The 1,052,420-nt window shown below is 42.6% G+C and overlaps 18 protein-coding genes, 4 long non-coding RNA genes and 2 other non-coding genes across 110 annotated transcripts; 10 read left to right on the forward strand and 14 right to left on the reverse strand.

The window, feature by feature from the left end:
* Positions 1-85,852: 85,852 nt before the first annotated feature.
* Positions 85,853-97,059, reverse strand: LOC121072286. Its single transcript, XR_005821106.1, has 3 exons — positions 96,924-97,059; positions 95,353-95,440; positions 85,853-86,627 (listed from the first exon to the last, which is right to left on the reverse strand). It is a non-coding gene; the product is annotated as an uncharacterized LOC121072286 (long non-coding RNA).
* Positions 97,060-108,781: 11,722 nt separating this feature from the next.
* NR4A2 (nuclear receptor subfamily 4 group A member 2) lies at positions 108,782-114,999 on the reverse strand. Of its 3 annotated transcripts, XM_040562057.1 has the most exons (9): positions 114,660-114,999; positions 113,755-113,877; positions 113,082-113,491; positions 112,626-112,949; positions 111,921-112,050; positions 111,671-111,834; positions 110,967-111,169; positions 110,395-110,573; positions 108,782-110,288 (listed from the first exon to the last, which is right to left on the reverse strand). In XM_040562057.1, exons 3-9 carry the CDS (start codon positions 113,487-113,489, stop codon positions 110,032-110,034), a joined length of 1,665 nt encoding a protein of 554 aa, XP_040417991.1. In that variant the 5' UTR covers positions 113,490-113,491; positions 113,755-113,877; positions 114,660-114,999; the 3' UTR covers positions 108,782-110,031. The 3 variants fall into 3 exon arrangements, with proteins under 3 accessions (XP_040417991.1, XP_040417990.1, XP_040417989.1); XM_040562056.1 differs by having other exon boundaries at positions 111,746-111,834; positions 112,626-113,491; positions 114,660-114,998; XM_040562055.1 differs by having other exon boundaries at positions 112,626-113,491; positions 114,660-114,998.
* A 795-nt stretch (positions 115,000-115,794) lies between these two features.
* On the reverse strand, positions 115,795-138,257 carry LOC121072675. Of its 3 annotated transcripts, XM_040562544.1 has the most exons (7): positions 137,689-138,257; positions 135,015-135,124; positions 133,242-133,285; positions 132,651-132,777; positions 131,204-131,381; positions 121,209-121,996; positions 115,795-116,211 (listed from the first exon to the last, which is right to left on the reverse strand). In XM_040562544.1, the coding sequence occupies exons 4-6, from the start codon at positions 132,704-132,706 to the stop codon at positions 121,295-121,297; spliced, it is 936 nt and encodes a 311-aa protein (XP_040418478.1). In that variant the 5' UTR covers positions 132,707-132,777; positions 133,242-133,285; positions 135,015-135,124; positions 137,689-138,257; the 3' UTR covers positions 115,795-116,211; positions 121,209-121,294. The 3 variants fall into 3 exon arrangements, 1 of the variants encoding a protein (XP_040418478.1); XR_005821364.1 differs by lacking the exons at positions 121,209-121,996; positions 133,242-133,285 and having other exon boundaries at positions 137,689-138,254; XR_005821363.1 differs by lacking the exons at positions 121,209-121,996; positions 131,204-131,381; positions 132,651-132,777; ... (1 more) ...; positions 135,015-135,124; positions 137,689-138,257 and adding an exon at positions 119,605-119,748.
* Positions 116,074-118,382, forward strand: LOC121072676. Its single transcript, XM_040562545.1, has 4 exons — positions 116,074-116,233; positions 116,375-116,474; positions 116,555-116,621; positions 117,888-118,382. The coding sequence occupies exons 1-4, from the start codon at positions 116,074-116,076 to the stop codon at positions 118,359-118,361; spliced, it is 801 nt and encodes a 266-aa protein (XP_040418479.1). The 3' UTR covers positions 118,362-118,382.
* TRNAA-CGC lies at positions 129,654-129,725 on the forward strand. The gene has a single exon. It is a non-coding gene; the product is annotated as a tRNA-Ala (tRNA).
* Positions 129,933-130,003, reverse strand: TRNAG-GCC. The gene has a single exon. It is a non-coding gene; the product is annotated as a tRNA-Gly (tRNA).
* A 65-nt stretch (positions 138,258-138,322) lies between the features above and the next one.
* Positions 138,323-194,791, forward strand: GPD2 (glycerol-3-phosphate dehydrogenase 2). The gene is given in 19 exon segments (XM_040562547.1): positions 138,323-138,445; positions 150,160-150,267; positions 158,457-158,628; positions 162,775-162,899; positions 163,920-164,017; positions 165,066-165,229; positions 179,695-179,859; positions 180,597-180,741; positions 185,322-185,515; positions 187,912-188,046; positions 188,287-188,366; positions 188,368-188,463; positions 189,049-189,180; positions 189,450-189,606; positions 191,048-191,159; positions 191,254-191,332; positions 191,449-191,509; positions 191,512-191,550; positions 194,667-194,791. Coding segments are annotated over 18 exon segments (2,181 nt in total). The 5' UTR covers positions 138,323-138,445; positions 150,160-150,165.
* Positions 194,792-311,748: 116,957 nt separating this feature from the next.
* Positions 311,749-313,967, reverse strand: LOC121072681. Its single transcript, XR_005821365.1, has 3 exons — positions 312,937-313,967; positions 312,534-312,827; positions 311,749-311,939 (listed from the first exon to the last, which is right to left on the reverse strand). It is a non-coding gene; the product is annotated as an uncharacterized LOC121072681 (long non-coding RNA).
* An 8,027-nt stretch (positions 313,968-321,994) lies between these two features.
* Positions 321,995-340,889, forward strand: GALNT5 (polypeptide N-acetylgalactosaminyltransferase 5). Its single transcript, XM_040562548.1, has 10 exons — positions 321,995-322,155; positions 327,801-327,967; positions 329,367-329,486; positions 329,929-330,064; positions 330,440-330,559; positions 331,033-331,150; positions 331,707-332,030; positions 334,181-334,261; positions 334,780-334,962; positions 337,301-340,889. The coding sequence occupies exons 2-10, from the start codon at positions 327,850-327,852 to the stop codon at positions 337,439-337,441; spliced, it is 1,341 nt and encodes a 446-aa protein (XP_040418482.1). The 5' UTR covers positions 321,995-322,155; positions 327,801-327,849; the 3' UTR covers positions 337,442-340,889.
* Positions 340,890-341,319: 430 nt separating this feature from the next.
* ERMN (ermin) lies at positions 341,320-349,517 on the reverse strand. The gene is made up of 3 exons (XM_040562550.1): positions 344,789-349,517; positions 344,374-344,460; positions 341,320-342,193 (listed from the first exon to the last, which is right to left on the reverse strand). The coding sequence occupies exons 1-3, from the start codon at positions 345,033-345,035 to the stop codon at positions 341,781-341,783; spliced, it is 747 nt and encodes a 248-aa protein (XP_040418484.1). The 5' UTR covers positions 345,036-349,517; the 3' UTR covers positions 341,320-341,780.
* Positions 349,518-351,439: 1,922 nt separating this feature from the next.
* On the reverse strand, positions 351,440-363,735 carry LOC121072679 (cytohesin 1 interacting protein). Its single transcript, XM_040562549.1, has 8 exons — positions 363,459-363,735; positions 360,992-361,041; positions 360,710-360,764; positions 358,361-358,463; positions 358,131-358,224; positions 357,757-357,826; positions 354,470-354,536; positions 351,440-353,775 (listed from the first exon to the last, which is right to left on the reverse strand). The coding sequence occupies exons 1-8, from the start codon at positions 363,729-363,731 to the stop codon at positions 353,303-353,305; spliced, it is 1,185 nt and encodes a 394-aa protein (XP_040418483.1). The 5' UTR covers positions 363,732-363,735; the 3' UTR covers positions 351,440-353,302.
* A 9,408-nt stretch (positions 363,736-373,143) lies between these two features.
* On the reverse strand, positions 373,144-410,002 carry ACVR1C (activin A receptor type 1C). 2 transcript variants are annotated; one of them, XM_040562551.1, is made up of 9 exons: positions 408,439-408,609; positions 395,855-396,085; positions 383,846-384,091; positions 381,707-381,937; positions 381,203-381,370; positions 380,275-380,431; positions 379,521-379,645; positions 379,112-379,242; positions 373,144-378,773 (listed from the first exon to the last, which is right to left on the reverse strand). In XM_040562551.1, exons 1-9 carry the CDS (start codon positions 408,506-408,508, stop codon positions 378,648-378,650), a joined length of 1,485 nt encoding a protein of 494 aa, XP_040418485.1. In that variant the 5' UTR covers positions 408,509-408,609; the 3' UTR covers positions 373,144-378,647. The 2 variants fall into 2 exon arrangements, with proteins under 2 accessions (XP_040418485.1, XP_040418486.1); XM_040562552.1 differs by lacking the exon at positions 408,439-408,609 and adding an exon at positions 409,622-410,002 and having other exon boundaries at positions 373,153-378,773.
* Positions 384,666-394,187, reverse strand: LOC121072683. The gene is made up of 2 exons (XR_005821366.1): positions 387,643-394,187; positions 384,666-386,617 (listed from the first exon to the last, which is right to left on the reverse strand). It is a non-coding gene; the product is annotated as an uncharacterized LOC121072683 (long non-coding RNA).
* Positions 410,003-418,552: 8,550 nt separating the features above from the next.
* On the reverse strand, positions 418,553-483,162 carry ACVR1 (activin A receptor type 1). 2 transcript variants are annotated; one of them, XM_040562553.1, is made up of 10 exons: positions 483,073-483,162; positions 452,929-453,002; positions 445,388-445,654; positions 444,680-444,897; positions 439,816-439,915; positions 437,966-438,112; positions 435,156-435,431; positions 431,083-431,280; positions 424,810-424,940; positions 418,553-423,772 (listed from the first exon to the last, which is right to left on the reverse strand). In XM_040562553.1, exons 1-10 carry the CDS (start codon positions 483,078-483,080, stop codon positions 423,638-423,640), a joined length of 1,554 nt encoding a protein of 517 aa, XP_040418487.1. In that variant the 5' UTR covers positions 483,081-483,162; the 3' UTR covers positions 418,553-423,637. The 2 variants fall into 2 exon arrangements, with proteins under 2 accessions (XP_040418487.1, XP_040418488.1); XM_040562554.1 differs by lacking the exon at positions 483,073-483,162 and adding an exon at positions 455,823-455,828.
* Positions 483,163-492,222: 9,060 nt separating this feature from the next.
* UPP2 (uridine phosphorylase 2) lies at positions 492,223-503,338 on the forward strand. Its single transcript, XM_040562591.1, has 7 exons — positions 492,223-493,623; positions 494,131-494,248; positions 495,263-495,421; positions 497,164-497,278; positions 497,791-498,000; positions 499,421-499,567; positions 499,986-503,338. The coding sequence occupies exons 1-7, from the start codon at positions 493,598-493,600 to the stop codon at positions 500,156-500,158; spliced, it is 948 nt and encodes a 315-aa protein (XP_040418525.1). The 5' UTR covers positions 492,223-493,597; the 3' UTR covers positions 500,159-503,338.
* Positions 499,018-567,706, reverse strand: CCDC148 (coiled-coil domain containing 148). 6 transcript variants are annotated; one of them, XM_040562579.1, is made up of 18 exons: positions 567,626-567,685; positions 561,503-564,370; positions 552,198-552,378; positions 551,711-551,788; positions 550,621-550,742; positions 546,316-546,419; positions 545,224-545,306; positions 544,895-545,058; positions 544,556-544,651; positions 544,290-544,471; positions 537,493-537,631; positions 535,206-535,412; positions 517,694-517,834; positions 511,248-511,366; positions 506,663-506,780; positions 504,264-504,404; positions 502,279-502,421; positions 499,138-499,647 (listed from the first exon to the last, which is right to left on the reverse strand). In XM_040562579.1, exons 3-18 carry the CDS (start codon positions 552,244-552,246, stop codon positions 499,605-499,607), a joined length of 1,929 nt encoding a protein of 642 aa, XP_040418513.1. In that variant the 5' UTR covers positions 552,247-552,378; positions 561,503-564,370; positions 567,626-567,685; the 3' UTR covers positions 499,138-499,604. The 6 variants fall into 6 exon arrangements, with proteins under 6 accessions (XP_040418517.1, XP_040418513.1, XP_040418514.1 ...); XM_040562580.1 differs by lacking the exon at positions 561,503-564,370 and having other exon boundaries at positions 567,626-567,691; XM_040562583.1 differs by lacking the exons at positions 552,198-552,378; positions 561,503-564,370 and having other exon boundaries at positions 499,018-499,647; positions 567,626-567,706.
* Positions 567,707-567,883: 177 nt separating this feature from the next.
* Positions 567,884-657,902, forward strand: PKP4 (plakophilin 4). 14 transcript variants are annotated; one of them, XM_040562574.1, is made up of 22 exons: positions 567,884-568,036; positions 590,895-591,028; positions 603,765-603,877; positions 616,335-616,369; positions 620,719-620,844; positions 621,009-621,199; positions 621,927-622,485; positions 624,571-624,762; positions 626,335-626,551; positions 629,395-629,527; positions 633,673-633,886; positions 644,731-644,914; positions 646,354-646,471; positions 646,955-647,146; positions 647,288-647,461; positions 648,367-648,517; positions 650,669-650,864; positions 653,070-653,154; positions 653,256-653,373; positions 655,278-655,409; positions 656,235-656,308; positions 656,906-657,902. In XM_040562574.1, exons 2-22 carry the CDS (start codon positions 590,900-590,902, stop codon positions 657,149-657,151), a joined length of 3,579 nt encoding a protein of 1,192 aa, XP_040418508.1. In that variant the 5' UTR covers positions 567,884-568,036; positions 590,895-590,899; the 3' UTR covers positions 657,152-657,902. The 14 variants fall into 14 exon arrangements, with proteins under 14 accessions (XP_040418508.1, XP_040418501.1, XP_040418505.1 ...); XM_040562567.1 differs by having other exon boundaries at positions 567,903-567,974; positions 620,719-620,850; positions 626,293-626,551; XM_040562571.1 differs by having other exon boundaries at positions 567,909-568,036; positions 620,719-620,850.
* A 140-nt stretch (positions 657,903-658,042) lies between these two features.
* LOC121072694 lies at positions 658,043-681,286 on the reverse strand. Of its 5 annotated transcripts, XR_005821372.1 has the most exons (7): positions 669,731-671,023; positions 667,250-667,355; positions 665,869-665,945; positions 664,652-664,751; positions 661,129-661,237; positions 660,030-660,270; positions 658,043-658,686 (listed from the first exon to the last, which is right to left on the reverse strand). It is a non-coding gene; the product is annotated as an uncharacterized LOC121072694 (long non-coding RNA). The 5 variants fall into 5 exon arrangements; XR_005821373.1 differs by lacking the exons at positions 664,652-664,751; positions 669,731-671,023 and adding an exon at positions 681,162-681,286; XR_005821371.1 differs by lacking the exon at positions 664,652-664,751 and adding an exon at positions 677,356-677,496 and having other exon boundaries at positions 665,869-667,355; positions 669,743-669,833.
* A 15-nt stretch (positions 681,287-681,301) lies between these two features.
* Positions 681,302-690,812, forward strand: DAPL1 (death associated protein like 1). Its single transcript, XM_040562593.1, has 4 exons — positions 681,302-681,441; positions 684,855-684,939; positions 688,616-688,679; positions 690,537-690,812. The coding sequence occupies exons 1-4, from the start codon at positions 681,384-681,386 to the stop codon at positions 690,654-690,656; spliced, it is 327 nt and encodes a 108-aa protein (XP_040418527.1). The 5' UTR covers positions 681,302-681,383; the 3' UTR covers positions 690,657-690,812.
* A 13,259-nt stretch (positions 690,813-704,071) lies between these two features.
* On the forward strand, positions 704,072-802,410 carry TANC1 (tetratricopeptide repeat, ankyrin repeat and coiled-coil containing 1). 9 transcript variants are annotated; one of them, XM_040562555.1, is made up of 28 exons: positions 704,306-704,432; positions 725,919-726,044; positions 727,718-727,900; positions 728,924-728,998; positions 744,338-744,541; positions 756,428-756,529; positions 760,053-760,174; positions 761,824-762,013; positions 766,304-766,561; positions 769,882-770,007; positions 771,348-771,629; positions 772,099-772,250; positions 774,145-774,376; positions 775,731-775,897; positions 776,448-777,055; positions 778,673-778,781; positions 779,006-779,128; positions 780,003-780,239; positions 783,291-783,476; positions 784,883-784,961; positions 789,018-789,151; positions 789,649-789,772; positions 789,890-790,065; positions 792,479-792,611; positions 793,483-793,574; positions 796,858-797,004; positions 798,946-799,046; positions 799,821-802,410. In XM_040562555.1, the coding sequence occupies exons 3-28, from the start codon at positions 727,852-727,854 to the stop codon at positions 801,184-801,186; spliced, it is 5,574 nt and encodes a 1,857-aa protein (XP_040418489.1). In that variant the 5' UTR covers positions 704,306-704,432; positions 725,919-726,044; positions 727,718-727,851; the 3' UTR covers positions 801,187-802,410. The 9 variants fall into 9 exon arrangements, with proteins under 9 accessions (XP_040418492.1, XP_040418494.1, XP_040418495.1 ...); XM_040562559.1 differs by lacking the exons at positions 704,306-704,432; positions 725,919-726,044; positions 727,718-727,900 and adding exons at positions 710,713-710,877; positions 711,722-711,871; XM_040562556.1 differs by lacking the exon at positions 704,306-704,432 and having other exon boundaries at positions 744,341-744,541.
* Positions 802,411-802,597: 187 nt separating this feature from the next.
* On the reverse strand, positions 802,598-823,808 carry WDSUB1 (WD repeat, sterile alpha motif and U-box domain containing 1). 5 transcript variants are annotated; one of them, XM_040562588.1, is made up of 11 exons: positions 823,633-823,769; positions 820,694-821,116; positions 817,266-817,450; positions 813,902-813,994; positions 812,988-813,081; positions 810,376-810,433; positions 809,682-809,722; positions 809,477-809,583; positions 808,471-808,650; positions 805,827-805,967; positions 802,598-803,046 (listed from the first exon to the last, which is right to left on the reverse strand). In XM_040562588.1, the coding sequence occupies exons 2-11, from the start codon at positions 821,089-821,091 to the stop codon at positions 802,874-802,876; spliced, it is 1,470 nt and encodes a 489-aa protein (XP_040418522.1). In that variant the 5' UTR covers positions 821,092-821,116; positions 823,633-823,769; the 3' UTR covers positions 802,598-802,873. The 5 variants fall into 5 exon arrangements, with proteins under 5 accessions (XP_040418522.1, XP_040418523.1, XP_040418520.1 ...); XM_040562589.1 differs by lacking the exon at positions 810,376-810,433 and adding an exon at positions 810,686-810,719; XM_040562586.1 differs by having other exon boundaries at positions 820,694-823,808.
* A 3,576-nt stretch (positions 823,809-827,384) lies between these two features.
* On the reverse strand, positions 827,385-971,519 carry BAZ2B (bromodomain adjacent to zinc finger domain 2B). Its single transcript, XM_040562594.1, has 36 exons — positions 971,364-971,519; positions 899,332-899,487; positions 887,600-887,761; positions 886,340-886,533; positions 880,942-881,151; positions 879,825-880,223; positions 877,075-877,684; positions 875,412-875,708; positions 873,179-873,239; positions 872,490-872,598; positions 872,127-872,228; positions 863,451-863,661; positions 858,099-858,189; positions 857,901-857,964; positions 856,502-856,567; positions 855,803-855,868; positions 855,102-855,146; positions 854,829-854,855; positions 853,572-853,637; positions 851,992-852,132; positions 850,929-851,183; positions 850,361-850,575; positions 848,848-848,922; positions 843,534-843,777; positions 841,554-841,616; positions 840,201-840,345; positions 837,997-838,664; positions 837,186-837,459; positions 836,858-837,013; positions 836,240-836,400; positions 835,016-835,326; positions 834,495-834,630; positions 832,371-832,517; positions 830,082-830,347; positions 829,206-829,349; positions 827,385-827,914 (listed from the first exon to the last, which is right to left on the reverse strand). Exons 1-36 carry the CDS (start codon positions 971,491-971,493, stop codon positions 827,761-827,763), a joined length of 6,621 nt encoding a protein of 2,206 aa, XP_040418528.1. The 5' UTR covers positions 971,494-971,519; the 3' UTR covers positions 827,385-827,760.
* A 23,129-nt stretch (positions 971,520-994,648) lies between these two features.
* MARCHF7 (membrane associated ring-CH-type finger 7) lies at positions 994,649-1,021,168 on the forward strand. Of its 9 annotated transcripts, XM_040562603.1 has the most exons (12): positions 995,048-995,200; positions 999,833-999,989; positions 1,002,679-1,002,837; positions 1,005,466-1,005,637; positions 1,007,267-1,007,434; positions 1,011,775-1,012,569; positions 1,012,738-1,012,891; positions 1,013,151-1,013,320; positions 1,014,642-1,014,751; positions 1,016,187-1,016,300; positions 1,018,235-1,018,283; positions 1,020,232-1,021,168. In XM_040562603.1, the coding sequence occupies exons 2-12, from the start codon at positions 999,843-999,845 to the stop codon at positions 1,020,255-1,020,257; spliced, it is 2,064 nt and encodes a 687-aa protein (XP_040418537.1). In that variant the 5' UTR covers positions 995,048-995,200; positions 999,833-999,842; the 3' UTR covers positions 1,020,258-1,021,168. The 9 variants fall into 9 exon arrangements, with proteins under 9 accessions (XP_040418532.1, XP_040418534.1, XP_040418537.1 ...); XM_040562600.1 differs by having other exon boundaries at positions 995,031-995,200; positions 1,011,775-1,012,891; XM_040562601.1 differs by lacking the exon at positions 1,018,235-1,018,283.
* A 1,097-nt stretch (positions 1,021,169-1,022,265) lies between these two features.
* On the forward strand, positions 1,022,266-1,048,316 carry NAA20 (N-alpha-acetyltransferase 20, NatB catalytic subunit). Of its 39 annotated transcripts, none has more exons than XM_040562621.1 (10): positions 1,022,266-1,022,412; positions 1,022,495-1,022,519; positions 1,022,608-1,022,698; positions 1,023,895-1,024,030; positions 1,025,017-1,025,162; positions 1,026,110-1,026,800; positions 1,027,844-1,027,982; positions 1,029,414-1,029,564; positions 1,030,997-1,031,147; positions 1,032,362-1,033,439. In XM_040562621.1, exons 1-6 carry the CDS (start codon positions 1,022,360-1,022,362, stop codon positions 1,026,193-1,026,195), a joined length of 537 nt encoding a protein of 178 aa, XP_040418555.1. In that variant the 5' UTR covers positions 1,022,266-1,022,359; the 3' UTR covers positions 1,026,196-1,026,800; positions 1,027,844-1,027,982; positions 1,029,414-1,029,564; positions 1,030,997-1,031,147; positions 1,032,362-1,033,439. The 39 variants fall into 39 exon arrangements, with proteins under 39 accessions (XP_040418555.1, XP_040418553.1, XP_040418557.1 ...); XM_040562619.1 differs by having other exon boundaries at positions 1,030,997-1,031,143; XM_040562623.1 differs by having other exon boundaries at positions 1,030,997-1,031,143; positions 1,032,366-1,033,439.
* Positions 1,048,317-1,052,420: the final 4,104 nt, after the last annotated feature.

The raw sequence follows: 1,052,420 nt of genomic DNA on the forward strand, positions 1-1,052,420 counted from the left end.
TTTCTAAATTCGCACACATATTGCTAAAGCAATACATTGGTCACATCAGGAACCTCGGATGTCACGACAAGAAGCAAAGGAAGAAGACCATCCAGCAGTTTATTTTCTCAAGAAATGCTGGCTGCCATGCAGCCTTCAGCGCTCCCTGACGGGGCGGCTCTAAGTCCCCGTGGCAGGCACAGTTACGTGGGCTGTCCCCGTTCCCCGGGGCGCCGTGCCACCCATCCTGCCCGTGGTGCGGAGCTCACCCCGCCTGTGCCAGCAGCACCTGGCTGCGGGCTCGCAGCACAAAGCCCTCGAGGTGCGCCTGGGCGCTGCGGTGCGCACAAAGCTGCTGCCCTGGGCGTGGATTGAGAGGGCCCGTTATTAAAGGAGGGAGCGAAACAGGCTGCAATTATGCCCAGTTAATCCTCTTATAACAGTGAGGTATTTCTTCACCACAGTAATTATTTGCACGGGGTGGAAATAACAACCATATAGAACAAATTAAAACTTTACCTTCAGATGCTACCTCAATTGTTATGCAGATTTCATCATTTTCATTCAGCCAAAAAGGACCCTTAATACCAGCCCCTCTTCCAATAATCAAAATAAAAATGTGACATCATCGCTAAATTAATTACAAGTTTATTGGATTTATTTTGCCATACGCAGTTTCCTCCGACTGGCCTCATGTGCTCAAAGCAGACACGGTCGGAAATCTCTCTGATTAAAAGGGTGAGCAATACATCAAGAGCACTGGGAATTTCTGTATGCTGTACCTGGGTGCGGGAGGAAAGACACATCAAATGACCAACGCAGCGCACAAACTGCTTGTTGAGGCTTTTTTAAATACAACCATCACACGTTTAAATGTCATGCTGGGATTTAGTTAACTAAGGTGGCAGGTTCTTAAAATGTAGAATTTATTATGTTGAAATTTTCCAAATGCAAGACTGAAAAGGGAAAAATATGTCAACTTTTATTTATTTCCTATATAAATATAGGCAATTTAGTCCTTCCCCCAAATACAGGCAGATTAGATGAGTTAGACAGTAGTCAATTCATTTTGCATAGGAATGGCTCATTAAAAAAAAAAAAAAAAGAGCCCCACATTTGTATTAAGCTCCGATTGGACAGTGCACAAAATGAATTTACAGTGTCACTCAGAGATGTAGCAGGACTAATGAGGGAGGGATATAGTATGGTGGTGTGGGTAAATCTACGCTATATTCATTCCCTCAGCTGGTATAGCTCATGAAATGGAGGTGTCCCTCATTATGTATGTGTCTCAGGAGCTTTCTTTAATATTTTAATAAATAACAACATCAGCCCAACAAGAAATTAATGAATAGTATCATTAATAATGAGCTAGAGTCTTGTAGTGATAGGACAGATATTAAATTGAACCACAGTGGTGCCATCTCTGGAGACTTGGGAATTTTCCAGCGGCAAACAAGGCCACTGAATGAAGCAGCCATCGCTCTGTGCCAACAGCTTTTACAACAGGTTGGGAGTAATAAAAGAGGATTTTCTGCACGATAAAGTTAAGCCTTAGAAAATCTGCTGGTGTAGATCGGTGTGAAAAGTACTGCCAAACGTGATCCTTAATTAAACTTTAATTAAGATAAAGCTTTTTCCTTTAAAGAGGAGGGGGGAGCAGCAGCAAAAAGAGTGTCAGCTATTTCCCTACCAGTTTCTGATCTGAAATAATTCTATATTAAATCACAGAAAATTGTGTTCAAATACGTTAAATCCACAAAACCCAGGAAATTCAGACTCACGGAAGAAACAGCACCCTGAGCTCAGCCCCATGCCTGTGTGTATCTGAGCCCATGCCCTGCGGGACCGGTCCCGATGCAGGAACAAAGGCGCGATCCCCGCAGCGAGGTGCAGCCCGCACCTCCCGGCTATCGCCAGCTTCTGGTGGACCCGCAGTACCCCTCTGACAGGCTTCTCTTACGGTTTAGGATTTTTTTGTTTCACAGTAATAGGAACTAAATAATACATACAGTATACATACGGCCTAGAAAATAACATGCGCTGTATCTGTGTATGGGAAACCTTCTCGCAAAAGAAAACATATTTTCACTTCAAAGCCCAGGACAAAACCTCTCTGACATGAGCAGCCCACATTTGCCACAGCAAAGGGGATGGGGAATATTAATAAGAATCATCAAATTACTTTGTAGCCAGTTTCCCAACAAAGTAAATCCTAAACACTCCCCAAAACTGAATTTTCTGAGTCGGTGCCATGGGTTTTTTTTGAAAAAAAAGGGTTTTATGACCAGGTTGTCAGCCACATCAGGATGGCCGAGCAGCCTGCAAAAGGCTTTCCACCCCAAATTGCTTTGCAGGGGCTGTTCTGTACTCAGAAAGCCACCCTGTAACCCAGCACACACAACTTCTGTGTGTGTATAGTCCGTATATGTTCCATGTGGAACGGGGACCGATCATCTCTGGGAGCTTAAATCAGCTGCTTTTTGAGTATCTAAAACTGCTTCTGAGTTTGCACACTTGATTTCTTTTTAAAATACACAAGATGACCTCACAACTGTTCTCCCTGTTCTGGAAGCCATATTTAATCCTGGCTCCTGCTGATATTTTGAAATTTTCGAACTGCTCCACACTGGTCCTTCCTCAATCCTTACTTGGGGCAGCGCTGACCTGCACTTACACATCCAGTTCATGCTCTCTGAATTACACCTGTGAGACATTCACATTGCTCCTCTGGCTACACAACAACAGTTCACTGACTTGGCATGTTCCAGATCACAGAATCACAGAATCATTGGGGTTGGAAAAGCCCTCCAAGATCATCTGGTCCACCCGTCACCCTACTACCAATGTCACCCACTAAACCATGTCCCTAAGCGCCACGTCCAACCTTTAAGATCAAAGCACGCCACCTAGTCTAATCCAGACAGCATAAATACCACTCTGGAGAGGACTTCCAGTAGCCTATGTGGATCTTCCAGTGTTTGAATAAGAACTGAAAGGAATCAGGTAGATACTCAGCTTTTGGCTAATACGCAACCCTAATTATCACTATAATTCCGACAATAAATAGACTAAAATCTTCCGTTTTAACAGGACTTCTGCCAAGTCCCAAGTCCCAAGTACGAAGCTCTACATCAGGATTGAGAGTGGCTTCTCATTCCTTCACTCCTTCTTTCCTTCTGCTGCTTTAATTGACACAAGCAAAAATCCAGCCCAAGCACCGCACTTCACACCCATGCCTGGTAACAGCACGACCCCCCACGAGTCCCTCCCGGGGGATCGGGCAGGGTCCCCCCAGCCCTGTGTGCCCGAGCACTGGGAGAAGGCCTGGGAAAAAGCACCGGGGCCTGGGAAAGGGCAAGGGTTTGGGTGCACCGCCTGCTCTGTCGCTGACCATCAGTGGTAATTGGCATGTTTTTGTTTTTTAAATACCAGGATTCTGTTCCGTAATTCCATAAGTTCTGTTCTAAAAAAAAATATATATATATATAATTATAATTTTAAAAAAATCTATATTCTTCTCTAAATTCAATAGCAATAAAACTTCGTTATGCTTTTTAAAAAAACTGAATCAAGGAAAGTTTATTAAATATTTCTCTTAAACGACGATTGCAATGACTAACAATTCTGGGATAGATAGGAAATACTTCTAACAGGGAGAGGAAAGGGGATGCTGCGGCTGAAATACACATTTCATGCCTACAGAGCAGGATAACCATTTTATGGAATACTGAAAAAGGAATTTTATAGGCACTGATTTTTTCATCTTTACATTTTTTCACTCCCACTGGGTATGCTGTAAGTTTAATTTACTTGGTAACGCAATAGTGTAATACAGCATTCTGGAAAATGCAGGTTCTAGGTAATGTGTGAAATTCATGGGACACTGCCAATGTATTTTTTTAAACAACAGTTTAAAAAAAATAAAATAAAAGCAATAGGGGTATTGAGATACAGAGGAGATTGACTCTTTATATATGTTTTGATACATTCTTTTAACCTGTTTACAGCAGCCGTGGTTGCAGAGATCAAGCATTAGAAATGACGGCTTGCTTTGTTTCTGTGTAGGCTTGAACTTCATTTTGAAGGAGCTTGATCTGAACTTTGGTTGTCAACATCACCATGAGATGTAATCAACACAATTTAAGGTTGGAAAAAATGCCTGATATGGGAGGACAGCCCAACGCAGCTTTGACAAAACCAAGGCTCCTTCCAAGCCACCACTTCATTTCGCTCATCTATACTTTCATTTTCTCCTAAAAGCCTCAAAACACCATATGCAGAGGGACATTCACACACAAACAAAACTTCATGATGCTTTGCCTCAAACCTAGCTGAGATAGGTAAAACTGTATCACGGATACAGATACAGTATTCACAGGTAAAGCAAATAATTTGTACAAAGTAAAAAGAAGAGGCAGCGATAAGAGCAATTTTTGTGCGTGTGCATTTTTTATTTTTTTAAACACCTGGCTCCCTTTGAGAATATTTCTTCATTTCAGTGTCTTTAAGGGTCTGTACATTCAGGGGTACTTAACCTTCACAAACTCTTAGCATTGATAAAACTTTTTACTTAAGCTTCAGAAAGTGAGTCAAGCATGGATTCTTTTCCAACTCAAATTTTAAACCTGCTTGTTTGAGTTAAATCAGAGATTGGACAGACACATTAGAGAGAGAGAGATCTGATACATGCACAGAGGAAAGGGAAAGTGAGGGTTAGAGCATCTATTATCCTCTCAATTAAATGATATTTTGTTATCTAGTGGCTGTTTTATTATGTTTAGTAATAAATTAATAATTGGGGAACAATGAAATAGCCAGCTGATCTACCCGTCTGTCAGCCAGGAGTTCGAACCCCAGCGAGCTGCTCCTCGCTCTCCACAAGCAGCATTTACCCTGTCTTGGTTGGGATTTTGGAAAGGAGAAGCCGCCCAATATTTTTGGCAACTCACTGTCACTAATATTTCTGATTGTGAAGCTCAGCCCCTCATCCTCCTTCCAGACCAGGTTCAGATGTCTCCCCCGACATTGCTGGGAGATTTACCTGGGCCCTTCCGACCGTTCCTGACTTTAGGGGCTCTCTGGACTAAGCTGCCCGAGGTGGCCACACAAGAACCCGCGCCCCATCTGCAGCACCCCTGGGCACCAGCCGTCACCCTCCTCCTCCCCACGCTGGGGGGGGGGCACACATTACCCGCCTCAGGTGCTTCCTCCCACCCAGGGCAAAGAGCCGAGCGGGGCCCCGGAGCCGAGAGGCATCTTCACATCACCACTTGATCTTCACATGCAGCCAAAGGCATGTGCACCGCCGTCCACTCCCACAAAATCATTAATCACGTGAATTGGAGTCACTGGAGAACGAGCTATTTTTTATTTACCGCATGAAAGAGACCGTAAGAGTAACTGTACATTTTGACGTGCTCACACCATAAATTATCTTATGTCCATATTTTATCAGGATGCTATTACCCTGGCAGATAATGGTTCATTTTTAGGTTGTTATAGCAGAGATCATAAGGTTCCACCCTCAGCAGCTATGTCTCGTAACTGCCTTTCACTGTCTGAAAGCACAGGCAATTTTTCCATAATAAAAACTGGATTAGCATGTATCAAGAAGAGGTTCCACCAGCTGTCACTTTGAAATCAGGCTACTCTATCCGATGTTCGAGATGATAATGGATAAACCCATAAATGACAAGCAGTTTTCCTGTATTTATCTAATAAGTGGCTAATACAGGCTAGCATCTTCTCTAATAAAACAATATAACAGAAGGAAGGAACAGGCTTAGGCTCTATTTGAATTAAATATGAACTGAGCAATATTGGCACATGAAATTATAGCATGACAATTTTATTTTATTTTTTTAAATTTTTCACCTGTTGCTGCTTTCTGGTATTATGATTCATTTTCATGCACTATTCACACAATTCGTTAAGAATAATTTTTAATAGGATCAGACTTAAAGTTTTCTGAAATCCAACTAATTTTCATTTCCTTATAGCCACAGTCTTTGTGCATGTATATATGCCAAACAGAGAAAACGCTGCCTACAAACGAATGGGTTCTGCAAGTATGTTTAAAACAGCAGCATTGTGCTGGATGAATTGGCAATAATAGCAACAGCTTCCAAAAATAAGCAAAAAAAATCCTATTCGTTTCTTATGCAGAATATCAACGAACATATCTGCTAACCTTTTTACTATTAGGAGTGACACAACACCAAAATTACAGTTAAAAATATATCAAGATTTAAATTTTCAGTGGAAAAAAAAAATCAGTTTACTAAAGGCAATGCAAAAATTGGGGTTAACTCGGTTATATTAACACAGCTCACAACAAAAGAGATCATCACCCGAAGACCGATGACTGGCTAATAATGAAAAGAGAAAAGAGCTGTCCTGATGCAAGACCGCATCTCCATCTTGCTTGGAAACCACATTTAACACTTTTGCTATCCAGCCGCAGGGGAAGGTGCAGAGGAGCAGCGAAGGCTCTCCCACCCGCCCGCGAGCAGCTGAGCAGCGCGGCCCCTCCAGCAGCCGGGTTTCTGCCGCCCGGCGCAGGCGAGCTGCGGGCAGAGCAGCGCCTCGGGCACGGCGGGTGTGTGACCGCAGCACCCGGCGCCCACGCAGGAGGGGACGGGTCCCCTGTCCTGGCACCAGGCTCCAAATGGAGAACGGCCTTCCTCAGCGCCCGGCACTGGTCTCTCCCGTTTTCTGGAGCCCTTTTCCAACTTTCTCTACTCCTCCTTCCAAACCTCCTCTTACATGCCTGCGCAGTACTGATACAGCAGCATCGCATGGGAAGAACTTCTTTCTCATGATGAGAGGAACTTTTTAAGAGGTTTTCCTTTTCAACATGTTGGTGAGGTTTTTTGGAGCGCCACAGCCCGATTTTACAGAAGGATCGTGACACGCTCCTTGCAGCACACGACTGCAAAACCACGGGAGTTCAGAATGGGAATGTGCTGTGGCAACAGTCCTCGAGTGTTTGCAAAGGACACGGGGAGGGGGGATGCTGAACGCCACAGGGACAGAGAGCAGAACTAGGACCCACACCAGGAGGTGCTGCAGCTCCCGCACGTGCTTCCCAGGGAAATATCAGCAATGCCATTAGATCACCAGCTCCTCCTCCAGTAGAGGAAGCTCGCATGCCTTTAGCTCAGGATACTGATTCCTACATTGACTAATAAATTAACACAGTCAAATACCTTTCAAATTTTGTCAAATTTTGCCTCCTGCCCTGTGCTGTATATATGGGATACCGTTCTTTCCCTGATTTTCACTGTCTATCAGCTTATGTTTTGATGCATGAGACTTAATTACCATTATTATTACTTTACTTTGCGTAGCTACAAATGTTATTAGAGGCCATAAAACTATCTGAGCCTTTTTCTAAATCCCACCACAACATCTGACGATAACCCTCTGCAGCAGGCATGGAAGCAGGCATTGCCTTTTGCTCACGGAAAAGCGGAGACAACGTCTGGGTGAGCTGGGAGGGGATTTGGGAATAATTGGTTGTGTCCATCTGCAGAGGAAAATGGTATGCCTTGCTTTTTCTCCGGCTCCACAGAAGACGGAGGCGTGAAGGAAACTCGTCACTGGCTCTGAACCAAGTGTCTGCAGCGAGCTAAAAGCAGCTTTCACCAGCACAAGGGAAAACAGGAGAAAACAATACTGTTGGTCACAGGAGAGGGGGAGCTGAAGGCCATAGGGCAAATTCCACTTGCAACATGCAACATATTTTCGTGGGCTGAATCAATACCCTGACGATCGGCAAGGCTTCAGCTGGAGAGAGGGGCATTTGACAACAGAGTAAGCAAGTTCATGTAGGTGTGGATGAGAAACTACGGAAATGTACAGAACGAGTAGCTGAAGAGTAATGAAAATGCACCACATTGCCTCACTTTCAGTGGGTTCTCAGTTTTTGTTGTCCCGCTTTGGGAAAGCAGCTTCTCATTTTTTTCTTTGTTTAGCCAGGCATGTGGGAAGGAAAGCAGGGTGTGATGAAGTGGAGGCCTATAAATGGGTTTGTTTATTGCATTTTTGTGATTTGTGATATTGTTTTGCTTATTGTTTAGGAGAAATATTTAAAAAAAAATCACAGATGAGACAGAAAAGGGGAATTGTTAGCAAGAAACCGCAGGCACCAAAGTTCTTGGTACTTCCAAGACATCTCCTATGCAAAGGCTGTAAAATTCCTCACTCGAACCAACTGATAAGCGTTGTTTGTTTTATAAACACTGATCCACACAAAGATTAAGAGACTTTCCAAATGTTTGGCAGGGGCAAAACTAACAGTACATCATAGACATCAAGTGCTTCTCTGCACGAACTTGATAACATTTATGTCCTAAACAAATTAAATCTGATATTAAAACAAAAACAATAATAAAAAAAAACACTTTTCCTGCCGTCAATTTAATTTTTCCTTACAAACACACTTCAAGAAAAATAACACTTGGTATGTCTTTAACAGCACTGCAAATCATGAATTAAACTCACCTTCAAGTATTCATTGGGTGATCCACTTGAAAACCTCCTGTCCAACAGTTCCATTTTGTATAAAATCTGTATCTTTGTGTTCCCTTGGAAAGCCCTAGGGAAGGAAGAGAAAGCTGGACTAGGTAAATAGCATTCATAAAGCAAAACTGTCCCACAAAACAATGCGGGTCTGGTAATGCTGAAATCAACTTGCATTTTTAATAGATTTGGTTATTTAGCAACAACCTGTTTGAAAAAAAAAATAAATAAATAAACAGACCGTGTGGAGAAGGAGTAAGTCGTTGTTGTTATTCCGCTTCATATTTAAGGCAAGATCACGGCCATCTTGTCTATATGTGGTCTAATACAGGGGCCAAAGTCCCTTCTACAATCAATGTTAGCTGAGCTATTTTGTTCACAACTGTCATACTCTCGCAGCAGAAGACATTGCATTGGGTGGAAGGTGATTTGCATTAATGGGAAATAATGCACAGAGCAGGTGTGTTTGTGAGCATACACAGGAGCTTGCTCGCTGCAGCCTGGCCTTGCCTGGAAACCTTTGCAAAAGCAGGCCCGCAGTATTTCCCCAGCCCAGCCGTACCTCTGCTTTTGGAGGAGGACTTGTGACTTCCCGCGGTGGGCAGCCTGCCTCCAGACTTCCAGACAGCATTTGACGAAGTTCCACATCAGAGATTAAGGTCTTTGTACAGAGATTGAGGTCTAAAGAAAGAAAGGAAGCGGAATAGACATAAATGTAACATAAAATGGATTGACATCGGCTAAAGGGCAGAGGGGGGAGGGAGGCATAGTCATAAATACAAACTTTTCTTTAGGGGAGAAGCAACTAGAAAGACATCATTGGCTCGCATGAAGAGTCCCGCGGTGCGTCACCTAAGTGGAAGAAGGTACAAAAAGTAAATACAAATTGATAGTAACAGTTGAAATCTACAGTTGCTAAATCCCTGTGAGACCGATGACAGGCCACTTGGATCTCCTTTTCAGCAAATTAACGAAGTAGGAAATATTCATCGATACAGTTTGTCATGCAGTAACATGATTCGGCTGCTCACAGAAGGTTGTTAGACTGCTTCGAGTGCTTACGCAAAGTAAGAGGAGGGACGTAGCTGGCCCAGAAGAGTGGCTTGGAGGCCTGATGATGCTGGTGAGCCCTGGCAGACACGGGTTCAGCAGGGTTCAGCAGAAGTCCCTGCCCCGACAGCCCGGCTCTGCCCGGCTCAGGCACCAGTGACCAGGTGTCCAGAGTCATCTGCGAGCCTGCTGCCGGCAAGGGAAGGCTGCTTACGCTCATCTCAAGGCATTCTGGGGGGATAGCGCTGAGCTCCGTTGACTGTGGAAGGCACTCTGTCACTAGTTTAGCCCAAGAAGCTCCTGTTACATACTTAAAAATAAAAAGTAAATAAATATTTTAAGTTTTGTGTGCTTAAAGAATACAGAACAAGGTTTACTCTGGTATGAAGATGAGCACTGCAGTAACCTGCTGTGAGTGTGAAGAATTAAGTGTGGCAGTAACACATGACTTTGAACTTGTCTGGGCATGCTTTATTTATTTTAGTTTGCGTTGTTTTCTGGGATATCGTGCCGACGTATATTGAGATTGTAATTAAACACATGATTATAGATTAATTTAGCTCTATCCAGCATTTTAAATCTTTATAATTTTTAAATGCTCTTACAAGAACATGATCTATGCAGTGGATTTTGTGCACGCAATTTGTTTTTGCTTTTTTCTTTTCCCCCTAAAAGCTGCTTCTGCAGAATGTGCTGCACTAAATGTATTTGCTTTATTTTACAATCTAAAATAATTCTGGTGTCAAATATGCATTTTTTTAAGTAAGCAGCACTTTTAAATATGACTAGACCCTTAAATATACTATAGATCATTATAATGAAAACATGAATCTCCCACCACTGCAAAAAGGAGCAAGCAAGATTTCAGTCCTGAAACAGGGGAGCTTCTTACCTTTATGAATACTTCCATTATGCTCATGATAGCAACGGTAAGCTATCTTCTAGATTCTGCCTTTTAGAAAATGATACCCTTGAAAGATTATTTATGTTTTTTTCTGTTCTTGTTCTAGCATTTAATGCAATGGCTTTTGAGGAGGATGTGTGATTTTATGCAAGACGAGCTAGTACAAATTATAAGACTTTATTTATACCCCAAACAGATATCATTAGAGCACATGCACACACATACACATATATACATATAAATGAGTGTGGCTGCATATCTATAAATGTGTGCATGTTGAGAGGTGATCTATCTTCTCTGCTAATGTTTTTTGCTAATCTTTTTTTTTTAAATTAGATATATAGATAATTATATGAAACTATGCAATTATTTTGCTAACATGCAGACATAAGTTGTATCAATTATGCACAAATATAACACCTATAAATGCTGAAGAAGAAATATTTCCATCAAATTTGGCAAACGTTGGACAAAGCTTGAGAAAAATGATTATATTTCCTTAAGACATTTTAAAAATAAAACCCTTTTTCTTATATCAAGTGTTAGCAAATGTCCACTCAGTCTGAATATTTAAAAGGATGCTATGAATGGATAAAAATGATGTGGAAAAAAAAACAACAGTGAAAAATATCTTCTCCTTTCACAAATCCCAGTGGTAATTGCATTGCACAAGGAGTTTTGCCTATAACAGCGAGGGAATGTGAATTATTTCTCATTAGAATTGTGGCTGTTCAGACCCAGACACCCCACTAATACTGCCTTAACAGATCATATTAAAGCTTGGCAAGCCCACCAGGCTTTTAACGTTATCAGGTCAAGCATGCACCCACTTCTGTCTGTGAAACCTACAATAAAAATAATACTTCGCACTTCTGTGGAGTCTTTCATCTGCAGATCTCAAGGTGCTTTGCAGATACTAAATAATTAAGCCTTGAACCATTCCAGGAGTTGGGTGACAGAAATGGATAACTGTAACACGCACAGCACTGTTACCAGTTTAGGACAGAAGCCAGGAGTTATTTCATTGTCAGCAGAAAACATGGGAGGTTTGGGCAGACTGAATACTGCTGCCCAGAGCAGGAGTACTGTCCCCTTTTTTCAGACTGCCTGGAGAGATGGCACTGGTCTCAGGATGCACCTTCCTCCACAGTTCCTGCCGCATCCCTGCTGCGCACGGGCTAGACTGGGCTGAGTCAAGCGCAGTTATCAAAAATAACCCACAAAACAAGCCAAAAACCGCAGCTGTCTCGGTGGGTACCCAGACATGAACACGACTAAACATTGACAGGAGTCAACAGGAGAAGCAGCAGGTTAGGAAAGTAAATTTCTCTGGCACACGAAGAGTTGCACAGCCTGCAACACCTACCCAGAGGTTTTCATTTTTCAGGAACTGTGACTTCCTGGCTTGAGCACAAGGTCGTCTTAGTGAGCGTTTCCCTTTGCCACAGCCTGGACAGTCTCTGTGGTGCCAACGCTCAAAGTTTGAGCATGTGAAGTGTGAAAGAGTCCTTTGGGGGCAGCGCCTGACAAGCGTGACGGGCGGATGCCTGCGTGGAAAACCGGGCGTTCGGCAGCCGTGTCCAGCGGAGCTGACACAGGGGGAGCCCACCCTGGGGCACGGCCAGGGAACCCCTTTGTGGTTCTGGCCCCAGACTGAATGCTTTGGATCTCCTATCTGACAATTTGGAGGTTTAGTGAAATGGTACATCAACACAGATATCCCAAGCAGCATGCAGAGTAGAGAGCATACTTCTACACTGCTTCTAGGTTTTGTCTTTTCTTTAAAAAAAAAAAAGACTAAATTTGTATATACTTTCATTACCTTTCAGAGCCAGATTTGGATGGGCATAAATTACTATAACTTTACTGTAAACAAGAAAGCTTTAAGAACTTTGGGACTTCCTGTTCTTTATTTATGCTCAATCAATATTTTGCAAATATCATTATTTCAAATCAGGAGCCACATGTGAGCTAACAAGCTGGGCTTCCTGAAACACAGGCAAAGCACAGAATGAATTCTCAGGTTAGGCACTGAGCAGACTTTCACCCCTGCTCTAGCATCTGGCATAAAGTGACTGAGACCCTCTGGGCCCTCACATTCATTCAAAAGCATCCCTTTGATTTCTAATCTAACTGAAAGCGCATTTGATTGCAGCCCTGCCACCTCCCTGTTTCCTCAGGAGTCTCAAAATTGAAACAAAAAGTAAGACTTCTCACTTCATGAATTTTTTAAAAAGGCCCTTGCATATGTCAACAGGCCCACACTGATATCAACAACAGTACATGTCAGTCACTGCTGGTTTTATGCTCCCCAAAGTATTTGCTTAATCTTTTACTGATGTTTAAAGGTACATGGCTTACATTAAAACATGTTTCACACTTTACAAGTAAGGGAAAGTAGACTGAGAGTTGAGTATTTTTGAACAGTCTCGTGATTGTTGTCCTTATGTGTTTACATCAACACCAAAACAAAGACCAGTAGAAATGTTGCTGCTGAATGTGGCAGGGGACATGGTGGCAAAGGACATGGAAATGACTGTGGCAGTCAATGCCTTCTGTGCCTCCGTCTTTACCAGTCAGTCTTGCCTCCAGCAGCCCGAAGTCCCCAGGACCAAGCCTTACTCTGGGAGGAGGAGCGCCAGGTCAGGGAACATCTCCACGACCTGACCAGAGACGGTTCTGTGCGCCCTGACAGGAGGCACCCACCAATGCTGAGGGGGCTGGACAACGTCATCACAAGATCTCTCTCTACAACCTTTGAAAGATCTCAGTGACTGGGGAGGTTCCTGAAACTGGAAGACAGCAAACGTCACTCCTGCCTTGGAGAAGGAGGCAAGGCTTCTGACACAGGCTCCCGTGAAAGCCTCGTTGACAAAGTGATGGAGTAAGGACGACACACATGACAGTGAGGTGTAATGAGAGCTGTCTGAGCGGCTGGGGTCCAAGGGCTGTGAGTAGCGGCACAAAGTCCAGCTGGAGGCCAACCGCTAGCAGCGTACCTCAGGGTCAGTACAGGGCCAATGCTATTTAACATCTTCATTAACGACCTGGATGATGGGGGTGCCTGATGGAGGGGCAGATTTGCAGAAACACAAAATGAGGAGGAGAACTTGACACTGGAGAGTTGTGTGGATGATGAGTAGCATCTTTCCTATAGGAAAGATCACTAGGAGCATCTCTCCTACAAGGAAAGGCTGAGGGAGGCTGGCACTCTTCAGCCTAGGGCAGAGAAGGCTCAGGGGAATCTGATCCATGTGTATACACACCTGACGGGAGGGAACGAAGAAGATGGATCAAGGCTCTGAACAACAAGAGAGTGAGAAGCAATGGGAACAAATTAAAATAAAGGAAATTCCATTTAAACCTAACAAAAACTTTTTATTATGAGAGTGGTCATACACTGGCATGGATTGCCCTGAGAGGATGTGGAGCCTCCATTCTTGGAGATATTCAAAACCAGTCTAAAAGTCTAAATTAAAGTCCCATGAATGCTTATATGAAAAGTGAAATCTTATTATATACTTCCAGAGATACCACATTTGTGTTGTGTGTCCACCTCAGGTGACCGTGATCCTTCTTGGTGGCCCTTCAAACAGGGCTATCTGTTTTTTTTTCAGTGACTGGTTTTTTGTTTTTAGCACAATGCAGAATATATATTTTTAAAAAATAATAGGATAGGGAAATAAATGTCTTATTATCTAAAAAAGTGAGCACTGACATCTCCAATTAACTGTCAGTATCTCCTGCACCGACACTCAAGAAATGCAGTATACCATGGAAAAGTAGACACCGGTACAACAGAACTACCAGTCATGGTCTCAGGCTGGTCTAACTAGATGAAAGCATGGCTGCAGTTAGCCTCAAGTCACATTAGAATGAAAGAAGTAAAAATATCAAGACTGCTGTGCCATGTTGGAGTCATGCTGGAGAAGTTGGTCCATACCTACCTGAACACCCACTTTACGGATATTCATGTTAGATGTTTCACCAAAATGTTTCCCTGGACGGAAGCTCCTTGTTCACTAAATAGAGCCAACAGCTTCGCTGTCAGAACCTCTCCTGCAGGAAGGTATATCCAATCCTGGTAAAAATATTTTAGGCTAATAATCTAAATAGGATTCAAAGCAATCTAAGATGTACAGAAACATTCTCTCTTTTCAGTTGTTTCCCCTATTATTTATGTTTTTATATTTTTGTATGCTCTTTCTTTACTTTGTATCAATATAGTAGCATGAATTTAAAATTTAATACATCATCATTTATCAGAGATAACAGGGCATGAGCGCTCCCCTAGTGCTCTATCTCCCGCCTTCACCAGGCGGTCGGTGACACCCATCAGGCAGGATCAGCACCCACCCCAGCGCACTGTTCACTGGACAGTTGAATTTTGTCACTGTTGCAAAATGCCTCAGAAGAGATCTGTAAATATATTTATCTCAGAACATGTTTATTTTAAACAATGAAGTTGTAACATAGAGAACTAGTTCTAAAATAGTATGTTTGCCTAATAAGAGGCATTTTTCTCTTGTAAAACCCTCTATTAAAGCCACTTTGCTTTGTTAACTTTCATAGCATGTATCCTCACTATAGCCTTCAACACCTGAAAAATTAGTGGAAGAATTTGACTGATTATAGAGGCTGTTTTCCTTGTTCCACTGCTTGTTCTAAAAGGGATACTCAGCAGAACTTGCATTTTTTTTTTTCATTTTGTGCTGTCTGCATGAGTAATTACCTCCCTGATTTCTGAGATGCAATTGAGTAGCTTCCACATTAGAAAAATCCAAAGATTGATAGAGCCATCTCTCCTAAAGGATTAGTTTGCTGCTGTAATTCCACTGAGTAGGTCATTCAAATAGCAAAATGCTACAAAGTTTAATTTCTCTTGTTTGTAAAAGCCAGGTATTGATACCTATTTAAAAGAATCTGAAAAGGGCTGGTTAGCCTTTTGAGGGGAAAAGTGTTTTCACATTCCTGCTGCGCCTGCAGAAGGGCAGGGGGAGGAAGAAGATGCTTGCATTTGCAGAACGGATCAGCTCAGGGGCTAGCGATGTGCAATGCCAGAGACCAAAGGAAAGACAACTGTGCAAAGATTTTGAGAAATAGTGCACCCTCTTATAAATTGGTGTGCAGGTTTCTCCCATGGCTTAAAGGGCAAGTTAGTTGTCTTGGTAACTTCAGGATGTCAAGGGAACCGAGTGCTAGGTACCCAGCACACCTGTAACCTTACCGAATGGAGGAGAGCAATGCCCGATGGATGGATTTGGAAACGGTCAGAGGCAAAGAGATTTTAAATGTTTTCACATACAGGTAATCAGCCCCTGCTCCATTCAGGACTGACAATTTGTGTAAGGTCACAAAAAGGGGAAGAAAGGATAGAGTTAGCCAGTCTGGTATTACAACATGACTTACATTCAAAGCATTTCATGCATATGAGAAAAACAGCAACATGCGTCTATTTCTAAACTTTCCACATTATTTAATATATAGCATTTATGTATCAGGAAATTTAATTTACTGGAGAAAATCTGGGAAAGGTTCGGAAATCTTTCAGTATTAGAATGCCTTTTCATAAACATCTATTTTCCAAATATTTGAATAATGATGGAAGACATAACAGGTAATAAGGCAGGAATTCATCTAAATATCATGATATAACCTTAAGTGGTGTAGACTGTAGCTATGATTCTGATTAATAATTGTGCCAACATCATTTTACCAGAAAAATATTACTGACTTCCTCTATGACTCTAAGAAGTGTGTTTTTTTTTTTAATCTAGTTTTTAAAAAAAAAAAAAAAAAACTAAAAACATGTTAATCTCTTGCACTCACAAAGATATAGCTTATTATGGTCCTAGGGAAAATACTAAGAAATTATATATAATAAATAACACTTTTCAGCTTCTCAAGTAAATAAACATTTTATTTCTGTTAAACTACTACAGCATCCACATACTACTTGGGATCATACAAAGCCTATTTCTCTGTCATGATCCATATCCCTATTTGGTGTAAACTGAGCTCTACTGATGTCAAGAGAAGCTCAACAATTTATATCAGCTAAGGATCTAGCAGTTAATTTAAAAGGCAAGAATAAATTGTAGGTCTGCTCTGAAGTCAGTTTAACTGAAATGCAAAAGATCTTTGCAGGTTAGGTGCACATTTAATTAATTGAAATTCAACCTCCCTAGACAAACCACAGATGCTCTACTTATTTAGCACAGCGTCTCCTAACCAGCTGCACCAATCTATTCAGTAATACTACCCTGTAGCTAAACATCTGGAGAAACCTAGGAAAGAGAATAATAAATACTGCTAAAATCCTACTAGGCAGACACCTGAAAGTGACTTTACAGAAAACAGGGGTGTGATTGGGCCTGTGGGTGGGAAACAAGGACTGAAACCTAACACAGCCTCAGAGGGAGGAAAGTACTATAACCGACACAGGTAACGTAGGTCAGTCCGGTACTGTCTCAGCACCCACAGTTATCAGCCCGGTGATTCAGATTGTACATTTTCCATTTGTACTCTTTTTTTACCTGGAAACTGCCAGCTGAAATACTAACACAGCGTTCTTAAACTCAGATGGAGATATATCATCACAATTGCACAGACTGAGCATAAATATTTTTTAAATTATTTCTGGCCACCTCTCCTTTGGAAATACACCTAAACGTAACGACATGTCTCACCATGATGTCGTCTTCTGGGTTGCTGCCCTCCCACAAAGACGTTGCTGTGTGTCTCTTCAGCAAGGCCCCCCGCAGGATGCTGAGCAGCGCTCCCGTGCCACCATCCAGCGCGCTCCGCACCGCAGCCCGTCGGGTGCAGCCCCACTGCCCTGCACACGTGCGCCTCCGCATCAGGACCTGGGGACAGAATACAGATATTTGTAAAAAATCAGAGATCTTACATGAAAATGGCACACGTGGTGAAAGAGGAACGGCTGCAAGAATGACATAAATAATCTAGTTCACTGTGCCTTATTCTGAGTACAAACAGTTTGGGCCTCTAATTCACGTTCACCTCAGTCACCTGATCAGCTAAGCCAGAAAAACAGCAAGGGAGTAAATCTACAAAATTTCACCTCTGTGCATAATACTCATGCAGCACGGAAGTGTTACCAGAATTTGAGCTCAGTTTCAGTTTTCACAGGATCAGAACCGAAGATAAATAGACAGGTATGAGAGGAAGAACCTTCCCAGCAAACTGCTCATTTTTGAGTAGAAATACTCATATTTAAAGGGCATTCTCTAGGAAATCTTTTTTTTTTCCTTTCTGAATGAAGAGAAAGAAAACTTTAAAAAATGACTAGATTTGGTAAAATCTTCAATGTGTCGTTATCGATATATTTCCTCATTTGATTTCATTTTAAGTGACAGTTTGTGACTGGTCAGTAAGCCATACTGGACACTGCTCTTTTTGGGAATGTTCCTCGTTGAGCAGACAATCCCAAGCACTGTTTAAATTATGTCATCTTTATGTCACACAGAATCTCAGAATAGTTTGGGTTGGAAAGGACCTTAGAAAGATGATATAATCCCAACCCCTTGCCATGGGCAAGGACACCTTCCACTAGACCAGGTTGCTCTGGTTTATGTAAACCAGAAAAAAATTTAGTTTTCTTTTTGCATTAGCACTGTGGTAACTTTCCGGGGCAACGTATGGGATTTCTTAAACCACAGAATTATTACCGTTTATTTTTGAAGCTATGGGGTAGGAACACAGTGTTTTCCAAAGAAAGACAATGAGAATTGTGCCTCGTTCTCCGTTGCAGGTTAGGATTCTAAACAACATGTCTTGCCCAGGTCTCAGCTCAGCACCTATGGCATGTTAGCTGCCCTGGTGGGGTTCTTCCTAGGCTGAATAAAATTCATGTTTCGTGTTTTCCACGTGTCACTAGAAAACTTCATAATTTTATAAGAGGATGAACAGCCAAAAGGCAGAGCACAGTAAGTTAAATAATCTCCTCCCTGCAGTACTAATTCTGGGACTTGCTATCTCAGCATCTGATGTTGTGACACCAACGATACCTGAGCGATTGGCAAGTGGTCAGAAGGCATTATTATAAAAAGGAAAAGACATGAAGTTGGAAAACCTCTCTATCAATCTGCCAAGCTGTCAGAGATGCTTGTTCTGAAACAATTCCTCTCATTTCCAATAGGTTATGTCAGAACTGCATAAAAGGCATAGACAGTGAGTCTGGAGACAGCCACCTCCTCTCCTGAGCTTTGTTCAAACAATTTGGGGTAAATCTAACATCAGTTCCAGATGACAGTAAGTCTGGCACCATTAATTCAGGAAGCCTGATGCACCTGAGCAGAACCCAAGGGCATCAGGACGCCCATCCCGGTCCCTCCCTCCCCACCCAGGAAAAGTCTCTCGCCTAAGGGATGGGTTCTTCATTTTGAACTGATAACGCCTGATGAAAAGACAGTGTTTGACAAAACAGAAATTAAACACAAATGGTAAACTCCACATCCGTTCTGTGCACCAATAAATGCACTGCAGTACATCCCACGGAGGCAATTAAAATATAAAAACAAAGGATTATTAGGAAATTAATGAAATTAAGGAAAAATATTATCAAGCACCTAATCTGAAAAAATTCAGTAAGAGCAGACTGAAACACTCAATGCTAACCACACAGCTCACGCTCAGGAAGGTGTCAAAGGACATTTGGGGATGTCAGAAGGGAAGAAAGGCAGGGTGCTAACTGTCTGAGGACTGCAGAAATACATACAGACAGTGCAAAAGAAACCATAGGTATTACAGAGCATCAGAAAGGTACGACAGACATACGTGAGGATGGCGTTGGTCAAACTAAAAGCATCCCAACGGTTCAGGGTGTTACTTTACCCAGACTTCACAGGCACCCGGCGTCAGCAGGAACAGCGAGCAGTCTCTGGGTGCTCGGGTGAGAAGCCACCAAGGTGGCTCCAGGCTATATGGGCGAGGGCAGCACATTAACTGCAATTTTTCAAACAGTTCTCTGGATATTCATCAAGGGGGGAAAAATGGTGTCAGTCATGCCCAGACAATCACGGCAACCCCAGGAAAAAAAAATATGAGCTGGTGATCACTGCTGGTTGCACGGGACTGGAACAGAAGAACTTTGCACTGCCCCGGTCCCTGAATTAAGAACACGGCCAGCACGTGCTGAAGCCTGTTACAGCACAGCATGCCAGGCTGAAACACACAGGTAAGAGGCAGCCACACCACGTGGTAGCTTAACAAGTGCACCTTATCATTTACTGTGTCATAAAACAAGTACTAGGAAGGGAACTGTGAGGTACGGAGATTTCACGTGGAAGAGTAAAATTCTGTTCTCTGGGGTCAGGGAGGGAAACCTCCGCAACAGCTAAACCTTGCCTGCAGCAGGTGGTTACCAGATGTTAATGAAGCAATAACTGAACCACCCTTTAGTATCCACCAGCAACAACACAGGGGTCCTAAAAAATGCCGCGCCTTTCTCTCACACACCCAGACAGCATCGCCCATGCCTCAACCACACCAGGCAATGTCTGTCTCGAGTGCTCCTAGTAACGAAACCTGTGTGCTCCGCATGCTGAACCCATTTCCGTGCTTGCCTCTTCTTACGGACTGGAACCTTGTAATACCGGCAGCAGCTCTCCCTTCCTGCAATTCGATTTACCATTTCCCATCCTACCCAAGCGAATGTGAAAGCAGATCACCCGCCCCCTTTTGGCGGCGGTGTCTCTATGTATTTCAAGACTGTTGGTAAACTTTCCTTTAGAATCCTGTAGAATAGGCAAGGCCTCCTCTCTCAACATTTCTCCACCGGTCACATTTGCTACGGTTCTCACCACACACAGCTTTTGCTTCTCTCTGCCACAGTTCCTAACTCTCCCAAAACAGGCCGCCCAAAGCTGGTTCTGTACTTCAGCTGAGCTCTTACCCATGGTAAGCAAGTGGCACAGGCGGCCCATGATCTTAAGGTCCTTTTCCTGTTTACACAATCCGGGGTGAAGTCGGCCTTTTTCAGAGAAACACAACAGTGCTGACTCTGGCTCAGCTCGCAAAGCTCTGCGGTATGGTCTGTAACTCATAAACACTGAAAGCTACTACGATTCACATCATTCACAGCAAAACCTAACAAACACATCTCAGCGGCTCTGGTTCTAGAGCACACACTGAAACAGTACAGCACCCCGATCACCTGCAAAGTATCGGACATCAACACCGGCTAGGTTCTTCTTTTCAGTCCCTCAAACCAGCCCTACATCCTGTTCCTTGCTCCAACAGACACCCCGGGGAACTCCTCCTGTTCCCCTCCCCTCCCCGGCCATTTCCTTGCCTCTTGAGCAGCTGGTAGCTTGGTCGGGAAGATTTTCTTATGCATTGGTGAGTGCCTTACATGATAAATTATTATATTGTACTGTAGAAAATAAACTAATAGTCTCTCTTCACTTCATTATTTCATTTTTAAAAAGATACTCCCACAGTATGACTTCAGTCTCCATTCAGTCTCTCCTTCTGTAGCTTCTCATCTTCTTGCAAGTTTCACACTTCCGAAACTCCATATATTACACTTGTTTCCTAAATTCAAGTGTACGGCAACATTTCTGAACACAGGAGCGTGCTACCCCTGCCCCACCTCTGATCACTTCAGGCAGGGAGAACTCCTGATACTCTACTTAACAGATCTTTTTGTGCTGTTCCAATTAGTTCCATTGTTTACCTTAATGGAGAAAAAACTACCACTTGAATGCCGTAAAATCAGTAAGACATTTATGTTAGTTTAATAATTGCTACATGGAGTTTTCCTATATTTACATTAGAAGCATTTAAGATGTTTAGACAGAGTTGTTCACAGACACACATTGCAATAGAGTCCCTGCGGTGTCAACTGTAGATAAAAAAAACACCCACAGCACACATAGCTTGAGAATAGCCCACGTAAGTAAATACAAAGCCTGTTTGGCATTACCTGGAATACATAAAAGACTATAATTGGGTAGATATCTGTTTCTGAATCTGCAACTCATTCTCTGTAACATGGGTTAAGCAGCGGTTGTTTAAAGGTGACGGGAAAGCATAATTGAAAATTGAGCTAATCAGAGATTTCTGTGCTGAATTACCTCCGTAGCAAGCTGCAAGTGTGGGAGGAAGAGCGAAGACAAAGCAAAGAGGATTGCTTGCTTGCTCTCAACATTGGAATGTTCTCTTCCCCTTCTCTGAGTCTCCAATAAGACAATACATCTTTGAGATTATTAAAATAAAATGTAAAAACATCACACATTTGTTTTATGCAACTACATTTCCAAATATTAACCATCACTGCCCTTATTTGTTCATGAGATGATAAGATACTATTGCCAGATTTTATATTTTTAGAATTTTCTCTGTGCTAGCTTTCAAATTATTTTACATTCTTTGCTTCAGGGTGCCAATGAGGACTGGAAAGAGAAGTGGCTGAACTGTCATTGCGTTCCTGGCCCCAGCATGCACTAACCACAGCCGAAGCATCACAGGGTCTCCCAGGGTCTCCTGGACACACATGCCAACCCAAGGCATCCAGGTAAGAGTTAGCACTGCTACACACTTCCTAATTATCCAAATCTCAGAGCGTGAAGGCATTTCTGAGGCCCTGCCTGTTCATGTTCTCCTAGACTTCGTGACTGCACTTTTCCGGTCACTCACCAAAAGGCCAGGTTGACAAGCAGTGCGGGGAGTACTGCCTGTGAGGCAGCCCATAGGGCACGATGAGGTACGTATGAATGCTGAACGGCTGCGGAAGCTGGGCACAGATGAATTTTTGGGATGAGGAATAGCTAGATACCAGGTGAGTTTCCATCAGAGAGGAGGAAATGGAAATTACGAGCAGTTAGATTAGCTGATTGCAAAGAAAAACCCGGAGCTAATGCTGGCTCCAACTCCCTTGCTATCCCCGCTGCTATCTGCCCCTTCGCTCCGACGAAGAAGAGAGCAGAAGCCACGGGTTGCTGTTTACCAGGAGCCATAGCAACTTCCAAGACCATTAGCTGCAATCACAGGCTGCTCCACTACCTGACTGAAGGGTTGGATGTGTGATATTTAGTCTGACCTATAAAAATATCTCTGGAGCAACCTGCGTGCATAAGTGTCACATCAAATGTTTGTCATACAAGGTATGTGACACTAGGCACCTGATGGAGCATCACTGCAACTGAAGGGGGATCTGCCCCCGCAAGAGGCTTACAATATTCAGCTCAGATCCTACAAAAATCAGCTGGTGACAGTAATCATAGGCCGTGACAAACAGATCCCCCTCTCGGCTTTACTTACAGGATCCCTGTACCCTCAGTTACCACGCCCTTTCATTAAAGATGCATCTTATTACAAGCGCTGACCCAGAGTTCTCCTTAAATGCCACAAAAGCTGGCAAAATGTCTCCTGATGAAAACCTTGGCACGAGGACAGAGCTCTGGACACAGACAATGAGCAATGTTTGCAGGTGTGGGCGCTCCTGAAGCACAGCGGCTGGGCAGGCGAGCCCTCGGGTGGCTGAGGGAGCACGGCCGCACCCGCACCCCCAGGGGAGCAGTGGGATGCGGTGCTCCCCGGGGGTCAGAAACAGCACGAGATGCCCTCAGAAACCTGTCTGTCAGAGATAAACTTCAAACCTCTGGGTGGGTGTTCAGCCAGAGCAACGGAGCCTACTGCACTTACAGATCTCCTCATAGAAGGTGCTCCTACCGAAGAGCACCTCCGTCACCCGTGCGGTCCCGTTCAGACTGCCATCCATCTGTTGTCCATTAAAGTCACTGGTACCCTTCTCACATCATGCCAGCCTTTGCAAGCAGGTATTAGGAGCCAGCTCGAAACCCCAAGAACGCCATCAGAGATCCAGCAGGTCTCAGCAAAGAGCCGCGTTACGAGCCGAAGTTTCTGGGCCTGCGCTCTTGGTGGCTGTGCCCCGCACGCGCGCGTGGTCTCAGGCCTGCTGTCAGTCCGCCTGCAGCACCCCACAGGATCACAGCTGTCCTATCCGTGTGCCTGGACAGCAAGTTACTGTAGCACATCTCATGAGGGTTATAATAACTAGAAGAAGCTGTACAGATTCGCCATATTGTAATCATGACATAAATATAAACATTCCAATTTTAGCTGAAAACCCCTCTGTCATTTCCACGCACTGCCATTTCACAGACACAGCTCCGGGGCACAGTAAACTGCTCTCTCCCAAATTTAAGAAGCTGCTGTGTTTCCTTCTTCTTAAGACACAGTCACAATTTCAAGTTCCACCGGTTTATTAATACTCATAGCATATTATGAATTACTTATCCTGAGTTACAGAGGCTACTGCAAAATCAAAACGCAGGGTTTGTAATACTGCGTCTTGCTACAAGGACCTGTTTGCGCACTTCTCCTCATTTCTTTTAAACTGCTACCTAAACGGAGATACTACAGTCTACTGATACAAGGCTCAGAGTAAGACTATTTATTTTAGTGGCTGAAACAGTGATTTAGGGAGTGTTGGTCCTCTTAAATTCAAGCTCTTACATTCTTCAGATGCTTTTAAATATCTCATTTGAAGAGCCTGCCTGACTTCACACATGACGTCTGCAAAATCACCCAAGTATAGTTTTTATTCACTTATGTACATATTTGTTTATTTTATCTAGAGTTAAGATTCTAGATGAAGCAAATTTGCAACACCTGTCTTAGCAAGATCACATAGACTAGCTCCCCCATGTGAGGAATGATCTAGCTATTTTTGACCTCAATATAAAACAATCTACAAAAATACCTCCTCCTGACATAGTTGGGAGAAATGCCACGTTACATGTCCATGGTGTCTGGGTGAATTATATGGAGCATCTTCCAGGCTCCCTTTGGAGAACGGGCCCTTGGGAACACAGCCACGGAGCCACACTTAAACTTTTTGCAGTTCATTTGCCTTTATTTAGGAAAAAAAAAAAAAGATTGTTGTAGATTGTAAATAATTACAGGAACTGTTTGAGGGTATTCTGTCTGTTAACAGGCAATGGGCAATAAGAGGCCTCACAAAGTATATGGAGTCTAAAATATGGTACATATAAGAATTTCAACAAATTATTTGCCGTAATGAAAAAATAAGTTGTTGTTTTTGAAGGCTAATAAAAAGAACAAGGTTTCATCTAAATTTAAGACATCACTCTGCTCTCACCAAACATCTTGCCTGTATCAGGCATTTGACCTCTACATCATCTGACCTTTATTTTGTAGTATGTAGAATTGAAAATGAATTAATATTAATTTTCCCTTTTTTTTCTCTCTCAAAAGTAGGATATTTATTCTCACAACAACGTTACAGGGCATTAATTAATGTGGCTCTTTTAGAATTGGTGCTTGGGGACTTGAACATAAAGCACTACCAGTGTATGAAATCATGCCTTTGGCACTCCTTGATACTAGAACCAGTTGGAGAATGTATATTCATTAACTTGAGCTCTCCTTAGGAATTACCAAGACCTACAGAAAGAATGAACTGAAGCTATTCCTTTAAGAAATATGGCTCTAAGCAAGTGTTTACTTGATTGTTGCCAACATTTTTGAAAGCCCAGCAGTACATGAATATGATGTTCTTGCATAAGAATAGTTTTATGAAAAGAAATAATATTTACTGGGAGTTATTATGGCCCATCAAAAACAATGGAAACATTATATTACCATCTCTTCAAGACAAAAAAAAAAAAGATTCCTAGTATAGTACTGGAGAAGACAGGGAAGACTTAATACATATGTTCCTTGTGTTTGTCAGAAATCCGTATCTTTTTCCGATAACTGGCACCTTTTAGAACTGTGTAATTCGCTAAGTCTATGAACATTGTCATATGATCTTAAACACCTGCTGGAGAGACAGGAATAGCTCACGGCCAAAGAAACTATTAAGCCTTGTGATTTATAAATGATTTTAAAAAGGTAAACTAAATCTAAAAATACTTAAAACACAGAATCACTGAAGACAGGTAACTCAGTATTAATCTAGTGTTTCCAACAAATTCACTTTTGAAGTATATGATCAGCTCTGGTGACATCAAGAAAGTTTACTCCACTTACTTTTAGGCTAAATGCATTTTATGTTTTGATCATGCCAGTAATGTTTTAAGTTTCCTCATATGTAGTGTTGTTTCTTTTTTGTACTTCCCAACTACATATAGCAAATTCCTGTGTTCCTGTAAAAGACAAGACACTTAAAAATATCAAACTCTATAGGCTGGTTGGTCACGTTTCTACTTGGGGAACAACGGTTTTCCCAAAACCCTCCTTGCTTGCCTCACAGCAGGATGGCCAGACACTTTGTACAGAAACATGCAGAGGCCATGTCCTACTTGCCACTCCTCGATCATACCGCGTTTGAAATTGGTGTGCACGCAGTCATCTTCTCAGGACTTGAGATGGCTAAAGGAATTACAACCTGCTAGGTGCTTCCTGAGAGTGAAAACGTGGAAGAGCTCAGGCTGAGTAACACATTCAAACGGTGGGATTACGTGCTTGGCAAACCTGCATCATCTAAACGGTTCAGGAGAGCCATTCGGGATCACAGCAAACTGCAGCAAAATAAGGTGCAGTTAGAAAAGCAATGGCTGCACTTGCTGGTCTCACTTGGCATTCACAGCTATCAAACACCACAAAAGGATTAAGTATAGAGGAAAAATTTCTAACAAACTGAAAAAAAGGTGGTGGGTACTCCTACGGTCTTCCCAACAAGGATAAATTCTGCATTACGATTTACTCAAAAATATTGCAAAACTAGGCAAAACTGCCTTTCCGCCACTTTTTTTCAAACCAATGCCGAGATAAATGTACAAAAGGATGGCTTTCCTTTGCGAGCATAAGCCTTGTACAAGGAAGGGCAGTAGCATCCTGTTGCAATGTCACTTAAGAGTAAACAGAGGTGAATGAATGAGCCAGTGGAGAGCATGCATCCCTAGTCCACTTCTCCCACATATCCCCAGTTATTTGATTCATCACCCGCCCTCTCAGTGATAAAAATTAATAATAAACTTCACTTTACGATAGCTCGGGTCTGAAAAAAGTCACCCGTACGCAGCAACTCCCGCACATTACCCACCAAACACCGTGGGTGCCCGGGAAGGGCTGTGCTGCTGAGACAGCTCGCTGTGCACACGCCGTGCCGCACGCCCCTGATACCAAAGCTGGAGACAAATCTGACAGAGGTTTTCATGGTGCATCATTGCTTGAAAATGCCATGCAGAAGTGTCAAAAGAAACACAGTCATGGGGTTCCCGCTGCATGGCAAGGACCTGTTAAGATGCTGAGATGCGCGGACGGATACAGCTCCCAAGCAGTCGGCAGCCAGGGTCAGGCTAAATAACCCAGGTATTATCAAATTTCTTTTTCACAGGTATTCAGGTATTAAAATGACAAACTGCAGGGATGACTGCTAGCCTGGAGACACTGCTGTTCCATAATTTAATGTCTATTTTTTTAAGTGCCTGAGATTTCTCTGTAAAAAAATAATGAACTTTACAAAATGTCACTTTTACTAACAGAAATTATGGCTTAAATACCTGAATATGAATATTAAATACAAAAAAAAAAGTTCATTTAAATAATGCTAAGGCTGTGACACAAACTGACAAAAGCTGGGAAATGCAGAGTCACAGCTGACATTGTCCTTAATTCACACAACTGTTGGGAAGGGCAGCAGGGCAAGAGTGTAACTCCAGGCATGGTCTTAAGTCTGAAGACTTTGATTTCTGTCATTTTGTAATCATGCCTTAATATAATTTAAAGAAATTTTTAATCCCCCTATTTAGCAGAAGAAAACATTTTCACAGAAATTACCAATTACTTTTAATGCAGTTTCTATGCTTGCTTCACGGGTTGCTCTTTTCCTCACCTAAAACAGGAGTTAATAGCATTATCCAGAGGTAAATATATTGCCCAGAAGCACTACCCAAGATACCGTCTACAAAAGCTGAATCCCTTATCACTCTTGGCTTGATCAAAGCGGAAAAACTATGGAGAAATGTAATAAAGGGCTTGTAGCGAGCTGCCCTGGGCTGCAAATGCAAGCAGGGCTGCTAGTGGGATGCCCCAAAGTGGTCTCGTGGAGCAGCAGGGCCCCCCAGGCCCGGCCTCCCGGGGCACGCGCTCCAGCCCCGGGCCACCTCGGTGAATCTACCGGCACATCAGAGTGACGAAAAAGCACATATACGTGCTGTGACATCTCGTTTTGGCCATGCAGTTACAAATTATCGTATCTTTTGTATTTCGTAAGTAAAAAGGTTAGAGCACCTGGTGAAGTCTGAGTTCTGTGCAAAACGACGTGTCCACCTGCCTGCTGCCCAGAGGTCTGCAGCAGAGCAGATTATTGCTCCATCCAGGGAGAGGGAAAAACTTGAACATCCTTAAGTGTTCGCCCTGTAAAGGAATTCATTACGCCAGTTTTATTGTGGAAATTGCATACTACTACTAATGTCAACGCTAGTGTGGGATAGAATGTATGACTTCAACATCGCTGTGCCTTGTGAATGTTATAAAGAAATGAAAAATGAAATCTCCCACAAAGAAATACAATATAATCAAAATACTATCTGCAAGCTGGGCTTAAGAACTTCAACAAGAAGACAACAAAGCATCAACCCAAAGAAAAGGCCGTATTTTCCTGATTATTTACAAGTTAGTATACTCCACCACCTACTCACTTCTTAAAAATGAAACTAAAGCAACACCTTTGATTCTCTACCAGTTACATAGTCAAGGTTCCCCAAGCCAAAACCACTTACTCTCTCTGCAGTATTTACTTCATTTAGCAATTTTATTTGTTTTAATGGGATGCTGTGCAATAATTTATGCACAGTTTTCTGGGTAGGATTCACAGATGATCCACTATGTTTTGGCATAATGAAACAGTGAAATGGAGCCTACACGTTTTTTGTGTCGTTAGCTTTTCCGTGTTTTATTTTCTCTCTTTTTAATAAATCTCTCAGAAACAGTAAAGACAAACAGGAAACATGGGAGCTTCCAATTATGGATCTGCTCCGTCAGTCCTCCCCTAAGTTCTCAAAGAGCAGTATTTGGGTTCGGGGCTGGTGCTTCAGTGAGAGCCAGCTCAGCAGAGGAGAGGTATTTCTGCTTAGTGCCACCCCTCCCAAGGTGCACCGTAAACCTTCAAGCACAGTTATCTTTTCTGCATGCAAGTATTTGCTGCAGTTATTTCTGCAGGAATTATGCATAATTAGAACAAATTTTCAGCACAAGCTGAAAAAAAGCTAGCTGGAGCTGTGGATGAAACTCCTTTCTTCTGCACTACTTTCTCCCGCAACAGCACGACAGATCCACCACATTGCCCATGTAGTTCTCCCAAGACCAATGGTTAATAATAAGCACAAAAATAAAATCACATATATGGCAATGTTTTACTACTTCTCCCAGTGCTGAAATTCAGATACGTCTGCCATGATTTGCTGAAAAACAGTAAAAATAGCAGAAATTTAATTGATATTTTTTCACTTGGAATCAGAGGATAACAAAACTACAATGTGGAAAGCTTTTCTGCTTGTGTTGTTTATTGATTCACAGCTGTAATTTGCAGTTTAATTGAGAACACCAATGGAGTAAAAGAAGCTGTACAACTCCATTAGAAAAGAAGTTTTTTCACTTTTAAAGATTTTTGACAATAAACTGCCAAGACCTTGGAATGTTTAAATAGAAAGGACTACGAAGAAGAAATACTCTGAAAGAAAGACAAAATTAGGTTAAAATCAGCCTGGAAATCTGGCCTACATTTGTATTTTCCATGCCAAAGTCAAAGGCATCTCTAACCTAACAGAAGACAGCTCAGTTATCACTTGGCTCTCCTGCAGAGCAAACTGCTTCTCGAGTTCAGTCGCGAAGTCACCCAGTTACGCCTCCGTATAGATCACGGATACTCACTTACGGTCCCCATCCTGCTTTTCACAGTTCTGGGTCACACAAAACAATTGCAGTGTACGTGAAAATAGAAAGAAAATAAAAAGAATTTATAGAGCAATAATAACAAAACCCCATACCATATTTTTAAGAAGACTTTACCTTATCAAATCTATGTCCTGCACCTCAGCAAGCATTCGCCACACCTGTGACACAGCACGAGGTGGTGCCTGGTAGCACCATGCCAAGGGAAAAGCCGTGGGAGAAGCCAATGGTCAGCACCAGAAAGAACACCAAAAATCATGTTCTTGGCCATGAAACACTCAGGTGTTTATCAGAGAGAGAAGGAATATATGGAGGATACTCAGCATATCTCGGTGCAGTGACAAATCAATGTTTGGTGATTACCTTTGCAGGTCACTTTCTAATGCAACTATCTATCAAATTTCCTTCCATTCTTTCAAAATTAAGCAGAAAGAAAGAGAGATTTTAGTTTCCTTTTCTTAGCTTATTTTTAACAGAGGCACTACAGAATTATGATGGTGTCCTTTTGGTAAACCAAAATGTCAGACACATATTATTCTTTTAAACATCTCCTGGCCTTTCTCTGAAAGGTTAAGGTGGTTTAAATAAATTTAGTCAAAGTAAATGACAGCTGAGGAAGAGTATTAGAAAACTATACTTATCAACAACCTCTTTTCCTTAAATTTAAACAAGTCATTTACCAAACTGCAGTTTAAGGAGATCATGGTAATATATGCTTTTCCTCAGAACGATGAAAGCAATTTTAAATGGTAAAGAAATGCTGGGTGGGAGAAATTACACACAAGTTAACAAATGTTAATGTATGGTCTTAACTCCGTGAAAGTTACAAACCATGTTTTTCAAAATAATCATGCAGCAATCTGGTCTTTCACATGAAACCTTAAATAGGAGTTGTCCATTTCATGCTTTTACATCGCCTTAATGACAGGAGCTTAAATGGAACAGGCAGGAAAACTGAGAGTCCACAAATCATTTGCAGTAGAGTCAGACGTACTACATTAATGTTATACAATTGGCTTGCAATTATTGTTATTAGTCATGGGAATACTGTTTAAAGCCGAGGATTTTATATGTATTTATACACTATGAGATGTAACATTAAAAGCAGTTCTAACACATCTGAATGTCGTAGACTGCACATGTGCAAAATATTCTTCTAAGTGGCAAAAAAAAATAAATCTGCTAGTACATCCAAAGATTCTGCAAGACAACCTAGCAGAAGATTATTTAGGAATTAGCGGTGAGAATTCGGATCTTGGACTCAACTCCCAAATAAAATAATTATCAAAACATGCTACTTCAATGCATGCAGAAATATGCCGAGACTTTCAGGATGGGAAAGGAAGAATCGGAACGATTCACCCTCTCTGGGCTTACCCAAAGTCTTTTTCAGGTCCCACCTTTTTTACAGAGATGCTCACAAGGGAGCGTGGCGAAGAGATAACCCCAAAACAACCTTAATCTGAAGGGATAAACCCAAAACCTGAATGCAACATCACTGCATGACTGCGAGACAAAGCACCGGCGGGGCTGGGTTTCTGCCTGCGCAGACAGGTAAGCGTGGCCCTGCTCGGCTTCTCCAAGCAGCCTTTTGCCCTCTTGGGGGCAAAGAGAGAAGGCCGAGCCCACCCTCCAGCAGAAACCAGCCCGGAACCCCAAGAAGCGCTTGCCTCATGCACCTGCACCAAGCTCGCTTGCGGGGCCGCCCCGCCTGCCCCACTCCACGCGCGGTGGAGGAGCAGCACCAGCTTCCAGCGCTCCTGGCCGCCGGGCGGCACGTTCCCTCTGGCGGGGCAGCAGTAAAGTGCCAGCGACCTGCTAATGGTCAGAGTTTTGTTTTCCTGCTTCTGGGTGAGGTTCTTTAACGAAAAAATCAAACAGCTACATGGTCCCAAGGGAAATCAGGGCCAATTGCTAAGGGCAGCATCAACGCTCCAGGAAACCTTCCGGAATAGGACGAGGTACAACAATTCTGATTTATTGTGCCATATACATTCAGTTAATAGCCAGCATAGCAGTCCATAAAGTTGCTATATTTACACACAGTATCTTACCAGGTACTGTTTGGTGCCAGCTCACAGGTAATGAACGCTCAGGTATCAACAACTGAACCGTTATTTCTAAAGAACACAGCTCTCACCAGCCCGTTGGAAAGGAATTGCTCACCTTGCTGCTAACAGATCAATGACAGGTGTTGACAGAGCAGAGCAAAGTACCATGTGAATAATACAGCTAGCAGAGTACAGTCGGAGGACACTCGGGGGCTCCCAATGGAACAAGGAGAAAGTAGTTTTACTTACAAACGGGACGAAATAGTTACAGAAATAACATGCCTCAAGTTACCCTCTCCTACTTTGTCTTCCAAAATAGCACAGCCAGATTTTTCTACACATCAACAGAGCATTTTCCCCAGTCAAACCTACTGAAAAGCTACCACGAGTGGGTAGATCCTGCCGCATGACTGAAATGCAGAGGCAGCACCTGTACCGCATTTTACTGACAAGGTTGTCTGCCAACATCTCGGCCACCTGTACCTTCCTACCAACAGCTAACACATTGCAAAATTCAGGGGCTTAGCTCAGCAAGTTTTTCCACTTTAATGAATTACAATCTCCCCACCGTACATCACCTTACTTATTTCCCATGCGGACAAGTGAAAAAAGGGGTTATTTATTTGGGCCTCGGTTTAAGCGCATTTTCAGAACTGCACCGAACTACCACCAGTACCTCTGGCAAGGCGCCCTCCCGGGGCAGCAGCAGGGGCAGCAGCCCCGACAGCCCCCTGTGCCATGGCAGAAGGGGGCCCAGCAGCAGCGGGCAGGACACGGCGCGTCCTGCTCAGGTTTCTGCAGTCGGGGTGCTGAGGCGAAGCACTGCCTCGTGGCGCTTCGCTCTTCTGCTTTTCCCACCCGCTCCTCTCTCTCGCTTCTGCCTTGCGCACAGAGCGCGGAGCGGACCTGCTGCTGCCTGCTTCAAGCCAGGGAAACTCGGCCGTGGGTGGCGAGCTGCTCTGCAGCCATGGTGGAAGCGGAGGGAAGAGTTCTCTGGGCCTCCCCTCCCGTAGTGTCCTGCGTCACCTCGCACTTGTACGAGGTCAGCTCACAGTCCTGTACCTGCTACAGAAACACGCTGAACTCGAGTTCATCAGTACACAGCAAAGACTGAATGTCCAAATATTTGGTGCAGAAATCATTGTTTTAATTACCACGCCATTAGAGAACCCTGCTTAAACATTTCCTTTCAAATTTGTCAAAAAATATTATCTAACTTGTTGTAATTAAACAAAAGCACAGCTATGATGGAAGTATTATTGCTTTCGGTACTCAGTCGCAAAAATTTTATTTTTATTTTTTTATAAAAAAACCGCACGATCTGTTCACTGGCCCAGCAAGGAGGTCTTACAAATTTCTCCCAAGTTTCCATAGAAATGCATTGATTAGAGCATAATTTCAGTTAATATTGTCTCCTTTCAGCATGCTATGCTTGCTTACACTAACTGTGCACCTTCCCCTTGCAGTCGTTTTCACCTTTTGTTCGGCTCAGTAGGTTTCCTAACTGGTGGATTTTATTGAGTTAAATCAAGCTGTCACTTCATCTGCCTGAAGGATGACTCAAATACAACACATAATAATAAAAGAAAAGTAGGATAAAATAATCTTGTCAAGCCAGAAAAACTGATTGCTTGAAGTTGTAGCCTTCAATCAATACACTAATTCCACAATTTATACCTCTTTCAATTGGAGAGGAAAGAAACCCTGATATGGTATTTCTTGGCTCACTGACCAACTTTGACCTTCTATCTATGTGAATGTAGGATTAGCAAGTGCTTCTGCTTAGTGAAATCACCTATGAAAATAGGAAAGCAAATAAGTGACATTTGAGGTTCAAACTAACTTTATTAATTTCAGAAACGCAAGGGTTGCTTATTGCTCAACCAGTATGGTTTCCAAACAAGAGACTGCCGTGCAGCTCGCGATTTGTGTATTTGGTTGTTAGCAAGGGGACGAAGCAAAGGCTTTTGACTGTGGCACCAGAGCCTTCAGCACGGGTCACCCCCAAACCCACGCGCACTGCTAAGGCAACTGTCGGCAGCCCAAGCAAAACCATTTTACCTCTCAGAAAAATGAAGCTGCTACCGTTTGTATATCATTTCACACTTCCTTAGATTAAAAAGCTCGCGATCTAACCGAGCTTTGCTACTTGCAATCTGCTGACTAGAATCAAGTGGATGAAGCCAGTTCATTCAGGCAGCTTCAGAAACCAATTTCTGAGAGTATAATGAACCATTTTGTCATTTGTTAATTTTTTTAACGGTCCATCATCGCAAAAGCCTCTTTTATTTGTAAATTGTAATTAATCTGCATAGCTTTATAAAAGAACAATAAAACAGTTCATTTAAAAATTCTGGATGCTCTTCGGCTGTCAGATTTCTGCTTTGCTTTCATAATTCCTCCCCTGCAGGCACAAACCAGGAAATAAAAATTCTTTGTTTAGCAAGCCTTTTATACTTCACCCTGCCACCTGCTTAACTCAAGTTGTGGCACGCTATCAAACAGGCCCTGGAATGGGAGCTGTCTTCCTGCCCTGTGCCTTAAAAAGAAAAAGAAAAGCCTGCGTAGACCGCTATATTAGCTGTGATGTTAGAAGCGCCAGTCCATACTGCTTGAAGTAATAAATATAATTAAGATAGCGTAAAGGTTTATAGCGTTCCTTTGACTGGGAACAATTAGCTTTTAAGTTACAATTTCTCCCGCTTTCCTGGGATATTCCCAGTGATTTCAGTGATACATTCATACCTGAGAAATAAAAGTCGAAGACAGAAGCGTGCCTAACCTGGGAAGGTGTTGTTGCTCTGCACGCAGCCTGGGCCGAGGCACGTGCAGAGCAGCCAGCTCCCAGGCCTGCATCTGAAGGGGCAACGGCCGCACGGCAACGCGCGGCAAAGCGAGGCCACCTGACGGGATGGATGCCTGCTGCCTCTTCCGCCTCTCCTTCATCTTGCAAACACAGGTCAGAAATAGAACAGTGGTTCTCCTAAACAGATTCAAACGCCTCAAACCACTTCAAAGAAGAGACAAAGAAAACTACTGTCCGTGCATTACCGGGGCAGCTGTTGCCTGGAGAAGCTGCTGGCACACGGTGGTCTAGAGAGAAGGCCCCGCGTGTGCTTCAGGTCTCACACCACGTGTCCCAGCACTGCCTCAGAAGGCCAGCTGGAGAGTTACTGCCAAAAAATTGGTATTTAAAGGAGAGCCACACACTTTACAAGGGGTCTGCAAGGCAGCAGTTGGTGGCAGATAGCAGGGGCAGGTGTTACCGCCGAAGGACTTGTCCGCTGTTTCACAGATGTTTGTGTACAGGAGCTTGACTCTCCAAGTCTTTATCTCCTGTATGAACAGAGAACTCATTTTCTCATTTAGACTCATTAGACATTTATGCTGATCCTCTCAACCCGAGAGGGCTTAGTTGAAAGCTAAGCTTTGTACCAGTTCTGTTCAATGCAGGTCGATCTTCAGCAGCTGAGGACATCTCATCCTCATGCTCTCCCACGCCATGCTACTACTCCAAACTCAATTCCCACCGCATTTCTTTCATACTTGACCATCACAATCTGGACTGAGATGCTCCTGCACTTACAACCGAAGCGTTGTACTAGTGAGTTAGCAAGAGGCTAGGTGAGAGGATGCACAGCTTTATTAAACACTGCGTTGTGGACCAGGTCTTCCAAGAAATACTTGTGTCCTGAGGCCAGGAGTGAGACCTGGGCATCTCTGACAAGCCCCTCATTACGAGGCAGGTAGGACAGACCTGGGATGCAGCTGACCCAGCGGGCTGTCTGAAGAGTAGCTGGAAGTATCAGTAAGCAGCTGGAAACTGACTCCACTGTTTAAAAACAAACAGCAACAAACGTGGCCACTTTAATACTTGCAATATTACTGAATGTTGTTGGATTTATGCTGCCTCTGGCCACGTATGCAAGGAGCACAATTAAGCTTTCTACTTCCTTTTAGCAAGACACAACTTTTATTAACCTTTACTTTATACTCAGAGTTTGCTTAGAGTGTAACATGCTGCGAAAGACATTTCCTCTTTTTTCAAGGGAGTAAATGGTATTTCCCCAGGCACCAGCCCCAGCAACACAAAACACCTCCGTGGAATATTAAGTAAATTCGAGAAAGTTCCCTTAATGTAACTTCATTTCCAAACAGCATCACCCCCATCCCAGGAAAGTACCAGTCCCCTTCACTGCTCTACATTAACATTGCAGTCGGACAGACTGTAAACATGGTGCTGCTGTTCCTCTGCTTTGTCACTGCCTCTGGCGAATTATAGCATTTCTTTTTAATGGGGTAACAGAGTTAATGATGCAGTGTTAATGAAAAGAAATAAAGCACAAAAATATTAGGTGGTCATCCTGCACTCTGAACATCCTGATTTGGAGATGCTAAATTATTTAAATCTGGCACTGCTTTAACGTTGTTCTTTATGGGTAATTTTCACGGCAAAAATTGAAAGCAGCAGAGGAAAATAAATAAAAACTCAAAAAGAGGAAAAGGTTACTGGTTATCAAAAAAATTCCCCTTCTAAGCAAAATAAGCAATAAGCAATACTATAAGCAACACAGAAAATAAATGCAAATATATATACATACATATATGTATATATGTTATTTATACTCTCCAGATGAGATGCTATTCATTTTCACATAAGCAATTTGGGTCTACTTTATCACAGGTACAATACTCGCAGATAGTAAGGGGATACACCAAAATACTATCTTCCTTCTCTTTACTTTTTAAGAGAAGGAGAGTAAAAGAACCCATTTCCAGAAAAGGAGACACAGCCCCTGAGCCCACTGATCATATTGTCCTCGGATTTCTGCAGCTATGAGGGATGAAGATACATCTCATGCTGATCCTTTGAAGCTCATGGAGATGAAGGTTAAGAGGCATTTGAAGTTGTTAGTTTGTTTGTGGCCAGGGAAGAAGATGGGTGAGAATTGGGTGCCCTCAATTCTCAAGGCTGAAGGATGTCACTGTGACTAACCTATTGACATTAAGTCCAGTGCTCAAGAACAAAGATCGCAGCCAGGGTCAGCCAGTGCCAGCCCAATTTCACTCAAGTTTTATTGCTGACACCATTGTTCAGCTGTTTGTTCCTGAACACTATCTTATAAATGTTTATATTTTGTCTTATTTTCAGTCATTGTTTAAATTTCTGTCAGCTGAGCAAATACTAGCTTAGAAAGTACTGTGTACTTGAAAAAGTAGGAAAAAAATATCAGAAATAAAAGAAACTGTTCACGGAGTAAGCAAATAAAGGTGATGGGATCTGCAATGGATATCCAGGATTTGTGACGGTCTAGAAAGAAGAAATAAGCAGCTGAATATTCCAGCAACAAATGCCAAATAATCTTTTTATCTGAATTCTCAGCTTCTGCCGACCAAAACCAAAAAGCAAACATTGTCAGTTTATTATACATTAATGATTTAAGCCATGGAAGTAAAGCCATTTTAAAAGACTATCAGGATCACGGCTCTACTGCCATACAGTCCATTGTCCTAATCACCTTTGAAACATACTGCAGGGATCAACTTCTAATCAACTCCTATCTTTCCAATACAGCTAATAAAAACCTCAAACAGTTCTGCAGCTCTCAGGAAACAAAAAGATGATGAGCAAAAGTAACCACAAAAAAAAAAAAGAAATGAGCTGATGAGTAAGCCACAAAGGCCTGACAAAGGCACCACGGCAACATGACTCCCGAACCCATACTCAAGTGATTTCATAAGTAAGCATCACATACTGTCTTAATCCAGGCCTCTGAGCTAACTGGCACGGCCGTCAATGGCACACCAAATACATCCTGAAAGCCTTTTTCTGAAACTTCAGACATTTTGCCATGGGAGACAGAGAGTGAAGAAAAGGTTGAGAAATGGCAGGCTTTGAGGCTTCAGTGCGGAAGGACATGAATCACGTTACGGTGCGTAAGGATGGATCCCGTCACCCAGGTCAAACATCAAATTCCAGTGTTAAGTTTCAAATTTAGCTGAGGTGCTTCACTTTCAGGGGTGATGCACAACTCAATTACTCTTGTAAATAATTTGAAGCAAAGGCAAGGAACACAGGACCAATTTGCATCCGATGTTAACAGGACCTACCCATTACGTGTCTGTGTTTCAGTAGTGAGAGGGCTGAGCTCTCCAACGCGAGGCAGTGCATGAACCGTGTCCCAAAAAGCACCGGCCCCCAAAACCTGCCAACCTGAACACCAGGCGATGCAGCGGGGAGGGGTCGCGGGAAGGAGCGCGGAGCTGGTTGCGATCAATGCAGTAGCGGTGGTCTCGGCGCAGGAGCTGCCTCAGCACTGTCAGTTTTTCTGCAGGAATCGTGGCAGAGGTGACCTTTACGGAGGGATTTGAAGGAAGACAATACGGTACTTCTGGGTTTTACGGGAGCTACTCCTGTGCGCCCGGGGCAGCCAGGAAGGAGCACAAAGGTGCAGGGGACTCATCGAGGCACAGCCCGGCCCTGTGCTGCCCGCAGGACGGGGCCGTGGGGTCTTCCCACCACAGGGAAACCAGAGACGCACCTGAAGGAGCCAGGAACGGCCCCAAAGGCCAGGACCAGAAATCCGCTGCCGGTGACCACCAGTGCTTTTACACCAGGGCCAGCTGCGGGCCCTGCGTTCTGGACTGGCCCCCGTCAGCCCAGACCAGGCCCAAGGCACATTCACCACCGCCTCCCTCTCTGCAGGGATCGACGCAGCCCCCTGCCCATGGCCACTTCAGGCATCTCGGTGATGGTGTGGAGACTTTCAAGCCAAACGTTAACTCTTAGGGTCGATTACCCGAGCTTCAGCTGATTGTTTCCTTATATCAGTTAAGTGTTACGTCGTTTTCTCTTTTGGTGCTAGTACTTTTAATTTAAAGAGAGAGAGAGTGACAGAGACAGAGAATATATACAGCAGGGCAAATATTTGTTGTATAAGATAAACATACAATTATCTAAAATGTAATCTTAATATGACTTATTAAAATAGATTACATTTTAATGTGCGCTGCAATTTGCACATTATACAGCACACTCTATATATGCAGCTTCTACTGTGTGACTACCCTGACAACCTGCACAACTGAAGATATATTGTGGGGAGAAAAAAATACTGCTATCTTTCTCTAAATGGATGTATTTGGTGTTGATAGTCAGATACAGTTTTCACCTTTATCCCAGCTTGTTTCTGACCCACTGAGTTAGTGTTAATCACCCCTGTAGGCACCAATAATTTCCCCATATGTGGAATTTGATAACTTAGAGCACCCACTTCATTTCAAGAAGATTCCAGCTGACTATCCAGTTATCGCTATGGACAGCTTCAAGCACTTCCATGCGGTCCTCGTATTCTTAGCTTTATCAAGTGCTTTGCACTTTTTGTCTTTTATCTCTTAATTGAGACCTGACTGCAAGAAATGCCTATCTCTTAGAGTGTGTTGCATTAAGTATTAACTTTAACTGCTTTGGCTACTTGTGGTACAGAAAACCTTAAGAAGCTGGGAAAAAGGTGAAAAATCTCCCCAAATCTCTATTTAGAAAAACTGTATAAATGCTACTGTGCAATAATAAAAGAAAAATAAAATGTTTTTCTTCCTCTAACTCTCCCGTCTCAAATGAAAGAAAAAGCGTGTTGCAAGCAGAAGTAAACTTTGCGTACATATTGGCTTAACCAGCAATGCACTAGAATGCAAAGGTTCTGGAAAAGTAATGGGAGATAGTATTAAGAAATTAATGATGTATGAATAAGAAATTATTTAGCAATTAAAGGTGATAAAGAATTCGTTTTATCTCACTGTAATGATCTGTTTAGTCCATTCAGTTGTGAAGAACAGTGGCTGAATCCTCCTCATGGAGGAATCTGGCATGCATAATTGCCAGCACAGTCATCCTTTGAAGAGAAGTGCTTTTATTTTTTGAAACATTCTTTCTCAGGATGATTATGACCGTGGAGTGTAGAGTCTGTCATTGTTAAGACACAGCTGTAAAAGGTGTGGGTTCTGTCTCTCTGCTCCGTTATAGGCTTAGCGTCCATATGTAGGTGCCTTGCATCCCAGCAGAAGTCAGAAGAGCAGATTCAGTCTCTGGTGATGTGCATCTATACTGAAAAGCCCAGAACCTCATTTGAGCTCATGATATTCACAGCTTTACTTGGAACACTGGTAAACAATATCCCTGAAAATCAGACTCAAACCATCTGAGGCTGCACAGAAAATTCAGAGTACTTTTGAAAAAGTTGGCAAGAATCTCCTCCTGACTCAATCGCACCCCGTAAAAACAGGGTTAAAAATTGCAGTGCCAGCTTACAGTCTTTGGACTGGCACTGGTACAAACTGTGCTGGCCAAGCCATCAACTTTGATCCGTTACATTATTCTTAATGAACAATCGTGTTTGGTTTTTTATTATTATTTTTAAAAATAAAATAATAATTAAAAAAAAAGCATTATCTACTTTTTCTAGTTCAAATCCTATTTCTCAGGAGGACCAAGCAATATTTTTTCTGCCAATTAATTTGCAACACATGAAAGTAGTAGAAAAGCAGCACTTGTCCCTCCCAGAAGTCCATTAACTCGGAAGGAGCTCTGCATTCGTGACTATAGGTGTCACTTGCAAGCCAGCAGTACGGCAATATGCAATGTTCCTTTGCGTCGCTATATGTACCCATTTGATTTTTCTGAATGTTAAAAAAAATAATACTTCAAAGGCTGTTTGCCATCTATACAGGCAAATTCAGATCTTGCCCTAGCCCAAGTTTGTTACCACTTCTGCAGCAGTGCTATATTCCTTTACAAATGCACGGGGATATCTGTTTGATGCCCCCCCAAAAAAGCCACAAGTAAGGCACACAAGGTCAGGACTGTGTGCATGACAGATCAGGAAAAGGAAACACTGATAAGCCAAAAGAATTTTTTCTTTCCAAGATAAAAGCACTAGTAACCAGGGTCACATTATGATGAGCGAGCAGTATTCTCACCTCCCCATCTACAGGATAATACTGAAATAAGAGAAGTAGAGCAAGGGCCATAAAAATGAAGTAGAAACTCATTACACACAACAGCTACTCAAAAGGAGTTAGAGAATGTTACCTAAGGTAGTTGAGAGGCAGAAGGCCTTCTCATGGAGCACAGAACTCTAGTGGGAAATAAAGATACTTATGAGGATATTTTGGCTGGTTAGGTGTAGAAGAGGAACAAAAGCACCAAAGGAGTACAGGGTAGAAAAGGAGCACATTGGAATCTTTTTATATGGCTAACACCGGATAAGTGAAATAAAAGACTTTGAACAATAGAAATATAAGTTAACGTAAGTGCTACTAGAGAAGTAAAATTTCTGTATCTAAGCAGCCTGTAACTGTGCAGGTGCCAGGAGTGTTTGGGGTGGGAAGAGACCACTGACTCCTGTGACTGGCGTGACCAGGATACCGGCACCGTACCGTCCTGCTGCAGCACCGCCACGAGCAGACGCATGCCCCAGCATCATCCCCGGCTGCACTGGGCACCAGCCCTGCCCTTTGAGGCCTGCAGGGGTGATTCTCACTCCGGCAGTGCTCCCAGGCAGGACCGTCCCCAGTCCCCAACATGCCCCAGCAGCACCTGAGCTTTCCTTCACGGCCATAGCCTTTCTGCTGTCTTGGCTAAAATCGGTAGTCCCTCCTGTCAGATATATTCACAGACAGACATGACTCAACTGCAAGAACTCTTGAAATCAGAAGCTTTGCTACGGCACAACACTTCTAGCAGCGTTCCCAAAACATCAGAACCAGTCCCAGACACAGACCCCCTGCGTACAAGTGTTCTGCACTAAGATTCTTCGGGAATATTCAGGAGGGGGTAGTTTTTCCCACGTAAAAGAGACCTTTAAACCAAAAGAAAGGGAAATGTGAAAAACCTGTTATTTTTCATTGTTTTCCTACAAGGTCATAAAATCTTAGCTTTGTGTTACTTCTTGGAAGACTTTGTTAAACTTGATACACGAGGCTGGTCGGCTGCCACAAGCTCACAGAAATCCCCTCAGGGAATCACTGCATTGCACGCAGACTGAAGGCCTGCGCTTAAGAGACCAGCTAATAGCTCAGACTACAGAAAATGCAAAGTCTGGTAAGAGATAAATTCCTCCCCGGCACATAATCGCAAAGAACACAAGTGAGCATAAGTTAAATTTCAGGGAGATCACCTTAACTTTTAAAACTCAGTTTTCCTAAGCAACGCACTACAGTGTAGAACAGATTATGAACTATGCTGAGAAACGTCTCTGCGTTTTGTACATAAGCACACACAGATGCAGGCACTGTATTCCCCTAAAACCTGCGAACCATTTGACTACGAAGATGCTTGTGTTACTGTCAGTTTCAAGAGTTAAATATTCCAGGAGGAATTTGTTACTGCACAGTGATACATAATGCCTGAAAACCCCCCGCACCAATATTGCTCTCAAATTGGCAGCAAGTGAACAAGGGACATGAAGGATGCTTCAGCACAGTAACCTATCCTTCCTTCTCTCTTGGGAGCCACTTGGCCAGCTTTCATCCTCATAATTATAATAAATTTGACATTTCATAGATAATATTGATTTCTGTATTTTAGCATTTCACCATAGGTGACAGTCTAGCGTCAAGAATGAAATTTCTATTGATCTCCAGCGCATTAATCTCTCATGTGTATGTGATCATTTTTATAAGACCTTTTACTGCACATAAATCAATATTTCATATTTCCAGCTATGCCAGAGGAGATGTCATATTTGTAAACTGTGAGTTGACACCTGCAATTCCTTCCTGTTCAGCTTCAACTGTTCAGTAACAGTCGATTCAGGGTTGGGAAAGGATCAAGCTCCAGAAACAAGCGAGATGAAAAAGAGGAATGTAGAATACAGTAATTAGCTTAATGAACAAAGCAGCAGAGTAAGTGAAATAAAGCTATGCTTCTTTTGCTTACAGTTGCCTCATGAATACAAACATCTTAAGGCAGGTTTGCTAACTGACTGATAATGCATTTTAATATGCTTAGAGTACATGATAGAATAAATGTATTAGAAAATAGAAGCAGTTAGAGAATTATTAATCAAACTCTTACATTAACTGCCTTGCTTGACACATCTTTCTAACCATCTTAAATTATGCATTTACATACAGTATTATGAACTATTTTAACTTTGACACAGTACAAGAACTACTTAGTTATCATTCAAACAACTGTGAGCAACTTTGTATTTTAGCAAGCAATAATTAGAGTAATAAAATTCTCCTCATTAAATCAAAACATTAACTTTCCAAAAAACAGCCAATAGAACCAGAAAATGTAAGAGAGTATATTATGAGAACTGTAGCTTCTCTTTGGAGAGATTTAAATGAACGTGTTTAAAATCACATGAATAAAACATTTTTAAATAATATAGAATCTACATCTAAATAAATAAAATTCTCCAGGTGCTTTGGGATTTGTTAAATTAGTTAAATGAGCAATTACAGCATGATGTCCAGTGATCACATTCTGGCAGCAAACCCTTTTGAAGCGTTCTGCACTTGTAATTATTTGCTAAATTAATAGTGACCTTCTATAAATAGTTTGGATAGTTTAATAGTTTGGGATAGCAATGGATAATCTGTGATTTAATAAATGCAGTCACTTAGAATTACATCTATAATACATATTCAGACATACATCATGATAAAAGCACCGTGTAAGTTAAGTACTGGATACGTATATATAATCATAACTGCAAGCTTTTACACCTAATCCGAAACAACCATTCACTCAATCATTTTGAAATTATGTAATATTACCAGTCAAAAGGTATGCAATTAGAAGTCAGTGCGGTGCTGTGCAACGTTAACTTCTGCTGCTGACAACATTGCAGCTCCACTAATGGCACCACATAAAAACCAACCGCACCAGCTCTGCGCACCAAACGCTTTCAGGACCATGCCCAGATAAGGGGCTGCTTTAGAGAGCACCACAATCCTGCTGCCCAGTTAAAGGCTGATTTTGAAATCCCCATTTTACAACAATTTCCTATAAGCACTATTGACGTACTATTATTTCAAATTATATGTCTTTTCACTGCAAGGAAATGCTACCCTTGCTTCTTTTTAAAGGCCAATCCTTTTTGTTCATCTCTAAAACATGTTCGTGCCCATAAAGTATGTCACCGTATGACTGTTTTAACACAATGACAGACACATTATCAAAGTATGACTGACCACCGTATGAGTGACTAGATTTCCAAAGTCCTGTCAGGTGTTGACTGAAGGGGCAGGATTAAAAAAGCCTCTCGACAGAACAGGAGGGTGTCACAGGAAAAAAGTCAGTGGGTGACAGGTATCTTTACAAATAGTTTAGTCTTCCAAGTGTCAAGAGGAGTGAGTCTGGAGAGAGCTTTCTCTGCTGTCAAATTTATTTTGTTTGGCAGTGAATTAATACCGTGCACTCGAAGCCCTGCACAATGCAGCAGAACGGCAATGTTTTGTACACTCGAGTTGGGCAGGCACAGTATTTGTGCTGCCCAGCCTAATCCCAGCCCGTTTGCAGTTGGCTGCAATTCGCTATAGGGTTTTCTTTAGGAGCAACACCAAACCATCAAGAACAGCTCACCGGCAAACGTCTCCCAGTCGGTGATCGCAACCAGGAGCCAGACTCCCAGCCCAGGAGCTGCCGTCCCCTGTTCCCTGGGGGTGGTGAAGAAGTCGCAGCGGGTACACCAGCTGCTCACACAACCGCGTCTGTACACCCGAAATCAGCAGGGACTCTGCAGGTACGGGCGATTCACTTGCACTGACCAGACCTCATAAAGAAACCAGCATCAGACGTGTCACTTACAGAGCACCATGGCCAGAGAGCTGTGTCACGGCCACACCTCCACGAAGATGCACAACACATCCCTTCCTTCAGGAACAGCTGGAAAGCTTTCACCAGAATTAAAGAAAGGAAGGGAGGCTGAAAAGAAAGGCTTCCTAAAGAAAGGAAGCAGAGCTGAGAATGCTAAAGCAGAAGATTCCCGTGTGGGCGAGGGTTACAAACCCATGCTCCAGGCCAGCTGAAGCCCCTCCGTACCCAGCCCCACGGCTTGCCCGGGTGCTGTGCAGCCACCTGCACGGGGCCAGGCCTTCCCAGGAGCCTGAGGCTCCACTGCTGCGGTCCTGGGCTCTGGTCACACAACCACTGCTGGGTTGTGGTGGCTACGGGCACGGGGCCTCTCCGGGGGCCGACGACTGTGAGGAAGAGACGGAATCCACCTCAGCAACAGGGGTAAAAGCTTCTTTCCCTGCAGCCCGGACAACCCAGAGAGGAGAGATTTAAACCAGGACTGACAAGGGAGGGCGATATGATACCTAGTCCAGTGAGGAACATGGGGACCGTGTGGGCACGCAAAGCGCGCGGGGTGACGTGGACGAGAGAGACCCTGTAATCAAGAGATTACAGAACTACATTGAATTTATTTTTTTTTAAAAAAAGGTGCACTTCAAATGCCAACAAAATTCAGCAAGTTCAAACCTGAAAGAACTTCTATACCTAGTCGTCTCGTACAGCACTAATTTAATGTATCAAAGCATCAGGTTCAAACTTAAAGAAGCTTAAACAGCAACCTCTAGGTGTAGAATAGATGTAATAAACAGCTTACAGCTCTCCACACTGCTGCTCCAATCCAGAAGTATAACGAAATAAAGTGAACTGTGTAGGAAGGAAAGAACGTGCTTGCATGTAGTTTCTTGGGTTGTCTCTTTAACACTCTAAGAATAACTCAATGCATACCCAAACTTTCAGTACTGGGGTGGTAATATTTATTTATTCTGTTATTCTTACTAGTGCTGACATATACTGCATAAACATTGTGATAAAAACAACATTTTAAACTGAAAATACCCATCTCTGAACAGAACTTGTGTCATCTGGATGCAATAAAGTATGATGACAGTGTCTAGTCTCAGAGAACACTGAGACAGTTTCATATGAGCTCTGTACAGAACATATACTCTGAATGAAATTACCCATGTGGCGTCAACACAGGCTATTATTAACACACTCGGTGAGGAAAAAAAAAACAACGCATTTTGCATTATTAAATTAGTGAGAATATAATTCATATTGTGGTCGGACTTTGCCTCATAATTTATGAATAGTAAATAGCCAAATACTCCTGTGGTTGAATTAACTATTCATCAGCAAGAGGGAGCACCAGACAAAAGCAACAGTTTCAGTCCTTCCTAATCAATGTAAGCAAAGCGACAAGACTTCAGAAAAGGAACTGACTTCTGAGCAAAGCTTGAGACTCACAACAAATGCCATGATACGTTACGCCTGCCATTCCAAGGATCCTGCACCGGTCAGTGGCTCCATCAAACTCAGAAGCGGTACGCTGGCATGAGTCCACCAAGCGCACTCCTACATTAAACAAGGCCACATCCCCATCTCACTAATCACTGGGCAAAGCGGTCACAGAGCTCAGCTGGTTCAGTATCTTGTCTGATTCCTGCAGTTCTGACCTGGAATAATCTCTGTTGGAACCACAAAGAACTATTTTTAAAGCAGGGGAAGATCACCAGGAGTCTATTTCAGAAAAGAACAAGCATGAAGTGCTCTACCAGATGCTGACAACAGTCCTCTAGAAAGTGAATGTAGAAAGCGAAGTCCTAAGTAATGTTTCCACCAGAAGGCTTCGTTCAAGAATAAAATACTAAATGGAAAGATACAATTATCGATACTTACGGGCTGGGAGAAGTCATTTGACCAATACCAAAAAAGCAAAGATGAAAAAGTAAGGGTGAAAAACAGTGTGCAGAACACAAGGGAGTCCAGACCATCTGCGCTGCATGCGATGCTGAAGGACAGTTCCCATTTCCAAAACTCCAAACTTTGCACATCATTTCAGAGCTGTCTTTGCACTCATCAAAAATTGTCTATACAGGAACATCCGGAAAATGTAGAAAAGTGAGTGCTCCTCGGGACTCTCACTGAAGTCACAGAAAGTACTTAACTGATAAATAAAATAAAAATAAAATAAAATAAAATAAAATAAAATAAAACTCTTCCCAATTATGCCTATACCTACAAGTAATCGCTACAAAACATCAATCTATAGATATTAGGCTGAAACCTACAATAATTTTTCACTCAATATTGCCTACATCCTCTTTAAGTTGACTTCCTGGGGGATGTCAGCCTTCAAACTTCATTGGCTCTAACAGTCTTCAAAAGATAGCCTTTAGGATGCTTTAGGAAGCGAAAGGACTGTGCACTTAGTCACATGGTCTAAACTCTTGGGTAGACCTGTGCGGTGCCAGGAGTTGGACTTGATGATCCTTATGGGTCCCTTCCAACTCGGGATATTCTATGATTCTAGGATTGTAGGATTCTATGCCTACTCACTGGAAAGAAAACCGTAGCGATTCAGTATCAATTCTGTCACTGGAGAACCTGGGTCACGGAAGGACCTTCCCCAGAAACTCACTGTGGGATTAGCGGGAGTACAGGGGGTAAAATCCAGACCTTCCACCTCTGAGGAGCCCCTGGCTCATCCAGCTGTTGGCTCCGGTTCCGTCCCCAGCCCAGAGTATCAACGCGTGCACAGCGGCAGGAAGGAACAAAGAGGGATTCACAAGTTAACTAGGGAAATTTTATAAAAGTTTCTTTCATACTTTCCCCAGTTTACAGTTTATGTACAACACTACCATCCAGAAAGCAAGTAACACAGTACCAGGAATTCCTTACCAGAGAAACTGGGAATGGTTAAGCCAAGCAAGAAGAAAGCATAGCCTATTTACAAGCTATTCAGAAAGGGGGGAGGCAGTCTTTGTGCTGCAACTTGTGCAATGCAATTTGTCTGTTCAACTCTAATGTCAACAACACTAGAAATTAAAACTGCAGATAAATATCTCAAAAAGACAAAACAATGGCAAAGTATAATACGAAGAAAATACATTCACTTGTCATAGGAATAGGAAAATTCCTCTTCAAAGTGAACGGCTGTCAGCGTACCGGGACTGCTTATCCCAACAGCTCACAGAAGTGTGACGCTCCAGGAAGATCAGAATGAATGTGCCTGGGTCCATCAGCAGTTTGATTTACTTACGGTCTTCCATTAATATGAAAACTGAAATTTTGCATAGTTTCGGCATGCAACCAGTTTGAAGAAGAATTTCAGGAAAGGAAACGTGGAGACATCCAGGCACCAGATCTCACGATCAAACAGCCATGAACTGAAAGCAGCAGATAAAATCAGTCTAAACCCAGACTCTGCCACTCTTCCAGACTGGCAGATTTAAATTTCCATGAAGAAAGCATTCTGGACTCTAATAAGCCAAATCATCATTATCAATCACACTGCTTTTTATAGTTAGTGCTCCCAGCCTGCACTGAAGCTGAAATAAACGTGACCATTTGCGGAATAAGGCACAAGGACACCAGCATTCGGCCCGCAGTGATTTAACTTTGCAGCGCTATGGAAGAGCCTATTCTGCTCACCAACAGGTGAGCACAGGCCTTCTACAGAGCACGGGCACAGCACCTGAGCTCAAACCACAAGTGAGAACCCAGGAGAGCTCCCTCCTTGTTCACATGGCGGGACCGACTTCCTCTGCTCAGACAGCCCAGCAAGCACGCCTCTCGAGCCCGCTCCGTGCCGGCACCCTGCTGCTGACACGCGCGCGTCTGGAACGCCTACAGCGGGCGGGGAGCTCCACACCTGTGAGCAGTGACCAGCCCGAATCCCCTAACCTTCACCTGCTGCTCCCACAGCCCGGAGGATTTCACCCTGCAGCAGACCTGAGCGAACCTGGATTTTAGAAGCTGGACCAATTTAAAAAGGGAGGAGAAGAAGTGTTTGTTTTGGGGTTTGTTGTTGTTTTCAGAAAGCAAAGTCTTTTTAGACGACGCTGAAATCTTTTCACTACTATAAAATATGTCATATAATATTCATATCCTTTAAATGTTTCTCACTTCATTTTGGTCAGTGTTAAATGAGAATAAAGGTCATTTTGAAATGAAGAGTGAAAAGTTCCAGTTGGAAAACTTGGAAAGAAAATTTCAAATTTTTTTTTGTCTTTGTCTTTCAAAATGTCTATTTTTTTCTATCGAACCAATTATCTGCAGTACCTCAGATTTTGTTTACTCTCAAAGTACCTTCAGAACTATTCTGTTTAAATCCAGCAAATATTTTAATTCACACAGCTGTGATGAACTCAAGACCACTAAAACAGATGAGCACGTACTGTTAGAGCAAGTAAAGCTACGCTTCAGTGTCTACGCGTATCAGGTGTGCTCAAAAAAGTGGGGCTGGGGTGGGGAGGGAGCAGGGGGCTGTTCACGCTAGTGGTAATACTTCACAGGAATCTAGTAACGAGAACAACCACCAGCACACCACCTAGTGCAGCATCCAACATGTGAAGAGGTTAAAAAATGCACCCGAGTCTTGCATTTCATTCCTTAATCATATCTGGTTTTAGGGGAGACAAAATCTGCAGCTCACAAGATACAGGCAAAACCAGGTTTAATTTTAAAAGTCTCCCTTTTTTTTTCTAATGTTTTTGAGCCATCTCAACATTTAATGAAGTAGTTGGTTTTCCAATTTGATACAATATTACGTCTCTATTTTCAAAGCTTGGAAGTCAAAGAAATATTCAGCCAGATAAGAAGCTCTGATAAGCTGGTAGTACAGGTGTGCTGAAGCCCACCTACGGACAGCCCCAGCAGGACGTACCTGATTTAGCAGCGCTCTGTATTACACCTGCCCTGAGTCCTAGTGATGAATGTTCTTGTTTTCTCTGAACAGAAAAGGAAAATATTTAACAAACTGAGTAAAATGTAAACCAGTGAATACAGAGGGGAAAAAATGAATAAAGCCGTCAATTTCTGAGATAAACACAGTGAAAAATAAATAAGTTTTCAGTAGGCGTAATCTTGGTAGTACCGTGCGTACAAAACAGTCCTTTCACACAACAGAACATTACTAGTTAATATTTTGTTCAAGAGTGGCCTCTTATATAGCATGCACTCACACCTGCAGCTTCAAGGGGGAAGGGGAGCAATCACGGCAGGGCTCCTGCACTTGTGCAAGGAACCAGCCGCATCCATGCACCACTTGCTCAGCCCAGTCCTTTCATTGGCTTATTGTACCACAAAATGTGCAATATGTACCCATTTATCCAAAAGGCTTGGAGTGACATCAGTCAAATCCAGGAACAATGTTTTAAAAACAATGTTTTAAAAATGTAAAAGGAATATTTACCTGGGTTATCTGAATAACTGTCATGTAATCCGCACAGAAATGCAAAAAAAAACAACACCCCAGTCTGTAATCTGATATAAAGCTGTACTTAATATGGGTCATCTTCAAAAAAAAAAAGCTCTTTAAGAATTAAAAAAATATTTTTACTCTCTGGAGAGGGACGCATATGTAGGAATGGTCAGAGCCTGCACTGGGACATTGAGACAGAAACTTTGGCACATAAATACCTCTTATGTGTACAAACCACCAAGCGTACAAACCAAACAGCAAAGGACTTTTGTGTCACATACAGCATTCTGCTTTGGAAATGGGGCATTTAGAGACCTAAAAATACATTTAGAGGTTCATTTAGATAAATATAATGAAAGTCTCTTGGAAGCTGGTATATCAATTCATCATTTGGGAATTTTAAAACTATTTTAAATACCCCTGGAGAGGAAGCCTCAGAGCTGCTGCTGCTTTGAGCAGGAGGTTGATGATCTCCTGAGGTCCCTTCCAACCTGAATTATCCCATGACCTTACGAAACCTGCCTGCTCCTGAAGAAAACCAACCTGGTGCTGTTGGAGAAATGCTCCACAAGAAGGCTTAAACAGAAATGGGCCCAAGTTCTCTGAGCAGACTTTCCTGCTGAGAACAAATCCCCTGAAGTCACGGAGGGTGCTGCCGAGAAAGGCTTTGCAGGTTCAGACCTTTGGTTTTAAAAATCAGTTTTGATGTGACCTAATGGCTTTTGTTGTTTTGAAAAGAATATGAAGGAATGACAGCAATATTGAATTTTTAAAATCGTGCTCTGTCCACCTGCAGAGCCATTCTTGCATACTTTAATAAGGACTTTTAACATGTCATTATACCTTTTAATTACACTGCTAAATGTCACAATCACACATGGTAATGACATCATTACACCTATTTACACCAATTATGTCATTTGATGCAATTACAGTAATTCTGCCAATACACACAAATCAATAAAAAGGTTTTGTTTGCATTTTTAAATGAGCAATCACAGAAGAATAACCCTCTAACCCTCCACTTTCTAAGAAAAGCAGGGCGAGTGCTTGAATACTAAAATTTAAGAAGTGACTTCTGAGGCCTGAGTCTTTCTCCCACCGCTAGGAAGAGGCAATAACTTTTTGTAAGGCAGTTAAGTCAGGTGAGACTAGTAAGCAAATTGTGAATCAGACAATTTCTAACTGCTTACACTTCCTAAATGCATGAACACGTAAATCGTGTATTTAAAAGAGATTAAGCATGCCTGTGGCTAATTTGGGAAGTCTGGCCTGAGCACCCTGCTGTCAGCAGTGACTGAGAACACAGTCGTTTTCAGCGTATCCCAAGAAATAGGGTCCACCAGTACGCACGACAAGCAGCATACATCAGCTACGAATCGGGATGAAGAAATGGCTTCTGTAATCACACTCAGCCAGGCGGGGTGGATCTCACCTACACGGCTCACAGTCGGGTAGGTACAAGTATGTAGCACAAATAGAGGCTGAGAATGCAAGTCGCTATAAATTGAGAAAGAGAGAAGGAAATAAATCCAAACCCAGAAGGTGACACGTTCCCACAGATTTCTGATGACAGATTTCTGGGAGCGTACTTCGCCGAGGTGGCCACAAGCCAGCAGGACTTCTCCACGCCTCGGGAGAGCTCCCGGGGCCCGGCAGCTCCCACCACGGAGGGAGGCTGTGCAGTGGCTCCGCCACGTCACTCGCAACAGGAGCGCGTGCTGGGAGAGCAAGAGCGAGCGTGGAAGTGACACTTACACATCCATCTACAAAACGACCTCTGTTAATGGGCTCGTCAGTCTAAGAAAGTTTGACCTTCATAAGGACCTCTGGGTTTTGATCAAATAATTCCTTAACCATGTCTTCACTCAGATAGGCAGGTGAACTTCTACAGTCTTTCAGTATAAATCATGGGAGCTAAAAATCATGGGGCTCCCTTACTCCTTTAATCTTTCAGAGCATTCTGAAATTCATTAACATCCATCTCACCACAGCACAACTGGACGTGGCACTTCAGTACATCACCGCGATGACTGAGCCTTTTTCAGAGAGACTGATTCCTAGGATGATGCCTTCCTCCGTGCATTCAGTCCTCGAATACGTTTTATTCCTGGATGTGTAGTCTAAATACATATTGGTAAGTAAAAATTAAGTCTCTATTCCAGAGAACTGTCCTATTCAATATTTGCTAATCATTTAGTCTTGGTATCACCTGCAGACTCTGCCGGTATTTATTTTACACTTTCATCCAGATCATCAACAGAAATATTAAATTGCAGAAGTCCACACCACCCACATTTGATTTTTAAACTAAAACGAACAGCCCAGTAATGCTATAACTATACTATAATTCCTTTCTCAATATAGTTCGACTTTGCTGCCACATAAACTAAATATTTTATGCAAAACGAACATAAAATAATCTTATTTATCAAGTTGCTCTGGTTTTGCTTATGCAGGAAAATTAAGTTCCTCCATGTTTAATGTATATACGCTAGGCAGGACTATGATTTATCCGGGGGGGGGGGGGGGGGGGGGGAGAGAGAAAAAAAAAAACTTTGTGGAAGCCATTTTTCAGATAGCAGTTAAACATCACAAAGGAGAGATACTTTCAGGAGTTGTCCTGCTACTTCCTACAACTAAATAATTGCCCTTTGATTAATAGCATGCTACCGTACAAACTATGAGCTTACAGCAAACAGTTGCAATAATGTTTACCAGGTTTTAAAACTTCCATTCAGAACATGGGCTATATCAAGGGGGAAAAAAAAAAAAAAAAGGAAACCCAGCAAAATTTGAATATATCTGTTAAAAAGCAGGGAGGAGGGACTGAAATACGAAGTTAACGTTGATTTTCCATTTCTAATAGAGTTTGAAACTGATTGGTTTTGTTCAGTCATACACCACTTTATCTGCCCAAGCACAAGAGCTAATTCATCTATCAAGTTACTGATGGCTCTAGGGAAATAAATGGAAGCATCCAGTGAAAAGGAACAAATCGAGAGAAAATAAAACAAAACAACAGGCCCCTGGACATCAGACAAACTTACGATAGGCTGGAATAAAGGCCCAAATATCTGTAATGGACACTGCTGCTGTGCATGTATGGTCACTTCAACCCTGTGGATACGCGTCATTTGTTTCCAAGAACCCGTGCATGCAGATATAAAGAAAACTACTGTAGGATTTAACTATATGGACACTAGGCACCGGGGGAAGAGAGAAGGCCAATCAGCTGGAGCTTCGTTAGGACCAGATGCCTCTGTTGGAGCTGTATGAACAACCTGTGCACTAAGATTAGTGGTAGAAGAAAGAAAAAAAAAAAGAACAGATGAGCAGCTTTGCTCCCACCAACCAGTTCAGTACTGCTTGTTGGCTCAATATTCAGGGCAAAAGGGTATGGTATCAAGCAAGCAAGCTACAAAACACCCTCACACAAACAAAGTTTATACAGCTAAAAGATGAACAAATAATTAGCTCCTCAATTTTGAAGAGAATTTTTATAACCATTTCAACAAGGTTTCATGTCACTGTGCAGAAGAACTAGTTCTGAAACACATCATGGTCTTGAACTCCCTAAATGAGGTGCTAAAAAGAATTCTTTTTCCCCAGATTTAAAAAAAAAAAAGTCTCCAGACAATGAAAAATCCAACAGAAGTAAGAAACGCTAATGCTAGCTAGAAAAATTGATGACCTTATCCTAGACGAGTTGAAATCTAGAGAGAGGATTCACCTCTAGAGAGGTGAAACAAGCTTTTTTGAGGGCAAATTAGTTTCCTAATAATGAGATTTCATCATCTATTTTGTCTTTGGTGGGTATTTCCTCAAGAGAACCCAAGAACTACGGAGCTGGAACAGACCTCTTCAGACCGGCCTCCTTGGCCAGGCTGGGCAGCGAGAGCTTGCTGCCCAGGAGCAGTTCAGTCAGGTCGGAGTAACACACAGCCCTCCGCTCATCCCGTGCCAGTGCCCAGGCACCTTCACAGTAAAGAAGTGTTTTCCTCTTGCCTTGTTATTGTGCTTTACCAAGAAAAGCCTGGGTCCTTCTTCTTCGTTCCCTCCCGTCAGGTGTGTATACACATGGATCAGATTCCCCTGAGCCTCCTCAGCCCTTCCTTGTAGGAGAGATGCTCCTAGTGATCGGCCTCCAGCTGGACTTTGAGGCACTGCTCAAGATGAAGAACATGAGAAACAAATGAGATTTCCGTTCTGATGAGGAGGGCAATTCGGTAGCCCCGAATAAACCGTTCCCAGACTCGGACCCTCGGCGCACTGCTCACACCCGGCCTCCCGCACCCTTCAGGAGGGCAGGTTGCACCACAGACCAACCCAGCCGAGTTCTACCTGGCAGGCGGGCAGACCACTCACACGGGCACAGCCTCAGGGCTCTCTGCACTGTCTGCACAGAACCTGCTCTGGCCCAGCCGGGGGGGTGTCTTCGTGCACGAAACCCCTACGTGGCCGATTGGAAGTCAAAGACCTCAGCCTGCACAAACAAGAACTGGTTCTCTCCTGTCTTACACAAAGGCTGCCGAGGCCACTGATTGACTAGGGCACTGACAGGTCTTTGGTGACTGTCTTCATCACAGTGATGGTATTTTAATCAAACACGAGTCTAAATACCGTTTCACAGTATCAATAATTTAGCACACCTAAGCTAACACTCACCTGGGCACTGGAAGCAGTGCAGTCACCCAGGCTAATGATATTCAGCTCAGGCCAAAGCAACAATGATAAAAATTCTTCTTACATCTGCTTACAGACTCCAAAATACTCTTTAACGTACATGTAAATGAAGACCGTGAATTACATTTCATTTCCACTAAAAAAAAAAAAAAAAAAAGGTTCTGTTTTTCTGAAATAGTGCTGGTAGCCTACTGAAGCACTTTCATGAAGGGTTTTACCCAAGGCTGCTCCTCTCCTCTCCTCTCCTCTCCTCTCTCTCTACTGCTGAAAAAACAGTATTCAGAGATTTCATTTTTTCTTAGTATTTAACGTGATCAGTTTCTGTGTCTGGATGGTTTGAAATATGTTCTCCATTGGATAGATAAGTCTTGGGCAAATGACTGACCTTTTGAAATAATATTTATAATTTTAGAAATGTAAAACTTAACATTCTTTAGTAATCCAATATTAAAATACATTTAAGTTGATCTATTAAATGCTATGATTCAAACTTTTAAAAAAATGTGCAATAGAAAAACATTAACAACATGTGTGGTTTAGAAAAATTCATTTATATAGCAGTTTGCAATGTCATGATGTATTTTAAATAAAAGAGCTACAGACAAAGGTATTGATTTTAGAGACTTAACTAAATAAACAGTATGTAAATTCTGTCTTTTTCTATAAAATTAGATCAGAACGCACATATTACACTGTCTTTTTCTAAGGGAATGACAGCTATTGAATTTGGCAGACATTGGAATTTGGTTAAAGAGTTAAAGACCTTTGATCTTTGGTTTACAATTAAATGATACCACTGTAAAAGGACAGTAGCGTAGTGGGCCAGACAGTATTTATGAGACTCGGCTGCAAGTAGGAGGTGTTATTGCTTAGGGCTCGCAGGAAAGCACTGCCGGGTCTTGCTGTGCTTTACTAACGTAATGTCAGCTCAGAGGACGATAATGAAGATCACAGTGACCCAGGCTAGGCTCAGGGAAACACTTCGGGTGCCTTTCTTGGTTTTCAGAGAACCCCTTTGTAACGCCGCCTTTTCCAACCTGCACCAGGGCACCAGGAGCAATGATGTGATTTCCAGAAAGACCTTTCTTGGGGATCATTCTGGGGGTGAGGGCCACACATAAATAGGAAAGTAAACTTTGTCTTGGAGACAAATTCAGCCCAAACTGCTCCAATGGATCTTCTTTATAACCTCTATGTGGAGCAGCCTGCTGGCCTCCACTTGGCACCCAGGCAAACCTTTCCCAGTCCTGCCTCGCTGTGTTGTATCTCCCAGTCTACAGCTTGACTAATGCCAATGCTGGCTATCGTTATATCTACATATGTATAAATAAAAAAAAAAAGGAAGATTTATTGATAACCTTTCTAACAAAGGGAAGATCATTCCCCAAGTTCCTTATTAATTTATGCTTCTCTATAATTATCACTTAGAGTAACCACTGGAGCCCTAATAAATGTATAATGAAAGCAGTAACATAGCAAGCTGCAGTGCTTAATCTGAGATTACATATTTATGATAACAAAATATGCAATTCAAGTCTAGTTTAGGGCTTTCTATTCCAGCCCACCCTCTCTGAGGGTGTTTTTTTTTCTTCCTTCTTTGTTATGTCATTCCGCAGACAGATCCCAGGCTGTTTCCTGTCACCCACCGGAGCAAACTGCTCAACAGAAAGCACAGTTGGACAGCCCTTAATTAGTGCTACTTGGGATAGTCAGGATGAGAGCCTGTGTCAGCATCTCACTTAGATCCCAATCCTGCCAGGTTCTGAGCGCCGCCGGACGCTGCCAAAGGCCACGGCAGCGCTGAGCAGCGCGGGCACGCTCAGCACCGGCCACGATCTGGCCTCTCGACAGGCAGGGAGCAGGCAGAACCAGACGACAACCTGGAACGCAGGACGCTGGGTCCTCTTCACTCCCACCAACAGAAATACAATGCGTGCTGCATGACTGATAACGTTAGAGAACGGTATGAAATAACGTCCTCTATGTTAAACGGCCTCAAGTTATTGTTACATTTTACAAAGTGTTCATTTCTTCAAGCCAAAGCTACGCACGTTAGCTGCACTATCAAATTAGTACTGGAGATTTTAGGACCTGCAGATAAATATCAAAATCACTTTTGAGATCATTAAAAACTCAGAATCAAAATCAAAATAGTATTATGCAACTGTTTGAATATAAAATCCTAATTTCTTATTCAAAAACAAAGAGGAAGCATGTTAAAGTATTGGATTGCTTACACACATTAGGAATACACTGTAGTACTCCGTGGTAATTTACCAATTTGAAAAGGAGGCAAAATTATAACCCCTGTTGCAATGATTTTGACTGGAAGTTTGCCAGCAAATTTTTCAAGACATTATGTAAAGGCATGCTGAATTTCACATTTTAATTCTTATTATTTTAACAATTTTACTTTCCGTTTAAATTAGGTGGAAACGTCAGCTTGTTGCCAGAATCAAGTTTCATCAAGCACTGTCATCCAAAATACTATATCACTCACATATTCATACCCAAACAAATTGTGCTTTCATTCTATTATGATCAACATTACACCCAAACTGGAGCTGACGGCATTTTGTATTGCAAATTTATCATTGTTTATGAAAGATTCATAAACTGAGTTGGGCATCTGCTAATGTCTTCATAATCTGTGTAAACTTGAATAGTTCAGATAATTTTCAGCTCACAATTTCTTCCAAATTATTCGCTTTGAATATTCAGTATTCGTGGTCTGTTCAGACAAGACCAGTCACATGCCCTATTTCTGCTTCCAAATTGGAGGAACCACGATTCCTAAAGCAAAACTGCAAACGATGCCTGGAGAACAGCAGAACACACACACACTTCCATTTGCATGAAAACATGTAAAATTGTGCGACCCGTGAGCGTTTCACAAATGTCTTGCAGATTTCCCCATTCAAAGAATTAAAGCACTGATCACGAGAGAACAAAACAAAAACAAACAGGGGCTTCATTTGTGTGTCATTCTTCTCTCTAATGCTCTACCAGCTACGCTCCGAGTTCAAGTAGTAAACAGGATGATTGATTGTCTTGGATGTACAAGTAGCAAAAACTGGAGATTCAGCTTGTTCTCTCTCTCCATTTTTCTTTTACTGCTACACCATTAGAGCTGGATGCCATCAATTTAAGCAGGTACAGGATCATACCCTAAAAATAACTTGCCTGGTCTCTCCATTTCTCGTTAAAGGAGACGGAATGGGGGGCTTTGGCTACCGTACAACGTCCTTGTAACCACTTTCCATTGTGCTATCAGTTGTTGAAATACTCTGTTGCTCACCACGTGCCAACAGCCGTGTCAGCGTTAGGTGGTACTACACCTCTGTAGGTGTCCCACACATTCACCGCCCCGTAGGAGTCAGCTGCTGTTTTCATGCCATACACGTCTTCAGCAACTGCTTTCCTTCCCGCTGCAGCGCAGAAGCATGGTGGCTTTCAAGGCTGGTGGCAGCGCAGCCTTCTTTATAAGGATGAATGAAGATGAAAAGGAAGACAAATAGAAGTGAATGAGGCACTGCTTTATGTGATTCATGATAGCTTGCAGTAAGCCTGTTAGCCTCCGCCTGGCTCCCTTCTCCGAGAATAATGGATAGTTACAGTGTGTATAGTGACATTGTCAAACCATCAGGAATTGCTGATTATAGTGCTAAATATTGATCTCTGCTTCACATGTGTCAAAATTCTTTCTTCCCTTAATTAGAACTTCCCTAAGCACCATACAAGAACAAACCGAATATATCAGATCTCTGTGAAAGGGAGTGTGATACTAGAATATAATTGTGACCTCTTGTCTTCTTCTTTTCTCTTGAGTTTTGAGATGACTTCAGCTGTCTATCCTGCCCTTCCCAGCACATGTGATAATCATACTCATTTTTCCCAATCTAACCATAGGAAGATTTTTCCAAGGCTATGCTTTTCATCATTTCAAACCACCGGGGCTGCAGTCAGATGGCAGGGAAACTTAAAGTGCCAGAAGGTGCCTTTTTCTATTTGTTTGTTTCATGGTACGCTGCACCAGGCAATGACCTGTGGCAGCAGTGTCACACAAAACGGAGACAGGTTCACCCAATCAAAGGGAGCTTTAAAATTAACACAGATCCCTTCATTTCTTCATGCAGGATCAGGGAAGGGCAATTTAACGGATGTCATAGTCTTCTGATTATCACCCTGCAATCACTAGCTATAAAAAAATAACTTTTGTTATAATGATTACTCCGCATTATTTATGTTAAAAGCACATATTTCCTCATCAACAGCGTCATGACAATTAATACTAATTTTGCATTACTGTTCAATCACCTTTCCTACTCTTTACAGTATTTATAACATAAAACAATGAAAGCCTGTGATGTATGGTTTCAATTTACTCCACAAACTGAGCACTTAAGTCATTTATCTTAGTTTACCTGTAATATACTGGGGCTCGGGGTTTTTCGTATTGTTTTTTTTAAACATGACACAACGGTACATTTACCTTTAGTTTGATGTCCTTGATAAAAATCAATACTTCATTAAAAGATTCCCCCAAAATGTTAAGACTAATTTGAGCACAGGAGGGGCAGCGGGGAGGAAAGATGGTGATTGTATTTAAAAAAACTTCAACATTTGTATAATCACACATACACCGTGCTATCCACTGCCGGCTTATAAGATAAAAGGGATAAAGACGTGCAATTTGTGGAAATCCTGAAGAAGGCAAAAAGGAGGAGTGCGTCCCCAGTCTCTCTCCACTCACTAGGAAACCAGAGGAAACAACAGTACAATACTACACGATAGCAGAGAAATAACTACACAACAGCGTCACTTCCCCAGATGAAGCTTCTGGGGAAGAGCTACAAGTAGTGGTTCACCTTAACCACTCCTCTCATCGCCTCCAGCCCAGTGCACAACAGCTGAAAAAGTCACCGATAAAATTCATTTTTAGGTTGCTGTTTTAACCCTCCTCATGGAGCTCCCAACTATACTATCGATGCGCTATTCTGTGCTTAATTTAGGGTGGTGTCCGTCAGCAGAGTGGCAGTAACCAACTCACAACAGTAACGCTGTGCTGGAGTTCCCGAGCTATGAAACCCAAGGGACACCTGCAAGGAGACCGGCATGGGGAAGACCACAACTGCCTCTCGGGAACTGAAGGAGCACCGCACATCCGCTGGGTTCTGTGAGCCACGACAGCGTTTCTTGGAGTGCGCACGTGCTTTTGGTTCTGTCGTAAAGCTTTGGTTACGTGATTTTACCCTGATCTCAGCGTGTCCCAAAACAAGGTGCGCTTCCCGTGCTAACCCCTTGCACTCACACAGGGCTCCGTGCGGCGAGCACTCCTGCGTGTGCTGTCCGGAGAGCGGTGTCTGTCAGCATCCCTGCTCTGCACAAAGAGAGGCAGCGATACAGACAGTCATTCTGATAGCACAGGTCATGCAGGAAATCATTGTCAGGTAGCATTACATCTCCGACTTCCAAACTCCTTTTCTCTGCTCAGCCCGGCAGCCCCTGCTGACCGACAAGACGAGCCCCGCGCACCGCAGCAGGCTGTGGCTGTACCCGCCGCAAAGAACAGGCGCTGCTTAATGATCTGCCTTACAAACTCTCCCAGCTATTATCAAGCAGACAACTGACGCTTACGGATGGCTGGTGTTTCCGTGAAGGAAATACAGAGAGTATCTGTTACCACCCAGCTGCCAAGCGTTGAAGCACACTGGTTTATTTTTTTTAATTTAAATTCATGTTTACGCATTTTTACTTTTCTGTGTTGCCTTTTTGCAGTAAGGAGTGATAAGAATTTGATTCTGCTCAGTACAAATCCCAGTCCTAACAAACAAGGACCCACAAATCGACAAGCCTCTGCCCTTCCTCTGGCAACTAGTCAGCGTGCGATCCTCTTCGATACAAAGGGTGTTCTGCACTTGTATGGCCTCAAAACAGCAAGACAAAAAAGCTTTATGAAAGCATACTCATCACATATAATTTACACTCATTAAGCTTCTAAAACAACACGGAAGCGTTTTATGAGGCAAACAGGAGTTAGCACTTCTGTGCACACAAAGCTCCTTGATCTGGGTCCTACAGCTCAGGGCCTCCACACACCCGGAGGAAGCGTGCTCCGCTGCTGATGAGGCAGAACAACGCGCCGTACTTGAGCTTTTAAAAATACTGCACCTGGAGATCACCAGTAACCGAGAAGAAAACATATCATTCCTTTATCCGTAGCGCATATTTAGAGTAATTCAGCAGAGGCAAATATGATCTGATCAATAAAGAAGCTTCTTGTCTTCCACACTTACGTCCTCCTCATGAATCTTAACCAAGAGAAATAATAATAAGTGACAGATAAGGTTTGTAGTACTTTAAATAAGCAAGTGAGCCTCCTAAAGCTACGAGCAACATTCTCTGGATATCAAAAATAATAACTGGTTTTGCAGCAGCGCAGCATGGAAACACAAGGGTATAAGATATACTGTACTTTAAGCTCTGTTTGATGAATCTGAGCACAGTTCCTGGGGGATAGATTACTTTAAACCATGCTCTTTTACTTTCTAATCCTGACTTGATTTGATTTGTACTTTAATACAGCTGCCTGGCAATTCAACAGCAAATAGAGACTATTTATGTAATCATATTGTAAGTAGTGGGACAAGAAGAAACTCTCTAGAACCTTTTTGGAAAATAGTTTGTTGTACTTTTTTATTTATTGAACAGCAGGGCTTCGGGCTTTTCAGTGCTCATTATAATTGGTTTTCTGCTTGAACTTTCAAAAACTGTCATGTCAATACTCAAACAGAATTTTTTTGCTTACTATATGGCTGTGGGCTCTATTTTCTCATGTGCTACTTGACAAAGTTCTTGTAATATCTTAGAGGCAAGTTCTAGAGTTTTAGTTGCTATTTAAGAAACTGGAAGTCAGAGTCATTTTATCTTCTCTATTGTTCATGTTCACCTTCCCATAATTCTCTACTGCGATTTATTGGTATTTAATAAACCGCAAAGGAAGTTGTCGGCCTGCTTCATGCTAAATATTAGCTCTGGAAATCTCGGTGTACCAGCGTTGTAGTTTCTGCTGTTAAAAATGAATATATGACTCACCACTGAATATGTAACTTAAAAGAACAAATATTTCCAGTGCAAACAGCGACCAAATTCAGTGAACAACAACAAAATCTATAGGGCACCAATTAAAGGCCCACTGGCTAATTTCAGGAATCTTCACGTATTCCCCCGTTTCGTCCTTTCAGCTGCAGTAGGCTAACAGCAGAGCCCTGCTAACGCGGTTCGCCATTTCTCCAGCACTACCAAACGACACGAAGCCTAGCCTTCTGGTCAGCTTGCTGCAGGGAACGGAGCTGCAGTGATTCTGCACTTTCAGTTCTCAGTCCTGTCCTGAAACGGTCTTGATAAAGATCTGTGTTTCTACAGAACTTTGCTGTGCCCCTTCATTTGTCCTTTCATAAACAGCCTGCACAATTATCGTAATACTTTCCTAAGATGTTAAAAGACTGCAGAATAAAAAATTAAAATGAAAAGTTCCTTGTACTTCAAAAAAATCTGACTTGTAAAAAGTGTAAAAGGCTGTCATCTGCTATATCTGCTGTATTTCACTACTTAGATGCTCTGGCATCTGGTTACACACTGCTAAAATGATGGCATGGACAATAAAATTTTGATTATTTTAGCACTTTAACAAAAAAGAACTGCGTTGGCAGTTAGTTACTGGATTTTTTTTTACCTTAACAAATCAATCTACTATATACATTGCAAAATTGAAATAGACATACGGCCCCAAACCTCTCATTCTTTTGATGCTGATCTTTCTAACTAAACGGTAGGAAAATGACGTGAGATCTCTTTTCTCAAACCTAGATAATGCTAAAGCATTTTTTAGGATAAGTACTTTTAGTTTTTTAACGTAGCTGTAAAAACGATTTTCACTTACAGCACATAGCTATACTGTAACATGGGCTGTACTAAAGACGCAGGAGTCTAAGCTTTGCTTGAATGAAGAACAGGGAAGGGAAATGTACAGATAAATGGGGCTATATATAATTGAAAATCTGCTTGCTTGAACAGCATTGTGACTAAACATATAAATATTATTATTAAAATTCAGCAAGTGATTTTTCTTTTAACTTACACGGAAAAGGAAAAACAGATTTCTGTGCTTTATAAATTCCTATTAGATTACAGATGAATGACAAAATGCATCCGTTTAGAACGTACTAAAAATTTTTAAGTTTTTAACATGGTTAATAGAAGAAATCAGACTGAAATATCTTAAGTTTCAAAAGATGCATGCATATGCAATGAACACATAACTAACTCCATGGAAATTCAGTGAATGGGAGAAAAAAAGGGCTCCATATAACAGCAAATGCTATTTAAAACTACAATACAATATGCAGGACATTAATATATACTATTTACGTCAAATATTAAGCCAACACAGATGTGTAAATATATGCTTCTGTGTGGTTTTATGTTAACCAAAATCTGGCATGTACCGCTGGGCTCTGAAAATACAAAAGTGAAATTATATAGCATAATTTAAGTGACCAAAATTCATATAAAATAATATTTAAACTTCGAGCAAATTTCTATGGAAATACTGTTAATAACAGGCTGGATAACACCTTCAAAGATTAAAAAGAAAAAATTACAGTGCATTTTATATTAAAAAGGCATTCAATATAGAGTTCTCACTATAGAACTTATATTTGCCTTTTCATTTCTTCATTAACTCATGTTTTCTCTACGCTTGATTTATGAAATACTCATGCTGTAGCCCATTTTTTAAAAACTCTATTCAGTTGATTACAAAATCAACTGAAAATATAGTTTGCCATTTTCTGCAGGATTTCAGAGACAATAGAGGGTCAATAGTTTGGCAGAATCAAAAGAGATCGTGGTTTATCCAATACGCTGGCTGAAAAGGGAAAGCATATATGATATTGCAGTTTTGCTTCCTAAAACTATATCAAGGCTACTCTTTTAGTCAACTTGGAAATTTATATACTATACACTAACCCTCCTTTAATATCCTCTCTCTCTTTCCTCTGGGCATTTATTGCTGTTCTTTCTAGTTCAGTAACCAGTGAGCAGAAGGTTCATTAAAACTAATTGAATTGGAAACTTGTCTGCCCTGGGAAATGTTAACTCTTTGTTGTTATCTCCAGGAAATTCCTTTTGTTATTTTCCTTTGAATTTTATTATTAGACTTTAACGTAGCCAACACCACCTTGAAAATATTTTCATTGCACAGATTGTCTAGGCAGCAACTTCAGAAAGGCTCTTCTCTCGATCTGTTTTTTTGCAGCAGAATGTGATATTTTTTGCAGGTGAATCTGAGCATGGCACTCACTAACAGCAACGCCACCGCCAGTTTAACTCTTGGAGTTCTCGATCCCACTCATCTCATCAGGTAGAAATAAAGTGTGTGGTAGGTATCTCTTACAGCTCCTTCCAAAACGGTAAAGGCGTAACAGAAGTACAGGTTTAGCAACCCTAACTGCTCTAATGGAGATTAGCACGGACCAAGAAACCCAGAGTGGATGTTACATTAAATATGAGTGACTAAATGTTGCAGGGAAACGATTGGGATGATTAGTCTGCATGGTATAGTGAATCTTATTTTAACTTCCCTCTTTTAATCTTTTGTGAGCAATACTTACAAAACAGACAGGAAATAGTTTCAGGACAGTGTTTCATCCAGCTCTTTGGAGCTTGAAAATATTGATTAAATAAAACACTTGATAATAGTCACAGTGGTAGATTTTTGACAGCTTTAAAAATCAATTGAAAATAACAGGCAACCCACTGTTGCTAATAAAAGTAAATATTTATGACTGATTTGACTGAGCTTCAATACCAGTCAATCACTTTCTAAAGGATCTTTGCAATTCATTAACCTCTTTTTACTGGTCTTGTCCCTGTTGGTATTAGCCATTAAAAGAGAATAAGGGAGGGGGGCTTGATTTTTCTATTCTCATCATTCATAGCTTATTTGTTCATTCCCTCCATTCCCATACGTTGCTGTTAAATTGATTGTCTGTTTAGTCATATGAATGATAAAGTAGCTCTGCCAGGAAGAATGAAAGCATCCATTAATTTCTGAGAAGGGTGGGTTTCTTTGATTCAGCCTCAATCTAAACCAAAACTACTTCCCATAGTTTCCTATAACATCAGTAACTAAATTTAGCCCGTAACATACTGCTGATAATAAGTGCCATAATTCTCCTCACAAACTTTTTGATGTCAAAACTTCAGGGAAAATCACATTTATTAATATCTGTTAAAGACTGTTGTTATTAGTCTGGTACCCTTAATCTGTAACATGACACAGGAGACAAAATAAAAGATAACTATCTTAATTTTATAATGTAGACATGATTTCTAAAAAACGATGTTTGTATGCAACGGTGAAAAAAGAGCACAAACAGTTGTTCCTTTAAACAGTGAAGACGAAGATGGGAGGTCTGATTTAGCGACCTACATTAATCCCATATTATTGGTTTTGTTTTAAACTGATGAACTACGACATTATTCTACACACAGTGTTAAAATAGAGAAATTATATAGTACCTAATCCCTTTAATATATCCTGAGAGATACAGGAGATTACGTACGTAGACGGAATATTTACACTGATACCCTCAATGTTGCAGCAAAAGGACTTCTAATTGCGCACCACTTGCTTTGTTATTGAAGAACCAATTGTAGATCTGTAGGATCTGAAAGCTGTAGGATCTGAATTCAAGTCCACGTTGGTGCAAGTTTGTGTTCTGCACCTCCTCTACAAACCCCTTTTTCTTTTAAACGCGTCGCATAATCAGGGTAAAACGATGGAGAAAGCCTGTCCCACACCACAGTAACTCTTGACAGCTATCACCTCTAGCGGTTTAAGGTGCATATAAGCGCTTTTGCCAAACCCACCAGTTTCCTGTGCTTTCTTCTTTTACACAGAGCACTTCTAAAACAAAATATTGTACGACAAGTATTTTCTTATCTATGAGACCACGAAAGCCAGAGGCTTGCTTTAGTGTCTGTGCCTGACACAGCCTCTCACATTTACTGTATTAGATAAGGTGCATATTAAATACCTCTATTCTGGCCCATGCTGCGTATAGTGGGATCAGCGTATCCCTGTGCAACTTATCCAAACGAACCATGTCCGTTTCAGAGTGGGGAACATCTACAATCCTCTTCCTTGAGCATCATGGTAATTAGACTAAGTTTTCATTTGGTCCCGTGGCACAATGCATTAGTGACGCATCTTTTACTCCTAACAGCTCTGAGGCAAATCTCCATTGTCCAAAGTTTTGGCTGCTGCACAAAAAACCCTGAGGACGCAAAAATGCAGGCAGACGATGTGGCTTCCAGAAGCTATGGAAGCGGGATGTCATCGAACCAAGCAGCGATGTCCTTGGAGAACTCTCCCGCTCTGCAGAGCAGTATTTATTACGTGACAGGGGTTCAGCTGCATTCGTGTACTTCATCACGATGTTCTAGAGCACCCACTGCAGCAGCACACGAGCAGCTACAGACGCTGCCCTTCAAAATGGTGAAGGGAAAAATCAAATAAAGAATGCTATAAATAACTTCAGAGCTTAAATAACTTTGAGATTACCACAGAGAAGTCAGAAGCAAATCTTTCAGTTCCTTCCCTGCATTCCAGGCCTTAGCTACAGGTCCCGCTTTAATGGCATCTTGTTATCTATGGTGGGACAAAAAGGGGACTTGCCAAGGGCCCATCCGACAGCAGGGTGGAAGCAGCCCCGAAGCACTGTGCTCACCGGCCTCCTTAAAAAAGAGACTTCCAGGCAGAGAACGGCAGGAGGAAGGACACCCAGGGCTCTGCAGTGCTCTGCGTACCTCCCATCCTGGGTCTGGCACGCCACTGCACGGCTCTCTCAGATCAGGTCCTCGCAGCCGTCATTCATCCCTCCCTCACCGTCAGGCCAGATCACTGCAGGGGCTACAACAGGAGGCTCTGCCAAAAGGTCACTCGCTCTCCATCTGGTGCAGGAGGTGGCAATGGCATTATTGGAGGCCATCAGCTGAGGACGATGTATCTTTGTATCAGCATGGTAGAGGCCATACTAATTCCTTACTCATCACCAGGACCAATTCGAGGGGATGATCAGAGTAATAGACGAATTATGTGCACCGAACATTTTTTGACAAATGTACCACCCTCTTCTGCTTATGAATTATCCCTATATAAACTTCTGTTGATACTCGTTTATTAAAGTTACTTTGATTTATTCAACGACTTATTTACCATAACAAGGATAACTAAAGATTGCCCTCAGACTATTCTTGAGCCTGTTGGCTTGAGCATTTATTTTCCTGTCTGATTAGTTAAGTCACACGGTGTTGTTTCTAGCCATTGACAGTTATCCTACAACTTCAGAACAGCTTGTGTATCCCCAGCGGGTGGAACTTGGTCCGGGTGTAAATGCCTTAAACAGTTTGGCAGGGAATTTTCAATTAAAGAACCTTCCTTCTGGATTTCTTTTTATTGAAACACATCCCAGGATGAGCTTCAGAGAAGGAGGCACTACTTTGTTTCTGAAAGATTTCCTGTAATGTACAGCTGAGAATGTATTTTCATCCGCTAGTCAAGGTATTCATTTGCTGCTAATTTTTGGATTTAAAGTCACGCTTTCCTTTGCTCTGAGATCCAACATAAAACGAAGAAGCAAGTTTTATGAATAACAAACCAACTGCTTCTGATTTTTAAAAAGCAAGTTCCTACACCTTCCCTTTAGGATTCATCAGCACCACCTGGTCAATGTGATGCTGCATTACCGCGTTATATGAGGAATATACGGATCGAAGGTAAGAGTCAGTATCACGCCTGTTGCCTGCACAAGTGGCTTCCAGAAGCTTCTAAGTCACAGCTGTCGTGACTTTGGCTCTTGGCAAAGAAGCACAGAACCCATCGAACTTCTCTCTAGAGTTCACAGGGGAAGACAGGATCTACGTAGGGTTAGACAATGTAAATTCTATTTAGATAGCAAGTCAGACAATAAGATAAAGATCCCAAAATCCATTGTATCATCCTCTTTCACTGAGGATCAATGAAATCCTCTTTCATTGTTTGCAGTGGGTAAGAAAGCCATACAAAACCTATGGAGAGGTGCGTGCAACACGGACTAGGACATTAATATCTATTTCTCCTTTCCCAACACATCATCTGCTGATTTTGTTCAGGCCATTATTCGGATCCAGCACAGAAAATGCAAGCGTGACAGTAACCCCAGGAAAATTCTTGTTCTCGGGCTCCCCGTGTGACTGTGGCAGTGAAGGCGCGGTGCTGTGGTGCTTGGCACCCCACAGCAGCGCCCGCCCAGCCCTCCGGGCCCCCGGTGCTCGCCGGTGCTGCAGCCTGCGACGTTCCCCAGGCTTGCCCCGCAGGGATTGCTGACCCTCTGCATTCACACACCAATGCTGCTGCAAAAGCTGCGTTTGCAGCTGGTCTCCGTGACAGTAAGTGTTGTGGAGCATTTTATAAAAAGCCCACATAACGTCCGTTTGGCTTCAAAGTTAATGGGCCACACATATAACCCATCTGAGGACATCTGTATCTAAAGAAAATGCTTGGGAACCACGCGGTCAGACCCCCCTCCTGCTCAATAAAAGTTCTGCTGACTGTAAGGGGCTCTTAACTTGATTTCTTGTAGATAAATGCAGAACATATTTACAGCTGCCAATGACAGATGTTCAGTGCAAATATTATTCCAGCAAATTTTTTAATCAGATGGTGTAATGCATGATAGTGTCATTAAAAAAAAAGAAAAAGAGAAAAAAGATATGAATACAGTGAAAAAATTACCATTTGAAAGGCAAAACTATTTTTGCAGAATTCATAATGAACTAATTTTTCTCTTCAACAAAAATGATGCTACAAGATACACAAAACTTCTTTCTTAGTTGTAAGAAACCAAGTAATTAAAAATTATATACATGTTCACCTTTATGTTCAGGTGCAGAGAAGTCCCCCACACCGTGACCTGTATTTGTTCAGCACCATGGAAACCATTTCACTCCATTATCCAAACATTATTTACATAAAACCGAGGGGGAAAAGGTAAGAGAAAATAAAAGTGACACAGGCAGAAATAATAACAGCAATCGGATTCATAGTGGAGAAGTGGGCAAGGAACCAAGAGGGCTTTAATGAAATTTATATTCACGGAGGGTGTCAGTTTATGAGGAGCTGATTGCATCAAAATGGGATAAAAAGGCTACGTGGAGTAAGATTTTCTTCCTCCTGCAATAGCACTTGTACAACTACTTTATCACAGTGATGAATCTTACTTAAACAGAACAGGGGAAACTTGGCAGGGAAAACATAATGGTGCAACAGGTAAATGCGCAGTAACTTGGTGATCACGTTGTGTTTGTAATGGGCAATCAAACAATGGTCTACGAGTGAGATACACGCCTCTAATGGGGAGAAGCATTTTCTCCTGAAGGCTGCAAAGAGCTACTTGATAATCATGTGTTGGTTGAAACATTTTAAGATTGCTGCTTTGAGACTGCTCCTTTGTGCAGCCTTGCCAGGCTGCTGCTGGGAGCGACTGCCTCTTTCCTTTCTAACCTGCTGAAGTTTTCCAAGCATCACTTCCTCTCTGAAGAGAAAAAGTATTCAGGATAACCACAGAACTGGGAGACGCGAGCGTATCGCTAGGAGCTGAAGTTAGCATAGACACTTCCCTGTTTGTCCAAAGGCTGCTGAAGCCAAGAATTCTGTAAATAGAGGAAGAAAAAAATAAAAAATAAAAAATAAAATAAAAAATAAAAAATCCAGCGACCTGAGAACTGCCTCATCCAGTTTTTCTGCCTCGGGTCTGAGTAAGACACACCTCAGTGGCAACCGTGAGCCTCTCCCAGGCCGAGAGCTCTGGCCGTGACATCAGCATCCCTGCCCATGGCAGGGCACACACAAAGACCGAGTTACTGTAATGACTTCTAAAGAAATTTACAACCAACTGCTGGAACACTGAATGTTTAATGCCACTTCATTAAAATAATTTAATTTTAATGTCTTTCATACATTTTGAGCCAAAAAATGTAAGGTACTAAGTACTCACAATTCAGCCCAGATCGGCTAAGGATGATCAGCGATTCACTAGATGGACTTTTTCTGACTTGACAAGGGGTATGAGGTCTCAGCTGGGATCTAGAAGCATGCTGCCAAGCATCCTTCTTCAAGATGGGGAATCAGAGAGAATCAGGAGAATTAAAGACCTCCTCTCTCAACAAGCACATGCAGGACATGACTGTTCATCCCCCTGCTAGCTCAAAATTCAAGGGAGAATTCCACACACACACACACAGAGAAGTGCAATTTCCTTTGCAGGAGATTTTTGGGAACAGGGAGATGGACTTGCATTAACATCAGAGGTTGCTTCTGGAACACGACGACTCCCAAACCAGCAGGATACAAGGAGGTCAGGACAAGTCCTGAGTAGCGGTAGGAGAAAGGTATCCCAGTCCCATCCCATCTCGGTACCTTGTAACTGACCCAAAGCCATGCTAAACTGCACCACGGTCCTTTTGATCTCAGGAGCAGGACAGAGCCGAGCCTTTTCTGCAGAGACCACGCACAGGACAGCCGGAGCACGGCAATACTCCGCCCGTCTGAAGGCAGCAGCTGGGGAGTCCCCAGCTGAAGGCACTGATGAACCGATCAACACCTCAGAGACGCTCCAAAGCTCGTCAGGCTTCTCAAAACTCACAGCCCGGCGCAGCAGCGAGAAGTTTCTACCTCATTTTCACAACAGAAGGAGGATTCCAGCACTAGGACGGACCTACTCTGCCTTGAAACACTCAGAAATCCCGTTTGTTTCTTTCATTTAGGACTACTCAAGCTCCAATGTAAATCTCGCCAGGTGCAATTTTACAGACCCTTTCTGCTCTTGTTCAGTATTTCGTTTGTGACTGATGCAGTACTGTCTCCTTCCTTTCCTTTCTAACTTTGATCTCTTTTCTCCACAGCTTTTCATGCGTCAGTTCGTGAGAGGAGCATGTACCCCAACAGGAAAAAGTGTACCGATCTTCACTGTTACATACGCGAATGCATCCCATAATTGCAGACATCCAAAATTATCTCAACCAACCTGAGATAAAAAAATAAAAAAAAATCAAATAAAAAGGGTCACTCCAAAACATACTACAGTATGTATTAATTAGCAACAATCCAACTAAAACATAGTGGTGGTTTTTTTCTTACTCAATTTTAAAATACATTTTTGATGTGATTCCCGAAAATGACCCTTCTCACCCTTAAGTAGAGGAGGAGCAAGGCTGGCGTTTGCAGTAAGGCAGACTCCACCCGTTTCGTCATTGGCCTTCCAGGAACAAAAAGGGCAAGCTAACTGTATGGAAAATTTCTGGAAATGAGACTACCTAGGAAAGATACCACAACGAGCACTTTCACGTTCTCAAAAAGTTGAACGGAGAGGAACTGCAGCCTCTGCAGCGTGAATGAAGTGGCACAGCTGGCCTGACCTCCTCTGCCGCTGTGGCTTTTGTTTGGAGAGGTCTCAGCGAACGCTTCCGTATCTTCTCGAAATGTTCCAATCAATACAAAAAATGAACCACACTTGGTAAACACTGTGATCACATCAATTGCTATTGTATTTGTAATTACGTTCATTTATCAAATGTGCTACTAGGATGATCATAATAATCTCAACATATCCATAAAAACTATCTAACTAACATTATCTCAAGGTGTGCACACATCCCCAAGTCATGAATCATCCACCTGGGGTTATGAATCTACTACCAGTTACAGATGAGTATTTGTGAAAAATTCTGAAATCTTTAGAGACCTTATTTTCATGAAATATCATCTTCCTGTTCACCTGTGATACTGACGGCTGAGAAAAAACAGATGAAGATTAAAAACTCTTAATTCCACTTCTAGAAGAGCATATTTTTTTCCTGTAATGCTGGTGTCAGAGGGTACAGCTGACCAAGCAGACAGTAGAAAACAGCAGTAGTACAAAGAATATCAGTGTTTACTAAACGCACCTCACAAGTGCTGCATTGATCGGGGGTTATTTTGAGAAAACGGGAGGTGACTGACACCAAATTCTTGAATATAACACAGAACGAGAACAGTGTATAAAAACCGTTTTTCCCCTGCCCAGCTACCCTCTAATCTGATATAATCTACATTTCTCACTAAACCATCAGACAGCTGCTAAACGCATGCATTAAAATGAGAGGTTTATAGACAATAAAATCGAGTGTCCGTTGGCTAAATGAATGGAGAAAAGGACAAAGGTAAAAGGTGACAAGCCTATACCTTTAAGAATCTACTTTCCACTTTCAGCCCAAGAGCTGTTTTACATTTCTGTGGTCTTTCCCTGCGCGCATCCATACGATGCACTCCATTGCTCATGCTCAGACAAATCCCAGCGTAGATTCAACGGTAGAAACACCTGAGCCATCAGCTGAGGACATACAGTAGGAAGACTGAAAATTAAACTTGCATTTTTGAAGGATATTAACAATTTTGCTGCTTGCCAATTGCTTCCAGAGTGCCGGCATCATAAAGAGCAGTCACATGCAAACGCTGGTCTGACTGCTGAACCTAACACAATAAAAGGTATCTGTGGTCCTAAATAGCAGAAGACTTCAAATTTTGTGCTACGTGGAGAAGAAAATCAAAGATGAGATTGTCCAGTTCTGGATTCTTAAACACAACTACCTACCGCTACACAGGTAGCCCCGTATTTTCACTACAAAGTCATTCTGGTCCTATTTTCCATTCAGTCACTGATGTTGTGGGGCAGAGCGATCTGCAAAGCCGCTTGGAAGCCGTTGGAAGAAAAATGTAACCCATTAATAACGGTATAAATTCGTCATGGGGCACTCGCTTACCCAGCATAATGCAGAACACAGACGTTCAACAACGTGACACGGAGGACGCTGGGAGCGCTGTTCTGCACCTAGCATGTGCGAAGCCGCTTTATTTTAAAAATGGCATGGACTAAATCACACACAGGGAACGAGCATCGTACGTGCTCAGGGGCCAGCGAGAGATTTAAGGGTTGCCAAATGCAGCCCGCACGTGGCTGTATGGAAAGGTGACCCAGAAGATGTACCAACAGGCGTGAGCGGAGCCCGCTGGCTCCAGCCCAAAGACTTCGGATGGGTGAGTGTGCCTGCTGCTCCTAGCTACAAGGCTGCGGCCGAGGAAAAAGGGTTTCTCTGGCATGACACGGAGGCCATACGCATTCAGAGTTTGGTCATTCGTAAGCGACACCCTCAGCCCCTACCAGGCGGTACGGCATACATCCAGCGGGATGCGCTCTGCGCCAGCCTCACCCCCTATGTGCAGATTACATTCCCCTCACGCCACGAGAACGGATTTTAGAGATCTCTAAACAGGGAACAAATCACGATCGTGTCAAGAGCACATGAAAGTACGAGAACCTGGCCCTGTAAATCTTAGCTTTACTTATTTTACAAGGCTTGGCTATTTCTTTTAGCCTGTATCTCTGGAAAAATAACACGGGAAGTACAGCACGTTGAGCTTCACTGTCAAACACAAATATTTCCCAGATGGTCAGAGAGAACCAGAAGTTCTCGAAAAGGTCCGACCCTGGCTTCTGCCTGTTTCCTGCACGTACAGCAATGCTGACCTTGCTGATCCAATGCCCACTGAAGTCAGTGGAGATTTTTTCTCTCTTACGAATAGATTTTGGATTATGTCCTACAAGAGCCAGGAGCGTTGTGACAAGACCTAAACCACATGCTCATTAGAGATGATTTTATCCGTGGTTACAGAACAGGCCCTTAATCTTAATTTACATGTTTATTTGTGAAACAAAGGAATGTTGGTAAATCAGATAAATAACTGATTTCTGAAATTAAAGGATATCCCCGAAACGCTGCATTTCCACTATTTTTTAAACATGTTAGTTTCCTACCCAAATTTTATCAAGCATCAACAAACGTACAGAAGACATTAAAAAGATAAGTTTATGTACTCATTGATAAAAATCCACTAAAAGAGGATTGGCAGTATAATCTCAGCTATTATGATTGATTTGTTAGTTAAATCTGTGTTTATAATCAATTGCCCTCCAGATAAATAGGTGGTTTAGCCTGGGTGGTACGTTAGATCACTAATGAAAGATCTAGGGTAATCCCTGAACAATTATGTAGTCCCGTGCTTACAAAACAGGCTCATATACTGAATCCATTAGCAAAATTTAGGTATTTAAGCACTGTCTTTTGGATGTCCTAGAATATTAATTATACCTGATGTATAAAATGTATTTAATTACAGCTAAATGTGAATCTAGATGAATTAGCTACACACGTAAAAAATTACACACGTCCTCTTCTCTGTTATGAACAATTTAGCATCAGCTCTGAAGCATAAGCTCTGTAACGTAAAAGACGTCTGTAGTGAGAAATCAGCTGTGACGGGACTTCAAAAGAAACAGAGAGGTCAGAGCAGGAGCGACCTCTTTGGCAATTGCTCCCCAAGCCTGGGATGCTGGCCAGAAGCAACCTCTACTATCTCACCAGCGTGCGACTGAGATCATCAACACGTCCCGGGTACAGGCAATTTAATTTGGCAGGGGAAAGCGCTCACTTTCAGCTTTATGAATCACTCTCCGATATCTTCTTTTGAAACCCCTGAGTGAAGGCACTGATGGGAGGCAGGCCACCCCGAGAGCTGTGCAGACTGAAATCCCCCATTTTCACTGTGATACCACCCCACAGACCCTGAGCTGCTAGCTTCCCCATGGCACTGCTGCCCTGTACTTTGCCAGCACATATCCACACCCATTCCACCTCGATCCCACTGAATGTGCCAGCACACCTGTTGATTACCGTGAGGCTATTTCCAAATGCCGACAGCTGTCAACCAGAGCAAAGCTAGACTACCATTAATGATAAAAACTGAAAATATGAGCACACAAGGTAGAAAAACATATTCTAAATAGTTTTAGTTTTCATTTTCTTCCATTAACTATGAAGACTTTAGCACGCCCTCATTCATTCATTGTCTGCAAGTAGACCAGAAGTTCATGAAACCGTACTTCAACCTAGAAAGATTACATGCAGCACTGTCTGCTAGCAGTGAACGTGGTGACCAGGCATGGCAGTATCTGCACCAATATGAAATGTTTCCCAATCCAAAGAGATTTCAAAGTGATACGCGACTTGTCCAATACTAATGTGCATGGAAGTACACATGCTTTCAACATGCTTTGCTTGTGAGCAACTCGGTATGAAAGTTCTTTGAAAAGGGTTAAGAATGGTGAATACCTTCAAATGAACAGAAGGCTGAGAAATGTTAACGTTATCAGCTCGACTCAGCTACTTCTAATTTCTTCTGGTCAACAGACTCGAATTTAAAAAGTGAACAGTTATCCATCTTTCGACCAATGTGCTAAACAGCTTTTCACCATTCTGCCATCACTGGCAATTTACGTTGAAAATATAGTTAGCATATTTTACTGTGACTACCTTGAGCAGCAAAAGGAGTTTCAAGTACTGGGTTTAAAACATATAGATTTTCTGAACTGAAAAATTAAATTCCAGAGCCACTTCCCTCATTTCTTCTTTTGAAAGGAAATTAATTTGTTTCCATGCAGTTTACTAAGTCAGGAAGCTTTTGGACAAAACCTTCAAAAAAAGAGGCCCCACTTCTGTATGGCTATTAAGGGCCAGATTTTCTCACCTCCCCTCCTGAACACCTTTACTGTGTAAAATCCCAGTTTACTACCTCTGCCTCAGTCGCACCGTGTGCACGGTGACCCAAACTACATAAGTATTAACAAAGAAGATTGTGAGACCAAGAACCAAAATATTTGATTTAAACAAGCAGTTAATTGGAATAATTCTGAGCCCGAACTAATGGCTCAGGAGGACCGGTAAAGTACTGTTAGTAAATAAATGCTTCTACGGCTGAGTCACAGCAGCACTCTGTCTTACGTGACGTGGGAAGACAAGTTACGTACAATGAATAACACAAATCTTCACGTTCACATCGCTTATATACACTAGGCATGGGATATTACCTGCGTGTAAATAGCAGGCATCAGGAAACACCCCAGTCAGCCCAGCACAGAAAAGCTGTTCACTCTGTCTTCAGGCAAACCAGCTCTACAAAACTGCGGGTAACTTTACTTCATTTCTCACCCTACCATGGGGTTCGTTTAACGCATGGGGAGAGGGGTTGAGTTGGATTGTTGTGGGGTGTTTTTGGTGTGGTTTTTGTTTGGGGGGGTGCTTTGTGGTGTTTTTTTTAATATTAAACTTTGACAATACACGTATTTTAAATAGCTCAATGCATCATATTTTTAAAACATTTTAACACATAACCTTGCCTCTATGCATGGATCCCCCTGTTCTGCGTGGACAAAGTACGATCGCTCTGCAGCTCCACTGCTCTGCTCCTGAAACTAGTAAGATCAAAACAAACAATCTAATAGGACTCGCTTGGCTGCATCGCAGTTGTTTATAAAAATGGCCTGTATATTACCGGTACATAAAAATCAGGCAGCTGGGCATCGCGGGTGATGCTGGCGCAGGTTACAAAGACAAGGGAGACGCAGCACATATATTGTAATGGAGCATAATCACCACGTCATACAGTATTTCTGAATAAATAACACATCGGCAGGTTTCTGCATTCTTAGGCATACCCTTAGCCTCAAATTTAAATAAATAAATGAATAAATAAATAAAGCAAAAAGAGCCTCCCAGCAGCTGGTGCCTGCCTGCCCCACCTCAGCACCGTGTGGGCCCCTGCTGCGGCCATTTGCCCCCGCGCCGGCGGGGGGGCGCTGGGTGCCGGGGGCTCTTATCAGTGCTCAAAAACTGTAACTAGTAAGCAAAAACAAAACAGTTCTACTTTGATTACCAATCATTACATTAAAAAAATAAAAATAAAATAAAAAAGATGTTTCTCTCTTAAAGCAAACACCAAACTCGCAGAGCCGCTCTGCCCCAGCCGTGCACGCCAGACTGACCGGAATCCTGCGAGCAGCAGCTCCGGCAGCCGCAACCGGCCGAGCTCCGGCCGTCCCAGCACCGCCCGGCACCGGGACCGGGACCCTCGGCCCTGGCCCCCCGGCCCCGGGACCCCCGGCCGCCGGCAGAGGGCGGCAGAGGGCGGCGCCGGCCCCGCCGGCCCGGGGGCTGCGCTCGGGATCGGGAGCGGCCCCGCCGCCTCCTGCCCGGCCCGGCCCGGCCCAGCCCGGCGGCCCCGTGGCTGGGGGACGCCGCTCCGTGCCCCCTTGGCTGGGTGCCGGAGCGAGTGGCGCAGTCAGGCGGCACGGTGCTGCGAGCTCAGGGGACAGGCTTGGGCTGGGTGCTGGGGAAGTGCAAATCTGTTTAACGTGAATAACCTGGGGAGAGCTGGGTGTGCCTGAAAGATGAGTCAGCCCCCAGACAGAAAAGTACTGAGGGGACTGTTCCCCCGAAGTTGTACTGCCTTTGGGCGTCGTTCCTGGTTGTCAGACAAGAGCTGTTTTCCTCCCCCCCCCCCCAAGAAGACTCAGAGATTTCATTACATAACGCTATTATTGTCTAATATTTCTTATCCAACATCCACATACCTTCAAAATTAATTATGTCATTGCAGGCATACATGTTTTGGAATGTGTCATCCAAAACAAACAAACAGGGACACCCACGGCACCTGCTGAACTGCTGAAGGGAGGTCTATGAGGGCCGAGCTCCAGCTCCGAGCAGATGGCCCTGATCGCTTAAAGATTGCTAAGGAGAAAACATTGTCTTACAGCGAGCAACAGAGATGCCAACACAACTCAGAAAAAGAACTCTGTGAAGGCATCCACTCTTCTGCAAATGTTCCCATAAACATACAGTCCACCGACTGAATTAATCTATGCTCTCAACAGCAACCAGAAGGCCTTCACCTCACTGCTCACCTAGGTACACGGGTAGACTGGTCACACAAAGGAGACAGCAAAAACTCTTCAAATGCCTGCAAACACATACTTACAGTTTGGACTAGGCCAGGAAAAGTTCACAGGAGTGCAGCATGAACGACCTCAAAATATCCCTAGGTTGGGCTTAGTGATTCCAGCTCAGAGAGGGGCCAGCATGGGGGAAGATGAAGCACAGCCTTCACCTTGCAGAAACATCGGCCACAGGCCCTGGGCTCATTCACACATTCCCAGATTCCAGGCAGCCACAGAAAATGTCACCGATCTCCCCCACGCCACTTCAGAAAGACAAATGCCAGGCAAAATGTCTGTACGTGGACAATCCGTACGGTCTGCAGTGCTCTGCAGGATTTGCCATGGCAGAAACGCTCACACAGGGTGAAGCGCACGGTATGGGCAACTGCAAATAGGCTGCTTTCAAGGTCCCACCTGTGTGGTAGTCTGATTTCTGAATACTGCTTGGCACAAATCTACGGATCAAACTGATTTTTAATTAACACCTGCGTAAATAGGGACTTTGAAAGGAGATGATCTTGTAGGAAGCCCTGAAAGAACACCGATGATGCTTTAAGGGTGCAGTAATGTTGCCCTTAAATGAACAGATCTCAGTAGAACTGCTCACATATAGGAAAAGAAAGTGGATACAGAACATGTGCTTCAATAAACCCTTAAACAGTGGCTCTCCTACTACAATCTTAAAATTACAAATAGCAAAACAAGAAAATGAACTGCTAAAGGAGGGGCGGAGAGCTGCTTACAGTAGCAAAGAATGGTGTGCAAGTGCCGGTTATCCTAAACTTGCATGAGAGAAAAACATTATAGGTTTAATAATATTCTAGCTACTCTTTTATGTTCATTCTTCAAAACATGAAATTTGTCCCCCAAACCTTAAAAATTTTTCCTCTCTAATCAAAAGAATTTCAGAACTCTCCAGAATCTGTGTTACTGTTTTCCAGCTTCAGGATCACCACTGCTTAATTTTAAAATGTGACACCATCTGCTGTCCTGTGTATTCACCTGGAAGAGCTCGCCTGCATAACTTCATTGTGTTCTAGTGCCACTCCTTTTCCACGCTGCATTCAATGCAAAGCACTGTCTTTTAAATAAGTACATCAAGTCCAAGCCCGTGTAAACCCATGAAATTCAGAACAGTTCAGGCTTCAGATTTATGCCTAAAGCACCTCTAAATTTGTTCTGAATGAACATAGCAGGTAGACTGAAGGTATTCTAACCCTCTCATAAAATGTAAGCTCATGCTTTGCCAGTTTAAGAACACTACATTAATAATATCACAGGGATTTTAAAGTAAAGTTTGAAATAGATGCAGACTGTGAGGAAAAGAGATGACATATTAAAAGATTTGTCATATACATATGTCCTAAGTCTAACAAATTCTGTAACACTTCAGCCATATCTGATACAGAGGCCAGGCCTCATGAACACCATTTTAAAACTTAGATCTTTGATATCCTTTTCACCTTCCCAAGGAATATATTTTACTGAAGATCCATGAGAGACACATTTAAATACAAAATACACACTTTTCTGTCCCTGCTCCGCCCAAAGATGCCAGAATCACAGCAAGACGGGTAAAAGTATCTTACCTTTTTAAAACTCCCATTAAAGTATTTAATCTCAGAAAAAGAAATAATCATAAAGTGAGAAGCTATAAAATCCAAAAAGTTTCTGTAGAGTGTAGGATTTTTAAAAATGTCAAAGAGAAATGCAATAAATATATGCTAAGATAAAAGCATAAGTGGCAAATGATTAAAGTGCGAGTCCAATATTAGAAAATGCTTCTTATAAGTAAGTTGAGAAAATGCAATCATCCTGCCAATGAAAAGCAGTCAATTACAATAAATAGTGTATGAATGCATCTCATATGCTTTCTGTGCAATACACATACCAAAGTAGAATTGTTGAATTGTTATAATTTGCATGGGAGAATCACAAATGAGACATAAAATATTCTTTTGAAATGCAAGTTATTTTTATTTTGGAATTACCACGATCAACAGTGATCCCCTGCATGCAAATCACCAGGCAAGGCAATAACAAATCACAAGTACTTATGCTGTATGCAATACAGAGAACACAGGATCACTGACTGTTCTGCAGATTTATTATCAGACATACCTCCTACCCTAAGTATTCACAGAGCATTTTTTCAAGTATTCAAGTTTACTCTAGCATCTGGATGTAAAAAATCACATTCCAGAAGCTAGATATGAATCACTTCTCTCCATCCTATTTCCAGCTCCTACTTTGTCATTGATACCTTTGAACTCCTAACTTAGTACAGGCAGTTTTCTTGGTCTGAGTTGCATATAGTGATCTGGTGACCTCAGGTGCCTCAGTTAATGTAAGAGAAGGGAAAAAAAAGTGTAAATTGTTAGCATGGTATTTTTTGTGGCCCAGAAAAAGTAAGTCCATGTTCATACATCTCCTTATAATCAGGGAGCGGTAAGTCACTCCAATTCATAGTGCAGACAAGCACTTCACCAGGCACAATTCCCAGTTTGGGACTTCAGCTGTGCAGACACCTAAGAGTTACATCAATTAACTCTTGACCATTACATGCTTAAAAGCGAGGGCCCTTCCTCAGACCCTACTGAGAAACTCTAAAGATATTAATAGATGTAATTTGCCTACTGTTTCTAAACAATTGCATTTGCAAATATTTTTCTACTTCTAAGATCAAATCTTGTAGAATTTACTTAATACTTTCTATTACTAGTTGAGAAATCCATGCCAAAAATGATGCACAGGAAATTTTGGCTATTTGCCTTTGAATAATTACTCACGAATACTATTAACCTATCCACACAAAGCAGATCTTAGTAAACCAGTGGTCCCACTGGAATTAATGGAACATACTGTTCGGTTCTAGACTTAACAATTTGTTTGCCATATAGATACATCTTTTTAACTAAAATATTTTTACTACTGCATGGACAGCATTATAGTTAATGCCTAAAGAGTAATTAGTTATGAAAAACTCCTGTGAAAGTGACTCATCAGTTTGCTGTGCCAGTGCTAGCATTTCTGTGATCATATTCTCAGCGCTTGTTACCCTTGCGTGCTCTCTGGCTGTGGGTCAACACGGAAGCACTATCAGTCTAGGACATGGGACGTTCAGAAAAAGTTTTGTTGCAAAGTTACAATTTTGAATTTGCAAAATGTGTATGAGAGGAATAAATGTATGTTTTGTGGAAGCACCATTTTGGTGACTATTTTCCCATTTGAAAGCCCAGCATTTAGCATTCCCTTTTCCAGTACTGTTCCTGAAGACATCTTCTGACACAGGACTCTAACCCACCATTTACAATTGCTATGACACTCCATATGACCTGAAAACCTGCCCCCCTTACTTTTTCCACAATCTCCATCTCTTCAAATTTCAGTATTTCCAATTCTGCAAAGTGTCATTTCCTAAGCTCTTGGTCAGGCATCAGAGCTAGATTTACCGTTGGAAATTGGAGAAGTTGGGGCTTCAGGGTTAACCCTGGCTCAGGAGTACACAAATGCCATACTCACAGCCTCATATTGGCAAGAACACATGTTTATAAGTGTTTCACTGGATTTCACTGCTTTGGTGCCAATTCTAGTGCTAAAACTGTGTTGGTCAACACTGTGTATTTTGATCTTCAGCCTGGAGTTTGTCGTTGGTCTAAAACCAGGGATGATTTGGGCCCATGAACAGGGCTGACACTCTGCAGAAGACTACAGAAGACAATACGGTCTAGCAGGGGAAAGGCCAGACCTGAAATGTTTAATAGGTAATCCTATGAACTATTTGCTAGATGTACGACATATGTCAGAAAGCATCACTACCCTGGATTTTAGTTAAGAATTTCTGTGGGGAAACAGGGACTAGAAGTAACAATAGGACATTCAACATAGCATTGCACTTCAGATTTGTTTTCACTTGGAAGAAACAAGACATTTTTCTAAGGACTACAAATCCTTACAGATGAATAATAATTCGTGGCCTGGTTTCACAGGCAACAGGTAATCTTCTGTGGATGAAATGGCAACCACATGCAGGAAGCAGGTTTTCCACTGGTTATATTCAGATAGCTCCGTTCACAACATTAGAGAGAGGCAGATCTATCCCAGATGAATATATGGTGATGGGGTCTTTCCAAACCAACCTGTCAAATTCTTCTGCTTGGGAATTCTAATGATAATGACAGTTTTAGTCATGAGGAGAGCTTCTGTATGGCAGTTAAAATTCCCAAAATATCCAATGTGCTGAAGAGTCTGTGATAAGAAAAGACTAGCTTCCTTAGCCTTCAAGCCTGATACCTGTATTGGCAGTCTCAAAACCTTCAGCCTTTATAAGCAATATTAAACAACCTTAGTGTTCCCACTGAATTTCTTTTGCTACCTTTCTTCTCAAGTAACTGGTTTAATTTGCCCAGAAAGAACATGCTTTTATCACACCTTTAAGCACTGTAGTCCTGTAAATTATGGCATAATGAGCAATAAAACTCACAGCTATCACATTTGGGTCAGGTGTGGGATATTTTGATTTCCTTTGTTATACACAGGAAGATAAACCTCATGATACAGGAACAGATACAGGACAAGCAAAACAAAAAAAAAGGACTACCTTCTTGCTATCAATTTGGAGAAATTTTGTGAGCATATTTTTACTATAGCTTTCAGTTTGAGTACTCTCTTTTACCACTGAAGATTAGCAACTCCGAAGGTAAGGCCTCTCACTTGGGTTTCTGAATTTTTCTCCTTTATAAAATAAAGGCAGGACAAAAAAAATAAAATTTCTTCACTGCCATGGACTGCAGCTGATGATATGCCCATATTAAGATGGGTAAATTTATACAGTTACAGTTATGCTGTCTGTTATGATGTCTGCCATCCCCATGAATCAAAAAAAAAGAAAAAGTGGAGTGAATATAAGGGTGATAGTACAACCCTCCAGCTGTTAAAAATTGTATGTACCCTTTGGGGTTCTTCTAGCTGGATGTAATTTTTTTTATTATTTTTTTTAATTACTTTTGAACCTTAGTGTATTCCAAAACAAATAAATACACTAAAAAAGAGGTATAGTGTTGGATTGCCACTAGGGTGGATTTTCCAGGGGGGTTGCTTAGTTGGATGTTTTGTTCCCAACTACTTAAAAAGTCACAGTGATTACATTATTCCAGACAAATACTTCCTAATGTTTATGGCTGGAATGAAGCTGGCTAGTTGATGGCCTGATCAAACAAAAATGCAACCCTGATTATTCAATACTGATGGCCATTATTTAATTTCCCTTCTGGTTTTTGTAAACTGAGAGTTTTGTGCTACCAGAAATCCTTTATTTCTTTGTAGTCTCCATTTATAGTGTATTATTAAAAGTAACAAATTATTTTATTGGCCTCATTATCTCCATAAGAGGTATGCAAATGCTGTATGCTGCTCTGACTTCATCTTTGCCAATCAGCATGTTTTGCAGAAAATGAATATCCAATCTGAAACACGAGCTCCAAATAAGGAACACATTATCAACAAGTCTATGTACATTTCCAGAAATACATAAATACATGAATAGATTTAATGTCTAAAAATTGTGAAGATCCATTTTTCTTCATCTGCTGATACTTCTTTAATTTACCATACCTAGCATACATTTGATGCCAGAGCTAAATAGAAAACTAACAAAATGTAAACTATATATTAATACCCCTGTAACCTTCCAATATCTGTCCAAAGTTCTCCTAAGGAATCAGGAGCTTTCTATATACTGCTCTTGAGAAAACTCTACATGTCTGAAAAGGACCAAACCGAAGAAAAATATCCTCTTCGTACTCAATGGGCAGCAACAGGAATGCAGTTGTTTAGGAACTTTATGTGGTTGATTCACGGAATCAGAGAAAGTGCTGTTCAGTGTAGAGTTGCTTGTGCAGAACAAGATAAACTTTTTTTTTAATTTATACAATTGCTGTCACATGCACAACTCTAAAAATCCATTCTCCATCAAACAAATTTAAAAGAATGTCTATAGCAGTTACTCTTTTTCCTTCTCATTTTGAATCAGCTCTGAATTAAGGGCACAGTTAGAAGCTGAGGTAAAAACAGACTTAAAACACTTGAAAATCTGGTGTTAGGAACATTTTAAAACATATAAAGTAAAACCTCTGCATTTTTTGTGCAATGCAATCCATAGGATTCTATACAGTCATTGTAATCTAACCGTATGGCTGTGAAGTTTTTGGTATAATGTACTTACTGTCCTGACCAAAATCCTAGAATATTTTATTATGAATCCACTATAATAGACAGCAGTGGGCCAACAGTCATAAGTTCAACCTTGCAATAGTTTCACCTCGAATTTAAGTTCTATGTATGACATAGGAACAGCTTTGGCCCCCTAATTTAAGTAGCAATGGAAATAAGTCCTTCATCCTCACTGATACTTTGCTGATGCTAATTTCTGTTCCTCATTAACCCATCTCAAACCTCAACAGAAATTCCAGCATCTGTTCAGCTAAAGTTTCTTCCTCACAGTTTTAGCAAGTGCTGCAGTAAAAAGACTGTACTCTTTTTTTTCTTTTTTTTTTATAATTTTATTTCCCACAGGTGCATCATTTAAATTGCTCAAACATCTCCTTTGACCACTTGGTTCTCCTCTTCCATCACCACTTGGAACGATCTCCACAGCTCTGCCACACGTCTCTGAAGGACTACAGATGCCTGCAGAAGTGGCCAGCTCCTAACAGAGGCTGCGGCACAGGCCTGAAGTGGAAGAAGTTCCTCTTGCGAGGATTTTTATAAACTTGTGTTGCTTGTATTCAAGGAACAAGCAAAGAAACCAGATAAGGGAAGTTTTACTGCAAGGTAGGCATTTCCAATAAAGTAATGCCTGGATTCCTTCCAAATGTTTTTTTAAAGTAAGAGGGCTCTTGTTTTATTGAAATTAATGTGCCTCATGTCTTTCTAATTGTTCCTCTAGTATCTCCCTATTTTCAGTAGCAGATTTTTTGTTAATTGATTACAATCAAATTTCTTCAATTTATTCCACATTCCTCAAAGTCTGATAGTCTAAAGAACAATCCTTTTGAGCTACTACCTTTCATATCAACCCTCAGGTGGATTTCAAATATGATGATATGATTACTAGACCCTACATACTCAGTTTCCATCATATTTATCATACTTGCTTCATTTCCTAAGAGAAAAGGCCTGATTCATTAAAAATTATATGCCCCATTTAAGCAGTTTTTCTGCATATTTTACTCAGGAAAAATGCTGAATGCATTTTTTTCCACATAAAAGTATGTCTTTTTTTGTGATTTATCAACCTTTTATACCCTGTATATAAGTGGATGCCTCTTGGTGAGGTACCCTAGTGCTACATAACTCCTGGAAAGGGTAATGTTAGGTGGTAACAAGCATTTCCAACTTCCAGCTCAGAAACCACAACCTATTCAGACAGAACAAGGGTCATGTGTTTTTACTGTTGATGATATTTGTGTGTTTTTGTTCAGACACTGTGACTCAACTTGAATTTCCTGGAACAGCTAAATTCACACTAAGTTTCATTTCAGTTTTGAAAGATTCCTATCCAAGTATTTGTGGGTCAGATGCAATCCAAAGAATACTAGGGGATTTTTTTGCAGAAGCACAGATTTTCATATTACTGTAATTTATCTATCTTTATTACTTTGGAGATTTAAGTGATCATTTGCTGTTAGCTATGCCACAGTTAAGCACAGGAACTGTTAATAATATCTAGGATGAAATTCACTCTTGGGCACAGAACACAAACAAGGTTCTCTAGTCCGCTTGAAGGCTTCAACATGGAGTTTACACAGCGAGGCACCTTTGCATAACCTCTGTATTATGGCAAATTCCATAGCTGAGAGAGAAAGTCTTTTCAACGCTTACCTCATGAAACTGTTTCTTCGTTTTAATTCCTTTTTGGCTTGGGAGGGAGGGGTTATGGGCTGAGGAAAGGGTGTTTGAGGCAAAACAAGCATCAAGGGGCAGGTATCTCTAAAGAAACTGACAACCAGAAAGCATGAGAAGGTTGTTCTCTTATCAGCACGCTGTTGTTTTGGAAATACTGAAGCTGATCTCTGCAACAATACTTCAGTATCTCATAAATCAGAGATCTGAGACGGAAAGTTGGGTTTATAATGAATGTCTCAATACTGACTACCAGAAAGCTTAGACATGTTAATAATGACTTTTTTTTTAGAGTATTAGTGGGTTAGAAAGCCACAATATATGTGAAAGTGTTTCCTACTTAATGACACCTTGTAGAATTCACCATTAACCAAAACACCCCAGTATTTACCAAGTCTTGCTTATATTCAGCTCACAGGAAGATGAAGGTGGTATCTGATAAACAGCAGTTCAGGAAGAATTAGTAAAGACTGCCTTTAAATAGTGAGTGACCAAGACCTGAGCATTTTCATAACAGAAGCTAGTACTGACTTCAAAGAACAACCACTGATGTTACATGTAAGAGTTACCGTATCCTTTCATGGTTAGTACATTCAGGCATAAATAAAGTATAGAGAGAAGAGAGCTTCACCTGTAGTTCAAACCAAAGAAGTCCAAAACATTTCCAGATTTCTCAAGTCTAGATGTTTATAACATTTATGACATAAGAGAAAATACCTCAACCAAAATGTCAGGAGGAGAATAAATGCAGAAACAAAGGGCAATTTTCAACATCACACGATTCACACAAATCTCAACAGATATTCCACAGACACAGCAAGAAGCTCCCACCGACCAAATTTTGAGTTTCTTCTCAAAAATACAGAAATCACAGAGGTAAGAAGTTCGGGGTGGGAAGGTTTTGCAATACTCTCTGGGGCTGTCGTGGGTTTATTCATGTTAGTCTTCTGCTATGTTAATCCAATAAGCTTCTGCAAAATCACTTTGCCTGCCATAGCAGGGAAAGTCTTGAAAGGTGACTTCCTAGGAGCAGTTAATTTCTAGTACAGTGTGAGACAATCCCTGGGCTTCTCCAAACTGTGCTACAAGCAGCATGATAACCTGTGAGTGCTACAGCTTGTTTCCTCCTCCACATTCCGTACAGTCTTGTTGGACTCCGTTTAAAAAAAATGATTAGTGATATAACTTGTGGTTTCCTCTCTTTTCCTTGCTCTGCCTGTATCTCATTTGGCAGAGGAGACAAGTCCGAGACTTCTGCTGCTCATATCATTTCAATAGGGCTTTAAATCAGCATCACTAAACAAACCCTTCCTTTTCAGAATACCCAGGGTAAGAGTGTGTTCCAATCAGTGTGCTTTTTTCCAAAAAAGGAGATAAATTGGCTTTTTTCCTGCAATCTGAAGCAACAAGGTTTGTTCTGAAACACAAATAATTTGTATTTCACATGACAAACACATCTAATACATCCAAATGTGTAATTCTAAGATTATATTAAATGATAAAAAGATTACCAAAGTAAAACATTGCATCTCAATCTTGCCCATTTTTAAAGTGCTGTACTTTGTACAATTCTCATTTTCAATAATTTAGACTCAGCTTGAGAAAACAGAGATATGGTTAATACAGTACTATTTTACAGCACTCTTGCACCAGGGAAAAAAAATAAAAATTTTGCTTCCAATGCAAGGGGTATTTATCCTGTAATGCACTTTTACAGTATCTTGATCTTTTATACCATAGAACCAATGATAGAATCAGACAGTTTCATGGATGTTCTTGCAGAAGACATTCACTTGCTAACCTTTACTAAAACTGTAGTAATAACAAAGAATCTGCAGTCTCAGTCTCTGTGGATGTCATCGAGTTTTACATGCATTAATTACTGATGAATTAGACAGTGCCCAACAGAAAAGAAATGCACATACCAATAAGAATTTATTTCCCTATGTAGTTGTATCAAAAACTACCATATAGACATGCCTGGGATGTTAGTATGGAGAATAGGTTTAGGGGCTGACCAAATGTAGCTCCTCACAAAAGCTCACCCCTTCAGAATTGCAGTTGCTCAGAACTGCACTATTTGCACTATTATGTGCATGTTTTTCAAAAGTAATCTATTTGACAGGCTGGCAAAAACAAAACAGTCATGACAAGCTTTTGCCTTGACAAAGGCAAAACGTTTCCATTGTATCTAGCAGAAGTGTAAAAAAGGCCGATTTTGATTTTATGTGGAATAATTAAACTAAACTGCAACCAAATATAGACAAAAATAATAATAATAATAGTAATAATAATGGGCACAAACATCTTCCATATGTAAGTGCCGTGATAAGCTCTCATTTCCGCATGCTAATACCTTATATGGGTGGGGTTTTTAAACAATTTAACTAGATCCTCTTTTGTTAGATTTATAAATGAATATTTGTGCAAATGCTTTTGCAGGATTTGCCTCCTCTCAATTTAACATGCTCTTTTTGTGCATGTTTTCCACTTATTTTACTATCCAGACCACTGATGTCCCCCCTCAAAAAAAAATCTTATAATTTTGCAATTGTTCTCAGCATCCGTACACTTTGATCTATACTGTTTATTTTGCTAAGCATGTCATAGTATAATACATCGTTATGCAGACACCTTTTCAGTCTGTACCTACCTGATAAGTCACATTTGTGGTTTTTTTTGTATTATTCTGCATGCATAGCTTTGCATTTGTGTGTTTTGGGTTATACCCTCAAAATATTTAATTATGCTTAGATGAAAGAAAGAAGCCACTTAAATGTCTACCGTATTTTTCCCTCCCTTATGCTGAACATGACATTCATCCCAGCCAAATCATGGAAGCAAGATTAAATTGTCCAGAGTGTTTATTGGGAGAAGTGCCTCTGACAGGGAATAAGATCCTGGAAGGCACGGGTGGGAGGAACTAGGAGAGCTTTAAAGATTAGAAGGCCTAATGGAGTTTGGAGGGGACGCATTTTGAATCTATCAAACTCTGACATTTGAGGTAGCTTTATATTTTGCTCTTAGAATAGTACAGACCCCAGTGAATTATATAATGGAATATGTCTCCCCGATGTAATCAAAGTTGACCTAACAGATTTGTCTTTCTGGCGATACAATCTACCGAAAATCTTTACTGTAAGGAAATCAGAACCAGATTCTAATGACAAAGAGAAAAATCACTTTTTAAAAACATAACAGGCCTAGAGAAAGCAATTCCTGCCAATTATAAGCACCACAATGAAAAACACCATCAGGAAACCAGCAGCTCTCCTCTCCGTGACTTTTGAGGAACACGTGAAATGGAAGACTTCTGATGTGGTTACAGCCAGCAGAACTCACAGCCCCGAGGCTGGGGCTGACAGGAGAAAAGCACAGAGTTACCTGCAGGACGGTCACGCTCCGAGCTACTGCCCACCGACCTACTAAGAGCGAGGACCAGTCAAATTCGTAAAAGGCTCCCAATACAGCACTTGAGGAATTTGCTTTAATTCACCTTCAGTATTTACTTTCAGGTTACCAAAACGGCCAGCAGAAAAAGGGTGGCTCCTGGCTCTGGCGATCTGAAGCACTGAGCGGAGAAGCCCGTTTCTTTTCACTGCCTGTATTGCTCATGCACTTCAAATAAGCACTTGTGACAGGACACCTGATGGCAGATGTCAGGAATGATGCTGGCACTGCACTTGGAAAACCCTACAGCACTTACCTAAACATTGCATGGGGTGCTGAATTAGTACATCCAATCTAAAAAGTGTATTTGTTAGACTTCAGAGCATGACTCTTCTCACACAGAAGAATAAAAAGAATAAGCTTCAAGCTTGTATTGTAAATGTATTTCAAGAGGCTCTTTTCTGGATTTAAGTGAAAAGACAGGGTTCTGATGATCCCTGTAGTAACAAATTAACTTTATAAATCCCTGCATAGAAAAAACATGAATGATTCTTCCAAAAAAAACATGGTTTAATCACAACCAAAGTCAAATTTACCTGCTGCTAAATAATGTGGATTATAAAATTGCTGTTAACTAATGAATGTAAGGCTGATATCTGAAAAGTTAAGAGCAAAGAATAAAATTCCAGAAGTGAATGCAGAAATCCAAATTTGTATTACCAAGTAACTGAGCATGGGAACCTAAATCAAAAGACAGAGCCACTGCTAGTCTCGTGAACATGCAAAATAAAGCCAGTCAGATTATATTTGTTAGAACATGTTATTCATTTTAATTTGCCTTCTTTACTGAAAAATCTACTCGATGAACCGATTCTTCTGCTAACTAACCACTTCTGGATCACATCAACATCTGTGTGAGCAAAAGTGATTCTTCTTTTGGTACTAATGATGTTTTGTACAAAAGCAGAGGAAAAGGCAGGGGTGGGTTGGCAGGTAAATTAAGCGAAAGCTAAAAAAAGCATCTGGCACAGATGAATCAGTAGGTGACCAAGGGCCTCTTACAGTGTTCAGAGGTTTTGGTACTACGGGAAAGCAGGTAAGTAGGAAGCGTACAGGATACATGTCTTACAAGCCACGGGGAACACGGATAGATTTCTGCAGAGCGCGGACCCCAGCCCCTGGACCTCTGCTGCCCCACAGAAGGCATCCTGATGCTGGGGAAGGGCATCCTGCCTCGCTCTTCCACATTCCTTCACCTCTGCCGAGATGGCCACGGTGGAGGCAGCACCTGCCTCCACAGAGGAGGGTGTAAGCCAAGATCAGCAAATCAGCAGGGCCTCAGAGTAACTCTAACTTTCAGCAGCTAGTAACCTACACTAATTTAAAGCAGCAATATGGATGATGACGCACTTGTATGTTTCCCCTAGTTTGGTTAGTTACCAAGATCCCCCTTGGATATTAAATGTGAAATGGAAACTATTAAGGCCAAATTTTTATTTACAGATAGTTACATGACTAGTGAAAAATGTTAACATTTTTAAAAACGAGGCTTTCCTGTAAGCACCGTCAATTTCCTTAAAATGTTTGCTGTGAAACCATTATCTCAGATAAAAGCTAAACATAAGGGTACAGAGACAGAGAGGAGATATTTCTGCATCTATTTGAAGAAATCTCATCCATAAAGAAGCAAATTGCCATGGTAATTATCACCATCTTTCTTGTAATTGTAGGAATAACCGTACATGGTTTATACATATGGACCTCTCTCATTCCGTTTGCTTTAATTCTCCCTAGAAAGAAATGATCTTTTATGGAGCAGAAGTATTAAATGTGTTCTGGCAACCAGGAAGCTGTGGCTTATTAAGGTTCTTTGCCACAAAGCAAGCCTGGTTTGCAGATTTTGAAGTGTTCCTGGTCGTGCTTCAGAGCAGTATTACCAAAGAGTAAAGCACTGGAGGTTCTAGGAACACCAATTCAATATTCACCAGAAAGCAGAGAACTGCCCGCATGTTTACGAGGACAGTACTGTCAAAAGAGTGACAGACACAATATGCATTATAGCAGAGTTTACATTAGATCTCTTTTCAAAACTAATTACTACAAAACAAGAAAGGGTCTGTACCTACCTTATGAATTATTTAAATATCTAGGGGGTGAGTAGATCAGGGGGGTGAGTGTTGGGGTTATCTTGTTGGTTTTGTTTGTTTTTATTTTTTTAAAATGTGGCAAAGCACCATGTAAAACTAAAAATCAAATTTGCATTATAAAGCTATACATGGACTAATACTTAGTTCCGCTAGCCACTGCGGATAATCTATTCTGAATGGCCTATGTGTACTTGTATTCCTAGCCCAATTGGTCAGCAGAAAGAAATTGTCAAATTCTTCTGAGTGATAACCTACCAGGAATAGCAACCACCCATCCATTGACATGGTCTTCAAACACAACAGGTGATACGCACAGGCAAAGTCCTATCTCCAGTGTAATTAAATAATGCTTGGGTATTTATTTCCTGAATGTTTGTTAAACATTTGTAGGCAAGAGCTGGTTTAATTCAAAGAAGGACTTCTATACAATTAGCTGGAAAAAACAGTTACGGTCTGGCAGAGCTGTGTATGGAAGCCCGAGGCTCCCGGGCTGCCTGAGCCGCGCCAGCAGAAGCAAGGCTCAGCAGCCCTGTGAATGGGGGGACGCGATTAGCACTTCCCACGGGGCAGCTCCGGAACCAAGCATTCTGGAGGGGGGTCGCATATGGCCTCCTGCAGCAACACGTGCCAGGCAGGAATCTGACACCAACACCCGCCTCAGCTCATTTCCCCCGAATGACGCAGGCTGAGTATTTTACTAACTAAGTAGGCTAGGAGCTCCTGGGTGCTCTACAAGACACCACGAAGGAGGCCAGCACAACCACGGCATTGGCCTCTCCCCGTACACCCTCCTGTGTGGTGTCTGCACCCACCCTTGGAATATGTACTCCAGAAATTCAAATTTCTAATTACAGTCTACCTTGTGTAGTGCCTTATGAACATCCTGCCACATAGTTATGGAAGAATACCGAGGAAACTGTACCTCTTTGCATCCTCAAATTAGATTCTAGGCAAAAAATATGCACTTTAATTTGTGCTTAAAGACAGGGAATTAAGAACTACAACTAACTTTTTAAGAGCTTCTATCAAGCCAAAGCAAAGACTTGACAAAAGGACACAAGACTATGGAAAAGTCAGCCTTTTTTCTTTTCTAGGATGCAGCTACAAATATAGCCATATATTAATTATTTAAAGGCTACTCTTTCACATTATATACATCTTTCTTGGAGGACGCTATCTCTAAATATATGGAATTTCAGTGAGTACATCTGTATTTCCAAACAGCATTAACCAGGACAGAGATTACCATGAGGAATGAGTTGTTGAAAATAAATCCACCTGCTGTTGATGGAGGACAAAAGGAGAATCCAGGCCACTGAGGGAGGACAACCTCACCTCGTGATCAGGGTTTGTTGCAAAGGGGTACAGTTTATCACTTGCTAAATTATCCCTGCTAAGGGGATCAGTCTACAGGGCTGAGAGACCGACTTTAATGAGTCCTTAGAGGAGAGCTGAGTGATGAGAAAGTGCCTGTAATAATTTAGAAATAACAAGACTGATGGTTAAGTCCTCTGAAATTTTCAAATTTCAAGATCTGCACTAGAGAACTGGCATTTACATCTTAAACTTAGTGATTTTGTGCTTATAATTTGTGCTCTTAAATTTGTATTTATTAATCTCAGGTATTAATAAATTATTAATACTCCCCTGGAACAGAGCAAAATCAGACTCCAAAACTTCCATTTTAATTTATTCACTACTGGTGCCCATTCCTACTGAAGCCAAAGTCTGCCTGTGTTAAGAATTAAGTGTGTACTTCCTAATGTAACCAAGCACAGTACAATAAACCCAGGAAAAAAAAAAAGAATTTTAACTTTCATATTACTAGTTGCATCCCAGCTTTGCTCTCATTGATTTTCATTACTCATTTCAGGTTGGTCCACAACTTTGAACTTAATACATTCTGGAAAAAACAAGAGTATCTTGCCAAGTTAAGAGCAATATTTGCAAGGAAATTAGAGACAACAACTCCAGTCATTCATTAAGTGAAAACTTTGTATTTCACTTTGATATTTTTAAAGATGGTACTGGTGTATGTCTGATTTTTGAGCCCATAGCTACAACGTATACAGGACATATAGAAGTGCTCATGTTATCTGTGACAACAGACAGAACAGAAAACATGTCTGTGTGCTTGCAGATTACATTGTACAAATGCTGACCATAAGGCAGGCCGCTGAGTAACAGTATCCGAAACATCTGCAGTTAATTTTTGGATATTCTGCATGTACTGAGGAATTCCATCATTCCTGCAGACATCAAGGCTATGAGCAGAAACACCGTCCCTACCTACCTGCATGTGCCTAGAGCCACCTGCCATAGACTCATTTCACTGCATCCAGTCCTGGGCTTGGCTTCATTAACACAAAACCTGAACTGCTTCCCCTTAAGATTGATAGTATTAGGATCGAACAAGCCACGCCTTGAGGAGCCTGTGTACACACACACAGGTCTAAGGAGCCACACGTGCCCTTTCATATCCAAAAGGCGCATTCAGCAGACTCGTGTGTGCAGTCAGCAGAACCACTCACCGCTCTCCCAGAACCAGCCCCGGCTGTCAGGATGAAGTATCAGTTGTATCAGAAGGCAACTGCTACCAGTCAATCAGGTCCAGCAAAACTAAGCCAAACTTAATACACTGAGAAACTTTAGAACCAGCATAGAATATCTATACCTTAACTTTCACTGCAGTTTTAAACAAATTGAGCATTGAATTTAAAAAACATGAAAAAACTAATATATTCATTTTGTAATCTGTGCTTTTCTACTGAGATAAAGGAGGTGAGTAGGCCATATATTTGTCAGTCCCACTAGGGCAAAATTACTTCATCTTACTGATTCAATAATTCTAACACTGAAAGTACTGTCCAGGATTCTTGTTTATCTGTGCAGAGTGTTCCCTGGCTCCTCGGTCCAAAACCTTAAAGCACTCAGAAGTATAGTTTGTAATTTGTGTTTAGTTATTTTTGACTCACAGACATTTACAGCAATTACCAGTAAGAAATCCCAAATTAGAAATCTCAGATTTTTCTCCTTCTGCGTAGAAATGCAATTGTTACTGTAGTATTATCTATGAGTAGTGAAAGAAGTAATTGATTTCACCTACATCATCAAAAAAGAAAGATTGTTATAATGACTACTGCAACAGATACCAGGTTGGAGACTAGTGCAGGACTGCAAAACATCAGTGCATCTGCAGTAATAGCGTGGTTTTGATTTACAGAGAGCTTCCTGGGGAATGGAACCACATGAAATGGGCTTTTACCTGCATGATGCACCTCCAAGGGAAGCTTTCTTGCAGATGGATCTGGATGAGGGGTCTTGGTAGCAGTGTAAAACCAATCAGGCAACAGGTAATGGCAGCACTGCTCCTCAGTACCTCCAGTCACTCCCAGCATTCCCCAGCTGCAAGAAACCTCAGGCTGTGATGCAGTCACACCCTGAAGTCTCTGCTGTCGTGGATGTCATGAGGCAGACAAGCAAAACATTTCACCTCCTGAGTTCCGGACACCTTAACACCATGCCCTCCCCACCGCCATCACAGCCTGCCCCTGAAGCATCGCACTGCGGCTACTCCCCAGGAGTACAGGGAGCAGCAGACAAATTGACACCACCTCACAACTCCCTGAATTTACACCAGGAGCCCTGACTACCCTAGAAATGCAGGGACTACGAAGGTATAAAACAAACCTCACAGTGCACACACCCTACCTTGCATCCCTGATGCACATACATGCATTAGGAAAACAGAAGCAAACTTATTTTAGAAGTTTTTGCTGAGATTTTTGGTTTCATGTTTACAGTATGTGTGTGTGTGTGTATATATATATATATATGGAGCCTCTAACTCTAATAATAAATACAATTTAGCTTCAAGCTAGAAAGTTAATTTTGAGTCAGAGATAGAATTAATCATAATCTGTTTTTTCTCCAAAGAAAAGACTAAGCTGTTCAAGAGAACCTGCGCACAACACTATAGCAGGCATCCAAAATCTAACAAATTTCATCATCCATGTCCTTTGTACCTTCACATACCATAATAGTTTTGAAAGCTTTTGAAGTCTTCTAATGGTGTCTCTCTCTATGACGGGATTGGGAAATCAGAATGTTACAAGAGAGACATAATTGCACTGCACTGTATCACTCAAGTAGTAAATGTTCATCCAGTTACTGTCCAGGTAGGGGAATCAGTAAAAGAAAAGTGTTCTTTCTGACCCTGAAACAAAATAGGCTTCCTTTACTAACAAGCATACCGTATGCTTCTCAGACACATTGCAACAGTGGGTAAACACAAATGACTTCAGGAGAAGCATCAGTTTTTCCCCTATAAATGCTTCAGGAACCATGGCTTCCAATGTTTTGGGGTCCTCAGGGCACACTTCATATACTGTTTTTAAAGCTTATTATAGACCCTAGGGAGGAAAACTTAGATCAAATAAAGTTTGACAGGTAAAGGGCATTCTGAAGACTCCATAAGCATACCTGCTACAGGGGGAATGTGTTCACAATGTAGAAAACCCTTTCTATGCCATGCAGAAAGATGTCTCCCTTGCAAATGTTTCTTCAAGCATTCCTTACTACCTATCAGGAAAAATATCATTTCACTTTAAGTATAAGCACTAGCTTACTCCTTTTGTGCTGTCTTCCTCATTGTCACTTAGTTACTGTGCAGATTAGCTGCAGAAACTGCAAACTAAGGAAAACAAACAAACAACAACAAACAGTATCACAATTCCTCATGTTTGAAATAGTGCATTTAAAAATAAATCCTTTTGTATAAAAATCAAGGTACTTCATAGTAGCTCCAGGAAAGTCTAGAAACATTTTAAAAAGTCCTTCTGCTTGCTCATCAATCCAGCCAAGATGAAAAGTTTACATTGCCTTGAATGGTGAGCATTTTTATTTATGCATGTAACTTCAGAACACCTTATGGGGAGGACTTCCTACAGCTCCTCCAAGAAACTAGCTTAATCTCTAGTATGTCCAGATGCAAGTACCTAGAGTCTTTACTCACTTTCAAAAAAAAAAGTCTAGGTCAACATATTTTAAGAGTTGCATTTAATAATTTATTTATTTTTAATTAACAATTCTCAACAAAAGCCTTTGTTATTTTCTTCAAGAAAATATCTGTTAACAAGGCTAACAAGGGTTTCTGCAGTAATAGCTACAGTAATGAAAACATGCTGTAAAACAGTTAATGTTCTGAACGTTATTTTTTCAGATACATGAGATTATAAAGTACATAAACCTACTGCTGTAATAATTTCTGCTTCTACAGTGCCACCTAAAAATCTCAGAACTTTCCACTCAATATTTGCAGTATTCATGCATATGTTCCATTTTTTTCACATATTCGATGACAACTGTTCTTTAACAGCAGAAGTCAGACTTTTACTGAGATATTACAGAGGACATATATTATAGGAAAAGCTGTTGAAAGCAGTACTGAAAATAATTCAGAGGTCAAATTTATGTTATATATTAGTTTTATGTAACCAAACTCTGCTCAGCTGAAGTAAGCCAAGAAAATGTAATGCAGGGAAGACAGCCGCAGGCACTCAGCCTCCGCAGGCACCGCCACACACCTCAGCGTCAGGGGAGCCTCCCTCAACCACGAGAGGCCTCTGCCCCTCAGCAAGGGCACTGCCCTGTGCTCACACAACGTCACGGCCACCAAGGCCTCCTTCCGTCTGCAGCAGCACTATCACTGCAGAAATCGGTTGCAAGGAAGATTTGAGAACGACTGACATCAGATCTGCTGTACATCCCAGAGATTTAGTACTAGATGCCAGACAGAACACTGCAGACAGAACACTTACACCAAAAAAGAGGAGCTACACAGGTGGCTATTTGGCAATGTGCTTTTTGATCAAAAGTCCACTGATGAAGAATTTCAGGTTCAAAAACTGACTATTCTACATGCAGACTTACACCTAGCTTTGTCCTGGAGCAAATCTACCCATCTTTTAATTACAGCCTTTTCAATCAACATGCCCTTCCCACTGCTGTTTGTACTTTTCCAAGTGCTTCCTGAGCTGTGAGGTGACTCCCAAAATAGCGAGACATGGTTTCAAACAGCACCAGTCCTGTTCCCTGGTTCTTCTGATGTACACAGCCCCTTATGCCATGTTTTACACCAGTCCACATAAGTAACAGAAGGCAAGAGGTTAACTCACCCCAAACAAGCGTCCCTTCCCCAGGCCTTCTCGAGGCCCTGCCACATGAGGAGTGACCCAGGCCTTGCTGGCAGCTGTGCCCAGCTGGCAGGCTGAGGTGCTGCAGCCTGATGCTCATCACATGCCAAAAACTCATGGGGCACTACTCACATACCTCACCTCAAACCAAAAGAAACAGAAAAAGGGTGGCTGGATATATAGGGTGATGAAGGTAAACCAGTTGCAGCCTGCATGTTAATTAGGCTGATTCATCTAAACAGATGTGAAAAATTAAAAAAAATTAAACTAGGAAACAAATAGGAAGCAGGCAATTACACAGTGATAACCAAGATAAATTCAATATTACCACCCACCAAATAAGCTTACCATTCAAGCCTCAGCAATTCTTACATTCATGACCTGCAGCTTAGTAGAAACAGGACAAATAGCAGGTGTTCTTTCCTGAGACATTTTCTCAGGAGAGAAAAAAAAAAAAAAAAAAAGCATTTTACTCTCTTAGTTAAAGTTACACTGGCTTTATACGACCAGAACCAGTGTAGTTACAAGGTACCCAAGTATACTGGAAAACATCTGATTTCAGTAATGCTTTATAAAGAAGGCACTCAAAGTGAAAACATTCCATTTTCCTAGTTTACAAATATTTAGAACACAAGTTAACTAAACAGGCAGTTCTCCTGTTAGTTCACTATCATGAGCCATGTGGTCCTAGTGAGGTTAATGTAAGTTATGATACGTTTAATTCACTGAAACCCAAAGTTCGAACACTGCTATGTCTGCTTTAAGAAGTTAACAAAATTTCAGGTTTCTCAGCCATTGCTGATTTGTATTTGCTTAGCTTTATCGACAGTTGTTATTGACAGCTACGTAGCCTGACTGTAAGTAACTATCTAAATATGAGAGGGACCTAGTTGGGGAGCGGAGAATGAAGCAGGTCAGCACTTCTGGTCAGCTCGTCCCCAGGCTGGCTCTGGCTTTGGCAAGGTGTTACTCTTGCATTGAACTGAAAATATCAAGATGATATCATTAAAGTCAGTTTGCTTAGGTTGGTTCTCTGTTTTTTCGTTTTGTTTTTTTATATGAGCCTTCCTTAATATTCTGAATTCACCTGTGCCCAAATCAAGAGGCATTCACAGGTCATCTCAAAACCGAAGCCAAACTAGCTGGCTTTCGTAAAGATTTACTGCTGATGCTTATGTTGATGAGCATTTTTTCCTGCTCCAGCTTTCCTTTCCCTACAAAGCTGATATTTTGCACAGCTTTAACCCAGGAAAATATAAAGGTTTTTTAGAGATATTTGATGGATTTTTTTCCATGCTGCTGTCTGTTAGAAATATATAATTTTTCCTTCAGAAAGTGTGCACATCTACAGGCGGTACAGGGAAATGCCAAATGGTAAACTTAAATACAGATATACTCTCCCAAAACCTGAAATTAAGCTATTGTTATTACGCCGTTCAAGGAATCGAATGACTACTAACCACAATTTAGCTAAGATCAAGTGTAAAATCTGTTTAATAATATCCGATACATCCTCTATCTAGGAGATTATACCCTGCATTTGCAGGGCATTGACTCAATAATCTAATAGGTCTTTTCCATCTCTGACTTCTATTAGCCTATGAATTATAACAAAAGGACCATTAGGCAAACCATAATTGTGGAAACAGCCTTTGACACATGAGACTAACTACTGCTGTGGTACAGGGGGGAAAAAAATAAAATTAAAACATGGACAGACAGTTGAAAGTAAAGCTTTCCCTTTATCCAAGTGTTAACTCACTTGATTAAAATCCTGAAAAAAGCTTGGTAAGTCACAGAGAAAACACTTTTTCTCCCCATCCTGCTAGGTAAAATGTCTTGCTTTCACAGCACAGCAAATGCTACTTTGTCACTGAAGGAGGAACTGGGACAAGGGGGTTACGTGGGACATTTTCCTTAACTACTACGTCTGTCCAACCAAAGTTGCCTTAGTCGAAACCAATACTGGCAGCCTGCCTTTGTTCTGTTGAGGGAAGTCACATGTCTTATCTTTCAATGAGATTTATCTGAGAGGAAAAAAAGGGAAAAAGAAAGAAAAGGTGCATAGCATAATGCCAAGGTTCACTATCTGTGAAGGATTTTGAAAATGCAGGCATCCTCTAACAGCAATGTCTATCACACATTCCTGTAAAGAAGGTCATCAGCTCTGCAAATATCTTAGAGAAAGAGTAACAAATGAAGTCACATTTTAATACATTAACAGGGAGCATAAACTTTACAATAGCCCAGCAATGTAGATACATGCAAAGAAGACAGCAAAAAATTAAGATTTTAGCTCCCTTCTGCTGGGGCTCATTTAGATTTCTGAATTTAACCTGCTCGCTGTGTTAGCGGTGGTCGGTATCACTTTCCCTGGATGTTGCAGGAGCTGCCAAAATCAACGCAAGACAGAAGGGCTGTCTACACGGAAACATTATTTCTCCTGAGCATCTGCCCTCTCCTGACAGCATGTACAATACCAGGCATTCCACCTCAGCCACTGCCAGCACATCCTCCTGCAGGGAAACACGGCACCATCGGTACCAGTAAGACTGATCGAAGACCCGGGATTCGCTCCGTGTTTGGGAACAGCTGAATTAATTGCAACAGAGCTATTCACTGACATGAAGGCAACCAGAAGTCTAAGTTTCTGTATGAAGGCCTTGATGCTACGCTTTTGACAGGTGCGTAGAGATTTAACATCACAGATAAGGGAAAGAACACACCATTAAGCTAAGTCGCCTTGGCTCCATGCTTTTGTAGCCCACAACAGCAGGTACGTGGCTCGTCCATTCAGAAAAAGGGCTAGAGGAGCACATCAGCATTTGGCATTAACAAAGCTCCGCTGGCACTCGAAGTCAATCATCATCAATACACTTCTGACAAAAATCACAGCTTTCAGTTTTCCATAAATTTTTAAGTTTAATTAATAAGTACTTTTAGCATGAACAACTGTTCCTTTTTTTCCATTACCTTCTAAGATGAAAGCTTCTGCAAAACACATTCATTAAAGACAGTTCTACAGTATCATCTGTTTATGCTGTCGCTATTTGCAAATACTGCAAAGAAAAAGCACTGGCTAATATCTTACCTTTATAGATTCTACTGCTTACAAAAGCAAGAGGTCTAGCTGTAGGAACTGCAAACGGGAGCCAAGCCCATGCATTCATTTGTTGTACAGGCTTCCTCACACAGCTGTGCCACTGCACCATGGAGCAGACTTGCAACACATCTGCTCATCCAGTCCCAGCCCTCTGCTGTGCAGGAGCTGCCAATTGTGCCTCGCTGTGCCAAACCATGTGGCAGAGAGTTTTTATTATTATTTATGAAACAGAGGGATATCCAGTAGGGATTAGGAGGACTCTCAAGATCACTTCTGTTTGTGACTTGAGCAGGATTTGAAAACAGGTCTTTTCAAATGGCAGCGAGTAAAATTATACAGTTCTACAACAACATACTTATAGCTATATTAACACTTTCATTTAAAAATCAGTTTTCCAAGGGTTTTATGAGTTGGCAGTAAATATTCTCCATGAGCTCATAGCAGCCTCACCTGAATTATTTTTCTCATTAAAATCGGATCCTATGAAATATCCAAGCAAAGAGTCTGTTGACTGAACAGAATCCATGAAAGAAAAGAAAAGAAAAGAAAAAAAAAAACATACAGGCAAAACCCACTTGGGTTAAACAGGAAAGTTTCACCAGTCCATGGTTATGGCAGGCTTGTTTTCATCACCTTCTGTACTTTATAGCCACTGGCTTCAGCAAACACAACCACAAACAGCACAGGAAACAATCCCGCACTAGCAGGAGCTCGACAGAGTATGAGTTTAACAGAAATGTTAATATTGACTCTATCTCAAATACAACACCCACGTTTAAACAGGTTTCTTGGTGTTTCATTCCACAGCTCTGCTGGACTTCCAGTCCATCATATCAGGATTCATCACACTCCGAAAGAGAGGAACGGAGTGGTCTGGTCCATCTCGCCTTTCCGCCTCAAATCACACTTCCAATTTTAATTTTGCCTGTGCATCCCATGACAAAGTCATTGAACTGTTACATTTCCTTCCAGCTCTGATTTAGCATTTTCTTTACAGTTGCTTCCTTCTCACCAGTATCTGTGTTCTGTGTGATTTCCATGCTACATGGCAAAGTACAAGTTAATCCATCAAGGGAAAACAAAGTCATGCTGAGCCTGGCCCCAGCTCCCAGTCCCTGCTTGTCACAGGGGGAACCCTCCCAGCTTCTGCAGGGCCCTATATACGCTGGTCATCTCTAACCATCCCGATTCCTTGAAAAACATTCCATCTAGAAGCATGATGCACTCGCTGTTTATCTTCCAAAGCACCTTGCTCAAACCCAGGGAGCTCGATGCCAGGCACAGCAGAAGCTCGCCCCGGACGCCCGACCCAAGGTCCGTGCCAACCAGCCTGCCCCAGCACCCTGGTATCGGCCCTTCAGCTGGCCCTCGGCCATGCCAGGCTGCTGGCTCCCCAGCTTTAATGAATCTTTCAGGAAAGATTTTGTGAGGCATGGCATTAAACGTTCGAATGTATTGCTGTCTTCTGCTTTTTCATGCGCTGCCTTTGTAATTCAGACCACAACAATGATTGGATTTGATAGCATAGTTGCTCTTACATTAAAACATAACCGTTCTTTTAACATTTCATGTTTGTCTGAAAAAGGAGCACTGCTGTATTAAACCTAGCTAAATATTTGCTTAACTTTCAAGGGAATTGTGAATGTAAAAATAAAAACACCACAAGGTTTCTTTTTGAAATTGTGCTCAAGTGCAGTAACATCTGCAAGCGTTCTCGGGGACTGTACATCCTCTGCTCACCGCAGAGGATGAACCTGGTCAAAGTTCCCACAACAGGTATTTCTCAGATTCCAGAAATAACGGTTTCCATCCTTGCTTACTGAAGCTGCGGCTTTCTTTTCTATGATTTTAACAAAGGAATAGATAGCAGATGATTGCAGTTTATTTTATGCTAACAACAACCTTGCCCTGTTGTCTCTGGTACCAAAGAACTATGCCATTGTTTCACATTTGTTTTGTAATTCTGCTAAAATACAACTCTGAAATAAACGTAATGTGGAAAATATATATTTCTGAGTCATAGCCATATTGCTCTCTTACAAAGGATTATGGAAGTAATGTGAACACATGAAATTGCTTTGTTTTTGTTAGGAAATAAAGAACTAAAATTTTTACTTTGAGTTCTAAAAATTCCATTAGAAATTACCACAAAAACTGATTTTTAGAAAGGTTTTTCATTAGCATATGGCTTGAAATTAATTTGTAATACACGTAACTGTTTTATTATCCTTGCTTATGCCCTCAGTCACATAGTAGATTATTCTCACCATAAACCTCATAAATACCTGGTTTGGGGTTTCTGTTCTTTGGGAGCCTCTACCATTTACTACACATACACATTATGGGATGATGCTACACTAACATATGCTTAGCTTTAGAAGTCTATCTGTACTAGTATATTCATCTGCCCAAGGTTCGCACACTCAGACTCCTGTTACAAAGCAAAGTTTGCAGGCGGATACAGAAGTCTCACCACAGTACTGTGGACTCGCATCCATGCTCACCGGAAGCACCATACAGGGAAATATCCAATTTTACATTAAAAAAGAAAAAAGGGTTACTATAGTATCTAGTCATTTGTCTTCACAAAATGCTTAATTGTAGATGTAGGGAAATACTGTTTTGAAAATGATAGTCCTGAACCTTTGCTAAATACCTTCAGTTACCAAACCAAACAGAAAACAGCGTTTACAGGAGCAGCGAGTTCTGCTTCAGCGGACTCAGCAGATTCCCGCTTTTACACTTCTACTCTTGCTATTTCTTACAGCAGTGAAGTTGTCAAAACTACAGATCCTAGCCTACAAAAAGTGCTCCGAAACAAAATTACCCAGCGAGTTAATTACTGCTACAGCTGCTTACACAGAGGATTTTTAAAACTGAATGCAGGTAACAAAAACCAGAGTTCGTGAGGACACTTCCTGAGTACACGGCGATCCCTTAATGCCAGTGGACTGGCTCACCCGGCAGGCAGGCAGGCAGGCAGCGCGCCTCCCTGCAGACGGCGGGTGCACTCAGGATCCCCGACCCCAGGCCACCGAAGCCGGGCACGTCAGCGCGGTGATGCATCCCACCCCGGGGAGCGTGGGCGGACGGCACGCGGAGCTCCCACTCCCGGCAGCCCCGTGAAGCAAAGCATCCCTGACACCACTGCCGGGGAAAGCTGCTCACCTGCCCTTCCACCTGGAGGGACGGAGCTGTCACGGCGGCTGACAAGAAGTAAGTGGAGATAAAAACAGGAGAAATATCTGGGACAAAAAAATGTCAGACCTTACAAACTCAGGAGCAGTCTTAAGGAGAATAACATTTAGAAGTAATCCTAAAGAATTAGCCATGTCAGTGTTAAAGAAGAGTGATCGCTCCGTTAAGGTACCGAATTACCTGCAGAACTTCCTGACAGACCTCTCACAGCGACAGGCACTGGCATCTGCCCATGACGAGCCTGGCATGCTGCTTCCGTGCAGCAAAGGAACAAAGATCGCACTTTTTCTTTCAAAATGCTAGCACTTACAGCGTTAGCACATCTTGGTGACACGCGGGCACAAGCACCACCAGTGCACAGACACAACCCCCGCACGCCACAGCACACCACAGCCGCGGTTGGGCAGGCCCTTGGTTGGGCCCCAGGCCCGATCGCTGCGACCGCTGCCACGTCCACCACCCCGAGGGTTCACCCCCACTTCGCTTGCCAAATGTCCCGGCTCCTCTCTGCCTTCCAACTTCACGCTGAGGACCACTGGGCTGAAACTAAGACACTGCTGGTGATCTGGAAGGTGAGCCCTGTGTATTTCAGCAGCTGTCCCAATCCTCCCGCCACAACCCGAGCCCATCCCAGGCTCAAGGTGACTTTCCCTCACCGGAGCCGGGACATTTCCAGAGGGGCTCACGGCAGCAGCTCGCTCTGCCCCCAGCGCGGCTTCTCCTCGGTGGCCTTTTAAGCTCCGCTGCAGAGCTTGTCGCTTCTCTTTAGTTCTTCATGAAGAAGCTTGAGGGTTTCTTGTTTTAAGGTATGTACCTTAACCATTTAATAAAGATGGGCAATCAACATAGGCCTAACGTTTTTCCTTGCTATACACTACAGCACACATCTGCGACATCTCACCTTTGGGCCAAATACAAATGTGTTACCAAATCCAAATCAAGAATTGTGTATCTGTTTCTGTAAGCAAATACAGGCACTTCCTCAGCATTCAAGGATTACAGGTCCCAACTGTTTCTACAAGTTTTGTTGGAGGATGGGAACATACAGATGAACTTTTTGCCATTTATTTTACAACTGGATTACAGCTACATTTTATTGTCGGTAATTCTGACTGGGTTATCAAAGTACACCGTGTAATTCACACGTGACATTAAAATGATAGAATAATTAAAATTTCAGATTGATGTCTCTGTAAAAAAGTAAGTTGGCTAAGAAAAATTAGCTAAGTAATATTATTTATTATTTATTAACATGAACAAGCCCATATGCCTTTAATAAGATATGCAGCAAGCATTAAACACTATCTGAGCCAGTGCTGTAGAATGGATTCGTTCTATTAAAGCCATTACTTCCATCACCAGATCTGAAGCACTGCGATTTAGAGCATTAACCCAGCATACACATCAACAGCCACTGCCTACAGAAAAACAACTGCAATAACCACAACTGCTGCGAGGCAGAGGAACCAGGCTTCAGTCCCACCGAGGAAATTTACATTAAAAAGCTGTGTGTATACACACAAAAGTTGGCCAAGTATCATTTCTATTAAATAGAAACATATATCTATATTAAACTCTATCTGCATCCTGAGAACCACTTAATTGTTAAAGAGTAAACCGGTACGTAACCACAACACCTGCCTGTCACTGTGAATGTTCTCCTACCACAGAGAAGGTCCTCCCAAATTTACTAACGAGACTGGCTTTCATACAGAGTACTGTGTACAGATGTAGATAAAAACTAGAAATAACCTAAGTATGAGGCCTACTCAACAAACAAATTGTGTAAATTTATCCAAAATTTGTTGTAACATCAGTCGTTCAGTAGTGTGGCACACTCTCCATCTTGCAGAAAACATTGCGTTGGAAAGTCAGGCAATCACAAGCCCTCAATTTCCAGATATATAATCACCTTGCTGAATTAAGTGCCGCTGTCTTGCTAGTACTGTAATAAGCCTAATATATTTATATTGCGTCTACATTAGGTCCTAGTTATGCAGAAATCCCTTGCCTTCAGATTTTTACAAATCTGTATGCCAGACGTGCCTCTTTTGAAAGAGAACACAAATCACCTGTTTTGTCAAAATGAGCTGTTCTGGTTATAGTTGCATCACATTAAAATGCAATAATCCCATTATTTACCTAGACACATACTTTGAGATCAAAAACCAAAGCTTCTTTGCAGACCCAGCCTTCTGCCTCCCACCCACCAACCCACACCCCAGTGATGTGGCGAAGGCTACTATTTACTGCAAAAATTGGGGAGGGGGGAAGACAGGAGGAAATCAGAAAAACAGAGAAAGAGCACACCATATATAAAATGTCAAATATGTCAAAACATTCATGAATACCAACATCTCCCTCCGCACCATAGCCAGCTATAAAGGTTACTTAGGGCTAACGTTTCAGCAAGTGCAGATTATGCAGCAGTGGGTTTACTAATACATAAAAAATCACCTACAGGTGCATCGGATGTGTTCTTATGTATGCAGCCAGAACAGGGATTTCTACCACTATAGAAAAGTCAGAAGGCTAAAATCACATAAAACGCGCATTTTCTAGCTTTGACTACCCTAGACATAAATTCCTGCTGGCTGTTCTCTATGCATGTGACATATGCAATGAGGATAATTAGGTAAAGGGCTAAGAAAGCAAGTGTTGCTGATTGCATTCCAAAACTAATAAAGCTCTGCGAGGGTGTCATGCCTACAGTAATTCATCTTTCCAATACTACGTTCAGAAAAGGCAGTTTCAGAATATGTCGCGACACTTTCTTGTCCCTAAGTCACCAATTGTGAATTCCATCAGAATAACTGCAGACGAGTACAGTTTTATGGAACGTGAAGCATAACACATGCGAGGCATACATTATACTACCCAGGCCCTCAGATAAATGAAGCTTAAATTAAATGTCAGAAGATGAATACAGTGTACTGTATTAGCAAACACCTGACCTGAATTCACCCCCAGTTTGTTTGTCAAGTTTGTAAACTCTAACATGTTTTGGAAAATTATACTTTAGCCCAGTCCTCTCACCTTTCCAGATTAGACAGAGAACGGTGTCCAGCACCGGAGAGGGGAAGAACAATGAGACACTCCGCAGTGTAACTGAGCGGGCTTCACTGGAAACAGAAATTTGTCTTTTGGATAAATAAAGCGAGCAGGCTCCACTCTTATGCATTGGTGCACTGAAGGAGTAGCTCCTAGAAGTCGGTGCAATTGTATGAGCAGCAAAGTTAGGTTGAAACCAACCCAGTGGCCTGATAACAAACTAGAAGAAAGGCAATGCTGAGGGAACAAAGCAAAACGGTTTCGTCTGCCTTCCCACGCAAGCCATGCAGAAAAGGCAGTAACAAATTTAATGATCAGCACGGAGCGAAAATAATTAATACAGTTCCTAATCTGGAACACTCCGCATCTAAAAGTGAAATCTTTTACTAACAAATCCTACCGATACTGCCATTTCAGAATTCCTGCTTCAGCTCCGTACCCTGCGCTGAACTTCGCCCCCCTCGCCAAGCGTCCCCCCGCTCTCCCCCTTCCCCCTCCCTGGAGCGCAGCTCAGCACCCGCCGCCCGTCCCGGCTCGGGGGCGCCCAGCCCCGGGCAGCCCCGGGCAGCCCCCGGCCCGCCCGCACAGCAGCGCCTGGCGGCGGCCGAGCCCTGCGCATCCCGGGGCGCTGCCTCCCGTCTGCCGGCCGAAACCTGTGCCCCTGCCCCTGCCCCTGCCCCTGCCCCTGCCCCTGCCCCTGCCCCTGCCCCTGTCCCTGTCCCTGCCCCTGCCCCTGCCCCTGCCCCCGCCGCGGGCCCGGAGCCTCCCGGCCGCTGCCCGGCAGAGCATCGGGACCGCTGCTGCCCCTGCCCCGGTGCGGGGGGTTAAACGCCTTAGGGAAGTTACTGCAAACCCCCCTGGGAAAGTATTTCGCGCAAGAAGCCTGAAGAGCAAATTCTAACAGGTGGAGCCTTCGTTGAAGGGTTAAAGCCTCGGCGGCCCCGGCCCCTGCAGCCGGCCGGGCAGCGCCCCGCCGCCCCCGCCCAGACGGGACGCCCGCACCGGCAGCAGCCTGCCGCGGGACTGGGTGTTTGTTCTGCCCGTAGTTCTCAGGAATTCATTGCCCCTCGCCTAACCGAGCCGTAACATCCCTTCCCCGACAAACCCGACGGGTCCGTTTCATCGGTCACGCCAGCACCGAACAACGCCGGCGGCCCCGGAACGGCACGGCACGGCACGGCACGGCTCGGCTCGGCACGGCACGGCTCGGCACGGCACGGCTCGGGGCAGGGCGCGCCCGGGGCTGCCCGGGGCCGGGCCGGGCTCGGTGGAAGCATCCCCGCACGGCGGGAGCGGCCGGGGCTGCGGGGCTCCGGGAGCGGGCCGCCAGCGGCGGGGAGGCAGCGGGGCCGGGCCCGGCAGGGCCGGGGCAGGCCGGGGGCACGATGCCCACCTCGGTGGCCCCGGGCACGGCGGGGGGAGCCGCGAGCAGCCCCGCGGCCGACGCCGGGAGCCCCCCGCTCCCCGCCGCTCCCGGGGCCGCTCCCCCGGGCCGGCACGGGCCTGGGGCCGGTACCCGCGGGCGCTCTCCCCGGCCGCCCCTGCCCGCTCCCGGAGCCCCGACGGCGCGGGCGCCTCTGCCCCGGGGCCGCGCTCTCGCCGCCCGTCCCCGCCGGCGGCGTGCGGGGGACGCGGCGCGGGGCCGGGCAGAGGCTCGGGGGCTGCTCGGGGCCGGGAGCCGCCGCCCCCCGACGGGCAGAGCGGGGCGGCCGCGGGGCCCCCGCCAGCAGCCGTGGCTCGACGGGCGCCGCCGAGCCGTGCCCGCGGCCCGGGCCTGCCCCCTCCCGCTGCTCCTCCGGGGCCGGCTCCGCGGCGGGCGGCCGCGGGGCGCATCTCGAAGGAGAGGTTTGGAAAAGGCTGCGGGGCTGCGGCCCCGCGGGCACCTCTCGTTTCCCTGACGCAAGAGGCAGAAGTTTCCAAAATTCCCAGGCGCGCCCCCGGGGTTTCATTTCCGCCTCCCCCGGGGCCCGGCGGCCCCGGCCCCGCCGCCCCCCCGCAGCCCGCAGCGCCCCGGCTCCCGCCCGCCTGCGGGGCCGACACCGCGGCGGGCCGGGACGCGGCTGCCGCCCGCCCCCGGCGGTCCCCGAACGCCTCGGAAAGTTTCTAAGAACGAGCTGACCGCAGAGGATTCCTGCAAAGCCGACGGGGAGAGAAGCTGCCCTCCGCCCCGAGCAGCTTCCCCGCCGCCCGCAGCTGCCCCCCCGGCGCCGCGGAGCCGCCCGAGCGGAGCCGCCCGGGCAGCCCTCGGCTCCTGCACCGCAGGGACCTGCCGCGATAAGAATCCGCGGAAGGACCGACCTTTGAGTCTCAGGCACTCCTCTTCGTGCTCCCGCAGCCGGCGAGCTCTGCCGCACGCGTTACTGAAATGAAACCGCCCCATCCATTCTCCTTTGCAGTTTAATACTACATTGTCAGAGTACTGTCCTGTATTTGCAATGGATGCTGGTGTTGGCGCTTCTCACTTAGACAGAAAGAAGACGAAATTCCATTCGTTTACACGTTTTATTGTTGTAAACATTAAAATTGTCTTTCTCAAAGAAAGAGTTATCAGGAAAAAAAAAAATCAGCGTTTCTAACCGTCATACACCATAGAAAAAAAGGCAGTGACTTGTATAATGTGCCATACTGGGAATATACAAAGAAAAATACTACAGAATATGGCAATATTAAAAATATTACTCGAACGTAAAATAATATATTAACCGACAATTTTAGACATAAAAAAAAATAATTCAAAGTGCTCAGTAATTTCCAGGGAGTTATGTATATTATAAGCACTCTGGAAACAGTCAAAAGCTGCTGCATGCAAGATTTGTTTAGCTTTAGACAACAAAATAATCAAGATATAAACTTCTTTTTTTAATCAACATCAACAGTACATACAACACTTACAAACAAGGAATGTCGGACGGTGTTTACAAACACTATGTGTCCCTTTGTCGAGGATTTCGGGTTTTATAATACTTGTGCCCACCTATTTTACAATTGAGAAAATGTTTGAAGCTTAGATAACTACCAGTCTTTATAAAAGCTAACAGACTACATAGTGTCTGAAATACTATTTATAGAATATAGACATTACTGAAATAGCAAGTGCCTATAACATTGTCACCCTAGAATCATCATGCCTTCCTTGTACGGAGTCATTTACTTTTCTTTCTCTTTATTCTCCTTTTTTTTTTTTTTGCAAACACTTTTAGATTTTCTCTTTAATTCTTCAGAATTGTTTCCCGTATTTATTCATAAATAGGCACAGAATAATTTTTAAAAAGCCAAACTGCATCTGATAAATTTACAAGCCTTTGCCTTCTTTAATGACATGCCACCCACAGAACATTTAGGTTTTGTATATATTACAGCTTTCTTTTACAGCAGAAAACTTTAGTCTTTAGGAGGGTGAGACCTGTGGGTCACCTTAATACTTTGTCACCGTTACGAGTCTTAGCTGCGCACCTGGCGTTGCCAGATAGGGTCATCTTTTTAATCAGAAGTCCTTAATAATAAATTCATTTATAAGCTGATAATAAAAAGTTTGTACCATGGTATTTGTGTAGTCCATGATCTGCATCCATGATGCCCCAGAGCCAAAATGCCCCTTCACGTTCTGCCTGCAGGAAGTTAGCAACACTTTTTTGGATGGGAATCTGGCACCCAAAGGTGCTGCCTTGTGCCCAGATGAATTCCCCTTCAGACAGGTGAAGTTTCTTTTAAGTTCAGTGTAAGTGCATGGGAAGAGTCTTAAAAAGGTAAAGTGTCCAGAAAAAGTTTGTCGATTATTGCTGGTGGTGGCACCAAATCTTCCAGTTTCAGGTAGAAAATGCGCTGCAGCCCCTGCGTGCAAAGCGTGCGAAGTTCAGGGAGCTTCCCCAAGAGTTTGGACAGATAATTGGGGCGATTCAACCCCCCATTATTAAAAGTCACATGGTCTTTGAGACAATTTACAATCTTGTTTTGCAGTTCTTCTACCCTCTTGGGTTCTTTAAGCCCATGCCTCTCTGCAAAAGACAAGGATGCAGGACATTACAGGTCTGACACTGCGGGGAAGGCAGGAGGGGAGAGGAGCTGCCTGGTGGCGCTGAGCGAAAAAGAGAGGGCACTGACCTGTCACCATAGCCAGGGCAGCGATGCAAGAGAACGCGGATATGTCGATGTTCATGTTTTGCAAGTTGGAGGAAAATTCAACAATGGAATCAATCCATTCCCCAAAGCCCCGGACGCACTGCAACCGGTGCAGGACCACCCCGTTGCAGAAGATAAGCTTGCCCTCCACGGGGTTTGACCTGGAAGGAATATGACAACCCCAAAATGAACAGATGAATGAGTAAAAGAAACAAGTAGATAGAAAAAGAAAGGAAAGAAAAACATAAAGGAAAAGGGAAGAGGAAAAAAAGAGAAGGCAAAAGGAGGGGGAAAAGGGAGAGAAAAGAGAGGAAGCATGTGAGAGAGAAAGGGAAAAAAGAAAAAAAGAAACGGACGGGTTTAAAAAAAGGAAAAGAAAGAAAAGAGAAGATGGGGGAGAAAAGCTAAACAACTAATTACTTGAGGCGCAATAAATGAAGGATTTCGGAGGCACCTAATTACCGAGGAGTTAATAAAACGCAGATCAGTGGACCTTGAAAGGATCTGATTTCATAATCGCGCAGAGGTTCCCCCCTCGGATTTTGGCCGCCTACCTGTAAGCCAGCCGCAGCACGAACAGCTCCAGGAAGGCGGATTCAAAGAGCAGGTCTTGGTCTGTTTTGGGAAGGTCGGTGAAGCCGGGGATTTTTTCTGCCCATCCTCGGATGATCTCCATGGAGCCGGTCAAGAGATCGTAGAACTGCTGGATGTGCTGAGTGTCGTCTCCACTCATCTGGTAGTCAGGGTTAGCCTGGAACTGGAAATTCATTTTAAAAAGCACTTAATGAGGTTCTCCAAAGTATATAACCCGTGAAATTGCTAACCCCATTTCTAGTAGGGGAGCCAGGTTTTTATAACAATTAAACCTCTCTCTGACCAGTAGGGAAATTAGATGTTCCAGGGCAATTAATTCAATTAGGAACGGTGCTTCGAGGTCGCTGCTTTAAATACGCAAACAGCCGTTTCTGTGCAGGCTGCAGCCCGGGCCGCCCCGCGCGGGGAGACGGCCGCTCCCCCGCGCAAAGCGAGCGGCAAGCCGGGGGCGCCGGCGGGGGCCGCGGGGGGCGGCGGCGGGGCCGGCCCGGCCCGGCTCGGCTCGGCCCGGCCCGGCCCGGCAAGGCTCGGCCCGGCCCGGCAAGGCTCGGCCCGGCCCGGCCCGGCGCCCCGCTCGCCCCGGCGGGCGGAGGCGCTGCCGGGCGGGGGCCGCTCCCCGGGCGGGCGCAGCGAGAGGTGGCTCCGCGAGCTCGGTCCAGCTTACCCTGGAATAGTCCAGGCTGGTCATAGCCGGGTTGGAGTCGACATGGGCTCTCACCAGCGCACTGATCAGACTCACCGGGGGAGAGGGGGGAGAGGGCTCCTGGGGGCTCTTCGGTTTGGATGGCAAGCGACCCCTCCGGCCTTTTAGGCTGTCTGTGCGAACCACTGCAAGAGAAGCGGCGCTCAGCCCCCGCCGGGGCCCGGCCCGGCCCGGCCCGGCCCGGCCCGGCGGGAGGGTCGCCGAGACTCACCCTCCTTGACCATGCCGACGGCGAGGCACTTCTGGAAGCGGCAGTACTGGCAGCGGTTCCGGCGGCGCTTGTCCACCGGGCAGTTCTTGTTGGCCAGGCACACGTACTTGGCGTTCTTCTGCACCGTGCGCTGCGGGACGGACCGGGGGGCACGGGGGGCACGGCACGGGGGCGGCGGCGTCAGCCTCGGGGGCCGCGGGGGCCGCCGCCCCGCCGGGCTGCCCGGCCCCGCTCCCGGCCCCGCCGCCGCTTTTTTCCCTATTCCTCTATTTCCTTCTCGGTTTTTTTTTCCTTTTTTTTCCTTTTTTTTTCAGGGCATTTAACGGGAGAAAATTGCTAGCGTTAACATCTGCGCTAACCCCGCAGCTCCTAGCAGCGTTTTATATGCCAAGAGAAGGGAAGGAGACGCTCGGTAAATACAAATCCGTGGGCATTCATATTATTTACATTCCTTGGAGACCTCCTCTATTTAAAATGATAAGATTATTCAATCAGGATGGCGAAATAAAGAGATCACTTAATTTGACCACGGGGAATTCTGTTCCACTCGGTTAGCTCACACACGGCTCCCTGTCCCGGCCAATCTCGCTCCGGCGGGCAGCTCAGCGCCCCGCACCCCCGGCTCCCTGCGCCCCCGGGCTCCCCACGCCCCCGGTCCCCTGCACCCCCGGCCCCCCGCCGCCCCCCGCCCTCGGCGCGGCTCACCTTGAAGAAGCCCTTGCAGCCCTCGCAGGTGCGCACGCCGTAGTGCTGGCAGGCGGCGTTGTCCCCGCAGACGGCGCAGAGCCCCTCGTTGGACGGGGAGCCCCGTGAGGGCGGCGAGGGCACCTGGCTGTCCAGCAGCTGCGGAGCGTGGCCCAGCTGCAGCCCGGGGAAGGCCATGGAGGGCTGCTTGCGGATGGGGTTGGGCACGGCGAAGGCCTGCCCGTCCACGCCGTGGTGCGCCCCGGCCGGCTCGGGGTTCATGGGCACGTGCAGGGGCCCGTCGAAGCGCATCTGGCAGCTGGAGACGGGCGTGCCGGGGGGCGACTGCTTGAAGGAGAAGAGCGAGAGGCGGGAGACGGGCGTCTTCCGCTGCTCGATCATGTGCGTGGTGGCCACGTAGTTGGGGTGGAAGTTGTGCAGGGAGCCGGGGTCGTCCCACACGGGGCCGTGCTGCACCTGGAAGCCGGGCGTGGAGGGGGTCGGGGGCGACGAGGGCTTGTAGTACACGGAGCCCGAGTGGGACATCATCTCCTCGGACTGGGGGGGCAGGTGGCCGTGCTGCTGGTAGCTGTGCATCTGAATGTCTTCCACCTTAATGGAGGACTGCTGTCCGGACAGGGGCATTTGGTACAAGCAAGGTGGCTTCACGTCGTAGCTCGTGTTGTAGTTGTCCATAAAGGTACTGAAGCTGGGGAGAGAAGTGGTGGCAGTGATTTCAGTGTTGGTGAGGTCCATGCTAAACTTGACAAACTCTGGAGTTAAGAAATCGGAGCTGTATTCTCCTGAAGAGTGGTAACTGTAGCTCTGGGAGGCCGGGCTGGCTCCTTGCGGCGAAGACCCATACTGAGCCTGAACACAGGGCATGGCTGGAAACGAAACAGGGCAATACAGGCTCAGCCCGGACGACTGCGCCTCGTGCCCCCGCCGCGGGCCGCCCGCCGCCCCCGCCCCGCGGAGCGCGCGGCCCGGCCGGGGGGAGCCGCGGGTGCCGGCGGCCCGGCTGCGCGCCCCCGGCCCGCCCCGACGGCGCGGACCCCGGAGCCCCCCCGCCCCCGGTCCCCCCGCTCCCGCTCGGCTGCGGGGCTCCCGCGGAGCGCGGCGGGCAGTGCCGGGCAGGGCGCTCACCGACCTTCAGCCGAGGGAGAGGCGTTTCCGAGGGAACTAAAGGCGGACAGCGTCGGAGTCCGGCGGGGAGCGAAGTTTCCGCGATTTTAGCAAACGGAGGCGGACTCCGGCCTGCCCGGTGCGCTCGCTGCAACACACACACGGGGCGCGCGGGTCAGAGCTGCGCGGGGCGGGCGGCACCGAGCTCCGACGGCGCGGCCCCGGGCGGAGCCCCCGCCCCGCGCAGCGCCCGGAACGGGCTCGGGCAGCGGCCCCGCGGCCGGGGCTTCCTCGGGGCCCCGCCGAGAGTTTCCCAGCGGGAGGAAAACTTTCCGGAGGCGGGCCGCCGAGCCGCGAGCGCTCCCGCCCTCCGTTCTGCGGCCGGCGCGGTCCTTGCCTCCGCGGTACCGTGAGGGGCAGCCCCGCGGGGCGGGCGCGGAGCGGGGCCCGCGGCACCTTCCCGTGCCACCGCGGCGCCCCGGCGAGGCTCGCAGCCGCCGCCCGGGGAGGGCACGGCCGACAGCAAGCGCGGATTAATTCAAACCAGACGGGAGCCGCGGCCGGGCAGCCCGGGCTCTCGGCGTCACGCCGCCGGGGCTGACAGGGGGGACGCGCTCCCGGGGCGGCCCGGCCCGGCCCGAGCGGGGATCGGGGCTCTGCCGGGACCCCGCGGAGCCCCCCGGGCCGGCCCCGGCCGGGAGGGCGCCGGGACCCCGCGGCACGGTGCTCCCGCGGGCGCCCCGCGGGCGGGAGACGCGCGTCGAGCTCGGAGCCGCCGCCACCCCCGCGCCTCCCCCGGCCGCCCCCGACGGCGGCGGCTCCGCTCCGCGCCCCGCGCGCGGAATCCCCGCGGGCAGCGCCCGGGCGCGCGGGGCCCGTGCCGGCGGCAGGCGCGGGGCCGGGCGCGGGGCCGAGCGCCGCGGCACTCACCGGAGAGCGGAGACCTGCGCGGGCATCCAAGCGCCGGGCGGCGGAGGGCGCGGGGCGGGCGGCGCGGCGGGGCGCGGCGCGGCACGGCCGGGCACGGCGGGACTCGGCGCGGGGCAGCGGCGGCAGCGTCGCGCCGTGCGAGCGAGGCGGTCGGAGTGGCCCTTCCCCGCAATGTGCCTTTGTTTATGTGCGCTCCGCATCGCGAGCCAACACGCACCTAAAGTCCCCGAGCGTCAGCGCGCGTCAGCGCCGCCCGCCCAATCAGCCCGCCGCGGGGCCGGCCTCCCCGCTCCGTTGGCCAGCGCTCGCTTTGGTAAATTTCCGACGTGACATCACCGCCCGCCGCCGCTTAAGGTGGGCACGGCCGCTCGCGGCGCCCCGCGGGCCGCCCCCCGACGGCACGGGCCGCCCGCCCGCCCGGCGGCGCTCCGGGGGCCGGGGGGGGGGCGGCGCCGCCCGACGGTGCCGCCCGCGGCGCTCCGGGCCCCGCCCGCCCGCTCCGCCGCCTGCCCCCGACGGCCGCCGGCGGGGCCGGGCGCTGCGCGGGGCGCGCCGGGGGGGGCGCGGCCGCCGGGACGCGCCGCGAGCCCGGCGCGGGGGGCGCCCGTCGGGGGGGAGGCGGGGGGCGGGAGGCGGGCGGGGCCCCCGGTGCGCCCCGTCGGGCCCGCGGCACCTTAAGCGGGGGCGGGGCGGGGGGCGGGGCGGGGGGCGGGGCTCATTTGCATGCGCGCGGCGGCGTCACCCGCCCGCGGCCGGGGAAAAAGTGAGCGCGGGGCGGGGCGGGGCGGGGCGGGGCCGCGCGTGACGCAGGGGGCGCCGCCATTGACGCAACCGCGCGGCGCGCCAAAAATAGCCCCGGGGGGGGGCGGGGGTGTCCCGGGCCGCCCCGTCGGGGGCTCCCCGGGCCGCGCCTGGCGGCCGCTCGCTGCTCCCCTGCCCCCAGCCTCCCTCCCTCCTCCTCCTCCTCCTCCTCCTCCTCCTCCTCCCGCCGCCGGGTCCCCGCTGGCCCAGGCCCGCAGCTCCCCCCGGGTGCACCGGGACGGGCGCCCCGGGGAAGGGCAGGGGGCCCCGGGCGGGCAGGGGGCCGCTGTCCCGTAATAGCGCCCTCGTCGCCGCAGGCAGCCGGAGCCGTGTGTGCGTTCAGCAGCGCTTTATTGTGCCCCCGGTACAGGCCCCGCGCGCACTACGCGTGCCCCCCGCTCCCGCACGTCCCCGCACCGCGGTGCCAGCAGGCGTCGGGGCTCGGTGCCCACCGCACGCCCGCTCGTCCCACGGAACCGCCGTCTCCAGGCCCCCGGAGGGGTCCGTGGGGGCCGCGAAGGGCAGCGGTGCGGTCAGGTGAGGCCGGGTCAGTCCAGCAGCAGCACGGCGCCTGGCCCCGGCCCATCGCAGCCCGATCGTGCAGGTGGGTGCGATGGCACGCGGCGATGGCACGGGGCCGCTCATCGGGAGGCGACAGGAGCGGCGAGGGCGCAGAAACACACAGCCGCGCTGGGGCACCTCGGGGTCATCGCCGCCCTTCCTCAGGCTGCGTCCCCTGCTGCAGTTCCGCCTGGGAAAAAGAAAGAGCTCGAGTAAGTACAGCTCCCTTCCCACCGCTCGGGGAGGAGGCGAGCGGCTGGTACGCAAGGGCCCGCTGTGGGGACCCGCTGTGGGGACCCGCTGTGGGGACCCGCAGGGGTTTTACAAGAAACAGAAACGTGCTCCTTGTTCAGGAGACCTGAGCGTGCAGGAGCCCTTCTCCAAGGTTTTTCTGAAGGCTGGAAAGAGGTACTGCCTGTACACGCGGCCTGCCAGTACCACCCGGTACAGAGCTCACATTAGGACCCGGTGCACCTGAAGCAGCACAGCCCGGACACGCAGCGCCAACGTTTCAAACGCAAAATTCTTCCCTTACATAAAAACCCTGTGAAGCACTTAAACATGAACGGCTTATGTGAAACTACGATCGTTCCTTCTCAGGTAAGTCATCGTTCCCACGCTGGGGATGCTTCTCCCTTTAAGCTCAAACTGCACAACCTCCGCGCCGCCCCAGACCAAGGGCTTCGCTCAGCGCGCTCCCCCTGCCCGGCCGGGGGCCGGCGTCAGCGCCGCACCACGGTTAGTCCCGGCTGCAATTTCACCGCGGTGAAGGAACCTTACTGCACAGACCCTTATAGGGACAAGAAATACGTCTAATTACCATATCCTTAGAATAGACGTAATATAAATTTCATTACTCACTTAAAAGTTCTAAAGTTAACAGCATAAACTTGAAGTTGAGTAATTAAGTAATCCTTATATAGACACTTATTAAAGTATTTATACATATTATCTTAAATCTACATCTATCATTTTGCCAATTAAAATTAGGACTTTAATTGCAATTAAGTAATTTAATTGCCAATTGAACAGCAAAATTGCTAAGTGACTAATTTTAATGCCTATTTTAATTACCAATCATGACTGGGGAGGGAGCTAATCAAGCGGTATCAGAGTAATGATGTGAAAAAAAACGGAGAACAAACATTCAAGACTACATGCTTTTAAAAAAGAACTCTAAATTAAATAAATGCAAACACAATTTTATACACGCGGCGAAATGCTGTATTTCGGTGTCTACATAGACGAGCACAAAGGACACGTTCAATTAAAAAGAGCCGCCGCTCGTCCCCTGAAGTGCTGAAGACGAAGCGCCCCGCGTTCCCTGTTCTACCTGGGGCTCCCTGAAACGCGGCCCCCTGCCTGCGGACGGCCCCCAGCTCTGCGCAGGGCACAGGTCCGCAGGCTGGGCCGCCCTGCAGACCGGTACTTGGCGGGGGAAATAAAGCGATGCACTGAAGGAGACCCCCAAACGCCTCTGACGGCTTCCGCAAGGAGAGGCGGTGGCGTTGCAGGCCAGGGGCATGCCTGCACCTCCAGGCCCCCGAGGGCCCCCCCGGGGCTGCAAGAGCCTGGTACAGCAGGGCCGTGCCACACCGCCGGCGCCCACCGCCGCTGTCCCTTCCCGTCCCACCGCCCCATGGGGAGCGCAGGCACACGCGTGTACGTGCAGGCACACACAGGCACACACACGCAGAGATACGCTGTCACCGTTCCTGCTCCCCCCAGCAGTGGTTCCGGCAACAGGTGAATCGCGGTCGCTTCCGACGTGCCAGGGAAGGGCCATAACCGAGCGTGCCGCAAAAAATAAAATCCCACGTTCCTGAAGGGCTTTGCCCACCGCTAACAGGGTCTTGTACCTTCCAGCTCGTCAGAACTCCTGCAGAAGGGCCCCACCGCAGCGCACCCCAGAGCCCATATTTTGGGACGCGCCTGGGCAGAGGCCTGGCTCAGCCACTGGCATTTCCAATAGAAGCACAACATTCACGTCTCTGCGATGTGCGAGAACAGACAAGAGGGGAACTGCCGAGGTCTAAGGGAAAGTTACGGTGCTTGTTTAAGATGAAGATGCACATGAAACGACTTGTGGTTGCCGTACTTGTACCTCTAGCAGCAGCAGGAGCACAACGGGTCAGTCACCGTGACGAAGCTCTGGTTGCCCCGGCCGTGCCAGCAGCAGCCGCAGCGGCCAGGCCGTGCCGGGGCAGCCAGCAGGCGGGCAGCGCTGCAGCCGGAGCCAGCAGCCCGCACGGCGGCACACGGTCAGCGCTGCAGCGAGCACCAGCGGCGACCACAAAGCACCATAACCGCCGTGAGGTGCCTACCTCAAAAGTTTTATGAATGCATAAAGCGTGAGCTCTGCGATGCGTCTGGCAGTCCTGGGCTTCACGTCATCGCAGGGACGGGTAATGCAGGAGGTGACCGCTTGTTCGGTACGTGGGCAGCTCCACCTGCAGCACCCCAAGGCAGCGGGGCACAGCTTCGCTCCTTCCCTCTGGAGGCCGTGGGGCAGCGGCTGGGGCCTGTGGGCGACGGGGCCGCTCTTGTCCGGTACACAGAGGGTGCTGCAGCGGCGAAGCAACCCGGTTCTGGCAGCGAGCGTGCCTCCCCTGCTCGCCGAGCCACCTGCGCCCCGTCCCACCCTGCGAGCACTGTGTTCTGGGAGAGGCACCGCGCTCCCTCTCAGCGGGGCAGGGGCTCGAGACTCCCACAAGGTACCTGACAGCGGCGGCGTGACGTGGAGCAGCGACTCCCGTCCGTCGTGCCAGAACACCAGCTAAGGCCGAGGCCGCTGCCCTGCGACGGGACAGGTTTGTGGCGGGTCCCCAGGGCCGCACCACACCTCGCTGCCTTTGGGCGCAGGCCCCACACGCGGCGTTTGTGGGGTGGCACAAACCCCGAGGCGAGCAGTGCCATCCCCGTGAGACGCGGGGCACGGGGGCAGCGGGACGGGCCCCGAGCGTGCCCCGGGAGCTTGCACGGTGCAGGGCGAGGGGTCACAAGGCGAGCCCTGATGCCAGGCGAACGCTCCGGGCTCTGCCCCACAGGCACCCCCCGATTTCCCTACAGTTTCCGAAGGAGCGACTTTCTGCCCGCCTGCCCGCCCTCGGAGCGCACCCGGCACCGAGCTGGGCAGTGCCGGGCGCTACGAGGGTACCGCGGGGCTACCGCGGGGCTGCCACCGGGTACCACGGGGCTACCGCGGGGCTACCGCAGCCGCGCCGGGCTCCCCCCGCGCCCTCCCGGCGGCGCGGTACCCCCGGCAGCCTGTGCCGTGCCTCGCCCCGCAGCGCCCGGAGCCGCCCGGCAGGGGCTCGTCCCGGCTCGGGGCTGCCGCTGCCACCCGCGGGGCCGCCGCTTGCCGGCTGCCGGCCGGGCTGCGCTCGGGAGGCCCGGCTGGCGCTCGGGGCTGGCGCTCGGGGCTGGCGCTCGGGGCTGGCACACGGCGCCCCCCCGGCCCGCCCGCCCGCCGAGCCCGAGCTGCCGCGCGCCGGGACCCGGCCGGGCCGGCACCGCCGCCGCACCGGGAGGCGCCCGGCCCCGGCCCCGTTCCCCCCCCCGTCCCGGTGCCGTCCGCCGCTACCTGCCCGTGCCGGGTCGGTGCGGGCCGGCTCCGGCTCCGGCTCCGGCTCCGGCTCCGGGTCGCGCTCCCGGTCCGGCTCCGGGTCCGGTCCCGGTCCCGGTCCGTGCCCGGTGCCGCCGCCCCCGCCGCGCGTCAGCGGCCGCCGGGCGCCGCGCTCCGTGACGTCACGGCCCGGCCCGGCGGGGGCGGTGACGCCACGCGGGGGCTGCCCGCGCCCCGCCCCGCCCGCTGCCGGCGGCGGCCCCGGGACCGGCGCCCCCCCCCCCGCCCCCCCCGGGGCACCGCGCCGTGCGGGACGCGCCGCGACGGCCTGGCCGCCCGTCCCGCGGGGCGCTCACCCGCACGGACGCGGGACGCGACGCCGCAGGGACGCCGGGCTTCACGGAGCCTGTTTCTGCAACCCGTAACCGAACGCGGTTCGTCGAGGCCCTCCCGACGTGCGGGGCGCTCGGCCGGGGAACCCGCGTCTGAGGACGGCCGCGGCCCTCCCGTCGGCACGGCCCCGCCGCCTCGCCTTCCCGAGGGGCGGCCGTGCGCCCGTGCCCGGGGGCGAGCCTGGGGGTGTGCGGCGGGCCTGAGCAGATCACTTCACGCGCAGGCTGCGGGCCTCGAGGCCCCCAGAGAGGGGGGTGCCCGCAGCGTCGCACACGGCCTCCGGGAGGGCCGCCGCGCTCACGGCTCGCGCCTGGGAGTCCGTGCGCGTGGGTCCCGCAGCGCTGCCGCGGTGCTGCCAGCCTCCTCCCGGCCCGGCGCCGCTCCAGCGGGGGCCGTCGCACGAGCGGAGGCCCCCGGGGCCCCGTCCCCAGCGAGAGGCCTCCCCGGGTGGGGCGGCTCCTTGCGCCCGTCCTTGCGGCCTGCCCTGGGCCGGCGGACACGTTTCGCTCCCAGCCGCGACCGAGCTGCGCCTTGCAGCCGCTGCTGTGAAATGAGCGCGAGCCGAAACGCGCGGCCCCGCTTGGGCGGGGGGGGCTTTTCTCCACGGCTACCGTCACCGGCGGCCGCGCGTTGAGGAGGCCGTGCGTGGCAGGCCGCGGTTTAGCCCCGGCCGCGCTGCGTGGCGCGACGCGAACGGCGGCGTGGGCAGCCCGCGCCTGCCCGCTCCCGGCTCGGCCTGGCGCTGCGGCTCGCCCTGCGGCCGTCAAACAGCGCCGTGCTGGGGAAAAACGCCTCGCGGGAGCGCTGGCAACGCTCCGCGCGGTACCACGCTCACGCAGGGCTGCGCGCCTGGGAAGCCAGGGGAAAAAAAACTTCTGGTAGATGTGAACGTGCAAAACTCTTCGCCTGTGTGACTGTAGCTGTTATTAGAGGTAGATGGCAGGGAGAATACGCCCGTCAATGCAGATTGTTAATCGAAAACAGGACTTGTGCAGAGAATGTAGTTTGTAATTATGAACGTAGTTATTAAAATATCATTTTGCTTTTTAAAACGCCTGACTCTAATACAGAGTACGAAGCAGTTGCATTTAAAGAAGTTAATTATTTCCAGAGCTTCAAAAAAGGAAGTCTGAGCTGAAAATGATTTACCAATTGTTAAGTCTGTTTTCTAATTATCAGTTTCACAAAGCTGCTGGGGAATACCAGTTTAAACTGATTTTCACTTTCACGACGAAACGTGTGCAGGTTCTGGTTCCTCTCTGGCGGTTTGCTCTGGGTATTTCTGCGGCACTGGCCCACACCTACAGGCCTTGCTTCACGAGGGCTCCCGGATAACACTTCTCCCGTTTCGGCCTCCCCGGGGCTCTGGCCGGCTCACCCAGAGCAGCGCTCCTGGTGGTCTGCCCGTCTTGGCGTGGTTCCTGGGGGCGGCCGCTCGCGTGCCCGAAGCGGTGTCAGGCGCCTTGCGAGACCCAGCAGAAAACAAAAGCGGAACATTTTTGTGGGGAGCACATGCCGGCGAGAGCTGGGCACGCGGTACGCAGCCAGCAACGCCTTTGGCAAAGGACCCGCACGACAGCATCTGCAGCGCCAGCGTCTGCGGCCGTGCACGTGGACTCCCATGTGCTGGCGGCAGCGTGCAGCGAGGGGCTTCTGCGCGTGGGGCTTTCGTGCGCCGGCCCGAGCATCCCGGCAGCCTCGGCTTCCACGGCCGGTCCCGGCGGGCCCTCTGGTACCGCGGAGGCACCGCAGCGAGGAGCTGGGTGGTCGGTCTGTCTGTCACCGGCTGACCGTCGGAGCTCCAGCCCTCTCGCCATGCCAGCAGCGTGCCTCTGCGTGCAGCGAGGCGCTCCTTGTGTTTAGCGCAAGCGGAGCACTTCACAGATCCAGCGGCACACAAAGCGTATGCCTGCCTCGCTCGGTCGGCGAAATAACGATGGAGAAATGGGCACGTAATGACACGCAAGGAATAGTGTAAGCTCCTTTGCAACATGTGAAACACAGTAAGCAATAAGCACTGATTTGAGAAAGAATGATATTAAATAAAAATATTTGAACTGTAGTTCAACCTGCACACAGAACGGAGGAAAAGCTGTTTGTTTTTTCAGCTTTAACTAAATGGGATCCAGTTCTCCAAAAAAAAATAAAATTTAAAACTGAAGTAAAAATTGAATCCCATTAATATTCCTAGTGAATAAAAATGTATTATTTTGTGGATGGCAGAGCTTTAATAATAAAAGGTGTTATAAAAAACCTGGATTGAATATTTACCAGATGTTCAATACAAAAGCCAACAAAATTAGCCCATATCGATGCGATAAGCAGGAAGAAATATAATAGCTTCCAGATCGCAACATTCCGGTACAAGAAACCATTGGAAAAACAGGTCAATTCTTATATTAGTCAAATTCCTATTAAATTAGCCCTTACTTTTCAGCAGGAAAATCTGCAGAACTCGCCCTATCGACATATTGACACGAGACGTAAACATATTGCTTTCTGGCTCACAGCAATCCAACGCCCCGCAGAGCCCGTGAGAGCGCTGCTGCTCAGAGCCTGGCAAAGTTGGGGCGGGCGAGCTGTGCACGACATTTTGTGGGAGCGAAGCCTTCGTGACAATATGCCCCACTGCCATGGTTGCTCAAGCTATTACCTGAGTAAGGCTACACTGTGGTAGGAAAAGATACACGGAAGGGAACAAATCCACTCTTGCAGAGGGAGGCCCTGGATAAAGCAGGATTTAATCACGCTTTGGCACCCTTCTCTGACCGTGTGACGCATGCGGGGCAGAATCTGCACTCTCACTGGTGAAAAATCTGCACTGCTCTAAGTCGAATTAGCCTGGATCAGTAGCAGAGCAAGGCAGGGGACAATATTTGTTCCCAAGTCTTCGGGCCGTAAGGCTCAGACATTTCTTTGGAGTTGATGACTTCAACATAAAGGGACGAGTATCAGCCCTGCTCTTCCACAGGAACCTAAAATTGCTTTATTAAGGCTTTTGAAGAAATAGTTCTAGTCCTCCTCATTTACTTAACATCATATAGTGGCTTTCTAAGAATTTATTCTCTGTGTTGTAAGAAGATCCTATTTAACACAGGCTGTAATTGTCTTGTGTGTCTAACTATTGTTCAGCCTTCTATCAAGATGCTTTGACACTGCAAGCTCCCAGCAAACTCAACTAGCATTTGAGAAAATGTGTAGACCAGTGAAAACCCCTTTGATAAATCTGAACCATAAAGTATCTGCTAAAGCAGTAAATCTGCATTTCTGTTACACTGTCAAATATACAGGTTAACATCTGGAAGGCGAGCTTGGGGAATTTATTCAGGGGAAAACAGAGCAGGAATTAACTGCATATGCTGGTATATCAAAAAACGCAAACAAGACAAAACTCTTGACCCTGTCACACAACATCCTTCTTGGGATGGTCAATGCCACTGCAGCCAGAGAGAAGAAGAGCGGATTTTTGGGAGGAAAGTATGCAGGGATGCAGAATAGTGGAAAGGAAAAAGGCAGGAAGGAATTACTGTGTGAATGTGAAGGAGAACAGTTTTTAAAAACCTTGTCAATATTTAGCAAGGTGGAATGTGCAGGTCCACCCTCTTTCATTATCAATACCCCCATCAGCTACCAGAGCTTACTTCAATGAAGGAATCAGAGGAAAACTGGAAAATACCTTCAGTTCAAGGCGTGAGTCAAGTGTTGTTATTAATAGCACGCTTAATTCCAAGTGGCATCTAAATCAGGTAAGTCTGGGAAGGTAAAATGAAGGGGGAAAATTGCCATGAGAGTCTCTGATTAATGAGTAAAATACAATTATCTATTCTCAATGAATAGGCAGAGTACTAAACATTATGACCAACATTTTTAGAGAGCTCCCTGGACACGGCTCTACCCCAGCGCAGCTGCACAGCGGCTGGGGGGGAGCAGCGTTACAGCCGGCCCCGAGCACAGCCCCGCACGCTGCACGCAGGGCAGGCGTCTGTGGGCTCTCTGCAACAGCCACGGTTCCCTGTGCAGTGCAGAGGAAGCAGAGCAGCCTCACCTGGGGATTTGTTCTGGTAACCAAAACCCTCAGGTTAAAACAGCCGGCAGTGCCAAAGCTCCAATCCTTGCAGATATCCTCTATGCGCCTCAGTCCTTTCTAAATCCCTTTATTTAGCCGATGCCTGCATTCCAAGGATGTAGGGTGAGACAGTACGGGTCAGGATCTTGCTCTTTTCAAATACTGCATGTTATTACTACTTTATCTAAGTTAAGCTCTGAAATGAAAACCATTCCTTATTCACTGAATTCGAGGTCTGAATTAACATTGTTTCTGTTGCTCCTTCCTGGTTCTGACTAAACTTAGCATCGTACCCGATGGAAAGTTTAACTTCACGGCCCACTGAAGGAGTTACTGCAACAGATACTGGTTTGTCTTCCACGAGATTAACGTGAGCCTCAATGTTTGATATCCCTTATAGGAATTTGTTCACTTCAGTAATAGCAATAAACTCCTGTCCTAGGGGTTTCTCAGTTACTCACGCTCCTGGCATCCATTGCCAACGAGGCTTTCACTTTGCTCAGTTTTTTATTAACAAAAAAATCATGTTGTCCTTTGCTGTATGATGCTTTTCCAGCTATTTTTAGGTTCATTTGCTGTACTACGGCTGCCTGGCAGCAGAAGCGTGGCAGGATGTGATAGATGAGTTGTAGCTGCTGCTCTAAGACAGTACTGGTGTCAATCTATTTGCACTAGTGCACAGGAATAAAGCAGTTATTCTGATCTTTTTTATATACTTAAACATTACTGAAATAAGATAAATGTAAAGTTTCCAGCTCAAGAGTAGCCTAAAAACAGAAATAAAATCCAACTGTATTTTTTGCAAGAGCTACTAGCAGAAGCCCTTTTTCTGTTGTGTTTTTCCCTTCTCGGTGAGCCTGGCTAAAGAAGTCCATTTCCCCACATGGATCAAGAGAGTGGAAGAAGATGGTTTTATGTGAGAAGATTTATGATTTCTGTGGGGAGAAAATGCTGAGTACACTCGGCCCCTGATTTGCAGAGCAGGCAAAGGGAATAACGCTTCCCCCCAGGTGGGGCCACCCCTCTCTTGCTGCGAGTGCCACCAAACCAGCCTGCAACCCACCTCTGTGCTGCTGAGCTCCATGCCCAGCGTACATTCAGGGCAGAAAGCAAACTGCGGTCACTTAACGGCTGAGGGCACAAAGGAAGATGCTTGCCAGGGAAGGTGTCTGAATTACCAAGGACAAGCAATGGTCTGGATTCTTCAACTGTGCTTGAAGCAACTTGCCTCCAGCTAGCAGGAGAGAATAGACGATATGGATGTCGGACAGAATTAATCAGTTTAACTTCTTTTGTCCACGTAGAAATCAAACCTTTTAGTGATATTCAGAGTCAGCATTATACATAGAATACATTGTTGGCTGTGGTAATCAGCAATGATGAACGATTGTTATTAAGTGCAAAAAAAGCACTTATTAATATGAGGCTGCATCCCCAGGTCAGTATGGTTGTATGCAGTTTTATAAGCTACACACCTCATCCTGTACTGTAACTTATTTATTTCCAAAATATTTACCTCTTCCTTTTTTTTTTTTTCTTTTCTGAAAAAGCATGTATGTTTTATATTCCAGACGTAACCTGAAGAACAGGATTAACAGAGAAGCAACAGACTCTTCTTGCAGAAGAAAACGGAGCACTGGAAACTGAAATGCTCTGTAGTAATTTGAAGTAAGAGTTATGTTTGATTTAAGATGATGAGCTTGAGCCTTGCCTTCTTGTAGTGTAATTTCAGACAACCATAAAGGATCTTAGCTAATATTTGTAATGGTATTGTGGTTCAGATTGGGTTTATGAGCATGTCATATGATACTTAGCACCAGAAGGTGATGTGTTTCAATAGAGATACATATGTATTTCCAAAACTTTTCCAGGAACAACAAAGAGGATTTGTTCTGAGAGAGCTCTGAATGTCTCTTCCTTAAAAATGCGATACTTAGCAAGCAAGTAGAAATAAATATATATTTTTTTCTTACGTATTGTGTTTCTGCATGCTGGGGACTGAGTGAGAACTGCAGCCATGGACTAAGGTTCACAGTGTTTAAGGAAATGCTTTAACAAATAACAATAATAGTGTACTTTTGCAGGGTTGGGGTAAAATATCTTACAGAGTATTGTAACCGGCCATTCTCTGAACAAATATGAAGTTTCCTGTCTGTCCTTGTGAGAATGCCATGCTGGTTTCCAAATCAGCTTCTGTCTTGGCTTCACAGATAGGACTGTAAATTAAAGCCCGTACAGAAAGCAGTAGCATTTAACTGTCTGGATGCTTCAGCTTTATAGTCTGTGTAAACCTGTATAATTGTGCTACGCTCCGTCTTCCTGAGTTTTACAACAACATTCCTATTTGCATCAAATCCTGGAATGTTAATTTTCATCTCTTATTACGCTGAAGAACAGTTGAGGTTCCTTTTATTAAGTCATCCAGACTTCCACCTGCTTCCTGAGGGCTAAATTTGGCTGAGAAAACCATTGTAACATTGTGTAATTAATTTGCCAGTCAAATAATTTCTTCAGGGCTATAATTTACTTATCCGTCTGCAACCCTAATGAATCTCCCAGTTCAGTGCTTTAATCCTGTTTTCTGCCTTTTTATCTCCTTTTTGACTCTAACTTTCATAATTCTTACTACTGAATGGGAATAACAAAAAAACAGCTAAATATTTAGATTCTGTAGTACGCATTGTATGTCTGGGAACTAATGAAATACTTCCCTGCTTTACTCCTCCAGTTCTGGCAATCCACCACATCAAATAAGGGAGTTAACTCAATAAAAAGCAAAGATGTGAAAATACAGGAGAAAAAGTGATTTGCATTCGGAGGACTTAAGACTGTAACTTCATTCCAACCCAGAGTAGCGCATGTGCAGAACTTCCTCATTGTTATTCTGAGCACTGTGTTCCCTGATTAATGGGACTAGGGAAAAACTATTTGCTAAGTGTAAAAGTTGGCATATTTTTGAGTTGTTTAATTTTGCAAATCACAACTCTGTCCTGTTTTTTTTTTTTTCTTTTTTTTTTTCCTAACACATCTATTATTTTAAAACGGTTTGGTAAGTTTCACAAGTAAGTAGTCAGTGTGTTGTTCATAAGCTCTGTAATTTGTCGCTTTGGTTATGTTTTTTCTGATCTCTGACAGGAGCGTTTTTTGAAGGAGGACAGGAATGCTAAATAAGGTATAAATAATGCCAGAGATCTGTGAATAGTCTGCACTGACTCACCTAGGTACTCACAAATGCATGGACAATACGACCATATGATAGAAGAAAAATAACTTTAGCTGCATATTTATAAATGTCTGGTGCTATTAAAACAGGCACTGGCAATAGGTCAAGACTTCTAAGAGACAGTACGCAGCCCTTCAGCACCAAAAAATTAAGACAGATGGCCCACGCCGAGACTAGAGATCTTGTTCAGGCCAGACTGTGTAAAGCCATGAACGTGGATGGTTGAATGGGATCAATGAAATGAACTATCTTTGCATATTTGTTCTATGGTGCTGTGTTTTAGTTCTGTATTTTATTGAATTAGTGTGTTTATTTTAAGAAGGAATTTTGACTGCAAACATTTAATTCCGGGAACGAGTGCAATCATAGGAAACCCTATCAGAAAAAAAAAGTCTCTCCCCTCACAGTTTTGTTGGAATCATTCTTATGAAGTCTGTACGTTGGGTAACTTTGAAACTGAGCTCTTTTCAGGGTGGATCAACGGAATCCATCAGATTGGAGAAAAACTCATGTGGAAAATACAGAGTGAACTTAAACGTGTGTTTAATGAGAATTGATGAAAAATGCAAAAACTTGATCAGATTCAATGAAAACCGTATCCTGAGGGACAACGAAGGCCTCCGTTAAATGCGAGTACCGTTGGTGAGGTACCAGGAATGAGTTAATCCCACTAAGAAACGCAAGAGGAGGGACGGCCAGATAACAGAGTGACATTGTTTTTCCCTGATGTCAGCATAGAAACCCAAACACAAAGAGGTGAATGTAGTCCTGTGAGAGAGCTGTTGAGAAAGCTGAATGTTGAGTTTGTGCCGAGGCATACAGCAGAATTAAAAACTACTCCGTGCAAGATGACAAAGTGTTTCCTGGAACCAGAGGCTGCCTCCAGACATCTGGACAAGACCAGGGCTGTGCGGACAGTCAGGATCATGAAATGCGTGTGCAGTATCACTGGGAACTTTATTGCTCCTATGGCAGCAACAGCTCTCGATTTCTGCTTCCTGAAGTTTTAAGAACATGCAGTGTTGGTAGGCTTGAGTTTACCACTGAGGAGATTTATAGCTATAAATGGGTCATTTTGATTTACTGTATAGTTCAGTGTAAGGCAAATTATTTCCTCCTGTAGGATCCACGTGTTGAGTCTTGCCTGAATAACTCAATTTATTCTGTATTTGTTAGGTGGTGGTCTAGAGGATATTTAGATCTAGCAGCGATAGAGACTTTGTTTCACTATAACACAAGCTGCACATAAACTCTTGCACGGGCAACACAGGAATATTAATTAAATACTTGCTAATAGGCTTTGGATCTGTACCTGCTCTTCTCAGCAACTCGAATGTGCTCTGCTGTGACCTGCCTCCCGAAGAGGAAGTTTCACAGGTGGATTGATTGTCCATCAGAGCTGCACATCCATAAAGACACAGTAATACCTGCATTCATACCATATTCATTTTTTGCTATTCTAAGATCTACAGAAGGCTAAATTAAAGGAGGAAAAAAAAAGTTTTTAATGGCTTTGTGCTTTTATTTCAGGGATTGGTGTCAACCTGCTCTGAACCTTTAACTCAGTCCTGTTATGAGCCACTGTTACTCTGTGCTTTGTGTTAAAAGACAAGTGAAAATGTGAGTTGTTGATGTTACGAATTTCAAAATCTGCAGCACTGGAGGAGCAGTGTTCAGCGGGCAGTGCTGGAACATCCACGGCTGCCTGTGGCAGCTTGTCGTAGTGCTATAAATTAAACACACTCAAGTATTACGTGCCACAGTGTGCATGCATATTGAGGGCAGAACAGTGCTTGTTATGGAGACAGACAGTGCTCAGGTTCTGAAAATAAATCTGAAAGGCGTGTGGGACCAGACAGTTCCCACTGAAGCTAATGGAAGTTGCAGGTTTTGCTGGGAATGCACAACCAGAAGAGCCCGGGCGTTTTTTTTATTTTCTTTTAGTAGCAGGGCTCTGTTTTCACCAAGTCCGCATTTAGGTTGGAACAAGCCCAGGAGAGGTGCATTTTATGTTAGGAGGTACCTAGTCACTCAAGTTGACGACTTAGAAGCCGCAGATTTGTTAGGAAAATCTGAGGTAGCGGAAGACGATGCTGACACGGATGTGTGCGTTAACACACGGGATCCCCGCCTATTCTTAGCAGTGCCCCCCCCGGCTACCGGGCCTCGACCGACGGGGCCCTCGCGGCTTTGGCGAGGCTGCCAGCGGGGGCGCTCGGGCCCCGTCAGGGCCGGGCCGGGGCTCCCGAGCCGCGGCCTGGGGCTCCGGCACCGGGCCCGGGGTTGGCGGGGCCTCGGGGCGCGCAGCGGGCCCGCGGCCCAGGCCCCTCAGCGTGCGGCGGGGCCCGCCCCTCTCATAGCGCGGCGCGCAGGGGCCGAGCAGCCGGGGATGTAGCTCAGTGGTAGAGCGCGCGCTTCGCATGTGTGAGGTCCCGGGTTCAATCCCCGGCATCTCCAGCGGCTTCTTTTGCGCGGGACTCGCCCCCCCCCCGCGGGAGGGCCCGGCGCGGCCCGGGGCCGGTGGCGCCGCTTTTTGCCTCCCGGTAACGCCTCGGGGCGGCGCGGGGAGCAGCGCGAGGCTGCGGTTCCTCTGCTGCTGAAAAGCGAGCGGTCTGCGGCGAAACGGAATGGAAAAGTAAATAAATGCGTAAACGGAAGGACCGCTGCATTGGCCGGGAATCGAACCCGGGCCTCCCGCGTGGCAGGCGAGAATTCTACCACTGAACCACCAATGCGCGCCGCGAGCTGCGCTCCGGCTCCCCCCTACCGCACTGCGCGCCGCGGCTGCGGCCCTGCCCTGCTTTCGGCCGCTTTCCCTCGTAACTCCACGCCCACGATCAGCAGCGGTTCCAGCCGTCATCCCCACGATAAAACGCTCCTAGAAAGTTAGCCACGCTTGTATGCGTCTTTCCTCTAGCAGATTAAAAAAACTATAGATCTGCAGGATAAACCCAGCACGCTTTACATTTAAAAGCTTTCAGAAGAAGCAGCAAGAGGTTTACGTTTGTTCCTCTACGTTCCTTACGTTGCCAGAGGAGGCCACCAGTCACAATACAAGACGGTTTGCACCGTGGTGTAATGATGACATGTTCCATGAACTAGGTGCGGTCTTGGCATTTAGTTTGCCTTGGACAAGCTCCCAAGAACAGCCACACACCAGACAAAGAATTCAAGCAAAAGCAACATTAAACATTTTGCACCGGGCGAACATTAAGGTGTGTGCATGAGAAGAACAGCTGTGCTAAAACACGTGCTCCCGAGACGATGAACACCTACCACCAATCATCTCATGAAAGGTTGCAAGCAGGTTTTTTCTTCTTGGATTAATAGCAATTTGACACTGCAGATAACATTCTGATTTCCTGTGTGAACATGTATCAATACCAGAACGTGGGCTTCCCTATGCAGAGCAGTGTTTATCAATCGTGGAGTTATTACCTAACTGTTCCAATTGCATGCTCACTTCATGGAGAGGATGGACTTTTTTCTGCATGAATAAAGCAGAACCTGAACAAAACTTGTATTCTCAGTGAGTCTGGAAACAAAAGTGAGACCAGTTTGTCTGTCACCCTGTCAGATACCAGGGGCCGCTATTTCACAGTCACCCTCAACCCAGCGGACCAATGCAGGCCAGTAACAAGGCCATCGCAGCTCCCGTTTCCTCTAAGCTTCAACTTCTTGTTTTCCTTTGTCAGAAAGCAACACAGTAAATTCTTCAAGTAATAATTATTATTTAGGCTATTGCTTACAATTTCACCAGTCAGCCCTGAAAAACTGTTTTCCCAGAACCAGAAAAACCCAAAAGAGTTAGGCAGATGTGAAACATACTCGTACTGAGAAGACTCTAATTTACTATTTCAATATATCTGACACCCATGCCGAGGTCAATAGCAATAGCTGATGAAATGGTTTCCGCCCTACTTTTATCCTCTTACCTCCTTCCACTTCTGCTGAGCCGAGTTCCTGGACGGCAGGGGGTGGTCAGGCAGGGGGACGGATCTGGCAACATCTGTCCAAAGCCACGTGGAAACCAGCAGAGCTCCATAAGGCAGAAGAGTCCTCGGGCTGCTTCTCCTTGGCCCACCAAGGCGGTACGCAGAAGAGGCTGTGTTTCTGTGGAATCACTGCTTGTTAGAGGATCATCTTACAGACACTCACCACAGTAACAAACGTTGCACAATTATCAACAACATGCCATTCCCAGAGTAAAAATGAAAGCAGTTCTTGCTCTCATAGTTAGTAACTTAGAGAACTGTTTCCTATGTCTGTTAGACAATGCTTTGCATCTGTGGACATTGGCTGAAGAGAGCTCAGTAAATCAGGAGGATTTTAGCTCGCTGGAGCTTGAATGTTGCTCCAGAACATGCTCCAGAAACCCTTTTTCAAGCAGCATGACACAGGCTCGCACTTAACTTCCCTTTAAAAATGACTGTGTTGGAGACTGCTGAATGGAGAGGATCAAGACCTATAATATTAGAAAATGACAGTCCAGAGTCACAGAAGTGGTGAATATTTCATGAGATTGGTTCAGCTGATTAATTATCTACATCCTATTCCAATGAGACAAGGAATCCTTCGGAGTTTATTGTCTTAATCAGCACAAAGGCTTGTAGAACGCTCCCAGCAAAATCAGCGCAGAAGGGTATGTTTTGAGTAAGGCTACCAGAACATTACAGCAATATTAAGTGAAAGTACTATCTTACAACAAATTTAAGTACAAACAGTTCATAAAAACATGTGTTCTGTAGCTTTCATCCATAAAACATACATAATTTTAGAAGTTCAGTAGATGGCTTGAATGGCATCAAGAATCCAGCTTTGTACAACATCAAGGGAGCATCAAGGGAGCTACTTTCAGTTGAGATTATTCTGAATATACTTTTGTACGTTTCTAACCAATACCCAATGAACAGATGAGAAGGATTATCTTTTTAGAGACTCAGGCCATCATTCCCGTCATTTTAGTTCAAAATCTTTCAGGTGCTTAAGGAGATGCTATGAACCTTCAGCAGAAACAAGGAAGGCAAAACTTGTTATAGGAAGAAAGAAAAGTATTTTCTGAGGCCTTTTTATCCCCCCCAAAAGGGACAAATACACTTCCTTCCATTCCGGGTCTCCTTTAAAGGGGCTCTGATCTTGCTGCTTCTTGACACAGCATCTTCATACGGGGCTCTGCTGCTGCGAGGTACAACTGATGGGCTCCAGGCGCTGCTGCTGACCCTGCCATGCACCTCTAATGAGGACGCTGTAGCTCAGGGGCACTTCTAGCCTCCAACATCTCACGTTCAGGTGGTACAGTTGCATTAGGAATAAGGTAAGGATTGACAGAGAGGCAGTGGTAAAACAGCTCAAATCAAGCTTAATACTGCAGGTGCAAATTACCTGGGGTACGGTAAGCGGATGGCGTTCATCCCCTCTTCTCCATCTGGTATGGCCATACATTCCCATGTCACACAACGCAATTATGGATGTACAGCCACCCACATTTAAATTGCAGTTGCATCAATCCCTGTATTGGTATACCAAAAAAAAGTGAGATGTTACAAATGTACCTCTACTGTTTGCTCTGATTCACCTTTTTATGTCTCGCTGTATTAAATGGAGTTCTTGTCAGAAATAATTCTTAGGGAATAATTCAGACTGACCTGAAACATAAAATACCTCTTTGTAAGAAGAAATGGCCTGGTCACCCCTTTCTTAACTGACCAGTACCTAATTCCTAATAGTACCAGGAACATCCAGACAACACTTATTACTGCCCCAAAATAATGATAAATAACTGCAGGCCTTTCAAAATGGTTTCTAAAAGCCTCCTTAAATAAATGCTTCCAGAGTGTCCTCTTGTCTCTCTTTCCAAAGTGCAGAAAATTTATACCATCCCTTGGCAGCTCCTCCGCTGAGCACAATACGTGCATATCAACTTGATTTTAACAGGTCAGGGAGTAAGCTGGGCACTTACAAATATCTACTTACCTAAAAAGACAAATGAATCTGTGTTGTGGAGCCTTCAGCAAAGATTGTTCAAACAAAACAAACAAAAGAATTGTGGTGATCTTTTAGGCAAGACTTATAATGTAGAACAACTTGTCAGGGCAGGTTACAGCTCTAAGGACTAGCAATTTTGACAGTGTCCCTTTGAGCGCAGGGAGAGCACAGGGACTGGTAGGACAGCAAAAGGTCACTTGGTCACACGTATCTGCTGCCTCTTTTACGTTTATCTCAAGACCCACTAGGCTTGTCCCAATTAATTATTAAAATCTGCAGGAAAAATATTTCTGTAGATAAAAAGGTCCGATATTAAATTCCGGGGAAGCTGGAGGATAGCGAGTGTGGTCAAAAGCAGTGCTAAAAAGCACCTGAGACACGATATCAAACCCACAACCTTCACACACCAACAGAAGTCATTTACATCTAGCAATGTTTATGTGTTTCAAATGGAAGAGAAATGGAAACTTCCAGAATTTCCCATCTCCCTTTGTTTTCAGCTGAATTGTTCTGTATTCCAGGAGGTCACAGAACCCAAATTGGTACGATATATGTGGATATTTCAAACAACTTTTTCCAACACTACTATTGGTGGTTTTTGTTTGTTTGTTTGCTCGCTTGCTTTCTAGTGATCTGCATAGGTCACTTACAAATCTGTGGGCACCCTGAAAATATTTGTCCCAGTTATTATTCAAATGCTGACAAACAAAAGCTATCAGCCAAGCAATGCTAGAGAAATGGACATTAGAAAAAGAACAAGAGAGTCCAATCTTGTATTTCTTCATTAATTACTGGAATATTAGGCTAAGGCTTTGAAAGTGATTGTATAAGTCTTTGGACAGGTTTTCTAAGTTTTTTTCCTAAACAATTCAATAGGGAAAATGTCTGGATAAAAAAGCAAATGGCTGTATTCACATCAGCGATGCTGGTCTGTCATTGTCTCAGAGAAAAAAATAATAAAGCACAAATTCCAAAAAGCTTTTTCTATTCCATATTCTGAATACAATCCCTCCCTCTGGCATATGTAAAGAGAAAATAAATTTTAAAGGCTTTTTTTCACATTTCCCACCACAATAAAAATCTTTATAAACAACAGAAAATATACACTTAAGTAGCCCAAACAGTCGTGCTTTCTAAAGATATCGCCCATCTCTTCTCTCTCTCTCCCAATTAAATTAGTATTCTCTATTGGACCTAGCTCAGGTTTGAGCCCCAGAAAAATACTGGTACTCTGCCTGCACTCCTGCACATTGCTTCGTACCATTTCCTGGCTCTCCTGTAGTTAAGATGCCTGCGCTACCACTGCAGGGAGAGGCCGATTAATTATTGTGTTTGTTCTGCAACAAATAATGTGACCTGTGACCTTATTCTTTTAAAACTGCAATTTTTGCATTTGCTTCTGTGACTCAGCCCTGATTTGTTATCTTTATATAACAGCAAACAATAAGACATAATTATGATGATAACACATTGCTTCCATTTTAATAGAAAAATGAGCCTCTTTCTCTTTTCAGACATGCACACAAACACAGGCACACACACAGAAACGCGGTGGGCCTTTTATCTGCTGAGTGTAGGGGGGAAATAGTCAAACACAAGCAATACAGCCCTGCTGCAGTTGGTAAACCGAGTATGTGGTATGAAGCAATGCAGTTGTATTTCCGAATGACACCTGATACCAGCAGCCAGAGCTGGGAACACTGTAAAATGTTCAATCACAGCCGTGACTAAGTACTTTTATTTTCCAGGGGTGGGACCTACCATGCATCCTGCTTTAAAAAAATCGCAGCTGAGAGATTCTGTTTCTGTTTCTGTCACTTCTTTCGACTTCTCTACGATTATTATCCCTCGCTCCTCACAAAGACATTTTCCTAAAGACAGAGTAGGAGAAAACATATTTGTGAATGTATGAACAGATTTTCTTCTTATGATACATAACTTTGGCTTGCAGTCAGGAAATGATGATAATCTCTTTCTCTATCTTCCCTTGCTAATGAAGAGAAACTGCCTCTGGGGTTAAGGACAAAAGGTGAACTCTCCCTGAACACAATTTACACCTGCTGGGCACATGATTGCAGGCATCCAAAATTCTTGTCTTGGCAGGTGTCCCAGGGACCAAGCCACACGCACGCAGACTAGGGAGGTAATGTTTTGATCCAGACATGAAATAAAAAACGCACTCAAGAGGGATGAATTCTGTGACACATCAAGGCATTTCAGATTTTGCTTAGCCTTGTAAAAATCTTGCACTACTCAAACCTATGAAGACCAGTTTTTACCAACCAGTAACCAAGACAAAATCACAGCTGTTGGTGGAAAGCCTAATCAAGGGAGGAAAGAACCGTCCTTCTCTCATTTGTTGGTAGCTGGGTCTGGAGTGTTTGAAGAACCCATCCTGGAATGAGATGTGATCCTCATAAAAGTTTTCACTCCTTCTGGGATTTCCCTTTTATGTGACAAGCAGCACAGGATTTTCTATCCCCTTCATGATTTTGTTGCTTCGGAAGAGTTCATGAAACACAGAATTTCTGGAATGCATGATGTGCTTCCCTAGAAACTGGATGTAGACACATTTTACACCCATACACTGTCTTGTTTTGAATTGATCAAAATTTACCATAAATTGATGCTGACAAGGCAGCTACATCCAGGTAGACAACATTTAGGAGTGAAAATCCTTGTTTCCTAGCCCAATTATTCTTATGCCTTTCTCACACTGGAAAGGAAAGGAAAGGAAAGGAAAGGAAAGGAAAGGAAAGGAAAGGAAAGGAAAGGAAAGGAAAGGAAAGGAAAGGAAAGGAAGGAAAGGAAAGGAAAGGAAAGGAAAGGAAAGGAAAGGAAAGGAAAGGAAAGGAAAGGAAAGGAGAGGAAAAAGAGAAAAAGAAAATGGGAAAGGAAAGGAAAAAGAAAAAGAAAAAGAGAAAGAAAAAAATGAAAAAAATGAAAAAGAAGAAAAAGAAAAACCAACAAAAAAAAAGAAAAGCAAAAACAAAAAGAATTAATCCATAATCTCCTGGGGCTTTTTCTTTCATTTTCAGTTCCTTCTGTTCAATTGAGGTATTCCCATGGAATGGACTCTAAACCTGAGTATCTATAGAGTGCACTAATTCCCTCTGTCACTGGAGATCTTGTTTCCTTTTAAAAGCACTACCAAGTCTCCTAATTTGTCTGGTGTAAAAACTACTTCCAGCCTGAATATCACTTACTTTGCAAAACTTCTGAAAGCCAACCCTTGCAGTTGTTTACTGACTTTAAATGCCACCTAGAGAATTGATAGCCATACATTTATTATTGCAGCATCCAATTTAGCTCATGCAGTTATATCTGACCCAAGAGGGAGGGATTAGGTTCCTACGGCCTCCTCAGATGGGACCTGTCGCTGACATTCAGCCGGCCAACAGGTGACTGGAGCATGCCTCAAGGCCGCCGTGTGGGAGGGAGCTGTGCCCCATCGCTCAGCGCGGCAGCAGGTTGTTTTTCTGTGCCTGATAGAAAACACGTCTCATGCTGCCTGTAAAGCATGTTGACTAAGCAGTGAGCACGGAAGAACGGCAATAAAAGCAGTTTCTGGGAGGCAGCCAAGAAGCATGGTTAGAGACAGCTGATCCCCGTATGCCTGGAAAGCAGGGACACACGGGCAGCGCCGTGCCCGGGGCACGCAGGGACCCTGCGTCTGTGGCACCGGGGGACCCTGCGTCTGTGGCACCGGCTGTGTCGGGCAGCTGAGGCAGGCTGTGCCTGGACAAAGACAGACCCACGGCGGGGCGTTTGGGGACACAGCCACAGGATCAGCTAGTGCTTTGGTCTAGTGTGGAAAAGGAGATCCTGAACACCTGTGAAACCACAGCTGCAGGGCACTACAACGTACAGTTGCTGGGAAAGCACAGCCGAAAGTTCAGCAATGAGTTTTGGAGGGGGAGGAAGATCCTGGTGTATTACTATTGCGTGTCTGGCTTTCTCGCTGCAAAAGAAGCAACAGCCAGGAGTCTCCAGGTGACTCCCAGAAACACACAGCCGTGTTTGCCGGCCGTGTCCCTAGGAGGCTGGCGCATGGGGACCAGGACGAGGAACAGAGAACCATTACCAGCCACAGCCTGTGACAGGTGCTCTTCCAAGGCCTGACACTGGCTATTGCCAAATAGAAGGCAGAAAACAGAACAAAGATACACAAAATGTCTCCAGGTGTCACCCACTGCTATGTCACACAACTCACTTTCAAGCCTCACAGGGCAAGTGCCTGATTTAATTGTTGGAAGTTCAAGATTGGAGATTTGCTGTTTTGGAGAGCTAAAGAATTGGGAAGCTTTCAGTTCAGGAAAGCCTCAACAGGGAAAAACGAGCCTGCAAGCCCTGCGCTGCAAAACCGAAGTGCGACCCCCTGCCCCAGCACCTGTGGGGGTGTTCCCTCGCATGTCCCTGGGGTGGGCTTCGTTACCTGTGCCCCAGACGCAGCACGCCCGAAGGTGGGAAGTCTGCCTTCTTATCTGCTAAGACTCGGATTAACTGCTACATGGTGCTTCTGCCAAGCCCAGTAAAAATCAGTACGTCAGCAGGGTTTCGTAAGAAACTGCAGTTCAAGGAGGAGGGTAGGTGTATCAGGTCACTGAGAGGCAGCCACAGATGCAGCTTCTTCGCCAGCTTCATGGCACACGAGGGCTGCTGGAGAAACCTGAAAGTAACAAAATGCGGATCTGGCTCTGCACGCCCGTCATGCACCACCTATTTTACAAAGGTGACCCCTCCGAGGTGTAGTGCTTTTCTGGGCAAGAACTCTACGAGTTCCTCTGTAAATCATCCGGATCCTGCCTGCGGTGGCCCTACCACAGCCAGGAGACCGCTCCCCGTTACCAGCTCTGTCAGCTGGGAACCCGCCTGGGGCCCCACGAGAAGCGCAGCCGGCTTCCTAGGAAGCGCTCCCGGCTCAAGGGCAGTGCCCCGCAGGCCGGCACGCCGGGATCCCACGCACCGCGGTGCCACAGCCGTGCTGCGGGCCTCGGCGGGGCCGGGCCGGGCCGGGCCGGGCCGGGCAGGAGGGGCCGGGCCGGGCCGGGCGGCCCCCGAGCGGCGCCATCCGGGCAGCCGCGGCCCGGCCCCGGGCGCGCCCAATATAGACCGGGGCGGGGAGGCCGCCGCTCCGCGCCGCTCTCGCAGCGCCCGCCTCCGGGAGCAGCCGCGCCGGCGGCGGCCGAGCGGTAAGGGCCGGGGCCTAGCGCCAGCACCAGCCCTGCCCGGCACGGGCACCGGCACCGGGAACCGGCCAGCGGGGCGGGCCGCGGGCACGGACGGGACGGGACGGGGCGGCGGGCGGCGAGGCGGCTTCGCTGCGGGGCCGGGCGGCGGCGGGGCCCGGCTCTGGGGGCCCGGCGCTGCCCGCGGCCGGGGGGCTCCGCGGGGCGGCCGCCCCGGGGCCGGTGGCGGTGCGAGCATCCCTGCGGCGCTGCGGTGCCCCGGGGCCCTGCCCTCCAGGTGTGCGGCGCGGCCTGACCCAGGCCCGCTTCTGCCGAGGGCTCCCGGCCCTCTCCCCGGCTTCCCAGAGCCTTGGGGTGCAAGGGAGATTTGGGAGGAATGAGCGCGTTTTTAGAGCGTGCGGCGCTTCTCGGAAGGCAGCCTGAAGCCCTCGGCAGCCACCAGCGCTGCTGCCCCTGCGCAGGGGCTCAGCACCCCGACCCCGCTCCTCGGTGCGGGCGCAGCCCGGGTGTGTGCCGCTGCACAGCTGCCTGCGCGCCGCGGTGCGGAGCGTGTCGGACAGCTGGTGGTCTGGGGCCTTTCTGCAGAACCCTTCACTCGACTTTTTCTCTTGTTGACCCGCTAGAGCAGCCCCCTGTTGTAAAACAAACACGTCAGGGCTGTGAGTGTGGATGCTGGGCGCAGAATAAGCGTGGCTGTAGTAACGTCGAACTTTGGAGGAGGAAAGCAGGATTACTTCACTTGCATTGCGCGCTTTCATGGGATCCTTTCTGTGTGAAAGTGCTCCAGTGTAACAAGTAACTCCTGAACTTCTGACTTCTTATCTCTTCTAATCAGTCACTTCAGTAAATCTTTGTAAGACCATTACTGCGGGGCAAAAGGTACAAGAGTGCATGTGGAGACCGACTTTAAAATGTCTGGACTTGGTACCTGCTGAACTTACCGTGCTATTTACTGTAGCCTGGTAGGAAGGATGCTCTGAAAGCAACCTCCTTCCCACCTGCTGCTACGAGGTGGGAGCTCTTTTCTCTGCTCTGAAGTAGCTGCGTCGTTGTGCTGTGCCCAGCTCCTAGCTGCACTTAGTAATGTTTCCTCACTGCTGTACGAGGCCCTCGCTTCAGAGAGCTGCAGCTGCGCTAAGCCCTCTCAAGGGGCAAAGGTATTGAATTTATGGGAGGAGCGGCCGCAGGAGCACATCTCCAGGCTTGCCAGTTGCAGCCAACTGGTAGATAAAAAAAGGCAGGGCAGCTGCAGAGTCAGGGGCTGCTGTGCTTTGAAGACTTGGAGCGGTCTGTGCGTGAATCTGTTACTGCTGTGGACTCTTACATCTATCATCTGCTAGTTCTCAGGTTGTGGCTGTGCTTCTCTGTATATTTTATTTTCATTCTCTGTACTTGTAGTCTGCCTCTGTACTGAGCTCTCTGTGAACCGTTACTGCTATTCTGTATTTCCAGCCAGGGAGCTCCCTGCGTGCGAGGCTTGCTCAAGTGTAATTACACTGCCATTAGCCTGAAGACTCTGAGGTCCTTTCGTAAGATAATCTTCTAACCATGGATAAGGAACGAGCTTGGTGAGGTAGCTGTCAGGAGCATGGTATATTTTTAACTCAAGTTAATCAGGCCGTTGCTTTTACTCATTTGGTTATAGGTACGGTTCCTCAGAAATGCTTAGTGATGGGGAGTGGTGACTGATAAGTAGCTAGTAATGACTCAGTCTGATATTTCAAGATCTTTAAGTGTTGCTGGTTAAGTATAATCCAGTTTAAGCTCCTCTATAGTAACCATAAAAAAGAACGGATGTCCACATTGTTTTGTGTAATGATGTGTGTACGCATACACAGAAGTATAGCAAAAAGAACTTCATGAGCTAGGGCCTTACTACATAACGTAGTAATTTCTCTGGAGATCCATTGCTGCCTGGTAATCTGTCCCTATTAGAAGTTTAGAAAGCTGGATAGGTTCAAAGGCCTGCAACGCAAACCAATTTTCCAAATGAAAGCTCATACAGGTTCCCTTCTGCTCCCTAGTTTGCCTTCACAATTCCCTGCAAACTTTAGCAAATATTTAAAATAAATGTGCTTTTTTTTTCCCACAATGTCGAGTTTGCAACTGTCACTTTCTCCTTTCACTTGTAAATATCTCTGGTTTTGAAACAAGGGCTCTCATTTGCAACTAGCTCTGTTAAGCAGCAGCTTGCTTCTGTCAGGCGCCTTGTTGTGGTGTGCGTTTACGTGCTGGCAAACAGGATTCGAAGAGTTGTTTTACCTTTTTAAAGTACGTGGGACTATGCCATGCTTTATTTAAAACAGGGCGCTGACAGCGTAGCGTACGTTAGTTGAGTCCTACTGTATGTTGCCCGGCTTTCCATCTGCAGTTTGCGCCTGTTTTGCTGGGGATTAGCTGCGTCACCGCGGGTGTGCCGCTCCAGCTGGTGGGAGCTCATTCGTGCGAGCAGGGCTGCGCGGTTCTGCCCCCAGAAGATGGGTAACTGTGCCAGTGGCTGGCCTGCCTGCGGGCCTGTTGCCTTCCCTGGGTGCGCCCAGAAGTTGGAGAGCACCGAGCGGTCGGTGGATGATTGGGACTGGAGGTGGAGGCGAACGTGAAATAAGTTAGAATAGAGGCTGCTAAACAATCTTAAGCAGATCAGACAAAAGTGGGAAGATCTCTCCTTAAATAAGGAAGACCTCATGTACCTCAACTGCTTCATGGGTGTTCGTGGGCCTGGACTGGAGCTACTTGATGACAAGCGGTGTGCGCACCCGCGTGTGTCGTGGAGGCTGTTCTCAGCAACAGCCCTCTGCTGTGGGGCTGCACCGCAGCCGTGCCTCAGCTCTTGCTAATGTAGGTGTACTGGTACTCTTGCTTCCAAAAAGCACTACTTTAGAAGACACTTTTGTGTTACATAATGAACAAACACTTTGCAATCAAAACTTTCTTACAGGATCATAGCATTGATTTATTTTATTGGTTTTGGCAGCGCAGAAGAAGCGTTCTGTATCCCTAAGTAACTGTGTTTGAGCTAGGTTCCCAAGTGACTGTAACTCTGTCTTGGGGGTTTCCAAATGCCAGACGAGCCAGCCCCAAGTTATAAATTGAAATGCTGATGGATGCTGAGTTGCTGTTTCTCTGCTGGCTGGGTACTGAGTCTTGGATTGTGACTCTTCTGCTTAGCAAAGTGTTTCTCAAACCAAGTGCTAGTTCTGACTTCAAAACGATACTGAATGCGTGCCCCTCCTGCTTGGATTGGATTTGCATGTGCTATTGGGTTTCTCAGTCTTCAACCCGGTGTACAAAACTAGGCTACTTCCTTGACACACCTAAGTAATTACCTAATTTGTAGTTATTTTTGAGCAGGTACCTGTTTGTATATGCAGGTCTGTGCCCAATCTTGTAATAAGCAAACCACTGTTTATTAAACCTTTCTTCCTCCAGTGTCTGACTTGGGAGAGAGGGAGGGAAGAAACTGTAGGCATTGGCAGGTATTAGGATCGAGTTGAATTTGTGGGCTGTCTAACCAAACCCCTATCAAATATGAGGTGATTGAAGAATATGCAAAAAGAAGGGTGAACGTCCATCCAGTAACTGTCTGTAACTTACAGTATTCGCGAGTTAGTATTGTCTGTGCGTGGTGGATCTTATGGCTGGTATAGATCCTCACTTGTGTGGGGAGCAAGAATGACTATTTTGAACTATTTAAGCTGGAAGACTACGTTGGCAAACAAAAATGTATGAGAATCGTTCTGCATAAATTTAGTCAGTAACCAGGCTGGAGACAAGGCTTCTCACTCCTCGCATGGCTGGGGTTTGAAGTAACATTTCAGTAGGACTGGAGGGAATTTAAATACTTTCCTGGTAAAACTTGTAAAATATGTTGTGATGTTTATGTGATGAGGAAGCCCAAAATGCGGATGGCCTCAGTGTTTCTAAATATTCTTGTTAATTGTGAGGTACAGTGCTTGGAATTGTCATCCACAAGTATGTATTACCTCCTTGTCAGAAACGTGCTGCCTTTTCTGGCAAGATTATCACTATCTGAAATCCCAAGGAATATTTATCAATTAGATACCCTCCATACCTCGTTACCTGCAAGAGGTTTTTTCTTTTTTTTGGGTGGTGGTGACACAGGAGAAAAAGTGGTTAGGTCTAAAAATATAAATACAGGAGAGAGAAGTCAAAGTTTATTCCTTGTAGGATAGTGCTTAAAGCAGTTGGGGTGTCATCTAATGCCTGGTGGGAAGATCCTGGTCACCTAAGTACAAAAGGCAAATCAAGAAGCTTGAAGCAGTGGGGACCAAGAGAAGGATGAGGGTAGTATGACTATTTTTGCCTTGTTTTTCCTTTATTTTTATGCGTGACATGCCATGCAGCTACTTTTGGGCATGGTGTAGCCGTGCTGGGTGCCTGTACTTGCGCGTGGGAAGGCCTTTCCCCGTACGGTGACCTGCTGCATTGCTTCCACTAATTAGTGGAAGTTGGCCTGGGGGGGTTTGGACTTGTGAGTTTTGGGTGTGGGAACTTACAAATTTGTGGTGTGGTCTGTGGCTTAAAGGGGCTGGTAACCCTGCGAGCTGTCCTGGTATATTATGGGTTACGTTTCTGTGCTCAGTTGGTGAGGGTAATTACTTTAATTAAAGTGCCATAACTTGTGTTTAAGAACTTGGAGCCTACATGAGAGGCTTCAGGAGAAGATCTGGAGCACTCATCTTCGGTAATGTCTCAGTGACAGCTGCATTATGTATCCACTGGAAGCTTATCTTGGTGTGTGGCTTTGTTTATAGCTGTGGCTTGCAGGAATTAGATGCACAAGTCACGAGGACGTGTGTCAGAGCCCATGCAGCCAGTGAGGCAGATAACAAGCTCTGGTCGCCTTGCGGAGCGTGCTGCTTTGTTCTCCTCTTTGTGTCATTGCTGGGTAGGTAACAGAGAGCAGAGGTCGGCCCAGGAGGTGGGACCCAGGTAACCTGGGGAGAGGTACGCCTGCTGGCTGTTCGGAGTGCTGCAGGGCAGGCTTCTTCAGTGCTGGTTGATTTAAGCTTTAATTACTTGCTTCTAGGATGCTCGCTTCAGTTAGCGTGGTCTGACTTGCTGTGTAACGTACTAACCGCTGTGGTCTTTTAAAAAGCAAATAAGAGCAGCTACATGAGAGCTGGTAGATGATCTTATCATGGGAGTGTTAATACGATATGGTCACATCCTCTTTTTCATGTTCTTTGGCCATTCCTCCACGGATGCGTGCTGCAAACTGTCAGCATCACACTCTGAGTAGTACTGCTTTAAACTCTTAAACTACCCATAGTAAGAGTCCTAATTATGGCCTAAGTGGCTTGTTGCAGCTCTGCACACCATCACAGTGGCTACCTTTTAAGTAGTCCTGCAAGGAGGATCAAAAGCAGCATTAGAGGGAGCTGAGGATAGCGTCTTCCTCTGTCTGGAGAAGCAGAGGCAGTGCAAGATCCCCAGCTCAGCCCGGAGCTCTTGTTGGTCTGGGGCTCTCATCTGAAATCCACCTGAGAAGCTTTTGGAAAAAACGAAAAACATGAGACAATGCTACTGTGCAAATGGCAAGTTATGCAAACTGTAGTGGTGATGATTATAAGTTTTCTATTTTTGAGTCTTCCATTGAGTGACTCACTTTATTAGATGTGTTCGTTTAAAACGGAATGTGAAGCATCCAGATTCCATGGTAATGGCCTCATAAAGCACTCAGATATACAACATAACAGATTGGATTTCTTCTCTTAATTTAACAGGTTTTGCGTCTCATACACCATGTCTGATGGCAGCATACAGGGCGTCACACTTATTGCAAAGCTTTACAGTTTGTATCCATCTGTCTCTGCATTTTTGCTAAAGTAGTCGTCTTTCTTTGATCTCCAACTTGCGGCACTGCGTCTGAATCCTCCCTCGCTGCCTTCGCTCCCTCCTCCTCCATTCCTCTTATTCTTCCACCAACTTTCCCCGTGCCCTCCTTAGGTCTAGCCCAACACCTTGATAATTAGAAGGTACCTGAGCACGGAAATACCGGCTACCTTGAGAAGGGGTGGGAGACCTGGTAGGTGCGTGTGCGTGCTGGCAGGCTGCATAGCGTTACACAACCCAAAATAAGATCCCAGCCAACAGGCAGGCTGTCTGGTAACTGCCTGGGCTGGGCATTGCGGGAAATGAAGACAAGTTCCTCCTAGGACTTCTGTCAGCCTGCTGAGAACTGCAGGGAGGCAGATACTTGTCATATGGGGCGCCCTGTACAGAAGCTTCTGCCGAAGACGGGTGTTGAAATAATTTTTTAAAAAACAGGATGTAAGTTGCACTCTGTATGGTTTTTGTTTCTTTTTCAAATGCGGGGCTGAAAGCAGAGCAGGAGAGCTCCGCTCTGGGGGGCGTGTTAATGGGGGAGCGCAGCCCTGGGCCGCGGTGTGGGAGCCCGGGGGTCCGTGGGTGCGGGGGCTCAGCCCGGGGGCTTGCTGGCAGCAGCTCTGGGGCGGGTGCTTCTGGCAGCAGTGACTGCAGGTCGGGAGAAACCAGGCACCTCGATCGTGGTGAGTGTGTCCTCAATTACTCGTCGAGAAACTCGGTGCAGTAGTTCTTACTGCGAAATAGTTTGTATTGACTTACTGGAAACAAAGTATGAATCTGTCCTGATGGACCTTTTGTGTGCTTCCCACTCGATGTAGACTAGCTCTTTCTCTTCCCTTCTACTTCAGAAGGTAGCACCAGGCTGCCATCAGGAATCTTGCTGTAGCTACAAGTCTGAGCTGATGTCACCGTGCATCTGCCGGTGCTCAGCTGGCTCCCCGAGCAGCGTTCCCGTGGGTCGCTTCCTTCTGGACAGATCACGCCGTGTGCTGCACCCGCTCCTCGTGGCGTGCCCCTGGCCGTCCCTGTGACGGCAGAGGGCTCCTTGCTCCTGCCTCAGCCTGTTCCGCAGCCTGTCAAGGACTTCAGCCAGCCCTCGAGCTGAGGGCATGGGTCTAAAGGTGCTGTTATCAAAACCTGTATCGAAACAAAAGATAAGTCTTGCCTGACCTGGTGATTACAGTGTCAGGCTGCTTACAGCATTAAAACGCTGCATGCTGTTTGAGCCGTGTAACGATTACTCGGAATACCTGTGTTATAGAAGGGTGACTTATTTCTGACTGCACTGCTTCTTGTGCTGTGCTGTACAATTTATATTGCTATAAAATTTGAAGTTTTGATCCCAAGTTACTGATACCACCTTGGAAGAGAGGTGAGTTTTATTACCCACTGCAATAGGTGAGTTTTTAAGCTTAGACTCTTGTCTGTGTCCTTAGCACTCGTGTACAATCTTGTCATAGCTATGTGCGCTGCATTCTTTCCCATTTCCTCTTCTGCTCTCTGGTTTATCCTGTTTTGTGCTCGCAGTACTCCTTAGCATCAATTCTGGGACATAACTTGAACTCCCGGGTAGGTGCTTAGGGAGCCTGTAATTTCCCTTTGGCTGCGTTGAGGCAGGGTTGGTGCCTCGGCAGAGCCCCAGCCGCCCGGAGCAGAGCTGGCTGCGTGCCACCCGTGGCGCAGCTCCTTCCGAGATGGAGGCGGGGGCTTGGGCCGGGGGGCGCAGCACGCTGCGGCAGGGCCCTGCTCACAGGAGGGGCAGGCGACAGCAAAACCCCTGCAAAGACAAAATTATCTGTGGCCGTTTGTCCTGGGCTCTGCTTGCCTGGAGGTGAAGCAGCCTAACCCAGATACATCTGCTCGGACATGGGCTAACGAGTTCCTGGGATGAAACTGAGACGTTCTGGGTGCGGAGGTGCTGTCTGCAGGTTTGGATGCCTGTCCAGCTTCGTGTTGGAGTGGCTTACATTAAGCTGTGCTTCCCTTTCTGTCCCTGAAGAAGCTGTTCGTACCAACGGTGAGCAAGGTGCAGGTGGCCGTTCGATTCCGTCCTCTGCGGAGCTGCCTGCGGCCTGACCGAGGGCCGGGCCCGGCCACCCAGCGGGTGAGGGTCGGCCCCGTGCTGACAGAGGCCCTAACCCCGGCCAGAGCGAGGGCACTGAGCTGCCGGGCTCCTCCTGGTGTCACTGAGTAACAAAAGTGTGGCAGAACCGTCCTAATGGCACATCGCACGTCGTTTTGGCGTGGTCAGGCACAGTCCCTGCGGCGGGATGGCATCGGTACGGGTGCGGGAGCAGCGAGGCAGTCCCGAGGCACGCGCGCCTTTGCGCCCCGCTGTGCCGGCGTGGGCCGCCTCCTGGCGCTGCCTTAGCTGCTGGGAGGCGGCTGTGTGAGCGAGGAGGCTCGCTGCAGCCCTCCAAATCCTGACGTGTGTGCTGACAGCACGCCGCTCGGCCGTGGGAGGCGGCGGGCAGCTGGATCCCACCGTACCGTACCGCTGTGTGGGCAGCCGCGCTTCCCCTGTAGGGACGGGAAGCTCAGACGGCAGAGGTGGCTGCCACGGCTGTCCGGGCAGGTCCTCCTTCAGTGCTTCTACCTCAGCTTTTGAGCAGCTGCCCAACTGCTGTGACTTGCAGCCTGGTATACACGAACACTCAAACCTTGGTCTCTTGCTTTTTCCCCGCCATCATTACCTGCACCCGCTGTATGGCTCCATGCAAGGAAGCCAGCTCTGCGGCTGGTGGAAGCGGCCAGGCAGGCGGTGAATTTCGGCTCCCTGGGTCTGACTTCTTGTGGCCAAGCATCAGCATTCTCGGGCAGCGGTGGGGCTCTGCAGACCTCTGCACGTGCTGTGCAACCTGCGCTGGGTTCTGTAGGGTGAACAGCTTCACCGGTACGAATTTAAAGGTGGAAAAGGTTAGTGTGCCAAAAGACTAGAGTAGTGTCTGTTACACCGTAAAGATTCTGCATTTCTCATCCAAAATTTGTAGAAACCAGTTTTGAACTGAACTTTCATTTGCTTCTGATAATCTCTTAAAGGACAGTCAGTCTTCTGAAGTTACTTATGCAAATGGAGGAGAACTTATTGCATGTAACGGCAGTGGAGTTTGCTGGGTTCCTAGCAGAGGTTTTCGTATAGGAAATGGTTAAATAAAAGCTATTAGCTTGTCGGTGTAGTATTGTGTTAGAGCTGATGACAGAGACGCTTTTTGAATCGAAGCTGGTGTTGTGGGTGACTTCTTGTGGTTGTTGTGGGGGATTGTTTTAACAAACTCTTATCTGGGAGAGCTAGTGTTTAATCAGTGAGTGAGAATGCAGAGGTTCACCTCTGGTAGGTGCGTACCTGGTCTGCGCGAGGAAGTCTTGGAAAAGGCTTGAGGAGGGCGGTGAATGGGAGGCAGGAGTTGGTCACCTGGGCTTCGTGACCTTGCTCTGGGCTCTGCTGCTCCGCAGGCCGGTGCTGGCCCTGCTGGTGGAGGCTGCCTCGCCGTTCGGCGCTTGGCTGGGAGCGTGCGGGCTGCTCTTGCCGCCTCGTATCAGCTGCTGAGCCAGCGCTCGCAGTTAGTTTGTTCATTGTTAGCTGAACTGGGACAAGTAGGGATTTGTGCTTCAGCGATCACCCTTTGCTGAACTTGATTACAAAAAGCAGCGTGTGGACATGCTTCCATTTGTTTTCTTGAAAGCCAGCATCTCTTCAGACATGTGAGCTGGCTCGTTGGAAGATGCTAATTTGTTCTTTTAAAACTCACTTGGATCGTAGAGCATATTGTGTTCCCGGAGCAGGCATTTGTAAGCTAGGGTCTCGTAGTCCTACTTGAAGCGATTCTCTGCCGCTGCGTAAGGTGTGTGAAACTGCTTTGCGCTTGCCACCAGTTTGCATTCTGAAAGCTGAGTTATTATTCTAGCGACTTGAAGAAACCGTATGGTAGAAATGTATAGTACACAGAGTGCTTGGATGCTGTGTATGTGTTCACCATCGCCATATGCTTTGTGCAGCCATAGGCAGTATGTGAGCTGATGTTGATTGTCGTGTGTTGTTTTTCTTATTTTGCAGGAGGTTGAAAGTGTGGTGACGGCACACCTCAATTCCTGTGAGGTGCGTACTGTGCTATGGCTTCAGGAGTATCCATAGGTATTTCCAGATACGTAGAGGGGACGCTGTATCAGTGACAGACTGAAGGTGGTAGGGTGTGCGTTTGTAGGGCCTGGTTTTTGTCAATTCTGGTACTTTGTTCATTCTAGGTAGTGTAGGGGAGGTGCGGGGTGGCCTGCCAGCGTTGCAGCTGGCATAGGTCGCCGCTTCCTGGAGCGCTGCGCTGGGGGTAGCGGGCTGCTCCCTGCCTTTGGGTCGCTGCTCGCCCCGTTCCTACAGAGCTGCTGTAGCTTCTGAGGCGGCGGTGAGCTTGCTTTGAGATGCTGCTGGGGGATTGTGTTGCCTTTCCCTTTGACTCCCCCAGGTCATGATATGAAGGAAAGATTAAACTCGTACTTCTTAAAACTGAAGTAGGAACTGAATGGGCTGTGTGATACTCTACATAGAGACCGAGAAAGGCTATCTTTGTGTTGGGAACCTTTGAGAACGTACATGCTGCTCTTTCAAAAGCCTTCTGGGAAGGTACAAGTCTTTGCTTCCTGTACAATAACCAGTGCATACAATACAAACATGTGACAACTATACCTAAAATATTTGCCTACAATAATTGCTTGTGCACTTGTTTTCCCCCATGGATGTGCTGCAAGCATAGTGCACAGATAACGAAGTTAAGATTGATACCATCTTAAAATGAAGTTTTCTTATTTGGCTTGTGTTTTTAAACATGTTTGCTGTAAATCTTTTGAAGAAAGAGTAATGGTTATGCAGACGGAAAGAAGAAATAGGGCCCAGAGCCACCCCTGCTGCTCTGCAGGCCTGCTGTATGCATCGCCTGCCTGTGCTCAAAGTCTTCACGGTGCTGGATCTCTTGTGTAGAGACTGCTGTGTGAATCTGGGGCACAGACAAAGATGTCCTCGTAACCTAAGGACTTGGAGCACTGACTGAAGCTGCTCAAATCTGTTGCATGTTGTTTCTATGGGATGCGAGCCGCCTTGCTCCTGGGAAGATGGGTTAGGCTGTGCCTACTTAAGATTCAGGTCAGTTCCATGCAAATTTTTCGTTCAGCGTCCAAACACTGGCCCTTTCAAGAATCTGCCTGACCTACATAGGCCCAGCTTTAATACCTCTGTAGCTAGATGTTGAAGTTCTGCACTTGTTTTAAGCCACTTAGTCTTCTCCGCGGTCTCTGCTGCTTCTTGCTGAGGGACCTGTTTCCTGACTAGCATTCTGCACCGCTCTGGGTAGGACAAGCTTTGGTGTACTGTGAAGAGCAGAATCGTAATTCCTGGTGGGAATCCAGGATAGAGTGCTGTTGGGCGGATTTGGTTGTAGAAATAGTTTTGATGGGATGGAGGGTGGCTGAGGGTGATTTTGTCAAGCAGATCAGCTGTTGTGTTGTGATGAGGATTTGGTGGCCATCTGGCTGATGACAGGGTGCTCTCGTTCTGCCTCTGCCATGGTATTGTAAGTGCTCGGTTATGTGACAAGTGCTTACGGCACAAAATGTGTATGTACGTACACATCTACCTGTATATCTAAATACTCTTTTGTCAGTCAGCTTCAATAGCAAATACCAGTGTTCTGGCTTGCCCCTCTCTACATTTTGTTTAGAAATCATTAGTATTGCAGTGAAAATCGTTAATTAATCTATTGCTACTCTAAATTTCAACTTGTCAAAACATTGTCATTAGCTTCTACAAATGGTCTGTTCTGTGTAGCCTAGATTCTAACATGGCAAAACTGCCTATTAATTTTTATCTTCTTTTCTTACAGTAAAAAATGGCATTTCAGAAGGCAGTGAAAGGAACTGTTCTCATTGGAGGAGGTGCCATAGCAACAGTTTTTGGCCTCTCTCAATTTTCTCAGTATAGAAACAAACACGTAAGTATTAATTATGACTTCTGATAAAATATGAAACTTAAAATCTGTTTGAGCGTATGTTAGGCTTATACGAATAGTTTCCTTTGGAAAGGAATGCCAAGAGCCTCTCAGCTTGATCTGCTGGGTGCTATCTGGAGGATGGCGTTAAATGATGTTTCGCTATTGTAGGTCTTTAACCGGTGGGGAAGTATGATTCTTGTAAATCATTTCTCACGTTTAAAAATGTTCTTTGGGTACTACGAGGGGTTTCACTTAGTTGCAGAAGTGAAAAGTATTGATTGAAGTCTAAGTAGTAAATAGTTTGGAAGGTATTTTCAAACGTAGCAGCTTGAAGTGTAACCACCAGGATTACCTCTGAAAAATCTCAGCTTTAAAGCAGTGACTGTGGCAGTTCTCGGCCAGTTCAGACAACTGAAAACTGTTTCAGGATGGGCTCTGTGCCAAAGAAGTCAGTTGCAAGGCTCCCGTTTCTCGTGGTGACTGGTGTCTGACTGGGTGGGCACAACCTAGATGCTGGTATGTTCATGACAGTTCGGCGCTGTATTTCAGGTAATTAAGGCTTGCCGACAAGATAAAAATTCCAAGAGCAGTAAAGGCTGATGTTGAAAACATACTGTTAAAGTGAAATAGTGGTATCAGAAAGATGCAGTAGATTTCAATCCAGTTTGCGGATTGATTCTTTCTGTAGTAGAAAATAGATTCACTGTCATAACTACTTCTTCCAGCCAAATTGAAGCAGCTATGCTTTTTTCCCTACTTCCCTATGCAGAAGCCAAGGAAAAAAATCAGTAAAAGGAATCAGTAAAAGCAAAGTTGTGGATTGTTTTAAGCAGATCTGGTGTTGATCAGCTACTATTTTTAAGCAAATAAATCTCTTATTTTTAATGCAGTTGAGCTGTGCTTTGGAGTTATTTCATAACTTTTTTTCCAGGGTCAGTAGACGCATATAAAGAGACACGTCTTATCTGCTGTTAAGTGTAAGCTTTGAGGCTGGTACCTCACCCTTGGCTGACAATATTTGCAATCCATTTTCCATATGGTTTGAAGTAGGTGCAGTCAGAGCTCTGGCCTGTCCATCTGGGTTTGGAAGAAGCTTGAGCCCTGAGGGGGGGGGGTGCCTTCTCCTCCTTCCTTTCAGGCAATACCAGTTTCAGCAGCTGGGTGAGCAGGTGCACCTTCTGCATGGAGCTTTCTGCTTCTCACCTCAGAAATGTAGCTGGTCAGCTCTTTATCAGTGGCAGGCTGTTACTCTGAACTGCCTAGCTGCCACACGTTTACTATAGGTTCCCATTCAAAATGGGGAAACTGACGACCGGGAATACAAGTAATTGTAGTGGTCTAATTCAGGGTAAGGCAGTGAGTGATGGTAGGCAGTCTGTTCTTAGCTTGATGAAGGTGTGCACTACTGGTCCAAACAAATGATAATCTGAAACTTCTGGCTGTTTCTGTGTGGAGGAGGAAATCAGCTGAGATAATGGTAAAGCAAATGAGATGAGTCATTCCTGGGGGACCTAGCTGGAAAGTGGATAAGCCAGGATCCTTATAGCTTCAGATACTGTTGCAGAAAATAAATCCTAGCTTTATAAGTGAGCTTCCCATTGGACTGCCTGTCTTGCGCCTAGCTGCTAATGCCGTTTCTGACTCTCTCTGGAGTCTTTATCACAGGATTTTACATTCTGGCTTCATTACTGTCAGAAACTGCAGCTTCAAATCTTAGGACTGTTAAATAAGCAAAGTTGGAAGGCAAAACTGATCTGGATAGTTAATTTGTCATATATGCAATGTTACGGGATTCAGAGAATTTCCAGTTTTGTTGTTATTGGATGATTGTTACAAATTTTTAAAGGCAGTTTAAAAAACAAAGCTTTACAGAAGGTGGTCATGGTGTCAGAATGAAATATCCACTTGTTCCTTGATTTCTGAACCTATTGTGTAGTATCTGTCTACAGAGGATCTGAAAAATTTCCAGCATATGTGTAAGCAAATGGATCTGTCAAGTGAACAGCATGTTGTTTTCATGTTGTACTAACTTGCACATTTCCCACGTGATGTCCCTTAAAGCTGCTGCCTTAAACACCTAATATAGGGCAGCAGGTGGAACATAACTGGAGGGATTGACACAAAGGAGGACAGTCCATTTGTAGTGTTGACATATCTAAGCTGTGGGCATATCCCCCAGCCCAAGTGTCCTCTTTTTAATAATGCCTGCCAATCAAATGTATGCTAGGGCAAAGATCTTCCCTTCCTGTGCCAGGGAGGGATATTGCCCCAAGGTGTGCACTAATTGGCTACACATTGTGGGAAGTCTATTTGTTATTTCATGAACAGAATCCATCACATAAGATAAAAATAAAATGCAAGTGCAGTAGCATGCTCCATCTTTCCCCATGTCTGTAAGTACTGCCTCACCCAGGGGGTCTGGGTGTCTGTGTAGTGGCTATCCCCCTGGAATGAGGGGCACCCGCTTACAGAAAAAAAGACCTTGTTTAATAATTCTGAACACACAACATAGCTGACTTATTTCTCTTTGTTTTCCGTGTTCACTCAGCTGATATTAGGTGTTTGTGAAACTCAGCTGTCCCAGGTAATTCCAAGGGAAAAAGCTAGTGGGTTGCAAGCTTCTGGCCCTTGAGAGTGGCTGGGAGTTCCCTTGGATCTGTTAGTCAAGCATATTAGTGGGTGGTTTGTCTGCTGAAAGCGGTGAGTATTGGCAATTTCAGATGTTCAAATGTATATTGTTCTCTCTAGGCTTAAGGGTCAAAGCTGGACTGTGAGGAAAATGTCACAGTTAGCACAGTTAACCTTGCCTGTATATAAACGGCTGTAGGGCGTTTACACCTTGGAAATAAAAGGCACCATTGATTCAAATTTGTCCTGGTTTTCAGGTTGTTTATTCCAACTTATTTTTCTATGCACACACAGATAAAAATGCTGACATTTGGGAGAATGTTTCTGCAACAGCAATTGAGGCAATATAGATATATATCCTCTGATTATGTATGGCATATGCAGACATACAAGCAGTTCAGTCAACTCCTCGTATTGTGTGTTGTTTTTTGACAACACACAGCTCCTGCTGAGTAGGAGGAGGATGGGAACGTGTTGACATGACAGAACTGTTGTTGAATTTAACTCCTAAGCTGATAGATGAATATTGCACTTCTGTGTCTTGAATGGTAACCTGATCACTGGGGTATTTACTGAATTAATAAGCTGGTTTAGCTTAATGCTGTGCTGTAAGGGAATAAGTAGGAATGACACTAATTCAAGCAAAATCTCTTTCAGTAAACACACAGGTGTTCTTTCCTATTGAGTAACTATTAGCCTTAAGGAAGGCGGTTGAGCTTTCTGTGCAGTCTTGGTGGCTTGAGATGTTGAGGGCAAGTGCCTAGGTCTGACAGGGAGGCTTTTGGTTTAGATTTTAAAAAAAAAAAAAATCCCTTTCCAGAGAAAGGGAAACAGCTGGGGAAATCCCTGCAGATGGTAGTGCAGGGGTCTGAAGAAACTAGTCCCTTCTGAATGATTTTTCACACAGAGCAAAAATGTGTGTAGACTTCTAAATTTCTTTCAATGCTACCACTGTAAATGAAATTTATCTTAAACAATGCAGACAGCTCTCAAATTTGTGTACAGTGCACTCTCTAGTTCTCTAATGATCAGGAGCTCCTGAAAAGAAGAGTCGCATCACCTGAGGTGAAGTTGGACCCCTACATGAGACTTGAAGCACTCAGGCTGTGTACATCATTGTTTTGGCCTCCAATATTCAGATAGCTGAAAGATAGGAATGGCAAAGGTGATGCATTCTTGTAGATGCTGACAACATTGCCGCGTTCGTGCTTTGTGTGCCTTCATTGAGCCAAGTGGGCTTGTACTGGATGTGATGTGGGTATTATTTAGTGTGCTTGGTTTGGTTCAGGGGTTACTGGTACTTCTTTCTGTAGTCACCGAGGAAAAAGCACTGCTTTGCTCTGGAGTTGTAAGAGTGCTGTGTCTCCCTAGCGAAGCCCACCCAGCGATCCTTCTCTCCTCCTGGTGCGTGAGTGCATTGTTGGGCGGTCAGGAATTGCTTGTCACGGGGAGTCCAGTGCAGGGAGTGATAATATGATAATGCATCAGGGCTTGCTTTTGGGTTTTTAATTACTTCCATTTTCTTTTTTAATGAATATGGATGATAAATTCGGCTCTGTGAACCTACCTGGTGATTTGCATTAGCCAAATTAACAAGAATACTTGCTTATGGATTACTAGATCACTTTATAACTTCCTGATTGAATTCAGACTGCCAAACTACATTTCTTCTTGCTAAGAGTGTAATCAAAACCATTCAAGGAACTCTTGCCTGAGAAATTGTAGATATAAACAGCAATTGCTTATTTCAGTAAACATACTTGTTCACTGCCAAACTAATCACGTTATTGCAGATGGAATCCCTGTATGCAGCTTTTCTTCAGTCTCACATTTAATTGACAGCAAGATGAATCATATCTCTATCAATTCCTAGTGTGCTAATCACTTTGCTTATATTTCAGTTTCTGGTGTGCTGATTTCTATGCTCTTGCTGTACCAGTGGCTATTTGCTTGGGACTCCGGTCTGTCTTCTACTGTATTGGTTGTAGATAATGTGTTTAGTTTAACTATTTTTGTTCTTTTTTAAATGATGTCAGCACTTCTTGTACTCTGATTTTTTTCATGTATTCTCCTATTTTCCTGAAGTTAAGGTAATAGTTTGAAAATAGTCACCTGTTTTGCTGAAGAAGGCACATCTGGACATCTAGTGCAAAACTTCATTTTGAGCTGGGGATTTTCAATTTTCGTTTAAAGCTTATAAAGTGGAACATATGTAGATGAACTTGATCAGCCAAAACGCATGCAGAAATAAGCCGTGGATGCATCTGTCTTAAGCTTCCTTCTCAGCGCTATTATCTGTTAGTCGCAGGGTGATATGTAGGGAAAATAGGAAACTGGTATCAGTGGCTTGTGTATATTCCCTGCAATTATACAGCTCTAAAACGCGTGCTTAATGCAACAGCTTGCTGAGGAGAGCCATGGACAGTGGAGGAAGCCAAACAGCAGTGCTGGCTGTTACCCTGCCGATGCAGGCAGGAAGGCTGCAGCGTTGCAGTTACCAGCTATTCACGGGGAAAACACCTCCTGTGGCCCTCACCCTGCTTTGGGAGGGGAAGCCCACGGAGGAGGGAGCGAAGAGAAGTGCCAGGGTGCTCCCAGTGCCAGCTCCCGGGCGGGAGATGGCAGTGCCCAGGATTCACCGGGCTGCAGAGCAATGCAGAAGCTGAACTTCTGTGTAGCCCCAAGGCTTTGTACCTCGTTGGGTGGTCTCTGCCAGCTGCCACGGGTGTAGGTGTGCGGGAGTGAGGAGATGATGCCATGGGGAGGCTGATCAGGGTCCTCCTCCTCTTCATTTTGACTTAACCTCTCTGCTCTCGGTAAGGCCTTGAGCTCCTGGGGCCAGCAGCATGCGTGCCTCTCTCTGCGGCTGCAGCCGGGCCCTCGATGAGGAGACCTTCCGTTGCGGTGCCCTTGTGGCCCGCCGCTGGGTGGGGCCCGCAGAGCCGGGCCGGAGCTGCAGGCACCGCAGGCCCACACAGTGCCTCGGAGCAAGGGCAGCCCGTGGCTCGGGTGTGGGCACCGTCCGGCTGTCGGCTGTGGCTTGTCTGCCCGCACTTCTGTTGTGGCACCCAGAACCTGCATCTGCTCGCTTTGTTACAGCGGCACCTCCTGAGCCTGCGGCGCTGAGCGAGGCAGTGCGTGAACCCTCCTGGTGCGCTAACCGTGGGGTGGGTGGAGGGAAGCAGGGAGTCTGGCTTTGGTCCGTGTTATTAATTTGTTGCCTTTTGATCTACTCAATAGATGTTATTAGTTATAGCTTTTTTTGATTTCGAAGTACGCTGTCTTATTGATGTCCTAATCAACTAACTGAGAGCAGTACGTATGGAAAAACGAGTAGTAATGCCATAGCTTGTCATGATTCGGCAGATTCTGCTTCCTTGTTTTGAATCTCACCCTTTTCTCTTATTATATTATAGTAAGGAAACATATCTTCCTGAGATAAAGTTAAGCACTCTTGGTCTAGCCCAGTTTTCCTCATTGAGCTGTAACACATAGAATGGAAGTAGCTGTGGCTGCCCTGATTTGCATGAGCTGCTTGCACTCTAGTCAGTATAACACACGATTACGGGATGAATGTGATCATTAATTGTCTCTTGAATATGCACTTCCTTCAGACACGACTGCTGCTTACGGACTTTATTTTCCTGTTGTACAATAGTGATAAGTTTATAGGGACACTGAGAAATGATACTCTTCAATCATAATTGAACCCGAGTTTAGGCTTCATGTGCGTGGCTGAATTGGCTGTTAATTTACAGTGGATGTGTTGCAAGAATCACTTACCTTTAACTCACCGGGTCTGCTCACAGAGCTCTGTGACAACCAGCGAATTGCCTGCTAAAGAGGAGCTGCACCACTTGGCCAGATAGCTTCTGGAAACCCGCTCAGCTGCAGATAGGAACAGATGGCCGCAAGCGGCTGAGCTACCTTTTGTCAGTCAAGCTGTTTTACTATGGCAGGTGTATATTCCCTTTCCATTGCAAATGCCAGGGGAAGTGCTTGGAGTTATTAAAACCTGAAGGTGGCTTGTACGAGCAGATAGCTCTCCGTAACTACAGGGGAACTCAGATCAGCTGAGCAATGACTGAAACACCAAGGCAGGGCAAGCTGCATGTGGTGGTGTGTTTGTATGGTGGGACTGAGCGTGGGAGCAATTTCTGTAGGAATTGTAATTCACAGTTAACAGTGCAGTAAGCAATAAAATTATTTTATAACTGAGAAAGTCGTCTAGTTCAGCTTATTCAAGAAATGTTTGGAAATAAAAACTTAAATAAGGGAGCTTCCTTGCCAGTGTCAAATTAATGCTGGTTGTAAGTAGTGATTGGAAAGAGATTATTTGAACAGTAGATTGTTTTAGATAATAGTAAGAAAGTAGTATTTTTTGTCAAACGAATTTACTTTCTTGTGGAAAAGATGGATCCTTTGTGTATTCAATAAATAAATAGTGAAGAGAGAGTCACAGCCTAGCTGTGTGCAGAATGAGGGACAATAGTGAATGGGGAAAAATTGTAAGGAAAAGACCTGGAGCTGAAATCAGAGGAAGCACACATGACTTAAGATCTTGCATCCTATTTAACTGTTTGAATAACTGATGCCTGCCTGTAGCCTATTGTGTATACAATTACTGTGCTGTTACGTGAGACATTGCTGTGGGTTCATGTTTTATGAAATATGTGCTCAGTAATAAGGTTTGGTGATTTCCAGTGACTGCAAAGGTTTGCAGAATTCATCTTAAATCTATATTAACTGAAGAGAGCCTTTGGAAACAAGTTGAAGCTGTAACATTTAAACCACAGCCCATACTTGTGGACTAGGCAAGCGTGTCAGCCGTTCTCACCAGGGTCACTACACTGGGAGCAGGGGTGGCCTGCAGAAAATCAGCAGTGTGCTGGAGAGATTCCCAAACCACTTCAGTAGAATCTGAACTGCTCTGCAAACTGCCACACTGTTAACTTTTTGTAACTGTAAAGAAAAGTTTTACTTTAGCAGGCTGAAGGATATAATTTGCTTTGTTTAGAAGATTTTTAAAAAAGAATGTAGAAATAGTTTGTCAAATATAGTACACTAAAACACTGAAGAAACTATGTAGTCTTATGAACTTAATCAAATTTGAGCTTAGATTAATGCCACTATGCAAGCAATCAATTTTAAAATATAAAATGTACATCAATCTTTAAGTCCTTTGCTTGATGGATTTTATTGTCAGAGTTGAGAACCTGTGTATTTTTTAACTATTTCCTGTGCATCCTGTAACGTTTCACATAGCAGAAGTCTATTCCTAGTTATAACATAAGTAATAGCATTTGAATACAGCATTGTATTTACTTCATCTTACCCACTTCAGTGTGTGTTAGCCCTTACTGTTGTTAATACTATTTGTTCCATAATGTTTTAATACAGTATTGTCGTCATATCTAGGTTAGGTGACTTGGGATATTTGAGTTTTCCTTTGTTTATAAAAAGTGCTGTGATTTGTTGTTGCATTTGTATGTATGTGTACATGTATATTTTTGTATACACAATAAATACAGATCCTTATGTTTTGTTTTTAACCATTGTAGGGTACCTTTGTGAATGTCCAAGCTGCAGAAGCAGTGACTGTTCCAATAAAGCACGATTTTCCCACAAGAGAAGAGCAGATTTTGGCACTACAAACCACACGTGAATTTGATGTCCTTGTTATAGGTGGAGGAGCGACAGGATGTGGCTGTGCTTTAGATGCAGTCACCAGGGGTAAGACTTGAAAATAAATTGCATTTCATTCTTGGATTACATGGTTTATAACAAATTAATCAGATTGGCTTTCTCAAAATCACTTGAAGGTCGAGGACATGTCCTCTGAATGCCTGGTTATAAAACTTTCTGATCTCAGAAGTTGAAATGAACTCAAAGAAAAGTCATTATTTTTGTTTCAGCAGTCTTCACTGTCTAGATGTTTATGCAGTTCACGTTAACATAAGCCTTTTTGCTGGCCACTCCTGGAGGGACTTATCTTCTGTTGCTTCTTACTTAGCAGGTTTATCTGTAGTCACACTTGTGTCTGCAGCAAAGAGAAGACACTTGCACAGCACTTCTAGCAAGTACATTGAAAGGGGCAAGCATGAATTCTGGATGAGGCATAGTGGCTCTCAAGCTCATTTCTTGTAATGTGAGATAGCTACAGCTTCTGTTGCTTTATAGCTGGTTGTTATATTGCAGATTTAGAGAAGTCCGTCTGGATTTTCAATGAAGACACATCATTCAGTCTGCAGGTGCATGGAGTAGGTCTGTGCTCTGATTTTTTTCTCTTGTAGGAGATTAGCTGTGTAACTGGTTTAAGAAAGTACTCAAAGTGGCAGAATTGAATCTTAACCTTATGTGTAGCCTTAACTTAGGAAAAGCTTGAAGTAAAATGAGTTTAAGATCATGCTTTTTACCTGACTTCTGTGAGAGGCTGAGAATATGTAGTATCAAACATCTGTTGCCTGATGGAGGTGTGGCAGCTTCTGCAGCCTTTCAGTCCTGTGCGGAGTTCTAGTTATGGGGTGAAAATGTAGGACACCAACACCTGCTGTCATCCACCTTGCACGGTAACCGTAGCCAGCAGGTCCTAATCAAACTTGACTGCTCTCAGAGATGATTAGTAATTTTACAAGTTCAGTGAAAATAGAGCTTTAGATAAGGAAGTGAGAATGCACGGGTTGTCTTTCTGAAGGAGGCTGTAGCATCAAGTCCTGTTCTGTTAAAATGCTATATCGTATTTTTATTCAAAAAGCTGTGTAAAGACTTGTGAGAAAAGCTTATCTTGGAATATTGTCTATCCGTTGTTTTTTTAGTGGAATTGGCCAATGAAAGGGAATCAATCACTATTTTAGTGTCTGTGTGTCTTGACCTTGTTTCAGTTCTTGGAACTGAAGTGGGGAAAGAATACGGTACAAAAAGTAGTATATAGTCATAAAATTCTTCAGGTTCTTAACATGTAGTTATGTCAGAAGTAAGAGGCAACACCTGACTCCAGGAGTGTTATGTGGAGTCTGAATTAGAAAACACTTGTCCAGAAGGTGTGAGTGCTTTGAAATGGATTGAGCAGTGAGTAATGCATCATTGGGAGATGAATACAAATTTAGTTTATTACCAAGTTACCTTGAATAATACATGAAAAGGTATCTTTTAATTTCTGCCTTTGCTATATTGTGGTGGAAAATGCAGTTGTAAAGGTAAACAGAAAATATTATAGGTAATCTATATTTATCCTTTGACTAGATATTATGATCATATCAGTAGATTCTGAAGTGTGAAATATTCCTAGGCATTTGGTAATGAATTGTGCATTGTTGCTGTTCATTCATGGAACTTGCTCTTATTCTGTTTGCTTCACTTAACAACAAGTCTTGCTTTTCATGTGTTTGATATATCTTCACCAAATTATTTCTGATTATATCCATTAATCTTTGTTACATTTGACAAAAATAAATTACTCTGATCTTTGGAAGTTACCAGTAATAATTTAAGGACGTAGATTTTGGGAGACCAACAGATGTTAAAATCTACTTTCAACAACCAAAAATATGAAGCCGTCCTCAGAGACGGTGAAGGAGGGACCTGAGGGATAGCTTCTAATGCAGGTAGTGCTCTCCTCCCTGGGCATCACAGTTGTGTTGTTGCTGTTGGTTTCAGAAACAGTATCGCTGAATTTCCTTTTGCCTTGCCTGCATAGTTTTAGGATTCCTCTAGTGCTGGAGGGGGGTCTGTTATGCTAATTTCTATAGCAGATTGTCCTTCTACATATGTTTACATACGTTTTGTAAGTGAAAGATTGCCATGTTCTTGTCCTGTGGTGCTTTTCTTAGTTGGGTTTACTTATGCTGGATACTGGGAGTCAGTGACGGCTGTCCTGTAGCTGTGTGCCAGATACAGGCTGTTGCCTGTATCTTATCGTTAAAAAGCACCTGTTAATCACACATTTCCTTTCTCTTCCTTTCTTTTAACTTCCATCAAATAACCTAATGCCAGTCTCCTTCAAGACGAGGGTACCAGCACTTTCTTCATATGCAGGACGTACTGCAGACAGTACTGGGGTGTGTGGGGTCATAGCGACTGCTGTATGAAGCTGCGTGCCTTCACCCACAGAAAGCTTTTTCCCCAGTCCTTCAGTGTAACTGGGGACACAAACATGCAAACTCTGAGTGTGTGTTAGAACAAGCCTTATAATGCTCAATGTTCATGGTAAAGCACTGTGTGTTCTGGACTCGTATGAATGTTTCTGAGCCATGTGGTTATCCCTTTTTTGTGCTAGTAAAACTGTCAGCACCTGGCAGTGTCATGCATTTTGAGTATGTCTGAAATGCTTTGTACTGTCTAGTAACTAACATTTTGTGTATGTGCCCTTTGCCTATATAATGTGTAAAAGGAGGATGTCTGAATGAGCACTGTCGTAGTAAGTACATAGCAAGCTGCAGATAAACTTAGTTTTTCACTTTCCTACAGTTCCTAGCTCAGTTAATATACTACATATTTGTCTTAATTATAAAATTAATTTCATATATATGACAGAATATTATACATATGCATGCATGTTCTCCATATCTCTGGATCCAAATGTTTTAAAAAAAAATAAAGTGAAACAGCCTCTGAAGGTCCCCAGAACCAAGGTCTGGGTAGTGACACACATTGAACCACAGCTTCCATGGTTATAAGTTGCATGTTGATAATGTCTGTTTAATTTTGTTGGTAAAATGAATTTATGGCAAACTCATATTTGTGCAAACTCACAAGTAATGAGTAACAAGCTTCAGTATTAGAAGTAGGTGTTCATTTGCTTCCCCATAAAAATCAGGGGGGTTTGCTCTATCTTTAAACATCTGGGACTGTGATTGTGGATTACACCTGTAAAGCTGGTATACAGTTGGTTTTGAATGGAGTGATTGCCTATGGTGAAATGCTGAATATGGTCTTAAACCTGAAAGATTGGTCTGGCTTGGATGCAGCAAAGCTACGGAACACAGCATGTTTTATCTTAGCCCTATGGCTGATGATGGTCTCATTAGAAGTGGTTGCAAGTTTTCAACTTGCAATATACATAGTGTCTGGTGTTCTGGTACATTTACGTAGTCTTGCGTTACACCTTAAATATCGTCTATGTTAAGGAAAACCTCCCTCTTTTTTGTCTGTTAAACAAATAAGGTTGCATTGGAGCCCTGCCACTGCCATTGAAGTTCACCATGCTTTTCCTTTCAAGTCTTCCTCCAATCCGTAATCACTTATTTCAGTAGAATAGCATTAAGATTTGGTTGGTTTTGGGTGCTACAGCTTTCTTGAGTAAACTGCTTGGGGAGCAAAATAATGTCTGTGCCAGGATTCACAGTGGTATTGTGGGGATGACTTGAAAGCGTTGATCCAGTGGGCTCTTCCTTGGGCGTGAGCACATCAGTGCCAGGAGAGCCCATCACAGGGCACCTCTTAAGCAAACCTGAAGAAAGAAGACAAAGATGCCAGTTGTCTGCCTGGCTGGTATGCTGTTGAAATTATTAGTATGATAGATTTAGAGCTCTCTGCTGCAAAGAGTTAAGAGTATTCATGAAAATATTCTGTTCCTGCCATGAATACAAACTATAATTTGCTTGAGGGAGCATGGCCCCTATAATGTACTGTAATGCCTTTCTATTGTGAAATATCCAGGTTTTAATGTGCTTCTGTTTAAGTTCTGTTTTGACTTTTCCCTTAGGAAGAAGGCTAAAATTTTTCATTACAATATAGACAGTGCACTACACTTTGAATACAAATTTATCCATGTACAGAGTAATTTTTCTTGTGATTGTCTCTACCCTAGAGAAGTGTCTTTAATGAATTACATACAAATTGTGTAATTTAAGAAGTTAATTTGGTTTTCTGGTAACACAGGACTAAAAACAGCCCTTCTAGAAAGAGATGATTTCTCATCAGGGACCAGCAGCAGGAGTACTAAATTGATCCATGGTGGAGTGAGATATCTTCAGAAGGCCATCATGAAGTTGGATTTTGAGCAGGTAATTGTTTATGCTGGTTGTTAAGCAAAAATTGCTAGTAGACACTTCCCCTATCCCAATCATATCCAACTTCTCTTTATTTTTTAATACTTGACTGAGTATAGTGGCTGTGCAGTACAAAATAGGAAAATGTATTCTCCAGTTGAACTTCCCAGAACAGGGAAACTGGTGCAGCCATCTCTGCATAAATTCGCTTACACGCAATCTAATAGGTGTACCTTTTAGACTGTGTGTGTATATATTGGGAAGGGAGGGCAGAAACAGGGTTGGCTTGAGAATAAAAAAGAGGTTCTTCCCTGTTTGGATAGGAATTTGCGTAGTGGGGGAGAGGGGGATTGTCTTGATTTTTAAAAATGGATAAAGAAAATATGGTAAATACGCAATTATATGTTAATGCACATGTGTTTTTGTGTTGCCTTAGTCTGATGGAAGCACGATGTTCTTGTTTTTAGAAATGGATTTGTCGTCTTATTGAAACCTCTCTAACTTAAAATACATTTTAATGGTCATAATACCATTAGATAGAAAAGGTGACTAATTGGGGTAAAAAAAAAAAAGCATACAGTTATCTAGCTATAGAAATCAGCATTTCTTTTTCTCCCGAAGAACAACTTTATATTGATTGATGCGCATTGATTTGGAGAGGAACACTTCTGCATTTGCAACTCAGAGTTAGTACAGGATTTAATCGTGGGAATCGGCACAGAAGCAATACCTTGGGATGTTTTCTAAACCTCCTTAATGGCTTCCTGCTCATAGTTAGCAGTAACACAGCTTATTGGCCTTTGTGTTCAAATGAAAAATTGTTCAACTGATGTGTCAAGATACCAGAATGACAGTACTCAACTTGTTTGGAAAAATATTTTTATTAATTTTTGAAATTTTCAGCAAATGGTAGTGTGTTCCTGAAAGAACTGTAAAAATTATGTTAGGTATTTGCATTGGTAAGCAGTTTTTCATTAAATGTTGCATGTTGAGACAAAACTGGGTAACTTAAAATTCACATACGCTCTTTTACAGTACAGGATGGTGAAAGAAGCACTTCAGGAGCGTGCAAATCTGCTTGAAATTGCTCCTCACCTATCAGCTCCTTTGCCTATAATGCTACCTGTTTACAAGTAAGTTCTGCTATTGTACTGCTCCTTTACTATTTCTTCTGACAAGCAAGGTATTTCCCTAGAGAAATTTACCTAGAGGAGTTTACAGATGTCTCTTTCCAAGCGTGTCTTTAAACCTGTCACAAATCTTGTCCTCCAGGAGGTGAGATGTTGCCGTATTGCAGTAGAGGAAATTCTCTTATGGCACCAATCTGCTATCACTGCTGCCCAGTAGCACCACTTGGACTTCTGCTCTGTGGTGCATTTTTACTGTTACAATAGGTGTGAAGGAGAGGAGTTCACAGCTGGCGTGAACTCATAATTCCCAGACTATTACTTACTGTTCTTTCCAGTACATCCTTGTCTTCAATGCATGCTATAGCATAGTTTTCTTTACAAGGTACTGTGTAGTCCTAACAACCGCCAGTGTCAGTGCAGTAAGCCGGTACACTGGCCTTCTGCTGTATGTGACAATTTCTTGTTAAGAGAACAATTTCATCATCTTATGAGAGACTAAGTGATTTGTGTTAGGTGTTTTTGTATCTGTAAGGACAGTTATTCAGTAGAACAGGCTACTTATAAAAGTGAGTTTTTGATTAATCTTAATGTATAGCCTTATTCCTGTCTTAGGGGGCTTGTAATAGGGGGAGCTCATGTAGGTCTGCAGTGGACTGTGTTTAGTTGATCTTGTCTGTGGAGGAGGTGTTACTGAGATGTGCATTTCAGGAATGCTTTCATCTTTTGCCAAAAGTTTGGTTCTTCCTTCAAGACACAGCTTTATTTTTTCATTTTACACTGAAGTAGAAAAACAATTTATGATCTTAATTCTAAAATAAATACAGTCTTGAATGTACTTGACTTACTGTAGTGAGCAGATTAGTTGAAAATAAAGTGAACAATACATCATAACTTTTTGCGCTATATTTTGATATTGTGAATTTGTATGATAGTACAAAACTAAAACTAGTGTAATATAGCATACTGTGTTACTCAACGTGTTCTATATTAAAACAATAAGTGCATGCATGCATTTTTTTATTTCACTTCATTAGAACTTTTTTCCCTGCAGATGGTGGCAATTGCCGTACTACTGGGTTGGAATAAAACTGTATGACCTCGTGGCAGGAAGTCAGTGTCTGAAAAGCAGTTATGTCCTTAGCAAGTCAAGAGCCTTGGAGCTCTTTCCAATGCTACGCAAAGATAAGCTTGTTGGAGCTATTGTCTACTATGACGGTACGTTCCCTTCCAGTGCTTTCGTTATTACTTCGAGCTGTATTGGGGTGGGGAGAGTGGGGGGGTTGGTGGGATGACACCCATATGCAACTACATATCAGGTATGCTGATTCTGCAAAGGGAAGAACAACAACTTGAAGGATTCAATTTGCGTCTGAATTTGTCTGTCAAATGGATGCTTACATTGCTCACCACCATAACTTATGGGGTGTACAAGAGAATATACCTGTTTTCTTAGCTAGTGGGTATAGTGATATGTGAAAGCCTCCTAGTGTTCTAGTGATTCCCTACAACTATCCAGCTGTGTATGACTTTTCTGTGTTGGAGAGGCCAGGTTCTTTCTGCTGCAAATATTCTATGCATGTGGTACTTGATTCTTCAGCCTGTTTTGTCTAATTCTTATTATTCTGACTATTCTTAGTCAGTTAATAGCTATATATTGTTAGGTTTCAGAATCCTGTGTTTACTTTGGGCTTTGCCTTGTTTTTAAATAAAGTTATGACCCTAGTATGAAGCATGCTATGTAGAACACTACTTGCAAGTGTTTGGGTTGAACTCTTTTCAGACAGAACACTTACTCTGAGGGATTGTCTGTCAGGCAAGTGTGGTCATTCCAATAATGCTAAATGGTTTACTGTTGTATACTTCTGGTTTGAAAATAATTTAAAACCAGATTTAGATGATCTGGCTCCCAGTTGTGGTTCTTACACAGGGTTGGATGAGGTCTGGATGAATTATTTTTTTTGTACTGCCAATAAATCTCTCTGGTCTGCAAAGAGCTTTCATTGTAGTTCTAATCAAATAGTAGAGACTTGAACAGAAACCGTTTGAGTCTTATAGCAACCCCTTCAAGTGAAAAGATCATAAAATCATGAGAGGAAAAATGCTTCCAGCTTGAGTTAAGACTGATACAATAGATTAAGGTATGTTTGTGTATAGCATCTACACAAAATCAGTGTCTGAGAGAGAACATAAATGCTTTCTGCAAGTCTTACAATGTTCATTGAGAATAGAATGGTGATTTAATAGAACTTAATATTGCGGTTGTCTTGAAACAGCAGTTTTCATGTTCAGAAGTGTTCACGCTTACTCACATCCCCAAGTTTTGAAGGATTGTAATTCATCTTTGTAATGCAAGAACAGATGAGCCTTTTTGTCTTGTTTGGTGAAACAAGTCTCTAGTGGTAAGTCTGTAGGAAAGTTTTGTTGCAACAGGTGCCTCAGTGGATCTTCTGAGAAGAGTGTCTTAACCCCATCTCTGTCCCTTCAGAATCTACAGATATACAAGACAGTCTGTAAACAAAATTGGTAAGGGATTAGTTCGCTTCCTCGACAAATAGCTACCTAGAAATTTTGCTTGTCTAGGATATTAGTTTGTCTGTTTATGCACAGCTGTCTTGAGAGTTATCCATATTGCAGTGTCTCAGTACATTGTAATGTTATGCTAGTTTTATCCCCAAACAGCCAGAACATCAGTATTCTTAAATACTGAATTTTGTAGAGGAAAAACAAAATGATGAAAAGCACTGCTCAAGTTGGAGTACCAGGGTATACTGTTGTAACTTTCTTGATGCGATGCACTTGATTATATTAACATATCTGGCAGGTAGAGTATTTTGCGTCAGGCTTGTATGCTGTTTCGTAGTGTGTTTTCATTGGCATTGGATTTCTATTCCCCTTTCTCCAGTTCTCTTGCACTTACTTCCCAAAAAAAAAAAAAAATTTGGTAAAACTTCCTTGATAATATCAAAAAGTCAAATGTGTTGAGGATAATAGGGCAAAAAAGACAAATTCCTCCAAAGAATAAATAGCTTAAAACACTGACTTACTTCAGTAGTGGAACAGTTCTTAGCTTTTACCTGCACATGTAGTTTTTGACCTTTTAGAAGCCAGAAGGGTCTTCACACAATTGATTTTAAAGGTAGTATTTTTCCCTTTTTTAGAACTACATTTATACTATTCATCAGTTTATCAATAAGGGCTTTTCTACTAGGAAGAAGTAGGAGGGATTCTTGAAACACACTGGGCTTGGGTAGTATTTGTGTGGCTTCTGACAAACATGCATGTTGGTAATTGTAAGCTATATCATACAGAGATCAGCGGAGTAAAAACAGACCTGGATGCTTGTATAGGTTCTTATTTGGGAGGGAGTAGGTGAGATTAAAAGGATAGGCTTGCCTTCTTTAGGGTGAAGTACAAATTATCTTCTTTATCTTTAAGACACAGAGTAAATAACAAATCATGTTTTTAAAATAACCTCTAGTGGGGTTATGCGGTACTTCAACTGTGCCAAACTGAAGAAACGAAAACTTTTGTGTACTGTAAGAAGAGCTGCTGTAAGTACCGTGCATAGAAGTAATTCAGATTTAGTTTTTCATTATCATAAGCTATTCCTTCCCTTAGACTGTTAAGGGATCCCAGGAGTATGTAAGAACAATGAAGTGGTTCTCTTAACTGTAATTACACTTCTCATAAGAGCATTAGAACTTAGGAATTTATAATCTATTGAAGTTTTTTCTGATTAAATAGATGGTTTGGATATATCATAGATATTTACTACTTCAGCATTCTAAGGATATACATTTACAAGATAACCTTAAAGTTGATCTTCAAGTTTGTTGGATGAATAATTGTTTTAAACAGTGTTGCAATAAATCTAAAAATTCATCACTAAGATACCATGTGGTCTTTTAGTGGAAAACATCTGTGCAGCAATACAATGCAAGAGTCATTCAGACCGGGATGTCTCTGGTTTTCTTGCATTCCCAGGCAATAGGAAACAAACCCACATTCTGCGTATTTAAAACAAAGTATAAAATAGAAGGAGAAGGAAAAAAAAGGGGGAGCAATGGAAATGTGCAAATAGTGAAGGGCACTTCATGAAGCATGAGGATTGTGTAATCGCTGTTTATTCATGCAAGTTCAATAAAGACAGGTATCTGATAAGCTCTTAACAATTGCCCTTCAGTGGAACAGCTGCAACGCTAGCAAGACTTTCAGACTAATGTGGTGAGAGATCTCAAAAACAGACTTCAAGTTTTGCTGCCAGTGGAAACAACTTGTTTATGCTAGTATAACTGGCCTTATTTTGCTTTCGTTATCTGTAGTTGCCCAGAGTCTTATTACTTTATATATTTTTTTCTCTAGAATTTAGAGAATTACTGCTTTGCAGTTTAAAAACAGAACAAAATGCGTAGCTCCTCAAAACCTCATTGTGTAGAAGTTTCTGAAAGGCTGAGGTATCATACTTCTGAGTTTGTGATGCAACTTTGAGGCTGCGTGTTGTCCAGAATAAGAACTTTCTGACTGTTGTATACATTTATAACATGCCGCATTCCAGGATGAAATTTTGTATACAGATGTACGCTGTAGTATTTCCTCCATAGGTCAGTCTATGGTCTGCAGTGTAGATGGGCTCACATTGGATTATAACATGTTAGCTGATTTATCTTGAACAATTAACCTGTGTTCTGTTAACAGTGGATCTGCTTTAAGTCATGTGTCAGCAAGCACATTAAATTGTAAATTTCTGATTTGAATTTTAACAATACACTTTCATACTCTAAATCCAAAGGAATGGAGGACAAAAGGAGTAGGATTTGAACTTAAAGTGGAGAAGGGGAAGATGAGGTTGAATTACACTCCTTTTTAGTTCTTTTACCAGAAATAGTCATAAACTAGAGCATTAAGTAATAGCAAAAAAAAATCAGAACATTTGAATCTTAGAATAGGTCATCTTTCTTTTCTGTCCATCCTTTCCCTGTCTTTGCCATGTAATGAGTAGATAAACTAGTCTTTTAAGAACAGTGTCTTAGCTGTTGTAGAAATGCAACTTACTTATTTTTTTGTTTTTCTCTATTCCTGTCTCTCTCATACTTCTATTTTTTTTGTAGTTCTAAATAATTTCTACTAGCAGAATCTCACTGTTGGGCATGTTGATTGCTGCCACCGCCACCAAAGGGAAGAATTTAAAATGCTCATTATGTAGGTTACTTTTCAACTGGATAAAACCACCTGTCCAGCAATATACATATCGGTTGCAATGTTCTTTTGTCAAAGGAAAGATCAGAAATGCTCTTTGTTTTGTTTTGTAATTGTTGATTACACTAGTGGCATGTCAAATGATCCATTATTCATGGAAATCTTGTGTTCTGAAACATTGCTGTGGTCATCTTAATTACATTTTAAAAATTGTTTTTACAGGAAAAAAAAAAAGATGGTGCATTATAAATGTTGGAAGTACCAGCAATAGCAAATCAGACTTTACCAGAGGCTATTCTTGCTCTGTCTCAGCATCAGGAAACTAAAGCATATGTTGGATGTTAGCCTGGGTGTACACAATGTGTCCTATTTATTCAAGGTTTTCTTTGAAGCCACAACTTACAAGTTTGTTTCTTAGGGGTACATGTCAGACTTAATTTAGCATTTGTTGGTATTAGGATACTCCTGAATAGCAAAAAGGCAACATTTTGGGGGAAGAATGTGGCTGCTATCTGAGCAGTGATCTGTCAGTTTCATTTATGTAGCTCAAGGAAAATTGGAAAAGCAGCACTATGCAGAACGGGGCTGAGATTTCAAGATCATACGCAGAATTATTTTAAAGCATTTTAAATGGAAGAATTAATCTCCATTTAAATCATACATAGTTCATTATGTTAAAAACTAGGGAATACATTAAAGTAGAAATGCAACTGTCCAGAATATTTAAAGTGTTCAGATATTCTAAGTGGCACATCTTCTATCTTTAGGTGCTTGCAGACTTTTTTGTTTACATATTTTGTCTTTCAAGATGAGCCTTTAGGTATGTAAAGAAAATTTGTGCTCTTGAGTCAGTCATGAATTTAAGATTTCAGGGTTTCATTGACTCTGCTCTTTGAATTTGCTGTTACTTTCTGAAAACAGGAATTAGCATATACTACTTCTGTCACTGTTTGGCCACATCAAGGTATTTGATTGCTTAATGTCTTGTTTTACGAATTTCCAGTATACTTACTGGAATGTAAGTAGCTGTTCTTTGTATTCATGCATTCTCGGTGCTTATTCTCTCCTGAAATATTTTAATATGAAGGTTATTTAAAGATAGAAAAGAGAAGCTCTGGCAGAGGATTTAGCTTTCCTTGTTTACAGCAAACCCCATGAGAAATCCTTCCCAGGCACACATCTGTGCACGCACACACATACACACACGGACACAAAAATCAATGCAAAAGAGTAGAGCATTCATTAAACTGTCAAAAATGGAATAAATGCTTTTTTTTTATTTAGGATCTTGTAGCTATTTTCCTAGTATTTGTGTGTCCTGAATTATGAAATGTTATAGCTTTATAATTCATATTTGACAAATTAAAATTTTGAGAATGTTATGAGCTGTAATAGGGGTATTACCGTATTATAGATGCAGACAACTCCATGACTTTTTTTCCTTCCCTGGATACAAAAACTCTCTGACAGTTTGTCACTAAAAAGATTTTTCTGTAGGTGAAATACACCACTAACCATATTTCTTGGTATTTCAAAATTGAAACTAGATGAATGAGAGAAGCCTTGCAGGCACACTAACTGTAGGTACAACCTGGAAAAGACTCTGTATTCTCCGTATCCAGTTATTTTCAAATACATTTTGTCCCATGTTATATATAATAGAGTTGTATGCGAAATCCTGAAGAAAATCAGCAGCCTGCTATGAGAAAGCTTGTAAAGCTAATACTGGCTGCCTCTAGTGGAATACAAGCAAAATGAAATGCAAGTCTTTGGCTGAACCTATAGAAGCAATGGTATTTTTCTTTACTGACGTTAGTATAAATATTAGTGGGGAAGGTAATCTGTCATAAATAGTACTTCTGAATTCTCTGATAAAATCAGCTGGGTCTGTTTACTTGCCTTGCATCTCCATGCAAGGTGACTTGAATCATGTAATGCTTTATCCATCAGAGCCTGTTCTGTCGTTTTCAAAAGGAATAAAATCAATAGCTTAAAATGGCTCACATCTTTAACCCAGTTTTCCTCTGTCAAAATGTACAGCTGTACCTACAGGAGCGGTATTTTGCTCACAACAAAAGGCTGAGCATTCCAGAGCACTTTTTTTTTTCCAGAGGCGTCGTTCCCAAAAGCATGCAGATGATAACTGCATCTCCTGCTGTACCTGTAACAATTTAATTGTGTAAGTCAGCCCAGTCAAGCATCCCCAGCTCATGACTGGGAGACATGAAATTCATTGTCATTATTGTCCCTGTCATTTTGGATCATTATATCCCGCTGCAGAATTTTCCTCACTCCAGTGCTTTCTTACCTCCAGGAACCAGGGATTATGGCTGAGGTTGGGGTGGGGGCAGGACTGTGAACTACATTTACCTCAGGGGAGCCACAGATTAAATTGGCTTTGCTCTCTGACTTGCTGGATTCATCTGTTTGTACGCTGTGGGTTTAAGGTTGGAAATGATGAATATTCTAGTGAATTCTATGCCTCTTTCTTTTTTTTAATACTCATATAAGCAAAGGATGATTTTTGTGTCCCTTAAGAAGTGAACGGGGAATAATTCTTCAGATCATCTTACCTAAAAGATTTAAGATTATTCCTGAGCAAAATGACATTATTTGCACATTGTGCCACAAACACCTTAGTATTCCCCAGTGTGCTGTGGCTTTTAGAGGGAGGACTCCGTCGAAGCATGTAACTCTGCTGTAATTTGTGTGCGTTTTATGTGAACTTAATAGTAGGTCGTTAGTTAATATGTACTCTGTTCCATATTGTAGCTAGGATTATATGTATGTTGAGGGAAAATCGATGGTGTGGTTCCCATGATGCTGCACCTCGTATGAGACGTTCCATGTGTGGATGTGTTTCCGTCCCGCTGAGGAGAAGGAGCCGGCCCAGGCTCGTGGGGGGCAGGGGGCCTGCTCTTGCCCTTGCTTGGAGGGGCATGAGGCTGCAAGCGAGCTGTCTGCACGTGGGACAGCGCGCCGTTCAGCGCTCCTCATCCTCGTGCTGGTGGCAGCTTGTGTAGGCCAAAGGCACCTGAGCCTGTGGAGGCAGTGGGGTGGCCATAGGTGCCCCATGCCTCACGGCCACCCTGCATATGTCAGCCCAGCCCCATGGCACACTGCAGGCCCTGTCCCCACAGTTTGGGGGTCTTCTCAACTTCCCGTTCCTGTGGAAGGTTTCTCTTGGGTCATGCAGCAGTGGTGGTTGTCTGTCCTATGAAAACAGCATGTGCGTAGCTAGCTAATTAGTCCGGAGTTGGTTCATGCCTAAAAAATAGCAGCTGTGGTGAGCAAAGTAGAAGTTGCCTCTAATTTAAGCTTGCCTCCAACCTAAGCTGTTACCTCGTGCAGTGCAAGCCTTAGCTGGGTCTCGCACCGTGTCAACAGGCAACACGCTGTGCTGGCATCTTGGCGTTTCTGCCCAGCATGGTGTGGCCACAGCAGACCTGCCCTGACGGTTGATCACTGTGACACTTCAGCACGGTTTCCACAAACTGACAGTGACAATGTTTAGTTTCATTTTAACACTGTGCTTTTACTTACACTGACACCGCAATGTGATTGTAGTGACAGGTTGAAGGCTGATACAAAAGAAGTGGGAAAGAACATAGTCATAAAGCAGTAGCACAACAATTTCAAATTTTCTCTTGCCTAGTATGCCTAGATACCGTGCCTTGTTTTTGTATGCTGATACCTTAGTTTCAATTCAAGTTTTAGCTTCTGTACCATACCATGATAGTACAGTTGAATAGATGAATGTTCTCAGGGTGGTGTTGTGTGATTTTTATTTTTAAAGCTTTTTTGGCCCTTCTGTTTTTATGTATTCCATTGTTTATATCTGTACGTAAGTTGGAATGTCTTGTACTTTAATTTCCTAACCTTCACTGTGATCCTGTTTTGTTTTTATCCATATATACAATTTTCTAGGTTATAGCTTTCTTTGTTCCTTTAATTTTGCCTTATGAAAATCTTGAATTTTATTTCTCTAAGCTTGTCTTGTAAAATAATGCTTATAGCCCACCTTGGGTGGTCTTTGTGTGTTCTCAGGCTGTGTGTTAAGGTTTAGTAAAGGTAGCCTTCATTAATGAATGGGCATTCTGTCTCCATGCCTCTGAGGAGTGGAACCCAGAAGTTGGATGCTAATAGTTCCTTCTATTCCTCCATCACTCATAGGATTGGGGAATTTTATTTTGTTGTGGTTTAAGTTGGTGCTAAATGGAGCACCATTTAAAACTTACTTAAATAACTGTTACTGTAGTATTTAAAAACTTGATACAAATCTGAATTTGAATCTATTTGAATAAATTTACCTGTGCAAATGCCAAACTCAGGGCATTCCGTTCTATTACTGCTGCTGTGGAGTTAGAGCTGACAAATGTATGCATCTTTGGATAGATATTCAATAATTAAAATAATGTCATATATCTTTTTTTCCTCCAGTGCAAAATACATAGCTAGACGTGTATCATCTTTCTTACTTGGTTAGGACATATTTCAGCAGCATGGATAACTAAGTGGAAAGCAGAATACAAATTATACATGATTTGTGTAAGAAGTATTAGCAGTCTGGCATGATATTGCTGTGTTAGATGTGGGTGTTGATGGAACTGATTTAACTGAGTCAGAATGCTCTTCCCTCTGAAGCAGTCCAAGAACAAATGCATGTATGCTATGTATCCTAGAAAGTCTGTTAGTTTTTGATAAATGTTTGACCTGGCTTAAGTTTCATGTGGTTCAGAGTTGAGAAATAGTTTGGATCTGAGGACATTTTTAATTACTTGACTCATGAGTCAAATTTGATGTTAACATATCAACTTATTCTACGTAGTTTTGGTGAAAAGAACTTACTGTGTTCTTTCTGAAAGAAGTCTGGAACAATCTTTGAGTCATTCCAGCTGATTCATAATACCTAAACTTGGAAATTACTGGTTTCAGTATCTACAACAGATGTTGAGTTCCTGTTTCAATGCTTGTAATAAAACTGTTCATGTAATTAAGCACTTTCTATTTAAAAATTGGTGGATGCAAGCAGCCCTGATATCTTAGTTATGTACATTGATCTATAATTATAAATCAGCCTTACGTTTAGTAAGGTTTTGGTAAGGTTTGTATATATTAAAAAAAAAAAGAAACACTTTTATGCACATAAAACATGTTATTTGATTTCATGCACTGTTTTTCTTTCCTATATGAATGCAGTTATCTCATGCAATGTTGATGTAGGAGTATAATGTATAGGAACATAAGTATACTTTTCGAATGGCTTTTAGAACATCAGTGCTTTGAGGGACAATGGACATTAATGTTTTGATGATCCAGCAATATCCCATCTTGATATAGATGATGGTTTTTTGGGTATGTTCCAAATCTAGGGGGCTACCTTGTGAGTTGCAGGCTAAGTATTTTGGTCAAATAAGTAGAGCTCAGTGATAACAGTAGGGGAGTAACATGCAAGCATTTAGCTTGCTATTATCCCAGAAGGTTTTTAAAAACAGAAAACAAACAATATCTTTATGGGGAGATACAAAGTTGTGGCTATGCTGTGGTCTTAGTTCTCTCATGCAAATACTTCTTTTAAAGTCTTTCTTCCTTTCTAAAGAAGCCTGGTAGGTGCTTCTATGGGAAGATGTGTCCTCTTGAGAAAGTTCATCGAGATTGTCATGTAACTTCTTGCATGGCTAATTTCCAACTCTACATTAAGCTTGATATCCACAGCAATAACTAGATATGCCTAAATAGAAAAGACTAAATTGAGAAAAGGTGAGAAGGCTTTCATGTCCCTTGCAGGGACTAGCCTGTTCCTTAAACCAAGAAGTTTGGTTTCTACTGCAACAGCATAGTTGCAGTATGTCTTTTCGCAAAACGTGTTTGGGGCAGTTGTTGCAATGTCTGTGTGCATTGTTACATCAGTAATTGTCATGCAGCAGCTGTATTCAATAACAAAGTGTTGGTTCTTAGCCTGAAAAAAGTTAGTATGAATAAAATGTTACTGGTAGGATTAATAGAGGTTCTAGCTTCTCAGTCACTGGCTACTGAGTGTTTATTTTCAACTGAACAGAGTTGCAGAGGAGAGAGCAGGAGCTGATATAAAAGTGATAGGTGTCAGAGTGACACAGTACAGAATATACCAGAACTACCGGAATGCCTTATTAATATGGTGGTTTTCACACAATACGACTGAATCAGCCACAGACAAATTTCTACAGTCTGTGGGCTTTGTTACCACTACTGGCTGTGGTTCAGCATTGATAAAAATAAAATTGAATGTACACTGTGTGCACTCTGTAGGAGGATTCCTTCAGTGCCAACGGAAGCATTGTCTGTTCTTATTTGAAGAAATGCAGCGTTTGCTACGAAGGAATGAAAATAGAAATTTCCTAAATTACTGAAAAACTATAAACCAAATGGCATCACTGTTGATCTTAAAATTATGTGGAACACATTGACAAAATGTCTTCAGGCTCTAAATGTCTTCAATAGCATGCCTTCTAAGAATAAGGTGTTTTACTTTTTAAGAGGATTTGGTGTCGCTTTAATGAAAGCAGTTAGGCTAGAGTATCGGTAACAGCAACATTGGCTACCCTTAGCAAAAATTGTAAGTTATTTTTTGTTATACAAAGAGCAGATGACAACAGTAAATAGTGAGAGGTGGTTCTTTCAGTTTTTCCTAGTAGAAGTAATTCAGTGGATTTAAGCACACTCTTATTTTTGAGCGATACCTTGGGAGGAGTTACGAAGAAAACTCGGCATGTTCCAGCAGTTGGCTCTTAGACATTTGTTCCAAAGATGCTGAGGTATGGCTGCCATTTGCATCACCTTGAGATGCATCCAGCTGACCACAACTGGCAGGAATCCAACAAAGTACCTATAAAACGAGTCCTCGAGCAGCAGCACTGAGACAGCGCTTACCTGTCCGGGACAGGGTGTTTGCAAACATCTGGTGGTGGTGCATCTTGTAATTATAAATTGACCGTATCGCCCTTAGGTTAGTTATGAGATCTTCAGCAGCTAACTTACTATGGAAAAGAATCCCAAATTAATTGGCTGTAGCTGTTCTGTTATTATAAAGCAACTTGTTTTATCGCAACATTTGGAAGAAACCCATGGTTTAACAGAAGGGTGAGCAAGGGGAATTATTTGTTTTCTGTTTTGCTTTGGAGCACCAGTGACTGATGCGAAGGACAATGGATGCAAAGCCATCTTAAGTGGATAATACAGAACCTTGCACAGGAGCCTTTGGTTACCTTGCCGTTTATCATACAACTACACCTTGAGTTTCCTGGTCACTTTCTGAACATGGTAGAAGCTCTAGTGTCAAGAAAACTTTCTCCAGAACAGGCATGTAAAGCTAAGCTTAGAGGCTTTTATCTTAGTTCTGGAGGACCTGAATCTTTGGCATTTAACTGAAAAAAAAAAAAAAAAAAAGGATTGAGATGCGGAATTTTTGCTTTTTTTGTCCTCTCTCTAGCTATTTCTCTTTAGAGTGATAAGGATTGTTGAAGTACCAGAACACATTCCAGCCCGTTTGGAATTGGGAATGCTTACTATTTCAAACCTAGCTATTTTCAGTCAGGCTAGCTTAATCAGTGAAAAATTCTTTGTCAACAATGACTGGTACTATAGTGAGAACTAATCTGGCTACGATACCTTTACGATTTTATGATAGCTGGTTTGCATGGAGGAACAGCAACCACTTCAGATGTCAAGAAAAAGATAACTGTGTAGGAAGTACAGGGTTTTAATGTCATTGCTTGGGGGGGAGATGTGTGCATGTGAGTTGAAGGGCCCTTAAGAAAAAGACCAAAAACCCTTCAAAACAACAAAATGTTGCTGCGTAGAAAAGCTATTGTACTGTGACCCTATCTTACCAAACTGAGGTACTGTTCTCCACAGATGATATATTTTTGAGCTGGTTAAGTCACTCCTCATTCCTTTCAAATCTAGACCCCCATAGATCTCTGCTTGTACCCTGAAATACTCCAGGACTCTGCACCATAGGTTACCTCTGTCTGAAGCCAGCTGGTTTTTCTAGATGCATAGCTAATCAGGAACTGGTTATTTCTCAGTCCTCTTCCTGCAAATACATTACACTGGCACTCAGAGTTCCTTTTGGACAGCTGAGAATTGAATAATAGCAAGGGGGTTCTTGCATCAGAATAACGATGAGGGGAAAATGGATGAGGAGCATGCAAATGCTACATTGAAGAGTGGTCCAAATTGTGCAATGCACTGAGCATAATATCCTTAGCTCGCTCTGACACTGAGAATTAGGAGTTGGGCAAAACGCTGCGTAACTCCTAGATTTTAGGCTTTACAAGCAATGATTAATTATTAATTGCTTGTTCTTTTTTTTGAAATTACACCTGTTTTCACATTACTTATTCTGCTGACTGGCTTCTCCAGATTGCTTTTGGTCTGGACAAACAGGTCGTGGAACTGTGAAGAGGCAAGCTTGCAGAACTTGAACAGTAAGACTTGCCACAGACAACTACTACGAGCTGTTGCTGTAGCTTGTGCTGCTGTGGGGTCAATCTACGCCCTGCAGCACCCTGAGGAAAACCTGTTTGTATCAGCTACCAGCTTAGGTACTGATGGCAAGAACAAATCGATGAAGGTTCAGAAAGTAACTGAGGAAGCCTTCTCGGTTCTAAGTCCCTTCTAAAATAAAAGAATAAATCCTGCTGCATGAAACGGGTCCTTCAGGGTTTCATTCGTACATGGATGGCACTCTTCTTCTAGGGTAGTGTTTCTGTTGAGCTGGATTTCTTGCTCTGTGCTGCCTAGAGCTGCAGCATCCCATAGGCCAGGCAGCCCCCCAGATCAAGCACCAGAGTGAAGGGGGATGTTTCCAGATCACTGCACTTCTGAAAGCCTTTGACCCTGGGCTAGAAGAGTTTTCTGGATGTGCTGTGTTCTGCTGTACTATAAAAGCAGCTACTGTAATGCAGCTTGTTGCTGTTCTTTGTCTTTTTTTCTATCTAGTGCTCTGCTCCCTTTGTGTATGAGACTGTACATTCTCTACCCTTCGTTAAAACGCAAAGTTTTGAGAGAGACCTCATAAGGTCACTTCATTCTTTCCCTGACACTGCTGCAGCATAAATGTTGATGCATTTGTTTAATGATTTGCCTGCCACTTCTGACAGATGGTTGTTTAGTCTTATACATCTGCTGTGATGGGGCATCTGCAACTTTTCTTGACATCTCGCTAAGCTGTTTTGCTGTTCTTCTCTGCAGTTTATTCTGGGCATTGTTTGCAGCGCTGAATTGGAGTTACTGTTTGTTTCTTCATCGGTGCTTTATCATATTACTGTTTCTGTTCACTTCGCGTAACTTTTCTTGTGATTGAAGACTGGTGGTGCTGTACTGTCTGAGCTGGGTTAGAATGAGAAGTTTGGAGAGGGGAGGTGGCACCTTCCAGGCCATTGATCCCATCTTTATAACTTTGCCCTTTTAGTTACAAACAGATTATTTGCACGGTGGTTCAAGATGCACAGGCAGAATCAGAAGGACCAAACTTTGCATAAACCATTTGTACTAAACATTTGGAATGCTGGCAACATAAATCAACAACAATATCTATTACAAATTCATCACTTTACCAGTATTATCTTTGATAGAACTGGTCCAAACATGTGGGTAAGTGAACCGTATCTCAGGAAGCTTAGCCCTTCTGTAAATTAATTATTCAGGACACACAGAACCTGGCCCCTTTAATGTATAGTAATTCTTTCTAGCCAGCATCCTGGACTTTAACTTCAGTGGCAATAATAAATAGGAAAAGTCTCAGGTGAAGCCAGTATTTTAAAGTAATTAATCATCTTCCCCTCACGGTCCCTCCGCCTCACTCTTGGTTTTCTTTAACGAGGAAATTTCAGTAATAAATCTTTAATGATATATGTTAAGAATCGTTCATTAGTTCTTGTCTGCTTATTTCTTTTTGATGATTCTATGTTGTATGTTGGGAAGTTAAAATGCATATGAAACTCTAAGTTATGGAAAACTAACTTAGCACAGTCTGAAAGACTGTTTCTTGGGTTTTGCATGTAGTCTGGTACAACTTCCAACGGGAATTGTTGATTAATAGTAGTGGGACTGTCAAACAAATACTTCAGTACGGCACCAGAATTACAGCATGATCACACACAAAAGGGTAAAGAGGGATTTGTCTGCTCCTAAATTGGGGGTGAAAGTACTAATTCTCAGTCTGAAAACATGCAGGGGGCGCAGGATGTTAAATGGTCCCTGCTGCTGGCAGTGCCCGTGGGGGAGAAAGGCGAGGGCTGTGCTGCCTGTGCCGCAGTCGGATGCTCCAGCTCAGCACAGAGGATGTATCTGTAAATAATTCTTGTTAGGCGTGAGCAGCCATCACGTCTATTCAATGTGACAGGGACAGATGTGACAGATCGGTTCTGACACGCTTCCACGCCACAAGTCCGTGGCTGGAGGTGACTCGTGTCCTTCCCCCGGTCCCGTCCCCGCTGCAGGACAGCACAACGACGCGCGGATGAACCTCGCCATCGCCCTCACTGCTGCCAGGTACGGCGCTGCCACCGCCAATTACGCTGAAGTGCTGCGCTTGCTCAAGACGACGGACCCGGGCAGCGGGAAGGAGCGCGTGTGCGGGGCACGCTGCAGGGACATCCTCACAGGTGTGTGTCTTGCACGCTGCTGGCGGAGGCGTGGGACCAAAGGCGGCGCGGTGCCCGGCTGGGTGCCGCGCGGTTCGGCGGGCGCTGCGCACCCTTGGTGCTGCGCAGCTGGTGAACACGACGGTGCTCTCCAGCAGACTTTATTGTGCTTTAGCTGAATAGGAAAGTGCACTTTAAGGGAGCGTGCTTCTCGTTAAAGAAACAGAAGTAATAAACCAAAGAGGAATGGGAAACGCTGTTGGTAAATATCAATGAACTGACAAAGGAGCCATCTTCCCAGAGTGCAGTGGCATAGCATTAGTGTCAATCATCTTTAACTTCTGTCAGATTTTTCACTCAAATCCTAGTGTTTTGGCAGGGTAGACTGAGCTTTACATCCAAACCCTTCTGTCAAGCAAAGATGATATTGTAAAATGCTGTGTTGTACAGTAATAATACCATTTACTGAGTCTATGGGTTGAGACTGAAATCTCTCGTCTGGGAGGCAGATTTCAGCTCAACTTCTACCCTATCTCCTACCCTGCCTTTGCAGATAAAACAGAATTTTACTGCAAAAGGTTTTCTTTCAAATCTGGTATTAAACAAAAACTTTTAATTTTCTAAAAAAAACAATTCCAGCTGTTCAGACAGACAATATACTTTACAGTAGGTTAGGTTCATAGGCAGATTAATAATACAGGGTGTCAGTGGGCAGGAAAACAAATGGTGTACATGATTGATGCTGTTTTCTTTCACAGGGCAGGAATTTGATGTCAAAGCCAAATGTGTTATCAATGCTACAGGACCTTTCACAGACTCTGTGCGCAAAATGGATGATCAAGAAGTACCAAACATCTGTCAGCCAAGTGCAGGCGTGCATATTGTGATGCCTGGTTATTACAGGTAACGATATTCAAAACCTAACCCATTTGTAACAATCTCTGCTGGTGTGTCTGTAATAAACAAGCTTGTGGAGACACAGTTGTGGTTTTTATGGTAGACTGGAATGCTTTTTTCTCCTTTCTTTTTTTCTTTAAGAGAAGATTCTGGTACTATGCCTATTAAAATACCAATTTTATCTAGTCAAAAAAGACTGAAGTCTTACAGTTTGTAGTTGAAGCTTACCAGGGCAGACCTGCTGCTGAAGCAGAAGGACATTTGGGCAGAGTATATGCCACAGACTCGTGAAAGGAGGCTTTTCTAATAATGGGTGAGTTGGTTGAGCGTACTGACTGCTTGTTTACCACCCCCCCTCAGAAAACAGAAGGTGTATAAAGCCTTCCAGAGAGGTTGCCACCTTCATGCAAAATTTTCTTTCCTATTTATTATCAGACTCTCTAGGCAATGTAATCTGTAAACAGTACATCTGCTGTTACACTCTGCCACCGGTATTAGTCTATATCGACTCCACTCATAGTAAATAAGAATGCAGCATGTATGCAGTATAGTGTGTAGTACAAAGTAACATTAAACTGTACACGGGTGCCTGCCCTCCCACAGATGTTTTGGTGAAAAGGACCTATATTCCTCCACTGACACTGTTACAGAAGAGGTTCCTGTGGCACTCAGTGCCACACAAGCCTTTTCAGTTGAAGCTCAAATAATACCTTTGGTTCCTGAAGTCGTTAGTATCCTATTGGAAACTTACACTTAGACTTGCACCAATTATGTTGATACAGTGCACTTAAAATGATGCCTTCCATATGATCATTGCCCTCCTCTGTGAATATCGAATTAGATTTCCAGTGTACAAAATATTGTTGCCTAAGCTGTACCAATAGGACACAACAATATACTATAAAATTGAGGCATTTTTGGCCGTGCATATAATTATTCTTGCAGTCTTTTTTGTCTTTGCACATGAAAACCAGGAAATGACCTGATGGTTGCTTTAAAGCACTAGCAGTGACAATAAACAGCTTGTAATCCTAGCTTCTTCAAATACTATGACAAGCACATGTACAATTATATGCTTTTAGTGTAGGGCCACAAAGTCAGTTTTTAAACTTTGAATCACTTTGTAGGTTCAAAGTCAAAGATTGCTTGGTATGCATGAGAGCTCTAATTTATGTATTTTGTAATTACCTGATAATTGTAATTAGTAATGTAGAGAATTCTTGTTCTCCTTGTTCCCCTGTGTATGGCAGCATGTGGGCATTACTTTTCTTGTAAAATAGTATCTGCCCACATAACTGCCTCCGCAGTACAGCTGATGAAACAAAACTGTACAGAACTTCCTTTAAGTGAGGTAGCTTAGTACAGTTCCTTGGATTAATACTAAATAGAAGATACTCAAGGTATTTAATCTCATTTGTATCACGTCTATATTCATGCTTGCCTTTGTCATAAATGTATTATAGAATTTTGTCCTGAACTTGCACAAATTATATAACAGTTTTTTATATCTAAACACAGGTAAGATTTTGTAAAATTAGTGCTAACATTAATGCATTAACCTCCTATGGGATTCCTGCTCATTTGATCTTTATCAATAGTCCCAGTATTCTTCTCATTGTTTTAGTGTACACATCTATTCTAGTAGCTGCAACAACTTTTTCACTCACTGTTTAAGTGTTTTATCTGCCAAAATGAAAGAGGATTCTGGCTACTTTTGTTTAGATTGGCACATGTAGGGCAGGAGGTCTATGTATGCAGTATTCCCTCTCACCCAACAAGTTTCAGGTATTTTCAGTCTTTCTTAAATTATCTGCTTCACATTTTAGGTTCCAAATAAATTTGTCTACTAAACTTTGGATCTACTTTATTGAAATTCACCTGTTTTCTATTTAATTAGATTTGTGGTGTCTTTGTCAAATACTTCCACTAGAAATCTTTCATGCTTCTGTTCTGCTCTTTTAAAATGCCATATTCTACCATCCAGAATTGCTTACTGACTTCAAGCTCAAAAGTTCAACTTTGTCCTTCATTTAAGTAGTTTTAACTAATCTAGTAGTCTCTTACATTCTTATACTGAAGTGTACTTTAATAATCTCTTCTCAAGATTTCTTCATTTGTCATGTACTCTGCATATTGTCCAATAAAACTGTTGTTCTTTTTGAAAATGAAGCTTATATAAAGTAGTCATGCTCCAAACTCCTTCAATTGTTTTAAATCAACTCTTTAACTATTACTATTGCTGTATCATTGTTCACAAAGGGCTGAGTATTTTGATGCTTGGTCTGCTGTAAGAGATGCTTCGGATCTGCCTGCATTACCTGCATTATACTCCTAGGCAGTGTCTATTTGCCACTATTGCGCTATATAAAGGTAGTGCTCTCTATTTCATCTTAGAGTTTACAGTCATAATATTAGTAATCTCAGCGCTCTTTAAAGAGTGCTAGAGAAATGTTACAGTAGGTGATGTTGTTATAGCTTGTACCACACGGTCGCATCAATTCCATAACTGTAAGAGTGTAAAAATGTGTAGTTTCAGAAGTATTCCTGGTATACAGCAGCATGATTGTGGAACAGGCAGTTTGTGGAATCTTTTTCTGGTGGCTCATCAGTTATTTATATAAGATGGAATACACGTAGCAAAGGGAGACTGAGAGATCTTACCAGGATAGCTGGTAGCCATTAGATCAGTAAATGAATTGGCGTATGAAAGACTGCTTCACCCTTTCTCATCGTTTGCTGTGTTACCCAATTGTAAATACTTCAGTCCATAGGTGTTATGGTGAAACTTATTTTTAAGTCTTTACTTGTTTCTCTTTCATGGTTCTTACTTAAATCATATTAAAAAAAATCATACTTTTGAAAATGTCTGAAGCTATCTGAATATTCTGATACTGTATATTAAACCTCTAGCTTCCTGTCTCTAAATCAATAGCTTTTTCATTTTAAAAAGTAATCATTTGTCTGACGTGATTTACCTTTCACAAATCTGTGTTGACTTCCCCTATTAAATTGTACTTTTCCAACTGTATGCCTAAGCTGTCTATAAATATCATCTAAAAAATGTTCTAATATACATGCTATATATGAAATTTTCAGCTTCTTCTAGCCTTTCCAGATATTGAAAACTTACCTTCAGTAATCAGTTTAGATTTCCTAAAAATGAAATATTCAATGATTCAGCTTGTAGCTCTCTTAAATAGGTAATTCATATCCAACTGGGTCTCTGTCTACCTTCAGCTTATTGTGTTAGTAGTTATTGAGTCCATTGAATTATTCCCCACTGGCAGTCCTTGTCACTTAGATATGCTTCCTATATCATCCTTCCACTATCAGGAGTAGGTGCAAAACCTGAAGATTGCTAAAACTGCAGATGTTTTTCCGAGGACTTCCAGCACCTGGAATCAAAATCAGCATCTTTCCTTTAAACAAAAACAAATAGAAAAAAGGGCAGCTTGAATATTCTCCTATATAGAAACTACTTTTGAAGCGTTCATAGATACCTTTTGTTTCCTGAAATATAAGCAGTGTTATATAAGTGATGAAGATGACTTTCTTCATACATGTGGATTTCTTGTTATACCAGAAAACATTGATACATAAGTTAATTTTCTGCACAAAGAACTGTTGTCTTTCATTTTACTGAACTGTTCTGTAGCATTGGTGCAAATGAGTGAAAAATCTCTGAATACTACCATCCAATTAGTCATTACGGAGGTGGTATCTTTTGCCTTTTTTCCACTCCAACCATGGTTCCTACTTCAGACTTCAGGAATGCTATAGTGAGAGCTAGAGCTGGAAGTATTTGGAATGTATTTCTTGCTCTGAATCCCTTGTGAGTCTCGGCTTCAGTTCCTGGTTGGTAAACTCAGAATGTAGAATCGTAAGTTTACTGTTTTAATGTACTTGTAATACTTATGACTTCTTTTTACTAATGTTGCCCTCCTACACCAACCTTCGTTGCAGATACAGGTTATAAAAATCGTTGGGGTTTTTGTATGTTTTGCCTTCTCCATAAATAGGTGACAAAAATTAATCAGTAAATTGGGTTACTAATATTTGGTCTTAAACTTTTCTTGTTGCATACTTAGACCCATTGAAACAGAGCCAGAGTTCTGTTCTTCTTCCATTTTAATGCATGCACTGTTTCAGCCTTAGCTTTCCTCTGTGGTGTTATATGTTGTTTCCTTTTTTTATTACTTATTTTAAAAGTAGTTATTCATTCCATAATATGAGTTTCAAGTGAATGCTGTTTTGAAGTTTCCAAATCCTTGTATTTGAAGGTGGAGTAGCAAGATTTTCAAGAATGATTGCATATGGGAGATGCCGAAGGACTGATTGCTCTAAGGATGTGGCCTGCTAATTGCCTTAGGAAATCAGATTCCAGTGATCACATTAAAGGGCCTTTATTTCTCACGTCTTCTGGGATTCTCTCTTAAAGTTGGGTCACAGTGACATACGTGATCTGATTTGCTTTTTTAATCTTTTGATCCAAGAGCAAAGATAATGTTCTAATACTTAAAGGTGTGCAAGAACAGATCTCTGGTGACGCCGGATTTGTTCTGAATCATGTCCCTTCTCTATTTCAGCCCTGATAACATGGGTCTGCTTGACCCAGCCACAAGTGACGGTAGAGTGATTTTCTTCCTGCCATGGGAGAAGATGACTATTGCGGGGACCACGGACAGCCCAACTGATGTTACGCCCCACCCCATACCAACAGAAGAAGATATAAACTTTATTTTGAATGAAGTGCGCAACTACCTTAGTGTTGATGTTGAAGGTAGGGCTTTGAGTTCTGGGTTTTCAGTGGGAGGGATGGATCTGCAGTATTTCAGTTTGAGTCAGTGCTGTCTGTCTAAAGCTTTGGTTCTTGTGCATCTAGCTGTGGTGGGACTTAAGTGTCATCTTGATCTGTTTCAGAGCTATCAATGAGGCTTTTCCAGATACACTTGCTCTTCTTGGACTATTTAAATAGAAAACAGTCTATCTGAACATTCAGATTTCACATACCTTTCATCTAACTGGCAGTAGCTGTCCAGCTGTGTAGTCAAGTCATTCTGGCCTTTTTGTGTGGCAGATGCAAAGTTCTGTTGATGTGGGTCAGTTCAGTCATACATCAATACGAGTGCATTGAATTAATATGCTTTTCTTGAAAGAAAAGTTGTTCTGACTTTGTCTTGTGTCTTTGTCTTTGTCTCCATTTTGTAGGCATCTTTTCTTAATTGCTCTTAATGACATGATAAATATCTAATAGTTTTTCAGTTGGAGGGGGAAGTATAATGGGCAGAAATGGGAATTTTTAAAAAATTCAGTTGGTGATGGTGGCTCACCTCAGTAGCTGAGCTGAGAGCATGTTCGTTGTAAGATGCTGGTTCATTTGGATGCAGAGTGCTTGTTTAAAGGTGAGAGGCTTCTTTACTTTGTAGTGAGACTTTCTATAACAGTTCTGTGAAAGCATTTGTGCTCCTGTATCCCTGCTGTAATAGCAGCACTGAAAAACACTTTTTTAGGAATACTGCAATATCTTAGATTTAGGAAATTTGCTATCCAGCAATTGGAAATGTTAGAGTACATGATTCCTGAAATGGATATTTGATGGCTCTGTACTTTACAAAATTCACAAAAACGGTCTTCAGGAAATGTACCTTTAGGTTTCTTAAGCAGAAGTAGGTGTAAGAGTGGTAGGCCAGACAGGTAGCTGGTAACATTAAGACTGAATAAGGCAGAAATTTTGCAAGATATTTTACAGAAGTGCATTATAAAGTGTTTATTTTTTTGAATGAAACCTACCTAGGTGCATGCTGTTTTTTCACATATGCAATTAGCAGTGTTTATAGATTGCCTGTTATTGAATTAACAACTGTGCTGGCCGTATCAACTCACTGCAGACCTGCCTTTTTGCTGCCAGAGACAGTGCCAGGGTTATCAACTTACACAGGCTTGGATGTGTTCCAACTGTTTAATTATAGTGTCATGCATGCTGCTTTTTCTAGTTTCATTAGTTTATAAATGTAATATGGTATCTTATTTCTGTGATTAACACTTCATTTTGGCAGGTTAAACATGCTGGCAGAGCACCATTGATTTCTGAAATCTATTTTGTGTTCTTTGGGGGATATTTTTACACCCTGTTACTGATTTTTTTATTTTTTATTATTTAATTATCAGTTATATGAAAGCTTCTTTCAAAAATGTTCTGGAGCTTCAATATAAAGTAAATTGTTCAATTTTTTACATTGTAAATTTGATAAGCAACAAAACTAATTCCATTAAATTATTGGTTCTATGCTTTTATTTTTATATATACGTATATTTTTTTAAAAAGTTACTTTCAGAGGCTAGATCATTTTCCTGAAACTGTTAAGTACTCTTTTTAACCACTTGTTGCCTTCAGGTTTTGTTCCTCCAAGTTCTCTGAGAAGTCAGGTTTGGCTTTAGGGATTGTAACGTGTAACTGGCAGGAAGCAGAGGGATATGATTGAGAAGGGCAGGCTGTAAATGGCCGTTTAGTCAGGTTGCTTGTGAAGAGTGAAGGTACATCTGAGACAATGTTAAGGTTGGGAAGGTAGGACTGGAAGAGGTGGCTGAGAGAGGACAGCAAGGGCTTCTAGATGGTTTGTGGCAAGTTAGCTGGGCCATTTGGGGTTGCTGTGCAGTAGCAAATGTCAAAGGTCTGGGTGAGGCAGAAGCTTAGGGGACGTGCTATAGCCTACCAGGTGCATATGTGCAATTGGACTTCTGACAGAGGCTCTGAATAAAAGATCACCTATCAAGAGGAAAATCTGGCAAAATAACTTATATGCTGTAGAAAAAGCTTTAAAGTCCTAAAAGCAAGTGTTATGCCCATGTGGAATGAACTTTATTTTGGTTTCTAAAATGCAACGTAAGGACTATGCTGTTAGCAAAAGCAAGGACAAGATGTGGTGATAAGGTGGGGTTAGACTGGGTTGGGTTTGGTATGGTGAGCTGATGGGAGAATCTGACAGTTGAATGTCTTGGCTGATCAGTTCCCAGAATTTCCCTGTTTGGGTGAATTTTTAATCAGCGTGAAAAATAAACCTCTCTCTGACTTTGATTAGAGTCTGATAATGGTGTTGATACAGATTGGTGCTGTCCTTAGGAAAGCAATACAAATCTGTTCATGACTGACTTTTGGCTGATCTTTCCTCTGGACAGTGAGAAGAGGAGACGTGTTGGCAGCGTGGAGTGGCATTCGTCCTCTGGTCACAGACCCCAACTCCAAAGACACTCAGTCGATATCCCGGAATCACGTTGTTACTGTTAGTGACAGTGGCCTTGTCACAATAGCAGGTACTTGAAGATCATTTCAAGTATGGCTTTGGGCTTCCCCACTGTATTTTATTCAAAATTCTGTTCCAGCAGGGTAATCCTTTGCATTCCTACAATTAGGTAGTGATCTATCTGTGGCAGTGTGACTCGCTTGTTAGAATGAGTCTGGTAAGAATAATGTGGTATGCAAATGTGTCGTACATTCCAACTTCATGGTTTCCTTTGCTTTCCCTAAATAAAGAAGCAAATGTGTGATTATAGGTGGGAAGTGGACAACCTACCGTGCCATGGCACAGGATACCATTGATGCTGCTATTCAGGCACATGATCTGAATGCAGGTTCCAGTAAGGACTATTGGGCTGCAGCTACAAGGGGCTGAGGACTGGAGTCCCACTCTCTACATTAGGTTGGTACAGGACTACGGGCTCGAAAGTGAGGTGAGTCCTTGTTATTGTTTATGCTCTGATACTTCTGTGTTAGAGGGTTTTGTCTTTTCACTAAACACAACACCTGCACAGTGTGTACTATGTGTCGTAGTGTGTACTGTGTGTCTTAAGTCTCTTAAAACCAATAAGAGCTTTTCATCTGCCTAGGACAAGGATAGTTTTTTAAAGCAATAAAAAAAATAAATAAAACCACCACACACATACAAAAACCCACCTACTAATTGCTCGTCTTTTCTCTTAAACTGTCAAACACCATTTTTCTTTCCCTTCCTCTTAATCTTCACTTTATTCTGCTTTAAACTATTATTACACACTAGTGTTTATCTTCCTTAAGCCCAATAAAATCTATACTTTACATGCGGTCAGATTGTAGCAAAAGTGTTGAAGTATTGCTAGTCATTTATATTGATACCTATGTAGTAGTATTAATGCTGGCTTTACCCATTGATTGCATGGGCTGTTTCCTCCCACATGATCAAAATCTAACACTCTTTGTTATTAGTGATGAGAGAATTGACAAGAAAAAATGCATATATTTGTGCTTTCAAAAGCATAATGAATTTTTCAACTCCACAGGTGGCTCAGCATCTAGCTTCTACGTATGGTGACAAGGCTTTTGAGGTAGCCAAAATAGCCCAAGTTACAGGAAAGAGATGGCCTATTGTTGGAAAACGCCTTGTGTCTGAATTTCCTTATATTGAAGCTGAGGTATGTAGGAAAAACTACCTAATACTCTGAGTGCTTTCTTGGGACACAAGCAGGTTCTCCTACAGGTCCATCTCACTCTGAAAGCACCTTCATAAGTCCTTTCCTTAAGGTCCAGATTTTGTTTTCATTTTCTTCACTTCCCCTGAGTATGCTTAATTTGATTTTATATATATATGATTAAATATATTAAATAGATTGCATATTACGTTATATATTTATATTTAATATATGCTCATCTGTGTTTTTTCCCCCTTGTCTTACTATTTTAGGTCATCTATGGTGTAAAAGAATATGCCCGCACTGCTGTGGATATGGTTTCCCGACGGACTCGCTTGGCCTTCCTGAATGTCCAGGCTGCTGAGGAAGCTCTACCAAGAATTGTAGATATAATGGGCAAAGAACTTAACTGGACTGAACAGAAAAAAAGGTACAAAGGGCCTTTTTCATCTAAAAGTCTTATTTTTTTCTTCAGTGGTTTCCATGTTGACAGTCTAAATTAGTTGAATAGAGAACTTCAATGATGCTTTCTTCCTGAGAGAATGATTCACTTGGTGTATTTCATTTTAAAGTCTTTATAAAAATAGCTGTGAAATGAATTGGTATTGGCCAAGGGGTGGAGAGAAAGTGAAGATCTGTATCCTGTTGTTTTTTCTAAAAATGAAACATCTTGGTGTTACAATCCTATTCATGTTGAAATACTGTGAGTGACACTTCTCAACAGGCCCATCTTAGAGAATTTTGCAATCCGTATCACTCCTTTTTGTCTGCTGTGTCTTTTGAAAAGTGATGATACTGAGTTTGCTACCGTTCTTTGGCCTAAATTATTTTGAGGCCACTGTTTGCTTCCTTTGCCCTAGTGTTTCAGTGCTTGAACATACTGTGGGACCAACTCATCTCATTTACTTGCCATGCTGATAACGTGGTTGTCTATTTGAGATAGCCTTTGTGTGCCTGCTCTGTAGTTAATGAGCTTAGTTCAGATGTCGTACCTTAAATGAAGGCACCTGATATGCATGCATTGAGTTGCACCCTACATCCCTACTTAGAATTCCACAAACCATCAAAATCTGTCTCCTGTTGGTTTGGGGCTGAAGGGTAACTTACTTGTTTATATTGAAGTATGTAAGATTAGGAGACCAGCTAAACTATACTAGACTTTCTTCAAGTCTCTACTAGATGAAGCAGCTTATATTCGTGTGCCTAGGAGTCTTTCACTGTTACTGCAGCCATTACTCAGTATGCTTACATTTGTTTGTAATCTGTGCTGTGGCTTTTTATGTTGATGCTTTGTGGCAGATGCTTGTATTGTTATCTTAAAACAGTGTTTGGTGTACCCATAGCTGTAGAAAAGAACCATGCTCTACAGTACTTCATATGTATGAGATATAATTATTTTTAAAACTGGCTACAGAAGGCCTTGCATGGAACTCTCAGGTAACAGATAAATTTTATTACCATGAAAACGGTTTAAAACAAAGAACATGCCTCATGTTGAGACTCGTGATTTTTGAAAGATAAGTGAAATATTGTGATATCAACTGTGTTAATGGCATTTTGTTGGCCTCATCTGCAAGTACCGTTCTTAATGAATTAAATAGGTACTCCATATGTGACTGAAGGCATGCTATGATCCTAAAAGCATTTACACAGTAATTAGAAGCCTTTATTAGGCTTGATACTTCTTGAAGACTAAAAGGTGACAAGATGAACTTCTTTAATACTTCTTAGCTACCATCTGCTTAATTGTTAGACCTTAGGTAAACTCTTGTTACGTGGAAAGAACAAATAAAGTACTAAGTTAAAAAAATAACTGTGTAGGAACTTATTATTCCTCAGATATAAAGACAGTTTTTTCCCTATTTGTCATAGGAAGAACTTGAAGCTGCTAAAAATTTCTGTATTATGAATGGGCTACAAAGTAAAATCAGATCAATGACAGACAGCTCTGAAATCACTCTAGTGCCTTCAGATATTGAAAGGTAAGTAAAATAAGAGTTCCCTAGGAACTCACTAGTTGCTAGGAGTTAATACCATTAAACATAGTTTTCCCCACTGATAATCCTTATCTTGCAGGTACAAGAAGCGATTCCATATGTTTGACAAGGACAAGAAAGGTTTTATTACTATACTGGATGTGCAGCGTGTCTTGGAGGTAAAGTTTCCTTGTGTTCTTTTGGTTTCCTTCTTAAGCCTCTTACTTATGTTGCAGTGTGGCATATGTCATACTGAGCAATGCAATTGACACTTCTGTGTTTTTTTGTTGACTAGAGCATCAGTGTGCAAATTGATGAAAAAACACTTCATGATATTCTAAATGAAGTAGACCTGAACAAAATGGACAGGTTGAGCTCATTGAGTTTTTGCAGGTAGGTATTTTTTTTGAAAAAAGTTGTAGGTTTAACAAACAAAGGCATAGGTATTTTTCCCCTCTGTTCTGAAGAGCTGGATTGGAGAGGAGGTAAGTGATGCTTGGGTAACATGGTAGTGTTGATGCCGTTTGCCAGATTGCAAGACAAAAGTGACACACAGCCATTTTCAGGCAACTTTAAAATCCTTGTATTTTATTCCTGTGCAGAAACAATTAGACCCAAAGAACAGGTCCAGTTTTCAAAAGTATACCACAATATAGATCTGATTTTTGTTTTTAATACAAAAATGATATTTAAGTACATTGAAAGTAAGACAGTTGTCTATCAGAAGGGATGTTTTGGTTATGCACACTGACGTTTAGCTAAGCCTGTTAGAGTGATTAAAGTATTCAAATAGCTTAGAAAATACTAAGATGTGTTTGTGGGTTAAAGTACATCCAGTCCATATTATTCCATTTCAGCTCCTGGATTGATAAAAAACAATACCTTCCTTTGTATGAAAGATATTACATTGACAACCTGTACATCTGCTTTTTGCAGGGATTTAAAATAAGAAAATTAAAGGTGCTACTGAAATGTTGGTTCATCCAGCTCCTCTAGCATATGCAGGATGCCAGTTTAGCTTTGTTTTTGTGGAGTTTTTCTTGGTGTGGTATTTCAAGTGACTGCATGTCTTTCCTACATGGTGGCAATGATGAATGCCGAACATGAGGATAAATTAATGCTGGGATTTTGGTCAATGTCAGCCCTTTCTTCACTGTGTCAAGTTAAACAACAAGATCAAGGCAAAGGAAATGGTAATTGTCTCTCTTGAGATGAGCGGTAGATAAGACGAGCATTGTTGAATCTAAATGCCGAAAATTTTCACAGGTTGTGTCCAGCATTAGAAAAAAAGACTGTTTATTTACTTAAATGCAGCAATTCAGCTAGGTAACTGAAATGTATTTTTAAAAAATGGAAAAATATATATATATATATTTTTAGAGAGAGAGAGAGAGATCCCAGAACCATCTTATTGTAAATATAAAGAAATCATAGCTGATTGTCTCCCTGTTGAGAAGGTATCCCTCTTATATCGCTGTGCATAAGAAAACTTACAATTAGGGTGGGGAAAAAACCTACACCATTGACTGTAATGACTGTTAAGCTATAATTTGGTTAGTTTTGGATACATGTGGTTAAGTCAAAGCAACCAGCAATTAATGTCTGCTGTGGATTTGTCTGTGGTGGCTTTGTTTTTTTGCTTTACTCTGATAACATGGTCTCATAGGGTTGCCTATCCAAAGTCGTCATACCTCTAAAATCCAAATGACAAGTCACTGTTTTTGTTGTAGTTTCAAAGTTACTTTTTTAAATTGTGCAATATTTGGCTACCGGCTTCTCTTTGAGAAGAAAATGTTCCTAAACATTTTATAGTGTAATCTATGTATTTAAAGTTGATGACTGGCGCCGCCAGTAAGGGTCACTTGTGCCCATGCGCTCCCTTCCTGCAGGGGTAGGGAGCACCACGCAGGGAGCTGCTGAGCGCAGGGGGTGAGCTAGGACGTGCGGTGGACAACGTTACAGGAGGTTGCCATGGAAGGAGCAAAATACCTAAATGTTTGTTTAATTTTTTAACGGGTCCTGTTAAGTCAGCTCCCAATACTTTTGTGTTTGCTCTCCGAAAACTTTCAGGTAATTACGTTGTACTGCCAGAATGCTTGTGGAAAGCAGTGTGCAATATTTGTGGACGTTCATATTAGAGTATAGGAACACGTTGTACCGGGGTGGCGCGTTGCTTTCCAAGTGGCGAGTAGAGCAATGCCAGTGGCTTCCTTTGCCCAGCTGCAGACTGCCAGCGTGTCTCGAATGCTGTCGTGGGGAACCGCTCTCAGCAGCCACCACTGCTTGAAGGGGTTCATAAACCGCAAAGCAGGCCGAATTGATCAGTGTCCGACATTAACAGGTCATTCCGATTTTACAATTTTAGCATGATTTTTCTTCTGCTCGCATCTGTTTATCTCTTTACCGTCGTTACCCACCTGTTTCCCCAGGCAGTGCATGCTGGGCATTCCCCCTGTGGCAGTGAGGCAGAGCTGTAGCAGGGGTGAGGGTGCACAGGGAGCTGTCTTACAGCACGATTGCTTTTCTGAAGGCATACCAAAATTTTTGGTTTTCCGGCCTGGCTGCATCTTCCCCTCCTGGGTAATCATTCCTGTTTTGACAGTGTTAATACCACTTTTACATAGGTCCAGGTGCAGATATAGTACTTTCCTATAGAAGGGAAGAAATATGAAAGTATTCCAAGCCCTCAACGGGAGTACGAAGTATGCATTTTGTAAAGTGCCAATTGCTTTCCGCAGTAGTCTTTGACAAGCTGACTGCATGTAATTTCAAGTCTAATGCTCACTTTATCCAGGGGGATAAAAAAAGAATTAACTAAAATCTTAGCACTAGTGTGTGTTCGGTAAGGTAGAGCTGAGTCCAGTTTCAAGGACTTAAAGGCAAATTAGTTTTAAAAGTCTATAAAATTTGGATTTTGAAAGAACTGTGCAAGTCAAGTACACTGTCTCTACAAAGAAGAGCATGTGAGTGAAAGGGTATAGTCCAGGGTCAGTAGCAGATCAGGAATTGTGTTCTTCTGTAAGTTTCCATCAGATTTAAAAAAACAAAAAAAAAAAAGTGGGGGGAAGAATCTGTGAAATAGTTGGGTTATCCTACTTTTTTAATGCCACTGAAAAAAAAAAATGGTGTTAATGGATACCTGCGCTATTACTTCGAATTGGATCACATCTGATTTTTCTGTTGCCACTCACACCTGGCCAAACCTGATTTACATTTTCCAGAAATACCAGCTGAGCTTTGAGGGGAGTCTTTGAAACTATGCAGCAGTTCTGCTTATATGTGGAAGAATCAGTTTTGTATCTACATTAACACTTGCCACTGGCTCTTGGACAAACTAATCAGCTCAGCCATGGTTTACACGGAGCTGTGCTGGTGCCCAAGGGGCAGGACAACCCGCAATGTTTGTACATCTCGTGCTGGAGGAGTTGGTAGCACGGATTGAGCTGTACCATCTGCCTCTGTTCTTTGTCGTGGCAAATAAGCTAACAGGGTTCTTTCCGTGTTTCTTTGCAGTCATGAGTGCCATTCATGAAGGGCCATGTGTCTGGAAGCCGGCGGCTGTCCTCATGAAGACTGCCGAAGAGAACTTGGGTCAGAGAGTGGTGATCCCAGTGGACCGCAGCGGTGGAGGGCTGTAGCTCGAACACAGCCTCTGCTCGCGGCCGCGGCTAACGGGTATGCGTGGCTGCATCTCTGCTGAAAACATTCCAGTGCTTTTGAGTGTCCTTGCTTGTTCAAGGTGACTGGTATTTGTCCGTTGGTGTAGCATTTACAAAAATACACTGGTGCACTTGTTTTACTAATGATTTTCTCTTCAGCTCTTAACACTCCAACATGTGGCCTCTTGGATTGGGTATGCTTTAGAACATAGAAGTTTATTAACAAGAACTTGGAATGCAGTCTAGAAAGATCTGGGTGCACACAAACACGTGCACATGCTGCCTTGTTCATTAACTTCTATATCACCTTTACCTTTAAAGAAAAAGTGAATCCTGCCTTTAAAGAAAGCATTACGTTGAGACTTGCAAATATGCTTTTAGTACTTAAAAGCTGCAGGGCTGTCCACTTCAGCAAAGATCAGTAGAGGGAAAGCTGATGTTCTGGCTTTGGGACAGTATCACAAAAGGAACAGAACAATTCAGTAAAGAACTGTCAGGATTATTTATACTACCTTCCATTGATGGTAGGTTTTGCTCTTTTTGAGTGTTTTGTTATTTCTGTGGTATCTATACTTAGCCAGACACAAGTGTCAGCGGTATGAAGCTGGAAAACTACAACACATCTCAGTTGATCATCCAAACTAATAATTCAGTTAACACTAGAGGATGGCTTTCCTTTCTCCCACCTTAATAAGAATAAGCTTCCTTTAATAAATAGCATTGTCTAGTAGGTGGCATTTTATGCTGTAAAGTGTTTTGTACTGTTTCCAGTTTGGGACAAACACTGGTCCTATGTAGAATATGGCAGTTTTGATAATGTAAGTCTTTATTTAAAAATTCAAAGTGAAACAGCAAAACTTGTTTTGCATTCCACTAAATTTTCTGCAAAAGTGAAAGGGCTATTTTTCAGCAGATTAATGTAAAGATTAAGAAAAATAAAAAAATTAGGACCACTCACTTGATCTGTTTTCAACAGCGTTGCAACTGGCTGTTTGCCTTTCTGCTAGGTTGACTAAATTCAAAATCAAATGGAAGATTCTTGCCTGATGTAGAACAAGGAAGGAAAAACACGAGTGGTTTATTGATCAACTTATTCTGTTATATTTGAGTATAAATACTAGTTCACAACTCAAAAACCTCAGTTCTAAGGGGTCAGAATTTCTGCTTATGTAAAATCTGATATTTGAACCGCTGTCACCACTTTTACTAATGAAAAACATCAGCACAATAACACAGCAAAGATTATTTCTGTATTTAAAAGGGAAAATGATTACCTAAATGAAATGGAGAGGCTGAGGAATATTAGTATAGTATAATAAGCACAGATGTTTGTGGCTGTAGAGGCAGAGTCCTTTTAATAAAATAATTTTTCAAAAAGTCAAGTGTTTTTGAAACCTTTAAAAAAAAAAAAGTGAGGGCAAGCCTCATATGAAATTCTGTAAATTAGTATATTTGTTTTAGTCCAAGCAATTGGTAAAATCTCTCCAGGTTTATTTCTGGAAATATTGGGTAAAATGCCTTTAACTGATTTTTTTTGCATGTTAAATTAAATTTAACTGAAATTTCAGCTGCCTGAAAATGCAGATATTGTTAAGGGGTTCTGACTTTTCTTGCTTTGAGTCCTGTACAAGTTAGGCACAGTCTATGTGAATGACAAGTTAGCACATTTGACAATATAAGAAACATTTTTATGAATGAAGGGGTTTGTTTCTGTGGTACTGTAAACTTTTTTGAAATATATTCTAGTTTATTCAAGTAAGTATGCTAATGTTTGGCAGAGCTTCACATTTCCAAACCCTTCTCAAATAAGAACACAAGATTTTACATACTGCAGACTTGGTTGGAAATGGATGTACAATACACAGGTTATTTTGGTTCAGTGAGCAAGAGCCAGGTAAGGAGGGAAGTGGGTTAGGATACTGTTGTTAATTTAAAAATAAATAAATAAAAAATTGTAATGAGACCTTTTCCAGGCCACATAAAGAAAAATATTTAATCTTCAACATCTCTTGTATTGTCTAAAGAAAACTCCTCTCCCACTCCTCCATAAATGGCACTGTTAAGAATTAATAATACGAGTTTCCCTGTGAAGCCAGGATTTTCTGCTTTGTACCCAAAGTATTTTGTTCTATTGTTTTAGTAATACTGCATACGGAATGTGACTTTGGGATTTTCTTGGCTATATGTGTGTCCTCTGATATGAATGTGCTTTGCATCTTGGCACTTTACTGTCATGGCTCTTTTGTATGGCACAGCAAGATCTTGTATGACTGTAATGAGAAGATTGTGCATTGCTTAAAACAACTGAATCTATATATGGAAAAAAACTAGAACTGTTTATTTCATCACTTCACGTTTGTTTTGGGAAAGCATTTTTGTTCATTGGCTTTTTTTTTTTTCCATTTGAATGTACTGCTGAAAGAGTTGTAGATGTCACTGTCGTGCATTGTTTGGATCCCAGGTGGAAAAATAGTGTTGTGACTTCTGAGGAGGGAGCTGGGTTTCTGGAAGGGGGTGTTCTGTTTATGCAATAAACTGCATGACGGGGGAGTGCGGGTACATGCGCGTGTGTATAAATGCACATACGCACACTGCATGTTTTACATGTGGCACTTCACGTATTTCGTTAAGTTATTGTTCTAGACTGAACTGTTAAATACTGTTTGAGGCTGGGTTGTCGTTTTTATAACTGTCTTGGTGTTTTACTGCCATTATTTATTACTTTTGATATACAGAATGAGCCGCATGCATTTATAGAGCAATAAGAGGATGTATTTAATGTGCCTTGTTTTTAACTGAGTAAGAACTGAAAGCATGAATCAATAAAACTGAATAAAATGGTCCGTTCACTGGCAGTTTACGGTAGTTACAGAAACAACTTCTGCTAGCCTTGAAAAAGTTTATTTTTAAAAGACAAACATTCAAATAGATGCCGCTTAGGAAACATGACATGATTGTTCGTGTTTTCCCATTTTAGCTCAGAATTTAGGACTTTGTAGTTTAAAAATGAAAATGAGGAGTTAATACAGCACTTTAGCATTCTCGGGATGTAGCAGCTGTGTGCGTTTGCTGATGACACGCAGGGTAAGGAATTCTGCACGGCCGTCTTGTACTAAAATTACAGCCAGCCAATTGTCTGGCATTTTTTTTCCTGCAACAAAATCCAAGCCAAGTGTTCCTTTGCACACTGATGAATTTTATCATAACTAAAATCAATAGAAATGAATGGAAGAGATTTCATAATCCATTTTGATCATTTCATGTGTCAAGTTAGTCCAGGGTTGCCATGTGTTGATAAATGTTCCAACAGAAAAAATGCTATATATTTTCATTGTCAGTAAATCAGTAAAGCTGTTATCAGTTTTAACACAAATTTTATAATCTCCATATTATTTTGTAGGTTTTAATTTATACTTCTAATAGGGATATTCCACAATTGCAATAGCTGTGCTGAATAGAGGGGTTTTGTATGTGCAGCCAGAATAGCTCCCCTCCATATCCCCCCCAGAAATAAACAGGGCTGATACCTCCAAAGCATAAAGATTATGAATTTTATCTAATCTAATATGTCAGAAAATGATGGCTGTAATCATCTTTGTCTCAAATATTTTGCAGCACTTGGGTCATGATCCTGAATTTTGCTACTCAACACCAAACGTGTACTGAAATGGAGCCTTTCTAGAGCAGTATTTTGGGAATGGGTTCCCTGTCTTTGCATCACTTCTTCATTCAGTGTTTAAAAATCCTGATTTATTGCAACTTATGTTCACTTGTGCACTGCATCCCGTTTTAGAAATACAATACAGAGTATCATAGCGACATTAATATTAAAGCGTTGATGCTTGAACTGGGTGTTTCCCGTGTCAAATATGAACTGATTGCATCTGTTGAGGAGAGAAAACAGTCTTCAGTAAGGATGACTCTTGGCTGCCAAGTGTTGTTTCTCCTCACTGAAAATGAGGGGCCTTCAGACTTGTGCTCTGCCTCCAGCTTGTTGTCCTTGTCCCCTTGTGCCCCCGCCCCCAGGTCTGCCCGCCTGCATCCTGGCGCAGCAGCACGGACCGCACAAAGCGAGTGCACGGCTGCTGGGGCTGGGAGATGAGACTTATGGCAGAATCAATACTTTTTTCACTCTGAAGAGGCCACTAATGCAGGCGTGTGCTGGATTAATCTTGCCTTTTTTTTTTTTTGCAAATGAAGGCAGAGATTAAATTTGGCTCCCCTGAGGAAGCCTTTAGCTTGCTGTTTTTTCACAACAGTCCTCTGCGAGGACTGTCATGTGTGTCAGATTACCCAGCTGAATATGAGCAGAGGGACTTTTTTCTTTTAAAAAAAAAATAAAATAAAATTTGGGGAATGTTTGACTGTTTCCGTGCATTTAACTGAACTTGATCCTAAGCAAATGCCAATGCCAGGCTCGGTGCTTTGTCTGCCTCCTGCAGCCCGCTGCAGCCGGAGGTGGTGAGCGTAACCTGATTACAGCTTCCCCGATTGCAGCAGGTCAGACGGGTTTTATTCCATGGCAAATGTGGCTTGTAGCACTGCACCAAGCACGCCCTGCTCTGGCAGGGCATCTCTGAGGAGCACCAAGGTCTGTGGTGGTGCTCAGCCCCAGTGCAAATACCGGAGATGGGGCAGCGCTGCAGCTGGATGTGTCATTAGTTCTTCTCCATAGGCTTTATTTAACTAAATAAGGCAAACTTGGCTCTGTCTTACCAAGATACCGTAATCTGTTTGTCCAACTGATGTAAATGTAATTAGGCTGATCAGTAAAACTGACACAAACTGAAGGGAGCCGCGGCGGTGTAACCCCATTCAAAGGTCCCTCGCACGGCGAGCACTCCTTCCTCCCAGCCTCGCGCCCTCCCCAGAGCAAACAGAAGCCTTCCCTGCCCTTCCCTGCCTTTCATTTTCTGTGCCCTGAATTGTTGCTCAGTTTACTTTACTGAAGCGCGCAGATTCATTTCTTATTTTTGCATATCTACAATTAACTGATTTGCAATTCATTTTTATGCAAGCTGAGTTTTCCCTGTCCAAGTCAAGAAGCTGTAAATCTTAGATCTATTGAACTGACAGTGAAATATATTTCATTTTTCCCATGAATCATTTGCCATCCTTATTGCAGAAAAATGGCAAAATTATGGTGTACCGTGTTTTCATAAATTACTGCTTTTCCACCCCCCACCCCCCCAATTTTTTCCATAATTTGCTTGAGAGGAATGTGAGTGTGGGAACCCAGAGTAGCCTGGTAAACAGGATTTGTTTCCCCACAAAGTGTCGTGAAAATCTGACTAATCTTTATTAAAATGTTCACCGAACTAGAACAATTAATACATCCTTCACATGAATCAAAAATTTGATAATTGCTACTGAAGCTATTTTGACTTAATATTAAGAGCTTATCCAGTTAAATGACTACCGCGCCACAGCTAGGAGGAAGCAGCAGCAGTGCCTGCTCCTGGGAGAAGAGCAATGAGGAACAGGGGGGTTCCTTCAGTAGTTCCTTCAGCTTTCTCCTCTCTTGCCCCAAAAGCTAGGTATCTTTCTGGTTTCTGGAGTAAAAGAATTGCTCGTCTAAAAAGCTACAGCTTGCAAAAGTGCACCAGTCTGGACAAGAGTAAAGGTTTTGAAGCCGCAGAAGAGGCGTGCGTTGTAGGCAGTTCAGGCTGGGCCGGGGGCTGGTTCTGCTGCCGGGCTGCAGCAGCTCCGTGCGGCTGGGGCAGGCGCTGCTCTGCCCACCCCTGCTCCTTGAAACCGGGTTCTTCCTCATTTAAAAAAAAAAAAATGTTCATCAGAGGAAGCTGTTAAATTGTTTTCAAAATTGGCCGTTTTTTAAATGGAGCTTATCCAGCTATGTCAGTACTTCAGCTTGCACTGAACCATTAAATAAAAACCCGAGACAAAACGCCTTTGAAAAGGGTTAATTAGTTTTAATATTGATTTATTCCGTATAGGGCAGTAATAGACTAGAACATTTATTTCTGTTTTGGATCATTAAAAGCAGTCCTTGCTCCGCGAACAATTTGTTTCTAATAAATAATAATTAAAAAAAAGGCCAATTAGGGTAATTTAGAGCGCGCCGGGCGCCGGCCGCAGCTCCCCGGCGCGCCCGGGGCTCCGCGGGCTGCCCGCGCCCCTGCTGCCCTCTGCCGGGCGCCGCTCCGCGGCGGCGGGGGCGCGGGCGCGCTCCCGGGGCGCGTGCCCGGCCCGGCCCGGCCCGGGGGCTGCGGGGGCCGGGGGCGAGCGGCGGCGCCCGTTGGGTCTGGGCGCTGCTCCCGCGCCGCTCGCTGACACCCGCCGCCGCCGCCGAGAACTCTCTCTATTGTCCGGTTTGATTGCCTGAATCAAACTGATTTACAGCAAATCCATCTGAGCTTTGATAAATCTATTACAGTTTCATTTCACTGATTTCATTAACGTGAATAAAACCAGCCATGCTTTCTGCATAACTGCCTTTTAATGGCTTGGCCCTGTCACCTGCCTGAATAAATCCCCTGACTTATTGCTCCACAGAGGGAATGAGTAATGGGTATTTGAATGTGATCAGCACAGTACAATGCAATTAAGGAAGCAGTACTGTTCTGTGCCTTTAATCCTGAACTAATTTGAATTGCAGTTTGATAGCACAGTGAATCCTGCATAATTATGTAGGGTGCATATTAAACTCTGTGACAAACCAGAGAGGCTTTTAACCATCCCGGCTATGGCAGCCGAGTGAAGGCTGCAGTCAGATAGCCAACTGCTGGACCCGAGAGCGCAATTAACGGGAAGCCCCGCGCCCAGGCGTGCCGAATCCACGCCGAGTTATAGCGGGGGGGGTGGGTACCTGTGCACGCACGCCTATGTACCTGGGTGGCGCATACATACACGTGTATACAGGCACGCGCTGATTAAAAACAGATGCGTGTTGCTGTCCTGAAAAAACCAATCGCAAGTTCCCTGAAGTTCGGCAGCTTCTCAAGCAGGGGAGCCGACGTTCCGTGAGCTCTGCCCAGTCAGGTTTTCGGTGGCACGCGGTGGGTGACTGCTTACTGTGCTTACATCCGATCCGCCAGGTTTTTCAAGAGTTCTTACAGCAGCCCATCAAGGCCTGTCGCAGGTATAGTCAGCTGCGGTGAGGTGGCGTTTGCAGAACACTGCAGGACAGCAATGCCTAGGAGTCGCTGTTCGCAGCGGTGGGAAGGCAACGCTCTCTCCACTAGGATTCGATCCGTCAGTATCGCAGTGCCAGAAGTGTTCTGCTGCTGCTCAGAAACACAACGAGCAAAAAAGGAAAACCCGGCACAGTTCTGGTGGTCGTCACCCAGCTATCGGGAACCAGGCTCATGCTGTTTTCGTGTTCTTCTCTTGGGCCATTAAAAGGGCATGGTTGGCCAGGGTGGCCGCTTCCTACGTTACTGTTCCACACTGTCCACTGGCATGGCAATCTGTGCGCTTCTGAGGCCAGCACGTAGTGGCAGTAGCCAGTCCCAACCTGCCCTTCGTCTTGCTGCACAGGGCTGGCAGAGAGCACAGGGTCGGAGCCTGCACAATAGCAGTAGGAACACTTCACAGATCAGCAGCATCTGACGCTCCCCTCCTTGCATGTTGCATCTCCGCAATTTGAAAAACAGATGAACTAGGAATAACAGGGGAGCTAGTGATAATCAGTAAGGTACATGACAAATAAAATTGGATAGGTATGGTCGAGGCCTGCACACCGATTTCTTTCCACTGAAGAGAGGAAAGAGGTAAACTGAGGAAACGTGTAGAAAAGGCGGCATTCCTTCCCCAGCACAGCTCTCCCTGCCCTAAGGGGTTTGTCTGCAATCCACGCAGCCCGCGTTAACAAGGATTCCTAATGTGCATGGGGCAAAACTTCTCCTGAGGTCATAAAGTTCAGCAACATTCGATTGTTCATGGCGAGTATTTTTATTCCTCTGGTCACTGTGGATTCCTGGAGATACCGGGTGGTTGGCTGGGCTCGGTTTCTCTGTACAAAGCGGTGTTGGTGAATTCCTTGTTTTAAGGTAGGAACAAAATGAAAATTCTGCAGCCACGTTTTCTCTTGCATCGTGCCACTGTCCTTGTTATTTCACTTTGCAAGCATTCCCCTGCCTCTTTCCCTTCCTAAAGCCAGGGGACATCTGCAGAGGAGCGATGGGCAACTTTTGCTGTGCGAAGGCAGTCAGTCTTTGTCTCAGCCTTCCCCACACCACCGTAGTTCCGTGCCAGCAGATGCCAGATCACGGTAAATGCCTGTGTGCAAAGCGGAGTTATCCGGAGCAGCAAGGCAGCACCGTGAGTGATTGCTGTACGCCTGCCCAGGATACACAGGGAGCAGCTCGATAGCAAAACAGCGTTAATGAAACCTGGTTGGAAAAACAGGTATTCTCTGTAGTGAACCCTGAACTGAATGCTACCAGTCCGGCCTCCCATTCGAGTGAAAACATGCATGATCTTTTTTTTTTTTTTTTTTTTTTTTTTCCAGTGTTGTACTTTGCACAGCTTTGTAAGCTGTTTGGTAATGAATTCTGCATGTTTTAATGAGCTGCTTTTGGCACTCTGATTTCTAATCTTGATCTGTTACCTGTACACTTACAAGCGATCAACTCGCAACGTGCACTGAAGTTGTTCCATTACCTAATTTTTATCCTTAAGTATAATCGTTGTTTTAATTGCCTATTGTTCATGTTGGACACCTTTACTATGTCATAGCAATCTTTGTTCATCGATCTATTTAGAGTAGAGAAGGATGTTTTATAGCTTATCCTTTGTAGTGTAACAAGTACCTTTTACTACTCCAACACTGTAAATAATAATAATAAAAAAATCCCCTTTTACCCCCTTCCCCTCCCCATAAAACAATTCTAGGCAGCAAGGGTAGTGTGTTGCTTGGGCTAAGGCTGGGCTGTTAGCTAAATTAAGCCATTGTGACTCAAAATCCTCCTTTAATAAGGTTCATGCTGTCTACAACTTCATCATTTTCTGCTGAATGATAATTACTTTATTCAATCATGTTCAAGGTTTTAGTGAAAGCTAGCATTGATTGATTAACTTCAATTACCATGCTTACATTTGCATAGATAAAAACTGCTTTTCAATTTGTGAGTGGCACGCTGGTGGAAACCCTGCGCTGATATTTTTCTCAATGTGGATAGTGAAGAATAAAGGTGGAAGAGAGGTCTGATCAGTGCTAAGCCCTTTCTGCTTCAGTGCTTAAGCATTTTTCCATAAACACTCTTGTTATGATGTTAGTTTGTTCAAACCACTCCGAGGTAGCCAGCGGAGCCTCCTGTTTACAAGCCTGTGTGACAATTTAACAGTGCAGGCTGGGGAAAGCCGAAATCAAAGCTTCCAGCAGACTAAAGGTTTTCTATCAAGTAAATAACCCAGAAAAGTTCTTCCTCCACCGCAGCAATGATCTCCAAATCCCTGTAAAATACTTGTCAGCAGCCTTGTTGGTGATGCGTGGAGGCTCCTCGCTGATTCCTTCAGTCTCTGCCAGGTTTTTATTCAGGAAGCCGGCTGTACGACGAGAAAAGCGAGTAAAACGCCTGCTTGCTGTCTGCCCGACCGCTGATGCAGCCGAGGTCCTAACAAACAGATCTAGCACCCTGCCAAGCCGCCGCTCGTGCGGCCGTGCCGGGGCAGCCCCCACCCAGCCCCGGCGGGTGCCTGCCCCCAGCAGCCCGCTCTTGTCCCAAGGGAAGGAGGCACTGGGCAATGCTGCTCGCGCCACAAACGGAGGCACTGGGCACTGCTGTCAGTGCCAGGTGCTTCCGCAGCCCCTGGTGCTGGCGCTGCCTCTCGCCGACGGCTCTGCCCTGCCCCGGCTGCTGGTGGGCAATGCCGCAGGCTCGTGCCCACGTCGTGCCTGTGAGGGGTCCAGCCGCACCCCTGGGTCGTAGCTAAAGCCAAGGTAACGGGTGATGTTTGAAGGTGAACAATAATAAATCGTGCATAAATAACCAAACAACTGTTTGCTTCAGGGAGTGCGGACAAGGAAGCGGTCATTTCCCACTTGTCCTGTTTCAGGCAGGACCTACTCAGCTTTGGGCCGATCGTCAGAACCAGCAAGAAAGCTGGGAGCAATTGAAGAAGGAAAAGTGCAACTTTAAGCTACCTTTGCTAGCTGTGTATGCAGTGTAAATTAAAAGGGGCTGAGAAGCTTTCTTCTAGGTTTTTCTGAGCATTTTCAAAATCTCGGTCCATTTCATCCACCACGAGTGTTAATTGCTAAGCACAGTCACTTGCCCCTGTTTCACTTTTTCTCCTCTTCCCTCTATGTAATATTTTTAAGCTTCCTAAGCGGTATGAAACAAAACAGGATATTTCAAGCTACTCTTAAACTGTTATCTAAGCAAAATTGTTTGGGCAATTCGCTTCAGGTGCTTGGATCAAGTCTGGTACGGAGCCTGGTGTGTCCCCCTGCCAAGAGCCCCCCGGCTTTGTGCCTAATGGGAGGAAAGGAAGGGGGGGGCCACGTCCCTGCCGCGGCTGTGGCAGGGATCTGGTTACTGCGGGCACGGCCCAGCACCAGTCCTGGGCTCTGCTGCTGCCTCCGTGCTCTGGGGGCCAGGCAGAGGCAGAGCATGCAGGTGCCATCGTCACCCACGGGCAGAGCTAAGGACACCAAGTTGTGTCTATAGGGCAGCTTGTATGTGTTCACGCATTCCTGGTGTGCTCGGTCTTATTTTTATTTTTAATTCCTTAGCTGTATTTGGGTGTAAACCAGAGCAACTCTAAGGGAAATCCCTAAATCAGGCCCTTTTGTTTATTTTTAGAGTAAAAAATAACAAAAAAAGAGCCTTAGACCATAAACTGTCCTTCTCCCGAAAGCCTCTTTCATGTCTGGGAATTGTTAGGGGCAAGTTTCTTGTGTTGAAGACAGCATTTTCCAACCATAAGGTGGTTCGAAAGAGCTAGGAGGCCTATACAAAGACCTGGGGAAAATACATTACTGGCTGCTGAGAGTAAATGTCACAGATCCCCCTGCAGTTCGTGGGACCCAGCTAAAGCTGCATCCTGCAGCAGTGCCGTGTCTGAACAGCCTCAGTCCATGCATGTGGCACATGGAGAGGAACAACCAGGAACATAGTAAATGAGAGTATCGTCTCCAAGATGCTATATTAACCAGCCCTATGATGAAGAAAATACGTAGGCAAGTGGAAGCCAGATTGCAGGTCATGTTCTACATTTGAAATTCTACCAAGCAAAACTTCTGCCAGGCTCTGAAATAGATATTCATAAAGAAATACTGCTAGAGAAATCCGTGAGCCAGAACGAATGCTGAGGCACTGTCAGGACGATAATGTGCTCGGCCAGCAGAGTATTCCTAGGGAAGTGTTTTTCCGTGTCCATCCATTGTTTGGAAATGCTCAGCTTTGGCCTCCAAAGTTTTTCGTACTTGTCTGCCTCCAAAAGGATGGCTTCAACAGCCGTGGAAGTAACGGCACCGACAGCAAATCCTGAGTAAGCTCCCTGGGCACCCCTGTCCCTGGTTTTGGGGGCAGATGTGGAGCAGTGCTTTGGTCGGGTGGACGTCGGCATCTCCTGCCCTTAACCTGCCCTTATAACTTGTGTGCCTGTTTGGGGGTAGGAAAAAACAAAACAAAACCCAAACAAACAAATGAACAAAACCTTGAGTAGGTCACGCGGCACATTCCTCAGATTTGCAGCCCTTTGATTCTTGGTGTGTTCTTCAGGGGAAGTGTTTTGGTTTGACGTACGCTGGTGCTGTTTCAGGGAAAAGGCCAGCTTTGGAGACGTGAGGCCCTTGTGCTGCAGGGAGTTGAATTTAGCACCAGGGCAGCAGTAAGTGTGTTGGAAGCAGCTTAAGCAACTCGACACAGCCTGCGCTGCCCAGTCCTGCTCTGACTGGAGCCCCGGCTTCTAGGAGAGCTGTGCGAGGCAGAGGCTGCGCCTCCTCACCTGCAAGCAGTCTGTCTGCCAGCACAAACGCCCCCTTCCCACACACCTTCCCCTAGCTAGGGGATTCTTTATGCTGCGGAGGGAGGACCCAGATTTTTATGAGATTTTAATTTAAAAGGCCAAAGTGCTCTCAGAAGAACTGACTAGCTCTGCAATGCTTTGCAGCCCCACAGCTGATCTCACACAGGGTGGAGACCTGACCGTGCCCGCCTCTGAGGCACGCAGGGACCACACAACTGCACATATCCGAGCCTCAGCGCACGCCGGGCCAGGAGGATTGCTCTTGCCATGCATGCTCTCTAAATCCTGACAGCCTCCGTGCAAAGCCGCAGTTTGGCAAAGAGCTTAAAATCCTGCCCCTCTCTTACTCACCCTTCCTCGGAAGTGCTCGTTCCTCCTATTGGGGAGTGGTGTTAAACATGAGACTTTCAGAGCTGGCTTGTTCTGAATGTTAGTCGCAATATAATCGTTCTATTTGGCAGATATGCTTTTGGTATGGATGAAACTGCTAAGGTTCTGAAAATATTATTCCAAAATAAAGAGGCGAAGACACCCATAGACACCCCCAAAAAATGCTTTCAAGAACTCAGCACAAGTGTGATTTTCCACGAAATGCCACACACCCTTTCAGAAAGGCACGATTTGCTTTGCGAGGCATAAATTACATTAAAGAATCGGTGTATAAGATGTTTTGTCTACCAGCATTTCAAATAGCAGGACTATGATTTGGGCTTAAATGAGCTAAGTAAATCAGCGGTGCTGAGCGCCAAGCCTGCTGCAGGTGCTCGGGCTCATTGGGATGACCCTCATAGTGGTAAGGTCTGCAGCACATGGGGTTGTTTCTGTAACCCTCCTCCTCCTCCTCCTCCTCTTCCTCCCCGGCCGCGGGGTCACGCCGCAGAGCTGCAGGACCCCGACATCGCCGCTGCTCCGGGCCAGCCGTGAGCCCGTAAGATGGGCGCTTGCCAGGCAGGTGACTATGTGCACTTGAGGGTGCATTTTTCTGTTTTTTGTATTTTCTGTTCTTCAGCTGGGCTTTGTGCAAATCTGGATTTCACAGGAGGACTTCCCCGTACTTGCACAACTTCACAGTGCCCTGTCTGTTCCTGTAACCTTCTCCAGATGGTGACACGAACAGATGACTTCAACAAGAAAGATCCCAGTTAAAGTAAAAAATACAGCATGTCTTGGTTTCACAGGGGATGATTTTTCTGGATTTCACAGGTTTTCATCCTTCTTCCTTCCTTAACGTGCTTTTTCAAAAAACACTCCCTGAACTTGCCTTTACGACAGAAGCCAGGGGATTATGCCAGCTCCCGAGCGTTAGGAATCCTTGCTTCAGTAAAATACGTAGTCAAAGTGTGAGTTTCATCATAGGTCCTGCTGCAGGGTGAGGGGAGAAGGAGCAGGGGAGAAAGTAAGTCAGAGAATGATGCGTGCTGCTGTCAGAAAGGAAATGCTTGAAATAAAAAGCAAGTTTCAGGTTGGAAATACATTCTCTGAGGTAGATCAGATGCCTCCTGAAGCAGAAAAATAAATCTGTGTTCTCATCATCTTCACTGATAGCTCCCCAAAAGATATGAAAATACTTGCACATGTTGCAATTATTGATGGCATCCTGGAGCATGCTGGAGAAGATGCAGGTTCCTGCATTTTAGAGCATCTTTGTGATGCTTTATGATGATATTGCTCATAGATGAACACATCTACATCTTCTGCTTTACATTTGAGCATTTTCTCTGGTGGGTACAAGGTCAGAGTGTTTTCTTAAATAACCTTCTTTAAACTCCAGCACTTAACTGTGTAGTTTTGGTTTAGCACACATGCACTGTGTATATACACATATATTACATACACACATATATCGTGTATTTAGGTCCTAGATGATGTTTGCATCATTACCAGCTTGCCTCAATAAAAGAGGACGCCTGTCCCCATTTGAGACCAAACAAAAGAGTTGCTTCTGTTTAAAATCCAAGTGAAGTCAAAGCACTGTTGTGGATTTTCTTGTGGACCAGAAAATAATTTCTACCATGGATGAAATGGATCATTTAAAAAATACAGGCCTAAATGTTTGTATGTATGGCTGTGTTAATTTAGCAGATGTGGTCAATGCTATCTCCTGCAGTTTGAGACTTAGTACAGTTGCAGATAAACAGCTATGTGGTGATTTTTTTTTCCTCAGAATATATATATTTAATTACAGAAATCAAATGGTAGACAAAACTCTTGCATATTTGATATTAAGATGACTGAACAATAGGAAGTCATCAGTTTGTTTTCTAGATCCTAATGCAATGGTTGCCATAAGAACACAAATTATGTGTACATTTTAATGCATCTATGCTTCATAATTATGCATGGTTGTATGCTGTTATAATTGACATAAAATATAAAACAGGTCAAAGAGCAGCTATTAAAACTATTTTTCATTTTGCTTCCTGACAGCTAGCGACATCAATGCCTACTGCATTTAATAGGACCATACAGGGAATGCAAAGATAGTTATATAATTTCAACCATATTAAAGCCTCCAGAACTTGCAACCTAATTATTTCCTACAGTGTCTTGTTGTAAACTGTATTACTTTATTTGGAACGTATTCATTTTAAGACTAAACAATTGAACTACATTAAATTAGCATGAAGGGGAAAATCATAAAACTTTTGGATGTATTTCACAGAGGTCATTCTGTTAGGTTAAGAATTATCCCAGGAGCAATGATTTTCTGCCACTCAAGATAAAAAATAATGTTAGAATTGTGCTAATTCTGTGCAGTTATTTTAATCACTGAAGTAAATTCTACCAAAGGACTAAATTGTAGTTGCATCCTCTCCCTAATCATAGAATGACAGAAAGAAAACAACCGTAGAAAAATGACAATTTTATAAGATGTCCCTCCTCTTGTTAATGGCTGCATGAGGACAAAACAACAGGGTACAGATTTTACATTTTTAACTCGTTATTGATGATCCTATCATTTTTAACTCGTTATTGATGATCCTATCATGTGATGCTGGTCAAGGGTTCATGTTCGTTGTGGGTGATTACATCTCTTCTGGAACTCATGCTGTATATGGCCTGTATGTTGCAATAAATCCTTAAAATTAGGTGTGAGCGGGACATCTAACCCCAGCTAGAAAACACACATGGACATATCTGTGCAAGCACTGCCACATCCTACCAGGGACTCTGCGGTGTGCACGTCCCATGAGAGCTGCCTGCTGGGCCAGGACGAGCTGCTCATCCCCCATGCTGCGGGTGACCCAACTGGGGACGTGCTGCTGAAGATGATGGACATGAAGCAATTATGAGCTTGAACGTCTGCTATACAAGAGTGAATTTCAGCAAATAAACCTCAGTGAAAATGGGGCTGTTCTGGCTGTTTGTGCTTTGCATTGCTGCACACCATGTTTCAAGTCATGGCTAAAATTGATCGGGAAAACAGTGGGAGCACCTAATAAATATTGGCAGTCCTGTGTCTCATGTGCTAAGTCTGTTTAGAGACTGGATATTTCAGGAGGCTGGTAATAGACTTCAGGGAACCTTTTGGTTCTAGTTGGCTGGTTCAAGTCTTGTTCCTGTAGTGACTGAAAGTTATAGCCTAATTTGTGCCATATGAGGAATAAGCTCAATCCAATTTCCCAAGATAAAGGTGACCACATCCCAGAAAGAGCTGTCATAAATGGCACGTGTTAGCGCCTTAACAGGGAAGGCAAGGCCTGAAGGAGAGTGAAGGTAAACCCATCTGATGGAATGTGTTGGCTGTGGAGCATGGAAAGGTTTTGTGGCTGCCCTTCTCTATTTATTCAACGGACCGAAGGTCTTAGTTTCCCCATAAGAGACTAGCTTCATTTCACCATTAGTGTCTTAATTTGCATTCAGCTTCTTGCTTCTGACAGCTCTTTGCAGCCATTTTCACAAGACATCCCCTGTCTTATGTTTCTCCAGCTCCAGTTCAGATTTTCCCGAGGCCTGCTCAGGAAAACAACATTGGGTGACAAAGCTGTGATGATGTGGGCTCCCGTGGGCCTTCTGTCACCCGGCCCCACCAGGAAGGCTGTACCCAGCTGGGTCCAACATGGGATCAGCTGTTGGGTGGCCAAGGCTCGAGCAGACAAGGGTTAGGGAGCTCTGGGTGGAGGCAAGGAAAGCCATGTGCTGCTCGTAGTCTGGCACACGAAGCCTCTGACCGCAGAGAAGTCAGAGGCCCACTGCTGTGTGTGCTTCCATGCAGCCCATGCCATGAGGCATCGGTTACAGAGGAAGGGACAACTCGAAGCCTGTAGGCCACATCATTAGACTTTCTGGCTCATCACCCAGAGCCAGGTCAGTACAAATGATTGATATCCCCTTCCAGCAGCGTCTTCAGTTATGAAGACCCGGAAGAACTGAGAAAAGAGCAATTGGCAGACTTCTGCTGTTATTCATTGCCGTGACATTATGAAAACTAAGCCCATATCTGTTTTCAAGATTTTTCACTTCAGCTCCTTTTTCTTGAAGTATTGTGGTTAGTATTGTCTGAAAAACTAGATTATGGGAACAGGAGTATTTTGTAAGTGACAGGTCTCAAAGAGAGTGTGAGATGCCTGTATATTTTCATCCCCCTTCCCCTCTCAAATTGTTGAACAATATTCTGCGTTGTGCACAAAATAGAGAAATGTATAGGCCCTGACATCAATTCTGCAAGCCATTAAATAGGTGGAAATAAAACACTCTAACAAAATGAAGATAAAAAGATCAGGCATTTTGTGGAAACAAGGCATGTAGGCAGCCCACAAATTCAAAACACAGGTATTGCCATAGAAGTTCTGCTGCTTTCACTGGTACGTGGACTTCTATTCTCCTTTAAAGTGAGGAGAAGGATAAGGCAATCATGTGCAATCCACTTCTTCCATGTAACAGAGACCTGTTGTAGCCCACATTTTATTGATTTGAAGCAGGCTGCTATAAGGATCTGATCTTCAGAAAGGACCTTCTCAGAGTCCTGCTTGTGCCCATTTGATATGCCTCCACAGTCAAAGGGGCTGCCAAACTGTGATGTCCTTTTTCTTCAGAGGGAAGTCGCATGCAGGGGGCATGCTGGTGTCCCGTAAGCCACACTGCATTGCTGTATGTTAATGCCCTGCTGCTACTTGAAATTGTTGAAGGCTAGTTTTAATTATCATGAATTCTTCAGTTGTTCCTGTTAACTGCCTATGTTTCAGTATGGTTGAAAATTCTGTCTCCCTACATTGTTCTTTATAGTGCGTACTTATGTCTCACAAAGGGGACTAGCACGGTGAGCAGTCATGGTGTTGTGGTTTAGCCCGGCTGGCAGTCAAACACCACACAGCCGTTCGCTCACCCTCCCCCCTCCCTCTCCGGGATGGGGGAGAGAAACGGGAAAGTGAAGTCTGTGAGTTGAGATAAAGACAGTTTATTAAGACAGGGAAAAGAATAACAACAACAATAATAATAATAATAGTATTAATAGTAATAATGTGTACGAAATAAGTGATGCACAATGCAATTGCTCACCACCCGTTGACCGATGCCCAGCCTATCCCCGAGCAGCCGGCCACCCCTCCACCCCGGCTAGCCACCCCTATATATTGTTCAGCATGACGTCAGATGGTATGGAATACCCCTTTGGCCAGTTTGGTCAGCTGTCCTGGGTCTGTCCCCTCCCAGCTCCTGCTGCATCCCTAGCCTGCTCGCTAGCAGACAGAGAGAGGCTGAAAAGTCCTTGGCTTGGTGTAAGCACTGCTCTACAACAATTAAAACATCAGCATGTTATCAGCGCTCTTCTCATTCTAATCCAAAACATAGCACCCTGCCAGCTACTAGGAGGAAAATTAACTCTGTCCTAACTGAAACCAGGACACATGGGATTATCGTCTAGGAGATATGACCATGGACTGTGTGTGACCAGCTGGAGCCCATCCCTTGGTGTGTCTTCTCCCATGGCTGGTGGCTGGCATGTTGCTGGCTTGCCTTGCTCCTCCTCTGCAGAGTTTCGGGCGTAGAGGACTGAGCGCCATACTGAAGCGCCCCGATCTGCTCTGCACAACTGCAAAGTCACCAGTTCCTGAGATACAAAACATGCCACAGTTGTTTCTCCTCCCAGTGATGGGGCTCTTTCTCACATCAGTGAAAATAAAGCCTTTTAACGCAGTACTCAGTTTGCTGTCTCCTCAGCTGGGGAGTCTAAACATAAGCTGAGCTGTCCTGTGGGCTGGTTATTAACATAGACTTTGGCTTTTCTGTCCTCAAGCACAGCTTTACCCTCCCAATCCTCTGAAGTGAAGATTGAGAAGCATATAAAAGCTTCGGATTCCATTACTGTAAAATGTATCAGAAAAGTGTTGAGCTAGGTAATTACCTTAATCCAACCGAAATAGTCGGTCACAGTATACATTAGATGAGCATCTAGAGTCAGATTTGAACATGCAGTCAACCTGAACAAAATTAGCTCAGCAATAGTGGTCCAGATTTCTTAATTAGTTCTTGGTGACAAGAACATTTAATGTTTGCAAAAGTCAAGTGCAAATTCTACAAGTGACACAATTTGAGAAGACTTCAGGAGGCTGAATTAAGCCTGGTGCGGTACCCCACTGTCAGGTGCGGCATCGAGGGCTGGCCTCATTTATTCCTCTCTGTCAGGGTTCCTTTAAACTTCCATATAGTGAACCACAATAAAAAGTAATGGTATGATTAACTTCATAGTAATAACCTATTGCATTGAAAATACACATTTAACTCCAATTCTCATTGAACTACACAGAAGCTGAAAATATAATAGCATTTCCCAGTCAGTTGACGGTACATTTTAGTGCATTGTAATTGGCTATCTTGGCTTGTCTTGGTTTAATAAAGTAGATGGGGTTCATGAAAAAGCTCAGTGGTCACTTAGCAATTGTTTAATTTCTGTAACATTGTTTTCTGAGTTAGAAAATTATTGTTTTTCAATACTGTTAAATATTTATGGGATGCAATTGAGATACATGGCATGGGGCATAGTCCTGCTAAACTCAGAAATTAATAACTTACTGAAAAAACAGGAATGCAAAATAGTATTTCTAGTGTAAAAGACTTTTCAGTCTACAGATAATTTGCATTGCTGAGTTTTTACTTTGCTAGAGAGAATGTGTAAATATCTTGGCAGAGTAAAGCTGAACTATGCTCTATCATGGCTGGACATCTGTGCTGGCTGGGAGAGACTGGCAAAAACTTGAGCTCTCTTGAAAATGGTCCACTCCTTTGATGCCTGGGAAGAGAGAACAGGGAAACCAGGAAATTAGTCACACTAGGCCTAAACATGCCCTGGTGAAAAGTGTATTGTCTTATTAGAAAATATTGCTCTAATACACAGAAATTTAGTGAGTTTAGCTTCTTAAAAAGAAATACACAAACTTGTAGAATTAGATATTTTGACCAAAAGACTAAATGTTACAGGCCTCAGAGACAGGGAACGTTTCTAAAAAGTGTATAGGAGACTTGAGACTTAATTTGCATCATTACCTGTATTTCAAAGGGCTTTTCAGCTTTTAGAACAATAGGCTAAGATCCAAACCACAGATGCTGATGGGCTGGTACGTAGAGGAAGGAGTGGTAGGAACGTGTTGTGTTGTGCTGTTGTGTTGGGTCGTGTTGGGTTGGGTCATGTTGGGTTGTATTGTTTTAGTTTGGGTCATGTTGGGCTGGGCTCCTAGCTGGGGGGGTAAGAAGTCCCTGGTTGAAAGATGCTGCACAAACACATCACCACAACAAACGCAGCCCAACTTTCCCATCTCTCCTGCACATCCCTCTGCCTTGTGAGCAGTCCCTGCGGAGGCGATGCGGTGCAGTGGGTCACCTGACTGTGTTTCTCCATGCAAGCACCAGTTACTTACTGGGTGATTCCCCCACCCACACCCTCGCCTCCACGGCTTCCCCGTAGCCAGCACGGGAGCGGCTGCACTGGGGAACTGAGACAGAAAACAGAAGTGATTTCAAGGTTTTGCTGCCACCAGCCCGCTCGCACCGCAGAGGGCTCCGAGCTGGGTGACGGGGTGCGCGGGGTGCACCTTCCTCTTTCTACCACACATCAGATGCTCCAGTGCGCTTGACAAACCAAGGTGGAAAGTCCAGCCTGAGTGAGCCAGGCGGGCAGACGGCAAGGGGAAGGAGACGCTCTGTTTTTCCACTGTATGGGTCAACGGTGTCTTTTGGCAGGATTTGTGCAGACTCTGTGCGACGCTTGCTCTGCGTATCTTCTAAGTAGGAGCGCATAGCACTGGCCTTGAACAGATCTTTCCTGCTTCAATTTGTATTCCTGAGTTCAACCCCACCCCCACCCTCCCCAATTTATACCAAATCATTTTTATGAAATGCCACGGCTTTATGGCATGCTCACAGAAACATTTAAGTTGAATAAAATTCTGGGTTCTTGACCACTCTTTCATTCAGCAATGGACCTGAATTGTGACATCTTTTGTCAAAGACATCTTCCAAAAAACATGGCAATTTCTGAAGAAGAAATTAGATTGTCTTTTAAAGTAATATACAGTTGTGCAATTTTCTCCTTTTTGACCCTTCTTATTTCCTCTGGGTTTTAAGTAGAGGCCTCCAATTTAAAACCTATTATACACCAGAGGCTGCTTCCACCCTCTCAGCAACATAACCATGCTGTAGTCTCTGCGCTGTTATTTTAACACTTGTTAGTTTTGCCTTGCCTCACCTTCTATTTAAGAATATGTGGTATGTGTGTGCTTCCTCCTTTATGTTAAACATATAAATGTTAAAGAAGGTATTGCTTTATGCATCTCTCATATCAACACACAGCCTCAAAAAGTAACCCGTATTTATTATTTTTAGCAGAAGTTTGATCATATCCAGTTTTCTAGAAGAAAAAACAACACCTGAATTTTATTATGACGGAAAATATTCATATGAAATTTCTTTTGTCAGGAGAAAGAAATCCTCACACAAGTTGGTCTGTGCCCGGGGCATTGCCAACAGGTGCCAGGTGCCCCAAGGCACCAGCAGGGCCATGCTCAGGTCTCTGGAAGACTGGTTTTAGCTTTGGAGGGTGAGCTTGGCTTTAAAGCAAGAGAAAATTCCTCCCTCTTTACCTACATCCCCAAAGAGTTTGTGGGAGCCTGCACGTGCTTGTTTTAGGTGTAGGTACCAGCGCTGACAGCTCTGGCTGGACTGCATGTTGTAGAAGTAGTTTGAGATTGTAGACTAGATTGGAGCTTTATTAATTTTCAGTGGGATGCAAAACCTGGGAGTGTGGTCATCGGGTGTTTTTTGGATGGCAGCATCTTCTGTGTCTTGGGAAAGAGGTGATGTGCCCAGAAAGTGTCAAAAACCTCATCCACCTTATAATTTCATCTTGCAAATAAGCAAGATGAGTCACTTCTCAGACTTGCAAATAAGAAGTGGTAAGTTACTATATGGACAGGAACAGGTCATTTTTACTTTTATGATGTTTTTTTAAATGCTCAGAGCGTGGCGCAAAGGCGCACAGTGGAGGGATGCGACGTTGGCGCGAAGCCCGAGGCTTTGCCACACGCTGGTGGTTGGCAAGGCACAAGGAGCCTGTGTCAACAGCGTCACCAGGGCTGGGGCCGGAGGGGTTTCACTGTTCTTCACCAGTGGGTACGACACGGGGGCTTGGGTAGCATGCTGCCATTTGATTTGTTGGAGTGTGAGTGTTTTATAACCATCATTTGCGAGTAAATTACTTAGCAGTATTCTGCTTTATGACTGGCTGAAGAAACTTAGTTGATGGTATAATTAATTTATTTCCATGCATAAGTGAGTGACCTTCATATCTTATTCTGTCTCTCGTGACTTATTATGGGCCATACCCACAGTGGAGGAGATGACTTGTGCTTTGCCACTGCCCAGTGTTTTTGTGTCCGTCCCACTAATGATGTGTTTTTGGAGTAAGGTGGCTGGTGAAGTTCAAGCTTTGGCATACACACCACCACAACTTGGTGCTGGAACTGTAACCTCCTGCACAGGCTTTTCTTGTTTGGAGGCGGTGAAACCAGAGAGATGCTTTTGGAGCTGGACTTGGAGAGGCTGAACATTGTGATTGCCTCCACTCCACCTGTGCTTGGCTGCCTCCAACCCTTCCTAAGCCAATTTGGGCATTGGGAGCTGCTGTGGGGCATGGAAGTGCTCACAGTGAGGAGCCTCTCCTGCTGCACTGGGGTTTTCACAGGACCTGGTGGGAAGGCGGTTCCCTTACTGCCCTTCAGTTTTACGTGCTGCCACATGGCTCCATCAGTCCTCTCTGATAGCCGGGGACTTTTGTTTCCAGCCTGAATGTATTCCTTCATGCCCGTTATTCCTTCTTTCTCCTTGTGCCAGCGTTGTCAGGTGGGGTTTGGGCTCAGCTCTGTCCTTGCAGAGCGCGCAGACAGCCCCAGCTCCCATCCCGCACGCAGTGACTCCTGCCGCAGCCGGATCCACGCCGCCCTTCGGCTTCATGTATGGAGCATGGCACCCACCTGCCCCCCGGGCCGTCCCCGTGCCAGTGCCTCTGGTAGCCCCTTGTCTCAACCACAGCAGCTACCACATGAACCTCTCCTACCATTCGTTTTCCTGGGTGCCTGCCAGGTACAATTTTATTAAACAATTTACAAATGAGAGCCCATGCTCCCCCCCCCCCGTTATGTCTCTATAGGAAAATATCCATAGTCATCTGTCAAAATGCCAGATTTCTTACTAGATCTGCTGTGTTGAGGGGAAAAAAAAAAAAAAGATGTTAATTAATTCTGTGAGGAGGACAGTCTTAAATAATAGATATGAATGGTGTCCAAGGTATGCCATGTTCTCGGCTTCAGATGTCGTGGCGACAAGGTGTCGTGCCGGCTGCGCTGCAGCAGAAGCGCTGCATGCAGGTCACATCAGGGCTGCAGGTAACGATGGGCCGGGCACCGGTCACTGCCAGCCGCCCCTCTCCTGGTGCCAGCCCTTTGAGGTGGGTAACTTCACAGGGAGACCCCAGGGAGGCCAAGGTTGGGTTGATCAGTGTTCGGGAGGAGCTCTGAGATTCCAGCCAAGGCCTGCTGCATCAGCACTGCATGTGGCCGGCTCTGCCGCTAGTAAGGAAGAAGCGAGCAGCGCACACTTCCCCACGTTTCTTGACATGACAGCAACTCTGTGCCCTCAGAGCGCAAATACCACATGAGCCTTGTGCAGCGGCATGACGTTTTCAGCTGGAGGTCGGTCCCGGTCACATGAAGCTCACTTCTGCCTTCTTTGGTTTCCTCCGTCTCACTTCCTCCCCTGCGGGGCCAGGAGAGGAGAGGAAAGCCCCGGCACTGGCGAGTGGTGTGGACACCAGAAAGGAAGGTGAGACAGACATGTGGAGTCATCGACTGGTTTGGGTTGGAAGGGACCTCAAAGTCCATGGCAGGGAGCTCCCAGCAGACCAGGCTGCCCAAATCCCACCCAGCCTGGCCTTGTGCACCACCAGGGATGGGGAGGCACAGCTCCTCGGGGCAGCCTGCGCCAGTGTACCACATACCATGAAGTAAGGTTTTAAACAAGCACACACTATTTAAGTGATATCTGGTGCAAACCTGTAGCCTCGAGCAGCAGGGAGCACTGAGCAGTGCCGGCAGCATGCCTTCAAATAGCAGGTGTAACTTAGGACATGTTAGAAAGAACTCAAATATTAATAATATAATAAGCTATAAATTAGTTATTAAGGTTTTGATCCACTGAAGTCAATGGCAAATTTTTCACTCACTTCAGTGGCAGGAAGAACGAGCCCGGTGAGTATCACATCATGTTTAAATGGATATTGTGAACTGTAATACTCTTAAAAGCAATGGGAGTGTAAATCAGGCCAGTGCTATGCTAATCTGCAGCTGGAAACCAGATAAATCAATAGAAATAAGTGGGGGTAAAAAAGGTATAAACTAAGCTTGTGCATTTAATTAAACTTTGCAGCAGCTGCACACTGACTTTTCTGGGCAGAAAACACCTGGGTGCTCAGCTGCGGGTAGCCCCAGTGATGGCCCACACCAACGGCCCTGGAGGTCTCCACCGTACCCTTGTGTTTTCTGCCACCCTCGGCCTCGCCACGCTGTGCACACAAACCCCTGGCCTCAGCAAAACCTCGCTGCGGGGAGAGCCCTCTGCCCATCCGACAGCAAACCTGTGCAACGCCCTCCTTTTCTTCTGGTAAGCTATTTAATCTCTAGTGTTTTCGTAGTGCACATAACGTTCTCTTTCCCACAAAACCAACAGAAATAGGAAAAAGCAGCATTTTTGAGCTTGTTTTCCCATTGCAAATTTACTGGGCACACACTACTGAACATTTTTTGGGCCAAATGTTGCATCTTGATTGTTTTGCTAAGTGCAAGAAAAACAAAAATCAAAAAAAAATATATCTTTTTATTTCCACAAAAATATCCCAAATCAAAATCAGATGGTAAACTCAGCATTCTTCCCACAGCTTCATTTAATTTTCCCTCTGTTCTTTTAATGCTTACGTAGGTGTGTTGAAAAAAAAAAAAAAAGAAAAAATAAAAACTAAGGAAGGCCAAGAAAGCATTCTTGTTTGTACAGACAAATAACATTTCCTAATTTGTTCCGAGGCTTTTTAGTGCTCTTGTTATGGATCTCCCCCTATCCTCCTCTAGCATACTGGCTACACACGTCCATGGGTACACCGCACCCCGTGTGCCACTTAAAAGTGTACATGCTGCCCCACACGCGGCCTGGCAGTTACCATGGCAATGATGCTTCTCAATGAACATAACAAACAAACCACATTAAAAAGAACAAAACCCAAACAATCCCTAATTAAATTAAATTTTGGCAGCAAAAATAACATTTTTTTCTCTAAATACTAAACATTTGTAAGGACCTGTTGGCCACGTCTGTTCATGACACTAACTCCTGGCCTCCACTGTTTACACAATCCCCAGTTACAGAATGACTTTCTGTGCTGTAATTCCTCAACCGTTTTTAATAATAATTTTAAGTTACCGAGTAAGTTATGAAGTTTTGTACAAACCATAACATTTTGTGAGGAACTGGGGCACTTGCAGACTCCGAGAACTTGCCCCACCAGCTGGAGGCACCGGTTCTGGCAGGCCAGCGAGGTGTATGGCTTCTCGCCCGACGAAGCCTGTCTGTGGGGCACGTCTTCCTTCAGCATCTGACACGACCTTGCCAACCCCCAGACACCGTGTTTTGAACATGTAACCCCCCTTTGGGGGGGCTGTCTTGGTCAGAGCAGAGGAGTACTGTGCCCTGCTTGCAAACCTGTGAGCATCCCACTCCTCCCAGCGCTTGTCGGGCCGCGCCTGCAGTACTGTGTCCAGTTCTGGTCCCCACAATTCAGAAAAGATGAGAACAGATGGGGGAGTCCCAAGGAGAGCCGTGAGAATGATCCGAGGGTGGAGAACCTGCGCTATAAGGACAGACTGACAGGGTTGGGTCTTTTCACCCTGGAGAAGAGAAGGCTCTGGGGAAGCCTTGTCACAGTATTCCCGTACTGCAGGGGTAACTACAAAGAGGGCAGAGGCTTTGTCCCAAGGAGCCAAATGGAGAAGACAAGGGACAATGAACTGGTACACTTTGTACCAGGAGAGGTTTTTTCTTGCTACAGTAAAGAATTTTTTTTGCAGTGAGAGCAATCACTGGCACAACCTCCCCAGGGATATGGTGGAATCAGCATTACTGCAGGTCTTCAGGATGGGATTGGGCTGGGTTCTGGATAATCTCATCTAGGATCCCTTTTCCCAGGGAAGGTTGGACCAGTGATCTTCCGAGGTCCCTTCCAGCCCAGGCTGTTCAATGGTGCTGCGATTCCGTGATCCCAACCTGTGAAGAAACACGCTGGTTTATGTTTGGATCACCTTTGGTGCTCTCAGGGTCACATCTGTATCATGCCACAGCAACAACCAGCATGGGAGGCATCTGCTTTCTGCCGGGGCTATAGGATCATTACAATACATTTTGGTTTAAGGAAACGTCCTGAGAGCCTTTGACTGTTTTACCTCATGAGAGCCTCCCTGTGCAGCCTGTCCTGACCACATCCACATGTGGGACATCCCCGAGGAGCTGAGCTCTGCCCTCGGGCCATCCCAGTGCCGGGCAGCAGCTTCTCCTCCCTCTGAGCTCTTCATTAGTGCCCAAACTTTAAGCTCTCTGCCTCTGAAGATCATTAATCATAGATGTAATTTAATGACAGCTGGGTCGCGTCCCACTAACTAAGTACACCTTGTTTGCCTCAAAATGCTAATCACTCCTCTGAAACATTAATGAGGGACAATTGGTATTAAGCCTAATAATTGTGTGTGGTCTTGCTACAGATTTATTCATATAAACCCGGTTCCTTTGTCATGGTAAAAAGCAGCAAAATCTGGTTGTGCAAATCACCTATCCCTATAGCACTGGCATAACAAAACCTCTCTGAGATGTCTGTATATTGACCAGATTAATTACCGTGCAGGTTTCCCAGAAAAAGTGGAATCCATTTCTGAAAACCTTAGCACGGATTAGGTCGCATTTACCTCCCCGAGACTCCTCCTCGCTTTTAAAGAAATCTCAGTGAAATAACCTGGAAGAGCATTAGTGCCCCGGCAGCCACCGCCGCACGAAGGAGATCTCTGCGGAGCAGAAGCTGCTGCGCCCAGGGGCCAGGGCCCGGCCAGCCGTGGGCCGAGTCCCTGAGAGCAGCTGCGAGGGCTGGGACCCCGCGCCCGCTCTCCTCTGCTCCTGAAGGGAGGAATTATACAGGAAAGTTTCCAGAGGGGAGAGGGGGAGGAGGGGGCGAAGGAGTGTGTGTTTCTGAGATGTCCTGAATGACGGCAATGTCTAAGAGGCCTTGTTTCAGACCAGACAAGACCATCTTTTGAACTCAGCAGGATGCCACGGCGCGCTGCTATTGAGAAGCCGTCTGAGCCCATCGGATCAATGCGGTGTTTTTGAGTGCCGCTCTGAATGAGGCCATTTATTCCAGCGCGTTTCATCATCCTCTGGAGCTTCCCTGCCTGCAGTCCTTGCTGTTCCCTGTGGCCCTTTTAAACCCGCACTGGTGCTTCACACAGACCCGATGTCAGGGGCCCAGGTCAGGCCCACAGGACAGAACCTCTCCGCGCACAGGCACGGGGAGGGCTGGCAGTGCCGCTGGCAGCACCACACTTGCACTCGGCTGGTGTGCAACTCTCCTGTGCCTGGCACTGCTCAGCTCCTGCCGGAGCGCCCGCTCCCTCCAGCTCCTGCCTCCTCGGGCAGGAGGGTGGCACCAGGCCCCCGTCCCTGCCGTGAGGAGAAACGGGAACCTCCTCAGCATGTTCCAGACTGTTTCATCGTGCTTAACTTTCCTTCCCCAAACAGCCGCCAACAAAACCTTTTCCCCACATGAGCACAAACAGCAGCACCAAGCGTCTCCTATCAGCGCGGTGCAGGCGGGTTCATTGAACGTCTGAATGGGCACCGCAAACAATGGGAGGAAATAAAGGTCGCGGCCGCCCGTAGGGATGCAGTCCTGGTGACAGCCCAGCTGGCACAGCAGCGTGGTGCTGAGCATCCTGGCCCTCCTGACAGTCACACGGGACAGCCAGGGCTGGGGACGGCCAGGAGGGCTGCCGGCACCCTGGCACAGCCCTGGGGTGAGCCAAAGCTCACTCCAGGCATGCAGGGATGCATCTTCACCCATGGTGTAAATCTCATCAGTCCCCATTGTACTGCGCAGGCCGCTGCATTTACATTCTGTACTGCCAAGGGACGTGTTTGCTGCTTCCATCTGACTTCAGGTTTAGTTCTCCCCTTGCCAGCAGGCCTGGAGCCACGCTGGGCTCTCCCTTGCATGCCCACCCATCCTGCTGCATGGGAAGCAGAGCAGGGGCCCTCCCCGAATGAAGTCACCAGGATGGCAGCGATGGAGTGAAAAGATTTCTTCCCTGCACAGCAGTGTGCCGTGTGGGACCTGGTGTTCTGCATGTTTTGATGTTCATTTAACTTGCGCAGCCTGCTGAACTGGTTTTCAGGACTGTTCACTGGAGAGGAAAGGGCGCAGTGAGCAGGGCTGGCATGATGAAGCCTCTGGCAGCCGTCAGGGTCAGGAGCTTGCTCCCTGGCTGCGCTGGCCCGGGACAGGTGCCCGTGTGCACCCACAGCCTGTGGTGCAGAAACGTGGGAGACAGCAGAGAGGGACAGGTCAGGCGCAATGGGGACACCTTGCTGCTGGTCACAGTGGGCCCAGCCATGGGCACTGCAGGTGAAAACAGCCTTGTGGCACCCGCCGCGGGGTCTGGCAGCGCCAGCGGGTCAGGGCAGGCAGGAGGAGGCACTGCACGCTGCCATGCTGTGAGCCACCGGCTGTGGGCAAGGCAGTGCGCTAGGCTGCGTCCGGGGCCTGCAGAAAAAGCACATGGGAAGTACTGAAACACAATGATTTTTAAATTTCTTCTATAAATAAGTCATGCACACGCAAGAGTGGTAATGGTTCTGTACTGAGAAGGACTCCAGCAAAATGTATTTCAGTGTATGCATTAGGCAAACCCAATTTGCACATAAATTAGAAGCAGAGGAGTAACAATGCTCAAACCTGAGTGTGGGAAAACTCCTGTGTAAGCAGTTCTGCGCAGCAGACGTGGTAACTCGCTGAGCCATAAATACTGCCGGCCTGCTCCCGCATCCCCTTGCCGGCACCGCCAGCCGTAGGGGCGGCCAGGCGATGCTCCCTGCCCGGGATGCCGTTCGGCTGCCCCTTGGCACTACCTGCAGCACAGAGCCAGGCTACGGGAAAAATAGGTAGTATGGAAATAGCAAGGGGAGTCCAGCAACGCCTGCAGAACTTCACACTTGGTTTTCTTGTAATGTTGTATATGAGGACTCATTAGAGAAACGAGGTGAGAATGAGTTGCTGTCCCAGTAGCCCTTGGCACACATGCTGTTTGTATGTGGCGGTTTTGTTTTTAAGTATTTTTGCTGCTCTCACTAATATGCTAATGACACGGCATCGCTGTTTGGAATATACCCAGCGATCCAGCACTGGCTGCAATTTTGTGCACAGAAGCAAAAACCTGGGACTTCAGTGATGATTGCAATCTGCTGCTCAGTGAAGGATGGCCTGGTGACACAGATTTAGATATCAAAAAGAATGGTGATAATCTTATTAATGGAGCTTTTCATCTCCTTTGAGTCTTTACTTTGCAAAGCAAGAAATCTAGCAGGTGGCAGATAGATGTCGATTCTTATGCTTATTTAATACTTGTACAGCATTCCTTCATGAAGAAAAGGGAGAAGAAAGGCCTCCAGATTTAGAAGAAAAAAGATCAGACGTTACACTTTGATTAAAATAAACTGCCTAGGATCGTCTTTTAACACTTGTACTTGATAGTTGTCTGGAGGAGTTGAAGCAGCGTGGCTAAAACCCACCCCTGCAGCTGGGTTACTGCACCACGCACTGCCCCTTGGCTAAATGGTTGTGTAGACGTGGTAGGGCCGGAGTGTGCAGGGAGAGCACCATGGGCTGCAGCAGGTCCTCAGGCTGCAGTGCTGGTGGTGCCAGAGGGACAAGCCCCATGGTGCCACGGGATGCTCCGGCCCTGGCAGGGGCCCCACGGTCTCACGATCAGGAAGCAGATTTTTAGCCAACAGCGTGCGTTTTCGTGGGGTGGGGGTGGGGGGCTGAGCTGAGAAACTGGCATAAAGTCAGTCCTGTTTGGACCGGCATGAAAATTCTTGGCTTTTTTTCTTAGTGACACTAAATGCTGTTTGGGGCTGGCTGAATGGCCCATTTGACCAAGAAAAAGTCTTTCAAGTTACATGGTCCGTTAAAAAGTACATTAATCCAATAGCTGAAATCTTTTGGTTTATATTTTCTCCTTTTTCATATTTGCCCTGGGCTGATTTTGACAGCTGGCTTCAAATAATTCTTGTGGTTGGAAGCTTTCCTTCTTCCATGAATCCTCCTACAAATCCTCCTACAAAAATGCTCATTTCTCTGTACATAGTGGGATCTCTTTTCAACGCAAATTTTGCCATCCTCCTTAACCTTGGTTTGGAAAAGTGGCCATCCCAGATCTAAAGTTTTGGCTCTCCCTTCAGCTGGCACAAGTTTGGCACCATTTGCTGAGCGAGGGGCGAGGGGACAGCTCCGCGTGCTGCACAGGCAGGGACCCAGCCCGTGTCAGCAGTGTCGCCGAGGACACCACTCGCGTGGGTGTGCTGCACGATTGATGCAGTGACACTTCTGCACACCTGGTTCCTGGGCTGTAAGACAGCAAGGTGCTCAAATGCTGTGCACTCTGGTAAGGCAGAGCACTGCCTGTGGGAATAGCAGCAAATGGATACGACATAAGCAAAGGATTTAACAATTAGCGCTGAGGAATCTCGTTTACTGCTGTTCTCAAGCAAAGGCATTTCAGGGCCCCTGGTGCCCCGTGCAGGCCCCATGGTGCCCACGCTGGCAGCACCCGCCCCGCTCTCCTGCGTGGCACTGCGTCCCCCGTGGGCAGCCACAGACCCCCTGCTGCCTGGGCTCGGTGGCTTGGTGGCTTCCCTGCTGCTGTGCACGGAAAGGAAGCGCGCTGCCGTCACAGGTCTGCAGGCAGCCAAGTGGAGAGGAAATCACATGCTCGCAATATTTTCTTTCGTAAATATTGCCGCCCTCTGCAGCCTGCCTTTTAGCTGGCGGTCAGAGTCTGGATTTGGCCTCAGTGCCTCAGGAGGTGGCAGACTGGCTAAATGGATGTGAGTAAAATCAGTGAATAGGAAAATAATGGAGCGATACGTGATTTACAGCATACCCTGAAACCTCCTGATAGATCTGGGTTCCCCTTTGCATAGAGGACAAAGCGATCTAAGGAATCTGACCTGGAAATTGTTTTGTTAAAAATCAGCTGTTGTGTTTGTTTTTTTTTTTAATAATCAAAATTCTTTTTCTTTTTTCTTTTTTGATTTATGCAAATTAGAGTTACCAAGGAACAATTGCTTGATTAGACCAGTCACTACTGACCTAATAAATTATTTGGAATATTTTTTACAGGAAATTGATTTAATTGAAGCTTTTGTTAGTCACTGCGAATGTGTTTGGTTCATGCCACAGCACCCAGAATTTATAAATGGCTCAGAATGTTGTTCAGGCACCAGAAAATAAACCTCCGAGCTATTTACTACCTCTATGATATATAAAGTTTGCAGTTTTGATTTTGTGTGATTATTGTTCAGCAATGGTGACCTTTAGAGGCAACAATATTGAAGTGTAATGAGGAGATGTTGATCACTGGTATACAATGAGAGTTGGCGTGACTTCTCCATTCCTTCCTGGAATTTGTGAAATCCAGCTGACAGGCTTTAACCTTTAGACTGCTGAAGTTTGAAAATGTATAGGGATTTAGCCTGTTTATACACCATGTTAGGTATATGAAATTTATATCATTTCTCCCCTCACCCTGTGCGGGGATATTGTACACTTAATAACGGCGCCCAGTGGGCAGCGCTGCGGCGGGCAGGCAGTCACCATGCGGACGGGTCCGAAATCCCCGCGGGGCTTTGCGGCATCCCGGGGGAGCTCCCGGTGCCGCCCCCATGTCCCGGGCAGCAGAAGCCGTGCACTTGGCTGGCTCAGGCACTGCGCTGTACAGGGGGACGGGAGGGAGCGTTCCCGGGGCATCGCGAGCTCTGGGCCTCGGCGAGGTTCGCCATAAGCAGACGTTGTTCGGGTTGATGGTTTTGGCAGTGGATGTGAGACTATGGCCTGTGAATCCAGCCGCTGCAGACAGATCGAGAATTGATGGGCATTCAAAGTACTGACAGATCATGAGGTGATCTATTCACTAATTATTCATTAATACATATTACATATATATGCTTATAATATGCATGCATGCACAGGCATGTGCCTCTCTCTCTATATATAAATGTGTGTATACATATGTATATATGTCTGTCCTGTCTGTCTATGTGTATATATGTCTGTTCTAAGAGCATGAGAGCCCCTGCAAGGTGCTGGGTGAGATGGCAACGTGTTTCTCCCTGAGGCAGCCGTGCTGGCAGCAGCGCAGGGCAGATTTCCTACAAGTGCCCCATTGTTTTGCTACGTTTGTGAAGCAAACAAGCAGAAACTTTGCGAGCGTTCAGCCCACAAGGGCACTAGGGCTTGTCCAGCAACACCAGCAGCCGAGGAGGGTTAGCAGGCGTGAGGCCCAAAACCTCGGTTGCGAGAACAAGGGCAGCACTCGTGGTGGTGAGGGTAGCTTTGGACAGAGCATCGGGAAAATCAGTTCATTGCAGCCTCCTGTGGTTGCACCCCACCAGCCCTCCCAGCACGCTCACTGCCCAGTGCGGGGGGCTGGCGACTTCAGCTGTGCCCTGCAGCCTGGCTTGCAACCTATAAAAAGTCAGATTGCAGGCACCACACACCCTTTGGTAGGCAGGGTTTGGCTTGTAGAAAAGTTAGAAGCTGGTGGAGCTGCACACAAGGGGACATTCAGCTGGAGAGTGATGGATTTTGCTCACCTAGCAAGAGGACTATTAAATGGCAGAGGTGATGCCACTACCTGCATGGTTTTGAAAGCCGTGCAGCTGTGAAATAACTATGGGCACAACCCTTAGTTGCTGCCTGGCTGTGGGTTCAGAGCATATGCCTGCCTTTCTGGCTTTCAGCTCTGCTTTCACAGATGTGGATGCTGGTAGAAGAAGAGATCACTGCAGCTGATCTTTCCAGATGTAACAGAGCAAAGTGTTGACAGGAACAGATTTCTTAGCAGCAAACAGTGTTTTTTCCCTAGACCTTACGTTTCTGCTGCTTCCCATGAGGACGCAGGGGATGCAGCTCCTGCAGGAAAGTGCCATGGTGCCGCAGGGTGACCACTTGGACCCAGGAGAGCTGGGAGAAGCCCTGGGGTGCTGCTCTCTCCCACCCATCCTGGGCTCAGCTTGTGCTCCGCAGGAGCCCACGCGCCCCTCCACATGGAGAGAGCCCCAGGGCGCAGCGCCTGTCCCCGCGCACCTCCTGACCGTGACACCCCCAGCGTCCACAGCGACCCGAAGAGAGGTCGGTGATGGAGTGATGCGGAGAGAAATGCACTTCCAAAAAGTCCGTCCAGGACAGAGAATGTCTTAAAAAGCTACAGTATTTAGAGGCTTAATTAGTATATTGGGTCATTATGACACCTGGCTCATTTCATTACCCTCCTAATGTATTATTAGTTGGCAGTTAAATCCTGTCTGCTGGGACTGGAGAGTTTCTCCTCTTGTCTTGCCGGTCGTACCGCCTGCTCCGGCCGACAGCTTACCTGTAGCGAGGAAGAAATGCAGCACCAATTAGAAAGCTTTCAGCCCAGCACCCATGGAAAAGCCAAAAGCTGATAAAGGTCAGCGTGAAATTTGAATGACAGGGCTAAAGTCTTTTACTCATAATTTTGTGTTTGCAATAGAATTCAGAGCAATTCACAGCCTTAAAGGCCTTAAGTGAGAACAGCAATTAATTGTAATGAATAATCTGACAAATCTGGTTGACATATGGCTGCTAATGCCCTCCTTTCTAGTGGGAGCAGTGGAGGGATTAGATTAACTCAAATGAAATCTGGGACCGCCATGCCATCTGCATGTTCAGTGAGAAACGGTACACGTTAAATGGTGAGTGGGTAGATATCTGTCTTGTACTCATCCCTCTCTGAGCCCTTGGCAGATATGGGAATAGTGGTTTTATTATTGCACCAGCTGCCTGTCAATCCAATAATACTGAAAGTCATATAGTACAACCTAGAAAGCTAATATAGCAAAAAGCTGTTAAAAATTAACCAGACGAAATTAACATAAATGGATATACTCCTCTGTTTATACAGTGTGTAGTCAGACTCGGGTTGCCCTGCCCGTGCACTTCGCCATCGCGTTTCCTTCCCTTTCTCTCCAGGCAGCACCTGCACCGGCTCCTGCCTCGCGCCCTGCCCAGCCTCGCGCCCGCTGCACCCGGCGTAGGGGGGCTCTGGGCAGGAGAGGCGGAGAAAAGTTTTGTGCTCCTATTTTGGAAAGAAATTGGGACTATTCAGCAGACTTTGTCCCTGCATGGAGATATGCAGTGTGGCAAGGGCGGCCGGCAACGAGCAGGAGACTTGGGCTGCGCAAACACTGTGCCAGGACATCCCTGTGCCAGGACATCCCTGCCAGTGGCAGCAGGGCTGGCTGCGGGCTTCGCTGCAGGACGCTGCCACTGGAGGATGCAGGGCGCATGCCTGCTTCTCCAGGGCTTCCCAGGGAGATGTCTCATCCAGCGGCCAGCTAACCACGAGGCACGTGAGGTCTTGTCATCGGAAGTCAGCTGGATGTACGAAACCTCACCTTGATTTTAATAGCTGAAGTTATAGGCCAGGCACAACTTTGCTATCACGCAGCAAAAGGACAGTGTGCTTGAAGCTGTACACAGTTCTTAATGTATCAAATATTCACTGGAGAAGAGCAGGAGAGCAGCCTTCGGACTCTGGGTCTGATAGAAAACAAAAACTTGCTTCTCAGATCCACTGGCTCATGTTTTTCTGCTGTGAAACACTCAAGATGCTTGCAAAGTGAGTGCATAAAAGCTGTTCTCCCCCCCCCCCCCCCCCCCCCCCCAGCCCTCTTTTATTCCATGATCTTCAGTCCAGAGCGTCGCCTCAGTGGGTGATTTGAAGCATGGCCCAGATCAGACTCTTGAGTCAAAGTGACTCAACTTTGTAATCTGGGATTGTTTATGGAGCAGAACCCCTTACACCATTATACACACTCCATCCACTCTCTGCCCATACCTGAAAAAAGAGAGAATTAGCATATTTTGTGTGTCGCACGTAGCGCTGCACCACCCTGCCTGGAGACAACATTGTGTCCACAGGGATCGCAGATGGATCGTTTTATGAGGGCTGGAAAGCCGTGTGGTTTTATGGAACCGAGGAGCAGCCAAGGACATGTTTGTCCGGCTGGTACAGACCTCACAGCAGCCGATTTAGCATCGTTTCCATCCATCCCGTGCTGAATTGCCTCTACTGTGAAACTTCATGATCTGTTGCAGGAACCAGAAAATCTCTCAACTCTGACTTAGAAAAACAGGAAAGCCAAACCGAACTAATTTTTAGTTTTATGCGTTTTAGCCAATACCTGCTTCACAACCACTTTGGTGGCAAGGAGGTCTAGGGGGGGATAGGGTCATAGCCAGACAGGAACGCCTCCGCAGCCCACATGTTACCCACGCTCGGCTTCTCACTGCAGGGTGCAGCAAACGCTCCAGACCTGCTGTGGAAACTGTAGTCCTCTATTTTAATAACTGTCACCTGAGTTAAAAATTATGCTTAGCTTAAAAATGCAAACAATAACACTACTTCTAAATTTATTTGGTTAATGAAGTCACTATATAATTTTAGCACATTATTTTTTTTGTTATTAATTGCTTACAGTGAAAAGGGCTAAATTCAGAATAACTCTCTGTTTCAAAGACCTAATTGCCAAGGACCTAGCCTTAATATTAACTAGGATAATTATTATGCAAAGCATACCCACCCAGAATGTTTGCATAGCTATCACAAGCGCTTTCATAAATGATGCTTTAATTAGTCTTAATTAGAATTGTTTAAGTCAGCAGGGAATGCAGAGCCCGTGAAATGATGTATGTAATAAGCATCAGGCTCACTTTTACTTGGGGAATAGAGCTGACAAAATCACATCACGTTAAATTGATTCAGTCAGAATTAAAATTCTTATGGTATTAATTAAATGGGGATCTCATTAGCCGGCTGCAGGGTGACAGAGTGACTCTTTGGCGACCAGATGTGAAGAAGCAGCACCGAACAAGAGCGCCATTAGACCAAAAAGTCATCCTATCCGAGTCACAGGAGCAGTGGCGATAGGCTTGATGCAAAGTACTATAACTCCGGTATCAAGATATCAGAATTTTTGAGTGCTTTTTCACTGATTTGGCTTCTTTCAGCTGGTGTGGCTCCATCAAGCAGGCGTCGCAGCAATTTTGGAGCGCAGCTGTTGGCACAGGAGCCCGTCTTCCCGGCAAGATGGGTGCTGCTGGGCCGGGGATCCCTGGCGTTTGCCCCATCTGCACCGCCTGTTTGTAAACCCGCGATGTCAGCAGCGGTTTTGTGCGGGCGCACTTTTTACTATTTATAAGGCAGATCCGACTTTGCGAGTCTCGTCAAGGATAGATGGTATTTACCTCCAATTAGCATATGTTTTGTGAATGGCAAGGGGCACACGCTGCTGCTGTGTACACTTTTGTCACTGTTAACGATGTGGTGTTTTGATTTCTGTTTCCTAAACTTCAGTGTTTAAAAACTAAGCCTGCTCCTTGCCTGTAGCTGAAAGGTGAAGCCTCAGCCCCACGCTGGGAGGTGCACAGTGTGTCCTGAACACCTGGATGTCCCCAGCCCCTTGGTAACCCAAGGGACAGGATGGGATTGGATGGGACGTGACGGGACAGGATGGGATGGGACAGGACAGGATGGGACACGATGGGATAGGACAGGATGGCATGGGACTGGATTAAATGGGACAGGGCCGCTGTGTAACCCCTGGCACCCACCAGCCCCATCAGCAGCCGTCTGGTGCGCTGGGCACCACACTAGGCTTGGTCCAGCATCAGTCTCAGTGGGGAGAGACTCACTGCCTTGTGCTCGGTTTGCTTTGTTTTGTACACATCCTGCACGGAGCCAGGCGAATGTTCAGGCTTTTCCTGGTGGCAGTCTGGTGGGCACGTGTCTGCGGGAGAAGAGGATGTCTCCTCGTTAGGTAGAGTTGCTCCTCTGCCATCAGGGAGCTCACTGCTCCACTGTCCTGCAGAGGGCTGGCGAGGTGTTTCAGGTGCGCCTCGTGCTGCTGTGCCCGGAGGCTGGGCAGTAGCTGGAGGGGCAGGGCGCTGTGTGAGGGGTTAGAGGGCAAACTACTTGGAAAAAGCACACAAACACAACTAGCAAGAGAACCCAAGTAGCCTGAGCTTTCAAAATCAGGTCTACAATTTCAGATTTTCCCTGACTGCTTTGTTAGTGAATCGCACTAACTGGGTATCTGAAAGGGCTTTGGGGTTGGTTCCTCTACAAACAAAGGACAGAAAGGGAGAGGGTGTTTTTGTAGATCACAGTGCTGGAAGCATGTATGCACAGATTTTTTTAATTTCGTTCAGCAGTGTTTAGGACAAACGTCACTCCAGAGTCAACTCCATAACCCCACAAGAGGATGCTCGGTGATCTCAGATGTCTGGGGCATCGAGACCCAGGTGCCAGGTGCCCTGCTCTAACCGTGGGCAGCAATTTTTGATGGGAGACTACACAAGGGCAAATGGAGTTAGACGTGCAGTAAGCACGGCTGCTTGAGATGCTTCACTCCTGGGATTTTTGCAGAAACGAGTGCAGCAGCACAGCTCGAGGCACAGCAGCTCTGCAGGCACGGCGTGCAGGCCAGCAGTGGTGGTGCAGGACGCTCCTGGGCAGTGCTTTCTGCGGACATTTGGAGCTGTGGCATGGTGTTGAGCCACACCATCAGCACACAGACGTGAGTCCCATTCATACTGGTGGAGCTGTGAGCTAAAGCATCTTTCCACGGCTCTTGGCTACCAGAAACAGGTCCCTGTCTGGCACCGCCTGGGAGCTCGGCCCCCCTGCTGTGGGTGGGCTCAGGGAGCAGCAGCTCTCTCTTCACAGCCACGTGCTGCTGCTCTCCAAATTCCCCCTCTCATGTATAGATATACATACAAGTCTTTCTGTTTCTCAAGGAAATCATTCTAAAAATTGGATTGTAAAAATCCCAGAGCTTTTTTTCTCTCTGTGTACGTGACAGGGCTTCCTAACCATCGCCCAGACAGTTATTTAGAGCTCCTGGAGGAGGTGGGTGCTGGCCGCGAGGCAGCGGGGGACCCAGGGGACAGGAGAGGATGCCTGCCTTCCTGGTGCCAGCCCTGGCTCAGCAGGTGGGGTGGTGGCGGCAGTGCCCAGTCCCCGTGCCCACGGCTCCAGCCTCTGCTGGCGGCCGCCTGCGGCACCAGGCTGCTGCTGCATGGGCTGTGATTGTTGTACCCCAACCCGCGTGTCTGGGGGCAAAAATCCTCCAGGCTCATTAGTCCAACTAGCCTCTTGTTCCCAAACCTACTGCCTGGAAATGCTTGGGACTTTACCAGCTTACGTCTCATCAGTATTCAGCTTCCCTGCCAAAGCATGAGAGGGGGGAGGAAAGATAACCATAAGGACAAGAGATAAACCAGAACTCAATAGAAAACAAAACAAACACTTCTGTGTCTGCACCGTGGACGACTTCTGCCATTTAGATAACCTCTGTGCTGGGCCAGATCTCCTCCCTGCCGCTCCGGGTGAGGCTCGGGGAGCAAGCACGGCCGTGCCATGCCGGTCCTTGCTGCTCCTTTGGGACACCCGCACAGCCCTGCGGTGCCGGGGAGCTCCGGCTTGTGTCCGCACTGCGAGGTGCTGCAGGTCCCAGCCGTGTCGTGACAATGAGGAGGAGCTGATGGTGGGGTGGCAGGAGGAGCACGTCCCTTGTGTGGGATGGCACCTCGCAAGGTTTCTGAAATTTGAATGAGTCGTCCCTGCAACCAGCTCCCTGCAAACCCGCTGCCCCTCCCTCGTGCTCTCCTCGCCCATACAGAGAGGTGCCCAGAGCTGGCAGGCAGGCAGGCAGGGCTGCCTCCTCCTGCTCCTGCTCCTGCATGCATCCTGCCTCCCCCTGCTCCTGCTTCTGGTCCCAGGGAAGCCAGGGTAAGGCCTGTGGTGTGCACAGTCCTGAGCACAGCAGCCGGATCCTAAGCTATGCTTTCTTTTCTCAGCAGATATTTTAGGACTTCTTCAAAATCAAATAGAGTTTTTTTTAATATAGTCTAAACCTACTAAAACATTCACTATTCTTACTGCCTAATACATTTATTCATGGCCTATATATATTCTCCACTATAACTAACCTCTTTTTTCATGTCTTCATTTTTAATAATATTGCTTATGTGAAAATTGTTGGATAAATTATTCAATTCTCTCCATAATCTAGTATATCTGCAGTAAAACTGCTAAACCCGGCTCTGTAAATACATTCACAATAATTCAGGTTTGTCTCCCCTGCTTATTTGTCTGTGTTTCTTTCCTTCCTCCCCTTCCTCCCCACTCGGGGCTGTGCTCAGCCCTCCGTCGGGGCGGTGCCGCGGACACGCGTGTTGTTCCCTGTGTGATGAAGAGGAGCCGCCACGCCGACGCACAAGTTAGTAGTTACATTTCAGATGAAATTTCATTAGTGTTTATAAGTATGGAAGGAGCATGGGTAATTAATTACTCCCGTAATCAGGAGCCCGCAAAGCTCAGTCACCTGCCACGAACACCTATCCGCAGGGCTGGCAGCCGGCTGCCGAGGAGGGGAGCACTGCGGGGGCCGGGGCAGTGCCCACCCGGGGGATGTGGGCTCCGAGGGGGGATGTGGGGTGCTGGCAAGGGCAGGGGCCCAGGCTGGAAAGTGTTGTGGGGAGGGAAGGCGTCGCGTTGGGGGTGTCCGGAGGGTGCCTGGCAATGGGCTGGAGGAAGCATGGCCGAAGGCTGGAGCAAGGAAAATGGGCCCTGCGGAGGGAAGGGCTGATTTGGGCACTCTGAAGCACTAATATATTTGCCAGGGGTTTACCGTGTGTGGTCCCTGCTCATTATGGACTGTGCAAATTAAAAATGAAATGGACCGTTCCCTTCCCTCTCAGCCAGGGCCCCGTGGCTGATGCTCAAGCCCACCTCCTCGATGCCCAGAAGCCTGTCTCACCTCCTTCCCCACGTCCTCCATCGTTTAAAGATGTCGAACTATAGCGATATGGCCATTTAAATAAAAAAGGGCAAATAAAATGCTGAGAGTCAGTTTGATCTAACTCAACCTTTTCAAATGACTACACTAATTTTCGACATATGAATTTAACTGTGTGTTTGCCCCCCAATAAACAGGACGAATAAACACTATATCATTTTTACACTTGAACTGTATTATGATTTTAATGCAGGCTCAGGTGAGACGAGGTCAGAGGATACAATTAAATGGATCTGGTACCATCTGGAGATTAGGGTCTCTTTAACCATGCTTGGGTGATTTATCCATCAGCAACTCATGTAGTGCTTCATAAAAATTGGTATCTGTTTAAAAAAAGATGTTCAAATACAGTGTGTTTTTAAAATTAGAGACTAAAATATTGTGCAGCTGCAGGCAAGCAGTTTATTTCTTATCCACTGAAACAGAAATTCCTGTATAGGAATAAAGCTGCTAATTTAAATTGACTGCACTTACTGATATTTATATAAGGCTTCTTTGTGCAGGGCAAAAGAAAACAACAACAAAATCCTACACCCTTTTCAGTGAATGCCTAATGAGGCAGACTTCAAGGGGTTCAAAATTCCCTGAGTGAAGGATGATTACCTGCTTTCCTAAAGGGGGAGAGGGGTGTCTTCAATACTCATTATTCCCACCTTCAGCTCGGTGATATCCCTTCTTGAAAACCATTAAAGAGGGTGTGCCACAAGAACAGTTTTGTTATGGCAAACAAAAGTTGTGAGCCTTCTACTGCATTTTATTGCAAGGCTACAAGTAATAGTGTATGGCATTCGACAGAATTTATTTTGTAATAAAACAAAATGGGTGTAAAATCAAATATTTAAACTGTCAAGTTTCAAAGCAAATGAGTAGCTAAAACTCAGTTTAATAATTGATCCATCAATGTGCGGATCAAAAGCTAAGGCCAAAATTAAACAATTATTTTTCTGAAATTATATTTGATTAAAAATTTCCTGAAAGGAAAACAATTCAGCCATTCTTCTGGACAGTAATTTATACAGTTTAGTGATCTCGCTGTCAATAATATACAAATAGCACTAATATATTACTATAATGCTTCATTTTCATTAAGACATCTGCCAAGATCTCAAAAACCTTTTCCATTTGGGACTTTGACTTATAATTGCATAATCCCTTGGGGGAGCTTCAATATTATTTTAATCAATTTTAACCACAATACACAATATGGATGATTACATTGCAATGTCATTTCCAAAGTTACTTTCCCCCATTACTCATTTGCAAGAGGAGAGGACACTAGAAATATTTGTGAAACGTAATCCAGTAGGGAAACAAATGACGAGCATGCAGCATGCATTTCTCTGTCTTTCAGAAGGATGACAGAACGAATAAATACAAATGTCCATCTGCCAGGGGATGCAGTGCCCGCTGTGCTCGGTCCCAAGCCTGACCGAGACTGGGGCCGACCACTTCTCACCGTTCTCCTGCTTCTCCCGGCCCCGTCCCGCAGCAGCAGCACCGGTGGGTGCCGGGATCAGCAGCCCAACCAGACGGAGCTCGTCGCTCTTCCTCCTCTGCCTGGGGCTGGCACTGGAGGCCGGAGGGTGGTGGAAGAGGCACCAGGAGGGAGCTGTGCCCGCGGGACTCAGCTCGCAGCCACCGGGGAGGGAACCAGTGGAGAGGGAGGGTGCTCCAGGGGCACTGCTCCTGCACATATTTAACGTGCCAGCTCCCACGCAGCCCAAAACTGTCGTCAGACGTGACCTTGGCAATATTACAGTGGTAATATTTTCACAAGCATGACCCTCCTCCAAATCTGGGTCTCCAATATATTCTGAGCAAACATACTTTCCTCCCTGTCAGGCATACTGTAGATATCTTCTTTCTCCACCTGTTTTGCCTGAGTGAGCGTATTCCTTGGATATATTTAGGTCTTTCAGATCAGGTGCATTATGCACACATGTTATAGATGAAGAAGTGACAGCTGTATTTTAATTGTCACCACTAGGCTGGATGTGGTTTCTTTATAAATTTTGGTGTTAATCTTGGAGAAAATGTTATTTAAAGTAACAAAAAAGTTATTTGAAGTATTTAAAGATGTTATTTAAGAGTAACTCCTTGTTAGATGATTTTCTCTTAATTTCTGAGGGGTTCCTTGTCAATGTGCTGATTACAGAAGGCGTGGAGCAGCTGCCCGGTGCAGCAGGTGACAAGGGGATGGTTCCTCCTGTTCCTTAGGGAACAGCAGGCTGGTGACACCATCGCTGGGAGTGAGGTCCCTCTTGCACAGAAGGATGGAATCGATGTCTTCTCTGTGTAAGCAAACAAAACCAACATGCCCTGAACTGGTTTAAGTATGCATTGAATAATTTCTGTAATGATTTGCAATAAATAAATTTTGCTGCTGTGAAGCCATAGGGCATGGAAAGCAATGGCAGCAATATGCTCTCTTCCCCTTGCCCATCAGAGATGGTCACTGGGGTCTTCTGTACACTCCAGAGAGCTGCACCATCCATTACCGACATAGTTGCCATTAATAGGCAAACATATCCAATTTGAATGAATCTGTAAAAATCACTTTAATCTAGAGCTCCGGTCCAAAAATCACCCAAGAGTTCTTTGTCTGCATTAAATAATTTCCTGGTACACTTAACAAATCTCAGAAGTGTTGTCTGTGGTATAAAGTAAAAACTACAGTGACCCATGTAGCTCAAATTCATCCTCTACAATTGTCTGCCAAAACCTTCAAAAACTGTAAAAAGAACAATTAACACCAAAGTTATTAATGGATGTCAACCCAATCCACCACTTCTAAAACAAGGACTGTTTGTAAAAGTTGCATTGCAGTCTGTAACCAGGAAAAAGTATTGTTCTTTACTTCAAGTTATAAATTTAGGGGGCTCTGCAGCCAAGGTGTACTTCGTAGGTGAAAAGGAGATATTCTGTATGAGCCAGTACTGAATTCAGGTGCTGCCTGTCACCACAAGAAAAATATAAGAATCATTTTTCCATTTTTTTTTTTTAAATCAAGGGAAGACTCAGAATGATCAGCAACTTTCCTCTGTGTAGTTTGTCTAAGCCAAAGCCACGATGCATTGCATCAAGAAGCCCCACTGCCACCCATCTTATGGGACTGCCGAGCGGGTGTTTCAGATAAGTCAAACACGAGAATGAGGAATCAGTTCCTGATGGGAGAGAGAAAGAGGTTCATCTTTTCTTCAGAACTGATGGAAAAACAGGACTGGGAACTTAAAAGCAGTCAGAAACTTGCTCATTTGGGGTTTTCCTAAGTGCTTCCAGTTACAGTAGCCTCTGGATCAGGTTTGAACTGATTTTAGGACTTCTCACCTTTGCCAGTATGAAATGTGGCACCTTTTCCATCATTTCATCTAGGAGACTGATAGCAGGCTTGTTTTTTTCAGTGTGATGACAACATCTAATGCTTCTGTTTTCCTGAAGTCAGTGCTGAATCCTGCATATCTCATTAAAACTCCAGCTGAAAGGAACTGAGCTGGCTAAATGCTTATTAGTCTTTTTTGCAAAGTGGAATACCTATTTTTATTTGTGTGTGTGTGTGAGAAGCTCCCTAAATAAAACATAATACCTTATTATTTAAAACAAGAATGCAAACTGAAAACTTGTGCAGCATCTCCACAATGACATGTGTGGTTTGGTTCCATAAAACATTTCATTCTCAGAGAACAGTTTCATTGATAATTGATAAAATAATTCAGTTTATAATGGCAGTTAGCACTTAAAAAAAAAAAAAAAAAAAAAAAAAAAAAAAAAAAGAGGAGCTATTTTGCAACATGGAACATGAAAAAAAGGAAACTTTCGGTTCCAGCAAAATGCTTTCAGCCTGCTCGGTGCTCCGGGAGCGATGCAGAGCGTGACCACAGCTCCCTGGGGACATTCCCTTTCTCTCCACACCACAGCCCCCTGCCTGCCCTGCTCCCAGGGCTCAGGCTCTCAAAAGGAGAAGTCAGAACTACTGGGTAAACAGGCAGAAGTCTGTGGTGGCCAGGCATAACCACGGAGAAAAATCATTAAAAAGTCATTTCCATCAAATGGAAGTTTTACGAAAACATTTCTAAACCCAACCCATAGCACTTTGCATAATTCCTTCCTGTTTATGAAAATGAAATCCCCGAGAAATCCATGCTCGAGCCCATATGGTGGCTGATGTGATATTTGGCATAATCGCTGAGGAAAGCATGGTGCTGCTAATTTGCCTTTCTGCCCCTGGGACGGGTCCCCTGGCACCACCGCCTCTCGCTGTGCGGATGCAGGACTTTGTTCCGCCGAGGCTCGGGGCGGGGAGGCCCAGGGACGAGCCTGATGCTGTGCTCCCTCTCCTCGCTCCATCCATCGCCTCGCACCTGCCGGGAGGTGCGGACACGTCCCCAGAGCTGCAGCACCGGGGCGAGGGCAGCAGCAGCCCCGGGCCGTGCCGGGGGTGTTCACGAGCCTAACGGGGGCTGAGGGGGCCCAGCCCTGCTGCCACGCTGTCGCCGAGCTGCCGCGACAAGGGTTAAGGGAGTTTTGACGATTTTACTGCATGAACACTGTCAGTGAAACGCATTTTGAATCCCTGTTTAAAAGACATGTAATTGCCTCAGATTCTTTATATTATCATAACTCTTCAGAACTGATTGATTTTAGGTTTATGGAAAAATATGCAAATGTGCAGAGAACGACACACATTCCTCATCGCGGGCATAAAAGCAGTTCACAGAGAATCCGTCTGATTGAGTTTGATTACTGAACAAAATCTAATTATTTTAGATACACGTTCAGGCTTTTCTGGAGAGGCATACTGAAGAGAAGAAATATTTGGTATACGTGAGTGCTGTTTGCCTGCTCAGGTTTGTTTATTCACATATATTTTGACAGTCCAGAATTTTAAATAATTGATACTGGCGTTCATTCTTCAGCGTCAAAGAAACAAACCTAATTGCACAAGGCGCGGTGCTGATGTGCTCGTGGGTGCGTGCCCTGCGCCTCCCACTGCAAAAAAAACCCGGTGGCGCCTTCGCAGTGCCTTCTGTGTCAGACCGGCCAGGCCTGTCGTGTCGTGTCGTGTCATGTCATGCCGTGCCGTGTCGTGCCATGTGGTTTCATGTCGTGTCGTGTTGTGCCGTGTCGCTCCTCGTGGCTGCTCCACCACAAGGAAGGGAGCGTGGCGAGGCGCTGCTGTCCCGCGTGTGGCTGTGCTGTGCTGGCAGGTGGGGAGCTGCCAAGCCTGGGCCTGCGAGTCTTTTAAAGCAGCTCTGAATAATTAGCAAATCCCTCCTTCTCATAAACAATTATCATCCTCTCCCAATTACCTACTCAATTATGATCTACAAAGTCTCTCACATTGAATTAAACCATATGTTTTCCACAGTCACTTCTAGTAGGAACACTCCTGTCCGCCTGCTCCCTGATGCACAAACTTTTTCTCCCCCAGCTCCCCCCTGACAGACTGCTCCTGCAGCAAGCAGCAGCATGAAGCACCAAAGCCTGTGCCAGGAGGGCCGCATCCACCCGAGCTGTGCTTAGCCAAGTCCTGAACCTCCAGCGCTCTCCTTCTTCCTCTTTCTTTCACCTGCATTGGTTGAATCAGGCACTAACTTCAGGCATTTTCTCCAGCTCAATAGGCCGGCGTGTCTCTGGGGCGCCGGGAAGGCAGAGATGCTGCTGCAGGTGGACAGACTTCAACAATTACAATTATTAAGCATCAATATTGTTCCATCAAAACCCCTCATCCTTACACGTGGGCCTCGCTGAGGTCAGCGTTGAGAAAGGGCAGGCTCTTCCCCTGTCAAGAACAACAGGAACAGTATGTTCTTTGGTCACTAACCCTTTTCTTTTCTCAGTAACTGTGAACGTTTATCATCCGCCCCAGTCATTTCCCCTTGTCTTTCAAGAGAATTTTTCCATGTAGCTGAGTACCGCTATTGGGTGCTGTTGGGACATGAGGGCTGCCCGCCCCTTAAGGAAATTGCTATGTGATAATTAGGTGTAGAGCCCCTCAGATATACCCTGTTATCAAATACAAAAGCATTACTTATGCATTCTGCTGTGGACCCATCATTAATTAGGAGTTTTACATATTAATTGCAACACAGAAAAAAAAGCAGTTTTCCTCTCTTTGTGAAGCACTGAGGGATGCTGAAGGTGCATGGCTGCACTGAGTAAAGCGGAGTGGAAATCTCTGGCCTTTGGGTACAGCATCAGCAGGACGGCCTCGGTGAGGCAGCGCTGGGACCGGCCGCGGGCAGGCGGTGTGCCTGGCGGCGTGGGCACGGAGCCCACCCAGACCCCGGCACTGCCGCGCTCCCCCCGTACCCCGCAGCCCCCTGCACGCTGCCTGCACCCCTCGCTGCAGCCGAGGCAGGCTGGTGCCCGCACCTGAAGCCTATTGCCGAGGAGACAGAGCAAACCACACAGTATGTCAATAAGGATTTGCACTGCATCGTCTGTGCCAAAAAACTAACTTCATCTCCTCCACTTCAGTACAAATTAGAATTTATATGCAACTCCCCACTTCAGGTGGGCAATCCAAAGAAATTAACCTCAGGAGAAAATTGCTTTTTTCTGGCTTAACACATAGCTTATTATCATGTCAGGCAGAAGAGACAGTGGGGAAAATGCAAAATCACAGACATGATACAACAGTGCATCCATATATTCACAACTGAAGAACAATTTATTAGGAGAAATTTTAAAATCAGAAAAGCAGAGTTCATTCTTTATGGCAGCAGGCAGAGACTAGCAGTCAATCCTGTGGACTAATAAAAGGCAGCAAAACTCCAGCCCAAAATAGTATGTCTAGGGGAGAAGATGTACTTATACTGCTAGTACTGACTTACAAACATGATGCTGTTTTCTGCAAACATCCCAAAGCACTTTACAGACTTGGCAAAGTTTCCTGCATCAGGAAAAATAAGAATCAGAGTGAGCGAGTGCAAGTCACCCGATGACACGAGTTGCATTTATGCAATCGTTCGGGATATCTATCAAGATAAGCCTGATGTCACTGCTAACTAGGAGAAGGCTAACTAGCAAACGAGGCTTGCTGCACAGCTCTGAGGCAGGCAGAGCTGAGGACATGGGATGAGTGGTGAGGAAGTTTGTTCTCCAGGGGCTCAGGGGGGAATTCTCTCCCCCTCCCTCCCCCTCCCCAGTCTGAATCCAGACATTCCAACAGAAACCATTTCTGTGCTGTATGCCTGGGAAAGGGACAGGGAATGTGGTTACAGAAACGTGCAATGCCGTTAGGTGGTGCAGGAACAGTGTCCTGCCTGCCGCCAGAGGGGACAGGTCCAGGGTCGCACGCAGGCCATGGCGAGGGCAGGAAAGCTGCGGTGCCGCCCACAGCAAGGGGACAAGCCCAAGGGCACAGAGGGAAGCGCTGTGGTGAAAGGTGCCCGATCCGCAGCCGGACAGGCTCCTGCAGCCCAGGCTGGCAGCGGGGCACAGCCAGAGGCGATGTCCCTGCTGTGCACAGCATCGTTCCTCGAAATAATAAACCACGGGTGTTTGGCTTTCCTAACAGCCTAAAAGGGAAAGCTTGACCTCCACGGTGCCGGTGGAGCTCGTTTATCCCCAAACATGTGTTGAGGGCTGGATACTGGCTAAACAAACTTGGCTCTCCTGTGGTTTGCCCGCCGGTAGGGCTGCAGGCACACGGTTGTTTCTTTCCGTAGGCACTTCAGCAAACGGAGCGAACAGCTCACCAGAGAAAAGTTGTCACATTCACTGATTCATCAACGCTTCTCTGGCGGCAGCGGTACCTGTGCCATCTGTGTTGAGCACTTACAAGAAACCTCTCTGCAACTGCCATACAATCAGGGGCACCATCAAGGTCACCCTGAAGGGAATTTCGGGACACAGAGAAGATGTTCGGCGGCGCGGCGGTAAGCAATAACAGCATCCCTGCGCACGTCCTGCCGCATCCCCGCCTGCTCCGCCCCAGCCTGGAGCAGCCCAGGCCCCGCTGGGAAATGCGTATTATGCCTGGGTTAATTTACTGATTAATCTCTAGTCAGTGGTTTGTGCTTTCCCCAGATGGCCAATTAAAATTTACAACTGGCAGAGCAGTGCCCTGTTGGCAGGCTGCTGCGGGGCCACGGCTGCAGGCAGCGACAGAAGGCGCGGGCCCACTTCGCCTCTCCTCCCTCGCTGGTGGGGCAAGCTCGGGGTGCTGGGCAGGCTCGGGGTGCTGAGCAGGCTCGGGGTGCTGGGTGGCATGGCCCCCACCCGGCCCCAGGACCGGGCACACCAAGCACCCCGTGGCCAAGCACCCCAAGCACCCCGCTGCGGTCCCTGCGGGTGCATGGGACGCACACAGCTGGCTGTGCAAATAACACCGCAGCGTGTGGGGCTGGCAATGGGTAATGCTGCGATGCATACAAAGGATGGCATACTTTTACAGCAGTAACAGAAGGAAAACAGAATTTTGTCATTTGGCATTCTGTACAGACGGTGTTGGAGCATCCAAACACATAAGCATAGCGCAAACCAGAAACAGGCTATTGTATGAGTCTTTGTTCAAAAGTTACTTGTGCATGGGCGTCACCTAGGCTGGAAAACTCCAAAGCAAATTATTAATTGAGGCCGACTGATTTCCTTAAGAGCCCAAACATAGCCATGATGGTGGGTGATATCACGACAATTTGCTGTTTTCTATAACTGTCCTCATAACTCAGAGCAACACTGAGAAATACTTTGTGAAAATATATTGTGAAAAAATGCTGCTTCTGCAAGTGCTTCCAGAAGATACCACAGTTCAGTATTTTAGAGCAAAATTTCCCTGCTGCTGCTTTTCTTTCTTTCTTTTTTTTTTTTTTTTTAAGAAGACTTCATGAATATTGATGGTAAACATAATAACAGCAATACTCAGGAGTATAGTCAACTCTTGCTGCACAATTCACATAATTCCCTTTAAATTAATGGCAGTTACATGTGTGCCCTGGATAAAGACTGCACCCCCATGGAAGCAATACCGAACCTTCATCCCAGTCTACGAAAACACAGCAAAATGCCCACTGCCTGTCAGACAGGCAGAACTGCAAGATCAGGCGCCCTTGTAATTACTTTGAATTTTCCTTTTTTAAATTTTTTTTTTAAGGTTGAATTTTCGTATGTTGAATTGCATGTACTTGTATATGTTCCTGCTCCACAAAATCACTGCCTCCGTAAGGTAAGCACCTGAGCAAAACCCGTTGTTGATTACATTCATAAATTCCCAGACAAACGTCCTCTCCTCTCACCTCTTCAGCAAACCTACCGGTAGGGCGAGGGCAGCCCCTGGACGCCAGCACCCCACCAGGATGGGGCAGGGGTGCGTGACCAGCCAGCCCTCCACACAGCCCTGTGGGGGCTACATCCCTGGCCTCATCCTGCTCCCTTGCACGGCTGCCTGCTACGGGGCCTGGGGTATTTATTGATGCCCACGGTGTTTTTCCCAGTCTCACCCTGCTGTGAGCTGCCCAGCTGCCATGAGCTCGTCCATCAGGACAGCACTGGCATCACGAGGGCATCCTGGGGTCCTCCTTCAGCACAGAGGCACTTATGATGCTGTGGAATTGCTCTCCCGGCTCTGACTGTGGATGGTTTACCCCAAATGTCCAATTTTCAGTGTCTAATGATGGGAACCCCACCACAGAGCTGCTCAACTCATGCGCTGAAAGACACAACAGCACTGAACGGGTTGCTGGTGGTGAGTAGCCTTTGTTAAAGACGTATCTTGTCTTTCTCTCTGCCAAATTTCTTTTGACTTCTTACAAATCTTAATTGTGTTTTTTTTTTTAGCTTCTTAATTTTATGGGCTTGTTGAATTGCAGTTGTCAAAATCTTGTATCACTATTTCTCTTCTCTTATAGGATGTGCATAAGCATTCTGGCTGAAATAAGTACGTGAGAATCTCAGATCCATAGCCTCCTCTGAAATGAGCATTGTGACAATATTTTCCTCTGACTTGAGATCGCTGGAAAACAACACAAAAGGGGGATGAACATAGTTTGTGTAAGCATTTGAGATTCAGTATCAGAAGACGTTTTGTACTGGGCTCCCTTTTCCAAGGCTCTCCAAGGAGTAAAGATGGAACTACAAAACGCAAACATCCGACAGCAGGAGTGGCAGCTGAGCAGTGCAGCCTGGCCAAATTCCTAGGCTCTGCAATACCTCTGGTTTTTCCTTCTTGAGACAACACACCCTGTGGTGACCAGGCCTTGGCAGTGAGAGGTTTCTGGCTGCAAGGTGCATCCAGGATCGCTGCGTGGCCCCCAGGCTTGGGGCCAGGCTGGTATGCTCTGCGCAGTTGTGGTGCGTGCTTTGCCACCCCTTAGCCAGAGAAGGCAACTTGCAGAGATGAAAAAGCACATTTTACTGCATATTAATGAGTCGGTTCAGAAGTGCTGTGCTTGTTCCGGTTTCCAACACCTTGACATACAAACACATGCCAGTATTTTACTGAGTGCATGCCCACAAAGACCTGTGTCTGTCCCAGTGGCTGAGACCCAGCCCTGTGCTTCCAAGTGCTCCTGCAGTGAATGTCAGTGGGGGGAATCGGGGCCGGGCACCACCACGGTGCCTGGTTTGAGGATGCCTTTGCCCTTGTGCTGGGCAGGGTGCTGGGGAGCCAGCGGCAGGGCTCAGGAGCCCAGTGGTGCTGCCTCTGCTTCACCAGCCCCGCACCGAGCCCTGCTGCTGCCTGCGCTGTGCCTGTGCCTCCCGCTGCTGCAGGCATGCCCTCAATTAGCCTCTGTAATTGCGGTGCGCTGGGTGAGGAAGCAACCTGCTCCCTGCGAGCCCCCGTGAGCATGGCCATCACCCTCACAAAGCACCCAGTGAGGGTTGGAGTGCGGCTGACAGCAAACCCCTGTGCCAGGCAGGGGAGAGCGGAGCTTGGAAAAGCAGCAGTGGATCGCCACTGCCGCAGCATCCAGTGTGCAACGCTCCTCACGCAGGTCATGCTACAAAACCACCTGGTAGACAGGTGCTTGATGCTTAAGATACAGACGGTCAAATGACATCAGGGGCTGAGGGGAGCTGGGAGGTCCCTGGGGACCTTGAGCACAGGGTGACTGACCCCACAGGCGACCAACCCTGCAGGCAGGAGCAGGAGGAGAGCTGCTTTGGGTGCAGCTCCACTGCCAGCAGCTCCGCTGCATCCAGCCCGATGACAGCAGTGTGGGAAGGCAGAGGTACCACGACAGGCAACCACGGAGTGGTTCAAAGACAAGTGAACACCAGGAGATGGAGTCGAGCAACAAAAAACAGCGGGCTGAAATTCAAAAGACACCTTTGTCTTGTGGAGCATTCCTAGTGGTCTCCCACAGGACGTGGTGGAAGCTGCATCACCTGAATAGCTGAAACTGTGCTGAATGGGGCACTTGTTTGATCTCTGGAGAGAACAAACCTGCATGGGCAAGGATAGCAGGAAAGTGGACACAATAAGTCTATTCTCAGCTAATTTCTGACTGTGGGAGTTTCTGACTTCTCTGTTTGGAAGTGGTTTAGAAATGAGAAGCGGCTCCACGTGGTCCCAGCACCTGCTTCCCTGAAATTCTCAGGGAAGAGGCACGACTTCTGCGTGCTGCAACCACACCGACAGCAAAGACTGGCTGAAGCAGAGGGGCATTGGACGTGTCCTGTGAAATGCTGGATTTCATGGCCCATACGGTGCTTGGTTGTGGCCTTTCTGAAAAAACACACGATTTGATGACACAACAGGAGCAGCACACGGGCAGCAGTGCCAGCACCAGGCGGGGGCATGACGGGGGCAGGAGGTTGGCTGCTGCCCTGCGTTCTGGCAGTCAGAGCAGCTTCCAACTCCATCCCTGGCTGCGGCACTGAGCCCCTCCGTGCTGCAGACAGGCCTCCCCCAGGCAGGAAAAATGCAGGAATTAGTGTGCTCCTTGCTGTTGGACCTGATCCTACCTGGCCCTGAACACGAGGGAGGAAAGGGAGACAATACAACAAAACACAGGCTTTCTGTTGTCCTCACATTGTCTCTTTAACACGGTGTAGCTTTCTGAGAGCTAGGAGGGCAGGATTCATCAGTCCTGCAATGGGAATGCCAGGACTCCTGCCAGGACAGGCAGCTACCCTCACTTCAGAGAGCCACTCCCAGAAGAGGAGCAGAGCCGAGGTGCCGTGCCCTGCTTCGCCCCGGGGAGCACCTCCAGCTTCGGCAGGAGGGGCTGGTGCTGCCACCACGTGAGGCTGCGCCTGGCCCGAGTCCCGGCTGCCTCGTGAATCACGGGCTCTTATTTTTCCCTTTTTCTTTACGGGTAAAGACGATCAGTATTTTGGAAAAATCCAACACATGTTAATATCATGACCTGCACGGTTACTGTCAATAGAGATGGGCTGGTGATCTTTAAAAGGAGATTTTCTCAGGGTGAAGGACAAACATGACATTAGAGTCATCAAACTCCCTACCTGACAAGGACATATAAATTGTAAATGGTCGGGGGCACAGAGATCAGGTTGTCTTTCTTCCAGATGCTTCTCCATCACAACAGTGATCTGCCACCTCTCATCTGCATCTCACGCAGTGCCAGCAATGGGGAGAGGAACAATTAATGGCAAGTTGCACCCTGGTGCCCACCGCTGCCTGTGGCTTCCAGGCACTGAAAGGCCAGGCTGGGCCTGACACGCAGACGGGCAGAGGGTAAAGACCGTAGCTGAAAGAGGCAAGAAATCTTAGGGCCTGATCCTGTACCTATTTACACGTTAGGCACCCTCCTGGCCCCTGGTGCAGCTGGAATTCCTTAAAGAGAGAAAAATGTTTTATTTTTGTAACCTGTTCATTTATGTGCTTATTTAGGCACACGCTCAGTTGCATTCAACCAAGAACATTTCAATTTACCTTTTAAGAATTTCCTTCCAGAATAGCATAGTTGGAAAAATTTGGATTTTTGTAGCATCCCCGAGCAACCAGCCCTTGCAGCCCTGACAAGTTCGGCTCTGGCTGGGTTAGATTTATGTGCACAAGATTAAGCGACCCGTTCCTGAGAAGAAAGGAATCAACTAGGTAGGAAACAAAGAGAAAGTGAGGAGAGCAGAAGTTTTATCATCCTGTTCTTACGCACAGTAAGTGGAGGCACGCAGTGCTGTGGAGAGAGGCAAAGCCAAAACATGGAATAAGAGCGAAGCCTGCCTGTCCATCCTCCAGCTGATACACAGGGGGGGCGTGAGCTCCGTGCCGGTACCCCTTTGGCCATCCTGCACCCCGCTGTGCCCCGCAGGGGGGTCTCTCCTGCACCTCCCCGAGGAGATGTGCGTTCGGGGGGGGTCACCTTTGGCCTCCAGGGCCAGGGGCCTCCTCCCCCGACACACCAGGAAGGATCGTCCTGCCACAGGGCTCAGGTTTGGTGAGGAATTAATCCGGGCTTCCAGCCCTCGCAGCAGTGAGCCAAATGTCTTTATCTGCCATGTAAATGCAATAAAAGGAAATACGCACAGGATTACAGAATTTACAGCCTTGAAAGGAACAAAATCGTATAAAGTGTCACTTCTATATAAAAATGTTGCCTCCGTCTTCAACGTATGTAGCCCTCCCCACAAAGATGTGTATCTTATATAAGTCTTGTACATGTCTCATATATATCTATGTGTGTATATATATATATATATACATATTTTCTAATGAATTACATCAAAGGACATTGTGGTCTTCATTCTCCCAGATCTGGCAACTTATCAATGCTATCCACATTTAATTAGTAGACATTTTTTTCCGTGAGCATATTTACTTGAATTCCTTGTTCCTACGGCAACCCAGCGAGTGCTACAGCTCCAGGAACAGTCTAGACTAACCTAAAAAAGAATGGAGATTAAAGAGCAAGCTCAATATTAAGATTATGCTGCAAAGCCAGAGCTTGGTGAGAGCAGCATTACAAAGCAGGCTCAGATAAGACTCTTATTTCAAGGAGCCTATTTATAGCATTACAGATTTGTATTTATTCAAGGGTACCTATAGTATACAGGCTGCGAGAGACGACTCATTTAGCACTAAGTTCTCAGTAATTGGCTATCAACTCAGGTAAGGGATTTTTTTTTTCCTAATAATTACAATCCATTTTCATTTTAAAATACCTACCAAGGGAATAAAGGGAATAGCTAAGCAATATTCACACCATTTGTATTTACAGATGCTCTCCTTGCTGATGTAGTTGTAGTTTTAAAGCATACAAAATATCTAAATTATCTAATGGCATTGCAGCTGTTCAGAACAGAAAATATTCTTTAAAAGAAGACACACATTACCACTTCTTATTTACATTCTTACCATTCTTATATAAGGTTTCCTTACATAGTGTGAGTGCTGAATACAGTTATAAGAAGACTGATACAAGATAAATATACAACACTTAAGTCCTTTTGTCCTTTCCTTTCCTTTTTTTTTTTTTTTTTTAGTTTTTAAATGCCCCTTTTTTAGATTCAAAAAGGAAAATGAAGAATAAATATAAAAAAGAGAAAAGGGCCACTTATCAGTTACAGAGTAAACCATCTCATTTAAAGATTTTTAATATATATGGTATTCTGATTCTTTTAAGTAAAAAAAGTGCATTCGGAATAGTCTCACATCTTTTGTTTTAAACCCTGTTTGCACAATTTAACTTCAGACAAGATAGATCTTTTACAAGATACCTACAAACCGTTAAAGAAATTTTTACACAGAGACCCAAAATGTATTATGGACTTCAGAGGTTAGAATATATACAGGTGAAAGTTTAAGGCATTCGTAGGGGAAGATCTCTCCAATCAGCATAATAAGGACAAAGATGTTAGGAAGCCTCTAAATTACCTGGTGTGGAGGAAGGAAGTGAAACTCTTCCCACCTGACCTTTCAGCACTGTTTTATTAACTCTAGGTTGCAAGCAACAAGTTTAACTGAGGGGTTTCTAGGTGGTGGCTTCCTTTGTGTTCAGACTTTCAGTGTAGAAAATGTTTTAGTGTCAATCATCCAGTTTGGAGACATCTGCACCAAACTCTCATTGTGCTTGAGCTTAGCTTTTGTCTCCCTTCCACAACTGGTCCTCTCTTTGTGTCAGAGCAAAACATTTAAATTACACCACTCATAACATGTACCTTGTCAGTACTGAGCTGCGAAGTCATCAGAAAAGCAGATGTGAAATATCCCTTTGGTAAGCAATCACTGGGAGGTAATTGACTGTATTTATCCTTTTAATGCCATGAGTTTAGAGTCAAAAAATTACTACTTTTACAAAAATAACTTTCAGGTGCAATCAACTAATGCAAACACATTCAGGAATCTTTTAACTCCCTTTTGCTTGCAAAGTGATGGGAGATAAGAGATTGTATTTCTTATGCATTATTACCAGCTTCCAAAGCTTTAGTTTCCCTGCAAATATTAGCCATCAAATGAATTAATTAATCTCCACAACCCAACAATGGCACGCTTTCCTCTGTAGTCTGTGACCTGAACCCAGCAATCCTGGGTGTCCTCCTGCGCTTGTCTGAAGTGTGTTTTAATACCAAAGAACACAACAACTTAAATGCCATTCCCTGGTTTTATGAAAAAGCAATATCAGAGAGTAAATAGGGCAAATACCAACAAGGAGGGACACACAAGTTGAATCGAACAATAAATTCAAATAATATCACTAAATCGAAGAGTAGAGGCAGTGTCGGTAAGCTCCTTTCTCCCAGTGAGTTTTCTGGAAAGTCTGGGAGCTGAGCAAAGGTCTGAGCACCCCGCTCTCTTTCTGCTTTAACAACAACAATCAGGACTGGATTGAACCTCTTCAAATAATTCTCCAAACAGAGATAAAGCATAAAAGAGAGAGAGAAAAAAAAATCCAGCATATTCCTTTGCAACCGGTAATAAGCTTACGCTTGCAATAGACTTGTTAAATAATTAGAGTTAAATTACCTCCTCTCCTACCACCACCTTTCTCAGCTTTTCACTTTGAAGTCGCAGTTTAATGGAGAGGAATCAGTGAAGGAACACACGGGAGAGGGCCGGCTGGAACACCAGCCCTCGCTCACAACGGATTTGTGCCCTGGTGGCTGCATGTGCAGCCGTGGAGTGCTGCAACTCGCCCGCAGCCACCCCAGCTCCTGGGCATGGCCCCGCACGGGCGCGTGGCTGTGCCTGGCCCTGCCCCAGGCCCCGCACACGCGTGACAAACACACACCTGCACACGCATGCACACGCGCACCCCCGGCCCCGGCTCTGAAACAGAAGGCACAGAAAAAGGAATTGAGATTTGCAGATCTGATAATGAGCCAGTTAATGACATAAATGATACCTCAAGAACCTCACTAAACCATCCAGGTCCTACAATTTAATCTGTAATAAATACTCCTGCATCATTGCGAGATGGCTGCTCATAATGGCAAATGAAATATGCTGGTATGATAGGTACAATAAATCTGGATTTTCCTATGGTTCCCTCAGGCTAGAACAATATGTAACCAGAGTGCGCACTGTCAGGATGAGCAGATCTCAAAGCCATCATAAAATCTAAATGGGGACTAATTAGGAGGCCCTTCCCTTCTAGAGTTACTATTTCTATTGACATTTTCCATGCATGAGCCCCTCCATAACATCATAAGTCACCAAGATAAGAACTCCCTAGATTATAGGGAAAAAGCTTTAATGGAGAAGTTGAACTCAAAGGCGATGCATAAATTTTCCTTCTGATACCACGGGAAGTCTGTGTTCAGTACTTTCTTTACAAACTTTCCTCCCCGGCCCCGGCTGTGGCTGCGCCGTCCCCCAGCGCCCCGGGAGGTGCTGCTGTGGTTGGGGTCACCGGCACCCCCAGGGCCACTGGGTGCTGAGCTGCCCGAGGGACAGGCTGCTGCGGGCAGGGGGCACACACCAGCCCCACTCCGGCCCCAGACCCCACACGGGGGGTTCGGAGCACCAGGGGCTCCCCCTGGCCAGGCGGAAGACACGCCGCAGAAAGCAAGATTTATTGGCTGTTTACAGCAGACTTTACGTTCAATTTTCCCTTGTCACATTCGCACAAAGTAATTGCCCTTGTGTGTACGTGCATATTCCTGTTTGCTGAAGGCGTGGGCACGTGTCCTTGCCTGCCTCCCTGATGAATTGCCTCAGGCCCAGCCTCCAGCCAGAGGATTTAGGGACTGTCTTGCCACTGCGATGCCCTAACCCATGTAAATGGTGTGTGCGGGGTCTCTGTCCCTCACTATGACCACCGTGATCTGGAGAAAAGTGCACTGAGAGCAGGAGAGGGCTCTCATGGTGCATGCTTTTCCCCAGAGTGCCCTCAGAAAGCGCGGGGCTTTGTGCTCTGCCTCCTTCGCCAGCACAGACCGCTCCCACCCCGCACCCAGCGCTGTGATGAGGCTGGCCCTACTCTTCAGGAACATTCGTTAATACTGAGCTGAAATGTCTGAAGCACTTTGGCAGTCTCTGGACTGAGGGACAAATGTTTTCCCTCTAAAGGACCCGCGGGAGCACAAGCGGAGGGTGGCTGGCAGAGTCCTGCACAGACCCGAGCGCACAGCGATGCAGTACAGGCAGACAATGCTCAGCAAACCACGTCCAGGCGTGTGCTCTCCTCCTGCTCGGGGTCACCCTCGAAGGAGCTGAATGCGTTTTATTCTGCATTATGCCTTGGCTTTCTCACCCTAACGGAGAAGCGTCGAGGAGCCTCCAAACCTGCCGGGAGCGAGCGCACCTCAGCCTCCGGCACACTGCATGGGATGCTCAGCGCCACGTGTCCCTTCCGCCACCACACGGGGACATGGCACAGGGAGCCTGCTTGGCGTGGGAAGGGACAGCCTGGACCTCCCAGCGGCAGTGGAACTGGCCCAGGGTCGGGGAGATCACAGAATACCCCGAGTTGGAAGGGACCCACAAGGATCATTGAATCCAGATCCTGGGTCCCCAAAGGACCACCACCACTAATAATAATAATAATAATAATAATAATAATAATAATAATAATAATAATATCATGTGTCTGAGAACATTGTCCAAATGCTTCTTGAATTCCAGCAGGCTCAGTGCAGTGACCACTGCCCTGGGGAGCCTGTTCCAGTGCCCAAGTATTTGGTATCAGCCTCCATGAATCAGCTGCTCAGGAAAATTGGGTTAAAATTTCATAATGTTTTTCAGAGGGTTTGGTTTTGGAATTCTTCCACATGGGCTTGGTAAATTTTGAGTCCTTAGAGGTTAGATTTTCTAATCTCTTTCCTTTACTTAATTTTTAGAATGAATTAATTTATTTTCACTGTGGTGTTGCCACTACTTTTTTAAATGGAAAGCACAGTTTTCATCTGACATGCTCATAGCAGCGGGAGTAGCACAGAATTATTGGCGCAATTCATTGGTACCCATAATCAATAAGGCGCTTGAGCAAATTCAGTAATTCAAACTGACTGTACAATTAGGATATATTTAACAACTCAAAATCTGTGTGCTGGGCAGCTCTGAAAGGCTGCTAAGGGCACTGGGGGTGTTGGAAGTGCAGTCGGGCAGCCTCTGCCAGCACGGCCACTGCCTTGGTGGCACCTGGGGCATCAGCTTCTGCCCTGCCACCTGCTCTGCATTCACACGAGGCTGATGCAGTTTTGGTATGCAGGAACCAGAGCTGTGATTTGCTTTTTAAGTCTGTCCATTTCTGTGAATTAGGATAAAAACAGAGGAATGCGATGTGTTCCAAGCATATCATCAACGACTTATTCTTCTGTAGCCTCAAAAAATATATTAAGAAAGAATCTGCATGAGCTTCTACAAATATTTTCCCCTTTGCATAAAAAAATAAATAAAATAATTAAAAAATACCCTGAGAAAAAATTGTAGCGAGGTGACTTGCACTGTATAGAATACATAATGGCTCCTACCTTTGATGACATTTATCTTTACTCATGAGGGAAGACCTAATAATATGAATTATCAGGTCCCTCCTCACTCATGAAGAATAATGTCTTAAAGGACCGACGCCATCATACATTCAATGTGGTCTGTACTAATCCTTCTATTGTTAGAGCAGGCTGATATCTTATGTTTTCATTGTTTTCATGCTATAAAGTAAGCCTGCATGAAGTGGTGTTAAAAATGCAATTCTGCCGGAGTTTCGACCTGATTGAAATGCTGGAGTTTTCACATGTAATTATCTTTGATCTTCCAATGCACATTATATTTTTGAAAATTACTGACATAGGTAAACAAGCATTTTCTCAAAAACAGCATTCCTGAAGGATGAGTCTAAATACCCTTTTCTCAACTTTGTGTTTACACAGAGTTATACAGGGGAAATGAGCCTTCAGAGAATTATTAGAGGGCAAACGAGAAGCAGCCAAGTTTATGAAAAAATAGCACAAAAATGACTGAGAGGATAGAGATCTATATCCTAAGTCAACTTCAGTTCCATTTCATTTTTTTACAGGAAAATCATTGGTGGGTGCGATTCGCTCTGTATTTTCTACTGAGGCTTGGCTGAGGAGAGGAGCAGTCCCTCCATTTCTCAGAAAGCACCAGCAGGGCCCCACTGCTCCGCTGCCTTGTGCTTGGGGTGCTGCTGCGTGGGCATGAGGATGGCCCCCGTGGGGTTGAGCCCCCCGCAGCTGCTCCTGGCACCCCCTGCTCCTGGGGCTGGGGGCGCCCCCCGCCACCCGAGGCGGGTTCCCCGGGATCAGGCAGGGAGCTGGGATGGGGGTGCTCAGGCACGCAGACCGGCTGCAGAGCAGCAGCAGAAAGGCTGCACATCAGGCTCAAATTCAGATCGTTTTTATAGGAGGGTGGTGGAAAATGAATGCCTCGTTCTCATAACTCTCCCTTTAATGAGTATATTGTTTTATCTGCTCATCACTTTCTAAATACACTTATAGTTAGGCAAGTGGTTAAATTACTGCCAAACACAGCATATTAGCTTGCCAGGACCGTATTTCAATCATTTGTGCTATCGCTAATGTAAGTACTGGGAACAGTTTAGATCTACACACAGACACACTTTTATTGTACCGCCAGGGAAGGGGATTTCCATTATGCAGCAGCGGGACCTCACCTGATCGCAGGCATGGACCGAGCCAAGCTTCAGCCGAAGGATTCCACTGAGGCATGAGAAACTGCTTTGTGTACGTTTCCTCAGAGTCTGTGCAGTGCAACAAAGAGCAAGGTACAACGTGGATCAAAGAGCTGGAGGGGAATGGCAGGGAGAGAAGGGGGATGTGCCTCGCTGCCTGCCCCACCGCTGGCAGCGTACCTGGGGAGCTGTGCCTGCGGGCTGTTCTCTTCACACACGTGGGAAGGAGGACAAGCTTTTCCCCTTCGACACCGTCAGCAGGGAGGCAATATGTGTGTTCATGACTGCTTGCACGTGCTGCATCCACAAGCACCAGCCCCTATACGTGGTGCCCCCTGGTCCGTGCAGAGTCCACCGCCTGGCTCGGGGCCGGCCGAGCAGCCGGCGGGCTGCCACCCACAGAGCACCCCCTTGGTGGCCTGGCAATAAGCACTGTCTGTTTATCTCGCGCTTCTCCTCTGAGGATTTTGAAGAGACTCTCAAAAAATGGTATTCGTAATTGCATACGAGATTTCCATGGTGGAGGCAGAGCTATTTTTCCAAAGTTGTGCTCAGATACTTTGAAATGACAGTGCATAAATATCAAAGATAAACACCCACTAGCTTTCCACTGAAAGGGTGTGAATTCAGGGAAACAGAAAATAAATATATTTAGGATTAAATGCAACACAAGTTCTTGGTCAAATAGCTGTTGGGTTTAAATGGATCTATAACTGCTCACTGGAAGGTACGGCAGCCAGGAACAACACTTTGCTCTCGCACGCTGACCATCCGCCGGTATGGTAGCTTGGGCCTCTTACTTAGGTATTGCAGTCATCAGCTCATATTATACAAACGGGGACGAGTAGGTTTGTTCACCAGAGGGAAGCAATTCAAACCCAACAAAACAAATAGGAAAATTCGTGAGCCAATTCTCCTTCCATAAATTTCCTTCTGGTTTGAGTCTGGTTGCTCCCGAGGCAAGCGAAGGGCCCACGGGCGGTGCGGGACGGCCTGGGGAGCCGAGCAGCCGGGCGAGTTGGCACGGGGTGGGCTCACACCGTGCCCTGCGGTCCCCAAGGGGCTCGGGCTGCCCTCGGAGCCGTGCCACTGGCTGCAGAGCCCCCTGCCTGTGGCTCGGCCCTGCCCTGTCCCCAGAGCAATCCCCTGCCGGCCCCACAACGCCGGCTAGGCCTTGCTAAGGAAGAGTGATTTTCAACAGATATAAATCAAAATAACTGTTTAGCAGCGCTGCTTAGCTTGAAATGAGTACTTCTGGTGGCACGACAGCATCTAAACATGACATATCTATCTTGGCTACCATGGCATGGAACATCTCATTGAGTCAGTGTGCCCATTTGTATGTGCCCTTCAGTGCCTCCAAAGGTTTAAAACAGGAAGAAAAGAATTTTATCTCATACTGAGGATAATCCTATTTCACATGCACCAAATCTATAATCCAGCGAGTGTAATTCAGGATCACAGCACACGTTCCTGCGGACAGAGGAGTACATCATCTCACACCCGAGGCTGCGCAAAGCCGGCACCTAGCAGCGCAGCTGACCGGGCATGGCCAGCCCTGTGCTGCCACCGGTGCCACTGCGCTTCTCTCTGTCCTTCCTGAAGAGTAACCGAGCAAATGAACTCGCTGCACAGTTGCACTGAAAAAGCGAAAGCATGAATCCTGAAGGCACGGAGCAGAAGCAAAGAGGTCACTGCCTTAAAAATGCTGCTGGTGCTGAGTGAAGCGCGTGGTGCTGGGATGTCGGGTGCCTGGGCACTATTACCAGCACATGGAGCAGCAGCACCCGGCTGGGTCTCCGCACCAGCCTGCTGGCAGGTGGGAGCACTTGGGCTGGCCCCCAGGGAAAGACCAACACAGACCCACCCCCTAATGCACAACGCAATTGGAAACAAGTGGGGAAATTGGTGTTGCTTAGCAATTTGCTACAGCACGCTCGAGTACTGGGGAGCAGGCAAAAGCATCGTCAGAAGCTCCAACATTATTATCAATACCATTTAAAGAGTATCCCAGATGTGCAGGGCACTTTACAGACAAAAGTAATTGATGGTTCTTGCCCCTGAAGCTGAGATAACACAAGAACCAGCCACAGCTAGCACTGGGCAAGGGCTGCAGAGAGACGGCGTGGAGGAACGGACTGCGCACGGAAGATGGCTGGCTGCACCTATTGTCACGTTCCAGTTTGCACTTGACCCTGTCCCAGCTGAAGCCATGGGAATTGTTTTCTCCAGTTTTAGTTGAACATGCAATGGCAAGGAGCAGGTGCTGATTTACATCATTTTGTATCTCGCTACCCAAAGCTGCTGAAGTGCAGGCACGGCTGCCGGTGCACGGTGCTGCTCTGAGCCGGCAAGCCCTGCCACCGATGTGCACCTAATTACTTTGTTACCCGAGTGGCTGGCAAGTTCTGCCGCTCTCTGTAGGAACGGTGACATGTTCTGAAGGACTAATTAATTGCTCTTGTATTTTGGGATCACCTATTGTGTGAGGGTGTCCTTCTGCAGGCCAGCCGTGCGCGCTGCGAACTGTGCCAGCTGCTCGTTGGAAGAGGTGGATTTTTACCTCCTTGTGCGGACAAATCAGACTGAATTACTTTAGCAATGGTTTAGTATTTATGGTACAAAAGTGGTTTTGAATATTAACGGCACAATACACTTTTAAATGCAGTACATCAGGGGAAGCTGGGCACTTCTGCCTGATGGCCCTGTCTCTGCTGAGCTGTGCTGCAGAGCCGCAGCGAGGTCTGGGCCAGGCCTGGGCCAAGCAACCCGGAGCCTGTCCCAAAGCGCTCCGGGGCTGGAGCAGCGCGGGTGAGGGTGCTGCAGGCATCTGCCCTGCAGACATCGCCCCTCAGCCCACCGCAGGGTGAGGGCAGGCATCCCAGCAGGGTGAGAACTGATGAGCCCACCGGGGTTGCAACAGGAGCAGCGACACAAAGGCAGTGTCCTGGGATATCTGGGGCTTGTATGCTGGCCTTACAGCTCTTCGGGGCTCTGCAGTCTGCGCACCGATGCTTTGCTACAAAAGGAATAAACATACCATTGTATTAGAGCAGTCATGGTAGTAAATCACTGAACTCCTTTAAGTGTCTCCAAGATTGGGACCCAAAAATACAATGCAAGCTTGATCCAGAACACATTTGAGATAACGGAAAGCTTCCTACAGCTTTTATTGAGTTCTGGACTGGTTCCCAGGTCGTTGTTGTGCTGTTTTGTGAAATTACTGAGATTTATGTCTGGCTTTTTAATACCAACCTGACCAAAAAAAAAAAAAAAAAAGACCCGCCTTTGCTCAGCTCTGTGTCTGGTGACCGCTGCTCCCCAACCAAAGATTTTAATTTTTTATCCTGTTCATTTTTTTTCCCCTTTGCACAGATATTTTTTCTAATTTGGTGATCTCAGCAAGATGTTTTGGATGCACTTGACAGAGCATAATGTATCACCTGTCGAAAGATCCTGTTTTTTAAGAAGTTAGGAAATTACTGGTGTAATCAGGCAGTAAACACTTGTCCAGGGCCGGGGAGCCGCTCGCTGCTCTCGGGTGGTCTGGGAGCCTGTCCTCCCCGAGCCTGCGCGAGGGCAGGGACCACGCTCTGGGTGCTGACGGGAGCCTGACAAGCGGTTTATAAACCAGGCCTGCCCCGCTGCTTGGAGAAGCTTTATAACTGATTGTTTTAATACCAAAGTGACACCAAAGGGGGGTCAAGTAAATAAATATGCATGCCTCACCAGTTCAAAATAATAAAATTCCAATGTGTGCAAGCCTGCTTGTTGAACATATGTTTGCGGCACGGCTAAGCCATCTGGCTCAATGTCAAGCATTTACACCAACTGCAGTCTTACACTACCTGACAGCAGAAAAGCTTTATTCCCTTGGTGTTTGGGCACAAATGGAGAAATATTATTGAAATGATTATCTGCATCAAGACTCAGATTTGGTTTGACATTTAGCTGGCTCTGTTTAATCCAAAGGGTTGTCTGAATGAATAAAGAGAAGGGTTCCTCCAGAAGATGCTGCAAGCAGCCAGGGAAAGCCAAATGATTAATGAGACTGAAAGGCTGGGTGGACCCTGCCCACCTCCACCCAGACCTCGGTGCCAAGAACTGCATATGAAATTAGTCTGAGGCTTTCTGCAGCTTGTCAGGAGGATGCTCGCGACCGGAGGGGCTCTATTTTTGGACCTTAAGAAAACAAAAGAAATAGCCACGGTGCCTCACGCCGGGAAGGAAAGCTCTGTGTTCTAATTAAAAACAATCTCTGGAAAGTCGTAGGTCATCATCATCACACCTCGGCTGAGCAAGATGCACCCAGGGCCTGCCTCCCTCTGCCCCTGCGGCCCAGGGAGATGGGGAGGTGGTCGGCAGAGGAGCCAGCATGGGGAGCAGTGTGCTCCCTGCGTGCCCACTGCGTGCCGTGCACCCCGGCCCCTTGCACCACGGCTTCTGTGTGCTGGCAACACGAAGGCTGCCAGCGGCCATCCTGTGGGGAGCACAGGTTTCATTCCAGGCAGGGTGGCCCAGTTCTCCTCTAACATGGGAGTGGAGAAAAAGAAAGAAAAAAAAATAACTGAGAAGTTTTGAGCGAGTCAATAAAAAAGAGTGTGAGCAGGATCTGTTTGAAATCAAGGGGTTGCTGAAGGCTCAGTCTGACAAAGACAAATTTATCTGAGAAATCAGACGCTATATTTTAAAATAAAATAGGATGGAGCTGCAAAGCACGAGATGATGATCAGTGTTATGGTCCAGAAAGTAGTTCTCCTTGGGAGTACTAGAGTGAAAACTCCTTCCCCCTTCCCACAGGAGAATGTACTGTACTGCTTTTTTTTTTTTTTTTCCTTATTCTTTATATTTCCACTTCTGATTGCTGATTTGGATTTAAAATTAATTTGGTGATTTGAGTTTAATAAGAATGTTAGACATGATTTCCTTCTCACTCTTACTTTTAATTAACTTTTTAATTGAGATTTAAATGAATTCTAATGAACAGAATTGGTACCCTAATTGATTTGTTGCAGCAGCATAGTGAGGGATCAGTATGCTGGCAGCATTTTGATATATTACTCTGTGATGTCAAACAGTTTACAGGTTAATTTTTTGGCAGAGGTTACTTAATGTCAGCAGAAAACAATAATTTATTTTTGATTTATTAGTAAACAGTTCCTCGGAAGTGAATGGTCTATGATTTTTAAACAAACTCATGTTTATGCACAGCTGCCTTTGCCACCTATTAATGTCTCATTAGAAACTTGTTCTGGGTGTTTGTATGAGAACGAACAGGTTTCACCCAGATGTGCCCAGAGACAAACAGGTACGAGATGATTTGTAGTGCAGTCACAGGCAGGTGGGGTAGATGGAGTCTATGTACAGTCGGAAGGAGGTTTTCAGCAGCAGCTTTGGTTTTCCTGAGATATTGGGATCTTAAAAAACTTTGTCCCACAAATGACTTGATGAGAATTTTAGTTCTTAGTGGATAACCCTTTCATGGTTTTCTCAGATAAATCCCTGAGAAAATACATTCTTTTATCATGTTAAGAACAATGAGCAGACGAGGACACGCACTCTGACAGAACTGAGCATGGGCTATAATTCCTAACTGCACAAATCATGTGTTTTCCTCTATTATGATCCAGACAGGCAAACTGAATATTTTTGAAAGAAAATGACCAACGCATGATTAATTGCAAGCTCGCAGATTTTGCAGCTTCAAGAGTAAATCAACTGCTAAGAAGTGCTAACTTGCTAAAATATAAACTAATTTTAGTCTCCAGATATTAAAACATAATCCATCTTCTTCCTCCACTGGGGAAGCTAATTAGAAACCATGACTGGCACAAGGGGAAGGGGCTGAGAAAACTGGGGTTAGGTCCCCCAGTCTGAGCAGAGCCCGGCCAATTTCATCTACACATGCCAAAGCAGGTGATAGCCCAAAACCACACCTGGGCACTGCCATCCCCCACGTGCATGGGAACAGGCACAACGGCTGTCCCTGGCCGGGGACAGCTGCTCCAGGATAGGTTATTTCTCCTGGATCTCCTGCTGCTGCCCTGGTACTGCCTTCTCCCCTGGCTCCAGCCTCTATTCCTGCCTCAGAAAATATCTGTGCCCAGCTCAAAGGGCTCAATTTTCCTCTTGTCCTAGGTGTAAATCAGAATGATGTTGGACCTCTATTGGTGTAAATGCAAAGCTTTAGAGAAATTACTGCAGTCAGAGGATAAAGCAGGATGTATGGAAAAGGAGAATGGGGACAGTGTGAGAAAATAGGATGGAAGAGAGAAATATCACCCACAGCGTCCAAAATGGTTTGAAATATAAGATGCTACAAAACTTAAAGAATCGAGTTTAAAAGTTTCAATCTATGGTTTGTAAGTAATTTATGTGAAAATAATACTCAAAGACTTGCACTTTTTTCTTCCAAAATACCAAGCAGTTGGCTGGTGAGAGCTACCCCTGGAGAACAGTAAAGGCTGCATTCCCCGGTGGGCGCTGGTCCTCGTATAGGCGATGCAAGCAGAAGGCTGACCCTGCTCCGGTGCGCCCCTGGATTGAGGACGGTTTAACAACACTGATGTTCTAGAGGATAACAAATCTCTCAATTAGGTGCTTTCAATATATGAGCAAAGTATAAAAAATGCCATGTAGCCCTTCGGTACCTCTGGGTGCAGTGCTGTGCATCCGAGCGAGGCGGGAGCAGCGCGGCTCCTCAGGGCAGGCTTTGTCCTCATTCCTCGTCCGCCCAGCCCGAGGACATGGGGGCTCTGGGGGGCTCTGCCCCGCGGCCGGGCCGGCCTTTCTTAGGGTTCTGACTTCCGTGGGACAGGAGGAGGAGAAGTTCACACCCAGCAGAGTCCCACACTTTGGAGACGCGAAATTTTCAAATCACCCCCAGCAGCACCTTATGTCTGGTGTTATCTAAATAGAATAAATTGGCAAGTTGAAGGAGAAATGAAAATTGTTGATATCCCTTTTCGTTTCTCTCCCAGATACTGTGATTTTTCAAACATAAAATAATGAAACTCATAATTTGCTTCAATATGTTCCATTTGGAGTATTTCATACATCACAAACTTGAGACTAAGGATAGAGCCTTTCTCAAATGCAGCTTAATTTTGTTTTCAACTTCTTAAGCTTCTGTTAACACCTTTTCTGTAATCAGTACAGTATCTTTTGAGTTAATTAGTTCTGGAAAAGAATTACTAGTATAATTTGTGGTGGGACCTCCCCCCCTTTCATTCACCAGACAGAACAGCATCTGATTTAGATAAAAAGAACCACTGGAGGCTTCTTTAGTGAAGAGAGATGGTTAGATATGAGCTCAGATGCATCTTCAAACCATTTATCCCTCCTTCAGCTCTGTAAGTGGGGAGAGCCCACGTTTAGCTGGCATGAAACATACATTTTAATAACCGTCGCAGAGTTTCCTTCTGAATTGTTTAGGTTCTGAAACAGGCCGTGTTCAGCCCTCTGACACAGCAAGCACCCACGGTGAGGTCAGTGCCAGCCTTCTGGCGGCCGCCCGTCCCGTGGCACGTCCCATGTGGGAGCCCACGTCGCATATCGGGGCCGCCCCTTCGTTGGTGCCGGTGGGCACCAAAGGCTTGGGTGGCGCCTCAGATTAACTCAGAGAATTAAAGTCATTTTCCATGTCTCGCTACCTGTCATAAAATCCTAACTTCAAATTTGGCATCATTTCTAACTGGAAGGTTAGCACAGTTCTGTTTGAAATTTGTCCGGAGGCACCTAACAACACGAGTGACGTTTGTTTGATGCTGCAAAAGGCTCCATGAAGCCATCCATGAAACTGAGCTCAGTTTTGGGCTCTCCACAGACCTGCATGGGGCTTAAATGTTTAAAATTAATTATGTGTGTCATTGGTTTGCTGACGAAGGCTGGGTGTTAGCAAAGCTAGAAGCCCCACGCTGCACCTTCACACTTAGCTTCAATTTCAGTGGCTAAAGAATCGGTCCTGAGTGAATGACGTCCACCGGTCTTATCAAATTCTCCATGTGTTCATGTACACCGGTATATTTTAACATACAAGAACTGTCCCCATTGAACTTTCACAACATCTCTTTGACTCACTGTCAAGCTCAATAACATCAGAGATCAATCGGTAGTGCATAAATTTACCTTCAAAGAGGCCCAAAAGCTAACATGTAAGATGATGAGCATCCCGTTCTGAAGTGTTTCATCTCCTAGCAGGGAACAGAAGGGACAGTTAGAATCTCCTGTGCCTCCCATGCTGATGAAAGCCCGGAGATGAAGCTCTGGTGTTTGGCACAGGTTGCTGATGCCAGCTGTAAGGACGGGGCCGGGGCCGGCAGCAGGTGGCAGAGGCAGGCTCGGGCAGCTGGGTTTTGGCAGGCTCCTGGCATGCCCTGAGGCTGTGGGGAGAGTCCGGTGTGCTCCTGATGGGCTGGCAGCTCCGGGACCCACTGGCGGCCACCAGTGCCCCTCGTGCATGCTTGCCTGGCTCTAAGACATAGCAGAAATGTGATGGTATTGGCTTCCAATGCTAATACTTTGAATTAAAATGATTAATTAAGTCTCCATGGAAACCATTTATGTAGAAAATAAATTTCGCTCTCCGTTTTTCACTATAAAGCCGAGATACAGCGGTGCTTAATCTTTCCTTTTCTACAGAGCTGGTGTTTCTAAGTGTGGTTACACTCAACTTTCCTCCTTTGAATGGAAGGAGGTTTATTCATAATTTGCAATACTCTGGGAAAAGCCTGGGTATTTGGCAAGATACACAATGTAGTTGACTCTGACTTAGTTAAATGGTTATGCTGAATTAGCAAATAAGCTGGGAGAAAGTTTGCAACAACTGAAAAAAATAACTGTATGAAAACTGGCTACTAGCTGTGTCAATGGAAAGAAGTTTTGTTAACCATAATTGAAAGTAAGGATCTAATGTTTTCTTACACCATTGTCTAAGTTTTCAGAACCCTTTTCTGAAATTTCTGAAATGTTACTGACAATGAATAATGGAGTACACAGATCAGAGCTCGGTTCAGTTTTCAGACAGTTGAGAATTCAGCCCAAATAACTGGTGCTTCCTTAACTTGCGAGGGTCAGGGCTCTGCTGACGTTCGTGGTACAGGGTCAGAGACAAGAAAATGATGAGCAAAAGGAGAAACATCCTCTGAATTCTTGCTGCCCCTTGAGGTAATATAATTTGTTAGAAAGAACGCAACAGCGAGAGCTTGTTCTGCATCCGTTCCCTGCAGGGGGGAAGCAGCCTGTGCTGATGGGCAGCTCTGCTCGGAGGCAGGTCTGGGGTTTGGGCACCACATGCCTGCCCCGCTGCATCCCTCCTACTCCTCCGCTGCATCCCTCCTACTCCTCCAGGGGACCTGTGCGTTGGGATCCGCATTTCTGACCTCAGGCTGTGGATGGCCGTGCTGCTCTGCAAAGCCCATCAAGCACAGCAACTCCATCTCTGTAGGTCCAATAGGTTTTACGTATTTATTTATTGGAAGCTACCTGTTGTGTTTCTGTTGTCTGCTCCTCTGTTTTTTTCCAGGCTGCTTTCTTTTAAGGCTGGATTATTTTGTAGGATGGGCTGGTTTTTTTTTGTTTTTTTTTTTTTATATTTGATCTTCTTTAATTTTAAAATAGGCACACTCTGCATGTGCTCTTGCAGCTCACTGCTTCATTAACCAAAGCGTATCTTCTGTGACTAGATCCTTCCTATTAGCACCTAAAGTTTGTTTAACAAAGGGCTATTGCAATTTAACTGCCATGTTCCAAATGGTCCTGCAGCATCTCCCATGGTCCTATTTCAGCACTAAATGCATTAGTAGAGTATTTAAATATGAGAGCATCTGTGATAGACCCCTTTCATTCTCAGCAAAAGGCTTACCTTTCTGCTAGCTTTTTTGCTGCCAAACAGCTACAGAAAACCATGTACAGCAGTCAAGTGACTTGCCTGGCTTTCCTTCGAGCTTCCTGGGACAGAGGCATCCCACCTTCCACCATAGTGGCCATGGAGGGTTCCTTGTCCCTGTGCTCCGGTACTGGTGCTGGTGCGGGTGCAGTGCCAGCTTGGCAGCTGGTGCTCCCCGTGCAGGATGTGCATGACCTCCACACCAGCCCATTCATCCCAGCATGGAGCATGATCATTAGAGAGGTGTTATTTAATTTATTTTTTACATACTGCAGTTAATTACACCGTCTCTGATTGTGCTGATCATTTCTGCTCCCCCTCAGCCCAGTAATCAACACTTACTCGCAGGTCTTGCGGCAATGCCAACGCGCAGGACACGGCGACTCGATATGCTCCTGGTGTGAAGCCAATTCAGGCAGCCGCTCTGGGATTTTCCTCATGGATCCCCACTCCCAGTAAAGGGATCTGGCATTTCCATTTGTCCCACATGCCCCAGGGTGCCTGGTGCTGGGCACCGGAGGGCTGAGAGGTGGCTGAGTCCCTGCCCGGTCCTGATGGCCATCACCACCTGCACCCGCGCGCCTGGGGCTGCCAAGGGCTCAAAGGCAGCCCGGAGGCTGTGCCCATGGAGAGCTCAGCCCGAAAGGGTGGGCGCCTGCGAGGACTGAAGACAGGAAGCTGATGACCCAAAGCATTTATGGCTCTCCAGTCCTCACACCGCTCCTGTCCCACTGCGTCCCCGCAGCCTCGGTGCCTCCCCAGGAGTGCCCCTGCGCAAAGCCCGCGATTTCGTTTCATGCTCTGCACCGCTCTCAGTCGCAGCGCAGTCACAGCCTCAGCATCCTGTGCTGCAAGTTTTCAAGATTATTTTTTTTAACACGCCTTTTTGCCAAGGCATGAGAGCTAGAAACTGAAAAATGCCAGGAAACAGTGAGGCTGGAAATGAGCAGAGTCAAACAGACTATGATTCTTCAGAAAGAATCATTATTCAAAAAGAATAAGAAAAAGGTGTCTATTTTTTCCTTCAGCAGCACAGAAACCAGTAGATGCCTCCAAAATGATTTCAGCTCGCCTTGGTGATACGAGTTTACTTACCAGGAGGGTTTCCTCATGTGCGTATTACTTTTTTTTTTTTCTCTTTCTTTTAAATGATGCTCTGTAACTGCTTACATGATATCATCTGCCAAGGTCTTTCGAATTTCTGCTCTGCATTAAAGACAAAGAATTCTCCACAATTAATGTGCTTTGAGGGTTTCCTGTCACAGGAACATAATTAACTCTTTGCTGGCCTAACTAATTTCTGCATTTTAAAAAGTAGCCCGATAATGACAAAAGTGGAGCACTCAATCCACAGGATAGCCATTAACTGCACTCAGTTATTGTGCAGTCTCAATTCAGACCACAATTACTGTCAGAGAATTGCACTGGAAGCTACTCCGTGTACGCAAACAAGAATACTATTCATTAAAGGCCACTTTCAATAAAATACAATCTATATTTTTAATGAATATTTGAGAAAGAAAATACGATCTTGGGTTCAGAAATCTGCAATACAGTTATTATTCTTTTAATAACAGACTTTCTCAGGTACAGCTACTGACAGGTGTTGTAGAGGCAGCAGAAATGAGATGGCTGGTGTGAGAGCTTTGACTGCAGAAATGAAAAGCAGAGCTCGCGCTGTATTAAGTCCATGTTAAATAAGGCTTTCCTAGAGCCACCTACACCACACACAGCTCCCCCCCCCTTTTCCCCTCATGGCTTTTATTGATGTCCCTGGCCTAGGACACTCCTTAAACCTTCCGTGCCCGGCTACGTACAGGAACGTGGAGATGGCAGCGAAGCAGCGTCCTGGCACCGCCGGGACAGGAGCGTGGCAGGGCACGCCGCCGCCTCCCCTCTGGGAAAGCGAAAACTCGACGTATCCAGAAAATAAACGAATAAATAAATACATAAAATCTCGATTTTTCCCCGCGGCCCCCGGGCGCTCCTCGCGGCTGCAGCCCGGCAGCGCCAGGCCCGCCCCGCTCCGCGCCCGGGGCCTCGCGGGCAGGGCCGGCCGCTGGCGGCGGGGCTGGCGGCGGCGGGGCCGGTTCCGCACGGCAACATTGCCCTCTTTTGGCCGCTTCCCGGGAGCGGGCGACGGGCACGGGGGCCCCCCCCGGGCCCCGGCCCGCTGCAGCGCATCGCGGGGCCGCTCACGCGGCTCCGGGCTCGTCGGGGCCCGAGGTCGGGGAGAGGGGCCGGGAGAGCCGCGGGTGAGGCGAAGAGATCCCGTAACTGAGAAGCCCAAGCGTTCTGCACGAGTATTTCCCAGTAATGTTCTCTCTCCGCGCTGCTCTGTTTTGTTTTATAGGCAGGTGAACGCAGCTGGAAATCACCAATCCGTCAGCAATATTTGCTACGTTTTTATTCTTAAATGTGTAGAAATGTGCAAATAAGCAATATAAGATTACCACATAATAATGCATTTGCTATCTGCAATATTTGAGGTTAAATACATTGCAAGAGGATATGATATCTGCCTGATCTTATTTAACTCAATCTATTCTTTAAAAAAATAAAATAAAAATAAAACCAGGAGTAATTTGTGCAGTCGCATTGCCTAGCTCCTGTTCTGAACTCCGCTGCCACCAGCTCTGCCAGGCTGGGCACAGCACCTTCTCTTCTCCCCTCTCGGCAGCCCGGCGCTGCCCCAGCACTGCCGCAGCTGAGGCTGGGGGCTGCAGGCTTGCATCTTCCAGGGGGAGCAGAGAAGGGTCCGCAGCACTTCTTTGTGAACCTGTTGGCACGGAGCAGGCTTTTTTCTTCTCTTCTGCACGTCAGACTTTTAGCCAGATGACTTTTTAAAAAGGTAAAGCAAGCGAAGTAAAATGCACAGTGTATGCATGTGGGCGAGGGATGGAGCACGTCGGTGCAGAGCTCGGTTCACACCCTGTGCACTGCTTTGTCAGGCCCGGGGTCAAAGGCAGTTTTCACTTGTTTGAGGAGCACAGTGCCAGAAACAAACAGGGACCTGAGTCAGGACTGCATGCTCTGGGCACACAGTACTAGGTGTTGTTTATAAAAGATGTAACTATATGAATTTGATAGGCTGTATTTTAGAAAATGATGCTGTCTGTGTATAAGTATGTTCAGACATTAGCAGACCAAATGGCTGCTCCTCTCCGCATCCTCGGGTCACTCTCTGACCAGGGCATCATTCAGAGCCATGCATGGGGCTGTGCTGGGCACTGCAGGCTCCAGTTCCATGCACGGAAACCCACACCTGATACTTCAGGGGACTGCCGAGGCAATTGCGCCGTGCCTTATAACTCAACTGGTACGTGGCCTTCCTGACATCTTTCTTGTCTTAAATATGCTGGGCAGTCTGTGCTTCTGCAGCACAGACTGCCCGGCACAATGTCTGGTGTATACCCCTGCAGGCAGGAAGGTCTGCAAGGACTACTGGCAGTACTTTTATTTTTATTATTGTAAAGTAGCCTCAGCATCGTGCTACTGATTTTGTGGATTTTTATCCTTTTGGCTAAAGTTGTAAATTGGTTTAGAATTTGTTTCCGACCTTCCCTTCAAAGAACAACCAGAACTGGAGCTTGTCGGCGGCGTGGCTGGGCTGGGCTGTGGCTCAGCTGATGTGAGAGCAGGCGTAGAGCTGCGCCGGGCAGGGGAGCGTCAGTTCTGTGAGCCTCCAGGTCCAGCAGGGCCCCGATCCCCTGCACCCGTCCTGGGCTTGACAATAGCCAGGAGAAGAAAGCAAGGAGTCCGGTGTCTTTGTCCATCCTGACAAGTAATTAAAGGTGAATATGTAAAAAACAAGCAAACAAACAAACAAAACAACAGAAAAAAAAAAACAACGGAACTTCTTAATGATTACATGGGGTTACATGGTAGTATTTCTTCTGCACAAGAAAGAATTGATTAAATTATGAAAGAAATCAGTAACGATTCCAGTGTGGCAGTTTATATAGCTGAATATGCAGAGTAGCTAAAGAGGGAAATTACTGTGACTGCAGAGCAATTACCTCCCGGGGAAGTAAAGAGTGACGTGGAGGGAGGAGGGCTGGAAGGATGGCGAGCCTTTTCTCTGCATAAGTGGTCATTTCCAAAATAACTTTTGTTTCCCCAATACCAAAACTATATTTAGTTAAGAGTTTACAAATGAATATCTTAATAATCATGAAAAGGAGAAATAAAAATATCATTGTGGGTGTTAAATACTAGCGTGGCTATTTAACTTAATATTACGGCACATGCCGATAAATCGTGAGTGATCCCTCCCCCTTTCTCCCTAGTGGGATAAACAGGGTTTGTCACATTGAGAGAATATTCTGTAGTGCAGGAATAATCAGAACACATTGTTGGACCCAATTTTCTATCATTTACTTTTTGATATCAAACAAAAGTAAAGCTCGATACACAATTTAGTCATGGGTGGAAAGAGAATTAGCCATATAATGTGGACTACTTTTGAAAGTAAAAGTTGAGAGATATGTGGCTTGCACTAATTCACATTGTTCGTTGCCCTTACTAATACGATGAAAGGATTTTGATTTTCATTATTATGTACTTTGCATGTTGCTTGTATCAAATCAATGGGCTACTTACCACCTTGCTTTTCCTGCAGCCGATCTAAAAGGCTTTCTGAAAGAAAACCGAACTCACAAAGACTGATTCTTCATCCGTCTGACATGTCACGCCAACAAATGGGTTTTTGTGCACTCTGTCAGTGTCTTAATCAGAGTGTCACACCAGCCCGCAGCACCTCCGCAGCTCAGAAACCTCTCCCAACACTTAATCCTTCAACTTGTATACGTTGTAAAGACATTCAGATGAGGGCCGATAATACAGGAGATTTACATGTTTCTGTCATCGCTTAGATTTGTCACACGTCATAACCGGGCGGCCTCCCCGCCCTGGATCCGGGGAGAGCTGCTGGCTGAGGGGAAGGGGGCAGGAGCAGCTTTGTTCTGTTCTAGCCGGAGCATTTTGCTCCGGCGAAGCACCTCGCCTGATGGGTTTCACATGGCGGCTGCGGAGGGCTGACGCACAAAGATGGATTGCACGCAGCCGGTGAGGGGGGAGGCCGGCGCCACGTCCCTCGCCCTCGTACCACCTGCCCCAGCCCCAGCTCTGCGGTGCCGGTGCCCAGCCCAGGCTGGGGCAGGTGCTGGGGCTCGGGGCGGGGGGTGGTCTATGGGCCAGCATCACCCCGCACTGCCCCGGACACGAGGAGGGGCCGGTAACGCCTTCTGTGCAGGAGCTTATGAAGGCGGGCATTAACTCGTTAGAGTGCTCACACACCCCATCGGCCTGGCAGCAGGGCGGCGCGGTGCTGCCCACAGGGCTCTGGCCACCCCTCACCTTGTGCTCCATGTTCCCTGTGGCTGCGCGGTCAGGGAGGTGCATTTCCCTCGACTTGGCTGTTAGGCTGTGCAAATGCAGACAGCTACTGCAGCAGCCTCCAAGTGCTTTAAAGATGCCACAAGCAAAGGCCTGAGATGGATCTGAGTTACACCAGTATAAATATGATATAATTCAGTGCAAAAGAGCAGTACTGCAGTTTCCATCATTTCCTTCTGCATTCAGATGAAGGAGACATGCCTGTGACTTCCCGGTTACACTCAAACGTCCACAGATTTCCAGCCACATTGTTTCTGCCCAGGTTACGCTCATGGCAAATTTCCAGATTTGCTTGTTGGTGCTTTGTGATGAACTCACCTGTTCAAGCAGGCTTCTGCATTTCAGACTTCTTGCTGACAGTGCAGCAATTCCACTCCTAAAAGGAGTCATGGGGGATTGGCAAACCTTACAGCAAGCATCAAGGGTTCAAGGAGCACCACGGGGCAGCATTCGTGTGAGTCATCCCGTTTGTGGCATGTGGGATTTGTGTAGGACTTACAACAGCGAGTGAAAAGTACCAGATACTATGTCTGTACGCACCTGCTGCTAATGAAAAGGAAGTCACCAGGAAACCAGTCCTCGTGGGCAAGCACATCTGATTCCTTCTGCAGGACTTTCAGTAAGGCTCCGGGCACTCGGTAGAAAAAACAAATGTCTGGAGGGAACACATGAAACCAAACTTTTATTTCCTTTTTCAGAATTCCACCAAAATACCAGTTAGAGCCCCATTTTGCTCTTCCTGTGTGGTGAGTGGCCCCGCCAGCCTTTCAGCATCTACTGTATTGTTGTCTCCTAAAATGTGTAAATACGGCCAGCTCTGTGCACCACACACAATACTTAAATCGAGCTGCTCTTTGTCTGACATCCAGTTTGTCTGGCATCTGACATTAGCATTGCTAAGTACCTAATTGCTAAGTGCTTACCAATTCAGATATTGTACCACCACATCATTCATCCCGTCCAGCAGCCAAAAAAAACAAAAAGGGAAAGCCAAGAGAGACGAAAGACTTCCTAGCCAATGGGATGCTCCCTGAGAAATAAAATATGCTAATGTAAAGGCTTCAGAAACGGGAACGCCAAGAAGAAAGTATTCTGTACGGGCTCAGATACAGAGCCGACGACGTGGGGCTTCCCAGGGGAGCACGCTGCCTCCGTGCCCCTGGTGTGGGTGATGTCCTCGGGGACACTGATCTCGCGGGGTGCCCTGGCCATTGCTGTGGTATGGGGACATGGCCACGGGTGACCCTGGCACTTGTGGGGGTGGCCCAGGGCATCCCTGTGCACCCATGGCCCAAGCGCTGCCAAGCCCCATGGGCTGCCTCCTGTCCCATCCTGTCCCATCCTGTCCCGTCCTGTCCCGTCCCGTCCCGTCCTGTCCTGTCCCGTCCCGTCCTGTCTCGTCCCATCCCCAGGGTCACCGGTGTGGTGGCACCAGGCAGACCCGCTGCAGGGGGAGCCCGGCCCTGCTCCAGGCTGCAGCTGTGCTGGGCTTGTGCTGGGTGCCCTAAAAAGTTGTAACGCACAGCAGAATAGAGGGTAACATCTACTCTGTGCAAACGTAATGCTTACATGTAATCACTTGGACACATATTTTAAAGTACATTATGCAATACATAAAAAATAATGATTTTGAGACAAATTAAGCCATAACAGCCTCAAATCAGTTTGCCTACACAGTTAATATGTTGATTAATGTCCTGTTAGGACTGAGACACTCATTTTTATCTCATTATTCAACTCAGTGTTTTCCCATAGCTATTGAATAAAAATGTAATTATTGCTCTAAATTATGTTATTATTAACTTTCACATGGTGTTTCTTAATAAACAGCAGCACAAACAGAGGGCTGCTGGTGGTGAGGAGACAAGAATAAAAATACTTAAATAGAACTCTTTACTAGCAGTATTTTGCATGTTAGCATCACAAAAACTACATGAGTAAGAAGTGGACAGTGTTTTAAAAGCACACAAACACACCACAGGAATGGAGTGCTTCAAATACCGACATGCTGGATCACCACAGTGCGTTTTTTCAATTGAAGTGCTCCTGATGTGAAAAATACTGGGCCACCCTCCAGTGGGCATCAGCCTGGTGAGCCCCGGCCCTGCAGCAGTGCCTGCCCCGTGGTGCTGCGGGCCGTGCCGCTGGGCTCCTCACGGGCACCGCGCTGCTCGCCCGCTGCCCGCCCTGGCATCGCCCCACTGCTCGCTCATGGACACAGCAGGGAAACCTAAAATACAGGGAACCCAGCACGGCGTTACATAGTCAGTGCGTGCTCCCACAGCGGAGGGCTGGGGAGGAAGAGCCCTTCGTCATCGGACTAACAGATGCATTTTGTTTCCATTGCTGTCTCTTATCCCAGATTTATGGGGCAGTGTGTTACCTTGTCAGTGCCAGAGCGCTTCTACCTGTACATGTAAGTCATACGCGCTTGTCCCACACATCAGTTTTATTTTTCTTCATTCACTGAAATTATAGCTTGGCTCTAAAATACACAACTGTTATTCAGAATGATAGCTATTGACATGAAAAATAGCACGATGGTCTATTTTAGCACTCATTTTCTTCTTAGAGTTACCAGAGTGCAATTTAGTTGACAAGTTGAGAGCTTAAAACCCTTGAAAATGAAAAAGAAAGAAAATTTTCTTTCAGCACTTAAGTTTCACGTGGAAGGAAAACCAAGGTTTTCATGTTTTTTGATCAATTATAAAATATTTTTTTCAGTTTTGTTTGTTTGTTTATTCAGTCAAACAAAGCAAAATTCAAAATAAAGAATATATCATCCCTGGTTCTTGTTTGATCTCTCTTTCTGGACAGATTTTTTTTTTTTAATGCTGAAGGGCATGGAGACTGCAGTTTCAAACCCACTCCTCGCCTGGATGTTCACTTGAAGTACTGTAAAAAAGGAAAAATAAAACCATATTCCTAAAAGAGAATCATATCTACTGGGGGACCTCAGCTCTTCGAGAACTTCTGAGGCACTCAGGCTGTCCCCAGCAATTCCTGAACTTGAGCTGCCCAATGCGTTCGGGCTGTCCCGCTGGTGGCAGTGGGGGCTGAGCCCCGCGGTTTGTGTTGCCGCCTGCCTGTCATCCCCCGAAGGAAGAGCCGTGGGTGCACAGCCGTTGTGGAGGAGGTATAAGGGATGCTTAGCTTGATTGAGAAAGGTTAATTACATGTGAAATGAGACTGGGATTCAGACTATGTTTGCTCTAGATTTTGTGTAATGTTATATCAACATTGGGATTCTCTGTTATTCTATTAACAAAATAAACTCATTTTGTTTGGTTTCATTTTACTGTTGTTTTAATCCCACTGAACATTTATACTGTTATTTAATTTTACTAAACATGTGTGGATAGTAAAATACCTACAGAATTAAACTACCCAAGGATATTAAAGTGATCCAGTTCTCATAGAGATTTGATCTGCTAATTAGCCACACCAATTTTATGGATCATTGCAGCGCACTTAAAATGTATTGTTATATGTTCATAATCTTTTCTTAATGAGCTTTTATTGAGAGCATAGGCCAGCCTCAGTGCAATGTTCAACAGAGGGGTTTTTTTTCAAACCCTGTGTGCCTGCGCCTAGTTAATCACAACACTGTGCCGTACGAGGAGCAACCAGCTCAGATTTATTAAAACGCTCCCTGATGTGCAAAACCCGGGCGGGTGGCAGCCAGGGGGAGGCACACAGCCCCCGGGGGACTGGCAGTGTCCCCGGGGATGGCGCCCATCCCCGCAGCAGCCCCACTTCATGGTGCAGTCCTGGGACCACGGGTGGTGGTCCCATAGCACCGGTGCTCCTCTGTGTCCCGCTCCGGTTAGGCACAGGAAGGTTTCCAGCCATTTGCAAACCTGCTCGTGTTTATTCAGCATGTCAGTGCTGATGTTTCTGTATATAAAGGGACAGGTGAGGCTCGTGAGAGGGCTGGGGATGCTTTATGCCTGGGCAGACGTGCTGTGCGGGCCATGGATCTGCATGCTGGGGTGTGGGTCTTTCTCCATGTCTGGGTTCCTCAGCCTCCAGCCGCAGAGAAGAAATCCATTGCCAGCCCTTCGGCACAAGGAACAGAAATCAGGTTTAAGCTTTCTTACCACCAAATATCATTTCAAGCCTTAGCATGCATGAATTAAATTTGGAGGCTGCTAAATGTTGGCTGTCCCTCAGAAAGGAGGGAGATGAAGGAATGGGGAGGACCTGGTGACCATGGATGTTCAGATCCGGTGGTTACAGCCCTCAGTACAGGAGTTGCTCCCGGCAGAACCGAGGCTGACCCCACATCCAGCAGCACTTGTCCCACAGCGTGGCGCAGCGCAGGGCCCATGCCCTGGGCTCATTGTGGCCAGGCTGGCAGCCAGCTCCCTGCCCGGGAGTTCTCAGCACCCCACACACCTGCAGACCTGGGGGTGATGTCCCCACGTCCCCTCCCTGCACACATGAAGGTGAGGACGGTAGTGCTCTGCAAGCCACCGGCACCGCCCAGCTGCGTGGTGTCGGTCCCTGCTGCCTCCAGCGTGGTCAAGGTTCGTCCTCCTGTATACGCACAGGGTCCCTGGAACTGGACAGCACTTCCTAAAAACCACAGGAAGTTTTGTCTTTTTTTTTGACTCCTGGAGTTCAGAAGTGTGGATTTCTGGGGAAGCATCTCCTGGCAGGTGAGCTGCGGCCTCTGGGCCTGTCCCAGCCTGGCGTGGGTACCGGGCACCGGGCACCGGCACCGGGCACTGGCACGGGGCTGAGCTGGGTGCTGCAGCTGGTCGGGGTGCAGGAGGGTCAGGGTGCCCCCTGTACCACCCTGGGGTTACTGCTTAATTAATTAGGATGAAAGAATCGAGACTTAAGGAGTGCACTGCAGATCACGGAGCGAGCTGTTCGGCGCTGGCACGGGCTAATTTAACAATTCAAGGGTCACTACCTGCAGAAGTGAGGACACAGCTTACAAGCATGAGGATCCAGCCAGTTACAATGTGCGCATCGGGATAATGAACTTAAAACAATAGCAATTAACAGGCTAAGACAAAGGATTAAAATTAAAAATGAATGGTGCAGTGCGTGCGGCTGGCTTGTAAAACAGCACTAAGCCAACTTAATCCATTTTAATTCCGAGTGGAACCCGCGGTGCCGGTGAAGCGGTGGCGGGGTCGGGTTCAGCTCCTGGGGACGCGCGATACATCCACCTGTGACAGTCCTTCCCGGCGTGATAAAGTAAGGGAAGTCTCTCAAGAAGTGCGCCCGACTGTGGGGCGTCCCCGGGGAGCAGGTGTCAAAGTTGTCCATCAGATGCCTGAAAGGGAAGAAGGGGAGCGCTACTCCGTGCTATTGTGAGACAGTTGTCATTGACTGATCAGGCCTTTTAAGCAAGCTTTCACAGTCAATGAAACCACCTGAATAGATGAAAGCCAGACAGCTTCTGACAAACAAGGGGCTGTGGAATATTCATTGTGCATCTGCGAGGGAAAGATTAATGTATTAGAAATTAAAATGGGGCCGGGACGTATGATCTTGCTCTAACACTTGGCCAGACCTGTGTCACCCATTGCTAGTGCCTGAAGTCGACAGACAATCCTGCCAAGGTAACGGGAATCATTAAGCATCCTGCTATTGTGCACGGTGAATAATAAAACTTTCCCCCTATTCTTTGCCCGGAGCTGACAATGAATAATTCTGGAGCTATTTGCAATGTTAACAGCACCTATCTTGCCCATCCATTCCTTTACGATAAGGATGGAAATATGCATTTCAACAGTCTGTACAGATACTGATTCACAGGCATTTCAAAGGACACCTGTCACTCAAGTGAAGGACCTGTCAGTCTCCAATGTATGACGGTGCCAGGAAAATGGCGAAAAAGATTATCTGTACTTTATTTCTTTTTTCCTCAGATTATAACACTGTTACATTTGCCATCAACTGACAAGTGATTTACACTCGCAACTGTAATGTGTTTAAGCTAGAAAAAGCTATTCTCTTAGGCAGCCCTTATTCTTTCAAGGTTTACAACTGTATCAAATATACTATCGCAAATGTGATCTAGACCATACAGAATGCCATTATGTGAGATATTAGAAGCATTTAATCTGTTTGCTAACATAAAGGTGACATCGATAAAGCCGTATCTTTGACGTCAGGACCAAGCTGGCTAAACCTACCTTTCCTGACCACAGGGTCAGCTGCAGTCCTGGAGAGCATGCCAGAGCATCCCCAGACTTCTCCGAGCCGGGCACGGGGGTGTGCCTGGAGCTCTCTGGGGCCTCCCAAGGAAAGGGGCTGACTCTGGAGCATGTGGCCAGTCTCCTGCAAGCAGGCAGGTGAAGGACAACTGGAAGTGTAAGCAGGCTTTGGTTTGAAAAAGTGTCTGGTTTGAAGAGGTGTCCTGGTGCAGGACAAGGATGAAGCCCTCCAGCAGGCGAGCTCCCGGTGGCAGTATGCCCCATGGGTTCCACCCGGTGCCACCCGGTGCCCCTGGGAGCGAGGTACCTGTGGCTGCGACGTGCGAGCAGGTGGAGCCGGAGGTGTAGGAGCTGTCCGTGTGTCAGCTTGTGCTCGGGAGCCCCACACAGTGGGAGAGTTTTGGTCCCATAGCCTTGGGGTAGGGCCAAAAGTGTAGGCACGTTGTCCCTGAGAGCTGCTCCTGCACCTGGGGTCCGAACATGGCAGCACTGCACGCACCGACAACAGATGGACCTGCAGAGAATGTGTGTTCACGAGGGGTTCAGCTCCCGGATTCAGCACCATCATTTCCTGCAGGTCCTGGTCTCACCTCTTACCCAAGAAGCAATCAGAAGGATGAGCCCTGACACCCAGCACTGCCGATCCCAGTGGGGGACACTTGGCTGGGTTATCCAGGTGGCAGAAGATGAGAGCGAGTGGTGAAAGTGAGCGGAAAGCTTTGGGACCCCTCCGAATACCTCAGTGCAACCTGTGAAGCAGCCCCGTGCACCTCTCCCCTCGGCTGCCTTTCAGCAGTGTGGGCTGGAAGGTGAGTCAGCCTGCCGTCCTTTGCAGCAGGTTGTGCTCAGGATGAGATTTGGTTCAGAAGTGAAAATGAGTTTGCTGCTCCTCTTCTGCTCCCTCAGTCGTGCACCTGAGCCATGCAGGCAAAGCCATGCAGGTCACCTCGGTGACATACATGGGGGTGTCCATGGGGCCACGGCCCCATCCTGTGCTCCCATGGATGCTGAACACAGATAACACAACCAGCAGTGTGCCTCTAGAGCAGTTACTGCCCCTGAAACACACATAGTTATGTGTTTATATTTTTATTTTTCCCCACACATTGCCATCCATGCCGTCGGCACCTTCCCCCGTCGCAGCCCCCCGAGGCCAGCCGTCCCGCAGGTGCCTGCGCCGCAGGGATCCGAGGCTGGTGGTGATTCTCGAGCGGCTCAGCAGCTGCTGCTGCTCTGCTCCGGATTCTCCCAGGGAATAAAAAAATAACACTCTGTTCACATTTATCTTAAATATTTTCCAGATTATTTGCTTCAAATTTTTCCTCGACAATCTTCCTATTGTGGCTTTTAAGTGGACTCTGCAAGCAAAGAGGCTCCACTGGATGAATGTTCACTTTCTTTCGCCATCCAGTAGGCAGAAAATACCGCAACGTGACTCAGAGCTTCTGTGACTGTGTTCGAGTTCTTTCCAGTTTAGAAACAATTTTAGCTCCAGAGGAACAAGCACTGATGTGTTGTGCACCCCGTCCATGCGGGCAGCAGCCCAGGGACCGGCCATGCCAGGCGCCTGGGGGGGCTGGGGACGTGCTCAGCACCACGGGCGGGCATCAAGGCCCCTCACCAACCTGCCCGGCTCACCCAGCTGCCGTGGCCATGCTGGCAGAGACAGGACGGGGGGTGCCTTCACATGCCCCGGGGGGCTGAGCATCTCTGGAGCTGCGCTGAGCACCGGGTCCAATGCAGTGACCTGGGCTGTGTGGGTGAAACCCAGCTGTGGCTGACCAGGACACGCTAACCAACCTCGTTTGCTCAGGTAGTGAAACACAGATTTATTAACGACTGAATCTGAACCCAAATGGAACAACTTGGAAAGAGGCAAATGCAAGACCCTTGTAGCTTGCAAGAGGGGAGGTTTTGTGCAAGCCCTGGCACTGCTGCTGGTGCTGTGCTGGTGCAGGGCCCCTGTCCCTTGGCACGTCCCCGCAGACCGCTCCTCCCTGCGAGAGGCACTGTCCTCCCACCAGCCCGAAGATGCCTGTGCCGGACAACGTCAGCCTTTTCCCCGGCTCCATGAAGCCCTGACTCACAGACGGGGACCTACAGGGGACGTTGCTGCCGCCCTGCAGGTGCACAGTGCCTGCCTGCAGCCCTGCCAGCATCCTGCCTGTCACCAGCAGCTCCACACAGGGGTTTTCCCAAGCTTTTTGGTGTCAGATCCAAGCCTCCTCCGTCATTAACGTGGGGCCACTTCCTACCTCTGCTACCTCACTTCTGACACCAAATTAATTGAGTCCATTCTCCGTTTTGCCACAAAACATGGTAACCCGAATGTGTAGGGCCTGCTGAAGCAGAAAGAAGAACAAATTTAGCCACTAGTCACTCGCTTGTGAAGGCATAGCCACTTCTTGATTTACACAGTAAATTTTTAAAACCAAATAAGGGGAGGAAGAATGCCCTGAAATGAATAGCCAGCATGTCTTTGTAAAGGGGCACCAGAAAAGCCTCACCGCCATCAGCAGATCATTTGCTGCCTGATGACAAGGCAAAAATGCTGGTGACAGAAGTGATACCACCGGTGACAGTGGCACCAGCAGCTACATGAAATGGTTTCCTGGCATTGACCATCAACTCCCTGGTGATAGGGCCCTGTGTCCCACCTGGGGACTTCCATTGCACACACCGTTTCCATGAGTTGCCCAGGATAATTTGCATTAATTAGGGGGAGAGCAGAGTTGCCCTCAAAGCAGAACCAAGATGTTTTTAAAATGCCATTGCTCAGGGAAAAAAGCCAATGTGGGAGAGAGGGAGTGGGAGAGAATCTCAAGAGACAGAGGATGCTGCAGAGTAGGGTGGAAATCTCTCCTGGGAGAAAAAGTTTAAAGCTAACCTGGCTCCCCTCCCTCTCTGCAGCTCCTCTTTTGGGATGCGCTGGAACATATCTGCTATTAAATGCCCTCAGCAGCTTGCAGCAGGCTATTCTCTTTGCTGGTGGTAGCTATTTCTAAAGTAGCCAGGTGGATTGGAGGGGAGCTATTAAAGTATTAAGGAAAGCTGGTGAAAACATGGTGCCTGCTGGACATTTTTTAAGGCAGAGCACAGGCTGACCCTCAGACTTGCAACCTATCTGAAGGCAAAATTTGCACTGAAATCAGAGCACATTTTTGCATGTTGCAGGGATGCCAGATCAGGGTCATGGTTGCAGGGATGGTAAATGGCACCTTAGCATTTCATATTTATTCTCTCTCAGTGACTCCCATATAAAATTTGCTCAGCATAAAAGTCAGAGCCAAAGTTTTATGACTACGAATGCTGCAAACTTGACCTCATACCTGAAAAATCATGCGGTGGTCTTTTTGCTTTGCACATTGCCAGCAGTAAAGATTTGAGAATCAGGACCTGGCAATTTCATTGCTAATTCATGAGAGAGGGAAAAGCAATTTGCTCGCTTCTCTCATGGCCAGATTTTGCTGTTGAGATTCCAGTTTGTGCGAGATGACTCATTTCTCTGCTGAAGCCGGCAGCTTAGGGAGCGTCCCGGCGATTCCTGCAGCACCCTGCAGCACCCTGCCAGACGGCGCAGGCGTCAGGGCCGGCTGCAGGGGGGGGTCAGGCACAGCTCGCACCGCGGGGCTGGGAGCGAGAGGCTCCCTGGGATCCAGAGCAGGATCCCCAGGAATGCCTTCTTCATTTACCTTTGCCTTAACGTGAAACCTCAGTGCTCCCTGACTTAAATATCTTGTAGTTGGTCCTAGCTTGAGGTTCTGATTTAGGTTTTGCCAGAGAGCTTTCAGAAACATTTTTATTATTTTTTTTTCAGCCCTAAAGTTGAGCACAGAGAGCAGCACAGGAGCCTTAGGACAACTGAGGGCCTTGTTGTGAAGGTCTCTTTCTGGGTCTTCTTGGAGACCAAGGTTTGATGTTTGGGTTTTTCCCCCACTGGGTCACAGTCAGCTCCGCAGGAAGGAGCGCTTGGAGCCGTATGAGTGACCAGCAGCTGTGACGATGCTGCGTGTTTGTATTTGTGTTATCACATTTGGCGCCAGTCCTTGTGTGTAAGAGGTGCAGCACTGCCTGGCTGCATCGCAGCATGCGAGGGTGCCCCGGGCAGACCCACCTCCCATGGCACTGGGGCACATCTCCTGCTGCTGCTGGGCCCTTGTCTTCGGCTACGGGTGCAAACCTGTGCGGGGCGGAGGGACTGGACCATGCGCCCCCATCGCTCTGCCTACGCTTTATTACAGACTCCCTCTATCTGGCTGCGGGATTTATTCACATTCACACTTGTCCCCTCCCTCCTATTTCTGCAGGTGGTTGCCTGTTTCAGAGCCAAGGAAGCCCAAGCAGATCACACTCGGCACCAACGCCACCCTCCTCTCTGGTGCAGGGGTGAGGACGCCACCACGAAGTCACCTGGCAGGCACAGCTCTGCTCTGACCTGGCACGGCAGGGACTGGATTTTGTTTCAAATGCTCCGTAAAATCCTTGTAATGCCAAAATTTAATTTTTCTGATGTTCAATTGTCCAACTTCCTTGTGTGGAGATGAGTCGTGAAATATCTACTTTCAAGATACAGTGTTTACAAAACAGTTGATATTTGTCCAGTGGCATGGGAGGGTTGAATTGTCTGATGGAAGTGGTACTTTGAAACAAACAATTTTTTTACCTGTAAAAATTTTCAGTTAAACAAGAGAGTCACAACAGTTACAGGCTACACTTCTGCGTTTCGTTTAATGTGCTCGCTGTCTACCAAGGTCAGAACAAGTCCCATGCTCAGATTTCTCACGTAGATAACGTGCTTTTGGGTGCTGTTGGGGCTGGATCCCAACCTGACTGAACTCAGCGCATCCCCCCTATGTCCCCACCACACCCATGGGTGCTTCACGCCTACAAACCGCGGTGGAAACACCCACACAGCCGCAGGCGTGAGCAGTGCTGCAGGGAACAGCCCCGCAGTGCTCAGGTTTGGGGCCACCCACAAAGCCCTGCCCTGGCACCTGCACCCACATTTTGGGCAGAGGGAATGTGTGACAGCAGTGCCAAAGCACCAGCCCGCCCCTGCCAGCACACACGTGGCAGCACTGGGCTGGGTGCCCGAGTCCGTGTCTGGCCCTCGGAGCTCGCCCCCTGCCTCCCTGCGGGCCATAGGTCAGGTCTGACGCCTCTTTTTTGGAAACGGTGACCTGCAATTGTCACCATGGAAGTGTAACCGCTTCGATGAGGCCCCGGCAATAAAGGGCTGCACTGTTGGGCTGCCTGGGTTTTGTTTTTGTGCTCCTTCCAAAAAGCAGCACATAATCGATCTCATTATGCAACAGAACCAAAAAGGAAGAAACGATGAATCAGGTTGGAGCAGTGCCAGTGGGTATGAATAAAGTGGATTTTGTTCTAAGGAAGTGGTATTTTTCAGGCTGTCTCTTTGACCTGGGAGCAGGTTTTGGGGTCCCCACAACGACGTTTGCACAGCGCCTGCCTGTGCCGGCGGCTCTCCCCCAGCCCGCGGCTCCCTGCGGGTGCTGCACAGGACCCGTATCCGTGTCTGCCTCCTGGTAGCATCTGCTTGTACACAAAAGTGCAGAGCAACATGTGTTGTAGGTTAAGAAAACACACAACGATCCCCTTTCCAGCCGATTTATTCTCCTGGATGAGTGTGGAAAGCAATCTCTTTTTATTTCTCTAGGTCTTAAGCTTAATAGAACAGTGAATTCAGCCTCTGTCCCACTAAATTATCCGGCAAGGGCTGAACCCTATTTTTCTTTTGAAGAAGAACAAGGGCGCTGAAATAATTTGTGGATCTGGGTTCCTAATATTAAATAATTCTTACCATTTAAAACAGTTTTTGTAGGAAATATTTTATAGTTAGAGAAACAGTTTTTGACATTTTGGGGGGGAAAAGAACAATGGACCGTTTACAGGTCTACACAGTAGATTAATGAATCTAATTGAGTCTGTAGGGAAATGCTTCAGTTTAACTACTGGAACTAATTTATACATTCACTACATCGTAATAAGTCAATTTAAGTTTCTGGAAATAAAACTGGATATCCTGGGTATAGATTTGAACTATAAATTTCTGCAAGAAAGGAGTCTGTGTGTTCATTATACATTGTAAAATTACCATATGGACCTGTCAACACTTCTTAGCACAGCTTTGTAATAATGTCATTTAGTTTAACATTGTAATGTGCCAACTGAATTAATGCGTATGACACAATGAATACCTCCCAACCGCTGGTTCTGGGGAGGTTTGCAACTTTTAAAAGATGTTTCTTATGCAAAAGAGTTTTGCCTGTATTTACACAGCTAATATCTGGCCTTTGATCAGGTATTATCAGCATTAATGAGTGTCAAAGAATTGTTTAACTCCCAGCAACTACTTCTGAAGTTTCAGGAATGAGGACCGGTATGTTACAAATACAACAAAATCCTAATCGCCAGTAGCTGGACATGGTGCCCGGGCTCCTCTTGCCAAACTGCATCTAAAATCACACGTTATTTCTCTTGCCATTGCTGCCCAATTTCCCCCTCGCCCTACTGTTATTTATTGCTCTGAAAGCCGCTCTGGTGCTCCTCTGTTAGCCGTACTGCTGATATGAAAGACGCCCATTGTTCTGAATTATTTTATGCTTGCTACACTTCTCATTCCCCACTTTCTATAATTTTGTCATAATACCCTTTTCATTCATTTATTCAAAATAGGAAAAGTCCTCGGCAGTGAGCGGAGTTAGAAACAAGTGCAGCGTGCTCCGGTCTACTGCTCCTTACGAGCTATATTAGGCGCTGGTGTGCTGCCGACGTGGGAGCCTCCAGAACCAAATTTAAACCCGCGGCGCGTCTCGCCAGGGCTGCCTTCCGCACACTGCCAGCCCGAGGCAAGCTTTGCCTGCACCGAGCGGGGACGAGCTCCGCGTGGGAGCCTCAGCGCCCGGCGTCCTGTCCGCGCAGGCTGTGCCATGTCTGGCTCTCAGGCAGCCCTCGCTCCAGTAGCGGCCTCAGCCCCAGGGCTGTGGGACAAGAGCTGCCCCGCAGGGCTTTGGGCTCCATGTCCCACTTTTCAGCTCTAGGGCGGCCCAGCACCGCGCTCTGCTCGGGGCTGCAGACCAGCCAGCAGCCCGCGGGTGAGTGCCAGCACTCTGAGCGGCTTGCACAGAGCGGCCTGGCGTGAATGGCACGGGGCAAAAAGCTGAAACATCCATCCTGAGAGGTGCCTCCAGCCCCTGCAGGGTATTCCCATAGCGGGAGCTGGGATTTAGCAGTCCCACTCACCAGAGCTACCCTGAAGGCAGCAGTGACGGAGGGCGATTGAAGGGAAACTCCCCCTGCACATCTCGGGACAGACCCTGCCATGCTTACTTCTACCCCCCTGAAGTCAGAGGGAGTTTCTCCTGGGCGTGCTCTACATAAACTGAGTCACACCTTGCCCTTTGTCCTTTATTTGTCTGCTTCTCTTCTTTCATCCCCTCCTCCTTACCTCTACCATCAGCCTTTCTGAAGGGACACTGGAGACTTACTGCAAAATACTGCAGTGTTTGGCTGGGTGACGGGTGGGGAGTTGGGCTGCTGCTCCAGGGTAGAAAAAAGAACTTCCCAACCCCTGTGCAGCTGGGCCACAGACACCAAGGTGGGACAGTCCTTCCTTCCCCATGTGTGGCCATCCCAGCTGCCTCAGGCAGGACGACCCTAGTCCAGTCCCAGCGGGGGCTGCCCAATTCCCCCCAGGACACAGTCTTAAGGATTAGTCGAACAGCTAAAACTCCTGCCACCATGAACGAGCTGAACAGGCTAACCCCTGGAAATAGACGGGATTTAGGATTTGGTTCTGGGATTTTCTTTCCCAGCAGCACAAACCCTTGCAGAGCTGTCCCGGAGCTGGGGAGCCCTGGGGGGAGTCCTGGGTCAGTGCCGCGAGCCCGCGGCTCTGCTCCCCTCACCACAGGTCCCCGGGCTGGTGAGCGTGGTGAAACATAACGATTTTTTTGTAATTAAATACTGCAACTACAGTTTCACATCACTAATTACATATTAAAATCCAGTAGTTATTTACATTTCTGCACTCTGATTTCTACTTAAAGCTATAATGGTTAATGTCACTACTTATGCAAACCTGATGGCATCTGCCTATAAAAGGATGATTATAAAAGATTAGCGCCTTACCTATAAATTCATCTCACTAATAAGCAACACGCTCATGATTGAAAGTCAAAGAGACTTTTTAAAGTAGTTAGATGTTTTATTTCCTTTAAAAAAATCTGACGACAATGAAACAAGTGCTTGAGAAGAGCGTGTATGTCAGAAGTATTAGTGCCGTGTGTTCAATAATTCTGGAAAGAGTGATAAATAGTGGATCCTCAATTACATCTTTGCTTTATTCCCCAAGTGACTTGTATTTTGGTTGATATACAGTCAATGTGATTGCCATTGTTTCCCAATGCAAGGAAAATGCCCTTCATGAAAACATTATTAATTACATAGAGCTATAATTGTAGGGAATGCTTCAGAAGAGGCAGGCAGCTGACACAGAAGCAGGCCCTGTTTGTGCAGCACTAGACTTTGCCTGGATCCCTCGGCCAGATCTTTATGGCCTGCACCTTGCGTCTTCAGTTTCTTTGTGGTCACAGACACAGTTGACACCAGGACAGAGGCAGCACGAGCGGTGTTGCAGTGGCAGGAGGATCGTGCCTTTTATTTCCAGAGGTGTTTCCAAATAAAGTTATGCCTGCACCACCCCGGAGTTTTGTGCCAAAGCTATTTCTCTGGTTCACGGTGCTGATCAGGAGCAGCAGAAGCAGCAAAGGTTCCAAGAGGTTTCAGCACAGAGGAGGGGGCTCAGCCCTGTCAGATGCTGAGTGCTGCATCCTGTGCCATAAGCTCAGAGCTCAGCGGTGCTGGGGGCACGGCCGGGGGTCCCCTTGCTGGGGACTGGAGCAGCACCACGAACATAGCAGTGTCCCACAGCTTCTCGCAGCCAGCTGCTGGAGCCTCCTCCAGGAAGGACATCAATGGCAGTGGAAAGCCACCTGGGAAACTTGGGTAGTCCTCTGGTCCTGCGTGGCTGTGCTGTGACCGTGCCTTTCAGGAAGAAGCCCCAGGCTTTGAGCTGGTCCACAAAACTCAGCGTTATGCAGAGAGCCCTTTCTGTCCCCAGACTCCTCACTGGGCAGACCTTTAATGCCTCCTTCACACACTGTGTCATCCCCTGCAGTGCACAGGCAAGTATCCGTGCTGCCAAGACCACAAGACAACGGGTCTGTCTCCATACCTTCATTCCTGGTGGGACATCGTGGCTGGAGCTCCAGAGGTACAACCCCTGCTGAAATTGGTTTGGCTTTTTTTGAAAACTTCCACTCACTGTCCCTTATAAACCATTTTTTTTCCATTTATCATTTGGTCCTTGTTTCCCTTTAATACATTTGTAATTGTACATGCTCAAGGATATTTGCTATGCTTCATGCTTTGACATCTCCTGCGTGAACCTTATCCAGGTTAAGAGAGGTCACTAGTCAGTAATGATTTCCCAAGAGCCCCAAAACAGAATCTGTTGGGTTTTTTTTGGAATGTCTTCTATTTAATTGACCACCGAATCAGGCAGACAGTGTTCTGTGAACAGCCTACTGGTGCAAGAAACATTTCACTGAATTTCCATCCAGGGAGTTTTCCTTCCCACAGAGCAGCCCTGCTGCATGTTTGCGGGCAGTGCCCACAGCACCCGCCTGCTGCTTCCTTTCCCCCCCTCTTTTCCTCTATCTCTTTTTAATTATGAAAATCAAGGAACCCATAATTCCCATGACAGCTGTGACTACATTCAGACTTAACCATAAACTATGAAGCAAATGCTTGGTTTGTAGAAAATCATGTTCTATAACATATGCTTCTCATTATGGGGTAAATTTGCAAAAGAATAAGGCTCATTTCTTTTGCAGGTGCAAAGCAAATGCATGCATTTCCTACTACCTGGTTTGCACCTGCAGCCCAGCATTTGGAGATGCAAGGACCAAGGCGTAGTTGTGTCGGTACGGCAAGGGAGGGGAGCTGCCTCCTGCACCTTCCTGGTCCTTCAGTGCAGAGCCTTCTGCCCATGCCTGGCCAACATCTCCAGCTCCTTCAGTGCCCACCACGGGAGAGCTGTGCCCGCAAAATTGCGGGAGCAAATTGCTGTGGATAATTCCGTAGAGAAATGTGTTGAAAAAAATTTCATTATGATGGCCCCTCTTTGGTTCTTGCAAAATGAGATTACCTCCTCCTGCAGCACCAGCCAGATGAATGTCTAACCTAAGTCTACCTTGCAAGAATCTCCTTGGATAGCATATTTGATCCTCAACACTCCATTTTTTTCATTTGAAATCTATGCCAATTGGGATTGGAAATATAGAAAAACAAAGTATTAGATGCACAGAAATATGTTTTCTTACGTACATTACAAAATTACTTTATTCACTGTAAGACCAGAGTTGCCATTAGGTATTAACTAGACAGGTGTTAGCAATAGCCTGTGTCTCTTTTTTAAAGGAAATCAATATACAACACAAATGCAAAATCAAAAGGTTCTTCCCCAGATGGCATCATCTTACCAGCACTGAACAAATACGCACCACATCAACTTTTACTGCTTTTGGCCCATTCATCTTACTTGAATTGCCCGGAAGTTCCAAGATCACGCCCTGGATGTGCAGGGAGAATGGCATCCATGACGCGTGAGCTTCTGAAGATCACGGTCCTGCCTTTGGCAGAGCCACCCGGAGGCACCTGTGGGGACAGATGTCCTTGGCTGCTGCCATCAGCCGTGCTTGGTGCCTGTGGGTTCCTGGCACACGGGGCAGTGTGAACACCTCAGTCCTGTCATCCTCTGCACAACCACACGCAAGCCAGGAGTATTTTTTGTACAACACAACTCTGAGGATGAGTGGCTTTCAGACTCTCACAAGGACAAATAGGAGCAGCCTGTTTATTTCAAGACTTCTCAGATGGATGATGGTGTAGTCCCAGTAGCCGAAAGAGAAAAGTGTTTTACATGCTGTATCTTCTACACACTGTATCCTCTGTACGCGCCATGGGCGCAGGAGGACCGACGTCCCCTTGCCTGCCCCAGCTGTGCCGCAGGACTGCCTGCGCACACTGCGCGTGGCTGCGGGCGAACCTCTGCTCCCCAGGGCCCCGAGCCTCAGCACGGACAGGGGGCTGCAGGGCTAAGGCCAAGCACTGACCAGCGCGAGCGTCCACCACCGAGCGGAGTTAAAGCAGATCGGCTGGACGGATACGTAATCTCATTTTAATGACTAAGCCACGGGGGTGTGCTACCTCCCTGGAAACTGTTCCATATGTTTAATTATGCTCACTGCTAAGAAATTACATTTTCTTTCAAGGCTGAATTTGTCTAACCTCAACTTCCAAGCATAATTTTAAATGAAGAATAAAGATTATATTTTTAGGATGTGTGATCATTTGCTCAGAGAAAGAGTATAGAACACATATCAGGAGATGTTACCTCATTAGATTAATTAACTTGTGCAGGCAAAGCCTTACATGCCAGTTCTAGAAGGATCGCAGAGCCCTCAGCTGCCAGCGCTTTTGGGGAAGCGGGGCGTGCGGGGTCCTGCAGGAACACCCGGACTCCCGCGAGCTCAGAAGGGCAAAGCCCAAAATCCTCAGCACGAAGGAATACGCAGCTTTTCTTTCTGCCCATGCTGCCCCTCAGGAGGTCCTGGCGGCTGAAGACGGGTGTCCCTGCGGCCCCTCGGGGAGCACCCTTGGCCTGAGAGCTGGAGGGTTTCGGGTCCGGCCGCCCCCACCCCTCTGCCTCCCTCCTTATCGGCTGCCAGAGGAACAAAGGGGACGAGGCTGATAACGTGCGTCTCCTGTCCTGCCTTCCTGCGGCTCGCAGCCCGCTCCCTCCTATTGTGGGTAATATAATTCAATGTCAAGGGGGCTTATGTAATATTTAGGTGTGTATTACACTAAATTAATCTTAACATGAAAAATCTTTTGATTACATAGTATGTTTTTGTCATTGATTGATTAATTCATTTATTCATATAGTAATGCTATGTCCGACTCCTATTTATATTCAGTTGTAAGAGAAACTTCCTATTCGTGTCAGGGGAGATGAATTAAAATGGTTATCACTGGTATTTTCTAACCTACTTTTTGTAAGGGTCCTTTTGCAGCACCTACTTTCTCTGCTTCCTTTCCCACGCAAACCGCCTGCCATAAATCCCTGCACTACCAGCCTCTCCATGCCACCCAAGCGACCAAGCCCACACCAGTGTGCCGAGCTGTGCGCGCCGGAGCGGGGCAGGCAGGACAGGACGGAGGTGTGAAGCACCGTGTGCCCTCGCCCTGCTTCCCTGCCCCGCGACCTGCACCCTCCCAGGCCGCTGAGCCCACATCCCCGGTGGGGCAGCCATGGCACACCCACGCAGCCAGGCTGAAAATTGAGGCCAGCGTGACACCTGGTGGCTCACGGGACCGCGCCACCAGCACCCCGGCGTCTTCGCATCGCCAGCTGTCGGTGCTGCAAGATTTGTTCCCTGGCAGCTATGCTGCGGAGTTGAGCAAGCGAGAAGGGCTTGGTTGCCATGGCATGGAACTGCCCTGACATGGGAGAGATTTTTCTTAATTTAAAAATACTGCTTAATTAATTGTAGTTCTTTTACGGGCTTAACCACGCCGTTAAGGCAGAGCTGCTGAGGGCCCCGCAGGGAGGAAATGCCAGGGATGTGTGGGCCCCTCGCGTCCCCTAGCCCCCCGGCACCCAGCCCCGTGTCCCTTCACCCAGCCCTTCTGCCCACTGCAAAGCTGCAGCAGCCCAGCCCCAAGCACTGTCCCCTGGTGCGGGGACGGAGCACACAGCTGGGGACCTGCTGCTCCACCAGTGCCCGCCTTCCCTGCACGCTCACTAACAATAAAGCGGGCTAAAATTATCATCAATATGTTATTTTAATTTCACACACAATAATGAAGCCATTGCAAAAGTGGTGTGTACACATGAAATATACCTTCTGCTATTTATATGTGTTTTTCTAAATTAAAGGGAATATAAAACCGGTGAGAAATCAACTTGGAAGCATTCCCCTTTAGGGTAGAACAAAATACATCGAGCCAAGCAGTACTAGCACAGAAAAGAGAGCCCACTGAGTGGCAGCTTCATGTCTTGCCACCATTCGTGCCGGCAGCAGGGAAGGTGAGGCTCTGGCCCCTGCAGCCTTGGGTGCCTGGCAGGCAGAGGCAGCACCGGCCATGTGGGGACCCTGGCACGGGAGCCCCCCAGAAGCTGTGCCCTGCTCTGCCTGTGCTCAGCCAAGGGGATGGAAAATGAGCAGAGGGTGCACTGCTGAGCTAGAAACCACAGAGGGCTGGAGATTTTTATGAAACTCAAAATAAGCCAATAAGCATCTGAGGTGGTGCCAGAGGTGGCTTCAGCACCTCCAGAAGTCAGAATTCACAGGCAGGCTCACGGGAGCCCAGGTGCCCAGCACGCCGTGTGGTCTGGCTGCAGCAGGCTCACATCGGCCATCAGCTGGGAGACTTGTGGCTGAAGGGGGGTGCCGGGGACACGGGTGACCCTGGGGGTGCTGCAGACATCGGGGATGCTGAGGATGCTGCGAGGGCTTGGCCAGCCCTGTGGAGTATGCTGCTGCTCTCTGCGCTGACCGCACTCAGCCAGTCCCTCCTGAACGCGTCCGCAACCGATCCTTTTTGGGTACAGAGCAAGAGACAAGCAGTACTTAGTGTGTTTACAGGCCTAACCTGGAGCTGACTGACAGATGAGAGCTGTTGCACCTTTCCAGCTGATTTATGCAGCAGGAAATCAAGTCAGCTAACGAGGACCTGGCTACCAACTTCTCATTTCACTCTTAGCCTCCTGAGCGGAGATTTATGTTTAAAACTACTGTGCTTTGCTTTATTTGAAAACTGGTGTTGTGGTTTTTACATACATACAGTTCATTCTGTTCATCAATATTTTACATATGCAGGTGTACATAATCTTCATTTTTATGCAAATCTCTCTGCAGCCAGACAGGTGCGTTTTCTGATCTCTATTCATCATCAAGAAATCCAATAACTTGGCTGTGTACTTACATCTGGTTAGGGGTTGACCCAATGTGCACTTAAGCATGGATTTCAAATATGGGCAGCAGGGAAATAGCTTATTTCCCCCCTGGCCTTTATAAAATTAAATGCAAAACCCCCCAGTGTTAATGCAATGTTAATGTTGCAAGATCAAGCATTTAAAAGTCAGGGAATTCCGTAACTTGTGGTGGCTCCAGTGACGTTGAGCTGATACATCACCCATCCTATGTCTTTTGTGGCATATGATAAAGAGTATTAGAATATTGCTAGTACTGCAGCTAATACCAAAATAAAGGAAAGCTTAGTAGAAAACGCCATGTCTACTAGGAGGCCCTTCAAGATGCCCTTCCTTGCTATAGATAATGGTCTGACAAAGCGGTTTCGAGGAGGTAAACCGGAGTTTTGACAAAGCAGTGTGCTCGGGGCTGAGAAGTGTCCTTTCACCATGGTGATTTTCCAATTTTCTTGCATGAAAACAGCTCAAAGACAGAGGCCTGGGGAAGGTGCTGGGGTGCTGCTGCCCTCCACGCAGCCGTGCTGCCTCCCGGCCTCCCCCTGCCCTGCGCGGCGCCACCTGTGCCACTGCGGGGGGACACCTGCTGCACAGCTGGTTCCAAACACCCTAACTCTCCTTTCTCCCTTTAACGATATAACAAAAAAGAAAACAAAACAACAACCCAAACCAAACTTTTCTATGGGGGAAAAAGCCCTGAGCTGTTTTCTCGCCAGCCCCACTGCCGGGCTGTGCCTGAATCTCTTGAAGCTTAGTGCTCGCAGGCGGCAGTGAGGAGTGTATCCACACGGCAGTTCAGTGCTGTTCTCTGAATTGTAACGCTATTGTTAAATCAAATCTGTTCAAATTCAGAGAAAGGCATCTGTCCTCATTGGGGGCTATAATGGAGCATGCCAAACCTCAAGCATGGTAATGATTCTGCTATCGCTGTTTCTTCAAAACACGTCTCTTTGTTTTTGTTTTGTTTAAGTGGGAAGAGTGTGTTTCCTTTATTATCTTGGAAATACATGAAAGAAGATTAAATTAATTCTTTGAAAGAAGAGGAGCAAAAGGCCATGTGGCTTTGGGAATGGGCCAGGTATGAAGCCCTTCAACCTAAAGGGGGAACATTTCCTAAAGACAGGCTTTAAATCCGCAATGGGTTGGCTCTGCTCCTTTCCTGGGGGCTGAGGCTGTGTCGCTTGGCGCAGTACCTGTACTGGGGCAGCTCTGGGGATACTGGAGGCGCCAGGGACTCTGAGCAGCGGCAGGTGGGCTCCTGCCCCCAGCAGGCACTGAGCGGCCCTTTGCAGACTGCGCCTCGTCAGCCCCGCTCACACCCAGCAGCAGAGCGAGTGCCTGGTTCCGCAAACCTGGGGGGCCTCAGGCAATGATTTTGGCAAAATCGTGCAAAATCATGGCAAAATCGTGCCACGTGGTGACCGTGTCTTCATTTACAAGCCTGCACAGGTCTCAAACGCCGCTCTTCGGCACTCCCAGACGCCGATGTCAGCTGGAGAGCAGCAGGCGCTGGCTGCCAGCTCCGTGGGCCCTGCGCCTCCCGCGGGGAAGGGGAACGTCTCCGGCCCCACCGGCCTCTGAGAGGTGTCAGCAAGGTTTCGGGTTGGTTTTGACTGCAGCTGCTTAAGAGCTGCAGTTCCTATCGGGCTGCCACATACAAAGTGCAGGTCGCATGTTACGGCTCTGATATCTTATTAACTTTTACAGATTCCTTTGAATAACCAAAAAGACAGAACTGCTTTTGTTTCCTGCAATTCACCAACTCCTCCCCCACAAGAAAAGAAGGGAGGGAAGAAAACCCTTATAACTATACAGTGGTCTACTGCTCGGATTAATTTAGTTCACCAAAACAGTGACCATTGTCAAGTGCCTTGCATCTCCATGGAAACAGTTGCCTTGGCCATAGACAAAGGTCTGCCTACAATACAATGTCATAAGAGTTTCTGAGGATGTGGACCCCATGTTTAAATCATAGTGCAAAGGTATAAGGGTATATCTTATATTATTCCTGCCTGTCTGCTGCAGCTGCTACGCCTTCATTCCAAAATAATATTTTTTCAAATGAAGTAGCAGAAAACAGCTTTACATTTTTGTTATCCCTTCAAGCACAAAATAAAAAATGCCTGTGCTGCCACTACCTGATTCAATCAAGTGGAGTACATTGGATACCCACAGGCTACGAGTACTGGAAAAAGCTGACTTGTATTTTAATTAATAATGCGATGCAGTGTCTCAACAACTAGGCCTTTGGCAATATGCTGTGCTTTGTTCATTATTTGCTGTAAACAATTTCCAAGCAATGCGTAGACAACCCTATTTTTTAATTTCTGCTAATTCATAACATTATCAGAATGCAGGATTTTTCTTGTGCAATAAAGCAAGTGATTAAACCTCCTTTCTAGCATGTGAAAGATTTCAGACTGGTTCGCTGTGTGACCAAAAAACGGAGAGCTGTTCAGCCCAGTTCCCAGTACCCTGCAGGGCGGCTGCTTGGCAATGGCCAGAGTGGGGAGCAGGGAGCAGGGAGCGAGCAGTGGCTCTGGTCCCAGCGACAAGCTTAGCCCCAAGCTGGGAAGGTCCGGGGGTTTTGGTGGCCAGGAATTGTGAGCAGGCCCCCAGCCTCCAGTGCCTCCGTGAGCTCTGCCTCTGCCGCACCTCCACGTCACGACATGCCCGCTGCGGGCACAGCGGGCCATGGGCTCAGCAGGAGAGCCTCTCAGCCACACTGACATTTTCTTGCAGAGAATAACTCATATTTGGAAACAGGCTGCATGCCTCCTAGTCTGCTTTCCCTGCTATTTGGCAGGCAGGGAAGGCCCTTCCAGCTTTTGCTGTTCTGCAAATCCTCGTGAGCACAAATAGCAGGCTCCCTGCGCACAGCAGAGCCCTGTTCTTAATTAACGTCTCTTTCCGGGGCCATCTGCTCAGCGAGGATGGGGCTCAGCGCCCCCAGGCCCCACGCATGGCCCAGCCCCCAGGCAAGGTACAGGGGGTCGCACATCATGTGCACCAACCACACCGCTGCCGCTGCCTGTCCCGTGCGTGCCCCTCGGCGCAGTGCACGCAGGTGTGTGCTCCAGGACAGCACAACACGAAGCTGAGCCGCCCCTGCCTCCCGCAGTCCTGCCCCACACCTTCTTGGTCCACTTCAACGCGAGGCACGTCCAGCCCCACGTGCGCTCTGCTCTCCCCAGCGTGAATCAGCCCTTCTGCAGGCTCCCTGCTAACGATTTGGCAGCAGAGTTGCTATTCGATGCTACCAGGTAAGAGGCAATTGGTCAGAGCGCAAAGTAAAATGTCACCCAAATGTCACAGCAATTTCCTAAGTGTCCACAAAATGGCAGATGCTCCCTCTCAGTGGCACATGGGCTTCTTGGAACAGCAGCACCTTGCTCGTACCTGCCGTCCCTGTTGTCATTGCTGTGCACTAGCAGTGGGTGCTGAGGGACAGAGCTGCCACCGTGCTGGAAGGAGAGGCATTATCCCACCAGGAGAGGCCCCTCCTGCTCAGCGGAGCAGCTGTGTCCATCTCAGCCCTCGCCTTTCCCAGCTTGGTTGAGGAGCCGCTGGTGTCCACTCGGCAGCCGATGCGGACTGTTTCTGCCATCCTTGCTTTTCTTCCCCAGCTTGTTCTGGGCTGCCAACACCCTTCACCCAAGGCTGAACGAAGAAACAAGTCCAAGCTAATTTTAGCAGGGTGAAGCTGAAAGATAGCATGCTGACACCAGCAGCAAGCATGCACAAACAGGTGCCCGCACCGGCCTCCGTGGGGCTGGGACACTTCACTGCTGTGCACTCTCATGTCCATGAACCTCTCTCATCTCCTAAGCCATTAGGCACTGGATTAAACACCGTGGTCACCAAAAACAACCCTGGAGCCTCTTAAGCATTTCTCATGCTCCCTCATGCCAACCCTGTAACAACCAGGGCTCCTGTTAGAGAGCTAGCTCTTCCTTTTGGTGCTGTGCCTCCTGACTAAAGGTTTCCCAAGGCAGCAGCATTCACAGAGCCCAGGTGGTGACCTGGGGCAGGGCTCCAGTTCAGTGTTGCCTTCTCCTGTGCCTGGCCACCTTCATACAACCCATTTCTGGTACTGCACTTGCTTCAAAGGACCAAAGATGCACTCCAACAAACGTAGCCATGATAGCATGCTTGTGAGGTGGAATCATCTCTGTAACTGCTACATTCATGGTGTCTTGCTGTGCCTAGCACTCTGGGTACAACACGCACTGCTGATGTCTGAGCTGGAATATTTCTGAAGGCGCTGGCAGAGCCGCCCAGACTGCTCTCTCCTGGCAGCACACTTTCTTGGACATGACCTCATATGACTGAAAACACGTTGCACCAGGAACACCTCTCCTTCTATCCTGCTCATCACCAGAACGTATGCAATACAACACAACAGTGACACATGCTCACAATGTAAGACAAGTGTCAGAAGCAGCGAGCTCTGACTGCTCTGATGAATATGTAAAAATATCACTAAGAGCCACATAGGAAAATGGACCAGAAATAAGAATACGTATTCTGAAATAGCACACCATCTGCTGCATAAAAAATCTTACACAACCACAGCCAATCCATTGGTATGTGGTGATGGAGATAGATCTCCTCTTCCCAAACTTCTTCAGTGGACTACTCTTTAAAGCCTGGAGGAAAGCTACATCTTCTGCATGAGCAGAAGACCCAGCAGAACGTTCCTGCCATAAACGTTTTGTTCTTTCAGCTGAGCCCTGCACTCAGCTGACAATGACCACGCTGTCACTTCCACTGCAGCATCAGCACACGGCTATAGACTTGGTGGAGGTAAAACGCGGGTCCTGTCCAACTCCTAGCAGAGATCCCATTTATGTGGCTAGGAAGATGCAAATTCTCAAGCCGAGGTTGAGGCCAGCATGTAGAGCTGCAGCTGAGAACCGCAGGCAGTTGTTGTGCTGTTGTCTTGCCTGTGATCACCCCATTACTTTGTGCCATTAATTCATCAGATCCCTTCGTGCTTGTATGTGCATCTAATTCTTGTAGCTTCCAAATCAGTTTTCTAAATCTCTCTATAAAGTATGCATAAATAGCTATACTTTCTATTTTGCCTGCTTAGCGTACTAAGGACTCCAAACACTGCTTTAAATGATTTGTCAGACACCTACGAAATGTGCATTGCCATCAGAGCGGGTTTGATGAGCTGCAGTTTGATGAGAGCCCCCCCCACCACAAATACAGGAAATGGTAGTGTTACAGAAGGCACAGCCCTGTGTGGCAGTGCTGTAATTACACAACTCCGAACAATTAAGTGCTTACTGATTATGTGTTGAGAGGAAGCTTAATACCATCAGATCATATCATTGCTGATTTATTGAGTTGTTATTGGACACATCCTGAAGCTCTGACTGTCCTTACTTGATCAAAACTCCTCATTTACCTGAATAAAGATGAAGAATTTTGCCCTACAGTATTTCAGGCAAACGTGTATAATCTCAGAACCTTTTCAAATGCTATTTATAATCCTGAAGCATATTGTTTTATGCTTGTTGAGTTTTATAAACAACTATTCTTCCTGCAAGGATAAAAATAAAGTCAGCCAATGGCTTCTGCATTTAAGTCAGGTCACCACAAAGTGCAATAGGCAGGATTTTAAAAGGTCTGTTTTTCGAATTTATTGAAGACGAAAGAAAGATGTCTCTTGAAAGCCTACTGATTTTGTGTGCACCACAGTACATTATGTATAAAACAAGGTCATGTATGTATTATCTTTATGTCATACATTAGGAATGAAATGAAACAAGGCTGACAAGCCATTTTCTGTGTGTTTCTGTTAATATCACAAACTTAATTTAGGTGCTAGAAGACTCTTTGCTTAGAACTTGTCATTGAAAAAAAGGTACTAGACAATTGTAAAGAGAACAAGGTAAGTGATCTTCATTATTATTATTATTTAGCCCATCTCTTCTCTTTTTCCCCATTAAGCATTTTACTTGGAAATTCACTGGGGAGAAAACGGGAGGAAATGCATTCTGCTTTCCCATCTGAATATCCTTAAGTCACATATGTTATAATATATTTGCATTTTTAAATAAATACCCCTCACAGAAACAAATTAGAAATGATTATTTATGTCTTATGAAGCTATGTTACCCTGCAGTGCTGTCAAAAGGTCAACCATTGCCTCTAACTTTGCTGTGCATACAATGACCTGGAAGTACCATCGATAATGACCCTATGGCTGCAAGTCTTGAAGACTTAATCATCTGACATACAAGGAGCCCTAAGGCTCTTGTACTTGGCATTTGCCTTATTGAAATGTACACAGACAATATGCATTTTAAACAATTCAAAACTGCGTGCCTAAAATAGTCATTGGGCCACAGATCCCTTTCCGAAGCAGGCTTCTCGCTATTTCAGCTCTCTCACTTTGATGAGCAAGTCAGCTAACGAAACAATCTGATGCATCTGGAGCTAGAAACTAGCTGCATTTATTATTGGCATTTGCTCCATATTGCAAGGGAAAGTTATCATCTGCGTCATCTGGAACTTAATTACTATCTGCCACCAGCCAAATTTGATTTTAAGCCTCTTTAAGAGAGAGTTCATAAAACACAACAACAAAAGAGGGGGGACCAGTGGGGAAGGAATTCTGCATTAAAGAAGAAACCCAACCAAACCCCAGCAAAAGCAGCCGCCCTGGAAGCCTGGCTTAGCTTTGCTGGGTCAGCAGGTTCTGCCTGCGGGGCTTGTGCCAGGCATTAAAATGGATCAAAAGAAAAAAAAAAAAGAAAAAAAAAAACTACAAGGAGGGAGATGAAAACTCCCTTGAATACAAAAGCTAAAGTCAGCATCAACCATTACGATCACGAAGGACATTATTTAATGATCCTCTGTTTGGGGACACTTTTGCAGGACCACCATGTGTTGCTGAGCGAGGGCCTGGAAGGAACAATGTCCGAAATACAGCCATGGGCAGGCTTTGCTGGAGAGTGTGACCTCACCCTGAGAGCTGGCAGAGGCCCAGTGGGGACTCCCCACCACCTGCTGCAGTTTCAGCCCTCCCACCAGATAACCAAAAGCTTCTACGGCAGAAGCCGGACCCGCAGACTCCCCTTCTCTGCAGGTCCGTGCCAAGCCTTCCGGGGGCACCTCCGCCATCCTGACAGGGCCGCAGCCTGCACGCAGCAGGGATGAAGCCCATCCTGGCCGCCCAGGGCTGTGGGAGCTGCCCCCCACCCCGCTGCCCTCTCCTCACGCCCATCACAATGCGCAGGAGGACACGAAGATGTGCGGGCTGCGCGGGAAAAGAGGCAGCATATGTCAGCGGAGTGGTGGCTGTGTTCTGTTACGTGTTTACCCTCCTACATATCTTCTCGGAGGCTTGAAGGAATTATTCCTAATGCAGAAAGAGACACAAAAAAAGTCAGAAAGAAATCTTCCCTGTTCTACCTACCCTTGAAAAATACGCCAAAGTGATGTCTCTTTCTGGTATTTCACATCGCTGGGAGTCAGGAAAACTAGCCCATGCACTTGCCATGTCTTCTGTTTTAATAAACTGCACATTAGTTTCATTCAGCAGCTCCAGCCTCTGGCTATCCATTGTACTGTATATTAGTTTTAAATACACATTGCTTGCAATAACACTGGAGCAGGAAGCTGTGCCTCAAGTTAAGAAATGGTTAGGATTGGTTTACATTTGCAGTCTCATTGAAAACATTTATTCAATCAAAGGGAAAAATAAATGTGGTCCCTCCGCTCTGTCAAGTATAAACTGTTATTGATCCCCTAAATGAAATTTGTCCATGCTGATCGATCAAACACATTATCTTTTTTTCCCCAGTCTATTACCAGCAATTGGAAACTCTCAAGCATCAATAGCAGCTTGCCCACACAAACTGCAAACTTAGCCTATCAGCTCCCAAAATGTGAGTTATTCTGGTCCCCCTCCTTTCTCTGCAAACAGCTGGACCCCTGCATGATGACTATATTTTTCCCGAGCTGAAGGTTAGAAAAAATTAAATTTAATAAAGCGCTGGAAATCATTTGTGTCGTGTTAAACTCCAGCCTCATGGTAATGGCTGGGCACCGGCTGCAGGGCTGGCGCACACCCTGGATCTCTACTGCAGCCCCTGCTCGGGGTGAGCCGTGCGGGGCTTGGCTCAGCGGGGCTCATCCTCTGCTCCTGCTGGCTCCAGGAATCCGTTCCTCAGCCACAGCTGGTTGCATTCCTTCCAGTCCCTGCCCTTGAGCCAGTCCCCTGTGTGTGCCATACGGCTCCCACTCTGCCAGAGAGCAATGGGATGCGGCACATCCAGTGTGTCTGGGCTGAAAATGCAGACACAGAGCATAACAGCACTTTAATGGGTCACAATGTTACCTACCAGTCCTCTACGTGGTGCTCCTCATCTTCACAACCTAGAGAAAAGCTGGGAAGGAGAGGAAGTTCATACATGCTTTTCTGACTAAAGGGCCTTTTTGCCTAAAGGACGGCTATGAAGACAGCGGTTCTCTCTAGACAAGGAGAAGACCAGGGACAAGGGGTACAAGCTGCACTGGGAGAGGTTTCACCTTGGTATAAGAAAGGGACGTGGTACAGTCTCCATCACTGGAGGCTGTTGAGATGCGATTGGGCTGGGTGCTGGATAATCTCATCTAGGCTCCCTTTTCCCATGAAAGGTCAGACCCAGTGACCTTTCAAGGTCCCTTCCAGCCTGGGCTGCTCTGTGGTGCTATGATTCTGTGATTCTATGAATTATGTAAGGATGAGGAAATATTGTGCCACGTGAGCTGGTTTATTCCAGGGTTTGACAGATTCCTCTCCCAGCAGTAGCCAGTGCTTTCTGCAGGGGAACCTTCGCCACCCCAGGGTGAGGCGTATCTCACGGTGCTCTCTGTGGGAGGATGCTCTGATGGGCAGTGCATGCACATGCGCACGTGTTTCTGTACCCACATGCTGCGGGCAGCACTGCTCCCGCGTGTGCACGGAGAGCAGCGGGGCCACCCCACTCTGCTGGTGCTCACAGCACCACCACCACCTCCCGAGGACGCAGCCTCGGTGCACCTTTCTAAATCAATTTGCTTCAGAGACATTTTGAGGTTGTCTGAAGTGAACTCCCAGCAGCTCAGCTGAGCACCGATCTTCAAAAAGAACTTAATTTCAGGTAGGCTGTGAAAAAAAGGTAACTCTTGTCTCTTAATAGCCATCATGAGGGGCTTACTCTCTGCTGCTGTCAATAGCTCATATGTTTGTCTTCTGTCTTGCTGATAGGTAATAATTTTCCAAGCAAGCTTAGGGAGCAGTGACTCTTTATTAAAACTAATAAGGGTGAGAGTCACGGGTTTTTAAAAATCACTCAGGAAATTATTACTGACAACTCTTTCTTGACTCACCATGTAGAAGGAAAGCAATGAGTAGTTAAAATGCCTTTCAAGAGGTAAGCTCATGGTTTTGCTGCCACATACACTCAGGACGTAGAAAACTTTATAATGCAATTCCTTGCAACAGTGGCAAACAAATACATCGAGAATAAAATGATCCTGAAATTTTACTTGGAGTAATAAAAGCTTTGAATGCAAGTTTTGTTGCAAGTGGCTAATTTCTGTTAAATATGACAGAAACTGCACATTAAGGAAGTAATTAACAGTGAAATATTTGGGGTGCCTTTAGCGTCTGCTCATGTACTGAACATTCAAACACGGAGAAGAGGTAGCAGAGACAGCACTGACGGCATGAGGTTGGGCAGAGCCCTCGGCCGGGCATGCAGCGGCTCCTCACCCGCAGGGGCAGTGGGAAGGGGGCAGCGGGAAGGGGGCAGCTGCAGGGCCTCGTCCTCCTTCCTCTCCCTGCTCTTAACCCAGCGTCCGGAGCCCATCTCCTCTCCAGATCCCAGACCAGTGACACCGCAGCGAAAGGATCCCCTGCCCCTGCTCACGTGGGGGAAGCTGCCCCCGGCCTGCCCCCGCGGGATGCTGTGGGCTGCCTGGAACCACCAGCCGTCAGCGGGACCCCGGCCTGCAAGGGATGCTAGCATGCAGTCAGGGGTTTTTTGCTCCCAGACTGAAAACTTCAGCCAGTGACTCCCATACGAAGCTCATATCTCCTGTTCCAGTGTATCTGGCATATCTTTGTAAAAAACAAACAAATAAACAAACAAACACTCTTATCTTGCCACAGCACAGTATCAGCTCCATCCCCAGACAGCCTGACTGTTAATTGCCCTCACAAACCTGGGCTGTGTTTTAGCCCGCACCAACCCAGCTCGCATCCCCTGGCTGCACTTCACGCTCTCTGTTCCCCAGGGAGGCACAAAAGCCCTGCCGGGAGGTTGCTGCTCCCCACTCGTGGAGCAAGCCATGGCAAACCTGCCCTGCCACGAGGAGCTTGTCTGGAGCTCTGGCTACTCCCACAGCTGTTTTCTGAGCTCTTTCATGCTTCAAAATCTCCTTCCTGAGGAGCAGAGCCCAGAGCTGGACATCGCCCTGCTGTGATCTCCCCACCACCCCCGTCCCCCCGGGCGGACGCCCTCACCCCTCACTGAGCTCCCACTCCCCAGGTGCCCACCTCAGCGCTGGGCACACCTTGGGGCAGCATTTAGCCCAAAGCTCCCTGCTGCTCTTTCAGAGCTCAGCAGGAGCCCGTGTGCCAAACCCTTGCCTTTTGCAACTGTACGAGCTGGTCTAATAAAGACGATGACCTCTGCCTGTGCTTCAGCTGGGAATGTGGTCTCAATGAAGTTACTTTTATCAATCAGACTTTTAACCTAATAAAAAAGATGACTGGGGAAATGACATAAAGACCAGTTTCTTGCCAATATTGTTGCATTACATACTATTATAACAATCTTCTGTGAAAAAAAAAACATGAACACGTGTGGCAACATCCATTTCTGTCCTGAAGGTTGTTGGCCGAGGCGCTGCGTTATTGCCGCCCGGGATTGTCCCTCCGGAGGCAGCCATCCTTTGCTGTTACTGGCTGGGGTTCGCCTTGGTCACCTGCGGGGCTCCTCTGACCAGCCCCACAGCGGGGTTTTCCACCTGTGCCATTTCATAACCGGGCTATCATACAAACAGCGGCATGATTTCTACTTCATCACTCACAGAGAGGAAAAGAGCCATTTTTTTCAGAATATTTTAAAATGTTGATGTTGCCCTTGGAACAGCAGGAGCACATGGTGGTCTATGTACACACTCCTATGCCACTCATGGTGCCCCCCCAGCATGGAAAATGGATCCCACAAAGCAGCTCAGCCCACTTCTGCCCAAAGGCCGGGCCGTGGCACCCCAGCTGCTCCAGGGAAGAGATGGGGGAAACACACTCAAACCCAGGGGGATGTTTCTGAACCATCTTTGAAGACCAAAACTTGCTCATTTGTCAGGAGCTATGAAAGGCCGCTGAAATATGGGGAGCATGAGGCTTTGTGGCGGCAGCATCTTCATCCCCAGTCATCAACCTACCAGGTTCAATGCTTTCATGCTCAGTTGTATCTGTAGGCTGGGCAAGAGTGCCAGCACCTGACATTAAAACTACTTTATCTGTACTGCATGCTGTCAGGCGTTTCATTTAGAAAAATGCATGGGCTTTTTCTGCTTTCTTATTTTTGCACGCCTAGATGCAATTACTTCGGAGAGACAGCAAGGTGTTCCTGCTGTCAAATGGCTGGGGCAGCCCTCCCTGACAGCGCTGCCTCTGTAAATTATAACTTACCAACCTGAGCCCCATACCAGCTAATTTGCGGTGGGACTGACTGGGAGTGTCTCCAGTGCTGGATTCACAGGAGGAAGGAGGACAATGGAGAGGAGGAATAGGATGCACTCCCTGCATTTCACTCGGGTGTGTCCGCACTTTGGAAGTGAGCAACATGACAGTGCAATCACAGTAATTCGCAGTATCAGCCCCACAATCCTATAAGGGTTTTGCATTAGTATTCCACTTTTCCACTGCCTGCCTTTTGTGTTTCATTTCCAGGCTATGGGAACGCAAGTCCCCTGGGTTGGCGGCAATGCTACTAGCAGCCCAAAGTGAAGAGGTCAGGGGCATGGGTTGCCACACATCCCCAGAGGGCAAAGAAAAGTGGGCTGGAGCTGCTGGAGGCACTTGGCTCTTTGGGGAAGGAGCCCAAGGCTTGTTCTTGGTGTCATGTAGGTTTAGGGGCACCTTGTGACAAAGTCCCCTATGTCCCACGGATGCTCTGAGTTTCTGCTAACAAAGCCAAAAGGAAAACAAAACTCCCACAGGCAAGGTGACACTCGTGGTGATGCTGGCCTCAATTTGCAAGCGGGCTTCCCCAGCCCCTGTCTCTCAGGGGGCAGTGGGGACAGCGCTCAGCAGCACGCAGCAGGTCCCAGACCGCTGCGGGTCCCCGCTGCCCTGAGTGATGGCAGTTGTTTCTTTCTTAACCACAAAGCCAAAGTGGCGTGGACTAAGTCCTGAAGTTGGACTTAAAAACAAAAACTTTTAACTTTTCATATGCCTCTTGCTTTCCTCCAGACTGTCCAGCTATGTAAAACAAAGGGAAGTGATTATGTTCCTGTGCCCTTTTGCTTGTGACCTTTTTGGCTTTTTAACAAATTGTCACAAAATGTGGACCTTCTTCCCCAGAACACCCCCTTTTCTCTTTACCTTTATTTTTAGTCATGTGCCTGTTCCATTTCCCATGCAAGTGCCAAGTCCTTTTACCTTGAAGCATTGCACAGCTCTCAGGATCCAAGGAGCAACAAGAGGAACCCTTCTCCCACCTGCATCATTTTTGCGGGCGGATTTGTGGGATGCCAGGTGCTCCAGCACAGCAGCTCCAGCAGAGATCCCTGAGTCTGGATTTGCAGAGGTAACATATTTAAACTTTTTTTTTTTTTAATTCTAAGCAAGAAGAAACATGCAGCATACCGTGAACTCCTCTCATGCTGCCAGTTTTGCCATCCAGGTGTGCACCTCTCGCTCCCAGCACACAGCGCTCCAGCTCTGCCTCCCTCTGACACCCTGAGCTCAGCAGAGGCCTCACAGTGCTGAGAGCCAGAGCACACCCAAAAGAGACTTGGCGTTATTGGACTCCCAGCGTCTCCTAGCTCCATAACTTATAATTATACGAGCTCTATAATTACAGAGTTAGCTTTGGAAAAAAAAAAAAAAAAAAAAGAAAGAAATCCAGCAAAGTCAGTCAGGTTCTATATATGATATTTGCTGGTAGATAATTCAATTATTATAAAAAATTATTTTAAACATTAAGATGCACAAAGTTCAGTTTTTCCCCGTTTCTACCACTATCATACAAGCTATTGATAAGATGTCTAAATTTATTGCAGAATAATTCTGCAGGAAAAGAGATAAAAGGTTCCTGAATAAAATATGAGGCGAGAGCTGTAAATTGTAGCAATGCATATCATTTCATTCAAATGTAGGAAGCAATTACCATCTGCTATACTCATCAGTTCCCTCCTTTATGACTTAATTATATGTTTAATGCTATCAGATCAAGGAAAGGGCACAATAGATGAATGAGTGAAAGAAATAGAAAAGATTCAGCAACAAGACAAAAGGCAGATGAAAAGTAACCCAAGAACAGAATTGATTTCATTTGTTGGGAGAGAAGTTAATTTAAATAGTATATTCTATCATCTCCTGTGCTGTGCCGAGATAATATAAATCACGTGTTTGTGAATTTGCTTCATACAATTTTAACAAAAGCATTCAAGTTTCTGAAAACCTAGGGTCTGCAGGTTTTGATTTATTTATGAAACGAGTAACATTTACAAAGAAAGAGCAGTGACTGACAACCAAAGCATTTAAATTATTATTAACAGTACTTTGCTGTACAAGTATCAGATGACAGCGGAAAAGCTGACAAGCCCTTCTTGTTCCCTCCCTCTCCAGGTTAAATACCCGGGGCTCAACAGCAGGCCCCCCCCCCCCATGGGACCTCCTGCAAGTGGCCGGGTGCCGCAGCAGCTCCTCCACGCTGGAGGGGGTGCCCACACCCTGCACCCTGTGCTCCTTCACCCCCTACCCCTGCTCTCCCCACAAGTACAAAGTTGTCCTTGATACCATCCTGCTCGTTCTTCTCTTCCCCAAGCCCTGGCACTGCGTTGCGGTCCTGGTCTCCCCAGGTTAAGACAGACCTCATCTCCTACCTTTATCAGCGAAATAACACATCGCAGAAACCTCCAGCACCACGTGTTTTGCACTTACACACTTACAAATCATCCTACATTTGAAGGTCCCGGTAGTTTAAAACATTTACCAGCAAAGCCTGACAAGGTACCTGCCTGCTAAATGTTGTTCCTGTGCTCAGCAGGCTGCATACGCACTTACAGCCTGGCTCACAGTGCCGCCTGAACAAGGCAGGGTGACCTTGGAGGAGGTGGTGCTGCCCCAAACCCACACCTCCTGTCCTGCAGCAGTCCCCAGGGCACCGGAGAGGCCAAACCCCAAATCCCTGCTCATGGAAAACCTCACATTTCACATACCATGTGCCAGGGTGGGGCAGTGGTCCCACCTGCAACCAGGGCTGCTGATGGGGCTGGCAAGAGCAACAGGTGTGAGTGGGGACCCCACCAACACAGCCCAGACTGCTCCTTCCCCTCAGAAAGCTGAAAGTGCCTTCTCCTGACATTTAGAAAGGATAAATGCCTGATTTAAACTAATCCACTTTAGCTAGACCTAGTCTGTAGGAGATTGTTTTGACAAAACAGCGCGGCACCCACCAAAAGCCGGGTAAAGCGGTCGGAAGGAGAGCGCCTGGCTCCAGCGCCCAGCCTGCCTCACAGGGTGCTCGCTGTGCCCCTGGGCCTTGCAGCACATCCCCTGCACTCAGGGGAGTGGTTCCCAGCCCGGCAGCCTGCAGAGCCTCTGCCGGGCAAACCCTGCCACGGGCAGGGGCTGGGGAGCAGGGGGAGAGCGGCCGCAGGGGGTGCTCAGGGGGGGACTCGATGCCCGAGACACTCGCAGAGGGCAGGCGTCTGTTTTCTGGTTATCCCCAGAGCAAGCAGTTGTAAATGCCTCTTTAAGACAGCTCTCCCCGTGCTGCCAGTCTTCTTGCTGCTTCTGCCAAATTCCAGTCTGGGGGAAATGTGCCTGGTGGTGCTGGAAGAAGGCAACTGTGACCAGGTCTGAGGTCCTCTTGTCTCCCTGGTCTTTGTCAGAAAAATTGGTTGCCTTCAGATGCCCTTGTTTTTACACCTGTTATCCTTTGAACCCATCTGAGTACACTTTGAATATCCGAGGCATGGCAAGGGTACCACGACGGGCAACCCAGAGCATCCAGAATCCCAGAAGAGCAGCCACCACCAGGCTGGTTATTGTGGTATGCTTCATGTGGATGGAAAGTTAAACAGGTTCTCTATTGCCTGCTATAGATAAACAAAGGCAAACCCACAGATGGTTTGAGATGGATAGAGGGGTGGGAACATGGGAAACCCACGAGAAACCCAAGCAGAAGCCATCCGTGCCGGACGGGTGAAGGCAGCCCTGTGGGTCCCGCCTGGGCTCCCACCTGCAGCTGGCAGAGATGGGATCACAGCTGCGACGGCCCCACATGATGCTGCTCCTAGCAGAAGGGCGGCCACCGCCTGTATTAACTTCATTTCCCCAGGGGTTTTACAGTATAGCCCCACGTTGAGCCTATTGCATTAATCTGTCCTTAATGGCGCTGCACACTCAGGTATTTCATTAAGTGATTTCGCTTTATGTATGTGCTCTCACTGATGCTGATGGGCCTGAGAAACTTGCCATTGATTTCAGTGGGAACAGTCTGCTCCTCTCCATGTGAAATGCAGTCTCTTTTCCAGCTGCTATTGGAAACAAAAATTGAGGTACGGGTTCTCTCTTCCCACATTTCCAAGCATTTACAGAGCTGTGCTGGGGCGCAGCAGTGAGCTCCATGAAGGGGAGGCTGTGAGACAGCAGGGCGTTTTTGGAGGGGTGATGTGGAGGGGTGGAGAGAGAAAGGCGTAGTGCTGAGGGATGCGAGGGGGTCCAGGGTGCTGCGGCAGGGATTGGGATGCCACGCACTGCTCAGCTGGAGCCTCGGCCAGCCCGTCCTCTCCTCCTGGCTCTGAGCAGCAGTGGCAGCAGCAGCACCTCCTGGCCCTTGCCCCAGGCCCTCGGCTGCGGTCAGCACGGGGGCGAGCAGGAGGCTTGTGCAGTGCTGCTGCCCAGCAGCCTTCCAACCGCAGCCGGCCACAGAGAGAAGCAGTAATGGAATCGTGTAATTTGCTTACATATCGCGTGGTGGGGTTAAAACACAAAAAAGTGCGTCGTCTTTTAACATACTTTCTGATGCCTTTAATTTCCCTTACTGGTTTCAATAATGTGCAGGTGGCAATTACACTGCTGTCTAAAATTACGGGGTTGTAGGAAATAAAGCAGTAAGCCCTTTTAGAAAACCCAGGCAGAGCTGGAGTTAGACGCAGTTACAGGCACAGAAGCAGCCCCATGGGCTGTATCTAGAAGTGCTCATCCCAGGAGTTAAACATGATGAGCTCTGAGCGTTCTTTCAAAATAGTAAAAAAATAAAAAATCAAAGTTTTTACTAGTTTTTATTTGAAGTTTGAATTCAGGTTGCATTCAGATCATAGCATCACACTGTTCCTTGCAAGCTCTAATGATACGGTGTTTGTCTACAAGCGATTTTCTCTCTGGCGTACATGAGGTGTGCATGACGTGTACCTTCTTCCAGCAGCTGATGGCCCCCCTGGGGTCTTCCACCCTGACACACCAGACCTACAAGCAGCCAGGAATGCACTGGGGAGAAATTACGCCTCCCAGGGGACGCGTGGCAGGGCCAGCCCTGCCTCCCTCACTGTTGGAGCAAGGGGCAGGGCCCGCAGGCGCCGTCCCCAGTGCCTGGCTCCGGGCTTGGCACCCACGCAGCCGCCCGGGTGTGCGGGACGTCGGAGGTTTCCCCGGGCCTGGTTCCTTCTCCAGGTTCTGCCCAGGCAAACTCTGACGGCTGCTGACAGACCACATCACAGTGCCAACACCTCCGAGGTGATTTCCGTGTCTAAAGTCCAGGCTGGCAGGTGCTCTTGACCTTAACCCCCACGTGTCCCACTTCCCCCTCTACAAGGTGCCAATACTACTTTATTCCTGCTGTAAATACTTCGGGTGTTTAGCCCCGTGGCAGACTGCCACGCCAGCCCGCCCTAGGTCCTCCCAGCACTCGACCCCGCTGCACTGGCAGCACTCCCCTGAGCGCAGGCTTGCGTGCAGGACAATACATCCTTCACAGCTGGCACCAAGGCTGTGTGGTGGTGAACAAAACCCACATGGAGATGCTTTGGCTCCAGAATCAGGTCAGGGCTGGCTGAGCTGGAGGTAGGGGATAACAATTAGTGAAATGGCCTCAGTTTTGGACCTTCCCTCCGCTAGCACTGCTTTACTCTTCTGTATTCCCACAGTACAACAGAGCACTGCTGGGTTTGGCTGCCATGAAGGGCAAAGGTCCAGAGGACAGCTAAGCACAGACAATCCCACACTGCACTTGCAGCTGCAGGGCTGCCCTGATGCTGTGCTCTTGTTCCTACATGGACACATGCAAACCATTGCCTTTGCACAGGATGGCCTTACAGAAAGCACATGCATGCAAATATGCGCTGGGAAGTCTATGAAGAAAGAACGCAGTTTTATACTAATTCCCTTAATTTATTCACACCAAATGTCAGTGCGGTGTCATATAAAAATCTTTAATGATTTTAAAACAAATGGTCCCTGAGGCAGGAAAATAGTTATAGTGTCATTTCTAAAATTAATTTAATTCCTTTGGAATAGAAATAAAAAAGAGTGCCTGCTCAATTGCATATGCATTACAAATAGCATTAGAAAATATCTGAGGACTCACCCAGCCACGACCGAGCAGGGTTTCCTAGCCTTGCTGCCGGTCCCCTCGACACGTGGCCGCCGGCCCCTCGCTTTGCCCGCAGGCACGGGGCCGCGTGCTGCAGGCACTGCTCCCGCTGCCGCTCCGCACGCCATAAAGAGCACCCGGATTAATTAGTACCTGTTATTTTCTTTACACAGTAGCAGAACCTATTTTTATTACATTTCTAAATGACTCATAATTGTGTATCTTCTTGCCATATGTGCACAAGCTCAGGACAGCATTGCACTGATATTCTGGGCCTGGAATCCTTCCTCTCCAAGCTCATGGGATGATCATATACGGTCCCGCTTCGCTGCCCACCACCCCGCTCAGATGCTGCCGTACCTACTCACCATATGCTGTGCTGGTCTCACGCTGGGGCGCTGCTGGCAGCGGCTCCGACGGGCAGCCAGCCCCCTGCCCCAGGGCTCGTTCCCCGTCCCGGCTGCAGGCTGCGCTCAGCCGGTGGCCACGTGCCTTCCCGCAGGCACCAGGGCAATGCAGCAAAGGGAAGATAAGCAAATGTGGTTAGAGCTGAGCTCAACCCAAGAAACCGGTAGCAAAACCACAGTTCCTCAGCTAGAGCTGCCATACAAACCCGAGGTTTAACCGGCTGCATGGCAGCTCTACCGATCAGCTGGGACCTCTGGGGAAACACAGCATGGGCACCAAAACGTTCAGGTCACATCACCACCCTCAAGCCCATGAGCTTATCTCAGAAATCAAGCACTTTTTTTAAAGATCATACTATGATACTGATTTTTCACCCGCATTTTTAGATGCTTTGTGTGCCTCACCAAGTCAGACCTTGCTGCCAGACCTCCTAAATGCCCTGAAGAAGATGGATTTGGAGCTAATAGTCCTCCATGCTGCTTATCTGTGCCAACTGCCTTCCAGCCTCTACCCAGCCTTCCAGATCCTAACTAGGATCTAGATTTTTCCTCTTCCCCAGCCCTGAAATTAATTACATATGCCTTGGTGGTCCCTCACCAAGAAGCAAAGTAACCCTGATATTTCCTAAATGTAAAGAGTTTGTCTTTGCAACCCAAAAGAACTAATTCTCTAGCTTTTAAAATGATGGTTTTAAATAAAAGCATCATTTATCCTCTGCAGATCAGCTCTCTGAAGTCAGAAGCTCTTCTGTGCTGCCACTGTTGAAGCTGCTGATTCACCTGCTCCTTTCCTCCGCTGCTCCCACTGGCTATCTCCCCTCAGGGAAATGGTTAACAAGAAAACTAGGCGAAGGAAAATTGCACCTCGCCAGATTCTGGACAGAAGCCTAGAAGGGGCAGCGTGAGATGGCACTGCAGAAATCGGCCGCCCCTCCCTGGCAGCAGTTGTGGGGTGGCTCTGCTGGCAGGGACACCTCCCACTAGACCAGGTTGCCCAAAGCCCCATCCAACCTGGCCTTAAACACCTCCAGCGATGGGGCATCCACAGCTTCTCTGGGCACCCTGTCCCAGTGCCTCACCACTCTCTGAGTAAAGAATTTCTTCCTCATATCTAATCTAAATCTACCCTTTTTTGGTTTAAAACCATTCCCCTTGTCCTATCCCTACACCCCCTGACAGGTGCTCCAGCCCCTTGTACATCTTCATGGGATCAGTCAAGGATATCCTAGCCTGAGATCTGGTCCTTGCAAGACAAGGCAAAGCTGTGTGCTAGGGAAAGCAAAGGGAAGTGTTGGCTGTAATAATTTTCAGCACATTGAATACAGAAATGCTTCTGCTGCCTAGGAGGCAGCTTTGCTAAAAGGCTCTGTTAGTAATTCCATAACACCTGTAACTGGAGAGTTTGTTAGGGTTTTCCCACCTGTAGCTGGGATGACAAAAATGTGCAGTGCCTTCTTCCAGGCACAGAACAGTACCGTTATCCATGCTGCTGTTACATGGAGACTGAAGCCTTCATTTCACATCCTACATGCATGGTTGCAGCATTAGACCACCTGTAAATGCAGACTGATATTAAATATAGCAACCTGCTTAGAGAAAGGTATCTGTGATTAATAAATTGGATATTTGTTCCATAATTTCACCTTGTAAGTACATTTCTGGGAAAGCACAGGCACAGATTACTGAAGGGTAAATCTCTTCCCCAGCCTTGCCATCATGGTTGTGATCAACCCATGTATCGGGCCAGGAGAGGAGGAGGGCTGCTGAGTATTTTCTGTAAAAGTATGCTAGTAAAAACAGCAGAGCTAACCCATACCTCCCATTGACGTGAGCATCGTTATGGGCACTGACAGGGAAGCATTAGGAGTAGTACAAAGGTGGGAGATTTCCTGAAAATTGCCAGTGTGGATAATTAAAAAAATACCCAAACACATAAAATTATGTTCAGTGACTCAGTCCACACACTCCCACTCTCTCCTCCCACATGCCTTCTGATGCTCTGGGAGAAATTAAGCGCTTAAGGTTTTCTCATGTTTTGTACTTACAGCCTTGCATTTTCTCTCTCCTTCTCATCTGAGGCTACCTTCAGCATGACAATGAGTTTGCAAACCTACTGGAGATGCCTTCACCCATCCCAGCTAACCCGAAATGCTTCTGCAGAGAAGACTCACAGCAGCACAGCTGCATTTTTAAGATAATGACTTTACATTGCTTATGGTTTTATTTAAAGTACCCAATTCACAATGGGCTTTTTAAAAAACTGAGCGATCATACAATTACCAGTTTCAAGGTTCTGAACAGGGCTCAAATTTATTGTGAATTATGCTCATTATGACTTTGATGGACTTTTTGCAGAATAATGTGCAATCATTTTGCTTGTCTCCCACCTCTGTGGTTGAAGTAGTTCACAAATTGTTTCTGTTTTTGCAGTCTGTTGCTGAATGCTTTGTTAGTGGAGATATTTTCCAGAAATGTTCTCATGGTTCTCCTGGAAAACCTGAGAAAATCACACACACCTGATGCGATGCGAGGCTCCTCTAGCTGGCATGCTGGCCTTCGCCCGGAGCCAGCTCTTCCCATAGCATCCAGAGGCTTCTGTATGAGAACAATCACATTAAAGTCAGGAACCTAGAGGGAAAGAAAAAGGGAAAACTGCTCTTAAGCACTTTAGTTTCTTTTCATTTCTTCCAAATCCATTACAATATATGCAGTTTTATTATGGAGGTAACAAACACTATGTTTAAAGAAAAAAAAAATCCAAAAGCATAGAAGGCAGCAAGGTGCCTACATCTCATTTGCTTTAATTAAGAAAAAGGTAAACAAATCTGTTTAAATATATATAAAAGATCTGGTGTCAACAATTCAGTGTCCTTATTTCCAGCATTGCTGTGAAGTAAGTTAAATACCATGACTTTGAATTAGTGGCTTCACTTAAACTGAGGTGCCAGGTTCTAATTATTAACAGATTCGATAGCATCCATATGACAGTAGATTACATTTCAAATGGAGACTTGACATTTTAATTTCAGCTGTGCCTTTAAATTTATTCAGGTGGAAAATAGAACAAATGACCATCTCCAAATATATCATTAAGCCATACGTTCTTAGCCTGACTCTTCTTTCCTTTTAGTTTAAAAACTGGGCTAAAACGCAAGAGTACTCAGAAAAAGCTCCAAGCCCAGCCAGCTAAAACACTTGATTTCACCCAAGGTGGCCACTGCACCTGGCCGCGTATCAACAGACAGGAGTTTCTGAGCTTTCAGGAAGCCTGGGGACTGGACAGAGGTGTCTGTATGCGGCAGCACACCTTGTAGCGAGGGCATGTGTGACATGAGCCGCCGTGGTGCCAGGAGCTGGACATCTCCCACGTGTCAGGCACCTTGCACATCTTCAGACTTCAAGAAACCTGTCTGCATAGGATGGGGCTTTCCAAGGGCTGCCCAGCTCTGAGGCACAACCTCTTCTGACTCACAAAACTCCATCGGTGGTGTCTGCGTACTTGCCTGCTAAGGACAACCGTTCCTCAGTCACAACTGTGTGATTTGCTAGTCCTTGGGACAGGCCTCAACAAGGATTTTCAAGCTCATCTCCACGCTGTAGTGAATATGCCTTGCAACAGGTCTTGTGTTCCAAGATCCTTTAAAGCATTCTTAAAAATCTGTCCCTGGGGTCATCAGCTCCTTCCACACTGGCAGACCTCTGTAGGATGGGAATAATTCTTCAGACATGAACATCAGGAAGATTTGAACAAATAGCATGCTGGACAGATGATTGATTATCATTTTCAAAGCCACCAGTTCCATCTACAATATGTGCAATTCAGCAAAATAATGGGGTGATTAACAGGTCAGGGCATTAAGTGCAGGTAGCATATTAGCTGGTGACATGTGGAGGGTCAGTCAAAGACATTTGTCTGTGCATTGGAATAGGCTATTATGGCTCCACACACACAGAAGCACATAGTTTTAGCTCTCAGATCTCTCTTGAAAGTAACTTTTGCAAAAAGTCTGATTCATTTTAACCCACTGAAAAGTGGTACTAGTACTTACCCAGGAGAGCCCCCCAATCTGTCTCCTGATGGAGCCGGAGGCGTTGTAAAATTAAAACAAATTTATACTAAACTCTTAGAAAAAAATTAAAGCTAGCTAAACTTGGGACACGTGAAAAGAGGAAAGCAGTGTCATTTCCACTCTATTTAACATTTTTGGACAGAGCAAGCCAACTGTTGGAAGCATGCCCAGCCACGACCTGGGAACTTGTTTTTTGCCGTAGCACAGCCCTTCCCTTGCTGACCTGGTGTGGGGCTGGCTCAGGGCCGGTGGTCACGGCGGGGAAGGGGCACACCGTGGGGGTCTGCTCCCACCAGGACTTGTCCCTGTGGCCGTGGAGCAGCCAGGCTCTCAGGGAGTCCTTGCACCCCGTGCTGAGCGAGTCTGAGCATGGCCACAAGCGGCTCTTGCTCCAGTGCAGCACCGCACACTGCTGCCAAAGGACAAGGCACGGGATTGCTGGGCTTGTGCCTCGGTGCCTGAAACTCCTCTGGAGCTGAATAGGAAATGACGGCGCTGGTGTAGGTACTCCAGTGTCCTGTGGAAAATAAATAGGCAATTAGAGCCGTGTTACAAAACATTCTGGGACATCCAATAAAACAAACGGAAAATGTATTTCATTTATGTGTTTGCAGAGCACGGCTCACCTGGGCTGAGTCACCAGGAAATCCCGACAGACTTTCCCACATGGAGCAAGCTGCGAGGATTCGGAGTCGCTTTACTTGTTGTTTGCACAGAAAGCCTGCACGGCGGTGACCAGCACCCCGGTGACCAGCACCCAGCGCCAGGCGGAGTGCGGCCTGCGAGCCCTGCCGAGCCCCGGCCTGCCGGCACAGCCCGGGCAAGCGCCTCGGCCCGGTACCGCACCGCGCGGCGGGGGGCTCTGCGGAGCCTAAGGACAACTGCTTTGATCCCTAATGATTCTTCTAAAATTAAAGACTTTCGTCAACAGTTCCCGAGCTATTTTTGCTGTACTGCCAGGCTATAAAGAGGGCAAAAGCACCACCCTGTGGCTAGAGGAGAAATACGTTTCTCGACGAGGCACTCAGACAATCGCGTTTGTTCTTGCAGCAGCTGTTTTCTGAAAACACTGCCCATGTTCCTCGCTAAAAGTGAGCGTACCTCCCTTGCCCAGAGCAGCATCAGATGTGCCGGGGGATTCCTGCTGGTTCCTCTAGGCTCCTGATCCTGCAATGGAAACGAGGTAAATGCATCGTGTTACTCTATGATAAACAGTATTTTCGGCGTAAGCCCTTAAATCTGGGCTCTGTTGATAGTCCACCAAAGATGTTCTCCCAAGAAGGCCCGGGGCTGGTGCCAGTCTCTCAGGCTGATGCAAACGGGTGTCCTGTGGGCAGCCCCTGCCCTGAGGCAGCTCACACCAGCACCAACGGGCACGGCCGCCTGCCCAGTCATCAGCCTTGCTGGCTGCCAAAAAAAACTCGTTGCAGTGGTTTTGCATCAGTTTCCCTGCGTGTACAGATATGGAAGATCTCGCTCTGATCACCCTCAGTAGGAAGGACCAGTTTCTCAGTTTACTATCCCTACTGCATTAAAACAACTTTAAAATATCAGGCCCTGGTTATTTGCTTCTTCCTTTCTATGCAGGGTCAGCAGAGGTGGCCTGGTGTCCCAGCTCCTTGCTACAGGCACCCATGTGCAGTGGGGACACGAGATTTTATTTTGGATGCAGCAGAAACAAGATCAGGAGTGCATTTTCAAATAACCTATGGGCTTTTGAAATTGCTTAGGAAACTATTTTGATTGGCAAGTCTAAACAGTACATTACATATTACTGATTACTTTCCCCAGCTAGCAATAGATTACTGATTATTTTTACTTTCTTATGCATCATGCATGCGAATCGCTCAGCAAGACAATGACAGACTGCCTTATGGCGATCATGCTGACTATCTTTACATGACATATCGTTTCATGGCCATCAAACTACCAAAACATCGTCACTCATTCTCAGGACAGGACTGTCAAGTACAATGACCGCCTGGTTACCCCGGATTTCATGGCAGGTTTTTTTAGATCGATCCATTCCTGTGACCACTCTCGTTAAAATATTACATAAGGAACAGGCATTTCCTGCTATTAGCTCTTTTAACATTTAGAATATTTTTAAAATATTAACATATTGCACGAGCAATTGAGGACACATAGCATGCACTGCCTAGTGTCTTCCAGGACAGATGAAGCTTAGCTCAAAGGAGACACCGCAGCGGTGTATTGGGGTGACGTGCTGCTACACATATTAAGGGAACAGCTGGGCCTTTCTCTCCCACCTGCAGAAACTTCCAGAAGACTTTACTTCCTAAGTTACTTAAACGATTTTGCAAATTTTATCCAACATCACTCAGAGGACAGGAGAAAAATCAATCGGTGGAAGCAGAACCTCCCAAAGCGAAACTTGGCTCCTGCGGCTGACCAAGACACAGGGCAGGCAGGAGACCCACGGTGAGGCTGCACCTCCATTCAATTCAGGTCGCTGCCCATGGAATGAAATACAGGAGCGACTTGACGAGGCAGAAGTGTGACTGTAGCCAGACAAACGTCTCCTAAACCATGTTTGAAGACATTTGTCTCAATTCCCGGCGGCTGCATAGGTCAGCCATGTCTCGGTCCCCCAGTATTTGCTATTCACCAACATGTGTGTGCCTGGTCCTGTTCATGCAAATATTAGAGGAGCGTTGCCTTTGGTGCTAATGTCCACTTCCACATGCAAACAAAGGTATACATGATTGCACACCTATAATTCATCATATATTAGCCAGCACTTGTGATACGTTTATTAACGGTTTTAGCCCTTCAGGCAGGAGGCAGAGAAAATAATGTATAACTTAGGAGAGCAGTCAAGTACCTCAAATATTAAATAATTATTTTGAACAGGCTTTGAACACCCTACCTTGTGAGCTGAGCACATACAGAAGTATATATTTACAAAAATCTGGATCCCTTCATGCATTAATTAGGATCAGAATAAAAGGTTGAGCTCGCCTGCTAATGTATTCATGGTGGGGCTGTCATCCTTGAAATACAGAGCGAGCAGCACCGTGAAGAAATGGCTGGGCTACGCGCTGTGCGCCCCGGCCTGGGGGCTGCCTGCAGCCACGCTGTATTGCAGCAATATTTTGGGGTAGACCATGCAGATTTCACTATTTGGAAGCAAAGAGCGAGAAAAAGATGTGCCAAGTGGGCAGGGGGCTGCTGGCAGCTGCTGGGGAGGGAACAGTGCAGGGAAGTGTTGTGGTGGGTGAGATGGAGGGGTGGGAGCGGGGATGTCAGATGAGGAGTGCCTTCATCGCAGAGCAAAGCTGAGGACAGGGCCTTTGCAGCACTGATGGGTGGAGGTAAGAGGTAGGATGGCCCTGGCAGCAGGGCTTGTCAGAAAGTCTTGGGTGGAAGCTTTTCATCAGAGAGCACCCATTTGCCCCGTCCTCCAGGAACTGCTGCATGTTGCTAAAATTAATTTAGAGAAAAAAGGAAAACCAGCCCTAATGAAATTAACATGCTTATGCCAATGTTGTTGCAACATTGCTTCTTTTCTAAATTTCCTCCTTTAATAATTCTGAAAATAATTTCTCTTGTATTCTGCTTCATGAAAACGCCTAAAAGTAATAGTTAGATTAATATATTTTGAAGTTATTCTAAAGGTTTTTGTTTTTTTTTTCCAGAATTTTCTTGCAAAGCTGGACACTTTTGATAATAATTTGAGCTCAAAGACATTGAAATCTCAAAATCCTCTGCAAAGGGAAGCCCTCCCCCTCTACAAAGCTGTGCTCGTTAGGCCAGCCCTGACGCGGGAGAAGCACGGGATGGTGATGCCCTGGGTACCACTTCAGCTGCGGGAGGAGAGGAAGGGCACTGACCTGGGCTGTTAGCAGGAGGGCCAGCTGGGCTGAGGACGCAGAAAGGTTGTGTACTCCATATTTCTTCGGGTTTAGTCAGGTAGACAAGGAAAGACGCAACGCTGCCTGGCACCAGAAGAATGCCCTGAAAGCTGCCCAGCACCGGGAAGGAAAGCACGTGTACCACCAAGCACAGCAAACAATGCTTCCACTTCGGTGCAGTGTTTATGCTGGCCTCCAAACGTAAGCTCTCCTTGCTGTAGGAAGGCCAGATGTGGAAGCCGAAGTCTTTCTTTCTTAGAATCAGCAAATCGCCCTGCCAGGACCCTGCTGCTGTCGAAGCAGCTGGTACCTGCACGGTGCTATCTGTCTGGTTTTCTTCGCAGAGAGATGTCAGGACAGCAAATCGCCTCTGCCTTCGGTGCCTGCCGCAGGTCGAGCACCGTTTCTCCATCAGGCGTGTTGGCACCTTCCCGAGCTAGGCACCAGCCGTTCCCATCCCTGCTGCTCACGCCTCCTCGCCTCCCCGGCCCAGCAGAGTCAAACGCCGTCGACCACCGACCTGCCCGGGGGGTCCCGCGCCACGACGGCACCTCCGAGCGTCCCCAGCGCTTCGCCGACAACTTGACAAATTTCCTTTAACTATTTTGATGTAATAACGTAATTAGGTAAAAGGGTTCAGCAACCGATTGCGTTTCACTAATTTCAACCATCTGCTTCAACATTTGTTCCTGTGTGTGCCAGATTTCAGAGTGTCTTTGCTCTAATAGTAATTAATGAAACTGTTAATAAGCTACATATATCATATTATGCTGCAATAATTTATCAAAGGATAATGTTATGAGACAAATTATATATAACAATTATAGAAAACGGCTTACATTACTAAATGTTGCACACTGCTAACTAGTTTCTTTACTCTTCTCTTCTTAATGAATTCCCTAATTAATTTAATGCATACTTTATGCATAATTTGAAATTTAAAAACATCTCTGGGTCAGGTTTTAACCATCCTCTTTTACATGCTGTCTGCTTCTACAAGACACATATTAGCAAAACATGACCTCTATGCAAATTACAGAGACCCGCTGCTATTTCCATTCCCAATCCCGGCGCAGGCGCTGGGGCGCGCTCCCTCCCGCGCGTGCGGGAGCCCCGACCGCCCTCGCTGGCATCCCAGCATCCACGCTGCACAGCAGCACACGCGCCCGTGCGTGGCCCAGGAGAGCCACTGTGAAAGTAAGTCACTATTTATACCAAAAAAAAAAAGCAAACTAAATGGCTGTTCTAATCTTTTATTACATAACCAGCTCCGTTTTGGGGAAAACTGTTCTCAGTTATAGTTTGTGCAAACAGACATCTAAAAATAGAGCTTCTCCACCATCACACATCAAAAATCACCCTGTCCCCAGAATAATGGGGTCAGCCTAAAAATCAAGACATCTTTAAAAACGGAAATGTAAAGTTTAGTGTCTTAATCTTCAGATGTTTAAGCCTCCAACACATAGTTTTCCAATATTTGCTAGTTCTCTACATCTACAGCTTGGCAGCTTTACTGCAGAACAAGACCATAAACTTTCCTTTCAGAGCCAAAGCTTCTATTCTTGTCTGACTGTAGGACTAACTATTTTGTGTTGGGATTTCGGGAAAATCACCAGCATCCCGGCATTCCACATAAATTACAAGCATACTCCCAGTTTAATGTTTCCTATGTTTTTCTTCCTGAATTTCCTTAATAAGAGATATAAGATACCGCTGAGCAGGACCCCACTCACCACAGGCGTTACAGTGTGGTAACTTATGGACTGGACCACTAGCAAAATCCACAGAGAAGGGTGAAACTCCTTTTTGGCACACACAGGAGAACCAGAGACTTGGCTCAAGTTTTGACACTTACCTGTGATTTGCCAACTTACTGTAGGACACATCTGTGTTTAGGTACTGCGCATACCTGCTACTTCATTACAGTAACACTGTGTTACACTTTATTATACATTATTTAATAAAGGGCTGTGAATTTTGTCCAGGAACAGGCTCTCGGCGATGCAGAGGGCAGATGCTTGTTTCTGTAGCACAAACATTTGCTGACGCACGAATCATCCGCTCGCTCCTCATTCCAGGGCTAACTTGTTCCACTGCTCGCTATGGAAAACTTCACGGGTTCAAGTTTCTGGACGCGGTGATGCTGCGCGGACGGAAAGCAGACGCTGCGCCATCCCGATAGGCGCTCGATGGCTTTGTGCTCTCTGCAGGCTGTGATGCCTGAAGCCTCTCTGCAGCGCTGCCTGTAAATACAGCCCGCCCTTTAATGTCGAAAGGAGAGAAGCATTTCCACCCAGCAGTAACAACTGTTTGGTAGGCAGAAGCTCCGATGTGTTTGGGAAGGACTGCATTACGAGCCACAGACCGCAGGACAAGTATCACATCAGCCACCCGTGCCCCGTGCCCGCCTCCCCCGAGCTGGGGGAGCCCCTGCCCCATCCCGCGGGGAGCACGGCCAGGTCAGCTCATCGCCTGCACGTCCCCCGCGTGGATTCCTGCCCCGTTAGTCACTGCCTGGATCCCAGTCCGGCGCCCCTGCCAAAACACGCTCAGCGCCTGGCCAGGGAAAGCAGAAAGCAAAGCAAAACAAGTAGCTCCGCCACGTGGTTCTCCCAGCCCCTGTGCTCCCAGATGTCCAGTACCCCACCGAACAAGGTAAGTCTGCTGCAGCAGATCCTGCCGCTGAGACCTTCCTACCAGCCCACCGGTGTGGATTCTCTGATGCCTAATAGTGTGGGTGAGCATTCACCTTTTCGTTCAGCGGGGTGCTGAGCTGGGGCTGTCTGTCCTCCACTTGAGTACCTACGGTGTTCAAGATAAGTACTGCTCTGTCAAATTCAGTTAAGGTTGATCAGCAGATGCAAAAGCTAGCAGACCTCAGAGAAGGTGCACGGACACAGAGAAAGATTTATCACACATTCTTAATTAGTATAATTAATAGCTTATGGAACTCAATATCTTAATGAACAAACCATTCACAAATAAAGTTATTACGGTGAGTTGATTATCATTTGGTAGGCACGATTGTATTTCAGAAATGAAAACATTATTCGTAACTGGGAACACATACGAAGATATGGCGTGAGCTAGATGGAAAGAGCCAGAGCGCTCAGGTGGCTTTAACGACCGAGATGCCTGGGGTGCTGGGAGGAGAAGACGGACCCATCTCATGCACCACCGCTGAGAAATGCGTACAAAATTTAATCTTCAAATGTAGCAAAAGTGATGATAGGATATATACACCAATTTCTGAGTGAGATCCTTAAATGCAAAGTTTTCCCTTCTTCTACTGGCGTTCATGCTTATGTACATCTATACTGCTGCTGTCCCCTTCTGTGCACAGAGCAGGGTTTCTTTAAACGAAGGTGGTTCTCAGCATGGCTTGCTTAGTGCAATGCCCGTGTCCATATCCATGTCAGAAGTGATTAAGTCATCAAGTAATTAAGATATAGCAGATCCTGCCTTATGGCAAGAGGAAGAGCCTGATGGCTTTCAGAACTATCCATTTGCACTATTTTCTGCTATTTTCAGCCAAAAGGGCCCTTGTATTCTGCATGGTATGATTAACCACAGGGGTCTAGTCTTGCCATTTGTGGACCAAGGTGTTGTCTTCAGCTATGTTTGGTCTCTTATGTTCCAGAGCAGAAAGACAAGTTACCAGGCCAGCCTGTCTTTAGTATGGGATCATTCCTCCCCAGCCGCTCTTCGGACAGTATTTTTTAATACGTTAAGAAAATGTTATACAGAGAGCCAGAGCGACGTATTGTAATGTTACTTCACCTTCTGGCACACCTCTGGCTGGAAAAAAAATGTAGAGTTTTCATCTTCAAGTTAGCTTGCTTCTGTGCTTTTCAGTCTGACACTTTAGATTATTTTAATGATGGAGTAGCCTTGATTAAATAATTTCTCCCTACAGAAGCAGCTGTCTTGTGTCAAGGAATCTGTTCAAGTATCTGGAACGTTTATATTTGCCAAGGAGGAAAGCCAAGGCGTAGAGCTAACAGTGGGAATGCCTGACCATACCCAACCAGTGACAACTTTGTTGTAACTCACAAACTGAAGCCGAAGCTTGGGGAAACGTTACAGACCTCCCCTTCCCATGGGTCGGACATCGCAGGGACAAGCCCAGGGGTTAGGGAAGCTTTTCCCTTCCATCCCGTCCCGTCCCGTCCCGTCCCTTCCCTTCCCTTCCCTTCCCTTCCCTTCCCTTCCCTTCCCTTCCCTTCCCTTCCCTTCCCATCACAGAGCACCCCGCAGGGTCAGAGGGGACACATGGCCCCGCTGAGACATCGCACCACAGCAGGACCCCGAGCACTCCTGCCGCTGGGACACGCAGACAGAAGCAGTGAGGGAAGAAACCAGAATAAAAACAAAGAACTGGTGCCAGCATGGTAAAGGAAACCACAGTCTGTGGTCTCTCTTAAATCTTTACTTCTAAACTGAAGGTATTATTTGAGTTTAATCTTGACTCAGAGCTATCCTAGTCTCAGACAGCTACTCATTTTTTCCCTTTTAACAATCCCTTTGCAACCTTATCCTTCACTCCCTCTTCCTGAAAGTCCTTAAATGTGTACCACCCGCACAAACAAATCCTGCTGAAATCAGATCTGCCTGGCACGTCTGAGTGAGCTTGCTTTACAAAGAAAAGCCTTGGAAGAACAACAGAATTGCCATTTATTTCAAAAAGGTATGCCTCAGATCTCACAAGGTAAACACAGGCTGGGCTTTGAAACTACTATTTTTTCTTAAGTATGAATAGGAATGCAATTTTTTTCCACTTATTTCTTTCAGTATTCATATATGCACTACAGTGGGTTGAAGACTTAAAAAATGCTTTAAAAATATGTTGTTTTGTGATTTGGGATACTGTGCATTGCTTTTAAATTTGTTAATACCAGATTTTAAGAGAGCTGCAAAATATTGACTTGAGCTTTTCCCTCTTCCACATCCGTACCCATATCCTGAGTTTTTGCAAGCGGTGCCCATACACCACAAGTGGTCTCAGCTCTTTAAGCTGACCGTGCCTACAGGCTGCACCCGCCATGACAGCGACCGCCCAGCGTTGTCCCCGCTCGCTGGCTGCCCTGCGCGTGTCGATGGACGCATCCCGACCCCACGCGGAACATCTCCTGAACACCCTGGGCCCATGCAAGCCACCCTACGCGACCATCTCTGCAGAACAGCTTCCGCTGACGATTCAGTGGGTTTTGTCCACACGCAGCCTGGGGGCCTGGGCAGCAGGGGACACGAGGGGACACCGCACCCAGGCGTGCCCACAACCGTAACCATGCTGTGCCATAATCCATAACCACGGCCGTGCAGACCAGCAGCACTGCCCTGTGGGTGCTTATAGAGCTCCAGGAAGCCCACCGTGTCCTCACCCGCTGCCCAGGGCAGGAGCAAGGCAGGTGCTTCCCCAACCCCTTTTTTAGCCCAGGCTCAGCAAGCACGGCTTCTGTGCCAGCTGCCCGAGCCAGCGCCGTGCAGTTGTGGCTCGCGTGCCCTGGAATTAAAGCGGCGTGGGACGAACATCCACATGTTCAGCAGAGGCTTAACCTACATGCCGCAGCGACAACTGCCACGTAAAACACACACCAGCGCTGCTCCAGGACCGTGCCGTGTCACCGCCAGGCAGAGCCCTGGTCACATCCGTATTCCCACCCGGGCTGCCCCGTCACCCGCTGTGCACCGGCTGCAGTACCTACAATAGACACCTTGCATCCTATTCCTCTTCTTCACCCGCAGAAACCCCGTGAGCTGAGCCGGCACTGAGCCGCTTTGCGCATCCCCCGCGAGCCGGTCCCGTGCGTGCTGCGGGAGCGCTGCGGGGAGCGGGGCTCGGCGGGGGTAGCGCCGTGCGGCCGGGCTGCGGGGGGCGGCGGGGGGCGGCGGGGAGCCGCAGGCCGGGAGGAGAGCTCCGGCTCGGGCAAAGCCCCGCCTAAACGGTTAACAGCCGGGAGGACCCGGGAGGTAAGAGCCCGGCAGAAAGTTTGCTGGGTAATGGCCTGAAATAGTTTCCTTATGCGAGGAGGTGTTGAGTTACAGCGCAGGCTTTGAGGGCTGGGTGGAGAGAGGGGAAAAAAAAAGAAAAAAAAAAGAAATCTGCCCCGCCACCTTCCTTTCTGTCCGGGCAACGTGTGCAGCAGCCGGGCCGGGGCGCGGGGCGCGCTGCGGGGCCGCTCTCCCTGCCCCGGGCCGGCCGCAGGATGCCACGCAGGCAGCGGCCGGCGGGCGGCCGGGGCTGAGGCTCCCCTCGCCGGGCCGGGCCGGGCCGGGCCGGGCCGAGCCGGGCCGGGCAGGGCAAGGCAGGGCCGGGCCGGGGACTGCACCGCCCCCCCCCTCGGGCCAGCGGCCCCGGCGCCGCCCGGGCGGACGGGGATCGCGGTGAGGATGCACAAGCTCCGGAAGCTTTTCCGCGGCAGCGGGAGAGCGCTGGCCTTCGTCTTCGTGGCCTCTGTCGTGTGGCTGCTCTTTGACATGGCAGCGCTCCGGCTCTCCTTCGGCGACGCCGCCGGGCAGCGGGCGCTGGCGGCGGCGGTACGGGGGCAGCGGGAGCGGGGCCGGCTCTGGCGGGGCCCCCCGGGGCCGGCGGGCGGCGGGCGGCGGGACCCCGGCCCCCCCCGGGCGGCGGCGCCGCGGGGGCCGGGCGGGGGCCGAGCCGCGGAGAGCGCGACGACGGCGGCGGCGGCGGCGGCGGCGGGGAGCCCGGCCGGGGGCGCAGCCCGGCAGGCGGCGAGCGGCACGGCGGGGCCCCCCCCGGGCGGTCCGCGGGGCCCGCAGCCCTCCGCTGCGCCGGGCCGGGGAGCGGGGCCGGGGCCGGGGCCGGGCCGGGCGGGGGGCTCCCTCGAGCCGGCCGCGCCCCGACGGGACGGGCGGCCCCCGGCTGCGGCGGCCGCGCGGAGCGACGTGGCACCGGCGGCGAGCAGAGCCCCGGCACAGGCTGCGAGGGCGGCAGCGGGCACGGCAGCGAGCGCGGCTGCAAGCGCGGCCCGACTGCCCGGGGCACCGCCATCCACGGCAAGCGCCGGGGGACCGTGGGACGAGGCCCGGAGCCCGGGCCTGCCAGCGCCTGAGCCCGCGGAGCAAGCCGGGGCTGGGGCGGCCGTGCCGCAGGGAGCCGCGCACGGGAGCCCGGCCCCCCCCGGCAGCCCACCGCGGCTGCCTTCCCGGGCAGCGGGACGGGGAGCCGCGCCCGGGCACCAGGGAGCCCGAGCGGGAGGGGCGGCGGCGCCCCCTGAAAAACGCTTCGTCCTCATCAGCGAAGCGGGGGCAAAACCCAGCAGCAGCGCCGCAACCCCGAGCCTCGCGTCTGACGCCGCGGGAAACTTCTCGCGGAGCCCCGAGCCGCGCGGAGCACCGGAGCTCGCTGCCACGAGGCGCGGCAGCACCCTCGCCCCCAGCACCACCGGCAGGGCCGCAGCACCGCGCTCCCCAGCCCGCGGCTCCCCTGGGGCAGCAGGTGCAGGGGCAGCAGGAGCTGCCGGGGGGCCCGCGGAGCGGGGCAGGCAGGGGGTGGCGGGCAGCAGCAGCCGCGCGGCCCGGCCGGGGCGCAGCCCCGGGACACACAGGGTCTTGGCCGTGGATGCAACGCTGGCCCCCAGAGACCCCCAGGCTCCCGGGCAGTTTGGGCATCCTGTGGCAGTCCCTGACGACAAGCGAGAGGAAGCTAGAAGCAGGTGGAAAGAAGGAAACTTTAACGTCTACCTCAGCGATCTGATCCCTGTAGACCGAGCCGTGGCGGACACCAGGCCTGCCGGGTAAGATGTGCTTCCCTGCGCAGGGGCTGCGTCGCGCTGCCGGGGGGCTCCCGGGGAGGGCAGCGGGCGCACCGAGGCCTTGGCTGCGGGCATGCCAGCAGTGAGAGGGCTCCGTGTTCCCAGGTGAGAGGAGCTCCTTACTAACAGTAAAGCTGGGTAAAATTCCTAGCTCAGCTATTCCCTGCTCTACAAAGAGGTTGGGGCACATGAGGGGCTCGGGCCTTTTTGTGCCTTAAAATGTTTTATTTGCCTTATTGGGTGTAGCACCGAGCACTGCTTTGTATTGCTCTCCGTACGTTTGGTTCCTCAACCACTTCTGCACGCCACCAATGTGCCCGGGCAGCTGAAGCCCTCCCTGCCCGGGAGCACTGGTGCTCTCATGCCTGGAGCTGCCGCTGCCTGTCCCTCTCCCCCCCGGAGCTACCCCGCTGGCCTCACCCACCTAAAGGGCATGGAGGGGGCTCCTGGGCAAAGCCACCTGACGAATGCTGAGACAAGGACACGGCACGTGGCTGCCTGCAGCTGAGACAGCGCTGGGATGTCCGTGGGATCGCTCCTTTTTCCCACCAGCATCGCTGGCACTTTTACTCTTGTGCTGCCCAGCACCACGTGGGTGTGCACTGTCTGAGCTCGGGACCTGTGGGCAGAATTGTGATTTGGTAAGCAATTGCTTCACAGCCATCCCCCTGCAATGCGTGGCTGAGTCTGCAAATGTCAGTATTGCACTTCGAAAAACAAACCAACCCCCTGCCATAGTCCACATACAAAAGCAAAGCAAGATGTGGGCAGTACCTTGCCAACAGAAGGGGCAGACATTCACGGGGCTCCTTTCTAGAGCAGGTGTGCCTGAATAACTGCAGACAAGGTCTAGAACTGGTGCAAATTCAGGTGAATCCTCCTGCCCCCACTATGGGAGCAGTGGCATGGGCTTTGTGCTGTGACCCGTTCCGCATCACACAGGACAATATGCCGGTGTTCCTGTGCCGCTGTCGTTACTCGCTTTGTGAGCCAAGGTGAAGTCCTGGAGAGGCAGGAGCAAGGCAGGGAAGGAGCTGCAGCACCTTTCCAGCGTGCAGAAGATGCCAGCTATGGGAGCCAGCTGCATACAGAAAAAGAGCTGACGTGACTCAAAACCAGACTTGAAAGATGAGCCCTGGAGAGCTGTAGAGCAGAACACCTGCCTTCCAGGAGCACCCACCCGCCTCCGATGAATCAGGCACCTGCCGGGAAGGAAGGCGTAGCCGCTGGGGTATCCGGGATAACACCTTAGCCAAACAGGGGCTGGTCCCAGCACCCTGGCTCCGGGATGTGTGCTGCCACATGGGGTCAGGCTGCACCCTACGGATGGTGACGTGGGGAGCACCCGCGGGCAACCCAGCGCTGGCAGGAGCCATGCAGGCTCTGAGCATGCAGCCTGTTGGCACAGGGAAAGCCGGACGTGAAGGCCAGCTCACCGCAGTCTGTCTCGATCTTGCTGAGCATTACTGACCAGCACTGGTGCATGCTGAGCGCTGTCTCTCTGCAGCGATGAATGCAGGCAGAGTCCCATCCACGGAGGGGCAAGATGCAAAAGCCACGCAGCCTGGGTTAAATGTCCCAGGGCAGCCGTGACGTTTGTAGGCCTAGCACTCGATGCAGAGCCTGGTTCAGGAGCCCTGCACCCTGCCTCAGCTCAAGTGCTGGCAGCACAGTTCCCTGTATGCCCCAGGCTTCTCCCAGGCTACCACGGTAGTTTCCCTGGAACAGTCGATTTATCTGGCTTTAGATAGGGACCCAGATTTCATGGCTTGGCAAAAAAAAAAAAAAGTGCTGCAAGCCACTGTACAGTTTAGTGAGTCAGCCCTGGGTGCCAGCAAGCGTGGCATGCTGGCTGCGCTGGGCAGGTGGGGCAGAGCAGGGCTGCAGTGCCAGGCTGCTGCCAGGCTCGGGAGCAGGAGACCCAACGTAAAGATCTTCCAAAGCAACTTCAGCGACCCAAGAGCCTGCACTCCATTGACTTCAAGGATGAAGTTAGCCAAACATAGAGGCTATGGACTGTTTTTCTTTAGAAGCCTCTCTGGGGGTGGAATTCCAACAGAATTTGACTTCTGCTTAATAGTAGTTATATATATTAAGCATTATACATACATATGTAATATATGTATTTATGTAATTAGCAAAGAAACAGAGCCCAAACTCATATAGAACATTGTGAAATAGCTTTAGCTGTGGGTCAACAGTAATGAACCCACTACTCTGCCTAGAAGCCCTATTTTTTATGTAATGGGGGAGAAAAGGCACTCCTCACTTTGAGGTTGCCTCAAAGAGCTGCTTCAGCCTGTTGCAGCCACTTCCCTCCGCCACGTGCTGCCTTGGCCCCATCCCACATCCTGCACGGCTGCCCCTTGGAGGCAAGGGCCAGGTGCTGGGGAAGCTGCCTTGTGAGGGGTCTGTAATTTGGGGTCTATTTTCACTTACCCAGAGCACTCCTGGTTAGCCAACACCTCTGAGTTTTCTTCAAAGCACCGCGTGTGCTGGGCTGTGTGGTGCCCTGGTGTCAGCATCTGGGCTGGCACCAGCCGAACCCGAGGGCCCCTTCATCCAGACGAGAGGAAGAAGTCACTTCTCCATACAGTCCCACATATATACATATGTATATATATATATGTGTATATGGCCCTGTTTGCTGTCCACTATTGATAACAGAGTGAACAGGAGCTTTGATTCATCATCGATAAATTCGTTTTCTGCATCTGCACGCAGGCTGGTGCCTGTCCTGCCTGCAGGAGGTCTGCTCTGAAAGAAAGAGAGGAAAACCTGTTATCAGACCTCAGCTTATGGATGAGAGAAAGCAAGTCCCAGTACGTCATGAATATTCTGGATAAAGCGGCGCATTCGGGGGCGAGCAGCTCTTCCTTGAGGCGTCCCGGGCGCCTCGAGATGCCCTTGGAGATGGATTGCTGCAGGAGCCCAGCTCCCCGCAGGCAGGCAGCGAAGCGGTGCTTGAATTGCAAATAGCGATGAGAAAAGCTGCTCATCGACCTTTTGTTCAAGCACTGCAGACACAGGCCTGACCCAGCCGTTGCGTTTTGGGCTGTCACAGAAGAAAATGACAAACTCACAGGCAGGGGAGAGATGTTATCGCTCCCTCAGCCCCCGGGACGTGTGCTGCGGGCGGTTTGCGAGGGATGTGGGTGCTGCTCGGAGCCCCTGGGCAGGGCTGGGGCACGGCCGGCGGCGCTGGGTGTTCCCGGGGAGGTGTGGGTGCTGGGCCATGAGACGCAGGGTGCTGGGGGAGCGGACCCGCCAATACCGGTACACAACAGGCGGATTTTTGGGCATCTTCCCGTCGTGCACGGCAGTTAGGTGCGGAGGTTGTGCCGCGAGACCCTTCCTCACCATCTGCCAGCTCCACAAGTTGCCCTGCCGAGTGGCCCCTCATGGAAACGGCCATTCCCTGCACTCTGAGTGTGCTGCTGACTTTTCCCAGACAAGGCAACCTCCTGAAGCCCGGGGTCCCACGCCTGCAGGTGCTCAGAGCATCACAGCAGGGCACCCTGTGCACAGGGGTCCTTTCCCCGCAGGTGTCCCCAAGACCAGGGTGCAGAGCTGGGACCGGCCTCGCTCCCCAGCGCCTTCCTATTGCTTGTGGGTAGGAGATGTTGTCATCTGGGGGTGGGGAGGAAAAGAGAGGTCCCTGCTGGAAAGAAAGGGTGGGTGCATCCCGTCCCCGCAGGGCTGCCCCCTGCTCTCCTGACCCAGCCCCGTGGCAGGCCGAGCCCCCCTGTTCCACGTTTCCCACTTCCCCCTCCCTGCACATTTCCCAGCAGTGCTCAGCCCGGAGGCGTTCAGGGCACAGCAGCTGTGCTGCCGTTGCAGGTGCTCCGAGCAGCGGGTCCATGACGACCTCCCGACCACCACCATCATCATGTGCTTCGTGGACGAGGTGTGGTCCACCCTCCTGCGCTCCGTTCACAGCGTCCTCAGCCGGTCGCCTCCCCACCTGGTCGAGGAAATCATTTTGGTGGACGACTTCAGCACGAAAGGTAGGCGAAGCTGCTTCTACCTTTATGAAACTAATATAACTTGAGGCCAAAATACAATTTGTTCTCTGTAATTCAATTCTGAATTGCAGGAAGAAATCGCATTTTCTTCTTTCGATGTATTGAAGTGCTTACGCAGCCCGCGCACACACGAGGTGTCCTGGCTCGAGGGCACGTGTGTTTATAAAGATGTTCTCGGCCTTCTCTGCACAGTTTCCAGATGGGTGCACGTGGTTTTCAGTGCTGGTGGCGGGCGCACACGTCCAGGGTTGCTCAGATGCGGGGGTGGTTGTGATAAACGCGTTCAGGATCTGTCCCTGTCTGCATGCACAGTGACTTCACTTGTGTAGTCACAGACATTTCACATCATATCGAACCTCTGCTTTGTAATACTTTGGCTCCCTGCTGTCTTCAGCCCTTACAGTTTTTAAAATGATGTAATTTTTCAACTGCTGGTTCTTCAGTGAAGGTGCTGTCTCGACAGCAAGGCTCATGGCAGCACATAACGTTTTCCAAAAGAGTCCATAATGCAACAAGGCAATACATGTGAGAGACAAGGAAAGGGGCTCTGTTTGCTCATTTTTTAAATAATTGTTAAACATGTTCATACCATCTCCTCTCCAAAATGTCTCTGCAATTTTACTCTTTACTTTCCTCCTGGCTTCCCTTGGTGTCTGCTTATGAGCCAATGAAGCAGCAGAAACCTTGCTAGCGCGAGTGAGTTACAGGGAGCCATACTCTACATTGCTGTCACCTAATAGCAGCAGCAGTGACCCCCTGCAAACGTGTCTGCAAATGCTTTGCTCGTGGAGCCTTTCGAAACCTGTGGGTGGCAAACAGCTGCGCCCTCCTGCAGACACAAAGCAGGGGTGGGACTGCCCGTGGGGGAGCTGGGCCCTGCCCACACACCTTGTGCCGGGGGCGGACGGAGGCAGCCCCGCATGCCAGCCCCGTGCCACCTTCCTCACACCCTCTTTGTCCTGAGCGTTTTTTCTACCAGCTGTCCCCACAGCATGGGAAGCCGTGGCAAATGTGACCTGAAAAGCAGTGATGTGCCACAGCACACCCTTGTGCTGGGTCTTCAGATGTGGTGCGTAATACCAAGAAATTTGTAAAGCACACACACAGAAAGTTGTTTTAGCCAAAGGGAAAAAATTGACAACCAAATTTTAATTGCAGTTATACTGCAATTAAAAATAAAAATATTTTTTGGAGTCTCTGACCCAGTTAAATACCCAGTTAAATACCCATTTTGGATGATGAACTACCCCAGTTTGCACCCCAAACCTCTGGACCCCCGTGTGTCCTGGAGATGCCTCCAGGAAGACTCTGCCCGCGGCTTCCCACAGCTGGAAGGAGGCATAGGACAGGTACATCAGCCTCGCTCTCTCCTTCTCCACAGAGTACCTCAAGGAGAAGCTCGACGCATACATGTCACAGTTCCCAAAAGTGAAGATCCTGCATCTCAAAGAGAGGCACGGTCTGATACGGGCCAGGCTGGCGGGAGCACAGGTTGCCAAAGGTAAGGCGAGGCCCGGCCACACGCCTGCACAAGCTCCCCGCCGTGCCGCATCCCGGCTGCCCGCACCCCGCTTTGCTGCCCGAGCTGAGCTCGCGTGGCGGGCGGCTGGACACCGTGCTGAGCAGACGGACAGACGCCGTGCTGAGCAGACACCGTTCTGCAGCCCTGCCCTAGCGACACCAGCCTGCAGAGCTGAGGGGCTGGTGGCTCGCAAGTGGCTGGGAGGAGGGCATTTTGGTGTGCCAAACCCAGCAGCCAGGCAGAGGCTGTCTGGCACCTGAAGGTGTCAGCAAGCATCCATTCGGATCTGCAGCTCCACTCGCTGTAGCTCTGCTGCCCGGAGAAATTTCGGGAAGTGCCGGCGTGCGGGGCTGTGGCACCGTCAGCCCGTGGGGTGCCTGGGATGTGAGAGCCTGATGGTGCCCGTGGCTTCTGCCCACAGGTGACGTCCTGACCTTCCTGGACTCGCACGTGGAGTGCAATGTGGGGTGGCTGGAGCCGCTGCTGGAGAGGGTCCGCCTGAGCCGGGCCAAGGTCGCCTGCCCCGTTATTGAGGTCATCAGCGACAAGGACATGAGGTAACGCTCTCACAGCACTGGGAAACCCAGAGATTCCTACCATTGCCCTGAGAAAACCTCTTACCCTGGCCATAAAAATGTTAATTTTAAAAAGACATACGTACAAACATTCTAACCAGCCTTCCACAGTATTTCACAGGAGATGTGCAATATAGCTGACTTCTACACAATCAAATTAACATTAGCAGCAGCCATGGCCACTTTATTTACTGCACACACCTTTTCACTTTTTCATGAATTTTAGCAGGATTCCTGATGAAATTTGTTAGAATCTTGTTTTAATTATGTACAGATATTCCTCTTTGCTCATTAAGTGTGACATTTCAATCGGGAATGTGACTCAGAATTAGTCATCTCCATCTTTTCTGTGTTTAGCTACATGACCGTGGATAACTTTCAACGTGGGATTTTTACTTGGCCCATGAATTTTGGATGGAGGCAGATTCCACAAGAGGTCATTGAGAAAAATAAAATCAAGGAAACTGATATAATAAGGTAAAGAAAGTGAATCTGAGAGGTTTGTGAACCAGCCTGTTCTGCTGTTACTGATTTAGCAACAGAGGCTTCTTCCAGGCCAAGCATTTTGCTGGTAAGGACGATGGATGCAGTGGCCCAGCGCAGGAGATCACCTCACCTCACCAAAGCCCACCAAGTGTTTCCTGTTCCTGCAGCCCTGTGGGTGCATCGTGGTGCTGCCAGGACATACCGTTGCACGCTGTGCCACCCCGTGTTTCCCTCCCATTCCCATTACAGAGTTCAGGCTCCGAAACACTATCTTCTTAATCTTGCATTTGTCAGTGGGCACTGAAGGGACAAATCCTATGGTCCATGCTGTAAGTGCAAATTTGGGCACCATCCCCGAGCATTCAGTAACTGACAGTTTCTTGATGATTCCTTTGTAGAAGCAAGGTGAAAGGGACGGGTATTTTGTGACCGACTGATGTGCCACCTTGCTCGTCTGTTCCCAGGTGCCCGGTCATGGCGGGTGGCCTGTTTTCCATCGACAAGAAGTATTTCTTCGAGCTGGGAACATACGACTCAGGACTGGATGTTTGGGGAGGTGAAAATATGGAGATTTCATTCAAGGTACGTTGCTCTCGGCAGCCTGTCCCTTATCTCAGAATCACAGAATCACAGAATGTTAGGGATTGGGAGGGGCCTTGAAAGATCACCTAGTCCAGCCCCCCTGCCGGAGCAGGAACAGCTAGGTCAGGTCACACAGAAAGGGTTTTGAATGTCTCCAGAGAAGGAGACTCCACAACCCCCCTGGGCAGCCTGTTCCAGTGCTCTGTTACCCTCACTATGAAAAAGTTTTGTCTCATACTTAAGCGGAACCTCCTACGTTCCAGCTTGCACCCATCGCCCCTTGTCCTGTCATTGGGTGTCACCGAGACGAACCTGGCTCCGTCTTCCTGACACTCACCCTTTACATAGTTATAAACATTAATCAGGTCACCCCTCAGTCTCCTCTTCTCCAAGCTACCGTATGTCTGGTTTGGGTGCTTGGGGGACCCTGTCCCTCCTGGCAGGGCACAGCCCAGCGAGCCCCCTGCTGGCCCCCTCGCTGCTTCTCTCCTGGCGTGCGCAAAGCCAGAGCACAACCCGGGCCCGTGTTTCTCTCAAAGCAACCTCTGCTCCTCAGGTCTGGATGTGCGGAGGAGAGATTGAGATTATTCCGTGCTCCAGAGTTGGGCATATTTTCAGGAATGACAACCCTTACTCCTTCCCGAAAGATCGGATAAGAACGGTGGAGAGGAACTTGGCCCGTGTCGCAGAGGTCTGGCTGGACGAGTACAAGGAGCTGTTCTACGGCCACGCGTACCACCTGGTCCTGAGACGCCTGGACGTGGGCGACCTGACCCAGCAAATCGCGCTGCGAAAGAAGCTTCAGTGCAGAAGTTTCAAGTGGTACCTGGAGAACGTCTACCCGGACCTGGAGGCTCCCCTGGTGAAAGCCAGCGGGCTGGTACGTACCCAAACTGCTTGGTGTTCTTCATTTAAAAGTGCTTTCAGCTAGAGATGTGGCAGCATCCTGGTACGCCTGTCTCTGTATGCATGGCATGTGGTAGCACTTTTGAGTACCCAGCCTGTTACGGCGGTCGGGATCCCATAGTGTGTTTGGGAAGAACTAAAAGCCCCAGCTCCAGGGTCTGACTTCCTGCTGGGAGCCTGCCTGGGGTCCAGCAGGGCACAGCACAGGGCTGCTGCCACCACCCAGGGCCCTGCATGCCGTGGGGCCGCTTCAGCACAGGCAGGAGGGGAATGACACCGGGACAAAGCGTGGCTGCTGAACCCGGCCCGGGCCTGGCCCCTGGCAGAATATCAGCTGCTGCTTGGAGCATCCTGAAACCTGAAATGTGCTGCTCAGCAAACACGCTCGATTGCTTGCAATTTATTTATAATTGCAATAATGTAAGTTAAATACCTGGTTTGTAAGACAAATTGCAGTGATGTCAGGGTTCAAAACCAAAGGGCTTGCTGCCTTCCGTGCCCGCCCCGTGTCTCCGAGTGTAGCCACAGGAGAGGCTCTCGCAGAGAGGAGGTGGCCAGGACCCAGTGACCACGGGGCTGGCACGGCTAAGGCAGTGAGAACAAGCACTGCCTGTCCCCTGTCTCCCTGCCAAGGCATGCAGCCTCGAACCTCTCCACAGGCTGCTCAGGGAACCGGGGAAAGCACAGCAGCCCTTTGGCCACGCTTCAGGCTTGTCTGCAGGCCAAGGGCGTAACGTGCAGGCTCCCACTCACGGGCATCCCTCGCAGCCCAGCCAGGCTGCCTGCTGGCTGCGGTCCATGCTGCGGTTCCATGGCCGAACCGTAAAGGCACCGGGCGGTGGCTCTGCAAGCACAGTGTGACCTCTCACTGCTCATGGAAAAGGAGTAGGAAACCCCTGGGGTTGGGCACGTCAGCGCATTATGAGCAGCTTATCCCTTCGGAGGCCGCCGTCCGTCCCAGCGTGCCCGCAGCCTCGGTTGTTGCCTCCTGCAGCCACGAACACACGTGCTGAGCACTGCCCGCAAGGGCAGCCCGTCGGCCGCTGGTACCTGGCCCCCTATGCTTTCTTTTAGGAAACACCATTTGGGTTAGAACAAAGGTTTCCGTGAAACACCAGCATAGTTGACTTTTTTTTAAAAATGGTGACTTTTTTTAAAAAATGATTAGCAGTAATAATCTTGAGAACGTCAAAAAAAATGAATTTTTGGAAAACGTCTACTTTTTCAGCTCTTTCACTCAGAGCAATAAAACCTTATGTCAAATCAGTGCAAAGTGGTCAGATCATGTATAGAGACCTTTGTTTCAACAGAAGCAAAATCTCCACTTTTCAGTTTTGTGTTCATGAAAATGTTCACAACGGTGCCTTGCTTTGTCCTGATTCAGGCCACCTGAATGGCTCTTTTATCTTCATTCTCAAAATTTAATAGGGCAGAAAATCTGTTTTTCAGCTAGCTCTGCAAATTCCAGCTGTGCTGAACAAATTTATTTGAGAACTTTTTTTCTGAATAGCCTACTTATTCACTGGGATTAATTCAGAAATTCTTCAGCAATCTACATTTGCAAGGAATCAAGGACAGGCCTGGCCTAACCACAGCTGCGTTCCCCCACGGGTGACAGTGCCAGGGCAGCCAGCCTAGGTGACAAACAGGCAGGTGGGGCAGCGAGCGCGTCGGGTGCGGCACTAAATGCAGAAATCCCTCTGCTTTCTGCCAGGGGAAGAGGGAAGGCAGGTCCCTGGGGGTGGCAGCAGTAGGAGGGTGGCAGTGGGGGATGGCGTCCCCAGGGGGTCGCACTCCTTCCTGGGGTGGCAGCGAGACAGGGGTCATGGTGGGCAGCTGGTGCTTGGGGCATCTGCAGAATGGGAACATCAGCTGTGTCCAAAGGAATCCCAGGAAAAAGCCTGTCTCATCCAGCTGTGGATGCTCCCAGAAAGGGATGGTTTCAGGCTTCTCATGCTAGAAAAACGTGTAACAGAGCACGTGTGCACTTACACACCCTACCAAGGACTGCGACACAATGCCTCTGCTTCGCTCCGTTGGCAGTATTAATCAGTGTCTGTATTGTAACAGCCTCTCCTCTTTCTTGACAATTTGTGTCTAAATTTGCATTTTGTTATTTTCTAGCTTGTTAACATAGCCACAGCAAGATGCATCACTGTGGAAAACACCACTCTAGCTCTTCAGACGTGTGATGTTAACAACGAGGTAAGGATGCCCTGCGTACTGAGCACGCAACAGCACCTCCCCACACTGACCTCACCTCGCCTGCAGGGCAGATGCTGACCTTGCTGTCCTTCCTGCCCCAGATGCACCAAGCGGAGCTGGGAGCACCGAGGGGCAGGATTTGCCTGCTTGCAGGGGCTGTAGCCAGGCACAAGCTCACTGCCCCAGAACTAGCAGGAAGGTCAGATAAATCCATGAGCCTGCACGTGAGAACGGGGACAGACACATCCAAACTGTTGCTTAGTGTGCTGCTGTAGCACCAGCTGCACCCTGCTGAGCGCTCGCCCCGGTGCACCAGGGGGAGCGGGCACTGCCGAGGGGCGCACACGTGCTGGGGTCGGGCTGCCCTGGCACAAGCTCTCTCCTGAGCTCTGCCAGTCCCTGAGATGTCCTCTCCCGGGGCACAGCTCTCACGGTGGGTGCCGAGAGCATCGAGCGGGTGGGCTGCGGCAGGGCAGCGCGGGGCGCAGGCTGACAGCTCCCTGCCATCCCTCCCACAGGACCAGAAATTCAACTACACCTGGCTGCGGCTGCTCCGGCACAGAGACCTGTGCGTCGCCCCGGCAGGCACCACGGGAGCGCTGGGGCTGCGGCCGTGCGCGGGCTGGGAGAGCAGCCTGGCCTGGCAGCACGGCAGCCTGGTCTGGCAGCACGGCAGCCTAGCGGCGGCCCGGCCAGACCTGGTAAGTGGCCTCGGTGGCGGCGGTCCCACCACGCACACGCGGAGCGGCACAAGCCCACCGTGGGGCCCAGAGCCTGGGGGCCCGCCGGTCTCACCAAAGCCAGCTGTCACCCAGAGATGAAGGTAGCCCCTTCGGTCCCCTGCCCACACGGCCTTTCACCGCCTGGCTGTAAACCTGCGCTCTGCTGTAGGTTTCGCCACCCAACACGAACCGTAGCCTGATGCTACTGCGCAGCATGGCCAGAGAGCGAGATGGAAACTTGCTATGCCGAGGCACTTGCTCCAGCGGGGCTTTGCCATTTGCAGCACAACAATAGCAGAAAGTCCTGGTTTTACATAGAGGCGATCAATAGCACTTACATGGATGTTACTTGATATCGATTGGCATTCAGTTCACAGTGTTGTTTTTCTAACAGAAAACATTTATGAAAAGGAAGAAAATGGGTACTTACATTTACTACCTGCGCTGCAAAAAGACAGAAGGTCATGGCTGTATCTGTGTCAGCCTTCTGTAAGTGGCATTCTCCCTAAAAAGCTATAAAATGGCATACTTTACAACACTTAATTTAGGAAAGGAAGAGTAGCTGTTAAGTAGCACACTCATCCTATAGACAAGATCCCATTCCTCTTTAGTCTAAAAAGATAATACTTTCAAAGCCAAAACACTGCAGCATCAAGGCTGACAAAAGCCACGATATTTTGTGAAAAATACAAGAAAATTGTCCTCCACTTAGGAGTCCAGACAGCAGTACAGGTACACAGTCAATTGTTGTCACCTGTTGCAGACTGAGCTGGCGTTAGTCATGTCCGAAGGTCCCAGCCAGCACGGGGAAAGCTGTGGTGCCCCCCAAAGCCCAGCTGCTCCAGAGGGGCTGGGTGCGGGCAGCACCCGGCCGTGCCCATGCCCCGGCAAGGCTGGCCCATCGCCGGCTGCAGCAGGTCCCCGAGGGCATGGGCAGTGCCACTCTCCCCAGGGTCAGTCCCGTCTTCTGGTCCCAGACACCTGGTGCTGCCGCCCTACCTGGGCTGGTGTGCAAGGCACAGCTGGATATAGGAGCCAAGTGAATGTGCCAGGCTCTGATGTGCTGCAGTTTTACCATCTCTGCACAGTCACTTTATTCATCTCAAGTTGCGGAGCTGGCTGACCTCTGTGCTGGCATTCATGGGACAGTCCCTGCATGAGCAAAGCAGCGGGGCAGTGTCACTGCCACCGAGCCCAGACCCTGCACGCTGCTGCCCCAGCAGTGACAGAGCCGCAGCCCGGCCAGGTTCACGCCACGCCTCCTAAGAATCCTTCACGAGCTGTGTCCAAGGGTGGCAGCAAGCGAGGGTCAGTGTGTTTGCATCAGCCTTACTGGCCACAGAGTGGGAAATCTGGAAAAAAGCTCAATTGCTGAGGAATCATAGAATGATAGAATCATTTAGGTTGGAAAATACCATCAAGATAATCAAGTCCGACCACCGACCTGACCTGCCAAGTCCCATCACTACACCATGTCCATTAGTGCCATGTCCACACGTCTCTTAAATCCCTCTGGGGATTGGGAATGTGGGAATTACGATGCTTTACCTTCTGATGCCACAGTGATTGTGTCAGATTAATGATGGGAAGCATATTTTCCACTTACAAAAAGACCCGATTTTTGCCCAGACAACAATTTACTTGTCCTTTCAGGAACATTCCATCCAGGTATTAACCAAATGATTGTAAGAACCATTGCAATGCTAGGAAGCGAAATGGAGCATCCCTTACCTTCAGCAGCACTCATCGTATTGCCTTGCTGGCCACATGGGTTAAGTAGATAAAGATGAGCAGATGTGAAAACCAAAAGGACTGATATCACTCAAACTCTTCATTCTTTCATAATCCAATTTACTACCCCAGCATTTGAAGTTCACTGCTGAATTACCTAGTGTCCTTTTCATTGCAGTAAATGTGCTTTGAGTTCATTAGCAGAGAAACTCCAAAACACAAAAATCCGTCTCCTGCCATACGTTTCCCTATATTGCAAATACCATCTGGAGTGATTTCCTTTGCATGGTAATTGCCACTCGGACAGGGAGAGAACTAATCTTCAATTTCCAGGGAGCTAAAAGCCACGAGGCACAGAAGGTATGCTGTAATCGTAGCTCAGCAACAGGTGTAAGTGCTGGATCCCACCCAAAATTCCTTTGAGTCAGCAAAGAGACCTCGTGTTAGGGAAATGCAGAAAAAAAAAAAAAAGCATATCATAAAGAATCAAGCTCTCTCAGTAGAAAAGCAGAGCAATGTGCTTTCTTGGGCTTCAAACAGCATTTGCTGCGTGAGTCCAAGGACCTACCGTCCCTCTCCCCTGCAGGCAGACCACCTCGTTTCAGAGCACCTCCAGCCGCCCGCCTGTCTGGAAGTGGATCCATCTCTCCAGGCCCTGAGGGTGAGCGCCTGCAACTCTGCAAATCCTTATCAGAAGTGGCAGTTTGGCAATTACTATGCAGACTGAAGGGAACACAATCGAACCAGAAACAGCGTGCTTTCATCTTGTGAATTCAGCAATGGCATCTGTGGGACTTGTGACAGCAATTACAGAACTGGAAGTTCATTTCCAAATGGTAATTGAAATCCGTAATTTAAACCGACATATTGAGAGATCAAAATACCAAGAGTAGCACATCTGGTTTAACAACGTTTGAAATGTGGGTTTCCTTCAACTGTGAGACACTTTGGCAAAAACTCAAATAATTTTTCTGTTATTAAATGGAAACATTTCCTGAAGACCCCCCCCCATCCTACTCTAAGCAAACGTTCAGTAGTTACCTCCAGACAACAATATAAGCTAACAGAAATAATTCCAGGGCTCTCCAGTCTGTAAACAGTAAATTGGGCCATTTGTTTTTCAACGGCCTGGGGAAATGGAAGCTTATTGAACAATGCATTACAAAAATCCATCCAACATGCCCATGCTGGGCCTGGTGGCAGGATCCCGCCCAGCAGGACCTGTTGCCTCTGACAGTTAAGCATCAGAGTTCACTTAGGAATTGATTGTGCATTGAAAAAGCCTGTTCTTGATAACGGAAGGCAAGCGTGGGTTGATAGCCAGCTGGGGCAGTGCCCCCCACCTGCAGCCCTGCATGGTGATGGTGCAGGTGGCCCCGTGGGACCTGGGGCAGGCAGCAGCCCCCAGCAGGATGCTTCGTAACCCATGGCCGCTCCCTGCCATGATCAGGATGGACAGAGGCACCCACGGGAGCCAGCAGGCGCTTCTCCTGATACAATGGCGGCCATGAAGGCACGCAGGCCTTGCACAGGGAGCGTGGCACCGTGGAGTTCGCCCCTCACCGGCCCTCGTGTGGCTAGGCCGTGCCGGGCTGTCAGGCCCCGCACACCACAAGTCCCTCTGAACTTGGTGTCGCAGGCAGCTTTTGTTCTGACTGTGAAACTTTCATCTCCAAAAGCTGTCCATGGTTTTTGAAAGTCTGGATTAGACAGGAGAACAAATTTAGATGTGACAAGACATGAGCTTTGAGATAGGTGACGCTGCAGCGCCACAGAAAGGACATCGCCAGCCCCGTGTCACACAGCTCCCAGGGGCTCGCCACGAGGAGCTGCCACCCGCACACGGCGGTGTCGCCAACAGGAAGGTGGTGCCGGTTCCCCGGGTACCAAACGGGCTTCTCCAAAGACGGGCCTTCTGCTTTGCACCTCGGGATCTGCAGGACTGAGCACTGCTCTGGCTCTGACACTGCTGCTTACGATGGCCGAGCCTTCACCATCCAGCATTTGCAGGCTGATACAAAGCAACTCACATCTCTCCTTTGATTTTTCAAGTGGCACCAGCATAATGTTACCTCTCACGTCAAGGATCAATGCTGACAGCACTTGACAGGCTGCGTCTGCCAAAATATTGACTGGCCTAACAGATTTTCACAATTGGCTCCTGTTCCAAATGTCTTCCTGATTTTATCTCCCTCCTTTGGTGCTGCTCGCCTGCAGTCACTATCAGAAAAATTACACAGATGTTGTTTGTGCAGTCATGTTTTATCAGGAGCATGAATTTCATTAAATGCTGTTTGCTGACATTCAATCATTTGTCACTGAATAGGCAGCGAGTGTTCTCATGTCATGGTCACATCACATCTCCAGGCTTGTCACTTGCACTTTTATCCCCTGTTGTGTAAATGCTCACTTCGATGCTGGTATCTTTTACTTACAGACCTGAGCATGCCTTCAGGGACTGCTGGCCATGAACTTGGTGGCGCTGTTACACAACACCCAGAAACACCCAGATCTCCCCATCAACCGGATTTTCAGAAAGGAGAGCATTTTCCTGGCACGCTCACAGGTGCATGGGGCACGTGCCTGGCCATCCCCTAACCTAGCACTGTGAAAATAGAGAGGAATTATTTTCAGAACAAGTCTGGGCCTGCTGTTACAGCATCCTAGAGCTGGTCACCCTACTCACCATCCCCACTCTGTTTTCCGTGCAAAATTTCCCCACGTGGAGCAGGGGCGTTTCCAGGGTCCTGTGCCCCCCCAGGTGCCCTGTAGCACACTCTCCCCCCAGCTGCTCACAGCTCCTGCTCCAGCTCTCTGCAGACATGCTTTGGGCAGAAGCAGCCCCTGCTCTGTGCTGTGCCCTGGGGTGGGCTGGGTGGCAGCACCCATGGGAGAGCATTCAGCTCAGTACTGCTCACTTGCTGCTGTGTGCCCCTTGATTTCCATTTTCCAGCTCCCCTGAGGGTTTGGCAGGAGGTCTGTCTGCAGAAGAGGCCCTCAGAGCATCCCCAGAGTTTACATTTTACTTTTCCAGCCACCAAGCCAAGCAGGAGAGGGGGGTCATTGCTCTCAGATGATCAGATTTGCTTTCCACAGAAGCAAAAAACTCATCCAAGCCTCAGTGGGAGGCCATGCTCAGCTGGAGCCTGACCCTACGGTCAGCACAGCAAGCGTCCCCACCATGCACGGCCCTGACAGCGTGGGGAGCAGTGCGCTGGCTGGCTCCAGGAGCGTAAGCCAACGTTGCAGACCGGCAGGGACAGACACGGTAACTTGAGGGACGTCTGCCTTTTGTGCTACAGCCGCCCCTGTCTTCCACCCAAGCCCCCACTGCTCCTCCTGCAGACACCTGCATGCACCGCCCTGTGCCATACACATCCAGGCACCGGCCTTACCCTCAGGTTTTTGTTTCACCTGGGGTCTTTGCCGTTTTCTTCCCCATTACACTCTGTAGCTGCGGCTGAGCACATCTGCAACTGGCCCATTGTCCCAGTGAACAGAGCTGGCCTCGCTGCAGGGCAGGCTGTGTGTCGGGAGGTGACCGTCGGCAGGTCACGGGGAGATGTCGGCGCGCCCCGTCTCTCCCAGACAGCCCAGTAACAATCTAATCGTTAGGAGGAACGTGTTGTCATCCTTACAGGAATCGCTGAGAGCAGAAGTGGGTGGGGGCGCGGGGCAGCTGTTGGAGAGCAGGCAAACAAACTGGCAGTATAAGTTTATACAAGCAAACCTCTGAATTTTTGCAAGCCAAAGAGCAAATAAACAATTCTGAATAGTACAATGAGGACTGTGTTTTGTTTGTACAATACAGAATTGCCATTTATTATTTTGACGTTGCCAATAAATAATTGCCTTTATGTGGAACAAAAAAAAAATCAAAGCAATATTCAGTGCTGCTGGAAATGTAAAACTAATAGTTTAAAAAAGCAATTGTGGCTAAAGGAGACCTGGAGCTGAAGTCACAGCCTAACCCCCATTCTTACCTCCTCTCCCTTTTCAGCTTCTCTCAACTTTCCCCAATTCTTTCTGGGATGACATCTGCAAAGCTTAGTTCCAACTCAAGACAAAGCTTTCTGTAAAACAGTTTGAAAGAGACTAAATGAACAGCACTGTAATTACGCAAAGATTTTTAAAAATGGAGAAAGGCTGTGTTCAGATGACAAAAATAAATCGTGTTAAAAATCTGCCCTGCCTTGAAAAATGTCTTTAAATTTTGCATCTAAACTTACCCTGGAAATTGAGAAGAAATGTATGAGAGCAAAAACTCACCATCCAAACTGCTGGCATTCAGAACAGATTTCTGGTGCCAGCTGGTTTTACTGGATGCCCAGGTGGCATGCGTGAGCTGCACCAGTGTGTGTCCGTGCTGCACCGCACGGCACCCATGCAGCACCAGAACTGCCCTGGCCTTCTGACAGCCACAGCAGACTTACTGCCTTCTCGGGTGACAGCTTGCTTAATTCCTGCCCGCTGCACTTACCCAGGAATGCAGCCAGCCCTCCATCCCACCAGCACAACGTGGAGCTGCAAACGCATACGGTGCTTTCTAGCACAGCACGAGAGGCACCGGATGGCAGCAAGGACAGACAGCAAAGGAGTGCGCTGCAGCTGCAAACAGCCGTGGCGTTTATTATTCACCCTGTGCTGCCCAGCGCCACTGGGATGGCTGCACTGCCAACTCGTTACCAGCACGGCTGCCGGCATGGATCACCTGTGTGCCTGCAGCTACAGAAGCCCCAGCTCATTCCAGACATACCAGAGTTTGAATATGGTTACAAAAAAAAAAAAAAAAAAAAAAAAAAAGGGATAGAAAATAAAGGGTAAACTTCAAATCAAATGGTATTACACTTAGTGAACTGATTATTCTCCTGTTCTACGGATGCCTCTGCCTGCTGGCAAAGTGAAGCATAGAAGTTACATTTTCACAACGTTTTATGAAATCATACAAAAAGCCAAAAAGCAGTGACTTCATGTTGCATGAAGAAATATGTCAGGGGGCGGGGGAAGGGAGACAAAACAAAAAACAAAGTGAACTGTTGTCTCAGTAAGCAATTCTCCACTTCAGTTTATAAGTGCATCATGGATTCAAATTCATCAATTCTTTGTTTGGTGTTTCCTTTCCTAATCTTCCGGTAGGAGATGGTGTTGTACCGGGAGTAGCTGTGTCTGGAGATGTCATTTTTTTTCCCCAGGCTGGGCTGCTCCCCAGCTTTCTCCGCCTGGGCGTTGCAGCCGGGGCTGGTGGGGGGCGATACCTCCTTGCCGCTCTCTTGCTGCTGCCGACGGGACGCCTCGCTGGTCTCCTGCATCTCTATCACCTGCACTTCGTCCTCCTCGGTGTCCTCCTCTTCTTCTTCCACCTCCTCCTCCTCCTCCTCAGCATCGTTCCCTCTCTGCTCGGCGGTGCCCACGGGGGTCCCCGCCACCTCCCCGCTGGGGCCGGCCGCTGTCCCCAGCGCTGGCTGCCCGCTGCCCGGCCCTGCAGCAACACAGAGTTGTGCGGGTGGGGGCTGCCCGCCTGCTGCCTGGCACCGCTCCTCCCGCCTCACCCCTCCAGAGGCCGCCCGCGTTGGGCGTGCGACATCTCCGGGCTGAATCCCACCGTGCCCGCACCTATCTCAGCAAGGCTTCGCACGCTCACAGACACGTTGTTCACGGCCACCTGCCCCTGCATTTTTTAGTGACCGCCCCTCCTGTACCACCTTCCTGGGAGCCCTCCCTACAGCCCCCTGTTAACGAGAGGCGGTGCGGACCTGAGGGCCGTGCAACGTGCCGCTCCTGCGCCCCAGGACCAGAGGCATCGTGTCTGTCTGCATGCACTGCATCTCTGCTCACCCTCCTAGATCTCAGCTGACACGTACCCCCATGTGGGGCCCTGCTACAGCGCCTCCTCACGAGCCGTTTCACTACTTTGGAAGGAAGGGCAGTCCCAAAGCTCTTTGGTTATTGGCCTGGGCAGGTACCAGCCCCTGACACTTCCATCAGCTGAACTCCCTGTTCTGGAAGGGCATCAGAGGTATTGCTCAGGTGTTTCATAACCTGCTCCATACCCTGTGCCACCTCCTGGCTGCTGCTAGCACCCCTGACGCCCCAGTCAGGACGTTCGGCCCTGCGGGAAGGTTCAGCAGGACGAGCTGCTCCCACCCACCCCACCTGGGACCAGAGCTACAGCCCCCAGGCACGCTGCGGTGTCACGGGAGGCACCCCCAGCTGCAGCTCACCCTCCTGCACCCATCTGCGTGGCCGTGGGGCGGGGACCCCACGTGCAGCCTTCCCAGGGACATGGGCACACGCACGTCCCTGCTTCAGAGGTGGCGGGCGACACTTGGGTGGCTATCTGGTATTTGTCCTGTTTGGCACATCTCTGCTCCAGTGTCACAACAAACAGTCTATTCAACGTTTTGCCTGTGGAGTCCTGAGTATTAATTAGACTAAATTGGTTGGGTACTAAAAAGCTGCCTGCAATTTAGAGATAAAGTGCTTGTGGCTGAGATGGATGGGGGGCTGTGCAAGATCGTTTAATAGGTTTTATTGTGCACTTGTAAAGCAGCACAGCTGGAGTGTAGATGTCAGCTCCGAGTGGGAAAGCCACCATCATGATTCACCTCCTCAAAGCCCATGCAGTTGCTAGGAAATATTATTTTGCACAGGACAAATGTTCATACATTTTTTTTTCTTTTCTTAATCAAAGCAGCACCAGTTTCTGTTTACAAGGCACGACCATATATCTTTTATAGTTCTGTTCAAATGACTTTAGCTTTGCCAGCACCACGACAACTACTCTGAGTTGTTAATCTGCTCTTCTGGGAGGAGAGGTTCAATATTTATGTGACAGCTGACATATAGACACACCAGCTTATCGCAGCCTGGTGGGTGCGCCAATGGAGGGAGAGATGCGGGATGGCTGTGGCCAGGAGAGCATCCCGCCAGCATTTGGGACATCCAAGAGGATATCCCAAATCTTCAAGAGGACTTCAGCCTGCACCATCAGCATGCAGGTCTGTCCCCAAGGCCATAAAATACTCCTCCTTTTTCAGTGACCTTTCACATGGTATAACTAAATATGCTGATAGACATTGACTGTATTTTGGCGTACCCACAGAGACAGAGAGCGTACCGTGCCCCCAGCACTGCTCTGTGCAGGGGCAGGGGGGGCCAGGATTGGCTGGAGCATGTTTTTCTGTTTCCACCCAGGTGCGAGTGGAAGGACACAGGAACAGATGTTCCAGAGGGCAGACAATTTTTTGCTAGTTACTTAGGGATCAGGGCATTTTAGACACTTCATAAATCGGGAAGGAAAGAGTTTGGGTTCTGAGGATGCAAAATTCAGACTTACAGCCATCCAACAAATCAGCAGGTAAACGTTATCCTGCATGGAGCAGAAGACGAAGCATCTCCCATCCTGACAGGAGGGCTGGAGACCCCGTGTGTCAAGGCCCCAGGGTGCTTCGACCCCACAGTAAAGGTGTCATGCACAGACCGCGGGAGGAGAGGCAGCAGCTGCTGCAATCCTACAAATGGGAGTAAGTCACCCTCCTCTGCAGCATGAGGGTTTGAACGAATTTGAAAAAGATAAACATCTGTATAATATCATCTCTGAAGGCTACTCATTGCTATGCCTCAGAAGAACAAGTCACATCACACGGCATTCTTCATTACCTTCCTCTGACTCCTGGCCACCGGTTCCTGTGTCCTGGAGATCAACTGATCCCTGCTGTAGCGTCGCATCATTTTCCTCTTGCTTTTCTTTAGGAAATATAAAGCATGAGAAATGTACTTATGGAGCAGTTAGTGCCAATAATTAGGTTTTAATGGCTGCAGATTGGCAGCAGAATTTTAGAGCAAAGTGAAAAAATTGCTTTTTTTCTTTGGTCATATACTTTTCATCTCAGCCTCTGTAACCTCTAGCTCAAATCTGTCCCCGACTCTCCATTATTCTGAGCTGTTGTTACTACTAACTGTAGCTTTGGAGTTTTGAATAACACACATAATACATGCCATTATTCATAAGGCTATACATAAAATAGAGGCTTTTCTGTCCAAATACTCAAATAAAGGCAGCATCATACTTTACCTTCGCATTGCTTCTCTCCGTCAAAATCTCCACACTCTATGTCCTCCACCAGCGAGTTTCTACTTTCCTCCTGATTTCCTTTTGCGAGCGGAGCATCAGGGCTGGTGTCTGCATTTGTGTAGGGCCCCGTCCCGACAGACCTCGCGATGTCATCGATGATGCCAATGACCTGGAGCGGTCCCTTCTCAGGAACCATGCTCCCGTTGCACTCGGGCACGCTGGGCACCACCGGCACGTCCTCGGTCATGCTGAGCACCGTGCCCGGGGCACTCAGGCCGTGCACCTGCCGGCTCCGTCCCGCTCCGCTCCCGGGCTGGGCCGCTGCTCCGGGGATGTCCTCGCGGTCACCGCGTGTCCCCTCTGTGGTGCGGCGGCGAGACGGGGCCGGCGGTGACAGCCACGGGCTGGTGGGGGCTTGTCCGCCAGCACCGCCACTGGGACCCAATCAGCACCTCGCCTGGCGCTCGGCTGCTCCGGCCTCATAATTAGATGCACCGCTGAAATTTACATAAACAAACAATCTGAAGCAAGGCAGCTTTTGTGCTGGCATGTAGAGCGGGTCTTTCAGCATGTCAGCCCGCGGTAATACACAGGGATTTTGTATCCTGCACACAATGGCCCTTTGTGCTTCCCCCTGCGACAGGAGCACCGACTGTTCTCGCCTCCTAATCCACGGAGGGTGACCTCGCTCCTACCACCGCCGTGTAACCGGCTTAACGCAGCCCCCGGTTCCTGCCCCGTAAGCCCCGTGGGCTGCGGCCGGACAAGGGCCTCAATTCGCGCTGTCAGCGTGGTTTGAGGGGCACGTGTGGCCCACGGCTGGGCCCGGGCACATCCTGCACGATGCCCAGTGGCTGCAGAATGTAACGTGCCTCCGGGAGGCAGCTTTGGGCCACAGCAGCTGAAATGCTCCTTAAAGGAACGTGAAAGGGGCAAGGAAAAAGATAAACACATTGTGAACCAGCAGACGGACCTACAAGCTAGCAGGGGTGCGAGGGTCGTGTGAACAGCGCTGGCCATTTCCTGACCACAGCTGAGCTCATCTCAACTCTGCCGAATGAAGCCAGGTTTACATAAGAACGTAATCGCCTGCTCTGAATGATTTTTTGTTTTCATACAATACAACATTTTTGACATCTTTGGGCTTTGGGATTTAGAAATCCTCTTGTTGAGATCAGACCTTGATTAGAAACAGAGCCAAAACACTTTGACTGTTCTTGTTCACCTGTGAGTTTGCATCTTTTAATCAACAACTTTTCACTGTGCTGTAAATGAGTTTGGTGTAATTGATTTAAAAAATCAATCCTTTGTTGGAAAAATTTGTCCAAGACAAATGGATGATGACATTTGGAAGCAGTTGGCAGCGCCCAGTTGCAGGTACCCTCATGAGGAGAGGGGTGGGTATGTGGCACAGGCTGACAGCTGGAGGGCAGAAAGATCATTTTCTGTTCTTCCCAAGCTATTTCCACAGCCCTGAAATAATCTGAAGAGCCCTTGCATGCGATTCCTTATTTGCCAGGTCCTGTCCCTAGGGTTCCCGTGGTCTGGAAACACCATTGAGAAAGGTCTGGCGGCTGGGAGGCAGCTCAGCACCTCAGGACAGCGCTGCCAAGGGGAGCAGCAAGGCTGATCCACAGAGTGCGGGAGGCAGTGCTGTAAGCACGAGCAGCACGGTGTCCCACAGGTCGGGGCAGGCCCTGGGAGCCCAGCTGTCCCCCGATCCCGGTGGGGACAGGACAGGGACAGGTCCTATCCACCTCTGCCCAGCACCTGCCTTTCTTCTTGTTGCAAAAAGCTCTGGGAACATGCTGAGATACTTCCTGGTGCCATCTATTGGTGACACAACCAGCTCTCACCCATTCACAATGTCCCAAATTAGCGGCTCGTGGTTGAAGCTCTATTTGCATGAATCTATTATAAACCATTTTCCGAGTGACCTTTTAAGAAGGAAGTTTCCATTCAACAAGTCCTCCTTTTTTCTAAAATTTCTTAAGTAACACCCGTGATTGCAGAGACACCAGAGCACATCAGGAATTTGAAAGTAGGTGAGCCTCATTAGGGCCACAGTAACTCAAATTCATATCAGAAATATTAAGAAGCAGGTGCTGCAGGGTATTTGCAGGGTTCTTTAGGCTCATCTATCATTAATCGCCTACCCCCCAGTTCCTGCTCCAGTCACACATTCCTAGGAGCAGCAGTGTCCCCACCTCCCAGCCTGGGAGGAACACGTGCACCGTAGCAGGTCTCTGTAGCAGGTCCACAGCAGAAGCTGCGTAACCCAGCGTTACCGCTGGGGATGCAGTGCCACCCAAAGGACAGGGCAGGGTGGCTCTGGAGACCAGTGTCCCGCAGCTGCACAAACCAGGAGAGGTTCACCCAAAGACCGAGCGCTGTGCATCCTTTCAACAACCTGCAGCGAGGCATTTCCATTTTGTCAGCTAGATAAATACCTTACGTTTATGAAAAAAGTACCTTGGGATTCCTCTCCCACAGAAGATTTCAAAATCCTAACTTGCCACCCCACCAAGGGATGAAAGGAAACGTAAACGTGTGAGTCGTCCCCAGCCGAGCTGTGTGAGAAGGCGCACGTGTGTGTGCTGTCCTCAGGGCTGGATGAGGCTGCCTCCTGCCGCTCAGCGTCAGAGGGGACGCCGTAGGAGGAGCAGCTCTTTGCCTCTCTTCCAAACAGGAATGCGTTCAGGAGTGGCGAAGCAGGGGCACGCTACCTGCAGGTCATGGGCACAAGCAGAGTAGTTCAAGTGCTGACACCCTGAAAAACAGACCACTGCTGCTTGCTTTCTGGGAAGCCCGGTGAGAAGAGACCAAAGCGATGGCTGATGGTGGGAGAGCATCCCACCCGGCCACAGGCACCGCCGGCACAGGTCCTGTGCCAGAGCGACGCCAGCAGCAAGGAGCTGCCCACCCTGTCCCCACCCTTTTCCCTGTCCCATGGCTGCCATGGTGGCCAAGGGCCTGGCACTGCTCAGGCACCGGTGTGGTCCCAGCCGATTTTCACGCAGGCGGAGTCGGAGCTGGACACAAGGGAGAAGAAGCTGCAGGTTCCTCCCACCGCTGGCAGCTCTTTATAAATAGAGCCAGGCAAAAACATGTTTCGAGCCTACAAAAACATTTCATTTGCACAAAATGGAAGTCATCACATTTCTGCCTCTTTAACCTTTTAAGAAAAATGTTTTTGAATGAACAAGGCGAACCTTACCAAAGCTGTTCCAGCTGCAGGTCCCCCGAGGCAGAACACTGTCTGGTGCCACACTGCCTTGTGGTCCCGGCCACTTCCATCAGGTCTGTCCCCACTTGCTCAGGGCAGTCCCACATTGCCAGCAGCAGCCCCGGGTGCTGCCTTAGCTTTCCGGGCCCAGGCCGGCTGCAGGTTGTGCACCTAGCAGGAACAAGCAGGCATGCGGTGCTGAGACATGTGCGGCAGCGCCGGGGAATGCAGCGGGCATGGGGCACGATGCAGAGGGGTGCAGGGGATGCATGGGCACAGGTGGAGACCCCATGGCTGTGCACAGCTCACCCACAGTCAGCCAAAGAAAGGAGATGGGCAGAGCTGGCCTTAGGGGCTGCAAAGAGAACAGGAATTAGTATCTAACATGCTAAAGGCACCACACATAGCAGACACCCTACTTCTTTTTGTATCAGTTGGGTCCAGATGAGTAATTACATTGGATTACAGTGTTAAGAATTGAGTGATATTAACAATGAATTCTTGGCTTTATGCATGTGCAAGGCATGCTTGCTATTTGAGTTGCAGAGGCAGGCAGGAGCATAAGCACGTCCCGTGATCTTCTCACTGCTACAAGAGCTAGGTGCCACCAGCTGCTAAAGAACACTTCTAAAACAGCTGCACGAGAAAGGAAATGTCTGGTCTGAAAGCAGAAATTACCAGAGCAGAACCACATGCACGAAGGCAGAAGAAATGCAGCCATCCCTGAAAAACAGTGAACTGGCCACCGAAATGAGAGGTGCCTGCCCCAAGCAGAACTGAAATGGAACAAAACCAAGGGCATGCAGAAACTCGAGTCTGAGACAGGGAAATGCAAAAGCCTCACGTCTGTCAGTAGCTTCCAGGACTGGACCTGTAATCTGCGAGGGGTGAGTTTTCGTAGGGCAATACAGCCTTGAAGCCAGAATGCTTTTCCACTGTACTTGAAATTTTCCCAGCAGAAGCCAGAATGCGCTTCATGGCTTTGTAGAAAAAGCTTCAGCAATATGAATTACAGGCCAAGAGAGCCGAGCACGATAACTGCAAATTGGGAAGGTCACTAAAAAGGGGCATGGCTGACTGAAGAGCTGCAGGAGCGTGGAAGAGGCGAACAGGTCTGAGGAGCAGCAGACGAGGCACTGCCAGGCCCTTGAAAAACCACACTGAGCTGACAACAGCCATTGCCTGAGCAGCAGACACCAACCCATGTAACCAGAGGGAACTTCGCTGCGCCCCGCTCCCACCGGCTCCCCCCTTAGCACCGCAGCACGGGCAGTGCGGGGCGCGGAGGTGCTGTGCCAGCCCTGCTGCTGGAAATGCCACCGCATGCTCGCTCCCATCACCGTCACCTCAGGCAGGACTTCTGCCCATTTACTGCTAAACCAGGGGCTGATAACGTGACCTTGTCCTTCCTGTGGTTTATGCACGATCCGGGGCTCAGGGAGGGGTCACCCTGACCCGGGCACTGGGCGGGGCAGACTTTAGACTAAAAGAGGGGAGATTTAGATTAGATATAAGGGAGAAATTCTTCACTCAGAGGGTGACGAGGCACTGGCACAGGCTGTCCAGAGAAGCTGAGGATGCCCCATCCCTGGAAGTGTTCAAGGCCAGGTTGGATGGGGCTCTGAGCAACCTGGTCTGGTGGGAGGTTGGCAGGGGGCTGGAACTAGATGGTCTTTAAGGTCCCTTCCAACCCAAACCATTCTGTGATTCTTCACTGAGAGGGTGGCTGGGCACTGGAACAGGTTCCCCAGGGAGCCTGCTAGAGTTCAAGAAGCATTTGGACAACGCTCTCAGACACAGGTTTGATTTTGGGGTGGTGCTGTGTGGACCAGGAGCTGGACTCGATGATCCTTGCGGGTGCCTTCCAACTCACGTTATTCTGATTCTGTGATTCTTTGATTCTTTCTGTTGTCAGCTCGGATTGTCCCCTTTATCCACGGGGGAGAAGAAAAGTCAGTCCCCTGGCTCTCAGGAAACCAGGCAGCCCCATAAGCGCTGTGCTCAGAGCCAGCACGTCCCCAGGAGCTGCGGCTGGCACAAAGGCTTGCAGCGCCGCACCCTCCCCAGCCAGCACGTGCTGCCCCGCGCCCCTGGGTGTGCTGGCCCTGGCCTCGGCACGGACCCAACCCACGCCACTGCAGCATCCCCGTGCACGTCCCAGGAGCACAGCAGGAATTGCTCCCAGCTGCTCCCTGCAAGAAGCAATGCAGTTCTAGAAGCTTTCTCCTTCTTTTTGCTCTCTCTTTAGTTTGCCTGTGTGTTTCTTCCTCCCCTCAAGAGGCTGTGGCACCTTTGATCTCTAGCCACACTGCAGAGCCCCACAGAGCTTGCCGATCGCCCACATCCTGTTTTTGATCAGCCGTGCAGCTCATGGCCCTCAAAACACCGTGTTGCGGTCACACATCGTGTTGTAGCAACCCGAGTGTCCTCTCACCACCACTAGAATAGCATCATTTATCTAACTGCCTTTCTTACGCTTGTTGGGTGCCCAGGCTCACTGGGCCTTCCCAATGCTAAAAGCAGGCACGTATCTCCCAAGATAAGGCAAACTAACTTTCCATACCAAAAGGAGTCACTGCTCTGGGCCATATAGCTGCCCTGATTTCCACCAGAGATGCAGCCCTAGGGAGCAGAGTTTATACAGCATTGTAAATACCTTTTATATAAGATGAGGAGAAGGATGTACGAGAGCAGCGCACCCTATCCAGCCCCCGCCTCTGCCATTGCAGTCTTTATAAACCAGCTGCAACCAAGGCAGGAGGCAGCATTAATGCAGAGCTCATTTCTGAGGAGCTGCAGGAGGCAGAAAGTGAAGCACACCCAGCCCGGCTGCTGCACTGCTGTCAGCCTGCAGAGCCCAGCCAGCCACGCTCTAGGCGAAGAGCTCTGGCCTGACTTTGAGCAGGCACTGATTTTCACCCCCACGAAAAAGCGTCTGTAGCACAGGTAGGCGAATCTTCAGCCTCCGTTCATACAAACAAGACTAGGAATATTTGCTTCTTCAGACATAAATGCATACGACAGCCAGGGCCCCGAGTCCTGGGCCAGACGGACAGAGGTGTGCTCTGCTGTGGCAGAGCAGGACCCGCCAGTGGCTCACGGCGACAGGCAGCTGCAAGCACGCAGGCTCTGGGCAGCTCTCTTCCCTTTCTTTGAGGTCTGGTAAAGACCTCAAACAGTATCCTAGGCTTAGGGTAAAAGCAGAGTAACCATGTAAGATACTGTTCTGTGCAGGTCTCTGAGCATTTGCCTCTCTCGGTTTGACCTCGCAAGGGCCCTTTGCTGATGCCTGTGTTTTCCAGGAAGTCCAGCAAATAACAACATACATTTACTTGCAAGTGAAAATTAACATATCTAAGGAATTCCTAGTCTGTTTCTTAGCAACACTATGCACCAAGGAAGAATCTTGACCCTGTTGAAATATAAGTATTTCAAGCATTTCATTCGGACTCTGATACGGACACAAAACTTTGCAGGTACAGTTAGCTCAGGCATAACTTAGTGAGAATAAGTAAACAGATTAGCTAAGTTAGACATATTTCCACTAATAAGTTAGGCGTGTTACTTGGCATGAGTTACAAAATAATAACATTTGCCTTACCAAATTGCAAAAACATGACTGAGTTTAATGTCTCTTTTTAAGTGTCAGATCTCTTTGTTCTCTTTGGGGTATTAATCAACCTTCACCAGATTTTCTGGTTATTGTGGCCACGGTTGCTTTCACTTGGACACCCATACATCTGCCTTTAACTCCAAGTTGTCCCCGTGGAAATAATCTCTGCTTTTCTTTCTTCTCTCTGCCACCATGACTGGCGCAGCGAAGCTGTTTCTTGAGGCAACAGCTGACAAGCCAAAAACTCGGTGTCCAGAAATGAGCTCCAATGAGGAGAATCATGGCAAATCCAGGCCCCAGCCCACCCGTCTGACAAGGATCAGCCCCAAGCCCAGCTCCATGCCCAGGTGCCGGGGCTGTGCCTCCTTCGGGGGCTCCCCGCCAGGCATCCAGCAGCCCACAGAGCAGTGTTTATCAATTACAGGAGTACCGGGACAGGCTGTTTTTATCTGGGGTTCGTCTCCACGGAAAGCTATCGGTTTCAGTCTGAGGTTTCTGAAAAGACCAGGAAATCCTGCCACAGCAATATCTGAATTGCAAACAGCTGCACATTCTTCTCAGTCAACAGACAAACGAGGCACACAAGGCATTTAAATTACATTTAAAATTCTTCCAATTGTACCTGGAAAACACAATTAGGCTGCTTGCTCTGACCTAACAGCCTATTTCTGTGTTGCCTGAGAGGAAAATAAAAGTCCTCTGTTTCTTCACGTTTATATCCATATTTATTATAGCACCTCATATGAGCTGTCAAGTGAGCCCTCATTGCCTGCAGTCTCTGCCTCCGGCCCAGGCGAGTGTGGGCAGGCACCAAGCACAGCCCGCAGGGAGGCCCCCGGCCAGCGCCTGCCTGCACCCACACCAGAGCCAGCCCTGATCGTCCCTGGGGGAGATCCTCTGCTCCGCTCACCTTAAAGAGGTCAAATTAACTTGAACTGTGTGCTTAGACCACTGCATGCTGACGAGCATTTTCTCCAGCCTGCTAAAAATCCAGTAAGCTGATTTGACCGCAGTAATCTCAAGGGGCGATGGTGACGACACCGAGCACTGAAATGACCTGTCACTGAGCTGACACAGCACAGAGCATGCTGTTTCTAGCAAGCATGATAGGAATTGCACAAAAAAGCTCTGTGGCTTTGACAGGGCTCCACAGAGCCCCACCGTACCCTTCGCTGATTTGGTCATTGTCACCAGCCTGTTTTCATCTCAGAACGTCTCCCCTGGGGTCTGCCGTAAGCTCCGGGCTCCGTCCTGTTTCTAACGGGACTTTGTCACTGGCTTTAGTGGAAGTGCTTGCTTTATTAGACACCTTTGAGGACTCTGACTTCAGTAACAGGAAATAAATAGCTATAAATCTTGCATTCAATTAAAAAACATTATTAACACTAAAGTATGCTGAGGAGGTTCTGCAAAGGTTCTTCACATCTCGGAGTTAGTTGTTTTTCATGTTAATGAAGAAGTCCACAGTGCACTCTGATTAAAAATTAAAATAATTAAAAACCCCAGAGCATTTTAAATACCATCAGTCCCACCGTAAGGTTGTGTGAGGAGAGGAACAAATTCAGCCTTGAGTTTGACCTGCTGCAAGCCTCCAGGTGAGCTGCTGCGCATGTTCCCTGGCCCTGCTGCAGGCTCCTGAGCAGAGCCCCAGACATCATGGACAGCACACGCCGTGTCAGACCCGACTTTCTTCCTCTTCCAGTGCCCGGTGAAGGCCTGGGATGAATTTCAGAAGATGCTTTCGTACGCTTGATCTCCTGCTCTTCCGTGGGAGTGTCCCAAAGCTACTCGAGCAGCCACCTCCCTCCCAGAGTGGGGACATGGACCCGCTGCTGGCCAGGCTGATGCTGCGGTTCCTGCGCAGGGAGGACCTCCCGGCCGCGCCGTCACCGTCCCTGGGGAAGAAGCACTCGTCATCGATGCTGGACTGGCGGCTCAGGCTCTCTGCAGCAGAATCATCGAAGGCGCTGCTCTGGTAGAAGCTGTCCTCACTGTCCACAGTCATGGAGCTCAGCCGGCTTCGGGAGCTGCTCTCGCTGGAGAAGCGAGGCTTGATCGGAGAGACAGGTCCCGGTGTGCCACAGCCACCAAATAAGTTGGCCTCTTCCAGCTCCAGCGTGTCCAGCAGAGCATTGTCATTCACCTCTCCTGGAAGCAGAGGTCAAGGAGGAGCATTACTCAAAGGCATCTGCTCAAGGCCAGAGAGCTGGAAGCCTATGCGAGCAGAGATGGCCTCGGGCTCCGCAGCAGCTGTCCCAAAACAGCGCTGCAGGGAGGTCAGCATGGCCATTCCTGTCCCTCTGTTCAGCCGAGGCCATCAGCTGTGTCTCTCATGGGTCTCACCCTTCCCCTCCGCCCTCCCAGCCGGGGCAACCTGAGGGGTGCGGTGGTGTTTCTGCGCCACGAGGGAACGGGGGAGGATCGCGCCCAGCATCCCTTCTCACCCCGCATTTCCCAGCTGTGTGGGGCTCTCTACCCCTGCCTTGCCCCGAAATGCAGAACCAAAGTTGCTCCCAGGGCAACCTGTAAATAAGGGGAGGGCTTTGTTTGTTTGTTTTTAAGTCCAGAAAAAGAGAATGGAAAAGAAACTTTGCAACCCACATGAACTCATTTCCTAGAACTCAGGCAAAAGAGCCTTTAGTCTACATCAGCAAAGCAGCATCCAAATTCATTAGACACTGAAAAAAAGGCTTTCCCATGGGCCAGCCCCATGCCCTCATTAACAGGGGAAAAAGCAAGCAAATGAAAATCAGGTTAAAGGAATGCTTGCTACTGATCAGCCCGAGTTTCCACAGAAGGTCTCAGCAGTGCTGTGGTTTCCGACCCGGAAAAGACGACTTACCATGCAGCAAGCGCTGTTCCCGTAAGTGCAAAGAGCGGAACTCCACCCATTTCTGCTGCAGAGTTTTCTGTGAAGGATAAAGAGGGCTACCTGTCATTCACACACTTTCACAGAGATTTAAAACACTTCAAAAGAGAGGCTTCTCAGGCAGTACGCTTCACCTACAGGAAGCAGCTGTGTGCCCTCTTCTCACCAGCATGACAACAGTTGTCCTGGAGTTTAGCAAACTTCCCCCACAAAGCACAACTGCCCTCATGCCCTGAGCGCTCTGGCCGAGGCGCTTCACATATGAGATTTGCAAAAGTAGAAGGCTAAAATCTGGAGAGCATGCAGCATGCATTCGGACAGCAAACCTAGAAAACCAGTTTCTCAGGGGGGCGGCACTGCCGACCTCTGTCAGAAACCTGCCGCAGCCCAGAGCCGGCTGGCTGCTACCAGGGCCCCGTGCCCCTTGCTCCTGGCTCTGCCAGCAATGCAGGCACATCGCGGTCAGCGATGCCCTGATCCTGCAGTTGGGAACACATCACCCCGACTGTCCTTACAGCCTGCAAGTGCTGACATACTATCCTAACAATGAGCAATGCTTAATTTTTTTCCTCTGTTGCAGATGATCTTTTGATAAAGCAAATAAAACGCTGCATAACTGATTCAAAACCAGCCAGGTTAACCTCTGCCTGGAGTAGGTGCTTCCTCAGTGACCTGCATGAACTCGGTGCACCTCAAACATGCAGCTAGGCACCCTGACAAGTCATATTTATATATGCAAACTGCCCAGGCTAAGCTTGTGTGGGCAATCTTGCTACTCCTTGCACATTTCTCCCCTGCTCCACACTTCAGAAAAACCAATCAAGCACACACACACCATCCCAAGGGTAAAGCACCGCCACCCATCCAGCACCCAGACAGCCTCCCCTGCAATACGGGAGCAATGACCGCTGTCGAGGAGGGCCTGAGACACCGCTGTGCTCCCCACCTGCCCCTGGGTGACCACGGTGGCAGAGCAGGGCTGGCGGTGCCCGCACCCAGCACCGCGACGCCCCCGCTGTAGGCCAGAGGTGCTGGGGAGTTGTCCAAAGACATTCTTTGCCCCCTTTGGGACCCAAGCAAAGCAACCTCCCATTGATGGTTTCTCCCATCTAATTAGGCCTCATTAGCAGCTCATTAACTGGCACATGGCACATGTACCCACTCGCTGCTCCCAGCTGCCCGTTCAGCCCAGCTGCTGAGCACCTTTACGCAGGGTGTGCTCGTGGAGCGGCCCAGCCCTGCGATGGCAGCCACCAGCACGCTGCTCCCTGGCTGCGGTTACACGGCTTCCAGCTGCTGAACACATCCCGTGGTGAGACATCAGATACAGTCACAACCAAAATTAGGTTCTTTCCACTGCCGCCACTCTCCTGATCACGCAAGGGCCAGGCCCACACCCAAATTCTGCACTGCAAGAACTCTCATTGCAGAGATTTGGCACTTCTGGGAAACAACTGTTTTCTAAAACCTGAAAGCAGAGCATTTCACAGCAGATTTGGTTTTTATAATTCTCTGAATGGGGGGTGGGAGGGGCAGCCTGTGTCTTGTGACTGTGCCATTATTTCGAGAAGCTGTCTAAGGGAGAAGCCTGGGCGGCTTCTCATGGCGGTGGGGCTGGGACCAGCGGGCAGGTGGCAGCAGCGGCGCTGAGTGGGACTGGGAGCATCACGGCACAAACCAGGGCTGGCACTGCTGCCACTGCCAGAGCAGTGCCTCTGCTTCAGCCAGCACTTTGTCCTCGCAAACTTCCCTGGGTGTTGCAGCAGGTCCTCCTAGTGCCGGTACCCCTCAGAGGTTTCAGCTGGGCAGCTCCATCAGGCTGGTAGGGCGAATGCTCTGTGGTGGTGCTTGTGATAGCCCACATAGCCTGGTGCCCCCCTCGCATGGGCACAGAGATGAAGTCTCTGGCATGTTCCCCACCCTCTCCAGACTTGCTGTCCAGCCAGGTGGTCTCAGCATCCCTGCTTGCTGCCGTGGCTCCCGCCAGCCTTGGGCATAGGGGATGTGGTCACAGCGCTCCCCATGAGCCCAGCATTGCACCTGGACCTGCGGCACTGCCCCCTGCATCCTGCCCCACCTCCTGCAGCTGGCAGCCCCTGCCTGCCTCCTGCACGACACATGCCACAGCGCAGCTCTGCACCCAGACACCGAGCAGCCCTCTGGGCTAACAAAGGTGTCCCAACCTCCTGGTGGTCCAGACCAGGTTTGAGTATTGCCAGCAGTCCTTTGTCCCCCATCACCCTAAAGCTGAGAGCATCTCACAGCCCATGATTAATTTTACCTCCTTCAGAGAGAAAATAACAGCTAGCTGTGGGGCAGTAACACCTAAACCCAGCCCAGATATCTCCAGAAGCATCCTCCATAGCCCATCTTAGTTTAATGAGTACTGAAGGGCCTCATCCTTCCTCGTTGTATCCTCGCTGTACAGTCCTCACGTAGCCATTACATTATCTACATCATAAAAATCATATACCAAGCAACCTGCCCTGTGCTATATTCTCATAAATTCAGTGCCAACCAGATCAAGGTTCCTCATCAATCTTACAATTTGATATTTGAGGGGGGAAAGAATACTCCAAAATTTCTACACATAATGTTTTGACATTTTCAAAATGTTGTTTAAACTTAACTGTTTACTTAGAGCACTAGTTAATTTTTAGTCTGACAAAATTTAAGAAGAGGTCAAAGCTATCAGACTTTTTTTTTTTTTTATCATTTTTTCATCATTTGACCTAACTCAAAACAAGGCTATGAAATGCTGTCAAGATGAACGTTTTTTTCTTCCCTAAACCAGGGCAGGGAAAGAGCTGGAGAAGCTCAGCACCCCAGGCAGGGAGAGCACTCGAACCCATTCAGAAAATGCCCAGGGGCTTGGGGAGGACCCCCAGTGCTGGAGGTGTGTGAGTTGCTGGGATGTTATGAGGAACCAGACCTCCAGGGCAGTCGTGGCGTGACTGCCTCAGCCAGCACCGCGGTGCCGTGGCCTGCGTGGTCCCGCAGCGCCGCACCTGACAGTGCCGCAGCGCGCTCAGTCCAGGCTGCAGCACAGTCAGTCCAGGCAGTCCTGGCACTGTCCGTCCCCGTGTGCCCATGGGACCTGGCAGCTGCAGCACCACCCTTGGAGGTGCCGTGGCTGGCGGTGCCAGCACGGAGGACACGTGGGTGCCATTCCCCTGCCACGCCACCCGGCCACCCCCACGAGCAACGGACCCACAACAGCCCTCTGCTTTGTGCAGCAGAGAAGCGGCTCACTGCGTTACCTTCAGCAGCTGCAGCTTGGTCTCGAGCTCCATCTTCCTCAGGTACATGGCCCCGTTGACAGTCTCCAGCCTGGAAGGAAGAGGTGCTTTGGGTACCGGCGGCCCCACAGCAGCACGTGGTGCCGCGGTGTCCTCGGGGAGGGGATGCACACAGGACAGGGGAGGCCCCGCGTGCTGTCACCTCTCCTCAACAGCTGACTTCAGCAACAGTGGTGTTGGTGCCAGATGGGCAAACACACGGTGCGGTCAAGAGACACGCACATTACAGTCCTATGCGTCTGAGACAGTATGGGGCTGCTGGTTAGCACGAGGTTTCCTGGTTTCCAGTGGGACAGACTATTAAACTAAAAACACTCTGGAGGACAGATGCCTACCTCAAATAGTTCCCTGAAGACTTTATCAAGTCTACTATTTGCTTGTGACTAAACCCATCAGTGTTCACTCCATTGATATTGGCAAGGATATCACCTGTTAGAGATAAGCAGAGGCTGTAATGAGCATCTTCAGCATACGCATCCCTTCCACTTTCTCTAAAATAAAACTAATGGGGATAAAAAGCAAAATAGGGCCACCCATAGTGGGAAAAAAAAACGCTAATAGTTACCAATTTGAAGGCCAGATAAATGAGCAGGACTTTCTTCTTGAATTTTGCAGACACAAGTGCATACCTCCAAGGAGTAATCATTTTGGTTTGGAAATCTAATAGTCTGTAAGTAACAAAGCAACAGTATTACCAATATTAAAGTCATGATAACAATTTAATACTTAAGATACTGTCATACAGCCTAATTTGTTTTCATAGTCTTTTTACGCCTTTTTAAAATAGTACGGCTGTGTTGAGCAGATTATATGATCATATAAGTGTGAACACTAAAATGTTGTAACTTAACAATTGGAAATAGCTTTCTTATGATTAGAGAACAGTAGGCACCTGACAGATGTCTGTACATTGTTTTTGCAAAGCCTAGTTTTAAAGCAAGTTGATTATTCATTATCAAAAACTCAGTAACTTCAGTCAAGAACATCTATTAGCAGGGATGCAAATTGCTTTCTGGTTTGCCCTACAACTGGAAGGATATTTCATGTTCCCAGTCACGACATGGCAGGGCATGGCCTTGGCTTTTCAAATGATTGACTCCTCCTCATTGTGAATGCCACATTAAGCCATCAAGTGTTGCCAGACAGACCAGTTAACAATAACAACTGAAAAGATTAACCTAACTTTGCTCTTCTGGTCTCTTATACTCATTATCTACATATGTCCCTCCCTCCCCTTAAAAAGTGTTTTATATTTTTGACTTATACATTTACATGTATGTTAAATAACTGTAAGCAAAATCCATCATCTGATTATCAACTCTGACATTCATTTAGAAAAATGCTAAACTAAGAGATGTAACCCGAGCAAGTCTTACCATGACAGGAAATGTCTTTTTAGTTACATGCAAATATCACTATTTAGCCACATCCTCTACCAAATTCTAATACTGAAGCTGAAGTTCCTGAAAACCTATGACAGCCAAATCTACCCTAGATATAAGAAGTCATGTTAGATTCTCAAATTTCTCAGTCCACATGGAATGAAGACTGGAATGAGTTCAAAGTTTATCAGGCCAAATTACACCAATTCAGTGATTTCAGACTTAGACCAACAGTAAAACTTTCAGTTAAACTAAGGACACCATGAGAAACACGAGGATTTTGAAGGACTTCACATGCAATACAGCAAATACAGCAGTCCAATTATTTTGGAGTAGATACCTAGGTTTTAGGTGGCTGCAGAGTGGGGAGAGACATGGGACTCAGAGTGCCTTCCTGCAAACATCTGGGCACGTACAGATCCATACTGCATCCATCTTGCCTCCAGACTCCAGTTCACGAGTGGGAAGTACTAGTAGAAGCAGCAGTTTGCGAGAAACTCTGGCATTCAGCCACCACTGTAATTCTCATAAATTCCCTGCAGATGGTGGACCTAGAGTTTCACATCATCTTATTCTGGTTTGCTTAAATTTAAATTATAGTAATGGAACTGCAACTTCTAAATAATGGATTATTTTTAGTACCAGACAGATGCTGTCTTTTCAGAGCCTGGACTTTCTAGTGAAATGCTTACACTGAATGTACGTTCAGGAAGAAATATGCCAAGAACAATTAATTTTAATCAGAATGTCACATATAATGAAAATCCACCCTGACAATTTATACAAAAGCCTAATAATTGACTCAATTATCTTCACTTCTGAAAGCTCTCTACTGTTCCTGAGCTGAACACTTCCACATTCATTATGCAGAGAATCAAATCTTAAAGAGTTAGGTTTTTCCTAATGCACTCATTTCACTGAAGTTAGTATTTTCCCTTTGTGTGTAGATAAAGGCAAGTGCTCTGAAGATGCGCTGCAGCAGCAGTAAATGAGACCAAAGGGGCAGCGTGGGAGGTGTTCTCATGCACCGCCGGGACAGAACAGCTCCTGCTCTCACAGAAGAGGCGTGTGGCTCGGCTGAGATGCCTAATGCTTCCTTGAGGGTGCTTCAAAATGCGTTGTTCATATGCTCTGCAGATGTCCCCATGTGGTTTATTTCACACCCTCAGTTGTGCCCTGAGGCAGTAACCACACTGCCTTGTACAGCAAGCACAAGGTGTTTTTTAGGAAAAGAGCTGTTTGATCTCTCTCTTTTTATATAAAAATATTTCCATACAAAATTCTCTGAAAAATATTCAACTAGGGAGGAAAGAACATGTTCCCATTGCACACTTGAGGTTTCCCCTGCTCTCAGTGCTCTGACTTCTGGCAGGTCAGAAACTCTTATCTGTGACCTTCGCTATGAAAAAAACATCAGAAATGCACCCCATTTCTGCATCACTGCTCTATTAACATAATTTGGAGGATGTGACACTTAAGAGTTTGCACCAGATTTTATTTTTAAATGAATTGACTCGTCATTTAAGGCTTACCTGTATTTCAAACCCAAACGTCTCTTTGTCATCTTTGAATATAGCAACAAGGTGTCTGTAAGAAAAACACTCAGGATTACACACAGCCCCCGGGGTGCACTCCCTTTCTAGCAGGGTCCTGTCCCCGTCGCTGCCCCGCTCCGTGCTCGCAGGGGAACCAGCACGCCTCGCTCACGGCCGCAGCCACGGGGCCGCCTCGCTCCCTGGGCCCTAGCCTGGCGGGCTGCGCTTCTGCCAGCGCACGCGAGTGGCCGTGGCTGTTACAGAAGGGAATCTTCCTACCTCTGTGGCCTGGAGGAGTCACCCAAGGAGCTGGATCTGGTTAAAGCGAGCTGGAACCAGAAATGGGAGAGGAAAAGGGTCAGTAGGTTCGCAGTTCCGTGGGGCACTCTCTAAAGCAGGTGCTTTGGAGGAGGCACAGGGCGCAGAGCCGTGCTGAGCTTGCACCAGTCACCGCGGGCAGGACTCAGGAGCCCAGGGGCCGCAGCCCTGCCCTGGGACAAAATCAGGGGCAGGAGAAGCATCTCCCCACTTTGCACAGCCACTAGAGGCTTCCTGAAATGGGAACGCAGCACGACGAAACTGTGAGCAAACAGGCCCCAACTTCAGATGAAAGTTTGCACTTTAAAATAGAAAACTGCCATCAGTCAAACGCGAGCATAAATGCTCAGAGCGTCAGGCAGAGCCAAGTGCAGAACTGCAAGAGCGCTCAGCACCGCTCTCAGAGCCCTTTTCAATGCTGGCAGCAAGCTCGGCGAGGCGCAGGTGGCCACAGCACGTTCTGGTGCAAGGCACGGCACTCGCCTGCATGAGGCCATAGTTGAAGGAATTCATGTGTATTTTTATTATGTTGGAAATTAGGCCCTGGAAAAATGAGCTCTTGCATTTTTTTCCAACCTTCTAAATGCAAAATGAAGCACTACTGTGGTGCTAACATTACACATTACAGAGTATAAAAAAAAAAAAAAAAACAGGTACTCTTAGCACATAATAATATTGATTCATTTGTTCTCCTCCAGTGAAGATCGAGGTATCCTCACTAGGAGACAGTACTGCAGTGCCAGTTCCACCTTTATTTGAAAAAAAAAAATCAGTGTAACTACTCAAGACAGTAGAAACTGGAAGAAGAAGAGGCACAACCACTAAAGAGAAACCCTGCATTCAGTAGGGCTTCAGAGATGGATCTCCCATCACATTAACTCTAAAAGAGTGAGGCTTCAAGACTAAAGGCCAGGGATTGCCATCACTTCCATTAAAACTGTAACGATTACCTATATGGTGCCTAAATCATGTTTCTGTTATGCTAAGACCTCACCTTTCTTTCACACCTTTCCCCTAAAAATCTGTGGGCATTTATAAACTTAACACCTATGAGAAACAGCAGAAAGCACACACACACATATGCTAAGAAAACTGCAGCCAGCTCTCAGCAGTTTCTAGTGGTGGCCACATAGCATTTCCAAGCTGATGCATGGGCATGGCAACAAGCACCTGGCATCCCTGCTTCAGGCAAGGCAGACCCATGACTAAAGAGGCCTGGAGCAAAAAAAAAAGATCAGTGCTAAATATTAATTCTTCCTTTCACTTTTAGTGAACAACAAATAAGGAATTACTTTATCGATGTATAAAACATCCCAAGCTTCAATGGTATAAAGTCATGCCACTGTAAGACTACCTATAAAACCTCCATTTCATAAATATGCATTTACTTGGAGAGAGAAAAGGAGAGGAAGGAGAGGTGACATTGTAATAATAAACTGTGCGTAAGGTGGGAGAGTTAACTGCAGGCGTAAACCTGGGCTGCTCAGCCCCACTAGGCGAGGTCTCTGCAGAGCAGTTCCCATGCCTGATGTACGTGCTGTAATTTATCTTTAACACACACACAGTTGCGTCACGGCCATTATCGTTTGTTTATCTCTACATCTGGAGCAATCCCCACGCAAAGTGCTCCTGTCACTGCTGGTGGTGGCTGAACCAATGCATTGACAGTGTTCCCAGCATTTGTCTGGTTCTGGCTCTCCTTTATCTTCCCAGGCTTGTACAACGAGATGGATGGAGTGCGTTTCTGTTACTGCGCAAAGCAAAGCCTTAAGTGTACAGACATTGTGTTCCGGTTTTCTGATAATACTTTGAAATTATGTGTTACAAGCGCTTTCTATTTAAGCGTATTCACACTAGACAAATAGACAAGCTAGAATTGCTCAGCTGGCAATTTGCAGTAGCAGCAAAAGAGTTTTGTTTGACTCTGGTTGGAAACTACAGAATTTTACTGTTCTGCATGAAAAACACAGTGAAATAGACAGCCGAAGTAGCTACAATAGTCATAGCAAAATACTCCAAAGTCTGGGAGGAAGCAGCTCACGATACATGAGCTTCCTGCCAGAGATGCAGAACAAAGGAAAGCCCAGACAGGCCACCATGCCAAAGCAAACCCAAATTTAAGGGTACCCCCAGTAGCAGGAGCCTCTGTGCCTTGCAGCACAGCTGCAAATGGAGAAGAAAGGCAGCCCGGGCAGGATACCAGCTGCAGAAGCTCTCCTGGCCCCCAGGCACCTGTGGGCAGCCTCCTCCCACGTCTCCTTTCAAGAGCACCCTGCAAGGTCACTGCAGGAAAGATTTCATTACAGCCCCAAATCCCGTTCAGCCCACGACAACCACTCCAGCACAGGGGGACCGCGCAGCAAACCCCAGGGCCGTGGCAGCCCAGCTCGTGCCCCCAGGGCTCCGGCCGGGCTGCGAGGTGCCCTACCTGCTTGCGGCCCCGCGGCAGCGTGCCCACCGTGCTGGCCAGGTGCTGGAGCCGCCTGCTGTCCATCTGCAGCCCCGGCTCCCCATGGGACACGCACGCTGGCCCCACGCCGAAGCCCACGGCGCTGGCGTTATGGTTTTGCTGAATGAGCTTTCTTAAAGACATGCCAGCGGAAGGGTGCCTAAAGAGGCATTGCTGAATGCTGGCATGTCCGAGGGAGCTCAGATATGCTCTCTGAGCGATCAACAAGTATGAAAACGGAAAGCGGGCCATGTGACTTGTGGTTTAGGTGCACTTTACATAAATCTCTTCTTGCAGATCACCAGGGCTGCTCAGCATGTTTTGTGCTCACAACAGAGTTAAGAACTAGGCTTGGCAACTACAGAAATCTGCTTAATTTTTCCATTCCTGCACACAGTAATAATTTTCACTGAACAGCTTCTACTTTCTGCAATAATTTGTCCTTAAACAACTGTTTGCTTTAGACTCTTGCTTGAATTCAGCTTGCTCATTCTTTCACTTGCTTGGCATCCCTTGCTTTGCTCAAATTACCTTTGGGCAGAGACAGGAAAATAATGTTTTTTCTGGACAGCCGTGTCGATATGTGACTTTCCAGCCACAGGGAGAGAAGCAAGAACTGAAGGCCACAGCCTGAAAGTAGAAGCTGAAACCATTGCTCTGCTCTTGCTCCACAACGTTGTTAGCAGAGCGCTCGTGCTTCGTTAAGGAGCATTGACTCACCCGGCAAAAGGGGTTTGTGAGCAAACAACAACATAAGCATGGGGTCAGAGGACAGGGACATGAGGTGCTGCCCCAGAACCAAGGGACAAGCACGGAGCCAGGAGTGCGGCCAGAAGCTCTCCTTGCCACCGCTCCTCACTGGCTGTTACGGTGCTGGCTGGGGGCCGAGGCAGAGCCATGGGAGCTGCATGCGGGTGAACCGATGCAGCAGCAGAAGCACCGTGCCTGCAAGGCTCTGCACACTGAGCAAAAAGGGGGCAATGCCGGCACCCCTCCTTGCGCACGCCGTGTGACGATGCCCCAGCAGGGTGCCGCGTGGGGCACTGCTGCCGATCCGCCCTGGAGCAAGGTGGAATGGGCACCTTGGCAATGCCTGCCCCTGCCAGAACATGGTGCAGTAGCTTTAAATTCAAGTTTTGCACAAGATTCCTTTATTTGAAAGGTTTTTTTATCTCAGCAACAAACATATCTGGGAGGATTCATTACTGTTGTGGAATTTGAGGCTATTTTGTTTTTTTCACTCCAGTTATCCTGCAACCTGTAGTTCATTTCAGCTTGGTTGTTAGCACCCTTGAGGCACTGATAATCTTCAGGTGGGTTACTTGCTCCTTGGGTGTTACAGACAAGCCCGGGAGGAAACACAGAGCAGGGTCTGTCTCGGCTTCCCTTTGGCGATAGAGAAGTGGTTAAAAAGGAGAACTGGAAGCCTGGGAGGACCAGTGCTGCACTCTCGCTCCGCTGGCTGTGCTGGCCACCAGCTCTCCAGGCAGCCCAGGAGCAGCTGGCGGCCACAGGCAGCGAGCCCAGAGGCCGAGCCCAGAGCCCCCTCTCTGCCCCAGGTAACGACTGCGGGGCCGCTCTGGAGCTGATGGGAGCACTCTGCCCCTGCCAGCTGCTGGTGGCCAGCACCAGCAGGAGTGGTGGGCTGCACGTCTGCATGGGACTCACCTGGAAACCTGATTTTTCAGTTGAGAAGGCTGGACAAATATCAGGGAAAATAACTTTACAAAGGAACTGAGTGTGTCACAGTTAACTCTAGCTTGCATTTGAATCTTTGAGGGGAGTTTTGACCCTTAAAACAGAGAAGCAGTACAAATCCAAAAGTGGCACTCCTTTTTCTCAGCAGAGACATCTCTTGTGCCTCTAGAACACCGCAGTACCGGACCTCAGGCACCCAGCTTCCCGGGACGAGGCAGGCAGGGGTGCAGCAGCGCGGTGCTGGAGTGAGCTCTGCTTGCTGCTGATGCTGTGGAAGCTGGGTGCAGCCCGGCATGAGCTGTCACAGCATCTCAGTTCAGAGCTGGTCTTAATGCCTTTATGAGGGCTCTGCCTTCACAAGTGGCTGCGGAGGAGGAGCACGTATGGGTGTCCGGCTGCAGCTGTGAGTGTTCACACACAGAAAAAATAAAACCTTTGAAGTAAAGGATTACGAAAGAAGCAGTATGAGTTCTTAAAATAAGTAACATTAAAAAAAGAAACCTGTGTCTTCTCTCATGCTGTAAACAAGTTCATTTTTGGACTGTGAAGCAGTATAAATCACACCAGGATCTGAGCAGAAATTCAGGGTAAGTAAAACCATGAGCATGGTGGGATGGGCCATTCAAACTCAAAGATAAGTAAAATTTGACTCCTAGCATAGTTTTTTTTCTGGTGTTTTTGTTTGTTTGGTTGTTGTTGTTGTTCTGGTTTGTTTTTTTCCACCAAACAGAACTCTCCCAGAACCAGGCTGGCAGCAGTAGTTACAGCGTGTGGCTGGGGGACACTGCCAGGGTGCAGCTCCACCACCGCCAGGTGACACTGATGGTTCACCAGCCAAAGCTTGGCCCTCCTGGCCCCCTGCAGCCTGGCAGACCTCCACCTGCCTGACACACCCTGAATTCTGATCTTGTCATTTATCTTACACTTACTATAGACAATGGCTAGTTTGAAAAGTAAAAGCAAAAGCTGCCATGGCCTTAAGCTGCACCAGTCATTTTTGTCAAAATTGGAGCATCTCCCAGGAGATGCAGGGAGGTCTGCCCCTTCCACCAGCCCTGCCAGCCGGAGCAACCTGAGTGCCGGAGCAACCTGAGTGCTCCTCTTGGCCCAGCAGAAGTTGCATGATTAAGCTCCAGGTAAAACTGAACAATCAAGACACTTCCTGCCTATGCTCCAAAAACAGAGATGACTAGAAAAGACACAAGTGCATTGATGACGTTTCCTGACATGTCATGCTGCCTCCCAGCCCTGCAGCTTGGATTCCTGGACCATGTGCTTGGGCTTCTGCAGCTAAATGGTGCACATATCCTGGCTTTAGGGGTAGGTTTTTATGTCAACCCTGAATGATAAGACTGTCAGCACACCAAAACTTTTGTTTCCCAATACCAAAATTCTAGTCTAGCAAAAGCCAGATAAACCCTGTATTTTGCAGGTGATGTGTGTGATAACAGCTGGCAGGAAAACAATATTTTCCACTTTTAAAGAAGTACTGACAAGGCTTTGGGATACAATGGTAAATGAAAGGATTTTTATTTTCATTTCATAGAAGTCCTGATTTCTCGTGATGAATGAGCTGTAATGCTCTGTGGAGTTAACCCTCGTGATTTTGAATGTCTGTGTGAAGGATGGTGCCTACCTGTATCTCCCTGGGGACCTTGACAAACGTCATTTCTTCAGCCAGTGGTTGAGTTACCATTAGTACTATTTAGTATAACCAGTTTGAAACACGGCCACTGAAATGTTTTTATATTTGGCAGGTATTTACAAACTAATCAAATGCCCTGGAGGGGAAAAAAAAACAAACACCTTTCTGGCCCAAGCTCAAACCATTTCAGTTTGTAAGTGCTGTCAAAGTTCTGTGGAAGTTCATGTTTCCAGTCAACATTCCCTCTTTATCCACTCCCTCTTTATCATCCCAATTGCACCTCACGAGCAACCCCATGCTCTGTCCTCCATGCCAGCAAGGAAGGGCGCTCACCAGAGCAGAGTGGCTCAGTGTCGGGGGACAAGGGCCCGGGGCTTTCCCCTTCCAGGGGCATGCATTTGTGCCCCTGGAATTTTAAAAATAGTGGAAAGTTCCCATCTTAAGCCTCCATCCCTTGAAAAAAACAGCATCTTACAGAGCAGGGTGCAGCACTGCTCTGTCTGTGCTGGCAGCGCAGGCATCTCCCACCTCCTCTCCATGGAGCTTGCTCAGGCAAGAGAAAAAAGGAAAAGGAAGAAGGGGGGGAAGGGGAGGGGGAGAGGGAAGAAGGGAAAAGGGGAAAGTATGACAGGAGGAAAGCTCTCCCATTTTTCCTGAGCAAAGTGATCTGTGCCCCAGGGATGGCAACAGCTCAGTGCCTAAAGCAGGCTGAGTAATGCAGGGACTGTGGTGACTCAAAGCCTCTTCCTTCTTTGCTGCTCACCCTCACCCTGCCGAGTGCCTTTGAAAACAAACAAAGTGCATTTCAGTTCCTCAGGCAACCCTCTTTTACGTTTCTGAAACCAAGTGACTCATCTCCAAACAAGCCAAGACGAGAAACAAATTAAATCTCCCATCAGGTCAGGGTACGGGGGACCCGCACCAGCAGCCCCACCACCCTACCCATCATTTGCCATGAGTACATGGGACACTCTTGTACCTCCACGTGGCCTGGACAGACACACGGCACTGGTTCCTCTGTGCTGACAGAAAGGGCAGAGCCAGCGGCTTCTTCGGTGCCATCTCCTCAGGCCTGGCCTGGCTTTCCCAGGCACATCCAGGCTCGGCCTTTCCCAGCAGACATCTATCCCTCATATTCTTCACCCTGCTTCCTTGGTCTAATTCACTGCAAAGTTCTAGCTGTTGTGAAAAGAAACTAACAAACTCACATGACGTTAAGGGACTGATTTTGCATTTCGATAATTAGATGGACCACCACGGACTTGGAAAGGGTTTGCATGCATAGCACAAAACCAGAACTGGTTCTTAAGTGGTCTTGCTGAAAAGGCAACAGGAGGGTGTCCCTGTGAGATAGTCGAAGCTGAGTGACTTTACCTGCAGTAATACAGACTGGTTTGATGAGCATGCATAGACCATCCTGAGGCCTGCATGAAATCTGCTGCATGGTTTTGAAACGAATAGTCTCTCTCTATATATTTTTCTAAAACAGTTTTCTAAGTTATGAATTTTCACACTTTAAATTATAGAAAAACCACAAAAGCCATTTTGTATAAGTGGCTAATCCTTTGTGCCACCAGATTTTTCCACTTGACAAGGAGCTGGCAAGCCATGCAATGACTCAGAATAACGGTTTGCATACCCAAATGAGTATCACCCCATGTGCCTCTCCCCTTAGCTGCTAATCCATCCCATATGCTCTTCTCTGCTTTCCTAACCAACACATGAAATTTGCAGAATACTAACAATACTCGTGAAACATAAGGCTGATTTTCAAGAAATCCTGAACAGCCCTCTTGCTGAGAGTTGAAATTGTCCTGAAAAGCTTAGATTTCTAACCTTTGTTTCCATGGTTTTACATTAGATTTTCAAACACGTGCAAAAATGCAAGATAATGATCCTGAGTAATAGTCTTGGTGGCTTTTTTTATAGCCATTAAATTTCCAGCACCTCTCATTTAATTTATCATTAAATCAAAAAGGTGTTTTAAAACAGATCTAATTGAATGCAGCTTCAGCTGCATGAGCAGCAGTCCAGAAGTATGCCAAGTATCTGTACAGTTCATTTTTAAACAAATACATACCAAGTACTTGGCAGTATATTTAATGAAAATAACTAGTTGGAGGAAAACAAAATCCTCAGTTTTTTCAATGCAGTATAGAGATTTGTATGGTTCCATCCGATATATGTTAACGTGTATGTGTATAAAAACATAGAGGAAGATTTTTATATTCACACAAGATGACACATCAAAGATACACAGTGTGTGTGCAACTTCACAATGACCTTGGTGTCCTCCCCGTGACAGCAACAAGAGCTTTGCCAATCCATGCTAGAGAAATCCTGAAAGACAAATTTGTTTGCTGTCATCTGACCATTGTAATAAACCTCTGGGCACACCAGGATTTCACAATGGCTGTGCACCACTGCGCAGGTGTTTGGGTATCTGAGAACAACACATTTATGATATCAGGGGTAAAATGCAGGTTGAGATGTTTCTCAGCAAGGCTGTCATGTAAAAGGAGATTTCTGCTACCTATCACTGGAGTACACCTGGGGGACACAGCTTCACATTTCTACCAGCTCTCAGGGCATTCAGCTGCATGACTATGTAAATAACTGCTTATAACAATGGAAGATCCCCAGACAACTTCAGTACCACTGTATTGTAGCACCCCACCTGGTTTTGTTTTATTAAAATATAATTTTAATGTGTCCACCTTATATACTCTTCAAAATAACCTCAGTGTTTAAAACATTTTTTTCAGTGTTACATTCCCTCCCCCCAACCCCCCGCACCCCCCCCACACTAGCTCAGCTGAGTATCAATTTCATATTAAACTTTCCCATAATTTTGCTAGTACCAAGACATCAGACCAAATGCCTCCTATGGCACAGTTCTGAAAATTCAGCTTCTTAGCTATTGCATTCCACACTAGGGGAGAAGGCCTAGGCAAATTATGTAAATCTCGTTAAGCTCCAAACCTGCTGTTGTCCTTTATGTTATCACCACAACAAAATCAGCACAGAGTAGTTTTCAGGGCTTTTTTTCTACTTGCTTTACTCCCGCTGCAGTGGACTGTTCATCCACGAGAGGGCCTGAAAAGCTAACACACTTATTTTTACCCTATGATTTTTTTTTTCTGTTTCACAGGAAATAAATTTCTAAATGGCAAACATAGCTGCTACTGTTTTGGTAGTCCTATGAAATGAGTGCTTCTCAAGAGTACTCCTCTACCTCTGGAGGCTTCTAGAGTTACAGCAAACATACCCAGCACTGAGCAACTTGAAGCAAATCTTTCAGTAAGCTCATAACCATCCCACTCGGAGTGCAGAAATCACCCCTTCCTTCCCCTTAGATGCTTTATTGAAAGGATTAGCATGAAGCAGGAGAATAATGTATTTGTAAGACACATCATATCAGGTCTGGAATATGAGCTTATTGAATTATTACAGGCATACTTAAAGTCCACTGCAAAGCTTTAGAATGTTATTTGCAAAGAAAAACTTTATAAAAATACTGCAAGGAGAAAATCCAAGCATCTTTCAGTTTCTTTTACATGTACTTTGAACCCAGGTTCCAGTGAGATGCCAGATCCTATTCCCATTATGGTATTAACAACAGCAGTATCTGAAGTGTATTCTTTAATATTAAGTGACAGAACCTTAAAAGAGAGTCCCTTGCTTCCAAAGACAGCCCTCAAACTGTGAGGCAGATGGTAAAGTAGTGCCCTCCCACCCAGTCTGTTGCAGACACAGGACACATGCGCAATGACAAACAGTGAAATGCAATTGCTACCAAACAACTAAGACGTAATCAAATGCAATGAGAGAGGAAGAGGTCCTGCCTTCACAACATGATAGCACTACGGCCTCTTCACTGGGGATTGTTGGGTTTGGGTTTTGGTTGGTTAGCTGGTTTTGCTTTTGTTTTCTTGCTATTTTTCTTCCTTTTAGCTTTCTTTATGGACTGCCTACACATTTCCCTGGCTCTCCTGAACTGACACACTTCTTGTGTTCCCACAGTCCAGCAGGCTCAGGAAAGAATGAAATGAGGTGCTTCGGCTTTCCAAAAGCCTGAGTCATTTGCTGGTGGGACTATGCCATTCCCATAGCTGTGGGACAACCCCTGCATCCAACCCCCAGCGGCTGGCAGGGGCTCGGCAGATGCTGTGCAGACATGAACTGCTCCTCCTGTGCGCAGGCATGCAAGTTCCTTACATGAATTAGTGCACATGTACACATCACCCTTCAGCCTCTTAAAGACTGAAATCTTTAAACTTCATTACAGAATCAGAGAATCATCTAGGTTGGAAGAGACCTCCAGGGTCACCTAGTCCAACCTCTGACCTAACACTAACAAGTCCTCCACTAAACCATATCACTAAGCTCTACATCTAAACGTCTTTTAAAGACCTCGACTACTTCCCTGAGCAGCCTATTCCAATGCCTAACAACCCTTTCAGTAAAGAAGTTTTTCCTTACATCCAACCTAAACCTCCCCTGGTGAGCTGTTCATTAACAACTTCCATTACAAAACAAAGCCTCTATGCATGGCATGCTGCATCACAGTGATTTCTAGTCAGTCACTGCTGTGCATTCAGCTCACTGTGTGATCAACAAGGACAGGAAACATCAGCTACAGATCTTGGAAGAGAGTCACAGCCTCGTGGACACAGAGCAGTGGTTAGCATCTCACCATGGCTTTGCAGCTGAGTTCACCGTTAATCTAACTGAAACACTCAGAATGCAGTGGGAAGCGTTCCTGGGATCAGAGCTCGTGTGAAGCCACCCACTGCTGAAGAGCCCATCCTTCCAGCTCCAAGCTGCTGGCAGGGCTCTGCCTGCACTCTCGTTACCCAGGCAGGAGGAAAGCAAAGGGAGGTATCCTCTGCAGGATGTGGACCTGCAGCTCCATGCATCTGCAGAGCTGGCTCTTCACCTTTGACTCCAGGTGTACAGTGATGACTCCAGTGCAGTCCATTTACCTGAAGACAAGGACATGGAGCATTAGCATTTTCTCTTTTAGACCCCAAGCATACCAACTAGTTTGTCCTGAACACCTCCCCACATGAAAGCCCACATGTTGCTGACGTGCTGAGCACCAAGCCAGACGCCGAGCGTGGCTGCAGAGGCTGGGGCACAGCGCCCGCACACAGGAGCGCCCGCCTGTCCCATGGGATGAGCTGCGTCTGTCCTGCGGGATGAGCTGCGCCTGTCCCGTGGCTGCCCACGGGGCTCTGCTGGCAGGCAGCGGGCTCACACCCACCTGGCGACAGCAGCCCACACCTGTGAGCAAGCCCTATGTGGCTGAAGGTGGTTGCTGCCGTGTGCCTCAAAGCAAGCACAACGCACATGTCACAGACAGCGTCACACTTGAAAAATCATCCTTGAAACGGGCAGTTACCAAAAAGTAAGAACACACTTACCTGAGTTCCTGTCTGTTGCAGGACAGAACTGACAAGCAATTGCCTACAATACAGTGCTCACTGTAAGGAAGCAACGGAAGTCCACAATACCCTTCAAGAGTCATGAACGTCTCGTTACTGCTTTATAGTAGGGTGGTGGATTTTATGCTGACGTGCCTTTAATTGGAACACGGCCGGACTTAAAACCCCAGGTTATGGCTAATGTAACAGGGATTTTCAAGCAAGGACTTCAGAACTGAAGAACTTGAACAGCTGGGAGGATGGGGTCCCATGACCTCTGTATTTAGTGAAGCCCAGCCAGCGCTGACGAGCAAAGCGTGCCATGGTGCAGGAGCACGCACAAGGCCCAAGGCCATGTCTCCTTCCCGCGGGAGCCAGAAGGCAGCCCCTCATCTCAAGCCGGCTGCTCCGGCATGGAGCAGGCTGCAGCTGCCCAGACCAGAGGCGCCAAGGCACACACAGCACGCTGGTTCACCACAGGGCTCCCCTGCTGCCCACCTCCTTTACGGAGTAGAGGCTGATGCAACGCACCGTGCATTGCCACGTGCAGGAGCAGCACGGGCGGGACTGGCGAGCAGCATTACTGCACCACTGCTGCTGCCCGCTGCCCTCCCAAGCGGGAGCCCCCACGGCACGCAGGTGCCCCTCCAGACAGAGCCAATTCCCCCTTCGGGAGCTGCAGGGATTTGGCCTTCCCCAGCTCCTGCAGATGGACAGGAGCACCGTGCTTGGCAGCGGCACCCCCGGCCAGCATGACCACAGCACAGCAGAGCCGGGGCTGGGGGCACACGCTGCTGCGGGAGAGCTTTGGTCATGCTTGACACCTTCGCTGTCTACAGGCTACCTGAAACAGCCCTCAAAGCCCTCACAAAACGGACATAACAAACAGAGGTTTATACTTCATGGGAACACAGCGACAGTGTGTGCTTAATTTATTAAAATCTCCACATCTTTCTGAAAGTATATTGGTATGTAAAATATGCATACAAAATACAACATTTCAACAAATTATTTACATCCAGGGGCAGCTGAGATTTCAAGCAGTAACTTGAGCAATAGTTTTAAAAATAACTTGCTGCAATGTACACTAAATTAGATATTTCACAATATGTAGACTGAATTTCATCCCTTTACTGCTATACCAAGTTCTAAAATATTACAGTACTTCCAGATAAAATATTAATGCTTCTTTAAAAAAAAAAAAGACGACAATGTTTTTTTTTTTAGATTGACAAAACACTACACATTTCTCTTTGGGGACTGAAAACCACAGCAGATTTAGACACAAATGTGATAGCTACATTCAAAATACATTCAGTCTATTTATGCCAAAAAATACATTCATAGCCTTTGGTTACAATTTATTGCACATTTCTTATATTCTGTAGAAATATATTGTACCTCTTAATGCTTTCACCCTCCTCTGCCCTCCCTCCCCCCTCCCCACACATTCATAAATTGTGCTGCCTGTTCGAATAGAACATGGATGTCTTTCCCTAAAGGTTTACACGTACCGGAGTACCACAATGCGACACGACGGTCCCCACCGCATGGCTTCAAATGACAGACACGCCGCTCGCAATGCCCCGTTCCCAGGAGCTGCTGCGGGAGGGGGCACGGCGCTCTGCTGGCTGGCCAAGGAGAGCTCTGCAGAACTGATGCTAAACCAGAGAGGGAGCTTTGAGTCTCGGTATTCATAAACATACACCACTACACAAAAACGCACGCATGCATTTGTACCTGTTGACTGAGACCCATGCAACAGGGTGTCATCCCACCAGTCCTCTCAAGGAACTCTGCTGCGTCAGCAGGACCACTGCTCGCCCTACCCAAGCAATACCTGCCACAGCAAGGAGCACTGGTGCCGAGCATTTCCATGTCGCGGTGAGGCACTTTGTAGGATACTGTCCTCAACAACAACATGTGAAACAAACAAACAGAAACTTTCCTTCTCATTAGCAAGGACGTGCTGGGGCCTGAGGGCAGCCAGAGCCCATCACCAGTCACAGGAGATCCTGGCAGGTACAGACAGCAAGAAGATATTGTGCTGCCCAACGTCAAGACCTGTTGTAGGGACTAGATATGCTTCTACACAAATTTATCTATAATTCTTGAATGTATACCCCCCACACACACCCAAAAAAAAAAGTGACCTAACAATGGCTAAAATATAGGATTACATGAGGGAATGATCTTGGTTAAGTGCAAATGACTATTAAAACAGCAAAGTGCAAAAGAGATTACAGTTTGAATTTCTCATAGGGTATTTTTGTGGGGGGAAGACTTAAGGGAACAAAAAAAAGGTTCAAGAGAAAAAGTTCATTAATTAACTTTCCCTTTCAATTCATGTTCCGTCCATTAAGTTTTAGGTTGTTATTACAAGTAAGTTAAAAAAAATAGTAATTCCCCCAAACTAGAAGAATCATTTAGGAAGGGCTAAATATGGTCACTAGCCTTGAGCATCATCAAGCTTGAAAAATTCTATGAGCTTCAGAATTTGTGCTTTAACTGGAGATTAGCAGGAAACATACTAATCTCTCTCTTTAGAAACCAAAGGCTCCCTAAAAGAGGAAAGAAATAGCTCAGTATAACCTCTATTTTTAAATTTGAACATGACACATCTACATTGAGAGAAAAGGCAACTAAAACAAAGGTTTTGTTTTGTTTTTAAAAGAAGCACATGGTTTACAAACATTTTAAAGCCCAATACAACAGTATCAGCCACTTGGCTCTGTTATGTTTAACTCTGGTTTACTAAAATATATATTTACCTCTCAAAAAAAAACAAGACAAAAACAAAAAGTCAATGCAAAAATACTGAGCAAAATGAAAAGCGAGGAAAAACAGACCATAGCTTCTCGTGCCATGAGATACACACAGGACAAGATTTGAAGTGTTGACAGGCTGGAGCTGCGACCAAGCCAACCTACCATTTAGCTCAGCATTGCTTCCCCTGGCTCCAAAGCAGGCTTTTTCAAATTCCAGGACAGTGATTTGCGGGGACTCTGTGGGGAAAACTGAAAAGCCATAACATAAAGATCCACCACCACATCTGACTGAAAAAAACAAGAAAGAGAAAGTGGCATTTTCAACTAAAAAAAAATTGTATATGTTGGTTATTCTGGTGTCCAAAGCCAGACTGGAATAAACAAGTAGGAGGAGCAGGCTGTGATCCAGGGCAAATGACAGAGGAGAAGCAGAAGCATCTGCTTGCTGTGCCCCACAGCAGGTCACCACAGGGGCTACCCAGTGGCCTAACACCCAAAAGCCCAATATTTAATTTCACGGTGAGACTTCAGTCTAGCACAAGTCCTGACCCAGATGAGCTTCTGCATAGACACCAAATTCTACCAGTGTGCAATGAAATTTACAGGGAAAAAAAGCCCCAGCAACAGTGATCTGATATGCTTCAAGGGCATAGATCCTTTCAAAGGATAATATAGGGAAAAAAAAAAGTGCATATTAGCGAATTTGAAACGAAGGAAAAGTCCTTACAGAGTATTCTGATCACTATTCCCATGAAGTTCAAAGACTGCCTCCATTTTAGGGAAAAAAATAAAATGTAAAGGTCATATAAGGTAACCTTAAGGTCTCCCTCGGTCATCTTGCATCGTGTACATTTTGTACAGCAACTGATCAACTTTCCACTCCCGAGTCCTAGTGCCTCAAGGCTGCTGCAGACATCACCAGCACCACTGCTGAGGCAGTTCCTTCACACTGCTCCTCCCTGCCACCACGAGCCTGCTCAGCTGCGAACCGCGCCGCCAATGTGAGACCGCATTGCTGCCAATGCAGGGCTGGGTGTGCCTCACACAAAAGGGCTTCTGCTGCATTTTACTTACAGCACTTTTTGTTTTATGATTGCTTCCTTCAGTTATTTCAGTGTTGTTTTAAAGTATTTTTTGTGTTTTGTGATTTACAACTTCCATGTTCGTAAGCAATGCTGCAATTTGTGCTGCCACACCATGCTGTGAGTAGCAGACATTCAAAAATACACTGGAGCAATTTTTAAAGTTCCTCAGGGTAATTGTTCACATCCACTGTGTAACATCAGGCGGCCCAGTAAGACGGCTCTGAAACTTCAGTAGCTTTACTCTTTGGTATGTTCTCCTCGCTGTTAATTGTTCGGGCACGCTGTTTGTAGTGCACATTTTAACACACTGCTCTGGCTAGTCACAAATATTTGATTCTCTTTCCTCAGCACAAAAACTAACTGGATCTGTCAGTGTTGAGAGTTTTGGAAAGACTGACCATTTCATCCAGGCACCTTCCCGAATGCTAAAGCAGTTCTGAACAGTTCATCTCACCTGCACAGCTTAAATGCTTTGAAGAAGCAGCCCTATATCAGCATAGTGCTTGCAGTTACTCTATTCCACTGCTATTGATTTCAGACACCCTATTCTACAATTTCAACACAAGCCGATTTCAATGCATGAGAAGTCGCCTCTTCCCACTGTACACACCTGTTGAACTCTCCTGGTGTAGTTCATGCAGTTGAAGTATTTAAGAATTAAAACTATCAGACGACTTCGATTACATCTCAGAAAGCATACCAGAAAAAAAAATCTACTAGTAATCTGGTAGAAATGTTCTTCACCATTCAGCTAACAGACCATAACATGAGGCAAAGACTTGCATTGTTTAACACAAGCAGAAGCGAATAAAAGTTATACAAGAAGGTAAGTTTCACTAGAGCCTATTTACGTGGCAACTAACACCCGTAAGAGTCCATAATGTCCTAGAGTTTGTGTGTCAGGATGAACCATGCGATATTGACACTACCAACATCCCACTCACTGAACGTTCAAACCATTCTTCCATGTAGAAGCCCCTGTTCAAGAAGTTTCATATCAAAGCTTGATCTTAAATACCATAATCAGCTAATAGCTTGCTTCCACAGAATTAAGTGGGTGCTACACCAAATTTTTGCAAAGCTTTACTCTGGAGATATCTCTGGGTTTAACTCCCATGGACTGCCTGGATTTAGATGCCTAAAGAAACAAAGTACATGTGAAGTATATAATGCTGGCAACAAAAAACACTAGAATAATATATTCAAATGTGTGGACCACAGATTGGGACAGAAGTCACACAATGCCAGAACAAGGGGGCATTTTGAAGACACCCTGCTTTTCACAGCTTGCAGTACTACGGAAATAAGATCAGGGACGTTGAAACTTTCCACCAACCTAGTGCTACCACAGAAATTCATAGGAAACTTCTGAATAGGATGCATTGACTTTTTGCAAGCACATCAGCACTTCACATTTACATTTTATCTGGTACCTAGGCTGTGACAGAAAACAGTGACCCAGTCCAGAGTGCAGGTACATCGGGAACAGTAGCGTCAGGCATCAAACACTCAGGTGGCAGGGAGCACACTAACCCTGAAGCCACAGGACAGCCCAGTGCACGGCCGCACACCCGAGCCCCATGATAGCGATGGCAGCGGTCCCCGAGGGGAGGTGGGCTCATCGCACACGTCGCCACCACAGGAAGCGAGCCTTTCTGCCAGGCTTCCGCTGCTTTCCAAGAACCAGCTTTGTTAAAGCTTCCCCCTAAAACATCAAAAGGCACTACAAAACGTTAACAATGATGGATTGGCAAGATGCTGTTTAAAAATATACATTTTCTCAGCTACGGTAAAATTTCTCCCATTCCATCCCTATGTATCTATCAGAAAATTATTGCCTGCATTGTTTTTCCTACTAACTGTTAAAAAGAAAAATTGGCCCTTGATCAATATGTTCAACTCAGATGAAAAGAGCAAAATAATTTGAAATCCTAACTATAACAATATATATGAAATCAAGACAATAAAAATAAAAGTTATTTAAAAAAACAACTAGATACTTTTGTTCATAATATACACGCTTAGTGGAATTTTCATCTTATTCACTTCGGTATTGATAAATACAGTATTTAAAAAATCATTTTACTTATGGCCCCTTTCCAGATTCCTGCATAGAAACATGTAAAAAGCTTGAGTAAATTTGGTCTTTTACTTCATTTGAGGATAAAATGTGTGTTTTTCTTGCAAACACTTTAACCAATCCTGGCTGTTTGCAGTAAGTTTTGGGTTTTGACTAAGGTAAAAAGCGCAATAGCAAAAGGTATTTTTACACTGTGGTAGTGTTTAAAGCTCCTTTCTGCCATTCGACCTAGTATCTAAAATACTTTAGAAAACCCCCACAAACCAGGGACTTGCTGTACAAAACAAGAACTACAGGTAAAAAGCTGCCCCTCCCAGTGGCCAACTATGAAGCTAGATGTCAGTGCTCTGGTCTGGGCACTTAAATACTGAACCACATTATGTGAGGTAGACCAAAAATAAAAATAATATCACATGTTAAAAGATGAACAGAAGAATGCATTCCCATCTTTCTTCAAGGAGTTCTGTTAGGCTTTGGAGTCTTCCTGCATGCAGAGCTGTGAAATTGTCTTCTTGACGCGGAGCGCAGTCAGCCGGGCGGCTCCATTAGCGTACCAGCACTCGCGCATTATCCGGCCCATCACTCGCAGTGCCTTCAAATCACAAGTTAGGAAAACAGGTCAGGAACAGAACCATCGCCTGCTGCTTTCAGCTGCTTACATGCAATACTAGAAGATAAAATATAGCTCTCTGAAAAGACAGAACAACAGCAATGCCATAAATCAAGACCTATATACCACAGTCAAAGAAAGAAGTTCAGAATTTGGTGCTAAGACAGTTTCCTACGCATTGACCTGGGAGCTGAAACAAGCCTAGACATCTGAATGCATTTAAACTGAGTGGAGGCTGGGAACAGGCTTCCCTCTGTCTCACTGAAAAATTCTGTCTTTATTTAGGTAGGTTTTATAATAAACTGGAAAACTGCTTTTACCTCACAGCTTTGCCACTGGTTTGGGATATTTGGTCTGAGCTTCTGCTCACAAACTACCCTTCTCATATCTTCTATCGACGGATCAGAAGGCACAACATCATAGTAAGGCAGCTGGTATTCCTCAGTGATTCCTAGGAAAGATTTATTGTTTAGGGCACACAAAATGCAGAATCGCTGGTCCAGAATAAACTCTGATTGTTTTTATAGGCAATGAGAAGGAACAGGGACATTTGGGGCCACCTTGTTTCTTGGTGCAGAACAAGTGCTCAACAACAGATTCCTGCCTCCACATTCTACCAGGGTAATAGAGAGTACGGGGCCAGGAACATGGTTCCTTTAATTGTGTTTGGTTTATTTAGGATGAAAGCAGTCTGGACAGCAAAAAAAAAAAAAAGGGCAGAAAGCTCACCTCCAATGCAACACCTTCGTGCTATCTCCCAGTACACTAGCCCAAGAGAGTAGATGTCTGCACGCTTGAAGGACTCGAATATGTTCGTGTTCATTGCATCATCAAGTATCTCAGGAGCCATATACCTTTAAAGGACACACAGGTCAGTTTGCTAGAGCCAGCTCGCACGGATGACTGCGGCTGCGCTGCCACGTGATGGAGCCAGGTAGCAGCCAGTCCTACTGTAAGAAAAGGGAAAACTGAAAATCCTTTTTACAGTAATTCTGAGTGAAAGCAAGAGTGTTGGCCTCAGTGAAAAAACGACACTGAGACATTCAGGGAAAGTGATGCACATCGTGCAACGCAAGTGCTTGCTGTACCCTATGCTACCTGAAGCCTCCCTGACATCCAGAGGGGAGCTACAGCAGAAAACTGGGCACATCCTCTGCTGCAGGCAGCAAGCCTCGGCCTTGCTCTGCTGACTTCTCACCCTCAGCTGCTAGCAGCATCACTGACAGACATGCAGACGGGAAAGAGGGATGCCATGGCCGCCTCGAGTCATTGCAGCGCTGGGAAGGATGTGCGGGCTGCCCCAGCGGCGCGCGCGGTGGCCTCCTGTGCCCAGTGCCACCAGCCCATGCTGACCACACTGTCCTGACTGCACTGCGCCCACTGCACCGTGCTGCACCCACCGCACCACACAGCACCACCCTGCCAGCGCTGGCAGGGACATGCCGGGAACCTGCGGGGAGCTCGTTGTGCTGCCTGCCCGCACCTCCTCGTCCCCACCCGCGGGTTCTGTGGGATGTCGATGGTGTTGAGCACGGAGTCGTGCTTCACAGCCAGCCCCAGGTCTGCAATGGCACAGCTTTCGTTCCTCTTCACCAGGATGTTCTTGGATTTCAGGTCTCTGTGTGCGATCGCTGGCTTGCCTGCTCACAAAAAAGAACTGCTGTCTGTTCTGATGATTGCAGTACAAATTTTAGTATAATGAACAAGTAAAACAAAAACAGTTTTATTCAGCTTTGGTGCTATACCTTGTAAAAAACATGACAGGCAATTTTGTTCCAAGTAAAGCTCTGATCAATGCTATCAAATTTTTTTTTTTTTTTTTTTTAAAAAGGAAGGCATTTTTGTTCAGATATGTCTATTTCAGGAACAAAACTGTAAATTCCCACTCCAAAGTCATTTAGAGAATCATTCATTAGCGCACCCCCCTAATAGAGCTGTTCCCACAGATGCTCACTTACAAAGGCTGGAGCAGACAGGCAATGAGTGTTTTTTGAAACAGACACAATTATCTGCAGCACTACCCAAACACAGTGGTTAGCTTTGTGAAGTGGCTGCTTCATTATCACATCAATAACAGAGGAGAGTTTTGTTTATCCGAACAGAGACCGGCCCAATATTCTTTGTGCCTGACTGGCAAGGAAGGGGTATATTTAGGCTATCCCAAATTACAGCAGAAACAGTGCCGAAAATCAGAAAATCTGCATTTTAAAAGCTAAGAGGACCACAAACTCAGTTGGGAAGATTGTATTCCTAGTCTCTATTTATCGTGTACCACGTATGCTTATGCTAATACCATTTCTGGCGGTGCAAGTGTGTAGGATGCGCTGCTGTACCAGCTAAATAATACGTGCTCTATCAGCACCACCGAGTCCCTTAACATACCTGAAGGGCAGAGGGGGAGAAGTGCTTACCCTGTGTGCCCACGATTTCCATGTGCAGGTGTGCCAGGCCACTGGCGATGGACAGCGCCAGTCTCACCATGCCCTCCACTGTCACTGTGCCCCTGTTCAGGTAGTCGAACAGGGACCCTTGTTCGTGGTACTCGGAGACGAGCCACAGCTGGGTCCAGGTCCCGTTATCTGCCAAGAGGATGCGAGATGGTTCAGCTTCATAAGAAATGTCACCAAGAAAAGTCCTCCCCGCCTTTCGGCCAGCACCCACCCCCTCGGCAGATCCGGATGAGGTCCCAGCACGCCCAGAGCGCCGCCTGGCCCTGCCGCCCCTGCCCCGTGCCACTCGTGCCCCAGGCAGATGGTGGCAGCCCTGGCTGGGGACCTCTGCGGCACTCACTTCAGCTGGGACCAGGGCAGCAGAGCCAAGCCTCAGGCAGACAACTCTGAGTGCCCCGCAGTATGGATATGCTGTTGGCCAGCCAGCTTTAAATTGTGAAACTGAATGAGGAAATGCAATTATACCCTTGTTATCAGCAGCAATAAAGCCCAGGATATTTTCATGTCTCAGCATAACTGTCTGATAAATCTCTGCCTCCCGAAACCACGACCGCTCATCTCTTGAGGAGAAGATTTTCACAGCAACATCTTCCCCACACCACTTTCCACGCCAGACTTCGCCAAAGCGGCCTTTTCCTACGATTTCCTGCAGAACAATAGTCCTTGCAATTGTTCTTTGTACGAGCAGAGGTAAGCCTAGTTTGAAAGGAAAAGATGGGCATCTGTGAAATAGTTCAGCAATTTCGCAACTTTTGCAACAACGTGTTGTTGTTTTTTTTTTTTTTTTTATAAATAGATGTTGCTAAGTCCTGTATACTGTTTACCGCAGCATTTCTCAAATATATTAAACGTAAACTGACTTTTCAGATTTGTATGAAGTTTAGAGCATTTTCTTCCTCTCAGAAAAGGATTATACACCCAGGTGCTAAGAAACATTGAGAACAATAACATCTAACATTGTCCTCACTTGGAATACACATACTCACACTCTCTCCTTGTGGCAGCAGCCTTATCAATGTCAGTTGTGTGCGCAAAAGTTAAACACATCCGAATTAATAACACTCAACCTCCACTTGGTCTCTTGTGTGTATTCTTTTGAATAGCATTTCATTTTTACATATACATAACTGTACTTATGATCCTAGTTTTCCACTGGACCATGCCTCAGTCAGTACATATCCCAAATAGTGTTCATTTACCGAGCACCCGTCACATTGTTTTGTGTGTGTGTGTGTTTATTTATTTATTTATTTTCCCTAATTATTTGATGTGATTTCCCATGCTTCATTTTCAAAATCTTGCTCTGACAAATCTGGAACTTTCTATCATATCTGGAATCTTTTCTATGGTATTTTTGCCTTTGTTTTTTCAAGCCATAAAGACCTGCCTTGTTTGATTTGATACTGTATTTGTCTCAAAGCAAAAATTTTTATTTTTCTTAAATCCCGACAGCCTGGCTTTTAACAGAGCAAAGTAATCAGCAAGAAAAATTACAGTTTGAAGGTCAGCTTATTCAAATTTATTCAAATTTCTCCTCTGGTTTCCCTGGCACCTTGTACCCACTGCTGCCTCTGTACAGCCCTGTCCTGGCTGCTGGTGGTCACCCTGCAAGCATCACAGCCGGGCCACAAGGAATGCACTTGCTATTTGCCCAAAATCAGAATAAACTGCACCAGTGCCGGTAGATTCTTCCTCTGCCTCCACTGCAGGCTGGCACAAAGACAGCCCTGTGGTTAGCTCAGCTGCGTGTGAGCAGTTAAACCCTCAGGGTAAACAAAGTTTACTCATTATATCCACAAAGAAAGATTGGGGAAGTATAATAAATTATGCCTGAAGGTATGCAGTTCATGGAAGATATAGTCAATTACATTAAGCATCATTTGCACATTTTTCACCTACAAATAAAATTCAGCATAATTTATGTATTTTTCAGATAAATAAAAATTATAGTTACAGCAAATTGGGCCACACACACCAGATGTGCCACCAACACGATGAACTGGAATTTGGGATTTTGCGATTCTTTGTTTAGGCAAGTTCTCAACAGCAGTGGGGGCCTCATAGCAGAAAGGATATTACAAATGGGGAAAACATTAAAAATGCTAGCATACTGCTCAAAAGAAGTATGTGGAGTAATTGTATTTTGGCACAGTCGGGAGGACGTCAGTAGTGGCTTTCTGCTTCATCCAGTTAACGGCAGTACTTTCTGTGGCCAGCTATGACATATTAGCCAGCAATGGCTCTTTTAGCACAGGCAACACACTTCTGAGTCACCTTTTTAACCTTTGCACTGGAGGAAGGAATCGAGCTTTTGCTACCCGACAGAAGAAGAGCAAACAAAGCCCAGTCAGCCCTCCTGGCCTCCCCCCTCGCACAGCCTGTGCCAGGCATGGGAGCCTGTGGGTGCCCCTGCGGCAGATCCCAGGCGGCCGCGCTCAGAGCACGTCTGCCATCGCTCTGCAGGGCAGGCGAGCGCTTGGCTCAGCATCACCAGCGTTTGCTCTGAAGCCCCGCAAGGACCCAGAGACAGGGCGAGCACGGCAGCCCCACTCCCCACAGTGCCGGTGGGCACAAGACACAGCACACCCAGCGACACCCACGTACCAGAGCCGGAGCCAGACGTCGTCATGTCGTAAATGAGGTCCTTCAGCGTCTTGCCCGAGTTGACCAGGTTGCACTCGGAGAGCGGCTCCTCCACGTTGGGCTGCTTCTTCCTGCCGTAGGCGCAGCGCCGGCCCTGGCAGGCGCAGGCAGCCAGCACCGCCATGAGGGACAGGACGCAGACAGGCACGGCCACCGTCACCGCCAGCACCACCGGCCCTGCGCTGGCACGGCTGGGGGACTCGGACGCTTTTGGGAGAGACAAGGGAAGGGGTGGGGGAAAACAGACAGCAAGTGAGGGACTGCTGAGCGGATGAGACATCGAGGTTTAATTATTTCCCTGAGTCCTGCTGGCAGCAGGACAGGCCAAGGCTCTGCACACTACTGAGGCTTTCCCTGCACACATCTTTGCGGGTACCTCAGGCTCAGGCCAACACCACGTTACCACTGACCAGCGTCACCACTAACACCACGGAGGAGGAGACAAGACCGGCCCAGCAAGCTGGCAGCAGGGCAGACCAAAATGCAGCCAGGCACCAGGGCTGCCCCGGCACAGGCTGGGTGCGAGGAACCCATGGCACGGCTGGGACTCGGCCCCGCACCTGGCACGACTGAGTGGTGCCACACACCCGATCAGCTCTACCATCGGCAGCACCGTGCCCTTCCCTCTCCTAACGGCTCGTGTACAGATTTCTCAACGCACTGTCCCAGCCCAAACCAAATCCTTGGAAAAGCTGTTTCCCTAACACTTAATGCATAGGGGGATACAAAGATATAGTAAATGAGGCAACAAAAAGATTTCTAAGACAGAACACTTTGAAACTTGTGTTCACAAAGTTATATTTTACAAGTGTCAAGAAACGGGACTGTTCTACATCACTTTCCAATTTAAAATTACAGGGGTAAAAAACATACCAAGATGCTGCAGGAATACATTATTATGGTATTTACTTGCACTTGGTCTCCTTAATGCCCACAAAATTGTGAATAAGCTAAAAAAAACAACCACTCTGAATCAAAGCACACTGAATCACAAGTTCCAAATTGTGGGCCTAAAGGCTACAGAAGATTCAAGAATCATCACCGTCACACCATACAAAGTCACTCCTGTAGTAGTTCTAGAAAAAAAAAAAAAAAGGCCCTCTTTCCCTTTCGGAAAGTGCTAGGCAGTGAGTGTGTTGCAGTTTGGGAGCAGCTGAGACACTACACAGAAGCACTCTGGAGCTCAGACACTGCTCTGGAGTCTCAGAAGCCTGACGAGTTCCCTGGCTCTCAGTACGGACAGTTACTTTCCTCCAGTTAATACTCTGACTGAAGCAGTTTTTCTTCAAAGGACAGTGTCAAGGCATGCACTCCGTGATTCAGAAGTGCCAGGATCAGCAGTTAGCTGTGCAAAGTTAATTTGGTCCTTTTTCTTCTCTCCCTTACTTTTTTAACACGATGCACTTGAATAAGTGAGAAAAGAAAAGAAAATAAAAAGTTAACAACAGACCCGTGTCTATTCACAGAATACAATTCAAACCATTCTGAAAGCAAAGTCACTACATCTTGCCCACGGGCTTTTCCTTTAATAGTCTTCAACAGGATGTTCACAGGGTTAGCTGGCAGATTCATAAGAGGATTTGCAAGCAGGATTCTTCCTTGTGGCTGCTGCTCGTTAACCGATGCTGTGATTTCCTAAGCTGTTTTTGACTGCATCCGCATGCCAGAAAGTTCCTCCGGAGGACTGCTGAAGCGCAGAAAGCAGGTATCCTTTATCTCACGAGCTTTGGTGCCGCAGCTGGCTCTGGGCACTGTGGGGCCATGCCTGCTGTGCAGGCACGCAGGGCTGAGCAACTGCTCGCCACTCCACGCACCAGCTTTGTGTGTGCTGGGCCCTGGGAAGGGCTTCCCAGCTGCACGGAGAGGTGTGCACCTGGTGCAACAAGCCAGGGCAAGGAGCAGGGGCTTGGGTGGTTGGCGTACCAACCACAGGACTTCCAGTGCATTGCCCAAATCGATGCCCCCGCACACAGACCTAGGCAGATTCATTGTGTGTCAGCAGGGGCTGGTAAAGACAAACATGCACAAGGCACTTTGAGATATCCATTCCTTCCACCAACTGCTGAAAAACAACATAAAATGAGAAAATATACAACTTTATTGTCCTTAGGCCCATGCAAATAAGATCAAAAGGAAAAAAACTCGTGAGGCTTTGAACAGCAACAGTCGAGCAGCAGGAAGAGACATTCAGAAAGGTGTTTCCGTGTGCGGTCTTTGGAGACAGGCACACAAACGCAGTGCCCACGAACTGAAGCGACAATCATCCCTTCCTGCAAGAAGCACTGACAGGTGGTCCTCCTATGAAATATTTGCTCCAGCTGCAAGTGACCTTAGGCACCTGCCATGCTTGTGGGTGCTGCCCCCGTGGAATGGCTATGGGAGGCAAAGCAAGCAGTAGTCCTGATGGGACATTCTTCGCCCGCGCCTCCTGCTCCTGTCTGCAAGCCTCCATCGCATGCACACACCTGCTTCTGCCGGACAGACGTTTTACTTCATCACCACATGGTCTTCTGCCAGCCCACTTCTGCCCCTTCCCATCATGCACATTCACTGCTCTCACGTATCCCCCTCCTGGTCCTTCCCTTTTGTCCATTTTCACAGCATCCTCCATTCTAGAGCACTATTCTTGCCAGAAGCAAACTTCTTCAAAATCTTCCATTTAGTTCCTTTTTATTTTTTTTCTTTCAAGCCTTGTGAGTTCCCTTGCAAGCTTGGATGTCACAGGTGGCAAACCTGTACAGGCAAAAAGGGTAACAGTTACTGTTGGCTTTCTTTTAATCTTAAAATTATATACATATCTATGTATATACAAAAAAAACTTTCCGTGGTTTCCTGAAACTGGGTGATGAAAACAAGCACAAAATACTGATGTCTGAGCAAGGCGAGTGGTGAAACGTGCACTCCCACAACCACTTCTTTCATTGCAGGGCATACTCCTGACTCACACAATGAACCTAAAAGAAAGCACCAATTTTGATGGGATTTTAATATTAAAGCCATACTACGGCAGTCTCTATGTCTACAATTCTATGTCATACATTCTGCAAATCTAGGTTTGGCGTACAGATTTGCAAACAGAATTAAATGGCACAGCAATCCATCCGGGGCTTCTGGAGTGGGGACATGAAAATTTCTGAACTTTCAGTGCACTGGTTATACGTTGTACGAAAGAGCTTTTATGGCAGAATTTTGGAGCACCAAAAAAAAAAAAAAAATCACTCAGCATGTCTTTAAGAAAAAAAAAAAAAAACTATTCTTATCAGTAAAAAAATGTCTCAAATTGTAGCACCAAAGTGACCTGACATTTTTACTGAATATAAAGCATAATTTGTATTGTTAAACAATAGCAGTGCAGGCTGAGAGAACTTTGCATAACTTATTTTTTAAAGATATTTCCCTCTCAGTATGGTGCTTTGGGAGCCAGGCAAGCAGTGGGGCAGGCTGGAGAAGCTGGCAGGTCTAGCAGGGACATAGCGAGTACAGCAGGCCAACAGGCACATTTTGACCTCCTTGGGCACAGAGCAAAAGAAAACTTGCCTCACACAGGAGGATGGGCAAGGGGACACAGAGACAAAGATGCTCACGGCCATCCTGGGGACTCAGAGTGAGACATCAGTGAGGCAAAACCAAAACTTAAACACTCTCACATCCACTCAAGAAGACAACATCCAGAATCAGGAATACAAACAGATGCCAACTTAGGCATGACTTAGGCAGTAACAGTTGTTCAGAATAAAATCAAGTTCAGTGATGCTTACAGGTCTCCTCTGGGATGCTGCTTAAGTTGAGAGCGCTCAAATGCAGGAGGCGAGGTAGCGGTGAGACTGGGAGCTGAGGCACCCAGGGCAGTTTGCACGGGGTCTCCACCAAGTTCCTGGGAAATGAAGAGATCCTGACTGTCTAGAGAAGTTTCTTGGAAGGAGTCAGCTGGAGACCACATTTGTCCTCCCTTAGTCTACTGGCTGTACCAAAGTGTAGATCAAGGCTGCTGGCAACTACTCAAACCCCTTCCAGTTCTTCACAGAGCGCACACGGGAGACTTGAGAATTGCCAGCGTTGTGCTTTCTGCTTCACATTCGGTCGTAGGCCATCTTCAAGTGCTGACGCCTTGCGGCATGGCATCCTGCAGCAGGCACCGCCACCATGCCCCGCAATGTCCCGCTGTTGCTGGGCTGGGACATCGCGATCCCCTGCGGCTTCCCACAGCAAAGCTGCATGCCAAAGGAGTGATGAATAGCACAAGTGCAAAATACGCAGCACACAAGGTACAAACAGTAATTTAAGACAAAATCACCAAATAAGTGTGGTAATGTTTACAGCAGTTGTGCAATGTTAAACACTTTGGGAAATAAGAAAATCTCTCATGACTACCTAAAACTATTAAATCAACACCATTAATCAAAATGTTTTGCAATCTTATTTCTAATGTATTATTCAATGACTTACTGATCAAGAATAGACCCTGAAGACATGTTGGCATGCATGAAACAAAAATAGCACATCTGGCAATCTTTAGCAATTTCACAATATGGTACAACTATATTCCAAGTTGTGTAAATAAAAGAGTGCTTTTAGGCAGAAGAAAAAAAAAAAAGTTCTTTTTCCTCCAACGGAAAAGACTTTCTCACACACGGCAGCATTTGCCTGTTTTTTAACATATAATGGCAACCTTTAGACTTCTAAAAGCCCTAAACTATTCATATTTAAGTTCCTAAACTACTCAGGTGGAAAAAAATATGTATTCTTTCCAATGCTGTTAGAAAATATATTGTATCTAATGCAGAGCTCTAATGAGAGGTACAGAATATTTTTAAACAATTTCAAAAATACATAATTTGGACTAGAGACTAAAATCAAGTTTCTCCAGTCTCCACCACGACTGCAAACTTCACCATCCCTTTTAGGACATTCAGAAATCATCTAGGAAAGGTCTGCTGAAGGATCTGGAGATTCAAGCAAAGCCATCAGGGATACAGCTGCAAGATAAACAGATGCATTACCTAAATTCCTATTTCCCCTATTCCCTGTCCCTTCCCCTGCCTTCTCTTCAAATGGCTGTATTCTTACAAATTCCTCTGGAGAACATGAACCTGGGACAGCCAAGATGTTCAACAGCATGTGAAATATTTGCCAAATTACATATTCACAGAGCAGCTATGACAGGCTGCAGCTCTGCCTACAGGACCTTTTTCAAGGAGAACTTCAGATCAGTCCAAATGGGAGATTATCCTAAGAATTGCATCAGTGGTACAGCACTAAACTGGATGAACATGGAAAGGGAACAGGTTTAGTACATCTCATGCAGTTATTTTAATCTCCGAGCAGCTCTGCACCACACTACAATCCATGCTGACCAGCTGTGCTTTGAGTCACAAGCAGCTAACCTCCTAATGGCCAAGCAGAGAACGTGTATAATTCAGAGGCTAAGGTCTTCAGGACAGCTGCTACTGGATCCTGCGCTCCTCACAGTGGCCTAAACAGGTCCTAGTGATCACTTCTGCTCCAGAGCTTCCTGGCCAGCTCAGCCAGCCACTAGCAGGCTGCAGGGCCCCAGGGTCCAGGTGGAAGCTGGTCAGCAGAAGCTCTTCCTCTCCCTTCCTTTTCCAGTCCTGACCTCTGTCCTGATGTCCGTGCCACAGCGGACATCATCTTTTTCATCAAAAACTCAAAACAGAAAACAATCAACTAAATGAAGTTTCTACTATTGCACTGCAGCAGAGTAGTAACACAAGCTGTTAGTGTTGGCATTGGACTCTGGCACTGGCTTCCAAACCCATCAGTTCAGAAGAAACAAAGTGGCCTCAAAGAAGAGCAAAAATATATACCAAAATATTTCCCTTCCTCTTTTCTTTTTGCTGCATTCCCCATCCTCCCTATTTTTATCCATCACTAAACATTTTAGAAAAGTTAGTGAAATAATTGTCTTTTGTCTCTTCACTCTCTCTGCACCTTCCTTCTAAGCTATTCTTGAGGATGTTAGTACTGGGAAAACAAAGAGAAACCTTTACATTGTGTTCAATAACAGACAATGAATGCCAAGAATAAAGAAAAAGGAAAGCCAGAGCCTTGCCTTGAACCCTGACCAGCAGGGCAGCTTGCTCGTACATCTGCCCTTCAGGATCCTTTATAACCATGTTCCTTAATACGGATCTTTTTTTTTTTTTTCTCCTTTAAGTTACAGAAAGTTACTGCTTTTTCTTACATTTAAACAATTGAACGTATTTCCCTTATAATATATTTTCAAATACTTGATTTCATTCAGCAAGTTATTAGTTGAAGGCTGATTCTTCTAATTTTCTGGATTACTATGTACCTTATAAACTAGTACAGCAGTATCTGACTTCTTGAATATTAATAAATCTGTGCATTCCATTCACCTAAAAAGGTTTTAATGTCTTTAGGGATTTTCAAAGAGGTAAATGTAGTGAAAAGTAATTATTTGCTCATAAAAAAAAAAAAAAAAAAACAAAAAACATGCAGACGATATTAAAAAAAAGAGAGAGAAATATTGCCTGGTAATTAGTCTAGCTAGTACAAATCATCTTTCTTAACAATATGAATGTGTCCAAGGAATTTTTGTTCTTAGGATTTGTTCTATATTCCACTTTCTTTCATCCTGCTGTGTACCTCTGTAGGTGAGATGAGTGCCTTTTGTGACTGCACAGTTTGGGCAACGACAGCAAAGAGAAGAGCTGGCAAATTACTTATAATTCAGTTTGTTAATTCCACTGGTATCTTAATCTTGTTCCATAAAGCCTCCCCACTCCTCTGACTCATTTTCCATCATATAAATACAGAACAATACATTTTTCATTTCAAAGTCTAGAGATGCTGCACCGCCAGGACCCCAGAGCGAGCACAGATATCATTCTAGCAGTGTGGCACTTTTTGCTGGAACCACAGGGGTAAATTTGAAGAGGGGGGGGGGGGAAAAGCTTTAGAATTAAAGCTTTTACAGAGACTTTTTTGTTGTGTTCGATTTTCCCACCAACTCACAGGTGCGTTATTGTACAGTCTGAACACATCACCAACTTCCTTCTCATAGAGGTCGAGGTTTTCTTTAGGCAGTCACTGAAAGCAGGCTGGTCTGAAAGCCCATAACCCTGTGACAACTTTGCAAACCTACCAGTGCCCATACAGCCTCAATTTTCAGTATCTGTAAAGACAGACTTAATATTCAATATCACTAGGTGTTTTGAGATCAAGAGTTTAGAATGACAGTCACATGAACTTTTCCCACGCATCTATAAACAGACAACATGCGAGTTCAAGAAAGCCCTGATTACTGCACCTGGTAACAAGCCTAAGAAGTCTGAACCTTCAGGCTTGGGTTCAACAGTTGTTGAGTCACCGCCTCCACCGAAGGAGGTGACTGAAGCCAACACCAACATTGCTGCTTTGGAGAAGAGATGGGAAACAAGTTCCCCAGCCTGTATGTACTGAGCCATGCTGGGCTCAAACACCGGCCTCCACCATAACCAAATGTAAGCATCGAGTTATGAGAACCTCCAGCCACCTGCCCCAGGGCTGCAGGTAGAGGCCTGTCACCTATAAACAGGCTTGTGAGGGGGCAAAAGCCCTCTCACAAGTGGGGTGGGGACAGATCACAAGGACCATCTCCCTAATTTGAAATACGGTCTGATAGCCCTGTGAGACACCAGTCTACAACTTGAGGAAGTCTTCAAGATCTTATTAGCAAGTCCTTAAAACAGTCTGCAACATGCTGAGGTGAACACAGGCAATTTCTCGTAGACAGACACATTCATCGAAAGAACCAGCAAGGAAGCAGCATGCAGACCATTTTCTGTAGACCTGATATGACACCCCACTGACAGAGAAAGGTCTTCTCGGGTCACCGGCTTGGGCAGAAAGTGTTGTAGTTTAAATAGAAGGAAACTGGAAATAAATTCAGGGTAACACAGAAAAACCCTAATCATTGAAAACCAGTCCTGCACTTTGAAATATATAACCTGTTAATGCAAAAATATTGTGATGAAATCCATGACAAGTATATAAAAAGCAGATATGAAGGTTGCATCTGCCCTTAGAAATGTTTATTTTCTTACACATGGTAAAAACCCCAACTCAGAACAAGAGCAACCTCCTCTCGCACACGACACAGCAAGGACAGCTCTGCTGCTGAATGAGGCACGCAATGCCATCTGCAGCCTTACCGTGGAAATTCATGCATGGGCAATCAGATAAAAAACAAATTGCTTTCTGCCTCAGAGATCCTCACGGTGCACGTCACTTTATTGTTTCCCAGTCACTCTCGGTATTTCATACCACGAGCCCTTGGTAGTTGACACGCAGCCGAGCTGAAGTGGGTGGGCACGAAGAAGAGCTGCTGGAGAGGCCTGGGCCCCCGGGCTGGCAGGGGCTGCAGGAACTGGGTGGGAAGAGCCTGCAGAAGCTCCTGCCTTCTGGCAGGGATGTGCCCTGCCCTGGACCTTCCCAACACTTCTCCTCAGTGAAATTTAATCCTGCCTAATGGCAAATTTTCCATATCCATGTGTTCTACTCTTAAACCAGGATCTGCAGAGTGGAAATATATGTTGATATACATTTAACTCCCATATTAAGATGTCTGTACCAGGCACCAAACTATTACTCTTTTAAAGAGAGGGTGGCTGGCCTAAATTAGCATCTTGACAAAGCAGATATGTGTTAAAGACCAGAAAGCCTGCATGGCCAAGTGAGGCACCAATGGACAGACGCAGTGGCTTGGTTACCTGCCACCGCTGGCAAGGGACAGCCAACACGAGAACAGCCATTCAGGAGGTGTGTGGTGACGTGCCAGAGGATGAAGTGACACCACATGTGGGCTGCTGGACCAACCACTTCTCTCTGGGGACTTAAATGAGCACACCCTGAGCAGAGCCCTTTCACAAGTCCCGGCTGTGTGAATCCTGGCCTGATCCTTACACAGCAGTGGAAATGAAACTTTTACCACTTCAGCAAGATCCTGGACTGATTACTAAACTTAGAACTTCCTCTGGTTTACTTTATTTTGTTAATCACACCAGCTGATAGTTGCAGTGCCTACTGGTTACTTGCTAAGGTGCCTCCATTTTACATTTCTTTCCTCAGTGATGAGTCCAAGACCTCAATTATAATGTCCAAGTATTACACAGGACTGGAATGAAAGAAGAAAAGATGCAAGCTGAGCAAGGAGTAGCCTAAAAGTTGCTTTGGAAACAGAATCTCACTCAGCGAAGGACCCCCCCACCGAGTCAGCAGAGGTAGCAGCAGCCAAAGCCTTCCCCGTGGCCCGCAGGCCTCCCTCCAGCTCAAGGCCTCCTGCAGCACAGTGGGCCCGACACAACCCCATCTCCTGCAGCCCAGCTCTTTCACCTACATACTCAGCAATACCCCTAAGAAAGTTTATTCTTGCTGGAGCCTAAATAAAGCTTTCAAATAATGTTAATTATTGGAAAAGGGCTGTCCAGCAAGACCAGCAAGCAAATAACATTGGTGCTGTAAACTTTTGACTAACGTGAATTCCCCCAAATGTTTAGAGCAAAGGGCTCAGGCTAAAAATTAAGTAACTTTCTCTGGTACTGAAACACGTAACCAGAGGTTTTGCAACTACCAGTTCAAGTGTTAGGAAGACAGACAAGCCTCCACTCCATCTAAAAATCGCAGCTTTCTCCCAAGTTTCCAGCGTCCCAACCTGAACAGGTGTAGCTTTTGCTTCTACAAATCTAGAGCATAACTACTATTATCTCCCTTCTGTTGTTGACCAAAAGACATATACCCAAAAAACCCTTACTCCTTAGGTCAGGTTGGACACAGCAGAGCAGCCCCCCAGCCAACAGGCCGCTACCCAGCCCAGGTGCTCAGGGGATGGATGCTCGTGGGAGCCAACCCCCCTCCGGCAGCGCCCAGCCCCTCAGTCAGCACCAGACACCGACAATCCCCAGGGCCAGCCCGGCCACACTCCCTTTGGGTGATCCCACGGAGCACTCTGCAGGCTCCCACCGCTGCTCCCCTCAGGTGCAGGTACGTGGGCCACGCACACGTCACCTGCGGCAGGCACGGGCACTGTCCTGCGGGGTCTGCAGGCCCTGAGGCAAAAACATCTTCAGCATGCAGACGACAGCAAGGCAACGATGAACTGAAGAAGAGAAGTAACACAGCTTGTGAATGGGCTTGAAAAAGCAGAGTGGATTGCATCTCCACGGATAAGCGATTCAAAATGCTCATCCATCCATCTGCACACCACTCAGTCAACTCGTACTACCACTACTTGCATAGTAGCAAGTGTCTCTGCTGACATGGCACTAAGTGTCCCCTAAACGGGTCTCCTCGCACACCATCACCCCTCCCCCCCCAGCTGCAGTCTCCCAGCCCTCCCACCCCAAGCCCATCTCCTTCAGTGCCCCCTCTAGGAACCTGACTTTTCAGGAGTCCTTCCCCTCACTGACAGCTGAGTCTGCCCTCCTGTATCTTAAGTACCAAATGCTCACAGAAACAGGTGGTTTTAATTCTGTTAGCTACTCTACAATAGCAGCTGAAGTGCAAATTACAACTGTAAATTATGTATTACTTCACATCTTTCTTATCTGTAACATCTCTCACTACTGTAACTACACATAAAAAGGTATCATTTGTTGAAGTAGTAGATTCGACAGCTGATTCAAAAAAGCTTGGATGAAGCACAAGTTTTACTGGAGAGAAGAGTGAAGTATATTATCAGTAATTAAATCTAAAAATAGTGTAAATATATGTTTTTAAAATGGACCAAATCAACTTCACCACACAGTTCTGAATCTAACAGACTTGAGTATTGCACCGACTGCGTAATATACAGAGCTCCTGGAAGCATAAATCTTTTTCCTCCATCTCAGCAGAACCAGGAATCTCACACCTTCCTGTGTCTGCTGGGCAAGAATCAATGATACCGATTTAACACAGAACGAAAGCTGCCCTACAAGCCGCTAAAATGAATTGCAGAGGCCAAAAGCTGAAGACAGACTTATAAAATTGCTGAAACATAAGTATTTCCCCCAGCAATGACTTTGTATCCTGCGTCTCTCCTCGCCCCCGCCAAGCCAGCCCTAGGTACCACACAAGCCCATGTCACTCCTGCCCCCTGCCCATCACAACACAGCTGCAGACGCGGCTTCCAACACAGCGACGTGCCTGCACGACCTGCAGCAGCTGCTGGGCGATCCAGGCCAGGAAGGCAGGACGCAGTCTTCGCAAGGGGAACAGGGAGAGCAGCTCCCCACGTGCCGGGGCTGCTTCATCCTGGTGCAGGCTCACCAAGCATCCAGACCCTCATCTGGCCAAAAGCAGGGGCTGGGTTTCCCACATGCCATTCACAACAAGTGTCTACAATTGCCTTCTTTCCACACCTCCCTAGTCTGAATTCTTACCCAACCTATCTAATGAAGATCTTTTACATTGGCTGCAGTAACATCTTAGGATGTATATCTTAGGCTGTAAGGTCCTCATTATCTCCTGGCAAAGCACCAGTTAACACATGATCCGCTCGCTCAGCAACACACGGTGCTTGGCTCCCCACAACCACCAATTTGCAGCTGCAGTGGGTTGCTGATCCATGCCACATGAGAAGCCCCTGTATGCCAGCCAAAACCTTCCCAAGATCTAAACTAATGCCAAGTCAAACCACAAACTCACTTAAGATGCCCCAGCCTATAAAGATCTGTAAGGTGATAAGGCTGTTTCATCCAGACACCTCCTTTTGTCTTCATGGTTAACAGCTCCTGGGGTACAAAAGACAGTGTCTGGAACATCTAAGGCAATGTGAGAAGTTTCCTTTCCCCTAAACGTAGTCACAATTTAGTTTTTCCTAAGTTGGGAAAAAACAGCTTTTGCTTTTACAGCTAGCCTTTAAAATCCAAATTAGCTGCTCTCACAGCCGTGCTCTCTGCCTAATGTTTCTGCAGCTCCCATGCCATCACAAAGCACTTGCACATCACTTTGCATTCAGGCAGTACGTACCTATGGGCAGGCGGAGGGTGATGTTGTTGCAGAAGTCTGTGTAGCAGCACTCGGTTTTTGTGATGTTTTTGGAACTGTGGCAGAAGACTTGAGCGTTCAGCTCCGGAAGGGAGACACAGGACTTGACCACTTCTTCCTTCCCGTTGGTCAGCATGACCGAAGCCCAGCACGCTCCCTCTGTTTGGCAGGTGAAGTTGGTGTGCTCGCACAGCTGGCACACACACTTGAGACCTGAAAAATACAATTCCATTTTCCATGAGAAGACTGGGGCCATCTCGCCAAGGCTGGCCCTTTGGTCAGGAGCACCCATGGGCGGCCAGGGCCGGGCATGACCAGCAGGAGCCCACACTGGCCAAGGGGCTTGGGGCGGCAGGAGGCACCCAACAGCAGACATCCCCAGCACCCACTGCTGAGCAGCATTTGAACCATGTGCCCTCAGTCACAAGAGAGCTTACAGCATCTCTCACGCATGGTGGAGAAGACTAACACCCCTGAACAAACTTCTGGGGAAGCTGTCTTTTGCTTAAATGGGGAGACAGAGATTGAAGTCTTCAGCTCTCACAGACTTGGTGCAACATCTGTAAGTCTCATGACAAGCACATGTGCACACTGCCCAGTGTCAGAACGTATATTTTTGCACAGCATTAGGTACTGAATTTTAAATAATATCAACAGCCACCGTTTATGTAACTGTGGACTTCCCAAAAAAGCATCCATTTCTCATCTGTGCCAGCCAGGCACCTGCAGGCTTCCAACACGCAGCCTTGCTGGAGAACCGGCTGGCTCGGAGCAATGGGACGGAGGAAGCGCCGAGGCACGACGGGACGTTCTGGCACACACCTCCCTACAGGCACACACAGGCAGCAGCGACGGCCTTTTCTCCCCCACGTCCTCTGAAATGATGCACTTTTTTCAGACGTGCAAATAGTTGCCCAATTTCTGTTTGTGCAAAAGTCAGGTGTCTGCTAAGTATTACATGCTTTTAACCATATCATCATGTGCTTTTATCTGATTTTGTAAAACATTTAATCAGTAACTACTACATTTTCAGGCTTTATCAGCTCTTTCTTGGAAGAAGGGCAGTGAACCCAAGCCATATCATCTCAATGAAACATCAGATGCTGACAGGTTTTTTGCCTTCCTTGTTTTCTTCACTTGCTTAATAAGAAACAAATTTTACTTTCTTCATGACAAGTTTAGGAACCCATATTAGCAGTGATATGGTAAGCAACACATCTTAACCTTGGGCTGAATGCAGTTTCTACAGGAAACCCTTCCTGAACTGCACTTTATATGATTATTTTGTTTCTGGTAAAAGAAAAAAAAAAAGAAAAAAAAACATTTTAGAGTACAGAGACTTGATCTCTTCTTCTGACTTAATTCCTACCCTACCACAGGGTCCCCAAAATGCATTCTGCATGCCTTCACCAGGAAGGCCACCACCTTCACTCTGCAAGATCAAACACTGCTCTACCGACAGGAGATAAAGTCTACAAAAAAAAAAAATCCATGCATCCATTCTGTTTCTTTGGGAACTAGGTGGGGGCATGGAACACTTTTACTTAAAGATAACAGACATCTCAGAAAGGAAAGTCGCGAGATGACTAGAATCTAGAAGGGCCACCAGGAACAGAAGGGCTTTCTCTGATTGCTAACTAGCGCTCAACAAGCCAGTGCAGGCTAACAGATGATGCATTTCTTATTATGTTGTATTTCCCTGTCCAAACTGGGAGCTAAATCAGACTCTGCCATTGCCCCAAGCTGGCAGCTGACAAAAGATTAATTTCCATGAGAGTGCCCCAGCCCTCCGTGCAATTTATCGTGTCCCACATTCATGTGTGAGGAAGAATGCGAGGTGACCTACAGCTGCAGCAGGACTAACGGGGACTCGCAGCTCAAGCAGCCTCTTTGGGTGAGCCAAGAAGCCCTGACAGATGTCAGTATGAATCCAATTTTTGTTTCTGTAACACTATTTGTTTTCTTTACAACAATCTTCATCCTATGCTACCCTTCTGAAATAACAGCTTGTAGTGTTTATCTTCATCTCGGGCCCGCAACAAACTTCCTTGGCACCATATGTTCATGTTTATCCTGGATGCAGGATATGCCAGGAACCGTATCACTGCATGTCTGTTTCAGTGTTCTCTCTGTGCAGGGGAGTGAGCACAATCACCCAGCAACAGGAACAGGTGAATCTTCGGTAAAGACATAGTCCTGGAAGAGATGCCAGGAGCAAGACTCATCACATCCAAAGAAATAAGAGACCTGGCAGAAGAGAAACAGACATCGTCATCAATGCTGCAAAATAAAAGGATTACTTGAGGAAATGAAAATAAATGACTGTTGCAAGTGTCTTCAGTGATTCAGATATGCCATTATGCTCTTTTCCCCCACCTTCTCATGGGCTAAAAATAAAATAGGAAATGGTCTTTCCAATGTCATCCACAGTAGATAACTGCTTTATCTATATCCTGACATTTTGTGGATTGCTTGAAAGGAGAGCTAATCTAAACTGTCACTGCAGTTCCTGAACAGCTCCAAGGGCATTCCTCTGAGCACCATGAACACAGGATGAGAAAAGAGTGTCTAAGAGGCTCTGCAACCCCACTTTGACCAAGCTAAGATTGTCTCTTATTTCCCGAATAAAGGGTCTTTATTTCTTCCCCCTCGAGCCTGTCTGCAACCAGGGGTGGCTGGAAGTCACAAGTGCAGACTAGTCTGACGGTCAGCTCGCTTGCAGGGAAAGCAAAGAGTGCCACCACAAGATCAGTATTTCCTACTGCTGTATTCAGAGACTGCCTGAAAGAAAGAGTCTAAGCCCATTTTTCCTATTTGTTCTGAATATTTTGCTTGAAACTGACTTGTCCAAGTTACTGCCCACAACTGAAAGTTCATGAACCTATGGAAAAAAGGGCTATTCCCCACAGAGCTGCTTCTGCAAGAAGCCATTATACCAAGTAGAACAAAAAGAAAAAGCTTTTTGGTAAATATTGTTAGTACAGCCCAACCACAATGTCATTGCTTCTGAAAGTGAAAGCAGATGACAAGCTGGGAGGAGCAGGGAAAGGAGCACAGGGAACTCGATACTTCCAGAGAATTTTTTTGCTCTCTGGAGACCACGGCGGCTCTACCAGCACTCCTTCTCATTCAGAAATACCAAGGACACAGAAGTCATGAAAGATACACACAAAGTTTTGATGGGAACACTAAGTTCAATTTGGAAGAGGTGGAAGAGCACAGAGAGCAGAACTTGTCCACACCCAAAACATTACATCCTAAAAAAACATTACAACATGTGTGCGTCCTGCCACACGAGTACTGCTGCCTTTTTCAGCACTCCTTTAAAAAAAGCTGTGAACCACTGCTCTAGCAAGAGCAGTCTCCAGCCAGTGCTTCCCAGCCCACTTCCTTCCAGCTCTCTGTTCTGGTCCTGGCTCTCAGCCCATGCCCATCCCCACCTCCCTGTCCCTTTCCCCCCCCTCAGGCAGCTGCAGGCCCCCACTGCCATCTCGTCACAGGGACCTCATCACGGGACTGCCTGCAGCTCCCCTTCATGGCACCCTCTGATCGCCTCTGTTCCTCCCAAGAGGGCTCACGCTCACAATTCACACCCCACCAGTTCCCAAAGACTCATCGAAGCATCCTCCCAGTCCACACATCTCTTCCTTCACAGTCTCCCAGCTCCTGCTTTATTACTCGCTCTCAGTCATGCTTTCTTTCCAACTAGGTTGCCAGCTGCAGCATTAGCCCCCCTCGACCTGTCAGTCCCCATTTCATCAGGCCCAGTCCCATCACTCCCCACCACGCGAGGTCTGGTGCTCTCCCTGCTCCCTGCGGGGCAGTGCAGCGATGTGCTGGCAGGCACCAGGGAGAGGTTTCCCTGCCCTCAGCAATGTCCTGCCGCTCTGCACCAGCCTGCAGGTCAGCTCCTCCAGCCAAGGCCCCTAAACCGAGGTGCCCCGGGACAGAGCAAGTCTGTGCTGTCGGATGTCCAGGGGACACCCGGGTGAGAACTGGAGCAGCAGAGGGGTCAGCAAGAACGAAGGCTCCGCACATCTTTGTTACTGACCAGATGCAAAGGGGCTCTACCGAGGCTTGAAATCTGCACTGCCTGCCCCCTCCTGCCTGCAGTTCAGGTTTTCCTGGTGTTGTCTCTTCTGCCACTGCTCACCCGAGGTTAAATGCTGCCCAGTTTCAAGCCCTTGCTCAAACAACAACCAAACCAACTACATCTATTCGAAGACAAGATTAGAGTCTGAACTGTGGGCAAGATGATACTCTTTCCTCCTAGAAAATATACATAGATCTCTTTTAAATGTAATCCATCCAGAAGCAGGTATCCAACATGGAAAAAACCGAACAGAAATTAAGTGTTTGGCAGACATTACAATAAGAAGTGCCTGTCAAGTTTAACAGTCTGAAATTATAGGAAAGTGATAATGTTGCTGATCTCTTGAACAGTCATCCATAACGTCTACAGAAGAACGAATAAATAGCTCAAAAACTGATACATCTAAAGAAAAAAAATGAAAAAAAAAAAAACAAAAAACAGACATGCAAGATTCCCCAGATACCTGCCTGTGCTACTGGCTAATTTCTCCAAGAATCCACTGTTAACAGAGCAGAAAGATCACCTTAAAATGTAACCACGGCAGTGCATGGCAGAGCATCAGCCATCAGCTCTCGCCATGTCTGTCACAGACTTGTGCAGCCTCCTCAGCCTCCCCCCCACCAACGCTCAGGGACAGGCGACTCGCTGGAATTTGTGACCTATCCATGCTGATCCACTCTGTTTGTGACAACTTCCTCTATTATCCTTCTCTTTTTATGAGAAGAAAAAAATTTGTCCATATTCAGTTCTACAGTCCAGTTGCTACATGAAGTCAAACTCTCTCGTTACACATCCAGTTTCTGCCCTCCTTTCCCCCACGGCTGTCCCAGACGGGCTGGCAGGACGCTCGGTGCAGCCCACGGACCGGGGACAGCAGACAAGAGACCTGCCCTGCCCATCGCATGCAGTGCTCGAGCCGACCTCACTCCTGAGCTGCGCTTCCTCCTCCAAGTCCCCACCTGATGGTGCGGCCGCGCCAGGGCTGCCGAGAAGGCCTGGGGAAGGCGCGCGGTGCTGCTGGGGTGCCGCGCCAGCGAGAGATAGGACAAGAGGATGGCGAAGGAGTTAAAGGAAAAGGATCAAAGAGGCAGGAGGAGAATGCGTTCCTAACATTTCAAAATAAGGCACTCAATGCAGTAGCTAACACGACTCCGTTATTTACTCGGGCGTGACAACATTTCCCTTAAAACATTGCATTCTCGTGTTGAGAAATTAGGAGAAAGTGGACAACTGAAACACTTCCCGGCCTCGCAGAGCTATGCCAGGCATCCAGGCAGGGTTACCAACGGCTACCGGGAGCTCCCCAGGGCCCCCCCCAGACCAACGGTTCCCCCGTGCCCATGGGCAGGGATCCCGACAGCGGCACGTGCTTCTCCCTGCCCTCCGCAGAGAAGCGTGGTGCTTGTCCAGACCCACACCGACGGCAGGACGAACAAACAGCCTGGCAGGGAACAGTCAGGTTGGTTCACAGACCGCCAAGTACACAAGGAAAGAAACTTTTAGATATAGAGACCACATGGAACAGGTGTCCCCTCGTTTTAGAATTTTTAAGCCATCAGTAGTTTTTAAGGATTTTTTTTCTCCTGTTACTGCAGTAGGAATTGAGGCTATCCAGTAATTTCTTGGATGTGACCCACTGTGAATCAAAGACAGAATTATTTGCTCATCAGAGCAGAAAGTAACCTACATGACTTATATAAGAAAACAACTTTTTTTAATTTATTTTTAGTTTTCAGGGCAACCTTTAGAAAATGCACAGTACAGGCAAACACCTTGTGAACCTAACTTACGCAGCAGGAAGAACTGAACCAGCATTGGATTCCAAACAAATTAACACAAAGATGCACAAAAGGCTTTTTTCTCTCAAGTATCAGCTTCAAATACATGAATCACTAGTTATCTAAGGAACAAGAATGATGTTACATGTAAACAACAGATGGAAGAAAGAGTTTAGGCACCAGCTTAATGAAAGCAGCTAACAACTGAAACAAGTAGATAGATGTAGTGCAACTTCAAAAGTTAAATGGAAAAGATAGAGCACATATTTGGCATAAGCTGACTAATAGTGTGGGGCTAGAATATAAGCTAAGAACTATGGGGAAGATGGAACTTGCTACCTCCTCTGGACCACAGGTTTTAAATTTAATACTGACTCTTTACTGTACAGATTAATGCAGCATTAATCTTCCATTAAGTCATAATCTGTCCCTATCCACAAAAGTCAGCAGTTTCACATTGTGACTACAGGGCAGTAGAGCATTCAAAATGAAATTTGAAAACAAACATCAACTACGTGAAAAGAAACTTTGCTGCCATGAGGCAGAGCTGTTTCCATCTTTTAACCAGGGGTTATCCTGTTTGTCTTGTAACAGCTAAGATAAAAGGTAGGGAGAAAAGCTGTCAGTTTTCACAGCAAGAGGCCGTTATCTCTGCAGAAATGTGTGGTGCTCAACATGCTCCAGTGATCTGGAAAGGGGCACCGATAATGAAGCAGTAAGACCTGCTGAGGACAGAGAATTTACACCTGACTTCAGAGCATCGCGAAGGAACCTCACCACGCCGAGCGACCCGCAGCCAGAGGAGAGTGAAACCAGAGGGGAGAGAACCGGGGCCGTACAGCAGCTCGCTGCTGCCACAGGGAAGGCTTGCCATCAGGAGGTGCCAGCAGACCCACCGCCACCGCCCAGCACGTGGGGTCAGCCCCAGCTCCACTCCAAAGGGCACCCGGGAGCTGGGAAGAGGCACTGGGCAAGGGGGACGAGGAATTTAGAAACTAGGCTTTCTGTGTAGCTTCATACAGAAACCTTGCGTCGTATTGAGAAGACGAATGGGATCAGCTGATCATCGTTTCCCATACCTCAAAAGCTCCTGGCACCACAGAAGTTCTTGACAGCAATTTTACAACAAGCAAGAAGCACTCCTCCCTTTCATGCTCCCTTGCCCCTTCCCCAAGAGGTCTTATTGCCAACATTTGGGTGGCAGTGTTGGCCTATTCAAACAAGTCATTAGACAAATCCACCTCCACGGACAACAGTTTCACAGACACTGCTATGCACAGCGGTACGGCACTTGCAGTCTTTGACCTGCGAGCCATGAGAGCTGCGGCGTGCCAGCTGCGAGCGCGCCCCCTCCTCTCCTGCCGCGGCTGCTGCAGGAGCAGCGGTGGCCGGCTGCTGCCTTGGCCTGGCCTGCTGCGACCAACCTCATGCTTCCCACGCACCGCCGTGAGCTCCGGGTGGAGGAGAATTAACTTGCAAATATTGACTGAAATCTGCAAGTCTTTACACGCAGCTTGAAATGCTTATTTCCCTCCGAGAGCACTGCGCCTGCTCTTAAGGGCAGAGTTCTCCATTTCCTACAATAAGCTGCACTGATGGAAACGATAACGTGACGCTGTCAGTATATTTTCTTGAAACTATTTCTTCAGAAGAGGAAAACAGAGCCTTGAAAAATGACAGTTCTTTAAAAAGTCTTGCTGTTTGGACTGCTATGAAATATATGGAAAAGTGCTCTCTCTGGAAAAAAACATATTAGGAGCAATAGTAGATTAAAGGTCCATTACGTAAACATCCTGCAAAAAGGACTGATATCAGACTAGAAAAAAAAAAAAAAGAATTCTGTTGGAAAAAGAAAAGTAATTATTCCAGAACAGAGGAAAATGTCCTAGAATGAGGGACATTAAATAGTCCCACCGTTTTCACTTCTGAAAAATAGGTATGGAAGTGATTTTAGTAGTACGTGCAAGTATCTTGATTTTCGAAGCAGGATACTGAGTGCTCAAGTCCCCACTCTAGAAAAGCTTAGCAACCATGACAAAACACAGTGGACAGAAACTGAGGGCAGGCATTAAAATTAATATCAGCTGGGCAGGGTGAGGGCAACCCACTGAAATTATTTGTTGCTTCAATAAACTGTGAAAGGACATTCACTCACTTCTCAGTAGCTTCAAATGGACAAGACATCCTTTGAAATGTTATTCTTTGTGAAACACGAGCTATGCGACACAACACTAAGGTAACTGGCGAGATCTGGTGCAATACAGCACAGACCAAAATCCTCTGCTCACCCTGCAAGGCGCCGAAGGGCGCTGCAGGGCCAGGGCGAGGCCGCGGGCGGTGCTGCGACAGCAGGCACTGGCAGCCCCAAAGGCTGAGGTGCCGTCCGTAACGGAGAGCTGGTGGCACTGAAAGGCAAATACAGCCAGTACGTGAAAACAGCTTGAAAAGGTATTTTGCATTCAGGAAGTCACACTGATTGCTTTCTATTGCCACACAGCTCCTCTCCAGTCAAATGCAGCCTGCTTTTTCACAAAGAGTAGATATTGCTGGAGAATGAATGAACGTCCTTAGAAGTCTGACTTTTGAAGATGAAAATTTAAATGTTTCAAAGTTGCTGTAAATAAGAAGAGCAAAGTATTTCAAAACAACATTTGGAATACTAAAACGTCTCTTTTACTTAACTGCCATTGGTTTTGCACAATTCCACGTCATTCTGACGACACATTTGCTGTTAGAGAAGTAAATGGGATGTGAGTTCTGCAAACACTGCTCTGATTACCTAGAATCAGCTTCCTGATAAAAATGGAATCAAGATAACCATCGACTTTTCAATGTACTTTATTTATTCTTGCCATCACCAAACTGAAGATGAACCAACAACAGAAAGATAAAAACGCTGACTGCATAAGAAAAACATAACTTGCAAAGGCCATTTATTCTGGAAAGAAGTGCTTCAGAAGTTATATCCAGCAGCAAAAGTCAGCTGCGTCTGTGTGAAGTCTGAGCTGAGCACAGCCGTAGCTACATCCAGCCCTTCAGTGGGAAGGGAACAACCTGCACCTCTGGGAGGCACTGTGATTGCAGCATCACCAACAGCATTCAGGACAGCAGAGGTGTGCTAAAGGGACAAACACTGCCAAATGTACCAAAGTGACTTGCACATGCTCAGATTCATTGGCATATGTCCAAAGTTGTCAGTACGAGCTGTGTTCTTCCTCCCTCAAAGGTATTCATGACATCTAGTTTTAAGCATCTAACTTGGGCTTCAGTTAGGATGCTGCTCTCTGCATGATGAGCAGAGGCAGCGAAGGGTAATTCAGAGCCTAATAGCTCTTGAGGTACGAGAGAGGAAATTACATTTTTTTAACTGGGATGCAGTTATTAATCAAGTGTCTCTTCGCTATCATCGGCTCACTGCCCAACACTTTCATGTCACTGTTTGGTGAACTACCAGGTAGGTTACCAGAACCTCCTCAGCCAGGTGCGAGCTGAACACCTAGGCTACAAAAACCATCATGGAGAAGAGCCCCTACCCCTACACCCTCCAGTACCCAACACGGAGATGACTGTGATACTACCCCACCGCACCGCTGGGGTTCGGCATGACATCCAAGACTCCTTTTTCCACAAATTACAGCTGACTTCTCAGTGCCATAACCCAAGAGACCTCGAGGGCCTCAGGCAGCACCCTGGCAGAGCCCCACACCAGCAGCCACGTCCTGCAGCTCAGTGCCCCCCCGATGTGCTGCACAGCACACGTGGGGACCACACTGCCCTCGTTCCAGCAATGCTCCCCAAAATGACAAAATATCCCAGCCAGATTAAAGCCTAGAATAATCGTCTGCAAGCAACTGGTAAGGTTCTAAAGCCTACTCCACAGAAAGTAGAACCAAATTACACCCACTCACCCCACATATAGCCTTTTATCTAACATGCTGCCAGAATTATCAACAGTCACCCTGGTAGCTTGCAGAGTCAGGATTTACGCTCAAGAAGGCCAAACTAGTTGACCATTAAGTAATTGTAGTTCTCATCTGTGATACTTTATTAAAGCTTTTTTTATTATTAAAGATTTTTACTAAAAGCTACGAAAAAAGAGCTTCTGTAGCCCAGAGAAACAAGAAGAAAGCATCATATTGGTAATTTGTTACAGAGCAGTGAATTAAATCATTTAGTGGAGAAGTACAACTGCTTGCTGTTACGGGGCTTTTTCTGAGGACTTGCTATTTTTGACACTTGACAACACGTGGGCTTTTTGATATTAGTGGTTAATAAGGAGTAAGCAAACCAAATTCTGCAGCTGGAATGAAGGTGTGTTTTGCAGAATGCAGCTGTCTGGACTTGTCAGTGAGACATCCACACGCATGTGCAGGTGCTGGTCTGCAGCTCTGTGGGTGGGCAAGCGCTATACCTACATGTGTTCGGGACTTCAGGCTTTACACAAAGTTTACGTTCTATAGGAAGCACGGGAATAAACAGACTGTGCTAAAAAATCAGTCTTAAGTTTCACAGGGCATTTGAGCAACTGCTTATCACAATGCAAGTACATTTTACAGTATGGGAAAGACAAGGATGCAAGGGTTGTTTGTTTTTTTAGTACAGTACTACTCGTGTAGTAAGAGTCTGTGTAGAACAGTTTTATGCTATTTTCATGCATTTATTGTTATCTAGCAGCTTTCAATAGCAATCTATCTTGCTTCTCATTCTTAAGCAAATAAAAAGTTTATGTTACACCTGGCCATAAGAAGCAGCTGCTTGTGTGTGCGCTCCCCACTCTGCTTTCAGCTGTGCAAACCGATGGCGCTCCCAGAGTCAGGGCAAAGAGCCGTGCTTGCCCTTTCACACCTAACTGAAGGTACAGGCATCTTCGCTGTGCTACAGGGATAGTTCATGGCACGCGTACTTCGCTTTTGGGAAAAAATTAAAATGCATATAAGTGGGAAACAATCTCTCACAAACTGAGAATACGTCTAAAAAGGCTCCTAAGAAAAGTGAAACAAGGCAATTCAGTGCCGAGCGCTGCCCAAGTACCACATGCCTGCACCGCGCAGAGTAACACATTTCTTTACTGCAGTCCACACCCTTGACTCTGGTTTATTTAGAAATGCTACAGCACGCTGAGCGCTCCTGACTTGCCCCAAAACGATGCCATGATGAGCATAGAAGAGAGTGCTAAACGTTTAACACAGCGCAGATTGATATGTAGGACAACGGTGTCAGGCGTACGGAGTTAAATTATAAGAAAAGCAGCACCAACAGAATGTAAATTTTGAGAAAAAGAATAGGGAAGAAAAAGTTTACCGGCGCACACTTAGTAACGTATCTTGATCAGGCAGGTTTGTAGTGAAATGCGGGCAGTGCAGTGTCGATGCAGAGCTGAACACCTGATACAGCCCTGCTGGGGAGACCTGAACACTCTCCCTAGGTATGCGCAACTCCACCTGGTGCCCCTCTAAGGAACCGTGAAGAGGATGCCTGCCTGTTCAGGCCCATGCACGTGCATACCAGCCCGGAGCTGGACTCTGAAAAGATAACTAACAGGGCGGGGAAAATGACGGACAAAACCATTGTGACTTAAGAGATCAAAGCAACGCATGATCACTGAATATGAACAACCAAAGCCAACGAGATCTGTTAGCGTGGTGGATGGTCACCAGAGGCAGGTAGGAAGGGCATGGTGAAGCACTGGTGATGCTTCACTTCAGGTGTACCGGGGGAAAACAAGCGTAGCATGGACTGACTGTTTCTGTGGTTCACTTCCACACTTACATAAAATAAATCCAGACAAAGAGAAGATGCATCAGATTTCACGTCTCTTGGAAGAAACAGGGATTTACTAGATGTACCATACTACACACTAGACAGAAATACTCAAAACCTCAACAACCAAGCCTTGTTACTCCTCCCTTCCCAGAAGAAGGGACTGTACGAGTACTTTGACATGGGAGCAGCAGCAGCCCTTCCCTTCAGCTGAGTGCTGTGACCACCTCTCTCTGCAACAGCATCACCAACATCTGCCGACTCCTGTGGCAGAAGCGTTGAGAGAAAAGGAAACTGGAGTAAGGCTAAACAGAAAAATTAAGACCTGTTCTGGACGTCCCATGCCACCGAGGGAGAAGAAGCTATGACAGCAGACTCGAGACGCCGCTGGCTCAGCGCCCCTGCCCAGAGCCCTCCAGCCGGCCGTGCACTTTGCCCCATGCGTGGTGCGATGGGATGGGACCTGCAACACCCAGCGTGGGGCACCCACCGGGGCCTCGAGCTGCCCCGAGCCCCCCAGGAACGCTGAGCAGAGCAGGGGGTGCATGCTGAGACGCTCTCAGGGCGCGACCCGTCAGACACGGCTTGCGAAAAGCCAACCATCGGGAACTTTTGAGACACCGGTACCCAAAGAGCGTGGGCTGGAGCCCGCTCGGGGCCGGTTATTCCCCATAAATCCCAACTGACCTATTTCTCGCGCGCGCACGTTGATCATAATTAAATGCATTAAGCTCCTTAACCTCCCGAGGAACAGCGCTGACCCCGCCCGGGCACGGCACAGCTGGGAGCGCACCGGGACGGAGGCAGGGCAGGCCGGGGGGTCCCGGGGCACGGAGCAGCCCCCGGGCACGGAGCAGCCCCGGGGCCGCGCATCGCCGCCCGTCCGCGCCCGCTGCGGCTCCGCCACCGCCCCCTGCCCCTGCCCCGGCCCCTACCTGCGCACAGCGACACGGCGGCGCCCAGCAGCGGCAGTGCCCGCAGCGCGGAGCTCGGCGCCCGCCGCATCGCCGCGCATCCGCGCCGGGAGCGGGGCCGGGAGCGGGAGGCAGCGGGAGGCAGCGGGAGGCAGCGGGAGGCAGCCTGCAGCCGGGCGCCGGCCCCGCCGGGTCCCCGCCTCCGCCGCCCGCCGGGCAGCTATAGCGGGGCTGGGCGGGGAGGGGCCGCACCGCACCGCACCGGCCTCGCCCCTCCCGCCCGCCCCCGCCCACGGAGCCCTGCGGGGCTCGGCGCTGCGGGCAGCAGCCCCCGCACCGCTCCGTCTCCCCCCGCACCGCTCCGTCTCCCCGCAGGGCTCCCCCCGCACCGCGGAGGCGCGGCGCCTTCCCGCAGACGCTGGCAGGCTGCGGCGGCTTTTCCACGTACACTTGCGCTCTCCAACTTCTGAACTGTTTCCAGCGTTTTTCCACTGCTCCTTTCTCTCTTCCACATCAAAAAATAAATAAAAAAAAGCCTTGCAGCCCCCAAAGCTCTCCACCCCACCACGCAGGCCTGTGGGCTTTTAAAAAAGTACTTAGGGGCACCATCATAAATCAATTACATTTCGGCTATAATCAGGTATGTTCTAAAAAGGCGAGAGGAGCAGACTACATAGTATGGTTTGTCTTCAGGCAGTGTACATGCCCCATGTGCCTGGAGCTGTTTTAAGGGGAAGATGCTAGCAAGAGCCCCCTTGCCCATGCACTGCTACACGCAGCTCCGGACTGTGAGTGTTGCCAGTTAAGCACCACTTTCCCTGTAGTACATTTTTACTACTATTATTATAGATGTTATAATAATGACATCTCTATTAAGCCTTTTGAACACAACATAAATTAGTGTGGTATCAACAGCACGAAATTTAACCTGCTTACAATTCATTTAAAAAAAATGAAACTGAAGTGAACCCAGGCACCCAAACAGCACTTGCAGCCACTTACTTTGTTTTACTTTCCCTCAGCCTCAGTTCTCTCTCTCAATCAGTTTCAGAAGTTCATCAAGTAAAACAAATAGGGTGGTATTTTACTTCCTTAACCAATCAATTCATTAGTCGTGCTGTTAAGATGCTTACAACTTCTTTCTTTTCCCAGTTTTTGAATGCTGAAGTTAGTGGCATTGCCATGTTGGCCTGTTGCAGCCTACCTTGTTCTACCTGATTTTTTCATCTGAGCTGGAAGAGGTTCCACGATGATATTAAATCCCCAGAGGGAAAAGAAAGTCTCCATGCATTGATTTTATTCCTGTACTTTCCTTAAGTACTTGTTCAGGGCAACAACACCAGCCATATGCAGAAAGGCCCTTCCTGGCTCCTACTTCCCCGTGTTTCTCCTCCCAGCTCCTACTTCCCTGTGCCTCCCTCTGACTTGCTGGCTCAGCCACTTCCATCCAGCGCCACTGAACAGCTTCTGGAGGCAGTTACAGGAGGAGTTTCAGCAAGGTCCTGGTGCTTTCTGGAGGGAGGAGAAGGAAGAGAACAGCGCAACACACACAGTAAGAGGAGCATGACTGCCTTCCGCACCGGCTACACTTGCATTCAGACAGACCACGGGGAAATGACCTGGGTTATCAGGTAATGCTGCAGCAGAGCATCCCTTTTTCCGCCCATGCCTTCAGCTGCAGGGGTGTCTGGCTTTCCCTTCCCTTCCCTTCCCTTCTCCTCCCCTGTGAACACTGCCCCTTGCCGAACATGTTGACCTGAAGGACAGGGGCTGTCAGGTCAGACAGGCTGACTTCGGATCCAGTGAAGCAAGCTCAACATATTTGTTTGTTTCAGTGCTGTGGGTTTGTTCCCTTTATTTTATCATGTGCTTATCCGAACTAATGTGCTCAAATTAATGTTATTTGATTGCAGTGCTTCTTCATGATTACTAGCACAAGCAAATACCACTTGACTAAATACTTTTAGAAAGAAAATGAATTAACCTCTACCAACAGAGAATTTAAGACACAGAAAAAGTGAAATCCAAATAGCCTACAATTACATAGCTGAGTTGCAGAGCCATTGGATAAGACAAAAAAATAGCTGCTGTTCTACCCTTTTTTTTTTTTTTTTTTTTTTTTGTAATTGTCATCCAGTTATATCCAGGTAAGGTATTTGGGACTTCCGTGGCACCCCACCATCAGTTGAATGCAATGGCAATTACAACAACTTGGTTTTACCAAGTCCAACATCTTGACTGAAAAATTACAGGTAATATCCAATTGAAATACCACACGACATCATACTACATGCCGTACTGCCTCATACATAGAAAGCAATTAGAAAACACATGCCAAGGTCTAATTAAAACCAGAACGCAGGCGTGGACGTCAAAGCAATAAAATACTTATTGCGGTTGCCCCCTGAAAGTAGGGAGCCGGTGAGCACTCGCTGACTCCGGCGTGGATGTGTTGAACGACATCCGTGCACGGAGCCCAGGGACGCGCAGTGCCCCCTGGGACCCCTTGCCCGGGGCTGCCTGCTGCCCCGCGTGGAGGCACGCGCTCCGTCCGTGGGCACTGCGAACGCTAATTGTCAGCTCCCAATTAGCACTGCTCTCTCCTCTTTTGTTGCTGCTGTTCTTGTTGTTCTTCTGCATTTAAGTCTGGTTTGCTTGCTTTAATTTCTCTTAATTGCAGCACACAATGGAAGAACCATGCTTCATGTTCTAATCAGCCATGCTGAAATCAGACTCCATTTGTCCTAATTAGTTTGTCCTTAGTGCACCATGTTTTTTATTACGTGAAATTTGTGAATGTTAATATTTTTTAGCTTGATTTTCAGAAAGGCAAAGTGCCTGACCTTGCATTGAAGTCAATGGGAGCAGAGGTTATAAATAGCCGAAAACACTTGTCTTGTATGTACCGCGAACAACAAATTACAGAAATTTGAATTGGGTGTACTTCTGTCAGAGATTTTGTTTTGTTAACCCTTGCACTTTCATCACACAAATATGAAGCGGCTATCAAATCTAAGGTAATTTAAATAGAACAATGCAGAACCATAGCTTTAATTTTAAAGTTTATGAAAATATCCCATTTTCTGTTCCTGCCTCCCCCCCCAAAACACCTTTTTTTATTTTTAAGCAGCATCTACATTATTCCTTCAACAGCACAGATACTGAGTTTTTCTAGTATTATTTTGGCCCACATTATGGCTTTGGGTTTTGTTTTTTGTTCTTTGTTTTTTAAATATCTGCTTTCCCTCTTACACCTGCTATCATAACTACATTTTTTTGAGAATCCAGAATACATAAACATTAAAATATTTAAAGTATCCCACAGTAAGTCTATTTTAATTATGTATTCTAGCAACCTTAATCCCTTCCTTGTGATTCCTCCTTTCCCCACCATCCCTAGTCACCTAGGAGCATGAGTTTATCTTTACTCGTTGACACCAGGAGGCATCTTGTAGTTAAGGAGATCTAGCCCAAAAAGTGACACCTACAATTAATACATTTCTAGAAGTGTCTAATCAAATCCCTACTCCTTCCAAAAAATGAGGAGTGCTCTAGAAGGTTTTCAAGGAAACGATAAGCACCCTAGAAACACATACAGAACACATTTACATAAATAAGTTATGTGCAACCAGTCAGTACGTTTGGTTATTGCACTGAGATAAGAGTATGATGAAAGTTTCAGGGTTTGGTATGTTATTCTATTGCCAGGTTCTATATGACTTCTCCTTTATAAATCCAATAATGTCATCTATCAGTAACTACTCCTTGTTTGGATCAGATCTAACCAAGAGCATCAGATTGAGATGATGCACAAAGATTACAAAGTTTGTTTTCTGAATATCAACGAAAGAGTGTGGTTGCATAGCTTATTACTGTTGAGACACTGCATGACTAACTCTGTATCACACATGACCACCTATTATAAAACTGAGAATTCAGCTTAAAAGCCAGAATGTTCTTGGTCCTTTCCTTATTCTTCACCAAGATCGAATATATGACAAACTGAGGCAAGGAAAGCACTGAGGGTTGTTATAGGCAGATTTAAAATTAATGCTTACCAGGAATAATATTAGCTTTCTGCATTCTGATAGAGTACCTTCTTCATGTGTAGAAGATGGACCTCTCAGGTTTGGTCAAGAACCCAGGGAGTCAGGGGACAGGACACAAGTGACACTGTCATTTTCTAGCTCCAGTTTGAAATCCAGTTCTCTCTTTTCCTTGTTTGCAAAGAACTTCTGAATTTGTATCCTTGTACTCCTGCCATTCAAAGGCAGTAGCCTACATGGAAATCCCATGGGATTATTTGCACCTAGCAACAGAAAAAAAAAAAGAGAAAATCACAGTAATATGGACCACATATTAGTTATTTTGCCACAGGACCAGTAGTTGATGATGATGAAATTAAACAACCAGAGAGCAGCAGAGCTCAAGGAAAAGCTAACTACACATAAGCACAGTTCTTTTAATTTCAGAAGTCCTGTCCCTAACCCGGGATAGCCCTGTCCTCCCAGATACTTATGGGAGGAGCAAACACCACAAGCTTGACCAAAACTAAAGAAGATAAATTGAAATCCTAGCACCTCCAGGCTTCCTATTTTCCAAGACAGTTCTTTCTCTCTTTCTTTTTCCCCCTCCTCCAGCAATCTTTTAATCTTCTAACACTGGTTAGAAGAAAATATTACATTTTGGGGGTGAGGAGATTCACAGAAAATTCTCTCTCACCTGAATATACTCCATTTCAGAACGTTTTTATTTTCATGACTTGATGAGAACTGGTTGGGCAGATTTGCATCAGGAGCAGCAGCAGACAAGCAGAACTAAATTAATTTTGAAAAGGAAGTACTTACATGAGAAATCCCACTTGCAGTAAAATTAGAACTTTTCTGGCATACAAGGAGATTGGGTTTTGTTGGGTTTTTTTTGTTTGTTTTTTAAAGATACATTAATAACCCAGACATGCCACACATGTGCGCCTTGAAGGTCTGAAATACATCGAGTAACAGCATTTCCATGCACTGCTGTACAGCAGGTTTTTTGGGAGACTGGGGTGGGGGTGGACCTGTTTAAAGAGAAGCTCCTTCCCTGGGCTCCCCACCACCACCATTCACCCTGAAAAAAGAACTTCTCCTTGCTCAGAACGTGCTGGGAGTTAAACGAATGCTGCATTTCCCTTCAAAATGCTCCAGTGTTCATAGAGTCGGTGTTATTTCTAACTACAAACAAGGATGCAAGGAGAATAAATTTTTGCTAGAGAGAATTGTTTACTTGAAATTGTATTTTCTGCCATGATACCAACTTTGTTCCAAGACAACATCTATAAAATCAATGGCACAGAACCCTGCACAAGAGGCGGTAAGTTATTTTTAATACACTGCTGAGAGAAATTACATGGGGGAAAAAAAGTAGATAAATTTATGGGTGCAAACCAAACAGTATTTGGTGTTTTTTTTGTTTGGTTGTTTTTTTTAGTTGGAATTATGATAGATGACGGATGATGCATTAAGGCAAGAAAGTTTCAGTGAAATATACACTTAAAATCTAGTTCCATTAAAATGTATAGCAAAATTTCCAGCCATATTGAAGAGAATTTCATCATCTGAATGTAGCACCCCGCTGTTTGAACAAGTAGGAGAATATACTGCATCTTTCCAAGCCCACCTATATTATGTGTTATTTTACACAAGTTGTATATATAGTTTTTTAAATGGTGGGTTTATTCATTACATGCATTTTGAGAGTGGAGGAGTGCCATGAACTAATTGATGTACCTGTTTATGATGTACCTGTTTATTAGCAGAACTTGTCCCAAGGGATTTCAAAGCCTTCAGCACTGACCACACTGTCAGAGGCTGGATGCATTTGGGTCAGTGTTTAGGGACTTGAGCACAGACAGCTTCCTTCTAAAAGAGGTTTGGTGAGCTCAGGAGAAGATGCCAGACGTTTAATAATGAGAAAACATACTTTTGGCAACAAGTAAGGTATGTTTTCTGGGACAGAAGTCCTAGTCATCTGATAGACATGGCATTTAAGAGAACGTAGGAATGGAAGAGTCCTCTCTAAACATAGTGACACTATATATATAAGCTCTAGAGAATACTAGTGGGGTGATGGACTAACAGACTGAATAATTCAAACAACTGGAGACTTGTTTATGAAAAGCAGTGTCATAGATACTGGTGTGAGAAGGCTGGAGTATTTTATTTGGGACCTGAATACATATCTATTAGAAAACAGAAATTCTAAGGCTTGCTGACAAAAACAAACAAAAAAACCCACAGTCCATATCACTTAGAACATGGATATTGGCAGTGTATTAATTATCTGACAAGTTTTTCACTTTTTGCCTAGTTTATATTTGTATTTATGAAATAGAAGCAGTATATCAGATTAGTAATAATATTGTTCTATAGTACTAATTAGGCAAAGTGCTCTACCCGGATTTTTCATACATCACATGGCAGTACTGTTGATGTTATCTATTTTAAATAAGGCCCCCTTTAGAAGATCTGATCCTGATAACATTGTGTGTCTTCAAAACAAATTTCAGACCTTTTGTTTCTCTGTACGCTATTAAAATTAATTGTCTGGGTACTTAATACACTATTATATTTTGTAGTATAGGATACCTAAATGATTTGGAACAACGCGTTTCAAATTGTCCATTGGGTTTTGAACTCTTATTTCAATTGGCTTCAAGGAAATAAATGTATTAGAATCAGTATAACCATTACTGATACGAAATCACAAGCTGCTTATGTTGCAGAACTGTTTTGAAACTGAATTTTAAGAAGAGCCAGCCCCAAACTCATTGGTATTCTTTCAACCTCTCTGCTTAGTCCTCCATTTCTGTTTGCCTCCAGCACTTAACCTCACCCACAATTTAGGAAGCACCTAGGGTTACTACAATACACAATAAAGTCCATTGCTGAAACAGCAGCAATATGCATAAATGCCTTTTTACAAAGTTCATGCTCTGAACTTTGGCCTTTTTTTGTTTTCCAAAGATTACCAGAACTGCTTTACTCTACAGCCATAAATTTGGTAACTTGTTTGAGATATGATAAACACAGAAAATACAATAACTTGAATTTAAATTGTTAAATTGTGTAGTTTAAAATTGGAGCTCTCTGCTTGTGTCCATGAGCACAGAAGTGGAAAGCAGAAGCAGCAAGCGCCCTCCGTCCCCTGCCGCTACCAGCACAGACACAGACGGCGGCTCCTCCACGGATGGCTGAGCTGAGGCAAAAATCTGTATGTGTGGGCCTCTGGCTGAAGCTGCCCAGCACTTCAGGACCAACCAACAAGCTCATCTGAGGGCCGAGACAGGAGGAGAGCCAGTGACCCACATCTCGCGACGTTTCTGGAGCTTTCGGTGATTTGCAGGTTTGGGTCCCCAGTTACCCGGGACTGCTGATCTTTCACCCTTTGTCTCCAGTCTTCATCAGGCCTTTGACACACCAAATGCCAGTGGAGAGAGAAAAAAAAAAAAAAAAAAAAGGAAAACAAAAACAAGGCATGGAGAATAAAAACAACAAAAAAACACTTTGAGGCAAATGTGCTCCCCAGTTAGATGTTTGCATGGCATGGTTCATAGTAGGACAGAAATAGCATATCCTAGGGATTTAAGAGTCTTTGGAAATGGGTAACACCATAAAAACATCTGCCAACTGGAAGTACTTCTAGGGTTGGCTGGAAAACAAGAATTTTGTTTTGTAATTTGTTTTGTTCCACATCAGGAGCAAACTAAGACCTATTGAAATTTTGTGCAAGCAAAATGGAATAAAATGCATAGACAAGAGACAGCAGGTCAGTAGTACCACTTACCTTAGCCCTCTACATCCCAGGTCCACGTCCTAACTTCAGAGCAGTCTTGCTGTGTATTTGTCTCCCACTCTGTTCATCCAGTAATCTGATGAAACCTTCCAAAACTGCCATAAGAATAGTATATTTTTGCAAAAATATAACACTGTTGATCAAGGCAACTGAAAAAGAAAAGCCAAAGAATTCCCAAACTGTTCCAAGACCCAAGATTTTAACATTTTCCTGGTGCCTGGTATTTGTAGGGAGTGCATTGAACTGAGCTAGGTAAAATTACCAGCACACAAAACAGCTGTTACATTGACAAAGCAGCCAGCGTGACAGCAGCTCAAGTGAAGCAGCTCCACTCAAATTTCACCTTCAGACCACAACATGGGGCAGGCACACTTTTAGCATGCAAATTCGGTGATCCAGCTCGACCCAGACCCCTGTCAACAGCCCAGACTTCCTTCCGACACAGTCAGTACGGGGTAAGGCGAACTCCTCTGACAGAGGTAGCAGTGACTCAGAAAAACACACTAAAATACTCTTTCTAGGAAAGAAGTTTTACAAGAATAGCAATGGGAAACTCTCTCTTTGCCACCAGACCCCCAAACCCGCGGGACTCCAGAAGTGCCACTTTTACCTCCAGGCCTGCCAAGCCTCCATGAAGCAGTAAAACAGCACAGCTCCACGAAGGGAAACACAGCCTCGCTGCCCAGCTGCAGCTCCTATGAAGGGGAAAGCAAGTGAACGACAGCAGACACAGCACTCCCATGTTCCTAAAAGAGTGAGGGAGAAGCTGTAGCAGGGTTGCCTGTGGTCATGGCTGGGACTGACTTGTTCAGCTTCACCAGTGACCAGGAGATGAGTAGCAAATGCATCTCAGAAGAAAACACGAACCATGCTTACATGACGCTGAACACAGTTGGCAGTCACAGCTCAGGAAGCGAGATCCCCGTGCCATCGTTGTCTTTTCTCCAAAATCATTTGCTCACTGTGCTGCAGCAGCTAAAAATGCCAGCAAAACGTTGGTCACCACCTCAAATGGCATCGTTAGCAAAAGAGCATTGTTTTACCAGGATATAGCCTTGGTGACTTCACACGAGGTGTGTATGTCTGCAGTTCTGGTCTCTGTCTGCAAGAACTTAGTGGTGCTAACGAGCACAGAGAATCACAGAATATCCCGAGTTGGAAGGGACCCGCAACCACCGCCGAGCCCAGCTCCTGGCTCCACACAGGAGCACCCAAAAATCAAAATCCAAACCATACAACCAAGAGAAAGGCATCCAAAATATCCAGGGGACAGAGTATCTACCTCATGCAAAAAGACTAAGTATCTTGCACGATTACAGCCAGAATGTACTTTGTTTTCAAACCCCTGCTGATCGCCCTAGCACTGTGTCACACAGCAGGCCGTGAGACCTCAGGAGGCTGTGGAAGCAGATGGGATCAGTGAATTCAGAGGAGTTAGAGTAACACACCAGCAGCAGGTCCACAAACAGATATTAAATGGGTATTAAGAAGGCAAGGCAGGAGTGTGACTTAAATTACCTATCCCTAGCACAATAGGGATGCTGGACACGAACGAGGGCATAGAGTGCAGGCACCAGGCACACGTGCACTCCATCGCGCCTCCTTCGCTGCTTGGGTTACTGGTTTGGACAGTGCCTTGCTCTGACCAGTGAGGCACATTCTTATTTGTACGTGACTCACTGAGTTTGTGCATTCCTCTTGCGGGGATGCGTACAGCTAACAAGGCCGTAACTTAACAGTATTGCCGGACGCCTGTCCGTCAGTAAACGTGCACAGAAGAGCGCATGCTCAGCGCTGGCTGGAACAGCAGCAATCCCAAACCAGCAGGCAGCAACTGGTTGCTGCTACACACTTCTACCCCCCCCCACACCCTGTATCCACCCCCAATGCTGCTTTTTGCAGCTTTGAAATCCTGTTAAAAAATAGCCTTTGAATCTATCGATGTTTGTATTAACCCGAGTTGGTGTCTTTTTGATGAGGAAGATGAGGGACCCCCTTGGGACATTTTAGCACCATTTAGACATGGAAAGCAGCTGCTTCATCACTCACACACTTCACATTATAAACCCTGGTATAAAACCCTCATCTTGCTTCGACACACGTGTTGAAACCACACCACCGGACAACCACCCTCCCTTCAGGAAGGCAAGGGAGAGGCTTTCTCCACCAGTGGCCTCCGCACTCACCCTGCCTCCCTGCCTGCTGCGACCCCTGCCTTGCCTCAGGGCAGGGAGAAGGCACGAAGGCTGCACAGCATTGTCTACCAAACCCTGAGCATAAGAAGATGGTAACTATTCAGTCAAGAACAAGCAAAGGTATTTATTAGAGCTGTAGGTATAAATAGAGTCCCGAGGAGCTACGCCGCCCCAGGCCGCGGGTTCGCGTACCAGCGCTGCTCTGCAAGGCTTCGCTCCTCGGTTCCAGCATGCTTGGACAAACGCCACCACACGTGGAGCAGCACACGCAGCAGTGACTGCAGTGAGAAGGCATACAAACGTATTTATTTATACAAGTCTCTCAAGTCAGATAGCTGGCAGGCACTTTGGTGTATCGTGGTAGACACCATCCCCAAGCAGATCATGTTCCTGGACCACTAAGGCGTCTGACTTGTACAAAACTGGTTTGACCCAGCGAGCAGATGTCCCAAGCCTCTTGGAAGATCCCTTTTGCAGTCTCCTTCTGTGAAGGAAGTTTCACATGGCTTCACTTTCCACCACACAGGCTCTGGAGGTAGTGACACAAGTCCATAACCAGCGAGGAACTGCACTCTCCAGACGAGGTCCCAGCTCCGGCGCTAGCGGTGCCCCTTGCAGCCTTCTCTTCCATCACGATGGGCCCAGATGGACATGAACTGTGTACAGCTGCCCTTAGCTTTCCCTGGCGTTCTTTGGTGTGTCTTGGCATGGCTTCTTGGTTCAGACACTAAAAAATGTTTTTTCTTCCAACTGGGAATAAAGTGAATGCGTTATTCCCAGGTGAGAGCATCTGTCACGGTACATAATTAACTCTACATTTAATAAAATGCTTACTTTTTCCACACAAATCTTGGCTTTAAAATATGGAAGTATTCTGTGTTTGAGAAAGATTTAAATTTTCTCTATACAAATAAACAGCACCTGTAACATCTTTGTTTCCCTTCTCCAATGCCAACACCTGTGCCAAGGCTGATCTTTTTGCTCAGCAAACATTTCTCCCCACAGGGAAGAGAATTCCTCCTTTTCTCTCTCTATCAAAACAGCTTAATCCAGGTAAATAAGAAGTCTGGAAGGCTTGATAGGGATTTTCATGGAAGCTTTCAGCACAGAAGGCCCATAAGAAAAGTTACAAACAATTGAGAGGAAGACTTCAGTCACGTATTCCCAACACACTAAAACAAGCCTCCGACCACAGGCTTCTTTAGGCAGCTGTCCTGATACACATTTGTCAAAGTGCAAAATAATCCTAACTAGTAATAAACAAATCTACTGCATATGAAAAAGGAAAAGTAGGTTTTCAGGGGTTGCTTTTTTCTTAGAGTACCTCTTTTTTTTGCCTAGCCTCTCCCATATAACCATCAGTGTTACCCATGTGCTGATGCCTCGATGTTTTTTTTTATTTTTACATCTATATACTTCTCTTATGAGAGCTCTGACATACAGCCCGGCCCTGTTTGAATGACAACACCCCAGGTCCGTGCTGGCAGCATTCAGCGCAAAGTTGCCAGCCACATGAATAATTCAACATCAACTACGGAACGGCCTGTGCCATCTCCATAGCAATAAATACTGCGACGCCCTGAGAGCAGCAGATTATATAAAAGCATTCCAAATCTCTTTAGAAGATTAGATTTTATGGGAGGACTAGAGGACCATCCATTAATAAACATACAGGAAAAATACCATGGGGGGTACACGGCGGCTGTCTTCCTGTACCTCACTTGGAAACTCTGAAGTGGCTTTCCCCTTGTCCAAGCCATGACACCTTCAGGGGAAAGCAGCAACAAGTTTTCTCCTGTTACTATTCAAACAGACCCTTGAAAGTGAGACCAAAGATAATGCCTTGCTATCACCAAGTTTTTCCTTCTCTGATCCTGGGCGCACCACCCTCCAGTTCCCAAGATGAATATTCAGAACACTTTGCTATTTCTGCTGTTTTGAAAGCATAGACGGTGCCACAGCCAGCAGCTGGACGTTAGGAAAGCACAATGCTGAATGACTTGTTGCTAACACTAACAAATTAATTCCTATGGTATTTTTTCCCCACTCAGAGGTGTTTTTTTGTTGTTGTTGTAAATTTGAATGTTCACCTAATTAAAAAAAAAGTTACCGTTGCCAGTTGTTCAGTCAAAGCCTAGATCAAAAGTAGTTCATTTGCAGGGCACAAACACGGATTTTGTTTAAAAGAACCCCTGAACACCCTGATCTGCTAAAGGAAGCTACCAGCAGCACCACCGATTAAAGTGATCTGCTCTAGGGCACTGAATGTCCAGCACCAAACTACTGAGGTTCTACTGAGGTTTGTGTTCTTCCTTTAGCTGGTCATCTCTGCTTTACGGACAGGGAAAGATGAGACTGGAGTTCTAACTTATGCTAAAGTTCCTCAATCAAGTCTGTATCCAAACTCAGCAGAAGACAGTGGTTTCCAGAGCCCTGTCCTGGAAGAAGCTGTGTACAGAGTACGTGGAGCTGTGTCCAGACTGAACTCATGTCATTCTTCTACATACACAGTACTTTTCAGAAAATGCTGCAGCACAAAGAGATCAAGTATTTGATGTAACCATCTTCCCTAGTATCTGTCAGATGCTGTGATTTGATATTTTACTGTTTGAGAAAGGCACAATGAATTCAGCCAACACCGTCAGTACTGTTAATCATCAGTGTGACAGATTGTCTCTCTGCTCCAATACTTTTAGTAGTAAACACAGAGAGGTGAAAACTCCAAGTAAAAAGCCTAGCAAACCCTTTTTAAGCTCACGTTGTGTACTGAACTTTGCCTGAGGCTTTGCCCCTGTCTGTCCATAAAGCTACCTCCCTCTCACCTCCACTTCCAGAGGTCCCTGGCTGTCCTCATCTGCGCACTGCGGCAGTCGGGGACCTCTGCGAACAGGCTGCCTCGCATCCCGTTTGGTTTAAGTACCAGCGCCTGTTCTGTCATACAAATGTATATGGAAGAAACACATACACGTGCGCACCAGGCAGCTAGAACCAAGGAACCAAGGCAATAATCTGTATCAGAAGATTATCGCTAACTTAGCTACTGATTTTGTAGTTGCGACATTCACTGTTACTTCCACTCACAAAGCACCTTCAATCCAAGAGATTGATTCATTTGACTCATTTCTGAACTACTCTCCTTCCCAGGCCGCAGCTGTTTAACAGTCAGCCCAGCATGCGTATCCAAAGCAAACCAGAATGCATTCAGGCAACAGAGCCTTTGACCTCCTATTAAAAAACAATATATAATTTTTTTGGGCAGCACTAGATTTTGTCAGATTCTCATGAAGTATAATTAAGAGACCTAGCAACTGCTAGCAATTCTGTTTTGCAGAGCTATACTATGCAGTCTCTTAAACCCATGAAGTGCCTATCTGCAAGCTAGGCTGCTATTTCTGCACTAGTAGAAATGTAGAAAAAGGCAAGCCACTCGGTCATAGAAGGACAAGGAAGACTGGGACTGAAAAGGAGAAATTAGAGGAAACAGGAGAGCAGAACCTGGCAGCCATAAAGCCAAGAAGGGAACCTTAAAGTAAATTTTGAATGCAGAGATGAAACATGGCTTAATGGCTCATTACTTTTTAGTTTCTTAGATTACCTGGAGGATTTCAAGCCAACAAGGAGTTTTTTTTTCAAAAAAGATAAAAGGACACCATCACTCCATAGTTACTCTTCCATTTGGAGTAACAAATGATATGAAAATATCAAGAGGTACAGGTAGAGAACAGAGTCTTCCTTCCGGGTACAAAGGTGAATTCTTCCCCATAAGATTAAGGGACAACACATCCCCTCCTGCAAGACATGCTTTAGGAGGTTTGCATGGACACAGTTGATGTCATATCCAAAAAGTACACCATTTCCGTGCTGTACTATTTTGGGATCCAGTCCAGCACAGGAAAAAACACATCCAGACAAACAACAGTCAACAAGCCTCGGTACCTTGGTTTTAAATTTTTGTTGACCTGAACCAACTCTACCTGGGAGCGTGTGACTGGAAATACCCATTGATGCATTAGTATACATTTGTTACTAATAGACAGTAACAGAACTAAAAACACTCTTTTGTTTGACTTGAAAACATTCTATTTAATTTATACAAATAACTACTAAATAGAAAAAGTAGATTAAAACAAAATAGTTATTTTTTTCTGGCAGAGTTTAAATGCATATTATATAGCTTAGAAGAAATAAAATGCATTCTCCCCACAGCATTCATGACCTAAAATTCTATTTAATTCCTCCACTGCTTTCCTCTTCTAGATCAGTAAGATACTAGACACATTGTCATGTGGGTAACAGCTATATATATGTTCCATATTTGAACTGAAAATTGTTACAGACCACACACCTACAAATGTGAAGCACTTAAAATGTGACTATTGAGTTGTAATATGATAATACAGAAAACAATTATGTTTCAGGTTATAGTGTTACAAAAACATTTGTGTAAGAAATCATGAAAGAGGCCACATAAAAATAAGCTTTAACTTTATGCACTTATTTTACAGTTTAAAAAACTGGCAAGTGCACTAGTAATAAATAATTTGCAAGTTTTGTATAAACGAGAAATTCCTAATGTTCAGCATTATTGTAAACATCAGTACACATGTAAAATGCAGCTAAAATCTGACAGTTACATTTTCAGTTTACCAAATTCATTTCCTATTATTCAGGCATAGATCAATGTAGTATACAGCCAATCATATTTTTGGCAAGTCATGTCATTAAAATTAACAGTGACAGTGCAAGTAAGGAATGCAAAGAATTCCTAGTGCAATAAAGAAGAGAAGCACAGGCAATATTGCTGATTAAAATTTACCACTTCCATGTGTTCACCCTGGGAGTGATCAGGAGAATTAAAAAAAAAAAGGGGGGGGGAATAGGGGGGAAGTAGCTGTTCAAAGCCATTATTTAATGCCCTGATCTTGTCTTAGGATTTCTCTGTCTTCCTTCAGGCCACTACCTTTGCAACAGTACATCCAGCATGAGTCTTTATAGCTTGACCATTTGTGAAATGCCCATTGTAGTCACTGAGCAAAGTCCATATGGTTCTGATGTCTCCCAAACAGATGGCTTGGTAGAAACTTCTGCCTCTATAAGAAGCCACATGGGGACCAATTATATAAACTGTCTAGCCAGACTACTTCTGAACCAGACAAGTGCCTTCCTGTCAGGAGAGCACCATGAGAAGAAGGTCAACAGTCAGTTTTCAGTTTATCTAAGGAATTATCAATTTTGGTCAAAGTCTTTTTGATTCGCAGGGCTGTTAGTCTTGCTGATGGATTTTGATACCAGCATTCTTTCATCAACTTGGCAAGAGATGTTAATGTCTGGGAAAAGAATAAGAAACAAGACACGTGTAAGTATATAAATCACAAGTCAGAAAAGCAATAGATTGAGTTGTTAAGCACTAACACAATATGGTTTTATTGCCTCATTATTAGTCAATTTTCAGTGTCTACAGATAACTTACTGCTATTTGGGTATTTGAAATACACGAGTTTCAAGTGTTGAAATGTAGTTCAATAACAAAAGAAAAAGTAACTAGTAACTAGACAATGGGTTGATTGCAGTGTCAAACTAGCATCATCTTTAAGAAGCCCAAAAAAATTGTTTGAAAAAACACTATAGAATCTCTTTTCAATGAAACTGATTCCTACAAGATGAATGACGAAAAGCCAGAGAAAGTACAGATTTTTCTGCCTGATTTCATCACATCCAGAGCAGCTTCAAATGGCTGGGATTCAGAGCTGGCTGATGTGGCAGCACAGGTCATGGCTCTACAACCAAAACCTAACATGAGACTTAGCAGCAGTGCAGGCCCTAGCCAGATTCAAACCAAGCTCCACAGTTTCAGTAATAAAGAACACAACAGCTGGTCAACCTGAGGAGTCCAGACTAATTCTGTTGAAGAAAAATATGTTTCAGCAGCAGCCTTTCAAGCAGAACAGTCCCTTATCCTGTAGGCAGGAGAGGGATCAAAATTCTGTTGTAAATCTGCATGCTTACGAGTCACAGGAAGGCCTATACACAGGCTACCTTTCCTACAGCAATTTCCTCCTTGGAGAGTGAATAACAACATAGAGAGAGCAGCTTTAAAGCAATTAATTCATGTTACTGAAGGGCCAGTCTGTGAATACCTTAGATTTAACAACCAAAATTTTGCTCATTGCATTTTCTTCCTTTTCCAACACCAAGGTCCACACACGTAGGCTTCTGAAATCTGTACAGCTAATGCTCCTGGCAAGTAGCATTGAGATCATTTCAATTTCAAGTGATAACCAAAAATAGCTTGCATTACTACAGCTCAGAAGAAGAAAGGTCAGCTCATATATTCCGCAAACCATACACAGGCATATCCACTTACAGGGTCTGAGAACCACCTGTTGGGAATGTTCGGCCTTTGCTGGTCTACACAGACCACTTTTCTCATGTCTTCAAAACTGGGATCATTTGGGACCAGGTCATAAAATGGTGGTTTATAGTCTTCTACAATACCTAGTGAGATACAAACAAGAGAGGCATTATTTACTAACTGTCGATGAAACAGCATCTCTGAAAAGAGAACACTCATGACCTAACCACCCAAGAAGCACAAGAATATTTTTAAAATAAGTCAACACCACCATATCAAACTGTCACAAAAAAACAGAATAGCACTTACTACTACAGGAAGTGTTTTTCCTACCCAAAACGTTAATCAGCACATACTATAATACTGAAGATTAGAAACCATATCCATTTTGCAGATGCTTGAGCTGAAGTGATGAGAAATAAATTCACTTGCCAGAAGGCCACCTTCTATAATGCACAGAAGTTTAGCAACTACTAGAGAACTGGGATTTCTACTAGCAAAGTACAAAAATTTCCAGGTCTGCATTGCTCGTTTGTTTTTAATAGGCTCATCATACACTTTGCCTTATTTTATGATTCATGACAAAGTCCAAAAAGGACAGCAGTATCTACAGACACTCAACACTGGTAATTCGCGTACAATTTCTTGTTGTTATTTAGTAAAATGCCTAGGGTAATCAGAACAACATACCATCACGAAACCAACCACCTGGAAGTCTGTGGCAACCAGTATTTGAATGCATTTTCACAGATTCTGCTTTGAAAAGTGAGGAAACAAAAAGCTGATGTGCATGCTCTCAGCTTATCACCCAGGTTACATAAAACTGGCAGGCTAGAAAGCCTTTTGCCTACTCACTGAGGCATGTGTGCAGCACTGCTGTTTCATCAGTGGATTAAGCTCACAAATGATCCAGGGAACTCAACTTTCTTAGGAAGCCAATTTAAAAACTAGTGTTCAAAGACAGACATTTGGGCCAGCAGCTCGGAGAAATACTGAGTGAGTGAGGCTCTCTGTGTACAGTAGGAACATGGGCAGAACAATGCTAGAACTGCTTTTTAGCAGATGGCAGCTGTCCTATAATCGGATGCACAAGACATTCAGGACATTTTTTAAGAACCTTTTTCTACTTCAGTATATCCAAAGCAATAGAAACTTCACTACAGTGGTTGGGATTTAGTTTTCTTGTTCTGTTAAGATGAAGATCAAAATCCCATAGATTCTCTGTAAAAATCAGTAAATCCCTATCTGCGAAGACTAGTCAAAAGAGAACCGGTCTTCAACAAACTGCAAGTCACGTAGAGAATTGTAGGTCAGTTCAAAGATCTGGCTACCCAAGCAAGCTACCAGAACGAACAACGAATAGACTGCACGGTTTGCCTTATGGTGTTCTGATATGGATGCATGACAGACTGCGTATGCTACATGCTGCATGAAGCAACATCACCTACATTTTCAAGCAATTCTTAATTGCATATACTGAACATCATCTAGAAGGCTGAAATCTTATTTTTACATTCCTCCTGCTTCCTCCCAGAACACAAAATAAAATTTATTGCAAGAACTTGAAACTACAAAAAACCTCTTGTGTATCCGTATCATCTGAAATGGTAGAAAAAGTAGTGTTGTTTTTTTTTCTCTAAAAACAATTCAAATGCAAAGCCTCAGAGCTATATCATACTACTCTGAAAGCGATGCCAGGGTCATTAAGACATTAATGGATTACCTTTATCATTAGGAGAGAGTCCGACTCTATTTTAATTCACTATGTTCATGTGGTCTTTCCAACAGAGTATATAGATGGCTACTTCAGATATGACATATCACATACGAACTGAATTTGGTCTAGCTTTTACTCTAACAGAGTAATTTTGAAGTACTCTGATCTGCCACAGCCAAACATCACAGACCCTGTGGGATCACCGCTGGCTCTGCAACAGTTTGTCTGCTATGCCAGCAAGCCACTATAACCTCTAGCCCACACCACTACTCCTAACAAAACTGTCGTTCTGAACTGTGACACGCTTCCCTTTCCCACTTCCAGAGGAAAGAAAACAAGCCTCTTACTGCAAGAGAGACCCTTGAAGTTGTTCAGCATGACCTATAGCTTGCTATTTTCTGGACAGTTTCAAGATGACTTTTGTCATTGACAATAGGGTGTTGTTTCTTTCGCCTGGGGCAGCTGTCTTTTTGCTGTTCAAATCAATTGGAACTCAGAGCAGCATTTTGTCCACCTTTATTCTTTGTGGCTTTAATGAAAGCTTATCCTATGCACTTTTTAATATACTGCTGGAGCAACATAAGATCTACCCAAATACCTAAGTAACAGATACAGCCTTGCAGATATAATGCTGATAACACACCAGTGGTGGCTTTGAGCAGCAACCACCTTTTAGTTTGTGGTATTAACATCAAGGTCACAATATTGGAAATGACACTGAAGGTCCACAAGGAACTGAAGTGCGTGTGTCAGAGGCCAGGTAAACAAAGATGCCACAGCACTGTGCACTACGGAAGGCACATATTCAGCAGCAGTGGACAACCGCTCTGCAGAGAACAAGCACTGCTCACAGAGTAAGAGATGTGTGGGGCTTAAATCACACTTTGGAGTACAGGGAGAAATGCTGAGGGGCCCCTACCCAAGCACAAAGACAATACACAAGTACTTTTGGTTGTGGAGGAGTTTAATAACACATTTTCCTCCTTATACCAAGCCACAACAGAAAAGTATTAAGAATCACTATCACCTTGCAGATCATTAGAGAAAAAACAAATCAGACTCACTAGTCAGATTACAGCAACTTAAGAATCTCCAAGAATGGATACGCAAAACCAGGGTGACTCACGGGAACAGACTTCGTCTTTCCACTCAGTACATGATAGACAGCAAGTATCCACCAGCATAGGATAAACAGCAAAAATGTATAGCGCACCTAAATTACAACTGTCTCTTGCCCATCTAACACATGCTATCACCTGGTTCACACGAGCACACTACCTTGACCTCAGCATGCTCACTCCAAGTGCCAAAGTCTTATTACAGATCAAACAGGGTTATCTGAATGACCACCTGATGAAGTAACGATTTCCACACAGCCAGCCATTCGGATTTTTGAGAGAAAAATGTTTACTTCATCTCAAACCAGTGCAAGGAAATGAAATTACTTCTGGCAACAGCTAGAAATACAAAACAACTGGAAACAAGTACGGTTAAATTAGTATTACAGTCGCCTTAAACTTAAGACTTTATTGACATGACTAATGTCATGAAGTATCCGTATTACTGTTAAAAGTGCTTCCATGGTAGCACCGAGCTCAGTCTGAATTAAATTACTGAAGCCTTTATTTATCTTCTTTGGTAGGTCTGCAGTCCATGCCGAGTTTCATACTATCTTTGTTAAGCTGTAAACACGATCTAAACCTCACTAAATGGCACTATATATATCAATATATATAATATATATATATATATATAGGGAATATTTAAATATTTAAATATGTGCCCTTTCATGAAATTTTCATTTGAGAGGTAACTAGGTAAGCCTGTGTGTTATCTACCATATACACACACTACACAAAAAAATTAATAGATAAAGAGTAAGACATCTAGTATTCCAAAAAGGTTCATCAGCCTCCAAAACAGATTTCAGATGAGCTCCTTAAAATTTAAGGCTAGCAATAAAAACAAACATATCACAATCTTACGTATGAAGTTTGGTCATGATGTAGACTGCTAGGTTCAAACAGAAGATATTCTACACGGTGCCCACCTAGGAGCACGTACCCCTTAAGTACTGCTGGTCCCACCACTCACACTTATGAACACCACCCCCCAGAAGACAGCAGAGGAGCACAGTGCACACGCTCATCTCGTGCACTGGTTTCTGTCCCTGTAACAGGAAGTGCTGCCTACTACAGTGAACTCATCAGCCCCTGTCCTACCATGGCAGCTGGTAGACCACAGATTGCTGAAACAGGCAAAGCACAGAATGCAAAGCTGCACTGAAAACAATGAAGTTATGGTTCAAATCCTCAAGGCACTCCAACTGACATGAACTGCAACCCAGAGGTTTTCAGATACTGGGAAATGCAATCAGCAACGCTTTATAACTGCCTACAACATACATTTGCCAATGAACAGAGTACAAAAAGTTAACACCATGAACTCACAGGACTTTCCTCCTCTCTCCAATTAACCACATACACCTTAACGTGAGGTCATCATCCCTCTTTGTGATTCAGCTGACATGTTCTTGTATCTCCTCTTGCTGCATCCCTCTTCAAGGAACTCCTCTGATGGGGCAGTAAGAAAGGTGGCAGGATCACAAGCTATGCTCTGGCCACAGACAGAAAGCCTGTGGATGTCCCCTTCTGCTCCTAGTGTCACTCCCAAGGTTACACCCAGGAGCTGCACACCCTGCACGTTAAACCCCAAAACAGCTGTCCAGCCACACAGATTAACCTGGTCTTTTGATCTCAGAGGAGAATCCATTTTAGATCTCTTTAGAATTATTGAAGGATTATAAGGACGCTTCAATTAGTTGCTGAGCCTACCTGCTGCATTTTACTACCTCTAAGTCAGCTTTGTTTAAGCACCTTTTAAATATCCTAGAGAAGACAGGTGCTTGGGACAGAGCTCAAGTCCCCAGAGAACTTCCTGGCAAACTTGGAAGGTCCACAGATCTTCTCAGAAGTGCCTCCTTCCAAGGGCCTGCCTTCTCAGAACAAGTCTCACTGCAGTGATGGTGGAGACAACTAGCTGCTTGGTGGCTGCTGTACTGAGAACTACCTTTGGCAAGGGAATAATACTTTATTATTTTTTTAAACTCATGGGTAAATGATTTTAGCCAACAACAAACAACATATGAAATGAAAGGTTCTTATTTAGAAGAAGTCCTGTATTGTAACAGGATAACACTATGTGTTTGCTACTAGAGAACCTACATGCTCCCTGCAGTCCAATGAAACACCAATTGGACAGGATTTCCACTGCCTTCAGCAAGCAGAGGGGAGATGATGCCCAGGAAACAACACGAAGCGAATAACTTAACTTCCTCTGGCATTGGAGCCAGGCTTTGTTACTCTGCATTAGCTACCATGAGTCTTCACTGTCCTGGCTTACGGCAGCCTACCCCTATCCAGTCAGTGCTCATTCACACCCATCTCTCTCCAGCAAAAACGCTTACTCTGTCCCCTTTGGCTCTTGGCAGGTGCCTTCTGAGAACACCTGCAAAGAAACCTTAATCCTCTCCGCTACAGTCTTCCCTCAAATTCCTACTTGCAATAGTTCCCTCAAAAAGAAGCCACAAACTACCGCCTGCCATTCTGACCATGCTTCCTTTGTTGGGGTTCATGCTTGGACCAGCTGGCACAGGACATCTGCACTGTGGGGTCCCAACCACCAGCAGGGCTTCAGACATACCACAGTAACACAACCGAACAGTCATCTTTCCTGAAGCACATTTTTTGTTTGATGTCGGTAATGGAATCCCAGTTTTGGCTTACATGGGAGAAACAGAAGTAACAAACAAATATGAAGATTCAGAATTTCCTCAGATTTAAACACGTTACAATTAACAACTTGTCGTTGCCAGCATCTGCGCACATGCCTGAGGGACATCTTCTGAGTCCCCAGAGAACAAAACCCAAGGGACAAAAATCAGAAAGGACTTATACGCTGACAAGGACAAGAAAAAACACACCAGCAGATACCCAGCTTCAGGGTTCTTAAATTCAGATTCCCTTGCCAATGAAATAACGCAACACTGCATTACAAAACAGAAATTTCAAGACCACTTTTTCAGTCAGAATTGTACGTCAACCAAATCCTGCTTTGTGAGTCTGTTTAACTCGGAAAATCAAGAGCATCCCTGAGTTCTGATCACTTCACTTCTTAACTTTCTACATGTTTTCCTTCTCTGCTCCATAGGTATTGTCATGGGAAATAGACACCTAGGAGTATTCACTATGGTTTAACGGCACACAGAAAAGTTCAGAGATTTCATGGGTCTAAAACTCTAGCTCAACTATTTGACATAAATTGTTTCTCATCATTATTTCAGATTTAGCAAGGGACCCTCCTTCTCTTCCTTAAAAGAAGTGAGGCAAAAATACTTCATCGTAGTACCCAACTTAAATTCTAAAGAGGCAGCAAAACGTCAGGAATATAAATATTTTGGAGGCCCAGTATTTTGCTGTACATTCTACGTATTTCAGTGGCAGATGTTTTGCAGTGAATTATTTGCTTAATACATTTTAAAAACAGAGACAGGAGTCCTAAATACTTACCATTGCTAACCATGCGTCTAGCTACTTCCCAAAGGACCAGCCCAAAAGCCCAGATGTCGACCCTTTTGTAAGAGTCGAAGCAGTCTGCCTGGATGGTTTCGTCCAAGACTTCTGGAGCCATATAGCGTTTGGTACCCACACGGGGATTGTTCCCCACATCCAACTGATTCGTGCTTTGGGAGTGCATAACCGCAAGGCCTGAGCAACAGAAAGAAACAGTTAAATTTCCTTCAAAACTACACATTTAAAATCGAATGTGAGCAGTGACACCCGTCAGACAGTTTCTTAAAAGGAAGGAACTGAGAGTCCAACCGTCCAAAGATCAACTGGGTCAGCTCCAAATCTGCTGTCAAAAACAGCCACTGTGTCCATAGACTTAGGCCAATTATCTCCTAAGGGATTACCATTAAGCATGTTATTGCACTGTTGTAAAATGTTATTATAGGAACTGAGTGTTTTGCAGCCACTGGATGTCACCGGCGCTCTAGGCACATGTATGCAGAAGGCCAGGCATCTGTCACTTAGAAGAAAATAATTTTGCCCAGCATTCAAATTTATTTATAGAACTTTTGGGTAGGCGGTTATAACCAAACTGTGGGGAAGAGAAGAAAAACACTGCATGATGGATATACACAAGTTAAAAAAAATAAAGCTGAAAAATAAAACCCACCATATTTGTAGTAGCTTGAAAAATAAACATCCTCAAAGTGATCTAAAATGAGTCAGTCAAAACCACTCTACCTGGTTTCTACTAATTACCAAACATTTAAGCAAAGAACATTATGTGAGGGACTAAATTACTGTAAATTTGGAAACACACAAAGTACTCATCTTGCCATGGTAAACAGAGAGCACTGCAAATTGAACAGCAACAGGTGCATGACATAACTAAGCAATAGGAAAGAAACAGACTCTGTGATTTCCTCAACAACTCTTGCAAGAAGGACATATACTATTTACATTTAACATGACTTTATTTTAGATGAACTTAAAAAGCTTTTACTTCAGTCCCACAAAGCGCTAACCTATCTACAATACAGATTGTATTTCACAGTAACACAACCTGGAAAACTCTCTCCTGCAATTTAAATGCCCTTCAGGTAATTTCAGGTTGCTAAGAAAATGCTCAAAGCACTTCTAGAAAGATACCATTTTATTTTTTTTTTTTTATCCTCAATAGGTACTTATTATTACTATACATACATATGTATATTTAATCTTCCATACTGGAAACAGAGGTTAGAAAAAGAGTTCCCGGAAAACTCTGAACATGTCAAGACTCTGGAGAACTTATTTGTTAAAAATCATAATGCTCCATCCAAATTGGGCAAAACAGATCCAATAAACTGACAGGTCAAAGGTTTAGGGCTGAGGGATGCAAGTCAGCATCCCGTACGCTACAAACTAAGAAAGTGTTGCAATAAGGTCAGGGGACAACAATGTTGTAATCAGGTTCTCATCACGGTGGCATCCATGCTGCTTACAAGAGTTAGGAAGCAGATATTGCACTGCTTCGTTTTCCTTTCACCTCAGGAGATGTCAATGCACATTTAAATCAAGGGAGCTCTTGTAAGATAACAAATCTCTGGGGGGGGCGGAAATTGTCAGGGGTACGTATTAAAACACATCGTTTTCAGGATGCCAAACGAATCACCTTTAGCACACTGGAATATCTTCCAGGAACAGAAATTGAGCAAATGAGTTTTGTTAGCATTCTTTGCGCTTTCCTTACAAATACTATACAAATACTAGAGCTTGCTTCAACCTGATGTTCATGACTCTAGGGGGGAAAGCGAGGGTGGAGTGGAAGGAGGGAGTAAGAAGAGGGTTGAGTTTATTTTTCTTTTTATACAAGCTTTGTTCTGCCATTTCTCAACTAAGACCTGTTACCATACACATGAATTGCTTTACAAGCAGAATTAACTAACTACAGGGCAGAACTTTTCCAGGTTTATCAGTGGCCACAGATTGAAGTGAGGTTGACATCTATCCTTGGACTTTACCACAGTTTCTGTTTAGCTAAGACATATCTGAAACAGACAATTTTGTAACTGCAGCTCTGGATACTTGGGGTGCTGTTCGAGATACTAGCACCCAGCACGCTTGCTGAAGGACAAGCAAAGCAGCCGATTCACAAAGCTCTTGCATTTACTGCCAGCCAGAAGGACTAAGACTGAATGGCAGCAAACACCAAGCTCCAGAAGTGGAGCATCTGAACTGCAGACAAAACTCATACTCCGAACAACAGACATATGTCAAAGCAATTTTATTCCTCAGTTTTCCAAACCAACACATTCTTAGTGGGTACGTTGCAAATCCAGAACCTGGGGTGACTGACAGAACCAAGTCCAGCTTAGTTCTGGACTGCTGTAGCAAATCTTTATCTGCTCTAATCAGTCTTTAAGCACGATTTTTTTTTTTACATAGCCCATTTGTTGACACAGAAGAGAAGACCACCGGAGAAGGAAAAAAAGACAAAGCTATAGAAGAAAAAAGGGCATGAATATATCCCAGAAGCAAGAAAAACCTTTGATAAATCTTCTCCTTACATATAAGTAACAAAGACTGCATCACAAGAGCATACATGAAGTTTTCAAGTTTAAATAAATAGATATTTTATCATAAAAACTAAAACAGGAAACATTTATGGCTGTGCTATCCCAGAAAATCTCTCACATTTCTGAGGCTTCTAGATAAATGTAGTAGGAGGGCTACAAAGATGATCAGAGGGCTGGAGCACGTCTCGTATGGAAAAAGGCTGAAAGAGCTGGGGCTGTTCAGCCTGGAGAAGAGAAGGCTCTGGGGTGACCTCACTGCAGCCTTTCAGTACTTAAAGGGATGTTACAAAAAAGATGGAGAAGGACTCTTTACTTGGGTAGATAATGGTAGGACAAGGGGGAATGGGCTTAAACTAAAAGAGGATAGGTTTAGACTAGACATTAGGAGGAAATTCTTCACTGTATGGGTAGCAAGACACCGCAGCAGGTTGCCCACAGAAGCTGTGGATGCCCCATCCCTGGAGGTGTTCAAGGCCGGGCTGGATGGGGCCTTGGCCAACCTGATCTAGGGGGTGGCATCCCTGCCTACGGCAGGGGGTTGGAGGTAGATAATCTTTAATGTCCCTTCCAACCCAAGCTATTCTACGGTTTCACATGATTAGTGTGGTGATAATCAACACCAGTATGCTCTAGCCTCTTCTCAAGTGTGAATTATGAATTAAAAGCCAGTCTGTGAAGTTTTGCATTTTTCAACATACGGCTCCATATTTTTTAATTATTATTTTTTATTTATTTTTTAACTTACTATTCCCTCCGCAAATTTAGATAGGCCAGCCCTCTGTGGCCCAGGTGTGTGGCTTTTATGTATTTCCTGGGTGTACCTCATGTCCCACAGGAATTATGCACTGGAATTACCAAAAATCCCACTTACTAATACACTTATCTAGCCAGTGACTTCCCTGTACTATTATTCTATGATTCTACCACTATCTTCTCCCTTGTGTTTACAAAATAAGTTTTGGCAGACAACCCCCCCCCCCCCCCGATATGAACACACTTGCAACTCTTTCTCAGCATCCTACCAGCTAAAAGCCTAAAACCAGCTGGTCAAGGGGAATTCAGTTCTGGACTCAGTGAATTACCTGGGAAAAGGCTCTAGCTAGATGGATGTCATTAAGACGTACAGAGCTCGGAACAGTGAGTGTGCGATTCTTAGACATGAAACAGGAGGACAATTACTTCAGAAGCAAAGTGAACCCTAACATCTGCTACCTGCAGAAATCTATGAATGGCATTCAGCAACAAAAACCCTAAGAACAAGTCAAAAACAATGGAATTATTTCTGAACTCAGACACTGTACTGAGCCTCTTCAGTAGTGGCGGCAGCAGAGCAGCATCTCTAAGTTGTAAGTGCCATCTAGCGGCTGTTATAATCCTGCAGGGTAACATCAGAAAATCTTAAGGTTATTTTAAGGTTACTTCAAGGCTTTTCAGGTTGGAGTTATCTAATATATTTATATTTATAATTATATTACTGCAGGAACACAGAGTATATTAGCACTGAAATGAACTCACCTAAATCTGCTATGCAGCACTGTCCATTTTTCTTGACGAGGATATTTTTGCTCTTCAAGTCCCGATGAGAAATGGCAGGCTTCCCCTGGGTTCCAAATATCTCAATGTGCAAATGTGCAAGACCACTAGCTATGGACAGTACTATTCGCAGGCAGCTGACCGTGTCCAGGGTAGTGAGCTGCAGGTAGTCGTACAGAGACCCCATTTCATGGTAGTGGGTGATTAACCACAGCTGGGTACTTGAATTTCTGGAAGTCATATCAGATGCAATAAAACCTAGAGTAAATAAATAAATAAATAAATAAATAAAATAAATAAATAAATAAAGGAGAGAGGAAGAAAAAAGATGACAGAGCTCCTTCAAGACTCTCCTGAGAAAAGAATCAATACTACTAGGCCTCTCCTGTAATTTAAAACAATTTAATTAAAACTTGTCCTCCATCATACTGCACTGAAAACAGACTGCAGGTTATTACCATGATGGAAAAAAGAGATTATTTATTCTGAAACTCTAACTCAAGCCTAAACACAAGAATATCCATATCCTATTTTTTTTCAGACAGTCACACCAAACAATTACTTGCCAGGACCACATATATTTAAAACCTTTTTTCAAGTATTTGTTTTTTTTTGTTTGTTTGTTTATTTCTACTCTCCCCCCTTCTCTTCCCTTCCAAAGGACTTGGCAGGTTTAGCTTCCAGTTAAAGAAACCACCAGGTAGTAGCACATCTGCTGTTGTCCACTCAACAGGATTACACTGCAAAGCAGCAATAAAATTTCATTTCTTATTCGAGGACAAGTAGCAGCCAGTGTAAGCTTCTGAGAAAAAGTTTAGAAGTGTTTTCATGTAAGCTTCAAATCTCAGACAGACAATATATGTTGTACCAGCTTCACATTTACATTCAAGGTGAGTCTCTGGAGCACTTCAACAATCAGCCTTCACATGTCAGAAGCTTACTGTCCCTACAGGAAATGTCACACCCTTCAAATCAAACAGATTGAAAAAAGCACGTCTCACCACAGCAACAACTTCCACTCCAGTGATCTGATTGTTTAAAAGGCCACACAGGGATGGCTGCAGCCTGACCTCTGAGACTGCTCCAGCCTCCAAATGCCGGATCTCCTTAACTGCACACCGGCCCACAACAGAGCAGCAGATGGCTAAGGAGAGCTTGGCAGCACCAGGAGATTAGCCTACCAAAAATAGCAGTAGGAGCAGCTCTACTTCAAACCGGTGCGCACATTACTTCCACAGTGAAGCACTTCTGCCTTACTAGGCAGAGCACCTTTACACATCACAGCTGTATCTCAGTGATTTTCTAGAAACGAAGAAAGGAATTTCTTTACTGAGCCCATGAACCTCAGCACTGTCTTAAAACTGAACCTAATATCCAGGCGTAGCTCCCTTCCTGTTACCTCTGAATTTGAGTAGGCACACTGCTGGTCACAACATCTTTAGCTGGGAAGCAGCCGAAGTTTTACTCTCAAGACAGAGAAACAAATCATGTTTATTAAAAGCCCACATATGACATTTGTCAGAAAGAACACCCACTACTTTCTCTCCTAGGAGTCAGATTTCTCCACAATGCGACACTTTTGTAATCTGCGATATTGTTTAATATTGCATCTAAAAAAATTCTATAAAATAGCCAACAAATTTGACAGTTATCAAGAAAGACTGAACACAAACAGAGGAACATGGGAAGTGTGTAACGTAATTTCAGCCAAGTTAGTTGCTCTCTGGGGAACGAAAGTTCAATAACTCACATTTCAGGAGGCCACTAAATTATTTTTGTAGTAACAAAGGAATTGCTTCAGGAAACAGAGAAACATCTAGCAGGGTAAGCTACAGAGCCACGGAATATTCTCAGTCAGGAAACAAGAAGGAGGAGCCCAAGTAAAACTGACTGAACTAAGACAAATTGTGAGTGAGGTAAAGCCAGTAAACAGAAGACAAGGTGTTACTTTTATTTGTAAGTGTGGCACACCAAAGGCGGCTGTCTCTACCAGGAATCAAAACGGCTATTTAAGCTTCAGCCACAGTTCACACAACAAAAGCAGCCCTTTTCTAAGCTCTTGGAACTGAGCACACAAGGTACAAAGGATGCAGATTAAAAATCATCACACGTTATCTTGTTTCCTTGCAAATATATATTCAAGTTTAAACTTCAATTATAGTTTAAATTAAACACCAATGACAACTTACCAGTTTGACCCAATCTCTGAGCAGAACAGTTACATTAAACAGAGAATAATGAATTCATACCACAGTTTATTCAGGCACAAGGAAAAAGATTCAAATATTTGTAAACTCCCGCCCACTCTTTCTCCCAGTTAAACTAAAGTTACAACAAAATCAGACACACTATAACTTTTCGTTACAACAAAATCAGACACACTATAACTTTTCCACCTACATACTGCACAACACCCTACTTTGCCATTTTGCTACCCCACAACAAGAGCTGCAAGGCTGAATTCTTAGCATGAGGGTCTGTGGCACCTCCCTTCATCTCTATATCCTATGCTGCCAACAATGAACCGATCTCGTTGATCAGCTCTTGCAAGACTATTTCTGCAGAAGAACAATGAATCATGGCTGCTGAGACACTTCCTCATTATGGGACTCAGATTTTAGCACTTTCCTGGAAGTCTCCCCCCTTAAAAAATTTCCTTCAACCATTTAATGCAAATACAGGAGTCAACTCCTGAAGACTGCGAGATATGTGACAAATTTGCAGTACTTTACGAGTTAACTGTTCAGTTATGTCACCTTTATGAGCAACATAAATATGGTTGTTCTACTCACCTAAAATGTTTTCATGCCGCAGCAATACAGTGTTGTACAATTCAGTTTCCCTGAACCAGGATTTTTCATCCCTAGAAGAGAAGATCTTCACAGCAACATTTTCTCCTTGCCACTGACCCCTCCAGACTTCGCCATAACGTCCCTTTCCTGGTCAGTAAAAATACACAGTGATTAACAGTTGTGAACTATAAATCCTCACAGGGCAGACTGGGTGAATTTAGTCTAAATAACAGCACCACAAAACTTTGTATTCATTACCCTCCTTTGTCTTCTATAATATTAACGGGACAATACGTAAAGACATATGCCATTAAACCCAAACAAGTTTCTAACAAGCATGAGCTTGCTGTCAGTATGCATAAATACTTAGGCACACGTATACTTAGGCACACGTACACACACGGGAAATATCGTGTGTGTTATTTGTAGCACAGCTGAATAAGGGTACAGGACACAGCTAAAATTTTATTTTCTCTACAACCCAACATAATTGCCTGTTTGCCTCCAAAATTTTCCACAATGCATTCTGTGCAATAATTCCTTTTCCGCTTTGTCTAGAAAGAAAATAGCACTTCACATACAATTCCCTGAAGCAAGGTTACCTCAGCCTCACGATGCTGAAAACAGCCAATAAATTTATACAAATATACCAAGGAATTCTGAAGTCAGGAGGACAGAAGAAACATATACACACACACACACACACACACACCACAGACCATAACCAAAACATCAATCAGGTGGGGATCAGTACACACTGTCTGCACGCCAAGCAAATAGTTTAAAATAATATATGAAAGTATTAAATGCCCATCAGCAAAGCAACATCCCAGAGCAGGCACAATGGAAAAGTTTCTGGTCGTCATCATCTTCATGGCAGCTGGAATACAAAACTCAAAAGAGTTTTAGGGAAGAATTACTAGGAATTATTTATTCTTAATTAAAAAGAAACGAGAAAAAGCTGCTCTCTTTTGGGAGGGACAGAACAGCACAATACATCATTGCACACTCCCAAAGCAACACTGCAGAGCAAGTAAGCTACAAAACATATCGGAAAGACAGATATTTTGAGCCTAATATTTGATAGTCTCAAAGTCCTTCTGAAACCACTGTTAAGAGTGGAAGGCTGCAGCAAGGAGTATCAGAGACACAAGCCAACTCTGTAACCTGCGTAAAATGAGGGTTTGGTCCCATGGCTCTAGGATCCTTGCAGGAACTGAAAGTCAGGGCGCCCTGGTGAAGTCAGGATGGTAAAAACTGCCTTTTCCTTGACTCCCTGTTGTCAGAACATTCACAAAGGAGGACAAGACTCCCATGGTAATGCCTTCTTCAGCCTGAGAAGACTTAAATCCACATCATTTATGTTCCAATTCTAATCACACATTTTCAAAATGCTATTTTAGCTACGTTGCTTGGTACTTCAACTCCAGATTCAAAGTCCAAATGATGTTTTTCCAGTTCTAAAGCTAATTCTAACACCATTTAATGATTCAAAAGCGTTTGACGCTTTCAGACTACAAATGGATCTTACTTTTCTTAAATTATGGTTTATATAGCTTATAAAGTGCCCAAACATGCCTAGTTTGTGTTTTCCGGACAAAACTTACTGAATAAATGTCAATTTTTTCCATATAAAGCACAGATTATATTTGCCACTCTCTTCTGCATAGATATGAAAGGTTTTTTTTCACCCCACTTACCAAAAAGAAATATATCCTGTAAGCTGAAGCATGAAAAGTTTCACATGTTATACACACAACTGAGAAAATGGTAATTAGGATGCAAGATAGTTTTCTACCTGCATTTGTTACCAAGACTCAGCACTAGACACGAACAAGACTTCTACTAACCTACACACTCTACAAGTGTGATCTGGCGAGCCACCGTTCTTTGCACCAAGAAAGGAAGTCCAGAACCACTTCCAGATGTGCAGGAATGGTCCAATAAATCCTGTTCAAAAGGAAAATCAGAAGATGGGAAACAGGGTAGTTCATGTTGTAATTTAAATACACGAAGGTCAACCTCTTCACAGGACAGGTTAAGTTAAAGCTTACCAGTATCTCAATGTCTCTGGTGATACTGTTTGGCCACTCAGGACCAAGATATACTGTTGCCACCACTGTACAGATGGGCAGAGAACACTCTTCGCAAGGTTTTACCATCAGAGGGACCATACCGTGCACAAAAAAAGAAGAGAAGGGGACCTACAACTTATGCATAACCAGTTTCTCTTGGAAATCTTATGGACAACACAACAAGGAACAGCAAACAAATAAAGCCTTGTCTCATTCTCAGATTTCTTATGTCTCTTATTTTGCATTACAGCACAATTTCTTTCCAAACAAGCTTTGTTTGTTTTAAGAAGAATTAAATAACATTTACTGCCTGTGAACCTGGAAGCTCACTTGCAGCATACAAGCTATCCCCTATTAGGAGATTCTGCTCACACTTTTTTCAGCACTTTGTCCTTTCACTCAGCTTATGACGATCTCTTGACTCTGTATGTCACTTATCCGCCAAAGAAAAACAGCATTTGCTTTTGAACATTCATGCAGACTTCTCCCATTCTTCCAGTTCCCTGTGGTTTCTCCCTGTTAAAGAGGACTAGAAAGGCACAGCACCACAGATGTGCTTTTACTAATCAGAGCTCAGGTCATGTCCCAGCCCTACTGATCTGGGGTATTGGGGATTCTCAAAGTCTGCTTTATGCATCCCTGTGAATAGACATGCATTGGAAAGCCACTGAGAACTTTTAACTTTTTTACTAAAAAAACAACCAAACAAAAACCCCTGCCACAGCTAGAAGTTCAGAACCGAAACGTGCAATATGACTTGCTTCTTCAATGCCTTTGTAATATCTGGCCTGCAAACATACACTGGAGCTCAGCTTCCTGCTTGGTTGAAGCACTTGGGCAGGGAGGGCAAGCTTCAGTTTTTAAGCACACATTTAAGGCCACTGCCTCTAAGAGGCTGAAGATTTGCTTAACCGTTTTGCTCACCCTCAACCAGAGGGCAGCAAAAAGCTTCCACGCTGAAGCTGCTCCACCGGGTGGTGGCACCCAGCACCCAAAACTGAAACCCTCCTGGAGGAGGGCTGTCCTCTTCGCTCACTCCTCATTCTGCCCCCTACCCAGTACCATTACGCCTTCCTAATGGCCTCCTCAGCTCAGCTGCCAGGCATACTCCCCTCCCTCCTCACACATGAACTATCTTTTTAAAATCTTAAGTTTCTGAAGTGGCTCAAAAGAGAACTCCAAGCGTGCCTGTGGCACTACAGCAGTTCCTCTGATAAATTTCAAGTCCCCTGCAAACTAAAACTTCTTTAAAAAAAAACATAATTCAAGTAGTTAGTTGTAATTCTCCTTCGTTAAAACAGCTGAACCACAGCAGATGAATACACCCTCAAAAAAACTCATCCTGTAGTAGATAAATCGTGGAAGATTTACCATTAATTTATCAATTAAATTATCATTTATCACTAAATCATTAGGAAGAAATTCTTCACTCAGAGGGTGGTGAGGCCCTGGAGCAGGTTGCCCACAGAAGCTGTGGATGCCCCATCCCTGGAGGGTTAAGGCCAGGCTGGATGGGGCCCTGGGCAACCTGACCTAGTGGGAGGCGTCCCTGCCCATGGCAGGGGGTTGGAACTAGATGATCTTTAAGGTGCCTTCCAACCCCAGCCATTCTGTGATTCTGTGGAATGTTTTGGCCCACACTATTCAGATTTGACATGGTTACGAACAACTGAGAACAGTTTTGAAATCAACAAGGTGATGGGACTATTACCTGTATCACCTACACGAGACATGCAATTGATACCCCAGAAAACCTTTCATGACTTCTTATGAGTTTTATCACTTTCTGGTATTTTTAGTGCATGGAAACCAGACTTTAAGGTGTAAGCTCAAAAAATATGAAAAAGATTCTGATTGAATGTTAAAATATTATTAACCTTTTAAGTACTAATACCGAGCTACTTTTATAGCTGGACTTATGTCCTAGTTCAAAACATCAATAAGTAGGTGCCCTGTATTACTGGACTTTTTCTTTAAAAACAAAAATAGGATAGAAAAGCATAAACATAATCAACTGTAATATTCCCAGCAAACTGCACTACCAGGCTTCAGCTAGATCCAGTGAAATCCCATTTCTCTTAACAATTTTTTAGTGAGTGCTCAAGAGAAAGATCATTTAAGAGTGACTGGAGACCGCTATTTTGCTTTCTAATATGAACTGAGAGCTCATTTTCCTTCCTGCTTGTATCAGAAAGAGGCAAAAACTTATCTACAACAATGACTGTAAAAACAAGATTTCAGGAGGCCCCCACTCTTTACATTCTCCATGAGGAAGCTTAGGGCTGTATTCATTACACTATGGAGACTAATCCTACATGTAAGCAAACCTGATGTGTAACAAAACTAGAGATTTAAAGCACACAATGGAGAAGAAAAATCTTGACCAAAGACTTAGATGATGTTTAGATGAACATTTACAGACAAGGAACTATCAAATTTTTTTTTTTAAACACGTCAACATCCAAGAGGCACAGCAGTGACACTACAATCATAAAGCTGCAAGGGTTTGACAGCTGTGAACAAAACTGCTCCATTAAACAAAACAACTTACAGTTAGCAACTTTTTCTACTTCTTTTGAAAGGAATTTGATTTATTCTTCCCAGGCTTTAACCACTGTTTTCAAGGAACATTAAATGACAAAGTGTGAAAGGTCTGCAAATGGAATGGAAATGGCCTTGCACTGATAAGAGAGCCAGTAGAAGCTGGAAGTCAGTGCTTAAAGACAGAATCAGTTGTACGTATGCCTGGTTTGTGGTGAACACATCAAAACTGACTGTTTTAAAACAGAGAATCAAGCCTTTTGGGCTAAATAAAGAGAGCCAGAGACATTTTAAAAATTGCCAAGTATAGCTGATATATGGCCAACCTGAAGCAGAACAACAGGGCAGTAGCATGAAGCTGCTGCAGTTTACAGCGTACTCGATCCTGCAGTTATCAGGGTGGCCACTGTAAGGTCCCTACAGACCAGTATCTTATCTCTGATCATACCCCAAAGCAATGTCCTTTTATTACAGTACTAGTCATGGAATGAATTGGGTTATTAGGTATATCATAAAATCACAGAATGGTTTGGGTTGGAAGGGACGTCAAAGCCCACCCAGTGCCATCCCCTGCCATGGGCTGGGACCTCCCAACAGCCCAGGCTGCCCAAATCCCATCCGGCCTGGCTTTGGGCACCCTCAGGGCTGGGACAGCCTCAGCTCCTCTGGGCAGCCTGTGCCAGTGCATAATCACCCTCTGAGTAAAGAATTTCTTCCTAACATCTAATCTAAACCCACCCTCTCTTAGTTTAAAGCCGTTACCCCTTGTCCTATCACCACATTCCCTGACAGTCCCTCTCCATATGGAGAAGTATATAGGGACTTTGGGGTATTTGAGTGTTAGGCTATTGTAAGTGGAGTGAATTAGAAGCAAGTGTGGGAGCACTGTAACATACATGAGATACTTTCCTCTAATGCCCTTCCAACCTCCAAGCACATTAATATCAGGGACGGGAACCCCTCTGCAGGATTTTTGGGGGCTTCTTTCAGTGGTTAGTTTTCTGTTTTACGTGATCAGCAACATACAGTCTTCTCATACTGTTTCGTTGAACGTATACAGACCTGCAGCATTCTAGAAAAATCTTTGGTCCAATGGAACTCCTTGCCAGTTACCACTTTGTCACACCACCTTCTACATTTTTATCCTTGCTTATTTGATGTCTCCCCCCATCATTATACTGCAGAGGGTGGAAAACTAATTCCCATCCATCTTCTGCAGTGCATCTCTCCATACTACACCCTTTCAGGAGAACCAGGTCCTTCCTGGATGAAACGCTGGTTTACTTGCTCCCTACACAGACTATTTCAGAAATGCATACTGGGGTCATCCAGATGACTGGGAGTCTGACTACTATCAGTTTTAACTTACTCTTCCTCAAAAAAGAATTTTACCTGCTCCAGTGGTATCCCTTACTGACCGTCTCAAATGTATTTGTCAGGACATACTATCCTGTGATGAAAGCAATTCTTCTAGCTCTTATTCACAGCAGTATTTTCTAGAAACATCTCTGCCCCAAAAACAGAAATGCAAGAAAGTTTCCAGCTCCCCAGAATAGATTTTTTTAGTGGTCCCATAGATCCATCTTCCTTTTTAGAAATGCCCACAGCTGGGTCTGCAAAGCAGTTGTCAACTTCAGTGTGAGTAGGTGCAGCAGTTTTCTGTGGTATGTTTCTGGACATAGTCAAAACTGCTCCCCTAACTGGGGGTAACCAACACTTTCTAGCAAAGATGAAGAAACTGAATATGGAGTTTCCTTAAGTAAGGAATAACCTTCTTTCTCCCACTAAGAGAATTACAGTCAAAAACACAAAGAAAATAGCCATCCAATGTATATAGCAGCATATTGTTAAAAGCATTTGTTTTGGACTTTTTTTTCCTCCTTTAGCCACTTTTCAACTCTTCGGTGAAGGTATGTTATGGAGTAGAAGCACCAACAAGGGAAATACTTCCGAAACTCTTAATGTTTGAAGAGGCTCTAAAGATTTTATCTGAGAAATATAAAGAGGAGAGAATTTCTCATCCATCCATGAGGGGATAGATGAGAGGGTTTGGAAGCGAAGAAAGGTCATATTTTTACCGTGCATAAAGATTACTTACTGCCAATGTACTGTCCCCAACATTTGATGCAATGAGTCCCTCAATTGTGCCATACTCTGCATCTCTAGAATTTAGCCTCTCCATATGGCTTTTCTGTATTCTCCGGATGATCAGCACAGCTACCGCAGAAAAAAATATCAACACTATCACAGGAGCCAGTATAACGATAATTAGTGTTTCCATGCTGTAACCTGCAGCTTCTCCTTGAAGGGTTTGCCCTTGGAAAGGAAAGAACAAAAAAAGTTTGAGAACTCCCAGAGAATGAATGTCTTTTTACAACCAGTAGCACTGAGAACATTTAACTCGGTAGCCACCCAGACTAGAAGAGAGGTTGGTCCTAACACAGCCAAAGTTCTGTTCTGCAGTTCTACTACAGTGACTCCTTGCACAACTGCCAGAACTACCCCGGCCCCTCCAGATCAAATCCCACATATGAAAGGGGAATTAGCAACCACAGCCTGCTTACAGTCTGCAGCTCAGCTCTGCACTTCAACTCCCACCATTCACTCAGCAATACAGATTACTCAACCTATGGACATCAGATGTATGCCAGCAGACTCCAAGACAGAGAATGAAAGTAGGAAGAGACTCACTGTGTTGTTTAAACCCTGATTTTCACTAGCACAGAAGCCATCTCACTCCCATTACATCAGATCAAAGCTAACCATTTTTCTTTCTCAAAATTCATTATATAAATTAACCTCTCACCTTTAGAAGAGGGCAACTGTGCAGTGATATTCATATTGCACAGGTATCCTTGGCAGCACTCGACTGCTTGGTCAGGAGATGGTGGTGTTTTGCACGTCATTTTCCCTTGTTCGTAGACTTGGAAGCAGCCTTTCTGGTAAACCTTAGCACCGTCATTAATGCTTAGAGAAGCAAAACATTGCTGGCCTTGGCAACGATCTCCATTCCCACAGGACATGCCCTCACACACACATTCGTAGTGGACCATATTCAGCTTCAGCTCGTCGTCTGTAAAAAATAGAGAGTTGAGAAAGAAACACCATCATACTCTTTTAGTTTCACGTATTTAGTGATAACAGTTATTTGACAATAAAATCTTCTGTTTAAGGGAAGAAATATCACTTGCAATTAGCACTGAAGAGCCGCCAAGTAGGAGCTAATGATACTGATTTATCTGTTTCAGCAAGACAGAAGTATGAGCTTGCACCATCAAAGAAATACCAATCTCATCTGTCCCACTCCAAGCATTCAAATTTCCAGAGTTCAGTGACATTTAACATTGCCTCACACATGTGCGCATGACTTCAGGTATCCAGTACGGGAGGGTCATCTACACAGGAACATTCAGCAGAGAAAAACTAACAGTGTAAATTTAAAGCAGATTTGCTAAACCACATTGTATGTCTATATGGAAATGTTTTTTCTCAAGTATTCTCGAAATGACTAACTAAACCAAATTAAGGCCATTTAAATTCCCAGTAGACACAGCAACACAGGGCTTGGTGGGTTTAATTAGCTTGCCTGAACAGTAAATTTGGAACAACTCCCCCAAGAAGACAAGCCTTTGAGAAGTAGCTTGCGAACCTGAATAACCACGGACATAAAAAGCAAACAAAAGCAGTACGTACTATCAGCAAGTACACTGCATCCCTTCCAACTCTAAATGCTAAGAAAGTGGAAGAACTTTCAAGAAAAAAATAGTATAAAGTTGGAGACTTTTCTTCCAAGTATCATCAGCAAAACGTCCAGAGACCCTCAGCTGTAAAAAAAACAGTGCCCCTGCGCAGAGCTGCGCACACGGCTGTTCTCAGGAATGGCACGTGCCTTTAACACACCTCCCAGAACACCTGGTCATTTTGGTCTTTGACTAAAGGAGAGCACACCTCTCAACCAGTGAATGAGAAACACTGACAACTCTTCAGCACCCCGGAAAACACAGATGTGCATCGTGGTATACGGCACAGGGCTGCTGCGCGCTCACAGGTGACTGAGGAGAGGCCTAACTGCAGGACAGCACACATGCCACCGTCACACATACCCCATGTGTACACACGCGTACAGCAGCTTAACTCACGTTCTTTCTCAGTTCTAACAAAGTTTCCAACCACAAATACGGTGGGTGCTCCTAAAATAGCAGCAACGTACCACCATGTGTTTGACTTTTTCAAACCTATCATTAGAGCCTGCCCACTGGGAATATAACTCAGTTTATTTTCCTCCTCTCCTCCCACAATGAACAAGTACACAAATACAATTTTCTATTTTGGAATCACTAACAAAAGCTAAATTAGGGGAAGTGTTCTGAAATCAGGCAGCATCCGTCACGTTGATTTCAAGTACTGGTACACAAAAACCCAGACTTAAACGTCCTGACTAATAACTTGCTAATTTTGTGGAACTTGAAAAAAAAGACATCAGACAGATTCCTATAATCAATGTTCTGTTCCTTCTCCGCCCGCAGCAGCGGTGGTGTACAACTGGTGGTGTAAAACCCAAGCCCTTAATCGCAGTTCATCCGGCTGGAATCACTGATGGCATTCACAGCCAGAGGCCTGAGGGATTTTCTCCAGAGGCATGGCCACGATCTGCCAGACAAGAGCTGTGCCTTCGGTAAAGATCTCTGTCTAGCCCTCTAGTAGCGAGGGTTTCAGCGCCTCCCAGCGAGCGAGACATTTCTATCGTCACCAGCCAGCAGGCGTGTGGGCCGCCGCAGCCTGCAGGCCGCAGCCAGCCAGCCCTGCTGTTCAGTGACAGCAGAAATGGCCGCCCCGCAGCGCACACCTACTCGCCTTCATCCGAAACATCCTCCATCTGCAAGGAAAATTCACCTGGCTTGCAGCCTGCTCCAGCACAGCGCTTCCCTCGCCTCGTGACCCAAGGACACTTCAAGACTGAGGGAAACTCGCGCAAACCAGAGGAAGAGCTTTGGCAGAAAGCTGCCTCCCCTCACACGCCGCTCTTTGGAGCGGCTCTGGAACCCCAAAATGGTTCAAGAAGCAACCGCACCGGCCAGTTCATCGGCCCACACAGAGCAACCTGACATCCCTTACAAGCAGTGAACTAACGCACTGCAGCTCTGGACACACACCCCATCCTGTGACCAGACTGCTCCAGTCTGAAGGCAGGGGAAGTGGTTCAAAAGACACGCGGAGGTGCTAGGCAGAGCCATGTTGCGCAGCGTGACGGCACAGTAACGCTGACTGTGCACGTGCACTGCTACAGATCCCAGCACATCGACGGACCCATACAGATAGTTACCTGCTGCAGAGAGCCCACACATAAAGACGCTCCTTCATGACAGTTGTTACTCCTTGTGCCCAAACTGCTCCTTTGTTTACTCAGGTGGTTCTCCAGCTGCATGGTGTATTACCACCTACCAGCTGGTCCTTCCATCGTTAATGCTCCTGCAGCACCACTTTCCCCTAAGCAGGCTGAGTTTTCTCAGACCAGAGCTGACTCAGGCTGCAGACGCAGCTCCAGCACCGTGCCCTCTGCCGCTGTCTCAGCGGGCCGCCAGCTGCGCCAGGCCTGCAGGTGAGAGCCTGAGACAGACAGGCACTGCTTCAGTGCATGCTTACAAACTAAACACCACGCTGCCCCAAGATGTTCTCAGCGTGCACAAAGCCAACTCCAAAGCGTTGCTTATTCTAGCAGTATTTTCACAAAGTGAATCTAGCCATACATGCAAAGCGCAGCTTTGTTGGCATACAGCATATCCACAGAAGAGGCAGTTGTGCTGGATGCTGCCTCTCCACAGCTCTCATAGCTGTGCTAGCAAGTTTGTGGGACAGGTGTGACCAGCAAATGCCACAGGCCGGCTGCAATCCAGAGATGACGGCTGAAACGACCAGCTCCCCCAGCACACCCGGTCAGAGGAGGATACCTGCTCCACAACAGCTCCAGGCGCGGACGGCTGTCAGGCCAGCTAGCAGCCAGGCAGTACATGCGGGCAGGAAGCCAAGCTCAGAAATGCTTCCATTACCTGAACACATGTGCTGCGTATACATTTGTTTCGTAATGCGGAGTCGCATTGCTGCACTTTCAGTCCATGTATATTGCGTACACCTAAAATCTGACTTGCCACACAGATTCACAGGAACTTCACACAGAGCTTTGTATTCAAGTAAATTTCACACACAGTTCATCATTACGGAAGTGTTGCAGCTGAAGTTCCTCTATTTTGTTTGCTTATTCACTTTGCAAAAGTCAACAGTTAGAGTGCTGACTCTAATCATCTAGGTATTTAAACACCACAAGATACTCCACATTGGAAATTCCATTTTACTGATTACAATGTTTAGCCCTCTTTAAAGAGGTCCTTTTTGTGACTGCACAGAATATGCTATGCTGCACAGTGCTCTTGTGGGCAGGCACAGCCCAGCCTTTCCAATCTGAATCCACATGACACCAAAACAGGAGATTTTGGGAACTGGGTTAACTATGGAAATGTATATATGCAAGGAAACAAAGATGAGGAGTGTTTACTTCTATGTGAATTTTGTTTCACAAGAACAGTTACTAATCTAGGCAGTTTTATTTCATATGTTGTATCCAACTCTCGGATTGTAAACATTTTGGTAACTGTTTGAACATCAAGTTCTACTCTCTAAAGAGAAATACACTATAAAATGTTTCTGGTAATGCACCTTGATTTTGAGATGATCTCTTCACATCTAAAAGAATGCTTTGTGTTCTAACCAAACAGCTAGTAAAATAGGCACTAGGCCACCTTTTCTTACTCTTACTGAAGCAAGAGTTTCTTAAAGTTTTTTTTGATTTCAGTTAACTGTAATTTGAAATAAATGCTATGTTAGCTATGTGATAAGATCAACAAATAACAAGCTAATACAAACCATACAAAAAGTCAAAACATGCACTGTAGTAAGAGTCAGTTTTCTTTCTGAACTCGGTCTCTAATTAAATTACATATTAAAGAAGGGCTTTAATAGTACCAAATCATTTCCTTCCAGCAATGCAGCACCATTGCATATCCTTTCAAAATTTCAACTTGCAGACAGACCTAGTACAACAATAGTACATGCATTAACATTTAGAGAGAACGCAGTCAGGCGAGTGTTTGGAGGGATAACCTACACGCACCCACAATACCTCCTCATACGTGACTGGAAAATATAGGCAGGCGACCAAGAACTGAGGGAGGTATGCGAGCCTTGAATCAACCAGGCTGCAGCTGAGACCTGACTGAAAGGCCATGCACATTTAAGAGAATGATTCTGGGCATTTGCATCATGCATCTCAGGCACCGGGGATCGCTCCTTCCAAAGGGGATGACTTCCAACCAAATTACAAAGGTTACAAATCCTACACCAAGTCGCAGAGCTGCTGAAAGCTCTGGGACGGTGAGAAAGGCTTCATACTCAAAGGTCAAAATATTCAAAAGCAGCTGTATTATTTTTCTTCTTAAATGACTAGGATTAGGGGTAGAGGTGGGATCTGCTAGGGCTTCATCCCTTAATTAATTGCAGACAAAGGAAAGCAGACATGGAAAATTTAAAATCACTTGAGTCCATTCAGCTGTACATTAGACAACTTTTTTTTGATGGTTATCTTGCCTTTATGATTCCCTGTGTACAATATTAAGTATAGGCATTACATTATATAGAAAGTACTGTGCTTTAATAGCGGCTTAGTTTGCTGGGAAATGAAAAAAAGCTTATTTCCGTACTTTACAGGGCTAACAAAGTAACACAGAAGTTGGAGCCATAATAAACTTTTATTTTATAAGTATTTTCTGGACAATCAAGTAAGGAAAAGACATTTCTGCACTTGGAATTCTACCTAGTTTTGCCTTTTTTTTTTAAAAAAGTCATATTTATTTCCACCTTCTGAAGCCTGCTAGCAATGCAGGAACAGTCAAGCATCAGCACCCAAATGATGCCTGAAGATATGCCCAGACATTTTTGCTCATGGAAAAAGGGTAAAATAACAGTCAAGCCCAACTCCCAGTGAAAGGAAAAGAACTGAACTGTGAAAGAACAGGGTAAGAAAAACAATGAGGAGGCTTTGCAACTTTGTTATTTTGTGCACATATCAAAGGAAAGACAAGGTAACTGTTCTCCACCAAAACAACCACCTCTAAACAATTTCAGGAAAGCTCATAAAAAAGCACACAGTGCCTGGTACACAAAACCATGCCCGGGAGCGGGCAGCAGAGGATCGACATCCATCCATTCCCCGTCCCATCGCAGAACACCACGAACAGGACTGTGCTCCTGGGCTCAGCCCCACCACTGGCACTCGCAAACGCCAAGCAGCACTGAAAGGCATTTGACAAACAACGCAGCAAGTTCCTGCATTGCTGTGACGAGGCTTCCTCACCAACCAGGCAAAATTTAGATGAAAAAGCATCAATGAACGTTTGCTGAGGGGTTCACTAGGTATTTCTGCCTCCCCAAATGCTTCTGTACAACCAGCTTAGAAGTAGGAGACTGCTTCCAAAGAAAATAAAACAGCATTACTACTAGCACACATGAAGAGGGGGAGCAGCAATATTAATGAAATGCACTAGACAAGTAATTGCTCATAGAAAATTCACCACAGGAAGTCTGGGGGGGGAGAAGGGAAGGAATAGAGCAAGGAAAAGGAAAGCAAGACTGTCACGCCTCTTCTAGAAAAACTTTCCCAGGAGCTCTCACCACGGAGGGAAGTGCAGACCCAGGCGCACAGCTACTGGACCTGCTTCCCTCAGCACTGCCGCCTCACACCACGAGCAGGAGGCCGCTCTCCGCAGATGTCCATCCAGCTGGCACAGGCGGATGGCCACGGGACGACAGCGCCTGCACATCTCCTCTCTGCACACACTCCTGCTCCCACGCTACACTTTCCACAGCCCCTTCCAGCAGCACATCTGGTCCAGCTTTGCCTTTGCTCCCAGCGCAGGCACAATCCTACACCTCCGGTTTTAGGATCACAGACGTTGCCAGGAAAGAAGGAACAGAAAAGGAATGTCTCGGCTTGGATTTAGTAACTCTTCTCTTCCTGATCACCTACTTGCATCTTTTCAACACGATGATAAAGTTCTCACCTCTAAAACCTACTTTTTTTTTTTTTTTTTTTTTAAAGAGAGAAGTCAGATCAAACAACTAAGATTTTAACACCTGTAGGGCAGCTTTGGAAGGTAGAGTGGTTTACTTATTTTGTCCTATAGGTTGCACTACACAGGCAGTGCAAGCGCGTGATTACACACGCTATACAAGTGAAGTTAACCAGAAATTCCAACAAAATTAGCAGTTTGATTTGTTTTCCACTAACATCTGTCCAGTGTTCCTCCCTGTTTAAATTTTGTCTTAATTGTCTATTCATAGGCATGACTGAAATCAAACACTAAACCTCTGCATATCTATTTTCACCTTTCACCATCCCTTCTAACAATTCCACTTAATATTCTCTGCCTTTTATTCTTTGCATCAGCATTTGAAAGCAAACATATTTCAGCAGAGTATTTCAGAAAGAGGTTTGACAAGGTAAATAAAAAAGAACATCATTTGCCCCATCCCTGTAAATAAACGCTTCCAGGCCAGGTTGGGGCTTTGAGCAACCCAGTCCAGTGGAAGGTGTTCCTGCCCATGGCACGGGGTTGGAATCAGATGGACTTTAATGCACTTTCCAACCCAAAGCATTCTGCAATGCTATGATCAATACGCCACAAACACTAGAGTCACGTCACAAGCCACTTGAAATGCATTTACAACTGAGAAAGAACCATCTGCAGAAAACGTTTACTCAGTACTGAAAAAAGGCTGTTTGGAAGCAGCCATCTCACACAACTTCCAGAAGACCTTCAAATGAACTATCACCACCTCTCCACGGCAGTGCAAATACCCTTCTCCCACGTTGCTGAAGGAAATCTTAAATGCACTGCATGTCTTAAAATCTTTACAAGCACACAGCTGAATACCAATGGATAACCAGCCCCTCTGCATTTCCAACGACTTTACAAAAGCCGTCATGGAAAAAGTTATCAAACCCCATACTAAATGCTCCAAACACAAGAATCTTCCTCGAGCTTTAACAACCTCGCTTTAAGAATGCAACTGCACCTGGGCCCACAAGCTGCAAAGAGCTGCTCCTTACATACAGCAAAAGTTGGCCACTCAAGTTTCCCATTCCACTCCCCAGGCCCTGCTAAGACCTATGCCAATCGTACATACTGTAGACTTTATACGTAAACAGGCAACAAGTATCCCCTGAAGCAACTCAAAATGGAGAAGCAAACACAGTTCCAGCAGCAGCAGCTACGGCACCGCCACCATGGCACTCACCTTGCACACTGCGGGGGGGAAACGCCAGCAGCAGCAGCACAGGAAGAATCATAACTCCATCTATCATCGTAGGCCTGTGGAAAGAGAAGAGACTTGAGAGCTGTGTACGCTTTCACTATCATCTCAAAATGTAGCCACCCCACAGTCAGTGTTTCTCAATGTCTCTCATCAATTCCTTATACAAGACTGGGAACAACCAAGCTTGGTCTTGTTTCCTAAATGAGTTATTTCCTTCATCTACAAACCTTGTAATTTACTGCAATTTCTTAAATGTGATTGGTTTTTTTAAGAGTTAAATATCATTTGCAGCTATAGTGCATATTTAGAGGAGTGCTAACAAAGACGTGAACCCTTTCAGAGCCAAGCAGGCACATAAAGTAGAAGATAGGCTCTTTCAACCAGGTTAAATAAGAGTTAAATTACTGTGAACTTAAAAGAAAGTCCCGTAAAACTATGTATTGTTTGGGCTTTGAGAGAAAACAGAAAAGATCTGAGCCGGAAGACTCTGAATAACTTTCTTTAACCAGCAGAAACCAGTGCTAGATGGCAAGAAAAAGCAAGCTGTCTTTAAGGGAGAGACCACTCTTGGAAGTTTCCAGCTTCATGCCTCTTTTCCAAGGGCTTCCCTCTCAATGACCCAACTTCATTTCTCTGCTATTGAAGATCGGTAACTACTTCTTTTCTGAAAACTCAGAGTGTTTCCAGCATACCAGCAAAGGCACATGTTCCATCTAAAAAAAGCAAATAAAGGAGTGAATTCTCTTGCATACTTCAAATCTTTTCCAGGATACTTGGTCTTTACAAGAACATGAAAGCTCCTCTTTTCACTTTGAAGTAAGAATTACTTAACAGGCTACTGAAAAGAAACTCTTCTGTCTCTTAAGTTCTCCACTGAAACGATCACCATTGCAAAGGAACAGAGATTAACTACAATCAGCCTTTGTTGGGACTGAATCCAGCAAGCAGGGCCAGACAACTCAAAGTCCCTCCAGTCCCGCGCTGCTTCGCTCCTACAGAGACACTCCGGCCTAACCACGTGCTGTACGACTGCCACCAAAACAGCGGGAAGCACTACGCTCAAAACAAAGTCCCTGCTCTTGACCAAGGCACCGAGTCATTACTGTTCCTCTTACAAACAGCATTTACGTTCAGTTACTCAGATTAATTCTAATTAAGCAGATGAAAATTGAAGAAAAAAATTGATTTGCCATTTTTCTCTCAGATATCTTCTGTTGTTGCCTTTTCAAATCATTAGCAGGCTGCCTAAGTGCTTGGTGACTAAAGCCAAGCCATTTACTTCTGTATTTATTTCCTGACATGGATTTGTTTTGTAGAATAAGGGAAAGATTTCGGTAATTGCTTCATCATCAGTTAAGATTGTCAAGAATTTATGAACCCAAGTGCACGGAGCTTTAGTTCTTATGGAGGTTCTTTGCCCAAAGGAAGGATCAAACAACGCTCGCCGCTTCACCTCTAGCAAATATAAACTCTCACTTTAGCACCCACTCCCTAGGTAACATCACCTTCCTCGTTCCTGATGCGTGGCCAACGCGCTCTTAATGTGCATCAACGCATATTATTGGCCTTCAGCAGTCACACTGGAAACAGAGTAAAATAAAGTCCTATGCAGCGTGATCACTGAGCAACCAAGCAGCAGGAGGTCTGAACTGGAAGGAAGCTGTCCCAGAGAGCGGCTAGCTGCTCAACGCCCTGGGTCAGCTCAGCGGGGCCCCGCCACCCGCGGTCGGCGTGGAGCAGGAGCGACGTCGCGCCCCCCCGCACCTCGCCTAAGCGCTTTTCTCAGCATTGCGCCCAGAGAACTTTCTGCAGGTCCAGACAGAGGTGGCTCAGGAGATGTGCCCTCTTTCTTTCAACACGTCGATGGCTCAGAGAGCGGAGGCAGGAAGCTTTGATTCCAAGGATGCCGTCCCGCGGGGCCCTCGAGCAGGAGCGGCGCAGGAGGGGGACTGGCAGCGGGACGCGAACGCGAGGCAGAGGCAGCACCAGAGACAAAGGAGCCGAGCGAGCGGGGCGACACTACCAGCAGCGCGCTGCTCTGCCAGAAGTGCCGAGCAGTTCCCTGGTGTCCTACCGGTCTGCAGCTCGTGGCTGCATCCTCCAGCGCCTGGTCAAGGAAAAGCAGCGCTCACTGTTTCCTCACGGCGGGGCACCGTCACACTGCCCCCAGCGCTGCGTGTGCTCAGAGACCCACACGCCGCAGCTTTGCCCACTGCCCCTCTCCTGCAACCATTGGCACCCACGGGCCCTCCAACACCCAGCCACGTCAGCCTGGCGCCCGCCAGGAACAGGGCGCAGCGAAGGGGACAGCGAGGGACTCAGCTGAGCTCTGCTAGGAAATGAGATTAAAGGCACGGAACTGAACTGAAGGCAGGCTGGAGAGAAGGGATTGAAAGCACAGGAAGCAGCCTGCATACTGAAACCAGGAAAAAATTGCAAGTATTTGTTTTCTTTTCAAACAATTTATATCCAAAATGATTGACAAAAAAAAAAAGACAGAAACATCATATGGAAGCCCTGGCCTTTTATTTCCCGGAGGGACGGGGAGGAGGGAAACCCATGCTGCCGCCCACCACCCGCAGCGACTGCTCTGCATCTCAGCAGGTGAGCAGCAACACTGGCACAGTGCTACAGCCAGCCCCGCACCCCCCGACTCCCCACATCCCCCTGCCCACACTTGTGCACCAGGACAAAGCCAGCGTGGGCTGTAACAGCCAGCAGTTCATCTGCAAGCATGACAATTTTTAAGCAGACCTTGGCAAACAGATTAAATAAGGAAAAAGGCCACAAAACCACGGTGACAGCAGTCGTTCCTGATCCCTTGTCCAAAGCACTGTGAAAGGTTCCTGCGCAGCACAGCCCAAGGATGACTTCACAGAAGAGCACACCCAGAAGGACACCAGGACTTCTGCTAAACAAGCGCACGCCGCCGAGGCTGGCACCAGGACCCGCGTGCGGCCAGCACAAGCGGCTGTGACTCAGCCGGCGGAGCCTCGGCCCGACCCCGTGCCCCGCGGAGGCCTGCCGAGCCGCCCGGCAGACCACAACCGCTTGTGCCGGCCTCGGCGTTAAACCCTGCTTCTGCAAAGCTCCGGCCCTGTGAGCGCTCCTCTTCCCGGGCGTCTCAGAGCACCGTCTGCTTCTGCCGCACGGAGCTGTGCCAGCGCACCCACCAGCGCACACGGCCAGCCCGCGCCGCCTGCACGGCCTCGGCACGGCGCCTGGGGAGCAAGGAGCTGCGAGCGAGCCGCTGGCCTCCACCACACGACTCGCATTTTCCTTCAGAAGTGACCTGAGAGTGAGAGTAACCACTAAGAATTAAAAAGCAGCCCTTACCTACGTTAAAACCTTGACCACTCCTTGCCCCCTGCTGCAGGAGAGCACGACGTTTCGGGTGGGATTAGCGGCAGGAGCAGGGGCCTGCCGCCAGCCCCTGCCAGCACCAGCCCCGGCCTGCGCTGACCGCACAGCTGAAGCCCTGCCAGGCACCTCGGAGCTGCCGCGGCCCCTCGCTGGCTGCCATTCTGCGCCTGTTCCATCAGCGGTTAAAAATAAGCCCGGGGAGCCGGCCGCACGCGGCAGCCGGGGGCGCAGGGACAGGGGGGACCTGCGGCTCCCGCCCGCTGCTCCTTCAAAGGAGACCCAACGCCCGCACGCAGCGCCGCGGCCGCGGCCAGGCTTCTGCTCCGCTGCATTGTCAGGTTATGCCAGTCGCAAACCGCAAATGCAGCAGGGAGAGAGTTTAAGGCTCTGCCTCCACTGCTTTAACAAGAGGCTTATTTTTAAAGCACTTAATGTACATAAGAACAAAAATCTGTCTCAAGTAACACCAGCAAGCATGTCTCTTCCACTTACTATTTGTTTAGAGAAGGAAAATAAATTTGAACATAAAGAACAAAACATTCTTTAATAAATCTCCATAGCAACGTAAGCGCACAGATTCAAACACCAGGTGGTGACTAGTCCACGAGAACTTCTTCTCAAGGGAGGGAGTGGGATTTCATCCAGACAAAGGAAGAGGAACTAGAAAGCAACCAGCGAATAATGCATAACATTTATTTTCCTTTCTAGACATATCAATCTTCACTGCTATTTGTCTGCAACCCTTTGGCATGTCCTACGCTGAGAGTTATCACAGCTGTGATAACCACTAGATGGCATTCAAAACACGAGCACCTGTGATTCCTGCACTCCGTGCCATACTTCCTACCACCCCAATCTCAGAAGCTGTATGGCAGAGCTGGACACAGGATTCTGGAAATTCCTGTCTACGTACAGTAAAAAAAATATTTCACATTTTCCCCTAGAAAAGCACATAATTAGAAAATCTGAAACTTGCTACAGGTCATAATAGAGAACCACTTGTAAAGCGGCAGCTAACAGATCCCCAAACATCTGTGGAACTGCACACAACAGAGCGAACCTAGCTGCAGATCGGGCAGGTATTACTAGAAAGCCAGCTCTGGATTACTAAGAAAAGATCAAGTAAACTTTTTAGGAGCATAAATAAGCAGGAATGTGTCAGAAACCATGCAGTTAAGAGTACTCAGTTTAACATACAGATGCACAACTAATTCTTGTAGGTTCAAGAACTGACAGAATTCTTGGTTTCTATTCATCAAGTCCCAAAATTTTAAAGGCTCTGTTCTGAAAACCCTGCTCCCCACGCCTTTTCCAGTTCCACAGCAAATACATACCCCTTCCTCTTTTCTTCCTAAGATGACCATTTGTCTCCTCCCCAGACACTGCTCCATGGCCCAGTACGGCAGAGGAGGCAGCCCCAGGACGCGGAGCTGGGGCTGACACCGACACGGGCTGCTGGAGGCTGCGTTTGGTCTCTGACACCACCGCCCTGGCAGAGCGAGGAACGCGCCAGACGAGAGAGCAAGTCCAATTAGAGAAGAAATTTCAGATTGCATTTAATCTTAATACGACACAGACATGGGAACACAAACTATTAGAGGAGTTCAGACTTCTCTGATGAGATCAGAAGCACCCACATATCACTGACAGTCCTGGTGGCAACTGGCCAAGAGCCCAAGGGCTGTACATATTTTGCATGTACCTCGCCAGATTTTTATCAAAAGAAAACATCCACAATACTGGGTTGTAATTCTACCATCCACAGTAGCCACACACAAGCTAAGTTCATCAACAGCCATGTCTTTAAAAGGAAGGATGTGCGTTGAAAAGTAATAATTCATGTTTGGTTGTTTGAATTGAAGCTCACACGAACGAACAAGCTGCCTCAGAGCAGCACATAAAGACACTCCGAGTGTCAGAGACTGGCAGACGTGGGTGCTCCTGCCTTGCCAAAATTCAGCAAGATGAAAACTCAGCCACGAACTCTGCCTGGTACCCACCTGCAAGCGCACCGGGCACACATCGGTACACTACAGCTCAAGGAACTTCACAAAGGACTGCCACCTCGAGAGGCTAAGTGCTTCAAACGGCCACAGACTGCAGGCTGTGAAGCATGCAAGGTGCTGGTTCCCCTATCCCCATCACATGCAAAGCAAAGCCCTGACACTGCTGAATACAAATAAAATCGCCAGGAGGCGAACAACCCCTAGAATGTAAAACATCAATGAAAGTTACAAGTTCCTTCTTACCAAGGTACAGCTCTGAATATCCCCATGCACAGCCACTCCCTAGCGTTTTAAAAGGAAGATGTAACCACGCATGAGAGTAACTTATAGAAATAAAATCCTGCTCAGTCTCCCTCCTGGCATACATAAGTAAGAATACATGTGTTGCCTGTGCTGTCACCCACTGCCCTCAGCTGACATACCGATCACAGAAATTGTTTCTAACTTGTTCTCCCATGCTGTACTTCCACAATGTCTGGGGAAAAGAAAAACAAAAAACATTTATCTAAGAGGAAAAAATATCTTACCTAGGCAAAAGCCGGCCAGAAGCACGGAAGCCTTCACTGCCACTTGGAAAGAGGACAGAAGAGGACAAAGCAGGAGCAGCAGCAGCACCAGCGGCTTGGTGAGCGGCTGATGGAGGCCCGGGTCGCACCAACACCCACTGCTCCAGCGGCAGGGGAGGGCAGAGCTCGCCTGCGCCCAGAGCAGGGGCGACCCCAGGAACAAGCAGGGCAGCCCAAGGCCCAGGGTGCACAAGGGGCACAAAGAGCCCAAGCCCCAGGCCGGGTCCCCACGCGGGTCAGCTGGTGAGCAGCTGGGATCGCAACCCCGCGCGTGGGCAGCGAAACCTCTGGGGGGTTGAGGGAGCCATCAGGGAGAAGAGGCCTGTCATTAGAGCAGAAGCCCTGGCTGTAGGCAGACACTGCGCCCGTGTGGCTGTCGGAGGCAGCCTGACAGGAAGGGCTTACTCAGGCGATCACAATCACAGGTGTTTTTATATCGATCTGAAAGTCCCAACGTGTATCACTGCTGACTGCTGCCTCTGAAGTCACACGTGGGTCTTTCCCCATCACTTACTGCCTTGCAGGTAAGTAAATTCTCCAGCAGGCAGCTATCAGGATTAACACTGCACCACGGATAAGCCTCCCTCTGCAGGGCCCGCACACAGGAACATCCCCGGGAACGCTCCCTCAGGAAGGTACTGCACCTGGCTCACCCATCACGTCATCGCTGGGAGCACCCTGAAAGTTCGGTACGGTCCCACATGTGCAAAGGGCCAACTGCACGTGGGTTCGTTTATGCAGGCAAAGAGCAAGCGTGCATTTGCAAGCAATTTCAAGAGACAGCCAAGCGTGACGTAGCTTCATCTCCATGTCTCAGGCATCGGGCAGGTATTGATTCGAGACATGCACGTCAGATATACCTGTTATTGTTGCTTCTCACATATTTCAAAAGCTCATTAAGCACCCTGAGCATTAGACAAAGATGTTGTTTGATTATACTACACACATTTTATTGCTGCACAGGTATTACATGGAACACGGCTGCTGCTAGAGGGGAGCACTGCGTTCTGCAAGTGCCACGAAAAAGGCTATTTTGTAGTGTGCGGTGGAAATTTTCACGGACATTTTCACTGTTAAAAACAATTGAGAATTACAGACAACCTTGGGCACCACTCACTGTGCTGAGGCCGTTCCAAATGCCCACACAAATCCAACAATTTCCATTAACATCTGGCAGCTTAATTTGTGCCAGGACCTTGGGCACAAGAGGCAAGAAAAACACCCACCTTTCAAATCTTGCTACCAAACAGAACGGTTCTGGTGGGAAAAGTACTTTCTCAGTAGCCAGTATCTGCTGTCAGATCTCAGCACAGAACTTCAATAAACTCTCTCCACCCTAAACACAAAACCTGGATTTATCCACTATAGCTGTGCACAAGATCCAAACAAATATTTTCAACTGACGAGTTATCAGAAGTTGTATGTAAAAACCGTTTCCGTATCATAACATTGCCATTAAAAAAAATGCACACTGACAGCTACCTGCTTTTAGCTTGTTTGAAGTCGACCTCGTTCAGACTTGGCCTGCTTTCACCCAGCAGGCAACGCTTTGTAATGAAGATTTTATCCATGCAGCATGTGACAAAAGAGTTCAGCAGAAATGCACTTTTGCAGCTTGCAGGCATTTCAGATGCACTACCAAACACTGCTTATACCCCATTCTGGGCGCGTTTGCCTTGGCAGATGACAGAAACAAGAGGTATGGGCAGAATCACCAAGCTTAATTCATATCTGCACGGTAGGGGCATGCGCTTCAACACAAGATCAAAGTCAAGTTTGAGCAGGGTACGGTTTCACAACCGGCTGGGACCAGCGTAAGGCAGGGGAGCCAAGACCGGCCCTGCAGCCCTGTCCTCGGCTCGCCGCCGTCACGACCACACTCCTGCCCTTCCCTCCCGACTGCAAGGCTGCGGGGTGAGCTGCCCGGGAGCCCTGGTCACCGCTGCGCTCCCCCAGCGCATCTCGCTGCCGAGGGCCTGCGGCCCAGACCCCACCTCAGCTCGCTGCCAGGGACCTGCCCCCAGACCCCAGCGCGAGGTGGGGGCAGACAGCTCCCGTGGCAGCGGAGCCGTGGCCTCGTCTGGAGTCACCATGAAAATGCTCCTCGGGTCCCCGCGAGAGGAGGAGACCGAAGGGAGCTCTCCATCACCACTCCCCAGCTCTCCAAATAAAACAGACTTTGAGCAAAGATAACAATCTGCCAAATAAAGGCACTCAGAACATCACTCCAGGGCTTTGTTTGTTTTGTGCCGCTTCTAGGCCGAAACCAAGTTCCGTGCCTGCTGTTCACTTTCACTTTCCTTTCACCACCCAGCTGCCAGCTACCTCCCGACGGAGGCCGGATTCAAAGCCCTGCAGCCAGGCTGCTCTGCTGCTGGCAGGCCCCAGCCTGAGAAGGTACAAATACCTGAGAAGGTACAAACAGCCACCCAGAGGGACCGCGACAGGCTGGAGAAGGGGGCCCACGTGAACCTAAGGAGGTTCAACGAGTCCGATTCAGGGTGCTGTACATGGGCCAGGGCAACCCCAGACGTGAGTACAGACTAGAAGAACTCCCTGAGAGCAGCCCTGCAGAGAAGGCCTTGGGGGTCCTGGGGGACAAAAAGCTCGACACGAGCCAGCAGTGCGCGCCTGCAGCCCAGAGACCAACTGTGTCCTGAGCTGCATCACCAGAGCGGTGGGCAGCAGGAGAGGGAGGGGATTGTGCCCCTCTGCTCTGCCCTCGTGAGGCCCCAGCTGGAGTCCTGCGTCCAGCTCTGGGGACCCAGCACCAGAAGGGTGTGGGGCTGTTAGAGCAGGTCCAGAGGAGGCCACAAAGATGCTCGGAGGGCTGGAGCACTTCTCCTTCGAAGAAAGGCTGAGAGAGCTGGGGCTGTTCGGCCTAAAGAAATGAAGGCTTCAGGGTGACCTCACTGCAAAGGGGGACTTACAAAAAAGATGGAGAGCTACTCTTTGATCAATCAGATAACGATAGGACGAGGGGGAATGGTTTTAAACAAAAAGAGGGGAGATTTAGATTAGAGGTTAGGAGGAAATTCTTCACTCACAGGGTGGTGAGGCACTGGAACAGGTTGCCCAGAGAGGTTGTGGATACCCCATCCCTGGAGGTGTTCAAGGCCAGGTTGGATGAGGCCCTGAGCAACGCGATCTAGTGCGTGGCATGCCTTCTTATGGCAGGGGGGCTGGAACTCCGCGATCTTTGAGGTCCCTTCCAACCCAAGCCATTCTATGACAAATAGGTTCCTTTTAAATGACATTTTGCTCTTGAAAACCTGAACAACCATGATCAACTTTGGGAAAGTTTCAAAACATCAGCATGATAGCAAAAATCTCTCTGCACTGCAGCTTTACCATATGGTCAAATGCTTCATCACCATGCTGGACTGAAACCAGGCATTAAAACCACTGCACTTATGTCAAGTTCCTAAAGAGAAGTCCAAGGCTGTGTCATGGTTTGTGAACTCTGCTGTGATACCAAATATTCCCACACAGCCCTGACATGCACTTTGTTTTTAAACTCTTCCAGAGAATTACGTTATAATTTCACCAAAAATACATGAATGTTGAAGTTGCAGCATAGATAAAAATCAACAACTATTAAAGTAAGAGCAGGACGTTTAAAGTCTTTTTATTAACTTTTAATATTATCAGATTGCCTATCGAAAGTTTCTTTCTGAACACCTCAGCCAACATAAAACATTTCTGAAAACAAGTCTTTAGCGCTGGACTCAGCAGGGAAAGTCCTTTCCCCCCCTCAAAGTCACAGCAGTTTGATTTGTTTGTTTTCCTCCCTCCCACACGCACGTTTTAAATACACATCTTAGTCTTGGGCTGTTACCATGTTTTGGTTTATTTTAGCATAGTAGCTAGGGCCTGATTATATAACGTGAACAGTATTTAATGATCACCTCTCACTCTGGCAAGCCCAGCCAGAAGAAAATGCAGTCTGAATCCTCCAGATGTATTAAGCGGTGTCTCACTGCGGGCTAGTTCTGTTTTCACATATGCAGGGACTTTAAAAGGTGCAAATGCCTTTTATTTTCAGCCTCTGATGTTATCAGGCTGGATCATTTAAGAGTCAAACGCCAAGTAAGGGAATTCGAGGAATGCACCGGAGCACTCGGGCACTGTGGTCACTCGGTGACCCCTTATCTATTTTGGTGTTTCATCCCCAGTAAGGAACCTCATCCACACATCAGTAGTCCCAGCCTGGACTGCCTGCCCGAAAATCTGAACCTCCACGACTACTTTCACATTGTCTGCAATGTCAACACAAGAACACTCTACTTATGACCCTTAGCCCAAGCATCCTAACCAGAATGAAACTCATGGTATTTTGACACAATTCAGCTGAAAAAAAATATATATATACATATATATATATATACACATATATATATATATTTTAATCCATTTAATTGCTCTGGCAGAATAACTGCAGCTAGACCCAGCAAACAGAGCTGTTCACTAACATGAAGCCACCAAACCCACAAAAACCAGCAGGACAGCCGGTGCCAAGCGGGACAGCCCTGCTCGATGGCTGGGCACGGAGGGAAGGGCTCAGGGCAGCGAGCTTCGCACCTCCGGCTCGCCCCGATGGACTACGCAGCACTAGCACGGCGTTCTTCAGGAGCGATGGGCTGCTGCAAGCAGGGAAGGGTAAGGGACGTGAAAAAGTCAGGTGGTTGTTTTGCACACACTTTAAAGCTTAACTACGCCAAGATATCAGCGAGCCAAAGGAAGCCAGATACAAATTAACAAAATATTTTTAGAGCAATCAGACTGAGAACAGAAGTTCCTAACGCTCCGTAGGCACGTGTCCCTGAGCAGCCTTTTGTTTCATCAGATTCTTTCATTAACTGTTACTTCTGGAGTCCAAAAAGCTGAATGTAATTAGCAGTCCAGAAAGAAGGAAACACCCTGCTACATGAGAAAGCAGAATTCTTCAGAGATTATATTACACCACCACAGCGTTTTAGCAATATTGTTCTACAATTTGGTCTTGCCTGTTTGGACAGGCCAGAGCCATTTTCTTCTGTTCTTCAACACAAAGTACAGAGATCAGATTACACTACAGGCACGGTGGTCCATCTTCCTGCTTCAAAGCAGAGCCATACCAGGGACGTGCACCAGCCCAAACACCACCTCAGCTTCTGCCCCAGCAACTCTTCTGCTTCCAGGGACATCGTACAAGCAGGACAACACCTCACAGAGGCGTACAGAACTTCGTTACATCTAGAAATGTGACACTGGGGTCAACCATCGCTTCACGATGAAGCAACTCAAAGATGAGTTGAAGGAACTCGTAGCGAACAGCTTTATTCTTCTCCCCATCTTAGAACTCCAACGAGATCCCTGTCCCTCCCCGAGCAGTGACACTAACCTGGTTACTAATGATTTTACTGGTGATCTTCACACCACAGCTTTACCCTTTGCTCAGCACGACTCTACGTTGCTCCTTTCCCCTTGCTCTGCTCCTGCTGCCTCAATGCATCCTGGAAGCTGTCCTCCTTTCTCACCCAAGTTTTCATAAGGCTCTGCAACCTCCACCATGTCTCCATCTCTGTTCCTCTCGAGTCTCACCTGTGCCAGCCTTGCCTACAAACACTGATCCAGCTACCATCCAGACCTGTACGCTGAAAGAGCTTGAGTTGTTCTCCAGTCCAGACCTTTCCTTCTTTCCAAATTACTATCTCCTGATATTCCTTAATTACCATTTTAGCCACACTCTTCTTGATCTTCCAGGCAAACATCTCTGTCCCTCCTGGTAAAAGGAATTAGGAATTATCTTTTCACAGTCCCAACAGACATTCATCGTTGCCATAGTACATAACCCTCAGTCTAATAATCGGGCATCTTGTCACTGCTCCCTACAACAAATTCTAAATATCTACAGTTCTGACTCTTCTTACCGGAGCTCTGTGCAATGTCTTCCCCTTTCATCTATTCAGCTATAAGCTTTCAAATTCATGCATCCCACACGGCCTTGCCAAACCTGACTGTACTTGTCTATTTTCAGAAAACTGTTCCATACATTTTAATTGCTGTTAAGAGATGCCAGAAGTAATCGATCAAATTACTATTCACCAGCTGAATTACTGTGACTGACCTTGCACATACTTCTAGCTGCAAACTGCAAGTCTGGAGTAAAATGCAAGCTAAATTTCTCTTCACAGGCAAGCGCAGCTTTGGATTGCTGAATGAAAGACCATCAAGAAGTCACTCATCTGTGATCACACACAAACTAAGCTGTACTCTCTTGATCAAAGCGAGCTTGTAACATACATCCACTGGCACTTCCCAAGGCTCAAAATCTCAACACAGAGGATCCATCCGTGATCGTTGTGAATCGTTGTAACGGACTGAATACAAGTCAGGGAGAACCTTCTCCAGCTGCTTCAGAGAGGAAGTGCCCACGTCTGCTCTGAGTCGAGAGCTCACCTCACTAAATGGGACACGATGGATTAAGAGACCATTCTGAATCCAATACGAGAGAAGCATCTTTCATACAGAAGGTGACCACAGACCTTTTTTTTTTTCCAGTGTCAAGAAGAATTCAGCATAAATCCATTTTTCTCAGAGATGAGAGTACATGAGTTATAGGAGTGAATATAGAAAAACTTCCAAGCAAACTGCTCCTATAAAAAGAGCATTTCCAAAGCTACAATGAACTAGATTTTGGATGCCCTGGATAGTTACTCTATCAACCCCTCAGTGCAGCTGGTAATATCGATGAAGAGGTTCAACAATCAGTGTCAGAAGGTTTGCATCTCCTTAGGTCTGTGGAAATGCAAAGGATGGGTCAAGTCAGTAATCAGCAAGGCCAGACCTACCTCCACAGGAACCCACCCACTTTTCACCTATCTCCTGGCCATAAAACAGACTGAGTTTCACAGTGCAAAGCTTCCCACTCAAAGAAAAAACAAAGAAGTCTCAGGTTCCCAGCAGCATGGGTCTAGTTCTGAGAGCTCTGCGGGCTGCAGGAACACGGCTGCGGAGGTGAAGCATCGCTGCCATGCCTGCCTATGAGCATGCACTTATGCCAGGAACCACCCCAGCCTAGCTGGACTAGACGCTAAGGAAACCACAACAAAATGGACTGAGGGATCTGAAGCTATTCTCAGAAAATAGGCCAGACCGGGCACGAAAACATCTGGGCTTGGCTTGAATCACGAACCACATGAGCGAGACACCCCACCACTGCCTGCGGGCAGCCAAGCGGAGGAATGCAGAGCCGCACAAAGGTAGACGGCAGAGCCTCCTAGACCCAGGCAGTCTTTCCGCATCTTCCACATCTCCTGCAAACATTTGCAACAGCCTGCTTATTCTGAAGCAATTCCTGCATCCCACTCCTGTAGGGTTTCCAAGGATAGAGCTCCTGTGGCACCAGGTAGTGCTTGCACAGTCACAGCCACTCTGATAACCAGCTCCAGGCACAGACTCCTACTGCTGGGGCAAAACAGGCTAAATCATTACAATCCTAGCCTGTGTTAACGCACGCATCCAGCTGGCTACGACTGCACGCACACCAACTGTCTGTAAGGCTTACACCGACACACACCAGTTCCCTCCACACCCACCACCGCACAAAAACAAGCCCTTGTCTCAGCAAAGTACGCCAACTGTGACGTGGACAAGTCATCCCGATCCCAAGCAGCAAACACAGACATGACTTAAGACACCTCTGTAACTTCAGTGAGTCAGCGTAAGCACAAGTAACTTTAGCTTTATGGTATTGAACAGCTTAAGTCACCTAGGATCTCTTACAGCAGCTGCTCACCAAGGTAAAAAAGACTGAAGGACATCTGAACCACATTTGAAGGGGCAGACGACAGGGGAAGCTGCCCACTGACCAGAAACTTCTGTTTTTTTTTTAGTCTCAGCAATGGATTTTTTTTTTTCCAAAGGAAGAAATTAGCAGAACTGGAACAGTCATTTAAAAAACAAACTGCTCGTACATTTTCAAAATAAGCATGACAGGAGGAGCGAGTCAGGAAAAGATGGGACGCACGTTTATGTACTTACCCTCACACCACGGAAAGCCAGCAGAGCACAACGCGCAATCTGTAGGCCAGCACAGGAAGCTGCATTCCTGGCCACCGTCTGTACCCAGTAAGCGTCTCAGCAGTTTTGCTCAGCACGTGCTGCTGCTGGGAGCTGCACAGCAAGCAGCCGACACCTTCGTGCCCCCGGAGGAGCGCAGCACACGCGGGCCCAAACCACCTCGCAGCAAGCAGAGCACTTCCAAAACCCCACGGGTGCCCCAAGACGGGACGGATGCCACAGGGGCCATGAGACCATCCGCCCCCAAAATGTACGCAAAGTCCGGATTTACTGCGGTCGCTCCACCCCAGCCTCCCGCACCCAGGCACACGCCACCTCGCACGCTGCAGGTGAGCAGGCAGGACCGAGGCGTGTTGGCAGGGGAGAAGGAAGGGGACTAAGAATTAACTTTTAACTGGGGAAAAATAAAAAAAGGGTTGCACACCCTAACAAACCCCACTGCTATCCAAGCAAGTTAATGTTTAGTTTTCCTTTAATACTTCAGTCTCTGCAGCTGTCTCCTCTCACAGTTGGCACTGATCACTGCCAATCTGGGACTTATTTCCAGTGAAGACAGCATTGTTTTATTGGCTACTTAGGCAGTGCATGCACCATTAATGGAGTTTTTATCTCTCCATTTTCCTGTCAGTACAGAACCAGCCAGTCTGACTCTGTTAACATTAAGAATGCTTATTTTTTTCCCCTCCATTCACTATCTTCAAGCCAAAACAACATCTGGAACTTCAGCTTGCCGTACAAAGAAGGGAGACAGATTAAAACTGGAAAAAGCTACACATCAGTTTCCAGAGCATTAAATGTTTCTGCTTTTATCCAAGTTTCCCATATGTACCTTCCAAAACAGCCCTGCTGGGAGGGAAGAAAAAGTCCCTCACACAGACAGCACAATGTAAAACCTTTTCCACTTCAAAATAACCTCAAAAAGGATTATCAGAAAAATAACAGGAACAAAACTGATATGAAAGTTTAGAGTAAGAATTTACCATAGCTCTTTAAACAAAAGAAAGGTGACATACCAGTGACCTAGAGAAGGAAATTAAACAAAGAAATACTACTGGTGTGTGTTGCTTGATAAAGTAATGGAAAAAATACTGGCGCCATTGCAGCATACATGTTATGTCCCACTTAAGTGACACTGGAGACAGCTGCCTGGTAAAGTGTGCTTTCTGCTTAGATCACATTCAGCGGATCATGAAAATCAATATAGAGAAAAAACAGAAAGCCGGGCCGCAGACACGCACAGGAGTCAAGCATGTACCAACTAGCACCAGCCTTCTCTGGAGGAAGACGTGCCAAACAAACACAGACTAGTTTTTCCAACAACATTTATTTAACTCTCAGTAGTTAATTAACAGAAGCCACGGCTGCTGGTTACTCTCTAACCAGCCGGTGCGCCGAGGACCAGGGACTCGGGGCTCGCCATGGGAGGCGGGTCAGGCCGGGCTCCCCGCAGCAGGCCGCGGGGCACAGCGCTCGCCCGGCCCGAGCCAGAGGGGCTGCGGCGGCTGCCTCCAGCCACCAGCGGCACCGTCCTGACAGCAGGACCCCAGCAGGACCCCGAAACCCAGCCCCATCGGCGGGAGCACCGGGCTGTGCTTCCTTCTCTGCCCTTCCTGCTCAGCGACGGCCGCGACCGGGGGAGGCCCGCTCATCTCCAAGCAGCAGGGCAGGCCTCCCCGAGGAACGGGCTGCAGGAAGCTGCCGTGCTGCTGAAGCGCTGCCAAGTCCAGTATTTTTTTCAGCTGACAATCACATTAAGTGAATGTGAACCACCAAAGCAGGCCATAGTATGCGGTTTCAGGAACAAACAAAATATATGCTGGGAATTTCTACATCCAGCGGAGTTTTAACGTAACGCTGAGTGGAAACCAATTAAAATAGCTCCTAGCTGATAGCGGCGTGATGGATTCCATTCAGTAAGGGGAAGGACAGAGTGCCGACCGCTGCACTGTACAGCCATTTTAACAGAATCTCACAGCAATAAGATCAGCTTCAGACTGACATCTCCTGCCAACTTCAGTCAACTTCGGGAAGCAGCAACAGCATGCACTCAAAGGCTGATTTGCTACTGAACGCCCACAAAAAAAAACAACCTCTATGTAACACTTCAGAAATTAGTACGGGTTTAACAGACCTGTGCTTTACAGCAGCTGTCGGCTGTTCCTGGGGCACCCGCTGACTCCGCAGCCATTTTCTCTTTCGAAGGAAGGACGGGGTAACACGGGTACCTCGGGAGCCCCAGCACCGCGAGCAGCAGCACCACCCGCGTCCGCACACAGCTACACGCTGCTAAGTGCAACAGGCCAGCTACAGCCAAGGGTGCACATTTGTCATCGCTGCCTTAAACACATCAGCCATCTGTATCCATTGTATGAATAGACAAAAATTACTAAAACATCTCCTTAACTCCCAGACTTTCCTGAACAACGTGAACTTATTTGACAGTTTGAGCTCCTAAGAGCAGTCATCCCTCCCCATTTGCGGGACAGTCATTTACCTCGTGTTTGTGCAGCATTTGCCACAGATGTGGATAAGACTGCACTCATTTGATCAAAGCCCTAGCACATCTTACTGTTCTCTGATGGAAGGGACTTTTTCGTCCTGCCAGCATTTTTCAGAAAAGATCAAGTAATGTTTCTCGGAATCCCAGAAGAAAAATAATCAAGACCATGGCTAGCTGAGTTTGAAACTCACAAACCACTACAGCATCAAGTTATTTGTTGGTCAGATTTGTTTTCCATGAATACCCATTTACACAATCAAATAAAACCTCTCTCTGCCCAGAATTTTCCTGAATAAAAAGAACATTGCAGCATTTTCTTAACACCTAGTTTACAGCAGGACATTAAACCAAAATTTAGATGGCTACAAAAACTACATGGCATGAATCATCTAACTAAGAAAAAGCACTTTGATTTCTCTTCTTATTGCGTGCTTTGTCACCATGATCATTTTCACTCGCTTCAAGACTTCCATAGGGATCATTTTCACCCCATTTTCTGGAAACTCCCCTATCCTTACCTTTTCATTTGCCTTCCAATGCACAGACACTCTTTTTGGTCACCTCCTTCAGCTACCTTCCACACTACTTGAACTCACGTACACGACATAGCAGATGATTTTCAGCTTGCTTACAAAAGGTTTAGACTGAACTTGTGTTAACGTCCAAGCAAGAAGTTAAGGGAGGTGACGCCAACTGGTGCCTGAAACATGTACTCCTCCAGCTGCGTAACAGACAGCAACTTGGGGCCTGGGGTGGGATCTCATTCAGGGCACTTCAGCAGACTAATCAGAGACAACTGCCTTCCTCCTCCACCCTCACACTTTTTTAGGGGGTTTAAAATAGCTTTTATAACCGAATGCAGTGCACAATCTAACCACTTTTTGTAGCGGAGTTCAACACCCTTTGTTCTTTTTCCTTGTCACCTTCTGAAGAGCGCAGCCCAGGTGCCAGTCAGTTGTGATCTTTAGCTATGACCCTAAGCGTTTAACAACGCAGCATCTGGGTTTTGATGAAGGTAAGCGTTGCTGGACACAGGTTAACACTGGTTTGGAGACTTAAAAAACGCTGCTGCAAGAAACATAATTCTTAATAACAGATCTTTAAATAATAGCCCTCTATAAAGGATGACTTCTTACCTGCAGCTGTTTATAGGGACCTGAAACTGTGCATTACCTTCCAGCTGTCCTTCTCAAGCAGCGATTAAACCATACATCTCATTTCTGCACATTGTCTGTTTTCTCTCATTAAAGTCCAGCAACTGCCATATCCCTGAACGGCTGGAGGTAGACAACCTCGCATTAGGCCCACACGCGAGCCAGAGAGCATAAGGCAGTTCTTGCCTACAAACCCCAGAGAACACGAGCTCTGAGCGAAGGCTCTGCTCCACAGTCACATCAGCACAGCCTTGGTTCCCCCGGCACCAGCTGCACAGAAAAGGGTTTTAAAAGCTGCCCAAAAGATCCATCTGCCACCCCCCGCAGAAGTCTGAGCTGCCACTGCAGTGCTACGGGGCACCAGCAGCAACGCCAGCTCTGAGCCACAGCAACAAAACCAGCACCGCTGAGGCTCCCGTCAGCAGGGCTGCGAAGAAATCAAACAGCTTCAAAGTACTTTTGTGGTAAGCTTCCTACGGGCAGAGTTGCCAAACTAGCAGTGCTGGGGAGGGGCGATTTGTACAAGCGAGGGATCTTTGCAGGTCTGTACTGCTCCACAGGTAAAAACAATCCCTGGCCACCTGAAAATCCAGCCAGTCTACACGAGCTGCCTCAGGCAAGCAGCGCTGCCCAGAATTATTTTAGCACTGTACAGAGCATTTCCATCCTTCCTAGGCTGTTCCAGCTCTCCGCACCACAACGCCGGGGTGGTGCTATGCCACGCTGGCTTTACAGAAGCTCCCTCCTAGGCTGGTAAAGCTCTCTGTGGTACTGCCACACTCCTTCAGGACTTCATTCCATTTCATCCCTATCTCCTCCCTCAAATTCAATCTTACTCTTAGAAATGCATAAGTATCGGTAAGACTTTATTTCACAGCACTTCATAACCCCAGCCCTCCCTCCTCAGCTGACGCGCTGGATAAATCCACAGACCATCCAGCACTCCCGATAAGCCACACTCCCCGTTTTGCAGCAGCCACTTCACTTGAACAGAGAATTCTGCACTCGGGATGGGTGCGCAGGACGGAGGTTTCCTTGGGCTACCACCAGGAAAAAGGCAGCTACAGAAATCCAAACTGAACCACCCTGAGTAACTGCGTTAGCATAATGATTCAAAGAAAAGCTAAGCAAAACTCAAGGTCAAAGAACACTATTTGGAATTTTACTTGGTTTTCTAAAATTCCCCAGATAGCGTGCTATGTCTGCTGAGATGGACTGTTCACTTCAGGGTTTGGTGTGTATTTATCACTGTTCAGCCTGGAAGTGCTTCAACTGATTTAAGTTACCAAGTCACAACTTTAATAATTGATTTTACATCTGGTTTTCCACTTATATTTTGTTCTTCTCTGACAAAATGTTAATTACTGTTCAACATAAGTGAACATATCGATAATACTAACTAAATACGGACATTAAAGGCCATTTCCCATGCAAAACACAACCTTGTTACTAACAAGAGGGGATAGAAGGTAAGAATACGACTTTTTACTGTTACTGAGAGCATGCTGTGCTGGCAGGCAGTGAGAGGCATGGGCAGCCCCCAAAGGTGCTTACCCCAACCAATAGTTCAAGCAAATGGGACTCAAAAAGCGCGTGGGGCAAGAGGCAGCAGAAAAGCACAAGCACGTTGCAAAGGAGGTACACAGCACGGGAGGGAGCAGGACCCAAACAGCAGCTCACATGAAAGAGCAGCCCAAGTCACAGCTGTTCAGGGAAGTCTGCTTTTTACTGCCCTGCGTACATCTCACTACACAGCCCGGAACAGCCCCACGCCTCCGCTTTAACGCCCAGGAACTCCAGTTTCTAGGTTTTACAGCTTACATTTTACTGTAATAGGAGGTGATGCAGGAGAATAAGCTATCAAAACAAATGCAACGAAAATGCTTCAAAAATCTGATCTTTATTGGAAAACGAGTTGTGCAAGCAGAAGATCACCGAGGCTGCCGCCGGTGCACTGGTCGCAGGGCAGCACACCTGCAGCCAGCAGGAACTGAGCCCACGATGCTGCTGGCACTGCCCAGGGCACGGGGGCACACCGCAGAGGTGCCCCGCCGCCTTCCCAGCTCCGAACGGCCAGTCTTTGTAACAGGATGGCCTTTCAAGATCAGAACATCAGAGTCTCCCTTGAACATTTAGATACTTCAGTATTTCTTTGGTCACTCAGGAAATTGATCGAATACTGCGTAAGAAAATCCATTTTACCTTTATTACGAAGAAAAAGCCACAAATCCCGGTTAGCTATACAATCCTCAACTCTTCCCCTTGCTGTTGGCTTGCTTATTGACACAGCAGCTGCTGTAGCCCTCTTGAACAATAATCATTAACCAAAGAAGGACTAACTTTTTTCTTCAGTTCTTTGAACAAAAGATAATTGCAGAATCTGCTGTAACCCTGGGAACAATTTGGGTAAAAACTAGGAGCTGCAGCAACTTGTCAATTAATACATTTAATAGACACCTTGTTCACCCAATTGTGACCGGTACATTGAGAGCATTAAACCAGACATTTCCGGCTTGCTTGAAATCCATTTTTGGATTAACGTGCCATTGTGAACTGAATTTGGTACATCCTTCCTTGGATGTTTCAGCAGCGCCAAAAGAGCGCACACAAGCCATTCAAAGGTGCCAATACCTTCCTGCAGAGCCTGGAGCACAATACAAAGAATGAGAAAACTCCCGGTGTAAAACTAAGCCCAAACCTAAAACTAAAAAATGAACCGTATCTAGGCTCTTGTTACAAGAGGGCACCACCTTCAGAAGGGGAGTTTTAGGGAAACCGCTGCCAAAGCACCTTCAAGAGCTAAGGCTAAGAGGCACGTTTTCAGTATGCAACCCCTTTACACATCAGCTCTTACAAATACAACACGCTAACTTTCAGGAGAATCCTTTTGTTCACATACAACCAGACACCTGTGAAACCGAAACAAGATCATGGCAGAAGCCCTAACACTTTTTTTTTTTTGGGAAGAGTATTTCAGAACTTTTGGGAGAAAAACAAAAATTTCATGCCCTTTTACACTCTTGGCACACCAAAACCTCAAAGGTTTCCATTTGCAGCTAAGTGTTCATGTCTGTCTGGCGCTGTTTTTATTTCTTCCATACCCGCACTGGTGAGCACGTCAGAAGGGACCCTTCCCTGAGCAGCCTCAGGGCCGTCACGGGACCCCCGCCGATGCTGAGCCCCGGGGAGGCGGGCGCAGGACCTCCCGACTCCTCACAGCCAGAGCAAGGGATTCCCTTGCGCCTCCCGCCAACAAAGAGCTGGTCAGGTCAGTCCTTGAGCTGTTACCTGTGCTGTCAGGGGAACTGCTCGGGTGAGATGATCCCGAACCCAGCGTACAATCCCACACCACCACGTTTGTTCTGACTTCCCCCTGAGAAACCTACCGCGGTGCTGTGGCACTGCAGCTCACCAACCGGCGTGCACCAACTCACACACAGGAACCGCGAGGCAAGCGCAAACTGAGAAACGCCACCTACAGCCTCTAGGAAACGTCTTCAGCTACTGTTCTACCCACGTCCACAGAACGCAATGTACGTGTATGCACAGAGCTGAATCGCACCAAACCGCAGCTGACAGCCAGCACCTTATTTCTTGAAGGATGCTCAGCCACGTCTGGCCTTCTGCGGTTCACCCCTCTCTCTCCTGGTTACACACGCAGTCCCACCAACCCTGCCCTGACATCCTTTTCACCACTACTCCACCAGGCATTTACATCCGTGAAAAGACGGTCAGAAATTCCAGCTCATTTCCCCCAAAACTCTCACCTTTAAAGGTCAGACGAGAAGAGACCTCCGCTCCCAGCACGAGGGTTCTTCACCCTGTAAACCCTGCAACCACAAGGCTAGGGCTGCTTTCAGCTCCCAGGCTTTCGAATTTCAGGCTGAAGACCCAACAGAAAGCAGCTTGCATTGGCTCTCCAAGCACCGGGCTGACTCCTGTCCCCCTTCTCACACAGGCAGCTGCCTATACCCACATCCTGCGGTCCTCTGCCCAATGTTCTTGCAGTTCTCCCCAGTTCCTGCTGAAGGAGGCTCCGCTGCTCACTCAGATTGCCCATGAAGCCCTCCACAACCACCAAATCCTACAGAGAAGTCCATCTTGTTAAGAGTCTTTCATAAAGGAGCAAAAAGAGCACTAAGGGTGCTCGTTAGGGAAAGAACCCTCGGCTAGGCACCATCAAGGAAAAAAGCCTTCAGCACCCACCCTGAACTGCAAGGCTCCAGCGTTCCTACTCAAAGGCATCCAGATCTACGAGGTACACTCCTCCCCTCCCTAGAAAAACTGGGGTTTGCTCATCGGTTTGGCTCTCAGCTGTCTTAAGGCACACACCTGCCTGAAGAAGGGCACTCGCTTCTCCTTCCAGTTTGTCCCATCGCAGCCAAGGCAGACTGTAAATCTGCTTCCTCCCCTCGCCCCGGTCTACGAGGGAACCTGCCAATTTCTTCAGCTACGTCTCTGAAGAACCACCGAGTACCACGAGATCGGCAGAAGAACATGCACTGGGAACACTGCAGCCTTGCCGAAGGCGCACGTTAAAGGCTCGCCTACCCCAGGGAAGAGTTGCGATGGTTCTCGCCGTTCCCTGCTCGGCAGCACAGGCACTGCAGGACGCCGGCTGAGGCCGCACGAGGACTCCTGCTGCCGAGCAGAAAGGGCTACGAAAGGGCTCGGCGCAGGGGAGCAGCAGCCTCTGAATTATATCTGCTGCTCAAAACGTCAACAAGCCCTCAAATCCCTTCCTTTTGTCTTGATCTGCCGCGGCGCTGATGGACTGTGGCTCTGTTAACCCAGCCCTGCAGAACCACCTCACGTTATTACCCTGCTCCCATTTGCTTTACTCCACTCCCCAGAGCTCTACATCCGGTAGACACTTATTTTAAAGCTAAGCCAAAACTATTCAAATGCTAACATTTCATGGCCTTCAATACTCTTGTTTACATGCAAGAGGGTCTTTAAGAGCATCTGCATGGGGAGCCAAACCAACATAACTGTAACGGGTCTACACATCGGAGTTTCACAAATCCCCAGACCAGAAATAAAGTGAGCTTTACTCCTAGCGGATCCTTTGTTAAAGGAGGCATAAAACTGCCCTGCAGGCTCACGCGCCAATTGCTCACTAGAGACTCCAGGAACTGCGTAAGAAAACTGACTGCTTCTAAAAGTGAGCTTGGGCTTACGGCTCATAAAGGCACATCGCTTTGCCCATCCTAATTGGGAAGCAAAATTCCCTCAAAATCATAGACATTGTTTACATTAGAGTCCAGTAAATATTTCAGCGTCTAAACTACATCCAGGATCAGAACCTTAACTAAGACGAAGACTTTTCCCACTCATAAAAAAAAGCCACTTTTGCACACGGCATGGGAATACCGTATTTCTTTCAAACAAATGTATTTTAATGGAGCTTAAGTTTATTTCCATAATTTAAAACTAGTCATATTGATGCATTCATTCTTTGAAATATTGTGTGTGTGAGAGAGATGAGGAACGCGTATGGGGGAAAGGTCTAAATAGCTTCAGATTTTAGAACAGGTTTCGCAGAACAATTAATGCAAGGTCTGCTTCAGAGGTAAGGACATGAGTCTTACATGTGTGCGATGCCTACTCAAAGGCTGAAAAAACACCTTATTGTTTAGGCAAGCTGGAACAAGTTATTCATTTAGGTTATTCTCTGCTAAAGGCTGATGCAAACACGCGGGTCCACAAACACACGCAAAAGTGTCTACGTGGCATTTCTGGCACATTTGCAAAGGCTTAATTGACAATCAACTAATTTGAGGTTAAAAGAGATAGCAAAGCAAAGCCAAGGAGGTGTGGAAGAAACATTGAAGAGCACACGGTCCTGACAACGGGAGCCATGAGAACAGACACGGAGGAGAGACCAGCCCCGACGTCTGGAAGAGGGGAAGCGGCCGGCCATACCACGAGCCGTGCTTCGCCAGCGCCGCACGCGCGTGACGCGGGGACGGGCTGCGTGCCCCCGGCCCCTTGGCAGGCCTGTGAGAGGAGCTGCCGCTCCCCCGGGGACGTGAAGTAACGTGCGTGTCCCTTCCTGGACAGGGACGGGCTCGAGTTCCACAAAGCACCTCTCGTGTCCTTCCACCTCGACTCGGGATGCACACTGGTTCTACCATTCAGTCCAAAAACACCGGTCAAACAGAATAAAAATTACTTAGATCAGTGTCCAGTAATTAAGAATGAACATCTGGAACAAAATTTCAGACTGTTTTCCAACCACTTACTGTATTTTTCTATTGTAACCACATCTATGAAAAGCACGTCCCTCCCTTTTTTCCTTTCTACAACAAGAGATCAAGTGTCGGCACTGTTTCCATGAGCTACCAGTACATCTACTTTTTTTAATCACTTAACTTGAGCCAGAATTAAAAAACTCAATTTAAAATAGCTTTTTAAAAATGTAATCTCAATTCCACTCTTAAGTAGATATGATTTAGCTGATTTCATACTCAGACTAGTGCACTGCAATTTGTAAATCTTTTCGCTCTGACAGCAGAAAATAGGGAGTCACGCATTACAATACCCCGAGATGGACAGCCACATAAAACACACTGCCAAGTCATTCCACAGCCCAGGATTTGTCCAGTCCTTGAGATCAAAAGCCGGTGTTTCAGCAGGCTGCTACACTGAGCTCCACCTGCGACGCCCGAGCACCAGTAAGGAGCAGCTTCCTAACAGGTAAACAGCAGCAACAAAGACATCACGCCTAACGAAGTCAAGAGCCTCAACATGCAACCTGGACACGACTCTTACCAACAATAGACAACCTGCAAATACCATCTATCTTCCCTTCAACGTAACACGATACAATTAATTTACTGTCTCTTACACCGAACCATTATCTTTTCATTTTATTTTCTCTTTTAAGATTCCGCCTTAAAATGACTTAATTGTTCCAGTCCACCCACACAAACACAAGAGACAGCTTTATTGCAGTGGGGAGCCCTGAATAGCACGGTCCGTTTTAGGCTGATACAAACACGCGTTTTGTTTAGCTCTACATTTGTTCCTCGGGAGACTGCGATCTCCCCCTGCTCCCCCCGCTCCCCCCGACTGCCATCGCAGGAGGTCGCCGAGCCCCGCGGCCAGCCGTGCCGCCCGCAGCCCCATGCCCAGCTCGGCGGAGGGACCCGCGGCAGCGAGCGGAGCCGAGCCGAAGGCAGCCCTGGTGACGACCAGCGGGGCTGCACACGGGGCGCCCACGGGCGCTCCACACGGAGGTGGCAGGCGGCCCTCCCCCTCGCCCCCACCGCTCACGCCATCAGCGACCCCTCCTCAGCACCAGCACGCGCACGAACCGACCCCAGCTGGAGCTAATCCGGCAAAGAGATGGAGTTTTACCAAAATCAACGCCCTTATCCAGTTCGTCACGTGGCGCGCAAGTGCCGGAATAGGAGACAGAACAGCACGCGGGGAGGGACGAGCCAGACTCCCTACCTGCCCAGCAAAAAGGCTTGTGCAACCTCAGCGCCAGCTGCGCCCAGCTGCTCAGCCAGGAACCCCGGGCCATTCGGAGCCGAGGGTTCAAGGGGCCTGCTGAGGCACACACATTCACGAAAGCAGCCATCAGCAGCTTGCGGGACTTCAAAAGGAAGCCACTTCGAGCCTCCAAGCTATCCACCCAGCCAAAGGCTGCTGTCGAAAGGCTGCCAACCTGCTCCTACTGTTACAGGATACACGCCAGACAAACGGCAGACCTGCAATTAGAAGAGGTGTTTGTTGGACTCTCTTCTGCAGCTTATTAGCAGAGAGGCGAGGTTTGTAGCTTCTCGTTCTCAGAAACGCCTGACCTCCACCGAGTGCAGCTAGCTGCAGCCGCTCCGTACCAGGCCCTCCTGCCCGCTTCCATTCAGCTGAGGTGGAGCTCCGGCATCAGCATGCTGCGGAAGAGCACTCCAGGTACGTAGGGCGTGAAGTTCAGAGCTGCGGCACCATCTCTGCTTCTGTAGAGAAGCCTCGGTAACAGCCGTCGGCGTTCTCCCCTCTCCCCTACCTCCAGCTTCGCTCAAGCAGACCTCAGATTCTTCACTTGCCTCGTCCACCAGCCGAGGTGTTCCCTGTTCACCGACTTCCCCGACCAGCTGCTGTCCTGCTTTCTCTAGGACAGGCGGGAGCTCAGTTACAAGGAACAACACAGCCGTCCACACGCATCTTTTCAGCGGCACCACAGGTAACAGCGCAGAACCGTGGTCTGCCACTCTCAGAAAAGGGGGTAGTGCTCACCCACAGAAGTCACTTTTACCAGTGCAGCCATCCGGCTGCCTTTTCAGGTCAGCGGGAGAACACAGGACAGCAACAAACCGAACGCCCGGCCCAGCAATAACCTGCCGCCTCCGGAAGAGGCGGGTGGCTGATGCTTTGGAAGAAGCATGAGGACACACGCGCAGAGGTCGTCCGTCCTCCCTCCCTCTGCCCCCGCGCTTCAGAGATACATTCCCCAGCCTGAAACTGCATCCGGACCACCGCGTTTAGCGGTCCGCCCACAGACCCACGAAGACATTAATTCCTTTCTCGAAATAAGAACACCCTCTCCAGCGTCCCACAGCAACCATTCCACTCACACAGGCACCACACAAACGCTGCATTTTAGAACCGCCGACTATTGCCTACACGATATTCCCCAGCTCCTGCGCCACGAGGAACGATGTACAATCGTCACCTCCCCTTTGCTCGCAGTTCAGTCACCAAAGACCTCTGTAGTAATTGCTTTCAGACATTTCCCTCCTCAGCAGAGGTCAGTTTACTTGGACACACTGCAGGCAGCTACACCACCTCACAGATCCGTAGAGCAAAGCTGAGCAGCCCCACGCAGAACTCACCGAGTTACCCTAACAGCTTAGGGAGCTATGCCACCTTTGCACTTGAAAGAAGGGAGCACAATCACTCGAGATGAGGGACGTTGGTCCTGGGGCTTTAGGGGCGTTTCAGAGGGTGGGGCAGGCTGATTTGCAAGCCCAAGGAACGCACGAGGTGTTCCCATCGAACCGGGCAGCTCTCAGGGGCCCACCGCCTGGCCTGCCAGCACAGCCACCGGGCCACAGAGCAATATTCACGGCCAGCAGTGGCTCGACAGGCAAGGTGGAGCTCCGACGAGCAGGATGAATTCAGCACGAAATGAAAGCGCAGATCAAAGGAGCCCTGCTTAAAGGAGGGATCATCTAATAACCGGCTGAGACAACGATGCAGCACCTGATGTTGACTATTCACCAGCAGATGAATCATAAGGTCAGTTCTGGCCTTCCAGGGGAAAGTCAGCATCCGAACCGCTAATGAAGAACACCATCGGGTTTCTGCAACGCACTGCTCCTTCTCCCACATTACTGGTAACATCGCCGCACCGCCAGCGCTCCTTCCAGAGGACAGCTAGCATCCCACGGAACGAGCATAAAAGCAGCATCGATGACCCTGGCCTCTATAATCATGGTTCACTGTAGATCTTGTTATTCAAGTAGAGTTCTGAGAGCACCTACTGAACGTCAGCAAGACTCACAAATGCAAATCACTGCGAGACAGAAACCTGCGGACACCGAGCTGCACGCCCCCGAGTGCACGGGGCCACATCTTCAGGAAGGGATCACCCACCAGCTCTGACTGGGTCACACGCTTACTCGTACTCCAGCCAGGCAAAGAAAACTTTCGTTATAGCTGCTTTGCCATTTACCTACAGTTCTTACCTACTTTTGAAAGCATTACTCTAGAACTGCGTTTTGGCTCCAAACATAGCCAAAGAAGAGAAGAAAAAAGGAGTTCCTTGAAAGCATCTCCATGAAATTCCACACATTTTGTAGTCAGTGGCACTTTCTAAATTGACGATATCAAAAAAAAAAAAAAGAAAACAAACCTTGAACTTTTGTGAATTCAGATTTCCAACACTGCTAAGAAATACTGTCATTCCTCACCTTACCGATGCATACAGTTACGTACAAAACCTAAATGACTTTTCAGTTCAGACACATTAAGGACCTGTTTAGAGCAGGATTTAAAAGGTGTGTGTTCAGACAGTGTCAGGTAATGCTGTAACTAACATGCTCTTAAACTGTCTCAGTCTCGTCTACCCCCAGGTCTCGAAGCAAATAAGCCATCCCTGAACACACTCGCACACCCGCATCAAGCCAAGCTACAACAGATCCCGGTGGATCTCCACGAATTCTCACGCACAGAGGCTGGAAGAGAGCAATTATCGTTCAACACCACCGCTGGCATCTTCCGTAGCTGCGTGTGCACACAGACCAGCGGGCTAAGTTTTTAACCCGTTTATGCACAGAAGGGATAAAAGATGCAAGAGCAGATGCTGGGATCCCCTTTTGAGAGTTCAAATACCTACTAACGGGAACAAATTCAAATACCTTTTCCCCCTTTTGGCAGGGGTGAGGCGGTTAAAAGGGGGCCTAGTTATTTTAGGACGGCTGTCCCTAGATCCTATTTTAGCATCAGACTTTCGTTATATATTTAAGCATTGCTTCAGAGTACCAGCTGGCAAACAGAAAATACACGCCGCCATGCTGGCATTGCTTCCCTGCCTGTTCTCCTCCTGCCCCGGGAGCTGCCCTGCTGCTGCCGAGGAGCCCGCTGCCTCGTCCCTCCCAAGAAGCACACTGCACGTGAAAGAGCGAGGCGAGGCCAGAGCAGGGGCTGAGGGGGGTGGCTAAACCGTTTTTATCCCTCTCCCAGACTCATTTGCATCCCTCCCCAACGAGCTGTTTGATGTGCCTGCTGATGCTGCGTCTGGCGGTTTTGGACAGGTGACGCAAGGCTCCGTCCTCCCCTCGCCGGACGCAGAGGGCGGGCAGCCCAGCGCCGCCTGCCTTCCCCTCACCAGCCCCTTGGGCTCCCTTTTGGGTTCCCTCACACCTGCACTTGCCAGCGCAGCCGGACCGCCGGCAGGAGCGAAACGGGAAAAGAACCGGCTCCGTACGCTGGGAGGACAAGCCTTCACGGGCGAGCTAGCCGTATAAATAGATAAGTTTGGCAGGAAATGGTTATATTTAGCCCTTCCCTTTCACCTCGGCTCCTCAACGCATTCACGCTCTCCTGCGGAAGGATCCTTCTGAACGGTGCCAGAGGTCAGCTTTAACGGACCGCCTCCTCGGAAAGAAATGCAACCAACTTAACACACGTTAACAGAGAAGAGCGTAAACAATCATCGGAATATCAAATATCCGGCTACTAAGGCATAAAAAGAAATCTCGTGTCTCGGTGTGTTAAATAGCCAGCTCCAAGACAACGCTGCCAAAATTACTCCATGAGTTAGGTCCATGGAGGGTGAGGCTCAACCTCTGCAGGCACCAGTAACGTCTTCACCAGTGCTGCTCTAAGTAACGCAGCTGTGGTGTTCTCCACAGAGTACAAACCTTAGGTAACGGCCTCGACAGCTACGCAACCAGAACGCTCCCAGCTCCCTCGGCGTACATATAACATAAGTCAGGAGGAAGGGAGCTAGCAACAGTTGCCGTACAACAAAAGTTTGCAGGAGGCAGCGGGGGATGGCTCTGGAAACCTCATCTGCACCAGGCCGGTAGGATTTCCCCTTCCGAGGGGCAGCTTTGGTACGTGCAGTGAGAATCAAAGCCAGAAACACAGAGCGCAGCTTCCTCCCCGCAGGCTGCTCCGGTACAGCACGGCCTCACCCTCCGCACCGCCGGCCTCGCCGCGGCGCGGCAGGTAACGGCTGGCCGAGCAGGGGCTGAAGCGGAGGGGGCTCGGCCACGGCACCAGCCCCCGGGGCTTGCCTTGAAGCCGCGCCGGGAGCGGGCAACGCGGGCCGGGCCCGGCACGAGCGGGCAGGGGCAGGGGCAGGGGCAGCACCGCCGCGGGACGCCGTGCCGCGCCCAGGGGCTGCGGCTGCCCTGGGACGCGCCTCCCGCCCCGGGGCGGCCCCGCAGCGCCGCCCGGCCGGCAGCCAGGCGCGGGGCCCCGGCTCCCAGCGGCTCCCAGCGGCTCCCGCCCCGGGCACCCGGGGCCCGCCACGGCCGTGACGGCGGGGCCGGGCCGGGGGGCGCTCGCAGGGCGGCCGCTCCCGGCGCTCCCCGGGTGACAGCGGCAGCCGCCGCACCGAGCCGCGGCCCGGGGCAGGCCCGCCCCCGCCAGCGCCCTCCGCCGAGGGCCGGGGCGCGCGGCCCGGCGCGGCCCCAGCCGGAACGGGGCCCGGTGCGGCCGCAGCGCCCCCCCCGCCCCCCGCGGGCGGCCTCCCGGGCCCGGCGCGGCGGGGCCGGGCCGGAAGCCGCCGCCTCGCCCCCCCCGCGGCGCCGCCGGCGCTGCCCGCGCCGGGGGGAGCAGCGCGCGCCCGCCCCGGGCCTCCCCCGGCCGCGGGCCCGCGGCGCACGGGGGGCCGCCGGGTCCCGGGGCCGCTCCCGGCCGCGCCCACGCGAGGCCCGCCCCGTGCCCGCGCCCGGTGCCCGCTCCCCGCCGCCGGAGGGGCCCCGCGCCGCCCCCCCCGGCCCCGCCGCGCTCACCTCCCCATGGCGGCGGCGGCGGCAGGCGCAGCTACGGCGGCGGCGGGCTCGCCATGGGCGGCGGGCGGCACCGCGCGGCCCTGCCCGGCCCGGCCCGGCCCTGCCCCGCCGGTCCCGGCCCGTCCCGGCCCGGCGCTGCCCGGCCCCGCGTGCCCCGCGGCGCGGCGCTGACAATGGCGCGGGGCGGGGCGGCGGCGGCGGCGGGCGGGCACGGCCCCGCCCCTCCGGGGGCCGACGGGCGGCGGCGCGTCACTTCCGCCCGGCCGCCGCGCCGCGCCGCCCCGCCCGCCCCCTGCCGGCAGCGCGGGGCTGCGGGGGCGGGGCCTCGGCGGGGCGGGGCGGGGCGGGGCCGCGAGCGGGCGGGGTCTAGAGCGGGCGCGGTCTCAGGTGGGCGTGGTCCCGCGCAGGGGCGGGGCGGGTGCCGCGGAGCCGCCCCCGCAGCGGAAGCCCGTTACCAGCAACGTACCGCACCCCGCCCCCACCAATACCACGCACCCCGCCACCACCGACGCACCACGCGCCCGGAAGCAGCCCGGAAGCAGCCCCAGCCGCCCCCGCCCGCCGCAGAGCAGGTGGCCCCGCAGCCCTCCTGCAGACGCCCGGCCGCGTTTTGGGGCTGTTGCCGTGGGAGCCCGAACCCCGCGCGCTGCACGCAGCCTGCCTCGGCAGCACCCTAACCGCCGAGCGACACCGCGCCGCGCTGCTCTGCGGGTGTGGAAACAGCTCGAACGCTTTAACGGTGACAGCGAGGAAACTTCTGGAAGACTAAGGAATTGTTGGAGCCCAGGCCAGCCACCTAATGTAGGAAAATGAGTTCCCTTTGGACTGCTGTGTCTTTCTAATTGAGCAGGAGACCTGCCGTTCTCATTAGCATGGCCTTGACTTGGCACATGCAGCAGTTAGCAGGGTTACTCAGCACTCTCGAAGCAGATCTAATTCAAGGAAATTTGTGGGAAGTTTTCTGTGCCAGCGCAGCTCTGTGTGGCTGCAGTGAGGGGCTGAGGCTGCAGGCGAGGTGCTGGAGCCTTCCCTTCCCTTCCCTTCCCTTCCCTTCCCTTCCCTTCCCTTCCCAGGCGGGGAGCGAGGGACCTGCCCGGCCCCGCACAAAACCCCTGCTTTGTAATTACCTGGAGCATGGTAAAGGTTTTAAACTCCTTTAGCATTATTAAAATCAGTACATAAAAGCTTTGCTTACGTGTTGGAGGTGAGCTGTGGTACTGAAATAATAAGCCAGATGACCTTCCATGCTGCTGCTTGTCATGAATTATTTTCTTTTGCCTTGGGGAAATTTCTAAATAAATACATATATGTATATACACGCATGCAAATAGGCAAATCTTTCAGTTGTAATACGGGGACAGTTACATCACTGCCCTTTCTCAAATACGCAGCACAGCGTAATTCTGAGTGCAGCTGCTGAGAAAACCCCAGGAAGCGCTTAGTTCTGAAATTAAAGAGCTTGTTTCAGCCCGTGTGTCATAGGCCTGAGCTGGAACGCGCGTCTGTCACAAGGCTGGGTGACTCAGGCAGATGAGTCACAGGCGGAGCAGCGATGGGGCTGCCGAAGACAGCAGACGCAGCCTGTCACAACAGCTCCAGTGCATGCGTGCAAAAGTCTCATTAACTTCTCCAAGGGAATGTAATTAGCGCGAGGACAGGACTGAGGACACGCGCTGACCCCGCCGTGCTGGTCCTGGAGAGCTCCTTAGTCCCTGGCCGGGCCGTTCGGGTCCTTACGCGGCCCGTCTGTGGTCCCGCTGTAAATCCCCCCGTGCTGTGGTGCCAGGTGGGTTTCGGCGTGAGGATGGAGAGTCCAGTCCGCCCCCAAGTAATTAACAACAACATATAATTGCTACTAACCCAGCGTTACACAAATTACGCACCATTATTAAATTAAGCGAGCCGCGTCCTTGCATCTGCGCATTAGCGGCACAGCTCGTTCCCACGCCATTTTTAAAAGCAGCTCTCGCAAAGAGGCCGCTTCGCTTTGCACAGCGACCGCACGCGCCGTTTTGGTTTTGCCCGGCACCCACCCAAAAGCGCTCCGGCCCCCCGATCTCCGCGCGGCCGTGCAGCGCCTCTGCGCTCCGGGCGTCGCTCGGGAACGGCCGCCCGGGCCTCACGCAAGGAAACCCTGCCCTAACGGAGGCGGTGACACGGGCGGCGCGGAGCAGCCCCGGGGGCTCGGCCCTCCCGGGCCACGCAGCGCTGCTCCCGCCGGGCACGGGCCGGCTGCGGGCCGCCGGTCACCTGCGGCGCCGCTCCCAGGGCCCGGGGCCGCCGCGCTCCGCTCCCCACGGGGCTGGCGGCGGGGACGGCTCGGCCCGGCCCGGCTCGGCTCGGCTCGGCCCGGCCCGGGCCGCGTCCCCCGCCCCGCAGTGCGCCCCCGGCCCTCCGGGGGTCCCCCTGGCGCCGCGCAGGGCCCGCGGCAGGCCGGGGCGCTGCCTCCCGCACGGGGCTGCCGCCAGGCTCCGCCGTCCGCAGCCGGCAGCCACCGGGCGGCAGCTTACCGGGCGGGAGAGCGGACGTGCGAAAGGCGGGGAAACGGGACAAAACGCTTCGAAAGGCCCCCGCGCTCCGGGCGGACGCGGGGAGCCCCCGAGTGGCCCCGGCTCGGGGCACGCCGTGCTCTGCCCGGAGCCTTCTGCGCTCCCAGCAGGCCTGCCCGCGCTGCTGGGACGGGGCGTCAGGCTCGGCGCCTCCACTTCTGAGTCGTAATGAGGACATTTCAGAACACGCTTCCACACACGGTGCGGCCCAATTATAGCGCTGCTGACGCAGGACGCACTTCTACGTCCAAGTGCAGGACGCTGGAGGGGCCTGCCTGGCACTACTGGCCTTTCCTTTTGATCCTGACCTTTCCACCCAGAGGAAACACAACGCGTTACTGCCTGTGACAAACACATCTCGGCTGGGGGCAGCCTCCTGCCCGGGCAGCGCCCCGTGGGCCAGGCCACTGGCGGCGGTGTCGGGACACCTCCTAAAGTCAGAGCTCACTGGGGCAGGAGGAGAGCACTGTGCTCCAAGTTCAGCTTTTTTAAAACGCCCTTTTCGAATAAGAAGGAAATTATTTTTCAAAGTAATAAAGTTCCTGCGCAGAAATCTAGCCGTCATGTTCTGGAAGTGTCGGCTGCGGATGGCACTGATGAACCAGTCGGTGTTCGGCTGTTTTGCTGACGTGGCAGTTCATCACAGTGGGTGAAGAAATGTGTTTGCTTTCGGTGAATTGGTCTTTTACAGCGGGAGAATGGTCTGTGCGAAAGTTGCCAGCCAGCCCAGCCAGCAGGGCCCTATCCAGGCCCTTTCCCCTTTGAAATGCAAACGCTGCTGGCTGCAGTCCGGCAGGCGGCCTCGCCAGTGCGATTGCACGGCCTCTGGGTCCCATGGGTCAGCCCCAAACACCTGGGTTTTAGAGGCGCTCGCTCGGGTGCCAGTTGTTCCAGCAGTTAGCCACTAACTCTCGCAGCGACGCCTGCTACATGCCGCCGCCTGCACTGCCAACAGCCCGGGTCGTGTCGAGCCGCTCGCGGGGCACGCTTCGGCCTGACGCGCTTCGGCCTGCTGGTTTCACGACCTGCCCGCGGCCCCACGGCCAGCGCCCGCGGCCCCACGGCCGGCTCCTTCGCTCGGGGCCGCCCCGAGGGCTGGTGTTGGTAGCGCTCCCCCCACGCCTCCGCAGCACCGAGGCTGCGAGGGGCCCGCTTCCACCCTCACCCGCTGGCCAAGTGCTGCTGCAGGGGGACTGTGCTTGCCTTGGTTGAATCAGCAGGAATCTCAACCCGTGTAAGTGAGGGCTGGTTCTGCGGTTGAGGAGTAATTTATCTAAGTTTCTGTCCCATGAAATGTAGCAGCCATTAAAAGTCCCATTTCAAAATCATCAGAAAAACCACAGCAGTGCTTACCAAGTGCAGTTCTGCTGCTGCTGCCATAATGAGAACTTTCGTGCTCCTGAGTTGCAGGAAACAGAATTGTGCTGCAAGTGGATGAGAATACAGAATGAAGAAACTCACAGTCACAGTGCTCCTGCAGCTGCAAAAACAGTTTGGTTTTTTTTGAGCTTTTTTTTTTCTTTTTTCTTTTTTCCCCAGCACATTGCAGCGTACAGGGCCATTGGGTTCCTGTGCTGGCTCACATATTTAACCTACACACACTCTTTTCAGAACAGCTGGAATGATGGCGTTGAATTGAATTGCTGAAACGTTTGAATACACGGACATGCAGACAGGGGTGGGCTGGTGCGAGGCCCCGCGTTGGCCCTGCGTGCTGGGGGCTGTCCCCACTGCCCTGCTGGGGTCCCGCCAGCCTGGCCGTGCCACGGCCCGGTGCCGCCAGCCCCGCGAGCAGCCGCCAGACGGGCACCGCCACCACAGTCCCAGGCTGCTGGCCGCGGCTGGCGGTACTGACGCAAGTGCCCTCGGCAGCAAACAGAGGAGTCTAAACAGCTGCCAAGCACTGGCACCTCTGTGGGTTCAGAAAAGAAAAGAAAAGGGGAAAAAAAACCAACAACAACAAAAAAAAAACAGTCACATTGATTCATTCACAAGCTTCCCTTTTTCTGCCTTTTTTTTTTTCACGTAAAGCCTCTGTTTTACCCATCCTGGCACATCACATATAGGCTGAGAAAGAGTCAAAGTCACAAAGCTCAGCTCTGTGATTATGAAAAATATATGACCTTCTCTTTTCCTGACTTGTACAGGGCAAATTATTAACCCAGCTCTCTGTGCTAACTTCACATGCAATTCATTCAGTTTTCTAATGAATTTATAGTTTTGAATGGCTAAGAACCTCATCTGTTTAAAATGCTCAATTTTCTAAAAATAGACTCTTTAGAGCACTTCTATTCCACTCTGTTTGGTACAGGAACAGAGGAAAGTAGAGGTTTTCATGTCTCAAGCTAGAAAAGGACAAGAATTGGAAGGTCAATGTTGTGGATGACTTTCAGGGTGATGAACTGATCGGTTTATGCCTACCTGAACTGAATGTTGGCTGAACATCACACTGCAGGGACCGCAGTCATGGAATCAGGCGTAGCCAATCTGAAACAGGTTTCAGACAAAATGGGATTTTCTGGGATAGTTTCATCCTTTATTGTACACGCCTCATCTGCATCCAGTAAGTGGCTGGCAATAACACTTAAAAATGACAAGGGACATGCCAAAAGGGTGCTTTCAGAAGGCTACTGCACTTCCTCAATGGCAAAAGCCCCGTGCCCCTGAGCCTGTCTGACATCAGCGGCCGCTGGAGATACCAGGTCAGGACACCTCTGTAGGCAGCATTTAGTCTTTTTATGTGTTTCCATCCCAAAATATTTGGATAATGTGACGTTTGGACAACTCATTTTAAAAAATGGAACCAGTGTAAGTTCACTACTGCCTGGAAGCCCCTAATCCTTGGCAGGGTGCAGGAAGCTGCTCAAGCAGCCCCATGGAGAGAAAACTCAAATCCTAACAAAGCCGGCACGCGGAGCAGTGCAGCAGGGACAGCCAAGCCCAGCCACCCTGCCTGGGGACCTGCTCGTCCCCTGTCCCCGCGGGCACCCCGCCAGCGCAGGGCACGTGGGCAGGAGCCGGTGGCACTGGAGAGGACAGGGCTGGGACGCGCTCGGCCAAGCCCCCGTAAGCAGCCTGAAGAAAAGTTATTTCTCATCCAGTTTTTGAGCTGTGATTGGCCTCGACAGGCACAGTGGCTTGGTGAGCTCCACAGAGGCCCTATGCCCTGCGCCTTGTTGCTGTCCAAATCTCCTCCCAGCCCTCCTGCCTCTGCCTGCACCCACAGGCACAGTGCCTGTCACACGCACCCGCAGGCCCAGCGAGGGAAGGACGAAGGGATAAAAATATCCCTGAAAAAAAACAAAAAGGCAAAAACCCTAGGCACCATCTGGATTCCAAAGCCTGGAGAGCAGGAAAATACCAGGCTGGAAGGGAGCAAGCGCAGCGCTCGGAGGAGCGCACGTGCCGGCACCGGGCGCCGCAGGGTGCCACAGCCGGTCCCGAGTGGGGCAGCGCCGTGGGCGGCCGGGTCGCAGCACGCCGGGCAGCGCCGTGACCGCTCGCACCGCGCTCCAGCCGCTGCGGGGCCGCAGCAGGCGGCCGGGGAGGTGAGGTGAGAGGAGATGGGGCAAGCCGAGAAGTCAGCGGCGATGACGTCCCCATGGGTTGCGAAGGAGCAGAGCAGCTAACTCTGCAAAAGAGAGCTCGGGGTGCAGGCAGCTCGGTGACAGACCTCACATCCATCTCTGGTCACACAGGGCAGGAACAGCGGCCGGACACGTAGTGTCCGGGTGAGCGTCCACAGGGCGGCTGGAGGGAGGCCCTGCTTGGCCATGCACATCAGGCAGCTGCCTTCTGCCAGAAACAAGCGGGTTTGTAACAATTCTTCACCCCAGGGGAAGACACGTCCTGACAAGCTCTAGTCACTTGCATGTCCCCAGGATTTGTGGTGTCTCGTTTCTTCTCAGGGTGTTTCACTGACTTCTCCCAAAGCCATGAACAGATTTACAGCAATACTAAACCAGGCAAAGAGAAGAACCAGGCAAGCTGTTGATAAATTCTACATTTTGCATGCCTTGATTGCTATTCTGGACCTGTACTTTCAACACGGGAAAGGGAAGGGGCAAGGGCAGGGAAAGCTGTGTACTGGTGGCACATTGCCTTGTTTTATCAGGTGAAAACGACCCCAGGTGCTTTTCCTGCTCTTCCGTGATGATCGCTAGATATCAGCACTGGAGGAATGCACCAGACATCTCCTAGACTGGGCATTTTCATAAGCTTTCTGCTAACGAACCGCAACTGATGACTTAAAAGCTGACATGGACAGGCATCGTGCTCATCGGCCAGCGCTGCAGCATTGCGCGTGTTGGCAGAGCCTGGGCACCACGTCGCAGAGGAGGTATCATGGGAGAGAAATCAGAAAGGAGCCGACTTGAAGAGAAACTGCTCAGGCTTGTTTGGAGCAGACATCACAGCAGCCTGGGCAGGACGTGGCGGGCAGAGCAGCTCTGATGTGCAAGGGCTGACGTGCAGTGTCTATTTTAAACCAGCATTTAGCAGAGTAGAGGTGTTGGACGTGTACAGGAGCGCTGGCTCTCCCGAGCTCTTCACTCGCTCAGAGGCTGTCTAGATTACCATATGCTATCCTGCCGTGTACCTCAGCCCGCTTTATTTGTCATCCCTTAACACATATGCTCGCAGCTCTGCTGCCTGGCACTCGGTAAGTCTGAATTTAGCTCTAAACCAGCCACAAACACACACGCGCTCAGGGCTCCGGTCTCTGTTTCTCACCTTCCTCACTTCCCCACCTGCCTTGCAAAGCGAACACAGTCCTGCAGCGTCTGCCACCGCGGGCAGGACTGCCGGGGGCACTGAGACACCACACAGCGGGGGAGAACGGCCCCACCGAACAACCGAGGGCATATCTAAGGCATCTCCAAGGGGGACAACAGCAAGGAAAACAATCACAAAGGAGGAACCCAAGAGTGAGGTCTTCATTACTGACCAGAACCTGACCAGGCAGCGAGCCAACCAGCACAAAGACAAGCTCTGAAACTGTCCCAAAATGTACATGGCAGCGGCAACTGCTGTCCCTTCACTTCAGGATCAGTTCTGGGAATCCAAAAGCACAAGTCAACCGTTTCCCTCGGGCTTGTTTACTTACAAAGAACACGCTCGTTCCTTTTACCTTGAACGCGGCAGGGACAAACAACACTAGGAACATTGCTTACTCACAGCTTCTCAGCCTGCCTTCCCAGGCAGAGCTTTGTCCCAAGGGGATTTCTGCCTCTGCTCACTCCACAGGGCTGCTCTCCAAAACCTTGCCTTTTGCCTCTTGGACACCTGTAGCCCTGTGAGGGTGCTGGGTGACCCTGCCCAGACCCAGCGGGGTTGCGCTCAGCCCAGCGGCACTGGGCTCCCGGCAGGGAATATGCGATGCTGTGCTCTGGCACTTCTCCAGTACCTGAGATGTGCTGGTGGCCTCGGCCCCCGGCCCAGCCTGTGGCACAGAGCTGCTCCTGCCCCATGGCAGCACCCAGCGTGGTGCCGGGAAGCCAAGGGCTGGTGGTCACACCACGTCGGGCCCATCACACCACAATGTGCCCATCACATCATGCCGTGCCCGTCACACCACACTGTGCACAACCCCATCCACCTCACCTGCTGCAGGAGGTGGTACCAGGAGCAGACCAGCATCTCTGCAGGCAGAACACAAAGTGTCCTTTGGATAGCAAATCCAGGGCAATTTCTTCCTGGGCAAGTGCAGAACCAGTCAAAACCCTGTATTTCCTGAGGTCTGCTCTTCAGCTGATCTCCTCTGAGAGAGGTCTTACATTTTTGGCAAAGGAGAGATGTGCCATGGCTTTGCAAAAGGTGTGGCTGCAGCTGGGTCCGCACTGGCCGTCCGCCCTGCGCACTCCACTGGCAGCAGGCAAGGATGTCACGCATTGCAGCTGGGGCCACTAGAATATTATTTTTAGTTCTTAAGTAAATATTTAGCTAAAAAGTCACCTGTGCACTCAGGAAAATTATTTTGTCGTGAGACAGTTTACAATAGCACAAGTGCAGAACTTGCCAGACATGTCCAAAAATACTTGGCTGCAAGTGTGAAGAAGGGGAGGCAAAGAAATCCTGCATTTAACAGACCAAGCCAGCAACCTCTGCCCACAGGATCACGCTGGCTCGGGGCAATACCCACCCTGCTTCACCGCAGGGTCACTGGCATGATGGCAGCTGTCTGTCCATCCACCATTCTGCCAGATCCTGCCTTTCCCTCCAGCCCCGCTGAACTTGCTCCCAGCGCAGGCTCTGCCCAGTCGCAGAGTGCCAGCGGCTGGGCTCGGCTCGCTGCAGAGCTGGTGTTGCACTGTGCCGACACTGCCGTGCCACAGCGCGACCAGCACCCTCCTCCTCTGAACCTCTGCAGGCTGCAAGGCAGTGCTCGAGCAGCTGGGAAGTGATGGAGCGGGGTGAGAGACTTGTGCAATTCCTTCTGCATCTGCTAGGCTCCTGACACAAGCAGATGATTTTTGTGCCCACTCATCCACAGACTCATCTGGGCTCTGAGGCGCAAGCTGTTCTTTCTGCTTTGTGCATCATCAACAGCAATGGGTGCTCTACAAGCCAAATTAGCCTCAGCAGTGGCTGGGTGACAGCTCTGACTGCAGCACATCTGTGTGGAAGCCGGGGGTCCCCCGCAGCCCCGCTCCTCCAGCAGGGTGGGACCTGCCGGCAGCGGGGATGCTGACTGTGCACGTGGGGCACAGATCCCGAGCGGGGCGACCTCGCTCCACTTCGCCAAACGAGCACGCGCCAAAGGAAGCTGGCAAACCCACGGCAAGCCAAAACTGACCTCAGCTCCACCACGGTGCTTGCAGCCAGCATTTGCAAGTAGCAAACCTTCCTGTTGTAGTCTCCAAATGAAGTAATGCTAAGTGGACAATACTGTAAAGAGCCTCATGAGAGTCCGCATATTAACTGCAACGTGCCCCAAACATTTGATGCTGTGCTGAGAGGGACGAGTGTCTGTGTGACTGACACAGTTCAAGACTGCAGGAAGCACTGCATGTGCATCCCCAAGGACACTTTTTCTGCGTACCTCTCGTCGCAATCTGGTGCACTCTGAAAGGAAAAAGAAAAACCAAATCCATATTCTTCGGGAACGCTGTGGAGTGTCAGCAATAAGTCATCTTTGGCAGGAATATGTTAACAGCATCCAGAGAGGAGACAACTTCATCTGAGCAGAGAAACCATTGCAGCTGACTTTGGTACAACTCCAGCAAGTCTGAAATGTTCATACAGGCTCCACTCCAGCTCTCCTCAGATCCTTCCTGATCCCATCTTGGGCAAGACATCCAAGTTACACTTTTCTGTACAACTGGTTTGTAATGCTTGTTTGACTTTCCATGGTGTTTTGCAATGTTAAGGGCTTGGACACGTACATGCTTTCAAATGTCAGCGGCATCCCCGCTGCCAGAAGCCCCACCTGCAGATACGCTGGGCCGCTCCTGGGAGCCGATCGCACCATGCTCAGGCCCGGGATCCATTCCGGGGCCCCTCATGCCCTGGCATGGGAACACACCATGCCACGCCACGCCACGCCACGTAGGTCTCGGAGCCAACGCACCGTTTGCACGAAGCCATCACACACGTGTGCCGGCCCTGCAGCCCCGCGCCGGCCAAAGGGCAAGTGGGCGTGCGGCCGGAGGCTGCGGGCGAAGGTGAGCCGGGGTTAGGAGCGACACACCTGCAAAAGCAGCCAATGCGGGGCTCTGGGACCACGTCCCAGGACAAACAGCAGCGCTGGCCCGGAGGAGGAACATCTCGCACCTACCTGACAAATGGGAGCAGGAGGAGGGAGGTGGTCCTGCTGCTGTCTGGGGTGTTGCACAAAGCGGGGAGAGAGTATTTAACACCCTGCAGAGCCGCCTCAGATCTCTTCCTAGCTCCAATAGCTCGCAGCTGAAGAAATAGCACGGTGTTTTCCTTGCCTTTTCTGCAGGGTATCGCTTTCAGCTGACTCTGGCAGAGCCGTCATGACTGAAACAACAGGTTACTCTGGGTGAGTCATGGGAGAGGCTTTGAATTTGTTTTAATAAGACAAGAAAAATGTTCTCTGGGTTTTCTTTAAGCCTTATTTATAAAATTGGCCTGTATTGTTATTTAGTTGCTTTACATCTATTAAAGCACTTGGAAAGGCAAGGTAAACCAACCTCCTGCCATCTGCAGAACCCGAATTTAATTTGCACTTATACTGTTAGGCAATTATTTGGGACAATACAAATATAAAATCCTGATTTGCTAAGAGCTTAATAAGCTGTCATATATGATGCAGCACAGTACATTACCTGTTAGATACCTGTAGCAGTATTATATCAAAGAGCTAAGTTCGACAAAACTGATGACAAATATTGAGAACCCCTTTCTGTCAAGTATGTAGGGACAGTAAAAACAGTGCTGAAGGGGCTCCCAAAAGCAGCAGGTGTGAGGAGGACGAGCACTCGTGAGGCTCCGGCAGGAAGGCAGCTGCCCGCCGCCCGCTCACCCGGCTCTGCCCCTCTCCCCGCAGCAGTGGGCTCGTCCTCATCAAAAACCCGCACCTGCACACGATGGAGGAGGACATTCTGTATCACTTGGACTTGGGAACAAGGACGCACAACCTGCCTGCTATGTTTGGGGACATAAAGGTAAGTAGCAGGGGCAAAAGCGAGGCAGCAGCTCCCAGGCGCGCAGGGCTCTCCATCCCCTTGTCCCGCGGCACTGCCATCCTGTGCCGGGGCCCCGCTGCTGTGGGTGCGCCAGCTGGAGGCAGGATCTGGCCACCTGCAAAGGGTCTCGGTGGCTTGTTTTGGACAGAAGGCCCAATAGAAAACTCTCCTTTAAAATACCTGCCATTCAGTAAAACCTGAGGTTATGTTGGCCTCCCTGTTAGAGGACAGGCAGGAAGCACTTGTCCAAAGCATCCGAGCTGAGCTTTGTGTGCTGGAGACAGGGGAAAGAGGACATCCTATTTTTAGCTGAGGCCGAAGCACAAAGCTGTCAAGCACAGGCTGTCAGTGCTCCCATCCCACATTAAATCAGAGCAGGGGAAGAGTCACGGAGCCACAGGGCTCGAGGAACCCGGCACAGCCATCACCACGCCTGGGCTCCCCCTTCCCTGCAGGTCAGCAGCGCTGCCCACGCAGCCACACGCCAGCCCCCTCCTATGTTTAGGGAGCGGTTTTTGTTTTAGTATGGAAACTGAGAAAATTTGTCCCTTTCCTCCCTGACTCTGTGGCCTCCGTGTCATCAGCAGTGCTCTCTAATTGCAGTAGACACTGCTGATAGAATAAATAAAATGACAAGCTACTCTAACATCTGGCTTTGCTTTCCTTTGCTGTCAGTAGGAATACTAACAGCTTAAATTGGCCAAACATATTACAGTGAAATTACTTTAGATCTTCTTGACTTGGAGCTGACACCCAGCTCTGTGCAGCTGTACGGCTGTCTCGGCCCAGCGCAGTCACAGCCGCAGAGGAGCACAGCTTGGCTTTCACGGCAGCTCCTGGTGTTGAGACCCCCGTTGCTCTGATGCCCCTTGGCTGCCTGTGAGGAGGCAGCGCTCGCTGCTCGCATCTGATGCAGCTGGACACTGCCACGTTAGGACTGACTCGATACCCATTTTAGTGAAAAATACCCACAAACTCACATTTTACACCTAGTTTGTCTGCGTTGGCGGCAGCCCGAACAGGATGAAGGCGTTTGCCCAGTTCATGCACAAGGAGCTGGGGCTCGAGGGCAGTGGGGAGGACCTGGCTGACATCTGCGCAGGGACGGACCGCTACGCCATGTACCGCACGGGGCCGGTGCTCTCCATCAGCGTAAGTACTGTGAGGCGATGCTCCGCGAGGCTCCGCACACCTTCCGGCCCCGGCACCATGGCCCCGGCCTCCGGCACAGCCTTGGCCCAGCCGCCGCCGGCCTCTCCCCTTGCCTGGTGTTCAGCCATTGCCACCACCACAGTCCCTCAGCCACGGTTGTCCTCGGCTTGCCTGACACTTCCCGCTTAAAAGGCACAGAGCTCAGAATGAGCAGGCATGCATTTTGCTCATCTCAGCAGTGTGGCGGTTCACCAGGCAAAGAGCAGTTCCCATCACGAATGAACTATGAAATATTGCCGACAGTACTGCACTGGCATGGGTTCCCAAGTGAAAACCTTGCCGCATTATTGGTTCCTCCAGGAACAGTGGTGTTTTTGGCACTGCACAGGGGAAGGAGCAAGCACAGGCTGCAATGGCGGGTGCTGGCGCCCCAGGGCCCACTGCTGCTGCCGCTTTTTCGGGCACAGGATCAGTCTCGCACCCGGTTCATAGGAGGTGGCACCGCTCAGACAGGAGGGATCACGTCTGGTTCCTCTGACAGAACCGAACCAAACCTGACTGACGGAGAAGCCTGAGGGAATCGATCTGGCAGGATCCCAGGGAAAAAGCCCTGCAGGTTTTTCTCTGCCCCACCTGGCAGCAGCTGTGCCGGGCAGCAGCCGTGCGGCAGCCACCGCCCTGTCGGCACGAGCCTCCCGAGCACGGCGCCCAGCGGCTGCCAACACCGCGAGTTTGCGAGTTGCTTGGAAACACAGATGAACTCGAACGTACCGGAGGTAGGAAGACAGCTTCTGGCTTTGACTATTTACAGAGAGAATAAATTTTTTAGACATTGGCAAACAGCTCAGGCTGACGTTCCAGAATAATAACATGCAAAATGTTTTCATATTTAAAACGTGATAGAAGACTGTAGACCATCAGCCTCACAGCCAAAAAGAGACGTTGTAATATGAGAACTGACTGCCAATGTGCTTCTTCAGATACACTTCCTTCAGGTTTTTGAACATGATGGAGATGGCAAAAAGAAAAAAACAGAGGCCTTTCTCATGGAAAAAAAGGCTGTACTGCCAAATACCTTTTGTTTTTAAAGGTGAAACCAAGAAAAGGATGGTGACTGAGCAACAGAGCAGAGACCTGAGATGAGACACAAGGGAGCAGAGAGAAGGGGCAGCCCCGGCAGCCAAGGACTGAGGGGGCGGCACCAGCCCCTGCCGAGGGGGCCGAACCCATCCGTTGTCCCTTGTGCCCAGTGACGTGGGAGAGGTGCTGTGGTGTGGGCAGGGACAGCTGGGAGGCACCCAGGGGAGCGGCGGCTCAGGTAGCTTTTGCCAGATCTCACCATTAAGAGCATGGTCAGGACATGACAAACAACAAAAGTCAGCACGTGGCATAAGGATGAGCAGCGTGAGGAAGCGCTTGGAGCATTCAGCTGCCGGGGTGCATTTGTGGAGAGCACTTTCCTGAAGGAGAGACACCACCTGTGCCCCACGTAGTGGTCCCTGGGCACAGACACCAGCTCTGTGGACAAGAACCTTAAAATCACCAAGAGGAGGAGAGGGCTAGATGCTTTACCTGGGCAGGCTACAAAGACGTGAGAGGTCTCCAGCCCCAAAAGACACCTGCTGCTGGCCTCACCATCAGGAAGAGGCCACAGTGTAATCCTGAGCTCGCAGTGGTCAAGTACCTGCCACCTACAGTGGTGTCACAAGGAACAACCCTTTTCTTTTTTTTCCTCTCAACAGCACGGGATGGGCATCCCTTCCATTTCCATTATGCTTCATGAACTAATCAAACTGCTGCACCACGCAAAATGCCGAGACGTTACTATTATACGCATCGGTACTTCTGGAGGCTTAGGTAAGCTGTCTAAGGCCTTTTTCCAAGCAAAAGGCTATTAATAAAAAAAATTCTCAGCAACGGGTGATGTAGTTATGAGCTTTTGCATTTTGCCAAGTCCTCAGATATCAAACACCAAGATGATATTTTATTTTTGGGTTAAAACCCAGGACACTTCTAGCGACTGGTTTAGCAGATGGCACGTTTTCGTTATGCCTGCCAGGGCAGCAGTGCTGCTCATGCCTGTGCAAGCTGGTGCTGGGGTGCGGTCTCTGCAAGCCAGAAGCAATTAAAATGCTGTCACTCAGCACGTTCCCACAGTCACTTACCATGTGCTGATTTTCTGCATTTTACTTATACATCTGTGCCACTCCATAAATTTCAATTATTCTCTCACATCTGTTTTGCTAAAAATAAAAATTAAAAAAAAACTCACATAGGTACCTAGTGATGTTTTTCTGTCATGCTGAAGTCTTACAAAGAGGTCACAAGTGCCACGAGCGCTGGCTTAGCCTCAGCCTTTATTTTCACAGGGATCGAGGCTGGCTCCGTTGTGATCACGGACACGGCCGTGGACGCCTCCTTCCAGCCGCGGTTCGAGCAGGTGGTGCTGGGCGATGTGGTGGTGCGGAGCACGGACCTGGACAGGGACCTCGCGGAGGAGCTCCTCGCCTGCAGCAAGGAGGTCCCCGACTTCCCCACGCTCATTGGGCACACCATGTGCACCTACGATTTCTACGAAGGTAAGCGCGCTCTGGCTGTTCCCCTTCCCCGCGGACACGGTGCCGAGTGTTCATGCTCTTACGCAGGCAGAACCGCCCATGCTAATGATCCTACGGGTGGCAGGAGCTGACCCGCTGCTTTGTTCGTTAGTTCGGAGGTCAAGGCGGGCTGCACCTTCAGAACCTGCAGTACCCACGTCAGCACTTTGCCAGGGCACGGCCTTCCCTGCCAACCGGTCGCCCCGCACTTGTCAGTTCGATTTGTAACATCAACTGCAGGGCCGGTGCTGCTGCAGTTGGGGGGGTCACGAGGATCCATCCAGGCAGCGGTGGCTCCCCGGGGACAGTGCAGGTGCTGGGGACCTCTGCCGTGACATGGGGAGCTGCGTGTGGTCAGGGGCCCTCCAAAAGCAGGCTGAGAGCCTCGCCCTGGCAGAGAAACATCCCCTTGCCAGCACCCCTCCCCTTATCCCAGCAGATGGGTTGTGCTCAGCTGTTTCCTATAAGACTGTAACTTCATAATCACCAAACACGAGAAAAATGTCAGGAAGTGTGCGATGTTTATGTAAACAAACTTCGCTTACTCTGGAACTGTTTCCTTTGCAAAATGAAATGCTGATTACAGAGTAGATGAAATGTAATAAATGAAGAATTAATAATCTGAGAACTATTTATAAACCTTTGGATCTGCTTGCAAATGCAACCATATGCATATTGCTCGAGGCCATGTTTTATTTAAATAAAAAGCCATTAAGAGGATTAACAGTAGGAAGAGCAATAAAATGCAGCACTCTTCCCAGGTTGGCACTGCCGCAGGTATATGTTTTGCTTGCACAAAGGATGTTGTGTGCTGTGCAAGAGGCGTAGCTGCACAGGCCCACCGCACGGGAAGGCCCGCGGTGGGAGCGCCAGCGCCCCAGGGTCCGGCTCCCTAGCCGGTGCCCAAGGGGGGAATGCCACTCGCAAACAGCTCCGGCTGCCTGCACCCACAGCACTCCCTACAGAAAAAAAAAAAAAAATTAAAGGGACTTTCCCTGATTTTCCCATCTTCACAGCTTGCTATGCTCCTTCCACAAAGATCTGGCACTGCCAGGATTTAAGCTGGCAGACCTGCAGCTGACATGCACTGCAGACCTCAGAGGAGCTGTGAGGATTTGCTCCAGCAGAGTGCAAGACACCTGTACTGAATCTCTGTGGTTAGTCTTCCTTTTTACAAGTGTTAAAACCTGTGTAGTTTTCTCCTCTATACAGAGACATAGCACACTAGCTTTCAAAGTTCAGGTTAATTGGAACATGAATTAAGTAGCTATGCAAAGGGAAACTTGGTCGGCTTCAGAAAAAACATGGGCACTGCAGGGCTTTCCAGCTGAAGCTACCCCCAGGTCACTGTGACAGCAGCCCTGCGAGGACAAGCAATGACAGCCCTTCATTTCCTTTCAAGGTCAGGGGAGATTAGACGGAGCGTTGTGCTCTTTCTCCAGTGAAAAAAAGTTGGAATACTTAAAAAGAGCTCACGAGGCTGGCGTGAGAAACATTGAAATGGAGTCCACGGCGTTCGCTGCCATGTGCAGGCTGTGCGGTTTGAAAGGTGAGTCCCTGCCGCAGGCTGCTTCCCGGCCGTACCTTCACCCGACGCGGGGCTTGGGTTTGTTATGAGATCCAGATGACCTGAAGGCCAAAAACACATTCCTAACAATTTCCACTAGAAAAAGTACTCTAAAACAAATCCCGTGGCTCAGTAAAAAACTCAGTTTGTTTTAAAAGGCCTGAGCGTGTGTCAGATGAAAAAAAAAATGTAAATCCCCTCGCCCCTCCCTGCTGGACACGCTTCTTGGCAGCAGAGGTGCAGCTCTGCCCCCCATCTTGTCTGCCCACAGCCCCCGCTGCGTCCCGTGGCTTCTGCTGCAGGCGAGCGCAGCGTGAGGGGCTCTCCCCGAGGCCTGGCGCCCGCCATAGCACAGGGGCTCCTGTCTGCATGGTAAAGCAGCACTTGGGCTGCCTTGCAGCTGCTGTTGTCTGCGTGGCACTCGTGGACCGCCTGGAGGGGGACCAGATCCGGGCACCCCGTGACGTGCTGCGGGAGTACCAGCAGCGGCCTCAGCGCCTGATCGCCACCTTCATCCGGAGACGCCTGGGGCTGCACCCACCCGCGGGACGCGCGCTCCCCTCCAGCGACTGAGGGCACCACCGACCGGCACGGCCCGTGAGCAACGGCTGGGCCCCGGTGCCGCCAGCGCCCGTAGCACACACCGGGGGCACACAGGACCAAGCCCCAGCACACACCGCAGGCGAGCAGACCTTTTCTGGGAAGCCAAAAGGAGGGACTCGGTCACAACGCGCTCCCCCAAGGCTGAGCAGGTGCTGCTGCCCACGAGCAGGGCGGCTGGGTTTCGCAAACGTCACAGTGCCAGAGCTGTGGGCCTCAAATAGTTTGAACTGCACCAACATCATCGAGCACCCAAGGAGAGCAGCAGCCGAAATTCACTCAGGAGAGGAGTGTGTCACCAAGCTGGCTCCTGCTCAAGGAACATGCAGGGCTGTCCCGCGGGGGTGGCTCCTGCCCACCCTGCCCCTGGGCAGAGGATGGCTTTGCTTCAGGCGCATTGCCGAAAGCTACATAAATGGCATAGCAAAATTAATTTGCACTTGTGAACATTGCTGTTACACACTGCCGTTACGACAGGCGTTCAGACTCACATTCATGCAATATGGAACGGTGCTTGAACCTCGTGTGGCCCCAGAGCCCGGCAGGGCAGGGAGCACACGCCAACATCTGCACCAACCTGGTGTCACCAGCTGCAGCCACTGGTCCTCCACGCCCTCTGCAAAGCAGCACACACTGAGGACACAGATAACGATCTCTAAGTATCACCACGAGCTGTAAAAGACCAAATTGCTCCTGGGCAGTGGGTAGAGGGGCTTTCACAGGGGTGTGTGTACAGCCTGGCCAACTTCCTACTGAAATTGCTTCCAGTTTTGAAGGCTCACTTACAAGGTCGCTCGCAAATTAATTTTGACAGCTTCAGAACTATAAGATTTAACAGTTCTGATAAATAAATTTTTTACATATTGAAAAACTTCCAGTTCAGGAGATTCTTCCGAAAGCTCGGTTCTGCCCAACTCACCCCTTGGCACACTTAGTAACTCTACACTTAGCGTAGAGTTACTTGATGTGTCAAAAAGGAAGATGATCTGATTTCCGTGCCAGGCGAGGAGGTATGTGGTAGCCAGCAGTAAAATCTCTGTCTTGGTGTTTGCCTTATTTGCACCATGGACTCTGCTGATAATGCTGACAGGCCCTCCTTGATCCTCATCCTCAATTTCTCATTTGGGTAGCGAGGAATTACTGTCTGCTTTGCAAGGCATTGGTAGGTATGCGATCCATTAACGTTTATAAGGCATCACAACATTATGCTAATGAAGTTCTTTTTAACATCTAGATACTCAGATATGGATGTTCTGATATTTATTGTCCTTTTTGGTTAAGCTGCTAACTGTAACTTGTTTACATACAGAATAAATTTCACAGTCATCTTATGTAAGGCTTGAAAATGTAATCAGTTACAAAATTAAATGACATCAATTTCCCGTTCATTTAATAGAATCATATTCCATAGTTTCAGCTGCAAAATAAAGATCTCAGATCTGAAATGGTATTTCTAATTTATAATTTATTCTGAAAGAGTAATCGTCAATATGAAATTGCTTGCATGATTGGTTTGCAGTAAATATGATGCAGCAAATTGGTTTCTAAATATAGACGAAGGTTAAGTTTCTTCTTATAGTAACCAAGGAATAATAGGAGCATTCATGATAACGAAGATTTTATAATTAAAAGAATCAAGTTCTCAAGCAACCTGGAATGAATTATGTATCATAATTACTATGTATCATAGTGTAATCTAAAGTGACTGTGAAGCTATTTTGGATTTATGCTGTCATTACAAACCAGAATTCCTACCTAAGATGATATATATCAAATTGGCCAGTAACGTCTGTGGGAGTTTTTCATGTACAGGTGACCAACTTTCCAGTAGAGGGGGACATGGAAAATTCTGCAGCATTATTCTATAGCAGCCTACACCCACCAGATTTCCATAAAACCTTCACCAAGGCAGGTGTAAAATGGTGTACTGAGCACTGTATAGGAAAGGCACATTGTTTTTTTAAATGATTGTACACAGTGACAACAAAGTAGTTCCACTACGCAGTCTATAGGAAATTTATTTAAAGTTTTTGCATAATGGCCCACACTACACCCCTGAAGCTTCTCTGTTCTTGATACATGATGTGCTCTACCTTTTAAAAGCCGTAGATTCCATATCTCTTCTTGGAAGTTTCAGTGGAGGAATTTTTGGTAAAATTTCTTTTGCGTAAAGTGTTTTATGAAGTCCAGCTTCTCGAAGAGCTAACTCAACTCGAACTCTAGGGTCAGAAATGATCTGTTAAAACAAACCACAGCAATGACGAATTGAAACAAAACGGTACTTTCCTCATTTGCACAGTGTATCTTACAGGTTATCTGTCGATGTGTATATTCGAAAAGTTCTAAAAGGCAATTACAACTATTATGCTCATAAAATAAAGCCTTTAAAAGCAGAGAAACTCTATAATGAATAAGCGTTATCTCACTGCACATATTTTGATATAATCCTTTTTAATATCAATGAAAACAACCCATTTTAACAGAGTCCTGGTTTTCCATTCCTCATCAAAACTCTAAGGGCAGATGAGAAAACTGAGTGACTTTTAATTCAGCCTACTCACTGAATAGATTTTGACTTTTCTGATGTTCCCCATCGGCACAACCCTGCTTTCAGCACACAACTTCTCATCTCTTCCTGTTTGCTTCTATGGGATCTGAGTGCTTCAAACGCATTTATTTTTTTTCACGGCACTGCCTTGTGACTACATATCAGTACCACTTTCATTTACATAACAACAACTAAGGCCCAGGGAAATTAATGTTAAAATCTGTCAAAAGTTTAGCTGACAACATTTGTAAGCCCCTTTCAATTCTTCCTTACATGGGCTGCGGCAGGGAGCACAAAATGTACAAGAGTCGCGCCGCTTTCAGTTCCAGCTCCACCGGCGACAGTGCCCAGAGCTGCTGGGAAGACCGACACTGGGGAACGTCACTCACAGCTGCTGTTGCTCTGGGATGGAGCACACTAACATGCTTAGCAGGAATAGGGACTGCAGTCTGGACAGTATATACGACTGGCTGAGATTGAAACAGGCAGAATATTCTGAGAATTCAAGTATCAACCTCAAATATATGTTTGGACAGCATTTTCAAGCTAGGCTTTTCAAAACCTCACAACATCAGTCAGACTGGGGTAAATTTTCATAGCCAAACTACATCTCTTGTATTTGAAATGATTCCCTGGAATTTGGAAATTATGCAGACAGAAAGAAATGCTATGATGTAGTTCTATGGCATAAAATTTGTCCAGCACTCCCTCTTTTAAGACATTTTAAAGCTTCTCAGTTTCAAATGCATAGATTGAGCAGATGGGAAACGGTAAAGGAAACAAAAAAAAACCTTCCCTATGTTGTTTCATTACATTTGAAATAGAGCTCGCACTATTCTCAGCAGTCTGAGTGACCTGAAAACAGGAGTGCAGTTACCTCAGTTTCCTGCTTCATCTACACCTGGCTGGTTTCTTCTCCTTTAGCCATTGCATATTACATTCCAACTGGTTTTCAGTTCACCAACAGTGAGAAGACAGTCGAGATACTAATTTTCAGCTTATGAAGAGATACATAATACGGTTCCAAGGAAAAAAAAAAGTACCCCACAATTAAGTTACCTGTGACATAGCTCTTTCTTACAGTCAGGAGGACTTTCATGCTGAGGCACTTCATTTCAAGTACTTAGTACAACACTAACTGGAACAAGTTAAAAGGAGGCACTTTTTAAAGTAAATTCCTAAAGTGTAAAACGGGTGAGTTTTGAAACGAAGAAACAGCAAACAGATCACTCAAAACACCCAATGCACCCAGGAAGTGTCCAGTTGGCTCAGCTCAGTCCATCCATCTAGCCCGGTAGCCTCAATGGACACAAATGTCTATTGTGTACACTCTTGCTGTGCTCCTCCTGCATCTACAAAGATCTGGTCAGAGAGCTTACTCCACCTATTACTCCTCATGTTTTTACTTTTAGACATATTATACTCTATGTTCTACTGTTAACATCACTATTTCAGCTACAAGATCACTATCATATATTGCTCTCATGACATACTTGCATACAACAAACTGTACAGTACCATTACAATTACCTGCTCTTCACTGAACGTATGCAACTTAAACAGTGGCTTTTGAAGAACAAACTCTTCCTTGGTTCCAATGCCCATCCGAGCTTTAGATGTCACTGTATCAGCCACTACTCTAGCTGGATCTAATTTTGCAACAACAGAAACCTGAAGTACGCAATATGAAAATAACAGTTACTTTATCTGTTTAGACGTACAGTGAGAAAAGGTCTTATTAATAACACACATCCTTTCAGAATGCAATCATTTACCTGGTTTAGAAATTCCAAAAGTAGACTTAAGCCAACTTGTCTCCACGTATAAATATTGTAAAGCTGACAAGTTGAGTCCAGAGCATGAGTATCCCCTCCAGGGATGCAGAGCTAGGTCTCAAGACCAGCAAATAGCATTCTGCCTCACACTGCATATGCTCAGATAGCACTCAAATCCTGAATAAGCACATTGCTTTTCCTCAACATCTGCTGAGGGCCAATGTCCACCAGCAGCTCAGAGGCTCTCTGGATGCCTGCTAGCAGCAGAGCACCCCCGAAGCCACATGCTGTCAGTGATCTCTAAGAAAGTACTGTAGCAATACAGAACAAGAAGGAAAGATGCAACTCGTGAACACAGTAAAACTTTCTAAGACTGCACGCTGAAAATAGTAGGAAACCCACTTTGACAGAGGCTGATACTCAGGGAGATTTTTTCCAGCTTCCCAGTGGAGACAATTTAATTGGCTGCACTTAATATAGCAGTGGGCATGCCTGGCAAGTACCGAAATGTTATAATGTGGAGAATTGCCTGTTATGTGGGCAGGCTGAACACACAGTAACCTGCATACTTGTGAATGCCAATTGTCAGTCCTTAAAAACTGAAAATAAACTTGAAAGCTGAATGGCAGCTTTGTGTTAATATAGTTAATATAGATACAGGCTAAAACTACTTTGGAAAATATAGAAAGATGCATGAGCAAACTAATCAGTCAGGACAGCAAATGAATGGCTAAAACAAGAAAAAATATTTAAAATAATCTATAATTATTTTTTCCACATCTCTTTTTAATAAAATGTCATCTTCATATTTACCCTGTAAATATACAAACTTTATGACTTCACTGGAGATCTTAATTTTTTTTTCCGCATATGACAAAGGGGCATATTTTATGAAGAAGTATTTCATCAGTGTGAAACACAAAGAATAAATATTGATTGGAAAAATAATGAAGCAGAAACTCTTCCATCCTGGTCAAAGGCAATTCTAGTAGCATTTTCTAATTTGATAAGAGAATTGGGTCAGTCAGTTCAGATCATGACTCTCAATCAGCCTCTGATAAAATATGTTGTAAAAGGCAATGCAATTCAACCAGTAACTTAGAAAAGACATAAAAGAGTTCTTTTTTAAGAAAATGCACTGACAATCTAAAATCATAGTTAATACGACAAAATATTTAATTGGCCAGATTCTTAATGTATTACTGCCTGGAAATTAATTTGAATTTAACAGTTTAAAAAATGACTGAACTAATAGACCAATGGTCCCTCTGGCTTATTTATTCCTGTTATGCTCCCACAGAAGATAGCTTGCAGTATTTGAACTCTTATGTTTTTCTTTCTTCTTGACTTTGTACTCCATAACGCTGAAGTGAAAGCACTTAAAAGGCCACAAACAGTCCACAGGGGACTGAGGAAAAATTTCGCTGGCATGCACGCTGCACTGAGATGGTTAAACCTAAAGCCAAAGGACATGCTGAAGGTCATGGCTGCACCACTGTATTTTTAAGTACAGGTGGTCCAGGGTAGAGAGCTGCTGTATTAATTCTGATTAAATTATCCAAAATCAGAAGGGTTGAAAGAGCACCTTTTCTCCTTCCCCTATTTTCCTTTGGCTGCACATCCTGAAGTGCAAAGAATTTGAACTCCGGATTTTTCCTTTTAATTTTTGAAGTAAAAACCAAGGAGATAAGATACAAAAATATATATGAAGGAAACATTACTTCTTCAAAGTCAGCAAGAGAAAAAAAGTAACTTTGTACATTTACTATAGCAAATGTTAGCAAGCATTTTCTGGGATGTCCTTTTGTTCTTTTCAAGATAAGGTGTAAAAGTTTCATAGCTTTTCATTTAAATTTCATTTAATTTTAATTTAAATTACTCATAAACCTTGCCTGAGACTCAAGGCAGACTTAAGATTTTTAAAAAAAGATAGAAGACGTATCCACAACATATCAACAGCTTCTACAGTGTAATTTAATATCTTAATGTTCCTGTTGTCAGAGTTACAAAGCACACATGACAGAACTAATGGCAAACTTAAAGTACATTTTAACTTCATTTATTTGCTTGTGACTATTTTTTTTAAATCTTCAATATGACGGTATGTGTTTGTATCTTTACTGCATATGAAAATACTATATATAATATAAACACCTTTTGTCGGAGTGCTTCAAGGCATTTCTCTTTTTCTTCTTCTTCACGTGCTTCTTGAAGGGCTTGTTCCTTTTTCTCCAGGAGCCGCTTGTCTAGCAATGCTTGTCTAAACTTTACCCTTTAAAACAGCACGTATACAAGTAGAAAAACACTTGGTCACTTTTCATTTCAAAATTGTTACTTTCAATTTGAAAACTATCCTGATGTTCTTTATGTCCACTTAAAAAATAAGATGGTTCATCAAAACACCTGCAAAATGCAAAGAATGCTTTTTCTTTTATATATAGAGACATACAATTTTACTTATTTATTTTAGAAGTTGGCTAACCTTTCAGACTTCATTTCTAAAGCCTAGCTTTTCTCTAGCAAGCTTATAGCACTATTACTCATTTTTTTCCATTTTCTTTGCCAAGAAGAAATGTTCTGACATCTGTGTATGGCAGCAGAACTCTTTCCTATAACCCTTTCCATTAAAAGAAACAAATTACTCCCAATCTTGTTACTGGAAGAAGCAAGAAAACTTAAGAATTATAAACTTCCTTAGAAAGAAAAAAATGGAGGTTAGCATAAATAAATGTAAAACTTTACCTATTACATTATTTTTGCTGATCAACTTTTTGCAATAGGTTTTTATTGCCTTGATAATACTGCTGTGACCATATTTCCTATTAGTTCTCAGTCCACTGCCAAACTCTATTTCTTATGAAGCTGTAAGGATATTCTTTGTCATATCACTGTTAGTCCTTTGACAGGAATTGCCATTGCCACACTCTGCATACAGAGTTATCCTTCTTTCCCCCTTCAAATTTCAATTTGCCTTTAGAGAACTGGAGAAGAAAAAGCTGATTCAACTACAGTAAAACTAGTATATTTTTATAATTCTCAAAATTTTCATAAGTTCAAAGGAGTACGTAATTTTTGCTATGAACAAATTTGTCCTAAGAGAACGGTAAAAAGCTGCCTGACGATGCCCAAGAGAGGCTTTCTGTTTATCTGTGTAGCCGTTGTAGTTTAGTCAGATGAACATTTACAACAGTAATCTTCACCGGTAATTTCATTCCAGGGAGAAGGCTTAAGCTGGTTCTCATACAAAGAAAATTTAATAAAAAGCAGAAATACTTTTTTTTTTCTGAAAAAAAAAAAAAATTGTATTATATTGAAAATCTTTCACTGTGCTTGGGCTGACTACTATGATATGAGTTTTAAAATACTCCAGTATTATCAAATGTGAAATTCAACAACTTGAGAACTTCTATAAATTACCAAGAAAGAAAACTGAGGGGGACTCACTGAGGTCTAATTTCAAATACTGCTTCTCTTCTGTAGGAATTTTCATACATGCAGGAGCATAAAACCTTACTAAAGCCAAATGGAAACAATTTATAGTGCTTCCATATGCACTATAAATATGTATAAGTGATAGCAAATGATTAACAAATTAAACAACAGGCAGAGGAAGGCAGAGAAAGGACCTTGTTGCTCTGTAAAATTAAGTACAACTAATTTTATAGAAAAGCTAAAAAAAATCTTAATACACAATTTTGACTTTAAGTACCACTGTAAGTAACAATTTTAATAAATCATCGGCTGAAAAATGGGCTTAGCTGATTAGGTTTGGTAAAACTACCTTTTGAAGTATTGTGGGCATACACTTATGTAATTTTCTATAAGCAGAATTTCATTAAAATTATGCTTTAAGACACTGTCTCATAAATATTCAATAGGAAAAGTTTTTATTATGAAAGCTTTAGCTGGAACTTTAAAAAAAAATGGGTCATAATATAGATAGCATTTTTGGTCTGTATCACAACTTACCCTGTTCCCTGTTGTCAATTGAATAAATATCTGATAAAAAGTAGAAAGCATTATCCAGTGGTTAGGTTACAGCACTAAGGCTAGGAAGATCTATTTGTTCGTGTTTCTACCTGCAGTAGGCTGGATTGATGCATGATGCTGCCAAGGCTCCCAGCATCTGGGATATGCAGTGCTTTACATACCCATGTGAAGTTTTCAGAAGTAGTCTCAAGTTCCCATGACAAAAACTGATGGGATAGATCCTTTGCTAGTTTATGCTGCAACCCAAGTCAGAGAGCTGGGGTTGTGTCAAGGTATGCAGCCTAACTCAGCCCTGAGCTCTAAAGAAATTCTTAAATGTAAGGAAAGGTTTCCAGCACAAGCTTGTGGCAAAGCTGCTGTAAGCGTCGGCTCCACCAACAGCATCTCATTTGCCTGATCTTCTGAATGGTCTTAAACATCCAGTTCTCCAACGATTTTCTGGATTCTTTAGGTTCTATGGCCCTTCAACATGGAGCACTGAACAGAGAGAGAGGGAGGACATCGGGGGTTTCATGAGATCCGTGCTTCTGAAATGGGAAAACCTCGAGAGGCAATAGAAGAAAGGCTGTCTGTCTGCCAGCATTCTCAGGAGGGAACCGCAGCAAACAGCACAAAGTAAAGGAGAGATGCAATAAGAGATGAGCACCTTCACCCCCTGCATGTGATTAACAGAGCAGCACAGCAAACAGCTGCCAGTGCTCCACTTCTCATGGTTAGTGAGAAAATTCCTGCAAATAGCAATCCTTTCCTCCTGACTCTCCCAGCTCTGCCCCATGAATTCAGGGCTAGGACTCAGCACAGTGACTGTTTTGTTTTTTTAATTTTATATTTTATAAACCTGATTACTTAATTTAAAATTAAATGTAGAAGCAATTCAGGATGAGGGCAGAACATTTTTTAATATCTGATTGCACGTATTAGAAATTCTACATGTTTATCCAGGCTACATCTTGTATTTGGAATAGTTGGTTAGCTCATACATCTAAAAATCTTTTCCGTTCCCTGAAAAGCCACAAAATGTATCAGATCAGAATTGCTGTATTAGCCTGTCCCATCTTTTACAATCAGCTCTGCAAAGACCTGAAAATAATTTGTGGTCTGGAACAGGTTAAGCATGTAAAAATTACAATTAGTTTCTACAGAACTGCAATTCTGCACTGTGAAATCATTATGCCAACGTGTCTACCTTAGTTCAGTACAATACATGCCTTATACCATACTAGTGGCCCTACAGTACCTAGTAACAGAAACATCTCTGTTCTTCTTTGATTAATGTTTGTGAAGGCTTTGAAGATGAAAAGCACTAAATTATTAAAAGAGAGCATTTTTCTTTAACTATTTTATTTTGTACGGTATGCCAATTTATGGAAACATAAAGCTAAGCACTTACTGATTTTTGATTTGTAATAGCCTTAAGATAGGATTATTTCCTTCCTGCTCTCCTCAATGAACTACGCCAATTCCTTATATTTTATTCTGATGTGTTTATTACAGTAAGAAACGAATATTCCTCAACTGTATAACACAGTGCAGTACACGAGTTTAAAGAAAAGTCATTTTCTCCTAATCAGTTCTGCTGAAAACTCAGTAATTCAAGTACTTGTGTTTCCTTTGCTACTAGCTATGATCATGCAGGTATGTTTCAGGAAAGGTATAGGTATATTTGTAGCATAAGGACATGTATATTTAAACTCAGCTGTCAGCAAGACATCACAACAAAAGATCAAAGTAGTGTTTCCCAACAAATAATTAAGACCAAGTTTAGTCTTCTAATACCAATGGAATTTTATCCCTATTTTAATTACATTTCTCCATGCAGTCTGGTGGGGCTCTTTCTGTAAAGAAGACAAACTTACGATTTGAGAGCAATTATAACCAGACTACATACAAAGGTCTTTTTATGGTACTTCTTCAGCAAGTCATTGAAGGCCATATTCTGCAAAGACTGCTTGGCAAGGATTCAAATGTGAACAGGTTCAGCCTGTTCATCAAATGACTGAACAGTAGCTACAACTAATGCACGTCTGCATTTTAATTTCACCCTTTGAAACATACTGGTTCTAAAGTATACAGAAGCCATCATGAAAACTTTCTCATTGGCATTCATTAAAATCCTAAACGAAGGTTGCTTGAGAGGAAGAAACCAAACAGTTCTATGGAAATACTTTTTCCAGTACAGTATTAAATATCATATAAATAACTGAGGAGTGCTAATGTGAATAAGAGGCAGTAACATTTACTAAGTCTAGGGTCTAAATACTCAAAAGAGAGTAATAATTTGATTGTCTCAAAATTTGGGGGCATAGTTTAAGACCCTCTAAAAGAATAAAAAATATATTTGAGGCTACAAGTGCTCAATGTGCTCCTCTCACTTCCCTCTCAAACAAAATCAAACCCGACTACGAATAATTTTGCAAAACATAGTAAGGTAGAAGGTCTTACTACACAGCTACAATAGAAACAGCATGAAGGGAGCCGCTTTTAAAGCGAGCCCTACTTTGTTTACAACAGTTTATTGCTTACATGATTCTAAAACTTTGGTTGATTTGAATTAATTCAAACTAACAAATAAATTGCTTCCAGGATAGAACCATGATACAATCCCCATATATAGACTGGGGTTACTGCGAAACAGGAAGAAAAAAGTCACTTATTTGAATGAGTTTTAATTTAGAAGGTTGGAAGATTAAGACAAATTATATGGTAAAAAGCTCCTATTGATACTATATTCACATTTAATTTCTTTTACCGTTCTCTGTCTTTAATTGCTTGTTTAGCCATTAATTTTCTTAATCCCTTCATACGTTGTAGATCTTTCTCTTCCTGTTCTTGACACTTGAGCTGTTTCTCAGCCCAGTACCTTTTGACCTGGAGATTGAACACATACAGTAAACAAAATAAGAATCATTCCTAAGCCAAGGTAGTGATATCAAATAAAGTTAGAAAAGTACTAAGTTACAGAAAACCCAATTTGATTTTTTTTTTTGAATGAAATTTGTACTTCAAAACAGGCTGTGCTAACAAAAGATAGAGTAAAAAGAGGGTACAGATTCCCCACAACAAATATAGTAAAATAGGACCACAGACACTTTTGTTTGACCACTGCTTTCAGTTCTGCAAATTGAAGGGGCTACCACTTTCATTTGTTCCTTTCCCTCCTACTATGCCATCAAAACCTTTAGCTACATTGCTTGAAGAAGTGAATGTTGCCTGGGTTAAAATAAAATGCCCCAGGTTAGCTCAAACAGCTGTACCCATGCTAGTCCTGGTCGTTTTGGCTGAGGTGGAGAGCTTCCTGACGAACAGAAGGAAGCCTATGAATGTAAGTATGCAGCTTTTCCAAAGCTGGGTGAGAAGGAAAGGCCTCAGCAAGAGGAAAAAAAAAAAAAAAATCAGAGTAGGGAAGCTTATCTGTAAAGAGAAGGGTTTTTGGATGTAAAAAGAGGAATCGAGATTTGAAGTAAATATCACTCAAGTGAAAATATGAATTCTTCACTTGAATAAATTCCACAGGATTCCTAAAACCAGTGCAATTCTTCAAAGACAGCTGGTGGAATCTGCAGCAAACTTACGATTACTGACTTGCTGTGACATATGTTACAAATGCTACCTTAAAAACACAAACGGCTGCAGTAGCACACTTCCCAAAGTTTTGAATGATGACTTGAGCTAACATCACAAGCCACTGACCTAGCTTGGAAAGCTCCTAAAACAGTTTTTAGACACAGGAACAAGAATCACTTTTTTTTTTTTTTTTTTTTTCAATTTTCAAGAACATTTGAATTCCACTGAAATTCAGTAGCATGACTCCAACACTGTGTTTCTAAGCTCGTGTTAGATGAACCTACTCAGGTATTGGCAACAATGCTGGAGCTGTGCAATTCAGGGTTTGTAGGGATCTTGGGAGGTCATCTAACCCACACAGCACGATCGGCATCGATCACACCACTCCTCTCTGGGTAACATCCCTGGAATACAAGCGTACTTACTTTGCTTCTACCATAATTATTACTATTAATCTTCACCAAGTCTCTCAACTGCCATAGCTGGACTGCTAACAGGATACTGCTCAAAGTAAGCATTAAGTTAGATGTGAACTACAGTATCTATAACATGATACAACATTAGCAGCAACTGTAGTAAAGACATACTCTATCCCCTTTATTTTTCAGCTACATTTACAAGAAGAGGTTGTCTGTCCCTGTCACAGAGGTGAGCCTCTCTCACCTCAGACCCTGGCAGAAGCACAGACCTCCAAACTCCCCTCCTGTATGAGCACCCTTCTACGCTGCTCACCAAGCCGAACGCAAGCCTTGTCTTCCCAGAAACCCTGGCAGCACAGCAAAACTTCCTGAGCATGCTACATGCAGACGAGTGCCCGTGGTTGGTATCAAGCAACGCTCTCAGTTACAAGTAGTTGCATTTACTAAAGCTGATGACTGCACGTAGCGACCTCTGTGAAGGCCAAGCAAGGCCCCTGCATGGGGGAGAGCACAAAGAACCCTGGCTGCCCCAGTGCTCGGGCGCCCTGGCGGGGGCACTTCCACCCCCTCCTGCCACACATCAGCAGCCACTGAAAAGCAAACCAGGCCTGCCTAATGCCCAGAATTATTAAAAAAAAAAAAAAAAGGAACAGAAAAAAAAATATATTTATGTTGTTGTGACTCCATTGTCTCAGAAAGGAACATTTTCATATGGAAAGAGAAGAGAAACAGTAATGATTAAAGGTTCATTGTGCTTGGACTTATTTTCATACAGGCACTGGTGGAACGGGATGTGGCTTTTCAGATGGAAAAGAGACAGCTTACAGGGAATATGATAAGAAGCCTACAAATTCACAAGTATGATGAAGATGCTGGATGGGGATCAATTCTGTCTCTTCCAGCATGAAAAGTCAGAGGCTTCAAATGAAACGAGCAAGAGCCAGATTCGGAGGAAATAACAGACAGTTCTACAGGCAGTGCATGGAAGACTGGCAGAGCTCCTTGCTGATGGATGCAGAAAGCTCACAGGTGTTTCAGGAGAGACCAGGCAAATACCTGGAGAGCGAGCCCCTGCAGAAGGGCTCCTAAATCAACAAAGCACATCACCATCAGGAGGCATAGCCACAGACAGGGCAAATAACTGGGCAGGAGGGAAATTATCACATGTGTTTCCTCTATTGTTATGTGCACTTCTGGAGACAGAACAGAGGGATTGTGTGGTCTTGAGGCTGGTGCCCATGCCACCCCTCTCTCCACTTCTCAGCACGCAGAACAGGCTGCAGGCACCAGTGTGAGACCTCAGCTGCTTACTGCAAAACCCACAGCTAGCTATCGTGGCTTGGTGCAAATGGCATGGTGCGTCATACTACCTCAGTGCTGACTGAGAAATCCCTTGGCTCCTTAGACCATTAAGACCATTTTTGGAAAGAATTTTTTATGATTAAAGAAGTATGATTTTTATAAGAAAACTGGAATTATTTCAAAATACTATCATCTGTAATTCACTGACAAAAACAACATCATGTTTCTAAAATTTGAAGTGTAGCTGGAAAGATAGAGAATAGAAATTTTGTAAAACATGCAGATATTTAAGAAAATCAGAAATTTTAATAAACATGAAAATGTTAATTATAGGCTTAATTAAAATTATACCTTAATAATCTGTTGATTTTAAAATTAGATACATAAAATTCCTTTAGAAAGGTTGCAAAGGCCTGAGACCTTATCTCACCTCCATATCCTCTGCATCTATAATACAGATACCTACTTAAAATGAAATTTCCTCAAGGGATCATCTCACATAGGAAAAGAATTGCATAAAATGGCAATAAAAATAACTTATGTATCATCTACTGATCTATACTGAATTTAAACCTCTCCTGGAGATTTCAGTTGGAAATTGGAACAGGGCTATTAAATACTATTTGGAATACTTATATTTATTAAATAAAACACTCTCTATTGCAATTATTCCTGTTTTGTATTCCACATTGTCTGAAGGATTTCTCATAATCTCTAAATAGAGACCAATGGATATTTCTGAATTCCATACTTCAACACATAGGAAAAAAATAATCTGATCTGCAATCTAATTGGGCAAACATAGCATTTGTATCTACGATTCATTGTCATTTTACTCATTCTCAGGTTTGGAAGTATTTGACACACCAACATACCCTGTCTACATTATGAAGTAGGCAGAGCGTGAGCACTTTTTACACAGATCATGGATATTTTACATATTCCTTTTGCTGTCACAGAACGCTCATTAGAGAAGCAGCCACAGTATTATGTTAGCAGCCCTTTTTAAGGATCTAAGATGTAATATGCTCAAATGAAACATATGACTACTGACCTCAAACAGCTGCTGTTCCATCTGTGCATAGGCAAAGGACTGTTCCATATAGACATTGTACACAGGCAAGAGAAAAGTGGAAAATTTACCCAACTAAAATATTTACGCATAAAATTAACATTGCTGGTGGTCAGGTCAACACAGCCTCACAAATCCTCTTCCCTGCCTTGTTGTTTTAGAGCTACCTTCCACTATAAACATTGCCTGAGTAAAGACAAATAAGCAGAACAAGCTGCAACAAAAAGTAGCAGCAAAGTTTCTCACAACCTAAGAAGTAAGCTATCGTTAAATATGGGCTGCCTTTCTCTCTGTAACTTCATGTCCAGTGCTGGTGGTGAAACCACAAAAGCTCACAATCATACCCTCCAACTGAGACAACTTACACATTATCCATCAAATACCAGTCAAAATTAGGTATTGGAGATGTCAAAGACATCTCACCCTAAAAACTCTTATATGGAACATGAATGCAGACAACAAATGGGGAAGTTCTCATAACTTCTTGTTTTTGCTTACCTTATAACTTTAAATCCAGAATCTAAGAACAGTGACAACATCTTAATCAAGAACAATTACAGGGAAACATATGTCAGTGTGGAAAGGTCATATATGCAATACAATTTTGTAACACAACATACATTCTTAAATAGTAAGGAAAAATAGAATAAGCTTAAGGATAAATAAACAAAATTAAAATAAGGATAAAGACATGAGTTACCCGGTCAAAACTCATAGCTGACCCCACTTTGTGCAGGAGGTTGGACTAGAGACCTCTTAAGGTCCCTTCTAATCTTAATCTTTTATTCCTATGAAAAGTGAGTATTCTGTGTATTTTGAAGAAAAAGAGAAACATCCTTTGAAACTGACTTTTGGGCAATTAGTTGTAATTTTTCTATGTGATTTAGGATAGTTTGACAGGAGGACTGCACTCTGCCAAGAATGTATATTTAGTCTTTAAGATGAATTGTGGAAAAGGAATAAGATCAGGTAACCAACACAAGCAGAAACTTCTTCAGTTAGAGGAGAAATTGGATAAACATAAAATGGGAGTGTAGTGATGACCAAGAACGATGGACTTACAAATCAAATAAAATCGATTAGACGTTAAGCAGCTTTTCAAATTTCAGCCCTGGACACTTGCAACAGTGAGAATTAATGAGCTGACAGTCTACCTGGAGACAAGAAGGCTTCAGCAGCTTCAGCTTCTTTTCTCCAAGTATCACTTTAATTCAGGTGCTTCTTTGCAGAACTGTTGATACAATCGAATTCAACGGTTATGCAAAACTACTACCAGGAATGCAATAAGCAACAAGAGCTTCCGCTGTTGACCTGTTTGACAGGGCATGAAGACATGCTTATTTGCACAAAGCATGGGAAAGATATTGAAGTGCTATAAAAATAGATAGGGAAATGCCTAGAAGAGTAGATTTTTATTTTCTTTCTTTTTTTCTGCTAAGGCAGTCATTTTCAGCAGCCTGCAAGTCATTTATTTTGGTCTGCTATAGTTTCTTTTCTGCTTTTAGTAAGCATTGTAAAGTAAATTGTTTTAGTAACAACTCAAGCAAATTGCCGTAAGAATAGATAGTCCTTGCAGGGAAGACAAACAACAACAAACCTATCACAGCAATAGATAAATCTACTGAAATGAGAATCCATCAGTTTCTAGGGAGTCTAATTGCCCATGTTTTAGTCCCATCAGTAAACATTTGCTCACATTAAGACATGTTACACAGAAACATGGCAAGTAAATAAAGACGAGAAGGCAGTCTAAAGAGAAAACATGGTAATATATATGAAGATTTCATTTTCCTCTCTCTTTGCCCAGGCTTTCTGCAGTGTGACATAAACTAACATCACTAAAGCCTTCAACATGCATCATGAAAGTACCCTACTTGGAACAGTTTAGCCTTTTCTTGACTCTGCTTTTAACTGGTATATTATGAGGACACAGTTTTTAGCAACCCTTCTTGCAACCATGCCAGCATTGAGTAGTCCCATTAAACTATTCACTCATCAGCATTTGAACAAAAAAAAAAAAACCTACAGAAAAAAGAATCCATAATATTCTCCTACTTATTTTTTCCAGAAATAATTTTGCAGTCTTAGCATATATTCCATAGGTGGACTCTAAGCAAGCCAGATTTAAGTGTAAAAATAATTAGAAAAAAGGGTACAATTTTAATACTAAAAACTCCTGAATTTGTGCTATATCCTTAAAATAAAAAAGTCAACAGAGATACATAAGTGAATTTGATTTTCTAAAAGCCTTATATTCACTATAGTGGATTTTTGAATTTCTGTTAAGACAAAGTTCAGACTTTTGCATCAACGCCATTTCCCAAGCAGTCACCATGTAAGTACTTAGAATAACGTTATATAGACTTCTGATATCGTGAAGTGGTTAATACTATCATTGTACTTCAGGCTCACTTTTAAGGTCCTTCTGCTGCAAAGTGCAGTGCGGCATCTTGCAGACAACATACTGTAAGGCTCATTTGCTGCATTGCAGCATACTTAACTGCAGCATTGGAAGCTTTCATAGTCCTTGCCACACTACTAAAAAGCACAGATCTGTAAGAGTTAGCCTCTGTGCTAATTTTTTGCAACGTCAAGATAGTCACAAACACTGTCCCTGTGTGTGCTTTTTTTTTTTTTTTTTAGGAACATAAAGTAACAGATGTGCAAGTACAGGCAGACTTTAAGCTGAAATGGACAGAAGCAAGGCTCAAACCATTTGCTAATCTCTACACTAATACTAAATACGTTACAAGAATACAAGGTAGTTAGATCAGTCAAAGATTTTAAAGGCAGGTGTACGTATTAGCAAATGCAAAAATGCTTAAAAGTTTGTCATACTTTTTCTTTCTCCTGAGCTCTGTGAATCATTTCCTGTTCTTTCCGTAGCCTTTCTTTCTCATCTTCCTTTTCTTTTCTTCTAGCAGCTATAGCAGCTTCTAGTTTAGCTACCTCCTCCTGTTGCGCTCTCCATTGTAGAACCTGAAAGAAAAGGTTGACAAGACTACGTTTAGACAGTTGTGCAGTAGAATTTGTGCAATATTGTGATCCTGCAAAACTGAGACTGCTACGGAAACCCATGTGATCAATTTCTAAAACAAAATTTGCAATTTTATGAGCAATATAGAACCATTTAGTTAGCACTATCTTTTCATATATTAATATCTAATTCACAATTGACTGGTGTATTATGCAATAAAACCACGTACGAAGAGATTAAGTAAAATTGCTAAAAGAATCTCAGTAACATCAGATCTTAAATTCCCTTTTAGCACTTGGACTTTCAATAATATGTTAATTTCTTGATGAACCTGTCATTTTCTTTAAAAGAAGAGATCTAGAATCTATGCCACTATGGCCACTAAGGGCGGTATGGTATCCTGTACTTCTGTTTCCCAATGTAGATGTTACTATCAGTTACTGACAGGTACTGCCCGTACAAACTGAATGGGAACAGAGTTACTATTTTTCAAAGCAAAACGCAGCTAATCAGGTCATCGCCATCTCTAACTTAAGTTATGGACAAGCAATCATGATTAAGCTGCTGCAGTTTGAGAACTGACAAATTATCACCTGAGCCTCTGTAATTATCCTTGGAGTTGGGGTGGCTACGGTAAGCGCATTACTTGCTCACTGCAGTTCAGGTACTTTATCATGCATCAAGTAGGGAAAAGTGAAATCAATCATAAAAACAGCAAACCAGAAAAAAAAGATTGAAATGTGGATTCAGTACAAGTATTAACACTGTGGGTGTAAAGTAGCTGTTTAAAGAGGAAGAGAACTGAGAAGCAAGCTAACAAATCAGCTTCAGGACTAAAAAAGAGCAAAATGCACAAAGACTACCCATCATTTCCATCTCCAGCCCCACAACTTTTCCATCCATTTGCTCAGTTGAATAGCTACAGGCTGACAGACCCCTCAGAAAGGGAGCTCCATGTGATCATCACTATTAGAAGCAAATAAAGCTCACTTTCTCTGGCCAGCACAATAGTAAGAGTTCACAGAGCTGTCTCTTGCTGATCACTGTTTCCCTTTTACACTTTGCTCTGTATGCTTATGACTGGTCTTAATGTCTGACTAGAAAGTATATCCCTAGGTTGCAACTCTGTTTTGGTACATCCAAGCATCTGTTTCAAAATCCCTTGTGTCTACAACCTGGCATTCTCTAAAAAGTAAAACCTCATTTGCACACTTTTTGTCACCTAGTTGGTAGCATGTGTTGTGGGAATAAAATTCTGGGGGTGATGTCCTCGCAAGTCTGGTGACAGACAATGAGCTGTTTAGTTTGGAAGAGCCCATCCTGCCTCACGCTTCCCTAGAACTGCCTGTCACAGAAGCAACAATCCAAATGAAAAACATGAAGACAATAAAGCAGAACACACTATTACACGTTAGCTTTTCCAAGCATGCACAGATATGTTTACAGACAACTTGTATGAATGAAGACCAACCCTAACAGACCAGAGCCCGTTCACATCCTTCAACTCTGGCATTTCCGTGGCAGCACTTAGCTTCCAACCAGAACGCTGCAGAAAGCAACGGATTCTAAGGAAAGAGCCTTCACCTTTTGTCAGCTTTCAAACTGTGCAAGGCGAATCTAGTATCCCTGGTACCCCCCCCATGATGGGGGGGTATAATGGTCTCTTATGCCTGACATCTTGCTCTTCCACAGGAGTGAAGGCATGCACTGCTGCACATCTGCCCAGCCGCTCCCAGACCACTCATGAAGCCCACGGACCAGCCTGGGGTGCTGCACAGCACCCATCTTAACAGGCTGCTGCACGCTACCAGCGTTTGTCAGGGGATGGAGCGGACCCCTTAGCTCAACATGCCAAAATCCATTGTTGATATACCCTGACAATATATATTGGCTAAAAAAGACACGTCCTCAGTAGCTGTTAATAGGTAGTGACTTACTTGCTGAGTTCTCAAGCATTTGTTCCCAGTCAGCAGGGATCCCCGACTTACCTCAGCCTTGTCACGAGCAGTTACATGCTTATCTGCTATGCGCTGGTTTCAATAGGATTAACAGCGTCTCCTTTTTGCTGGCTGGCCAGCTCTTTTTGCAATGGATTTCTCAAGTGTTAACAGACCTCCGTATTCCTCAAACAAATGAGCCCTTTCAGACATTTTTTCGCCTGGTTTTCTATACTATTGTAAGCACTTTCATTCTGAAATATTTCATACAAATGAAATATAAGCATCTTTACTGCATTTCACTAGCTGTACGTGCAGACTATTAGTTCTTCCATGCTTGTGAAAGATTTTTCAAATTCCAGTGAGTTTGTCAGCCAGTGGCATCTCTGAGCGATGCCATGTCTGCCTCACTTTGCCTAAGTAACACTTCTTATTCTCCGTAGCGTCCCAACAGCCTTAACATTGATATGGCTTTTCATATAGGGCAGGCAAGGTAATAACATGAAAGGCCTCGGTGGCTGTAAAATTAAACTCTCTCTCGATTTAAAGATTCAAAGATAACTTGTTAAAGGGATATTCTGCCTGTAATTAATGCACATGCATAGATTAACAGTCACTTTTGTCCTCCTTAATCTTTAGCAGTACAATGTAGTTTGCTACCATACCCAAATATAAATAGTAACTAGCATGTTTTCGTGTTTTAATAAAAACTACTGAATTTGGGGGTGTTCCAAGCAACTTTCCTTTGCATTGTTGTTCTCCCTGAGTACATAGAACATTTTCCAGCTTCAATTCCATTCCCAAAGTTAGGGATTATAATTCAGGTGAGTGTCTTAAACTTCTAAACTAGTTACAAAAATGGAAGAAAAGTAACTCTCAGTGCTAGCCTGTTAATAACTGTGTTTCACCTTCTGAAATCTCACTTCTCTCCCTGTGGCTAGGAAAACGTAGACAACTCAGTAGAAAAAAAGGCGCAAGACCCTGAAAACCCAAATCTCTCTATTTCCCTCCCCTCTACTTTATTTGAGCAACACTACTTATTATTTTATGGGGCAGTAGGATAGAAACAGCGATAAGCTGTGTCAACAAGCATTAATAGTACTTCATGAAAAATGTAGTGGGGTGGTTTGCAAGGAGGGAACAGAAATGTGTGCACATGGAAACTGCAGCTGGGTAGGGATGCCTGAAAATATGCAAAATTGATCAATCAGGAAACATAAATGGGGAAAACTGCATATTTTGAGAGTGTGTAGTAACATAGGCAGTCAGCATAGAAATATATATTTTTTTAGCCATTCTTACAAAATTCTTTTGAACTGGAATTCAAAATCATACACTAAGGAAAGAAAAAATTAAAATACTACTGCTGTATTCCTTAGCACAGATGTTATTCTTCCTAAGTGATCTTTCTCCTCAGAATTTTGAAAATGCTATCTTAGCAGAATCTTATATCTTGGGTATATAAGTAAAAAAAAAATTTAATGAAAGACATATTTAGTAGAGCTTCTTTGGTGGTGGTAAAATTAAAGAAAAAAGGCAAATCTTACAAAATAGTCCTTCAGCCTGTCAGAGACATAAGTATGTTAAGTTTCTGTAAGATCTGGGGAGCACACTGGACACTTGTGGGATGCACAGAGCGCTTCCCCCCCACAATAAGTCTCCATTAATGAGAAATACTGTATAAATTGGCCCTTAGACTTAAGTACTGTAATATAAATAGCTCTAAGCATCTGCATTAAATATTTTTTTTCCATAAACCAGAACTAAATACGACTGATCCTACTTGAATAAATACTGCGTATGAATCATCTACCTAAATTTCCTCAAAACAGGTTATTGAAAAAAAGTACTGGGCAAAAATTTTTCCTTAGTTGTATATAGCATCAACACCCTACTCCACCCCCCAGTAATATCGCACTTCTGGTCATCCAGAATACGTTAATGAATTCAAGTAGTATGTTCCAAATAGTTTCTAAATTATTTAAAATTACTTTATTAATAAAGACTGTCATATCACAAATACTGTGAGCCCTCAGCTGAACGTGGATCTCCCACATCCTAATTCTTTATTCTGCATAAAGAAATATGAAACCATGCCTAAAGTTAAAATTATTCCAGGTTACAGAAAAAAATAAAAACCAGATTAGCTGATATAGGAAGGAACCTCTCAAAACCATCTAGCCCACCTCCCTGCTCAAGCAGGGTCAGCTATAGCAGGCTGCCCACAACCATGCTGAATCAGAGTTTGAGCATCTCCAAGGACTGAGACTGGACTACCCAGTCTCTCTGGAAACCTGCACCAGTGTTCAACCACTCTCTCTCAGCACAAAAGTGTTTTCTTCTGCTCAGATGGATGTGGTTTCAGGTGTTCTGGTTTGTGCCTTTTGCCTCTTGTCCTGGAAACAGGCACCACTGAGAAGAGCCTGGCTCCACACTTTTCGCACCCTCCCTTCAGGTGGACGAGGTACATGGATAAGATCCCCTCTGAATATCCTCTTCTTCAGGCTGAACAGTCCCAGCTCTCTCAGCCTCTCCTCATATGAGAAATACTCCAATCACCCCATTGCAGTTGCTCCAGTAGGAAAGAAAGAACAAAACACTTTTTGATTCAAGGACCCGTATCCAGCCACCACAAAAATTAAATGAGCATCCTCATTTTTAGACTTGTTTGAACCACCGTCTTCTCATCCCTTGACACCGTAGCTGTTCCGCTTGAAACCACTCTTTCAGTGTTAAAAACATTCACTTGGGAATGTCTTCTCTGTTGCCCGCTGCCTTTTCTTTAATATTAGAGAATTGTCCTGGTGTAAGAGGAACACAATTTCTCTGTAGTTCAGTCTTTACATTGCTTTCCAGCACCAGTTCCATACACAGTTCTGAAAGACTCAAGTCTTTCTCTCCTGTCACGAGGCCATTATTTCCTAAGTTTGTTCAAAAGTTAAAACATGAAATAGACAAGTGGATGCTCCAAGATTTATGCTAGTCCCTCTGAACTAAGTGGCATGAGAAAGGATCATGTGTTTAGCTATGTTTAGCATAACAGAAGTGTATTTTGTTGAGGAATATGCAAAACAAAGATTATTGTGGTGTAGTTCAGAGTAGGGGCACTACCAAAAAAGCAGGAAAGGAAGCAGGTAAGCAATCCAACACACTTTCTTGGGAGAGTGATGTCTAAGCACTGAAGAGAACCGCGGAAGGGAAGGAACAGCCACGTACTAGGAGTAGGACTTATTCAGACATTTATTGCAGGGTTTTCTACAGTTCTGACTAATAACAAATTCAGCCCTAGATGAGGTCTAAACAAATTGCTCAGCATGGCAAAAATGAAAAATGGATAAATGACCTAAACCTCTCTTATATAACATTTTTAGTTTACCAGATGGATCCCACAGAGGAAGCCAGTGGGTTTTGGGTCTAAATCATGCAGAGGGAATGACAAACTGATTACAGAATTTCTAAGCTACACACGAATATGAAAACCATTAGGTAGGCAAAGAAATCCATAGCAGTACAATATTCTGAAGCAAGAAAGTACTAAGGGAAGTGCTTTCAAGAGAATGGTCCAGAAGAACTTCACAGAATCACAGAATCATCTAGGCTGGAAGAGACCTCCAAGATCACCGAGTCCAACCTCTGACCTAACACTAACAAGCCCTCCACTAAACCATATCACTAAGCTCTACATCTAAACGTCTTTTAAAGATGAAAAGAGTTAATTAAAATTTCAAACCATCCATCTAAACAGAAGTACGGAACAGTGATAGAAATAGAATGAGTTACACGAGACAACCATCTAAGAGACTTCTAGAGGGAAGCTGTCAATTTTCATAAGACCCCATTTTCTGGAGCTTAGCTGCAATATCTGAATGAAACCTCCCACACACTGTGAAACCTGTGCTCCAAGCAAGGTCTTTGTCTAAATGGAAATTTTTGTTTAGCAATTTTGACAGCAGTCTGCTCATGCGTTTTAGCAGCATAAGAATCTAAAATAAAATGCTAAAGTGTTTTTGTTACTACACTAATAAACTTAAGCAGAAATGTTTTGAAAATGAATGTGAAAGAACATACACTAATTTCCACATCACTTTCAAAACAGATACAAAAATATATTCACAAAGCTTTAAAAGCTAACAACAAAACAAATGAAATCTGCTAGAATGCTACTTAGACTGGAGCTAAAATAAACTGCTGAGGAATTGAAAGGAAATTTAAACTTCTGTAATAACATCACTATTTGAGATATCCTGAACTAAAATGAACTAACAGAGTCAAGTCATCTAACAAAAAATGCTTTAAGCTTACATTCTCCGACATCCTGCTTCACATTCCTTTCAAGCTCTCTACAATAATGCAGTAAGTGCCAATGTAAGCAGGCTCAAGACACACTGCAGTTTCAGTTTCCTCCAGATCTAAGAATCCTCTTGATGCTTTACTGATCTTCTCCAGATATTATTTATCTACTAACCAGAGATCTTTTTTAGTTATTTGATTTCAGCCATTAGTTAGCATGGTGAGCCCATTAAATTGATCTTGCTTTAAGTTAACTGAAACTTCAGGGGAACTTCTGATTTGTAAATAGATGCCGAGACTAGAGTTGTACCAACAGAGTCTGTCACAAAGACAACTGATTAAAGGAAAGCCTCTAACAGTAGAGATACTAAAACTAGTCTAGACACAGCTCAAACTTCCTTATTCATTCATTTTGGTTAGCAGTTATTTCCATGTCACATATGTTACACCTATCTCACGACAAGCCATAATCTCTCCCTACCTCTATGCACATAGCTCTTCTGTTAATGACTTTTGATTCAAGATAGAAATCAATATTAGGACATAATCTAGATTTTCAGCTGGTTTCATACAAACAAGTGAGTATAACCAAGCATCAAATATACAACTTCCCTTAGCTAACAGAACATTAAGCATGTAAAAAGGTTTCTCAGACAAAACTAACATACCACCCTATACCAATAATTCAGTTCATATCTCCACTGCTTTCTACAGTGCTATCTATCTACACTGCCTTAAATCACTACTAAATACACCCATTTACTTAGTGGGTATAATCTGCTTTCCATTTTTATCTAATCTAGTTAATATTTTTCAATGCATAAGCCCATTGCAGATCAAGAAAGTGGGTAATAAGAATGAGAGAAGGAAGGAAGGAAAGTTTTGTTATATTATACTTCCCCATGATACCCATTTACTCTTTTCTGGAGGCAGCATGTGATGTTATTTTACATCATCATGGCCCCATCCCACATTCATCCAATCCATGCCTTTTCAGTACGGTGAAAGAGGAGTCACCTCCTTTAAAAAGTGATTAGCTATTTCAACAAAAAAGGAAAAGCTGGTAACAGCAGAAAAAGGCTGTCTGCAAAATATTTGTAAAATGTTATTCAGTAGGTTGGCACTATGCCATGTATTCCCCACATGAAGCGTTAAAGTAATTTAGGATAAAGCGTTCTTAACAGAGCGGAGATAAATTAATATGTTTTGTTATGTAAGAAATTCCAAAAATTAGGTATCGAACAACTGAGTCCAATGTCAAAGTATTTCAATTTTTAAACCACGTTTGAACATCATCCTTCTGCTAGAGATTAGTTCTAGTCCCACAGCCTCACCTTATTTTGTGGGCCAGACTGACTGTGAAGGGAACTTCTCGGGGACAATCACCCATGGAAGATGGCACAGGCCAGAATGAAAAGATTCCCCTGTTCATATTGTCACAGTTTGAAAAATAAGGAGCTAGACTACTTTCACTTATGACGACAAAGGATATGGTGGACTGCCTCTTACAGAAACCAAATCTGCATCTGTATTTACCTTGCAAACTACACTTCACTGCGTGTTTGTAGAACACAGCACTGTGGGAACCCAATCCTATCTGAGAGCCTCTGGGCGCTGCTGCCAAACTGCATCAAAGGGCAGGCACTGAAGCATAGCATAGTAGTTGAGGAATCTCAGTGGCATGCATTTCCACAATTTTAATATTTTTGCTGTTTAAAAGTGACTACCTGACGTTCAATTTCCAGAGTTCCTACAACATAGGCTTGTCAAGAAAACCTACCGTATTAATCTGTTTTTTCCTCCAGAGGTAACATCATGTAGAACAAAAACAATCCTGAACAATAATTCTGATTCCCTAAGGTAGTAATTTTGGACCACAGAATGCACAAAAAAATTCATGTGTTCTTGATTGCATTCTTTCATTCCTACTAGTACAAAATCGGAATGGTAGAGTTTACTGTATCAACAGTGAAAATGTTCTGTTTAAATACTAAAAAATCCTAGTGGTTAAACTAATACTAAAAATACACTAAAAATGGGATCCCCTATTGCCTGTTTCAAAAAGAAACTTGCATTTTAGCAGTAAAAGTACTACCAACATTAAGTTTTGAAGGTTTTTAATTACAACCAGCATTTCAAGTACATTTCACAGTTCATGTATTATTAGCGGAGCTCTTGCCAAGTGAATTATTAAATTGCTGCACTGAAGAAAATACATACGAATCTATTTTCAGTTCATTATTTCAATATTGCATATTACAATAATGTAAAGTACACTACAAACCACTAAAAATAATTTATTAGTTCTTTCACTCTAAAGTATGAATAGTAATAACATATTTAGCATGTACTTAATACTACAGATATATCTTTTAATGACAAAACTTTGGGAAGATTTTCCTTAAGAATTCCCACTATGTTAACACAAGCTAATGTTACACCATGTAAGGTCTTCTCTTTCAAGAAACATTGGCTTACATTAGAAGCAGGTTAAGTTGCCTTGGATGATACCAAGGCACTTGGCACCAAGCTCCTTCCAGCAGCTAAACTACCTAGAGCTAGACAACTAGGAACAGAGGACAACTGACGGGTGTAAAGACGGCCTGTACAGTGAAGGTCATGCAAGAAATAAAACCATCCTTTGAAAACTGAAGCAAAAATACGCTACAAACCAAAAGGCCACAGAATGACTGGGAGGAAAGGTGACTCAGAATGGCTACGCAGAGCTCCAGCACAGTATTCTGGCAGGCTGCAATGCTACACAGATAAAACAAGCAGCTAGGATTCAAATTCTACACAAGGATTCCTGATAAGATTAACATGCATGATAGTCGATACTGGAAGTCATAACTAAAAGGGAAAAAAAAAAATCCTCTGAAATCCCTCTTAATTGCCAGTTTGGATTCAAATCATGTCAACCTTGACTTTTTTTTTTTTCACGTTTTTAAGATAAGGACTGCAGCCTCAGAACAAGCTGGTGACCCAAGGATTTCCATTTACAAAGAAAAGGCCATTTTAGAGCTATGTGTTCTGAGAAAGAGAAGAAAGCAAAACACATGTAAAAGGTGATTAGGAAAAGTGACAAAAAGGCTATAGGCTAAAGGAATTGTAGGATTGCAACATCAAGTCTTCAGTAAGGATATTCTCAGTTCTGTTTTTACTGGATACATCACCCCATCAATGAAGATGATATATTAAAATTTGGCAAACTTCATTTCTCCAAACAAAAGGAGGTCATTACTTTTTTTTTTTTTTTTTTTTTTTTTTAACTCTATTATAGCACTGGCCAGAGAATGAAGTCAAACTGAGACCACTAGAAGATTAACATAGAAAATTCATAAGAAGGTGACTTTCACTACCAGCAGCACAGTCTCTTCACTTGCAATACAGCTTAGTCATTAATACTTCAGATGAAAGTAGCACATGCTGATCTATGTCTCCTGCCTGAGAAACTCCATTCTCAGGTGGGGAAAAAAATAAAATAAAATAAATTAAAGATCTAGTCTACCAAGGATTTACCCAGATAATTTCTATTAAGTTTGACAGAAGTTTAGCACAAACTCCACTTGGGTTAATGACATAATAAATCCCTTGGACTCAAATATTTTCCAAAGGGAACAAGACAGCAGCACTGTGTGCTACAGAACTTTATATATATATATATTTATATATTTTTTTTAGAGGTAGCTGATTATAAGGAAATGTATATTCAATGAGTATTGAAAAGTAGTGCATTTCATTAAAAAAAGTGTTTTCAGACTTGCTTGCATTCACCCACAATTTCCCATTACAAAACCTACCTTTACCACTTACACTTTTAAGACTTTCTGCTGGGTGCTAGGGAAAACAAAATTAATACATGTTGCAGAACACTTGCATCTCCAGGACAGAATGATTATAGAGACAGAAACACCAAGTTCATAGTACTTGCACAGCAACCCTGACACTCATAGGAACGGATGATTGGACACATTCTTTATTGATCGTTTGGACTTGCAGAAAAAAGTCTGACATCTAGGAATCACTGAACCTACTGGTAACATTATGCCCACGTGCAGTAGTTTCAACAGCTCTCAGCCATACAGTACTCACAGCATGGGAACTGAAGAGTAAATTTACACGTGTGCAGTGGGCATTTCATGGTTCCAGTTAACGACTTGTTTGCCAGGACTTTGGAAGTCACAGGCAAATTCTGCTTCAAAGCTGAAGCCTCCAAGGACACTGGGATGAATTATAGACCTGCTTGTGATGTATAATTGTATCAGAAAAGAAAACAAACCTGCACTAATCAGCTCCACTCCACACACACACACATCGAAATAAAACTAACTGTTATTCTTGGAAATAAAATAAGATTAAAGTATATGCATATATTCCTAAATGGAAAGATAATGAGACAGGTGCCTCAGGGTGTGAACACTAGAACTCATAAAAGGGAAAAAAAAAGAAGTGTATATTAAGAACAGTTCCTTGGAGTCTAAAATATTACTCAAGGGCTGAGGAGGGGGAAGCTTATCAAAACAATGTGAAATAGCCATCATTTTTTAAATTTAGAAAGTCCTTTTTTTATGAGCATCATACACACCATTTTCCTTTTCTTATATTATCAGTAACCTTATGAACTGACATGAATGTTTAAAAAGCAAAAATCTGTCAGTTACTAGCTTGCTAGTAAGCTAGTAGATTATGGTACTAGCTATGGTAAGAAATTCAATTTTAGCAGGGAGGGTTGCACACTAAATAGCATTATGAAGTAGAAATATTTAGAAAGAATCATTGCTGTTGACATATTTTAGTTCAAGTGGTGGTAGCAGTGCAGAAGCCTGCGCTGATGAGTTACTGTCTCACACCAACAGGTTAAGCAACATGCTGATCAGGCATCCTGCTGTCTGTGCTCTGTGATACAGTGATTAAAATACTTCTGGCCTCTAGCTTCTCAACAAACACCAAGCATTCAAAATCCTTGCTAACATCTACTCCTGGACACCCAGAGGGTTGGCTCCAGTACTGTTGTTTTTCCAGACAGTGAAATACAGATTACCCAGCCTGCTGTGCCAACAGAAGAGCTCACTTTAGGAAGCCAGGTGGTAATAGAAGTAAGGGAATATCCAGGTTATCCTTCTCCTGGCCTGTTGAATATCTTGTCCCATGCACATGATCTCTTAGCTTTCCCTTATTTACTAATTTTGCCTCATTCATCTCCTCGGTCCCTTCCTCACTTTACTCCTCTGCATGCTTCTGTTCTGCTTCTTTCTGCCTCATACCAGACAGCTTTCTCTTAAGATAGGTTTGGTGGGTTAGTTTTGTTTTTTGTTTGTTTCTTTTTAAACTACTTCTCACTCTTCACATCACAGAGTCAACACAAGGATGGACCTGGATTCTGTCCTGCACTATCCCATTCATAACATGATTAAATGACCTTGATTCACAGCTAGTTTACAGAAGTTAGAAGGACGAATCAGTATGCAAGTCAGTGACAGGTTGTCCTGTAGTTCGCCACTGGGTATAAGATGGCTTCTGTGAAGCTAAACGTATTAAAACTGCAAAGCGCTGAGTTATGAAACCTGCTCATCAATGTGCAAGTTGGCCCACACAATTTTGACACATGCTGATGTACAAAACTGCGAAAGAGTAAAATGAAATACAGACTGTACTTTTGACACTTAACAAAAACAAAACACCGGCCACTCTAACACAGAGCTTATAGGGCAACAGAGACTCTGAAGCAGCAGGTCACTGACGCAGTGGTTCAGCAGTGGGAGCGCTGCTCCTTTTCCTCAGGGAGGAGGCTTCGCACTACCATCATGGTGAAGGACTCATCTGTATTACTTTCAAAAAGAGGGCATCATCTCCTGAGACCACATAGTTAATACATGAAGTAGTTTACAATATCAATGGTCAATGACAACAGTAGTTGTGAACAACAAGCTATCAAGTTGTGAACAGCAAGCTATCATGATATTAACGGACGGTGGTCTGAAATCTCCAGTAACTTTCAGCTCTAAACAAAACAAACAAAAAAAACTGTTCCCCCTTCTCTTCTAGGGTGGGAATTCTTTCAAATCTTCTGAAGAAGAACTGAAATTACCTCCAGACTCCATAGGGTCCCTTGAATGACAAACCAGGCAAATGGTACAAGCTAACAGTATTCTCTGCTTCTAACTGGCTTACAAAAAAACTATGAAAAATCCTTGATTAGAGCATTTGGTAATAAGATAATTAAGAAATAATACATTTGCAAGTTTCATTGTTTTTCTAATCACAGAGTGAGTTTATCTTCTGACATCAACAATGAAAGTTAACACCTCTAGTAAATTTTGACTGGTACTCTTGAGCAGCTTGTGCTCCACAGGCTACCCTCCGCAAGACGTCTGCAAGAAGTAATGGAGAAAAGCAAAACTACTGTCATTAGGATTAAATTTTGTCCCACAAAAGTCCATATCCACCACTAGAAAAAAATGTAATTTGAAAATCAGAAAGTGGATAAAAGTAACTTTTCATCATTAATAGAACCACAGACATGTTTTTGAGCTACAAAGTGCTTACATCAGAAAAAGGGATACAGAAGAAAATCATTTGAAAATAATCCTCTGTCAAAGAAAGACTAGTAAAAAGACACTATTTTCAGTTAGGAAATTTAGACACTAAGGCTGGGATTGGTACCTATAAACCTTGTGATGCTGCAGAGAACCAGTTTCAGTTCCTCAATCAGATGAGGGGGAATGGTTTTAAACCAAAAGAGGGGAGATTTAGATTAGAGGTTAGGAGGAAATTCTTCACTCAGAGGGTGGTGAGACACTGGAACAGGCTGCCCAGAGAAGCTGGGGATGCCCCATCCCTGGAGGTGTTCAAGGCCAGGTTGGAAAAGGCCCAGAGCAACCTTACCTAGTGGGTGGTGTCCTTGCCTATGGCAGGGGGTTGGAACTGGGTGATCTATGAGGTCCCTTCCAGCCTGAGCCATCCTATGATTCTATGATTCCCTGAAGCTGAAAGTATGTCACAGTATCTTTGCTCAAGACAATACATCAACAGTTTACTCTTCACAGCTTGTCCTGGTATTTCCTCTCCTGTCAGTCAGTATTATTTAGAAATCTTACAGTTCTTGACAACAGGAGTGTCAACATATTATTAGCAAGTTTAAATATTTTGTAGGCTTAAATATTCACTCATACATAACCTTAAACTGCACTTCTATTTACAATTACTTTGTACTGTATATGTAAGGACAGCAAATTAAGCTCACTTCTTTTTCTTTATGCAGTGCTATGAACAGTGTCTTTGATATTTTACTACTTTTGGAAAGTACTACTGCATATTATTTTACTTGCCTGAGGTGCTACTTTCCTAGCTGAAGAAGGAAGATTATTCTCCAAAGAATATAAGGTTAGGGTGTCTGCTTGTCTTACTATCCATTCCCAAATAATTTGGGGATCACTGGACAATTTCAACTACTAAACCTGACAGATATGTGTAAGTCTCAAACATATTTATGATCCTACAAGCTTTGATAAACCGAGCAGCCAGGTGACTGAGACAGATATGTCTCAGCTGAGGCACCATATGCTCCTCTGATTGAAGTTTTGGGGCACAATGGGTTGTTTAAATGGAATTGTGATGGTATTCTCAGGAGAACAGAAAGAAACACATGCAACTGTGTTGCAGTACTGAGCCCTGGGGGACTCTACTAGTGACTGGCCTCCAACTGGATTTAACTCCATTAACCAAGACTCTTTGGGCCCGGCTGTCCAGCCAGTTTTTAACCCAACGAGCGTATGCCAGTCCAAGCCATGAGCAGCCAGTTGCAGTACCTTAATGTTGATCTCCTGTAATAGTCAACTCATTCAAATCAGTGATTTGACTATATTTGACTATTAAAAAAAAAAATCACTGTTCTCATTATACAGGAAGGGAGAAGAAGAAAGTCAATCTGCAACATGCTTTGCATAACTTGTAACATTTCCATCAATTCCATCGAACTATCCTTCTTTTGAAATTAATTTATCTTAGTTTCTGTCAGGATAAGGAGTGCAAAAATTGCTCTCCAAAAATTAACAATCTGTTGCAAGAGATTTTAGCACTGGAGTGGGGATTAATCCTGGAACACAAAAGATTTAAAGGAAAAGGGATACATTGTTTTATATAAAGGAAGAAAAAGCACCCTATGCATCATACTCAGGAGATTCAACTCCCGTTTCATCTACTTTTGTAGGTCTTCCCTTGACTGTCCTTTTTAAACTGTTTTATATGAAGGTGAAAATAACTGGATTACAAATATTTTCATAAATTCAATTCAAAAATAATATTCTGAATGCATGCAAACATCAACTGAATTTATAAATGCGGAACAGCAAGTACTTCAAGCCATTAAAAACCAACTGTGAAGCAGCACACTACTAACCCTCTTAAAAGATCACTCCCACTTTATTACTTAACTGCCTTTTGACAAAGAACAATGCACTTCTCTTTATCTTGTTTAGGAAGAGGAATTTCACTAAAACACAGCATAGGGTACAGAATGCTGAACCTGGATAAATCCACACACTACAAAGTGCACCAAACATAACATGGGTCATTCACCATCACTCGTTTAAGGTGTAGTTCTCCCACAATTCTCCATGGCGTACTGACTGGAAGCAAAGGGAAAGGTGGCTATTCAGAGCCTAGTCTTCTCACATTCTATCATCAACTGCTGCTTAAACAAGCCATTTTGATTTTCATGTATTTTTGTACAGTGTATGCAAAATGGATTTAGCAATCCTTTGTATTTCTAGGATTGTTTAGACATGTAGATCTTACAGTGTATGTGCCATAGCTTTGTTCTACAGCTGCTGAAAAAAGGCTTATGCATACTATGGCTTTCTCTGAAACCAGCTGGTGTAATGAACAAGATCTACATCTCTCACGTTCAGGATACAAACTCTTCACAAGCATACCAAGTTAACTCTACAGCTAAATCATTATAACAACTACATTGTTCCTCTGGGAAAGTGGTTTCAGTAAGATTTCCTTACATTAAACTTACAGAAATGCAAAACGCTAAGACAATTAATGGCAAAAAAGTGGGATAACACTCCCATCCCCTGCTTTCCAGCTCTACATTCCTTCCTTTGCAGAGAGAGATTCACTTTTTTTAATCTTGTCTTATGGACCCTCAACACGATGGGTTTTTAATTGGTGCACATTTAACTCCCTAGACCAGGAGTTACTTGTTAGCTGATACTTGCCCACAACCACTTTCAACAGTATGACTTCTGTAGTTGCACACTTCAGAAGTGTGGAAAGAAAAGTCTGAGAAAGGAACTATAACTGGGCAAAGTATAAGTTTTCAAATGCATATATAGCTGCCAAAACAACAACAAAAAACATGGATATATTCAGAATAATCTTCTTGAAAAACAGCATGCCCAGTTTCAGCTTCCATCTTCAGCTGCAGAGCTGATCAAAACAGGGTCACAATGGTATCTTTCTTTAACAGCAAAACTGTACTTTTTTTATTCCTCTCTTCTGAGAAGCAGGTGAATTGCTTTTGATCAGGCTTTCAACCTTTTTTTTTCTTTTTTTTTTTTTTTTTTAAAAGTCACCTTTGAAAACAACCCTTGAGATGTGTAGGCCTAATAGGTGTAAGTTTCAAACAGCTCCAGGTTACTGGAAACAGGAGGTCACAATCTAAAGACTGAGGCAATGAATGCAACAGTGAGAATCTCAAGCTGCATGGAGATAACATAACACTTCCTTGGTACTTTCGGGGGGGGGGGGGGGGGGGGGGGCAGGGGGGGGAGTGACTGTCTGATAAAATTCACGATTCTGGAATAAGTGTCCCTTCCACCTCTTCTAGTGCAGGTAAGAGAAACAGCAATTCCAGAAAGGGAGGCCTGGGGTCAAGATAGAACTCTAGAAAAGCATTCCTCACACCACTTGGCACCAGGCTGGCTACGAAGTCAAGTACTCCCCATTCAGTCAAGCCCAGAGAGCTTCTAACCCTAAACTGTTTGGATTCAAACCTTCCTATGTCAGAAGACTCCAGGAAGAGGGGAGGGCAGTCCTTCGTATTATTATTGCAGTGAAAAACTAAACTCAAAATCAAAAATCCTGATTAATCACAGTTCAGGTTTACTGTGATTTTCAGGTCTTTAGTACTTCATGGAAAAGTAGGGGTTCAAAGATAATATTGATCAAGTGAAAATAATACATCATATATGCTTTCATATGATAATTTCTGTGCAAGTAGAAAATCAGAGAACAGTTCAAACAAACGCCTTTCATGCCCAGAAATATGATTCCCCTTATAAATGCCTTAGGCATCAACATAATGCTCTCCTCTTGTGTCCAAGCTCCTCCGATCTTATTTAGAAAAATACCCTTAGAAAAAAACAGGGTTTGTTTGTTTTAAATCTTGTTCACCTCTTCACACAGCAAATCTCCTTTCAGGATACTGTGAAACTTCTATAACAAGGGCAAACACAATATGGGATCAATTTTTAAGAATGCTTTCTATGCCTGAAAAGTAAACAGAAATGAAGACAGATATTCATTATTTCTCTGAAAACAGACTACCCTTTATCTAATAGACTGGTGATAGTGATGATGAATGGAACGTGTTTCACTGCCACTTATGAAGATTATAGTGTTAAACCCAGTTATGACGAACCTCACACAGTACAGGTATTAAGCCCACTTTGCTAAGGATGAAACCAAAACACACAAATATTTTGTGATTTGCTAGAGTTAAAAATGAAAGCAGAGTCTGACACCAGACCTCTACTCCTGGTGGCTTGTTTACAGTCTCTCATATTCTGAACAGCAGAACAGATCTTGTTCTTCCAATACAGAAATACCAGTTCAAACTCTTAGATGGTGCTCAAAATCCACCAATAAATGTGATCACAGCTCATGCAGAGATTATACCCACAGCATGAAACTAAGAGCAAGGCCTAAAACATACTAGGTAATCAAATTCTTAATAAAAAAATACAAACTAAGTTCAAGAGTTGGTAGGAATATGACGCTAACACAGATCCCTATGAGTAATGAAATGGAGAATCTTCAAAACCATACCGTAACTTTTAAAACAGTTTTTGCTTGCATTCATTTTGAATTTGGCAGTACAAAATAGATGTGCTTGTGTTAGATTTATAACTGAACCTACCTTGGCTTTCAGATCAGCACAAATCTCCTGTTGCTTCTGTTTGTTATCAGCAGACGCTACTTCTTCTTCCTGAGCAGCGGAGGCTTCAGTAACAGCCATCACCGCCTTAAGTAAAAAGGCTTTCCTAGCTTGAATCCAATTTAATATCAAAACTCTGTGTTGATTTCTAAGGAAATTGTAATGATCCCAAGCTCTCTCATGAATAACCTAAAAAAGTAAAGCATTTCAGAAAGGCTTAACACCATGTATTAATACTGTATTTTGCAAACCTTGAATATCATTCGTATAATTATTACATCACCAACATCCCTATGGAATCCACAATTAGGGCCTGAAAGTATTCTGCCAGGTATTAGGTATACTGCAGTCTTCCAGTGTCAGTAGGCCATGACAGCATTCCAGTATTTCCCTGGTGTCTGCCTCTATCACATGGCATTTCAGTATCCTGATAAACCACTGTTCTTTCCTGAACTATACTTCTGGAATAAGAATAAATGAAACACATTCTTGCCATAGAGTACACACAATGCAAGTTAGATCCTTTCAATACATCTTCAGAGGTACTGAACACTTTTAGCGTGATGCTTTTCATAGAAAGTTATGATCTCCTACAGAAAAACAGACCACCACTTAAAGCAGTTGTACAAGTGTAGTACAGAGGAGAATTAGATTCACTTTTTCTTTCTTAACAGGAAATTTGGAAATTGATTTTTGGCTTGACAAGCAGCATACTGCCACTACCAATATCCAGTTTTTAATCTTAAATACACCTTCTTTGGCCTTATTCATTGAGATTCCAGAGGACACTCAAGCTTCACAACACTGACAGAAGTAGTACCAGGTAAGGCTCCATAGTCTGAGGCATTAGAAACTTGGACCTGTCTTACATCCCAAAAAACTACCAAAAACTACCAGTTACAAGGATGAAGATTACAGGGATGAAGATGGCCTTCTGCTCACAAGTTCCAAGGGCAGCATCCTTGGTGCTCACTTCAAGGCCTTTGGCAGGGGCATGCTGACTCACCTGGTGCCTAGTTCATAGGTTTTCCTCTTGACTCACAGATCGATGAAGGTAAATTGGTACCGCTACCTCTGGAGATTTTTTTTGCTCAGATGTGTGTAGGCCACTGTATCAGAGGTTCACATTGCCATCACTGGTCTCTGAAACTCAGGTGAGCCTTACTGGCAAGCAGCTAAACCAAGCTAAGAAACTATTGAGCAAGAAATGGGATGCAGAGTTTGTTCTTCTAAAAAGTAGATCTCTCTGATGACCTGCTACTATATCAAGCACTCAGTTCTAGTCCACTGATCCATTCTTCAGAAAGAAGGAAGAATAAGAGGCTCTAAATTTAGTTATGCTAATGTAACAAACATTTTAAGAACAGATTCTCAGTACTGTTTTAACATTTCTGTATTTGTCATGCTGATATACATACTACATTCAATGCAGAATGATGATTTTTAAATTTTAAGTGACCCTCTGAAGAATTAGGGAGGCCCATTAATAATGGCTATGTTTAAAAGTACACATACATTATACAAAGCATATAATTCTTTAAACCAGTTCTCGCATTCAAGAGTTCTGAAATCCACAAGAACTTTACTTTTGGTGAAATTATGCTATTCATCAGTATCACTACACTGCCACTCCTTTACACTAGGCACTCCTCAAACATAAGGAAGTAGATGGTCTAAAAATACATGCAGAGATAAGAAAAGACTCCTACTTTCCCTATGACATCCTGAAATGTTCTGGCCTTGAACTGGGTTTCTCTATTAGCTGCTATGTGCTTATTCACTGTGGAGTGTAAAAAGAATCAGTAATCAATTTGAAATGCATTATGAATGTAAAAATAGCCTCTCTCTGAGGGCAGAAAAGTTTCCACTCTTCCTGCTATATATGTGCCATAGAGCTATTAAAATAAGTATTCCTAGACAGTGTGACAATGCTATACATCCTTATAAAAGATAAAAATAACAAGAGAGGCAGAATAGTAAGACATAACTATAAAATTGTATAGCATAAAGTAATGCTAGCAAACTAGTTTTGTGAATTTGGCAGTAAGGGGTTGTGGAACTGTAAAATCTCCATGGTGCTTATTTTGAAGAAGTGAATGTTGTTTGCTTGTTTGTTTTTAAGACAGGAACATCCCTCATCTTCACTGTACAGAATAAAATCTATAGTTAAGTTGTTACAAAATAAAAACCTTTGATAAACATTCTTTAATATAAATACTCACTACATGTTTTATACAAGAAAGTATATAGTTGAACTAACAACACTGACCAGATCGTGCCTAGATTTGTGAGGAAGGTATCTCTGCAGCACATCAAGGTACAAAGTCCTTCTTCTCTGAAGATCACTTGGATACTGATTGATAACAGTCTGAAAAACCCACTGATCTTCTTCTTTCCATTCACTGTTCCTACAGAAATTCAAATTCAACACAATCAGCTCCAAAGTAATTTAACATTTTAAAAGGAGAAGTTTGGTCCTAGGTGTTTCAAAAAAAAAAAAAGCCTAAACCTTCAGTGGGCTCTATGACACAACCCTGTAAACCTGATATTGGATCAAAGCTGGGAAATACAGATTTCCTTTAATGATACAAAGCAAACGTAGACTGCCTTTTTAATGTGACCTTTTATTGTTTTTTATTTTTATTATTTTTTATTATGGAATGACATTGTGTTTCTCAATGAAGTTACATTAACGAATAGTCACACAACATGGAAAATACAGTGTGAAAAAGGAAGACGATCGGTTTCTGCCACTGAGCGCTAATTAAAAGATTAAAGTGAATGAAATGATATCTGTACGCAGCTAAATGAGGGATTAGTTAAAAAAACTTATGACAGCCACAGAATCATGGCAAGACAAAAGATTCCTGTTTCTTTTAAGTAGGAGGTGAAATAATCAGTATGCCTGCATGCATTTCAGAAAATTAGAGTAGCAAGATATAACAAACATCAAAAAAATTCAAGCACAGTAACACAAGTTTAGAGGTTAGATTTTACCCTCAGTCTGAACACGTTGCCATGTAGGCATTAAATATCAGGCTTTTGTCATCAGCATTAACGTCAGAGCAGCAATACTAAGTCAGACCAAAAGGTGTCTCTATCCCAGTGATCTCTTCTCAAAAGTGGCTAAAAGCCCAGGTATAATTAAAATAAGGTAATTATATGAATCTATGCCCCACACCAAATTCCTGCAGCCTCCAACTGTTTGCAGCTCTTGGACTTCCTGAGCCAGCAGCAGTATATTGGTATGTAACGGCCCTGAATTCAGTAAGATGTTAGGACAACTATCCTTATGTAGGCAGAAATACCAGGCATTTAGAAAAGACGACCAAGTTGCTGTTTTGTGAAACAATCATATATAATATTAAACTAGATTTTATGATACGATCTACCATTACCTCTAAAGAGAGAGCAGTAGAGAAAAATATTTTAAAAATCTATTTAATACAGTTTAACACAATTTTTGTTTAAAGAATGCTGTGCAATAAAAACAGCGTATAATCACCACTGTAAAATACTCTGGGAAACTGAGGAAGAATATCCCTAGATCTGCTCATTTAAAGATACGGAATGCTTCACCTACAGACATTCCTCAAGAATGAAGACAAAATAACCCATTTCAATAAATCATTTCCCACGTAATGCACTCTCAGGCAAGGGAACCCAAACTCTTGATGACACTTTTCACATTCTCCCCCATCCCACCCCAGCACTTTCCACTGTTGCTTGCTTTGCCATGAAGTTGGCATGAATTTGGACTGAGTGCCATTTATTTTCACCTACCTAATAGCATTCATTTTGTAGCTTTCTTCAAGCAGACAGAAGAGTTTTATTTTTACCTTTCTGGTCTTAGAGATGATCGGGTAGGAAAAAAGAAGGATTTGACCTTCACCTACCTTTGTGGAGACACCCAGTGATCAGATCTTCTTCCTTCTCTTCCTTCAATTCCCCATTTCATGAAATAAAAATGTTTCTTAGCTTACTAGACCATTTTCAGCATAGAATCACTATTCCATGATCAAAATGGCGTCAACGTATAACCAATTAAGAAGAAACATTAAAAATTTATTCCATAACTATGAACACCTTGTTTCTTGCCCTCCATGTGTGCTTTCCCTATATTGTTTTTCTTTGAATAAATGTTAAAAGTTACTCTCATCTTTACACAGACGACACAACGAAGATAACTGCATAACGAAAAATCACACCCTACTTCCTTCAATAAATTCCAGCAACGTTATTAATGCCATTAGTGCTACAAACAAAACAAAACAGAGCTCTGCAATGGTAATATGTGTATAGAGAGATTCCACCTTTAAATTTTGTTGTTGTTGTTTCTTTTGGGGGTGGGGGGGGACACAACATGAAGCATTAACTCTTAGCTGATCCTCTGTTGTAGTGCGTTTGTGTAACTTATCTGTTTATCAGAGTAAAACGAAAGCAACACATTGAAAATTAACAACCGTGATGACCAAAGTGTCTGCAGGTAACAGTACCACGTCACAGTACAAAGGTAATACACTGATACTTAGATCTTTGCTTTTCCAAAGAGAAACATTCACAATCTGCATTTGCTGACAGCTTTAGAGTAATTCACAAAATGTGGCTTGTAATAAAAAAATAAAAATAAAAATTCAACAGCAGCCTGACTAGAATGAATGAAAACGATGCCACCTGAACAGACCCAATGAACTGGCACAGTTAGCATGGCATACGATGTAACACCCAGCCACACCTCACCTTGCTGCCCACTGGCTTCCCTGTTTACCCAGGACTTCAAATATTTCCTCTGTGGGGATGCTTTACAGTCCAGTAGTGCAAACTCAGATGGAAAAGCTCCACAGCACTTGTGCAGTTACAGATTTAGGACTAAGAATACTAGAGTAATAAACTGGACTTTGAGACTGATTAATGTTAAAATTAGCACAATTGTGCATGGAGCTATATTTCCCTCAACAATCTTATCTGAGATAATTATATTATTCTTACTCTCCACCCATTTTCTTTTTGCTTCTTATAAACCGTGCGGAATATCTGACAAACAATTTGTAGGACACAGCTGTTTGCTATTAAATCCAGCATTATGAGGAGAAATAGAGACTGCTTTGAAATGGGGGAAAGAAAAATATTTAGCTCCTGTAAAAAGTTTATTTGCAGTGACTGACAACTACCAAGTAAGTGCTAGAGACAACATAAAATGTGGAATCACATTAGCAAATGCAGACATTCTCTAGTAATGAAAGTGTTTCTTTGTAGGTGATTGCTTAAATTTCTCATGAAAGACAATGAATATAGATGTCTGAGCAGAGGGTTTTCTCATATGCTAAGAAGAAATAGTGCCCAGGAGAGTAAAATGGGATTAAGGAATCCATTAAACAGGGAATGGTTGCAGTAATAACTTGTAACCTTCAGGTTGTAGGGCTTGAACAGCGGACACAGTTCTCCAAAGATAACAGCTCCTGAGCTTTGATAAAGAAGTGCTACTGGGAAGATGTGCTATTTTTGCAACCTTTACTGCCTCTGCAGAAGATGTCTTGCAACTGATCCTCAGAAATGAGTGCTTTGAAAAGCTCCCTGTAGAGAAAAGGGAGGAGTTTAATGAAATCTGGTTATTTATTAATTTTAGAATCTGTGTGATGTATGGGTTTTCTGAAGAGTAACTTTAATGAACAAATTAATTATTCTTTGTCATGCATGACTTAAATATCTGACTGCAACTGATGCTGAGTACCATTTCTTTTTCTTAAGATAACACATCTTTCTTTCCAAACATTCAAATTCATGAACAAATGTAGGTCTTACATCTACAAGAGTGAGGCAGAGTAAGATACATCTCAATCAGGAGACATCACACCACAAACTTGAGAGCAGGGAACAGGACAGGTTCTGTGCTCAGAAGGCTGGCCTGGCGACCTGCTCTGCCTCCAGAGCACATGGGCAGGCGCATCAGTTCCTGCACCAGTCTCCACCCCAGTTTTCTCATCTCTGCAAGGATCCCTCTGACTTGTATGTTGCTCTAATGGCCAGCTAATGATGGATCGCGATTTCAATACCTCAAGTAGACTTATAAATAAGATGGAGAGACAGATGTCCTCTTCGCTCAGACAGATAATGACAGGACAAGGGGGAATGGTTTTCAACTATCAAAGTGATTCAGATTAGAAGTTAGGAAGAAATTCTTCACTCAGAGGGTGGTGAGACACTAGAAGAGGTTGCCCAGAGAGGTTGCGGATGCCCCATCCCTGGAGGTGTTCAACCTGGAGGCCAGGCTGGATGGGGCCCTGGGCAACCTGATCTAGTGGGTGGCGTCCCTGCCCATGGCAGGGGGTTGGAACCAGGTGGTCATTAAGGTCCCTTCCGACCTGAGCCATTCTGTGATTCTATGATCTCTGTACTACCTAGGAACAAGATGGAGAAATTGAGAGTGGTGGATACTCTGGGGAGCTAACAGCTACAGCTAGAGCTGCAAGTAGTTTATTGTGAGTAGGAAAACACTGACTGCCAGTGTCTTGATTTGTCAGCTCTGCCAAGCTTTGTCAGCTGTGCTTAGATTTTGTCAGCTGTTCATAGACAAACAGCTAAAAAAAGCATTGTCCAGCCCAACACAATCCAGCCCAGCATGATCCATTCCAGCATATTCACAACCATAAAATGGACAGAATTACAGAATATCCTGCCTGATTAAATGCAAGACATTCCCTTACTTAAAACTCTTGTAAAATTCCAGAAAGGAAGACCTCACTTGAAAAGAATCTGAAAAGCACCAGCACATTTTAGACAAATATGTAAGTTAGCATCATGCTGCTTCAGTGACAGGATATTGACAAACTTATCCAAGGCTGAACGTACAACCAAATTTTAAATATTAAATATACTGCTTGCTTTTCTTATATACATATATGTGTGTATATATATATATATCATTCTGCTACTAGACAACACTTCATTATTTTGTTTCAGAACTGAAGCAGGGCAACTGTCTTATATTCAACAGCCCTGAGGCAGCTGTTTCCTTTGAAACACTTACCCAGGGTTAATCCTCAGCTTTACACACCCTGCAAAATACAAACAGCTTGGAAGAGAAGTTACCCTCTCCCCCCTATAATCTCCACATATCCTCTGCAATAGTTGAGACAACCTGAACTTGATGCACCGCTGTGTGGTTGAATCTGCAGACAGACTGCAACAATGCCACCAAGAGATATGTTAACTTCTCTATACCAAGTAATATGTTAACTTCTCTATCAATTGAGTCATTGCTGGTTGTTCAGCAGGAGCATCCTGTCAATAGACCCAAAAAGAGGGACCAGGTTTACTTGACTTAGTCATAATATTCCTTTCATTTGATGTTGCTGAAGATACAGTGTTAAATATGTAGTACTCAATTCATCTTTCAGTTATTCAAATAATTCAGACATCCTTGGAAATTGTGGCAAAAATATAACAATGCTTAGAGAATCATCGGCTATAACACATTGGTTACAAGTCCACAATTTGTGGGACAATTCCCCCCCCCCCAAAAAAAAAAAACAAAACAACTGTTTCAGCATCAATAAAATAAGTGGATCTGGATTGATCAAACATTCTAATCCTATTTCTTAAGTTTCTAAAAGCAATAAACATTGTAGCATGTACTCTAGTAGGACTGAAAAACACATAAAGAACATAGCAGACCAGATTATCTTATTCTCATTTTTCTTCTTTAGATATTCTATGCACATTTCCAATTTTTTTTGTTGCAGAAAGCCTGAACAATTAAACAATGACATATGTATTAACCCAGTGCTTTTTTCTGTACATTCACACATATGATGACAGAGGAAGAATGACAGAAATAATCCTCAGATCCTTGGGGAAAAAGTTACGATTATGTTACCACATAATCATATTGTTCTACTGAGCAACTTCAAATTACAAGAACAAATGAAAATGTATTGCAATTGTATTGTTATCTTCAGGTAGACAGCAATGAGATAACTGCAAAGATTTCACAAGCGCTGCATTAGTCAGTAGGGTACAGCGGATACATAAGGTCAAAAATCTACATCACTCAATTTTTCACAGTATTATCTGTTCGATCAAGGTTACCTTGATGAATTATAGAATAATTAAATCCTGTATCTTTGCAAACTCAAAATATTTCCATGCAAATTTTCCAAAACAAATGTAAAAAGTAACAAAAAACATTGTGTTTTATAAACCCCATATCTCGAAAGTAAGAGATTCTACAAGAACAACACAAATTTTGCCTTTTGTATTGAGAACATTTTAATGTTGTGGATAAAATCATAGAAATCTAAATGAGCAATATGAGAAATAAAGTTTTCAAGAACAGAAGGCAAACAAAAAGATCAAGATTTAGCTTTAAATTCCATACCCAAGACAATTGCTGATGATTCATTTATGATTTTATACCTTCCCATCTAATAATACTAACATACACAGACCCAAATCAGGTAATTTGTCCCAGACAGCCTACCTGCGCACCCCTCTAGCAGGTTGGTGCCACTGCCATTTCCACCAGCTTTTCTTGAGCCACATTCCTCCCCTCTACCCCGCATCTACATAATAATAAACTATTCTGAATCTACATATGGTTTCACATTTATTTGTGATGACAGTTACTGCAATGAACCAACATTCTTGAAGAGATTGGACCTGTTTATCAACTTTATAAATAAATACATTTAAGATCTCCCTCAGAAAGGCTGTACTTTTCTGACTTTAATTTGATAGTGTATCACACAGAAGGAATCACTTCTACCCATATAAAAGTGTGTGAAGAGGACATTTGACACACATCAGATTGTTGGTTTTTAATTCACAAAACATTTCACTTATTATTTCAGATGAGTTCTTTAGAAAGGACTGCCTCAATCATCACAGCTGTGCAAACAGTTACTGGCTTTAACCCCACAGAATTGGGCAGTGAGCCAACTATTTTCTGTACTGGATAAAATAGAACCAGCTATCATGGTAAGGGCAACTGCAGGATCTGTAGATTGTAAAATACATTATAGTTTATTTTTTCCCCAGTAAAAGAAATCTAGAAACAGGTATCATTACCTATATACGACTTTTAGCTGTTGATCAACCTCTTGAAGCTTAGACCAGTATTCATTTGCAAGCTTACAGTACTCCTTGATAATTAAGTTCTTCAAATCTGGATAGGGGAACTCCAAAGATAGTAGAGCTGAAGGAACTTCATGGAAAAGTTTGTTTTTTTCTTCAGAAGAACGCACTAAAGCCTGTGATGAAAAATGCTACTCAGACTACTCTGCATTATATTTTTTCTCAGAAACTGTTAACTAAACTTACAAGGAAAAGCTTACTTTTCTTTTATAGGCTTCAAGCTCTCTTTCCACAGTCAGACTTTCAAGGTTAAGAAATTCCAGAATTGCTTCCTGTTGCTTCTTCACAAATTCAATCTATTTCATGAAATACATTACTGTTACTTTGTATTGCTAGAATATGAAATTTCTTATTTGGAACAAAAAGCTTGATTTCCAGTTTCACACTGCTATGCTTTTACAGATTTTAGTGAAAAATTTGCAGTACCAGAAATACAAAGCTTACTGAATACTCTGAGTTATATTCTTAAAATATTGCTTATAAATAAATAAAAATGCTAAAAAGACAATGATTAGAAACTGTAAAGCTAAAATACCAACCTGCTGTAACATGTCAACTGGACTGAACTTATATTTCAGACAAGAGTCTTCTGAGAGGTAATGCTGCATTTCAGACATCCAGAATTTCAATTTCTCTCTTAGTTGCCAGATAGGAGCTACAGTATTTGTTTGGTATGCATCCCATTCCTTTGATAATTTATGCTCTATACCCAAATGAAACACAAAGCTTTCTCAGACACACAGAGTACTATGTAGCACTATACTTCCTAAATCTAAAGCTGTCATGACAGGCATTTAAAAACACAAACAAGTAATCAAGATAATTTTGACTATAATAAAGAACCAAGACATGAATTGAAAAGTCTTACCCAAGTCCCGTATGTCCAAAAAAGAGTCATACTTATGACTTCCTTCATCAAGAACAATCTTTACTTCTGCTTCTGCTTTTTCCCTGCAAGGTATTAATGAGGTTTTGTTTGTTTGTTTGTTTGCTGTAATACAGAAGATTTAATTTCTTATTTATTAAATTGACAAGAACGATAAGCTTCAAATACTCTGATAATTGAGTAAAAATAGAGATTCTCTGCATGGGAATCTATTAAGGTCAGGCGTTTTACAGAAAAGTAGTAGGGAAGCCACCCTCTTTTGACTAAAACATGCTGTTACTGATCTGCTGTACATGCAACACATAAGCTAGTAGACCTAGGACAACAAAGCTGTCTGTAGTTTGGTCAGGAAGTTACAAGTATTTCTGGAAAAAAACAAAACAAAACATAAAAACACCTGAAGCAGGCCACCAAAAGTATTCTTTCCTGAAAATTCTGAGATAAGGTACATGCATACATCATTCAAAAGAAGAGAAAACAGCTTCTGCAGCATGAACACAATAGAATAGAATAGTTCTATCAGAAGAGACCTAGAAGGATCAAGTCCAACTGCCTGACCACTTCGGGGCCAACCAAAAGTTAAAGTATATTATCAATGATGTTATTCAAATGTCTCTTGAATACTCTGTTCACCTTTAGCAATGAGAGGATAATTCTGTTCTCATGAACAATATTAACATTCCCTGTTACAACTGTGAACAACTCAACATATCTAGAGACACACTGACACTTAAAAGGATTAAAAAACATCTGAAAACTTCTGATACTCCTACAAATACAGGCTCTTCAGATTCTGATAGGTCAGCTAAACAGCTGGAGACCACGGTATGTGCCACTAAGTACATGCAGAACATCCACCCTGTTCTGCCCTCCTTTCTTCTGTTCTCTTTGCATCTGCTGACCCCTTTCAATGCAAGCCACAAACTCTCCTGCCCTGCACAAAGATTTATCTTCGGTTAAGATATTTTAATGTTTATCCTCCTAATGTCCCTTTAATCAAGTATGCCACACCAGAATCTCTGTCTGCTGATGTATTTCTTTAATAATAACTAATTAAGATTCCTCAGGTCTTACCTGTTCTCACTCAGTCTTTTATGCTCTTGCCACCACACTTGGCGATGCTGTTTCAGCAGCATTTGCTCTTTGTTAATTTTTGAAATTTGTTCTGTTTTTTTAATCTGCAGGAAAATAAATGCTTATAAGTATTTTTAAGTATTTTCAATAGCTTTATCAAATGCCTTCATATCAAAATTTAACTACAGAATGGCGAACCTAAAAGCTCTTTGCACAACTGTTTTTTCTGAAGAACAATGGGTTGAAATGTAATCAATTTCCATGAAAAAAATTATTCTACTTCAAATCACAATTAAAATGAAAACTAGAAGAAAATGGACTGTATTTTTTTCTTCCTTTTCCTCCTTTTCTTTTCCATCCCTGTTCCTCAGGTTATAGAGGGGAGATTAGTAATAGAAATAAAAATAAACTCTTACAGGTGGGAAGATGAAAGAGTAAAAATGTTTCTTTCAAGAAAAAGAATTTCAAAAATTGATTACTGAAAACAGGGTGCTTTCCCAAAATCTATCCATTTAAAGATACTTTGAAATTGTCTGATGGCTTCACAAAGACATTGCTTCCAACTTCAGTTAATAATAGGAAGACAGAGATAGATGGAGTTACCTCTTAAACTAGAGGAAAAGCCATAAAGGCTGATGGAATAGCAGCCAGATGATTCTGGCCAATCAACAATGAAGGAAGAAGGAAAAGAAGTCTGTGGCTGCCAGAAACCCCTGAGCTAGGTCAGTTTTATTTTACCCTCCTGCCATCATGACTGTTTCCTGCCTCTCAGTGACCAATCAGGACAAAGCAGGATTTCAGCTCAGCAAACATTTGCTCCTCTCCTGCTACTTTTCTTGCTGCCCAGCCACAGCCTTCCTCTTCGCCACCTGACCCCATCCCCCCCCAGTCAACTACTTCTAGTTGCAAAACCCCCCTCTGTTTCCAGAGGCCCCCATAATTTACCACCTATTTTTATTTTTATTATTTTTTAAGTCCTCCTCCCCAGACCTTCCTTTATGCTATAACTTTCTACTGCAGAACGGTAGTGAGCAAGGAAAAAAAATTGGAAATTCTTGTCCCAGTTCATAACAAGAAGTAAGGAATAAAGATCTCACTCCACATCTAGCCCAGGAAAGAAACACCATTATGAGACATAACTGCTAATTTTTCATTTGTCTCAGGTGGAAGTAATTCACTCTTAAAAATGCTTAGTCAATGTTCCTGCATAGTGAAAGCTGGACAAAGCCACACACTGCCCCCTCTGCCTTCACATGCACAAGAACAAGGACTGCAAAACCCCTAAAAGGCCACATCTCCGCTCCCTCTGCCTGCTGGGTAGGTGACACCAGCAGACTTCCCAAAGAAGGAAGCTGTGAAGCATTCCCGTACAGCTCTCATCCACAAGTACTTTTCTTCCTTAAGCCGACAACAATTGATTTGTCATTTGCTTATGTGGTTCCACATCCATGGAGAAGTAACCCAGCACTTCAGAACTTGGATTACCTGAATCAGCACCACCAACAAAAACAAACAGGTGGGAACACATTTTATTCTCTGTGGAGCTTTCAGCATACGTATTTTATTACCTACTCAGTTGGAAAACACTTGAAAAAGGGTGAAACACCAAAAGACAAATGATGAAAAGTTAGTTTCAAAGGAACAAACCATTTAGTGAACAGCTGGAGGAGCGCTTAGATGAGCTACAGTCTTCCCATACCTTTGGGTTTGCTATTTAATGAGCTTGTTCACAAAAATATCCCATGTTTCCCCTGTTGAATTGTAGGTAATGGAAGCAATCAGAAGCCCTCCCTCAGAATGGCACAAAATTAAAAAACAAAAATAAAAAAAGAATCCATCAACTCTCCAATCTTTTACACAAGTGACACTGACAAGCCAGGTAATACATATTCATAGAGGAGACACTGGCAAGCAAGATAGAGAGACACTCAAGCACAAATCTCTAAACAGCTCCCTCAAGTTAACAGGACTTTCTAGCTTCTGTTTAGGACCGGTTCTACGCATGGAGGTCTGATATTTGTCAAAGATGCTCCCCCCACCACCACGAGATCTCAGAGCTCACAACACCTAGCCTGACTGCCGGTTGCATGCTGGCACACAGCAGCTGGGCAAGCTTACTGGAAGCGCAGTGCAGCCACGCAGCAGGGGCCAGCCACAGGCCACAGCTGCTGAGATCAGCTCAGCTCCAAATGTGTACCACAAAGACCTCGGAATGGCTCCACACTGCACTGAGGCCCATCAGGACCCAACAGTTTCGTTGTCATGGCACATGAAAGCTAAACTGTTTGTCAAACATGCACTTCTGAGGTAAACGAGCTGTGTTTGTACGCTGAACCTAAGCTAATAAACCAGCCCAAATCCAACTTCGCTGGCTGCATCGACGGCCCAGCTAAACTGCCATCCCGATAAAAGCATTCCCAGGCAACTGGGAGCCGACATGACAGAGTGAGGGGGTCTCATACAATAATTCTGCTTTGAAATGTGACCCAAAGAAGTGACACCTTGATCAGCAGACTAACATCCTATCTGATTAAAGTAAAAATCTTCCTTGAAAACGTACTTTGTCACAGCATCATTATGTCAGTATAAAATCTATAAAGCTTTGGAAGAATAGAATGTCACTTTTATAAAGTCTCTTTTCAAAGCTGTGGCGTACATTACTGATTTTAGTATGATGTTAAAATAAGAATGGGGAAAATTTTGAAGGAAAAGGAGTAAGAATATATGAATATATTCTCCCTATACGAATATACTCACTATAATATATATATATATATATATATTTTTTTTAGCAGGGAATACAACAAACAATGCACACATAAAACTGCAGTCTGCATTTTTGCATTCACTTTCCCAAAGGTAGTTTAAAGCTCAAGAAATTGCAACTGATTCACACGTGAGTGGTTTATCTGCTGACAGTCCTGGTATCAAGTTGTCACATTTCACCTACCTGTTACATAGACATATATTAACGTAAGCAAATTTGATCAATGCTTTCACTTAAAATACTTGAAGATAGACTCCTTTAGGTTTCCTTATGAGGGTATTATTTCCTGTATTATTCAATTTTTTTTGTTTTTGTTTTTGTTTTGCTCTGTTTTTTAGGTACTATAATGATGAAGGTCATATGCAGTATTCAAGAGTTAGCTATATCTTAACCTTTCTAATTTAGTCTTCACATTTTCTCTATTATTTGGTCCTTCTTCTACAAAGGTAGAACTCCGTCATAACCTGTTTGGTATATGCCTAATGTAAAGATTGTAATGAGGCTGTCCGGAGAACTACCAGTGTTCATCCTGTCCTCCCCCATATTTAAAAACTGGTCGCATTTTTGGTTTACTTACTCGGTTTTACAAATTCTTTTCTTCACATTTTATTCTAATTAACTTGTACATAACTGAAGACTTTGGGTCTATCATTGTCAAAAATGTTTCCTTCCCTGTAACCCCACTCTTAATATACCAAACCACCTTGCTATTTTCAACTTGTATGGTATCACCCACTGTGGTTTTATTATCCATCACTGATGGATTTATTAAATGTCTCTGAGATCAGACTTACAAAAAAAATTAGCATGTGAAATTACATCACTGGATGAGTGCTTGGTCTTTGGCGCTTACTCTGGATACTGGATTTGGTACATAGTCTTCTCTCCAGTTTGACAGCACTGAATTTTGTCTTCAGTTCTGCTTGTCACCCTGCTTTGTCAACACATTATAAAACATCATTCCTAACAAAAGCAGAGGTAAAGCTTTCATTGAACTTTATTAGTATTAAACAGACTACCTCTTATTTACTATTTGGAACATACTGCAGCTATTTACACCTTTCTGTCCAGCTCTAAATTTACATTATGTGGCTATAAAACTCGTTATTTTCTTCTCAAGCTCTACTTCAGCTTGACTTTTGGAAATCTTCACTTCATGTCTATATTTTTGGTTTAATTTCTTTCCAGAGCAATCCCCTCTCATTCCCATAAGTTCTTCATTATCCCCACTATTTTGAGTTGGTTATCTAATGAGTCTGGATGAATTTCCTCTAAGCACTCAAATATAAACGTCTCCTGTCTCTTTGGGAAGCAGATTCCATGTATTTTGCATCCCTGATTCCAAGAAATTCCATAATTCAACATTGAAGTTTCCAAGTCATAGTAACAGTGTTATAAACTTGCATCTTTTGCCCATCGTGAACACTATTAAAACAATTTGTTATTCCTATTCATTGTCAGATTCTTTGAGGGCAGTGAAAAAATGTGATCATTGTACTTAAAAAAAATAATTGATATTAGAAATAAAAAACACGTACCTTTAATTGAATTTTTGCTGATGCCATTTTTTCTGTTGCAGCAAGTTCATATAGATGTTTGTAGTCAATGGGTTTACACTTCTGGATGCATAGACCATTTTTCATAGAAGTCACCAGATTTTCTAGTTATCACAAACATTTACAGTCATGTCAAATTTGAGAAATACTTTAAGTATGAGCCATAAAATGAAAGCATTATGCATAGAATTTAGAAACAGTATAATAAAAACAATAACTGTTTCCATAACAAGGATTTGAGTTGCTGAATAAGAATTTGAAACAAACTTAAGGTGGTAGAAGTCATCAAGGTCTCTTCATGCAAGATTAATTCAATGCAAACTTTACATTTATATTACAGGTAATGTGTTTGATGTGTCTTTTATTTTAAAGATATAAATAAATACTATATATCTTGTATGTATATATTTTTGGGTGTACACATACACATAAATCCATATTAATAAAAAAAAATAAGCTTAGGTAGATATGATTTCAAAATATCTTTTCACAATATTCTGTAACAAAAATTGGCTAAAGCCTAAGATACAATTATATTGGTCAACAAAAATACTTGAACATTTGCCCAAACACTGTAAGCATACATATTCCCAGTAATATATCATGTAAGCTAGGATGCTTATGGGGACAAAGAATGAGACTTTTCTTTCCATCTCTTTTTAGGTACCTTTAACAGTGAAACTTGCCATTAGATATCAGTGGGTTTTTTTCGTTTGTTTGTTTTTTCTTTTTCTTTCTCCATTCACTAGTAAGCATGTAGTAGCTGGAAGCAGTATGTCTAATAAATGGTTTTGCAGAAGGATCCCATATAAAATGCTACAGTAAGTCCTGCAAAGCTATCTCATGATCCTCCTTCAAGTCTCTCCTAAGGATTCTCATTTGCCATGTACCTGCAGAAAGCTTGACAAAATGATCCTAAAGTTGATGTTTCATTATGGAAAGATTTTTTGTGTTAAACATCAAAATACTACTGCAGCTTCCATATGCAACAATTAATTGCACAAAATATTTCAGAAATAGTTTTATTCTAGCAATCCAAAATAATTACATTTGAACACGAAAGCATACATACCTACATCACTAATCCTTTGAGGTGTAAACAATGTTCCATGGTCCGGTTCACACATTTTATTTTTTATTTTTTTGATATCTGTTGAGAAGCAAACAGATATTTTGAGAATAATTTTGAGAATACCAACACTGTGAATGCAATCTAAACATACATATACAATGAATATGCATAGTTTTGCTGAGGAGAGAAGATATCTTGCTGAAAATATGATTAGATGGAAATTCTATAAGTTCACCTTTCATTTTAAGGAAGATTTCACTTTTTTGTACTAAAAAAAAATCTCTTACATTGTTTAGCAGCTGATAAAAGGAAAACGAATTATTATTTCTTTGATGAATCTGCAATGCTGTCACATAGGAGGTCAATTTCCCTTGTGCTATTCAAAATGTAACTATCATATTTGCCCAAATGTAAGGTAAGTTTTTTTAGCTGTTCTTTGATTTTAGAAGTTAAGCCTGAAGAGATCTCTCTTGTTATAGTTACATACCTTGGTTTATATGTGGATCCCTGTATACTCCCTTTAAAAGTCTCTCCATTAGCACTTGGCAACCCAAGCCAGCTGTTTCTTCAACAGCGGCTTAATTCCTCACGAGCAGCCATGACAGGCAGCGTGTATCATGTATCCACAGCATCTTGGGATAAACCTGACATTTAAGATGTAATAAGATCTACAACGAAGTTAAAAAACAAAACAACCTTAATGTCTGAAAAACATACTTTCACTTAGACACACATGAACACCATCACGGGTCTTACATACAAAGAATACATGCATACGATATGTGGCCACAAGGTGTTTCCGCAGAACTGCGCCAACAGCTGAGGAACGCCAGAAGGGGAGCCGCATTTGACCGATCCCCCCGCAGGCGCTCTCTCATTCCCAGCCCAACCTTACCCACGTTTCCTAGACACAAAATTCCATCCACTTAGGCACAGCTTTGGCATTTGTCTAGTCCCACAGCAAGTAGCAACGTGGTAAATAGCTGACCTGCAAACTCTGTTCATTTGTGTTTTGTGGAGTTTTTTTTCTGCTGTTCTAATGAGTTGAACCTGCTTATCCATACAAATCCCAAGGATGGCCCAGTGGATCAAGAAAAAGGGGAAGAAGAGCAGCACAAGCAACTGAAAGAGAACGACTGACAAAAAGCAATTGGTTTCAGTCAAGCCAAACTGCAAGACTGCAACCAAAGACAGTTACTATCATATGTTCCTGTGAGCTGTATTTCCTCCTGACAGCATTCTGCATTGCAGGATCATCAAAAACAGCTAAAGTGTAGAAATCTGATCTAGATGGACAAGTTTCATTGAAGGAAGTTCCATTATTACTGCAAGAAAATGGTAAAGTGTAGCTGAAACAGTCTGTCATTCCAGTGGCTCAAAGCCAGTGTTTGATGTTTGATCTGTACACGTTCAGTTAACAATGCAAGTTAAAAAGCAAAGAAAAATCATGACTGCCAGGTTCTGTACATTGAATATTCACTGACCACTCCAAGTAGAAAATAATGAACTCACTGATGAAGTGTGACATTTCTCAACACTTCTTGATTCAAATTCTTCAATGTTATTGAACACTATCTCTTGCACTAAACCAAAATTATCAGTCTAATGCCACCTGTCTTCACCCAAGTGTGACCATTCATCAACAACAATGGAACCTTTTTAAATTTGTTCTGAAAGAAAGTGCTGGTATCAGCTGGTCAGAAGTTACACTCAAAGTCATCTGATCACAGAGGCTGGAATTAAAGACAGTTAAAAGTAAGTAAATATGAAAATACATTTGGGAGTTTGCTCCCCTTTTGAAAGATTAATGTGTCCTTTACAATCCAGTAGTCAACTGCAAATAAATTTACAGTCCTACCCCAAAGTCTACACACTCCTCGATGAAAAAAGAAAGCAAATAAAATGAGTTGGCACATGCATTTTATTGATCTGATTTTCCCTCCTTAAAGCAATTATTTGGTTTTAACTTGTAACAATGTAACACTGCCAAATTCATCCAGACAAACGAGGTAGTTCTCCATAGCAGAAGCAACTTTGTTGGCCTATTTGTCATGATAATTTTTTATCTCTACACCAACTTATCTACATATAATTCTCTATCTGTGTATATACTTCTGCATATGTACATACGGTTGGAATTGATTTAAAAATCACATTTGCGCTGTCTGGAAATCCTCAAGGTAAAGATATAAAGAACACAGTAACATACGGGAGTTGCACCTTCTGGTTTCAAGATGCCAAAGACAGTTTAAATGTTGCTTCCTTACTCTCTAAACAAATATATTGTTCTGCTGCTCCTTACAAAGGCCAACTATGCACAGGCTCATCTTTATTTCTTGAAAGAAATATAACTGGAACAAGAAATGCTCAACCACTAACACACAGATCTTTAAGCTATAGGCAGATCAATTCAAAAAGGCATTTCAAGAAAATCATTTCCATTGCGGTTGTTTACAAATCTGTATATTATGACAATGGAAGTACTAAATTAAACATAATTCCTTAGATTTCCAGCCTCCAATATTTTCTTCCTGAGAGGAGGAGCAAGTAGACATCATAATCATCATGAAGTTTTGTAATTTTTAAGAGGGAACAGGGGGACCTAATTTAAAAAAAAAAAAAAAAAAAAGTGAAACCCTGGCATAATTTATTGTGAAATTCTGTAATACTCAGCATTTTCTGTAAACTCCAGCAGTTATGTGACACACAATCTTCCACTGAATTTATGGCTGCTAAAGCTGAACAGGAAAACTTAAAACAATAATAAGAGCTCAATAGTTACAAGATGTATAAGAAAACCTGAAATTTTTTTACTCATCTTTTTAAGGGCTTTCAGCGTCAATCACGAAACAAAAACAGTTTTCTTTGCTTAATTTTACTGTTCCTTTGAAGAAGGAATTAACCACATACCTGACTTTAGAAAAAAAGGAAAAGCATCAAGATATACTGAAATTGTTTATTTTAAACCTGGTACTCCTGCTTTGATTGACCAGTCTAAAACAGACTTTCATATGCTTCTCTCTCAGCAAGATCATAAGTCATCACAGTTCCTAGCCTCATTCATGAGGATACTAATACTCAACATTGCCTTGATATTACTATAACCCTACATATATTGATACTGGCATAACAGCAAGGAATACCTGTCCCATGTCTCTTCTAATACCATCAGATAGACACTATACTTGCATAAAGCAAGAAAACAAGGGTGAGTACCAATGCAAGGATTCTGTAGGAGTACGACCATTGTCGGGCAGAGCCACTTGACCTCCACAGATCAGCAGCATGATTTTGAAACAACGGCAAGCTGTTCAAAACAACGGCAACGTTTAAAAGAACAGCAAGTTCTCTCCAGAGATTTGGCATGCTGTGGCTAATATTTACATGGCAGTGTTGATTTCCTTAAGCAGAGGTATCAGCAAGGATGCCATATTCAGAGATTCTGCAAACAGAAATAAATCTGCATTAGACCTGAAACAGATTGTCTGCACGTGCTTTGTGGGACCATTCTGACTTTTTAGATTTGTAACAGCCCAGTCACAGCAGCAGCTTTGGCCAAATTGCCAGAATCCCTCAAATTGAAAGCAGCAAAATGTATCTACAAAGGGAAACACAGCATGGGATAGTTTTAACTATAGACTAAGACATCAAAGTTCCTTACAACGTCAAAATGAAAGATTGTAACAAAGATTTGTAACAAAGCAAGACAGCTTTTCTTTGCCTGCTAGCTCTTGCAGTCCTTGGCATCCAATGCTTAAGTTAGAGAGGGAACTCAGTGCTATATACAAGTACAGCGGTACCAAATAAACAACCGACCCCAAGGGATTCCCTTACTTGGCTCTTTTCACAAGGTTAGCCCTTATAAAGAGCATTTAAGCCTCCGTCAGCAGTTTTACTGTCTGCAATCATCAGTATTACTGATGCTACTTTCTATTGATATGGGCAAGCTGCTATCAGGCAGCATTCTTACAGCATGCGGTGTCGGTGTCGTGTCGCATCAGTAGTCCAAGGAAATCCCTGCTGATCTCCATCGCCACAGCCAAGTGAAAAGAACTGTGATTCAGCAATTTCAGAGAACAAAATCTACTTCCATTTTCATTCTTACAAGCATAAGCCATGGACAATCATATGTAGCAGAAACGTTTTCTACTTCCCCTGCATTCCCACTCTAGTTCACAAAAGCAATGCAAGTATTCGAGGGGGCATTTTGCTTTTTAACAAGTGCTACTGGATTTTGTGTTTCAGTACATCTGACATTGCTGTTAAGCATGCTTCTCCCTTTGCACTTGAGGTGACAATCAGATTTTTTTTTTTAATTTTTTAACCTTAAAAGAGTAGTTTCCTCTACGAGCATGTCTTCATGAAATTCTGAGATCTGTTAGTATTTTGTCTAGTTAGACTCTGTGTTTAAAAGGGAACGGAAATCAATTCAGAGTAAGGCTTGGTATATTTTCATCAAAATAACAGCTTTACCAACACTGAATTATTTCTAGGTTTAAAGACAACAAATGTATTTCATATCTGTGGGTTAATTCTCAGGGTGCTTGCTCCATCCACCTCTACCGTGCAAGCCTCCTATAAGTTTCAGTTCAACTTTTGCACTGAATAAACATCACAGATTACCCATACTTTACATTTCATGGTGAAAGTGATTAATTTTAGAGGTTTGCAGCTGCTTGAACAGAGATAATGAGTTAGAGCTAATGAGTAAAGTATTCCTTATATTGTCTGAAAAACAGGTATATGAAAAAAGAGGCAATCTAAAGAATTTAAAGAGTAAAAGTCTCATTTTCAGGAAGAATTCAGTGCCTTAAAAATCTTCACCTTCACAGATTACAACAAAATGACTAATTTTTAAGTTACTCAATAATTAGTACTTCTTTAAACAAGAGTAACTTCACTTTCCTGCAAGCTTTCTTGCTTGAATACTCAGAGTGCATTTTCATTTTGGGAATAGGTTTGTTTCTGTGGGCTTTTTCATCAACTGGATTATTAACATCCATAAAATGCAGCTTGGATCAAGAACACTATCCAGGAACTTGGTTAATCTATTTACTATCTGTGACCAGAAAAATTAAGAAAAGATTCAATAAGGTTGACACCTTACCATTTAGCTGTTGTTCAGAACAGAGCTACAAGGAAATTTGGGTACCACTCACAAACGAGAAAAGAAGTTTCCCTTCCTTTAAACATTGCATCCCAGTGCTGAGGGATAAAAAGGCAGAAAGGAGGAAGGAAACTCAGATTTTTAATGCCTTTCTGAAGCGCCTCCTAAGCGCCGAGCCATAAGGATTCCCACATATCCACACACATTAAGGGATAATGTTTTCTCTGAATGTTTGGAGTACTGCCTACTGCTCACACCAAACACCCTAAACTAAAATGAGATATATTGTGAGTATTTAATGCAAAACACTTCATCCAATAACTCAAATTCAAAAGAGAGAAAAAAAAAGTCCATCTGGGTCGCCTTTCTCAGCTCCGCCCTGGGTTGGTGATGAAACAGAACAAGAAAAACTCCAGAAGTACCCCGGGGGCAGCAGCACTAGGAGGCACTGACTTTGTTTGCAGTGCCCATAAGGCTTTGACCCAAACAGGTAAGGCACGCTGTGCTAACAAACCGATCCTGAGGGGTACCTACAAAATTGTGAATGCTTTCACAGAAAACACGTGTCACGTAACAGTGTCCCGCCAGTAACACGCCCGGGTGGCTGTGCGGCACTGTCCGGCGACCGCATCACTGGCGCCCGCGGAGCTGGCCAGCCCAGGGCGCCGCGCTCCCGCACCACAGATGGGTGTGAGCTCGACCCCAAGCTAGCAGTCAGCGCAAGCCAACACCTTCCTCTGCTGGGCCTGTAATCTGCAACGTGCTCCAAAGCCTACAGTCAAGGCAAGCTTGTCTCCAAATACTTTAGATGCAATGAAGTTCAAGTGCAGATTTGTTTTCAAGATCACGCAAAGACAGGCTGAAAGCAGAGCAGCTGAGGTGCCCGAGCACTGCCTGGATCACCGACGGCTGAGGTCGGCAGGGACCTCTGGGCCCACCTGGCCAGGCACAAGCAGGGGCACCCAGAGCAGGGTGCTTGGGACCACATCCAGGCGGCTTTTAGAGATCTCCAAGAAGGGAGATTACACGTACCCCCAGGCAGCTGTGCCAGTGCTCTGCCTCCTGCACAGCAGAGAGGCGCCCTAAGCGGACGTGGAGCTACGCCCTGTCGAGGTGCAAGCGAAAGGACTGGTCAGGAGTCGCGAGCATCACCCAGGTCAGATTATGTTCTCAAGTGTCTCATGGACGACAAGCTTCTCCTGAGAAAAGGAACTACGTCCTTTTTGAAAACTAACAACAGACACTAGTAACCCTAGCAGCAGCATAGCTACCCCTCCGGTTTTATGTATCCCTTAGACCAATTGCCAATATCTCTTCTCTCTACTGTGATGTTTCTGTTTTAACAAAACTTCACATACTCGCATTGGCTTCCATTCCTTTGGGAAGAAACAAGGACAGTATATCTGAGGGAACAGAAGTTATGAAAAAAAAAAAAAGCAAACAAAAAAAAAACAAAAAAATCATAATGCTGGTGATTTTTTCTGTAATTTTACTGTTTGATTAAATAAGAGCTTATTCCCTTGCAACCTATCCATTCCTCTCTTCTGTAATGATGTCATACAGTTGTATTTGATCTCAGACTTTCAACAGAAATTATTTTCTGATATCACAAATTCAGTGTTATGACCACTAAAACACTGGAAATGAATATATTAAAATTATTTCAGAAAGGGCAGGATCCGTTTAAACCTGTATTTAATCTTCGGTAACTAGAAAATATACCAAGGAAAATGATAAAAGCAGTGCAAGTTACATTTATTTCTGCTTTAATGCAGATACATCTAAAAACCTCTTCAATGCTATAAAAGTTCATCTAAGCTTGAATTCAGATGCCCTGCTTCCAGCTTTGTTCTAACTTCATACAGCCTCTAGGCTGGAAGCCTTGATGCATCTTAGAAACAAAAAGTACAAAAGATGAAAGAGACATTGAAAAGAAGCCATCAGTACACAGAAAACTGTTCCCCAAGCCTGCTAAATCAGCCATGTCTACAACCAGCCATGACTAAACCTCTTAGTAACAGTATAAAGCACAGGGTTTACCAATGCTCTGTTTCTGTTCTGGTTGATAATTTAGTATTTCACTACAATTCAGAACTCTCTAAGAGAATATGAATATGTCCTCTAAGAGAGGGATTATGCCTCCAATTCAACTGAACACTTAAGCACATTCTTATCGTAATGCAATACTTGCTTGTACCTAAAGTACATGACTTAAGCATATTTTAAAATATGGGAATAGCAAGCATTAAGACAAGATCCTGCTCTCTTTCATTTAAATAGAAATTAAACTCCACAAATGTTAGTCAGCACTTCTGGAGCAAGCAAAGCCTGCACATGCTGCTATTCGTGATGATTCATACTCAGCTAAGGTCCCAATTCCACAAGCATGAATACTCCCAGAGAATTTAACCATTAACTTTAAAGAAGCCGAGACTTCACCACCTTGATTCAACATGCCATTTACACACACAAGTCTTTGCAGATTCAGACCATGAATGTCGATTTTTCTTATCGACTAAAGTGCTGCTAATCAACAGAAAAGCAAAATTATTGTGGGGCTGGCATTTCCTGATCTGCACATGCTACTTAAAACAAAACATTTTAAGCAGGTTTTAAATCAGTCATGTTATTAAATGTACCAGTCAATAATAGGAAAGCCGGATCAACTTGACACAAAACACAATTTAACAGCATAATCAATAACATTTTAATAGGTACACATTTTGCGTGAATGAAGGCTGCTTCACTTTGCAACAACAGGTGTTAGTATTTCAAGTCAATTACCAGTTAGCATACACAGTTAAAAATAAGACCCAGAAACAAACCGCTGACTTCATTTAAAACTTCAGGAGTCGACGGGAACTGCGATTATGGACTAGGACAGATGTTTCCTTACAAATTCAGGAAAAAAAACAAACACAAGTCCCTTAATTTCAGTGCTCTCTTTTTCAAATGTCTGGTGATCTCTTAAAATCTAGAAAAACGCCTCCACATTGCTTGGCTTCTGCATGTTTCCATTCAAAGGTGAGGAACAGTAACATGCAGGTATTTGAACTCTCTGATCCCAATTACTGTTAGGGAAAAGAGGCAGAGAATCACTCTTATTGTACAGGATGGAGTAAAAACCAAAAATAACCAGCTTTATCCTTTAATCAGACCCATTCTCTTCTGCTGGTTGAACTAACTACCTGAAAACGGCATCCATTCACAACGTTTTAATCTTAAAGATCTTGCAGCAGTCGATCCCTTCCACAGAAAAAAAGCACACAGGACAATACTTTTATCATTCAGTGTCAAAACAGTCGCTAGAGAAGTCACGGAGTTTGACTATCATTCAAATCATCCTTCCCTAAGGAAAGAATTATGGATCTGTATGAAACTGACAAAGAGGACCCTGTCTCTTCTGGGAGTGTACAGTTCTAATACTTGCCTATGGTATAATCTCATTGCTTCCTCATTAAGTAAAAAAGTGCAGAACAGAAAGATCAATTTGACTAACATTTAAAGCAAGCAGCTCTGTGACACTGTAAGACAAAAAAAAAAACAACTCTTGGTTTGTCAGTTTTTTTGAATATCGACACTATTTCCTTTTTATTTCCTGGACTATTTTAATAGATCCAAGATAAAATAAACTTAAAGAACACTTCATGGGATCAGGGGGGAGGGAAGGAGACAACAACAATCATGTAAGAGGAAGTCAAATTTTTAAAAGTTGACAAGGGACATAGGAAGGGTAGGAAATGAAGTCACGTATGCCTGCCAGGCAACTCGCAATCAAGTGCGCCAGGTGGCATTTTGCAATGTTGTTTTGTTGTTTAACACATACAAACCAAGTGCACCAAGTCAGCCAGCTGCAGACAACACACCTGTCCATTTCAAAGCTTAATTGAAAGTGGATTACCTCCATGCATAATGTTAAAGGTGTTAAAAATTAAACCATGTGCTTTGACATATTTAAAGATTTATTGGAAGATGCGAGTTTATCCCTAATAGTAGCCTACACGGTTCTCCATTATTCAGGAAACAACAGTACAGTAAAGGTACCGCAGAACTGACCTGACTCACAAGGCATGTCTGCTCATTCACTATCTGCGTTGGAAAGTAGGGTATTTGCAATGGCGCAGCGAACAGCTCACCACTCTACAGCTCTGGCATTCTTCACATGAAACATGTAAATCCGCATTACTCATTTAGCACAACAGAAGTAGAGACACTGCAATAGAAAACTGTCATGATCGTTCCCAGCACTACAACACAGTGTCTTGGCACTGCCTGACACCTTTTTTCTATTAATGAAAAATAAAGTCAAAGCAGCATTTGAGGCACTATAAAGAGACAGAAATCAGTGAAACAAAATATTGCGATTTCATTATCTCTTAAGACCCATCAGTTTTGGAAACAAGCATTTCAGCCACCCACATGAAACTGATACAGTCTTATTTTTGTCTTAAGCCAGAAAACATTCGAGTCATATGAACAAAGATGTGAAACAGTACAGAGAACTTCAAAGAAAAAGTAACCTTCCTGCTTCGGATTTCTTTGCTTAAGAGCACTAATGAAATGATGCTCCTTGTCCAAAGTTTAACCTGCCTTCTAAGTGCTAAAATGAAGAAAATAAACCCTTTGTGCTTTTATGCAACTAGAACACTTAACTTTGTGATTAAAAAAATATAAGAAATAATCACCTTGGTAACTTAGCAAAACGCATTCCAACAGTTGGCTCCCAGAGCCAGGCAAGGCACAGCACTTCCAATTGAACCTGTATGAAAACACCGAAGTTTTCAATTTCCACCATTTGAAAGATATTTCAAAACAGAGTCATATATCCATACAGGTCAACCCAAATTATGCAAGAAAAAAAAATCTGTTTATTTGCATATAAGAGTCTTGGTGCCATTCTTCTTCCCATGCACTTAGATTTTCTCTTAAAGACTGCTCTGCAAGAGAACAATCATTCTAGTTTGGATCCAGAAGAGCACATAGCTGCATGTGTAACTTAAACACACCAAAATAAGTGTTTTGTAAAATGTGGATCAGTATTATATGCTCTTGATACCACACAGTTACACGAGAGGCAGTAAATCATATTTCTAAGAGAGCTAGCATACACCAAATGTAGCAGAACAGCGTGTCCTGTAAGTACCATCACATTTACTAAGCCATCAGATATTAAAATAAATCAATACCAACTAATGTCAGAAGTTCAGCAGGAGACAGCTGAAGTAGCACCAAGTATGCAGAAATCATCAATTCACTCAGGAAAAAAATTACTGAAGACTGGATTTAAAAATTCTGTCCAAAGTATCTGGAGTACTGTGATTAAATCACAGCCCCATTGATCATCAGGTAAACCACTGATGCGATTTTGGCTCCAGTGCTGCAAAATGAACAGTTAGAAAGATACCATTTTCAGAGTCACAACAGGTTTATTTTCATTAACTACCTAAAGCCCAAATTGTCGGGAAGGAGACAGGAGTCCAATTCTTTGTTTTACGGAACGAAACAGGTGATTTTAAATTGTCCTCACCTTCTGCCACATGCTCCTGTCTTTGCTCTTGCCTTTTGTGGAGTATTTTAAGTTTAAGAATTTCCACCTACTCCATTTTCATGCTAGCTTTGTTACTGCTATTTTTAATTTAAAAAAAGAAATACAGAAAAGTTCACTGACCCACTGCTGGCGTCTTCCTCCCCACAGCTCTGCTGACAGACCGATCTGTGTAAACATTTCTTAAATGACTTCAGGTAGAAGCCAACTGGCTTAGTTCACACAGCGAGTATAAGGGTACAGCAAGAACATATGGTGTTTGATTAAGTCCCACTCCTCCTTAGGCAGAGATACTTTTTCTTGTACACCAACAAAACCCACAGTTCTCTCAGCTGTGATGATTCACACATTTATGGTCATACTCACAAGCAGTTCAGCAGCAGCCCTCTCCATGTTTAACAGTCTGCTTCACAAGCCAAGCTGAAGGTGAAGACACACAAACAGGGCTAAGAGCCATTGCAGGGAGGAGGACGAGGAAGCAGGACCTTGCAAGTTAGCACTGGCACCACAGACGGCATCACCTTACCTTTACCTAGCCTAGCAGATTTTTGCCTGACACTAGGATAGCTCAAGTCAGAGAAGTAGATTTGTCTGCAGCCTAAGAGACAGCAAGACAGAGGGACAGATAATCCATGTGATTTAGAAGCCACTGCAGCTTATTTTGTCAGAAAGATCGGAAACACATTGTGCAGCTTCTGCCATTTCTGCTATGCCAACTTTGCAGAGTTTTGTGCAGGGAAGCATTTGGCACACCCTCACTTTATATTAATGTATAATGTTGTCAAATATCACACAAAAAACATGTTTTTCAGGAAGGTTCTTATCTACAACCCTTGGAAAAGTAGAGTCCATAAATAAAAATAAATCTTTTTGCATCTGTATCTTTTGCTACCTCTATTCATAAGGATCTCTACATTTGCTTGAAATTCTGCATCCCTAGATTGACAAAGTAGATTACAGTTTGGTAAATTTCTCAACATTTTTTCCAGGCCACAAACACAGCCTAGTTCTATCTTGACCAGCTTGAGAATCATTGCAGTCAGCAGGAACTGCAAAGTATCTTCGCAGGCCTTCACCTGTCCTTGGGCAGACACTGGTAACTCAGCTCTCCAGAGCTGTTGGTTTTTGTTTTTCCTTTTGTTGTCGTTGTTTGTTTTTTTAAATAGGTTGCTAGTTTCCACAGAAATTACTTACAAGCTTAGGACATGAAAACGCAGAGAAGAGAGTGGCTGCTAATCATTTCCTTTACAAGGCCCCACCCCAGCTTCTCCTTGCACCCCCTGGCCGCATCTTCTGTTGGCTGCGGCTGAGCTGCTGCTCCGTCACGAGCAGCCCTGACTTCCAGGTGCGCGTGCGATGAAGCCTGGTCCCCCAGCTTGCTAGCTTCAGCAGCAAAGCTTACGTGAGGACTTCCCTTCACCGGGCACTTCTTCCCCGCTGCCCACTGCTGTGCGCTGCTCCCCCGCAGTGCCATCAGAACCACCCACAGTGCCGGGCTGCGAGCTGGGTCAGTAGGTTCATACGGGAGCCTTTCGTCTTGCTGAGGAAAGGTTACTTTTCCTAAACCTGAATCAAATTGGCAACTGCGTTTATACTGTGGTCCAGCAAGCTGGTGTTCCTCAAACCTCACTTTTGCTGGAAGAGGTGCCCAGGGCAGAACATCCCGCATCACTGCCAAAAGGCAGGTCCCTGTTCCCTCTGCACATGGCTGCGTGCAGATAGCGCAGTGCGGGCATTAAAGGCAAGAACAGTGAGCTGGATCAGGAAATTGAAGAAAAAAATCTATGTTGTGGGGACGTTTCTGGGAAAACTGGATCAATTTTGTATGCTAGCTCACTGCATAGTTGCACAATCTTGTCTGCTGGCACAAGGAAAGCTGGAGAGGTATCGTGACAGGGTAGCATTGTCCCTTTCCGCTGCAGTCAGACTGACGGGGCTGTGCACTCAGCAGCTTGGTGATTGTGCTGAGCACTTTGAAGCATCAGGTATGAACATTTGATTCTAGATTCTGCAAAGCCATGAAAGAGGAAAAAAAAAAAAAGGTAGAAATGCAAATAAACAGGTAGCATCCAAACAGTTTTCCCTGTTTTTAAAAAAATATTTTTAAACAGGAAGGGTGAAATCTTTACTGACAGTAGAGCAATAATTTTATATGCCACCATCTGAAACAGTATTTTTGTAAAAACTCTCACTGAAACAGCAAAATGTCACTCCACTACTTCTTCAGAAATACATCTTCTATTAGCTGCCACACTTCAATAACAAAAAAGCATGGGAACATTTACTGCTTTTTAAACCAAATGAAATTACAGTTTACAAATTACCCAAAGTCAATTGTATCATGATTGACTGAGTTGCTGTGACATCAACACAATGGCTTGCAGTAACTTTTGAAATCAAATTGTAGGTTTTAATGATGGGGGGAAAAACCCACACATCTAAATGATTTCCCTTGTGAATGCTAAACAGCTGCTCATTTGTTCAGTTAGCCTGCCATGAGCATTACTCTCTCCTCCAGTTATTTTCCTCCAAACCTTTGTAATTTCGGCATCTGTAAGAGATTACAGACAAACAGGTTCCAGAAAAAAAAAAAAAGAAGGACAAAGACAACACTGTTTTTGTGAGCGATATTATGTTTATAATCCCACATTTCTAAGGAGCAAGCCTTCTGTGTCAACAGTTCCCACTCTTTAACCACAGACACAGTTCCTGTGTGGTTACATCAAATGAGAAAACCTAGGCAATCTTGCAAACAGTGAAACAATCACTAAAATTAAAGATTGTCACAACAGTGCTTCTGCAAGGACTGAACATATGCAGAATAAAAAAACCTCCAAGTTGGATTAAGTTTGGGATAGATTAAATGAAGCAGAAAAACATATTCACGACTTGGAAGACCGAAGCAGCACATAAGCAGCAAAATAACCAGCAAATACTCGTTAACTAAGCGGCTTGTCTAAAAAGCTGGAAAACAAGTACAATCCTTTTACGAGATCAGATTTAAGGCTCAGAAAAAAAAAAAAAAAAAGGAAGATTCAGAAGGAAAAGATGCCATTAGACTCTTTATATGATTTGCAAACATAATGGAATCAGTGCCTTCCAGATGACACTAAGAATGAAAAGAAAAAGATATCTTACTTTCAAGTCACATCCTGAAGAAGATGAATAAAGAGAAACAGTACTTGTTTGTTGTTGATCCCAAAATTGATATATGAGTTTAAACAAGTATTTGACAAAGCCTACTATTAGCTAATGGAATAGGAAATTAGAAGAATCAGTACACTATGCAGCTCTTTGTTTTGGCAAGATGAAACAGGGTGCCTTTCCACAACACATTTTGTCCCTACTGGGCTTGGGACAGTAATAAATGGGTGGGAATTGATGACCTGTGATACACAGCAGCCAAGTTAGATAATGTACTGGCTGCTCTGGGTGCCAAAACAAATAAGAAAAGCTATGACTGTATGACTAATACCAGTTAGAATGAAATTGCTTTTCTTCACCGGTAGTCATTTAATGTATTTGCAAATCTGACAGGACTTCAAGATATTATTTTTTAATTCTCCATACTTCTATCATGCCAAAACAAACTGGCTCAAGATCACTTTCTCATTCTTACCATTATTTCTTGCTCCCTCCCATCTTGCCCTAGCTGCAGGCTCTCAAACACGGAGAGAGCTTGCAGTGCATTGGGGATGCAGGGCGCGTGGAACGGCCTGTTCCGAATAACGCTGATGGTTGCAGCTGTCCACCTGGAGCCACCCAGAAGCTGAAAGGCCAAGAGATGGCATTACGCCACCTTTCATAGCCTGCCAGTGGACTGTGCCTTCCGTATTCACAATAATGCTCAGAAATGGCTCATTTTGCCAGGGGAGGCCAGTAAGCTTCTTTGTTTTCTAAAAGCTGTTATGTGCAGAAGCTAGGCTAATGTAGCAACATCCAAATTATGGGTTAAAACCAGTTCAGACTGATTGGAAGATGATTTAATGAATCCAGTACACCTCTGGTAGAGGCAGCCTTACGACTAATGTAAGTCATTGCTCCCACAGGTTCTGTGCTTTCTCCTCCCTTTATTCTAGGTCCATTTCTTCTGACCTCACATTTTGTATTTCCTGTTCTCATGCTCACCCCTCTGCTTTGACCCTTCCTCTCAGCGCTTGCCTTATTTCACCCTCGTTATTCTTTGTTTTACTACATTTTGCCTATTATTCCTTGGGACTCCTGCTCCCCATTCCTAGAAGGAGGAGACTATTCTGGCTTGGTAACATTTTATATCCATTTAACGTAATGCGAATAACGACACTTTTCAGGGCAGCAGGGAATCAAGACTTCTGTTTACACACGCCAAGTGTTTTCCCTTTGGCACATGACCATACTGTAGTAGTACCTGCAGCATGAGCCCACACAGATGACAACCAACATTACAGGGATTAAGAGTTACACCAAACACCTACATAGTTTCCAGGGACAGCAGGTTACATTTCAAATGGGAAACCAAGGGAAATTCTAAGTTGCGCGTGACTTCCCACGTGCAGCTATCCCCCTGCTTTTTACCCGCGGCTCCCTCCCGAACAGGGGCTAAGGGCGCTGCCCCACACGCGGCACCTGCACGGACTTATCCCCCCCCGAGCCGCCACGCGGCCCCGCGCCAGCACGAAATGGCGTGCATCCCACCCCCCTCTGCAGCCGAGAACGGAGCTGGATTAAGAAGAGCCCGCAGCGAACACGCACGGACTCCGCTGAAAGGGTTGGTTTTCGTGCAAGAGCCCTGCGCGGCCCTTGTCACCTCCGCAGGGCGAGCGCTGAGCAGGCCGGCCCCGTACACCAGGGCAGCTACCCGTGAGTCGCACCCCAAGCCCACGGCTGCCCGCCGCAGAGCGCGCGGAGCCCCCGGGGCGCTGGGCAAGCACCGGGCGGGGTTAAGGCAAGGCGGGACGGAGCACCGCGCGGGGCAGGCTGCTGGGAACAGGCGGCAGCGCTCGGGGCCGGCCGTTACAGCGGCACCGCCGTGCCGCCCGGCGGCGTTGGGGCCGCGCTACGCGAGGCGGCCCAGGGGGCTCCGGCCCCCGCAACCCCCCGGGACCGCCCCCGGCGCTCGGTGCCCGGCCGTGCCCCTCAGCCCCCGCCCGCCGCCCCGCTCCCGGCCCTCAGCGGCGCCCCCCGCCCACCCGCAGCCGGCCCCGCCGGCCGCCTCCTCCCCGCGGGCACGGCGGAGGCCATTTTGCAGCGGGGGGCTGCGGCCGCTCGGGGCGCGGGCACTTACCGGCACGGGGCCGCGGGGGTGCGCGCCCGCCCCGCCCGGCAGCGGCCCGGGCCTCAGCGAGCCCCCGCCGGCAGCGCCCGGCCCGGCCCGGCCCGGCCCGCCCCTCGCTCCCGCGCCCGCCTCACGGCATCGGTAACCACGGCAACCTCCGCTCCCGCCGCCACTGGCGGGCTCAGCGCGCGGCGGCAGCCAATGGGACGCCGCCGTGCGCCGCGCGGGGCCAATGGGCGCGGCGTGACGCGACCCGAGGGGCGGGGCGCGGCCAGGCGGAGCGGGCGGCGGCGGCGACGCCGGCGCCACCAGCAGCAGCACGGCTCCGCCGCTCCGCCGCCGCCATGGGCACCCCGGGGTAGGGCCCGCCAGCGCCGCGCGGGGCCGCCCGCGCCCGCCGCCCCCTCCTCCCTCGGCGCGGTGAGCGGGGAACCGGCGGGAGGCCGCGGGGGCGGGGGGGGGGGGGGCAGCGCGGGGCAGGTGAGCGCGCACCGGGCCGGGGGGCGCCCGGAGGCGGGGGGGGGAGGCGGAACCCGGGACCGCGGCGGCCGCCGCGGTCCCGGGTTCCGCCTCCCCCCCCGCCTCCGGGCGCCCCCCGGCCCGGTTTGGATGCGCAGCCCTCGTCCGCCCCGGAGGGCCGCAGCGGGCGGGCCTCGAGCGCCGGGGCTGGGTTCGGGAAGCGGCTCCTCGCGGCGGCCCGCGGACCTTTGTACCCGCGGGGTTCGGTCTCCTCGCGCGCGGCGATCGGCGTGAGTCACCGCCCCGGGAGGCGGCCGTCGGGAGGGCGAGGTGTGGCCGGGCCCGTAGAAGTAACGCGTTATTAACGGGGGCCGCTTTCGGTAAATCGCCCTCGGGAGAGGCGGCACGGTGGCGTTTTCCCCGTGAGCCGAAGCGCCGTGGTTCAGCACGGGCCCACCGAGGCGGCGGCACGGCGGGGACCCGCTGCGCGGCTCTGCCCCGTCAGTCACAGCGGGCGGGGGGGGGCGGGGCGCCCTGCCCGGTGTGCGGCCGGGCCCGCGCTGCTCGGCGGAGCGGGGGCAGCGCAGGAGCTTCGCCTTCTGCTGAAGCGGCCTGCAGAGCGCCGTCTCGCTGCTGAAGTAAGCTGCTGTCAGCGCTTTAGCGTCGGTAGAGCGGCCGGTGGTCCTTTTCTGTAAGAGCGGTGCGGTTTTTGTAACTCCCAGCTGGTTAGATGCTAAGGATAAATGCCAGTAACGGCGGCAGCAGATCCGCAATAAAACACGACTGGAGCGAGTTCTGTCAGAGAGCCTTCTGCCACAAGTTGGTAAAATTCGCCGTAATTCTACCTTGATGCTACCTGGGATCCTCGTGGGTCCGTTCCAACTCACGATACTCTATGATTCTAATTCTTGTTAGAATCTAGTTGCGTTATGTACGATACAACATACTTCTTGGTGTTTCCTTTAACAATACCAATGCGGGGTCCTTTTACAATGAATGGATGAATTCAGTCACATGATATAAACAAGGAAAGTGATAAATTACTTTGTTCCGAGCAGCTTCATTTGCTAGCAAAATACCATGTAGAATACACTTTAACCTATCTTTGATGATGAATGCTAGCATGCGCTTTGCAAAAATAATAGTAACCGTAATTAGTAAGCTGTGTGAGGTATTTGGTAGAGGAGATCTGCATGTATTGTGGAGGAAACCTCAGTGGAAGAAACACTCTGCATACTAACAGGACAGGAAACATAAATAAGAACTTTATGTAATTCTGCTTCGCTTCATGTAGGTTGTTAACAAGTATAACAGGTGGAAGGCTAAAGCAATTTCAAAAGATGGTACTCTGGGAGTACTGTCCAAATCTTGGGTTGGTTTGAGTTTGGTTTTTGAAACTGTGCTGAAAATGAGCAATGTCTGCAAGCGTTTCTCTGGTTATTTTTTTCTTTCTTTATTGTCTGCAGGAAAGCGCTGACTGGCTCAAAGATCTCAATGAGCAGAACAGAGTTGTTGTAAGCATAAACGACAAAGATTGGGTTTATTACCAGAATGCAGTTAATGTAATGTGATGTAGAAGAGTCCCCTAAAAATCAAGCACAGCTATTGATTCTTGTTTGGAAAAAAATACTTGTGAACCTGCTGTTGGCCATATTTTGCCTTTCTTTCATCTCTCGCTTACTTTCTTAGTGCTTTCAATCCAGTCAGTGACTACGTTAAAATTTCTCTGTATGCGAAGCTGCGCTGCTGTAGTTCCTTGGAAGCAGCTGGCCGGAGCAGTCCCCGCGAGCAGTGCACCGAGGTAGCTGTCGTGAGGCGGGACCCTGCTTTGCCTGGCTGTGTGTTCACTCCCATTCCTCGAGGGCTGCCCGTTGTTGTGTCCACGGGCTACAGACGTGCAGAAACGTGGGGTGACAGGCTGCTAACTGGTGAGCTGGGAACAGTAGCTTCGTTTGCTGGCCCTTGATGGGAAGCAGCTTGTAAGAGTTACTGCAGAAAAGTTGTTCTGGTGCCTTGTATAAAAAGCGCACGCACATCTCCGCAAGTAACTCGTGCTGGTGCGGCTCAAGCTTCTGGAAGTTTCACAAATTTTTGGTCTGGTTTCTGGGTTGGTATTTTTCCTCTGGTGAAAGTAAGGTAGCAACTCATTATGAATTTGACATGCGCCGTCCCTCCAAAAGTTATCTGACCCAATTTAAGGTTTACTAACTGGAGGGGGATTGCGGTAGCACAGCTTTACTTATATGGGAATAAGAAGTCAGACTTGGAATTGGAGGTTTTGCAGGCATGGCTTGCAGATATTGCTTGCTGCAGTTCCTGACCTCATCCCAAATATTGCTGACAGCAAGCAGTCCAGGTACCGGCAGAGACGGAGCAGCTCCGTGACCGCAGCTGAGCATAGTGTGGCCACTGGCCGTCGGCGGCTCTCTGGGCTCGGGTAGCTCTCCTGGCTCCCGGCTGCCTGTCCTGAGGCCCAACGTACAGCATAGCTTACTGAGTAACTTGCGGTGTCCCCTTTATTCCAGCAGAATACCCGCTTATTCTTGTTCACGCAGAGTTTGCAGAGGGAGGGAGGAGGTGGGTGAGGACAGCCAAGAACTGCCTCTGGTGACCTTCCCAGAGCTTCTGCCTGCACAGAAGAAAACAGCAGCTTCTTGTCAGTTAAAATCTCTGTAGCTGGCTTCAGTTTCCAGACCTTTGCTCCTTTCCTGCTCACTGCCCCTTTCTGTCCTTGGCCTTAGCACCTCGCTCGCCTTCCCTCCAAGGAAGACAAGAGGCGCGTTGCAGGAAGAAGGAAGGACCGCTTTGGTTTCACAGCCCATTGATGTTTTTTCTTTAATAATGAAGGCCCCAGAACGATCATTACAAGGGGAGGCTTAAGGTGAAAGTTCTTTCCGTGGCATCTCGCAGCGTTTCGGTAGCTTCCCAAGCCGCCGAAGCGCAGGAGGACGCTCCTCGGGCATGTGCCATGGGTTCAGGCAGGTGACGTGCGGCTCGGGCTTGTCGTCCCTGCGGGATCAGCCTCCTGAGTCAGCCCCGGCTTCCTGGAGAGCCCTGTCTGTGCCTCCTCTTGCGGAGGCAGGATTGTACCTCCGAACCAGTTCAGCCAGTTCGCCGCCTGCCTTTGCCTTTCCCTCCTACCGCAGTTAGCAGGGAACGGTAAATACAGGCGCTTTGGGTGAAGCGGGCTGTGGGGAATTTGTTGGCTGTCTTTAACTTTCCAGTCCTTTTCATTGCATCCCATTCTTACAGGCAAATGAAGACAATACTGCTTTGGGAAAAGTTAAAATGTGGGGGAAGGTCTGTTCTTACCGCTTCAGTACTTTTGAACAAGGTGGCTTTTTAACATTTTTTTTTTTAAATTGGGCACACTTTTGGTATACGTGTGTTTTCTCCCTGTTATTGCTTTATTTCCTCCAAACAGAAGAGCTAAATACTCTTTCCTGTCAACTCAAATTTCAAAGTATTATAGTTACAAAAGGAAAAGAAATCGCCGTTTTTCTCCAGAATGTCTCCATGGTCATCTCTCATGGATCTTCCTCCCTCCTCCCCATTTTTTTTAAACTTGCATAGCACTAGAAAGTGAAGACCAGCCAACTTTCTGTATATTGGCTTTTTAAATTGGTGTAACGTTATTTTAGTGCAAAGAATAAAACCATGAGTTATTACTTTTTGAGAATGATTGATCTGTTCTTCACGGAATAATTGAAATTAAATCTTCCTTTCTCCTTCCCCCATTTAGCGGGGTCCCGTGCTTGTAAAAGACGTGTTCTCTAAGTGTCGTAACTGAGAGGTAGTGTGGTTGTTCTTTTTGCGTGAACCCTACATCAAAATTACAGCTAATCCAACGTTCTGATCAGGGTTGTGATTAATTCATTATTAAAGGAAGAAAGAAATCTGTTGTAAAGCCTTTGAAGAAGTACAAGCTGAAACTTGTTCTCTGCATCACAGCTCAATGGGGGGATTTTTAATGTATTTACTGTTTATGCAACCATGGGGTAGTAATTATGGGCAGTGAACAAAATTTGCCCTGTAGCTATTGGATCTGCAAAGCAAAAGCTTCACAGATACTGTGTAGGTTGTATAATTGGCCAGCCTTTAATGCTTGTTGAATCTGTAAATAGGAGTTCAGAGCGCCAGGTCCCTCTTCCCTTAAGAGTGAGATGCATCACAGCTCTGAGTGGGAAAGCTCTGGTGGGATTCACTTGTCCCGAGAGCACTTGTGTCAGCTGGCAGCAGGACAGAATTCACCTTGGGTGGCTCAGCAGAGCATCCGTCAGGTCCAGAAGTGTCCGGAGCTTAGCTGGAGCAGTCTCCAGAGGCAGTAGGAGCAAGGGAGAGAGCGTCCCGGAGGGCAATGAAGGGGTTGAAGGCAGGAAGGTAGGAACAACTCCAGGAACAGGTAGGAAGGTAGGAACAACAGTGCCAGGTAGGGCAGGTAAGAAGTAGCAGAGATCTGGTGAAACAAGCAAGGAAAGGGAGGAGCTGCATTGCGTGGTGCCAGACATTGCTGTTCTCTCAGGTGATGATCAGCTGTAAAGAAACGGGGAAGGAGCTGTTGGAAAAATTCTGCATTTCTGTTTGCTTCTGAGTGCAAAAAACTTTTTCTCTCTGTACAGTCTTAACCAAACTTCATTATGGCACGAGTGGTCTGGAAAGCCTTAGGCTACCACCTATGCTATACTTCTTAAAGTATATATAAAGTTTTTTTACTTTTTAAAGTATATATATAAATGTACTCAAAAGCATTTGCGTTACGTGCATTCAAATAGAAATTATCTAATCCACATCTGAATTTGTTTACGTGGTTTGCTTGTGCCATCTCTGCTAGAAATATAATGGGAGCAGGAGACTTTCCAGTTTGTTGTTGATTTGTCCTCTTCCTGCCAAAAAAATAGGTTGCAGCAGAGAGTGCTTCCTTAGCATTCCTAAAGGAAATCTTTTCAATTCCGAAAACATGGTCTACGTCATCTTGTATTGGCAGTATGTTTTGTTATTGTATAACACGAATGAAATAGTCATGTATTTGTGTGTCATGAAGGTAAGCCTGATTGGCGAAAACTAATAAGCTTGTAATCCTTTCCGTTAGCCTGTTCCTGTGGAGCAGAGCATACCAATGCCTGCTCGTGTATGGCGCTGAGTGTGGAGACGCAGTGTGTGCACAGCTGGGTCAGCAGGTGGGCGCCCCGCTTTCTTCCATCTATCCTTCGGAAACTTTCAGCTGCTCTTACAGTGTGAGCGCAGGATATAAATTCCCAGATAATTCTTCCTGGATCTATTTGTGCCTCCAAGGGTAATGCTGGTATATGCTACCTAGTATGCTGAAATTCAGCACAATATATTCCCCTAGAATTAACTCTCTTTGTAATGGCAGATTTTTAGTAACTCCAGTTTAAAAAAAAAAAATAATCACCAGTCTCTGAAATAATTTAAGGTAAATGACTTTAGTGTCATTGTGGCGTGCTTAAAAATAAAAGTATTTCGTATCATTCATAAGAATAAGAGCAAGATGCTGTATGTAATGCCACGTGATTTTTGAGCGCTTTTGAACAAGCTCTGTGTGCAAACATATTACATACACGTGATACTGTTCACTGATTGTCTTTTGCAGATTCCTACTCAAGTCTTGTATTCGAGTCTAAAGATAAATATGGAGGCAGATCTTAACGATTTAATAGTTTTGCTTTGTTTTTCTTAAAGTCTGACAATTTTGTTTTTAATTAAGAAATAAGATAACAGTTTCAATATGATAGCGTATTGTAAAAGGAAACTGCGCTTGTACTGTCATAGTGCGTGGAGTTGTCAACTCCAAACTGATGCCCCCTTATAGGGGCTGGAGGGAACTCCGTGCTCCTCAGAGTTTACAAACCAAAAGACAAAGTTAGGTAAATGTCATAAGTGGAGGAGAAGATATCAAGAACACGTCTTTTTGTAATAAATGCCTTCATCCAGGGTGCTTGTGTTCCAGGAATAATGCTCAGCTGTTGGTCTGTATTATTTGATACAACCTTAGTGTAAGGTACACTAGAAGAATTTGCAGACGCTTCCGTCTGTTTCTGCTGTATATCCTTCGTATCAAGCTTTGCCCTGATAACTAATGTAATGAAAATAATCATTGCTACATTTTAGCTGAAATAGAAAATAATGACGCATGAGGTGGTTGGTGTAATACATTCACTTGTCTTTGGGAGCATGTTCATACTTCAAACAAGACGAGAAACCTCGAACCCAGAAATTTCAGGCTGGCGCTCAGACCTGAGATGCGTCCATTTCCTCCATGCTGTTTTGACTACCCAGTAAAGAAACAAAATTAAGTTTCCATGGGTTTTGCTGTTGTTTCTTAGTATAAATCAAGGCGACAGCATACCTTGAGACTTGCGAGATTTCACTGTAATTAAATAAATTCTTTTCCAGAAGGTACTTAAAAAACAAAACAAAACAAAAAGTCATTGTTTAGAATTCTCCCCAGAACAGTAAGTGGTGCCACGGGGCCTAACTGTGGTTCAAAAACTTGAAATTTTAAAACAGGTTCCAAAGTTCTGGTAGAGAACACTGCCTGTTGTGGGATGCTCTTTGGATCAGGCGGGTATAATCAGTCTTCTGGTATTAAGAGAGTTTTTTCATGTGGTTCTGGAACATACAGGTTATTTTTAAGGAACACACAAAATTCACCATGTAAAAGTAATCCAGTAAGTATCCAGTACCTTAACGTGTCTTGAATTAGCAAGGCAGACTGAATACAGGACTTCGATTTGTCTGATGAGCTCCTGAGTTTTATTTTTGGCCCATCCAGTGTGCTTAGAATGGAGCTGTCCTTCAGTCGGTTTTTCCTGCACTGATGATGTCTGGAAACTTATTCGTGCAACGTAGGAGGTTAACACTTTTTATTAAACTTAATTTATTTGTTGCTATTCATGACTAGATTTTTGATTTCTGCTTTATTTTAATAGGTGTAAAACAAGATGTCTTAAATTGCAACTTGCTTGCTTTTAGGAAAGGCAGAATTCACTAGGTTTAGAAATCCTCGACTTAAATTTGAGCTGTTTTAGTGATATAGTTAATTACACTATATTGTTATCTTGTATTACAAGTACACTGATATATCCTATAATGTAAATATTTATTAATATGTATCAGAAGGAGTGAATTTGAAATAGAGAAGGAAGATGTAATATTTTTAAAAACTGTTTTTAGATAGCAAAGATGACCAAAGTGCCATTTTTCCAGACTTTTCCCGTGTCTTCCCTTTATCTCAAAGCAGCACAAACATCAAATTACAGCAGCAAACAATACTTCACTCTGCTAATACTCCAGCTAATTTTTGTTACAAAAAAATTGACAGTAAGGTTTTATGTATAGCATCGGTATAATGTTATCTTAACGTGTTAAAATTTTAACAATTCCAATAAGATCATCTGTATAAGAGCTCATTTGTTGGTTACTTAGTACTTCACAAATTAAAATGGTTGATGGAAAAAGATCAGGTTGGTAGACAAGTTAACTTACATGCAGCTTTAATGTCAGAATACATCAATACAAATAAATATTGTCACCACCGGAAGCATTTCTGCAGTAGTCAGGTAGAAGGTTGTTTTTATATTGCTGTTTTGGTTGCTTTTACCAATGCCTGCAAGTCCTCAGCATCTCAGCGTTGTGTGTCCCTTCCCCCCCCCAGTATTTACTGAATAACGTCTTTCTGTATTGATTGTTCTCCAGCTTATGTTATGGTTGTGTTGTGATAACAAAGTATCTTGCCATGCAGACACTGTGCCTTTAGAGGAATAAAAGTTATCTGTTCCTTGTGAATGGCAGTTTGCATATGCTGAGATTGATCGCGTTCTAGGAAAAATGTCACTATATGAAAACTTATGACAGCAGCTCTTTCAGCTGCATTTTGTCATCACAATAGCAGTTCAGAAATACTTCATCTTAGGATCCAGCAGCTGAACGCTTTCTTTTACTTGTACAGAATTTTCTTATCAAATCAAGAACTACTAACGCTAGGTGGGTAATTTCTTCAGTATTTCTTGCATTTCTTTGAGCTAATAATTGGTTCTGTATGATCCTAAACAAGCTTTTCCCCCCAGGTTCGCTGAAATAAGCAGGCATTTTGCTGAAAGCATATTATTGTTGTCTGTGTAGCAAACAGCCTCCTGCCTGTTCAGGCTTTTCTTTCAAAATCTTTGACGTGTCATTCTCCCTTCCAAGTCTTTAGATGGGCAACCTTAAACGTGCTGGAGGGAGGCAGGAGTGATACGCTACTTCGTGAACCTTATGTCTGCTCTGTGCTCTTTGCCAAGGAGCTCATCTAGGCTGTCATAGGTTCTTCCTCCTAACTTAAAAATGGGCTGTAGCTGACCAAAATGATTTGCTTGTTGCACAGAATTGTATCCAGGCTAGAGATTTTTATCTTGGCAGCAAAATGTCTGTTAATACTAGAACTTGCCCACGGAGGTGGTGGTGTCACCATCCCTGAGGGTGTTTAAGGAAAGGTTGGATGTGGTGCTTGGGGACGTGGTTTAGTGGGTGACATTGGTGGTAAGGGGATGGTTGGACCAGACGATCTTGGAGGGCTTTTCCAGCCTTAATGATTCTGTGATTCTAAATTAAAGTGTAGCATGTGCTTTTTCCCCCAGTAAGAATAAATGCTAACTGTGATACCTGTGTGGTGTCATTCTACTAACAATCATTAACAATCAATTACCAACTCTGAAGCCTCTGCACAGGCAATTTATACAGCCTTGAACAGAAGGAGAGCAAAGATGTAGTAAATAATCTTCTTAAATTTTCTATTTTTTACAACTTTTATTTCATTAACACTCCTGTTAACGCACTGTCTTTTTATATTGCCACTTGTCAACAGGCTTCTCAATTCCTGAAAATAAGGCGGCAGGTGAAGATCTGTATGGAATAGTATAGTCTATTGAAGTTCAAAACACTTGAGCTTGCTTGGCCTGTATTTCAGAGTCAAGTTTTGGTCACAGACAACAGATGAATAACTGCTGTTCTTCAGCATCTTTTATTGCAAGAATCTGGCACTTGTGTGTTTAAAGGTTTTAAAAGAAGATTCTTCAGAATATGGAAAAAAAAAAGCTCGGAAACAGCTAATAGTCTGTGTGCCTTCGGAATATTTTCCTTCATTTAACTCAGCTTTTAAAAAGGCACTGCAAGTCAGAACTTTTTATCTGTTTTACCATTAAGTTCACATAATTAAGCTGAATCTTATAATTGTTGGTGGCTGGGAGAGAAACCTGGGGATACGGAACTGCTACTTCTCCGGTTCCTTTTTCTGCTGCAGGCCATTTCAGTCAGGATTATCATGCTAGATGAACCTCTAGCCTGATGCAATGTCACTTTCCTTATGTTATTGTAGGTAGCTGGGTTTTCCGCATGCCTTTGATTTTTTGGACTTTTTCAGGCTCTGTTTGAAACAAGACAATGCAAGCTGGAGCAATGCTTATATCTGAGGGTATGCCACTGTTTGAAATATAATGCTTTCTTATTTTTAATGAATTGAATAATCTCTTATAAGCAGGTGCATTTGCAGTAGCACTGGTGGCTAAGTTTGCCTTTCAAAGGATCTTGCTGATGGACAGGCTAGCATGCTTCAAAGTTCAGACTCCCTGCCTAGTGCAGTGGGTTTTTTTGTTTTTGTTTTTCTGTGATGTTCAACAGTTTGGTGTGGTGGTATCTCATGATGTAGTGTGTTAAATTTGTAAGAGTTACAACTTTGTGTAGAAACACAAACTGCTTTTTTTTGGTTTTAAGTGTACATTAACTTTCTGCTCTTCTTTTCCTTGCAAGCAGAGCTAGTGCTCGATATAATTAGTCTTGTCTAGTATACTGGAAGTGGACCTCGTAGCACTGAATGATGTAGCACTAACGGCTGACTTTATTTCTGTGTTGCCTGTTTTATCTAGCAGTGAGTACTAGGAGATTCAGCGACTGTGCCTTTCACCTGGCTAACGTTGAGATCACTTCTTCATCTAGATCAAGGAACATGTGGGTGTCAGACATTTCACAGTGTAGGATTTATGTGTAGATTTTTATTTTATCTTCAAATAGAATGGTGATTTACATGTGCAAATTTACTTTGGTAGGGGGCATTCAGTGTCTCCCCAAGTAAGTTATCCTTTATCACAACAAAACTACAGCTGTGTGGTTTTCTCGTGTGCTACTTATTTTGGGTTGCTTAGAACTGTTATGGCCTCAGCCACCTTGACTGTGCACAGAGCAGACAGAATGAGATCCCCATTTTATCCCAGGTGAAATTAAAACGTGAAGTCTTACCATAAGACTAGTGGAGAGAGACACAGTGGCTTGAACTAGTTAATTGTTTTCAAATGTCAACTTGTACCTTTAAACCTGGAGTATTAGTGCACGGTTTGTAAGTCAACTGAAAGTCATAAGTGAAAGAAACCCGGATTGTCTGTTTTACTGATAACTTTGCAGATTTTTTTAAATCTCTTGCGAGGTCTGGGGCCAGGTGCCAAGTTAGGCAGGTTAGCTTCAAACTATTTAGCTAATATTGTGATAGGCCTGGATCCTGCCGAATACGAAGGTTTGGTGTTTGTTTCTGGCTGTTGTAGCTTGCCAGCAGGACCCTGTAAGCTACCAGCAGCTGATCTGTGCCTTGGTCCATCTATCCGGATGGTGTATGAATGACATGAGTGCATCACTGTCTCCAGAAGAGTCAGCGAAAATGCTCAGCCTGTGTGTGGAACCTCAATGTGTGGGTCTAAAAGTCCTGTGGGTGTCTGGACGTATGTGGCGTTGTTTTAATGCTATGGATGGATGCTAAGTGTAGGCATAACTCTGGTCGTTAATAAGTTCAGCTACTGTGTGAAGCTATTTGCTTGTATTTTATTCAAGCTCCCTAACTGAAATGGCCCTACCACTTGCCACGGAATGAAAGCTAGCAAATCACCATGCTTTGACCTTAACATTTTCCAGCAGGAAATGAATCTAAATGATACTGACTGTAAACACATCCCAGAGGAGCTGGCTACTTTCTGCTATTTTAGCTGGTGTGATTCAAGCAGTTTGATTTCTTTTATGGTGGTAGTCATTTTATTTGTATACCAAGGTATCCTTTTGCCATAAGAAAAAGTAAATTGGGTATACTAATGGGATAGCCTGGAGGAGACTGGGGGAGGCCTCATGGCAGCCTGCAGCTCCCTCACGAGGGGAGCAGAGGGGCAGACGCTGAGCTCTGCTCTCTGGGGACAGTGACAGGACCTGAGGGAACGGCATGGAGCTGGAACAGGGGAGGGTCAGGCTGGGGGTTAGGAAAATGTTCTGCACCCAGAGGATGGTCGGGCACTGGGACAGGCTCCCCAGGTCATGGCCCTGAGCCTGTCGGAGTTCAAGAAGCATTTGGACAATGCTGTCAGACACAGGGTTTGATTTTTGTGTGGCCCTGTGTGGAGCCATGAGTTGGACTCGATGATCCTCGTGGGTCACGTCCAACTCAGGGTATTCTATGATTCTATTTTAAGAGTCCACTGTCAAGATCATAACAGTACCTGCTAGGGTATCACCTGGGCCTGTTTTCTGGACAGACAAATGTTTTTGTTACTGACGGAATTTGTGTTGCTTTAGCAAGTCTTTCACTTATTTGTCTATAACTTTCACATCATTATGTTATTATTTGACTTGTAAAACAACAATTCTCAAGCTTCATGGACTTGCAGGTTTCTTCTCTCCCCTTAGAGTGCTCTACTTTTTTCACTTTTATCTGTTTTAAAATAGTTATACACCCCAGATAGCTAGTTCTTTCTTGCCTTATGCGTGCATCAGATGCTTGTGTGAATGTCAACCCTTCCACTAGTGTGGACAGATGCTGAAAAAGTCTGTTTCACTAGCATCAGACCGCTCTCCTCAGCTCAGCTGGAAACAGTGTTGTTTTTTATTTAATAAGTTTTGTTCTTCTCAAGTCGAGTAATTTCAGTTACAGGTTTGCCTGCTTCTATTATCCTTTCATGTTAAATCAGTCGTTAACAATTTGGTCCATGGCTATTTCTGCAACTGAGTTTTTTCTTACATCTTTTAGTATCAACTTTGTTGAGTAAGTAACCTTTCTGTAGGTTTAGCTGCTCTTTAGTTACCATATCTATGAAATAAATACCTGCGCTCCACCATTATGATGATTATTCATGCATAAATCAGTCTAGAAAAGCTGGATCTTACCAAAGTTTCCAGTGGTATTTGTTTCTGATATAGCTTCCACCCCAAAGTTTTAGAGTGGCTGCAAGCCACAAGCAGCTTTTTCTTCTCTGCTGTTGGAGATTCACTAAAATGCATTAATGGTTACGCTGTGAGGTTTGCCCTTTCACAATTAAAGGAATGCATTTGTATGACCAGTTACAGATAATAAGTCTCCAGAGAGATGACTTCTCTGTGAAGTTGAAAGCTGATAACAAGGCTATTCCTATCTTTGGAATTTTTCTTTGGCTAGTGTGTCTTAAAATTCACTGCTGGATTAAATTTATACCTAATAAATTGGAAATATCACGAAAACGTCTTTTGTGGAGACACTGAGTCAGTAGCTTATTAAGCAAAACTTTTCCGTTTTTTTTTTCTTTTCATTTTGAGCGTGTTATACTTGGCATGGACCCAAGTCTTTCCATACTTTGCAAATAGGCCATCGGTGAAGTTAGGTCATCAGTTCGTCAGAATTCAGTGGGAAACCTGAAGGTCATACTGCTGCCCCAGTAAATAAAAACTTTCACTTTCTTGAAGACTTACTATTGTACAAATCTGCAAAATGTATGGCATTTCTTGTAAATAAAGTATGATGTTCTACAGCAGATTTCCTCTTAGGTTTCTGGCCAATAAGTTAAGAAATAAGGAAATTACATTGCTTCTGAAGTATCTCCCTGTTTACTGGTATGTATCTTTTAATGACTAAGCACTAAGTGTTGGTGCTTTAAGGCTGTGGTAAGAGAAAGCTTGAGGTCTGTAGCACGGTGACTAGTACACATCTGTTGGTCTTCATTTTTCTGATTTGTTTTTGCTTCATTTGTAAACAAAATCTAGATTAAGAATTTGTAGTTCTAAGCTTCAACTTTGGTGAATCAAAACAGCAGCATGTGGTGAATGTAAATTGTACTTACCCATTTCACTTGAAGTATTTGAGTGTCTCAGCAGCATACAAAGTTACTTTCATTAGAAGTTGAAATAGCATTTCAGTGTTTGGGGGGGTTAGTTGTTTTTGTTGTTGTTTTTTTAAGTCTTCACGGAATGCTTGAGGTTGGAAGGGACCTCTGCATTTGATTTTGTTGCCTACCACATAGTACCTTGTTTAATCTGGCCGTTTGAATTTATCTTTAGTATAGAGCTGTTTATTTGTAGAAAGTGGCTTGCCTGTGGGATGCTTTGGCCAGGAGCCGGGAAGTCCTCCTTCAGTGCCCTCGTGGCACTGGGAAGCGGCATCGGCCTCCTCCTCACGGGGAGAGCATGGCGGGGCGGCCGGGCCGTTCCGCCTGGAGCAGCTTTCCCGGCGGCCTGAGGTGGGACTCGGGGAGCCAGAGCTGGCCAGGGCGTGAGGACACCCTGTTCCCTGCGCTGCACCTTGAGGCCAGACACGTCCGTTCCTGGCTGTGAGATTTAATATGCCCTGCGCAAATCCCCGTGGTGTATCTGTGAAGCATATTAGATGTGGATGCTGAGCCTTCCGATTTACTTGGGGATAACAAGGTCTAATGAGGCGTTAACTGGTGACAGTGAGTATGCAGCAAGTGACTGACCTGGTCTGGCAGTTTTGGCGTGTAGCAGTACCACTAGGTTTTCCTTAATATAAATGCTTTATGCTCCCCATGCCTGTTGAGGATAGGGGTAGCGATGGCGATGACCTCGCATTTGAAAACCTCGTGCTGTCTTCCCCCTCGCCCTGATCCTGCCCCTGGGCTGGGCCAGGCCTCTGGCGGCACCAGCCTGCCTGTGAGGGGTCTTCCACCCCGGGGCTCCCCGGCCAGCCGTGCCCAGGGCAGGGCGGGCACGCGCCCTTCCTTCGGGTGCTGAGTGCTGGCGTAGCTCAGACCCGGCATCGCTCCGCTGGGCCAAGGACCGAAGCGACGCAGTAAAGTACAGGCACGTTATCCCATCAGTTCAGCTGTGAGCAAACGCTATCCCGAGCTGACTGTAAATTGCAAGTTAAGGGACGTCTGGCTTTTTCCATTTATCTGACAAACCTGTTGGCGCAAATCCTTCCTGTGCCTTAGCAGGAGGATGTTGGCAAGCAGCAGCAGCATCAGTATTAAAACTGGGTAAGAGTGGGATGAGGCGGTGTGAGCGTGCCTATGTTTACCTCTCCGTATTTGGTTATGTTCTTCTGAAGTTTGCATTTATAGCCTCGCTGAAATCTATTTTTAAAATGTATAAAAAAAGATGCTAACAGCATTCATCAGAAGGTGTGTTGAGAGCTACTTGGAGTTAACTAGCGGTGTTACTGTAGAGAAAAATGTTATAAACTGTATTTGCCATTGTGAGTGAGAAACTTCTTAATTATTTCTTCAAATAATGTCTTTTATATGCAGACACATGCAGAGTATATAATGCAAACAATTTAGTTTTTATTGTGTTTCTGTTTGACAAAAAAAAAAAAAAAAAAACACAAAAAAAAACCAGTGGAACTATGTATACTCCTGTAAAACAAGAGAAGTGTAAAGCAGGTATCTGAGCCCCTGCTTGTGCCCCTGCTTTGCTGGGCATGTTGAGACAACATTTGCTCTGTCGTTTGCAGCTTTACCTGTCTGGTCCTAAGCGAACTTAACTGAGAGAGAGTGAATTAGGTGAGCATTAAAAGAAAAAGGAAAGAGGCTAAACCCTTTGTCGAACCTCTTCTATGCCTTTGCTGAGTGCTTCATTTTAAAAACTTTGGATTTGAAATGATCTCTCTCACAAACAGCAAAGCACAAAATGCAATTAGGTAGATGTTGTTAACATCTGTAATTTGCCCTGCTGCCTGTGATATTGAAAAGATAACTGGTAACTGACACCTGGATGAAGTGTTTCCTTTTTTGCCTAGCATAAATGATAAGTGTAAGGCTTTCAGCTCCTGTGGTATAGTAACATGGGTGTTTCTTGTTTATTTCCCTTTCAAGTAGGAGTGGGTTTAGCACTTTTCTCTGCTGAAGAGTATTCAGAGTTGGTTTGGGTTGGGGTGCTTTCCTGTCAGCCGCTTGCTGTTCCCTTCTTTGCAGTGTTCAGAAAGCTCAGTTCAAGTTTCAGCTATCAGAAGTTGTATATATTTTTTATAAAGCAAAAGTAAGTCATTCTAAAAATGGAAAGATATGCCTCTAACTACAATTACTGCTTTAGCATTATATGAAATAGCAGTCTTGCAAGTCTGGAAGTGCATTCTTTTCTGCTGTTGTCATCCCTGAGTGCATTTCCTGAGCTATTATATTGATGTTTTCCTGGACTTGCGGAGTGCAAGCAAGAGCAGGCTTTTTCTGTTTTGAAAATGGAAATCCCCTTCACCAGGAATTAGTTGTTGAATTTCAAGACTTAAAATTGTGTAATTTTCCAACTACTTTGTTATTGAGAGGATTTGTTTTTGATAGCTGTGTTTTAAAACTCTCATTTTGAGCTTCATGTTAAAGCACAGTGTAACTAACTGATTAAGTCTAGCTTTTCTGGTGGTAAATAGATTTGCTAATTTTAATATATCAGTATTAATTATCAGGCTTATCTAAATCATAAGCATGAGCATTTAATTGTTGTGTTACCTGTAGTTATAAAGAAGTATAAAAATAAAGTTTGTCTGATTTTGGAAAGGAGGAAGAGGCATCCCAGCATCCTATTTAGAAGAGAGAGTAACACAATTATTAGTATCATTGGGTATGGTGTGATACCTGGTAAGAAAATAGTGGTAGCTTTTAAATGTTATCCTTGATGGTTGTTTTGCTTTTCCTGCAGTAACTTCAATATTTCAGCTTTTATCACTTTTTTTCCCCTAGTCTCTGCTTTATATCTAAACACAGGCAGCTCCCACAAATTTTTGCATGGCTTCAGTTGGGCTCTTCTGACTTTTCAATCGATTTAACTGGAAATTTGGTGCACAAAACTGGATATGCTTTTTTAGCTAAGCAGACTGCAAAGCATTTCAATGCATCAGGAAATGTAAAAATAAGCAGGAGTGTTCAATGAATCTTTTTTTCCTTTTTTACTTTGTCACAGAAAAATATGCTTTGGTTACAGGCATCCTTACAGTGGCCTTTCAATACCTAAACGGGGCCTACAGGAAAGCTGGGGAAGGGACTCTTTGTCAGGGGGTGTAGGGATAGGACAAGGAGTAATGGTCCCATTTAAAAGAGGGTAGGTTTAGGTTAGATATCAGGAGGAAATTCTCTACTCAGAGGGTGGTGAGGCACTGGGACAGGTTGCCCAGAGAAGTTGTGGATGCCCCATCCCTGGAGGTGTTCAAGGCCAGGTTGGATGTGGCTTTGGGCAACCTGGTCTAGTGGTGGGAGGTGTCCCTGCCCATGGCAGGGGGTTGGAATTAGATGGCCTTTAAGGTCACTTCCAACCCAAACCATTCTATGATTCTATTGTTCATGATCTCTGAATGCTGACCCTACCATTTAATGATAGATATCCTCCTTTCCCTGGACTGCAGCCATCATCTATAAAGTGTTAATGATGGTGTTGGCTCTCATTTATTACCCTAGGTAACCACGTCCAGGCGGTACCAGACCTGTGATGGAATGACATTTCATGCCTTTCAATGCAGTTGAACTACTAACTGCTGCTCTGACTACAGCTTTTAGCAAGTTACTCTGTTTGCCTATTTTCCCCCATGGTATGTTCACCTAAGCTATCTAGACCGCTTGTGAGAAGGCCACATGACAGCGTCAAAAGCTTTATATCCCAGATGTATTTCTTCTAGTGCTCTCGTCAAAAAAACAAAACTTGGTAGATTTGATATAATTTTCTCTTGACGAATTCACGTTATTTCTTACCGCTTGATGTTCTAAATGGCAGTGGATTCAAATATATTGGTAGATCAGGGCAATACAGGTTTGGGATGGTCCAAAAGAAAAATTCAGATTTGGGGTCTGTCATTTGTGTGTTCTTTAAGGCACTGGAGCCTTGTAGACTTATCTATTGAAAGGTCGTCTTATTGCCAAATGGCTTCTTCTGTGTTACATGTGTGAAACATGAATGCTCTCCAGACATCCTTTAGATGACAAAGATTCTTCCTTTTTTTTAAGGTGAGCTACAAATGGTGCCTCAGGCCTTGAAGGCTGTGGTCGTAAATATACACTTATTCAAAATGGTTGTCTTGCTATACCTGTCTGATCTCTTCTTTTGAATGGTTAGTTTGAAAACTATAAAAATACTAATCTTGCGAGCATGTTACAACTGGATATTTGTGGATGTAGAATCCTGCCTGTTCACTAGAACGAAGTGAAAGTATGTTGCCATCGGCCAAAAAAAGGGCTGTCTTTTACTAGGAGCTGTAACAAAAATACATTTAGCCAAAAACTAGGGTAATCCTTTTAAACGTTTTTAAAAGGATATAGCACCAGCTGCCTTTTGCACTTGGAGAGGGAAGGAAGGAGGGAAAAACATACTTTGAAAAGAAAAGGGGATGATGAAGAGACCAACTTTCACAATAAGATAGTTAAACACATCTCCCACATTTCTCAGGCGGTGTGTCAGTTGCACGTAGATTTCTTTTATTACCAAGGAACTCAGTTTGTGCAATTTGTTAAGGTATTTTTTTGTGCTGTCATTTTAGAAGTCAATTTCTTCCACATTTTCATCAGATAGTATATTTACTTCCCTGTTTTCATCAAATAATTAAGTCCATGTGTACAAAGCTTCTGCACTACCCATGTCCATATAGAAAGGTGACGTCTTAACAGAATGTTTAGCCTGTAGTGTGATATTTGAAGTATCTTGACTCTTGCTGTGTTTGGAAATTTTAAAACTATTTTTTTGTGTGTTAGATCCATATAATCCATTTTTTCATTGCTTGTGTCATCTTTGCAAGTGGATAAGTTGTCATCTGCTGCCTTTTCATCCAAACAAATAACTACTGGCTGGTAGACATAACACAGTTTATTTTAGTTCAGTCACTTGGTTGCACCAAGCTTGAGAATGTAAATCACCGCCTACTTTACAGGCGAGCAGCGCTCCATCCTTGTAGCAGGATGGAGCTAACATGAACCACTCATAACTAGAAATGTACTGACATGTCTGTGAAGTAACTCATAAAATCAGATAAAATTTAATTGGGTCTTCATGTAAAAACTGTGGAAATGTAGTAAGCCTAGTTTTGTTTTCAATTTTTACATATACTGCAAAGGATCAAAAGAGAAGAGTCTTTGAGGCTGAAATGTGCCTTGTCACTTAAGTGCAGATTTATATGAATAACTTAATTGTATAATAAATAACATGTCCATGTCCCAGCAAGTTGACTTTGGTTTATTGGAGCTTTTTTCTTCTGTACCAATGAAGTAGATCTGATGTCCTCATCTACTCCTGTTGCTTGATTTAAACTTTTAGCTAGACACATAAGGATTTTTAATAAGACGTTGCTTGTTTTTTTTCCTCATGTTTCTGTCACATGATGTATACTGTCAGTCTATCCTACCCTAGTCAACAGTGCTCATAAGAATTATATTACCTCTTCAACAGAAATTACTTCAGTGGCTTTTATTACTGGCTTCAGGTCAGTATTGGGAGGCTCAGAACATAAGCAAGGGGAAAAATTGGGAAAATCATCTGCATAAGGAAGGCAAGAGGAATATGAAATGGAGTGAGAAGGAAACTGTGAAAAAGTACCACACTTGATGTCTTGCAGGGAAACTGGAAAGGTCTGTGGTTTCCTGCCCCTGTCTCCTGCCTGGATAGGGGTTACTCAATGCTGGCAAATGCATTGGCTATCACTGTGAAAGTAACAGGAGGAGCAATGAAAGGTGGGGAGTAGAGACTAGCGAGAATGAAGAATACAAGTGTGGTTTCCTCCCCTCAATTGAGTGATTTCTTATATTTCTTCTTTCTCTTCAACTGTGTATTCTGGTTCCTTCATTTAATCAGTGATTACACATGGCTACAAGATCAGCTGGTTCAGAAAAATACCATCGAACTCCCTCCACACACACACACATGGGAGGAAACAAGCATAGCTTTGTGTCAGTTCAACTCGCTGGACCTATTTGCTTTGCAGCTGTTTGACCATTCAATCAGACACAAGAGAAAGTATTACCCATTTTGGCAACTACGACTTCAGTGCATGATTGGAGGACAAGTGGGAATACCAAGATTGGCAAATTACTAAAGAAAACTGGTGAATCTGCGCCATCGTCTGTGCTGGAGTGCCAACAAGTCTGCTGCATTTGTACAAAAGAACAACATCTCAGAGGTGTTCAGGAGTTAGTGCTTCTGCGTGGTAGGGGTTGATGAGCTAAGCATGCATGGTGAAGGCAATAGGTATTCTCTGAAGAGGTAGTTAAAGATTTACTCTAGCAAATCCTTGCAGTTGCCTGAAGAGATGGTCTCTGCCACAAACTGATTGGAATGTTTTTGGTGGCTTGGTTTACATTGATCCAACTCACTTTGTGGTTTCATTAAACCATTTGAGTGAGCTTTCCCAGTAAAGAGGAGGGAAGTGCTGCTCTTCTCAGAATTGGTGTAGGTTATTTCAGACTACAGACTTCAAACTGAACGGCTTTATTTTTCTTGCATGCTTGCTTCTAGATGGAAAATGTAAATGCAGCCAATCCAGCCTAGAGCTAGTGTCACCGCTTTTGTTCTTCTGTCGTTTACTTTTAAGTGGAGAATTTCAAAATTTGGAATAGGAGTTGGGAATTTAGGTGATTGCTTTCTTCAAGTAGTGTGCCTGAGGGAGGCGTGGTGGCAGGCACTGTGGGCTGGGCTGCGGGGAGCATCATCCCATTTGTGCACTGCATCACCCGAGCTCAGCAGGCAGCCAGAGTGAATGAGCATACGCCTCGGAGTTAGGTTCAGTGCTTACCCAAGTGTCTGTAGGATCAAAGCCAACAGCTGTCTAATCTTGATACCAAGATTAGAAAATCAGTAACTTTGCCAAGAAATGTGTTAATTGAAAGAACAGCAGTTAAAACAACTGCCTGTCTGGGAAGGTGTAGCTCTCTAAGTACGCCTCTTAACACTGAGACAGATGTACATTTAACATTGACATCTTCATTAGTAACTAATTTGATTGGTTTTCCTATGAGTGTTGTTATTAGAGACTCAATATTGGGTATATTTTCTGTTCAGAGAAATGACGATACTTTTCGACTAGTCCAGTTATACATTTTCTTGACTGGGTTCTACAGAAATTTACTACAGATAAGTTGTAGGGGTTGGAGGGGGTGTAGTTGTACACCAGCAACCTGGTGTAGGTGGTGGGAGGTGTCCCTGCCCATGACAGGGGCTTGGAATTAGATGGCCTTTAGGGTCACTTCCAACCCAAACCATTCTATGATTCTATGAAATCTGCCTCACTGCAGCTCTTCTAGTGAATCATGAATTTCCTTTTTTTTTGTTTTGTTTTGTTTTGGAATAAAGAGTAATTTTCAAGACCAAACCATTCCATGATTCTATGATTTAATTGTGTTTTGTTTCTCACCTGGAAGTTCTGAACATAATGGACACTCCACTGGTTCCTTTGCAGGTCAGGACACAATGGGATTCACCCCTCAGTTGTAACTTGTGAGGGCGTTTGAGATTTGACATTTTGATCTCTTAACAAATTTTACCAAGTGAAGGGAAAGCTTGAATGTGTAGTTTTATTACTTAATGATATGCTAGCAAATTTAACAGTCTGTTTAGAAACCTGAAACACCGAGTTGTTGTCATAAAAGAGTGGTGGAAAGTGATTTAAAAATCCAGGTATGACCCAGGGAATTGAAACATATTCTATGATTCTTTTGCTCATTACGGCTTGATGAAAGAGTTGATTTTTTACAAGAAAAGCCTTTAAAGATTACTATTTTCTTTTCCAAAGCCTTCAAGTTGAGTCTGCCGCTTCAATTCTTCAAACTTACATAACTATTGGAGAAGTTTTTTATTCTGCTTTCTTTAATGCTGTTTAACTTTTTCTTCTAGAAGCAGGGGTCTCTGAAGCTTTAGATGTATGCCAGATTTAAGATTAGCTTAGGAAATCTTAGTTTGGCTGCCATGGTATTGCAAGCTTAAAATGAATGAAAATGTTGTTTCAAAAATAGGTACCACCGGACACTCATTTGGTGATACTTTGCAAGTCAAGTAGTATGCAATATCACACAAAACATACGGCATGCAAACCATGTGATATCACTGTATGTATTCTACAAGTATTCTCCAAGTGTAAGTTTTGCGCTGTTTGAGAGAGAGCCGGCTCGATCTCCCCAGATGTGGCCACAGGCATTTCGGCACTGGCTGAGTTCAGCTGAGCGTGATGAGGTGGAAGCAATGGCTGTTACCCTCGCTGTGGCAGAGAGCAGCCCGGCGGGGCCTGCTGGCAGGAGCTGCCCGCAGCCATGGGCTGCTGCCTCCCAGGCCTCGGGGCCTGGCGGGAAGGCCGGGAGCTGGGCTGCACGCCGCTGTGAGGCCCCGGGGCAGGCCAGCAGCACGGCGCTGGCCTGGGGCCTCCTCTCCCTCAGAGACTGGAGTCTGAGGTGGTGGGGCTGGGCTGGGTCGGAAAGGCTTTGCTGGAGCGTTGAGGGTGCTGGGGTCGTGCTGGGGGAAGAAGAAATACTTAGCCTGGGCTTGCCTGTTTTGGTCTGGGAGGAGGACAGTGCCTGGCATAATCATTATATTGCCTTGTTTGTGGTTTGATCCTTTTGGAAGGGTGGTAATGTGAGGGAAGAAAGAAAAGGAGCTAAGCTCGCATGCTTTGATATACAGCCGTGTGGTATTTGCAGCGGTTTTTCCTTCTCCGTCCCAGAAGATAGCCTGTGGACTGTTTGCAGAGTAAGCTACTCTTCGTGAAATGAAGAGAAGGAAGCTACTGTTCATATTGTATGCCTTCTCTAAGAATATTGAGCTTCTTTTGAAAATCTGAATTTTTATTACTGTAATGTTAAATCTTGTGAGTTTTTTCTTTTCTGAAGGAAGTTAGAGTTCGGTATGTGTGCAGGAGATGCATCAATACTGCCTCTGTGCTATTTTCAAAGTATTAAACACATCATAACAATCTGTAATATTAATTAATAGCGACTTCTTATTTATTTATTGTATTTTTATTTTTTACATGTACTGGGGTTGTTAGTGTGTGCTGCCTCCACAATAATGAAGGTTGGGATTCTCAAACGTTCATCTTGTCTATCCATTCTGTGCTATCCATAGCCCAGGACAATGGCTATAACTTTACTGCTTTAATTTATTTATTTATTTTTTTTTTGAAAAAGAGCACTAGAAGCATTATTACCATTAACAATAATTAATCTCTTTGGTTTGCTCCCAACGGCAAAACACTCTGCTGTTAGATGTCATTCCTCTATGCATGATGTAGACCTCTATTGATTCTATGTCTTCTCGATGTTTAATAATAGTATTCTTTACGCATCTTGGACTTTGCTACTTTTAGTAATTTCCACAAGATAGTATTTAAAAATAATCTTTAAACATCATGCTGCTTGGTAACATCTGCCTGCTCTTTACATTCCGATTTCAGTTTGTGAAGGTGAAGCACAATAATAGGAACATATGCTGATATGTGTAGTATGAAGTGCTCTGCTATTTTGGTTAAGTTTGGAAAGATGTTAGAAGGAAGGTGAAAATTTATAATCCTGAAGATTTGTATTTACTTAAATGTCCCTGACTGAAAATGTAAACTATTTAAAAATATTGTTTATTGCAGGCAAAATGCCAGCCCCTGAGCAGACCCCAATGGTGGAAGATGGGCTGCCACAGACAGCACAGGAAACTTCCACAGTCCCAGGCATGGAACCAGAGACTACTGCCACTACCATTTTAGCTTCTGTAAAGGAACAGGTATATGCCTTGCTTTTAGCAATTCAGAAATCCAGCATGCATTTCAGAATTAATCATTGTCTTTTATTGCATTGCTGGAAAGAAACATTGTTTCTGAAATTTGTTTTCTGCTGTTAGTGTAGTGTATTTTGTATGTCAAAATGTGAGTATCGGAAAGGGTTCACTTGACTGCAACGAACAGAAGCATCATTATGGTATTCTGTATCAAATGTAATGTATGCCATCATGTAAATCAGATTTGAGATGTGGGTTTGTTGTTGAAACAAAATATAAAAATCAGTAGTGTAGAACTAATGCAACTTTGAGAATCAGACCTTTTTGTCCATTCTGCAAAGCTGGATGCAGTGTTACAGAAATATGCTCGTAAAGAGTTTGTATGGTAAGTTAATGTTTTGTTTAGGAATAGGTCTTAATATTTGGGTTTGGGGTTAGGTATCAATGTCCAGGTAACAATATATTTTAAATCTGCAAAACATTTCTGAAATGTATCTTAGCGATTATCTCTATATGGGGGGGAGGGGGAACATGATTGCATCATATGGTCTGAATATAAACAAGTTTCATACCCATGGAACCCTTAGTCTTAAATGAAAAATTACTGCAAGGCAATGAAATTTGGATCTTAATTTCATGACTAAATACTAGTTTCAAAAGTTTTTGAGCTGGTAATAGACTAATAATTTCTCAGTGATTTTAAAACTGAGCTTCCAATGTTAAGGTTATTAAGGCTGGAGGCTATCAAGATATGAGTAAGCACAGTCAACTTGGTGATAAAGAGCTTGAGCTACCTCATCATCTGAAAGCAGCACTTGGTCTTGCACTGCCTTAGCTTATCACAAATGTCAATTAGAACTCATTTGCTTAAAGTACATTTGTGGTGATTTTACGTTAGTCCATATTATTTTGCAGTTGACAAGGAACATGCTTGTAGTGGTGGCTCAAATGATGAGCAGCACTGTAATAAATGACAGTGCTATAATTCCTAGTGAAATAAGGAATATTTTCACCAGCCAATAATCTTACCACTGTGATTGCTGTCCAGAAATGCTTTTGTGAAATTTAATGCAGTAGTGATTGCTTAAACCGAACATACAATTATGACAGCGTTATCTACATTGGATTGATTAAAAAATTTATATATAAAAAATGCATTCGTTAACATACCCTTTCCTACCCAGGAAACATTTTATCTTGTTCTTACAGGAAAAAATGGATAATGGAATATTTCCTCATTTTATAAAGGAGGTTAAAACCACTTCCACTCTTCATTCAAAAAAAGACTCTCAAATTTATGGATATTAAGCAACTCCATTCCGATCAAAGGAAAAAATACAACTAATATTGTGTTTTAATAGTTGCTGAAACACAAACTTAAACTGTATATTAGCTCTGTAAAGTGTGTAGACATGTTAGAATGAGTGGAATGGGGAGGAAGATAAAAATCATGCTTCGCTCTTGAGAATAACAACTTGAAAGTAGTAAGAACCAAACTGTAGCTTTCTGGTATTCTTTCTGTTGATATTAATTATGGACAGACACTGACATATTCAACGCCCTTCCTGTATGGCACAAATCCCAGAACAGAATATTTTCCAGTGCAGTTATTTACTTTATTAAGTTTGAATGGAAACTAATATGCTGTTTACTGTGGCTTAACTTTGTTTTATTCAGAAATCTCTCTTTATTTGCAGTGGATCTGTATTTGTACAATAGAGCTGCCACACCTTAAATTCATTACTTTAGACACGCTTAGAGTGGAACCAAAGTTGAGAAAAAAAAAAAGATCATTACTTGTTCAACTGTACAAGATTTTAACCTAATAAAAACTATTAAAGTTACTGCAGTAGTTCTGAAATAAGTACATAAATTTATTGAATGACTTTGTTAAGCAATGTCTACCATAGTGGCGTAGATAGACATATCTATGACATCATATGGCATAGATATTTTGAACCTGCTTTGGCAGGGGGTTGGACCTGATGATCTCTTGAGGTCCCTTCCAACCCCTACAATTCTGTGATTCTGTGATATATAAAGTTTCAGTAATTAACAAGCCTATTAACTTTACAAGACATTTTAAATAACTTCTCCATTTGTTTCTTTTTCTTGCGATCACAAATCAGTACAAGGCAACCTTGTTATCAAAATAGAGCATGTCCCTTGAACTCTGAACGCTCCCCTCATTGAGACAAAATTGTCAGACAGCTGTGTAAATCTCTTGATTATATTCTAGGGAAACAAATGCATCATTTTCACCAAAAGTGATTGAGAAGTGCAAAGAAAATTTGATTACTACTGCTTTGCCTGTGCTTTTCTGACAAAGCTTAGTTTTTAAACATGAAAACAAATCCCTAATTAGGATAATCTACGCCACTGCCACCTCCGCTGTCTTAAATGAGGGTAGGGGGGATAGTTCTTTTACCAGGATAAGCTATTCTGTTTGCCTCACTAGTGGACGTACTTTTGGATGAAAATCAAGGGAAGGACTGACTCTTAACACAACTTAAGTTACATTTCTAGTATTGGATTTCCTTTTTGAATGCAGGGAAATCCGAAGACTAACTGTACTAAAGCTGAAATGTATTTTAGCCTTTTTTCTTCTAATAGTTGCATGTATACGATGGTGTTTTGTTTTGGAAGGGCAACATCATAGCAGTTACTTTTTGGAGAAATATAAAGGCAGCTAGTTGCCAACTACTCTAGGTGAAATTCTAGATTATTGTGAATCGCTGCTGTTTCACAAGCACAGGCCTTACACTACTGAATTTAGAATTAATTGTTGCTGAGTTGGCAAGATTAAAGTGGGTGACCAGATCATTGAAAATTGAATTTCCTGCTTGGTGTTGCCTTTCCTTTTCAGTGATTGGGCTGAGGGAGGAAAAGGTCTCACAGGGAGAACCTTCCATTGCTCCAGCTTTGAAAAGTAACGTGAATATACTGCTTCTGATTTGTTTGCCAAGAGAGAAGCAGTTGCAGCAGTGGTAGATTTATTTATTTCAATTTCTTTGTTCTTTAAGTGTCAACTAGTTCAAAGATGGCCAACTTTTCACTTTTTCCTTTGTAAACAGGTGATAATAGACTTAGAATGATTGGATATGCTTTTGGGTTAATAATCATAAATCTCTTGTGGTTTCCTATGTGCTTTTCTAGAAGTGTCCCCTTTTGTTCAACACTTCAGCAAAACTTCTAGATTTTCCATAAGGGTATTGAACCATGTACTTAGAAAATGTGCACTTTGCTTTTTTTCCTTCTTTGTTGTTTAAGTACAAAATTATTTTGATGGCTATTGAGGATTTTTTTTTTATGGGGTTGGTGGGGGGGAAAAAATGAAAACTGTACAAAAAAACAGCTTTCATATGGAATTGACGGAAAGAATGTGTTCTTCATACAGCGAAGAGTTTTTTATTGCACATTTAAAACATTTTTGCTCAAATTACTGTATTTTGATATTAAGTTTGAGAGATTTCTCTACCAATTCAGATATAACTTTGATATAAAGCACTACATAATCCAACCGCATAGGCATGTGGCTTCAACAAAATACCTGAAAAAAGATGTAATAAATGCAATTCTGGTAATCAGGCACAACAATTGAACAGTCTTAGTTTGAAATTCTGATTTGGATTAGTGATGGGTTAGATGGATATATGTATATCTATTCTGAGATGAACTTTTTATTAAATGGTTGGTACTTTTTAGTAAATGGCTTTCCAAGCTTTGTATAAGTGAAACAAAATCTTTGCTATATGACTGGGAGATTTTTTTTCAACTCTCTTAATGTTGTTTTCAACTGTATAGATCATTCTTACCCCTTTAAGTACAGAACTTTGAAGTTTGCTATCTCTCTTGTTGACAAATATTTCCAGATTTGGTGAATCAAGTCTGAGAAGTCTGCTTCCCAAGGCTTTAATTTTAAGACAAAATTTCTGGAATTCCTCTCTCAGATGAAACTGCTAACTCATTTCCAGAATCAAAATTCTTTATACTCTGTTTTTCATTTGAAAATTAGATTAGAAATTAGAATTAGAAATTAGTTTTTCCTTCTAGCATTGTATTGTTAAGCTTCTAAGGGGAAAATCCCTTTGAAGAAGAGCCTGCCTAAAACTGTGGGCATCCACAAAATATATTGGAGTATTTATACCTCTTGTAACACTGGTAGCTTACCAGGCTCTACTCTGCAACAACTCAACTCTAATCAGCAGCTGGCAAAACAGTACACTTAGCAATTTAAAATAACCCATCATTGTAACAAACAGTTTTCAAAGAGGATGCTACTCAGCTGAAGTCAGTGAATACCTCAAGTGGCATTCCTCCTTTCTGTCATTGTATGAGTACTTTCCTATTAATTGCTGAAATTTTGATCCCTCATCTGCTAGAGCAGCACCAAACTGTTTTACCAGACCAGTGAACAATGCAGGCATAAAAGTATTAAGGGCTTTAATGGTCTACTGCTGTTGAATGCAGAGAAGTGTGATCAGCCAATAATTGTAGCTGTGGGATTTCACAATCTGTAATCTGTGATTCTCTTTACCCTGTCCAATTTTTTATCTTTTGTCTTCTGTTTTGGAAGATACTGAGATACTGAAAGCATGAAAATGCAGTTGTGTGTGTGAGTAAACGTTATTTTTACAGAAAACTTTGAGGTTGATCTAGTATGGTTAGTTAAAAATTTTGTTTTTTTTCAATAGACTACAGTAGAGAGTTCAAATATTGGGTCACTAAAGTACAGTATGCAGGTTGAGAAAATGTATTTGATGTGTTTTAGTCAGTTCCTTAATTTGTTTCAGAATTAAAGCAAGTGGGAGCATGTAGGACTGTGCATGGATTAGTGTGGGGGCTGGCATTTGTAATGTGAAGAAGGTATAAATTAACTAAATTTTTTCCTCTTGTTTTGCACCTTTGTATCATAGAAATGTCCAAAATATAACTGCCTTTCTTTAGCACGATGAACCCTTTCATAGGCAATGAGAGCTGTGCGTCTCTGCACTGTATGTTGCAGTTGAATGAGAAACAGTAGCTGACAGGTAAAAATATTCCTCTCAAATGCTTGCCAGACATTTTTATCAACTCGAACTACTGGAAGAGGCTTAGCTGAATTGTTCAATGCTCAAAATTTTTATGATTAGGAAAACATTTCAAAGTTAACTTACAGTTACTTCTTGATTTTTCACAAAGAGTGACGTTTGGTGATTTAAGCAACTTAGCGTATCCCAGTGCTACTACATAGCATCACAGCCCTGCATTCTGCCCCAGCCTGCTTCAGCAACCATTCAGAACTGGTAGAAGCTGACGCTGCTGCAAGATGCTTCCCTTTCTGTGGCATCAATGGCATCATCTCTCCCAGGTGTCCCAACTGCCTGATCCTGGTGTGGCAAGACAGGCACATGCCATTCAAAAAGAGTTCAAGAGTTGTTTTTGTTACTTGTGACATCACTGCTGATTCTTGGACAATTGTCACTAGAAAGCCTTCAGTTAATCAATTGGACCTTCTACCCTGTATTTAGAGTTTTAAATTACCTATATTTTGCCAGGTTTCAAATTACAATAGAGCAAGAAGAACAAAATTTTTATTTTTCAACATTGTAAATCTTGAGTGCTTATTCTCCTCCATATTACTGAGGTAGAAAAGTTCTTGGTTAACAAAAATGAAAATGTTGGATCTCCGTGACATAGTGCTATAATAGGATGCACAGACAGCACACAGTTGCTTCTAAATTTTCTTATGCTATCCAAAGACTTCAATAAGAGAATAATAATCATTATGGTCTGTCATACAAATTACGTTCCCATTACTTAACTGCTTTCAAGTATTTGTTTTAACTGCCAAGCGTAGTAAGTTCACAACTTTTTTTTTCCACTTGTTAGAGAGCCACAAGCCTATAAGAGGTGCTCAGCTCTCAAAAGAAGAGAGCAGTGTGTTTTTGTGATTGGTATAACTTGCCTCATCTGTGTCTTCTGGTAGTGAAGACCTTGAAGTATCTTCGTGAGTGAGGTCTCAACATCATTGCAGAAAAATTACTGCTGGGCATTCAGAGCTTCTAGCTCTGTTTGGTCACTTGTGGTATACACTACAACATTGACACCCCGTGCAGGGTTTTTCTCTGCTCCAGAACCTTCAGCCTCCAAGAGCCTCCACGGTTACAGAGCTCTGAAATTTGAGTTTTGGCTTTTAATCACGGAAGCTTGTCTGCCCGCAGTCTGTATGTTTGCCTTTCCAAAGCAAGTTGTTTTCTTCTTTCTTGAACCGTGTATATGCTGCTTCTCCCTGAAAATAATGAAAAGCTAGTATTTTTTATAGCTTCGTGTTAAGAAATATGGCCTGTGGTTTTGCAATGAAATTTAGCTTATGAGTACAAAATTGTCGTTTTGTGAGGTGATTAAGTAGTTACTGCTAAACAGGTGAGTAGAATTACATTTTTTTCCTCTATGTATTGAGTAATCTTGGAAAAAAAAATAGCTCTGGCCGAAGCATTGTAGTGTATGTGTTTCAGAAGATTTGGTTAGTACCAAATCTTTGGTTAGTATGGCAGTGTATTCTGTAATCTACGTGTATAACTTTACTATGCCCTGCCCACATAGATGATGTTCTGCAAATGAAAACAAACGTACTAATTATTTTGTTGACTCCTGTCATATTGTCACAAGCCAGTGTTATAAAAAAAAAAGTTAATTGTGATTTTTTGCTTAGGCTAGCAGCTTTCTGTGTTGCCAGCATTGTGTGGGAGCATCCTGTGTGAGGGGGACGGCTCCCACTCCTTTCAGAGAAGCTGTCTAGAGAAACAAATTCAAATAGCTTCCTGCAACAAATAGTATGTTATGTGATAGATAAACATATTGGTTATTGGTGGTAGGTGTCCATTCAGAGTGGTATACCTCCCCCCTTCTCCCAAGTTTACTCTTAGCATGTGATGTGTTTTTTTAATATTTTTTTTAAAAAAAAAAGCTTTTTGGTTTTGGGTGCTCATTTTGTTTGTTCATTTTTATGGAACTGACTGTGGGGTCTGAAACAAAGGATAAATGCTGGTTTATTGAGCAATGCAAATAGTATGAAGAAAGTACCAAATTTCTTTAAGGGACTATAAACTATGAAAATGATCAATGCAATGCAGTTACTGAAAACTGATTAGGACTTAGTTTCCTATAACTGTCTGATTTAAACTAAAACAAAAAAGGATTAAAACATCAGGTATTCCAGCTATAAAGAAGGTGGCACCTCTAAAATCATCCGTCTCTTAGGTATTTATGCAGGTATTTAAGACCTGCAATTACTGTTACAGATACCAAATTTAAGAAGAGACATACGTAAGTCAGCATTCATTGCTTCAAAAAGTATGTTAGCTTTGTTACTTCACTGGAATCACAATCTGAATGCGTAAGAACGTTATTCAAATTAAAAAATGAAGCTGATTTTTTTTTTCTGCTTTCACAGAGTAAATTAATCTTGCTTTCACTTGCAAAAACAAATTAGGTCTTCGTAGGTGTCAGAATGATTTTAAAATGGCAAATTAATCATAAAGGGAGATTCAGGCTGGATATCAGGAAAAGGTTCTTCACCGAGAAGGTAGGCGGACACTGGAACAGGCTCCCCAGGAACGTGGTCACGGCACTGAGCGTGCTGGAGTTCAAGGAGCGCTCTCAGATGCATGGTCTGATTTTTGGGAGGTACTGTATGGAGCCAGGGGTTGGACTTGATGATCCTGTGAGTCCCTTCCAAATAAGGGTGTTCTTTGATTCTATAAACCTTTGCAGTTTAGTACACTGTGATGTTTTTTCTTAGCAGCAGATACACAGGTCATGAATAATATTGTAAATGGACAACTGAGGGTGTTGGTACAAAATCAACGGTGCTGAGTACCTCAGGTGAAATGGCCAAACATGATTTCTTGTTTTTTTCTGTCATGTCTACTTTGCACAGTTTTTCTGATTTAGAATGCTAGCGTGTTTTGCTTTTTAAACATAGCATAAATTAATGAAGTAAAATTTCTTACTACATTGTCAGTTTGTTACATTCATGTTTTCCACACCCAAGAAAAATAGAAATATGGTTCTTTATGTTTTAACTAGCTTTTGATTTTTTTTGCAGCATGGGGAAAAAATAGCTTTGCTTTTTTGTTGTTGTTTATTTAAATTATTGTTATCTTTTATTTAAATAGACAGTTTGTTAATTTGGGTATTGTGCAGCTTCCTGTACTGATTCTATACCACAGTGTTCTTTTAAGAGAAAAGTTTTCTGTGTTCTGCCAGTCAAAACCAAATCGTGATTTTCTAGACAGGGGTTACACTCTCACTGAGATGTGATGTGAAGTTAGACAGCTGATTTTCAGCAGGAAAAGAAAAGACTTACCTCAGTGCTTTCAGTTAAACCTCACTAATCCTGATCTTTTTAATCACCCGAAATCCTCAAAAACCTCAGGTGATTATTGGTATTGGGTGGAGCTCTGTTTTCCAGATGAAGAATTTAAGTATGCTTTGAGGAGTTATCAGGAAGGGTAGGGGAAGGATGCCTATTAAAACTGTGAAAAAGCAAACACACTGTGAAATAAGAGATCACCGATTTATCTGATCTTAGTTATCTGGTTCCTCTCTTAAACACCTTTAGGACAGAAACGTGTGACGAATTAGTTTACAAAGATGCCATCCTGTAGATGCAAGGTCAGTTGACAACCCCAGAACTTATTTTCCCTCCCATGTGTCTGATTCCTACCATTGTAACTGTTGCACCTGTAGCTTTGTCCTATTTCCCTTGTGCATATTCCTTTTTAATTGATTTACTTTATATAGGCTTTTAGAATATGTCAGCCTGTTTGATTTGGTAAGTCACTGTATTTTTTTTCCTTCTGGAATGCAAAATGTCAAAGTAAAAAGTTGCCCAGTTTTCTTTATGAAGTATTTTGCTGCAGAAATACATATGAACTGGTGTAGATCATAGAATCGTAGAATGGCTTGGGCTGGAAGGGACCTTAATGTCCATCTAGTTCCAACCCCAATGCCAGGAGCAGGGATGCCACCCACTTCTGGCCCGCTGCACTCTGGCCTGTAGGAGGCAGCAAAGCGGGTGAGTACTCAAGTAAATGTGTGTATGTAGCATGTATTAAGCTTTCTAGACTAATGTTATTATTAATGCCTCTGCCTGTAATGAAAAGGCAAAGCAGTAGAGATTGGCTGAGTGGAAGCAAATAATAGCTAGCGTATGTTTTGCTTTTATTCATCTAATTAAAAGATCAGTAAATAACAAAACTGCAACCTGAGTCTTGTGTTCAATTTCATAGTTTAAATCAATGACGTTACTTTTAAAACTATTTAAACAGCAAGGAATGGGAAAGAGTCTTAGCCATAGGGTACACTTTTTATATTATCTCAGCAAGTGAGGAATGCAATACTGTTTATTTTAAGCTTGTGACATGCTATATAACACACCATATTTTACTTGGGAAAAAGCTTGCCTTGCCTACATTTTCTTCAAAAGTTACAGAACTTCAGCATCTGAACGTTTTTTTGAAAATCTGTGCATTCCCCACTAATCATGTTAATGTCTGGCTGGTGAATTGTTTTTTGGATATGTGGCTCATCTATATTAACTGGAAAATAAATTCTCATTTATAAATTTATTTGCTTTTTTGCTTAATATACTTTATATTTTTTTTTCCTCTCCAAAACACAAACTGTCCAAAAGAACAGAATGCAGGTGTACCTCTTTTGTATAACATGAAGTTACCTCATGCTAAGACCTGGTTTCTCAGGCTGGGTCTGTGCTATTCGATGCGGTTCTGTTTTGTACAAACCTTCCAATATTATCCATATTTTCTAGTCCAAATACAGGCCCATAAGATGTGCTGTGGTCCAAAGGTTATCACATTCATGATGCTTTTTGTATCAGGTCACAGGATTAAAAGGAGTGTTAACTTTCAAATTCTGTTCAGAGGAGGATTTGAATAACATCCAAGTTTAGCACATATGTCCTAAAATGCTTTTTCATGTCTGAGCATTGACTGTGCTAAGTGTTTCTGACGTTGAAGCTTGACAGTAAGTGCCAGCCTAGTGGAAAGAGTTGCTTTCTCTTACGCTATAAATGAGCACTGAATTGCCTCCATCAACTGAAGATCTGGGTGGCCTGGAAAGAGTTGAAAACCACATCTACTTCCCCTGGCCCCAATGGTCTGCATATTTATTTTTTGAGAGGGGCTTTACTGTAAATATGCAACTATTTCAAAATGAAAAAGCTTTGTGCCATGAGGAAAGATCATATGCTGGCATTTAGGGAAAGCTAGATGTCTATCTGTTTTTAGGTTTCTTTTGCTTATCTGAGCCCAAAACAATCAGAAACCATTTTAAGGTTATAAAATTTTAACCTAATAGATGATCAATCTTAAAATTTTGCTTGATAGAGAAGCCTGAAATCGAGCTTGACCATTGCTGTCCAGTTACACCTTCTCTGCTTTCAGCATGGTGGTATGTTGCATTTCAGGACTGCTGTTTCTTGGGCACCCTGAAATCCATCTTAGTGTTTTCAAGTGTAACATTCTTAAAAAAAATAAATTTATATATGTATTATGCATATTCAGACTTCCAAGTATTACTTTGCTGATACTTGATTGTGGGGGGGCAGCATCAAGTGCATGAAGATGTACAGAACTACAGAATATATTGTTCTAGTGAAATTTTCTTAGTAGAGCAATAGCAGAAAAATGCAGTCTTGTGATGTGGATGGGCCATGAAGTTGATCAGAGGGCTGGAGCACCTCTCCTATGAAGAAAGGCTTTTCAGTACTTAAAGGGAACTTATAAAAAAGATGGAGAACGACTCTTTGCTCAATCAGATAATGACGGGATGAGAGGGAATGGTTATAAACTAAGAGGGGAGATTTAGATTGGAGGTGAGGAGGAAATTCTTCACTCAGAGGGTGGTGAGGCACTGGCACAGGTTGCCCGGAGAGGCTGTGGATGCCCCATCCCTGGAGGTGTTCAAGGCCAGTCTGGACGATGCAGGGTGGCATCCCTGCCCATGGCAGGCATTGGAACTAGGTGATCTTTAATGTCCCATCCAACCTGATCCCATTCTGTGCCTCTGTCCCATGGCAGTAGTGGGTAAGTTCATCATGCTGGGGGGAAAAAGCCTTGCTGGACAATATTTAGAGTATATAGAAGTATTCAGTTTGGTTATTGAGCAGTGAGAAGTATTTGAAAGTGTCTACAATCACTTGAGTCTTGTGGGAGGGGCAGTAACTTCTGTGACACATCTTTAACTGGCCAGTTTGTTGTATGGAGCTCAAATCACACCTTCAGAAGTAGCTTTTTATTTTTGTTCTATTATTATTATTTAATTATGGAGCAGTTTCAGCAGCATGGCAGCTGCTGTTTGCAATAGTCTTTAGTTGGCTTCCTGACGAAATCAGTGCTAATTAGCCTCCTATTTCAAGGCAATCTCATTGCAGGAGTCAAGAGAAGAAACTTTATCCCTGCTTCTGTAAGGTGAATCTTGGTTTTAGAGTAGTGTTTAAGCACAGTTACTCGGACTTCTCCCCCTGGCTGGAGCTGAGAGGTGCAGAGAGGTCCTTGCAGGCTGCTGGGAGCCACAGGTGCATTGCTGAGCTGCGCTTGCTCTTGCTGAACAGCTGCACAAGCTGCAAGAAGTAGAGATCTCTTTCAGGAGCCGTTAAGGAAAATAAAGTATTTAAGCCTTGTTCCATGTAACCTAAGGTATGAAATAATTGTTTGCATTAACTACAGTCTGTGAGTGAAAGTGACTTTTGTGATATGGCAAGGCTTGCAACTAATGTGTAATACAACTACATCAGATACATTTGGGGCGAGGGAAAGCTTATTAGTCATTTACTTTTTGAAATTAAAGGAATGCTTGTGTTGTATTTGACTTCCCTCAAAATTGATCGAATTATTAAATAGCGATGTGCATCTATTTTAAATAATATTGAACAGTTTATTTAACATGATGGGAATGGAGAATATCAAATTGAAAAATAATACAGTTGCTCTGATAGAATACTTTTCTGTCATTAACAAAACCTAACCGTGGAGTAAAACTTCACAAATATCCCCTGATGACAGTATGGGTTTCAGAGTATTATATTCATAAAAAAATAGATTTCTAGATCTTCATAATACACAAAGATTCTGTGTAGCTCCATGTATTTCCCATGTCTTCCTGGAAGTATTACGTTCCAAAAGCTGTTCCAGATTTTATGAAGGCTGAGGTTTGGTACTTATGACTGAGAAATATAACAGAAGCTGAAATATGAAATGGTGAAATAACACATCTCTGACGGCAGCCAGTTTCAAATAACAATTTCTGAGTTTTTGAATACAGAAGTCAGAACGTAGCATAGCTTAGGATGTGAAGTTTTGCAATTGGAAAGGGTAGACTACAATATTTTATAGTATACCTCTGTTATAAATGAAATTGAGGACCAACTTTATAGGCACCAATTTTGTTAGATTGTGACAACGTAAGAAGATACCAAAAATCTTAATTGTGGGAGGAATAAAATCCACAAATGCTTAAATACGCTTTTCTTTTTGTAACAGGTGATTAAATTTGTGTGAACCACTGATTTAAAGAACCATTAAATTCCCCCTTTCATCTAATTCATCTAATGATTTATTCCACTAAGGAAAAGTCAAAACAAGAAACATGATTGTGATGAAACTGACTTTTTTCAGAATTAATCCACACCAATTTTTTAACATCAAGAATGCTTTTCTTTTTTATTTTGAAATTTCAGGAGCTCCAATTTCAAAGACTTACCAGAGAACTGGAAGTGGAAAGGCAAATTGTGGCTAATCAGCTAGAAAGATGTAGGCTTGGAGCAGAATCACCAAGTATCGCCAGCACAAGGTACAAGTCCTGATGACTTTACTTTCATATGTCCCATGAGTTAAAGGGCTTCTTATGTCCTATATACATGTTTCCACTGATAGTTGTTCACCTTCCATTAATATCTTAAGTATAAAAAAATGTAGATTTGCTATAAAGAGTTGTGAGACAGTTTTTAAAAGATCTCTTTAATCATCGATTACATTCTCAGTATAGGGTGTATAAAGCTTTAATTGCACTTTAAGTATGTTGAAGTTTGCTTTTAAGATTCAGCCAAAGAGAAATGCAGTAGACTTATAAATTATTGTATCAAACTAACAGTGCTAGTTAAATGCAGTAATCCTTACAATTTCGTTTTTCCTGAATTAGCTGCCTAGTTTCATCTACCTCTTCTGAAATACTTCCTCATTACATTTGTTTTCAGGGAATATCTTGCTGTAATTTTACTGTTAGCATATTTTAAGCACTGTGAAACATACCTGATATATTTAATGTATAATGATAATAACTGTAGCAAAGCGTTTCATTAAAGTTTCATTAATATTTTTATAATGAGTACGATTTTTTTTCAATTTCTTAGAAAACTTTTAAACTCTTAAATGTATTTGGGTGTTTATTCATTTGAAATACGTTAAGTGATCAGTAGCTCTTGATTCTGAAAGCGCTGATAACAGTGCATTCTCTTATGAAACACTTACACCTGTGTTTCAGGTTGCAGCATACTTCATGTTGACGTGTATAGAGAGAATGTGCTCTGAGCATTATATATCTTTTTTTCCTTGATTACTGTTGTTTTTGTATTCTTTCAGCAGTAAACTTAGGTGTCATTTTGAAGTATTTCCTTCTGAGGTCATGATGCACATTTCTGCAAATTAAATAGAAAGTTGATCCTACAAAACCTTAAGAAATGGGACATGCTTATTTGCAATAAATAAATAATTTTAAAAAATCCTGTGTAGCAGATAACACAGTTGTTTTAATACATCTTATTACTTGGCTTAAGGTGTCATTTGACAATGTTGTTCCTAGCATGAGAACTTCTGTTTGAGAAACTTTGAAATATTCAGAAATATTCCTTGGACAAGATGACTATTTTATACCCTTCCTGTTTGCCCATCCTTCCTCCAGATCCAAATATTTGTGCAGTTACAGTTCAGATTTTGGCTTTGAAAGCTTAAAAAAAATAAGTTCTTATGGAAGAATAAGTAGAAAGCCTCTATTATTATAATTTATGCCTACGGATACCTCTCATTCAGTCTTGAATCTCCTAATATCCAATTTCAGAGAATTTGCCTGAGCAGTATACAAGGAAAAATGTTTTCTAAATTTGCTGTATGGGGATGTGGAGAGCAAAGAGCACTAGAATTAGCTTATCCCACAAATAAAATTGTGTAGTTTTTGAAATAATGTACAATTACCAGCATCTACACAATGAGTTAGATACTATACTTTTATCATTTACCAAGATGAAAAATGTAATTTATAGCTTCTCAGAGTCATTTGGTCTTTTATTTGATCTTAATGGCTAAGCAACGTTTGTATGGAAAAAGCTGATGAAAGTGTAGGGGGAGCAAACATTAGCACGTAAGTTGGTTTGTTATATATTTTGGTATGAGCACATCTGTGACTCTAGGTAAACTCTTCAAGCACTTGTTTTCAGGGCCATAAAAATTTTATTAATAACTATGGAAAAATGAAACATTTTAAAATAAAAATTAATTATAATCTTAATTTTTACAGACACCCTTATCTTCTCACCACTGTTCTACTTTCTCTAATTTTTTCTTATCCCAGCTGAATCTAGTCTCAAAGATAAGAATGCAGTGCTACACTACTTTTTTTTTTTTTTTTTTTTAACTGAGGGACACTGAATTACAACTTGATTTGCTCAAAACTTTGAGATGTGTGTGTCTTTAGTTAATATTTTGGCTTATTCTTTAATGTGGCTGTGCTTTTTAAGAGATGTGTGAGAAGCTGAAAGAAAAATTCCATATTAGAATCAGATGCTTCCATTTCTGCACAAAGCATGGCTTCCAGTGGAGTTAGGGTTGTTGAAAGAATCAAAGTAAAACAGTAGCTTAGAGGAGTGCCATGGCAGACGCAAATGCAACTGCAACACTTAAACCTGCATAAAAATAAATAAACAAATAAAAATGTGTGGTTCCCCAAACTGGGTGATGTGAATGTCTTGCTAAGGCTGACAAGGGATTAAATAAACGTGAAGAGGGCATCTGAGGCATAGAAAAGCTTGGAAACTGAATGCTTTGGGGATGGTGAACAGCCTGCTCAAAGACACACAGAAAAGTTAAGCATCTAGGCAGCAAGATAATGTTTCTCCCAGACAGATACACGAGTTTTCTAATACGGCCTTATTTGGGAGGGGGGGCGGGACAAAAATGCGTCTTATACTGCACACACTTCTTTATTTTTACCCTTTGTTCAGGTTTTCTGCCCCTGAGCAAATCAACAATGCTTTGTTTCAAAGATAATGCTTTAATCTCCTTTAATGCGGTTAAAACGTTTGGGAGCATTTGATATCGGAAGTCCAGCTGAAGGCTTTTTTGACTTCAGTGATGTGGCAATGCCTCTAACTTACCACTTCTAAACTGGTTTCTGGCAAGGCAGCACAGGCCCGGAGGTAGTGCTGCTTGCAAAACAGACACTGGCCCCAAGTCACAGGTACATCTGTGGCAGTATGCGTCCATCTGGGTTGTTGCAGCTTGGGCTTTAGGCTGTTCTGCGCTTCAGTCAAATCATCCCTTGAGCCAGCTCATCACCCAGTTGCACAAGTGCCAGCTCAAGAGAAGTCTCCTAGTAGCTGGTGAGAGAATGGGGAAATGCAACATCAGTGGCTTAAACCAAGTTAAATCTCTGCAGCTAGTACACAGCTAGTACCTGTGGCCTCTCATGTGGTCTTTGTGGCTGTGAGCCTAGACGCTCACACAAGATGGAGCACACTCCATGCAGATGTAGGCATGGTCTGCAACTGTGCACCTGGATAAATCCATCTGGAGGTAGGCACCGCACCGATGATGAGACTGCAGCCTACTGTGAGCTCGCCTGAGGAGGACTCGTGTTGCTGAGGAATGGTTCATTCTGTTACTGCTAGTCCTTAAGAAATGTGTTTGTTGCTTTGTACACATGAACAGAGCAAAACAAACTGATGGTACTTGCAGTTTATATTTGTTAGGCTGTTGCAAGCCTGTATTACAACTATATTCTAAATGCAAGCAACACATAGGAGTAGTAGTTGGCTGTTTTACTCTCTAAAGGAGTATGAAAGTTGACAACAGCAGCAGATCTGCAGGTACGAAGGAACTGTAATGTGGGTGGAGAAGGGACCACTAGTTCAACTGCCCTGGATTCCAAAATGTTTTTATTTTTGTGTACGTGTAGGTTATTGCTTGTTAAAATGCTTTCTTCTCATAATTATATTTATAAATGGGTATTGTCCTCAAGCTTTTCTAAGATCTTTCATGCCATCCCATTGCATGTGAGTATTAAATATTTTTCATGCGTTACACACTACAAGATTGGAGATGGCAGGCTGGGAAAAACAATGCAAAGTTTCAGTTTTATCTTTTTACTTCTTGTGTTGTGTTATAACATGCACAAGTTTCTATGAGGAAGCCACCAGGCTGTTCAGCCTCCCATACAAGCACAGATACGGACAGCATTGCAGCTAACTTTCCATCTGCAGTGTTACTCAGTCGGATTCAGTTCTGAGCTGCCAGGTGTGTTGGAGTGCATGCTGATGCAGGTAGATAACAGTGTGTGTCAGGGGTCAGCAGTCAGACTTGCTTTATAAAAACGCATTGCCTAACCTCTCAGGTGGGAGTTGGCCAAATGACTCGCACAGAGTCGGTTCATCTTACTCTTTTCATGAGTTACTGTGTGCAGCTCTTGAAAACTGAATGTTTTTGGGAACCAAAAGGTTCATATTTATTATTTTAATTGTAAAATACTACACTCATAATAGCACCAAAAAAAAGTGGCATAAAAGGCACACTAGACATGATCATTTAAAGAATACAGGTCCTTTTGGCAGTATGGTACACAGTCAAAAATTAACACTTCAAGTACTGAATATACTGAATTGATCAAATTTGAGTTGTAATGCGCCTACCTGAACTCTTTTGCGTTTTGTAAAACGAAATTAATGTTGTAGCTACTAGGGTGGTTTACTTTCTCTGCTTTATGTGGCAGATAATTGGTATTGGCAAAAAGGGGTTAAAATACTATGCGCACTTTCTGCAGTACTATAAAATATTCCAAAGTGATTCTGTAAAATAGTGCACTTTCTAATTGAGCACTGATCGTTTTCTTTGAGATGAACATGTATTGCATTTCATGCTCATATGTTCTTTCTTTTTTTTTCTACAAGTGGGAGAATGCTTATAAAGATTGTAAATAGGGCAAGTGGTTTTGCTTGAAAGTCAGCGCATCATCATGTTACACTGGGCAACTTTTGCTCCATTTGGGGAGCAGTAATGGGTGAGACACTTCCAAATGGTGCACCACCCCCGTGCTCGGGGCGTTCCAGGGCATGCAGCAGCAAGTTTGTCCCGACAGCACTGACCTCTCCTCACTCATTATTCTTACAAAAACCAGTTTGTTCATATTCAAGTTCATTTGTTCATATGACACATCAAGTGTTTCAGACTTTGCAAAAGGTGTATTTGAAATTGCTTGCATACATGATGTCACCAAACTTTCATGGCACGTTTTAAGCACCATAAAGTTTACCTTTATAATCAGTATGTGCTTCGAGGGGGTATGGGGATGGGGGTGTTAGGTAGGAATTTCAGTTATTTATTTATATACGCTAATTTTACACTTACTGGAATTCGAAAATAAATCAATTGAAGACCTACATTAAGTTTAAAAGAAATAAAAGATATACTTTAATTTTCTTTGTTGCAGAGCATCAGTGCACAATAATCATAGAATCATAGGAATCACAGAATGGCTCGGGTTGGAAGGGACCTCATAGATCACCTAGTTCCAACCACTCTACCATGGGCAGGGATGCCACCCACTAGATCAGGTTGCCCAGGGCCTCGTCTGGTCTTGAACACCTCCAGGGATGAGGCATCCACAATCTGTGCCAGTGCCTCACCACCCTCCGAGTGAAGAATGTCCTCCTAACCTCCAATCTAAATCTCCCCTCTTTTAGTTTAAAACCATTCCCCCTTCTCCTGTCGTTATCTGATTGAGTAAGAGGTGCTCTCCATCTTTTTTATAAGTCCCCTTTAAGTATTGAAAGGTTGCAGTGAGGTCACCCCAGAGCCTTCTCTTCTTCAGGATGAACAACCCCAGCTCTCAGCCTTTTTTCATAGGAGAGGTCAGTCCAGCCCCTTGGTCAGGATTAAACATATCCAATACGATTTAGCTAGGTAATGAATAATTTCAAATCATGATGTCCTAGTTGATCATTGTAGAGCTGTTGAAAGAAAATATGAGGCACATATAGTAATGTTGCATTTATCATAACACTTCAGAAAAGATGATGATAAATTACATCAGTAGTATTTAGCTAGGAACTACTTATGTTAGGTAAAACAACCAGTTATCAGGTCCCCTCATGGTTGCTGATGTTAAACATTTCGGAGGGAGTAACTGTCTCTGTTGCAGAATGAAGGAATGTCCTTTTATTAGAAGTTGGTCCGTGTCATGATTGTTTTAGATTTCACGTTCTTATTCAGTATATTATCAATCCTTTTATCTACTTGTAAGGTTTCTATTCTCTTTATTACAATAATTTCATATAAAGGTATGGTTTTTATTTTAATACTCTTCAGACTGTAATGATATTTTGTGATTCTGATTTCAGAACGTAAGAATGGATTGTGTTAGTCTTGTTTGTTCTCTTGTAGGTTAAAAAAAATATTGAATGTCTCTTCCTCTGTCAGTATCATTTAATTATACTCTGAAATGTCCTTACTTTAGAATTGTCTCAGGAAATGAACTCATTTTTCTTATCTTCCATTTCAGCTATTTTCCTTGTAGAAAGAATAACAAGACCAGAACCATTAGTTTGTGTAACAACATTAACAATTTTTTCTATATTTTTCATGTTTTCTTCAAAACCTACATTCTAGTTACTTTTTTATTGTACCCACATCCACTGATGTCTCCTGCTTGTACGTTTTCTTACTTGCTACACAAGATTTTAGGTTTTCAGGTCTTCAGGCTGTCCTGAGAATGTAAATATAACAAAAATCATGTTCATAGGCACTTTCATTAGTGGTTAAGTTGGACATAAAACCTCTGTCGTATATGAGCTGGTCCAAATATTCCCATCTTTGCCTGTAACCATTACATTTCTTGTCATAATGCTTCCCATTCAGTCATCCAGGTGAATTATTCTCAGGTGTTTAATAAACTAATCTCACTTCCAGATTTCAGTAGTGTATGCAAAGGTTCTTAAACACTGCTGCTAGAAGAAATTCTGGGACTACTCTACAAATATTTTTTGACATTAAAAATAAGTGTTCGGGTTTTTTTTTGGGTTCGGTTTTTTTTTTGTTTGTTTTTTTTTGGCAATTTTCTAATCCTACAGGTGGTTTTTTTCTTTTAGTTTTGTTGTTTTTTGAATTTATCATGGCTAGTCAGTTATCTAAATGAGTTTGTCATAGGCTTTGCAAGAAATTTTTAAAGATGTAAGTAAATAGATAGGCTTGTTGCTTTTCTTTCTTTTCTGTTCTGTTTTTAGCCAAACAGTTGAAGTAGATTAAAGATGTAGGCTTGTCTTTTCCAAAAGTTGTCTTGGCTTGCTGCTGTCATGGAAGCTCAAGTGTTTTTAATTGATTTCAAGTAACTAATTGAAAACTCAAATATTTAATATGTTCAGTATCACCTTCTGCACCTTCTAAAGGTAGCACCAGAAAAATAATCGTTTACAATGAGGGACTGATGTGTTTTACTGGTAGCAACTGAAACACCTCCTTAAGTTCTTTGAGAATTCTTTCCTCTAGGAGTCTATATTTAGTTTTAGCACTACATTTTTAACAGTTGGTCCCTAGTGAGGAATCACTTGGAGTGGTTTGGAGATTTTTCCATCAACCTCTGAGGATGATTGTTTCTAAGTATTCACTTGGATCTTCTGTGGTGTTCTCTGTTTCCTTTATATGTATGCTTTTAGTTCATTGTGAATGAATATGGATTCTCTATTGTTTTTTATCTGATAACCAGAGCAAATAAGGAACTCTTTCTCTTTTTTCTCATGGTGCTTTGCTTAGATACTCTGTTTACCCAAGCAAACAACAAAAAAAGTAGAAAGAGATAACAGATTTATGTGTTAAAAGTTTTTAAAATTTATTTTACATTCTTTTACTTTTTACTCAACTTGTAAATAATGTTGCATTATACTTAGGAGCAGAGGTAACAGCAGCCTACATCTCCCTACTTTCACTCTTGTACAGGTTCTTTTGTGCCAAGTATTGGCACACAATATCCAAGTATTCCATGCCCAGGAATTTTGGAAGTCATCGCATTCTCTAGCTGTTCTTTCTGAAGTGTAGAGTCTTCCGCAGCATTTCTAGGTCATCAAAAGCCATTAAAATTTTGGACAATGCAATATATTAGATATTTTATAAGTTGTAGTTTACCAAATGACTTCAGGAAGCATTATAGAGTTCCCTACTCTAATGTCTAGGACCTGAAGAGTCACTATATTACCAGTCAATCCATCATTTAATAAGTCTTTTTAAGATGCTTAGCTTAGCGAGTGTGTGAGCACAAAGCAAGTAACTTGAGATACAGAAGGCATCACTTCAGGCCTGGAATGCTGAATACTATGTCTTTCCTTTGGCACTTCAGCAGTGGCACTCAGGCAGCATCAGCTGCTCATTTAAAAGTGCAGAGTATGCTATCACTTGTCTTGAATCCACAGAAATTTAAGAAGGTTGATTTTTGCATGTCTACACTGAAAATAAATGAAAATTGTGAAGTTTCTTGTTACACCTCTGGTGTTCATATTTTGGTTTGTTTTCTGTGTATGCAGACTGTCAGCATTTCTGAAGTTCTGTCAAAGCTTTTGAATGCCAGTAGAACTGAGCAATTTTGCTTTTTATGCATTTTGATTGCTGGTTTTCAAATATTAAAAAAGAAATGCAGTTTACTGGTGAGGTGCTCTGCTGATAAATTGAAGAGTGAGCTGCATATGTGAATATTTACATTTTTATCCAGTAATTGACTGGGCTTTGAAGTAGGATTGTTAGTTTTCTTGTGAACACTCATCTACCACAGACTGAGACACAGTAAGTGACTGTCTGCCAGCTGAGTCGTGGGAACTGCTCGTGCAAGTGCTTGTGCACACTGACCTGAGCTCTGGTGGGCAGTGGTGATGAGTCAGTAGGACGTATTACCAGTCAGCCACTGAAAACTTTTTACAGCTGAAGCACTGGAAGGGCGCTGTGTGTCGCGGTAGTTACTACAGTGTGTTGTTCACCTAAAGCAGTACTTGAAGGACAGTCAAACGTGAGATCTCTGCATTTTGAATGAGTGGTGCCCAGCACAGGCAGTGCCCCGCTGTGGGGCGGCCGTGCCATGCTCCCGCAGCCCCGCCGTTCCCCTGCCTGCCCCAGCAGCTGCAGGGCTGGCCGGGCCGTGTCACCCCTCTGCAGCGGGATTCAGCCTGGAACAGCGTCCTGTGATAGGTGGCCAAATCTGGGTGTAGCGCCCAAGGGGCAGCTTCCCAAATTCCTACCCAGAGCTCTAGTGCTTGCCTTTATCAGCTGAAGACCTCTCCCGGCGAGTCATAGGACCGCTTGCTCTTCTTGCACTTTGGTAGCAGAGCTGTTCGGTTCTTTGTGGGACGTACGATGCCTATAGTACTCTGTACGGTGGCTGGCAGAGCGTGTGCAGGAGTTAGGCGTACTGTGGACAGCAAGAAGATGCCTATCAGAAAAGCTGAGGACTGGAAATTATTTTGAAAATTTATCTTTAGTTATAATATTTGTGAAAACTTATGCTAAGTTGTGTCATCAAAAATATAGAATCACATTATACTGATTTTGATGGTTGCTAGTTACTAGTAATGTGTGTTACAGTCTATGGATTTTAATATATGCCCCCCTTTTTATTTTTCAAATCTGCCTCTGCCAAGAATTTACAGTTATCTACATCTTTAAGCCTTCATACTGCTTATAACTGTGAATGTATTCTTGATGTAGATACTTAAAATGGAAGATAAAAAACAGGTAAAACAACACATTCTGTCTTAACAGATGCTTAAATTTGGACTGGTAGCTCTGGCTAAGCAACAAGCACACATTCCTGTGAATAAACCATCCCCCCCCAAAAAAAGTATAATGCTTAACAAAAATTAGAAATCTACAACTTTCTTAAAGTTTTGTATTTCATTTGTACCATTTTCATCCCATGGATGGGTACTGTAAGAGATGTGGCTGGACCAGCCAGTTCTGCCTTTAAAGTGTGGCCAAGTTGTTAAACTGCCACAGCTGTTTGAGATGAATGTTCATCACCTTATCTAACTTTGAAATCCAAAGCTGGAAAGTGTTTCTCTGAGAGTTATTGCTTGAAGAATGTAAAATGGTGGTGGTGATACTTTGTATGTTTTGTTTCACAATGACTTCATATGAAACCTTTTCCCTTTATGGGATTTTTTTTCCAGACTAGCAGCTAGTTCAGTTTTGTGTCTACGACATAATAAGCTTTGAAATAAAACTGTAAGGTGTCAAAGAAATGATCTGAAATTAAGAAAGGGGTTAAAAAGAAATGCACGTACATAGGAAATAGCAGTAAGAACGACACCAACAAAGCAAAGGATCCTAAAAATGAATCATGGAATCATAGACTGGTTTGGGTTGGAAGGGATCTTAACTATCATGGGTGGGGACATCTTCCACTAGACCAGGTTGCCCAAAGCTGCATCCAGCATGGCCTTGAACACTTCTAGGGGGATTGGGCATCCACAACTTCTCTGGGCAACCTCGCTTACCCTCAGAGTAAAGAATTTCTTCCTAATGTCTAACCTAAATCTATCCTCCTTAGTTTAAAACCATTATCCCTTGTCCTATTGCTACATGCCTTGATAAAGAGTTTCTCCCCAGCTTTCCTCTAGGTGCCATTTAGGTACTGGAAGGTCTGTAAGGCTTGCTGCTGTAAGGTCTCCCTGGAACCCTTTCTTCTCCAGGCTGAACAACCCCACCTTTCTCCTCCCAGGAGGGGTGCTCCACCCCTCTTAGCTTTGTGGCCCTCCTCTGGACCCGCTCTAACATGTCCTTCTTGTGCTGGGGGCCCCAGAGCTGAACGCAGCACTGCAAACAGGGTCACACGAGGGCAGAGCAGAGGGGGACAATCACCTCCCTCGATCTGCTGCCTGTGCTGCTTTTGATGCAGCCCAGGATATGGCTGGCTTTCTGGGCTGCAAGCGCACATTGCTGCCTCATGTCGAGCTTCACGTCAACCAACACCCCCAAGCCCTTCTCAGGGCTGCTCTCAATCCATTCTCCTCCCAGCCTGGACTTGTGCTTGGGACTGCCCCAGCCCAATGCAGGACCTTGCACTTGGCCTTGTTGAAAGTCGTGAGGTTTGCACAGGCCCATCTCTCAAGCCTGTCCAGGTCCCTCTGGATGGCATCCCTTCCCTACAGTGTTTTGACTGCACCACACAGCTTCATGTCATCCACAGACTTGCTGAGGGTGCACTCAATCTCTCTGTCCCTGTCACCAATAAAGATGTTAAGTAATACTGGTATCAGTGCCGACCCCTAAGGAACACCAGGGGTTGGAATATATTGATTTCAGGAAAATTTGTATGCATCTTCCGTCTTCAGTAATACAAGTGTCATCTTTATCTAAACTTAAGATATCTGTGCTTCTCTACTCTTCCTTGAGGGTAGAGAAGCCTTGCAGAGAGGTCCCGACTCTACGTTGGATACTCTTCAAGTCTTTCCAGGTCTCTCTTGTACTGGAGTCCCAGAACTGGCCACAGTACTCCAGGTGCAGCCTCACCAGGGCTGAGTAAAGAGATGCTGTGAGATGAGCCAGGAGAACCTCAATCTGGAGTTCTTCCTCTGTAACTTTACACACCAAGTTTCAGCCTAGTAAACTATCCTGCTTTATGTGCTTTGTAAAGAGAGAACAAGCGTAGCATCCCAAAACACTCTAATATTGGCCATTCTCTCCCACAGTCTATGATACATAGTAAAAATTTTGATACTACCTAGCTCTGAAGCTGGCTATCAGATGCTTGAAGCTTGAATTTGAATTCTTCATTTCTTTAAATTTCAGTTTAGTTTGTGCTCGTATGCATGCTTAACACTTCTATACGCAACTATGTTGTCTCTCAAAAAAGTTGCTTGATGATTATGTTTACTATTTTACAAAATAAATATCTAGTATTGTTGATGTTGCTGTGCTAAAATATTTTTTGTAATTGGTAGCTGTGGTAGAAAGGCAAAATAAATAATACTAATTCAGTAATAGATGCATCTTATCCAACATCACAGTTGCATGCTGATATATAGACAAAATCTGATGGAGTTGCCCATATTTTCTTCTGAATAGATTTGTGTTTGGAAAATACTAGCTTATAATCATTGCAAAATGATTTAGTACTCTAAGTTTGATAATTGATATGTAGAGCAAGGAAAGAGTGTTTTTAACTTTGAAAAAATGTAATATATGGATGAATTTTCTGTCTGCAAAGATAGTCATGCATTAGTACTGTATCAACATGTGAAAGAATGTCATGTAGCAGAAACAAAATGGTTAAGATAGTTCTGTGTAAAATAACGATTTGAAAAAGACAATCATGTAAAATAGTTGTTTCTTAAGGCATCTGTTTAACCTTGATAATGGAAATACCTGTTTGCGCTTAGAGGTCGACAGGTTTTGGTATGTCAAATGTGTTCACTTCTTATCATATACAAAGGATCAAAATTCCCTCTGGAAAACTGGGAAGTGAAACAATAGTAATATCTGCAGGTTCCATTTCTGTTCAGTTATTCAAATTGCATTACACGGAAATTCAAAATGCTCTAGAGTTGTAATTCCCAAACTTTTTTGCTAGACCCTACCATGAGCCGTGAATGTTCCTGTTTTTGAAGTTGTTCGCTTACTGCTAATCATATGCACGTGACTGTGAAATTCTACTTTATACTATTTTATTTATATCATCACACCTTAAATAAGAAGTGCATACCGTAAGACATGCTCTTACCTGTCCTGTTGCAGAGAGGTCACGCTCACTGATAATTTACAATACAGTAAGTTACAGGGAATTTCCCATGATAAATACAAAGTAAAAATCAATAGCCAAAGGTTAAATTGTCAGGTATAAAGAGCTACAGAGTATTATTTACAGGGCCTATTGAAACTTTGTCTGCTGTTTTTTGTGGTTTTTTTTGTACAATTTTATATGCTTTGGTTTAAAAAATATATAAAAATAAAGAAGAAATTCAAACTAGATACGTGGTTCTTTTTTGTGATAACTTTTTTTCTTTCTGCAGCTCTACTGAGAAGTCATTTCCTTGGAGATCACCAGGTATTATCTTTTATGTGTACATTTTGCTTTAAACTCGCAAACCTGTATTTTCTTGGCATTTATCGCTTGTTTTGATGCGAACTGAACATTAGCAGCAGCACTATGTATCTTTTCCAAATATCTTTTCTAAAGTAATATTAATATACTTCCTCACATGCAGACTTATGTGTTCCTCTGTTACTGTAAAAGGTTATTTTGCCTTAAATACAGATAGTTGCAGGTATTTTCCTTACATCTTTTTGTGCCTTTTGAATTTTTGTGTGATTTTGTGAACAACAAAAGCCTTGTATATTTACAATTAATTAAAAATTAATTTTGAGTCTTCCTCTTGGCAGGTGAGGATCATGGAAAAAATACTGTTCATTTTAAACTTGAAGACTTTTTTCCTTTTTACAGATATTATGTAACTGAGAGATGCTCCAATAAAAAATACGCTCAAAAAAAACTCTGCTTCTCTTTTTATATCTCAGGATATCCTGAACTTTCTTTCCAAAATAAGAAAAATTAGTCTTGTAGTACTTCTACATCTACTCTTGAGTGTATTAGATGAAAGTGGATAGGACTGTATCTTTCAAGTGGCATTCAACTCTATAAGCCAGAAGGATCAATTAGAACAATCCGATGTGATCTTGACAGATCAGAGCATTTAACCAGTGAGGTTTCTTGCATCAGTTAAAATATTTAATGATTGAAGAGTCAATCACTGAACAGTTGGTATTCTCTTCAGAGTGATGAAGTGTATATGCAGAAGTCCACACCATACAGCAGAACTAGAAATAGGACCTCAACTCCTTCAACTACTTTGCACTAGATTGTGGTTTTTTAATTCAATCGTATAACTTTTGAAAGAATGCCATGTTAATCAAAACGAGTTGAATGTAATAAAAATGCAGTTAAGAATTTTAGGTAGCTTGTTAAAAGTTTATCAGCTAAGCTCTGCACAGTGTTAATATATCTTTCTGTAAGTATGTATGCAGTTTTAAGAACTATCCAATATTTTGCCTTACAAAGAATAACACATCATAATGATCTGCTTGTTCACTGAAATGTATTTATAATTATGATAATTATGACTACTTTAGATAAATCCATCTCTCACATTATCTCCTTTCCTTTACCCCGTATGTTTTTTGGTTTTATTTAGAGATTAAACTCTTAAACCCCATGTAATTGTATTTGCATGGTTTCAATTGCTGTTACGTTATCATCTCTGTTGATGTGAGGCAGTTGTATTAGCTTTTTTTCCTTTCTTTTAAGCTTGTTTTTTCATGTAATTGAGAAATTACTATTTCTTTATTAATTTTTCTTTCATTCTGAAAATTGTTTTTGTGTCCTTTTTCTTATATTATTTCCCTCGGTTCTCTAATGTTCCAGTTCACAACTGGTAAAGATATCTTCTAACAGATCTCAGTCTACGTTACTGATTTTTCTAAGCCAATTACATTCCATTTCTTTATTTCCTCCACAGTTTTTCCTGTAGCTTATTCTTAATCTATTGTTTTTTCTCCTTGACTTTCTATTAATTTGTCTTTTTTTTTCTTTCATCTATCCAGTTCTCATTTTTATCTTATCCTTTATCTCCTCCCATTTCTATGTTTCTTTTCCTTTAAAATCTCCTGCACACACCCCTGCTATGAAGTCACTTAACATTTGGCACAATGGCAGTACTTGAGAGAGAAAAGGTCCACGAAGTCTAGGAATGCAGTTATTTTAGAACAGGATTCATAGTCAAACTATCATAAGTTACGAATATACTTATATCGAATTTCAGTTTAAATAGTGTGTGCATTAATACTAATTGAGATGTATATTACATCTGTGTGTATTTAAAGTAAGGCTTTTCTAGAGTAATTGCTCAGAAGTGGACATGTTAGAAGTATTTTTTTTATTTTAATGTAAAGTGATACACATTTCATTTAATGTTCACATTTATGTTGTGATTATAGGATGATGGTTCTACTTACATTTCTTTAACAAAGCTCAAAAGTGAATGTGTGACTAGATGATGCTTTACCAACTGTGATCTTAAAAATACTGAAGTTAAAGATGAACGAAAACACTTTTTTAAAATCACCAGGGTATTTTCCTGACTTGGAGACAGCAGTTGTCAAAAGACGTCAGTGGGTGTTGTGATGTGACCTTAGCTTGAAAGTGCATCAATAGAAGTATACAGAATTTTTAACAGAAATATAACATGATGTTGTTTCGCAGATGCTTATAAATAGAATATTAGATCAGCAGCCATTTATAAAAAGGCTATTATTTTATTCGGGGCATTCTCCTCATGATTTATAGTAGCAGAGAGAGAGAAAAACAAGTCATTTTATTGTGCTTTCTTGCTTTTGTTAGAGAGCCTAAACAATCTTTATTTTTTTAGCACTATGAAAGCATTTGCTTGGTGGCAAATGTATGATGGAAGTGAGATTTCAGTTTAGATCTCTGTCTTAGAAACATCTGTGTGGCATTGAACAATTGAACTTTATTCTTCCTATGTGTTTCTCCCCACATTGGTTATTTGTCGGTTTGAAATTGATTTTATATTATGTAATAGCCAGTAAGCAAAATAACAGTCTTGTGTTACTTAAATGACAAAGACTGAAGATTAAAATATTGAAGTTGAAGATAATTATAAAGTAATTTAAATTACTTCCAGTCCCTGCAAGTCTTTCAGTCTAAAGAACATGTAATACCCACTGATGTCCATCACGATCTGTTACCGAGTTACTGTAACAAGAGCTGTGAAGAGTTATTTCAGTGTTGGTTCTCCATATCATTTCTAGGGACACTTTTGATGAAATTAATGAACTGTAATAACACTTCTTATTAAATCGTAATTAAATTTGGTCATAATACTCCTATTGCAGTTAATTGATTTAGTGTCAAATTAAACTAGATGGTTTTGACCTAAGAATGTGCTAGTCCCAATTAAGTATGCTGGCTGCCTGTATTTGTAAGATGCATTGATTTTATTTTATTTTTTAAATCTGATATTTGAACAGTGTTCAAGCATTCTTCATAATACCAACTAACAAGTAACATTTTTAGTATGGAAGTTCAATTACTGCACAAATATTGAGACACCAGCATTTTGTGTACGGCTATTATTACCAGCTATTGGTAAAAATCAGAGTATTTCTTTTTTGGCTTCTTAGGTAGGAATACTCTGTCTATATTTTGGAATTCCATTTTGAAGCATACTGTATAACAGTCGTAATAAAGAATTTCTAATAGCTTATCTGTGTTTTTTTGTTTGTTTGTTTGTTTTCCATGAGTGCAACTAGATTTTATATCAGGTAGAGAGTTTTCATTAGCGATTTTATAGAATTTTTCAGCCCACTTTCCCATTTTCCTCCTCTATCACTAGCATCAAGTCTGCACACTCCTGGTTTTGTAACATGCTGTTATATTCATTTTCAAAGAGCACTTAGCAGGATTCACTGTCTGCAGCTCACAACTTTTGGCATGAAACATTTGCAGAAGTTTTTACTAGACCATTGCTTCTTTGCATATTATTTTTGGTTTCTCATCTAGTTGCATTCATGTATTACTTCAGTAAGAATTTATGTATTTGGTGTTCCAGATGTAATCCATATTTCCTACTGCATCTCCTCTTCATCAGTGTAAGTGTATCATGACAGTTGAATAACAATTGAATATTTCTGTCAATATAACTTTGATTCAGTTTGCTCTTTGGTGTCCTCATCTTTGCCCTTATATTTGTACTGGGTCTGTATTTGTACAGCCACGTTATTGCAGACTGTACAACTTTTTCCTTTCTTCATAATACTGTTGTGATGTCTCCTTTGCTTTCTCTTACGAGAAAGCTTTCCTTTGCTATCTGTAAATTTCAGCTAATATTCTTAGAACTGATGTTAGCATAAGAGTGGATAAAAAAGTAAGCATTCGGATAGTAACACATGAAATAAAGAATTCATAACATTTGCAGCAACTTCTTTTGCTGATACAAAAATAAGGATGGAATTCAACTCAAACTTTTAATTAACAAAGTTCTCAAGATAATAGGTGACAATTGACAAATATTCTCTGTTCCATAATGTTTCTACTCTGCAAAGTATATTTACTAGGTAGCCAATTACATATTAATTAAAATAAGTTGGAAAGCACATCTAAACACTGAGAATTGTAGAGCTATATCAAAACATCATGAAATAAGATTCTCAGACATGAATATGAAAGTTCTTTTAGTTTGGTAGATGGGACCTACAGTCTACCAGTAGACTGTATTTGCATTGGAAGTAACTTCTTTGGTAGTGTGTGTGAGAATTATTGAGTTTGCAGGAGAATTGCATATGAAGTAGTGCGTTTATCATCCTAATTTATTCTTTCAGATCCTCCGACCACCAGTGTAAACAAACCCCCAGTGTCAGAGAGCATTCATACCAATGCCTATCACGTTACGACAGAGCCAGTACAAGGGAACCTTTACTCACCGGAACAGACATCTCTCCATGAAAGTGAGGGTCTGTTGTATGCATTTTAAATATTAGAATATATTTCTATATTGACTGTATTAAAATGTAATATAGTTATGAATGCAACAAATAGCAATGTTCTGTACTATTTTATTTTCCTACTGTTATGCAGTACTTTTATTCTTATGTTGGCTTCATATCTACAGGGTCTGTAGGTAACTCGAGAAGTTCAACACAAATGAATTCTTATTCTGACAGTGGTTACCAGGAAGTAAGCAGTTTCCATAACAGCCAAAACTTGAACAAATCAGAAAACAGACAACAGCATTCCCTTATCGGAACCACTAATAACCATTTGGTGAGAAGCTCACGAGCTGAAGGACAGACTTCAGTCCAGGTACACTCGAAATACTACGCCTTATTTTTGTCTATTTTGCCTGTGTATATAACACAGTTTTAAAGACAATAAATGTATAGCTGGACCTACCCTTTTTTGCCTTAACACCTTCACTGATTAGAAAGTGGAAATGGCTTACAGCTGAAGTTAAAAAAAAAACTTCTGAAGACTTCAGAGTGCAGAGTATACTGCTGATGTATAGTATCAGCAAAGCATCACTCATAATTGTTTCAGTTGTGGTGCTTGTGAAAATCTTATAAATTTTGCAAATATGCAAACATGGTGTTTAAAGAAAGATGGTATTTGTGTTCCTGTACCTTGTACTGTTTCTAGCCTTTTTCCCCCTCCTTTTTCATTAATCAGAATGATATTAAGACAGTTATTGAATAAGCTTTGTTAGCTTATGCTAAAATTTAATACTGTTTCTGAATTTTCAAAGTAGTAACTCTTTTATTAGAATGGTGAGGAAAGAAAGCATTAGTACATATTAACATAGAAAGACAAATAGAAATGAGGAATTTCTTTTGTATATGAAGAAATTCTGTCTAGAAAAAAAAGTTATGTGCAGGGGAACTTGAAGGAATGACTTTAAGGATAAAAGCAATTCTTCAGCTGCTTGTATATATTGTTAAATTGTGTATATTTCTTGTTGAATTCCCTGTCTTACAGGAGAAAATTATCTACTATGCGATAAAACTGATCAATGTTTTGGTTTTGTTTTCAACAGCCTTCAGTAAATATTGCTACCAACCGAGCCATGAGACGAGTCAGTTCAGTCCCATCCAGAGCACAGTCTCCCTCTTATGTGGTCAGCACAGGTGTTTCCCCTTCAAGGGGGTCGCTGCGAACATCTCTGGGTAGTGGGTATGGTTCTCCATCAGTTGCTGAGCAAAAATCCCTTACTTCTCATGCATATTCATCCACTACTCTGCCAGTACAGCGGGCAGCATCCCCATATGCTGCACAGAGACCTGCTTCCCCAGTAGCAGTGCGACGGATTGGTTCTATGACATCTAGACAGACGGCAAATCCCAATGGCGGGACTTCTCAATACCAAACATCAGTGAGAGTTGGTTCTCCTCTTGCACTCGCTGATGTACAAACCAGAGTCGCTTCTCCGTCACAAACCCAGCTGGGATCTTCTTCCCCAAAGCGTTCTGGCATGACTGCAGTTCCACAGCATTTGGGAACAACACTGCAAAGAACGATTCATGACATTGAACAATTTGGACAGCAGTATGATATATATGAGAGAATGGTCCCTCCACGTCCAGATAGCCTTACAGGTTAGTAAAAAGGTAAAGACATAGTTTAAAACTTGTTACAAACCTAAAACTGTAGAAAGCCAGTAATGTGGTAGTAGTTCTAAGGATGAAATGTTGTAGCAGTAGAACATAATTGTGGTGGATTGTGTAAATACTAATGTCAAACACTATGTATCAATACCATAAGTTCACAGTGAATATCACCTTTCTCTCCAATTACTAGATTGCTAGCCATGCATTAAATTAAATTGTATGTATTAAGATTTACGTGGCTAAGTGAAATTCTGAGTCTTCCAAACAGGAGCATTTCAGTATTTTTGAAGATAAAGTATATTTACATGTATGTGCAGATTATACACAGTAAAAGATACTAGGCTGAGACTAGTTTTATGTCTATGAGTTTGTTAAAATAGGTAACTTAATACCATTGAATTTTAGTCTTTTTACCTAATAATTCTAAGTTATCTCAAAGTACGTTAACTTTGAGGGTAACAATATAGGGTAACCATTGTAATATTGTCTTAAAATGAAGTCCTAAAAGGTAGAATATATTCATCTGAGAGGCAGTTCTTAATCAGATGCAGTTACTACATGTTTTAAGCTCTGTGTGTGTCGCTGTTTTTGTTCTGACCTTCACCTAAAGAAGCACAGACAAAGGTGATCTTGCGGTTACGACTGCATGTTCTCTTGAGCAGAGACTGCAATGTCTGTTTTTTCTTCTAAACTATTACGCTTCACGCAAACCCAAAATATTATTTTCCAGCAAAGGGAATAAAGTGTATTCTCCCCAGCTTTCATTTGCAAGGCTTAATAATCTACCAGTTTACTAAAGGGGAAAAAATCAGTTTGCCATGAAAGGCAATTTAGTAGTTAATATTGATTCAGTCCAGTGGACTGCATAATTTGTGATGTAACAGCAAACCTGTACTCTTAAAATATTTTTAAGGTATTTTACAAATGTCAGGGTTTGAGAATATCATTTTGTCTAAACAAGTGAACTGATACAGTTTAGGAAAAAAAAGTTACTGGGGTAAATCAGTGATTCAGAAACAGATGTTTTAAGTTTAATGTATCTTTAATATTAGGAAAGTAATTAGTAAGTGTGGTAGTCAAGCTTAGAGAGCATCTTATTTTGTAGCTATTTGCTACCGGAAAGTTGCAGTGGTATGACTTTAGTGTGCTGTATGTTACAAACCAAGTAAGCATCCCTTATTGTTACAAAAAAACTTTTTTTTCCTGGTGTAAATTACTTCTCATGTTTCTTTAGGGGAACAGTTTAAGACAACATCTGAAATCTTAAATTTATATTTGAACACTTTTCTGAGAGGAAATTGGGATCCAGGGGAAAGGTTATTACTGTTGCAGCCTTTAGTTTATCCAAAACTCTTCTCTGCTACATAAGCTGGAGGAGAGGATGGATCTAGCACTGAAAAAGCTGTAGCAGGAAGTCCGCTGCTGAGGAAATTAAGTTAAATGCAGCAGAAGTAAGACAAACAGAACTCAAGATGGACAGCTAAAAAACAAGATGGAAAAAAAAGAGAGTTTCATATAGTTGCTGCAGAACTGTGTGTATATGTACACATATACATAGATGATATATATCATGATCTATTTAAACTTTTATAAAAAAACATTTCTCCACCTGCTTAAATCTCTGCTGCCACTACCAAGAACACTTTTGTTCTTACTGCTATATATTATTTCATTTTCAAGATTATGACCCCACTTGTACCCACTTTCACAACTGGATTTCTGTCAGATTCACAATTTACCTTGTCAGTGCTAATTCTGTGAACTGCATGTGCTGACTTAGCTTTTACTCAGTATGTTTTAGACTTTTAACCGTAAATGCTACCAAAAAGAACGAGTTGGAAAACGTAAAGTTGTCATATTATGGAGAAAACTTTTTATCGAGGGAATGCAGCTTTGTTAGTGAACCTTTCAGTATGGATCATTTAACAATGGAAAAAAGTTTGAGGAAGAAATCTTTGTAACTGTAACTATTATACGCTTTTTCTTGGCTAAAATAAGAAAGATACAACCATTGCTGGTTTATTATTTTTAATGGTATGGGCCATGTACATATTTACCTCTTCTTGGTTTCAGGCCTGAGGAGTTCATATGCTAGTCAACACAGTCAACTAGGACAAGAATTACGATCAGCTATATCTCCTGATTTGCACATCACCCCTATATATGAAGGCAGAACTTACTACAGTCCTGTGTACCGTAGTCCAAATCATGGAACAATTGAGCTTCACCAGGGATCCCAGTCAGCATTATATCGGACAGGGTCAGGTAGGTAAAGGGCTTAGAAAGCTCTTCCATGGGCTGTGTACCAAAGTCGTGCTTGATTTCTTAGTGGAGCTTCTCTGGGACCTGTGGCATATAGGAGATACGTAGTTCCAATTGAAAATGAAAAAACTATATACTATAAATCAATAGAGATAGAAATTAAGTTTGAAGGACTTAAAATAACCAGTAGGAATTTAAAAGCTTTTGTGATGTTTTCAAGAAATACTTGGGGTACATATCAGTGTAAGGTCAGGTTCAAAATATTTTGTTAGATATCATGCACGCAGGTACATCCAAGCAAAGAGTATTTCATGACAAATTGTTTTTGATTCCTCTTGCATTCTCTATGCATCAGTTCTCTTACCAGTTGAGCTCATGCTTTGTTATTTAATTCATCAGTACAGCATGATAGCTTGCACACCTGAACTACCTACTGCATCTTTCGCAGTAAAAATACCGTTCTTGCCCTACTTCCTAGCAGAGGATCATGTTAAAATACTGCATTTGAAAACATAAGTGAAACTGAAATATTTCTATAACGTTTGGTAGAATTCCTACTGACATATTATGGAGTGTATAGGCATTAGATTAGTATTAGAACTGATTTTCTGTAAAGAGAAATCGTTGATTAATGATTTGTGTACTGGAGTAATTTCTAAAAATTCTGGAAATAATAGAGTGATTAAACTAAGCAGCTCTCTGGAAATATTTAGAGAAGTGGCGTGCATCACGTACAGCATTCATAGCCGGTTGAGGGAAGTGATTGTTTCGCTCATCTCTGCATTTTTGTGGCCTCACCTTGAGTGCTGTGTGCTGTTTTGGGTACCACAATGTAAGAAAGACATAAAACTATCAGAGAGCATCCAACAGAGGGCTATGAAGAAAATGAACAGCTTTTGCAATTATCCTACTTTCTCTTCTACAACCTACAGTAGAAAAATTAAGTTTGTCAGTCTGTGCCAATAAGGAAATATAACTAGAAACTTGAATTCTCTGTTTACTTGTCTACTAATATCGGTTACTTTGGAAGAACAGAAGCTACCACAACAGCTCTGTTAAGTCAGGAAGCTACATGTTCCTGTTTTTGAAACCATCATCTTAATACTTTGAAATCATCACTTACTAGCTTTTTTCAGGGAAAATGTACGTGTAGTTGGGAAAAGTAAGATATAATACAAACTATATAATTTTTTGTTTAATTGTTTTTCCTTTTTATTTTTAGTACTGTTGACAAGTTGAAGTTACTGTTGGTAATTAAATTTTATTATGTACCTTGAAAGCATTTTGCATCCTAATTTCTCCTTAATGGCACAAGATGCATTTCTTTCTTTGAGTACTCAGGCAAGCTGGGGCATAAGCCTGATTTCACCAAACCTTTATTTCTGCAACCAGCCTCTCTGTCTTCCCTGGGACGTTGAGTAATTATTCCCTTACATCTGGCGGCAGCTTTTAACACTGAGCACTGTACACCTTTTTTAGACTGATTTTTTTTGCTTAGACTTTTAAACACATATTGTCTCTTCTCTTCAACAGACATTTGTTACCTAGTTTGTTTTAATACTGATTTTATACTAGGAGTTGGAAATCTGCAAAGATCATCCAGTCAGCGTAGCACACTCACATACCAAAGAAATAATTATGCTCTGAACACAACAGCTACCTATGCGGAACCCTACAGGTCAATGCAGTATCGACTGTCAGAGTCCAGTTATAACAGGCTGCAGCATGCAACGCCCGCTGACGATGGGACCACACGATCTCCATCCATAGACAGCATTCAGAAAGACCCCAGGCAAGTCCATTTGTGCTTTCAAAATCATGTGTTTGCCATAATAAGATGTTTAATACATTCCTTAAGTAAATATGGCACCTTTGTTGTCCATATTTCAGTTTTACATTGTTTAAATGGCCATGACTTATTTAGATATAAAGATTTTGTTGAATAGCCAAAGTAATAAATCATTCTACTTTGTTACAGCAAGAAGAGTGACTTTTGTGCAGTTTTCTTCCATGTTTATTTTCATTTAAGAGTTCGTATAAAAAGTACTTACAAATTTGATGAGAATTGACTGCATTATTCCAAATATTTTCAGTAACTTTACAGAGCCACTTGTAATATTGTAATAAGCTTTCTTTTTGTGGGAATGGGAAAATGCCAGGTTGTGAAAATTAGAAAGTAAGTACCTAATTTATTTAAATGACTTTTCGAGAGCAGCCTGCTTACATTTCAAACTAATGTAAGTTTAAAAACGTTATATAAATGTACCGCTTTGCAAAGCAAATACACATTCATATTTTTTAATGTAGTTACTGGTTTGAAATTGTAAATGTATATACACAGCATGGGCATGTGACAAATGTAATATTATCATTACAATTCATTAGATACTCCATTCATTGAAATCTTGTGTTTTAACATGGGAATATCAAAACCTAGTCCATGCAAACCTGGAGGGATTTATGGTACTATGTTTGTCTTCAGTATGGGTAAGTGATTGCTAGAAATTCCAGTCTGTCCTCAGATTGCCAGTTCATTGAGGCAGTTACTATACCCTCCCTAGTCGTGAAAGTGCATTATGCATTCTGGTGGTTTAGAAACAACTGAACGCAGAACACCTCATACATGGACTACATGGGTACGGACTACAGTGATCTCTCAGAAGTCTTTCAGACAGAAACATTAGGACAACAGATCAACTTTGCAAAGAGATAGCTAATACCTATAGTCAGACTAGAATCTTGCACTGAAATCTTTTGTCTTCCTGGGTTACAGAAAGCTTATAACATAGTTCAGTTTTTTTCTAGTTTGGCCCTTTCCTTCAGTCTCCTTCAGTTTGAGGAAAGGCTGAGAGAGCTGGGGTTGTTCAGCCTGAAGAAGAGAAGGCTCTGGGGTGACTTCATTGCAACCTTTCAGTACTTAAAGGGGACTTATAAAAAAAAAAGATGGAGAGCGCTTCTTACTCAATCAGATAACGACAGGAGAAGGGGGAATGGTTTTAAAGTAAAAGAGGGGAGATTTAGATTGGAGGTTAGGAGGACATTCTTCACTCGGAGGGTGGTGAGGCACTGGCACAGATTGTGGATGCCTCATCCCTGGAGGTGTTCAAGACCAGACGAGGCCCTGGGCAACCTGATCTAGTGGGTGGCATCCCTGCCCATGGTAGAGTGGTTGGAACTAGGTGATCTATGAGGTCCCTTCCAACCCGAGCTATTCTATGATTCTATGATCTTACCTCTAAGTTACATCTGCTAGCTGCATGCTGCTGCATGCCAGACTTTTTCTGGCATGGCTTACAAAAAGTTACTCTAAAAGTGACTTTACAATAGAGATGGCTCCTATTCATAACAAGGAACTTTTAAGAAATTCTGACTCAGTTTTTACTGTTAATACACTTTATCTTTTGATTTCACAGTGGAATAGATGTACCTTACATTTTAATCTGTTTCAGTCTCTAATTTGCATGTCATACCATTGCAGAAGTTAAGTTACTGTGTTATATCCTGAGACCAGGCTTTGGAAAGCGTTGCTCTAGAATAGGAGTCAGAGAGCATTCAGAAAGCTACTGTTTTTTTGAGAAAGGCAGTTTTCCCCAAGGTCTTCCAGTCATTACTGAGAGGGAACAGGCTTCCTAGTGTTCGATGGTTGATGCCCCATGCCTGCCAGTGTTCAAGAGGCATTTAGATGATGCCTTCAGTAACGTGCTTTTATTTTTGCTAACCCTGAAGTGGTCAGGCAGATAGACTGGATGGTCTTTATAGGTCCCTTTCAACTGAATTATTCTATTCTGTCATTAGTAGGGAGAAATAAACCTGTAAGTTGTTGAGCAGTTCAAAGGAAACCCCTAACTGAACTTTTCTTTACTGGTGATTGAATTCTGGGGAGACCTAACACGCCAGGCTAACTTTAGCCTTTGAATAGCTATCTGAATACCCTTTTTGGAACATCAGTTATTTCATTTGCTTAGGTTTTTGAGAACAGGAAAAGTTAAATACTACTTTTTTTTTTTTTAACCTTCCTTTACAGAAAGAAAACGGCACAACAAACATTAATGGCTATTTTTCTAAATCTGAGAATTGGGCATGGATATGTTTAATGGCTTTTCAAGAATATGAGTACACAAACTAATGGTGGTTAAGGAAGGAGATTTGATGAAAATTGTTTGAGAATTTTTCAATTTTATTGTACCCGATGAATTTTTGACACTGCACAGCTTTCGTTCAAGTATAATTGGCTTGAGACTAGGAAGAACACTGAACATTCAGGGAAAAAATGCTGCATGGAAGAAATGCCCTTGAGCAGCATTGTTAAATGTGTATCTGTTGCACTACATATTGAAGTTCTGGGAGATTCATATAGGTTGCAGTGTTTGAGTTAGTATAATTTTGGTGTGTGTATTTGTGTTGTCAACAAACAAACTAATTGAAGAACATAGAATATAAAGTGTCCTTTTCCAATAAGAAGATTAAAAGTTGATCTGACATAGCTATTCCAATATACCTGTTTTTCTTCCTGTCCCCAATACTCCAGAACAAAAACAAATTGTAAAACACTTATGATGCTGTAGTAATTCCACTTAGTAAATAAGCATACATTTACAACAAATGTCTTCCCTTGAATGTGTTCACCTAATGAAGGGAGTTTGCTTGGCGAGACCCAGAACTGCCTGAAGTCATTCACATGCTTCAACACCAGTTCCCATCGGTTCAGGCGAATGCAGCCGCCTACCTTCAGCACCTGTGCTTCGGAGATAACAAAGTAAAAACAGAGGTACTGTACTGAGTGTGTTTCTGTTTCTGGGGAAACTATAAGCTAGAAGAGCAACTAAACCTCTCATCTCTGTTTTTGTCTTTTCATCATACCATGCTATTCTGGATTTTTTGTATTTCTGTTTATACTAGATGTATGTTTATATTGAAGTGCATAGATGTGTATAATTACACACACACCTTCCCTGTGTGTGATGGAAGTTATGTGAAATTATTTAACATTCAAGTTGTATAGTCTCGCAGAAGTGCATAGTACGTTTCTTGAAGCCTTGTGTACATGTAACCTGTTGATGACTGGAGATTGAAGAAGTCTTGAAGGCTTTCCACTGTTTTTGATCAAGACAATTTAAGGCATCACAGAGAATGAGTGAACTGTCAAGCAAAGAAAAGAAATCCGACCCTAGAAATATGCAGAGGATAGTATTTATGTTGATGTGGTGTGAAGGAAGGACACACCTGAGTGAAAATTCAGCTTATTGTTGAAATTTCCAGAAACGGTTTGCATTTCACGAGCTGCTTTTTTTGCAGAGCAGCTATGAGCTATTTATCTGAAGGAGTTTGCTTTTTCATTCGTATCATATGTGGGTGTTATCTGCTATTTTAATTATAAATACTATTTATGTTAATAGAACGTTGGTGCAACTTTTACAAGAAGCTAACTTAGCATTACTCACTGTTACTAAAGGGTAGATTAAAAGATGGTGGTTTTGATCTTCTGGTGAAGATCACAATGGTCAGCAGATGCAGGCAGATTTATAGGTAGTCTTGCTATTTTTAAGAGATAGGACTGCTTATTTCAGAATTCTTGGGTTATTATTTATCTGTGTATGTTCATCTATATGAGATCTTGTGTTTCTTCACTTTTTCTTTTCATTTTGCATTATGAAAAATCGATTTTGTTATGAAATTGAATTATGAAAAAATATGAAATGTCTGGCTTAATATTTCTTTTCAAAAGTGAACAAAACAAAAGCAATATGCCAAATTTTAAACATAGTGTGATGTTAACTTGTATATTATGTATGAAATAGTGTCTCAATTGTTTGTCCTCCTCAGCACTGGAAATATTTGAGACATCAGGTATTATAGATGTGTGGTACCATATATTCAAGCTCATATAACCTTATCCAAAGAAAACATTATTCTTCTGATTTAGAAAAGACAAGGTATTACGTTAGTCAGAGAGACAGCTGTAAATGTTGCCTGCCTTCCATTTAGCGTGTGGAATTTTGAAAAAGAAAATTTCCCTTTCTCAAATAGAGAGGGTTTATTTATTGTCACCGTTATTTCCTTTGAATTAATCAGCTGTTAGAAATTCTTAGAATTCTGTGACAGAATGATTCTATGATAGGACAATTGTCTGGCTATGATAGGACGGAAGAATATTTGTGTGCTTTTGGGAAAATGAGGCTTTTGTTAGCGTTTTCTGATGAGTTGGCTCTCAGTCTCTTAAGAAGCTGTATCCTGGGTTCGGATGGTGGATGGCATGTTTTAAAAGCACGATGGTATCTGAAGCAATAGGGAAGCTGCAGTTGACGAGGAGAATGTTCCCTTTCAAAGCAGAGGCCAGCAGGAGAGAGTATTTGCAGTAGGAAAGAATTATAATTTCTTTAATGCAAAGTTCAGTAAAGCCTTATTTGAAGACTGCATTAACTTTGTGTTTTGTTAATTATTTAAATTTATTACTTCATTGCTGTGGTAAAGACCAGACTAATTTGCTAGACCACTAAGAGTATTAAAAGCCTGGCAAAATGAATTAAAACGCTTGCATTGCTAAAACCTGAAGGTAAGCATTAAAATACTGTTTATCAGGGAAAAAAAAATTACCATTTAAATTAACTATGAAACTACATAGAACGAATAAATTATACTTCTATGTAATGCATATCTGTCTGAATTTGTTTTTTCCATAAATATATTCAGTACTGGTTTGTTAGTTCATGAATGTACCTTTTTTGTGAGTTCTGTTTTTGTTGTTTGTCTGGGTTTTTAATTTATAAATGGAAATGCCTGTTTAAACAAGCAACAGCTGCTACATTTCAAGATAGTTAAAGACTCAGTAAAATAAAAATCTTAAGAATGGTTTTCCAGCTACAGCTTTATTTTTGGATTATGTACATAAAAACTGTATCTCATCAAATTTTGAGTACAGATTGGAAAAATAATACAGCTATTGTGTCATTCATAACCTGTGTCTGTATTATGGACATGTAGTGTAAAGGTAATGTTTGATGTGCTGCTGTGTTGGCAAATGAGAAAAATTTAACTGAAAATTATAGTTAATTCTTACTTAAATTACTTAGTAACATAGAAATAGGAATTATTTGCCTTAAAAGGGAATGACACTGTAAAAATACTTTATAGTATATTGCATGTAGTCTGTATCAGATAAATAAACTGTAAGATAATGTTCATGGTACTGCAGACTTCCTACCTACAGAAGTCTTGCCAGATGAATAACTTCAAGCGTTAAGCCCACCGTATGCCCTTCAGTACAGGTTACAATAGCGGCTTGGCATGATTGATGAATGCCAAGGTTTGTATGTCTGGGTTTTTTAATGTGTGCAGTAGATAGACAGGTGTGTAAATACGTTTGCTTTTGAAAAATAGTCTTTTTTTGAACAGAGATCTAAAAAATTTACACGTTACCAGTCTTTCATTTTCTTTCTTTTATTCTACGTATGTGATTTGACAGGTAAAAACCACATACACTGTTGGATTTCAATTCAACTTGCATTTCAGTTGTTGGTTTGTTTGTTGTTTTGTTTTAAGCCTCTTCAATATGTTTGCTTTTAGGAGTGTAGATAAAGATATTAAGCATTTGATATCCAATGCCATTTTCTAAGAATGTAACAGAGAGAAGGTGCTATTTTTGATAGCATCAAATTAGCAAGATTTGACTAAATCTCTTTTCACTGAGAGTTACTTTATTTGCCTTGTGTTATGGCCAGTAAGATTGAACTTCTAAAGCCAAAAATCCTTGAAAGCTGGTACACGTTAATATATATCAAATGGCCTTGTGGCTTGCCAAACTAATTAGTATACAGGTTAGAACAGAAAATGAGCATTTTCATAGTACTTTTATGCTGATCTAGAGAATTCCCAGGACTGTTGTTTTACATCTCTTGTAATTGTTCAGCCCAGAACCACATCCTGGATTAGCAAAGTATTAGGCATGATGGCCTATTTCTTTTCTGCCTGTGACTTCCTTCTAAGGCAGCAGCAGTTTACCTGCTGCAGGTATGTGTTTTATTAAGAGATTGTGTGCCAACTTCATTAGGTGTATTCTGTGGATAGTATGGCATAAAAGCTACTGTGCTGTGCAAAAATAATACCAGGTTATAATAGATCAATCCAATAGCTCAGATAATTGCAAAATATCTCATATTTTTAGAACAGTTAAAATATTTTAGTAGCCCTTTGATGTTGATTTTTAAAATAATGTTAATCTTAAAAGTAGTGCTACTTAGCTATCTCTTTTAAAAAGGTTTTTAATTTAGTAAATGTTACAGAATTCTGGAATATTTCAATCTTTTTATCACTTCTGGAATTGATTTTGAACAAAGAAAAACACTACATAGAAATAAGATCTCAAAAGACTGTTAGAATTTATTTTTAAAATAAAGAATAAATACAACTAAGCTGTTTAAAGCAAACAATATAAATATTTCTGTTTGTTTTAAGAGTGTTTTTTCTACTGTAGTGTAGACTTTTACAAAGAACTTCAGGTATGCCCACAGGACTTCACATATGTTAATTTTAAACTGAATTTATTTATTGTGTGACTAAGTGTAAGAATTGGCATTTAAATCTTTGCAACTCTTCATGCTATCCCCTAAAAAGATATTTTGAGTTATAGGAAATTACTTTAAAAGCTCAATTACTGGGAAACAGAAATTTAACAGCAACAATCCTCTGAACACAACAAATGATTGAAAATGTCTGTCAACTTTTTCTACAAGGATGTGAGTGATTCACAGATTTTCATTACAGCATCACAGTGAAGTTATTAAGATTTACCAGTAATATTTCATTTTGATGTAGAATAGAATATACTGTTCTTATAAAAATAAAAGTCTTCTAAATCTGTAGAGTGAAATGCATGAAATCAACAGGTGCTGATGTTTCCATCGTTCCATTTTTCAGGTATGTAGGCTAGGAGGAATCAAGCACCTGGTTGATCTCCTGGATCACAGAGTCCTGGAAGTTCAGAAGAATGCTTGTGGTGCACTGAGAAATCTTGTTTATGGAAAGTCTACTGATGAAAACAAAATAGCAATGAAGAATGTTGGTGGGATACCTGCACTTTTACGACTGCTAAGAAAATCTGTTGATGCAGAAATAAAAGAGCTTGTAACAGGTAAGTTTTTAATATAGACCAGTGCAGAACTGTAATACAGACTATGTTTCTGAAGTGGGCGAGACTTTGAAATAATTGGTAAGTGACTGGAATTGTGCCTATTGTCTGGATTTTTATTTGTGCATTAGTATTTTGTCAATGCGAAACCACTTATTTGGTTACTGACAGTTAAAATCGTAGCACAGAAGTGTAAGTTTACTGGGAGAAGTGAACCCAGAGGTTATTGCACCAAAGTTCCACTTAGGGTAAATTTTTCCCCAGTATGATTCCCCCAAATACATAACTATGTTTTGAATCGATATTTCTTTATTTACTCCTAACCTTAATTTTATTACAGGACTTTTTTTATCAGATGCTGAGAACAATTTTAAATAAGATCTTGTAGAATTCAAAAGATGGACCCAAACTGTTTGTGTGTGTTTAAAGTGCAGACAGACAAGTGGAAATACACAAATTTTGGAAGCCTTTCAGTGCCCAGGTTGTTAGTAGAGTCATGCAAGTGACTGTGTGTACACCCTCATCTCTTGATTGTGAGGTAGCAAATTTAGATTATATCCAATGAACCTGCTTGGCACTTAGTGCAGGCAAAAAGTACAGAAATAATAAATGACTTGAATGATCCCTCATTTGATTTTGCAAAGCTAATGTGCTTAACTACTTACTTAAATACTAAGCAAAGCTGCACAAGAGTTTTCAAGTTAAAAGTAAGAGAGATCTTATTCTGGGAACTTGTCCAAGTTGTTTTCTTGCTTAGGAAAGCTATCAAGTAGCAAAAGGTCTCCGTATCCAAATCATTCATATGCAGCCTTTTTTCCTTAAATTAAAATATAAAAACAAATGTTAAGATAACCTGCAACTTTTCTATTCTCTGTAGCAGGGTAAAGTCTCTTCCTTAAGAAAAATTATGTAAATGCAATATTTAAAAGTAAAATTATACATTAGCTGCTTTGTCTGCTCTACAGAATTTATGCTTTATGCATCCAAATTACATGTACTTGTAAGGTGTTAGGGATGGTTCCACAGATAAAGACAAAGTAAAATTGTAAAATTCTTAATTATAGAGGGTATTTAGTTAATATCTCAAAACAAAAAACAAACAAACACTACTGTTACCTTTCAAAAAAAAAGCACATCATCTCTAAGTAAAAAGAAATTTCAAATGTGAATGATATTTAAAGATGACTTTTTTAGAAATTGACTTAATTTTTAATGCACAGATTTTTATTTTTTTATCCAACTACAGTAAAATTTTAAGTTTTGACCAAATTGTTTTCGCTTACGTTGGTGGCATTGACTTCTGCTAGAGGTATACCAATGCTGATTGCTTTATAAAAATCCACAACAGACTTTTTTGTAAATAGCAATATAAAGAATTATAACAGATTCAATGACTATTTGCTTAATAATAATTAGAAGAAAAATACATGCACCTCTGCTATGGCAGAACCAAACTAGCAAACCACACCCCAGTTACTGTGTTCCCAGTTTAAGATAATGTAAATACAGATAAATGAATATCAGTCTACAGCACTAGAAACATTGTACGTCTGATTTCTAGTTTAAATTTAGCATTATTCATTACAGCTGTAGCTTTTCCACCACTTTCATCAAAAATGGATTTTCCATTGTAGTATTTCTTTCTGAAGGAAAATGCTTTTTACTGAGGGTGGTCTTTCTTTCTTAGCAAATTAATTGTATCTTCATTATTACAAGAACCAATTAGTAGACAACCATTGTCTTTTAAACATAACAGAAGAATCTGGTGTCATTGCATGTGAAATCCATCCGGTTTAGCTTAATATGAAGTTAGATCGATGAAACTTCATTATTGCAGATAAGTGAAATTATAATGACAAATTCCTTACAATCAATATAGATATTTTTCACATCAATGCATTTATATAAGATTTCTGAGAAATTGTTTGACAAAATTAAGTTTTAACCTAAAATTATTTGGGAACGTATCCTGAAGATTAACTATCTGAATTTTGAAAAGCTGAGAAAGAGGGGTAAGAGAGGGGGGAGGTGGTAAGTGCATAAGCATGTTTTGAGGGGTTAGAAAACAGTAGGAATACCAGGGCCTGTATTTAATTAACAGTAACTGAAATGACAAGATTGAAATTATACATAGAGAGAAAGAAGTGGAAGCTGAATAGAAAAATGTATGAAAATTATAGAAAGTATAATTACAAAAACACGAGAATTTTAAAAGGAAGGCTAGTTATCTTCTTAATGGCTATAGATTATTTTGAAAATAAAATGTGCAAAATCACTTTTCATAGTCACAAAATTGAAGTAATACTTTTAAAAATACTTTTTTTTTTGAGTTGGACTTTGAAATGCTTTGGATCATGTTAACTCTTTACTGAGCTTGCTCTATTTGCGTGCAGTTTCCATTGCTGCTGGTGCATGGGAGCCTTGCTCTCCTGTGCTCTGCTGTCAGAGAGCCCTTAGAAGGGAAACAACTCCTTTTTGCTAATTGCCTCATATTTCATTAGATATTCAGCACCAGCTCTTTCTCAAGGCTACTATTTCTCTTGTTCCAGCACAACTTCAGCAGTAGGCAGCAGAAGTATTGTTGGGGCCTTCTTGATTGTGTGCAAGAGCTCCATTCCCTAGAAAGTGACATGAAGGATGTGCACTGATTTATTCTGTCTGGGTATGTTTTTACTTTGCAGTAGGCCAGTACAGCCTGGAATTAATCTGTGACTCTCAGAAACTCATGTCTTGCAAAAGTTAACAGCAGAAAACTGTGTAAGAGATAGAAAATCAAAATATACATGCTTTGGAACCAGGTGCAATTTCTCATAATTGAGTCTACAATCAAGAGACCCTAGGACGCAGACCTTGAATTTGTTAAAATCTGAGAAACATTGGTGCTCTCCTTTAGTGCAAGTTTTCCAAAGAAAGTGAATCAAATGCCTATCTTACTAGTAGTTTTTTGATTTTCATCAGACCTTCGCCAGCAGAGATGTGCTGTAAACCATTCCCTCCCCAAAGACTTCTGATCCACTCTTCGCAGTGGCTAGTTTTCTGTCAGGCTTTCAGCCTGAAAGGTCAAGCAAGCACCAGCACTGACCTTGGGGGAGCAGTGGGATTTCATAGCTGGAAGTAAGGAAGAATGAGCATGAATTCCAGCAGCAGCTGATCACTAGCTTAGCTGTATGGTAAAGGTCTGTCTATATGGCCTGTCCGTAAAGGGGAAAGAGGTTGTTGTTGATGGTCCTGGCAATTCTTCATGGTGTATATTTCATCAAATTAGTGCTGCCATCAGCCAGTTCAGTTTAGAAATGCTGTTTTATGTCCAGCAACATGGTCTTTTGTATTCAGCGTCATCCTTCTGAGAGATTGCATTCCTGCAATAGTTGACAACTGTGCATTGTAGCTTGCGTATCTTTGGAAAAGGGACCTCAGGTTCTGCAGTCCAGGCAGCCTGAGGTAACTTTCCAGGAGGTACAGAAATAGCTGCAAGTCCCGCACAAGTTTGCAAACTAAGCACTCTGTGAAATGGATATTGTTGACTTTCACAACTTCCATGTTACTGTAATATTTACCTCTGTTCTATTCTGTATACCATCAAAAGTACTTGGTGGTCAACTGTGTAAAAACTGCAGAGGTAGAAGAATATGATCATCCATGTTCAGCAGTGGGCCTTGAAGCCAGTGCAGCTGCTGAAGAACTCTGTTACCTGTTTGGTTAACACTACCTGGTGTGAGCAGCTGCAGTGGAATTCATAGCAGTAAACTCTTCTGGGGTCTTAAAAGTCTGGATTAAAACACCAAGATTCAAAATCAAAATAAAACGTGAAAAAGATGTGGCTGGTTGCAGAGTCAAAACAAAAGTCCTTGCCTCTGGTATTTCCAGGGCCCCACAAATAGTTGAGGTTGCCCCCCCGCCCAACACCTCAAAAGCCAAAGCTGTTCAAATAGGAATGACCAAACCAGTTTTCTGTCTCCAAATCAGAAATTTCATCTGCAGCTTTTTTTTTCTTAACCATGACTCAAGCTTGACTTTAAACAGCTAATGCTAGACTAGAGAGACACAGGCATCATTATGCATTGATGTCCTCTAGTCCTAATGAAATAGCAGCTTTAACACATGCCTTTCACATATTCTCTGAATTAGGTAACAAAATAAGCTTTGAAGAGCTACTGCATATGGAATTTTCTGGACAGAGCAATTATTTTAAAATGCTATTACAGTTGCTGAAGTGACATCAGTAATATAACCAATTCAACACTGAACCTGTGACCTATAGATACTGAATCAGAGAGAAAGTTGGGCTTAGTTATGCTGGAAACTTCATTGCTGTCTATTGCAGAAGACAGGTTTGTCACCTGAAAATACTGCCACAGGTCCAAGTCCAGAAGGATTGTGAATAAATATCAAAAGATTGGGGTTTGAATTAAATGATCTTTAAGGTCCCCTCTAACACAAACCATTCTATGATTCTATGATTTTGTACATCAGAACTGTCCATATACAATTGTCTTAATATTTTTCCCTTAGAAGGAAATATAAAAGGCAAGGGGATGGTAGGAGATATTTACGATGTATAGAGTTCTCTTAGCTAAGAAGCATTGCTACCATGTCATCCAAGGGAATGCTTTCAGCTAACAGTCATTTGTGGAGAAAGTAAATGAAAAAGCCCTACACTTGTGCTGTTGCAATGCCAGTCTTTTTCCATACCCTAGTGCAGGAGATGGATTAATGCATGTATTAACCTGAGAGTGGTGTTTCAAATATGATTTAATTATATGGATGGCCATCAGTTTGAATGCTGGAATGTGTTGCTCCAATATGTACACTACTTCTAGTGCTTTCATTGTTGTATTTGTAAAGTTCAGATAGAAAAATGTTTCTTTTTTTCATATCAGGATATTTTGAGTCTCAGTTTCAGTCTTACTTGATGTGTGATGTAACAGTAGCATTATTAATTTCACATCTGAGATGGCTTAGATTCATTACTGATAAGCATATATTGAGTCTCTGGGAGCTTCCATCAATTTATACTGGATAGTCACATAACCTCTTGTGCCAGGATTCATAATTGCAATTGAGAACATCAAATTGACTAAAGTAATGATTCTTTTTAATTTTTTTTCTGAAGGAATACTCAAGGTATCAGAAATAATTGTCCATATAATTTTCTTGAAAGGTGTATGACATAGAGGCATATCTTTTAACAGTAACGTAAGATATGCTTCTTTTATGTCAGTGTAGTGGAAAAGTGAATGTTAGTGTTGATTTAATTTGCACTGAAATAGAAATTAATAGATTGCTAATATTTGCAAAGAACAATAGCTTTGGGCATGCAACCTTTCCAAACTCAGATTACAGAAGGTATGTGCTATAAGAACACTGATCTGTTCTTTTTCCTTCTGTTACTACAACTGGTTATAGCCCAAATCTTGACCCTTGAAGGTCTAAATTAGTACACTCTCTCCCATACATTACAGCACCAAGTGAGCCATTTCACAGCTGTTGCTAGGTCATGAGTGTCAGTAATACTCTCTTGAGCCCAGTTTAATAGTCTTCTGCTAATCACAGGTCCATCTTTCTACACATACTTTGCTTGCATGCATTCCACCCAAGAGCATTATGTGCAGCAAGCAGCATATAGAGACACACTGTTAATATTTGGTGTGTTGAAAGGACGGTTCTTCAAAAATAATTTCTCCCCAGTTGAAAGTATCTTGTGGAAATTCATGAAAATTCGGGATTTTTTTCAGTATTTCTGTGATCTGTACATGCAACAGGATTTGATTTTCATGTAGATAAGGTTCTCAACTTTATCAGACTACATATTTTCATTTCCTGAGTAGGATTATTTTGGATGATGTTTAAGAAATGTAAATTTAGCACAGTCATCACTGAGAGCTGCAAGGATCAGAATTACAGGCTGCAAAAATAGAGCAGACAATCCCTTTTCAAAAAGGGAAAACAAAAAGCCTCCCATTTCATTAGAACTACAGAAGCTTTTTCATATGGCATTTTAAACTCTCCTGCAAAGCTTTCTGATTTTTTTTTTCCTGGTACTGTTACTGCTGATTTCCTTCCTCCATTAAGAATTACCCAATACTTAGTAGTGCTGATCTCATGAACTTAAGCCCAGTTTTCTCAGGTTTTCCTCACATCAAGAGAATGTCAAGCACAAATAGTGGCTTGTGATTTTTCTTCTGTGTTTTGTAGTATGTTCACAGACTAAGCAAGAAACACGAGGCCTGCTGAAGCAATCAGTTGAATTACAATCTAAAGTGTAACATGAGTAGCGGCACAAGTCCCTCTCCTTCCAACCCCAGAGATGCTAGGGACAGTAGAGATCCGTTTAGGTAGGTAAGTAGACTTAGCACTCCTTTCGCTACGCAGGATCATTTGTGAATGGGATGTTCACCAGTGTCCCAGAATAATGAAACTTGCAGCTAATAGCTGTTGAAAAATCAATCAAAACAGTTAAATATTTTTCCATGTACCTTCACAACAATGACAAATAAAAAGGCACTTTATTTAAATGACGTACAGAATTTTACTGTAACACTAGAAGTATCTTATACCTTGCCTTAATACAGCATTGTACCAGCTCCCACCACCATCTTTCTTGTGTTTGAATGGAAACTTCCCAAATTATAACTGCCTTTCCCTTCAGGGTTTATTTCTAATAAGACCTAAATTTGGTCCCAAATCTCTTAAAAACAAACATTCTATAATCAGACTGTTCCCGTTATTAAAATGAAGACTCAAAGCCTATATAAGACACATTTTTAGTTTGTAAAATAAATAGCTGAAAACTGCTCCCAAATTATCAAATGGAATGCCCTGATGAGAGCTCTTGCCTTCAGATAATGAACATAGGGATAATAAATTATTAATCATCTGATCAATCTACCTTCTTAAGAGTTAGCTTCTGGGCTAGTTTTAACAAGTTACTCAGTGGTGCTCTAGTGATTTGCTCTTTGATCAATCCCAGGATAATTCTCATGGGAAAGTTAATATTTGCCAAAGTCTAACAGTCTTCTTGGATGGATAGAGTTTGGGAAGGTCCTTTACTTAGTCTTTTCAGTCTGTGCCAGTGTGTACACATGAAGAAAAGATGATGTTGGCAATTCCCTTCCGATTTCTTAGCAAGCATCTGAGTTGTACTGTTCCTCTGAAGGCAAGGCAGGGTGGATATGCCGTGTCCCTTATGAGTCTGCTGCAGCTGACTGCACTGGTCCAATGATCCCTGGATACGTAGTATATCATCTTCTGTTTCCTTGGTATTTCAAACAGTACTCAGCTGTTCCAGCTTTTTCACAATCTGTATGTTAGCCAGTAAGTAAGGTAAGTGCCTTACACTTGGCAAAGCTGAGAGATTTACATCTTATTTGAATAACCATACAGTAAGGATGACTTGTAATCCTTGTGACTTGTAAGTAAGTAATGACTTGTAAGTAAGTAATAGTAATAATTACTTAAGTAATAATAATTTTTAAAAAGTACTTATTTGTAAGTAAGTAATGATTTATAAGTAAGGACACTTAGTGGCCCCTGAGGAGGGCCACTAAGATGATCAGAGGGCTGGAGCACCTCTCCTGTGCAGAAAGGTTGAGGGAACTGGGCTTGTTTAGCTTGGAGAAGAGAAAGCTCTAGGGAGACCTCATGGCGGCCTTCCAGTATTGAAGGGAGCATATAAACAGGAGGGGGAACACCTGTTTATGTGTGTTGGTAGTGATAGGACAGGGGGGAATGGTTTTAAACTAAGACAGGGGAGATTTAGGTTGGAAATTAGGAGGAAGTTTTTCACTCAGAGGGTGGTGAGGCACTGGAACGGGTTGCACAGGGAGGTTGTGGATGCCCCATCCCTGGAGGCGTTCAAGGCCAGGCTTGATGCGACTCTGGGCAGCCTGCTCTAGTGGTTGGCAACCCTGCCCAGAGCAGAGGGGTTGAAACTAGATGATCTTTAAAGTCCTTTTCAACCCAGGCCATTCTACGATTAATATTTTCAAAACTCGGTCACATAAAATCAAGTATGATGTTTTCCCATATGTGTTAGGTAACTAATAGTTGTCTGAGACTCAAAATAAACTTTTTATCTTACATAATTTTCTTTAAGAGCAAATGTTTGGGGGAAACCAAAACTGGGGCTAGTGAGGGGTTTATCTGAGATTTAATTTCTAGTTTGAATCAAGAACTGCATGAAGTATGGCCTCAAAAACTTAAAGCTAGAAGCCAGTGAAGCATTTAGGTTGCTCGCTGTTAGTTATCAATTAAGTTCTTTAGTGAGGATATACAGTCACAGCTTTATGAAATGAAATTGATGTGTATAGAAATAGCTTGCTTTATGTAAAGTTGAAACTGAAGGATAAGTAATAACTGAAGTAAACTTAAATAACCTAAGCCTATTTTGAGTGTGCAAATGTGATGCAGCACAAACATCGATGAGGGTCACTCAAAAGACACAACAAAATTACTATAAAAAAAGAACCTTTCATAAAATACCACACAACAAATTCCAGCTCCTAGGGGAGCTGATCACAACAGACCCATTTCAAAGGCACATTCTGCTTTCCATTGAAGCAAGAGCAGTCAAACAAATATGTCTTGGTTTTAGAAAAGGCAGCTGGGAGGTTTTTGAAGATGCTTTGTATGATAAACTCTCACAAGAACCAATCCTAGCCTAACTGCCAAAAAGTCTTTCTCCTAGGTAGGTTGAGTTGTTGAAGAAAGTTACGTTATGCAGGAACAGCAAAGTTAGCTTCCATATTCTTCAAACATTCAAGTTATCTTTGTATGTTGGCTAAACCACAAAGATAGGAATCTCTAGGAATTACGTATTTTGACTGCCTATGTCACAACTGGATACCGAAAGACAGTCATAAATCTCCTCATGAATATATCCACCCCCCTTACATGTTCTTCTGAAGAGAAAAAGGCAGGCTGTTTTACAGAAATACTTTTATTTATTTTGTGTGGCTGTATTAAAAGCTTTTGCTGTTTTGCAGACTTTTGTTTTTGTAAACTTTTATGATTTTTACTGTTTTGTCCCCCCACAATTTATTTCAGAGGAAATTAAATGTTCGAGATCTAGTCAAACTGAAAATTAACCATATGGTTTATAGTAGCAATTTTAGCGGGCTATTGAGAAAATGCTATTTAATGTTTCTGCTGGGTGTACACAGCTATGCTACTTTACAATTAGAAAAATACTGTATGTGAGGAAAATACTGAGAGTTTATCATGAAAGATACCACCTGTACCTGGTGAGAATTTAGATGAATTTTAAGTTGTGTTTCATGATGACAATGAAGATTAAATTATCAGAAATGTATATGCATGTCAGATCTAATACTTTTGTATCAGAATGTCTTACAAGAAGACTGTGTAAAAAGGTAGGAAACTATAGAATTCTGCCTGAGGGTAAAAGATTGATAGTATTCAATTCATTTGGTTAGTTGAATGTGTAACACTTGAGACCTCTTGCTATAGTTTCCAAGAAGAAACTTTCTGTAGGATTTTTATATTAGGCTTTGGAAGTTCGGCTCCATGTCAAGTATCTAGTAGCCCAGACGTACAATGCAAGAAAGCAGTAATTCATTGCAGGTCAGCAAAACCATTTTCCCCCTTCCACTGTTCATCTTGCAATCCTTTCTGGATACTATCTTTCCAGGTTCCACCTAATACAGAATAATGTTATGTCACACACTTGGGACCTTGTCTTGAAACTTTACTGGCAACCACCCATCTGCCAATCTACCTTCTGTATCATTTTCTGAGATTTTTTTCCACAAGATCTTATGTTTGCAAGACAGTAATGAACTTTCAGCCATGATAGTCCATAGATTTGGTTTCTTCTCACTTCATTTTTGCTCTTGTATTCCTATGACCTTTCTTTTAGTCGTTACTTCTGCATAGGAATCTGAAGAGATTTCAGTCTTAAACACACTCTCTTAAGAATATTGCCAAATCTCTCCTATATTCCTTTTTAACTTCAATCTCCCAGTTTCTTATAAATGAGGATAATGATCTGTTTCTTCTCCCTCCCAAACCTCATTCTTAAAGGCTTATTGAAGACTCACCTTTTGGAAATCAGATGTTCATGCCTTTTTTACACAAACTTGTACTGATTTGGCATTTTGCCTGGCCAACTACAAAAAGACAAATTTATCTTCCCATTGCAGATAGTCAGTATAGGACACCTCTTTAGATAACTAAGAAAGATACTAGCATTAGAAAGAGATAAGCTCAAGGCACATACGTTTCAGGAAAATGGAAAGGTGTTTTGCAAGTGAAATGAGTTTGTATGCTTGTAGGGAATATTCCTCTAGATTTCTGTAGTGCATTGAGGACTTACCCTCTCCTGTCAGGTAGCAGAATGAATTGTACCTAAGGAAAGGAAGGAAGAAGGGAACATCTCCTGTCAATCAGTGTATGTTTCTGTTGGGTATTTTTCCTTAAGAAAAAGGAGAGTATTTATTCATTAATATGCATGTTTTCCTTCTCAGTATAGTGGGAGACCCAGCTGCTGGTCTATTAGGGTTATTCTGATTAGCATCTCACATTCCAACTCTTTCATTGAAGAGTTTACACGCTTGCCAGACAGCTGGAATAAAGGTTGCTGAATACATAATAACCTGAATATGAGGAAATTTTATTTCAGTCTGTGAAGTGAATCTTTTAATGTCAGCTTTGCTGACCACTTATTGACTGTTACTGTTAGAATAACATTAAAATTGCATTGCAGACTAAATGCATAGGTAAATAATCTTTCTCCTGTTAAAAGCAAAGTCTTGTAAGTTGTTAATGTTGCTTTATATTTGTTTACCAAGTCTTTTCTAACTTGACAACAATGGAAATCTTTTCTTAAGGGGTTCTCTGGAACTTGTCTTCATGTGATGCCGTAAAGATGACAATCATTAGAGATGCTTTGTCAACACTAACAAACACTGTGATAGTGCCACATTCTGGATGGAACAGTTCTTCATTTGATGATGATCATAAAATTAAATTTCAGACTTCCCTAGTTCTACGCAATACTACAGGATGCCTGAGGTAATTTGCTGTTATAGAAGAGTATTGCTCTTTTTACAGAGTAATTGTGTTATCCAACAAGTCATTTTATATTTTAAATTTTAAGACAAAATAGCTGTTGCATTCTATAAATTCCATTTAGTTCTATCATTCAGGCAGCTGTCATATTTGTATTTTTCTCTGTTAGAAGAAAATGAAAAGTACAAAGTTAGTCACTGAAAAATGTTAATTATAATGGCTAGTAGTTAAATTTTTGGCTGTTTTCTGTACACATTGCAAACAATCATTGCACTTTTCCCCCATTACTGCAATTTTTGCATTGTGTGTACGCCTCATGAATTTTATTCAGGAAAAACAGTGTGAATTTGGTGATTCTTTAATACTGTACACATCTAAAAAATAGTATATGTATATGTGCGAGTAAAGAAATGTTTGACTAATTCCTTTGTGGATTTCTTAAGCAGCAATAAGAATAATAAAATATGAAACTAAAACATATGAAAAGAGAATTCAAAGACTAAGGGTAGTATATGAGCTGTTTCTGTTCGTTTGTAGGTTTGCTTATCATTTCAATATATTACATTTCAAACTGTCTTCCATTAAACAGCACATTAAGGCCATTGTGTTTAAATAGAAGCACTAAAATCATTTTTATTTGCTGGTAACCATTCTATACGCCTGAATATTTTTATAAGCTACTTTTTTATTTGTTGGGTTATTTTTCAAGACCACGAGTTTCATACTGCTTTTGAACATACAGTGATAGTATGATGTCTAGAGAATACGATACCAGCACAATGTCTGGAGAATACACACCTCTACAGACAGGCACAGTGACTTTTTTTTAGCAGTAGTACCAGTTTCAGCGTGCATCTAGTCACCACATAAAGTTCAGGTTTTGCAATGTGGTTGCTTTGCAGGCAAATAATTGTCTACACACCCTTTTGCTACTTATTCTAAAGCACAGTGCATTCTTTTCCTTCCCTATACTCTATGCTTCTGTCTATGTATCAGTATTACAAATGTTAAATGACACTGCACCATGGAACAGCAGATCAGTGAATGGATCCAATTCTAAGAAGTAGTAGCAAAGGGTATTTTTAACAAAGACAAGCTCAACCACCTATACCACAGCATACAAGCCACAAGTTTGTGTTAGTATGACAGAGAGGGCTTGGAATGGAAGAGTCTGTGAGAAAGGGTTTCTATACATGGCTTGTTTTGTCAATGAGTCAATTCTGTCTTGAAATTACAGGTTTGAATGATTTTCATCTTTTATAAACATTCAGGTGGGGTGGGTTGCTGCACCAACTAGAGAAGTTAAAAGCAAACATATTTATTATTATTATTTTATGTTTGAAAAAAAACAAACGCAAGCTTCTGCAAAGTATCTGGTAAAATTATTGCATGTATGTCTATCCGTGAATATACTGTGTTCATTTGTCATTTCAACCCTTTAGGAATCTAAGTTCTGCAGGTGAAGAAGCCCGGAAACAGATGAGGTCATGCGAAGGGCTGGTTGATTCACTGCTGTATGTGATCCACACTTGTGTGAACACATCAGACTATGACAGCAAGGTGTGTGCACGTTTCATCTAAGTGATTTTTAGTGCTGAACCGTATGTCTGATTTGATCTTTTGAGGTTTTTGTACTATAATTCCTCACTGTGATGTTTCATACAGCTAGTCTTCTCTCCCAACCCTAATTTAATGATGCACAGTCAAATTTTGTTGTATAATGCGGTTTAATTTGTTCTGCACTTTTCATTTTTGTCAGTGTTGACATATTCATTCTTTAATAATAAGCTCTTGTGCTTTGTATTTTCAGGATACTTAAAATAAGCCACCATTGTAGAGATGACTGTTACAGTTTTCATTTTCGAGAATATCAGGAGATAGATTGCAGTTTTCCCAAAGAAGCAGATGTAGCAATGCCCAAGGCCCAGAATTAGAATTTGGTGCTTGTGTTTCAAATGCCTGTTCACCTGTACTTAATTTAGTTTGCTTTATCATATATCAGAAAGCAACAGGTTACTTAACATCTTTATGGTTTGGTTTCAGACAGTGGAAAACTGTGTGTGTACCTTGAGAAACCTTTCTTACCGTTTGGAACTGGAGGTGCCTCAGGCACGTCTGCTAGGTATCAATGAATTGGATGACTTGTTAGGAAAAGAATCACCTAGCAAAGATTCAGAGCCAAGTTGCTGGGGGAAAAAAAAGAAGAAGAAAAAAAAAACTTCACAGGAGGATCAGGTATGCCCTTTTCTTTGTATTACAAATATATCACCTACTTAGCTAATGCTGGGGAAAGTACATAGCTTGAAGAAAAACTGCCATAAGTTGAATGAAAATATAGAGGTTTCTTGTACTTACAAATTTATGTTCACTTCTCAGTGGGATGGAGTTGGCCCTATACCAGGATTTTCCAAGTCTCCTAAAGGAGTAGAAATGCTATGGCACCCATCTGTGGTAAAACCATACCTAACGCTTCTAGCAGAAAGCTCCAATCCAGCTACTCTGGAGGGCTCTGCAGGATCTCTCCAGAATCTTTCTGCAGGCAATTGGAAGGTATCTGAATTCCTACTCTTCTTCCTATAGTTAAATTTTCACTGTTCTGTTTCAATAAGGTGTTGAATGGGTTTAGGGAGAACCAGGTAATTTTCTAGTACATGCATATCAGTGTTTCTGTCTAATGTGTCTTAGTGCTTATGCACTATGGAAGTGTAATTTCCACAGTGAAAAGCAATGTCAAAGATGGTAGGCAGGAAGAGCAATCTGGAAACTGGCCTTGAAATTGGTACCACTTATTTTAAATAAACAGAAGAATCTTTATTCTGGTGCACGTTAGAGCCAAAAAAAACCTTACTGCTGTGAGTTCTGGTGGGAAGGTACTGTCAAAATAAGACCAGTGCCAAATAAATATGTATACTATACAGTAATAACACTTCACAAGATCAGGACTATGGTACTCTATATTAATTGGTTCTGAGCATAAATAAGTTTTTTTCTGTTTTTTTCCATACATTCTTGCTTATGACCTTCACGTACATAACATTAATAGTGTTCTCATGTAGTGCTGTTGTAACATATTGTATTTGTCACAGAGATTAAGAAAATGTTAATTGCTTTCTTTGCTGTAGATAAACAGCTAAGACTTTTTCATTTTATGCCTGTTTTAAAGTTGGTCCTAAAATAAAATAAATACTGTTCCCTCTTTAATAATTTGTCATCTATTAAGTTATTTTGTCTGTTAGATCCCTTTCTTTAAACATTGCTCCATACCAGGAACGAGTGAAAAAAATAGCAGAGAATCAACACTTTTTACTAATAAAAAAGATATGCATTTAACATATCGTTACATTGTTTTTCATTCGAAGATTTTCCCTAAAATACTTAAGAATTACAATTTAATAAGAGATCATTTCAGTTAGAATGTTCTACTAGATATGAGAGTAACTGGAGTTTGATTACAGTTTGCAGCATACATTCGAGCTGCTGTAAGAAAAGAAAAAGGTCTGCCAATCCTTGTGGAACTGCTGAGAATGGATAACGACAGAGTTGTTTCATCTGTGGCAACTGCCTTAAGGAACATGGCATTAGATGTTCGTAATAAGGAACTTATTGGTAAGTACAGAACTGTACTGAATAAAGCACGGTTACCAATACGTCAGACCTTTATTGAAAGAATACTAGGATGAGGTTCTACCAATAGAAATAGCATACTACGTTGTGTTACTTGTCTCACAGAAATAAATCTTTTTGACAACAGTAGCTTTTCAGAGTAGCATTGTCATTTCAGTTTGTCTTTAGCCATCTTGCATGGTGATCTCTTTACAACAGATTGAAGTCACTTCAGCCAAACTAAACTGAACAGGAAACTGGCAGTACAAAGTATGACTGGAAACACAGCTTTACTTCCTTGCTAATAGTAAATTGCTAATAGTAGCTAAATAGTAACTTTCTCAGAGGGCTTCAAGGTCCCTGACATATTCTAAGAGAATAGGGCAGCCCCGCTGTCGTTACATCAGTAAATACTTCATTTAACAGTATTGGATAGGGAGAGAGGGGGAAAAATTCCTCTCCTGGTGAAGTATTTCTACCAAGTCACAGATATAGAGCAGTATATATGTGCCTATGCTGAATTAAGTAATCAACAAGCGTGCTTCCTAGAAAAACTTAGTTTCCTATTTGTCAGCTTTAGTATTTAATACTTTAAACACTTATCTATGCCTTTCTCATCTAGCATTAAAAAAAAAAAAAAAAACAAAGATTTTTCCTGACTTGGTCAGGAATCTGTCTGTTAAGGCAAGTGTTGAACATGCCTCACTCAGCTTCAGACTCCTATACCCTAAGTTAACCCTACTAACATGTGTCAAGGTATAAAGATGTTTGATTTTTGTTACAGAAGAATTTTCTATGTTTTAGGCTACCAGGGTAAGTACATAAGAGCTATTTATACAGATAAGAGAGAGTTGCTCTCAAAAAGATAGTAAAACTCTTTCAGCTGCATTTATACGTTTCTGGAGCTTTACCATCTAGGATGTTTAGGACATGTTTTCTTGCAGAGTAGGTATTATATCCATTAAAAAATCGGTGGAAAAAAAAATCGGGTCTTTTGTTGCATCAGCCATATAGAGGTAATACTCAGGTGATATACTTTTTTCAGGACTTTCTTCCCCTTCTGGCAGAACTTTTCAGTTCAGGAGCCACCTGTTTTCTCCTTCACCTGTTTTCTCTCCCTGTCAAAGTTTTAGCTATCAAAGAATTAATGGCTTTCCACATGTAAAATATTTTGAGACATGAAGTGAATCATAAGTTACCCCATGCTGGTACCCTATTTTTTGCAACTTTATCACCATTGGTAGGTGCAGGACTAATGGCTTTACATGGTCTAAACTCTGGGGAAAAAAATAATGTTATTTTAAAAAGTAGGTACTGCAACAAGTAACAATATAAATTGGTATATGCAAATGTGTGTTTGTGAGCTTGCCAAAAGATTGGCTGTGACAGAATACTACTGTATACAACGTAGTTGGTGCTAGTATTCCAGTATGTTTGAAATGGAATTGCTTGCAGAATTTGTTAATTTCTTTGGGGATTTTTTTCCTCAGGCATGTTATGCAAATAGATAGCTAATGGCTTTGAGTAAAGCTTATCCATTGAGCACCATTATGTACAAATACATTTCTTCAATAAAATCATTTATTGAATTAATAATCATTTAATTATCAGCATAGCCTAAATAAGAAAAATATTTACCTTAGCTTTAGTTAATTTCCTTTGTTTGCAGTGTGATTATTCCTGTGCATCAGTCAGTAATTGAAATTGAAAGAGCTGAGATCTGATCTCTTGGAGGTAACAAATAAGGTGAACAGAATGTCTGAAAGGAAAACTTCCAGTTGCTGTAAGGATTTCGTTAACCCTCCCATAAATGAAGCTTAGGCATAAACACCACTCCTTGAATCATACAAAATAATGTAATGTTTTCTTTGAATGATTCTGCTTTCTCCAAATAATCACCATTTCCAAACGCTCCAGTTTTAATAAAAACGCAGCTTGTTTCTCATGTTCTTAAGCCAGAAGGGGAAAAAAATCAAAAATTGATCCTTAGTCTCACTTGACCATGTAAAGTGCAAGTTCTTGGAATTTTTCTGTTTTTGATCCTATGTTCCATTTTATTGCTTTCAGATGCAATTTATTAATGAGTCTTAGAATTTCAACTCTTAAGTACCAAAATGTATTTTCTTACTTGATTCTGTTGATGTGTTTTTATAGGTAAATATGCTATGCGAGATCTGGTGAATCGACTTCCAGGAGGCAATGGTCCAAGCATATTGTCTGATGAGACTGTAGCAGCAATCTGCTGTGCTTTGCATGAGGTCACTAGTAAAAACATGGAAAATGCCAAAGCCCTTGCTGATACTGGAGGAATAGAAAAACTGGTGAACATAACAAAAGGAAGAGGTGACAGGCAAGTAGGCAACACACTTCATACCTAAATGCTTTCTCTATTCCATTTCAAATGTTTAAGAATGCAGGAAATGGTTTGTGTTTGTTTGTTTGTTTTGTCTTTTTTAACTCACAAAAAAAGGGGGAGAGATCTGTTTTTGCAGTCCTCATCTGAGTAGCTATCAGAGTCTGAAGCACACTGGGACAGGAGAGGCAGTTGGTATGGTACCTGCCATTCTTTTACAGTCTATTCTTTAAAGCTTTTGGAGACTTTTACAGTTGCAGACAGCAATCACGTTAATGGCGACTATTCAGGTAGAATGGTATTAAAAAACTTTTATTCTTTTAAACATCTACATCATTAATGGAATATTTGGAGCCTTTCATAGTCAGAATATTTTGACACCTTTGTCAGGATGCATCACAGTAACTCCTAATTATATGTAGCATGGCCAGTTGTTAGGTTGTGAGGAAAGCTTGCCCTACCGAGCAGTTTCCCTAGCCAGTGGGATTTTCTGGAATAGGATTGCAAGGCAAGTGTTGATTGATCAGATCTGGCTCTCTGCAGACTGATTCAGGTATAGCTGTGTCACGGAGCCTGGTGTGCTCGGGGTTTTGTTAGCTGAGCTCAGCACAGGGCTTTATCAGACATTGTGTTTATGTAATTGTACTAAAAACTTTCAGAACTGGATAGCTGAGCATCAAGGAACAGGAGCATAAATGGCTCCTGAGTTGTGCACCATCAGCACAGCACAGTTAGTGCAGCCTCAGGGGACCCCATCTGGCTCTGGTCAGCATCTCTGTTTTGAATTCCTTGGCATATCTGATGGAACTCAGATTAGCAGGACTCTTGTGTAAACCAGAATATCTCAGATCTCCTTTTCATGGATAGCAGAAAACTGATTATGTGTTCAGCCCTGTGTACTATTCCCAGTGTTTGATCAGATGGTAAGGAGGAGGAAAGGATCTCCAGCTATGGAGAAGTTGATCTGTATGAATTAAATGTACTGCATTTTTAACAAAATCTGCCTCAAAAAGAGAGTGTGGACTATATTTTCTGTATCCACAATTTATGATGCTTCATGTTTTCAAAGCATAGATTCAACTGCAGCTGTGACTACAGCGGTCCTTTATATGACTGTTGTTGTGGAGATGACGTGTAAAGTAGGACTTACAACTATAAGGGAACAGGGTACACTGAACAAATTTAAAACATGGGGAAAACAGCCTCAGGTTGTACCAGGGGAGGTTTAGATTAGATGTCAGGAAGAATTCCTTCACAGAAGGGATGGTTAGGCATTGGGACAGGCTGCCCAGGGAAGTGGTGGAGTTGCCGTTTCCTGGAGGTATTTAAGAAAGGTGTGGATGTTTAGTGGTGGACTTAGTAGTGTTAGGTGACGGTTGGACTTGATGATCTTATGGGTCTTTTCCAAACTAAATGATTCTATGAAAATTTTTCAAACAGAATTGTTACTCATTGACTGACACTATAAACTGCAGTTTTTTCAGCATTTTTCAGTCAGGCTTTTCTTTCAGAAAGTGTATTTGGATGATTCTTCACACTGATAGAAAAAGGCGTATGTTTAACGTAGGTGTCATGCTGTGGCATTTAATTTCAAATCACTGCTTCGGTACTACTACCATTTCTCCTTAAAAAGATTATGTGATTTTATTTTTAATAATAGCTAGAGCAATTTTCCTAGCCTTGCTCTTGAGAATGGAAAGGTGTTTCCCTGACCAATAAATGTTTTCAGTAGTGCAACACAGAACTAGAAACCAAGTCTCAGTATGAGGTTGTCTGGACACTTTCAATACTAGCTCCCTTTAATTCATTGTTATCCTACAGTTACGAACCTTGTGTAAAGATTTCAAGTATACAGTCTCAGTTTTTATGAAATGTACTAAACAATGTTTCTTATCATGATTTTTTATTTTTGTAGATGATGACAATCTGTATTTCTCACGTGGGTGACCTGAAGAGAGAATTTCTGGGCTAGAGAGGGAAATAATTGTCATGCTTTATCTGTCTCTGCACCAGCCTGTTTGTTTAGACTGCTGGCACAGCTGTGCTCATGCTGTTGTAATGCAGGCATGCATTACTGAGACCTGGAGAGATGCTGACTTGCTTCACAGCTGCAAGGTTTAGGCTGTTCCCTAGCTCACAAACATTATTCTGTTGAAGTGGAGTTTATGCTTTCTACTAATGTAATATTCCTTATTTCCTTAGATCTTCACTGAAAGTTGTCAAGGCAGCTGCCCAGGTACTGAATACGTTATGGCAATACCGAGATCTCCGTAGCATTTATAAAAAGGTAGATTACAAAAATAGCCTCCACTGGAAAACAGTTCTACAAAAACTGTTAATGTAATGCAAAGCAATTTATTTTGTTCTCTTCTTTTTACCACTCCGCAGGATGGATGGAATCAGAGTCATTTTATTACACCAGTATCAACACTAGAGCGAGAGAGATTCAAATCACATCCTTCTTTATCAACAACAAATCAGCAGATGTCACCTGTCATACAGTCAGGTCAGTCAAGACATGAAAAGAGATTTGCCAAAGGGGTATCTTGTCTCATTTTCAAACTCCAATAGCCTTTCGCACCAACATGCGAAAGAACTTCTTCACGGTGAGGGTGACGGAGCACTGGAACAGGCTGCCCAGGGAGGTTGTGGAGTCTCCTTCTCTGGAGATATTCAAGGCCCGTCTGGATGCCTACCTGGGCAGCCTGCTCTAGGGAACCTGCTTTGGCAGGGGGGTTGGACCCAATGATCTCATGAGGTCCCCTCCAACCCCTTCAATTCTGTGATTCTGTGATTCTTTCAGTTTGTTTGTCATCCTGTCTAAAACATGGAGGCCATGCTGTGTCTCCTCTGTATTTAAACATATAAACAACACCGCAGAAGTATTTCGTGTTCTCTGAATGTTACCTTAGCTGATATTATTGTCAGGTTCCATATCCCACAGAGTTTGTGAGGTGTCTCTACAACAGCATTTTAGTTTGGATAAGAAGCACTTTGCAGCCAATCTCCCCATTTACTCCTTAATGCCATTCAAAGTGCAAACAGTCTAAGGATGTGTGAATTGTGTTCCTTTTGGAAGAACCTAAATCAGATGGTGTGCTTCCCGAGCAACGATGTACTGTAAGTGTGAAAGGGTATTCCAAATCCTCATCTCAGAGCTTTCTCCCCCTAAGATATGCTAACAGAATGACTTTGTTGCTCCAGTTTTGTGAACTACAAGTAGGAAATAAGAGGGGAAGCTCTAACATAATATTCAGAGGCTGTTACACTTCAAAGAGAACTTAGTTTTTTTTGTTTTTGTTTTTGTTTTTTAAATCCTAATAGGAAGTGCCTGTTTTTCTGTTCCAGAGTATGAACAAGCTTAAATTATTATGGTGGAAGTTTGGTGCATAAAACATATACACAATGAGCACTGTGGCAGCAGCCTTGCAGATTACAGCGTACACAGTAGATGCGTGGTAGAACAGTTACACTTGGTCTGTAGCCATTGTTCTTTGTTACAGTCACTTGATTGTACACATACTATTATTAATACATACATTATATTGAACAGTTTCAGAATTTTAATAACGCCTCAAAAATTAACCTTTAAAGCTATGAATACACTAGGAAAAATATCAGTAATTAAACTATCCATAATAGCACAAAACTGTGAGATATGGTCTAATGGACATGGCTAGTGGAAGAAGATATTAATATTTTGACGCAAAATTTCTAGAATTTGTTTTTAAGTACGTAAGTCAACAAAACAGTTGTCTGTGAAAGAGTAAAGACTTAGGAGAACAAACTGTTTACATCTGAAGTAGAGATTCAACTGTTCACTGTAATACCACAAAGTAATCCGTTGTTTTTATCTTACAATGGTTGTCAGCCAACTGGAGCTGACCGAACGGCCAAGGTTCACTTCTGCATGCTAATGTAAGAGCAATAATACAGGTCTGCGTGTGGATCACTTCAGCCAGGCATACTGTAAAGTTTTCTGTTCCTGTCTCAGGTGATATGGTGGACTTGGAGATTTTATTTAAGTACAACTTACATAAAATCATAAACTTTAGCAAACAAATGAACAATTACATTTGTATTTGAGTAGCTGTGCTAAAGAAAATTCTCACAATTTCATATGCAAAATGAAATGGGTAAAGTTTCTTGTTTTAGTTGTAAGCATTATGGAGTAATGACTCACTGTAATACAAAGTTTAAATGATAATTTAATGGCATGTTGTTGATAGCTTTCATAATTGGTGTTCTCCATACAGGAAAAGCTGTGTAACTAGTTTTGTCCTTTACACACAAGTTTACTCACTTCATTTGCTAATCCTTGGGGAAGGAAGGGATGAGGAGAGAAGAGAGAAGTTTAGGTCTGAGAAAGGCTTTTATTGCACATACTGGTAATTTTTATTTTTTCATCAGTTGGCAGCACATCTTCATCACCGGCTTTATTAGGAATTAGAGAACCCCGCTCTGAATATGATAGAACACAACCTTCTATGCAGTATTATAATAACCAAGGCGACGTCATTGCACATAAAGACATATATACCGGTAAGATACTTGTTAGGTGAACTCTTCCCTCGGGGTGTTCAAGGAAAGGTTGGACGTGGTGCTTAGGGACATGGTTTAGTGGGTGACATCGGTAGTAGTGTGATAGTTGGACCAGATGATCTTGACGGGCTTTTCCAACCTTAATGATTCTATGATTCTCTTCCTTATATAAGGAGTTTATACAACCATAATATGGACAGTTGCATTAGCAGGCCTGTTACTACTTAATGTTGTTTTCCATTTTTATTCATTTATATTCACTGCATGAAGAACAGAAGAGGTTTTTCATCTCTCTGCTATTTTCTTTAAAATTGTACACGTTACCAGAATAAGAGGAGATCCAGTTTATATACTGGAAGATGAGGTGTTTGGAAATCTCATTTTAGTTTAAAAATCTATTACAGAAAATTGTTTTATTATGCACATTATATTATTATAACCATACATTATATATGTGTGTGTGTATAATGTTATTGTATTATAAAACCATACCAAGATTTCATATTTTCCCCGATTTTACTTTTCCCTTCATACTATTTGATACAAGTCACAAAATAAAAGATGACAGTAAATAGGGAGAAAGAACTTTTTTGTATTAAAATTAGTCTGATAAGTAAAAACAGCAGCACAAAAAATTCCTCAGTTTTAATTTAGCTACTGCTGAGAGATAAAATTCACTTGTATTTTATTATTATATTATTAGTAGACTCTAAAATCTGAAGACTTGATTGTTTGGGTGCTACATATTTTTTTCTAGGTAATATAAGAGTAAATAGACAAAAGAATAAAGGTTGAAGTTTATGCTATTAAACTATTTTCTCACAGGTTCCAGCAAACCTTCACCAATTTACATCAGTTCCTACTCCTCACCAGCAAGAGAACAAAATAGACGGCTACAGGTAACTCTGAAATTTTATTTTGAAATGATACTGATAAAAAGACTCAGCCTATGGTGTTTTAATGGAACTTAAAAAAGAGTTTGAGTATATTTTGTAATATCAACGTGTTTTGGGTAGAGTGTATCTACACCATTTTAAATTTGTTATTGGGCATTACTGTACTTAAAAGTACATAAGCTATTGCCAGTTTATTATTTTGTTTCCTTTTTATAGTCACGTATTTTAGTGACTAACTGTGTTTTGTTATGGTTGGATCTGAGACCACTCTTCTGACTTGACAGATATTTTTGGTAGCTATGGTCAGGTTCTGTATTTTTTATGGATGCTCTAAAAATAGTACTTTTGGAGAGCTACTAGCTTCCTAGTGAATGCAGGAGGAGACATGCAGGTGGACTGAGAAGTTTTTCCTGCATTAGATTCATTTAAGCCTTAGCTACATTCCACGGAGGTTTGAAACATTTGTTATTGTCATTGTTGGTAGCGCTACACTAAACTTTTTAGGGAAAGGTTGTGTATAATGCATGAAATGTTTGAAAACAAGTATTTTCTCTGTTAATTAAAATTTTAAAAATTATTTTTCTTCCACTTTGTCAACAGCATCAGCAATTGTATTACAGTCAAGAAGATACCAACAGAAAAAACTATGATGCATACAGGTTATATTTGCAGTCCCCACATAGCTATGAAGACCCATACTTTGATGATCGAGTTCACTTTCCTTCTGCTTCAGATTATACAACACAATATGGACTGAAATCAACCACAAATTATGTAGACTTTTATTCCACCAGACGATCTTATAGAGCAGAACAGTACCCAGGTTCACCTGACTCCTGGGTGTAGCATCAAAGGAAGAAAGCAGTATATTTCTCATCTTGTTTGAGAAGAAATGGAATTGCCTCATTTGTTGCTTTGGTTATGAAATGTGAAAGTGAAATAGAAGAAGGAACAAGGAAGTGTTTTGGTTTTGGAGGTTTTGTTTTGTTTTTTTGTTTTTGTTTTTTTGAGTGAGGAATTGTGAGGAAGAAAAACTGGAAGGGATGGATTTTTTGCTCAGTTTAGATGTTAGGTATAATTACTTGTAGTTCCTGTAGCCTGGTGAGGGTGTGGGTGATGTGATGAAAGGTTTGAGAATTGAGTAAAATGAATTTGGAAAGTGTGTAGGTCAGAGCAAATTAAAGCTGATTTTTTTATGTGAATAAAAGTCTTGTTCTGATAGTTTGTACAGAAAAATAAAACGGATGCCCTTGTTTTATTGCTATTACTAAATGTCAAGATTGTATGCTATTACGTTGTGTAAATTTCTTTCATTGGTGTAAATATGAAAAATGCCATGTTGGTTCAAAGTGCCATCCATTTGTAATGCAGTGTGTCATTTTAAAAGGAATTTGAAACATCATGCACAAAAAAAAAAAATCCAAGAAAATGTTATAAATTAAAAAAAAAAATTAAATTAATAGTGTAATTTTGAAGCACAAAGTCTAGTTCAGTATATCTACACCTCTCCCATTCCTTGCCTATTTCATAAAAAACTTCACTGCCATTTTCTATGCACACGGAAGAACAATAAATATGGAAGTCTCATCCATGGAAAGTTGTTCCCTGTTCTTTTTATTATTATTTTCTGTGTGGTATTCAAAAACAAATACCATGAATGTGAAGTCTGATCATATGTTTTAAGCAGGTTAAATATATCAAAACCACTTTGGCCATTCAACAGTGCATATATTCCAAATTTGTCAGGCTGGCATACCAAGGTGTGAAACTATGTACTTCCCTCCCTTTAGTCCCTAGACTAGTATTTTTACTTTAGATGCAGGTAATCAAGATATTTCAGAACTTTATCATGTTTTCTTCCCACCACTTCTCTATTCCTCCCCTTCCTCCCCCCCAAAAAATTAATATCTTCTTGCTTTCAGATAAAGTGTAGTCTCCACGTTGGCTAAATTCTCCTTGGATTTATTTATAATTCAAATCATTGAGTATTTTAAGTAACTACATCGTGTACGTTCCTCATTCTGCAGAATCTCTTAACTTCATAGTGTTCATAATTATTGTTCCCCATCGTTGCAATTTTCTTCAGTTTCCAATATTTGCAAATATCCTGATTGCATCAGTGAAATGATAAAAGGTAAGCAGAACTGCTCCAAGTTTAGATAACAAGGCAATTTTTCCGTACTTGGTTGGGCTACCTCCGCCTCCTGATTGTACAATGGGTAAGAAATTAAGGGGTAAACAGCCCAATAAAAGTAACAAGTTATAGCTTAACTTTTTACACAGCTATGACATTCCCCAATGATTGCAGTGTGATGTGTTGTTGAGGGTTGGTGCTGTGCAGATTGTGCCCTTTCTTTCCTAGAAGACTTTTATTTTTTTTCCTGTTAAGGGAGAAAATAGTTTCTATTTACTTCAGATTGAGTTTGGCCAAATTATTCTTACAAGAAACACTGATCTCGCATCAAGTTTTAACTACCTTCAGAGTCATGTACAAGCTTTGCTACACAGATTAATGCAGATCACTGTTGATTATCTATCTGGTATGCCTATTACCTACTAAAGGTGAGCCAAGTATACTTAGTTGGTATTTCATTGTCCCAGGAAGATTTAAATTGGCTGTAGACGATGCAATAGTAGACTGACAGGATCATAGTCTGTTCTATACATAGAAAATACATAGCCTGTATTTTCTTCTTTGAATCTGCTAATACCTCTCAAAAAAGCAGGTAATCAATGCAATATAGCAAACAGCTGTATGAAGGAATGATTTTTGAGGCTGTTTAATTAAGATCAAAAGCAACAAGACTTGGGACATCACCCCATCTTCTGTTATAGCACATCTGTTTCATTACATTAATTTTCTTTTGTTTTTAACAGTCTTAATTGTTTATATATTTTTTACACATTGCATCTTGGTGCTATACTCATTAGAATTATTATGTTGGTTAATTTCTCTTTACATGCAGTTTCAGACAATGTGTGAAAGTGGAGAAAAATAGGGCACAATTTAATTTCATTGTTCGTTTTCACAGTGCAGTCTGGATTTGGGCCTATTTCAAAATGTCAGGAGCATAAATATAAGGCAAATGTTCTTAAAATCCACTGTATTCACAATTTTGCATTCAGATTGATAAGCCAGTGAGGAAGATAAAAGATCGTTTGTTTAACTTTCAAAAAGTCCATGTCTTAAGACAGGGTAATGCTGATTTGGAAGTTAAATAGTAATAGCACCCTGGAAAATGTACTTCTCTATTTCCATACTTAATCTGCAAATGGACTGAAAGAAGAACTAATCTGTATCAAAATCGGGGAGTTAAATAGTTTAATATTAGAACAGATTGAGAAGATGTACAGTGAGACTCAACAGCAGCCTTATATTTGTCCTTTTATGTAAATAACTCCCACGGAGGACAATGAAAAGCAGCACTGACCTCAGTGAGACAGTTATACTCACTAAATGCTGGAAAACAATAGGAAACAAGGGCTTAAATTAACATCTCTGTAATTCCCTATCTTGGATGGGGGAGGAGGGGAGAAGTGTCACAAAATATGCATTAAAAGGAGATTAATCCTAACAGAATTAGGATTATTGTTTAAGTGGCCTCAAAAAAATAAATAAAAATCCAGACCCTGGTCTTTACTCCTGCCTGATTAAGAAGTGTCCTCTGTGAACAATGTAGGAAACTTAAGTTATACGTGAGTTCAGAATGCTCAGCTACCATACCTGAAGTTTTAGTGAATCAATGTGGTCCCCTTTCCTCGGAGGCTGCATCCGACGTTTTGACCACAGGCGTTTGCTCTGGCCAGCTGGGGATCTTGGCTGGTGAGCCACTTCTGCCTGACCGGGGTGTCACTGCTGCACAGAGTCCTCTGCAGATGAGCTTGCATGTAGGTGCTGCAGTCTTGCAGTGCCTTCTAAAATTTCTCCTGCATGCTCAGACAGATGCATGTTTTGGCAACATATCCTGAGAGAAAAACAGAGCAACTCCACTTACCGTAGCACACAGCTTTAGGATATCTCCTAAAACATTAATTCAAGAAATATGCGTACAGCTATTGCAAGAACACCTAGCTGTGGCCTGACAACATCAGAACAACCTTATGAGTACATGTGAATTGCCAAATGAAATGAAACATTTATTTGCCATACCCACATTACTTTATGGGGTAGCCAAAGAAGCGAGACATGGATGAGCCTGACAGGAGCAGAGATGACCTATGCAAAAAAAAAGTTTGCCTAAAAGGAGGACCATAAACATTCTAGAAAAAAAAAATAGTCTTCAGACTATCAGTGCTGACAGACACTTGTTTAGTTGAAGAGAAGACATCCAATGACGCTAGTCATTTGTACATTCTGTGTTTGAGTTTTCATAAGACTAATAAAAGGTAACAATGTGAACATCAATTTAATTAAAAAAAGAAAAAGCAAAAACCTGGGTTTGTGGCCATGGGTAAATTAGGGCAGCTGTGAACAATAATAAATAAAGGGATTAGAAAGAAAGCTGTCATTCTGAGAACACTGGAGACCCGACATCTCTCATAGGTAGCACTGGGCAGGGAACATGGAGGAAGCTTCATACCACGGCACAAAGCAACACGAGGCTGGTGACGGGAGGAGCTGGCCAGGGCCAGCAGGAAATGCTCTTTACCAACACCCAGCCCGTGGTGGCTGGGAGAGGCGTGCATCTCCGGGCGCACAAAGACCACGACAAGAAACATGTAACCCTTATAAAGTTTTGTCGCAACATCATTTATATATAGATATACGATAGCTGTTAATTTGTATCTTCTATGAGGAAAGGCTTCATTTCTGGCTTCACCACTTTACTCCATCAGTCCTTGGAACTGGATGATTACTGAAGTGTGGCTGCACTGCTGCTGTGAGCAATGTTACTTCTAATTGATCAGCACCTGGGGAGGCGCCTTTCCGTCCTGCAGATTTAAAAAGACACCAGTCTTCATCAACAAGTAAATGGCCCTTTCTGGCAAAGCAGAGCTCGAAAACAACTAGCATTGAGCCGATGCTGCGCCTGCCTGCTTTCCGAGCAAACCTTGTCCTCTGCAGGCTGTGATCAAGCTGAATGCCAGCATAAATACAGTGGCATTAGGCATGGGCAGACTTCCAAAAGTCTAAGATATACAGGACTATAAACACGCTAAGAGGAGAAACTGCTATGTTCCTCCTATAAACCGGAAAGAGCAACAAAATTATTCATATACTTAAAATATGCAGTTGTGCTGTGTTATATCCTGTAGCATTAATTCAACAAATTAGGAATTAAAACTTGGTTAGGCCAACTGTACTAAAATTAGGTACTCAGAAACTTTTACATTGTAATGTGGTCTCTATTACAGAGATCATGGGAAAAAAAAAGGTAAAGCAGGTAATTTTAAAGATGATCTGGGGTAAGCTAGGAGAAGGTATTGCACCTTTTGAGGTTCATGGAGATTGATGACAGGAATAGCAATATTTTTTTCTGTGCCTTTTTTTCAGACACAAGTAGCTTAAGGTTGCTGGGATTTGAGAATGGAAAAACTGGCTGCTGTTTATGTGCAGAATAAAGCTATTTTTTTTTCTTTTTTTCTTTTGGCAAGTGTGGCATTCATGGGCAGCAATCATGATGTCTTGAAAAATATGTTAGCTACAAAAGCTAATTTCTAAAAAGTTTTAAGGTGTTTTTTTTTGTTTGTTTGTTTGTTTCAAGTGTACAATGCCTCATTCACTAAGCCTTCTGCTGTTTGGATAGTTCATTGTACATTTTCATTTCTAGCAGTCTTCTTGTCTGTTTATTCAGTGTACTTCCTGATTAAATGTTCATAACCTTGTGAAAAAGTTGATGATGGCTGAGTGAATTTAACAAGTCATCCAGAATCAACCATATTTCTACATTAGACTGCCCAATGTACATTTAAAAGAAATTGATGTTTCACTGAGTCAAACCAGGTTATATTATTATTAAGCATAATTTGGAGATTAGAGAGTTCAAGTAAAAAGTTATATTCCTGTGTGATACTGTTTGCAATTTGAACCTTGCCAATTTCAGCTGATGGCCACGGAAATCCTTTTCTCTAAACTAAATCCATCTCCCTTTTGTCCCTGAAGTGATCTGATTTTTTTAATAAACTCTTCATATTCTAAAAAAAAAAAAAAAAAGTTTGTCTTTTGTTACAAATTAAATCATTGGTTCTGAGTTCAGTCCCTGGTAATCTCTTTTTTTGCTTTAGTTATTTATAGGTTTAAATCAGCGGCAGCTAATCATTTATGCTTCAGTAAAACTGGAATTATAGGAAGTATGAACACGAGTACAGTTGTGTTGTATTACCACGTAAGATGCACAAGTTTAATATCAAATATGAGATTTCCATTCCTCAAGCTCCTGAACAACTCCTCAAAGGTAATATAGACATAGGTATTTCCCCACCAAAGAATTTAGACTCCCTAGACCTAATATTTCTTCAACTCACACTTAAACAGAGACCGAGTGAAGCTGAGCACCCTTTCTGCAGGCATTACTGCTACTACTAACGCCCAGTGCCTTGCTCCAGACAAAAGGCACATTCCTTCCCCAGGCTCCTTCCAGCTGCTGCCAAAAAGACAGCAGCAAGCAGGGCCTGAGCATATTTGACATACTCCTCAGACTGGTCCACGGGACAACCTCTCTTCATCTCTGCTTGGGTAATTATTTACTGCCACGCTACAGGAATGTAGAAGAGAGCCATGCAACTCGTCCCTTCAACCATTAAATAACAACAAAACCCACAACAGTTTCGCAGAGTTCTAAAAACAGCACCAAGGATACATAAACATCTTAAAGCACTTGTCTGCAGAGGGGACTGTTGCCAGCATGGTTGAAATCACATCACATGCTTGCATGGTGAGCATGATCATAGTAACCTTTATTGATTATGACTATTAGCAAGCTCATTAGTGATATTCCCAGGTTGTTACTGTAATGTGACAGCCACTCATGTTTTGCCTGGATTCACAGTGGCAGTTTAAAAAAAAAAAAAAAAAGCTCACAGCTGGGCTTTGATTTGTGGTCATCCAAAGCAGCTTAGTGCAAATTAACGAGTTCCTCTTTTATATATTCTTCCTGGATTCTTACTCTAGGTACTGAGATGTACTGCTTTAATCATACGGGTTAAACATTTTTACGTCTTTTTTTATCATGTGCTACTACATTACATTAAAAAAGTCCATTAAAATAGGCCTCTTTTGTCTGAAGACTATGTAGTTAAGTCTGCCTGTCTCATCAACACCTTTGTGCATTCTGTCATTAACCTTCAGGAGGGAAGATGATAAAGAAACTGAGTTTGCTAGTGCTTAGGTTAATGACCTAACGTGAAATACAGTTACTAGAGATCATGAAAGCTTAAAAACATCAAGAGAATGAAAACAAATCTTTTGAGATTCTTACTGAGATTTATCTTTTTTATGTAGGACACATTAAGTTTACTCATTAAGCAGATTAAGAATAATTATTGAAATTCCCAGTATGTAGTGGCCATTATGATAAGAATCTGTAACTTTGATGTAAATCACTTTCTCATTTTCTTGCTTTATTTTCATCATTACCATTCGTGAAGCTCTTTGTTTTTTTTTTAAGAAAATATCAGAACAGCAATCATATTTATCATCTTTATGAAAAAATGTAATATAAACACAACCCAAATACCTCTATAGAAGGAGATCTGTCTAGCTCCTGAGCCATGTGTGTTTTACACATTTTATGTTGGGATATTTATTTTATCAATGCGTTTTTCTCCTCTTCTTATTTTAGTTTGATCATCAGACTATATTTTCAAGTGTTTTTCCTCTGATTAATAAATAGCACAGGGACTGAAAACAAAGGGGTGTGTCAAATGGGCTGTGAACTTCTAGACTTGGTTACATAAAATTATCTCCTGTGGGACAAGGTCAAATTAAGGGAAGAAACCAAACTAAATCTACTGTTTCTGTATTGGTGTATATAAAAAGACTGTCAAAAATTTTATTTCGGCTTTGTTGTTTTTGTTTGTTTGTTTGTTGTTGTTTTTTTTAAAGCAAAGTAGTCTGTGTGTTCTGAATATTTTTACAGGTACAATTAATAACCTGTTTTTAATATGACAAAAATATGCAGCAGTGATTATTTGTTTTAAGCTAAATTAAAATTTGGCCATGCCTTTCCCCATAGGAGCTGAAATATTATGGAAAACGATATGGTTAGCACAGCATGATCGATAAACATGCATCTTCACTAACTCAATGTGCCAGTTACAATCTAAGGAGGAGGAAAGGGAGATGCAGTTTGAGGAGTATATGGCAAAACAAAATGTGGGTTCTTTTGAACTGCACGGAAAACATACCCGTTTTTCATCTTTCCAGACAGAAAAAGGTTATCTCCACAGCAGCTGTAAAGAGCATTGGAATACAGCTTCCTGTTTCTGCATAAGGACCAGCAAATACCTCATTTTCAAGCAGATAAAAAGAGGAAGAGAGATTGTGCATAAGCCTTAAAGTACTATTTGTTCCAGTATAACACTGAGGCTAGTGTTCAGGGACTACTGCATATGGATAGCATTCACGTATTTCTAGAAAACTCTTTCCATTGGAACCAGCCTAGTTGTGTCGGTTTTGAGCAACAACTGCAGGCTTCAAATCAAGGCTGATTCATTCAAACTGCCAATTTTCATTTTAAAAGGACCTTTCTAAACACAGGCAGCAAACAAAGAATATACAAACACAGACAGCTCACTGCTTTTCCCATTTCTGTTTTCTCGTAGAGACAGAATCAGCTCTCACCAGTCAGAAGTCATGACTTTTTAGCATCCATGTATCAGTCCTTGAAGTCAGGAATTCCCTCATCAGTCCAAAACCATATGTTCTTCATATCCTATTTTTTGACTGTCTTCCTACCCCGCGTTTTCCCTACCGTTGTGCTTATATATTCCTAATATATCACACTTAAAACCAAAAGAAAACAAAAAACGTATCGTGGCAAATAAATAGCGCATAAAATACTAAGCATAGCCAGCTTCCGTGTGCTCCACTCCACCCATACAGCTATGATTACAATTTTACATGCAGGATTGAAGAAGTGTTGAGGAACAACACAAGCAACTATTTTCCTCATGCAGTAAGTGACCTCTTAAGAGAACTCGTTAACCAAAGCACTTGGAGACTAAACCTTTCAATGTACGCCCCTTTTTCTACTCTCAGAATATCAGAAAATGTATGCTCTTTCCATTGCCCATTTTGGCACAAAAGAAGCAAGGTCACAGCATAGATTTAATTTCAGGATAACTATGATTTTCCCACTTTAAAAATGTCCATATTCCAAGTTAACGAAAGGACTTGTCTGGTCTGAAATTTCTTCTTGAACCATCAACTGTCTTGAATTTACACCCCAAAACAGTAATCAGATAATTAAATAGGATTTACAGCCAATGGGTTGTAAATGGGTCTCGATACTGATCATACCTGAGCTTGCAAATGATAAACCACAGCGGCTTTCTTTTTCACTAAAGCTGAGATACCTGCTTTCTTGTTTTTAAAGTGCAAATACTTTTTGTGATTAACTTACATTCTTCCCAGCTCTTCTCGGGCAGCATCCTTTTCCTCTAGCTAAAAGGAACAGTGAATCAGTAGACTTCTGGTCTCCTGTTGAGAAAAGGCAAACCACCCAAAGCACAACCACTCCAAAGAAAAGCAACCATGCTCAGCGGGATTCCAACATTCTTGCACGCCCTACAACTGGCAGGCAAGTTATGATGAGTTTTGTAAGGTTGATGTTTGCATGTCTTTGTATAACCAGCAGCACCTCGAGCAACTCAATTAGTAAGACTCATACGAATGCTTGCTCTTGTCCATATGCAATTCTTTACAGACATCCATGGTGTTGTCTAAGAAGAAAGGGCTTCAGTGAGCTCAAAACCAATGACATGCTGCTTCAGGAAAGAATACTTTCAAAGTGACTTGCTAGCAAAGTCACTACGCTGTATTTTTCTCTTACAAACTAAGCCAAATGAGATAGCCACAGCACCACACCCCCAGGTGCTGGCTGGCCAAGCCCACCCACCGATGCAAAGTTTGTTCAGCTGAGCTTGTTGCTCTTGTGGCAGTAGTTCCCAGTTCCCAGCGAGCACAGCCAGAGCCATGTCCCAGCCGCCGATGCTGTGCACCCTCATGCGCCTTCACCAAGTCAGGGCAGCCTGGCAGGAAATGACGGGGCGGCCCTCGTAGCTGTACTGGTCGCCAGAAGGTGAGACTGCCAAAATTCTTTCAGTTCGCATGGGATAAACTCCTCCCACTTTGCCAAGCAGACTGTAGAAAGGGAGACTTGAAATGGCTGGGTTTTGTGAGCCTAGACCTACAGCAAGAGGTCTGATGCCTTGTAGGCCAACTTTTTCAAAGGAATCAGTTGCAGAGGCCTCAGCCCTCTCTGAGTACTGAGCAACGTTCACAACCATTTTCTGTGAAGCAGGTAATAGCACTTTCCAAAGCTAGAACACAATGTGACTACCTTATGTATGGCATTATAGAGCCTGTAACACCTGACCGTAAAATTATTCAATTTTCTGTTACATTGCCAGGAGAAGATGTCAGTGGCAGAGCAGTCTTCACGAAACTCAGCCATGAACTTGCAGGAAATTCTAAACTGGAGCATGCTGCTGGCTGAATTCTCTGAGCACCCTGCTGTTAGCTGAGGATTTGAATAGTGTCAGAGCCTGGATCCAAAACTCAAGTTTTTAAAAGATCTGCACTTCTGATCATCAAGGCAGATTTGAAATTGATTTGTCAGTCACTGAATCTAGGAAATGCAAGACAGAAAAACGTCCAGCTGTTCAATTTCTTTCCCAGCCAAGCCCCTAAAATATGAAAGTGTAGTATAAGGCTGGAGTACATAAAACACTGTTTGCAGTATGATACTACTTCCTGTTAGGGAGAAGACCTTGAGCTTTTACCTCAGGCAAGACTAGATTAGGAGTAAGGCAATGTTCAGAGCATTCCTGCAGGGAATATGGAGAAACATCTCTTCAAACACATCGTGGAGGTGGGAGGAGTCATAGTCTGCAGAGAAAAATGGAAATCAGCAGCAAGATTCTTCATTTGCTTACAATTACCATCACAGAGGTATTTTTTACAATTTGTTTCTTCATCCATGGACGTCATTATGTTATTAGAGATTTGAAATACCTTATATTTAGATGAATACAACCTACAGAGCATTCATCAGTTTTAAATGTACATAGTTTCAAAAATATGAAGTTTACTTTTTGCTCTTATTAGGTGTTCCAGGGTATCAAAATAAATAAATAAATAAATATGTTTACTTAGCTTTCTTTATGGCATTTTAATTAACAGGAGGGTTGATAATTATACCATAATTAGACTTGCTCATGCAATCATCCTAGCTATGCTATTTTCATAAAACATAATCAGATGTGTTTAAAACTGGAACATTCTAGAGGACGTTCAGATTAACCCAGAAAAACAATTCTGATCAGCTTTTGTGAATATGATGTAGGACAATCAAGTCCATCATCAGTTATATAGCTTCCCACACCAGACATCTATTCTGAAAACATACTGAAAGAAAAAAAAAAAAAGCAGACTTGCAAAATAATGAACAAAACTGACAGACATAATACAGTAATACACAGACATAGATCAGGTACTGTACAGACAGCTTGATCCATTAAGCCCCTCCTCAAGTCTGTGTGGGACTGTGTGTCTGCACAAACCTGGTACAAGTTTCAGTAAAATATCCAGAATAAATTATTGCCCAGGGTAAATGTGACTTTCAAAAGCCTGTCTCCTCAATTTTGAGAATAAAACAGGGAGACCTCTGAGACTTGTCTACTTTAATTTCAATCTGCCGTAAGCATGATTTCATTTATTTAAGCATTTTAAAATAGTTAGTGCCAAAACAAAGCACTTGCAGTGCTGCATCTCTAAGACTTTCTATCAGCTATTTCAGCAGCTAGAGCATATAGGGTAGGTGAAAAGCAATAGCATATATTTTCCCAATGAAAATCAGATGTTTAAGTCTTTATAAAACCTGTAAACCACCTACAGATTAAGTGCTGAAACACAAGAAACTGAAACACAGTCATACTTTATTTTTCCCTTAACCTTGTATGTTGTCTAGGAAGGTGCTTGAAGGAAAAGAATTCATTCAATTTTTCTAACTTCTGCATATGTTTAGTAAGTTTATTCAAAAAGTAACTCAATGCTTTGTGAGGTTTTAGCATAATTCAATATGATTATTTTACCCCCTCTTAGTGAACAGTTACATACTCTGTATAACTTTCTGGTAAGAAGAAGAAAAAAAAAAGCTGAAAAACGACATGCTTTCATTCTTCAGTGGCTTAAAGCACTCTCAAGGCTCACGTTTTCCCATGCAATGACTCACATCTGGGCTGAGACCAAATTCAGAGTTCCAATATGGATACAGCACTTTCTAAAAAGATACTGGGCGTATGAAATCAGAAAACTCTACTATATCAGCAAACTCAACTAGAATGCATTACTTAATAAAAAGCATTGAATGATATCAATCAGTCTCATATGTAAGTAACAGTGTGGCATTTGACATGTTATTTCTGTACTATACCCTCCACTTAAATGCAAATTCGACAATAGAGCTTATTGCAGTAAATAAGCTTCATGTGCTGCTTAAATCAAGTTTTAATAGTAATTGTTTTGCTATTGAAATGAAGGTTAGGAAAGGCCTATTTGTGATAATATACCATCACTCCTCTGTATACAAATGCATGTCAGGTATCCCTCTAGATCAGAGAACAGCAGGCTCTGCTGAATCAAATTTATATAAAACTAAATTCAAATGAAGGAAGCCATAAAACAAAACCTATGAAAAAACATTATGCGTTACATAATCCAACCTAACACAACCTTTCAGAATTTGTCTTCCTATTACTATGTTGGTCGAAATTGGGTCTCATTTGTACTAGTCATAATTATCCTTCAAGGGCAGAAAGGTAAAATCATAGGATCACAAAGTGCTTGGGGTCAGAAGGGACCTCAAACCCACCCAGCCCACCACTGCCATGGGCAGGGATCCCTCCCACCAGCCCACGCAGCCCAAAGCACCACCCAGCCTGGCCTTGGGCACTGTCAGGGATGGAGCAGCCTCAACTTCTCTGGGCAGCCTGGGCCAGTGCCTCACCACTCTCTGAGTGAAGAATTTCTTCAACATCTAACCTAAATCTCACCTCTTAGTTTAAAACTGTTCCCCTTGTCCTATCACTAGGACATTCATTTTCAAAATGAAAATAGCCAAAGCATAAACACTGGAAAATAAGCAAGAGTCAGAAAGACAGCGTGCAAGATTCAGGATCTGAGCCTGAAAAAAGCATTCTTCTAATGTGAGCAAGTCAAAAGACTCTTACTTAGATGCATCCTTCAGGCCCTTGTCATCTCACCTTGTCATCTACCTGTACAAAAACACCTGCCACAGCGGTAGGTGTGTGTGGAGAAGTTGCCTTGTTTCTTGGTCAAAAAAGGGTCACAAAGGTCAGTGGAGAGCTGCAAAATGTGGAATTTCAGATCAGATCAGCACCATCATGCTAGAATAATTACAGTTCATGAGAGAAGGAAAAAACATTTTGGACAACTACATTCAGTTCAGACTAGTTCTTAATTTACATTGATTTCACTTATCTCATGATATTAGTATGTTGCAACTTTCACTCAGGAAAGTAATTATCTGGCTGGAGGAGATTACAGAATACAAAGGAGATTTAAAAACAGACTAACACGCTTACACTGGATTGTAGTATGTGTCTTACACTAAAGGAAGGAGGGGCAAAACAGGTTACAGTTGTGTTGGTAATTTGTATTGCACATCAATCTGTCTCCTCATATGTGCAACTGGAAATGCTGTAATGACAAAACGCTTTTATAAAACACCGACTACGAATTCAGGGACCCCAGTTTGGGAACCATACCTTTAACCCACTTTGATTCTTATTAAATATGTAGCTTTTATAGTATGGAACTCAGTGCAGGCTGCAAGCTCTGTCCAAGAAACTGGGTAAATACCCAAATTGTTAACTGAGCTTCTTGCTACTGCTAGCAGTGCAACTTCTGTATACCCCAGACAGCACACGCATGTCCTCAGACTATAACATGCATCTATACAAAAACTTTGTAGGGAAGTTAGGAAACAATAAAAAAGTATTATTGTGGAAAAGAAGATCAACATTTTTATTCCTATTTCTACTGAAATTGAGTACTTTCACACAAGTGATTTTTTTTTCATTAGTTACTGAAGATTGGGAAAAGAGCATGCCATATGAAAGTTTTACGTGTCACAGCTAATGTGCAGGCTATCTGAAATTTCTAGGGTGGGCTTTCATCAGTTCATCCAATCTGATCACTAACGGTGAATTTTTTGGATTCAGATATCTATCCATGTGTTAGCTGAAGGCCTAGTGAAGCACAACAGAACCTTCCAGTAACCAGCAGCAATGTTACCCTAGGAAATTAAATGGCCGAAGTTCATAGCTCCATCAGTGGAACTACTAGGAGGAGGGTTAAGCATATGCACAGAGCAGAAAACCAAACATTTACTCATCCACTGTGAAGTTTGTGGCTCTAAGTATTTTAAAATAGGCTCTTTCCCTATAGCAAAGGGATTTAGTAATTCTAAGAACGGTGATGATTATCTGTTCTAAAACACATTGCCAGTAAGAATAGCAAGAAGCTGCACATTATATCTCAAGTGACACGCTGGCTTATGCAGCCAAACAATTAAGACAAGAGTTTCCCTTGTCTGTGGAACCTCTCCAGTTAAAAATAAATAATTAAAAAAAAAAAAGACCTAGAGCAAAGTTGAAAGAGAAAGTTGAGGATTTTGTCACATCTAAGCAAGCTCTAGAAGGGGCTGTGAGGACAAGAAATACTATCAGAACAGGAGTGCTTTGTGGAGTTTGATAAAGAGAATGCAATGGCTTCTTTAGGATACCATCATATGTAACTGCCAACTCCATTGCTGAACGGGGGCATTCATACACAATGCTAAGGTTTTGGTTCTCTTTATAAGTTCAAAGCATTTCTTTTTGCTCAAACTGCATAAAGAGTTAACATGTCTCCTACGCATTATTTGAAGATCTGGGGAGTGCTGCCACAGAGCCGGGGCAGGCGGGCTAACACGGACAGATGGAATTTCAGGTGCTGATCACTCACTCCTCTTCTGAACAGTGGCCAGGAAAAGTGCACACTAAGGCAGCGTTTACTGGGAAGGTATGCTATTAAATTACAAAAATAGAAAGAAAGCTCTTGCTGCTGTGGTTAGTCTAGGGAATAAAAGTAGTTATAAAAGAATGCAGCGGGTGTGGCAGTAGCTAATAACAAGCAGGGTCGCAAAGCTGTCTGGTACAGCTGCGTGTAGGCAGTTTGCACAAGGAGCACTTACCCACCACAGGAAGAAACAAAGTTTAACTTCTCATGGCAGAAGACATCAACAGTGCTGTAAAAAGCAAAGCAGGCATTGCTCTTGAGAGAGCAGGGCAGTAATGCTTCCACAGACATCCCAAAGGCAGGACAAGTGTATCAAGTCAGCCAGTGCCCTGGTCTTAGCCATGAAGGCAACCACTCCGTGAAAGAGTCCAAGGGCAGGCCAATAATCACAGGCACTCCATCGCCTTACTACTTAAGGGTACCCTAAATACTGCTAAACATCTTTACACATACCATTTCTTTTTCATATTAAATGTCTCCTTGTGGTCTGTTCTATTTTACATGAATTACATGAAAAAGAATAGTTCAAGCAGCAAGATACTTAGTGAGATAATTTCTAGCTAGTTCTTTAAGGCATATGTAGATTCCTTTTTCTTGACTAGGAGGAGTATGAAATGAATTATATCCAAGTGCATCAGCACAAAGCAATTACACGTTATGAGAAGACATTGATCTGCATTAGGACTAAATGCAAAAGATCTCCCGCTAATTACAAAGACTCATAATCAAGTCACAGCACTGAATCACAGCTCATTGACTATGTCCTAAAATTATTCAAATAGTTAAGTAAATCCAGAACCAGCCGGTGCTTCCCCAGATTGACCAGAGAGGTACAGGAAACTGAGATCATCATAGCACCTGAAATGCTGACTGTTGACAATTTTCCCTCTGCATAAAAATCAGTCCTAAATGAGTACATAATATGGGAACAAAATATATATTTCTCCAGCCTGGCTGTAAATTCCCCAGCACTCCTATTGATCCAGATCCTGTTTAAAGCTGCTACTCATCTGGAGAGGTTACTAAGATGTTGTGGAAGAGATTTATCTAATTCCAAATATTGTACACAATTATAATCCCAAACAGTGAAACAGGGATAAGGCCTTTCACTGACTGTCAAAAAGGCATTTATTTTGAACCTGTCTAGCTTGCTGACATTGTTATACATTCAGACCACGGTAACTAAGAAAGAAAATCTTTACATTTCATTGGTATGCTAACCTGTAGAGTCCTCTGCTCACGCCTGACATAGGAAGGCCTACAAAGGAAATTCCATTATAACCCAACTGCAATATCCATCCTGTTCTGTTGTTCACCAGTTATGAAGTTTGACAATGAAGCCTGTAAAAAAGACTAAGAAAAGCCACTCTCAGATGTTCTTTTTCAAACTTTTCCCACATAACAAGTAAACTTCTGAGACCATTTGCTTGAACAAGATTGAAAATGACACACATTTGAGAACATACCTTAAACCTAAGAAGGTAGTTCAGCAGAGCCTACTGACTTAACTAATTGCTCAAAAATGTATGTCACTCTGAAAACGCCGTGTCTCCATCTATTATTTTGCAGACTAGGCTGCCACGCATTTTTCTTTGCTTCAGTGATTACCTTCCTAATCTAAGTGGTTTTAAACTAATGTTCAAGATACAGCGTCAGCTAATGATCACGACCATAAAAGCTGTTTGGACCAATGTTTCAGAAGCTGTTGTGCAAGGAGCAATAGGGACAAACATACTAAGATGAAGATTTCTCTGTAAGCAAGCAGCATGAAACTTACCTAGTGATGCACAGGGTTCTAAGCTGTGTACTTTGGAAAGCCTGTCTGTTACAAGGTATGAAGAGCTGGGAAAGCTCTTTTCAGCTTGCCAGCTCTGTTGGTCCTACAAACGCTAAAATCCTCTTGACCTTCTTGACCACCACCTAGCGGCAGCTTGTCTATACATAGTTACATCTATGAGTTTATGATATACTTTTGTTTCCCCACCAATATAGTACAAAAAAATCCTTTCCTGCACTTTCCAAGCAATATGTAAACAAGATCACAAGGAAAATGTGCTTTCCCAAGACTTCCACAGCCTGCAACCCAAACTATTTACGGATTCCACATGACTAGGCCTATACACATTTTGCTGCATATATGCTGATCCAATTCTACAGTCCGATGGGAAAAAGAGAGGGGTCCCTGCATCTCTGCTTCCTCCTCCCTGCCTTCCGAGTGATTGGCACCTCAGTAGATATACACAACAAGCCACTTTGTACAACAGTGCCTTTGAAAAAGCTAATGGGGTAGCAACTAGAGAGAGACTTGAAATTTACTTGTCCTCAGCCTTGACCCGTTCACTCAAATGAGGCAAGACTGTAGTCTAGCTCACAAGGTGAACATCCCCATAATTATCATACTAACAATGGTTATACCAAAACTAATTCTGATTCTTCAACTTTAGCACTGTTGAATAACTGTTATGACATTCTGTGAAGACTATCAATCATAACATTTTCTTTTTGTTAAACTTCTATTTTTATTCCTCTGTGTATGTACAGCAATCACATTTCAATGCCATACTACTACAATGTTACCCCTGCTATAAACTACAACCAGCCAAACCTGAGCAGGGGCAATTCACAATTCCCTTCCTCCATTTTCCAACTTATTAATGTACTTCCAAGGATTATCACATAATCACTACTGTTTCAGGAAGTTGCTCTTCCAGCAGCAATTAGTGGAGAATTTGAATCAGTTTCTACCCCCTGTGAAAAAGGTACGTTTGTTGTTTAGGCTGGGTTGGGTATGAAGTTACATCTGGTAAAGGATTACCATCCAATCGCTGAATATAACGTGCCCTCTAGTGGCTGGTCACTCTAACACTCGAGTTGCTTTTGTGCACTTACTCAAAGTAGATACGAAGACAAGTCATTTGCAGCTGCCTAGCTCCAAGGAGCTCAGTGTCACTTGGTGCCTAAACCAATAACGATATTAAAATATTTTGCTTTGCTTTCATTACCTACCATTAAGCTCTGTTTTCAAGGACAAAGGCCCAAAGCCATGATCAAGGGCAACAAAATACAGGGAATTCTCATGTTTAGCCTTTAAGAACCGTGCCAGTATCTAAGGAAAGAAGAGTTACTAATATGATATGTCAGAAATAGTGAAGTCTGTTCAAGGGATCTCATACAGCTCAGTGTGTTGCAATTGAATTATTAGAATTGATTCACTTTTTCCATCACCCAATGATATATATATATGTATACATATGTGTGTCTATATATATATAGAAACAAGGATATTTAGGTGGATAAATCACATGATGACAAAGTTTAATCTTTCTAGTCATTCTGCCAACAAAGTTATTTTATAACCAAAAACTAGCCAGAAAGGCATACCTTCTCCTTAATGATATTACCCTACCACTTCCAGCACTATTATTCAATGACTGGACGCTTCTTTTTCCCCTGTAGTCTATGAAAATCTTGGTATCCAGATCAGAATCAGGACCTGACCTTCTCAGATTTCCTAGACCCACTGGGAAGAAACAGGTAAGCTGTACAGACATGAAGCCAGACTTCCCACAGATTTTGTAGAAGGCATAATATATGCACATGTGAACAATTACAGCAATATAAAAATCACTGAATATATGGCTGCCTTCAGTAATAGGTCTCCTCTATACTTCAGACACTTAACAATAATGTTCTTTACAAAGCTATTCACTCCGAACTAATACAAAGAGACAGAGAAAAAAATATTTAAAGCGCGTATTAATAAAAAATGAATCATACACCTGCAGCAGAATAATTTTTGTTTCTGTCATGTTCTTGCAGCATCTAAAATAGCTACACTGACTCATTTGAAAAATGTACTACCTATCTGTGACTGAGCTTAAGAAAACAGAAATAATACTTCATCACTCAGTTAACAGATGTGCAAACAGGATTAATTTATATCAGTAGTCACAAGTTAGTAATTCTGACATTTGAAAAGAAGCAATCCTGGAGAAAAGGTGGATAAGGAAAAATACTGCAGAGTCATGAGGAATAAATTTAAGAACATAGAGGTATGAATAAAAACCATGATACATCAGGAAGATATTCCATATGCCTATATGCTGAAGTGTCTGTTTTAGACCTGGTCTATGCCTGATGTATAATTTTGCTAGTATCTATTAGCTAGACTAGATCAAGTAATCAGACTGCCTGCTTGGAAAGACGTCGATTCTTAATTCTGCCAAGTAATTTTGTCAGACTTAACAATCAGGTAGTAACTTGCCTGTGGAGTGCAGATTCTGAAAGAGGAATTGTCATGAAACATGAAAGAGCTCCAAAGCACTGAGAGCACTGCTCAAAGACAATCCTATAACTCTTGACCCTTTACCACAATTTCAATTCTGTGTCTTCCCTCAGGCATGCCTCCATTCTGAATTAAAAAACAAACAAACAAACAAACACCAAAAAAAACCACCAACGTAACAACAACTAAAAACTTTCCAAAAATATGTATAACCACTACAACATAAATTCCATTCCTAATTACTACCACCAAAATAATCTATCCTCAGCATCAGCTGAATATCTGTGAAGTCTCATATCTTTGCGATCAGGACTTCAGTGGAAATAGGACTGAGAATGGCAGGAAGAGATTTCAGCTGCACTATCCTGTGGTCACATTCACACTCCCACATAGACAAACAAGTCTAATGATCTCCAACAAAATATCTGAATAAAGGAAAGTGTTAAATAAAACCAAATTTGCATATCCATGCTGATGCTGTGGGTTTTTAATAGTGCCAAGTGTTACTTTTCAAGAACAAAGTAGTCTGATAAGTATTATGCAGGTATGATTCCCATTCACAGCAGCTTCTGGTTTAAACATATAACAAGAGATGGAGATACCGTAAACATTGGAGATAAATAAAAAGAAAGTGGGTGGAAGAAAAACAGAAAAAAAATGGTGAATCATACCTAGTATCATAAGAAGTCTATGACATCAACTTATTATTTCTTGTTTAAACCAAGTTCCAAAGATTTTCACAAAAAAATAAAATAAAATAAAATCTGAAATGATGTACAATGGCACTAAACTTTTGTAGTATTAGTGCTTTAGGCAACACACCAACTCCATATTACATGATTGCCCTATCTGATAAGTTATGCACCAGCTCCTCTCCAAACTATATGGTAAAAAACATTTTCTTTTATGTTGGATATATCCTCTGATTAACCCTCATTAGCAGATTGTACAACATGGCTTTCGTTTTTGCACTCACGATTCCCCATGATGTGACTAATACAGCCTGGGTCAATGGTTCAATTTGCCCCTATGGGTTTAGCACTAAAAGCATAGACTCATGCCAGACGACCCACAGTCTGGATGTTAAGGGCACTGAAGGGGTTGTCTAAGAGACAACTCTCTGAAAAGCAAAGTTTAAATATCCAAACCAACAGACCCAAACCTAAACCTGTTCGGAATTGCCTTCTTTTCATCAGTTTTGTAGCGTTTGAGGAAGATATTTCAGGAAGCATGGATGAGAACTGTAAGGCTCTTATGCCTTATTAGAAATATTGTTTTGCCTTTAACTCAAGCCGAGAAGGACTTGTTTTTTGTATTGAACTGTGCTGGTAGACAAGGGATGGAGATGGTTACCTCAGTAACACCGCTATCTATCATTTTAAGCAGAAGCATGAAGCCAAAGTATATCATTATTAGGTGTCATGGCATCCAAAGAATCCAAATGATTCAACTGTCAAAATCCAAGTCTGAATTGCAGGGACTGAGGGAACACTATAATGGAGAAAAGAGCTTGACGCTGACCTGCATGCAAGCTGCAGCAAGGTAAGCAGGCGCACATGGGTTTTCCAGATTCTTCTGCTCTCCTCACATTATTTATTTCAATTTTCTCATGGTTGATATTCTTCTTTATATTGCTAGCAGGTTCAGCAGCACCTGGGAGAAATTCATTTTCCTATGTGAATTCTGGGCTCACTCCCCCAAAAGTAAAAGTAGGCTGCCTCAGCACATTAAAATAACAGCTATTTACAAAAAGTATCCACCAGTGGGGGATATGTCTGATCTGAGTAGATAAGCTCTAATGAGACCTTAAATTTGAAATGAAAGCACCATGGACAGGAATGACTAACACAACTTTCCAAAATATGCCAACAGTGAAATACCCAAGTTCACAGCTCTTTTACAATGCCTGCCTAAGAACTACGCTGCTGTTGGGAGGAGGAATGACATAAGGATTTATTACGTTTGCTATTGCATGTGTCAACTTCCAGGACTGAAACTTATTGACAATATCTAATAGTGATGAGCATGCAAATAGAAAAAAGAAACTTCTGATACTTAACCAGCATAAAGAGATACTGACTTAGCTTCATTTGTCATTGCTATTAGCAGAACGCAGAGAAAAGAAATGCTGTATTATCTTAAGGAACAGTTCCCAAAACATCTGATTCAGCTCAGATACAAGGAGGGTACCATACCCAAGCTCATACAAATACACTGAAAAATCAATATGGCTCTGCTGAGGCAGAGTAACATTAATATGAAAATCCTTAATTACTGAACAAATACTTCTGGGAAAGTTTCTTTTGTTATCTCTGCTTCAGATCATCTGAAATAAGTCATTTCTCCAACCAAAAATGTCATCATCCATTTTAAGGTAAATATTTATTGGCAGAGACATGCAGTACCATTGGCTTCAATATTTGCAAGGTAGGATGCTTTTCTAGAGAGGAAATTGCTGCATACCAAAGCTATTTCCTGCCTCATACAGAAACGAATACGTACAGAACTGAAATATCAGATAGATCTGTTTTAGACAGGATGTCCTTTAGCTTTTTCAGCTCTAAGAATCCCAGACAACAGTAGTCATCCATCAGGGTTGCTGTCATGCTGTAAATCCCTACTGTTTTCTTATTCCATGTTCTCTTCTACTTTCTTTTCTACTTAATTTTTCCCTCCTGATTCCACTTACATCTTTTTTTTTTTTTACATTCTCACCTTCCTCTTGTTTTTAATTCTTAAAATCCAAGAACAAGACAATCTCCAATAAATCACAAAATCAAAATTTTTTTCTTGTTTGTTTTTAGAATCTCTAAAAGACCTAGTTTTTGTGACAAAATATTTTGGCACAGCAGAGCAGAACATGTTTACAGAGCATGAGAAAAATCTCTGGCATCACGTATTATGGTTTCAGCAACTGCATGCAGATAAAATTAACACACTCATCACAAGATACGCAGATTTTGGTCTGACTCAGGCAGGGGTTATACTTATATGGTTCAAGAACTGTTTTTTAAAGCCATGGAATATTGCAGCCCGATAAAACAGGAAGGGTTGGTAGTACTCTAGCATTGCTTCATATTGTCCTTCGCCAGCACACAGAGGCACACTGAGTGGAGTAGGACTCGCCTTCTACTTCAGCTGCCTGCCACCTTGTCTAATGCCCAGAGGCCTGAAGGTCCCATTATCTTAATACAAAAGATTACCATCACTAACAGATTCAAAAAAATCACAAAATGAATTGATGGCAAACATTAGAAAATAATTCCTTAATGGACTTTTTAATTTTAAATACTGAAAATGAAACCATGAATAAATATATCCCATATAGATAGTTGCAGATTTGGGCATGTCTACTTCCAGCTCTTATATTTCATTGAAAGATTATTATAATTAGACATCTATCTTGGGTGATGTTATTTCTACAGAAGACATCTTTTTGAACAATGCTATCTCTACATTACAAAGTATTATAACGATTCCACTGTTTAAAGGTCTTGATTTTATAAAATTAACCACATCAATGACATCCTCTAGCATTTTGTGCACTTCTGGCTCCAACTTTGTTGCTGCAATAGTTTACTATGAATTATGCAGCAAATGAAATTCATGTGTGGTGCTATCTTGGTAACCTTACCCCAGGAATCTTTTTTTATTATTATTAATCCACTCAAAGCAGCTTCTCTATCAGTTGTTACACTTATTTTTTTTTTCCCCATAAAACATTGTTTTTATTAAAAAAGTAATTTGCTGTTGAGAATATAACTTCTCCAGGATATCTTGCCCTTAGTGGTTCACTAAAAAGTAGTTCTTCGTGCATGTCATTACTGAAACAGGATCCAGCAAATACCATCAGCTCAAACACGTTAGAAATATCCGTATTTCAGCTAACTGCGTAGTAAACCTATGACAATTCACAATGTGTTTCTTCAAATCTTCAACAATGTTTCCTATATATCTTTCAATTTTTGTCAGTATTTGCTGACAAAGAAATGCATTTTGGTTTGTTGTTGAATTGTTTTCCATGTATTATTTCAGCCATTTTTACCATGGCAGGAAGTGTTTCCCCAGTGGTATGTGATATTTTATTTTATTTTATTTTATTTTATTTTATTTTTGTTATTAAGTAAGAAATCTTAAAAGAGGCTTCTAAAGATTTATTGTTTAGTGAAATTTTGTAAAGTATTGGATTGAGTATCACATGACTTAAAAAAACCACTGAGAGGCTTGTCTTCTCATTTCAGATGCTTCATTTTTAGAAGCCTGGCCTATCATGATGGCTTCATACTATCATTAGCTAATATTGCATGGCACAATGCACATTCAGGGTGAGGTTTATGGTTAATGATAGCAGATGTAAATCCATATTTAATGATAATTTCAGCTCTTTTTGGCGGACTTCTTGTCAGATCTCATTAGATTGTCATTGCTTTCCCTCATAATGTGTTTGACAAAGAGATTGTGATAGAAGTTGGGGAAGAGTCAGCTTTGCCATTTTCTTGTTCTCTTGCACTTGCATTAGCAGCAATATCTTCAATCTGTGGTCTCTGCAGGAATCTTTCTAAGCCACTTGTCCATTTTGCGAGGGTTAGTTTAGTTAAAACTTGGTAATACAATCCATTGAGCCACTTACCTAGGCACGCACTAACTGCAGTACATCGCAATGTGCTGAAAGTGCACAAACGAGTGAGGGAACCATGGAGAGCCCCTCTGTTGTGAGCACCCACGCTTCCCCCAGGACACCTCAGTACCGTGTGTGACGTGGGACCCTCTGACATATGGAACAAGCAAGAGCACCGATGCCAAGCCATATGTCAAATATTCGTATCAGTGACTTCTTTTCTTATTTTGTAAATAAAAAGTAAAGACGCTCTAAATGTTTCTTCAGTCACCCCAAGGGATCCACCCTGCGCACCCCGCTTTGGAGATCGCTGCCAGGTACGAGCAGTGAACGACTACTCTGCTATTAACTTTTTTCCAGGTTAACTGGGTGCCCTGATTTTATAATTAATACGTTGAATCTTTCAAATGTCTTGTTTAAGCTGGCAAATTTCAACCTTCTTTCTCCAAAGGATTTGGAAAACACGTTGACAGGCTTCGCTGTCTAAATTCGGAGCAGAGAATTAGCCTCTTACCCTCTGTCGGGTTTCAAAAGCAGCGATAAAAAGCACCGGTGAACAACCGCCACAGAACAAGACAAGCCTGCAGGGGGCGACCCAGATGTGGCTGACACCACAGAGAGCCGGGACACCAGCCAGCCTAACGCTACCCCCTTCTATACCCGACTTTCTTCCTTTAGTCGCTCCCTTCCTCCGTTCCGCCTGACTTACGGGATGTCCCCAGGCTGCAGCCCCGCACTCTGTCTGCTTTTTTCATCGCGGCTTCCCCCGCCACGGGCCGCGCGGCGCCCGGCGGGCCGTTACGCTGACAGAACTGGGCGGCCGCCCCCCCCCCCCCCCGCCCCGCCCCCCCCCACCACCTGCCGACCCAGCCCCGCGCCGCCTCACGAGCCCGCGCGAGGCCGCTCCCCGCCGCCGCTCTCTCGCCCGGCGATGGTGCGCACGGGGCGCGTCTCGCCCTGCCCGACGGCGGCCCGACGGGCTCCTGCAGGTAGGGGCCGGGGCCGCCTGCGCGGGACTCCCCCTTCTCTCTCCCTGCCGCCGCCGCTCCCCCGGGCCGGCAGCTGCGGGAAGCCCGCCCCGCGCCTGCCTTGTGGCGGCGGCCCCGCGGGCGGCGCGGTGGGGTCTCAGCAGGGTCTCAGCGGGGTCTCCGTCGGTCCGGCCGCGGGCGCCAGCCTCCCGGGCGGGCCCCGTCGCAACCGGTGGTCTGCGGCCCCTGGGGCGCGCGGGGCCTGAGGGGCTGCGGGGCGGCACCGGCAGCGCGGAGCCGGTGGATGCCCCGGGCCGGGGCTGCCCTGCCCTGCCCTGCCGTCCCGGCCGCTCCCGCCGGGCTGGACGCGCCCTGGCGTTTGGCGCAGAACTCGCCCGTTTTCCTCCGCCTTCCCACCTTCGGCCGGCCACCACGCCTCAGCGCCTGAGGCCTTAGCTGCGCCGCTCGGTTGCACTCGAACTCGCTCCGAATCAGCCGGAGCAGGGTGGCGCGGGGCCGCGCTGCCCTCCTGACCGGGCGCGCGTCACGGAGCAGCGGGGAGCAGCCGGGTGCCCGCGGAGGGCGCGGCGCCGCTGCCCCAGCAGGACGGCCTCCCCCGGCGGCCGGAGGAGCGCAGGCCGCGGCCACCCGCGGCTCCCCTGTGCGAACCCGCTCCGTGAACGCGCTCCGGCGGCAGGCGGCCGGCTGGCTGTGCGGGGCGAGTACCTCAGCGTACAGCCCGCGTCCTGGCTAGGTTGCTCCGCGTGCTGCTCCGCTGAGCGTTGAACCTCTGCCGTGCTGCGCGGGAGCTTCTGCGAGTGAGGCAGCTGGGATTGCCGCCTGGTTTGCTAGGAGCAGTCAGTGCCTGAGGGAGTGCAAGGCATGACTCATCTGTCTCATCTTACCCCTAAAATGTCTTCTGTGTTCTCAAAAGCTTGATTTTCAAGCATGCTTTTACATGTTTGTGAGGTAACTTTTTTTCAGCTTCGCTAGCTGACTTTGCTAGTCCTTTTCTGGATTATTATTTTTTTTTCCCTCTCAGGTGACAGGGGCAGTTGCATTGCTCCTGAAATGGCCTTAAAACCACTGCAGTAGTGCCCTAGTGCTTGTTCTGGTATTTCTTAATGTAGATGACAGTAAGCTGCAGAAGTTTCAGAGACCATTTTCAGGAGGCTTCACCTGCGGTCGCTGCCATGCAGTGACTCTCGCAAAGGAATGCCAGGAAGCGAGTTGTTTCAGCTCGGCACCTAGCGAGCGAAGGCAGTGCGAGTGGATACCAGGGTAAAGGCACCCTTTATTCTGGCCACAGCATCAATAGTAACCTTGGGATCTCAAAGGTGCTGTGCCTTTGTTTTGTATTCATTTTTGTCACTGTTGTTTTCCCACCTTAGATCTTTGAAAGCTGTGGTGTGTTTTAATATGGAAATTGGTAAGGATTTTGGCACTTAATACTGGACTGTTAAGTTAAATGGATTACAGGGTATTTAAAATATGAAAATCGAGCTCCGTATAAAAACTTTCAGACATCTCTCTTAATTGCTTTCAAAAAAAATAATGAACCAGCTTTCTGGCACGTTATAGAAGCATCTATATTACACTCTCCCACAACCACGGAATAGCTGCTAGTAGCAACTATTTTCAAGTTAGTGAAAAGATTGAAATAAGTCTCGTGTGACTTCCAATCATTATAAGCAACTCTTTTCCCAGTGGGCTTGTTGTAGTAGGCAAGACTCTTGATTGGTCACTTAGTGTTTAAATATTTTTTCCCATTTTTGGATATCTCCCTCTTCTCCCACCCTTGTGGTTTTTGTAACGCTTTTAGTGTTAAAAATGTTTCCTTGGCTATGTGTGTCTGATCTCTTCTCCCTGTTAAATTAAAACCATCAAAAGCACTTGTATTTACAAATTGCTAATCCTGCAAATGTGTGCTTAAGTGAAGATCCCACTAAATGAATGATTCCCTTTTGGGGTTTGACACATTCCTAAAAAGTGAATACATCTGCATACCTAACAAGCTGTGGAAGAACAGACCTCCAGCTAAGATCTTGAAATATCCTGGCTTTTTCTTTTTTTAATCATTTGTTGTTCTTGTTTAAAGATGCCTCTTATGTTAACTCCCTTTCCAGAGAAGAGTTTCACACCTTGTGAGCTTGAGGGTGTTTGGAATCCCGATGCTCTTTACTAGAAGACAACTGGAAATGGTTGGCATTTTTATTTCAGAGACTTCTCATTTTGTAGCTAGATTGCCAACAGAATTTTATTCTAGGTCTCTACTGTATTTGAAGCTGTAAGATTGCTAGGCGATTTATTTGCTGCTTAAACAGTAGCATAATTATCTGTATGTAGGCAATGCTGAAAAGAAAAGACAAGCCTAGATACCGCAGAACTACAGCACTCTAACACTGCTTCAAACATGACTAAAGGACAATCGTTAATTCTAAAACTAAACCTGCAACCAGAAAATACAAGGGGATAAGCTAGAATTGATAGAAAACAGTTGTCAGACAAATGCATGTGCTCAGAAAAAAAGGAGGAAAAAGACTTATTTCTCATGCTATTTAGCCAAGTAATTTTTGAAGTTTTCCTCAATTCCCTGTCGTCCCCGTCCCCCCATTATTTAAGTCTGAAAACTCTGGTCCTGATTATTAATAAGAAGAATAGGAACCTTGTTGTAAGAGGAAACAACTTGTTCAAAATAATCAGAATGCATACTGAGTTTGTTACTTCTTATGCTGGCAGTTTTAAAACTTAAAACACCTTTGTGAATGGGAAGAAGGTACTTGTTTCGACAAGATGTTTTAGATAACTTCACATGTTCTTTGTTCAGAATTGAATTTTCTGTCATGCCTCAGAACTTAAATTGTTATTGTTAGGTCTTCTGTAGCTTAATTAGTGCTAATTGGTTTTGTGATTGGCAGATATCTTAATAAAATATAATTAAACTTGTTAGAACACAAGTGAAAGATAAACATGCATCTGCATTATTAGCTTTATCCTAGAATACCTTGAACAAATCATGAAACCTTTATTGCTGTTAGTGATGTTGTTTGAAAACTAAGTGTTTAGAGTTGTGGTGTTTGTTTGTTGAATTTAAAGTGGGATTTATTACATCTGAGATTTATGGGGGAAGAATTCATACTAACATATTAAGGTGTTAAGATTTAATATAAGTTCAAGTGACTGAAAACCCATTGACTTCTTGATTACAGCATTTGAAAGTTGACTTGAATGTACTATGACACAGAAGTTTAAAGTCTTTCTTGGAACTCTTGGCTTACTTCTGTGTATGTGCATGTATACAAGTGAAGTAAAAAACAGAGTTAAATACCAAAAGATAATTTTGTGTTAACAATTAATCTGGGGTACAAGTATTTTTTTCTTTTTTGTCTAGCATGCAATCCTGTATGTACTTAAATTGTGTTTTCTTCTTGCAGTCAAAGCTGGAGGTATGAGAGTGTCTAAAAAGCAAGAAAATGGACTTAAGAAAAACGCTAAACCTCCAGGAAAAGACAAGACAAGGTATTGCACTGCAGGGCTGGTTTCCCTGCCCCATAGTTAAAGTTCATAGGCAACAGGCTGAAGGTTGAAAAGAAAGACAACTATTCAACTCTGAAGAGTTTAATTCTTAAAATAACTTGTGCAATTAATAAATAAAATGCAACTTTGAGGTAATCTACTATTAAAAAAGGTTTCAAAACCTAAGGAAGATGCCTTGCAATGAAACACAAAGGCTGAATGTTTTCTCTGTTTTTATGCTGTGGAACAGAAATGAAAACAATGTGTTGCCTACCTTTCATTAGTAATGTTCAGTCAGTTTCCAATTAAATAAAATTAATTTTAGGCAGTCCTTATTCTTAAGGGAATGAAAGGAATGTCTCCCACCCTCCATAAAGAATCTTTTATATCTCCTGTATAGGCTATATCTCCTATTTCAATCTTAAATCTTATTCTTTTTCTATTTTCCGCTTCCTAAGGTTGATCAGGCTATTTTGCCCCAAAATGAAGGCATGCTTCTCCTTCTGGATAAGAAGCAGTCAGTGAAAACAAGTGTTTTCTCCTATGGCTTTTTCGAATAAAGACTAGCTATTCCTTACTTTACCACATACCTTTGTTTTTGCACAAAAGTTCCCTTGAAGGTCCTGTGATTCTGCTTGGGCGTATCTGGAATTGCAGAGTCATTGCAGGGTACCTCGCTCCCCTGTCATTGCTACGATGTTCAGAAACTAGACGGTGTGATGCTAAGGTGTTGTATCCAGTGATTTGCTCTTGGAATACATCTACTGTGTCCTGATAGAACCTTGCTGTGCAAGGAAGTGGTGTACGTGCCCTCCTCCATATGATGATTAGGATATTTGTGAAGGAGTGGAAGACATGAATTGTAGCCCACTGTCAGCTAAAAAGGGTACGTACCTAATCGTATCCTTTGCCTTCACCAGTGAGCTAGACGCTTCCTGTTGAAGCTGAGCTAATTCATAGAAAAAGACTAGAAATTTGTGAGTATAAGACAAAATGTAATGGTTAAAGTGCTGAGCTTGGGGGGATGGATCTAAACTTCCACTCCCTGTAACTGGAATGCATTTAATACTTTTATCCTTTTGTCAGTTTTCAAAATATGTAATGTGTAAGGTGAGAGTGGAACTTGGAAATCCCTCTCTCTATTGAGTGCTCCTGGTCCTAGCATATGCTTGCTCTTTTTCTAGCTCTCTGAAACTTTAAATTTATTGCTGCACAGTGAATGGCCCAGCTCCACTGAGGAGAGTACAGTTGATCTTGTAGACTCTTGGGAAGAGACGTGGGTTTCATTTCCTTTAGAATGAGGACAGCCTGGAGCTTGTACTTCTATTCGAAACTGTTTCAAACATCATTAGGGTATGGGTAGACAAAAAACATCTGTTATTGCTTTAAGTGAATTTATCATCTTGTTCTCAAAGAGCATTTTCCACCTGTGGGAGTGGGCTCTGATTTCTGTCTGGATATAGACGCCTCCCACGTTGTGTCGATGTGAGGCTGGTTTTATGCGTGAAAATAGACTGAAATGGGTTAAATATTCTGTTGCATCTCTCAAGAAGAAAAGAAAGCATTTTGAGCAATCTTTCTATGGTCCTCATGGTAGCTTGCTCTGGGCTTACTGAAGAGACCTGCCCAAACTTGGAGCAGCTCTAGAATCCTGTCTTCTTACAGCATGCCTTGGAATTATCCTGAAAGCTGTGAGTTAGCCCTTCCACCACTAGGGATTTAGAGACTTCAGTTACTTTTAACCTATGAGACAGGTGCCACCTATACTGCGATGTGTCTATAGTACCTAGGTAACAATTCAAAAAGCCTGAAATAGGTAGGATTGCTAAACAGTCTGGCAGGCTTTGGTCTGATTCCTGCTTTTGTTTGTGCGTTTTTACCCGCACTGGGATTTAAGTTGTGTGTCTTACTTCTGATAAATAGATTTGCGTCTGGCATTTCTGAATATCTTTCGCTGCCATCAAGAAGTCTTCCTTTTTAGTTGAATATCTGTGTCTACATTGAGTCATAGTATCAGTGTCTGACAGCCAACACAAAGTACTGTAATCTAGTAGAATCCTTGTGAAATAGATTATTTTGCTAGGATTTAAAAGGGAAGCTTGTGACCGGAGTGACAGCTGAACTCAGGTTTTGGATGAACGTGATTTTATTTTTTACCTCTATTTTTTTTTCTGGATAGCTTTGAATATTAAAATTAGCTTTGTTTAATTTTATTTAACACTGGCATAGTGACACTGTTTTGGCAGGCCCACAGAAATCACCACTGTGGGTTTATGTTTGTTTTTCTTTTTCTCAGTGGCTTGGAGGACACTGATCTAAAATAATTTTTTTGTAACAAAGCTGAGGCAGTAACACTGACTTCTTTCGTGTTTACTTGTTCGCTGCTCTGGGATCAATGGTTACTCAATATAGTATACATACCTTGTTGGAATGATGGATTTTGTCAGGTTGCAGTCATACAAGTCACAGGAAAATTGTTAAGTAGTAATCATACAGATTCCTTGTCCCTGTGTTTCTGATTCAGATGAGATTATTTAATAGTCTCAAACAAGTCACTGTTATGGCTCTAAGTGGCTGGTCTGAGCTGAGTTCAGTCTTGGCAGGAGCTGAACTTTGAGATTTAGTTTCTAAAAAAGTGTGCTTACTCTAGAGGTGCTGTGTAATATATTGCATGATAGAACATAATTCATCATCTTAATGACTAATTAGATGCCTGCATGAGTTTATAGATAATACATAAAAATTGGTTATAGCTCGTTATGTAAGAGAAATGACTCCTGTTTGGGGGTTTTTATTTCTTTAATAACCCTTTTTTTTCTGGAGTATTTTAGTTTAGAAGCTTTTTTCACCAATTGTTAGTTGTCTGGGTTCAATCTTGCTGCTGTCTTTTTCCAGAATATGGTTATCCGATGGCATAAACATATATTTAATATCTTACATTTGTCATTTTGGCAAACTATCAATTCCTAAATTGAAATTTCAATAGAAAGTTTATCTTGTCTCATCTACTGAATCATTAGCTTCACTCAAGCAGTATCTGCTTTTTCAAGAGTCACGGTTAAGGTGTTTGGTTCCATGTATATGGCTGATACTGACTTCTCTTGACTGCATTTTAAGCTATAGAGGTGTCACTGCAAATAATAATATCATCAGAAGAATGTGTAATTTTCTAATGCTTATCTAAAGTATTTCATACCCACAGCTTGTTTATTTGGAATGTTGGTGATGTGGCTAATTTGCATTGAACTACAAGGAAGTTAATGGGATAATCTTGTACAAAAAGTTCTTGCTTGACAATTTGCTGATGTCAAAGAAAACATTTCCCTGCCAGAGGATGAATGTTTTTCATAGGCCTAGATTAGAATCAAGAAAATAACGAAGTCAAATTTTTTACTTCTGTCTTTCCATGCTAGACTTCGGTGAAGCTACTCCACGGTGTAAAAAATTATAAAATATAGTATTTTCTATAGAACTATGTATAAATAAAAAAGAAAAGCCACAACGCAGATTTCCCATTGCTCTATTCTGAGGCAGCATACTTTCCTTTTTATATCATATAGTTAGCTCCAAAACTTAAATTTCTATTACAGAATGTTTTTTATTAACAAGTTTGAAAAATAAGTGGCAGCATTTTTGCAAGATGGAGATGCTAAATACTTCTCTTTCTCATGCTTTACAGTGCTGTCGTCAGTATTTCAAAAATTCAGAAGATGAGTGTCATACTGGCAGAAGCACTGGACAAGTAAGTACATGTGGAAGAACAAGATATGTATTTGTCAAGGCCTCTCCATAAAACTAAACAAGAACAAACAAACAAAAAAAAAGGTGAATTTTCCTTAAATTGCTGTCATCTGACATTTGTAGGCTTGTCATCCACTACTAAACATTCCTGATGATAAATAGTCTCTAAAACAGATCGTATGTGGGTGAAATGCTAGATGGCTAAAATGTAACCAGCAGTCTCTTATTCTGCTATTTTTTATTATTTTTTTATTATTCTGTGCATTTCTACTCCTATTTAGCATTAAGTAAGTAGCCACAAAGTGGTTATGTGTATACGTGTTATAGAAAAGTACTGTTAGATATTAAAGTACATTTTTTTTTTAGTGGTATGTTGATTTCAAATTCACAGAACATAGAATGGTTTGGGTTGGAAGGGACCTTAAAGTCCATGTAATTCCAACCCATTCCATGGGCAGGGACACCTCCCACTAGACCAGGTTGCCCAAAGCCCCATCCAACCTGGCCTTGAACACTTTCAGGGATGGGGCATCCACAGCTTCTCTGGGCAACCTGTCCCAGTGCCTCACCACCCTCAGTAAAGAATTTTTTCCTCATCTCTAATCTAAATCCACCCTCTTTTAATGTAAAGCCATTACTCCTTGTCCTGTCACTACACACCCCCTGACAAAGAGTCCCTCCCCAGCTTTCCTTTAGGCCCCTTTGGTACTAGAAATTTTACTGAAATGTGGAGAAAAGCTATCAGTGACATAGTAATTTTTTGGCAGAGCTGGGTTTGCAACCCAGAACAAAACGTAGTCTTCAGTACTATCCACCTATGGAATGGCTTTAACTCCTCTAAGGATCCAGCTCAGAGAAGAAAAAAGATAACTTAAAAAGGAAGTGGGTAGTGTTGCTGACAAGTGCACGGGTGGTAAGCTAATGTCAAACTGTTTAAGTGATCCTTGAGACACAGGTACAACGTATTCCATTGTTGCTCCATATACAGTTATTTCACCTGAGGACTGATACAAGATAGTTAGACATCTGACTGATTTCTCTCTTGGAAATACGAGATTACTTAAAATTTTATGTCACAAAGCTGCTGATAGACCCTTTTATTCATCATTATGCTTACAGGTCTAGTATCTCTTGCTAGGTTGTTGATGCAGAGTCTTACACTTAATATTGCAAAAGCTGATTTAACAAGCAGCTTTTTAATTTGCATGCTAATCAGATCTGACTGTTCTCATCTGTTTTTCATACACATGCAGTCTTTAGATTCTGAAGCGTACAAAGAGTTCCTCATCTGTAGAGCTTTGTAAAACATTTCAACATAAGCCTTTCATCAACAGATGGGATCAAAGCTTTACTATGTAGATCTTGAAATTTGGCTTAGACTTATTTGTTAAGGTGAAATAGAGATATCATCTTGTTTTTTCCTCTACTTCCCATCTCCTCTGCTCTGATCTACCATTTTCTTCTACAGTTGGTTTCCAGAATCTCATACATAAACCTTCTTTAGAAGTTTAGGAAGTGATAATCAAATATTACAGTGATGGTGGTTTGAATCAGGAAAAGTAAGAATTTGTAACCACTTACTGTTAACTCGGTTACAATTTATTTGTTCTGCTTTCCTTGTCTTGTCAGTTCATTCTATGAACTACTGAGAAAGTCAATAATTCGCAGAAGGTAGTCAGACTAATTTCAAAACTTTAAACCAGAAATTATTAAATGTACAGAATCACTGAGTTCTCTGGTGATCACTTGAACTCTTTGTAGAGTTAGGTTTAACTACTTTCATGTGATGGAATTTAGGAGGAGAACAACAGAAAAGTTGTATTCTATTACAACTTTCTTCCCTCATTTTAATGTTACAGATGAGCCACAAAATTCCTGCAGCAGCATTACAAGTTGCTCACCAAAAGCCACAGCCTGCCTTGGAGAAGTTCATGCTGCCTAAAAGAATTTACATTATTCAACAGCCACGGAAATGTTAAAATATGCATTTAAAAACTCATGTTTACATAGAAGCAAATTTCTATTCTAATAGCACTTAGCACACTGTGGTAAAGGATCAAAAACTGTGGAAATAGTTTGACTGCCTTGTGTCTTACGTGTTTCTGTTAGTGACAATAAAATACTTTATAAAAAGAGTACTCAGTTACTTGGGTTTTATTAAAATATATAGCTTCTGTCTAATCTGTTTTCACTAGTGTTCAATAATAACTCAATGCCAAGAAGCCTAACAGCTTCACTTCCTGTGTGAGTTTTGACTGAAGTACTGGAATTGTCCATCTCTTTTCCATATTTTTTTTTAACTTAGTGATAGCAAAGGTGAAGTGAATGTGATCCTAAGAAAGGTCACAACTGAAAGGCATGTTTCTGAGAGAGTTGGTATGTCAATTGTAAATGGATTGAAGTGCTTCTTAAAATCCAGATTGCCTTACACTTTGACCTCAGTGTTCCTTTGGGGTCTTTTTTTTTTTTTCTCTTATGATTAGGCTGAGGTGTTCCATACCAATGTCTGTCTCAGGCTGATTGCTTGACATGCCAACTCAGAAGGTTCTGGGAAAGACTTACAGATTTTTCTGGCATTTGTTTCCGTAAGGAAGTCCAGCTGCTTGTGCACTGGAGCATTTCCTAAGGTGAGGAGGAAGGAAAATGATGGTTGAAACTGTCATTGGAAAGTTGGGCAGGTTAGGAACTTTAAGGCCCTCAGCTAATAGAGGTTTAGTAGAAATTTGTACGACAGCTAAATTATCTGATTTAACTTGTTAATGCTGAATATGTTTGATTCCAGTGATACATAAGCAAAATTTTCCAAACACTTTTTCCTTGAAGAAAAATTTCTCAAGAATTTAACAGCAAGAAGCCCCTCTTTCCTTGTCCTTAATGACTCCCCCGCTGGGATCCACACAGTAGGAAGAGCCAAGTGAGAACAGTCTATGTTAACCCATTTAGGGTTGGGGAGTAGAAATGAAGGAAATACATGACTTGGACTTGAACCTCTGGGATGAGAGGGAAGACATGAAAGAGGAGTCAGGTTGCAAGGAACACAGTGATTTGCATATGGAGTTTAAGGTTGGGATGCTAGAATGGCAGATGAGCCTGAAAAGCGATTAGACTCAGTACAGACTGGAAGTAGTAGGGCCTGAGGGATCAAGCTTGAAAATGGGGAGGAGCAATTGTAAATAAAAGTACAGGAAGTATCCTTGAGCCTTGCATGCTTATACTGTCAGGAAAGACAATAAAAATAGTCAAGTCCTGCCAGAGAATAATTATCTCCTGCTGTTGGTTGGTTGGGTAGCTCAGCTTTTTTTTCTTGCTCTGAATCTAATTTTGCTGGGACTTTTTTTTTTTTTTTTGAGGTAGTAATTGCATATGAATGTGCCACTAAAATTGCAGTCAAGCACTTCAAGCAGACTTACTCAATATGAAAATTGGTGCTTGGAAATACATTTATATCGTCTGTGAGGCTTCTTTTCATAGTGTGCTGCACATGACTACAGTGGAAATTTATTAAACATATGAAGCCCTCTCCTTAGAGGAGAACCCCAGGTGGGTTACTCAGAATTAGTGTTACCACTTAACATGAATGTCTGCTTCACTTTATTCATCTGTGAAATGTAAATAACTTTATATGTTGATTAAAGATTAAATTATGATCACGGGAGGTGGTCATTAGTAGTATATGCATAAATAACTTGGTTACACCCTGAACAAATAAGAAAAATTAAAATACCTCTGCTAATACATGTTCACTACAGAATGAATGCCAGAAAAAAAATTTATAATTCTGATTTTTACCTTTTTTTTTTCTGAAGAAAACTAATAGGTAGTGAAAATAATAGGGCCTGATTCTGATGGCCTTTATGAATATTTCTTTCTCTGAAGTAATCTGCTTCGGAAAACCTATGCATATTCTTGCCAAGGATCTTATGCCAGATGAGGTTGTGGTAGTAAAAAGGGTTATCTTCTTTTGAATTACCCCCATCAACCTTCCCCTGGATGCTAGATTAACTGGACGCCTGATTATTCTGGACTGTGCTTGACATATACTTGAGTGAAGAATCAATTCAAGCATCTTTTCCTAATAACTTGAAGGGATGGTGTATATCCTGGCACACTACAGAAATAGGTGACTGGTAAATTGCACCCTGCTGCAAGGAGCTATTCAAATAGCTTGGGAGGCAGAGAGATACGGGATCCTTGTTTCTATCCTGCACCCCTAGAGTGGTTGAAAACACTACTGTTCTAGCTGTGTGCAAATCACTGTGGGAATCCAGTCACTTATTGCGGTACTTCATTGTTGCAGCTGCATAAACTCCTATGTTGTGATACAATATTAACATTGCTGTGACAGTGAGTAAACAAAAGAATCTGACTACCCTTCTATTGTTCCATATTGAATTTTTGCGGTCTGTTCTCTGAGTATTATCTAAACAGTTTAAAACAATATGTTCAGGGTAGGGATGCATGCTCAATACAGAAAGTAACTATAGGGAACGTTTTTATTGACATAAATTGGGTGGTCATACAATTGTTGCTTATGGACCTAATCCAGTTTTAATAGGTCCTCATACAGTGCACCTTTAGCAGCTTCAATTACTATATAGTTGAATTAAATATATTCAGTACTCAGTTTTCTCCAGTATAGTGACTACTCTGTCTGCACTGGAGTTGTGCAGCATAGGCTCGGTCTACGTTTCTAGAAGCATCAGTCCTCCTGGAAAAATGCATCTGCACATGTTGCAGCAGTGCCTAGGATCTGTAAGTGTACAGTGCATATTTGGAGTGATGGTATGGTAGTTCCAACCACCCTATCACAAAGCCTGCTTTAATGTAAAATATCTTCCATGTTCTACCTATATAAAATTTTAATGTAGAGAAAGGGGACCTAACAAGAAGCCAGGAGGTTTAAGGGTGATAAGCTCAGTTTATTGGTTTTACTAAATGTCACGCAGGTGCAAGTCCCTCTTTTGCTGTAATATGCATCCTGCAGAGGAAGAAAATCCTGGCAACTGATCTATTTCATTTCCTGCATTCCCCTGTGGCATTATTACATGTAGCATTTAATGTTTGCTTTCTGTGTCAATAGCACTTGCTATTCTTGGGAGAGAACCTGAAAGTTGGTTTTACTCAGCTGGGCAGCTGAGCTCCACCACAACTGCTTTTTCACTCCCCTCCCTCAAAGGCAAAGGGGGAAAAATACGATGGAAGGAACTCAAGGGTTGAGATAAGGACCGGGAGATCACTCACTAATTATTATTATGGACAAAACAGACTTGGCATAGGGAGATTAGAGAATTTCATTACCTATTACTAACAAGCTAGAACAGTGAGAAACAAACAAAAACCAAAACCAAACAAAACCAAAAACTACACCCACCTTCCCCTCCTCCACCCTCTTCTATGCCCTCACCCTGAGCAACAGGGGGGAATGGGGTCTGCGGTCAGTCCGTAATGCTTCATCTCTGCCGCTCCTTCACGGTCACTCTGTGCCCCTGCTCCACACGGGGTCCCTCCCGCGGGATGCCGTCCTTCCCGAACTGAGCCTGCGTGGGCTGCCACAGGCAGCAGCTCTTCAGGAGCTGCTCCAACATGAGTCCCTACCGCGGGGTCCATCCATCCCCTAGGAGCAAACTGCTCCAGTGCTCAGCACGAGTCCCCACGGGCGGCAGCTTCCCCCAGACCCCCTGCTCCTGCGTGGGCTCCTCTCCACGGGCTGCAGCTCCGGCCCGGGGGCTCTCCATGGGCCGCAGCCTCCTCCAGGCCACATCCACCTGCTCCACCGGGGGCTCCTGCACGGGCTGCAGCGTGGAGATCTGCTCCGTGTGGGACCCATGGGTGCAGGGGGACAGCCTGCTCCACCAGGGGCCTCTCCACAGGCCCCAGGGGAACTTGCGCTGCGTGCCGGGAGCACCTCCTGCCCTCCTGCTGCACTGACCTTGGTGTCTGCAAGGCTGTTTCTCACTTCTCACGTCCCCTAGATGCTGTTCCACAGCAGTTTGGTTTTTTTTTCTTTTTTTTTTTTTTCTTTTTATCAAATCTGCTCTCACAGAGGCGCAAAGAACATTGCTTATTGGCCTGGCTCTGGCCAGCGGCGGATCCCTGTGGAGCCAGCTGAAACTGGCCCTTAACTGACATGGGGCAGCTGCTGGACTCGTCTCACAGAGGCCACTCCTGCAGCCCTGCTACCAAAACCTTGCATGTAAACCCAATACAAAAGTGTATACAGAATAAACTCTTCCGCTGAAGTGTTTTATAATTAAGAACACTTCCTTTTCAGCCAAGTCAATCTTTTACTTAACTGTTGTATTCTGACAAATGCATTGTCAGGTGCTTTATTTTCTCAAATTTATATATATTTATTAAGGTGTCCTGCTTATGACAGTATTCTTAATAACAAGAACTAAACAGAAAACAAAAATTGTATTTTAAAACTTTAAAAGAATAGACTTGACAGTTTTCATCCTGTATGTGTGCCATCACTCTTTGGCATCCTTTTCGTTTGTGTTTGCATCATTGGTGATGCTATGATGAATCAGTTTTACCTTCTGTTTTAGGGAGTTTATCTAGTTCTAGTCCTTAATTTGTTACTTTGCCTTTATTTAAATATGAACTACAGCTAAATTCAGAACATAAGGAACAAATACAGTTGGTTTGCTGGAAAAGATCAAGCCTTGCAGGAAGCCTGTTTTGCAAATGATGGAAGCATTTAACAAGAATGGCATGGTTTCAGGAAACAATTTCTTCTGTTGAAACTTCTTGATGGAAATAACATTGCTTAATACGGAGTTGTTTCTTGTCTGTAGACTTTAAAACACCTTACAGAAGTGGGAGTGGCTGAAGACAACTGGCAATGAAAGCCATGAAAACAGATTCAGTAAATGCTGGTGGTTACAAGGCCTTCAACATATTCTTAATTTGATAATGTCACACCTTCTGTTTGAAGGCTGAAATAAGGCCCATGTTTTTCTGGACTTCTCTGCAGGGATGAATTTCTTGAGTTGAGGGTGAGTGTCTACCTTTTAGCACCTGACTCTCACATCTTGGGTGGTGCTTGACAAAGCTGTTTGGGAATTTGGCAATGTATAACTTAGCTGTTTGTGGAATGATTATGGTATGTGTTGTTATTCAGTGTACAGACTTAAGTCTGAATTGAGAGTACGTGACTTCTGACTTTTGTGTGAAGCCATAAGCAGATTAAATGACAAAGGAAATACATGTGGCTAATCTGGAAATCTACAATAAAGGGAACCATAATGAAAGGCTTAAAAAATAAAATAAATGTTTAAATCCTTTCTTCCTTCTGAGATGTACTCATTCAGTCTGTCCCTCTCCAAGCAGTATGCACAGATTTGTAAATCATTTCAAGCACAGTAACCTCTCCCTGCTACACAAAATCCAGCTGGTATACACACAAACATGTACATCTACTGAATTCCTCTTCAGCTGCAGTCGTGGAGGAATGTGTTTCTGGAATGTAAAAATTCCTTGGCGTAATCAGTGTCATCTGTGACACTGTTGAGCATAACTCCCAAAACAGGTTCACAGTAAGCAATCCTGTTTTGAAACCCTCACTGTCCTTGATGACCATGGTTTCAACATGCTGCTATTCCTTGCGTTCCCTTTCTGCATCTCATAGGCTATCCTTTCTTCCTTAGCACAAGCAGGGCAGATGCTTGCAGCTGATCGGTTTAGCTGATCGGTTTAGGAGGAATGCACACTTTTTCACGCTTTTGAGCTATTTGTGCATTAAATCTTTTTAAAGAGAGTAGGTGTGATGGGGATTCTTTGCAGATACCCAAGATTGCATTCCTTTTGTCTTGAGACCTTAGAGCTTCCGGACCTAAAGCTTTGACTGCTTCTTGTCTTCCCCACTGTTAGTCGAATGGCTGCTGCTGTTCTGCAGAATACATTATTGAGCCAGGCTTGTACCTGGTAACTGTTTTCAGTCTTTCTCAGCTACTGTAAACTGTAAGGCACTTTGCCTTCCCTTTTCACTAGTTATCGTTTTCACTTTATTCAGTGAAACCATGCAGAGAACAACGATTCAACCTGATAGTGAGCAGCTTTATTCTTCTTGTCAAACCTGGCCATAGACTCCAGTCCTGGCCATTATTCCACTCTTACTGGATTTAATGGAAAACTTTTAGATAATTTTATTATTAACATGAATTTCTGGCATTTCATTTGTAACAAATTACCAATTTCTAGTTCGCTCTTCAGATGAAGAGTCTATTAAAATTATGAAACCTGAGTATTTCTTACCCTCCAGCTTTCCTAGTTTGCTAAGTTGCTATACAGGTTTATCAATCACATCAAGCATAATGTAAGAAACCTCAATAGTTCAGTATTATGAGTATACTACTTTTGCCACAAGGGGTAGCTGTACATCTACAGCTTACTCAGGTTCTGCCAGCTAAGCTAGCGTCTGAAATGCAGCTATTTTCTTAGAAGGAGGTATACTTAATCTGAAAAACAAATGCGGAAGTAGTTTCAAAGAAAAATAATAGATTAATTTCTGAAATCATTTGGTATTTCACAGGGGACTCTAGCAATTGTAGAGATACAACGAGCATAACGGTTACAAAACAGTTCCTTTTCCTTCCTCCATTCTTGATGTTCATGGCTGTAGTCAATTAAACTGAAACATCAAACAGGGAATACAGGAAAGTGCATACTATATTTGTATTAGACACACTTGCGTAGATAATCAGTATTTGCTGATTTTATAGGTGCTTTCATACTATGTATTTAAACTTGTTAATTTAGAAACAATTCATTCTTCCATGAACCAGGCAACATTGGAAAATTGGATACAGTATTTCATATTCAACTGTTATGTAAAAAGGTATGAAGTTTCTGAAACTGATTTCATTTAATTATTTCAGAAGTTATTTTTATGTAAATGAATAATAAAGCTATTATAAAGTGTTAGTTTTTATATAATAGCCATCATTTTAGTTGCAAAATATACAGTAAATGCATACTGAAATAGAACAGTCACTAAAATGAATAGTGACTTTAAACTTTAATTCCATCCTACTTTTGTTGCTCATAACTTTCTGCAATTCCTTCTAGTTTAATTTCTCCATATTTGGTATCTTTTTTTTGAAGCTCAGAGTTAGCAAAAATTCTGAGCTTAATTTAAGCTGCACAAGCCTGAAATATTTGTTCCCTATATGTTACTGTCAAAAAACATCAAAAACAATGAAAAACAAGAATAGCTATTAAAAAAATAGCTGAAATTGAAAGCTTTTAACTTGGTTTGTTCTGTGGATCTCAGCCTTGAAAAGCGAAAACAAGTCAAAAAGCTACATTCAGACTGAGATAATTTTGTTGGAGCTGTTCAAAGATGCCAGGCAACGATGGATAGACATATATTTTCTCTACAGTGCACATATATTTGAGCTCTGCTATGCAAAAGTTTTTTGAGGTTTCTAAAGACAGTACTTTAAAATATTATGGATAACCCTCCAATTATGTTTAACTCTAGCCTCTAACCCTTTAGCAAGGCCAATTTTAGGCTGCTACTATCTTGAATTTTATTTTTTTCTAACTGAATTCAACTCACAAAAAGTAAATAAACGAAGGCATTTAAAAATGTTATAGATGTATTTGTCGTGATACATTTATAACTCTGACTATCTTCAAGAACTTAACTGAAGGATAGCTTTGTTCAGAATGCCTTTATTAGCGCGTGCACAGAAAAAAAGGGGGGTGAGGGGTGGTGAGTGGAATGTCCCAAAACTCTGCGGGCTGTGGCTGTAAGGCATTTACAAATTTGGCTGGCAAAATTGGAATGCATATATTGTTTTACACGAATAAGATCATGCTTCACAAATTGGAAAAATTTAAGTTTGAAGCTGGTTGGTACAGTAATGAGCTCAGAAATATTTGTCGTTAACCAACGATACTGTTCCTTTCAAATGGAACAAGGACTACTAACCTTTGGCTTTTTCCCAGTTTACATAAAACCTTTCGGTAGCCTGGCATATGCATTGTACCTTTAAAACACTTCCACTGAGACACAAAGTGTTCTTCTGCTATTATGGCTCACCACATGATTAAAAACAAATTCTCATTTTAAAGAACAGTTTGTCATATTTGTAACAAAAATGTGAAGGAACAGTTTTGACTGTGGTTTGGTTCCAGCTGAAGGGCAGGGGGAGGAATACAATCCCTGTTCCTGAGAAGGACCTCAGTAGCACCAGCGTTCTTGACAGTTTTCTGACAGAGTGAACTATAACCTAAGAACAGGTCGTCATCTGTTACAGAGAAGAATTCCACTAAGTCTCTTTTGAGACAGTCTTTCCCAACAGAATCTTCAGAAACATAAATTAATATGTATGCTAGCCCTATTGCCCTAGAAGTATAAATGGAAAGTATACTAGTGAAACAGAACAAATTACCAGCCATAAGCACAGATCTCCTTACTTTCATGACTGTTTTCATAAGATAGATGTTTCTAGTGCTTCCAGCTTTTCAAGACATTCATGGATTTTTTGTTACATCCTGGGGAGTTCTGAAGTATTAGGCATCATTTCTTACATATCAAAGTAATTTTTTCCCTTGACAATAGGGAATGCAGTACTAGTCTCCACATAGGGATTCATTTCCAGATAAATACTACTAGTATTATTTCAAATATAAAACACTCGTGTCCCTCATTCTATGATATTATTATAGTTTGGAGCAAATAATTCATATACAACAAGCTTCTTCTAACTTTATGATATGCAAACTTTCTTCTATTTCTGTAGTGCTTTTTCTGAACTGATGTGTTGTGCTAAATACACTAAAGTAAAAACAACAACAACAACAAAGACTAAACACACCAATAAACCCTACCCTCTGCACCAGTCTACATTAGTTATTTTGACACAGAAGAAAGGGATGGAAGGAAAGGAGGGAGCCTAAAGAGCAAGAAGAAATTCTAGCTTGTCTCAAATTGGTCTCCAAGACATATTACTAGTGCCTTCTTCCTACTGCTGTCTTTTGCAGCAATTTCGCTTCCACCATTATATGCTATCCTCATGTGTTTTTTTTTGTTTGTTTTTTTTATTATTCAGATGACTCCATAAAGAAATTGGAACATTTGGGTGCCAATAATGATAGACGAATTGTCATAGCAGGATCGAGGGACAGATGGGAAATCGTAAGGAGATAAAAGGCCTTAATCATTGATCCAAATTCTTCTTTCAGATAAGTGTATAAAGTTTTCACTTATCTGTTTTATATCTATCTATATAAAAGCTAATTTTGGCACACTCAGTAAGCCATAGGCAGTCTAGACAAATCATGACTTACTGCTTGAACTGTAATTAAAAATCCGTGTGTATCAATCACGTAAAGGAATCTATAGTTCTGACCTTTAAATGTTTCGAATCATTATTTCTAACTTTTTAGCATCTGAATATTTTTGTGCTCAGGGAATGAGTAACTACTCATTCATTTTCAAAGACTGCCTTTAGAACTGCTGAAGTTAAAGAGGGCTACATGGGACATTCTGAGTGAGCAAGAGTTCTCATACGTGTAGGGTTTGTCTTGTGGTTTCTTGAATTTCAGCAGGAGGCTACATAAAGTGTACTGAATTTTACCCTACATTTTTTTGCTAAATTGCATTGCTTTTGCTGTTGTTGTTTCCTGCAGTGAAGAGTACTTTTTAAAATGCTCAGTTGCTGTTACGCTCACTTAAAAGATTCCCCAGTATTAGTTAGTTCTATTTCTGAAAGTAAGGCAGAATGAAAGAAACCACCACAGAGACATAACCTCTGTGGGAAGGAGAAAAGAAGAGCCGGAGAATGTCAGTGGCTGAGAGTAAATAAATCATCTGAACAAATGAGTGGAAGGTGCAGAGGGCAGAACAGTAGAGGCAGATAAACAGCTGTGGGCTGAATTGTTCCCAAAAGTACTGGGGAGCGAAAATCCTTATGCAACAGTATTGCTCTGATGAGGCAAATAGGGACGTGTTAAAATCAAGCCCCAGTTAAAAATATCCTGATTCTGAGCTTTCCTGTGGAATAGCAGGACCTAACTCCAAATAACAGCAAACTGTCTTTCAAAGCTTCTAAGTTCATATACAGAGGAAGAGCGAGCTAGCACTGAGCATGACTAGGAATAGATCTCACAACAGCAGCATCATAGCTCTGTTTTTTTTTTTTGTCTCAGATTTCAGAGACAAAATCATAAAAGGCTGCCAGAGATAAGACATTTCCTCTGAGACAGAGAAAATCCTCTCTTTCCAGACAGAGGCCTCATCACACATGCAGAATGGAGGGAAGAGAATGTGATTCTCTGCAGGAAGAGGGAAAAGATGGTGGCTGAGCTGCACACAGTGTTCTGCCCTTGTTTTGGGACAAGTCTCCAGCTACTGAGCTGCTGAAGTCAAAATGAAAGAAGTGTGAGATAACTGACTTTCTGCTGTTGTACCCCTGAGAGCATTTGTCTCCGTGTTGCTCTGCTCCTCCAACACCATACAGGGCAGTCATGTCAAGTGTTCTTTTGAGGATGCTCTTCTGTGTAAGACTGTAACTTGTTTCTGAACGCATATATGGATTCTCTTCTGTACCCCTCAGAGACCCACTGAAAGATGCTGTGTGAAATGTATGCATAGCATAGAAAATGTCCTGCCGTACTCTGACTCTGTAGTAGTCATTTTGCTGTTAAATTCATATTTAGTTGTTCATGATGAACTAAACATGAAGATAATCATAGTTTGCTCAGCAAATCCTTACTGTTATTTATAGATTTATTTCATACTGTCCCTACATTTTCCTTTTTTGGTGTGAGGAAGATTATCTTTTTGTTAATTATATGAAACTGTGATGTAGAAATTATATGTAGGGAAGCTAATCAGCTTGGCCCAAATGCAGGGAACAGCTGGAGTATTGGACGTTTGGGATGGAAAAGGCAAGCCATTCAAGACTGGGAGAGAAAAAATACATCATATGAATGTTTCTGCTAACATTATCAACTGCTGTGCTCATAATGATGGCATTCAGACCACCACTGCTATATGTGTCTTTGCCTACTAAAACAAACAAACAACAAATCTAACTCTAAAACCATTGACATGAGATGGTTATCTAAATGTAAAAACCACCTAGAGATAATGCTCTGTAGTGGTTACTTTGATACAGCTCGTCAGGGTTACCACAGGTAGGAATAACCTCAGTTAGCTACACCAAAGTAAAAATATCTGTACTTCATTTCAAATAGAATTTTATGCCAACAGAACTGTTTCAATTTACCTCTTGTGATATGACAAATCCTCCCTGCTTCTGCAAAAATCTTAAGTGTCAACATTAAAAGCAAGTTGGAATGACTATTGTGCTACTCAGATAATGTTTTAACAAATTCTTTGAGTAATGCTGAGATCTTTGTCACCAGTTATATTCTGCTCATCTATTTGATGTTTGATTTTAAATCTCATATTTTAAAAATCATGAAATGAGCATAAAGATTTTCAAGTAGAGTTCTGCAACAGGGAACTAAGAGATTACTAAGTACCAGTTACTTAAGTAAGTTACTGTCAAACACGTTGAACTGTTTATACAGACTAAATGCTCTGAGGGATACACAATGGCAGATTAAAAATAGACACCTGAAATTGCTTTCAACCATCCGCACCACCCTTCCACCTGGGAATATTACCTAGCAATTGCATTTTTCCATCAAACACAATTTGTTTTATTGCTGCAGTTTTCAAACCACTATTATTAAGGTAAATGGTCCTCAGATCTCTTTTACCTTATAGGCTGATCTGAAAAAGTGGCAGTTGAGGAGCTGACACATATGTACACATACTTTGCAGACAACAGAAGGGTAGGGAGCATACAAGGGAAGCAGCATCCAGTTTTAAGCCACTGTTGCACCATCTACTGATGGTTTCACTAAATACACAGCAGGAGTAGGGTTAGGGTTAAAACCCTTCAGAACTGAATCTTCATTTTTAAATGAAAAAAAATCCTGAAATTAATGTCACCGGTCTACTATCTATATATAGTATTATGGACAAGTTCATTTCTCATTTGTAACAGAGAAAACACAAATATATACAGGTTTTGATAAAAGGATTCAGTATTTATTTTAGCCAGCGTTGCTATATGCTTTTGTTAGTGATCTCCACGTGAAAGTAAGCTTCAAATAAATAAATAAAAAAGCAAGTAGGAATGATTCACATCATCTTATGAAAATATGCAAGAGAAAACAAAACAAAACAACAAAAGAAAACAGAAAACAAGTGCTCAGATTGCAATGTCAAATCTCAGAAGCCAGAAAATGCCTGAGTTATGGTCTGTTAAAGTTAAATAAGCTTTTAATGTCAAGTTTTCTTCCATTACAGTAGTTATATATCATAATCAAATTTCCCCAGTTATATTGTCGAAGAACTGAATGCTTTAGGACTGTAACTGCATCATCTTCAGCCTTCATTTATTCAGTTCTCTTCTGCACCCCAATTTTTCAGTATCTTGAAAAATGCAACACAGAAACCAGAAACCATATCCCAGTGCTTGTTTTACCAAGGGTGTATTCAGAAGTGGTATTGCCTCTGCATACGCTCACTAATCCCTTGTTTATATGTGCAAGAATGCATTAACTTTTTTTGCTGCAGCACCATTCTTGTTGAGTTGCATCACCATTATAGCCCCAAGTCCTTTCAAAGGTGCTGCTTTCAAGCCAGAGCATCTCGCCTTCTGCACTGCGGGCATGGCCCTCGTTCCTTGTTCCCAAATGCGTCAGTGTGAATCTGCCTGTCTTAAATGCCTCGCATGGCCCAGTCTAACAAGTAATTTGGATACCTCTGAGAAATTTTGTCAGTATCAATTACATTCCACCAATCTTTTTGTCCTTTGCAGATCTTGTCTGCGACGATGCAATCATTTTCAGTGTTGTTTCAGCCTTTTTTTATCAAGGCCGTGTTGTCTGAAGCGTGATTGCAGTACTCAGGAGGTACCTAGAACCTGCACGTTCCCGAGCGTGACAAGGCACTCTCCGGGGAAGGGTCGCTCCCAAGTGGTTCGCGTATTCAGAGCAGAAGCACCACAGACCCGAGCCGCATTCGCAAGTTTTCAACATCCTTAACCTAGCTGAGGCCACTGACGTCCAAGCACGCTGCAAGAAGAAGATGAGGAAAAGGTTACGGAATGGGACGCGCTCGAAAAGCTGCGCGCATCAGCACGCGAACGCCTGAACCGAGCAGCCTCCGAGGTCCCGGCACCCCGCCGGCCGGAGCCGTCGCGCCCGGCCCTGGGGCCGTCGGGGTTGGCGGCCGCCGCCAGTGCGCTGCCCGCCGGGGGGGCGCTGCCGTGAGGCGGGGCGCGGGGCCGTGGGGCCTGCGGGGCCGTGGGGCCTGCGGGCCCCGCGCGCTCGGGCCCGCCGCGGGGCCGGCCCAGGCCTGGCGCCGCCGGCACCCGCCCCGCTGAGCTCTGCTGCGGGCCGTGCCGCGGGCCGCGCCCCGGCCGTCCCGCGGGGCCTGTGCCGAGCGGGCCGAGGGACGTGCCGAGCCGAGCCGAGCCGAGCCGAGCCGAGCCGTGCCGCGCCGATCCCAGCCGAGCCGAGTCCCGCCGCCCCGCCCCGGGCGCTCCCCGCCCCGCGGAGCCGGTCCTGTGGAGGGGCGGCCGCGGGGTGCGCGGGGCGGGGACTGCGGCCGTCCGCCGGCGGTGAGCTCATCCCGCCGCCGCGCCTGGCTGGCCGCGGAGGAGCCCGGCTGGGGCCGCGCCGCGGGAGCCGTCGGCGAGGCGAGCGGGGCCCGCGCGGCGGAGGTGACGCTCGGCACCCCCTTCTCCTTCTCCCCCCCCGTCCCCCGTCCCGGCGGGTGCGGGCAGCGCCCTTCGCCCGCTCCCTCCAGCGGCGCTCGGCGGCGCGAGTGAAACTTTGTGGCCGCGGAGCGCGGCGGGGCCGGGCCGAGGCGGGCGGCGGGGCCGGGGCCGGGGCCGGGGCCGCGCCGCGCGGGTGGGGGCAGGGAAGGGAGAGGCGCGGCGGGCCGGGGGCAGCGCCCGCGGGGCGAGGCCCGGGGAGCAGCCCGGCAGGCCGGCCTGTGTGCCCGCCTGCCTGCCGCCTGCCCCGCGTCCCGGCCGGCGGGTTGTCGCGCCGTGGTGGGAGCAGGAGCCCGGCCCCCCGGGAGCGCGGCTGCCGCGCGGCTGCTGCTCCCGGCGGCGAGCCGTGAGGAGGACCCGGGCGAGAAAAGGACGCGGGCGCCGGCCGCGCCTGACAGCCGGGTTGTCCCGCGGACGGGAGCGCCGGGCCGGGCCGGGCCGTGTGGGGCCGCGGAGCGGTGCCGGAGCCCCGCCCGGTGCCCGCCCGGGAGGCGCGGACGCCGCGCGGCTGGGCCGGGCCCCGAGGCGAAGGGCCCGCGTTGGCGCGGCTCTGCCCGGCCCCGGCCCCGGCCCCGGCCCCGCGCCTGCCCTCGCCCCGCTGGGCTGCGCTGAGCGCTCGCACACCCACGCTGCCCCGGAGTTTCGCAGGATTGCTCGGTCTGTCTTAGTGGCTTGTAAAAATACCGCGTGAGCTCGTGTTTCGGATCGCAGTGACTTAAGAAAGTACCTCGATGGCTGTGAAATTAAAAAGCACCGGGAAATACGGATGGGAAATCAGTGTGATATCTTGCATCCTACAGAACTTCCTCCCGCGGTTGTTTGATACGCAGCTGCCAGAAATGAGCCTTCTCCTGTTTGTTCTGATCCAACACTTAAGTGATGGGAAAGTAGTATCGTGACATTAAATAATGCTAGTAAACGAGGGAAGCGTGAATACAATTTCTGTTTGTAATTGCTAGTGCAGTGTGTTTAGAGCTTCGTTTACGTGGGCGCTCTAAGGTGCTAGTCGTCTTGCTTTCTGAGCTTAGCTAACCGTCGGAATGGCGATAAATGGTATCAGCTGTAGAGCCAAAACATATTTGGCGCATTGCCAAAGTCGCTCAGCTTCCCATAACAGTCTGTAGGAAAAAGACATTTTGTGTGTCTAACCACAGTCCTGAAGCTGATGCCATAGCAACTTTGTGATCTGAGCATACACTTTGGAAGACAGCTAAGCAATCTTAGCGGAATTATTCTGTTTTTCTTTAGCTGAACTTCGTACTGTCATCAGGATTAAGTCTTTCTTTGAAGATGGAAGATTAATCGACACGCCTTCAAACTTTCTTGTGTCTAGGAACATCGGCCTGATCTGTTGGTTGTTTGTAATGACACCCATAAACACATCTGCAAATTGAGATTTATAATCATGGCTTTAAACTTAAGATTCGTCTGTAGAGATGCTCTTTTCACTAAATACTAGTATTTCAAGCTCTGTCAGAAGCTAGATCTTCATGCTTTGTAGAGAGACAGAGGAAGGCCAGCTTTAGATTTCATGTATGGTTATGGCTTGAAAAGGATGGGTCAGTTCATGGCTTTTGGCTGCTTCCAGCTCCCTAAACTATACGTGGGCCCTGGAGAGTTTATTTACCACAAAGCTGTGGCAACAGAAAAAGAAAAAAACTTATGGCCTTAGAAATGCATATGGCCTTATTTTTAAAAAATGTTTGTAGAGGCAGTGCTGTTATAAAACTGACATTTAAATAATATGTAAGGTATAGTTTAACACATGGAGTGGGGAAAAAAAGAGCAAATACGAAAACAGTGCATGATCTTCACAGTGCTTTTAGTTTTGTATTTAACAGTAGTTTTAAAAGTGCCTTTTAAAAAAAGTTTGTTTTGGTGGAGCCATAAAGTCTCATCTTGTCCTGAAGGGAAGTAAGTAAAGGGGTTAGTTGTTCATAAATGCAAAATATCTGGTGCACAGCCTAATATTAATGTGTGAAATTCCTATCCTGTCTCTTATTACCTTCTCCTTTAAAATTAATTATTTAGCATGACTGATTAAATTCTTTAGTATTTGTTGTATTTAGGATATTTTTATAAGGATCTCAGCACACTTACCTGATTAAAGGTACTTATCCAAGTATAAAATATACTGTAGAGATCTTGAGATGCTCCCTGTTCTGTTCTTAGCCTCGCCATCCGCTGTCCTGAGGCCAGCACAACGTACCTTGCTGCTCGTGCAAAACAGAGACAGGTTGAAGTATGGGGTCTGTTGCACAGTCTGAACCAGAATGCAGGTCTTCTGCCATCCGTTGTTGTGCTTCGGCAAAATACTGCGCCTCTGATCTCCTTATTGGAGTGAAAATTTCCCGTTGCTTTTTGTTGTTGTTCTCCTCTTGGCTTCATAAGGAGACTACTCCTGCAGAGGTTGCCTTGTAGTTATTTCAGGCTTCTGTTCTGTGTAGGTGCTGAATAACTGTGTAAACGTCTTTTTCATCCATCCTTGTCAAGCCTGCATCTTGAAATATACGCAGTGTAGTTCTCATTAGTGTAATGACTTCAACTTTTTAATGTCTTGTTTCTTCAGTCATGTTTTTTGTTTGTTTGTTTTTGTTTCCTCCCCTCCACTCACTGATAGGAGGCGCACTAAGCCGTAGCCTTAAGCCATAAAGGCACTTTGGAACCAGAGTATTAAATTTTGCAATATCTTAATATCTTGGCTTAAGTGCTCAGCCTCCCTGTATAATGTATGGAGCTACTCCTGTACCTAAGTGATATTCGTGAGAGTCTGGAAGCAGAAGGCTGGGTAACACAAAGCCTCTGTTAGAGGTGTTTCTCCATCGCTGGGAGAGGAATTGACTGGGAGTAGTTGCTGGAATATGTGTTTTATTTCCTGAGATAGTGCCATGTCCCAGTTAGCATTTCACTTCTTCTATCTTCTCTTCTCTGTCTGGAATAGTATTTTTTAGCTGGGGTGTGGGTCTGAAAGCAGAAGTTCAGCTCCTCTGTTGGGTGAGATGCCTTGAAGATCAGCCAGGTGCCAGCGTCGAAGTATCTCCTTGCTGGTGTCCTGCTGCGTGGGAGGCCAGCACTGATGTGTGCGCAGAGCAGCGTGCTGGGCTGCTCGGGCTGCGCAGTGTGCTCAGCTGGAGAAACTCTTGGGGCCTTAACCATGGATCGGTTCAGCCATATCCTGAAGTTCTTTGCATTGCTGTTTACAGAAATTAAAATGTCTTTGAGGTCAAATCAAGAGCTCCTTTTAGCATTTTGCCACTGTTGAAGTTAGTAGCAATGCTCAACAAGTGACTGAGTAGGTCTGCTCTTCATTGATTTTTTTTTTTTAAATGTAATCTAGAAGTCAGATGAGACTTGAAGATTTCACTTAAACATTTGACTTTTTCTCTAAATAACGTGTCAACAGGTATAGGGGTTGGGTTTTAATGTTTGCATGGCGACTCGTTTGGCGAAGCACTGCTTTGTGAAATACTTCCCAGGCACTTCTGCAGTCCAGATGGTCAAAATCATTTGGGGAGCATGGCTGATCCTGAGAAACTCTCTAGAGTGCCTTGGCAAATTTAGCTATATCTGGAAGTGTATGAAATTGGAAATCTAGGTGCAGCTTTTAGTTTTACTGGTCTTAAATATCCCAGCCACAGAAGGTACAAAACTACAGACACGTGTTTTAAATCATTCTCTGCTTTTTTTTTATCAGCTTCCTTAAATTCGTGGTCCTGCTTTAAAGTTAGGACTCGTGAATTATCAGTAGATGCAGATTCTCATGTTTTAGATTTTTTTCTGACACTACTCTGTATTTCAGAAATGTCTCCCCAGACTCCAGACCTGGCCCGTGATGCCTTCCTTGCCCTCTGATTAGTGATCCAAGTATTGCTCAAATTCAACTTTTTTTTCTTGTAATTATGCATCACATTCCAGCATTGTAAGAAATAATGTATCAAAGAAGAGCATGCAAGGTGAACGTGCAACACGTACCCCCCTGCGTGGCGGGGGAACAGTTACAGACGTGGGGGGGCTCGAGCAGTGCCCATGCTGGAGGATGCGCCGTGGAACAACGGCGGTGGGTGAGTTCGTGACCCAAGTCAGTGGCTTTAATGCTGAACCCTTAACTTCGTTTCTTCCCCTTCCCTTCTGTGTGTTCCTCCTGTCTAGTTCAGACAAATCATTAATTAAGATATTCAAGAATTAGCACGTTTGTAACAAAATCTGAAGACTTCCTAAGCAGTCTCTTTGGCGTAATCCTAGCTGCCACCATGGTTATTTTTCTAATGCAGAGAGCAAAGCATTCTTGGTCATGTTGAGAAGCCTTGGCTTCTAGTTGAACTTCTGACTTCCTCTGTTAAGGTCTTTCATTTTTACGTATATTTGTAGAATTAGCAAATATTATCAGTGCTTGTGTTATCTGTATCTAGTAGCATGTGAGGTGCAATTTCAGAAACGTGTAGGATGAAAAGGTGAGGGTTTGCTGCTTGTTTGCTGCGTATTTCATATATTTGGTAATTAATAGTTGTAAAAACAAAAGTGTATGTGAAATGGCTGCTGCCTTGTATCCAGGTTGCATGTATGGTCTGGGTGGTTGTTTTTTTGGGGGGGTCAGGGTTGCTTTTTTGTGTGTGTGGTTTTCTTTTAGGGGGGAGGTTGATGGGTTGAGGTTAATTTTTATTTTTTTAAGACTTGATCATAGTCTTGGTTAAATCTAGATCCAGCGGGAGAGAAGCTGCAACTTGTTAGCAACACAGGAAACGCCCTCAAAGAAAGTTTTTGATGTGTACATTAGTGCGTAAATGTGAACTCTGCAGCTACATGGCGGGAGTTAGGCAGTGGGGAGCCCTGTTCCACTGAAGTGTGGAATGGTTTTGCTTCTTTCAGTATTGTGTTAGCTTCTGGTGGAACTTTGCTGCTGTGTACTTAATTATATTTAAGTACTAATTATTAAATATCTATGACTTGTCGAAAGCTGGTAGTTATGAGTCAAATTCAGAGCTATTGCACTTAAAATAGCTGTGGTGTTTTAATTGTTGGAAGAGACAGACACCAGATTAAACTTTTTTTAAAACCAGCTTTGTTTCATCTGGAAAAATGTTAGAATTTGAGTAAAGATTACCTTTCTTCTTTCAATCACTTAAAATGAAACTAATCAATTTCTTTCTTAACAGCTGTCCTTTCCTCTGAATCTCTGTTTCTCGCCAAACTTTAACAAGTTAGGGTTTGAACAACATGAAAGCAAGAATGAATAGAAGCAGAATATGACCTGTGACTTCTGAAACTTAAGTGAAATTTAAGTTGCTAGAGAGCTTAATGTGTGGATTGGTTCTTTTCTTTGTTATCGTGTGGGGGTTTGTTTCTTTTTTTTGGTTTTGAACAAGAATCACAAAACATAAAAAAAAATCTTAATGTGAATTTTGGAGGGGACTGTTTTTGTGGTTTACACCAGAAATGCCTTTGAGTTGAGTTGATCGTTAATGTGCTTCAGGGTCTATTTTACACTGGGCTGGATTCCCATTGAGGTCAGAAAGGGAGTTTTTTTGCTTAAGTAAGGACAGAGTTTCTGGATTTTTCTACAATATTTGCCTGAAACTGAAAGTTTCAAGAGGGAGGAATGTTACTGCCACAAACTATAGACATAGTTTTGCTATGATGAAGTAAAATCTTCAGCACTTTCCAAGTACTGATCTCGAATCTTTGTATGCATGAAAGAATTACTTTGAAAAGTTTAAGAAACAATGAAAAGACATCAGCGGAAAATTTCCCTTTATCCTCAGTTAAATTATACTTGGCAAAAGTGGAATGGAGTAGGAACATTGTGCCTCCTGGCATGATGTACCTGCCTACTATCGTGATGTACTACCGAACTAGTGCCCGATTTCAGAGTTCTTGGGTATGCTTAAAACTCTGGGAAGGCAGAGCTGCTTTGTGTAGGGTTTTCACTTCTTCTGTGTCTAAGCTATTGCTTGCTTGTGCCACCATGGTGCATTACCAGATGTATTTTCTGTAAGTTTGCGGCAAGTCAATCAGCGGGTGATGGAACACTTCCTAAAAATAACTTTACACTCATTCAGTGAAACCAGGCGTGTTTTTGAAATCTTGGGGGGAAAAAAAATTAATAATGTGGTGTTTTATTTTTCCTGACCAATAATTCTGCACTTTATGACTAAAAGACAATGCAGAAAGGAGGGCAAAAGTGACTTTGTTATTTTGTTCTGTAGAGTTCAAAGTGCTGTAGAAGTCTGCACCAGAGGATTATGCCGCAAGATTTGTTAGAGGGGATTTTTCTTCCTGTGCCTGTACCACGTTCTCCCAGGGCTCTTGCAGCCTCTGCCGTAGCGCGTGCCACCACAGCCCCGTCTGGAGCTTCTCGAGAGAGCTCCTGGTGCTGGCAAAGCGTTCTCCTCAGGTGCGTTGTTTCACAGAGACCTGCTGGCTGTCTCTGAGACATCTAACAGCATCCCTCAATCTGCTAGAAATGACATGCTTCCTGTGTTTTTTATTTTCCTCCTATTTTCACCAGGTCTGCTAATAGGAGAACCAAATGCTTTCTTCCTTGGTGAGACTTGCTTGGTTGAGGGAGAGCTTTAAACGGTCCTTTTCCTTTCTTCAAGTCTTAGTTTTTACCAGGACAAATAATGATTTTTTTTCTTTCCAGTTTCTCTTCTATCCACAGGGTTTCAGGCTAAGTGCATTCTTGTTAACTTCAGTCTGCCGCTGTTGCATCTGTTGTCTTTGTAAATCAGTGAACTTGGTTCATTTGGTTTAAGTGGAATGCTTGCAACCATCCCAGTAACTGGCCAAGGTAGAGCAGTATATACTCTCTTGGCAAACTTATGAAGATTACATAGATCTACGATAGTAACGAATAACTAATTTTTAAAGGATACAAGTTTGTATTGTTCCACTACTTAAACTCTAGTTGTGAAGATTTATTTTTTTTGGGGGGGGGGGGGGTGAGTATGGGACTTGCCTGTGGAGGAAATGCTTTCTGACATTGGCATTAGAGGCTCTTACTGGTGCTTGTCTATTTAATTACTGAAAGCAATGGGACAACTGTAAAACTTTATATGGACTTGCCAGGTATTTCATATTTTTGGTAAGAGCATGTACGATCTTGTACACACCAGGGAGTTATTGCATTATAAGGCAGGGTGTGAATGTGAAGCACTTTTCACCTTGTATAGACAAGCCTTTGATTTTTTCTTGCTGGAGCAAACTCTGGGATGTTTTACATGTGTTTTTGTCCCTAGTTTGGGCTCTCTTGTGGCCTTACTGCTGACAAGGAATTACATCGAAAGCATGTACCTCATGTGAGCTCATGCGAGCGGTTTCAGCAGTCTGCGTGTGTGAAGGGAGTACTCTCTCACAAGAAAGCCTCCATTCTTCTTTCAATCCAGCATGTAAGTCCTTTGTAGTAGATACTGCTTCTCCTCAGTTTTCAAACAGGACTCATTTTAACATTGTAACAAGGGCTCTTAATCCTACTGCATTATACATTAAAATAAAAAGTGCTTTAAGTGAAGAGGAATTGGCAAAACATGGATGTTTGAGTGTTTCCTTGTAGTTCGCGATATAGAGGAATGTCTGAGTGTTGCTCATAGAAGAGCATAACCAATTAATTCAAAACAGAAGATTTGCATTTCATAAGAGACAGAAAGGGTAGAATCCCAGGATTTGAGACAGGAAGCAGGGAGGGTAATATTTCTGCTTTGCCACATTCCTGTGGGCGAGATTTCAGGAGATAGTTGAGCCAACCTAGCAGTTTGTTGTGATTCAAAGGCGTGGTTCTCCTTCCTGCTGTACCTGCCGTGGGATCCTGCTTTTTCCGATGTCATCTCCGTGGCTCATCCGTCCCCTCAGTGCCGTTCAGAAAACACGAAGAAGGTTACCTTTCCTGCCAGTTAGCGTGTTGAATCATGTTATTGAGTGTTCAGACAGAACTGGCACAGTGCAGCAGGAATGTACAGCTGCCCTCTTTGGCCATCGTGTAAAGACTCACCTGTTATGACCTTCAACAAACTGTTTTTTGCTTCTCTGAAGTGAAACAAAAATAAGACTGCTACCCTCCTTGAAGGATGTTACGAAGCGTAATGTGCTAAAAGATACTGAAGACCAAGATAGTCGGGGGGAAGAGACGGTATATATAAATGCCTAAGATATATATTGATTCATGTATCTCCTGGATTCTGTAACTTAATGTCTAGTCTCCATGCAGGCTCGAGAATATTAAAGTAGCAAACTTGGGAATTTATCTTCTGCGTTACTGCTTTAGGCTCTTTATTTTTATTATTTTAATTTATTTTGTTTTAATTTATTTTATCTTAGTGGAATTGTGCTATGTATATGAGCCTTGCATTCATGTTTATTTCCTGGACTTTGGGTCACTTAGTTGTCTTGCCTTTTTTTTTTTCACGTTTGTTAACAGATCCATTTAAGGCAGTTGCAGTCTCTGAAAGTAATAATCTTCTGAATTTCAGTTCTAGTACAGTTTCTAAGTTTTCCTTGTATTATTTGCCCTGCTTGAGCAGGTGGGCTGGACCAGATGACCTCCAGAGGTCCCTTCCAGCCTCAGCTACTCTGTGACTCTACCATACCCAAAGAAGTCTTAGTGAGCGTCATTACTTTTGTCATTGTGTATTTCAAGTCATTGCACAGATACCACTCTACATCAGGTAACTGAGATTAGAAGTTATATATTCTAATGAAAACATCAAAATCTATGTGAAACAAGAGTAATATATTTTAAAAGTCACATTAAAACCTCCAAAAGTATTTACTTAATAATAGATAATGTTAATCACTATTTTTAGTCCTGTGAGGCAGGAAGTGTATAATGTGTCCTTTGTATGCACACTTTGGATGGAGCTTTGCATTTGTTTTCTGGCAAAAGTGAGTAGTTGAAATTCTCATCCATTTCAAGATCAGATATTTTACAATCAGGTTGCAGAAAACATGCTGTCCCAGAATTTCTGAGGGTAGCTGATATGGAGAGGAAAAAAATAGATCAGAACGTGCACCTGTATGGGACATAGATGTGCAAGATAAAGACAGACGTGTGGTGTTAGGAGAAAATTATTAATGAAACAGGAGAAAAGGGGCAATTTTTGCTTTTTGAAAGGAAGGAAAAGATGAAAATTCCAGGAAAAAGCAGAGAAAAAATTCTGAAAATAATCTGGTGGTGTGGATGAAGAATATAGGTGATCTGGAACTAGATATGATAAGGAATTGAAATGTAGAAAAAAGCTTTCAGTTGCATCAGCACCATCTTACTGTCACATTAGCATGGCTTTTTTCTAAATTTCAAACATACTGGATTCATTGCAAACTTGGAAAGTAGCTTTGATAAGGAGAAAGCCACCTTTTCTGTATTCTGGGTGTAACGCTAACTCTGACAGCAGTGATTTGTTCATTGCTGGGTTTATCAAAGGGATCTTTTATTGCAGTAGCTGGCCAGGGGTAGGTCAGCTCAGGGTCCCCCACTTCACACACAGCGTTTCGTGGGGCTCCGGGCCGGGAAGGAGGCAGGGGAGCACGGCAGCCATGTGGCTTGCAGAGCAGGCAGCTGCACCAGCAGGACGGCTGCCTGGCTCCTGGCCTCACCCAGGTGTGGCCGATGTCACTTCATTAATGCCATCAGTAACTTGCGTGGTGTTGTTTCTGCAATGCATCAATAGGAGAATCCAGGAATAGGCTTAGCTTTGGTTTCAGTATGTATGTGAAAGTTAAACGGCTGGCACATAAGAGAAACGATGATGTACCTGCTTGGAGAAACCGAAGGGAGTTGTGCTGCCATCTCCTCCACTTGTAGATTTGCTTCAGTCTTGTTTTCAAAGCACAAGTTCCTTAGGGGGCTGTTTGTAAACTACCTCAATTTTTTTCCTCGTCTGAGAGATCTCAGCATCTGTAGTGGTCTGGCCAGCTGACATGGCTGAAGCCTCTGAAAGGAATAGAACTGTGGAGCGGTGACTGTTGGCAGGAAGCAGGTATCGGCACACTCAGTTCAGCAGTATTTCGGCTGGATCCTATCCTGTTGTTGCTGTGGATATGCTTTGCAATGGATATAAGAAATGACGGAGGAAGCCTTCATTTCTAGACAGTAAGCGTATATTCTCATATGATGTTCTACGATGTTTTCCTCTAACTACATGCATCTAATCATATACTGCCAACTTTCACCAGTGCCTGTTTTGGCTTGGTATCAAGCAATTTCATGTAGCATTTGGAGGGAATTTGTCTTCCTTTTTTTAAAGGGTTCATCAGTGAGTCTGTTACAAATCTTTGGAGTTCGGTGACTTTTTTTTTTTTCATGTAAACAGTGGCACCACTGTCAGACCAGATGTGGCAGGTGGCATTTTAGGTATACAAAAACACTCCACTTCTAGAAGTGCGACTGAAGACAGTCACGCTGCTTGTTTATGTGTAGCCTGGCAGGAGAATCATGTCATTCAGTCTGCAGGTGCTTAATGTTATTTCTTTATTCTTGTTTTGCTTTGCTATTTGGTTATAAGCAGCTTTGTAGACAAAAGAAATGAATATGAGAATTAGCATGTTTGTTGGACCACATGCTATCATAATTGTGTCCAGAAGAGCCCTGTGGAGTTAGATTGCTTTGAAGTCACTTTTTTTTTGGGGGGGCTGTGTGTCTATTGTCTAGGTATCTAGAGTGCTGTTTTGAGAACTGCCTTAGCTTACCAGTGAAATTCTCAACACATTACTTATTTTGGCCAAGTCTAATTTTGGAAAAGATGGTCTGTGATTCTTTTTCTTTTTTTTTTTTTAAAGATAAATGAGCTTGGTGGTTGGTGTTCTTTGTACTGAAAAAGAAAGTCAGATGTTACTGTTTAGAAGTGGCTCCTTTCCAAGTTCTGAGTTACAAATACACATCTTATATATGAAAAGACTCCATGGTAGCGCACACAGGCACATAGCTTGATAAGTTTATGTGGTATTTTTTCTATAGGATTTTTCATCTGCAGTATTTGACGAGTTGAAAATATTAAGCAAGTTGGAAGTGAAGCATAATAGCTTTATCTCCCTCACTGTTGGTTTATCCAGGTGTTTCCTTCTGATGAAGATATTAATTCCCTTTACATGGCATAACTTGTTTCCTCCCCTTGAAGTTTAAAACAGCTGAAACAGAGAAACAAAGTACTATATATGCAAGCTGTAACGTAAAAGCCGCAGTACACAAGCAGAGGGCTGATCACCTATATCAGCTGCAGTAGTTCATTTGTTAAGTTTATGGATTTTAATGATATTCAATATGCCTAGAAAAGTTAAATCATTAGTATTAAACCTCGTTGGGTGGGCTTTTTAGTCTTTTCAATAGACATGAGGGAAACGCAGCCCTTGGCTACGCACCCAGTGACTGGAGAACTTCTCCATTCTTCCTGGGGGTGCTGAGTAGAGATGGTATGACTTTAACCAAAATGAATTTCAGTTAAGCCAGTTCTGTCCTGGGTAATGATAGTAGACAGATCTTGTGTATACTAGCTGATGAGGAAGCACTGACTGCCTTAAAGGAATGTCCTGTACCAAAATTTGATAAGAATTCAACTGGCATGACGTCATTTTGCTGTCACCTAAATCAAATTTGGTTTCTTCCTCCTACAAAGGAGAGTTGGATATTGTCTGCAAACAATTGCAGCTACAGAAGACAGCTATGTGAGTTTTTTAAAGTGTAATGACTCCAAATGCCAGGCAGTGCTTCTGAATCAGCTGGTAGGAATCTATTGCCATGCAGAAGTGAAATGGGACATCACTGGGCTGAGAATTTTGGGGTGATGAAGACTTTCTTCTGCTGCTTCCCCCACCTTATTTTCTAGACTGTGGTGATGCCTTAATAGTACTTGTAGCTTAATAGGAAGACAGAAAGTTAAATACACTCGTGAAGGCTTACCTTTACAGGCTTTTTTAAGAAATTGGGGAACCCACATCTGTTCTAATGGCTATACTGGAAACTGCATGATGCATGGATAGTCCAGAGAAGATAGTCTGTTCAAATGTTGGAGTCAAGTGATGTAGATACCCATGACAGATCTGTCCCCATCTCTGCTTTGCTAGATCAAGCCTGTCTTCAATTTTGCGGGTCATGAAACAATGTCTGGAATTGCAGCAGTGTGGAGGAGGCGGGTTTAAACTGATGCAGTGCGGAAGGTGATTTTTGCCTTCGAAGTTTGAACTGCAGCCTGTATAATGTAAGATGGATACATTCTGCATTGGATTTACTTTTTGCTGTTTGAAGTGAATGGCTGTGTTGTTTTACAGGCAGATTGTTGATGTTCATTTGGAAGTTAGGGCAGTATCTAGGACAGTTGAGAAACTGGAAGCACGTTTTGTTTCCATGCTCTTCTGTTCTTTCTGGAGGAAAAGGTGCTGTCATAAAGTAAGCATATGGCTGTTCTGTAAAATAAGACTGGACTAGGATGAGTTGGGTCAAGATTTTAGCGTGATTTTTAGAATCATAGAATGATTTGGTTTGGAAGGGACTTGTGACTTCCAAGACCTTTGTCTTCCTTTCATTTTCTGTGTACTGTTAAAGCTGAAATGGCAGTTTCTGACCTAGTTTTCATCTAGTTTTAAGCTTCTGATTTTCTGCTGATGTAGTGTGTGCAGGGTGTCTCTTCTGCCAGATGGAAAGCGATGAGTTCTTTCTTGCCTAGCGTTTTGACCTTCTCGTAATTAAAGTAGGGGCTTTGTCACGTTTTCAGTGTTTGACATGGTAGGATGGAAGAAGATAAAATGAAAGTGGCTATTATGACAATAGGAAGAAAAAAAAAATCTATGGTTATATTTAATTTTTATTTCTTTGCTCATTCCTGCCCAAGCGTAAGCTGTTTGTGACATCCACTTGTTTCTAGGATTGCTGGCTGGGATTCTTGTACTGGTGTTTCCTCAAGACTTATTATTATTATTTTTTTTTAACCTTGTGACCTTATTTCTGTCTAGAACATCTCTTCAGATAGTGGCTTTCCACTTAGAGGAGGGCCATATTTTTCATTTTATCTTTTAACTTTTTTATTGAGGTAAGTATTATTGCTGAAGGCAAGCAGCAGGGAGTTTTTTTCCTCTTATCCACCCTTCATTATTCTACTTGCTCCACACGCCCCCACCTTCTTCTTACCCCCGAAGCAAAAACTTACTTTGCTGAATGATCTGTGTATACTGATCTGTCTTGGAAGGCTGGAGGAAAGGAAAGATAATTCATTAAATTTAGAAATAAAAGGCAGCGGGATGATATAGAGGGTAATTTACTTCTGTGGAATGTAATGATACAATTTAAGGGAGAAAACAGCCTGATGAAAGCGGAATTAGTCTAAATGAGATGAGACTAAGAGAGCACAGTGATCTTTTGATCAAAGCCTTTGAAGAAACTGGCAGTATCTTGAAAATGACAAGAGCTTGGAGGTGAGGTTCAGAAGGAGGCTTAAATAGCAAGGTTAAATTTGGTAAATTCAGTAGGGAGAAGAAGCAGGGTTTTTTTTTTGCTTGTTTGTTTGTTTAAGTCATAACTGAAGAAAGACGAAATTCTGTAGGAAATTGTAGATGGTTATGGTCTTGGTATTTTCAATGGAGGAGCTTGACAGAGTGGGAAGAAAAAGGGAAAAATAAATTTATCTATAACTAATATGTGGTCACATAGAAAATAAAAAATAAAAAATAATATATATATATATATATTATTTTTTATTTTCTATATGAGAAACAGCTGGTGAGCCTTAAAACCTTACAGCTCCTTTGTTGGGAACCAGTGCTCTTTATCCCAGCAGTAGACATGCAAATGAGCTATCCAATGGTTTTTCATCCACATCATTGCCGAATCTTTCAGGTTAGTTTAAACAGGTGCTTATGACATTGGAAGTTAATATATATTACTTTGTCAGTACTTTTCATCTACTTTAGTGCAAGATCAGTTTCTTCAGTGCTTGAGGATAGTAATGCATCGCTGGGGAACAGTAATCTTTTAAACTGGTCATTTCTGCAGTATCTGGCACCTGACCAAGAATTTTTGGACAGCAGTCAGGTGACGAGACCACATTTTCCCCTGTGGTCACAGTCCTTAGAGACCCTGGCCAAAACAACCAGCAGTAGGGTAAAATAGTAGCGTAGCAGAAAAGTGAGTGATTGCAGGATGGGGTAGGTGTGTTGATGAAATCTGGGAAGTCAAATCTAAAACAAGACTGGTGGGAAGTAATCTACTGCAAATGCACATTCTAATAGCTAACGTGACAGTGAGGATGTTTTTCTCACGCTTCCTCATCTTTCACCTCTTTCATTGTATGTTAATAGTGCTTCAGGGTGCAGTTCTGCTATTTAGCAACACGTTGGAAACCTCAGAAACCTCTGTGTCCTTTTGAGTCTCCTACTAAATTGAGGCACAGCTTTCAGAGGTGTCAGATAAGTTGGGGGGGATGCGGAATATCTCATAGATGATGATAATAATAATTAGGATAGTGAGTGAGTAACAAGTGAAACAACTGCAGTATAGTGTGTCAGCTTTGTATCTGTATTGATCTTCCTGCATGAGAAATATCTAAAATAAATAAATAAATAAAAAGAAATGTCATATTGATTTAGGGTTTCACAGAGAAATCGTTCAATAATACTGGGTTTTCTTCCGTGAGTTTGTTTAGTTTTGGCTAAAAGCAACCTGTTAGAAACATTTTTATGCTACTTTACAAGCTTTTTCAGAGACAGACTTCTTCAGCGTATCTGTCATTTTCATTCATACATTTGAGTAATAATAACCCAAATATAGCTCATTAGAGGTTGTGCCTTAAAAAAGACGAGCAAAACCCACTATTCTCTTCTTATCAAATGTTCCTGTTCATTCTTGATTTGGGGGTCTTGTGGATCTGCAAATACACACTGTTTATTATAAAAATGTTAAATATTGATATCTCAATAAAGATTTTTACGTACTGTCTTGTCTTGATTTCTGTTACATCACTAACAGCTTACTGCTTTAAGTGATTTTTGTTTTCTTTCTGACTGAAAAATGCAGTTAAGCTAACGGAATTTGAGTTTGCCAGAAAAGGGAAATGTTTAAACTCTGTGTGTAACAAATGATACTCTGACTGCATTTAAAGGCAAAACAGCACTGTCACTAAATTAAGTTTTCTGTAAACCTTAGGATGGAATCTGGATACTTGTACTAAACGCACTTTTTCCAATACATCTTTTTTTGAAGTACACATTTAATAAATCCTATGCTGAGAAGTGTTAAGTACTAAGTACTGTTTTGCAAATTGCAGAATGACTAAGATGTTTCACCCTTTACTTCTTTGCAAATGCATGCTAACTGTTTTTCAGGATTTAAATATGGAGAGACTGAGCAGCGTGAGCTTGGGAAGTAGGTAAATGTGGAGTTTGTGGGTACTAGCTCAGGTGGTTACATACTGTGTAGGATCAGTTTATTTGTCCTCTTCAGACATGATGAACTCTTGTGGATAGATCTTTGAAAATAACCCACTATATGCAAGGTATATGAGACATGTATGCCACAAATCATTAAAGGAAGTGCAACAAAAGCTATGAATCTTTTTGACGCTGATGTTAGTAACTGCTAGTAGTAATTATACTTGCAAAATATTTTCCTGTGAAGAAGTTTCTGAGTTTTAAGAGGTAATTGCAAACAGTGAAAATGTGGAGGAACTTTTTCTGTCTTTTTGCTTTTCAAGGGGTATATTGCCTAGGTTGTGAAGTATGTAATTTATAAAAGATTAGGAATGAAGTTAACAGTATCCATTGACTCCTTACATAACTTAGCATTTCTATTTTATACACCTGATCATGTTTTGGAATCCCTCATTTAGAAAAAAAAATGATTATGCAAGTTCTTAAATCAAAGGACTTTCTACCCCTTCCCTTCATGCTCTGAGTATGAGGCAATTGCATGAAGTATCTTCTGTATCCCAAAGATGCACGGTGGGATTGGGGGTGGAGGGCAGTACCCGTTTTAATACATTCAACATGAGCTCAGGTGGGAGATCCATTTTTTTTAAGCAGCTAATATTATTTTTGATTGCATAAGCAAAAGAGTGTTGGGGTATCTTCCTACTTATGTGATATTACTAGTAGCATCTCTTGGATAATGAGTCCACTTCTGGTATTTCTTTATAGGAGACCCTCAAGAAGGAGTGAAGGCCATGCATTTTCATGTTAAAAATGCACTGAAGCCTCACCTGATCACCTAACTCATCAGGAGGTTTAGTTGACTTCTGTTAATAAGCTCCTGCTTGGGAAGGTTCTGACAATCAAAGTCACTTTTCAAACCAGCAGGCAAAAGGGTTGTGAGATCTAACAGTCAGGAGTCAGACAAGGCATACTTACAAATAGGACGGTGCTTACCCAGCAGGGGGGGAGCGTAACAAGTGGCCTGGAGGTTGTGAATGAAGTCTTTGTCATACACGAGCATGTGCGGGAGTCCCTTTTTCAAGATTCTGTAGTCTTTTTGTGCAGGAGGACAAACTTCAACTGTTAGATAAATGAGCTAGTGACAGATGTAAATTATTTGCCCCTTACCTAAATGCTAACAGTATGTGAAGTTAGTCAAAGTAAAGACATAACAAATGTGATGAAAAGAGTGATGTCTATTAGTAGAAAAGGTCGCTTCAACTGCACGTGTTGGATTTAGAGCAACTGTATGCAATGGCAGTTGTGCAGCTCAATGGAAGCAGTGGCCTTGATGCATGATGTGACGTAAACCTTGAGAGGGTTAATCCATGCAGATTTCTTTCATGTGGCGATTATGTCGTTTGCTAGGAGACAACACCAGAAGTAGCCAGGTATTAAAGCTAGTTTGATATGGATAAGCAAGATGCAGTTGCAATGATTTCTAAACCTAGCTAGTTGTCTGTTTCTCCAGGTGGGAGAAGGGTTTAGTGTTTCTGTACCTATTCTTAATTAGGAGTAACGATTGCTCTACATAAAACTTCAAATAAGTGGTAATATTAAAATCACAAATAAGCTGTTTGTATTTTTAATACACATTAAACATATGCTTTTTTTTCCATTTTCTTGTTCATATTTTCACTTTTGTCTTTCTTTTTTGATTAAGAGTATATTAGCAAGGGAGGAAAATTTGCTGGAAATGTTCGTTGTTTTTTTTTTGTTTGCTTGTTAGACTATAGGAGGAACACATGTATACATCTTTATTCAAGAGAGAGGATATTAAATAACTTACTATTTTGGAGAAAAACTAAAGCTTTAAAGCTCCTGGCCATCTTTGTGGAAAGGGTGGTATCTAAGTGAAGGTTTTCGTGAAATGGTTTCAAGGGTCTCTGCTTTCTTATTATTATAGTGACAAGTATTTCTAACGCTCCTAGAGATCAGATGAATTGGAGAAGACCAAACAAACAGGGAGAACGATATACCTGAAATTACAGATCATAGTTTAAAAGAGTTTCTAGAGCTACTGGTTATCTAGATCTTTTTGATGTTGGGCCATTTTCCCCAATGTAAAGTAAATGCAGTCACTTATGGCTTCTGTGAGGACATTGGTGGAGAAGGGAGTGGAAGGAAACATTTGTTTAAATATAATAAATCTGTCCTTCCTTTAAAAGGATGGATAAGGGAAAAAACTGTCAATACAATTGACTGTTGGTATGAGTTTTTTTTTTTTTTTTTTCCTCTGGTTTCTTTGATTTTTTTTTCTTGTTGATTTATAGACCTGTCCTTAGTGATCTTCTCACTGGCTAAGTATCACCTGCTAAACTGCCAGCTTTCTTCTTAACTGCAGCTCTTTTCAGCCCTGTGTCAGAGCAGCATCAAGGCTTTAAGCACAATAGTGTGGGTTTTTTTGTTTGTTTGCTTGTTTGTTTTTTCCCCACAAATAGAGAGCTCTGATCTTTTCTTCTTCTGACCTGGATGCCATGTTTTTCTTCTTTGAAAAGTGCAGTGTACAGGGTGCACTTCGTGAGAGTTCTCCCCAGGCTTCTATTAAAAACAAAATATAGGACATATGAAATAGAAAATGAAATGACGAGGCCTGCATTTTGAATTATATCAGTTTGGGCTTCCAAATTACGTGCTACAAAAGTTTCTGCGATTCCCTCATACTTGCTTGTTACCTTTTAAAATTCAAGTCTGTAACTTAGAATGCATATCTGTTCTGCGGTTATCCGTGTTGATCCATCAGGATCCACTTGATGACTCCTTTATAAAAGCTCACTTAAAATAACTCATTTGATACTCAGCTAAGAAAGGCTATAAGCCTTACTGGAGAACTGCTAGGCTTTCATTAAGTAGTTTGCTTATGCTCATCAGCTCTTTGGGTTATTTAAAAGGAATTATATGTTTATTGGAAAAACATGTTGGATTCAACTAGTTGCTAACAGTGTGTTGAAGTGGTCTTGGGAATCCCCGAATACTGAACTAAGTCTGGATGTAATACCGAAAATACTAAAGTCAACCACAAAATATAGTTCTTTTGTAGTTAGAACTCTCAGGCAGGGACTACACTGTTACAGCTTGGGACAAGTTTTCTTTATCACCTAGGATCCACTGTCATGCCTGAAAAACCTTATTTATTTCACTGTAAAAGCAAAGATGAATTACAGCTATAAATCAATAGCTCCATAGCTGTCTATATTTACTGCTTTACCAGCTTAGAAAAATATACAGAGTAGCACATTATCTGCTAGTAAAAAAAAAAACATTTTTCCTCCAGTTCTTACTAGACTTTATGATTATAGTAAGAGTAGGGGAGGGGTCTCTGGTAATCTGCATGGAATAATTGGTTTGTATAGCTTCTTTACAAAAGGAACCCAAAGAACATTTTGTTAGATTTGAAGCCAGACAGAATTCTAAATGCCAATTAAACTATGTTAACAAATAAAACTAGCTTCAGTTTCATGTGAAAGTTGCCCTTAGGAGACAAGGTCATACGTGATGCATGATGAACAAAGACATGAAAGTTTCACCTTTTTTTTAGCCTTCATTGGTGAGCGTAGACAACTGCAGATTGATGAGAATTGAAAGAAACCGAGATGGAAGTACTGAGCATTCTGCATAGGAATGGTGGAAGCAGTATACACTGTGCTGTGTTCATACTGTAATGATAGAAGAAAAGGAGAAAGAGGTTTGAAACTCATGTAAGCAGTATTTTTGCTTATTTGTCAGTTAAAAGGAGAAAGGGAAGAATGTGGGAGACATTTAGTTGCTGTTGGGTTTGATATGGTGATGAAATGGGTTTTTAGGGCTGTCTCACAGTTCTTCAACTAATATTCTTCTTAAGAGCTGCTTTGATTATCCTTCTCTAGAAAAAAAAAAAAAAAGACTATTAGCATACTGTTATTTCAAACAAAGTGCTATGCAGCAGATTTTTTTTTTTCCACTAGGTTATATTCAGTCAACCCACAAGTTAGAAAGTATATTTTTAAAAGGCAACTCACTGACAGCACACATTAATTTTTAGGCAAGTGGACAGTGTGTTGTCTTGCAATAAAGCATCTATGGATCCGTAATTTCAGTTTTCCTGTCGCACAAGGAACACTTGTACTAATGTTAATGACGTTAATAGGTCTTGCCAGCCTCTACAGGTGAACTGTATGCTATATCGGATTTTAGAAGCCGTGAGCTTGCCCAGGTTACATGTTTTTTTTTAATTACCTATATATATACAACAAGTTTAGCCAGTTTATGCTGCCAAATTAAACATTCTCTTCCAGTTCTACAGTCTAAAGCATTAAACCAGGATATAAGCATTTAGAGCTTAACAGTTTTTCAAATTGTTTTTAACTTCATTTATTTTATCATACAACTTAAAGGAATTTAAGATGATACAGCATCACAGGACAAGACAGTGATGCTTGTATTAGAAGTTCTATATTTGAAATCCAGGAGGTGTGGAAGCCTGTAAAGAAAAATAGCTTTATTTTTGCTTAAGATTATGCACAGTGTTCAGACAATCTATTCTGATGTTCGTGATAGGCAACATTTTGCTCAGAAGTGAACATGAAAATGAATTGCTTTCCAGCTGACAGGTAGGAACGCAACAAAATTAAGGTCCTCCCTTTCCTTGCAGAGGGTCAGTTCTGTGTAGAAATCTAATACGTCTGTAGAAATTGTTTATTATATCCTTAGTATGGGATGAGTATATTTCCTTCAGTGTGAATCTAGGCCAAAATCAGTTTTTTTTTTTTTTTAATTATTATTACTCTTCCACCTTCTCTCTTCCCGCCCCCCCCCCCCCCCAAGTCATTAACTTTCTCACCTAAACTATGAACTGCTGGGATTTGCTAGGTTTTAGTATTTCTGTTTTAAATCTGTTGTGGGAGCTCTATAATGGGAATCAGCTGGAATATTTGGCTCACCAGTGAGCTGACTTAAGAAAACACCTATGGTCTCAAGGAAGTGAGACTAATATAATTAGAAAAAAACAGGTGATCACTAGCCACAGTCAGTAAAGCAGACAAGAGTTTGATGCTTTCACATCATTTGTCCATTGGATTCCTCTTTGTGCCCAATATTATTCCCACTGACTTTTTTTTTAAGGTCACATTTCTTCTGTCTTTGAGCTGCTTCTGGAGGCTTCTTTTAGCACTGAACCTGTTTACAATTCTGTAAGAGTTGTTTTATTATTACCTTTTTTTTTGGAGGCTCAGCTCTGTGAAACCAAACTTATTTACCCTCTCGTATCCTTTGTATTCTTTGGTTCTGGTTGCATTACAGTACTGAGTTGTATCACTTCTTTGCTGGGGGGGGAGTGCATCCAGTGTTCTCTTTAAGGCAGAACTAGATTAGATATGCTCTTTGAGCTTTAGCAAGATATCAGGAAAACTATTTCTGTGTTCATAAGATGATACTAGCCGAATTTTAGTAAAATCTGTTGTTCTGCGAGATTTATGATGTTTTAAAGTGTTTGTATGTAAAATTTGTCATATACCAGCAATATGTAACACTGAACAATTTTAGAAGAAACATGAAACTTTCAAAGCCAGGCATAGGTTAGAGAATAACAAATTAAAATGTCTCCGCAAATCTAGGTAGACTTCCCACTCTTCTACATCTGCGTTATGTTTCAGCCCTGAATTATATGACTGAACACTGTTATCTTCACTAAACGCTTTAACTATATCTGCAAACACCTGCTTACAGGTTGTAAAGATTTTTTTTTTTTAATTAAAAGCTATAATACTCTTGAGTATAATTACCTCAATTGTGACCTACTATAATGAGCTGGGAAAATTTTCATTTTAAGGAGCTGTCCAATTGCATGTAGAAATGAGTTCCAAAGAACTTATGACCTTCAAACTGTAATAGTAAGGTCAAATTTATATATCTGGGTTTCTGGAACAAATGACCAGTGTCTGAACATTAAGCACAGACTCTGTGTTTGTTCCAAACTCACACACGTAGCGGTATCTTAAGTCGTGTGGTGTGAAGTGGCTGGAGGGATTCAAGAAGAGCCAGAACAACTTACCTCTTTTTTTTTTTTTTTTAAAGAGTTTTGTGCTTAAATTTGCAATATCCTTTCTGAAATGGTGTTCAAGATCATGGAGAGGAGAACAATGGAGTTGGAATCTACTTTTTGTCAGAGGAAATATCAACAATATTCAGTTTGGCTGATAGGTATGAAATGTATAACACAGCTGTCCTCTACAGTACTGTGCTTTACCCAGTTGTGTGAAAACATCAGAGAAGACGTGTCTGTGTGCAAATAACATTCACTACAGCATTTTCAGTCTGTCATTTTGTAGATATAATGCATAGCTTTCCTGGGTCCCAGTCAGTGTGCTGTAGATGAAAAAGGGCGTTATTTTCTTTGTAGGCATCCTTTGGAATATTTGAATGAATAGGACACAATTACATAATTAAAGATTTTAGCACAGTTTATGTACAAAAGAACAAATTTGGATTGTACAGTCCAGCTTTTAAATTTCTAATTTCCTAACTTTTTAATGCTTGCCGTCATAGTTTTGGCATTGTTAATGTATGTAAGGGCCTTTTGTTTAGTCTGCAAGTTTGAATCTGGTGCTGTTTAAAAAAGATTAGCAAAGAAAAATGTGGTTTGAAATACTAATAAAGATAAGTGTTTCATACAGATACTGGGAAGTTAGCTCTGTAATATTAAAGAACATCTGTAATAATTCAAACATGCTTTTATACATAGTTCTCAATGCAAAATAATTCTTCTTTCTCCCTCATACCTATTTCAAGCTAGGGGAGATGTTCTTAGGTGCTTGATTTTTAAGAGCTATTTTAGGACTTGTTGGTTTTCCACAAATATAAAATGTTTATTTGACTCTTTAAAAACAAACAACAAAAAACAAGCTCTATTTAACCAAAATAATGTTATATTCTTCCTCATTCAGTATATTTCTGTAAGGGATCCCAACTTAAAACATTCAATCTAGCACAGGACATTGGTTACTTAAAGCAAGGCTACTTAAAGCTTCAGAGTTTGAACCATTTTCAGTATTAAAAAAAAATGCCATTTCATAGAATCATCTAGGTTGGATGAGACCTCCAAGATCACCTAGTCCAACCTCTGACCTAACACTAACAAGTCCTCCACTAAACCATATCACTAAGCTCTGCATCTAAACGTCTTCTAAAGACCTCCAGGGATGGTGACTCAACCACTTCCCTGGGCAGCCTATTCCAATGCCTGACAACCCTTTCAGTAATTTTTCCTTCTTATCTATAGTTCCTTGACTAAGTGTTTGCTAACCAGTTATGGCATTCTAGTGCCCATGTTTATTTCGGGGCTCTTGACTTGCCTCTGACAGCGCAGAGCAGAGGTGTGGGAGGCACTTTGGAAAGGGCGCTGGGCTGGCCCTTAAGGGTCTCATCCATCTGGAAGATTTGTCATTAATCTACTTTTCATAGAGCTGGAATGAAGATGAGCTTTAAAGCTTACCAACTCTTTTTCATGCCTAAAGCATAAGCTTGTGAGGCTTACAGCTTGTCGTGCCGTTTTTGTTTTGTTTTTGTCCCTGTGCCCAACACTGGGGTCAGGCAGATGAGCACATTAACTGGTGCAGATTTTTTATCCTCAGCCCAACACTTCTTACTCAAGCACCACAGCTGAATGTCTTTTCTTGCAGATGTCTGTCTGAGCTGTTTCAGAGATAAGTATTCTACTCTTTCCTTATGGGCATGCTCTCTTCCTGTCCTTCTCCATCCTTACTGGTCTATCCAGAGTAGATCTGAAGTATAGGCTGTTCCCTTCTGTGTAACAGTCTTGAAATACCTAGCAGGCTAATGTAATTACGTCTCACCGAATTGTCTGTTCTCTACAGTAAGCAACCTGTTACCTGAGTTTGGGCACTGGCACTCCAGGCCTCTCAGTGCCCTGTACCAGTCCCAGGCCTGAGCTCTGAGCACGGTGGAGCGAGGGCTCCTCCAGAGGCGTGGTAGCACCCTGTGGCGAGGGATGGTGGCTTTGGTTGTTTGGAAGGCAGCGCTGCTCCTTGTACGACTTAGTAAGTGGCTTGTTGTCTGTATCATCTGGCTGTTTCTAGCTGATCATGTCTGAGTCTCTCAGAAAATTCAAAGGAAATTTTTCCTTCTGTATAACAGTGGACCTGAGGACATTACTTGTTGTACATTCATGTTGCATATCATGTGCTAAACAGAGATAGCTTTGCAGTTTTTCAATGGAGAGAAAAAAATAAATAACCTAGAATTTACAGATGCTTTAGAAAGGTTTCTGAGAAAGAACTCTTCCCGTTCCTTGCATTGTTTTCCCTGTAATGGAAGATAGTTACCCGAAACATCTAAACTGTCTTCCAATTTTATAACCTAGATATGTTTTTCTTATACTTGTAGTTCTCTGAAACCTGCAACTGTTGCTTGCTTGAAGTTGACTGTTAAATTTGAGTCTTTGAGCGCAGATTGGGAGACAGAAATGCATGTGCTCACAGGCATGAATATGTGGACGCATATGTCTGTACATAGCCGTGATATGGACTGCAGTGATTTAATTTGCTGTGCTGTTCTTGTGCTGGTCAAGAGTGTGTTGTATAGGTGAAAAACATTAGTGTGGTGATACCATGTCCCATCGTCCGCTATCAGTTGTGTACTTCCACAGTTCGGAGTCTCCAGCTCATCCAGCCACCTCGCCAGTTCCTTCAGCTGCGCTGATGAGCTCAAGTCAGGAGTTGGGCTTTTACTCTTTTCTGGTTTTGACAGAGTGTCTTACAGTAACTTACACAGGTTTAGCCTTATAACCTTAATTACACATGGAATGTGGAGAATGCTGTATTATTTTTCTTTATAAAAAGGCAGCGAACTCTAATTACTTAGTTCAAGTATTAAAAATTCTTTCTGCTTTAGGACTTTGCTTAACCAAGCTACATTGAGCTAAAAATAAAGCCTGCCAATAAGTTTCTTCTAATTACCTCACTGTTTTATTTATACTGATCCTACCTTTGTTTTGTTTGGTTTTATTTGAGTGGCCATTATTAATGTTGCATTTAATTGTGTTTCTCTTTGTTATCCTTTAGGAACAACATTTAAAATGTTAAAGGCAGTTTTAAAAAAGAGCCGAGAGGGTGGAAAAGGGAACAAGAAAGAATCAGGTATGAGTATTAATAAAATATTTTATAATGTAGATGAGTTGTGCATTATAAGTTCAGCAATTAAATTTATTCTGTTGCAGCAGTGATGCCCAGTCTTCAGGGCAGAGGGTGACCAATATTGCTTACGCTAAGTGTGGGGAGGTCTGTGTGCCATAGGCCCTCTACTTTGACTAGAGTCTTTACATGCAGAGCACTCATTTTGTGCGTAAGTAGGAGGTCTGAAGCTTCCTGGAAGTGCGTATCCAGTGCACTCATTCTGGAGCTGCTGCCAGGAAGAAGGGCAGATGAGAGCAGCTTGCTCACTTTTCTTATCATAGAAATACCGCGAGCAGGATGCATGTATTGTCCTGTCAGCTTTAACATGGTCCAAGGTCAGAGGTTCAGAACCATGAACTATAAAAATCTATTTTAAACTACTTTTTCAACTATGTTATAGCAAAAGGTTTATTATGTGTTACAGGAGATATATATGTATTGTTAGTCATGTATTTAGGAAAAAATATATTGAAATTAAGTGAAAATTTTTAAAGTTGGTTATCAAGCTTCCATCAAGTTCTGATTTTTCTTTTAACCGCAGAGGTTTTTGAAAGTAAAATTAATCATTAACAATTTTTAATTAATAGCAGAATAAGTTTTATTTTCTATTAATCTTAAGTTTAGTAGACCACTACCTAACTGTATTGTATTTAAGGGAGAAAGTAATTAAGAACGCTAATTCCTGTTTTCATGGGCAGACAAGGACCAGCAATGCTCTTTGAGAATAAGTAATAGTCAAAGAAATGCAGGTGTTGGTGGCTGAGTATTAAACCTGCCTGCTTTGTGCAGGGTATGCTGAAGCCTATGTGAAGCTCTAATGCCTAGAAACTTAAAGGATCTCCATGACAGTTACCTTTTCCCTCACAGTTCTATCTTTAACTGGGAACTATTAATGTAGATTAATATGTCTGATTTTCTGTTTTTTTTTCTAAATTATCTGTAAGAGTGAGTTTATGCTTTTTGGCAACACAAATTTGTTACTCCCAGAATAATAATAATAATAAAAAAAAGAAGTAAAAGATTAAAAAAATAGTCCTTTAATGCACTAAATAAGTACTGTGCACTACAGTACATAGACTACCACATTCAAACTGTCAAAACCTTTAAAACAATGTAATCACTACATTTGCATTGAAAAGGAAGTTTAATATGTATCTTGCCATGCTACTTTTAAAACTGTACTGAGTTAAAGTCCTACAAGGAAGGTTTTTTAAGTGTTGTTTTGCAAAAAGCAGTTCTGTGTTCAACTGGAAGGTAACTCAGAAAATTCTTGTGGTATTCTGAAGTTTACACTTCACCACATCATCTTTCGAAGTGACTGAATGATGAGAACTGTTCTAGAAAGAAAAAACCCTGAAACTAGAACAAAAATGCACAGAAGTGATCTCAGAGCAAGATGAAAGGCATCCTGTTAATATTGTATGTACCACTAACTTGAAGTTAACAGCTGGAATTGTTTAAACATAGTAGGCTAAAGATTTCACTAGTGAGGCTTTCCTTGGTACATTTTTCTTTAAAATACTAAATGGAAATTGCTTTAACCTCAAAAGGAAAATTAGCTTGTTTGGAACGGAGCTTGGACCACACTTTAATCAAAGTCTGAAGCTTGAAAAGCCTTTCTCCTCTAGGTCAGATCTGTATTTTCTGTTTTGGGATCTGGTCACATCTATCTAGAGTAACATCTGCAAAAGAAAGGGTTTCCTCACTTTGTTTTAAAAAAAATACAGTATTGCTATATCCCTGAATGGAAGGGGTGTTAGGGTATATAGTTTTTACTGTTTCTTTTTTTTGTTTTTCTTTGCTTTAAAAGCAAAAATCTAAAGTTTCATGTATAAATTGAATGATGTGGAAATGAAATACTAGGAAAAATCAGTGAATAATTCCTGGCTGGTGAATGCTAGAGTAAGTAGGAGTGCAGGAGCTGCTTTTTAAAATGAAGTAATTAATTTATGCAGTGGTTTCCAGAGGTTTGGGCATATTTTGTATTTGAAGATATTTAGAAAAGTTTGGGGAAAAAAAAAAGGTGTGCATTCTGTTCTGTGTTACATCCACCGCTTCTTGTGAAGCTGTGTTCAGTTTCATAGTTCTGTTTTATTTCAAATGACTTTCCAATTCTTTCAACTCTAAGACATTTCTGAGTTTATTTTGGGGAAGGTATGAAGCAAGGCAAAGAACATTGATCAGCCTGTAGAACTTATTTTTTTGCTCACTCCTCTCCATGACCCCTAAAATCCAGACAGGGAGAAACAGAAATTGTTTGAATTGCAAAGTTGTCCCATTTCATGGCTCTTCACATTCTTGATGACAACATCTTTTTAAAATTTATTAACTCTTCAAAGAACTATGAAGAGACTGAAAAGGTATGCTAATGATGGAAGTTGACTTGAGAGTTAATGTGGAAACATCCATCCTTTCAGCCACCACATATGAGGGTAGTGCAATAGTATATTTAGATTTTTCTTTGAACTTCATGGTTGCATAAGTTTGATTTTTTTATGTTGATGAAGTTTTGAAAAAGTTTTCAAGTATTTCAAAGCTTTGGAATGTAGCAGGAAGTAGATGAGACAGAAAAGTTCAGTAGTGTCAAACTGAATCTGGTTAGGAAGACTTCTGTGACCTTCTTTGAGTATAACTTGTTTAGGAGTAATAGCTAACAGCTAAAAAGGTAGTAAAATGTTAGGTTGCCACAGCTGTGTCACATTTGGCTGTATGAACAAGCTTGCAAGCTTCTGCTGAGGTGCACAGGTAAATCTATCTTTTTTTGCATCCTACTAGAAAGAGGTGAAACATCGACGTACAGAATTGCAGGGGAGGAGCTGTAACTTCTGAGAGCTTTGTCTTGACTGTTCATAATTGTCGTGTTTTAACTGAAGTCAAAAGTGGAAGAGGTTGAGGCTAAACTGCAATAGGTGATTCTTAAATAGAAGTAACCCCTGTTGTCCCACAGTTTTACTTGTGTATAAAAAAAATTAGCCTGAAGTGGGCATAACTTAAAGCTGAGTTGGACGACTCCCGTTTTACTGAACATAACTTAATGTTTGTGTGTTAACTATGTCTTACTGGTTTTGTATCTGTTAGCCCTGAAGAATCACTGCAAGTAGGAAAGAGGAGAATGTACCTGAATTGAAGGCACAACTGTAGTATGAAACAGTCTGGGAAGGGGTTAAAAAATGGAAAGAAATTAAGACTGTCAGTGCAGAAATAGCCTGTGTGGATTTTAATGTTGAAATTGGCTCTTTTGCCCTGACATAAGGTCTTAAGAGCTGAAGATGTGCATAACATTTTTGAACCCTAACTGCTAAGTATATTTCAAATTTTAATAACTTCTTCAATTCAGGGTTATACTGAAAAGGAGGGTCACAAGAATGAGAGCTGATGCTTTTAGGAGAGAGGCTACCTTATGTGTTATACTAAAGACTACTAGAGGGCTCTTATATACACATTACCTTCTGCTTTAATCAGGTGGGAGTCGGTGTTGTGGGAATGTCACTTGTGAATGGAGAAATGGTGCCTGGTGCTACTCCAATAGCAGCACACTAGCAGTGTGTAGTAGGGCTTGGATCTTGTAATCACTTCCATTACAATTCTTCTTTCCTACAATTGTTTAATTACTATGGGTTTATCTAGATGTGTCTGGGAGGCATTGATAAGTGAGTGAGTATTGTAGGATTAGGTAAAATCTGAGTGAAGCAAAACTTGTGTGTGTGTAAATGTGCATGTATTTACGTACAGCATGAGTGTGGTACGTGTACATGTACATGAAAGAGACCAGCGTTGACAGCACTTTCCATAACAAAACTTAGTGAACTGATTTCTAATTGTGAATTCAAAGACAAGGTAGTTGGTATCATATTTAGGTAAACTGATGTGCCAAGGAAGCAAACTTTTTAACAAAGCAATTTTTTTGATCGGGGCATCCAACTTCTGCACTTAGATTTTCCTTTGTTTTCTGCAGTAGAATTTTCTGTCTGAATACCCATTCAGACAGTCATTTCTATGCAATGGAAGTTGATTTCAGCGTTGTCTTGTACTCCTTCCTTACATTAAAATGATGTACATACTTGGTAAAGCACAAACTTGGGGTAGGGGAAACCACATAATCTACACCCTTCACATGAAACTAACAGAAAACTATTTTATGATTGTAGGGAATCAAACAGAAAAAGGGTGAGTGTATTAAAGTGAGTCCAGAGGAGGACCACAAAGATGATCAAGGGGCTGAAGCACCTCTCCTACAAAGACAGGCTGAGAGAGTTGGGGTTCTTCAGCCTGAAGAAAAGAAGGCTGTGGGGAGACCTTAGGCCCTCCAGTACCTAAAAGGTGCCTACAGGAAAGCTGGGGAGGGATTCTTTGTCAGGGAATGTAGTGATAGGACAAGGGGAATGGCATTGAACTAAAAGACGGAGATGTTCTGGAGAACAAGTCTTACGAGGAGTGGCTGAGGGAGCTGGGATTGTTCAGCCTGGAGAAGAGGAGGCTCAGGGGCGACCTTATCGCACTCTACAGGTACCTTAAAGGAGGCTGTAGCAAGGTGGGGGTTGGTCTATTTTCCCATGTGCCCGCTGACAGGACGAGGGGAAATGGGCTCAAGTTGCGCCAGGGGAGGTTTAGGTTGGATATTAGGAAGAACTTCTTTACTGAAAGGGTTGTTAGGCATTGGAATGGGCTGCCCAGGGAAGTGGTTGAGTCACCATCCCTGGAGGTCTTTAGAAGACGTTTAGATGTTGAACTTAGTGATATGGTTTAGTGGAGGACTTGTTAGTGTTAGGTCAGAGGTTGGACTAGGTGATCTTGGAGGTCTCTTCCAACCTAGATGATTCTGTGATTCTGTGAAAAGAGGGTAGATTTATTGTTATTACACAATATTTAGGTGTAAGACTCTGCATCAACAACCTAGCAAGAGATACTAGACCTGTAAGCATAATGATGAATAAAAGGGTCTATCAGCAGCTTTGTGACATAAAATTTTAAGTAATCTCGTATTTCCAAGAGAGAAATCAGTCAGATGTCTAACTATCTTGTATCAGTCCTCAGGTGAAATAACTGTATATGGAGCAACAATGGAATACGTTGTACCTGTGTCTCAAGGATCACTTAAAACAGTTTGACATTAGCTTACCACCCGTGCACTTGTCAGCAACACTACCCACTTCCTTTTTAAGTTATCTTTTTTCTTCTCTGAGCTGGATCCTTAGAGGAGTTAAAGCCATTTCCATAGGTGGATAGTACTGAAGACTACGTTTTGTTCTGGGTTGCAAACCCAGCTCTGCCAAAAAATTACTATGTCACTGATAGCTTTTCTCCACATTTCAGTAAAATTTCTAGTACCAAAGGGGCCTAAAGGAAAGCTGGGGAGGGACTCTTTGTCAGGGGGTGTAGTGACAGGACAAGGAGTAATGGCTTTACATTAAAAGAGGGTGGATTTAGATTAGAGATGAGGAAAAAATTCTTTACTGAGGGTGGTGAGGCACTGGGACAGGTTGCCCAGAGAAGCTGTGGATGCCCCATCCCTGAAAGTGTTCAAGGCCAGGTTGGATGGGGCTTTGGGCAACCTGGTCTAGTGGGAGGTGTCCCTGCCCATGGAATGGGTTGGAATTACATGGACTTTAAGGTCCCTTCCAATCCAAACCATTCTATAAACAGAAACATTTATTTTTGTGTCCTGGGAAGTAATCCATGGTTTTCTAATGTACACTGGGCTGCAAATATACAAGAGTTACTCTCTCAATTTACCTTTTGTTTCTCAAGGTTTTCATTGAGTCTTAGAAACAACATAAAAATGGTATTTTCTCCTCTCTGTAAGGTTATTCTCATAAAATACATATACTCTCTTTAAACTCTGAAAGAGGTTCTGAGTCTTTGACGATCACTTAGGAGTTGTCTTTTCTAGTGACAAGTGACAGACTTAGGCTTTTTAACTGGGAGTCTGTTAGTGTTAACTCTTGCCAGTTATTATGACTTCTCCTTAGAGCATGAATTTTCTTTCATTTTTCGTTGCTTTTTGTCTTTTTTTTGTTTGTTTGTTAATGGACTTTATTTTCTAGATGTAAGATGATCTAATCTCTGTCTTCACTTCTACCCCATGTTTCTTTCTAAACCCCCTGGATATTTCTCTGCTACTTGTTGTCCTCTTTTCATAGTTGACTGTGGATTGTATGTTTTCCAGTTTCTTTCCCTGAGGTTTTGAAATTGACTTCTGTAGCAACTGGGAGATGTTCAGCCTCTGGCCTCTCTTGCAAGGAGTTGACCTTTGTTATTTTAGTATAGCACACAAACTTCATACCTTTGTGTCATAATCCAAGAAATCAGAGTCAGAAGACTGTTTTCTAACTCAAATTCTACAGGGTTTCTTTTAAGTCCCCTTGTCTATCTCCATGATACGATGATTTTATAAAGAACATGTTAATAAGTCTCAGAATGTAAACCAAAACTACTTTTAAATTATGATTGTTTTAGTAGAAGTTATACTCAGCAACACTTTCTTAAATGCTTAAAAATGCTTCAGAGGGAGATTTGTGTTATTTCCTGTTGGTTTTATATGCTGCCAGTTACTGTGCAGTAAACATTTATGTTTGTTTTCTTTAACTGTCCTAAGTTGGCAAACTGCCTGCATGGGAATCTGTATTTTTTTCTACCAAATAATCAAAAGATCAGTAGATATATAATAATTATAATGGATTTTAACTTAAAAAGAGATGAAAATCCCCTATATTATTTATCTACAGAGCATGCTCAATTATTTCAGTTGGCTTTTTAGTAACATGAGCATTGTCATTCTGTTGACCCAATATCAAGCCTGAAGGAACATGAATAATGGAAGTATTGTGCTTAGTTTGCAGTGTTTTTTCTGCACTAAATCCCATCAGACTTTTAACATCAAATGTAGTACACAGCATGCATGAAAACTTCATTGATTTCAGTAGAAATTAATGTGGTAAGTAGTTGGGATTTTTGTGTTTTCTAGTTTAAAGGATTGTTTGACTTCCATGTAGTGCTCAAATAACAAGGGGCAAATTATTATATCAACAAAAAGGTAATATTTAGAACATAATACTGCAGTGCTGTAGAGGTAGAGAATCTGGAGAAATAAGAATGAGATCAGTGTTTGTGATTTCTGGATGATGAAGTAAAGGGTATGGAAGTACTTATTTAATGTTATGCATCATATTCAGTGGTCATTTTCATGTTCCAATTTTTTAATTGGGGTAACAAAGTTCCATTATCAATATTCTTTTCTTGGATCTTTTTCAATTCTCTTGTAGATCAGACTTAATTTTTTACTTTAATCTTTTGAGGCTAAGTTTCCTTTGTTTTTCCTTCTTGTATTCTGGTATCTGTATATAAATATCTTTGACTTAAATATGGTAGTATAGATGCTTTTATTTCTGCATTATGTTCTAGTTCTAGACTGACATACTCAATCTTTTTTCATGTGCTTAGTCTTTGTATTGATGTTTTATACTAAATGACTTGGATGAAAACTCAGAATTTCAAATTTATTTCTCTTTTTGTATATGTTCGGATTTAGTTAGGAGATGGATTACAGTCTGTGTTCTTAGAGATATAAAATGGCTTTCAAAGGCATGTAACTTACGCTGAGTTGTGATCACTTGTATAATATTCTGCCATTCTTGTTTCTTTCTGCCATTCCTGTTAGCATAGGCCACTATTACAAGCCTGACCAACAGTGCTAGTGCAGCACTTTGGAAGATAAACCTACATGTGTTTAAATTTCCTGATACTTTTTTTTTCATGGCAACTAAATTGCTACTTTAAAAGTGAAGTTCCTATGCAAGAAGGCATAATCTTTTATTAAGATCCATATTTATTTAATCATTAATTAAAATTCAGTGTTTTCAGGGTTATTTGCCTGTGTAGAACTTGCTTAGTTGGAATGGATTTTTGATCCCCGCTTTTTATGCATTATGTCTCATTAAACATTGGTATCTGACTAAATATACTTGTAACTAAGCTGAGAGCAGTGACACCTTCAGGTACCCTCTTAGCAAATTCAAAGGCTTGAAATAATTAAATAAAATAGTTTAAAGTTTTGAAGTTTTATTTAGTTTTAATAGTTTTAAAACTAAATATGCAAATTGAATTGGCATTTTCTGTCCAAACTCTTTATGATGTTAGGCTTTGAATTTTAAGTGCAAAGGTAAAGTACATATCCACTAGCTGGAGCATTGAACTTTTACTGGAATACTTTCAAGCTTCAGTGTGACTTTTGGCTGTTGCTCTAAAAATACCTTGCAACAGAAGAGGCATTGTTTCATGCTTAAAATATGGAGCTGTTTTTGATTATTCTATGTTGCTTCGCCCATTTTCTGTGTCTGCTGACAGTTACTTAAGAACTTAAACTCATTTTTTGCTGAGCAGTGAGTATTTTATGTGGTGAATGTCTTTTCCCAGAAGCTAATTCCAGTGGTAAATCCCACGTAGATATGAAGGGGGGCAGGGGGGAACACACCATGATCCTGCTCTTGAAACACATGTATAGAAATAACATCAGTGGTCCTATTAACCTCTATTTATTTCCCTGTTGTAAAACTTTGTTTCTTTTTTTTTTTTTTAAGTTAACACTAAAAGAGAACATGAGTATTTTGTATGCTGAAACAGTAATCCAGAGTTCAGACATAAATGCTTGAAAGTGAGCAAATAATTTCAAGTACAAGCATAATCACAGAAGAATCACAGAATCGTCTAGGTTGGAAGAGACCTCCAAGATCACCCAGTCCAACCTCTGACCTAACACTAACAAGTCCTCCACTAAACCATGTCACTAAGCTCAACATCTAAAGGTCTCTTAAAGACCTCCAGGGATGGTGACTCAACCACTTCCCTGGGCAGCCCATTCCAATGCCTAACAACCCTTTCAGTAAAGAAGTTCTTCCTAATATCCAACCTAAACCTCCCCTGGTGCAACTTTAGCCCATTCGCTACAGCCTCCTTTAAGGTACCTGTAGAGCGCGATAAGGTCGCCCCTGAGCCTCCTCTTCTCCAGGCTGAACAATCCCAGCTCCCTCAGCCGCTCCTCGTAAGACTTGTTCTCCAGAACATCTCCGTCTTTTAGTTCAATGCCATTCCCCTTCCACTTTCTAGTCTCCTGCCCCAAAAGTGTTAGGAAAGTGTGAAGTTTGCAACTGTTGCATAGCAACATTTGCTTATAGCTTCTTTGCTGTCCACTTTATACCAGAATCCTACCTAGTCAGATCTGGGCAGTTATAGTCAAGTTCTTGTTTATTTGAAAAGTGCTTTTGGTGCTCTTTACCCTGTGGTGCATGCTAGGAAGCTTTATAAGCAATAGGGTGCTTTTTTTAAAGCATCTTTAAGCAGAACTTAAGTTTACTTCTGGTATAGCACAGTTTTTTATCAGAAATATTTTTAAATGGGCCAGGACTCTTTTGTTTCACTTAAGCATGTAGATTAAGGGAGTAGAGGACAAATTGTCTATCTAAGAGTTAAATACTGAGAGATAACTGTAGAATATTGTCTGTCCTGCAGTTGCTGTCAATATTTAGACCTAGTGAAGGAACCTATGTTTTGGTTGTTTTAGCTTTCACTGTTTTGAAGATTGAGATCCTGCTCCTTTATGGTAAAATAACCTGAATTCTAGCATCAGCACAATACTCCAGTTTTCATGCATTCTGGTAAAGTAGTTTCCATTCTTCTGGTTTCTAAGCAACTTTTATTGAATGAAAAATGCGTTTTATTATGTTTAATAGTGGCATATATATTGTAAAGGTTTTCATTTTAGTTATCCTCTCCGTTCAATATAAGGTTTAGTTCAATCGTAAAGTTCAAGTTTTATTTTAAGGATATTAGGTTCTACCAAATCATTACTTTAGTCAACCATCCTTGTATCTTTGTGTATCTTTAAAAAAAATAGTAATAATAAATTCTGTTAATCTGATTAAGCCTTTCAGTTGCATCCCTAGGTACAACTAAACTGGGATTTGGTTTTCATTCTCAAAGCTTTTGGTGTGTGGTTTTTAAAGCTAGTAAGTTTTTTCTATGGTTACTTTGACCACTGAATAAGACCTCTGGTTGTCTGATGTTTATGAAACTTTGTTGTCCAGGCAGTGGAAAATATGCAGCTCAGAGGGTTTCAAAAATAGGAACTGGGACTTCACAGGATCTTCCCTTATGTTTTAATTTGACATCAGTAGAAAACTTGTGAGATGTCATCTTCCGCCTATTCCAGAACTGATGCTTGTCTCTTTTACACCGGCGTAGAGACCAAGAAATGTAATGTAAATTTAAAGCAATAAACAGCATTGTTCTGGTGGCTAAAATGTTTAAAATTATTAACCTTTCAGTTAGTAACAAATAGCTTAAGTCTTAAGTCAGTGACATCTGATTACATTCTGCCATTGTTACAAAAGAAGCGTAATTTGACAGCTATTTCTCATGTGTTTTTCTAGTACTGTTTCGTTAATATCAAGTTGTTCTGTGGAAAGCATAAAGTATTATTACCTTGTGGATTTGTCAGGCTTGGTGGTTTTGGGTCGGTTTTGTCATTTATGTAGAGCCAAGTATCTTATGGGAATTTTCATGTAAGTTGGATAAAATGTGTAGGTTTGGTCGTCATCCCAATTTATACAAAATAGAAAATACGTGATTAGGATAAGTTAAGTATAAATAATAGATTCTGAGACTTAAGAAAGGATGTTATAAGTATATAAAATGAAGTTTGCCAGCCCACATAAGCAGAAAAGTTATAGAGCTATAGCCAGCCATAAATGACATTACCTATGTGGATATAGAACATGCCTTCATTCTGTACTGCTAGAATAACAAAATCTGTAGGTTGGTTTAGGAGATCCCATAGGACCAAGACATTGAGGAAGTGATCTGCTGCATCCAAAGATCTTTGCCTCTGATTTTTCTCCTGCAGCTCTCACCGTGATACAGACCCACAAGCCTCTATAAAGTTGCTTCCTCTGAGGCAGGTACTGCGCTGGGCTGTCTCCATGGGAACTCAGCATCTCACGGGCTTACCTTGGTGCGAAGCCACAGTTCCTGCTGCTGTGACCCCACTCTGTGGTGACAGGGGTGAACCTCCTGCTAGTACCAGCTAGAGGCAGGATGTATTTCCAAATAATCTGCACCGTTTCCCCTGACACACTTACTTCTTTGTGGCTCCCCACTCCCTCCCACCCGCTCCCCTGCTTTCTTTATCCCTTGCTTCCTCTGGGGGGGGGCAGAGCATGTGTATGGTTGTGAGGGAGAGAGCCAGCGGGAAGGCCAGCCATAAGAAGATGCTTGGGGAAGAGAGAGAACAAAGCAAGCTGCTGTGCTGCACACCCTCTTGCCAGCCTCTGCCTGTTGGGGGTCTTGAGGGCTTCCTTAACTGCAGGTCGCTTTTAGTTGCATCAACAGGTTACTTCCTGTGAACAGCCCTTTGAATCCACGTAAGGTTTTAGCATTCAAATGGTAAAGGTTTCCATTTATTATTACTGTGAGAGTCCTTCTTGAATCTTTGGGGTCTGGGGAGTTCTTCCCCTAGAAGATCCGGTTTGTGCCTGTGCTTGAGACAGTGCTGGGCAGGTTGTGGTGCAGGAGCTCTGTTGGTTACCATCTACTCCTGTTGCCTGCTTTTTGGGGCTGCAGGTGTGGGGCTGGTCTGCTAGCTAGCATAGCCTTCTGCTAACAGGTTTTTAGAAAGTTCCTGGAGGAGGACTGTGCAGTTTCTGCTTTCTTGAAATGGTTTATGTCTAATAGCTGTCTGACAGGGTTTGCTCCTCAGTTATTCCATTGTATCCTTAGCAGTTTTTATTTATAATCTACTTTTTTCTGCTTCAGTAGAATTAATTAGTGTTTAAGTATGTTTCCAGCATCACTGAAGAAATGATACCCTCGTAGATTGAAGTCAATATGGTTGGGTTTTCTCAAGGTATGAATTTTTGCTCTAGTTAAAGAGCTATAGTACCTTAACAGCATGGGTGTATGAATGACAGCAAGAAGAAACTTGTAAAATTAGAAAAAAGAAATGATTGAAAAGGAGAATTTCTACACGCATTTTGGATTTCTGTTTTTTTAAATCATACTACTCTTACAATCCAAGCCATAATCTTTGTATCTCTCCCCACAGTACCTCTGGTGGTGTCAGGAAAACAAAATCTGAAGAAAAAACAGTGTTGCTGTAACAAAGATTGCTAAGACAATAGTATATATAGACTGTAAAACATGTTTCAAATTACTGTCATGATCAAATAACATAAATTTATTGTTTAGAGATATGCTACAGAACTGTATTTAGCCCTGTGTTACTAAATTTTGTAGGGCTTTTCCATGGTGTGTAACATTTCATATACAATAGAGAAGGATAAATTAAAATTCATGCATTTTATTAAGAAGATGATGAGTTAAACACAGCTTGCTTCCTTCACAGTAAAAGGGAGTTGTAGGTGGACTTATTAACCCTGAAGGGGGAGGAAGTAATTTCCACTTTTTGTTCTCTTGTCTCTTGCACCCTCTCTCTAGCATTCCAGCTGGAATACTTACACAAATTCCAAATTACACCTGTGGCAACATATCCAGTTAAAAAAAAAAAAAAGACAGTATTTTCTCATTGTAGTCACCTGTATGACTGTGCTACTTCCTTGCTTTTTGTTTGCATCCAAAGGAAAAACTGAAATGAGCATCATAAGGTTTCTTTGTGTTCTTCCACAATTTAGGAGGCAAACTTGCATGTACTGTATTGCATAATCAATAACGTACCTAACATTAAGTCTGTGTTTAAAAACAGCTATTGTCAAAGTTTAATTCTAAAAGAACAGAGAAAAAAAAATCCTTAGCTTCTTGATTTCACTGAAAGTGTAATGGGAACCCAGTGATGTAGATAGGAGATTTTAAAATGCTGAGATGTGTAATTATAGCCTCTAAAATTTTTTAGCTTTTTATTTTAGTTATATACTTGGCTAGTACTTGATTTTCTTTTAAGATTGGTGTTTTACAGCTAGTTTGCTCAAATGTTGAAGCTGTTTTTCTAGTTCCCAGGACTTTAAACCAATAGTTACACTCCTGTAATTGTTGCAATGAAATTTTAAAAAGAATATAAAGTTAGTTATTTAGTTTTTAATTTCTGTCCTGACTGGGCTAAACTTACTTGCTGTTTCCTTGAAATCATTACCTGATTACCTGTCACTATGAATTTTGTTTGAACAAAGAGAACCTTTGGAAGGTGATTTTTAAGTTGGCTTCAGTGGAGTAAGAGAGTAAGTTTCACATATATAAATTAAAAAAAAAAAAAGTTTGAATCTAGCATAGCATTCTTCAAGGTCATTTATCTTAAAAATAGATGGACATGGCCATCATGTATGGTTCTTGTGAGGAAAATAGTATGTCTAGAAAAAAAAACACAACAGCTTAATATATTTGCAGCTTTAGAAATACAGAATTAGTCTGTAAACTTCAGGCCTGTTTGGTTTTCTCATCCTCCATGTGTACTTCTGAAAAAGAGAGTGGTAGTTAAATTGGCAAAAATATTTTTACGTTTCTCAAAGGGCTAGGTTTGGGCTTTGCCTTCTGTCACAGTGGGGAAATTTATTGTATGCACTTAAGGATGCCTGTAGTGGACTGTGGTAGGAGAAGAGCTCTTACAAACTGAAGGCAACAACAGTTGAATGACAACGGAATCAAAAAGAAAGGCTGTGAGAAAAATCTCAATAATTTTCTTCAGACAGGATCTTCTGTGAAGCCATTTTATTTGCGATTGCAACAGCGGGTATCCCGCAAGCAGGAGCGCACAGTAAAAGTTTATCATAACCTCATATTCCCTATTACCCGACACCTGATTTCTCCCCTGTTTCCTCGTTGGCTGAGTAATACAGGTTCACAACCTACTCGACGCACTTCTATACCCTATATGTACAATTTTATTTGACTAACCGTTAATTTCTCCTTTTCCTTTTCTTTTTCCTTCTTCTCTCTTGACTAGAGGGGCTGTGATTTGTTTTTACTGATTTCGTACTGCTCATCCTGTTTTTCTTAGCTATCCTTCTTATTTTGGGACAGCGGGACCTTCCCCTTATCTGCTTAACATACTCCCTGCTGCTATGCTACTGTCATGCCTGCACAATCACTTTTGAATATGCAAGGTTAGTGGAATTTTTCACTGCAAAAACACAACTTTGTTTCTCACAAGGCAGATCTTATAGAGGCACATCTATCTGAAATGTTTCCTTATTGTAAGAAAATAAACATATGGAAAGTTCATATTTGAAAATAAATTGCTTTTCCTTTGTTTGTCTGTTCTTGTACTTTGGATCCCATACTTCAACTGTGCTGCTTGTTGCTGCACAGATTAATCTAAAAAATACTCTGTGTACTGTCTCTCCTCTTTGCATCAATTTGGTTTTGCTTTTTTACCTTTGGTCACACCGATTCAATTTTGACAGCAATTTGTGTAAACTATTGAGCAATACCCTAATTTGAGTATAAAAAAAAGCTGCGGTTAGTTAACTTTTCTTTTCAGCTGTTTTTGTCATCTGACTAGGAAAAACTGAGCACTTTCAATATCTATTTCTGCTGTCTTTGCTCACAATAATGATGCGATATATTTTTTCTGTTGTTTCAAAAACATTTTTGATTTAGCTGAACTTGCATTTTCTGCACTAGCAGGATACGTCTATTTTCAGTGCATTTCCCTATTTTGATCTGCTACTTAGTATGTTGTGAACTAATACTTTGTTTCTGAGACTTAAAAAATAAATAAATAAAAAATAAAATAAGCTATCAAATTGCACATAACTGGACTTCTGTTTTGCAACAAAAATAAAAAGGCTAAACTGTCTATGAGTGTACTTTTTTGTGAGACCCTTTTAAATTAAGTGTAAGGCAGTCACCCAATGAAATTTATCTTCTAACTACTTTTCAGTAAAAAAAAAAAAAATATTTTCAGATAGTCATTGAATTTGAGGATGTCATGGTAATCCTAATATACCTTTAATCTGTAGAGAAAATTTTGTCTTCATAAGAACTGTAGTTTTGCCTCTGAGAACGAAATCTGAAAAATTGTTTTGTTGAAAGTGAGGGTTTTTTCTTCCCTCTTGCTATCTTTAGTACAGTAAAATAAAATTTTGCTTGGTTTTGTATTTTAAATTTTTCTAGTGGATTAAATTTTTTTTGTGGATTTTCTATCTGGATTCTACAGTGGAGGGTACACAGTGAAAAGTCTGATCATGCTGACTTGGTGCTGGCAAATGTATATTTTTCTGTGTTAAATACTTCTATTTCAATGAAACTGCCTGGCTCTTGTGTTGGTATATCACATAACAGATGACAACATTTTATTTTTAGCAGGTGACTCCTGCCCAGAGAATGCCTTGCAGATTGTTGCAACATCCGGCCACAATGCAGATTTCCCCATTGGCAATCAGCCTGTCTCTGAGGATACTTACAGAATGAACTTGGCTAAAGGAGTTTCAATGTCTCTTCCATCTTCACCTCTGCTGCCACGCCAGTCTTATTTGATGCAGTCAAGATCAAACAAAAAGTCTCCAGGTAACATGAAACGAATGAGCAACTCAAATCTTTGTAGTATTTTGATTCAGATTTGACACAATATAAAAGTAACACTTTCTGACACTTTATATAAAGTAACACAGTAAAGTCATGTTAATCCTTTGCAATGAGAACAAGAGCAGTGAAGGCTTTTTGCATGTTCTCAGGTTAAAAAAAAAAAAAAAAGAAAAGATAGTTGATGATTAAATGGAATGTATTATTTCATATGGCAAATAATCATTCTAATTTGTGTAGTAAATACCTTCACTGAAATGTCTGAATATGTTTAAAACTGATAATTTATGATTAGTAACTCAGTTAAGACAGCTGCAAAACCCCGTGTTCATATATATGTTAACAGCAGTGTAAGAGTGACCTGTTACTACTAATGATTGTAAGTATTTGGCATACCTATTAAGTGTACAATATTAAGGCAGTATTTGTTTCAGGAAGTTGTTTATGGTTTAAAGCTAATTTATTTTGCTTATATCTACACATATAAATGTATTAATAGTTAAATAACTGCTGAAGTTGTGGCAAGAAACTTACTAATTTTTAGAGGTTGCATCGTTAGTAATGACCATGTACTTATGTGTGAGCCTTACTAAATAAGGTACTCCATCTGGTTTCCCTTTTTATCAGCATTCTGCACATATAGATCATTCCAGCACAACAGCATCAGTTGAGTTCACTCAGGTCAAAGCTTGAGCGTCAGGTGAAATTGTCCATATTCCTACTACTTGTGCAAACACTCACCAGTTTTAAAGTTCTTTGTTGTAAAATTTATAAAGTTTAAGAACAAAGACTGGCAAAAGTTTTTTGTCAGCACTGAGAAAGGTCTTGATTAACAACCCATTTTACATAAAATTCAAGAAAAAATCTTGCTCAAAGTATTACCAGAGGATAGTAAATACAATTTGTTAAGTGTTCTCAGTTTAAGTTGTTTGTCAGTATTTGATAGTTTAGGTAAAATTTTGAGTCACAGAAAGTATTTTGATGTTTTGTCTCTTGCTGCAATTGATTTGTATAATAAACAGCTTCAAAGGACTTTATCCTGCCTTTTAATGTAGAAGGAAATGGGATTTTTGCCAAAGACTTGAAGGAAGGTCAGGATCTAACTCCTAGTTTTGTTACCGTTGGGAAAACCTAACTGCATTGTAGCTAGTTTCAAGATACTATCTGACCAACCTCGTAACTCCATTTGGATTAGTGAGGCACTTTTATAAGCAAAGTAGAGGCTTCTGTTTCTCTTGCAGGAAACGTATAAGAGTCTAAATTTTAAATGGAAAGCTGTATTCACAACACCTTTAAAATCATTCCACTGTGATATATAGACAAAAAAAAAAGGGGGGGGGAGGGGCGAGATTTCTTAGGTTTATGAAGTGTTTTGAATACATTGGCATTTGTGTTGTTGTTTTGTACAAATACCTAACTAGGTGATGGCGTGCAGGTAGAAACATTCTGTGATATTCCTTTGAGTTTCAACAAACTAAAGCTGATGGAAGATGCTTTAATATAAATGACCTAGCTAGCATCTGGGAGTAATAGAAAGCAAGAGAATACTGGCTGTACAGATTGCGGAGCACTATGTTCAGTAGCATATGAATAGCAGGTTGAGTTTTTTTCAGGATATGGTGGATAAAAGCATCAATGATTACATGGAAAGTTAAAGAAATGTTGCAAAGTTAAGATGTAGTTATTCTAACCTGTGGTAGAATAAAATTCTAACTTCGATCCTTCCAGTTTACGGATGTATATTTCAATGTAAACAATACTGTTAATTCCTTTTAATGTCTTTGCTCTATTGCATTGCATATTTTCAAAGGAAAAAATGTCCCTTGAAATACCATCATTTGTTCTACCTTTGTTTCTGTTCTGTAGTTCTACTTCTTATAAACCAAGCATGCTGATGGTCATATGTATATCACAGAAACATAGAATGGTTTGGGTTGGAAGGGACTATAACGTGATACACTTGCATAACTTATTTCCTTGAATAGAAGTTCTATTTAGTATGTGTTAGACTGAAGCAATATACTGCATATTCAAGGGTAATAATGAAAGAGTATATCACTAAATGCTACACATTTTTTAATGAAGAGTTTTTCCTAAGTTTTTATTGAGTCTGAATAATTTATTTAAAAATTTTGGTTTGTAAATTAAAATCAGTCAGATTTTCCTGACTTTGTGTTTTGGAGTTATTAATTCAAAAATAGAAGCTGTAATTAACCAATAGTTATTTGTACTAATGTTCATGAAAACATCTAATTTTGAGGGCTTCATAATTAATACATTTCCACTTTTCTAGCAAATGTGACTATAGTCTAGGCTGTATTTATCCAGTCCTGCACCTGTGGTAATTGATTTAAAAATAAGTATTTAATCAAGCTTATATGAACAGTGAATAACAATATTCCTGGTTAAAATATTTTAAAATAATACGTGGAGGAATGTTTTTCAGTAAGAAATGCGCTGTAAAATGTTTCATGTTTTTGTGTAACTGGTGTTAACATTCAAACTCTTTCACAGAATTAGATTCTAGTTTGTGATGTCTAGAAGAGTAAAAACTTCAATGTAAAGTAATTAACAACTTGCTTTTACTGCTTCTCCTTTCCTTGCTCTTTCTGCATATTTCCAAGTGGGTGTTAATCTGCAAATTCTGAGGGATATATTTTGATTTGTTGTTTATGATTTAATTTCTTCTCTTTGCTTATATTCTCTACTATCTGAACAGCAAGAGTTACCATGCTTTGTCATTTCTTCAGTGTGTTATCATTTAGAGTAGGATGTGGACAAACCTTTTCCTTCCATAACTGTTTCATCCACTCACAGTCTGATTATCCATGGCATAAAACTGTTGAAAAAATAGCATTTCCATCAAAAGTGATTCAGTTAATGATGGAAGTATGTTCTATATTTCATTCCCTATCTTTTTAGAAAGTTGCACGCTCATAGTTAGATGGTGCTTGAAAGAAAGCAAATTCTTTATCTGTATCCTGTTAAGCAAAAGGTATTGCAAACATTCTGAACATCTTAGTAAATTTTGGTAATATACCATGTCATTATCACAGCAGTACTATGAGGGGGAGAAAGAAAACAGCAGAATGCATTCAAGCAGTGTGTAGATCCAAACAAACAGTTTAATTTATAATTCAAAACTATGTAAAAATACTTTTTGCCTCATTGCTGGCAGGCATATTGTCCTTACTCAAGTGAACATTTGCTAGTTTTGAAGGATTATTTTACCTTATAGGCTGCTTCAGTTTTCTGTTTAGTTTATGTAATATGCAATGGTAGGAAAAGATGTTCTACTGTAGATGTGCCCCCCTTTGAACGTTGTATACCTCCAGGTAGTTTTCTACTCCAGATGATTTAGAGGATAGAATGCTTTTGCCGGAATGTATTAGCTGCAGAAGTACTGTGGGTAATGTGTTAGTTTTGTTCTGTCCCTTTAAACTAAGAAGATTTTTTTTCCATCATTTAACCTATCTGTTCCATGAATAATGTAATTATCAATTCTCAGGTTTGGACTGATCTCGCTGAGAAAAGCTCTTGGGGCCTTAGTATTTAGCAAGCTTAGAGGTATCTGTTCAGAACAGGTTTGGAAATTGCTAGTCTGGGGGCCCCCTGAGCTAACACAGAACTTGGGTTTAGTGTCTTTTTTTGAATCTGTTATTCTGATTGCTGGCATCCCACTTTTCATTCCCCTTCTCTTGTCCACTACCCCTCTGGGTAGTTCAGGCTTGAACTGATCAGTCTGAAGTCAGTCTCCATATGTTAAGAGATCAGTATGTTAGCTATTTTATTGTTCCTATTCTAGTGGACAGGCGTGCTGACAAATGTGCCCAACTGACAGAGACATCTTTGCTGCAGCGCATGTGTGGTAATAGCTGCCATTTTGCCCATCAATCTTCAAGTAGCTCAGCCCCTAGAATCTCATAACCCATGGGCAGGCAAAACTGTGGAGAGCAAGCTGAGCTTCTTCCCTAGACCACAGAAAGCTGTACAGTCCTGTTTGCACAACCTTGTGTGAGTGACATTGTGTTTTAATTATTTGCATAGGAGGTGGGGGAGTTTTTTGTTTGAAGAGCTTGGAAGAGTACCAGTGCTTCTGGCTCCAGTTCAATCTTCAACTGTAACTATAAAAGGAGGAAAGAGAGAAACTATATCTTAAGTTACTAAAGAGCCAAAAATTATTGGCAGAACTAAAGCTACTGGTTTGTTTGGAGTCAAAAGCTTCCTTAATGAAACAGTCCATTGAGGAGGTGGATAAAGGAGCAGAAAAAAAACAGGACAAGTAAAAAAGGTTTTCAGCAGGAGGACTTTGTTTGGGAAGGGGAGCAGTAAATGAAAAAATGCCACAGTAAGTTGAGTTTCTCCTCCTGTAAAGCTAGAATGAACATTGCTTGAATTGGTAAACTTAGAGCTGTGTAACTAAAAAATATTCACATTCTTACAGAGATGATAGTTGATTGCACTCTAATTTAGGAGGGTCAATTAAAAGAAAGAAAATACTGGTTTATAAAGGAGATTCCAAAAAATGGTTGTTGGACTTTATGGTGTGAATTAAAGAGACCGCTGTTGCCTTTGAAGTAAATGTTTACTGAGCTAAATTGTTCGTACTACCATGCTTGAACAGAGATAGGAAGCAACTTCTGTTTTTAAAGGCATTAGTGAATGCAGAGGATGACTGCAGGAAGAGTCTTCCATAAATGCACAGTGGAACTTTTAGTTAGTTTTAAATTAAGCATAAATTAAGAGTTTTAATCAATAAACAAATTAATCAGCATGCCTGACACTTGAGAATAGACTAGGTAAGAGAACTAGTTTCAACTAAGGCTTCAGATTTGTGCTCCAGTCTTGAGATCATTTGGAAGCAGTTCCTTTTTGCTATTTGCATGAACCTAAGCAGGGAAAGGTGGGTTTCTTAGGGTTCCTGGGATAACTCAAGTTGAAAGGGATCTCAGGAGGTCACTAAGCCAACCTCATGCTCACAAAGCAGGGTCAGCTATGAGGTAAGGCTCGGGACTTTATCCAGACTGGTCTTGAAAACTTTTCAATGGTGTAGAGTACACAGCCTGTCTAGGTAACTGGTTTCAGTGCTTGACAGACTAAGTACACCAGCCTCCAACCCAACTATTCCGCTGTTTCTCCAGTGAACTACTTCTAATTATAACAGCTCTTTTTCATGTCCTCGACTTCTCTGGCCAGTTTCACGTCTGGGCAACCTTCTGTTTTCATAGCATCATCCCAGCATGCCCAGCAACGTTTCTGAATTCCTCCTTTGCTCCTGCTACCAGCTCCTGTATACCGTCTTTTTGTATTGAAGCTGAGTTGTGAGTCAAGTCAATCTCCTGTTACATATATTTGTTCATTGTAGTATCAGGATGGACTGGTTTTGTGCTTGGAAAGAGTCTGTTCCTAAAGACCCACCAATTTCCTGAGTTCTTTCAACCTTCAGAGCCATCTCCCGTGGGATCAGACCTACCATTTGCTTAAGTAAGCTGAAGGCAGCTCTCCTAAAGTTCAGGTTTTGTCTGCACTCTGCCATTTGTGTTCCTTACTCCTACCATTCTTGAAACCCACTAGCTGGTGATCACTACAGCTAAGGCTGCCTTTGATTATCATATCCTGACCCTGTTTGTAAATAGCAATTGCAGCTGCACATTATCCTTGGTAAATCAATCTGGTATATGTATCAAGTACATATATATCCTTGACACCCTCCCGAAATCTCAATAGTTTGTGTCCTGTCACGATGCCCTTCCAGCAGACTTCAGGAAGATTATAGTATCCCATAAGAGCCAGGCAGCATCTGTGACCCAGAGACTTCCTAGAGTTCTTTAAAGAAAATTTTGTCAGGTTCTAGTTGTGCTCTAAGGAACTAGAGAAAGAAGTAGTTTTTCTGTCCATAGCAGGGAAACTGATTCCACTGTAAGAAAGAATAGTTAGTGGGGATATTGACAAATATAGCATAATGGGAAACGATCATTATTGACTTCTTAAAGGAAAGTCATGGCCCCCAAAATTGTTGGAATTCTTTGAAGGAAATCATGTAGACAAGTGACATCTTAGGTGGTGAAGTCTCCCTGGATTTCTACGGGGACCTTTGCAAAGAAGAAATGAAAGAAATTTAACCATTATGAGGTAAGACAAAATACCTTAATTTTTATATTTAAATAGTTACACAGAGGATCATACGCATGCTGGAGGGAACATGCCAACAGTTACATAACTCTGCTGAGATTTAAACTGTTTAATGTATTTATCAACTGAAAAAGGAATGCATAGTAAAGTTGTGAAGTGTGCTGGCATTGCTAAGTTATTCATGGTGGATGAATACATAGGTGACAGAATAGCAGGTTAAGTTCAGTCAAGGTGAATATAAATGTTAACGGAGGGGGGGAATCCTGCAAATTTCACATAATGTTGTTGAGAAAGAAAGCCAGTTCAGAGGATTAGGAAGGAGATGGCCATGTTGCAATAATGCTGTGGAAAGATCAGCTCTTCAGCAGTCAAAAAACAATCCTAACAGTAAAAAAGGAAAGAAAGAGATCATAAGCCGAAGAGAGTATTGTTCTACTATTGTATCAGTCTGTTGTTCTACCTCAGGAAGATTCTGGTGATAACAACTTTAAAAATCTATAGTTCCACTAGGAAAGAGCTAGAGTAGGGCAGAAGGAATGACTAAAGTTGTGGAATGGCTCTGAATGAGAAATGATTTAAATTGATTTGACTGGCTTTTTTCTGCCTGGAAGAAAGACAATTGGTGGGAAAAGGAGACTCTGATTACTGTTTCATGTATATTTCAATATTGTGTTAACTTGTAAATTTTGTGGATGCTGCAGATTGGTAAAGAAATGACTGGGTAAGTTCGTGGAAAGAAAGTCCATCTAGCTCTTAAATAGAAAGGGACCACTTCTGATTCAGGAAACTATAAGCTTCTAAACAGAAGTCAAGAAAAGTGTACCGGGACAGTATGTTTTCTATAACGTAGATTATCATAGAATCATTTAGGTTGGAAAAGACCCATAAGATCATCAAGTCCAACCATTACCTAACACTACCAAATCCACCACTAAACCGTGTTCCCATGCTGTGGGATTCTTCTCTGGTGTTTGATGCTGATAAAATAGTGTCCCAGATGAACCCTTTATCAGACTCAATACAATTATTCTACACTTCTGGAAAACAGCTTCCATTTTGCAGATACATTTTGTCCTTTTGGTACAAAAAGGAACTTTGTTTCCTTTTTTCATGCATTAATATGTGTGTCCTCTTCTAGATTAGTGCATGAAAATGGACTTAACTGTAAATTTTCCTACATGTAGTAATGTTGTGTATCAGACTTGAAAGTACTCTAAGTCACTACTAAATCAATTTTGTGAGGAAAATTCAACTAAGCGTCTGCTCCACAGCCTAAAATGTGAGTAGTAAAAATACATCCTGAAGATACTTTAATTTTAATCTGTTATATGACTACATGTTGTTCTGGTTCTTTTAGAATGGTTGTTTTTTTGTTGTTCAACTTTTGATACATTTAACTATACTCCTGCTTACAAATAGTAGGTTTGGACTATTGTCTCCTTAAAGAATGTGGTTTTGTTCCAAAGGAATGTATTTTTAGCTGTTTTCACTAAGGCAAATACCCCTTGTTTTTGTTATGAAATAGTGCTAAAAGGGCACCCTCTGGTGATAGTTGGTAACTAAGGTTTCTTTTGGTTAGAAAAATGTTACCATCTCATAGTCTCTAGGTAGAGGTATAAACATATGTTTACATATGCCTTAAATTCCATGCCCTGTATTCCTTAGCTAAGGAATTAGGTTAGCACCATACTCACATATTCCACCTCCAGGTGGAAGTCTGAAAGAAAAGGTAGGTCCGATAACGAAATTCCTCAGTGTTGTAGAACCAAATCATCTACCTGGGGAACAAGGTATGTAGGCCTGTGATGTAGCAGGTCACATATTTTTCTGGTCCCTTGCAGTGTGATGGGAAAACGTGTTACCCTGGGGAGCCTGAGGCCGAGATGTAGAGAATTGCAACTTTTCTTAAAAGTGGACATTGGCCTTAAACTACCCATGGAAACAAGCAAGAAATCGATGAAGATTTCGGAGACCTATTGTAGTGTCTGAAGCTACTGCCAAAATGAATCATAGAATCATTTAGATTGGAAAGGACCCTTAAAATCATCAGAAGTCCAACCACCAACCTAACACTATCAAATCCACCACTAAGCCGTGTCCTTAAGTGCCACATCTACACACCTTAAATACCTCTAGGGATGGCGACTCTCTGGGCAGCCTGTTCCAATGCCTAGCTACCCTTTCCATGAAGAAATTCTTTCTGATGTCTAATCTAAACCTCCCTTGGCACAACTTGAGGCTGTTTGTCAAGGTATGGGACACTTGGTATGGCTACAAGTGTCATAGCTTGAATATGCTGTGTTTCATGATAAAATATGGGTTGTCTCAGAGAACTTTGGGATGCTCTTGAATTTTGAGCCAAGTAGAAGATGACTATCTGAGGACTTAAATTGTAGCCAAGAAAACCACATTATCAAAAGCTGTGTGGTATAGTTAACATCAATCCTGCAGTCTTTCCCTAGTGCTTTCCAAATGGTATTTACTTTGTTTGTGAGGGAGATCTGCTGACCAGAAAAAGGAGGAAAAACTGAAAAACAGAAGTGCAGTCCAGAGTTGTACTCTAACATTAAGGAGGATAAGAGGAGGGAAGCAAGCTTGCTGGAGTTGTTTTTGCACGGTGTTCACCTTGCACACCACATACTAAGAATAATTGTCAAGAGACAGTTCTATTTTATCCAGCACTTTGAAGTATTAGACTCTGTGAGAGTAATTACTCATCCTTCTGTTACTGGTGGGAGAGGAAGAAGCTGAGACCTGAAGGAGTGAAGTAACAAAGAAGCAATTGGCATGGTGGTAGTAGCACAGTGAGGTGGTTGTCACCTAGGACTGAAATTCAGTTTGCTTCTTTTGTTGTTGGGAGCTTTTTTTGATCATTTTCCTCTGAATCCAGTACGTTATAGGCTATTTTATTTTAAAACTATCGGAGTATCGTGAACTGCACTTGGTTTACAAGCAACTATCTCTAGCTTTCTTGAAGCTTTCTGGCTTCAGTTCTGGCTTTCGTGAGAGGCACCAGTCAGTGCTTAAATCCAGAGTTCTGGCACTGCATTACAGCGTAGACAGGGAAGTAACTGGGACTCAGGTCCTGAATGGGAGTGTTTCCTGGCCTACTGCTGTATCACTTCTCATTAACAGTAAGTTCAAGTGTTTGCAAAAGGCCTTCCATTATCCAGTCCTTAGTTCTGCAACTGGCAGAGGCAGGAAGTGAAACTACTTGGAAACTGCAGAGTTTAATAATAATAAAATCCAGGTTCTGCCGCGGTGTTACAGCTTGCTTCTTACAAGGCTTATTGGGTTTGAGTACTATGTATTATTTTACTGATTATTTCCTGTTTGAAACAAACGCTACCCCCCCAAGACAACAAAGACAAAAACCACCAAGTAGCCTTGTCAGTAGTTTGTTATGGAGAAATATAAGAAATATATTTGTACTTGAATATCACCTTCTGTCAGCATGGGATTGTTGCTGATGAAGGGGGTTTCTTGGAAATACATCTGTGGAACTTGATTCTAGAGCTTCAGTTGCTTAATGCTTGCCAGTGCAAACTTAACCAGTTTAACCAGAGAAGACGCTTGACTTGAGATCTTGGATCTTGTTTTGCTTTCAAGTGTATCATAAATTTGACTAAATAAAGAACCTGACAGGAATGTTTGTTGAAAGCCAAAGGTTGCCATGACTTGAAAGTTGAGTCACTGTAGCCTTTGATTTTCTCTTTGGTAAGTGCTTTTAAAAAAGACTTCTGAACGTAGTTTTAATTCTGGCTTATAAACATCATCAGTAATGTGGAAACTGTAATGCATTTCAGTATGTGAAAGATCTGGGAAACAAGGCATGTGTAGTATGCTGTTGATAATTGTTAGTGCTTAAGAATTTTAGTAATAATTACATGCTCCTGATGAAGATTGGGATCCTGCTGTGCTGTAGATTTGTCAAAGTCTGGTGTCTCTTCCACTGAACCTAAACTACAGAGTGAAATGTAGTGGGAAACCAAGAGTGGAATACAGTAGGAAAGTCAGAGAAGAAGAGCTTTATCAGAGAACAGAAATAAAGTAGGGAAATAAGAGAAAGTGAGCCTGGCTGGGGAATGGAGTTGCACTGAGATGATGCGAGGGAGTACACTTCCGACAGTGAGCTGGGCTGGGACTTGGAGTCCTGTTCAAAGGACAGTTTGGAATGGGTAGGGTGGAACAAAAGCTTTTGGGGGAGACCTATCATTTCAGGATCTGGAAGACCACCAAAGAGCATGGCAGTCCTGGGAGCCAGTCCTTCCTCTGCTGTCAGACAGTATTTCAAATTGTCAAAGGTTCCCTTTGCAGTGCTTAAATGCTCTTTAATTACATTTACATGAATATTTCTGTTCAACTCTGGCTTCTTTTAGTTAGATGGGGACAAATGGGGCTCAAAAGAAGGGTAAATCATTATCTGTTGTCAGAGCTGGGGAAATTCCCGAAATACCTTTATTTCAGATTTTTTAAGTCTAGTAACTGACTGTGTTTTCGGGACTTCAAGCTAATACTTAGTTTGCTCTGAATGAAACATTAGAATCACAAACTACACCTCTAGCTCACTAAAACTTTGAAAGTTTCAAGTGGCTTTATTAGACACATTACAAAAAAAAAAGGGATCGTACTAGTGAAAATTTAAGACAAAAATTCAGGTTCAGTACCTTCAGTTTTCGGTACCACAGATGATGATATTTCCACTCCCTATTCCATTTTAATATCTTAGCTTTCCAATGTGTAACTTTGCAAAGTTCCCTGTTTATGCTTTTCCAAAACTCTCAGTGTTGCAAATGCTTTTATTGTTATAAAATTCTACTGACGTATTTTTTCAGGATGTGGATAAATACATGGTAGAGTTTCAGTTCTGTGACGTATCAATGTAGCAGCCTACCTTCCAGTACTATCAATTGCTAAATTAAGATGAAAATTTCTCCTTTGTGTTTGTAGTGCAAGCAGATGTTGATGTAATAGTACCAGTATGCTTTTTCTGTTAAACCTTTAGAGGGCAGCATCGTTCCCTTTCAGTTAGATACTTTGCTGACCAGAAGCACAGTTGTGTAGTTAACATTTCCTGCAGTTGCTACTAACCTACTAACCCATGTTCAGCAAAAAAAACAGGTTCATAAACAGCCTGAAACCAAAGCATGAAGCTGAAAGGGAGAGCAAAGAGGGAATCAATTTAATTTTTTAAAAGTGTGTTTGTGTGTGTGTGAATGCACCGCTCTTTTTAATAGTAGAGGTTGTGTATTTAAACTTAATATAAACTGGGAATGCTATTGTTTTATGAAAGCAGAAATTTTTAGTGTGATTTTTTTAGTGTGCCAATTTTGCAAACTGTCTGCCTGTAGGATTTCTCGCTTAGTTTCAGAGATACTCCAAACAATATTATCTTCTTGTTATAATGGAAAGTGAAAGCTCTACAGAGGAGGCCCACTGGAAGTTACTTGAGTTTTAACATGATAAAGTCACTCACTTTATATATACTGGAAACTTTCAGGATTGTCACAGCAAGCAGACTGGTTTGATTTTCTGGTGGGCTTTATGTTCCCAGAAGCCCAAACAGAGCATTTCTTTCTCACTAGTGCAGAAGTACAACAGCTCTTGAGTTCTTACAGTAGCAGCTCTGCGTGTAAGAACTAGTTCCTCTACTTTATTTCTCTCTGAGGATAGACACTTTACGTTTGAAACTTGTGGTCCATCAGGAAAAATTTGATACTCGGCTCTTTCCCGTTGCAGGTCCGATCAGGAAGCCCAAGTACGTGGAAAGTCCTAGAGTGCCAGGTGAGGCAGGTCTACTGCTGAGAAAAGGAGCAGAGCAAGGAGAACCCAGTCAAACTGGTAAGAATCTGTTCAATGATACTTGGTTTAGAAGAACAGCTATTCATTTCAGAGTGATACAAAGGATCCAGAGAAGGGTGACAAGGCTGGTGAGGGGTCTGGAGAACAAGTCTTACGAGGAGCGGCTGAGGGAGCTGGGATTGTTCAGCCTGGAGAAGAGGAGGCTCAGGGGCGACCTTATCGCACTCTACAGGTACCGTAAAGGAGGCTGTAGAGAGGTGGGGGTTGGTCTGTTCTCCCACGTGCCTGGTGACAGGACGAGGGGGAATGGGCTCAAGTTGCGCCAGGGGAGGTTTAGGTTGGATATTAGGAAGACCTTCTTTACGGAAAGGGTTGTTAGGCATTGGAATGGGCTGCCCAGGGAAGTGGTTGAGTCGCCATCCCTGGAGGTCTTTAGAAGACGTTTAGATGTAGTCCTTAGTGATATGGTTTAGTGGAGGTTTTGTTAGTGTTAGGACAGAGGTTGGACTAGGTGATCTTGGAGGTCTCTTCCAACCTAGATGATTCTGTGATTTTGTTTCTCTATTTGTAAGAGTTTAGCAAATTCCACGTGCTTGTTGTAAGGAGGAAATGCTTTCCATTATACTTACGTGATCTTTATAACTGTCTCAATTCTTGGAATTGTATGTGTACTGCAGGTAAAACAATGTTGACTGTTGCTGATTACTACGTATTGCAAAGGCCAACTAGATTTTTTTTTAATTTTCTTTTCAATGTAAACTGATTCCAAGTGTGTATCTCTGCACTGGATACAGTGTTTCATTTTAGAAATTTTGTAAAAGCTTGCTAAATAAGAAGTCAGCAACAGCAGACTTCTGTGCTGGCAAAGCTGGTAAAAGCTAATTCTCTAAAGTTAATTGGAATTTTTGAAAAGTTTCATGTCCGTTAAGTTGACTAGCATGTAACAGAGTGTAACTTTGACAGTGAATGTCATAGCCAAAGCAAAATTACCAATAACTTGGTATATGACTATATGCACCATAGCATGGATTTCACGTGTCTTATATTATTTTATATTATTTTTTGCAGTTTATCAGGCCACATTAAAGTCGTTGCATGTAGCTGGTCAGGTTCCAGCTGAAAAATTTTTGTTTTAGCTTTTGCTTCAATTCTACAGTATAAAAGCTACACTTTTAAAAACAAATAGTTCCTTTAGGAGAAAAACAAAACAAACAAAAAACCCACTTATTTTTAATAATTAATAGTGAAAATAGAACTCACTGTAAGTTTTTTCACAATCTGCTCTTTTATGTCGTATTGGATATGTTACAGTCAGCCTGGGCACTCTTATGCCTTCATCTTAATAGCCATGTTGGTGCAGGCATTAAAGTTTTACACACATCCTGGACAGCTTGTAGACCTCATTTCAATCTAAAGATCATCTCATAATAATCCTCCTCTTGACAGAGTTGTATTCCCAGACAGAGAGAATGCTAAAGGTCAAAACTGAATTCTAGTGTTTAAGGATTAAACAATGATTGGTGGGCTGAACTCCTTTGACTCTTGGATTTTATCTTTGCTGCTGAGCTGACATTCTTACTATGCGTAACATTTGCTCAATCCTGTAAAAGCTTAAAATTTGAATATAATATTTATTTTTAACTGTTCATAGGAATGAAATAGTTAAAGCTTTTGCATCTCAGAATATTTTGCAAATTGCCATGTCTTGGAATATTTGACTGGAAAATGCATTTTCTTTATAATAATTGTCATTTTGATTATTACAGTTATCTTTAAAATGGTAATACTGGCAATTAAAGTGTTTGTGAAATCAGCTGATTTCAAAAAAGACCCCATTTTGTAGATTTCCTCCTTTTGATGTTATTGAAGAAGTCATAGAATTAGATGTTCCAGAATAAAAACTTACACTGTAGACAAAATTAAGAAATACGTATATTTAAGTAGGCACTGAGCTAAAGTGAAATAAATAAGGAGGTTCAACTAGTGAAATGTTCATGTTTGGAAGCTGAGTTTTGCATCACTCAGGAAAATTGAAACACTGAAGTAATGCTTACTGGGTAAGCTGTTCAGTTCAGTTAAAATTACTGTTTTCTCTGTTTTTCTTACAATCTGCAACTGGGGGAAGAACGTGTCATTTCTTGCAAATCCCACTGAACATCAGCTGTGGTTAGATATCATATGTTTTTTTGGTTTAAAAAAAAAATCCTGTTCAGCCATGTATTTAGCTTAGTGAAGCCATAAAGGAAAAACAAAAGTAAAGGAACAGATTAGTCATAGTTTTTCTGCTCTGCTTTTTGGTATTGTAGAAAGTAGTGCAACTGAGAGACTTGTTTGTCTTTCTCTTTTAAACTTAATTAATAAGTATACACACTCATCTCTCTCTCCCTTTCATCACTCATTCTTTGAGATGTTCCTCAATTAGGGTCTTTTTGTTACTTGAAGTCTCCAGACTATATACTGGTAAAACTGTTTGGATGTCTGTACTGTCTTCCAGGTGTCTGGGATCACGTCCCCAGGCTCAGTGCCTTGCTCAGACTGCACTGATTGGGAAGCAGCAGCACAGATGCTTCTGTGCTTTTCCCATTTTATAGAATCTGGTGGTAGGTAATGCAGCTGGTGTTTCTATAGCTAAGAATTCCTTCTGTGAGCAAATTCTCAGTCATTAGAGGAATAATAAATTGACTACACCTGAGGAAAGACAGGCCAGCATATTATTCCTTTTTAATGGATAAAAAAATTAAATACCATAGAAACGTTTTTGTTAGGGAAGAGCTTATACTTTGGTAGGTGATGCCAAACTGTTGACATCAAAGAAAATAGCAGGAGATGGTAGTTTGTGAAAAGATTATGTTAGCTGTAACAATCAATGACTGCATTTTCATTCAGGGTTGCCTCTTTTTGACCATACTGTTTCCTTATATCTGTTGGATAACAGAAGATATTTTAAAACACTGTACTGATAAATATTTTTGTAACCAGAAAAGCTGGGAAATCTAAAATAGTGTCACCTCCATTGCATAAAAAACAACAAAAATGAACGGTATTAGTTGCAATGTTTACTGTGAAATTGTAAGTCTGAGTTATTAACCTCTACTTTTCACATTTTCAATATGAATTAAACTTTCTTAAAATTACTGGAATACAATTTCAATCTGATGCTGAGCTTTGATGTTGCTGAGTTTATTGCTGTTGATACATGATAGTCATTGTGTTGATCATCAGTCCAGTGATGAACTGTTTGTCTTCATACAAACAATTGCACTTAACCATTTCTGTTTTGATTGGTGGGGGTAGGGGTGGTGTTTGGTTGGCTTGTTTGTTTTTTTTTGTTTTGTTTTTTTTCATACCCTAGATTTGTGCAAATATGCAGAAAATCCAAGAATCACCAACAATTTTAAGTCTAATAGGCAAAATGTTTAAATGGCATTAGCTTCTCTGTTAGACATACTGCTGAGAGAAGATCCAGTGTTTACATTTGATTGTACTTTTTCTGCCTCTTGTAACGTTTTCCAAATACGAGACTAATTTTAACCAACTTCCCCCCCACACCCCGTCTCCAAAGCAAAACCTGATAAAGACTCGAGCTGTTCTCCTGCAGCACAAGAATTGATGACAAGATTGGGGTTTTTACTGGGAGAAGGGATCCCAACTTCTGCTCATATAGAAGAGAAAAATGAAGCCATGGTAGGATAACAGAAAACAACATATTTAATATTCATCTTGCTTCTGAATGGACTCATGTTATTTCCTTATTTTCTCTGTTTGCTAATTGCAGTTACTTGATAACTACCAAAATATAATCTATGTTAATAGTCATACGGTAATGGAATTGTAAATGAATTATAACAATCAAGTTACATGTTTTGATTGCTTTTAATTGTGGGTTGATCTTGCATTCTTTCCTAAAGAAAAAAGCTGAAAAAAAGAATAGACTCATCAGTCTTGGAGGCTAAGTCTAAGCTACTATGAATCTGAAGAGCAGCTAGGGTTCTTTCTGCATTATTTCAGGATTGAGAATTTTTTCCTGGTATTCTCAGTGATTTATGAGAATGGAAAATTTCAGTGGTTTGCTAAAATGGATGCATGTTTTGGGGGCATCCTTTCCTTTCCAAGAAGTTCACTTCTGTTTGAAGGTTTTTATTGTCATGTAGGAGTAGAACTGGGGAGAATCGAGTAGCTCGTAACTGTATGAAACTCATCTGCTAACCTAAACTGCTTACTACCAATCTCTTTCTCTTCCCTTTCTTCACTTATTGTCCCAGGCCTCAAAATTCTTAGTGCATTGGATTCCAATGATAGGAAAGGGTGAATAAGATTGCAGTACCAGTGTTTTTAACACAAATATAGACTGGGTAGATGATGGATTGAGATCCACCCTGAGAAGGACCTGGGGGTGTGGCATGTTGGTGGATGAGGAGCTCGACATGAGCTGGCGATGTGCACTTGGAGCCCAGAAAGCCAACCGTATCCTGGGCTGCATCAAAAGCAGCGTGGGCAGCAGATCAAGGGAGGTAATTGTCCCCCTCTGCTCTGCCCTCATGAGACCCTGGTTGGAGTGCTGTGTTCAGCTGTGGGGCCCCCAATGTAATAGGAAGGATGTGGAAGTATTAGAACGAGTCCAGAGGAGGTCCACAAAGATGATCAAGGGGCTGGAGCACCTCTCCTACAAAGACAGGCTGAGAGAGTTGGGGTTCTTCAGCCTGAAGAAAAGAAGGCTGTGGGGAGACCTTATAGTAGCCCTCCAGTACCTAAAAGGGGCCTACAGGAAAGCTGGGGAGGGACTCTCTGTTGGGGATTGCAGTGATATAGGACAAGAGGGAATGTAATTAAACTGAAAGAGGGTAGGTTTAGATTAGATGTAAGGAGGAAATTCTTTACTCTGAGGGTGTAAACTGGAACTGGTTGCCCAGAGAAGCTGTGGATGTCCCATCCCTGGAAGTGTTCAAGGCCAAGCTGGATGGGGCTTTGGGCAACCTGGTCTAGTGGGAGGTGCCCATGGCAGGGGATTGGAATTAGATGGTCTTTAAGGTCTCTTCCAACCCAAGCCATTCTATGATTCTATGAAATCTGCCTCACTGCAGCTCTTCGAGTTAATCATGAATTTCCCTTTTTTGTTTGGGAATAACGAGCAATATTTTAGACTTCTAAGACGCATTATAAGAGTTATCTGAAAACATGTCAATAAGGCTCCCAATCAAGATAAGCATTCGCTTCTTGAGGTTTTTCCTTGGAAAATGGTTTCTTTGCTTTGTTTAACCTTGTTGCTTCTAATTTTCAGCACAGTATTTTACTGCCTTCTGTGCAATAACTATTCATTTTTCTTCACACTGCAGTGTACAATAACCAGTCAAGGAGTCAGTCCATGTTCTACCCTCACAAGCAGCACTACATCACCTAGCACTGATAGCCCATGCTCAACTCTCAATAGCTGTGCTGGCAAAACAGCAGCCAACAAAGGTAGTCCCTGTGGAACCATTAGCAGCCCTAGCTCCACCCTGGAGAGCAAGGACAGTGGAATTATAGGTAAGCATCCTAATTAGTAATGCAATTAATAGAAATTAACCTTCTCTTAATACTGCAGATCTGAATAGCTGCTTCGTGACAGTGTTTGATTTTTATGCCATAGCTGGATCCCATTTCATGTCCTCTGTACTTGAAAATTGAAATCCTATTTCTTACCTGTAACAGTCGCTGTTGTTAGATGTGCGTTTCTCTTCTTTTGCTTTCATGGTGCAGTTCTAATTTCTGTATGTTTTCCTTTTAAAACAATTTCCTCTGTTTTGCTCCAATTATTATTTTTACTTCTTCCATTTTATTTGCCTCTACAATGCATTTCCTAATAGTGAAGGACAGAATACGTTGAAGCTGGTTTGATTTTCAGTGGAGGAAAAATTAATTAATGCTACTTGTTGTGAGGATAATCCAAATAAAGCTGTTTAGAAACAGTTCAGACATCAGAGTAACTGGCATGAAAGTGAAGTGTAAATGGGGCATCAAGGAAGAGGTGAAATCGTGGGATCCTCTGCAAATTGGATGACTGAACTGAGGCTATATATGCATATCCAATGTGGTGTCAGCTATCATTAGATAACTTTAGCAAGTCTTTTCTGTATAAAGAAAAGCTATGAATTCTTTGCTGCCTTGTTTGTACCATCTTCTCTATTTCTGCTCCCTTCCCTAGTGAGTCCTTATCAGTAAAGCTATCTTCCTATAGCTTTGAGTGTTCAAATGGCTGCTTTAATATTCTCTGGACAGCCAGAGTAAGATGTAAAAAGCATAATTTTAGAGTTATTATAAACTGTTGTAAGAAGATTTATTCTTTGTTGATTTAGTCAGTTTTTTAGAAGGGACCAATTGGTTGAGGAGTTGGTATTTAAAATTGATTTTGTAACAGCTGTTAAGCTTAAAAAAAAAAAAAAAGTGGGGGGGCAGGGGGAGGGGGAAGGAAGGCCACAGTGTGCCCCCTAACCTGAAGCTTTCTCAATCTACAAAAGCAAACTTCCAGTTTTATTTAGCTCTAGCAGTTTGACAAAATTTAGGGATGCTGTAAAAGAAAGCAATTCTAAATCTTAAATGCCTCGATTTAACAATATAAACTTAAGTCATGTTATTGTCTTTGTGAACTTACTAACTTTTTAATTGCAACTTTTGTTAATAGAAGGAGTTGCAAGTGAAAGTGGTATCTGCCTGCCTGCCTGCTGTTATGTATAGTAACTTGATTGTTGTTGCAGTACTTGCCACGTACTGATAACATACGTTTCCTTAACACAGTTAAGAACGTATTATCAGTACTTCTTGGCAAGTACTAATACACTTCACTCTGGCTTTATAGATGTTCTTGAATTTAATTAGAAAGTGAAGTAATTAATAGTAGTCATATGTTATGGCATAACATCGTTTTTACTGGTCATTTACCCTAAGAGAGATGGTTTTCATGGGTCAAAAGTCTCATTTATGTAACATCTTAGAATATCCCAAGTTGAAAGGGATCTACAGGGATCATTGAGTCCAACTTCTGTATTTGTATAACATTTAAGTACTTTGTTTTTAGGAAATTATTTTGTGAACTTCTTCCATAGCAGATTTGCTGCTTATGGATTCATAGATCTGTAATTGCTTGACTTGAGAATAGAATCCATTAGTTTTAAGCTTTGTCAGACTTTAGGGATTCCTGCTTCAATTACACTAGTGCAAGTATAAAACAAACTGAAATGATTGTACAAGTGTGTATATTGCTATAAAAATACAGCAGTGTATGACTACAAGAGACAGTAATGTCTTCTGTTTCAAAAAATATTTATCTGTTAGTATATTTCAGTCATTTCCTTGTTTAATGTTTTATAGTGACTTTGCTTTTTTTTAATAGAATAGTTCAAATCAGTTCTGTGAATGACAGATTTGTGAGAGCTGTACAATTACAGCAAAACAGGTTTCACAGATAGGACATGGTTACAAAGACAGTTCTACCTTCATAACTACACCAGTGCTTTACTAACACTGTGATATGTAAATATGTAGATATTAGGCAATTCTACTTAGATATGTTTCATAAAAATTTAGGATTTCCACTTCATTGGCGATGTGGTCAGCCCAATGTAGAGTTGTCACATATATACCTGTAACACTTAAAATCTTAGCCTGTGGGGAGTCCACAGTTCACATAGATATTATTTGAACAAGCATCGATTGACTGTTATTTTTTCCCTTGGTGCCCATTCATCCAATGTTATATTTTTCTCTGTTGTATACATTCATATATAAGCTAGCAGTTATAATGAAATACTTTGTAGAAGCTGGGTCAAGGTAAGAAGTGTATAATGTGATGATCTTTAACTTTAGTTGAAGTTAAGTTGTGAAGTTTTGGTAATACACTATTTTCTTTCCTCTCCCCGGTTCAAAGACTGAAATAAATACAAAAAATCTCCCAAATCAAACCAAAACAGGGGGAAAAAAAAAAAAAAAAAAAACACTTTTCCTGATTTATCAAGCTTCTTCTTTTTTTCATGTTTTATTTCCCCTTATTAATAGTTGTTTGATTGTTACTCTAGACCTAACTTTTTTTCCAAGATAATTTTGAATGATTAGGTGTTCTGTCATACAGACATGCTGTTCTCATTGATTTAGGTGAACTTTCAAGCATTCAAAATACAGAGTGATCGCTTAAATATTTGTTGTTCAAATATTTTGTGAAACTGCAATGTAAATATGGAAAAAATTTTAAATTAAACAGTAATTTCACTATTAAACATACAATAAGCAGTATGTATTTGCAAAGCATTCTTATGCAAATATATTAGTGGAGTTTTAATAAACATCAGTACAGGAGATTGTAGAAGTATAAATTCTTCACACTTTCAGATGTTGTAGGAGACCTCTATTAGTTACAGTTGTGCCCCCAACCAACAAACTGGACTATCTGGAGCATTCTAGATAATGCAGTTAAAATTGGTTCAGCTTTCATTGAGCAAATTGCTACAGCAGTGGAAAACTACTATTCTGTAATGCAGCATCCAAAAAACCTGTGTAGTCCGCAGTTGTCATTTAGCTAAGGATCTGTATAGCACTGTGTTGTATATTTTGTGGCATCTGGTACTTCTACAGCAAAGAAAACCACAATGGTACATCTTACTGCTAAAGAGTTTCACATAGCACTGAGAAATTATTTGTATATGTTCCCTGATTTATTTATAATAAACAGAAAAAACTTTTTTGAGCCTTGTATTTACTTTATACAGTAGTACATTGAAATACTTTAAAAACCGAAATCAGAGTGTTTAATCTAAAATTTCATTCATATACTCTACTGGGCCTGATCAAACGTGCATCTAGCCTTGTACTCTTTCTGCCAGTGAAATGTAGCAGGTACTTAGGAAACCTTGTATAAATCTCAGTTGCAGGAAGTGTTCTGCCAAGATTAGTTTGTGAGGTATGTGAGAGTCCAGGCTGACTGCCATCCTAATGCAGCTAAGCTGTTAGCTGAGCTAGATCTCTGAACAGTATTGAGGTTTTTATCATTTATACAGTATACAGGATGTTACACTATGAACAATACTGTTGGTCACAAGTAGGCTTGGGGCAAGCCTTCTGACTTACGATAGAATGGCCTGGGTTGGAAGGGACCTTAAAGATATCTAGTTCCAACCCCCCTGCCATGGGCAGGGTTACCACCCACTAGATGAGGTTGCCCAGGGCCTCATCTGTCCTTGAACACCTCCAGGGATGGGGCATCCACAGCCTCTCTTTTCTGACTTCAGAAAAACTGTACAAATGTTTTCAATGAATTGAATTTTGAATTCTGTTTGTAAAATATTTGACTTTAAATGTATTATTTTGATAATTCACATTTTTAGTTTTTGTTCTCGCTCTAGAAGCGCTATTCTTATTTCTTACAGAGCTTTTGTTGTTTCTGTGTTTACAGAATAGTTTGAAAATTTTCAAGATATTATATAGATTTTTAAATTTTAAAAGAAATTGAGACGTATTTGGGGAAAGTAATAGATCTGTCATACAAGATCATAAATGTTTTAGTGTTTTTTTCCACTCAGCACAGATTACACAGATCTAAAGACATACCTAGATTCTTCTGAACATTTTTTTTGTCTGCTTTCTGAAGTGTTTTTTACAATTTGAATTTTTCTAAGCTGTGTTGTTTGGCTTTAATTAAGTAATATTACTCAAATTAAACAAAATATCCAGTGGAGAACTACTTGACTGTTATCTGCAGGCCCCAAATGCCATCTGAGTATGAAAATTATAATGCACAGGTGGGCCGTTTTCCTCTGCTGTGTACTTCAATTTCTTTTAATTTCTCAGCAACGATAACAAGTTCGTCAGAAAACGATGATCGTAGTGGATCCAGTTTGGAATGGAGTAAGGACGGGAGTCTCAGAGCTGGAGCACATCAAGGGATTAGTCATGATCGAAGAACAGATAATTGTTCACCGGTTGCAGAAGAGGAGGCTATTGGATCTGCTGAGAATTTGGCAAAAGAAGTACCAATGGGAGAGGGTCCTGTTCCTTATACTCAAAGTTCTGGATCTTTGATAATGCCTCGTCCAAACTCTGTTGCAGGTAAAGTCTTGAAATAGAAAAATGGATGTTTTTGTTAATGATGTGACATTTCTGCTTGATCTTACAATTGAAGTTATATTGTTAGTTTGAAAGTGTTTTCATAGGACACACACAGGAAAAAAAAAAAAGCGTAGTTTCTAAACTGAATGGATAAGTATTACTTAAATTGTTTAAAATTATCGTACAGTGTTCATCTTGTGTTTAGTAGGTATTGGTTAAGGCAGAACTTTGGGGACACTTTAAAATCCATCAGTCATCCTAGGACTCTGTATGGTATCAAAAAACACCTCAAGTTTGTTGCTTTTTCTGTGTGCTCACATTCACTAGAGCTGTAAATCTGATTAACACTAAGACCAAAATGATACTTTGGTCTGTGAACAAGTAACGCATATTACTTTTTTATTATTATTATTTAAATAGCTACGTGAAATTCTGCTTTCTAGTTGAATCATTCCATTCAGAAAATGTTAGTCTGTTTAGTTATGATAGACACATATGCAACCTCACCCCTACTTTTTATAAGTCTTGTAAAATCCAAAAATCCCTGAAGAAGCACATCTGACTTGAGCTGTACTAGTAGAACCCATCAAATTCCGTTTGCTTACAGAAATATAACTCTCCAAGCAAAATGATCTGACAAAGTGCTCTCCTGAGCATGGGTGCCATATATGAGACAGTAGATTTAGCTAACAAGTTAGAAGAAAACTACTAAATGCAAAGTGAAGAAAACTTCAATAAACAGGTTAGAGCTTGGGTGTTGGTGATTCCTAGAAGGAAGAGGGGAAGACATACTTAATTGCAGCTAGAAAATGTTGCTAATAACAGGGAGTATTCTAAGTTTAAAAGATGAAAAAAAATGCTGCATAGAATTTCCTTAGCATGATAAGTTTCATGGGGGAAGTACTGTTAGTAAACCAGCTTTTGATGTTATCAAGAGCAATCTTTTGGCATATAATCTGCTAGCAACTTTGAGAATTTTTAAGTTCTGACAATACCACTTTAAGTTTTGGACCTGTAAAGTTATAGATTATGAATAAGCACTAGTTCTGTGTTTTCACTGTGAATGTACAAACATGTTGGTTTGCTGAAAAAAGAGAAACACTCTCCTTTTCATTTTTGAAGGACATATATATAGAGTGTTAGTTTCTGAAAAGTCCAGGAAATTGTAATATACTGGAACTGCAAAAGAAAAAGATGCTAATTGGCAGTTCAGTGTTATCAATAACTTAATACTTGTCAGTAATAGCCAAAATCCAGTGCTAATACAAAATAGTCTTACATTTAGAATGGTTCATGAAGTGTCATGAAAGATACTGAAAGCCACACGCTGCAGTCTTGACAAATGTAATTTGAGGTTTTAAAATACCGTAAAAATGCACAGTGTTTCAAAATCAATTAAAATTATACTGTTCAAGGATTATTTTGCAGCAACATATAGTGATATGAATACAATGATGACCAGGTTCACAGCAGGAGAGTTACCAAGATTTTTAGTTTAATTGCTATGTTTTCTTTTGTGTTTATTCATTAGAATCATGCTGTTCACAGAAGTGAATTTCTCAGAGTGAGCACTAGCAAAGAATTGCAATGAATTAAGCATGCCTGTAGCTATTTATATAGTTGTAGAATTACAAATGTTAGAAACAATATTTGAGTCTGCTTTGAAAATGGCTTGATTTAGCTGTAATTTGCCTGTTGAGTGAGCTGACCTATAGCTTTTATAGTGCAGATAAGTTAATGCTCTGTGCAAAACTGTCAAAAGAACTGTAATATCCTTTTCTAAGTTGTTCTAGTATCTGGTGTTGTAGAGATTTTGGCTACAGATTTTTGTGAAATCTAGTGTGCTCTAAGCTGTAGATGACTGTAGCCAGACTGTTTTCTGGCTTTTGAGTGCCAATGCTAAATATCCCTTTTTAAAAACTGGACAATTTTGCTACATGTGCAAGAAAAATAATTGATTTTCAGTACCCTTGCAGATAAGAGACTGATGAAGCTGGTCTCTTTCTTTATGAACATGAGATTGGAAGTTGTCACACCTCCAATCCCTGCTCAGACAAGTAGGTGTCTTGTTCTAGGAATCACTGAATGTGACTTCCTGTTGCTGCATTCCCAGTTACTATGTCTGACTTCTTATTCTGGGGGCCTTTTCCAGAGTTCTGAGATGGACCATAAACCATACTATGCTCTTGCTTTCTCTTTTTATCTTGTTATCCTCTTCCTAAAGAAAACTTTTGAGTTCATGATCTTGACAAAGTAGATATTCTAACTCCTGTATCATATGTTAAGTTCATGTACTCTGGTTATGATTTGGAGCATTTGTGCTGCTTTTGTGTGATTTATGTTCTCTCCAAGTACTTGATCTGCATGTCAGTTTAAAACTGGTGCCTCTTGGACATGGGTAATGCTGATTCTGGGACATGGCTGGGTAGGAAGCAGGCAACCACTTTCTTTTCATGGATGTTGTAGCAGTACTGCATAAATTTTGGGAAATGTGACTGTTATATCTGTCTGAAATACAGATTCTCAGATTTTAGCTTTGGCTGCTCTTAGACTTAAAAGTGCATGAGTTTTGTAAATGCTATAACATGAATGACTTCAACCACTGCAGCAGATGGTGGCTGAGCAAATATTTGTGAAGTGATGCACACAAATTCTGTTACTGTTCTCAGAGTGACTTACGCAGTAGAAGTATTGCTGTATTGCATTGAGTACGGTGTGAAATCAACTACTGTTGCAGATGGTTTCTCAACAAGAGCTTTTGTATGGTTTAGAGTTCTGTTTATCTGTGCAAAGGAGTATGGGGAAGCTTAGAGAGTTAATGCAATATTGCTGATGTCCTGAATGTGGTGGAGTAATGCAGTGTCTGCTAGGCTAATTGCATGGTACAGATCGATGGCAACTCAGAAAGAAATTGAGATGAAAGAATCAGGTAGTTCCTGTGTTTCTGTGCAGAAGTAAGAAGTTTTACTGAATAATTTGTACCCTCTGTCTCTTTGTTTGTTTGTTTTTTAGCTTCTTTTCAGGAATTTTAGTGTCAGTTTAGATTTTGATGTTAATATTTTTCATTAAATACATAAATCAATAAAACTCAAATCTGACTAAAGAACACCACTCTTCAAACGGATATTTCAAGGAGATAGTGTAGTAAGAAAAGATCTCTAGAGAGAAATTGCCAGTTTTTTTTTTTAAAGTAAAAGTTAGCTAAAATCATTTAGAAAACATGTGTAAGTACTATGTTGAGGAAAGAAATATAGTAAATAACAACGCTCATTGTAAATTATACTGTAAGAAAAATAAGCTTCAATTCTTTAATACTTTAGCAACAAGTTCTACCAAACTGGAAGATCTGAGTTATTTGGATGGACAAAGAAATACTCCTTTACGCACTTCAATTCGCTTGCCTTGGCACAACACTGCTGGTGGAAGAGTGCAGCAGGAAAGTAAAGGTAAACATTTACATCTGCATCTGTCTTGGCACGGTCACACAGTTGTTAAGTAGTTTCATAACATAGACGTTCTGAGATCTTTGTAAACACCATATCCTACAAAATGATATTGTATTGTGCACTTCACAGATCACTCAATATGTCTGAAAATAACATGCTTGTTCACGCTTTTTGCTGTTTAGAAATTGAATGTGTGGCTTTTAATCAGTGTATTGTTTAACTAAGTGTGTATAAGCAGTGTTGTGCAGATCATGTGAATGTCCGAACTGAAGTTGTGTAATACCAGTGTTTAGGAAAGACTGATTTTCATGATTGCCAGATTTTATCATCTGCAATACTTAGGTAATAGCATACTACAATTTGAGAGACTACACTGGATTAAAAATCTTCAGACGCTGTCATTAGAATTGTGTTTTAGGAAGAAAACTGATCTAATACCATTAGATGTGTTAATGACAAAAATATTCTTTAATATTTCTGGTCTTTGAGTCTGAAAATACCAAGGTTATGTTAAATGCAAGTGAGGTGGGTTATATTTTCCTTTCTTCTCTTAACCAGCTTAGTCATCTGCAGGTTCTGTTAACTGATCAATAGCAATTAAAAGCAGGAAAAGGTTATCCTGTCGTCTTTCACTTATGTTTTTTCACATTTGTCGATCAATGCTGATGTGTACCATTAGATTTAGTTAATGAATCCTCATACCATTATATTAGTGAACATTATGTTTCTGTAAATTTTAATGTATTTAATGCAACTAAAACCAAATTCTTCTTCTCTCCTGTATATCTTGTCACGTGTTCAGCAAATGTTTAGATTCAAGTAATCAAATGCGACCACACTTTTAGCTGTGCTGAGTACTTTCTGTTCTTATGGCTTCAAAAGTACTGAAAAAGAGGATAGTAATTTTTTTATATTACTTCAAAAATATTTTTTCTGGTTTAACAAAGAATTCTTCTCTGTACATTTTTCTGTACATATATTTACAGCTTCGAAGACATGGTACTGAAATGTTCAGCAGTGTAACTCATGTTAAATTGAAAAATGTTTGAAACTTATCAATTTATGGAATTATTGATGCACTTTTAAGAAAACTCAAATTCAATTGTAAAAAATATCCTGAAATTATACTTGTAACTTATTTATAATTTAATTCACATAGGAGTTATGGAGGTGACCCAAACCAAGCAGATCAGCTTTTATTATTTTCATGGTGGAAGCTCTAAAAAGTCTGATTATGAACATGATCAACAAGTCGCTGAACAAAATTGTCTTCTGAAGCAGTGCTGTTCTATTGCACAACTAGTTTCTAATAAATTTTTCTCCCTGCCACCTCTTCTCAGCACGTTTCGTTCCCTATAAGCCTCAAGATATTTTGCTGAAGCCACTGTTGTTTGAAGTGCCAAGCATAACAACAGACTCGGTGTTTGTTGGAAGAGAATGGCTGTTTCAAGCAATTGAAGAAAAAATGAAGAATACAGATCCGGCAGAGAACCAGGGAGCAGTCATTACTGGAAGTGTGGGATTCGGGAAAACTGCTATTATTTCACGGCTGGTGGCACTTAGCTGCCATGGAGGTCGCATGAGGCAAATAGCTTCAAATAGTCCTAATTCATCCCCCCAAAGTAAGTCTCTTCTCTGAATAATTGTTTGGGTTATTGTACTGATAACGAGTCAGTATGTTTGCTTTTCTGACTTAAGTTACTAGGACTTCACCAACTCCTCCACAAATGTTTTGAAAAATACCTTCCACATAATGTACCTACCATGGGCTTAGCCCATCAAAAAGCAAGGTAAAATGGAGACAATGTAGAATCTCTTCATTCTATCATGCAGTGCATACCCCAAAGTATTGGCAGTATGAGAGAAGAATTCAGGCTGCTCAGGGAACTAATTAGTAAGCTCCACTGGGAATCTGCTTTAGAAGCCATTAGGGTCCAACAATGCTGGTCACTTTTGAAGTACCACCTCTTAAGAGCACAGGAGCAGGCGATTTTTCTACTAGCGATAAAGAGATTCTGTAATGCTTTCGTATAAAACAGTCTGTTTTCAGCAAATTTGGTCTTGTTTGCATTTGTTGCCTTTTAAAAATAGGTGGTGACTCCTGTCAGGAGATTCCTTTAAGTCAGTTACCTCTGTCTACTCCTCCAACAAGTGGTACATACACAATGAAGACTTTGAACTGTCCTGGTAGTCCTGAATACCAAAATCAAACAGGTGATTCTGTGAGGCGACTTGCTTCAAAGGTGAGTTTTCCATTACTAATGGATTTTTTCTTTCAGCATATTAGAAAACATATAGCCTGGGTGGAGACAGTCTGATTTGCAAAGCCTTCTGAATATTTCAAATAGTCAGTGATGGGAGAACAGGCGGTAACATTGGACACTTAAAAAAGACGTGCAAGTTTCATGGCTGGTGAAACCAGCTATATACCTTTCAAGTTATTAATTGAATTCTTTAGTTTAAGTAAAGTAATAGAATTAAATTCAATTAAAAACTTCCAGTCTCTTCTATGTGTATGAGAAGATTGGGATCCTTAACTTGAAAAAGAGGCCATGTGTTCTCTTCAAGTAGTTGCTCAGTATGCTTTCCACAGGCAAAATTCTGAAAGAAAAAGACAATAAAATATTTGGACTGTATATAATGCATCTATATTCCATGATACAAGGTTTTTTTGGAAACTATTTTATGAAAAGCGCTGAAGTGCAATTATTTTCTTTCCTACAGACAGTGCTCTTCGTGTTGCACCCTAGGCTACCATTGTCTTTCTTGGCAGCAAGGGCACATTGCTGGCTCACGGATCTGGGGGTTTTGGTCAACGGCAAGTTGAATAGCGATCAGCAGTGTGCCCTGGTGGCAAAGGGGGTTGACCGTGCCCTGGGGTGCCTCTGGCACAGTACTGCTAGCTGGTCAGGGATTTGGGGGGGGGGGGTGACACCATCCCACCCTGCTCTGCCTGGTGCAGCCTTACTTTGGGCACTGTGTGCAGTTTTGAGTGCCAGTTTTGGGCATAAAACAGTTAGTGCCCAAGGAAGGGTTATGAAGGTGGTGAAGGGTCTGGAGGACAAGATGCACAAGGAGCATCTGAAGTCCCTTGGTTCTCAGTCCAGAGAGGAGGAGACTGAGGGAAGGCCTCATGGCGGCCTACAGCTTCCTCTGAAGGGGAGCAGAGGGAGGGGCAGGGGGCAGGCACTGATCTCTGCTCTCTGGGGCCAGCGACAGGACTCGAGAGAACAGCATAGAGTTTCCAGGGGAGGCTCAGGCTGGGTGTTAAGAAAAGGTTCTGCACCAAGACGGTAGTCAGGCACTGGAATAGGCTTCCCAGGGCAGCAGTCACGGCATCAAGCCTGATGGAGTTTAAGCAGCATTTGGACAACGCTCTCAGACGTGGGGTCTGATTTTTGGGTGGTCCTGTGTGGACCCAGGAGTTGCACTCAGTGATCCTTGTGGGTCCCTTCCAACTCGGGATATTCTATTGTATGTTTCTGCATTAAAGGTTGATTGTTGTGCTGCTAGACTTTGGCTGTCTACTGTAAACAGAGTATTTTTCTTGTTATTTGATTTTTCAAAGGAATACAATCTATATTATGTTTTATTATTAAGTGGTACATACCTTTGCACTAATCATAATGAAGCCAGTTGTCCTTTTGCCTCTATGAGGATGTCTTCAGTAGCTGTTTGTCATTTGCTGTTGCCTAATGATGATCAAGTTGGTCCTGGGGTGTTTAGTGTGGCACAATTTTGTTTAGTTTTAGCTAATAGCTTGCTTAGTGGAGACTCAAATTATTTTTTTTGCCTTTACTACTTTAGTTTCTTAGAGATTAGATATTCATCCCCCTGTATTCAAGTGGGATGAACTCAAATTACTATATTTTCCTGCCAGAATCTGACATTTTGAATTCTTTTCCGTTTTGCATGGCCTACAATATCAAAATCTATTTCACGATCTAACTTCTTGTGCCTTTACACCTCTTGGCATAAGCCATCTGACAACGATTATGGAATTAGATAATTATTCTAACACTGAAAAATACTCTGTAGCTGAAAGAGAAATTTGGTAAACCTTTATTGTAATTGGACTAACAAGTGCCATCTTAAGTATTAAATGGGTAAGCCTTTTGTTTTTTCTTTTTTCTCCAGGTCGTTGCTTATCATTATTGTCAAGCTGACAACACATACACCTGTCTTGTCCCAGAATTTGTGCACAGTATTGCAGCCTTACTTTGCCGTTCCAACCAATTAACAGCATACAGAGATCTTCTAATAAAAGAGCCTCATCTACAAAGCATGCTTAGCCTGAGATCTTGTGTCCAAGATCCAGCAGCAGCTTTTAAAAGGGGAGTGCTGGAACCACTTTCAAACCTCAGAAAAGGTAAATCAAACAAGAAATGATTTGGAAACTGAATCTAAATTTCATAAATATTGTCGGGGGGAAGAACTTAGAAACATCTAATTTAATGCCAAAAGAGAAATAAGTAAAGCAGAACGTTCCTGGAGAAGGGATTCCTTAACTGTGGTAAATGTTTGTAACAATAATAGTTTTTAAACAGGTCTTTTGCATTTTAAAGTAGAATTCTACGAAACATTAAAAATTATGGAAACTTTACATTTACTTTTTGCCAGAAAACTCAAGGATAACTTTGTGGCTTGAAGCTAAGGCTGCTATATCTTGTATTAAAAGATTTTGTTTTGAGATGCTGTTGACTTTAGTCACTTTTTTTTTGCTTAGTAATTTTCTGTGCCTAAACATCTGCAAATTGGATGAGTTTTTTACTTGCTTTTTAAACTGAAATATGACAGTTTTCCAAGAAAGCATGTGACAACATGATTTTGTATTTAAGAAAAAAAAATCTTGAAAAATATTCCCTGAAAATAGATAGCTTCACAGTCTATATGCCAGCTGAGGATGTACTTCATATATAGTAGGTTGAGGGAGGAGATTTTTCTGTGTCTGAACAGAGTTCATTCATTTCTATGAAAATTGATCTGCAGTTCTTGATTATTTTTTTTTGGTGTCTGTTAACAAATACCTGTGAAATGCATCATCGAATCTTACGTTTACCCCAGGATTTTCATTCCTAACCAGTGCTCAAAATGAACAATGTTAGTTTATCAAGCTGTTACAGCTTTTCTTCTCAAATTTAAAAGTACAAACCAATGCTTTCAAGATTTTTGTAAATTGCATGCTTTTCTTTGTATGGTAAATCCAGTAAAGTATAAGTTTTAAGTAAATGGTTAGTAATTAAAAGTGGTATCAATTAATAGCCTAAACAGTATGCGTATGCATTCGTCCCATATCCATGCATCTCATCCCTGTTACATGCTAACAGCCTTGTTTAATCTCTTACTCTTTTTAAAGCGGTTGTAAAATAGATCCATAATCACAGTTGAAAACACTGTATTGTAAGTGATTGCTTCCATTTCTTAGCGCTCTGTGTCAATGTTGTATTATAGTTACAACATTTCAACCGAATTTTTTTAATTATCTGACCAGTATCATTAAGTATAAAGAGTGGGCTGGTTTAAGTGATGATAGTACTGTTTTTCAGTTGTTTAAATGTTCAATGTCTAAAATAATGTCTAAATGCAATAAAATGTATTGCTGTGCATAAAAATACATTGTTCATAAAATCATAGAATCCTTGATGTTTAAAATTTGGGAATAAAAATATGCCACATAATGGGAGAACGTATAATCACTTCTTTTTTTTATTTTTTTATTTCAGAGCAGAAAATTCCTGACGATGATTACATAATTTTGGTAGATGGTCTAAATGATGCTGAATTTCATAAACCTGATTATGGTGACACAATTTCATCATTTATCACAAATATAATTTGTCAATTTCCTCCATGGCTGAAGCTCATTGTGACTGTAAGAACTAACTTCAAGGTAAGAACACCTTTTAACTTTTTTCTTACTTTCAAAGACAAAGTGATCTTTTATATTTGTGTTGCTGCATTATTATGAAAAGCACTGGTTTTAGAGGAATTCCAAGTCAAGTCTTTGGTGTGTTTTTTTTCCTTCTATGTTGTTGCATGTTTCTTTATGGTGAAAAATTATCATATCAGGAGTATGCTTTGTTTTGAATCACTTTCTTGAGTATGTTAGTAGAATTGGTAATACAAGTAGTGGTGAAATCAGAGTATGTTTCCTTGGCCTTCAAGAGAGAAATGAACAAATGAATGAGTGAAAGATTTAATAATAATAATAATAACTAGAAGCACATAGTGATCTTGTGTTTGAGAACTTCCTATGCAGAAATGCTGTTATGCTGTTATCAGTGAACAGTATTTGCAAAACCAGAGTAGAGATAGCAAGCTTGTTTTTAATCTGCCTAATACTCATTACAGAAGACAGCTATAGGAAAGATGCATTAGTGAGTGTTCAGTGCTGGAATGCTATAATGCTTGTGTGTTTTTTCTTTCTTCCCCCTCTTCAGGAAGTAGCAAGTTCACTTCCCTTTATCACAATATCCCTGGACAGTTTTCCAGACAACAAAGAAATTCATGATGACTTGAATGCTTACATTCAGTACAGAATTAATAGCAGTCAGGAAATTATAAACAACATATCTTTAAATGGAAAAGCTGATTCAGCTATTATTGGGAAAGTGAGTAACCACCTGATCATGAGAAGCCTGGGATCTTATCTCTACTTGAAACTGACTTTGGATCTTTTCCAAAAAGGTCATTTAGTAATCAAAAGTGCAAGCTATAAGGTAGTTCCAGTGTCTCTATCAGAACTGTACTTACTTCAGTGTAACATGAAGTTCATGACAAACTCTGCTTTTGAGCGAGCCCTCCCGATATTAAATGTGGCACTGGCATCCCTACATCCCATGACAGATGACCAGATTTTCCAAGCTATTAATGCAGGCCAAATAAATGGTGAACAACAATGGGAAGACTTCAGCCAAAGGATGGAGGCCCTTTCATGTTTTCTGATAAAAAGACGTGACAAAACACGTATGTTCTGCCATCCTTCCTTCAGGGAATGGCTTGTTTGGAGAGCAGACGGTGAAAATACTGACTTCTTGTGTGAGCCAAGGTAAATGAAACTTGCAGTAAATCATATTCAAATAACTGCAGTTATGTTTTACATAATTGTTTTCAACAATTGGTGAGAGGAGAGAGTAATGGTAAAACAAAAGCACGGCTAACTTTTTCCAGATGAAAACTTTTGCATATTTGAAAGTAAACTTGAGCAGTTGCCAGAAGTTACAAGGAATGATCAAGGTAAACTTGACCAGAAACAGTATTGTCATCAGAAGTGACAAAAATAATTGACTTTGCAGAATTTGCATTTGACTTCACTATAATCCTTGAGAATTGAGAGTATTATGTTGTTATTAATATAGTAAAATAGTTGACAATTATGTGCAGCAACACCATGTCTGTTCAGAGTGCAGGAACAGAAAGAAAAACAGATCATTTGGGCTCAGTTTCCATATTTTTTTGTTTCTACAAAAGAAAAATTGACGCTGATTTATAAAATTATTACAGACCCAAGACTTCTCTGTGCTTTAGAGAGTGGGCTTAACAAAAAACATTTCAGTAGGCAGAATTATCAGGTTTGCAGACTGTTTGGCCCATACTGTCTTTCGACATTGCTAGGTGCTCTCTGGGCCAGCTGAACATGTGATGCACAACGCATGCTCTTAACAGAAAGACTTGTTTCCAAGTTTTACTTAAAGCTGCCCTTTATGAAAAATTCTGTTCAGAAATGTGTGAAGATGATATGAGAAGCCCTGCCCCAGCTTCATCAGCAAAACAGTTTCTGAGTTAGCATGTGGTCAATTGTCCTATTGTAGTATATGATCAGATTAATGTATGGTATGTGGCATACCTCAGGGTTTTGCCATTTCCACACTTTGCTAGAACACCAGCTACTGTAGATGTAGAATAACTAAATACACAATTTATATCAAATTTTGAAAGGATTTGAGTTTTTCACTTCTAAAAAGATTGGATTTTATCTGAGGTACCTGCAGTTTGTGACTGTAAGATGAAACGTACAAAAGGGGGAGCAGTATGCAAGTCAGTGTCCAAAGCTTCATCAAATCTGACAATAGGTTTCATGTTAGGTAACAATAGAGAAGTAATAAGAGTATATTTCAAATGTGAAATCTCCCTTTTTTCTCTGTTAAATCTTTGTGAAAATAATTTCTCATAGATGTGATGATGAAAGCAACAAACAAACAAACAAGACAGAAGCAGCTCCTATCTTTTGATAAATTACGACAACCGTTGCAGATATTTCCAGATGTTGTGTGTTACTTGGAAAGCTGCAACAGTCAAGATAGCTGTGATATCATTTGGTTTCGTGTATGCCATCTGCAAACTACCAGTCTTGCAGGCTTCAGTGAAGTTTCATGATTTGATAGAGTTTTTTTTTAATGATCAGTTGTTTAAATTTAGGTTGCTATTCAATTTGTTTGAGTAAGTGAACTAGCTGTACTTAACATAGTTGCTTTCTACACTGGTGAAGGTTTGGATAGCCATTAGAAAATTTGCCTTTCATGATATTTGAACATCTAATTATTTAAATCAAGTTATAAGGATGTTTCAGTAGTCTGATAAAGAAAGTCAAGGTGTGCATGTTAGGATATTTACTGGAAGTGTACTTATAAAAACAGTTCTTTTTCAATCCCGTCCTTTTCACTAGGAGTGGACATGCTCTACTGGCTTTCATGTTTTCTCGACAAGAGGGAAAGTTAAACCGCCAACAAACTATGGAACTTGGTCATCATATACTTAAAGCTCACATATTTAAGGTAAAGCTGATAGCTTAATAACTTTCATGATCTTAACGAATTGATGTGTCTTAGAGATTCTCATCTGAGTTACTTTAATAATTTGTTAGAATCTTATACAAAATACTTTAGATTGTTACCAGGGTTAACAAATATATGTTAGTTCTCTTTATATTGATGAGATATAGCTATAAATAGTATTTCTAATACTATAGAGAGATTTTCTGTTGTATCATTTCTGCTAGGGTCTCAGTAAAAGGACTGGAATTTCTTCCAGTCAACTTCAAGCCTTGTGGATTGGTTATAGTACTGATGGACTTTCTGCAGCCCTTGCTTCTCTGAGGAACATTTATACACCCAATGTGAAGGTAAGAAAATAAGCATTAATGTATAATCACTGCTTCATCTGCCACTGTTGCTGTAACTCTGTTAATGTTGAAATTAATGTAACAGATAAGAAGAAAACAAAAATACCATGTATCTGTAAAAGAACTCCTTTATAATGAGTCTGCGTGTACTTTTTGAAGTCGTCGTTAATATCCAGTTCATTTTTCCTTAATAGTTTTGATGGAAAGAAGGATTTCACCTTGATTTTGGTGTAGCCATGTTTTGTTACATAAGTAAGCATGTGGATGCATTTTCAGGATGTCAAAGGCACCACCTAATTTGCTGGGCAGAGTTCAGACACATTTTCTTGTATGGGGAAGTACTGTGAGAGTAAAAAGATGTAAAATGCTAGAGTTTTGCTTTATTATTTGAATGTTTGGATCATGGATAGGGAAAGCCAAGCTTACAAGTTGCAATTTTAGCCAACTGGTAAGTGTTTTGATTGTAAATTTGCTTGTGTGCACATGTGCATGCACTCCCAATATTTTTGAAATATTTTTTATGCAATTTGATTCTACATAAATGGAGTCAGTTACATAAATTTGCATAGTAACCCAAATAAAAGCTTCAAAATAATAGTGTTACAGCGGATGAATTTGTGGTGACAGTGTGGTGAGTTTCAGGGGATAGGTAGATCTTATATTAAGTTAGTTAAGTGGTACAATAATTAATTTGTTAGCAAATGATTTATAATTTTTTGTTGTTGCCATATATGTGGTAATGCCAATGTCTGCCAATAAAATCTGCAGGAAAATTAAGGAGTAACATATAAGGATCTGAACGAAGACTTCAAAGTCATTTAACAATTCAAGCCAAATCTGAGGTAAAAATGGTTGTGTTTAAATTAAATTTTAGGTGAGTCGGCTGCTGATTTTGGCAGGAGCAAATGTGAATTATAGGACCGAAGTACTAAACAATGCTCCAGTGCTGTGTGTTCAGTCACACCTTGGACATGAAGAAGTGGTCACTCTTCTTCTAGAATTTGGAGCTGCTATTGATGGAACATCAGAAAATGGAATGACTCCGCTTAGTTATGCGGCAGCTGCAGGTCACATGAATATAGTTTCACTGCTGTGCAAAAAGGGCGCAAAGGTAAGCTGATGCGCAAAGATTGCAATGCTTTCAGGAAAAAAAAAAAAGCAAGAGCCTAAGAAAATTACTGTTGATTACATAATTATATACTAATGTAATTAATACAGACTGTCAGAGCATTTAAAAAAAAATCCAGAACATGTACACAGACTTTTTCTTTTCAACAGAGCATTTTCATTCTGATCATCTCCATGCCTTATTTTTCATGCATTAGTAATTCCTGTGAAGTTAGTAGGACTACACATATACCAGATGTCAAAACATTTGCATTACTATTGCTTAGAAATCCAATTATGAAATGCCAACATTTATCATCAAAACGTAGCCAAAAATACTACAAGTGTTGTTATGGCAGTGGGCAGGAGTAGCAAAGGGGAGCATTTACAAAGGCTGATTTTGCCTTGTGAAAGTAATTGTCTGCTCAGTTGAGGCAAGTGTATCTATTCAGAAGGGATTTCACGGCAACTGTATGTAGCTAAGCTTCTACCCTTATCCCTTACTAATTAAACAAGGGACACTAGTCTCCAAATCAGGCTTTGTGAGTAGCAGTAATGAGAAAGGAAGATGTATTAACTGGAAACCATGCTGTTTTGATATTAAGAGTCATAGAATCATAGGATCATTAAGGTTGGAGAAGACCTCCAAGATCTAGTCCAACTGTCCTCCTACAGACAATATCACCTACTAAACCATGTCCACCAGTACAACATCCAACCTTTCCTTAAACACCCCCAGGGATGGTGACACCACCACCTCCTTGGGCAACCTGTTCCCATGCCTAACCACTCTTTCTGAGAAGAAATTTCTACTAATTTCCAACCTGAACCTCCCCTGGCACAACTTGAGGCTGTTTCCTCTTGTCCTATCAGTTATGTGTGAGAAGAGGCTGACCCCCAGCTCCCCACAACTTCCTTTCAGGTAGTTGGAGAGAGCAATAAGGTCTCCCCTGAGCATCCTCTTCTACAGACTAGAAGAGTCATGGGGTAGTATTTTTCATTATTTAGTATTTTTATTTCTCAGTGTTGAGTGGTAGCCAACAAATAGGAGATTCCAGCTAGAAAGTTACAGGAGAAATGAGGAAGCAAGCCAAACTACATGAAAAGAGTATGAGAGAGAATTGTTCTTGTTAATTGAAGTGCAAGAGGAAGGACAAGATGAGATCATTTGAGACAGGAGTAACATAGTGAAGACATGGAATGGAAGCAGAAACAAAGACTGTCACCACTTAGAAAAAGGTGCTATCCAAGAGCAAAGAATGTATGAGTTTAAAGTTTGAAATGGAGGCATTTCAGAGCTTACAAGACCAGTGAGAAGTAGCATCTATTTTTTAAAGATATTTTTGTTCCTTTTTTTTTTTTATCCCCTTGTTATTACTGTGTTAAATTCTGAGCAAGTAGGTAAAAATGATAGGATTTTCTTGATGTAAGTTGTAGTTTTGCAAATATGGATAACTTAAAACCTAGTTGCTGGCTATATGTAAAAGAGGGTGGGGGAAGGTCTTTTAACAGGTATCTGCACCGTTTTTAAAAGTAGGGAGCCCCTAACTTTGCATCATTTTGGAAACAGTCTTCAAGTTATTTTTTTGTCTTCTTGAAATAACCTTAGAAAATATTTTGTAAGCTAACTAAATAAATAAATCAGCCCTGTTCGTATAGCATGTTTTGCCCTGATAGATTGCAACAGACCATCAGACTTTCCACATGACAGTTATCTGCTGCTGTGAAATGAGTACCAGTGTAGTACAGTTTGCAATGAAATCATAGAATAGTTACAGTTTTGGAGATCGTCTAGTCCAACACAGGGCCAGCTAGTGCAAGTTTCCCAGGACTGTGTCCAGCCAGCTTTTGAATATCTGCAACGATGAGGGCCTCACAACCACTTGCAACAACCTGTGCTAGCGTTTGACTACCCTTCAGTAAAACAATTATTTGTGTGTGTGTTTAGGTGGAATTTTATGTTTTTGATTTGTGACCATTGCCTGTTTTCCTGCCACTGGCCACTACTACTAACTACTCGCTCTGAGCCATCTCTTCCCCCCAGGCTAAGCAATTCTGTCTCTCTCTGCCTCTCCTTATGTGACAGATGCTCCAGTTCCTTAAACATCTTAGTGGCCCTTTGTGTACTTGCCCCAGTATGTCCATACCATTCTTATACTGGAGAGCCCAGGAATGTACACAGTCCTGCAGATGTGGACTCAGTGTTGAGTAGAGAAGGATTGCTTCCCTCTAACTGCTCATAACACTCTTCCCCATGCAGCCAGTCAGCCCCCACTGTGTACTGATGCCTAGGGTTATTCCTTCCCAGCTGGCAGATTTTTTTACACTTCCCTTTGTTGAACTTCAAGATTCCTCCCAGCCCAGTTCTCTGGCCTGTTGAGATCTATCAGAATGGCAGCACAATCATTTGCCGTATTAACCACACCTCCCAGTTTTTTTATCATCTGCCCACATGGTGAAGTTGCACTCTGTCCTATCATATAGGTCACTGATGAAGATGCTAAACAGAATTGGACCCAGTGTGTGGATTGCTGGAGTATTCCACTAATGAGTTGCCTCTAGGTGGACTTTGTGCTGCTGATCACAACCCTCTAGGGCCATCCATTCAGCCAGTTTTAGGTCCACCTCACTGTGAGCTTTATGTAACCTGTAACCATCAGCTTGTCCATGACAGTGTTATGGGAAACGATGTCAGAAGGCTTACTAAAGTTGAGGTAGACAACGTACACAGCTCTGCCCTCATCCACCAAGCTAGTACTTCATTGTAGAGGACAATCAGATAGATTAAGCATGATTTCCCCTTCATAAATCCGTGCTGACTGTTCCCAATCACCATTTTGTCCTGCGTGCATATGGAGTGATTTCCAGGATTAGTTTCTTCATCACCTTCCTAGTGATTGAGGTGAGGCTGTTTGGCCAGTAATTCCCCAGATCTTCATTCTTCTTTGCTTGAAAATAGGATTGACATTTGTTTTCTTCCAGTGCTCGGGAACTTCTCCTGTCAATGACCTTTCGATATACTTTTTAACTTTGAACGTTATTTTTTCCAATGCAGGCTGACTATCTAGATAAGAAAGGGCAGTGTGCTTTGGTCCACAGTGCATTGAGAGGGCACTGTGATATCCTTAAATATCTGCTTGATGTTGTTTGGATAGCTTCCTCTCAAGAACAAAATTCACTCAGAAAAAGACACGCGCTGCAGCAAGCGCTGACAGCAGCTTCCAGTATGGGACACTGTCAGGTAGGTTGATAATTGAAATATTTCCAATCTGTTTGAATTTATCAGAATTAAACAACAGTGTTTGTGACTATTAAAAAAAAAAAGTTTGGAAAACAGAATTGTTGAAACTTTAGATGTTTTTAGTAGTATGTGTTCTTAGCAACTGTTTTAAATGCTGTGGTTAATTACCCAATAAAATGAATTACTTGAAGATTTTGTCAGTGTGTAATTTTGTCTTTGTTCCTCACTGTTCTTGAAGTTGTACTAAATCTTTAGTGGTAATGATAATATGCTGTATCAGTGATGCACTGTAGTATGTTTCTACCATAGGCAGAATCTTTGCATGAAATAAACAAAAAATTTGCTGAAAGAACTGGATTATTTAACTTTGCAGAGAGTATAACAAATTGTGTTGTTACAGTATTGATTGTAGAGTATAACAAATCGTATTTTGCACATACATGCTTAACTTTTTACCCTGGTGCACACCTCAAGTTACAAATCAGCTTAATTTAGCTTAATATTAATTATGCACAGAAATCCAGATTTCTGTCTTGCATATGACTAAAGAAGTGATCCTCAGCATTGAGGTATTATTCAGCAATAGGAACACTAGAAGTAAACATACGAGAAAATACTAAAATGCTGTAGATATTCAGATCTTCTGTTTATTGGGAAAATAAATCTTAACCTTGAGATATAAGTAATCAGTAAGTATAGATACATAAATAAAGATCACACTAGGTTGATGTAATTGTCTGAATAACTTACGTGATGTGCCAAAAGTGGAAGCTTAAAATCTCTTAAATAAAACCATGTTGATACTTACTTTTAAAAAAAATCTAATTTACAAAAATGATGTAGGATCAAGATTCTTATATTTGAAGTTGCTTATATGATTCAAACAGAAATGTCTCAGTACAATTAATTTGTCATATTAGCCATGAGGTCTCAGTATAAATTTAAGGATTCTGAACTATGATTAACTTGAATTAGTGATTAATTCTTTCGCTTCTGTAAAATTTCTTGTTTGCTATCCACTGATGAAAGTGAAAGCAGCCAAATCCTGAATTGTTAGCAAAATTGATTATATTCATCATAAACACTTCCTCGTATCTAAAAATGGCTATCTATTTTTTAGGACAAAAAGATGAGTTGTTCTTAGCTAGAAAAAAGGTGTGTTTCATTAATTTTGAATAAATTCTGGCATTTCAAATGTTAGTGTTTTCCATGCATTCTGTATAATGCTTCTCATGCTTTGAGTTCTACTAAAAATCATACTGAACTTGCTTTGATAAATTATGAGCAATATTAATTTTCTTTTGATTCATATGCATAAAGAGGTAAGCACTCTTTTGCTTATTGGTATAGGTTGCAAGTGACAAAGTGATGATTTTTCTGTGACTAACTGAATCTGATTTTGACAGGTGGTTTGTTTCATCTTGACTGTTGTAAAGGAGCATGAAATTGACATCAATGACACTGATGCCTTGTGGGGAGAAACAGGTATTTCTCTTCTAATTTTTTCTCAAATTGGAGTTGCTCATTTAAGACAAGGGTTGTTTGGTTTTTATTTTCTGTGGTAAAAGTCATGGGAACATATCAGTTTTCACAATTAAATGAAGTTTGGAAGCGTAAGTGCAGACCTACTTACCTCACGGATTGAAAGGAGGAGTTATTTTGTATTAAACTTACCATAAGTTAGTGACTTTCTAATTAAACTGAAAATTGTCCTTGGAACTACAGTGCTTCTAGTTTCAGGGTAGTGTTTCATACAATTATCTGTATGCAAACTTCTATTTTTTTCATCTTATTTGTTTGCAGGGAATGCTAGGCAATTGCCTCCTTCATTGTAGGTAGGCAGCGAATGAAAAGATATGCCTTTGTACATTTGGCAAATGACCGATTTCTTTTCTAAAGACGCACAGTAAACTATGCAACCCGCAGCTGAATGTTTTCATTTTTTACCATACAAGTAGCGTTTCACTTTAATTTAAATAGCTGAGGGAGGGAGCAGGTGGGAAAACAGCCTCTTTTAATGATTCCAAGCAGCCTCTTCATGTACTGGAGAAGCAAATGTTCTTTGCTTTTGTGCATACACCAAATGCAAATACAGTGAGTTCAAAAAAAAAAAAAAAGTACAGTTTCTTAAAGACTTTCTAAATTCATCTTCCCTTAATATTTTCTTTTCAAAGTTTTGTATTGAGATTCTTTCTTAATGGACTGGGAATCCTTACTCATTAAGTTAGTGCTTCCTTATGCAGTCCTAACTTTTGATGGAGGTGAAGATCTGAGTCCAAACAGCTATGAGCAATTCCCTGTGGCACTTCTGTGCTGAGATAGAAAATATTAAGTTTGGGCCAAGCAAAACATGTAGAATAAAAATAGCCACAGGATTAGCTTTACTTGAAATATCACTCTTCACTTATTGACTGTAAGAAATTTATGTGAAAAGGGTGCTAGTTTATATGCTGTTGGAATCATCACATTTTTGCACGTGTGGTCGAGCTTGTGTATGCATTGTACTGTTTGGTTCTTTAGCTGTTAATTTTATAAAATGTTATTGTGGTATGGAACTGGATGGGACAAAACTTTGGAAGTACATGGCAGATGGAGTGAAGAGCAGTATGTTTTGTGAGTGTCTGTATTAAAGGGGGAAAATCTATCACACCTTGAAAAAGCATTCATGTCGTAACATGTTCAGGAACAGCTTAATCCCTGTTCATATATTTGTACTGCTGTTATCTATTCAATTGAATCCTGAGTTGTTTCAGCTCATTGTAGAGGCTGTTTCAATAACGTTTTATATTGTGAGTCTTTCTGAGCAGAAAATAGCAAGAGATCATGGTGTCCATTCCCAGTATTTTATCACATTAGTGCAGCTGAAGGGCATGTCTGTGTGCAATAAAGGTTTGAGGCAAGTTCCATAGAAAATTACCAACTACACCAAAAACAAATGACAAAAATACATCCTGGGAAAAGCTTGTGTCATTAAAAGTATTATGGAAACAAAGCATGACTGAAAAGATAATTCAGTAAGTGGATGAATAAGGCTGGCATAATTGGCAAGGTATATAGGGTATGTATATCAACGGAATAATAGGGAAGGTATGAATAAAATGTAACATAATAATTTGGAAAGAGGTGTAGTACAGCATAATATTTTCAAGTTAAAATAGAGCTCTTAATTTAAAACAGTGATGGCTTGCAGAGGGGAGTTGTTGCATGCAAGGATACTAAGTCATGCTATGTCATGATACAAGCTTGACGTTATAAAGGAATTACAAAGGAAATGAAAGAAAGCTTTCTACAAGCATTGCTAATGCAAATGTCATGCTACAGAACATTGAAGGTAGTCAGTTAAACATACAAGTTTTATTTATAAAGCGTTCTTTTTGTAGACTGTATGAAATTTAATGTGTCAGCTTATTAAAAAAAATAATACTTCAGAAACACACTGATACTCAAAAAAAATCCAGGGTTAACCTCTACAAGGTGTTTTTAATGCTCAATTAAGTACAGTTTAATGATTTTTCTATTGCACTTGTTGGATTCTGCAAACTGCTGTCTCTAATTTACAGTCTTGTTTACAAATAGCTTTCCAAATTGTCTTATTTCAGACACAAAAACTTTTTTTTATACTAATTACAGTTTCTCTCCGACATTGTTGGCTACAGATCAAAAATTTGTCAAAGTTAACTCTTTCTTTCAGCTTAATTGGCTGCTCTTACAGCTTCTGTTCTACATGAGCTGCTTGTTTAGCTCTTCATTTAAATTCTTTCCTTCTTTATTAGGGCAGAGTGGGCCGTGCTTTTGTAGAATACCACTAGGCAGATCAGAGGTGATTTCTTCTAGTAGAATAGTCTGAATTCCTGAGCAGGGTTCAATCATGATGTTCTTTAAACTGTCTGTAAGAATTCTTTAGTTTTCTTATACCTGAGTAAGGTATAGGGTAGTTATATTGTTGCTCTAATGTTAGTTACGCTGTAAGCTAAAAAGCTGGATTGGTCTCTTCTCCCAAGCATCAAGTGATAAAACAAGGGGAAATGGCCTTAAGTTGTAACAGGGAAGGTTGGGGTTGGATGTTAGGAAATATTTCTTCACTGAAAAGGTTGTGAAGTATTGGAACAGGCTGCCCACGGAAGTGGTTGTGTCACCATTCCTGGAGGTCTTCAAAAAACATGTAGATGTAGAACATAGTGACATGGTTTAGTGGTGAACTTGGTAGTGTTAGGTTAAAGTTTGGACTAGATGATCTTAGAGGTCTTTTCCAACCCAAGTGATTCTATGATTAGTGAGTCAAGACTGGATGAGCTAGGTATTCATAGAATCATATAATGCTTTGGGTTGGAAAGAACCCTAAAGATTCAACCTCCATGCTGTGGGCAGTGACACCTTCCAATAGATCAGGTTGCCCAATCTAGACATGTTCTTGAACACTTCCAGGAATCAGCAACTTCTGTTTTTTTTGTTTGTTTGTTTGGTTTTTGTTGTTGTTTTTTTTTCTTTTTTATTGTTGCTTAAAAAAAAAAAGAATTTACTACTTCTTGAAGTGTTGGTAATTTCATTTACTTTCAGTATCCATTGGAATTTTAAAATCTAATTTACCATATTTGGAAATTCTAAAAATGATTTATTAGAAATTCAGAATTTGACCCACTTTTTATTTAAAAATGCTGTCTTAGGATTTAGAAAATGGAGAGGTGAATCCTTTGCTGATTCTTGCAGAAGCTAGCACATGAACCCATTTTCAAAACAGTGTTAACGTTACTGATGAGGCTGATGGAAAAAATCAAACATCATATGGCTACTACACTTTATACAGAGATCAAGAACAGAGTCACTCTTGTTAACATCCACTGTCCAGCTCAAAAACAGGTCTCAAAGGCAAATTAGAGTATTTGTCTTTTGAGTGCTGTAAAATGTGCAGTAATACCTTGAAGGCTAAAGCAAGGACTAACATGTAGGAAGCAGAAGTATTGATTGATTACCTACTGTATTTATCCTGATGAAAAACAGGGAAAACAATTTTAACTAGTGCAGAATTAAGCTAAATCATCTGAGTAACAGACTTTCTGCATAAATCTAAATATCTGCTGTTTGGTAATACATCACTGCCTGATATTAAGTAAACAGTGCTTTAGTTACAGTCCCTTTGCTAAATCCCAGAACTGTTATCATCTTCACCTTTGGGAAGGGCCTGATGGAAAGAGAAGCAGCTTTCTTCTCATAAAGAAAAAAAATAATGAAAAAGGAACTATAACTCTCTTAAATCTTAACGATAGACTGGTAGGCTTTTCCTAAATTTTCATAATGAATCCCTTTAACCTACAAGGTATGCACATGTTGTATTCGTTATCTTTGAGAATTACCTTTTTATTTAAGAGAATACCTGATTGTGACTAATAGATTTATAGTCTGAGAGTAGATATGAAGTATCTTGTGGAACAGCTGAGTTGAAAAAAATTGTGGATTCGTTAACACTCATATAATGTGCATGTAAAAAAGGAAGTGTTAAAACAGATGTTGATGAAGAGATGTTCATGAAAATGCTTTCTTTAGCCCTGACAGCTGCTGCAGGAAGAGGAAAACTGGAAGTCTGCGAATTGCTTCTTGAACATGGAGCGGTTGTGACAAGAGCTAATAGGAGGGGCATTCCTCCACTCTTCTGTGCTGTACGGCAGGGTCACTGGCAGGTCTGATGCGTCTTCACAAACTGATGGACTGATACGGGAAACTGTCTTTGATTTCCCCTATCTCTAGTCCTGTAATAAGTCAGTGTAAATTTTGTAATGTGCATTTGCATCAACTTCTAAGGGACATATTCAGAAGTTTATTTTTTAATTTACCAGTTCAAGAGTATATTGGCAGTATGCCAATCTTAATTGTAATATACCTTAAAAATAATATATGGAATTTAAAATACCGTATTTCCTGGGCCAAGAACAGAGACAATTTCAGATCCACTAGACTGCTTCTTTATTTAATGGAGAGAGACCCTTAGAGCCTTCTTCATACTTGCCACTCCCATCAAGAGAAAGTCCTGATTTGCAAACAGTTAAGAGTTGAGTGAGATTTCTAAATTATTGCTATAAATAACACCTTAGTCTTCTCCCGTAGATGTTTATTATGGCAAAAATTTAAATCTACCAATTTATTTTCAATAGTTTTTTTTTTTTTTTTCCTATTTCAGATTGCTAAACTTCTTCTGAAGCACGGGTCTGATGTAAATTTAAGTGACAAACAAGGCAGAACTCCACTTATGGTGGCTTCTTGTGAAGGACATTTGAGCACTGTGGAATTTCTCCTTTCTGAAGGTAGAAAATAACTGTTTCAATGCTGCATGGCTGTACCAGAGACTGCATCTATGTGAGTTGGGTAATTTTGCATATTAAACAGGACATCTTCATTACAAAGTTGATTTTCATTTTTAGGTGCAGCTATTTCATCTCTGGACAAAGAAGGACTGTCAGCTTTGAGCTGGGCATGTCTAAAAGGCCACAGGGAAGTGGTTCAGTATTTAGTTGAGAAAGGCGCAACAACTGATCAGACAGACAAAAATGGACGAACACCTTTAGACCTGGCAGCTTTTTATGGAGATGCTGATATTGTAAGTAGAGCTTAATAGTAGAAAAACTAAGCACGTATTGAATTTTCATAATACGAAACAAAATTTAAAAAATTTAAAAAAAAAAAAAGTTGCCAACCACAATAGAAAGGAAACCTGTGCGAGTAGTTAAGATGGTGGCACCACTAATGTCCTGACTGTAGTAGGAGTGTTTACTCTGAAGAGCATTTTCTAGATAAGGCTTTAGTACCAAGGTAGTTGTGATGTAAAGTCCAGCATTATGCATGTATAATTGATGTTTTAAATCTTAATAAAAAGTAGCATATATAATTTCTATGTTGGATGAACTGGAATTAAAAAAATAAAATAAAATAAAAGACCGGGGGATGTGATGTGAAAGGAAAATTTTCTTCTGCCTTTGCTAATCAATCAAGGTAACCAGACAGGGTCCCAGTCAGTTGGTTACCTTAGTGGAACATAGACACCAAGAGAGACACAGAAAGAAGAATAATATTGCCAGAAAGGATTAAAGGTTTTACTTCTCCATTATAATGTAGTATTACTTGTCCATGATAATTATCTTACAAGCTGTTGCGTGACAGTGAGAGAACTGTTAGAAATCCATACAGTTTTCATCTTAGGAATCTCATGGCACTAAACACATTCCAACGTTACTATCCAGTCTACAAATGTGGAAATACAAGGCCTGAGATGTTGAATCAGTTTTTCTTAGTTTGTTCCATAGGTCTTTTCAGAAACAGGACAACTGAAGTTCCTTTTTCTGTCTAGTAACTTTCTCACAAACTATCTTCTTTCTCTAAATTATACAGTAAGTTAAAAGTCTGTGATTCCCGTAAATCTTTAAAATCACAGACTTGGAAGTTAATGTATATTTTTGTTTTCACGCTTCAAAACTCAGCAGTAGAGCACAGTTCAGGATCCTGTCCAGATAGGATTGTAATTTCAGCATGCTACATGGAAGAACATGTTCAGTCTGCAAGCACTGTAAACAGATCCTACAGTTACCAGGGGATTAGAAACAATAGCATATGCAGCCTCTCAAACTCACCAGTATCTGTTTTTCTAGAGTTTGCATATACAAAATCCTGTTTCATAACAGCAGTTCTCGAATGAAAATGCTACCATATGGTGTAGTTTGCTTTAAGTTCCATTCTGCCTTTGTTAGAGTTAACTTAAAATTATAAATAAGTCCTTAGATTCTGAACTAGCTTTAACAAATTTTGGAAGTCACATCACAGAACTCTTCCTGCCCCTGCAAGTGTTCTTCAGTAACACAGGTACATGAAGGGGTTTTTTCTTCCTGCTTGGAAATGAGGGCTATCAAGAGCCCTGTACATACCCTACTGTGGTTTATCGCACTGGAGTAGAAGCTGTGCCAAGGGTTCATATTGCTGAACAGCCTGATCTTTGTGCTAAGGGAGAGATTACTCACAAGGCCAGCAGGTTATTGGTCTTGGGGCCTGTCAATGGGAAGGATTGTTAAAATATCTCTCTGTGCTAGATTACTGCCAATCACATTTAAGTAAGCAGTGGTTCCACAAAAGGACTGTTGTTTACGTCAAACCTGTCGTTGCTGTAATTTCCTATATATTGCACTTTTAATTGCTGTTACTGATGAACAATTACTAGAATTACATCATTGCTCTGGATACTTGGAAGCTGATGGTATATGGCATTTATATTGGTTTCCTAAACTTTCTTTTTTGTCCATGTTGCATTTTACATTTGTTATGTTTATGTCTGAAACTGCAGTGCTAGACTGTTGGGATAAATGGTTGAGAAATTAACAAAATAACAAATGTTCTGTTTTTTTCTTGGTATAGAACAAGAAGCGGTTCCTCAGCACCATAACTTGTATTTAAAATGTTAACTAGAATGTTTTTAAAATATCTCTCACAAAAATAGTTTGTATATTTTCTTTTTATTGTATTTAAACAGCACTTTGTCCTATACTAGGAGCATATGCTGGTACTGCACTTTGTCACCATAGTCTTACAGAGTGTTTGAAGCCTCTCGTAATTGGCTGAAACCACAGGTCCTACACTGCTACTGTTTTCATTTGAGCTTTACTGCCTTTTTGCTTAAGTAGCTAGCTGTCTGCATATCAGCAGCATGCAGAACATGAACAAAGCAGAGAACAAGCATAATGTGTTGTTTTTCTGACACAGGTACTTAAGTGTCAGAATTTGGGTGTTTTTTTTTTTTTTTTTAAATTCCTTAACTAGGAAAATGCTGCTCTTAGGTATAGTTTGACAGTATAGCCATGCTCTGTTGTCTTCAATGGATTCAGTTCAATGGATTTTAAGTGGCTTTATCATACTCAAGATATATTGAATATACTTCAAGGAAGATTAGGTGGTAGATTAAACATTTCACTGTTCTGCATCTCCTACCAAGAATAATGTTACAAGGCTTGTCTTATTTCTTTTTACAGGTGCAGTATTTGGTAGAGAGAGGAGCAATGATTGAGCACGTTGACCACAGTGGCATGCGGCCACTGGACAGAGCTATTGGATGTCGTAATACATCAGTAGTGGTTATGCTCCTGAGAAAAGGAGCTAAATTAGGTTAGTAAACCTATCCATACTCAAGGGGAAGAACTGATTATCTGCTCTGCTAGAATTGCTGTCACTTCTGTAAAGTAGATTTAATAAATAAATCTTGAAGTACGTGCTAGATTTTTGTAGGTAGTATGGTTTGCAGATGCCCACTCAAGAGAAACGAATCTCTTTCCTTCTTTTAGAGGTAGGCACTCAAGACCTCAAGTCTCCACTTCAGAAGTGAGGAAATGAAAGTAATCTTATTCTGCTCCTTTCTTCATCATATGATGATGGAGAGCCTGAGGAGTCTGTCTTTACATGGTTACTCTGTCATGATATGCTTAAACAAGAAAAAAATTATTATGCTATTAATGATCCTTAATTCTGCCACTATTAATGATTTAGGTGAAGAAGTTTTATATTTAAACAACATTCTCTAAATATATTTTAGAATCACACATTTTTGCAAGTAGTAGGCAAAAAGTATGTCTGTGTCTTGTATTATAGTGGGCAAGTACATGTGCATCTGTGTATGTAATGACTACTAAATCTGTTATACGTTTAAATCGTGATTTGGTTACTAAATATGATTAAATGCAGATCGTTATCTAGGCCTGTGCTTCACCATGGACTTTCATCCTTTCCTATACTGGCTTTAGAGCATGGGAAAAATGAATTGGACCCTTTCATATTTGTCTGCTATCTATGTGGGGTGGTAGGGGACAAGTATGGATATGAATGTATGTTAAATATACATGTGCACACACTTAAAATATAATAATAGTTGTTTCATGAAGGTGGAATATCCACTAAAGTAGGATTAGGCTTTCCAGTGCAAATAGTTATAAAAAACAATTTTTTTCCCCTTTGTCAGAGATCCTTAAAATTTAACTTTCAGGAAACGCAGCATGGGCAATGGCCACCTCAAAACCCGATATTCTCCTTATTCTGCTGCAGAAACTGATGGAAGAAGGAAATATACTGTACAAAGTAGGTAGACTTTTTCCTCATTGGCTGAGTACTACAGGTTCACAAACTACTTGATGCTTATTACTATACCCTATATGTACAATTTTATTTGACTAACCGTTAATTTCTCCTTTTCCTTTTCTTTTTCCTTCTTCTCTCTTGACTAGAGGGCCTGTGATTTGTTTTTACTGATTTTGCACTGCTCATCCTGTTTTTCTTAGCTATCCTCTTTATTTTGGGACAGCAGGATCCTCCCCTTACCTGCTTAACATACTCCCCGCTGCTATGCTACTGTCATGTCTGCACAATCACTTTTAAATATGCAAGGTTAGTGGAATTTTCCACTGCAAAAACACGTTCTACTGCAAAACACAACTTTGTTTCTCACAATATCAGGAAACCTTAAGAAAACCTTGAGGAATAATAATTTAAAACTAGTACGGTAATTAAAAGAACAACAACAATGGTTAATGGATAAGTGTATTTTCTTTCAGTTGAGCAAGTTGCTCTGTGGACATTTGTCAGTTGGTTGCTTCTTAGAAGCAACTCAGAATATAAGGTGCTCATTTGAAAGTGCCTTGTTGAATTAAGTAATGTATAGGCATATCCTTTACTTCAGGGTAATGTTCTTTTGTATGCTATTTAAATATAGAATGAGGAAAGTGACAGCTCTTTTGATAAATTCTCTTTACTAGTGGTGATGTCTTGCTCAGAAGAGTGGAATTGTTTTTTGTACACTCTGCAATACACCTCCTTTATTTCACTAGTGCAACACAGCAGAATGACTTATGCTCACATCATTCAAAGTCTGTTCTAGCTATAAGATTTGTAATTTGCAGTTGCTTTTTTTTTTTAATAAGGATCTTCAAATATCTGCCACCTTATCTTTGATTTTTGATCTGAATCTCATGGCCTTGCATAACATAGGAGAGGTACCTTTGAGACTTTACTATCGTGAATCAGGGTGGACCTGTTTAGATTCATCCAAATTCTGTCTTAAGAATACATCTGATTAATTTATCAAGTTTATTGGTCCTGAAATGGGGTTAGAGCTTTACATACAAGCAGGTACCTTAAAAAATCACAGCATCATGGAATGGTTTGGGTTGGAAGAGACCTTAAACACCATCTAATTCCAATCCCCTGCCATGGGCAGGAACACCTCCCACTAGACCAGGTTGCCCAAAGCTCCATCCAGCCTGGCCTTAAACACTTCCAGGGATGGGGCTGCTTCCACAGCTTCTCTGGGCAGCCTGTCCCAGTGCCTTACCACCCTCAGAGCAAAGAATTTCCTCCTTACATCTAATCTAAATGTACCCTCTTTTAGTTTAAAGCCATTACTCCTTATCCTATCACTGCAATCCCCAACAGAGAGTCCCTCCCCAGCTTTCCTGTAGGCCCCTTTTAGGTACTGGAGGGCTACTATAAGGTCTCCCCACAGCTTTCTCTTCTCCAGGCTGAAGAACCCCAACTCTCTCAGCTTGTCTTTGTAGGAGAGGTGCTCCAGCCCCTTGATCATCTTTGTGGTCCTCCTCTGGACTCGTTCTAATACTTCCACATCCTTCCTATTACATTGGGGGCCCCACAGCTGAACACAGCACTCCAACCAGGGTCTCATGAGAAGGTGGGATATCTTTCAACCTAAAGGATAACAGTTAATACAGCAAAGGCAATTCTGTTGTCCCTGGGAGGCCTCTCCTGTGCCACACTAATCTAGTGGTGTATTAAATATGAGTCACGGGTTGTTAGAGGAGAAGGTGTCACCCACAGTGTCACCGGCACCAACTTGTTTTGTTTCAGTTTCTCCTCACATTGCTCTGCAGCTTGGACTTAGTCTGGACTTTGAGACCAGAGATTAGCACGGCAGGGCTTGGTACTAATATGTTTTACAATTTCTTACAAGAGGTTGTATCCCCTGCTGATACCTTTTTTTAGACCATTTAGTTTTGAGTAGACTTGCTAGAGCTATGGTATGTCATTTAGCTTATTAAACTTTTTCTAATACCCTTTGATATATTTGTTTGCCAAAGTATCTGCAAGATAACTATCCATTAGAGTAGCACGTATTTGAGTGTATTCACAGTACACAGTAACTACTTCTCAGCTTTCTGGTTGAATAACATAAGCAAGACAAATCTTAAATATTTTATATGTCAGTTTCAACAGTAAATTATGACTACTTTGAACGTTTAATTAAATGAAAAGAAACAATGTTTATGAAAATAAACTAACTCCTACAATATCCATTAAGAGAAAACAAATCTTCTTCTGTCAGCTGAAAGATTTGCTATCTTTTCATAGTAGGAAGATTTCAGTGGTTTTAGCAGAACTGCCTCAAATCTTCAGCTTGTTGTAGAGATGTTCTCCAAGCATCTTTTGGAGAGTCTGAACATAATGCAACCATGGATCATCCAAGTAGTCCTGAGGGATGGCTTAGCTTTATTATCCAACCTTTGTTAAAAAGTAGACTGATCCTTCACTGCTTTAAATTTATACATTCAGCCATCCAATTAATCATGGCTGAGACACCTAAGTGAAGCTGGGAGTAGCTGGACTGCACGTGTGAATGTTGTACCGGCTCTTTCTCCCTCTCCCCATCCTCCTTTCGCCAGAGCTTCTACTGCAGTAGCACCACCTGATTAAAGGGTACACCATTCCTGATTAAAGACACGATCTATTAGAAACATCTTAGAGCTATAATAAACTATGGTTGACTGCCCCCTTTAATAAATAAATAAATAAAATTAAGAACTTTATCATACAGTATTATAGATATACCAGAACAATTCTTCAAGTATATGTATTATGTATTAATGCAAGTACTACCTTGGTGAAATACCATTAAAGGCATGACTTTAGAAAGAAAGACAAACTCTAGTTAACTCTCAAGTTCTCTCTTTGTGTGTAAGTGTAATAATATATATTTATTATTTTTTTAAATATATGTCTGGTTTATATAAGCCAGACACACACATATATAAGAATAATATATAAATATTTGTATATAAAATATGATAACAAATATTATATATATATATAATATATAGGTAGATAAATATATATATTTTATATATATATAAATGTCTGGCTGTGTTTTCTACTTGAAGCGCACCAGTTGGTAGATGTCAAATATAAATGTGGTTACATTGATCTTGAAATGACTTTAGTGATTTATATCTAAGCAGGTACCTTTGAAGGTAAGATATCTTTTAGCCTAAAGGATAATAGAGTTATCTGAATCTGTAATATTCTTTATTGTAATATTGAGAGTTTCTGAAAAGCCTCTTCTTCCCTAAATTTGTAGAAAGGTAAGATGAAGGAAGCAGCACAGCGCTATCAGTATGCTTTGAGGAAGTTTCCGAGGGAAGGCTTTGGAGAAGAAATGAAAGCGTTCAATGAGCTGAGAGTTTCATTGTACTTAAATTTATCACGATGTCGACGAAAAACAAATGTAAGCTCTTGCTTTTAATCTGTTGCTTCTCTAGCACTGGGAATCCTAGACCTCTGTTCTACTTCATTATTGACAGCTTGTGTTACATGTTGATGCTACTGTGCTCCTGTGGTTGGTTTTTGGTTATCCTGATGTGCTGAAAGGGCAGAAACGGGCGAGGGTGTGCAGAATCTTTCAAACCATTATCGTCAAGGGAAAGATTTGGACATGGCCAAAATATTAGGATTTCTCTTTTACTAAACATTGGTACGTTGTCCAAGCACTGTACATGTATTTTTGCTATTTTAGAATTCTTTTCACTGTATCCTGATTTGGGGCTTTGTTGTGTCAACAGATGGGGACAGTTCATAAGATGAATGCATGTTGCCATGTGGGAACTATCACAGCCATTCTTATGTAATCAGTTATTTTGGAATAACAAACTGCTGGATGTTTTTAGTACTTTTAAAAGACTAAATGGAAAATGCTGCCACAGCCACCACCCTTTGTTATCAAACAGCATAACCTACTACTACAGCTTTATTCTATGTGCTGGCTGTTTCTTTTCTACCTTCATCAGTGTATCAGATGGCTGGTAAGAACCTGAATGACCATCAGAGCAAAAACTTGTAATTTTCTAAATACACTTTACACTAGGCCTTCTTTTGAAACATTAACTTATTTCCCATGTCATTTAAGTTGTTCTTGGCATCTGTGTCAATTTGAAGAACATATAAACATGGGCGTCCAGGAGTTTACATAGGCAGTTCTGCTGCTGCCTTGCACTGCAGCACTATCACTTTGCCTTTTCTGGTACAACTACCATCTTGAGAGGCCCCGCCCCTCCTGATGCCTTCCTAGATCAGACTGCACTTCTCAGTTTCATAAAACCAGTACTTGAAAGTGACTCTGTGACCAATGAGGGGGAGGGAGGGAAGGAAGGAGTGAGGTTCTCATTGTATTCAAATGATGAACTCTTATTTACATTTTGCTAATCCTACAGTGCATCACCTTGCATCTAAAGCTTAAGTTCATCATGTTACTCTGCTCTTGCATGATACCATCATACCATGGTTTGGGTTGGAAGGGACCTTAAAGATCATCTAACTCCAATTCCCCTGCCATAGGCAGGGATGCCACCCCCTAGATCAGGTTGGCCAAGGCCCCATCCAGCCCGGCCTTGAACACCTCCAGGGATGGGGCATCCACAGCTTCTCTGGGCAACCTGCTCATGGCTATCTCAGGATGTGGGACTTGTATTATTTTTTTTCATGATAATCTTTTCCAGTTTCCTGCACTGTCATGCTCAGTATCATTTGGTATCATGAAGACCGTGTGCTGTGCATGGGTATTATTAAAATTAGACTGGCTTCTGCTTTCATCTCTTCCATGGCCATCTTTGTCCCAACTTCAATCCTGCTTTGTTAATTCCAGTCTTTGGCTTAACCATGAATTTAGCTGAACTATTATATGTTGTTCTTATTAAATTAAGACCAACTATATTAGATCTAGTATAGTTCTTCTCTAAAACTGTCACATACCTTATCAAACAAACCTGGACTAGTACAACATATTTTCCTTGTTTTTTTTCTATATTCCTAGGTTTTTAACTAGTCATTTTTAAAAAGACATTTTAGAGCCTTTTTATCTGAGGTGCTCACTTATCCCGTTAAACATGCAGTCTCGTCTAGCATTTTAACATCTGTGAGTTGAAAATAACTGTATTTTAGCTATATTAACACTGCTTTTTAGCTACCTTGGAGTCAGTTTCACTTGGACATAAGAGAAGAGGTTACCAAGATGAGGTCTGTTTTTGGTCTTTATGAAAATGTCTGTTCTTCTTAACCGATAAATGTGACTTTCTATACTGGATCTGCACTTTTGAAACAGTACCATGAATGAAGAGCATGCAGCTTTCTTTTACTGCCAATGTATAAGGAGTACATTTGTTTAAATTCTTAGGACTTTGGTATGGCTGAAGAGTTTGCTACCAAAGCATTGGACCTGAAACCCAAGTCTTACGAAGCTTATTATGCCAGAGCAAGAGCCAAGAGGAACAGCCGGTAATGTTTCTGTTCATCAATCCACCCAGGTTTTTTTTTTAACGTTGTAACACTTTCAATAGCTGTGTTTTCCACTAGTTCTGGTTGGAATTTACAAAGAAAAAAATATTTTCTTTGTGCATTTTCCATCTGTATTACATCTCTGTATCAACTAAAACTAACCAAGCCCAAAAAGCAATATTGAATACTCATTTAGGTAATTATTAGACAGTCCAGGAAGTAGAAAGTAACAAATTGATAATGATATGAGCTATATTAATTGTAAGGGTTATAATTGTAAGTCCTAAGTGGTTAGGACTGCTACTCCACCTTACTCAGCAGAATGTTGTCAATAGTCTACCACCAAACGCCAGCACTGCATTATTTATCACCAAGAATAACCAGGTGTTCTTATAGGACAGAATATGTTGAATCATTAGCAGTTCAAAATAAAAAAACAATAGGAGGAGAAACCATCTTTTTAAATAGGAAGAATACCAAAGTCAAAAAAAAAAATGGCAAAGCCTAGGGAGAGGTGTGCCTATTTGCTTCACTTTTCTGAAGACTGTTGGGATTCAAGGGGAAGGGTTTAGGTCTGGATCTGTGCTTCTACTGTAGAACTTCCTGGGTTGGATAACATCCAATTTTTCTTGTCACCGCATCTAGCAGGAGATGACAAATCAGAACATCATTTTGTAAGTGGTGGAGGTGGATAAGTAGTAGGCAATGCTGAGACTCAAATTCATCCCAGGCTTTTACTAACAAATCTTGTGGTTTTTTTTTTCTTTAATATAGAAAGCTACTTGCTGCTCTTGCTGATTTACGTGAAGCCACAAAACTGTGTCCTAGCAATCAAGAAATTAAACGTCTCCTGGCTCGAGTGGAAGAGGAATGCAAGCAGTTCCAGAGAACACAGCACCAGAAGCACCAGTCTCCACAGTCAGTACAGCAAACTAACAACTCTGATAATGAGGGGGAGGAGGTTATACAAGGTGCAAATAACTCTGGTCCTCAAGAAAGGGAGGAAGAACTGCCACACCCTGATGAATCTGTTTCATCTTCACAAAGGCTGCAACGTTCCTTAGCTACTTCATCATACACCAGAACCCTTCAAGACGGTGCTCAGCAGAAAGCTAGACCTGTGTCCCCTCAAGGCAGAACAGGCAATAAATATTTGAGAGAGCCAGGCTTAATCGTGCAACCAACAAAACAAGCACAGATTGTAAAAACTAATCAGCACCTGAGCTCCATCCAGCCTGGATCAAAAATGGGAAGTAGTCAATGTAGTACAAAGACAACGCAATCAAATTTTCAACATCTTTCCCAAAGTCCTTTGCCAGTCCGCCACTCTAAAATTCAGCATTTGGATGGAACAAACACATTATCATCCGGAAGTATTTCCACAGGTCCTAGTTCTGAGCTGTACAATGAGAAGTTTATGTCCAGCCAGTGTTCCCATTCACAGCATAATGAGAATTTCTCTTCTCGTTCTTTTGCAAGTAAATCTAAAACCACTGACATGTCAACAGCCCCTACTATGACTTTCAGTGAAGCAAGACAGCAAAGTCCTGTAACCAGTGGTGTCTCTTCGTGTTCTCCATCCAGCAGTATGCTTCTTGCCAGCTCAACCAGCAGCTTAACTTCAGCTAGCAGTTTTTCAGATAGTATTAAGGGGATAGGGCCAGATGTTCGACTCAAGGAGAATAAAGTTAATCAAGTTCAGGGTACTGCTGCTGAATACAGACCTCGCAATACTCCATTTATGGGCATTATGGATAAGACTGCAAGGTTTCAGCAGCAGAATAATCAATCCAGTCGCCCATGGCACTCTCAAGCATCAGATGGATTACCAACAAATGTTGCATCTGGGAGCATTCAGTCCTCAAATTTTGACCAGTTCTCAGCCAAACACTATCAAACTAAAACGTCTACTGTTATTGCCCCAGGAGACAGCAACCAGAATGGTATGCAAGCTAAAGAACAGGAGGAGATTAAGTGCCAAACATCTGCCTGCTGTCAAGACAACAGACCATCTAGGCAAGTTTTGCATTTATACCCAGATGCTCTAGCACACCAACACTCTCACATCAGTAAGGAAGGCCATTTAAGTCATGTCACTTCTACAAAACCAAAGCGATCATTCATCGAATCAAACGTGTAAATATTATGTTGTACATTATGTAGTCGTAAAACTTTGCTCATAACATCATAGGGTATTATGTCGATACAAAATAGTGATTGGCTGGCCATTTTCGAGTTTGAGTACATAGTCCAAGTTGGCCAGTATATCATGGGTACAACCACTTTTAAGCTGTTCATACCATCACAGAACAGCCATAGTAACTGGAATAGCAAATTTCTGTAGGAAGCATCACCTAGAATCATCAGTCATCTAAACTAGGACCTCAAGCAAAGAAATTCTTTCCATTACACTTTACCCTGAACATACAAATTTACTTTTACATAGGGCTTTAATCTTGGCTTTTAGTTGTATTACATCTCATTACTTACTTACATCATAATCGTGCCTCTATAATGCGTAAGTGCTTCTTGGAACAGTGTTAAGAAAATTCAGATCTGTATATGTATGGGTTTTTTAAATCAAAGATAGTATTTTATCACTTTTCTAGTGGGCTCTAATTCGGGTTGCATGATGTACATTTAGGAAGCATAAATAATTTGTGTATGAGTAAGCTTAAAGCAGCCATGTTTTGACATGTAAATATAGCTATTTTTAGTAACAAGAAGCAATCAAGTAAACTAAACAGTGACAGCTGCATGTGTATTGAAAGGCTTTGACCATATTGGTTATTGCACTGAGTAACGCAATATTATGGCATGTTAACAATAACCGCACTTTATATAGTTTACTTAATCACCTCTGGGTGCTATTTTACAGCAAAATTATATATTGTTTGTTTAGTCAGGTAAAGAGGTACAACAATGACATGTTTAGTAAGTGTTGTGATAGGAAACTCAAGAAATGAATGGAATGAAGATGACAGTTGAAGGAAAAGTGTATGTGCAGTTGCTCTATTGGATGAAGTTGTGAAGGTTTTTTTTCAGAGGAAATAAGGTTTTATATTGGCACAGTTCTGAAAATAAACAGCTGCAGTGGCATTCCTATGATTGTACTTTGGTTGGAGTGGTCAACTTGAGGTAGTCACTTTCAGGTCTTGTTTGTGTACAGTGTTGTATGTACATTGTAAACACCCGTATGCATTTTTACAAATTCTTTTCTAAGTTCACATTATTATGCTTTAGCTTATTTATTGCTCACTGTTTCTTTGGCATTTTGTACAAGTCTTATATTATTCTTGTCCTGTAGTTCTATTTTTGCACAGCTACTGTATTTTTTCCATACAAAATAAAAGTTACTAATACAGCTGTGGCACTGACAGTTACAGGAAAATCTCTCTCCCAGCTTTTCCAAATGCATGTTCAGTAATAGGGAACAGAGATGGCACTTTTTTTTTATTAGAAAAAGAAATACAAATTACATACTTTGGTATTTCTTAACTTTTGGAAGAGACTAACTTTGCAAAATGAAGACTCAAAGCCTCATAAATGTAGTGAAAATTTTAAGAAAACTTTATTTGAAAAACTGTGAATCTGAATGTTTGATTTCTTAAACAGAAATACTACAAAGTAAAATTATCAGTAACTTAAAAAAAATATCAGTAATTTTTTAGCAGCTTCCACCAATTAAGACACACTTTTCTTAGTATAAAGATTGAAATGACAGCTAGAGTAAAACAGAATTAAACTTTATTTCCCATTGTTTCTGACGCAATTATTTCTGTTAGCTACATACAATTTCATTTCATTTTAATAAACAACTTCAAAACTTAAGTGGTTTCACCATATTTTTGCTGAGTCTCTAGCCAGCGACTGATAGCCATTTTCAGGGTCCTATTTGGTGTAAGCATAAGAGAGTGAAGAGGAAGATTTGTCATGGGACTAGATCGTCTTTTATTACTGATCCAATTTTCCATTGCCTCCTTTTCATAGGAATAGCCATCTGCAAAGAATCCATCATCAGAAGTTTATATTACAGGTGCTTGGGTGCTGTGTTACACCATACATATTTTACATATTTAAGTAAGTGATGGAAGTGAACCAGTATGTCCAAACAGGAAAATTGAGTTGTAGAACAATCATATGGTTAAGTTTATTAAAGTAACACTTTTTATACAGCTGTACCGAGTTACTTGCAGGAAGTATAGGGTAGGGATGACCCAGGACACATGAAATACAGATAGCTCTCTTTTAGTTAGCTCTACCTGTACGCTTATGTTTTGCTACTGTGGTAATTTCAGTTTGCATGGAGCTTTGCCTCACATCTACTATCAGCAGAGGCATGCCAGTAACAGGTATTTGTACTAGGTCTCCAGAGCTGATATTTATTTACTTATTTTTACTATAGGCAGTCAGCTTTAAATATTACCTATTAAATCAACTTTTAAAATCCTAGCTTAAAACTACATGATTCTGTAAGTAATTCTAGACTAATAAGCATTATTTTGTAGTGATAAGTTATATATATCTGTGAGGTTTTGATAACTGAAAAAACCAAGACGTCTCAGCTGAATTATTCCCATCACTAATTACACCTTAAAATATGCTTTAGAAGTGTTTTACAAAGTTAATCACAAGGCTGTCAAAGGAATCATCAGAGCTCTTAGCCAAGTCCCCTGTGCCTGTAGCCTTTCATGTATAAAAAGCATTGAAACAGTGACATTACTTAAAATAATAATTAAAAATAAATAAATAAACTGTGCTTTACCAAATTGCATAAATGGCACAATGGTATTAAAATTACTGCGCTCCTTTGGATAATAAAACTGTTAGATTTAATCACACTTTAAATACTTCCAATTAGCTGGCTCTAAAGCTCTTGAGTAACTTTTTTACAAATGCTTTTCATTTAAGGAATCCTTTCTAGACAAAAAGAGAAAGCTGAAAGTGAATAGAAACAGTTCAGTCTGAAATTGAAATCAGTTTCTGTCTATGCTTCTGCATAGCACCAAAATACATTCTGAAAGTATTAGAATTTATTTCAGCTTAAGTGATAGGTAATAAATAAAAGCTCAGTAATATCTAATAACTAACCCAACCAAGGACTGCTGCTGCTGTGCAATGCTCAGCAGTGAACACCAAGCATTAGCCCTCAGCCAGACCCAAGCCCTACAGCCCTGAGCTGGGTCCCCACTTAGCCCTGGGCACCTGTCTGGCTTCAGGCCTTCAGCTCTTCCTGTCAGTACCTAAACAAGCCTAACTTACAGCTACACGCTTACTCCCTTAGAGTGGGGAGCTTACTCCCTAACACTAGGCTGCACCATAGTCTTTCCTTCTTTTTTACTGAATATGAGCCACTTACCATGGAAAAATCTTATTTAGGCTGGTCAATTTGGTAACGCACTATGTAGGTTGGAATTCTGCCTTTTATTTTTCTTCAAATTTTACATCGAGCAGAAGCATAAAAGAAGTTTTACTTAACTCTTAGCTTACTGAACTAAATAAAATTCCTAACTCACTGCACTTACTTTCTAATCTCAGAAACAGCTAAATTCCTCTAATTAATTTGAACCTGCAAATGTGCCCACATCTCTAAAGTCAGCTGTGTTTATACTAGTAAAACTTCAGTTCGATAACGTAGAACCATGAAGCAGCTAGTGAATACGGACATGCCTAACACCAAATCCTATACTTTCCCTCACCTGTCATCTTGCCACAAAGTGTCATTTTTCCTGCTGCAAAGTGGAACACTTCTGGAATTCCTCATTTTTTTTAACTTCTATAACAGAGCAGTGTGAGGAACCCCCAGTATATGCCTGCCCTGTGTTCTAAAATGCACAGGAATACCACTTTTCAGGACAGCAGCGTAATACACAAATACTGAATGGTAGCAAGGCAATATTTATTAGTAACGTATTATAATGGATTACATACACTGTGACCATTTTATTTTGAAAGGTCAGTGACTTCGCTTAAAAATGCCTATTTGATTTTGTAATAAATCTGTGAATAGTCACTGGCAGTGTTTTTCAGCTAAACTATCCTACTCTAAAACGATATAGCCTTATTTCAAAATGACAGAAGACTATCCCCCTACTGCTACTGCTTTGAGGCTCAAGCCCTAGTAAGTGCAATGCTTCTCACTCTAGTAATCAGCAAACATTTTCAGGTACTGAATGATTAGACTCTGACAAGTCTGGCCTGGTATCTCAAAGCTATGAAGTTACTGTTTACAGATCATCAACAATATAATGGTCTTTTGATGATACTCCTCCACCCCAAGATTAGAACTACAAAACATTAGCTTTTCATAACTACGTAACATATGCTGCTTCTTGCAACTCTCACTCCAGAATCTTGTCGCACCTAAACAAACCTCCTTCTGTACAAACTTCTAAGTGCTATATACATGGTGTGCTAAATTAGTAATGAGCCAATTTTTTGTTGTTGTTCCCCCCCCCCCCCATATGCACAATTCCATTGTGCATTTACCAAGATGACTCTGTAATTCGGCTTTTAACTACAAACTTGCAGAGGCACAAAAAGAAAGGACCATTAAAAAAAAAAAATGTATACTGCTTCATCAGTAAAGTTGATACTACGGGAACTGCACAACAATTTTTTCCTCTGTATTAGTGATGCAATTTTACCATTTACCATAGTCCTATTTTTGTTGTAATAGGTACTTAGACCAATTTATCTTTCTACAACTGATCAGATAGGCCTATTTTTTTGTGTTCCCACATCCATATTCATTTTGTTCAATATTCATCAACGACATACCTGCTGCAATGACAGGTTCCTTCATAAGCTCCCGAGTTATAGGACATAAGAACTCATCAGGGATAGCAACAGAAACAGAGACCATTTTCATCTTCAGTTCTTCAGTTTTCTGAAGGATTTTACTGCGCAGGCCTAGAGACTCTGAAAAGTTGTATGTACATGAAGTGAACACACTGCAATGTCACGCAAAGAGGTCAGGTCTTGCACTTGGTGGCTGTTGTGCCACAGGAGACACAGCTCCTCCCCACCCCCCCATATGGGAAAGTCCGCAGACACCCAGACACCCTACAACCAGCTTAACAGCAGCCTGCTGCTGGCCTGCAACAATTCTGTGGAGCAATGAAAACAAATGGTAGAACAAATGCGAATGCAACACTGCTGCAAAGCCACAGTTACCTGGCAGAACAGTATCTTCGCTGACGCATAGTTGGATCACATATTCACCTTTATTATAAGTGATAGTCATGAGTGCCGATTTATGAAATGAAAGCATGCAGCACCAAGACCAAAACCAAATATCAGCTGTAGGTGTTCCATTCTTTATTTTCATAAACAGTTTGTGTCTGCAGAATTACCCTTCTGACAAACCCTTTGGTCCCAGATATTCTGTCAGTCTCCTAGCTAAGCTTATTTCTGCTGCATGACAAGTATCGTACCCATTCACTGCTTAGCTGTCTTTCGCCTACTGTACCATGCCACAATGAGCGTGTACTTTCCAAAGGTACCAGATTAAAAAAAAAACATCACCAACAAAACACCTTGCCAGAAGAGTCCTGAAAAAGATTCGTAAAAAAAAAAAAATATCTTAAAATAACTTTTAATGTTACTTTAGAAAAAATCTTTTAGAGTATCAACACAGCTTTAAAAGCTTAAAACATTTAAACTGATATAATTATTGTTTTAAATTTAACACAAGTCATATAATGGAAAGATCCAAAATAAAAGTAGCCAGCACAGTGTAAAGAATGAATTAGAAGCCACAAATGACAGTCATCTCTCTAAATGCCTGATGTGCTGCAAAGCAACACTATTGGTAAAGTGACTATGTTTGCAGGGATTAAAAAAATAATTACAGATTAAAAAACTGAATACAATTAACATTACAGGAACTGATTGCTTTTTTCCTGAGTTCACGAGACTGGTGTGCTCTTGCAGTCAAGCTAAATGTAAGGACATACAATTTGAGAACAACTATAATCTATAAGATTTTCTTTAGCCTTCAGTTTAGCTTTTGTCATAAAAAGTCATTTACATCTCTCCATTACAATACCCTAAACCTGCTGTACAACATTGTTGTCCTATGTCTTACAAAGGGACAACTGAAGAATGCCTGAGCTTGTGTTTGTTAAGATTTTTTTTAATTACATTGCAGCTTTTTTCCATCTTTCTCTAATCTAAAATACAACTAAAAGCACAATTACAGTTGTGCTGTGCTGCCTTGTTTTCTTTCAGACTGATTAGTCCACAGGCACTCATTTGTGAATGAGCAGATAGAATAAAGATACATCAGTGTCTCTAGTCAGCATTATCTGATTAGCCTCAGCTGGTGATTGGTGCAACAGAATTTTAAGCTACTCCGATGTTAAGGAAAATGTATACAGAAACGAAGAGCTACATGTCTTTCATGGGTGGCAATTCATGACAGATTCCCAGAATCTCTATTGATTTCTCTAATTTAACAAGGCTAGTTGATGCACAGAAATACTATGATCAGATACATACCAACACCACGCACATGCACACACAAAACAATTAATAATGGAGGGGAGCAGTCTGCCTACGAGGAAGAATGCTAACTTGTAAAAATAAAAATGTATTTTTAAAAATGTTTCTTGTCTCATTCAGCTTTTTGTTATACTTGATTTCACTTTGGCAAACATGCCAACATCTAATTTACACCTAAATCTAGCTACAGTGAATAGAGAACTTACATTTTGAAAGTTCCTGTGTAGTTCACCATACCGAAGTTTCTTATTTCAGAATATGGCATTTCCCTGTGATTCCTTCTAAGATTTAACTACAGTTTTGCAATAGTGACAGCACAACATATTAAATAAAAGGATGCCTGATGAATTACAAAGTGTCTGAGCTTGGAAAGCTTTGCTCAATCCTTACTAAATGTGAACGTCTAATGCTTTATCTCCATAGTAAGTAAAAACTAAACATACCATGTATTTTTCTATTATGCTAACTGCACTCTGAAGAATTTCACTGTTAAATTCAAGGTAGTTGACCACATAGTATTATAAACATAGCACTTTTACCGACTGACCGTAAAAACTATGGAGAACCCTATTTACCAAAGTCAGAATCATTAAGTGTGTACAAAACCTGAAATTACTTTCCCACAGCTTGATATCGAGTCTAAAAATCAGAAACAAAAGCAGGTAAGACCACTTAACATGGCATTGTTGGTGGATGTGCTTTTTTTTTTCTCTAGGAATAAGCAAACACAAAGAAAGAGTACTTTGAATAATGTGACATTAGGTTTGTTTTTTGTTTTTGATTAGCTACAGTAAAAAAAAAAAAAAAAAACGCAGTTCAGGGAAAACATATCCATGCATGGAACACGTAACTCACTTTCACTCCATAATTTCATACATACTCACAAGATTACAAACTACTTGAATTTCCACATTCTTACCAATTTTTAATTCATTAGTCAGACTTTCCTTTGTAAGATGCAGGAGTTCTTTGCCATCAATGTTATTCCGTTTGAAAAGCCCAACAAGGTCTGTTAAGCCCTGTGCACAAAGCCAGGCTGAAACATCATCCTCTGACCAGTTCTGAACAGCCACCTCAGATTCATTTTCTACAGTATTTCCTTTGTAAAGGAAAGATAAAAGATGGTAAACAAAACAAAACAACAATTAAAAAAACAGTGCTAGGAACTATGGCAGTAATGAACATTTTCCAAGTGCTCTCACTACTGTACATTCTCCAGCATGTGATAAAAGAGATGCTCAATAGACATTCTTTCAATGGGGGACAATCACTTGGGTTTATCTTCTATCATTGACTTCCAAAGTTTAGAGGATTGTGAACTCACGTGTGCTTACATTTCTGTCGAAGTTGAACTAAAAATATTGAAAAGCATCAGCAATCACAGAAACCAAGTCTCATACCTCCTTATAAAAGCAGACCAAACTCCAGACTTTTGTGTATTGAACAAAGATCTACGTATCTTTGCCCCGCATACTTCAGATGCTCATCTATTTTGTAACATTAGTTAGTTATCGTGTTTCTTCATCTGTAACAACTGGCAAGCTGTACTTGTTGACAAGTATGCTTGCAATTAGCATATTTTCTCTTTAACTCACTGTCAATTATACTTGCCCAAGAAGTCTTTCAGTCTCTGTAACACCCATGTCTTAAATACTGTCATTTAAGAGAGTAAGAAATGGAGAGTATCAGAAAAGATGAATGAAGATAATATACTTCTAACATATGAGAGAGAGAGAAAGAGAGAGAATATACCTTGTATATTAATAAGATCAATTCAGAGAAAAAATAAATATTGTGCCACGTAGTTCTTAGGTTACACACTAACTGCATGTAAGTAAAAGTGGGATCTTTGCATCTTCAGGAGATGTTCAACAATACTTTGCTTTAAGTTTAAAGAACGTATTAAAGATACTCCAAACACTAACCTGCACAGGGTTGCTTACTGTCAAATTGCCATATGTTCACGGTTTTATCCATTGAACCTGTGGCAAGTAAGGCAGTACATGGTGCAAAAACACAAGTTGTAACATATCTACAAATAAAAAACAAATGTGTGAAAATTAACATGAAAAGGATTTAATTTCTTTTATTTATTAATAGTAAAACAGAATAATCATACTGAATTCATACCTGGTATGCTGAGACAAAGTATGAAGTATATTGCCAGTATTCTGCAAAAAAAAAGAATATCTGTGATTTTAAATCTTGAAGATTAAAAAAAATTACTCATTTGTATAACTACTTTCAAATATTCCAAAAAGAAATATTATTCTTGTAATATGACAGAAGTTACCTTCAGAGAAGTTATACAACCTTGCCAAAGCTGATTGGCAGCAAAGTCAGATATGTAACTTGACTTTCCTGTTCCTAGTCCCCTGTTCAATTCACTGGAAAAAGGCCACCCTTCAAAAACCCTAATTGAAAAATTATATCAATACAACAGAAAATGCAGAGCAAGCTGAAGAAGCTTAAAGTTTGTTCTAAAGTAAACTAAACTAGTAAAAGTAAACTAGTAAAGTAAACTAAACTAAACTAAACTTTACTAAAGTACTTTTAGTAAAGTACTAAATGTAAATACCACTTACAGGTGAACTTCAAAGGATCTAATAATAGCATTACACAAAATACCTGAAGAGTATATTTTTAAGAAAGGACATTAGTATTTAATGTATTTTTCTTGAATTCTTTATCATGCTTCTGTTTTATGTGTGCTTTATATATAATTAATTAAAGGATTTCAGTGATCACTATTCCTGATTTTAGGTCAAAAGGTACTGTCATTCTTGCTTTGGATGAAATTTGAGATTAACAAACCCCCTTCTACCTCAACACGAAGAACAAAAAAGCATGGAGTCCACTGAATAATACTGTCTTGTAGAGCACTGTAGAGAAATAAAATAATAAAACCCTCAAAGAGATATAAATAAAGAATGAGAGAGATTGATCGATTCTCAAGATCCTCAAACTTACTTTTCTCAAAAACAAACAAAAAAACCAACACAACACAGTAAATATTTTGGGTTTATATAATTCCTATTCTTTAACATTCTTTATCTTAGTAAGACATTGGAGAAACAGCACTGATATTTCAAGACAACACAACAAAGAATGATCTTGCACTATGCTATACTTACAGTTTCATATATTATGACACACTTGTCCACAGACCTTTTAAAAAAAAAACACATCGACATTACAGTGGTGCACAGAGCCATAAAGAAACAAGCTGCCTAATTAAGAAGGGAAAAAACAAAGAAAAGAAGGGAAAAAACAAAACAAAAAAACCTCTTCCACAAGTAAAGTAAGAACAGTGAACACAGCTCTTAACAGAGCTCATAACAGAAATTTATGGAAAGCTAAGCTACTTAAACCCTTTCCACCCATGTCCAGCTTAAGACAATGACACTGGTTAGCTACACCTATAGCATGATATAAAAATTAATACATAAAACACAAAATTTCGCACTTCCATAAGAATTTCTGCTGCAGAGGGCTTGTACAAATTTTATGTGAACTGGCCAACAATACTGGCCCTACAAACAAAATTATGTTTGTATGTAAGGTACAAATAGGCCTTTGCCAGAAGTATCTGTAATGCAGACATTTCTCTGCATCATGCACAGAATCTGGCTATCCATTACCTACTCTCAGCACTTCTATTTAATTTTGAAACCTTTTCATTTCCAAATCAAACTAGAGGAAGTACTGCAGTGTGATCCATAAAATATAGTTATGCAATGCAATCAATCACAAAATATTTAATGAAATACAAATTGCATAGTTATTTACCACGACAGCAGTATTCACTTAAAGGCTGAATGGGATAGATATTTCAATTATGACAATGTAATCTAAAACAATAATCCACATATCTAATGGAAAATAAAATAACTTAAGGCATTCAGAATGACCTTCAAATACTGAAGAAGACCCTATATTCTATATTCAAGCTATTGTCTTCTGTGTTTTGCATAGTTTTCCGTTTATTTGCTGTTGTGGTCCTTTCTTTTTCCTTCACAAGACATCAGCTTCCCCATTTCAGTTTAAAATATCTTCATAAAATAAAGATGATTAAAATTTAGAGAAGAATCCTTTGATTTGTTAGATTAAGTTGCCAGTGGGACAGTTTAGAAGTGATCAAGCACTTTTCTTCATAGAGTGCAGAATAAAAGCATGTGGTCATTCATACTCATAAAACCATAAATGATGATATCTACCTTATTTAAAATTCCTTCTTTCAACAGCTTGATCCCTGAGGAAAACCACTAGCAACCAGCTGCCAGTTTCACTTTGCACTGCTCACCATGACAACTGTTTCAGCCTGACAGTCCAGTAACTTTTCCACTCATCCTACCATCCACTTACCTGACCTACACGTCCCCAGTCTGGGTGTAAGACTTCGATGGGAGACCACGCCGAAGGGCTTGATAAAGCCAAGGCGTACAGCACAGCTGTTCTCTCCTTGGCCATGCAGCCGGTTGCCTCATCGCAGAAGGTGGTCAGGTCAGTCAGGATCAGTTTGCCCTCGATCAGCTCCTGCTGCTTTTCCCAAACATTTGCACCTGGAAGCAGCTTCCAAGCCACTGCCAGGATTTGCTCCACAACCTCCCCAGAGACTGGAGTTAGGCTGACTGGCTTGTAGCTCTCTGGGTCCTCTGCCTTGTCCTCCTCAGAGGTGAGCATGACATTTTCATTTTTTAACTCATCAGGAATCTTCCCCTCACCTCCACCACCCTGGGTCTTTCAAACACAATAGCAACTGACCATGCAATGAGATTGGCAACTCCCTTATCACCCTCTGACAAAGACTAATAATCATATTAGTCTCTATCTGATGGTTCACGATTAATCTGGGTCTTAACCATTATTCTGTACAGGGCTGGCAGCAAAAAAACAGGTCTACAGATATCTTGATCATGCACTTTTTAGGGAAAAAGGCCTATGTTGCCATACTATGAATATGGATCAATTAATACCTTTTTAACAATGGCTACTTTCAATCAAATCTGTCAAAGACAAAAATTTCAAGGTATTTAAGTTTCTAAAAATTTCCCGAAAAATGTGAGTGAGAAGGAAAAGAAAAACCGTAAATGGTGTCCCAAAGACAGGGTAAGGTTGCAATGTAAATTCGTATTTTTTAATAGATGTTAGAGTATCCACATACAAGAAAAGCCACGTAAACACAGAAAAAATGAATTTCATTATAATACTCAGAGAACAGAGCTTGCAACATCTTAGATTTCAAACTCAATCACCCACAAGATGCAAACCAATTGGAAAGACACCTCATTAGTTCTGGAGGTCAAAGAACGATGCCATAATTACTGGAAATATATTTTGAAATCTGCAACGCGTTTGAACTTTGTTTTACAATATTTAAGTGTAGACTGGACAGCCACCTACATGAAATTTCAACAAGTACAAGATACTGCTTACCCTGAAACTAACATCTGTCCATCACAAGAAAATGCACAAGCCAGAACTGGGGCAGAATGTCCACTCAATGTACATTTGTATCTTAATTCAACACCTGAAAATACAAGAAGTAAATTATTACATACGGACATATTTGACAAGGCATTAAAACAACATGCTTTCAGGAGTCTAAAGTTGCCTCAAAAGATCTGACTCTGTGACATACTGCCTACAGAGAAGGGGATAAAGGATCACAGAGAGAACGTAAGTTCATCCTCTCTGACCTCTTCACTCTGTAGTCTTACCATGTCTAACAGTATTTTAGATAATTGTGTATCCCTACATACAACATTCATCCTTACAGACTTCCATATAGAAGAGATGACAAGAAATTCTCACTGGAGATGGTTTTGCCCATATGCTTGGTCTCTACGTAACAGTCACACATTTACATTGCAGTTTTAGAAGAGCCAACACCATTTTCATTCCTTCAGCTCTTGCTCAAAAGGCCAAGATGTACTGAACGATGAAATGAAACCTTTCTCTGGCCTGGCAGATTAAGAGGTTTCAAACTACCAACCTGCCCGATGGTCACAGCAGAAATTATACTGGTTACCAAAGGTGAAAATACTAACTAAAACCAAACATTTATCAAGACGTTAAGGTGGAAAGGATTGGAGGATTTTTTTTTTTTAACCTTTACTTTTATAATTATTGCTAAAGAGATTACTAAATAAAAAGCTATAGGGCCCAATCTCACAAACCACAGCATGCATTAGCTGTTTTCCAGCAAAACAATCAAAAGAAAACTTTCAACGTGTGGTTAGTTTGGCTGTGAATCCATGGTAGCAGTATAAATTTGATCTTAGTTGTAAATTGTCACTAAAGAGTTAAGACATTTGATTATGAAAAAAAAAAAAAGCCACAATACAAACCTAAGGAGCCTGCAAACAAAATAAGCCAGACTTTGACCTTATTATCTTGACCACAAGAAGCCATCTGGAAGTATATGGATCCATGTTCACCATCTGATAAAATTCAAATATATTAATGGGAATCAGAAGCAACAAAAATCAAAGTGTATCAGTAAATTACATCAGCATTCATACACAATTTGGTAAATCTCCTTAATCTCAGTACTACTTTAAAAAGTGTTGATAAAAATAATTGCAGAGGTTCTAAAAACATTTGCAAGTAAGAAACAGATATCACTGTTACACTGTTTCCTGAACAAGTAGATAAAGCCCAGAACTGCACTACTGTTTTTCCTATTTCACATGTTCTGGATGGTATGTGTTTGGTTCCTCTGTCTGCTGAGTGTTTCATTTTTTATAAACTGTTTCATGACTGCAGTCTATCTAACCACTCTTGAGAAATACTTGCATTAGTATGATGATGAGATGAAATACAACAGTACCAATAGTTTCATAGCTTTCCCCTCTCTATTGAATGGATATGAACATTTCTGAATTATCATCAAGTTCCATTCTAAAGGTGTTGTTTCTGTCTGTTAACATTTTTTTTTATTATTCTTAGCCAAATTCTTTCTGCTCTTCTACTCCAGTGAGCTGGCATACCAGCCTGACGCAAGTCACCACAACATTCCTTCAATGGCATTACCTCTGCCAGTAGCAGTCTTAAAACTCCTACATGAATCACCAGGTTTAAGGCTGAAAATCAGAAAACTCTATCAGATGCTAACATAATAATGTAAGTATAATACAAGTACCTTAAATAAGTGCTCATCTTTCCAGCTTTGTAGTTACTGGAAATGTCAAAATAGTTACAGTCAAGCATCTTATAAAATTACCCCTGAGATTTCACCTCTGTTTTCCACCACATAAAGAGTAGTTTTAGTTTCATCTGGTTATCAACAGAAAATTCTCTTATACATACTTGTAGTTCACAGGAACGATCAGAGCTACTTCAGCTGTGGCAGATTTTAGGGCTGGCTTCAAATCTGTCAAACATCAAAATGCCTCATTTTTGCTAGGATTTTACAGTGCAAGAGCTTGTTCATACTGAGATGAGTAGCATGCCTTAGCTATCATACTGTAAAAGCACATTTCTTGGTAAAATGGACAGAATGAGAATTCTGTCACAATGCACAGAGTTGGCCACATTTTACATGTTGCCAAGTTGTTAATAGGGTATTACAGTGCTGTACATGCAGAGCTCTTTGAATACCTTAGAAGAGGAATACACTGTCTTCCACTAAGGTACACTAAACATTTTTAGCAAGATCTACTTTTTTTTTTTTTTTTTTTTTTTTTTAACCCAGAATCACTAGGCAATTTCACTGAAGTTTGCTCATTCAGGAGGAGGGCAGCACTGACACTCTGCATACAGACACTCTGGCTCCAATTTTGCTCCAAATTAAGCATGTAAAGAGAGTCTCAATCTGAAGTCACATTTTATTGTGCCAGATAAGCACTGCTTGTATTGTATAATGTGTTAAATCTGCCAGTAGTCCCAGAAGTTTCACTCCTTGATGATTAAACAATACAAAAAAAAAAAAAAAAAAAGGAATAATGTTGTTTTTCAATAACTTATGGTTTAAATGAAACTAAAAATGATTATGCTTTCTTCCCTATTTCTCTCTATCTTGGTGCATATAGGCTGAAGCATGAAGGGCCAGTGACATACTTTTTTAAGCCCCAAGAATAATTTCACCAGGAAATGGAGCACTGGAAATGACACTACGATCTGCTTCATTGTTTTCCTTTGTTCTCAGATACAACTCTTAGTCCACAATGAAAGATTTTTGGTAGTGTTTTCACCAGGAAAGATGGAGACATTATTTCAATAATAAATGTTTCTGTCCTGTCTTCTTCCTACTGCTTCTCCTGCCTTCTCCCTGCTATGTACTATTTTGTTATTGCTGTGTTTAGCGCTTAAACACACAGTGTCTGCTCGGTTGTAACTCTCAGTACCTTTGAAAGAGCAGCTCACCTGTACTCTGTAAACAGAAGTCTACATACCTTTACACAGACCATGCTGTCTCCATAATCGACATGGAAAGCACAAGGCTGTTAAGACAAGTTACATCACTTCTTGCTAAGTCAGACAGTGAGACTTCTGTGCAATTTCCCTACCTCCAATAAAAGCAGTTGACTATGAGATCTCATAACTCTGTATTAAAAACTTTTTCCAGATAAAAATTATACAAATTAACCTTACAGCTTTCCATACACTTGTAAATTTCAGAATTTCCAAAAATTTCCAAGTTGCCAATATTTGATTGCTTGATTATGACACTTTCCTGTACTGCACTTAATTCTACAGGATGTTTCAAATAGAGGTTCTTCTTGTTTGTACAAATGTTTCTTCCCACTATACTAGCTAGGGACATAGACATGCAACTCCTCAGGATTCCCACACAACCATGCAGTAAGCTGGCGTCACTACGTACATTTAAAAGCCTGTGTCCACAAATGCAAAGCTTTCCCTGAGGTAGCCAGTAGTTTAAAGTGAAATTTTAGTATCTATATTTTCATATATAAAGAGGTCTAAGTTTTAATTATTTCAGTCCCACAGAAAGCCCTACAGATGTGACATGAATGAAAAATGAACAGATTATGCACTGCAGCCCTGAGAAAGACCTGCACTACTCATGCTTTATGATTTTGATCTCAATACCCAAGTACATACTAGAAAATCAGATTTCATTCTCAAAAGACAAAACTAAGTTCTTGCCCATCACAATGATGGAGAAGCACATAAAGAAAAAAATGAAATGCAGCTGATAAAACAAGGTCAGCTAAAACAGCTGTAAGACACCTGAACAGTACTGCGTCTTAGTGGGACACATGAGATCCCGGGCTCACTTCTCCCCCAGACTCCTCCAAGTCAGGTGAAGGAAAACAATCTATTCACACACCACAGCTCATGCATTCGGCTTATTGCTTTTACAGTTCTTTGCACTGCTTTAACCTTGGGGGTGCATGCTAAGAACAAGTAAAGTGGTAATGGTAATCAAGCACTGCATCTTCTAACACCTTTGTCAGCCCTGACAGATAGGCTTCTCTTACAGATGTTGCCCAAACATTTTTCAAAACTCTGACAGCATAATTAGCTACTGAAAGCTAACATAAGCAAGCTAATCACTTTGTTGACCTAGTACATTCCTTGTCATCAGCCTCACAACTACTTTTACTTAAGAGTACTCAGAATATTGTGAAACATCAGCTCCTCCCAACGTCATCTGTTATCTCAAGCACTAATGAAAATAAGAGCTAGAGAGAAATAGAATCACTCTTTCTTTCCCATGTTCCTCCCCTGAAGAGTCAAGTGACTAACCAGAAATTGGCTGTGAAGAAATATCACAGCAGGTAACACCAAGATCATGTGCTTTTTCATTATATAGGCATCTCATTGTATCATCCCAAATGGTTATATCACCCCATGATGATCCAGTGACAAAGCAATTTCCATTCGGAGAAAACGCACAGGCCACCAAAGAACCATCTTTAACACTCCCAGATCTGAAAAGCAAGAGTATATGGTATTTGAGTTTAGAAGTAATGCTCTGAAGAACTGATCTCTAAAATGCAATCTGATGCAATACACCAAACTGTTCTAAGCCCTGCATTTTAGAACTTGGCAACGGAGGGCAGAGAAACTCTCTCCAGCTCTGCAATGAGATGCACAATAAGGAGAGTTGCAGGAACCAGGGCCTGCTCTTTGACTACAGGAGGAAAAACATGAGATGACACTCCAAGGTAAAATAATTTTAGTTGAGCGATAAAATGAGCTTCAAACTAAAGACAAATATAATGGACTTACCACGTGACAGGCAAAATACACTGTTAAAAATCTATGGCAGAATAAGGTTTCAAAGTCTATGATAAATATACAGCAGTCATAATATGGACTCACATCTGTAAAAACAGGGGGGAAACAACTCCCACAATTCCTCTGTTGATTTTAAAGCCAAAACAGAAAACCTACTAACATTTATGATTAGCTGTAGCTGAGTAGAATACTTTGTGATTTATGATATAGGGTTAATTCAAATCACTCATAGACAAGAGAAGGTAAATTTAAAAATATATGATTTCTGTACTTTAACTAAGCCAGCCAAAGTACTTTGTAAAAATTGATCATATACAAAAATTCCTAGCAGATATGCAAATGTATCAGGAAGGAAGCAGGGTCAATCTAACATCCTCTGGGTTATCAGACGGTAATGTCAAGTCAATTGAAAGTGTCTCACTCCTTTTAATAGATACTAAATCAGACCCCGTGTGCATAGCTGAATCTTTAAGCCTAGGAAAAAAGTCACAGACATAAGCAATAGTCATACATCAAGAAATCTCAGTCCTATTTACTCTGTCATGGTATTTCGTAGAACACCTGCACATTCTCTCTTGCTGATAAAAATTTTATTTACTGCCAGAGGTGTCAAACTTAATGCTACAGACGACAAGTCCATAAACTTGCCTGAGGTTCTCTCTAACCAGACCTAGGACAACCAAAAAATTATTGACTCCCTTAATTTGATCATTAAGCATACTAGCAAACACACTACACTGCTTGCCCTTTTCATATATACAATTCTGTTTCCTTAGCCCAGATTTTAAAACTTTCATTCTTTCACACAGAAAAAGCTACAGATGCCACTCTGAAAACTTAACAGTAAAATAAAGTGAATGATACAAATGTGTATGCTTTTATGACTTTCAGGTCAGATATCAGTATTCTTGCTACTGAACAGGAAATGGCAAACACTTTAAGAAACATACATAAATTAACTTGCTTAGAGTTTGTTCACACCCTTCATAAAGATGATTTAACTTGCCATTTTCTTCACAATTTGGAGAGTCAATTACAACAGTCCAGCTAATAAGGACTAACTGGTTATCTTGTAATTACCATCCATATATTTAGTAAAATGACACCATAGTGTGGTAAAGGCTCTCATTTAGCATCAACATACTCAAATGTTGCAAAAGAAGCAGAGGGTCACAGAGTGACATTTGATGAGTAACTAAAACCCTTGATGTAATTTTTAAGCACATTGATAATTTCTAAGTAACATTGATCTCAACTTTAAGAGAAAAAGCAGGACAGGCGCACTTTTGTACCTTCAATTACAAATGCAAATAATCATTCAGGGAATTTATCAACTGAATATATATATATATATATATATATATATACACACATCCCCAAAATATATACAATTAAAACTAAGTTGATCACTGTTGGCATGTTAGCACTTTGAAATGAACTTGTAAAACTAAAGTGAGGTGAACAGGAAAGCAATGTTCATGTTCTTTTTTGTTCTCTTACAATGTAAACACCAAATCAGAATAATTTAAGCTCAAAACAACAATATAGTTTCTACATTGTCACTATACATCAATCATCCAATGAGAAGGAAATTTAGGCTGTAGGTCTAAAACATGCATCATTGCATATATTAAAAGTATATAATTATAAGGAAGTTACTTTTTAATTTTTTTCCCCTTCAGTAACAAGCATTCTGTATAAAAAAGTTCTTCACTAATAATACCTCAAAATAGATAAACCCTTAGATATCAGAATGATAACAAATGACATTCCCAATATTTCTTAAAGATAAAAAAACATGTAATCAAAAACTAGTTTCCAAAATTAAAGAAACTCTTCCAGTTCCAGAGGTGGCAAGAATCCATTAGGATTCTTGTTTATAGACATGTTTCTAGATTTACAGGATATCAGAAAACAACAATCAATCATTCTGAAAAAAAAATAAAAATCAGTTCACATCTAAATCCTTGCTGTAGAAGGCAGATAGAAGCCACAAAAGCATAACATGCCTGACCGAGGTTTAACATAAAACAAACAAAAAAAGTGGCTGCTCCCTTATCCTGAGGACCAGAGTGGAACATCTCATAAATTCTTTTAAATTCTTAACTTCTTTTCTATTTCAGAGAGATATTGAGCGATTGATGCTCTACAACTTAAATAACGTCTTGCCTAAGTGTAAATCACAATAACTGGCCTGAAGACTTTACCGACAAAGAGAAGGATTATGAAGATCACCCAAAGGTTCATTCCCTTAACTATGCAACATCACTACAAATGCTCATCAGCTTTGTTTCAAACAGTTATGTTCTGGAAACCCAGGTGAAATGTTGATTCTAATACTTAACTCATTGAACTCTAATACGCCTCTCTGTTGCCATTAACTTCTTAACCTGAAATAATATAGGTTATGGTAATACCTTCCAGCCTTTTTGGTTGCTGGATCAACATCAAGCTTCTAAGACCTTCTTAGACTTCAAACAGCCACATCATTAAATACTTAAATTAAAAAGACCGTGTATAATGCAATTTAAGGCACACAACACAGTCAGGCTCCACTGACCAACTGTATATTACATACCACATTTTGCTGATCAACTGCTTAGAAACCAGATGCATGCAATATGCAATGCATCCTGATTTCATGTTAAATCAATGGATTTAAAAAGACAAAACACAACAGGATTTAGATGAAAAATAACATAATTAATTCAAGCTTCTTGAGTTTGCATTGATCAACTTAAAAAAAACAAAACAAAACTTGGCACTTCTATTTATAATCTTTTGATCTTCAACATCCTATTCCCTTTTCTTTGTCACATAAATCAGAGGTGTAAAGTCTGCAAGTCTGTACACATTACAGCATACTACTAAAAGAATAACACTTATATTTCTGTCATTGAGAAAAAGGTTGTGAAAAGATATTTGGCACTCACCTGTACATTTTCAATGACTGCATATTCCAAAGAACTACACTCCCATCCGCTGCACCTGACACCAGATACGTGGACTCCGGGGAAAATCGGCAGACTCTAACCGGGCTGCCACTGGGCTGCCCAAGCACTGCCAGCACCTGACCATCGCGAGTGTCCCAAACCATGGTAGTACCATCCGTTGAACACGAAGCTAAAATGTGTCCCGATGGGGAGAAGCAGCAGCAGTGGACAGCATATGTATGACCTTTCAAAGGTGAGTATGAAAGCTCAGTAAAGTCATTTAAAGAATAAATACGAACTGTTTTGTCCAAGGAACAAGTAGCCAAGAGCAATGGTGAGAAGGCACAGCAGTTGACATCATCGCTGTGATCTGCTAAAGTGTGAATTAATGTCGCCATTTTATCTACTTTCAAAGAAAAAAATCTGAAAAACAAGTTAAAACAGTTAGTCTCTCCTATTTCATAAATCATACATACTTCCTTAAACAAGATACTTTCTCCAGGAAAAAATAGATGTTTTGCAGAGACTAATTTCTCATTTAAGCATTGCTTTTATCTTCAACTTAAAGCATAGAATATCCACAGCAACAAGATGAGGAGTTTGTGAATCAGTTAGAATTAACATATATGAACTTTTATTTAAGTCAATTTGCAATTTTGCAATACAATGTGCAAGCTCACATAATAACTATTTAGCTTGGGGGCACTGGCGATAGAGCTTATTCCAGAACTTTTATTTACGTTAAGATGTTTGCTGTTCAAAGTTGTTAGCTGTTGCATCTATACTAGACACAATGGAGTAAGTAGGCATTGCAGAGGCCAGTCACCAAGTGAAAAACTTATAAACCACTTGCTACAAACAAATATATCTTTCTACATGGGATTGGGATATATATATGATCTGAATTTAAAAAGTTGTTGTTTTTTTTTTTTTTTAAATATTTAATGTCTACATACTACAGCGCACAAAGGACACAACCAGGATGAGGCACCGCTGTGCTGGGTGTAACAGAGGCAAAATGGTAAGCCTTGCACTAACAAACTTATAAGGTTACCTAAACAGATGAAAGTAGAGACAGCAAAAACAAAATAACAGAGCACAGAATCAAGGGTTGCCTATTCAGAATGTTCTATAGTAAAATGTAAATATTAGGACAGTCCTACAGAGGCAAACAGTGAAAGACACTGGTCACTCTTTATTCATGTTAATTCATTATTATGAGACACATCCTCCACTATCCTTTGCAATAACAGAAGGTAAGTACAGTACAGACCCAAGACAAATACTTCCACTATACCAAAAGCATGCAAGAAAATTATCTTATGCTTTTATATAAAGATTTTCAGCAACTAAACCCACGTGTATTCACCATTCTTCCTCCTCCCACTTATACCTCCACAAAAGTAGGTTTGCAAGTCATCAGTGACCAAAAAAAATATATTAATCATGATGCAGTACCAAAGAGGTTCTGGGAAATTATTCAAATAATAATAAGTTTGCTGAAATGTTCTAATGAGTTATATCTTACAAAAGGGTTAGCAGTTGATTTATTCCTTTTAAGAATACAGCATTGAGAGCACTTGTTTATTACAGTACTATTGAGTAGAAATTTGCATAACCATTAAAATAAAACCAGATTAAATAAATTCCTGTCTGCAGGCCTAACATAGGTGAGCAGTAAGGTTCGATGACCAGTCCAAGATAAATTTTCCTTTCCAGGCCTGAATCTCTTATTTGAATTCAGACTGCTGATACCTTTCACGCTTAGGCAGCAACGCCAGTGATGGCAACACTTCAGGGTAATACTAACAACAGGCTTGCATCGCCAATGAAAGATTTGAGCTGATTTTCATGTAAAACAAACATTGCATACTGAGTAACACATTTAAGTCAAAGTGCGAATATTAAAAGGGAGATGAGAATCTGCACCACTCCTGAAATTGCATTTGCTTCTCCTTACAACAACCAAAGAAAAGAGGCACCCCATGTATGTTTTCCGAGTACTTAAGACTGCCGGGACCAGCTTAGATCTCAGCATCAGCCAAGCAGTTGTGCCACTGAGGTCAGGGAAAACCCCTAAAACATACATTCCAGCCAGTGCCCCCCCATGCTAGAGGACCGTGGTCAGCCCTCTGGAGAAAAAGGCAGCACAGAGCCAAAAGGAAGTGCCTACAATGGATAAAGGCAGCAATGCCATTCAAACGGAGTTAGCATCTAAACCGTCAGACTGTCATTTGACTGCTTCAGTCTGAACAATTTCACACCTAAGAGGCAACCACAAACAAGAAAGTGGGGTTTTATATATATTTACCCACATATATAGACACGTTTAGTTCTATATATGCCTCCTCATACATATGCATATGAACAAACACACGTACACATAAATGTATGTACGTACACACACGTGTGTATCTATATATAAACACACACGTACACATAAGGGCAAAGTAATTGCCCCCTTCAGGCAGCGTACGGCACGCTGCTGTAGTTATAGGTGAGGTCTTTAAATACTGGCTATTTTAACTTCAGGATCGTCCCAGTTTTATTACCGTTCTCTTTAAAGCTGTTAAGCGGCCTAAGCAGCAGCAAATCATCTCCTGACTGTACAGAGAAAACCTGCCTACTTCCTTCCACTACGAGAAACTGAGGAGCCTCGATGCTGCTACGAGACCTCCGGGCCTCGCTGCACCACCCCCGCGCAGCAAGGACAGGGCGCAGGAGTCGGCAGTTTCCAGCGGCCGAGGGCGCAGCGCGGCCCGCTGTCCCCGCGCACAGCGCTGCAGAATCGCCTTCCCCGGCAGCCGCCATTTCCTCCGTAACTCCCGAGCCATCCGCTGTCGCTCACAGACAAAGCTGCGGCGCTTTCGGGCGCTACCGACGGCCCGTGCACGGCGCCGCCGCGCCGGAGCCGCTCAGAGGGAAGGCCCGCGCCTCACCTTGCGCCCTGCCGACGGCTTTCAGGAGAGCGCTCGGGGGAGGCCCTCCCTCGGCTGCCCGGAGCGCCGCGGGCCGGCCGCAGGGCCCCGCCTCGACAGCCGCCGCCGCCGCCGCCGCCGGGCACCGCAGTGTCGCGGGACAGCGGAGACAGTCCGCACGGCACCGCCCCGCCCCGCCCCGCCAGCCCCGGCCGAGCCCCCCCTCGCGCCGCGAGGGCCCGCACCGCCCTCCCGGCAGCGCCCTCCGCCCCGCCGCCTCACGGCGGTGCCGCTGCGCGCGCGCACTCCGCGCCGCCTGGGTCGCCGGGCTGGAGCCCGCGCCGGCCTCGGGCCTGCCGCGCCGCTGCGCCGCCCAGCGTCTGCCCCCGCCGTCCCCGCACTGAAGCAACGTCGGCGTCGGCGTTTGGCCGCTTCTCGTTTTTTCCCCCGCCGCTTCGCCTGCGACGCTTTCCCAAACGCCTTCGTTTCCCGGTGCGGTGGCCTGCATCCATGTAACGCTGCAGTCTCCTTCCTTATCGGCGAAGGATCGCTGCGGTGCGGCCACACGGGCGCCCCCAGCGCGAGGCGGCGGGCGGGAGCAGCGTGGTACGGCCGGCGCTCAGCGGGCGGCGCGAGGAGATCCCCTCAGCGCCGAGGCGCTCCCCGCTGCCGCCGAGCCGTCGCCACCATTCCCTTCAGCTCGTGGCAGCTCACGAAGCCCACGGCTTCCACTTAAAGAGGGGTCCACAAGTAGCACCTGGGAAATTCGAAATTGTTCACTCAATAACAAATTGCGAAACAACAGCATGCACAGAAGTGTAGCCTCTATAAGCCATGGTTACTTTGGACAATACAGTCAACAGAAATTTGTGTGATAAAAGATGCTCGTTTTTCTAAGCATACATATTAAAGAAAAAGTTTGCATTTTTAGATCTATCTTGAACTCAGAACTACAAAGAGTTGCAAAATCAAACAAACAGCATAGTTGTGTTGTTCTCGATTTCCATCTTTAGTGCTCAGTTTGCAGGCACACTTCGGTAGATCTAGAACATCTAGGGATAATATGATGCAAACCTAATGAACAAGGTCCCCTAGACCACCAGTTCAGCATATTCATGATGCTTCCTCAGATGTCTGTGCCCATTCATAGGGTACAGCTGCTCAGTTAACAAACTGTCATTAGGAAATCAAGTCATATAAAAAGACTTAAGAAAAAGCAATAAATCTCTTTTTAAACATACATATTTTGTTTACAACAACTATAACTTTTAATTTGCACCTGATTCTGTGCCAGCCAATTTGTTTTCAAAGAGATGCCAAGAGACAAAATAGAATCCAAAGTGATAGCCAGAAAACTCTTCACTGACCTTCTCTATTAATGGTATTTTAAAATAAAGAGTTCAAAAGTTTGTCAAGAAATTCTCCAAATTCTCCAAATAGATAAGCTTACATCGTTCAGAAAGGAAGAGAGCACACTGGACTTTTCCTCTACAAAAACAGACGGATGGGAACATTAACAGGAGAGAAGGTTAGCAAGTAAGAAAAAATTAAGCACATTTTTTCCAGTAGTTAAAACCCTGATCTTATCTAAGAAGACATATAATGGCATGTTTATGATTCAGGCTCACTTTTCAAATATAATTCTGTAAATTTAATTTTATTGAAATTGGAATGAAAATACTGGCTGATAGTGAGGAAAGCAATACATTGGTAATGTAAAGTTAGTGAGACAAGCTTCACCTCTCATCATAGCTGCAAGCTCCTTAACTGTCCTAGCTGTACAGTCAAATCAGGATACAAGCTGAAAAATGCAAATATGTATGTAATGTGGCCGTAATGTATGTAATGTTCTATTCTAACTTTCCAGAAAACTATAAGATTTACTATGGGGGATAAAACATTAACCGGTACAGAATCTGATAAAATAAAAACAATTGTTTTGCATCGAATAAATGCTTTTGCCAATAATCTAAGCATACTTATAACACTCTTACAAGCCTACTGTTATATGTTCTAAATGCAGATTACTCTTCATATCTCTGAAACATACCAGCAGACCTTTTAACTGAAATCTTCCAAAATGTGATGAAGAGGAAAGCCATGAAGCAGTCAGTGGTGGAGCTAGTGTTAGAATGCAAGGCTGCTTTAATATCCAGATGTGAATTTTTTTATTTTATGTAACACCGGTTCTTCTAACAAGACTTGAGAAAAGAAAAACAACATTCAACAAGACGTTCTGGAGAGGGCAACAGAAACAAACAAAAATTTTATTAAAAACCAGACACTCTCTCAGCAGAGGGAGAAAATATAATGGTGAAGGGGTATAAAAAACAAGACTAAAGCTCAAACTTGGCAGGCCTAATTTAAAATATAAAAAAATTACTTGTCAAGGCAGCTTTAGGTATTGGGGCTCTGCAGCACTCATCTACAATTCTACTTTCTTTAGTCAGAACAATGATTATGACTCATGCCCTTCTACAGACCAAAAAAACCCAAACCATATAATCATCATTGCTTTTAAGAAACATTAAATGTGGTACGTATTTACATTACTGTTGTTACAGCGTGAATGCACGTGATAAGCAGGACTGGCAGAAAGAGGTCAAACACTAGGCAGCCAACTGGTTACACCTAAAGGCCGCGTCATCTATGCTCATTCAAGTAGGTGGTAGAACTGCTACTCTGCCTGGCAATTGCTTCAAGTTACCATTAAAAGGCCAGGAGAATTAGATGCATCAAACGAACTTAATGTTAAACGCAAGACTCCCAAGATATTATTAAAAACATTCCTGTATACGCAGGATTTGAAATATTAAAATCGCCAAGAAAATCTGGTTTGCAAAACAGCCGTTTATTGTATACGTGCCACACATACTAGTGTAAAATAACACTCCTAAAAAAAGGGAAAAAATGAAAAAAGAAAAGAAAAGGAATGCTACCTTTCCACAACATTTCTTTTAAATAAAACTTCAAGTACTCTTACATTAGTACAAAAAAAAAAAAAATTCTATCTGCCCCAACAGGCCACCACAACACACAGTAGATAAAACACAGTGGTTACGAATGTCTTTTTTGTTATTTATGGGGCAAGGCAAATGGAGGGGAATGTTTCTATGAAAAAATACTGTGTGCGTAGGAAATCATCACAATTTTATTCCACATGAATACAAATGATTATACTTGAAATTGAGGCTGTGGTGGCTTGAAATTATGTAACAAAATAGAAAAATGGAAAACCAATATCCCCTACACCCTGTTTTGAAGGCAGGCACTACCAAGATTAAGGAGACTCCACAGTGTTGGTAGAGGATAATTACTGTACAAGCCATATAGCTGTAATTATCTTAAGACTAAAATAAAATGCTACTGTCCTCCTAAGGCATAAACAATAATGTCTGCAAACAATATGTACACATCATACATATTTAAAACAAGACTTAATATAAACAATAATGAACAGTATATACACGTCTCAATTTTTTCTTCACTGTCTTGAAATACAATTTAACTACACAAGTGATGCAGCAACATATATATAAATGTACTTGTAACTCTACAGTAAAGTTTAATTTTTAGTGCTTTTACAGCACATCAGTGTAAACAGTTTCACTTGGCTTTGTTTTATATTTTAAAACATTCCTTGTTGTATTTTCAAGATTTAAAGCAATTTTCTAATTCTTCCTTTTCACAGAAAACGAAGATTCTGGATGTTGTATAATCATAAATAATTCATAAAATTAAATACATTCACTAAAAAATAAACTACAAAGTAAAAAAATGAAAAATAGATATTTATTGAAAGGGAAAAAGAACCATTTCCCCAAGTAGAGCTCTGGTGGTTGAATATTCAGTGCGTTTTGATATATTTTTAATTGCTATTGCACTATAACACCCCTTTCTTTGAAATTCTTTGGGTGTGCTTCCCTGTTCTACCTAAATTAGTTTGTTAAAACATACAAACCAATAACCAAGGGGCCATGGTTGCTGTAGGAGTGAAGCCTTTAGAACCAGTATCACTCTTTTGTGATATTTTTAAGGAAAGAGAACAGTCATTAGTTATGCACGTGCCTTGCACTTTCATGTAACTACAGTTCACATTGCTGGTCTTATCAGTCCTCATTTAAAGGAGAAAAATGAGTTCTGGTAACTTCAGCTCAATTTGAAAATCTCTGTCCATTTTTTTTCAAAATATTTCCTCATGTTGTGGCCAGCCCTGCCTATGTCAGAATCGTCTTCATTAAAGGTTTCACAGTTGTCAAAAACAAGCCTGACATCTAGCGAAAATGCCTCAAGGTTAGGGTACCTGAAAGAAGAAAAAGGTAAATGATTTTTGGAACAGTGACAGCCAAAGGAGAAAAATACTTCAACTACATGAAAAAGAACTCTTAACATCAGTGAATTTATAATCAGTCACAGAATGCTAAATGAATAAATTATACCTTTAACTTTTTAAATTCAAATTTAAATATTTTCAGGAAACTGAACATCATTGTAAGCAAATTCTCTTTCACTGTTGTTTTTGTTACTGTACTAAAAAGAATTGTAAGGTAGAATTTCAAGTCTATATTGGAAAACAAACTTTTTTTTTTTAATTAGCTTCCATTTTCCCTTTAACAGATTTCTAGTTAAAACACTATGGGTATTTTCCACTTATTCATCTTTTTCTTGGGTTTAAGCCCTTTCAAAGGAAGTGTTGAGTACAGCTGCATTTATCTAAAAGAGGAACATTCAGGTATACTGGATGATTAGGCTGCCTGGATTAACCCTCTAACATTGTCTTTTTTTTTTTCTTATCCTGAACACACATGGTCCAAATAGCATTCCAGTATTCAGAGCAATTGTTAAAAAAGAAATACAGTAGAAGTCTCAAGTCTACCAATAGGCATGTGGAATATATTAAGCTCTCAGGCATAAGGGAGGAAAAATCTCAAGAGGTTAAAAAGCCCTTTGTGTCATCCTAGGAAACTTGCTTTGCGTGGTGCTGACAGATGCTGAAAAGGGTTCATCGTTTTCTGTATGGATGACAAAGTTTTCTTTGGTGTTGGGGAGTCATAAGAGCACCGGGATGTAATAAGGAAGGAAGGAGAACGGGAATATTAAAAGTGTAAAGGTACTATCATCATCTTTGTAAGAAGTTGTGCAGTCTAATTCTAGGACTAGAAAATGATCAACTGCCATTACTGGAATGTCTGGAATGTTACCCCACAACAGTGGTACCAATTCACTCCAACACACTTCAGCATTATTTAAAGGGACTCCATTAGCTTAAAGCCCACACAATTAGAAAAGTTATTCCTGTTGACTGATTTTGTGCATTTAACATGGCAATTCTATTCTTTTTCTTGTGAAGTCAGTTCCACAGGTCCTCCCACCTGACATGTTATTTCAGCTTAGATACGGCAAAGACAGACCTTAACAGTTATGAATTTTTGAAAGTAGAGAGGTGCCAGAGAGGGCACATAAAAATAGTTGACTTGATTTTTTTTTTTTTAATGTACCGTATTTCAAGTTGGCATAGCCTTTTTAAAGTTTTGCTGAATATTTAAACATTTTCTTAAAATGTAAAAAGTAAAATTTAAAATACTTTTACTTACTGCCCACTAGTTAGCTTGTCTCTAATGGTAGAAAAGTCCATAGGTTTTTTAATAACTTTCTTATAACCAGGAACAAGTTTCAAGTTTACAGGAAGTAAGAAAGGCCAGGCATCTTCATGAGTTTCCAATTCTGAGAGAATCATGCTGAATAAAATAAGGATTTAAATCAATATTTTTAAACTGTTCACATATTCGCAAAGGTTGTTCACTGTTCCATAAATTCATCATATACTGTGAATAGGTTCATTTTACAAAAGGAAAACACCTGTATTCTATGCCCTCTGCAAGGCACAAAACAGTCTGACAGATAACTGACTATTCAGGGTAGCATTTAGTTCTCTCCAACAAACTGATGCAAGAGGAATTATCTGTGCAATGTCAATAGTTTGAACCTCAATAAATGATTTGCAACTTAATTAAACAGATACTAATACTAGCTTTCCAAAACCATGGAGAGGCTAAACTACATCACTTTATACTGACCAGAAACACTAAAAAAAAGATGCTTTTCTATTACTATCTCATCCTCTGTAAAATGCAACAATGCTTTTCAGACATGGTGGATAATCACCTTCAAAACAATTAAGAAAGCTGTCAGTACCACAGCTCTCAGGGTTCTTCCTACTCTTGGAAGGGCACAGAGGAGTAAATTTCATAGACCACACTCTGGGCTTCATTGCCAAGCACAGCAATTACTCCAGCAAGCAAGCAAAATCCTTTACATCTACAGTCAAATCATCACAACATGGGTGGAGATGCATGACAGAATAGGGTTTTTGTTCCCCAAAACACAGGTAAGCGTAACAAGGCACTACTGGCTTCAACAACGCGTACCATACTTTAGAATTTGTAACTTTATAAATAAGCAGATCATACCTGCATATAGCCAGGTCCTTTGAATCATCTCTTTTAGGTTTCTTAATAACAGTGACATTTTCTTGCTTTAGTTGGCTTACAGAAACATTTTCATCCATTTTCCTTTTTTTAGGATCTGATTTTCCTCTTTTTAAGGAGATGCTTGTAGTTGCAGAGTCTTCATCCTCTGTATCTCCTGCTAAAGATAATTTCCTTCCTTTCTTTTGCTCATTACTTTTTTTCCCTTTCATTTGAAGTTTTTTTATTTTTAGAGTTTGACCACTTGCCTATAACAGAAAAAAACAGGAATAAGCAACAGCCAAGAAATTACAGTAACCTTTGTACCCAAATTGTGACAGTGTAAAAACACCTGACTTTCAGGATGGTAAGACAATACCTCCTAACAAACCAGGCTGACCGAGTTTTAGGAAAAGTATTCGTCTATTCTTAAAAGACTGATAATAACCATAGCTGAAATTCTACATTCATTTTCAAGTAACCACATTATTTTTAGGATATGCAAAAAGAGCTTTGAAAAAAGTCAGTGGAGTGGAGGGATCAATTGATTTAAAGATTAAAAGCTAGATATGAAAAATGTAATTAGCTTGACTGTAAGATAACTATAGGAGAACCTAAAAGGAGTATGAAAATAAAAGAATGGTACAAACAAGTTGAAATAAGGATTATTATTTAATCAAATATAAAAATATTTACAGACCATGAGGTGAAACTAAGAAAGGGTACATTTTTGGCATTGATTGTAACTGGCAAGGCAAAAAATGTGGCCAGTTTGTAATTAATTTGTCATCTGATCTGTAACGTGGAAAATGTATGTTGTGCGTAGAATTACTTTTCCGTAATAGAGAACAATAGAAAGTTTTATGAATAACAGCACTCAATTAATGCCATTCTGTATCACATCTATGTTCTTGGTCCAAGGACAGAAAAACAGTCAAGCATGTCTGTTTATACAGAAATTGAAGAGGAATTCTTATTTTCAGCCATTTGGATAAAAATGCAATGTAAGGCAATGAGAACAAATAAATTGTGAATATCTAAAGCCTGACTTGGAAATATTCTCTATTAACTCCTAATAGGTGGGAATGGAAGGTGGTTAATGGCCACCTCATTTTAGACAAGAAAAAAATCTAAAATGAATTCAATTAGAACAGCAAAGTTTATATCTAATCTTATGCAAAACTGTTTCAATGTTTTGGAGAATCTTGAATCAATATTCAATATACTTTTAAGTTCTCCTGAAAATTCACTTTAGATATCGTGTACCTTAAAATCTCCAACTTTCATCCAAATTTGTGACAGAAAAAAAAATGAGAAAAAAGTTACTCTGTCATACTAAAAATGGTAATTATTTTAAGGAAAAAAATCCCATGTGTTGCATCCCATAGCATGATAGGATAATTTATATCCTTATAACAAGGTAAATTGCAATATGATCCCATGATAACTACAGGAAAAAGCTACAGAATGAGTTTAGCTCAATACAATCAACCATGAGCTGTTTTCATTATTTGGGTTGCACATAATTATTTCAAAAACAATCTGTCTTCCTTATTACTTAGTGAAAGATGCATTAAAAAAAAGGGCCACATTGACAATACTTGGAGAACACAGAAAATTGAATACTATAGTGAAAAGCTCTTTCTTCAGTTACAGTATTCACAGGTCATGGCAGAAACATAAGAATGAATGAATTTAGCAAAAACTGCATTTAATTTGAGGACTACGTACAGATGGGAAAGACTGTGGATATTTAACAACACTACCTGCTAATTCAGTCATTCAGATACAACTATCTTAAAGTTCTATTTAGACTATTTTTATTGGAGGGAAAGAACACACACATGAAACATACACAGCCTCTCTCTTAAATGCACTGTGGTGTATCAAAAAAGTAAAACTATTCTTTGCTGTAAAAAAGGCTGATTTACTAGGTGTTTTTTCTATGGTTGGTCTTTTCAAATACAATCAAAGACGTTGGTCTGTCAACTCTTCACAATGAAGCTCTAAAGACAAACGCCGAAAAGTATTACAAAAGAAAAAAAGTTGGCATTGAATCAGCAAGAAAATTCTGTATGTACTTGCATCAAAATCTAAAATCTAAGACAAACTGTAGCAACTTTTGTTGCCATTGAAATCCTAGTTAAATAAAACTATGTCTCATATTAGTTGCAGCCCAATACAAAACATATAGATAATTATTTTTGTTGAAAAAAGCACTGGTAGACACACAAACTCTACCATCTATAAAAAGGGCGCTATATGTCACTTCACCTTTATGGTTAGCGTTACCTTTGCTATGCAGGCAGGACAAAACCAGTCACCATCTGGTATTGTAGTGATCTTGGGTCTGTGGCAGTAAGTATGACAGCCTTTATCACAACCATCACAGAGCAGCAGCAGTTCCTCATTATCTCCCTTTCGACATATTTGGCAGTACTACAACACATAGAAAATTGCTTCAATTTTTAAATTTTGAAACACAGGAATGGTACCTAAATTGCACTTCCCCTTCTAACACACAAATTCACTACTAAAATTATTTTCATTTTACCACAGAGTCTGGTAATAATCACATTTGTAAAGGAATATATATAGTGTGTGAGGAACTAATCTAAAAGCTACATGGAAACACATTTGAAAATTCATTGTAAGTTTGGTGTCCTCCAGTATAAAAAACTCTGAATACTTTTTATATTCAACTTATGTCAATGGGAAGTAAAGGTGTCTTATACCTATCAAAATTACTTGGCCCACACATACTTTCCCAGTCTCTTCATTTATGCCCATGCTGCATATGTAAGTTACTCAATGCATTGCATTAATATATATTTTACATTTAAAAAGTATTTTCAGTTAATAATTGGTAAGGATCTTATCCAAAGACACCAGGAGCAAACTCAGTAATGCAAACCAATTGTGATCTGAACACTCCCTGAAATTCACACTAATATCTAAAAATATCTAACGTGTCATCATTTTCCTTACAAGCATCGTGTGGTTTTGACACTCTTCTATACCTGGACATCTTTTTCAGGAACTTAAAGATCTCCATGTTTTCACCAAGTATTTACATTTACTATGCAATTCATTGCCTAGAACATTTCAATCAAATTGAGAATGATATTGTACATTTTTTTCTGGTTAATAAATTACTACACCTTGAAACATTCAACTGCCTTTCACCTGCTCTTAAATTGATAAACTTTGTTCTAAAGATACAGCCTTAAAGCTGAAAATACATAAAATTAAAGAGACACCCCTACAAGATAATTTTTACTTAAATCATCCTTTAATTGTCCAGATGTAATTCACATCAATATAGAACTTGCAGAAGTTAAAAATATATAGAACTTGCAGAAATTTAAAAAATTAGGGCAAAGACCAATAATGAAAGAATCACTTTTGCCAGAACCCACTGTGTAGCACTGGCCATACTTAATTATATCACAAAGCTGGTTCTTTATCATAGAACCATAGAATGGTTCTTAAGTCCATCTTAATTCCAACCTTAAAGATCATCTAATTCCAACCCTCCTAGACACAGACACCTTCCTCTATACCAAGTTGCTCAAAGCCCCATCCAACCTGGCCTTAAACACTTCCAGGGATAGGGTTTATATAGCAAATGAAGCTCAGTTTCAACAATAGTGCAATAACTGGAGAAATATCTTTACACAATACCATTTCAACAGCAATTGATTTTAATTATGAAAATTCTTCCTATCACCTTTGCTGTAGTAATATTACATTTTTGCTTTCAGAAATTTGAGGTTCAAAGGTCCATGCAAATTTTGATACATGCATTTTGCATGCCTTCTCTGTATATGCGATTAACACGGATCTACTTGTTAAATGGGCATGCGTACAAGGAAACAGGTATCTCAGGCTGTTTGCTCAGACACTTGCCCAATTTGTATGTCCAGTTGTTAAAGTGTACATGCAAAGCAGCCACACATTTGGAGCATCTCAACTTCCTGAAAAAGGGGATATGTGACTTCCTGAAAAATTGGGATATGTGACTCTGAACCACCATAAAGCTTATGCCATGGATGAGATTGGAAATATTTCATCGGATAGATTATCTTCCGTGAGATGAAGCCACAAACGACTCTTTTTACCTAAATGTTAATTACAAGGAATAATTACTATCTTACATGTAACAAACTCTTACAAAAGCTTTTCATCTTAAGAATTTAATGTTATTAGTTTGGAAAGAAGGAGAAAATCCTTTCTGGTATATTTATATTCACCTGTGCACAATGTACAGTTTAAGTGTATTAAGTTTTACAGACTGTAATAAGAAATACATTATTAATCATGGTATCTTGAAACACCTAAGATGGGAAACCATGATACAGCAAAATTAGTTCAGTTACAGTTTTGTTTTGTTTTTTTTAAATGAAAAACACTTACGACTTTCATAATAGATTTTTCCCATGCTATCGATTTCTGTAACTGCTGAATGCACAGAGCTACTTGTGCAGCACTGCGCGCTTCTGACAATGCCCTTCTCCACACCCTTAGCCCTGGAGCAATATCCTCTTCAGCTCTGCATTGAAATATAGAGAAATTAAGTTGGTCACATCTGTGTTTGCTTATGTTTAAACGTGGAACAATCATTATCACACTGAAAGCCAAGCAATGACAAAACATACACAGCCAATAAGTATAAGGCTTAAGCAACTAAATTTGATGTAGTGCACAGACTGTGGCTACGTGCCTCAAAGCTTAATCACAACCAGTTAAATGTAAGATAACTTTGCAAGATTATCAACAAACGTAACAAAAAATATCTTTACAAAGCACCATGCAGAATAGCATGATCCATACGGATCACAGACATACAAGAAAGTACATAGATAACAGGCAATAGAAAATAGGCTCCAATTAGCAAAGAAGCACAATAATTTTTCAAGTTAATCTCAAAAACCTACCCGTCACCATCACCACTAATGGATGGTGCAGGAGCAGGGACAGTAACTGTGCCCACATTATCCAGTTTGATCTGAATGGTGGTACTTAAGGGGCTCTTCAGATACCTTCGCTCAATGTTCCGCTCCAAGTCAGCAAGCCTGGTTACAGCTATATCTAGAGGGTTGTCACTCTTCCGCTCTAGAGAGCTGGTACTGCCTTCTCCGCCTCCAGCACAATCCCCATCGTGCTTCTTGTGCAATCTAGTAATTGACTTATGTTCATGATATACCAAGTCTTCTCTTTCTGATGCAGGTTCAGGACACAGCCAGCCCTATGTTAACAGAAAGGTTTGTGCATTTATTGGTTGCTATTAACTTTGTGTAAATAGAGGAACTGTTTTACAGATTCAGACTAAATAATTGAAGAGTTGTTTCCAGTATATCTTGGTTACTTGTAATCCATCTGCAGAGAAACTTTCCAAAATCTTCAGAGAACTAAAATAATTAATCAAAAACATACAAGCATTACCAGACTTCCCGAAGGTACTTTCCTGCAACAGTCTGCATTCTCATCTCCATTCAAAGTATCCTGTTCTACTAGTCAAAACATCACAATAGGTCTATCTGTTCAGTAGTCTCAGAAGAGAGTATAAATTGGTCACAGAGAACTAGCATCTACTCACAGAACATACTACATCCAAAACACATCTGTACTTCTACCAAACATACTCAGTCTGGTATCATCGACATTGGAAAAATTCCAAGTTGTAATTAATGACAGGCAGTCAATTCTTAACGCTTTTACACTAACCCATTTATTGCATTCTCCATGACTCTACAATACTCAGGCAAGGTATTATGATGTATTTGCAGGCTTTTCTGAAATCAATAACAGCAACAATAACCCCAAAACAGACAGAACAGTGGCAAAACGCGCTATAATTAAAATAATCTAAATGCAATGAAATCTTGGCATTCAGAAAAGGTTATCATAAAAGGAACTCTGTCAAAGAACACTCTGCAGGGGCAGCGACTCTGACCCATCTTCTTCAGCTGAAGATTTAACTGCAATGAAATGTCTGAAACGCAAATATCCATGACACTGCTGCAGCGGATTTTACTTGCAATTACAGATGAATGAGAAGGCACTTACCAACAATAAAAGGATTGCTACTACCTACTTTAAATTCTTACCACTTGAGTAATGTTATTTTAAAGAGACATTTTACTAAAAGTTGGTTTTACCTTAACTTGCAAACTAGCTGATGCAACTCTCCTCTCTAGATCTTCCACCTGCTGAAGAATAGCCAGATCCATCTCCATTGCTTGTTCTTCTACTGACCAGTTTTCCACAACATCTCGAGTTACCTGGTTATCTTCATTTTCATTGATATCAATAATTGCAACTGCATTTGAGAATCATATTTTATTAAATTATTAACATAAATTCCCCTGAGTAAATTCAAACTTATTTACCTGTCAGTCCAAATTAAATGTTGAAGAACTGTTATAAAAGTGCATGACTTAAAATATCCAATATGACAACCAAATTCAGCACATTGTCAAGCTTGCAATTTAAAGACAAGGGTAAGGGAAGGCTGAGGTATATTTTTACAGAGACAAAAAAGAAGCTTGAAGTGATTACCAGTACTTAGGCCACTAGAGGAATTTATATTAAATGGGATTTCTCCAACACTGGAACTTTCCAGAACAAGGCTGGTAAAAAGGCAACTATAATGAGACCTTTACATTTTTTCTGGCTGCTACTCTGCCTCTGTAGCTAAACACATCTTGGAGAGATCTCTGCAAGTTTTCTTATCTGGGACCCCAACACCATATGTAATATAAATACCAATTACATACCATCCTTATTTTTTATGCAGGCCATAGTGATATAATCCATGTGTTTCTGTATTTGTTTTTGTAAGGCCTTTTCTCTTATTCCCCTGAGATGCAGCACTTTATGCAAAGATTTTAGTTCCTCGGGATCGGTAATCCTCCACCACCCATACTGCATTTCTAAATCAAGAGAAGTATATATATAAGTATTTATATACTTTACAGGTGTTTTTAATGTGATAATAATCAGATTAGAGAAATTCAGTAGGGAAATTATAAAAAATAAACTGTAACAGCACAGTAGCACTAGAAATTATCCTTCAGACGATTCCATTTAATCGTTCATACTTACCTTCTGGTATGGGTTTTGGGTTTGGGTAATCTACTGGCTTGGCTACTTCCACTGCTGTACAGGGAGCAGAAGCTATTTTTTCAGTCTGTAGTGCTGGTGATTCACTTTTACTTGTAGGAACACTAGACGTCAAGAATGGGTTACCATTTCCTTCTGATAATCCCAACCCTGATCCAATAGCAGGTAAAGGAGATGAAAATGGAACATTTGAAGTAAGAACTCCTGTAGACCATCCACAAAACTGAAGTCCCATTATAGGCAGTCCACTCTTCATCTGCTACACAGAAAATATTTTTAACACAATCACAACCGGTATTTTTCAGTATTATCCAGAAACCTGCTTTATGATCAGGATGCTAATTTTCAAGCAGTAATCAAAACATAAAGGAGGCCTTTACTCAGTACTTTGAGTAGTTTAGGAAAAAAACATAACAGTAACGTAATAATTCTTATTAGGATCCTGTGAATGCTTCAGGAAGAGCAGCTTTTGAAGGGGGCAGGGTCAAATTTCTGAAATCTGTTTTTCATTTAATACCATGGCCAATCCCTAAAACCAAAATCAAATTTCTGAAATATACACACAAAATATCAGACATCGGTTTACCTCCTCTTATCTTTTTTTTTTTTAGTAAAAAACTTCTACTATTATAAAACATCTGTAACATGGAACTACCTATTAACATTTAGAAACAAGCAAAAAGAGAAGAAATGAAGACATAATACCACTTTTGTGAAATAATTCAGCTCAGCAGAAATTCTGCAAAATAAACAAAGCAAATTCACACTACTTAAAACATAATTGTTTATTTACCTGCAGTGGTGGCAATGCAAAAGGACTTAATCCTGCTGGACTCTGTGCAGATGTTGAGCCCAGAAGAGGTGATGGAACAGGTGAAGGTGACTTTGATGGTGGATGTGGTTGAGGAGTAAGGGAAGTTGTAGTAGCTGGTGTATCTATATGGGTGACTGACATGTCATCACAGGGTATTCTCGGTAAAAGGCTGAACCACTGTCTGCTCTTTTCAGTAAGAGTCTTTAACAACTGATCACTTGGAATTAGTGGAGAATTGTAAAACTTTCCTGTCCCGCTTGGAATGGGACTGAAAAGATTATTAGAATCGGATTTCTCGTTGCCACTTTGTGATACACTGGGCTGAAGACTGCACAGAGAGTTTTGGGAGGAACTCTGATAGGATAACGTGCATCCATTTGCTGCACTGCCAGTAGGTTTTTGGGAAATAATGTCAGATTCAGGTGGCATTTTTGCTACCTCTAAGAGTTTGCTCAGTTTTGAAAATGATCCTGGCTTTTGTAAAAACAAATTGGTGTTGTCCTTTTCTTTCAGATCTTCCTTTTGCTCACAGTGAGTTGAATTTAAACAGTGTAATTTTTCTTCAGAGGTCTCAAATACCTCTTCTTTGATATGAATGCTTTCTACTTTTTTTAACTTCTCTTTTTCTTTTGCAATTTCTTCTAGACCTAAAATTGTACAAAAACACATACAAAATACAACAGACCAAATAATTTAGACCATTTTTATCAACTTTGTTATATAAGCAATGATTTTATTTTTTACCTCCCTGCATGCTAAATTGCAAACTTTGGTGTTTTTTTTGGTTGGTTGGTTGGTTGGTTTTTTCCTTCTTTAAAGGAAAACATTTCTCACTTTACCCAAGGAAGCAAATACCAAAGCACATGCAGGCTCTCTTTGGCACCTGCTGTGCAGTTAAGTACCACACAAACATTCACTGACTTTGCTTCCCCCAGTGGTATGGGGAGAATTGGAAAGGCAAAAGTTAGAAAAGTTGTGGGATAAGACAAAAACAGTTTAATAAGGAAAAACAAACAAACAAACAAACAAAAACAACTAAACAACCAAAGGAAATAATGTGATTGCTCACCACCAGCTGACAGATGCCCAGCCAGTCCCCAAAAAATGGCAGTCCCCACACCAACTCCCCCCCACCATTTTATTGCTTAGCATTATGTCATATGATACAGAATATGCCTTTGGCCTGTTAGGGTTTGGGGTCAGCTGTCCTGGTTGTGTCCCCTCCCAACTTCTTGTGTACCACCCAACTTACTGGCAGGCAGCTTGAGAAACAGAATAGGCCTTAACTGTGTAAGCAGTGCTTAGCAAGAACTAAAACATTGGTGTTATCAGCACTACTTTCATTACAAATCCAAAACATACCACCATCTGAGCTACTGTGAAGAAAATTAACTCTGTCCAAACCAAACCAGCACACAGATACATATCAAATCTTTAAACATGGAATACTCTGTGTATTTGTACCAAAAAAAATATCTACCGAAAATGATAGAAAGAAATGAATATCCATATATTCTGTGGTTGTCCTAGCTTTCATATGCAGAGTTCACTGCCACAGAGAAATAACTAGAATCATGGAATCATTCAGTTGGAAAAGACCTCTAAGACTATATATAGCCCAACTTTAACTTAGTACTGACAAGTCCACCACTAAACCACGCTACTAAGTTCTACATCTACACGTTTCTTGAAGACCTCCAGTGATGGTGATGACAACCTGGGTAGTCTATTCCAATGCTTCACAACCCCTTCAGTAAAGAAAATTCTCCTAATATCCAACCTAAACCTCCCCTGGCACAACTTGAGTCCATTTCCCCTCATCTTATCACTTAGTGCCTCGGAGAAAACAATTCAGAAAGAAAAAAAGAAGAAAAAAAAGAAGTATGTAAATATGAAAACTTTATTAATTGACAAATGATTAACACTCATTTTGAAAGAAATATTAACTGTCTCACAACCAGAAAGGTAGTATCAGAAAGCGCCAAATAAGTACAAGAGGTTTACTGACAGTTACTTCTTTAGCCTCTGGTTGGAGGTAAAGCCTAAAGGCTTTACCTTTAGGCTTTAGCCTAAAGGCTAAAGTGAGGTAAAACCTCGCTACACAAAAGTATTGCCTACAGACACTGGCAGCATGTCTTGGCAAGGTATGCCCTGACATGACATTATTCTTTAATGCTTCTTACCTTCACCACTTTCCATGCCTTCTACAAAAACACCACCACACTGGGGCAGAATCCAATACCGGCGCCTGTAACGATCTTGACCAAACATCATTGAACGCAAACAGTGTGAAGCTTCAAATAATTTCTTTCTATACTGGCTTTGTTGCTGTTTTAAAAAAAGGAAATCATCATGATTGAATAGATAAAAAAAACATCACACAACACAAAACATCAACAACCTTTACAACAAAACATCTTCTAACTGTCAGACTGAACAGAAGTTCAAGAGTCACATAAGTAGGCTCTTTTAGAGAAGATCTTTTTGCGTGCTATGTGATATTCTACTCACAATTGCTGCCTTCATTATTTTACTTAGAGAGATGCCTTTAAAAAAGGCAATCATATTCTGATTCACCTTATGTTTATCAGCTTTCTTCTAAAAACACATTTTTTAATGCTAGGGCCTGACTTTTAAACACAGACTCACAGAACAAAAGGATCAATGACAACATTGCTCAAGAACAACTCAAATCCGATCAATTAAGCAATAACAGCAAATACAGAGCACTTGAACATAGCCAACCAGGGTGTGCTACTGCAGCCACTGATGGGAAACTAATGAGATATTTTAACTGGTTCATTAAAGAATATTCAAACAAACAGTTCTACGAGGGAAGACAACAAGAATTTCAGTTCATTTATTCACTTTTTTCTCCCACTAAATTAACACTGTTGGAAGTCAGGTGTAATTCTGGACTGCTAATTTTTTGCAAATTGGCACATGAGAGAAGCCAGCAGACAAAGCTTTAAACATCATATTTTCTGATAGAAAGAATAAACTTGTTAATAAAAAACATGGTCCATGAGTAGCCCAATCTACAACACTTTTTCTTCAGAATTTATGTTTCTCTTTCTATTCCGTTATTTCTTTAAAAATCTGAAGCAAAGGTAGCTCTCTTTATTGGCCTGGAACATAGCTGTAGCAATTAGCTAACTATAGGAAGAAATGAGAACTGCAGTCATTTGCATAATGAAAAATATCATTGCTTCTTGTACACAAAGCTTTACGATCACTTTCTAAAATCAGAAGTTACGTATGGCTAACAAAGATTTGAGATGTGCACAGATATCAATAACAGCTTTCTAAGCTTCTCTTGAGTCAAATCCACTAGTGCAACAGACAATCATTCTTTGGATTAAACTCACAATTCAGGTGTCATAAACAGCATCATCATTCACATTTTTATTAAATGAAAGCTGATCCTGAGTTCAATTTATATTAAGGCAGAGGGTGATGAAGGTGACGGCTTATAGTCCAACTCTTGACATCCATCAATCAAATCTGAATTATAACTAAGATAGATGATCTCTCACCTTTGTCAGTTTTTCAATCTGCTTCTCTAGTTCTTCAACACTTGCTGTCTGGTCTCCATCATCCTATAATCACCAAATATACTGTCACATCAAATCTATTTCGTGATAAAATCATACTAACTCTATCTTACCAACATTACAGTAGAAAAGATGTAACAGAAAATGAGACATCAAATGTGACAGGCAAATCCTAAGGGTAAAAATGTTCAAATATTTTACATGTTGGATATATTTGACAAGGAACAACATAACTGGAAAAAGACCTGTCTTTTTGAGTAGCATTAACTACTGCATATGCAGGAGAAAGCTGGTGGCCAAATGTTTGCTGAAAACATTCTTTTACTGGAAGAGATAATTCAGTTTCTTCATAAACACTTAAAACTATAAAATTTAATCTTATTTCCTATGAAGTTTTTTGGATATTCAAGTTCACTTAAGAGTTTTTCATGCATGAAATAATGTAACCTGTCAAAATCTTATCAATCAGTCTTTGGTGAGAGCAAACTTGCATCTTATTTAAATGTCTACAAGAAATTGTAGAGTCACATAAATAGCAAATCTGCTGTAACATTTCCAGTATTAATCGTCTTAATTTTTGAAGAGGAATGTACCTGTGATTAAGCCTATTAGCCTATAAGCCTATTTCCCCCTCTTTCTTGTCACAGTTTAAAAGATTAGTCGTTTACATAACAAGAATTTTAATTTAGTTCCAGAAAGTCTTTGGGGATAACAGTGAGTTTAAAAAAATCCTAGGAGCTCCAAATTACTTGCAACATAGGACACTGGTCTTCTATTTCATGGCTTTGTAAAAGAGTACCAGAGTGAAGCCATCTGAAATACCACATATAGCACAAATGCAATGGAAATCTTTTTTTTAGAGGGGTTATAGGACTTCTGTTTGTAAGATGTGCAGTGCACCAAACTGTAAGATTGCATTTAAAAGAAACAGATTAGGAGAAGAATGTGAGATTAGATATGTAAATATTATCTATTTTAAATTCTAAAATATTAGTTTGTAAGAACATTGTGCTATACCTCTCAGGTGGTCTCTTTGATTCATACAAATTAGTTATACTTGAAATAAATTCTCAATAGTGGCAAAAAGGACTGTTCCTACACTAGAAACTAGCTGGATTTCTAATGAAGAGTGTTTCCAAAGATTTGAGTTCCCACATTAGCGTTACGTGCATGCACTCTTTGAACAGACATATTCACAGCACTCTTAAAACTTTAATGTGAATTTTAAAAACCATACACAAATATATCAAAAATATGTCATTTTCTGGCAAAGTGCAACACCCAGTGCTACAAGTTAGTATTTGGTATTGCTTGTCTCCTTTATCAGGTTTCATGCAATACTACAGTGAAATTTGTGGACTTGTGGCACTTCTACCAAAAATTCACTTTGTCTGCAGTAGATAGAATTCAGCTCAAAAAACTAAAAATGTTTCAGTGATCCTTCCTGCATCTGATATTGGCTAGTAAAAATTTTATCATCTTGTGATCAAATAAGTTGAGGAATGAAATGCACTTTCTCCAATACTCGTTAACCTAGAAAAGTTAGGAAGAAGCACACAGTAAAATCACAGGAAGTTTTATACCAGATAATGTTAAATTTAAGGTTACAATTCTTTACTATTATGTTAATTAAAAAAAAGACCTTTATTTTCCACTAATGGAAACTTCAGTTATGCACGTTTGCTAAAAAATCTGCAGCTCTCAGGATCTTGTACAATCTTGCAGAATTTCAGGAAAATTAAAATGAAGTCAAAACAAGCAGGAAGCTATCAATATATGCACACACACACACTCTGGAAAATAAACTTATTCAAAAAATTTAAAAACAATGGATGTAAACTATTTTTCCTTCATTCTTATTTTAAGATTTTGGGGAAATAGTACCGTGTTGCAGAGAAACAGAAAGGAAACAATTTTTAATTTACCAGTTAATTCTGTTTAAGTATATTTAAAATCCCTCACCTCATCTTCACAAACTTCTGCCTTCTTTCCTTTCTTATCTTCTTTGTCCTCTTCATCTTCCTCATCCTCATCTGCCTGATCATCACTATCGTCGTCGTCGTCATCATCATCATCACTGTCCCCACCCTTTCGTCTGCGTTTGCGGCCTGGTGTTGGTGTTTCCAAAGACTGCTGTTCCTCTCCTATGTCACCACCTCCTGTAGTATCTCTTTTGCCAGTTTTTTTGGCATGAATTATTCTAAGCCTTTGAAAACATGACAAGGAGTGAAATTATGAAGCTTGTTTGTAGCATAAACATATCTTTCTTCCTGTGTGATTGAAAGTGAACCATACATTTTAGATTCAAATTAGTTCTTCTGTTCTACAATGATACTGTATTACCTGTTTATTGTCATTAACCAACAGGAAAAAAAATCGGACTGCAGAAAGCCCTTAAACTTATTCAGTCCTGCACAGAATCTGTTTCTCCCAGGAATACTGTATTGCATAACCATTTAAAGGAAATGCAACATAAGAGTGGTTTTGAGAAGTCAGGAAGGACAACTAGAAGAACTATTTCAATTTCTTTATCTTCTGTTTTATGCATTTAAGAGTATGATCATATAAAATACCTGCCCCATCCACCACCCACAACCCCTGCCAAAGAAAAATTCCTAAGTTGGAAGTATGAAATTACTTACATTTGCATAGCAACAGCACGGTTAGAGTATTTTTTTTTAATTTCAGATTTTTATGTTTTTGTTGGTGGTGTGTTTGTTATTGTTTTGTTTTTTAATTTATATGTTATTTCACTTCAGTACGGTCCTTTGATTCTTCCATTTTTGGATACAGTTTCTCTTCTGAGAAACATTAGCTACCTAAACTACTAGATTACTCCATCAAACCCTCATTTTTCCTTTTATGAAAGAAAAAGGAAACTTACATACCAGTAATTATGGTTGTTGTAGACCTTCTTCTTCTATAAAAGCCCTATAAGACAAGATTCCACACAGCAAAAATTATAGTTCCACCTATCAGGAAGCTAGCAGGCAAACATGCTGAATCGCAGGAGGTATAAATAGCCAGGCCTAACCAGTCACTTATAATGCAGACCAAAAATGTAACTGTCTTAGAAGAGACTCATAAACGTGTAGAAAAGACAAAGATTTTATAAGAGATGGTTGGAAGAAGGTAGGATGGGAAAAGTAGAACGGTAACGACAAACACAATTACCAGAACGTAATTTTCCCTTGTCGCACTTCTCTCTCTTCCCATCCTACAACACAATATTCCATACAGCAAGTGGCTACAAATACAATGAGTGTTGTAGAAGTACTGGCTTTTTAGTCAATGTACACTGACAAATGTATCAGCTTTCTAAAATGCTGATAAAACCATGCCAGTACTCAACAGCACAGATTTTAATGAAGCTGTCACTGCTCAACTGATAGTAGCAGTTTTTAAAAAGACTGTTAGCAAGAAATCATCAAGGGGACTGCTATTTGCCTTAGAAATGTTTTGGATTTGTTTTTAATGCAGTGGCTTATCCACTGAAGAATTTATAAAGTTTTATGATTTTATTTTGCAATCAGTAATGGATTTTTAGCAACTTAGAATATTTTGGACAAAAAAATTGAAGCCTTCCAGTGACTTTGGAAGCAAGTATTATTTTTTCAGCTGTGGTGCAAAAAGCTTTAGTCTTACCAAATATCAATATTACTCAGGCTTGCACTGAATTAATTTTTTTTTTTTTTTTTTTTTTTTTTAAAGAAAAGGATCTACTTTTACTAGGGTAACTTCAGACCATCAAATCCTGTTCAACTGGACTGGAAATTCCTGCCTATGCACAGAAATAAACTATCAAACAAAGCCACGTTGAATGCTGTGTGACTGAACAACTTTAGAGACAAATTAGATGAAGATAATCTGGGAAACAACTCAATAAAAAAAGCTGGCAGATGAGTTCAATGATCAACAAACACCCTCATTTATATACCTAAAAGAAATGAGAACAAGTGAAGAAGGCTACTTTCACTGAAAGCAAAAATAGTGATAAAATGCTGGAAAGCACCAAAGGAAGCCTGCATGACACTACAAATAAAGATGGAAATGAATCAAAGATGCCCTCCTTTTATAGCAGTACAAGCTCCCAAGGCAGCTGTCTGTATCCAAAGTAGCACAGAGGAAGAAATCAATGAGAACGTAACTTCAAATAATGTTCAGATTTGTCAAGAGGTGGCACAATTTTCTTCCTACTACCTACAAATACGGCTGAGAGAAGAAAACCTTCACTCAGAAAACTTTCATCTCCAACTCTCACATACAGACTAAAAGGACTTCTGTAACCAATGAAGGAATTACTAAGTCCATTGGCCTATAGAGAAGAACGGGTGACCCACCAAATACTCAGATATGTGACTTAAGCCGACGCTTTCCTAATCTGTAATGTTACTAGATCATGGAAATAAAATTCCCCTTTTGAAAGCCTCCCCCATAATTTTTGTACATGACATAAATATTAACAAATAGCAAGGAAAAAAAAATACTAAACATCACATTCTCTTAACACTGTTCATTTGGGATCTCAAAAATAGAAAGTTTTCCGAATCAGAACTACCTCCTACCCAAATTCAAGGTGTAATTCCTACCCCTGTCTTACACTGGTTTTGGTTTACTGTTATCATTTACAACTGAGATGGCCTCATTGGAAAGAAATTAACGTACAAGGAGTATGCCATAACACTGGCATGTTAAAAACAGCATCGTTGTTGTAAAAAAACTTGTTCTGCAGTATTTCAAAGCTTTGTGAAGAAATAGGTATTATCTAATCCTTCAAGAAGCCACATTTCATTTTTATTGCCTTTTACATCGATCAAGCTACAAAAGAGATGTCAAGAAGACATGTAATGGAAAAGAAGACACTGAAGTTATGATTATCTAGTAGTAAAAACACCTGGTTCATCTCAGGGAGACAGTCTTCTGACAATAACTGTGATACAAAATACAGATGACAAAGAAAGATGAATTGAACTGATGAGACAGATAGCTTCACAAAAATGGTGATTTAGTATCAAGATTCACACCTAAATGTGAAGGCAATAGATGTGACCTCTCACTGACCATCAGCCCTGTAGAAAGTGTAGTCTAGGCAGCTCAGAATTCAGTTTCTGACCATAAATAAACTAATTCTCAAGGAAATCTGTTCAATAGCCATAAGAAAAAACAACAACAACAGTCTCTCTACCAGCTTTTTTCTTTTTGAAGCCTGGGATTCTAATGGGCTTTTTTTGTTTTGTCTTACATCTTACCAACATAGCTTTTCAAATCTCGCCCCCCCCCACCCCCCCAACACCCAGAATATCCAGTTGATAAACTAATCTGAACAACAGTAGGAGCATATGTAAAAACATCTTCTGACACAAGCAGAATCTCTTCTTGTCCCACTTGTATATACTTCAAGACAATCTGGACATCATGCTATGATGATTTACATGACACATATGCTCAAATCCAGTACCAGGCTGAGCTGAAATAAAACTCGTTCCTCAGAATCCTTTATTCTATCACTACACACTTTCCACATACGAAGAGCTTTTGCTTTCAGGTTTGTGTGCATGTAAAAAGTGTACAGGTATCTGTCAATCACATGGCAAGTATTCAAGAGACCAGATATTCCTAAAACTGACTGGGACTGGGATATTTAAAAACTAGCCTGAGCTCTAAAATGGATGGGGAAAATAACATGCATAAGAATGAAGCTTAGAAGCTGAAGAAAGACCAAACAGAAGGCTTAAATGAACAGGTTTCTTTTCAGAGAAGCCCCACAACAGTTGTAAGATTCTATGAAAATCACCAACTGACAGAAGAGGACAGCATTGTTTTTAACCGGTCAATGAAATCTCTTCTTAAAAGCTTCTGAGAGTTCATCAGAAAGAAAGTGAAAAATTCAAAGATTTTGAACCACAGATGAGAGAGATGAGTCAAGTCCAGTGACCTCAAAGAAGCACAAGAAGAACGTCTCAGAGTACTCCCATAATACTTACACTTTAAAGTAGGAAAAGCACTATTGAAACCTCACATCCACACAGGAGAAGAAAACACAAGAAAAAGAGAAATGATTGTAGAAAGGAAGAGCGGCTTAGGGCTTCAGGGTATTATGCCCACTATTTGAAGGGAAAGAAAAGAAAGATCATGAGAGAAAATGGAGGATCCTACATCTACAAGTACTTACAGTTTGATGGAGGGAGAGAAAGACTAAGGAGTCCCTTAGGCGACAAGAACAGGCAAGGGTCCCATTCCACTAACAAATAATTGTCTACATCAGAACTTCAGCGACACTTTTTAAACTATATCCCCTAGAAGAAATACAGATGAAGACAGAAAAAGGTATTTGGACCATCCTATGGGATAAAATGTATTAACCCTATGCAGACTGATATCTACAGTATTAGTAGAGAGTTATTTTTACTGGTCTTATTTTTTCCTCTACCTCCCTCTTGTCCTTCTTCTTTACTTCTTCCTTCTTCCTTCGCAGATACATTAAAGGGAAAAAAGGGAGAAACAAGATTAGAAACATGAGTACCTAAAGCAAAGACTTAGAAAGGATTCACCATTCCTGGTAAGAGGTAAAGATGACCAAGAAAAAAGAAAGAGTCTGGCTATGCATTTTTACCCCCTGTGATTCATGAAATTTATGCCTTCTAGCTTCCTGGTAGTTGGAGCCATTATGCTTGCTGTATGGAATTTTGTCTTGTAGGATGGGAGAACAGTGGGTATGATGCTGAACAGTCTTAAAACGTTCCAATTTTACCTTAAATGAAAATATTAAAACATCCCAATGTTTGCATGCTACAGACGATATCTAACTATAGGGAATGATGCAACATACACAAAATGGAAACTTTAATATTATGTAATATAAATAGGCAAAATTTAATGGGTGACTGTTGTATGAAAACCATGTTTTCTTAAAATGCCTTTCAGAATGAACATTACTAAGTACGGTAGGTCCAAAATAAACTTTGATAATGTCAATCACAATTTGACTGCTCGTGTAACATTCCAATAAAAAAAATATATATATATATTTTTTTTAACCAAATAACACAAAATGGACTTGACTTAGTTCCAGTTATGAGGGACACTAACACTCTGAATCTCACGCTTCTTTAGCGTATGGTAAAAGACTGGTGCTGGGACACTCTAAATTAACTTTTTGGAAAATCTGTAATTGCATCAGATAATTTTTAACTAAGAACCAATTGCCTATATAGTAGCGTATCTGAGCGAATGCAAAAAAGCAATACGTGGTAACATTTAAGGAAATGAAACTTACTTCCGAAGTTTGCCTTCAACCATCCATTTATCTCTCCTTAAATTCGACATATAATCAATGTTTTTGTCAATTTCACTGTCAAAGACAAAATAATCCAAAGTAGTCAAGGAAACACCATTAACTGTGAGCTTACATATCTTTTTCCGACAGACATTTATGCAGAGATTCATTGTCTCAAAGAGCTACCTTGAAGAAATGCTTAAAGTACAAAATAATTTTAAAGCTAGGAAGTTTCAATACTTGGAATGTCCATGCAGTGTACTACTGTACATGAATCATGCAGTCTTTATTTAGAATACAATGTAAGCTTTCAGAATTATGTCATTCAAAATATTTGACGCTTCTTTTCATAGTTCCCATTCAATGTGAAGCCTCCAGCTGTATGTACCGCAAAGGATCTAGCCCTACACAGAATACAAAATTATCACAAATACATCTATAGTATTCTCTCAAGGATCCATGTGATCTACAAACTAACATGTATTTTCCAATATAGACATTGAAGAACAAAAGTAGTGGTTCAGTTGTCAACTACCTGGGAACCCACACCTGAGGAATTCTAGCATCAACAATTTAGCAGCTTATACTTGTTTCAATTATTAAATTAAAAATAATTACGAAAATAAAGCTCAACTTGCTTTTGAATGATTTTTGTAAATCTGGTTTTACAGTTCGTCATCTGTAATATACTTAAGTGAAACAATTCCTTGCTGTGATGAATTTGATTAATACACATGAACTCTCTTGAAAAGTACTTACACAGCACTTGCTCTAGCCAATTCTCTTGCAATGTCCCAGCTTTTTTTAAAACATGAAACATCTCTTTCGTTGAGCAACCCTGGTTAACTATTGCAACACATTGTACCAAGAGAGACAGAATTGGCAAGACAAAAACGTACTCAATTTGGTCATAGAAGACTATCACAGTAAGCAAGCATATGGAGGTGAAGGTATCCCAAAGACTGGCATTTCCTAACTTTTTATTGCATGTTTCTGGATTTTTGAATGTTGTATATCATAGCTTTTTTTTAATTACAAAATGCTATTCATCACCACCAACAACTGAAGTATACACTTTCTTGAATTACTACACCATGATAAATCAAGCCTGCTACTTCAGCTTACAATTAACTTAAAGTATTGATGCATTAAAGTATTGATATATTAAAAAAAAATCAAAAGGAAAAGAGTACTACAGACGATTTACACAGCACTTCTACACTGTTCCCCACAATATCTAGTAAATTTCTTTGTATTCAACCACATTTTTTACTCCCAGAATAGTGAATTTTACTTCAAGTCTTGAAAAAACAAAGCCAAAAAACTTGGCAGAAAATGGCTAATCTTCTGTAATATCAGAAGTACATAAAAGCAAGCAGCAGTAACAGTAGATTTCAGCTTTCATTTCGAGAACATCAAGAAGTCTCCTGTAACAAAGTAGTGTATACTGCATTTTTAAACTATAACATTTTAATAATTTTATTTTTACACATCTGTTTGAGAAACATCTTACCTGACCACACTTTTACTGCAAGCTAACTCATTGACGAGGAAAGCAAGAACTGCTGCTTTCTGAGCTGGAGTATGTGCCTGAAAAGCTTTCGTCTTCAAGCTCTCTGTAAGCTCAGTTTGCCCACAGTGAGCCTCCATAAATATCTGCAGAATCTCAGATACATTATCTCGATTGATGCCAACGTTCAGTAAGTGCTCCCCAAGAATAGTCTTAGCCTAAAAATAAAGATATTTCAATTAATCACATTTGAAAATATTCTTTTCACTGCAGACCATATTATTGTTTACAAAACAGTGATGTGGTTTTGCTTGCTTTTTACCACAAGAACTTCAATCGGGATTTTTTTTTAACTACTTAAATGTAAATCATGAATTAGTAACAAATTAGAATGTCTTCACCCTGTAAGTTTTTAAGAGTAGAGATAATACTAATATTAATGGCATAAGATAAATAAGAAAATGCATGTTCCAACTGGACTATTTTGTACACTACGAAGAATGCTTTTATAAGTATACTTTTTTTACTATGGATTTTTTTTTTAAATTTTTAGATTTTTTTTTTTTTTTACCTTGTATCCTGTAACAAGTCCTGGATCACAAACAGCTGCAGAGACTAGCTTTACAAGCAAGTCTTGTATTTCTCCCATGCTGTCCCCTATGTTTAGCAAACCCTCTTGAAGAATACTCAGAGAAGGGACTTCCGTATTCACATCAAAGCCAAGAACTTTACCAAAGTTACGCAAGAACTGCACTACCATGAGACAATCTGAAAATGTGCTTCCAGCAAGAACAAGGCCTGGAATGCGAGGCAGCTCTGGCAAAGGCTGAAAAGTAAGGAAAAATAATTAAAGATTCAGTAGTATATTTCAGAGGATAACTTTTTTTGATACTAGCTAGGGAAATTGGCTGATATGATCACATAACTTACAGTATATTAACAATAGAAGGTGAAGGCACTAGAAGAGCTGCCCCCCACCCCATCCATAAATCATTATTGTTTATGAACTCGTCATTAACGTTTAACTTTTTCACTTAGTATTAATTAGACTGTGGCCTCCTATAATTACTTTTTGGCCAGGAGAGGTTCTCAGGCTGTATTTTGAGCCAAAGTACCATAAAAGGTGGCATAAAAATATTTCAGGGACACAGAAAGGGAAAATTCTCCGGAATTCTCTGGAAAAGTTGGGCCTTGAGCTTGAGATAAGTACAGTCCTGAAGGACAAGAACTAAGAACACAAAAGCTTGGAAGAGTAAATTTTTTTTTTTTTTTGAATAATGGCTTAGAAGAGTTGCACATATGAGCAAAGCTCTATTTAGTGCCTATGTACTGAGAGAAAGTGCATGTTCCTGCTATAAAAACAACTGAGACTACAGAATTTTTATTAAAGCAATCATGCAAATGGTTTTTGGGAAGCAGTCCACTTTTAAACAACATGTTTTTAACTAAATATATCAATACCCACTTCAGTGTTTCTCATATACTGTATTTATACATTTTAAATATAGTTCTTTCATTATCTAGCCCAAAACTTGAACGCTTGATGAGTGACTGCAAGAAAAATAGTTACTGTCACAACAGCAGAAGACAGAGACATGAGGCAAGGAAATACATTTTTATGTTATTACAATTACCTTCTGATCTGCTAAGCACATATCTTCATTAGGCTTCTTTAGCTCCTTTGCCATTTCCAATTCCAATCTTCGCTGTTCTAGTTTACGTTCTTTATTTAATCTTTTTTCATCACGTTTTTCTTGCTTTAACCGCTCTTTTTCCTTCAATAGATTTAAAAGGGCAGAAAATAAAACCCGTGTACTATACTTACAGTGTAACAGTCTAAGAATTTGAAAAGTACTACTTATGTAATCTTAGTACTTACTACGGCAATTAAGGAACCTGCATTCAAGTAAAAGGAAGGTAGAAACTACACAAACAGAACAAAATAATTGAATAGCAAATCTAAGATCCACTTAGATTTCTCTTAGATTCCAATTTAGAATCTGCACACACTACTCTATTACATGGACATGTGAGAGTCAATATTTTTAATTTCACCAGTATTGTAGAGGTACAACACACTGAAATATTTTCAGCTACAACAATGCATGTGGAATACGGAATCAATGATTTTTTCACAACAGTTGTTTTAATTTAAATTCCACCCAGCTGTGTAAAAATTAGATCTACTCCTTATTTTAGTGCTGCTGTGGAAAATGATCTTCATAATATTCAGCTCTTAGTAGCTTTATTTGCATGGTTATCAATATAATATGAAACATTATCTGGGCTATTACATTTTACACGTTCACTTCTCAAGGATCAATTTCTCTATAGGACATTAAACTAAAAGACAGGTCAAGTAAAATTGTAGTTGCACATGATATTTTCTCCCTTAAGTGACAAAATAAAAATCCTACTGAATATATGCATCTTTGTAATCATTTGGATGCTATGAATTATATGTTGCTTCCAAACAGCTGATTGGACAGCTCCTAGAACCTCTCCTGTTACAGTTAAGTGCACAAAACTCCTGATAAAGCCAACTGGTGATAAATGCATGTTTAAAAACCATTTGTTGTTCATTGATCCTCAGTTAATTACAGGGAAAATGCTCATATACTCATGGTAGCTTGCTACCCTGTTGGCATAAATGAAGTGATTTTACCGTTGTTTGATATTGCTAGCCTGAAGTACACAGAACTCCAGAATAAGTAAAACCCTCATACTGTTAGAGATGCATTCAAGCCTCAAGGTAAATATATGATGTGTTATCTCCATACCACCAAAGTCTTGGTCCTACATTCTTAGGAAAACCTTCTATTAAATACATTTAAAGTGAAATGTTTCATGTGAGTAAAAAGTAAAAATTGTTTTTCCATGAATGAGAAAAAGCCAAACTGACTGTTTATCTATAAAGAGAGTCTGAATGAGAATTTTATTTTGCTCCATTTCACAGAAAGTCTTTAACTCTGCTATTTATATTAGAACTAAATTTTTATTACTAGTATAAATTAAAGGAAGCAGGTGGCAAAAAACAACCTAGAACAAAAAGCAAAAATTTCTATCTTAGCATTAAATGAACGCATTTTGATGGGTTTTGGATTAGGTTGTGCAGGTTCACACTACCAGCATCTAATAAACGGACCTGGTCTTCTACAGATGACTGCAGAATGAGCAAATGAAAACTTCAAAGTTTCACTGGTTAATTACTCACTTCTGCTTTTTTACGTGCTTCCATGGCTTTCATAAGCATCATATGTTGTCTTCTCCTTTCTCGTTCCTATTGAAACGGATAGGATTAGAACAAAACTAATCCACATGTTAATATTGATAAAAAAGCTAAGTACAAGTTTAGCATTAATAGACAAGTCACAGTAAATACTAAATACAGAACAAGAATGGCCAAGTCTGTGCATGTTTTAGTTCAGGTTTAGAAAGCAAATACAAGAACAATCAAAAGCAAAACAGGTAAAGCAATGAATATGGAGACAGTGTAAAAAAAAGAAGCATACAGATTTACTTGTGGTCAGTTGTGATGCTCCTTCATAAGCTGGCAGAACAAAAAGCATAATGGTTGGCTGGAACAGGTCAGTTACCTTACATCTGCTATCAGGGAACTTGCAACTTACTTCCTCAATAGCCAATTCAATAGAAATTTGTAAACTGGTCCTTTTGAACATTGCAAATATTAACATTTCTGTGATCGAGGAACAAATTAGTATGATGAATTTTCTCAACTCTAGATCAAGCTAATGCTGGCACAGCGCATATACATACGCACTGACACTTGAATTTACTGATGCCTGTCCTCCAATAAGTTATGTCAATAACTTCAAATGCATTAAGGAGCTGTATTCTAGAGTGGTATGTATGTTTTTTTCTGCCTTAAAAAGTGTAGAATAAGTCTTGGCTCCAGTAAAAGCAAAAGGTATTTTACCATCTAATTCAATGAGAGTAGGATTATAGGCTAATGTTTCACTGTATAATTATAATGTTATGTATTTACACTGACTGAAAGCTAATTTGCTCAGTATTTTGCAGACTTGGGAGAGACACGATCCTAACTTCTAAAGCAGGTTAATTCAAATCATATTTAAAAACTTCTAGATCCACTCCCAATGAATGGGACAAGGTTTAGAAAAAGTATCCATGTGACAACCTATTAATTTTTGCATTAATTAATCCCTGATCTTACACAGTTGTCCAATTTATGTTGGGACATCAGCAACAAAGATTTCTGTTTAAGAACTTATTTACAGATTGCCACATTCAATTTATATACTTTTGAGATGTCTTTTTTTCCCTTAACAGACAAGACAAGCAGATGTATGCAATGCACTGTGCTGTAAAGCCATGCAGCAGTATGTAATATGACAGCAGCCAGTGCTACATTTTATGCATTGCTATGACAACCATATCACAACCAAATCACAATGCGGTGTTAGATGTACAAAAATAAACATACCCATACCATATCTAGTCTATGCCTCTCCAACTCCTGGTAGAAAGAGTTGGCACAACATTATGAAACAGAAATCACAAAGTCATAAAACCACTTTTAAATCCCCCAAAAGACCCCAATACCAAAGCAAAGCAACAAATCATAAGATGAAAGAAAAATTGTGCAGGAATCAAACCCAGGAATTTAAAAAGGACATATTTTGAAGATTTTTTCCCCCACATTACTTAAGTAGTAGTTCACAATTGGCATTCTGCCTGCTTGGTCAACCAAATGTATACCAACCTGGTGCTTGAGAAGAACAGCTTGCTGCCTTCGCATCTCTTTTTCCTTAAGCAAAACAACGGAAATGTATCTTATCAAACTGTACTTACTAAGATGAACATATTTGCTATACTAAAACAGCACATCTTAATTAAGTTTTCTTAGTTTTACTTCCCCATAAACCAACCACAGAACAGTAATAGTATATATGAAAGCAAATCTACCAAGTTGGGAGTTCAATATTAAAACACACCAACAACACCAAAGCAGTAATAGACTACTAATATAAACTACTTTTTTTCCGGTGTCTGCAGAAGAGTTCCCTAGTCTTGTATACATCTAGCCTATACAAGAATATTAGTTGGGAAGCAACAAAGTATTTTAATAGTGTGCTTTAAAAAACATTGTGAATAATGCTATTGCAAAAGCATTTGAAGTTATGTAAACCAAGCGTCGTGTAAGCAAAACTCCTGGTAATGGCATAAAAAATTAGTGTCTACGCCAATATATTCATGCATGCATGTAGGAATGTTTCTGTGTTTCTATATGACACACGTGTAAAAAGTTCTGTATGTGTTACATACCTACAAAACATATGCACACTCAGATTTATTCACATGCCATACCTATTCAGTTGAATACTCTTCCAAAAAATTGCTCTTCTGCATCAACACGTATTACGCATAACAACACACTTATTTTTCAAACTCATATAAACTAACCTTGATTCGCTTTTCAGCTTCCAATAATTTGGCATTTGCTGCTTCTTCCTTCTTTTTCTTTTTTGCCTGTGCATGCAAAATAAGTCACTCAACAGCAACATCACAACTTGAAAATAATCTGACTAGAAATAAAGCTATACACCATAAAAAGCTGAAAATGACATCACATATTAAGTATACATTCCAAGTAATCTCTTCCTCAATGTATGTCACATAGTCAATCCATTCACTGTGTCTTTATTTAAATTAAGCCAGAATAACAAGTCCTACGCAAAATTGCTTCACTTGGATATTATAACAAAAAATAAATAAATAACGAAACAATAAAATATAAATGGCAAAGAGATTAAAAAATTAGTATTTGCATGATAGGAAACTTGAATACTAGTGATCTATCCTTGCTGCTACACTAGCAAAGTAGTACATTAGAATAGCATACTAGTATTGTATACTACTTTATTATAGCTTATATATTCATAAAATTAGTATTTTAATACTACTGCATTTCATACAAAGTAGAACATATTGCTTTAGCATCCAAATATTGCAAAATTGTACTTGGAATTTTTTGAACTGGCTTCTTTAAGTCCATATTGTTAGAACTGCTGTATTTGGTAACATTCTTACTTCATGTGTGACTATTAAAGGACAACATTCTCACAAATGCAAACACAAAAATACTTGAGCCGTTATGTCTACCTCTAAAATTTGTTGAGCTCGAAGCTCTTTCTCCATTCTGATTTGCTGGATACGCTTAATTTTCTCCTACAAGGGGAAGAAAGTTAATTCTGTTTCTTGAAAACAATATTAAGGAAAATTACTTCAGAAAAAAAAAAAAGAGCAAGTTTATACACATATACCTTCTGTTATTGAGTCTCACAAGCATTACAGTGAATTGTTCCCTTACAGTAATGCATGTTTAGAATTTTTACTAGCATTATAAGATGCCTGATATATCCCTGAAAAACCAACATTCACAGTTATGCATAAGTGTTCATGTTTAGGAAGTCACAGTATTATTATTTTATTTCTTTAACAGTTTTAAGATTGCCAGATAATGACACTAAGTAAACTAGCAGTGTTCAAATTCTAGCAGGCAATGGTGGAGCTATTCAGAAATGAATGGAAATGGGAGTTTAAACACAAAAAAGGGCAGTGATTTGATGTAATCTCCCTGAAGAAGCGATACAGGGGTCTGTCAAACCATCATTTTCTGCCTTAGTTCTAGCAGCCTTTCAGTTGTGGCAACATGCAAAATCTGAGTACTGTGAAACCCAAAGCACTTGATCTGTCAGCCAGTAACAGTCGCCCACATGCAACCTGGTTAATGTATTCACAGTTAAGTGGACTTCAGTATCTTTAGATTTTTAAAACATTCAGATAATTAATGATTAGTTTGGATGCCTTAATAACAAAAATTTTAAAAAGGAACTGACCCTACAGCCACAGACAATATGACGTTATTTCTTTTTGGAAGCTTTCACATTCCCAACATAAATAACATCTCACTATTTTGTTAAAATTCTGTTGTTAAAATAATGAAAAGCCTGATACCATAAGTAGCTTCATTTGGTAATGTTTATACAGGCACATTCTCACTTTTGGTAGAAGCATTTGCTATAACAGTATTTGACAATACCTGTACGTATAAAAACATATTAATTCATTGGCATACTGAGATATAACCCTTCACACACAATCTAAAACCACTGAGAGATAGCCAGAATCCATGAAGAAGCTAACTACACTATTCTGGTATGTACAGAAAGAGATACATCATTATTTGTTTTCACGGATCTAGTTAAAGGATGACCACATCACCACACTGGAGCAGCAGTTTCTGAATTTCTTACCAATATTGGCAAGCAGCTACATGTATGCACAGCTTAAATCAACATAGACAAATCTGGGATGTCCTGACAGCATGAACTGGCATGACAACAGAATTTACATTTTTCAATAATATACAGTGTGCTCTGTAGAACTAGATTTAAAACATTCACTTTGTAACAAGCAGACTTAACTTACTCAATAATTTAAAAACCAAAACTCGGTAATTCAAAACAAGAAGAGCTTAATCAGCAATCAGAAAGGTTACCTGCTGCTTCATTATCTTTATCTGCTCTTTTTGCTTTCTCTTTTCTTCAGCTGCCATAATAGCTATAAGAAAGGCAAAATAAATAAATAAATAAATTAGTATCAGCAGAAAATGATGAAAAGCATACAACTTCACGTCAACAGTTCTCAAACTAATCTTCCAGCACGCACAAGCTTTCACAAGTCTGATACTTGCCTTGCTGTTTTTTTTGCTTCTTTGGCAGCTCGAGCTTGTTCCTGCTTCTGGAGTTTTCTTAGTAGCTTTATTTGTGCTGCTTGTCTAGCTATTTCTGTTATAAAAAAGGAATTGAGTTCATAAAAACAGTGCTGTCCAACAATAAAGATATAGCTCACGTTTCCAGATGCTTGTTTGCGGTAAAAAATGGAGAAAACAGTCCATTTCTTGTGCACGTTTATCTTGAAAACATTCAACTACCAACTACTTTGGGGTATTTCCAATATACATATAAACACAGACACAAGCACAGATACATATTTTTATGTATATATAATATGTATGCATCAGAAAAACTGTGGATAGCTTCTACATTAAGAAATGTTTTATTTTTGGAGGAGAAATGTCTCCATAAAGTATGTGATAGTATCCCGCTAATAATGCTGCTTTGCTTAAAGCCAAATTTCGTCTTTCTTTTTAAAGCAGAATATATTTGTCTCAAAGTACCAGATCATCATTTCTTTCAGAAAGCATGAAATTACTCTTTTCCTTATTTGTTACTTCAAATAATCACCTAATCCTTCTTGAACAATGTAGTAGAAGCAGACTCAACTGGGACAGAGCATTCTTTAACCATGGCTACGTACAGACAGCTACCACTCTTTTGCTAATTAGTAACTTCCTGACTCGTTCTAATATTACAAGTGAAAACAGTATGAAATTTGGGTGAACTGTGCATGGACCCAATGATGTAGACAGTTATAGGAAGGATTTTTCTGGAGGCTAAATTCAGCTTGCTATTCAAAGTACTGAAGCCCAATACCTCCCTTACAGAATTCTTCAAAATAGTGCCAGCTTCATGTCCAACGACCAAGAGGCAGGCAGACACATGGAATGCCCATGTGTAGATCAGACAATGTTGTAGATAGTTAAGAACATTACAAATCGGTACACTACAACTGGGAAACCTTCAGGGCCAAGGGGAAACAATACATAAGAAGCAGCTAAACATGAACTACAACAGAACTAGAAGCTAGAAATTTAACTTCTCCTCTATGACCTAAATTCTAACTATGATCTATGGAAAAGCCAACAGATGCAGAAGACTATTGAGTCTAAACTGGGACGATCCATGAGGAGGATGTAGTTAATGTGCAGCATGTCTTTGAAAAAACAAAAAAACAAAAGCAAACAAACAAAAAAACCAGAAGGTTAAAATCTACCAAAAAACAGGCACAGCAAATCAGACCCACCTGCAATCCCATTCAACTGCTGTGTGCTTTATTAAGAAAAAAATTTGAGTACTTCTAAATCAAGGCAAGGAAAAAAAAAACAGGAAGAAGAGAAACTAGAATTCTTGGCATCAAATGATAATCTAGATGTAACAGACATCTCACATACACGTTACAATGTTCTTTAATAAGATATGGCATTGATGGGAATTACAGGAATATCAGTTGACCAGCCTTCTATGTAAAGTATAGCATCAAGACATATAACAAAAACATTAAAGGAAGAGACGCTTGTAATCCATTTGGTGGAACATCAAAAGAAGGTGTAAAAAGCAGTCTTCAAGTGTGCAATCTTAAAGTGAACAACCTCGAAGCAGTTAAAGAACAAAAACCCTTTACTTATCTAGGTAAATAAAGACTGCCACATTTCAAAAAGGAAAAAGGTAGTTCAATAGAAAAAAGACACATAGCTCTTCAGAAAAGGAGGCTGTCATAAGAAAACGGTGAGCACTTAACAATAATAATTTTGTTCAAATAAAAACATGACATTAAAATTAAGGAGGGTGTTCGAAGGGCTAGAAAAAAATTTGAAGAGCTCCTTGCATAGGGTGCCTGAACAGACAGTGAAAGATCTTTACACATATCAAAACAGGAAGCCAGAAATGCAGTCAGGGGGACCTAATGACAGAGGGAGTATAGTGACAGAACAAGGGTTAACAATTGTAAATTAAAAAAGGGTAGGTTTAAATTAGATGTAAATTCTTTACTATGAGGGTGGTGAGGCATTCTGGGAGGTTGCCCAGACAAGTTTTGGATGCCTCATCCCTGGAAGTGTTTAAGGCCAGGCTGGACGGTGCTCTGGGAGACGGGTTGGAACTTTAAGGTCCTTTCCAACCCAAACCACTCTGTGATTCTATTATTCTATGAAACAGGAAGAAAAAATGGCTTAGCAAAGAATATTAGTGAATTGTTTGTGCTAGTCTCTATGGCTGAAGATGTTGGGGATATTCCCCTACACAGTGTATCGTCTACAACAGGTCAGAAGAGCTAGATGAACTTGAGGTAAATATACAGTAAGATGCTAACTGCACACCAGGATTGGACAGAGTAAGCTGAGAAATCTGAAGCAACACTAACTTGGAACCAGAGAGGCACTGGTCTGGATGTTTATTGTATTAATAACAACAGCCACTTTTCACCTGTTAATAGGACTAGTGACTCCCATCAACAAAACAGGCTCTAGAGGAAGTCTTGTAACATGCTCATCTGCTATTTCCATTTTCTATTCCTCTTGAGCTTGAGAGGCTTCACTGAGTACATTGTAAAACACCATCTGTTGAGACAGTCAGCATGGCTTCTATAGAGGGAAATTCTTCCCAATTTCAGAATTTTACAAGCATGTCAGTAACAGGTTGATGAAGGGAATGTAATGGACAGAGCACGTTTGGAATTTCAAAAAATCTTTGACAAGATTCCAGGTCAAACATTTATTAATAAAACTAAGCAGTTATGTCACCAAAGAAAAGCTCCTTTACAGACTGAAAGCTCATTAAGTGGTTACAGGCAACAGGTAGGGATCATCAGTCACCTTTTGTCATAGAGAAAAGTTAATGGAGGATATCCTCAAGTATCAGTACAAGAACCACCTTTATTTAATATCTCTCTTCATCAATGACCTGTAAAGGGTACAGAAAAGTTAATCCCCAAATATGCAGATGATATTAAGCATTCTGGAAAATCCAAAGCTGTGCTGACACCAAGGGACTATGGAAGAGCCCTGCAAAGCAGTAGGTAAAGGCAGTAGAGAAGCTTCATCATAGAAAAATGTAAAGTAAAACATCTAGAAAAATACCAAAATCAGACACAAAAGAAGATAAAAGGGATGGAACAACTATGTTCTGAGAAAAGACTAAGAATACTTGGGCTCTTCAGTTTGGAGTGGACAAGATGAATGACAGAAAGAAACAAGGTTTGCAAAGTCAAAGGACACAAACTGGAGAACTGTTATTCTCCAAATCCCACAATCACAGAACTATGGAACACCACCAAAAACCCAAGATATTTTTTTTGAAAATTAGAAAAACTTCTTTATTGGTATTTATCAGACTCCAAAAACTTCTTGTTGCAGGAGGCTGTTAGAGCAAACATCAAGTTAAAAAGAGAGCGAAAAGGCTAATTCATGGGAAACAGTTTCATACACAGAAAACAAAAGATTCAAGAAAACTTGTATTAATATAACACTTCAGTATGCCAGGGTGCATTTATGAGGGAATAATTGGACCAAGAAGCAATCAGGCTTACATGCCTTCTCCCAACAGCATCTCCCATTGACACTGCTGGAGAAAGAGCTCTGTGCTAGATGAATCCCTGAAATGAGATACTAAGGCATTTCTTATATTCTCAGAAGAGGAACAAAAAGAAGCAAGATAGATTTGAACATACGTAACATCAAATACACATTCTGAATCTTATTTTATATGAGGACCATATGCTTCTGTCCATTTTACTAAATGCTCTAAATGTGGTGGGAAAACAGACATGGGAGAGTATTCTCTCCCCCCTTGCAGTGATCAATATGGGGAAAAGGAAGATACTAAATGAAGCAAAACATCTTATGATTAGTGACTGAGACTTATCTTTTCCCACTAAGAAAAGACTTCTTTGAATAATATCCTGTACCTCCACAATAAACAGCCTCTCAGCAAATGTTGTGGTGCTTCAGCAGTTGACACTTCACTTATAAATAGCTTCCCAATTCTCACACTGGGCAAAGCATGGTGGTGACCTTAACGCTCAGGTAGAACAGCTGCAAAACACCTAAAAATACTTTGGGTGTCCTGAGAGTTGTTTTCTCTCTGTCCTTCTGTCTAAAGCATTACCATCAAATCTCTTAAATGTTTTCACACAGAACAACACTCTGCAGACACAAACAAAAAGGATGCAAAGAACTGCACCAAGGAAATGTTCGACGCACACAAGGAAAACTTGCAAAATACTAGATAGATACCCCAAAATGTGTCTACAGTAAGCACATGAAAGAGTAGTTCTGAAGCCCAAGTTAAAACATTCCAGTTCCTGGAGGTAAGAATTTTTCATTAGCTCATTTTGGAAAATATGATACAGTTATGGACTAAAGAATTGAAATTCGAAGGTCACATGCCCGATGTTTATTTAAAATAAGGCCTTCATACCCTTGATATCTAGTAGTATTCCCTAACATTAAAGTGCTACTGTATACATTAGTACTGTGAACATGTGACAGTATTCAACGTTATGGGTCTTAAGATCTTGTCACTATCAATGATTTCACAAGAGCGTTTTTCCTGGAACAGCCAAAAGCTTCACAGAAACGCTAACTTCAATGGCTCTAAATTTCAGATGTGGTAGAAATAGCTCCAAAGTTTTATCCATCCAGATTGTTTGAATTTATATAGCATTGCCATTTTTTTAAAGCAACATTTTTTTTCATTTTTAATAAGGCAAAGGTGTGTTGTTTTTTTTTTTTTTGAAAAAAAGAGAAATCTACAAATGTAATTCCAAAAGTAGAAACAAACAAGCTGATTTAAGTAAAAAAGATCAACTTATGAAAAAGTGAAACAAAAAAGGGCCTTTCTAGTTTCAATTTTTTTTTCTTTTTTTTTTTTTAAATAAATCACTGCTCTCTACAATTTAAATCATAACATTGTTCTCTGCCTAGTGAGATCAATTCTCTTTCATTCAGTCAAACACATTGTAGAGGCTGAGGGAAAAATTAGATTCTAAAGAGGATGAAAAAGCTAATCAGTTTCAATTTCTTGTTCTCATGTTGTTTGAGCTGCTATCAGGGACCACAGAGATCTGATCAGTTTTGCCAATTTAAAGGAATATCAATAGCAGCAAAAATACTGTATGTCTGCTTTTTTAATTTATAGAACTAAATCTACGTAAACTACAGAATAAACTCTTAGACATACACCTGTGCACACATGCTTCTTTCCTTGAATCATACATATATTTACTGATCTTGAGACAGAAAAGGGCTTCAATAAAAACATTTGACAAAGTTCCAAAGTAAGATGTATGTTACTTCTCTTTAGAAAAACATTAATCCTCCATGTACATCAATACATGTCCTTGTTTGTGAAAGCAGTAATATATTTCTTACCTTGAGCCTGTAGCTTTCTTAAAAGCTTTGCATCAGTGTTGTCTAGAAATTCAGAGCTGCCAACGTTTGGAGGTCGGCCTTTGCGTCGTCTCATTCTTGATTCCTCTCTTGAATGCTGTCTGTCTGGATTTGGTGGTCGTCCTCTACGCCCCTCCATAGCCCTGATACGGGGAATGACCTCCTCTTCCTTCAGAAGACACCACTGAACGCCCTTTTGATTGACACATTTCACAAACAGGTATTATAAACGTAAATAAAAAAAAGAAAAATAAGACATTCGAGAACATGAACAGTGCGTGTGTTTTATATATATATTTACTAAAAACCTGTATGTACACAGATATATACGCAAATGAAATATATATATATATACATAACATACAAGAGTTGTGATGGACTATTTGTGTAGTACGTTTCAATGATGCACAGAAGCTATATATTGACAGCTTATCACTACAAAGCATTTGTTAACTGTACTAATATGCAAGATACTGAAGTCTATTCAGTGGCATACAGAGTTATTACAAAGCAACCATGCCACTAATCTTTTAGTTTTAATGATTTCAGACAAAACCACTTAATACTCAGCGCATTTTAAAGCAGAAACACAGATTTTTCCTTATCACGTAAACTAAAAAATAACTTCACTGCTTTCACAGAAACCACTGCTCAATGTAAATGAAAAAAAATGCCAAGTTATGGGTCACTGTCTTCCAACTGTTAGTATTTATAGTAACTCTGGCATACAGAAGCAGCAAATGCAGTGGTCTATTTTCAAATACTGCCTTTTTGGTGTTGTATATCTTGGTTTTGAAACAACTAAACTGAAAAGCCCCAGGCTCATTGCTCATTTTAATCTTGAAGTTTTGTTTAGTACAATTTAGTTCTTCACCCCTCCCACAGAAGGGAATTAATTTCTGTGCCAACTTGAATTGAAAGAAATGAGAAGTTTGTAGCTTTTTACAATATATGTTAACTAAAAGCTACAGAAACTATATTCTTTAAATAAACAAAGCAACACAGCAATGCATTGAAACCTTTCTTTCACTATTGTTACTATTTCTTAATGGAATCTCAAAAAGAAATAATAAAATACTTTGTTAGAAATAGCGGTCATTTAACTGACGACAAATTTACTGTTTCTACTGAACAGAACAGTAGCTTAGCCAATCTGATCCTGATTAAAGCTATTTCAAAATTGTAACATCTTAAACAATATTCACAATCATTTGAAAACAATGGGGAAAAAAATGGAAGCTAAGAATCCTTTAGACTTCTCCATAATTTGCCTTATAAATGTTCGTAAAGGATTTTGAAAATGCCTGCTAGATCAAGAATGAAAGTTGGTAACTTATAAAACCCATTAAATATATGTTCACAATAAATATATATTTGCATTACAAGTGTACCATAAAATACAGTGTTTGCTTGTTTTGTCATTTTATTATTAATTTTCTGCTCATTCTTCACAATTCATTAGAATGATTAATACAACATGCAATTCTTTTTAAAAAGGCATTTAAGTAAACATTCAGATCCCAAGAAGCTATCAGTATCTGCAATGATACCTTTTTTGAAGTCTGTACGACTCTCAATTAGGACCATCACAAGAGTACATCTCAGCTGCCAGACATTCCAAAGCACTATGGTATTATGTTCTTAAATACAAGCTGTTCAGAATCACGACCATATCTCTATATGTAGAATATATCATTGCTAAGGACTTTTTAATCCCAAATTAATTACCTCTACAATTTAAACAGAAGTCCATTCGTTTTCTATCTTTAAGAGTACTGTTTAAGCACACATGGTCATTTCACTGTCTAGTACGTAACTTAAAATTTATTACAGGTTTAGTTTGTATTGTTGAGCAAGGTAAGCTGGATTTCATACCACACTTATTTATATAACCCTCCAACCTATGAAATCATCTCATAAATTTTGTGTCCGATAAATAAATAAATAAATCAAGGAACATAAGGAGAAGCAGCCATGGCTCAAGTGGTACCTTAAGTCCTGCAATGGAGATTTCTCTTGGTCTCTACTTTATTTTCTATGGTCAATGATACTAATGATAACAAATGTGCAGAATTCTATCTGCAAAAGTAAGACAGATCTCTACAAGGCTGCTAGTACCACAGAGACTATGGATGCATATTACAGTTGCCTAATTCTCCCAGAAGAGAAACTAGAGGCCATTATATGAAGCTCACAGGAGAATGGTTCAATAAGCAGTAAGAGCTGGCATTTCAAGAAATGGGAATAAGACTACTTTACGTGTTGTCAAAAGACACTGTGGATACGGTAAGTTTCCACAAGTTAAATACTACACAAAAACAGTCTAAAAATAGATCCACTGAGAAACACTAAATAGAAAAAATACAACAGGTTCAGGACATCCCCACAGCTTAAAATACCTGGATACTGGGATAACTGGAGGAGTTATCCTACAGGTTTGCTGCCCTAGGCATCCACTGATAGCTACTGCTAAAGACAAAACACACAACACAAAGGACTCTTGTTCTGAATCAGTTTGGCTGTTCTTATAAATTTATATTGCGCTTATAGAGGAACAAAATAAATATGACAAACTTCATATTATTGGTTTTCAGTTATCTATTTTTTTTATTAACAAAAACACTGCAAGTTGATGAATATCACTCAAACACATAAATCTTTGATAAAATTCGTGGTGCTGGGGGAGGGGCACAGTGTGGGGCACATGCAGGCACACACAATATTCTCTGCCTTCATGTTGCATTAGGGGAGGAGAATTTTATACCAGCATAAATGCACATTTATTCACTGTCAAGTGTTGATTTCTGCCAGTCAAGAATCTGGTGATAATCTGTCCAACCCCTGAAGTATGTTTCTATCTTTCATGAACCATTACCAAAGGCTGTCTGAGAAAGCTGCCTTGTTGACAATCTAGCTGGTGTTTTGATTTGGTTTTTTTATTATTCTCTAAACAACTGCAGAATCTGATTGTTGCATTTAAGCTTGCAGTTACCACCAACTTTTGTGAAGGGTTCACTATTAGTGTAGCTCAAATGTCATGGAAGGACAAACCTTGTGATAACAGAAGGCAGAAAGACGACCTTTCAACCAAAATTTTATTTCTTATTACCCATTTTTTAATGTGACAAAATAAATGCTACTTTGAATTCGCTTGATATTCTTCTAAGAAAATATACTTGAAGAATCTACGTTCTCATACATCTCACTACTGTGAAGTTTCCACTACAATCAAGTTAATAACTTATATAAAACTTGTATTTTACAATTTACAGTAATATTAGCCATGTACTACACTATACTTAGTATGTTAGTTTATTAAAGCAGTTCTGGAGTTAGAACATACAAAAACAGAAAAAGAAGAAACAAATACAATTTCCAAGTCTGCACATAAGTGCTCCTCCAGCTGCATGCACCAAGGGCAAGCACTCTACACCGAACTTGAACAACATGGTCAAACCAGTATGATGATGTCTGTAAAAATAGGCGTTAATTGACCATCTATATTTTGGGCTCAGACAGCTTTCAAAAATCTGACCCAGAACACATTTCTATCAAAAGAACAAACAACCGGATATTCTTTGAATTCTCTATATGCCAAAGGAGAAAAAAAAAATGGGGCATGTGCCCCAACATAGGAGATACAGTGGCTTCAGCATAAGCTAAGCCTCACTGCACAACCATTAGGAGGAACACTGAAGTGCTATTATGGTGAAATGTTGTGCTTTATTGTTGAAACTAAACAAAACAAGAATACAGTTTCTCCCCTTCAGGTATCTATGATCTGTTGCAATACTCTACTGTGCTCAGCAGATTTGCACAGGCCTAGCAACTGTGACAGACAGAAGAGCCGCTGGCCTCTGGAAAACACAGCCTACAATAACCCTTCTGGCCTCAAGCTACCTCAAATGGTACAAGATAGGTATGCACAGAAGTAGAACCAAGTCCAAAGCCTGTAAACCAAAATAATGAACAAAATCATGGGCACCTTAGAAGAAGCAGACATCATCATTAATTTCAATTTAGATTTGTCAGACAAAGCGAAGAACAAAGCTTTCCAAATTAAAATATGGAATTCAGAATAGGAAAACATTTTAAAGTTTAGTTTCAAGCAAAGGAAACAATTACTTTACAAACATATACAACAACTGCTTTTAAAGTTGGCTGTTCTACATAGCTTTTTTTTTTTTTTTTTTGCCTGTGATAAACATTTTAGACTTCTAAATATTTATTCACAGAATAAAAAAATTAACAGACTAAGTAAATAATAGTAAGCTTAAGAACTGGCTTAAAAGTGGCAAACCTCATGCCTTAGAAGATACATTGCATTTGTTCTGAACAGCATCATAGTAAGAAACTCTTGTGAAAGTCTCTAATGTACATACGTGTTACATGACACTAAAGAGATAAGAATTAAGATATCTGTAAGCATTTTTTCCTTTCCTTTCCTGTTCATGCGTTCAGCTGCCCTTCTAGGCAAGCATTCAGACTCGAAGAAAAAATAAATATTTCCCACCTTTATGCAAAATCCTACGGGGAAAAATGTGCATGTCATGTTTACTATTACCCACCAGGCTAATCCCAAGTTTTCTCTAACTACATAATAACCCTACAAAGGTTATCAATTGTGTTACAACTAGTACATGGCAGAGGATTATCGAAGGATAAACCACATCCTACAGGAACCTAACAACCCCACAACAATCCATATGTAAAACTAATCCTCCTCAGTCTTGTCTGATATATGTAAGGGACAGAAATAAACGTCTTATCTCCCTGTTCTGCATTCAGATCACTAGCAGGTTGATCAACATTCAAAAAAATAAGTACAGCAGAATGCTTATTCACATGCAGTGGTTAGAAGTGCTGAGACATATTTAAGGTTTAACTAAAAGTGTATACTTCTAGTTGAGAAAAAATAGTTAGTCTAGAATACAGTCTTACATCAACTACATTGCTATCTTTCTCATTTCTCTAAAAATACACACATACCTTCTGACTTTATTACAGATTTAGAGTGAAAGCTTCAAAAACAAAGATGCAAAAAGGAAAAGGTTAGGTTTTTTTCATCCTCTACTTCAATTTCTTCTTAAGAACTAATTTAAAATACTTACTGATAGTTACATGTGCTTACTTTTCTTAAATTCGTTTTTTAATTATTCTTTAAAAATAATATCAGTTTAAAAATGCAGTGTAGCCGTCAAATACATCAGCTTCTTAAAATTCTTACACTGCTTCCAATAGAAATTGTTTCCAAGGAGAGGGGGGGAAAATGAGAGAACTATACCAAAAAAATCAGTGTTATCTTGCTGTTATCAGAGGACCTAACTGCACTTCAAAAAGCTAATGTGAACTACTAGAAGACAACTAGATAAGTTTCTGACTATAAGACAATGGAGTCCTATAGTTCACTAAAACACCCTCTATACTTCAGGCCACATGTATATATATATCCTATATTTAACTGGTGTTGTAACTTAAATTTATTTTTGTTATGAAAATAACTGAGCACCAGATACATCTAAGAAAACTTCAAAACAAAAAGTTTTTCACCTAAGCGTAAAAATGAACATTCTGGTTTCCATGACCTCACCTCCAAAAACTAAGAAGTAAAAATTCCACTGTGTCATATACACAATGAATCAAACTGTTTAAACTTTCTGGGCTGGAGCCAAATACATTGCTCACGATCTTAGAGGCTGGAAAAGTGGGCTGGAAGAAACTTCGTGGAGTTCAGAAGGAAGTGCAAAGTCCTGCATGTAGGGAGGAAAAGGACCTGGGGGTCTCGGTAGACACCAAGTCGAACATGAGCCAATAACGTGCCCTTGCCACAAAGAAGGCTAACAGTATCCTGGGCTGCACTAGGCAAAGCACTGCCAGCAGGCCAAGGGAAGTGATCCTTCCCCTCTGCTCAGCACTGGTGAGGCCACGTCAGGCCACTGCTGTGTCCAGTTCTGGCCTTCCCAGTACAAGAGAGGCATGCATATACTTGAAGAGACTAAAACAAATGGCAATGTAGATGAAGGGACTGGAACATCTCTACTATGGGAGAAAGACTGAAAGAGCTGGGAGTCTTCATCCTGGAGAAGGGAAGGCTCAGGGGACATCCTACTGATACCTGTAAATACCAGAAGAGAGGCTGAAAAGACGACAGACAGACTCTTTTCAGGGGTGCTCAGTGATAGGACCAGAGGCAGTGGACAGAGTATGAAATACAGGAGGTTCCATCTGAACGTCAGGAAAGACTTTTTTACAGTGAGGGTGACTAAGCATTGCAACAGGTTGCCAAATGAGGTTGTGGAATCTCCCTCCTTGGATATATTCAAACGCTGTTTGGACATAAACAAGTAGTTTGGACCAGGTGACCTCCCAGAGTTCCTTCCAACTTAGCCATTCTGTGATTCTATGGTGGATACTCTTGCTGTTATTCATTAATCAAAGACAGTAAGACACAAACTTAGGGGCACAGCTCAGTACTGCTCCAAAATACAGCCCTCCATCTACTACATGAATGCAGCATTCATATCCATATTACTCCAACTGATAAGGACCCATGCCCTCTCCATCTCTCCATCACTACACACACATCACTCTAAAACACAGCAGTATAAAGCCTCTAGGTCATGTAACTATATTTCCACTTTTGAGAAACTTTAAACGTTCCTCTAGAGCCTACTATTTCAGGGTCCACTTCTGCCAGATATGCTGCTCTGTTGAAGCAGTTGCACAGTCACCGCACAACTGCACTGATCTGAATAACCCGAAGTATCAGGTTATTTGTGCCCCATGACAAAGAAACACTGGCACCATCAGAAGCAGGTAACCCCTGTATTTTTGGCTTGCTAAAGGCAATTCTTCAGTATAGGTAATTTAGTCCACAGAGAATTTTATTTGTATCTTGTTCCATACATGAGCATTATGAATATCACTTTGGATGCATGCTGTACATCTCAGAAGATGACAAATATAAAATAAAAGAAGGGAAAGGTAACAGTGAATCAATAATAAAAAACAGTCAGAATAATCAAAATTGGAACATAAGCACTAATTAAACTACTGGAAATGATTCTAGACATCAATAAAGATATGATTATCACATATTGTTTGCAGGTGAACAATTAAAAAATATCTGTAAAAAGGGTGCACACTATGAAATACCGGTATCACATACCGTACCTAGCACGTAGTAAGTGTGAATTATCAGCTTGAGTGTAGCTCAACTGATCACGTTACAATCTACTCAGTCAAAAGCTGATACTTAAAATATAAATACATCTTAGCACTTCTGAAATAGCTGTCCTGTTTGAGTCTCTTTTTACAATAAACTTTTTCCTTGCCTAATAAAGTCTAAGCACAACCTACCACAAACTATCCAAAAGTAGAAACTACAGTCAGATGTACAATAACTTAATGTTGCATATTGCCAGTCTTGCCTACAGGAATGCGCTCTTCCAACATTCCTTCTTTCTGAAATTGTATCGTACCAAATCTGAATATTATCCCATGAATTAAAGGGCAGAAGAAAGAGAGAACTAAAGAAGGGAATAAGTTTAATGAAAGAATATGAGAAACACGAGAAAAAGTTAACAGGGTAAAACGAGAACAGATATCCTGACGTTACGCTGTGTTCACAGTATAAAGAATTATTCAGAATAAGCTGTTCAGGTACATAACATAATGCAGTTCACACCTACATGAACTTGTAATTTTTGATTTATGAAGGATAAACATGAAGAGGTTTAAACAATGTTCTACTCTGTAAGTCAGGAATCAGCACACACTATCTCAAAGTAGCTGCTTACCATGAACTCAGCCTATACTATCCTTTCAAATTTTTACTATGTAAATGTTATGCATTTCCACAGGATATAAAGCCCACATAAGGAAAACTACAGCCTGAATCCAAGATCGCTCAGAGCGTGGCATCTGTCCACATTCCCATACCATATAAAGTTATTATCTTTTAAAGAAGAAAACATATTTACTGACAAAGTTCAAAATTTTTTGCATACGTCCTAAAGAAATAGTAACATGACTAAACTAGAGAAATATAGTATGGATCAAAAATAGTATTAATTTCTCCAAAATTCTAACTTAATCTACACAACATCTAATAGTTCAACCATGGTAAAACATAACTGGTACACCAAGCATTCCCTCCCATAACTATCTACTATTTTAAGAACGGAGTCTGAGATTCCTGATCCAGCCAACATTTGTATTTAAATATGTATTTCAGATATATTATGAAGGTGAATACATGAAAAGAGTGTAATTTAATGCATACACATAAATTGCTATCAATATTAGGTTTATACAAGACAGGAAGACCAGTTTCAGTCAAAAATAACTGAACATTGACTCAGATAAAATATGTAGCTCTGAGTTCCTTCTTACTAGACAAAACCAGGCTCAGAGCTGATTGTGAGGTATGCTGAACTCCTGGTATCTCCTAGTGAAATCACTAAGAGGAGTGTTTTTCAGCACTGACAGTGATCAAGCTCTCAGCATCTCACAATAACTATCATAAAGAAATATGCACATTTTTTAGAAAGAATTAGCTAAAAACAGTAAATGCTTCAGATTGTAGCAAAAACTACTTCACCTAAACTTATGTTAATTTCCTTGGATCAAAGACTTTACTTTTTAAAAAGCAGATACCTGCGGTCCATCTCTGGCTTCATAGAAGTCACCCACTCCTATTTTTGCACTGAAGCTGAAATTGTCCCTTGAGATATCCATTATTCCATTTCTGCTGAGATACTGAAAAAATCACATATTTTTCCACTTCAGCTTGTAAATAATTACAACCCAGCTTTGATGTACAGCTAACTGTGAGTGTAATGTTTTGCATATTCTATCAAGGGGATATATAGGAGATCAAATCAGTAATAGGCTGAGATACATTACCCATCAGATCATATATTTTGAAATAAGGATCTTTATTGGAAGAAAAAATGGAATTTTTTTATTGCAAGCATGCTTAGTAGCATTAGAACACAGAAGTTAAGAAAAGGAACATACCTTTACTACTTCAGGATACTGTCTCAACTTCTTTCCACAAGGTGCAAAATACGCTACTTCTCCTTGAAGACGACCACCAAAGTTTCTTATACGGGTTTCTCTTTGCCAGCTAGATTAACATGAAATAGTTGTATATAACAACACTTTTTTTTTTTAAGCAAATAACATAAATCTCAGAATAGGTGTATATAAGTATATTTTTTTCAACAAATAAAGACAATTTCAGAACTTCACATAAAGTGAAAAGGTCACATATCTTAATTTGACAAACTATCAAAAAAATCAAATAGGCAAAATATAAATTATTATTTAGATTGTCAAATTTCTTGTTATACATGAATTTATTTAGATCAAGCTACTTACATATTAGCAGATTTTAGAACTATACTTTAAGGAGTTATTTGGCATCTCTACCGGCTCAGAACAAGCCCGAAGTACTTATTTTCCAGCAGCACAACTGCTAAAAGACAGGTCATGTTCACAAAAAAGTAACTCTGATGAAGAAATGAATACTTGAAATATGCTGGTACTTTTTAAAGAGATCCACAGACACTGAGTTGAAAATCTAAATCCTTGAAATCCTTTTCTTATATTTCAGCCCCAAAAATCTTTAAAACATTTCTTTACCAACCGATTTTTGAAGATACTAATTCCCCTCTGGGAAATAGCAAGTATATATGTAAACCTACCCATATTCTAGAGGAACACGCAGCTCCCGTTCATCGGTTACTCTTCTTCTTTTTGAAATGCCTAAAAAAGAATTTCTAATTAACACCTAAGAGAGTTTAAAAAAAAAAAAGGTAACATGTTCCTAGAATATACCTTTAATACTTATATCCTTGAAAGAAAAGATAAATCATTTTACATTACAGCCATTATATATCTCAACTACCAAGAAACTAGAGTAACTTATTCTCCTTTAGAGATACTTTTTCCACTAGCTTTCCTTTAACCTCTTCTTCTAGAATTGTAAACAGAAGAAAAATCTAATCATGCCATACTGAGCTGCTTGCCTTGGTTAGCTCTCTCAGATGGAGATACGCAGATGTGCTGTAATAATTCCATGAACACCTGTATTTCTATACCAGAACATATTTAATATTTTTCATTACAGAAGATGAAAATGGAAATACCCTTTACTCTAAAAATCCGTATATGACTAGACTCTGTCTTCAAAAGTACTGCATAGACTGCGATCAACTATGACATGCAGAAATTTTTTCAGGATTATTCCAGCTATTCAGAATTCAAACAGCTGTTGATATGTTTGGTGCTATTTAAGAGACTGAATCCAAAAAAAAATGGAAAAAATTATCAAATGTGAGGCTTTAAAGAGTGCTGAAGGTTGGTTCTTTTCACAGGCTTTTTTGAGAGAACAGTAAGCTATCAACTACGTACACAGACTAACTTTTAGGAAGATTTGTCTAGACCTTGTGATAAGAGTGTGACATAACTCTTCCTAAGTGGACATGAGAGAGTATCCTTATCAAACTACATCTTTGAAATTTGCTCCAACCTCTTACAGTTAGAAGGAGTATCGTATGGTCTAATGGCACAGGTTTCCAATGGAGAAGACTGAATGATCTGGAAGCAACTGCTGATTAGAATCCTCGACAGAAAACAGCGTGGAGCTGCCCGTGCCTGAATGCCAAACTGCTTGGACACATATCTGCAGTCTTAAGCTAACATGATCATTACATTACTTCTAACACTCATGGTAGAGGGAGGAACGTTGTTTGTCCAAATACAACTGAACTGAAAAAATGAGTTCTCCAATGCAAACCAGATATAGAGAAGAGACTCTAAACCTCTTCAGCAACAAATTACCTTTAGGTAAGATAAACACAAAAATATTTTAATAGATTTATAGCCATTCTTAGTAGGAAAAAAGTATTACGCCTAAAACAAGGAGACAAAATTAATGTATTGTATCTCTTACCTCAACACACTAACAAAAATCCACTAACAGCCTTTTAGAAGTATCATAAATCATCCCAGATTTCTAAGAAATAAAGTAACTTTGTGCTTTAAGAATTCTGATTATTCCCAATATGTGTAAAATCTTCCACAAACTGTGTAATTCATATGCTTGTTTCTGGGAAAAACATGAGGTAGATCACAATATATTCCTTCAAAATTAATGCGCTTCGTGACATGGCATCTGACACCTATTCCACTGAATCCAAGTACAAAAAAAAATTATGAGTGGATGTCACCATTAAAAAACTACTTACTTGTACGTTAATTAAATATCAAGTTGCTAATTCAAAGCAGTAAATATGAAACTTGATTTGATACTGTACAAACTGAGGAGTGAGACTGACTTTCAAAAACGCAGCCCTTTCTGCAGCAGCTGTAATTACTTCATCATTCAAATTAGTAACCAGATAAAGAATTATAAACACTACAAAGTATCAGGAAACTGCTAAATGTTCCTTCCATGAAACTTTCAAAAATAATTCTGTGGGCATGATCCATACATTCTTATTGAGAATTTCAAAACAAATAATGAATAAAGATATATTTTAACAAAACACAGCCACTAGCTTTGTTGAAGAAGGTGCAGAAACAGAAGGCTGTGTGCAAGCTATGATACATAGAAGTTAGAAGTAAGCAAAAAATTACTAGTTTGGAATAAAATGGTAAATAAAGACCAAACAATAGTTTTAGTGTAATCATCATGAAATCTGGTTAATACATCTTACTTTCTCTCAAATAATTACATGGACTAAGATGTCCTAGACTAAGTGTAATGTTCAGATTCCAGGTATTTGCAATTCTGCTGAATGATTTTAAGGTCTGTTGCAAATACTCACGAAAAAAATCACCTGATATCAGTGCCTAAACTACTTTTTATAAGTAGTTTTGCAACACATGCCACTTAGGTGTATAACTGAATTATATAAAAAGACATTCAGATACCACAGTGTGTACTTGGTGTAAGAGTAGATGGTGCTGTCCCAAGAAAAACTGCAGGCTGGGACTCTGGACATAAAGCAGCTGGTGCAGAGCTTGGGGCCTTTGCTGCTTGGAGATTAAGTGGGGTGGAATGAGCTGCAGGACCAATGGAAGAGCTCTTCATGGAGGAAGCAGTTTTATTCAGTTTCAGTGGAGTTTTTTCTCCCTCAGTGTCTGTATCTGATTCATCTTGATCCTTATCATCCTCATCATCTTCATCTTCAGACCCTTCGGTATCCGATTCAGAATTACTGTCGGACTCTTTAAAAACAATGTAGCAAAAGGCACATTATGACCAGGTTACTAATAGCAAACACTTAAGTTTTAACACTTGTAAAGTCTTTGGTCTTATTAAGTAAGGTGTTTTGAATTCAAAATTTTTAAAACATTTCCTGAGTAGCAATTGAAGGTTATAATGAATTACCTAAACTTTTAAACGACTAAAATAATGACAGCATAAAGTAATCCTCCACTATAATGCACCGCTGTTTGGAACTGAATTCTTTGTTTTTCCCATGAGGAGAAGATCGACAGAAACTGAAGTGTTTTAAGAGGGGGGCAGGAGTGTCGGAACTAGATGATCTTTAAGGTCCCTTCCAACCTGAGCCATTCTATGATTCTGTGAAGAGATTGTTTACTATGGCTACAGCTAAGTAAGACTCCTCTGTGAGCCTGGCAGTGGCTGAGCACTTGCACATGAATGGCACTTCACAGGCTGTGAAATCTAGCATAAAGAGGAAGAAGCAAATGGTGGAACTGGGTGGAGGGAAAGATGTCAGAACTGGAGGTGTCACAATCTGGAAAAAGGAAGAGTTAGAGATAGGGTAAAGGGTAGACAGGATAAGGAATGGAAGACTGGCTATAGTTCTGAAGACAAAAAAAGGATTAGTATAGGGTATGTGGATAAAAGGAGGAGAGAGAATAACAAAGGTGGAGCTGAACACAAGGGACATGGGCTCACAGGGGGAGGGAGTAGCTGGGAATATAATCAAGTCTTCAAAACAGGTCTAGCCTTTCTGAACTGATTCAAAGACTTAAAAAAGCAACCTGAAAGATATCTGTGAACATTGCAGCCTTTACAACTGTCCTGGTACCTTCCTGTAATCTTGCTCACTCACTACCATGCTCCTGAATGAAGCCTAGAAATACGTTTTTCTTGCCAGTCTTGAAAACTTGAAAGCAATTTGCCTTACTTTCTCTCCGGATGGGGAAGCCTGCTCTGCAAATGGGCTCTGCCTAACAGAATAATTAACCGTTAACAGCCTACTGTCTCCAACCCTCTTCTGAGCACACTGCCATCCAAACAGTACATGAACTGTAGGCTGGGTGATTTATCTGGATGTCAGGTCTTCAACAGCCTTTCCAGAAGGCCCTCAGACCCCCTTTACTAGGCAGCTGAGAGTATACCTGTCATGTGATCAAGTATCAGAATACTCAAAACATGGTTTTGGATATAACGTAAGGAAGGACTTGGAGGCATGCGCTACTTTCCGTGGTATCCTGAAGACACTGGGTGGGCCATGCTGCCTCAACGTTTCCTTCATTTTAAAATACAGTGGGCATAATGCATGTTTTCAACACACACAAAAAAAAGTTTCTGTTTTTCCTATTAAAAAGATTAAACCACCTGATTGGCTATCATCAGAATCATCATCTTCATCATCCTCATCTTCATCTTCATCGTCATCATCATCATCATTTGAGTCGTCAGAGTCCTTACTGCTGGGGGCATCTGAGTCTACCCCTCTGAACTGCTCCACCACCAGTTTTGGAGAATGAAGGCGGTGTTGTGTTTTTACTGCATTTACTGCATTATTGCTGACTGCTTTGTCTTTTCCTGAACCAGGTAACACAGGAGAGGTAGACGGCATAACAGGTGTCCGGTTACCAGTTGGTTTTTTCCCACATGCACTCAAGTTCACTGGCAAAGAAAAGGGGGTACTGCTAGAAATGGCTACACTTTCATTGATCTTGGTCTGGGATTTCGGTTTCGTAGTAAGTGCAAGAGGAGCCTCCTGGATGACGCTCTGAATAACTCCATTGGGTTGGTGATTACCTAAAAGTGCATTTGTCAGGAATGGATTAGAATGGTTGTTTTCCAAAGATGTGAGTTTTTGATGAGCTGGTGAACTAGATGTTGGTTTGGAGCTTGACAAAGCTGCAATAACCTTCTTCAGGTTCTTAGATGATTCTTGTTTCTTTAGATGTGCTGCTGGGAATGTCTGTTTATATTGTTCCTAAAGAAATAAGAAGACAGAGGAATAAAATCTGGATTTTCTTTTTTTTTTTTTTTTTTTTTTTCAGCCAGATGAACTCTATTAAATCTTTAAAATGTGCTTTCAGAAAAGCTATTTTTAGTAGGTCAAAAGTAGGTGCTAGTGACAACAGAAGAGATGAGTAGCTACAAGTTAAGTCTTTAAATCCTGGGATTTTCAGTGTAAATCAAGTAAGAAAAGATGAACTGAACACAAAACAAAGCTGATCTAAATAATGCAGGGAAGATTGCTGCATTGCTCTGGACAACAGTTTTCATGAAGAAATTAAGCATGATCTTAAAAAAAAAAGAAAAATAGATTACCTTTATGTACCTACATAAAGATAAACACACTTTTTACTCATTTCAGTATACTAAATTTCATTACTGAATTTAAACTATCTTTAGTAATTTGTCTATTTTAAAGCACACAGTAAATACAAACATACTAATGGCTATAAAACTAGAAAAAAACAAGAGGACTCTTGGCACAGAAATGTTTTATCCAGAAAATCATCAGAAAAATGTTATTACTCAAAAGCACTGTGATACGCTAAGCTTTAATCTCTGAAAAACCAGTACTTTATATTTCTTCAGATAAAACTTAAAATGACATAGTAGTCATTAGTGCTTCAGAAATACATATAAAGCTCTTGTCTCAAGACTATTCCAAGGATAAAGAAAATTCATCTTCCTTGATTAAAAAAGAAGAATTAATATGGTGCATCTAAAATCAATTTTTAAATATTAAGTCAAATACAATACATTCTTGAAGTCACTACCATTTAAAACTGAATATCAAACAAAACCCTATAAAAATATTTACATAGTGCTTGTTTCCAGTAAAAAAACAAAGAAATCAAAACACTAAACGGATAATGGACCACCTCCCAAAGACTCTCAACCTAAATTTGACAACAGAAGCCTCTTCCGATGGCAAAGACACGTGTTGTCATAATTATAATTTATTTACAACTTCTAGTTAAATGATTAGCTTATTTAAATGTTAAGAAGCAACTGGGAATTGAAAGAAGTAGTGTTTCTTTTCCAGACTAGGAATAAAAATTGTGTTAGAACTTCAAAATCCTTAAATGGTGAGCTAGCTGTGAATCAGACTTTATTCTACTTTTCAGCTACACTACTTATAATCAGGTATTTAAAAAAAAAAAAAAAGAAACATCTTCATAAACATATTTATACATATATATATATATATATATATCCAGCTTCAACATTTTTAAAATGTTACATTTTTCTCTTCCAATCTCCATTACAAATAAACAGACCAGAAATTATGAAAAGTCATCACAAGTCAACAAAAACAATTCTGCCTTAATCAACAATAAAAAAAGTACATAATCTACAACGAGTAAGTTACAGTACTGTTAAGTTAGATATGTGTAAACATATTGTAGAACCCTGAAAGGAAAAAGGAAGTAAAAATTTTATTGCAAAGGCCATACTGAGTGTTAATAGCTACCAATCCATGAACACCCCCTGTCTAAGAGGAAAAAAAAAAAGTAAATTGACATTTTTGAGGATTCCAGCTCTCTGGTTTTAAAACACGATTTTAAAAGGTAGCTTTAATTACTTTGACTTAAAAATAACCAACTTGAAACAAAGAATAGTCTTGCTTATATGACTAGATATTGAAAGTATTAAACTAGCATTTTGATTAAAACTATGAGAAGCAAAGCTAAAACGTCCAAGCCCATAAGATTTCTCAGGAGTATTTTTCTCATTTTGGTGTTGATTTTAGTTGCTCAAATTTCTTTAAGAGGTGCACAAAAAGTCCTTTCCTTTCTTTGTCAGCATCTAAACAGAGTAGTTTATAACCTTCATAAACCACCACACTGAAGCCCTTCCAAATGCAGTTACATTTTTAGTTATCCTTTGTGTCCAAGTACTACAGGGCTTATTGTATTTACAATAGTATGATACCAAAGTTACTAGGTGACCTTCAAAGAAAAGGTTCAAATTTAACAACAAACTGCAGACCACTTTAAATTATATTTTAACATTATATTGAAAGTTTGATAACACACTATTAAGTCTTGATAACAACTTGTTAAGCAGACAGTACAGGTTACAAATAGTTAGAAGAACAGTGTTTTTTCACTCACTCGTTTTGATCGTATATCGCTGGTCAAAGGGATAGAGTCTTCAGAGGTATTCTTATTCCCTGCTTTGAGTAGATCAGAGGACGGAACTAGGAGTTTTAAATAGGTTTCCTTTTTGGCTTGATGTACCAAAGACAAAGGTTTGACATTGGGAACCAATCCTGTAGACTGTATTACGCTAGTGTGTTTGTTCACAGATTCCTCCTTTGCCTGAGAGCTTTGGAAAATAAATGGAAGCTGCTGTGACAAAACCTGAGGCTGCTTCTGCTGGGACTGGAACGATGAGTGAGTCTGGGAATCAGACACGAGAGGTATCTGCTGGTGTGTTCTTTTTTCTTGGGACTTTTCAAGTGTTTTTTGTCCATCAGTTTTCATATCTGTTACACCACTATGCATTAGCACCTGCAAAACATACATTTATGACTGTTCATATTACATCAGTTAAAGATGCTGAAAAAAAATTACATCATCCATCCTCGAAGAATAATTATACTCTTCTTTGCTGAAGATGAAAAATAAATTTTAAAAAATCTTGTTACATATTTAGGCTTTTTTTCTTTCCAAGATAGCTTCAGCATATGAATACAATGCTAATAGTAGAGAAAGAGTACTAAGACGTGATCATTTTAAAATGTATTGTCAACTGTAAACCTAACAGGATTCCTAGTAGATTCAAATCTTTCTCTTCTATTGGTTATCAGGAAAAGTAACTATCCTACTAGGAAAAAGGCAACTGCCCTGCCAAAATGCAATATTTAGGCAAAGGTATACTTCCAATACACTATAAATGCACAGCACATCATTTCTTGGTGTTCAGTGTGGGGCTTTTTTTTTTTTTTGTTTTTGAATTTATTTCCCACCTGACAATAAAACAATCTACCACTTGTTACCCTCTAGCCCCTCAGGAACAAGAAAAAGATACCAAAAAAAGGGAAAGTGAAAAAAAAAAACCACAAAACAAAACAAAACAAAAAAACAGAAAACCCGTAAACCAAACCAAACCCAGCATTCCTAATATTTGTAAATGTTAAATAATTATTCTATGGTACAAACATTGTATCTTTTTTTTACCAACAGCTTTCAGTGACAAAACTGCAAACATCAGAGTGAGATGTCATACCTTGTTCTTGGGTTTGTGATGTGCTTCATTTTCAGAATCAGATTCATCATCTTCACTTTCTTCAGCACTCTGGTCCTCCTCCTCCTCTTCTTCATCCTCCTCTAGATCATCAGAGTCGCTACTACTTATGCCTTCACTTGATGTGTCTGAAGAAGAGCCTGAATCACTGTCGCTATTACTGGAGCTTTCCACTGCTTTTTTTCTGGGCTTCTAACAGGAAGATGAATGCTCTATTAATGGTTCAGCTTTAATCTGTTGAATCACCTTCTAGTATGCATAATCTTCAAAACAAAAAACACTAAGACTTTGGAGTAAAGGGGCCTGCAATCCTCGAACACAACTAAGGTAGCCTTAGCAAGAAACTAAGAAGCATTTCACAAGGTGATGAAAACTACACAGGTCACAAGGTCCTGCCAAAACGTTTTTTGGGGCACACTGGCAGGACTGTAGCTGGCAACCTACATTTCAAAGCAAGAAATCGAATTAGAGCCTAGAAAACTGGTCTGGAATTCAGGTCTAGAAAACATCCACAGAATATATTGCTTCCAAAAATTCAAAAACCTAAAGATTTTTGGCAAAAATAACACACAAAGAATAACATGTATTAATTTCACCAATATATTTAAGAAGCATATTCATTTAAACTACATTATTTGTAATTTCACAGTATGTGTTATTCAGCGGTATAAGTTTTTGGCGACTGAATACAATCAAATTGCTTCTGGGAATTGCTTCTAGAAAAAGGACCAAAACCTGCTGAAATACTCTGACAATGTCATATTTAAATTCTTCTTGGAAAGAATCAATTTGCTGACCAGAGCAGGAAAGCGAATGAAGAAACAGAAGAATGGAGAAGCAACGTCGGAAAAAAACAAACTAACCTCTGAGATGTTTACACTGTAAGACCAGATTTGAAAATGCAAGATATGGGGAAAATTAGCTTTTTAAAGAAGCTAATTAAAAGAAATACATTTTATAAACGTATGTGAAGGAGCTTCATTGAGACTTGAGTGTTATAATGGTAGATATGTGAGAGAGACATTAAAGTATGTATTACTGCATCAGGGTGCATTTAAAGTAGAGCTGGCAGAAAGATGCTGGAAGGTAGAGAATCACATGAAACAAAATTACAGATATTAACATTCTGCTTCTGCTGCCTATGTAGCATCTGAACAGGGCACATGAAGTCACTAACAGAAATTGTAAAAACAGTCAAAAGGAAGATAGATGGACAGAAAAAATGGTGCATAGAGGTTAAAAAAAGATGCAGTAATTCAATACAAATGGGAACATCAGAGAAACTGCTTTAAAAATAAATGGTTTGTTAAGAAAAAAATAAACCTCTTGGCACAGTTAATGCCAAAAAAATAGTTACCTATTTTGTTCATGGTTTGTGTATAATAAATCAAGGTACTAAAAAGAAAGCAATGTTATGTCAATAATCTTTGTCTTGTTAAGAAGGAATTCAATTATATTAGTAGAAGAACATAAACTTCTTTTAAGTGGGACTGAATTTACATCGCGAAACATCCATGCAATGTAGAAGCTCTAAGTGGATTGAGTCTCAGTTACTTGTCAATTGGCTGGTATCTGTATGTTCTTTTAAACTACATTTTCTTTATTGATTCTTATGATGAACACAGTAAAACTTCTCTAAACATGCCTTATGCATAACACCACATGCATTGGTTTGTTGTTGAGATATCTTAAAAATTTAAGTATATTTATTTGGATTTACTGTTTCACTGCTCAATTCAGAAAAGTGTCAGCTGGTATTTCACGTAAGGGACTGTGATCTGAATGTATGCAGACAAAAAAGCAGTTCTAAAAAACTGTACCTGTCTACAGTAGGTCCTAAATGTTTTGTTGCTGACCTCCTTGACATCATATTTAAGTATCTTTCTGTTTAATATTTTTCACAGATGCAGAGTATTTTTTCATGAAGGTCATTAAATAAAGAACAAATCATGATCTGAAGTAATAAAAGTAACAATGCATCCTGGAGCTACATAAATAGGATCCTATCCTAGTTTTTGCCCTTCATCCCCCGCAGAGAGAGATCTGGGGGTTATGGTTGATACCAAGCTGAATATGAGCCAGCAGTGTGTCCTGGCAGCCAGGAGGGCCAACCGTATTTGGGGTGCATCAAGCACAGCATTGCTAGTCGGTCAAGGGAAGTTACTGTCCCGCTCTACTCTGCGTTGGTGCGGCCTCACCTCGAGTACTGTGTGCAGTTCTGGACACCACAGTACGAAAAGGCCCACACACCACCAGCACAGATTAGAGTGGGAGACTAGCAAGAGACATAAAGTCACTTGCTAGTGACTTTATGGTCACGTTCAGCGTGGGCAAAGCCACAGACTGTGAAACAACCCACTACCCAGACAGAAGGCGGTCTGATCTAACCCAAAGAAAATGGGTTTTCTCTGACGAGTGCACATACGTTTTATGAACTACCTTAAGCCTTGAAGTAATTTGCAACTTTAGGGAACAAGAGAACCAGTATACATTAGGATGAAACTTAAGACATATTATCCCAGAAAACTGACATGCTGACAACCCCGAAAGAAAATTACAACTACAGACAAGATCAAAGAAATCAGAGGAACATTAAAAATTAAAACCCTGAAGAAGCCTTAAAGAAAAGAACACACAAAAGTATAAGGAACTAAAAGTCTTTCAAAATAAGCTACACAATAAAATCTCCTATAGAGAGTAGAAAATAGAAAAAAGAGGTAAATGATGTTACACCTTCACATTTAAGAGCAAAACATCTCTCTACAGAAATGGCAGCACAAAATATTGTCTTTCTACGGACTACTTTTCCCCTGCTTTAGAGACTCAGTTCCACCTGTGGATTCTTACTTGTGGGAAAGGAATTCGCAGGTGGCTTTGCGCTGTTTCACACGTCCCTGAATTAGAGATAATGAGGAAACAAGCGGTAGAAACAAAAACTTGAGCAAGGTCAAGATAAAGTAAATTGGCTACAGTGTTAAAGATGAGCTTTGGGCAGTGGCCAATTGCTGGCTGGCTCGAGGCGCGTGTCTGAGGGTCTCTAATCAACTGTATGACAGATTCGTGCTCATGGACAGCGCATGGGGCTACGGGGAAGTATATGTAGTAGTGAAAAATGGCAATAAACGTCTCCTGTTCAAGAGCCATCAGGAGTCCGTGTCTTTCATCCCTTCACTTTCTAACATACTGAAACAAAAAAAAAAATTAAATCAAATCTTCTGATCCACTTCTCTTCTATAGCATTCTGTATGTTTTGATTGGAAAGTTTGTTCAAATAACTCCATTGACAAACACCAACCACATCTAAGTGTTTCACAGAAAAGGAAGAAAATTCATACTTACAGACAAAAGATAATACAAAGGAGAAGAAAATAATGCTGACAAACATCCTGACTGAAATTTGAGGAAAAAAAAAAAAAAAGGTGAAACTTTCAATGATACTCATGTTAACAAGTAACTAACTTAACCAGCTCAGTTTTCTGAATAGGGCAAACAGCCAAACAGAGAACAGTTTTCTTATTTATTTACTTACAATATAACCTTTTGAGAAATTATTTGGAGGTATTAAGAGAGAATTTTATCCAGCATTCTGCCTAACTGCAGTATCAGTCAGACATGTCATTTACATATACAGATATATCCACAGACATTATCTGGAAAAAAGCTTTACTTCCGAACTGTAGAAATAAAGCTTACATTTTGCACAGATATCCACAATGAAAGAATTTCAAAAAGGAAAGAGATATGTCTAATATTTAAGAGAGGAAAAGGTCAAATTCCTCTATCTTAATACCTTCAAAAGTTGCTGATGGTTTAAAAAATGAGTAAGGTATGAGGGAAAATGTTCTTTAGTATGTCAATCATTTCCCTAATTTTAGTATATTAAAAGCTCTATCACTAAACAAATACAATTAATAATATTAGCGCTATTTTTAACAGCTTTTTTTTTTTTAAATGTAGATACATGCAAACACCAGTCCATTGAAAATGCCAAAACCTAAGAACACCCAGATCTTGTAGCTGAACATAATGCAGCAAGAGAAAGGAAGCAACAGGGTCAACTTTCTCACCCAAAAAAAAAAATAATCAAGATTTATTTTAATCTAGAATTCCTTAGTTTCTAATGCAACAGCAGTTGCTTTCCCAAGTAAAAACACGGGAAATGGGACAGTAAGTAATTTAGTAATTTTGGTTTCAAGAGGAGCAAAGAACTTTAAGAACGTGTAGTTTAACTCTATGAAACTACTCATGTCTTCAATATCAGATGGCTGCACAAGCTCTTTGCTGAATCACAGTCAATTATATTACTTTGTTCTTCTGATTTACACTACATGAAAATATAATTCTATATATTTATATGTTGTAGCTTGATTATAATATTCTACAGAATCATAGAAAAAGGGACCTCAAAGATCATCTAGTTCCAACCCCCCTGCCAGAAGAAGGCATGCCACACACAAGATGAGGTTGCTCAGGGCCTCATCCAACCTGGCCTTGAACACCTCCAGGGATGAGGCATCCACAACCTCTCTGGGCAACCTGTTCCAGTGCCTCACCACCACCCTCTAAGTGAAGAATTTCCTCCTAACCTCTAATCTAAATCTCCACTCTTTTAGTTTAAAACCATTCCCCCTCGTCCTGTCGTTATCTGATTGAGCAAAGAGTAGCCCTCCATCTTTTTTGTAAGTCCCCTTTAAGTACTGAAAGGTCTCAATGAAGTCACACCGGAGCCTTCATTTCTTTAGGCTGAACAGCCCCAGATCTCTCAGCCTTTCTTCGAAGGAGAAGTGCTCCAGCCCCTTGATCATCTTTGTAGCCCTCCTCTGGACTTGCTCTAACAGATCATACTCCAGGTGGGGCCTCACAAGGGCAGAGCAGAGTGGGACAATCACCTCCCCTGACCTGCTGGTCACACCTCTTTTGATGCAGCCCAGGATGCAGTTGGCCTTCTGGGCTGCACATGCACACTGCTCGCTTATGTCAAGCCTTTTGTCCACCAATGCTAATATATAATGTCAATATATATCGTGATTATATATATATATATATATATATATATATATATATATATAATTAACATAAATTATATATCATTAATATATATTTTATAGTATGTTTGTTCTTGAATATTTGTGTTTAAAATATACTTGGATTTTATAATTGCATAAATGAAAATGTTAAAAAGTATAGATGTTATCTAATGAAGTTAGTGCTAATAGTTCATAAACATGTACAAAGTTTAAAACTAAAAAAAAACAAAAAACAAGCAACAAAACATTTTGTATTGACATAAAACACTTAAAAAGGCAACTGTTTGCACAAATCTGAACACTTACCATCTCAATTTTTTCAGTTGAATCTTAAGTTGTTTATGCATATTTACCTTATCTTTGATTTTGTCAGCTCTGGTGTCCAAAAGCTGAGCTTTGCTTTGTTCCTGGTTGTATTTGCGACCCCCTGCTCCTGAGGTTATAGTTTTCACTTGTCCTGCAGATGCTGCAATGCTAGTGGATAGTACAGATGTGCTGATACCACATACTGCAGTGGTACTGTTCCCATTCAGTGATCCATTTATACCTTAAATGACAGATTTTACAAAGTGACACTTAAAAAAAACAAACACTAAAATAGCATGCCCTTTCTTTGTGATGCCCCAGTCACACTAACCTAGCTTCAATAAACCCTTAACATGACACTAGACTACTCACAGTTAACTCCTATCATAATCTCAGTTTTGCCATCTAAGAATCACTTTGAATTGCTCATGGACTTACTTGAACAAACACATGCAGACCACCCATCACCTGAAGGGCAAACAAATCTAATGCTGTAAGGTTAAAAAAAAAAAATAAAAGATCTGAAATCCAAGCTATCCTAGAGTTTAATCAGGGACAGAGAAACAAGATTCTCCAAAAAAAAGGTACAAAAACACATACAATCCAGTAAGTATCTCACAGAACAATCTGCTTCAGATTTTGAAATATCGGAACTCCAAAGAAAACCACAATAAGCCAAAGAAGTGTTTTCTAAGAAAATACCCCTATAACCACGTGAACTTGTTGCTCTGCAATCCCACAACTATTATCAGATTGATTTTGAAACACCTATCAGGTCCTAAAAGCTACTAAAACTATAACAAAAAAGCTGCTTGTGCCTCAAACAAATGCATGTTGTATCTTCAAAAGACATTAAGTACCACTACATAAAATACTAGCTTGAATTGTAAAAAAAATGTTCTGATGTTAACGGGCTGGTTTTACAGAGATCATAGCCCTATCCCTCTTCCTCCATATCTTCCTGCACACAACTACCTTGCTATCTGCTTTTTATATGCAGAACTGTATTCAGTATGGAAGTACAGGCTCACAAATAAACCCATAAACATCAAAAGAAAAAAAAAATCTTCCCCAGTATTCAGTCCCAGATAAATTCTCAAAGGTAGAAGGGTAAAAAATAGTATTAGCAAGGGCATTTTTGTTATTGAAAACCCATACTTGTATGTTACACACTTTGCTGACAGAATAACTTCACAGAGAACTTTTAAGGAATGGGAAGAACAATACGAATTAGAGCTCAAATTCCACACCTTTCTGCACATGCACGAGTTTAATACATTCATTCACTGTACAGCTTTAGCCATTACCTTTTTCTGTACTGCCCCGACTATTTTTTCCTGTAGCTCTTGAGTGGAATGGAGTAGAATCGTGATTTTGGGCAGGTGGTGCAAACAATGGTGGAATTCCCAAGAGCGGTGGGAAGAAAGCTGCCCCAGAACGAGAGTGTGTATCTGCTGTCCGCCACCATTCTGCACCACAAAGCAAATGAAAAACAAAGTTCAGCTTTTCCAATGATATACTTAAGTATTTCTGTAAGAATGTTCCAGTACATAGTTTAGAACAGATTTACTAAATTGTGATGAAGAGTAAAAAGAAAATAGAACACTTAAGAAAACACCAAACATGTTAAATCACATGAATTTCCTGTGGCAATTCTGGCTGTAAATCATTTAAGTCACTCTGATAAAGATTTTGATTCAGTGTTGCTTATATGCATTCTGATAACAAATACATAACAGAAAGGTACACGAGAGTGATCACAACAACATGAAAATGCTAGTCTTATAAAGAGAATAACATTCACAGGCTGTTACTGAATATTCATTATCACCTCACTAACCTTCCTAAATCAGAACTATGAAAAAAAACCAGAACAGATTTAAAGTCACCACTGCAATCTCAGTCCTTGAATGCTCTGGGGTCTCAAAAAAAACCCCAACAACAACAACAGCAAACACACCACACAAAACCACAACCATAGATCTGAAACAGTTCCCCAAGAAATTACTTATTTAATCTCAAAAATTCTAGGTACTCTACTGGAGCTTTATAGTCACTCTTAAAGGTTATACCCTTCGATTTGAAAACAGCCAACTGTTCGTTTTTTCTCTGATGTCCCTATTTATTTTTTCACCAGTAGCAATGAGGCCACTTTGTGACATGCTGCTCATAAAATAAATTCATCTTGTTGAGTGAGAAATATTTAAAAATAAAAATTCAATGCTCTAATGTTTTGGTGTTTCTGTTGTTTAAAATTTTTATCTTAAATCATTACTTACTTTTGTTTTCCAGCAAAATGAACTTTTAAGTGAGTTGCTACAGACCCTACAACTTTTTTTAAGTTCCTTAATACCGCAACAACTATTTAGAATACTTATCTAGCCCTTTTTGCAGGTTTCTGAAATTCCACAAGACCAAACTGACTATAGCCATTCCGTGTAAAAAAAATAATCAGCCATTTAAGAGGTAAGTATCTCCTGCGTGGCTCTTGACACAGAAACATGGGTTCCTGTGCTTTAAATTGGAGCCCAAAAGGAGTGTACAGATTTGCTTAAAGGAATTTTTTTTATATGTCAGAGTCTTATTTTATAGTAATTGCTGCAATAGCTAAAACAACATTTTGTAATAAACAACAGAATATTGGTTAACAATAAAACAAAACGCAAGCATAATTAAATAACTGCCTGTCCAAATCTTTCTGAAGGAAAGAAAAAATCACTACAGAAGCAGCTTTGCATAATTTCTGCATAAACAGCTGAGAAGGCACAAAAGTATTGAGTTCTGTACACCATGAGGATGACAACTGTCAAAAGTATAGAAATTGTTAATTTATGCATAGACGTTACAAATTTGATTAAAAGACTTGCACCACATAGTGGAGCAAGATTTAGTCCAATGCGTTAAGACGTTTATTTTATTGTAATATAAAAAAAGAGCACCAAGAAAGTAAAGAAAGTGAGCAATACCTATAGAAGTGTAAGGATGTTACACACAGTAATTAAGACCCTTATGAATACATAAAATGAAGAACATTTTCTGTAGTATTTTAGTATTAGTATTTAGTAACTTAGTATTCATTTTTTTGTATTTGTAAGTATTCAGCACCAGTATTTTGTGAATATATAAAATGCTATTAAACTTTAACCTGACAGTATCAATGGACACTGAAATTTTCTAATCACTAAAAAATAAATGAATAAATAAATATGGCTACAACACCAGCAATGAAAACAGAAGACTGGGCACCCTAGATCAACAACTCCAAAACTTTATTCATAGTCATGATAAGCAGGCTATAACTGGTCTGCAGAAAACTTAGCACTGCTCCATTACCTTAAATTTGGAAACTGAAGATTGTGAACTGAGTGGTCACACAAACTTACAGAATCATTGCCCTAGAACATGCTAACCAAGAATCAAAAATTAATGGACACTGGAATATATATATATATGTATATACGTGTACATATATATATAATATATATATGTACACACACACACACAATAGTGCATGCAGACCAACTGCTACCAAATTCAGTTAACAGTCTACAGCAAGGTTATAACAGCTACGTACAACTAGACTGCCTGACGTAACTACCTATATTAGCTGTTTATTGTATTAAAATCTATGGAAAAGACTGCCTTTCAATGAGATGGCAAACCAAAATCCTATGATTCTTTTTTATCCCCTACACCGATTTAACCAGATATATAAATTTGAAAAAAGCATGACTTGAGTCTCTCAATTGTCAACTGAAACTCTTAAAAACATCACAGAAAGACAGATAATTGTTTAGGGTCATATGCAGAGAGAGCTTTTATTCCTACTTCAGAAAAAAAAAAATACAATTTACTCAGTGGAAAAAGCTCTTGCAAAATGGAATGAAGTCACAGGGAAGCTACGGGTATTTACCACCCCTTAGGAAAAAAAAAAATTAAAGAATGAGTGTCTGTTACTTTACTGCACTAACACAGGATAGCTGGTACAATTGAACAGACTTTTAATGTAAGAAAAAAATAATTAAAAAAATCTCACAATGAAAACGTTACAAATGTATCAGTACTGTATCAGCTTTTTGAAGCTAATTTACCACTCCTTCAGAGGCTTTTGGCTTTTTCAGGTTATACACATAGTATCTCATGTCACATTTGTAACCGAAGAAGAAGTCTGTGGCTTACATGAAAATAAATTTTAAAATACTAGCAGAACTCTTTGCTGTATTTGCTTTAGGCTTTTGCCAGTCCCTGACCTCACACTTCTCCAAATTCTACTGAAGGGGGAGATTGGGAGGGACCACAGGAACAGCAGAGGTCTCTCTAGGAACCTCACTTCCTGGTAGGAATTTCTCTCCTTGAAGCTACAGAAAAGTAATTTAAGAAAGCATCTTGACTTACTATGTACTTTGGAGAATGTTCTACAGAACCTATATACATTGAAAGCTTGGTTCTCAGACATACGATTTAAAAAGTATACAATACTTTTACAGAGGAAAAATATCCCTTTATCCAAGGAATAATCCGTAATACAGCACCCTCCCTGAGCTACAGCATCCCAAGAGCAGAACATTCACGCTGAGGCAGGATGGCATACAAGTTAAGACCACATATTTCAGCAGGATCAGTCCAGGCAGGCACACTTCCACACCAATGCTTCTGGCCTTAAACCACCCTGTTTTCAAAAGTTAAACTCAACTCCCTATCAAAGCACAATACCAATGTAAACTGGGGGTGCGGAGAAGAAAACATTGACAGAGCTCACAAAAAGAAGTCAAATTCAATTTCCTTTTTCAGGTTTGGATACAACTTCTGCCATTAAGTGTAACAGACAAAAAGCATGTTTACAGAGGAAAACAAGTCTATCTTGTTATTGGCTGAGTACTTTCAAATATTGTCATTATGCAATCAACGCAACAGGTAATGATCAAGGATGCTGCATTGTGATGGAAAGAAAAAAAAGATCACACTACTTGGATTCAAATGGTTCTTAGAAGACCATTGTGAGAACATCCTTCCTGAGAAACTCAGCCAATATACAACAACGTATTTTCTTCTTCTCATCAGTGTTGCCTAGGACTTAAATAAAGCCCACAGTCTGAAGTCTTCTACAAAGTTTGCTTAGTGGATGAGGACAGTTAGCCTTCTTCTCTAGTTTGATATTCTTTGCAACAATGTTTACCTGGAAAAGGTGCTAGCTGGGGATGTGCTGCTAAGACTGTGGGTGTACCAAGTATTCCCAAGCCACCAAACTCTGAATACCCTGAGCTGGCTGTATGCAGGCCAAAGACTGGGTGGCTGACCACTGGCAAGGCACTCGACACAGTGGACAGGTTACACGGCTGTTCCCCAGCTGTTCTGAATATATATCCTGAGGGGAAAAAACAACACTTGAAATTGCACTATCAAAACAGATGCAACATCATGTGAAGTCCAACCTCAATCATTAGAATTTTTTTTTTAATTTTAAAAGCTATCGTTAAATTTCACGTATTGTATCTTCTAGCACTGTTGTTCTATTTCTCCACACAAAGTATCTGAAAACTTTCGCATCTCTAATAAAAGGTCTGTAAGTAAAAATGAAAAAGTGGCATTGTATTTGCCACAGCAAATTCTGTTAGCAGTGGGAAAGAGTCTGTTCCTTTAACATAACAGGGTTAGAAATGGAGGGAGATCATTTTATTAGCAGAACTATACGATGTACCTATCCTTAATAGACATGAAATCTGCTTCAGGGGCCTACAGTATACAAGCTAATAATGAAGTACACAAAATAACAGATGCATTGTGCACATTTTAGAAATTATAAAATTCAATTCAAAAATCCTAATAACTCTAGTCATTTTTGAGGTTTAAAATGAAATCTATGTAAGCCAACTTTAAAAAAACAATTTACAGAAACTTTACTTATCACGAGAAAATTATCCATTCTAATGTGCTTTTAGATACAGTTTCTACCTGTATCAAGCATGAAAAATAGAATTTCTAGGGAAGCCATTTGCTTTGCCTTGTAGAAGTTGTGAAACTGCTTTTATACTGTATGAGCATTACATTTCACATTTTTAGCTACAGTTGTAGATTACTTGCATTGAATTAAACATAGCTCAATTTCCGAAGAGGATGCAAAAAATTAGTTTTAAATGGCAAATGTACATTTTCTCCTAATTCTTTTCCCACAGAAGTGAATTCTAATCTGACACTATTTATTCTTTCAACTCCATTTATAACACTTAGAATACTAACTTGCAATCACACGATCAAACAGGAAACATTTGTCTGACTTCTACCAGAAGTTATGCTGTCTGATTTTACCAGTCTGTTTAAAATTACAAGCTTCCATGTATGTGCCCTCCATTTTGGCAAGACTATTCTTTTCTTGACTGCCTACTGAAAGTCTTAAAGCTCTGCCTTAAAGCAAAATACCCTTTTCAGAAAACTGCTTTTTGTAGGATATATTTCACCTAATTTGATTTCAATAACATTGTATGAAAAGTCTATAAAGAGCGACATTTTTAAACAACTTTTTAAGTGGCGTACTCAAGTGTTTTATCCTGGCATCTATCCTGTTTAACTTTATCAATGACCTGGAAGAACGAACTGGGTGCTTTCTCATTAGGTTTGGGGAAGGCACCAAACTGGGTGGGACAAATCAACCCACTTGAAGACAGGGCTGTCATTCAGGGGGACCTGGATACATTGGCAGAATGGACTGGCAAGAACCATACAAAACTCAGTAAGGACAAAAGCAAAGTCTTGCACATAGGAAGGAACAATTCCTTGGAATAATACAGGCTGCAAACTAACTGGTTGGGAAGTAGCTCTACAGAAAGACCCAATGGGTTTTGCTAGACACCAAGCTGAAAATCAGCCAGCAGCATGTTGGACTACAGGAACAGAGCATGAGAAGTTAATACCCCTCAACTCAGTGCTCTACAGACTTAATTTAAAATACTGCATAATGTATTAGATCACCAATACATCAAAAACATCAACCTTAGAGCTGACCTTTCTTTGGTTTAGAGGACAGACTAGATGACCTGCTGAAGTCCCTTCCAAGCTGAATTTTAAAGTGATCTATGTCTACAGATATGCATATACTGTACATAGTTCCAAATAAACAAGTAGCAACTGCTAGAAGCACTCTAGCTATGGAGTCTGAAGTTCCAGTAAGGCCCATTTACTGTACTTCTCTGCAGGATTTTAATTAGCCTATCGAATCACCAACAGAGTGCTATCACTTGCTACAGCCTAAGCAGCTTGAACTTCTCTTTGTTTTACTATGTGAATAAGATTACCTCCAATATACATAAAAAGGGTCTCAATGTAAGGACCTTAAACGTCCAATGACATAGTAAGATCGAGTGCACCCTCAGCAAATTTGCAGATGACACCAAGCTGAGCGGTGCGGTTCATACAATAGAAGGAAGGGATGCCATCCAAAGGGACCCGGACAAACTTGATAAGTGGACCCATGTGAACCTAATGAGGTTCAACAAGTCCGATTCAGGGTGCTGTACATGGGCCAGGGCAACCCCAGACGTGAGTACAGACTAGAAGAACTCCCTGAGAGCAGCCCTGCAGAGAAGGCCTTGGGGGTCCTGGGGGACAAAAAGCTCGACACGAGCCAGCAGTGCGCGCCTGCAGCCCAGAGACCAACTGTGTCCTGAGCTGCATCACCAGAGCGGTGGGCAGCAGGGGAGGGAGGGGATTGTGCCCCTCTGCTCTGCCCTCGTGAGGCCCCAGCTGGAGTCCTGCATCCAGCTCTGGGGACCCAGCACCAGAAGGGTGTGGGGCTGTTAGAGCAGGTCCAGAGGAGGCCACAAAGATGCTCGGAGGGCTGGAGCACTTCTCCTTCGAAGAAAGGCTGAGAGAGCTGGGGCTGTTCGGCCTAAAGAAATGAAGGCTTCAGGGTGACCTCACTGCAAAGGGGGACTTACAAAAAAGATGGAGAGCTACTCTTTGATCAATCAGATAACGACAGGACGAGGGGGAATGGTTTTAAACAAAAAGAGGGGAGATTTAGATTAGAGGTTAGGAGGAAATTCTTCACTCACAGGGTGGTGAGGCACTGGAACAGGTTGCCCAGAGAGGTTGTGGATACCCCATCCCTGGAGGTGTTCAAGGCCAGGTTGGATGAGGCCCTGAGCAACGCGATCTAGTGTGTGGCATGCCTTCTTCTGGCAGGGGGGTTGGAACTAGATGATCTTTGAGGTCCCTACCAATCCAAGACATTCTGTTCTATGATTAAAAATTTACCCATTTGCCCTAGCAGCAAAATAGCACAAAGTTTCCAGAAAGCACATTTCTTGAAGAGGGGCAGACAATAACCTCTACTCCCTAGGCACTGTTCACTGGGGGAGGGCAGCGTGTGTTATTATTTTGCTCCTAGATAACATGTGACAGTATAGGGAGTACGTTCCAAGACTTGTTTTTTACATGGTGACTGTAACACGTTTTTTGAAAAGATCATTTCAGAAATTTTTGTACTTTTCCTTCAGACCTCCCGCCAGAAGCCCTGGAATTTTCCTTTGTGCCACCAGGTCCTACCACCATCTTTATTTTAAAACTTCTAAAGCAGGTTCTGATCCAAGTCAATACCCTCTAGTAACCAGTTTTAGAACACAACTGTTCAGTTGGAATGAATCTATAAAGATTGAGTCCAATTGCCTGACCACTTCAGGGCTAACCAAAACTTACAGCATATTGTGAGGGAATTAACCAAATGCCTCTTGAACATGGACAGGCATAGAGCACCAATCGCCATGCTAGGAAGTCTGTTCCAGTGTGTAATTACACTCATGGTAAAGAAATTTTATCTAATTTTAATAGCCCGTTTCACAAAGAAACAAATTCATTCTAGAAAACCCGTTCTACCATCATGCCAATGTGATAAACTTGTAAATTTCAAAATGTAAACAATGAGCACATGCCATCAGCTTGTGAAGTTCATCATCCTTATCACACATAAAAAATTAGATGGCTTTATACTATACTATACACAAAAAAGCATTACAGGTATGGCCTTAAAAAAAATACAGCACTGCGTGCTACCGAAGCCAACATCTGATGTGTCCAGAAAACAGAGGCCATCAATGTCTAAATATGCATTCAGAAATACAGAAGAAATAAAACAATTGTTTGCTTGTAACAATAAACCAGATTGTAATGACACTTCTCTATTTCATAGAACATCAGTCTGTCCAGCAATGAATTCTAGTTTTTTTTTCCTTCAAGTTACTAACCTACTATAGACACATTCTGCATCCTGAAGTTTAACATTGAATTGCACTCCTTAACATTCGTGACTTTCTTCAAAATAGGTTAAATTTTTTTGATCACAGTTTTTGAAATTTTACTAGCCACTACAAAGATAAATGATTGAAAGCACTACTCCAAAGGGCAATATCCATTTCAACAATGCTGGTCTCTTAGTAACAAGGAATGATAACTGTGAATGCCTTTGTTAATATAAATGAACTTCACGGTACAATATATTGAGGTATTCAAACCTCAAAAAGGTATAAACACTTAACTAATGCCTAAAAATATAAAGCATCAATGCATCAACCAGTAGAAATAAAAAAAATAATTTGGTATTTCTAACCATGCCAAGGGCACTCCAACTTATACCACAAATCTAGAGAACTACTTAGAGTGACAGAAATTAATTTGTTTTCACCTTGTGTTGTTTATTAATCATTACAGTGCTATCAAAGTTTGTCTTCTACATGCTTTCCAACACCAAACTCTAGATCCTCCAAGCATTCCGTTTGGAGGACATACATAATTTCATAGTACTGGTGAACGTCCCGCAGTGTAAAACTTGAAAACATGGAAGAGGCTGGAAAATGGTTTATATGTATACACAGTAACAATCGTCCAATCTCAAAATAATAATAATTTAAAAAGCCTTCATCAGACCAGAGAAATGTCCAAAATATCTGCTATTTTAAATGAAAGCAAAGCACTGGCTATCTCTTTAAAAGACCCACTCAAAGAGGGGGAGGCAGTGGGGGTTGTATCATTTTAATAGCTTCTGACTACGCTCACAAGGAAACAACTACACAGATAAAAAACATGAATGCAACTGCAAGGACTCCACCTTTAACTTGTCTTCATAAATCACAAGCAAAAAAGAAACTAGTCAAACTAATTTTCTGAGAAAAAAAAATGAAATTTTCAAAACGGACCAACAAAACTACTCCACTGACAAAGCCAATACAGAATTCAGGCACAAACACTGCAGATAAACTTGTAAACTTGAAAGAGTGAAATTTATAAACAACATACAAAAGAGTACCAACCTACTAAGCCATATTTTAAAAAGTATCAATCACACATTAAAAGCCTCAATGGGAGTGCCGTAAGAACTACCATGTGCTTAATGTTGTTTTAAAATTAAATGATTTAGATGCTCAAATACAACAGTCACCTTCAGCCTCCAGCATCCAAAAAACACTACGCTGAAATTTATTAGAAACAACATTGAAAGAAATAGATCCCAACCTCATGGTTGGGAACAACAATCAAAACTAACCATTAACCTGTATAGTCTTAATAGCAAGCATCAGATGAAAGAGAATTGTAAAACTCTTAAATACTTGAGGTAACCCTAAAGAACCATTCAGCTCTGAAAATATCAAAATGCTAAGACCAAACTGTTCAGCTTTAAACAGTTTTACATGCTGCTATAATCACACCTCATAAAGATAAAACACTACATCATGATAACACTTACTCATGTAAGAAAGGGCTATTGACTTGTACTCTTCCGAAGCTGCTAACACTAGGAAATATACCTATTCATTTTTTATCTTAAGTAATACTGACTCTTTTAAAAATTAGAACAAAAGATTTTCAACTGGGACTTAAGTTCATGGTAATCCACTACTGTTCAGAACAAACTTGGGTTCCTGAAGTAGAGTGAGCAAGAACGTATTCTCCAAGCTGAGAAACCCTTCTGCGCTGGTGTAGTATAACCAGTAAATTCTGAGTGTCCTCTACAGCCTAAGTGTGTTCATCTGCAACTTCGTAAAGAAGACAACTAGAAACCAGATGTGTGTACCTGGAATTATGCTTCATCTATTTATTTTAATTACTATAAAACCAGCCAGAAAAGATGGTTAAGCTAAAATTGATCCAGAATAACAATGTTTTTAATTTTCAGTAGTCCACTACAAACTCACCTTGAGAAGACACATTGTGTTCAGTAGCATGTGCCATTAGAAACGGTTCTCTGTGGTAGTTCTCAGAATGTACTACAAGTTAATTTACATATGACTATAAACATACAATCCCAAAGTGAAGATTTATGAGGCTCAATTACCTCTCCTCGCTGTATTTACTTTGTAGGTATTACAACATCTAATTGTGTGTCTTCTGTAGTGCTGTGCATATAGAGGATTTATAGTTAAACAAGATGAACAAAATAAAACTCATCTGAAAGAAGGTGAAAAATGTAGTAATGATACTAGGCTGTCAGTTTTTGTCTTCACTAGAAAACTCAGTTAGCCCTTTGCTTAGGTAGCCTTTTCATTTTAGCCTCAACCTAAAAAAAAAAAAAGAGTTTCATTTATTTCCATAATTAAGGAAACTGATAGCAACTATCTGTATTCATGAGTTCTTTCCTTTAGCTTTTTTTAAATGATTAAACCCTTGCCTGCTGCATCTGATCTTTTGTACATATTCTCTCAAGGACATTTTGTATTCCTAAAAAGAAGCTGGAATGTAGTTTACTTTCAGTACCTCCCATCAGTTTTATTTAGGAGTATATTCATTGCTCTACCTGACACAACAGTACACTGTGGTTACTGTTGCATACACTCTGAAAAGGTATGCATTGTTCTAGAGAAATTTTGCAGAAGTGTTCATGCTGTCAACCAGCCAAACGTTGTTTTCTCACAAATGATCCATACTAGAACGGTAATTTCATTAAGTCAAAACTCTTCTGACTGTATAGGATATTCTGTAGACAAGATACATTAGTATCCTAGTCTGTTTCCAAACTGTTATCCACTTCTGTGATCTTATGTTATTTATATAAAAATATGAGTATGTCCATCAGTCTCATTCTGATAATCAAAGTATGTTAGCTTTTAAAAATCTTTTTTTTTCACATTTAATAATCATTTCAGAACGATCAACTATTCCTTCTAAGAGAAGGTTAAAGGCATCTTAATCTGTGCATTAGAATAGAAGGGTCCCTTTTTATTCCAATTTCTTCTACTAATTTTCTTTGCAATAATCAAGTCTTTTAAGTAGCCTCTGTTATAAACTTGATTGCGTACCCTGTCAGTTGCCAGAATGCATGGTGAGTTAGGACTCTTCATGCTTTGCCACGGAGATTACACTGCAATAAAAGGTTACTCCAGCATATTTCAAGGTTTTATATTTATATGTGTATATATTTAAAATTCACTCCCCAAAAAGAAGAAAGAAACAGTAACGATGAGCTAGTTAATTCACCATTTCTTGCTTTGTTGATAACTTACATGATTCAGCAGTTGAAAGGAGAGTTTAATTTACAAAAATTATATGCTTGCACGGAGAAATCTTCCATATCAATTTCCGATTCAATCCAAGATGTTTGACTAGTCAAGTTTATGTAAGACTATGGAATTTTGAAGTTCAGCTTTTCCATCACAACTTCCATTAGAAGAAACTATTTCTCCAGATATAAAAACAGAGTAGGGGCTAGGCTTGAATGCTGAGAACATGATGCATACTCAAGAAGTTTATATCTGAACCTGAAAAGTGGCAGCAAGTCTGCTAAATCAATTTGTAAAACAATCCCCACTACTGAGGCAGTTCTGCAAACTGTAAAGTTCTTTCACATTTAAAATGCATAAATCATTTTAATCCTTTAACACATAAGCACTATGCAAAATATATACAGATATGAATTTCCATCCTAAAAATAACCAAAAAATGAACATTTTATTGTGATGCATCTGTGAAACCTTATTATATTTGACCATGTATTAATAATTCCAAGTATTTGCAAACACTAAAATCACATTGCAATATATACTTGAGTTATTCTTACCGCATGTGTTGATTGTGGAACTCAGTGATGCAGCTCCAGTGGTAAGGCCACCCTTGGAAACTGCAGAAGGAACAGAAGGTGTAGAAGACACTGGAGATGAAGTAGCTGCACTAGATGAGATTGACGAGGACGTTAACCGCTCTCCAGACTCCATATCTGTAAAAGAGAAGAAAAACATCTACTTTCTGCAGCAGGAAATGAAATCACAAGGGGGCCTACAGGATTGCCTGTGCTGACCATGTTGCAGGAACTGCACTTGACTCCAGCAGTTTCCTGGGAGACCTTCAGGTGAGAGCTACACCACATGAAGAGCACTCAGTTATCAGGGGAATCCAGCGTAACTGCAGCAGTAAGGGAATCAGGTACTTCTGTTGAGAGCAACGTAACATTTGAACTTGAATGCTGCACAATGGAACCTATGACATTAACTGCTCTCTCCAATGCCCACCAGTAGCCTTGTCAGGGCCTTAGGGGCACTAACAAGCCTTAATTGCCCCAAGGAGCCTCACCTAAGACAATCATCCCACACCCTCTGCCCAGAAGTTTCATTTGGGTTCAGGCCTGCACCTTCAGCCCTCACCTGAGTCAGGTCATATAGGCCTCTCTGCAACCTGGTCTGTACCCACACTTCATGGCTAGATCCCTTGTTACGTGTTGTAGCTTCCCTCCAGTCCTATATCAGCCCCTATCTTCTGCTACTCCTGACCAGATTACCAGAGAGATCCTAGGCCCAACCAATTCCTTTATTTTATCTAGATCCTATGACCAGCACGCTACTCCACCCTGCCTTCAGATCCTGTGGAACTGTTCCCTGCTCAGGGAAGGCGCTGTCCGTGCCACCTTCAGCTCCCAGCCTGCCCCTCCTTGCGGAGTAGCACTGCTCTTGCTGCTCCCCTAGAGAGCTTTTAAGAACTCATAATGCAGACAAGTCCATATAAAGTATTTCAACTTGGGGAATGGCCTAGTTGTTATGGTGGAATATTATAAATATAACAAGTCCTGTAAATTGCTAGCTTCCCCCCCCCGGCGGAGTTCTCATATAGAGTGATGCTTTTACTTGTGCCATGAATTGCCTAAATCAAGTTACAAGGCTTATTTAACTGAACGTGTCTGTACTTTAAGAAAAATACACAGAATTATCACTAAAAACATACTTGTTGAGAAATAGTTTCTCAAATACTTAAACATTTTAATCAAGCAAATAATATCCAACCATGGTGGCAGCACAGTCAGAACACTGACTCAATCTGCAAGAACTCCAGTTGACGATGGGTCAGGATCAGAGTTCAGTAAGATGGGGAAGACATCTTCTTAGTGTCCCATTATTATTTTATTATTTTAAGCTCAATGAGACTAACCACAGTTGATACCTATCAGGGAAACTCCTGAGAAACAGGTTCCTGTCCTAGAGTCTCCTTCAGCTACAAGAGGCACCACTGTTTCTCAGGCCTATCACTGCCAAGGTGAGGAGGCCAAGTACTCTGCATCAGTCCAAAAACTGATATAAAATCTCACTCCCATCTTACTCAAACAAAATGACAGGTAAAATACGCACAAGAAAATATATATATATATATATATATATATTTTTTTTTTTTTTTTAATTAAAATATAATTTGAAAAAGCGTTAAGCAGTGCTGACCCAAAGTTACGTCAAAACAGTGACTTTTAAAATACGCATTTGGAAAGGCAGCATAAAAGCTGTTATCTACTTCTCCAGAAACATACATCTTTGTTCTTCTCAGTCACTAAAGCTGCATCTTAAAAAGCCAAAGGAAATTCAAACAATGCCATTTAAGTAAATCAAATTATTTATCACTGATTATTCTTATATCTGGCAATTTTGGACTGAATAAGGTCTCTAGACTTTGCTAGATAGCAAAACATAAGAAATGAAGTGAAAAATCTGCCAACAAGGGAACTATAGTATACCATCTAGAACTGCCCACCCTTCACGTAACAAACAACCACTCTACAGATAAAAGCACTGGAAGACTTTACTGATTTTGTTCTTTACTCCCCAATTTATCCTGCAGAATTTTCAAGCATTCAGGAGAATTTATTCTATCTGCAAATTTAAAAAAAAATAATCAACTGGTTACATTGATATGGAAAAAAGTATTACTTGACTAAATATGAGGGCTGTGAACTTTTGCTTTAGAACAGTAGTTATAATTAAAACATTTTCCTTCAAAGAAATTTTCAAAGCCCAATACTACTAAACATTCTAAATCTTTTTCTTTCTTTTTTTTTTTTTTTTTTTTTTTAACATTCCAGGACACCTAAATACATACTTTTCTCCAATTAAAACTTTCTATCTACAGTTCAAGAAGAAATACTTTCAATAAAGAACAAATTAACTACTGTATGCTTTAAATATTATAACATGTTCATTAAATTTTATAATTTTTCCTATTTTTATAATTAATAAAAAAATTTTTCATAGTTTAAGTCTGTAGCATTCACGTGCATTATTTCACACTACAAAAAATCATTTTTAGTATACATACAGAAACCAAAAAAAAAAAAGATATAAATGAAAATAAAGTACACTTCTAAGACTCTATGGAATGACCAAATTTAGGTGAGGCCAACAAGTTGTCTTTGTACAGAAACCTACAGTTTTGTTGTCTTTTGGTATTCACTGTTTTAAGTATGGCTATAGTGAATTTATTATATATACACAAATGGCTTAAGAGAAATCAGAAACACACCATAATGGCATTATTACAGTAATCACTTGTAAAAGGAAAGGTGTTTCTAAGCTTCGGTGCACTACATTCAGAATTCAGGATTCAGACTTGGTATTTCACTCGTGTTTCCTAACAAAGACATCCAAAGCTCTCTAATTTCTGCATTGTTGCTCTCATGTTGCATGTTATAATTCATTATTAAAATATTTACCATCTAATGTATTTTATAAATAAGAACAGTTAGGAACCACCCATTAGCAATCAGCATTTCTGCTACAAATGGAAAGACATGCTCAGTAAATTATTTTTTTTTCTTTCAAATACAGAAATGGATGTCTTTACAGATGGCACGCTTTTAACCAACATAAGCTACCTCTCTGAACTGGCAATACAGCACCAATTAAGACTGGAGAACAAAAATAATAAAAACTGTTCTTTTAATGTTTGGTATTAGTTTGTAGGGGTTTTGTTTTTTTTTATACTGTTGTGGTTTTTTGGATTTGGGGTGGATGGAGACTCTTTTGTTTGATGGGGAGGTGTTTTCTTTAGGGATTGCAATTTCAACCTTTAATTCAGCTAAGTTTTTGTTTTAAGTTCAAATAGAATAAATAGAATATTGGTATTTGTTAAATTTTGAGATGAAGAAATGAAACTCTTCCTAGATACGTGTATTTTTGCTTTCCAATTAAGTCAAATCTTATTTATGTTTAGTTAGTTTATTACTCTAAACCACAGCAGATGGTTGAAACCAAAAAAGATAATCCCTGAGAGTCATTAATCAGGATCAGCAATAATTACACTGTAGACCTAATATGTTCTATGGCTAAAGAGCTCATACCAGCTGCAACAGATTTGTATTCTTTTTAAGCTTGAGAGCATATATTAAATATTTATTATATTTTAGTGTATTTTGCCAGTCAATACTTATGGTAAAGTTTCATGATTGCTTTTTAAACCCTTATATTTGTAAATGAGAAACTAAGTAAAACACGATTTTTTTTTTTATTATTCTCTTCCACATGTAGTGATTTGTGTCAGTCCTTCTAAATGCCTTGCTTGAAATTCCAGTCATTTTCCCAAAGTTCACCATGGTGAATAGTATTTATGAATGCAACTTTACTCAGTGAAAACAGAAGGCAATCTCTCTAAAGAAAGGAACAAAAAAGGAAGGAAGCATGTGCAGCTTTTCACTAGGAAAAAAAAATCTGATTAAAAAAAAGAAACAGGAGAAACATTACAGATAAACACAACGTTTCATAAACATAGAATACTAAACATAGCTGAAGTTCTACTATGGGAAGCACCAACAAAATAATTTTCATATTTAATGAGCTGAAATTTTTAAAAACTGAATTATCTACCAATTCTATGCTCGAGACCTCTGCTGAAATGTACACTAGCACAGAAAAAAATATATAGTCTCTTAAGTATGTATTAAGAAGTAACTCCCTTGAATGGATGTGATCATCGATATAATAGTATCCTGTCAACATTAGTTGGGATGCCCAAATACTATGAATCTAGTCTTGAAAAACATCCAAAAAGTAGACGCACACACCTAAAACTTCCAGTTTAGCCTCTACACACTTATATATTACTTCATTATTTTAACTATTACCTTGAACACAGTCAAGAAGGTGAAAGTGCAAAAGTGAAAATATACTTTGGACTTCTTCAACGTCCAAGTGAAATTTGTAACAACTATTTGACAGCAACCAGGAGCAGACTCCCACAGCATTCAGTGTTATCTTGCCAACAGAGCAAGGTATTTGGTCATTTTGCAACATATCACCAGTCCATGGCTATTTCTAGAGTCAACACGTGCTTTAATGCTTAAAGATTTTACAGCTGTTTAAGGGAAGCACATCAGTCTCTTTCAGAACAGACACTCCAGCACAGCCAAGTTCATCACAAATTTGAAATGTAGCTCCGTTTTATGAACTAAAATTGAAAATCTAACTCTTACCCTTTGTAGCTGGGCAGAGTCCTAACAGGTCAGCGCAAAGAGGGTCAATGCGGAGTGAGAGTGCTTGCCAGGGGGTGAACAAGCATGCCAAGCAGCACCTGTGGGTTCTGCACTACCATGTCACAAAGGACACAGAACCAAAGACAATCAAAAATATAAAAGCAGTGGTATGCCAAAAAATACAACAAAGTACCACCCTGACCGAAGACTCTCAGAGAAGGAAGAGTAGCGGCTACAGGAATGGGTGCAGTGCATTATATACAAGCTGCAGATGCAGAAGGCACCCAGTGATGCTCCCAGTTCTAATGACAAGGTCCAGTCATAAAACTCGTAATGTGCAGTCTACTACTACTACTACTGTGTTTTAGACACCTGAGGTCTTTAAACTCGAATGAAACTGCTGATAAAATTACTGAGATTCACTTCACGTCTTGAATGCTGTACAAATCTTAAAGACATCTTCAGTGTAATTATGCGACTTTTGATGATTTTCTTTAAGCAATTCACATAAAACTAAGGGAAGAAAACACTGTAACAATTTTATCTTTAGTAAACTAACAGCGAGTTTGGCTTATGTTTCTTCAGTAGCATATCAACCACAAAGAAACTCCATAAATAACCTTAATGTATTATTGTTAGATAGCTACGCTGTGCAAGGCACATGCTGCATTTCTGTATTATGCTCTGAAGCCTTTACAGCTCCCCCCCAGTATCAGGCCAAATTCGATCATTAATGTAACAACTCACTGTTTACTGCATAAGAATCCACAGCAGCAACGATAATTGTAGTAACACAAATATATCACATCACAATTCTGCAAACATTTGCTTTAACAGCCCTTATCCACCTAAGTCAACATACTAAAAACGACCTAAATGTAAATGCAGCTCCCTAAGATTGGCCTAAATGAGTGAGATCTGGCTCAGTGAAAATGGAAACTTAACAGGGAACCAGTGGCCATTTCATTATTTTGGTAACATACAATGGGCATTTAAAATAGATTCAGAATAAAATATGTCATTTCAAAAATGCATTTGTTTTTACTCCATCTTTTATACATTTAGACTATGACAAGGTAAACTCAATCAGGTGACAAGAAAAGGACTCATCATATAATTTAATTCTGCCAAATGAGCAGCTGTACAACCTTTCCAGCTTAGGAAGATTCGCACTCATGCTTTAGATACTAGGAGGAGGATGATACGTGGAAGTTCTGAGGAGACAACGTTAAGGATCACAGAGAAGAAATAGAGATGATAGGCATTGACACGTTTGTATTTCAACATTGCTATGCAGATTTGAAAAAGCAAGTAAATATTGGCACCACCTTAACTGGATGCAGAATCTCAACCCTGTCAGGACTGCAGAAGCTGTCATAAAAATAAAAAAAAATTCCATCATTTCAGAACTGATGTTTCACAAACCTCTTTGTTCCAAGAAAAAAAAAAAAAAGGAACCACAGCAGTATTTCAGCATTTTATACTGACTTGGGATGAACATCACTTTTTAAGGACTGTATTTTTGTGTAAGACAGTTCACCTTAAGCAGATTAAAATCACATTTTCAGTTTATATGTAAAGAAGGCAATGTTCCATTCCTCACATAAACTTTTTTTTTTAATCCTGATTGTGAGACTTAGATAATCTGTTTTTCTGCATTAGATTCTAGTGTTATGGTATCTTGTTTTGCAGAAGAGAGGTTGATAGCATTTTATACTAAAGTTTGTGAAGGCATTGAGCAAACTGTATATATAACTAATTTTCAAAATTAAACTATTATTCAATATTTCTGAACTGATACACATTACATTTTCTAAATATATAACAAAAGATTCTTTCTCAGGATAGACCTGAAATAGAGAGCTAACAGGTATCAACATCAAAAATCCTATGTCTATAGTAGTGTGAACAACAGAAAGTAAGTGTTGAAGAACCACAGAAAATAAATTCCAAGTGAGCAAGTTCGCTAAGCATGGTTTGGTCTGTTGTTTTTTGTGGTTTTGTGTTTTGGTTTTGTTTTCTTAAAAATAAAAAGTTATTAATTAGCTCTACCCAACAAAAATTGTGTTTCTGGGGATCACTGCAAAAATCAGAATGTTAAGATGAAGAAGCATAAAGATCATTTGTAGCATTTCAGACATTTGTAAGCCTGTTTTTTATTCCTTTTTATTGTATGCATTAAAAAATATGGTATCAAATATAGTAGTTCCTCTAATTTTGAACTAAACAATAAATGTGCGCCCAATTTATCCAGTAACATGAAAATCAGGTGATTTTGGAAACTAAGCTTAAAAAAACAATGCATTACTTCTCTTCTCGGCAAGACCTATAGACAACACTTGTTTCATTGCTTTTTACAAACCAGGTAACTTTGATTTAAATCTATGAATATGCATGTATTCCTATGGGCTTCCTTCCTAGAGGAAGCCTGCTTCTCCGTAAAGTAACTCTGACACAGGGGGGAATTTACAATGCATTCCTTGACATGGTATCATAATTTATGGTAGGGACTCAAAGAATTACATTTCATCTCTTACAAATTCAGTTGTGTGTTGCTCCCAGTACTATGAACATCAAGGTCCCAGGTTAAAAAATATTAATAGAAGCAGAGAAACAGGACTGATGAGTAGTATTTTGCAGATGCCTGATGAAAAAGTTCATCTTTCCTCTACATCCTGCATTCTGATTTTTCCTCCAATATTTTACACTTCAGTAGAGAAAACCTGAATACAGTTTATGCGGCAAAAAACAGAGAAGAATCACTCTTCCCATCCAAGTCCCTACTCCTAATTTTAAGTGAGAATGAATACCATACTTCCAAAGTCACCTAATCCATTCATGGGGCATTCCAACGAGTTTTGTTCAGGACTGATGAAATAAGAGTATCCTGCAGCCAGTATTTTTAGCCGGTAAATGCTATCATTGAGTGTGGTTAGAGGGAAGAAGGACAATTAACTTTTAACTATTAACACCTAACAGTAGCTGACATACCAGGGTTTTAGGACAGCGCTGCCTTATGATTTTGTCCACTGTATCTTTCCAGACAAGGCAGAAAGAAATAAAGGAGGAAATAACAGTTTAAAAATGAACATTTTATCTCGGTTAGAATAAAGTAGAATTTCTTGCGTATAACGGTAGATAAGTAACAAGTGGAAGGAGCACTAATTACAAAATAACCCATTTTTAAATGAAATTGAAGACAAGTGAAAAAATCACATACATAATTGGACTCCACAAAGCCTATTACAGCTTTTTGACCATTGCCTATGACAGAATGCAGCAAACAGGGACAGCTGACAGATGCACACGAGTTGTTGCAGCAGTTAACCAGGCTTCTTTAGAGAACTTCTGGGAGAGATTTCTTTGGGAATCATTCTTCAGCAACTTCTGGTGGCTTGCTGCTGGCAACAACGGCTAACATCTGGAGCCTTTTGCTTCAATCAGCTATAGCAGTCAGCGTCTACTACTTGTCTCCTGCCTACATGTGCCTACACCTGTTGTCTACAATGAGAGGAGCACCAACCACACTCAGCCAGAGCTAGAGCAGCAGCTACAGAAAAGGAAGGTCATAGCCCAGCTAGCGTGGGGGGGGGGGGGGGGGGGGGGGGGACACAGGCAAAGGGGTCCACAAGCCCAAATGATGACTGCACAGGGCTTGTGACCACCCACCATATGGCATGACCTGAGAAGGCCTGAGCAACTCTCCATAGCTCATCACAGAGCTCAACCCATAAAAATCTTTCCTGGATTTGCTTGGCTTTTTATCCATATGTTCGATTTATCAAGATGAAGCAAACTTGAATAAGCAATGATAGTTTCCTGCAGTTTCAGCTGCTAAGGCAGATTATTAGTAGCCATTTCATATTTGACTACTAAAGATAAAACAGCTTGGAAAAAAAAGAAAAAGAAAAGATTATTCAATTTTATCTGACAGTATTCACACAGAAGCTGTCCAAGGACTGTGACGATAAAACAACTGGCTCTTCTTTCTCCAAAGAACTTCAAATTAACCTGATTATCTTAGAACAAAAAACAAGTTCTCGAATAAACAAGGAACTGACTCACTGAAGCCTAGAGACTTAATTCTAAATGTTATAGACACTTGACCAAAACGTAAGTATTTTGTAACTTTTCATGCAAGTAGAAATGAGTTTAAATTATTGCCCAGTTAGAATATCCAAATTTTGCATCGTTATGCTCAGCTGAATGCAGTTCAAATAACGGCTAATTTAAGCACACCTTCAAGAGATTAAGCAAATTTAGAATTCTTGCAATGAGTCCTGAAAGCCTATTATCAAATGATTACAGTAGTATTTTACATTTACATTTTAAAAATTGCCTGCCCTCGCAACTATACAAAGTGTTTTCCATTGCCAGCTCTGTGAACAAAAAAAGGCATGAAGGGGTAGGAAACACAAGAGAAATTTGGAGAGCTTTCCACTTTCTTCATGAATTCAATTGAACTCAGTTATTGAAAACCATTAGATGCCCATGTGTGTTTATATGGCTATGATTTTTGGTTATTTTTGACAGTCATTTTTTAGAACTTGTCGGTTCTCTCACATTTTGCACAGCACCTCTGTCCTCATCATTAAAAGAGCAATGTACTTCTTTTGCAAAATAAAATTCCAAGTCTCAACAATTATGAGACCATGTCTTACCTTCCAGTTGCACTGCTTATCACACCACAATGTTCAATTATTCTTACACACAGGATGATTCCACACATCTATAATCCTGAGATATCTTTCCTTATTTGTTTCATTAGTTTTAGAGACAAAAAGATGCAATGTTTTGAGCTTCGATATCAAAAAATATTTGGATCTGGAACTTTTAGACTAACACTCCAAAACAAGTTCTAGATGTCAGGAGAAAAGGGGAGAGCTGGCAAACACTACCTTCTCAAAATATTATTTTGAATAAACATGAATGAGACATTTTTTGTTTCCTAAAAATTATTAGAAGAGAGCTAAGCTTGTAAGTCCTAGAACTGTAAAAAACAAAAACAAAAAAACACCTTTCAGTTCAATTGTGTTTAAATAAATCCTCTTAACAACTACCTATTAGCACCAAATGAGCAGGATAAAAGACAGAAAAGCAATCTATGCAGACTGCAGGTTAATCTGCTTTTTAAATCAATTAATAATCAACAGTTATATACATAAGCCATTGATTAGAGAGTATTACTCTAAACTTGAACTTTCTTTAGTGTATATATACATACACTATATATATATATATATATATATATATATTTCCCTAACTGAACCTTGCTTATCATCTCTGAAAAATGATAAAAGGCACTAACACAAAGGATAACTTCATGAAAACTACGCATCTGCTCTAACACACGCATACAGAAAAGCTTTCAAAAAAACTCACCACAAGCACCATATTTTGCCCACCTGGTATTCTTCTGCTTCATGTTTGGAAAATGAGTGGGCAGAGAAATCCAAATGCATAACATAAGGAAAAGAGGTCCCCACAACTCAATACTTCTGGGAAGAAATAATGTTTTGCACTGCAAACTCAGGTATCTATTAGTGTATGTGAACTCCACAGAACTCAAAGTAAACAAAACGGATAAATTTGTCGATGCTCCTCCATAAATCTTTCAAAGAATAAAGACACAGAACAGGATACCTTTTGTCCTGCAGTCCTAAACTTACAGACTACACAATACATCATGTAGTCAAACAAACAGGAAGGGCAAGATACTTTATCCCTTAAAAACTGCTAAAACTAAAACAACCAGCATTCTCTGATGAGTTCTCATATACCAAGTCAGAGTTCCAGAAACATAATCAAATCTTTTGAACAGCCTTAGGCCTTGCAATGGTTTTGACTTTGTTTTAGAATATCACTAAATCTCATTACTAAGAGAGCATGCAAGCACAAAATTCAAAATTGTACCTTCAGTTCTGCAATGCAAGTTACAGAATAATTTTACCCCTTTTCCACATGACAGTGATGAAATGTGTACGCCTCTCATGTCATTAGGTGAGTTTTGGCACCTTGACTAATAAAATTATCACTGAGGCATGCTAATTCCTCAAATTTGCACACTTAAAGCACCTTTGGTGTCATCTAACAGGAATGCAATGGTTCCCACTAACAGACTGAGGCAGCAAGGCTGAGACACAGAGAAATGGTATCTGCATTTACATGTTGTTCCGTGCACGTAGTTCTTCAGGATTCCAGAACCAGTTTTAGAAGGAAGTACTATGTAATACAAATTCATATATATATTTAAATACACTTCATCATTGGTATCCACCCTCATTTCCAAAATGTCGTCCTTTGGTTATTTTTTCATCGTTTCTTCCACTTTTAAGGCACTAAGATCTTGAAATGCACTTAAACATTTAAGCAAAAACAAGCCCACTCACGTTTACCTAAACAGAATAACTAGAAGGAGTAATAACGGGTTCTTAAAGTACAAAGAAATAAAAACAAGCCTCAACAGAAGCCACAGCAGCTATTACTGTGTCAGTGGACTACCCTTACCAGCCCCACTCACAATACTATTCTTACAAATTATGCAGATGCAAATCTGACATTTTCATGCTATTTACACACTTAAAGGAAGTGGCTACAAACAAAAAACCTGACAGATCGCATTTTTGTCTCTACATACTGGAGAAGACAGTAAACCACCTATATTGCCATCTACAAAAAGAAAAGTACTAGATTTCAGGCACCTAACAAATACGAATACTACACATTCAATTTTCCTCCATTATTAAAGAGTTAAAATACAGAAGACCATTTTAGCTATATCAGCTGTTGTTTCTTGGCAAAGCTTGGCAATCACTTAAAGATAAATAATGATACACAGTATTCCCATAAACCATTCTTTCAAAATTTGAAGGCACACTGTAAATGTAAGCCAGGACATCATGGACACATCGGAATAACAGGTAAGACTGCAGCTCTTTGTCAGGAATAGGGCAGAATGCAGCCAAAGCAGCACCAACTCCTGCCACACAGCATTCACTTCAATAGGATGGCAACAAAAGGTGGCCAGGGCCTATGGCTGCAGCCCAGATCAGGATCTGTCCTTCCACACATAGCACAAGCAACTCTATCCCTGTCTGAGAGTGTCTGTTCCCTGTACTTCCCTCTACACAGAAAGGCAGCCCACGAGCCAGCAGCTCCAGCAGCTATCAGGGCTGTCCCTCCTGTCCCACAGGAATCCAGTTTTGTCCAGAAAGGAAGCATGAAGCTTTGAGCCAACAAATTCAGCCATGAGACACCATGCTTTACATTTATGAGGCTCTATAGTCACAGAGAATGCTAAGAGATTAGGAAAAACAAGGGAGATGTTTTTGCAACATCAGAATTGTAGGACATTGGAAAGAACTGTCCAGGGGTATAAAAAAAAAGCTGTCTAGGCACCACAGGAGTGCAAACCCTATGGAGGATGATATGGCATGTTTTGATGGACAAGAAATCTTTAGTATCAAGAGCGCAATATTATTTTGGCACGTATTCTGCAACTGCAAAATTTGCCTTAGCACCTTTCTAAACTTTGATGAAAAAAACAAAAACAGGAATTCATATTTTTAATATAGAACTTCAGAATGTTTACCACAGTACCAACAACTCTATGAAAAATTCTATGCCATTAACACTAGTATAAAATAAGACCGGCCCTAAAATCATTTTGACCCACTTAACAAAGCAGAATAACACAAGTGTACTGTAACTATCACTTTACAATATGAAGTCTCTTAGACGAATACTCCAAAGCAAAATAAAACCAGACCTGTACACTGAGTGAAAGCTGTCACACACCCACCTAGTCCTCATCAGCAAAAAAAAGAGGAATTACTTGAAGGAAAAAGAACCCGTCAGTTCTAATAAATGCAGAACAGTAAAACATTTCTTATACAATCGACAAAGGAGACCAAAAGGTTGTTTTATTCAAAAACTAGGTTTATGTTAGACATGAAACACTTCTGCAAATGATAAAAATAAACTATGAACATGCATGACACATACGCGTTTTATGTCTCTGTGTTTGTCCAATGAACGTTGGGATTTTTCAAAGTTAATGCCAGTTATTTTTCCAACACCTAAACAGACTTTAATGCTTTTTCTTTTTAAAATCTCATGCAAACGAAGTATATTTTCTCATCACTACTGTCAGATAAGCATTACAAAACAGCAGTAGTTGTCTTATACTGAAAATTTTTAAGTTACAACTCTAAATATTCCTTCTTCAATCTATAAACATTTCAAACTAGTAACTGGGGGGGTGGTTGGGGCGAGCACAGAAGAAAAGCACTGAAAACTTGGCATTACAGAAGAACAGACACAGAATATTAACAGCTTACTGTGGAGAGTGATTTAATCAGGAAGTAGCCATTATCCTGTCGCTACAGAGCAATGACAGCACTCCAAAACAAGCCGTAGGTTTTTTTGTTGTTTTGTTTTTTCCCCTCGGTCACGGAAGGAAGAAAGAACACCAGCTATTGTGCTCTTTGCTCTTTGCTATTGTGCAGCTTTGCTGAGCCCAAAGGTTGTCAGATGTCTACTGTCAAAAGCTACCCTGAAAACAAAATGCAAGCAAGCATTTACAAAGCTGTACTTCAAGAAGCATCTATAATCTACCACAACCTCCCTCTGTGTTACACACAAAACATGGCTGTCTTACTCAGAGATTAGCAATTATTGTAATGAGATACTGTCGGAGAGGGTCAAATAGTACTTCCTGCAGTTTACACATCTTGATTTCCTGGTAAACAAACTGAAAGGCAGGTGGAGCACTTGGATCAACAGTAAACACGCATGCTCACAGAAGCAAAAATCAGCCTACGTGAAATATACAGTTTTAATAAAATGTGCCTCTGTATTTTAATTACATGAGTTGACAAGGCATCAGAAAATGTAAAAATAACTCTGAATCATGAAACAACGTTTTTCTGCAATATTAGATAGCTGTCAATGCTGTACTTCATTGTTTTCTTTTCTAAGCCAAGCCGAAGTTGCAATTGATTTTCCCTTAAATTGTCCTTATGTACACATATGCATGCAATAAAACCTGTTCACAAAGTTGTTTCGGTATGAGAAAATGCTCTGAAATGATAACCTGAATCACAACTAGAAAAATCTGAAACTGAGAAAAACAAATGCGAATCACTGTGTAAGCACTTAAGCACTGATCTCCAAAAAAAATGTAAAGTAAAATCTGCTAATAATATTGAGAAATTATCAAAATTAACTTACTGAATACAATTTGGAAAGAAAAGTAACTTAATGCCTTTTTTTCTAAACTGCCTCCCCCCAAAAAATTAATCACACATGGACTACGCATATTGCAATGATCCAGTGGGGGTGGGGGGGGAGTTTTTCCCTACCCAGAATCTTTCAAAAAAAGTAACTTCAAGAATCTTCATTTAAAAAAAAAAAAAAAAAAAAAAAAGATTTTCACAGTGGAGCTGAAGGGGGGCTAGGATACTAGGGGAAAAAAAATAAATAAAAAACACAACTCCACCCCAAACAAACAAACAACACCCACCCACCCAAAACCACCTTGACTAATGAAAGAAATGGAAGAAATGGCTTGTTATCCCTGAACAACTGGAATAAACTATTTGGCCAACTGACAGGAGACAGAACTTATTTAAGGGATAAATCGAGTCAATTTATTCTACAGCAGGTGGATGCAACTAAAACTGCTGAAGTGCCCTAGAACAACAGCACAGATTATTTATATACCAGAGGAAATGCACAAAACTGAAAATTAATTATTTTTCCCTCTTAGCAGCATGAACGAAAAACTAGGGGAAACAGCAATGTAACATGTCTGAGGAAACAAAGCCAGGAACAGAACAAGCAAGAAGTTTCTAATAATAATGTTAAAAATAAGCTCAGGAAAAGATCAAAGAAAAGCTATGAAAAGAAAAGCCTACAGAAAGCATTTCTGGGAAGATCATCAACTATGAAAGGGTGCAACTGTAACAGCAAATACTGCTGCTGAATGTAACTTGAGCCAATGAAGCAGTTATTCTGCCATCGCAATCTCCCAAAGTAAGACATATTAACAACACGGATCTCTTCAACCAAAACAATATCTAATGCAGGACTTCCGTGAGCCATACTTGTTACAGATTTAATGATCACAGACATTATTTCCTACTTAAATAATTCATTCCCTTAAGTGAAACACTACAGCAAAACATCAGTTTAACAGTCTCCTACTGTTATCCACGTTGCAAAAAAGTGGTCTTGTCAAACAGTATACAGCATTTCTGAAGGAAGAGTAAAAATCCAAGAGAGAAAAGCCTTCTGTAAAGACAAGGAGTATGAGTACCAACAGAACCCTTACCAGTAGTCTTAAAATACTTTTAAAAAGCAATATATATTGTATTTAATTGAGGTACGTTTGGTACTAATATCACAGCAAGAGGCTCTCACAGCAAGATTTAAGAGATACTGGTTTGAAGTCCCAGTCTGGGATTTATTATCCACTCCGGAAAAACAGCCTCAACGAATTTGAGTCTCGCATGACTCAGTGAGAATCACGTACGGTTCTGCATGTTCAAATACTACCTTCCAGAAGATCATTTTTCTAAAATTGTATCAATCCGAATTGCTCATCACATGAAAAATATTTAGTATGGAACAGCTGTTTTGCTTTGAGATAACAATGGAGGAAAGAGAGACAAAATGTAACATTGAAAACAGCCAAATGGAAGGTCTGTATTTATTTTCTGAACTCCAGTTTTAATTAGACTCATAGAAATTATAGCAGAAACTACAGGTAGAAACTACATATACAGAACAACAACCACTTGCCCCATTAGTCAGAAATAGAGCAAGAATGACAACTCAGCAGTGTTCAAGAATTCTATGGGCTACTAAAATACTTGTCCACACTTCGACTCCAAAACCAAATTATCAGGTTTACTGAAGAGCAGAACAGGATACGGAAACGTAGCTATGTCTTAAATATGCATTAATGCCTGACTTTGTAAAATGGCACATCATCAATCTGTGGTGCTCAACTGAAGAGCTACTGTCTTCCTGGGAAATTTAAAAAATATTATTATTTCTTATGTAGCACATTCTAGCTACAAATACAGGCATTGGTTGTTTTTTTTTTTCTTTCTTATATATATATACACACACACACACACACACACACAGAGAACAGGAATTAATTCTATGGTCATAGAGAATACAAAATCCTGTTGCTGTTTTTTGTTTGGTTGGGTTTTTTGTTTGTTTTAATAAGTAATATTAAGAACTTCTTGCAGAACCATGCCTCCTTTCATGGAAGCTATGTCTCCTGTCAAAGAGATTTCAAAAAGTTAGAAATCGTACTGCTACAAACTACAAGAATCATCTCTAAACTGTATCAAACAAATAACAACTCCAAAAGAAATATGAGCCTATCTATAACTACCTGTATCATTCTAGTAGCAGTATTTCAACACAAGTTTTGATTTAAAACTCCATAGTTTATCCTTTGATAATGAAAAGTAAAAACAGTTATGCCATGAATGTTGCTTACGCTCACCTGAAAGAAGAACAGGTAATCTCTACGCAACCTATACTGAATGCCAACAAAGCCAGAGACCTGCATTTTGCATCATACCCTGGATACCAAAATCACTGCAAGAATTGCAGATAACTTTACAGCAAAAGCATATTTAAAACAGTGGATGTTTATCAACATAAAAACAACACCTAAATTCAGTATCATCTGTGAATTCAATCTGCAGCAATAGCTTTGGAGAACAGGAACTCCCTGCAGTCATCTTTGTAATGCACTAAATCAATAAATTAATTTCTGAAAGTTCCACATACAGTATTGGTCTATGTTTTGCTTCTGGCAATTTTAGCCAGAATCCTTTGACAGTAGCTGCATGGATGAGTAATACACACAACAGGGCAAACAGGACAATTCATTACTTTCAGAAATCGCTTTCTGGGGTGTGGCACCAGAACTTCTAAATCATCTTCCTCCTCAAGAAAACTTAATGAGTTAATAAAAGTCATCTCCAACTAAGCTACAGAAAGAAGGGAGACGAAATCTTTCCTCATCCTACCTGTCCTGTGCCAAGTCTCAACCACATTTTACACCAAAGAGCCCTTCACATTATTGCAAAGCAAGTCCTAGGAGTTAGATTCTGACCGCATTCACAAGCCTCCATATCATTGTTCCCCACATATGCTATTGCAGAAAAAGTACACTTGGGTGCCATTATTACACAGGGTAACACCAGACGTTGACATTGTTCTCTACAATGGCAAACATCAAGATGCAGCAGGAGACGGATCATCATCTCATTTCAATTAGTTTCTTACCACCAAGAAAAAACACACCAAACGATCTTTTAAAACCCATCAGCTGACGCATTCTTACGCTGGTTACAGCCCTACCAAGGCAAAGGGTCAGGAAGAGGTTCCCCTTCCCAAGGGGAAAGGAAGGGTAGCAACTTTCTCTTTGTTCTACACCTCCTCCATATTCCGGTCACACACAGTCTGTTGCTCATGATTTTGCTTCATTTAAAGTACCATTCCATTCTCGTTATTTACTGAACACGCAGACACTTCATCTAGCAATCTGATTTCTAAAACTGTATCTTGGAATTGGAATAAACACAGTGGTTACTGAACTACCACTGAGAAAGAGCCAGCCATATTATATCATTATTAAACATCTCTAAAGTAAATAAATAAATAAGAACAGAATTGTTCAAATGCATATAAAAGGCATTCAAAAAAAAAAAAAAGCAAACAGGAAACTGCAGTCTATTCTTTACATTACTATGGTGCCCAAAAGCCGCCTTCATGATAGTTCGTTACCCAGAACTAGTCACAGAACTATTCAAAATTCCCCAATTCTAATTCAGTAGCATTTCATACATTTTCTGCTAAATTTTGACCCCACAAAGCTACATACAGAATAAATTCTGAAAGCACATAAATACCTGAATTAAATTATCTCAGTGTATTTTAATTTTCCTGCGCCAATGCCTTCTCTCGTGCTCCCTCCTTTTGCATAGTGTGTATCAAAACGTCTTATTAAAGATACAGAGTAGCTTGTTCACTACCAAAAGAAACTAAAGCATACATCTTAAGGATCCTGTTGTCCTCCAGTATACTAAAACATGTCATTTCATATTACAGCTGATTCATCTTACGATAAGCACAGTTTTTCATTTTAATATTTTTATGGAATATACTGAAAAATATTAAGAATCATGTCTGCTGAGATTTTACTGAGATTATGTTTATTTCAATGTTCCATATGTTACTATCGGATACTTTAAAAAAGCAGTACAGAGAACAACAGTTAAACTTTTTCTTTTTTTGACATGGTAAGCTTAGTATTAACTGTTATTTAGTTATTTTCAGGAAAAGATCACATAGGTTGCAAACATGGCAAAGAAACGCACAGAGAAAGGGGAGGGGAGAGAACACTGCTATTTTCCATTAAAATAACCATTATCAGGTTATTGGAAAACTGAAATATAAAACTACTTTAAAATATAAGAGTGTTTTTTGTAAATTTTAAAAGATTGGAATAACTAAAAATACATATTCTTTAATTTATCTATCACCACAGCATCTCACACACACACACACACACACAAAGCCTCTGAGAATACAATATTCATTTTGCTGCAGAAGAACAGACATTGCATAACAATGAGATTTGCTAATGAAATCAGCCATCAACCTGGAATACATATGTATTAAACCAAGACCTCAGTGTCATTTTCTTTTTGCATCGTTTGTTCGTCCCCTCATTTTTCCTCGACCTTTCACTACTTTGTCCTCCCGGTTTCGCTGCTCAAGTACAGCAATACTGTAAAACATTTTGTTACCATTATGGGCAATACTTTCCATTTTACAAAATTTATTTCTTAACTTATTGCATACGTTCTCTCAACATTGATTTTTCTTTCAAGGGTGCATTAACAATGAGTGCTAAGGAGACAAAGGAGTTTTACTTCTCTGTAGAACTGTTGGAATATCTAATGAAAATTGGGTGTCACTTGGAACATAAACTATACTTCCACGTCTAGAGTTGTATACCAGTTAATACAAGGAATAACACACATTATTAAAAAATCTTTTCTGTATTGATCTAATGAATAAACATGAACAGAAGTTAGAATTCTGACATGAATAGAGATTCAATTCTTTTGCATCAACATGAAAAATTATCATGAAACCAAGTAAAACAATCCAGCAAAATCAATAGCAGTACATATAAGCATAAACTGTACATATCTGTTATGCAAAACATGTTAGTGCATAAAAACATGAATGGTGAATGCAATTACTTATTCAGTGCTGACCACAAAAAGACTAAAACATGACAAAAGGTATTTTTCTCTGTATGTATCTAAATGCTACCATAGTTTGGTTTTGTGGGATACAAGCTGCCCTATACTTCATAGATAAAAAGCAATCCGTTTACACCACTAGCTCCATCATTATCAAGACTGTTTTGAGTTCAACTAAAAACTACTGAAATCAATAATATGCTCCACTGTTTTTTGTTCCCCACTTCTCTCAGTTGTTGTTTTTTAACTGAAATGCTACAAATAAAATATTGTTCCCATACTGCCACTATAAAGTTAGCTCCAATGTCATATCAACACGCAGTAAAAAAACAAAACCAAAACCAGTTTGCTGCTTTGTTTGGAAGGTAGTTGAAAAAATATGAAAAACAAAATACAAACATTCCAAAACTCTAATTCCATAAAGACAAACAGCCAATTAGTCATTTTTAGTATACCAAAACTGCATAAAGAGCTCCTTTGGAATAAATGAAAGTAACTTGTAATTTATTTTCTTGTTTTATCTTGAGAGCATTAAACAAATCATTTTATACATAAGCTGGCCATCAAAACACCAAAAACACACAAAAAGGCACAAGACACCACTAAAAATTTGAGAAGAAATAACGAAGTGTCTGAAAACGGACTTAACCATCCCTGGAGCTAGTCATACCAAATCATCATCATGCATTCCAAGAAGAACAGCATCAGGATAGCTGACATAATGAACACGGTAAGTAGCTGAAAACATAGAAGTTTAAACACTCTACTCTTCACATGGGCTCCAGTTCTTTAGAAGTTAACAAGCATTTATGTCATTGAGAGCTTTGTGAGTGGAAAGAATATAAAACACAGCATTACTCTTCCTTCCATTTCTCTCACTTCTAAAGATACACAGCTCTACAAGATAAATACTGAAACACAGCATCACAGAATAGTTAGAGTCGGAAAGGACTTTAAAGATCATGTAATTCTGATCCCCCCTTGCCATGGACAGGGACGCCTCCCCACTAGACCAGGTTGCCCAAAGCCCCATCCAACCTGGCCTTGAACTCTTCTGGCATGGGACATCCACAGCTTCTCTGGACAACCTGTCCCAGTGCCTCACTACCCTCAGAGTAAAGAGCTTCTTTCTCATGTCTAATCTGAATTTCTTTCAGTTTAAAACCATTCCCCCTAGTCCTATCACTACACTCTTTGATAAAAAGAGTCCCTCCCAAGCTTTCCCGTAGGCCCCCTTTAGGTATTGAAAAGACACTGTAAGGTCTCCCCGGCACCTTCTCTCCTCCAGGCTGAAGAACCCCAACTTCCTCAGCCTGTCTTTGTAGGAGAGGTGCTCCAGCCCCTTGATCATCTTCGTGGCCCTCCTCTGGACTCATTCTAAGAATTCTTCTTATATTGGGGGCCCCAGAGCTGAATGCTGTACTCGATGTGTGGCCTCAGAGCTGACGGGTGGGAAAATCAATTCCCTAGTCCTTCCAACCACGCTATTCCTGATACAAGCCAGAATGATATTTGCCTTCTTGGCCACCTGAGCATACTGTTGGCTCATATTGAACTATTTTCCACCAATACCCCACGTCCCTTTTCGACTGGCAGCTTTCCAGCCACTCTTCAGCCTGTAGCGTGCATGGGACTGTTGTGCCCCAGGTGCAAAAAAAACCCGGCACTTGGCCTTCTTGAACTTCGTACAGCTGGCCTCGGTCCATTGGTGCAGCCTATCCAGATCCCTCTGCAGAGCCTTCCTACCCTCAGGCACATCAACACTCACTCCTAACTTGGTGCTGTCTGCAAACCGACTGAGGGTGCGCTCAAACTCCTCATCCAGATCATTGGTGTAGATACTGAAGAGAACTGGCCCCAGTACCGAGCCCTGGGGGACACCACTAGCTACCAGCCTCTGACTGGATTTGGCTCCATTCACCATGACTCTTTGGGCCCGGCCACCTAACCATTTTTTAACCCAACGAAGCATACATGAATATATAATAGATATATTTATCTATTAGATATATTTATCTAATATAAACTTCCAGGCATATATAGTATGAGGCTGTCTTACTCTCATTTGTGCATGATCACGTTCTAATAAAAAGACGTATGAAGACTATTTTGGATCACACACTACCAAAAGTACTTCAATTTCAATTACAAAACATCTGTCTTTCTGCAAAAATGCTGTATATGCTCTATCTCAAAATGACTGAAACTGAATAGATAGAAACACAGTTAACTATAGTGGGCTTATCTTCAGGAGCAAAGGCTGTACAACCTTCAGGGGTTGAAAGAAAGACTTGAATAGAATAACCTTAACCCTTAAAAGTGCTAGGTCATTTTCTTCTGTTATGAACAGTGACTGCCTTCTATAATTTTAACAATTGTCCAGTAGGCTAAAGAGTACTGCTGGCAGGTTATAGTTGTGTCATGCCTGCACTTTTAACAGTAACGTACTACCCTACAATATAGGTTCGCTGTCCAATTGAGCATTTCCTCTACAAGATGTTACAGGCTCTCAAGACTGTATACTACTTCAACTGAGATCAGTAGATTTATTAGTATATACCCAACGCATATGGATGCTAAGATTATAGAGAAGTGTTAAAAACCAATCTTAATCCAAGTGATTAACTGAGAGAACAGATTCTAAGACATCCACATCTATTGTACATACGAAATATATGATTCTGGTATATAACTGTTTACATTAGACAAATGTGCATGTATCTTAAGTATAGGATATCAAAACTTAACTTTCGCTATTTGGCACATTTTTAATTAATTACTCTACAGATAAAGGTGAACCCTCATTCTGTAGGTACTGACGCAACCCCACACATTTAAGCGAAGCAGATTAGAATATGGACAAAACCATAACAACAGTATACAGAGAATCAGATGCTGACGACTGCTAAAAATACCTGTGTGTTGTTTTTTTTTTAATCAAAGAAGAAAAATATGAACTCACAAATGAGACAGAATTTATCAAACATATTTGTCTTCTCTAAACTAACCAGAAACAGCTTCTTCAATACATCTTAAAATACTGTATTTTACTGAAGAAAATCACAGATACAGACACTACAAACAGAATGTAAAAATTAAAAATGTTGAGTTTACTGTTTCTCTTTGTGGTTTAAAAACATATTACAAAGAATTCGCAGTTTGTATATTATTTTAACATTGAGTGCTGTACTAGCAGTTGTATATACACACACACAGATACATGTGCCTTTAATTATTAACACACATGCTTAGTTAAAAGCTGTTTTGGGGACTTCAAGGAGAATTGGCATGCAACCTTCAAACATTACTTAAAATCTTGTAATAAAGCAAGCTTATGGAATATCCCAAATTGTACTGAATTACAACTACTATTTATCTGCTTGTAGTGAATAAAGTAGAAGACAATTTACTAAAGCACACCAGGAACTCCTGAACACTAGAAGGTCACAGCCTGTGTGCTGAGCCGCTCAGCAAAAACATCTATGATGTTCCAGAGCTGCCATTTTTCTTCCTTGACAAAGACTCCATCTGTCACAGTGCCATTTACAGCCTCAGAGTCAGAATATCAATGATTTCCAACCATTCCGTAAGTCTATTTTCACCTTGACATCACCTCTATAATACGTCTAAACCAGATCATATATAACCCCTCTACAAGCTCTAAACTCGCGCTTTATTAAACCGATAGCGTTTAAGCTGTGCTCTAATGTACCATTTTTACTTGCTCTGAACTGTACAACAAAATTAAAACTCCAAATTCTCTTTTCTGTTGCTGTACTTGTTTTTTAAATAATTTTTTTGAAAAAAAAATCCTTCAAGTATTAAAAAAATTAAAAAGCAGTTAAAAATCTGATTTTAAAATGTCTGCTTTTATAACATACATAAAATCTAAATTTATTTATTTTTTAAAATAAAACATGTCTATTAAGATCTTTTTTTTAAACAAGACCACCGTGCAGAATAAACTATCAGTTTCACTGAAATCAACAAAATTACATTTGTCTGTTTCAGTTCTACATCTCTTTAACCTATACGCAAACTGGTATTAAAAAAAAAAAAAAAAAAAAAAAAAAAGAATAAAAACCCAGGTTAGAGTTAGGACAAAATAAGGAAAGATAATCTTGCCTTACTCATACAAAAATCAGGTACTCAGACTAAACAGTTTTTTATTTAGTTATTTATACACACTACTCCCACACAAACATTCCTGAAGTATAAGAATATACATTCTACCAGCTGACCTGTCAGAAGACTACTTTAGTGAATGTACTCCTTCATCACAACTTTTGGAGTCTTCAGGAAATTCAGTTAAATGTTGCTTCTCCAAGAGTTATTTTTAAACCTCCAAATTCACAACTTGATTTTACAGTGAAACTGGACCCCAGGAGTAACATGCACACACAAAATCTCACAGCTAGATGTCCACTACTGCCATATGAACCCTGAATGTATTAAATACAAGGGAGCAAAATATTTGAGCACTAGACAAAACCTGCAAGCGACTTTATAAAAATTTATATCACAACCTCTGTAAAGTGTGTATTATACAAGCTCAACGTTAACTCTTATCCTTTTTCCTCATTGCCTAGGCCTTTACCTCTTCCTATCATATCAGTAATAGCATCAGATACTTCATAAATTGTATTAGTTGTATTTCTCTGCCAACCTACCTGCACTCTGCCCACCATTTACTGTTGTTCAAGCTGCTTTTAATACTCAAAGCATATACTCAATTTAAGCCAAGAATATTTTTCAAAACCCATATAGAAAAAAATGTCTCTTCATCAGCCAAATATACTGCCCCCCTAGAATTTCCCTAGCTAAATCACACTAGGACTCAGGTGGACTGCAGTATAAAGGTGAACCAATTCGGGCATTAGCTTTGTGCTTGCCTTGCAAGTGCTAGGAACATCAGATACTCATGGATACATAGCCAGAATGTTTATTTTATGACTTACAGCTATTCACCTGATGCTCTAATATCACATCTCTCACCCCCCAAAAAATTAGTTCTATTCTACATCTGCCAGCAATATACATTTCAGGTGTTTCTTATCTCATCTACCATTCAACTTCCCCCACTTATCTCATTATCACTAGCTAATCAGTCAGTTTTTCTAGTGCTGGTAAAGTGGGCTGGCAAGCTATACAATACAAGGAGGCAACTGCATGGAACAGACTTAGCTCAAAAACAGAGTGAAGTGCTGCTCTGTGTTTGAGACAAGAATCAAATCTGAATAAGGGCACCACACTGCATCCAAATTTAAGACAGGTTCTAAACCAGGGAACATGAAACCCAACAGAAAACCAGAGGAACACATCTTTGAGACAATGTGCTACAAAGACACCAATGCAGAAGAGCTAAGGGGGTAGATAAAATAATGTACTTACATATTGCCAAATCTGGGAGATAGCACTGCACTAAGAAGGTGTACTGGGTTTATGTGGAAAGGTTTTGGTAGCAAGGTGGCTGCAGGAGTGGCCTCTGTGAGAAGAATCCAGAAGTCTCTGACAAGTCCTGACTGGCCCCATGTCAGAAAAGGGCCAGTTCCAGCTGTCTCCAAAGGGAGCCACCAATGCTCAGAGCTGAGCCAGCGAGCAATGTTGTCTGCACCTCGTTGAGAGCAAATTTAAGAAAGGGGAAAAAAAAAAAAAAAACACTCCAAATTTGTTCTAATTCACCCTCATACTCCTAGCTAACAACTCAAAGACAATATCTACATCCGTATCATGAAAAGAAACTGGGTGGTTTTCAAAACCTACCAAGTGCTTACTTCTACCTACTTCAGATAGCATGATTTAGGAATCGTTTAACATCTTCTTCAACCCTTTTTTTTTCTTTCACTCCCCCCAAAAAACACCAAAACGTTAGATATCACCCATAATGATCCTTCTACTAACTGTAGCATTCACCATCTCTAATACTTCCATAACGGCAATATAAACATAACCCATGAAAATAACTCGTCATCATGATACTGTTCAGATTCTGAGGACTCTTCTTTCCTTCCCATTTACTCTAAACATTACACTGCCTTCTGTTCAGCAGATTTTTTTTTTACTCTTAAACCACTTGTTTAGTTATAGTCATTAATTGTTTACTTAAAACTATAAAGATAATTAATAGTGTTATCCATATCATATCTCAAGTACTGTGTCAACATTCTCCATTATTTCTGTTCCTACAAATAAAGTGGAACTGTGAGAATTCTTTTATTTTTTTCCATTCACAGCTCCAGTAAAGTAAGCCATCGTTAGGGATGAAAAGAATTCAACAAGTGGGGACAGAAATTAGTATCCTCAAGAACTTTTAATATGGCCTAAGAGGAAAAACAAGCTTACAATGTACATAGAAATACTACTTGAATTTTTTTCCAATCTTTTCAAGCTCTCCCTCAAGCAACTTATTTCTTGCAACAGTATACACACTGAAGTTCAAAAATACACCATTTCTTTGTTTGAATGTCACTGTTGTTACTGTATTACTTTGTAACAAAGAAAGTATATTCTGCAAGACAAAGAACTGACTGCACTCATAAAAATGTTAGAGATTACTAAAGATATGCTTTTTCTTCTTTACAGATTTTATGTTCTTCATTCTTCACAAAACGATTAAGTAACTTACAGTTAAGCATAAACAGACAAGCAGGATAAGCTGGTACACTGAGTTAGTACAAATGATCAGCCTTCAAAATAAGCTTGTTTAGAGAAACAGATCTACATGTGGCTATTATTTCCCTAGCATTTTTAAGGCCCACAGGAAAATTGATCAAAGTAAAAATTCCTCCTCTACTTATCCAATTGTGTCTTTAAAGGGAAAAAAAAAAAAAAAAATTACTCATGCCAACTTCACCATTTATGGTGCATTCTTCTCATTCTACTACGGCATTTTTTATTTAGTATTCATCCAAACAGTTTCACAGTGTAATAGAGCTCAGCTGCAGCCATCTAGCAGATCTCATTCCATGGGTGTCCCTCTAAGCAGGGTCTACACTTGTAACAACTTCCAAATTATTAGGGCCCTAATAACACTTCAATGTTCAAAAAGTCAGAGAGAAATTTTCAACTCAAGCAATGGTCATGTGTATCTGTACTTTCAATGGGGATGAATCTCCTTCTCAAGGAAAAGTATTATATTCTTTTTTAAAATAAGACGTCACAAGTCAGAAAGCTAGCCATTTCAGAATTTTAAATCCCAAGAAAGCAGTAGTTTTAAAAACTAATTAGATCCTACTTCTTCCCCAAACCCAAACATGCAAAACTGGAAGCTTCTTCTAGGAAGTTTCACAGCTTTCTTCAGACACAGGGTAGCTGAAAACTTAATAGTCTTTCGTTTGAGATTTGTGGCTTCGAGTTAAGTGTCATATTCAGTACACCTCAGTAAAGAAGTTCTCATTAACAAAGAAACCACAGGTTTCAGCTTTTTGTGAAGAGAAAGCTTTTTCATTACAACTAGCTCACTCTACAAGAGCAGGCAGTATACTACTGTATTGTAGCAAGTTTCATGTCTTTTTTTCCCCACCTTTAATAACACGTTTCTTCCTATTTAACAGATCTACTCTCTCCAAATGAATTTATTGATTCTCTGAAGTCTTCACATGCTGTATTCTCCTCAATACAGTATCAAGTCACATATAGTGTCTTTAGTATCTTCTTTCTGAAGCATGAAGTACAGAAGGCATGAAACTTGAAGTAGTTTGAAAGCCTGAGCCTTTTAAATTTAATCCTAAAAATTATTTTAATCTGTATTTAAAAGTTATTGATTGAGCCTTTTTTTCTTACCTTGTTGTCAGGGCAAATTTAAAATTTATTGATCATAGGTACCTCTAGGATGGGTGCCTGAATGTCTCTACTGAAATGTAAGACTCCACGGTACTGTACAACATTGTCTGGGATCTAATGACATACCTCATCATTGAACATAACTTACAATATTTTTTTTACAATGTTACCTACCTTCTTTTCAATTTTCAGGGTGTATTACCACAGACATGTATGATGGTTAATTGAGGAGCACCAAAACTATAAACCTAAAAAAACATTTCAAAGCTATACAGATTTCCTTCTCTTATTTTGAGTGTCTGACAGTAAGTACAATTAAAGTAAAAAGATGTGCCTGGAAGTTGCACTTAAGCATTGCTAGTTGGGCTTTCTGTTTAAATGTCTTTTTATCTATTTTAGTTTTCACCATTACCTTTGCCTAAAGCACAGGACTGGAGTACGGAAACAAAGTGCTTATGTCTAATCATAAAAAAAAAAAAAAAAAAAGTAAATTGATACGAATGCAAAATTCTTCATTTCCTAAAAGTCCAATAAACTATCTATTGATAAAACAAGATAATTCACACTCGCTATGTTGCAAATTATTATACTAGATCTCTGAGCGTTCAAAATAATTTCTTTAGGTTGGTAAAATTGATTTTGGAATGAAAACTCTTAGCAAAATCTCTCAATTCATTTTAAATGTTCTCTACACTGCATAAAGTCAGACATTGAAAATTACACTCTACCATATTTATATTTCATTCCTACATAAAAGTGATCACTTGCTATTAAAGTGCAACCATGCACTGATTAAAGACCTACCAAATGGTTAAGACTGAAGTCACAAACGTAATTACACATGTGAACTAAAAATCTAAAAGACTTGCTGAATCAGGACCTGGATGCAGAATCTGGCACTAAACCATAGAGTATGTAACATTTTACTTTTTTCAGTATGATTTGTGCGTTTCATAAAATTATCAGAATGCTTACTGCTATGGCATACTTACTGTGATGTGTTCAGTTCTGTGACATTGCTGTTTTGCAAGCTGCAAACAGAAGACAATTAATGATCAACTGAATCATACTTTCATCAAGTAACTTTTACAAGGACAAAGACACATCCAACAGAACATTACAATTTCTCAAAAAAACAGGTCTATAAAATATTTTGAGTACACTGAAAACTCTGTAATTATCTCACATACCCAAATATGAAGCCATTAAAACAAGAATACTTTAAGGCAAATGTTACGTAATCACACTCTTTGGTTAAAATCAGTTGTTTAAATATGTACATCTATTTCACCCTTACTAAACTGTGGGTATATTACAATATGTTCCCCTTTGATGTACACAATAAGTCAAAGGAATCTTTCTGTTAAAATGCAAATAGAATTCCATCCTCACTGAAATCAATGGGCCTTTTCAATTTCATTTATACAGAGACACTATTTCATTCCATTACTGACGCTCTTTCGCACAAGCATTTCAAATTCTATTCATGCAATGAGAATTCAGAAGCATCTCCATTTAAATACAAAATCAATACATGTCACTGAAAAATTAAAACTAAAAATAGTTTTTCAGCACTTGGATTGCCTTCTTCCCTGAATTTTTTTCCCATGTAAACACACAGCTGATATTTTTTCTATTTGCTATACAGCACGTAACAGATGCAATCTGTGGAATACAAACATTTGAGGAGAACACTACTTGCCACACTAGCAAGTATCTGACATTGCCTTGGTTTTCCAATACACCCCACACCAACCCCCCCCCCCCCCGGAAGACCTACTGGAAGAACCAGTGAAATTTTGCAAGTATAGCTTTTAAAAATATCTTCTCTAGAATTAAACATATACTGAATACAAAGCTTGTGGATATTTTCTTCAGATACACTGATAGACAAATTTAGTTGACCAAATATGTATAATTTCCCACATATTAAAAAAAGCTACAGTCAAATGTTTTGTTTTTTTTCCTTTTCCTTTTTAAGCATCAAAGCCTTTCTTCTCTTTTCTTAAGAAAAAAATACATAAAAATAGACCTTCTCTACTCTTTTTTGTACAGCATCCCACTGACAGGAGCATAAAACCAGCCTATCTCACAATGACACGAAGTCAAGAAAATATACATACACAAAACTTCAGCCATCTACATCAGCAAGAACTTCTCTCAGACAGTTACAAAAAACTAGGTAATCATTTAAATCTAGTAGACAATTATATCAACAGCTGCATTTTTTTTTTGATTTTCATTTGTAATTACAAGTCGTAAGCATGTGGGCATTGATACCAATTGCTTATTTCATTCAGAAAGGAGGAAAAGAGTCTTATTTCTTCTTTTGAGTTCGAAACATGGTATTTCTGTTAGAAGTTGAAGCCCAAGTACTTTCTGTCTGTTATAATTTTGCATGTATGTTAGCATTGGGTTTACACTGAAACATTTTTGAAGCAGAAGGCTGCAGGCCTCTGTGAGAAGAGTCCAGAAGCTGCCCCATGTCAGAAAAGGGCCAGTTCCAGCCGCCTCCAAAGGGAGCCACCAATGCCCAGAGCAGAGCCAGCGAGCAACGTCGTCTGCACCTCTGTGAGAGCAAATTTAAGAAAGGGAAAAAACAAACAAACAAACAAACAAAAAACTGCTGCACGACAGCAGCTGGGAGAGCAAGGATCGAGAAGCAGCCCTACAACCACCAAGGTCAGTGCAGCAGGAGGGCAGGAGGTGCTCCAGGCACGCAGCACAAGTTCCCCTGGGGCCTGTGGAGAGGCCCCTGGTGGAGCAGGCTGTCCCCCTGCACCCATGGGTCCCACACGGAGCAGATCTCCACGCTGCAGCCCGTGCAGGAGCCCCCGGTGGAGCAGGTGGATGTGGCCTGGAGGAGGCTGCGGCCCATGGACAGCCCCCACAGAAGCAAGTCCTGGGCCGGAGCTGCAGCCCATGGAGAGGAGCCCGCACAGGAGCAGGGGGTGTGGGGGGAGCTGCCGCCCGTGAGGGACCCGTGCTGGAGCAGTTTGCTCCTAGGGGATGGATGGACCCCATGGTACAGAGCCATGTGGGAGCAGTTCGCGAAGAGCTGCTGCCTGTGGGCAGCCCCTGCAGGCTCAGGAAGGATGGCATCCCGCGGGAGGGACCCCGCGTGGAGCAGGGGCACCGAGTGACCGTGAAGGAGCGGCAGAGACAAAGCGCTATAGACTGACCGCAGCCCCCATTCCCCCACGTCGCCTGCAGGGAGGACATAGAAGAAGGTGGAGGGAAGGAACGCGGTTTTAGTCTGGTCGTAGTTTCTCACTGCTCTAGCCTGTTAGTGATAGGCAATAGATTGTATTAATCTCCCTGTGCTGAGTCTGCTTTGCCCATGATAATTACTAGTGAGTGATCTCCCCATCCTTTTCTCAACCCCTGAGTTCTCGCCATCATATTTTCTTCCCCTTTTCCTTTGAGGAGAGGGAATGAGAGAGTGGTTATGGTGGAGTCCAACTGCCCAGCTGAGTAAATCTACCACAATGTTCTACTCCTGACTACCTCTTTAATCCTAGCACAGGTAGAAGTTTTGGTTTTGCCATCAGTCCTGAAGGTACTGAAGAGCCCACCAAAACCCAAACTCTCAGACAAGTATTAGACATTCTTCAAATCAGAGGCTAGTGAAAATAAATGTTTAAAACTCCAGCTTGCCATCTGGAAGAGGGTGTTACCAGCTACCTTACTGAGAATACAATGTACAGTAACAGCCTCGGCAGTCCTGAACACTGTCCAATGCAAAGAAAAGCTTTCTTGTATAGGAACGTTATCCAGATGCCTAGGGATCCAACTACATCGGAAAATAGCCTACTTATTTACCCAGGGTAACAAAAGTTCCAAAACAGAAGAACAGACTAGTAGGAAATCTTGACTAGTAGATCCAGCCTAATGCCCATAGACTGTTGCTCCAATACATCTCCTCTAGCAGTTGCTGACTTCGCTACACTTTGTCTGCTCTGAATGTATTAAAGTATGCAAAGCAAAGAGAAATGCTTTTTCCACCTCTTCCCTATGCTCAATCTAGAGCAATACTTAGCATATGAAAATAGTCACTGCTGGCAAAATCCCCTACAACTGTGCTATCAGCAGAGAAGACAGACCTAGACATACTGGAAGGAGTCCAACAGAAGGCCACCAAGATGCTGAAGTGCCTGGAGCACCTCTGCTGTGAGGAGAGGCTGAGAGAGCCGGGACTCTTCAGCCTGGAGAAGAGGAGGCTCAGGGAGGGTCCCATCAATCCTGGTGAGACGGTGCAAAGATCACCGAGCCAGGCTCCTTTCAGTGGTGCCCACTGCCAGGACAATAGGCAACGGGCACAAACATGAACAAAGGAGGTGCCAGCAAAATAGCAGGAAACACTTTGTTACTGTGTAGGTGACAGAGCACCAGAATGGGTTGCCCAGTGGAGGTGATGGTAGAGTCTCCCTCCTTGGAGATCTTCAGAAGCCATAGGGACATGTCCTGGGCACCCTGCTCTGCATGTCCCTGCTTGGGACCAGATGGACCGAGAGGTCCCTGCTGACCTTAACCATTCTGTGAAGCAAAGAAAAAACTGCAAACGAAGAAAATTCTGCAAGAAATTGGAATCAGCACTTAAGAAATTGCAATACAGAAGACTGCATGACTGCAAGTAAAATCAGGTAAATTTTTCTTTAAGAAAAAAAGAAGGCTTTATTAGGGCTCCAATACTTCAAGTTTTGCACAGGTTAAGAAGTGTTCTCATAGAAAAAAAAATTCAACATAAATCCTGTGCTTAAGCAAAATCACTTTTTACTGTCTGAAGTCTATCTTACAGTTTCCTACTTCACAAACTACTGCAGCGGGTAATGTTATATTTCAGCAAAGTACGTTCGTATTTTCTTAGCCTTCTTCCACTAAAGGTGTCCTGAAGTTGGTATTCAATCTCAAATGGTGTGATATACTTTCTACCCCAGCTGCAGGAATTATAGAAGAACCAAGGATCCGCTGCCTGTTTAAACGCAGTTCATAGAATCACAGAAACATTTAGGTTGGAAAAGATCACCGAGTCTAACCATCAACCTGATGTTCGAAGTCCCATCCCTACACCGTGACCAGTAGCATCATGTCCACACATCTCTTAAATACCTCCAGGAATGAGGACGCCACCACCTCACTGGGCAGCCCATTCCAATGTTTGACCAGCATGGTTACCTGTGGAGGCAGGCTGAGCTAATGAGCCACAGTGTGTGCAAGCACTGCTGAGGGCCTGAAGCAAAACCAAAACAGGATCCAGGGCCCTGGGGCCTCAGAGGGAGACTTGCAGCAGGGTGATGTAACGTCAGCAGCATTAGCCTGGACTTCTAAACTGTGAACCTCCTAATAGTTACAGATTGAAGATTAGATCAGAAGAAGAGATTGTCAGGAATAGCATGATAATTTTTGGTTAACATTCCAAGACCTAATCAGACATTTGCATATTATATGCAAAGACATGAAGAAATGGTGGAGAAAAGGTAGAGGACTAATATCACAAAGGACATCAAATAAGACAATATAAGAAACACACATGAGGGCAAGGAAGGAGACACCATGAAATCCACACCGTCCGTATGCTCTATGATCTTAAACTGGGCTACCATAAACACAATGTTCAGGCTACTCCATATAAACTGTAATTATAGCAAGACATGTAGTTTCTCATAAAATCAAGGTTGAAAACAAAATAGATCATACCGCTTGATAAATTCTCAGAGAAGTCTCCCATAAATAGGCTACATTCACACTACAATCACTACTTACTGTTCAGCTTATTTTTAGCCAATGTTAAGCTAAGCTTAACAGTACTTAACCATCTTCTTGCAGCACATAACACAGTTCAAGGAGAATATTCAATTACTTACTGCTTTTTCCTTCAGCCCCTGAGCAGTTGCGTACTGCCACCTCTACACTGATGGCGACCCTTACACAAGCCAATTCAAAGCTAGTTCAGGATTCTGCACAAGATGCATCAATTGCGAACACCAGCGTTAGCTGCCCCAAGTTTTGTACACATTTTCAGGAACCAGATTCTACATCTTCTGGAAGTATTCCTTTACCCAGTTGTGAATTTTAACTGACAGCATTTCAGTTTAAAATACTCCTTTACACGTTATTACTTCTGACCAATGCTCTGTTCTGACAGTATCAAAATCCATCTGAATATATTGGTCATGCTCTCAGGAATTCAGTAACACTTCTCTTTAACATCCAGTTATAACGGAGATTGAGATGTACTGCAATAAAGCAGTCTGTAGCCTATTTACACACAGAGAGACATCTTCCATCTGATCAATTCACCTCACTCTTCACTTGGGAGTTGAACAAGTTTCCAAGCCAATGCAGAAGAGAGGCAGGATGCAGCCACAGCAGTGTTGCAGCTCCTTTTAGGACGTAACAGACCTAACTCAAAATTAATTTAAACTCCTACTAGAAAATGCAAGAAGTTTGATCATCCCAAATAGAATGGATTAGATAACTTAATTCAAGTTAAGTATTTGAGGTAGAAATAACAGCGCATCTTTTTGGTAAGGGTTTTGATAAGCTCTGGGTTTTACCTCAGTATTTTATAGCTGCCTATCACACATTGCTATCATTCAGTTTAAAACTTACTGCCAGTACTTTCAGAACACTGTGCAACTTGATCGCCAGCATACATATGCTATAATAACTAAATGCCACACCAATCGTCGCAAACACGTTTGTGGTCATTACTTCCTTCCTCTAGAGGCCATCCTCATGGTTTGCTTCACTCAAAACTGAATTTGCATTAGCTGACCAAGTAAGAGTTTGCACTAGTGGGATAAAATGAAAATATGAGAACTATTTAGTAGCAACCACAAGGAAGAACCCAAATTTGCGTTTACTGAGGTTTTTTAGACAAACCATAAAAAAAAAGCCGTAAATAATCAAAAAAAGAGCCTCATCTTTTATTTACAAAGCAAGCTCTTGAAAACATGACAAGTAACTATGAGCACTGAAACTCACACTAAACTCATATACACCAAGACTGAAGCTTTAAATTTAACATTTTGACACAAAAGAAGCATTGAACAATTGAACACTAAGTATTTCAAAATTCTTCTTTTCCCTGATTAAAAGAATACAGACTTGTTTTGGCCCTACTGTCCAAAGTACAGAGTAAATAGCTGCCTTAGGTATACAAATACTATACCAAGTGGAAAATCGAGCTAAAATTAAACAGTGAATATGTGATCTGGCACAAACTTAAGGAAGTTACAAAACACTACCATTTCTGTGCAAAAAAGAAGTATTAAGGAGGACAAAAGAATATTGTTTCAGACTAAATATTTTCTTCTGAGACAAGTATGCATACACACGAACATGGAAATCTCATGTTGTACCACTTAACTCTGCAGTAATATAACTCCTTGCAACTAGTTTTTTCTTCTCCATGTTATTACTTATTTTATTCCACTTACTGTAGGTCCATCAGAAAAAATTTTTATTTATTTTTCAGATTTCATTTTAAAACTGATTACAAAGCGGAAAGCAAACTATACTTAAAGGCAAATAAAATGCTACTGCAAATTTAAAAATAAACTACTAAAGGTACAAAAAACAGAAAGTCAACATTCCACACTCAGTAGAGATAAGTCGAATATTTAAAAGAAAGAACAGAAATGTAAAGAACGCCTGAAGAAGCAGACTGTAAACTTCATCTTTTATGTTCGTATTTCCCATTATCAACCCAGCTCAATCAAGGTGTTTCATAGACTGCACAGACACACAGGTGTACAAATTGTTTATCACTGCAGGGACAGTTAAAGTGGATAGGCAATTTTTTTCCTTAATTTGACTATTAACTATGCAACTTGAATGTCACCTAATCCTTTTTCCTGCATTATTACCTCAATGTTTACAAAGTAAAGAAAAAATTTCCTGTGCTTAATATTAGCATATAAATGGAGCTAATTAAGTTTTGAATTAAGTGGGAAGACAGGGTAGGGTGAATTCCCACCTTTGTTACTTATCACTTTGCATTTTTTTTTCTTTTTTTAATGCAAGAGTAGGATAACTGGTTTACATTCTGGCAATGGCATCTTCTCAACTAAATCAAAACTTAGATTCCCAAACACTGCAGAATGCTGCAAAAAGTGCACCATACAGCTTTGAGGCGAGAAGTTTTCCTTTGCGACTGCAACTTTCTTCTTTCTCCAATATAAACATGCTACAAAAGACGTTTTTTTCTTTTAAAAATTGACTTTGTACTCTTTCTGGTTACATTGTAAACAAAGGTTCACAGAACCTGAGCTTTTAAGTTTTATTTTTTCCTGGTTTTCGTCAGTTATTCAAGACTTGTCTACTCTGGAAGTTTAGACAACTGACAGAGTATCGGAAACAGAACATTTTTAAAGCCATCTTCCACTCACCTACTGCCTGCATCCCCAAATCACAAGAGACTCTAGCTGGGATTTCAGTGGTATACAAAATGACATGGGCAAGTTCACCACAGAAAACACTGGACTCGCCTCAATTGATTAATAAGATATATGAAAATCATGACATGATAAGAAAAACAACAGGGAACAGTAAACAGTACTGACCAAGTTAATACAGACAATGTAGAGAACCGATGATGATGTTTCAAAAATACAAATTATTTCAGCTCAATATGTATCAACCTTTGAAACAGCCTTTTGTTATAAAGAAACTATCTGCCAAAGCAAAAATATTCCTTGTGATTTTGGAACCTGGTATTTCAACAGGAGTTCAGTAATATTCCACTAGCAGATTTCAGCAGTGTGCCTATTAGTGCTAGTGAAGATTGGGCATTAGTAGGCATGAGGAATATTTAAGTACTAGAAACCCAATACTTTCTCTTATAGCTTAGATTCTGGGTAAAATTTCTTTTAAAAACTTATATAGTTGGGATCTACCTGTTTGCAATTCCTCCAACCTCCCCAGCTTTACAAAGCAGCGTACTAGCATTAAGCATCAGGACTGGAAAGGACTTCCTAGATCAAATCAAATTCCGATTCCACATCATGCAATCTTTTTCGTAAGTGATCAAACACCATCTTGAAATTCAGCCGCCTCCTTTCATCTTCATGTACTCCAGGTTTTCAGCCTGAAAGTATTCATCAGCTTAACTTCATTTGTTTGACTCCAACGATTTTCATTCAGTCTACTTACTGCAGAATGAAAGTACACATTGCTATGTTTTTCTTTTAGTTTGTGGGCTAGATGGCAGGAGCATGCAAGCTCTCAATTTTCAGTCATGTTAAACTAGTTAAGTTCTTCCAACTCCTGTAAGTTTCTGAATTCCTTACAGTCTGTTCTTGTCACCTATTTTAGTTTTGTTTACCTTGAACATGAATAATCCTGGAACAAAAGAAGTGGAAAGATGCTGTATTCCAGATGAAGATTTATCAGGACGTTCATAAAGGTTTGAAGAAGAAAAATCAACCAAACATCTCTTCACACAGAACGCCCTCTTTTCTCACTAAAACTATTCTTGTATCACATACTAAGCACTCTTCACCTGCATCTGATAAACTACTAGAAGCAACAGGAACTGAAGGCATTTACCTAAATCCTAACTTTGGAAAAACAGAGAGAACATGAAAGGAATGAATTCGACTGCAGTCAAATTCCAGTAGTCTGGGAGACTTAAGGAAAACACATGCACACAGTCAACTCTGACGTTTCTATTAACATGAGGACACAAAACAGGTAAGTTTTGTTAATTGACAACTAAATACAAACTTCTAATTAATTCATGCAAGGAGGGAGTCATTGTAGGTCTTTTTGGTTTTGGTGTTTTTTTGTTTCTTTTGGTTGTTTTGTTGTTAGGTTTCCTTTGAAACACTTGGAACTGAAGGAATGAAAAAGACCAATGAGTAGCCAGTCACCTTGCAAAGCTATTGTTCACACTAACGGCAATTCAGAATATAGTTGCAAGTAAATCAAGAGAAGTTATTGTTGGTTGCAAGGCTACATACAACTATGCTGGTAAGCAAATTCCATGAAAATGAATCAGAAGGAAAGTTCCTCTGCACTCAACATGAAAATCTCTTATTTTAGTTTGATACAGTTAAACATCACTCATCTACTCTGCTACCTTTTCTTGGATAAGGTATCATTAGGCCATAACACAGAAAACAACACTGCTCCACAATTATGTCTCAAATCTGTAGAACTCATAAATGACAAAAAAATATTTCTGGGCAATTAATGATTAAAAATATCAAATAAAGAGGGGAGAAGAAACAATAGCATAAAAAGTTAGATAAAACAAAGGACAAAGAAACTAAGGGGAAAATTTGAAAAGACCAAAGTTTGGAAAAGGGAAAGCAAAGCACAAACGGAAGAAAAAAAAAAAAAAGCATGACACTAGTCAGGCCAGTTACACAGAACGGTTGAGGTTGGAGGGAACATCTGGGTCCATCTGGTCACACTTCAGCTCAAGCAGGGACATGCAGAGCAGAGTGCCCAGGACCACGTCCATGCAGCTTCCAAAGATCTCCATGGAAGCAGACTGCATACATAACCTCTCTAGTTTTCATTAGGAAATCACTCTGTGAGCAGAAAAATATCGAGGTTGCCCATTTTTATGATTGTCCTAGTCTCAAAAAGCCACATTTGTATTGGGAATACGCTAGCACTACTTTGTTAAATCAGAAGCCACAGAAACCCTTTGACCCCTGCTTTCTTCAGCAGGCAGACTATATCTGTGACATAGAGGAAACACACAAGCCAGACCGTCAGGTGGTAGAACACTGCACACAGAGACTATAAACTGGTACACAGAGACTATAAACTTATAAATTGTAAGACAGGCACACAGAGACTATAAACACTGCACACAGAGACTACATACTTATCAATTGTAAGACTGAGGCTTTTAGAACACAGTTCCTTATTCTTTTACTAAAGTAATTTGATCTATATAGCTGGAGACATCTCTCATGTTCAATTCTCTAGGCACAGGGATCCACTTGCATAGACATAGATAAGACTGTCTAATAATGGTCAAGTAAACACCTTCTACAGATATTCCTTACTCGTCTTTGAATTGTTATCTATCCCCCTAAACCTTTGTGAATTTAAATTTATTTCTTTGAGCATTTTCAAATATTTTTAAAATGTTATTAATAATTCTCATACTGGTACTGGAACAATTACACATAATCTGATTTCCGAATGCTGAAAATCTATCTAAAAACTACGTGAAGAACAAGCTTAGTTGTCTTTCAGTGCAAGACGCCACAAAAGCTTAACTCCAAATTTGAGACTTTATTTATCAAAGCTCTGTCAGCACATCAGAAATTGTTAGGCCATGAACCTTTCTACATCAGGACCTTTCACTGTTATGATAGATGAAAGCAACGATGTCAGCGGTAACAAGAAGGTCTACATCATGATCAGGAATTTTGATCGAGACTCAAGACTTGAAAAAAAATGATCTTTTGGCAAAGCCCATCTAAAAACGCTGAAAGGCTTTTGCATCCCTTAATTAGTTTTCATTGACTCCCACATTGCACAGACATGACAGAATGCTTCTGACTCGGCACTTACAGAGATAAGCCAGGCACACTTAGGAGTAAAAAGTGCTGGCCATTCCGTATAACCTCCCATGTATGTCACTTCCATACATTTCACATATAAGAAGAATGATGTCAAGGCCATTCTCTAGCCAGTGGGGACGTGCTGATTAACAACTACAGCTGCCATGCCAATACAAATTGAAGAGAGGAACAGTCAGTAAAAATACAGTAATGTTCCTCCTCCTGCCATCGTGATCAATGGAAGATAAAAAGGTGAAAAGAATTATGAAATTCTTCTTCTAGTAAAGGAATTACCATTTCATACTTATTTTATCATCAGTTTTGAGTTGAATGACAAAGAAGCCGAAGTTTTTATGCATTAGGAGGGACTTGATTTTTCTCCTCTGCTTAAAAATTGACTGTTATATTGAGTTTGCATATTTGTTCTACAATCTCATCAACTGCAACAAACAGGGATGGAACAGGAAGACTCAACTTCAGTATTAACATAGACATTTATGTCTGCTGAAAACATAAAGTAATTATTTTGCATATTGCACCACTAGCCAGAAACTCCAGTCACAAACCAAACTTTACTGCATTTTGCATTAATCAAGTAAAATATGCCCAGTTATTAAAAAACAGTAAGCACACAGACATAAACATAGCCAGGGAAAATAGAAAAAACAAGGATAAAAAAGCCAGTCCAAGGAAGGAGGAAAAGATAAAATTATTCATCTATGTTTTATGTATATATGAAAGAAAGGGGGGAATTTTTTTTTTTTTAACTGAGACTAAATTTGGCTACATAAGGGAAACTAAAACATGTTGCATGTGAAAAGGGGAAGAAGTGTACAGGAATGCAGTGAGACAACTCTTTGCAGTGTTATTATTATAGCTCTTAGAACTGTAAATAGAAATAGTTTGAAATTATTTCATTTTTTGCAAATTCTCACTGCTAATGTATGTAACTTTATTGTTAGACGTGTTTAATATCACAACCAGCCCAAAGTTGCGACATCGTAGTTGAAAGACTGGTAAGTCAGTTTTACAAAGTCTCCCAGTAGATTCCTGATTAAATTAAGTACATAAGCAAACATTAGAGTCCTACTCCGAAAATTGGAATTAGAAGCTACTTCTTTTCACATAAAGATCTTATTCTCAAGTCCTTAACAAAGAAAATGGTTTTATCTCTAAAATTTTCAATTTATGCTCCCTCTGATGTGAGGAACAGAAACAGCCTGCATCCTCCCTAATGAGATCAATTACCAAATGCGAGAAAAAGCACTTTAACCAATTGAAATTGGAAGTTTATTGATTATCAAGTAGAGCCACATTTAAACATCTTTGGACCAGATCTCATCTCTCCGTATTTCCACATCAATGACAAAAACAATGATGCCCTGACTGTTAGGGAATCCAACTAATTAAGAACAAACAAACAACAACCACAACAAACACACTACTACACAGCTCCCTCAGTCTTAAAAGTTAACCACTGGGGGTAGAGACATGTTTTTTCTGAAACACAAATGTGGACATGGTGCTTTGGGACATGGTTTAGTGGCGGACTCGACAGCGTTAGGTTGATGGTTGGACTTGATGATCCTATGGGTCTTTTCCAATCTAAATGTGTCTATGATTCTCAATATTTCATTGAAAGCACATATAATCAGCTGCCACTTAGAGCCTAAAGTATCTTACGAGGAAAAAGATCACCCTCATTGTGTCCCACACTAGAGAGTCAATCTAAATCTAACAGAGAAGCAGTGTTTTTAAGACAGAAACACAGATACTTTTTTTTTACAGGTACTTGTAACTTGTAATTGTTCTCTTGATGCCTGATACATACAAAAAAATTTTCAGATGAAATACAAAAGTTACATGATCTGAGGCAGGAAGCACACAATGTATTTTCATAAAGCTGAAAAACAGAAGTCACAACAGAAACGTTTAAAAAAAAGGTGGTGCAAAATATTTAAAAACCTATTCGTCAGAGGACTATTACGAAAAAAGAAACTGTTTTCAAAAGAAGCAGTCTTATATACTGCTAATATGATGCTAAATACTATGTATCATTACACACATTTTTACAGGCACAGCAGGAAAAAAAACATGAATTGACCTAACCATAAGAGCATTTCAGAAATTGAAAGACAGGTTTTGCCTACAAATACAGGTTAAAGATCACAAATAATCTATTACAACTCTATACTCCCTCACTCAAGATATTATCTTCCTTAGGCACAAGAGTGTACTGCTTTAGGGACTGGAATATTCTGCTATCACCACAAACTAAGTCAGCGCAGTACCAAGTTCAGCAAATACACATATTCTTTGGCGGGCCAACCAACAGAGAATTGAAACTGTTTAACACTAGAGATTACAGCTCTTGCTTTTCCTTTCCAGGTAAGGAACATAGGCTCCTGCACTGCCATCTGTCACACAAAACAGAACAGAGCACAACACTTCTTTTACATATTGCATAATCCTTAGAACATACTGTCAGATTCCCTCTTCTGTATTTCACGATATATAGTCTCCAGTTCTGTCCTCAAGAACCATGTAGTCTGCTGGTTTTACTACAGAAGAAACACATTCACATCTGAGTGAGACAGGGAGTTGTGAGTAACAAATACCTACTAATATAAGCTAAACAGTAGTAATACTTAAGAAAAATATAACAGGATATGAAGAAGCTGACGATAAAATAACCCTTTTGCAAATCAAATATTCCATCTTCATTCCCATTTAATAGTGCTTAGTAAAATATTTTAGGTAACAAATCTTGTAGCAAACTGTACTGGTTTATGTCTCTACTACATTTAGATTGGAAGACTGCACTTATTAATCAGTGAAAATTACAAGATAATGAATCATACAGTACATTTCCTAGTTACATGTGTAATGAAGGCATCGTTACTTTTTGAAACAACCAAAGATGTAAAAATGACGTGTTATTACTGACAGACTGCAGTTTTATTTCTTTGTACTATTTAGTTTCTGAACTTCACTGCCTGACCAAAAAAAGGTACTGAAGCTGGTAGACTAACTTGAATGTTACCTTTGTTCCCTACCTTGTTAAACACTCATTTTCCTTATTTTCAAAATCACTGTATGCTTACATATCGCTTTGTATGTTCCTTATATATGAAGAAATAGAGATTGATTATTAAAAGGTGGAATTACAACCATCAAAAATGAAACTAGTAAACATGTTTTTATCAAACTAGAACACCAACTCTGAACTAACAATTACACTTTGGAGAAAAATAAAAAGTTTCACACAGGTCAATGCATGATCCATCAATCTTATCAAATGCAAAATAAAAGTTTGTATCACTGAAAAAAAATGATTGCACAAACAGACACCTTCATTTGTTTAGCCCCCAACTGCCAAGAAACATAACGAGAGCCCTGAAGCATACTTAGCTGATTTATCAGATCACATGATAAACACAGGTGTAAGATACATGACCTGAGAAAACCCATGCTGGTGGGTGAAATCCGGTTCAGGGGGCTTCCTAGCTACAAAACCCTGCTAGAGTTAAGTAGCTGAGCCTACTACACAACACCCTGGAAAAGAGAACTTCATCCCCTTCTAGCAAGCAAAATACAGGCACTGAGAAAACCAAGACGCAAACATGCAACCGGAGTCAGATGCATGAATCTGCATGCTACACAAGTATCAACAGACACGCAACAACTCTATTTCTGATAAGAAAAGACTTCCATTCTCTTAAATAGCCATCACACACTGTATTAACTTAAGCCAACAGTGTCATTTACACCATGGCTCTGTAATACCAGGTTAGGAAGATATTACAGGTACAACCGATTCATTCTTAGTTGGACTCATTTAGCCTACTTTTCCTCACAGAATGCGTTGGGGTCGGTAGGGGCCTCTGGCTCCGTTGGGTCCAACCCCAGCTCAAGCAGGGCCACCCAGAGCAGGGCACCCAGGACCACATTCCAGATGGCTGTTTTAAGATCTCCAAGAAGGAGACTCCACAATCTCCCGTGCAACCTGTGTCAGTGCTCCGTCACCCACACAGTGAAAATGAACAGGTGTTTCCTGATCATCAAACGGAGCCTCCTGTTCCACTCTGTCCCCACTGCCTCTTGTCCTGTCACTGGACACCACTGAAAAGCGCCCGATCCTGCCTCCTTTGCTGCCTCCTTCCTATCAAGAACTCGCACTCTGATAAGACCCCCCTTGAGCCTTCTCCTCTCCAGGCTAAACAGTCCCTGCTCTCTCAGCCTTTCCTCATAGCAGAGGTGCTCCAGTCCCTCTTCTTCATCGTTGTGGCCTTCACTGGACTTTCTTCAGTAGCTCCGCATCTTCCTCGTACCTGGGAGCCCAGGATGGGTCACATAACTCCACACTTCCGACAAATTTCAATTCTGTCCTTCAACACATATTTAACTATATTTAAAATAGTGTTAGGATTTTCCCACAGCAAAAGGAATTATAGTAACCACTAACTCAAAGAAACAGAAACTGCATACGAATGTTTCTCCATGCTATTGGAAAACTTCTTCCACTGTACTATTGAACAGAAACCACTGACAGCATTGTAGAACCAAAACAGACTACAAGACTTCATGGAAGTTGGAAGTGTAAAGCAAATTAGTGACTTAGTCTTGTACTAGTCAAAAGAAATTGAGAATTACGCAAGAGCGATGATGGTCTCAGCTGACAGGAGTGAGAATGTGTTGCTTTTTTTTTCCCCCATACGCCCCCTTCTCCTTTCCCAGCAGCCATGTCTTGATGAAGTGATGATGTGATTCTTGGCCACAAGAGAACTATACTGCCCTCTTGGAATGGCAAGTTAAAAAAACAAGTGGTGAACTATGTATGCACAAAATAAGTCTAAAAATAAAGAGCTAGTGGTAGCCACAAATTTTAACTTCAAACTCCTCATGTATTAACTTAATTTCATTACTCTAGTGCAACAGCAATGGACTGGCCTCTAATAACAGTAAGCAAAGTACAGTATGGGTTACAGCAAGTCTGAAGACTTCATGAATGATCACTTGATGAAAAGAACTATAGCTTTGTGTTTCGGACAATTGTAACGATTTTCTCTCTGCTCCCCTACTCTTTCTGGGCAAAAATATGCTTACGAGTACTTTCTCCTGTTCTGCGAGTTTTCAGGTTCAGAGTAACAACAGAGTTTTGACTCAAGTTTCTGCGAAGAAAAAGGATGACAAGATAATCTGTGAACTTGTAAAAGAAAGTTGTCTGCCCAGCAACGGAAAGCGAAAATATTGCAAAGAAAGCGCACTAAAAGCGTTGGAAGGGATCACTGTAGAACACAATGGAGCACAAGTCGCAAGCTGGGGGTATTCTGAGCATATCCAATGTTTCTTGTTAGAATATCTTTGTTTTTTCACTTCTTAAAGGCTGGAGCTTGAACTAAAGGATGAAACTTCTACCACCGTTTAGCACTGATTTAATTCTGCTGTTAAAGGAGTTCAAAGCACTTCTAACATGAACGAACATCAGTAGAAACGGTAAACATTTCTTAAATCTCATCCTAGTCATCACTTAACATCTGAGTATCTGGATACACACAAAATAAATGTAGCTATTTTATACTAATCCATTCTGGAATAATTTTATCACAGAATCATAGAATATCCTGAATTGGAAAGGACCCATAAGGATCATCGAGCCTAAATCCCGGCACCACACAGGTCTACCCAAAAATTCACACCATATGACTAAGCGCACAGCCCAAATGTTTCTTAAACTCCGACAGGCTGCTGCAGTGACTCCTTCCCTGGGGAGCCTGTTCCAGTGCACGAGAACCCTCTTAGTGAAGAACCTCTTTCCTGATATCCAGCCTGATATAAACAAAGTTTCTTTTACAAACTAGTCTTATTCTAGAAGGAAAGATGTTAAAGATTTACATTTGTTTAAAACTTAACTCACTTGCTTTCAGTTTATCTACAAACCCCTTATGACCTGACCCCTGGTGTTTCTCGGTGGCCCATAAAGAACAACTCAGAAAGCAAACCACAGGAAATTTGAAAATGTATCAGACCATACTCTTTAAACAATGCTATGTCTGATTATTTCATTGGCTGCTATTAATAAAAAAAAAAAGGGGGTAATTTAAATGACTTGTTAAAAAAAACAAAGTCCTATAAAGTTGAAGTCCTTTTCTTTCATACTTACGCTGTTAGAAACTAGTTAAGTATACCAGTCTAATTGCATCTAACTTTTGTAATCTAAATACTGAAACCTGTTTTTCAGCAATGGTATGACGACTCCTTCTCTAACATCAACAGCAGTTAGTCATTGCCACACGCATGAACCAGTGTAATTTATATTGTAATAAAGCTGCTACTCGCACAGGCTTTTTAATGTCTGACAAACAGGTCTGAATCTTGCTAATCAGGTTTACAGTTTAGAACTTGGAAATGAATCAAGTATGACCTATCGCTCCACTGAAACCCAGTCCAGGATACTTAAAAAAAGAAAAAAACCCTTCACTTGCATTAAATAATTGCTACATGCCTTTTTAAACCCTGTGATTTTCATTTACATTTAACTAAATTAAAAAAATAATAATAAATCCTGCTTTTATTGATGAAACTGCAATCAGCCGTCCATATACTAACCACACAGTCAGTTTTACAGGTAGTTGCTAAGCACACAAACTGTGGTTCTGAAAAATCCTCAACTGAAATGAAAGCTATGGAAAACTGTGTACACATGTCATATAAAGACAAGTTTGTGTTTTACACATCAATGCAAATGTTTGTTCTCTTATGTACAACTGGAATGAAAAGATAACAAATCAATGTGATTCACATTAGCGTATCTGTGCCCACAGTAAGAAATACACATGAACTTATATAACAATGATTCTAAGGAAATTTCACCAACAGAAATATTTGATTGCTTATTGTTCGTAGTTACATATGTAACTATCATTCTGATCATGTTACTTAAAAGTCACCTACATATTTTAATTAAAAAATCACAACAAATTAAAGGTAATCTGAAAAAAGTATTTTGATCCAAAAAGTAAACCTTAATACCTAGTATCCACATTCTCTATTATACACATAACACATGTAAAAAGGTATAAAGCAAAAGCCACAGACAATAAATTTGCAGTTATTACAGGTTTTGTTAAAGGCATACAACTTTTGAGGTGTGAGGAAAAAAAAAAAAAATCTCCTATGAGCAAAGTGTTCCTTTGATGGTCCTTCGTACTTTCGTACTGCCGTAAACCAGACCCTGCCCAAGAAAGACAAGCCACCTGGCAAGGACAGTGATCACGGAGTAGATACACACACAGGACAGCACACAGATGCTGATGAATCAGAACTGCTTTGGGCAGAGCAGAAGTAGCACCAATCCTGCCTACCATTTCCTCAGCTGGCAGGTTTAAAAACTCCACGTCTTTCTACAAGACTGTAGAAACATATCTTTGAACGTCCAGCCCACTTTCAATTATGGTTGAAAATGAATTGCAAACTGAAGTTACCGCATGGAATGAACAAGCACACGGACAAACGGGTGAACAGACAGTGTGATCATATCATTGTACATGTACTGGCAACAAGCACTTAAAAGGGGAAAGGGCCACAGAGGAATCTCCTGTGTAAATAGCAAGCCACTGGATTTTATCAGAAATTACTTATCCCATTTCATTAAAAAAAAAAAAAGAAATCTGAAATCAACCTGTTTATAGTAAAGTGTGTAAACACAAGTTAATCTACAGCTCCAAGGCTCTGCATCCAAGACAAAAAGTTTTTTAAAGATTTTCAAAAGTCTACATTATGTAGAATCAGCATTCCAGAGTGTTTCATTTTTTAACTAACACCATTTTAATGCATCAAAATTAGCTTTTTAATTGGGATGGTACCTGACATCATTAAGAACTACAATGTGACTACTGTGCACACAAAGCCAAACTTTTACATATAAAACAATTCAAGTATTATATTCAGTGGATAAGCAGACACATATGATTACTTTCCTGCTTTCTCTAGCAATTTTCTCTGGGAAAGGTTGGGCTTTGTTTGTTTGTAGGAGTGTGCTAAACTTGGCATCTGCCTAGAATAGGGAGGGAAAAAGAAAAAAGAAAATTTAATCTCAGGTTTCTCTGACTACTGTTATTCACTGTAACTGGGGCAAAACATTTTTCATAGTAACAAAAATACCAGTTAATTAGAAGATTGTTTAAATCCAGTAGTTTTTGCTGTTCCCTTTTATTTTTTTTATTTTTATTTTATTTTAAATGGGTAAAGATGCAATAGGCCTTCTCTAAAGTAGATGCAAACTCCGTGCCTCAGCTACTGCAAGCCCCACAGGACATAAGTAGCTTCATCATTTTTATTTCTTACTCCAGCCAAACATTCATTTAACTGAACTTAACTGCCACTTACTTGCAATACTCTAAGTCTTTAGGATAACAGCTTTTTCCATTTAATATGATGTCAACAACCTAGTCCTCAAGATGACTACCATTTTTTAAGTCGTAATTTACAGGAAATTGGTACTATTCATATAACAGTTTGGATTACTGCACTGCTAACAATTACTTCCCAAAGAAGTGAAAGAACTTGTACTGGCTAACGAACTAACCCATTTTTGCACCTTAAACACTTTTGCTAGTAGTTTCACAGCATGACCATTTCTAAAATTCTGCACTACATTGAAGAAAGTTTCTCTTAAAGTTGCTAAAAGTGTCTTTAAATACATCCAAGACAAATCTTTATTTAAAGAGGAGCTATGTGTTCACAAAAAATAAAACTCCTTTTTTAACAAAGTTTTAACAACATGCTTGCAAAACCTTGCTCAAACATTTTCTTCCTCTTTAAAACATTTCACATCAGCACCTTTGACATTGTTTCAGACAGTTTGGGACTTAAAAACCTGTTATGCAAATACGGAATTCCAATTTTAAAATGTAGAAAGCATATACAGAAAAATAGATTTTTTGTGTGTTTTTTTTTTTTTTTTAAGATGTGCTTCAAATTTTTCCTCTAATATGTAAATCATTGTATTTTAGCTATAATATATATGATGCATACTAAAAAAATTGCTTTTTGCAACTGTGGTCCCAATATTTCAATCTGGTAATACACACAAACACCTTCTACACACTATCCAAAGTTTAAATACATTTTCTAAAACTGAGGAAGAATCAGCTCCAGTTGTCAAACAAACATTCAAATACAACAGCAACTATCCAAAGTCATCACAGCAAATAGTCTATGATGTCAAACGTTCTCTTAAACCCCTGTAATTTTTTTAAGCAGTTATAGAATTGTAGAACACAGTCAGTGCTCTAGGAATTTGTAAAACTACTCTAGGATTGATTTAACAGTTGAGGCCTAGAAGAATACAGTCCATGGTCCAAACATTTGTTCACACAAAGTTTCAACAGAAATTGCTTTGATTGCATGTCACTGTTTTTTAGAATCTTGTATTTGGCTAAAGCACATGTTGTTTTGCTTATAAGACACCTCTGTAGTTTGGTCTAAATTTTACTTATATCTACCAAAAGTTACCTAAATCCATGCCTGAAAGATATTTTTGGAGACATGCAGCATAGTCCAAAATGTTTGGGCTTAGGATTTAATGGAAAGGCATACAATCTTTCTTAACAGAACACATTTACATATTAAATCCTGAAATCATTTCCCAAAAGCTAAAATGAAGCTGCTTTCCAACATTTTCTATTGACACATTAATCTGACTACTCACAGCCTTGCCCTGACGTTCAGAATGAAAACGTCGTTCTTAAGTGCTCTTTTTCCATGTCAGATGATTCACAAAAAGGTAAGTGAGAGTTGCCAGAGTAATTTAAGTATTTACGTTATCCTCCCTTCTAAAACATCTGCTCCCATGGAAAGAGAAGGAGAAACTAAGCCAGGATCCTCCCAACTTCAGTTGCTGTCTGCTGGTTCCCAGTTCGTCTTTTGCTCCCATGGCAACTCACATGGCAGCAGGAAAAACAAATAGAGAGGATAAACAACAGCTTAGGTAGAAGTGCTACTCACAAAAAAAAAAAAAGACCTCTGTACTCCAAAACACTAATAAATATAAACTACAAAATTATAAGCAGAAGGAGAGAAGTCAAAAAATAGGTCTGCAAAAATAACTACAGAAGTATGATCTGGAGCATCAAACTCTTAATTTATACAACAATCTGCACAGCATGAAAATTCATCACCCAGCAAAAATCCTTCACACACACACCCCATATAAGAACACACGTACTTTGCCATATGCATAGTCCTCATTCATTTGCTCATGCAAATCTGGCACCGTAATCAATGAGCTTGTCCCAAGCTCCTATTTTAGGACAGAAATTGCTTTTGTTCTCTCTCCATTTTTCTCCTGAGCAGCTCAGTCTTGAGTTGCCACAGGCAGCGGAGATTACATCTACAATACTCTCGGTGAGTACTACCCAGTCACTGCTAAACTTGGCCACTGGCTCAAGACAAAAAAGAAATGAGGCTTCTGATTGAACAAAACTGCAATCACATCTCTGCCAGTACAATACTGCAAAACATAAAGGATTCCTTTGGTCTGTTTGTTTTTTAACTGCCTTTTCATGGGCTGATTTTTTTTCTGAGCACCTTTCTCCTTTGATCCTCAAGTTCAACAAAGTTCAGCAAAGGCAAGTGCAGGGTCCTGCACCTAGGAAGAATAACCCCAAGCACCAGTCCAGGCTGGGTGCTGACCTGCTGGAGTGCAGCTCTGCAGAGAGGGACCTGGCAGCCCTGGAGGACAGCAGGCTGACCGGGAGGGAGGCAGCAATGTGCCCTTGTGGCCAAGAAGGCCGAGGGGATGCTGGGCTTTATTTAAGGGTGTTGCCAGTGGGTCAGGGGAGGTGATCCTCCCCAGCTGCTCGGCCCTGCTGAGGCCACACGTGGAGTATTGTGCCCAGTTCTGGGCACCCCAGTACCAGAGGGACATACAACTACTGGAGCGAGTTCAGAGGAAGGCTGCTAAGATGAGGAGGGGACTGGAGCACCTGTCACACAAGGACAGGCTGAGAAAGCTGGGCCTGTTTAGCCTGGAGAAGAGAAGACTGAGGGGAGACCTCATCCATGGGTATAAATATCTGAGGGGAGGGTGTCAAGAGGATGGAGCCAGTTTCTTTTCAGTTGTGCCCAGCAAGAGGATGACAGGCAACGGGCACAAACTGAAGCACAGGAGGCTCCATCTCAATATGAGAGGGCACCTCTTTACTGGAAGGGTGACCGAGCGCTGGCAAAGGTTGCCCAGAGAGGTTGTGGAGTCTCCCTCTTCGGAGATATTCAGAACCCGCCTGGATGCCATCCTGCGCAACGTGCTCTGGGTGATCCTGCTTGGCAGGGGGGTTGGACCCAATGTTCTTCAGAGGTGCCTTCCAACCTCAGCCATTCTCGGATTCTGTAGAGCTATTAGTATAGAACAGTTCAGTTGGAAGGGGCCTTCAAAGATCATCTAGTCCAATTCTCTCGAAGGTAAACAAATACTGGAATGTCCTGGGTGGGGACTAAGCTCACAAGTGTTGCAAACCTCTTAATGACCTCACATGTGATATACCTAAGACACAGACACACATGGGTATAGAGAAGAAAAGGAATATGGGAAAAATCTGTAAGGTTTGAAGTTACATTACATAAAATTATTCTGTACCATGTTAATGGAAGAATGCACGTTAACAAACTCAGTGCAAAAGAGTACAGTAAGGAACCAAAACTGAAGGACAGGACAATTAGAGATGACTGAAGAAACCTGGTAAACGATCACAAGCCAAAGATGTTTACAGTTCAATCCCTCACAAAAAATAAATAAAAAATAAAAAATAAAATCTCTGTAGTCATTAGAATCATATATGTATTTTCATATTTTGGCATCTATTAATTCATCTACACAAGTTACCAAAGACCACACTAACATTTATAAGAACAATATAAACAGCAACAGTAATTCTGAATGAAGAAGGTACAGATCCTCCACTCCGCAATCACAAGTATAATGATTTCACAAATGTAACATGACATTTGAATCACTGTTCAGCAGCCACTGACAGACACCTTATATTAACTTACCTGATCATTCTAAGTACATTGCAATTTTCATCACTACAGCATCCAAGGATGATTCTGCAATTTAACCAGTCATCACATGGAAAGCACTAGCTCTTGTTTTATGTTAACCAACTATTGGGTTTTGTTTCACCAGGTGATTTTAGTTCTAATAATTTATTTCAGTCATATTTGAAATGTCCAGAATTTGTTTTTTATTTACTTTCTCTATGCCAAGTATGAGTTTATAGCAATTGGTCACATAGCCCAAGATGAAGACAACTGTTTACTCTCATCTTATATGGAAAACATTCCATAACTGATGATTCCTTTCCGTATTATTTGCTTTTTCTTCTCCTACTTGACACAAGGTGACCTGAAGTAATGCAGAGTAGCTTACATGTTTTCCATTCCGTTCTTTATTCTTTTCCCAGCAACGTGTCACATTTGCATTTTGACTGCTGCTCAACCGGTACTTTTAACCGAGCAATGCACTGACTCCAATATTGCTATGTGATTTCAGGTAATTATTTTAGAATGCATCACTGTGTGTGTTTAGTTAGTGATGGCCGCTTCTCTCTGCTCCATGTATATCACCCCATATTAGTCTGTGACGAATTTCAGGCAGCCACTTTGTATCCTGGGACTCTTCGAGTTCATTCTGACCTCTCCATAAGCACAGTGTTTCTTCACCACGGTAAAACTTTCTTTTGTCAACAGAAAAACTCAGCCCAGAGTATAACTATAATAGTTTCAAATTACCTCACTAGAAGAAAAATCACGCATTTTAAACAAGCCAACAAAAATTCTGACATCACTTATTGTAAAGACAGGCAACCCAATAAAAGAAATCAATATGGATCTCATGGATTTTAAGTATGTGGTTTGAAAACACATCCTGAAAGGTCTTAATTTACTCTTGATCTGCATGTGGCTGTTATTTTTTCAGAGTAAAACTTTATCAATAAATCAGAATTTAAATCAAACTCCATAAAGCATTTAGTGACATCACACTAAACCCAAAATTTTCTTACAAAATTGAGCAACCTGATCAAGTGGGTGGCATCCCAACTTCAGCCTGCCAGATGTCAACTGGGAATATCACACAGCTGAGACAAGCAAATCCAGGAAATTCCTGAAGCACCTTGATGATAACTTCCTGTTACAGGTACTAAGAGAGCCAACTAGAAGGTGCCCCTCTGGACCTGTTGCTTGTAAACTTGGAGGGTGTGGTGGGTGAAGTGGTGACAGGTGGCTGCCTTGGCCATAGAGACCGTGAGGTAGTTGAATTCAAAATCTTTGGTGATAGGAAGAAAACTGCCAACAAAACTTCAACTCTGAATTAGAGGAGAGCAGACTTCAGACTGCTCAGGGAACTAGTCAGTAAGGTCCCCTGGGAAACTGCTTTTAAAGACACTGGGGTCTATCAATGCTGGTCGGTTTTTAAGCACCACCTCTTAAGAGCACAGGAACAGGCAATTCCAAAATGTCAGAAGTCAATCAGGAGGGGCAGAAGGATGGCTTGGCTGAGCAGGGATCTTCTTCAAGAGCTTAGGCAGAAAGTGTATGGCCACTGGAAGCAAAGTCGAGTGACATGGGAGGACTACAGGGATACCGTTCGCCTTTGTAGAGAGAGAATTCGGGTGGCCAAAGCTCAATTAGAGTTGAAGCTGGCCAGCAGTGTGGGGGACAATAAAAAAGGCTTTTTAAAGTATGTTAATGGGAAAAGGAAGACCAGGGCAAACATTGGTCTGATACTTGATGAGGACGCTCACCTCAAAAACAGGGATATCGACAAAGCGCAGATGTGTAATTCATTTTTCATCTCATCAACACCAGTGACAGGCTCTGGGACCCCACCCCAGCCCATGAGTTGAAGGACCGTGACTGTAGGAACGATAAACTCCCAGTTAACCCCAACCTTGTGCAGGATTTGCTGCTCCACCTGGATGCATACAAGTCCATGGGGCCTGATGGGATTCATCCCAGACTACTCACTGACCTGCCTGATGTCATTGTGGGGCCTCTCTCAATTATTTTTCAACTGTCTTGGGAATCTGGAGAGGTCCCAGTTGTCTGGAAGCTGGCAAGTGCGGTCCCAGTTTTCAAGAAGGGCAAAAAAGAAGAGCCTTGCAATTACAGGCCTGTCAGTCTCACTTCAGTGCCTGGTAAAATTACAGAGATTACTCTGGGAGTTGTTGAAAAACACCTAAAGAACAACACAGTCTTCGGTCAGAGCCAACATGAGTTCACTAGGGGAAGGTCATGTCTAACAAACTTAATTTCCTTCTACGACAAGATCACCCAGCTAGTTAACCAAAGGAAGCCAACCGATGTAATCTTTCTTTATTTCAGTAAAGCTTTTGATGCTGTCTTGCACAGTAGCCTTCTGGACAAAATGACCAGAACACAGTTACATAAGAGCATAATAAGATGGGTGAACAATTGGCTGATGGGTTGGGCCCACAGGGTTCTTGTAAATGGGGTTACATCAGGCTGGCGACATGTCACTAGTGGGATTCCCCAGGGCTCCAGTTTAGGACCATCCTCTTCAATGTTTTCATAAACAATTTGGATGAAGGACTTCAATGTTTTTTGAGCAAGTTCATAGAATCACAGAATCATTAAAGTTGGAAAAGACCTCAAAGATCACCTGGTCCAACCATCCCCTTACCACCGATATCCCCCACTAAACCATGTCCCTAAGCACCACGTCCAACCTTTCCTTACATACCCCCAAACAAGTTTGTGGACAAAACCAAACTGAGTGAAGCTGTTGACTCTGTCAAGGGTGGTGAGGCCTCGCAGAGAGATCTGGACAAATTAGAGAGCTGCGCAATCACCAACAATATGAAGTTTAACAAGAGCAAATGCCAGATTCTGGCAACCTTGGTTATATGTACAGACTGGGGGACAAGATGCTGAAGAGCAGCCCTGCCAAAAGGGATCTGGGGGTTTTGATCAACAGCAAGCTGAACATGAGCCAGCAGCATGTCCTGGCAGCCAGGAGGGCCAAACATATCCTGGGGTGCATCAAGAACAGCATTACTAACTGGTCAAGGGAAGTGATGGTCTGGTTCTACTCTGTGCTGGTGCGGCCTCACCTAGAGTACTATGTGCAATTTGGGGCATAACAGTTATAACAAAATTATACGGCTGTTAGAGAGTGTCCAAAGGAAGGCAACAAAGATGGTAAAAGGTCTACAGGAAAAGACAAATGAGGAGTGGCTAAAGCCACTTGGATCATTCAGCCTGGAGAACAGGAGACTGCGGGGGGGCCTGATGGCGGCCTGCAGCTCCCTCACGAGGGGAGCAGAGGGGCAGGCGCTGAGCTCTGCTCTCTGGGGACAGCAATGGGACCTGAGGGAACGGCATGGAGCTGGGACAGGGGAGGGTCAGGCTGGGCGTTAGGAAAATGTTCTGCACCCAGAGGGTGGTCTGGCACTGGGACAGGCTCCCCAGGGCAGTGGTCATGGCACTCAGACACATGGTCTGATTTTTTTTATTTACTGACGGGGGGGGGGGGGGGGGGGCGGGGAGGGAGGGATCCTTTGGGGACCCAGGAGTTGGATTCGATGATCCTTGTGGGTCCCTTCCAACTCAGATATTCTATGATTCTATGGCCCCTGCCTGTGGCAGGGGGATGGAACTACGTGATCTTTAAGGTTCCTTCCAACCCAAACCATACTATGATTCTATGATATATATATATATACATACATGAAGCAATCTGATGCCCCTTACTCTTTTTAACACAAGATTTTAGAGTCAATTTGGCATCTTTCTGTCCAGTAGCACCATAACTGTAAGTATGGATCTTCAAGCAGCAAGTAGTATCTAACTCCAATTACGATACTGCAGAGGGATAAGTCACAGCCAGTGGGCTCAGGGCCAGACAGGCCCAATCACCACGCCAACCGCAAAAGAAACCAACTTCTTGAAAAGATGGTTACAGAGACACAAAATGAAAGATCCCTTTTCCCCCTTTTTTGAGGGGAACACTTTAGTTTTGATAAAAAAAAAAAAAAAAAAGGCATTATCTGATTCTGTGAATGTCCTTCCACAGCTACATTCAACAACTCAGGTACCAGTCATTTACTGACCATCCTTTTTTCTCCAAGTAAACTATCACAAACCTTAGAATTAAAAAATACGCATGAAAAATTTGAAGATTAGCCATACAAACAAATATCCCCTCTTACCAAGCCAGAGAAACCTTTCAACACAGTAGTACACCACCATACACCCAAAACGATACATGAATCTTCCTTTCTACCTTAACATTCTGACCTCCTAAGTAACATAAGACAATATAGGTAACTGCTCCACACTGTTCCTTTGTTAGACTGGTAGGAACTCTACCAGATCTACCAATCTGTCCAATGCTATATTTACACAGTGCTCACAATGCGTATCTTGAGTCTGACTGAATCTTAACATAAAAATGCAACTTTTGCTCAAAAAGATCTATTCTGTATAGTTCAAAAATTCTTCTGAAACAACTCTGAAAAAAACATTTGTTGGTCACTGCTTTCCACAAGCAGCAGAATTCATGCTAAGCAACATACTACAACTTGCAGTGACATTTTCAACCAAAAATACTGATTTACTATTTCTGTATTACCTTCTGTGCTGGGTCACCCACAGAAATTTGCAAGGGATTTTTTTCCTAAAAAGTTCTTAAGTGACTGTTATAAAGAAACAGATTTGAAATTTGGCACCAAAATACCTCTTTAAAATTTACTCAAACTTCTGCCGTAAACCATAAAGGATTTATTGAGTTATGAATCACTCAAATTACATATGGAAACTTTGTAGGGGCTGCTAAAGAATAAAATTCTTGTATGTAAATAAAACATGATGAAGATCTACACACATTACCAAACTAAACTAGCACTCAAGTATTATCGCCTATGCTGCTGGAAGCAACAGGGAAAACAAACACTGAAGAAAGTACTCTTCTCCCAGTCCAAGTTTTATAAAAATGAATAGAATGCAGGCCAGTTCCATTGAGGTCAACGTATGAAGCGAATTAAGTCACTCAGCTTCCCTAACTGTGTTAGAAATCCCACTAAACTGCATTTTAAACTTTTCCTAAAACAGACAAAACAGATCACTGCACTAGGTGACTGCTCCTGTATTTATACTAGGCACTCTACAAGATACCAAAACTACAATAAATTATATAAATAAAGCATTTAGAGCCAAAGAAATAAAAAAGGGCAGTTGCCCGCCTTACGCGCCTGTTTGGATGGTACAGGCTTTACGTTACTAACAGATGTCTCAAAATATACTATTAATTTAGACAACTGAAAAAAAAAAGTCTACACTTAATTGTATCTCTGAATAAACCACTTATATCAACATAGTAAACTTTGCAATATGCTGTATATCCACAACAACGTAACAATTAACGCCAAAAGTTTACTGGGATCTTCAAGAATTGTCAACAGATCACCAATATATCTTAATAAGAATCAGGAACAGGTTGACATACAGAAAACCTCTCCAAAAATTCAAGGAAGTATTCCAAACTGCCATATACACCATTAAAAAAAGAAGTTACTAGCATAATATATTCCTTTTAGTTCCTTACACCAGAGAAAATAGTGCATTTTTACAAGCGATTACTTGTAACAACTGCAGTTACTAGTTAGTGCCCTTCACATTAGTTTTATCTTACAAGTTCCCTTCCTTCCCAGCATGCTGTTTGACTACTCCATTCCATGATCAACAGACTTCATACAGTCATAAGAAACAGCTCATGGAAACTAACCCTATGGACAATACTAACTATGGAATCAATACTTATCACTCTTGTTCGAAAATGCATTTGTCTTAGTGAAGATGACACTGAAGTCTTAGGAATAAAAATTTGAAAGCACTTCTTAAAAAGACAGCAATTGCTGTCCCATCCACCCACTTTTCTTAAACCCCATGTTCCAAATCTTTCTCCACTACATTCAAGGTACGATTGCCAATCTGAGTGTTTTCTCTACTAAGGCGTCAGAACGATGGAGAATTGCTGGAATGTATTGCTGTAATTTTTTCAAATTATTCAGTACTCCTAATACACAAATGCTCTGAACACAAGAAGAAAATCCATTATCTTTATGCCATTCAACAGTACAATAATCTACACCCTTTCATTGTTTTTATATAGGAAAATGGATCTCAACTTTCTTCCCACTTCTCAGACAATTGTTTCAATCACGCTTTCCTTGGGACAGTATCCTTTCAGCACTGCCTTATACCCACAAAACGGTGAGAACATTTCAGTTACTGTCCACTGCTTTCTGATTGTCAACAATTACTAAGTAGACTACTCCCATTCAGTGTTTCCACTAAAAAAAAAAAAAAAAAAAAGAGCAAAGCATCCATTTCACTTCTTTAGAGCCCTACTTAAAGTAATTTCTCTTAAAGAGAAAAAATGGGCACCCTATTGTTTCTAATATTAGACTAGCTAAATAAGAAGATAGACGAATTCTCTTTGCTTTGAAAGCTCTTAAAACTGTGCTTTATAATGGAACTATGGAGCACTCTGCTCTTCTGCCTCACTGTTCTCCTAAACCACACAGCTGTAGTCTTAACTATTATCTCTGATCTAGCTCTTTCATCAACATCGAAAAGAAGCAATGAGATGCTTCAGGGTAAATCCAAGGATGAAAAACGATCAGTGCTGCAATGGAAAAACACTACTTGACATTTCTTATGGTTAGACTTTTTTAAAGTGCTATAACTACTTAAAAGAGAAAAAAAAAACACAGCTGTAGGGAGAGATAGTATCTTTTATTAAATCAACTAATACAGCTTGAAAAACTAGACCATCTTTCAGGCCTGTATGTCCTCCTCCAGGTATTTTTAACTGACTGTCTAACACATTAAGGAACCTTCCTTAATGGCTTCCCATCTTCCTGGTTCCACACATACAAAGTAAGAATTTATTTACGTCTTTCCTCAGCAACTATTTCTGCCTACAGAAGATACTGGATCAAAATATGTATGGAAGCGAGCATTTGGGGCGCCCTCTTACTCCCACAGGAACTAAGGATGTTCAGAAATTTTTTTTTTTTTTTTTTACAGCCATTCAAAAATATAATTTCCCCTTTAGAAGACCCAATCACTACGGTAACAAAAGATACCAAAAAGTTATAAACCTAAGCATAAAAACTAGTGGTAATGCCTCACTATTTCTAAACAGGAACACCAAAACTGGAATTAAAACAGCAGCAGCAACAGCAAATCACACTTACTAACACAGACAGCTTATATGTCACCACTGGCAATTGTTTCTAAGTACTTATATTTAACATTAAAACAGAGAATCCTACCCATGTGAACAGTATTGTCAGTTTTAATATATCCACTAGTTTTTCTATGTGATACTCCACAGGCTGCGCTTATTACACCACCATTTTGTGCAATATAATCACATTTCATATTTCTGGTTTTCCCTCCAAAAGCACTGGGCACACAATGCATTAAAACCGCATATTTCAGCGATTAGTTTTACCAGTGTAACCTTGGATAAGTCTAATGATTTCTTATTTGGAAAATTGAAAGAAATCAAAGGACTACAGCAGTTGCTTGATGTTATTTTTTTAGGCTGCTTTACATAAACAATTGTTATTTAAGACGCGCGTCACTGCTGACCCTTACATTTTGTTTCTCTAAAGCTCACATTTTATCATTTTATTCAGCATTTTCTTAGAATTGAATATTTAATATTGAGGCTGTTCTGTGTTGCAAGCTTGGCTGAAATGAAAGGCCTCTGTGGCTGCAGTGACCAGATTTCAAATGCAGGTAGATCAATAAAAAAAACCTCAATCACAGCCTCCATGTGTGACTGGAACGGTTTATAATAGCTTGCAAATGACTACGTGCTTGCTCTAACCAGCTGTTCTTAAATTATGAATATGCAAGCAATCCATGTTAAAGCCAAATCCCAGCACTATTTCTACAGAGAAATCCCAGTAGTTTTGGCTTGTTCTACACGTTAGCTCCGTTAAGGATACAAACGGCAGTAAGCTTCAGAACAAATAGGACCACGCTACTGGCATTTCATGCACTAAGTCCATTATCACAGCAGGGTTTGTCGATCTCTAGAACTTTCCTATAACAGCTCAGGCAATACAACAATTATCTCCCAGCAAAAAGTAAGGAAAGAAAAAAAAAAAAAAAGAAAACCTCTGCAGCACACACGAAGTCTCAGCCAAGCTGACACTTTTTTGCTTCAGCCAATCACATTGTCAGCCCTGACCTCCTAGGCTCGCATCATGCCTCAAACATTTTAAAACATCAATCATAAAAACAAAGACAGGACATTGAATTATACAGTATTAACCTCCAGGGTTTGCATACAAAGACCTTAGATTTATTTATGTCCCAGCACATTAAGAGCTTCACTACACCGTTCTTTACACCAAACTGGCTGCCAATTTGATGAACCTCTCTGCCCTCAGCAGGAGTGCAGCATCTTTGATTAATGAGTGCATCCTTGTGGAAAAGTGTAAGAACAGAAAATGGGGCAAAATCCACACAATTACGTCACCACACATCAGATGGACCACTGCAATAATCATCATCAAACTGGATTTCTCTCGTGCAAGAAAACACTGAGGACTGAGGAGGAGGTTATGAGGTTTTTTTTGCTGATTATATTTGAATACCCCCCAACAACCACTGTTTTAAAATAATAATCTGATAAAATGCAATACACTGTTTAATAGAATATTTCAGCATTGAAAACGCGTAAGTTTCTCAATACAAATTGATTAATAATGTCACAATCAAGATTTGTTAGTTACATATTCTAAGTGAAGGGAAAAAAAAAAAACCCAACTCCCTAGAAGATTTCAAAGTTTTAGCTTGTCATCGAAGACTGAATCTTCACAGATTCCAAATCAACAACAGCTAGGCAGAGTATTTTGTACCACTGTATCATCATATTTAATAAATATTCTGAAGAAAATCTAGCTTACGCTGCCTCTAATTTGCAAGAGCACACTAGTAAGGGTTTCTGTTCATAAAAGAAAATTCCTCGCTATCCCTTCCAACAGCTCCAGAGTTGAAGTTCTGAGGCTCCAAGATGATGACATGGTCTGATAGTCACGATATTACTTCTGAACCTACTTGCTCTTCCGGTGACAAGTCCTTACACTCAGCAGTCCCATCGGTTTCAATGGGACTATTCACAATAGTAAACACTCCATCAGGTAGATAACATTTTCAGGTGGTGCCTTTACATGTTCACTTGTTTAAGGTTTTGTGTGATGCCCCCCCCAAGGGCTAGCTAAATCTCCGCAATCTCTTCTTGCAAACTACCAAGGCTTAACCCGTTCAGTTCCTTACAATGCCTGACCTACATCAAGTGAAAAGAGTCATGTGTCCTTTAAACCCAGCAAAGGACAATCGGGAGGTCCTGATGGGCGTGAGTAGGAAGGCAATGGGGAAGATTTCGTGTCAATGACAACAAGCATCACCCTTTGGAAAGGACAGGGACGCTGACAAGCCCAATCTATCTTTTTTGCAAGTCCATACTTTTCAGAGACTCATCTGAGATATCACCTGCCATTAGATAAGTTTTTAAATGGGTACTTTCTTTCATATTTGTCTTTTCCCCTCCGATCTGAAAAAGAAAAACATCCACATAAACATAAAAGATTTTTTTTATTAGGAATTATGTCAAATGCATAAATTGATTCTTTTAAAGTAAGCAGGGAAAACCTCCTTTCCTTATTGCTACATTATAAAACTGCAAACAAGACGACTTCCTCACCAGGAGCATTTCTTTCACCTGGTGGTCTCATTAAATGCTACTGCAGCAATAGAGTCACTATTTCTCGAGAAAAGGAAAGGAGGAAAGGAAAGGAAGAAAGGAAAGAAATTACACTGTAAAATCAGGTATTTTTTGGTTTATTTTCTTTCTAGAAAGGAAAAGTCTGTACTTTAAAAAGTACACTGAGTATTTTTATTAGTTATTTGGTAAAGAATGTCTGAAGACCAGGGCATTATGTAGGTGTAAATTTAGGGCAGAGGAAAGGTTAAAAAAAGCAAGACTTAAACTCATCTATTATATGAAGTGGTGTGCTATTTGTATTAGATGTTCTGCGTTACTACTTGGGCTCTTAATCATACATTTTTAAGGCAAAAACTATTTTTAAGGTGAAAAATACATCATCATTCTGCAGAGACCAGATAAAAATATGGTCCCATTTTTTTGAACAGTCAACTTAAGCAATCAAGTAGCAACTTCTCAAACTAACAAACCACGGGCATTTCAGTTTTCGCGAAGCACCTACCAGTCACGCTATAGAGTAGTCAGCGAAGAAAGTTTATCTTTCACCTCTACCGTCAACTTCTTATGATGGTGGTAAAAGACTAAATCCTTACATACGTCAGAGTCTAACAGTGAAACCAATACTTTCTCACCTTCACAAAAGTACTAAGAAACTCGAATGAGAAGTGGTGACTCACCTCTGGCCGATTCTTTTTAAAGCAGGTAAAATTGGCTGGGGAGCATTTACTTTCTCTAATTTTTCTAATACGGTACCCTTGATCCCATTCCTCATCCCAAAGATTAAGCAGGAAATGACTTCAGCTCCCCCAACAAAGATGCACTTTTTCATTCAACCATTGCACAGTAAAAACACGGTAAAATGACTTTTAATCTGAAATGTAGCAGCATAAAAAATAAAATAAAAACCATACATCTCTCTTACAACACAGGATGTTTCATTTACTTTTTTTTGTGAAATGGGAAAGATCAACTCTACCTATATCTTGAATTCCGCATAATGCAACCCTCATCAGAAATATCTGATTTCTTTAAAATATTTGACTGATACATTTATTCCACTTCGTCAATATTTAGGATGATCTAGAGTAAATAATCACAAAAAACACTGCTGTCCTTGATGCCTGCCATTAGAAGAAATACTGACGTCATTATGAACACAAACTAGCTTAAAACATGGCATGACATGTTGCTCATTTTTCAAAAAAAGATGCTCAGTACTATGTTAGATCTTTATCCCAAGTCTCTATTACATTTTTCTCTGAGAAAAACAACTACATTCTAGAGGTTTACTTTATTTTTTCCCCCTCCTGTTTAGCACCAAGAAGAAAGTAGAAGGTCTTGAAAGAAACCTGTATTAGGGACAAAAATATAACCATGAAGTAACTTGAACTGTGGGATGCTCTTAATGTATCAGTGTGTGTGCGTAGAAGACATTGCATTTTTGGTTGTGTTAACTATGCCTCGCAACACATCAGATCTTAGCCCTCAATACTGCATATGCCACGGTAAGCACCTTATAAAACTAAAAGCAGTCAAGTACTACTGATACCTCCCTACCACTAATTCAGGGAGACGAGACAGAGCATGAACCTCCCCTTCTTTGCAACTGTGATATTCCACATCTTGTGTAAGAACACTGAAGTTGCAAAGACACTAACAACTGCAGTTCAAGCTGGGAGTGACTGTTCTGTTTCAATTCAATGACGCCACTAATGGCTTCTTAGCAGCTCCATGAAATCAACCAGCTGTCAAGTCGATGCATCAGAAGGAACAGTTATACACTCCCATAAGAAAAAGCAACATATCAGGATGTTTTCCAAAACATCTGCTCCTTTACACTGCAGTTCTATAATAAATATGCAAACAAAGAAAATGAGAAAAAGGGCAACAGGCCCTAGAAGGACTTCCATTACTTTCTTATTGGCATTTTCAGCGTCTCACAAGACAAAAATGTGTCTTGTAGCAATTTCTTCTCACCGTAAGGTCAGTATAAAGATTAAATAATTACTGAAAATAACGACTAACCACTGAAATGACAAACCACTGCTTATTCCCCGCATAATGTAAAAAATAGTGATAATTTATCCTTTGAAAATTCAAAGCACCTTAGCTGATTTTCATAAACATCTTTCTCCCCAGAATCACAAAGCATGTATTGTCTTTCCCCTAACACTGTTCAAATAAATTTACAATGTTATTGACAACCTACAACGGTCTACAAAAATGACTTACAAGTATTTTTTCTGAAAACACTGAACTGAAAGGAAACCAATACATTGGGATTTAGCTTTATTTATAATAATAATTAAAAAAAGTAGGATGATAAATACCAGCAGTGCAGTTCTAGTCTACTACTACTATACATTAGTCACAAAACTTTGTGCCGTTCAGAAATAACTTTGAGTCGCTACTGAAAAGGATGCATTGACAGGTTCTCTAAAGAAAGTTTTTTTTGTTTTTTTTTTTTGTTTTTTTTTTTACTATCCAAAGGGTTCTATTTATGAAGAACTTCAACACAACACAATATTAATGCTCCACTGCTTACAAGGAACTGCTACAATTAAAAAAAAAATGCTTGAAGAGAACAATATTTCTTTATCATCAGAGATCCCTTAACAATTCTTAGTGTTTCCTCTATATACACTTTACAAAAATTACCTCAGCTACCATTTTCTTATGTAGTTTATTGCTTTTGCAGCACTGTGACAAAAGTACGCACATAGTTTATTACAGGTACAAGACATCAAATATAGTAACTATCATTTTCTGAAACGGCTTATCCTCTGTTGCTCACCATTTGTAATCTGCCACACCGTCTAAGACCTTTGCTGCATGTATAATTTAGAGCCATCTGTTCTACGTGCTTTTAACTATTTCAACGTTTTCATCTACCTAAGGTTCATGGTTCATGTTGCTGGCAAACAAGCCAACTCTGCCGTTCTTTCTAATGCATTAAAAAAAAAAAAAAAAAAAAGGCACACACTGCGGTAAATATCTGACATTTCTTCCAACATGACCTCTAGGATACCTTAAATACATCATTCAATAGCGACTTGGTTAGAAAAAGTCTTTATGTACTAACAGCTATTCCTCTTTCTTTCTAGGTTAACTGTTGTCAATGCTTTTCCCACCCTTGAAGACAAAGGAAATGCAAATGAAATACAGGCAGTTTCATGTTCCCATTAGTGTTACTGTAAATATGCAGTAAGTGAGACGAGTACAGAAAAAGGAATGAAAAAATGGAACTTTACCTACAACAGGTTTTCCTTATCAATTATGCAGTGTTTCACCCAGAATTACCATGTGACCATGGAAACTTTTATGAGATGTTAAAAAAAAGTGTAACTGAGAAGTAAATTATAACAACGCTACCTTTTGTTGTTTCCCTTTTTGCAACAGTTGACACAGTCCTGATAGCCGGCAGTGAAAGAGATTTTTTTTGTACTGAATTCAGCATAATAACTACACTTTACCGTCCATGTTATATAGCATATGCAACATAAACCCAAACTACGTGTGATACGTATACAGAGAGATATTTTCCAAGAGGAACCTTTTAACAATACAGCTTAAAATATCTGTTGCTTCCAAATATGCCCCCAAAATGTGTCACATCAAAATGAAAAAACTGCGTATTTCCACGTTCCTCATCCCAGCTAGAAACTCTTTATTCCTCAGGGAAGATTCTGGACCAAGTTTTTCACCTTCGATAATTTCCATAAATATAAATAAGTCTCCGGATTATTTTATTATTATTATTTCACATAACTTTGGATTCACTTTTTCTTTTAACAACCAAACAGTTAAGTAAGAATTAGAAATTCAATACTGAAAGCCCAGGACAAAAAAAAAGGGGGGGAGGGGCGGGAATAATCAAAATCGTAATTTTTTCTCTACCTGTTACAAAGGTAGTGAAGGAACGCACTATTACTGTTCCCTGGACGTGCAGGCTCAGCTAGGAACCCTTCTCTTTAAAGTGTGGTTGAGATCGGGAGGAATTCCGGGGGAAAGTGCACACTCTTGGAAAAATTCTCCTTAAACTTTACATGACGTCACTGTCTGTCCCTGCAACATTTCCTAAACTTCGAGTCTCATCCTGAAAGACTTTCAGGGTTTCCACATATTCCCCCTAAAAGAGACAGACAGGACAGACTCGGGAATAACAAACTGCCCAAGATGGCGAGAGGCTCGTTGTTTAGAGGGCAGGAAAAATGGAGGATATTGTAATATACACAAAGGGATAAATTTCAACAACTCGGTCCAGGGCCGCAGCTGCCCGTCTCCCTCCGTCAGGGACCGAGGCGCACAAAGGAAGGCGGCGGCGGCGGCGCCCGCTCCCGCTCCCGGCCGGTCCCGCTCCCGGCCCCGCTGCCGCCGCCGGCCGGCCCCGCGCCCCGCCGCCCTCCCGCCGCCCAGGGGCCTCGGCCGCGCTGGGAGCGGGGGGGAGGCGGGGGCCCGGCGCCGCCCGTGCCGGGGCGCTGATCGCGCCCGCCGCCGGCTCCCCGCCGCCCACCTCACGCCGTTCCGCGCACCGCCGGGGTCGGGCCTGACAGCCGCGGCCGGCGGGGCCGCGGGACACGGGGCAGCGCCGGGGGTTGGGGGCGGCGGGCGCCGCGCCGCGCCACACAAAGGGCCGCCGGCAGCCGCACGGCGGGGAGGTGACCGGGGCGGCCCGGCCGGACAGCGGCTGCCAAGTTGGAAGCCGTGCGGGACCCCGCCGCGGGACGCCCGGCGCCGGCCGCCTCCACCGGGGCTCGGTCCCAGCGGCCCGGCCCGGGCAGGGCCCCGCGGGGGCGCACGGCCGCGGCCGGCCCCGCTCAACAAAGGCGCGACCCGCTCCGCGGGGCCGGGCGGCGAGGCGGGCGGGCGCCAGCCGAGGCTCCCCGCGCGAAGCCCCCGCGGCTCGGCCCCGCAGCGCGCCGCGGCCCGGCTCCTCCCCAGGACCCCCAACACGCACCCGCACACCCCGCCGCGCCGCCTCACCTCCGCGGCCGGGAGAGCTCTGCCCGCCGCCCGGCGCCGGGCTGCGCGTGCCGGAAGGCGTCCCCTGCCCAGCGCTGCCGGGAGCCGCGCGCGGCCCCGCGGAGCGGGCGGGGGCGCGCGCGGCGCCGGGCGAGGCCGGCGGCTCGGCGAGGTTGGCTGGGGCCCGCCGGCCGGGAGTGACGTCACGCCGCGGCTCCCCCGCCGCCCGCCAAAGTCGCGCGCGGCCGCGGCCGGCGGCGCGGCACGGCGCCGGGCCGGGGCCGCGGGGCCGCCAGGCGCAGCCCCCGCGCCGCTCTCGTCGCTGAGGAAAAGTTGCACGCGGCCGTCGCTCGCCGAAGCGCGACAAAAGAACGCCCGCCCGCATCTGGGCCGCTTTTGGCGACGGACTGCCTGCTCGGGGCACAAACGCGGTAGTCCACCCCGAGTACCGACGCGGCACCTCGCGCTGCAGATTAAGTCCAGGCTTTAAGAAGATCAAAGGTGCTCCGCTACGAACAATGGCCATCGACTGGCAAAAAGGCGACCCGTCTCCCCCAAGGGGAGACATTTTCAAGAAGCCGAGCAAATCGGGGATTGCGTGTGGAAGCAACGCTCACCGTTCATACTTCATGAGAACTACATAAATTAAATTTATGTTAAACTAAGCTAAGAAGGGCAGGAGATTAAGTTCACGCTACGTTGAACTTAAAATTCACCAGCTATTGACACAACCTGTTTCTTTTTTTTTTTTTTAAACGCCAGTTTTTTGTTAAGAAACCACCTAGCCAGGGTTATTTGTGAAAGAGGAGAAGCCTGTGCTTCCCTCCAACACGGCTTCCATTTACACACGTGGTATCCTCTTTTTTCTTTCTTTGGCACAGTCTCAAACTCAGCCAGGGTTAAAGTACGCTTCAGGAGCCAAGACATTGCTCTCCATAAACCGTAACAGCATAGACTTAAAGTTATACCACAGTGCAATGAGTACGTTTTCTCAGTACGAGCTACTTAAAATTGCATTTGCAGAACTCAAAAATACGTTCGGCTCGTTTGCCTGGTTAAATGCTGCATACGAGCATTTTTGAAATTAACATTATTTCCAAATATAGCTGATCTCAGCACAAAGAAATATGTATATGCAGAAAGATGCCATTGTTTTCTGTTTCCTCTTCACCCTCTGGCTGCGATTTTAATTGTGCTGGAGGATCTTCATTAGTATTAACACATGGGGAGATTTCACAAAGCTGCTTCATTAGGGGGAAAAAAGCTTGGCAGACTAGCTCTTTTTGCATGCAATGAGAATGTCAGCCTCACCTCGGTCATTTGTAACATAATAAGTGCAAGCACAATGATTGCGATGCAGGGACACTGGGGGAAGGGCAAAAATGCTGCCTAATACAGATAGGAGAAAAGAAAGCTTCCCATTACACAGTACAATGTATGCTAAAAATTAGCAAAGATGATGTCTCATGAGACTCACGCTAAATAAATTAATGTGCTGGTATGTTTTTAATTGTTATTTTTGTACTAGTTTATTTCATTCCCAGGATTCACATCAGGCAGCACAGGTTTGCTAACATATATTGATTTTTTTTTTCTCTGCCACGTTCCCAGAATACAGATTTTAATCATTTCACTACACCACACTCGGTAATTTCATTAAAAACTGGAACCTTCCATCCTCAGAATGGCATTTAATTTCGATGACACAATTTCTCTTAGCAGCAAACTGTCTCAACAGTAAAAGCTGGCCTAAGGTTCAAATGCATAATTTAGTCCTGAGTTCTCCATGCTCTGCATTCCTTTGAAGCTATAATTTGACTAACTACCTAATAACTGTAATAAGGACAATGATTTCCTTATAATATGTTATTAACCCATATTTAATTAACTCAGAGGCCAAGCTCTGTACGTGTTTGATTGGGTCAGTACCTCTCTAACCTCAAAATTTGCTAATAATGTTCTTCGGAAAAAAAATGTGGGGTAAGAATGAATACAATAAATAGCTGTTTTGTTCAGATTGTTATGAATCAAGAACTCATACATTTTCCAAGACGGTAATATTGTCACTTAGGAGATAACAGGATTTTATAAAAAGGGGGAAAGAAACAATGGGTTTAGATAACTCGCTATCAAATTTACTGGTTTACATATCTATCTATCTATATATATATATACACACAGAAACACACTTATTATCTCTGCCTGTAATGTTTCAAATAAATTCTAGCATCTACTCTTATTACCGCTACTCGAAATAACCATTCTAAACATATTTTTTATTAATAAGCCAAACCATAGTATCTTTTGAAAAGCACGCATATGTTTGGATAGTGTTCTGTAATCTTGGTTTTCCGTAATGCTCAGCAGGACAGAATTTAATCTACTTGAATACAGATCCACAGAGCTCAAGACGTACTACTTCTCTTCACAAAGTGAAGTCAGCAATCCAAATTAAAACCACTGTGACGTATCTGATGTCAAAATAAAAAATATGAGCAATGTCTTTCTCATTGCACTGAATATTAATTTTGCCCTCCAACAAAACAGCTTTAGGTCACTACACGGTATCTTATAGCCTACACCACAAAATGGTTAAAGATGTTTTTTCCATTGGCTACAATGGAAAAAACTGTTTTAGTACTGCGAAACTCATTATTATTTTACAATTCTTATTTTACAATAAGAAATTTATTTCTTTTTTTTCAATTATTCCATAGAATTTGTTGTTAGTGGATGCTACCAATGTATTTAAACTGAGTAACTATTAAATCAGAAGCGTTACTAGACTCCAAATTTGGCTGTTCTCTCCCTGGCAATACTAAGAGCTGTAATTCTCAATTAAAAAAAGAAAAAAAAGATGGAAATTCAAACTGCAGCACATATACTGTATTAAAAAAAAAAAAAGTGTTCTTGTTTCTTTTTATTTCTTTGTATGACAAATTAATTGCAAACGTACTTAGACTTGGAATTCTTTTTAGGCTTCCAGTGTAAGTGCCATAAATATATATATATAATATCAGAGTATGGTTTTGTAGTCTCAGTTGTCTTTTCTTATGCTTATTGACCTTATCATTACTATTTCTTTAGCTACTTGTACCCACCAATGCATTCATAAATTTGATTGGTGAACTGGGAGAAAACAAATTAAAAAAAGCAGGCTTCGCATTTACAGGCATATAACCTTATACATTTGAATAATTATACTGATACCACTCGCATCATTTATGTGCTAAAAGATCATCACATATGTACACGTCTGGAAGGACAAGCCCAAAATTCCTACGGGACTATGTAGATGGAGTTCTCCCCAAAGGCAAAGCCCGTTTAAGAGGTTCCTCTCTTCCCCACCCCCTACTCACATGCTGGCAGCACAGGTTTACCATCCTCCATCTGTGACAGTTCATCTGCTTGCACCGCTGTGCGCTAAGGTCAGCCAAGTAAAGGTAAGCCTGACAAAAACATTCACACGTATCTGAGCCTCTAAGATACCCTGTTCCAGTCAGACCTTCTCATCCACCTGAAGAAAATAACAGTCTTGGAAAGTGTTTTAAAAAGCTATCCAGTACTCTCTGAAGGTTAGAAACTCTACAATATGCTTTCGCTAACAGGTGTCCTGGGAAAGGGTTCACCAAGCGCATATTTTATTATTATAAAATGTTATATTATAAAATACGTTAATACAGACTTGACATACACTTAGGATCAGTAGAAAGTTACCATCAAAGGAAAAAAAAAGTTTTTGCAAGGTTAGTATGACTAGCCATTCCTCTCATGAAGGGTAGAAGCGTTTAACATTCAAAGTATGCTGTTAATCAAAAAAATGAAGGTCAATTTTCTTAAAAATCTTAATAAATCATTCAATTCTGATGGGCAATTTGGGTTTAAAAACTACATTCAAAAGCTTTAACAGTGTAAACCAGTTAAAAGCACATCCTTTGTGCTTAATTTACTCTATGTTTAGGGGGTTTACTCTCATCACAGATACTTTTGGCACCACAGATACTATGCTATCACTCTCCAAGGACTACGTATACAGGTTAACACACCTAAACACTCCCGGCCTTATGCTCTTACACCCCTGGTTTTAAGACATCATCCCAGCATGGTCAAACAAGGATGTAACTCTCCTCACTGTAATGATGAGGTCAGAAAGACAAAGAGCCCCCCAAACCTTTAAAAGCACAAATATGTTTACATACTACATAAAACAAATGTAACAGCTTTGCAACTGGACTGATGTGATCGCTACTCTAAGTAGCATCCACTAGGAAATCCTGTTTTAATTGCAGAAAATCAGTACGTAGGCAGTTTTTCTAAAGCTTTGCAAAGGTGCTGAGGCACATGAATCCACATAAAAGCGACTGTAAATATTTGCAGAGAATATCGATTTGAAGTCAGATGACCTGAACAAGGGACAACAGAAGAAATTCCAGAGGATCCGCAACTCAACACACACTCACAATCAATGCCTAAAAATCCTTCCTATGGAGCTTCTGCATCAGCCCATACTACACACAACTTACCAAATACACTTATTAATAAGTGCACTCCTCCAATCAGTGGAGATAATAGCAGCTACAAGTTGTTTTTACTTCATTACTCGACTATTAAAGACTATTTCTGCTCTTCTAAGAAGATAGAGAAATCAATGATTCATTCTGCCAACTCCATTTTAGCAGTGTCTCATACACAAGCCTTGCCTTCCATAACTGCTCCAGAGTCTTTCACATCTTTTCTCATCTACAAGGTTGGAGCATAAATAAAAATAATATTTTCGTAATTCTATTTATGCAATAACAATGTCAGTTTAATCTCAATAATTATACTATTAACCTTCTAAAAGAAGTTTTTGGTGTTGTTGTTCTGTTTTGTTTTTTTTAATCATCTTCAATACATCCCCTTTATGATGGTATTCTCATTTTTTAAGTATTTTATGATGAATAAGACAGGGAAATATTAGCTTACAAATCCAGATCTTTTATCTTCTTCCCAAAAATCAGGTGCCTTTCCTCCCATCTTCTCTTCTGTATTTAGAGATGTGTAGCATTTCTCCTTCCCTACGTACCTCTATTAAATTTCTCACAAAACGGCTTAGGTAATTTTCTTTACCCAAAGCTCTCTTTGTTCTGAACCAAAATCAAAGCTGAATTTTCTCCGACCAAAGCAGTATTTTCCTTTCCTCCTGTTGTTTCTTTAACCACATGAGTTCAAAAAAGCCCACCTCAAAATTCAGCGCATCTGTGGTTAATTACACGAACCAGTGAAAAGTGGCACTTTCAGGGCAGCGTACAACAGCTGATAGAGAGCAGACATCAAAACTGCGCAATAGTTTAGGACAGGAAGTGATGGCATCTCTCACGTAACTAAGGCTAAACAGGAAATAACCTTATGTAATTAGCCAACTTGGAATCTGGCCAGGTCACAAGGATTAAGAACTCTTGCAAAAAGTTCAGCTTGCTTTGTTAATTGTTCACGAACTTAATTTCAAAGCACAGCACGTTACATACTACAGACATATACACTGAAACAAACTATTCTGAATACCTGTTTACTGACAAAGTAATTTAAGCAGCACTTGAACTATTAAAGATACGTTAGCTTAAGTTTTAAGATTTGAATAGTTTTATCCATAGCGTAACAGTTTGCAGTTGGCTACCTTTGAAGTTACACTTAATTTATCCATATTGTCCAGCTAATTTTTAGTTTATCAAAACAGAACACAGTATTTCTTTTCAACACACTCCAATACAGCGTTGGAAATGTATCTGTATTTTTTTTTTTTAACAGATTCAAGTTAACCAAATTTGCTTTAGTCAAGATCTGTTTTCTACAGAACCTTCAGTTTTGACACACAAACTATGCCTGCTTATGCAGTTCAGATTATTAGGCTTCGAAATCTTCTCTAAGCATATCCTAAGTGCATTTGTAAATAACATTGCTAAAGACACTGTACACACACTTATCTTTTAAGAACCCAGTGAAGTATCCATAAAATGGAAAATATATAACACAAAACGATAACTTCTAGAAAGCTAACCTAGATAAGAAACTGAATTACTTTATTTAAGCATATTTTTAAATATGCTTATGAAGAGAGAAAGGAAAAAACAGCCTAAGACAACGTTCATCTAGGATATACAAGTAGTTTGATCAAATTAACTCCTGGTACCTTTCAGTACAAAAGCCACTGTTTGCTACTTCTTCTCAGAAAGTTATTTAACATAACGTGGTACTACACTGCTGCAGATAACTTCACTGACTTGATTAAATGTGGCAGCTACAATAGGTGGTGAAGTAGTTTAAGAAAGACTACCGAATACGTCAAAGGGCTCTGACTCATCTATTAAGCCATTGGGATAACGGCTTTTCCAACTGTATCAGTAAGTAAAAAGAAATACATACAACAGAGGTCTGATCTCCAAAGAATGTCCTTAGCACGACAACATCAAACAATTAATATCTTTCAGTTTTCCTCTAAACCATAAATGCTATTCTTGACAAAAAAAACAGATCTAAAGATAAGTGAAACGATGACCCTTAGAAGTTACACCTTCTCTTTTTTCATTGCACCACCAACAGTAACCCCTAAAATAAGTTTTAAGCACTTTGTCTTGGAGTTCAACATCAAATCCCACTTAAATATGAAGTAATACCACCGCACGACAGATAGAAGGTTGCACGCGTTCACAAAACACCAAAGTTACAATCAACCTCCGTGGTTCCCACAAGACTCGAATAACCTAGGCGCACCCCGTTCAGTCTCCTTTTCTGCTACGCTTCAGCAGTTTACCAAGCTAACAACAGTTATCAAAGGTACGCCACACGGGGGAACAGCCACGGAGCTCACTGCTAGACCCAGCGGCCTCCCTGCGACTTTCAGCCGCTCGGTGGCCTCCGGCCCACCTTCAGCCTCGTCCCTGGCTTCTGATCGCCCGTGTCGGCGCACAGGGCGAGGCCTACGGGGGCTCCCGCCGTCCCGCGCCGGGAGGCACCTCAGCACCTTTCTCGCCGCCAAGGCCTCGCGGGCTCTCGCGCAGCCGCCCACCCCTGCCCTTCCCCGAGGCTCCCCGAGGCCAGGCAGCCCGGCCATAAGCTCGCAGGGGGCCGAGCGCGGGCCTCGCCGATACCAGGCCTCGCCGCTCGCTCCCACGCGCCGCCGCGCAAACGGCCGGCGGGGCGGGGCGGATCCGCCCAGAGCTCTCTGGTGATTGGCCGTCCAGTAACGCCCGCGGCGATTGGCCAAGCTTGGTTTAACCTCGGGCCGCCACGCGAGGCGGCCCCTCGCCGACCCCGCGCCGAGCGCCCGAAGAGGGTCGGGCCGCGCTCCCGCTTCGGTTACGGGCGCTTCGGTTACGGGCGCTTCGGTTACGGGCTCGTGGCGCTCGTGGCCCTGCCCCGGAGGTAGGGCCCGGAGGTGGGGCCCGGAGGTGGGGCTTCGCGGGCGTCAGAGCAGCTGCAGTGACCTCGTGCTCGAGTGGCTTGTTGCACGCTCACGTTTCCTCATCTGCTCGCTTATTGGCGAGAGTTCTTTGAAGTACGGCGAAATCCAACTTAGGCTCCTTGTTTAAAGGGTGTGCGGGCGTCAGGCAGCGCGGAGCTTTTGAATGAGGCAGTTATCCACGTAAGAACCACGGGACAACAGCAAGTTAAATGCTTACTGCAAACCAGGTGAACGTTTGGAACGGGAAGTGGCATGCGCGTGCTCAGAGAGAGCGGGGCAGGCTGCTGAGGAAAGGAGTAGCCATCAACGCGCCGCCTAGAGGGAAGAGGGAAGTCGGTTCTTTCATTCTTCAAAGCAGTGTTACGCGCTTGTTTTTTAAGAGACTACATGATTTAAAATAAGACTATGAAAAGCCAGACTAGGCGTATTTATTAACCTTCGTTGCTGGGCATAGCTCAGGTGGGATGCTACAGTGAAAGCGCTGAGGGTAATGGCAAAAATTTCCCCGTCCCCTATTAGTAGTATGTGAACAAGAGGCTAGAGAAGTATTTTTTGAATATTTTGGGGACAACATAAAAGATTCAACTTCAGGTGGGTGTAGATGCCATCCGAACTGTGAAATGGAGAACCCCAAGCGTTAACAGGATCAATGTAAAGATAATAATGGAGTAGTCATTAATGCGAGTCATAAATCTTACAGGGGCAGGGGGGAGGCTGTTTTGGATCTTTTTATCTCAATACGTACAGAAAGAGAGGAACGATTCCTCCCATGAGGTACCGATGCGGAAATTCAATGTGGTATGCCGAAAATAATTATAAAGAAGACATGATCTCTATTAGACATATCTATTGTCAATAACTGGTGTTGGTAGTAGAGGCAGTTCAACAAGTTTGTCCAGTGTTGCACATTGTTTAAGACTAAAGATAAACTGCCAACAACAGGCAATTTTCCCATTGCTGACTAACCTCAAATCACTTGATTCCACATACGTCAGTGCACAAAGAAGACAGCTAGCCAAGAAATCTGTGGATACTGATGACTGCAAGGGAAAAGATTGAGGTTAAGTCTCAGGCAACCTCAATATCTAACCTTAACAGTATCATTACAGTGATATAATCTATCAATAGATCTAGATGCTGCCAAGGAAACTGCTAGCAAATAATTCCTGTAGTTATATTTGAAATGTATGAATAAACAAGTCCTCAAGAGTCTTTCTCTTCCTTCATGGGACATTTATTAAGGAAATGTTAACAAAAGAAACACCGAATTTCTGAACTCATTCTTACCAGCCATGATTTTTCCATCTTACAGGTTACAAAAGGATATGCTTCTGCTCTAAGACCCTGGGCTGCTCTTTGTTTTCTGCTAATGTTTTTCATTTAGCATACTGAGCAGTTCAGATAAAAATAAATCTTTTGTTTTCCCTAGTATCAAATATATTAAGTCAGTTCTCTGAGTCATCCTAATTTTCACCAGTTTGTCATGGATGGAATTAGGAATTACTGCTTGTCTGGGAATTTAAAAATCCTAGATTCAAATCCAGCTACAGAGAGCAGAAGGGTCTGACAAAAAGAAAGCCAATATCCTTTTTTTTTTGTTCGTTTGTTTACAACTGTCTACTTCTGTTTACTGAACAGACTTGTAATATCCTCATGCTAATATATTTATGTTCCTGTGATTACACTGATATAATTAAATTTAGAATTTTGACAGAAGTAATCTCGTTTTTGTTTTTCCATACTTTTCCTGCATAATATTAATGGTATTGATCAGTATTGTCTCCCTCCATGAATTTCTGAGTTCTATAAGCACACCAGCAAGTATTTGCTATCAGCTATTAAGTTAGCTATTCAGGTTGTCTGAGACTTAATCTTTCCTCTTGCAGTCATCATTATCTACAGATTTATTGGCTCTCTTCTATGTGAGCAGAAGTATATGGAATTGGAAGAAATTGAGGAGCAGGTTCCTTGGCCTTCCTTACAATCTAAGGAAGTTGAAAAATGAGACTTCGTGCTCTCAAGTCCAGGCACTAGTTAGATTTCAAACAGGGGCTAGCTTGAAATCAAAGCACAACTACTGCACTATTAACAGCTTTGGTTTTGAGGGTCTTGCTTGATACAGGCTGCCCTGGAAATGACTTCTTTCATATCTGCCCATGTGCTCTTAATTAGAGTGGACTGCAGATGGCGGTGATGAGGCTCCTTCCAGCCTGATTTATTCTAAGTGTCATTACGCTGCCTTCGCTTTCTATACTGTCCTTCACATATTTATACGTTAAATATACGCACAAAGAGCACGTGTCTATCAGTTCTTGTTTTGCGGGTTGGTTAGTTGTTTTTTTTTACCTAAGAAGGTAAAAATTCCAAATACTGCTCTTTCATGGATGCTTTTAAATCCACACCAGAGGACATCACTGGGGTTGCTCATGTGCACAAGAGCTTCATGGCAGAAGACAGCTATATACTCGTGGGTGGGTATGTAATAACACTCTAGTGCAATGGAGGGTTGGCTGGCCAAGGACAACTGTCTGGATTCCCAGATCCTGGGTGGCAGCTGTAAAAGAGGAAAGAACGAATTTTTGGAGAGGAGCAGTGAGAACAGAGAACTTTGATTTCTATTCCGTTAGGTTACAATTTTCAGTAAGCTACATGGGCAAAGATAACAGATTTAGCTTCCTGTCAAGGTCTACAGAGTTGACAGCTGTTAAATGTCAGTCGTCATAAGCAGGCCTAAGAACCACAAAGTTACATTTATTACAGAGAAGGTCCCATAACTCTTCATTGTCCTCACATTTTATTGCTATATGAAAAAAAAAAAAAAAGACTGCAAAGTCAAACTCCCTGAGTTAAGAACAAACAGAACTGAAGCTGCATGTGTCACATCAATTTGGCCTCCTTGTGCTTCTGAGCTTATTAATCTCGACTGGTTTGGGGGAGTATCAGGGTTGTACATGAGGGGGGCAGTTGTCTACTGAATTCCTGACTCATTTGCTGCATAAGTTAGAGCACAGAATTAATGAAATATTGAACTGTTGGTCTTTAATCTAACAAAAATGAGCACCACACAGGAGAATAGGCTTCTATCTCTACCTCTGACATGAAATATGTTTTCTTAAAACTGAATTTTCAGAGATGGTCAGTAATTAATCTTCATTAACTAAGTATGCAGCTTGAGCACCTGGTTTCTGGACATAGAGGGTATTCAGAACTGCGATTGACATACATCTAGAGCTGTTATTTGAGCAAAGATCTTCATGAAACACAAGTGCTTGATCTGCATATTCAAACTGGCCAAAGTTAGCAGATATGTATTCCAACATGCCACATATGAAAAATGAGAAAATCAGTTAGAATATATATGACTGATATGCCAAATACGGACTACATGTTCCAGAATAAACTGCCATATAAACAAGTTCTAATGCATGGCCTATTCACCATATTATAACTAATGAAAAAAATAATACTGAATGTTTTAATCTACTTTAAATTACTGTCTCCTCTTGTTCAAGACTGATTTTCACCTGTGAAAATCATCACTTATAGCCTAGTTCTTGCCTCAGAATTAATAAATTCTTCATGGGCCTTCCTAGTGTACACACTGCTACAGTACAAGATAAAGCAGCTTGTTGTGTTCTCTTCACCTTGTGCAGACAAACAATTGCCAACATACTCTGGCTTTATAGTTCGACTTCAGTAGCTTTTAAACAGGGCAATTGATTTACAGTCAGTACAGTAACAACAAAATGAACGAAGGAGAAACACTGGTAAGCAAAATATGTATCAAAAATGAAAATGAATGTAGGTAGCCTAAACCTTCTGATTACACTTTGATGTCTGTGAAAAATTTTGATTGATGAAATGCAAAATTATTTACATATTAAATTCTGATGACTGCCAGCTCAACCTCTGTCTGGCTTCTGAGAACACCACAAACACATGAAGACTTGTTTACAATATCTCCTTGTTATCTGATGTGTATTGTCATTGCTAAAATTACATGTTATGTCAGCAATCTGAGAACTATGACTGGAGAGGTAGTTTCATTACAGATCGCTGCATTCAGAATGCTGCTACTCTTGACAGAATGATTTTACTCATGCTTTGCAATCCGAAGTTGATTTTGTTGCTATTGCTTTGTAAGTGTGGCAAATGAAGTTTACAGCATTTTCTCCAAGTCTTCATTTTGAAAAAAGGTGGGGGGGAACCTAATTTTTTGTCACTCATTTCAAGAGCATTTTTTTTCCATGAATGAAACATTCAGTTTTCTATAAGCTTAGTTCTCATTTAGAAATCCAACTCCTTAAAAGGAAACTGAATTTTAAAACAGTGATTTTAGTATAAAAACTGGGTAATGACCCATACATTGATTCCCTGTCCTATCTGCTGCTATTAACTACAGAAAAAGCTGTAACATGACCTTCTGGGAGACTGAAAGGAAGCTATTCCTTGCCAGTTCTACTAGTCATGGAGCTATTCTAATTCGTGTCTGTTGGTGTCCTTAAAGCAAAAATGATCACCCGAAAAATTACGTGTCCACAACACACAAGTTTTCAGTGCACAGAAATATCAGCAGAGCACTATTACTATGGTTTTCCATCCTTCGACTCCTTTACTACGGTAGTCCAGTTTATCCCAGGATCCCTTTGACATCCTTTCCAGGTAAGGAGGCAGAACATGATATGCTAATGTAAATTCATATGAGCTTTGACTGGACAGGTTGGTTTGTGCAAAACAACATACAGCATATGCATCTGGGCATTCCTTTCCTCACTGAGAGGATTAATATTAGTATTACTGTCGTTCACACCTGGAAAGAGCTATGGGAGCCATGGCTTTCTGATGTCCCCAAAAGATAATGCTCATTGTGAACAGAGGCATGCCAGGAAAATCTTGACGTTTAAAATGTCTGGAGGGAAAAATCAATGACTTACGGTTCTGAGAAGGAACCTCTATCAACATTTGTTTCAAATATAACTTTAACATTGACTCTGATCTATGTTTAAAGCTAGGCTTCTAAGCAGGAGCAGAAGCCTGCCAAGATGTACTTTGACTCAGTGCACTCAAACCAAAAGATGGGTTCAGTATTTAAAACTAAGCAGGTACATTGTCTTTATACAAGACTCAAATTTACGACTCTTTTGGGAGTCTTCTAGATGAAGCAAACAATGGTCATACACGCATTTGTTAGTTGCTTCAGAAAGGCTTAATTTTAAGGAAATGAATGGTGAGGAGAATGCAGTTGATTCCTGGTATGAGCACGTTTTGCAGCAGTATGGGGCTAGCTGTTTTGCTAAGTCCTTCGTGGATGCATGTAGTCAACTGCAGACTCCTACCAGAATCTGAATATATTGCTCCCTGTATCTTGTTTTATTGCAGAGGATGCGAGAAGATGCTGGGATAGATCTAATATTTTAGTAAAATATTTTTAGTAGAAAATGGAGGAATTTTCGTCAAAATAATACAACTCTGTTTTTCAGGTTTTTTTTTTTCGCTATTCCTATACTTTCTCCTATTAGCTATGTACCCACGTGATAAACAAAAAAAAGTTTTTCTTTTTTTGCTTTGACAATAATCACAGTCTTTGTCATTGACTCAGTTCTCATGAGCCTTGGTTTGTTGGCTTTAACAGGTTACTCCTTTTTCCCATTACAATGTACCGCTAGAAAGAAGCATATATTTGACAGAAATGGACAAAAAAGTAAAATGAATAGTTGGTCAAGTATAATGATAAAAAATCTGCCCAACTTCAGACTTCCAAATTGGTCACACATAATACATCAATATACACAATATAGAGGAAGCAAAGAACACAGAGAACAATTTTAATAACTTCAGAAATAGATGTGCAACAGAAGTTGGGTGGAATAAGTAGGCTTTCATTAAATTAATTGCTGTATTAGTAGTTAATTTTCCCCTTGACATATGTCACCTTTTCTTCCATCATTCAGAAGCAATCCTGACAGACAGTGAACATCATAAGCATTAGCCTTCTACAGGCAGTGGACTTACGTCATGCTGCAGGATTTTTTTCTGAATGCTGTGTATCAGCCGAAACTGCCATGTCTTCATTTGTAATGACAGTTGAAGGTGAGCCCAGGAAACCACCCTGACAGCTTAAGGGATCACTGTCAACAATATCTCAGGCCGGGCTAATAACCACCCATCCGGTGAAAAGACACTACAAAAAGCACCAAGCTTATTAGTAAACAAATCTTTGGAGGCCCAGTGTAGTTTTTATTTTAGTCTTAGAAAACACACTTCAGAGTCTTGTAAAGCATTTAATATTATCCCAATTAAATCGGCACTTGTGAGTCCAAGGCTTTGAACATCAGTTGTAGCTGGACTGTAGGCATTTTTAAAAATCCTGTGTGAATCTTCAGAGAGCTCTAGAACTTTTAAAGTCCTGAACTGTTGCCTAGATAGTTTCTGACAAAATTTCTGGGAGGGGGTGATACACAAACTCAGTTTCTCTGTTCTGGCCAAGGTTCCTTTCCCTCCCTCCCTCCCTTCTCCCCTCCCCTCCCCTCCCCTCCCTTCCTTCCCCTTTCCTTCAGTAAGTATTTGGATTCAGGACCATAACCAAAGTTAATTGCATATGTTTGTTTTGGATAATTGCTTGGATGACTGTTTATCACAAAGTAAACATCATGCTTAACTAGTTATTTTAGAGCTGACAATGATAAATGCAGGCTGACTTTTAAAGCAGTACTATATTTATTTTCACCTCCACTTGGAGCTCATGCAGCTTGGTGAACATGGAAGTAAAGTACTATGTTCTCTTTTCTCCTGCATTCTCTTTTCGTATGAAAATGCCAGTTGTTCTTGTTTACTAAGACAAACAAAATAATTTAGTGTTTTGATATCATATACAAGATACTAATTCCATGAATGTGCTTTAAATGATGAGAACATAGTATTTCTTACCATATTTGTTCTTTATCTTATTAAGTGACAATAATGCAGACAGTAAATGGCACCTTCCACACAAAACACATTCTAAATTTAATTATGTCAGTGTAATCACAGGAACATAAATATATTAGCATGAGGATATTATAAGTGTGTTCAGTAAATAGAGGTAGACGGAGTTGTAACAAAAAAAAAAAAAAAGATATGAAAAAAGGCTTTCTTTTTGTCAGACCCTTCTGTCTGTAGCTAGATTTGAATCTAGGATTTTTAACTTCCCAGACAAACAGTAATTCATAATTCCGTCCACTCTTCCTCAAATGCAAATATTTTTCTTACTGAATCTACATTATTTAAATTCCAGACAATATTACTTGTTCAGCGATATGCAAAACTCTTATTATAGCCCGAGCTAAGAAGACTGATGATCTTGAAGATGAAGTAGTAGACAGTTCAAAAACCCATGACTGATTTCAAAGCCAACCAATACTTAATTAACGGAGAGACCCAGAAGGCAAAATGAAAATGAAATCAACCTTTATGATTGTAACTGGATAAAAAGTCTCTATTATATTGTAAAAAGTATCTTTACCATTGATAATGACATACAAACAAACAAGACTGGTGTTTTTGCCTGCAGCTACATGGATGCAAGCCTTACTTCCCAGGCAAACAAGGAGTGAATTTATTAAAAAATACAGTGGACACACTCAAAAATTAAAGAGGATAACCTACCCCCAGAATATACATTCAGCTATTTCATTGATATAAAAAGTGACCTTGTCCTTTTCACATTACATTCAAAAAGAGGGCAGAAATTACACAACAAAGCAGTATGATATCTAGCAACACAGCAATTTCTCAAAAGGTATTTAAAAGCAGTGTGAGAGTATTAGCATTGGGGTAGTACAGTTTGTCTTGCTGTGTGGTCTTGCCCCTCCTTACACATCATTGGGATACAGTTAATCAATAAGAATTCAGCTATAGAATTGCTTCAATGTATAGCTTTCCAGAGCAAGGTCTACTCATGGGAATGGTTTTCATCAGGAGAGGAAGAAGAAATGAAGAGTTCACCAAAATCAGTTTTAATGTAGCATGAGGTTTCTGATTTCACCAGTTGGTGTTACTGTGTTAACTGGTGCTAATAAACTGTTACAACAAAGGAGAAAAAAAATGTTGTATTGGTGAGGGAGATGAATACTGAAATACAAAAAGAAAAAAAAAAGTGTGATTACACAATAGACTCATTGAACATTGAGTATATTAGAAATAGAAACCTTTTTCTACCTACGTATGGGATTTGGTACTTTAAGGTACATAAATTATTGAGAGCCTTACTTCTACTTTCTTAGTGTACTATTGCTTTCTTTCTCTCCCAGAGATTACATTTCTGGTAGTGTATACTTTCAGTAAAGCTTAAGAAATGACACCAATACAACGTTGTTTACAACCCCACCTAGCAGTCTTAAAATTTTCCAGGATATTTATGTAGTTGATAGCCTGTACATTTAGAACTCTCTCTTTACTTGTTTCTGGCTACATTCTTCTAATTTTTATACATGAAAATCCGATTAAAAACTAAATGCATTTTACCCAGGCTTTGCAATTAAATATATCTACTACAGTAGTAATTATTTTACAGATACTTAGCAATTTTCATTCTGAAGAGTCAAAATATTTTATAACTGCAATATAACAAGCCACAAGGCAAGCTGTATATACGGATCTTGTCATTCGGTGCTAACAATCCATTTCAGAAGTGGAAGTCAGCATCTGTTTGACAACATAGGACAACATGAGAGACCATTTAAAACAAAGAGAAATAGTTTTAACTCTGAAACTGCAGAAAGTAAGATACCCGTATTTCCCAAATGAGTGTATAAGGAGTACATGAGTATCAGTATTTTAGTTCTTGAACGTACAACCCAGAATATATAATTACAAGTGCTGAGGACCTTGATTTTACATCCAAACTGAGAAACAAATAGCCTATCATCTGCAAAAGAACACTGCCTCCCTTTACAGTACAGGACATTGGTACAGAAGGTACTCAGAGGAAAGAGTGCCATCTGCTGAATTACTACCATACAGGAGCAATTTGTTTCCCGGGATAACTTGACTAAGAGAATTTTGCTTTTAGAAATTTTTAAATACTTGCTTCTTAACCATCTTTACACTGCTCTTCTATACAGATAAATTAGGATTCAGTCATTAAATAAATGATGACCTTTTGCTGAGACCAGTTTCTATCATAATGGGAAATATGCTCTCATTCTCTAGTGTCCTGTCTCCTGCCTACCTACCTTACAAGGTATGGGATTTAAGACCCTCTTTTTTGTTGTTCTTTATTAGAACAGCAGCTATTTTAGAAATATCCCATGGGTCATTACAGCTTATGTGTGTTTACTGATACAAATAATAACCAGAAACTCACTTCTCACTTCTTAATTCTTAGAAAGGGAAAGAAATAGTAAACTGGCAGAAGAAAAACATATATTTGCAAGAAACAATTTGTCTAAGTAGGTTTTGCATGAGACATTCATCAATGTATTTATCCTCATTAACATTCCAATATGCCCTTAATTTTTAAATAACCTGTTGGATGTGAAAATCTGTATGTTCACAGTTACCTCTTCATAAAGTCATATAATCACAGAATGGTTTGGGTTGAAAGGGACCTTAAAGCCCACCCAGTTCCAACCCCCTGCCAAGGGCAGGGGCGCCTCCCACTAGACTAGGCTGCCCAAAGCCCCATCCAGCCTGCCCTGTTGTTTTCATCAGAAAAGTGATATAAATTCACACACAAAAAAATCACAGAGAGGGAGAATCAGTGTAAGGGGAGGTCATGGCCTGTGAATATCCATTAGTGGAGTGACAGCAGCTAAGGAGGAGAGGCAAGGGGATGGGTGAGGATGATTGGGTGGAAAAGACAATGAACCCATGTTTTGGTAGTCATGGCCCATTAGATGAGCTCCACTGCTCATGAAAGCAGCCTAAGTATAGAAGGGTAACACACTGAGTAGTAAAAAGCTTATGGCCTGATCTTAGCCTTGCATCAGAACATCATTCGGTTTCACAAGTACATGTGCCCTTGAACAGGCTTCTGGCTAGGCGGGAAGAAAGGACTGTGCCAATGCTAAGTAGTACAGATCGGTCTGTGGTACCATTAAGCAACACCCTGAAGACAGCTGGAAGAAGACGGAAGCTAAATTACTGGAATTCAACTGTATATCAGCTGACCTGTCCTGAATGCCCATGAATGCGCCATTCCCATAGCAAATGTGAGGTTAATTTGACCTACCTTGAAAAGGAAGAGGCTTAAATTAGGATACATTACCTAATACTTGTCATGGTCTAAAGCTGTGCCTTCTGTCAGAGTGCACGTGGCTCAGCAGACAAGCAGGAGCTTGTTTAGCTCCAGGAACTCGATCCTGTGGTGAAGCCCTGCCTCACTGCATTGCCAATCTCCCACTCATAGAATCATAGAATCGTTCGGGTTGGAAAAAACCTCTCAGATCATCTAGTCCAACCTTTAACCTAGCACTGACCTAGTACTGATGCCAGTACTCCTAGCGTCCAGCCCACAAGCACAGCTGTCATCTTGAGAAACATTAAAAGGGGGCGTAGGTTGCATTGTCAAAGCAGCTGTTGGTATTGCTTCATGTAGTCACAGAACTCACTCATTCTTAGTCCCTGCCACTGCAGGTCATGCTTTTGTATAGTTATACTACTGCTTACGTATGACAAGCAATACACTACACAAGTATTATGAATCAATCAGTATTTAATTATAATAACTCTAGTAACAGTCTGTTGTTTTGATTCAGACATTCTTTGACGAGTTAGTAAATTATTCTGCATGTTTGCGTAGGTCCTTGTACGTTGCATTAGCATACGTTACTTCAAAATTTCTGCAGAAACAAGCATGTATCTATACCTATACCTAAACACACCTTAGCACACAATCCACTTCTATAGGCAGTCATAAGATTTCTTGAAAACAAAGCTGCATTCCTATTTGGTGAATGCAGTTTGACACATCCATAGACACTGGATGGTGCCATTTTAATCACATTTCATGTTCTTGACACTGCATTTAGCAAATACTAGCTTGTATGATAGTCATTCATTTCCAGAAGTTTTTTAAGATTCTATATTTAATCAGGGTGAAGAATAGACGAAAAATCACATGAACGGAAGATGATGTTTAGCAGTACTCATGTACAAGCAGATCATTCACAGCTCCACAAACAAATGCCCTCCAAGCAGAATTTTAATTGTGCTGTGATTCTGGGGAAGAAGTGAGATGCTAGTAGCCACTAGCTTGACAAGTAAACTTGTAAAAATGTTTATGGCTTCTCTGGTTGAAAATTGAGTCTCTGGAGAAAAAGATAAAGAAAGCTTTGCAGTTATGTCTTCATTGTTTTTTGTTAGTTTGTTTAAATTTATTTGTAGGTGGATACAGAGAAGGCCATAAAACGTTGAGTCATGTCGTGTTTGCAGATTTTGTACAGTCTGAGGATTCTGTAACTTCAGTGAGAAATAAGAATACAAACTACAAAAGGAACAGGCATTATAATAAGTGCAATGAGTGTTTGAGAAGCATGTGGACTCTGACCTGATCACAATGATACTTAGTTCTCAAGTTTATACTTTAATCTTGTTTGCTTCCCACACAATGGAAAAATATTTCCTGAAGCAAGATTGCTTTTGGAATTAGCTCATTGCAAACTCACATCTAGCTCTGAAGGAAATTTCACTAGCAAACCATCCTTACTCCGTTCAAGATCACTTTGATTCTCAAGGCTATTAAAAGCATCAGGCTCAAGTCCTTTTTCACTAATAAAACAAACAAACTGCAATTTTTTGGTTGGAGAGGGGCTATGTACATAGAAAGACAGCACTGAGGGGAAGAATACAAAAACCCTGCACAACACTATAAAGAGATGTGCTCAAAGGAAACAGATTGTGAGTTTTCATGCAACAAATGAATATTTTTCAGTATATATTAGTAATGAAAAAGTTTGGGTTGTCAAAGTTAAATCCAGAACAAAACTTTATCTGCCTGAATATCAGTTTTAAACACATCATTTTGTAATACTTCAATCAGAGAAATTTTAAGGATCTTGATGTGGGCAAAAGCTGGAATGATTCCAGAATGAGTATGGTCCGGAAATGAGATTTAATATCTTGGAAAAACTTCTGCAAATTGCAGGAGTGTCAAGTCAGTTAAAAATGGAACTTAGTAAATAAGCAAAACTGCATCAGCTGCCATGAACTGATATTCTTTTCTTTTCTTCTTTTTCTAGGGCAAAATATGTTATCATCAAATCTTGAAAATTACCTCAAAGTAAGACTAAGCAGAGGGGTGCAAATTTGTAGCTTGCTAAAAGTTTTTATTTTCTCTAGTTCTTTTGTTGAGTAGTTGCCTTGAAACCAGAGAAGCTCCACTGGCATAAAACATTTGTGGATTAAGAATTATCTTTCCTTCTGCCTATTTCAATTCATGTCATAGCGCAGTATGTTGCAGGTGCAGGGAGCTTCACACCAAAGAGAAACATGAAACAGAAACGTAACTTACTATAATGTAGATGGAAAAAAAAAAGTGTAATAGCAAGACTCCCTCTGTACTAAACCATATCTATTCTGAAACAACTTACATGAGGAATCCTGAAACCCAGAATAAATTATGTTAATTTTGCTACTTGTAAACGTAACTGGTCGTATGTACTGATTAATCCATTTACTGTGTTCTGCAGGCAAGGAATATAAGGAGAAATATTTGTGTGTCCATACATGCCCATGCATACATAAAGTCATTTTTATGTAAATTTTCCATTTAAAAAATGATTTAAATTACCATCATAATCATGAGTTAATCCTATGCAGTTTGACTTTATTTGAATAAATGCTTCTTTGAAAACATTAATATAGCTTGTAATCATTAGTTATATTTTTGTTAATCATAAATATACTAAATACGTATTAATTAGAACTGTTATGTTGCATTTATAGAAAACCATTAAGACTATGTACATTTGAAAATGGAAATTAACTGCTTTCTAATTTTGTGCAGGTCTCACTGGACAACAGAAACCCTGCATATGTTATATAAGAAACCTCACTGTAAACTTCTCAATCTTTTCAAGATGAAGGAGGCTACTGGGGTGTATCCAGTAGAATAGCAAGATCTCGAGGTAATTAGTAAGTGAAAACAAGGCTACATTTCCAAATGAGTTAAAAAAGCTATTTCAAAATTGTTTCCAGAGAAAACTAGTAAATTTTAAATTATAAAACATGCTTTCTTCATTGGTGGTAATGGTGTCCAAGCCCAAGACCCTACTACAAACTTAAGAACACACTGCTGCTACAGCCAGTGTGTTCCTTTCAATAGTTTTATATTTTGCTACACTTACCTCTAGCATTACAAAGATTTATGAATATGCTAACCTTTATGGTTCATGAGAATTTCCATAACCCACACAGCATATAATAGCACCTGCTTGATAATCAGGCTAGAGATCTAAGTATGCATCACACAGGCTGTCATAGAGGATGTCAACAAGTTTGTTCCCATCTACCCAACAAACATTTACAAAGGGAGCAGATACTTTTTGCTAATTTCTTATTTTCATAGGTTTTAGCAAAGCCCTCCCCAGACCACTTTAGCAAGCAGTAGCTTTGTTAGTAGTCTTAAGCTCCAATAATGAAAAGATTAAGAAGTACTAAATCAGTATATTAAGAATACTACTAACAATGTAATTTATAAGATCAAATTATTCTTATTCTATTTTATGAATATTTATATTATTAAGACTACATAGGTTGTATAAAAAAATTACTAACTACAAAACCAAAAAATGTACAAAACATCTAAATAGAAGCCTTTTATATTGTATTTTCTAAAAGGAAGAAAACGTTTTCACCTTGCTGCACTGAAATCTCCAATGCCCACATAATCTCAGACAGTGAAAACAGCAAAGATATTTTACTGCTATGTGTTGTTCTTCTCTGTCAAGCATCTACCCCCAGTCTCATTAACAGACCTCTCTCCTCAGGCTGATGGATAGTCATCATGCCAGTACAACTAGTAAACTCACGCTGCAGGAAAGAAACTACTCAGTAATTGCCAGAGATTTAGTCTCACACCTTTCCTATTTATGGGACTTTCAGAGAAGATGTATAAACACACAAGTCTGACTACATTGAAGCAGAGAATGAGTATATCCAGTCAACTTCCTTGTTTCCAACAGCAGATACGTGGTAGGTTCACCTGGCCTGGTTGCTGAATGACCACCCTGGGAAGCAGCATCAAACTACTTCAGGCTGAGCCTGTTTACATGTGTTGGTAGTGACAGGACAAGGGGGAATGGTTTCAAACTAAGACAGGGGAGATTTAGGTTAGATATTAGGAGGAAGTTTTTCACTCAGAGGGTGGTGAGGCACTGGAATGGGTTGCCCAGAGAGGTTGTGGATGCCCCATCCCTGGAGGCGTTCAAGGCCAGGCTGGATGCAGCTCTGGGCAGCCTGCTCTAGTGGTTGGCAACCCTGCCCAGAGCAGGGGGGTTGAAACTAGATGATCTTTAAGGTGCTTTTCAACCCAGGCCATTCTATGATTCCATGATTAAACTGTGGGGTGCCTACATCCTGAATAATCAGTTCTGTTCCAGCTACTTCTCTCAGAAAAGACACACTAGGACAAGGAAAAAAAAAAAAGAAAAAAAAAAAAAGGATGTTCAAAATTATATAAGAACTTGTGGACTGAAAAACACATTAGAATCTTTCAATTCAGAAAAGATAAAACATAGTCAAGATGATAGGCATCTGCAAAGTCAGAACTTGAAACAATTATTTGCTGTTTCTCTTCATGCAAGAACTAGGAAGTATCAAATCATCAGATAGCAAGTTCTAAACAAACAAAAAGAGGATGCTTTTGCACACACCACAAATCTAAATTATGGAATTACTACTACAGTACATGTAAAAACGTTCAAAAAATTCCAAAAAAATAGTTAAGTAAAATTATGATCCACGAAAGGCTGCTGAAAATGTGTATAATGTACAAATTGATGAAAATTGGTATTGACGAAACAGAGGAAAGTCTCACAGTATGCTTTGCACTGTTCTTACACTCTTTGCTAGATCTACAAGCCATTATTTGAGATAAGATACCACACCAGCTGGACCTTTCATCAACCTTATGTTCTAACAAGGGAGTGTGTTCAGCTCAACCTTGCCCCCTGGCTTTGTTGCATTCAAATTCCTTTCTCACTATGGCTCCCCACAAACTAGGTTCGCTCTATTTCAGATCGAGATTCCTTGCTTTTTAGCAAGATCCATACTGACTTCAAGGACAAATCGATGATAACATCTCCTGCCTATATAAAACGAAGGGTGAGAAGACATTGCTTGTAATGTGTATACATGTACAATCATAAAGATACACGTGTGTGTATATATAATTATGTGTGTATCAGTAGTTTTCCACCCACCTTCATATAGTAGCCACTTCCTACTCTTGGAGACATAATAGAAACTATATATAGGGAGTCACATGGTTGCAGAGCTCCCAGAACAATCCTAAGTAAGAAGAAGAGGAAGAAGTTTTGGGAGGTAACACTCACAAAAGGTGTCTTCTGCAATCTCACCTGAAACTTTCCTATTGTCAGTCTCTTGGCTATCCGCCTGACAGCCACACTCAAAGTTCAAAGTCTTGTACTAATTAAATGACAAGATACACTTGATTCTGTTTCAAAATTCAAGACACTGGTGTGTGTGTAACAGTGCTTACCAATAATGCTCTAATTGTTTACTCTTGGCTAGCAAGTTGTGGCCTTTTCTTTCTGACACAAGTCCTCCCCGGTGGCTTTTATGGTATCGTATATTTGTAGTTGGAAGGATGAGCACCTGAGGAGCACAAGCTGGAATTACTTTAAAAATTCATCCAAAAGCTTGCCAGTGGTAGAGCAAAGATACTTAACTATCCTTGTGTAACATTAAATCCAGAGATGATGCTAGTACAGAAGAGCAGAGCCTCTTTTTTCTAAGACCACATCTTATTTAGAAGCCAGTGGGCATGATGGGCTGTGATAAACTGTGGTAGTAATTCCATTATTACAGTATGCATGTGGGAACATGTGCTGGATGCTGTTTCTGTTCAAAACTATCAGGTCAGCAGCGCAGCATGGTATGCCTAATTGTACCAGGTCTTGGATACACTTTGTGTTTTTATTTCAGTAATACGCTTTCTTAGAAACAGATGAAACAATAGCTCTGCTCCCATGCAGAGCATACTGGGCTTTACCAGTCATGACAGGCAATGTGTAATGCAATTGTACACGAATGCTGTCCTTTAGTGTTTCCCACTCATTAGCCACCATACTTATTAACACCCAAGTCACTTATTTATAAAATGTCCCTTCCAGAATAAACTCTCTTCCTGACATTTATTTTAATAGTCATGCAATAGTGCACTGCTCTGGGCTCTGATGAGGGAGAGTGTGGGTTGTAGAAAGGAACAGCAAAGCTGAGCACCTTCCCAAGGAGAGATGAGTGCGGAAAGCATGTGTTACAGCATATAAAAAATATTTTAGGGTTGACTAGTATGAAGCTATTTTTGCTGCTGCCAAATACAAGCAAATTATATTGACTGCACATAGAGTACGGGCAAAAAGCAGACCTTGAAAGTCAGCTTATAATAGCTGTATGCTATGGACTGCCTGTTCCATTGGGAGACATAAACATAAATGAGAACGTTTATATGGAGGTCAGAACAACCTAGTGTGATTCAGCACATAAAGAGCAAGCGAGTGCATATCGAAAGGCTGGACCTGATTACTGGGACTGCTTGTGGCACTTGAGTCTGTGACAAGAAGCCCTGTGTGCTGTCTGGGGTTCCTCTGAGTTCATTCAAATTAGATGAACCCAGAAGCCTGCTTTGGGTTACTTGCCTATAACACTTTCTCAGAAGAAGACACGAAGCATTGAAAACATGTTCTTGCTTTAGTGACAACTGAGAAAGAAAATAAATTTTGTAACATCAATCTGTACCTGTGTGGTAAGATAATCAATCGTCATAAAAATGAAGACGGAAGACGTGTGTCACCATGCACATTTTTCCTTTTCTTTTATCGTTAAATTTCTTTCTCTTAAGCTCAAATAAAATGGACACAGAAGAAAACATGGTTTGTTTTTTTAGTGCAAATCACTTGCTTGTCATCAGGTAAATTCTAAGTAGGCTTTTGTTATATTTGTGTGCATACTTATTAATTTTAATTCAATAATTATATATCCTTAAAGAATGACATTACCCTTATTTACTACATCTACAGTGTAAAGCAGAAGAGAGTCAGGCAGACAGAGAATAGCTAAGCAGCTTTTCCACCGGCAAGATGCACTTCTGATACATAAAACAGTAGAAGCCAGGACAATGTTCCTAATCCTACACTTGATTTATTACATCAAATCTTCTTGATATTTACTTCCTCATTTATGTTAGGCACAAGAAGAAGATATTTAATTCGATCTTACTTTCTTAAATGCACAACAAAACAAGTTTGTTCATTTTGACTTGTTCTTGGCTGGTTGAAGCTCAAGAAAAGGGTTTTGTCTGTATAGCAAGGGTAACAGAGAGGTGCAGTTTCACTGACAGCTGAAAATGCCTTCTGTTTTAATCATAGTCATTTGTCCCTACCCAGAAAAATGATGGACATAATAAAAACAAAGGAAAACAAATGAATAAATTACATCCTGCGGGGGGAGTGGGGGCGGGGGTGAACAATACAGCGGGAAGGCAGAGAATGAGAGCACTCTACTGCCTGTATTTCAATTACAGGAAAAGCACAATGATCCCCTTGCGTGTACATGCAACTAATAATTCCTGATGCTTTGCTCCTCCCACTTCCTCTTCTGCTTTAATACTAAATTGGTCACAATAACACAACAACAGTAATTATCTCTTTCCTGGATTCCAGTCCATTCTCACCAACACATTAGTAAAGCATCTCATACTCCCTGCCCTATTTACATGCTACCCTCAGTAATAGGGCTCAGACAGATTTCAGTAAAATCTTACATTGCTGTTATGCTAGTTCAAAAACTTTTTTACGTCCTTGTGTTTATGTATGTACGTGTGTTGCTTTTATGCAAATACTTCATTCTTATAACTTAGGCACATTGAAGAAGGTACATATTAAGGCTATCCAAGTTTTCTTAAGTTTTCAGTAGCAAAAATTTCTTCCTGAATGACAAGACATTTTCATCTTCAAAGGAGTAATTTCCACTCCTCTAGTCTGGACTAAGTAACAGAAGTTAACCTCCACCTAGGTTTTTCTCCAGCTGCAGAGATAAGGTATTCTCTCAAATCTGCAAGCAGTGTCCCTAACTGAAGCCATCATGCTGGATAGTAAGATTAATGAGAACACTCATAGCTAAACTTCTTATTTCTTCTATGATGTTACATGACTTTCCATTGTTAGCCTCGTATATTAAAAAATAAATGAGAACCAATCTGTATGTGTGGTTTCAGATGAATTTTTTCTAATAGGATATTTGTATACAAGGAGTGGATCTGCATGAAGTTTGTTTTTCTTTTACAGCATATAATAAAAGTTTTAGAAAATGAGAAAGGTAGGTGTGTTTCCTGTTACCTGCTGAAAAATATTAGTTATGATTTTTTTTTGATTTGTTTTAAGATTATGTGTCTCTGCCTTATGTTTAGAGAAAAGACTAGATGCTCCACAGAAATTAATGAAAGAGAATACAAGCATAAAGAGAAGACAAACTAGCAGAAGCATTTTGATCAATGTTTTTAATTCAAATCAGCTGTAAGAGCTCTTTAGTGAATAAAACATTACTAGAAGTTAAATTCTATGCCTCATGTAGCTTTAGGCTTCCTCATGGCATGGAATGTGCAGTTGAAGGAAGTAGACTTTAAACAAAGATTTCTAAAACATTCACACTTTCTACAATATTAAAAATCCAGAAATAGTAATTATGGTCAAAAAAAACCACCACCAACAACAAAAAACAATAGACTATCTTTATAGAAAAAAAAATAAATTAAAAAAAAAAATCTAACCAATCTAAAAATATTTTGTAATTTTAAGAGACATTCTTTTAGATTGAAATTAAAAGAATCTCTGGAAAATATATGTGTAATCTAAAATGAAAAATTCAGAACAAGATATAGGTACGCTTTGTCCTTCTACACAAGGTACTATTACCTGACAAATTTCATCTACTAATATCGTTTAATTGCCCTCAACGGTACACACTTTTAAAGCAAGAACAGATGTTATTCAAAGAGCATATAAACCCTTCTTTTTTAAAATACGTTGGTAGCAGAAGGAAGTAAATATTTTTATGCTTAAAAAATACGATTAATTATCAGGGACATTGGACAACATTGTTTTCTGGATACCACAGAGGAAGTATAGATTTATAAGGTAGAGAAACAAGAAAAAAAATGTTTCTAACATGGGCGTGAACTGCAGTGTTTTATCTCACAGAACACTGGGCCAAAATCATTTCACTTTGATTGTAATAAAGTTTAAAAGTCTTCTAGTTTCAAAGCTTTTCATATGAAAATTAGTTTTTACTTAAACCAGTTTCCCATAACAAAAACCTTAAAAGCAGTGATTGTGACCTTGCCTTACAAAAACAACTATGTTCAAAATGCCTGCGTTGTAAAGGCAGATGTTTTTTGGTTAACTATTTGTTTCTATTAGAATTATGTGATGCTTCGCACTGGCAGTATTACAGTTTCTTTAAGGCTCTATCAGTTCTGAATTCTTTTGTCTCTGCAATAAACTTGGAATTTTTTTTTCTCATATCACCACAGTGTATGCTGCAGTTTGGATGCTTAGAACAAACCCTTGACAGTCACCACCCTTACAAGGTTTGCTTAAGCTGTGAGCTCTGATTTGGATCTAGCCTCTGAGGACAACTTTCCAGTTCACTGTCAACTTTCAAAAGTCTTTTCTGTGCAGTGTTTACTGTAGGCAGTCTACATGGACTCTGCTTCTTCTTGCATCCCAGTTTTCCCTCCTCTGTAACATATTTTGTACTTAAACTGTGCGGCCCTGTGTTTCAGCAAGTGAATCAGGAGCAACCCCCAACTCCTGGCAGGCTGGAAGCAGCAGACGTTTTGCTTCGTGCTCAAAAACTACAGTGCACATGGCAGCCTGCTGGTAAAGCACAACACAAAGAAGAAAAGACAAGGCTCAAGCTAACTGAAGGTAGCCCTTGGGAGGTGTCTGTAGGGACTATTTCTACAGTACTTGTTTTAGCTGATAGAATAAAGAGAACAAATCCACATATAACCTAATGCAAGTCTTTTGTGCAGACAAAAAGAAAACAAAACACGGTAAAAGGATGATTTCAGACTTCACTGGTTTTGTCTGTCTGCAAATTCTTTACCCTATTCCTTTTCTGTAGTCTCTTTCTATGCTACACATACATAGCAGGCAGTGCATTCCAAACCCTGCATTTCATAGAAAGTGCTGAATGGACTGACTCAAGAATGCATTTTTTCCTTTTTCTTGGGACATAATGTTTGCTGCCCATGGAGGTCTTCCACCTGTGCCCAGCTTTACAAACGTGAACCATTAATAATAGTTAATAGTTGGGACCATGTACGTGAAGACACGTCACATCTGAAAACCTTTTTATTGATTTGGGACCTTGTTGCTGGCATTTCTCACTGAAAGGAGAGGGCCAAAATTCTTAGGATTTTGGCTGAAGTCCTTCATACCAAATGAATATTCAAGATGCAATCTAAACTGCATACAAATCATTGAGGTTAGCACTCTCTAATAAAATTCTCGCTGGTCAGAAATGTTATGAAAATGCTTTGGAAAGTGTCTATCTCCAGATGGTTAGTAGAAGTGGATTTTATTTAATAGCCATCTACTAACGTGTAGATTAAAAATACACCAACTAGAAGACTCCAATTCCAAGTCATCTTCAAATTTCTTTCTATGATCTACTGAAGTTAAGCACTACCCCTGCCATTTGTGGGAAAACAGGCTTTGTTAGAGAACGCAAGAATGGGCAGTCAGGGATAGTAACTCTGTTAATAATTATCTGACTCGAATTTGTCCATTTGCATATGCATGATACAGTTAAAGAACATGATTAAACAGAAATACCCTAAACCTGCTACTTAGCCATTTACAAGCACATTATTATGCAGGCTGTTATGACTCCAGTCAGTAAAACCGCATGCTTTTGACATTTTCCTTAAGACAAACCCCAGCCTATATTCCAGTCCCATGAGAGGTCCCAGTTTTAGTAATGATTCACAATGTAACAAAGTCTTTGTGCAATATGGTAATGTCAATCATTATGTCTTACCCTTTACCGAGATTATGTATTTATGATTAAACCAATTTACTTGTGCAATGCAGCAATATTACAGGAAGGTCTTTGATTCCTTATGCAGATTTACAAAAATGCAACCCTCTGAGTTCAGGAAATTGCATACATTTTTAATTCTAAGAAGAGGAAAGAAGTTTTGACAAGAGTGGGACCAACAAATGGCTCAAAGATTGCTAATAAAAGGGTATTGAGTCATCCCTCGTGTCATAGAACCATAGAACGGCTTGGGTTGGAAGGGACCTTAAAGATCATCTGACTCCATGTCACACAGCTTGCGCATTGCATTGGGCAGAGCTAATGTAGCGAATGGCATAACGTTTTTCTTAGCATCCTAGTAAATCCTCTTCTGATGATAGTGAGACTGGGTTGAAGAGCTCTCAGGTTCTTCATTGCCTTTAAAAAGAAAAGCCTAATTGCTTAGTGGTGGCCATGATCTATTCTGGCTGCAGGAGGGTTTTACGTTCTATCCTCTACATTCACACGATGATTTTACTTGATCTGTGAATTACAACTGATTTGTGCATGACTAAAAGGCAGAACCCCTTTCTAAGGATCAAGTTTACTATAAGTTTAACACTTTCTATAAGTGTTCTTGTTCGCTAACCAAGAAAAAGGGCATCCGCTACTGCTAGAATGACTTTGAAGTCCATTCCCATCTGTCCTCTTTTCCTTGAGAGAGTTATGCCAAATAAAAGGCACTAGAAGGAGCAGCAGCCTGCTTCTGGCTGCTGTAGACAACATTTTCCAAATCAAATAAGCATATATACGTTGGCATGCTGGTAAAAGGCAGCAGGCCTATCAGCAACAACGAAGAAAAGAGCAGCCTTCTCTCCCAGGAGTTTCAGTCAAATTGCTTTTCCCGCTCTTCCCAGCCCTTTGTCCTGTCTCCAGTTCAGTAGTACTTTGCCCAACATTTGTGTATAGAAGAGAATCAGCAAACAAAACCAGTCACAGTCCAAACGTACGCAAAAACACAGTTAAAAGCACGAGTGGGAAACAGAATCAAGGTAGCTGCTAAACATAGGACTGTCCCTGCCATTCTGAGAGGCCGGCTGGCTAGATTCTGACCAGCCTGGCTGGTCTTCCGTGTCCCAGATCTAGAACTATTAGGCACGCACACGTTGCCTCTGTATGCGCTGTATCCCTGTGCCAGGGCAGACGGCTTTGGGTTTGGGGTGTTCTTCTGTTTCCCGACAGACCGGCCAGCCCGCTGCTCTTTCACGCCCCTTCATCTGCCGTACACCACTGCGATCTCGGGCACCCACCGCGACGCCCGGGGAAGCCCTGCCGCAGGCCGGTGCCGGGCGGGGTTGCCCGGCGAAGCGCCGAGGCTCCCGGCCGCCGCGGCAGGGCCCCGGCCGGCGCAGCAGTGCCGCGGAAGGCCCTTCTCGGAGCCGGGCTCGCAGCGCCCAGGGGCGCGGGGCTGCGGGCGGCGGGGCTCGGTCACCGCCCGGCTCCCCCAGCGACGCCACTGGGGGCGGGGCGGGGCGGGGCCGGGCCGGGCCGCCCCTCCTCGCCGCAGGCTCCGCGGGGAGCGGCGTCAAGGTGGGGCCGCGGGCGGCCGCTGGCACCACGGCACGGCCGACACCGGGCGGTGCGCGGCGCGGGCGGCCCGCTCGTACCTCCCCGCACTCCCCCGCACCACGGGCCGGCCGCCGAACGGGGAGGCTGCTTCGGACGGCGCCCGTCCGGGGGCTCCCCGCGGGCAGCAGCTCCGCCTTCCGCCGGGGGGCGGCTCGGGCCGGCCGCGGCTGGCCGACCGCCCCCGCCCCGCCCCAACCGGGCCGGGCCGGGCCGCCCCGCGCCGCGCCGCGCCGCTCCGCACCGCGCGCTCCCGGCGCCCCCCGCGGCACCGCAGGCGCAGGGCGGGTCGGCCTCCCTCGCCCGCCCCCGGGTGCTGCCGCGGCCGCTCTCGCGAGAGCCGGGCACGGGCGGGGCGCAGGCGGTGACTGACAGCCGTGGGGGCCCGGCGCCGTCGCCATTGTGCTGCGGGGAGAGGCGGCTGGCTCGGCGAGGCCGCCTGCGGGCCCGGCTCCTCCGGTGACCCTGGGTGTGCGCGCCCGCGGCAGTGAGTAGGGGCTCGGCCGCGGCCTCGGGGTGGGGGGGGGGGGGATGGCCCTGCCCTGGGGGCTCGGCTCGGGCCCGCGCGCCGCCTGGAGCCCGCGGCTCGGGGCCAGGGAACCATTTTGTGTCGGGGCTGGCCCTCGGCTCCCTCGTCCCCGGCCCCGCAGAGCGCTTCCGGCGGGAGGGCGCCTCCGAGAGCTCCGCCGCCGCGCCCGGGGCCCCCGTGCTCCTCGTCTCCTGGGGGCGCCCCTGCCTCGCGGGGTGGGGGCAGAGCGCTCGGCGCCGCCCTCGGAGCCAGGCCGGGCGCGGCCGCCGGCCCCCGGCCTCCCCCCGCCGGCCGCGGGGCGGCGCCGTGCCGCTGCGCGGGGCCCCGGCTCTGGGGCGGGAGCGGCAGGGGTGCTGGCACCCGCCGCGGCGGCGCGGGGAGGCGGTCGGCTCTGGCAGGTGTCTTTCTTGACCCGGGGAGGCTGCCGAGGTGCTGCCGATCTTGCGGCTGCAGGTTGGGAAAAAATCGTGAGCAACGAGTCGCGCGGCCGGAGGAAATTGCCCCCGAGGTCTACGTGGCTTGTCGATAAGACGTATTTCGTGAGCAAAGGTGGAGGAAGGCCGCGCGATCAGGAATTGGGCGACCGGTTGTGTATTGCGTCAAAGGATACAGAAGCCTGTAGCCGTAAAAGTTCAAGTTTTAACTAGTAGCATCACCACGTAGTTCAGAGGTAGAAAGCCTCCGTTTATGGGCTGGGAGTGAGGCGTGTACAGCGCTCTGAGTGAGGATACAAGAATGCTTTAAGCTGTTAGCAGAAGGTGTGGTAGCTAGTAAGGGCCTCCCTTGCTGGTGGACAGAATACATCAGATCTCTCCCTCCTCTCTCAGTAGAGGGGGGTTAGGCCACCAGAGAAGAAGTGAGAAGTCCCAATTTTAAGCGTTTGGTGTTATATTTACCTTTTGAAATTACTCAGCTTTCCTGTAAAGAGCTATCAATTTTGGTTTTAATCGGTTAATGTCTGTCTGTGGCTAGGTTAGATGTAGTTGGAGGAATCACAGCTTAAGAAGGGCAGGGTGTTAGAGCTGTCTATTCAAAATAGGCAGTTCAGCTCCACCTCCCAGATAAAACATGGTCATCTCTTTTCCATGTACAACTGAAATTTAAACTTTGACTTCAGAAGTTGTGTTTTTACCCAGTCTTGAGATGCATCGTGTAGTGCCTTGCACCTGAAAACACAGGAGTCCAGATTCTTCCGTGGTGTTTTGTGTGCAGAGTTGAATACCACTGTATGAGCTGATGTAATATTATGCTTTGATGAGGAGTGTTTCTCACACCCTACTCCATTTCCTATTTCTCTGCTGTATAGCCCCTCCACAAATTGTCGGATAGCAGCATGAGTAGTATCAAAATATGGAAGTCACAGAGAAGCCAGAAATGTGGTTTGTCAAGATAGTGAGTTGAGGTTGCACAATGAAGGATGTGGCAGGTGTTGTATTTGAGTAAGGTGTTGTTTTCCTTTCTGGCAACAACAGCCTTTTAAACCAGTTCAGGTTGTAACGCGATTTTTTCTTATTTGTTCCTTAAAAAAGTTGTTTAAGCATTTTTCAGTCTCACTGCCTTCTGTGTAAATTCAAATGACTACTTCATCATTATAGAACTTGCTACAGCATGTTAATCATCAGTTGGGGTTTGGTGAATTTCTTTGCACGTAAAGAAAATGTTTGAGGTTTTAAACTTGACTGCCATTGCGTTCGTTCAAAACAAAAACAAACAGACAAAAAAAACACGCCTCAAGGTACTGTGATATTGTAAAAGGGAACCATTTTAATGCCGAAATACCCTGTAAAACTGATGTTTCCCCTTTCAGGCGAGTATTCTTGTGACTTAAATAATGATTTTTTTAAATGGCGAGATCACAGAATCACGGAATGTTAGGGATTGGAAGGGACCTTGAAAGATCACCTAGTCCAGTCCCCCTGCCGGAGGAGGAACACCCAGATCAGGTCACACAGGAACGCGTCCAGGCGGGTTTTGAATATCTCCAGGGAAGGAGACTCCACAGCCCCCCTGGGCAGCCTGTTCCAGTGCTCTGTCACCCTCACCGTGAAAAAGTTTTGTGTCATGCTTAAGCGGAACCTCCTATGTTCCAGCTTGCACCCATTGCCCCTTGTCCTGTCATTGGGTGTCACCAAGAAGAGCCTGGCTCCGTCTTCCTGACACTCACCCTTTACATATTTATAAATACAAATAAGGTCACCCCTCAGTCTCCTCTTCTCCAAGCTAAAGAGACCCAGCTCCCTCAGCCTTCCCCCGTAAGGGAGATGCTCCACTCCCTTAATCATCCTCATGGCCCTGCATGGGACTCTCTCAAGCAGTTCCCTGTCCTCCCTGAACTGAGGGGCCCAGAACTTCACTCTTAGCCAAGTACTTCATCATACAAAGTTGGATCCCTTAATCTGCATGCCTGTCCCACAGAGCCTGCCACTTTTACTTTGCGTTAAGGTAAAATATAGACAAGCACTATTTTGGATGTCAAATCTCATCGAGACCTACAGCTGTCTTGTCTTACCCACACCCTAGTCTATATTACTGTGACATGGGATTAATTTAGCTTCAGAGTTTTCAACTTGAATGATCGCTTCTTCACACCTAGTGCAGCTTCAGGCAAGTACTAGACCTGCAGTGCGCGTTATGACAGATTACTCTAGAGCTTAAAGTAACCACCATCTTAGTGTCTTCCTTAATGTTACAGACGTTACAAAGAAATGTGATTGTTTTATTGCACAGATAATCTATAGAATGTGGTGTGGTTTAGATTATTAGATTTGTTGTTAGTGAATTTCATTAAATTCATGTGATTGACAGAGCTCTTCTATGCTGTGGAATGCCGCTCAGAACTTTAGTATCAATACAACTGTATTTACAAGTTTGAGAGTTATATACTATTGCCCAGTACTTACTTAGGGGTTTAAATGTGACTTGGGAAGCTTAACCATTGCATGATTTTTTAGGTTCATAATCCAAGGTTAGGCAAATGAGAAGTTCAGATTCCTAAATTGACCTTGCTAAATTGATCAGAAATCATCTGTGGCAAAAGTAAGCATATGGGTTGCTAATGTCTGAAGTATGATCTAGTAACTGGCATGTCTCTCCCTACTACAAGCAAGTAGCTCTTCTGTACCGTCTGAGAATCCACCTAGATCTATTGGTTTAAATGTTTGCTTAAACTTATGTTTGTTATACTTTAAGTTACACGTCTTTTTTTCTCTTTTTTTCTTTTTTTTTTTTTTTTTACAAAAAGTTCTACTAGCAAGATTAAGCATTTAGACTACTTTATGTCGTGTCCTCCATTGTAAAGCTAATGACTGAACATGTACCGGAGCAGTGGCTAAAAAACCTTCCTTTGAGGAAATCAGTAGTTGGATTTTTCACTTGTTCAACAGTTTGATCAATGGACATCTGTACAAACTAACTTTTACCAGGAGAGTATTGAGTAGTCCTGGGTACATGAACTCAACTTGTAACTGCAGCCAGGCATTGGGAATGTCAGGATTGCTGCAGAAGCTTTTCAGAGACTGTTATGGATGAACGTAGCTGAATATGAGGAAATAACTGTACTGTATTGATTTTTTTTTCCCTAATACATCTTTTTCCCATTGCTACTCTCAGAAGGCAAGGTCAGAATTACAAGTCGTGAAATGAAACAGATTGTACCACTTCTGCAAATCACCTGCACTGATGCAGTTGTCAGCCGTCTGTTTTAAGAGCCGTTAGCTGTCATGCACCTCTTCCTGCACCACACAACTGTGGATGCTGTAATGCTGTGAAATTTATTTAAGAGCTATTTTTCGTGGTGTAATTCTTTCTGTACTGTCCTGAGGAGGAAGAATATTAGAAAACCAGTTATCTATCTATCTAGAGCTCTTAAGCAATGTTAAGTTGAAATATCCTTTAAAAGACAGGAATGACAGGATCACTTCTCATGTGGAAAAGGCACCAGCATTTGTTTTAAAATACCTAGAAATACCAACAGAGCAAATATTAACTCAAAAATAAATTTGTATATACATGTGAGACCACATACTGTGGTTTTATAAATGAATTTTCATGGTAGTTGTCTTGGAGAAGTGAAATATTTCTTCGAGACGGGTAGAGTAGTTTAACAGGAAAGTGAAGTTTCACAGTTCTGACCCTGAAGAATAAGCCTGAGTGTAGTTTCTGCATGTAGTTAGTTGATCTTCTCATGTTGTAGATGTGGCACATTAACAGAAAAGTTACTTCTGACTTTAATAAACCAGAGGATTCTTTCTGTGACTCCTGGTTCATTTTTGTGCTAACGTTACTGCTGCAGAGTTCTTAAGGGAGTCCCACTTACAGTATAAGAGTAAGAATATAAGTAATATAATAACAAGAATATCAAAAGCAGCTATGTTCCTAGTTTTCTAACAGTGAATGGGAGGGGGTGTATGGAAGAGGTACGGAAACCTGAGAAAGAATTCATTTCCACATCTTACTGACCAGACCAAAGCTCTGTGTAAATATGTGTCTGTGTGCGAGTAATATTTCTGTTACACTTGAAAACAATTGCGCATGTTTTGTGTGTAGGTCCCTGCTTTTGAAAGAAAAAGTAATAAGCGTGTCCTTCTACAGGGTACAAAAAATGGAATCTAAACCCTCAAGAATTCCTCGGAGGATATCTCTTCAGGCCTCCAGCGCTCCAATAGGATCCCGACCATTAACTGGAAACAGTTTAGCTGGGGCATATAGTGCAAGAGAATCTTCACGGAGATTAGACTCTGGATACCAGGTAATGTGTTTTGACTCTTTCTATGAAGCATACATTCATTTAATGTTTGTTTCTCACAGAGAAAAACGCTAGAGTCCCTGCCCCCTCCCCCCCCCAGGGGGGAATTAAAAGGAAAAGTCTCAGCCAAGGTCTTGCATTTGTGAACAAAAAACATAATTAATCATACAAGGCAATGATTTGACGATCAGGCCAGTGACAGTTTTCACAGAATCACAGAATGGCTGAGGTTGGAAGGCACCTCTGAAGATCATCGGGTCCAACCCCCCCTGCCAAGCAGGATCACCTAGAGCACGTTGTGCAGGATGGCATCCAGGTGGGTTCTGAATATCTCCGAAGAGGGAGACTCCGCAACCTCTCTGGGAAACCTGTGCCAATGCTCGGTCACTACTACAGTAAATAAACGTTTTTGTCATATTCAGCTGGAACTTCCTGTGTTTCAGTTTGTGCCTGTTGCCCCTTGTCCTTTTGCTGGGCACCACTGAAGAGTCCAGCTGCATCCTCTTGACACCCTCCCTTCAGATACTTGTATACGTTGATAAGATCCCCTCTGTCTTCTCTTCTCCAAGCTAAACAGGCCCAGCTCTCTCAGCCTCTCCTCGTCTGAGAAATGCTTCAGTCCCCTAATCTAGTGAACTAGTGAACCCGTGAACTAGTAGTTCTAGGTTTGACATCTTTACCTACTTTTGCTTGTAGCTCCACCTTTAAAAATCAGCTGATTGATTGAGAAAAGGGCATCCTGATACCCTTTTGCTTTAAACTAAAAGAGGGGAGGTTTAGATTGGAGATTAGGAGGAAAGTACTCACTCAGAGGGTGGTGAGGCACTGGAACAGGTTGCCCAGAGAGGCTGTGGATGCCCCATCCCTGCAGCTGTTCAAGACCAGGTTGGACAAGGCCCTGAGCAACCTGACCTAGTGGGTGGTGTCCCTGCCCATGGCGGGGGGGTTGGAACTATGTGATCTTTAAGGTCCCCTTCAACCCCAGCTGTTCTGTGATTCTATGATATGATTTTATGATACTATGGATCTGTTTCGACAGTAGTCACTGCTGTCCTAAACTTGGGTAAATGGGTGTTTCTGGTGAGGGAATGTGAGGATTTTACTGGAATGTTACATTAATAGGGCATTATACTTCATGTGTGGATAGTGATGCATGTATAGGAATACGTTGCAGTTCTAAGAGTTGACAGTAGGATGTACTACTCTGCAGCACGTACTCACTTTGCTTTCTGTAAGAAAAGGTAAGAGGAGAACTTTCAGGTTTACATCATACTGTCCTGTCAGTATGTTAGTACAGCTACACCTGGCAATGGATAGGGCTGTGGCAGAGACCTTTGCTGTTTCATGCCAGCCAAATTGGTTTTTCGCGGGATGAAGGTATGCTCAAGAGTAAGAATTCATACTTTGGAGATGCTTTCACTTTGAAAGAGTATTGTGGTAAGTATAGATTAAACTAATACAGAAATTATTTTGGGACATTTAGAAGTAACCAGAGGGCTGTTGGGTTCAATTATCTTAATTTTGTTCCTGCTCCTGTCAGCAGTTCCCACCTAAAATTTTGGGACTAGAAATGTAAGGGCATTTTGGTCTTTGAAATTGCAGAATTTTAACTTGATGACTAAATGTTTATATTTATCGTATAAAATGGTAATGAATTCGGTCCCTGCTAACAAGCGATATGGGGCGTTGTGTTGTGTAATGCCTTTACCAGAAATATTTTCACAAGTAACGCATCTAATTATCTTTAGTATGATGCATGTATAGCCACATGTTACACTTTGTTATATCTAGCCTGCATGTGTTTGTTAATATGTAGGCTACAAAGAATGTCTAAGGGTAGTCTTCAGACAGTTTTGATCTATTTATTTTTTTTGTATTCTTACCCATTTTTTGTAGACTGATCGCTCGGTAAAACCATCTGAATAAAAAATAATAAAAAGTCTAATAGTCTTGCTCTTTCATAGGGTTTATGGACCCATCTGGTCTAGACAGGATGACACTGAAAGCTTTTGGTCAGAAGATTAGTCTCAAGCTGTGAAGCTAGATAAGTCACCAAACTATTTTTCCACTGTTAAGGAATTAGGAGGGTTATGTACTTGATTTCATTTATTACATGAACTGCAGCATTTACACTGTGCAATGCGTTATCATTTGGCTGTTTTGTGCTGAGCAATGTGCTTCTACTCTGAGGAACGACCTTTACAATACTTTCCAGGTAAAGCAGACGGAAAATAATAGCAGAGAGGATCATGTTGAATTGCTTTTTTCCACTCCAATTTATAGAAGATAGCCTGAGAGCTTGTTATATGAGACTAGTGCCCAGCAGTTAAATAAATAAAACATACGCAAGCGTGCTTTAATGGAAGAAGATGGTAACTCGTCATGTTGAAAGTTGAGGTCCTTAACTCTGTCCTGTTTCTGGAGCAAGTTGGGGTAACACCCCAAAAACCCTATTGTCCACAATCAAATGAGAGGACAGATAAAGGAGGTAATTAATAGAAAAATGTCTTTCCTTTTGCCAGCGGTTTTCTTGTAAACCTGCCTCATTTCTTATTGGGTATACCTTGAGGTTTTTCATGGACGTTTCCCAGTTTATTAGTACCCCACCCTTTCCTGCATTTTCGATATTCAGATCGGATATACATTTCATTTTGAGTTAGAAGATGTATATGATAAGCATGTTATTCTTCAGGAATCCGCTGTATTGAATACTTCTGGTAGAGACTGGGGAATTGGAGAAAGAGAGACCCATGAAACTGCTTGGAAGCTTACAGCGTCCTCTCCAACTCACTACTCAGGGACACTTGATCATCCACGGTCTGGAAGATTCTGGGGAAGCAGAAACAGACTGGTAATAATTTTTAATGCATAATGACTTTTTAAGAAAAGAGGGTTTTACTGTAGCCTTGCCAATCTGAAAAAATGCTAGCAGAAGCTCGCTGTAATGTTTTTAGGTAAGAAGATCTTACCAAGTCAAAATGGAGGGAAAATAAGATGGCAGTGTTAAGAAATTATTCAGAGGATGAAAATAGTAATGTATATTAATTTGACTACTAGTAGAGCCACTCACTTCAAATTTATTTCTTAAGAAGTGACCAATCAAAAAGAAAAAAGGGCATGCATGATTGAAGTCTTTTACATGCTGTAGTCCTACAAATGACAAAATTAACATTGTTTATACTCAGATTGTTTTACTGGCTTTTTCTAGGGCACGGTGGTTTTTTTGGACCTTACCAGCTTTGTGACTTGAGAACAAAGTTCGTAGTTTGGAGGATCTGTTTTAGAAAACTTAACTTTAGATATACTTACAGGTAACATAACAGTTAGTTACATGGTGCTTGCAGCATACTGTGGAAGAAAATGGAGGCCAAACTCTCACCAGACTGAGATCCAAGGCTCAGGCCTAAACAGCTTGCCTTAAGTGGCCTCCATAATCATAGAACTGAACCACAGAATGTCCCTTAACAACTCTGAAGTAGTTTGCTTCTTTGAATTGCTTATGCACTGCAGAGTCAAAATAAAATGCTTTCAGTTGCATTAGAAATAATAAAAATAGAACTGATAGTCCTTTCCAGTTGAACTATTCTGAGATCTAGTCCAACTGCCTGATGATTTCCCGCTTTAAGAGGGGTAAAGCAGACAACTATGAAGACCCTTGGGGGTAGATAGCAAACTTGAAAATTCTGTTCGCTTGAAAACTGAGAGGGCTTTTGGGTACCTAAGGATACTTGAACCGTAAGTAGGTGTCTGTTTTCGTACACTTACTTAAAAGGTGAATGCATGGTCAGAAAAGTGAGGAGTGTGGAAAACTGTGGGGATGGTGGCCTACAGGAGTAATCCTAGTAAATGGCTATAGATATAGTTGGAGCCTCTGGTTGTAGTTGGTCCATGTATATCCAGTTAAGCTAGTGCTGTTGGCTTTTCAAAGTGAGAGGATTTTTTTTCCTTTTAAGATAAATTTTTCTCTTAAATTATGTTTTGATGCGGGTGAACATTGCAGAAGGCTTGAACTTCCACTTGTCAAATAGCAAGCAATTAAAAGATAAATTATGTTAAACACATAATTTGAGGGAAAATTAACCTATTTTCATACTTGGTTTGTGATGTTAGATTCTGTGTCTGACCCTCTTGTCTTTTACGATGGGGAAAGGGAAATAATTAGATATTAATTTCAAAAAATGAAAAGCATTGGCATAAGCTCAGAAAAAAACATTAAAATAAAACACAAGTGAACAGTTAATTTGTTTGGCCAATTAACAAGCTTGGTTTCAAATACTGTCTGGTAGAAGAACAAACAGTTTGATCAAAGTCAAGTTTTTGGTATCCAAAAATCTTGGCTGTGAGTAACCAGACTAACTTCATGGGCTAACACACTTTCCTTTCTTTTTCTCTTTTTTTTTTCCCGTCAGTACTAGGAAGGCTATATACTGCAAAAATTGTTTTTTACTTTTTACACTATTTCAGTTGAGCTTAAGCTTAATAAAAAAGCTTGTACTTTCCCGGTACAAAAAAGACAGGGATCTCCTGGAAAGAGCCCAGCGGAGGGCCACAAAGATGATACGGGGCCTGGAGCATCTCCCCTATGAGGAAAGGCCTAGAGACTTGGGTCTGCTCAGCCTTGAGAAAAGAAGACGGAGAGGGGATCTTATTAATGTTTATAAATACCTTAAGTGTGAGAGACAGAGGGATTTGGCCAACCTCTTTTCAGTGGTTTGTGGGGACAGGACCAGGGGCAATGATCACAAAATGGATTACAAAGTTCTGCACCAACATGCGAAAGAATTTCACAGTGAGGGTGACGGAGCACTGGGACAGGCTGCCTCGGGAGGTTGTGGAGTCTCCTTCTCTAGAGATATTCAAGGCCCATCTGGATGCCTACCTGGGCAACCTGCTCTAGGGAACCTGCTTTGGCAGGGGGGTTGGACCCGATGGTCTCATGAGGTCCCTTCCAACCCCTACAATTCTGTTATTAATGTAATCAGATGCATTTGGTCTAAACACCTTAATAGAAACTAGAGCTACCTCCTAGCTAAGTGTATTTTAGGTTGTTAAAAGATGAGCAGGGTTTGTTAAACTACTAAATAATAAAGGTGATCAGTTACAGCCATTTCTGAAATACAAAATTATCTTTGCTTTGTGATCCTTAAACCTATGTTTGGGCATTTTTATGATATCTTAAGGGTCAGGATTATCTTTCTGCTCTTTAAATGTCATCCGTCTAAAAAAGAAAAGGTGCTGATTGTAGTAGAAACCAGCTTTAGATGTGGAACTGCCTTGAATAAACCTGATAAGGCTGTCAAGAGCACAAGCATAAATTCTATAATATTTTTAAATAAAAAAAGACTTTGCGTCTTAAAGTTATTCTTTGCTGGTCTTGTGGGGTTTATGTTATGTATGCTGTTTTTCAGTATTGTAGGCTGTGGAAGGTACACCTGAAATACTGTATCCATAATTATATTTTTTTTGTGTGTTATTTCAGTCTACATCTTCCTCCTCTCATTTTACATCTGGGTGTTATGGTGAGACTGAGAGAACTCAGGGAGCATATTCAAGACTGCATAACCAGCAGCGAGATAGTGATTCAAAGAGACCTAAGCTGTCCTGTACGTCTACCTCTTCTGTGAGAAATAATGGCTTGACTGCCTTTTCAGGTGAGAGGCTGATTACTAGAGCTGAGCTACATGAGAGTTGTCTGAGAGTAAGATCAGGTCTTACTTAGTTGGAAACAACTTGCTTTGAAATACTATGTTTCTGTTATTCTTCAGTATTAAAAACATCATGGTCAATAGAAGAGCAATTTCACATTGACAGTAGTATATGAAATAGTGAGAATGCTGTTAATGTGTTTGAAAACTCATTAGTACTCATGGAACTTCAACATTAGCTGTACCTATTCCATTTGCAGTGAAGTTGGACTTCATGTTTCAAATAGATCTGAAGTGGTTAAGATTTCAAGGAAAGAATGAGTGCGCTTGTTATGTATGATTTCAGGAGACTAATTGTGTTAGTAAACCTGCATGTGTCAGACAGCAGAAAGAAAATCTTTATGAACTTAGCTCTGCGTTTCAAGAAGCATAGTGCCATAGCTGGTTAGAATGTTGTTGGTAGGGGGTCAGGCCCTACTGAAAAATAACTTTCTTTCCTAAACTATTTCTACAAGCCAGGCAAAAATTAACATTGTACACGAGGAACTCTTCCAGGAAAAACTGAGATTCTCATTAAAGCTGTAAATAACTGTGATATTTGGTTACATGTAATTTAAGCAAATACTTGGATAACTGTAATTTAAGCAATATACTACCAATGGTCTAAAGGCCAGGAAATAATGACAAGCTTCTACTGAAAGCGTTTCTAGAATGTTTTGAAACAGACCCTTAGAGCCATTCAGATTACCTTGTGTGTATAGACCAATTTTGTTTTTATAGAATTACATGGCTATCCAAATAAAACTTAATACGTTCTTACTTAAAACCCTGTACTGTAGATACTTTCTTACTCTTGTGTTAATGGCAGTCATATTATTAACATTATTGTTATGATCTGAGACATGTCTGTCCACTTTTGGATTGGTCATCACCCTGTTGACCAATGAATGCCTAAACATGGATTTAGAAGTTAACAGTATAATAAATTCATGGTGGATTTTTCAGAGCCAATGAAGGATTTTTTTTTTTTTGGAACGAGTTCTGTTCACAGCTTAAGCATGTATAGTTCCTGATTTAGTTGTTGGAGCTATTATTGAAAAACAAGATCTCTTCAAATTGAGCTTTTACCTTCTGTCTCTGTAATATGAGCAAGAACAGTATTTGTCACTGTTCTTAAGAGTTGTGTTTAAAACGCTCTTAAGCTTCAGATGTCTTTTTGGAAAGTCAATCTTAGGAATGCTTAAGAAGTTTCATTAGAATGGCAGCATTTATTAAACCTCGAGTTGCGGTTTTGCCTAACGTGAAGCTACCTAGTAATTAGCTGTCACTGGAAGACAAGACCCTACTTCCCTTCTCCTGTCCTGTATGACTGTTACAGGGTCTGACTCTTCACAAAAGTATTACTGCTTTTTTTCCTGGGTTAGCTTTCAGAACCAACTGCATGGTTAAGTGAGTTGCCATCAGCAGTGGAGTGGTGCTGTATTCTTAGCTTTTTGTTGGTAACTGGCCACTTGATCAGCTTAATGGTATTGCTAAACTCCCCCTTAATACAATATAACCAGAGTGCATGCTAAAGTACCAGCTTTAATGGATTTTAAAATTATTATAAAAACATGGCATATTTTCTTTTCCTAGATGCCTCTTGGAGGTATAGTAGGATTCCTAGATCTTCATCTGTGATGCTCGGTTCTCTGGGAACTGAGCTGGTGAGAGAGCGAAGAGAGTTAGAAAGAAGAACAGATATGTCCATTAATGATCTGGTGGATCACAGTTACAGAAGCAATGACTTTTCATCTTCAACATGTATGTATTGTAAAAATGATAGCTTGTAAACACACAGGCTGCATGCCTGTTACTTTCTTCCCACGTGCTTTTCATATTTTCTTCAAAACACCAACGCAAAAGATCTATTTAATTTAAAGGTATTCTTTTAAATAAAGCTGTTTGGCCGCTCTTCACGTGTTCACTAAAACCATCAAAAGATAAATGAATGGTCTAGCTTATATAGATGCATTCAGTCGTAAGAAAATGGTATCAGCGTTTGCCACGGTAACAGTGTGAATATTCATTAAGTCTCCTTTCTCGTTGTGTATTTTAAGATTTCTTTTTATTTAGCCACATGGAAATAAATTAAAAAAGTTATTTGACTCAAAGAATTTCCACCAAGGCACTCACCCATATCTCTTTCCATTGTGTTTTTTGAGTGTTTATTAGGGAGAACTGCTAGATCATTGACAATACAAGTGAATAAATACATATACTATAGCAAGTGAGAGATCTGTTCAATGGTATCTACTAGGACTAGTATGAATTTCTGCGTTGTCACTTTCACTTTCTCCCTCTTTGGATTGTTGTGGTCTGAGGGGGTCGCTAGTCATTGGTCTTCATCGATACCCTTTTTGCAGATGCAGTAGTGGTATTTTATATGCAGAAGTTAAAACAACAACAATCTTTTTGCATATATAGAAGATGAGTAGAAAAGATTAAAAACCAGTTTCAAATCTCATCCTGCAGTTTTGCCTTGCCAGAAGCGTATGTTTTAATGTTGTCATACTCTACATGACTTTAAATAAGTGGAAAAAGGGGAAGTGTACCTGGTAGAGCCTAATGGGAGAAAAGGATGGGTGGGTAGGCTTGCTTTGTATTGTCTGTGCTGCCTTTCTAGCTGTAGTGTCCCCGTCAAGTGCTATAAAAGTAACTCCTGACTGTGTTCTCTGCTTTGTCGTCAAAACCATATAGCAAATGCTTAGCATCTATGTAGATGTTTCCTTCCTTAGGATATGCCAGATGCATAAACCTCAGCTTCAATAATAAAATAATATGATTGCAGTGCAGAACCTGTAAAAAAAAAAAAAAAAAAAATCACATGAAAGGTTAGGAAGAACTTCTTTACCAAAAGGATTGTTAGGCATTGCAATGGGCTGCCCAGGGAAGTGGTCGAGTCACCATCCCTGGAGGTGCTTAAAAGATGTTTAGATGTAGAGCTTAGTGATATGGTTTAGTCAAGGACTTGTTAGTGTTAGGTCAGAGGTTGGACTAGGTGGTCTTGGAGGTCTCTTCCAACCTAGATGATTCTGTTTCAATCTCAGAATAACTGAAGAAAACTTCTACCTCCTACCTTAATCTACCAATGCCTGTTAAGTATTTAGAATGTTAAAGGAAATGAAAAGTGATTTCCCTTCCTATGAGGTTAGCGTGCATCTGCTGTCCACTTTCCAGCCAAGTCTAGCTATTCTGCGAGAAAGAAGACTATCCTTCTCAGCTGCTTCACTTAATGTCACCTAGACTTGAGCTACAGTAGAATTCTGCGTTGAGGTATGTATGTAGTAATGACAAAAATTATGGTTTTAAGAAAACATAATGTAAATAAACATACTTAAAGCAGTGGAGGGGACGGCCGTGTGGTCATAGTTATCTAACTGGCTATATGTGATTAAGGTAATTGAGGGAGCAACTATGATTAGTAATACAGGATGATTATTAGTAATTTGATCCTGCTTAAGCTGCTTGCATAGCTGGATCTGCAACTGAAGTTGTTGTATTTCTTTGGGAGAAGCAGTAGCTAGTTGATAGAATTGTAGAATCATTTAAGTTGGAAAAGACCCGTAAGATTATCAAGTCTAACTATCACCTAATGCTACTCTATCCAACACTAAACCATGTCCCTAAATGCTACATCCACATGTCTTAAATATCTCCAGGGAGGATGACTCCACCACATCACTGGGCAGCCTGTTCCAATGCCTAATCACCGTTTCCATGAAGAAATTCTTCCTGATATCTTATTAAAACCTCCTGTTGCAAGTTGAGACTGCTTCCTAACGGTCCTGTCACTTCTTGTCTGAGAAGAGAGACTGACACCCACCTTGCTTACAACCTCCTTTCATGTAGTTGGAGAGAACAACGAGGTCTTTCCTCAGTCTCCTTTTCTACAGACTAAACTGCCCCAGTTCCGTCAGCCACTCCTCATAGGTCTTGTTTTCTAGTCCCTTCACTAGCTTTGTTGCTATTCTCTAAACATGTTGCAGCAACTCAACATCTTTCTTGCAGTGAGGGGCTCAAAACTGACTGTGGTACTCAAGGTGTAGGCTCACCACTGTTGAGTACAGAGGGACAGTCACTTCCCTAGTCCTGCTGGCCACACTATTTCTGATGCAGGCCAGGATGGGCACAATATTGGCTCATTTGCAGCTGGCTGTCAACCAGCATCCCCAGGTCCTTTTCTGAAGGGCAACTGTCTAACCACTCTCTATCAAGCCTATATATATATATATATACATATATACATACGGCTGCATGGGGTTGTTGTGACAACCTAAGCAGGGCAGTTGGCATTTATTCTTGTTGAGTGCGATACAATGGGATGCAGCCTATTGATCCAGCCTATCCAGATCAATCTGCAGAGTCTTCCTGCCCTCAAACAGATGAATGCTCCTGCCCAGCTTGGTGTCATCTGCAAACTTAACTGAGGGTGCAGTTGATCCCCTCATCCAGATTGTTGATAAAATTATTAAGCAAAACTGGCCCTAATACTGAGCCCTGGGGAACGCAGCTTATGACTGACATCCAACCAGATTTAATTTCATTCACAATGACGCTTTGTCTGGACATCCTTCTAGATTTTTGCCTAGTGAACAGTACATCCATCCAAGCCCTGAGAGTTAGTGGGAGACAGTATCAAGTGCTTTGGTAAAAGTCCAAGTAAACAGTATCACAGCCTTTCCTTTGTCTGCTAAGTGTGTCATCTCTCTGTAGAAGGAGATTGTACCAGTCAGGTAAGACCTGTCTTTCATAATGCCACGCTGACTGGGTCTGATCACCTGGGTGTCCTGTACATGCCATGCGATAGCACTCAGGATGATCTGCTCCATGACCTTGCCTGGCACTGAGGTTAGACTGACAGGCCTGTAATTCCCCAAGTCCTCCTTCCTGCCCTTCATGTAGATAGGTGTTGCATTTGCTAACCTCCAGTCAGATGGGACCTCACTGGTTAGCCAGGACTGCTGATAGGTTGTTCAAAGTGGCTTAGTGATCCCTTCCGCCAGCTTTTTCAATACCCTTGGGTGAATCCTTTGTGGCCCAATAAATCTGTGTGAGTTCAAGAGGTGTAGTAGATCGCTAACCATTTCCCATTGGTTTATAATGGCTTCATTCTGTTCTGTGTGTCTCCCAGCTTAGCAGGCTGGGTACCGTGAGAAAAATTAGTCTTACTAAAGACTGAGGCAAAGAAGGCATTAAGTACTTGAGCTCAGCCTCATCTCTCATCACTGTTTTCCCTCGCATCCAGTAAGGGATTGAGACTTTCTTTAGTGCTCCGAAGTTTTGTTGCTCATGTATTTATAAAAACATTTTTAATTAACTCATTTTAGCCAAACTAGTGCAGTTGCAGTATTCTTAGGTTACTATTTTTATGTTTTAGTTCTTTTTTAAAAGAAATATAATAACCCCCCCTAAAATCTTCAGACTAGCAAGGTTTGACTTGCTAGAGGTAGAATACTATGATTCTAAGATGTACATTTAATTTAGATACTACTCAATTTCTGTTATCCAAAGTCATTAATTTTATGCTACCTTTAAGCAGTGTTTTTGACTGCAGTTTGTGATGCTCTTCTGCAGAGAGTAGCTTGTAATAGATGGAGAATATACTTGATGTTTCCCATGCATTTTTTTTTCAGATGATTTGGTGTCTGCTACATTGCTGATGTTTATTAATGTTAATTAACCTGTCTTTCTCAGTATACAGGCAGAATGGACCATTAAGTTATTAAATAGTACTGTATATGGACTTTTTTTTTTCAATGTAAGTGTTGTTATATAACTTCTAACAGATGGTTAGTGTTCACCGTTTTCATATTGGTATAAGACAGTGAGTCATACCTTGATAGACTGAAGATTTTAGGGGGGGTTAGATTCCAGACAGAGTTATCAGACTGAAAATGGGCTTGGTTTCAGTTTAACATCAGAATTACGAGAAGTAAGTTTAAACTTAATATTGCTCTGGAGTTTACCTGCCAAATTTGAAACAATTTTGTGAAAGGATCACAAAATCCTGAACTTTTGCATTGACATTTAAGAGTTATCCATCTGGTATGTAAGAATTAGAGCACATCTTGTTATAGTTTTCCTCTGCTTTCCTGCAACAGATCTTCAGGATAGGCCTGCCTCTTCATACGCAGAGGGAGCAAGACCAAAAGAGAATTCATTAAGCGCTTTGAGGCTGAATGCATCCATGAACCAACAGTTGCCTTCTGATCGTCAGCCATCTTTTTTCAACAGAGACTCTAACATAAACTCTTCAAGATCGAGCTATTCTTCAAGACAAAGGAGAAATGAAATGGAATCTCCCCAGAGGAGCATGCAGCCAGCATTTTCTCATACTGCCATTAGAGAAGAAATTCCTTCCTCAAGTGGTTCTGAAAGGGTTTTATCTTCTCAGAGGTCATTAAATGAGGCTGCTGCTGACAGCGAAGGGAGGCGCACAACCAGACAGCTGCTGTCTCGTTTAGCATCTAGTATGTCATCTACATTTTTCTCTCGAAGATCTAGCCAGGATTCATTGCATACAAGGTCATTAGGTTCTGAAGAGTCATCTGTTGTCCCAAGAGTTCAAGCTTCTGCCATGTCTAGTGCTAATGGAGCTGCAACTCCAGAAACGCCAGGACTTCAGACATCTGAAGCTTCTCAGGGATTTAGTTTTCTTAGACGAAGATGGGGTTTATCAGGAATTTCACAGAATCTTAACTCTGATTCGGACGGGGAAAGCTACAGACCAGACTCTGAAAGCAGGAGCACAGGATCCTGGTTGTCATCATCTTTGAGGAACAGATGTACACCTCTCTTCTCCAGAAGAAGGAGAGAAGGAAGAGACGAGTCTGCAAGGATCTCTACCTCTGATACAACTGCTAGATCGCAACATGTCTTCAGAAGAAGAGAGTCAGGTGAGGAGACCTCTCTTGAAGCATCAGATAGCCCGCCTAGGGCTTCTGTTAGCAGACCATCAACACCTGCAGTATCTGGTATTCCTACAGCTACTGCCTCCCCACCAGATTCAACCCACAGCAGGAGAAGTTCGGGAATTCTGCCTGGTTCTCTCTTTCGCTTTGCAGTGCCTCCAACATTAGGAAGCAGTCTGTCTGACAATCTTATGATAACTGTAGATATTATTCCCTCTGGCTGGAATCAGTCTGAAGGACAAGAAAGTGATAAGTCTAAAATACCACCTTCAAGAGATCCAGAAAGACTCCAGAAAATTAAAGAGAGGTAAATTAGTATGTTCTTTTGAGATAATTAAATGTACTTGACTTAGCATGAGAGAGTTTTATGTAACCTTGATGTTAAAAGGTACTTTCCTTCAGAGAAGGATGCAACTCACAGCTGTCACCTACAGGCTCGCTTTTGTCTTTAGAGAAACTTGTATTAATCCTCACAGGTTTGAGAACAGTTGGAGGACAGAAATTGTTGTCAAAAAATCGTACGTGAAACGTGTCACAGTGTTTTGTTGATATTACTTCCTGTTCAGTCTGCTTTTAGAAGATTCTGAAGATGAAGAGGGTGACTTATGTAGAATCTGTCAGATGTCGTCTGCAAGTTCTGACAACCTTTTAATAGAGCCATGCAAATGCACTGGAAGTCTTCAGTATGTTCACCAGGAGTGTATGAAAAAATGGCTGCAGTCCAAGATTAATTCAGGTAAAGGAGACAACAGACTGTGGTAAATGTCTGGGTATGGTGGGAGACTTACCAGTACGATTGCTGTTAATAACATTAAGACACATTTTTGAAAACAGTTGGGGAGAAAAAAGTGTATATATATATATATATTAAAAAAAAAATAAGCAAAAAAACCAAAAACATTATGGCACTTCAAGGCTTTTTTGGTATGTGTATGTGTGTACGCATGCACATATGTGTGCGTATTTTCTCCTGTGAGTTATTTCCAAGAACGGTATCTGTCATTTATAGAACTACATTTTTTTTGTAACGCCTACTAAGATGTTAAACAGAATATAACATTGCAGAGGTCTGGGGCATGAGAAGATACTTTTAAGGGCTACTCTACCAGTTTGGGCAAGTGTGTTCCCAGCAACTCCCTGTGCATGCAGTTCTAATTATTAAGTCTCTTATAGCCAGTCTGACTTTAGCAGAGCGACAGGAATTTTAAAATCAAAAAATATTTTTCTATTGCAACAGTTCTTGAATGCATTGTCTTTTTTATTTTTTAACATATCTTAACTCCCGTTCGAGGCAGTTGAACAGGAATATAGATTTTTTTTAAGATACACTTCAGAAACTGCACACTGTACAGATCTTTTTGTATTACTTATAAATTGTTCAATGAACTTAAGTTCAGGATTCTTAAGACTTAAAATACATGGCCTGGTAGAGACATGAAGATCATGAAATACTTTTTACAAAAGGAAGGTGCAGTTTGTTTACTCGGCATAAGATGACCTGCATCAGAGAAAGGACATATTAAAAGCCTCAGCATGTAGGGGAACTTCATTTGAAGTGTGCAACTTTGTAGATAGAAATCAACAAATTTAAGACACAAATCCATCATAATCTTGGTTTGTTTGTTTTGTTTCTTATGAAACAACTAGTTTCAGACCTGGAACTTCAAGACAACATCTTACTCCAATAATAACTTTAAACTATTCTAGTGTATTTACTTTTGTGTATAACCGGATTACAGTGTGGAATTCAAAGAGCCCAAACAGCAATGATTTTATGCCAGGCTTTCAAGACTTTCAAGAAGTACGGTGTCCAGGCTGAACATGAAGCAAAATACATGCAGCCTGACAGAGAATAAACATTCTGTAGCATTTAAATTCTGATGGTTGTAGATGATCACTACATTTATACCAGAGACCATCGTTTCATCTAACCTTGCTTTGGGAAATAAAACCAAGAAATAGTTACAGTTTTTAGTGCTTATATAATTGTGTCCTGTATTTTAGATTGTTGCAACTTGACACTGATTTCTTAACTTCCCCCTGCACTTCCCAACCAGGTTCTTCTTTGGAAGCAGTAACTACTTGTGAACTGTGTAAGGAGAAGTTGCATCTGAATCTGGAAGACTTTGATATTCATGAACTCTATAGGGCACATGCAAATGAACAAGTTAGTATATTTTGCTTAGTTTGGTAAGTGTTGATTTTGTGTTGGGAGGGCACTCCTCTTTAGAGAAGGAAAATGTTTCCCCTTTTCAGGAGGACTGATGTGCACGTAAAGTAACAAAACCGTGGAACAGATATATCTCCTCAGTATTCAAATTCTATCCTCCTTCTTTTTCCTATTGCTAAGCCTCCAGTAAAGGTACTATATCTCGTATCCTTAAGTGCAGATCTGCAGGTCTTTCATCTATCTTTGCGGTCTAGTGTCTTTGACGCATAGGTGCAGTGGAAATCCTGCATTCACATTTATTAAATCATGATGTGTCTTTCCTTTTAGCGTTTTTGTTTGTTTGTTTGAGAACATTTTAAACAATTGTTTTAAACATACCATTAAAACTATTACTTTATTCCTTTAATTAAAGTGTAAAAACCAACTTCTTTTATAACAGAGCTTCTTGCTGCTCCTTCAAGTGCTTTTCTAAATTAAAAAAAATAATAATAATAATTAAAGGTCCATTGATATTACTGTCTTTTTATAAAATGCACCATCTTATAACCACTGGATTGTGTAGTATTTTACAATGAATACATATTAGAAAGCTGGCATTGATATATTGAATTATTCAGGGGGTTTTCTGTGTTCTCTGGGTTGAATTCTGTGAATGTAGGAAGACTAATGAAATTTGCCTACCTGAGAAGTTAAAAGAAAATACAGAAAAATAACTCCAACTTTGAAATGTGTGAACTTGGCGAAACATCAGCCTCTGATTTTCTTACTATTTAGAGTAAGCTAACTTACTCTGGTACTCTAGCTCCTTTCACCTGGGCCACATCGTGAACGGTCCGTAAGAGTGCTGTCATCTTACATTTTAGCACTACTGAGTGTTGGTTACTGTCACTGTACTTCAATAGAAGTAAGGCCTTTAAAGCTTTTTTCTAAAGAATTAACTTTAAATAATCAATTCAGCAGTAGTAGCATTTCGAAAATTTTCCTTTATTGTAGTGAAAATAATTTCTTGAAATATTTATTAACACCTACGGACAACACTTTTTCTTTCTGTAAAGTATTGGGAACACTGAAAAGAAGCCAAAAAGAAGCCAGCAAAGTTTTGTTTTTTTTTTTTTTTTCAAATGGTACAATTCTCTGCTCCTTAGATTCTTACCTGTGAACTAGTCACACTGACTTAAATAGAAAGAGTTCCACAAATAAAATCCATCTTCAAGGATAACAGGTTAGATCTGTGGTGAGTGGGAGGAACTACAAGTATAATAGCATTTTAGTAATTAATTTGTTTTTTCCTATTACATTTCCCTAACTTCCTTGGAACAACTAGAGATCAAATATGTAGTGCTTCCAATAAAATTGAATTCTTGTTCTGCCTCTTGAATCGCATGTAAATATACTGCTAACATTCTGAATGTTTCTTTTGATCTCCTTTAAGGCAGACTATGAATTTATCAGCTCTGGTCTCTACCTTGTAGTGTTGTTACACTTATGTGAACAGCGCTTTTCTGATATGCTAGGAACTGCAAGTGAGGCCAGCACACGTGTCAGAGTAAGTATGCATTAATTTTATGTCAGGAATTGCTCGTACAGTGAACTTAGAACTATATTGTTGTCTTGAATGACTTAGGAGCTAGATACCCAAGAAGTACTACTGTTAATTAAGAGATTTTGATGTAAAATGGTCTAGATTTGTCTAATGTAGTGACACTATGTTTGATTTGAAACTGAAGGGTACTACGTTATTTCAGTTACTGTGTTGCAAAATTAATTTTGTCAAGGTTATCAGTAACTGATTGCTTTGCGTGTATCTTACCATAACTGCTGGGTATTTATCCAAAACTGGAGGGTTTATCTTCCTCTGTATACAACGTTCAGTTTAGAACATTGGACCATCTGACTTGACAGACCTTTCTCATTATGCCAGTCTGCATTACAGAGGTCTGGACCTTGCTTTGTCCATCTGCTGGATTGAGCCTTAAATAAGTACTTGAAACTGCCGAGCTATAGGATGATTTTCTGACATTAGTCAAAACTCTTAATAATTGGGTTTGACTGGATTCTTGTCACTTAAACGCCTTGACTTAGAAATGCAGTAAGTGCACCTTGGACCAGTAAGAGATCATCATACAAAATCATTTCTGCATAGTGACTCTTTCAAAAATCTGTATTCTACATGTTAATTTGATACTGGATAGTGAATCTCTGTGCTCTTCGACAACTGATCCCCTGAAAGGTATATTTTTTTAAAATTGCTTAAAAAGAATTGGCAATATAAAGCTTGTCTAAAGCTTGTTTGAATATTTGCATAGCAGGTAGTAGGCCTTTGGAGTAGAAGCAGGGCTGTGCTCAAATCTTTTACTGCATTAGAACAGTGGTCCTCTTTCTGTACATGCCCAGTTATATAGCTTATTTTCTGTGGTTCACAAATGAAATGTCCATTAGGAAGAAATTCTTTACTCTGAGGGTGGTGAGGCACTGGAACAGGTTGCCCGGAGAAGCTGTGGATGCCCCCATCCCTGGAGCTGTTTAATGGGGCTTTGGGCAGCCTGGTCTGGTGGGAGGTGTCCCTGCCCACGGCAGGGGGTTGGAATTAGATGGTTTTAAGGTCCCTTCCAACCCAAACCATTTTATGACTCTGATTTTCCAAAAGACACAATCTAACTGTAGCCAGCATCCAGTACAGTTTATTACCTCGAGGATATTGCAAAAGTAAGATGTTCTTAATGTTTCTGATCAGGCACAGCATTACATAGTTGTGTGATGCTACATTTTAAACCAGTAAAGATCACCCATATGCGTTTGATACTGAAACCATAACTGGGCTATGGAAACCTCTTAGGTTATTCTTGTTTCCTTTTACTTGCTGTGTCAGCATCTGTCCTATCATTTAAACAGTGATGTAGATTGTCACTGTTCTTCTAACATTTAGCTGCCACTATTGCCTAGTAGTTACCCTGATTTTAAACTTCATATTTACGGATATATTCTTCAGTGGATTTATGCTTTTTTTTCAATAGCCTCGTTCAGCCAGAGGGCTCTGTTTTGCCATATAAATAGTGAAATAAATGAAATGGATTCAACTAATGAAGTCCTTGTGGGGTTACGGTTTTGTGCATTGGAATTTGTAGGAACGGTTTTCACAAAGCTGCCAATTTCTTATGTGTGTGCAACTCTCAAAATAGATGTGTCTTACAGTCATGAAGATGGGGAGGCACTAACTGCTAACAGAAGCATTTGACATAGTGTGGAAGCTGAAAAAACTGTGCAGTAGCAATTTGAAGTCTAATATGTGGGACTTTATGTTAAATTTTGTATTGATTTTGTAAGTTGAGCAAGTGGGTTAGGATAACCAACACCTGGAATGAAGCTTTGGGATATAAAAAGTGAAGAAAACGTGAAGAAAACTTCTTTGCTAACGTGTTGCAAATTACTGCACATAAACTTTGCAACTTTTAAACTACTTTCTCTCTGCCTTGTTTCTAGTTTATTAACCTTGCAAGAACTCTTCAGGCACATATGGAAGATATTGAAAGTAGGTGCTTCCCCTCTCCTCCTCCTTCCCCCCCCATTAGATCTACTCAAAGTTAAATGAGTGCAATCCTCCTTTGCCAAGATGATTCATACTACCAAACTTAATTACTGAAAAATTGACTTTACCCAGTGCTTTTTCCAGTATCAGTAGAATTATTCTGGGTGGGAGCTGATTTTAATTCTCCATGATGGATTTCCCAATAGCATCATGACTATGCAAGACTATGCAAGTGTTTCCTGCCAGTGATACCAAGATTCTTTGTGAATTCATTCTAGTAGTACCTAATTATGGAAATGGTGGTGACCTTTAGGCTGTAGCCTTTTCATGAGTTCTGGTAGAAAAAAAGCATTTCAGGCTAAATTTGACTGTGCTTAAATTACCATACTTTTCTTGCCCTTTTTGTTTACCTCGTTTTCCCCGCTTTTTGGATGTACATATTCTTTGATCAGCACTGTCCACTTCTGGAATGAATTTAACAGTTCTCAATTAAGGTAGAGGACTAGCTTACTTTTCACCTAGTTGTTCTTCAGTGCGATGAAGTGAGAAAAATGTGTGCTGACCTGTGGTAAATGTAGCCTGAATCTGAGTATTATTTCTGGGCATTGTGAATAGGCAGTGGAAAGGTAATCGGTTTATCTTTTTTTCTAGTGTCTGTTTGTCTGTCAACATGCAAATTTTGTATATGCATTGAGCTTTCAGTGAATAGGACGTGTTTGGAGTATGATATAAGGAATGCTGGGGGGGGGGGAGGATTGTTTAATTCGAGAAGCAGCGGATTATTTCTGCGTTCAGAGCACTACGTAGGTAATATTTTCTATAACAGAGATGGATTGGAATTCAGGATTTATTCTTAAGTTATGTGTATTCTTATCATAGTAGAAGTTAATCTTAGTAAGTGGCATTCCACACAGCAATTTAATCCGTATTTGACCTAGACTTTAACTTGCAGGTGAGGAATACTGACTTGAAATTTATTATTGACACCATTTGAGTTATGTTTCTCTTCTGAGAAATGTTTTTGGGAGGCTGGAGAAGTGATGAGAAAAATGTTGCTTCCCTCTTTATGTTCAGAGAGAGAACAAATTACGTGATTCAAATAATTTCAAGACTGCAGAGCTTGCTTTGGAGGACAGATTAATTCCTGTTAGGCACAAGCTAACTTTACAAACCTATTGTAGATGTTTGTACTTAGTTTTTATCACAGCTGACAAGCATGCGTTTGTCCTTTAATTCATGTTTCAATAGCAGAATCCTATGCATATGGGGACTTTATCTTACGTAGACTGAAAGAATGGGGGTGGAGATAGGAGCTGCTTCCAAGTAGGACTCACTTAATTGTGTTAAGCAACAGATATATATATATATATATATATATATATATGTATATGTATATATATGTGTATATATATATATACATACATATATATATATACACACACAAAACATATGTGTATATATATATAAATGTAAATGTCAGAAATTTGTTTGCTTAGACTAATGAACTTTTCTAGGTATTTTAGTATAAAGTATAAAGATAGTTTAACTGTAGGAGTAATTTCTTCCCCTGTGTTGGGTGCAGCTGTCATAGCTTGAACATACTCTCTCTCCTCTTACTACAGTTGGAATTAGCCACTGTGAACTTTATATAAAAGTTGAATCTCTGGCATAATCATTTTTTCTTCCTTTTATTTTGAGGAGGAACAGCAGGAGGACACTGCAGTTTGTAATGTGGAATTAAGATTTAAAAATGCTACGTTTTTTCAGATGTGAGATGCATTTAAAAATTAAGCTATGAAATTATACAAGGTTTGGGGCCGGTATTACAGTCAGCTATTTATATTATGAAATCACCTTTATTTCCACTACTCATTTCAAACTAAAAGTGCTCTAGTTCTAAATTTAACAGACCTTTATGAAGGCTTCTGATTATACTGTGTTGTTCCAACAGCTTCTGAGGATGATTCTGAAGACTGATGCTGGTGGAACTGTGTTGCAAGAGACAAACGGATGTGCTGCAGAAATGCTGAACTGGCGAGAACAACATCAACATGCATTTGTTTTTGCTCTCCTTAGTAAAAAGTGCATTGAATATTACTGTAGTTTTTGAAGCACTGTTAAATTCAAAATCAACTGCTGCACTGTGGAACTCAGTGGATTTGAGAACTACTCAGCATGTGCAAAGATTAGATATATGTGTGTATATGTATATATATAAGGCAACTTCACTTTTTAAATGATGGGGATGTGCTTCGTTTTGGGAGACATCAGATTTTGAATATTTAAGAAAGCTATATCTCTCTTTATTTCCTTCTTACATATAGTCACATTTCTGGTTTTGTCTATCCAGTTTTGCTCCTCTACTGGCACTAAGTGGTTATTGTGGGTTTTGGGGTAAGGGCGGGCAGGGAGGGTGGGGATGTCCATGTACCTAAGTAGCTTTTTTTTCTTTTCTTTTTTTTTAATGCCTCTTTTGCGGCCTCATATAGTAACTGATTGCTTCCAGTGTTAATGAATGAGCAGGAGGATGAGCAAGGTACAGTAGAGACTGTTTGGTTTTCAGTTTATTTGAAGAGTATTAACTCAAAAAGCAATAAGAACTTGCAGTGGTCTTCTAATACATAGTGTTAATGATGGTTTTTTTATTTACCGGTTTGGAAGTTGGAGATTATATTTGATATTATGTGGGTATTCCATTATGGAATATTGCAGGTGTAAACTCTTGCATTTCAGCATTCCTGGCAGATATGCAACTCGATAAAGACCTAAGTTTGTGTTAGTTCAATCAGACTTTTTTATGTCCCACCTTCACTGTTCAAAGCACTGGTTATCGATGTGTTTTCTAGTGTTGTCACTTCTTTATAAATAAAGTAAAAATGAGGTATGCATCTTCACTGGTATTGTCCATTTTATTTATACATGGATATCTACCAGAACATATATTTGAAAACTTGGAAAGCTGTTGTCTGTGGTTTATCTTTACTAATGTTTGTAAATTCTTTATGCAGATATTTAAGATTGTTTCTCAACATTTTAAATTGAAATGCTTTATATGAATGGTGGTACAATAAATTGTCATACGTGTATCAGAATCGTATTTGCTATAAATATTTCTCTTGGCCTTTTAATGATTGGTAAGAATGTATCTGCAAGGAGTTGATTATGTTGAAATACCTTGAGTTTATGTACAAACGAACTTGTGAGGAAGAAAGAACATACCTTGACAGCAGAAATGAACTCACGATTTTAGGAGTTACCCTAAAACTTAGTTTAGTATTATATGAGATGGCCTGTCACCTGTAAGCCTTGAAAGAAACCGGGATACTGAAGAAGTCGAACGTTTGTGCTCATTCTGATAACCTGAAGCCATTGGTTATGCAGCGACAATACCTATAATTCTGGCAATTAGCTGAAATAACAGCTTTCCTTCAGCTATTCATTTGAAAGGTGGAGGCCTAGGCATACGTGAATTTTTTTCTAAATCATTTCTGAAGAAAGTGAATTAACGCGAGTAGAAAAAGATAAACGTTGGATCGTTTCTGAGTTGATGTAGCTTAGTAAACCGTTACTGAAGTAAACGGCGTTTCGCGCGTGCTGGGTGCAGGCAGAGGCGCAGGCATGGGTTTTGGTAGCCTAGCAACGCGGTGACAGGAAGGATAGTTTAATTTCTTTCTGTCCTTCCGTATAACAAAGGGCATTCCTGGGAGGTGAGCAATTCAAGCAGCCGCAGCCCCAAGCACCAGCGCGGTTCAGAGGGCAGGGTGGAGCCGGGGCAAAGCAGAGCGGGGCCGAACGACGTCGGTTGGGGAGGCTGCGGCCGCACGCCCCCCCGCCCCCCCCGAAACTTGGCCGTGGCGCACGGCGCCTTGCGGCAGGGCCTCGGCCTGGGAGCCCGGGCGGACCCCGCAGCGAGGCGGGCGCGGGGCGCGGGGCGCGGGGCGGGCGGGCGGCTGACGGGCGGGGCGGGGCCGGGCCTGGTGGGGCCGGCGGAGCCGCCCCGCCCTCGTGCCGGAAGAGGCCCCGGGGCGGCGGGAGCGCTTCCGGGGCAGCGCTGGAGGCGGCGGCGGCCCGGCAGCGCCATGACGTCGCTCCGCGCCTTCACCTGCGACGACCTGTTCCGCTTCAACAACATGTGAGCCCCCCCCCCCTCCCCCGGCTGGGGCCGGCCCCGCAGCCCGGCCGGGCCCGCGCTGAGCGTTGCTCTCTGCCCGCAGCAACCTGGACCCGCTGACGGAGACCGTATCCTTCTGCTGCCGCCGGCCGCCCGGCAGGAGGCCTCGGGGGGCGCCGCGCCGGTGTCGCTGTGCTCCTTAACTGAGGGCCGCAGTACGGGATCCCCTTCTACCTGCAGTACCTGGCGCACTGGCCCGAGTACTTCATCGTGGCGGAGGCGCCCGGCGGGGAGCTGATGGGTTACAGTGAGTGCCCCGGCCCCGGCCCCGCTGCTCCGGGGCCTCCCGCTGCTCCGGGGCTCCGGCCGCCCTCGGGCCGCGGGGCGGGCGCGCTGCGAGCGCTGGTCGCGGCGCTGAGCTCCGGGCTCGGGCTCGGGCTTCCCTTCGCCCGCCGAGAGCCAGCCCCGGGCCGGGGAGCCGCGCGTGCCTTGCCGCGGCGCGGTGGCGTTCCCCGGCAGTACCCGCTGCTGGGGCTGTCTGCCTGTTCGTCCTCCTCGTTACCCGGGCCCCAGCATCCCGGGAGGCCTTCGCAGAGACTCGGGAAATGACCTGTTCGATGTGTTGAAGCCTAAAGCGCGTGTGCTGTGGGTGACGGGTGTTTCTGAAGTACCGTGTGCGATAGGAAGTTTGAGTGGTTGTTCGCAATCTAATGCTTGCGCGGCGCTATGTAGAAACAAACTCCGAAGACGCCCCCACTCCCCACTCAACTCCACCCTCCCCCCCAAAAAAACAAACAAACAAACAAACCACCTTTTTTGGCTACATGTAACGTGTTGGCAGGGCCTAAGCTTTCTTTTGCCAGATTAGCGAAGCTTCCCAAGTTCTCCCCCTCTCAGAGCGACCAGAAATTTCCATTAGCTGCTAGGATGATGAGCCAGTTTTTGGCTTGTAGCCCTCTGTTCTTCCATTATTCCAGTCAGACCCTGAATTCTGTTCATTTAAAGACTCGTGAGAATTGCTTAAGACTTTTATTTAGAAGTCACTCCTCAGAAAACAAGTTTTGAAAAATGACTTAAGTTTTTTAATGCTAGTCAAGAGACTAGCATTTACTAGCGTAATACGAGCAAAACGATGTGTAAAATAATGAAGCAGAACTGTGTGAGAACCGTTTGCATTGTCTGCGGTAGGTGAATTTGGGTGTCAGAATAGGTTCTGTTAGCGTGCAGTTGGTGAAATCAGGAACTAGCATCTGGGGGTCTTTCCAATAGAGCTTGGAATCCAGATGGAAATGTGACCTTCAAGGGCCTTGTCTGCCTTTCTCTGAAGCTCTGATATTTGACCGTACAGACTTGCTAAGTCGTAGAGTGATAATACAGACGTGCCTTGTTCAGCTTTTTGCCACACTCATTGCAGCGTGTGTTTATATACTCTTCTGTAAAGATGTGTATCTGGGGCGCGTTATCCCAAAGGCGCTGCTGTGCTGATACTCTCTATGTCCGCAGTAATGGGTAAAGCAGAAGGCTCTGTGGCTAGGGAAGAATGGCATGGACATGTTACTGCTCTCTCTGTTGCACCAGAATTTCGACGGCTGGGTTTGGCTGCCAAGTTGATGGAACTATTGGAAGAAATCTCAGAAAAGTGAGTATTACCTTTCTCTTTAAGTTGACCTTTTAAAGTATTCTTTCTGTAGACTTTTGTCCGTGATTTAGGTATTTGTTTTACATGAAACATACCCAGACTCCCAGACTTCTCTATTAAATAGTGCCCCAACTGACTGAAATTCCCTGTAGTTAGAGAACAAGAACTAAAAACTTCGCCTGGCATTTTAAAATCTCTTGATTTCTATGAAAGCTCACTTGCCATGATGAATGGGAAGTAGTCTGAATTTCAGCAAAGACACTGTATAAAGGATCCTTTTCTTGATGTTTTGTGAAGTTCTTTTCCTACCAACTGTGTTTTCCATAGTGCCCCCAACATACTTGTTTAGCAGTTGTGGACTTTGTGCGGGTTCCCTTGGACACAATATTACACCAATGTGGTGCTGCAGACAGTAACTTAGCTTACTTTCCATCTCATGCTGGGTTACTCATACCTGCAGAAAATAAACACATAGGGAAATGTCCCTAGCTCATGCCGGTAGGGCAACCCTGTTGCGGTTGGTAAAATCCAAAAATTGCGTGATTCTTTGAAGAACGTGCGTATTGAGGGCCATCTCCTGTTAGGCAGCTGGATTGTGGGACTGAATTTTTTTCTTCCCCAGTTCATTTTGAAGGGGGCAGTCCGTAAACTAGTGCAATGTAAATGCATCCAAAATATGGATTATAATTAAAAATATGTATATATGAAAATGGGGCTTGTGTGGGTATTTGGCTTGCCCTGTTCTTTTTGTTAATAAATCTGAGTGCACTGGATGGCTTAGAAGATTGTTCATGTGACCAAAAAATGACTTCTGCCAGTACTGGGCTTGTCCCTTGGTAAAAGGAGTGCATCTGTTATTACAGCGTGAAACACACCCGATTAGTGTACCGCCACATCAGACCTGTTCTTGGTTACGTGTTGTGGGTTCTTAATTGGAAATATATTCATCTGCTCGTTCTTACTGTGTTTTGTTTATTTTTTCAAAGAAAGGGCGGATTTTTCGTTGATCTCTTTGTGAGAGTATCAAATCAGGTTGCAGTAAATATGTATAAGCAACTAGGCTACAGTGTGTACCGGACAGTGTTAGAGTACTATTCTGCTAGCAATGGAGAGCCTGATGAGGATGCTTATGGTAAGTACTTGTTCTACCCCAAGTTGAATGGAAAGATTGTCTAGTTGTGTGTCCCAGGGGTGTTTGTATGTTTTGCTTATATGGAAAAAGTTAAGGCGGTTGTTGTGTAATGGGATTTTACTTCTTCCTTTAGATAGCTTTTCCTGCTGAGGATTAACATCTGTTATAAAACTTAATCTTGCAGTTTGCACATTGCGTTGTATCCATGGTAGAATAAAATGCCAGATGAGTAAGCTATCAAGTACAAAGACATGTTATTCTCTGAGTAAGGATAAATAACATGCAGTTACTTATCTAATGGAAAGAATGCTCCTGGCAAGTGCCTGGACTTGTTCCTGATGCCACTGGGAAGAGGAATGGCTGTGCTTTCCTTCTTCCTTTCTCTTCCCTCCTTTTCTGTGACGGCCTCCCCACCCCCACCCTTTTGTTTTGTCCCTTGATTATAGAGACTTGAGGCATTGTTTTTCTCAGCCAATTAAAATTTGACAAAGGCTAATGGTCCACAGTGACAGAGAATTGGGTGGCCTTTTCAATTTAAAGGATAAAGGACATGGAAATTTCAAGTACTATGTTAACAAGCAGGAGTACTAGGTGCTTGTTATTGCAAGATATTTTTTCCTGTAAGTGTCCCCCACGAAAGCTTTTTTGGGCTTGCTGTGTATCTCTTCTGTTCATCCATTCATCGTTTGAGATGAAAGTAACATGAAATACAAGGGCTGTGGACAGACAACTACAGTTGTTGCAGATGACTTAAGTCATGTTTGGGCTTTCAGCCTGCCATTTTCTTGACATTCAGTTGAGTTTGGTGCTGTACTAACGATTTGAATTGTTCACTTTGCTACCGAAATGTGCTTGATTAAAAGTGATCTTACTGTAATAGGGAATTCGCTTAGTATGGCTTTGTGCAACGACTCTTGTTACAACAACATTTTTTTCTCTTGCTACAGATATGAGAAAAGCTCTTTCCAGAGATACGGAGAAGAAATCTATTATACCTCTTCCTCATCCTGTGAGACCAGAAGACATTGAGTAACTGTAAACTGTGATTCTCAGGCAACATGCTAAGAATTTTGGGTTCCCTCTCTGCCTGCCCCCCAAAACCTTACGGATGAGAAAGCATAGCCTCAATGTTTTTTCCCATGAAATACCAAAAGCAATATTGAGAAGTTTACTTACACTGCCTTTACTGGTAATAGCTGCATACTTTTGCACTTCCCCTAGTGAGTTTTCTTTTCAAATATTGGTAATGCAGAGACTATTAAATGGAATCACCTGGTGACATGGTGCACGGAGTGTTTTTTTTCTCAGATCAAAAATAACTGGTCAGTAATAGTAAAACTCCTAAAAATGCCATTATTCATGACCAATAAAAATATGATTGTACAATACCCAGGAAAAGGAGCAAGGGGAGGTAGTGTATTAATATTTTCATAGAAAAGATACCTGTTACAGATAATTTGGATGTTTTCTTTCAATTTTTGTGGCACAGGGATCGGCTGAACTTAGGTTCACGCTCAATTTGGAAAAGCCAGGCAAATAAAGAAGTCAAGGCTTTGCATCTACTGTGGACCTGATTCAAGACCAGTTCTGGGTATCATACATAACCTTAACATGCTGCGTCCACTGAAGTAAGCCACAGTAAGGGTTTCTTGCGTTCTCATACTCTACTGCTTGTATTTAAGGCCAGGTTGGAGAGGGCTTTGAGCAACCTTGTCAAGAGGAACTGCCCATGGTAGGGTGTTGTTGGAATTAGACGGTCTCTTAAGGTCCCAAACCATTCTATGATGTTTTTCTTGCTCAGGTTCAAAGTTGATGTAGGATTTCCAGATGAGGAGAGACTTCGGATTTGTAGGTTACGTTTATAGCATCTGCAACTAGCCTTATATTTAATACTGAAACAATATTTTTTAAGTATTTTTTTTGTGGGGAAACAGGGATGAAGGTGAAATTTGTAGCAATTTCAGGTGCCTGAGTATTAATTGACTGTATGAACTAGGATTAAGATGAAGTAGTATCAGCGCACATAATCCAGTTAGTTTATTCCTGTAAGTGTGTTTCTTCCTCCATGTTTCTGCATACCCTGCTAGAAGCGGATGCTAACTTTGATGGGTTGTAGGCTGAGCCGTGATAAGCTGGGGGGCGGGAGTGCCGCGGGCCGGTGGGCAGCAAGGCACGGGGTGGGCGGTGCCACAGGTGGTGCTGGGGGAAATCGCCCTGGGGCAGGGTGGGTGCCCCGCTGCCACGAAGCATTGGCCGGGCCCCCTGGCAGCGGGCCCCTCCCGGCACTCGCACCCCGGGGACCCACCAGCCCTGCTCTGCCCAGCCCACCTCCTGCCTGGGGGGCTCTGCAGGTCCCCCCGGCCGGGCCGCACTGCCCTCAGCCCTGCTACCAAGGAAAGGAATGGCTGTGCTTCTTCCCATCTCACCCATCTCTTTTTTTTCTTTTTTTTTCTCTCATCTTCTCCCTCGATGGCAGGGACTCGAAATGTTTTTCTCGGATGTCCACGTGAAAATTTAAAAAAAAAAAAAAAAATGGTGACGGTGAACACTGACAGAAGTCGGTGGCTTTTTCAAGGTAGAGGGTAAAGAACGTGGAAATTTCTAGTTAGCTAGTATTACTCTGTTAACAAAACCAATGTGCTAGCCGCTTGCTGTTTTTATTTTTTTGTTTTTCTTTTCAGTGGTCTCACCAAAGGCTTTTGTGGGCACAATGTGTATTATGTGCACGATGTACCATTTGTACCATTTGGCGGGGCCAAATGGTATATGAGCCCCAGGCAAGCCATGAGGGAGCTCATTCTGCCTGGGCTGCACTTTGGGGTAAGTGCTTTGGTTTTCCTTCAGTCAGTTGCAGGGGTCTTTAGGTGGCTCAGAGTCTATGGACTGATGCGTTTCCAAGTAGAGAGCGGTACGCACATCTTTGTGAGGTAACAACTAGTAGGATCTGTTAGGGGAAAGCAATCTATATAGTAGTAGTAAGTGCCTGTATTGCATGCAGCTCTTCTTCAGGTGAGTAATTGTTATAGCATCTTTACGGATAGGATGATGGCGTTACTTCGTGTGTTTGCTTTGTCGTTCTAGATCCCTTATGATTTTTGCAGGATTACAGGGCAGATGCTATGTACAATGCTAAATGCATACTTCTATACATTTATGGCCGTGTGGCATTTTTGGACCGCGGGCGGCGGCCAGAACTACGCGTTTTTTTTTTTTTTCTCGGGCGGCCGCCAAGTCTACCCTGCGGAGGGTACCTCTGCTACCGAGGGCGGAACCGCCTACGTGACTGGCAGGGAACCGAGGGCGGAAGTGACGTCAGGGCGTGCCTTCCCTGAGGGGCAAAACGGCTCCGTGATTGGCTGGACCATGAGGGCGGATGCGGTGTCAGGGCGAGCCTTCTCTGAGGGCAGAAGCACTCCATGATTGGCTGGGAACCCAGGGCGGAAGCGGCGTCAGGGCGAGACTTCACTGAGGGCAGGAGCACTCCATGGTTGGCTGGGAACCCTGAGGGCGGAAGTGGCGTCCGGACATGCCTTCCCTGAGGGCGGAAGCGCTCCGTGATTGGCTCGGAGGAACCCAGGGCGGAAGTGCCGTGCAGGGCTTGCCGGCACTATGGGCGGAGGCTGCGGGGCCGGACCGGGCTCGGGCCGGCGAGGCGCGGTGCAGCAACGAGGTTGGTGGTCGGGGCCGCCCCGGGCCGGGCCGGGCCGGGCCGGGAGGGGGCGAGGCGGCGGGCGGTCGGGGCGCCACGCGGTCGGCGGCTTCTGCGGAAACGGCCCTTGTGCGGGGCGGGGGCGGCGCCGCGCCGGACCGGACCGGACCGGACCGGGCGTGCGGCGGGGTCTGCACCGCGCGGGGCTTCGGGGGGCTGGGGGAGAGGGGGGCGGAGCGGGGGGGGGGGGCGGTTGTGTGCGCTTGGCCGACTCCCCTCTGGGTTGGATGGACTGCGCCGTCCCGAGGCATGCTGGGAGCTGTAGTTCTGTGGTGCGCGGCCGGTCTTTCCCCGAGCCGGGCCGGGGCCGGGCCGTGCGCGCCGGGAGGCGCAGGTCGCCGCTGGCTGCGAGCGCGGTCGCCGGCGGTGAGGCGAGCGAGAGCCTTCGGGGGTGCTTCCCCGGAGCGTCGGGCCGGGAGGGGTGGGGGCTGCGGCGGCCGGGCGCGGGTCCTCGCTGCGCTTGATCGCCGGGCCGCGCCTCGGAGGTTTTCCTCTCCCCGCGTGCTGACAGCCGGCGCTCTCCTTTTTCTGCGGCTCACCAGGGCAGAAGCAGCTCCCCGCCGCTAGGACCCCTGCGGGGTTTGTTGCCGAGCGAAGGTGGCGCACCGGCTACACCGAGGAAAGCTGCAGCTGGTGTGCTGCAGCCGCGGGTTTTCCAGGAGAAAGAGCAGCCCGACTGTCCCAGCTGTCCGGGTAAGTCGCAGCAACCTTTGGGTGAAACCGAGGCGTGCTCGTAAACTTCCTGCAGCCCAGGCTCAAAGGCTTAATCGAATGCGCTGAAGCGCGAACTGCTCGGTGCGGGGAAGCGCAAAGGAAAGCCGCGTAGCGCCTGCCAAGTTGTAGGAGCTTCTTAGACCTAGAATGAATTGGCCTGTCGAGCTCTGTCTCTTTGTTGCTCAGTCTGTGGTACGAGAGGCTAAGCTTTGTCCCGCCTCAGCTTTCAGAGTTGTCCTAGAAATAAACCGGGGCTTGCGGGGCTTTCCAGAACGCTGGTTGTGGTCGGTCAAGACAGACGTGAGAGGCAATTTCTGTCTGTCCATTGGTTACGTCCCGAGAGTTTTGCTTGAACTGTGTGCAATAAAAGAGGCCTCGGGCCCGTACTGAGCAGCGAGAGAAAGCAAAACTCCAGGTAAGCGCTGGCCGTGGCAAAGTTGCTTGGGAATTGAGCGGCTGGGGGTCTTTCCAGCAGAACTCGGTGCGCAGACAGAAACGTGACCTTCGAGGTCCCTGTCTGCCTTGCGTTGAAGCTGTGGTATTTGACCCCTAACTCTATGGAGTTGCTAAATCCTAGAGGGGATGATAGAGACGTCCCTGGTTCAGCCTTTTTTGCCACAGTCGTTGCAGAAATTTTGGAAAAGTGAGTATTATCCCTCTCTTTAAATTCACCTTTTAAAGTATTCTTTCTGCAGACTCCTGTCTGTGGTTTAGGTACTTGATTTGCGTGAAACAGAGCCAGACTTTCCTATTAACTAGCGCCCCGATTGAAATTCCCTGTCGTCGGAGAACAAGAACTATAAATGGTGCTTGGCAGTTTAAAGTCTCTTGGCTTCTACGGAGGCTAACTTGCCAAAGCGAATAGGAAGTAGCGTAAAGTTCAGTAAAGACGCTGAATAGAAAAGGTCCTCTTCTGGACGGGAAAAGAGCTTCGCAGAACACGAGCTCTGTTTCCCGTAGGGCTCCCTGCTTACCCACCCGTTCAGCGATTATTGCAGGCTTTGACTGGTCCCCTCAGGTCCAATATCGCACAAGCGTTGTGCCGCAGATGGTACCTTAGCTTACTTTCCATCTCGTGCCGCGTTACTTATACCCGCAGAAGACTTAACTTCAGCGTCGAATAAACCCCGTGCGAAGCGTCCCCGACTCATGCCGGTGGGACCATCGCGTTGTGGCTGGTAAAATCCAGGAACAGGACGATGCTTGGAAGAACGTAGCCTGTGGAGGAGCAGGCAACAGTCTCCTGTTAGGCAACAGGTTTTCGAGACTGGTTTTCCCACCCCCCTGTGCATTTTGAAGGAGGCGGTCCCTAAGCTGATGCAATCCAACTGCATCTAAGCTGTAGGTTGTTACTTCCATACGCTGTAAAGGAACTTAACGTGTTGTTTTTTGTTTTTGTTTTTAAATCGAGGCTCGTGTGCGTCCGTTTGCCTTGTCCCGATGGCTGGTGTAGACGATCGCTCACGTGCCCCAAAGCTCCTTGTGCTGATGTTGGATGTGCCCCTCGGCAAAGGACCGCATCCCGTGTGTTCAGCTTTTCTTCCTTACCGTGTCGTACGTATGTATGTATTTATTTACTTTTCTCAAAGAAAGGGTGGATTTTTCATGGGTCTCTCTGTGAGCGTACCGAACAAGGCCGCAGTAAATACGCGTAAGCGAGCAGGCTGCAGCGCGTACTGGACGGTATCAGAGCGCTACCCTGCTAGCAGTGGAGAGCCAGGTGAAGGTGTCCAGGGTAAGGGCTTGTTCTGCCTCAAGTGGAACGGAAAGTTTCTGAAGTTGAGCATCCCGGGGGATGTTTGTAGGACTGTTGTTAGACGATAAAAGTCCAGATGGCTGTCGACGAAGGGGATTGTCCTGGTTTCAGTCAGGACAGAGTTAATTAACTCTGTCCTGACTGAAACCAGGACAGGATTTTGTTGGCTCTTTTAGATAGCTGTTCCTACCGAAGACCGCATCAGTTACAAAAGGTAGTAGTAACCTCGCAGTCTCTACGTTCTGTAGCGTCTGTAGCGAAATAAACTGGCGGATGAATAAATGAGCAGGTACAAATACACGTGACTCTACAGCTGAGATTAAATAACGTGCAGTTTCTTCTGTGTTTTGTCTTTCAAAGCACGTCGTTGCTGAGCGCCTGAGCTTTTTGCTCGCGTTACCGAGGAAAGGAATGGCCGCGCTTCTTCCCCCCTCATCCCTCTCTTTTTTTTCTCTCTCCTCTTCTCCCTTGATGACAGGGACTCAAAATGTTTTCCTCGGATGTCCACGTGAAAGTTTAAAAAACAAACAAAAAAAAAAGGCGACGGTGAACACTGACAGAATCGGGTGACTTTTTCAAGGTAGAGGGTAAAGAATGCGGAAATTTCTAGTACGTTAGCGTTACTCTGTTAACGGAACCAACGTACAGGCCGCTTGCTGTTCCTAGTTTTTTGGTTTGGTTTTCCTTTCAGCAGTCTCCCCAAAGGCTTTTCTGGACACGTTTTGTATCTTTTTTTGTTCTTCCAGGATTCATTCGTCAGCAAAGACGACCATGAAATCCGAGGGCTGTGGACAACCATCTACCAGATGGTTGCTGCAGTTGCCTTTGGTCACGTCATTCGTGCTTTTAGCTCGCCCTTTCCTTTATCTGGAGTTGAATTTTTCTTGCAGCGCTATGTTTGCAGTGGTAACATTGCTGCCGAGGTGTTTTTTGACTAAAAATGATCTTAACTGTAGTAGTGAATTCACAGAGTGTGGCTTTGTGTAATGATCACAACTTTTTTTTTTTTCTTTGTCACAGATAGGAGAAAAGCTCTTTCCAGAGAGATGGAGAAGGAATTAATTATACCTCTGCCTCATCCTGTGAGACCAGAAGACAATGACTGACTAACTGTAAGCTGCGATTCTCAGGAGTCGCATGGCTGAGAGTCTCGGGTTCCTTCTCTGCCTGCCCCCCAGGGCCTTAGGCATGAGAAATCTTAGGCTTAATGTTTTTCCCTATGAAATACTGTCGCGTTAAGGGGCATAGCTGACTAACTGTTACGGTTCTGGTCGGATTCAGGGTACTGAACTGTCACGGTCACGGGTTCACCTAAATAACGTAGCACACCCTCGCTCTAGTCGCGTTCAATGAGAACTGTCACGGCTAGGAACAATGCACTGAACAGCAATTTATTACAGCAACAAGGACACAGGTTCTTTGGATCGCCGGCGGTAAATTCACTGTCCGCGAAAGCAAGCGAGCACGCGTGCTCAGCGCTCAGTGGTCGCACCTTGGAGGCACGGAGCTTTTGGGATGGAGGTGTGTTTTGATCTTATGATGATACTAGAATGAGCAAAAGTTCCCTAGAGTACAGTGTTTTGTTAAAAACATGACAGGTCGTTGGCTCAGGGTAGCAAACGTGCAGCTTATCCGTCTCAGTGTGCACAAGAGCATCGGGTCCCCATCTGGTCGCAGAGCCTATCCGTGGTGTTTCCACTCCGCCTTACGCTCCGTCCTGTTCCTTAGAGTCAGCACACCGCGTTCCCCTGGTGCGATAGCATGTGAAGTTGGAGGCCTAGGGAACGCTTAGGTAGCGCAGCTGCCCTCCACCCTGAAAGCTTCTTCAGTGCTGTACGCTTTCTTTAAAAGGTGAATATGAGTTTAATTGGCCTAGTTACTTCAGGCAATTACTCCGCAACTACCCAAAGCAGCGATAGTGAGAAGCCCACTTCCAGCATCCGCTCCCCACGCAGGGACGGACGGGTGGACAGACGGACGCCGCTCTTTGCCTTGCCCGCCAGGGGAAGGGGAGAACGACCGGGCAGGGAGCCCCACCGCAGCCCCCCTCCCGGGAGTCCTGCACAGCAGTTTAATAAAGTTTGCTTTCCGGCCCGTGCCCCCTTTGGTGGTTGCCGCCCCAGTAAGTGGCTGTCGTCGTCTGCGTGTGGGTGCAGGTTCCGTAGCGGGGTGGTTGTGGAGGGGGCAGGGGCCCGGAGGGGGGGTGGCCCCGTGTCCGTCGTCCGGGGTGCGGGGCCAGCCCTGCCGGGAGGGGGGGCAGCTGCCTATTGCGGGACCGGGAGGGCAGCTCGGTGCTGTCTTTGCTCCCCGGGCTGGGGGGACTGCTCTGTGTGGTGGGGGCTGCTTGCAGAAGCGCAGGTGGGGGGGGGCTGGGGGTTCCCGGCAGGACCCCCAGGGCAGGGGATGGCGTTGCGGAGGCCGGGTCCCGCGGGATTGGCGGCTGGGGCAGGAAAAGGCCAGGCAGGGATGGCACGGGGTGGCAGGCACGGGTCTGCGGGTGCTGGGCTGCGGGTCGGGAAGCCCGGGGCTGGCTCCGCGGCGTCCGCAGCGTCAAGCCGCCAGGAGCACCTTCTCCCCAGCAAGCCGGGAGTTGTGGTCATTGGGCTCAGAGCTTCCCGTTGCCCACGTTGGGTTCGTTATTATCATCTCCCTGCCTTTTTTATCCTGGTAAAAAATGTACTGTTTCAGCTTGCCATCGCTCAGCTTCCCAGCCGTGAGCGGCACGTTGCCCAAGGCAGATCCTGAGGCCTCCCTGAGGCGGCGTGGGGTGCAAATTTCTGCTGTTTTCGTTTGTGCTTCTTCTGGGAAAATGGTCTGGGAAGCTGTGCCTGCTCACCTCGGGACGCCCCCTGCCGGCGAAAAGGGGGTACTGCAGGCGGCGCGGATACGCGCATGCGCGTTGGTGCCCCCGGGCGCCCTCTGCCGCCCCCTGCCGGAGAAAATCGGGTACTGCAGGCGGCTCTGCTCCGCGCATGCGCGGTGGCGCCCCCGGGCGCTCCCTGCCTCCCCCTGCCGGGGAGAATCGGGTACTGCAGGTGGCGCGGGTCCGCGCATGCGCGGTGGAGCCCCGGGCGCCCTCTGCCGCCCCCTGCCGGCGAATAGCGGGTAGTGCAGGCGGCACGAGGCGGCGCATGCCCGGTGGCGCCCCCCGGGCGCTCCCTGCCTCCCCCTGCCGGAGAAAATCGGGTCCTGCAGGCGGCGCCGGGCCGCGCTTGCGCCGTGGCGCCCCCGTGCTCCCTCTGCCGCCCCCTGTCGGCCAAAGGGGGGTACGGCAGGCGGCTCTGCTCCGCGCATGCGCGGTGGAGCCCCCGGGCGCCCTCTGCCGCCCCCTGCCGGCGAGAAGTGGGTACTGCAGGCGGCTCTGCTCCGGGCGTGCGCGGTGGAGCCCCCCAGGCGCTCCCTGCCGCCCCCTGCCGGCGAAAATCGGGTACTGCAGGCGGCGCGGATACGCGCATGCGCGGTGGAGCCCCCGGGCGCCCTCTGCCGCCCCCTGCCGGAGAAAATCGGGTACTGCAGGCGGCGCTGGTCCGCGCTTGCGCCGTGGCGCCCCCGTGCGCCCTCTGCCGCCCCCTGCCGGCCAAAGGGGGGTACGGCAGGCGGTTCTGCTCCGCGCATGCGCGTTGGTGCCCCCGGGCGCCCTCTGCCGCCCCCTGCCGGAGAAAATCGGGTACTGCAGGCGGCTCTGCTCCGCGCATGCGCGGTGGCGCCCCCGGGCGCTCCCTGCTGCCCCCTGCCGGCGAAAAGCGGGTACTGCAGGCGGCGCTGGTCCGCGCCTGCGCGGTGACGCCCCTGGGCGCCCTCTCCCGCCCCCTGCCGGAGAAAATCGGGTACTGCAGGCGGCGCTGGTCCGCGCATGCGCAGTTTTTTTTCCTGCGAGTGATGTTACTACATTGATTTTTTTTTGGGGGGTGTCATCAGTTATGCTGCTAGATTTTTCTTCCTGTGTAGAAGAAGGGTTGAGCTCATTCCAGTTAGCTTCAGTAACTTGCTTTCTCATATTGTCATTTCAATATCCAAAGCTGAAGCAAAAGCATTGGTATTGTTGCTACTAGACAGACACCAGTTCTCCTGTCTGCACTCTGCATGCTGTTCAGATAAGCTAGAAAAAAATAAAGGCAAAGAAAAACAGCTGCTGCGCCTCCTGCTCTCTTTCTACTTTCTCGTGCTTTGCCCCTCCCCTTTCCCAGGTGATTGGGTTTGGGTTCCAGGCAGAGCTTAATGGTAATTGAGTCACAGGCATGCCCTCAGAGAGCTCATTCTGCCTGGGCTGCGCTTTGGGGTAAGTGCTTTGGTTTTCCTTCGGTCAGTTGCAGGGGTCTTTAGGTGGTTAAGAGTCTACGGACTGATGCGTTTCCAAGTAGAGATCAGTACGTCCTTCTTTTTGAGGTAACAACTAGTAGGATCTGTTAGAGGCAGCTCTGGGGAGGGCTGACAGAGGGCCCGAGACTGATTAAAGAGGCAGGATCCATGAAGTAGTGGGGAAGGGAAGAAGGTAGGCACTCCGGGTTTAGGAATTGATCCGGTAACTCTGTGCAGAGACCAAGGTAAGAAATATTAAGTATTGCCTTGGGGGTCGGGTGAGACTCCGGGTGATGTGTGACTGAGACATACTTTTGTACGAAGCGAGTGTGGAGAGTCCTGATCCGCGGTTCCGTAGCTCCGCGAGGGGCGTGGCCGGAGACAGCCGAAGCGTGAGATAAGAGAGAGAAAGGAAGCGTCTCGGGAAATTTGGTGTATGGTAGCCCTTGCACGGGGAAGTGCTTGGCAGTACACCAGGGAAATTTGGTGTACGGTAGCCCTTGCACGGTAAAGTGCTTGGCAGTACGCCCCCATTTTCCAGAATCGGAACGTTAGTGTGTGGTACCCTGCAGGAGGGAAATTTCTGTAGCAGCACACTGACAAGGGCTAGGAAAAATGGGAAATATGAGTTCCAGGGGACAGGGAGATATCCCTGGGGGAGTGCCTGCCGACAGGTCTTCCTGAAGAATGATAAGAAACTGGAAAAATAATATCAAAATCAGAGGAGATGATAAAAGAAAGAGGAAAAAAAAAAAAGGTTAAATATTGTGTATCAGTCAGGACAAAAGAACCAATTAAGGAAACAGCAGTATTTTGGCCAAAATACGGGTCTGATGAAAATTCAGGCTTTAAATTTATACATAAACAATAAGATTCCTTTTTCGGAGAAGGAGCCAAGTTACGCTCCCTATAATCCTAATATTGCACCGGTGGCAGCAGCAGTCGCTCCAGGAAGGGAGACAGGGACTGTAATTAACACTGTCCCTAGAGAAGGAGCGTACTCTAGGCTCTGGCAAGAATTAGAACAAGGTAGAAGAGATGCTGAGAATTTTGCCTTCCCTGATACTAACAGTACTAACGCTAACTGTCTATCCTCTTAGGTGAACTCCCCCCTCTCCTTACCGGCAGAGAGGTTAGGAGTTTTAAGGAGGAGACGAAGTCCTTAGTTGAGGACCCCAACAGGCTAGCTGAACTCTTAGACCAGTTCCTAGGACCTAACCTACGCTCTTGAGGGGGAATTATGTCTATAAGTATGTTGTTTACAGGGAAAGAAATGGGAATGATCGGGAGGAGAGCTGCTATACAAAAATGGGAGAGAGCTCATCCTCCAGGACCAGGGGTAATACCGGCAGGGTAGAAATACCCACTTGCTGATCCTGGCTGGAATAATAATAATGCACAACACAGAAATCATATGAGAGATTTGGGGTCAGAATGAGAAAGTACTCGTGGATGAATCCCAAGGACCTGGTATCCCAAGGTCTCTTGAAAGTGCATTTTGTGATTAAAGCCTGGCAAGATACACAGAAAAAGCTCCAGAAGGTGGGGGGATGTAGTGAACAGTCACTGTGGGGGGCCCTCCTGCGGGAGGCCCTGGAGGTGTATATCGGGTGGGGAGATGAGAAGGAAAAGCAGAGAGCGAAACTAATGGTATTGACGGCGTAGCAGGCAGTGAGGTGGAGGGTTGGAGAAAGAGGAAGAAAATCTTCAGGGGGAGTCAGGGCCAGGATGGAAAGGAGAAGAAGAGAGATGAAGGAATGGCAGGCAAGGAAAGCTCAGGGACAGGCTTTGAAGCGTGGCCAGGCTGGCCACTTCAAATAGGAATATCCGGAGTGGAAGAAAGAGGAGAGAAAGAAAATGGGAAAGTACAGGCTGGAGAAAGATAGAAGTGTTAAAAAGGGTTAGTGAAGGTGTTAAAGGTGTGGTATGTAGTGTTTGACAGAGCTGTTTGAAGTTGAACGAGTAGGGAAAGAGGATGAAGGCATTATCTAAGTAACAGTCTAGAAGTTTTGGTATATTTGCTGTGGTGTTTGGTCAGTTTCCCAAGTACGGGGGGGGGGGTGGGGTGGGGGGGGGCAGCCTGCTCCGCCCCCCGCCCCCCCCCCCCCGAACCTTGCTATGTGAACCCAATACACTGGGGCAGCTAGATCATTACTGGCTTGTAAAGTATCAGGGATTAAATTAACTAATGAAACCCTAAAAGTGATGGGGGTAGAAGGGGCTGGGATAACAGTGCCACTTTTGGGGGACACCAGGCTGAGAGTAGGGGATTAAATGATCGCTGGGCAATTACTGTATGTACCAAAGGCAGGGACTAACTTGTTGGGAAGGGATTTGATGATGACATTGGGCATTCAAATAGCAAAAAATGTTAGGCTGGAATAACAGTGCTATTAATGGAGTGCTCTCAGGCCCTGAGAGCAAAGATCTATTCACCTCTGACTGGAAAGACCCGGAAATGGGGGCGGAAGCAACAATACGGGCGGACAGTTTTACCTCAGGGGTTTACAGGGCCACCAATTTATTTGGGCAAGTTCTAGAACAGATTTTGGAGCGATTACAACCTCCCGAGGAGGTATTACTGTTACAAATACGCAGATGATCTTTTATTGTCAGGACAGGAGAAGACAGTTGTGAAGGAAGCTACTGACAAGCTATTCGACTTTCTGGGAAAGCAGGGCTTGGGAGTATTGCAAAATAAATGACAATATGTAGAAGGAGAAGTCAGGTATTTAAGGCATCTAATGTCTGAGGGAAAACGAAGAATAAATCCAGAGAGGATTCAGGGAATTGTTGAAAACTAAGACAGAATTAAAAAGTTTTAAGAGAGATTTATTTTTTTCTTAAGGAATCAGGAGCCACGAAGTCTGAGGGAAAATGGATAGTCCCTGCTGGGAGAGAAATGCTGAATAAAGCACCAATGAGGCAAATATTAACTGTCTTACATCAAGAGAGTCATTGGCAGGTGCAAGCAATGTGTGATGTTGTGCTAAGAAAGTATGTCTGCGTAGGAATATACACTTTAGCGAAGCAAACATGCAGAGGATGTACCATATGTCAAAAGGTAAATAAAAAGGTCATCCGTAACCCACCTAGAGGGGGACGCGAGCCAGGGATTCGACTTTTCCAAAGCATACAGGTAGACTTTACCGAATTACCTGAAGCAGGGAGACTTAAGTACTTGTTTGTCCTAGTTGACCACGTGACTGGATGGGTGTAAGCCTTCCCCTCGGTATCTGCCACTGCGAACACGGTGGCTAAGGTATCACCGGAGCAAATAGTCCCTAGATGTGGGATAGTTGAAAACATTGATTCAGATCAAGGAAGTCACTTCACTTCACAAGTACTGCAAGGGTTAATGCAGGCCTTAGAGATTGAACGGAATTTTCACACCCCCTGGCACCCCTCCTCTTCTGGGAAGGTAGAGCGAATGAACCAGACATTAAAGAAGCAATTAACTAAATTAGTGTTAGAAACCCAACTTCCTTGGGTAGAATGATTACCTTCAGCACTCCTCCAGGTTCAAACAGCACCGAGAAAGGATCTAGGAATTTCACCGCATGAGATGCTGTTCGGATTCCCCTATCTGGGCAGAAGGGATGAGATACCGCAATTCGAAACAAGAGAGAGTTTTCTTAAGAACTGTGTTCTGGGGTTGTCCTCTTCTTTGTCATCTCTCAGAACCCGTGGGTTGTTGGCTCAAACCCCACCTTTGGAATTCCCCATTCTCCACCATCAACCAGGAAATTGGGTCCTGATTCAGACCTGGAAAGAATCAAAACTCCGGCCTGAATGGGAAGGACTATTCCAAGTACTACTAACCACTGAAACAGCCGTAAGAACTGCAGAAAAAGGCTGGACTCACCATACTCGAGTGAAGGCGTCCGTCGACCCTAGTACCTGGGAAGATGTTCCTACAGAAGAGTTGTTGGAAGTTGAAATCAAAGAGAAAAATCTCGTAGCGGACTCTGAGCAGGATAAAAGCTTACAATTGTAAACTAACCTTTTATTTTCACAGGTAACTAATGAGCGTGACTCGTGATTGAGAGAAAGGACTGGCCTATGGCGAATCGAAGTGCTCCCAAGGGGTTTTTGTTCTAGTAGTAGTGTACATATACCTTACTCTTTGTATTGGTAATTATTTGGAAACCTAAGGGTTAAAAATAATGACAGGGAAAAGTCAACTATTAATTTTGTTTCTAGTGATTGTGGGCCTCAGAGAAGGCCTTGGTCAATTGACAACTTGGAAAAGGCATGACCAGATAATAGTAAGACGGGATACCCCGTCAGAATAGGGGGTGAATGTGACAGAGGGTTATGTACCACAGTCTGTCATGTTTGATGCTTGTGAGGTGTTAGCTTGTGGAGATTTAAATGCCCAATGACAATTGAGCAGAGAGAACAAATAACTGGGAGAGACCCAACAGCCAGATTGAGAACAGCTGTATGGAAACGATCCTCTATTGCCATCAGAGAAAGGGAGAAACTCAAGGAGAAAACAGGAGAGAAAACAGGAGTCCCTCTTTGAAATGTGGCAGTTCAAATATCTGAGATTGAAACAGGGTATGGGGATGTGAATGCCCGGATAGAATGGGTCAAATATACTGTCCAGAGTCTCAACCATAGCAATTGCTATGCTTGTGCCTCGGGACGACCGACTGCCCAGACAGTGCCCTTCCCATTGGGGTGAACCAGGGATTCCCAGGGGATGCGATGTATGATTGCATTGTACCAAGAAAAGACTGCCTGGGGAAATGAGGCCTGTAAGTCTCTCGCTTTGCTGTTCCCTTCCTTGCGTGATAGCAGTATCAGGGTTCCCCCTGCATTCTCTACAGCTATAGGTAACCATACAGCTTGCCTATCACGGCAAGCCAGGAATCAAATTGCTTCAGGGTTTGAGTCGCTGTTCTGGTGGGTAACAAGCAATAAGAGTATTTATTATAATCAGCAGATATTCATAAATTATACAAGGGATGGGATAAGAGAAATCGCTGAACAACTAGATGCCACCAGCAAAATGGCTTGGGAAAACAGAATAGCATTAGATATGATGATCGTGGAGAAAGGAGGGGTGTGTGTGTGTGTGTGTGTGTGTGTGATACTGAGCAACCGTTGTTGCACTTTTATACCCAACAATACTGCCCTGGATGGCACGGTAACTAGAGCGTTGCAAGGGCTTACCGCCCTTGCCAGTGAATTGGCCGAATAATTAGGAACAGGCACTTCCATCACAGGGTGTTTGGAATCTTGGCTTGGTAAATGGAAAGGGATCATAGTGTCCATATTTGCATCCTTGATCGTAGTAGCAGGAGTTTTGATGGCCATTGGTTGTTGCATTATCCCCTGCGTAAAAGGACTAGTACAGTGGTTACTTGAAACTGCACTATTGAAACAAATGACCATGGAGCCACCACCTTACTCAGATAAGGTGATGATATTAGAGGAGATGGAAAGCAAAGAAGGTGAAGAAGAGGAAGGTATCTACCAAATTACACCTTAGAGAAAAGTTTTGCAAAAATCAACAATTGATAAAGAAGAAAAGGGGGGAATTGTGGGAATAAAAATGTTGTTTTTGCAGAGTTACATCGTTTAGAGGGAAGGAATGTGGTGTTGAGATAGGCTTGCAGTGATAAGAAAGCTTAACAGACAACCTTGTAAAATGCAGACAACTGGACTCCTTAGAGCAATTAGGTGAAAATCACGGTGTCAAGTCAGATAAGTGGAGAAACATTACCACTTCAAACAGTAAAAAAGTCAAAAGAAATTTGAAATTTAACAGGCCGGCAACTGAAGGCCATGTATTGTCTGTGAAGCGTCGGATAGGTTGTGAACCTGGAATACCCAGTCAATGGGGAAACAGGGGAGGGTCCCGGTCGTCGAGAAAGAAAGTATATAAACCGTACTATGTGACTAGCAGGTGCGCTCCTGCTTGTGGGACGCGTGCCATTGCGATTGCGAATAAATTACTGCTTCACTGAGCTACTCGCCTGAGCCTAAGGTACTGGCTACAGAGTGTTTCTCACACTCCCTGCACATAATCCTGGCTACAATATACCGTGTTATTGAAGGTGCCTTTTAAACAACATTGATAGAAACTCGGGGGCGATAGTACTGACCCTGGGTGTGGAACTATCCATACAGGGAATAATCCATACTGTACCAAATATGGTAGCCACAGGAATGCCAATATACGTAGCGCACACCAGATGCAACATGAGAATCCTGTAACTGGATGGCCTGTCCCAAATGGCAAGAGGTGGTACCGGCTACGTGGCAATAAAGCCAGGAGGGTGTTGCCCCTGGGATGGAAGGGAGCTCGCACCCTGGAGGCAATAATTCCAAATGTAACTATTATTGAAGACCCACAAAGCCAAAGCCCCCTTGAGACCACACGCAGGATTAAGCGGACTCCAGATAATGCTCTAGTAAAATTCTCTAGTATTTCACAGCTTTGCAAGGTGTTTTTTACCTTGGTTAGGGGCGGGTGAATTAGAAAAAGCTATTGTAAATATCTCTGCTATGACTGAAGAACTAGAAAATAAGAAGCTCAAGGTGACAGTTCCTGGGCATTTAGAAACATTTGGGAGAAAGTAACTTCGTGGTTACCTGAACAGAATTGGCTCAAACAACTGTTTGTTGGCATTGTAAAAATAATGGCATTGTACACCTACCGTCCCCCGTGACATCTGAAGAAGACTATTGCGCCTTAATGTTGGAAAAACTCAAGTGTGCGGTATGTGAAGAGGTGCGAAAACAACAGTAGGAGTAAGGAAAGAAGAGGGGGGAATTGCGAGAAACGAAGTTGTGTTTTTGCAGCGGAGAACTAATTTTCTGTATTCCGAGGTAGTTGTGTAGCCATAATAAGGAGAAATGCTACGTGGGTAAGTGGACAGTGGAAGGCCTCACTGTTCCAAAATAAGGCAGAAGCTTGAGGAAAAACAGGTCGAGCAGTGTGGGAACAGCAAAACAAAGATCACAGGTTCTTGAAACATAAGAAAGGGAAAAAAAAGAAAATAAGAAGGGAGAAATTAAGGGGTTGAAAAAGAAGTAAAATTGTACATATACGGTGTAGAGGAGCGTCGAGTAGCTTGTGAACCTGTAGTGCTCGGCCAATGAGGAAACAGGGGAGGTGACCAGGTGTCGGGGAATAGGGAATAAACGTTGATGCTTTGCTTACTGTAACGCGCTCCTAATTGGCAGGACGCCCGCCACTGCAACCGCAAATAAAACAGCCTCACAGAAGATCGTGTGTGAAGCAAATGATTTGAGATGTTTCTCGCAGATACACCTGGTGAGAGAGGACCGAGCACACCCGGGCCTTCTTTTAAAAAAAAAAAAAGGCAACGCAGGGGCAACCTCAGGGTCGCCGTCCCACAGGGAAGCGGCGCAGTGATTGGCTGGAGCCTGAGGGCGGAAGTGGCGTCCGGACATGCCTTCGCTGAGGGCGGAAGCGCTCCGTGATTGGCTCGGAGGAACCCAGGGCGGAAGTGCCGTGCAGGGCTTGCCGGCACTATGGGCGGAAGCTGTCGGGCCGGGCCGGGCTCGGCTCGGGCCGCAACGAGGTTGGTGGTCGGTGCCGCCCCGGGGCGGGCCGGGCCGGGAGGGGGCGAGGCGGCGGGCGGTCGGGGCGCCACGCGGTCGGCGGCTTCTGCGGAAACGGCCCTTGTGTGGGGCGGGGGCGGGGGCGGTGCCGCGCCGGACCGGACCGGGCGTGCGGCGGGGTCTGCACTGCGCGGGGCTTCGGGGGGCTGGGGGAGAGGGGGGCGGAGCGGCGGGAAGCGGCGCGTGGTGGGGGGGCGGGCGCAGAGAGGGCGGCGGGGGGGGCGGTTGTGTGCGCTTGGCCGACTCCCCTCTGGGTTGGATGGACTGCTCCGTCCCGAGGCATGCTGGGAGCTGTAGTTCTGTGTTGCCGGGCGGCCACATGGGCTCTGGGGTGCGCGGCCGGTCTTTCCCCGAGCCGGGGCCGGGCCTTGCGCACCGGGAGGCGCAGGTTGCCGCTGGATGCAAGTTTAAGCTTGGAAATAAAGGGGGAGTGAGGGAAAAAAAAAATCAAAGCCTTACAGAGCCTCAGCTCCACCTAGGAACAAATAACGGTCTGTCTGCTTCTGGAAGAACTTCCCACCGCTGAGGACGGATGGGGTGGACCCCAAAAGCTAGATGGGGTTGTGTGAGAGCTGGTGATAGTGCCAGCAGGACTCCACAGCCGACAAGAGACATCGTTGGCCTTGACGTCCGTCACAACGGAAAATGCTCGTTTAATCCAATTTGGGGAAGTCTGTCAAACTCTCAGACAGAAACAATAGCAGTGAGACTCTTATGCAGTCATGGTGAAACTTTAGCATAGCGAAGAAACAGTGTGTATTAGGTAAGGTGACAAATGGAGTCACACCTCCCAGAAGTCCCCGTTTGTGGTCTTTAAGCTTTTTTTCTTGTTGGGGGAAGGCGGAGAGAGCCGAATATTATCCAGAAAGGTGACCAAATCCGTGCCTAAAAAGCTCAGCTGCTAAAGGTTTTATAGATAATCTTTGCACTGCACGTTTCAGTTTTCATGAAGCCAAATTGAGATAAATCCGAAATTTTCTACGGATTTAAAAGAATGCTTATTAAAATATTCTTGTCATTCACAGTAATAATGGAGTGAGTGAACATGTTCCACACAGTGACCTTACTTTATTATTTTGTTTGTTGTATTCCAGCAAACTGTGTACGATCCTGGGAGCATAGGCACGGTCTTGTGTAGCACTATCATTCTGCCCCACCTCTCTGATATCTAACAGAGTAATACATTCTGGATGTTGTCTACAAATTCTTTCCTTCCTTATGTAAGAGGTCGATGCGTGTGTCACCTAGTTTGTCACAGAGCGTCACTGAAGTACTGTTTTATTTGTATTTGTGAAGACAGCAGAATCAAAGACAGCAGGTCAGTGACTCCCACCGAGATGGTCGCTAAGATAAAACAGTGAAGTTTCTAGCATATATTAAAAAGCCTGGAGGAATTAGCATAGCTTGCAGGAAAGTGTGCTGGAAAGAGATGATATTTGAGAGCAAGCGTGAAAATGTCTTTTTACCAAGAATGATGAGAACTGATGCATCTGCCCTGCGTTTGGATAGGTAAGTGAGTTAAGAGGAGCTGAGCGTAGAGTCTGCAGGGGAATTGGGAAATGAATGAGATAATTTAACCTTTTTTCCGTGCAAGCGTGTTTTTGTTTTGTTTTTTAAATCCCATACTTTTGTTATTATCCAGAATTTTTAATATAACTCTCTATTTTAACTGGTCCGGGTTTATGGATAGCAGCTAACTATAGAAAGAAATAAGATCCTGAAGCGTCCCTGGAGCCGCTAACTCTACCTCTTTATCTGTTCCCTAAGAAGACGCCCTGGATTTAAAGACGGTGTGTATTAAATGAAGTATGAGAAGAAACAGCTTCTTCGGACACTTGCACTCCTCTTCTTCAGCTCGTGGAGAAGGCTGACAGCCTGTCTCACTCTTGTCAGTGCTATCCCACCAGCTCCTTTAGGAGCCCAGCACCGCGTTTGGCCTGTTACGATCTTCCCGCTCCCCTCATCTCTGTGCTGCCACACCACCATCCATGAGAAGTCAGGTAGGATCTGAAGACCTTTGACATTGCTAAAGAATCAAACCTCAGCTGTCAGTTTTAGCCCTTTGTATTCCAGACGTTTGCTTTGCTGGATGATGGTTTCGTTTTTGATTTTGTAATACGTTCTTTGTAGAGGTTATTTTAAGCAGCCAAGCAGGTAGCCTCCTTCCCTCGGTGGATTTGTGCGAGTTTTAGCTGAGCTTTGCACATCTGAGCGATTGCCCAGTGACTGTTCTGGTCTTGACGCGTCCCTAAAACCGTTGTCCGCCTCGCCACTCCTCTTTGTGTATTAAGATGCACGTTTGCGCAAAAATTATGTACACCGTGCATAAGGCCCCCAGTGGTTATGGGGCATTTTCAGCATTTCACAGATAAGGCTCCGTGTTTACTTAATCACTTAGGCATAGTCCTGGCTTTCAGCGTAGGCATAGCTAATGATTGTTACTCAAGTGGTTATAAAGTTCCCAACGTTTGTTTGTTTATATATATATAGAGAGAGAGAGAGAGAGATACATATCCATATGTATATGTATGTATATACATAAATGAAACTGAGTCTGTGGAGTAAAAGACTTTTCTGCTTGCAGTATATACTCACGTATCAGCAGACTCATACGCAAGTTGATCCAAACTGGGCGCCAAGCTGTGCCTTTTTTGTCACCTGGAATATGCAATCTGTGCACCTCAGGTGTACCTTGTCTATTAACTATCTCTGACATTGTGCCACCCCATTAATATCAGTGGATGTACCCAGCACCACCTTGGGGCTACATAGAACGTGGAAATTTCTAGTATGTTAATGTTACTCTGTTAACAAAACTGACTAGCCGCTTGCTGTTTCTATTTTTTTGTTTTTCTTTTCGGTAGTCTCCTCAAAAGTTGTTTTGGACACGTTGTGTATCTTTTCTGTTCTTCCAGGATTCATTCTTCAGGAAAGACGACCATGAAATCCGAGGGCTGTGGACAACCATCTACCAGATGGTTGTTGCAGTTGCCTTTGGTCACGTCATTCGTCCTTTTAGCTCGCCCTTTCCTCTACCTTGAGTTGAATTTTTGTGCAGCGCTATGTTTGCAGTGGTAGCCGAGTTTGCAGTTTGCGGCCGAGGTGTTTTTGATTAAAAACGATCTTAACTGTAATAGTGAATTCACAGAGTGTGGCTTTGTATAATGACTCCCACGATCATAACATTTTTCTCCTTTGTCACAGACAGGAGAAAAGCTCTTTCCAGAGAGATGGAGAAGGAATTAATTAGACCTCTGCCTCATCCTGCAAGACCAGAAGACATGGAGTAACTGTAAGCTGCGATTCTCAGGAGACATACTAAGAGTCTCGGGTTCCTTTTCTGCCCGCCCCCCAAGGCCTTGGGCACGTTGGGTTCACCCTGGGAAGGGCACGTTGCTCAGGGCAGTTATTTCCTCCCCTAGACGACGTGGGGTGCATTTTTCTGCTGCACTTGTGACTTTCCACCTGTGGTTTTTCACTTGTGGTTTTCCACGTGGTTCGCACTGCTTCCATTATTGAGAAAATGGTTTGGGAAGCTGTGTCTGCCACTTCTCAGGATCTTCTGCCACCACCTGCTGGCAAAAAAAATCAGTAACGCAGGTGGAGCCATGTAGGACTCCTCAGAGGTAAGCCTTCAACGTACGGGGACCCCTAAACTCGTGAGCCGAGCACGCAGGACAAATGTCCGTGGCACAAAGATCAAGGACGACTTCTCAGAGGTAAGCAGCTTTCCCTTTGTTTTCCCGTCCTCTCAGGAGCCCTCTTTATGATGCTTGTACACACTTCAGGCTCACAACACTCATTTTCTCCTCTACTTAGTATTCCTAGTCCCTGCCTAAGCCGTCCTCCCTCCCCCCACTTTCCAAAGACCTACGTGCTCTGCTCAGGTCCCTCCTGAGGTCTTACAGATCTTTTAAATCTGCTCAGCGTTCTTTCCGGCTTGTTCTGTGCCATTATTTTTTCCCTACTCCTTTTGAGAATGTCTGTACCCTTTTCAGATCTCGATTGGGTTGGCTTTTTTGAACCCATCTGCATAGCCTTTTGTTTTTTAGATAGTCTACTAAGGTACGTTACTTCTCCGGTGAGTTGTTTTACTACATTGAAATGTATTTTTGTGGTTTGTAATCTGTTACACTCCTAGATTGTTTCTACCTATGTAAAGAAAGGTTTCAGCTAACTACAGTCAAAAACAGTTTTAGTTACCTACTTGGTCATATTGTCGTTCCAATAATCAGGACTGAAGCAAAAGCACAGGAATTGTTGCCTCTAGTAACGCTCCACACACTGTTGAGCTAAGCCAAATAAAAAACGCAGCTGCTGCTCTCTTTATCCCTTCCTGTGCTTTGCCCCTCCTCTTTCCCAGGTGATTGGGGCAGGGTGCCGGGTGGGGCCTAATGGTATATGAGCCGCAGGTGGCCTGTTAGAGAGCTCATTCTGCCTGAGCTGCTCTTTGGGGTAAGTGCTTTGTTTTTCCTTCAGTCAGTTGCAGGTTTTTTTTTTTTTTTTTTAAAGGTGCGTCAGAGTCTAGGGGTTGATGCGTTTCTAAGTTGAAAGAGATAAGTACATCTATTGAAAGTAACATCTAGTAGGATCATTTAAAGTAAACTAATCTATATAGTAGTAGATGCCTTTATTGCATGCAGCTCTTCTTCAGGTGAGTAATTCTTATAGTATAAGTAATTCTTTTCCCATGTTTTGGTCACGATGTTTGTAGCGTGCCTTTTTATGTGTGTGTTTGGCCTGGAGCTGTCCTGCCTGGCAATTAGTGATGGTAGCTAACGTGGTGGTTCATCAGTGCAATAATACATTGTCCTGACTCTTTTGGGAAAGACATCTGGTCTGTCTCTGGGCGAATACTCAAGCTCTGGGCGAGTACTCAAGGGCAGCTGGCACAGAGTCTTTTTTCTTTTTTTCCCAGCAGTAGGTAAACCTTAGGAGGAATCGGTCAAAGGAAACAGCAACTGTCAAGTTCTTGTTCGGCAACTCGGTGACTGGTTTGATCTACTTCTCAGATGTAGAGGCAAATGGACTGCTCTTTTGAAATGATAAAATAAAAAACATGAATTTTGTCAAATGTGGCAGTGCCTGTTTGCAGTCTGTTGCTTTTGCCAGCGGTAGATAACACTTATAAGGAATCGGTCAAAGGAAAGAGCGCCTTCTGGAACTGCGAAGCTCTGCGTTGGCAACTCGGTGACTGGCTTGACCTACTGTCCATCATCAGAGGGAAGCGGACTGCTGTTTTGAAAATAAGAAATAAAAAAATAATTAAAAAATTAAAAAAAATTAGGGTGCTGCTCTGTGGCACCTGGAGGACTGCCACTCCGTGTGGCAGTTAAAAGAATGTGATTTGGAGATGGAGAGCAGCAGAGGTAAAGCAGCTGGGAAGATAGGTATAGGTATTGCAGTAGGTAGGCTGTGGTTATGAGGTGCCTCAGGGTGTGCTTTTTGTCTTGTTTCTGCCCTTCCGTAGTGCAGCCTTGGAGAGGTGAATTCCCCATGTTGTGGAGTGGTGCAAAAAGGTGAGAGGGCTGTGAGCCCGATCAGTTTCCTTCACCAAAGCTAAGGCAGGTCTTTCAAGAGAAACAGCCTGGTTGCCTGTGCTGTACTCTGCACGCTGTTGACCTAAACCACACCAAAAACAGGGCTGCTGTTCCTCTTGCTCTCTTTACGTCTTGTCATGCACGGCCCCTCCCATTTCCCATGTGATTGGGGTGGGGTGCTGGGTGGGGTGCAATGGTATATGAGTTGCAGTCATCCCTTCAGAGAGCTCATTCTGCCAGGGCTGCACTTTGGGGTAAGTGCTTTGGTTTTCCTTCAGTCAGTTGCAGGGGTCTTTAGGTGGGTCAGAGTCTATGGACTGATGCGTTTCCAAGTAGAGAGCGGTACGCACATCATTGTGAGGTAACAACTAGTAGAATCTGTTAGAGTAAACCAATCTAGTAATAGGTGCCTGTATTGCATGCAGCTCTTCTTCAGGTGAGTAATTGTTACAGCATGTTTATAGAGAGGATGGCAATGTTACTTTGTGTGTTTGCTTTGTGGTTCTGGGTCCCTTATGATTTTTGCAGAATTAAGGCAAATATTATCAAAGTTATAACGTTGGTGGCAAAGTGATGGAGCAGGGTTTAGGAGATAAATATCATCGAAGCTCCCTGTATAAGCACGTATCTGAAAACAGCAGCAGTAGGTGTGTAAGGTGTAGTCTTTTTCAGGGTTAGGGACAGTTTGTTCTATTTTTGGAGCTTTTGCCTGCGGTTTGGCTGGCTGTAGAGTCTTTAGACCTTGCAGCCTTCTAGATTTTAAGTGCTTGGAATTCATACGATAGAGGTATGTTTAGGAGGTGTTGCCGGCTAACTTGTTTTTAAGAAATGGTGGGGTACGGTTCCTCGACCGCATAAGTACGGTAGTATTACCGAGAGACTGAGCAGGGTCACCTTTTTCAGCTGTAAAGGGTAAGTCTGTGATTGCTGCAGCCCAGGCACATGTTCCTGCCCATCACTACAGTTATTTTACTACATCAAATAGAGTAAAATTCCAGTTTCTCTTTTAGAGGTGCTATAGGTAGCTTCAGAGAACGGGTGGAAGCATCTGCCATGTGGGGTAGGTAAGCAGCTGAGGTAAAGGAGCGGATGAAAGTAACTGTCCTAAGGGTGCTGTGGCTTTTGCTGCAGTGGTTGCTTTCTCTTCTGTTTATCAGGTGCCACAGGCAAGGTGGGCTGTGATAGTGTTTAGAATAGGAGCAAAGCAGGTCAGTTGAATGCTGTTTGGTTCCTGAGACAGGTGTTGTAGAGGACAAAGGTTGTCTGGCGTGGCAGTTCCTGATGGTGGTCTTCTTCAGTAGGTGAAGAGGTGCCTGAAGCCCCATCCCGTGTAGCCTGAGTACGTCTCGCTGAGGATGAAGCCTGCTTTACAGCAGTTCCCAAAGCTGTGTTGAGGCTGAAATGCTGTGTCTGTGTTTGGGTTGCACCTTGGTGAGTGTAGGGATGGGTTTTAAGTCAGTGCAGCAGAGGGCCAGGCTCCAGTGTCCTGTAGTGTGTTTTGACCCATCAGCGTAGCCTTTTGGTTTTCAGATAGCCTACTCAAGTACGTGATTTTTCCTGTGAGTGATGTTATTACATGGAATTGATTTTTTTTTTTTTTTTTTTGGCGTGTAATCTGTTATGCTCCTAGATTTTTCTTTCTATGTAAAGAAAGGTTTGAGCTAATTCCAGCTGAAAAAATTTCAGTTGCTTGCTTGGTCATATTGTCCTTTCAATATTCAAAGCTGCAGCAAAAGCATGGGGATTGTTGCTTCTAGAAACACCCCAGTTCTCTTGTCTGCAGTCTGCATGCTGTTGAGCTAAACCAGATTTAAAAAAAAAAAAAAGTAAACAAAAACAACATACAAACCACCACAGCTGCTGCTGCTCCTGCTCTCTTTCTACTTTCTTGTGCTTTGCCCCTCCCCTTTCCCAGGTGATTGGGTTTGGGTGCTGGGCAGGGCCAAATGGTATATGAGCCCCAGGTATGGCATTAGAGAGTTCATTCTGCCTGGGCTGCTCTTTGGGGTAAGTGCTTTGTTTTTCCTTCAGTCAGTTGCAGGGTTCTTCGGGCAGGTTGGAGTCTATGGATTTCTAGATTTTAAGTGCTTGGAAATCACTTACTAGAGGGATATTTAGCAGAGGTTGCTGGCTCACTTTGTTTTTGGGATGGTGGGATACACTTGTGTTTTTGGGTTATATTTGAAACTCTAGATGTATCAAGCCACTTGTGTAACTCTCCGGAGGACTAAAACGAGCTTGATTACACGCTACAAGAGGCTTGACCACATAGGCGCAGTATTACCAAGAGACTAAGCAGGGTCGTATCAGAGTCACCTCTTTCATCTGTAAAGAGTAAGTCTGTGATTTGGCGCGGCGCCGCCCGGGCAGCTTTTGGCGCGGCGCCGCCCGGGCAGCTTTTGGCGCGGCGCCGCCCGGGCAGCTTTTGGCGCGGCGCCGCCCGGGCAGCTTTTGGCGCGGCGCCGCCCGGGCAGCTTTTGGCGCGGCGCCGCCCGGGCAGCTTTTGGCGCGGCGCCGCCCGGGCAGCTTTTGGCGCGGCGCCGCCCGGGCAGCTTTTGGCGCGGCGCCGCCCGGGCAGCTTTTGGCGCGGCGCCGCCCGGGCAGCTTTTGGCGCGGCGCCGCCCGGGCAGCTTTTGGCGCGGCGCCGCCCGGGCAGCTTTTGGCGCGGCGCCGACCGGGCAGCTTTTGGCGCGGCGCCGCCCGGGCAGCTTTTGGCGCGGCGCCGCCCGGGCAGCTTTGGCGCGGCGCCGCCCGGGCAGCTTTTGGCGCGGCGCCGCCCGGGCAGCTTTTGGCGCGGCGCCGCCCGGGCAGCTTTTGGCGCGGCGCCGCCCGGGCAGCTTTTTGCGCGGCGCCGCCCGGGCAGCTTTTGGCGCGGCGCCGCCCGGGCAGCTTTTGTCGCGGCGCCGCCCGGGCAGCTTTTGGCGCGGCGCCGCCCGGGCAGCTTTGGGCGCGGCGCCGCCCGGGCAGCTTTTGGCGCGGCGCCGCCCGGGCAGCTTTTGGCGCGGCGCCGCCCGGGCAGCTTTTGGCGCTGCGCCGCCCGGGCAGCTTTTGGCGCGGCGCCGCCCGGGCAGCTTTTGGCGCGGCGCCGCCCGGGCAGCTTTTGGCGCGGCGCCGCCCGGGCAGCTTTTGGCGCGGCGCCGCCCGGGCAGCTTTTGGCGCGGCGACGCCCGGGCAGCTTTTGGCGCGGCGCCGCCCGGGCAGCTTTTGGCGCGGCGCCGCCCGGGCAGCTTTTGGCGCGGCGCCGCCCGGGCAGCTTTTGGCGCGGCGCCGCCCGGGCAGCTTTTGGCGCGGCGCCGCCCGGGCAGCTTTTGGCGCGGCGCCGCCCGGGCAGCTTTTGGCGCGGCGCCGCCCGGGCAGCTTTTGGCGCGGCGCCGCCCGGGCAGCTTTTGGCGCGGCGCCGCCCGGGCAGCTTTTGGCGCGGCGCCGCCCGGGCAGCTTTTGGCGCGGCGCCGCCCGGGCAGCTTTTGGCGCGGCGCCGCCCGGGCAGCTTTTGGCGCGGCGCCGCCCGGGCAGCTTTTGGCGCGGCGCCGCCCGGGCAGCTTTTGGCGAGGCGCCGCCCGGGCAGCTTTTGGCGCGGCGCCGCCCGGGCAGCTTTTGGCGCGGCGCCGCCCGGGCAGCTTTTGGCGCGGCGCCGCCCG

This window comes from Cygnus olor, chromosome 6, assembly GCF_009769625.2.
Source record: "Cygnus olor isolate bCygOlo1 chromosome 6, bCygOlo1.pri.v2, whole genome shotgun sequence".
Lineage (NCBI taxonomy): Eukaryota > Metazoa > Chordata > Aves > Anseriformes > Anatidae > Cygnus > Cygnus olor.

Excerpts from the sequence above, each read along its gene's own strand:
- LOC121072679 (XM_040562549.1), bottom strand. The coding sequence starts at position 363,731 with ATGGCCCGCTTTCCGTTTTCATACTTGTTGATCGCTCAGAGAGCATAT. Across the intron at positions 358,464-360,709 it reads CGTTTGGGTTTGAAATACAG|ACTATTAGATTTCCAAACCA; the intron begins GTAAGCCTTAAA and ends TGTTACTTACAG. Across the intron at positions 354,537-357,756 it reads CCAAGCTGCAGCTGCTGAAG|AAAACTCTGCAGCAGAAATG; the intron begins GTAACGCAGTGA and ends TATCCTTCACAG.
- NR4A2 (XM_040562055.1), bottom strand. The coding sequence starts at position 113,489 with ATGCCCTGTGTTCAGGCTCAGTATGGGTCTTCGCCGCAAGGAGCCAGC. Across the intron at positions 111,835-111,920 it reads CGTCGGCATGGTCAAGGAGG|TGGTTCGCACAGACAGCCTA; the intron begins GTGAGTCTCGGC and ends CTTCTCTTGCAG. Across the intron at positions 111,170-111,670 it reads CCAGCCTGGACTATTCCAGG|TTCCAGGCTAACCCTGACTA; the intron begins GTAAGCTGGACC and ends ATGAATTTCCAG.
- ACVR1 (XM_040562553.1), bottom strand. Across the intron at positions 439,916-444,679 it reads TTGGGGACAGTACATTGGCA|GATTTATTGGACCATTCCTG; the intron begins GTAAGTAATCTT and ends CCTTTTGAACAG. Across the intron at positions 438,113-439,815 it reads CACACTTGTAGAGTGTGTAG|GAAAGGGACGTTATGGCGAA; the intron begins GTTAGTAGAAGT and ends TTTACTGACCAG.
- ERMN (XM_040562550.1), bottom strand. The coding sequence starts at position 345,035 with ATGACCGAGGACGTGCCGGTGGTGCCCAGCGTGCCCGAGTGCAACGGG. Across the intron at positions 344,461-344,788 it reads CGGAGAGAAGCAATGCGAAG|AAAAGCAAGAGGAAAATGAT; the intron begins GTAAAGTATGAT and ends TATTTCCTAAAG. Across the intron at positions 342,194-344,373 it reads TGGCCAGGAGTCAGAGGAAG|GGCCGGGCAGCGGGCAGCCA; the intron begins GTAATGAAGAAT and ends GTGTTGCTGCAG.
- DAPL1 (XM_040562593.1), top strand. The coding sequence starts at position 681,384 with ATGGTGCGCACGGGGCGCGTCTCGCCCTGCCCGACGGCGGCCCGACGG. Across the intron at positions 684,940-688,615 it reads CCAGGAAAAGACAAGACAAG|TGCTGTCGTCAGTATTTCAA; the intron begins GTATTGCACTGC and ends CATGCTTTACAG. Across the intron at positions 688,680-690,536 it reads TGGCAGAAGCACTGGACAAG|ATGAGCCACAAAATTCCTGC; the intron begins TAAGTACATGTG and ends TTAATGTTACAG.
- LOC121072676 (XM_040562545.1), top strand. The coding sequence starts at position 116,074 with ATGGCACGCGGCGATGGCACGGGGCCGCTCATCGGGAGGCGACAGGAG. Across the intron at positions 116,234-116,374 it reads GGGAAAAAGAAAGAGCTCGA|GAGACCTGAGCGTGCAGGAG; the intron begins GTAAGTACAGCT and ends CTCCTTGTTCAG. Across the intron at positions 116,622-117,887 it reads CTACGATCGTTCCTTCTCAG|CTCGTCAGAACTCCTGCAGA; the intron begins GTAAGTCATCGT and ends TGTACCTTCCAG.
- UPP2 (XM_040562591.1), top strand. The coding sequence starts at position 493,598 with ATGACTGAAACAACAGGTTACTCTGG. Across the intron at positions 495,422-497,163 it reads GGCCGGTGCTCTCCATCAGC|CACGGGATGGGCATCCCTTC; the intron begins GTAAGTACTGTG and ends TCCTCTCAACAG. Across the intron at positions 498,001-499,420 it reads CACCTACGATTTCTACGAAG|GTCAGGGGAGATTAGACGGA; the intron begins GTAAGCGCGCTC and ends TTTCCTTTCAAG.
- LOC121072675 (XM_040562544.1), bottom strand. The coding sequence starts at position 132,706 with ATGGCCATACCAGATGGAGAAGAGGGGATGAACGCCATCCGCTTACCG. Across the intron at positions 131,382-132,650 it reads ATCCGCTTACCGTACCCCAG|AAACACAGCCTCTTCTGCGT; the intron begins GTAATTTGCACC and ends GTGATTCCACAG. Across the intron at positions 121,997-131,203 it reads CTCAGCAGAAGTGGAAGGAG|TGCTTATTGCTTACTGTGTT; the intron begins GTAAGAGGATAA and ends TTCTCAAATCAG.
- PKP4 (XM_040562567.1), top strand. The coding sequence starts at position 590,900 with ATGCCAGCCCCTGAGCAGACCCCAATGGTGGAAGATGGGCTGCCACAG. Across the intron at positions 644,915-646,353 it reads AATACTACAGGATGCCTGAG|GAATCTAAGTTCTGCAGGTG; the intron begins GTAATTTGCTGT and ends TCAACCCTTTAG. Across the intron at positions 653,374-655,277 it reads GTCACCTGTCATACAGTCAG|TTGGCAGCACATCTTCATCA; the intron begins GTCAGTCAAGAC and ends TTTTTTCATCAG.
- NAA20 (XM_040562606.1), top strand. Across the intron at positions 1,027,983-1,029,413 it reads TGCCTGGGCTGCACTTTGGG|GGCAGAAGCAGCTCCCCGCC; the intron begins GTAAGTGCTTTG and ends GCGGCTCACCAG. Across the intron at positions 1,032,439-1,032,740 it reads ATCCTGTGAGACCAGAAGAC|GCAACAAGGACACAGGTTCT; the intron begins AATGACTGACTA and ends CAATTTATTACA.
- MARCHF7 (XM_040562598.1), top strand. The coding sequence starts at position 999,843 with ATGGAATCTAAACCCTCAAGAATTCCTCGGAGGATATCTCTTCAGGCC. Across the intron at positions 999,990-1,002,678 it reads GATTAGACTCTGGATACCAG|GAATCCGCTGTATTGAATAC; the intron begins GTAATGTGTTTT and ends GTTATTCTTCAG. Across the intron at positions 1,005,638-1,007,266 it reads TGGCTTGACTGCCTTTTCAG|ATGCCTCTTGGAGGTATAGT; the intron begins GTGAGAGGCTGA and ends TTCTTTTCCTAG.
- WDSUB1 (XM_040562586.1), bottom strand. The coding sequence starts at position 821,163 with ATGATTTATGAAATAGGAGAGACTAACTGTTTTAACTTGTTTTTCAGA. Across the intron at positions 810,434-812,987 it reads GGACAGATGTTAGTTTCAGG|TGCTCTACAAGACAGTATTA; the intron begins GTAAGCAGTATC and ends ATTTCTCTACAG. Across the intron at positions 803,047-805,826 it reads GGAACCTGTCATTGCAGCAG|ATGGCTATTCCTATGAAAAG; the intron begins GTATGTCGTTGA and ends GATTCTTTGCAG.
- GALNT5 (XM_040562548.1), top strand. The coding sequence starts at position 327,850 with ATGTGCTTCGTGGACGAGGTGTGGTCCACCCTCCTGCGCTCCGTTCAC. Across the intron at positions 330,065-330,439 it reads ATCAGCGACAAGGACATGAG|CTACATGACCGTGGATAACT; the intron begins GTAACGCTCTCA and ends TTCTGTGTTTAG. Across the intron at positions 330,560-331,032 it reads AAGGAAACTGATATAATAAG|GTGCCCGGTCATGGCGGGTG; the intron begins GTAAAGAAAGTG and ends GTCTGTTCCCAG.
- BAZ2B (XM_040562594.1), bottom strand. The coding sequence starts at position 971,493 with ATGGCCGGGCTGCCTGGCCTCGGGGAGCCTCGGGGAAGGGCAGGGGTG. Across the intron at positions 851,184-851,991 it reads TGTGCTTAGCAGATCAGAAG|CCTTTGCCAGAGCTGCCTCG; the intron begins GTAATTGTAATA and ends CTTACTTTTCAG. Across the intron at positions 840,346-841,553 it reads AGATTGAAAAACTGACAAAG|CAACAAAGCCAGTATAGAAA; the intron begins GTGAGAGATCAT and ends TTTTTAAAACAG.
- ACVR1C (XM_040562551.1), bottom strand. The coding sequence starts at position 408,508 with ATGCGGCGGGCGCCGAGCTCCGCGCTGCGGGCACTGCCGCTGCTGGGC. Across the intron at positions 379,243-379,520 it reads ACGAAGGTGTTGCATTGGAG|GAATCACTGAGGAATACCAG; the intron begins GTGAGCTTTCTG and ends AATCTTTCCTAG. Across the intron at positions 378,774-379,111 it reads ACCAGTGGCAAAGCTGTGAG|GCACTGCGAGTGATGGGCCG; the intron begins GTAAAAGCAGTT and ends TGTGATTTGAAG.
- CCDC148 (XM_040562580.1), bottom strand. The coding sequence starts at position 552,246 with ATGGAGAGACTTTTAAAGGGAGTATACAGGGATCCACATATAAACCAA. Across the intron at positions 551,789-552,197 it reads GGATCCACATATAAACCAAG|ATATCAAAAAAATAAAAAAT; the intron begins GTATGTAACTAT and ends GCTTCTCAACAG. Across the intron at positions 544,472-544,555 it reads TTGAAGCCTATAAAAGAAAA|GCTTTAGTGCGTTCTTCTGA; the intron begins GTAAGCTTTTCC and ends TTTTCATCACAG.
- TANC1 (XM_040562555.1), top strand. The coding sequence starts at position 727,852 with ATGGTGGCTTTGGTTGTTTGGAAGGCAGCGCTGCTCCTTGTACGACTT. Across the intron at positions 789,152-789,648 it reads TACGGCAGGGTCACTGGCAG|ATTGCTAAACTTCTTCTGAA; the intron begins GTCTGATGCGTC and ends TTCCTATTTCAG. Across the intron at positions 792,612-793,482 it reads GAGAAAAGGAGCTAAATTAG|GAAACGCAGCATGGGCAATG; the intron begins GTTAGTAAACCT and ends TTTAACTTTCAG.